Below are 1,076,671 nucleotides of genomic sequence, written 5' to 3'. Positions count from 1 at the left end.
GTAGGAAGAAAATGTTACAAAAGCCCTGACTTTGCCTGACTGTGCAGGCGGACACTGCTAATCTAGTGCTGAAACACCATCAGGCCCTTTAAAGCAACCGCCAGCAGAGACCAGAGCTGGTACAAGAAAGTCATTTCTTCAGTGCAACTATCCTGAACTCCTACTGCATTCTAAGCACTGGTCTGACCAGGAATATAAAATGAAAAGCAATGTCTTTGATGACATGGTACGCTGATGAACACAACAGACAATATCCTAGCTCGTCCTGGGCTATCGGCATTTTAGTAAGTTCTCGTAAAAACAGAAAACTCTGGAAATCCAAAAAGATGAAGCTTCAGGAATAAACAGTATAGGTATTTTTGGCCGCAAGCTCCATCAAATAACTCTTCTTGATATTTTCATGTAAGCTTCCAGCTGTAAGGCCAGGAATTCTAGCATTGCATCATTAGGTCAACTTTTTTTTTTTTTTTCAGAGAGAGAGTGAGAATTGGGGAGAGGCAGAGACATGTGGCTCTGTGTTGACAGTGGTGAACCTGACACAGGGCTCAAACTCATGAACCCATGAGCTCATGACCCGAGCCAAAGTCAGACGTTCAATGAACTGAGCCACCCAGGTGCCCCAAATTATCTCATTTTTGATAAAAATTCAGAGAGAGGGGAACAAGGGAAATAAACTAGGTAGAGTGTTCCTTTCTCCTCTTCTTTCCAACATGCTGCATGATTATTTTGTGCTAGGTTCTAAATTAGATATGGGGATACACGTATGATTGGGTTTCATTTTCTGCCATTGTAATGCTCCTGGCACAACGAGGGGTACGGAAACATATATAGATGAACTCAGAGTAGTGCTGTGAACCACCAGGGCCCGAGCTCACTCTATTAGCAAACCAAGCCCACCCTTGAGTGTAATTGATCCACTGTGGAACTGTTGCACCAAATGCTCTCAAAATAGCAAACTACTAGCATCAACACCACCACACACCAAACAATGCCATCTTTAAAGTAATTGACATTTTCTTTTCTCTAAAATTTTTTTTCAATGTTTATTTATTTTTGGGACAGAGAGAGACAGAGCATGAACGGGGGAGGAGCAGAGAGAGAGGGAGACACAGAATCGGAAACAGGCTCCAGGCTCTGAGCCATCAGCCCAGAGCCTGACGCGGGGCTCGAACTCACGGACCGCGAGATCGTGACCTGGCTGAAGTCAGATGCTTAACCGACTGCGCCACCCAGGCGCCCCTCTTTTCTCTAGATCTAAGAAACACCCAGAAGACAGAAAGTTAAAACCTGTCCTGGTCCCTGATTTCAAACTAAATTACAAAGCTATAGTAACAAAAACAATGTGAGATTGGTATCAAAACATGTAGATCAGGCGAAGATGGCGGCTTAGGAGGACGCTGGGCTCACCGTACGTCCTGCTGATCACTTAGATTCCATCTACACCTGCCTAAATAACCCAGAAAACCACCAGAGGATTAGCAGAACAGAGTCGCCGGAGCCAAACGCAGACGAGAGGCCCACGGAAGAGGGTAGGAAGGGCGGCGAGGCGGTGCGCGCTCCACGGACTGGCGGGAGGGAGCTGGGGCGGAGGGGCGGCTCGCCGGCCAAGCAGAGCCCCCGAGTCTGGCTTGCAAAAGCGGAGGGGCCGGGCGGACTGTGTTCCGACAGCAAGCGCGACTTAGCGTCTGGGAGGTCATAAATTAACAGCTCTGCTCGGAAAGCGGGAAGGCTGGAGGACAAAGGGAGGGAGAGCTGCTGAGCCCCCTGACAACAGAGCTCAGTTTGGTGGGGAACAAAGGCGCTCGCCAGCGCCATTTCCCCCGCCCATCCCCCAGCCGAAATCCCAAAGGGAACCGGTTCCTGCCAGGGAACTTGCTCGCTCCGCGCAAACACCCAACTCTGCGCTTCGGCGGAGCCAAACCTCCGGCAGCGGATCTGACTCCCTCCCGCTGCCACAGGGCCCCTCCTGAAGTGGATCACCTAAGGAGAAGCGATCTAAGCCTGCCCCTCCTGCCCCCGAGCACCTTGCCTACCCACCCCAGCTAATACGCCAGATCCCCAGCATCACAAGCCTGGCAGGGTGCAAGTAGCCCAGACGAGCCACACCACCCCACAGTGAATCCCGCCCCTAGGAGAGGGGAAGAGAAGGCACACACCAGTCTGACTGTGGCCCCAGCGGTGGGCTGGGGGCAGACATCAGGTCTGACTGCGGCCCCACCCACCAACTCCAGGTATACACCACAGCACAGGGGAAGTGCCCTGCAGGTCCTCACCACGCCAGGGACTATCCAAAATGACCAAGCGGAAGAACTCCCCTCAGAAGAATCTCCAGGAAATAACAACAGCTAATGAGCTGATCAAAAAGGATTTAAATAATATAACAGAAAGTGAATTTAGAATAATAGTCATAAAATTAATCGCTGGGCTTGAAAACAGTATACAGGACAGCAGAGAATCTCTTGCTACAGAGATCAAGGGACTAAGGAACAGTCACGAGGAGCTGAAAAACGCTTTAAACGATATGCATAACAAAATGGAAACCACCACAGCTCGGCTTGAAGAGGCAGAGGAGAGAATAGGTGAACTAGAAGATAAAGTTATGGAAAAAGAGGAAGCTGAGAAAAAGATAAAAAAATCCAGGAGTATGAGGGGAAAATTAGAGAACTAAGTGATACACTAAAAAGAAATAATATACGCATAATTGGTATCCCAGAGGAGGAAGAGAGAGGGAAAGGTGCTGAAGGGGTACTTGAAGAAATCATAGCTGAGAACTTCCCTGAACTGGGGAAGGAAAAAGGCATTGAAATCCAAGAGGCACAGAGAACTCCCTTCAGACGTAACTTGAATCGATCTTCTGCACGACATATCATAGTGAAACTGGCAAAATACAAGGATAAAGAGAAAATTCTGAAAGCAGCAAGGGGTAAACGTGCCCTCACATATAAAGGGAGACCTATAAGACTCGTGACTGATCTCTCTTTTGAAACTTGGCAGGCCAGAAAGAATTGGCAAGAGATTTTCAGGGTGCTAGACAGAAAAAATATGCAGCCAAGAATCCTTTATCCAGCAAGTCTGTCATTTCGAATAGAAGGAGAGATAAAGGTCTTCCCAAACAAACAAAAACTGAAGGAATTTGTCACCACTAAACCAGCCCTACAAGAGATCCTAAGGGGGACCCTGTGAGACAAAGTCCCAGAGACATCACTATAAGCATAAAACATACAGACATCACAATGACTCTAAACCCGTATCTTTCTATAATAACACTGAATGCAAATGGATTAAATGCGCCAACCAAAAGACATAGGGTATCAGAATGGATAAAAAAACAAGACCCATCTATTTGCTGTCTACAAGAGACTCATTTTAGACCTGAAGACACCTTTAGATTGAGAGTGAGGGGATGGAGAACTATTTATCATGCGACTGGAAGCCAAAAGAAAGCTGGAGTAGCCATACTTATATCAGACAAACTAGACTTTAAATTAAAGGCTGTAACAAGAGATGAAGAAGGACATTATATAATAGTTACAGGGTCTATCCATCAGGAAGAGCTAACAATTATCAATGTCTATGCACCGAATACCGGAGCCCCCAAATATATAAAACAATTACTCATAAACATAAGCAACCTTATTGATAAGAATGTGGTAATTGCAGGGGACTTTAATACACCACTTACAGAAATGGATAGATCATCTAGACACACGGTCAATAAAGAAACAAGGGCCCTGAATGAGACATTGGATCAGATGGACTTGACAGATATATTTAGAACTCTGCATCCCAAAGCAACAGAATATACTTTCTTCTCGAGTGCACATGGAACATTCTCCAAGATAGATCATATACTGGGTCACAAAACAGCCCTTCATAAGTTTACAAGAATTGAAATTATACCATGCTTACTTTCAGACCACAATGCTATGAAGCTTGAAATCAACCACAGAAAAAAGTCTGGAAAACCTCCAAAAGCATGGAGGTTAAAGAACACCCTACTAAAGAATGAGTGGGTCAACCAGGCAATTAGAGAAGAAATTAAAAAATATATGGAAACAAACGAAAATGAAAATACAACAATCCAAACGCTTTGGGACGCAGCAAAGGCAGTCCTGAGAGGAAAATACATTGCCATCCAGGCCTATCTCAAGAAACAAGAAAAATCCCAAATACAAAATCTAACAGCACACCTAAAGGAACTAGAAGCAGAACAGCAAAGGCAGCCTAAACCCAGCAGAAGAAGAGAAATAATAAAGATCAGAGCAGAAATAAACAATATAGAAACTAAAAAAACTGTAGAGCAGATCAACGAAACCAAGAGTTGGTTTTTTGAAAAAATAAACAAAATTGACAAACCTCTAGCCAGGCTTCTCAAAAAGAAAAGGGAGATGACCCAAATAGATAAAATCATGAATGAAAATGGAATTGTTACAACCAATCCCTCAGAGATACAAACAATTATCAGGGAATACTATGAAAACTTATATGCCAACAAATTGGACAACCTGGAAGAAATGGACGAATTCCTGAACACCCACACGCTTCCAAAACTCAATCAGGAGGAAATAGAAAGCTTGAACAGACCCATAACCAGCGAAGAAATTGAATCGGTTATCAAAAATCTCCCAACAAATAAGAGTCCAGGACCAGATGGCTTCCCAGGGGAGTTCTACCAGACGTTTAAAGCAGAGATCATACCTATCCTTCTCAAGCTATTCCAAGAAATAGAAAGGGAAGGAAAACTTCCAGACTCATTCTATGAAGCCAGTATTACTTTGATTCCTAAACCAGACAGAGACCCAGTAAAAAAAGAGAACTACAGGCCAATATCCCTGATGAATATGGATGCAAAAATTCTCAATAAGATACTAGCAAATCGAATTCAACGGCATATAAAAAGAATTATTCACCATGATCAAGTGGGATTCATTCCTGGGATGCAGGGCTGGTTCAACATTCGCAAATCAATCAACGTGATACATCACATTAACAAAAAAAGAGAGAAGAACCATATGATCCTGTCAATCGATGCAGAAAAGGCCTTCGACAAAATCCAGCACCCTTTCTTAATAAAAACCCTTGAGAAAGTCGGGATAGAAGGAACATACTTAAAGATCATAAAAGCCATTTATGAAAAGCCCACAGCTAACATCATCCTCAACGGGGAAAAACTGAAAGCTTTTTCCCTGAGATCAGGAACACGACAAGGATGCCCACTCTCACCGCTGCTGTTTAACATAGTGCTGGAAGTTCTAGCATCAGCAATCAGACAACAAAAGGAAATCAAAGGCATCAAAATTGGCAAAGATGAAGTCAAGCTTTCGCTTTTTGCAGATGACATGATATTATACATGGAAAATCCGATAGACTCCACCAAAAGTCTGCTAGAACTGATACAGGAATTCAGCAAAGTTGCAGGATACAAAATCAATGTACAGAAATCAGTTGCATTCTTATACACTAACAATGAAGCAACAGAAAGACAAATAAAGAAACTGATCCCATTCACAATTGCACCAAGAAGCATAAAATACCTAGGAATAAATCTAACCAAAGATGTAAAGGATCTGTATGCTGAAAACTATAGAAAGCTGCTGAAGGAAATTGAAGAAGATTTAAAGAAATGGAAAGACATTCCCTGCTCATGGATTGGAAAAATAAATATTGTCAAAATGTCAATACTACCCAAAGCTATCTACACATTCAATGCAATCCCAATCAAAATTGCACCAGCATTCTTCTCGAAACTAGAACAAGCAATCCTAAAATTCATATGGAACCACAAAAGGCCCCGAATAGCCAAAGGAATTTTGAAGAAGAAGACCAAAGCAGGAGGCATCACAATCCCAGACTTTAGCCTCTACTACAAAGCTGTCATCATCAAGACAGCATGGTATTGGCACCAAAACAGACACATAGACCAATGGAATAGAATAGAAACCCCAGAACTAGACCCACAAACGTATGGCCAACTCATCTTTGACAAAGCAGGAAAGAACATCCAATGGAAAAAAGACAGCCTCTTTAACAAATGGTGCTGGGAGAACTGGACAGCAACATGCAGAAGGTTGAAACTAGACCACTTTCTCACACCATTCACAAAAATAAACTCAAAATGGATAAAGGACCTGAATGTGAGACAGGAAACCATCAAAACCTTAGAGGAGAAAGCAGGAAAAGACCTCTCTGACCTCAGCCATAGCAATCTCTTACTCGACACGTCCCCAAAGGCAAGGGAATTAAAAGCAAAAGTGAATTACTGGGACCTTATGAAGATAAAAAGCTTCTGCACAGCAAAGGAAACAACCAACAAAACTAAAAGGCAACCAACGGAATGGGAAAAGATATTCGCAAATGACATATCGGACAAAGGGCTAGTATCCAAAATCTATAAAGAGCTCACCAAACTCCACACCCGAAAAACAAATAACCCAGTGAAGAAATGGGCAGAAAACATGAATAGACACTTCTCTAAAGAAGACATCCGGATGGCCAACAGGCACATGAAAAGATGTTCAGCGTCGCTCCTTATCAGGGAAATACAAATCAAAACCACACTCAGGTATCACCTCACGCCAGTCAGAGTGGCCAAAATGAACAAATCAGGAGACTATAGATGCTGGAGAGGATGTGGAGAAACGGGAACCCTCTTGCACTGTTGGTGGGAATGCAAATTGGTGCAGCCGCTCTGGAAAGCAGTGTGGAGGTTCCTCAGAAAATTAAAAATAGACCTACCCTATGACCCAGCAATAGCACTGCTAGGAATTTATCCAAGGGATACAGGAGCACTGATGCATAGGGCCACTTGTACCCCAATGTTCATAGCAGCACTCTCAACAATAGCCAAATTATGGAAAGAGCCTAAATGTCCATCAACTGATGAATGGATAAAGAAATTGTGGTTTATATACACAATGGAATATTACATGGCAATGAGAAAAAATGAAATATGGCCTTTTGTAGCAACGTGGATGGAACTGGAGAGTGTGATGCTAAGTGAAATAAGCCATACAGAGAAAGACAGATACCATATGGTCTCACTCTTATGTGGATCCTGAGAAACTTAACAGGAACCCATGGGGGAGGGGAAGGAAAAAAAAAAAAAAAGAAGTTAGAATGGGAGAGAGCCAAAGCATAAGAGACTGTTAAAAACTGAGAACAAACTGAGGGTTGATGGGGGGTGGGAGGGAGGAGAGAGTGGGTGATGGGTATTGAGGAGGGCACCTTTTGGGATGAGCACTGGGTGTTGTATGGAAACCAATTTGTCAATAAATTTCAGAAAAAAAAAAAACAAAAAAAAAAAACAAAACAAAAAACCATGTAGATCAATGGAACAGAATAGAGGGCCCAGAAATAAATTCATGCTTACATGGGTCAGTTAATTTACAACAAGGGAATCAAGAATATACAATGAGGGAAAGAAGGAGCCTCTGCAACAAATAGTGTTGGGAAAACTGGACAGCCACATGCAAAAAAAAAAAAAAAAAAAAAAAAAAAGGAAACTGGACCGCTCCTTTACACCATACCCCAAAATTAACTCAAAATGGATTAAAGACTTAAATGGAAGTCCTGAAACCATGAAACTCCTAGAAGAAAACACAGGTGGTAAGCTCCTTGACATAGGTCTTGGCAATGATTTTTTAAAATCTGATCCCAAGGGGCGCCTGGGTGGCGCAGTTGGTTAAGCGTCCGACTTCAGCCAGGTCACGATCTTGCGGTCCGTGAGTTCGAGCCCCGAGTCGGGCTCTGGGCTGATGGCTCAGAGCCTGGAGCCTGTTTCCGATTCTGTGTCTCCCTCTCTCTCTGCCCCTCCCCCGTTCATGCTCTGTCTCTCTCTGTCCCAAAAATAAATAAACGTTGAAAAAAAAAATTAAAAAAAAATAAAATAAAATAAAATCTGATCCCAAAAGCAAAAATAAGTAAGTAGAACTACCTCAAACTAAAAGGCTTCTTCATAGCAAAGAAAACCATCAACAAAATGGAAAAACAATCTACTGAATCAAAATATGTGATAAGGGACTGGTATCCAAAATATATAAAGACCTCATATAACTCAATAGAAAAAAAAAAACCTGGTTAAACAATGGGCAGAAGATCTGAACAAACTTTTTTAAAAGGGACTACCCATGGGGCGCCTGGGTGGCTCAGTTGGGTGAACATCCAACTTTGGCTCAGGTCATGATCTTACAGTTCATGAGTTTGAGCCCCCCCATCAGGATCTCTGCTCTCAGCGCAGAGCCCACTTCAGATCCTCTGTCTCCCTCGCTCTGCCCCTCCTCTATTTGTGCTCTCTCTAAAATAAATAAAACATTAAAAAAGAAGAAGACCACAGATATCCAACAGGTATGTGAAAAGATGCTCTACATCATTAATCATCAGCAAAAATGGATTTCAAAACCAAATGAGGTATCACCTCACACCTATCAGAATGGCTAATATCAAAAAGACTAAAACTGTGGGGTGCCTGGGTGGCTCAGTCGGTTGAACGTCCGACTTTGGCTCAGGTCATGATCTCACAGTTTGCGAGTTGGAGTCCTGCATCAAGCTCTGTGCTGACAGCTCAAAGCCTGGAGCCTGCTTCGGATTCTGTGTCTCCCTCTCTCTGCTCTTCCCCCAATCACTCTCTGCCTCTCTCTCCTTAAAAAATAAATAAACATTTAAACAATGTTAAAAAAAAAGACTAAAAATAAGTGTTGGTGAGGATATGGAGAAAAGGGTACCCTCATACATTGTTGGTGGGAATATAAATTGGTGCACCCACTATGGAAAACGGTATGGAGTTTCCTCAAAAAAATTCAAAATAGAACCACCCTATGATCAAGGAATTCTGCTTCTGGGTACTTATCTGAAGAAAATAAAACACTAATATGAAAAGATATATGCACCCACAGGAGGAGGGAGGAAGAAAAAGATACATGCACTCCCATATTCATGGCAGCATTATTTATAATAGCCAAGATATCTGAACAACATAAATGTCCACTTATGGATGAATGGATAAAGAATTTATAGTATACACACACACACACACACACACACACACACACATAATGGAATATTATTTAGCCATAAAAAATGAAATCTTGCCATTTGTGACAATAAGGATGGACCTTGAGGGCATTATGCTAAGTGAAATAAGTCAAACAAAGACAAATACAGTATGACCTTTCTTATACATGGGATCTTAATATATATAAAAATAGAAATAAATACATAATCTCATGGATATAGAGAACAAGTCAGTTGTTGGGGTGATGGAAGAAATAGATGGATTATTTTTGTTTTCTTTCTTTTTTTTAATGTTTATTTTATTTTTGAGAGAGAGAGAGAGAGAGAGATTGGGGGGTGGGTGGAAGGGAAGAGGCAGAGAGAGGGAGATAGAGAATCCGAGGCAGGCTCCAGGCTTCAAGCTGTCAGCACAGAGCCTGATGTGGGACTCAAACCCACAAACCATGAGATCATGACCTGAGCCAAAGTCAGACACTTAACCAACTAAGCCACCTAGGCACCCATTGTTTTCTTTAGTTTCAATACACTGAATTTTAAAAATCCTGGTAACTTTGTATGAGCACTTATCTCCTACTATTTAAACATTTTAAAAAGGCAAAACCAATTATATGTATTATCATCTAAAAGCATTTTCATCTTTTATTAATCTAGTGACATTTTAAGAAATAAAGGGAAATTAAAATTCTATCTAGTTAGCAGTTTTTGCATTTCTCCTTTAGAAATTACATGCTTTTAAAAATTAATTAAATATTAAATATTATCAAATTACTTATTTATTAATTAAGCTTTTAAAGTTAGTTAAGAATCAGAAATCACGGTTGAGTTGACATATTGTATCTTTATTAGTTGCACTATAAAAATTTTATAAAACTAAACCATTTAAGGAAACATCCACTATTAAGTTAGCTAAATACAATTTAATATAGATATTATTTTTTTAATTTTTTAAAACTTTATTTATTTATTTTGTGACAGAGAGACAGTATGCACGAGTTGGATAGGGGCAGGAGAGGGAGAGAGAATTCCAAGAAGGCTCTGTGCTGCCAGCGTGGGGCTAGAACTTGCACACCGTGAGATCATGACCTGAGCCAAGATCATGAATTGGTTGTTGAGCCGATTGAACCACTCAAGTGCCCCAATATATATATATTTTTTAATTGTCAATTTAACCTTGGTCTTGAACAAAGCAAAATATCACACTAACGTTTTGTGTTTTTTTATGGGCAACAAACTGTTAGAAACTGAACGATGTAGAAGTTTCAGGATTGCCACTCAAATACTTACCAATAAAATTATTTAAATAGGAAAGCCAGCTAATTTAGCAGAATTCTGTCTTTCGTTTGTGCCTTTTCTCTTCTCAAGATAATGGTTTTTCTGAAGCCTGGTGATATGTACAATCCCATGGGCTGAAATTAGAACTTTAGGAGGAAGGAGCATAGGAGTCCTAACTGGTGAAGATCATTCTGGGGTCATTCTCAGGGCGCCACAAGTTTGGGACACTCCAGTACCTTTGCTGAAGTAAACTTGGCCAATAATTTTTTTTCTTCCTTAAATAAGCTTTTATAGGAAGTTAATGGCTTTAGAGCAGTTACTTTTACTCTCCTGCAGTGTAAAATATGGGCTGTGTTTCTTAAGTTTTGATTGTTTAATAGCATAGCCATCTGCCTTGTCCATTCAGGGATATGGTGTCTGTGGTTATATAAGAAATATCCATCATGATGTTGATGATGCGGCTTACAACCCAAGTTAGAAGTGACATGACAAGATCAGTTCTTCATCTGCAACATGGAGGTACTGGGTTTATAGTGGAGTATTAAAAACAACGAACTGCTTGGCAAGTTGAAAAAAGATTCTGTTTGATCAAGAAAATGCTCTATTTTTTTAAAGTAAGCCGTGGCCATTTTTCCCTTTTCTCCCAAATATCTGGACTTTTGCTTTACTTCTCTAATTTTCTTCTGGTAAGAAAGAAGAGTGTAGTCAGAAAAATATTCAGTTGTCATTCTTCTGCCTGGACCATTGGCTGCTCCAGTGAACTGCCAGGTTATTGGCTACAAAGTAGTAATATCAGAGTCTTTTTAAATTAATGATTATACTAGACTAACCCCTTTGTGGTCATAGCACCCTGGGCTATGTCCGGCACATAGGAAGTATTCTGTACTGTTTTTTTATATAAAAATTTTTAATGTTTATTTTTGAAAGAGAGAGAGAGAGAGAGAGTGAGAAGGGGAGGGGCAGAGAAAGAGGAAGACAGAGGATCCGAAGTGAGCTCTGTCCTGACAGCAGAGAGCCCGATGCAGGACTTGAACCCATGAACCATGAGATCATGACTTGAGCCCAGAAGGCTGATGCTTAACCAGCTGAGCCACCCAGACATCCCAGAAGGATTCTGTAGTCTTAAGATATTTTCTCCCACACTATGTTCACTGACATTTTCTTACTGGAAAGTTCTCAATGGAAACTTTATCCAATAGGAACTCTCAAAGGTTTGTGCCACCTCTAAAAGTAATCTCTGGTTGTATTTTATAAGATACATAGTTCTGTAACCTATAAAGCCAATTAACTTTGATAAAAATACCTCCTAAAAACATAAGCATAGGTTGATTTGTTTTTTCCCTTGGAAAAGGTTATGAAAGTACACTGATCATTGATCTCCTTGGTCTTGTTAGGCATGACTGATGTGTGTATTATCATTCTCTATGGAAGTGTGTTTGCAGAGTGTAATAAATAGGATCCTAAGAGATCCATTGCAATGGTCATAGCATTTAGGTTCATAGCTGCAAACTGTGACCCAGAAACTAAGTTCTTTTTTTTTTAAGTTTATTTATTTATTTATTTATTTAGACAGAGAGAGCAGGAGAGGGGCAGAGATAGAGGGAGGAGAGAGAGAATCCAAAGCAGGCTCCATGCTGACAGCTCAGAGCCTGGAGCCTGCTTCGTATTCGGTGTCTCCCTTTCTCTCTGCCCCTCCCCCATTCACACTCTGTCTCTCTCAAAAATAAATAAACATTTAAAAAAATTTTTTTAAAGGATACAGGTAAGGGTTGGAATCAGTACCAAGATGAACATCAGGGGAGAGTCATTCTCACATGAGAATGAAATTCAGATGATGGTGAATGTCAGAGTTGAGTGCAGGGTAAAGGCAATGGTCTGGTTGAAGGATGAGAGCCATGGGGAGAGTGAGGGTCAATATCAGGTTCCTGGTGACAGATAAGGTGAGTATGAGGTTGAAGTTCAGGGTTAAGTATCCAATGAATAGTCATTTTGAGATGGGGGCCAGTTCTGGGTCAGTGTAGATGTGTAGGTAAAGATCAAGTTTGTAAAAAAAAAAAAAAAAAAAAGATAAAGGTTGTAAACACGGTGAGAGTAGAGGGTAAGGATAGGGATGAAGTTCAGAAGGTCAAGGTCAAATTCAGCTTGAGTGTCACGGTAAGTGTGATGGACAGAGTCAGAATCCGAGAGAAATGATGGTCAGTATCAGGGTAAGTGTGGGTGTACATTTCAAGGAAAGGGTTAAGTTAATGGTCAGGCTGATTGTCAGGTTGCAAGGTAAGAGTCAGGGTCATGCCGAAGGTGAGGGGGAAGGTTAGATTTGGGTAAGTTTCAGTGTCAAGTTCAGGATCAGGATCAATGTAAGGGTAGTCTACAGTGTAAATCACATTCAGAGCAGGGTGGCTGCTGGGTACAGGCCAGGTTTAGGGTGAGGATAAGAATCAGGGTTAGGGTAAAGTTCTGGTTCAGGGTGAAAGTCAAGGAGATTCAACCTGAGGTGAAGATCAGGGTTACATTCAGATGAGGGTCAGGGTGAATTTCAGATTCAGATTCAGGGTAAGGTTTAGGGTGAGAGATCAGATTAAGGGAAAGGGTGAGGATCCTGGTGCGGGTCAGCATTGTTTGAGGGTAAAGACTAGGTGAAGATTAGGATGAAGCTTTGTGCAGGGTAAGTTTCAGGACAGGGTCAAAGACAAAGAAGTATAAAGGTTAAGAACACTTCAAAGCCAAGTTTAGGATGTCAACCAGGGATTAAATCAGGGCCAGTACTGGGATTAGGTTAAAGGTCAATTTCAGGGTAACTTCTCATGGGTGGGGAGATCAGAGAGTGTTAGGATGACAGAGGCATTTTGAAGGGTGGGGTCTTTTAACGGGTGAATAAGAGGGTCACAGACAAGGTAAGGTCAGTTTCAGAATCTGATTCAGGCCAGGATCAGAGTCAGTTTGAGAGTAGGGGTAGGGTCAAGTTCGGCATCAGGTTCAAAGCCAGAGTCATCACAAAGGTCTGCACGAATGCCAGGGTAAGTGTAAAGATCATAGGCAGGACCATTGTGAGGAAAGAAGTGAGGATTAGGACCTAGTGAGATTCAGGGTCAATGTCATAGCTAAGGTGAAGGTCGGAGTGAGGACATGTTCAGGGTAAGGACCATGATAAGGACAAAGTTGAGTGTCAAGTTCAGTATCAGGGTGAAAGTAAGGTCAGGTGGAGTTCTAGATCTATTTCATGAAACGGGTCAGTGTGAGAGGAAGAATCAGAGTCAAGATAAATGTGAGCATTAGGGACAGTCAGAGTGTCAGGATCAGAGTCAGGGTCAAGGCAGGGGAAGAGTAACATTCAGGCTCTGTATTGTGTGAATGTGAGGATGAAGGTCTAACGCACACTTAGTGTCGTGGTCAGTTGAATGTTGGAGTCAAGTTTACAGTCAGTGTGAATGTATCCATTAGTTGGGGATCAGGATAAGGGTCAGGGTCATGGTGAGAGTCAGCATGATGATCATCATGGAGTGAAGGTAAGGGTTAGAGAGAGGGTGAGGTGTAGAGTAACAAGTCAGAGAAAGTGTGAGAGTGAGTGTCAGATTCAAGGTCGGGTCAGGATAAGTGTCGGAGTGTAGGTGAGGGTGATAGTGTCTGGTGAAGGTCAAAGTCAGGTTAAGGGTCAGGTTGAGGTTAAACTTCAGATGTGGGGTCAGGATGAGGGTTAAGGCAAGGTCAGGGTAAAAGTCACGTCAGGATTAGTTTCAGGATGAGGGTCATATCAGGGTGAGAGTGAGATTAAAGGGGAGTCTAAAAGTTCATGGTCAAGGTAAGAGTAAATGTGAATTTGAGAGTCGGTGTGAATTTGCAATGCCTTGATGAGAGGCACTTGATGAGAGGATGAGAGTCACAATCAGGTGAGAATCATATTCATAGACATGGTAAAGGTCAGACTGAGTGTTGGGTTCAGTGTGAAGATTAGCCTGACCCTGACCATGCCCAAACTTTGATTATCACCCTATGCTGAAAACACCCTGATGGTGACCCTGATCCTAAACTTGACTCTAAACCTTACTTGACCCTAACTCTCACTCTGACTTTCACTGTAACATTAGCTCTGACCTTGACCCTCAACCACATACTGACCATGACTCTCAAGCTCTTTTCCTGAAATATATACTCACCCTTATCCTGACACTGACAATCACCCTCTACCTGAATGTAACCCTATCCATGTCCATCACCTGACCTTGACCTTTATTCTGACCCTCATGCTTAGACCTGACCTTCATCATGAATCTGACTCTGATCTCCCTGAATTTCAGTCTCAAACTCACCATTTCTATAACCTTAACCCTTACCCTCACAGAAACACTAATGCAGAATCCCCCCCTTATCTCACAATAACCCCATCCTGTACTTGACACTGACCCTGATCTTCAACCTCACACTGACCTTATCTCTGAATAATGAAATGACATTGACACTCACCCTGACTCTGGCCTTCCTTTCCCTAACTCAGACACTTACCTTCACCCTACATCTGACTTTGGCCCTCGTCCAAGCCTGAAACCTACCCTCACGTTGACCTTGATTATATTGCTCATTCTGACAATGATTTCAGCTATTCTCCTTAACCTGAAACTAACCCTAACCCTGATCCTCCCTGATACTGCACCTGGTATTGATCTGACCCTGAAGCTAACCCTGAGACTTATCCTAATCCTGACCCCTTTATACTGACCCTTACAATGACTCACAATGACCCTGACTCTTACAATAACTCAACTTGATGGTGACCATTATACTAAACCTGACCCTGAAATTCACCATGGCCTAACCATAACATCCTCACCTTTATCCTGACCTTATTCCTCACTGTGTCCCTGATGCCTACCCTTACACTAACCTTTACTCTGAATCTGAATCTGATACGTGCTGTGTACCAGACCTTCCCAGGGCTCCTCACAATTACCTCAATTACCTCACATGACCTTGATCCTAACCTAGAACTTTACTATCGCGTTCATTCTGGCCTGACACTTGGCCTTAAAACTCTCACGTTGATTCTATTCCTTTCCATTTTCCTGACACTGACCACCGCATACACCCTCAACTTCATTCTTACCCTTATTAGTCCCTGACTCTGCATTTGACCCTGAACCTCAAACTCAACTTGATCCTTTACTTATTCTAGTCCTTTTCCTTGAACTTCACCTTAATCATGACCCTCACTTTTGCCCAGTTGCTAATCCTGAAGCTGAAACTGACCCTCACCCTTACCCTGATGCTAACACTCTTGTTTTTACAATGGCACATTTTGACACTGACCCTTACCTTCATTCTCCCTTCACTCTGACCCTCATTGAACCTCTTCCTGATTGTGATTCTTACTTTGACCGTCATCTGAACCTGATCGTCACCCTAACCTTGACACTCACCCTGAACTAACTTGACACTGACTCTCAATGTGACCCTTCCCCTTTTCATGATCTGACCTTCACCCTGACCATGACCCTGCATCAGACCCTCACCCTGACCCTCACCTTTACCCTCTCCAATACCTCAGGCTCAATCTGACTCTGATCCTGACACTGCCCTGACACTGTCTCTGACCTCTTCATCCCTTGGACCTTACTTGACTGATATTCAACCTGACCCTGACCCTAACCAACACCAGATGTTGGCCCTGATTTTGATGCTCACTCTGCATCTGACCCTCACCTTACCTTGACTCTGACCCTGACTCTGATTATACCTTGACCCTTATCTCACATTGATACTGAAAAGGACTGTGACTCTCACCTTGACTCTCCTAACCATTGACTCCATATTTTCACCTTGATCTTAATACTCCCCTTGTTTCTGAAACCAAAGTCATCTTTACCCATAATTTGGCCCTCACTTGGCCCTCACTCTGACCCCAACTCTTACAATGACACTAAGAATAACCTTGATTCTTAATGTGACTCTATCACTTGGACACCTGCCATAATAGTATACACACCCTTACCCTGTCTCTGACATTACCTTCACTCTAATACTAACTCTGACATTGTACCTGACTATCCCTTGACCCTCACTCTGATAATATACCCTTCACTGACTGTGACCCTTATTTTGATCCTGACACACACTTTTACCCTGATTCTGACCCTTACTGTGACCATGAAGCTCATGTTCAACATGACACCGACCCTTGATGATCATCCTCCACCTGTCCATTACTTTCTCCCTGACACAAAGCTTGGCTCTTACCTTCACCAATATCCTCACCCTGACTTGAACCCTACCCTATCCAGTTTGACACTCCCTATCGTCACGGAATACTGGATCAATATCCTGACCCTGACCACAGCCTAACACTGACCCTGATACTGACCCTGACCTCTGGCTCTGACATAAGCCTCGCCATCACCAAGATGAGTCTGAATATGAAATCTCATACCCTTATACTCTAGTTTCATCTAGATTCTTTAGTAACTCATGATAGGAAAGTACTGTTGAGAACTGTGAATACTTCTGAACTTACACTTGTACTGTATGTTTTTAAATATGCTGCTCTGATTTGTGTTCATGTGGTCCACCTCAAAGTACGAAAGTACAGTTGAGACAAACGTGTGGTTCCCATTGATTTACCTCAGGTAAAGCATAGGTTCAACACTAACAGTTAATTTTAACTACCTGGGTGGCTCAGTCAGTTAAGCATCCAACTTTGGCTCAGGTCATGATCTCACGGTTCATGGGTTTGGTCCCCGTTTCAGGCTCTGTGTTGACAGCTCAGAGCCTGGAGCCGGCTTTGGATTCTGTCTCTCCCTTTCTCTCTTTCCCTTTCCCACTCGTGTTCTTTCTCTCTCTTTCTCTCAAAAATAAACATTAAGAAAAAAAGAATTCTCCTTAGGAGTGACTGGCTGGCTCAGTCAGTAGAGCATGCAACTCTTGATTTTGAGGTTCGAATGTTCAGTTCTGAGCTTGGTTTCTTCTTTACTGCTTGTCTGTAACACATACATACAATTTTTCAACTGTTTTGGCTTTAATTGGCAAAGAGTATGAAAAACGTGTAACTATGAGCTCATTTTCATATATACAGAGTAGATTACCCTCACCTTGTTGAAACTCCTAGGAAGACAGAGAACTTGAGAGGAAGTGTGTTTGTGAGTTTGGGGGTTTTTCTACTCACAGAAATTATGCGTATGTCTCAGTTTACACAAACAAAAAGTAGCATTGCAAACAATTCACATTCGTCCAAACTGGCTCAGCCTCTGACATCCCTTTCATAAGAAAGTCTTTATTGCTCCTTAAACTGGAATAAGCCTAAAGACAGCAAAACACGTTCATTTCAAAGGCACATTCTTGCTTGCAGAAAAAAAGAGGACATAAAACGCTGTTTACCAACTGTAATTTTAATTGACCCCCTTCTTTCTTAAAATACCAGTGAATTAAAATCTGCAAATGTCTCTGGATGACACTACATATATGTTTGTACTTACCTCCTCAAAACGTTTAATTAATGTGAGATAGTGCTCACAAAAAAATTACCTGGATGGTTTTTAGCTTTCTGTCCTCTAGGTGTCACTTATGTCTACAGAAAAAGAAAGAATGATTTCTTCAATTAAAGATAATTAACACAGACAGTTGATTATAGTGGGTACAAAAATTAGGGAGAGCTTCTCCTTGATTTTCTGCTTCTTTATTTTAGAAAGTTGCTGGAGTGTGTTCACATTGTAAATTTAAGATGATATATATTGTTTTATTTAATATACTGACAAACTATACTTTAAAGCTTTATACTTAAAAGCTATTTATTTTATTAATTTTAGAGACAGGGAGAGTGTGTGAGCAGAGGAGAGGGACAGAGGGAAAGAGAATCTTAAGCAGGCTCCACGCTGAGCGTGGGGCCCAACCCGGGGTTCGACCCCAAGATCTTGAGATCATGACCTGAGTCAAAAGGAAGAGTCGGATGCTCAACTGACTGAGTCACCCAGATGCCCCAAAACTTTAAATTATTAGGTATGTGTTGGTGTATACACAAAGTACTCCATCACAGAATTGGCCTCATTTTCTAACAACACTCAGTCTAAAGCAAACACTCATTTCCTTAGGCCTTCTTAAAGTTACCCAATTAAAGACCAAATTTTATAGTAAGTACTTTCTAACACCCTCTTGATGTGACACCCTTTGGTTCCCAGTGGGTGCATTCTCCCCCAATGCAACCAGTCACAAGCCCAATGTATTCAATCACAGGTATGTTCCCAGAGTCTGGCTCAAAGGCACTGACAAGTCAAACGCACACATGGGCACAGAACCTGTGGAGTCAGCTTGGCCAGGCTTAGAATACCTTGTTTTTACCTTTTCAAAATTTTAAAATAATAAAACATTGGATGGTTTTAAAATTTCTCTTCTCTGGGTGGCTTTTATGTCTATAGGGGGAACAAAAGGAGGGTTGATTAATTAAAGGTCCTAATTAATATAAATGTTATTCATAGTAGCTATAAGGATTGCAGAGATACACAGGCCTATGTATAGAATTATTGTATTTTAATTTTTTTTAATGTTTATTTATTTTTGAGAGAGAGAGAGAGAGAGAGAGAGAGAGAGAGCCTGAGCGGGGAAGGGGCAGAGAGAGGAGACACAAAATTTGAAGCTGGCTCCAGGCTCCCAGCACAGAGCCTGATGCGGGGCTCAAACTCACCAACTGTGAGATCATGACCTGAGCCGAAGATGGAAGCCCAACTGAGTGAGCCACCCAGGCACCTGAGGATAATTGTGTTTTTTAAATTAATAAATCAATTTATTTTTTAATTTACATCCAAGTTAGTTAGCATATAGTGCAATAATGATTTCAGGAGTAGCTTCCTTAATGCCCCTTACCCATTTAGCCCATCCCCCACTCCCACAACCCCTCCAGCAACCCTATGTTTGTTCTCTGCATTTAAGAGTCTTTTATATTTTTGTCCTCCCTCCTGTTTTTACATTATTTTTGCTTCCCTTATGTTCATCTGTTTTGTATCTTAAATTCCTCATATGAGTGAAGTCATGTGATATTTGTCTTTCTCTGACTAATTTCACTTAGCATAATACCCTCTAGTTCCATCCATGTAGTTGCACATGGCAAGATTTCATTCTTTTTGATTGCCAAGTAATACTCCATTGTGTGTGTGTATGTATGTGTGTGTGTATATATAAGATACACCACATCTTCTTCTTTATCCATTCATCCATCGATAGACATTTGGGCTTTTTCCATACTTTGGCTATTGTAGATAGCACTGCTATGAACATGGGGGTGCATGTGCCCCTCCGAAACAGCACACCTGTGTCCCTTGGATAAATACCTAGTAGTGCAATTGCTGGGTCGTAGGGTAGTTCTATCTTTAATTTGTTGAGGAACCTCCATACTGTTCTCCAGAGTGGCTGCACCACTTTGCATTCCCACCAGCAATGCAAAAGAGGGCCGTCCTCTTTCTCCACATCCTCACCATCTGTTGTTGCCTGAATTGTTCATGTTTGCCATTCTGACAGGTGTGAGGTGGTATCTCATTGTGGTTTTGATTTGTATTTCCCTGATGAGTGATGTTGAGCATCTTTTCATGTGTCAGTTGGCCCTCTGGATGTCTTCTTTGGAGAAGTGTCTACTCATGTCTTTTGCCCATTTCTTCACTGGATTATTTGTTTCTGGGTGCTGAATTTGGTAAATTCTTCACAGATTTTGGATACTAACCCATTATCTGATATGTCTTTTGCAAATATCTTGTCTCATTCTGTCGGTTGCCTTTTAGTTTTGCTGATTGTTTCCTTCACTGGGCAGAAGCTTTTTCTTTTGGTGAGGTCCCAATAGTTCATTTTTGCTTTTGTTTCACTTGCCTCTGGAGACACGTTGAATAAGAAGTTGCTGCGATTGAGGTCAAAGAGGTTTTTTGCCTGCTTTCTCCTGTAGGATTTTGATGGCTTCCTGTCTTACGTGCCGGTCTTTCATCCATTTTGAGTTTATTTTTGTGTATGGTATAGGAAAGTGGTCCAGGTTCATTTTTCTGCATGTTGCTGTCCAGTTTTCCCAGCACCATTTGCTGAAGAGACTGTCTTTAGTCCATTGACTATTCTTTCCTACTTTGTCAAAGATTAGTTGGCCATACGTTTGTGGGTCCATTTCTGGGTTTTCTATTCTGTTCCATTGATCTGAGTGTCTGTTTTTGTGCCAGGACCATTCTGTCTTGATGATTACAGCTTTGTAATACATCTTGAAGTCTGGGATTGTGATGTCTCCAGCTTTGGTTTTCTTTTTCAAGATTGCTTTGGCTATTCGGGGTCTTTTCTGGTTCCATAGCAATTTGAGGATTGTCTGTTCCAGCTCCGTGAAGAATGCTGGTGTTATTTTGATAGAGATTTCAGGATAAATGTATTTTAAAGCCAAAATCAGAAACTAAATTATCACCTATTTATGTTTGTATATGAATGAATTCCTAAATTCATACAAACAAATGCATATCAATAGATCATCTCCTAAAATTTGTTACATAAATAATGTGCCAAAAGAATAAGTTAGGATTTAGGTTTTTCATGTAAAAATTACTGAGTTATTTTATGCCCAGATCAATAGAAGTTCCTTTTGTCACCGAATTATCATGCTGTTTACATACCTTTTAACTATTCTTTTACGACTCCCTGGGATAGCCCTGACCTACTTTTATTTGTTCCTATTCTAAAATGCCATCAGAGACATCAGTTCACCCTGAAATACGGACCACATCACCAGCAGGTGGAGACTCCGAGCCGGCGCTCCGGGGCCCCGCTGCCCTTGGTTTCAGCGCGTGCCTAGGGGCCTGCCCAGCGCAAGCTCACTTTCTTGAAGGAGCAAGTGGAATCTGATGTTTATCTGAGTCCCGCCACTGCCTCCTGTGTCGTTCTTCCTTTTGAGGAAAGAGGGGGATGCAACAGACCTCCCCACTAACCCCTGTGCTACACACACCCCCCCCCCCCCCCCCCCCCCCCCCCGCCACCGCAGCAGGAGTTCCTGGCGGGTGCTGACGGCTCTCCCTAGCTCTCCCTCTTCCAGAACAGCAATCTGGCAGCCAAAGCACCCGGAGAGTAGTCGGAGCATGCTTGATAGTCAGCCAGGCGGCTTTTCCCCAAAGGTCAGTAATTGGCAAGGTCAAGGGGATTGCCGCGCGTGTTCCCTAGCAACAGTGAGTGCTGAACGCCCGGGGTTCTGAGGAGCGTGCAGGGGCTGCTGCTCCTCTCTGCAAACTTTGCCAACAGTGGTACTTCCTGCCAGCGAGCATGCGTGGAGGCCCACAAAAATTAAACTGCAAAAGGACGTTGGATGGTGTAAAACTTGCAATCTGTCACTGGGCCACAGGTAAAGGAAGTGGGAAAGAAGCAAGCAGAGATCTGTTGCTTCTTGCTCCCTTCCACCCAAGAGAGGAATGGGCCCAACCACTTGACCCTTTGAGGAAGTTTCGCCCCTGCAGAATAAGGAGAAAACGTGTGGGTCCCGGAAGGGGTTGATCTCACAGATTGGAACGCTCATGGGAGTTGGGGTGGTGGGATTTTGAGGATTTCTGAGAGCTTTGTTGATTTTACTTTAAAATTCTGTTCTCTCTATAATTCTTGAGAACTTGGAGATACCAGGGACAGTGAAGTTTCTATGTAAAAAGTACTTAATCGGGGCACCTGGGTGGCTCAGTCGGTTAAGCGTCAGACTTCGGCTTAGGTCATGATCTCACGGTTTGTGAGTTTGAGCCCGGTGCCGGGCTTTGTGCTGACAACTCAGAGCCTGGAGCCTGCTTCGGAATCTGTGTTTGCCTCTCTCTCTGCCCCTCCCCTGTGAGTGGGAATTTGCCAGGTGAGAAAGCAAAACCAAGCCATCCCCTACACCCCTCACCCCATGTATGGGTGTAGCTTTCCAGCAAGGTAAAACTTCATTGCGCGCTGAGAATAAATACACAATAAATGGAACAATTTCTAATACACCGCAAAAAGTATTTGTATGAAGTCCATGTGGAGGTGTTCATAAGACCATAGGGCCCTTGGTTCCTGTCCATGACCCACCTTGACTATTTTGTCAGGACTGTGCAGTTGCCAGGTAAGACTTGCTTTGGAAACATCTTTGGCATCTACACCTAAAACGAGGCCACCAGTGTTAGCTGAATCTTGTTGCCGATTTACCTTTGTTTTAGGAGTAACATCATGAAGAATTTTTGTTAAACTCCATTTTCAAGTGTCTTGGTATAAACAGCCACCCTGAGATGCAATGAGTACCTGAAACTGAGTTGGAGACTTCTTTCTGACAGTTAGTAACAGCCTCTTTGAGCTTCTCCAAGACTTGTCTTGTCCATTTGTTTATAAGGTATCTATCTGGGTTAACGCTATTTAACGTAGTGGTCAGACAAAGAATTACTGTGAGAATATTGGTCTTTAGCTTTGACCTTTTATTTTTATTATAGCTCTTTTCTTAGGTCATAGCAAATTTGCTAAAAGTTCTTTAATGCCCAATTTATCGCATTTCTGAATTTGTGGACTACCTCAAAAGCACATTTTCAATCAGTATAAATATTTGTACTTTTATTTTTTGTAACCTGGCAACCCCTGGTAAGGGGATTTATGCTAGTCACCTGAAGTGACTTAATTTCTGGAATTTGTCTATGTCCAAAGGGTGAACTTAACTATGGGATAACATTTTCTTTCTTTTTTTTTTTTTTTAATTTTTTTTAATTAAAAAAAAAAATTTTTTTTTTTCAACATTTATTTATTTTTGGGACAGAGAGAGACAGAGCATGAACGGGGGAGGGGCAGAGAGAGAGGGAGACACAGAATCGGAAACAGGCTCCAGGCTCTGAGCCATCAGCCCAGAGCCCGACGAGGGGCTCGAACTCACGGGCCGCGAGATCGTGACCTGGCTGAAGTCGGACGCTTAACCGACTGCGCCACCCAGGCGCCCCTGGGATAACATTTTCAACTTTAAAAACATAAAATTAGGGATGCCCTGGTCGCTCAATCAGTTAAGTGTCAGACGTCAGCTCAGGTCATGATCTCATGGTTTGTGGGTTTGAGCCCTGCCCTGGGCTCTGTGCTGACAGCTCAGGAGCCTGGAGCCTGCTTCGGATTCTGTGTCTCCCTCTCTCTCTCTGCCCCTCCGCCCTTCGTGCTCTGTCTCTGTCTCTCAAAAATAATAAATATTAAAAAAATTCTTTTTAATAAATAAAATTTGATTAAGAGTATCTGAATCACTAAGAAAATGATTAAAGAGTATGCAAAAAGCCTGAGCATTAATATTAACCAATAATTAATAGCTGGTGACAGAAAGGAACTTCTGATCTGGGCATAAAATAAGTCATTTTACACAAAAGCCTCAAATCCTAATTTTACTCTTTTGGTACATTACTTATGTAACAAATTGTCTGCCTCCAGACATATATAGATATGTGGGGTACTTGGCTGGTTCAGTCAGTAGAGCATGCGGTGCTTGACCTTGAGGTTGTGAGTTTAAGCCCCACAGTGGGTAAAGAGCTTACCTAAAAAAAGACATATATAGATACAAGACATATAGATAATTTAAACTATAGCTTTATTTTTTTTAAGATTTTATTTTTAAGCAACCTCCACACCCAACATGGGGCTCAAACCCACAACCCCAAGATCAAGAGTTGCATGCCCACGGACTGAGCCAGCCAGGTGCCCCTTAAACTATAGCTTTAAAATACAGTCGTCAGTCTCATAAATAAAGCAGTATATCATCTGAAATTTATTATGTGGGTGAACTGCATAACTGTTAAAAAGAAACAGAAAATCAAATCCTGTACTTAGACCTGTATCTCTCTGTAGTGTTTGTACCCAGAATAATCAACTACATACAGCAAACACTTTTTTTAACCATTTTTTTTTCTCTAGACACAAGAGACACCTAGAGTACAAAAAGTTAAAAACCACCAGGTAATTTTTATGAGCATTTATTTCACATTAATCAAAAGCTCTGAAGGGCTGGCTTAGTAGGCAGAGTGTTTAACTCTTGATCTTGGAGTTGTGAGTTCAAGCCCCACATTGGGTGTAAAGATTATTTAAATGAATAATAAAGCTTTGAGAAGGCAAATACAACTTCATATGTATTACTACCCAAAGTCATTTGCATATTTTGCCAAACCACAGATATTTTAAGAACAAAGAGTCAATTAAAACTATGTTTTTATCTATTTTTCTCTTTTTAAGAATAATGTGTTTTGAAATGTGTTTTCTGTCCTTGTGTTTATCTTGCCTTACTCTGAGATGCAATAAGGGTTTATTTTTGAGAGGAAAGTCTGACACTGAGGTTGTCTATATCAGTACAGATTCTTTTCACTACCACTTCTGGACTCTTCCTTGCTTGATGTAACCTCACAGTAAGGCTGTGCCTTGGAGATGAAAGGCACACATTCATCCATGCCTGTGTTCATCTCCATGTACTCTAAGAGGCACTAAGGACTTTATTTTGAGAGAAATATCTTGAGATGAAGCCTCTTTGCTCTAACACACATTTTTTTCAGTTCCACTTCTGTTTGCCTACACAGATATGTGTGTATGGCACGCCCCGAGAAACCTCAGACACTCACATTTATCTGCATTCATCTGCACATTCACTGCATTTTCTTCCTGTGAGTTAGAACAAGAGGAACTCAAGCCATATATGTGAAAAGGAGGCCAGATTTACACGTTATTCTTCACACAGTAACTTCTAATTGTGAGTTAAAGCAAATATCATTGAAAATCATATTTGCGTGAACAGACTAACAGTAAAGAAGAAGTCAGACATTAGTCTCTCCAGAAACTTTTTATTGATGGCTAAAATTAACCCATGCCTTATCTGAGGCAGATCAATGAGGCAGATCAATGAGAACCACATGTTCTCAGACACTTTCTTACTTTGAGGTAGACCATATGAAGACCAGTCAACACAGCATGTTTAAAAACATGCTGTACAAGTATAAACAAGTTCAGAATTATACATAGATTTCAAAAGTATAGCAATACACTAGTTGTAAGAAATCTAGTTGAAACTAGCATGTAAATGTACAAAATTTCATGTTCAAACTCAATGTGGTAATGCTTAGGTCATTTTTAATGTCAGAACCATGATAAGAACCATTATGAGAGTCAGAATCATATTGAAGGTCAGAGAGATAGTCATAGGGTGAGATTGAGGGTCAGGGTCATGATGACAGTGAGTTCTAGGATCATGGTGGGGTCAGGATCAGTGTTAGGATCAAGATCTGGGTCAGAGTGAGGGGCACCTGTCTGGCTCAGTTAGTGGAGCATGCGACTTTTGATCTTCGGGTTGTGGATTTGAACTCCATGTTGGGTGTAGAGATTACTTAAACATAAAATCTTAAAAAAAAGATCTGGGTCAGATTGCATGTTGGGACCAACTTGAGGGTCATGGTCAGGGAAGGGATTAGTGTTAGGATGAGGGAGAAGAGAAGGTCTGATATAGGGCCAAATGACGGTGAGTGCAGATTTAAGGATCAGTGTCAAGGCGATGGTCAGGGTGAGGGTCAGGTTGAGGATCAAGGTCACGGTCAGAGGCAGGGTGACATTCCATGTATGGGTCATGTCAAGAGTGAGGACAAACATCTGAAAGAAGTTCTGGGTCCCGGTGAAAGTTAGGATCAGGGTCAAGGTGAAAGTAAAGATGAGGCTCAGGGTAATAGTCATTGTTTAGGGGAGTGATGGCATGAGGATCTCGGTCAGGGTGAGGATTCTAATCAGATTCGCTCTCAGGGTGAGAGTAATGTAAGGGCCAAAGTCAGGGTGTTGGTTAGTTTCAGAATGATGAACAGACTCAGGGTCAGGTTGATCATTGAGGACAGTGTAATATTCGAGGAATAAGGAAGTCAGATACAGTGTCAGGGTAACATCAAAGTTAATGTCACATTGAGGATAAGTGTTGTGAAGAAGGTAAATAATGAGCATAAGGATCAGAGTGAGGGTCAGATTCAAAGTCTGATGCAGAGTCATAGTCACAGTTAAAGACAGCCACGGTGAGGGTCAGCATCATGTCAGCTTCATAGGGTCAAGAACAAGATGACAGTCTGGGTCAAGGTATGGATCAAAGTAGAAGTCAGAGTCAGAGTGTCATGGTATTAACGGTCATGGTCAACCTCAGGGACAGGGCAGAAGTGAAGGTCACTATCTGGGAAGTGTCAAGGTAGGAGTAAGAATCAGATTTCGTGTCAAGGTGAGCATCAAAATCAGAATAAGGGTGATGGTCATGTTGAGACTGAGGTTCAAGTTCCCAGTGAAAATCAAGGTCAAGTGCAGGATCAGGGACACGGTGAGGATCAGAATAAGGTTTAAGGGTGCAGGTGAGAGTCACCATCAAGATTATGGTGAAGGATAGGATCAGGCTAATACTGAAAGTTGGGGTCATATGAGTTTCAGGCTCAAATTCAGTCATGAAAGTAAAGTTCTAGGTCAAGGTCAAAGTCATGGTAATAGTGAGGGTCAGAGACAGCATAAGGGTCTGGGTCATTGTTAGGGCCACAGCATCAGGCATATGGTGAGGGATAGGTTCAGGGTGAAGGTGAGAGTTGGGTCATGGTGATGTTCACAGTCAGGTTCAGCTAAAGTCCAGTCAGTGTCAAGATGACAGTCACATTTAGGGTGAGGGTCAATGGAAGGGTCATGGGCAGGATAAGTCTCAGGGACAGGTTAACATAATCAAGGTGACAGTCAAGGTAAGAGTCAATTTCAGAGTCAAAGTCAATCAGGGTTGGTTAGCATTATGTGAGGGTCAGGATAATGATCAGTGTCGAGGTGACAATCATGGTCAGGTTAATCTTCAGAATTAGAGTGAGGTTTAATTAAGGATTAAAGTGAGATTGAAAAAAAAAGATAAAAGTGAGGTTGGAATCAATGTCAGGCAAGGTGTTATGGTCAGAGTCAGGTGATTGTATGGATGAGATTCACCCTAAAGTGAGGGTCAAAGTCAAGTGCATGCTTAGAGTGAGGGTCTGGAACAGGGTAAATGTCAATATTAGGGTCAGAGTCAGGGTCAGATCAGAATGAGGAAAGGTCAGGGTCAAGTAGAGATTTAGTGTCTGTTTAATGAAGGGAAGGTTCTGTGTACATGTGTGGGTAAAGGACAAGGATATAAACATGGTGAGAATAAGAATTCAGGGAGAGGGTCAGGGGTAAGGGTTAAGTCAGAGTAAGGGCTAAGGGCAAATTACAGAAGTAACTGGTCAGAGTAAGGGCGAGTTTGATGGTCATAATCACTGTCAGATTGAAAACATAGTGAAAATCAGGGTAAAGTTTAGAATAAGGTAAGGCTTAGGGTCAAGTTCAGGATCCGAGTCAGTGTGAGAGTAGTGTCTTGGTCAGGGTCTGCTTCAGGATTATTGGTTCAGGGCTTTCAATGTAGGGTGATAATTGGGGTCATGTTAAAGGTAGAAGCCAGGTGAGAATCAAGTTCAAGTAAAGGTCAGGGGTGAGAAAGTCAAAACCAGTGTTAGGGTGACATCAGAGTCAGTTTGGGGAGATGATCATGGAGAGTTTGAGATGAGGTTCACGGTGATGGTCAGGTTGAGGGTCATTGTCAGGTAAGCTTTTGGGACAAGGTAATTGTGAGACTTAGGATCAAGATCAGGGTAAGGATAATGTTTAGTATAAGTTCATAAAAGTATAAAGGTGACCAGTCAGGGTACCAAGAATAGGAGGTAAGGACCACGGTAAAGGTCAGGTTCAGAATGTGTATGAGTGTGAGGGTTATGGTCAGAGTCAAGTTATATGAAAGAATGAGGGTCAGTGACATTGCCATTGTTATAATTAGGGTCACAGCAATTGCACTACTAGGTATTTATCCAAGGGATGCAGGTATGTTGTTTCGAAGGGGCACATGCACCCCATTGTTTATAGCAGCACTATCAACAATAGCCAAAGTATGGAAAGAGCCCAAATGTCCATCGACAGATGAATGCTGTAAAGAAGATGTGGTATATATATATACAATAGAGTGTTACTTGGCAATGAAAAAGAATGAAATCTTGCCATTTGCAACTACGTGGATGGAACTAGAGAGTATTTGCTAAGCAAAATTAGTCAGAGAAAGACAAAAATCATACAACTTCACTCATATCGGGAATTTAAGATACAAAGTAGATGAACATAAGGGAAGGGAAGCAAAAATAATATAAAAACAGGGAGGGGGACAAAACATAAGAGACTCTTAAACATGGAGAACAGACAGAGGGTTATTACAGGGGTTGTGGGAGGGGGGATGGGCTAAATGAGTAAGGGGCATTAAGGAATCTACTCCTGAAATCATTGTTGCACTATATGCTAAGTAACTTGGATGTAAATTTAAATAAATAAATAAACAAACAGGGTCAAAGGTTAGAGAGAGATTCAGGGTGAATTTTTCAGAGTAAAGATTAGGGTGATGGTCAGAGTTAGGATCAGTATTAGGGTCAAAGTGAGGGTAAGATTCAGGGTCAAGTTCAAGATCACTGTGAAATGTAGAGTAAGGATCATGGTAAGGGTATGGGTCAAAATCAGGGTCAAAGCGAAAAGGAAGGTCAGTGTCAGAGTTAGAGTGAGTATAAGGATTTGAATCAAGATAAGAGTCTTAATAGGGTGTAGGTAAGAGTCACAGTCAAAATGAAGGCTATGATCAAGGTTAGATCAGTGTCAGGTTCAAAGTAAGGTTCAGAGACAGGGTGAGGATGAAGGTCAAGATGAAAGTAGGGTCAGGGTGAGAGCTGGGTTTAAGGTCAGGAGCTTATTCAGAATCAGGTTCAGGGTCAGACTTGGAGTTATGATAAGAGTCAATGGGACATTCAAGTTAAGGGTCAGAGTTCAGTCATGAAAAGAGTTTGGTTGAGTATCTGGGAGTATCAAGGTTAGGGTTAGGATCTTGGTGAGGGTCAGGTTCAGAATCTGAGTCTTTGTGAGCATCAGAGTGAAGATTAGGATCAGATTCAGAGGGAATATGAGGAAATATTTAGAATCATCACCAGGTTAAGGATCAGTGTCAGTGTGAGGGCTGTAGTCAGGTGCAGGAATATGGTGAGGGTCAGGGAGAAAGTTGGGGGTCAGGTCATTTGTGGGATCAAGATTAGGCTCAGCCTCAGTATCAGAGTCAGTATAGAGGACAATTTTAATATGAGGGTAAAGATGAGAGTCAGTCCATGTCAATGTCAGTTAGAGCCAAAGTCTGGGCAAGCATCAGGCTAAGACACAAGGTAGTGTCAGGACAGGGTGAAGGACTGGGTCATGTTCTGTCAGAGTGAAAACCAGAGTCAAAGTCAGGTTGAGGATCTCATTCAATGTGAGGCTCATAATCAGGGTCATGTTCTCAATGAGGGTGAGCGTGTCAGGCTCAGAGACACGGTAAAGATCAGAGGCAGGTTTAGGGTCAGGGCCAAAAAAAGGATGAGGTTCAGCTTCAGGCTAAAGGTCAGGGTGTGGGTCAGAGATGACAGAAGTGTGAGAATGAAGGTTACCATCACTGTTGGTGTGTTTTATTGTGTAGGATCGATAAAAACTCTATTCCCTAGAGGGGGGTTGTTTTATTTGCACGGAAGCCAATGGCTGCTTTGGGATTCCCCACATCCCTTCCTGTCTAACCCACTACTTCAGGTCTTTGGAAGGACCTACTTGAGGAACCACATAGAAGCCACAAGGAACAGCAGGAGGAATCTGCTTTTGTGTTCCTTGTAGCCTTCCCTGTCTCTTCCTTCAAGCCTGTTGAGCCAGCACCCTGGGGTTGGTCCCAGCCTCCTAAAGGCAAGTTTTAATTCTCTATTAGAATTAGAAGATGATTTCTCGGAGAGTGCCTGATCTTTCATTATATCCCCCCACCTTCAAGGCAAAGCAAGTGCTGGGTATGGCCTTTTAGCCCTCATGCCAGTGACTTCTCTCTGTGCCTCAGCTGCCTTGTCTGTAAAACAGAAGGGTTGGATTTGATGGTCTTTTTAAACTCTATGGGAACCTTTTGGGCACTGACTCCTTCCAACTGCCTGGCCCTAATTCTCTTCTGAAGACTCTGCATTAAAGCATTTCTCTGCTTTTAGAATTCATGTCTCAAATGGCCAAAACTGCAGGGTAATGATCTCACCTCAGAATTCAGAGCCCACCTCCTGTCCCATTGGGACCTGCTACAACTCTACACAGCTCCAGAGGTCAAGATTCTGCAGAGTTGCAATTTCAGTCATTTGTACTGTGAGAATAAGAGATTTTGGGTCCCCCCCCCCCGCCAAATATAAGAATTGTAATATGGGGAGCACCCTTCTGTTTGTTAGATGGGATGCCGCCCAATTCATGAATCACTGAATAAAACCAATGAGATTTTTTAATTAAAAAAAAAAATGTAACATGGAGTCTGCTGTTGGAAACAATGCCTGTCCCCGCCCCCTCCCTGGGAGAGCCCAGCAGGCTGTCTCAGGCTGTCATTTTCAGGTCTCTCCCCACCTCCCCTTTGGGAATCTCTGCTCTCATATCACTTAAAGATATTGATTATCTGCTCCACCACTGACCCTGTTGCCTTTCTTTTTGTCCTGGTTGCCTGTGCTTGGTGTCAGTTTTCAGATAAGGAAGGAGAGTTGGCTGTTAAGGCTCTATTTATAATATGCCCTTGAAGGCTGAGTGCTGACTTCTTTGAGCTGAAAAAACTGGCAGGTAAGGAGAAGAGACACAAGGCAGAGGGTCATCCCCAGTGAGAATGACAGCCCAGGACGCAGGAGTGTGGGCACGCAGGTGCACTCCCGCACACAGCCATGCAGGGACACACACACATAGCATCCAGGTCAAAATGAATAAAGAGAAAAGCAACACAGGAATCCTGGGGAAGAAGGGGAAATGCCTAGAACATGCTAGAAACTTGATGAGTGTTTGGTAAAGGGAAAAGAAGATAAGAAGAAAGGGAACTGGGGGGAAGGGAGGAGTTGAGAGAGACAGGAAATTGAGTGAGGAAAGCACTGAATGGAGAGTCAGGGGACCTTCATTTGAAGGCTAGCTCTCCTTGACTTATTAGATTTATTAGGAAATTGAGCTTGGGCAAGTTTCTTGGCCTCTCTGAATTTGGGTTTCCTCTTCCCTCAAGTGGGTGTAATGTTTCCTTCCCAACGAATCTCCTCAGATTGCTGTAAAAATCAAATGTAATGATGGTGATGTAAGTACTTTGCAAGTGGAACATACTATGCACAAGTGAGGCCCCCAGCACCAGGGTGAGAGCTAGCATTCTGCAGAGTGCTGGCTGCCAGCCGCTATGGCACGCTCTACGTGCATGGAAGGACTTAACCTCACGACAATCTTGCAGTGGAAGATATTATTCCTCTTCCACACGTGAAGAAACCTACTGAGGGCCAGTCATTTGCTAGAGGTCACACACCTAGTAATGGGATTTGAACAAGGCCTGCTGGAGTACAACAGCCAATTCTCTCCTCTTTCCTCTCTCCTCTTTCTCTCTCTCTTAATTTAAGTAGGCTTCACGCCCAGTGCAGGGCTCAACACGGAGCTTGAACTCACGACCCTGAGATCATGACCTGAGCTGAGATCAAACGTCAGACTCTTCACCCTCTGAGCCACCCAAGCCCCCCAACAGCCAACTCTCTTAACCACTCTGCTCCCGCTCAGACCTTGATATGTATCCAGTGACTTTCATAGATGGAAACGAAACGAAATCTGCCTCCCCGTGTTAAGCAACATTGTCTGCCATGACTGAAAACCACAGACTGGATGGCTTAAATAGCAGAAATGTCTTTTCTCACAGTTCTGAGGCTAGAAGTCCCATTAAGGTCCTGGTAGGGTTAGTGTCTAGGGCGGCCTCTCTTCCCACTGCCTTCTTGCTGTGTCTGCACATGGCCTTTTCCCTGTGCTTGAGGTAAGAGAGTGCAATCTCTGCTGTCTCTTCCTCTTCTTATAAGGACCTCACCCTTAGGTGCTCTTTTAACACTAATGCACTTCCTTTAAAGCCCTATCTCACATTGCTGGGGGGTGGGGGGTGGGGAATAGAGTATCAATATATGAACTGGGGGAGGGGCATAATTCAGTCACCAACACGTATGTCATTGACAAATACTCCCCAAAATAAAAAAGTTGTTTACTTTTTCTCCCTCAAAGAAGGGTTTTTAAAAATCCCATCAGGTCAACAGCAGCCACTGCAGCAAAATTTCTCTGCTCTGAATCCTGCTCAGACGATTACTCTCCCATAAGGCCAAGCAGCTCTCCTGTAAAGAAATGAGGTGGGTTTTGTACAAAATATTTAAAATGTTCCCACTCTCTCCCTCCTGCTCGAGAGCATTCTGAAGAAGTGAAAGTTCTGTCCCTTCTTCCCCTCTTGCCAAGCATTCCTACTTATAGTTTCTGGCCCTGGAGGGTCTGAAAGAGTCAAGAGTTTTCAAATCACTTCCCTACCCTTGCTGGGTGCTCCCCACCATCTCCGCTCAGGCATTAGAAACTATTATTCCTGGTTCCCGGTCAGGGTCTGGGGAGAGGAGAAACAAAGAGAAAAATTTGCAGCGCGCAAAGGCGTAAGTCTCCTTAAAAAGCCTCGGAGGAAAATGAATTGTGGTTTGATTCCTCTGGTGTTTTGTGTTTAGGTCTGTTCATAACCGAGTCCTTGGTCTGTTCCTGAAAACTTAGAGGAAAAGTTTCATACTGACTTCATCCCTGAATCCTCCTACACAGAGATACTGATGAGTCTGAGGGCACAGACAGAAAGGCCAGAAAGGTTTGTGGCCTGGATGCCAGAAGCCATTAAAGGGTTTTACAATTCATCCCTCTGCTTCTAACAGTACATGATAAATTACCAGCATCAATCTCTCTAACAGTATCAGGCGTCAGAAGTTGTGAGCCATATGTTCACATTATTGCTTTGTGCAAATAGATGGTCTAAATATGCATCGATCTGGCACATTTCATGAGTATTTATCAAAATGTTCTCTTGTCTCCCAACACATGTATTAATAAAAATAATACTAAATAATACCAAGTGGCAGCCATGCACGAGATTCTGTAGGTTTGGTTTGCAAATTTAGTGGAGGCTATTTGTAATCATAAAAAGACGAAAAAAAACCAGCCCAGGAACCGGAAGTTCTTCTGGAAGACAGAATAAAGCTTGTATGGAATTGTTTTTATAGATGGGTGGCAGAGGAAAGATGGAAATAGGGTCGAATTTGATTTATTCCTGATAAAAATTCTGGATTGGGTATTCAGCCATGTGGGGCAAAAACAAACATTCTTTACACTGGGAACCTTCTCTGTGTGACCGTGAAATGTCACATCCCATAGGGCTGTTGACATTTAATCTCATAGGGCTAATCTCACATTTTGGGGGAAAGAAATTAATAAATTTTTAAAATTCCTCTGTTATCAATGCTTTCTCCCTGGTCACCATAGTCAGCAATAGAAGGTCTGAGCTTCTGAGGACAACAAGACTAAAAGTTGCATTTTAAGTCAATGATATTAACTTAGGAAAAAAAAAACACCTGGAGGAACATATTTTAAGTTGGCAATACCTGTTATGGTTTGGGATCGAGTTTGTATGGGTCATCTTTGTTCTTTTCCAAGGGTTTGAATTCACTGAATTTCATTAGAAAATTTAAAACTGCCTTAACTTTTGAATTTGGAAAAGATTTTAAATGTGTGAGAGAGAAAAATGTAACAAATGCTCGTGTACTTTCCAGCCCAAGTGAACGAATGTTAACATTTTGTAAACTTCTCTTCAACTATTTTCTTTAAAATATATGACAGGGGCACCTGGCCTGCTTGGTCGGATGAGCATGTGACTCTTGATCTCGAGGTTGTGATTTCGAGCCCCACATTGGGTGTAGAGATTACTTTTAAAAAAATCTTCAGGGGCACCTGGGTGGCGCAGTCGGTTAAGCGTCCGACTTCAGCCAGGTCACGATCTCGTGGTCCGTGAGTTCGAGCCCCGCGTCGGGCTCTGGGCTGATGGCTCAGAGCCTGGAGCCTGTTTCCGATTCTGTGTCTCCCTCTCTCTCTGCCCCTCCCCCGTTCATGCTCTGTCTCTCTCTGTCCCAAAAATAAATAAACGTTAAAAAAAAAAATTTTTTTTTTTTAAAAATCTTCAAAAATAAGTAAATAAAAAAATAAAACATATGACAAAAGTAACAGAGTTGAAATCCTCTGTGTACTCCTTGGAAGCCCCATTCTCTGGTTAACTTCCTACCACCACAAATTGGAATGTGTCCTTCAGCCACAAATATAAGTAGCCATCAATTACATAAGATGTTACTTTGTGTGACTTTAAACAGTTATGTAAGAATCTTAATGAATCATTCTTCAACTTAATTTTTCATCTCATCATGCTTTCTTGAAGGCTTTCCTCCTGTGTTACTTGCTGGCATTGAAAAAATATTTATTGCTTCTTTAAAAATTTACATTTTTGACTTTAATTAGCAGGATAAGACATATCATAACTCTAATTACGTTCAAGTATTTGAGGGATATCTACAGTCCCAACACTGCACAGAATATTATTAGAAAATGCCACTCCCCTGATTTCTTTCTTGGGGAACCCCTAAGACAAGGACTTGAGTGTAATTAATCTCTTGGGAGAAAACCAGGAAGCAAAGAGTAATGAAGTGTGGGGGTCGGAAAGCCAGCATAACTGTGCATTAGAGAAACTGCCGTTGGTGGGGAGGAAGCAACAGGGGCTCTGTTCCACCAGGACGTCTTGAAAAGCACATGAAATGCTGCCCAGAACTGTCTGCCTAAAAGGAAGGCAGGCTGGAAGATTCATCTATAAGCTCCACTGCCCCATTGGATGGAGATGGCCCCCAGGGCATTAGTCTCACCCACAATTTTGGGCTACACCATCCGCGGGCCATGAGGGCATCAGAAAAGGATCCGAAGCAGAAAAGAAGGGTCCACAGTGTGCACTTGAGTGGGACATGACCAGCTGGGGTGGATCTGAGCTCACCCGGACCTCTGGGTCTCCAGCTGGGGCCATATTGGCTACACAAGAGCTATTGGCAAGCCTCTTTCTTTCTTACAAATGAATCCAATCTGACTACACAGAATGGGTTTGGCCTGCTTCCTCAAATTCAGCAAATGACAGGAAAGGCAGGTTTGCCAGTCCTCAAGAGTTGTCTCTGTCAGAAAATTCCAAAGGAGCAGTCACCATCACTGAAATCACCCATGTCCTATAGCCTAAAGGCAACCCAAAACATCAAGTGTCTACACCACCCGTCTTCACCACTTTCCTCCCCATACTTAGAATGAGAAAATGCTGCCCTGTAGTGTGACAAAGTCAACCACAGTTTCCTCACTGGCCTGTACCAGACTACAGTGAAAAAGAATGGGCCACTGCTATCTGTGAAACTCCAGCACACAGTAGATACTCAGTAAATGACTGGGAACTGTGGACCTCACCTTGTGCCTAAAATTCCAGCTTTCCTTAGCATTACTCTTCAAGGGATGAGTCCATAATCTGAGGGGCTTTTAGACACCATCCAGTTCTCCAGGTGACCCTACTCATTCATGTCCCCTGGGCCGTCCTAGGAGAGAGGATGGACACATCTGAGAAAGAAGGGGCCATAGTATAGGTTCCTCATAGGGCAAAAGGCAAGAGCAGGGATTCAGGGTGAGTTGGAGGGAAGAAGAGATGCTTGCAAGGGAAGAGAGTAGCTCAAAAGGAAAGAGGGTGAAACTAAGAAAGTTGTAAATTGTGGCTGGACAGAATTTTCCGTGTCTTCACAATTTTGCTAGGCACCCCCTGTGTTTCTCCTTATGTGCAAAGGCAATGTATTCTAGTGGCTTTTGGAATAACTTCTTTCTTCAGAACCTTCTTGTTACTTTCCATTATCATTAAGATTGCCCAAACCTCCAAGACTCTCTACTGTGTTCAGTCCAGCTACATCAGCACTTTGTAAACTCTGTGGAGCAGAGACCATATCAGCTAACATTTGCTGTGGTACCCAGGGTATCTGCAGTTCTCAGTGAGCCCAACTAACCATCCATTTGGTCACTCAAGAGGGCCTGGCTTGGCTTTGCTTGCTCGCTCTTCCTTCCTTCCTTCCTTCCTTCCTTCCTTCCTTCCTTCCTTCCTTTCTTTTCTTCTCATTTATTTACTATTTTGAGAGGGAGAGAGAGAGATAATCCCAAGCAGATTTGACACTATCAGCACAGAGCCCGATGTAGGACTCAAACTCACAAAATGTGAGATCCCGACCTGAGCTGAAACCAAGAGTCAGACGCTCCACGGCTGAGCCCCCCAGGCACCCGAGGGCCTTTCTTTCGATTACACATACCAGGCTGCCAATGACAAAAGGAAGCAGAGGATTATGATATGTATCTGGATCACTCTGGCCATAATCTCACTTTTGCCTGAGTGTGATGCTTACCTTAATTGCCTTGCTAGCTAAAGAGAGACTTTATTCTTGGAATTACAAAATTAGAGGGCTAGAAAGAAATCTCGGGTCATTAATCATAAGAATAAGAGGGTCAAGTGTGTGGTATAAAAAGAGACCAGACACCTCTTCCCTCTCATACTTCGTGGGTAAGGGGGATAGATCTCCTACCATGTTCCCTTTCAGCCCATCTCATCACCTTTTACTCCTCCCCAGTTAAGGCAACCAAAAATGAAATGCTCGTCAGATCCTCCAAAATTATGAGGGGTCCTTAAGAAAAAGGACAGTGTCAGGTATCCTTTGATTCCTGTCCCCCCAGTGATAACACTTACTTTGTTGGTTAGGTTAATGTGATGTTAGACTTTGAAAAGGTGAGTCAAGTAAATACAAAAGTCTACTACTTTCTAAATTCTAACACCGTGTTTTTAGCAGGCATTTTTTCCCTCAATGGCCTCAAAATTCAGGTAATATCCTGTAACTGCAAATAGGTTTCAGGAGAAGACTGATTTGATTTTTTTATTTAATCAATAAGGTTCAAATGTAGTTTTGATTTACTAGGCTCCAAGACGTCCTCTGAATTTATATTACAGCGGCATAGTGTAGGAAACCAGGACTGTCACTTGTAAAGGACGCCACCATCCACAAACTCCCTCTGTTTCTCCCCTTCTGGCTGTAACAGCGTCCATCATCCCTAGTCCTTTATGCTTATATAACATCTCAACACTTCTCTCAGTTTCCATGGAAGATGCCAGAATATTTGCTCCAGTTTTTTTCTTAAAGAACTCTGCACTGTATGTATACGTAGACGGATTTCAAAACAGTTACTTAGAGGCATAACTTACTCTTCTACTGCAGACTAAATATACAACGAAACACTCCTTTTGCAGCATGATAGGGTATGTGTTTCAAGATTAAAAACAATTCAGGGCACCTGGGTGGCTCAGTCGGTTAAGGGTCCGACTACGGCTCAAGTCATGATATCACAGTTCGTGGGTTTGAGCCTCGCGTCGGGCTCTCTGCTGATGGCACGGAGCCTGGAGCCTGCTTCGGACTCTGTGTCTCCCTCTCTCTCTACCTCTCCCTCACTCACAGTTTCTCTCTCTCTCTCTCTCAAAAATAAATAAATATTTAAAAAAATAATAAAAATAAAATAAAATTAACCCACATGCAATTCTACCCACTTTCTGGATTAACTAAAGTGTGATTCTAGGTAGACTGGAATGTACTGACTCTTTTTTTTTTTAATGTTTATTTTCAGCAAGAGAGTGCACAAGTGGGGGGAAGGGCAGAGAGAGGGGAGAGAGAATTCTCATCAGGCTCCTTGCTGTCAGCGCAGATGGGTGAGATCATGATCTGAGCTGAAATCAAGAGTCGGACACTTTACCAACTGAGCCACGCTGGCACCCCAGTGCTGAGTATACCTTTAAAGCTTTAGGCGGCGTCCTCTGCATAGCAATATTTGGTGACTTTTCATAATGCATTTTTATAAGCCTGACAACATCATCTCATTTTGGTCTTCATTTAGAAATAATGATGAATATTAATAAGCGCTCAAGGCACAGTGTCTTTTCTTGTGAGAGCCTTGTCACATGAGTGAGTGAGCTTCCAGAAAGTTTGGTTCAAAATGGAAATGTGGATATAAATGCTAAAGTGGGGAGGCGTGAGTGCTCTGGGCTCCGTAGCTTAGGTGCATCTTCGGGAACTATTGCTTATTTCTAATGAGGAGACTAAGGAGACCCTGTTTTCTGAGGAGAGCCGTTCATCAGCCAGGAACCTTCTATCATGGAAGAATTAAATAAGTCTCATTTTGTGGAATACTGAATGGGGCATATTGTCTGTTCTCTGCTACTTAATATCTTAAGCAGGTTCATTTCAAGGAATGCCAAAGATGGCCAGCAAACCACCAGAAGCTAGGAGAGAGGCATGGAACACATTCTCTCTCACCGTCTCAGAGGGCAACAACCCAACCCTGCCCACACCTTCATCCAGAACTTCTAGCCTCCAAAACACAGACAATATGAGTACAGAGTCACTGACCAGCCTGAAGTTAATTCACCCTCGAATTTTCTGTTTCCTGAACCAATGTGTGTGTGTGTGTGTGTGTGTGTGTGTATTTTTTTTTTCCTTAATCCAATTTGATTGAGTTTCTGGCACTTGCTATGGAAGATTCCTCACAAATACTCTGTCAACTTACAGAGCATGAGGGATGGGGACCAGGATGGTGATAGAACTAAAACTTGTTACCTAGGAAAGATTGAAGGAGGCTGGGGCTATTTTACCAGCAGAATGACCACTTGCAGAAAGGAAGGAAAGGAAGAGTAAGGCTATTTTCACAGAAGCTCCTTGAAAGCAGGAAAGTTTCTATGTGCCTCTCACTGTGCCCAGTGCCTGTCAGATAGTAGCAGCTCTATAAATGTTTGATGAACAGGGGCGCCTGGGTGGCTCAGACGGTTAAGCGTCCGACTTCAGCTCAGGTCATGATCTCGCGGTCCGTGAGTTCGAGCCGCGCGTCGGGCTCTGGGCTGATGGCTTGGAGCCTGGAGCCTGCTTCCGATTCTGTGTCTCCCTCTGTTTCTGCCCCTCCCCCATTCATGCTCGGTCTCTCTCTCTCTCTCTGTCTCAAAAATAAATAAACGTTAAAAAAAAATTAAAAAAATGTTTGATGAACAAATGCAATGAAAATCTCAAGCATCCTGAGTGATAAGCAATAGAACACGGTTGACAAAAAGAAGTTGGCGCAAAGGTTATTCCAAGAATATTACATAAACCAAGTGATTGCAGGGCTTCCCAGAGAACCTGACTGAAACAAGCAGCCAGACCATAATCGAAACCGTGCGCACAACCAGATGTGAGGACTCGGCAGCCGCTGCCCTGAATACTGCGCCTCACACTCTGGGCTACAGGTGTCACTTGTCACCAAAGACAGAGAAGTGTTCTACAGACACTTCGCAGCTCACGGTGGGTTTGCCCATACACTGTGGTCCACAAAAGCAAATATTCACAATGTCTTCAGGGACTGGGCTACATGGGGGGTACTTCTGCTGCCAGTGATTCCAACAAGGAGGACGGCTTTCAAGGAAACAGTAACATCGATTACATGCTTGCTTTGTGCTGGGCTCCATGTAAGACATTCCTCTTCCCATTTAGTCATTCCGGCAACTCCAGAGACGCTATGATATGCGCACAATGTGTCAGGCACTGTGGGATCGTATGTGTATGGGACGTTTAACAGCTGTGTGTCTTTGGTCAAGTTCCTTACCTCCTCTGTGCCTCAGTCTCCCAGTCTATAAAGTGGCAATGATTTTTAAATGACCTACTTTACAGATTCTTAGGAGGATTTCTTATCTTATCTTGCTCAACTAATGTATATAAAGTAGCTAGAAAGATGCCAGGCATATAATACCCCCATCCCAATTCTACAAGGCTGATGTGCCATTTTGTGATGCGGAAACCAAAGTGTAACCTGTGCGTGATGACACAGAGTGGTTGAGTCCGCATCGGAACAGAAGTACATCTGACTCCAGAGCCTGAAATCCTAGACATTCACAAGATTGACAGTAGAAGCAAACTATGTTGAAGTGCTTCAGTTATACCTACGGTATAAAAGCACAGAGAGTTGGGGGCAACAAAGAAATTATCAGAGTTTTCAAAACATATTTTCTGCTTAGTTTTGCACATCTGTTCACCAAGTTCTTAGGAACTTCAGTAGTATTTTTAAATTTTTTTTAAAGTTCATTTATTTATTTTGAGAAAGAGAGAAAGAGAGTCAGAGAGGGAGATAGAGAATCCCAAGCAGGTTCAGTGCAGTCAGTTCAGAGCCCAGTGGAGGGCTAGACTCATGAAGCGTGGAATCATGACCCCAGCCGAAATCAAGAGTGGGACACTTGACCGACTGAGTCACCCAGGTACCCCTGGAACTTCAGTAGTTTTAAGTATTTCTTTCATATACGATCAATTTTAAAATGCCCATAAAGGCAGGGGCACCTGAGTGGTTCAGTCCGTTAAGCATCCGATTCTTCGTTTTAGCTCAGGTCATGATATCGTGGTTTCCTGAGTTCCAGCCCCCCTCACTCCACCCTCTGACTTGGGCTCGAAATGGCGACACAGAGCCTGCTTGGGATTCTCTCTCTTCTCCCTCTCTCTCTGCCCCTCCCCCGCTCTGCTGTCTCTGTCTCTCTCTAAATACATAAACTCAAAATTGTTTTAGGGGCACGTGGGTGGCTCAGTTAAGCATCCAACTTCGGCTCAGGTCATGATCTCATGGTTTGTGGGTTCAGGCCCCGCATCGGGCTCTGTGCTGAGAGCTCAGAACCTGGAACCTGCTTTGGATTCTGTGTCTCCCTCTCTCTCTGCCCCTCCTGTCCCAATCAAAAATAAATAAACATTAAAAAATTTTAAAAAGTTTTAAAGCTCATAAAGGTCAATAAAAGTAATCAATTTGCAAGTTGCTTGGAGGCTGAATGCAATGTCTGAGCTGGAGAGGCAGAAATGCTCTTCACACAGGTATGTGCTTTGGTGCAGCAGAATCGCGTTGGACCCTGTCTAGATTAGTGACAAGTCAGCTTCGGCCAGTGCTGCCCATCCCACTGGGAACATGAAGCACATTATTGCCTTTCTTCCCAGAAAAATGTGTGTAAAATTTCAGAGGGTTCATAGGCCACTAGACCCCATTTCTGAATTCCAGGTGAAGAACCCTTCTTGATCAGTGACTCCAAACCTTTTAAAAAGCCTGCAGTCAGGGTGCCTGGCTGGCCTTAGTCAGTGGAGCATGATCTTGGGGTTGTGAATTCAAGCCCCACCTTGGGTGTAGAGATTATAAATAAATAAATAAATAAATAGCCTGCTGTCATTTTTTTAGTGCAGCAAAAAAACACCATAATCCACCTGTACCACCTCCCAGTGGTCCAGAAGGAATCGAATATCTGCTTGCTACTATGTAAACTTGCGTGGACACCACATTTTTTTCATCCAGCAAATACTTATGGAGTGTCCACCATGCATTTGGGCATCGTTTCTAGAAGCTGGTGATATAGATGTGAACAAGAAGAACAAGGCCCTTGTTCTCAGGGAGATTCCAGGGATGAGACTGACAATGAACATAAAAGGCAAGGTATGAAACGAAATAGGATAAGGTGACCAGGAGTGACTGGTGGGTGGCTATTTTAATCAGGTGAGCAGGGAAGCTATCCCTGAGGAGTCACTGGGGCTGATACCAGAGTGCCCACACAGAGCCAACTGTGTGGAAAATTAAGAAGCTGCATTCCAAGGCAGAAGAAATAACAAGTGCAAAGGCCCAAAGTAGGTCATGAAGTTGGCCTTACTGGAATAAGGAGCAATAGAGAGAAGACGGGAGTAGCTGGCACATAGTCAGTTAACACTGCATTTGAGGCCTCAGTAACTGTGACACTGCACTAAGTCTAGATTCTGGGTGTCAAATGTGAATAAGCATCAATAATTACTTAGTAACTAAGGGGTTTTTAGGAAGAGACTCTGTGTGTAATCATGAAAATCTAGAAAACCAGCACTTTTTTTTTCAATTATTAAATACCGTAACAGGAAGACCTATGGGCTACAGATCAAGTTTTAGGAATTGCTGAGCTAGATGGCTTCTGGTGGGCTCAAAACCACCCCTATTGGGGGGAAGCTCAGACCCGTCAACCTCTGAGACCCCCCACTTCAATGCCTACTTTTACTTCAACCCTCAAATATTCAACATGTCTGAATGATTTCCAAATATGTACCTACCTACTTTGGGAGAAAAGGCCAAGTCCCATGTGTCCAGCAGAGATCATTCCAGTTTGGGAGCAAAAATAAAAGTAATTACAGTTCTGACTATAAGTCAAAGCTCCAAAAGGACTTCCTACAAGTACTTTAGAAAGGTGAAGGTTTTTCTTTTCTTCTTTTTAATTTTTTTTAATGTTTATTTATTTTTGAGAGGCAGAGCGTGAGCAGGGGAGGGGCAGAGAGAGAGAGACACACACACACACACAGAATCTGAAGCAGGCTCCAGGCTCTGAGCTGTCAGCACAGAATCTGACATGGGGTTTGAACTCATGAACCATAAGATCATGACCTGAGCTGAGGTCGGACGGTTAACTGAGTAAACCACCCAGGTGTCCCAAGGTTAAGGTTTTTCTAAAGAGATTGTGCCCCCACAGGAGAGAGAGACAGAGAGAGAGAGAGAGAGAGAGAGAGAGAGAGAGAGAGAGAAATAGGAACTTAACTGGAGAAAACATCTGCCGAAGTTTTTGCCCTGCCTCAGAATTTCAGGAATGTCACTGTGATGGATTCCTCTTAGCACAGATGAAATCAAGGGCAGTGGATGGTGGAGAATTCTATCACCCAGAGCAGCAGCCATTTCACTGCAATTTAAGCAAAACATCAAGGGAGCAGTGAGTCCCTGAAGGTTCTTGTTATAAAGTAATGCCAAAAGCTGGTTGCACTTAACTTTGAGTAGCTCTGCATTTTTAACCTGTATGGAAAGAACACAGAGATCTTTTCAGGTTATTATTTAGTTCATGGAGAAATTTAATAAATGAAACACATTAGCTTGATATCAAAGGAAGAAGAACTGAAGATCTGCCCCATCATCACTGCATCAAGGCTGCAGGACGGAACTGAATGGAATAGTATCTATTACGCATTTGGAAACATATGGCGAGATTAAAGGGTTAGCTCCAGAGAACGTTACTGCAGTTTTTATATTTTGTGTTTGACAAAGGGCTTTCAAACATTTTACTTGATCCTCATAATAACGCTTATAATCAGCATGTTAGGGTTCTTGTAGGCTATAAATGAAAGACACATATCTTAAATACGCGTAAGCATGAAAGAGAATGTATTGGCTTATGTAAAATGTGCTACGTTCAGGCCTGTCTAGGTCCAGAGACCAAACAACCTCTCTCTACCTCCCTCATTAGTCTCTTTCATTCTCTCCTGCCCCTTTCCTCTCTGTATCTTGGCTTCATTTTTCCAACATGTCAGCAGCATCTTCTCTTATTGTAGACGGCTTCGTACAAACAGCTAAAGCTTACATCATCCTTGTAGGTTGCAATTCCAGATGAAGCAGAAATCAGACCATGTGTAGAGATTTTTAGTGGCCCTGCTTAGGCCATGTACCCATCCCTTGAACCAATCTCTATGAAGAATGGAGCTAAGGCTACTCCAGTGGCCAGCCAGTGGTTTTGACTGAAAGCCCAGCCACAGCCACATGGAATCAGGGTTGGGGCTCCTATCTCAGCAGTGGAATGAAGAGGAGTGCTAAGCCGACAAAAGATGCAAATAGTCAATGTCAATATTGTTAGCTCCATTTTGCAGATTAAGGAATTTTAACCGTGGACTTGACCAAATTAAAAAAGTCTGCCAATCATGGCCTCAAATTTCTTTACCAGAAGATTAAATCTTCCATTCCATGAGATAGAGGAGGTTTAAAGTGCACAGTAACACAGTGAGTTAAACCCACATGAAAGCAAAAATGTTATAAGATCGTTCTCTGAGAGTCAGTCTTATTTAAGGAGATGAGCACAGTGTATATATAAAGGAGGAAGGAGAAATGCAGAAAGGAGAGTTATTTGAGTCCTTGTCATTTCCCCTCTAGACTGCAGACTTCTTGAAGAAAGAATCTGTGACTTCCCTCCTTTATCCCCTGCAGGGCTTGGCAAATGATAGCAAATAGCAGTAAATGTGAGCTGAATAAAGAGAAATAAATTAACACCCTTTGCTTGTCCTCATTTTCTCGGTAAATTGATGTGAGTTCAATATATCACCTTTAATGCTATGTCCATCTGAGAGACAAGACTGACCTTCTGCATTGGCAGCAACTGAGCAGAGGATCTGACAGGGATTTGAAAGCAGTGCACATAACCTGGAATCATGAATTTACAGATTAGAGCTGAGTTTTAAATAGCATATGATTCAACTCTTCTAATTTTATATATCAAAGAATGGATGCCATAAAATGCATAGCAAGCCCTAAGTGTTCTGTGGGGGGAAGCAGTAGAGGTATGTAGGCTACTGTCCTTGGTTCTGAACCACTACTCCCCGCAGAGTCTCTTTTCGTGATGTCGGACAGTTGCAATCCTGCCCACTCTCTCCTGCTGCAGTGGGTTTTCCTGTATTTTTATTTTCAAGATGGATGGGGGGAAAGATATGTTATTTACTACCTCAGAGAAAACAGAAGTGAGCCTTGCATCAGAAACTTTTGATCGTTCTCTCATATGTCTGACATTTACCCTTTCCTCCCCAGGATTTGCTTATGCTGTCCAAAGAAGTGAATCGATTTGCCCCAAGTTCCCAAATGAACCAGAGGTCCCAGGTTTCCTAATTCCTCGTCTGGTGCATCCTTCCCTCCTCTGCCCTCCCTCACATACCTTACTGTGTCACTGATATTTGAAAATTCCATTCTAAGAGTCTTAAGGCCAAGGCATGGCCACCCCTCTTAGATGCCTGTGTATTTGTTGTCTGGATCTGCATAATAAATCAGCCCCAAACTAAGGGACCTAAAACCAATATGTACTATTTAACAGTTCCTGTGAGTTGGGAATTCAGAAGGAGATGAGCTGAGAAGTTCTGGCTCAGCCTCTCTCATGCGGTTGCAGTAAAGGTATCAGCCCAAGCTTCAGTCAACTGGAGGATTGTTTGGGGCCAGGACCGTTGGCAAGGTGGTTCATCACATGGCAGGCGAGCTGGTGCTGGTGGTGGGTGGAAAGCCTCAGCTCACTATGTGGGCCTCTCCACAGTCGAGTATCTTAAAATGTAGCAGCTGACATCCCCCGGAATGGCCACTCCAAGAGACTAAGGTAGAAATGACAATGTCTTTTATGACTTAGCCTCTAAAGTCATACACTATCACTTGCATCAGCCCAGCAAACTAAGCTGGCACAAGAGTGTGAATACCAGGAGGCACGGACCATTGAGGGCCGTCTTTGAGGCTGGCTCCCACAGCCTCTTGTGTGCATTCTCACAGCACTTGAACCACTGTATTCTAATTACATTTTAGGGGCGCCTGGGTGGCTCAGTCGATTAAGCGTCCCACTTTGGCTCAGGTCACAATCTCATGATTCGTGGATTCAAGCCCTGCATCTGGCTCTGTACTGATAGCTCAGAGCCTGGCGCCTCCTTCAGATTCTGTGTCTCCCTCTTTCTCTGCTCCTCCCCTGCTCTCATACTCTCTCTCTCTCTCTTAAAAAATAAACATTTAGGGAAATTACATTTTATTCGCACTATGCTGTGGCAGATACAGTTATCTGCCTACCAACAGCCATTATCCCCATTCTCCTTGCTAATAGAATCCTGATTTTGTGCAGGTATTGGAAAGCACTTTTTCCAGGCATCAGCAAACTGTGGTCCATGGCCTGTTTTGTGCAACCCTGAGCTCAGAATAGTTTTAACATTTTTAAAGGTTATAAAAATTAAAAGAAGAATGTACAACATAGATCATATTGTACACAAAGCCTAAAATACTTGCTACACGGTACTTTACCAAAAATGTATGCTAAGCCCTGGTCTAAGTTACCCATGGTAACCCCATTCCCAACTTTTCTCTGCAGAGTTTAAATCAGGCAGGTCCCAATTTTGACATGAAGGGTACAAAAAAAAGGTACTGGACATTGGGGGGCTTCTGGAAATAATTTTGCTCCCTCATAAGAATGGATACATGAGAGGAGATCCCTTACACCTTTCATCCATCCTGCCTTGAGGGCTATCTGGTGAGAATGGCTCTGTGACAGCCATTTTGCCACCATGAGGGGTAAGCCAAAAGTGTTCTGGAGAAGCTGACCCAGGCACCTGACATTGTTGAACTGTTCACTTGACTAATCCCAAAACAGTCTACTCCCAGAGTTTTGTTACATGAGAAACGTGCAACTATCTTTAAGGCCTTCTTTGGGAATTTTGTCACTTGTAACTGAGAACATTCTAAATTATATATACCCCCCTCTAGACTGAGGTTTTTTTTAATGTTAATTTTTGAGAGAGAGAGAGAGAGAGAGAGAGAGAGAGAGAGAGAGAGAATGAGCAGGGAGAAGCAGAGAGAGAGGGAGACACAGAATCTGAAGCAGGCTCCAGGCTGTGAGCTTTCAGCACAGAGGCCCAACGCGGGGATTGAACCCATGAGCCGTGAGATCATGACCTGAGCTGAAGTCAGCTGCTTAACTGACTGGGCCACCCAGGTGCCCCTCTAGACTGAGTTTTGAGGGGTCAAAAATCTATGATTCTCACAGAATCCCTATTTCTACTCTCAGATCTGCCATAGAATAAAGCCTTAAGTATTGGTGGTTGTCTATGTCATAGTTTCTCTACTCCAGCACTATTGACATTTGGGGCCAGATAACTTCTTGTCTTAGGGGGCCTGTCCTGTGCGTTGTAGGGGGATGTTCAGCAGCATCCCTTGCCTTCACCCACTAGATGTTGCTTACACGCCTTCCTCCACGTTGCGATAAACAAAAATGTTCCCAAACATTTTCAAATGTTCCCTGAGGGACAAAAATCACTTCTGGGTTGAGAACCACTAGTCTAATTCTTATATCCTGATTCTTAGGATATTAATTTCTAGTGCAGATTACTTATTATGCAAAACTTCAGGTTCATCATGGGGTCCAGTCAAACTGTAGTCAAGGCAGAGAGGCCTTGAGGACAGTGAGACCCTGAGAAGGCTACATGGGATCCCAAGGACAAAGGAAGAGGAGGAAGGTGGCCACCCTAGAAATCTCAGCTGGGTCTGAAGCTGGCAGGGATAAACATGACCACCCTCCTCTTCTGGTCCTTTTTGGTATGGAGAAGTTATCGGAGCATAATGAGAAAAGTTTCTTTGTGTCTTAGGCAAAACATTCCTGGGGACCACAGAGAGCCAGATGACAATGAAGAAAAGAAAGAAATGTGATCTTGCCAGTGGTACCCAGAGAGCTCAGGGAGGCTGTAGCCCTTTGGGGCAAAGAGTTTGATAAAGGAAAGGGTGGGATGAGAAGATAGCACATAAAGGTTGGAAACCCACAACCCAATGCTGAGAAAACTGTATGAATGTATCAGGGTGGTTCTCTGTACCATGCCTGTCTCTTTTGAAAATACAACAGAAAAGTTTCCATCAAACTGTTTTCTGTCAAATGCTGGCCCCTGACAGATTGTGGCATATGGTGGTTTGCCTTTTAAGTCACTGGGGTTTTCTCGCTCAACTTCACCAAACGGTGGCTGTAATTATGGCAGTAAATGCCTCTCAAATGACAGCTTTTTTCCCTCCTTAGAAGAGTGAGCGTTTTAACAAGGATGTCAAGTAGACCACAAAGAACTATGTGCTGCAGGGCTTTTCTTGGTAGAGAGGCTAGAGAATGCCGTTCATCACTCAGAAAGGACGCTGATTTCCTCAAAAGGGCTGCGGCAAAGACGTGAAAGGCTGGAGCTCCGATCCAGACTCGCCCCGTGCTAAGCTCTGTGACCTTCCTCAGGCAGCGCCCTTCCCCTCTCTGAGCCCTCGTTTTCCCAGCTTGGAGCTGGCAGGATCACAAAAGGTCATCTACAAGAAAGAGCCTCCTTAACTGCCCCAGGATCCGCAACTCCCATCTCTCTGTGAGGGGTCAACAGTCTACTGCCGGCTTATGGAGGGCTCGTGCTATGTGTTCATGCGCCCATCAGGGGCCTTTAGGTATTGGGTTAAGGCACATCCGATCCTCAATCTCTTGCTTAAAGTTCTTCCAAGACCCCCCTTGTCCCAGCCATAACTTGGATGGCAGGGACCGCGACAATCCAGCCCTCCTCATGCTCAGCCTCCGATCATGGTGCTTTGCGTGTTCCGTCTAGGCTGGGGCCATCCCACAGTGCCTGCCGTGTGCTGCATACACGACTTCCTCTGGCTTCCAAGACCTGAGGCATGAGCACCTTTGGCGCAGAAAATTCTCCCTCTTCCCCAGCTCCTGAGTTGACTAAATCCTACTTTTTCTTCAAGTCCCAGTTTGAAATTCACTTCCCTTGTGTTGTGGGCTAAATTGTGTCCCCTTTCAGATCCGTACGTAGAAGCCCTAACCCCCAGTACCTCCGAATGTGTTTGGAGACAGGGCTTTGAAATGGATAATTCAAGGGGCGCCTGGGCGGCTCAGTCGGTTAAGTGCGTCTAACTTCGGCTCAGGTCATGATCTCACAGTTTGTGAGTTCAAGCCCCACATCAGGCTCTGTGCTGACAGCTCAGAGCCTGGAGCCCGCTGCGGATTTTGTGTCTCCCTCTCTCCCTGCCCCTCCCACGCTCGTACTCTGTCCCTCTGTCAAAAAATAAATCGACATTTGAAAAAAACACTTATCATATGGACTTATCTCCTTTTTACATTCTAGCTCCCCCCCCTTTTTTGTGTGCGAGGGGAGAGAAACAAGAACGTTACTTTAATTCAACATCAACAATGACCTTGTGTAACAGCACAGGAAAGAGGTAGTGGAGACAAGACACTCAGGCTTCCTGTTCCCTAACCAGCCTTGACTTGAACGGCAGGGCCCCAGCAACCTGGTGGCACCGCACCTAGCCTCTCGATGGAGGGGGAAGGGGCAGGGAAGTGGAAATCTGAGGCTCAAAGCTTAGAGAAGGGCTGATGGTAAGCCTGAGGAGAGGCTGCGTGGCTGTGGGCAGGGCCCTCGCATAGGTCTTTGTCCGTGAACATGCCCCTGGCCCTGCAGAGCATGGAATCCTCGGCAGCGCCATGGGGGTGCCCTTCGGACAGGATGCCCATTACAGCTGGAATGATGCACTGGCAGGCGTCCAGCACGTTACCACACCATCTCTGGGAGGTACTGGTGGATGAACATGAGGCCATGTTGTCATCCCAGTTAGAAACTGCTGGCAAGCGTCTTTGATCTCACTGATGCTTGTGTCCTTCTCCACCACCAGGAAATTAGGATGACGGCTCTTGTTAAGCTCCTCTGTGCCGCCCAGCAGGAGGCCAATCACCATGTCCTCCTCGCCACTCACTGCAATTAGCTCCTTCCTACTTGCCGCACTCACACTCGCAGGTGGGTAGAGCTCAGCTGCTACAGCCTCTATGTTCTGTCGTCCTTTTAAGGTGGGTGGGTTTCTGTTGGTTGATGAAATGTCTTCAGGAGTAGATAGATGACTGAAGGTCTTGAGGTCAGGGATCACGTGTCTCTGCATCATCAAGACCGACCTGATTGCCCAGATGCATATAGGAGACATGGAGTATGTTTTCCATAGGTGGATGGAAATGAATGAAAAAATATCCTGTCAGTTTTCCAGATGATTTAGGCAAATGAAAATGCTCATTGAAGACCAGGCACGGATTTAGAGCTGCGTTTTTCTTGGAGGTTTACCTAAATTCCCTAACTTCTAATCAAAGTATCTACACCTCACTGGACCTATGATGTCATAGTCCTAGAACTGTTAGTAGTGAAAGGAAATTTTCTGGCGGGTTTTCCATTAGGTATCTTGGTTCTGTGTCTCACCATTTCTGTATCACACTCCCCACAGGAGTCAGGATGGGGAAGATAGAAGAGATAAGAAAGATTCTTTGAGTAATTAGGAATCCACAATTAGGAAACTGTCAAGTAACTAAAGTTGGTACCTCCTACAAGCTCAATCCATTTATACTATTTCCATAGGAAAGCAGCTCGTCACCATTTTCCATGTAACCATCAATCATAGTGCACACTGACAGAGTTTAAAGGCGTAAGTCCGAGATTAGAGAAGTTCTTTTAAAAAGTGGAATATCAGGGGGCGCCTGGGTGGCTCAGTCGGTTGAGCAGCCGACTTCACTCAGGTCATGATCTCTCGGTCCGTGAGTTCGAGCCCCGCGTCGGGCTCTGTGCTGACAGCTCAGAGCCTGGAGCCTGTTTCAGATTCTGTGTCTCCCTCTCTCTGACCCTCCCCCGTTCATGCTCTGTCTCTCTCTGTCTCAAAAATAAATAAACATTAAAAAAAAAAAAGACAACTACCATAACGTTATGGCACCTAAAAGAGTCAACATTACCTCCTCAATATCATCAATTTAAAAAAAAAAGTGGAATATCAGGGGCGCCTGGATGGCTCAGTTGGCTCAGCATCCGATTTCAGCTCAGATCATGATCTCATGGCGCGTGCATTTGAGCCCCGCGTCAGGCTCTGTGCTGACAGCTCAGAGCCAGGATCCTGCTTCAGATTCTGCCTCTCTCTTTGCCCCTCCCCTGCTTGCACTCTGTCTCTCTCAAAAAGAAATTAAAAAAATTTTTTTTTTCCAGTGGAATACCAATTCGTGCTTTTAGTAATTGAAATTACCCAGTAATACCCAGGCTAGCTCAGTTTTTTTTTTTGGTATTTGGATAGCAAACAACTGAAAGCCATGACAGCTAGAGGGAACAATTAAAGGGGAAAAGAAAATTAAGAGCTCACAAATACATTCAGTTTTCTCAACTTTGTCAGCCAAGTGTTCCCTTTAATTACTATTGATTTTCATAATAGTTTATTAACCCAATATGCCAATTCAAGTTTGTCACAGATTATTGTGCATGTAGGAGAATCCATTGTACGGCATTGGAGGGGAGGAGAGGCCAAGTGTTTTGGGAAATAAACGCATCTCCTTAAACATTTGTATCTGATTTTTAAAATTGTTTTGCTGGGGCAGAACTTTATTTTATTTTAACTGAATACATCAGTCATCCTGACAGCGTTTTAGCTCCAAGCATTAGCTTCTGAAGTATTATACCCAGAGAAATGGAAGACAGAACTGATTTGATAAATCAAGTCAATAAAACCAGCTTATAAGTTTCATTATTAAAACTTTATAAATGCAGCACAGGACTTGTATAGAGCTGAGAGAATCAAGATTCTTTTTTTTGCCATTTAGGACCATTCTCGAACCTCAGTTTCCTCATGCATTAAAATGGGGCTTTGTGATCTCTACCTCACTCTACCGTCCAGAATTGGCATGGGGCCCAAGTGAGATCGTAGAAGGGCTTCTTAAAGTTTAATGTACACCACAAGTTAAGGCATTACAGGCTTCTGTGTGTACCAGAAAGTATCTGTGAAGAACATAGAAGCCTCTTACAGTAAATGCCTGGAACCAGAACTTCCCAAGATTTACCAATCCTGGTTAATAAAATAGAAATTAAACACCAATTACCATGGGAGGGAAAGTGGATTAATGTGGTGGCACTTTACCTGAATATTAATTATGAGTTGGGAGATTCCATTACCAGGCTCAGGCAGGTCATGCTTTATTGGTTCGTCAATAAGAAGCTCACGCTAATGGGCTGGCATAAAACATCCTCTGAGGAATCAACCCTGGCTTTCCAGCCAGAGACCATAAACTCAAAATAATTTACATGGCACAAAATCTATTTCCTTCCAGTCTGTAAAATGGTAATGAGAAACACCAGGCTGGGCAGAAAAATGAGGATTTAAAAGGTCATGGATGTTTCTGTCTTCCTTTTCTTTGTTAGGGTCAAAGCTACTGATACCTGTCAGGCCTAGAATTCCCTAGAAGGCAAAAAAGTAAAAAGGTGTGGGTTTGCATAGGGCCTCTGAGGCAGGGCAGTAGGTACATGGTACCCGAGTTTGCCAGCCTGTGGCTCAGTTTCACTCCCAGGTCATGTTGACTCTGACCTTCTAAGGCAGGACTTGACTCACCATGTCACGGTATGTTTTTGTACCCTGGCCTCCTCATGGAAGCCACTGCCATCAGCTGTGTGAGGATGGCTTTCAGACCCTGCTTCCTCCCCAGCGCCCTTAGTGAACATTGACCACTGTGCCAACAATGGGCTCGTGTCCCTCAGCACCCCCGCTCCTGTGCTGTCCCACATTCCAGCATCAGTCAATGAGGAAAAGTCCCTACACTCATGAACCTGGTCCCTGGGTCCCAAAGTATCCTGCTGGTGCACAGAGTCTTAGAAGCTCTTTCAGGAACTTCTTGGGCTCTGAGTTGTCTCCTCTCTTCCCTGAGTCTCAAGATAAATTCACTAGACAAGGTTGGGTGAAAAACTCTCTATTGTGCATGTCTCCCCATTTTCCCCTGCCTCTCCACACACAAACACATAAATAAATCCTCACTTTCCTTCAGCCAGTACAACCAAAGCCACCTAGGGGTGCCTGGGTGGCTCAGCTGATTAAGCCCCTGACTCTTGATTTTGGCCCAGGTCATGATCTCCTGGTTGTGAGATCGAGCCTTGTTTTGGGCTCCAGGCTGGATGTTGAGCCTGCTTAAAACTCTCTCTCCCTCTCCCCTTCCCCACTGTCTCTTTCCCTCTCTCAATAAATAAATAAATAAATAAATAAATAAATAAATAAATACATAAAAATAAAAAAACAAAAAGCAAAAAAAACAAAGTCACCTAATAGAACCATTTATGAACCAAATATCTACAAGAATCTCCAGACTACAACCAAAAAGAGGGATGGCCACAAGTGTTGGTGAGGTTGTGGGGAAACTGGAACCCTCACACACTACTGTAAATGTAAAGTGGTACAGCCACTTTGGGAAAGAGTTTGGCATTTCCTAAAATATTAAACACGGAGTTACCACATGACCCAGCAATTCCATCCCAGGTATGTACTTGAGAGAATTAAATAACTAAATTAAAATAATAATAAAAAATCCACACAAAAGCTAGTACAGTCATGTTGATAGCAACATTATTCATGATACTCAAGTAATCAAAGCAACCCAAATGCCCATCAAATGATGAATGGATACATAAAATAAGGTATAGCTATACAAGAGAATTTTATTAACCTATAAAAAGCAATGGAGTGCATACAGAAACACGCTACAACATGGATGAACCATAAACATACTGTGTTCAGTGAGAGAAGCACAAAGACACATACTGTCTGATTCCATTCACTTGAAATGTCCAGAATAGGTAAATTCATAGAGCCAGAAAGTAGATTGGTAGTCACCAGGGATTAAGGGAAGGGGGAATAGGGAGTGACTTATAGGTATGGGTATCTTTTTGGGGTGAAGAGAATGTTCTGGAATTAGAGAGTGGCGATGGTTGGTAAAACGTTGTGAATATTCTATGCTCTGAAACGTTCATTTTATAGTATGTGAGTGACATCTCAATTTGAAAAGATTTTTTAAAGCTGAGGAATCGGAAAAAAAGAGTCACCAGCTCCCCAATTCCTTCTAGCAAAATCGGACCTGGGCTGAGCTGATACATTCCACTATCCTTACTGAGGACTGCAGTTAAAAGCTTCAAAAAGCTGGCCTGCCCCCACATACTTCCCCCACCTGCTTGCTGATGCCTGAAACAATTCCGTGGGGCTTCTTTTCATCTGAGTATCTTAATACTTTCCTGCTCTCCACATTTGTGAAGCCATCTGTGGGACCAATCTTGTCTCTAAATGAAGATAAGCATAAAACAGTACTTACCCCCTCACTGGGTATCCAACGATAATGGTTTGATGGAAAGGTTGCAAAAACAAAACAAAAGAAAACATGCCTACACAAATCATTCTACGTTTGACCTAAAATCCCCGATTTTTCGCTCTCCTATTCTACATTTGAATAGGAGCTTTGAAAGATCTCGGATATGCATGTGGCTCTTATTTAGTAGAAAATTCGATGCAAATAGTGAGCATGACGTAGTCACTTAGTTGATTTAATACTTACTTTGAGAGAAGCCAGAGACAAGTATCTGAGTTGGCTAGGACCACGCATTGTTCCTAAAAACCATGAATTTGGGAAGCCAGAATGCCACAACTTGAAGTCTAGTTCTACCACGTGACTTTAAGCAAGTTCTATAAACTTTTTGGCCTTGATGTCCTCACCTATAATATAGGGATACTAGCAGTACCTGCGTCACAGGATCACTGTAGAAATTCAGTAAGTGAACACCCATAGAGCTTTTAGAACATGTCTAGCATATGCTAAGTGTTCAATAAGCCTCAGCTTGTTGTTATTTCTAAAACTGGCTAGAGAACAGCCCTACCTTTTGCTGTGTCCTTTCTGTGGAAGACTATTGGGGAAAGTCCAAGAGGCTTGACATTGAGGTAATGAGGTGACCTGGCTCTCCCACTACATTCCCTGTACTCCCCCTGAAGCCTGTTTTGGGCAAGCCCCCAACTCAAGCAGAGGCAGGTGGCTCTTGGAATGTGGCATGTCCTGAGCCTCTCAGGGCTGCATTAGTAAGTTGCAAAAGAGGGTCAGAGAGGGTGACTCCAGGGCCTGGCTGTCCCTAATCCAGCCCAAGCTAGATGCTGTGTCCCCATTCGTCCCCCACAACATGACAAGCAGAGAGAGAACTGCAAAGAACATCCTGAACTCTATTTCACTTCCTCCTTTATAAACAGAACAACTAGATCTGGGCACTATTTTTGGTATTTTTGGCCACTATGACAGAATAGGACGCTCTAAATGGCAATTGAAAATAACTTTCCCGCCATTTGACCCATCACCGTGTATCGAATTGCCAATTTCTCTGCGCACTTACCACTATCTGAAGTTCCCTTGCTCGTGTTCTTGTTTGCTGGGACGTAGAATTTTTGTATGTAGAACGAGGCTTCCAGGAGGGCATGGTTCTTGTCCTTCTTGTCACTGCTGTATCCTCAGCACCTGGAACGGTGCCTAGCACAAGAAAATAGGCATCCAGTGAATAGTTCTGGAATAAGTAAATGGTGCTCACCCCAGCACTCGGCACAGTGCCTCTGTACTCGACAGGCCTCTACCGGTGATAATCTCTCAGTCTCCATTCTCCCCTTCTGGGGGAACCTGTCCATGCCCCCCCCCATCAGCACCTGCTTCTGAGGCCCCTGCACAATGTGGGACAAGCTGGAAGATCTCTCTGACACCACCTCATGATATCATAGCTGACCGCAACTGGAGTAGACTCCGTCCCTAACTAAGACACTCATCATTTCTTTCTTGGAAATTTGGGTTTGGCACTCAGAGACTCTTTTTGATAAGAGTTGGTGCTTACAATGAGAGGCTGGGGTGTTCTGGTCTCAAGTCTGATCAAAGCAGAAGGAGCCAGTATGCAGCAAAGAGGATAAAACTACCCGCAGAGAGGAAGTGAGGAGATGAGAAAGGATGGCAGTAGAGACAGAAAGAGACAGAGTCCGGGCAGGTGGACTGGCTGATCTGAATGTGCTGACTTTTCAGTGCTCACCTAGTCCCTGGAGACCTGGCTGTACTTCCTCAGTTGCAGCCTTGGCTATTTCTTTCAGTTCACAATTAGTTTGGCTGGGGTTCTATTTCTTGCACACAAACCATTCCTGACTGCAAAGTCCTAGCATATAGGAGGCATCCTCAAACCCTCCGTTGACATAAATTCATTTTCCACTTATTCATTTACTCACTTACTCGACACGTATTTATTGAGCCAGGTACTGGGCTAGAAGACAGAGGCAAACAGGTGTGCAAAAAGTAGACACCGCCCCTGCCCTTGTGGGATTCTGGCAAGGAGACCGCAATTAATAGAATTAAGACAAGGAGAGGAACAGTGAGTTCAACTTGGCATCAGACCCTGCCTGGTATATATCAGGAATGGCGCTGGGTTATGCAGACACCTAAGTCATCGTTGATATTAAGGGGACCACAGTCCACTCAGAAGGAAGAACCCTCATATTATCCTTTAGCAAAAAGTGACACATATTCTATCTGATTGGACCCTCAGGCTGCTTCCATGAGATTCGTCTTAGAAGATGCCTGTCTTACAGGCAAGTCTCTACCACTGAGCCCCAAAAGGGTTAAGTGACTTAAAGTCAGTGAGACTAGTCAGAGGCAGAGGCAGTTTATTAACTGCTGTCTTCTGTCCCCACAACTCTGTGTTTTTCCTTTTTGCCCTCCTACAAAATGTTGCCTCTTCTGTGAGACGGCAAGTGTGCAAGAACCAAACACACTGTATAGCCCTGCAGGAACTCAGGGCACAAGGCCTCCGGGCGGGGCTCAGCGGTACTATTTTTAGGATAAACTCTGCCAAAACAATGCAAGCAGCAAAGAGAAGAGGCAAAGAGAGAAGTCAGCTCTCTCTGCTGAAGCTGCTACAGTGGGGATCTTAGCGGGTCTGCTTGCAGCGCCAGACCCCGATAGAGCCCCGGGGGGCCCCCTAGGCTCAAGTTTATGAGGCAGTCCCTTCCCCAAACGTCTCAGGGTCTGGGAGCCCGGCTGCGTGTTTAGGCACCACAGGGAGACGACGATACGCACTGAAACTCCAACAAGGCTCATCACAATTACATTCAAGGACTCAACTAAACTGTCCCCCCCACCCCACCGTGAGGGTCTCATTTTCCTCCCTTCTTACCTCACATTACTCACAGGACATGGACATCACCTTTCATGAGGCTGTTTCTACACTCAGCCCGGGCTCCCAGCTGAGAGCACAACGTTAAGTGTGCATTCTGTGACTGTGTTTCTCAAAGCATGGTCTGTGAAACCCCTGCATTCAAATCAACTTTATCAAAATAATTGTTAAGATGACTAGGCCCCACTCCAAACCGGATGAATCAATATTTCAGGTAGGATACCGGGTGTTTACCCAAGGGATACAAAAACACTAAGTCAAGGGGATACATGCACTCCTATGTTTATTGCAGCATTATTTACAATAGCAAAGATATGGAAGCTGCCCGAGTGTCCAACAAATGATGAATGGATAAAGAAGATGTGGTATAGGGTCGCCTGGTTGGCTCAGTCAGTTAAGCATCCGACTCCTGGTTTCGGCTCAGATCATGATCTCACAGTTCGTGAATTCAAGCCCTGCATGGAGCTCTGCACTGGCAGCACGGGACCTGCTTGGGATTCCCTATCTCTCTCTCTCTCTTTCTCTCGCTCCCTCTCTCTGCCCTTCCCCACTTGCACTGTCTCTGTCTCTCTCAAAATAAATAAACTTAAGAAAAAAGATGTAGTATACACACACACACACACACACACACACACACACACACACACACTGGAATATTATTCAGCCACGAAAAAGAATGAAATCTTGCCATGTGAAACGACATGATGGAGTTAGAGTATATTATGCTAAGTAAAACAAATCAGTCAGAGAAAGACAAATACCACAGGATTTCACTCATGTGTGGAATTTAAGAAACCAAACAAATGAGCAAAGGAAAAAAAAAGAGAGACAATCCAAGAAAAAGATTCTTAAGCAGGGTGCTTGGATGGCTTAGTCGGTTAAGTGTCTGACTCTTGTTTTCAGCTCAGGTCATGATCTCACAGTTCGTGGGATCGAGCCCCACATCAGGCTCTATGCTAAGGGTGGAGCCTGCTTGGAACTCTCTCTCTCTCCTTCTCTCTTTGATCCTCCCCCAGCCATTCATGCTCTCAATCTCTCTCTGTCAAAATAAAATAGAATAAAATAGAATAAAATAGAATAAAATAGAATAAAATAGAATAGAATAGAATAAAATAAAATAAAATAAAATAAAATAAAATAAAATAAATAATAATAATAAATAAATAAATAAATCACTGGCTTAGATAACTGATCTCCAAAGCACTGGGCAAGGTGATAGAGAGACAATGAAAAGCAAAAAAACAAGCAAGGTTACTGGGCTTCTCAGAGTAGGTTAGATGCCCTGTTTTATACTACCCAACACCTCAACTTCATTGATTCATTTATCCTTTTATCCAATCAACAAATATTTATTTAGCACCATGTCTAGAAATTTAGCAAAAATATTAAAAAGTGAGCAAAGAAGAGAGAGGAGGCAGTCTCTGCCCTTAAGCAACTCATCTATTTGAGAACACAGATATTACCTAATCATACAAAAGATGATAAGGTGCCAGTTATGTAAGTACTACCCTGGAGAGGTACATGGGGGAGATTTGATCTGATCATGTGATGTGGCAAGGACGCCCTAAAGACATCTGAAGAGTGAGTTGAGAAGGAGGGACGGGTAAAGCGAATACCCAAAACAAAAGGAAAGGACAATGCATAAGCCAGTCCATGTGGGAAGAAGCAGAATGAACTCAATGAGCTGCCAGAGGATAGAAATCCCAGGAACGAGAGCTGCTGGGAACAGAGAGGTTCATAGTGAGCATGGAGAGGTGGCCAATGGCCAGGCCATATAACAGTTTAAAACCCATGTTGGGGAGTTTTCCCCCTCGATCCTCAAGCAACAGAAAGCCACTAATGCATTTTACTTTATTTTAAATTGTGTTTTATCTTAGTGAATAAATTTTTTTAGTGTACAATTTGTTATCGTTGGCTGTATGTTGATGATATTATACAGCAGATCTCTAGAGCGTGTTCATCTTCTTTAACTGACACTTTATGCCCCTTGATTAGTACCTCCCCTTTTCCCTCTCCCTCTAGCTCCTGGCAACCACTATTCCACTCTTTATTTGATTTGAATCTATTTTAGATACCTCATATAAGCAGAATCGTGTAGTATTTGTCTTCCTGTGACTGGCTTATTTCACTACAGTAATGTCCTCAAGCTCCATCCACAATGTGGCATGTTGCAGGATTTAGTTCTTGCATAAGGTTGTTTAGTATTCCATTGTGTACATCTACCACATTTTCTTTATTTGTTCATCTGTCAGCGGACATTCAGATTGTTGTCACAACTTGGCTATAGTGAATAATCCCGCAATGAACATGGGAACACTAATATCTCTTCCACATCCTCACTGCAATTCTTTTGGATACGTACCCAGAAGCGGGACTGCTGGATCACAGGCAGCTTTATTTTTAATCTTTTGAGGAACCTCCACACCATTTTCCATTAACAATGCACAAAGGTTCCAATGTTTCCACGTCTTCACTTCCCCTTGTTGTCTTTTCTGATACCAGCCATCTTGACAAGCGTGAGGTAGTATCTTATTGCGGTCTTGAGTAGCATGTTGCTAATAAATAGTAAGGCTGAGCATTTTTCATACAGTTCTCGGCCCTTTGTCTGTCCTCTTTGGAGAAAGGTCTTTTCAAGACCTTTATGCATTTAGTCAGGTTATTAGTTGTTTTTTTTGGGTTTTTTTTTTTGCCATTGAATTGTAGGAGTTCCCTATATATTTTAGAGATTAAACTCTCAATGGATATACGGTTTGCAATACTTTTTCCCATTCCATAGAATACTTTTTGACTCTGTTGGTGGTTTCCTTGCTGTGCAGATGGTCACTGACACTTCTTCAATATAGCACTTTCCAGCATGGCACAGCTCACTGGTTGAGAATGATCTACAATCGTCTCCCAACACCTTTTGCTCATCTTTTTTTCTCTTACCTCATAGCCCAGCAGAGTAGACCACCACAGCGTGGCATGTTCACACCACGCTTATTAAGTGGGGCTGACAGGCAGAATGGAGCAATGGGTCGGCTGACTTGGATTAAACCAGTTTCCACATCTTCTTGGCTTTGCGTGCCACAATGGCAGTGACCACGCTGTCATCAGGACTCCAGCACTCTACCGGATACCCTGGCCCAGAGAAGGGAGTAATAAATACCTATTGGATGAATGGCCCAGCTCAGGTAAAATGGGATGATAAAAACAGCTTCCAAGGGATTTGCGAGAGAGGTGACCCTATAAGTACAGTGCAAAACACATACCAGGTTTCCCCCACCGGGCCCACACGCATGCACGTGCACACAAAAGGGATTCCAAAAGGGAGACAGTGTGACCTGCTGGTTCCCACCACCAGCTATCGCAATTTAAAACAAAGGGCCTGGGGACGCCAGGCTGGCTCAGCCAGATGACTATGAGACTCTTGACCTTGGGGTCTTGAGTTCGAACCCCATGTTGGGTGTAGAGATTACTTAAAATAAATAAAGAAATGAACTTTTAAAATAAATAAATAAATAAATAAATAAATAAATAAATAAATAAAACAAGGGGTCTATTAAATATTAAATAACTACTGAAAAATCCAGGTGGTGTTGTGAGTGCTGGAGAAAAGGAGATGTCCTTATTTACTACTATCTCAAAGTTTCTAAGACAGTCTCAGAATCATCCTGTTCATTGTTACTCTTCTAGATGCCATATCATATATTTTTTAAAGTTCATACCTTTGGTGTTCAAGCAACTCAGTACCTACTTTTTTAACAAATTCACCTTCGTACTTCAGGTTCCTCTGCTTTAGAGACACGCCTTGGTCAAAGGCTGAACTTTGGTCTCCTGTGCCTTTGTACTGATGTGTGAATGAGGTGGCTATGGACCTTGGAAAGCCTCATGGTGGGGGAGAGGGGTCACAGCCTAGTCACAGTTGTGGCTGATTGTCACCTTCCCTAATCCTTCTCCTCCCCACCCCAGAGCTCTAACACGTGCTAGTATGTGACCTTGGATAAATTACTTAACCAGTCTACATGTCAGTTTCCTCAGAGGTCCAGCAGGGATCAGAAGAGTCACGGTAGAAAGGTAAGGAAGTAGGTGCCTCGGTTTGCCTGGGACAGTCCTCGTTTTCTGTTGATTATTCTAATGTCACTATAAAAATGCCCTGACACAGCTGATAAATTATATAGTTGTTTCATTAAGAACATGGGTTTTGCAGGATGCCTGGCTGGCTCAATCCGTACAGCATGAGACTCGTGATCTCAGGTTTGTGAGTTCGAGCCCTGTGTTGGGTAGAGAAATTACTTAAAAAAATAAATCTTAAACAAACAAACAAACATGGGTTTTGCGGTTAAACCAACTATGATTTGAATGACAATTTAGTCCCTGAGTGTTGTTAGCAAGTTACTCAACCTCTCTGTACCTCTGTTTAAGCAGAAAATGGCAATGATAATATTTTCCTCAAAGAGTCATTATAGGAATAAATGAAAATATAGGCAAGAACACAATGTACAGGAGCTGTTATCCCCCCCTCATCTTCGTCATTGGAGACTATTTTCCAGGCTATGTTTGAGTTTCAAGTGTGGGAAATACACCTCAAAGTAAAAAAAGCTGAAAAGAAAAGCTAAACATAAAACTGAGCTGTCCGGGGGGGTTCCTAGCTTCAGGTGCTGCAGGGGTTCAGGTACTTTTGTGTGTGTGTGTGTAATATTTATTTATTTTCAAGAGAGAGAGAAAGACAGAGAATGAGTGAGGGAGGGACAGACAGAGAGGGAGACAGAGAATCCAAAGCAGGCTCTAGGCTCCAAGCTGTCATCACAGAACCTGATGCAAGGCTCGAACTCACGAACCATGATATCATGACCTGAGCTGAAGTCGGACACTTAACTGACTGAGCCACCCAGGCACCCCTGGAGTTTTTTATTTGAGAAGGAGACAGATCTTCTGTCTCCCCGTGTTCACACCAGTCTTTGGAAAAGGAATCTGAGCGGCCCCAACCGGGGGCCCACTTATCCCCACGTCCAGGGACAGGAAGCATGCCTAATGGCCTGCCCGGGTCACATGTCCACCACACAGCAAGGGAAACAGGTGCCCTTGATTCACGGCTCCATCATGGCCTCTGACAGAGACACACAAAATTTATTTCCATTCCATGAAGAGCCAAGGAGAAGAAAATAATGGCTAAAAAAAAAAATAACTTTCTTTCCACCATGGTGGAAACCTCCAGGAGCTACAGCCACTTCCCCCCTTTGCTGCAGCACACCCATTATCCTCTGCTCTGAGAGCTGCTCTGAGTCTTGAGACCCTTCTCTTAGGAGTGCCTCACCTGGGCTCCACTGGGCTCAGACTGAGTGGGGGAAGAAAGCAAGGTTAAGGTAACTGTCTCCCCTACGGTCTGCCTTGCCAAAGTCCTGTGAGTCTCAAGCTCTCTCCAGGCTCCGGAATCATGTTCACATCCCTTTGGCCTTTTGTAAGACTGCTAACAGCTTCCCACTGTGCTAGTGTGCGGGTGCTTCCCAGGCCCTGTTGGTTCAGTAACCCTGCCCAACTCCTCTCCACAAAGTGACTCAACTTGATTCAACTCTTGGGCATGCCATCTGTTTACAGCCAAGACTCTCATAGTTTGCCTTCATCTGTCCTCTCTCACCCCTCCCATATTATTATACAAATATATGTCATTGCAGAATATGAAAATACAAAAAAGAAAAGAAAATTTATACCTAATCTTACCCCTAGATGTGAAAATTACATTTTGGGATATACCCTTTCATATTTTATTCTTTGCATCTTAAATACAGATTTTTTTTTTTTAACAGAAGTGCAGTGATGGTTAGATGTTTAAATGAAAAAAATCTCAAAAGCAAAAAAAGAGTGTAAAATAGCTTCCTTTCCTGTTAAAACAGGTAATTAGGAAGGTAATGTTTTCAGATTCAACTTCAATCATTTAAAAATTAACTTAATGGCTGTAGAATTTTCTGGTGATGATTATAATTTCACCTTTTTCAAAACAACTGTATTTTGAGAGTTCTCTCTCATAAAGAAGTGCCTGAACTTTCAAATTTTACTCAGGCCGGGAAAATTCAATGTGGGGAATATTTTTTGACTTGACTAGCTTTCTGTGAATTTCTCATGCTATCATAGTAGAGAAAAAAAGGAAGAATTGAAAGGAAATGGGACATTTTCTAATTTCTATTTCCATCTGTAGTTGTTATATTTAGCTCTAAATAGAGTATAACATTCTCCCTAGGTATTTCACTTTGGAAGAATAAAAAAATTTTCCCAGTTACGATGAGTACTTATTTTATTTTATTTTATTTTATTTTATTTCATTTCATTTTAAGAGAGAGAGAGCAGGGGAAGGGCAAAGAGAGAGAGTGGGAGAAAGGCAGAGAGAGAGTGAGAGAAAGAATTCAAAGCAGGCTCCATGCTGTCAGCACAGAGCCCGGTGTGGGGCTCGAACCCACAAACACTGAGATCACGAGCCAAAATCAAGAGTTGAACACTTAACCAACTGAGCCACCCAGGCACCCCATGATGATGAGTAATTTTAAAAACACAAAAGTTACATACTGCACGATCTGAATGGAATGCTGATTCGGCAATGCCTATTAAACAGGAAGGATTTGGGCCTCTGTACCCTGCCAAAATCTGTCCTATAGCTGGCCCCCAGGCATGGCTGATACCACTCACAAATGTCCTCACCAACTGGTAGTTCCTCAGATGCAATGAAGAGGAAGGCCACATCAGAACCCGACACGGGCTGCAGGGGAATGGATGTTTGAGACCTCCAAGATTCATATGTTGAAATCCTAACCCTCAACGTGATGGTATTAGGTGGGGGGCTTTGAGAGGTAATTAGTTCAAGAGGGTGGAGCCCTGGGGAATGGGATTCATGCCCTTATAAAAGGGACCCCTGAGATCTCTCTTGCTGTCTCTTTGCCATGTGAGGGCACAATGAGAACAGCCTGGAAAAGGGTCCGCACCAGAACCAACCATGCTGGTACCCTGGTCTCACACTCGAGAACTCCAGAACGGTGACAAATAAATATTCGTCATTTAAGCTGCCCCATCTGTGGCAGTTCATTACAGCAGCCCCAAATGACTAAGATAATGTCCTTTAAAAGGAATATGACCACATTTGTGGGAAACATTTACTCATACAAACCTTCTGGAGCATCCAAATTCACACTCAACCATTTCCATGATCTGGTATCTTCACCTTCTTCTTTAAGGTGAAATTGATTGCCCATCTCTCATAGTTTCTAATACTGCTTAGGGAAGACACGGAAAATATAGATTTTTCTCCCTTGCTAAGAGACAGTTGTCTCCATGCTCATTAATTCAGTTTTCTAAATCATTGACTTTATAGTAATTCCTAGGGGATTCCTTCCAGACTGCATCATCCCTGTCAGTCACTTCATGGCTCCAGACAAGTGTTGGCATGTTGTAAACCCTCCTTCTTGGTGTTGGCCTTTCCCGGCTGCAAACAGAACTGCTAGGTCAGCCAGACGTCTGACTCTTGAATCTCCACAGTCTTTGTGAACGCTGGCTGGAGCAGGGTCGTCCACAGTTTTTCCGGTTGCCAGAACTTGCAGGATATTAGAGCTCTTGAAGACTTTCTTGAAGTGATGAAAAGATGCTGGAACAGTTAGCAGTGAGGACAGCGCAGAGTCCACTCCAGTTGAACACTCTCTGGTGGTATCCATGAGAGTGTGCACAAAAATCCTTCTATCCTCCTGGCCTCACGTCAGCCCCCTTTACTTCCGGGACTTTGCTCTCAGAAACCCACATTCTCCGCAGATCCCAGAAGACAGCCTTTGGCACTGTGTTGACATGATGGTATGCTTCTTATCATTTGTTAGCATCGAACTGCCCTCCACACACACCACATCCGGCCATTCTGCAGCTCAGCATTGCTACAGATACTCTTCACATTCCTATTTCTACTACACTGTTCCTACGGGTATGTTCTCCATCGAAGCAGAATAAATTGTACACGTTAGGCATATCTGGGGCCCACCTGAGAAGTACCTGGGGAACCCCAGCGTGCCATGTCCTACTCGTTGAGAACCGTGGGTCCAGAGCCTGAAGTTACCGAGACAGTTTTACCAGCTTCATTCCAAAGAACACACCGAAACTCATACTGATTAGCGGTGTAAAAACTTGGTGCCTTCTGTTAGAACGTTAGAATGGATAACTAGGCTCCCGCCACACTAGCTTGGTTTCACTGTTTTTGTTTCTCAACCACACCAAGTGCATTCAGGTCTCAGAGGCTTTGCTCAAACTGTCCACGCTACTTGGATACCCTCCCCATAGATCTTGATATCGCTGTTTCTCTTGTATCATCCAGGTCTGAGTTTGAACATGACCTTCCCAACCGCCTGTCCGAAGTACCTCAGGCATTTCCAGTTGCTCTCTGGCATGTTGCCCCATTTTGTGTATTTGTGGGTGCTTGGCAAGTTACCATATTTATATGCTTACTGTTAAGGTTGGTTTCAGGGTGAGTAACGTGTAGTCTCTCACAGCTCCACACTTTGAAGCACGCTCCATAGGGTTTAATGCTCTCCTGTTGCCATCATGAAATTTTTAATGGTTTTTATCTTACCCCAGAGACCTGCATTTTCATTTTGCATCTTAGGTACAAAATGCTTTTTTTTTTCCACTGTTTCTTTGCTAATACAGTATACGCCCTAGGAGAACAGGGATCTTCTCTCTTTGCTTCCATATTGTGTTACCAGCACTGTAGGGAATATCACAGGTGGCCAATAAATATGTGTTAAAAAGTTAACCATGCGATTATCATATGACCCAGCTATTTTATTCCCAGGTATATAACCAAGAGAATTGAAAACAGGTGCTCAAACACTTGTACACAAGTCTTATAGTGGCACTATGTACCATAACCCAAAGGCGGAAACAACATGAATGTCCATCAACTGATGAGGGGACAAACAAAATGTGGTATGTCCATACAATGGAATATTATTCAGCCATGAAAAGGAATGAAGTACTGATACATGCTACAACACAGATGAACATTTGCCTTAGTTAAAATATTACGTTAAATAAGTCAGACACAAAAGGTGACATGTTATATAATTCTGCTTTTATGAAATAACCAGCACAGGCAAAATTCCTAAAGATAGGAATCAAACTGGTGGCTGCCAGAGGCTGGGAGGGGCAAAAAAGGAAGAAGAGGCTGCTTAATGTATATGGAATTTTATTTTGGGGTGCTACTGCTGCTTGGAACTGGATAGCGATGGTGGTTGTACAACAGTGGGAATATATTAAATGCTGCTGAATTGTTCACTCTAAAATGGTTAATTATGGAGCGCCTAGCTGGCTCAGTTGGGGGAACAAGTGACTCTTGATCTTGGGGTTATGAGTTCGAGTCCCATGTTGGATGTAGAGATTACTTAAATAAATAAAACTTTGAAAAATAAAATAAAATGGCTCATTATGTGTTTTAAAATGATTAATTTCATGTTGTATAAATTTTACTTCAATTAAAAAAAAGAAGACTGAAAAATAAAGTTACAAAACTACAAAACTTGTTCCAGAACTCTTTCCATGACTAAGCCCAGAGTATTCTTAACCTAGTCTGGGGCTTCAACAATTTCAGTTCAAAGCTTTGAGTCTGTCTGAAGATAAGAACACATTTACACCATTATTTGGAAAAACATTTGAAACATTTGCTTCCAACAAGGTGACACAGGACATTATTATCATCATAACGCTAACCCTATGACTATTTCTTTGGGTATTGTTGTCGTTTGTTGGTCTCATGCTATTTTTATTAAAAAAAAATATTTTTGAGAGAGTTGTAGATGCATGTGCCATTGTAAAAAAGTATACAGAGAGATCCCGTGTTCCTTTCTCCCAGTTTCCCCCAATGGTACCATCTTGCAAAGCTAGAGGATAGCGTCACAACCAGGAAACTGACGTTGAAAATAATCCATCTAACTCCATCAGATTTCAGTGGTTTTACATGTACTCATGTGTGTGTGTGTGTGTGTGTGTGTGTGTGTGTGTGTCCTGCTTTCATATTGAAGTAGAACAATAGTTCCTTTTAGTACTGTAGTCTGTTATCTAGTAAGAAATTCCAGAGAGATTGTGGCACCACCAGAGTAACCACAAGTAAATGGTTCCAAATACAAGTTAAAAGAAAGAAGTATTTCTAAAGTAGTGGCAGGGGCTTAGCAGTCTGGAACCTGTTAGTTCAACCATGCCTTTTATATACACTTGACCCTTTCAGCACCATGGTTCTTAGAAGGGCTGCAGTATTCTGTTCAGTTCAACAATCTGAGGGACGCGGTACAGTAAGACTTTATTCTGTCATTTGGGAAAAGAGGCAACATAAAAGTTGACAAACATTGAGTGGTAGCCTAAAAAAGATGCCAATTAGTTTGTTTTTAGTTACGAATAACACTTGTTAGTTCAGCCTGCTCATATGTAATTGGAACTAGAACCTCAGGAGAATTAATAGACATAAAGACACTTTCAGTGCTTACTGTAGGGTCTTTTGTGTGTTAATTATGAGTTCATTTGAAGATTCTAGTGAATACTCTTTTCTAAATGGTATTGGTTGAAGGATTAGACATCTCATTTTTGCCTACTTGGCATCCATCCCACCATCTTCTACTATTGGCATGTACATTTCCCTTTGGGGGGCTGCTCATCTCCTCTCCTGATCTAGTTGCTTTGATGGTGCTATCCACAAGCCCCCCACCTCCCCCCAACCCCAACACACACTCATGGCTCACAGGATGAGCCCATGACTCAAATCAACACATTCCATCCCTGTGGACAAAACAATTAGTTCAGAAAATATACACACTCAAAACTGGTCACAGAGGTGTAATCACTGATCTCTTGCCAGAATGATTAGGACAAAGAGCACTTTTCCAATGGACCTGAAAGTACTCATCTGAAGACAGAGAGCATCAGTGAACACCAGCAGGGCAAGCATGCTGTATATGAAGCCAACATGGAAGAAAGAAGGCCTGACAGTTCTACATGAGCATCTTGAACCAGCTATACCTGAAGCTCTGAACTTACCAATCACATGAACTAATAAGGGATAAACTACTTTTTGTGTGTACCTAAATGAATCTGAGTTTGTTTGTTTATTTATGCATGGCTTGTCACTTGGACCTCCGTGAGAAGGATCAGTGGCAAATAACATTTACTAGGTTACACGTGGGGCCATAAATCCTTAAGCGAATTTATTATTTGTCCTCTCATCATTCAGCAATTTTCTTATCTTCTCGTTCATCTGAATTACCGCCTGCAATAATTTGCCTGACCCACGGCTCTGATGCTTAGTGTAAAAGAAGTATCTCAAGTAGAGTAAATGAACGGCACTGCGAGTACATTAATGCCTCTGACCCTGTAACGTGCTCTTTTCAAGAGGTTATGCATGTGCCGTGCTGCAGCTGACGGTCTGTACTGCTTATTTAAGTTCCGTAATAAAAAGGCGGGGGCCCTCATTGTTTATTTATATGATGCAGGCAGCCTCTCTCTAAATCCTAATTCAATCTTCAGTCACTGTTTTGTAGGCTAGGAGCTCTAATGACTGCACGAGAAATGTTTGCTGCCTCAGATGGTGCTATTAAAAGAAAACTGTTCCCAAAGAAATTCTTACCTCCTGATAGGGGGGAGAGCTAAATCACTATAAATTATGGAAGAGGAAATTGCCAATGCGTCTTGCTTTCTCTTTATTGGAGGCATTGTTTTATCACAACCGCCAAGCAGAGCATACACCTATTTTTAAAAGCTTTTTACAGCTTTGAATTAAGCACAAATGAAGAAGTAAGAGGCTGCATAATCAGAGGCGCTAACAGAGCACTGCTCTGCAAGGCAAAGGCAGGGTTTTACCATTACGCTTTCATTCATGAACGGCACCAGCAAGGCACAGACTGTGAGCAAGGAGAGAAAGCCACCGCAAGATACAGTTCAGGGAAACAACCAAGGAGATCACCAGAGACCTGGAAGGAGAGTAAGAAGCATCTTGAAAAGAACAGCTGAGACCTTTACAATTTCATTCTCCTGGAGCAAGAAAAACAACGCGACAGGGGCGGGGAAGGCTGATTTGTTTCAACTGAGTAAGCATGACCAGCCAATCACTCTGGCAACGTTGATGTAAACTTTGGTCTTATAAAAATCGCAGAAAGGGTGCTGCGTCTCTTTTCTGTCCGTCTCAGGTGATGTCAGTGGGCTCGGCTCCTCTGCAGCCACTGTCCACGTTAATCACGCCGTGGATGTGTTTCCGGCAAAGCCAGCAGAGGGAGTTCGAGATTAATGGGTGGGTTCCAGGGTCTACCAAGAGAACCATCCTCCGTGTTCAGGACCTCCCAATCCGGTGCGTGAAGGTGACTGTCCCCATTGCCTCTTTCCCTACCCACCTCCCTTCATCTGCTTCTCTCTTCCTATCTGCCCCTGCACAGCCCTGCTCCTCCTACCCAAATTGGTCATTTGGAAACATTTTACTGAAGAGTTTACAGGTTGACATTCTTGTTGGCAGATTCCATGAGAGATGAGGCATGCCCCAAAGTGGGTCAAACGTTAAAAACCATGCTGAATGAAAGAATTTTGAATGCTTCAGATCTAATGGTAAGTGAAAACACCAAGTTACACAACTGCACATGTAGTCGTATCTGGGGTATATAAAGCTTATTTTTCCAGACTTTATTTTTTCTGAAGTTTATTTTATTTATTTTGAGAGAGGGAGTGAGTGAGTGGGGAGGAGCAGAGAGAAAAGGAGAGAGAGAGAGAATCCCAACCAGGCTCCTTGCTGTCAGTGCGGAGCCGGACGTGGGACTCATTCGCAGGAACCATGAGATCATGACCTGAGCCGAAACCAAGAGTCAGACGCTTAACAGACTAAGCCACCAAGGGGCCACCCCCGAGTTTTCTGTTTTGTTTTGTTTTTTGACATTTTTTTTTACATTTATTTATTTTTGAGACACAGAGAGACACAGAACACAAGCGGGGGAGGTGCAAAGAGAGGGAGACACAGAACCCTAAGCAGGCTTCAGGCTCTGAGCTGTCAGCACAGAGCCTAACGCGGGGCTCGAATTCACAAACCGCGAGATCATGACCTGAGCCGAAGTTGGACGCTTGACCAACTGAGCCACCCAGGGGCCCTGTTTTTTTTTTCTTTTTTTTTTTTTTTTAAGTAAATTGTATCCCTGCAAATGGGATTGCATGCTCTAGTGACTTAGCCAGCCAGGTGCCCAGAGCTTTTTTTTTTTTTTTTTTTTAATCATAGGAAAAAATAGAAGCTGTTAAAATTAACAATGGTTGAATTTGAGGCTTGATGTGTGTGCCTGGGGATGTGGGATGTAAGGGATGATTTTGTTTTTTGCCATTTTTTTTAAGTAAGCTGTACACCCAACATGGGTCTTGAACTCACCACCCCAAGACCAAGAGTCACCTGACCTACCGACCGCCATGTTTTATGCTTTATCATGTATTTCTATATTTCAAATGTAATATGCTGTATGCAGTATATAATTGAATATATACAGCTTTATAGTCACAGTGAAAAATAAAAGGTTGTAAATGCTTATGTATACTTTCTGTGCTTGTGTAGAATACTCTCTTCTTTATAATCCCATGGGAAATGTTCATGTGACCACACTAAGTAGCACCCCAGAAGGAAAGAAGAAAGTGAGTTCTTATTGAATCCTATGTGCTAAGGACTATGTGAGAAGCTGTAAGAGAAGAGAGAAGCTATTTGGCTAGCTATTATTCCATGACCTCAGGAAGCTTATAGTCACTTTTACCATCTTATGTCCTTATTGTCTGTCCAATGACTTGTATTGTTCATATGACCCTGAGACAGACAGTATTCTCTTGAGTTTGACAGGTAAGTTCCCATAGGTAAGTGACCCCGGGCCACTTAACTATTACATAGCTGACTGGAATTGCCCTGGATTTTCACTTCCAAAGATTCTCCTCCTTCCCAAATTTGAGTCATCATTAAGAGTCATAATTTTTGCCATCTGCTAGCTCATAACTATTATGTGAGTTGTTTAATCTTTTCTTTATAGCAACATATCTTGAACTGAAATTTATCTTTCTTTTAAGTTTATTATTATTTTTTTTTGGTAATCTCTATATCCAACATGGGGCTCAAACTCATGAGCCCAAGATCAAGAGTTGCATACTCTTCCAACTAAGCCAGCCAGGAATCCCAACTGAAATTTATCTTAAAAGAAGCTTTATACCACTAACGTAAATGCAAGTTGGAATTATTATCCATAAATAAAAGGTAAGCATTAAATAAGCACAGTAAAAACAAAAATTATTTGCTGACTTTGCTGGAAGGCTCTGAAGCTCTTTGTTATAAAAAGCAGAGCGGCAAGTATGAGAGATATGTTAAAGATGCACTAGCACCTCACTGAGGTCCTCTGCACGCAATCAGAAGGTCTGCACCAGGACTCAAAGGAAAGGAGGACCTATGTATGCAATTTAATGAATACCTTACATGACACCAATCAGGGCTTTCAGAAATATGATTACGTGATTCAAAACAAGAAGAATACTCCAGCCAAAGTAGAACAGGGAAACCTAGCAGTTAGAAGACCAGACCGAGGGGCGCCTGGGTGGCGCAGTTGGTTAAGCGTCCGACTTCAGCCAGGTCACAATCTTGCGGTCCATGAGTTCGAGCCCCGCATCAGGCTCTGGGCTGATGGCTCAGAGCCTGGAGCCTGCTTCCGATTCTGTGTCTCCCTCTCTCTCTGACCCTCCCCCGTTCATGCTCTGTCTCTCTCTGTCCCAAAAATAAATAAACGTTGAAAAAAAAAATTAAAAAAAAAAAAAAAAAAAGAAGACAAGACCGAGGTCAAAGATGATATAAATCTAATTTTGCAACCATGAATCTCAAGATTATGGGAATATGTTTTTTTGTTTTTGTTTTTGTTTTTTGGATAACAAATCATTACTTTGCAACATCAGTAACAACTGCAACGTGAAGAAGAAATTTTTTTTTGAGGGAGAGAGAGTGTGCGAGCAGGGGAGGGGCAGAGAAGAGAGAGAGAGAATCTTAAGCAGGCTGCACGCTTAGCACAGAGCCTGATGTGGGGCTTGATCTCATGACTGTGAGTTCATGAGCTGAGCTGAAATCAAGAGTCAGCCATTTAATCCACTGAGCCACACAGGTGCCCCCAAAAAGAAATCTTTTAGGGGCTCCTGGGTGACTCAGTCGGTTAAGCATCTGACTCTTGATTTGGGCTCAGGTCATGATTTCACGGTTTGTGAGCTCGAGCCCTGCATCGGGCTCCACAAAGATAGAGCAGAGCCTGCTTGGGATTTTCTCTCTGCCTTTCTTTCTGCCCCTCCCCCTCTCACTCTCCCTGTCAAAATAGGTAAATAAACTTTAAAATATAAGTAAATAAAAATAAAAAAATAAAATAAATTATCACCAGCGTTCCAGTAATCATCTCATTCATGGCAAAGACGGAACAGAGAAGGTCGTAAGTCTTTTGACATTTCCCTGCTGCCCCCAAATTAGTTGGTTCTTATTGTCAGCAGAGGGGCAGTTCTCAGCGACAGCTCAACAACTGAGTGTTTGTCTCTTCGCTATTTAAACCACCCAAACCCTCAAATAAATTTAGTGAACAAAGCAAAGGAATCCCAACGACATTTCCTTCTATTCACAAAAACTTCAACTTTTATGTTCAGTAAATTAATGGCACTGGTTAACCAGAACGACATTACAAAACGGGGCAGTTGTTATTTACCATAGCCATGTAATAAAGTGTCAAAGGTTATCACAACAGGATATCTGTGTTTAAATGGAAAGAGATAAAGAGACAAAGTCAAGCCAGCTATCCCTGTTTTGTTTTCCAGCTGGAGGGAAGTCTGCTGAAATAGACTTCTAAATGTCTAAAGCTGCAATCTCAGCACAGACAGTCCATTTAATGTCCAGATTCCTTCTTTCCTTCCAATTCTGAGGGACAGAGGCCAACACGAGAGTGTAACTATTTTATGTGAGTACCTGCAATGTGGAATATTTTACTGGCATCTTCTCCTGATCCATCTTTGGCACGCATTTTCACTCCCAACTTAGAGAAAGAGGGTACTGAGCCTCTAGAAGCTTCTGGAAACAGGGCTGATGAGCCTGTGTTGATGGCTGTTTGGGGAACATGTATGTCAGCAAGGCTTCACTTTGACCATCTCCACGCCTCTCATCTCATGATCTGCTTTCTCACAGATTCCCCCATTGTCTATGGTGATTCCAATCACCATCATTTCTTTAAAAAAAAAAAAAAAAGATTTTATTTTTAAGTAATCCCTGCACCCAACATGGGGCTTGAACCCACAACCCTGAGATCAAGAGTTGCATGCTGTACTGACTGAGCCAGCCAGGCACCCCTAACAACGCTTCAGCTATATTTTGAAAGTGGCAAGTCTTTGGAGAACCACTCATCCCTCTCTGTCTCTTTCACTTACAGATGAAAGACACTGGACCTTAGAGAGGTTTAGGCTGCATATGTAATAAACAGTCAGTTGGATTGGAACCCACATCGATTCTGTTCCTAAGCTGATGTTCTTTTTCCCTTGTGCCTTGCCTTCTAACTGAAAAATAATTTTGTATTCCTTTTAAGATTGATTTTACAGGTTCATTCTAAAAATTATTCAAACTATATGGTAAAATGCAAAATAAGAAAGTAAAAATTATTCAAATGCCCACCATATAGCAGTTAATTTTTAGATACAGTGTTTTACAGTTTTTTTTAATGCAATTTAACAAAGTTGGAATCATCCAGGAATTACATGTTTCTGTATCTTTCTTATTTTTAGTCAACATATTAATGTCATTTCTTTTTTTTTTAATTATTTATTTATTTTTGAGAGACACAGAGTGCGAGTGGGGAATGGCAGAGAGAGAGAGAGAATCCCAAGTAGGCTCTACCTGCACTGTCAACGCACAGAGCCCAAGGCGGGGCTTGGACTCAAGAAACTGCGAGATCGTGACCTGAGCCAAAGTCTGATGCTTAACTGACTGAGCTACCCAGGTACCCCGATGACAATTTCTTATTAACTGTTTTAAGAATATGGCTGCTGACACCTGGATGGCTCCGTCTGTTAAGTGTCTGACTTGGGCTCAGGTCATGGCCTCACAGTTCGTGATTCCGAGCCCAGCTTCGGGCTCTGGGGACAGCTCAGAACCTGGAGCCTGCTTCAGATTCTGTGGCCCTCTCTCTCTGCCTTTGCCCCGCTCATGCTCTGTCTCTCTCAAAAATAAATAAACGTGGGGCGCCTGGGTGGCGCAGTCGGTTAAGCGTCCGACTTCAGCCAGGTCACGATCTCGCGGTCCGGGAGTTCGAGCCCCGCGTGGGGCTCTGGGCTGATGGCTCGGAGCCTGGAGCCTGTTTCCGATTCTGTGTCTCCCTCTCCCTCTGCCCCTCCCCCGTTCATGCTCTGTCTCTCTCTGTCCCAAAAATAAATAAACGTTGAAAAAAAAAATTTAAAAAAATAAATAAATAAATAAATAAATAAACGTTACAAAAAAATTTAACAACATGGCTGCTGATCATTGCAAATGAGTCCTTTATATTGATGTACCAGGTAATTTAAACTCTTCGAGTAACATTTTAATACAATTTTGGTTATCAAAATCTTGCATCTTAGATGCTTATTCCATAAGTGGAATTATTACAGAAACAAGTGATAGAATTCAAAAATTAAGAACAGAGGGGTTTTTTTACCAGCAGTTGCAAGGGCAACAGTGTAGGCAGCAGGGACTCCCTACATAGAGAAGATCATTACCAAAAAATTTATGTGTAATGAAGACAGTCAGTGTTGGGCTCAAACTCAAGAATTGTAAGATCATGACCTGGCCCAAAGTCAGTTGCTTATGGGGGTATAGCTCAGTGGTAGAGCATTTGACTGCAAAGTTGGATGCTTATCTGACTAAGCCACCCAGGCATCCTTAGAGTACTCTCTTTTTTTTTTTTTTAATTTTTTTAAACGTTTATTTAAACGTGAGGGAGACACAGAATCTGAAACAGGCTCCAGCTGAGCTGTCAGCACAGAGCCCAATGTGGGGCTCGAACTCACGGACCGTGAGATCATGACCTGAGCCGAAGCCAGACGCTTAACCGACTGAGCCACCCAGGCGCCCCTGAGTACTCGATCTTTAAAATAACAGGAGGAAAACCATAAAACAACACAACCTAAAAATGACATGTGCCAGAAGATGTTTTAACCATTTCTACCTGGACCATGAAAAGTTACTTGTAAATGGAACGTAAGATAGTACGTTATATCCAGGTTGTATCCACAATGTTCACTGACATTTTCCCAACCTCCTCCCTTGACTTTCTTGGGGGTGGACTTGAATACAGCTGCTGTATGAGTCTAGCCAGGATTTTTTGGAGCCTGTAGTTGTCAACTTGTATCAATGTCTCCTCTGTAGCACATAGTAGATAAAAGTAGATAAAGTAGATAATTTTAGCATAAAGGTACTGGGGGGGAAAAACTGGCAGCAAGAGACCATGTACCAGCAGAGTCTCAAGAAAAAAACAAATCCAATGACATCTGAATCCCTTACTGAGACGAGCAAACCTCCTAGATGTAAAAAATCACATTTGTACTTAATAACCGACTTACAACATGGGAGCAGACGGGAACCCTTCTAAGGCTGTGTGTGAAGTAGAATGTAATGTACAGGGTTTGGCCCAACACCACAGTTGGCTTCTTAAAGACAAAGCATGGAACTCTCAAAATGCATCTTCTTTGGGGTGCCTGGGTGGCTCAGCTGGTTAAGCAGCCGACTGGTGAGTTCAAGCCCCTCGTCAGGCTCTGTGCTCAGAGCCTGGAGCCTGCTTCAGAATCTGTGTCTCCCTCTCTCTCTCTGCCCCTCCCCTGCTAGTCTTCTCTCTCTCTCTCTCTCTCTTTCTCAAAATAAATAAATTAATTAACTAATTAATTAAAAAAACACATTTAAAAAATGCATCTTCTTTAATAACACCAACATTCACCAGACTGGCTTATGGGTTGGAGAGAATTTCTCTAGAATTATTTCCCCTCTTATAAATTGCCCACATCTGGCTTATTTTGCTGAAAAATTTTTTTTTCTGCCATTCAGCTTTGCCAGGCTTAAAAAAAACCCCAAAACTCCCTCCCACTGCTCCATCCCATGATCATTTACCCTTAAAGCCAAGGAACCATGTCAACTTTTGCCATGTGTGAGGGAGAGGAGAGGACAGAAGGGGAAAAAAACAGCAACAAAAAAAAACAAACAAACAAACAAAAAAAAAAACCCCAGAAGTCTCAGAAGAAGAAAAGGCCCTCATCACAGCTTGGAGAGAATGTTTAGGAAAAATAAGATTTATCCCAAATCTTGAAAACTGGATGTTATAGAACTGGGCAGACATGATTATACTGCTTTCTTGTCCTGGATTAAATTATAACCAACAAAGGATCAGTAAAATTGCAATTGATCTTGACAAGATTGCTTCTGTTTTGTCATTCAGAGTTGAGCTTCTCAGGAGAGTTGCTTCCCTGACTTCTAGGTATAATACAGAATCTGCGTCACTAACTCGTCCTCTTCTTTTTTTTAACCTTTTTTTTTTTTTTTTTGAGAGACAGAGACAGAGACAGAGCATGAGTGGGGGAGGAGCAGAGAGAGAGGGAGACACAGAATCCAAAGCAGGCTCCCGGCTCCGAGCTGTCAGCACAGAGCCCCATGGGGGGCTCAAACCCATGAAACCGTGAGATGGTGACATAAGCCAAAGTCGGAGCTTAACCGACTGAACCACCCAGGTGCCCCTAACTCCTCCCCTTCTTTTGCTACTTTGCACAGCACTCTTGGCTATTTGTCATTTTTTGCAAGTGGGGATGTGCGCATAGTGAGTGGGTGTGCGTTTGCTTTCTAGTTGTACGGACAACAGTGACACTCCCAGAGCACAGTCCTTTTGAGTCTCAGGGCAGCAGGTACCCCACGTTGCTTACTCAAGGGATGCATTTCATTGTGCCCTTCTTCCTAATTTTGTTTTACGGAAGCAAGAGGCACACCCAAGAAAACAAATAAACAAAAACCGTTACATTTCTTAGCTCCCTTGCTGCTAGGCAGCCAAGACACCGTGGGGACAAAGAGACAGGAATTGCTGAGTGGAGCTTTTCAGCAAAGCATGGTCATCGGGTGAGGAGTCCTCGGGAACACACATTTTTCCTTTTGTCATTCCCCCCTTCCTGCCTGGAATGCAGACACTGCTTGAGAGGGAGAAGCAAGCTTGGGACCACAAAGGTAGAAGCAGACAGGGTCCCTGATGGCCTCTTGGAGCCACTGTATGAGCAATGCACTGCCTATGTCTAGACTTCTAATTATGTGAGAAAAATAAAACCCTTACTTGGTGTAAGCCATCGCGTTTGATGTTTCGGTCACTTCCTGCCAAAAGTCATTCCTAGTGATATACAATAGTGCTCCCAGTATACTTTGAACAGTGCCTGGCACATGGTACACGTTCAAGCTTTATGAAAGGAAGAGAAGGTGGGCCATTTAAAGCCATTCCTATCAGGTCCTAACACGACTGTGTTTGCCTTTGTAGATGCCAATTAATCCTATTTTTCAACCCTGAGGATTGTTAAGTCAATTGACAAACAGACACAGAAGATAGAGACTTTTTTTTTAAATGACCCTTCATCACGCAAAAATAATATAAAAACTGGGAGAGGGACAAAACATAAGAGACTCTTAAATATGGAGAATAAACAGAGGGTTGCTGGAGGAGTTGTGGGGAGGGGGCATGGGCTAAATGGGTAACAAGCATTAAGGAATCTACTCCTGAAATCATTGTTGCACTATATGCTAACTTGGATGTAGATTTAAAAATAAATAAATTTTAAAAAGCAAATAAAATAAAATGACCCTTCATGTATTCACTCAGTATTTCTTGAGCTCCTACTATGTGCTAGAAATCATGCTGGGAATTGGGGATAAAGCAACAAACAGAACCAAATCCCTGCCCTCCTGGTGCTTCTATTTGGTCAGGGAAGAAAGGCAATAAACAAGATAGGTATCCATGTTAGAAGTTGGGGAGCAATGTAAAGAAGGTGATCAGAGGGGCTCCTGGGTGGCTCAGTCAGTTAAGTATCCGACTTCGACTCAGCTCACCATTTCATGGTCTGTGAGTTCAAGCCCCGCATCGACTGTCTGCTGTCAGTGGAGAGCCTCATTCAGGTTCTCTGTCTCCCTCTCTCTCTGCCCTTCCCCTGAGCGCTCTCTCGCGCTCTCTCTGTCAAAAATAAATAAACATCTTTTTAAAAACTTAAAAAATAGGGCGCCTGGGTGGCGCAGTCGGTTAAGCGTCCGACTTCAGCCAGGTCACGATCTCGCGGTCCGTGAGTTCGAGCCCCGCGTCAGGCTCTGGGCTGATGGCTCAGAGCCTGGAGCCTGTTTCCGATGCTGTGTCTCCCTCTCTCTCTGCCCCTCCCCCGTTCATGCTCTGCTCTCTCTCTGTCCCAAAAAATAAATAAACGTTGAAAAAAAAATTAAAAAAAAAAACTTAAAAAATAATAAAAACAATAAAGAAGGTGATCAGAAAAGGCCTCCCTGAGGCGTCAGTCGAGCATAGACCTAAAAGAGTCACACGCGAATATCAGAGGGAGTCGAGTCCCAGGCAGGGGAACCAGCAAATGCACGGGCCTGGAGTGGACACTTAACGTGCGCCTCGGGCTTCACCATCTCAGTGCCAGCCTGACGTCAGATGTCAATTACCAGCATCCACATCTTTTTTGCCAGAGGGTTTTCTCTGGGCACTGAAGCCTGCTCTGCCCACGCATACAGCTGGCTGGTAGTGTTAAGATTAACGCTGAGTGGAGACAGGAGTTGCTGGTGTATAAACACCCCAGGCCCCAGGCCTCTCTGGAGGGCGAACGCCGAGGTGCACGTTGTCCACTGGCTCCCCGAGTTTGGCTCCCAGAATTGATATCAGGGGTCCAGAGTGGTAGCTGGTGTGGTAGCACACCTTTATTAGAAGCCTCCCCCTTCCTGTTTCCCTTCCCAATGACCCAGGGGTATTTCCTTCCCTTTCCAGACAAATGATTGACATTCAAAATCCTCTTCTCCAAGTCTATTCCTGGGGAGGGGGACACGAACTGAAAGGGGCGTGTCAGGAGGCCAGCATTGCTGTAGCTGAGGGCGGGAGAGAGGGTGAGGGGAGTGGGAAGGCAGGAAGTCACAGAGTGACATGAGGTCACGGAGCACAAAGCCCGTGGGATGCTGGAGATTTCATCTCTCACCCCAAGTGAGATGTGCCGCCAACGGAGGGGAGGGTTTGCGGTGGAGTGACGCGCTCTGACTTACGTTTTGAATGCTCGCTCCAGCTGCTGTGTTGAGAACAGATTGTAGGGGATAATGTTGAAGCAGGAAGACTTAGGAAATTCTTCCAACGGATGCAGGTAATAGATGATGAGAGGTTGCTTCGGAACAGTAGCTTTTGTTAAAGCTGGAGCGAAGAACACTGCCTAGACACGGTGCCAAAATTATCTTCTTGTCCCTATTCACCTCGAATGAATTTATCCTCCTAGTGGAGAGCTGGAAAACCTCACAGCGCCCAGCACTGGGCAGACTCAGCACTCAGGAAGTTACCCACACCTGGGTCTGAGTCCCAGCTCCCCCTGCTTACTGCTAATGTAGCTTTGCACAAGGTGCCTCATTTCTCCAGGGCTAAAAATATTACCTCCCGGGTAGAGCTGCCGTGAAGACCAAATTAAATGAAAGAATGTTTGTAAATTGCTGAGTGCAATGCTTGGACCAATAAATTACAGCTGTAATATTATCATTCTAATTACCATATTTCATCAAATGGAAGACTCTCGTGTTAGTAATCCGTTGTTATTTATCTCCCTCCAAGGAAAAATTTAAAAAAATGCAATTGAAGTAGGACACTAGGCCTTAATGACAGTCCTGCATGACGCATGAATAAGACATATCAGTGTCTCGCTTTTCTGAAATCTCTTTCGTCTGTTTCAAGGCATTTGGCCATTTCTCCCTCCTTCAGCTGCATGGCTTGATGTTGTGATCAGAAGTACTTTTATGCGTATCTGAGAAACAGTGTGAAGTCAAGAATAATTGGCAGCTTCATTTCCTTGAGGATGCCTCGTCTTCTGAGGTTCCTTCCACAAACATTTAGAAGAATTGATGTGTTCCTCCCTCAACGGATATCTGTTTCAATAATATCATTTGCACCCTGCTACTCTGTTTCTGCATCCACAAAAAGTGTGGATATAATGACTTTAATGCTGAATCATTGTGTACTCTTTCATAAAGTATATTAAATGTCACTTAAATCCCACACGTATAACTCCAATAAAGTGCAAAATGTTCTGGAAACAACAATGTTGAACAGGTACGACCAAGTTAACAGATTCACAGGTGAGAACAATTCATGACCTAACAGAAAGGAATACACGTGTGCACCAACACTCATGTGCTAGAATGTTCATAGTTGAGAGGCACCTGGTTGACCCAGTCCGTTGAGTATCTGACTTCAGCTTAGGTCATGATCTCACGGTTTGTGAGTTCGAGCCCCACATCGGGCTCATTGCTGTCAGCACGGAGCCCACTTTGGATCCTCTGTCTACCTCTCTCTCTGTCTGCCTCTCTCTCTCTCAAAGATGAACATTAAAAAAAACAAACACACAATGTTAATAGTTTAAAAAAAAAGAATAAAGGAGTGTCTGGGTGGCTCAGGTGGGTAGGGTCCGACTCTTGATCTCAGCTCAGGTCTCGATCTCAGGGTTGTGAGTTCAAGCCCTGTGTTGGGCTCCACACTGACCATGAAGCCTACTTAAAAAAAAAAAAAAAAAAGAATAGAACGTGCATAGTAACCCTATCCCCAAGAGCCTCAAACTGGAAACTTCCCCAAATACCCATCAATAGTAGAATGGATACATTTTGGCAGGCACATACCATGGAGTACACAGCAATGAAAATGAATAAGCCAGCACAAGCAACAACATATATAAATCTCACTGACACATCATGGAGAAAAAGAAGCCACAATCAAAATATAATTCTCTTTATAGGAAGTTCAAGAATAAGCAAAACCCATCTATGCTGTTAGAAGTCAGGAGAGTTACGACTTGGGGAAGGGATGGATAATAACTGGGTCTGGGCAAGAGAAGAACATCCAGGTGTCGACAATGTTCTGTTTCTGGAGCTAGGTGCTGAGCACCTGGGTGTGAGCAATTTATGAAAATGACGATTTATTGAACAGCACACTTCTGAGTTGTGCACTTTTCTGTAAGGATATTATAGATCAAAAAATTTCAAATACTGGGGCGCCTGGATAGCTCAGTCAGTTGAGTGTCTGACTCTTGATTTCAGCAGAGGTCTTGATCCCAGGGTTGGGGATTGAGTCCTGCTTTGGGCTCCATGCTGTCAGTTTGGGATTCTCTCTCACCCTCTCTCTCTGCTCTTTCCCCCACTCATGCTGTCTCTCTCAAAATGAATAAATAAACATTAAAAAAATTTTAAATACTAGGGCACCTGGTTGGCTCAGTCGGTTAAGTGTCTGGCTTCAGCTCAGGTCACGATCTCGTAGTTCATGAGTTCAAGCCCTGCACAGGGCTCTGTACAGCCTGCTTGGGGTTTCTCTCTCTCTCTCTCTCTCTCTCTCTCTCTCTCATTCTGTCCCTTCCCCACTTGTGTGCGTGTGCTCTCTCTCTTTCTCAAAATAAATAAACTTAAAAGAGTTTTAAATACTGAAAGAATATTTTACATGCTGAAGCTTCAGAACATTATACATACATGCACACAACAGGTATGTATATATAAATGAAAAAAACAGATCTTTTTTAAAAAGTTTATTTATTTATTTTGACAGAGAGAGAGAGAGCGTGAGCATGAGTGGAGGAGGGGCAGAGAAGAGGGAGAGAGAGAGAGAGAGAGAGAGAGAGAGAAAGAGAGAGAGAATCTCAAGCAGGCTCCACATTCAGCACAGAGCCCAATGCAGGGCTCAACCCCATGAACCATGAGCTCATGACCTGAGCCAAAAACAAGAGTTGGATGCCCAACTGACTAAGCCACCCAAGCACCCGGATCTTTTTTCATTAGGCCAAAGAAGTGATGCCTAAGTAAAAGACGATTCCTTCTCATGCTGTTTATCATAAAGTTTTTATTTATTAAGCTTTATGCCAAACCAAACAATAAACACTTGGTTCATTCCTTGCCTCTTGCGTGCAGTTGCAATAGTAACATTCTCTTGAATAAGAAATGATTTCTTTTTATGATTTTATAATGTTTTCATTTTCTGCCAAGGTCATTCCTTGCTCCGAACACACATCCACCCTATGCACCGAGGTTGCTCCTTGTTCCCGGCCTTTATCCAGTGCCAGTTTTCCTCAGATGGTGAGGACCTCCCGCGGGTGCAAACCACGGCAAGAACACAGCCGACAACATGAGCATTTGTGCCTGGAGAAGTCTGGAAAGCATTCCCGGAGACGTGTGTAGAACAGCAGCTTCCAGCACAAAGATCCGTCACTCATGAGGTCAAGGCTCAAGTCTTAGATGAAATGAGAGCCATGAGCTAGAGGAAAGCTCACGCTCTGATGGGATTCTGTTTTCTCTGTACACGAGTAAAGTTGTCGCTTCTTATTTACTCTGCAATTTACCAAACTCCTCGCCTCTTCCCCTCAACTTCTGCAATAGCCTGGGGGGCTGAGAAGGCTGAAGGCTGCTCCCCAGGAATACCCAACCCTCTCTTCCTGTGCAACACAGTGTAACTTCTCCCACCTGCTCTTAGACCCTTGGCTGCAAGATTCAGTTCACATCTCTCCTCACTGAATATACAGTGAACCCTAGAACAACCCAGGTTTGCATTACACGGGTCCACCTGCACATGGGTTATTTTCAATAAATACACTGCAGTAATATAAGTGTGTTTTCCTTACGATTTCCTTAACATGTTCTTTTCTCTGCCTTACTTTATCGTAACAATACAGTGTATATAATACAGGTAAAAAACAAAATATGTGTTAATCGACTGTTTCTGTATCAGTAAGGATTCTGGTCAACGGCAAGCAATTAATGGGTAAGTTTCAGGGGAGACAAAAATTTATACACGGATTTTTGACTAACTCCTAACCCCCATGTCGTTCAAGAGGCAACTGTATTAGTACCTCCAGCAGCTGAATACCACTGCTAAACTTCCAGTTGTTCTAAATGGGTCTGAAGAATCACACAGCCCAGCCCACACTCTGTAACCACAAATCAGGAGATATCATATAATGTTGGTATTTTATGGCATGGTGTTTCAGTGAAGTTTGTTATGCAAATGGAGAAGTGGAACAGTAACAATTCGATTCAAATGATGAATAATTAAAAGGAAATCCACTGAATTTGTAGGTTTGGGGAAAGACCGGGAAACTTATTACCCCCTGAGGATCACAGAATTAGGCAATGCAAATGAATCTTAAAAAACCATTAGACCAGCTTTTTGCTTTCAAGTTTGGTGGTTCCAGGGCTCAGTCCTTGGTCCTCTGCTCTCCACTAAACGCTCTCTGCCCTGGTAATTATTATTATTATTTTTTTTTTTAAGTAAGCCGTACACCCAACATGGGACTTGAACTCATTACCCTGAGATCAAGAGTTGCACGTTCTACTGACTGAGTCAGCCAGGCACCCCTCCCTCCCCCGGCAATTACTTCAGTTCCATGTCCTTAAACATCGTCCATACACCGATCACTCCCAAATCCTCTCTCTAGCCCAGACTTTTGTCTACTTATTCAACCACTTACTCAATTTGGGGACATCTAGGGGAAATGTTGGCATTAACGTGGCTACACTTCACTCGTGTCCTTCCACGCCTGCACGGCTTGTTCTATAGGCAGTCTCCTGTAGCCCACCAAGTGTCAACTCCCTCCGTTCAATTGCTCTCGCCAAAAACCCTAGATTCATCCTCGCCTTCTCTCTTTGTCTCACTTTCCATACCCTATCCACCAGGAAATCCTGTTGGCTGTACCATCAGAATACATCCATGATCTGTGTTCTTTTATGTGATGGGCAGTCAGGGGTGGCCGCCAGAAGAGACACAGGAAAAGCTCAGAAAAACAAGGTTTATTATGCTCAGAGATCCTAGAAGCAGGAAGTGTGACAGGCCACACAGGGCCATATGAGGAACACCAGGTTTTGGTCAGGGGAAGGAGACAGGAAGATGGGGGGAAATCTAGGCCAGAGCTTTTACAGTGCTTTCTGCAGGGAAAGCAGGGCAGGGCAGGGTAAATAGTTTAGGATTGCCAAATTTGAATAATTTCTTAGGGTTTGAGCTATAAGGGTGGTCCCTAGTTATATATTTGTGTGTGTGTGTGTGTGTGTGGTTTTAATTGCATTTATTTATTTTTTTAAGTAATCTTTATGCCCAGTATGGGTCTTGAACTCAAGATCAAGAGTTACATGCCTTTACTGACTGAGCCAGCCAGGCGCCCCGGCCCCAGTTGTACATTTGTATATGTGTGTGTGTGCGTAACATTTCTTCCTTTTCTGTCTTCCTCTAAATGGTGAAGGGACTGGCCTAGACAACCGTCTTTTCTTCTTTTTTCATTTACCTATTTCTCCAGTTGATCTCACCTTGTCCCATGGCTTTAAAATCTACCTCTTTATGGACAACTCTTGGAAAAAGCAAAAGTAAAAAACGGCAGGGGAATTGCTTAGTACTGTGCAATGGCAGTGAAGGAGGGTACCAGTTCAGATTTCACTTGGGGGCACAATCTTTAAAGCACTCTTCGGTGAACTTAGAGCAGAAATTAAAAAGCCTTTATCCAAAGTAAAGACTCTACGTAGAATAAGTGGCCCAGAGTGTGAAATCGATTATTCTATCTTTTTCTACTACGTAGAGATATTTCCCACTGGAAGAATTTAAGAATGCAAATGTGCTCTGCTGGCCCACATGTAAGAGCAGTCTGTCCAGCCCAGCTGGATTTCTGGGAAGTAACAGAACCTCTAAAGAAGGTTAGGGCCATTGTTCTCAGCTAGGGCTCTTTTGTCTCCAGGGACATTTGGCAATGTCTGGACACATTCTTGATTGTCACAACTCGGGGTGGGGGGTGCGAGCAGTGCTTAGTGGGTAGAGGCCAGGGACGCTGCTAAACATCCTATAATACAAAGAACGGCCCCCACGACAAAGAATCACCTGGCCCCAAATGTCAAGGGTGCTGAGAGTGAAAAATCCTGGGCCAGGGGTAAGTACCTTCTTTCCCTATCTCCACCCCTCAACCGCATCCCATGTGGATCTCTCTTCGCTGCAATGATCTGAATTAAATAGTTACGGCTCTAGCAACTTAGACAACTAGCTTTCACAGTCCGGGTGTGGGTTTCTGAAGCAGCTAATCTGCGAAGATTGCCACCCATGAGGCACACCTCCTGGTATTCACACCCTCATGCAGTCCTCCACTCTTGAATCTCAACGGCGCTGTGACTCACTCTAACCCGTGGAATGTCACCAACGTGACGCTCTGCCTGAGGAGAGCCTGGGGGCTTCTGCTTGGGTGCGTTGGACAGCTCTGAGGTGCTGTGTAAGACAAGAAGTCAACTACCTGACTAAGGAGACCAAATAGAGAGGCTACGTGGAAAGGACATATGGACAAGGAGAGGCTCTGAAATTACAGAGAGACAAACAGACAATCAGAGAGACAGGGCGGTGGGGAGAGACAGAGATGGAGAGAGGGACAGAAAGAGAGAGAGAGAGAGAGAGAGAGAGAGAAAGGCCAAGTATGCCAGCCCAGCCTTCCAGCTGTTCCTGCCAGGCATTAGGCAAGAGAACCTGTTGAGCCTGCAGATACCTGCAGCACCAGGGGAAGCCACAGGGGACAGAAGTCCTGCCTGTCTAAGCCCAGGCCACTCACAGAATTGGAAGAGATAACAAAAAGGCTGTTGTTTTAAGCCACTGTGTTTTGAGGTAGTTATTTACACGGCAATAGACAATTACAACTGCTTCTATTTTCGGGCACCTGGGTGTCTCCGTCAGTGACGTATCCCTGGATTTCAGGTCAGGTCATGATCTCAGGGTTCAGTAGATCAAGCCCCACGTCAGACTCTGTGCTGACAGCACAGAGCCTGCTTGGGATTCTGTCTCTCCTGCTCTCTCTGCCCCTCCCCCATTTGCACATACGCATGCTCTCCCTCTCTCTCAAAATAAATAAATATTTTTTAAAACCTTTTTATTTTCTTGAAAATGAGATGATGGGACAAGATCATGGTATCACAAATTCTTTTTATTTTTATTTATTTATTTTTGGTTTTTTATGCTTATTTATTGATTTTGAGAGAGAGTCCATGTGTGTATTTGTATGCACACAAGTTAGGGAGGGGCAGAGAGAGAGAGAGAGACAGACAGACAGCATCCCGAGCAGGATCCATGCCCTCGGTCCAGAGCCCCAAACAGGGCTCAATCTCACAAACTGTGAGATCATGACCTGAGCCAATATCAAGAGTCGGACACTTAACTGACTGAGCCACTCAGGTGCCCCTCACAAATTCTTCTTAGCCTCAAAATCCTCGATCTAAACAAAATCTTATCTAGAAGCACAGTATGTATGTATCTGCTAAGAATGCTTTTTTTTGGATGCAAGTGACAAAAACCCAATTGAAATAGTTTAAGCAATAGTAGTTTCCTTTCCATATGTGGCAAGAATTCTGGGGCTAGGTGGTTGCTAGATTTGGTTCAGTGGCTCCTCGAGGTCTGATCCAATGTTTCTGTGATTTCAGACATTCCCATCATGCTCATGGTCGCAAGGTGACTGACATGACACCGGCATTGAAGGGAGGAAGAAAGGGAAGGTCAGTACCAGCCACGTAAGTGTGTTTTTAATAAGGGAATCAAAGTTTCACAAAACTTTGAGCGTCAGGGACTTCTCATGTGTCATGGGACAACAATGGGTCATATGCCAGGCCACAACTGCCAATAAGACTGGGAAATTGAGGGACAGCGTTGTTGTGAATGACTTTGATCATAGGCCACAGCTTGGAGTGGGGCCCGTTGCCACTGCACACGAAATCAAGATGCAGGAAGGAAGAAACGGGATGACTACGGAGCAACAGATAACTAGCTTCTGAAACAATATGGAAAGCACAAGATGGAGATGATCTGACTAATTTAGAGGAGGAGGGTCTTGATTCCTGTCAATTCAGCCTCGCTTTCCTCGCTATTGTCCTCTACCACTGTGAAATTCCAAGGGGGGCCTCCAAGAAAACCCCGGAACTCCAGAAAGCCAAGACAAAAAAGCAAAAAAAAACCCAAAAGCCCCACTTGGCTCTATCTTAACATTTCTTTCTGCTCTGACCTTCTAGAATCTTGGAAGAACTTGCATATTGGAGGAATCGTAAGATCAGCGTGGATGGACTGGAAGGGGGTGGGGGGGGTGGGGGGGAAGGAACTGCATGAGCCAAGAGAAGCAAAAGCATGTTCATTTGTCCGTAGCTGCCTCCTTCTCTGACCTCATCTTCCCCAGGATCCTTTTCAAGGACTCACTCTGGTTTCACTTTTGTTTTCTTTGAGGGTTGAGAGCTAGAAAGGCCAGATCCAAAGGCTTGTTGAAGAGATGATAAGAGAGAGTTTATGGATGAATCTTCCTAATGCTCTTTCTTTTCTTCCTTCTCATTTGGAGGTTGGCATTGACCAGATGAAGTATTTTCTTTGCAGCTAAGAATTGCTGAGTCAAGAAAATATGACACTTTGCTTTATGGGACATACACTCCACCGGTAATACATCTATTGTGGAGTGGAGGGGTTGCGGAGCCACTGTGCTGATATATGCTCTGAAATATGAAGGGAGAACCCTAATGTTCTTAGTTCCACAGCTGCCGGATTTTTGGGATAAGCTCTTGGTTTCTATTAGAAACCAATGAATAGACTTTATAAGTGCCAAATCACAGTAAGCCAAGTGTAAACAAATTGATTAATGACGCTTGGTAGCAATTAGAAAGTCCACAGGATTATTACCCTAACAAACTCTGTTAACGTGAGGTAGGGGTTTTTTGTTTTATTTGTTTTTTTCAGTAAGACAAAGGATGGAATTTGAATGATACATGTGATCCTTTAGAACCAGAGCATCAGAAACCTTCCATCAAGGGCCACCTGGCTGGCTTAGTGGGTGGAGCATGTGACTCTTGACCTCGGGGTCATGAGCTCAAGCCCCACGATGGGGGTAGAGATTATTTTTAAAAATTAAAAAAAAATTTTAAAGAGCTTCCATCGACAAGGAAAACCTTTCCATGTGCAGGTGAGATGGGGACTCTCCACAGGGTTTTCAACTATCCCAAGCACTATTTGTAAGGCTTCCTATGAAGACAAGGGGAGATAAATGAGGTAGATACACTTGCCCTTTAATATGAGAGTTAAAACGACTTTAGAAGGAAGTTTAACACGATGGCTGTATAATGTGTAACAAACCAACAATTGAAGGAGAGACACTCAAGCACCACCCTTACTTGGCTTCACGCCTTATGACAACTGTCATTAACCTTTTACTGAAATGGAGGGTCACTAAAAACCCTTATATGTCATCAATATAGGACAATTTGTCAACAAATGGAGCATCATCATACAATACAATGATGATGACGATGATGATGATGACGACGATGACGACGATGATGATGCCAGTGATGACGTGACAGCTTCTGCCACTTATTGAGAGCACATTATGTGCCGGGAGCTTGACAGGTTTTATCTCATTTGGTTATGATGATATCCCTGTGAGGTAGAGAGTATTATACGAATAGACACTGTTAGGATACTAGATGATCCCCATTGCGCAGAAAATAAAACTAGGAGTCTAAGAATTCTAAGTATGTCCGAGGTCACCAAGATACTTAATTCTAAGTCTTCTGATTCTAGAGGAAGGTGAACGGAAGCACTATGTCTGTTAAAGAGCATTTGTGCCAATAGGATCAGACTCCTGGTTTTAAAGATCCTCTAGAAACAAGAGTTAGGTGTTTCAAAATCCACCGAGCCTGTTTCTTACTGGAGAAGGGGTTCTTTCAATTATGTTTCGATTAGGTTGTATTTCTAAATTCACAGATTCACAGGAAACAAACATGTCAAGCTCAAAGACAACCTAAAGTACGTACTAATTTGGCTGGCTAATTGTTCATGTTTCATGCCATTTGAATTTTACTGTTTGTTTTTTTTTTTTTTTTTTTTTCAGGAGAAAAGCCAGGATGGAGTTTAAACTTCTTAACAAAACAAAGATAATCATAATAAATCTCCCTTCTGGAAGGAAGGAAAGAAGAACGGAAGGAGGGAAGGCCGGAAGGGGGGAAGGGAAGAAAGAAGAAAGGAAGGAAAGAAGGAAGGAAGGAAGAGGGAAGGGAGGAGTGAGGGAAGGAAGGAAGGAAGGAAGGGAGAGGAAAGGGGAAAAACTCTCACAGTGTCCTAATCAACATCCCTGGGGTGGGGGGAAGCAGCGAGAGGAAATCCTCCATCAGGTTTCTGAGATGCCTGTGAAAAACATCGTTATATTAGAATTCTTGGTCAAAGATGAAGAGAAACTCCCTTCTCCCTACCAGTCTCTGACCAAGGAGCTCATTTTGTAAGGTACTGACCAACAGACTCAGAACTTCAAGAGAGTTCAGTTAGAGCTAAATTTTCAACAAAGCCCCTATTACCTTCCATTCAAAATCCCAGTGAGTAATGTGTTGGGACACAGATCTTGTGCATGCTGTCACATTCTCCTGACTGAGACTTCCTCTCTGGTCAGCGCCTCACTCCCATGGGGTCAGCCTTCTACTTCTGGGGCAGGGGATCTGCTTCTTGTGCAATTGCCAAGGGGTTGGATTATATAACATAAAGAGAAGAGAATTATGCCACCCTCGGCCCTGGCAGGGTAAGCTTTCACCAATGGGAACAGGAGCTGGGAGGGAGCGGGAAAGACAAATTTCCCTTCCTTTCCCTCTTCCGTGGGCTACTTCTAGGGACACTTCTTCCTTGCAATCCTAGCAGAAAAGTGCCGCGTACAAAGCAAACAAGGCTGGTGTGCAGTCCACATGTCTCTTTCTGACCGGCACATAAGATAAAGCATCGCGTGATTTCCCATCTTTCTTTGCCTGGCTTCCTTTTCCCTCACCATCACCTCCCTGGGTTTGAACCTCCCAAATCAGAGTTTCAGTGCCTTACACATGGGTGTACAGCTAAAGACCAAACCCTTGGAGCTGGGTGTGGCCATCTGTTTCTCCCGAAATACCATACTTGCCCTTAAAACAACTGAGTACACACTTCCCTTCCTCCCCTCTTCCTCTGTTTCCCATCATCCTTCCTCCCTCCCCCCACACTGGGTGGGAAGTAGCAATAATTGGGGTAATTTTGGAGCCTACAGATCAATGACCTACCATGCCACTATAGAAACATCTATCACTGAGTTTTCAAGGGAGAGAGGAATAGACTTCTATACATAAAGTTAAAATGCATTAGATGCTTCCATCTTTGCCTCAAGCTCTACTTTCTAAAGAACTTAAGCTGAGACCAATAATAAACAGGTATGATCTGCATTTAGTTTGCCAGGTATGTTCTGGTGAGCCCTCTTGCCTTGAATTATACTAAATGTCCTGGCTGAACTGTAAAGGTGCTACTCAGACTTAGGAAGGCATTTACATCTGAAATTAAATGCTTCCATGGCCAGGCATCACGGCCAAAACTTGGAGCCAGGTTTTCCCCTTGCAGGGTGACCATCTTTTATGTTCTAAGATGACTGACAGATGACATCCAAACGCAGGCATCGATCTTTGGAGCAGTGAGCGCTGGTTTCCTTTATTCTCAAATAAAGATACGACAAAGATAAAAAGCATGCTCAAATTATCAGGGTATTGAGAAAGACAAAAAGGCTTAAGAAGCTCTCAGGCTTCCACTCACTTCCCCTAGGAAAAATTAGTAAATTAACCCTTAGGGATGTAATAGCCTGTGCCAGGCATTGCCATGGCCTTTTCTGTTCAAAGCCCTTTAACATGAAAGACAGAGCACTACAAGGCAAATGGCTAAGGTCTTGCCCTGCTGAGGCAGGATCAACCCAAAGTCCTCCGGCAAAATACCTAAACCTAAGGACAATGTGTCTGGAAGTAAAGATTAGAAGGATTGTGAACATGTTATGAGAAGGGAAAAAATCCAGACATCTCCCTTTGATCAGCAATTGTACTTCTAGGAATTTACCTTGAGGACATTACTAAATGGTTAGTCAGGCTTACCATAAAGTGCTGTTTATGGCAGGATTGTTTGTGTTAATGTGATATTACAAAACCCCCAAATACCCGATGGTTTGTAATGTGGCTTTGCAAATCCTGGTGTATATTTGTGATACAACACTAGGTAGTCACTTGAAATGATGAAAAAAGATTTGCATTTCTTAACATGAGAAAGGAGTCCCTGAAAGATGTAAGCTTTTTATTTTTATTTTATGTTGGGGGGGGGGGGGAAGGGGCAGATAGAGACAGAGAGAATCTTAAGCAGGCTCCATGCCCAATGCACAGTCTGATGTGGGGCTTGATCTCACGACTGTGAGATCATGACCTGAGCCGAGATGAAGCGTCAGACTCTCAACCAACTGAGCCCCCAGGCTCCCCAAGATGTGAGCTTTTTATTTTTTTTTTTAAAGCAAGGATTTTTAAAAAAATTTTTTAATGTTTATTTCTTTTTGAGAGAAAGGGGAGGAGGGGCAGAGAGAGACACACACAGAATCCAAAGCAGGCTCCAGACTCTGAGCTGTCAGCACAGAGTCCAACGTGGACCTCAAACTCACAAACCGTGAGATCATGACCTGAGCCGAAGTCAGACACTTAACCGACTGAGCCACCCAGGCGCCCCAAGATGTGAACTTTTTATTTAAAAAAAAAATTGTTTAAAATTTTTTTTTAACATTTATTTATTTTTGAGACAGAGAGAGACAGAGCATGAATGGGGGAGGGTCAGAGAGAGGGAGACACAGAATCTGAAACAGGCTCCAGGCTCCGAGCTGTCAGCACAGAGCCCGACGTGGGGCTCAAACTCACAGACCGCGAGATCATGACCTGAGGTGAAGTCGGCCGCCCAACCGACTGAGCCACCCAGGCGCCCCATGTGAGCTTTTTAAAAGTGTGTTTCTGGAGACACTAAGATCGTACCTATATTCTAGGACAGTGGTGTTCTCAAAGTGGCCAGCAGCATCAGCATCACTTGGGAAAATGCAGATTCCTGACTCCACCCCAGGACTGCTGAATCAGACACTTTTTTAGTGGATCCCAGCAGCCCATTTCAATGAGTCCTCCAGGTGATCCTAATGTACTCTAAAGACTGAGAACCACTGGTCTAGAAAAAAAGAGGAGGTTGTTATACATAAGGGACGAATAAGAGCTCGGTTTCCCCTTTGTTATCTGAACACAGTCCAATATCAGGATTATTAGTTACAGTGGTCAGTAACCAAAAAACCCAGCCCAAATGGTCTTAAGTAATAAATGAATTTAAAAAAATTTTTTTTAATGTGTATTTATTGTTGAGACACAGAGAGACAGAGCATGAATGGGGGAGGGGCAGAGAGAGAGGGAGACACAGAATCCGAAGCAGGCTCCAGGCCCTGAGCTGTCAGCACAGAGCCTGATGTGGGGCTCGAACCCATGGACCATGAGATCACGACCTGAGCTGAGGTCGGACGCTCAACCGACTGAGCCACCCGGTGCCCCAACAATAAATGAATTTATGGCTTTACATAAACTTAGAGCAGGTTCCAGAATACAGGCTCCATCTCCATTTTCTGTAATTCTTTCGTGTGGATGCTTCATCTTCAGCCTGGCAGTCAGGGAGCTAGCTGGTACAGTTCCATATCCATCCAGATATACCACATCCAAAAGCAAAAAGGGACCATTTCCTCTGGAATCTCCTTGACAGTAAGAAAACCTGTCCTAAGAGCTGTCCTCTTACCAATGTCTCATTGGCTAGACCCGGCTCACATGTCCAGTCTTTAGCTAATTACTCGATGAGAGGAATAGAGAAACCGTGATTAGCTTAGACTGATCAATCAGAATTCCCTCTTGAGCTGGAAATAGGTTCACCTTCCCTGAAGGATGGGTGCTGAGCAAAACTGAAGCGCTGTTGGTGTGGAGGAAGAGAGAACATGTTCATTTATTTATTTAGGGAGAGAAAGCAAGAGAGAGCATGTGAGCGGGGTGGGGAGGGGTGGGCAGAGAGAGAGAGAGGGAAGGAGAGAGAATCCCAACTCCGTGCAGTTAGTGCAGAGCCCCACGTAGTTCTTGATCTCATGAGCCCTTGAGATCATGTCCTGAGCTGAAATCAAGAGCTGAACTCTTGGGGTGCCTGGGTGGCTCATTGGGTTAAGTGTCCAACTCTTGATTTCCCCTCAGGTCATGATTACAGCGTCATGGGATGGAGCCCCAGCTGACAGCACAGAGCCTGCTTGGGATTCTCTTTCTCCCTCTCTCTGCCCCTCCCCTGCTCATGTGCACACACGTGCGCTCTTTCTCGCGAAGTAAACGTAAAAAAAAAAGGAGTTGGACACTTAACTGACTGAGCCACCCAGGCACCCCGGAACATGGCTTTTGAGTAGGCAACTGTCAGCTACACTGAATCTAGACTAGTAATTGCTTTTTTAGATGTTTCCATCCAATTGAATCATTTATCACCGCTATGAATAAGTTGTTAGGTATGTTGGAAAATGGAACTGCTTTTTTCCTTCTTTCTTTTCCTTCTTTCCTTCTTCCTTTCGTTATTCTTCCTATTCTTTTGTTTTCTTTTTTTTTTTCCTTTTCCTTTGCCTTTCCCTTCCTTTGGAAGTTGCTCCTGAGACTCAAGAAGAAGAACTTACGTGATGCCAGGTTTTTCTTTCTTCCTTTCTTTACTTTTAAGGCCGCTTAAAAGACAGACAGGATCAAATGCTGTCAGGCTGTGGAACGACTGGCGGTCTCATACATGACTGGTAGGAGTGTAAATGGGTACAAACACTTGGAGACTCTGATAGGCTCTACGAAAGCAAAACTTCTCCTGTGACCTCAGAGTTTTGCTCCTGGGAATTCCAAGAGAGATGTGTGCATGCACATGCAAGAAAAGGACCAACGCAGCCTTCCTCACAACCAGCCCAAACTGGAAAACCAGGCAGAAACTGCAATGCCAGCATTTCAAAGCCATGTGTGTCTACTACTGAGCCTAGGACCGCCTCAAATAGGACGATTTGGACTTGTAGTTTTAAAAAAATGAATTCTAAGTCATTTTGTAGTTATCGTTGTTAAAGCCTGTAGGTGGTCACGATTTTTAGCTGTATTCAATCAAATTAAAAAAAAAAAAGCCTAATTAAAGAAAAGTTTGGCCTCTTAACTGTTCAATGAAGAAATGTGACTTCAGAGGTTTGGAAGAGATCCTTTGAGTTGAGCTTTTTATCCGTTGATTCGTTTTTCTCCTTTTGCTAGCTTTTGGACTTCATTAACTTTCCCTTGAATTTAGGTTGAATGCCTTTCACTAATCATAATAAAATAATAGAACAAGTTCAGACAGACTCATGGTCAAGTCAACGGACAATGACTAATTCCTTCGTGAAGTGCTTTTTTTTGTATCTCTCTGCCACACATATTAGAGATGGGTCTACGGCACCTCAGACTTGTCTTATTCCAATTAGTCCCGGAAGACTGAGATCATCTCAAAATATACACGGAGTTAGCTCACTCCTCTGTGACCAATAGGATCTGGTGCTTAAGGCTACAAACCTTCAAATCTGATACACCAGGGTCAGGTCCTGGCTCTGTCATTTTCAGGGACATGACCTTGGGCAACTTATTTAACTTCCTTGAAATCTGGTTTCCTTATCATTAAAATGAGATGACTACCACCATCATACCACCACCGAATACCTTGGGTTTTAAGGAGGTAAATGAGGTAAAGCCTGAAAAACATTTTGCATATTCTTCAGCATGCAACCATAGTTAATGCTTATTATTGTCTGGCACGAATCCAAGCTGACTGATATTCTATTTATTGTTCAAGTGTTCACTCCAGGTATTTCTGCGGAGGACCTGCTATGCACAAAGCACTCTGAGGGATACAAAGATTAATCCTTTCAGCGGGTCCAAATGAAACCATTTTACTCTGGAATTCATTCTAAAGATACTCGATGTACATCTACAACGTGCCAGCCATTGTATCAGGTGTGGGAGAAACAGTGGCAAATAAAACTAAGTCCCCAAACTCCTGAGGTTTATATTCTATTGGGAGGAAACAGACAATAAACAACCATGACACAAAGACACAAGATGTTTAGAGTTCATGGAGAAAGGAAAGGAGGTTTATGTGATCCGGAGGACCTGAGGAAGCCGCGATTGATTTTTGCAAAGCCTCCTGCTCCTTGCCCTTTCTGCCCTGACCTTTCTGACTGCTGAACCCCTGACAGGGCCAGAGTAGCCACATTGGATAATAGCACAGAAGCCAAGGGCACAAGCTGGAAGGGGCCTGGATCCTAGGGTCCACTCGGCACCAGCTGGTCCCGCATAAGCCACTGTTATTTTGTGTTTTTGTGTCACTGATAGTCAATTTTCTTTTTTTTTTTAACTTTTTTTTTTTTTTTTTTTTTTTGAGACAGAGAGAGACAGAGCATGAACGGGGGAGGGTCAGAGAGAGAGGGAGACACAGAATCCGAAGCAGGCTCCAGGCTCTGAGCCATCAGCCCAGAGCCCGACGCGGGGCTCGAACTCACGGACTGCGAGATCGTGACCTGAGCTGAAGTCGGACGCTTAACCGACTGAGCCACCCAGGCGCCCCTAGCCAATTTTCATAGTAACCAACACCATTACTTACTCTCTTCTGACAACATTTCTGCTTTCAGCCTTATTAACATGGAAGTCTGGAAGAAATTCAAGATTTGATTCATGAAAGAGAGAACGAATAGAGACTACAGACAAAATGGCAGAGACGACGAACCTGTAAAAATGTGTGTATTTTATATTTTTTTTATTTAATTTTTTAAAATGTTTGTTTTTCAGAGAGAGAGAGAGAGAGAGCGAGCGACTGGGGAGGGGCAGAGAGAGACACACAGAATCCGAAGGATGCTCCAGGCTCTGAGCTGTCAGCACAGAGCCTGTCACAGGGCTCAAACCCATGAACCGCAAGATCATGACCTGAGCCAAAATCGGATACTTGACTGACTGAGCCACCCAGGCGCCCCTATAAATATTTTTTAAAAGTACTTATTGTGTTCTAATTTGTGAAGCTTCCTTTATACTCATTTATAAACATTACAGTAACTTTATGGATTATCTACTTCAACTCTCATTCAAAAGACAAACAAACAAACCCAGTAGTCAAGTACCTGCTCAAAAACATGATAGCCAAGATTTAAACCCAGCTATGAGCAAGCCACTAGCCCAAATCCCCAACCCGTTCCTCAAACTGTCTTTAAGGTCAGTGGGAAAGTAGGGAAAGTAAACAGAAAAGACAGAGGCACATATGACAGGAAGCCCTGTTAAATAAATGGTTTATGAATAAATAGAGACAAGAACAAGAAGAATGATGAAAATAAAGAATTGGTAGAAGATCCACCTCCATGGCCCTCTTGGTAGTGTCTATTTCTATTCCGGGGGCTGGAGGCAATCATATTTACACATTTTTATAACCTGAAAGCACTGCCCAAAGTGGGATTCCCTAGTTAGAGAAGAAAGCACTAATGCTTTGCTCTATGGCAAACTTAGGTATGGCTCTAGGGCCAAGTCCTGCCCACTGTCTGCTTTTTTTTTTTAATGAAGTTTTATTGGCACACAGCCACTCCTTTCATTTATGTGTTACTAAGGCTGCTTCTGCACTTCAATGGCAAAGGTGAGTAGCCTTAAGTATTTGGGGCACCTTGGGTGGCTTAGTCGCTTGAGTGTTTGACTCTTGATTTCAGTTCAGGTCATGATCCTAGGGTTGTGGGATCAAGCCCTGCATAGGTGTCCACCCTGAGCCTGCTTGAGATTCTCTCTTTCTCTGTCTGCCCCTCTCACCTGCTCATGCTGTCTCTTTCTCTAAAATAAAATTCTAGGGGCACCTGGGTGGCTCAGTCGGTTAAATGTCCAACTTCTGCTCAGGTCATGATCTCACAGTTCATGGGTTCGCGCACCGGGTTGGGCTCTGTGCTGACAGCTCAGAGCCTGGAGTCTGCTTCGGATTCTGTGTCTCCTTCCCTCTCTGCCCCTCCCCCATTTGTGCTCTGTCTCTCAACAATAAATAAATGCTAAAAACAAAATTTTTTTAAATAAAATAAAATTCTAAAAACTTTTAAAAAATGCCTTAAGTATTTACTATCTGGTTCTCTATGGAAAAGTTGGCCAAACTCTGCTCTATGGTGTAGCTACCACTCACAGATCTCCTAGTTACATGGTACCAGCTCTCCTATGACAGTAAAGCCAGTGATTACCTGGCTTGAAAACATCAGTAAGAACACACAAAAAATCCATTTCCAGGATTTTTTTTCTACTTGTGAACATACACATTCAAGGCAAATGCTAGACCTCTGTATCCTAATGAAAACTTGAATCAAATACTCAGCAAAACCACATAACTACAAACTTGTTGAATCGCTACGTTTTACACCTGAAACGAACATAACATTGTGTGCCAAGTATACTCAAATTTAAAACAGAAGAAAAAAAAAATGCTTAGCACAAACAAAGCCACTTGGACCCCCTGCCGTGCATGAATGAGCAGTCTATGTACTGCTCATTCAGTACACGGAGGCACCTCCTGAGCCATGTTAGTGCCCACCCTCCCCTCGTGCGTGCCTGCTACTTGGCTTAAAAACATGACTGTAGCTTTAATTAAGTTTAAATTCACTGGATTCATGTTCTATCAAGTCACAATAAACTAAAGTGAACGAACATGGGGAAACTTGCCGTGAGGAAGATGGTTTTTAGAACGCAATTGGTAAATAGAGTGAAAAAGAGCATCTTGGCTATTTTCTTGAACTGGCAGGAAACTGCAGTGATTACATTATTCAACGAGTAATGTGATGTCCTCACACACATATTCTCCGAGGGGAGAGCCCAGGGTTTTAATCATTTGGTAATGCGCTTTCGGTGAATCTTGCAGACTTGTCAAATGCCATAAATGAACCACAGCTTTATCTTTTTTTTTTTTTTTCTTCTCTTGGGGCCAGCTCTATTGTTCGTCCACAGTCCCAGCAACTTTAAACAGAGAGGACAGGTGGGAAGGGAAATTCTCCTCCTCGAGAAGTCCTGAGCTCCTGGTGCTAGCCCAGCTGTTTGAGAAAGAACTAGGCAAGGGGCTTCAGACACAGCCTATAACCCAAGATTCCCTGAAGCCTCTCTCTCTCTGGCCCTCCCCCACTCGTGCTCATTCTCTCTCCCTCTCTCTCTCAAAAATAAATAAATAAACATTAAAAAAAATTTTTTTCTGGATTCCTAATGGAAAGCCATTCTTGGTAAAGTTTGTTTTGCGTTCGTGGGTCACAGTGGCCACACATACTCTTTGATGTCTAACTCAGTGCAATCCTTTTCCTGGGTAATTTCAGCCACTTTTTCCTGGTTCCTCTTGGCTTCAGACGCATCATGGCAAGGCTTTGTGGGAAGGCGGGTAGGGTGGCGTACAATCAATCTCCCTGTGGATTATTCACTGGGGGGATTGATACAGGGCATGTATCTAATCCCAGCTGGGCTTTCACATCCCACCCAGGATGATCTCAGCAAAACCCTCCTCTGTCATCTTGTGTTCCTGGGAAATGAAAGTCCGTTTAAATTCACTGACTGGTCTCTGCCTAAGAAAAATAGTAATACTGTGTAATGAAGAGGAAAGACTTGAGCAGTAAGACAAACTTGGATCTCAACATCATTTTGCTTCTTACTGGCTGTGTGGCCGGCAGTCAGTTACTTAGCAATTCTGAACCTCAGTTTCCTCATTTTGAAAATGCGGTGGCAACACCCAACTCCCAGGCTTGCTGTAAGGATTAAATAAGTGTGTCTATAAAGAAGACTTAGCTCAGATCGTTAGAATACATGTTCGTGAATAGAAATAAAGTTTCCACCCAGAAATTGTGGGGAAAAATATCAACAGTGCAATAGAAATGTGAACAAGAAACATTTAACAGATAGGTCACAGAAAAATAAATATAAATGGCTCTTACCCATATGAAAAGAAGTTTGACCTCACTTGTAATAAGAAAAATACAAGTCAAAACTGCACAAGGATGTCATTTTTCACCTATCAAGTTGGCAAAGGTCCAATTCAAAAATTTTACAACATGCTCTGTAATAAATAGTGGAATTAGGCACTCTCCTACATTGCTGGCAAGAGCACAAAATGGTACAACCCTTTGGGGAGCTCATTGGCAATCCCTATCAAAATTATAAATGCATTTACTTTTTTACTCGGCAATTTCACTCCTGAGAATTATTTTTACAGCTACACTTAAGCCAGCGTGAAGTAAAGTGACAGATAAACTCCATTATTGATTGCAGCGCTGTGCGCATGCATGAGCAAGAGGCTGGAAATACCCAAGTGTCCGTCTTGAGAGGAACGGATAAATAAACCATGGCACTTCCACACAATATTACACAGCTGTGAAAAAGAGAATGGCGTTCTCCATGCGCTGTGGAAAAACCTCAGGGAATTTCTTAAGTGAAGAAGTTAGAATGCAAAATCATCTATATAGTATCCCAATTTCTCTGTAAGAAAGGGGGAAATAAGATTATATTTATTGTTGTTTATATTTGCCTGAAAGTAAACAACAGTGGGTGATATAAGAAATTAACAATAAATTACACATAGAAGAGTAAAGGTGCAAGAGTGGGTAGGTGGAGTTAGGAATTAGAGCAAGACTTTTTTAAATTTTATTTTTATTTTTAAGCCATGTGAACCAATGACCAATTCAAATAATACACTCAGAATAAAGAAAATAATTAACATCTTTTAAAACGAATAAGCACTTCCAAAATCGGTTAGAACCCATACTTGGATTCTCTGTCATCTTGAATATATTTATGGCCCCATGCTGGGTTGTGAACCTTGAGGACAGGACTCGTCTTAGGCAGCACTGTAACCTACGTGGCTGTGTATCATACCTCAGACAGGGAGTTAAATGCACGATTTTTAACTGAACCCATCAATAAATGAATGAGCTTGCTGCTTTCAAGTATGGAAAGAATGTTCGTTAGCTGACTCTACCAAAAACTATCCAAGAACCAAGGGATGACAGGAAAACAATGAAATTTTCATTGTAAGAATAGGAAACAGAAAGACCACTGAAATAAGAGCTCAGTGACCTAAAAAAGGGGGGAGGCGGGGAAGAGAACTATAAATGTATTTCTTCTCTGAACTCCATGGAATACTTTGATCCAGCTTCCTTTGGGGGATTTACATTTGAAACTGAAAGCCAAATACAACACCAAAGTTCGCTCAACAGGCTGGGAAAAAGGCAGTTAGCTACCCCAACATGTCAAACCTGTTAGGTCAAAGAACACGTTTCTCCCCAGAACTTTGAACCCTTTCCTTCACCAACTCCCTAGGCAGAATGGGGGTGGGGGTTGATCACCCCAGACAGATGACTGATAAAATGACTTGTATGCCAAGAAACCAATAAAAATTTGTTCATCCACACTTTTTACTTCCTGGATCCACAATAATTTATACAAAAATGCCATCTCCCTACTCCAGGGTGCCTGATTTATAGATTGGGCATCTGTTTCATATAAAGGACCCTGTATGAAACAACAATCCATATTCTAACAAAACAGAGGACTCATTTCATAAATCACTTCCAACCTATCACATATCTCACACTGAATGTCTTTTAAATCCAGCCCTACTTTTCTTTTCCTCAGAGGTTGACCCGCATGTTGTTGTCAAGACCAAACACACACACATACACTTCGAGCTCTTAAAAGACTCCAAAACAGCAATAGCAAACCTAGTAATCATTCGATTTCTCTTTTGTTTTCTTATAATAAGATCTTTTTAGAAATGTTTTCAGGAGGAAATATTTAAAATTGTCAATATCCTCAGAGAGCCACTAGCTAAGGAATTTGCAGACAAAAGGAACTTACTCGGCCTCTGCCTGACCCCTCACCCATAGCAGACTTTACCAATTGACCAACTCTTTCCCACTGAGCTTGCTTGAGGTCTTGCTGTACTTTTCAGCCCAAAGTTCTAGGCAACTTCTATTAAGGAGCAGCAATGAACGTGTGGGGTAGAATAGTTCCATCCAGTCACTTTTCAGATAACAGGACTGAATCACAGAAGGGGAAGGAGATTGCCATGGTCCCACAGTGAAGGGACTATGGACCTCAAACACATTCCTAAGTCCTGAACCCCAGGACTGACCTCTATCTACAGCCACGTGACTTGCACTCAGAAAGTCAAGTACGAGCTTGCTTTGTGTGTGTGCGCGTGTGCATATGTGGTTCTGTTCTGTTTCTCACCAGAGTCGTTCTTCTTTTCTTCAAAAGAAACCCGTACACACCAAAATGATCCTAATTAGCTCTGTTTTTCAAATAAAGAATTTACTAATCATTCCAATACAAATGATTCAGAAGCTCCTGGCAGCCTGCCACTCTAAATATCATTTTGTTTTAGCAAGAATCTTCTTTTCCCATCAAATATGCTTCCTCTTCAGTGAAGAAGGAATAATTGTTATTAAACAGGAAATTACTTTTCGTGTGGGCTAGCACAAAGGACTGTGTGACAAGCTTAGATGCATGGATGATACCCTCCATCACTGTTACACAACAACATGGAAAGGTAGCAGTGGCTCTTTAATCAACGTATTACAACGTTTATTACATTTCAACGGGGTTTTATTTTTTTTCTTTGGCTTCAACTGAAAATTCTCGGAATTACAGACTGTCAGAGCCAGATGGGACCTTACAATACATCTGATCAAACAACTATGAGAAAGCAGGAGAGTGCTAGAAATGATATGCCCAGGGTAAAGGAGCTAGGGCCCGGTCTCATAATTCTAAGCTCCTTCTAACTCATTATCCCACAACCCCGAGATCAAAATGAGCAATTCCCTGTCTAGCAGATAATCCAAAACATACTGAGCCCTCTAATCAATGCTTCTCAAACTGTAAATGTGCATATGAATCACCTGGGGATCTTGTTAAAGACAGATTCCTATTACCTGTGTCTGAGATGGAGCCTGCATTTCTGCATTTCTAACTGCTCCCAGGTGGCATTAATGCTGCTGATCCGTGGATCAGTCCTCTGTTTAGTCAAAAGAGAACCATCTGGTTCCGGTGGAGAATCTTCACCGGAGCCCCTACTAACAAGTCACATATGACCCTTGTGTCAATCAGGTTATCTCGGGTTGTTAAAAACTGAGACACAGTTCATACAGGAGTGAAGATTTAGGGGGAAAACCATCTAAGGAAATAAATTGGATTTGGTAAGATACAGAGGGAAGCAAATTCATTTCTCCCACTGCTATCTTCCCGTTTTCTCCATCTTTTTTTTTCTTTCTCTGCTACTTCAAGGCATTACCTAGGGCAGATTCCATGGCTTGTTTAGGAATCTTCAGGTATGAACGATCTCATTTTTAGGTATTAAATGTCCAATGTAGTTTTAATATCAAAACTTCAGTTTCTCATCCAGTTCAAACTTTTCTCACCAGCAGCTCAGACCTCACTCCAGGTGGGACAGCAGAATGATTTCTTGTTTCTCTGTGCTGCCTCCCTTTGTCACTCCATTGGGCTACTTCTGAACCCCATAGGGCTGGGGCAGGGACAGAGAGAAGAACTTAGGGAAGGGGACAATATGGTCTTATAGAACTGGTGACAAAAAATCCCAAACACTGGCTCCTTCTCTTATGGGGCTGTTTCATGTTCTTTAGAGACTCCCTTCCTCCTTTCCTGCCCCAAAACTAGGGACTTGTGGCAGTGTCCTATTTCCTTGGTCGACCCACAGCTTATGTGATTCCCCCCTCCCCCCACACACACCCCACGACCTGTTATGGTGGTACAGCCCATACTGCCACTCGCCCACACTCTTTTTCAGAATGGGATCCTTTAAAGAGATTCAAACAGGGACGCCTGGGTGGCTCAGGGGGCTAAGTGTCTGACTCTTGATCTCAGCTCAGGTCATGACCTTGTGGTTTGTGAAACTGAGCCCTGTATCGGGCTCTACACTGACTGTGCGGAGCCTGCTTGGGACTCTTTCTCTCCCTCTCTCTCTCTGCCCCTCCCCTGCTCACTTACTCTTTCTCTCTGTCAAAATAATAAACTTAAAAAAAATTTAAATAAAAATAGTTAACACCCTAAAACTGCTATGAATTAATAATAAAAGTACTATTAGAGTTCTAGTAGATGACACTAAATTTTTTCCCATGAAAAATGTATCGTATTGAACATTAATCTTGTGGTACATTCACAGAGAGAAATATCTACCTATATATTATTATGTAAAGAAGTCCATCATAGAGTAAGTGAAAAAATGTTTACAGAACAGACTAAATACAGTTTGTAAGGGTATAAGATACAATGTTAACAAAAATGATGATATTCGGACTAATTCTTTTCTGTATATCTGACTCCCTTAAAAACTATATTATTCTGTATATATGCATATTCTGTATATCTGATTCTCCTAAAAACTGTATTATGGTGCCTTTATAATCAGAAAAAAAAAGATTACTAGGAAACAAATGGGGGCACCTTGGCTGGCATGTGACTCTTGATCTCGGGGTCAGGAGTTTGGGCTCCAAGTTGGGTATAGAGATTACTTACAAATAAATAAACTTAAAAAAATAAAAAGAAACAAATACTGATGCCATGGGATTAAATCTGCAGTCTTTTCCTTTATAGGTAAATTTGTGAGAAGCTATAATGTGCTAGATTAGCCTATCCAAAGGAATAGAATATGAACCAAAGATAAAATTTTATTCTAGTGTTTTACTGTACTCAAACAAAATAAGGGAAAAATTATTCTAGTAAAAATACATTTTACTTAACCCAATATATCCAAAAGATTCTAATTTTAACATATAATCAATATAATACCGCTGTGATATTTACATTCTCTTTTTTTTTTCTCTTTGAAATCCTCTGTATATTTTACATAGCACATTTCAATATGGCTTGTGACTAACTGTATTGGACAGTGTGATTTCAGATACCCGTGTGCCATCTTTCTGCATAATAATAGGGTAGCCAATTCTGTTTTGGGGTAACTTTCCACTTACTTTTTTAGTTCAGACAGATCCTTAAATCATTTAACAGCAGCAACAAAAAACAAAAAGCAAAGGAAAGACATGGCCAAAAGTTAACAGTGGTTGGTTATTTTTAGGAAGAGAGTGTTTAATTTACAGGTTTTTAATTTCTTTTTTTTTTAATTTATTTTTTATAACGTTTATTTATTTTTGAGACCGGGAGAGACAGAGTATGAACTGGGGAGGGTCAGAGAGAGGGAGACACAGAATCTGAAACAGGCTCCAGGCTCTGAGCTGTCAGCACAGAGCCCGACGCAGGGCTCGAACTCACGGACCTCGAGATCGTGACCTGAGCCTAAGTCGGCCGCTTAACCGACTGAGCCACCCAGGCGCCCCTACAGGTTTTTAATTTCGAAAGTTGTTTCATTCTCTTACAATGATTGTGTTTTCTATCAGTAATCTTTAAAAGACTGTTGTTGGGGGTTTTGTTTCAAGAAACCACTGCTCTAAGGGATGGATGCCTTTTTGGGGTGCCTGGTTAGCTAAGTCAATAGAGCATATGATTCTTGATCTCAGGGTCATCAGTTCAAGCCCCACATTGGGCATGGAGCCTACTTAGAAAATAAAATAAAATAAAATACTATAAAAAAAAAGATGCCTTTTTCTGAACAAGCACACCTTGAGTGAACCCTTACCTCTCGTCCTTATGTCTTTCATTCTCCACGGTTGACAGGAGAGGTCAAGAGTCAGAATCTCCAATAGTTGTGACTTTTGCTCGTCCCTGGAAGAAGGACTGGCAGTGAGATGTCCTTAAAAGCACACACTTGTCAGAGATCAGTGACTGGGATTATCATCAAGCTTCTCTGAATAATCAACATGACACATCTCAAAGGTGTGACTGATTCTAAAGAATTACTTCTCCTCTCCCCACCCCCCTTTTGTGGCAGTGCCAGCAAGAGGATATTTTCATTGCCTGCTCGTCAACGAGAAGGACAGGCTGCAGTGTAGACATTGTAGCACAGAGTAATCAGGTGGGCCTGGATATGTGTGTCGCTGGGCTTCCATTTCCTCACCCGTAAAGTAGAAATCATAATATACAACTTACTTCATAAGACTTTATTATAATCTTGTGAATACTTCATAATACTGAGTTGACAATTTTGTATCAAGCATCCTATACAAGAGAAAAAGCACAGGGGCACCTGGGTTGCTCAGTCAGTTAAGCATCTGACTTCGGCTCAGGTCACGATCTCATGGTCTGTGAGTTTGAGCCCCAGGTCGGGCTCTGTGCTGACAGCTCAGAGCCTGGAGCCTGTTTCAGATTCTGTGTCTCCCTCTTTCTCTCTCTTCCCCCCCTAATGCTCTGTCTCTCTCTTCTCAAAAATAAATAAACATTAAAAAAAATTTTTTTTAAAGAGAAAAAGTGCATATATCCTAAGTGTAAAGGACAGTGAATCTTTACAAATTAAAAATATAGCATCGCCGGGATGTTTGGGTGGCTCAGTTGGTTAGGTGTCTGACTCTTGGGCTCTGGTCATGAATTAATGGTTCATGGGATTGAGCCTTGCATCAGGCTCTGCGCTGACAGCATGGCACCTGCTTGGGATTCTCTGTGTCCCTCTCTGTCCTCCCCTCCTGCTTCCTCTCTATAGATAGATAGATAGATAGATAGATAAGATATAGATACAGAGATAGAGATAGAGATAGAGATAGAGATAGAGATAGAGATAGAGATAGAGATAGAGATATAAATGTAGCATCACCTACATCAGGTGTCTCAGTAGTTTCCTTGTAGTCCCTACTGATGGGGTTCTTGAGCAAAAGGCTAAGAAAGAATTCTTGAAACATCTTTGGTGCAAAGGGTGATTTTATTAAAGCACAGGGACAGGACCTGTGGGCCGAGAGAGCTGCACTGGGGTCGTAAGGAGTGACTGATTGTATACTTGTAAGTTAGTGGGGGGTTAGGGATAGCATAAGTCTCTAAGGAATTTGACAGCAAGGCTTGCAGGACCTTGAGGAGCTAGCTGCTGTTAAGATAAAGTTACTTTAAGTCTTTAATAAAATAAAAAATGAAGAAAGTAAGGCAGCCATGAGTTCCTTGAACAAGGTCACGCTCTGTATGTTTCAGGCATCCAGCAGTGGGCTGCAAGCTGTAAGGATATTTAATTTACGTTACATTTCTCTTGCCTTTGTTTCCCTCATCACCTACCATCTGTATGCCTCAAACAAACTTAGTGGATTAAAACAATACAGATTTATTGTCTCGGCTTCCATAGGTTGGGAGTCTGAGCATAGCTCGGCTAGATTCTCTGCTCAGATCTCACAAGGTAGCCATCAAGGTGTCAGCTAAGACTCAGGTCTCATCCGAGGCTTAAGCTCATTCAGTTCCTTATGGCCGTGTAACTGAGGTCCCCAGTTTTTGCTACTTGTCGGCCAGACCCCACTCTCAGCTCCTATAGGCTCCCCATAGTTCTGGCCACATGGCCTCCATGGGCAGTTCACATTACTGCGTCCTTCTAGCCCAGCCATAGCTTGGGCTCTCTGATTTCTGTCTCTTGACCTCTAAATGCTCTTTCAAGAGCTCATCTGATTAGGTCAGGCACAACCAGCACAATCTAAGTGATCAGAGCTCCTAATTACAGGAGTAATATTCCATCCAGTCACAGGCTCCACTTGTATTCAGGGGGCAGCAATCATACGAGGGAGAGACACCACTGGCAGAAATGATGTGGCTACCTTAGGATTCTGCCCACCATACCCTCCTCTGCAGGAAACCACTGTCTGACGTCCATCAGAGGAATTTTCCCTAATTTTGAACTTTATAAAAATAGAATCACCCAGTATGTCTCTTGTGTCTGCCTTCTTTGGCTCAACTTTGTTCGTAAAATACGCTCATTCTTCTGCATGTAGTTGCAGATGGTTCATTTGCACGGTGTCAGGTGTGAATACAGCACAATTAATTCACTCAGTGAGAAGTTGATGGGCATTTGGGTAGTTCCTACCTCGGGACTATTATTAACAGTGCCACTGTGAACATTCTAGGTAAGCACACGTACACACTTGTGTTGGGTACACACTGAGAAGTACAATCGTTGGGTCATAGGGTTTACACGTGTGCAGCTTGGGAGATACTGCCAGAGAGCTTTCCAAAGTGGCTTTACCAAGCTGAATACCCACCAGCAGCGTTAGAATATTCCATCAGACTGTTTTGAGGGTAAAATACAGTCATGATAAAGAACATAGGACAGGGCCTGGAACACAGTAACGATAAAATACAAGTCAGTATTCTCCATAGAAATTAATGTTGAGTGTTATTTCCTGTTTACACTAGTTGTTTTTTTTTTTAATTTTTAATGTTTTTATTTATTTTTGAGACAGAGAGCACAAGCAGGAGAAGAGCAGAGAGAGAAAGAGAGAGAGACAGACACAGAATCTGAAGCAGGCTCCAGGCTCTGAGTTGTTAGCACAGAGCCTGATGCGGGGCGTAAAGCCATGATCGCAAGGTCATGACCTGAGCCGAAGCTGGATGCCCAACCGAGTCACCCAGACGCTCCCCCTGGTGAAGTCTTTAAGGTACATGTGTTCCAGCTTATTGATATTCCCCTAGTGCCCAGCTCAATTGTGGTAAATAGCCCAGGATACGCATCGATATTGAGTAGTTTCCCGATCAAGAACCAATTCCTCAGACTTGCATTTTACTTTCCTTTTCCCCGGCTCCTACACCAAGGCACAGAATCAGAGGATACGGAGGGGTCTGTCCATTGCTCAGAATTGAGATTACCGGGATAGGCCTCCCTGATCAGGTAGCTTCTTTGAACAGCAAGCGAGGTAGCAAGATTTAAACAAAGCACCATGATGTTCTTGCACACCAGCAGCTTTTCTTAGACCAAGGAACACTCAGGTTGCGTCTTTCCGAGACAAGATTTAAAGAAAGGTAGTTCAGGGGCGCCTGGGTGGCGCAGTTGGTTAAACATCCGACTTCAGCCAGGTCACGATCTCACGGTCCGTGAGTTCGAGCCCCGCATCAGGCTCTGGGCTGATGGCTCGGAGCCTGGAGCCTGTTTCGGATTCTGTGTCTCCCTCTCTCTCTGCCCCTGCCCCGTTCATGCTCTGTCTCTCTCTGTCCCAAAAATAAATAAACGTTGAAAAAAAAAAAATTTTAAAGAAAGGTAGTTCAGTTGGTGAGATCATCAAACCACAAGAAATCTTCGTTTAAAACCTTGCCTAGGGAAAGATTTTGTTTCCTTTTGCAGGGGATTAAGAGAGGGAAATTCAGACCATTTACCAGCCAGGAAATGCTAATCTTCTGCACTTGGCTTTTTTTTTTTTTTTTTTAAATCCAAGGGCTCAGGCAAACTCATCAACACTTCCTAATTGTTTGTTTGTCATTACTCCTAATAGGAGCGATGAGTCACCAAGTTCAGCTGCTTGCCACAAGGCCTTAGAAGGCCAGAGGATATCAAAGGGAGTAGTAATGTGGAGCTTTGCAAAACTATCTGTAAAGTCAAAGCTCTCGCCTAGCGCAAAAGCTCTTCACAAAGTGGCCTGACTTTAATCGATGGTCATTGAGCTCCTCTAAACTTTCAGTCCCTCATTTCTAACATAAGGCAAGCAAAGGCGTCTATTTTATAGGGACTCAATCATTTACTGATTCAACAGACATATAATTTTAATTATAGGCCAGGCAATTAGTAAGCATTTATTAAAAGCCAATCACGTGTTGGCTATTGTTACAATCCACGCTTAATGATTTGCATACCAACTATCCATCTTGTGGGAAGGGTCTGAAAAGTTTGGAGTTTTAGGCTGGCTTATACTCCCCTCTCAAACCCACACCCACCCACACGCACCACCATAAGCCCGCTACCACTGGTGGGAATCCAACTCCTCAAGCCTGTATCCTTAATTACTGTGGTTGGAAAATGCAAACTAATTTCATTATCAGCCTAAGTGCTTCATAATTAAAAAGGCAATATGCCACATTTCAAAGTCACCCAGGAAACTTTTGGGGATTGGCCGTTATTTTGATTACCTGCCCACATTTCCCCTTCCATTAGCTAAGAACATCAGGGGGCAGATCACTAGATATGTCTGAAAGTGGACAGATTTTTTTTTTTCTTCCTGATGTTTATTTCTTTTTAGAGAGAGAAAGAGAGCAAATGGGGGAGAGACAGAGAGGGAGACAGAATCCAAAGGGGGCTCCAGGCTCTGAGCTGTCCACTCAGAGCCTGATGTGGGGCTCCAACTCATGAACTGCAAGATCATGACCTGAGCTGAAGCCAGATGCTTAACTGACCCAGCCAGGTGCCTCTGGACAGATTCATTTTTACAGCAGATTCTCATTCCCTCTTATTCTCCTGTACCTCCCCCTTCTGTCTCTGCCCAACTTTATTCGCCACCCCCACCCCCTCCGTTCCTAGGACTCTAGCAAAACTACCAGAGAAATAACATTTCTAGAATGCTGTTATTTGTTAGAGAAGTCTTCGAATTTATTATCATTATTATCATAGCCTTATTCATATGGCTAAGGGGAAAAAAATGAACACTGGCAGAGTAACAGCAGAAAGTCACAGAAGCAGGAGATTGGCATGAATAGGATACTCCTCTCTGGAGCCAGAGGAGTTGGGTTCAAATCCTGACTGCTCCATTTTAGGGTGGCCAGATAAAACACAGGACACCTAGTTACATTTAAATTTCAGATGCATCACAAATACATTTTGAGCAAAAATATGTTCCAAATCTGTGTATCCGATATATTTATTCTAAAAACTATGTGTATGTCTGAAATTCAAATTTAACTGAGCATCCTGTATTTTTTTTGCTAAACATGGCATCCCTACTCCATTGACTAGTTTTGTGACATAGGGCAATTTATGTAACCTCTCTGTGTTTTGGTTTTCTCACTCATAAAATAGGAATTGTAAACGCACATTCTTCAGAGGACAGTTGCAACTGTCATTTTAAACAAGCATTTATTTATTTTTCAATTTTTACTTATTGACTTTTTTTAAATGCTTATTTATTTTTGAGAGGCGGGGGGGGGGGTGGAGAGAGAGAGAGAGAGAGCAGGGGTGGGGCAGAAAGACAGGGAGACAGAAGATTCAAGGCTGACTCCACGCTGACAGCAGAGAGCCCGATGTGGGACTTGAACTCATGAACTGTGAGATCATGAGTTGAACTCAAGTCAAGAGTTGAACGCTTAAGTGACTGAGCCACCCCGGTGCCCCTATTTATTTACTTTTTAAGTAGGCTCCATGACCAACATGGGGCTTGAACTCACAGTCCTGAGATCAAGAATCGCACGCTTCACCGACTGAGCCAGCTCGGTGGCCTGCAGTAGCCATTTTTTTGTTGTTGTTCAAGAACTAAGTCTGCGTCTCTTCCTTCCAGAAACGTGAAAGGATAACAGGATAACACTTCTTTGTCCTCAAGCTAGGTGAGGCCTACCCTTGATGTAGCCACCGAAAAGTGAGCAGAAGGAATGTACCGCTTCCAAGTAGAAGTCTTTAAGAACTGGTGCCTAATAATAAAATTGAGACGATCGGGGACATTTTACAAATTACAAAACAAAAACGGATGAGTTGCGCCTAGTTTGCTGACCTCCGTTCCCCTGCCGCAGTGGCCTGCTATTTTCAAGGTGTGGTCACGGCTCCTGAGAGTGGACTACGGGGAGCAGAGCCCTCCGGACAGACACACACCCACCCAAGGAAGACCTAAGTGTGAAGGAGAAATAAACACCTGCAGTTGTAAATGCTGAGATCTGAGAGCTGTTTATTACTGCGGCATAACTTAGCTTGCCCTGATCCACAGTTGTAACAAAGTTTCATGAGTTAACAACTGTTAAGCGTGGAGGACATACATGCCTGGCACACAGGAGGCACTACATCAGTATTTATTAGGTGAAGGAGATGGGCACTGCACTCTTCTAGTGCTAAAAAGGGATTGACATGGGCTTCGCTTGCTGGCCAAGTTTTGGTAATAAACATTTATTGCCCAGTTTTCTTTCTCTAAGCCTAAGGAATCAAATCTACCCCTTCTCCACAGTCTTTGGTCATAAATTCTGTAAAGTCAGCAGCATTCAGCTCAGGGAGTTTCTTTAATCATTAGACTGAATTTTTATGTCTATGAGACTCCTGATATGGGTCCACTCAAATTGCAGTGTGGGTTGTAACAGAGCAGCGGACTCGATTGCAGATGACCGGGGCCGAGCAATCTGCAGAAGCCAGCCATGTGCGCAGTCATTCAGAGAGGGCAGGGCGGCCAGATCCAGGGGGGAAATCACGGGCAGTTAATGAGAATCAGATGCAGTGTAATTCCGACTGCAGTGCTCGTCCTGATCTCTGGGCACAGGGAATTACATCCATAAACAGACCAGACTTGATTTTATGCAGCACTTTCATCCCCCAAAGAATTCCGAAAGCATGCTCTTGTTACTGGTAGCTCAGTGATGTGGAAGACAAACAGGGAAAATGTATTTGTAACTCAGGCTCAGAACCATCATTAGAATCTATGCCATCCAGAAGGGATGCCAGGTGACCCTCTCCCGTTATAAAATACACACACACACACACACACACACACACACACACACACACTTTCACATGTAAATGGGCTCATAAAAGAAATCTAAGGGGGAGCCTGGGTGGCTCAGTCAGTTAGGCGATGACTTCAGCTCAGGTCACGATCTCACTGTTTGTGAGTTCAAGTCCCACGTCGGGCTCTGCGCTGACAGCTCAGAGCCTGGAGCCTGCTTCGGATTCTGTCTCCCTCTCTCTCTGACCCTCCCCCATTCATGCTATGTTTCTGTCTCAAAAATAAACAAACATTAAAAAAATAGAGAAAGGAAGAAAAAATAAAAAGAAATCTAAGCATGCAGTAAAGAGGCTTTCAAACTGACCAAGAACCACGCAGTAAACATACATAGTTCATGTCAGACTCTCTACCCTGATTTTATGTATACGTGGATATATATTTATTGTTATATGCAACTGAGATAAAACTTCACAAAGTATTACCTGTCCTTCTTATATGTGACATATTCTGATGTTATTATTCTATTTCATTTATTTAAAAAAGCTGACCTCGGGATGCCTGGGTGGCTCAGTCAGTTAAGTGTCTGACTTCAGCTCATGTCCTCATGGGTTCCAGCTCTGTGTCAGGCTCTGGGCTGACAGCTCAGAGCCTGGAGCCTGCTTCAGATTCTGTGTCTCCCTCTCTCCCTGCCCCTCTCCTTCTCGTGCTCTCTCTCTCTCTCAAAACTGAATAAACATTAAAAAAATTTTTTTTAAATAGCTGACCCTTACCCAGTAAACTGATATTACATCCACTTATGTGTAAGATCTTATATTTTGAAATTCATTTCACTAAAAGGTAACGCAAGAGACTGAAAGACTCAGACACCATGGCACTTCAACTGTACTACAACATATGGCCCTGGGATGGTCACTTCACCTCCTTTAGGTCACAAACATTCCAGGTTTCTTCCAGTCTTAACTTGCTGAGATTTTCATGGATGGCACCTGTATAAAGATAAAGCAATATATGCCCAAACCATCTTCATGTGCTGAGACTATTTTCAAATTTCTATGTTGATTCAGAGTTGGGTTAAAGGGAGAAAAATCCGTTTTCCTCCAGTACTAAAAACACAGCCTTGGGTGGCCCCTAAATCAATCAGAACAATTCTTTTGATCACATGCAGCAAAATCCTCCTTCCATCCAAAGACACAGAAAAGAAACTAATGGTTCAAGCGAGTGGATTCAGCTGGGGTCCGTATAAGTTTCAGGGTAGCCAGCTCTGGGTGCTGAGACGATGCTATGAATACTTGTCTTCCTCCATTTCTGGGTTCAACTTTCCTCTCTGTTGACTTCATTCTCTTCTGTTATAGACAGGAACCCTCTTTGCAGCCAGAGAAGAGATTAATTCAGCAGCACCTGTAGACCCAAATTCTCCTAGCCTAACAACCCAGAGGAAAGAGGGCACCTCTTTCCTGATCGTTTCAGCAAAAGTACCAGGCTTCGCATTATCCCTGCTTGGGTCACATGCCCATTCCTGAGCCAATCACTGTGACCAGGGGTAAGCACTGCTCCACTGGGCAAGTTTGGATCATGTGCCTACCCCCTGGAAAAGAGAGATAGATGGTGTCAGATCAACCAAACTACATGAACCTGAGAATGACATTATTTCACAAAGGAAAATATAGGGGTCATTTCCAAAAGTTAGGGGCAAGAATGTTGAGTAGACAAGGGGAAAAATGGCCACTAATGACCTCTGTCCCGATATACCACCAATCCCTATTTTCTACTCAATCTCTCTTCTAAAAAAATTTTTTTTAATGTTTATTTATTTTTGAGAGAGACAATGAGACAGAGCAAGAGCAGGGGAGGGTCAGAGAGAGAGGGAAACACAGAACCCAAAGCAGGCTCCAGGCTCTGAGCTGTCAGCACAGAGCCTGACGTGGGGCTCGAACTCACGAACTGTGAGATCACGACCTGAGCTGAAGTCGGATGTTCAACCGACTGAGCCATCCAGGTGCCCCACCTCCTACTCAGACTTAAGGTACAGAGAGAAAGCTGGTGTTCTATCACACTTGGAGAATACTTTCATCAGGAGAAATCCTGACATTTTCTCCCTCTGATCGCTTTTAGAAGTTAGAAGCTGTGGCAAGGGATTTTCTTAGCTTTCAAATGGAAAACTTAATGTGCCATGAACTTCTGGTCATAAGCCTAAGAAGTAAAAACTCTCTTTGGGCCTTTTAGAAATCATCTCTCCAACTTTTCTGTAATGTCATAATTGCCTCCCTGGTTCTACGGCAGCTGCCTTTGCAAACAAAGTTGAAACCAGCAGGTCACCTTGGATTAACCGATGTGTCCTGTGTTCTGATTGGCCGGACTGCTGGAGTCATGAATACTGGCTCTGTCTTGCACCGAAAAGCACACAGCCCAGGAAAACACACACTCACTCAAAAACAACTTTGACTAAATCTGACAAAAAAGGAAGAAAGAATATTGGAGAAATATGGCTCGGGCATGATTCTTTTCCCGCATTTTGCTGAACACCATTTGTCTTCTGGGAAGCAGTGCAAACAGAGCCGTGACTTTCAGGCTTTGCAAATATTAGTGCTGTGCATGGGAAGAGATTAACTAGCTGAAACATCGAAAAGGACAGAATGTAAGGAATAGCAAAAACACATTGTTTGGGCATATGCCCTTCTCATATTACCAGATTATCAGAGCCAGAGTTTGGCTCTTTGCGTTTTTGCTTGCTTTGTTTTGTTTATAGTTAGGGTGTTTTCTTTGTTTGGTGCATGTGTGTGTCAGAGAGAGAGAGAGAGAGACAGAGACAGAAAGAGAGAGAGAGGGAGAGAGAGAGGGAGGGAGGGAGAGACGGCAGGAGAGAGGGAGGGCGGGAGAGAGGGAGGGAGAGAGTTTTCTTATAGTTCAATTCAAACTAAGAAAGGATTAGGGCACCTGGCTGTCTTGGTTGATAGAGCATGTGACTCTTGATCTTGGGGTTGCGAGTTCGAGCCCCACATTGGTGTGGGGCGGGGGGGGGCAGACTGTACTGGATTGTACTTAAAATAAATGTCTAAAATCTTTAAAAAAAAAAAAAACTGAGAAAAGGCAACTTTGCTATGATGCAGGCACACTTATTACCTTCAAGAAACTGACAGTTTCCCCCTTGGGTTTAAGATACAAAAAATAATAATTGTTACCTTATAGGTACCACATATGGAACAAAGAAATTAGTGCTTTTCCCACTGCCTATAACACTGTCCCTTCCCTCTCCTTTGGCTCTTTCTTTTTTTAGCCATCTGATCTTGGCTTAAACGTCAGGCCATAGTTTCTTGAAAATTAAGCATAAGCAAAATTAAATAAACTTACCATACAACGGAGCAATTACATTTCCAGGCATGTGACCAAGGCAAATGAAAACATATGTCTACACAAAACCTTGTACATGAATGTTCATACCAACGTTATTCATAAGAGCAAAAAAGCAGAAAACGGCCAAAGATTTATCAACTGGTAAGTGGATAAACGCAACATAGTATAGACCTACAGTGGAATATTATTCAGCTGTAAAAAGGCAAGACGTACTGATGAATGCTGCACCGTGGATAAAGCTAAAGAAACATTATGCTACAAGAAAGCCAACACAAAAGATCATATGTTGTGTGATTCCATTTATGTGAAATTTCCAGAAAAAAGCAAACCTATAAAGATAGAAGGTAAACTAGTGGTTGTCCATGGCTGAGGGCAGAAATGGAAATTAACCGTAAATGGGAATGGGAGATCTTAGTGGGGTGACGAGAATGTTCTAGATTGCATTTTGGTGCTAATTATACAACTTAGTAAATTTAATAAAAATTATTAAATTTTATACTAAAAAATAATAATAGCGGGCTTTTCTCAGCCTGAGATTTAATAAAATGTCCTTGCGATACCTTCTCTTGACATTTACTTTAGAAAGCCTCATCACAATTCCACCTACTTGGATTTAGTCTCAGACACACATAGATTCCAGTCTGAACTGCCATTTATTAGCGTGACCTTAAACAAGTCACTTGCTCTCCTTAAGTTCTTAAGACTTCAGGGGACAAGTGAATTTGTATTGAATTCTTTGTCACAGTCTCAAGAGGTTGCCTGTGCCTTTTCTACCCAACTAGAACATGAATTCAGGGCCTATTCTTTCATCCCTCTAGTATCTTGCCCAGTGACATGGGCCAGATCCTGGACAGTCAGGAATTTTGCTATTTTCATTGGTGTGTGATTGGGAGTCAATGAAAAGCCTCAGCTTATCGTGCAAACACATGCTCAGGGAATTGCCTCAGGGCCTCACTGCCCCAAACCAACTCCTACCCTGAGTTCCCCCAGCTTAGAAAATTTGGAGCTGTCATCAAAACATCCATCTTTGCTCATTGACTTATTTAAGTCACCACAGTGGTGCATTTATAAAATACAGATCCACTAGTTGTCCTGAATCTATCTGAATCAGAATCTCCAAGGATAGACCCCAGGCATCTCTATGTTTAACAACTTTCCTGAGACTCAGACTACCTGCTTTTGAGAACCAGTGCACTAAGTCCTGGGTGGCAGGGAAGGGGAATGGGTTAAACTAAAGGTGAAAAGATCAGCTCGGTGGTAAGAGATGAGGACACAGATAAGGTAGGAGGGTGTGATGGACTGAAAGCCTCCTAAGATTTGCATGTTCTAATCCCTGAACCTTTGAGTGTTACCCAAGGTGGTCGAAAGGACTCTGCAGGTGTGATTAAGGATGTTGGGGGGGGGAGGGGGGGAGGAGATGAACTTGGTTTATCTGGGTGTGTCCTAAATGTAATCACAGTATACCTTCACTAGGGAAGGGGAAGGAGATTTAACTTCAGAACAGGGAGGAAGACAACATGACTATGGATGTCGGAGGAGAAAAGGTAATGGCCTTGGAGGAAGCAGCCAGAAGCCAAGTAATGCAGGGGTCTTCCTGAAACTAGACAAGACAGGGAATCCTAGAACCTCCCGAAGCAACCACTGGCAACTTGATTTTTTTTTTTAATTTTGTTTAGAAGATTTTATTTTTAAGTAATCTCTACACCCAACGTGAGACTTGAACTCAACCCTGAGATCAAGAGTCACATGCTCCACCAAATGAGCCAGCCCCCTGGCACCTTGATTTTAGACCTAGAAGCCTCATTTCAGATTTCTGATCTCCAGAATTATGAGAATACTTTTGTGTTGTTTTAAGCCACTAATTTTTTATTTGTTGTTATCTGCTACAGCAGGTAAGAAACTAATACAGAGGTGCCTGGCTGGCTCAGCCAGTAGAGCATGTGACTCTTGATTGAGGGGTTGTAAGTTTGAGCCCCTCTTGGGGTATAGAGCTACTTAAAAATAATAAAAAGAAAATCTTATTAAAAAAACGAATACAGAAATATGTAGATGTGAAAACATTAGGATTTGGTAAGTGACAGGATATACAAGGTAAAATAAAAAAAAGGGAGAGAGAAGGAGGAATCAAGATGAGTCCAAATTTCTTTTTTAAAAAAATTTTTTTAGGGGCGCCTGGGTGGCTAGTTGGTTAAGTGCTCCAACTTTGGCTCAGGTCATGATCTCACAGTTCATGAGTTTGAGCCCCACATCTGGCTCTGTGCTGACAGCTCAGAGCCAGGAGCCTGCTTTGGATTCTCTGTCTGTCTGTCTGTCTCTCTCTCTCTCAAAAATAAATGTTAACAAAAAATAAATAAATAAAAATAGCAAAAAAAATTTTTTTAAGTTTATTTATTTTTGAGAGACAGAGCATGAGCAGGAGAGGGGCAGAAAGAGAGGGAGGCACAGAATCCCAAGCAGGTTCCAGGCTCTGAGCTGTCAGCACAGAGCCCAACACGGGGCTCAAGCCCAGAAACCATGAGATCATGACCTTGAGCTGAAGTCGGATGCTTAACCAACTGAGCCACCCAGGCACCCCAAGATGAGTCTAGATTTCTAATCATAGATGGATAGCATTGATACCAATTACAATTATTTTTAATGTTTATTTTTGAGAAGGAGAGAGACAGCATGAGTCAGGGAGGGGCAGAGAAAGAGGTAGACAGGAGTCTGAAGCAGGCTCCAGCTCTGAGCTGTCAGCACAGCACCCCAGGCAGGGCTCCAAAGCCCTAGTCCTGAGATCCTGACCTGAGCGGAAGTCGGTTGCTCAACCGACTGAGCCACCCAGGTGCCCCCTATCGATACCAATAAAAGGAGCAGGTGGGGAAAAGAATGAGTTGTTTGGGTAGCTACTCCTGGGACCTATGGATATCCCAGGATATGGATCTATGGATATATGGCCGCAGGCTGTTGGATGTAAAGTTTTGGTTCTGTCATTTGCGAAATGGACAGAATAAAATATTCCATGTCTGGTAGTTGTGAGGACTAAAGAAGACGGTGTATGTGGAAGCCTGGCATGCGTAGGTATTCAACAGAGATTAGAGAAAAAGCATTCCACCACTCCCTAGTTCCATGATCTGGCATTTGGTTCCCAGGCAAGGCATGCTAGGAGACCCTGCACCTTATCCCCACCCCAGCCCTTATCGGTCAGTTTGGCAGAATGCAAAATGCTAACTGAAGCAGTCGTTAAAATAATCTCTAACACCAGCCAGCTAAGGCTTAAGCGCTTCGTGTAAAGTGCCTCTATTGACCACAGAGGAAGACACAGGCTAATGCAGCAGGTCAATATTTCCTAATTGAGTAAAGCATCATTAATTGGGACAGAGGCTCAACAGAAGTTTGTGTTTTCCTCTTTTTAAACAGAAAGAGTTTGGAAAGCAAATGAAGAGTTTAACAAGATTTCCAGAGGGAATATTTAAACTACTTAGAAAAACAAACTGCTTTTAATCACCTTCAAACACTTGAGCAGCACCATTTGCAGCCCAACCAATTTGTGAATCACAAACTATTTCTATTTATTTATTAAACAAGTGCTTGCGGCAGACAAGGGAAAAATTCTAAAGCCTGGTTCTACTTCCTGAAAACATTGAATCTGTTTCCTTTAAAATATTTCATCATTCTGACCTTCCACTAATTCTGACTGGCTTTCCTCTGACAAGGAGTCAGATGACTAGGGTTTGATGGATCTTTTCCTCCAGAGTTGCTCCTAGACCACCTATAATCGCCATGTATTTTTGAGTTCCTGGACCAATTCCAATGTATGGGTGTGTGTTTAGAGAGGAGGGTCCCCCATACTACCAAGCATTTCCTGGACACCAGCTGGGTGCCTTAAAATTGAACCCAGTTCTGGGGCACCTGGGTGGCTCAGTCAGTTGAGCTTCTGGCTTCCACTCAGGTCATGATCTTGCCTTTCGTGGGTTTGAGCCCCGTGTCAGGCTCCGTGCGGACAGCTCAGAGCCTGGAACCTGCTTCAGATTCTGTGTCTCCGCCTCTCTCTCCCCTTCCCTGCTCATGCTCTGTCTCTCTCTCTCAAAAAATAAACATTAAACAAATTTTTTTTAAAACTGCAACTCAATTCTGACAGTATCTATCAGGAGATAGCATCGGTTCCACAAGTTAAGGGTTCAGTCCCCCAGGACTGCCCACCTCTCCTCCACTTCAGACGCCAGCCACAAACCTGTGCTTCTTACTGGCCAGAATGGAGGTTCTAATGATGCCCTCCAGTTCAGGATGCCAAAGTCCAGGTTGTTACCTGTACCATGGACCAACTGGCCTAAGTCAGAGATTCCCATGATCTCTTCCTTGAATTAGATTAATTTGCTAGAGATGGCCACAGAACCCAGAGAAACATTTTACTTACGAGAATACAGGCTTATTTTAACAGGATATAACTCAGGAACAGCCAGATGGAAGATATGCACAGGGCAAGGCCTGGGGAAAGCATGGGGAGTTTCCAGGCCTTCTCTGGGCACACCACTTTCTCAGCACCTCCCATGTGTTCACTAATCCAGAAGCTTTCTGAACACCATCCTTTTGGGGTGTCATGATAGTCATGATCGACTAAAATCACTGGCCAGTGGCAATGGATTCAGCCTCTTGCATCCCTAGAGGTCAGGGGATGGGACTAAAAGTTCCAACTCTCTAATCACATGGTTGGCTCCCCTAGCAACGAGACCTCATCCTTAGGTGGGTCCAAAAATCATCTCTTAAATATAACAAGACACCTTTGTTTGTTCTCATCACTTAGGAAATACTGAAAGTTTTAGAAGCTCTGAGCCAGAAACAGGGGAAAAGGCCAAATATATAGTTCACACCATGCCAGGGAAAAATTCAGGGTTTATTTTCAATACTACCCTCTCCTGCATGTACCTAACAAATCCACTAAGACCTGACCATCTCCATCCACCTTCTTCTATTTTCACCCTCAAAATTCTACTCCCTAACATCCACTTATGATAAAAACCTTCCACAAAGTGCATACAGAAGGAACATAATTCAACATAATAAAGGCCTCATATGAATGACAAACCCACATCTAACATCAAACTCAATGGTGAAAAAAATGAAAGCTTTTCCTCTAAGATCCAGAAAAAGACAACAATGCCTACTCTCACTTTTATTCAATTTAGTGTTGGGAGTCTTAGCCAGAGCAATTGGGCAAGAAAAAGAAATAAAAAGCATCCAAATTGGAAAGAAAAAAGTAAAACCATCACTATTTGCAGATGACGTCACTATGTATAGAAAACTGTAAAGATTCCATTAAAAAAAAAAAACCTGTTAGAACTAATAAATGAATTCAGTAAAGTTGCAGGATACAAAACCAATATGCAAAATCAGTTGTGTTTCTATACCCTAATAATGAACTATCAGAAAGAGAAGAAAACAATCCCATTTAAAATTGCATCATGAATAGGAATAGGAATACATTTAACAAAAGAGGTAAAAATCTATATATTGAAAACTATAAGACATTCACGAAAGAAATTTAAGAAGACACAAATTAATAAAAAGATATTCTGTGCTCATAGGTTGAAAGAATATTGCTAAAATCTCCATACTGCCCAAAGCAATCTCCAGATTCATTGTAATCCCTATCAAAAATCCAATGGCATTTGTCAAAGAAATAGAACAAATAATCCTAAAATTCCTATGGAGCCACAAAAGACCCCAAATAGCCGAAGCAATCTTGAAAAAAGAACAAAACATGGTCTTGTGATCCTTGAGTTCGAGCCCTGCATCAGGCTCTATGCTGACAGCTGGTAACCTGGAGCCTGTTTCGGATTCTGTGTCTCCCTCTCTCTCTCTGGCCCTCCACTGCTCACACTCTGTGTCTCTCTGAAAAATAAAGAAACATTTAAAAAATTAAAAATAATGGCTAGTATCAAAGAGGCAAGAAATAACAAATGTTGGTGAGGATGTGGAGAAAAGGCAACCCCTGCTCACTGTTGGTGAGAATGCAAAAAACTTTTGCAGCCACTCTGGAAACCAGTATGGAGGTTCCCCTCAAAATTAAAAATAGAACTACCATATGATCCAGCAATTTCACTTCTGGGTATTAATCTGAAGAAATCAAAAACACTAAAAAAAATATGCATCCCCTGTTCATTGCAGGATTATGATATAAAACATTCCTATCTCGTTGCAGTGTCAAGATATAGAAACAGCCTAAGTGTCCATTGTAGGATGAATGAATAGAGAAGATGTGGTATATTGATACAATGGAATATTATGCATCCATAAAGAAGAATGAAGCCTTGACATTTGCAATGACATGCATGGACCTCGAGGGCATTATGGCAAGTGAAATAAGTCTGGCAGAGAAAGACAAATACCATATTATCTCTTTTATATATGGAGTCTAAAACACACACACACACACACACACACACACACACACACACACCAGGCTCATAAATACAAAGAACAAAATGGTGGTTGTGAGAGGTAAGGGGTGGAGGGTGGGAAAAATGGGTTAAGAAAAAGAAAAAAGAAACTTAAAAATTCTAGTTCTATTAAGCATCCGACTTCAGCTCAGGTCATGATCTCATAGTTCGTGAGTTTGAGTCCTGCATCGGACTCACTGTTGCCAGTACAGAGCCCGCTTCAGATGTTCTGTATCCCCCCCTCTCTCTGCCCCTTCCCCACTCATGCTCTCAATCTCTCTCAAAAATAAATAAACATTCAAAAAAACTAAAAAAAAAAAAAAGTCTAGCACCAACTACCGTTACCTCTTACCTGGACCATTACTTCTCTAGTTTGCTGAATCCATTCTATGCCCTTCCACTTCCCCCTGCTGACAACTGCCAGTGAGATCTGTCCACAGCCAAGTGCGGCCTCTAGAGTCACATTGAAGGGGATCATTAGCTGTGGAGCTTTCAATCATTCTCAGCCTTTCTGAGGCTCGCTGTCTTCGTCTATAAAACTGATCATAGCAGGGACGCCTGGCTGGCTCGCTCAGTAGAGCATATGACTCCTGATCTCAGGGTCGTGCATTTATGCCCCATACTGGGCAAAGACTTTACTCAAAAAGAGTAAATAAAATATTTTTTAAAAACCTGATCATAATAGTCACTGCCTGGGAGGTTTCAGGTGAGGATTAAGTGAAAGTGAATTGCTTCCCTCTGTGCCCACAAATAGCAACAGTGCAGTACTTATTAGCTGTACTTACTAATACCACTTACCCCGTCCACCAGGCAGCCACTTAGCACAACTTCATGCCAGTTATTGCAAACACGCACGTTTGTTATACCACACTCATCCGTTCATATAAAGTGCAAAAGGAGTTTGACATCTTCTTTTCTTTTCTTTCCCATAAGTTTTGAGTCCAGGACAATTGGGTGAAAATGCATGTAACTTAAATGAAACCAATTGTACTTATGAACACTTAAATCACACATGTGAAAGGAATATTTAAAATACGAGTGGCTTGGTGCCTGGGTGGCTCAGTCACTTAAGCGTCCGACTTCAGCTCAGGTCATGATATCCCAGTCTGTGAGTTCAAGCCCCGCATCGGGCTCTGTGGTGACAGCCCAGAGCCTGGGGCCTGCTTCGGATTCTGTGTCTCCCTCTCTCTCTGACCCTCCCCCACTCATGCTCTGTTTCTCTCTCTCTCTCAAAAATAAACAAACACTTTTTTAAAGATTAAAAAAAAAATAAAATATGAGTGGCTGGACAATTTCATGATTCTTCCTTTAAGCAAGTTAATACAATTCCTTTCATACTCTTAACAGACCCTTCCCAAAACTATCATCCCTCTATGGACCCCAATATAAAACAAAACATAAAAAAGTATTTAAGGAAATAAAAATCAACTGTAAGTAGAGTGGGCTATTAAGTGTTCAGATGGGCACTTCATCAGGATATGAAGAAAGAATTTAATCCTTAGCTGACCAAAGAAAAACAATGACACATCAGAAAGGGATGCTACCCTACAATCTCCATTGTAACTTTCTCATAACAGAAACGTGTGTATTTTCTATTAGGCAATTCCTTTTATCTTAGGAATGTACATACATTATGTGCTCTGAGTTGGGTAATTCTAAAGCAAATTCTCTCACAACTGTATTTTGCAGGAAAAGTTCATTAACTCAGCGTGAGGGAAGTTTTCTCTAAAACAATAAAAAGTGGGGTGCCTAGGTGAGTTAGTCAGTTGAGTGTCTGACTTCAGCACAGGTCAGGATCTCACTGTTCGTGGGTTTGAGCCCCGCATCTGGCTCTGCCCTGACAGTACAGATCCTGCTGGGGATTCTCTCTCGCTCACTCTCTTTCTGCCCTTCCCCAATTGTGCCTTCTCTCTCAAAATAAATAAACACACTTTTAAAAAGTTTAAAATAATAAAAAGAATACTTTTAAATGAAATGATGTTTTCTTACCTTTAAAGGACTCAGGGCTGGATTTAGAATTTTAAGAGGCTTCGAGGATAGGAAAGATTATGAAGGTTCCATCCCACACCCCATCTAGTATTTCAAAATAAAAACAATCTGAAAAGGCAAGTGAAAAGAAGTCCAAAGTTCTACTTTCCCCACAAATACTGCATTGCTGATTTCCTTGAAATAGCATTTTTTTAATCCTTAAAGATTTTTTTTAGAGAAGCTGATTTGCTTGGGTCTGACTACGTTTATTTTGCCTACCAGAAATTCGGCACTGTAAGGACGCATACCATGCAAACCGGTCTGGCACACGGTAGCCTAGTCAAGGTGAAACTTAGAGACAGATTCAAATCCCTGCTGTGCCACTTAATAGCTGTGTGACTGGGGGCTAATTCCTTCTCCATGAGCATCAGTCATCTTGCTTGCAGCTGAAACGTGGTTGTGTGGGGATAACAACAAGTAAACAGAAACACAATCCCCTACATTTAACTAAATAACTAAAAAAATAGTATGCAGCTATTTGCAATGAACCCATCCCTTGTATATAAATAGTGCCCAAGCAAGGTACTATTGATTTCCTTAAATAAGGTAAATGGGCACCCTTACAACTCTCTAGTTTTTAAAAATTTGCTTAGTGCATTGAGATGACAGAGAACATTTCAAAAACGTCACAAATTTCAATTTAGCAGAATTTAAGTTAATGAGTTTTCAGTATCCTATATTGTGGAGAGAAGGAATGAACAAAGAAAATAGTAGTAAGAACTGCAAAAGCTACATAGCTCAAAAAATTTTTTCTATGTAATATATTTTAAAATGGACCTGTGTTGGGGTACCTGGGTGGCTCAGTCAGTTAAGCGTCCGACTTGGGCTCAGGTCATGATCTCACTGTTTGTGGGTTCGAGCCCTGAATCTGGCTCTGTGCTGACAGCTCGGAGCCTGGAGCCTGCTTCAGATTCTGTGTCTCCCTCTCTCTCTCCCCCTCCCCAGCTCACACTCTATTTCTCAAAGATAAATAAACATTAATAAAAAATGGACCTGTGTTCTTCAAAAATGTCATTGTCACGAAAGACAAGAAAGGCCGAAGAACTGATCAAAATTAAACGAGACATAATAACAAAATGTAACATGCAGTTTTGGTCTGAATACTGCACTGGAGGAAAAAAAAATGCAATAAAGATTCATATATTGGACTAGTCAACAAAAATTGGAATGTAGACAGTAGATTAAATAAAAGTATTGATCAATATTTAATTACATGAAGTACATAGCTGTAGTGGGTTATGTAAGAGAATGTCCTTGTTCTTAGAAAACACATACTGAAGAATTTAATGGTAAGAGAACATGATGAATGCAACTTACTTGCAAATGGCGAGGGAGAAAATTATAGAAATGAAAATGACCAAATAAATGGTCAAGACATGAACAACTGGTGAATTTAGGGAAGGGATGTGTGAAGTTTTTTGTATATCCTGAAGACTTTTTCTTGACAGTTGTATTTCTTTGCAAATAAAATTTAAAATTTTACAAATCTAAATCATAGGGTCTGTCACAGCACAAAGGTAAGGATGTAAATTCCAAGCACATACTCTCTGCAGCTGGGTATCATTAAGAATGATGTCCTGTTGTGACCAGATATTAAAAGTTTGATCCGCCATGGTGAATTTCTCTGGATTTGGGCAAGAAAATGGCACATTCTCTCAGTCTAGGATTTTATTATCATTCCTTTGAGAATGTATACTTGGTCAGATATTCTTTATGTTGGCTCCAGGTCACCCACAATTTCAGAATGTGTTTTGAAGTCCATTCATCTCTTAGGCCATCCAAATATTGAAAATGTCATTAAAATATGAAGAACTAAAACGATTTTTGCCTTGAAATTCTGCCAGTCCATTCCCATTTCCACTCAGCACTGGGAATTTTTACTTGAAATCTAAAATCCCTAATGAGCTTAGTCTCTTGATAGTGCAAACATTAGCTTTGCCCTGATTTAAAGTTTTCTTTAACAATGTGATTTATGGGCTAACTTACACATATCTCAGGAGGTAAAGGATTCAAAGAGCCGTCATGACTTGGGCGTCTGGGAGAAATAATTTTATGTAGCTCAGTTATAAATGGGGAAAATAATTCTTACCTCAGAGGGGATGATGTAAGAGATAATTATCATTTGCAAAATACCTCAAGGTCTTTAGATGAAAGGAGCCATTTTGGTGTATCAGACTGTCATTTTTATCACGGGCTCTCTTAGATTTCTTTTATAGGATGTAGAACACAATCATTTTAAATGAAATGTTTCCCCAGAAGTCTGTGAAGGTGGCTGCCTTACTTCAACTGATTAAACAAACCAAATAATTTGCCCTTGACCACAGGTAGTATTCCTATCAACAGAATGAATAAAGAAATTCCTCAGGGCGTCTGGGTGGCTCAGTCGGTTAAGCGGCTGACTTAAGCTCAGGTCATGATCTCGTGGTCCGTGAGTTTGAGCCCCGCGTCGGGCTCTGTGCTGACAGCCCAGAGCCTGGAGCCTGTTTCAGATTCTGTGTCTCCCTCTTTCTCTGACCCTCCCCCGTTTATGCTCTGTCTCTCTCTGTCTGAAAAATGAATAAACATTAAAAAAAAAAATTAAAAAAAAAAAGAAATTCCTTGCCCTGTTGCTTCTCCTTCGTTTTCATTGGATTACTAAATCCAATCATTACTAAATGATCTTTTTAATTTTCTTTAAAAAATTTTTTTAAATATTTATTTTGGGGGGTGGGGGTGGGGGAGGGGGCAGAAAGGGGGACACAGAATCCAAAGCAGACTCCTGGCTCTGAGCTGTCAGCACAGAGCCTGACACAGAGCTTGAACTCACAAACTGTGAGATTGTGACCTGAGCTGAAGTTGGATGCTTAACCGACTGAGCCACCCAGGAGCCTCTAATTTTCAATTTATTAATTTAGCTTAATTATTTTCATGTCATTGTTTTACTACTTTGCTATTCCTGCCTTAGTACATTTTCATAATAGATATATGGCTGGACGAATTCAATTCCAGTCTTAGTCTTGCTTGGGCTGCTGAAACAAAGTACCATAACCGGGTGGCTTATAAACAACAGAAATTTATTTCTCAGAGTCTTGGAAGCTGGCGTCCAAGACCAGAGTGCCAGCATGGTTGGGTTCTGGTGAGTGCCCCCTTCTAGGTTGTAGACTGCTCTCTTCTCACGGTATCTTCACATGGTAAAAAGTAGGCATGGGAGCAATCTGGCCTCTTATAAGGACACTAATTCCACTCATGGGGGCTCTACCCCATGACCTAATTACCTCCCAAAGTTTTCACCTCTGAATTCCATGACATTGGGAGTTAGGATTTTGAGAGAACACAAACACTGAGTCCATAACATCTACCAATATTTATTGTATACCTGTCATGTGTTTGAGGCACTGAGAAAAAAAACCTGACAGACAAATGGAACTTCTTGCTGATCTCATGAAGTTACAAGTCCAGGGGAGGGAAAAATACAAGAAATAATCATAAAATAAGTATTTCCTTTCATTAAAAAAAATTTTTTTTACTTCATTTATTTGAGAGAGACAGAGACAGCATAAGTGGAGGAGGGGCAGAGAGAGAGGGAGAGAGAGAATCCCCAGAAGGCTCCATACTCTCAGCACAGAGCCCAATGTGGGGCTCAAACCCACAAAGCTGTGAGACCATGACCTGAGCCAAAACCAAGAGTCAGATGCCTAACCAACTGAGCCATCCAGTGCCCCTAAATATTCCCCTTTCAAGTTTGACAAAAAACATACACAGAAAGTAAATGATGATACCTGGGATCATAAGGATGAGGCCTGATATCGACTAACTTCTGATAAATCTTCCTCCTACTGTTTGTAATAAATGTGATCTCAGATTTCCTCATTGGTAAGACATTTTAATAACATACTTATTGTCAGAAACAGTGTATCTAGGTCTCATTTTGAATTCATTTTGAAGAATTCAGTGTCATTTTGTTATCATTGCTTCTTATTTTCTCCGAGTTTTAATATTTTCTGAGGATATGATGGAATGGAACATTGCACGTGTAGAGAAAATTGCAAATGGTGAGACAAAATTGCTTCTTATGTACTTGATGGTAAGAATCGAGAGGAAATTAAACATTTTTAAGTACAAAATAAATAACAGTGCAATAATGAATTTAGAGACAAAATATTTATAGGACTCATTGCGATTCCTGAGAGAACATTTAGTTATCATTTATGGAATGATTTCTATGTGTACAGAGTTAGGACTCAATAAATGATAACTGTTACTATATTCTAGGTGTTCGGCTCATATGGTGGTAAGGATTCACTCATATTAGCTCAGATAATGTGGAGATGTTTTAAGGACCTGCAAAAAAAATAAGGCAATCAGGAATTTCAACTCTGTGGGACAATGATATAACAGAAATCCAGAGCATGGAATGCTCTGGCCTAGCGGTAAGAACAGGACCCATATACTTTACAGAGACTTAAACGGATGGAAGTTTTTCTATGGAGCAGTGGTTCTCAGAGTGTGGTCCTTGGATCACCAGCATCAGCACCAATCAGGAATTTGGTGGAAATGTAAATTCTCGGCATCAACCCCTAGATCCACTGAGTGAGAAATTTCGGTGGTGGAACTATCATCTGTGTTTTAACAGGCCCTCCAGGTGAGGACAGAAAATTGTTTCTGGATTTCCATCAACCTTACCACACTGGATGATTTGGCTCCCAGCCACAAGTTTCCATTGAAACAATAAACAGAACACACGGGCTTACTTAATGGAATAGTCCGGACTCAAGGCTCACCTGCTCAAGTGTGAGAACTATTGCCCTAGAATTAAGACAGACACCTGCTCTGGTTAGTTTTGGGCAACCACTGGGTTTGAAAACCTTGACTACAGGGCCTCAACAGTTACCTGATCGGCCACCACTCTCTTCGGGGTTTTGCTTCCTTAGCTAAACATTTATTCTGTTTTCTCCGTAGCTCAACTCAAAGAGAGAATCTGATTGGTGCAATGTTGTTACCACCATTCCTATTGGACAAAGCTCTAGAGCCGGGCTGGCTGAAGGGCCACCAGCCAACCTATAAAGTGGCTGCCCTTAGGTCCTGTGCTTTCCCCTGATCCAATCAGCCTTGGCCAGAGAGCTAGAGCTACAGAGAAGCCTCAAGGGCATTCAAGCTTAATGAATGGCCTGGAGCTGGTTTTTTGCAGGGAGGGATCACGTGGAAGGCTCTGTTTAGAAAGGCACTGCTGCTTCCTTGCCTTTTTTCTTAGAAATACTGAATAATCTAGCACAGAAATGACGCCTTCTGATGCAGGTCCAAGAATGAGTTGGTTTGTACTGAAGTAAGTGTGAAGCCGTTAACGACCCAAATCCCTTAGATATTATTATGTCTCAATAACCACAGAGGATTGTATATTCATTGCTCCTTCCACCTTCTTCTCAAATGAACATGTTATGTTAGGGCTTTGCGGTGAGGACCCAAAATATTCCCGGGCAAATAGCGAGTGCTTACTAAGTATTTGTTGAATAAACGAACGGATGAGCCAATGAATGAGAAAGAGGAGGTCATCTATGGGGGGGGGGGGGGGGGGGGGGGGGGGGGAGGGTTAAATGCGAAAAATAAAAGAAAGAAAGAGGGAAAAAAGCCCACAACAACCAGATTTTGAATTCTTTTGCTCAGGGTCCCAAATTTAAAACTTTTGGTTCAACAGCCTAGATTTATATAGCCTGTCGTTGAGAACATTTTACACAGCTTTCAAACAAAGGAGCATACATAGCAAAATTTGTTGCAGCTTTGTGTAAGACAGCTAAAGGTCACAGCCTAAATAACTCTCTGTAGGAGCTTGGTTAAATAAATTAGAGAACCAAAAACATGGAATAGTTTGGAGCTGTTTAGTAATTGTAAATGGTTTTCCTCAGAAGCCTGTGAAGGTTTGCTGCTGTCGCTTTACGACACTGACTAAACAAACCTAATTACTCCCCCTGTTTGCAGGTAGCAATGAAATGAAAAAAAAAAAAAAAAAAAAATCCTAGCCATGTTGCGATATTTAAGAAGCAGCTGAAATATTTTCCTGATATGGAACAAACCCTGAGATATATTTCTGAGCAAGAGGATGACAGCACGCAACAGCATTTTGTACACAAAAAGGGAGATCTATGTACAGAATCTCTAAGGAAGTATACACAATAAGTTAAAGTGTGTAGTTAAAATGTTGCCTTGGGGCGCCTGGGTGGTTCAGTCAATGGGGGTCGGACTCTTTTTTTTTTTTAATGTTTATTTATTGGGGGGGAGAGGCAGAGAGAGAGGAGGACTGAGGACTCGTAGCGAGTTCTGTGCTGACAGTAGAGAGCCCCACGCAGGGCTGAAACTCGCAAACTGCAAGATCATGACTTGAGCCGAAGTCAGACACGCCGAGGGTCAGACTCTGGATTTCGGCTCAGGTCCAGATCCCAAGGTGCAAGGGATCGAATTCTGCCTTGGGCTCTCTGCTAACACAATGTGGAGCTTGCTTGGGATTTCCCCCCAACCTCCGGCTTCCCGCACCAACCCCCCATGCTCTCTCTGTCTCAAAATACAGTTAATAAAATAAAACAAAATAAAATATAAAATAAAATATAAAATAAAATAAAATAAAATAAAATATTGCCTTTGGGGAAGGGAGCTGGGAAGAGGGGATGGAGACTTCCTTTCCTGTATACCCTTCATACTGTTGGCATTTTAAGAAGACACGCGCATTTTTACTTATTCAGAATTACACATATTTAAGGCATTAACTTTTGGAAGATTTCACTTAAAAAAATTAAGAGAAGATGGGTCTTGTGGAAGTTCCACCACATTCTGATTTGCGACATGCAGCTGTACATTTAGAGGACAGAAAATTGTTTCTGGATTTTCATCACCCTTATTATCTACGGCGGTGCCGCCACCGGTTACAGAAGTCTCAGTTGAAACACGAAATGGCACGTATGGACTTACTTAATGGAAGAGTCCAGAAACGGGGTAGCATTCAGGTAAGATTTGATTCCGAGAGCCACAGTGTTTGGGGGGGGCTCCACCGCTCTTTCCTCAACTCCGGCCTCCTCTGCATTGGCGGTGGCCCCAGGATGCTGTGACCTTTTGGTGGCCAAAATGGCCATCGCTGTTCCGGCCTCTGTATCTGCAACACCAGCGCACAGCCCAGAAGGAAGGGAGCGTCTTTCCCAGCATTCCATGTGCGAGGCCTGCGGTCACGTGCGCAGCCCTGCACCTGCGACTGCGGCCAGGTAAACCGAGTGGGGCTATCCCCCCGCGCTGGGGAGGGTGGCGTTCACTTCCCCTGAACCACAGCTCTCCCCAAATGGAACATGAAGGCTGCTGGGAAGGGGGAGAAAGGGAAGTGGCGGCTGAGGACGCAAGTATGAGGAAGGGTCTCCAAAAGATTAATCTTCAGGCTTACACCGTGAAGACTGGCTAAATCTCTGCACTTTGTCCCAGAGTTTTTATTCTCTCCCCGACCCCACCCCACCCCCACCCCACCCCTACCCCCCCCCCCCCCCACAGTGAAGACGCCCTGGTAGTCAGTCTGCTGGGTGGGCTCCGGGGGTCTTAAGTAATACCACGCACGTTCCCGAAATAAAAAAAATAAGATTGCCTTCCTATCTGACGGCTCTACTCTGTAATGCTGTGCAAGTAAGCATACGTCCCCAGAAGGGCAGGATGGCCAGGTCGAGCTGAGAGCCCTGCCCATCTCAGTATGGCTAAGGCAGAAAAGTGGCACTTGGATTCCACTTCTCAGGGGGAGGAGTTCTCCACTGTCCTGGTCAGCTTTTATCCATGATTTTGAAACAGAAATCACAGCTTTGAATGCTGCCGAGTCTGTTTGGTTTTTTTCTAAACCCCGAATCTGGCCGAGCCAACTGTGCACAAAACATAAGCAGCAGTTTCACTATTGAGGCTTTCAGATGGTTGTTAGATGGCTGGAGATGTCGGCCAGCCAGGCAGCCGGCCAGCCAGTCGGTAAGGACAAACTGTGCCCCTGCTGCGGCGGCAACCTAGGGCCCCGGGGGAGCTGGGGACGCGGGAGTGAACAAGACAGGGTCCTAGCCCCCTGGAACTTGCTCCACAGAGAAGGCAGACAGTAAGTGTATTTACTTCAACAGTTGAGTGATTACAAACTGTGGAGACCCTGGTTGATTTGTCCCCTGCTCAGATCTTCCAGCTTATCAGGGATTCTTTGCTCTTCATTCTCTGCAAGGCAGATGCCTGGATTTTTTGTTTCTCAGAATAAGCCCTGTTCCCTTCCACCCCTTTGAAGACACTCTGCTCCCTGTGCGGGAAATAACCCCCTAATACCCCACAGTCTTAGTCCTCTTCACCAAGCTACCCTCTCCTTCTCGTGTCGATTTCAGTTTAAAGGACAGTCCCCACAAGAATCCTTCCCTCAGATTTGATCAGGTGTCTTTATAGGATCTTCCAGCCCCATCTGTGTTTCCCTCTTGGCATATAGGCCCTTCGCATTTAGACATCCATCTGGGAGGTATTTGATTGCTGTCTCCATAACCATGGAATGCTATATTCCATGAGGGTAAAAACACTCTGTATTGTTTTCGCCTTTGTATTTCCCAGTCACACCAAGCACACTCCCACCTTGCAGCCTTTTTCCCTGCTGTCCCCTCTGCCTGGAACGCTGTCTCCAAGACAGCCACTTAGTCTGCTCTCTCGCTTCCGTCAGGTTTCTGCTCATATATGAACTTAGCCAAGAGGTCTCCCTGACCTCATTGTACCTAACAGCAATCCCAGATCTGAGCCTGATGATTGCCTTTGCCCCCAGTGCCTAGCACCTAGGCTATTCAAAGACTCTCTATTCTCATTTTTGTATCGCCCCGCTAAAATGTAAGCTCCATAAGAATCGAGCCTTTGTCTACTTCCTTGCCTCCTTTTTCCTCAGTAGCACAAATCCCTGACATGTATTAAGTGCTCATTAAATATATTTATTGAAATGTAAGGCTGAATCAGTACCCAGTGATTAGCAAGCTGTTGGTACATAGTAGGCACTCTGTAAATATTTTGGAATGAGTTAATGCCTGAATGAAGAAGTATAGGTGCCACTAAAACAAATACAGGGCATTTAACCTAGCTGGAGGAGTCAAATAATAAGGGGTTTTCAGCCATTTTGATTGTTTTAATCCAATAGGGCAGTCAAACTTGCTTGCTGTTGCTGGTAAGACTAGAGTGTACGAACGGGGCTGGGAAATTTGTTCAATCCTTCCCTCCTCAGATATCCATCTGACTCCCTCCTCCTCTACCAACCTTGGACCAGTGTTGAGTCAGCTGGCAAGTTTTGTTGTGCTGTAGTTTCACGCCAAGAATGGAAATCGAAAATGTCCCGTAGAGAAATGAGAACCAGGGTTGACCAACCGAAAGCCAAGCCCCGAGGCTATTTCCCAGCATTCCTCAACTCCCTGGAGAGCCAGAGAGGAAAAGGAGCAGAGGCTAGAGGGCAGGGTTCTAGAAGTGTCACTGTCTTTTTTTTTTTTTTAATTTTTTTTAAACGTTTATTTATTTTTGAGACAGAGAGAGACAGAACATGAACGGGGGAGGGTCAGAGAGAGAGAGGGAGACACAGAATCGGAATCAGGCTCCAGGCTCTGAGCTGTCAGCACAGAGCCCGACGCACGGCTTGAACTCACGAACCGCAAGATCATGACCTGAGCCGAAGTCAGACGCTTTAACCAACTGAGCCACTCAGGCGCCCCTGGAAGTGTCACTGTCTTACGTAGGAAGGCTGAGTTGTGTGGGTGGAAGAATTAGGTATGGTATAAAGGCAGAGAGTCTTGTGTTTGAACCGTCGGAGAGATGAATTCCCTCTGCCTCGTTAAATGTTTTGGCCTTTCTGTTACTAATGACAGTAGAGGAGTTATATGCTTACTTCAGGAGCTTTGTCAGGATTTGCTCCATAAATTACCTGGGAGGACGCCATATGCAAATATAAGAAGAAATAGCAGTCTTGATATTCATAGTGACAGCTTAGTTATCCTTAAAAGGGAAGGAAAAGAGAAGCAGACATCTTTTTAATTAATAAAGTCTTTTCTATCAACTCCTAGATTACATGGTTATTCTTACTTAATAATAGGTTGGGACCATCCTAGAAATTTTAGTACTAGCAATTTAGCCTAATTTCAACATAATCCCACATAATAGTTATAGAGGATTGCTAATTCTCCTTTGGAAACCACTTTAAAGACCTGTTCACAGGACATTTATCCTAGAATGTAGAAAGCCGCCTATGGATATAAAAATATGATTGTTATCTCCCCCAACCGAATCATTTTGCGTTTAATATAATGATCACTAGGTACTTGGGCAACCCTCAGTTCCAATACAAAGGAAAAAGTGAAGGAAGTATATGTTAACCATCAACATCAATTTAAGGCTAAGTGACAACTTCTATAAAAATCATTTCACCATAAGTAACAGTAATAATACACAGTTTATGAATGAGGACAGTGAAGCTCAGCTTATAAAACACGCCTAAGGATTTCTAACCATTATGCGACAGCACAAGGCTTCGGTTCTACAGTTGCCTGTTATGAAAGTCCAGGCTCCACAGCAAGATGCTGTACTCAACACTGGTTTTTATGTAATATTTACATTTTTTATTTTGTACATTATATTGTCTACTCCGGCACATTCTATATAATTTTAGTATATCACAGCTTTGTAAGGCTATCAGAGTATTTTTTTTTAACTTAGGTAAAATTCACCATTTCAATAATTTTATTTATTTATTTATTCACTTATTTTTTATTAAAATTTTTTTCAGTGTTTTTTTTATTTTTATTTTTTTAATGTTTATTCATTTTTGAGACAGAGAGAGACAGAGCATGAACGGGGGAGGGTCAGAGAGAGGGAGACACAGAATCTGAAACAGGCTCCAGGCTCTGAGCTGTCAGCACAGAGCCCGACGCAGGGCTCGAACTCACGGACCATGAGATCATGACCTGAGCTTAAGTCAGCCGCTTAACCGACTGAGCCACCCAGGCGCCCCTTCAGTGTTTATTTTTGAGACAGAGAGAGAGAGAGAGAGAGAGAGAGAGAGAGAGTGGGGGAGGGGCCGAGAGAGAGGGAGACACAGAATCTGAAGCGGGCCCTAAGCCGTCAGCACAGAGCCGAAGATGAAGCTTGAACCCAGGAACTGTGAGACCACGACCCAAGCTGAAGTTGGGTGTTCAACCAACTGAGCCACCCAGGCCCCCCCACCATTTTAATATTTCTAAAGTATATAATTCAGTGGCATTTAGTACATTCACAATGTTGTACAACTATCCCCACTATTTAGCTCTAGACCATTTTCAGCACCCCCAAAGGAAATCCCATAACCACAACACAGCCCTTCTCCCGCTCCCCTCAACTCCTCGCCTCCTGATAACCACTAATTCATATCCTCTGTCTCTGGGTTTGCCTCTTCTGGACACTCCATGTACACGGAATCATACAATATGTGGTCTTTTGTCTTCGGCTTCTCTCATCTGACACCATGTTTTCAAGTTTCTTCCATGGCATGGCATGGACCGGTACTTTGTTTCTTTTTATAGCTGAATAATATTCCACTGTATGGATATCCATATTATGTTCTGCATCCCTCAGTAGATGGACATTTGGGTTGTTTTGACCTTTGGCTATTGTGAGTGTTGCTATGAATATTCACGTACAAGTTTTTGTTTATACTCATTTTCAGTTCTTTTGGGTTATGTACACAAACCCAGGAGTGGGATTGTTGGGTCATATATCATTCTGTGTTTAGCTTATGGAGGGACCGCTAACCTGGTTTGCACAGTGTCTACACCATTTATAGTCTGACCAGCAACGCGTAAGCACTTCAATTTCTGCACATCTTCACCATTTGTTATTTTCCGTTACAAAAAAAATCATACCCATCCTAGTGGGTGTAGAGTAGCTCCTTATTGTGGTTTTGGTTTGCATTTGCCTAATGGCCAATTAAACATTGCTCATGTGCTTCAGTGTCTTTTTAAATAAACTGTTAATTTTAGACTAGTTTTAGGGGTGCTTGGGTGACTCAGTAGGCTGAGCATCTGACATCGGCTCAGGTCATGATCTCACGGTTCATGAGTTCAAGCCCTGCGTTGGGCTCTGTGCTGACAGCTTGGAGCCTGCTTCAGATTCTGTGTCTCCCTCTCTTTCGGCACCTCCCCTGCTCATGCTCTGTCTCTCTCAAAAATAAATAAACATTAAAATATTTAGAATAGTTTTAGATTTGCGGAAAATTGGCAAAGGTTAGACAACAACATGTTAATGATAGTCTTCATACCAAATATACTGCAAGACACTTCTATACTTCATCTACGTCTTCCACCTTAGGTTTTGAACTTCTTCATAGAGAAATAGGGTTTTTTTAAAAATGTTTGTTTATTTATTTTGAAAGAGAGAGTGTATGTGCAGGAGCAAGGCAGGGGCAGAGAGGGAGAGAGAGAATCCCAAGCAGGCTTCATGCCCAGGGTACAGCTTGAAGTGGAGCTCGATCTTATAACTGGACATCATGACCTGAGCTAAAATCAAGAGTTGGAGGTTTAACTGAGTGACCCAGGTACTCCAATAAATAGATTTTTTAAAAAAAGAAGTTAATATGGGGCACCTGGGTGGCTCAGTCGGTTGAGCGTCCGACTTCGGCTCAGGTCACGATCTCGCTGTCCGTGAGTTCAAGCCCCGCGTCGGGCTCTGTGCTGACAGCTCAGAGCCTGGAGCCTGCTTCCGATTCTGTGTCTCCCTCTCTCTCTGACCCTCCCCCATTCATGCTCTGTCTCTCTCTGTCTCAAAAATAAATAAACATTAAAAAAAATTTAAAAAAAAAGAAGTTAATAAATGGAGGTGCATGGCATAGTGATTAAATATATGATGTTAGTGGGGTGCCTGGGTGACTCACTTGGTTAAGCATCTGACTCTCGATTTTGGCTTCGGTCATGATCTCACGGTTCGTAAGATGGAGCCCTGTGATAGGCTCTGGGCTGACAGTGTGGAGCCTGATTGGGATTCTCCCTCTCCTTCTCTCTTTGCCCCTACTGTGCTCGTGTCGTCTCTCTCTCTGAGTAAATAAATACACTTAAAAAAATATGACGTTATTCACACCAGGTCTGAATATCAGTTGTGTCATCCTAGGCAAGGTACTTAACCTCTCTGAACCTCAGTCTCTTCTTCTGTAAAATAGGGATAGCATCTGCCTCATTGTGTCCTTATGAGGGTCAAATGAGAAAAAGTATTGAAGGCACTTACGTGCAGTTTTGGGCACTCAATAAATGAGACATTTACTTTGCTTGCTTTTGAAAGCACAGAGCAATCACCTAATTTGTCTGTGTTCCCATAGTTGGTCAAAATCATAAGAGACCATCATTGTACTCTGTGTCCTTCCTTCATTCATGCATGTATTCATTCATTTTGCAAATATGCACTGGCCCATGCTATGTGTCCAGTTGTGGTCAAGAAGCTGCAAACACCAATGGCAGTAAAAATCACAGATCTGGAAGCAGAGAAGCCTAAGATCAAATCCCAACTGACACTTCCTAGGTGTGTGTTCCTGTGCAGGTTACCTAACCTTGTTAAGCCTCTGTTTTTTCATCTGTAAAGTGGGAACACTAATGCCTCCTGCCTCATCGAGTAGAGAGGATTAAATAAATGCATCATCTAAAGTATTTACCAAAATGCCCAGCACACTCAAGAATGGTTACCCAATTTCTATTATGTTAACCCCTTCTGTTATGGTCATGAATTTGATTAAGAGAAAGACAAAGAGTGTAAAGATTTAATGAGATAATAAATGCAAACATTTAGAGGCATACACAACGTTTTGTAAATATGTCTCAATATAAATGTTACTCTCCTTTTGATGTGTTTTTCAATCATTATTTTAAATGTTTATTTAGGGGCGCCTGGGTGGCGCAGTCGGTTAAGCGTCCGACTTCAGCCAGGTCACGATCTCGCGGTCCGTGAGTTCGAGCCCCGCGTCAGGCTCTGGGCTGATGGCTCAGAGCCTGGAGCCTGTTTCCGATGCTGTGTCTCCCTCTCTCTCTGCCCCTCCCCCGTTCATGCTCTGTCTCTCTCTGTCCCCAAAATAAATAAACGTTGAAAAAAAAATTAAAAAAAAAAATGTTTATTTATTTTGAGAGAGACAGTGCCAGTGGGGGGAGGGACAGAGAGAGGGAGAGAGAAAGAATCCCAAACCAGGCTCTGGGCTGACGAGCCCAACATGGGGCTTGATCCCATGAAATGTGAGATCGTGACCTGAGCTGAAACCAAGAGTCAGACGCTTAACCAACTGAACCACCTGGGCGCCCCTCTATCATTTAAAAAATATAAAACCTTTTTTAGCTCATTGGTTACACAGAGAAAGGTTAAGGAGTAGATTTGGCTGTGGGCCATATTCTCTGACATAGTGCATTCTATGCAGAAAGGATAAATATGTTTTCATGAGACTTTGTCTCATATATATGTGTACATGTGTTGGGTAGTGGAACAAAATGCATTTATTATTCTGAACAGCATTGAAAAAAGTTTGGAAACACTAGCCTAGAGAAAGTTCTCAGCTATCTGGAAAGCAGCTTTAGGAAATAAATGCCAACTTGCCTTAGCAAGTGGATCATATAGCTTTAATAGTTTTGGGCTTCAGTGGTGTCAATTAAAAAATAAAGTCAGATCGAGATGATGTGTTAAAATAAAATTAATAACAGAAGGGGAAGTTGGGTCTACTGTGGAACAGGATAATGGAGGATGTAAGTGAAAAGAAAAAAAAAAGAAAAAAAAAAGAATTTCTGTCTAGTTTCTGCTCCCATCACTCAGCTGTGAGTGTTCCCAGAACTCTCAGGATTCTGGAAGAAAGGTCACAAGATCAAGGTCAAACATCTGAAAAATGCAGATGCTGTGAATTTGGAAGGAGAAACATTCCCAAGCATATGCCAGCTTGTGCATTCACTAAAGCAGAGGGCTAACTTAATAATTAAAACTGCAGTGTCTTCCAACACTTAGCTTAATTCAGCAGTTCCCTGCTGCATGTAAAATCCTTGGGGTACCAAACTCAGGCATGCTGAATTTCTCAGCCAGTTAGAGCCAAGAATGTTCTGGATACATGGACTCCAAATTTGGGCACTGACTCCCTTTGGAGGGGGCGGGGGGGGGGGGAGAGTGTTGCTTATAACCACTCTGGGTTTGGCTAAGGCTCCCCTCACCTGGGCAACAGTCCATAAAAATGAGTTTAAAATTCTAGGAATGTGCTAAATTTGGAAAGCGAATAATACATTTTTTGGGTCCTCATTCATCTGGCTACAAGATTTTCTGGGGAACAATTTTCCAAAGATGGCACAGTTCAAGGAGCAAGGTTGTTCAGATTCCAGATTGCTTCATTATCCTGAGTCATCTTCTAAAACCCCACCTAGCATTTGCTGGATCAGCTTTGTGGCAAGACAGAGTTGTGCTTTATGGAACTATATATTCGCATTGTGGGCGACTGAAACCATCTGAGAACTCTATGAATGGCTCCATAAAACACGTCTTCAAGTACCATAATGTGATCATAAAACTGGACTTTGTCTCTCAGTTCTTAAAATACCATTAAAATAAATTAAAGGGGAGGAGGCAAGTTCTCCTAACAATGGCACCTTTAATTTCTGAAGCCAGGTTTACAAATTACAATCCTCCCTTCTAACATGTCCTTCGGGACCACCCTGGGCTCCCTGTCACTCAATTTACCAAACACTATTGAACTGGTCTGTGTGGTTTTTTTTTTTAATTTTTTTCCTTCCTTCCTTCCTTCCTTCCTTCCTTCCTTCCTTCCTTCCTTCCTTCCTTCCTTTTTTCTTTTTTTTAAGTAAACTCTATGCCCGACATGGGGCTTAAACTCACAACCCCTGAGGTCAAGAGGTACACGATCTACCTACTGAGCCAGAGGGTGCCTCGGGTCTGTTTTCTTGTTCCACTATCCAGTTAGGTGGCAAGGTTCATCCAGGAAAAACAACAACAACAACAACAGTGTGTCACTTAGTTCTGTACCATCAGTGCCTAGAAGGATTGATGAAATAAGGATTTAATCAACATTTGTTGAATGAATGAACGAATGGAAACAATCTACCGACTGTCATGGCCATCTTGGAGTATTTAATTCTCTTTTTCAGCTTTGCCCCAGAAAAACTCATTTCAGAACATTTGAAATTGATGTTAGGTAGTTTAACAACCCATCTGTATTAAACAAGTCTAACATCTGACTGACTTCCTTTGTAAAGGGTTCAACCCTGCACTGTTGCCAGCTTCAGGATAGCTTCAAACTACCCAAATGTGTGCCAACCATGGCAGCTTTGGTTGGAATCAAATTCCTACAACTATTTGAGTTCTTGGAACCCTGAGGTCACCGTAGAAAAGGGGATCGTGATAAGAGCCTGCAGAGGAATCCACCTTCATGAGGTTTCTTGAGTCCCAAGTTCACACGCACCTTGTCAGTCTTCATCAGGTAGCTAATGGTGTTTGTGACTCACTTGTGTTTATTGTCAAAGCCGCTGAAAGGTAGGCAGACTCTACCTCTACTCTGAACAATTGAAACTGAAAGCTTTCATAAAGACTGAAATTTCTTGGGTTGCTTTTTCCATGTGTTAGTAAAAATCTCCTTTCTTCTGGGATTGCTAAACCTGGATGGTGTAAGCTGCTTCCTGGCTGTCTGGAGAAGGCCAATCTGTGTGTCGTAGGAGAGGACGAGGGCAACAGGGGAAAGCAAAGCCAAGAGACAGAGAAGGAGAAATCCAAGAGCCTTGCTTTGAGCCTCTTCATCTAGCTGTGCTGAAAATTCGTTTCACCTCTGCCTTTCCAGTTATATGGGCTAATCCATTTCCTTTTTTTTTTTAAGTTTCAAAATTTATTTTGAGAGAGAGAGAGAACATGAACAGGGGAGGGGCAGAGAGAGAGAGAGAGAGAGAGAGATAGGGAGAGAGAGAGAGAGAGGGAGAGAGAGAGAGAGAGAGAGAGAGAGAGAGAGAGAGAGAGAGAGAGAATCCCAAGCAGACTCCTTGCTGTCAGCACAGAGCCCGATGCAGGGCTTGATCTCACAAAACCCAAGGTCATGACCTGAGGTGAAATCAAGAGTCAGACACTCAACCAACTGAGCGACCCAGGTGCCCCCATTTACTTTTTTGCTTAAGCTAGTTCAGCTGGGTTTCTGTCACTGGCAACCAAAACATCCTAATACAAATGATTAGTTTAGCCCCATTCAGAATCTTAAAGGATCATTAACAGGGCATCGGTTAGATACCTCTTGGAACATTGAAAGATTCAACATTGTTGAAGAAATAAAATATTGTTGAGCTACTGAAAGTGATAAATAAATATAGGTTTATGTTTACAAATAGGAAATTGATAGAATGTTAGCAAGTGAAAAAGCACTAAAAGTATTATTTTATTCCATAAATTAACTATAACTCCCAAATGGACACAGAAAGAACTTTAAAGAGGGTAGACTCTATATGTGTGTGTTCGTGTGTGTGTTTGTATTGGCCAAAGTCCAGGAGAACATACACTCAAATGTAAAAAGTTATCTCTTGATAATGGAATTTTAAATAATTTAATGCTGCCTTTTTATTATCTATTTTTTAAAATTATTCTGCCAAAATGAGTATTACTAGGGTATTTTTAAAAATTTGGGCATCCCACCCTTGGCTTCAAAGTATATTTTCCTCTTCTCTCATTTAGTTCTGTTTCAGTGCAGTAAATTGTTAATGATCTAAAAGAAAGAAGGAGGGGCACCTGGGTGGCTCAGTCGGTTAAGCGTCCAGCTTCTGCTCAGGTCATGATCTTTCGGTTTGTGAGTTCGAGTCCTGAGACGTCTCTGTGCTGACAGCTCAGAGCCTGGAGCCTGCTTTAGGTTCTGTGTCTCCTTCTCTCTCTGCACGCGCTCTCTCTCTCTCTCTCAAAAATAAATAAACATTAAAAAAAATAAAACAAAGAAGTAATACAGAGCATGAACAACTTCAATAATAAAATCCTGTATTTTTTAAGCATCTACCATATTCAAATGAGTGTATTTTCAGAGTTGATGGGAAATGGAAAAGAGATAAAATGTTATCAAAGAATGCAAATATCCTATTCTCAAGGAAATTAACAATATCATCAGGTGTATTTCCAGTGGAATTATCCAGGATGATATTTAGTGTTTTATATAGCTGAACCATTCGCCAAATTTTAGGAGAGATTCCCATGATAAATTCTTGCTTGGGTTTCTCTTGGTTCCTCAAACCCAAAATCAAGTTTCAAATCCTGCAGTTATCAATATTTATTTTTCACATGGAAGTGAACCACAACATTATCCAGGATTAAACCCTTTTCCTGGAGTTACTCTTCTGGGTATTAAAAGAATAGCTCACGGGGCGCCTGGGTGGCAGAGTCGGTTAAGCGTCCGACTTCAGCCAGGTCACGATCTCGAGGTCCGTGAGTTCGAGCCCCGCGTCGGGCTCTGGGCTGATGGCTCAGAGCCTGGAGCCTGTTTCCGATTCTGTGTCTCCCTCTCTCTCTGCCCCTCCCCTGTTCATGCTCTGTCTCTCTCTGTCCCAAAAATAAATAAACGTTGAAAAAAAAAATTTTTTTTAAATAAATAAATAAAAGAATAGCTCACTTGTGATGTTTTGAAAGACACCCTAAGAATTAACTTTTTATTTATACTTGCCTATCTAGAAGTACTGAAGGGAGGGATACTGTGGTTAGAGAAAACCCCCCATCTGCCTCCCTGTTTAAGAAAGAACAAGTTATCAAGTAAATCATAAAAGTGCCTCCCATGGATGACTAGGAGAATGGCCCTCGTGGACATTTTCCTTCTTTCTCAACTAAAGGCTTCAATCTCCTCTGCTGGTCTTCTGCTCCAAATCACCTGTATGGAGTCAGTTACCTTATTAAATACAGAGTATTTATCCTGATACCTATAATTTATGCGCTTTGAAGGCGTTCTCCAGGAATTAAAAGGTAATCAATTTATATGTCTTCCTCTGCCACACAGCTGACCAACTCATTTTCTCTCCTCACGTTTTCAGAAAAATGAAGTGAAATGCCACTTTATTTTAAATTTTTTTTTTTTTCTGGGGCGCCTGGGTGGCGCAGTCGGTTAAGCGTCCGACTTCAGCCAGGTCACGATCTCGCGGTCCGTGAGTTCGAGCCCCGCGTCGGGCTCTGGGCTGATGGCTCAGAGCCTGGAGCCTGTTTCCGATTCTGTGTCTCCCTCTCTCTCTGCCCCTCCCCCGTTCATGCTCTGTCTCTCTCTGTCCTAAAAAAAAAAAAAAAAGTTGAAAAAAAATAAATTTTTTTTAACGTTTATTTATTTTTCAACGTTTATTTATTTTTGGGACAGAGAGAGACAGAGCATGAACGGGGGAGGGGCAGAGAGAGAGGGAGACACAGAATCGGAAACAGGCTCCAGGCTCTGAGCCATCAGCCCAGAGCCCGACGCGGGGCTCGAACTCACGGACCGCGAGATCGTGACCTGGCTGAAGTCGGACGCTTAACCGACTGCGCCACCCAGGCGCCCCACGTTTATTTATTTTTGAGACAGAGAGAGACAGAGCATGAACGGGGAGGGTCAGAGAGAGAGGGAGACGCAGAATGGGAAGCAGGCTCCAGGCTCTGAGCCATCAGCCCAGAGCCCGATGCGGGGCTCGAACTCACGGACTGTGAGATCGTGACCTGAGCCGAAGTCGGACACTCAACTGACAGAGCCACCCAGGCGCCCCGTGAAATACCACTTTAGACCGCAGTGATACATTTCTGTAATCACAACCGGGAAACTTTGGGAAGAAATGCATTTGGGAGAGAGAAAAGAAATGCACATTTTATATTTGTGGGATTTTTTTGTTCTCTTCCCTTTAGTGGAATTGGTTATATGAAAATAAGACCTTAATTTGGGTAGAGTTTATTGTGTTACAGTTTACTTCTCATCTGAATCTACCGTGTTTATTAACAGTTCATTGTTGAAACGCTTATGCAATAACAGTAAAAGTGTGTTTGGCACATCACCTGTACCACAGCCCACAGACCTCCAAACAATTTAGAAATGCTTGCAAATTACTCCTCTGTACATTCCAGTACGGTAGTCACGTTGAGTCAATGGATGGGGGGGACAGGAGATTGGATTCCAAAGAGGAACACTGTATTCCATCAGATTAAAGGGAAGAGAGAGCAGGGTGACCTAATTAGCGTGCACACACTTTGTGACAGATTGAGGAACCCCCAAAATGCTATTATCCGAATAGGCTAAGTGGCAGATGACCACATCCACATCCTACATTCTCACAGCGCCGTGGTTCTGAGCATGGACTTTGGGTCATGCCTCTGGGTTCATATCTATTCTAGCTTTGTCACTGCCATGCTTGGGAGCAAGTTTCTTTACTTGCTTCACGTTCCTCACTTGAAAATCAAGGTCATTCATGTAAAATCAAGGTCATGTTCCTCAATTGTGAAATCGAGCTCACTCTTGTAAAATCAAAGTCATACCTGCCTCACACCATTGTTATGATGATTAAATAAAGTGATGCACATAATGATCCTGGCACATTTAGTAAGTCTCAAAGTTAGATATTTTGTGGTCTTATTTTCTCCATTGGAATGTATTGCCAAAGTCAAAGTCCATAGCATAAACGAAAGAAGCCAGAACACTAGGCTCTCACTTTACATCTATCCAAAAAAAATCTACCTCAAGATGAGATAACTTTGAGTTCTTTCAAGAAAACGATCTATAAATACCTTCATTCTAGCCACCAAATCTAAATGGGTTTTGTGTTAGAAATCACATACAGTTTAACGTCTCAAATTTTTTTTTTTTTTTTTTTAGTAATCTCTACAGCAGTGTGGGGCTTGACCTCACAACCCTGAGATCAAGAGTCACATGCTCTACTGACTGAGCCAGGCAGGTACCCCAGTTTAATGTCACACTTTATCCATGCATTCATGTACTCATTCAGCAAGTAGGTATGGTACACAATCCAAGCAAGGCATGGATTTAGGTGCTGAGGACTCAAAAGTTTGGATAGGATAGATATGATTTCTGCCCTGAATTTACTTCCGCACAGGGACACAGGAACTGGACTGGGTGTAACAGAGTAGATAGGGTCAGAGGAGGCACATAAAGCTTGGGAACATCAGAAACTTAGTACCTGGAAACTGGTGGTTTTAGCTGCTTTGGAGGTTTGAATTATTTCTTTTATGCTGCTGGATTTATAATGTGTCTCTCTCTACCTCTCTCCATTCTGCCCTCTGTAGCCTCAGGTATCCCTTCTTTTCCTGGGGGTATCCCACATCTGAAATCTGAATTGTGCCAAATTTCCAGTCCTTTTCCTTCTCAACTGCAGGGACACCTGGAATCCTCGAGAGGGAAGACGATACCACTGCAGGGACAGGACCTGCAGGACACCCTTCCTGTAGACTGCTCCAGATGCCAGTGAGAGTTGCATGGGGTGGTAGGGAACTAGGCAGGTGGGGAAATTCTTAGCAAGCAAGCAGACTACTAGAAGATGGAGAGGGGAACAGGGGAAACACACAAGGTCCGGCTTACTAGTGATTTGTAGGGGCATCTGTGACTCCACTTTCTGGTGGTATGCAAAAATGTGCGTTTTTGTGGGGAGATTCATTCAACAAATACTTGAGCATTAATTAGGTACAAGGCATTGTTCTGGGAACCGAAGGCATTGGGAACTACAAGGCATTGTTCTGGGACAGATCAGTAAACCAAACTGCCGAAGTTCCCTGTCCTCCTGGAGCTTACACTCTAGAGGAAGATGTGGACCTTAGGTTTGTTCTCCAAAAGGTTCTGTGCTGTAAAAAAATGCTGAGGAAATCAAGGTGCTGCACCTGTGGCCCTCAGGGTTGTATACCAACACCACTTAACCTTACAAGTCCAGAGGACACGGCTCATCCTCTGAGATTCTGATTGGCTGGATCTGTGTTTGGGCTTGGGAATAAAGTTTTGAAGCTCCCACTCATTTTGATCCCGTTAAGTTTAAGACAAACGGATGGCTTCTTTGAAAAGAGGCTGGAGATGAAGTTTCCCTCACCAAGAAGAGCCAAGAAAAATTGGCTGCTTCCCTCTTTCACAAATGCTAGCCAATGGGATTTTCAGTTCTGGATGTCTCAGGAAAGAAGCATCAACATTCTTCTCTTATTTTTATTAGCTTAGAATAGCACTCTACAAACTACTTTAAAAATATTTAAATGTGTGCCCATATATCTTAAGCTTTAGAGGAAAGAGAAGGAATTATCATCAACATCTAACTGGAGACCCCAAATGATTTCCTAATTGTTTTTCCAAATACAACTACTACTAATATAAGTTTTTATTATAAGCCTCTTTACAAGTATTCAGTTTACAAGCTAGGCACTTAACAAGTGTTCTCTCATGTAATACTCCCAAGAACCTTGTAAGTTATTGTTATACTTACGTGACAGGGGAGAAATGAAGGCTCTGAGGGGTCAGGGAGCTTGCTCAAAGTCACATAGAAATTGGATGGGTGGGAATCTAAACACCATAGTCTGGTTCTCAACCCCAACCACTGCGGCATCCCAGCCTTTCTGTGTCCCATCTACTCCCCTCCCTTGTTTAACACTTGGTATCTCTTCTGTGACCAAAGACGAACATGTATGTCCTAAATCAGCAAGGAAAAGAGATGGCTTGGGAGACTCTCCGGGGGGGGGGGGGGGGACGGTATTTGGGGAGGGCAGCGTTCCCGGTGCAGGGTATTCTGTCTGCAGCCTCCGAGATCATTCCGAAACCTAGCGGAGGCAAGGCACTCGCTCGGTCCCCACCCCAGGGCGGCACCGATCCCCGGGTTGTGAATTCCGAGAGATGGCTGTGCAGCCCCCGCCCCCGCAGGCGTCTGGGCGCGGGTGCAGATCGCAGATCCGGGGGTGATCCTAATCTCCTGGCCCCAGGGCGGGTCCGAAGGATTCTCGGCTCAGCCAGGAACCTGAGCCTGGAACAGATGACTGGCTCCAGAAGTCTTTGCTGAAAAGGCAGTTAAAAAGCTAGACCCCTTTCAGGTTGAAGACCTGAAGCCCCTCCAGCCAGTTGGCTCCATTCCCTTGCCTATAGTTTTCCCCGTGGCTTAAAAAGTTGGCTCCAAAGTTTAAGGGGATCCTAAAGTTCACAGGGATCCTAGGTGGGCGGCCAGGGGACCCAGGGCCGCAGAGACACTGGCAGTCCCAGCTCCAGGACCCGAACCGGCGGGCGCAGGCAGGCAGGGAGCAGACGCGCGACTCCGGGTCTCGTCGGGCTCTGGGGTACTGAACTGCCTCGGGGCGGTGTGTGGGGGGGTGAGGGGCGGGGGTGGACGAGCCCGGCAGGGTGACCGACAGCGTGGCCAGCCACTGGCCGAGGGCGGCGAGGAGGCTTAGGCAGGCGTGAGTGCGTGCGTGTGTGCGTGAGTGTGAGCGCGAGGGTGAGTGTGTGAGCCTCCCCAACCCCCACCTGTTTGAAATGGGTTTAAAATGCCAAAGCCAGGTTGCCCGTACTTGAAAAGTTGCAAACAGTCGGAGTAAAACACGTGCGCGTCCCCCTAGCCCCAAGTGATTGGCTGACTCTAGGGCAAGGCAAGGAAAGGAGGAATAAGAAGGGTGCGTGGAGGGGGGTGAGTTGCCGTCTTCAAGATCGGTTTTAGGACCCAACGGGAAGCACACTGGAATCTCTCCCTTCGGGAAGGAGAGGTGGGGCGGGCCGGCCGGCAGGCGGCCGCGGGGCGCATGCGCGCGCGTCTCCTCTCGCCGGCCGCTGCGCTCGGCGGCGCGGAATAGAATGAACTGTAACAAAACAAGCCGAGCCTTTGTATCTGCTTAAAGGGGCCGCAGGCACTTCCCTCCTGTCCCCCCCAACCCCCGCTCGGCTACCGCTTCTCCAGGGCTCCCAGCAACTGTCTGGAAGGGCTTCCCTCACCCTCAGGAACAGCCCGCCAGCGAGGGAAGGCGAGCCAGGCGGGAGGAAAAGAGAAGACACCGCGTTTCTAAGAGGCAAGAAAGGAAGGAAGGAAGGAAAAAAAATAACCCGAGCGGCGCAGAGTGGACTCTGGTCCCGGAGAGAACGGTCGGGCGCCGGAACGTGGACCGAGAAGCACCGGAATGCAAACAAAGCTCGCGGGCGCCTGTGCAGGGCTCGCGGGGAAGACCAGAAAGTTTGTTTTATGATGGCTTGAGTGAGCGAGTGTGTGCAGGGGAGCGAGGCTGCCAAGTTTCTCCCTCCCGTTGCGTTATTTGGGGGGAGATGTCCCTCCCATGAACCAGCGGGGGGGCCTGGGGGCTTGTGCTGTGGGGGGCACCTGTCTCTCATTTATTATTTTTTTGTGGGGGGGAGGAGGGGTGTAACAGCCCATCATGTCGAGAGTGATCCAGAAGAAGAACCACTGGACTAGCAAGGTTCACGAATGCACCGTGAGACGGGGACCCCAGGGCGAGCTGGGGGTGACGGTGCTGGGGGGCGCGGAGAACGGGGAGTTTCCGTATGTCGGAGCGGTGGCCGCGGCCGAGGCGGCGGGGCTTCCCGGCGGCGGCGAGGGCCCTTGGCTGGGCGAGGGGGAGCTGCTTCTGGAGGTGCAGGGGATCCGGGTGTCCGGCTTGCCCCGCTATGACGTGCTGGGAGTCATCGACAGCTGCAAGGAGGCCGTCACCTTCAAAGCCGTCAGACAAGGTAAGACGGGACGCGCCTCCCGGAGGCGCCCGCAAAACGGGGAGCGGCCTGCGGAGAGCCCCCCGCCGCATCTCGATTTCCCGCGTTCCTCCTCCGAGCGCAGCTTGGAGGGGAAGTTGGGGTCGTGCGCCCTGTCGTGGTGAAATGAGCAAAGTTGTTGAGAGGTTGTGGATTGTTTGCCCACCTGCGTTGGAAAGAGGGGGCTGGGTTTCCTCCGGGCAGCGGAGAGACTTTTCCCAGGCCCGGTTTGCCAACCTGTTATCTCAGCCACCGAGTACAGCGCGGCTTGTCTGCGCGAGGAGGCTTGGGAAACCGAGTCAGGGGCAAAGTGGACGGTCTCCAGGCTTCTCGGAGGAGTGATGCAGCAGGCGCTGCCGCTGCGTTCTTTTGCTACTTATCTGTTGCCAGACCCGGAGAATGGGTACGAACGAGAAGAGGGGTCTGTGGTTACTGACCACCTCCGTCGGGAAATCTTCCCCAGGGCATCCCTCCAGGTGGGCTGGGGCGTGACCGCCCTGCGGTTCCTATGCCCGCCTCCTGAAGATCCTGCATTCACCCCAGAGCTGGATGACGCATGTGTCTCCACCGTGTGGCCCAGCCCCAGGCGTGGGGGGTGGGGGGGGGGGGGGGAAGAAGGAGTATTTCTGTCTGCGCGAATCTGGCCCAAGTTTATGCTGCCTTCTCCGCCACCACCATCATTGTTGATGATGATAATGGTGGCTACTATTCACTGTTAGCTTACTACGTGCCAGGCTCTGTGTTGAATGCTTTCCTTGGGCTATTTTGCTCTGACTGACAATTCTGTGATCGGGTTGTTTTTATAAACCCCATGTTACAGATAAGGAAACTGGGACTGATATTGCATAAGTTATTTGCCCAAGGTCACACAGATACCAGAAGTGAGGGTTTCAGTCAATGCAAGCCTTAAGCACTAGGAGAAAGAGGTGGGGCCGGGGCGGGGGATGGGGGGGTGGGGTGGGGGTGGATATGACCCTCCTGGACTGGGGGGCTTGTTTTCTGGGGAGGGAATGAAGGCAGATTCCTCTCTCAGAAGCCAACTTTTTTGATGGTTGCTAGTGGTGGGGAATCCCTCCTGCCTGAGTTTAGTGCTGGCAAGGGGTTATCCTTGCATCAGTCCAACCGAGAAGGAATTGATTCCCTTAAAGTATCCCTTGCACCACCGAGTGCCATGACATAGGTTCTCCCGCATGAAAGCACCAGAGGAGGTGGCAAAGTTGAGCGTGGTGAAAAGTTCCCATATGTGCTGCGGGCCTGGAAGGGCACGTGGCAGCTGGAGGAATGTGTTAAAGGAAAGGAAGGCTGGGCTGGGCTGAGCTGAGCAGATCCTTGGAAGCAGGCCCGTTCCAGATGAAACAGAGGAGGGGGACAGAAGGAATTGTCAGGCCTTTTGGTAGTTTGGGGAGCGATGGACTGACATTTATAGAAAGCTCCCTCCATTTATGTCTTCATCTTTCACTTGGACACCTCCTCCAAGAAGCCCTCCAGCGTCCTGCCAAGCTGAACAAACCCTTCTTCCTTTGGACTCCCCTAAATGTGTACTTTGTAGTTTTTTACTTACTCTGATCTATGAGTTAGGCCCCTCCTCATTTCCATACTAGGTGGCAAGCTTACTGGGGAGAGACTGTGCCTTATTCATTGTGCATCTCCCCAGGCTTTGCTTGAGGTCTAACACCTCCTTCCCCTGAGAGTGTGTCCTCATCTGTAAACTGGCGTTTGTTTGGGTATTACATAAGATGGTAAGTGGAAAGTGTGCAGAGCAGTGCCTGGCACATAGTAAGTGCCCAATAAAGAAGATATATTATGTTTAATTCACTTTGACCAGTTATTCTCAGTCTAGCTTTTAGCGCTAGGAACCTGGATTATGAACTTAATGCCTGTACCGGGATTGTTAGGACTTGATAGAACTATAGAGAAAACACTGTGTCAAAGCAGTTGGTGGGAACAGCTACAGGTGTCAGCATTTTGGAGAAAGGGTTGGAGGAAAGGCAGGGGTACCTACCCATCTATTATCTGCCTAGTGGGTCCTATGTGGGGCCTTGTTTTTAATGTGCAAGATGATGCATGTGGCTGACCCTCTGTCCACCAGTCATCAAAGATCAAGAGACTTAATGCCAGGCTGTCTCACCATGGAACTAAGGAAGGATTGGTCAGATAATCAAGTGTGTTTGAAATCAGACACCTCTGGATTGAAAGGAAACTGTTCTGTCACCAAATGTTATTTCCCTTCATCTAGAACCATTCTATGTGCTGCACAGTACTGTTCATAGCAGGTGTGTGTGTGTGTGTGTGTGTGTGTGTGTGTGTGTAAATCTACTTGTTCTACTCAAGATAGCATTAAGATGTGGATGGAATCCATTGCAGTGTGAAAGCTATTTTATGTAATAATTACGTGGGTACAGTTCTTTCAACATCTTCATTACAGAAACATGGCACTGGAGAGCATTTCACTAATCTTCTGTTCCCCTTCATGGCGAGAATATGATTTAAATTCTGCGACAGAATTGCTCTTACTATGTCTTCATTACTGTGTTTGAATCATATTAGGTAGGCTCATCCTTGGTACGTGGTAAAGGAAAATGTTACTTTTTTCCACACCCTGAGCTAGCCACTCCCAGGGACACAGGGCACTTTGGGTGCCATCTGTATGGAAATGTCACGGTCTTCCTGTGGGAGAAAATTCTGTTTCTATTTCATGGCAGCTCCCTGGAAAGATGCACAGACTAAAATAGTCTGTAGCAAATGGTATTATATGAAGCAGGACTGAATTTTGAAGGAACCAAGCTCCATGGGTCTACCAGCTTGGACTTGGTTCATTTTAGATGGAGGAGACAGTCTTTTGTTACAAGGTGCTTAAAAAAAATGTATGGATACCTGTCTATGTTATATACAGTGTGTTATTTTGTATCTATAATATAGCATGTATATACTTGTTATGCTTTGTAAGTATATATTATGTTCATCTGTAGTGAAATGCATAGATCTTCACTATGTAGTTCGGTGAGTTTTGACAAATGTATATGTTTATTTTATGTTCACTCAAATCAAGATCTAGAATATTCCCATTACCTCACAAATTTCCCTCTTGCCCCTTTCCAGTCCATTCCCCACACTTCCTCCAGAGGCAAAGGCTGTCCTATTTCTTTTACCATGGATAAGTTTTTTTTTATTATTATTATTGAAGTTCCTATCAATGAACTAAAGCTCTACAGACTCTTTGGTGTTGGGCTTTTTTTTTTTTGCTGAACAAAATATTTTGGAGATTTCATATTGTGTGTATCATTCTTCTTTTCCTCCTCCTCCTCCTTCTTCCTCTTTTTAAAAGATTTTAAGTAATCTCTCCACCTAATGTGGGGCTCGAACTCACAACCCCAGATCAAGAGTTAAATGTTCTACTGACTGAGCCAGTCCAGTGCCCCTCATTGTTCTTTTTTATTGTTGAGTAGTATTCCATTGTAGTTATGTGTATATACCAGGGTTTTTTTTCATATATATATATATATATATATATATATATATATATATACATACACACACACACATATACACACACATATATATATATGCATATACATATATATGTATGTGTGTGTGTGTATATATATATATATAATCTCAAGCAGGCTCTGCACTTTCAGTGTGGGAGCCTGACACGGGGCTTGAACCCACAAAGTGTGAAATCATGACCTGAGCTGAAATGAAGAGTCGGACACTTAACTCACTGAGTCACCCAGGAGTTCCTGTACATACCAGTTTTTAAAATATTTTTGCTTGTCAGTAAACATTTGGGCTATTGATCCTTTTTGGCTATTATGAATTGAGATGCCAGAAATATTCCAGTCGCTCCACATTTTTGCCAGTCTTTAATTGTCCCTGTCTTTTGAATTCTAGTGTATGTGGAAAAAGAAAATAAGGTAATTAAGGATACTTTGCTATCGGATACAAGGTAAGCACTTGCTTTAGAATGTGCCCGGTCCTTGGCTAAGCTAGTACTCTGTGAACATTTTGTCTTTTATTCCTCACAACTGGAATCAGATGTCAGAAACTGAGGTCCAGAGTTTGGGTAGCCTTTCCGAGGGTCATACAAGTAGCCGAAGTAGAGCTGGAACTCAACCGTGTTGGATTCCAAAAGCCCATGCTTCTAACTGCTCCATCGGTGGGCCAGTAGGGCCTCCAGACCAGTGGCCGTGGCCTCACTTGGGAACTGGTTAGATGTGCTAATTTCCTACTGATTCTGAACCTCAGGAGGCGGGGCCAACGGGGCAGTTGTTAACAAGCCCTCAGGTGATTCTGAGGCTCACTTTTGAGACTCAATGCCCTAAGGTACAGACTAACCCTGAGCATATGGTGTAGGACACAGGTGTCCTGGGCTCCCAGAACAGGCTCTGCCAGCCTGGCAAATCACCTTCTTTGGGTGTAAGTTTCTTCATTTTTTCTTTTCCTTTTTTTTTTTTTTTTGTAAGTCTGTTTATTTTGAGAGAGAGAGAGAGGAGCAGAAAGAGAGGGAGAGAGAAAGAATCCCAAGCAGGCTCTGCACTGTCATCGTGGAGCCCTGTGAGTGCGGAGCCCGATGTGGGGCTCGAACTCACAAACCATGAGGTCATGACCTGGGCTGAAACCAAGAGTCAGGTGCTTAACGGACTGAGCCACCCAGGTGCCCCTCTTCTTTCTTTTGTGCCCAAAATAAACGGGTGCGCCGTGGATGTCCTTTGCACTCATAAAATGCTGCAATCCCATGAATAACCCAGACTCCAAAAGTTGAAAATGGTGTGATTGTAGTTTCCCAAACTGGTCACATTATAGGTCATGCTTACATATTTTCGTAGGTGAAGTTTGTGGCTTTGCAAATTACCCAGAAGCCGAAACTGTCCACAATTTAGACAGAATGGAGACAATAAATAAGACACAACTTAAAAACCACACCGCCGCCACCGGCCCCTTTCCCTCACTGTCATGAGGGAATTATGACCGCATGCAATTGAAAATAGTTCTTTGTGCCTTTTTGTGTTTTGTTTTGATGTTGTGTGTTTATTTTGACCAATTGGGATATACTACAACAGCTCGGTAACGAAATGATTCTCATTTTGAGACAGTGGCCTGCCTGTCTTCTTGTCCCGTGAATTCTGCTCCAGGGTCCCTGGGTTTGCTTTCTCTTCCCCCCAGATGGTCACAAGATTGATTCTTTTCCTTTGTGTCAGGTCGTGTGCTGCTAAATGTTTCATAACCGGCTGCCGTGGAGACAAGCCCCAGATCTGTGGCCTGAGTTCGGAAGAGATGCATGTAATTGGTTCTCCAGGGTCGGTGTGAGCTGGTCCTAGCACATCACTGACCCTGTATAAGATGGCTCTGGAGTCTCATGCCATCCCCTCATCCTGTTTTGTGACTTCATGGCCTTGTCACAGGTTCGCATCATCTTCTGTTTCTTCTTTTGTTAACATTTTTATTTATGTTAAAGTGATCTCTGTGCCCAGCAGGCGGTTGGTTGAGCTCCTGATCCCGAGATCAAGAGTCACAGATATTACCAGCTGAGCCAGCCAGACTCCCCTTGTGTCTTTTTATTGTCTGCCTCGCCTCCCCCTAGGATGTAAAACACGGTTGCCTCACTTGTTCACCCTGCTGTTTCTCAGGGCCTAAAATAGTACCTGGGCAAATCCTAGGTGCTCACTAAAATTTGTTGGACGCATGAATGGATTTTCCTTTGTTGCTTGTTATTTGTATGGCAAGACTAGGTGGTCTTTTATGTAGACTAGGCCGTCTACATCTTTCCCCTTTTATTCTCTATTCATCTTTTATTTCTTCTGATTTAAGACCCTGATACGTTTTTTTTTTTCCCATTACCAGATCTTCCAATCAGCTGATTCCCTGTGTCTCATAATTTGTATTGACCCACAAGTTTAATGAATTACCCTGAAGTGTTCCTGCCTATTGACTTTCACTGGAGTTTAAGAAGTGAAATTTCAGATACTGAGCAGACAGGATGATGGGGGGCTTTTCAGTTTTCTGTTGATGTGGGATCTGCTGTGTGTCAGCATCCATAAGAATGACCTTACCTCTGTTTTCTTGTTGCATTGTCCCTGTGTACAATTTTTCCAGGCAACAGCAAATCAGATCATTGCTGCAGAAAACAGTCTGATTTTTGTCCTCTCTTGCTCTTAAATTGTGCTTTGTGTTTATATGTCTTTTTTTTTTTTAACTTAAACTTTCAAAATCAATCTTTTTATTCTCCGTGCTAAAAGACCACTCTCTGAAGGATATTTTTAGGTTACACTGTGGAACATTCCACAGCTTTTATGAAAAAATAATGCAAGGACAGGCGACCCAACTTGTCCATTGTTTCCAGTGGCCATCCTTTGCCAATGGCTATATTATTTAAAAATAGATTAACTTGACCTTATGAGGCAATGGCATACAGTTGGCTCACTGCATTTGTTGGCATTCATTACCCAGCTGGTTTCAGATGGCAGAATTGATGATATCCACCAAGGGGAATTAAGTGGTTTATAAGAGAAAACATTCTGACATCTCCTTACCACAAGGGTTTACATGAAGGATGTTGCTTTATAAACGATGGTTATTTAATGCAAAACACCGGTCTCTGATGTTAGTGGTCCCTTCCTTGAGTTTGTATATATGTGTAACAGGATATACTGATTTTTGTATACACTGAGAATAAAGGCTGTCAAATTGGTTAAGGGCTGACATTCACATCCTAAAAAAGTGGGTTATGGCATTTTCGCCTATCTTTATGCAGCTTCTGTGTGAGATCAATAACCTTGAAAAATCCCTCGTAAACACTGGAGCTTTGCTATACTGCACCCCTATGGATGTCTGCATTGATACCGTATTTCTTGTGAATTTGTTTTGGTGTTTCCACAAACAAACCCCCGTGATATCAAGGACACGCCTATCATATGGATGTCTGGTTTATCATCAAGTGTCCTGTGTTGAGTCCATCGTGTTCTGGATGCTAACCTTTCTGAAGGCATGTAGCAACATTAGGAGATGGAATTTGAACATTTTATGATTAAATAATCATCTTCTCTTTTTATGGCTAAGTAATTGAAGAACAGAGTAATCCATTACTTATAATCATTTCTGTCATCCTTATCTCAGAGTGAAAACCGACGTCCTCACAGTGACTCACAAGGTCCCCCGTGATCTGGCCTATGCCATGTCTTGTCTCTCCCCATCCATGGCCTCCTAGTCCCCACCTTGACATCTAGAAGGCTTGCTCCCTCATGAATTTCAAGTTTTTACCACATATCACCTTCTCAGTGACACCTCCTTTGCCCACATTATTGAAAGCCTTAACTCCACGCTACTTGTCACTCCCCATAACCTTTTTCTGCTTTATTCCACTCCATTTTACATAGATCATTTCAAGATAAGTAAATCCTGATTTTGTCTCTCCTAGAATAGAAGTTCTCAGAGGGCAGGGATGTTCTCGATTTGTTCACTGCTATATTCCTAGTACCGAAAATAGTGCCTGGTACGTAGTAGGTGCTCAAGTATTTGTTGAACATCCACTGGCAAATTGAGAACTAGAATCAATCTCTCCTGAGCTCGGTTGCCTCTGAAAATTCCCATATTTGATAGTCTCTGACCATGTGGGTAATTTGTGATGGGTCGCATCAACCTTGATCAAGGTTTGTCATTTGTAGGCTGCGGATGTGGCCAAGTAGAGCTTAGATGATTGATCCAGGATTCTTTTTTTTAAATTTTTATCTCTCTGTCTATCTATGCATCTACCTATCTATCATCTATCTACTTATTTTTTGAGAGAGAGAGTGCATGTGCACAAGCAGGGGACGGGCAGAGAGAGAGGGAGAGAATCCCAAGCAGGCTCCATGCTGTCAGCACAGTGCCCAATGCGAGGCTCTGTCTCCTGAGCTGTGAGATCATGACCTGAGTTGAAATCACGAGTTGGATACTTAACCAAGCCACCCAGGTGCCACCAGGAACATTCTTGAAGATGGCATTGATGACCATTTTCAGTTGGTCTTCGTGTCAAGGGTTTCTGGCAGCACCATATTGAGTATGTCTGGGAACTTTGCAAACTCTCTCATCCTCAAATGGACTGTGAGAGGTTCTTCCCGGCACGGTTAGCTATGTGTTACCACCTCCATTGTCAAGAGAAAGAAGTACATGGGAGAATTATTTTCTCCATGCTAAGGTGTCAGCCCTACCATTATGGCCATCCGAGGCCTTTGTGTGCTCTTTAATGGGGCACAGTTATGTTTTCCACAATAAGGCCAATCTTTCAGCCTATCGTGAGACAAGACTTGAAGCCCTCTTTATGGACGGTGGTGTGATGGTGCAACTAAAACGCAATTATGCGCTGGTTATAAGCCACGTTTCAGAATTATTGCTAGTTACAGTGGTAACAGGACACCAATGCTGCTTGTAATAAAACCCAGGCATATCAATTTATTGACGTATTGTAGCTGTGTAGATTTTGGATTTAAGCTGGCCTGGATTAGAAGCCAGATTATTAAATTTACTGGCTAGGTGAATCAGGGCAAGGTGTTTCATCTCTTTGCGCCAGGATTTTCCCATCTGAAAATGGGGACCATAATGATACCTACTTCCTAGGGTTGATGGAAGAATGAAGAATAAAATGAGGAGGTTTAAGGAATCCACATGGCATAGGCCCTGGCACATAGTGTGTGCTCTGTAAATGTTGGCTTCTGTTACTGTTTGAATATTCCTCCTTTGAAAACAGTCCAGAGAGAAGAAAGAATCTCTTGAGAGATAGTTGTGGTATAGTTTCCTGGAGAGCTTTTTAAAGTCTAGAAAAAAAGCCCTGATTTTTTCTGCATGATTCAGATGCCACTTTTTGGAAAGGGCTGTGGTTGGATTAGTCCAGACAAGTAAGAAGGAAACCCTGGACCTCACCAGTGACAAGCTGATTTAATTACTGTCATTAGGTCCTGGTTGCGTATAGGTATAGAGGAAGAAGTCCTTTTTCTATTTCCTGGGGGTCCCAGGGAGAATGGTCTTTGAGAACTTGACACTGAGGTCCTCTGATCTTCCTGGCACTGTATCTGGGTTCTCAAATCAGGAATGCGAGGGCAGCAGTGGGACTTGGGGTTATAAGGGTTTAGAGTCAGACTGGTTGGGTTCAAATCCAGGTTCTGTCACTTCCCAGCTGAGCAACCATGGGCATGTTAACCTCCCAGAACCTCAGTACTCCCAGTTGAAAATGAGAATAATAGCTGCCTTATCGGCTGTTTTTGAGGATTAAATGGGTAGACGTACGCAGAACACTTAGTCCCCTGCTTGGCATACAGGCAGTGTTTACCAGAATTATCTACAAAATAGCAACCATGATGCTTTTCAGTTGAGAAACGGACACCCTTCAGTGAGTTCCTCTAAAGCAGTGGTTTAAAACTGGGGGTGGTTTTGCTTCTCAGGGGACATTTGGCAATGCCTGGAAACATACTTGGTTGTTATAACTCGAGATGTGGGATTGCTGCTGGCAGTTAGGGAGGAGAGGCCAGGGAGCCTGCTGAACATCCCACAGTGTGCAATTCAGCCCTCCTCCCACTCTCCCCAAGAGAGAATTATCCAGCCCCAAATGGCCATAAGGCTGAAGTTGAGAAACGCTGCTCTAATGTATGACTTCAGGGTTGAGACTGGGAATCTGAATTGTGAGCAGTAAACTAATCATAACTATTAATTTATTGACCTTCTGATAGGTTGCTGAGACCCAGGTAAGGGTTTTGCTGAGGGAGATGATGCCATTCTCATTTTAGCCTCGAGGAAATGAGCTGGAGAGGTCAAGTAACTTATCCTCCCCCCCCCCCCCCCCCCCCCCCCCCCCCCCCCCCCCCCCCCCCCCCCCCCCCCCCCCCCCCCCCCCCCCCCCCCCCCCCCCCCCCCCCCCCCCCCCCCCCCCCCCCCCCACCCCAGCCGCCACTGACACAGATAAGATTCAAGCTCAGATCTACCCGTTTCCAAAATTCTCATCCTGGGTTTACACACTAGGAATGTGTTGACTTCGTAGCCAGGAGCCCCTGTGTCCTTCTACTGTGGGGGTCATTGTGGATGCGCCTCTTTCGGGTTGTGCCCTTACCACCTGAGGGCGTTACAGCGCATCTGTTGACCCCACTGGGGATAGTCCTAGAAATGAAAATGGATTCCCAAAGTGTTTGTGGGCCGGGACACCGAGTGTGCCGCTCCATATGGTCAAGTTCTTCTACTTACTTGCCTGCCTGTTCTCCCTCACCAACACTGCTGATTCCTTCCTCCTCTGAGCTCTCTTTTCTCCCTCCACATACATCTTGATTTCAAGACCACCGTGTCTTATAATTGCAGATTTGCCTGTCGGTCTGCCATGCTGGATTGTGTGTTTCTTGAATTCCTGAAGGCAGCATCCCTGTTTTCTGTCTGTTTGTAATCTCTGCCCTCTGTAGGTGGGTGAAATATCTGTTCAGTTGCATTCTTTTGAGGGTAACGAGTGGGCATAACTTTTAAATAAATAAAGATTCTTGCCTGAGATCTTGTTGGCTAGAAAATCCGTGGCTTATTTTTAAGGCATATTAAATATACTTAGCCATATGTCTGACTTTTCCATGATGATTTAAGATGGTTCCCTGCCAGTTGTTGTAGCATTTTGAACTGTAGAGAAAATATTGAATTAATTGTGTTGAAGGTCTTAGAGGGCCTTGATTCTGACCAGATGTGTGCAGTGATGGAGCCTGTGGCTTATGTAATGTGGCCACGGAAGGCATCTCTTTGGCTTGATTTAAATAGAGTCAGGATTTTACCACCTGGATTCTTGGCTGAGCGTTAGAATTTACATCTGATAGGGAGCGCAGGCTCCTTTCCTCCTCCAGCTATCAGCCTGTTTAAGTCTGTGTGGCTTGGTTAAGAATTCAAAACTCCGGATCAGGTTGTTAAAAAAGAACTTTCCTTGGTGTTAGCGCGTGTGGATTTTTTCTCAACCCAAGCATAGGCATCCAGGTTTTGGTTTCTAATCTTATAAATACTCAAATATTATTGTGACCTAGTATGACTGTCAATCACTGTTCATAGTTGGTTTGTGCTTCCACAGCTTATGTTTCTTTTCTCTGTGAAATTTATTTTTTTCCTCACTTAAACAGTGTGTACAATACAGAAAGAGGTGAATATGAAAGGAAAACATATCTACATTGTCTGTAATTACACTCAGAAATATGTGTTAATACTCTATTTTTATACACACACACACACTTTTTTCTGGTATTTTTTTTGAGAGGTTCTTTTTCTTATGAAAATTGGATAATACAACACATGCTGTTTTATGAATTTTTTTTTTTGGTGCCTAAATATCATAGATGTTTTTTCTATATACTACACATATATGTATTTTGTCATTTCAGTGGCTGTAGAACCATTTCAGGCTGTGCTATATTAAACCATGCTTGGAGGATGAACATTGAAATTTAGGTAGTTTTCTCTTTGTATTTTACACAGCACTTTGGTGAATATCGTTATATTTACATTAAAAAATGTAAAAAATGTGGACTTCAGATTTTTTCTTGGTACAGATGTTTAGAACTCTTGGCTCACATGAATTTTATCTTATTACTTTTAAACTCTTTTTAAGATGTTTATTTTTGAGAGAGAGAGAGAGAGAGAGAGCAAGCATACACAGGGGAGGGGCAGAGACAGAGGGAGACACAGGAATCCGATGCAGATTCCAGGCTCTGGGCTGTCAGTACGGAGCCCGACGTGGGGCTTGAACCCACAGACTGTGAGATCTTGACCTGAGCGGAAGTGGTACGCTTACCGCACCCACCTGGTGCCCCTATCTTCTTATGACTTAATACCCACCATCGTTGCTCTTCAGACAGCATATCAACTTCTATCCTTGGCGCCTGTATGTGAGAGTCCTGTACTTCCTCACTTACCTCAGTTATGACACATACTGCCCAGTTCTAGATTTTTTTTCTATTTAATACTAGTCATCACAGACGCAAATGCTGAGTAGATATTTCAAAGGGCTTTTGGGACTGGTGGGGACCTGGGGTAAACTGGAAGGACACACTTGGTTCCGAGGGAGCAGTTACTACTTAGCGTCAGCCTGTTGCTGACAATGTGGCATTGTTGGCCCAGCGTTGCCAGATTTTTCATTTTCAAGAGCATCTAAAAGCTTGAATTGTTAAAAAAAGAACTTTGACAATTTAAAAACGTTGGTCCAAAAGCATGGATGAAGCAAACAAAACACATCTGGGAGCCATATTTGGTCCCGGTGACAAGTTTGCAGCCCGTCGGTTATGTATTTGTGTCTCTTTCACTTGAAGAGCCATCATCTCATTTCTTGTTCCTGTCTGTATTTTCAGGGCCCCGGATAGTGACCAAATCACAGTGAGGGTCAATAAATGTGTGTTGAAGTGAGTACTAAGTTCCAGAAGTGGTCCAGTTTGTCACTCTAGTCTGCTTATGTTTATTGGAGGCCCAGCTGGGGACAGCTCCCCTGTTCTAGTTGTGACGAGCTGGGGAGAGGGTATATTTTGACAGCTGATCATAATTGGTGGCATATTTTGTCTTAGAGTCCTGGTCTACCACGCCTTTGAACGGGGTGCAAAATGGCATCTCGACGATGACATTTACATGGATGTATACTGGGAATGGGATACGCTCTCTGCTCTGAGGGGATTTTACTGTGATATGTGTGGCCTTACAAATAAAAAGAAATAAATGAATTTTATGTGTACCGCATAGGTTTTAAAGATAGCAGGATCGTCCCCAATGACACACTTCTCTTGGACATTCTGCAGAGAAATCAGGACCCTGACCTTTACCCCAAGGGTAGATGCTTTCAGAACATGATTAGGCTCTAAGACCAGCGGGCATCTGTTCTGCAGGGCCAGGGCTATATGGTAGAATTTTGGGTTTTGAAAATGAAGGCAGCCTTTCAGTTGCTTTTCTGCCGGCGCAGTGGATTGTCCTGCATTGCATAATTCATGTCACATCAGGCTTGCTGTGTGAGGATGGGGAAAGGGACTTAGGTAATTCAGATTGCAAGTTTAGTCAATGCGGTTTTTCTGTCAAGGAGCCAAGGAAGAAAAGACCTCTATGAAACGAAAACTGAAGTGGGCAGCAAAAGCCCGACATGGAATTCACATTTTGCTAGGTTTCGACTTGGAGTATTGTTTCTTTTCTCTCCTTCCCTCATCCCCTTCCCTCTCTTCATACCCGATTCAGAATAAGAACATTCTAATAGACTGTGTAGGAATTCAAATCTTAGGTAGGAGATTGTCTGTGTAATCCAGGGCTTGAGAGGTGAGACGGAACTAAGGAGAGGGGCTGGGTGGCTTAGCCGGTTGAGTGTCTCTCTTTTTTTTTTTTTTAATTTTTAAAAAATGTTTATTTTTGAGACAGAGTTGAGTGGGGGAGGGCAAGAGAGGGAGACATAGAATCGGAAGCAGGCTCCAGGCTCTGAGCTGTCAGCACACAGCCCATTTCCGGGCTGAAACCCACGAACCATGGGATCACGACCTGAGCTGAAGGCAGACACTTAACCACCGAGCCAACCAGGCCCCCCAAGTGTCTGTCTGACTCTTGATTTCGGCTCAGGTCATGATTGCATGGCTCAAGTCTTGAGTTGGGCTGTGCTGATAGAACAGAGCCTGCTTGGGATTCTCTCTCTCCCTCCCTCTGCCCCTCCCCGCCTCCAAACTAAATAAATACACTTAAAAAAAAAAAAAAGAAGTAAGGAGAGTTTTCGTCTTGAGGCTGCTATATGCCCTGATCCAATTCCTTGGTTATGATAACAGCTTTTGGGGCACCCAGAATTCCCCCAAGTTGGCATGAAATTTGGATTCCTTTCTGCTTTAAAATGCTCAAATTAGGGCCGCCTGGGTCGCTCAGCTGGTTAAGTGTGTGCTTCAGGTCAGGTCATGATCTCACAGCTCGTGAGTTCCAGCCCTGCGTATGGCTCTGTGCTGACAGCTCTGAGCCTGGAGCCTGCTTCGGATTCTGTGTCTCCCTCTCTGTCTGCCTCTCCCCTGCTTGTGCTCTTTCTCTCTCTCTCTTTCAAAATAATAAATAAACATTAAAAAAATTTTTTTAAAGCTCAAGATTAAGATGTAGCTGGAAAAGCTTATATTCCATGGTGTTTTAGGCCAGGTGATCCTTGATACAATTCCTGAGCTTTGGTCTTTGGTAAAGGGAAGAAGAGTCTCTAGCCAGGCTGAATGAGACCATAGTGCACAGACATAGTTAGGCACCTCCACAGTGTATATGAAAAGCACAGAGTGTTACCTCAACATCGATGTGTTATCTATGTTTATATCGTTATTTATTTATTTTTAAACGTCAAGCTTTTTTTTTTTTCCAACGTTTTTCATTTATTTTTGGGACAGAGAGAGACAGAGCATGAACGGGGGAGGGGCAGAGAGAGAGGGAGACACAGAATCGGAAACAGGCTCCAGGCTCTGAGCCATCAGCCCAGAGCCTGACACGGGGCTCGAACTCACGGACCGCGAGATTGTGACCTGGCTGAAGTCGGACGCTTAACCGACTGCGCCACCCAGGCGCCCCTATATCGTTATTTATAAGAGAATAGTCAGAGAGATCGGATGCCCAGCAAAGGAAATATTCATATAGGTATTGCCTATTTCTGTCTCTCTGAAGTGTGGGAGAATACTGCCCTAAGGAAGAAAGGCCTAGCTTTCTTAAGCAATGTGAATGAGTTTCTGATACATTTTACCAAAAAATGTAAGCTCAAGGGGCGCCTGGCCGGCTCATTCAGTAGAGCATGCAACTCTGTTTTGGGTCGTGAGTTCGAGCCCCACGTTGCGGGTAGAGGTTACTTAAAAAAAAAAAAAAATAACATAAGCTCGAGCTATTCTATGTGAAATAATTATCTCTAAGGAAGATGATTGTGGGAAGAAGGCATTAATGGGAATGATAGTTGTTTTTTACTATTGGAGTCTTTTTTGGTGGTAGGAGCCTATCGTGGTGGTTTAATAAAATCTGGTGAGTCACCCTGTTGCCTGAATTCCTGAGGAACAGAGGCATCCAGAAAAGCCTGTGGGGGGTGGGGGTGGAGTTTATAGCCCTGTGCACCTGTTACCAGGCACTTATATTCACCTGATGGCTGCTAACAGCTTGCGGGCAGAGCTGCTTGGAGAAAATGATCAGCTTTGGAAACAGCGGCCCACAAATTGGGTTTGGGTGAATAGAAGATGCATCAGAATTACCTGGGAGAGTTTTCAGGCTTTGAGCATCTGGGGTTGACTTCCTGAGTGGTTCGGAGTCATGTCTTCCTGCCTAGTGGAGTTTGGATGCCCCAACTCTGAAGAATGGTCCACAGAACTGCCAACTGATTTCGAATCACCCAGGGTGCTTATTCAATGTGGGGATTACTAGGCCTCAGTCCAGACCTATGCAGTCAGAGTTCTGGGGGGTGGGCCCTATGAGTCCACAGTGTTTAAGAAAGTTCTGGCTGGTTGTGGGAAGTCCAAAGTCTGAGGCTCCTGGCTCTTTATAAAACGCCAGGCTTTTCAATTCCAGTTACCTAATAAATGACGGTCACAGACCCCATTCTGCATTCGAATGCGCATTGGTTGGGGAAGGGAGTCAAGAATACAAGGGCTAATGGAGTTATTTGAGCTCAAAGTTCTTCTAGGGGCAAACCCTGGGTGTGTGTGTGTGTATTGGGGAGAGGTCGTTTTCTTGCTTTGGGAATCCCGCATTAGCCTGATAATTTAGAGAGACCTCTTCTGTAGCACTGTACTTGCTGTTTCATTTTTAAATTTTATTTATTAAAAAAGTTTTTTAATGTTTATTTATTTTGGGGGTGGGGGAGAGAAAGAGAATGAGAGAATGAGTAGGGGAGGAGCAGAGAGAAAGGGAGACACAAAATCCAAAGCAGGCTCTAGGCTCCAAGCTGTCAGCCCAGAGCCTGAGCCCGAGGCGGGGCTCGAACCCATGAACCGTGATCATGGCCCGAACCGAAGTCGGATGCTTAACCGACTGAGCCAGCCAGGTGCCCCTACGCTTGCTATAATTAATTTAAATCTACCTCTCAGCAGCCTCATATGGCTAGTGTCTACCAGACTGAACAGCATGGGAGACAGTGCCATTACAAATGCTGAGGACACTCATCGTTCTTTGGTGTCACAACCAGCTGCTCCTAGAGGAAGAGGCTGGAGTGTCACTTTGGGTGGATGCTTGTTAAATGTGGAAGTTCGGGATAAGTAGTTTTTTAAGTGCTTTTTGACCATTTTTGTCCATGTGTTTACTGATCACATTTCTCTTAAAGAACCTCAGTGTGTGGAGACGTGCTGATTCTCCCAAAGTACTTTATGTGGAACAGCTATGTTCCGTGAGCTGGGATGATGCTTTTTCCGTGGACTGCTCTGTCTCCAGCACCTTACGTGTTAGATGGTGGAATCAATCATTTCAGGCTGAGTATTTTATCCAGAGAGGGAGACTTTGGGTTACCTTGGGGTGACAGAAACCGTTGTATCACCTTATTGCATTTGGGTACAAGTAATAAAAAGTAACTCGAGGGGCTTTAACAACAAAGGGGATTAGCCGATGCATGTAACTAACAGTTGCGGAAGAAGGAAGGTGCTTCAGGAAGGGTTTGATCAGCATCAGACCCTTTTCCCAGGGCACGTGGGTCATGTTTCCCTCATTTGCTTCAGAGTTGCCCCTACCCCGTCTGGTGACTCTGTTCAAAGTAGAAAATGTGTCTCTCCTGGGGAAACACCATCCCAGCAAGGCCTGGAGAACTGTTAGGGGACAGCCTTGATCCCTTCAGGGCTGCTCTCTTTGTTGTGCTGGCTCTGACCTCAGGACGACTTGTGTCGTTCGCAGATGGGTGACTGTGGCAAAAGGGGGTGGTGTGCCTGCTTATTTATAGCCGAGCACAGAGAGGCCCAGAGGAATGCCTCATGCTGTGTGCTGAGTGGCTGAGGCCTGCGATCCCTAAGCCGATCACTGACGCTTGAGGCCTCACCTCCTCACCTGTTCACGTGCTCTGCCTGTGGGGCTTCAAGTATGGGAGTGGAAACCAGGGGAAGAAGACTAAAACCCACGATGCCAACAACAGCAGAATAGTGCTTGACCCTCTTTGCTCTGAAGGCCACCTGTGCCTGATCTTTAATCCTCAGCCAGAGCTCTGAAGTGTGTGTACCATCTTCCCATTTTTTTGGGTGAGGACACCGATGCTTGAGAAGCTGTTGCTGGTGCCGGGTCACCCGGCTGATGAAGCGAGAGCGATGGGCTTCCTCCGGCTTGGAAAGGTTCCAGGCCCTCACTAGGGTGCTGGGGTTGTGTCTTGTAGCTTGTGATGGGATCCCCTTCAGACTGCACTGCACCATTGTGTGAATTTGCAGTATGGAACCTTCTGGAGCATGGTCTGGGGAAGGCTGGAAGCTGGGTGCTCTTCCTGGTACTCTGGCAGGCCCCAGTCTTTGTGCCCTGGGGGAGGGGGCTTGCGGCAGGCCTGGCCTCTTGCAGCTCAGAGTTCCTCTGTTTGTCCTTCTGTGTCCTCCAGACCTAAGCGTCTGTACCTTCCAGCACTGACGAACACAACGTGCTCCTCACACGTGGTTCGGGGTGATACGACTCCCACCAGGGACCTGGCAAGATTCTAGTCAACTTTCGAAGAATTGTGGTAAAATACATAACGTAGAAGTTACCGTTTTAGCCTTTAAGAGTGTGTTCAGTGGCGTCAGATACTCACCATGTTGCGCAGTCACCATCCATGTCCAGAACTTCTTCGCCCTCTCCAACTGGAGCTTTGTTGCCATTGAATAGTACCTGCCCACTCCACTCTCTCCCAGCCCCTGGCAGCCGCCATTCTGCTTTCTGTCTTGATAAATCCGGCCCCGTGTGGGTGGAACCATATAGTATTTGTCCTTTTGTGGCAGGCATATTTCGCTCAACACTGAGCCCTCAAGCTTCGTCCATGTTGTAGTGTGTGTGCCAGAACCTCCTTCCTCTTAAAAGCTGCGTAATATCCCACTGTGTGGCTAGGCCACGTTGATCCTTTCTTCTGTCCGTGAACACTTCGAGGTGGTTTCCACCCTTTTCTATTGGGCTTTTGCCTTCCTACTGCCCTCAGAAGCAGGTGCAGTTAGGTTTTCTTGGTGTCTTTGCCCTCCTCCGTCTGCATTCTTCTTTTCTCATAGCTTAGCTTGACACTTCCCAGGGCTTTCAAGACTGCCACCTGCCCAGTGTCTTCTCCAGCTCTGAAGATGGGGACTAGATTGCCCAGGGGGATCGTTGCCACAGTGTCTCCTCCTCACCTCTGTGGCACTTAGAGCAGTTTGCAAAGGGTATGCGTGTTGGTCATCTGGTCTTGAGGGCTTCAGTCCCCCCATCAGCTCTGCTCCGGCCAGCCTTCTGCCTTTCTGGGTTGGAGGCCATACGCTACAGGCTCACAGGCTTTGCGTTTCAGAAGGGCCGGTTCAAATCCAGTCTCTCTGCTTACTTGCCAGGTGACCTTGGGTACACGATTTCACCTCTGTGACTTAGTGATCGTAAGCACACACATCTCGTGTGGTTGTTGCAAAGATCGTGGGCAACGTCGCGGTGAAGCTCCCAGCATAAGCATGGAGCAAAGGCAGCGTTGAATAAACGGTAGTTATTATTACATTAAGTTTGTCAGTTTTCCTCTTTTGAATCTGATAACTTTTGATTTTAGGTTCGTGGAGGCGCCGAATTGACTGCGTAATTGACTCAAAACACTTCTGTTTAACACTCTGGGTTTTAATCTTCTTTCTTGGCACTGCCACCTCCTGTTAGATGTTATGGAGCTGAATTTGTTGGACCAAATTATGTAGAGCAGCTTTGATGGAAACACATTCTATACTATCTTTATGTCTTCATGTCATTTCCCTTAAATTTCTTGCTGGAAGTAGAAGTTAGTCACCACCCTGTAGGAAGCTACAAACTATTACCGAGCAATGAAATGATTCCTGGATCTTTAGAATTGTGGAATGATTGGTATAAAGATAGAAGGAGAGCAAATGCATATGGGCATTTTCCAATAAACTTCATGCCGGGGTAACTGTCTGGTTTGGTTAAGTTTTCTGGTGATTATTCCAGCTGTGAATGGTATCAAAGTAGAGCCCCTAGACACTTAATTGCTTATAGAAATTTTGGTGGGGCAGCTGGGTGGCCCCATCGGTTAAGCGTCGAACTCTTGTTTTTGGCTCAGGTCATGATCTTGTGGTTTGTGGGATCGAGCCCCGTGTTGGGGTCTGTGCTTAACAGCACAGAGCCTGCCTGGGATTCATTCATTCATTCATTCATTCTCTCTCTCTCTCTCCCTCTCTCTCTCTGCCCTCACCCTCTCTCCCCCTCTCTGCCCTCACCCACTCGCACACACACACACTCTATCATAATAAGTACAATAAAACTTAAAAAAAAATTTTTTTGTATACTTTTATCTCAGTCCATAAAAGCCCTTATTGTGTGCTTTGCTGTAAGTGCTGTATGTTAAGTCATTTACTCCTCAACCAACTCTAGGAAATGTAGGTAGGGAATTATAATCATTCCCATTTTGCAGAAGAAGAAACTGAGGTTCAGAGAAGTTGAGATGTTCTCTGCCACTGCTGTTAATGGCCGTGCCAGGATATATACCAGGTCCTCAGGTCCAGGAATGATGGATGCTCTTATCAGCTCTGGGAGGTGCATTTATTAATGAGGAGAGGGAAGCTTTGCAGGGTTTAAGGTCAGCTGAGTCAGTGCTTTATAAAAAAAATTTTTTTAATGTTTATTTGTTTGAGAGAGAGAGAGAGAGAAAGAGCACTAGCAGGGAAGGGGTAGAGAGAGAGAGAGGGAGACACAGAATTCGAAATGGGTTCTAGGCTCTGTGGTGTCAGCACAGAGCCAGCCGGATGCGGGGCTCGAACTCACGAACTGTGAGATCATGACCTGAGCCGAAGCGGATGCTCAACCGACTGAGCCACCCAGGCGCCCCTGAGCCAGTGCTTTACGTCTAGGTTTTTGATGCTCCATCCTGAGCTGATTTTGATTGAGCACAGCTCTCCCCATTTATCAGTTAGTACACATACATTAGGTCTTTCTATTTACATTTTTCCAAATCAAGAAAGACTGTGGTCGCCTGACCGGGCCAGGGAGGGGAAGCCCAGCGAATGATGCAACGAATCAGTGTGGCTCTGTGGGAAAACCTGGTACTTCCTGGCTGTCTCACTTTATTTCTTCTTTCAGGCGATCCAGGACTCTGCTACTTTATAATGCTTGTGCCTCAGTATCTTCATCTGTAGAAAGAGTAGAGTGCTGTATTTATCCACATGAAGGCAAACTCCTAGAATTCAGTGAACATTTAGTAGTTGTCTGTCCACCAAGCCCACGCAGGCTGTCGCGAAGATGTGGTCTTTCTGCTCCTTGAGTACCAGCAGTGGCCCTGCGGGCCGGGGACTTGCGGTAATCCCCCGTGAGGTGTGCAGTTCCTGACCTGGTGCTTGGGTACAAGGCCCACTTGTGAATTATTTCCCAAACGGCCACGTTGCCTGGTCATGTTTCCTGTTCGGGGCAGCACACTGCAGTAGGACTGTATGAATATGTGCTTGGATCTGAAGGTTTCCGTGTGGATCAGGTCCAGGATCCACGGGACTAGAAGACGCCTTCACTGGGCCTTGCCTTGGAGACGTGGCATTCCTCCTCAGTTAGACTCTTTTATCTGTTTCTGCCCTCTGTACTCATTTTATTATTTTTTTTAAATTTCTTTTTTTTATTTTGAGAGAGAGAGAGAAAAAGGAGCAGCGGCAGAGAGAGGGACAGAGAGAATCCCAAGCAGGCTCCACACTGTCAGCACAGAGCCCGACATGGGGTTTTAGCTCACGAACCATGAGATCATGACCAGCTGAAATCAAGAGTCAGATGCTTAACTGACTGAATCACACAGGCGCCTCAGTGCTCTTTTAATTTTTAAAGTAAAGGTTTAATTTTATTGGAGGAGATATCTGGGGCGGGAGGTGGGGGGGCTGGATGAGTCAAGGATAGGGATACCCTGGTAGTGATTGTACTAAGTGGCAGTTTTTCCCCTTTGAAAATCCAGGCCCAGCTATCAAGGCATTTATATTCTATGAAAGAATTTGTACGTGAGACTGGGAGATCTTGGGAGTCTGTAACTACTTCTCTAGTTAACACGATATTTGATCAGTGTGGGGTACAGCCAAAGGGCACAGATTCCGGAGCAGGTTAAGGGCTGTTGGTCTGAATCTCCTATCCCGTCTGGCCTAATATTATAAAAAATATTATAAAAATGGAGGTACGTGGGGGAGGTACTATTTTATTTCTATGTTTTTAATGTGTATTTGTTTTTCAGAGAGGGGAGGAGCAGAGAGAAAGATGCGGGGTGCGGGGGAACAGAGGATCCAAAGTGAGCTCTATGCTGACAGCAGACTGCCTGATGTGGGGCTTGAGTTCACCAATTGCAAGGTCATGACCTCAGCTGAAGTCAGTCGCTTAACTGACTGAGCCCCCCAGGCACCCCTGGGGTAGGTACTATTTTTAAATCTCCGTTTTACAGTTAAGGAAACTGAGGCCTGGAAATTGGGGCAGTTTTGTCTGTGTGACTTTGTGTCTGTGCATGCCTGTAACCACTTGTGTCCGAGTCCTCATGATTTGTCCTCATGATTTAGGGGTGACTGTGGACTCTGATTCAGATTACGGGGTGGGTGTGCAGCAAGGGGAATAAACAGTGTTGTGGGCATCCCCAGGAGAAAGAGATGATGTGAAGACAGTTTGTAGCCAGTCAGGCTTGGGACAGGCCTGTGGAGGAGGGTGTATTTGTCATTAGTAGGATATTTATAGCGATGGCGTGGAATGTTATTGTAAGTGGAGGGAACAGCAGGAGCAAAGGCCTAAAGCAGGAAAATTCCAAGTACGCCCACGGCCCAGACTGTCTGGAGTTAGGAGAACATGGAAGGCAGGAATGGAATGAGCTAGCATCCTCCCTTTATCAGACTTGGCAGGAATTCAAAAGTGCTCATTAACTGTTGGTCTTGATGTGACTCGATTAAGCCTTTGCGGAGAGTGTTTGGGAAGAACCCATCAAATATGGCAACATTTGGGGGCCCGTGGGTGGCTCAGTCAGTGAAGTGTCCGACTCTTGATTTTGGCTCAGGTCACGATCTCACGGTTCTTGAGTTCGATCCCCACATGGGGCTCCGTCCTGACAGTGCCTGATAATGCAGAGCTTGCTGGTATTCTCTCTCCCTCTCTGACTGCCCCTCTCCCACTCATGCTCGAGTTCTCTCTCTCTTTCTCTCTCTGTGTCTCAAAAGTAAATAAAAAAAAAAAAAAAAAAAAAAAAAAGGCAACATTTGACCTAGCATTCCCACCACTAGAAGCCCATTCTCTGGAAATACTCAAACCCATAGAAGTTATATGCCTTCTTTGACGCTGCTCATAATGACAAAAATCTGACATTCACTTTTAAGTGTTGTGGGTGATTGAGAACTTATGGCACCACCCTAAAGTGGTGTATTCTGTAGTTGACTGGAAAAAATGGGGGGCGCCCGTCTGGCTCAGTCAGTAGAGCATGTGACTCTTGATCTCCGGGTCGGGAGTTTGAACCCCACGCTTGGTGTAGAGATTGCTTAAATGAATAAACTTAAAAAAAAGAAAAGAAAAAAATGAAGTGGCTGTCTGTGCCTTGACATGTAAACATATCATAATCTATTAAATAAAAAATGCAAGAGATAGGACAACATCTGTAGGGTCACCCCATTTGTGTAACCTGTTTATAGCCCACCTAGGTGGGTGTGTCGGTGTGAGCCTTAAAAATAAAAATGTCTATGGGGCGCCTGGGTGGTTCGTCGGTTAAGCGTCCGGGGGCTCAGGTCATGATCTCGCGGTCCGTGGGTTCGAGCCCCACGTCGGGCTCTGTGCTGACAGCTCAGAGCCTGGAGCCTGTTTCAGAGTCTTTGTCTCCCTCTTTCTCTGACACTCCCCTGTTCACGCTCTCTCTCTGTCTCAAAAATAAATAAATGTTAAAAAAAATTTTAAAAAAATAAATAAAAATGTCTGGCACAACATGGAACTGTTGCCCCTGGCTCGGTACCTGAGTGGTGGTCATACGTCCCAGCGTGCTTGACAAATACCTGGTTTGCACCTGTTGTCCTTGTGTAATTATTCAGTGGTGCCGCCTTTCAATCTTCAGTATCCTGGCGTGCGCCATGAATTATAGGGTTACCGTACCCTTCCTCTGAGGATTTGGAAGAGCAATGAGAAGCCGGCTGTTACACAGGTGACTTGGCATAGTTTACAGCAGGCTGGCATTATTTTTACAAGGTAAATGCAGGATTATGGCCCTAATACATTAGCTGGTGGTTTACAGCTGAGCCACCAAACGTGGTCCTTACTAAGGAAGATGTTATCTGTTTTTCTTTTTGTCAGATACCTGAGCATTTACTTTGGTTTACTTAAATAGGTCTTCAGTTAACTCAGTGAAGATATTCATTGTCTGAGAACAGTGCTTTTCACCATGGGCCACTACCAAGTTTTTCAAAGACCTAGGGGGGATTTTCGCGTTTCCTTCTTTCGTTTGGCTCTTAGGCCATGAATTGAAATTCTCCTTTGGAAAAACAACACACCTTTAAAAAAAATGTAAAAAGTGTGGCCTTCCCCACCCCCAGGTTCCTCAAACATAAATTTAGACACAATAGAAGTCACAATTATTAAAGGAACGACATGTAAACTATTGACCTAGAGTGGGCTTTCGAGTTGGCCGGACTCCTCTTTTCTTTGCTTCCCAGTAAAATCCTAGAGGAAATGGGGGTGGGTGGGAAATAACTACAGTTGAAAAATAGCCATGATTCACATTTACCAGACATCACAGTTACCTTTGATGTGCCAGGCACTGTGCTAGGTCATTGCAAAACTGTCATCTCCTCTGCTCGCTACCTAAGCTCTTAAAGAATATTATCAGCCCATTTTAGACAGCTGGAAACCGACGCTGAGATAAGGTAGTAAGTTAAGTACCTGACCAAGGTACTCGGGATTCAAAGTGGGATTCCAACCTTTGTTTGGCAGTGTTCCTGCACACGCCGCTCCATGGGAGATTCTTAACCCCGGCACTGTTGACATCTTGTGCTGGATAATTCTTTGCCATTGGGTGCTGTGGTGGGCGTTGTTAAGATGTTTAGCCTCGTCCTTGGCCTCTCTCCTCATTACATGATAGTAAGCCCCCCACCCCCTATTGTAATAACCAAAGAATGTCTTTTAGACATTGCTAAAATCCCTTGGGGGCAGAATAGATCCAGGTTGAGAGTGAGTGCACTACACCCGAGTTGAAGAACATCGATAGATTGCCAACCGATCAAAAGTTAAGAAGTAGCAAGCAAAGGTAGAGGTTCTTACCTGTGGCAGATTGTATACCCTTCCAGGTGGCACTTTCTTTGCCTGCCATTTTTCTTTATTACTTGGGGAACCGGGAAGAAGTAGTAGAAAATCATACTAGTTAACAATACCTCTAGTCAAAATGCTGAAAACTTGGAAAATATGGAACTAGAAGACCTTTCTTAGTTTATTACTCTCATGCATCCTCTGTTCCTCTTTGCCTGCTCAATCGGGGATGTGCTCAGACCATGAAGGTGCTTATTCGCGGATTCTGTATGACTCCATTCCGAGTTAGAGTAAGAGGTTTTTACAAAATGCTACTTAGAGCGTTCCGTGAAATTATTCGGGGACATTTGGCTTTTATGCCATGCATTTCTCCTTAAAGACTGTACAAGTCCATTGCTCAGCCAGTTAATGGCTCATTCTTGGAAATCCCCTTAAAGTGAGTTAACAGGGTCCCACCATGACTGTTATCTCTTATCCATTTACACCTCTGCTTTTTGTAATTATCTGCCTATCGCCGGACCTCAGGATCTCTGCTTTGTGTTTCCAGGCAAGGCTGGCGATGGGGAACTTTTTTTTTTTTTCCAAAAAAAATTTTTTAATGTTTATTTATTTTTGACAGAGAGAGACAGAGCATGAATGGGGGAGGGGCAGAGAGAGAGGGAGACACAGAATCTGAAACAGGCTCCAGGCTCCGAGCTGTCGTCACAGAGCCTGACGCGGGGCTCAAACTCACAGGCGGCGAGATCATGACCTGAGCCAAAGTTGGACACTCAACCGACTGAGCCACTCAGGCGCCCCTGATGGGGAACCAAATCCGATGTAGACCAGTTCGTGTGATACAGGAGGAGTTAGGATGAAGGCAAAAGGAAAAGTTGCTTGCCTGTTGGTTATCATATCAGCCTTTTCGAAACGTTACCTTTAGAAAAGCCTTTTTTCAGATACGCATTTCACTTCACCTTGTCAAGATGACAAATCAAATAGCATAGTATTGTGAACTGGTCATAGCTCGCTGTCTGTCCTTCTAGTTGGATGGAAATCACCACATAGGACTTGTGTTAGGGAATGGCCTTGGGGTCCACCTCTCTGTCGGGATGGGCCGGAAGAGAAGTTAGGTTGTGAGTCGTTCTCATTGAACACCCCAGCTGACCCACAGGAAACTCTTGGTGGAGACAATCCATAGCATTGTCCTGAATCAGAGGAAGAGGTTTAGGCTCTTCTCTCCACCTACCACCCTCATGTCAAGTAGCCTTTGGGAGCAGCTCTTCTGGAAAGGGGATGTGACTTTGGGGAAGGTGGCTCTCTGTAGTCAAGACAAGAACTGCAGGGAGGCGGGGTGCCTGGGTGGCTCAGTCGTTGAGCCTCCAACTTCGGCTCAGGTCACGATGTCTCAGTTGGTAAGTTAGAGCCCCACGTCGGGCTCTGTGCTGACTGCTCGGAGCCTGGAGCCTGCTTCAGATTCTGTCGCTCCCTCTGTCTCTGCCCCTCCCCCATTTGTGTTCTCTCTCTCTCTCTCTCTCTCTCTCTCTCTCTCTCTCTCTCGTTTTCTTTCGCTCTCTCTCAAAAATGTATAAACTTAAGCAAAAAAGAGAACTGCTGGGGGATTCTGCAGGGAGGCTTAGGACAGTGTGCACTTCATTTGAGCACGGAATGCAGGCGAGTGTGTGTGTGAGTGTGTATGAGTTTAGTAAGTGCCACTTTATTCAGTAACTTGACCAACGGCACACATCTGGAAAGTGGATGTGTTTGGATTTGAACTCAGGTTTGACGAGTTCCCAAACCTATATGACAGTTACAGTGTTAGTTGCCACAGAGTGGCAGTCCCTTTCATTTTCCGTGTGGCTTTACGTCTGCTGCAGTGTGGGGACACCCTTGAAGTCTGCTGAATTGGCTTTCTCCAGCATACCTTTTGTCACAGGGGGTTGAAAGGAAAGGTAGAATCATTTGTCCTAAATGAATCATCAGCCAGAACAGAAGCCTGAACTCTAGCCCTCTATTATGTTCCCAGTCGGGGGTGAATTTGAGCAAATTGGTGTCTCTCCAATTCCCCGGGGAAGCATTTGACTCAACGGGCCCCTTACCATTTAAATACCACAGGTAACACTTGGCTTCCCCTGAGAAAGCTTTCAAGCCCTGGACCTTTGCTTACAGCTGGCTGGCATTCCGCACACCTCCTGCAGCACTAGAATAGGACCAGCCATAAAATATTTCCTCTGTGCTTTTATCACTGCCTGGAAATCCTGAGGGCAAAGGTGCTTTGTAAATACCAAGCTGGTAGTGACTGTGGTGTGCAAAAATTGGAAAATAAAGGCAGCTCACTTCACGGTTGAAATAAAGCAGGGATTATGCAATTCCTCCAAATATCCCAAACAGGAAATTCCGAAGAGGAAGTTACATTTTAAGGCAAAGCTTCGTCCTTAGGGATTTTCAGGTAGTTGTTCTACTCAGGACATTGGAGTCCAGCCAAGCCCGATGGAAGCCTCTCTTTACCAGAAAGGTGTAACTCCTAGGAAGTACACCTGTTTCAGCCTTTCTTACCATTCACCTGACTCCGAGGGCCAGATTCCTTTAGGGGACGGCTTCCTTCACTCACGCTTTTACTCGGCAAGAATGTGAGTGCTACGGGCTTTGCTGAGCATCCGTAAGTACCATGCTAGGAGTCCCATGCTTCAAAGCAGCTTCACAGTGAGTGGCAGAGCCCTTTGCGAATTGCACGTGGGGTTGTTCCCAGTTGGGAGCCCTGTGGAGTCGTGAGGCCTGCCTCGAACCTGGACTCACCCTTAATGCCTGATAAGCTGTGTATCCTCTCTGCGCTTCATTGGAAAATGGGGTTGGTAGCCGCACCCACTCCATGGAGTTATTGTGATGACCTAAAGAAATACTAAATGTGAAATGAGGACTTAGTATTGTATCTTAAGCAATTGCTGCATGTCAACGATTATTATTATTATTATTATTACTATTTTTTTTTTTCAATCAAAGAAACCCTTCCTTTAGCTTTAAGAGTTAATGTGCACATAAGGGCAGGTGGAGACCCACAGTGGTGTATACAAAGAATATATCTTTCATTGAACACCTATGCATTCAGTGCCACACTTGGGGCTTTGCAGACTCTGCTTTGTTTAATCCAATCAGTATCCTTGTGATGTAGGCATCATTATGCTCTTTGAGTAGAAGACTCAGAGGGGTTACCTTGTCTAGGTACTGGTAGAACCAGGTCTGAATTCAGATATTCCTAACTTCTAACAGCCTTTTTTTTTTTTTTAAAGAACATGTTTTTTTTTTTTAATATGAAATTTATTGTCACATTGGTTTCCGTACGACACCCAGTGCTCATCCCAACAGGTGCCCTCCTCAATGTTAATAAAATGTTTTAAACGTTTGTTTACGTTTTGAGAGGCAGAGGGAGAGCGTGAGAGGGGGAGGGCCAGAGAGAGAGGGAGACACAGAATCCAAAGCAGGCTCCGAGCTCCGAGCTGTCAGCACAGACCCCGACGCGGGGCTTGAACCCACAAACTGTGAGATCGTGACCTGAGCCGAAGTCAGACGCTTGATTGACTGAGCCACCCAGGCGCCCCTAACAGTCTTTTGTAAAAAAAAAATTTTATTTATTTTTGAGAGATAGCGTATAAGCAGGGAAGGGACAGAGGGAGGACCTGAAGCAGACTCCTTGCTTCCAGCAGTGAGCCCGATGTGGGGCTTGAATTCATGAACTGTGAGATCATGACCTGAGCTGAAGTTGGATGCTCAACCAACTGAGCTACCTAGGCACCCTCCCCCCACAACTTCTAAGACTCTTAAGTATGGCTCAATGCTGTCAATATCCTTGGGCAGTCATCCATGCTTATTCTCTAGCTGTGTGCCTATGTTCTTTTGCTTTATTTTTGGGGTACTTATTGCCTCTTTCTTTGGTAAAAGAGGGGCTCAGTTTGCCTTGTGGTTTGGTGAGAGGCAAGATGTAGTCTAGGGTCACAAGTGAGGGAAGTTGCATTGTATAAACATGGTTGTCTGGGGTCTGATTCTTGCTTCCTTAGTAAAATCCCTGGATCTATCCACTTCTGTTCCCATCCCCTCTCCCCATTTTTCCCCCTAACCTTATATGACTGGCTTAAAACCTGTCAAGGGGCTTCCCTCTGTTCTTAGAATCAAATCCTTCATGGAACTACAAGAGCCTGCGTCGCCTGACCACTGCCTCCCTTGCCAGTCCCGTTTTGCACATGCCATTCCCTATGTCCTTGAATGTGTGGGGCTCTTTGTTGCCACAGGGCCTTTGTATATACCTTTCCTCTCTGCCTGGATACTATTCCTTTCCCTTCATACCTTGTCTGCTAATAGGATGTCTCCTCATCCTGCAGACTCAATTCTGTCATCACTTTGTCTGACTCCCTCGTTTTATGCTCTCTTAAGACCAGAAGTTTCCCTTTTGCCTCAGTCATCACATGGTGATACTTTCATGTGTATTTGTGCTGATATGGATCTTGTCTGTCCCCTCAGTGCTCAAGTGTAAGCCCCGCGAGGGCCAGCAGGATCGCTGTTCCCCCCTGTATCCCTAGTGCTTGCTGGGACGGTGCCTGCACGTAGTGGGTGCTCACATTTTGGAGACAAACTGAAGGAAGAGACGAAGACGAGGCGGAGTCGTCTGGGTTCACCAGGCAGTGAAAAGACCAGCACGCAAATCCAATCCATGGCTTGAAGGGACCCGGGAGCTGGCTGGGGATGCAGATTCTGCTTTGGGAGGGCCTGGCCGGGCGTCCTGAACAAGCTCCTGGGTGGTGCTGACGCTGGGACCGCACTCTGAATAGTCAGAGTCTCAGGGGCCAGAGAACAAGTATGGCTGCCTTGACCGGCCTCCCACCGCCATTTTGTATCTTTTATTCTCTGCTCCTGAGGAAAGGGCAGCAGATACAGCACTTCCCGCCACACCGTGGCTTGTCGCATTTGGTCCTTCACTCTTTTCCTTCCAGTCTTTCCTTCTGCAGTTTACTTTCTCTTTTGTATGGAGCTCATCCATATCAGCATCCCAGCACCCTTGCTAAATGGTCCTGAAATGGTCTCTTTGAAACACAGCACCAGGGGCGCCTGGGTGGCTCAGTCGGTTGAGCGACCGACTTCGCTCAGGTCATGATCTCACGGTCCGTGAGTTCGAGCCCCGCATCAGGCTCTGTGCTGACAGCTCAGAGCCTGGAGCCTGCTTCGGATTCTGTCTCCCTCTCTCTCTGGCCCTCCCCCCGTTCATGCTCTGTCTCTCTCTTTTTGTCTCAAAAATAAATAAATGTTAAAAAAAAAATTAAAAAAAAAAAAGAAACAGCACCAGCAGACCTTCCTGACAACAGCTTCTTTGGGTGCAGTTACGAATTTCTCCTCAGGGCGTGCCTGGTGGCTCAGTTAGGTGTCCGACTCTTCATTTCAACTCGGGTCATGATCTCAGGGTTCTGGACTGACAGCGTGGAGCCTGCTTGGGATTCTCCCTCTCTGCTCCTCCCCTGTGCGCACGGGGATATTCTCTCTCTCTCTCTCTCTCTCTCTCTCTCTCTCTGTCAAAATTAATAACTAAACTTTAAAAAAAAAACCCAGAATTTCTCCTCAGGATTTGCACTGTTGTTCTTACCCCTGCACATTTCTGCACTTGAATTGCTCCTGCTTTCCTCCTCCCCTTCAGAGTTGGACTGTGTTGGTGACGTGCTCTGTCACCTTGTGATTTCTCAGGCACTGGTCAGTCCTCACGAGCAATTGATGATAAGGGACTAAATGCATCTACAGATTTCTGTGTACCTGGCAGCGTGAGGTAGTGGTCAGTCACAAGCTTTAGTGACAGGCAGAATTGACTTGTTGCTTTACCGGTTACTGACCTCTCTGAGCCTCATTTTTCTCAGCTGCATGGAACCCAAGCAAATCCAGGTATCCTAAGTGATGGAGTCTTGGAGCTCATTCGAGGAAAAAGAGTCCAGGAGCCAACAGTAGAATTGATTCCCATCTTTTGTCTCTTGAGGAACATGTAGAGGGAGTCAGGGGATTCTCTTCTGCCACACTTACATTCTTGCCTTTTTTTTTTATCTGGAATCTAGTTCTAGGTACCGGGGAGACGCCTTGAAGATGTCGTCATCGCATGCTTCTTGTTCTTTACCAGATCTCTCCCTGACAGCACACTAACCTTCCTCTTGCCCTCTTGTTTATCTTTTAGTTAATATTTTCTTGTCTCCTCTGCTGTCCTGCCTTCCGCTCATGGACACAGATTGTCTCACTATGCCTAGTAAGACACAAGGGGATGGGGTAGAAGATTTAGGAATGGGCTTAGCACTTGAGGGGTCAGCACAATGGGCTTAGCATTGAGTGGAGAAATGCCAAAGATTTTCTTAGCAGGTGAGGAGAGAAGAGAGGCTGTGAGTAGTGATTACTGAACAGCTGAGGCCGGACTGTTACAGAATAAGAATGTTATTAGCTTAATACCTGATAGCGACGGCGGTCCCAGCGAGTGATGGAACTAGAAACCCAGAAGGTGGGCCTCTTACGTCCTGAAAACAGAAGAAGAGGGGGGAGTATGGTTTGCAGGTTTAAGAATGGGAAGTAAAAGATACTGAAAGTGAAGGTGTGTGATATTCACTGCCAGTCATGTCCTCTGCCCCCCTCCCCTGCTGTCCCAGGGAACAGGACTGCTCTGAGATGCTTCATTAGGGAAGGCTGAGGTCTCCTTTGCAACATGTCCAAAGATCCATAGGTCACATCGGCTCTGAATTAAACCCATCCCACGGCTTTGCATATGTGGCCGCTTTATAAACAGCTGCTCTTTGCATTCCATTAAAAATAAAAAAAACCTGTTTAACATGGTGAATTCATAGTTTCATGGATTTCATCTCAATGTCATCTGAACTTTGGAATTATGATTCAGCAGATGTTTTAATACTTTTGAACATTTAAATCAAATGTCAATGGGGTACAGAAGGGACCAAGCTGTAATGAGACAGCAAAGGTATATAATATGCTTTGAGGAACCTTCTAATTGTTATCCGGACAAGTGTTTGTAGCCCTGACTTTAAAGGCAGCTTGGGGGGCTTCTGTGGCTAAAATCCCATTCCTCTAGCTCTTGGCTATGCTCCTTTGACTATCAAAGTGTTTGCTTTAAAATCTCCAATGGTTGGGGTGCTTGGGTGGCTCAGCTGGTTGAGCGTCTGACTCTTGATTTCAGCTCAGGTCATGAGCTCACAGTTCGTAGGTTTGAGCCCTGCATGGGGTTCTGTGCTAACAGCGTGGAGCCTGCTTGGGATTCTCTCTCTTTCTGCCCCTCCCCTGCTCGCTCTCTCTCTCTCTCTCTCTCAAAATAAATAAATAAACATTAAAAAAAAAAAAAAAGTAAAGCTGCAAATGGTCAAAGATGTCTGAGGCCCAGCTTTTTGCACTTACCTTGTTTGTGGGATTTTTTCTGTCAGCCTGGCAGATTGTGTTGTCCACAGATGGCTGCAAATCTCTCTCCCACCCCATATACTCATTTTATATGACCCTGACTGTCTTCTCCACAGGGTGGGGAAGATGTGTCTGTATCCCCTCCTCTTGAACCTGGGTAGACCCTTGTGACTCTCTCAACCAACAGAGCATGCCAGAAGCCACACTGTGTGACTTTTGAGGCAAAACCATAAAAATGTGCCTCTGCCTTGCTCTCTTGGGATGCTTGCTCTTGGAACCCAGCCAGCGTACTGTGAGGAACCCCAAACTAGCCTATGCAGAGAGACTACAGGAGAGGCCTTGTGTAGGTGTTCCTGCTAAAAGCCAGGGCCAGCCTCTGGATGTGTGAGTGAAGATGCCTCCAGATATCCAGCCCCAGCCGGCTGGTCACCTCCAGCTGAGGCCCCAGACATTGCAGAGCCCAGCCAGTCCTACTGTGTCGCATCCGAATTCCTGCATCTCAGAGTCTGTGGGCATAATAAAATGGTTGTTTTATACCTCAAAGTTCAGGAGCATTAGTAACCAGAGAGAGGAGCCTGGAAAAAGGCATTCCCTTCAAATGGTCTGTGGGTGGGATTTTTTTCCTCCCCTACATTTATTGTTTTGGGAGCATAAAGCATTGCCTTATAAATTGTTTTAGCTTGCCTCCCAATTAAAAAGCCCGGTCAGATTTCACAGAACGTTGAGGTAGAGGAATGTGATGCACTCACCTTCTCTTGATACTGTTCTATTATTAGAAACAAACAAAAAAGTGAGAATTTGCCCCAGGCAGTTGCCAGGTTAGCCTTCTCCCTAACTTGTAACTTGAAAGCATTTGGTTTCCTGACATCCCATAGGACGTGTTGTGTTCCTGGATTTGAGTTACTATCTTCCTTTGTATCTTCCTATGAAAACAGGTTTTCTTTCTTTTTTTAAAAGTTTTTTTTTATTTTTGAGAGAGAGAGAGAGAGAGAGACAGACAGACAGACAGTGCAAGTGGGGAAGGAGCAGAGAGAGAGGGAGCTAGAGAATCCCAAGCAGGCTCTGTACTGTCAGCACAGAGCCCGATGTGGGGCTCGAACTCACAAAACCGTGAGATCATGACCTGAGCGGAAACCAAGAGTCAGATGCTTAACTGACTGAGCCCACCAGGTGCCAATGAAAACAATTTTTCTAACTCAGATTTGACAAGTATTTGGTAGAAGACCATTTTCTGTAAATAGTCTTGGGGCTACGAGGGACCTAAGTGCTCACCTCATCTGTCACTTTTCTGTGACAGAAGGAAACCCATGCATCCAGATAAGTGACTTACCGGAGGTCGTCGCATAGCTAAGATGCCTTAGAGCTAAGATTCTCTTTCAGGTGGGAGTGGCCTTAGCTGGGCTTTGGGCCAATGAAGCCTCTTTACATTCATAGATGTATGGAAATGAATACCATCCTTTCTTAGTACCTGAATGAATAAACACGTGTAGAAAATTGTGTCTGTCTGTAAGCAAGAGTAACAAATATGACCGTTGATTTCCCCCCTTTTCTAACGTAGTAGTTTTCTTTCCTGTCTATCCCCTTTCATCCTTAGGAATGGACAGGCAAGTCTACACTTTCCGTTACACTGGGGCTGATTGCCCTTGCCGCTTCTGTCCTTGCCTTTATGCACAGTGTGAATGGCTAGTGAGAAAAGAGGGAAAGGGAAGACGGGAAGAGTTCAGATTAGTCCTTCTGGCCCTTGTGTGATGCTGCTGTTCAAGGGGAAAAGGGCTTTACAGTTTGCCACCGACTGTCTTGTTCGTCTTTACGGTTTTGCACACGTCAGAGTTACCCCGTCTTCTGCCATGTGTTTATGGTGGAGAGCTCAAAGGACCTCAAGGGGACGTTTTGCCTGATACACGAATATAGATCCAGTAAGTACCGTCTGTGTGTGTGTTTCCTGTTAATTCCAGCCCTGTACTAATTCTCCTGTTAGTGTCAGTCATTAGATGTAATTTACCTTCCTTGGCAAGTGTGCCTTCCCATGCCTGCTGTACCTGAAAATATGAGAGGCTGACTTTGAAGTGTGGTGAATGAGAAACACTACTTTTGAAAAGTAGTCCACATGGGACAGGTGAGTTGTCAGTAGCACTGACCTACTTAGGAGAAGACACACATCTTCCTTCCTCCAGAATGTCTTTAGCACAGGCTCTTATTCTTGCCTACAACCTGTGTCCTTACAAAAAAAAAATTGGAGATATAGTGTTGTCTCCTGTAAGCTCGCATTAAGAGGAAACAAAATGTCAAGTGTTGAAAATGGGTAGCTTAGGGAATTCTTTATTAGAGACATAGAATGTCGTGAGTTCTTACTTCCTCATCCAGACATATTTGTTCTCTTCTGCAGATTTGCCCATCTCCAAAAATGCTAATTAAGAATGCTTTATTTCTCAGCTACGTATTGAAGTTCATGGTTTGTCTGAGGAGAACTAATGTGAGTCCCTTCCCTGGCAAGAGACTTCTGTGCCAGCCATTTGTTTTTGTTTAGGAGACACGCTCTACAAAGCAGAGCAGCAGTGGCTTCGGAGGCTCTGACACAGTGGGGCCTGTAAGACTTGAGGCAGGAGATGGTTGATCAAACCTGAGCTTTCTTTTGGGAACGAGTTCAGAGGCCAGGGGAGGATTCAGACCTTGACAGTCATCAGACAGGCAGCCTTTTGTACATGAAAGCTTTCAATGTCCAGCTTTCTCTAAGGGCTTCCACAGTTTGGCCTGTGGGCAAGCAATTATTTTATTAAAATTGGCACAGATGTCCAGACTTTTCCATTTTTCTCCAGACTGTTTTTGATTAGGCAGATGCATTTTTATGAACTGGATGGGAAGTAAATTCTGAGGGGCAGGTAGGAGCAATCTTTAAGAGTCCTGATTATGTAAGTTTCTATATTCTATAAAAAATGAGGTCTAATTGCTGACTTGCCATGTTATTCTGAGCCTCCATTTCCCCCTCTGTAAAGTAGGAAAAATTAGAGGACCTATGTCCTTCCATTGTGGGGATTAAAACAGATTGTACCTGTCAAGCACTTACGACAATGTCTGGCACGTAACAATCACAACAATATTTAGATGTTATGTATCTTTTTTGAATATTCAAAGTTTATTTCAAAATTTGCTTTTTGAAAGCCCATTGAGGTGATTTCTTTCTTCCTGGAAGGTCTTTATCCACCCTTGCCCCACATCCCAATCAAACCAACCCCTTAATTGTCCTTCAAGGCTGAGCTCAAATACTGAGCCTTGGGAACCTCTACCTCCAATGCCAGCCTAGGGACCTCCTCTGGACGTGCTGGACTTGATTTTCAGGCCTTACAACATTCATTTATTGTCTCAAAACTTTTCTGTGTCCTCTGTATGATAGGACCTTGAAGAAAACGATCCTGTTTTCTTCCTTCCACCATCTCTGGCATCAGGACAAGGCATCTTTATAATGTTTCACTATGTGCTGACGGCACTCAGTTTCTTTCTTGCTCACTGGATCTTTGGGATGGTTGAATTAAATAACGGGTGTGAAGTATTTTAGTTAGGGCTTAGCGTACATTGGATTCTTCTTAAGGTTGGTAAACTGAGAGGATAAATAGTTGCTGTCTTAAAAAAATTTTTTTTTAATTTGTTTATTTATTTTGAGAGAGAGGGAAAGAGAGAGCAGAAGAGGGCAGAGAGATAGAAGGAGAGAGAGAATCGCAAGCAGGCTTCATGCTATCAGCACAGAGCCCAACGCAGGGCTCGAACTCATCAACCGTGAGATCATGACCTGAGCTGAAATCAAGAGTCCGCTGCTTAACTGACTGAGCCACCCGGGCGCCCCATTAGTTGCTGTCTTTTTATAAAAACCTGCTGTAGAAGATGTAGCCTATGATGCAGGACATTGCCCTGCTGCTGACAGGGAGTAAACCTTCATGAAGGGCCTGCTTTGGGCTCAGTTCCTTGGTGAAGTCCTGCTTCTCCAGAGGAGGCATGAGGGTTAAGACATGTTCTCAGCCCACCTGCATCATTATTGAAATACTCTAGTTTGGAACACCCTTCATCTTGTCTGGTGGTTTAAAACAGTTTTCTTTTTATGTTTATTTATTTATTTATTTTTTTGAGAGGGAGCACAAGCCAGGGAAGGGCAGAGAGAGAGGGAGACAGAGAATCCGAAGCAGGCTCCTAGCTCTCCGTGCAGAGCCCAACCCGGGGCTCGAACTCATGAGGCATGAGATCATAACCTGAGTCGAAGTCTGATGCTCAGGTGACTGAGCACCCCCTCCCACCCCACCCCCACCCCCGCCTCGATGCCCACTGTCTTGTGCTTTTAGATGGTCTTAGGTTACATCCCCACAAGGCCCATCCTGTGCCATTATTGACTCTTGGTGAATAACTAGGTTAGAAGCATCGCAATATGTGTACTGGGAGTATTTTTGCCTCAGTCTTACTGTTTTTTCTCTAAACCTACTTTTGCTTCAATAAGGAAATTTAATTGGGATTGGAAGAAAGAGAAGGGGAAATAAGGATTAAAACTCAACATTGGATCCCAACCTGGTATCTTAAGTCCCTTTGAAGTCCTTAAAAGGCCTTTGAGGAGAGAATCTCAAGTTTTTTTGATTATGATAAGAGAACAAAACCTACTGGACAAGAGTACATTTTCTAAAGATATGGTTACCCAGGGTAACTAAAATGTCAAAGTTTCTTTGCTTTTAGATGGAATTATTTCAACTCTGTTGGTTATACTGGCTATTTTGGGGGCAGATAAGTTACTCATTAGTTCACATGTGCAGTAGGGGAGCAAAGACTTCTTATAATTGGGCTGTATTTGTGAAACATGATGCATGTAGGTTTTGACAGCAAAAGGATTGTGGACTACTGATATATCCTATCATCGCTTAAATAAGCAAATTAGAAAGTTGATCATACAGAAGGGAGTAAACCAACTATTAACTACCATGTATCAAAAAGTGATTTGAGCTTTCTGACCTAGAAACAATGGTGGACTTCCCAAAGGGGCTTGGAATGTGCTTTGAATTTATCTGAATTTTAGGTCATTAAAATATGTTAAAAATAGACTTGTTTTTTTCACTGAATATTTCACCATATATTCACCATAAGGCCTGGATACTCTGTTAGGTACTTCTCCCATATTTTTTTCGCACTTGGAGGGGGGGGGAAGGCATTGATAGATTATAACCATCTGCACATATGAAATTTTGTCATTTCATATGCTTGGCACATACAGATTAAGCATATCAATACCATAGATGGGAAACATATTGGTTTCAGATTTTATTGGTCCTATCTCTTGTCTTTCTATTCTCTACCCCTTTAAAATTGTAATTTCATTAAAAAAGGGATTTTTTATAGCCATTGCCTTGAGTGGTAAAGGGTCAGAATGAAAAGGTACTTACAAAATGTAACATGGTTTTACCCTCATCTAGATGTGATTCTTTTCTCTGTTAAGAAATGAAGTAATTGTAAATACAATATTTAAGTGAATTGTAAAACTACTTACATTAAACGTTGAAAGTAGTGGAAATACATCAGTAGTAATCCGATGAAGCTATATGCCTTAAAAGTGTATAGCCTCAATTTTATGAGCTTCAAGGCTTTTTGCGCTAGATGAAAGGAATACTGCCCTATAAAAATTGGTGTCTTATGAGCTTGAAGCTTTCACCACCATCTCTGGACAGGAGAGGGTAAAAAAATCCCATCGGTGGTTTCAGAGTACAATCTACAAATGGAAAACTTCATTATCTTTTGACTCTACTTAAATAAGGATGGCCTAACACATCAGTCTTGGTCTCTTAAGCCCCAGTATCTGAAAATGTACTCTTTTATTACATAGAGGAGTATAGTTCGAAGGAAAAACCAGGCTTCGAACCTGATGTCTTGCAGAATTGTCACAATTCATGGATTTTTGGAAGCACCAAGTATAGTGAAACTTTTTCATTTGACGATTTAACAAAAATACATCGATAGCCTTGCTGTATCAGTCATCTCTTGGCCCAAGAATGCTGCATAACAAATCACCTAAAACTTCGGCTTTCAACGTGAAGTATTTATTCTCACACTCTCAGGTCTGTAGATTGGCCGGGGAGCTCTGTTCTATATGTCATGCTGGGTCCCAGGCTGAAAGGGGCAGTGGTGATCTGGGGGCAGGTTCCTTTATGGCAAAAATCAAAGTTCCTAGGGAGGCAAGCAGGAACGGGCGTAGACGAGCCTGGTTTTGGAACTGACGTGACGCCCTCATTTCAGCACATACCCAAAGCACGTTAATGATGCACCTTCCTCCCACGTAGGTTGGAGGAGAAGAAGGGAGATCATATTTGCCAAAAAATAATCGAATCCACCACACTACTCTTTGCTATGCCTTCTGAGACTAGAGTTTACTATAGTGAACAAGATTGATCAAGCCCTGGCTCTCATGGGTCTTACATTCTTGTTTTGGGAGTGCAGTAGAGGGAAAGATTGTAAACACAGAGAGCTGGATACTCTAATTTCAGATAGCGGGCAGGCTGATGTGGTAGAACATGACTCTTTGAAATGTGGCATATGTATTATATTTGGTCATTTTTACTCTGAGTTCTTTAGGGCTGATACTCTTTTCTTGCTAGTTTGACATTGCTATAGTTTTGCAAATCTTGGCACATCTGAACTTTGGTCTGTGGATAAGTTGGTGGAGGTTTTAGTGGTTTGGACCTTGAATGAAGTTTCACATATGCTGGCGAGTGTAAGTGAGGAAGTCTGCTGGCAGACCGTGTCCATCAACGCAGAGGTGCGTACAAATAGACGCTTCTAAGTACTCCTTAGATCAGAAACTATTCTAGGGAGTGGAAAGTGCTGGTGGCAATATAACCTGCAGAAGAAAATCTAAAGGACCGTATCTATCGCAATTAAATTTCCGCTTCCACTAACCAAATGGAGTCAGCGGGGTAGTTCCTTTTCAGGTGCGAGGAATTGGGAGCAGAACACCTAAACAAGGTGTGTTTTGGAGAAGATGTCATTTGATCCTGTGCGTAGCAAAACAGGAGTTGCCTAAGACGCACGCGTGCTAATCATTTGGTGGTTGACCCTCTTACCCTGTCTGGCTGGGGCCCTCTTCCAGTTCATCGGAAAAACAGAGAAGGAATGGTAGGAAGCCGTCTGAGTTCCCAGCGCTATGACTGTCCCAGCTGTCCAGCATGAGCCGGAGTGTCTCTTTACCTGGCAGAGAGTTCCCGGCTCAGAACAGGAAATGTTGGACTTTCCACCCAACTCTGATGACAGGCGGGAGTGGGAAGGAGCAAACCTACAGGAAGTTGAACTTCGTTTTTGGTTTTCAGACTGTCAGACTGGGAGGGTGATGTGAATTTGGGATTTTTTTTTTCTTAGTTTTTCATTTATAGTTATCACTAAATATATTCCAATGATGGAAAATTACGGCTTTTTACTTGCCATTTGGCAGCTGTGTCTGTATCTCTTTTTTAGTTTTTGGTGTATATTTTAAATTCAGTTAGACTTGAATGGGGTGGAATTATGGGACTTAAAAAAAAATCAAGTGTCTCACTGTTAATTTAGGGTTAGGTGCGGTATAAAAAGACAAGCTATAATAGTAGCCATCAATTATTGAGAGCTGATGAGGTGTGACGTCCAGGGCAAAGTGCTTGGCTGACATGATATCATTTTTCTTTTTAATTCTTAAAAAATACAAAGATGCCAGATGGCTGGTATTATTGTTCCCATATTATAGGTGAAGAAACTGAGGCTCAGAGAGTGCAATAGTTTCCCAAGTCACCTAGCTGATGAGTGGTGGGTCCTAGATTCTAATCCATACTTGCATGCTCTGGGACCTAGATTCTTTATTTGGGCTGTTTTATTTTTGTTTTTTATTTTTTACGAAAGCGGAAAGAGAGCCTTTGGAACCGATGCACAAACTTTTGTCGGAAAGAACCTCTTCCCAGGATTCCAAGAGCGTGCATTTAGATAGACATTGAATACTATGGAAACAACCGCACCTGAATAATTACAAGTGGGAATAAAGGTCAGCAGAGCCGTGCGCTCTCAGCTGGAAGAGATTATGGGAGGTTGTTAAATTGGCCGTTTTAGGAATGTGCTTGCCGGTTCCTTCATTTCCCTTCCTCCCCTGACTGTAGCTGGAGTAGGATTTGAATTCATTGTTTGGAGCCCGGCGACTCGTTTTGGATCTGACCCCTACCTGGAATAAACCTTTAAGGGAGCTGTGAATCTCTACAGGGAAAACGGGTGCAAAGAAAGCATGTGTCCTCTTGCTTCTATCGGCGGGACAGTTTAAAAAACATTTTCAATTTCTAATTAACTTGAGCTTGCAGCGGGGCTAAATCTGTCTTTTATTATTTCTGGGCTCCCCTGTGTTGGGACAACACGAGCCACTTACTTCCTAACGACTTGGCGTAATTATTGGCTGTGGCCGAACCCCTCTGGACAGGCACCGCTTGTCCGGTAGCAAATCCATCCCGAGACGGTATTGCATTTGTTATTTATGTCGCTGCTTATCTCATTGCCTTTATGGAAATGTGTTTCTTGTTGTCTGTCTGCACCAGAGAGACGTCCAAGCTAAGTGACTCATCAGAGGGTCACGGTTCCTTCCGTGTTTGTCTGGGGACTGCAGTGTGTGAGCTTGGGCGGCGGGGAGTCACTGAGGAACGAGATGATCTTCTTGCCCCCAAGACCCTTATACTGTTGGTGAGGGAGCTTCTTGTCTAGGGACTCTTGGGCCCTCACATTTACCACCGGAGTACTTAGCCCTTTGTAAGCATGTCTACCCACCCTCAGGGGTTTCCACCATTTAAGCTGGGACCCCAGACAGGTGAGTGTAGAAGGCATTTTGGTTACTGCAGCCTCAGGAGATAACACAGGGAGCCGTGATCCTGCTGTTTGCTGTCTCAATTCTGAGTTGACAGACTGGTGAGAAGTAATGAAACGGTTGTTGTTTCTTTTTTAAACATTTTAATGTTTATTTTTGAAAGAGAAAGAGAGGGAGAGAAAGGCAGAGAGAGGGAGACAGAGGATCCTAAGCTGATAGCGCAGACCCCAGTGCGGAGCTTGAACTTGGGAACCCTGAGATCATGGCCTGAGCTGAAGTTGGACGCTTAGCCCACTGAGCCACCCAGGTACCCCTTTTGTTTCTCCTAAGCCACTAAGCTTTGGGTAGCTTGGAATGAAAGAGGTAATTAAAACAAACGCATTCGGGAGATACTTAGCGCCAACTGTGAGCCCATCACTGGGATGGTCTATGTCAAGGAGCTCAGTGTATGGGTTGGAAGAAAGATACTTCGTACATTTTTCCAAGTGAAAAATTTGGAATGGGCAGTGAGCTTCACTGCATGCTGAGTTGTAGAGCGTTTTGTGTTGGGAGCATTGACCCTTTTATGTTTGTTTAACTGCCTCCCAGCTGTGGGTTGTTTTCTCTTTTTTAAGAGATGATAAACTTGAGGGCAGGCAGGGAGTTGCTTTTCTCTTATGAGGAAGGAACACAGGCTACAGATTAAGAGCGTGGATTTTGTGGAGTGCCTGGGTGGCTCAGTCGGTTGAGTGTCTGACTTCGGCTAACAGTCATGATTTCACTGTTGATGGATTTGAGCCCCGCGTCAGGCTCTGTGCTGACAGCTCAGAGCCTGGAGCCTGCTTCGGATTCTGTGTCTCCTTCTCTCTCAGCCCCTCCGCCACCTGTGCTCTGTCTCTCAAAAATAAATAAGTAAATACAATTTAAAAAGAGCGTGGATCTTGCAATCAGGTAGGATTTTGTTCCATTTCCAAAGTATTGGCATTTACTAGTTGTGTTACTTGGGAGAAGTTTACTTAACTACCAGAGGTGTGTGTGTGTGTGTGTGTGTGTGTGTGAGAGAGAGAGAGAGAGAGAGAGAGAGAGAGAGAGAGATCTCTTAACTACACACGTTTACCTCATGGAGTGTGACAATTATCTAAGATGATGTCGCACAGGATCTGATGAGATAATATTTCAACTGCTTAAGTCACAGTCTTGTTGCGATCAAATTTCATTCCATTCGATTGAAAAGAAATGATGTCTCTCAAGAGTGTAAAGGCTGCCGTGGTGCACAAGTTTTTGGGTTCAGTCCATGGAATCTAGAACAGTGCTTGGCAGATACTGCCTCGCAAACATTTGTTGAATGATGAAGTGTGAAGTCTATTTGGATGTAAGGTACTCTTGGTCTTTAGGTGTTCAGTAAGGGCTTGCGGGTTCCCCTCACTGCCTGTGGATTCCGACAGCTAGTCACTAGCCTCCAGCTACGTGGGTTCTTGTTCTGCCCAGGAAGGGCCACGCCTTGCAGGTTAATGGCAGAACTGACAGTTTGAAGCGTCAGTGGGGCAACTGACATCAGAGGGGTTGCCGGTAAAATCAGGCGAAGTAAGCGAATTAGTCATGTGTCATTATTACCAAATCTGTAAGGCCTGTCGCCGTGGTTCCCTCTTAAATGAGGAGTCTGTTAGACATTTCATTCCCTGCCTGGAACATCGGGAACTAAAGCTGAAATGATGGCCGGACTCTTGGAGAGAGAATGGAAATTGTGAAGCACGGATACAGTCTATGCCCTTCCTTCCCTCGTTCTCCTCGCTGGGTCCGGAAGGTGTTGGAGTTGTGTAGGGTTTTGCTACTTGAAATGTGGTCTGTGGACCAACAGCAGCTTCGGCATCTCCTGAGAGCTTATTAAGTACAGAGTCTCAGTTCCTTTCCCAGAACTATTAGATGAGAATCTGCATTTTTCACAGGATCCCCAGGTGGTGTCTGGCCTCATTAATCCTGTACTTGGGGGTGGGGGGAGGGTAATTGGAAAGTTTTGGTTAGATGGTCCCGGTCTTAAAGGGAAGGCAAAGCCGGGAGCCTGTTAGGGAAAGGACCTTTTTTGGACAGGAAGACACAACTACTGTTGTACGATGAACTTGGATCACTCACAAAGGCGTTCCCTGTTTCTGCTCAGGTTTTCTTCAGTACAAACTGGACTCAGGCCATGTTACTTGATGACAGAGGATGAAGGATAGTACTCAGGACCCAGGGAAGGAGAGCAAATGCTTGTCCTAAGTTATTAATGGAATGAATGTCTTTGTCACGATATTGGTGAGGTACTGTGTCCTTATCTGTGTCACTGGCTGTGCTCTTCAAGAGACGGAATGAGAGCTGACATTATGAAGTGCCTATTTACCATCAGTTAGAATACAAGGCGCCTTCTGCACATGACTCCATTTACTCCTCTTAGAACTTTTTGAGGCATCGGAGGTTTTGTGAGGTTAATTAACTTGCCCACGATCAAACTCCACGTTCTCTGGCATCTAAAGCCTTGTAATGCCTTCATCCTGCACTGTGCTTTCTCATGGCATTGGGATCTGTTTTTCAAACTGATACCAAACTGCCGTTTAGGGAAGAATCTGAGCAAGAAAGAGTCTACTCCAAGGCTCATGTTGGGTCCCTCAGGACGAGGTCTTAAATGCAGTCATGGTTGGTAAACTTTTGAATTTCATTGCATCACAAGCAGGCCAGGAGGCCATCGGCTAGGATTAGCTCATCCAAGTTACCTCTTTATTTTCCTGGGGACAAGAAAAAGTGCTGTCTAGTTCTGTATTTCTGACACCTACATTTGGTAAATACATGGACACTATAAACACTTCTTATAATACCATTGAAGAAGAACCCTGAAACACAGCATCTAAGGCAGAAGGTCCTCAGACATGCGTCACTTGAAAACTGTCTTTATGCTTTTTGCCATATACATGTGTTATTACTGTACTACTGACCTATTCTCCAGTAATGATTTCACTTTTAGAAAATTAAGTGTATTTTAAGAGCAAACTTCATATCACAATAAATGGAAACCTGAACTGTTTGCCATAAATAGTAAATATAAGCTTCTGAACCTGAATCCTGTTGTCTCTTCATTAACAGTGCAATGAACTGTTAGGGAAAAAAAGCCCCAATAGTTTGATACTGAGATCCAGAATCTGAAGGGTTGAAAGAGAATAAGAAAGGAAATCATTTTCTCAAAATGTGACTCACTATTATTTATTTCTGTTTCTGTATACCATCTAAATTCTTCTTTCTCACCTTGGTAAATATGACTGAAGATAAATGTTTTTTTTTTTTAACGTTTATTCATTTTTGAGAGACAGAGACAGAGCATGAGCGGGGAAGGGGCATAGAGAGAGGGAGACACAGAATCTGAAGCAGGCTCCAGGCACCGAGCCATCAACACAGAGCCCGACATGGGGCTCGAACTCACAGCCAGTGAGATCATGACCTGAGCCGAAATTGGATGCTCAACCGACCGAGCCACCCAGGCGCCCCAAGATAAATAGGTTTTTATAGTTGGAATTCTCTTTTTAGAGCAAGTAGTGCAGTTTACCACACTTGGGCTTCAGGTTTATATTGAGTTCATGTTAATTGGTTAGGAAGCAGACTGGCCCAAAGAACATAGGGCCATGGCAGGAACTGAATTTGAAGAATAAAATTTGAAGCTTGTGCTGGAGAATGGCCTGACAGCTACGTTCCTATGGTTTTCGAAGCACTGGCTTAAGGATCGTTTCCCTTACCGCGGGGCTATTGCTTGGCAGGCGGCCATGGTAGGTGCTACCCTCCTTGAGGAACTTGTAGAACTTTCTAAGGGAAGAAGTTGGAGCTCTTGATTTAAATGTTAGTCTTCCATTAATAACTTCCTTCGTCTTGACCTTTTTCCGTTTCTGACCATGGTGGAATGTTTACTCAACACCTGTCAGGTGTTTATGGTGCTTGGAGCAAGATAGAGAACTTGACTTGATTCTCTTACACTTGGTCATGGTTGACTCCTGTTAACGCTTGTCTTCTTCCTGCCTCAGATCACCTGCCAGTTCTTCCTCCTGTGTCTACCCCTTCTTCCCCACTCCCCTGTCAAGAACCACCCCCTGCAGCTTTCATCATCAGACACTTAGACTTTGGTCATTCTAGAACTACCTTTATAATATCTTCCTATATGTCTACCACCTGTATGTACTGTGTTTTATTTATATGTTTTTTTTCAATCAAAGGCTTTAATAAAAATATGTAAAATCATCAAGTTTATATGACGGCTAAGTTTTTCCAAATACTCATTTAAATGAACATGCAACTGGGGGGGCACCTGGGTGGCTTTGTTCTTGAGCATCTGACTTTGGCTCAGGTCATGATCTCATGGTGCATGGGTTCAAGCCCCGTGTCGGGCTGTGTGCAGACAGCTCGGAGCCTGGAACCTGCTTCAGATTCTGTGTCTCCCTCTTTCTCTGCCCCTCCTCCCACCCCCTCAAAAATAAAGAAACATTAAATAAATTTTTAAAAATGAACATACAACTGTTAACTTAAAAACATTGTGTATGTCATCATAGTGTCATTTCACATACCATTCCTTGCCTGTGTATTATCAATACCTTTGACCTATAGTAGTGGTTCTTAGCTGAAGCATTACATTAGATTCATGTAGGAAGACCATTTGAAAGAAGCAGTGTTCCAAGATTCACCAATTAAGCCAAAATGTTTAGGGATGGAAGTACAGGTATAGAGAGTTTTTCTGAAAAGTTTTTCAGGTGTGTCTAATGTGTAGTCCAAACTGGAAAACACAGAGCCTAGAATATAGTAAAAAAATTTTTGCTATCTTTAGTTTCTACTTGTTTTAACCAATGCTTTACATTATTTCTGCATTAATCCTCTTAAAAATGTCATTTTTGGGACTTATCGGTTATACAGAAATAATTACGATGCTCTGTATAGTGTCAGCATAAAGAACATTTTATTTATTTTAAAATGTTTGTTTACTTATTTTGAGAGAAAGAGAGAGAGCAGGCGAGTGAAGGAGGGGCAGAGAGAGAGAGATGGGGAGAGAGAATCCCAAGCAGGCTCCATGCCGTCAGCCTAGAGCCTGACATGAGGCTCGATCTCGTGAACTGTGAGATCATGACCTGAGCTGAAGTCGGACACAACCGACTGAGCCACCCAGGTCCCAGCATAATGAACCCTCTAAATTTATGGTTTTGTGATACAGCTTTGGAATGAAGGTGAGTTCAGGTTCTAGGTTCTATTCTGTTGCCTGTTCAATTGGAGATTGTAGGCAATTGATGACGTTTTTCTGAGACTCAGTTAAGTCAGCTGTCAAGTGGAGAGACTAATCCCTGCCAGGCATATATCCCAGAGTTATGTGAGAATCCCACTAGAAAATGTGTTTTTCAAATCCCCTATCAACTTTCTTAAGAGTAGCATTCATATAACTATTATCAATTAGTAAGTTGTAGGGGGAGATGAATAGTAGGGTAGGAAGAATTTGAGGAAAATGTATTTTCACATTACTGGAGGCGATTAAAAAATGACTTCTTGGTAATTACAATTATAGAATCTATTCCATATTTTCAGTCTTGGACTGCTCATAATTCTCCGAATGGGACAGCTGGGCTCGTCTTAATGCTTGAACTGAACAATGGTTGCTAATTAAAGCTAAAACACAAAACACAAGCTGGTTCGATTATTGTGTCTAGAGGTTAGGTCCTTTTCGCTGTGTCTCAGTGTGTTTGTTTTGTTTTGTCCAGAGTGGGTTTGCTCTGGATTTGCCCTCATTTATGGGTGGAGTCCTTGGAAGTTGTACATTTCCACATTATTGGTAGAAATCTTGCTTTGTGGTAGATGGTGATGGTTCACATGGAGTTAGGTGGCTAAAGAGAGACTTCCACCCTCCCCATCTCCCACTGGATTTAGGGGTGCTCTCTGGATTTCTCTGTTACTGCAGTCATCAGCTGGCGTTGGCAAGAACACAATTACGCCTGATAGAAACTTCAACTCAAAAATAGCTGGCCATTCTGGCTCCTGGGAACTCTGGGCTGAAAAAAGGGATCTCCTAGATGTAAGTAAATACCTTGAATTTGAGGACAAGTGTAGATTTGAGTGATTTGGAGAGTTTCCTGAATGTTTCCATTACTGACTTAGGTTTCTTGTTTGACCAGAATGTCCTAAGTCCCCACTAATAAGCTGAGAAGTTGAGAGGTTTTTGGTTTTGGTTTTCAAACGTGAAACAATGCAGATAATAAGTTACACCTGTCTTATATCTTCAGTGCATTTTCAGATCCATGATCTCATTTTATCCTTCTAACACTGTGAGGTAAATGGGAAAGGAATTTTCTTTCTTTGACACAAGTAAATGGTGCTGGCAAGTGAAGGTCCAGCTTTAAAGAACGGAGTCAGAAGGTGAGGGTTGAGAATCCTGGCTCCACTGCTTAACTGTGTCGCATGGGCAAATGACTTAGCCTCTCTGAGCCACATTTTCCGGGATTATAATAATGGAAGACATGGGTAAATGAAGATTAGGAGGGTAACATGTGGAAAACTTGGTGAATTAGCACAGAGTTGCTAATTTGTAGCTGAGGTTCAGACTGGTTAAATGATGGGTTGTCGGTCAGAAAACTAGTTAGTCCACAGGACTCCTCATGTTTGATCATGTGGAAAAAGCTCCGACCTAGGTGCCACCGAGTGCTCATTTATTAGTGCCAGACCTGCTATGGACCATCCATGGTCTCTAGAGCTTACCCTGCCCCGTGTTTGTGCTATTTAAATGTAACTAATTACAATGAAATGAATTAGAATAAAATAAAAATACAAATTAACTTCCATAGTCACGGTAGCCACATTTGAAGAGCTCAGGGGGCACCTGGGTGGCTCAGTCAGTTAAGCATCCGACTTTGGCTCAGGTTATGATCTCACGGTTTGTGAGTTTGAGCCCTGCTTCTGGCTCTGTGCTGACAGCTTGCTCAGAGTCTGGAGCCTGCTTCTGATTCTCTGTCTCCCCCTCTCTCTGCTCCTCCCATGCTCATGCTCTTTCTCTTTCTCTGTGTCTCAGTAATAAAAAAATGTTAAAAAAAGAAAAAGAGCTCAGTAGCCACATGTGGCTGCTGGCTACCATATTGGATAGCTTGGCCATGGAACATTTCCATCATCCCTGAAAGTATTAGCGGACGTCGTTGCTCCAGCAGGTGGGTGAACCTTAAAGCCCACAGTTTACCTTTTGGGGGTTGGTAAAATTAGGGCCATTCAGAGGATGATCTTAGACTTACTCTAACTTCCTCTTCTAATACTGGCGTCTCTAATTTTCTGACTGACCTTTGACAAACTACTTAGCCTCGGGGCGCCTGGGTGGCGCAGTCGGTTAAACATCCGACTTCAGCCAGGTCATGATCTCGCGGTCCGTGAGTTCGAGCCCCGCGTCAGGCTCTGGGCTGATGGCTCAGAGCCTGGAGCCTGTTTCCGACTCTGTGCCTCCCTCTCTCTCTGCCCCTCCCCCGTTCATGCTCTGTCTCTCTCTGTCCCAAAAATAAATAAAAAACGTTGAAAAAAAAATTAAAAAAAAAAACAACAACTACTTAGCCTCTTTGAGCTTTGTTTTGATCATCTGTCAAATCAGTATCATGAAAGCCTCTTTACATACTTGCAAATATTACATGAGATATGGTATGTACTATGTTACTCCAAAGAGGGTCTATATGTGTTTTATGAATAACTTAACCCTTGCCCCTGGACCCATAAGTGGGGGCCGCTGTCTGTCTTCAGAGCCCCAGGTCTTCAAACACCACTGCAGTGTGGCCCTGCCTGTCCTTGGACGAGTGGCGACCTTAATTATGAAATTAAAATATGCCAATACAGGGATATTTTTCCTGTAATACAGTTTTGGCTTGAGGTGGATTTAATCTGAAGACAAGTGCCTGCATCTCTTGGCCCCGTCCCCTGGACATTTGGCCTTTTCTCTAGAGGATTTGGGAAAAGGCCTTGACTTAGGGAGAGGGTTTCCATGACTACTTCAGCTTTGGATAGGCCTGGGGTCAAATTGTCACCATCTACTTTTGTCTAGGGCTAAGTGTGGGTGAGCTTCTGCCTCCTTGTCTTTTACTAGCTCTTTATGTGCACAGTGTGTCTTCAAAGAGAACTTCCCTGTTGCGTTAACCTTTCTCCTTCCCACCAATGAGATATGCTCCATGCCTAGTCCCGCGCAGAAGCTAAGAGACACTTGGGCAGCTTCCATGGTCCATTCATCAAGGGAAGAAATGCCAAAACATGGCTATAAAAATGATGGTATATTTTAAATATTTATGCCTAATCAATTAGTGCCTTTAATGCGTATGTAATATGCTGTACAGAGTGACCACCATTATTACATAATTATGGTTTCCAAAAAAATACTATCAGTGTCCTGGAGGATGTGTGGTCTGGTAATGGGGCTCATGTGTAAAGTTGTAATGATTGCACAGTAATTTCAATCCAATCATTAGATCATAGTTACTGTATATCTAAGCTCAGTAAGAGCCAATGTCCCATCTGTAGTCCTCTGTGCCTCAGAGGCCCCAGGACTGAAAGCTCTCAGAAGTCCTCATGATAGGCCTGAGAGTTCAAGTTTGATCTCAGAAGAACTAAAAAACAATTTTAACAGCAAGGAACTTGGTTATTATTTTCATGCATGTCTCTTAGAAAAAGCAAATAAATCCGGGTTAAATCCTAAAGAAAACCTCATTTGCTTTCTGGCATAAATATTTGCTCCTCTTTTCTTTATTATGTGGACTTACTTCCCCCATCTTGCTTTCTGCTTCAGTAGTTACTGATTTATGAATGATGTTTACTTGTACTCCCCTTTGAAGTTGTGAAAATTACACAGAGTCCTGGTCTCCAAATAATGTTGAGGGCAAGTGCGGCTCTCTGAGGTCTCTGTGAAATGCCTTCAAAACCACTGGTGAGCGTTGCTGTTCTGTATTTTCTGTCTTTTAAAATCGGCTGACATCATTGGGATTAAAAGAATTTGAACGGACCACAAGATTGAGACAGCGTGATTCCAGATTTGAATGCTTTTCTGTAAATATCTTTTCTTTTTAGATTAAATGTGTGTTAAATCAAATTGAAGGGTTTGGCGACCAGTGTTTTAAATGAATCCTTTCTCTGTCCCTCCTTCTTCTCCTCTTCCCCCGAACTATCTTCTTCTTCTTCACTTATACCTGTACGCATATCCTCACTCCCACTCCTAGAGTGGATGAAACCTTAGTTGGGAGCATTTCCTACATAGGTAACTTTGCCAGATCATGTAACCTCTGTCTGTCTTGGTTTTCCGGTTGGTAAAAGGGGAGTCGTGATGGTTCTCTAGCCCTAGAAAGTAAGTGCCATAGGTACCATTTGTAAGTTGGTGGGAGGGTTAAATAAGATAATACATACAAGTGCTTTGAGTAGCACCTGGCACCCAGGGTGTGCTCCATGCATTGTCATTATTGTTTTCTTATTAATGTTATCATCCTTTTATTTATCAAATACTCATTGAACACCTTAAAAAATTTTTTTTAATGTATATTTATTTTTGAGAGACAGAGAGCATGAGTGGGGGAGGGTCAGAAAGAGGGAGACACAGAATCGGAAGCAGGCTACAGGCTTTGAGCTTTCAGCACAGAGCTCGATGCGGGGCTCTAACCCCCGAACTGTGAGATCATAACATGAGCTGAAGTCAGATGCTTAATTGACTAACCCACACAGGCACCCTGTTGAATGCCTTTTTAAAAAGTTTATTTATTTTGGGGCACCTGGGTGGCTCAGTCGGTTGAGCATCCGACTTTGCTCAGGTCACGATCTCACAGTCCATGAGTTTGAGCCCCGCATCAGGCTCTGTGCTGACAGCTCAGAGCCTGGAGCCTGCTTCAGATTCTGTGTCTCCCTCTCTCTCTGGCCCTCCCCCCCGTTCATGCTCTGTCTCTCTCTGTCTCAAAAATAAATAAATGTTAAAAAAAATTTTTTAAAAAAAGTTTATTTATTTTGACAGAGAGAGAGAGAGAGAATGAATATGAATCCCAAGTAGGTTCCATGCCTAGCATGGAGCCCAGTGTGGGGCTTGATCCTGTGAACTGTGACATGATGACCTGAGCCAAAATCAATAGTCAGATGCTTAACTGACTGAGCCATCCAGGTGCCCCTATTTGCAAAGTTACTCTTTTTTTAAAAAATTTTTAAAAATTATTTTTATTTATTTCTGAGAAAGAGAGAGAACACAAGAGGGGGAGGAGCAGAAGAGAGGGAGACACGGAACCCAAAGGAGGCTCCAGGCTCTGAGCTGTCAGCACAGAGCCTGATGCAGGGCTCAAACTCACGAACTGCGAAATTATGACCTGAGCCGAAGTCGGACGCTTAACCAACTGAGCCACCCAGGCACCCCAAAGTTATTCTTTATGTATTGGAATTGGCACATGAAAAGAAACCTGTATACTATAAATCTTACAGGACATTGTTTTTTTTTCTATTGATGTGTTCCAGATTCTACCCATATTTAATTAACTTAAAAACAAATGATTGCCTTATCTTAGTAGAAGAGTTAATATTTGCAGAGATCCTTAGGTTCAGCTGAAGAAATAGATTCTATAAATACATTTACAACTTACACTATTTTTATCCATAGATGAGTTGGGGGCGTGCACCTGGAGTTGTCACTTGCATCTGAATCAGGGCCATACTTAGCAGAAGTATGTAATTAAGGTAAAATGGTTTGGAACAGGCCAGCCATTCCTAAAATTAGCACTTGCTTTGATGTTCCCCAGGTGCAAGTGCACACATCCCTGGTCCTTTCACCTTTACTGCACTTGATTTCTTTTTCTAGGCTGTATGTGTGCTTTACCGGGATTGCAACAAGTTTAGTTCTGGCTCAGATTGGGGAACTGAGATTGTTTTCTCCTGTGGCTCATTAATCACATTTGAAACTTCATTTGGAACCTTAGAAGCTTGTTAAAATACGCTTTTAAGGACAAGCGTTACGTTACTTATGTTTAACTCTGAGAGTCCAAAAAGCTATTTCTTCTTTTAAGCTGTTTTTGGGTGGATGCTTGGAGAATTATGTTGTATTCGTTGGCTGCCCTTTCTTTTACGTGAAGGTAGGCAGTGCCATCCAGGAAGGGCTTTTAAGCTGACCTGTCAAGGAGTACCAGCACAGCTACCGATTCCACCGTGGCTACCTAAAACTTAAAAACAAGCGATTGCGTTATCTCAGTGGAAGAGTTAATACTTACAGAGATCCTTAGGTTCAACTGAAGAAATAGGTTCTATAAGTACGTTTACAACCTATGCTAATTTTATCCGCTTTGGGGGGTGAAGTCCTTGGTCTCTCTGCTCTTACTGGTGTGCACCTTGGGCAAGTTTGGCAAGGTGTCTTGTGCTTTAGTATCCTGAGTAAAATGGAGACCAGAGCACTGCTTCTCTTATAAGGTTGTTATGAGGATTAAATTGAATGACACAGCAGAGATGAGTAAGTCAATTGGCACAGGAAGCTTCAGATGTAAGCAATTATTCCCCAGAGAAGGGATTTCAGGGCAGGGAGTAGACACTTGCCTTGGGTGCACAATTTAAGGGGCACCGATGACCTCAATATTTTTTCAAAACACCCACTTTTTCATTAGCTCAGGAGCCAACCCCGCACGTATACGGCCCCAGCTCAGTCCTATCACGCTGTTCCTAGTCCTGGCTGTCACTCAGGTCACCCAGGGCCACGGGCTTGGTGGCTTTTTCAGGAATGGCCATCAGTTTGTGCTGACCGGTTCCTCTTGAGTCACCAACACATACTTTCAGAATGACTCTCTGGGGCCAAGGGTGCAGCTGAATGCTGGAATATTGCTGAGCTCACAGTCTGTAAGGAGACTAATTGTGCATCCTTGGTCTTATGGCCTGGTGCTAGAACCGTCTGAGCTATGCAGCTCCAGGCTGTGGAGTAACTGTCCTAGTAACACGTAAGGTATTCACTTATTAAGAACTCCTTTGGACCCGATATCAAATTTATCAATGTAGCTATTTAGGCAGGTGAGGTTATGGTTCCCAATTCCTAATGTTGACTTGCTCTCTGAAAACACAACAAAACGAGGAATAGGGAAAGAGAAAGAATATTCCAGAAGAGCCCTCACTTGGGTGTTTTACGGCTGTAGTGAAACAGAGGTGTGCCATTACAGTTCCCTGAGGTGAAGAAAGCCATGACTTGTACCAGCACATCCTCACAGAAGTTAATCAGGTTTCCTTTGGGTTGCTGGGCTACTTTGCTTTGAGGAAAAATAGTGCTACCCTGAAGAGTAAAAATAGCTGAAACCACATGTCCCAGGGAGCTTTCAGCCAATTGCTCCTGAAGGAAAGTGAATCTGACCGCTGGAAAGGTTTTTGTTGGATGGTGTTTTGATTAAGCAACATACTTCCCAGACCTAGGAATGTGATCTCTTAGAGATAGAAATACTGTGGCCTGAATAGAAGCTGGAGTAGCAGGAAGGGCTTGTAGGCTGAGGTTTGCCTTGTTGGAAAGATAAGTTTAGAAAATTGGATTAGGCTTACTGTTCAATTTTTACTGTTCCACAGATCTTGAGATCTCTCAGTGTTGCTGTGGCAAAAAACTGGATGTTCTAACTTGAGTTCTTCTTCTGGAATTAAAAAAGGCGGGGGTGGGGTGGGGATTGAGTGAGTCAAGTGGATATTTGGGTTCTGTGAATGAAGAAGGAGATGTTTTCTGGATCCTTAAAACCATTGCCATGTGAATGAAGGAATGTAGAGTGAGTCACCTGTGGTGTTGGATTTCACATTACACTTGAAGAAGTTGAGTACACTGGTGGGGTGGAGGGTGGGATCCCTAAGTTGGAAGGATTTGGGGGTGAGTAGAGAAGGCAGGCGACCTGGGGTTGTGGATGAGTGAGCTTCCCTCCTGTTGTAGCCCTCTCTTTTAAACATTCTAGGCTCTGGGAGATTGAGCACTGGCTGGAACACAGAGGGTCCCTGGTCTGATGGGAAGGCAGCAGGATGTGATGATTAAGAGCATGGATTCTAGAACCACACACTTAGAGGTTTGAATCCTGGTTTTACCATTGAGTAGTTCTGTGTCTTGGGTGGATTACTTAACCTTTTTGTGCTTCATTCATTTGCACGCTGAGGATAACTGTTACCTGCCAAGTTGGGTTATTGTGAGAAGCAAGATACTTAGATGTATACTTGGCCCCTAGTAAGTCTAATATACAATATAAACCCTAGCTTTTGTGAACTATTACTGTAGACCTTATACTCTTATGTGCACCTGTATGTCTGGTGATAGGCATGTTAATGAATGAATGCAGACAAAAATAACCAGATGTGCAACAGGGGATAATGGGATGCAATATCAGATAGGCTGGTCAGGAAGGCCTCCTGGGGAATGTGATCTTTGAGATGGGACCTGGATTCCTAGGAGTCTACCTCATGATGATCTCTGGGGGCAGAGGGAGCCAACAAAGCCCCTGAGGGGAAAAGACCTCTAGTGAGTTTGAGGAAGAGCTAGGAGACCATGGTGTCTCCAGTGGCACACTCAGGGACAATGGCTTGAACACAAGGCAGCAACCAGATTGAGTAGGGTTTTGTAGACCTTGGAGGTGAACTTGGATTTTACAGTAAGGATAGTGGGACTTCAACTGAACAGTGACATGGTCTAGTTTTTGAAAAAGCTACTCTGGAACCCCTCTACCTGAGTGTGCCCTCAGGATGAAGTCACGTGGAGTGCCCGCACATTGAGGGTGACTGTGACCCTGGAACTAATATTGACAGCCTTCTAAGTATGCCATTTGTGGGGGGTGGCATTTGGGGGGGGCACAGGGTTAGACTCTATGAAGAACCTCTGGTCTATCTCTTCCCCTGCTGAGATGCACAAATTAAATGGAAGGAAACCCTATAATGCCACCATCACTGATAAATAGGAATTGAACATCACTATGAGGCCCAAGGTTAAGTGCTTTAATTGACATATTGGTTTCCTGGAATTAGAGAATTTGAAAGGTTGCCTCCTGGAGTGGTTTCCCTTTCTTGTTACCTTAAAATAGTCAAGGGATTTTTGTTTCAAAATACCTGTGAGAGATACCACTGAGAATGAAGGTGGTGTTTGAGGATGCCTCCTGCCTTGGTTTCTTTCGAACAAAGCAAGTGCAAAGTGCATGATTTGAATTAGGGTAGGGAATAAAGCTTCTACTAATTTAGGATCTCGCTGCACAACTTGTAATGCATCTTCATGGTTTACGTATCCTCTAAGCTAAGTATGTTTTGATCCATTTTTGTATGTAATCGAGTTTGGTTCAAAAAAGTAGCAAAGTCAAATGCAAGAATAATTAACTCTAGAATGTGATAAAAAAAAATTTTTTTTTTTACCAGCAATAAACTCACTGATGAGAAAGGTCTTCTACATAAATTTTGCACGACCTGCATTTTAACACCCCTCCTCCCCGCCCCGACTCTTTAAAAAGTCTTGTACAATAAATTGCATCATTTGAAGGTGTTGGCGATGATTTAATTGTGAGTATCTTATGACTGGACAGCTCTTAGAATATCACCTAGTGTCCCATATGGGCTGGCCAGGGAGGGGCAGCTAGGGGTGACAGCCCACACAGAGAGACACTGTTGAGTTTACCAGATGCTTCTGGCTTCATAGCAATGGGAGTAGAGCTATGATGAAGTGCTTGCCAAGGGCAATGTTGAAGGCACCAGGATCGGAAGCAACCATGAATACAGACTCCTCCTCAGGATAGAGACCCTCTCCATCACTGCAATTTGTTTCTCCTTAGTTCCAGTTTAAAAATACGATTTGAAGTTCTTTGTATTAGTATATGCTGGCCACTGCCACTATCCACCGGAAACATTTAAAACAAGGGTACCAACTAAGGGTGTTCAGGGGCTAGATTGAGTCACGGAAATGCTCAGACTAAGGAGCGTCAACATCTGTCAGTTATGACTTCGTTTTAATTCAGGTCTGAGTGACATTTGATGACAGATGCAGAAACACAGAGAAATCCATGCAGAGCTTTTGGTGATGTAAAAAAACCATCTTCCAATTCAGACTTGGGTAATAAGGCATGCTAGGGAAGTGTTTGATTCTATCTGATGGTGTGTGTGAAATGTAACGTGTTTATATGAGGGCTGGAGACAAGAGGCCATTTTGTGGTCTGCACTCCTTTTTCGTTTACCACCAGCCTCTGCTACAGACGGAGATGTGATTTTGGAAATTTGCCTTTTGGGCACTGATGTGTTTGCTGAGTCAAGTACTGAATTTTTAGAATGAAAATCATGAGTGCCGTGAGTTGAAAGTTAGGCAGCGGGAGCATTTCAATCATTTTTGGATCAAGAAGAAAATCAACTTTGACATTTCTCATAGTTACCTTTTCTTGTTTATAGATACATCCATTTTTACCTTAGCAACATAACACAAATGATTTGTAGAAGGTTTTGCAACTATGCAAAAATCACTGCCTATGATGCTGTGTTAATTTGTCACTGTCTGAGCACGGCTTTAGGCCTGGGAAGATTTGGTGATTTCACAGTTTACAGTCTCCATGAATGAATGATTCCCAGTGATTCCTGGCATCTATACACTTGTCTTCTTCCACACTGTCAGGGTTCATCTTTGTGGCCAATAGCATAGTAGAGGTGATGGTATGTTACTTCCAAGATGATGTTATAAAAGTTTGCCTTCTATCCTGGGCATTCTTTATCTTTTCCTCTCTCGTGGATTCCTCATTCTGGGGAAATCCACTTGTGAGTAGACAATACCACTTGTGAGTATGGAGAGGCCCATGTGGTAAGGAACTGGAGTCTCCTATCAGTAGCCATGTGTGTGGGCTTGGAAGAATATCCTACAGACCTAGTCATGCTGTGCTTGACTGCAGTCATCTAGCTAACTAACCCATAGTTAGTGGGTCACTAACCGTGAGATAATAAGTGTTGTTTGAAGTCAACAAGTTTGGGGCAATTAGTTATATAATAGTAGGTAACTAATACAAATTGATAACATTAAATTGGGTTGCTTATGTACCATTCATCCATCCATCCATGTGTCCACCCACCCAAGGACCTATCTACCCACTCCATCCATCCATCCATCCATCCATCCATCCATCTTACTTTTCATGCTTTCAACAAATGTTTGAGGACCTACTCTGTCCTAAGCACTGTGCTGGTTATGAGGATGCTAAAGTGAATGCCATGTTTTTATTTTTGAAGGCGAGAGAGAGAGACAGAGTGTGAGTGGGGGAGGGACAGAGAGAGAGAGAGAGAGAGAGGGAGAGAGACACAGAATCCGAAGCAGGCTCCAGGCTCTGAGCTGTCAGCACAGAGCCCCACGTGAGGCTTGAACTCACGAACCGTGAGATCATGGCCTGAGCTGAAGTGGGGTGCTTAACCAACTGAGCCAGCCAGGCACCCCTTCAATCCATGTTTTCAAGGAGCAAAATACCTACTTTTCTCTAGCAAAACTGTAGTTGAATGCTTCCTTGCCACTTTCCTAGGATTAAATTTGAATTTTAAAAGTAAATAAACATACAAAGTTTTTATTTTTCTGTATCTCTCCTTTTTTAGTGTTCTTTATGGCTAATTCAGAGCAGAGAACAATGCATAATAATTGAAATCACATGTGGTATACACTATGAAAATGGATTTTTAGGTGAGCTTAATGCAAGATGTATTTTTTGTCTCTAAGCAATCTGAGAAAGAAAAACTGATTTGAGCCAAATCAATACATAATAGTAAATATTAATATTGATAGAGTACCTTCTCTATGCAGCTTCCGTAATAAGCAATTTATGTATTTCTTCCGTTAATCTTCACAAGGAATTATAATTATTATCCCTACTTTATTGGTAATGAAACTAAGGTTTTAGAACAGTTAATTAGCACAAAATCCAAAAGTCAATAAGAGTTGCAGGTGAGTTTCAAAGCCTTATCTTAAGATCGTTCTCTGCCATACATAAATATATCTATGTTTGTGTGCTGATAGAAAATACCTTGCTACATGTTTGAGGAGTTGATAGTTTTTCCAGGATACACCCAGTTGTAATGTTTGCTCTGTGTCATTGGAACCCTTTAAAGCATGGTTTGGCCAAATTTGCATCAAAATATGGGGACTGCAACAGTCAGAACTGTCTGTGTATCCATCTATATTTATTTGCTTTCTTATTTACTTTGAGTCAGAACTTTAAATGGGGTATCTTATCACATCCTGCGCAACCCAAAAGAACATTCTGGCACTGCCTTTATAAAGGTGCTGAGGGGCGCCTGGGTGGCGCAGTCGGTTAAGCGTCCGACTTCAGCCAGGTCACGATCTCGCGGTCCGGGAGTTCGAGCCCCGCGTTAGGCTCTGGGCTGATGGCTCAGAGCCTGGAGCCTGTTTCCGATTCTGTGTCTCCCTCTCTCTCTGCCCCTCCCCCGTTCATGCTCTGTCTCTCTCTGTCCCAAAAATAAATAAACGTTGAAAAAAAAAATAAAAAAATAAAGGTGCTGAAATACTGGATTGACTTTATCTCATTAAATTTCCATCACTCTTAGGAGGAGGAGCAGAGAGGAGTGGGCTAAGGTTTCTCCAGGTAGAGGAAAAGCCCTCTTACCTTCTTTCTTCAGGAAGCTGTATTCACATACTTAATAAATGCTGATTGTCAATAGTTGAGTGTAGGGTCACTTTTCTTCCTTTTGTTTTTCCTTCCTCTTCATTATCACTGTCATCAGCTGCGGCCTGTCTCAACCAATCCTAACCTTTCAGAGGAGGTCATAATGATTTTAACAGGACAACAAGAGATTTCAGGCTGAACAGAAACTTCAAATAAAATTTAGGGAACAAAATGGTTCTAGCCAAGTGAAGGTCACATGGTGCTGACTGCCCGGGAAGTTACATAATAGAAACTGAGTTAAAAGGAATACCTACTTTTTACTAATTCATTTACGAGTGAAATAGAAGAAGCAACAAATGTGTGTATCAAGTGCATGTGACCTATACATAGGCTAGTGGAATGTTAGTGCGTCAGAAAATGTTTAAAATTGCCAGCAAGATTTCAGCTTTTGGTGACTGTCTTTCTAAGGTATTTGTATTCCCTGCTTCTTCTTGCAATAGTTAACAATTTGAATTTAAACCAATGGCATTGTGTCATAAATCTTTTACTGATCGCTCTTATACTTCTTTCTCTGCTGCTGGTGTGTGTGCTCTTTGTATCTGCTACCTTATGTCCCTGTCAGTTTCCCAAATGAGGGACAGGAACTGCTTTGCTGTGTGATGTGGCAGAATTAGGGAGTGATGTAACTGCATGGGTAGAGCCTTAGAAAGTCTCAAATACCTTCCCTTTCTTCCTCTAGAATCATTTCCTGGCTCTTACCCCGCTCATCTCCTGGGTAGAGTCTTTTCCCATTTGCCCTTGGATTTCCTTCTCCTTCTTGCTGGATGTAGCACGATAATTGAATGTGCCTAGAGAAAACCTTATTGAGCTGGGAGCATAGCTGGGTAAGAAACCATTCCTTGTCCTTGGGCATTTGGTCATGTGGTATAGGGATGAAAGGAAGCTAGAGTAGGGCATACAGCTGCTCAAAGCCCAAGGAAACATATCCGGCAAGAAGCTGGGATGGTTTCCTTCCAGGAGGATGCACGAAGGCATTTGTGTCTTATGGAAGAGACTGTATGCCTGAGACTCTCGTTCATGAATCTTTGTGGATGATGACAGGGCTTCGGCGAGTAGTCTGATTGTTCATGGTTTGGTTTCTTTGAATTGCATAAAAACATGTGCTTAACTTGGATACACATTTTATTTTCTCCCTGGGTAAAGGGTGTCAGATAGTGACTTTGTTGGCTGCTAGCTCGGAATGACTGCCCGGGACTACCGAAAGAAATTTTAGAAGGAGAATGCCGAGTGAGGCCCCAAGTGCCTCAGGGAACATTTCAAGCTGGATCCTTTTGAAATGAGATGGTCTCCTGAAATGATGATGAGTTAGGAGAAGTGCTAAGATCTGTATTCCTCAGGTTCTACATCATTTAAAAACATAAGCCACAGACAGGCCTTTAAGGAATGAAGCACAATTCTACATTGGACTCCACCTTCTTCAAGGCTCTGAGGCCTAGTGGGCCTTCTAAATAATGATTCATAAGAGTTCATAGTTGAGGGCATTATATTTAACAGAACTGATATCTGTAATTCTAGAATGCAGCTGATCTTGAAGCACTTTTGTGGCAGGTATTCATTACATTTTGGTGATTCTCTTGGTGGCAAAGCCATGACCATTGGAACTCATTGTGTCTGGTAGCTCTTGTTATCAATATGCTGTGTAACAAATTGCCCCCAAACACTCACGGCCTACAAGGATGTCCTTCCCTCAGTCACAAGTTTGCTGGGTGGCTTTATGTCGGCTGTGGGTTGTTTGGTCTTGACTCCAGAGTATGAGGTTAGAGTGGGGTTGAGGTTGACTTTGTTCTATTTCCTCTTTCTTCTCTGAGTAGCGGCTCCTCTGACGTACTCTTCTCATGGTGAATCACCAGAGCGTAAGAGGCCAAGCCACACTGCAAAAGTCTCTGCTTGTGTCGTGTTATGCCTGGTAACATTCTATTGGCCAAAGCAGATTGCATGGCAAAAACTGACATTAATGGTGCAGGCAAGTGTACTCTGTCTATATTGGAAAAAAACTGCAGAGTTTCATGACAAAGAGCATGGGCATATAATTTTATTTTTTTAAAAAAAAATTTTTTTTTTCAACGTTTATTTATTTTTGGGACAGAGAGAGACAGAGCATGAACGGGGGAGGGGCAGAGAGAGAGGGAGACACAGAATCGGAAACAGGCTCCAGGCTCTGAGCCATCAGCCCAGAGCCCGACGCGGGGCTCGAACTCACGGACCGAGAGATCGTGACCTGGCTGAAGTCGGACGCTTAACCGACTGCGCCACCCAGGCGCCCCAATATAATTTTAAAACAGAGACAACATGGATCAGGAGCCGTGGTTTGGTCTACCATACTGTATGAAGCTTTCCTGGTTCTTCCCTCCTCCCCTCTTCCTTCCTCCCTCTGTTTTCTTTCCTTCTCTTCTCTCCTCTCTCCTCTTCTCTTCTTCCCTTTCTTTCCCATCCTTCCTCTTCCCTTCCCATCCCATCCCATCCATCCCATCCCATCTACATAATGTAAAAAATGCCATTTCTACCATTTCTAAATGTACAGCTCCTTCTTTGGCACTAACTACATGCTCATGGTGGTACAACCATCACCATTGTCCATCCCCAGCACTTTTTCAGCTTTCTAAACTGAAACTCTGTACTCACTAAACACTAACTCCCTATTCCCCCTCCCCGAGCCCCTGGTAACTGCCATTGTAATCTGTGTGTCTATGAACTTGACTGTCCTAGGTACCTCTTTGAGTAGAATTGTACCATAGTTATCCTCTTGTAACTGGTTAATTTCACTTAGCATGTCTTCAGGATTCATCCTTGTTGTAGCATGGGTCAATTGCTTTCATTTTAAGGTTTATATATATATTCCGTTATATGTATATACTACATTTCATTTATCTGTTCATCCATTGATGGATACTTGGGTTATTTCTACTGTCCTGATTGTTCATTGCTGAATTTTCACCTTCCCTATTGGCTGGGACAATCTGACTTTGTTTAATAATCTTTTCCATCCCTGCTCCTGGGTCTAACCTTGTCCACTTATTTATTCATTAATTTAACAAATACTTGTTAAGCGTCTACTGTGTGCCAGCAGCTGTTGTAAAGGACCCTGAAGTCACTCAGTACTTAGAATTGTGCTGTCCTATTTGTAGCCAATGGTTACATGTGGCTATTGAAACAGAACTTAATTAAAGTGAAATAAAAATTAAAAATGCAGTTCCTCAATTGCAGTGGCTGTATTTCAGGTGATGAATAGTGACATGTGGCTGGTGGCTATTGTATTAGTGCTGACTTAGTATAGGGAAAGCCATGTAGCCGAGATTCAGTGAAAACCCTTTCTGGAAAATCTTCTTAAACCGCAAGACTATGAAGGGGTCACCTTGCGAGTGCAAGCTTGCCATAGTTAATTTGACCAGGTTTGAACAAGCCAGCCAATGAGAGCTATTTCTCAACACTTAGGGAGGGTAAATCGAACAAGTGACTGAGTTTTTCTAGGTCATTGACAATTTGACCCTCCAGGAGGCATTTGGCAGTGCCTGGAGGTAGTTCTGATTGTCACAGCTTGGGCGACAGGGAGCTGTTACTGGCATCTCGTCGACTGGGTAGAGGCCAGGGGTGCTACTAAACACTCTGCATTGCACAGCATCGTCCTTCTGACCCCAAATAAAGACCCATATCATCCCAAATGCTAATTATTTGAAGCTTGAGATTCTTCCTGCTCCTGGTAAAGTGATGATAGATAAGGGCTGGGAACGGAGAGCTGTGGCCTCCAGTATTCAGAAGAGGCCAGTGGACAGTGAGAGAAAATAAAGTACAGAGATGGAGAGATTCCTGGTGGGCTTCCAGTCTCCAGTTCCCTTGTCCCGGAGACCTGCCTCTTTGCTTCCCGTGGGTTTTAAGAAGGACCTCAGTATTGGAAAACTTTACTCTTTCGCTTGAAATATTTTGAATTGGGATTAGCCTTTTGCTAAATATTCCTAGTACAACAAGGTATTTAGCAATTCCTTCTTTTAGTTATGTGCTGTGTCGAGTGGGTATTACATTCAAGGCAGTCCTATGGCATGTCTGACACATGTGAGTCATGTTTTGGCAGCAAGCTCACTGAGATGTTAGGACTGAAATCCAAATAAACCATTACATTCCCTGTGAATCAAACACACGAGCATTGGGGCCTCATCATATTTTACTGGTGGCCTCTTGGCTGGTGCTGATCTTAGTCCTACGTGGTTTTAGTGGAAACCAAAGGGCTTCAGTAAAATGCCTTTTCAAAATCTTACCACAGCACGCAGAGGCAGCATGTGAGGTTCTCTCTGTACTACATCACCGGTATGGGCGGATAGCCCTAAATTTATGTGCTGTCACTCTTAAAGAAGAGTGAATTTTAATCAGTTGGAAACTGTATGAATTACATGGGATTCTCTCTCTCTCGAAACTAAATAAACATTAAAAAAAAAAAAAAAGAAGAAAGCTCTTGAAATTCTTTCTAGACATCTCATGAAAAAAGAAAGAAAACGTTTTTCTTCAAACAAGGATATCCATATTTATTTATTTTTATTTGAAGTGAAAAAGGAATAGAGATGAGTAAAAAAAAAATCAAACAGTAGAAAGGGGATAGAGTGAAAAGCCTCTGATGCCCTGACTTCTCCCGTTCTCCCAGCTGCAACCATGGTTGCATGGCTTCTTATTCTAGAAATTGTTTATACTCCGTAAGCATATTCCTTTTCCTCTTCCATTGTCCTCCCTCCTTTAAAAAATATGTATAAGAAAATACATAGAACAGAGTGTGTACATGTGTATATTGTATATTTGTATTTTGTATATTTATGTACATATACACACTGCATGTATTTTTTGATGATATGTGTGTGTCAGTTTCTGCTCCTTATGATTTACAACTAATAGCTGCAACCCTATTTTGGAGTTCTTTTTATATTAGTGCTGAGATTGGCTTCATGATTCTCAGCGACTTGGAGCTTGCCTTCTTGTCAGTGTTCCATACATAATTTATTTAACTGGTCCCCTGCTGATGAACATTAAGGTTTTTTCCAGCCTTTTGTTTTTACAAATCATGCTGCAGTGAGTAAGATATCCTTGTACCTTGATCTTTATGTGCCTATAATTGTATTTATAAAATAAAATCCCAATAGTTTTCTGGTTCAGAAGGTAGACACCTTTTACGTTTTTGTTCTATATTGCCAAATTGCCTTTCTGAAAAGATGTGCCATTTTCTACTTTGGCCAGCTGCGTATGGATATCCCTAAAATTTCATCCCTTTATTTCCTTCCCAGTTCTCTCTCCAACTTCCCTTCCTGCCCCCAGACCCAGACTAGCAGTTGGGACCCCTTCAGATGAAGGGTTTACATTGAGTGAAGTATGTAGAATACATATTGCGGTCCCATTCTTGAAAGACACAAACCTTTCCCCTGTGTGAGCACTGAGAATTTCCTCCCGGGTATGGGTTTGGTCCCCCTTTAGATGGTGGCCCAGCCTCATCCTTGTGAATTCCCCTTCCTCATCCTTTTTCCTCCCTTCATTCCCTGGGAGGCTTTTAAGAGCTGGTCCTCAATATCTGTTCACTTGTCTTGGGTGCTTGCCAGCACTTAAAGATAGGCAAGGTTGGACCCCTGCATTCTTGCCATTTCAGAAGAAGTGGTATCTGTTTGCATGTCAAGCGATGGTTTCCAGATGACTGCTTCAGTCTGGCATTTCCATTAACGCTTTCAATCGGGAGATGGTTTCTCTAGCTAAACTGGCAGGGGACCCAGGTTTCCATCCCATGTGCTCCTGTAACTTTCCCAGCCTTTGACCCCAATTGGGGTAACCTGTAACTTGATTCCGTGTTCTGTGGAGTTTAACTGGGATGCTTAAAGAAAAAGCTTTCGCCATGACATTGCTGGCAAACCCTGTCTCGTCCCCTTCTGTTTTTGAGCAGGAAGTGATCTTCTGGGCCCTTCCTTGCTCTCTCTTCCCAACACTTTACAATAATGTTAAACCCACAGCACAGTTCAAAGAATTTTATCGTGAACACCCGTATGCCCGCTGATAGGTTCTGCCATAAACATTTTACTCTACTTGATTTCTTGTGTAGCTGCCCCTCTGTTCATCATTAGGGGCTCTTTTAGTGATTCCTTTCTAGTACTTGAGAGGCATCGCAGAAAGGCTTTTTTAGGAGTGGGAGCTACAGGGCCGACTGCTTGGGTTGCAATCCTGGCCTTGCTTTTTACTAACCCTGAGACAGACCTTGGGCAAGCTACTAAACCTCTCTGGGCCTCAGTGTACTCCACCATGAGATGGAAATAATATAGTAGTGCTGACTTCATGAAGTTTTGTTGAGATTAATTGAATCCGTACATGTACAGCATTTAGGACAGAGGCTACAGCATATTAAGCCCTTACTACCTGCCATAAAGTGCCAAATCCGTTTGAATGTCACAGATCTTTAAAAATACTTTTAAAAGTAACAGATTGCATGGATTTTAGGGAGAAGCAACTGTGTGTCTGGTAAGTGCCAGTTGATGTATATTGCCTCATTTAATACTCAAAACAACCTAAGCAGATTATCCCCATTTGCCGAAGAGTAAACTGAGGCCGCGTGTATGCCAACAGTGGGACTTCATCACAGATCTCTCCTAGCTCGGTGGTCATAACCTCCTGCCTTGCCCTTTCTCTTTTAACCACAAGACGGAGAAATTCCAGGGTTGTGTCAGGTGGTAGAGATTTCTGTGGTTGGCAGAAAACCTTCATGGAACTCTGGGAAACAGGTGTCAGCACCTAGCCTTTTATCCCTTTGGTGTGACCTTGAGCTGTTGAAGGTCAGTCTTGCAGAAGAAAGAACACTCTATTTTTTTTTTTTTTTTATATCTTGTTAAAATACTTTCCTTGACGTAGGCATTGCCAATTCCGGGTCCTCTTGCTGTCTGGAGTTCTGGCTGACCTCAGTGCACGGGAATCACCTTGGGGTTTTCTGGCATTGCCATCATATGTCAACTCTTAAACATCTCCGATGCTAGAAATTTCTCCTAGTCTGCTGTCCAGAATCATCTGTGGAAATCAACATGACTACCGACTTTCTCACAGGCCTGGGTGTTTTGAAGAGAAGCCTTGTCCCAGCTGGTCACTTTCGCTTGGAAGTTGTGGCTGTGATAGCATCTGTGTCTCTGAGAAAGAGTCCTCGGTGAGCTATGTTGTACACATACCTCAGAAATCAAATAAGAGGTTGAAATAAATCCTTCAGCTTTTTTTTTTCTCCCTGGAGCTCCTGCCTCAACTCAGATTCAGTCCTTTCCCCTTTTGCATGAATTCCGGGGTGCCTGTGTGTCTTTAACTGCCCTGCACATTTGCTAATTTGCCTTTCCAATTGAGAGGCGGTAGTTTTTAATGACATCATTTTGCTTTATTGTATTTGCTTTTGGAGTTACCTTATTCTTCTGTCAGCTGATTCTATACGTCTGTTTACAGAGGTGATGTAAAGTTTCCATTGAAAAGACATTTGATTACATACAGAAAAACTGCTTTTTAATTTTTTTTAATGTTTATTTTTGAAAGAGAGCAACAGCACATGAGTGGGGGAGGAGCAGAGAGAGAGAGAGAGAGAGCGAGCGAGAGAGAGAGAGACAGACAGACAGAATCCGAAGCAGGTCCCAGGCTCTGAGGTGTCAGCCCAGAGACCGACTTGGGGCTCGAACTCAGAACACGAGATCATGACCTCAGCAGAAGTCAGACACTTAACTGACTGAGCCAATCAGGCACCCCTGCCTTTTTTTTTTTTTTAAGCTAAAATAGAATTGTAGAACGAATGGTTCTCAGATGTGGCAAAAGTCACATGCGATGTAAATAATCGAGCCTTTTTTAAAACACTAAAGGATCCTCGGGGCTATCTGTCAAGTTTCTAATGACAGTGGATGGTCTGGGCAGAGGGAACGTTTTCAGGTAGTTGCTTCTGTGTTGAAGAGGCTTGAAAAGTCATTTACACCCTGCATCTGTTTCTTGGCTAAGAAAAATGGATGCAGTAGGTTCTGGCCTCCTTGCAAGGTTTTAGAGCAAGGCTAATTATACCTTGGGGCTTTGGCCAAACATGTTTGCTTTCATGAAACTGTCCTTGGTATGTATCATCAGTACCCCGAAGAGGTGAGTCCAATGCACATGTTTCCAACTTCTCTTTGAAAGTCTTTGCTTTTTTTTTTTTTTTTTTTAATGTGGCTGCACATTCAAGAAATGGTACTGTATGTCTTTTAGACTTTGTGGGGGTGCCTTCAGAAGTCAGGAACGTCAAAAAGGGGCATTCTTAGGGAGTGCCTCCAGGATAAGCCTGAGGATCTGCATGATTCTAAGGGGTTCTGTTTAGGGAGATACAGGTGTGTATTTGCTCAAAAAACTCTGAGCTGAGTTAGTAATACATAGCTTCAAGTTTGGAAAGGAGGGAAGGTAAGGGCAAGATCCTTACCTTGAAAGGAGATCCAGTTACATACACACTGGTAAGTAGTTGGCAATTCATGGAGCCCTGAGAATGGATGGGAGCAAATGATTGAGTGGGGTGGGGGAGACCAAGAGATTTGTAGAAGTCTAAAAAGCAACTCCTTTCCTTGTATCTCTTGGTAAGAAAGGAGCCAGTGATTCCTGCTCCTCTGAGGAGTTCTCTTTGATTCACTCCCGGATACAGGGATATGAGGCCCTTTTGGCCTCATGTCAAGATGAGCCTCTCCTCTCTTCCCTTTTCCTTTCCTTTGTTCCTGCTTCTATCATCTGATTCTGATAACAGTATGGAAGTGACTTCCCTCAACAGGGGCCGCGGTATCAGCAAGTCAATGGTGTGTCTTCTCCCAAGTCCTGATGGTTTTTAGGTTTCCCTGTGGGTTTGTGACCCTAAGGTAATGACTGAGGGCAGAGATAACCCTGTAGTGAAAGCCCACCCACACGGGCAGGGTGGTTATTGGGTTAATGGGTGAAGATGATATTTGTTTCTGTCTGCAGGATGGTATGTCATGGCTGCCTTGCAGAGATGTGATGTGATAAGGTCCTTCTCTTGACCTTGACCAGACTCAAGGAGTGCTTATGTGTCAACATTCAGGAATCTCACTGCCTTTTATCGGAAGCCTGGCTTAGCCACTTTACCAGCCTGTGGTCTCGGACCAGGTGCTTAAGTTTTATGGGCTATGTTTGTCTAATATATAAAAAAATGTTGACCTTTGTCAAGAGATTTTCCTAAATACTTACCGTATGCCTGGTGCTGTGCCCGATCTTGAGATAAACAGGTGAAAAAAGCAGGCAGAGCTCTCTGCCTTTAAGGAATATTTCCCCTCTCTCTTTAAGGATCGTTGTGAGATTTAAATCAAGTAGTACATGCAAGAAGGCTTGGTGCAGGCTCCTCTCACAAGATAATAATTATGGAAAAGTTAGGAAATGCCCATTCATTGGGCATACATTGGATTGTCATTATTTAACTCTCAGAACAAACTACTTCATTGTTTTATACATAATATTTTCAAAAAATAACCATAATAGTCTTTTATTTTTTTTTTTTATTTAAAAAAAATTTTTTTTTTTCAACGTTTATTTATTTTTGGGACAGAGAGAGACAGAGCATGAACGGGGGAGGGGCAGAGAGAGAGGGAGACACAGAATTGGAAACAGGCTCCAGGCTCTGAACCATCAGCCCAGAGCCTGACGCGGGGCTCGAACTCACGGACCGCGAGATCGTGACCTGGCTGAAGTCGGACGCTTAACCGACTGCGCCACCCAGGCGCCCCCATAATAGTCTTTTAAAACTGTTTTTTAAGCCTGCTCATGAGATGAAACCTGATTTCTCTGCTCATTGTGGTATGACTTTTTAATCGACATTTTGATGTAACAGAGCTCATCTTCCTCAACAACTGAGCTGGAAAGTATATTTGGGGTGTGTGTGTGTGTGTGCGTGCGTGTGTGTGTGTGTGTGCGTATGTGTAAAGATCCTGGAAGAACTTGAAGATACTTGACTGATAGAGTTCACTGTCCATGAGAACAAACAAGCTAAAAATGCTTACTTCTTATCCTGAAACTACTGATAGGAGAAAGTTAGTAGAAGAAAAACAACCTCTTGATGAGTATCATGCCAAGGCAAATCATGGAAACCGTCCCAGTTGGAAAAATAATCTTTTCCAAATAATTCAGCTGATGGCTCAGGTGGTTCCCAAGCTTTTAGCTCCAACCCAGTAATTTGATGTAAGCTTCTTTCTTCTCAGCACAATAGAACATTCATGGTGTTTATCAGGCAGAAACTTTATTAAGGGAAGCCTGACAGGAAGGTCTGGAGCAGGAGGAATGGAGTCTGTCTTTATGGGAAAGCGTGTTTTTTGAAACAACGTAAAATGACACGAATGGATATAGTTCTGTACTATCGGTTTCGTTCCTCGCTGTATTGGAAACAAGGATACCTGTTCTCCAGAGTGCCTTTTGAGACACTGTCTGTACACGAGTCCTTCCTTATCTCGTTGGTATCTACAAAAGGGTTGGTTCCATCCTAATACTATTTCCCAAGATAGCTAGGATCGCTTGTATACGGAGGTATTTCTGCCGTGTTAGCCAGACGCGTAGGATGCACAAATTACTTTCACAGGGCTCTTTTTGTCTTACATGTATATATTTTGTTAATTGACAGAAGGAATCTTCAAGATCCAAGTCGTCCACTCAGTGCTGACAGTTCACTTATGCATGCATGTTCACTGTTGCTTAAGGAACGTGAGGTAAAATTAACAATAGCAGAATGGATGGGGTGGGATGAATACCTGAATGAATTCAAAGAGGAAAGGGTAGATATGTGCTGGGTAAGCAGTACCAAGCTCAAGATGACTTTTATTTGTATGGGTTTGTGTGGAATATTTTTTTTTTTTGACTGTACAGAGACCAGTTTCCTGTTTGTTTGTCCTACTTCTGATTCATCTCAGCAAGTGGAAATAGCCTGGTGCAGGGATGTACCAGAGAGAAACAGAGATATCCCCACCCCTCCTTGTCTCAAAGCATGGTGTCTTGGAGTTTCAAAAGGTTATTCTGGGGTTTCATTTATTTCAGAGCATAAGAGGAACCTGGTTCACCTATTCATCCATTTAGCCTATCATTACTTGTGTGCGTGCAATGTCAGACTGGCCTATGCTCTGTGGTTCCTTTAGCATGGAAACCACTGGTGAATCCCTGCTGCCCAGAGCTTATAGCTTAGAGACAAGGTAGGGAAAGTCAGTAAAAGCGGTGGATTATTCATAGACAAGGAAGGAATGCATGTAACTGGCAGATTTAAACTTCTCAGAATATTTTTCCTTGCAGCCACATAGGAGGAAGGATGGGAAATGAAATGGAAACCAAGGTGGCGAAATTGTATTGCGAAGTGGGAGAATGGAAATGGGCAAAGCTACCAAAAACCCATCTCTGCACCTTTCTCCTCAAGGGCAATCTTGTGTATATTTGGGTGGATCATGGAGACCCATAATTCTGGCTTCAGACCTGGGTGATTTTCTCCTCTGTGATTTCAGGGTAAAATATTGTAATCGAATCATGGTTAGGTACTTTTTCGTTCCTTTGGAGTCATTCCATAGGGCAGACCTCCTTTGTGTTTGGTGACCACAGGGACCAGCGACATCCTCATCTTCGTAGAATTGTTTGTACTTACCGGTTTGTTAGAAACCACTGGAAAGACAGATGTCTGCCCACCCTCCCCCCCCCCCCCCCCCCAAGCTCTCCTCTCCAAAGATATCAGAACCCTCATGAGGAATCTGGGAAATGCAAACTATGGCTTGGTTAGGTGAAGTTCAGTGAAAAAGCTGGAGGTTTTCCCAGCAGAAGGCTGAAGCAGAATTGTGTAGACATCTCTTTGTCTGTATCTAGGCAAGCCTCTCTGGGAGCTTTTCCACATGGGGAGTCCAGGCTAAAAGAAAAACTAGCTTGCCTGTCTAAAAACTCATCGGGGTGAATTTAGATCACTCCTAAAACGTACCAGGTTGAGGTTGATGGTTTGAGAAGAACACAAAGATACTTGCCTATGTTGTTATTGGTATTTATACATTGGTCTATTAAGACTTTATTAAGCATCTACTATGCACAGATGTTGTAGTTTGCCCTGGGGAATTGAAGATGGGCAGAAAAATGATATTCTTTGTGGTGAATGAAATAATTGTGCAGATAAAGGGTATAATGACAGTTTGAGTAAACTGTTAGCGGAAAAGAAATAGCATTGTATATTTTTTAAGTTGATTTATAATGTATTTTTGAGAGAGAGAGAGAGAGGGAGAGAAATGTGTGCAGGGGACGGGCAGAGGGAGCGGGAGAGAGAGAGAATTTTAAGCAGCTCTGCACTGTCATCACAGAGCTCGATGCACGGCTCATACCCACAAGTTGTGAGATCATGGCCTGGCCTGAAACCATGAGTTGGACACCTAACTGGCTGAGCCACCCAAGCGTCCCAAGAAATAGCATTCTAAAGGCAGAAGATGAAGGGGCCCAACACAGGGGCAGTAGACGTCAGGGGAAGCTTAGAAGTTGTGCGCTGGACGTGAGTCTGAAATATTTTTTAAGAATTAACCCAAAAGAAGGATCTGGTTGTGTGTCTTGGTAGCTCCTGTACCCGCAGAGGCTTCTGGAGAGTTTGAACCTTATCTGTGCTTTGGCAGATGTGAGAAGCACCAGCATTCTTTGTATGCTGGCCAAGAGAGAAAAATGGGTATTTTTGCTCAGTAGGGGCCGTGGGCCTTGGCTTTTTACCTCACATATAAGCGTCGTATTATGTAGAGCCCTGTTGTCTTCTGTAGGATTGTCAGAAGTCAGTCTTCCCCACACTGAGGAAGACGTTTGAGATGAGGGTAGCCCTTGTGTCCCTTAGTAGCCGCTGCAGAGAATACTCAGTTTTTGCCCTGCTCAGAGTAGTTTGTGCCAAAATACTGAATGACCTCATCGTTGCCACAAGAGTGTTCTACTGTCAAACCCTAAGCACTGTACATCTATGCCTCTTCTTGAAATGGGGTGCACATGAATCTCTGTGATGCCACAATGAGCACTTCTTCATCGAATATAAACATAGTTTAAAATATTGCTGAGGTGATTTCCCTGCAGTGTTGTTCCTGCATGGGTAAGAATATTGAGTTCGGTTTAGAATGTCTTCTATTGTACCTGTTTGTTTGTTTGTTTCTTGTGCATGTCTTAAAAACCTGGTTTAGATTTCAGGGTTTTATGAATTTTTTTGTGTTTTGGAGGGAAGGGAGAGGGAGCTAATCTGAAAGAATTACGTAAATTAGAAGTGTACAATAAATGAGATATCAAAAAGTCAACCCGTTTCAGTAACAACAGCCCAGTTTGGATCTAGAACATGTTGGCAACCGAGGTGCCCCCTTTTAGGCTCATTCTCTCCTCCCCAAAGGGAACTTCAGTATTGTGACCTCTGTCCCCACTGATGTGTTTTGCTTGTTTGGGGACTTTGTATAAATGGGTTTGTTCAGCATTCATTCTTTGCATCTGGCCTCTTCTCCTCCAAGTTATGCTTGAGCTTCATTCGTTGTGCGTATAGTGGTAGTTCATTCATTTGCATTTTGTGTATAGCATTATAGCATGAAGAACATGTACCCATGTGTTCTACTTTTTTTTTTAAGTTTATTTATTTTCAGAGAGTGAAAAGAGAGCTCATGTGCAGGAGGGGCAGAGAGAGAGAGAGAGAGAGAGAGAGAGAGAGAGAGAGAGAGAAAGAGAATCTTAAGCAGACTCAGCACTGTCAGCACAGAGCCCACCATGGGGCTTGAGCTTACGAACTGTGAGATCATGACCTGAGCCGAAATCAAGAGTGAGATGCTTAAGCGACTGAGCTACCCAGGTGCCCCCTCGTGTGTTCCTCTTTTGATGACAGTTGTGTTGATTTTAGTTTGTGATTATTATTAATAGTATTACTCTCATTACGGCCATACATGTCTTTTGGTACACATGGAATGTCCTTGGATTTCTTTGGGGTGTAGCCAGAGTGGAAATGCAGGTTTGGGTCATAGAGTATGTATTTATGTAGTTCCACTCGATAATGCCAAGTAGCATTCCAAGGTGCTTGCTCTAGTATATAAATTTCTGTTGCTTAACGTTCTCAGCAGCGCTTGATATTGGCAATCTTTTAATTTCAGCCATTTACAGTATGCCTACTTTAAAGGTTTTAAGTTGATCATTATGGTGCCTGGGTGTTTTTTTGAAACGCCACATGAGCTTAGCTTAAACCGTGTGAATGAAAGGCTATTGGGTGACTGCGTGAAGCCTCAACGGAATGTGGGGCTGTCCTCTTAGATCTCGGCCTCCAGATCCTGACAGACCAAGGTCCCAAAGCCAGTGGCAAACTGTGTGAACTTACACAGTTATTCAACCTCTGTGAGTCTCAGTCCCCTCATCTGCAAAATGGGAATGAGTTTAAATTCCTCACAGAACTGCTATAAACAGTACGTGAGTCAGTTCACCAAAAAGCACATAGTTCCCGGCCCATCGTTACCATAAAAAAAGAAGTTATGAGGTCGCTGTGAGTCATAGGAAGAAGTGGCTGGCTACATTGCTTTGCAACACACCTATATTTGTTTTAGTTTATCTTTTTTTAGGGGAAACAAAGTTATTTCACTCGGAGCGCTAGACGTCAAAACCCAGTATATCCTTTCTGGAACTACCTTGTTGGTTTGATGGTCAGGTGGCTCTGGGTGTTGTTTTGAAGGATGGGTCAGCAGGACCATAAACACTCTGCCAGCCCAGGGATGCTCTGGATTTGTGAGCAGTTGACATGAGGGCAGTGGAGAAGGTAATCATCCTCAGCTTGTGTTTTGACACAGAGGAGTTTTGGTTTTCCTTTGTCAGCTCCCTGCAACCTCCACCGAAAACAAACAAAACACTCTAGCAATGGTAAACACTGTGAAGGCAGCCAGAGATGTTTCCTTTTCTGCCACGCAGGGTGACTGAGGGTGGCATTTTAAAAGACGAGCGGTTGTCATTCTGATATTTGAAGGAGCACCGTAGCAGTCCCCAAAATGAAAAAGCGATGTGCAGAAAATGAAGAACCACAACTCCAGTGTTTCTTTTGAGGGAAATTGGGAGGTGTTTCAAGGAGGAAGAAATGGAGGAGAGTGACGGGGGCTGTTTGCATTTCCTCCCCTTGGGCACCCACGTTTCTCATGCTGCCTCTCCTGAGCCTTGGGACAGACCCCTAAAGACTGTGGAGCTTCATTTCAGGTGGCTTCAGTGGCATCTTCGCTCTGAGCATGGCTGGCTCTACCTCATATGCTTTGGCCTGGCCAGATGACTCTAGAACTGGAGGACAAGCCAGGCCAGGAGGTTAGGAGAGGAAGAGGCCCTCAGCTCGCGGCTTCCTGGAGTTTGACTTAAATTTTATTGGTCATTAGTCAAGGTTACATCCATTCATTTAAAGAAGTGCATACATGTTTTCTTTATTTTCCCTGCCTCTTTTCTTTTGAAAGAGACCATAAGGAAAGAAGAGACAGACCAGAGAGAGCAGGTTAATGTGGCTGAGCTCTGAGGTCACAGACAGGTGTGCATCCCTCAACATGGTTTCTTCTTATTTTTTTTCCTTTTTATCTACTTATTTTAAAATCTTTTTATTTTGGGCCACCAGGGTGGCTAATTGGTTAAGCATCTCACTTTGGCTCAGGTCATGATCTCACGGTTTGTGGGTTCAAGTCCCATATTGGGCTCCCTGCTGTCAGCACAGAGCCTGCTTTGGGATCCTCTGTTCCCTTCTCTCTCTGCTCTCTGTCTCTCAAAGATAAATAGACATTAAAAAACATATATTATTATTATTTTTTTTTTAAAGTAATCTCTCTGTCCAGCATGGGGCTCGAACTCATGACCCTGAGATCAAGAGTCACACACTCCGCCAACTGAGCCAGCCAGGCACCTCCATGATTTCTTTTTAGTTGTACAGTTTGGGGCAAGTGTCTTAATTTCTCCAGGACTCCATTCTTTCATCTCACCATGGAGACAGGAATCCTACCATCGATTACGAGAGAGTTATGTCAATAGTGACAAATGTCATGAAATAAAACGTGAGAATTACGCTCACCTTTTAATTAGGCTTGGCACATGCCCATCTTTAGTGCTTACAGCAGCAGCCTGTGGGCCGTGTGCCCTAATTTACAGATGAGGAAACTGAGGCAGAGAGTGTCTGAGTAACTTTGCTAATGTAGATGACCCCGGTAATAAGTGGCAGAGCTGGGGTTTGGATGGGAGACTGTTGAGTTCCAGAATGTGTGTCCTTAAGTCACAGCATTGCCATTTTCCCACTGTTCCTCCAAAGAGTTATCCTGCCCCTCCTTCTTCTCTCTGTGGATAACTAATAACCATTTCCCAGTTTGGTATATAACTTGCCCTACGTGATTTGAAGCAACAGAACTGGGATCCTGCAACCCACTCTCTGCGTGTGTCCTGCTTGTCGCAGGATAGGTCGTGTCATAAACATTTCCCCCTGTCCATACCCATGGCTCCACTTAGGTAAAAAGTTAACCACCTCGTCGAGAGCTGGCCCTTCAGCCCAGCCTTGGCGGGGGCTGGCTTTCTTTCAGAGCAACCCGGTTTGAGCTGGCTTCCTGCCTAGGAACTGGCTTTCTTTCCCACAAAGTAGCTTCTGAGAAAAACTGTGGGAAACAAATGACTTCAGAAGTTTTTAGAAACAAAAGTGCAAACTCTAACAAATTTCAGCTGGCCCAAAAATGTTACTACCCCAGATCTTGAAAATATTTTCTTATAGGATTATTCCCCCAAGGTTGTTAATCTGAGAACGATCCAGGCCTATTAGGCCTGACTTTTTGCCCCCTGATATTGGAGTCCTGAGTATTTGAGCGCCAGAGTGTGGGGGCTGAGGTAAAAATATTTCTCTGGAGGAAATGAAGTCATTTTATTTCATATTATAGCGACCACTGGGACTCTATCATTTCAAAAAGGGGATGGTGGTTCACACAGCCAAGATGAAGCTTTCCGAATTAGTCCAAGAGACCTTTTCAAAAGGTAGCAGTAGATTTCTGTAGCCACAAATATTTATTGATGGTATCTGCCCTAGCGATTCTTGCTGTAGCGAAGTTTCACCAAACAAGCATTGTTTTTCCAGATAAAACGTTACTGTGATGTTAGCTGCCTCTTTCTTTAACTGGTTGGCTTTCAGAGCCATTTTGTTTTCGGTGTTTCAGAGCGGCAGCTAGCTGACAAGTTTCTGTGTGGAGATGATTGTGTGAGGGAGGCTTATCTGGCCCTGTGAGCCTAGCACAGCGTGGAGACAATCCTTCGTTTGTTCAGGGAAGGAAAGAATGCGGCAGTGTAAACCCGCCTCCCTGGATACACCTGTAGGGCTGGTTTCGCTGCCCAGCTCCTGACACAGGCAGGGAGTTTACTCAGCTCTGGCAACAGTGACTGGACCCTGAGGAGCCTAGGTTTCTGTGGCCTTCTGTTGCGGTGAGGGCTCCAGTATGGGCGGAATCACTCTTCAGCCGGTGTGGTGAAGTCGAAACTTGGCTTATCGCTAGGCCTAGATTCTCCCGGAACGTAAGTTTAGATAAGAGTAGAAAAAAAATGCCCAGCCTGGTAGCATTTGCTTCCCCAAGATACTGAGGACCTTTATTTTATCTCACAAAAAACACCATTGGGTTTAATTTTGAAAACTGCTTGTGAATAGGCCAGAAGATACAAAACGGTCTTCCTTACATCCTCTGGCTTTAGTGTTTCAGGGAGCGATTTAGAAGCAGGGAGCGCAGGTGGTAAGGCGATAATCTTCGCTCACTTGTAATGACTAGAGTCTTGAGGTTCCATTGCTTTGTCCTTGAAAACAGTATAGGCAGTCCCTGTTGGAAACCCAGCTGTGTGACCTTGGGGGAGTTACTTAACCTCTCCCTGAGGCTCAGTTTTCTTGCCTATAGAAAGGTTATAATACTAATAGCACTCAACTCACAGGCTTGTCTTAAGGACCAAGGAGTTAATATTTGTAGTCTTTCAAACAGTGCCTAGGACACAGTGTTTTAGAAGTGTCTGTAAATGAAAATAGGCTGGGAGATGGGAAGTACATTTGTCTGAAGTGCCCCTGACATTTATGTGGTTCTTCTGGTTGCTGAACATTGTGACACACAGAAATTAATCATTAAACCTAAAGAATTGATTTTCTTGGTGCATAGTTAAGATTCTCGCCCCACCCCCACCCCCTTTATATATTCCTTTAATGCTTTTCCTGTTCCCTTTGGAGAGCAAAAGTATCAGGAAAAAACCAGTGCAGGCGCTTCCTTATAATATTGGTTTGGTTGTCGTCAAAACAGGAATTGTGAGTCATGAGCTTCAAATTAACAGGAATGAGCCAAGGTGAACCGACATCCTAAGGATGGGGGTCATCTTTGGCAAACGGACTCTGGAATTTACGAGGTGTTAAAACAGTGTTCTTAACCTGGAGTCTCTGGATAGAGATCACGGGGTGTGTACCTTTGGGCGAACTAAAAATGACGTCTACATTTTTCCCCTCGCTGCTAACAGAAAGTGAGCATTTCCTTCAGTTATCAACGTGGGCAACAACACACGGCAGCGTCACAACACCCATGACTTTGTCATCAGTAGGAATCCCAGATGTGTTTTGTCATTACGGTTTTATTTATGTGTATCGTTACTGAGAAATTACAGTAGTTATTAGACTCACCACTCTTTATTTGGTATTCAGTGCCTTAACTAAGAAAAACAATGATTATAAACGGGTTTTTAAATTATCGTGTTAAATATATTTCAGTATAATTGGTTTTCGCCATACCCTTTACACATTTTATTTTACTTGTTTGTAAGCAACATTCCATCATTCTGAGAAGGGCTTGTAGATTACATCTGTCCCCTAGAGGAGGCCAGGCACAAAAAAGACGAAGAAGGAGGCTTAGAGCTGAATGTATAGGGGCCCCTGGTGGCTCAGTGGGTTAAGCGTCTGCTTCTTGATTTCTGCTCAGGTCATCATCTCACAGTTTGTGAGTTCGAGCCCCATGTCGGGCTCTGTGCTGGCAGTGCTGAGTCTGCTTGGGATTCATTATCTCTCTCTCTTCCTCTTTCTCAGCCCCTCTCCCCTTGCGCTGTCTCTGTCTCTCAAATTAATAAAAACTTAAAAAAATATTTGTATATATATATATATATATATATATATATATATATATAAATAAATCTGACTGTATAAACTGATTTGAATCTCCAGAGCTGTTGAGTATAAATGTAATGTGAACCACACGTGATTAAAAAATTTTAACTATGAAAGGAATAAAATGGGACAGGCTTAATGCATATCAATAACGCCATCTTAGGGGCACCTGGGTGGCTCAGTTGGTTGGACATCTGACTTTGGCTCAGGTCATGATCTTAAGATTCCTGGGTTTGAACCCCGTGTCAGGCTCTGTGCTGATAGCTTGAACTTGGAGCTTGCTTCAGATTCTATGTCTCCGTCTCTCTCTGCCCCTACCCTGACCTTACTCTATTTCTCTCTTTCAAAAATAAACATAAAAAAATTTTTAAAAATACCATCTTATTTTAATAAATAAAAATTAATTTGTTAATTCAGTTACAACTAACTGAACTAATTTTAATCTATTTAATGAAATTGAATCAAAATGTTATCATTTTAACAGGTAGTCAATATCGAGTTACTAAGGAGATATTTTACAGTTTTTTCTTCATACCACGTCTTTGAAATTAGGTGTGTGTTTTGCCCTTAGAGTAGCTTCTCGCTTTGGACGCTACAGTCTCATTGGAAACACTTGGTCTGTATATACATTTAACAGAATTTATTGCAAAGTAGATGCAGGCCCAAATGCAGTGATACTCTTTGCATGAACTACAATGCCATTTACATCTAAGTCAATGAAGGAGGGACAAAATGTCAAATTCCATTCTCAGTCACACTGCCACCACCTTGTCCGACAGCCCAGCTCCAGTCCGTGTGGACACAGAACCTTTGGAATGAGATGCATGGGCAGGGCACTGGGGGAAGTTTCTTGAAGGTAGCACGTGCTCTTCTGTTACTCTATTGAGTGAATAAGATCCTGGTTGAGACCCTCTTTCCTTGGGGTTCCCCTCAGCCCTCTGCTTGTCCCCGTGTAGACCAACCATCACTGTAGTAGTGACAACCCAGAACACTGAGCTCTGGCTGGGGCTGTGTGTGACTTCAAGGAGGCATTTCCATTTAAATGGTGACCTGCAAGTCCCTCGGGGTGGAATGTGGTAATTTCCATTCCAGCCCATTGAGGAGGGATTTACAAATTCTTGGAGAGGAAAGATTCTAATTTTACCCCCCTCGAGCCATTCTTTGGCATAACAATGGAATTTAATTTACATCTGAATTTTTCATAGCTGTTTGTATTTTTTTCCCTCCTCCGTGTGTCTTGCAAGGCTCGATTTAATCTTTTATCCTAGCCCCGACTTCCTGGATCCACCTGGTGTCTTCTCAGGCTGTCGTCCCCTGCTAGGCCAGGTGCAACCCTATTTTAGTCTTTGGGGACCTCGGAGGAGGTGCGTACCCTTGTGTTGTAGCCCTTACCACCAAGTTCAGCGAGGCTGGATGTTTTCCGCTGCTGGCTACAGTTGTTAGAAAAGTCTTTTCCCTTCCAGGAGTGGATCTCTGCAGTTAAACTAGGTCGTTTCAGCCCACACTGAGCTATCTACTTGGGCGGTCTCACTGTACTTTCATATCCTAACTTGTGTGTCTAAATTTATTTGTTTATTTATTTTGAGTGAGACAGCATGAGAAGGGGGGGAGGGGAGAGAGAGAAAGAGAGAGAGAGAGAAGTGGGGTTCGAACCCACGAACCGTGAGATCATGACCCGAGCCGAAACCAAGTGTCCGATGCTTAACCTGCCTGAGCCACCCAGGTGCCCATGTGTCTAGTTTTTGATACTGGATGTGGCCTTTTCATTTCTTTTGCTGGAAATTGATAAGTTCTGACAAAAATTGTGAACCAATGCAGTGACCAGGCCCAATTCAGTTTCCTGTTTTCTAGAGCAATGTTGAAACACTTTGGGGCTTAGGTAGATACGGAAGGGCCATAAGATACTGTCAGTAAGTGAATTCTGCAAATGAGGGACTCATGTGTTTGACACTTGGGATAGAAGGTTAAACTGTTTTGGGTCTGAGAAACCTGACCCCTGGGCCTGATGTTGAATATTACACTGTACTCATCCTTCTGAAGGAGCGTAAAAGGCACATTTCCTGCTCTTGAGGAGTTATGGTCTTGGTAAAATGAAGCCATAAACTTGGACAGATCTCAAGGGTGATTGGGACAGAAAGTACATTTGTCAGTGGATGCTGTTTTGTTTTTTAAAAGTCTATACCTAACAGACATGTAGCAGTTTCCTGCCAAGTCACAGCCACAACAGAAATAGCAGTTGGCGTTTATTGATTCATTCAGCAAACGTTTAGTGGGTGCTTACTATGGGTCAAGCACTCTGCTAAAATACAGCAAGCAACACAACAGGCACCAAGTCTGCTTGGGTTTAGTATGCAGCCATGGAGAATGTATCTGATATGACCTGTGCACACTTGCCTTTTAATTTTTTTTTTCCACCGTTTATTTATTTTTGGGACAGAGAGAGACAGAGCATGAACGGGGGAGGGGCAGAGAGAGAGGGAGACACAGAATCGGAAACAGGCTCCAGGCTCCGAGCCATCAGCGCAGAGCCCGACGCGGGGCTCGAACTCCCGGACCGCGAGATCGTGACCTGGCTGAAGTCGGACGCTTAACCGACTGCGCCACCCAGGCGCCCCACACTTGCCTTTTAATGAGTGTAGTAAATAAATTGTAGTGAATAAACATTTACAGCCACATTGTCATCATGGCTGCAGTGGAAGTGTCCACAGGAAGTGATGAAGGCTGTGAAGAATACCGAATGATGGGTCTGGTGAGAACCCACTGGAAGGAGTGACAGTTGCTTCCTTGCGTATCCTTCTTTCTGTGCTTCATTCAGCCCTTGTCATCTTCTTAGGTCGTTCGTGGGCAGTTGGAGGAATCTGAATGGTTCAGTGCAGTCATTTTGCTTGGAGCCACGGGATCATGGAGCTGTAGTGTATGTAGTGTAGCTGTAGTGTTATCCTCATCCTATGTGGGATACGTTTTCTCAGTGACTACTAAGAGAGTCTCTGATGCTAAAGTCAAAACAGAGAGCAAAGGGTTAAAGCACAATTTCAAGCCGTTTACGTTTTAAGTAATTTAAACCATTGCTTTAATGTTAGTTCTTGCCATCTATGGCTCTTTAAATGTGTGGGTTGAAGATTGATGTCTTCGAGGTGACACAGTGATTTGCTTTACAAATACACTGAATACATTACAAATCCATGTAAATACAAACACACTGAATAAACTGAGCCGCTTTGAATTGTGCCCTTATCTTTTACAGGAAAGTTTTCTAAAATTTAAATGTGGATTTTGGTGTTTCTGACTTTGCCCTACTAAACCTGGCAAGAATTTTCAGGCTGTTGGGTCTAACACAAACTGGAGTTTAGGGAGGCTGACCAGATGACTTTGAATCTCATCTCAACGTTTCTGTGAACTCCACTTGAGCAGGTTGGACTGTGTTAAAATGAAAGAGCCAATGCATCTGGCATTTTATTCAGACTTGAAATAAGAAGAACTTGCATAATGAGGAAAGTCTTAAAGTAGAGAGAGAAAACTGGGTTTTATAAAACAAGGGATTCATTGAGGAAAATGGGAGGTGAGTGAGTCTTATTCTAGAATATTCCAGGACAGAGCGGTCCTTTGCATGGAGTCCTTTCTCTGAGCCCTAAAGGGTCACAAAAAGGAGGGGGCATCTCTCGAACAGGGTTCTTTCCCTAGAGCACAGGGCTCAGATCAAGTTCAACTTTGTTAAGGGCACACATTGGGAAGTATTTTTAAAAGGGTATTGCTGATTAAAGCTTTCACTTGAAAGCTTCAGCAGTTAATCAGAAATGTGCAATTTATAATTAGTGTAATTTGAGCATCGTGATTTCATGATAACTATCTTAGTGTAGTCATTTCATTTTAAGATAGAAACATGGGGTTTTAATCCTCACAAGTTATTTTTTGCCAGAATTAAGAGAAATGCTGTTGTTGATCTCCCCAGTCCCCTTCTTAGGCTGATGATTTTTCTGAATTCTTAATTATTATAGGGGATATTTATGCCTTGGTGCGTTCTGTTTGGGGTTTTACAGATTTGAATCCCAGAGTTAGTACAAAGGAAGTGAGAAATATAAAAGGACATAGGCCTGTTATCTTAGCATTTTGTTGGTCTCCTTTCAGGAACTGTTTGCTAGGGCTCCTGGATCTAATTCTCTTGCAACATTAGGATGCAGGTTTCTTTAGGGAATGCAGGAAGCATAAACAGGGGGAATTATTTTACATAACAATCCGGATAAAATGTTATTTATTTATAAGTTACTGAGGGCCAAAAGCCCTTAGGGCACCAAACAGTAACACAATATAGAAAACAAACCTATTTTCCTTGACATTTAGCTGTAAATTGAAATTAATTCATATAGAATACCTGAGATGAAACACTTCAGCAGTGGAATTTTGGGTACTGCTTAGCTCTCTTGGTTTTGTCCTTTTAGATTTAACGTCACAAGTGTGTCATATAAACTCACTTGCTAGATAAAATTCCCTGGCTATCCACTTTTTATTGTCCGTAGGTAAACAAACATTTTAATATTTAAAATTCTTACATGTTTTTTTTTTTTCCTATATGGATTGTATCTTTTCTGTTTTTCATTGCTTTGTACATGGCCCTACTTATTCTGCAGCCAGAGCTGGCTGGGGTGTGCAGTGCCCTGCTGAGTGTGTGTGTGTGTGTGTGTGTGTGTGTGTGTGTGTGGTCAGGATAGCATTTTTGGGAAATGGATGACCGTAGAACAGCAAGGCCTGCCCACTTGTGGGCAAATGACATAACCAACAGCTTACTGAATGCCTTGCCAAGACAAATAGGATTGGCTTGCCCCCATTGGTGGCTGTCCCCACCCATGCTGAATTTCATTCCACCCTTGGCTCTGCCTTCCTGTAACCTGGAGAAACTTGCTGAAATTTGTACCCAGTGTGGGGTGGAAGGGGTGGGGGGGTGGTGGGAAAAAGACCAAAACAGGGTGTACTGAAGTTTAAGTATTTGAAACGAGGAAATAAATGATAAAATGCAGAAAAGGCAGAGAGCGCATTCTATCTGACACAGAGTTCAGAGGTCAGACGTCGAAATCCAGAAGGAGGCAGAGAAGGACTTGCAAGTTATGAAAGTTCCTGAATTTGTGTTGCTTGTGAAATGAGGTGACATATTCTTTGGTTCCCTCCTAGCACCATTTCTGCTTTCCCGTCGTCACCCTTAATCCCCTGGGAAGGGCCTACAGGAATGGCAGGAAATGCTGGGGCCTCGTTTGCAGAGCCCTCCCCAGGTGGCTGCTAGCCTTGTGTGGCCTCCTAATACCACTCCCTTCCACTGTCCATGCTGTAGGCTGACCCACAGGCCAGAGCTGTCTCATGTAAAAAATAAATTAGATGGGGAGGTTTTGGCTGTTGAACTGTTTTTTCAAATCCATATGAGAAATAGTATTTTAAATTGAAAGAATTACCAAAAAATTACTACCACCCCAATGGTTGTTTCTCAAGCGTGGCTTTCTTTACTGCTCTGATTCAGCACCTAGAGCAGGACTTGGCATGTACTAGGTAGCCAGTAAATTTTCATTGAATGAACGCGCGGTCCATAGACCACAGACCTCTCTTGGGTGTTCGGTCATTACAAATACAAGCTCTCAGGCACCCACTAAGCCTTCAGAATCAAAATGTCTAGGAGACAGGCAGGAGAATCTGCCTTAAAAAAAAATTTTTTTTTTTACATTTATTTTATTTTTGAGAGGCAGAGAGTCAGAGCACAAGTTGGGGAGGGGCAGAGAGCAAGGGAGACACAGAATCCGAAACAGGCTCCAGGCTCTGAGCTGTCAGCACAGAGCCCGACGCGGGGCTCAAACTCACGGACCGTGAGATCATGACCTGAGCCGAAGTCGGACGCTCAACCCACTGAGCCACCCAGGCGCCCTGAGAATCTGCATTTTAAAGTAGGCTTCTCCAGGGGTGCCTGGGTGGCTCAGTCCCTTAAGCTTCAGCTCAGGTCATGATCTCGTGGTTTGTGAGCTCAAGGCCTGTATTGTGCTCTGCACGGACAGCATGGAGCCTTCTTGGGATTCTCTGTCTCCCACTGTCTCTCTGCCCCTGTCCTGCTCACTTTCTATCTCTCTCCCTCAAAAATAAATAAATACACATTAAAAAAATTGCTTTTTATTTGTAATACTTTATTAAAAAATTTGTAACTATGGCATTGGATGTTAACTTATTGTAGTGATCATTTCACGATATGTACATACATGAAATCATTATGTTGTACATCTTAAACTAATACAATTTTATGTCAATGATATTTAAAAAACTTTTCTCACGTTTATTATTATTTTTTTTTTTGAGAGAGAGACCGAGCATGAGGGGGGGAGGGGTAGAGAGAGAGGGAGACACAGAATCTGAAGCAGGCTCCAGGCTCTGAGCTGTTCGCATAGAGCCGGATGTGGGGCTCAAACTCACAGACTGTGAGATCATGACCTGAGTCAAAGTTGGATGCTTAACTGACTGAGCCACCCAGGCATCCCTGTCAATGATATTTTAATAAAACGGGAGAAAATGCCATCCCCCCCAAGTATTTCTGGACTCTTAGTGCAGTGTCTGGCATGAAGTAGATGGTCAATAAATATTTAATGGGTGACTGAATAAATGGGTGACTAAGTCAAAAAATAAAAAGACTTTTGGAAGCTATTAGCATTTATATAGTACTTTCAATCTCTGCTGTGTTGCTTGCTTACCTAGTACATTCCTTTTTAGGGGAAAAATCATTTCAGGTCACATTTCATTAAGTATTACTAAGAAATTGCAAAACTACTTACTGGTGATGACCACTGATTCCTAGCTACTTCCCTTGAGTATGGCATGAGGGCTAGGTAATATTTCTCCCTGGGACCTTTTTCCCCCGTTCTTTTGAGAAATATAAAAATTAGCTGTGATTCCTCAAGCTGTGTGATACTAATCTTTTACAAGAGAAGAATGTTTTAATGTTGATATACTTTTGAGAGAGAGAAAAAGAGAGAGAGAGAGAGAGAATATGCGAGTGGGTTAGGGGCAGAGAGAGAGGGAGACACAGAATCCGAAGCAGGCTCCAGGCTCCAAGCCGTCAGCACAGAGCCTGACTCGGGGCTCAAACTCATGAACTGTGAGATCGTGACCTGAGTTGAAGTCGGACGTTTAACCGATGGAGCCACCCAGGCGCCCCTAGAAGTAACACCTGTTACAAACTGGGCTGTGTACATTGAGGCATGCTGAGTGGTCATGCTCCCAGCCACAGGTGAGAAAGGTGATGGCGTTCAGGACACATCACCCCAAAATATCACACCTTTAAGGAGTTTGAAACATGGCAGGTGCAGGCGGGACTTTGTGACCTTCCCCCAACCCAGTTGATAAGACCTTCGTGTGACTTACCCCCCTCTTACACCTGGAAGAAAGGAGGACCCTTATCTTCTAAGACTGAGGGACATTAGGAGGAATTCACCTGAACAGGTTTTGCCAAGTTTCCCCCTGTTTACCACCCTTAGCTCATATCCTGTCACGTTTGCCCACAACTTTCCTCTCTTCATCAAACCGAGCTTAAGTAATGCTCAGGCTTAGCTGCTTCTTGGGTCTTATTTCCTTATGAAGACTTCTGGGTCATGCAAAACTTGTAATAAGTAAGTTTGACTGTGTTTCTCTTGTTTATCTTTTGTTACAGAGCCCCAGCCAAGAACCAAGAGGGGTAGAAGGAAAAATTTCTTTCCGCTCCCCTGTAAAGTGGCATTTTCTAGGAAAGTTAATGGTCTCCTTTTAATTCCCCCAAGCCATTGGGAAGCACTTTTTACTTCTGAAGAGGTTTATTTTATTCACTTCTGAGAGAAGCCACACCCAAGGGTTTGACTTAAGAGCTATGGTTCTCATTTCGGTGGTATTAGCGTGAGCAGTGGTTCTCACTGGGGTCAGTGTTGTCCCCAGGGGACATCTGGCAATGTCTGGGCACATTTTTGGTTGTCACAACTGGGAGGGTGCCATTCACCCTCTAGAGGAGAGGGGCCAGGGATGCTGCTTAAACATCCTACAATATACAGCATACTTGCCCCTTGCCAAGAATTACCGTGCCACAAATGTAAACCATGCCAAGGTCAAAAAACTCTGCATGGGAGTGATCGGGTGCAGTTCTCTGTTGGTGAGCCATCTTGGTTGAGCTAAGGGCAGTAAGCACCCCAATTCTTTGTGCCTTGATTCCATTAAAATTATTTCTCTTGGATCTCTTCTTGTGACCAGCTGCAAATGTTTCGTGTTTTGTGGTGGACAGAAGAGGCAGAAGATGCTGTTGGTTGCCAGAAAAATTGTGGTACTTTAGTTTTTTCTGATCATTAAATTTGGAGTAAGTGGCCGGGGCGGGGGATGGGGGGGACGGCTAAATCATGGTTACTGTGTCTCAGGTTGTGTCTGGGTCGGGCAGCGTGATACGCGGTTTGCGTGTATTGTTGTGTTTATTCATGACACCCAGTAAAATGCAAAATGTCACTGATTTGAAGATGTGGAAACAATCTCAGAAGCACTGTAATTGTGGACTTCTTTAATTGCTTGTTGAAGAATGGCATAAATAGTAAATTCTTTGAGTGGCCGTTCCTAGGGTTGCTTTCTTTTTTTTTTTTTTTTTTTTAGATATTTTTTTTTTTAACGTTTATTTATTTTTGAGACAGAGAGAGACAGAGCATGAACAGGGGAGGGTCAGAGAGAGCGAGACACAGAATCTGAAACAGGCTCCAGGCTCTGAGCTGTCTGCACAGAGCCCGACGAGGGGCTCGAACTCACGGACTGTGAGATCATGACCTGAGCCGAAGTCGGCCGCTCAACCAACTGAGCCACCCAGGCACCCCTAGGGTTGCTTTCTTTGTGAGCTCTGTTTGCTTGGGATAAAGAGAAGTTTGGAGATCTTCTTGAATATACTCTGGTGCTTTAAGACATCCTGTCGCCGCTGGCCGCCTCTCCTGCGTCCTGGCATCAGTTTGCCAGCGATGTGGAAGGTTTGTTACTCAGGGACACAGGGGTGGGATACACAGCAGACCCTTGGTGCCTCGTCCACCCTGATACTTGAAGATTCTCCTTTGATCTTTTCCTTTTAGTCACTTCTTTCTCATCTTACTCTTCCTTTCTCTCCAGAGACTGTAAAATGATCCAGAAACTTACGAATATTATGGACGACCATTTATCAGGTGGCCACAATGTGCTTACTAATGTTTAAGGAATATGAGGCATGCCAGTTTTGTTTACAAATCCTCATCATCCCCAAATTGCTTGATATCATGACTGCTTAAGTCTTTTTACTCCCCGAATCAATCACCCTTTTTATTTCTTGTAGGGTGTTAGGTGCAGAGGACACATATCAGGGAAGATCGGACAATGGTTTGAGTGATGGGGATGTAGGAGATGGTATTTTATGTAGCTTGTGTCTCCCCTACTGAGTAATTCAGATGGGGTCATAATTTAACATTCATCATTGAAATATTTTCTATGAAGTTAGAAAGTGAACCATCTTTATGACCATTTGACAATGTTTTCTTGGGATACTTTTTTGTTACCAGTCTGTGGGTTAATTCAAGATCATTTGTAGCTGTCTACATTCAGCAATTTGTAGTTTGTCCAGAATTAGCATTGGTGATCTGTCTGGTTATTGATACCTTTCCCCCAACAGTATAAACATGAAAGAGTATGAAATAAGGATCTTGGCGGTAAATGCAGTTTGTGTGTTTTTTAATAATAAAGAACGTACATTTTGCTATTAGATTGTTCCTCCTGCCCATAATAATGGACATACGGAAATCTGCAGGACTTGACTTACAAAACGCCATTTAAAAAAAGGAAATAAATAAAAAGACTCTTCTTGTCCTGCTGTGGTCTACAGGTTCAAAAGAGTGTATGTCATTGATGATCTGAGTATGCCCCTGGATGTGGGATCTGTGTTAGTTTAAAGTATTAGCAGACTGGTTTATGTTTTCCTCTTTAGCTACGTAGCCATCATGAAATGATTTGAAGGGCAATCACAAAAGAGTTACTAATGCTAATGTTTACTCTAGTGGCTTAGGGTCTCTTAAATTAATGAGTCGAACAGGACAGGATATAACATCAGAAGAGAGTTCTTGCTGTTTACCTACATGATTGCATCCTCAGTGAAAAACATGCTCTGCCCTCTGCTACAAAGACAACAGGCAAAACCTTGTTCTTGCCTTTGAAGACTGGTTCCGCCCCCTGCCCCCCTGCCCATGCCCGCCCTCCCTTCCTACCATGGTAAAATGATTTCAGTGACGTGGTCTCATTTCAGGAAATGTTTAACGAGTCTCAGGAAAACCATAAATAAATCTATGTCACTGTTAACATCAAGGAACAAATACATCTTCAGGCCCTAGATCATTAGGGTGGGCACCTACGTTCATTAGTAGCCATCTGCACTTAAAGGGATGCATGCTTGTGATGTGCATTTCTTTCTTTCTGGGCTCTGAATTGTCCTGTCTGAATTCAGAAAAGGAAAAAGTCTCACTGAATGTGACAAGCAGAGAGATTGTCATTTGAACAGTGTCATCAAAACACCGAAGGGGACATTCAGAGCCTGATCATCCTGTCTCTTCCCAGCCTCTGTGTAGTTAGTACCTGAGTCATTGAGAACAGAGCCTTTGTTAAAGAAGCATGTTTCAGAATTTCCCCTCTGAGTCACTGTTAGGTTAACTAAGCTAAATTGAATAAATGGTTCATTTCCACTGATCAAGTTCTTTATTTCTCATGGTAACTCCAGTTTTATTTGTAACTTGCATAATTGAAAAAATTCTCAATAGCCTGAAGTTGGTTTTCCTTGTATGCATTTGAACTTGAGAAGAAGGATGATGATACTGACATTTAGAAGAATATACTATATTCTACTAGAATACTAGAATTCTATACTAGAAGTATAGAATATACTTCTTTTTATTATTATGGGATATACTTCTTAAGGTCAGTGTGTGTGGTTAAATATTTCATTCTTAGAAGAATATTATTTTGTCCATATTCTTTAGCTTCTGACAGCTGCTCTTTTTATAAAAAACAAAATGAAACAACGAAAACATTGAATATGTTAAATAAAATTAAATAAAACATAGAAGAATTGCAATATTTTGTGTTTCACTGAATTACCCGATAGCCTGACCGTACCCATATATAACTCTTGGGGCTAAAGTAATCAGAAGAATGTCCTTTAGGTAAAAATATTATTTAATTTTGATGTAGTTTAATTATCTGCCTCTTCTTCCTTCCTTTTTTTTTTTTATTAGTTTGTTCATTTATTTTAAGAGGGAGAGAGAGGGAAAACTGTTGAGCAGAGGAAGGGCAGAGAGAGAAGGAGAGAGAGAGAGACTCCCAAGGAGCCTCTGTACTGTCAGCACTGAGCCCAAGGTGGGACTTGAACTCATGAAACGTGAGATCATGACCTGGGCTGCAGTTGAACGCTTAACTGACTGAGTCACCCAGGTGCCCCTCTTCCCCCTTCTTTGAATAAAATACCACCCTTTGCAGTAGTCCTCCCATTTGTCAGAAGTTATGTTTAGAAGTAAATAATAAAAAGTGTGGCCTAAAAATACTGTTTAGCAGTTGAGGGAGAGCGAGCTGTGGCTTGCGTTTGTCCAAAGCAAGCCACATCGCTAGCGCACGATGTATGCAGGTGCCCGTCGCTACAAAGGCTGCCTGTGGCCATGTGGTCAGACCACATGAATTCCACGTGAATTGGCTTGAATTGGGCGGCCAGGGGAGTGCTCTCAGTGGCAGAGACTCCCTCTGTCTCTCCCTGTGGGCAGTGGCTACCTCCAGGAAAAAGCTGACTTCCAAACAATTTCCTGGTGAGCCAGCTGGGGAAGGAGGGGATTTCCTTAGCTGAACACTGTGCCCTGCCATTGAAAACAGATAAAGGCAGCGAGTCTTGGAACTTTGAGGGAAAAGGACGAGGGAGATGTGACAAGGAGGGGCAGGCTGGGGTCTGCAAGTTGGTTGGAAGCATTTTCAGGGTATTTGTCTGGCTTGCCATTCTTTTGGCAGCTCTTGGATATCTCGAACAGTAATCACTGGCTATTGGAATTTAGATTCCAGAACACGGGTCTTCCTCTCCTTTGCTAGTTTACTTTCCTGATGAGATTCTCTTGCTCCTAAAGCCACGCTGGTATAGGCTTTGAGTTTTGGAAAGCTGTAAAAACTTGCTCATCATCAGGATGAAAGACACTCTCTAGAGAAAATTAGGTAGAGACCCCTTAAAAAAAAAAAAAAGGTAGTGTGACTCAAGTTTTACTGGATTTTCTTTATTTTTGGCTTGCAAGGAAAATGTAAGTTCTTGGCTGCATTGACGAATTAGTGCATTGGCGCGGTGAGACTTTTTGTCTGTTTTCTTGCTGCTCCTTTTTTTGTTGTTTTTTTAATAGCATTTTTAAAAAGTGTCTTTCTCTTTTTAGTGAGCTTTTGTTTTTTAATTTGAATCCAAGTTAGTGGGGCGTCTGGGTTGTTCAGGCAGTTAAGCTTCCAACTTTGGCTTAGGTCATGATCTCTTGGTTTATGAGTTCCAGCCCCACATTGGGCTCTCCGCTGGCAGTGTAGATCCGGTTCAGATCCTCTGTCTCCCTCTCTCTCTGCCCCCTCTCCCCCCCAAATAAACAAACATTTAAATTAAAAAAAATTGAAGTTAGTTAACATAAAGTGTATAATGATTTCAGGAATAGAATTTAGTGCTTCATCACTTACGTACAACATCTAGTGCTCATTACAAGTGCCCTCCTTAATGCCCATCAGCCATTTAACCCATCCTCCCACCCACTTCTCTCCTACCAGTCCTGTTTTTTCCCTGTATTTAAGTGTCTTTCACGGTTTGCCTCCATCTTTGTTTTTATCTTATTTTATTTTTCTTCCCTTCCCCCATATTAATCTGTTATGTTTCTTAAATTCCACATATGAGTGAGATGATAGGATATTTGTCTTTCTCTGGCTTATTTCACTGAGCATAATACACTCTAGTTCCATCCATTTGCAAGTGGCAAGATTTCATTCTTTTTGCTTGCCGAGTAATATTCCATTTTATACACGCGTGCGCGCGCGCGCGCACACACACACACACACACACACACAAAATCTTCTTTATCCATTCATCATTCGATGGACATTTGGGCTCTTTTCATACTTTGGCTGTTGTTGATGGTGCTGCAATAAACATTGGGGTGCATGTGCCAGTTCGAATCTGTTTCTTGCTAGTCACTTCTGAGCTCTTCTCTCTGTTTCCATCTTTGCCTTTTAAGTATGTTTGTTTGTTTATTTTTAACTTTCTGAGAGACCCTGCATGCATGTGGGGGAGGGGCAGAGGGAGTGAGAGCAGGTTCCCCTTGCAATGTGGAGCCTGACGTGGGGCTCAATCCTATGATCCTGGAATCATGACTTGAGCCAAAACCAAGAATCGGAGGCTCAACTGACTGAGCTACCCAGGCGCCCCGTCTCCAGTGTCTTTTAATCCGGGTGTCTTTCATTGCCCATATTCCAGATTTCAGGAAATACCATTTCTCCTCTGTGATCTAATAGTTCTCTTTGCTTTCCTTGTCATGGGAGCATTCATCATTCCTCTATTGGAATTATTCTCCCCCCCGCCCCCTCTTTCTGATACACTGAAAAACTGTAGGCAGCAGGACTGGTAACTGTCTTGTTCTCACTGTGTGTCTAGTACCCAGCACAGTAACTACCCTTTAATAGCCGAGGTTCAACAAATACTTGCAGAACGCAGATCAATTTGGTGAGTCTCCTTTTTGGTGTTTGCTCACAAGATGATTTTGGTGTTCTCCTCTGGAATGCCGCCTGACTTCCTTTTTAAAAAAACCTTTCCTATCAGTCCAACAATCCAACATTAATAAGACAGTAGCCCCCAAAAAGAGACATGTGGTTGTGCAATTAGGTTGCCAACCTTTTTCTTAGACTTACTGAGACAGAAGACCCAGTAAATCATTTACCATCAAGTGAATGTTTGGGAGAAGTCCTACCTGTAGTATATAAAATAGGTGGTTAAGATGCTAACTTAAGCTAAGCCTTTGCTTGTAAAGAGTGGAGAAGGACATTCTCCTAACTCATCTACCATATTACTTCTTTTTCTGAACCTGAATTGCATTTAGAATCAGATTGTCACCCTAATTGCTTTCTAATTATTCCATGTGCATGTCTTAGCTTCTTGGCTAGGCTCAGCTCTTGGGAGGAATAGGAGCATGTTTTATACCCCATTGATTTTCTTCACCAACATAAATAACTAATAAACATTGGCTCATCCAAGATGTCTTCCTTCTTTCTTCTTTTATTCCAAGCACAATATTTGGTGTTAATTTAAGAGCTTCAATGAGTGTATATTCTGATCTAGCCTGTTACTGTAGCCCGCCTCCAGGACACCCTTCCTACTTCACCCATTATCACCTCCGTGTATTCAAACCCTTGTAATAGTGCCCTCTCACAGCAAGTAGGACAGACATTTGAGCCGGTACATTTTGTCTAAGTGACAGTGAGTCACTACCAGAGGTAGGTCTTAAAAGACATTGGAGCTTCTGCATTGCCTTTTTTTTCCCTGATTACTTGCTTTGGGGTAAGCCAGCTGCCATACTGGGATATGCAAGAAGCCTTCTGGAATGGTCCATATGGTGGGGAACGTAGATCTCTTGCCAACAGCCACAGGAGGAAGCGTCTTAGAAATCTGTAAGCCATTTTGCATTCTCTTTGGACTCCAAGAAATGAACATGACCTTTGTCTGCAACTACATTGACTGAGTTTAGCCCGGGAAGACACCCTCCTGGCCATGCATATTTACACAATATAACTAGTATTGAAAGACGTGTGACGATAACCTTTTCTGAATGTCCAGTTTTTAGTGGACTTTTTGGTGAGGTGCTACTTAGAGGCAGATGGAATTGTATCATCTTTTGTGTCATTCATATCTCATAAGGTTAAAATTTTGAAAAGCTAGAAATGTTAAGGGGTGCTGGGGTGACTCGGTTAAGCCTCTGACTCTTGATTTCCAGCTCGGGTCATGATCCCATGGTTGGAGAGTTGGAGCCCCGCGCAGGGCTCCAAGCTGACAGTGCGGGGCCTGTTTGGGATTCTCTCTCTTTCCCTCTCTTCTCTGCTCCTTTCCTGCTCTCTCTCTCTCTCTCTCAAAAATAATAAACTTAAAAAGAAATGTTAAGGAAATGATGTCTGGCATAGAATAATATAATCCAGTGCTTATGTAAAATTAATTTTGGATCGGGTTACTTGGTTGCAAGTAACAGGTAGCATAGCAGGAAGGAGAATTTATTCTATAGAAAAAGGAATGTCTCCCGGAACCTCGGGATAGGGAGGGAATAGGACCTCAGGAAGGGTCTCCAAATGGAGTAGAAGGTTGTGAGGACTGGCACTTGATCTCTTCTTTGCTCTGAGTGTCTTTGTCTCCAGATAATCTTTCTCTGATTTTCAACTGACAAGGTAGAACTTGGAAGCCTTGCAGCTCCCTAATAGATCACGCACGGTTTTAGTCACACAGAGGCTCTGTGTTGTAGTTTCTCCCAAAGAGAGAATTTGATTGGTAGAGCTTCACTCAGATGTCCATTCCTGAGCCAATCAGCCATTGCCATTGGGTGGGGGTCAGGGGGACTATAGGGCTACCAGGAGCACATTCCAAATAGTTTAAAGACTTCTGTTACCACAGAAGAGAACCAGTTTTAGAAAACATAATGTATTATCGAAACTTTATGAGGCAGCAAATTCTCAAAGCAGCATTTGATGATAAAACCATGAATATAATTTTCTTGCTCTCCCTTATTCCCGCTCAGATCCTGGGTTATCAGTTTTACTATCAAGAGCTTTAGTATTTTAGAGTAAAACAGTACCTTATTACATATCCTGGAAGTCAAAATGACACGCTATATTGGTAAATGTACTGTCAGAGGGCAAGAATAATTTTGTCCCCTTGAGGTCCTTGTAGCTGGACTGAGAATCAAATTGACATGAGACAGTTGAACAGGAGAAAATAAAGTTTAATAGTGTGTGTGTGTGTATGGGGAACCTGCACAGACTTGGAAACTCCAAAGGTTTCCAAAAGCACAGTGAGGTATAAATGCCATCCTGACATAAGGAGAAAGGGGTAGTGATCTGGGACACGAAAGGAAGGAATGCAAGCAATTCACCGGAAGATGAAAACAAGTAAATGTTTGGTAAATAAATGTTTGCTGAGTCACTCAGAAACAATGGGACCTGGAGAACTTTGATCAGACAGGTCTCCCTGTCTACCATACCTAGTTCATAGTAAACTGTAGTTATCTATGGTGATAGCTCTCTTCCTGGAGAAGATTCTCTATCTAAATTCTTCTTAGGCAGTTGGAGGAGGAGGTAAAGAGCTTTTCCTGGATCTGCTGGGTTTTGATTGCTTTTTAACTCAAAATAATCTTCATGCCAAAGGGGCCCATCTTGGGGCAGCCTGCCCTTGGCCCGGACAGTATTTTTGTGGCATCTATAAAGAGACTCATTGTTCATGGCTATTACAAGTCATCACCTGTAAGTATGCATTTGAAAGACCGAGGGAGTAAGTAAATGTCCTTCTTCTGGTCAGTGTAAACTCCAGCACTGTATTGGGATTTGGGCTGAATACAAGTGGCAATTCTGATGTCCTTATTTGACACATACTTAGGGTCAGGATGTCTGAAATATCTTCCTCCTTGAACAATATAATGAAGTAATTTGAATAGAGCACAATCCACAGGTATCCAACAAGACTTTTGCATTGTTTTAAGAAAAAAGGCAGAGAATATGAGCAAAAAAAAAAAAAATGATGTACCAATCAGATTAAAAAGTGCAAGTCTGAGGCATTCTTTGCTACAAAAAGTTTAGTGAAATCTTTTGAGAAGTTTATAAGCATTTGTGTCAACAAAAAGATAAATTTAATGAGGTTTCTTTTTCTTCCAAAATGCTTGGCTTCTCAATCTCTTGATTTATCTCTGGTTTATTTTCTGGAATATTCGGCCACTTCAAGCGTTAATGAAGTATTTTTACATGTGATGGTCTTCCAAGGAGAATGGGGTATTTTCGTTTTCTTTTTTTAAAAGTCTATTTATTTTGAGAGAGAGAAAGAGTAAGCACAAGTTGGGGAGGGAGGGAGAGAGGGAGAGAACATCCCAAGCAGATGCCAAGCTGTCAGCACACAGCCATTGCCAGGCCCAAACTCACAAACTGTGAGATCATGACCTGAGCTGAAATCAAGAGTTGGAAGCTTAACCTATTGAGCCACACAGATGCCCTGAGAATGGGCTGTTTTAAAAGACAGTTTAATTACTGTCATAAGGCTTTTCTATGAGTATACATACATACTTAAGTTAAAGTGCAATAAAAAGTCAATTGTAAAAAGATGTAAGTAGGGGGGACGCCTGGGTGGTTCAGTTGGTTGAATGTGGTGCTCTTGACTTCAGCTCGGGTCCTGATCTCTCCATCCTTGGACTGAGCCTGCAGTCGGACCCTGTGCTGTACATGAAGAGATTCTCTCCATTTGAGAGAGAGACATTCTCTCTCTCCCTCTTTCTCTGCCCCTCCTGCTTGCTCACATGTGCGTGCATGCAAGTGCCAAAGTGTGTATGTGTGTGAAAGCATGTGCGTGCACCCTCTCTCACTCTCAAATGAAAAAAAAATTGGGGGGCACCTGGGTGGCTCAGTTAGTTAAGCGTCCGACTTTGGCTCAGATCATGATCTCACAGCTCTTGAGTTCGAGCAGCTCGGAGCCTGGAGCCTGTTTTGGATTCTGTGTTTCCCTCTCTTTGCCCCTCCCCTGCTCAGGCTCTTGCCTCTCTCTCTCTCAAAAATAAATTAACATTAAAATTAAAAAAAAAATGTAGGTAGGGATTTTCACTGTGTCATAGGCAGAACTCGGTTCAAATCCACACTTAATGGCAGATTTTTGTGTGCCCTGGGAAAAAATGCAGAACCTTGCTTTGACCCTGTAATATAACTTGAAAAGAAGTTGAAGAGAACACGAGAACACAAGCGGTCTCTGATAAATAATTGGAGTCCGCATGACTTCACAGTGACTAACAGTGATGACCAAAATGCAGTTGGAAGAGCTTGATGTTTGTTTTAGATACAAGTACTGTATAGGCTTTTGTTATTCAGCGTTTGTTTTAGAGAACTTTCATTGTCATATTTTAAGTGATTTACTCTTCTAGGATAGGTGTGAAATACACAAGGGAAGTGTATTTCCCTTTTGTTGAATGAAAGAAACTACAACTTGTCTCATTGCCTGCCCAAAGTTACGAGCTATTAATTAGTATGTCAAGAACAGACGAGAACCCAGGATTTCTGACCCAGCCGTCTTCCCCTTCTGCAGCCTTTTGGTGTGTTCAACTTCTCACCCTGCATTCTTATCCTGAGGTGGTTTGCCCTGAGGGCCCCCCCCCTGGTTTGTGGTTTGTGGTTTGTGGTTTGTGCTACGTTGTTTGTGGGGATTTGTTTTAGTTTTTCACCTTCATGGCTTTTGCAGCATGGAAGGGCCTCAGTTACTAGATGTGGAATTATGCAGTACCCTCTGTGGATTACCTTGAATTCTTGATATAAATATTATGATTCCATCCATGTTTCTCTGTATGATGGCTGGGTTTTTGTCAGTTTGGGAGAGGATTCTGTATGAAATGAATTGTTGGTTAGATTGAGGAGAAAGGATGAACAAAGTATTGATAGTCTGGAGGATGATGCCCTACAGACAGGTTCATTGTCAGAGGCTTTTTTTCCTTGAATACCTTGAAAGGCATCAATGATAACCCGTGTCCCACCCACCCGTTATCTTGGTATCTCCAAAAACTCATGCTAATTACATCATTAATTAGAGCTGTTTCAGTCATTTTGAGGATCCCTTTGAAGAACAAAATGATTTCATTGTTTTGCCTGGAGGCTGGAATGATACAAACACACTGCAAAGCATGGCTTCCCTTATGTTATAGCTCCCATTCTTGCATTTTTATCTGAAAGGTAGATTTAAAAAAAAAATTTTTTTTTTGATGTTTATTTATTTTTGAGACAGAGAGAGACAGAGCATGAACAGGGGAGGGGAGAGAGAGAGAGGGAGAAACAGAATCTGAAACAGGCTCCAGGCTCTGAGTGGTCAGCACAGAGCCCGACACGGGGCTCGAACTCACGGACCGCGAGATCATGACCTGAGCCGAAGTCGGACGCTTAACCGACCGAGCCACCCAGGCGCCCCTGAAAGGTAGATTTTAGAAAAAGAAACTACACCTTTCATATTTGAAAGAAGGCATTGACCCATATTCTCTTGAGAATTAGGAAATTAGGCCTAATGTAGTTTGGCACGTGTTACAGAGTCTTGAGGTGGAGGAGAACAATTCAGTACAGTCACCTACGAAGCATCCTTGCTACCATGGCTGTTTGGGAGATGGGAGATGTGGGTAGTTCAGATTCCTGCTCCCACAGTAGCTGAGTCCAGTGAGGAAAAAAAGTGCATTGATTACATGTCATGGGCTCCGGACCGATAATGTTGCTCGGTTTCTCTTTAAACATGTTTTGGTTCCATTGCGAAGAGCTGTCTCACCTGTAAGTTTGGCCTTGTCGTGCTGTAGCCCCTAATTTTGTTCTCAAGTGTCATCCAAGTTTCGCTGGTTAATGGTTAACGTGCTCTGGGCAGGGAACCTTAATTTGTAGCTTGCCAGTTTCCCGTGTGCAAATACTCCCTCCAAGGCCAGTGATAAGTGACTGGTGTAACGCACTGACCACAGATTTGGGAGATGTCGCACACAGGTGGCCCTTTGGCATTCCTTCCTACCGGTGGCTCCTGCCATCTCTGAGTTCCATACGCAGTAAAGTGTCAAGACTGATAATATAATTACCAGAAATGAGGATGGATAATGGTTCATTGACATCAGGAGTTTTAACAGCTCTTTTGTACCGATTATCTTCAGCACTACAGTAATCCTGGGAAATAAGTGTTGTTACTTGCCCCTTTTAATATAATGTCTTTTCTGAAATGACTGGGTTCTCAGTCTCTTTAGGCATCTCTTTGAACACTGAGGCCGTCCACGAGCTCAGAGCGTAGCTGCTTACAAGTAGCTGGCATGAGATTCAAACCTGTGTCTTTCTTTCCAGAGTCTGCACTTGCCGTCACTTGTAAGATACAAATAATTATTCAAGTGGTTAAAGGTGTGTTGCACGTCATCTAAGCTTTTTCCTTTCTGGCTGTGAGCATCCACCGTTCCTTTGAAATAATTCAGTAATTCGTTCAGCTTACTTAGCATCTGTCACGTGTTAGGCGCTGTTCTATGCAGCTGGGCTGCATCAGTGATCAAAGTAGTCAAACATCGGGGCGCCTGGGTGGCCCAGTTGGTTGAGTGTCCGACTCTTGATTTCGGCTCCGGTCGCGATCTTGCCGGTTCGTGGGTTCGGGACACACATCCGGAGCCTGCTTGGGATTCTCTCACCCCCGTGCCTCCTCTGCTTACTCGCATACTCTCTCTCCCTTCCTCAAAATAAATAAATAAAATTAAAAAAGGAACATCATTCTAAATTACAAAAAAAAGTAAAATGTCTTCATTCTTATAGAGATAGACCATGAATTCATGTAAAAGCAATGAGTGTTGCATGTTAGGAGGTGAAAATGCTATGAATAAAAGGTAGAACAGAAGAGAGGGTGTTATGTGTACTGGAGGGACTTGGTTACAGTTTTAGATAGGGTAATAATTTGAGGGTGTTCCTCAAATGGCTTAATTTTCAGACTTCCCACCATTGCCTACTGTGGAAAGGACATGCTGTGTTAAGTAGTCCTGTTTCCTGAGCACCAGGTGTGGTCTTGCAGGCTCATGGTGTAGACAGGGCTCCCTTTCTTCTCTTGATTTGGTCCCTCATAAGTCAGAATTGGAGCCTAGGGCCCTTCCCTCTTCTTGGACCCATGTCACATTCTTGGCTAGGGCTGATCTTGTGGTCATGCCTAAACCACAAGTCACTTTCCAGAGGAACACCTGCCAGCCAAGCCAGGTTTCCCTCAGCATATCATTTTACCATTGATTGATTGAATCTAGAAGCAGTATTTAACCTTTACCTCTGTGGTTTTTCATTATGTAGAAAACTTAACAGGGGCAACCTGATTTGTTGGCAAATAAATCTGTATTTGTGACACCTCTCATTCGTAATGCTTTTTGAAGCAGTGTTTTCCAAAGCTTGGGAACACCCATGATGCAAGAAGGGATCAGCAGGAACTGGCCTTGAACATCCAGGTAAGATGGTCACTCCCCCTTGCAGTTCCCTCTCAGCGGGTGTGATTATGTTGAGAGGCAGGCTCACTTTGGTGCCAGTGAGTCTTTACTGTCTTTGAGCAGATGCTGATCTATCTTTTCAGAAAAGAGAAAGAGAGAACTTAAGTCTTGGACCCTCTGCACATGACATTGTTTAGCTGGAAATTGGTAACATTCTTTTATTGACATTGTATTTACCTTTTTAAAAGATCTTTATTTATTTTTAAGAGAGAGAGAGAGAGAGAGAAAGAGAGACAGAATCTGAAGCAGGCTCCAGTCTCCGCACTATCAGCACGGAGTCTTGATGTGGGGCTCGAACTCAAGAACTGCAGCATCATCACCTGAGCCGCAGTCAGACTCCTCACTGACTGAGCTACCCAGGTGCCCCGACATTATATTTATCTTTAGGGCTCCGTTTTACTGAGAGTAGATGGTACTGCTTTTCCTCTTATAATAATGAAACAAAATTGACTTTCACAGTAAATCTATTCATGTTAAAAAATGTGTTCATTTAGGGGCACCTGGGTGGCTCAGTTAGTGAAGCATCTGACTTTGGCTCTGGTCTTGATCTCAAAGTTCGTGAGTTTGAGCCCCGCATCAGGCTCTGTGCTGACAGCTCAGAGTCTGGAGCCTACTTGGGATTCTGCCCCTCCCCTGCTCATTCTCTTTCTCTCTCTCTCTCTCTCAAAAATAAATAAACATTAAAAAAATTTTTTTTCAAAGATATGTTCTTTTAAAGAACCATGAAATAAACAGCGGGTGTTTTTCAAGTATGACACATTAGGTAGCTCTTTAGTGTCTGGAGTTTGGCTAATATTTATCTAAATAATTTCACAGCATCAGAAGTAGACCTAAATCCTTTTAAGAACCCAGGTCATAAAATAATTTTAAAACATATAAATACCTCATCATAGTTATGTTTGTGAATTAAGAGCGTGGCCTCTGGAGCCACACTCTTTTTTTTTTTAATTTTTTTTCAATGTTTTTATTTATTTTTTGGACAGAAAGAGCCAGAGCATGAACGGGAGAGGGGCAGAGAGAGAGGGAGACACAGAATCGGAAACAGGCTCCAGGCTCTGAGCCATCAGCCCAGAGCCCGACGCGGGGCTCGAACTCACGGACTGCGAGATCGTGACCTGGCTGAAGTCGGATGCTTAACCGACTGCGCCACCCAGGCGCCCTGCCACACTCTTGATTTGAATCCCTCTGTATGTGATCCTGAGTAAGGTACTCCATGCATGGTGCCTCGGTGTTCTCACCTAAAAAACAGGTATGAGAGTATTTACCTCGGGGCGCCTGGCTGGCTCAGACTGTAGAGCATGCGACTCTGAATCTCCAGGTTGTGAGTTTGAGCCCCGTGTTGGGTGTAGAGATTACTTGCAAAAGAACAAAAACAAAAACAAACATTTCCCTCAAAGGGTAACAGTAAAGATTAATGAGTTAATGCATGAAGGACAGTTATGACTCTACGGGTGTGAGTTCGTATTTTTTTTAAGATGCCGAGTTTCTTCATTCCTGTCAGCCTCACCAGCATGTTCTAGTTGGGAAAGGAGTGTTTCTTAATGTTCTGGGTTATGTCACCAGAAAAAGGACTAAGCCGTACTGTGGTAATTTTATGAACAAAGTTCCTGCTGCTTTTCTCCCAGCTCTGCATTGAGACGTTCTGTTTTCACTGCCTGTGCTGTTTATAATTGTCCTTGTCTGGTCAAGGTGGGCTTTTTGGCCCCGAGTCCGGGCAAGGTGCCCTTTATTGTCATCTCACTTGACCTTTCGGCCAATTTCTTATGTGTAAACAACACACGAAAACACCACCTGGACTGAGGCCTTTTATTAACTTTGGAATTAAATTCCAAAGGAAGTATCAGGGACAATTCCGTAGTTGAGGAACCAGAAATTTAAAGGTAGCTTCCACATAGCCCTGCCTTTACTTCTTCTGCCATCTCATGGTTAAAGTGTAAATAAAGTCTCCTTCTGGATTACTGGATGAGCGGTGAAAGTAAACAAGGCAGAGACACACGGCTCAGAGCACGATGTCCCCTGGCGAACCCTGTAGGACTTGGGTTCTCCGAGTGATAGAAAATGCTTTACGGGGAGATAAAGCCAGTGGCCAGACAAATTTGCGAAAGATCTAATACATAGAGCTCAACAGATTTATCTACCTGCCTGTCTTAGTGGGTCTTACGTACGGAAATCTATTACGATGCTCTAAGAATGAAAATAATACTAACAGGAAACTTTGATGTAGCTCTTACTCTGTGCCTGGCATGGTTCTGCGGGCTTTACATGTACTAACTTATAAATCCTCGCGTTGGCCCCCATTCTCTTCTGTTCATTCTCATTTGATATGGAAGGAAATCGAAGCTTGGAGTGTAGTTTGTGGAGTTTCATAAACTCATCTGACCAGAGACCCGTTTTGAGCTGCGCCTTGCGTGGGTCGGGTTGGAGGAAGCCTGTTCTGTGCTCTGAGCAAACAGACCCTTGTGGGTCATTTGGATGTAGGATGGCCTCGCTCTGGTTTCTGTTCGGGAAACGATGGCTTCTCGGAGAATCCCCGTGTTGTATAGATTTGCCTCCCCGTGATATTCTTGCTTGTTTTGATACCAGAAATTCTTGAAGCGGGACGCGTGTCTCTTAAAGTGACAGGCTTAATTTTCCGACTCCACAGTGTCCTGGATGGGGAGAACAGAGCCCCTTTCTGTAGACAGATCCTTCTTCACGTGAGCATTGTACTAGCTTCTCTTGAAGGCAGGAACTTGGTGTGCGGAATGGGAAGACGGCCTCGAATAGGGCCTGGGATCCTGCTTTAGTCAAGTGAAAGAGCATCTGATTAATAAACCAGTGAAATCCTCCTCAAGTGAAAAGAATGAAAAGAGTTGCATTTTTCATCAAGGTCTTAAATGCACATCAGTTGGTAAGGAGCCAAAATGGCATTTTTACAGATGGTCTTAGCTTCAATTATTTATACATTTCTTTGAATTATTTCCGTATTACACAAGTGATGAAATCATGTTGGGTAAATTACTGCCTCTGCTTCCCTAGACAGCTGGTTCTACTACTTGAAAAATTCTACAATTATTTCCCATTACCCTTAATATAAAATACAAATTCACTAATACTGCCTCCAAGATCTGGCCCTTGTCCTTTATAGCTTCAGGGCAATGCTAGTTCAGATGGCCTTTTTGTGCTAATAAGATAACAACAGTCTTCTGGTTAGGCTATACGAATGGAGAAGGCTGTATTTTTAGCTCCTGCATATTCCTTGGCCAGGTACCCTTGGGTAGTGCACAACCTGTACAGCTGCACATGACTGACCAGACTCATCTCCTATTCCCTGTAACATCCTTCATGTCTTCTTGGTAGTTGTCATCACACTTAAGATGACTTATGGAATGTTTCCCATTCTTGCTAAAGGATAAACTCCCTAAGGGATGGGCCTCCATTTGCCTTATTTACTACAGTATTTCTAAGAATGAACAAAATGCCAAGTTACCTAATAGGCTCTTTATCATGTTTGTTGGTCGTGATGTTTATTGAATGCAGGCTTGACAATTGGCGTGCATGGGTATGTGGATGACTACAAATGGAAGGAAAAGCAAGCTTAGATCTTACATGGAAGAGTTAGAAATCTTTTGCCTAGGGTACATCACCCTGGGATCTTAGAATCAAACATAGAGGTTCGTGTGGAATAATCAAGTTTTGTATAAGCAATTCTCAGCCCTTAGGGAGGCGGTATTTTGCAGATCTCTTCTGTTGTGAATCTCTTATGTTCAGATAACCAGATGTTCGTGCTATCAAGAAAAAATGTTATGTTTTCCCGTTATGTGCAGTGCTCTCAGAGCTCACCAGAGACATAGCTACAAGCTGAGGCTTCCAATGACTGTTGGGAGGGGCGAGGAATACACCAGCAGTTGTTATTTGATCCTAACCTCATGGTCTTCTGACACGCTGGTTCCCATTACTGTCTCTCTGTTCACAGAATTTCTTTGGGATGCGATGCTACATTGAATCGTCACATTCTCTTCCCAGCTGTATTGGTTTCCAAGGGCTACCATAACAAAGTACCACAAAGTGGGAGGCTTAAAACAAGAGGCATGTATTGTCTCAGAATGCCAGAAGCTAGAAGTCTCAGATCTGTCTGCGGAGCCCTGCTTCCTTTGCAGGCTCTGGGGAGGAACCCTCTTCCTCACTTGTGGTTGGTGGCATTCCTTGGCGTTCCTTGGTTTGTACCCATACCATCCACTTTCTGCCTCCCTCTTCATAGGGTTGTCTTCACTCTGTATATCTGAGTTTCCCCTGACTTCTTGGTGGCTCAGTCAGTTAAGTGTCGACTTCGGCTCAGGTCAGGATCTCACGGTCCGAGAGTTCGAGCCCCACGTCGGACTCTGGGCTGCCAGCTCAGAGCCTGCAGCCTGCTTCAGATTCTGTGTCTCCCTCTCTCTCTGCCCTCCCTTGCTCATGCTCTGTCTCTCTCTCAAAAATAAATCTAAAAATTAAAACGATGAATAATAGTACTTGCAAATATTGTATCTCTAAATAAGGTCACCTGAGGCTCAGGTAGATGTGAATTTTGGGGGAATGGGGACACACCAAGAGTTCAACTCTTTTCGGCTGCCGGTCTGTGAGTTAGGTCTATGCTCCACTGTTTTTTGTGTGACCTTGTTCATGTCATGTCATCTCGTAGAGTCTCATTCTCTGAAAGGAGGAGGTTTTCAGGATTAAATGAGTTGGTACAGATAAACCACATAAAACAGAGCCTGCACATGGTAAAAACATTTAATACCCTCATTATTATAATAATTTCTTTCCTTCATACCTAACCTGGACCTAAGGATATCTTCTAAATTTCTTTTTATTGATACTCCAAATCAATTCAGATTTTCTTTGGTGCTTTATTTATTTTTTTTTTTGGTATTTCTTTGATTTTCAAAAAAGTTTTTAAAAATGTTTATTTTATTTTTGAGACAGAAGGACAAAGTGTGGCCTGGGGAGGGGCAGAGAGAGAGTGGGAGACACAGAATCTGAAGCAGGCTCCAGGCTCTGAGCTGTCAGCAGAGAGCCCAGTGCGGGGCTCGAATTTGTGAACCGTGAGATCATGACCTGAACCAAAGTCGGATGCTTAACCCCCTGAGCCACCCAGGCGCCCCTGTACTTCTTTAATTTTTATTAGTAATCTGCAGCCAGTGAGCAATCATTTTGATTGATTCTTCTTTGGGTAGGGTGGTCACTCCCTGAGAAGGAATGGATTATAGGAGAGGTAAGAGCTTTTGCACTAGCTGGTGATTACTCCAATATAGTGGTAAAGTTCTCAGGAAACATGTAAGAGAATGCTAAAACAGAATGAATTCAAAAAATTCTTTTCAAATCAGATTATTATTATTATTTCTTTGGTTGTACATTGGCTTGAACAAATACTATGTGGTAGGGTTCTTCCAACTTGGCAAAACCATGTTAAATTTCTGTAGTGGGATGAAATGGTAATAAAAGTCAAAATCATATGTTTGCATTTTCTATGCAATTATAATTTGAGCTGAACTTAGTTTGGCAGTGGAGTAGATTGTAAGTATAAAATTGCAGCCTAGTCCCATTTTGCACTTAACAAATGTAAATGGTGTAATATAAATTAAAACCCATGTATAAATAATCATGAGGGATAATTCAATGTAGTTAATTTTCATTTTCTTTGGAAATGTAGAACTGAATTAATGTTAAGAATCTCTTGGAGAAGGGACAAAATGGGCTAAATTTAATTATACTGTAATTGTTTAAAAAAATTACTTTTTAAGTCCCAGGAAAGAATGAAGTTTATAAATACGGAATACCTTGAGGTGATTGATTGTAGAAGAGGAGAGATCAGGTTTTACCCTATCTTAACCATGTGTTGTAGCCTTAAAAAGACATGGGTTAGGATTAGAAATTCATACAGTGTTTGTATGTGACAGAATTTGATTGAAGATCCAATATGTTTTGTTCCACACTACTTAAAGCCAAAAGGAAGGTAATTTAAAAGCCACTTGTTCTTGAATACCATTGTCTCTTTAATGACAGTCACAGAGGTCTCAGAGAAGAAGGTCCAGTCTGGGGGATTTAGTTGGAATAAAACAGCAGGATGGATGTGGAGACCAACACTTTAAATGGGTGGAGGGCTCATGTGTGGAGATGAAGTTCCCTTTGTTCTCTGTGGCTCTGAGAGATGTGAGCAGAACTATGGGAGTAACTGGTGACTTGTGCCAGTCCCTAAAATTAGCTGTGGCCACCTAGAAAGGTGTTCCATCCATTGACATGTGTGTTCTCTCTAAGCCCAGCGTTGGCTGTTCTAAGCAGAAGCCGTGAGTTGGCTCATGTTGGATGAGAGGTTGGACCTTAGATCTCGTTCATTGTTGAGTCTCCAGGATTTTTAAGTTGATGACCAATAGGCTATGACTGAAAAAAGTTCAGTGGGCAAGGTGATGGAGGGTCTGGGATATTTGCATAAAAAGTAGAGGTTTGATATACAAAGTAGTAGCTGGATATCAGGGAGAGGCTAAGAGTGTGTGTGTGTGTGAGGAAAAGGAGTAGTACTTGGTGGTCATTGTTAAGGAAGCCTCAGATGGAAGCTGAAGGCCATTTTCTAATTTGGCATAATGACAGAGAGGGTTGGGGAACTGAGTCTGAAAGAGGGAGACTGAGATGCGAGGGAAGAGAGAGTATGAATGAGAATGTATCCAGGTTCCCTCCTGGATGCCTTCTCTTGCGTAAGCATTCTGAGGGTTAAGAAATGGAAAATCAAGTTTTTCTTTTCTTTAAAAAAATTTTTTTTAATGTTTATTTTATTTATTTATTTATTTATTTTTAAATTTTTTTTTCAACATTTTTTTTTTAAATTTATTTTTGGGACAGAGAGAGACACAGCATGAACGGGGGAGGGGCAGAGAGAGAGGGAGACACAGAATCGGAAACAGGCTCCAGGCTCCGAGCCATCAGCCCAGAGCCTGACGCGGGGCTTGAACTCACGGACCGCGAGATCGTGACCTGACTGAAGTCGGACGCTTAACCGACTGCGCCACCCAGGCGCCCCTATTTTATTTATTTTTGAGAGACAGAGAGAGACAACATGAGCGGGAGAGGGCAGAGAGAGAGAGAGAGAGTGGGAGACCCAGAATATGAAGACTCCAGGCTCCGAGCTGTCAGCACAGAGCCCGACGCGGGGCTCAAACTCACGAGCCGTCAGATCATGACCTGAGCCGACGTCGGATGCTCGACCGACTGAGCCACCCAGGCGCCCCGAGTTTTTCTTACATACATAATTTCAGATTGAGAAGTCAGCATTTTGTCTCCTGAGTGGAAAAGGAAATCTCAGATTCAGTGACGTTAATCCACTCTTCTCCGAAGGAAGAGTTGACAACATTCTGTTGAGCAGTGGTCATGAAAGCTGTTAGTCTCCTTAAATCACTGTTTACCATATTCCCTGATTTCGGGTGTAGTGTGTGCCCCAGTAGGCACCCTACTGTTGTCTGCCAGGATAACAAGGGACTCAAAGTTTATACCTGTAGCTAGTTTTCATTCTGTTTTGGTTGTTTTATTTATTTATTTATATATATATTTATTTATTTATTTATTTATTTATTTATTTTTTAAAGAAAATGAAGATCGTTACCCTCCTTTAATAAAAATAGTTCTCTCTGGGATACGGTTTAACTCTTAGACACTTTTTGTAAGTATTCTCCTTATCTTGCATTTGTTTGTCAGTGGGACAATTTGAAAAGAAGAATAATATTTTAAACATTCTGACTTTAAGCTAACATTAATTTTTTTTAAAGTTTATTTATTTTTGAGAGAGACAGAGACAGCATGAACAGGGGAGGGGCAGAGAGAGAGGGAGCCAGAAAGAATCCCAAGCAAGGCTCCATGCTGTCAGCACAGAGCCCGATGCAGGGCTCGAACCCACGAAACCATGAGATGGTGACCTGAGCTGAAACAAAGACACTTAGTTAGTCGAGCCACACAGCCACCCCTAAGCTAACATTAATTTTAAGCTGATGTGTTTAGCCCCTAAGCCATAGGATGAAAACAACTCATTTGCTACTAAAAGACATCATTTGAAGAATGTTGTGGAGCTAGATTTTTCTATAGATCCTGAAAAGAATGCAGGGTGCAGGTGAACATTTTCAACCCCAGATTTTTTTTTTTAAACATTTTATTTTTAAGTAATCTGTGCCCCCAGCCTGGGGTTTGAACTCACAACTCCAAGGTCATAAGTCACGTGCTCCACCAACTGAGCCAGCCAGGTGCTACTCCGTTCCAAATTTTTAATCAAGATAAAGAAAGATAAAGAGTACACATGGGGCACCTGGGTAACTCGGTCCGTTAAGCCTCTGACTCTTGATTTCTGCTCAGGTCACGATCTCACAGTTCATGGGATTGAGCCTTGCGTTGGGCTCAATGCTCTCAGCTTGGGATTCTCTCCTTCTCTCTCTCTCCCTCTTCCTCTGGCCTCCCTGCTCATGCTTGGTCTCTGCCTCTCAAAATTAATAAACATTAAAAAAAAAAGAAATGTGCCAACATAAAAGCACAGAAAGTTAACTAGATACAATTATTTAAGTTCTTTTAAAAATTATAAGTGCCCTATGGGCATTTAATAAAAACCCTTAATAAGTGCCCTTAAGGGTGGGGGCATTTATTTGAAATGATTCTGACCCTGCCTCTGTAGGTAGCCATTCTCTTTGTCACCATAAAAATAATTTAGTCTCATTCTGACATTTTTCTGTGTAGCTTTTTTTTTTGAAGTAGATTTTTTTTAAAAGCAGTTTTAGGTTCACAGCAAAACGGTGAGTAAGTATAGAGGTTTCTTCCATAGCCCTTGGCCCCAGTGCATACACAGCCTCCTCACTTATCATTATCCCCCACCAGGGCGGTGCATTGGTTACAATTGATGAGCCTACATTGACACGTCATTATCACCCAGAGTCTATGGTTTACGTTAGGGGTCACTCTTGATATTGTACATTCTATGGGTTTGGATGCATGTGTGACACGAATCCATCATTACAGTATCATGCAGAGTATTTTCACTAACCTAAACATTCCTTGTTCTTCCTATTCATCCCTCCCACTCCCCAGCCCGTGGCAACCGCAGATCTTTTTACTTTCTTCATAGTTTCTCCTTTTGCAGAATGTTTCAAAGTTGGAATGGTATAGTAGGTAGTCTTTTCAGATTGGCTTCTTTTATTTAGTCCTGTGCATTTAAGGTTCCTCCATGGTTTTTCATGGCTTGATAGCTCATTCCTTTTTAGTGCTGAATAATACTCCCTTGTCTGAATGTGCCACAGTTAATCCATTTTCCTACTGAAGGACATCTTGGTCACTTCTCAGTTTTTGCAGTTGTGAATAAAGCACTCTAAACATCCGTGTGCAGGTTTCTGTGTGGTTGTTAAGTTTTTCAACTCTTTTGGGAAATACCAGGGAGTGTGATTGTATGGTAAGACTATGTTTAATTTTGTACGGAACTTGTCAGCTGTCTTCCAAGGTGGTTGTATCTTTTCCTTTCCTCCCAGAAGGAGTGAGAGCTCCCTTTGTTCCCCATCCTTGCGGGCTTTTGGTGTTGTCAGTGTTCTGGATTTTGACCATTCTTACAAATAAGCGGTACTATCTCCGTTGTTGTCTTTGTAGCTTTTTATTTTATTTTTTAATTTGAAAAGCAGTAGTATTACAGAAGTTTAGAGAAAAAAGCAGAACCTCTAGCCCTGGGTAAATCGTCCTTAGAGTTAATGGTCTGTTGTAGATTTTTTTTTTTCAGTTTATATATAAAAAAACAAAATATGGGGCACTTGGGGGGCTTAGTCGGTTAAGCGTCCAACTTCGACTCAGGTCCCGAGCCCCGCATCAGGCTCTGTGCTGGCAGCCCAGCCCAGCTCTCTCTGTCAAGAATAAATAAACATTAAAAAAAAAAAAGGAAATATCCCTGGGTAAGCTTAAGAAATAAAAGCAGATTAACTTAAACACTTGGGACATCAGTAATTTGAAATATAAGAAAACACCTTGCAGTCCAGATAAATTTAAAAAGCCAGAGATAAATTTTTAGGACTATTAATGTATTCATCAGGTGCATAATTTTCAAAAGATAAAAAGGGTAGACAATGCAGGGCTGCCTTCCCTTTACCTCCATCTGTGTCCTTTTCTAGAGGCTGACAGGCGTGTGTGTGTGTGTGTGTGTGTGTGTGTGTCTGTGAAATAGATATATGTACACAGAGGACACAAATGGTAACATATTGGACACAGTTTTGCCTGTAGCTTTTTTTTTTTTCTACTGACAGTATGCTTTGATTCAGTATAAATTCAAGCTTGATTTACTAAGCTTTGAGCCTCTTGCTTCAAGGTTGCTTAATTATTTTTAGAATTAAGGAAACACAAACGGACTGGGATGTCCATAGGGAGGAAAAGCCAGGAAACAGAAAATGCCATTAGTTACCTGATAGTCATCATTTTACCAAGCTAAAAGCAGGCAGTTTTCAGGAAAGCATATGGAATATGGCTCTTGATGGAGTTACGTGCCACTTGGAGGATACACGTGGATAACCCACAGGGATGATTCACTACCAGTGCAGCTGTAAACTTCTCTTTTAATTAGGTAGGAAGCACCTGCATGTTATTACTTCATCATTTTCCCCCTTCCCGGTCCAATTTCTTCAGGGATTACAAAAAAAAAAAAAAAAAAAATGAACCAACAAGTTGGAATTTTAAGTTTTTTTGTGGGGGAGAGCCTTCAGTGCCTAAAAAAGGGCAAGTATGAAGATCATCTGCTGGAAGAGAAGGTGAAAATAGTAACGTTCATGGGCGTGAATTATGGAGAGCAAACGACCGGGTGCAAGGTGTTTGGCAGGCAGCTGTCAGCATCCTGTGTGTTTGGGTTTGCTCTTTTGGGTGTTTAAAAATATTGAACAGAATGAATGCTAAGTGTGTACAAGCTGTCATTCAAATTTGAATGATACCAGTATTTGTAAAATTTTGTGTGCCTGTGTGTCATCATGAGATGGCACCAGGATCTTTTTCTGGCTTCTGGAAAGTGGCTGAGATTGGTTACAGAATTAGGAGTGTCTTCCAAGGCTTGATCAGCATCATTTACCTATTGACTGTTTCAAAAATTCACTTTGTGAAATCGTTCGAAATACTGCTTACAATCGTAACCAAAATATGCACTGTAATAACAGTTAACTACCATTTAATCGAGCATCTACTATATGCTAAGAGTGTTATGAATGTTATTCCTGTAGAAGCTTTACTACTACTCAGAGGGGCTGGTATTCCCATCTTCCTTTTACAGATGAGGGAAACTGAGGCCCAGAGAGGTGGCATATTTTTCTCAACTTTACGCAACAGGTTACTTACTGGAAGATGTTCACCTCAGTTGTACTGTGTTGGAAGCATATTACATTTGTACATACACCTGCGAATATTCATCCACTGTAAGCACATTTATTTGATGCATCTGGGTTGACATTATTCGCAACTTGGTGATTTATAAATTTAATGTGCTCATCAGGCATTTGTGAAGGACTAGGTTCAGATCTTCTTACGGATGGTAGCTTTCCCAGAGGTCTCAAACTGGCAGCCTGGGAGCTGAATTTGGACTGCACCTGTTTTGTTTTGTTTTGTTTTGTTTTGTTTTGTTTTGTTTTGTTTTGTTTTGCCGGGGGGAGGGGAGAGGGGAAGTCAGCACCGTGTCTTAATTGAACTGATCACGAATGCCTGGAGGTTTGGTCGTACTCTCAGATTTCCCCCTAGTCCCCACAATTCCCTAGTTTCTTAGGCCCTGCATGCTTCACTCGTTCAAGTTATCTGCACGGCCCGTGGTGGCCTTTGAACTTGTGCTTCCAGAAACCATTAAACCAGGAAGTATTCCAGTTAGGTTATGTTCTTTGGGGGGTTCAGATTAGTTAGCATTAATAAATCGATTTTTGCCCTGAAGTAAACATTGTTGGTCTTTCCATTGCTCAATATAAAACAGTGAGTTGACTTGATTACCAGTTCGCTTTTAGCGTTTTTCACAAAAGGGCCTTTGTTGGTAGAATTCTGTCTGCTGACCTGTGGATAGAGTCATAGGGTGCATCTTTTGAAGACTGATGTTTGTTTGCATTTAAGAATATACCCTGAGGTGATTTCATATCATAAGGTGAAATCTATTGAAGAAAAAAAAATGAAAGCAAGTTAGCTGTTCCTCAGCATTAATTGAAAATGGAGACGCCAGTGATTATTTCCCTGTGTTCTTCTCTTCTTCCCTGCCCTCCTTCCTCCTTCCGTACTTGATCCTCCAGCTTTAGACAAATAACATTCTGTTCCCTGGTGAGTATCCTCTGGATTATCAAGAACGTTCAAGAGTCTTAGGACTCCTTGTTTAGAATGCAGAGAACCTGAGGCATTGGGTCCACAGTGCAATTCCCACATGCAACTATCGGTGTGCGTTGCTTTCTCAAAGTACATGATGTTCTGAAGGAATTCCTAGGACCTGTATTTCTGTCTCTTTATGGCTTCGTCCACATTTTCAGTGTGTTTCCCGTGGAACACTTGCCTACGGGGTACTCTGTACAAATAAGCTTGGGAAATGCTTTGTGTTCTAATACCCATGTGTAGAGTTAACAACCTGTTAAAGGTTCTGAGCAGTACTGTATTCAAGGAATATATTTTGTGTCGCCTCACACAGCGTTTCCCAAACTTAGTTGACTTCAGAACCCCCTCTCGAACCTGCCATTTCTGTACACCGCCTGTGGATCCTCCAAAACCCTTTAGCTATCTACCGAACCCACTCTGAATTCGCTAGGCTTTAGAAATTGCATCAAAGTGTGGAAACTTGTTTTTGATGATTTGTGTTATTTGTGTTGGGGGGCATGTGATCCCAGTTTTGTGGAAAGGGCTCTATTTTGTGAAATGCAAGTTTGTCAGATATGAAACAATGGTTAATGGAGAATTGAATTTCATGGCTTGGTAGTGTTTAAAATGAGCAGAAGAAGTGAAAGTTGACATCATTCTTCATGTCTGGTGGGTTGCTTGAAAATAGTCATTCTTCATGATGTCTGGTGGGTTGCTTAAAGATTACAGGCACCATGTTTTTTTCTATTTGGTGATTTGTAGCTGATGCTAAAATTAATACCTGGTTGGACAGATGTGTCTAACTTTAGACCCAGATGGGCCCGCTCTACCTCCTCTGGGCATATTTGTTACTCTCCTGTCACGGTGGTAACCCTTTCCCACATAAGTGCTCTTTTCTGGCTCTCCTAATGATCTTATGAGCTAAATACAAAAAAAAAAATGTACTTCCCTGTTTTATTAAGGAGTAAGTCCTTTAATAGCTTAAAACAACCTCACAGTTTGAGGACTTGTTGCCTATGATTTAGGCAGCAGAACTCTTTTTTCAGAGGACGAGGTTGTGTTTATTCTGTGTCACTGAAATAATGGATTGTTCCATTCAACTCTAAATAGTTTTCAAGACTGGGTTCATGGGTGTTTAAAAGGGCAGAATTTGGTGCACAAACCCACGAGAAGGTATGGGTTTGGTGTTCAGTAGCCAGTTAACGAAAGTTTCCAAGATGTGATTATTTTTATACCCATCTGTAACCACTCTGTGGCACCCCACCCCCCAAGTATTATCTTCATCAGTGGTTGGGAATTTAGGTTTTAGTGGGTACACTTGGATTTAAATCCAAGTTTGGTGATTTAATAGGTGTATATGTACACCTCTTGGCAAGTTAATCTCTTTTAATCTTAGTGTGCTTCTCTGTGACACGGGATAACACCATCCAGTATTCCCCTTTATAGGCAGGGAATGAATTTCAGGACTCCAGGTGGATGTCTGGAACCATGGGTGGTACCAAGCCCTATGTTTTTACTGTACATATATAACTACGATAAAGTTTGATTTATAAATTAGGCCCCATAAGAGATTAACAACAATAAGTAATAATAAAATAGAGCAGTTATGATTATATACTGTAATAAAAGTTGTATGATGTGGTCTCTCTCTTTTTTTTTTATGTTTATTTTTGAGAGAGAGAGAGATACAGAGCGCAGGCAGGGGAAGGGCAGAGAGAGAGGCAGACACAGAATCTGAAGCAGGCTCCAGGCTCTGAGCTGTGAGCACAGAGCCTGACGTGGGGATCCAACCCACTAACTGCGAGATCATGAACTGAACCGAAGTCGGGAGCTCAACCGACTGAGCCACCCAGGTGCCCCCCCCCTTTCAACTTATCTGTATTGTACTTACCCTTCATGTGACAATGTGAGAAGATAAAATGATTTGATGAAGTGAGATTAATGGTGTAGGCATTGTGATGTAGCAGGAAACTCCTACTGAACTTGTCACGATTCATCAGGGGGAGGAGAATCATCTACTTTTGGACCTTGGTTGACTACAAGCAACCGAAACTGTGGGAAGTGAAGCCACAGATAAGGGGAACTGCTGTATTTTGTGGGGACTAAATGCAATGATGGACGGGAGGCCACTTAGAACAGTGCCATACACATAGTGAGCACTTAGTAATGGTAGATAACAACTGTATCACCTTTCAGGTGGCACATTTGATGCTGGAAAATCACAAGCAGTGGGGCTATAACATTATGCTTTTGTATTTTATTTAGAGAAGCATAGTACCTGAAAAATAAGAGTATATGACAGGACTTAGAAAATATTGAGAAGACAGCATCGTAGTGTTGGGAGGGATGGTTTGGAGGGGCTTGAAAATAATCACTGAGGGGTTTGGCTGCCAGGGTACAAGCAGAAAATCTACCCTGAATCCACCTTCAGTAGAAAGTACATTTATGAAAAACGATGGATAGAGATGCGGAGTAGCTTATAGAATCCGAGGGACACCTGAAAAACGGGGTCAGGGAGGAGGACCATGGACCGCCCGAGGACTGTTGGATGGAGGGTACTGATGAACTATCTATGTGGGGTGCCCCATGGAGGAGGAATCACCCATGTTCAGTCTTGTTCTTCTTGAATCACTGAATCTTGATTCAGATGTCCAGATGGCCCAGTTTTGGGGTGCCTGGCTGGTTTAGTTGGTAGAGCAGGCAGCTCTTGATCTCAGGGTTGTGAGTTCAATCTCTACGTTGGGTGTAGAGATTACTTAAGAAACAAAAACAGGGGCGCCTGGGTGGCGCAGTCGGTTAAGCGTCCGACTTCAGCCAGGTCACGATCTCACGGTCCCTGAGTTCGAGCCCCGCGTCAGGCTCTGGGCTGATGGCTCAGAGCCTGGAGCCTGTTTCCGATTCTGTGTCTCCCTCTCTCTCTGCCCCTCCCCCGTTCATGCTCTGTCTCTCTCTATCCCAAAAATAAAAATAAACGTTGAAAAAAAAATTAAAAAACAAAAACAAAAACAAAAACCCTCAACAAACAAATGACCCATTTTGAATAAAATGCTCACACAGAGTGCCTTGACTGGTGGTACTGATAAATCATAGCCAGTGGAGAATGAATACTTTTCTTCAACGCAATTGGATTGCTTCTTCCAGGAGCAGGGGAAATAGACGCTGGGTGGCAGAAGTCCACCATGTATGAGGAACCTGGATGTAGAAATCCATCTGTTATGCCCAGAATTCGTGATCCCCAAAGACCACCAGGGATCCGAGTCCGATGCAAAAGCAAAAGAGCCTTTATTCGAGCTAGCTGGAGCTCAATCCCCTACCTGCACCGACCCAGGGGTGAGATACAGGGGAGAGAGAGTGAGTTTCAAAAGCACAAAGGTTTTATAGGGGTCTAGGGGCAGCCCATTGGCTGGGGAAGGGTCGTGGCCTTGGCCGATTGGCTGGGGAAGGGTCAGAGTCCTGTTACGCAGGTCGCTGGGCGTGTTTTGATCAGGAAGTTTGAACGGGTGAGCGGTGAGCGGTGAGCGGGAGGTTACTCAAGGGGAGGAGGCGTGGTCTGAGGTTTCTGCGATTTTCCCGGAAAGGGGCCATGTCGGGGACATAGTCACTCAAGGTGGAGAACACAGAACAAGATGGAGTCGGCCGGCGTAGGCCTGCCCTTTCACCATCCTCTATATTTTTAGACCATAAACTTAACAGCACATCCATAGTGTTGAATAGATGATAAACAGAGATTTGGCTAAATCAAGACCTATGTGTCAGGAGGATGTTGGGAAGTTAAGTTGGGGAGAATAGCTTGAGATTATGTCCTAAGTGTACTGGGAAGCAGTTGTAGGACTTTGATGGAGGTTGAGGGTTATTTCTTGTTTTTACGGCAAGATATTCTAAATATTTATTTATTTGTTTGTTTGTTTATGAGAGAGACAGACAGAGTGTGAGTGGGGAGGGGCAGAGACAGATGGAGACACAGAATTTGAAACAGGCTCCAGGCTCTGACCTGTCAGCACAGAGCCTGACACGGGGCTTGAACTCGAAAGCGGTGAGATCATGACCTGAGCCGAAGTCAGACGCTTAAGCGACTGAGCCACCCAGGTGCCCCAACAGTATCGTTTTATATTGAGTTACTCAGTGCCATTGTATCCAAACACAGACATGGTTAAGAGCCAGCATTATGTAGAGACCCTCTGGGTTTGCTTATCTTGCTTGGGATCCCCAAATCTCTGAAATAAAGCTGACAGCAGCTACCCTGACAAGAGGTGGGCTGTTGGAAATAATTCTTGACACCAGCCCTTCATTGATGGGGTTGGTGCAGGAAGAGAGATTTTACACATGTGAATACAATTTGAAAGTATGCTCAGGGGGAGAGGCACCCGTAATAAGAATTGATACACTCTCCTTGGAAATAGTAACACTTTAACTTGATTCCCAGTTGTGCTTGCGTTTGGCATTATAAAAGGCCTAGAAAATGGGCTATTTTATCATAGCTGGAAGTCATCCTCTATATTTTTAGCTCACAAACTTACCACTTTTATTAAAAAAGTGTTCCGCATCAGCATAACATGCTGGGAATGAGCCGACTTCCGAGTTCCAGCCGCACTGGGTTGCAGAGGGAAATGAAGGACTTGTGATTGTTTTTATGGTTAATGACCAAGAGGATCCTGCCGTGGCAAGGCCCCTGGAGAGTGGCCCAGACGGATCTGTTGCAAAGACTGATCCCAGCTTTCCAGAGGGGGAAGTTGGCCAGGGAGTCCTAATATATTTTCTGTTGGACAGCTTAGCTATCAGTTTTTCCTTAGGTGATTTTTTTTTTTAATTTTTTTTTCAACGTTTATTTATTTTTGGGACAGAGACAGACAGAGCATGAACGTGGGAGGGGCAGAGAGAGAGGGAGACACAGAATCGGAAACAGGCTCCAGGCTCCGAGCCATCAGCCCAGAGCCTGACGCGGGGCTCGAACCCACGGACCACGAGATCGTGACCCGGCTGAAGTCGGACGCTTAACCGACTGCGCCACCCAGGCGCCCCGTTAGGTGATTTTTATAAACTAACTCATTCCGAGAAGGAGGAGTACAGGTGATAATTTGTAGCCACAGTTAAAAAAAATTGTTCATCGTAGAAACATGAAGGATCATTGTGGACAGTATTGGCCGAGGGAGGAGTGTTAAATAGCAGGAAGAAGAGGTTGATGTTTTGTTGTTTGCTGGACATTTTCTGGGTATATCATGTTTGAGTGTTTGTTACTGTGTGCTATACGTGAACTAGCAAAACAGTCAATATTTAGTCTTGTTATTTTGAATGTATTTACACGGCATTTTCCCTCAGGGTGTGTTTGTTTATGATATGTGTGGCAACTGGTTTATTTTTGCTGTGTTAACTTTGATTGTTTTTCTCTTTTTTTGAGCTGTGCTCATGTAGAGTTTGCATCTCCAGTGAATCAGGATCTCAGGTAGTGAAGAGTGCTAGCAAGAATGGGAAACCAGGAGCCCATAGAGAGAGATAGGGTAATAATATGTGACAGTCCTCTTGGAGGGGGTGATCTTTGAGTTGAGACGCAAATACAGGGTCAAGTGGGCGTAAGGATGTTGGAGAACGAGTATTCCCTACAGAAAGAATGGCAAGTGTCAAGGCCCTGAGGCAGGAACAAGTTTGAAAAGGCCATGGAGGTTTGAGGAAGGTAATTGGGGTGGATAAGGAACAGCTGTAAAGAGCCTCAAAAGACATTAAAGTGACCCAGAAGGATTAATTAATTAATTAATACCCAGAAGGATTAATGGTGATTCTCAATGAGGCTCCAGGGCTGGGCAATGTGAAATACCAGGTACGCTGAAGTCTTCAACCTGAAAAATGTCAAAACTTTTGACTGGCCCCTTCCAAAGAGCAGAGTCTTCTAGATTTTAAAATAATAGATGCTTGTGTTTTTCATGTGTCCTCTTTGCTTTCAAATTTGGGTATATTTTGCTAGCCAAAGCTTGTCTGGCTGAGCTCTTACAGAATCTAGAAAGGCAGCAGGAGTGAAAGCACTTTGCATGTGGTGAGCTGCAAAGGGCTTGGCACCAGAGATGTGAGTTTGGGCCTTGGTTTTCTCACTGACAACCTGTAGGACTTTGGACAAGACATGTCACCTCATTAAATGGCCTCAGTCTGTCATAAAATGGTGATACCCACCCACTAGCCTTATCTGGAGGATCAATGAGAATAACCTATCTAGAGTGTTTATTGTTAATAATATTACATATCGTGTCATATTTGCAACTAGAGGGAGCTAAGAAGTTACATTCTTAGCAACTTGAAAAATCTAATTAAGGACTCTCATTAGGCAGCAGAGGAGCCCTAATTTTATTTTTGTAATTGAGGGATTTCTTTTTAAAAAATCCTTAACTTTTCACCAAGAGAAGCGTCTTTTAGTGTGTGTGTGTGTGTGTGTGTGTGTGGTTGTTAAAGTAAACGAGGCAAGATTATTCTGAGTTTGTGCACAAGTGCTAGAGGCAGTAAGGAAACGTCATCTTTTTCACCATGCTTCAGGTACAGAAGTGCATTATCAACTTGTTGGTAACTTCATTTTTTTTTAATTTTTTTTTCAACGTTTATTTATTTTTGGGATAGAGAGAGACAGAGCATGAATGGGGGAGGAGCAGAGAGAGAGGGAGACACAGAATCGGAAACAGGCTCCAGGCTCTGAGCCATCAGCCCAGAGCCTGACGCGGGGCTCGAACTCCCGGACCGCGAGACCGTGACCTGGCTGAAGTCGGACGCTTAACCGACTGCGCCACCCAGGCGCCCCATAACTTTTTTAAAGTATATATTTTGGAGAGAGGGTGTGTGGTGGAGAGAGAGAGAGAGAGGGAGGGAGGGAGAGAGACTGTCAAGCAGGTGCCACACACAGAGTGGAGCCTGATGCGGGGCTCGATCCCACAATGCTGGGATCATGACCTGCACCGAAATCAAGAGTCACTCTACCAACTGAGCCACCCAGGCGCTCCTATCAAGTTATTTTTAAAAACTTACTAGAGGGGCGCCTGGGTGGCGCAGTCGGTTAAGCGTCCGACTTCAGGCAGGTCACGATCTCTCGGTCCGTGAGTTCGAGCCCCGCGTCAGGCTCTGGGCTGATGGCTCGGAGCCTGGAGCCTGTTTCCGATTCTGTGTCTCCCTCTCTCTCTGCCCCTCCCCCGTTCATGCTCTGTCTCTCTCCCAAAAATAAATAAAAAACGTTGAAAAAAAATTAAAAAAAAAAAACTTACTAGAAAGACTGTGGACTGTGGCTTAGAACCTATTGAAGCTTGTTCTTTGTCTTTGGTATTTCCCTTGAGAATTTTGTGGAAGCATTGACCCCGAGGTGGACGCGAATGGACCTTATGCTACACCTGGCCATCTTCGTGCTCAAATCCCTCCTTGCCCCAGTCTCCCTGTCTGACCCTTAAGCCCCTTAAGTTCCACCCTTAGGCTTCTTTCCATCTGAAGTGTTCGTTAGCTCTTCTGACCCACCTGGGTCTCACCCCTCCTTGAATGACTTGTAGGAAGGAATCTCCCCTTCCTAGTTGAGTCTTCCTCCTAGTAATATTTTCTGTTTATTGTTAGATGCTCTCATTTTCAACATGTGCCCCCATCATAACGGTATGTCTACAAAGAGAAGAACGACATATCTTTACATGATCAGGTAGTGTAAAACACATGTTCAAATATAGAAAATTAAAAAAAACCAAACAAGTGGCCAAAAGCAAGGTTATAGTTTTAAAAGGGGGATGTTTTAAATTTTTTTTTTTCAACGTTTATTTATTTTGGGGACAGAGACAGAGTATGAACGGGGGAGGGGCAGAGAGAGAGGGAGACACAGAATCGGAAACAGGCTCCAGGCTCTGAGCCATCAGCCCAGAGCCTGACGCGGGGCTCGAACTCCCGGACCGCGAGATCGTGACCTGGCTGAAGTCGGACGCTTAACCGACTGCGCCACCCAGGCGCCCCAAAAGGGTGATGTTTTAATTGTGTGTAATACATCCCCGAAAGTCCACTATTGCAGCATTCTGTCAACACTGAGGGAACTCCTTTCCTGCTGCCCGGAAGCAGCCCAGAAATCTGTCTGATGGGAGCTTTGCCCTGACCTTTATGGCTGCTCCCTTGTTTGGATATGTAATTGTTTACTGCTGTGTAGTATCATTTTAGTGCTGTGCAATCCTCAGCTAAGTTCTTAGACTACATTTTGTCCTTTGTGTGTACCCTCCGGGCATCGCTACCCTAAACGTCCTCTGCAGACCCATGCTGGGGTGCAAACTGTTTTTGTTACCAGTGCATGTCGGTATAAATACAGAAATTGAGAGTCAGCATTTAGAAAGTGAATAATAATTTCACAGAGTAGTTGTGCATCTGTTGAGTTTAATAACGAAACGAAATTTGAGGCGCGTGTCTCGTATGCATTTTCTCTTTATATTTTTCTGGTAATTTATTTTTATTGTATTTTGATACTTTTGGAAGTATCAAACTTTTGGAAACAACTGGTTTTTCCCGGCGAAGAGTCTGAGGAGCAGTGCTCCAACGAAGTGGTTTTCAACCCTGGTTGCACAAGAGACTGACCTGGAGAAGTTTTTTTTTTTTTTTTTTTTTTTTAACATTTATTTATTTTTGAGAGACAGAGAGTGTGTGAGCAGGGCAGGGGCAGAGAGAGAGGGAGACACAGAATTCAGAGCAGGTTCCAGGCTCTGAGCTGTCAGCACAGAGCCTGATGCAGGGCTCGTACTCACGAATCGTGAGATCATGACCTGAGCCGAAGTTGGATGCTTAACCGACTGAGCCACCCAGGCACCCCTGACCTGGAGGAGTTTTTAAAAGAGATGCCCATGTCAGGGATCCTACCGCACGGCTGTTACGTCAGAATTGTGGGTATGTGACCCAGGCATCAGTATTTTCTTTTCTCTTTTAAAAGTATTTTTTAGAGTTCCTATGCTTATAGTAATGAGTGGTTAAGGTTGGGAATCCCCCGCGTGGAGTACCTGACATTTTGTTGAGATGTTTGTGAATACTTGATTTCCAAGGAAGTTGAGAAGCATCCAAGATGAGGCCGTTGAGTCTCCTTTTATCTGCTCAAGTTTGGTCTCAAAATGCTGTCGGTAGAGGAGGTGGTCACCACCTTACTGCTTTCTCTAGAAAGGCAGGTGCTTTTTTACCCAGGTGTTTTCTCTAGGTGGGGTCCAGCACATGGCCCTGTCCTCACTGAGCTTCTGGTCTAGTAAGGGTGGGGTGACTGGCTGTAAAACAGGCTGTGAACTGAATGGGCAGGTGGTCTAAGCCTGGGAGACTGAGAAGGAGCTAGAGATGGGAGTCACAGAGAAAGGACATTCTGGGCTTGAGGAATGGTGGAAATGAACTCCTAGAAGTGGAGAGGACTTGGAGGGTCGGATGGGAGTGGGCCCCCCGGAGAGTGTTAGGAAGTGGTTTGGGAGACCCATCTGGGGCCAGGCCACAGGGCCCAGAAGGCCATGCTAAGGGGTTTGGGTTTGGTACGGAGGCCAGCTGTTGTGGGGTTTTAAGCAGGCAGTGAGCTCCCCATCACCCACGTTGACATTTCAGCGGCTACATAACCCTTTGGAGATGTGGCAGGTGAGAAGGGCCTTGAGATTGGATGGCCTTATCCCCCTTTCTAGTCCTGAGAAGCTGATTTTGGGTCAAACAGGCAAAATAGAAAATAAAGCAGAGTTGGTCAGTGCCGGCCACTCTGGTCCGTGTCAGCTCTCTTTTGTGCCGGCTGCATATTTTGCAACACTATCAGCCATCAGTGTGGTGGTGTTGCTGTACTGTCTGGGATTAGTTGGAAAGGTAAGACTTGAATCAGAAAGTTGTAATGACTTCCCAAAAGACTACGTGTTCAGTGCTCCTTTCTAGTTCAGGAAATTTACATGGTTTCAAGGAATTGAAAATGGTTTTTCTTTGCTTGATTTTAGGCAAATTGAAAATTGGGCCATCTATAAAAAGCACTTAGCAACTTTGATTAAAGCAAACCAACTGGCAAGAAATAAAAACAAAAACTTTGCAGGAAAGACCTTCTTTCCTCTCTCTTAAGGAAACTGACCTCTGGGGAAAGGGTGTATATTTTCTTGTGTAGACTGTCTTGATGATGACATTTCATACGTGCTTGCTGTGTTCTAGGAAGTTAGTGCTTACTCCGCCCTATAGTAGGGGCACTACTCTGATCCCTGGTACGTAGATGAGGAAACTGCTCCCTAGAGAGGAGAAATGACTTGCCCATGGTCACACCCAACTAGGAAATGGCATAGTTGATGTGCAAACCCACGTCCCATCGCTGAGCTCTCGTTCACTGCCTCTGCACCATCTTAAGACTTCAAGCTAAGGACGCCTTGCTAAATGTGGATAAACTTAATTGCCTTTTTTTTTTTTTTTAAACCCACTTGGCCCTGTGGCCTTGTTCCAGCCACTTAGTAACAACCAGGGCCCTTTTGTTCTCTTCCTTTGATCTTTAATTTCTGATTCTGTTGTTGAAGCTCCTTGGGGCAATTTTAATTTTCTCTCCTGCTTCCTGAGGTTAATAGCAATGTTGGAAGGTCATTGCTGCTGGTCTGGTCTTAACTCTGTAGCCCAGCGCTTCTCTCTGGTGGGGAGCATGCGCAGTTTCCTGCTCTCAGGTGCCAGCAGAAACTCGGGCAGCCCCGCCCCATTTGCAGAGTTGCTGGAGGAACCCTGGCTATCTCTCCCAAATTGGAATAAGGGGGAGGGAGCCGCAGGCTGGTACAGGTAAGAGAGCCCGAGCTGTGTTTCTTCACAGCAAAAACTCAGCCTTTCTGCTTGTGACTTCAGCAGGAACGTGGGTGCTTCCTACAAGAGTGAATGCCTCCACTTGGGAGTTAACTCGCACATATATAGGGGGCCAGAGCTCTCCCTGCTCTCTGAAGCCTCTGTGGGCTGCTCTCTCCTTGTGTTGCTTGGAATTTCATTGTAAGGGAGCCATCTTGACTCTCTTCCTTTTATCCACTCTTTGAAGCTGGGCTTCCATTTAGACGGGTGGCAGCCTAGGGCTTCTCTCCTTGCTGGAGACTGAAGGTAGCAGTGGTGTTCCAGAGTCTCTACGAAGACAGGGCTCAGAGATGGGGGAGAGTTCTTTCTGCTTCAACTTTGCTTGTGTGCCTGCCTTCTGTTTGTACAGTACTAATGTACCAACCTGTAAAATTGTTCAACAAGCAGAAGTGAATCCAGATACTTACTGTCTGTCGTGTGATATTAAAAGTCATCATTAATTCATATCGGAGAACTCTCACAAAGAGGTTTTATTGTCGTATTCTTTAGTGTTTTAGTATCATGGGGCAAAATGAAGACATGTGTTATCCTTTTGGGGAGAATAGTCTTGGCAGTTCTTTTTGTATGGTGAAAGTGGTGTTTTTTAATAATCATGAATTTTGAGACCTGGTGGGTATCTTCTGAAGCAGAATGAGCATGTACTAGTAGAAGTGATAATTATTGGAACTCTGTGGGATAGCAGGCATTGGTGGGAATTTTTAGGCATTCTTGGAGATATAAATGCAAATTCGTGGAGGTCGCTTAGGAAATGAGAACAGTAGAATTAGTCTATACAAAATTTGCTGTTTTCCCAGAAACTAGGGATTGGACCAGAGCCCTGGTATAGCTTGAACAGAAGTTATTTGTGTATGTCGATAAACGATTTGCACCATTCTGAAGCTTAACAGAAATATTTTTCAATAGGAAAAAACCTCTTGCCTTTGCAGCTCTTTATTTTCCACAGCGGTGACAAGCAGCGAGAGAATGTTTTTAATTGAAATCCCAGAACTTGATCTCAGCCAACTTTCAGTTGCTTCCCCTGTGCAGCATTTTGCCAGAGTTTCAAACAAGCCTGTACAAGAAAGGAAAAGAATGTGGTATGCACAGATACTAAAACACTGTGGAAACAACGCTGATATCTCTAGCTAATTTAGTCACTGTGTTTCTCTCCCCATTCCACAGAGGCTGAACAGAAGTGTAATTTATGCACTTTCTCTCCGCTCCCACATCTCCGATCTGGCCCTGTGCTGTAGGTTCTTCATCTGTGTGAGGGTCACCCTGGCTCACTTGCGCTATTCTGTCTGTGGCCTCAACTTTTTCTTTCTTGTCTTGCTGATTGTTTTTGTTAGAGAGTCTTTCGTGTACGACTCTTGAGTTGCAAGTAGTACAATGCTCATGAACCAAAAAAAAAAAAAAAAAAAAAGGAAGAAAGAAAAGGTGTCTATCTAAGGGTATAAGGGTACCTGAGAGATACCCAAGGTAAGGTATTTTGTCAAGCCTCAGAAACACCCTGGGACTCATGACTTGGAACTTCATCAGGTTTCTCTCTAGGTGTCTCCTTTACCCCTTAATATGCTCTTGCTTCATTTTTCTTTTCTTCTCTTCAATTAGACTGATCTACCTTCCCGAGCAGAGACTGGCTATCTACAACAGTCAGCATACATTTCTCCCTCTCCCAGGCTCAGCCAGGCAGAGGCTGGAATCTCTTAGTCCTTGTTGTAAATTGCAGGGAGAAGGACTGTGATTGGTTCCTAAGGGTCTGGACCAGTGAACTGTGGCCACTGCAATGGGGTCCATTGCAGATATGGTGGCTGGAGGTGTGTCTTTTTTAACCAATTGATGGGAGTGAGACAATGTCTAGATAAGCGGAGGGGTTGCGGTATTTGCCAGGCAACCGAGTGGTGTTCTCCACAGTTGGATTTTATGCTTGTTTATTGAACTTCTTATTAATTGTTCCCCTCCCCCCGCCCCGCCCGCATCACAACTACGGCTCCATCAGAACCAGAACTGAGTCAAAATGTGGTGAATATTTATATGCATGGTGTTGGGCAGCCAAATATGGCCAAAACTTTGTGTCCAGTATACTTGTAGTGAATATTTGAGTGCCTACCGTATGCTAAGCCCTATTTCCAGTCCAATAGGAGACAACTAATACATGCCCCATTTTCTTTTTTTTAAAAAAAAATTTTTTTTTTCAACGTTTATTTATTTTGGGGACAGAGAGAGACAGAGCATGAACGGGGAAGGGGCAGAGAGAGAGAGGGAGACACAGAATCGGAAACAGGCTCCAGGCTCCGAGCCATCAGCCCAGAGCCTGACGCGGGGCTCGAACTCACGGACCGCGAGATCGTGACCTGGCTGAAGTCGGACGCTTAACCGACTGCGCCACCCAGGCGCCCCTACATGCCCCATTTTCATCCACACTTTCATTACCTCTTCCCAATTATAACCCCCCCCCCCTTTTTTTTGTCTCACACTCACCCATTGTGTTCATTATAGTTAAGTGAGAAGTTATTTTGGAAGTCGGTTAGTGATGTTTGATTTATGCCTTTCGTGTCCTGTGGGGTGTGATTTAAAGAGTTAATGAGTTCAAAGAAACCTGATATAGGAAAGATTAGAGTAAGAAATGGCAAGCGTCTTTGCAGTAATATCCAAGGCATAATGCCTGGGTATAAACTGCCCATCACTTGTCCCAAAGGCGTGCAGAGCAAAATTTCCCTGTAAGATGGAAAGCCTAGTATAGTTTTGGACCAGGTGATTGTAATCATGGGGCACATGATAATGTGCATGCAAGCTGATCTGAAATTCTTCTTGGAACTTTAATTATTCTTTTTGATCTAGGTGTACAAGCGATCAACTCCCAAGATATGTGATAAACATTCCTTGGCTTTTTGCTTTGGAAAACATGATGTGGATTTCCATGGATATAAGGCCATTTTTATACTTTCATTTTGGACTTGACGAAGACTTCTATGGTATCTGGGAAAATTAATGCATCTGGGAGGGTTTGTTTTAATTTGCATTCCTAATCCGTTTTTAACTTTAATCCCCCTTTTCAAGTCTAATTCAAAATGTAAGCATGTTAGCTGAAGTCTATTAGAAATCGTATTAAAAATCTCTATGGGGTCTTTGGTGTATGTATGCTGAATTAACATTGATGCCAAGGTCCTTGCTATAAATTAATTTTCCAGCACAAAAAAATGAGGACAGCTTGTAATTGTTCCTTCTGTTTCTAGCCCTCTTCATGTTATTCCTCTAGTATTGTTGTCTGTAAGGGGTTTTTAACCCAGTCCTGTCAAAAGGGATTGTAGCTTTGGACGTGGGTGATATTTCCACTATCCATTGGCGCTCCTGAAAGGATCTTGTTTTTTCCTGAGGTTGACATTCGTCTGTGTTGCTGTGATCTGTTTTCTTTCTTTTTTTTTTTTTAAGATTTTTTTTTTAATGTTTTATTTATCTTTTTTCAATGTTTTTATTTATTTTTGGGACAGAGAGAGACAGAGCATGAACGGGGGAAGAGCAGAGAGAGAGGGAGACACAGAATCGGAAACAGGCTCCAGGCTCTGAGCCATCAGCCCAGAGCCTGACGCGGGGCTCAAACTCACGGACCGCGAGATCGTGACCTGGCTGAAGTCGGACGCTTAACCGACTGTGCCACCCAGGCGCCCCTGTTTTATTTATCTTTAAGACAGAGAGAGACAGAGCATGAGTGGGGATGGGGCAGAGAGAGAGGGAGACATAGAATCAGAAGTAGGCTCCAGGCTCCGAGCCGTCAGCACAGAGCCTGACGCGGGGCTCGAACCCACAAACTGTGAGATCGTGACCTGAGCTGAAGTCGGACGCTCAACCGACTGAGCCACCCAGGCGCCCCTCTGTGATCTGTTTTCATTTCATGGTAAGCCTGATTTCTTCAGATGACTGACCGTAAAGGTACATGTCACCAGTAGGAATTAGAGAAAAATGGGACTCCCTAATTAGGGACTTCCTACCTCTCATGGCTATTTTTGTGGAGCCGGATCCCCTTGGTGTGGATTTCACACAGTCAGTATACTTTCTGTTTCTGAAAAAGGCACCCATCTTACCTCAAGCATTTATTCTTAAGTATTCTACAGAGAGAAAGAACTACTTATGACGACATCTTGAGTTAACTATTTGGATTTAGCCTAAGAGTTAATTTAAGGAGCAAATATTTGTCTTTTCCGAAAACAGCATGCCTTTACAGTGTGGTAGGATGTTGGGGAAATACTTCAGTGCTCTTCATTAATTTTCTAATGCAAGAAGAATACATGTTTATCACAGAAATCTTAGAATGAACAGACCCTCTCAAATTGCCTGCAATCCCACCAATCAAATGTAACCAGTCTTATTCTTTTGGGATATGTTATTCTAGATATATATGTGTGCGTAAAGTTAAAATTTATATTGAAGTGTATACAATTTGCTCCTAGAATTTTCACTTCCTAATAAATCATGCATGTTGCCTTGTCTTGAAAACAAAAACCCCACTTGATTTTACGCTGTCATTTTAAAGGTTTGCTTAGTATTTCGTTATAGGACATTATTTATGTAACTGTTTCCTTATTTGTGGTTATCTTGGGTGTTTCCAGTTTTTCACCTTTCAAACAACTCTGTGATGAACGTCCTTATAGCTAACTCTTTGGCCACATGATTAATGATTTTCCTAGAAGTGCTTCCCAGATTTGAAATTGCTGAATCCAAGGTTTTTCTTGTTTTAAGTCACATTTAACCAAGTTTTCCTCTGTTGAGAACTTCCCATCAGCTCTGGGCATGGTTGTGCTTTTACTGTTGTGACTACAGCTGCTGCTGTTATTATTATGATTATTATTTAACATTCTGGTGGTTTCAGTTTTGACCGTGACTCCGTTTTCTTTCCTACCCACTTCTGTTGCGCCTGATTTGGGCCTTTGGCCATTGCCTTTAGGGAAAAAAAAAAATAACACAGCTGGTAGATATGTCATCTGTCTGAGTCTTCCTCAGCTGGGCTCCTGGGTGTAACTGATCTGATCCTCTTTGAGTATCCCTTCTGAGTGTTGTAAGTGTGCAGTGGTAATGAGTCATAGTGCCTCTCCACACAGGAGGAGCGCTAAGTAAGTGTTTCCCTTGCAGACCAACCAGGCATCTCTGGGCTTCTAAGGCAGCTAGGCGATGCTGAATAATTAATTGGTGTCCAGGGAGATATTAATTGCTATGGTTGTATATTTTTTGGGGCTCAATGCCAATTACAGTTTGATTATTGAGAAATCCTTACCAAGGATAAAAATGTTTAGAAGTAAATGTATTGATGGCATAGATAGGCATTGGTTCTCAATATTAATATGGAGGGTAATTTGACTTAATTTTGGGTGAGGCTTCACCATCTAGATGACTTTGATTTTAGCCATTAACCATGCACTTGTTGGCACTGCAAACTGTAATTAATTTAGCTTAAGTTATTCTTTTTGATATAAAAAGCTGCAGGATAGATGGTCATTAATCACATCAAGATTCCTTGTAGGGGTTTGGAAAGAACATTTGATTACTGTGTGTAGACAGAAGAAGTGACTGCTGTGCCTTGCCTTCTGGAATGAATGATACTAATTTTTAGAATTCTGGCCTCTGACTCTGAGGTGGCAGCTTGATTCTGAACCCTCAAGATGCCATTTACACAAACGTAGACCAGCAAAATGCTTTGTGTATATCACATGGTTTTTTCTTTTTTGTTTGTTTTGTTTTGTTTTTAAAGTAAGCTCTTCGCCCAACATGGGGCTTGAACTCATGACCCAGAGATCAAGAGTCCCATGCTGTCCTGATTGAGTCAGCCCCCTGCCTTCCCCCTTTTAAAAGTAAACTCCCCTTTTTAAAAGTAAACTCTACCCCTAACCTGGGGCTTGGGGTTTGGGGCTCGGGGCTCAAACTCATGACCCCGAGATTAAGAGTTGCGTGCTCTACTGACCGAGCCAGCCAGGCACTCCAACATGTTATGTTCTTTAATGTCTTGGTCACAGCATTGGGTGAAGAAGAAAGGGATTGACAAAAAGGTGCTGAACTTTAAAATAAGGCATTCTGTCTATTGTACCAGCTAGGAACCCATCTGGAGCAGGTGCTGGCACTGCCCACTTTACTGGTCACGCTTATGCCTGGTATTTTCCTTCACCTCCTCGTGAAATGAAGGACTCATGGATTTATTGCCAGGTTTTGTAAGATACTGCTAAGCCTCCCATGATGATACATGTATCTGAAAAAGAGCTGTCTTGATTTGTTCCAATTAATAACATTATTAAGTATCACCATTTTGGATGCGTGTTACTGTTCGTTCCTATTTGGAAATGTCACAATGATGGGTGTGTGTTATTTTGACCTCATGTGAAGGTTCCATGACAACAGTAAACATTCGCATTGCAGGTTTTCATACGGCAGTAAATCTGGATGATGCAAGCAGCCTCAGCCTGCAAATAAAGATGTGTTGTGAAACGTCTCATGCCAGAAGAGACACTCATAGCTGGGATTGGCACGTTCAAGGCCACTGATGGTGATGACAGAACTCTCCTTTTAGACTTGACATCAGATGGAGTTTGTGGCTCACTGGGTTCTTTGTGTTGCTTGGGTATGTCTTATTTCGGCCTCATTAGATTGGTTTGTACCACTGGTCCTAGGTGGTTCCTATTCTTTTCAAGGAATGTTTTTGCAGAATACTCTTGTTTTTGTTTTTGTTTTTCTTTTCCCCTCTTACACTAATCCTCAGTTTAAAAACAGAGAGCAAATGCTGGCATTCAACATCATTGGTAAGGCTGAAAATACTTTATAATATGATTTCCAGTCAAGATTGTTACCTTTTCAAAATCTGATAATTCTATTTAGATACTTTTTTGCCCTATTTTTCATGGGATGATTTACTTTTCTTTCTTTCTTTTTTAAAATGTTAATTTATTTATTTTTGAGAGAGATAGGGTGGGGAAAGGCAGAGAGAGAATCCCAAGCAGGCTCCCAGCTGTCAGCACAGAGCCCCACTTGGGGCTCGATCTCATGAACCTTGAGATCATGAGACATCATGACCTGAGCCAAAATCAAGAGTCAGACGCTTAACTGACTGAACCACCTAGGCACCCCTCTTTATTTCTTAAAAAAAAAAGTACATGGTGTCACTTGGCTGGCTCATTTGGAAGAACATGCGATCTTGGTCTCAGTGTCCTAAGCTCGAATTTCATGTTGGGTGTAGAGATTACTAAAAAATAATAAACAAACAAACAAACTTAAAAAAAAATGGGTCTCAGCTTTCACCAAAGTACAGCACGGTTTCAATGGCATGCTTTACAGGTATGGTGTCATGGAAATCATACATGATTTGGAGCCACCTGGGCCTGTTTAACATCTTCGTATCATTGTTTATTAATTGACCTTGGGCAGTTCTCATCACCTCTGTAAATCTCCACTTTTTTCACTGTTAGAAATCTTAAATTTTTTTCTAATGTTTACTTATTTTTTAGCAAGAGAGACAGAGTGCCAGAGAGGGAGGGGCATAGAGAAAGTGAAACAGAATCCAAGGCAGGCTCCAGGCTCTGAGCTGTCAGCACAGAGCTGGATGCTGGTCTTGAATGCCCGAGCTGCGGGATCATGACCTGAGCCGAAGTTGGATGCTTAACCGATTGAGCCACTCAGGCTCCCGTTCACTGTTAGAAATCTTTTATTCATCTGTATTAGGGATTGTGGCAGAAATTGCAGTGTTATTCCCATTCTCCTCGCATTTCCTTAACTCCAAATGGGACCAAACTCACCTCCCTCTAGACTTCTTATGAGAAATAGTGATTTAATACTTGTGAGATACTCAGTAAATGTTAGTTATCATCATTTTCTGTTAACCTCTATAGTTGGAAATTAAGACTGTATGGAGAGATTTATGTTAGTTACAGTAGGCTTTTTAAATGCATAAATGAAATAAATTTTGAAGTGTATTTCTCTAGGCAAGAAACTGGTAGGATTTTTGGATATCAAAGTGTGAATGTAATTTTCATGAAATGAATAAAACAAAAGAAAAAATTTAAGTAAATCTGTTATCTACTAATTGCCAGACATTTATTTTATATATTTTACTAATATTGTATATGTCCAGGAAACTTTGGCTTCAGTTGATAGAAGGAGGTACAAATGCTCCAATATAAGACCTCAATGGGAGAAGGGTTGAAGAATGGGAGGTAGGAAGGAAGTCTTACTTTATTCATATTATGTACCAGGAGCTGCACTATAGATGTTTACCAGTGTCTTCTACTTAGGGTACTCTAAGGCCGACGTTAAGAAGCGAATGGTGTGTTACTAATTCTTTCCAGTCCCTGAAATGGGTTTTGTTAGTATCCTTCTCTTTGCAGAAGGAGGAAGGAGGAACTTGGCTAAGGCAATTTTACTTCCAGGCTGCAAGGGACTGGTCTGAGCTCACACAGTGGTGTTTGTTTCTGCCTCTGACCCTTAAGTAGCTTTGTGACCTCTCTAAGCCTTGGTTTCTTCACTTGTCAGTGGGTGGTTCCTTCTTCCTCCGGTCCTTAGGATTTCCTGGGATAACCCACTATTTCCCAAACTTGCCTGATCAAAAGAATCACCCTAATGTATTTATTAAAATACTGGGCCCCATTCCAGAGTGACAGAATCAGAATTTCCAGGGATTCTGTGATTTTTTTTTATGGGGGGGGGGGGAGTGGGGGTGGGGGCAAAAAGGAGAGAGAGAGAATTTTTTTTTTTTGGTCAAATTCACTAACATACAGTGTATACAGGGTGCTCTTGTCTTTCGGAGTAGATTCCCGTCATTCATCACTTAAATACAACAGCCAGTGCTCATCCCAACAAGTGTCCTCCTCAGTGCCCTTCACCCATTTTTCCCACTCACCACCCCCCTCCGGCCTGAATCCCTCACCCTTATCAACCCTCAGTTTGTTCTTTGTATTTAAGAGTCTTACGGCTTGCTTCTCTCTCTCTGTATCTTATTTTTTCCTTCCCTTGCCTTATGGTGGTCATCTATTAAGTTTCTCAAATTCCACATTAATGAGTGAAATCATATGATATCAGACTTTTTCTGATTTATTTCACTTAGGATAATACCCTCCAGTTGCATTCATGTCACTGTAAATGTCAGGATTTCATTCTTTTTCATTGCCGAGTAGTATGCCATTGTGTATACATACCCCATCTTCTTTATCCATTCATCCGTTGATGGACATTTGGGCTCTTTCTATAATTTGGCTATTGTTGATAGTGCTGTATAAACATTAGGGTGCATGTGCCCCTTTGAATCAGTATTCTGTATCCTTTGGGATAAATTCCTTGTAGTATAATTGCTGGGTTGCAGGGTGATTCTATTTTTAATTTTTTGAGGAACCTCCATACTATTTTCCAGGGTGGCTGCTGCACCAGTGTGCATTCCCACCAGCAGTGCAAAAGAGATCCTCTTTCTCTTCATCCTCATCTACATCTGTTGTTGCCGGAGTAGTTAATGTTAGCCATTCTGACAGGTGTGTGGTGTTATCTCATTGTGGCTTTGATTTGTATTTCCCTGGTAAGCGATGTTGAGCATGTTTTCATGTGTCTGTTGGCCATCTGGATGGCTTCTTTGGAGAAGTGTCTATTCATGTCTTTTGCCCATTTCTTCACTGGATTATTTGTTTTTCGGGTGTTGAGTTTGGTAAGCTCTTTATAGATTTTTGATGCCTAACCGTAATGACCATAATCTGATATGTCATTTGCAAATATCATGTCCCATTCCATCAGTTTCCTTTTAGTTTTGTTGATTGCTTCCTTTGCAGCGCAGAAGCTTTTTATCTTGATGAGGTCCCAATAGTTCATTTTTGCTTTTAATTCCCTTGCCTTTGGAGACGTGTTGAGTAAGAAGTTGCTGCGTTCGAGGTCAAAGAGGTAGCTGCTTGTCTTCTCCTGTAGGATTTTGATGGTTTTCTGTGTAACATTTAGGTCTTTCATCCATTTTGAATTTATTTTTGTCTATGGTATAAGAAAGGTCCAGTTTCATTCTTATGCATGTTGCCATCCAGTTCTCCCAGCACCATTTGCTAAAGAGACTGTCTTTTCCGTTGGATACTCTTTCCTGCTTTGTTGAGAGACAGAGAGTTTTAAGCAGGCTCCACACTCAGTGCTGACCCCGATGCAGGGCCCGATCCCGTGACTCTGGGGTCATGATCCGAGCCAAAATCAAGACTTGTACGCTCAACAAACTGAGCCACCCAGTTGCCCCAGGGGATCCTGTGATTATTAAGTACCCCAGGTATGTCTTATGATTATTCTTCCTGGGAGACAACAAGAAAAGAGACATGTAAACCCCATTAGTTAAGACTTATAAAAAAAGTTAGCTGGTATAGTCATTATATTTATTGTAATGTTTATGTATGTTATTTTAAGTTATGTTCTGTAAATTATGTCTGTAGTCCTTGACCAACTCCTGAAAAAGAAACCAGAGAATGTGTACAAATGTTGATAAACCAGTGAACTAAAATCTCTTACTGCTATTATTTTATTCTTGTAATTTTTCATTAAAAAGGTATGCTTTTTCCTTGCTTTTCTGGAGTATGGGCTATAATAACCAAGTTAATGAGTTTCTTCTCAACTACCCAAGCCTTTTGAGGTTTGAGAACACCATGGATCGAGACTTTTTTTCCTGTAAGATAATTAAAGAAAAATAGCTTTGTAGTTAGGGTCACTGAATCCGGAGGGAGTTTACCCACTGGCTGCCCATCTGGCTGTGGCTGCAAATCTTCCTGTTATATGTTACATGATAATTAGATTGAGAATAACTATGTTAGTGACTCTAATTAAAGACAGTGTTTTCTATATAATGAGTAACTATAATGAATTTTCTATATAAAGAGTCTGTTTAGAATAGCGTGTGTGTGTGTATCTTGTTGTCTGTCATAATCTTGTTATAACTGGTTACTGGTTACTGGTCACAAATTGAAACTGGAACAACATGGGTTTATATCAAAGTCTCAGCCTCCTAGGACTGTGCACATGGTTGCTGAATACTTCGAAGTTTGGTTGCCTTTGTCATCATTGGTTATGTTGTGCGTTGTGCGTCACGTCTTCTGCTACATACTGGGAAAAAGTAACTCTGATGTTAAATATGTCGTATATACACGTATATGTCTGTAGGAAGCAAGGAGTACTTCCTGTCTCTTTACTTAACATTTTAATTTACTGGTTCTCAATGCTCTAGTGGTCTCGGCTCGTCTTATGTTTATTTTACTTCATCTTTATATCGTTTTAAAATTTGTTTTAATGATGCTATTGATTGTACTTCCCTAAGGTCTAGTTCAATGCTTGGCTGATGGTGGATGCTAGGGCCTGTCATATTGCCAGACTTAGAGCAGGAACTCAATAAATTATTTTTTGTCATGAAAATTGTTTGCCTTACTTTTTAAAGAACAAATCACTGTTTAAAGAATTTAAATGCCGGGGTGCCTGGCTGGCTCAGTCAGCTAGGGTTTGGGTTGGAAATAGTGTTAAGGTTGGAATGTTCCAGCAAGTGCTTTGGTCTTTTGGGAAGTTGGTTCTCAAATATTGGTCCTTGGATCTGTGTTGGGTCTTATTCAGATGTCATTTTGTTGAAGTCGAGAGGCACAGGCTGTACTTCTGGTGTGAGTGTGAGTGTGTGTGTGTGTGTGTGTGTCCATGTTTGTGTGTATCAGAGGGCGTATAGTGAGTTTTAAATGTCATTGGGAGCTGGGGACTGACCTAACATTGCCAACATTGCCAACTTTTATTTTTTTATTTTTCCATGAACAGCACGAGATGGGTATTGGGATTATAACCTGTTGAAGACTAGAAAACTAGGAACTAGGAACACTGCAGTGAACATCCATATACACATATGAACATCCTCGTACATACCCCTTGTGGACATACCTCCTGCTCGTGCCTGTGGCGTCAGGTCAGCTGGTACCTTCTCTAGGAAGCCTTACCTGGCAGCTTGTTCCACATCCTCCTGCATCCCCTGCCCCAGGTTAGGGGCCTGTTTTGTGCTTCATTATGCACGACACATATCTTTATTAAAGTGTATCTGCTTCCTCTTCTCCCACCCCCCTGGCCTAAGCCCATGAGCCCTAGCAGAGTAGACATGGCTTCCCTCATACTTAATCCCCTATGACACATCATAGATGGATGGATTTAAGGAATGTTAACTAAAAGCTAATCTCCACCTCTGACTTTGCCTTCTTTTCCTTCACTTACATATTTCGGAATCTATTCATCGCATGGGTATTTCATCTTGAGGTTACCATTTTTCTGGTTTTTCTTTTTCTCAGCCTGTTGTTTGAAATTCAGGGAGGTATTTCTCATACTGTTCCACTGAGTTAAGAAATGCAAATGGGATGGTTTGAATTATTCAGAATGGTATTGTTTTATTGACAGTGTTTTACTAGGAAAGTGGGTAATAAAAGATTCTTTCATGCCAATGTGAGTTTATTAACTCTTCACACATTTTTGTTCTTTCTTCTCATAAAGTTTTATTGCAAGTTAGACATTAATCAGTCTGTTTTGTATGATGATTCAGAAGTTTTTGTAGTCAGTAAAAAATAATATGTCTTATTTTTCTTATTACAAAAGTGATACAAGCTGATTGACAAAACTATAGTTATCTCATATGTTACTACCCAGTAAGGATCAGTGTGGACACATTGTTTCAGCATTTAAGAAAGCATACTCTTTATTATTATCCTATCAAGATGTTCCTCAGAAGAATTCCGTTGGTAAACAGTTTTTGAAAAAACCCGCATATGTTCTAGGTAGCCTAAATCCGCATTAGCTAGCATCTGACCGGGGAACTTGAAGTCCTGTCTCTCTTGTCCACCTTAGCCTTTATTAAAGTGCCAGGGAACCTAGTATTCCCTGGAGTTGACTTTGAGAAACGCTGGTGTGGCAGTCTATTTCTTTTCAGTGTGTTTTAAACTATATGTAATGAGTACCCATAAACATACTGTTACTTACTTTTAAGCAAAAATGGGTTTATTCCTCAGGTACTGTTATCCAGCTTGCTTTTTTATTTTGTAATTCATCACCTCCTTTCTTGTCAATATACAATCTCCTACAATATAGTTTTTCTTTTTTTTTTTTAAAAAATTTTTTTAACGTTTTTTATTTATTTTTGAGACAGAGAGAGACACAGCATGAACGGGGGAAGGGCAGAGAGAGAGGGAGACACAGAATCGGAAGCAGGCTCCAGGCTCTGAGCCGTCAGCCCAGAGCCCGACGCGGGGCTCGAACTCGCGGACCGCAAGATCGTGACCTGAGCTGAAGTCGGACGCTCAACCGACTGAGCCACCCAGGCGCCCCAATATAGTTTTTCATAGTGATGTAGGACTTTATTCTCTGGATTATTTCGTACGTTACTCAAACTGTCCTCCATTGTTAAAAATACAGGTTTTCAAAAATGTGTGTGGACGACTCTGTAGCACAAATCTTTATTGTTTTCTTATTTCCGGCCATTGTAGTTGTCCCCTTGTTTTACATGGATGCTAGCATGGATAGCTTGTTCCTCTTTCGTCCCTAAAGATAGATTTCTCAGTTTCATAGTTTAAATCCTGACTCACTGGTAATTTTGTTACTGATACTTGGCTCACCCCTTTGTTAGATTATTCGTAACAGTGTTGCAGTTGCAGCCTGACTTTTCTGGGCATTCAGTGTTCCATGTAGCCGTTTCTGACCTTGTTTTGGTATGCACGCAAGGATTATAAATTCAGTATAATTAAAAAAAATTTTTTTTAATGTGTATTTATTTCTGAGAGAGAGAGAGAGAGACAGACAGAGACAGAGCGCAGGCTGGGGAGGAGCAGAGAGAAGGGGAGACAGAGAAATCCGAAGCCGGCTCCAGGCTCTGAGCTGTCAGCAGAGTGTCCTATGTGGGGTTCGAACTCATGAACTGCGAGATTGTGACCTGAGCTGAAGTTGGATGCTTGAGCGACTGAGCCACCCAGGCGCCCGAAGGGACTCTTAGTTCATTTTAATACTACCTTCATATGCAAGATGAAATTCAGACAAATGGTATTCCAGTATTTGCCGTGGAGTGACTTTGGTATACTACATACCTTTGTTGTATGGGAGATAGCGTTTGCCTATTCTGTCAATTCCGGGGCAAGCATTAACAAAATGGAGAGTCTGTCGGTGGTTTTTCTTGGCCCATGGTGCTACTCCTCGGTATCACGTGTGTTTGAAAGTTGTTTGGCATAAGTTTAGAATTTGTTGAAAGTCACTAGTGGTGTGCAAAAGTAGTTATCACTACAGGTCATTGGGTAGCTGAATAGCCAAGGAGACAGAGAATTATGACCCTGGACTGAAAGTATTGAGTATATTGCCAAGGCCAGAAGTGGAGGGTCTGTGCTGATCCCAAACCCCCAGCCCCAACTGGACCTCTAAAACACTAGCAACGAAGACAGTTTTGGCCTTTTTGAATGGGTGGGTCTTTCTCTTCTCCTTTCACACGTTTTCTGATAGGTATTAGATGATTGTTGTCATTGCTTAGTTAATTCTGCCATCTTACACTGACCCAGTGCTAATTAAATCGCTGCCTCCTTCTATCAGGCCTTGTATTATCTAGGTCAGTTGATAAGGGTGGTGGTTCCCAGTCTTTTAGAGTCTGTATTTCAAAAAAACTTTAGACACTCAGTATTCGCTAATACTACCTGTATTTTCCTGATCTGTCAGTTTTGGAAAACTACTATGAATCTAGTAATGCCTTTTCTGTGTTACATATGTGTCTGTGTATGTAAATGTGTGTATCTATATATAATACTTACATTTTAATTACTCTATTTATTTAGTATACGAATAATTCTTGGTGTGCGAATAGAATGTCACACCCCTTGGAATAACTCTTTTCTATCAGATTTGGTGACCCACAGTTTATGGAAGCGTTGGATTAGCGTATCTCAAGCACTTTGGACAATCTTTATGCTTTCATGTTTCTTTTAGAATGGGGTGATTAAAGGCTTTTAGTTCCTTATAACTAGTATTTAATTTTTGAGGTTTTTAAATCATCAAGAATATTATTTTAGCATTTTAAACTTTATCATCTGCATGTGTGTGTATGGGTTGAAGACTGTTGTGAATCAGTTTTCTGGTTTGTGGGTTCTAAAACTGATTTCGTTGATTTTAGAAAGTTCGTTTTCCCATTGCTACTTGAAAAACTTTATTTTCTTAACTTCTGTTCGTGGTAACTTACAGTATACACCCCATTTTTTTTCTTCTCAACTTAGCCACGTAGGGGTTCATTTGGACCTTAAGGGTGATGGTGGGTCTGTTGAATACTTTCATTGCCTGCCTTAGACATTTGCTTAGTTCTCGCTGTTTGCTCAACACTTCCCTTGGTTCGAGCTCTGGAGATGAAGAACACTGTTTTTCCTTTCTTCCCCCTCTATTTGAATACCTGGGGCTTTTGTAAAATTGTGGAGATGGCTTCTAGATGCTTAATATAGCTCCTTAGACTGTAAGTCCCTTAAAGATGAGGAGCACTTTTTCCTAAGAAAACTGAAAGTTGACTCTTTCACATACAGTCAGGTGGCTGTCCTTTTACCTTGAGCCTGGGTAGTGGGGCTTGTTTTCACAGTAATGAGAATGTGACTTCTCTAATTAACTGGGCACCTTTTATAAAAATTGGGTGTTGCTGATCTTAACAAGTGCTAGTCTGATGGCATGTTCTTCAAAAGACACAACATGTTATATTGAACTGCTGGTGGCCTGAATGGTATAGTCAGTTGTTGGTAGTGTATTATACAGGCTCTAATAATACATGCTAATGTTCAGTGTATGTGATGTTCATGTGTGATGTGCATTATCTTGTATTCAGTGTAGTGTAGCTATGCTTTTCTTAGGTAGGAGTAGGTACTTGGCAGTGAATAATGTATCATTGCCTGAGTTTCATAACAGGCTCCCCACCACCACGTCCTTTGGAGGTCTCGATAGCCTTCAGACATTAGATTGAAGCTCAAGAATGAACTCACTTAACATCCAGTTGGAAAATGTTGTGTCTTCGATGCCGGTGGTAGCCTGTGGTTAGGAGTTTTTAAATATCTTAACCAGACATAGAATGTTTATTTTTCTATCTTTTAAATTTTTCTTAAATTTTCTTTTTTTTTTTCTGTTTACTGTTTCTTGGAGAAATTGTGTGATCCTTTAAAGGCAAGGAAGTTAAAGAAATAGATTTAAGTTTCATGGTGTGCTGTAGTTTTTTATATGTAGGAGAAGTTAAAAGTTTATGCATTTATTTCATTGAATTCAGAAGGCTGCGGTTTTATTTGTAGATGGTGATTTCATTGCCTCCCCCTGGCCCTGCCTCTGCCTTTTTTTTTTCTGATGTAACCTACAGAGTTCTAATATATGCTTTATTTTTATAATTTTTTATGTTACTAAAGTAATACATGTTTTTTTTTTTGCAAAACCTCTTAATAAATCATAGGTATATAAAGAAGAAAACTGCATTTTGTCTGTTATCTTCCTCTGTCCTTAACCTAAAATTCTGATTCTCCAGAGATAACAAATTTGACATGTTTTTTTTTTTTCATTTTTTCTACATAAATAAAATAGGCATACGATATTTGGAGTTTTTTTGTTGTTGTTGTTGTTAATCTAGATGGCAGATACGCTTATTTCATTCTTGTCTGAAAATCTTGCATCCAACTTAGACTGTCCTTAATCAATATTTTGTCGTAACTACACCTAGTATTTTATGTGTTTACACAGAAGCCTTTGACATTAACTAGTTACTCTGTTTTCTCAAATGATTAACAAGTGACAGGTGGCATATTTCCCATTCTGAAATGTTTTTGGAGGAAGGGATGCAGAAGATCAGGTTGGAAACATTAAATAGCTGACTGGTTCCACCGTGTTCAAGTTTTCTGTGTATCATCCAAAATATAATTGGATGCCACCAAATCACAGTGGCATCACTATCATACAAGTTCATTTCTGTCTTATATGACGATCCGGCCCTAGAATAGTCCAGGGCTAATGTGGTTCTGTGGGAATGGGAACTTGGGTTCCACCCTATTTATTGCTTGGCCATTATGCTATTTTTCTTGGCATTCCTGTTAGTGGGGAAGGGACGAGGGGAGGGCAGGTCTCTTGTCTTCACACACACGTCTTGGAAATTACACACTTCACTTCTGCTCACATCTCATTCGCCAGACCTCGTTCATATGGCCATAACCAGATGTAGTGCTTTAATCAGGGCCACCAGATGCTCAGTTGAGAACTTGGAGCTAGGGGAGGATGCATTTTAGAAGGCACTTGAGGCTTTGCTGAAGAGTATGACTATCATTTTGCCTAAAAGGAAGCTTGAGACATAAACGCTTGTTTGAGATGAAGTGAAAATCCCATTGATGTACCAAATTCAAGTTGGAATAGTTTTCTATTTAAATATTTTCCTTGTTTTTATTGATTTATGTAGTTTGGCAAAAAAAAAAATGTGACATGTGATTTCGCTAATAATGGGATCTTTGCATATGAATATTAGCTGCAGAATAGGGGTGAAGCAAGATTTTCTTAGGTAATGGAACTTCATAATATAGGGAGATTTGGAGTATAATAGTTCATTTCTCAGTCTAATGAAAGGTGGGCCCATTACAGTTCTAACCTTTATGTAAGTATAGCACCTTATCCTTATTAAGTTATTTTTGTATTAATTTATAGTTAGAAAATCTAAACAAACTATATTACCATACATTTGATTTTTAAATAGTATTATATATGAAGGCACATATATATTCATTTACATACACACATCTACATTTACCACCTGTAGTTGTGTGAACGTTTGTCCCGTAGATTTAAACTATTTCATAGCCTGAATTTGCTTCCCACATGATCTATATTTGTTATAGAATGATGTTTCCAATACCTGTGAAATACATAAGTTAATAAGATCTGTTGTTGAATATTTAGGTTGTGTCTGAACTTCTGCTTTTACAAAGAATACTATAATAAGTATCTTTGTGTGTATATAACATTACCTATTTGAATATTTCCTGAGACAGTACTGTTGCATGCAGAATTGCTTGGCGAAGGGATTCACGCTTTTTTAAGGTTTTTGTTACACTGCATGTTAATACAAATTTCCTTATATTCTGCCCCCCAATGGAGTTTTATCTTTTACTTAAGTATTTGTTAATTGAATAGCAAGATTACTTGCTTGATAGTTCAGTATTTTATCAGTCAGGAGATTGATTCAAATTGTCTTCAGTTTTTCTGTTTTTTTTTTTTAAATTTTTTTTTTAACGTTTATTTATTTTTGAGACAGAGAGAGGCAGAGCATGAACAGGGGAGGAGCAGAGAGAGGGGGAGACACAGAATCTGAAACAGGCTCCAGGCTTGAGCTGTCAGCACAGAGCCCGACGCGGGGCTCGAACCCACGGACTGTGAGATCATGACCTGAGCCGAAGTCGGACGCTTAACCGACCAAGCCACCCAGGCGCCCCATGTTTTTAAATTTTATCCCTTGGGGCACCTGGGTGGCTCAGTCTGAGTGTCTGACTCTTTGATTTTGGCTCAGGTCATGATCCCAGGGTCATAGGATTGAGCCCCATGTTGGGCTCCACACTGTGCATGGAGCCTGCTTAAGATTCTTTATCTCCGTCTCCCACGTTCCCCCGCGGGCTTGCTCGCTTGGTTTCTCTCTAAAATAAACAAGATCTATAGTAAAAAAATTTTTATCCCAAACTTTGGAGCTATGTCCTTTCGTATTTGAAGGAAGTACTTTTTACTGTTCACCCATTTTGTGTGTTATTATGTGTGGTATAGACAGATTCTCTCTTTATTCTTCCACCCCAAGTGGTACAACTTACTTGTTCATATTGGTAATGAGTTTGCACTTACATACCTCATACTCTATGTTCTTTCATTGGCTCCCTGTTATATCTAGGGATAGGCAGCAGATGGCCCGGCGGTGGGGAGAGGTGGATGGTAGGCTTTACTTGGGCATGTATTCCTTTCTCTCATATCGTGACTTCAGGGTGTTAGTTGACCATCACCTTTAGATCCCTTTAATTTTTTTTTTTAAGTTTATTTATTTTTGAGAGAGAAAGAGCACGAGCAGGGGAGGGGCAGAGAGAAGGAGACACAGAATCTGAAGCAGGCTCCAGGCTCTGAGCTGTCAGCACAGAGGCTGATGCGGGGCTTGAACCCACGGACCGTGAGATCATGACCTGAGCCAAAGTCGGATGCTTAATCAACTTTTCCACCCAGGCTCCCCTAGATCGCTTTAATGTAATGTTTGGTTGGTGTCTTTTCTTTGTTTATCCTCCTCTTTTCATTCTTGTTCTTTTCCATATCTTTTCTACTAGAATCTCTCCCTCTCCCTCTCTCTCTCTCCCCCTTTCTCTTTTCTCTCACTCTTTTCCAGATTAGGAAACAATTCTGAAAGAATTCTTTTCTTCTTTCTTTCCGTAGACTGGGGAATTAAGACTGAAAAGCTTATTTCTTCCTGCTGAACAGGAAATATACTGGCCCCACTGGTTTATTTGGGGAGTCACATTTTACCAGACGCCCGTGGGCAATTCATGTATACACACAACCCAACATAAACCTTTGTTATTGTTGTGGGCGTCCTTTCCGCTTCTGTCTGAGGGTGCGAGACAGGGAGAGGGTTAGAAGAGTCCTGGAATGTATCATTTGTCTCACAACTGGATATTCTGGTGCTAGTGGTTAAAGCAACAACTCTCAAAGAAGATCTTTTGAAAAGTGTGAATACTAGTAGTTCCGTAATTGACACATTCTGCTTAAATGGGGTGGTCTTTCAGCAATAGAATCTTAGAGCAAATTGCCAGCTTCCGTGGAATTCCAAATTTACGTCTTTGTTATAATTGTTGCCAAGAATTACTTGTCTAGCAAGTGTTAAGTTCTTCCCTGCTATGACCCAACCCACTGGTAAAAGAGATACTCTGCATTCTTGAAGGCCATGTTTCACAATTCCTGCATTTTACCTCTTTTAGGCGAGAGGTTGCTAGTGCATCTTCTGCAGGAGTGGGTTTTTGGAAACACCATCTACTACTTGTTTAGGCAACACAAAATCCAAGTACAATAAAGATGATGTCATGAAATACTTGAAATCTTTTTTTTTTTTTAATGGCTTTTGTGGACTTTTGGGCTCATTAAAAAAAAGTTTTATTTGTTTAAGTAATCTCTATACCCCATGGGGGGCTCGGACTCACGACCCTGAGATCAGGAGTCCTTGGCTCTTCAGAATGAGCCAGCCAGCCGTCCAATGAGCTCATTTTTAAAAAAAAATATTTTTTTAATGTTTTTATATTTGAAGGAGAGAAAGAGACAGAGTGTGAGTGGGGGAGGGGCAGAGAGAGAGAGAGAGGGAGACAAAGAATCGGAAGCAGGCTCTGGGCTCTGAGCTGTCAACACAGAGCCCGATACAGGACTCGAACCCACGAACTGTGAGATCATGACCTGAGCCGAAGTTGGACGTTCAGATCATGACCTGAGCCGAAGTTGGACGTTCAACCAACTGAGCCACCCAGGCGCCCCTAATCAGCTCATTTTTAATAGCTGCGTTTTAGCCATGCTCTTCTCATGAGTGTCCACTTCTAGAGCTGGACTTCACCCCTTTTAGTGGAGCTCGAGCCACTAGATGCCTGGGTGCCAGAGGCCAGCTCCGGCAGGTCCAGGGGTTCCCGAAGGATGAACGGCGTCGGCGAAAAGTGAAAATAAAACAAAACAAAAATAAAAATGGTCACAGACAACAGCAGTGTGTTGAACTGGCCGACTTGTTGTAGCAAGCGTGGCATTATATTTGCTAGTGATTTCCTTGTAACATACGTCATCTATGTTTTTCTAACATTACCCAATTCTAGAATTGTTTCTTTGTATCGTCACTCAATAAGGAATAACATGATTGTTTTCTCATAACACTCCCTCCTGCCCTTTGCTTATTGATGAATTTCTTTCATTGTTTTTACTATGTATCTATGTTTATCTATAATTTATAAAGTATTTGCTTTGTTGTTTTCACGAAAGGTCATTTATCTCTCAACACCTCAAGTGGAACAGTTACAGGGACACGACCTCTTAGTTGTTTCCCTGATCCATTCGTAGTTTTTTTTTTTTTTTTAATTTTTTTTTTTCCAACGTTTATTTATTTTTTGGGACAGAGAGAGACAGGGCATGAACGGGGGAGGGGCAGAGAGAGAGGGAGACACAGAATTAGAAGCAGGCTCCAGGCTCTGAGCCATCAGCCCAGAGCCTGACACGGGGCTCGAACTCACGGACCGCGAGATCGTGACCTGGCTGAAGTCGGACACTTAACCGACTGCGCCACCCAGGCGCCCCGATCCATTCGTGGTTTTGAAGAACAAAAGTGTTCGCCTGGGTCCGAGGTGCCAGGAAGGGGGCCAAGAGGGCCTTAGAAACCCACGCCTTATACATTCTCAGAGAGACAATGCACCTAGGAACCAATGAACCATTCTATACTTTAACCGACTAGGTTCAATCATCATCTGGAATGCCTCCGGGGGGCCACGTGGGCCTAGGGGTCAGAGTGACCTGTGTCCATAGCTACCCTCCTTAGTTACCGGAGTGGGGCTTTCGGATCCATATGTCTCTCCTTCGTTGGCCGCCTTTGCTGGCAAATGCATGAGGCTGTCCTTCCTGTAAGTAGAGGAGTCTCCATGGGGAATGGCAAGGGCTAAACGTAAGGCCGCACAATTTCTTGCGGAACCTTATTTCCTTCCCTAATGGTTCCTTTCCCAGGGGGTCTGCTGAGGGCCATTCCCCAACAGACAATATCCCAGGTACTTTTAAGGCCAAATTGCCTAAAAGCGGGAGTCCAAGAAGCTTCACTGTCGGTGGGCCGCCTTGCGGTCACCAATCCATCCACAGCCCGGGCTTTGCCACTCAGGCTGGGTAGCTCGGCTTCCAGCAACTGGGATGTCAAATTGGGAAGAGAAACAGTTCTGTAATTTGCTGTCGTGGACAAGCAGATTGCTTGTGAGATGCACTTGTATGTTACCTGCCTGGAGTGGCTCAGTGCACATTTTTCTTTTCTTGTTTTTTTCTCTCACTTTTTTTCCCTCCCTTCTTTACCCCATCCCCAGTTTTTTTTTTCCCAATTGGGGAAAATCTCTCAGTCTTTTTTTTTTTTAATTTTTTTTTTTTAACGTTTTATTTATTTTTGAGACGGGAGAGACAGAGCATGAACGGGGGAGGGTGAGAGAGAGGGAGACACAGAATCTGAAACAGGCTCCAGGCTCTGAGCTGTCAGCACAGAGCCCGATGCGGGGCTGGAACTCACGGACCGTGAGATCATGACCTGAGCCGAAGTCAGATGCTCAACCGACTGAGCCACCCAGGTGCCCCAATAACTTATTTAAATATTTTAAAGCTGTAAGTCTGTATCTCTCCATCGTCTACCATTTTTGCTCAACCCAAACCCCTCCCCTCTGTTCTCTGTATTTATGAGTTTTGTTTGTTCATTTTTAGATTCCACATATAAGTGAAATCATATGGCATTTGTCTTTCTCTGATGTATTTCACAAAGCATAATACCATCTGGGTCCATCCACATTGTCACAAATGGCAAGATTTCATTCCTTTTTATGGCTGAGTAATACTCCATTGCATATATATTCCATATCTTCTTTATCCATTCATCTATTGTTGGACTTCGGCTGCTTCCATATCTTGGCTATTATAAATAATATTGCAATGAGCTAAACAAATGGGACTACATCAAACTGGAAAGCTTTTGTGTGGTGAAGGAAATCATCAACAAATCAAAAAGGCAACCCTACTGAGGGGGAGAAGATATTTGTAAAGCTTACATCCACGAAGGAGTTAATATCCAAAATATATAATGAACTTACACAGTTTAATATCTTTCAATGTTTTTAAAAATTTTTAGACTTTTTTATAACATCACCTGTAAAAAATGTTTTATTTATTTTTGAGAGAGAGGGAGGGAGAGGGAGGGAGAGGGAGACAGATAGGCTGCACGAGCAGGGGAGAGACAGAGAGAGAGGCAGACAGAGAGAGAGGCAGACAGAGGACCCAAAGCGGGTTCTGTGCTGACAGCAGGGGGCCCTATGTGATGCTCGAACTCATAAACCGTGAAATCATGTTCTGAGCAGGAGTTGGATGCTCCACTGACTGAGCCAGCAAGGTGCCTCAGTATCATTCAGTCTTATTGGGATGGTCAACCAGGGTTCTGTGTCTAGCAAAAGAACATGAAATTTAAGCCAATCAGACACACTCTTCCTGAAGTTGAATATGGAACTGAGTATTGTCAAAACTATTCACCAACATGTAAGAAAAAACGACTGGCTCCTGGTACCTTGATCTTTTTGTTTTTGTTTCTGTTTTGTTTTTATTTATTTTTGAGAGAGAGCGTGAACAGGGGAGGGACAGAGAGAGGGAGACAGAGGATCTGAAGCAGGCTCTGTGCTGATAGCAACAGCCCACTGAGGGGCTCGAGCTCATGAACCACAAAATCATGACCTGAGCTGAAGTCTGATGCTCATTCGAGCCACCTAGGTGTCCGTCGTGCATTGATCTTTAGGGTTATTTTGGTTCCCATCCTTTCTAAGGCTGTTTCTTCAGCTTTTTCTTTTATTTGTGGGCACATAATAAACATCTTTTTCTGTTTTAAGTTAGCTGGAGTTGGTTTCTGTTGCTAACAAAAAGTCTATCTGAAATGTTCGTGGTGGTTGAAGAGAAGCTTGTACCCAAGGGTATTTTCTCCAAGGACTAGGATCAAACTCACATTAATTCACCTCACAGAGAATGACACACAAATTAGAATGATCATCTATGGATTTATTAAAAAACAAACAAACAAACCCTCAACCATCAGGATAGAATGCCTGTTGTAGCATTTTAATGTGTTCATTTTTTGTTGGCAAGCCAGCGTAGGCAGTCAGGATTTTCTCAAACAGAAGATGAGTTGGTGAGTTAGTTGTATGATCCATGAGTGAAACAGGATCTTCTCTTGACAGTGCTTGGCTGGGTGCTGCTAACCTATGGTACTTTGTTTTGCTTGGTTTACATAGGTCCTCATGACTTTTTGACCACTATCTACTTAGGTGAGGGCAAGAATTTTGAGTTTCCTCTGTCACCTAGGTCACTTACTAGAAAAAGTACTCAGATAAATTCAGACACCAGGAGGTGAGGTCCTCTGCCGTAAGTTTGAGAAAGTGTTCTCTTGCATACATAGACTTAAGGCTAAATACAGTCATTTAATGAGTTTACGACACATGTGAAATGGGCTACTTTTTTTTTTTTCAACGTTTATTTATTTTTGGGACAGAGAGAGACAGAGCATGAACGGGCAAGGGGCAGAGAGAGAGGGAGACACAGAATCGGAAACAGGCTCCAGGCTCTGAGCCATCAGCCCAGAGCCCGACGTGGGGCTCGAACTCACGGACCGCGAGATCGTGACCTGGCTGAAGTCGGACGCTCAACCGACTGCGCCACCCAGGCGCCCCGTGAAATGGGCTACTTATATGCTGGTCCTAACTTCCTGGGGTTACAACCAGACCACCTGGATTAGAATTTAGGTGCTTCTGAATTTTTCAGTACACATTAGAGACAACCTCATGTTCATACTGTAAAATGGCCTTTCACAGCCATTGACCAAGAGGAACAGCTTTATTCCTTGTCTCCTTTCCCCACTTCTCCTTAGTTCCTGGAGGAAGCCTGATAAGAGAACACTCTAGATTACAGGTTGGTCAGAGGACCCAGCTTTCCCAGAAAATAGCTAGTCTTGGATTTCCCCAGGTGTTTTATATTATGTGTCTGAATCTGTTGAGTCTCAGGAAAAGTTGATACTACTCATGTTTATTTTCTTTGCTGTCACCTTCCCTTTCCTCTGGATTTCTCTATTGGGTTTACCTGGTTTGTCTGATTTTAGTCTCCCCTTTCAAGTAGTTTTGTTAATAGGATCCGAATAGTTTCCCCAAGGAGTTACTTTGATTATAGTAGTCCCACGCTCAAGAATGCAGAGTGACTCCCTTTTTCTACGGAGGGGCATCATACCATAGTGGTTAAGAGCACAGGCTCTGAACCGTGACTACCTGAGTTGACCAGAAGTTCCTTCAGGTAACTGACCCTCTCAGTAATTTTTTCATCTATGAAATGAGAAATAATAACCGGTACTCATGTGGCTATTGAAAGAATTCAGTGAGGGTTTTGAATCTTATTCTTCGTCTTGACTCCTGTTCCTGGATGGCGTAATGAGATCTATGCATATGGTTGGTGTTCAATCAGTAGTCATAGGTTCTCAAGGTAGCCAGCTTGCTTTCATCTCTCGGGTTATGTCAGTTACCACTTGTTGACCATCTGGGATGTACCATGTACTGTGGTAAGTTTTGTTACCGTATCATGAAATTGTCTGCAACCGCTGTCAGCTGTGGCACTGTTAGGCTCCATTTTCTCCATGGGGAAGATGTGTCTTCAAAGGTTAAGGCCCAAAGTCAAACTGGTTAGCGGGTAAGGTAGTAGAGAACAGATCCCCAGTGCGACCTGCCATTTCCAAGACAGAGCTCTCTGCTTCTCTTGTTACTCCTGGACTCTGAAGTTCTGAAGCATAAGGTCGTGATCGTTGGGCTAGTATTGTGTCTTTTTTTGAGTTTTCAGTGTTTGGTTGGCTTGTTGCATGCATGTGTTATTTTTCCAATTAATGTAAATGCTTTCGCAGAGATTTCCAACTACTTAGGAAGAAAAAAAAGACATGATCTCGTGGAATAACTTCTTCCCCATTAACAGCACAAACAACTTTTAAGTACTTTTAAATAATTTTTTAAATTGACTATTATTACTGAATCATTTTCAAGCAGCATCACTGGTACATCCTGGCAGATCTCATAACATTCCAGCGTCTTTAAAAAAACAGGATCATTCTGGATAATCGTTTTGTAGATAGAGAAGTGAAGACAGAAGGTTGTTTATCAGCTTGCCAAAGGCCACCTGGTAAATTAACAACAAAACTGGAATTAAAACCCAACCTCCCCAAATCCTTCTGTGCAGTTGCCACGCTGAGATCATCTTGTCCTTTAAGACAAGAAAGTGATTTCAAATTTATGTGTGTTGCTTCCTGGGGGTCTGTTGGGAATGGTATTTGGGAGGAATGGACACATCTGCCAGGCAGTATCAGACTGTTGTATGTGGAGGGTAGTGGTGAAAAAAAGAAGGTTGAAGGAAACGAAAAATTGGTTTCTTCCACAACTACTAGATACATGGGTGTGCTTGGTATTTGTAATCTTGACTTAAGGTTTGAGAGGAACCTGCTGTTCTTTGCTGCCTCTGTACCTTTCCTGGCTCACATCTGCCTGAACCTTCCTGCCTGAGTCCTAGCCATAGTTGCGATCTCAGTGTGTCAGACTCTTCCTTGGGGAATGCGTAGTCACTACTCTGATCCTTGGTCATTTGACTTCGATCATGTTCTTTAGAAATTTCCTCCAAAATCTCACTCCAGTTTCTCCCTCCCTGTTTTGGTCACCAAAAGGTCAAAGGTTGACTTTTAATCTTTGCTGTTGACTGGGCTGCCTCAGACATACTTCTCTTGTTGGTGGAGTCTCAGTCATCAAAATCTTTGGATTGAATACATTCTAGTGCAGGTACACAACATTTGAAATGTTCCCAAAAGTTCATGTCCACATGGAGAACCTCTTAGGAGGGGGGTTTCCCTTACATCTTGCTTCCTACCTACATAAATACCATACATTTGTCACCTGATGATTCTATACCACCCATTGGCATTTGAATAATTAATTCTTTAATGTGACTTCCCCCTTTTAAGAGTGGAGAGTGCCTGGGGGCAAGTTCCTGAAGTAGGAGCTTACTAAAATCTTTGTTGGGTAAATATTTTAATGACCACACGCCAGTGTGCAAGGTGTGGGAGGCTTTGAGTGAAAGGGAGAGAATGAGAGAGTAGGAAGATGAACCTAGCTCTCAGGGAGCTTCCAGTTCAGAGAAAGAGAAAAGTGGTGAATGATAACATTTATTACAGGATTGAGTGACCTGAGGGCATTTTCAGGTCAAGGAAATGGCTGAGTCGTTGACATAGAATAAGGAGTGATTGATCCCTCTGGGCAGGAGGAAGATGAGGTAGACCTCACAGAGGAGGTGACATTTAATTTGGCCTTGAAAGACAAACTGGTTTAGTGTGGCAGGGAATGTGCCAAGACAAGGCAAATTACAGTTATGTTCAGGTAGCCCTGGAACACTCATATGCCATCTCTTCAGTCAGGGTGGTAGATACATTACAGGATTGCAAACTGGGTGATCTGAGTTTGCTCCTGCGCATCTGTGGGACCTTGCCCACTGCTCTGGACTTTAGTTGATATGTCACAGAAAAGTGTTGCACATGACCTTGAGTGACTCTTTCCTCCCTAAAATTCTCAAATTTTAAAATTCTTTGGATGTCACTTTGACCTTGATCGCTCGCTCACATGAGCAGTGTGCTTTTGTGTCGTTACCTTTCTCTCTGGGAACCACAGGAGATGTCATTGTCTTCTCTGTGGCCTGTTGACTGGGGGCATGGTGTAGGGTCTTTCTGGCTTTAGTTTAATAGGTAAGGGGCTCCTCTCCTGGCTGTCTCAGTTGGTAGAGGATGCGATTCTTGATCTCAGGGCCATGAGTTCAAGTCCCACGTCGGGCGTGAAGCCTACTTTAAAAGAAGAAATCAGTGAGCTGTGTGCTCCTGTCACAGAGTACGTGGTGGATCATTTGAGCTCTGGTTGGATCACTCCAGTCACAGAGCCCGGGACTTTGTCAGGTTGGGTTGGGCCCACTTGATTTGAGGGATTACTGATGGCAAGCAACCACATTTGTAAAAGCTTTGGTCTTTACCACTTCCTACATGTGGATTTGAGAACCCTGGGCCTCTTGATCTGCACCTGTTGAAAGACCTTCTTGTACATGAATTCCTAAGAGAGATGTCAGGTTACGGGGAAAGTGGAAGCTGGGATATGAAAAAAGGATAAGGCAGAAATTGAGGCAAAAATGCAAATTGGATTTGCAAAGGGTATTAGTGGCCTTTGCAGATCTAAAGTCAGTTTGTGTTAATTATATCATGTTCTGAGAACAGTCGATGTCCTGGGTGTAATTTTGTTTTCTCATGAAATAGCCACACCTCTGCTTTTTCTCCACTGGTAAAATGAGAAGTTTGGTCATTCGGTGATTCTGATATTGCTTAGAGTTATAAAATCCTATGAATTTCTTTTAGTGAAGATAGGAGCAGGGGTGAGTAAGTAACAGAAAAATTGGTATGGGAGAAACATTTCCTTTTTGTTAAAATATTTTTAGCCATCCCCTCAAAAGAAGTAATACACTTTAACATTAAAATCTCCCCCTTAGCATTCATCTGTTTTTCTGGCCAACTAGAAGTAGCAATCTTGGGTTTATCTCTTCTCCAGTTTTGGCCCTCAAGGAGTTTGCTCTTCAGGTGGAAAAGAGGAATGACAGTGATGAGCTTTTAGGCTGTTAAAAAAAAAAAAAAGGTCACTGGTTATTTACCTTTTCTACTATGTGGCTTCCTTTGTCTGCTCTAGGAAGGAAATGTTCAATATATACAACAGTAAATTGCAGGGTTTGCGTGCGCGTCTGATTTTAGTGTGGTTTAAGTCCTCATTTATGATGGCAGGCATCTGTTTGTGATGTAGTGGCAGGTACTTTTTTTGTTTATTCATGAAGTACTTACTGACTGTGAACTTTGCATTTGAGGTTTGCAAATTGTGGGAATCCAAAGAAATAGATTGATCTTTATGTAGAGGAAAAATAGGAATAATGATAATCAGGCACCATTTATTTACTGAGTCCTTAATGTTTGCCCGTTAAGAGATTTAGATAAATGATTTATGCATTCAGCAAATATTTATTATCTACCTATTATGTGCCAGGCATTGTTGTACATACTGAGTGTATAGCCGTGAACAAGATTCAATCTCAGCTCTTTTAGAGATTAGGATACAGAAGAAGAGCTAAAATCAGACCCAGAGTCAATTTACTTCCCATAAAAATGTAGAAGATGAAAGTGATGTGGCTTTGTTAAGATGTGTCCCTGGACACGAGTACTGTCTTAAACTTTTTTTTTTTTTCTTTTAAGTTTGGGAGGTTCCAACTCTTCCTTTGAATTTTTCCCTCAGTGCAGTGGCTTTGCACTCCATGAGAGAAAAATCACGGCTGTTTCTTCCCTACCTTTATGGCTGTGATGGGTTAGCAAAGGACCGTCTCTCTGTGATCTGTGGTTGTCAGCCATTCATCAGCTTCTCAAAAGTGGGGTGTGTGATACTTGCTTTTATGACATGGGCATTTGATGTGCTGGTCCTTCCACCCCATCTGTTTTAAAGACCCTTGTTTTGGGACCATTCAACAATATTTCTTTTTCATGATTGCCTTGCCAACACATAGCTCTCTTTCTGTGTTACCGCTTCCCAGTCTCTGATGTTTTCACTGAATTGTGCCAAGGGGAGGCTCTCCTAAGAGGGGAGGGGTGAAGTTGAATGTATACACCTTAGCCCACAATGGCACACCATAGGGCACTGACTACTTACTACTAGGGTGATAACAGTAGCGATAAAAACAACCATTTCTACTACAATAATTACTACAATCTGGGTTTTTAAGGGAATTTTAATTTTTTTTTTTTTACAAGATTTTTATATTGCCCAGACAAGCCAGTGGCTGATCTCACATTGGAGAGATCCTTAGGAATGATCAGGGGGAAAGTTGAAGGGAGAGGAGAGGCGGTAATAAGAGGTCTGGAGTCCATCAGACCCAGTTATGTTATTTGTTAGCGATGTAACTTCACACAGATTTGTGATGTCTTCAAAGGCTGGTTTCATCATCTGTAGAATGGGAATAATAGTAATAATAACAACCATAAAATGATGTTGACTTTTGTATGTGCCGGTGCTAGGCATTTTATGTAAATTATCTTCTTCCAAGATGTTAACTCCCCTTTGAGTTGTAGGAGTCATGATTATTTCCTTTTTTTAGTTTTATTTTTTTAACTTTACATCCAAATTAGTTAGCATATAGTGCAACAATGATTTCAGGAGTAGATTCCTCAGTGCCCCTCACCCATTTAGCCCATCCGCCCTCCCACACCCCCTCCAGTAACCCTCTGTTTGTTCTCCATATTTATGAGTCCCTTCTGCTTTGTCACCCTCCCTGTTTTTATATTATTTTTGTTTCCCTTCCCTTATGTTCATCTGTCTTGTCTCTTAAAGTCCTCATATGAGTGAAGTCATATGATTTTTGTCTTTCTCTGACTAATTTCACTTAGCATAATACCCTTCACTTCCATCCATGTAGTTGCAAATGGCAAGATTTCATTCTTTTTGATTGCCGAGTAATACTCCATTGTATATATATACACCGCATTTTCTGTATCGATTCATCCATCGATGGACACTTGGGCTCTTTCCATACTTTGGCTATTGTTGACAGTGCTGCTATAAACATGGGAGTGCGTGTGTCCCTTTGAAACAGCACACCTGTATCCTGTGGATAAATGCCTAGTAGTGCAATTGCTGGGTCATAGGGTAGTTCTGTTTTTAGTTTTTTGGTTTTTTTTTAATTTAAAAAAAAAAATTTTTTTTTTCAACGTTTATTTATTTTTGGGACAGAGACAGAGCATGAACGGGGGAGGGGCAGAGAGAGAGGGAGACACAGAATCGGAAACAGGCTCCAGGCTCCGAGCCATCAGCCCAGAGCCCGAAGCGGGGCTCGAACTCCCGGACCTCGAGATCGTGACCTGGCTGAAGTCAGACGCTTAACCGACTGCGCCACCCAGGCGCCCCAGGGTAGTTCTGTTTTTAGTTTTTTGAGGAATCTCCATACTGTTTTTCAGAGTGGCTGCACCAGCTTACATTCCTAATGATTATTTCCAATTCACAGATGACTCTGAGCACAGAGAGGTTAAGCACTTTGCCTGTAGACACACAGCTGGCATGGAGAGGAACTGGGATGGGGACAATAGGCAGTCTAGTTGCCCACGGTTATTAGAACATGTGAAGCTTTGAGTACGATGTCCCTTAGTGCCTTGTAATATTTATTCAGACTCCGATAACATGATCACAAGCTGGGTTTTACTCACCAAGGAGACCTGCTTCTTCCCTCACAGAGGTGGTTGTGACTTCTGTTTGCACGGCATCTTGATTCCTCTCTCAAAATTCTGTCTGCTGCAGTTGGTGGTGGTTCTGCTAGTCCCTAGTCCTTAAAGCAAATGCAGAATGATTGCTTTTTGGGGGTGTAGCTGTCAAGTCTGGGACTCCCAGTGAACTTAAATTGCTTCTATTCTTTCTCTGCTTCCTTCTTGATTTCTGGCTTAACATCAGCAAGTTGAGAAATTTTCAGCAAGGTTTCAGCCAAATCTCCAGTGCATTGGTGAGCTGACTCACCCCCAGTTAGGCTGTGGGTCTGCCTGGTGGGGATACTTTTGTTTACTGAGGAGGTGGTTTTTTTGTTTTGTTTTGTTTTTTGTTTTTTGTTTTTTGTTTTTTTAGTTTTATTAAGGTGGTTTGATGGCCTGGAAGTCATTCTAAAGCGAGATCTGTATAGACCTTGATCGTGCCAACCTCCAGCGGGGGGCAGGTGAAAGCTACCCAGATAGGGTGAATGATGAACATTGGAGGAGGGACCTAACCAGTAGGAAAAACAGTTCCCACCCCTTGCTTCTCCCTCCACTGCCCACCTGTTACATAGATACATTGGAGGCAGGTTCTGGTCAGAGATGGTCATTAAATCAATGCAGGCAGTCTTCGGGCTGTGATGAGGGGCATGGCTCTGAGCTGTTTGGAAACAGGATGACAGCCTTGAAGCAAAGTGCAATATTTAAAATGTCACAAAAGTAATGTGCAATCATGGGAGGAAACCTATCCATTTTGTCTCTGGTCTGATTTGTCCTTTACTTTTATTCCTTCCTTTTAATCTTGGGGTATAATAAACCCTTAATTTGAGAACCAGAAAGAATGATAATTTATTGTTTTCTTTACTTGAGCAACTGAAAAATGGACCTACATTCTTGCATCCAAACTATTGACGTGAAGCCTGAAGGTTCTGTTAGGTAAAGATTTCATCCAGAGCCAGAGCAGTTTTGTGATATTCCATGGACTTACTTTGTTAGGGGCTGTGATATTCTTAGAAGTTATCAGGTTGTTTTTGATGACAATAAAGCTTCTCAACATTAGTTAACTGAGAAATCCAGTTGACTCTTTTGGTGGGAAAGTATTTCTCGACCTTACTGATTCCATGCCTGGGAGCTAAGGCACTTTCTCCAAGGATGAGGCATGCTCTCTGCAGCTAGATGCAAGCTGGGTTGGTCTCTGGGGAACGGGTCCCCATAGGTAGACATTGAGAAAAACACATTAAAATATCTGCAGGCTGTTGAGAGCTGCTCATACTTAGAGGGACGCTGCCAGTGTTTGTGTCTCTGCTTTAATTTCTAGTGTTACTCATCTCAGTTAAGGGTTGGTAGGAGCTGTTGAACTGTGAAGGGTTCCATTTCTTTTGCGGAACAAATTAATTCATATCAGTGACTATGTCAAAGGTGACTTAATATATATATAAAGGTGTTTTCAAAGACCTCTCCAGGAGCATTTTATATAGATTCCGTAGGGGCTATTGTCCCATAGGTGAGATCACAAAGTGTGTCGATCATGGCTTGGAGTTTGGACTTTGACCAATGTTTGATTCCCAGCTCAATCTTGGATAAGATATTTTGTTTGGGTTTAACTTTATTTTTATTAAAGTCAAAGTAATACATGTAGATCATTTTAAGAAGCTCAAAAAGTACTTTGATTTATAAAAAAACATATGGGGGCGCCTGGGTGGCACAGTCGGTTAAGCGTCCGACTTCAGCCAGGTCACGATCTCGCGGTCCGGGAGTTCGAGCCCCGCGTCAGGCTCTGGGCTGATGGCTCAGAGCCTGGGGCCTGTTTCCGATTCTGTGTCTCCCTCTCTCCCTGCCCCTCCCCCATTCATGCTCTGTCTCTCTCTGTCTCAAAAATAAATAAACGTTGAAAAAAAAAAAAAACCCAAGTTTCCATACTTAAAAAATAAATAAATAAATAAAAAAAAAAACAAAAAAACAAAAAAACATATGAGTTCCCAGCATCACCCTTCCCACCTTCTGATAGTACCCCTTAGAGGGGGACTGTATTTGACCCTATAAGCTGCTTCTTCTCACACTCCTCTCCAGAGTTAGAAATCATGTTTGTGTTTCTATTTCTTGCAGTTTGAAATGTGGACATTATCTATCATTACCTATTATTTTCTCTAGTAAGGAAGGTGAGGATTTAGTATTCTTATTCCACCTAAAACTCATTTTCATTCCTCTGCCCTCTTAAAATCTGCATATCAGCATTTTTGGATAAACATGCACAGCTGAGCCACATAGTATACTATAACTGTATTGCTTTTTATGACCTTAATGATATTAGGCTTTCCTTTTTCCACTGCTTAATTTTTTGTGTGCCCAACTCCAAAGTGTCCCCAAACTTTCAGCAGAACTGAAAAATGCTCCCATCAGACCCAAACCAAAGAATCCATCCGTTCCTTTCTTTTTTTAATTAAAGTTTATGTATTTATTTTTGAGAGAGAGCACAAGCAGGGGGGCAGAGAGAGAGAGAGAGAGAGAGAGAGAGAGGGAGACACAGAATCCAAAGCAGGTTCCAGGCTCCGAGCTGTCAGCACAGAGCCTGACGTGGGGCTCGAACTCACAAACTACGAGATCATGACCTGAGCTGAAGTCAGATGCTCAACCTACTGAGCCACCCAGGAGCCCCCATCAATTCCTTTTTTAAACACAGTCCTCTCTCAGGTTGTTTTCCATCCTGCTCTAAGCTGGACCGGGTTCTTTCTGTGTCCATTCCACAGTTGACATTCTGGAATTTCCCTTCATAATATCCTTGCAAGGGAAAATGTTTTATCCCTTCCCTAACACACTACATCTGTGGAGTGGGCATAGTGTTATGCATCTCAAGGGGTTAGTGGGAGAGTTGAATAGGCTAATACTGTAAGACAGTGGCATGAAGGAAGATTTCAGTGAATTTTAGTTACTGTTACTCTTTATCTTTTTTCCTCTTCCTTGTCATGTTATATTATGATCACGAATCTGTAATGCATTTTTAAGAATTTGGAAGTAGTAGAGCTGGAGAAGTGAGACATAATCCTTCATTTCACAGTGAGATGCAGAGGAGATGTGCCTTTCCCAAGGTCACAGGGCCAGTCTGAACAGATTGGGATAAGGATGCCTGGGTGGCTCAGTCCGTCAACTGTCAGATTCTTGATTTTGGTTCAGGCCATGATCTCATGGTTCATGAGTTCCAGCTCCGTATTGGGCTCTATACTGCTGGTGGGGAGCCTGCTTGCCATTCTCTTTCTCCCTCTCTCTTCCCCTTCTCTACTTTCTATCTCTCTGTCAAAACAAATTAAAAAAAAAAAAAGACAAGAAAAAAAAGAACAGAGGAAGGAGAGGGAGAGCCAGCTCTGGGTCCTTGCACAATTAACTGAAATCATAGTCTTTTGGTGATACAGCCTCAGGAACCCATAGGGTTTTTTGTTTTTTTTTTTATTATTTAACATCATAGTCATTTCTTCTCCCCTTTCCCAATTTCTTTCTTTAAAACACACACACACACACACACACACACACACACACACACACACACACCCCAGCTTTATGGAGATATAATTCAAATAAACATACCATTTACCCACTTAAAATTTATATTTCATTAGTTCTAATGTATTCAGAGAACTGTATAACCATCAGCAAAATCTAACTTAACATTTTCATCACCTCACAAAGAAAGCCTTTACCTGTTGATGATTACTTCCCTAACCACCAGCCCTAGGCAACTACAGATCAACTTTCTGTCTGTGTAGATTTGCTTGTTCCAGAGATTTCATATCATTGGGACCTACAGTATGAGCTTCTTTGTGAATAGCTTCTTTTACTTGGCATAATGTTAGGAGATTCATCCGTGTTACAGTATGTATGAATACTCCATTCCTTTTGATGGCTAACTAATATTCCATAGTAGAGATACACATTTGGTTTATACATTCATCAGGTGGTGGACATTGGGTTGTTTCCACTTTAGGACCATTATGAGTGTGGTAGCGATGAATACTTACAAGTTTTTGTGGGGACATATGTTTTCGTTTTTTTGGTAGGGAGAATATACCTTGGAGTGGACTTGCTGACTTATATGGAAATTCTTTTTAACTTTTTGAGGAATTGTCAGACCATTTTGCAAAGCAGCTGCACTATTTTACATTCTCACCAGCAATGTATGAACGATCCAATTTCTTCGCATCACCACCAACATGTATTATTATTTCAAGTGTATACAGTCCACCAATGTCAAGTGTATGAATTCGTATCTCACCGTGGTTTTGGTTGGTATTTCCCTGCAGGTTAATGATCTTAAGCATCTTCTCCTGTGCTTATTGGCCATTTGTGTATCTTTGGAGAAATATCTATGCAGATCCTTTCCCCATGTTTATTTATTTTTTGTTTTATTTTAAAGTTTATTTATTTTGAGAGGGACAAAGAAAGTGTGGTTGGGGGGGAAGCAGAGAGAGCGGGCAGGGTGGGGGGGTGGGGGAGAGAATCCCAAGCAGGCTTCATGCTGCCTGACGTGTGGCTCATACTCCTGAAACTGCGAGATCGTGACCCTGAGCCAAAACCAAGGGTTGGATGCTTAACCGACTGAGCCATCCAGGCCCCCCCCACCCCATTTTTAAATTGTGTTATTTCTGCTATTGAGTCAGTTCTTTATGTGTTATGGACACAAGCCCCTTCTTGATTTTTTTTTATTTGCAATTACCTTCTCCAATTCTGTGGGGCATATTTTAACTGTCGTGATGGTCTCATGATCATCTTATGACCTAAGCCGAAATCAAGAGTCTGACACTTACCTGAGTGAGCCACCCAGGTGCCCCTTCTCTTCTTTTATTTTTTTTAAGTTGATTTTTTTTATCTTACAGCCGTGGAGGGGCAGAGAGGGAGAGAAATAAACCCAAGCAGGTTTCATGCTCAACAAAGAGGCACATGCTCTTCTGACTGAGCCAGCCAGGCACCCCAAGACTTACAGTTTTAAGTCTTACGTTTACATCTATGATATGTTTTGAGTGAACTTTCATGTGCAGTGTCTGGAAAGGTTCCAACTTCATGTAGATATGAATTTGTCCCAGCAGCGGACTGTCACGCTTTCCTTATCTCCTACAGAATGTGCGTGACTTATGTAATACTGTGCCTGATAAAAAAATGAATGGGTTCCAACAACCCCCTTTGTCTGAAACTTTTGTGGCCAAGGGGAACCAGCATCTTGAAAGAATGCATTCCGGGTCAGATAAGGGGAACACAGAGAACCAGAGGATCATAATATACCTAATAAAACCCATTGACTGTGCCAGGAAATAGGAAGTAGGAATTAAATTTGAGGGCTACGAAAAGTGCATGCTGTAGAATAAGCACAAACAGGCCAGCTGTGGATGAGCTGTGCTTTAGCTTTTGCTGCAGACCTCTCTGCAGGCCTGAAAGCTTGCTTTGGGGCCAAGAGATGCAGAGAGCAGCAGCAGATGCACTTGGCTGTGACCCCACTGGATGTGCCCTGATCTACACTAGTCCCATTTCTGCAAACAGGGTTGTCTCAGGTCTCAGCTCAATGGCAAGTCAGCACTTTTCCTTGGATAGCGCCAAAGCCCGCCATCTTGGCTACTGCCCCAAACCCTGGAGACCTCTGCAGTGAAATGAATTTAGATATTTTTATTACCTTTTGTTCTTTTTTTCAATTGAATCTTAGAATACATAAAATGCATGAAGCACACGAATATTAAATACAGCTTTGTGACCTTTGTGACCTTTAAACCTAAGTATTCTTGAGTAGCCATCACCCAGATCAAGATCTAGAAGCACTCTTACAAGTTCCCTTTTGCCTCCTCCCACTCAGTACTGTCTTTCTGAAGAAGTCACTGTTGTGCTGCCTTCTTTAACCATACATTTTTTGCCTGCTCTTGAATTTCAAATAAAAGCTCTAGTATGTACACTTCTCTGCCTGGTTTAACTTGGTCAACATAGTTATTTGTGAGATATATCTATTTTGTTGTGTGTCTCAGTCATTTATTATGACTTGTGTAATATTGCATTATATGAATATACAATAATCAATTTATTCATTCTTCTATTCAGGAGCATCTGGGTCATTTGTAGTTGGGGTTATTTTTAACGGAAATTCTGTATTTATTCTTGTTGGGGTGTTTTGGTAGACAGAAACACTCATTTCTCATGTGTATTTACATAGGTGTGAAAGAACTGGGTTGGATGGTAGGCATGCATTTGGCTTTAGAAAACAGCGAAATGGGATCTGATTTTTGATCATCATCTTTTTACATGTTTCTCTGAGCTCTTTGGCTCAGAGTATGTGTTCAATAAAAAAAAAAAATGGATGTGTGTGTAGGTCAGAAACAGGAGAGAGGAAGAGAAATTGATAGAGGCATAAAAGAATAGATGGGTGGGTAGAATATGTTAAAGCATGTTAGCGAAGGAAGTGGATGAGCAGGAGAGAGGATAATTATGAGTTGGGAACGTGAGTTTTCAATCTGGATTCAAACTCTGACTGCCATTTACTAGCTGTTTACCTTTGGGAATCTTACTTCACCCTGAGGCACATTTTTCTCATCTGCAAAATGGAACTAATAATAAGCACTTGTAGCACAGGGTGATTGTGAATAGTATATGAAGCATGGCCTAAAAGTTACCAAGAGCTTCCTGTGTGCTAATCACTGTGCTACCGGAATTAGCTAATTTAATGTCTTCAGTAACCCTGTGAGCTCTGTACTATTACTTTCCCAATTTTCCCAGTTAGGAAGCTGGAGGTCTGAGAAGACCAGTCACTTCCCCCAGGTCCCCAGCTTGTAAGTTGGTTGAGTTAAGAATTCTGATTGCAGAGACTCTGGGAGGCCGACCTGACATAAACAGTGTCCTTGCTTATAGACATGAATATGTGGGAACTACTGTGGATATTGGCGGGATCACATAAGGCAAGAGTGATTCTTCCAGGATTTTCTAGAATAGTCCAAGAAGGGTCCCTGACTCTATGGGGCGAAGAAGAAAGGAAAGGTGGCAAATTGCTTTCCATATTTAGCCTCATCTCCAGGGCAAGGCTTTGAGTTTCTTTTCCAGCATTCACTAGAAAACTTTACATCGAGATGGTGCTGAGGAGCCCAGATTCCCGACTTCTGCCTGCAGTCCTTTGTGCTGCTCTTTCTGATGTCTGATCCCTGAGTTTGGTCCAAGGTGAAAGTGCCTTCCTTGTTCCTTTTTCTGCATCTCACTCCATCTGCCATGTTTTGGGCTGTTCTGGTCTGGCTGCTGACTGCTCTCCCCCTGAGATCTAGTACTTGCCTCCTGGGAAGTACCCAGGATCCCCTAATTACTCTGTCCCTTTTCTCCTCTGCAGTTGCCACGTTCTTTTCTCTCAGTGCTGTGGTCTCAGAGGGACAGCTCTGCCGTGTCACTCAGTCCCTATAGCAGAGCAAGTCAGGCATGACAGAAGTGCATGAAGAAAAACTTTTGGCATTCTCCTCTCCAGTGTTAAACCTTGTGAGTCCCACCCCAGTGTTACCAGGTTGATTATCTCTTGACACCTATGGGAAGGCATAAAAAAAGCATGAAGATCATGTTTGTTTTCATTTCTTTAAAAACATTTTTTTTTTTTTACTAAAACGGTCGTCTTCCTATGTGCACAATCCTGTTCTATTCTCCCTTCCTTTCCTCTTCTCTTCCTTCCTGTCTCCTTTCCACCCTCTTTCCCACCTGTCCTTCCTAGACATCCTTACTTTCTCCCTTTCTGGTTCCCTCCCTGTTTCTATCCCCCGCCCCCATCTCAATGAGTGTTGCTTTGGTCCATCATCGTGCTGCGGCCAGGGGATTTAAAGATTCCCTGAGACACTGCCCTTACCCTCTGGGAAATCAAGGTCTTGTGGGGAGATCAGAATGTGAATACAGACGTATATTAGCTATATCCTGTGTTCGGTTTCAGATCACTGCAATAAAGTGAATGTCACAATAGAGGAAGTCAAATGAATGTTTTTTGGTTCCCAGTGCATATAAAACTTAGGTGGATACTATATTATAGTTTATTAAGTGTGCAATAGCATTATGTCTAAGAAGCCATGCGTATACCTTAATGAAAAATATACTTTATTGGTAAGAAATGCTAACCATCTGAGTTTTCAGTCAGTGATATCACTGATAGCTGATCACCATAACAAATATAATAATAATGAAACAGCTTGGAATATTACAAGGATTTCCAAAATACAACACAAGGGACATGAACGAGCAAGTGATTGTTGGCAAAATGGCGCTGGTAGGCTTGCTCCACGCAGGTTGCTGCAAACTTTCATTCTGGAAAAACGCAGTATCTGCAAAGCCCCGTGAAAGGAATATGCCTGCACTTCATTGCTGCAGAGCTTTTCTCTATCACTTGGACAGTTCTCCTCATTCACTTACATTGAACCTGAAGGATCACTGGAGGCCCATGCCTGCTATTCTAGTATTGAATTGACCTTGGGTCTTGGGAATTAAAAAATGTGTATATCCCGTCCCTCCCCTTCCCACATTTGTTTACTGATCATTACAGGTATTTGTCAACATTATAGGCTTCTGTCTACAGATGAAATAAATGCTCAGCGTCCTTGGTAGAATAGACAGCTCTTTCTAAAAGAGGAATTGCATTTAATGAAGAATGCCTTTTCCAACCTCAGATGTCGCTTGGTCCGTGGTAAGGGGAAGTCATCAGCGGCTCAATCTGGGAAGCCAGATACACAATACAACACAGATTTCATGTTCTGGGTAAAGAATAGGGAGGAGGTAGTGAATGTATACCCTGTGCCAGGCCTTATACCACATGCTCCACATGTGTCTCTTGTCCTTGCTTTCCAGGAGGCAGCACGAGAGCCCTAGAATTTTAGGAACCCAGCGGCAAGAAGCTTCGTTTGAGTCTAGCACGGTTACAAGTATTTATTGAGTGCCTCCTGTGCCAGGCTGTCTTGCAGGCGCTGGGAATATACTGGTTAAAAAAACAGACAGGGGTGCCTGGGTGGCGCAGTTGGTTAAGCGTCCGACTTCAGCCAGGTCACGATCTCGCGGTCCGTGAGTTCGAGCCCCGCGTCAGGCTCCGGGCTGATGGCTCGGAGCCTGGAGCCTGTTTCCGATTCTGTGTCTCCCTCTCTCTCTGCCCCTCCCCCGTTCATGCTCTGTCTCTCTCTGTCCCAAAAATAAATAAAAAACGTTGAAAAAAAATTAAAAAAAAAAAACAAAACAGACAGAGTCTTGCCTTTGAGTGGTGTAGTCTAGCACGGATAAGCAGGTAGGGTAAGGCACATGATAAGCCATCAATTAGTAAATTATGAAGTATATTAGTTAATAAGGGTTCTGGAAAAAGAGTAGGGCATTGAAAATGTCTGAGGTTTAGCAGATGATAATATTAAACGGAGTAGTCAGGGTGGGCTCACAGACAGGGCTTAAGGATTCGATAAAACATGCAAAATATTAAAGAAGACCATTCTGTCCCATAATCTAGCTAAAAGGGTTTAAGAACTCATTTAACAAGGCCTTGTCAAGCTGGGTGGTGCTGGAATTGTTCATCCTGTCACCCAGGCTCCCTGATGGCTTGTAGTTTTTGCTTTTTTTTTTTTTTTTAATGTTTTGTTTATTTTTGAGAGAGAGTGTGAGCGGGTGAGGGGCAGTGAGCCCGATGCAGGGCTCGAACTCAAGAACTGTGAGATTACAACTTGAGCTGAAGTTGGACTCTTAACTGACTGAGCCACCCAGGCTTGTAGTTTTTGATTACAAGATGAATGACTGGTAGTCAAAAGTACAAATGAATGACTGCTCAAGGGAATAGTGCCAACAGATTTCCAATGGCATTCAGAGGAGGAAAGATTGGATGTCTGTAAGCACTGTCCCAGAGATAGATGATAAGTGCATGGTTGGTGGGAGGCCTTGGGACTGACACATGGAAATACTGAGATGTTTCCCCCAGCCCTGAGAATCTCTCTGGGAAGTGAAATGACCAAGTGATTAAGGACCTTGTCTTTTAGGTCAAATTCGCTTTTGAATCTGAGTTCTACCATCAGATGTTTGGCATGTTCCTTCACTTCTTTGAGATTTGCTTACTTCCTCTGTAGAGTGGGAATATTAATACTTAGCTGAAAGGGTTCTTGTCAGGTTGGTGTAAGGATTGTTGACAGTGTGGAGTGTGGGGTTGGCCACACGTTGTTACAATAACAATTGTTATTCTGTGTCCTTGTCTGCAGAGTGATTTGAGGTTTTGCCTCAAGGCAGGACTCACAGGCAAGATGGCTGAGGTAACATTTGGTCTCACAAAGGCTCCCAAGCCTGGGGCAGGCGAGATGCCCATGGTAGAGAGCCACGGACATTTCTCACTTCTTCCTTCTGACATGGCGCCAACTTTCCAGAACAGCATATGGACCAAAAGATTTTTCTCAGCAGGGAGACGCGTAAACAAATGACAGGGCAGGGGGGAGTGGCTTCTAGACTCCTGATAGATCAGCAGTTACAAGGAGTCCCCCCTGGGACTGCCATCTGTTTCCGTCATCCCTACACCTCCCATATCCCTAGTCTCCAACCAGAGTGGAATTCTAAAAGTGCAAGTAAAAGGTAGAGGCTCTAGAGGCCAGTGTGAGGGGCAGCCTTACCAGGAGGCTGCTTACGAGGCAGCCCAGTCATGCTCTTCGAGATAAGGTTTGTCTGAGCTGGTGATGCAAGAGGTGCTTCATGTATCCTAACTGCTTGGGAATTATTCCACGATTGATTCATGCATCCAGAAAACACTGCTGCTTGCAGGGTGCCCGCTAGGGTGCCTGCTGTCATGCCTGTGGTCAGGAAAACACAGCTAGCGGAGGCCCTGGCCCTGTCCTCAGAGCGCTGAACCATCAGGCATGGTTGTTCAGAGTGGCCTGTGGGAGGTGGTGGTTGGATGATGATAAACACTCAGGGCTCACCTTGGGCTAGGTAACTTTCAAAGTACTTTGTATGGATTAAATCATTTAAATATCACAACAGCCCTGTGAAGCAGATATTGTTGTTATCTCCAATGTATAGATAGGGAAACTAAGCCAGAGAGTTAAGTAACTCACCTAATGGGCATCTGGTGGTAGAGCATGTGACTTTTGATCTCAGGGTCCTGAGTTCAAGCTCCACGCTGGGCGTGGAACCTACTTAGAAAAAAAAAAAAAAGCAGCAGCAGCAACTCACTCGAAGGTGAACCCATTTAGTAATGGTTACTGAAAATATCAGGAGATTTCCCAGACTTAACCTCTGAGTTTTCAGTTTCTCCTTAAAAAGATCTGAAGATGGGTGGACACAGCTGGTCTTGCGTCCTGCCTGGTGACAGTCAGGAGTAGTTGAGTGGCTGCTCATCCTGGTGATTGACCCTAGTCCCCACCATGAACTGCTCCACAGTCTCCCCCTCTTGTCTCTTGTGCTAACTACCTGGCCTCTTCTCTGCTTGGTGAGCAGCCCTGAGTTAGGTGATTTTTTAGTTTATTTGATGAACATGGCAGCACCCCAGCCTTAGAAAACAGCCAACCTTAGCAGTAAAGTTTGGATACCTGGAGGGAGGGGAGAGATGGGGAGGGGTGCTGTGGGAAGGTTTAGGGGGCGGGTGATACCCGGGGTGCAAACTTGTCTTGACTCTGTATCCGTATAAATGATAACCAGTGTCTGTTCAAGTTCTTTGGGTCCCTAACCCAGCTTACAGATTCTTCTTTTTTTTTTTAATGTTTTTTTTCTTTAATGTTCTTTTATTTTTGAGAGACAAAGAAACAGAGCATGAGCAGGGGAGGGACAGAGAGAGAGAGACATACACAGAATCTGAAGCAGGCTCCAGGCTCTAAGCTGTCAGTACAGAGCCCAACATGGGGCTCGAACCTACGAACCATGAGTTCATGACCTGAGTCAAAGTCGGCTGCTTAACTGACTGAGCCACCCAGACACCCCCGCCTCCCTTTTTAATGTTTATTTGTTTTTGAGAGAGAGAGAAAGAGAGAGGGAGAAAGAAAGCGATGGGGAGAGAGGGAGAGAGGCAGAGTGTGAGTGGGGCAGGGGCAGAGAGGGAGACACAGATTCCAAAGCAGGTTCCAGGTTCTGAGCTGTCAGCCCAGAGCCTGACAAGGGGCTTGATCCCATGGACCGTGAGATCATGGCCTGAGCTGAAGTTGAATGCTTAACCTACTGAGCCACAGAGGCACCCCAGCTTATGCAGGTTATTCTGATGGGACCTAGTTTCTCAGCTGGCTCTTCTCAATGTCTCTTCCTTTTTCCTTTAGAGTTTTCTTTATTGGTTCCAACCTTTTTTAAAATTAAAAAAATTGTTCATCTCATTTTTAAAGAAAACAATAGAAAATAAAAGAAAAAAATACAAGACAGCCACATCAGTAACCCCTCCCAGCCATGAGTATTATTTTCCGTTTGTATTATACCTTCATTTGATGTTCATATATTTCTCTATTCTATATTTTAATATATTCATTCTCCTATATATATATATACACACACATATATATAAAGTATATGTGTTTTAAAAGTTGAATCAAATAATTTATATAGTGTTTCAAGACTTGTTTTTCTCTTAATATTGTATCACTAACATCTTTCTACATGAGCAGCTGCATTTGTGGTCTTAAAAGTTCACAAAGTACACCCCTTTTTGGTATAGCATTTTTTAGTGATAGTTTAGGATATTTCCAGATTTTCATATAGACACACATCCTAAATGATTTATTTGATAGATTTCTAGGAGAAAGTGGTTCCATCAAACAGCAAAGAATATAAGCCTATGCTGGCTTAATTTCTCCTATTTTTGATTTTTTATAAACTTTACTGTATATAAAATATGCAGTATGTGTTTGTGTGCATGTATATATGGCAAAATAATAGGTGTACTTACCTAGAGTATCGAAGGGAAGGGTTTATATATATCATTGTGATATGATGAACATGTGCATATATTCCTTTGTCCATGCCAGCCTTGCAAATAAAAATCTCGATTGTTCTAATTTTTGTAGCTTTGGCAAAATCTCCATTTGGAGCCCGTAGTTTGAATTTGAACAGTGACAGAGTGGGTAGATGGGACTTTCACATTAGTCCACTGTTTCCAGTAAATCGCCATGGAAAGCCACCTGGTTCCCCCCCAAACAGCCTGGAGGAAAGAGGAAGGGTAAGGACACAGAGCACTTTTGCTCCATTCATTCTTCGTCTCCTCCTCTCCATGGTGAACCGGCTCAGGCTGGGAAACTAGAATAAAAGACCTGTTTTTCTCCATTCTGATATGCAGCTCGCTGCCCACTGCCAGATGCGGCTGGTCTGGCCACTCGGCTCCCATCCTGGGCTCTGCCATCTCACTGCGTTGACGGATGGCTGGAATGGCCAGTCTACACTTTCCCATAACAGCTGCTGGTTTCCTAATTGGAGAGCAAGGCAGAAAGCCGGGCCTCTCCTCCACCTGCTCACGGAAGTTGTCCATTTCAACCCTCACTCAAGGGGATACTACCCTGAACTGGACCAAGGAGGAGGAAGAGCCTGGATTCTTCTGAATGGGGTCAGAATTACCTCACACAGATCTTTTAATCTTTGCTAGAAAAATCTACCGTTGACATTTTGGCAAAGAACCTTCCAGAGGTTCCTGTGTGTGTGTGTGTGTGTGTGTGTGCATGCTGGCAGTTGGGTATAGCATTTTTCCCTCACAAAATAGGATTATGCCGAACAAGCAACACGTAATCAATTTTTTTCATCCACAAGTACATTATTTTTTCCTGTCAGTATTTGTTGAATGTTCATTCATTTATTCTTTCATCCATTCATTTGCTATCCTATTTAAAAATTGAAAAACAGACATTTTTTCCACTGTCATTCACTTAGTATTTGTGGGAGAGACAGACTATAATTAAATAATCATACGTGGGCATGTGAAGGAATGCGGAAGGAAAGTTATTTGGTGGGTGTATGGCAGAGGGGTCTCGATGCCCAAGGAACTGTCACCACAGTGGTATTCTGAGGACCAAGATGTAGAGGATGATTTGGGATGGGAAAAGTGGGTCTCTATCAGTTTTTATAGTTGAGTAAAATTCCACTTATGGATATGTCATTACGTAACAAATTATTTTGAGGGTTATTTAATTTATTTCTAGTTTTATTGAGGCAAATGGGGGCATTTAGGTTATTGCCGATTTTTTATCCATTTCATCCATTTTGATGGTCGGATTAGAGGCTTTGAGCTCTCGGTCTAGCAGTGGAGTAGATTTGCCTCACTTTACCAACATTCCCATCTGGGTCCCTGGAATTCAGTGTCTAAATCTACAGACTTTAGACTGGGCTCTAGACAGATGTCACTGACCTGCCAAGGAACTGCACTGAGGAAGTAGTCTCACTTTTGGGCTACTGAGGCCAAATAGATATTACCTAATGGTGCCTGGAATATGCCCCTATTCTTTTTTGCATTTAGGTATTTACTCATATAATATTTACCCAGTCCTTCCTTATGCCAGCTAGTGTGTTAAGGCTTGAGAACGTGAAGTTGAAGAGTTCTTAGCCTCTCCCTTCCAGAAGCACACACAAGGTGTGAAAATACAGAGGCAATTTACTACATAATAAGTAGTACTCCTATACTAAAGGAGTGAATCTAGTCTGTTCTATTTATTCTGGGAGCCAGAGGACATGGTGACCAGGCACACATGAGTTTCTCAGAGGAGTGGTGAATGAAGTGATCCTTGAAGGCTAATCAAAATTTTGTCACATATTAAGGATTTGGGCTCTTCTGATAGAAGGGCCTCTAAAAGTAAGGATTTCAAGGATGGAGGCGATCTGGTGATGTCTGGTACTTAAGTGCTAGGCACATTAGTGGCTTCTTGGTGGGAAGTGGGCTTGGGACAGTAGTTTGGGGTTGGCCTGGGGAGACCTTCCTGCCATGCTGGTAAAGTCCGTTTTCGTTCTGTAGGTAATGGGGAGAGAGTAATCTTACCAGATTTGATTATGTCAGGGTAATGCTAGCTGCCGTAACAGATCAGTTCCAGAACGTCTGTGACTCCACATAACAGCAATTAATTTCTTCACATAATATCTAGAAGGGATGTTTCTGATCGCCAGGTGGCGCTCCTTCAAGTGGTGATTCAGGGTCCCAGGCCCCTCCAATTTTTTTTGCTCTGCCATCTTCACCATGGGGCTGCCGTATCCCTTGGCACGTCTGTAAAAAGCTGGTGGAGGAGCAAAGAACTTGGGAGTATCATGAAGTTTCTTATACGTCAAGTCTAGAAATAGCCTCATGTCACTCTGTGCACATATCCTTTGGCTAGAATTTGGTTTCCTGACCCCACCAAGCTGCACAGGGACCTGGGGAATGGGGTCTAGGTGTGGTACATGAGATGCAGAAGAATTGAATAGCTGACCCTGCCATGTTGCTATTTTTGACACGTTTGCTGTGGTGGTGATGCTATTAAGAATGATCTAGAGATGGGGAAGTTCAGAGACAGGAAAGGAATAGGGCTCCAATTGAAGGAATTAGCAATTCAGGCTATCACGGAGTACTCCCTCTGTGGCAGAACCTGTTACGTTCATAAGCATCAGCCCTAGCAGATAGGTGCCGCTGTTGCCCCGTTTTATAGGAGGAAAACCTGAGCCCAGATGTAACTTGCCGAGGACAGGAAGAACTAGGATTCACACCCAGCACGTGAGCTCTTAACCCCTATGCCTATGCCTCTTGCGAGGCATACTCTTTGTGGAAATATGTGATGTTTGTGCAACAGACTTTACCCTTTGCTCCAGATCGACCATCTCCCGGTGCCTGACCCTCTTTCAGCACGTGGACTGCATATGCATGTTAACATCGTGAAAAATGCTTTATAAGGGTTTTTATTGGTTGTTCTATATTGGTCGTTAAAGGAAAGTTAGATGCACATTTCAGGTGGGTATGGTCGGAGGGGCGCCTGGGTGGCTTAGTTGGTTGAGCGTCCCACTTCAGCTCAGGTCATGATCGCACGGTTCGTGAGTTCAAGCCCCGTGTTGGGATCTATGCTGACAGCTCAGAGCCCGGAGACTGCTTCGGATTCTGTGTCTCCCTCTCTCTGTATGCCCCTCCCTTGCTCATGCTCTGTCTCCCTCTTCTCTCGAAAATGAATAAACATTAAAAACATAAAAAAAAATATTAAAAAACATTGTGTTGGCAAATGATATATTTACAAGGGATGTGTTCAATCTCCATGTTTCTACTTTGTGATCTTTGATAAGGAATATGGCTCGTTGAAGAAATCTTTGCAAACAAGAAGCAGCAGTGAGAAAGCAAAGCCCGGTCCTGTCTTTCTCTGTAGCTGAAAAACTGCAGTGAGGAGAGTGTGCTTTCTGTCACTCTTAAAGTGAGGGTGACCCTCGCCCCATGGTCACAGGGCATACATACTGTGACCCTCTCACATCCTCCGAAATGCCGCTAAAATAAAGGACCTTCATTAAAAGGACAACCTGTGTCCCACTTACTTGAAATTGTTGTGTTACTTTATAAGAAATAAGACATGAAGGGAAAATAATGATTGTTGGCTCCTTTGGAATGGCTCTTAGAATGTATTTGTCCTGTCAAACCCAGTGTAAACCTAGAAAGGATGGTCTCTCTTCTCAGAGGCTGATGGAAATGGAAGAAGAGGGAACAATTTTCACTGTCAGCCCATCCTGCTTTTCGCCCTGGAGGATTTCCCTTCAGTGGTACGCTAGCTGCCTTTAGGGAGGGCATGCTGGTGACTCGATCCTACAGGGACCTTCCCCATGGCACCTGGCTGAGGTTGCCATTGCTATGGAGAATAATCACAGCACCTGTTGAAAATGGATCCGGAGATCCCTGTGGCCTCCCCCTCGTTTGAGTTAGTGTGGAGGGAGAAGAAGCTTGTGGACTGCAAAGCCAGATACACCAGCACTCACACTGCCCTGCTCTGCTTGCTCCCCCACCAATCCCCTGTGGGTCTCCATCTGTAAAGGTGGCTCCATCCGTATCTGGTCTAGGATTCTGGTATAAGTGATGAGGTTTTGGATTCTGGTATAAGTGATGAGGTTTTGGGGTGATGGTGGGGCGGTCCAGAGCCGGCGGCTAAGAAAAAAAAATTCTGGAAGAGGTCTCTGGTGCAAAAAGGTGATTTTATTAAAGCATGGCGACAGGACCCACGGACAGGAAGAGCTGCACGGGAGTCTTGACTGATAACTCATTATTACATACCCTCAGGTTGGGAGGAGGTCAGGGATAGAGTAAGTCTCTATGGAATTTTGGAAGCAAGATTTCCAGGGCCTTGAGGGGCTAGCTGTTGCTGGGGGAATACCATTTATTATCATTCGATAAAACCTCAGTCATGAGACCTTTCAGCTATATATATGGGGGGTAATAAGCTTGGAGTATGATTGCCAGCGTATATCTTGAGGCAGTTGAGATAAAGGAAGTAGACTTACAGGCTCCTCAAGGTTGGGATAATGTTAAGGTTCTCTTTGGCCCCTAGCAAAGTGTCATCCAGGCAGCTGAGCTCCTAGAGGGAGGTCACTCTGCTGGTGTCAGGGACTTGTCAATGGGCTGTAGGCAGTAAAGGAATTCAGTTTTTCATTTGCCACATTTCCCACATTACCTCGGCAAGCACTTAAACCCCCTTCCTTTGTTCTTGGGTAGCCAGGAGTGTCCGAGGAATATCACACATATTCTACCGGTGGGCGCGGGGGCAGTGCCAGTCAGTGTTTTGCCCTCACCTTGCCCCACACTCCCTTATCATAAGGACTAACTGAAGTGCCGTATTTAAAGCACAGAGCACAACACTTGGCACATAGCCAGCATCCAGCCTATAATTGATCCCTTCTTGCCCATGGTAAGAATTTCTTGCTCTGTAAGTTTGGAAGGCTCCGGTTGTATTCATGGGGGATGCAGAGAAATTTGGTGTCAGCTCAGTCAGAAGTGAAGATGAATGAACTCTGAAATCGTAATATAAGTCAATGAGAAAATAGGATTTATTACTCTTAATTTATATGCAGACGGAGGCGATCTATTTGCATAAAATAATTCTTGAAAATTGCAGTGTTGTCTCCTGCCACGTTATCACAGATGAGGAGTTTCTTGCAGAGATAAGAAGAGCAGGCCCTTGGTGGTTTTAAAAAGCAGAGGTTCAGGGTCACGGTGCTGTTCTCCTCCCCCTTTCCTCTTCCCGGAGGACAGAGATTGGTACAATTACATCCCAAGAAGAAATAATGAGTACAATTGAATTGAAGGTAAAGGAATTTTCACTTCCTGCTGAGAAGAAGCAATGGTTTGGTTTTCTCTTATTAGAACTTTGTAAATCCTGGTTCTCGTCTTTTCGCAATTTTTAATAGCAATACCCAGCCAGGCATTCTCACAAATGTACAGGTTTAAAAATTAGTTGAATGCCTCAGAGACCCACCGATGTATTGTCTCTGTAACAGCTGGCTTGTGTCGTACTTGTGAGGCCCGGCACTTTTTCCTAATCATGCTGTTGAGCTCTGTAAATTATAACGTCACTTCGTATTATGGAGCAACACGGAGCAGTGAGTTCTTTCTGAAGTTGTCTCGAAGCTTCTGTCGGTCATGAATTTCTGTTCTATGGTGAGGATCACATTTATGCCTAAGCCATTATTAAAATATCGTGCTTGTTATGACCATTTTAGAATTAGTACTATTGAAACTAGGGTTTCATGAATTAAAAAAAAATTTTTTTTTGCACCCAGTGTGGGGCTGAAACTCACAACCCTGAGATCAAGAGTCCTGCACTCTGTGGACTTGAGGGAGCCAGGCACCCCATGTGAATCGTTACTAATCACTGAAATGCGTAGTGAGGCCAATTTGTTCCCTCCCGCCTTCCCTTCTTTTTTCCTTTTAAATGCCTAAGGGATGTTTTCTGTGTCCCCCCTGAAAAGAATAGAACATAGGTTGAAGCTGGAGGCTCTGACTCCACCCCATCTCTGTGGGTGGCAGACTGTAGCACCACCTAACTAGCTTCCTAGTGTAGAGCAATGTTCAGGATTTCACGAACGGGAGCATCTCAGATTTATACCTCTTTAGGTTTGTAGGGGAGGAAAAATAACTTTCCCTTTACCCTTCGAGGGTCTTGGCCGAAATCTCCTGTAATAAAAGGCAGACTAACACGAGAAAACCAACAATAACATGTTTGTGGTTTGTTTACAAGGGAGATACCCAGGAACACTAACCCCCCAAAATGCAAGCTACCACCTTGAATACCTTCTTCACCTGGAGACAAAAGCATGAGGTTGGGGGAAGCGGAAGCCAGTTGTGGGAGGTACCAGGAAGAGCTCAGTAAACAAGGGTAAGGGTGTAAGGCAGATTGAAGTCCACACCTTCTTTATTGAGAAGTCTTTCTGGTCATTTAGTCCTTGCCCCCTTCCTGGCCAGAGAGGGAGACACGTCTACAAATAGATTTTCCTTATAAATGTAAACGTCTCTTACCAAAGGGTTGCTTCTGCTCAGTTTTCAGAACTTCTTTGTTTCTTGAAAATAATCAGGTCAGGGTAATCCTACACCAGAGGCTTATTTGGGGGTGTTCAATCCTGCTCCGCTTCAGATTCTTTTCTGGGAGATAAACTGACTGTAGAGCCAAAAACCACAGTCTTGCCGACCAACTCCCTCATTGTGATGTAGCAAATATCCCTGGTGGGGAAGAGCCACTGGGCTCTGAACTGCAGGCCTGGCCATGGCCCTCGGTTCTTGTTTTTCTCTGGTATGGGCTGGGGATGGTGATATCTGCTGTGTGCAGAGCAATGCAAGGATTAACAGGTGTAAATTGAAAATAGCCGGAAAGGGTAGTGATTTGCCAACAAACATACGGTGATAATTACACAATTTCATTCATTTTTAAGTTGTTAAAATGTGACAAATAGGACATATCCCAAACCATAGAGTATGTGGCTTTGTTTTTTGTGTTTTGATGGTTCATAAAATCTAAAACAGCCTTAAAAAAATGTTTTTTTTCAATGTAAGCTCTGTGTCCAAGTGGGGCTTGAACTCACGACCTGGAGGTAAGAGTTGCATGCTTTACCGACTGAGCCAGCCAGGTGCCCCAAATCTAAAACAGCCTTAGATTTTGTGAGTGTTAGTGTTTCCTCCTTGCAGGAAACTGCTCAGAAAGACTAGCTCTGTTTTCTATTCCGAATGCTGCTGACCATGACTTTACAAACTGACCCTGTGAACAAAGGCCAGCTCCCATTGAGAAATAAGGCTGCCTTTCTGCCAGGTGTATTTGTGTGCGTGCAGTGGCCATGAGCCCCACTAAGCCCCATTGCCTCTGTTTGGTCTGGCTGATTCCTGCCTAGAGAACAGGGCGCTTGGGTTATACTGGTTTACATGTGATTGCTGACTTTCTGGTGGCTGGTTGACACTTTCTAATGTGTCACTCAGTTGAGAGAACAGGAAGTATGGCCTCAGGGGTGATTTGAGTTCCCCTCCATTAGATAGATGTCTTGTGGGCTTGAGATGGCCCCAAAACTCCCATGGAAAAAGAAGGTACTGTTCCTTCCTGCCGCTGACTACAATGCGAGCCAGTCCAGCTTTGCAGAAGGGAGGGGGAGGGAGACTATGGGCTCCCAACTTCTGTGCCCCAGGTGTCACCTACTGGGGACAATATGACCTCTTAAAGAAGTACTATTGACATGAAGGCTTAGGACATGGCATCCGTACTCCCCTGAAATAGGTCAGAATGGAGAGGAGCAAAGCCTGGTGTGTTCTCTTAGATTCCTTGTTTTCTTCAGTGCTGCCACATTGTGTCACCTGATGTGAAGGTGACCATGTAATTCTCTGTGCAGGGATGTGTGGGAAGGAAGCATGCAGTTTGGACGAAATTGGTTTGGGTAACTCAGTTCATTGACTCAGGGCTCTGATGGACACCTGAATGAAGGACGTCAAGCGTTCATCACCATCTGCCATTCGTTTTTAACTTCTGACACCTGAGAAGGCATGTCACAGAGACGGGTGGGGAGAGGGTAGGAACGGAAAAGGTGAACACATGAGCTGTTTAATTGGCACACAGAATTATGAGCGTGCGGGGGTGCTGTTGAGCTAAGTCCTGCAGTCCGTCCCTCTGGAGTCTAACATTTTCCTTGCTTGTTCTTCTTCCCACCGTGAGGGCTGCATCTCAGACATGCCTACACCTGCACTATCCACTGTGGTAGCCGTTAGCCACATATGGCTACTTAATGTGAAATATAAACTAATGAAAACGAAATAGAATTAAAAAAAAACCCCAATAACAATAGCCTTCTGTTGCTAGAGCCATGTTTCCAGTGCTCTGTAACTGTGGCTGCATTCTAGGATAGTAAAATATTTCCCTTATCACAGAGAATTGTTGGACAGCGCTCCAGACAGGAAGCTGTGGAAGAACAAAGGGGTATGTGCACGCGTGCATGTGCTCACTGTCAGGTCTTCACTGGTCAACCAGGGGTGCCTCACCTGTGAGAAGCTCCCGGGGACTGTGGCTTGCATGAACAAGTTCAAGAATGAGTGACTGGATGTACTTGAGTAAATGGAGGAAGGGGTGTCACTGCCCATCTGCTAGGTTTAGCGTGCCCTTTTCCTCACCTACACCGGGGGTAATGACTATCCAGACTTGGTTTTTAAAAGTTACCGTGTGCCATCTGCCCCCTTCTGGCGTCACTTATTTAATTAAGTTTCCTTCCACTTCTTTAGTGCTGTTGATCTTGTACCTGCAGGTCTCAAACCAAACATTTTGCAAAGCTGTTTTCCATCTTGGGACTCAAATGGGTTCCTCCTCCTAATACTCCTTTTCCTGAGCACATCCTGTCTGCTGGCTAGGGTGCTAAGTGCTTCAGGTAAACAGTTGAGTGTGATCCTTGTGTTCCTCCAGGGAGTTGTGTTTTCCTAGAGCCTAGAGCCTCTGTGGCACAGCCGAGGACTGTTAAGAACCTTGCCCAAGGTGAGCCAGTTCCCTAGAACATGGCATGGCCAGCAGTCACATCTGTACCTATGATTCCAAAGCCACTAGGTCTCCCATTTCTTTTTTTAAAATTTTATTTATTTATTAAAAACATTTTTTTAAATGTTTATTTTTGAGAGAGAGAGGCAGAGCGTGAGCGGGGGAGGGGCAGAGAGAGAAGGAGACACAGAATCCGAAGCAGGCTCCATCCAGTCTCTGAGCTGTCAGCACAGAGCCTGACGCGGGACTCAAACTGAGGAGCCATGAGATCATGACCTGAGCCAAAGTCGGACGCTTCACTGACTGGGCCACCCAGGTGCCCCTGGGTCTTCCCTTTGACTGTGCCCTCATTGCTTTCATTTATGTCAACATTCTGATTGATCTTAGAAACACTTAGGGCTCTGTATCATTTAGATACTGCATTGGGATGACAATGCAGAGACTATAAGATGGCAGCCTAAGCAACATTGGTTTTCTCCCAGGAGATGACCAGTCTGGGAGAAGATAGTCCAGCACATCTAAAGCCCATTGCAGCGTCACAATTTTTGTTCTCTGTTCTGCCATCCCTAGGTCAGGCTCTTGTCCTCCCCTTGAGTAAGTCTCCTAGACCAAGTTCAAGGCCGGAAGAAGTGAGAAGGATAGAAGGGGTTCAGATCAAATGACAGCTGTCTTTCCTCTTGTAAGAAGCTTTTCTGGAAGTTACCTGCACGAGCTCTACGGGTACCTCACTGGCTACCCCACACTGTGAGGGAGGCTAAGACATGTGGCTTTCACCTGGACACGATGCCCTGCAGTGAAATTAGGGTGCCGCCTTTATTAGCCCAGAACCTAACTATTAATTTTTATCCTTGAGGTCTGGCATACCCTCTCCAGCTGCAGTGAGTGCTGTCCCCCCTAGTATAATGCCCAGCAGGTATGTTTATTTAGGTTACTTTCCTGGTCCCAGCAGACATTTGTATCTCCCTCCCCTGATCAGAGGATGCTGTTCACATCTCCAAGGTGCCATGCTTCTCCCTCACTTGGGGACCCTTAGTAGGTATTTCCTTTTTCAGTGGTGTGACTTGATCCGTCATGGCTTGTCACCATGGGAGGTGTGTGGTAACTGTGGGTTATGGTGGGACCAGATGAGCCTGGGGACCTAGCAGCTGGCAGGCACTACAGCCAGTGTATGTCTCCTTTGTAAAACCCACGTGGCTGAGCTCTACTGGTAGGACATTTTGTGTGCCCTTCCTTCTAAACGAGGCTTCCTGGGGTGGTTTTTGTAAGACCAGCTCTGGGTGTTTTTGTGACTATATTTGAAAGTTACCCATTTTGCAGAAAGGATGTTTCTTCTAACTCAGACCTTAGAAACCACTTTTCTTTATCTGGTGGGCTCTTCATAAAAAATATACGGGCATGGCGATCGTGAAACTGTTGCCATTGGAATTCCTGACGTTTTGAGAGAAGACAGATGGATGCACATTATTCACTCATTCACTGAACCATTCATTCATTCATTTATTCATTCATTCATGCAAGGATCGAATGTTTTGTGTATACAAAGTACTGTTCAAGTTACTGGGATGGCCAAACCCTAAAGTGAAAAAGGGAAGGTATGTTGCATTTCTTTATGTTTCTTTCTGTCTGCTTTAAAAATTATTATTAAAAAAGTTTTTTTAAGTTTATTTATTTTTGAGAGTGGCAGAGAGAGAGAGGGGGACAGAGGATCTGAAGCAGGCTCTGCGCTGATAACAGAGAGCCCGATGTGGGGCTCAAACCCACAAACCGTGAAATCATGACCTGAGTCATAGACACCCAACCGATCCAGCCACCCAGGCATCCCCCAAAACTATTTTTGATAAAAGGTTAGGATTTTCACACGACCAACCTATGTTGTTGTCTGTTTCTGAGGGTTCTTGGTCCAGAAGATGATTTTCTCCCAGAAAGTTAGCCACTTTTCATGTTAGCTACAAAATGTATCAGGTAAAGCTTTTTAAAATGAGTGAATAAAACATGGTCTTGTGTGGATAGAGGCTGCTTTTGTTTCCTTGTCATCTAGTTGCCCTTTGTGGAAACATCTTAAGGTTCATTATTGATCCAGAAGTTCACCGTAGGTGTCTGTAATATTATGTTGATGGGTAGAGCAGAGAAATGAGTAAGTGTTTGATCTATCAGAACTTCCGAGCAGTGGAGAAGAGTGTGGTGTGTGTTTCTGACTTTCGATACAGCAGCATTTGAGGGATGGAACTTGTGTTAAAAATTTTATCAGCACAGAGTATGCACTGAAGAGCGAGGGAAGATCTTGACCCTGCCGGGAACTCACTTACCAATGCATTAAACATGCGCCTGTAGAACTATTCATATCACATAAGCAAGGCAGTATTTACAGTTTCCACTGATCTTTTTGCTACATCTGTGTTGGGTTGGACTATCTAGTGATTGTCATAAGTCGCACAAGACTTCTTTTTAAATTTTGAATTATGAGCCCCCAAAGGGTACTGTGGGTGTCAGAGTAGTAACCACAAATACTTTCTAATACTTTGCCAGTTACTTAAAATATGGGTGTCAGACATATCTTCTAACATTTTTTATGGAAATGGATATGTGTGTATACATGCATGTCTAGTATTTTTTGTTTTTTGTTTTTTGTGTTACTTATTTGGTAGAATTTTACATTTTTAATTAAAAAATTATTTTTAATGTTTTTATTTATTTTTGAGACAGAGAGAGACAGAGCATGAGCAGGGGAGGGGCAGAGAGAGAGGGTGACACAGAATCCGAAGCAGGCTCCAGGCTCTGAGCTGTCAGCACAGAGCCCGATGTGGGGCTCGAACTCACGGACCGTGAGATCGTGACCTGGGCTGTAGTCGGACGCTTAACCGACTGAGCCACCCAGGCGCCCCTTGATTTTTTTTTTAATGTTTATTTTAGAGAGAGACAGAGACAGAGCATGAGCGGGGGAGGGGCAGAGAGAGAGGGTGACACAGAATCAGAAGCAGGCTCCAGGCTTTGAGCCGTCAGCACAGAGTCCGACATGGGCCTCAAACTCACAAATCATGAGATCGTGACCGGAGCTGAAGTTAGATGCCTAATCCACTGAGCCACCCAGGCGCCCTGATAATTTCACCTTTTGATCCATCATCCTAAACGCAAAGTTGAGGCAGAGGTAAAAAGTAAAATAGGTTTCTTTGCTATTGTCCTCTTCCCTTTCTGGGTAGGTGCAAATTTGCTGCTGGCCAGCGCAGGGAGCTCCTCTTAGACAGCATGCTGTTCCCAGTACTAGATGCTTTATCATCTTGTGGAAGCCACCAGAATAAGCTTGGCCAGGATTTCTTCCTTAGGGTAAGGCTAAAAGGAGACAGATACAGGTCGTGTTCTTTCAGGAACACTTGGCGTTTAGACCAGTCATAGCGCCGCCAGGTGGAAAAATGGCCGGTTCGTCTTGAGCCCAACTGCTGTTGACCCCCATCCCAGCTCAGTGTATGCTTTATTATCCCCGCTTCAAGACCTTCCTCGTATAATCTCAGCTTTTGACTTTCCTCCACCTTCTCTCACTCTCTTCCCCTGCTCCTCTTGTACATCAAAACTGTACAGTCTTTTCCCTTCATGATGCTCGTATCTTCAAGCTTTTTTTTTTTTAACGTTTATTTATTTTTGAGACAGAGAGAGACAGAGCATGAGTGGGGGAGGGGCAGAGAGAGAGGGAGACACAGAATCGGAAGCAGGCTCCAGGCTCTGAGCCATCAGCCCAGAGCCCGACGCGGGGCTCGAACTCACGGACCGCGAGATCGTGACCTGAGCCGAAGTCGGATGCTTAACCGACTGAGCCACCCAGGCGCCCCTATTCAAACTTTTTTGATTGAACTTTGTTTCGCATTAGCAAGTACAAATATTTGATTTCTGTCCACATAATATCTTTTAGAACGTATTCCCACTCATACATGACCGTGTGTGTATGTGTGCATGTCCAAACATACACATACACACTGATTTATAAAATTCAGCCTAAAAGATTTTCCCCAATTTAAGTTTACAAGTGTACACCCATCATCACTACCCATCAAAATTCAAATAAGGCAATCGCATAGTATTCATAACTCACTGAATGGGAGAAAATAAAGCGTGAAGAGCTGTGTAAGGGTGGCTGGCTGGCTCAGACAATGGGGGGTGCTACTCTTGATCTCGGGGCTGTGATTTCTGTCCCCGTGTTGGGTGTAGAGATGACTTGAAACTAAAATCTTAAAAAAAATGTTTTAGGGGCGCCTGGGTGGCTCAGTCGGTTAAGTGTCTGACTTCGGCTCAGGTCCCGATCTCGCGGTCCGTGAGTTCGAGCCCCATGTCGGGCTCTGTGCTGATGGCTCAGAGCCTGGAGCCTGTTTCCGGTTCTGTGCCTCCCTCACTCTCTGTCCCTCCCCCATTCATGCTCTGTTTCTCTCTGTCTCAAAAATAAATACATGTTAAAACAAATTTAAAAAAAATATTTCAACAAGAGCTTTGCCTTTATTAATTTGCCAACACTTCCACTTGTGTGATCTTTGACAGTTTCTCTGGTGCTCACATGGCTTAGAGATTTACTCCTTTAATAAAACAGTGTGGAGTGAGCATGTCTCTGTGCCAGGCATGGTTCTGGGTACAGTGTGCATGGTAGCGAACAAAGCAAAGTCCCTGCCTTTTAGTGGGGAGTGTTTAAAATTAAAAAAAAAAAGTTTTTTGTTTATGTATTAATTTTGAAAGAGACAGGATTAGTGGGGGAGGGGCAGAGAGAGAAGGACAGAGAGAATCCCAAGCAGGCTCTGTGCTGCCAGGGCAGAGCCCAGTGTGGGGCTTGAACTCACAAAGCCGTGAGATTATGACCTGAGCTGAAATCACGAGTCACAAGCTTAACCGACTGAGCCACCCAGGTGCCCCTGGTAGGGACTGTTATAAAATAAAGAAAATGTGAGTGAGGCCCAGAGGAGTTCAGTGACTAGTCTAAGCTTGTAGCAATTTGGGGGGGGGGGGTAGAGTGGGAAGTGAACTTTGCCCCCTAGGTGTTTTTAGGTCAGTGGCTTTTCTTCCCCACTTGCTTATCAATCCTTTGCACCTGTGTACTTCTGTAAACATAGAACAAAAAGCTCAACAATACTTGAATTGCTTGAATATTTTCCTGAATGTTCATCCACAGTTTATATAGTACTCTATTACCTATCTTTGTTTTAATATCAGACTCTTTTCGATGATGTAAAGTCCCTACCTGTATTTTAACACTCCAGGAAGAGGTGTCTTGCTTATTTGACCCTTGAAGGATGTCTTTGCAGTAGGGTGACCAACCACCCTGGTTTGTCCTGGATCGAGAGTGCTTCTGGGGCTATGGAACATTCTTAGAACTATGGCAATCTTAGACTGCCCTAGGTGACCTGGGACCGAGTGCTTTCCTGGGTGTGCAGGACTTTAGCTGCTAAAACTGGGAAAATGTCAGGCAAGATGGGACTGGTTAGTCATCCTATATTATATACTGGGAATTTGCCAAAATGTAGAGCACAACACAAACACACTGGTTCAAATCTTAGAACATTTCCTGAGTAGTTCTCTTAAAAATTTTTTTTTAATGTTTATTTTTGAGAGAGAGAGAGAGAGAGAGAGAGCGCGCGCGCGCGCGAGCGAGCGGGGGAGGGGCAGAGAGAGAGGGAGACACAGAATCCGAAGCAGGCTCCAGGCTCTGAGCTGTCAGCACAGAGCCTGACTCGGGGCTTGAATCCACAAATCATGAGGGCATGACCTGAGCTGAAGTTGGACGCTTAACCGACTGAGCCACACAGACGCCCTCCAAGTAGTTCTCTTTAAATTAGCATTATTTTTATAAAGAAACGGTATCGAAATGGATTTGGCTGGTGATATTTTATTTCACTCCTGGTATCAGTTATGTCGAAGAAAACTATGTGACTCTGAGCCATAGTAGTGCATAATTGATAAATTGCTTTATATTCACGCTTTGTACCTTATTATAAAGTAACCTATGTATCTGCATTGCAGAGAAATTTTCTAGTGTGAAGCTGAATCTGGAAAGGGAGAGCTGGTTTCTTTGGCGTTGAATTTCTTGAGGTTCCTAAGCACCAACCTCAAATCTTCAGTGGAAGCTAGGAAGAAAGGAAAATATTTTTTATTGATTTATATTTTAGTTCAGTTAAGTTCCTTCCTTATTAGATGTGAAGAAAATAATCTATCTCCAGAGTACCCTGGAGTACCATTTCATCATTTTGTACCTGTCTGGGAGAAATGCTTGTTTCTTCCAAAAAAATCATTCACTGAATACTTAGGGGCATCTTTTTTTTTTTTTAATGTTTATTTTTGAGAGAGAGTGAGAGAGAACAGGGGAGGGACAGAGAGAGAGGTAGACAGAGGATTTTTGAAGCGGGCTCTGTGCTGTCTGATGTGGGGCTCAAACTCATGACCTGAGCCACAGTCAGATGCTTAACTGAGCCACGCAGGTGCCCTATACTTAGGGCATCTTAACAGCAGTATTTCATTTACTTCTTGCAACCTGTTTATGAAGTAGCCAGTTAGTCCTTATTGTCTGAAGTAAGAGACATAATCAATTTTCCAAATACCAGTATTGTTAAAAAAGAAAAGAGGTTTGTTTTTGGCTCAGGATTCTTGCGCCTCAAATGCATCAGTGTGTGGGGAAGTGGCCTGCCCATCACAGTCATTCAGATCCGCAAAGAGGCCACACTCCCAGCATCACTGGTTGCTGTCCAAAAGGGACAAGAAGGTTCTCGATGGTCTTGGTCCTGTAGTAAAGTGTTTGGACTGGGCACCAAAGTGTTTGGACGAGACACCTCACGTCTCGCACAGCTCATGGACCAGAGCTAATCGTATGCTCCCGTCCATTCCAGAAGGAAGAGGCCGGGAGAGGTGTGACTTTCCCATATTCCCGGTTACAGAGGGCTAGAAATATTTGGTGAAGTGCTCGCTCTGAGGGCTACCAAAGCAGGAAGTCTGTTACATTTGAAGAGGAGAAGTGTGAGAAGCTCAGAGAGTTTAAGTACCTTGACCAGGAGTCAAGCCCCCTGCGGGTGGCTGGACTCAGACTCAGGACGACCTGTGTCGAGCGTCCAGGCTTGTAACTACTAAGCTCACACTGCTGCTCACTACACTGCTCCTTCTCTCCTCACTACAGGTTTTCATCTCTTAATGAATTATAAGGTTATTTTCTTCCCCTCAATGAAAACTCTCCCTCTAGAAGGAAAACACATACACACGAAGCAAAGTGGATGCAATATAAGTTGTGTAAGTCTACCCAAAATCCAGTTAGGTTCTGTGTCCAAACTGTGCCTCAAGTTACTTTGAATTCATTCTAATTAAAGATTGTCAGCCGTTTGTCGGTGTTGAATTGTCAAGAGCTGAGAAATAATGGGTCCGTGGGGTTAGGAGTGAATGTACTTCAGCATTGGTGTCGATTCCCAGTCCACAGGATAACATCCTGGGCATCTTATTAAAATTTTCCAGAGCCATCCTGGGGCATGGAATATTCCGGGTCACTTGGCGTCATTTTGCTCACCTTTTTAACTCTCCCAAATGGTTCCCATTTGATTTTCTCTACCTGAAATTTCATTCAAGATTGTTGTTTGCACCGTCATGATACATGCTTCTGGGAGCCTAGAGACACAAGGTTGGACAAGTCGATTTCTTCTGACTTGTTTCTTCTTGATCCTGGCTTTAAGTTTGACAAATGCCCTTCCCATCTTCGGGGTAGTTCTTAGCCTCTGGTTATCTCCTTTGTAAAAGTCTCTTTTGGAAAAAGGAGTTTAGTGTTTCAGAGCTACCCAAGGTCAACTGAACTTTGAAACTAATTAGCAATTGTTTGAGCTTTTGTTCTGTGTCTAGTACAACTGCCTCTTGACTTCCGATTTCCAGCAACAGAAAGTTTCAGCATAACTGCCATTAGTTAATAAGGTTTCAAAGTGGAACTTTTCCATTTTCATGCAGATATGTTAGGACTAATCAGCATCATCTTGTCACGACAAAACAAATGAGAGCAGAGCAGTGAGGACTATGAGAACAGGTAAAACTGTATTTTACACGAAATCCCACCCCTGGGGTGCCTGGGTGGCTCAGTCAGTTGAGTGTCCAACGATCTCACGGTTCGATTCCAGAGTTTGAGCCCCGCATCGGGCTCGCTGCTGTCAGCGCAGAACCCGTTTCAGATCCTCTGTCCCTCTCTGTCTCTGCCTCTCCCCGACCTGCGCTCTCTCAAGTAAAAAAGAAAGAAAGAAACAAAGAAAAGAAATCTCACCTCTGTAACTTGCTAGTTCTGGGATAAGTTCCTAATTTAGTCTGAGCCTCAGTGTCCTCACCTGTAAAATGGTGAAGAGCCCAGTATGTACTGGAGTTACATCATCAAAGGCACAGTTAGCTTATTAACAATTACACTATCATTTCTGCCTCCCCAGCACGAATGAGTGAATGGTATGGGTAGTTCCCTATGCTGTGTAAGGTCAGGGGTGCTCATGTGGGCTGGGAGTGAGTCTTGGGGATTTGGAACTCATATGTTTTGTTATAAGTTCTATATTTAAGAGAAAGCTCTAGAGATGAGAATATCTCCATATGGAGAAAAACTAAATTTGTTCAGCATTTAATGAGAATTATATGAATAAGATATAAATTAAAGCTTGCTTGCTCTAAAAAAAAATGTTTATTTATTTATTTTTGAGAGAGAAAGAGCACAAACAGGGGAGGATCAGAGAGAGAGACACACACACAGAATCCGAGGAAGCAGGCTGTGGGGCTTGAACTCAGAAACTGTGAGATCATGACCTGAGCTGAAGTTGAACCCTTACCTGACTGAGCCACCCAGGCGCCCCAGGATTGTCTGCTTTCGTACGTGGATGGCTTGGACAGTAAGAATATCATCCAGATCTTAGTTTTATGGTTCATGGGGAGTTATGAGGAAAAAAGAACCACCAGGTGGTGCCAGCCATTTTCTGATCTAGAGAAAAGCAATACAAACCCAGCTACGAAATTTCCATCCGGATACCCCTAATAGTTTGGGATTTCTTAAGGCATTCAGCCATCTGCCTCAGATTTAATGTTATTAAGTACATTGAAATTCTTGAGCTTCAAATCCTCATGTAGAAGACTCTGTGATTTGTGATTTGTCAAGCTACACATTTTTGGCCTATCGGATTTTTGTATTTACAAAGAAAAAAAGTGCCTGTAGCAAAGAGCTGTTGCTTCTTGCACGGTGATGTCATTATGTGGTAGTGTGTAAGTACCTACCCTCAGGGTAGCAAAAATGTGGTTCAGGAAATAATTGTCTTAAAATCAGTATAAACACATGAGCTTGCTTTTTTAGCAAGATGCCACTCTTGGAATCTGCGGGGAGAACACATCAGTGTTTTTCCTTTTGATTCAGAAGGAAAAAAAAAAAGTCCCAGAGGGTGGAAAAGGAAAGATAATTGTGTTTGTCAACACATCCACCCTTTCACAAATATGTATTAAATGCTTCCTCAGGGAGGCAGTGTGGTATAATGGCTAGAGCCTGAGGCCCCGCCGTCAGACGGCCTGGATTTGAATCCCAGCACCAGCATTTCCTGGCTGTCTTGCTTAGTCTCTCAGGCCTACAGTTATCCCATCTGTCGTGGGGATAAAACAGAACCTACGTTGGGGTTGTTTTGAGGCTAAAAACATGCAACACATTTCTTACAGACTAAATGCTGAAAACACACTGGTGACCATGAGTGTTGGTCCTTTGAGCCAGTTGCTGCTTAGGATTTTTTCTTTATTATTTAAAAAAATTTTTTTTCATATTATTTATTTTTGAGAGACAGAGAGCATGAGCGGGGGAGGAGTAGAGAGAGAGGGAGTCACAGAATCCAAAGGAGGGTCCAGGCCCTGAGCTGTCAGCACAGAGCCCAATGTGGGACTCGAACCCACTCGAACTGTGAGATCATGATCTGAGCCGAAGTCAGACGCTTAACTGAGCCACCCAGGCACCCCCACTTGCTGCTTAGGATTAACAGAAGGCCTCCGAGGGAGCTGAAGGACCCAGCGCAGGTTCACTGCCCTGCTGTGCCCTTAAATGGGCAAAGCATCATTTAACTCTTAACAACCTAGAAGATCCAGACGACGATCCCATTTTGCAAACGAGGAAATGTTGCCTGGAGAGGTTAAGCACCTTGTTAAGGTCACTCAAAGGCCCAGGTGCATCCTGTGCCTCAACGTTGCTCTGGAGTTGCAAGGTAAGAGAGTCTGGGGTGACATTTCCCTTCTCAGCTATTATTCCCGTGAGACTACATGACATCAGGGCTTGTATCCTGGAATGACACTAGTTTTCAAGCAGTCTGTAGTCAACTTTAGAGATTCTAGGGAGCATCTTGAAAAATTAGCACTTTTGCATAACCGCTGTCTTCTGTGCGAGTTAGGATTGGGCTGGCGGATGCTGCATTTGTGGCTGCCTGGTTGCCCAGTCCCTTGCTCTGTGTCCCTGCCCGGGCACCAAGTCAGTTCCTTTGGGTTCTGAACCGACCATATCAAAGTGCTGCATGTGGCCGTGTTACTACGGGCCTGTAGCTCTCATTCCCAAATTTTATGAAAAGAAGATTGAAGCCTTTTTATTAGCCTGGCCGTCTGTCTACTTTTCATCTTTGGACTAGGTAAGGACCCAAGGAGCTGATAGGTTTTGCAGGTTTAATGTGTCTCTTAAACCATTGATTGGGCCAGTGGTAGAATCTTGAGGGGCGTCTTGAATCGTATTGGAAACAAAACAGCAGCGCTTACCTTTGGCAAGAGATGGCGACACTTTTCTTGGAAGTGTCTCTCGGAACCCGAGACGGTTGAGACAGATGTGGTTGAAACAGGTGTGGGTGAAGAGCTAAGAGCTGTCCCTTGAGAGTGGAGTGAAAACATCTGGTTCTTTAGCCTGGCAGTGCAAAGGCATAACAAGGCCACGAAATCTGTGCAGTTGTGACTGATGTGGTTGAAACGTGTTGAGGTGTTGGCAGTCTGTTAGAAGCTCACCGTGGTTATTTTAAGATCTGATGCATTGGACGATGATCACAGTAGCAGTAGGTGGCATTTATTGAGTGCCTACTCTGTGCCAGAAATTGTGCCAAAACTAAACATAAATTCTCTCCTGTCATCCAATGAGCGAGGTATTTTTAGCCCTGTGTTACAGATAAAGATGGTGAAGCTGAGCAAGTTTAATTGACATGTGTTGTAAGTAATGAGCCAGAAATCAAGTTCAGAGTTACTCTGGGACTCATCATCTTGAATACCACACTGTATATTCTCCCCAATTCCACTTGGCAGGGAAAAAAAAAAAAGAGGTTGAGCAGATTTATACATGGCCGCATAGAGAATGCTGAGGTCTCCCTAACCTTTAAATCTGAAATGGTCGTGGGCTCTTGGTGCTCTGGCCTGTCCTTTAGAGGAAGACTGGTAAATGATTATCAGTATCACTTTATTAGAAATTTGATTTTTGTGCTTTTATTTTTTTTTAAGTTTATTTAATTATTTTGAGAGAGAGAGTGAGTGTGAATGTGTGCACCAGTGGGGTAGGTACAGAGAGAGAGAGGGAGAGAGAGGACCCCAAGCCTGAGGCAGGGCTTGATCTCACAGAACCATGAAATCATGACCTGAGCTGAAATCAAGAGTCTGAAGCTCAACCAACTGAGCCACCCAGGTGCCCCTCATTTTCATGCTTTTAGAATAGGATCTGTTTTGCATTGGGAAATACACTATAAAATAAGACCCAAGACTGGTGTCACTTGGATTTTCACTTCCTTTTCAAGCTACACTTTGAGAACTGCTCTCTGGACCCCTGTCCTACAAAGAATGCCATTCAGAATGTTACTTCAGTAGGATCTTCATAAGAAATTGATTGTATGCAGAGTTTTGTTGTCGGATTTCTCAGAGCTTTTAGTAGGCTAAGAAACCTTAGGGTTCTCCAAGAAAAGGGTATAGCTTGTGTTCCCCCAACATTTTTTACCCTGAAAATCTCTTTTCTCAGAGCTTTTCTGAGATGACTGTTGAAAACTGACCCCAAATCCAAACTTCACTGTCTCTTACTTCCGCGGCAGTTTGGTTGCTTCAACGTGAAAAAACATTCCACACAGCTGAAGTCATGGTGATGACTTATTTCCTGTCACCAGGAGCCTAATGAGGGGAGCTGGAGTAGAGAGGTCCTCTGGAATCAGAGGCTCTTTGGACATGAGTTAGTTAAATGACCATTTACTAACTCTTAATATGGCTATAGATGTCTCCAGCTAGGAAGGTATATTAGCTATCTACTGCTGTGTAACAAATTATCCCTAACTTTTTCAGCTTACAGCAGTAAACGCTTCTCATTTCCGTTCCTCTGGGTCAGTAGTCTGAGCATGGCTTACTTTGGGAACTCGGGCTCAAGTTTTCTGATGAGGTTGTAGTCAGAGTGTCAGCCAGGGCAGCAGTGTCATCTGAGGCTTGACTGGGATGGGGGGGGGTGGTCCTCTTCCAAGATCCCTCTCATGGTTGGCAAGCCTTGGTCCCTCACCACAGAGACCTTTCTCCACAGTGGCTGCACAATATGGCACCTCTCTTCTCCCCGAGCGAAAGATTGTGGAGAAGGTGAGAGAGAGAACCAATGACAGAAGACATAGTCATTTTATAACCTGATCTTGAAAATGATGTCACTTCTTCCCATTTCTTTTAGTTAGAAATGACTTACTACATTTGTCCCACATTCCTAGGGAGAGGATTATTCAAGGACAGGAGCCCCAGGAGGAGGTGATGATCACTGAGGGCCATCACTGGAGGGTAAGGCTACTTACACAGAAGTGTAAAGAGAGATGGATAGGGTTTTCTTGATAGAGAAGACCTGTTTCGATTTTCACTTATGGTGAGGAGACAGGACAATTTCACAAAAAAGCTGGCACCTCTCACTGTGAATATATTTCATAATAGAAGAGTAAGCAGAGAAGAGTTAGGCACATAAGAAAGTAAATCAGGAACAGTCGGTCACCATGATTTTGCCTCCTGGATCCCTGTGGGCTCTCACGCTCGCTAGAGGGAAGGAATTACAGAGAGGCAGTTTTCTGTAGTTCAAATATTTCTTTCAGCAGGAAACAATATTACGTTAAAACTACACCTTCATAAAATTCTAGAGAAACAGAGAGAGAGAGAGAGAGAGAGAGAGAGAGAGAGAACAGGTGTGAATTTATTTGGTTAAATAACCTTTTATATTTCCTCCCTTACTGGAGTATAAACTGTGGTGTTACAAAAAGGTGGTATTGTTTATTTGCTATCTCTTAAGACACCCAGGAGGGAGAAATCAACTGCTTCCTGCTCTAAAGAAAATAGCTCTGTAACTCAGTGCTGTGACATCTGTTTTGATGTTAGAGAAATGGCAATAAAAATTTGATTGAGGTGAAACCCTACTATGGGGGGAGGTTTGGAACAGGAAATGGAAAGGTGGAATGATAAAAATGCTCACACTGTTTAGCTATTGAAATATTTCGTTACTGGGACTGGCTTTTTTGTGTGTCTATATTCTCAAACTTGATAACGAGCCTGTTTTTGAGATGAACCTCTTATGTCCCTCAGGCGCTTTGAGTTGGCTCATTTCAGGCCAGTTGTAATATGGGCCATTTGCTCCCCAAATGTGAACCACTTCCCCTGCCCCCCCCCCATTCGGGGGGAGCATGTATTTTGTAAAGTCTGGAGAAACTTACAAAGTCTGTATTTTGATCGCTACAACTGATGGTAGTGGAGGGGAATACCAGAGGCTAAACATACTATAGTGCACAGCACAGCCACCACAATAAAGAATTATCCAGCCCGAAAGGTCAGTGGTCTGAGTTTGGGAAATCCTAAGAAAGCGTGAGATTTGGGGGAGGGTTTTTTGTTTTTTTAACAGAAACAGATTATACTGTCAGCCTGGACATAATAGGTAAGCATAGAAGATCAACAAAGAGGACAATGTTGACAAAAACCATTCCTGTGAATCTAAAGAACAAAAAGTATGGCATAAGGGAAAGAAAATGACAAATCAGAGTTCCTTTGTGCTTTACATCCCTGTGTGGTTTTTATATCAGAGGTAAAATGCTCACTGTTACCAAGCAGCAGGAGCTTGGCTGGAGCCTGGATGAACAGCTGGTTGCCGCGGCTGCATATTTTATATAAGCAAAGGACGGAGGCATACCCTAGTTGTGGTATTCTCTTGCGGTGAGCTGGAGAGATAGATACAATGGTGGTCTGACTTTGCAGGTGTGTGGGCATTGGAGAACGTGGCTGGGAGACATCCAGGAGCCCTGTCCTACCTCTGGGAGGTTGTTGTATTTTACCTCCCTTTCTGTTTCATTATTGTGCCCTATCTTCCCTTAGCACGCATGGTAGCTACAGCTGGTGTTGACCCGAGGGGCTGTTCAGCCAGCTGCTGCAGAGACTACAGACAGGGCTCAGGATGGAGGCGGCCGGTCTAGGGAGGCACACATCTGCCTTGGAAACTACCTTTTGCCTGGGATTATTTTTAGCCGGAGTTGGCTCTCGTATCCCACTTACCTCCGTGGACCTAAAATATCTTAGTGCTTCACAAGGAAACCTGCCTGATTCCATCTTCAACTTGAACTTCCTTATCTTTGTCCTTTTCTTCTATCCCTGACGCTAAGCCAGTGGTCGTCAACCTCTGTGTTTAAGAGATCTTTTACGAAACTAGAAAATCTACAGGAACATTACCCTGTGCCTGTAGAATTAGATGACTTGGTTACCATTCAGTTTATCAGTGGATGGAGCTGTTTACTTCCCTGATTTAATCTCTCATTTATTAATGGAGCAGAGTTTTCAGAACATCCAATGAAGAGATTGTCGTTCCTTGACTTTGTGATGTCATATATGGTACCTTTTGCCTCTTACTTGGCATCAGGTATGGCTCACCTTGTTTCTGGTTGGTGCCACTTGCTTAAGGCAATGTTGAGCTAGTAAACCACAGCCATATGTGTCTGAGGGAATGTGGGTAACCTGGAAAAAGCTAGCAAACTAGAGTGTTCTGATACTGGGTCCTCAGATTGTCCGGGCAGCACCCAGATTGTTTGCAGTGACGTGGCCTTCAGTTGTACTCCCATCTAGATGAGAATCCAGTCTTCTAATAAGAGCAGGAAAACAAGAAGCCTCATGTCATCTGTAATGGAGAAACAGTGTGGTTGAATAGAAGGGCTGCATTCTGATTTCAAGCATAGGGCAGGAGAGTCTATATATGGTGCAGTGGGTGCTAAAATTAAAAGTCATTAAATCTGCCAGTTTATGGCCTATAAATACTTAGTGTAAAATAAGAACGTTCTTATTTACATTTAAATAGTTCAGGTTTCTTAGATTTCACTACAAAAAAATGTAATATTAACGCAAATATTGTTTGGTAGTGACGGTAAATACACCAGACAGAGTTACTGATTTCTTGTACACAGTCATCTATTTTCAAATACTGGCTTACCATGAATGGCCTTTATCATCCTTATGAGTTCTTTTTGTTAAAGTGGTAAGAATCAGAAACTCAGGAAGTGCAGATTCGTGGAATTAGATAATGCATTGACTTTGGGCTGAAAGTGAGTCTTTTCTCCAGTTGCTTGATGTAATGATATAAATTAACTTGCCGGTACATTTGTCATTGCTATTCAGAGTCCCTTCTGACACTGTTTTCTTTTCCTGCCAGCCACATCAGAACCAATGAAATTTTAAATATTTTTATGATACAACTGTAGCCTCTTGTTTCCTTGATGTCTTTATATAGTATTTAGCACATGAGTCCCTGGAAAAAAAATAAAATAAATGTACCAAAGACATATACCCCAAAGTAATAGAGACAAATTAAAATGGAATTTTTAAATAGTGTTCAAGTAAACCACAGGAAGACAAGAAAAAGAAAAGGTAGAATAGGAAGTAGAACAAACAGAAGGCACAAAAATAAAATGCTAGACTTGAACGGTAGCATATCAATAATTTCATTAAATGCCGACGGTCTAAGTTCACCAGTTTAAAGTCTGGCATCGTGGACTGAAAACGTGACCCAACTATTTGCTGCCTTCAAGAAACTCACTTTAAATCACATGTTGTAGGCAGGTTCAATGTGAAAGGGTGGACCAAGGTATATCATGGAAAGATTAACCAAAAGAAAGCAAAAGTGGCTATATTAAAATCCGATCCAGTAGACTTAAGAACAAATAAATAACTGGGGTGTGTGTGTGTGTGTGTGTGTGTGTGTGTGTGACACATTTTATAATGATGAAAGGGTCATTCCACCAAATCGACAGTTCTAGATGTCTATGAACCACACAGCAGAGCTGCATACTATATGGAACAAACTGGTAGTGAGGATAGGAGGAATAGACAGACCTGAAGTTGAAGTTCAACACCCCTGTCTCAACAGTTGAGAGAACAACTAGAGAGCAGAGCAGCAAAGATAGGAAGGAATTCAGCAAGACCATCAACCATCATGATCTAGTTGACATTTATAGAATATTCTACCCAACAAAAGTAGAATGCCCCTTCTTTTCAAGTGCCCATAGATCATATACCACAGATGCCCATATCCTGACCCATAAAACAAGCCTCACTGAATTGAAAGATTTGATTCATACAGAGTGTGTTCTTCAGCCACGGTGGAATCAAAACAGAGGTCGTTAAGAGAAAGATTACTCATTCACTTGGTCTTCCTAGATTGTTGCTTAAATGTATTAAGTCCATTCAGACTATTTGTGGTTCCTGTCTAGAATGGTCTTCCATCAGATTTTTTCCTGGTTTATTCCTTCTGACCTCTAAATTCAACAGCATTGCAACAACTTCTGTAATTACCTATCTAAAGTAACCTCCACATAGTCCCCTTTTGTTTCCATCTTCCTGTCTTCACACGATTATTCTCTTCTAAACACTTACTATCTAAAGTTGCTTTTGTTTGTTGAATCATCAGTCAGTGTTACACACAAGAATATTAGTTCCAGGAAAGCAGGAATGATATATATTGAGTTCACCATGGTACCCCCAACCCTTAGGACATTAGGTGCTAACTAAGAGTTTGTTTTGGGGAGGGGAGCCTGGGTGGCTCAGTTGCTTAAGTGTCTGGCTCTTGATTTTGACTCAGGTCTTGATCTCATGGTTGGTGGGATAGAGCCCCATGTTGGCCTCTGTGCTAATAGCACAGAAGCTGCTTAGGATCCTCTGCCTCCGCCTCTGCCTCCGCCTCCATCCCCCCCCCCCCGCCCCCCCTTTCCTCTCTCTCTCTTCCCCAAACCCCCCAAATAATTAAATAATAATAATAAAAAGAATTTGTCATGTCACCTAGTAGCCACATGTACTGGTTATATAAGGATATTCTCATTGCTGCCCAAAGCCACCAGGGAGCTTGTGCAAGTTAGTAAACAAGCTCTTTCTTGCATGGCAGTGACACAGAGAGAACTAGCCTTTCTCTGTTTAGCTAACCTTTGGTTTCATGTATTTGTTCACTCAAGTGGGGGAGCGCTTGTGGGAGCTTGGATTGAAATAGGTTGGACGTGCTCAGGGGCTTTCAGAAACCTGACTTAACCTGTGGAGAAAGGCTTGTAGGTCCCTAAAGATCATTGAGCTAATGAAGGAAAAAAATCGCACTTAAGTCCAGAATTCAAGAATGAATATTCTTTATATAGCCTAGGAAACCTTGCAAACAGGTAAATGGTTACCAGTAGTGACTGTGCTCTTAAGTAGACGTTTGAACATACATGGGCGCATTAGGTGAACAGCCTTCCTCAAATTGTTTGGTCTTTCTGTTTTCCGTTGGAGATGTGCATACACTTGGGTAACTTGGACAGGTCGGAAAGCAGGAGTGTTGGCAGTTGGGTAGACCTGGGATCCAGTCCTTGGTCTGGTGCTGATTTTCTTGTTGGGAGATGTTAGAACCCCAACCCACCCAGGGCCCTAATTAGACCCACCCAGGCCCTAATTACCTCCTCCATAAGAATGGACATGATAATGACACTGCTGTAGCATTGTTGAGAGGATTTTAACATTAACAACGATAATAATGCATATGTAAGCTCTTTCCTTGACTCAGTCATATACTGGGTAAAAGCAGTGAGGAGGGTTTAAGCCTCCTCCACAGGGCATAGAAAGAATCAGACTTACATACTCAACAGTGTCCATAGTGGGGTGCCATTTTCACCAAAGTGGATAGAGAGACCCTGATGGCTACATGTAAGGCAGATGCCTTGCTTGATTGATAGTGATAGTCATGGAAGTGAATAGTAAGTATCTGTTGTGCACCTGGGGTGGGATGAGGCTCAGGAGGTAGAGGAATGAGCAGGTCTTCTGAGAGAGATGGCCGGAAAAAGGAACAACTACAAAACACATAATAATTGCTGAACAAAAGTTGTGGGCTGGGTGCTTTTGTGGCAGAGAGAAAGGAGCGTCACCCGGGAGTCACGACGAATGGGCGGCTCTTCACCTGATAACGGCGGAGGAATCTGGCAGAGGGTACCTGCAAAGGTGTTGAGCATGGAACGCCACTCAGAGAGTTGCTAGCAGTTCAGTTATGAAGAATCACCTGTAAGCTTTTTATTTTGGTGATTTCCCAGTTCATGAGTCTTACTTTCAGTGTGTCTAGTTTTATTGTATGTGCTAACAGCACACTGAAAGTCTTTCACTGTTGTTTTGAAGATTCTTTCTGAGCTCCTCCCTTGGCCTAATTTTTATTTTTATTTATTTTTAAATTGTAATCAATTTATTTTTGAGAGACAGCGTAGAAGGGGCGGAGGTGGGTGGGCGGGTGGGGACAGAGGATCCCAAGTGGCCTCTGCACCATCAGCACAGAGCCCGACATGGGGCTCGAACTCTGGAACCGTGAGATCATGACCTGAGCCAAAATCAAGAGTCAGACGTTTAACTGACTGAGCCCCAGGTGCCCCACACTGGCCTAATTTTGAAGGGGCTTAACCAAATTATAAGGCAAAAGGATGCTACGGAATTAGCTGCTTTTGCAGGCGCTGGCTTGGGAGACATCAATTCTGGCATCTTGTCTGGACAGACAAGAAAGAGGTGCTCTCGCAAAGAAGGATGGTTGGGAACATCAGAGACCAAAAGGTCCTTGGGAGTGATGACAGCCAAAGGTTAAAGACCTATTGATAAATGACAGAATGAAGCCTCACAAGGGAATATTGACACCATATTAAAAGCGAGGCCTCCACAATTATTACTCACCATGCAGTAAGTTTAGGAGTGGATAAAGTACCCACATTAGAATTCTGGCTGTTTCTAGTCACTGTAACCTTGTGTCTCACGTATGTGGGGGCAAGTTTCAAATTTACCTTTTTCAATTTCGTATCAGCAGTCAAGACTTTGAATACCTGCCACCCTTCCTTCCTTCCTTCCTTCCTTCCTTCCTTCCTTCCTTCCTTCCTTCCTCCCTCCCTCCCTCCCTCCCTCCCTCCCTCCCTTCCTCTTTCTTTCTTTCTTTCTTTCTTTCTTTCTTTCTTTCTTTCTTTCTTTCTTTCTTTCTTTCTTTCTTTCTTTCAGTCTGTATACTTCAGTGTGGCATATTTTCTGATACTCCCATTCCCGTGAGTAGGTTTTTGCCAGTAGGTGCTTTTCAAATTCTCGCTTGCCAAAAATCGTTGTGGAATTTTGTTTTGTTTTGTTTTGTTTTGTTTTGGCTTTCCTGCCTGGGTCTGAAGACCAGGAGTCATTTAGTTCTTTGCTTTTTTTTTCTGTTCAGAAACTTGGCATTCTTTATTGTGGTTCCATGCCAACTGTCAAAGGTCAGAAGCCATTCTTCAAATCTATTTTATGGATTAAGTGTTCTATTTTGTGTCCTTTGGAAGAAGAATGTCAAGTTCAACAGTGTACTTGGTTACAATGAGATGCTTTATCTTGATATTTCTTTCCTCCACACACTATAAAACTATAAAGGAAATCAACTCACTAGTTTTGAGTTTTAGTTTGTGCTTATTTTAGTTTTTGTAAACAGTAATGCTACTTGCGTTATGTAGAAATCTCTCCCCAAGTGATTTTATTTTTCCTCAAATTTAGAATGGGAAGCTGTCAGGAAAGGAAAAGCTGAGGGTTGCTGGGGACCACACTTGAGGTTGTTCATTCAATCAGGAGCCTGGTTCAAAGCAGTGGGTTGACTTCGAGCTCAGTGTTCCGAGGAAGGAACCAAAGGTCATGGTTAGGGACAATGTTAGTCCACACAGCATTTATGAATTTAGAATTTGCAGAGTTAAATGCAGACCACCGCCCTCATTTCACAAATGAGTGGGGGAATCATTTCAGCTTGCAGTGGTCCAGTTACTTACCTAAAGGCACACAGCTAATTACTGGCCGAGTCTAAATGCCAGGCTGATGTTTAGTTTTTAAAGATACTGCATAACCTTTCTAAAACCATCAAATGACACCCCTCTCTCCGGTTTTACATGCTTATTTGCTTCACTTTAATAGTATAAGCCTTTTGTTCGTCATCATCAGATGTCAACAAGTAGGATTCGTGATAAACAATGGAGATATTGTCATGTCTTCATTTTACTTACCCCTAATATTGAAGTAAGATTATTGCAACCTCGATAAGCTTTTGGTGAGTGTTCCAGTGTTTAGTCACATGGACATATGATTATTTTCAATGGGTTGCATAGTGTAATACTGTTAACCGTAAACCATATTGGAAATTGATTGCCAGTGTAGGTCATCCTTGAGTCATTTGGCAGTGCTTTCAGGAGCCTGAACTGGTAAGGAGTCTCATACACAGCCTAGTCTGGGAGTCTGGGGGAAGTCACATCTACTGAGAGAAAACGTGATGGGCAGCATATTCTCTAAGTATTGGTTTTCTATGGTTTCTATGGTTTAACAGGTTTAAGTATTGGTTTTCTATGGTTTCTATTGGTTTCTATGGTTTTCTATGGTTTCTATGGTTTAACAGTTTAGAGCATATTCTCTAAGTATGGTTTTCTATGGTTTTCTATGGTTTCTATGGTTTTCTATGGCTTACTATTTATTTAATAGTAAATAAATGGAATTATTCAATCCATTTATTTACTATTTTTTTAAAATGTTGATTCATTTATTTTGAGAGAGAGAGCGAGTGAGCATGAGCGGTGGAGGGGCAGAGAGAGAGAGGGGGAGAGAGAATCCCAAGCAGGCTCTGTGCTGTCAGCATGGTGCCCCACATGGGGCTTGATCCCATGAACCGTGAGATCATGCCCAGAGTTGAAATCAAGAGTTGGACACGGAACCAACTGAGCCATGCAGGTGCCCCGAATTCATTTATTTTTTAAAACTTATTTTGTATTTTCCTTGTAAACTTCCACGGAAATCATGGTTGACGTATCATGGGTTGGTGATAATCTAAACCATGGTAGGGGCGCCTGGGTGGCTCAGTTGGTTGAGTGTCTGACTTCGGCTCAGGTCATGATCTCACGGTTCATGAGTTTGAGCCCCGCATCGGGATCTGTGCTAAAAACTCAGAGTGAGAGCCTAGAGCCTACTTGGGATTCTATGTCTCCCACTCTCCCTGTGCTTCCCCCACTCGCGCTCTGTCTTTGCCTCTCAAAAATAAAGAAATGTAATAAAAAATTTTTAAAAAAGAAAAAAAAAACCATGGTAACTGTAGCTACCCTGGGTTCTTTTGGGGAAGCACCTCTTTTTTGATAGTCATTCTTTTACAATATTTTTTCTAAGTGTGGTTTTAGCAGTACATAAGTAACCTTTGGTGGACTGTGGTTATTAAAAAAATCCCTAAAATATTAGGAGGATTAAAAATCTTTAAGATATTAAAAATATGTTCACACTCATCCTTAAGACAGAAAGTAGAAAAACTGATGTCCCAAACAGAAGTACTCTCTGACCTGGTATGTGCCAAGACCTTAATGGTTTCCATATTATGACACTGGTTTTCACATTATGGGTTTGGCCAGTGCTGGTGATCAGGATCCAGAAGGATGTTTGAATCCATATATGTATCAGGCTTTATTTGCATATATAATTGTCTCATTTTTGTCTAGTTTTTCACCTGTATGTAGATGCTATTGTGATTAATAAGATGCCAATTCATCTATAAGCATTGGTGAATCTAGAGTAGATTTGGGGAGTATATATTTTATCATTCCACACTTACTGAAAGCACAAGTGTTCATGTAGGGGTCATTGTAATTTTTTTTTTTTTTTTTTTTTACCATTTTAAAATCTCCTTATACTTGAAAAAACTTGGAATCACAGATCAAAATTAATTATCTTTGCCTTTTAGAATAGACTGGAATGATTTAATACCTTTGGTAATAATGTCTTGGAGACTTTGCCCAATACCACCAGCTGTCTTCGGTTTTGCAAATGTGGTCCTGCAACAACATTTGTAAACAATATATACTGTGTAACTGGTTCCTTTTGATTTTAAAGACTGAGAGCCTAAGAAGACCAGAAATGGTGTGCATTTTGCCTGAGCCTAAATAGTAGTTTTCTTTGCTGCCGTAACAAATTGTCACAAACTTAGTGTCTTAAAACAACACAAATGTGGGCGCCTGGGTGGCTCAGTCGGTTAAGCGTCCAGCTTCAGCTCAGGTCACTATCTCATAGTCTGTGAGTTTGAGCCCCGCGTCGGGCTCTGTGCTGACAGCTCAGAGCCTGGAGCCTGCTTCGGATTCTGTGTCTCCCTCTTTCTCTCTCTGCTCCTCCCCCGTTCATGTTCTGTCTCTCTCTGTCTCAAAAATAAATAAACATTTAAAAAAATGCATTAAAACAACACAAATGTATTTTGTTTCTGAAGGTCACAAGTCTGACACAGGTCTTATGGGGTGAAAATTGAGGCACTGGCAGGGCTTTGTTCCTTTCTGGAACCTCAAGGGGAAGATCTGTTTCCTTGCTCATTTGGGTTGCTGGCAAAATTCAGTTTGTTGTGATTGTAACAGTGGGATACCCTTTTCCTCACTGGCTGTCAACTGAGAGCTGTTCTCAGCTTGTAGAAGCCACACATTCCTTAGCTAGTGGCCATTATTTTCCATCTTTGTTTGTTTGTTGTTGTTGTTTTTAGTTAAAAATTTTTTTAATGTTTATTTTATTTAAAAATTTTTTAATGTTTTATTTATTTTTGAGACCAAGAGAGACAGAGCATGAGCAGGGCAGGAGCAGAGAGAGAGGGAGACACAGAATCCGAAGCAGACTCCAGGCTCTGAGCTGTCCGCACAGAGCCTGACGTGGGGCTTGAACTCACAAACTGTGAGATCATGACCTGAGCCGGAAGTGGGAGGCTTAACTGACTGAGCCACCCAGGTGCCCATCCACTGTTTGATTTTAAAGTTGAAAACCACGTTAATATGCTGATTCCTGCGCTTGGAGTTTGGAGAGCACAGCATTAATCATTAACCAGATAGCCACATAGGTGGTGCTTACCTTGTTTCTTCTAGGACCCCATTTTATACTTACTCTTTCAAGGAGAGCCATGTAAAGAGATTTAGCCAAGGATTTGAGAGTGTACTATCCCAAAGAACAACTACAATGCGTAAGCTGGGCTGAGCTGCAGAGAAGCGTTTCTGTTAAGATTTAATGGTGAAAAATTCTGTTGTGAGATGGGTCTTTCCGTTCTTGCGGAGGTTGGGCTCCAGAGTTAGACGGTGATGCTAGTTGCTTGCTGTTCCCCCCGTTTGTGACGGAACTTGATGAATAAACAGATTTCTGTTGAAGAAATCTGTTAAAATGTCCTGAGTTAACAGTGAAAGGTAGGGGTGGTAAAGAACTCGCCAGATTAACGTGCACATAGAAACCTTCCAGGCTCAGGTCTCCCTAACGCTGACTTGCAACCCATCTCTTCTTTGGCGCCAAGAAAGCAGATGGGCTCTTGTCACTGCACAATGAAGCTATGTAAATTGACATATTATGAAGCCAACTCTAGTTGAACGTGCATTTTGTATAAGTGGGTGGTGTTATTGGTTTATCTGGAAGGGAATGCTCAGGGCCTTTTTTGGATCACCATTGTCATGGTAGATGAAGAGATGCTGTTTATTTTTGTATGCGACTCTCTTTTTTAATGGTACTGCAGGCAATCAGAAGGATTTGGTGGTAAAATAACTTATACATTGGCATCAGTGTAAGCATATAACCGTACTTCTGGGTACTGAAATGAGACAGCAGAAAACTTACCCTCCCTTTAAGAATTATGTCAGCAATCTTACATAACCTCCTGCATGCCAAGAGCACATAGCTTGGGAATTAGAAGTGTAGCCTGTGGCACGGGGAGTGCCCATGAATAGGGCTTGAAGGTGAAGCTGCAACTGACAAGCCTGTGTGGGACCCTCTGGACTCAGCCATCCTAGGTCAAAGGCACTTTAAGGTTGAGATCTGGAGCTGCTTGGAAGCTGAAGAGTCTAGTGCATAAGAGAAAGGGCTTTAGAACAGGGTGATTTGAGTCTGTAGCTAGCTAGACTAGCTATGTGTGACTTGCGCATTTTCTCATTTTGTTGAGTAAACGCCGTTGGCTAATATTGTCTCCTAGAGGGACTTTGGATCTTTGAGAGACTTAAGAAATGAATATTCTTTGCACTGTGCCTGACATGCGGTCAAGTGATCAGTAAATGGAAGTGGTTGTCTTCTTCTTCCATTGTCTTCCCCACTTTCTGTCTTATCTCCCAATTTAGCACCAGCTTTCTAATGTTTATGTATTTTGAGAGAGAGAGAGCACATGTGTAGATGTGCACACAATTGGAGAAGGGGCAGAGAGAGGAGGACAGAGGATCCATAGTAGACTCTGCCCTGACAGCAGTGAACTAATGTGGAGCTTGAACCCATGAACCCTGAGATCATGACCTGAGCTGAAGTCGGTTGCTCAACTATCTGAGCCATCTAAGCACCCAGCACTAACCAATAAATCTCTTAGGCTCTTGGTCATGAATACTGCTGTCTTGCCCTTGTATCAGGGAGAGGAATGGAATACAGGAATGGTAAAAAAAACAAGAGCTACCCCATAGTTAGTGGTGAATAGTGAGGTTTATAATCAGCACCAGGTTTCTTGGGACTGGATGAAAGAAATCCTTCGTTTTTTAAAAATACTGTTTTGTGATTACCAGCCCCTAGGGCTATGCAGTGTGGTGACCCTGGAAATGCATACATCTGGATAGCAAATTTTAGAGTCCTACAGCCATGGGGCAACCATCAAAGCTGGGCAAATATAAATTTAACATAAATGAAATATTTCTATTTAACATAGTGGCTGGCACATTCCCCCCCCCATCTTTTAAAAATGTTTTTATTTATTTTTGAGACAGAGAGAGACAGAGCATGAGCAGGGGAGGAGCAGAGAGAGAGGGAGACACAGAATCAGAAGCAGGCTCCTGGCTCTGAGCTGTCAGCACAGAGCCCGACGCGGGGCTCGAACTCACAGATTGTGAGATCATGACCTGAGCTAAAGTCGGACGCCCAACCGCCTGAGCCACCCAGGAGCCCCGTTGCACTTTCAATGCCTGAGAAAATCCTAGATCTTAATTTCTCATATTTCAGTGTAGACTGAAAATAGAAATAGCAACCAAATAAGTAATAGTTTTGGATTTAGGCTCACAGAAGACAATGAGTATCTGTGAGTTCGCAGTGATAATAATAAATGATGGAATAGATAAGAAAATGGGGAAGAAGAGTCCAATCTTCTTCCTGCATTCCAAATACTATATATTGATACTTTTCACCTTTGCAAGGGGGAGCTTAATTTGCTTCCTCTGAAGAAGGAACATGGAGTTGGTGACTCCCTTCCAAAGATGGGGAATGGAAAACAGCAACTTCATCGTGGATAACTCTGGCATATATGACCTTAACTAAGTGATTCAAGGTCACCATAACCAGTATTAAGTTGACATCACATGCTCCTAATATGATGTGATCAGAAGGGCGTCTCACCCTTCGGTATTTTGAAAAACTTAGTAAAAAACTTAATAAAATCATGAGAAAAACATCAGACAAACCCAAATTGAGGGTCTTTTTACAAAATACCTGTCCTGTACTCTTCAGAACTATCATAGTCCTGAAAAACAAGGCAAATCTGAAGAACTTGATTAAGCAAAACCTTCTTTTAAAGCCTTTTAATCAGGTAGTCCCCCCAGAATAGTGCAGGGGAACCCCCACGGGAGATGGCGAATCTCCTTGAGAAGGAAGAGAAGCCTTGTTATGATGTAAGGCACAGAGTGGTGGCACAGATTCATGTTACATTAGAGCAAGTCAGGTAATGTACGGAGAAATTAAAGAATGTTGCCTAGGGCAGTGCTGATACAATGGATTCATTTCCTCTTACTCCCTTTTAAAGGCTTTGTTATTGCTCTCACTGATGTTATTGTTGACAACATGTTAGGAAAGGCATGGGGAAAGGCCTCACAATTTGAAATGGGAAGTTGGTCCCGTGTTCTATCTTCAAAACCTACTGCACACGAATTGTGGAGCATGTGACATTGTTAGAGCTTCCTCGTGGCAAAAGTGTTGATGTCTCAATACAATGCCCTTAGTATAATTAGAGAATTAAAAAAAAAAAAAATCCATGCGATTAAATGTCAGGTTGGTCTGGTCTTCTGCATTAGGCACAAAATGTACCAAGTGTTGAGTGATGCAGACCAGTGTGTGTCATGATCTGAAAGGTCACTAAGAAATACAGTCTTCTCAATTATATATTAATTTATTTTTCAAAGTTTTATCAAACTGGATGGATGGCCATACTTAATTAGCCCAGAAGCAGACCAAGGCTCATTTAGGCAAAACAACTTCTGAGAATTTACACAGAACTGTAGTATCTAATTCATTGCAGTCTGTGTTAAAAATAATACTCCATTTTACTTCTTACCCTAATCATTGTCACTTTAAAGTAGCTCATAATGCTAGCTTTGAAATGCATATGCTTACATTAGTATATAATATTATTTCTTTTTATTAATTTCTTTTTAAGTTTTATTACGATCCTCTGTCCATTATGAAATCATACTTGTTTATTCTAAAAATGTTGGAAAATTCAGAACAGTGAGATTAAGAAGCTAGAACTTCCTCACAATCTTACCATCCATTGATAATGTTTGATGTATGTATTTCCAGAATTTTTCCTTTACGTGTGCATGTAAATGTACATATATATATCTTTTGGAAGTGGCATGATACATATAAAAATACATGTGTTTGTATATATGTACATAGCGTTTAAATTGTATACAATTTTAACTTAAGGTACCGTGGAAATCCTTCCTCTTTAATAACCATATAGTTCTGTACCTTCCACGGTGTTTAGGACAGCCATCGTACAATTGTGCAGTAATTCATTTAACCATTCCCTTTTGGATGGACATTTAGCTTCAGCAGTGTGCTGATAAGTGTCATTTTAACAGCTGACTCTGGGGAAAAATAGCCAGATTTGTAGCGCTTCCTGATTCCTGTGGTATCATTATACCCACCATGGCGAACCCCAGCTACCAAACTGAGGTCACTGAGCAAGGATTTGGGAAGAGATGCCCTTGTGAGCCACTACTAGCCAGCTCTAGCCCTTCTCTGCTAAGGTTAAAGTTTTGAACAATTGACTTTCAAGCTACCTTTTTTGTTGTTTATTTAAATGCTAAACAGATTCTAAACATGGTAAGAGCCTCCCTTAGTTTGGGGATAAAAAAAGAACGTGCGTGCCCAGACGCCCAGGTGGCTCAGTTGTCCTACTTGGGTTCAAGTCATGATCTCACAGTTCGTGGGTTCGAGCCCCGTGTCAGGCTCTGTGCTCACAGCTCGGAGCCTGGAGCCTGCTTCAGATTCTGTGTCTCTCTCTCTCTGCCCCTCCCCTGCTCATGCTCTGTGTCTCTCGGTCTCTTAAAAAATAAATAAACGTTAAGAAAACTTTAAAAAAAAAAAAAGAACATGCCATTGGCCAAAATGTTTAATTGACAAGCTGTAAGCTCTTTTCTATTCATTGCTTCTCTTAGTTTTCCCAAAACTAACCTTAGGCTTAGAGATTTCAAAGATTATCTTTTAAAAGATCTTAAACCAGGGGCACCTGGGTGGCTCAGTCGGTTGAGCGTCCAACTTCAGCTCAGGTCATGATCTCACACTCCGTGGGTTCAAGCCCCGCGTCGGGCTCTGTGCTGACAGCTCGGAGCCTGGAGCACTTCAGATTCTGTGTCTCCCCCTCTCTCTGCTCCTCCCTTGCTCATGCTCTGTCTCTCTCTGTCTCAAAAATAAATAAAAACATTAAAAAAAAATTAAAAAAAAGAAACTGCCAAACTGTTTTTTTAAAAAAAGATCTTAAACCAGTATGCTCTTTAAAAGCGCTTCATGCATCTTAGTGCTTTTTGAAGACAGTACGGTCTCCTCTTTGTCTTCGGCTGTTTGTGTGTGTATGTGTGGTGGCTTGGGCACAGGGAGTGCCGATCTTGCTGCTCTCTCGGGGCATCTGTAAATACTTAGTATCCATTTAAGCCTAAAATATTTGTGAATATTCCCACAGATTTGTTGGTGTCTAGGAGCAAAAGATATCTAGAAGGAGAGAAACATGGCAGTTTTCAGCAAGCAGATCTTGCCCATAACTTACTAAGAGTTTAAATTATTGATAGGCAAGAGAAAAACCATGGCTGCCTTCCTGAAAAACAACACAAGCCCTAAATGCTGCATTAGATGTGAAAGGTATTTAGGTGGCCACTTTCAGGAGGAAATGGAGCGCTCTTGTGTCCTGTGTCCGTTTCTTTGTTCACGAATCCATTAATGGTGGAAAGAGGATGGGTCAGCTCAGAGCAAAGGACTGATTTAGTTTTGGAGATGATGAGCCTTACGCAAAACCCTTTCAGCAACCCATTTGGCTTTTACGTGCAGCTTTCTTAAGGTCTCCATCACCCGTCGTATGTTTTTTGTTTTTTGTTTTTAAAAAAAATTTTTTTTTCAACGTTTATTTATTTTTGGGACAGAGAGAGACAGAGCATGAACGGGGGAGGGGCAGAGAGAGAGGGAGACACAGAATCGGAAGCAGGCTCCAGGCTCTGAGCCATCAGCCCAGAGCCCGACGCGGGGCTCGAACTCACGGACCGCGAGATCGTGACCTGGCTGATGTCGGACGCTTAACCGACTGCGCCACCCAGGTGCCCCCGTCGTATGTTTTTTTAACAGTGTGACGTTCGAGAACTTACCTAGGGCCTCTAGACCTGCGGGGCCCCTTGTTTTCTTCCATCCAGCCAGTGGGACTCATTTCCCTTGTGCAGCAGGGGCACAGATAAGCCAGACTGCTTTGGAACTTGTCAAGAGTTCTTGGCCACCGAGGAGTTGCAAAGGTTTCCAGATGTGATGGGCAAATAAGTACCACTGTTTGCACATCTGCAGTTCTGGCAGGTAGTTACTTGTCTCCTCCAAGATCCCACAAGGACTTGGGAAAGGCAGGACAGGTATATTCCCCAAATGACGTCAGCTTCTACATTTGCAAGGGTAGTGGGTAGACATCGTGACCCGGTGACCCAAATATCCTCTAATCCTCTTTCAATTAAAACAAATTAGAACTTATAATTTTCCTAGAGAAAAACATTGGTGCCATAATCAGTAATTTGAATGACGGTTTTTTTCCTGGGCATTGTGGCAAGCACTTTGTTTGATTCTGACAGCAACTCTGGGGAGTAGGTTTTTCAGTGTTCTCCAGTTTATCTGTGATGGCACTGAGGTGAAGAGAGTTGAAATATCCCATTATCTGGTAAGCGGTAAAACCCCAGGATTCACACCCGGTTTCTTAACTTCTAGAGCTCACTGTGCCCCGCTGTCTCTCTCATGTGGTGCAATTGAGAAGGGGAGTGCTAGGCATGTGTCCGTTCTTAAAAATATCAGTGCAGGGGGCACCTGGGGGCTCTGTCAGTGAAGTGTCTGACTTCGGCTCAGGTCATGATCTCATGGTTCGTGAGTTCGAGCCCCACATTGGGGCCTCTGCTGTCAGCACAGAGCCCACCTCAGGTCCTCTGCATCTTCCCCACTCGGATGCTCTTTCTCTCAAAAATAAATAAATGTTAAAAAAAAATGTGAGTGCGTGAAGCACTCAGTACTTAGATCAATTCTGGCACATAGCACAGGCTCAGTAAGTATTCGCTGTTTTAAAAATAAATAGGTTACTTTGGGTAAGGTTTTTTTTTTTTTCTCTCCCCCATCACTTTCACTGCATTCCCATAAAAATGGCACTTACGTGCATACTGAGCTGTCAGTCCTGCAGGAGATGTCACCTCGAGGTGTAACAGTAGTGACAGTGAGGAGGAGAATTAGAAGCCACTGTTGACCACAGCCACGTATGTGATGTGTGTGTCTGCCGAAGCAGCCTGGGGAAGGAAGGTTCTAGTTAGCTTTAGACGGCACTCCACATGCGGCCACTACCTTTGGGCTTGTGAAATGAGAAATAGGAACTAAATGGACAGTGTGGACTAGTGGGAATGTCCTCTCCTTCCTTCAACAAATATTTATGGAGCCCTTCTTATTTTTTTCCTTCTCCAGTGCACTTTTCCTTTACTGATTGAGCTGCTTGTTTCTCAGCAACTGCGCCAGGGACTGGGCATAGGAAACAAGGTGGCGAAGGCCCTTGCTTTTGTGAAATCTGTTTTCCCTCTTGTCTCCAGAGAATGAGATAGAATACAGAAGGAGCAGACAGCATGATAGAAGGCACCCCAGCGTGCCGCCATCCTCCCTTGGTCCTTTCCCCCTTCCTATTTTATTTTGAAGCAATTCGTAGATGTTGTGTCACTTCGCATGTATTTCAGTATGTGCTGTGAGAGGGATTTTTAAAAAGTCATTTAGGGGCACCTGGGTGGCTCAGTCGGTTAAGCGTCCGACTTCGGCTCAGGTCATGATCCCGCACTCCGTGAGTTCGAGCCCCGTGTCAGGCTCTGGGCTGACGGCTCGGAGCCTGGAGCCTGCTTTGGATTCTGTGTCTCCCTTTCTCTCTGCCCCTCCCCTGCTCATGCCCTCTCTCTCTCTCTGTCAAAAATAAACATTTTTTTTTTTAAAAAAAGTCATTTAAAATTTTTAAGTTAAAACAATTAATTCTAACACCTTAGCCATCAAATATCCAGTCAGTGTTCACATTACTAATGATCAAATGCCATAAAATAGTTTTTTCTCTTTGAATAAGGATCAAATTAAGGTTCATGTATTGAGATATTTTGAGTGGTTGATTCATTTTTGTTTTAAATAGTCTCCATGCCCCAAATGGGGCTTGAACTCATGATGCCAAGATCAAGAGTCCCTTGTCCTACCAACTGAGCCAGCCAGATGTCCCATCTGGTGTGTTTCTTTTTATCTGTTAAATTTCTTCTCTAGCTTCACTCCCTACCTATCCCCCCACTGTTTCTTCTCCCATGCTCTTTATCTCTCTCTCTCTTTCTCTGCAATTAATTAATTCATGTATTTATTTTTGTTGCAAGACATTTTTTTTTTAACATTTATTTATTTTTGAGGGACAGAGAGAGAGTGCGAGCCGGGGAAGAATAGAGAAAGGGGGAGACACGGAATCCAAAGCAGGCTCCAGGCTCTGAGCTGTCAGCACAGAGCCCCACACGGGGCTCAATACCCGTGAATTGTGAGATCATGACCTGAGCCGAAGTCGGATGCTTAACTGACTGAGCCACCCAGGTGCCCCTCTCTGCAATTTATTTATTTTGTTTTTATTAAAAAAAATTTTTTTTTACATTTATTTATTTTTGAGAAACAGAGTGAGACAAAGCATGAGCGGGGGAGGAGCAGAGAGAGAAGGAGACACAGAAACTGAAGCAGACTCCAGGCTCTGAGCAAGCAGTCAGCACAGAGCCTGATGCGGGGCTTGAACCCACTAACTGTGAGATTATGACCTGAGCCAAAGTCAGATGCTCAACCGACTGAGCCACCCAGGTGTCCCTCTGCAATTTATTTTTGAAAAAACCTGAATTGTTCTATGGTTTCCCAGTGTGGATTAGCTGATCCCATTCTTATGATGTCAATTTATGGTTTTACATGTTCCTCTGCTTTCTGTATTTCTGTTCAGTTGGTAGGTGCCTATAGACACTTGGTGTCTTTCTTCTTTATGTGAATGAAGATTGTGATTTGGTCAGGTGGAGACGGTTGCTTTTAAATACAAAAAAGTAATTCTACAAAAGAATATTTTCTCAGTGTTTATTAATTTACATAAGCCATTTTCCCCTTGCAACATGCCTTAATAGGGGCTGAGTTTCCTCACTGTTATGTAGCATCTAACTTTGTCCTCTGATGGTTCTTGGGTGTTTGTTTTAAACTGTGCCCCAATCTGAATATGTTAACTCACAGGGGCACTGAGAAAGCCTTTTCCCAAGTAAATCATGACAGATTGTAGTGTGGTTATGTTGCTTGTTTTGGTTTGGCATTTACTGTAGGTTGTGAGTAATTTTTATTCATTGTTATAATATCTGTTTGTGCTCCATGTGGATAAGAATCACGCCTCTTACCATATAACATCTTCGCTGAGAATGTGGGATTCAGAATTCTTTTAGTGGTTCACTCCATAAGAAAGAGCATTTGTGGGTAAAGATCCAAGAAAGTATTCAGGTGTTCTAGTTGTGTTGTTATTTATTCAGTTTCTCATTCAAGAAACACTTGTTGACTTCCAGGAAGTATGCCAGATGTGGGGCTTACTGTGGGGAGTGGTACCAGTGTGGGTGTTGCCTGCGTGGAGCTCACAGCCTTGGGCAGGGCACCAGTCATGTAAACATCTACACTGTCGCTAAAGTACAGGAACCCTCAGTACCTGAACAGTGCAGGACAATGACCCAGTTCTGGCATATCCAGAGAAGGTCTCAGGATCCCCCAGGGCTCCGCGACCACACGTTGAGAATTATTGGTTTAGATCACTGTGTTTGTTTGCTTGAGTTCTGAGATACAGTGATTCTTTGATTCTAATGCAAAAGATTAGTCTACTTAAATTCAGTAGATCAAGAGTTTGTAACCAGCACCTACCTCCCTATCTTTCAGCAGAAACCTTTTAGATTTTCTTCGAGTCAACACCACTATCACAGCCCCCCCCCCACCCTTTCCTCTGCCATTTTGACCCCCAGTTCCTGGAGTAGGCATGTGGCCTAAGATTGACCAAAGAGAGAATCACGCCTCCTTGGCTATGGCGGTTGATTCAAAGATGGGCATGTGATCTCCTCAGAAATCATTAGAGCTAATACTGTAAGTATTGGTGCAGTAGGAAAAAGAATACCATCGCCTTTCCTTCACCCTTGAACTGGCCACGTCGTTGGCCTATAGCTGTTGGCTGCTTATGTTACTATCACATGGATCCTAAGAATGAAGCTCGCAGAGATGAAAGAGAGACGGTCTTAATGATGCAGACCGTACCTCTTGATTCAACGTGTACTGTGTTATTCGGTAACATGTTAAGCATGTTATGTCTGTAAGATAATAGAGTCCTGGAGGGTGGGCAACTTGAGTTTGTGTGACTTAGATTTCCTGTTTCTTGGAACCCGAGGAATCCCATCTGATCTAGAGATATTTGGGGGCCCGTGAATGAGCTTCAGAAGTTACATTCAAGATTCTGTGATTTGAGGGAGTCATGACTGTACAGACTCTTGACCCCCAAAGGGTAAGGCTCCCTGATGAAGATGTTTCTAAATTAGAGTGCAAGTTACTCTCCTTCACTTAAACGGAAGAGATCTGTATCCCATTACTTTCCTTCCATACATGGGCTCCTCAACATGGAGGGTAACACCACTGATGTAACTGGGACAGGAAGTGATCACAGATTGGCTGTAAACAGCAAGAAGATGCGGAGAGATCTCAACAGCTATGGGCATGTTTTTCAGTGTGAATTAAGTTGAATCAGCGTTATTGATCTTACATTGAGTCCCTACACCGCATTCTGGGAAGCCATCTGCTAGGGGCTTCCTTCAAACTCCAATCTCCTCTCTTCACAGCTGCCAGAACACTTGTTCTATAACAGTGAGACCTGGGTCTGCAATGCTGTCAGGATCAAAGTTGAAACTCCTTAACAAGAGGTACCAAGCCCTTCGGTGGTTACCTCCAGCTCATTCTCTGACCTCATCTTGAACGCGTTCCCTTCCCCGTGAGTTTACTAAAGATGGGCTTCTCCTTCATGCAGTCCTCTGCCTACCACTGAGCTGTTGCACATGTCATTTCTTGGAGCAACGATGCACTTAACTTTCCTCACCCCTCCTTTGCTGCTGCTTCTGTTGGCCAACACGGATTCACTCTTTGAGTCCTGTCTTCTGGAAAGCCTTCCCTCATTCCCACATCTGGACTGGATCCTCCTTCTCTATGTTCTGACAGCACCCTGTACTGACTACCCTTTATAGAACTTACCGGCACTTTTTCAGCTCTGAGTCTGTATATTGTTCCATCAGACCACTAAACTTAACCATGTTCGTTGTCAGATCTCCGCCGTCTGGTATGGTGCCCAGCAATAGAATCTCAGTCAATACTTGTTGAATGAAATGTAGAGATAGTGGCGCCTGGGTGGCTCAGTAGGTTAAGCATCCGACTTCAGCTCACTGTGGTCATGATTTCGCTGTTCCCAGGTTGGAGCCCCATATTGGGTTGCCTGCTGTCAGCACAGAGCCTGCTTTGGATCCTCTGTTCCCCTGTCTCTCTGCTCCTCCCTTCTCTCTCTAAAAAGTAAATAAACATTAAAAAACAAAAGAAGCGTGGAGATAGATGTACAAACTAAATGCAGAATAGTACAATGAGGGGTGCCTGGGTGACTAAGCCGGTTAAGTATCTGACTTTGGATCAGGTCTCGATCTCACAGTTCGTGAGTTGGAGCCCTGTGTTGGGCTCTGTGCTGACAGCTCAGAGTCTGGAGCCTGCTTTGGATTCTGTGTCTCCTTCTTGTCTCTCTGCCCCTTCCCCATACTCCATCTCTCCCTCTCTCAAAAATAAGTAAACATTAAAAAAAATTTAAAAAAAAGGCGCAGTGAGTGCTTTCATAGAAAAAAGTGTAAGATAACCCATGGAGGATTAATTAACCAACATTTTCTTTTTTTCTTTTTTTTTTAATTTTTTTTTCAACGTTTATTTATTTTTGGGACAGCGAGAGACAGAGCATGAACGGGGGAGGGGCAGAGAGAGAGGGAGACACAGAATCGGAAACAGGTTCCAGGGTCCTAGCCATCAGCCCAGAGCCCGACGCGGGGCTCGAACTCACGGACCGCGAGATTGTGACCTGGCTGAAGTCGGACGCCTAACCGACTGCGCCACCCAGGCGCCCCTTAACCAACATTTTCAAGACCAAGGCAGTGTTTGAATAATATAGAATCTTGTGTTAAAAAAATAAAAGACTGTAAGTCTTTTAAATTCTATTTAAAAAAGAAAAGAGAGAGAGAGACAGACGGAGTCTCCTAATTTCACTTAGTTATTCTTTGCAGTTAATGTGTTACATCTTTTGGCTTTTACTATATAACTAGAAAGGAACAATTAAGAGATAACATGGTGTCTTGCATTGAAAATGATTATTTGAGGCCATTATCATAGTCCAAATTTCTTTCAGGATTTGCTTTTCTTTTTTATTAGACCATTGTGTCTTGTCCTATTACATTTGCTATGTCATTAGCTTAAAAACACGGGCAGACTGTTCCTTTTCATTACTGTCATAAAAATGGTATTTACTAAGGCCAGAGCAATAGTTGTTACTCAGGTCATCCACAGTAGAATAGGAATGGTCCAGAAGAGTTGTGTCCTCACAACTGAGCACATTTGACACATTTTCAGTGTCGTTGATCACTTGTTCTCTCTCTTTTCTGTTAGCTACTCGGGTGTTAACCTGGCTTCATTTTGGAAAATAGGAGAAGTTCAAATATAGTATTGGGTTAGTGAGAAGTCTATCAGTAAGTGTTTTGCTTTTTATCTGCAGACAGTTAATTTCGCAGAGAAAGCTTTTGTTTTCTTTTTAACTGGTACTATGCCCGAGCTTTACTACTGTGGCATGGGAAAGGTAAATGTGGGGGTGCCTGGGTGGCTCAGCTGGTTAGGTGTCCGACTTTGGCTCAGGTCGTGATCACAGTTCATGAACTGGAGCCCCTCGTCGGGTCCTGTGCTGACAGTTTGGAGCCTGGAACCTGCTTCGGATTCTGTGTCTTCCTCTCTCTCTGCTCCTCCCCTGCTTGTGCTCTCTCTCTCTCTCTCTCTCTCTCAAAAATAAACATTAAAGAAAAGGTAAATGTGGAACCACAGATGATGTTTCCTTTTTGCATGTGCCATTCAGAACTTAATAAATCATTTCAAACCATGGAGGCATTCACACGTGCAGTTAGCTAATTATAATTTACGGCAAAGCGTTTCTTAAATTAAATTCTGATATAAAATATGTCAACATCTGATATGCAAAACTCAAATAATATGAGGCTTTTAAAAAAGCATATCATTTTCTGGCACAATTTGGGGAAATACACACAAATGGCTTAAGCAGGATTGAATTTGAATGGTTTAGCAGGTGTTGCGTCTTGAGAAAAGGACAGAGCTGGTGGTAACTCCCTTTTAGCCATGGTGGCCAGACCACCTCATTCCGAGACCACCGAGCCCAGTCTTGTCAGACTTTGAGGAGGGAGACTCCATCCAGTTCCTTCAGTCACAGAGACCACCGCGAGACTGGACGGGGAGGTTGTGAGTGAGGGGCAGATACCAAGTTTGCTGTTTGCTGCTGGCTCCTGGAACCCTTGAGACGATGGGCTCTCCCGGCAGCAGGTGGCTGGGGACTGTATTTGGTAGGACTTCGCAGTATCAGTGGATCTATAGGTTGAGTTTCCCAAGTGGATGATCTTGCAGTTTTCCCAAATCAAAACTAAAATGCAGTTAAACTTTATGAGCCTCATCCATCCTTTTCCTCTCTGTAGACACTAGTATTTTCTTTCGAAAGGTATGTTTTCATAAGCCACCTATTAAAATGCCAAGGCTCTTAGCAACTGGTTATATAAATGAGCCATTTTATGTCTGTGTTTTAAAATGATCAAATCAAATCACTGCAGAAATGAGATCGGAATTAGCACCATTTCTCAAAGACATAAAAACACGACAGCCATCCCCTTGTCCATAAAAGCTTTTGGTAACACTGTGTGATGCTCTGAGTGTTCTCTGAGTAGCCGTGTGGTTGTGGGAGAGGTGAGTGTCCTTCCTGTTGGGGTTGTTTGCAAGGTTTCGCAGTTGCTTAAGAAATGAAGTACTTACTTCTTCAGCTGCCAAACAACAACAACAAAAAAACAACAAAAAACCAAAAACGAAACAACCCACAAAAATGTACATTTCAAAGGTGTACCTTTCAAAGACTGGAGTCCTTTGCGTGAGAGCAGTAATTTTTGATTATCTAAAAGACTTGGTTTTATGGGTGCCTTCTAGGAGGTCTGTTGTGATGATAGTTTCAAGTACTGCATGAATGAGAAGTATCAAATACTGGCTGAATGTGAACTTCTCGGCTTCAGCAGATGTATATCAAAAGGGCTTCCATTATGGAGTATTGTGTACTGGACAAGGAGGCAAAACACTTTTGCATGCATCCTCCGTTAAATTTCATCACCATCTGAAGAATGAGGTTTTATCACTACTGCCTCATGCAGATGTAATTAAAAGGTTACACCGTTATTAAGAATTTATTAGGGACGAGAGCCCTGGTGTATGGCAGGACAATCTGTGCCTTTAATTATTGGGTATTAAAGACCCAACCTTCACTGGAATGTACTAGATACTTGGGAGCTAATTATCCTTTTTAGTTTGTATCTATTTTTATATAACCTGATTTATAACAGTTGCATAATAGTCCTTATTATCCAACCATTTTTTTTATTTCTTAAGCAGTAGAATCATTTTATGACACATAGTTTTACGAGGATGGTAATACAGGTAATGTTTGGGATGAACTGGGAAGAAACCCACCCAGTGAAATTCCCTGGTTGCTTCTGCAGGGGAACTTTAGACATGTTGGCCGCTCCTGTAGCTTTTCAGAATGAAGTTTGAAGAACCCTGGACTTAAATATATATATACATGCTGAATTTCAGGGAACCACTCCACTAGCATGGGACCTTTGGATTGATGACATTTTTTTCTCTATTGTAAGACCAGTTTTTGGTCTTCATTGTTCCGAACACCTGTGTGCCCTATGCACTCTGCATCTTCCTGCTTTTTTCTGTAGGGTAAATTTCTAGTAGTGGGTTTGCTGGGTCAGAGACGATGTGTATGTGAAAGAATTGCCAAGACTCCCTCCAGAAAGGCTGGAACAAGGTACCCTCTTACCAGTTAAGTATGGGTTGGTTCTTTTTCTACATCTCTACCATCACTATGTAGTATTTATTTTTCCTGAGTAACTAACTGCCCACCCGATAGACCTCAAATAGCATCTCATTGTTACCGTTTGGTTTGTTTGATTGTTAGTGAAGGTGATCGCAAAATCTTACCACTTTACCGTTTCCCTTTGTTCCCCCACAGTGCCTTCCTTCTGCTTTTGTTTGAGGATAGTCGTGCTTTGCTCTAAGATTTCTTGGAGCAGGTGGCTAGTGACCAATAAAAGGACCATCAGCTGTTAGAAGTTTCCACCCAGCCCATGCTAGATCCATGAAGGAGCTGGAAGGAATGGGGGTGTGAGACTTAGGAAGATACAGAGGAGGCAGCTTGGAAAGTGATCCCGACACGTGCACAAATGCCGTGTTGACGTCTTGCTCCTTCTGGATTTTTGCCAAAGAGTGAAGATGCTTTCATTGTTTCGAATGCCAATGTGACTATGTATTTTTTGTATTGCTTCTCTTTAATAGGTATAAATTTACATAGTTTTCTTTTCAGAAATGTAAATCAGTATTAGCCAGTCATTTTATGTCATTAATTTTATGTCATCTAGAATTCCTTTGGAACACAGAGTGCCGAGTTTCTTTGCCAATTCGTATAGTTATCCTGTAGTTTTAATCAATCCTTGCTCAGAGAAGGTGTTTTTAGAGTCACAGCACTGTGTGCCCCCACCTTGCCAGCCCCACTGAGACTACTGGGTTAGGAGCAGGTGATATGAATAGCAACTTAGCAGCAGTGATCATTTCCGGAACACCCACTTTGTGCCAACTTTTTCATTGCACTTATGTTGAGTCAGAAATGCGATAAGAATGGCCAGCTTGGGTCACATTATTATTTTTCCCCTCCGCTTAAAAAAAATTATCATTTGTCTAGAAAAATATGTTTCCTGAAAGCTCTTTAGATAGCTTGGCTTTGAGTCGTAGAGATACACAGATCAGTTTCAGGCTGGATTAATTCAGAGATCATGAGATGACCTCCCCTCTCCCAGAGTTTCTGTGGGAGAAATAGTTCGGTGTTTATAGCTGAGTATGTGCCTGGACACACATGTGTGTATGTAAGTACACAAAAGACTTTGATGTTCTCAGGAAATTAAAACATTAGTTGACAGTACATGAACTAGCTAGCAGTGAAGCTGACTGAAGCAGAAGAAGAAAAAGAGGGAGTCTTGAGGATACAGGGATCTCTTGCTCTCAGGGTCCGGAATGAGCAGGTACTTGGGAATGGACCTGGAAAGCTATCAGCCCTTTATTTTTCCCTCGTGTTTCTGCTTTCTTGTTTTTGCAGCATTCTCTTTCTTTGCAGAGCAGCTTTCTTTCATGGAAGAAAACATGAATAACCCCTTGCTCCTTGTACAGCCACCCACGGAGACTGGCTAGCTGACTCTCAGTCACAATTCCACATTCCCTGGAAAGAGATTCTGCTTTGCCAAGCTTGGGTCACATGACTGCTCTTGGCCAATGAGTGGAGCTTAGACTCCCAGCCTAATCATGGCTGCCTAGGGCCCCCCCATGGAGATCTGGCAGGAAGCTTCCCAAGAAGAAGGTTGGCTTCTGGGCTTGGCAGACAATCCAGAAGATGTCCGATGTAATAAGAAAAAAGCAACCGAGGATTTAGACATTAATCTCCTAGACTCTAACCAGAAAATGTTAGCAAATGTAGATTTAATCATTTGGTCATGTCAGTAGCGGCTGAATAAGACCAAGAAAAATGTTCCCATAACAATAAATGCCCAACAAATATTATGAGTTATGATTATTTTGTGAAATTACATGGAGATAAGTAATGAAAAAATGTGTGGTAGTGTTTTGCCTTCCCATATGCATACATATTTTCTACAGTTAGTTTCCAGTAGCTAAAAATCAGTTCTCCATTGAGAAGAAAAGCTTTCTTTCCTTTGTGTATATGTTATGGACTGCGTGTTTCTGCCCCCTCCTAATTCATGTGTTGGAGCCCTAACCCCTGATGTGATGGTATTTGGAGGTGGGGCCTTTGGGATGTAATTTGGTTTAGATGAGATCATGAGCATGGGGTCCCTTTAGTGGGATTAGTGTGTTCATAAGAAGAGAAAGAGAGACCAAAGCTTTCTGTCTCTATCATGTAAGGACCCAGTGAAAAGATGGCCATCTGAAAGCTAGAAAGAGAGCTCTCATTAGGAAATGAATTAGTTGATACCTTGATTTTGGACTTCCCAACCTTTAGAACCCTGAGAAATTCCTGTTGATGAAGTCACCCAGTCTATGGTATTTTGTTATGACAGCTACAGCTGACTGAGACTATATGTAGCTCTTCATTAAGTTATTCATCAATCTTTTGTTTAAAATCAATAGATTAGGGGCATCTGGGTGGCTTGGTTGAGAGTCTGACTGCTGATGTCAGCTCAGGTCATGATCTCATGGTGCATGGGATTGAGCCCTTTGTTGGGCTCTGCACTGATAGAGTGGAACCTGCTTTGGATTCTCTCTCTCTCTCTCTCTCTCTCTCTCTCCCTCTCCCTCTCCCTCTCCCTCTCCCTCCTTCCCTCCTTCTCTCTCTCTCTCCCTCCCTCCCTCTCTGCTCCTTTCCTATGCACACATGCATGCTCTCTCTCTCTCAAAATAAATAAACTAAAAAACCAAAAAGGCAAAAAAAACCCCAGTAGATTAATTACCCAAACAATTGCTTACTCTCTGCCAGGTATTTGCAAGGTGATGAGGGTATTGCCTGGTTCCATCCTGAAACATACAGTTTCATGGAAGAAGAAGAGTGAGAGACCAAATACATACACAGATAACAAAGCAGACACAATTAAAAGGCATATAGGTGCCACAAAGGACATAAATGGGTTGTTGGAGTTGACAGTCATTGGAACTCTGGAGGGAATAGGGCTATTTTCCATAGCTCTCTTTCCAGGCCGTGAAAAAAAATCTTCTCTGACAAGGTAACCCTTGAAGCTGAGACAAGAAGAATGGCAAGAACCGGGTAAAGACCTTTCCAGGTAGAGGGGAAGGCAGTGTCGCGTTGCCCGGTTACAATGAGCGAGGCAGATTGTGGTGCAAGTGAGCCTGTGTCATGACGGCCCTGTAGATGGTGAGTTTTTATTTTTTCCCGAGTGCATCAGTAGTCTATTTTGGAATATAAAACAGTTATGACAACAAACGGATGCATCTGGGAATGAGAGGTCCAGGGGAACCTGCGGGAAGTCTTGATGCTTTTCATCTAAAGCATCTGGGCACATGGGGTGTCTGGTCACCACATTTAGAGGTGCGGGTTGAGGAAGTCACTGCACAGGGGATACCACTGAAACTGGAAGGCACATGTCATGGCTAACATTAAAAGTAAATCCGTATGCCAGAAGCAAATAACGTGAACAAATGTTTAGTGAAATTACTCAGAAGGCCAATATACCTTTGCAGTGGCAGCTTTCTTTGTGAGTTCTTCGGCAGTTTGACCAAACACATATTTGTATGTTATTGAACTTGTGGGTGTATGTTTACGTGTCGTGTAAGTAGCAGAGTAGCAGGGTTTGAACGTGTATCGCCTGTAGTTTGTCGCAGTGGAGAGATCTACTCCTTTCCGTATGTGGAGACTGGGGTGTCCCCTCTTTGGCTGATGGAGGAATGCCAGAACTCCAGCACAGGGCTGCCTTCATCGTCCCCCAAGACCAGCTCTTTAATATCACTGACAGAGATGCAACCTTTGCTGGGTCCTCGGAAATTAGAGAAGGAAAATACCCGTCACTTCATTTGATTCTCTCCGGGGAGCCGAGTTGGAGTTCATTTTCCATTTGTTGTTGTCGTTACTAGTTTCTTGTCTGGAGCAGTTTCTGACTTGTGTTCCTAATGAACACTCTAATGGACTTACTCATGTTTCATTTAACAGTCTGTCTTGAAATAACCTTTGGAAGTATTACTTTTCCAAGGAGAGGCGTACCAATTGACACACCAGTTGGCCTTTTAGGTGTATGGGCTAGAGATTAGATAGAAGAGGGAGTCCTCAGAGGCATTCTGTCTCTCCCTAGGATGATTTCAAGGTGTGAGGAGGAAAGGTCCTTTTGGTCTCCCCCAAAGTGCCACAAAGTCTGAAGCTTTACTAGCGGCACGCATGCCTTCAGGTTATAATGATTGTACCTAACACGTGACATCACTGGCAAGGATAATGCTGGTAGCACCTTTTGATGAATGAATTTGTATCCTGGCTCATGTTTCGGCCCTGGATGAAATCATGAGATGCTTTGGGAAAGAGGAGATCCTGAAATGAAGGAAAATGAGAAAATAGAGAGGGATGTGTGTTGGCAGCAGGGGAACTTCAAAAAGTGGGTGTGCAGTGGGGCTGTACAGAAGAAAGGACCCTGGGTGGGTTGTGAAGCCCGACTGAAGAAGGAGGAGCCGGGCGGTGTTCCCCGTTAAATGTGCACAAGACAGACCTGAATGCGCGGTGTATCTGTTCTTGCCTGCGTCGCATCCGTTCTCCATTTCTGTGGTCACTGGGTACCATTTTTCCTCGGGGCAACCAATCCTCTCCTCCTTTTCTATTGTTTTATTTTTTTAATATAATTTTTTTAAATGTTTCGTTTTGATAGAGCGGGCGTGAGCGCGTGCTCGTGAGAGCGGGGGGGAGGGGCGCAGAGAGAGGGAGACAGAGGATCTGAAGTGGGCTTCGTGCTGACAGCGTGGAGCCTGACGTGGGGCTTGGACTCACGAGCCATGAGATCATGACCCGAGCCAAAGTCGGATGCTTACCTGACTGAGCCACCCAGGTGCCCCCTCTTCACCTCTTCTGGCCTATTCCTTGGCTTCCAGGCCCCAGGGCTTGGGTGTACGACTAGGTAAGAAAAGGAGAGTGTCCCTTCCTTAGCTTGAGTTGGATTTTCCATCGCAAGGAAAAGGGCTTCTGGATTGGGAACCCTTTCAGGGTTTCTGCAGGGCGATGGGACTGGGTAGAACCAACGTGAACAGCCCAGCGCACAGTGTTTCTGAAAGACCCCTGGGTTTAAATCGTTCTTTAATTTAGTGATGTCTCCTCAATGTCCACCGATGTCTCTCTCGGCCGCCTTTATTGCCCTCAGTTGTCCCAGTAGCATGAGCTCTATTATTTTCATATTGCAAGGGAACATAAAATGTATGCCGTTGGAGAACTGTATTTCTGTGATCCTGGTAAACGTTTGTACGAAATTCTCTCACCTACTTACTTAACCTCCCCTTGGAAACCGTGACACTTGTTACTGTGTCCTCATGGCCTTAAATTTAAATTTATCTTCCGCATTGGAGCTGCTGAAGTGTCCGGAAACAAGCTCAGGGTCCCAGCGTGGTCAATTATCCCAGCTATTAGAGCAGATCATTGCTGTCTGTGATGAGAATGCTTTGGAAGACCACAAATAGTATTTCTACACCGCTCTGGTGTGCGTATGTGTGTATGTAGCATTGTATTTCAATGTAAATGCACTTCCTAATAATAGCCCATGGGTCCTTCTAGACCATAATCGTGGGCTCAGTTCTCCTTTGGAATTCCCAGTATCCAAATATTTCTCTCAGATTAAATATCTGTACTTTAAGATTATTCCCACTCTGGGTATTGCTCTCATTTTCCCACCATAAATCTCCTTTTGTTTCTTTCCTTTCCCCTTTGGATTTTCCATGAGACACATTGTTCGTATACCTCACATTCCCAGCTGAGCTTCAGCTGTGAACTTAATATTTTTGTGAAGGGAGAATTCACTTAACCAAAAAAAAAAAAAAAAAAGAAAAAAATCTGGATCTACTTAAAATGTGATCTAAAAAGCCAAGAGCCAAGATCCTCGAGGTAGGTCCAGAGTGACAGAAAACCGGAAGAGTTCCCAGCTTGTGAGGCGATTGGAGCCTGAGGCTAGGGTTCAGTTGGTCTTACGAAAGCCTCCCTCTGCAATGGGACCCAAGAGACTTTTCCCCCTTGTCAGTTACTGCTAATAGTGTGTTGGCATGTTCGTTCTTTATTATTGTTGCTCAACGCATAAAATCACTGTGTTCTAAGCCCTTGAGGTTCACCTGTGAGACTGATCTTATTTTAAATCTTTGCTCCATCCGGGAAGCCAGCTAGGTGAGTTGGGATAATTTACTCAATCTCTTGCTACTCAGTTTTCTTACCTGTACCATGGGAATATTGATACCTGTCTTGAAAGGTTGCTCTGAGGATTGTTGAACTCATAGGTGATGCATATGTTTTTAAAAGAAGTCACCTGAGAGTTCCCTGTCCATTGGTGGCCTGCTTGCCCTGACACTAGATATGGTCTGTTAGATCCTTTGGGTACCATGTTCCATATTTATCTGTTGGGAGTAACCTGGTGCTTTGTTCAAAGAGCACTCTCATTGTGTGGAGCTGGCAATAGAGAGTATGCTAGTGATAAAATTATAAATTTAAAATTTTTTTTAATGTTTATTTTTGAGACAGAGAGAGACAGAGCATGAACGGGGGAGGGTTAGAGAGAGGGAGACACAGAATCTGAAGCATGCTCCAGGCTCTGAGCACAGGCTCTGAGCCTCAGCACAGAGCCCGACGCGGGGCTCGAACTCACGGACCGTGAGATCATGACCTGAGCTGAAGTCGGATGCTTAACCGACTGAGCCATCTGGGCGCCCCAATAAAATTATAAATTTAAAAGTTAGGCTTCGTTAGTCCTTGGGTCATCCTCTTCCTCACTGTGTGACCTTTAAGAGGACAGTTTACTTTTCTGAACCTCATTTCTGTTGTTCTCTGTTAATTGTGGAAAATTATATGGTACTTATCTCTCGGTTGCTTTATAGGATGAAACATATATAAAGTTCTCAGTGCAACAGGTGATGTAGAATGCTGACTAGGTGGAGGTTGTTTTGTCTTATTATTATTATTATTATTATTGCTGTCATTATTACCACCACCACCACCACTATCATCATCATCGTCGTCATCAGTGTCATTTCTTTTAAAGTTTATTTATTTTGAGAGAGCACGCGAGTGGTATAGGGGCAGAAAGAGAGGGAGAGAGAATTCCAAGCAAGCTCCGCACTATCAGTGCAAAGCCCAATGCAGACCTCTAACTCATGAATGGTGAGATCATGACCTGAGCTGGGAACAAAAGTCGGATGGTTAACCTAGGTGCTTCTCTTGGGTGTCCTTGTTATAAATCAGTGGTTCTCACCCAGAGGTTATTTTACCTCCCAAGAGGCTTTGGCAACATCTGGAGTTAGTTATTCCTTTGGTTGTGACTACATAGGGGGCATGCTACTGGCATGTCGTGGGCAGAGATCAGGGATGCCATTCCATATCCTGCAATGCACAGGGCAGCCGCTCCCAAACAAAGAGGTAGCTGGTTCCAAGTATTAATGGTGTCAAGGTTGAGAAACCCTGATAGAAATCAATTGTCCACACCAGTCAGTGATGTCTTCTGGAAATCTTTCCTCGGTTTTGATGTTCTGGCATTAACGTGTCCCGTTTACTAAGCCATCTGAAAAATTCTCTGTTGTGCAAAATGATGGATTCTTTGGAACTTTCTGATTTTCTAACTTGTGTGCTGTGCCGAGCAGAGTCCGTGCCAGGCTGTGTTGAGAAGCTAATGGTGTGATACTTCTCTGGGCTTCTACATTGATAAGACAAATGTTTTTTTTCAAAGTTATTGACTGTTATGAATGGGATGTGACGGTTCTTGGACTTGTCGCAGGGAGAGATACAGAGTGGATTTTAGAGATGCCCCAAATCGTTTGTGCTAGATTCTTGTTAATTTATCATTATTACTACCTTTAAGGTGTAAGTAGGCTCTGTGGGGCTTAGTTAAAAAAAGTTTTTTTGGAAGCTCTCACGTTTCCTGTGTAAGAGATGGTCTGAGGCATTTTGTCCTTTACAAAATTTTTTTAACAAGCTATGTTGCCTCCTGACATTCTCAAATTATGGATGGAACAAAGTTTCTCAAAGGCAACAGTTATGAGAATTGTGAGGGGCACATTGTGTCACATGTGACTATTTCTTGAGTGAATCTTTTTTTTGTAGTCAGTAAACATGTAAATAATGATTATTTAAACAATGACTATTGAGAATAAAGATATTTCATTTAGAAACTGTCATTTCATTGAGAAAATTTCATTTAGAAAATGTAATACATTTTCGTATCTACAATACCCTTTACAATAAACGTCACCTGTGTAATTTTAGCCCAGTGTTGAATTTTCATCTCCTTATAGAATAGTGCTAGGATCTTGGTACTATTTTTAGTCTATATCTCTTTATTAAAGATTTTTGGTTTCCTGCAATTAAAAAGTATGAGCTTCCTTGCCAGTGTCTTATTCAGAATCTCTTTCATTTTGCACATGGTAGAAAAACAAAGAAACAAAACCAGAAGTTGGTGAAGATGTTGTTGAAAGGGTAAAAAGAGACCCCAGCGAAGGAGTCTTTTGGGGTACTGGAAACGTCTCTGCCTTCATCTGCCTGATAGTTACATGGCTGTACCATCAGCAGACAACATCCTGGTGTAGAGTTGAAGTTTGTGTTCTTCACTATGGGTAAGTTAGAGGTCAGTGAAACACACACACACACACACACACACACACACACACACACACACGGGCGCGCGCGCGCGCGCACACACGGTGGTTCTTTTAAAAGGAGTTTGGAGACCGTGTTGGAGTCACCACAGAAGAAAAAAATGGCCTTTCAGTCAGCCTTTGAAAAATTACTCATTGGAGTGTTGGTTAAAAGCCAGGTATTGTGTGCTTGATGGAGGTTATAGGATGGACGAGAGAAAGATGGTCTTTGCCTGCGCTTTGACATCATTTTATTAATTCTCATTGTTCTCAACAGTTGGATAGAGCCGCTGGTTCCTCATCCCAGTGTGCAGTGTGGGGTTGGGTAGTACCTTGTATTCTTAGGGGGTCTTGAAGTAATTGCAACACACTTTTAGATTTTTCTAGACATCCCTTACACACATGCTTCACTCTTTTCCCACTATTTTTAGTTATATGAGTAATTCATGAATGCATTTATAAGGTCAAAAGTTAAAGCCCCAAAGACAAAGGAAAAATTGCCTCCATCTCCTTCTCTTTCCTCCCTCCCTCAACCAAACAGTATTTAGAAATTCCATATCATGAGTAACCATTTTGTTCAGACCTCCTCTGAGAGGGAGGAAGAGAGAGAAGGAGAAGAGATGCTTTGGGAGTTAATAAAATAAGAACTCTTTTAGTGAATTTCTTGACAGTTTTGGTTTGTATGTATTTCCTTTCTTATTTTTTTTAATATAACTACTGTCACATTTGGTTCCCGTACACTTTAAAACTTATCTGTGTATGGGGTGCCTGGGAGGCTCAGTTGGTTAAGCATCTGACTTAGGCTCATGTCATGATCTCATGGTTCGTGAGATTGAGCCCCACATTAGGCTCTGTGTTGACAGCTCAGAGCCTGGAACCTGCTTGGGATTCTTTGTCTCCCTCCCTCCCTGCCCCTTCCATGCTCACGCTCTTTCAAAAATAAATAAATGGTTAAAAAAAATAAATTAAAACCTATATGTGTATTTGGAAAAGTTGGGAGTCATTAGACTGAAGCAAGGATGAGTGGTGAGTGGGAGAGTTGTTTGAAAGCGAGGTGGGCTACTAGGAAGACGGATGCCCAGATGTGTAGAGATCTTCCTCAGACTTTGATAATGTCAAGCTTTCTCCAGCCAAGTTTGCCTAAGATACTACATCACCTTAGTGATCTAAGTGAAAAGATTGTTTCCCCCAAATTTGGTAGTCATCTTGATGGATTCTAAGATTTAAGCATCCTGGCATTTTTCTTTTCTTTTTTTTTTTTTAATTTATTTATTTACTTTTGAGACAGAGAGACAGAGAGAGAGAATCCCAAGCTGCCTCTGCGTTGTCAGCATAGAGACTGATGTGGGGCTTGATTTCACTAACCGTGAGATCATGACCTGAGCCGAAATCACGAGTTGGACCTTAATGGACTGAGTCACGAAGGTGCCCCCATCCTGGCATTGTTCTAGAACGTTATGACTTTGTATCTGATCTCAAGACCTAGCCGCTTTTATCAGTTTAAAGCTTGAGATATTTGTTGTTCTTGTTTTTAACCAGTTCTTTGAATGTCCACTTATTAGACCTGGAAATATTCCAGCCATTACCTTTGACTGCATCAGTGTTTTGTATAACTGGATTCTAAATGCCACTGCTTTTGAAGTGAAAAATTCCCCTTGACTTTCTGTGGTTGTTTCTTGCCATTTCAAAACAATATTCCACTGGAAACTCCAGACCCATAGTGTTAGCCTAGAAGAGATTTTCCTCAGAGTTGTTCTTTATCTCTCATTTTCATAAACATCTAAAGTATAAACCAGTGTTGCTTGGCAGTTTGTAAATAAACGTAGGGTAACTAATGAGAAGAACTAAGTAAGAACTTCTAGAGAAATGCGCCTGGGGTTGCCTAATTTATCCAACCCTCTTACATCCTGGAAAAGACAAAGAACTTTGTAACAAATAGATCTGTTCTAACACAAAGGAAGTAAATACAAGAATAAAATGCCAAGGAGTTCCTGGTAGAATCTAAGAACATCAAATACTTGGAAACCATAGGAGTGGATATATTTTTATTTTTTAAAAAAAGTGGGTTTATTTATTTATTAATGTTTATTTACTTTTGGGGGGGAAGGGAGAGGGAGGGAGGGAGATAGCACAAATAGGGGGAGAGGGCAGAGAGTGAGAGAGAGAGAGAGAGAGAGAGAGAGAGAATGTCCCAAGCAGGGTTCATGCTTACCAGTGTAGAGTCTGATGCAGAGCTTGAACCCACGAACTGTGAGATCATGACCTGAGCTGAAATCCAAGAATTGGATGCTTAACTGACTGGGCCACCCAGGAGCCCTTTTATTATTTTTTTATTTTAAGGTTTTTATTATTGCTCCTTCCCGGTGATGATAATTTTCCCGGTTTCCTGTATGGCCTTTTTTCTCTGTAATTAAAAAACACTTCCCATTATGGGAGTACCTATCACACTGGATGCATTTTACATGTTTTGAGACTGTTCTGGTTTGTCTCATTGAATCATATCATTCTGCCCGCTGAATGATAAGAAGACTGTGATAAGTTTGATTTGGACTAGTTCACACCCAGGTATGGTCTTTTATAAGATTTCCCTCTATCTCCTTCTAGGGATAAGAAATACAAAATTACCAAAGAATGCTCTTCAGTTTTTAATAAAAGAGTGGTAGTGAAGGGTTGATTACATTTGATACATAACACTTTACCCCCCAATTTTTACCTACTCTGACACTGAACTGCTATGGTACCTTTCAATGTGAAGAGTGATAATGAATGATGAAAAAAGGGATGATGGTGATTGGCACGTAATAAGGGCTTCCAGTGTGCTGGGCATGATTCTCCATGCTCTACATGTATGAAGTCATCTGTTTTTCCCTACAACCCTATTTGGGACAGATATTATTAGCATCTCTATTTACAGATGAGGAAACGGAAGCATTGAAAGATCAAGTAACACATCTAAGATCACTCAGTTAAGTAAGGGTTAGACCTGGAATTAACAATCACAAATCTTTGTTCAGAATGTCAAAAAACTGGGAAAGGTGATTATAAAATTATTTTTGAACAGTATGTTAATTGTGTGTCCAGATAATATGGTTACTTTTTTTTTTTAAGTACCAGACAGCTTTTCTTTTTTATTTAACGTTTATTTATTTTTTTGAGACAGAGAGAAACAGGGCATGAACAGGGGAGGAGCAGAGAGAGAGGGAGACACAGAATCCAAAACAGGCTCCAGGCTCTGAGCTGTCAGCACAGAGCCCGACGCGGGGCTTGAACTCACGGATCGTGAGATCATGACCTGAGCCGAAGTCGGACGCTTAACTGACCAAGCCACCCAGGCGCCCCTCCAGACAGCTTTTCAAGTGAAGAACGTTTAAACGTAAAGCATTGGATACTATTGTTAACCTGGGGGAAAATGTGTAATACGCTATTGCATTTTCAAAGATTCTTGAAACACAGGCCAAAAGAATATACTTTTAAACCAAATGTAAGTATGGGTGTTAATATCCATTGAAAACTATAGTCCACTGACTTATGAACCGCCCTTTTAATGTGGCTCTAGCATTATTGGAAATTGTTTTAATTAAAGGAAACCTCAGTTCGCAATGAGGTTAGATCCTGGGAATATTCATTTTGAGTGCCCTCAGCATCTATCTGTAGAGTTGATAGAAACCCGAGGCATTCTCCTGAAGCCTTAGTAGAGAGGCGAGAACTGCAGGGCTATACGCCCATCTTGATAGGAGTCCTATCGCTGAAGTCTTTCTTCGGAACTTCAGAGTGGCATCTTTGATGTATGTTTCAGAATGATGTGGGCCCTGTGGGTTCTCATGACTTCTGTTTCCTGTGAGGTAGAAGGGCAGGAGAGGTCATTGTTCAAAGCTTCTGTGGCCCTGTTTATGAGGCAAGGAATTGAAGATGGGTTTCCCAAATTCAGTCATGTTTTATCCCTTTCGAGAGCTGTAGCTGAGGAGGTACGTGTAGTGTCCACAAACTATTATGGGTTCTTCCCATCCAAGGATGCACTGCACAATTTCCCAACATACTGAATAAGTTCCAGGAGACACTTGTTATTTTTCCCTGTCTCTCTTTTGGTTAAAATGTGAAACCAGACGTTTCACTGTTTGAAATGTTAAAAATATCAGTTAAAATATTAATATTTACCGAAACCGGGGTTCTGTTTTCTTTGTCTTTATTTTAAATCTGTTGAATCAGAAGCAGCAATTGCCAGGCATATATCAGAGTAATTAAAAAGCTCTTCTAGAATAATGCTGTTAATCCTAGATTCTCTCAAGGCACCTCGTCCCCGTTAAAGCTTTTCTGGGGGATTTTTTCTTAGTGTCGTCTGTGCTAAGGTCTTTATCTGTTTCCACTCTTTTGAAAACTTGAGAGGCCATTGAAGCTGGGTAATGGCTTGTATTGTCTGCACTAATTAGGCTTGGTGTGTATGTCAGAGACAGAGGGTTTACATTTTTTTCCCTGAAGTTCAAAAATTACCAGCAAATAATCACTTCAGCTTCTGTGTATAATGAATAATCAAACTGATGAGGCATAGCCAGGGTTTTCTTTTTGCATCTACTTTATTTTTCTAACTCTTGCAAACCAGCCCTCTCTATTATGACATACATGGAAGAGTGGCCATTGCAGGCTGGCTTTACGGGACATTTCAGCAGCAGGGCCATAACCAAGTACCTAGAATTTGTGTCTCAATTCTTAATAGTAGGGGAGCGTCTGAGGGTCCAGCTTAGGTCATTCAGCTTTGGTGGGGGAGAGCCTGTGTTTCTCACATGGAGACGGGGTCAGTCTTCAGGGGCTTGGTGTGAGAAGTTGACAGTAGTAGAGGAATGAATGGCCAACACTTGAGGCATGCCTTTGCAAGAGGATTGTATGTTAGCATGTGGATTCGAACGTTGTTTTCCTAGCTTCTTAACCACCATAGAATTGAAAGACTCTTCAGTGCTCCCCAAGGAGGCTGAGGTTTTTAGGTTGAAGTATCTTGATTCTTTCAGTCCAGGCTACCATTTTCCTCCTGTTTTAGCTTAGGCTCAACATTTTTTATCCTGCAGTCCATTTAATAAGATGAGTCTACCGGGATCCAACTCTGTGTGTTTTGGGAAAAAAATGGCTATGGTTTTGTCTGATGTTCCTATGCTTAACCGTTAGAATGGCTACCCATTTGGGCTTTTAGTCAAAAGAAGGACCATTATTAGACTTCGAAGGGGTTGGATTAGAAACTTTCTGAGCCTGGGTTAATAAAAGAGTGATTTAGGAAGAGCCGTGCTGGGCAAATATTTTGCAAGGAGGCCTCAATCGGCTTCCTTGTCCTTGTCCTTGATTCCTCCCCAGTTATTTGAACTGTTGTAATTAAGAAGGCAATAAGATCAGAAGGTCAAACAAGACCTGTTCTGTTTTTCTTTTTCCTTATTGTGGTCTAGTGGCCTTGTAGTTGTTCTTATTTTTGAATATTACATCTCAATTTTTATTTTTTTTAAGTTTTTAATTTTAATTGCAATATAACATGCAGTGTCCTATTAACATACACAGTCCTATTAGCTTCAGTTGTACAGTATAGTGATTCAACAATTCTGTACATTATTCAGTGCTCATCATGATAAGTCATCTTGATTTTTAAGTCCTGAAGATTTATTTTGGTGGTGGGGGGGGGGGATTGGGGCAGAGAGAGAAAAAGGGAGCGAGAGAGAATCCCAAGTAGGCTGCATACTCAATGTGGAGCCTGATGGAGAGTTTGATCACATGACCATGAGATCATGATCTGAGCCAAAATCGAGAGTCAGATGCCTAACCAACTGAGCCACGCAAGGTGCCTTGGGGTCTTGATTTCTAAGTGTTGGGTTTGTAGGGGCACCTGGGTAGCTCAGTTGGGTGAGCAGCTGACTTCTGCTCGGGTCATGATCTCACAGTTTGTGAGTTCAAGTCCCCCATCAGGCTCACTGCTTCAGTGCAGAGCTTGCTTCAGATCCTCTGTCCCCCATTCTCTCTGCTGCTCCCCCACTTGTGCTCTCTCTCTCTCTCTCTGTCTCTCTCTCTCTCTCTCTCAAAACAAATAAAACGTTAAAAAAAGTGTTTGTTTGGTGACAATTGGGGTAAGTGTAAATTTGCTTTGGCTCTTAGGAAAGTTAGAACTAGTTTGCTTCCTAAAGACATATTTGCTTTTTAAAAAGAGTAATCTTTTTGTTCATCTTGATGCTACAAGTTCTGAAATGAAAGGTATGCAGTATGTTTATTTTATTAATAATGACTGCATATGATTATGCTTATAATAATAATGTTTCTTGCTCAGTGTGGTCTGGGAAAGAACATCATCTTGAGGACTTAAAGATTTTCCTTTGGGGGCGCCTGCGTGGCTCAGTCGGTTAAGCGTCCGACTTCGGCTCAGGTCATGATCTCGTGGTCCGTGAGTTCGAGCCCTGCGTCGGGCTGTGTGCTGACAGCTCAGAGCCTGGAGCCTGTTTCCGATTCTGTGTCTCCCTCTCTCTCTGACCCTCCCCTGTTCATGCTCTGTCTCTCCCTGTCTCAAAAATAAATATATATAAAAAAAAAGATTTTCCTTTGTGTGCGAGATGCTGCCTTTTTGTGGAAAACAGAATAAAGACAGGAAAATTTGATGACATTATTGAGGCTGTATATTATTCAAGGACTTTTTCAAAGCAAGATTTGGAATTTTTTTCACCCCCCTTTGGAAAGTACTTCATAAGTCTTACTGAGTCCTCACCAATTTTGGATCTATACAGTAGTGGGACCCTGAGAGAGTAGAACCTTGGCAAAACCAACCTCCTGAGGTATTTCTATTTAATCATTTAATGTTTAATGGGCCCAGAAGGTACTTTCTGGAATCTTATATGAAATGGGTTTTCTATAGTGGCCTGAGAGATTGAAGTGTGGAGGTACCTTCTATGAACAATGACAGAAGTGACTCCATAAGGTACGACTCAGAGACCTGGGTTTGATATCTGAATTTTCTTCAGACTGGCTAGTTGATTTTATTTAAAAAAATTTTTTTTTGTTTATTTATTTTTGAGAGAGAGAGAGAGAGAGAGAGAGAGAGAGAGAGAGAGAGAGAGACAGGTAGAGGGCAAGCTGGCGCGGGGCCGAGAGAGAAGGACACTCAGAATCCGAAGCAGGCTCCAGGCTTTGAGCTGTCAGCCCAGAGCCTGACGTGGGGCTTGAACCCATGAACTGTGAGAACGTGACCTGAGCTGAAGTCAGACCCTTAACCGACTGAGCCATTCAGGTGCTCCCTGGCTAGTTGATTTTAAAAAGTCAACCTGTCTTTTCCGATTTTCAAATGTCTCAGAGGTAAAGCGGGAATCACTTAATTCAGCCTGTCAGGACCGGTTGAAGGATTCAATATTGAGTATTTTGTGCAAGTGAGAGGTCTTTCAGCTAATAAGTAAAACGTCCTATGACTTGTGACTATGGATTCTAGGAGGGTGTTTGTAGCATCTGGTGCCACTTGCTTGACTGCAGTCTGACTTCCCAGGTTAGTCTGCAGGAGCTCAGGATTGAGGAGGATGAAGCATCCTTCCAGAATGCGGCAGAGGGAAGATTATGCCATGGGACTGGCACAGCTTCCCTGGTCCGCCCGCCATTCTGCTTTTCTTCCTTGCCCACCGACAGGAAGTGGTGTGGTCCTTGTTTTATTGTGTTTATTTTTTAAAATTTTTGGTCAGTTTGGTTCTTGGGGAATAAAATAACCTTTAAAAATGTTCCTTTTACTCTCACTGAGCACCGCCCCCCCCATCATTGTAGAAGACATCTGAGACTAATGTTATTTCCCTTGGAGGATGCCCCATTTCTCTAAATATTGATTTACTTTCGGAGATGCTTCAGTTTGGTGAGAGGAGCAATACGAAGAAAAATGCAAAGTAGAACTCATTTAGCAAAAGCTCCCGTAGAATTGATTTCATTACAACAGAGGGTCTTGAATGCAAGCCAGACTTGGAACTCTGTCTTAGTGGCCCATAGCCCTCTGCATGTAGCTGGCCATAGGGCCTACAAGGAGTGAATTCAGGTAGCAACTCCCTGAAATAGCTTAGAAATGAATCATCTGGGATGCATAGGGAAGAGCGGTCATAACTTATGTACATTCTGGCAATTTGTTTCCAGGGAGAAGGAGCTGTTCCCGTGGCAAATAAACAACCAATAAGAGAGTCCAGGGTTGGAGTCCAAGGCTTGTTACGGAGTTCATAGCCCTGGCTAGTCCATTCTTCTTTTTAAACCTCAGTGATGTTATTTGTTTATAATATTATTTAAGATTGGGGTGCAAACACCTAGCCTCTGAAAACTCTTTGTGAAACTTCGATGTGCTTTTACCATACATGTGAGGCGTGAGTCCTGTTCAAATGAACTTTTGGAGAATGTCTCCCATTCGTTTCCTTGAACTTACTTAGGCACAGTTGAGTGATGATGTGTGTTAATTACTTTTTACGGTTTCTGGTTTGACCTCTAGGAAGTTGCAGACAGTCTAGAAGGTGTAGTGGGGAGGCAAGAAGCAGCTTCCAGACCTGCAGGCCATTGCAGGGATGGTTTGCTAACGAGTTAGCCTAAATGAGCATTTTTCATGATTGGCCTGCCCTTACCTCCTTAACTCCTGTCAGTCTCTGTGCCATACTGTGTTTCAGCCATAGTGAACTCTCTGATTACTTCAACTTGCTCAGCTCTCCTTCTTCCAGACCTTTGGCACAGGCATTTCCTTCTGCCCAGGGTACTGTTTTTCACTTACTTCATTGGCTAGCTTCTACTCATAAGTTGCAGTTATATTATCATATCCATTTATAGCTACTGCTTACCACCCAAGGTTAAATTAGGTGTTCAGCCTCTGTGTTCTCATAGCATCACGTACTTAATTCTGACAATCTTTATTACTGGTGCCCATTTGAATCTGTCCATCTGGTCTACCAGGATGTGAGCTCCTAGAAGGCAGGGAATGTGCCCTGTTGGCTGTCGTATCTCCATGCACTTAATACAGTCCCTAGTTAGTTACGTGGAATACTTTTTAGGTATATAAATGAATGATGTGTGAGAGTTGGTTCCCTTGTCGCTCAAGTACAACGTGTTTTGGCATTCTATTTAAAGTTTCTGGGCTGCCTAGAACTGGCTAAGCATAACATCTTTGTTTTGACAGTAGGCTGTTCGCTAAAAAAAATGGCAGAGGAGGACTTTTCAAGTTGAGCTTATCACTTGGTGATCTGGTTTCTGGTAGAGTGTGTTGCTACGAAAATGCTCCAGTGCCTGATCAGCTCAAGGTGCCTTAAAGATGACTACGGCCCGTGTGTGCAGTGGCTCATCCTTCACTCATTTCTTAATCCCAAATGCAAAATCTGTCTACAAATCATGCATAATTTTTCTTGTGACTAAGAGTGCAATAGAATGTTTGCAACTGAATGTGGCTTCTGGGGAGGAAATACAGCTAGTGTTATTACAGTTACAGACACTATTCCGATGTCAGATCAGTTGAAATGTGACCTGGTTGGAGAGGAATGTGGTTTCTTCTAATGAAATGTTCTGTGCCTGTGGTTTATTCAGAGGTGCCTTGATTGAAGATCTTTAAATAGGAAGACCAAAGGTAATGCATCGAGAGGGGTGTGTCCATCAGTATTAAAGGATCACTTGGCCAAAGGAATGATACTTAACACCACAGAATGTCTCTATGAACTTGTTTGGGAGATATTTATTCAGTGACATGACTGTAATGTTTTATTCATTTGTGGTATGGATCAGGGGAAATATTTTGATCTTGTTTCCAAAGCAGAGTAGATAAACATTTTTTCCCTGAAATTTAAGGAATGTGGATTTCACTCATTTTTTTCATGTTCTGATTCATTTAATAAATATTTATTGAGTGCCATTTATACTAGGCTGTGTTCCAGGGGCTGGACCTGGAGAGCAAAGAATTAGAGACTAAGTATTTATAACACGTTTTGTTTCTTGTTATGATTTCTCTTATCTGGATGAATTTTATGCTAAATAAATAACTGTGTAGAATCCATTGTGTGACAAGAAGGGAGAGGGTGAGTGCAATGCAGTGTCATCCACGGCCCCTCTATTACTGAAGGGTAAACATTTACTTTTTATCCGTGTTTGTCATGATTTTCTCAACCTGTCATCAATTTTGGTCACATTGTTGGCTTAAATGTAGTAGACAAAACCTAACACCCCGCCCCCTTCCCCAACAAAAAGAGAGGCATGAAATCAGACTGATGAAATACTACCCAGATAATAGAGTCTTCTGGTTCTGTTGCTATGAACATGGCGCCCTCTTGCGGTTAACCATGGTTGTTTCACAATTATTTCTCCACTATATGCTGCCTTATATACAAACTGTGTACTCATCCATGAATACATCTGGAATGTAAAAGTTCAATCACATTGGAAGCAGCTTTATGGAAATACAGTTAAATGCCATACCATTCCTCCATGTATGTACCATGTAGAATACACTGTTTTTGAGAGAGTCACAGTGTTGTACGATCCGTGAACCACGGTTTAATTTTAGAAACTTTCTGTCCCTTCCAAAAGGTATCTATACTCCACAGTAGTCATTCCCTGCTCCATCCTTCCCTGTGACCCCACGTCCTAGGAAACCACTCATCTACTTTCTGTCTGTGACAATTTTCCTATTTGGGACATTTCGTATAAATGGAATCTTAAAACATGGGGTCTTTTGTGACTGGCTACTGTCACTTTTCTTGATTTCAGGTTCATCATGTTTTTAACATTATCCATACTTCATTTCTCTCCATTTCTAAATAATGTCCCATTGTATGGATATGCTACATTTTATTTATCCATTCATCTGTTGATGGACGTTTGAGTTACTAATACTTTCTCACTGTTAGGAATAAGGCTGCTATGAACATTTGTGTATAACTTTCTGTTTGCACATGTTTTTATTTCCCTTGTGTAAATATTTAGGAGTGGAATTGCTGGTAGTTTTTGGTAATTTTTAGCAGTGTTATGGTAATTTTTTGATTAGCTTTTTGAAGAATTGTCAGACAATTTTTCATGAAGGTTCCCATTTCTCCACATCCCTACCCAAATGTGTTATTGTGCTATTTTATTTAAGCAGTCCTAGTGGGTGTGAGGTGGTTTTGATTCACATTTTCCTAAAGGGTAATGATGTTGAGCATCTCCTTATGTGCTTATTGACCTCTTGTCTATCTTCTTTGAAGAAATATCTTTGTTTTTTAATTTTTTTTTTAATTTTTTTTTCAACGTTTATTTATTTTTGGGACAGAGAGAGACACAGCATGAATGGGGGAGGGTCAGAGAGAGAGGGAGACACAGAATCGGAAACAGGCTCCAGGCTCTGAGCCATCAGCCCAGAGCCTGACGCGGGGCTCGAACTCACGGACGGCGAGATTGTGACCTGGCTGAAGTCGGACGCTTAACCGACTGCGCCACCCAGGCGCCCCTTGTTTTTTAATTTTTTAAAGTTTATTTATTTTGAGACAGGGAGGGAGAGAGAGAGAGAGAGAGAGAGAGAGAGTGTGTGTGTGTGTGCGCATACATGCGCAAGCACTAGAGAGAGAGAGTGAGGGAGAGAGAGCAATCCAAAGCAGGCTCCGTGTCCTTAGTGCAGACCTTGACGCAGGGTTCCATCCCACAAACCATGAGGTCAGGACCTGAGCTGAAATCAAGAGTTGGATGCTGAAGAAATACCTTTTAAAATTCTTCACCTGATTTTAATTGGGTGGACTTTCTATTGTTGAACTGTAAGAGGTTTTTGTTTTTTTTCAGTATGTAGTCCAATTAATAGATCCTCATCAGACACATGATTTGCAAATGTCTCCCTCTTTCTGTGATTTGTCTTGTCATTTTCTTTATAGTATCCTGTATAGCACAAAAGTTTTAAATTTTGATGTAGTCCGGTTTACCTGTCATGTATCAGTGAAAATGAACCTTTCATCTAAGTAGTGATTTAAAAAAATCCATATAATTATTTTTTAATTAGTTTCTGTTCTTCCTTGTTCCAAGAGGTTTACAAAATACTCAGTAGCTCCTCCCTGGATCCGTCTTCTTTTTAACTGCTGTAGAAAATTCCCATGAACTGTCTTAACACATACACATTGCTTGTTTATTACACTTCTGTGGGTTAGAAGTCTGGTGGATCTCACTGGACTAACATCAAGTTGTTGGCTGTGCTGTGTTCTTTTCTGGAGGCTTTGCAGGAAAACTCACTTCCTTGATGCTTCCAGCTTCTAGAGGCTCCTTCCGTCTGTCTTTAGAGCCAGCAGCCCTGCATCTTTGTGTGCCTTTCTTCCATAGTCACACCTCCCTCTGCTTCTTCTTGTGTGATTCCCTCTTGAAGTTTTCAGGTCCCTTGTGGTATAGATTTGGCCCACATGGATAGCTCAGGATAACTTCACTATTTAAAAAAATTTTTTTTAATGTTTTTATTTATTTTTGAGACAGAGAGAGACAGAGCATGAGCAGGGGAGGGGCAGAGAGAGAGGGAGACACAGAATTTGAAGCAGGCTCCAGGCTCTGAGCTGTCAGCACAGAGCCTGACGTGGGGCTTGAACTCACAGACTGTGAGATCATGACCTGAGCTGAAGTCGGCCGCCCAACCGACTGAGCCACCCAGGTGCCCCAAGCTCACTATTTTAATGTGTCTGTAATTAGCAACCTTCATTCTCCCTTGCCATGTAATGTTTTCATAGAGTTCTGGGGAATAGGATGTAGATATCTTTCAGGGCCATTGTTTTGCCTACTATGTTTCCTAAGTAGAATTTCTGCCAACTATGACTGTAGGGTATCTCCCTTGGATAGCCGTGGGTTCTAGACTTGGAACATGTGATGACCTGATGAGAGCTACATCCCATCCCAAACTCTCTGGGACAGTGAAACCTACCAGTCTGCCTAGGAGAATGTTCTTTTTGCATGTGTCGCTTTTTACAGAACAGTCTTATGATTGCATTGAGGGGGCCCTTCAGCCAGATGGTTCGCCTCCCCCTGACCCTGTGTCTTTAGGAGAGCCAGCTAAACTGTGTTTTTTGTAGCCTTGGAGGGAGGGGCAGGGTGAAAGGGATTAATCAGAATTGAGTTAGCAGCAAAAGCAAGTCCCTTTGGTATTAGTTGCTCTTATTACAAATATTGCCAACATTAGCCCCCTGGAGCTGTTAGGATTCTGTAACAGTCTCTCAGTCATGAGATGCAACTGAATTATCTATAATACGCGTTTAATGTCAAGTCAGTTTCATTATATCCTTGGTCTTTGAAAAGCTGCAATTGCTATATAATTTATATAATAATTCTTTTAATGAACTTACTTCTGTGAAACAAACTATTCAGTTAAAAAAACAACCCACACACTAGTCTATTCCCTGATCAGGGTAGATAAGGCAGTCGGGGACATGAAACCCTTAAATGCCCAGATGATTAAATGAAGTCCTTATCCCAGTGCCTGGCACCCCAGCTGAAATCAAGAGTCAGAAGCTTAACCAACTCAGCGCCCCCTCCCCCAGGTACCCCTTTCCTTCTAAACTTTAAGAGAATAAAATATGGAAGCACTGAAACCTAAAAACTGAAAAGTACTAAGAAAACTACAAATTATCCATGGTCACAGCTTTTAAAAAGTACAAGCAGTGCTAAGCCCTCCTTCTGCCCCAGGTGGGCTAGATTCTTTTCCTCTCTCATCAGCCCCCTTCTGTGAACCCCCGTTAATAGTTTGGTTTCCGTCCTTCCTGAATTTTTTTAAAGTTCTTACAAACAAACCCACACATGTTCTTAAAATATGCAGTAGGTTTATTCATCCAATTGATCAACTTAACAACCTATTTTAAATGTTAGAATCTTAAAAAGAAAACACAAAAACCGGATTCTTCCCTCAAAGAGGAAACTGTAACTCAGCTGTTAACAATTTCTGACCATGTGTGCTCTTGAGTATGAGTATTAAAAGTTTCCGTGAATAAATGCACAAATTAGCCCTCCAAGACTCTTCGGTAGGTTCAGATCTGGTTGTTCACCCTTTCAATCTCCTTAGTATTGTGGTTATGGGATGTTTACTTTAAATCTTCACCTTTGCAAGTCTTTAGGGCAAGTTTGTAATTTGAGACTTAAGTACAGATTTATTTATTTTTTTAAAGGTTTATTCATTTGTTTTTGAGAGCGCAAGCAGGGGAAGGGCAGAGACAGGGAGAGAGAGCATGCCAAGTAGGGTCCACACTCTCAGTGCACAGAACCTGACACGGGGCTCAAACTCACAAACTGTAAGATCATGACCTGAGCCGAAATCAAGAGTTGGATGCTTCACTGACTGAGCCGCACAGACACCCCTGATAGAAGTATTGATTTAAAATAGATACATCATTATGTTTGGAGGGGAAATACTATTGCCCTCATGCTTTTGCATATTTGGTGATGATATCATTGAGCAAACCGCCTTTCTTTCTTTCCGCCTCTTCTCCTGACACATTACGATGGCAGCTTGGTCTCAAACAGCATCTCCCCCTTTTCAGATTTGTGAAATGTGTCACCCTTGTCATTTTTTTTTTCTCTCCTTAACTGCTGTCGTTTTCTTGACAGTCCAAGACTCCTTCACAGGTAATCAGTAACAGATCTAGCTAGTAAGAAAAAGGTTACAGTTGCTACTGCCTTGGCTTAACAACATACTTGTCATTTCAAAAGGAGATAGCTCTTTTTTTGGAGATCTTAAGGAATCAGGACCTTTCCCTCCATGGTGGGAGTAAAATTTGCTACACTAGGACTTTAAGAAAAGGCTTCCCTTCCCATAGGAGAACCATTCATCCAAGTAGATACATACATTTAAGTTGAATACTTTTGAGAAGGGGCAGAGGGTATCACATTAGGGGATAAACATATCAAGTGACTGTCCAGTCCGTTCTTAGAAAGCACAGTCAGCTTCACCTTTCCAGAGTTGAATTTTAAATGGTTTCCTCGTTGCTTATGTCAGAAAACACAGGCAAAAGAGAGCACATTGCTGGGTTGAAGATGTGTTAGTTACATCAGGGAAGATGTTGAGTGTGGTGATGCTGTATGACATCTCCAAGAGCCCTGTCTGGACCCTACTTACCTTGGGCTGACCCCTTCCAGAAGCTGAGGGGAGCTTCTTTGTCAGCTGGAAACCGGCATCGGTCCATGTGTTCACACCTCCATGGAGAAGAGGGCCACCGACATGGATATTGGCTGAGGCCAGGCTGTGATGGAGGGGTCATAGAGGCAGTGAGGCACACGGAGGCATACATGTCACAGTGGAGAAAAAACGAGCACGCTAAGTGGTTATTCCTGTGGAATTCTAGGATGTGACCGAGTACAGTAAAGTTCCCAAGGAAACTTGGGAAGATTTTCATTTCATGGGTAAATACAGGTTTGTTTGTTTTTTGTTTTTTTTTAACCTTGGCACTTTAGATGTTTTGGACTGGCTAATCTGTTTTTGTGGAGGGCTCTTCTTGGCTTTGTAGGATATTTAACTGCATCCCTGGCCTCTACCCTCAGACACAGTAGCAGCTCCCTAGTTGTGACAACCATTGATGTCTCTGGACATTGACACTATTCCCTAGGGGCATAAATACCACCAACCGAGAACCTTTTGGATATACTGGAATCTTGGGGGGACTTTTCTTCAAGCTGCCTGAGCTGAGCTGAGAGTTGTCTTTTTCAACATTGCTAAAAATGGGGGGCGCCTGGGTGGCTCAGTTGGTTGGGTGTCCGACTTCAGCTCAGGTCATGATCTCACAGTTCATGATTTTGAGCCCTGCGTCGGGCTCTGTGCTGGCAGCTCAGAGCCTGGAGCCTGCTTCGGATTCTGTGTCTCCCTCTCTCTCTGCCCCTGCCTTGCTCATGTTCTGTCTGTCTCTCTGTTTCTCTCAAAAAAATAAAATAAAAAGTTTTTTTTTAATTAAAAAAAATAAAAATTGCTAAAATTAAGATAAATTTTGACTGGCTTTATTCGTTTTTGTCTTTATCTGTTCAGCACAGTTTAGAGAGAGAAGCACAAGTTCTGGTAGATGAGGGTTTCAATTCTGGCTCTGTAACTTGCGTGGTTTCAGCAGGAAGTTTAACTGCTGTGTTTCCTCACCTGTGCAGGTAAAGTGACAGTATTAACCTTGGTGTATAGTGGGGACCAAATTAGAATGTATATGTAAAGGGCTCTAAATGAGGTGTGAAATATACTGAATATTCAACAAATGTTGCCTTTCTTTTATTCCCTTTCACACTTTTCGAAAGCTTTTCTTCTTAAATTAATTTTTCTTTTCTAAAAAATTTTCATTTTTGAAAGAGAGAGATCGTGAGTGGAAGAGGGCAGAGAGAGAGAGGGAGACACAGAATCTGAAGCAGGCTCCAGGCTCTGAGCTGTCAGCACAGAGCCTGATGCGGGGCTCAAACCCACAAACTGGGAGATCATGACCTGAGCTGAAATTAAGAGTCGGACGCTTAACTGACTGAGCCACTCAGGCACCCCAAGACTAACATGTATTTTTAAAATTTTGTAAAATGTTTATTTATTATTGAGAGACAGAGAGAGCATGAGCAGTGGAAGGGCAGAGAGGAGGGGAGACACAGAATCTGAAGCAGGCTCCAGGCCCGGAGCTCTCAGCACAGAGCCCAACGCAGGGCTCAAACTCACAAACCATGAGATCATGACCTGAGCCGAAGTCGGATGCTTAACTGACTGAGCCACCCAGGCTCCCCAAGACTAACTAACATATTTTTAAGTACACTTGGTATTTGTTAAGTGCGACCCCTTTGTTTTAATAAAATAGTAATAATGCTTATTTGCTTTTACTTACTCTCTTACTTTGACTTGTAGCGTTTATTCTGTTTCATTTACTCTGCTAAATACAAGCAGTAACAATTTAACCGTCAGGACACCCCCTGCCCTAAGGCACGTGCTATAACTTTCTCCAATTTACAGATGAGGAAATGAACCATCGAAGTGAAGGAATTTTCCTAAGGTTATACAGCTATCTGTTTGCTAGCTTCTAAAAGATAGAACATAGAGATTCCTCAGAAACTTGAAAATACAACTACCATGGGATCTAGTATATTCTGGGAGTATAGTCAAAGGAAACGAAAATACTAACTCGAAAATGTATCTGCAACCCCGTGTTCATGGCAGCATTGTTTATAATAATGGAAACAACTCAAGTGTCCATCAATGAATGAATGGATAAAGATGTGATACACACACGCACACACACGCGCACACACACACACACACAGGCTGGATGTTACTGAGCTCTTAAAAAGAAAGCAATCTTGCCATTTGCAACAACATGGATGGACCGAGAGTATATTATGCTAAGTGAAATAAGTCAGATAAGAGAAATACTAAGTGATCTTACTTATATATGTAATCTTAAAAAAAGAAAAGCCACTTGTAGAAAAAGAGATCAGGTTTGTGGTTACCAGAGTTGGTGGTGGAGGGAAGGGGGTTGATGATGGTGGTCACAGCATACAAAACTTGCAGTTATAAGTAACTACTAGGGATGGAACGTACTACATGATGACTGTAGTTAACACGATGTAGCATGTGTATGAAAGTTACGCGAGTACATCCTGAGAGTTATCATCACAAGGAAAAGAAGATTTTTTCTTTTTCTCTTGATTGTGTGTATATGAGATGATGGGTGCTAACTAAGCTTATTGCAGCCATTGTTTTCTGATCTATGTAAGGCAGACCGTTACACGATAAACCTCAATCTTACACAGTGCTGGGTGTCAGTTGTATCTCAGTAACGCTGGGGGAAAAAAAAAGGAAAAAAAGGAGAATATTTGCTGTTATACATGAAGTAATTTTAGCATCTGAGAAGTCTTAGTTTCTGACATTTGCTTTTTTGCTTCTGTGCTCTGGCTCCATTCACACGCATTGCCGTCCACCCTATCTATCCATACGTAGCCTTTTGCTGAACCTCTGCTGTGTTCCAGGCACTATGCTAGGCTCAGTATGTCCTTTGGGCACCTTCGGGAAATTAAAAGCAAGGAGAAGGTAAAGGTCTCGTTAGAACCAGTGGTGGAAGTCAGGAGCACTGGTAGGCACAGATATAAGCAGGGTATGAATGAAACAGCCCCTAATGGGCATAAAAGTAGCTGAAACACAGAAGAGGTCTAAAGGAGGAGTTTGAATGATTCTTTGTTCATGAATCACACAAATGTCGTTCAGCTGGTCTAGGCGAAGGCCCGGTGGATTCATGTTTTACATTAAATCCCTGGTTACATTTTGGGGGAGGGGTAGTTATTTTTGTTGTTGTTGTTGCTGTCATGAATTTTTTTTTTCATTATGATGCTTGCAAGCTGGCATTAATTATTACAGTGGTGTGTCTGCCCAGAGATTGCCTGCAGCTGCCAACAAAACCAAATATTTGTGGAGAGTCAAAAATCACCCCAGATGTGTTCTATTATAATTTAAAATTAAGTCTTTACAAAACTGACGTCCGGTTTATAATTTAGTAGGTTTGACAAAGAGATCTTGTATGTGTGTGTGTTTAAATAGTATTACAATTAAAAAAAACTTTTTTAAGTGTTTATTTTTGAGAGAGAGAGACAGGGTGTGAGTGGGCGAGGGTCAGAGAGAGAGGGAGACACAGAATCCCAAGCAGGCTCCAGGCTCTGAACTGTCAGCGCAGAGCTCGATGCGGGGCTCGAACCCATGAACCGTGAGATCATGACCTGAGCCAAAGTCGGATGCTTAACCACGTGAGCCACCCAGGTGCCCCTGAGTATTACCATTTTAAAAATTGTGTTTTCTGGGACTCAGGGACCTTGAAAAAAAAGTTTGGAAGTACATCTTCCCTTTTTCCGCTTTATCACTTTTGTTGACATTGATGTTTGTGTGGCTTGAAAAAAAAAATTGAGAGTAGGATTTAATTAATGGAAGGTCAAACATTCAGAAGCCATGAAAACCTCAGCTGTCTACTGCCAGTAGAGTTTCCTGCAGCAGATAGTAAGGAATGCTGTATTGATTTCTTTGGTTCTTTCTGCACCACCTGTGGAGAAGACAGGCCACTGAGTGCTTGTATTTCAAGGAACTGGTAAAAATTGCAAAATGTGGTTGGTTGTAAGGGTGAGCAAACCAAAAAGCATTCGTGTAACCCTAGATTTTGGACACGCTGTAAATTGGTGATTTAGGTTTTATTTCTTTTCCGGCAACAAAGTTTGTTTAATTTCCTTTTTTCCGAGGTAACATACGTTCACTAAACAACAATTAGAACATGCTGTTAAAAGATCCATAGTCTTACCACTCCTTATAACCACAGTTAAAACTCTAGTGTAGATTCTTGTGGATGTTTTCCGTGTGTAGCCATTCGCTTACAGTGTTTTTTTCTTTTTCTTTTTTTAAAATAAGAAGTCATCTGTTGTAATGTTCATCACTGTTCATTCACCAAAGTGAACAGCAGTATTTTTGTAGGATGGATGGGGACAGGGAGAAATTTCATTATATCACAGGATTTCAGAAAATGGAAAAAAAATGCATTTAAGGTGAATAAATCTATGTGTTATATTAAGTGGCTCTTTTGGATGATAGTAAGAATGATAATAGTAATAAAATTATAGCTACTAGTATTAAGCTCTTACTATATGCTAGGCGCTCTTAACTTCATAGAACTGTTTCATTATGTTTTTACCACTATCTTATGATATTGGTGATATTATTATCCGAACTTTATAGATGGGGAAACAGAAGCTTGGAAAGGCTAAGTAATTGTTTCGTGTAGCGAATCGGTGTCACAGACGGAAATCAAACCCTGGTCTTTCTGGTTCCAAAGGCTGACTTCTCGATATTGGCTCCCTGCTGCCCACATTGAGTGGCATGTATTGGGACCCTTGTTGGGACCCAGTTGGCCCTTGGGTTGAATTTCTTGACCGTCTCTTACATAACATCCCCAGTGTTGCTTATGTTCCGTGTAGCTGTTCATGACCGAAGGAGGAAGATACTTTGCACGTGCTGTTTCATGCAGTGTTTGCGGATGGCATGTCGAGGTAAGGAATGGGCGTACATCCATAGAGTCTGAAGAACAGCTCAATGGACTCTGAGTCTGTAGGAACATGTGCCACGACGGTTGTGAGGAAGTTAGGTGAGTGCCAGTTAGGAATCATGTTCCATCAAAACCTGGGTGTTCCAAATAAGAAGGAACTCTGCCCAGTGAAAATTTTAAATGTAGGACAGATTCACACTTCAGAAACCAGTTATCCCAGAAGCGTTGAGGGACAAAGACTGTGCTCACTTTAAACACATTTTCAATAAATTCATGGGTGAGAAAAGTGATAGGGTGGTAATACACGCAACATTGATACTGAGATAAATATCTTCTGTGCCTTTGAAAGCAATGTCAAAGATGATTACCACCATTTCACCCTGCTCAGAACTCCCGTTTTTTCAAAACCAGAATTTTAGTTAGGCCAGAATTCTGTGTTGTAAATAGAAATTCGTAACAGTGAAAAGTTTCATCTAACATTAGAAAAAAGTGTTATTATATACAGATTTTTTACTTTTGTTTATTAGCTAGAGAATCTGAGGCTGTGAAAACAAATGTCCGTTTGCCACTTAATTATTGGGCTGGTTACGTTATCGGATTCTGTAGTGTGTAATTTCTGCATAGAAGCTATTTATCCTTTGGAATTTTCTCTCTTCTTGTGAATTCTTCCTCCTCTCTGTTCTTTGGAAGAAACTATTCTAATTTATAACTTGTTCAGCAACCACAAGTAATTCCTATTGAAAGGAATATAAAAATTCTAATCTTTGTATCTAATTATAAAACTGTCGTTAAAACTAATGACTTAAGGGGCGCCTGGGTGGCGCAGTTGGTTAAGCGTCCGACTTCAGCCAGGTCACGATCTCGCCATCCGTGAGTTCAAGCCCCGCGTCGGGCTCTGGGCTGATGGCTCAGAGCCTGGAGCCTGTTTCCGATTCTGTGTCTCCCTCTCTCTCTGCCCCTCCCCCATTCATGCTCTGTCTCTCTCTGTCCCAAAAATAAATAAACATTGAAAAAAAATTAAAAAAAAAAAAAAACAAAAAACTAATGACTTAAGTGTAATTAAGGCACAAGCAGCCTCGTGAAGGCAATCTGAGACCTGAATATGGCAAATTAGAATATGGTTATATTTTCCTTCTGAATTCACCATATTCTCCACAAAGCAGTGAACCTCTAGATCATAGAGCACATTCAAAGGTGTTTGTAAGTTAGAATTCCAAGGATTTTGTACCAGCACCGTAGCTCGTGGAACTTTCCAAGGCAGTGGTTGACTTTACACAATCAGAATGATGTTGCTTGAACCTGGTGCCAGGATATTCTGAGTTTATCTGCCAGTGTTCCTCCCTCCACCCCTTGAGGTGATTAATCTTTTGGAGGTTTTGGTTATTGTTTTAATATATTGTTCCTTGGTCACAGTGATTCAGGGTCAGTGAGAGCTTGGGAGTTCATATTTTTCCCTTAACTTACATTTTATGGGGGTAAAGTAATAATAGCTAACATTTATGGGGAACTACTCTGTGCCAGATGCTTTTCTGAACACTTTATACATATGATTTCATTTATTTCTTACAACCGCCCTGCCAGGCAGGTAGACTTTGCCCTTTTAACATAAGAGGTCCTAAAGGATCCAATACCATTTTTTTTTTAAGTTAGGAGGCAGTGGCTGGTATGAGGCACTTTGGATCTTAACCCAGTTCTGCAGGCCTCATCATCTTGTACTTCCCACCGTCCCACCTTCTTCTTCCTAAATTCTCATGTTGTTTACTGCTTTCTGTACATCCTTTTCGGTTATGTTTGAAGGCAGGGAATCCTCACCATCCTGTCCGTTAAACAGGAAGTGGGTCGTAAAATCAGGCCCTAGAAAACGTGTCTTGTCCCAAACAGACTGATTTCCAAATGCCACCCCTAGTTACTCTGAGGTTTGCCAGCTGCCTTGTTTGTGAGGTGTGGTTCAGGACTCATCAGGGTTCTTTTCTCTGCTTCTGTGTGCTTGTGTGTTTGTTTGTACCCGAGGAACGTGTTCTCCTGTGACAGCTCCTGGCTTACTTCATTCTCACACCTGATGATCACAAGGAAGGAGGTATCCCTCCCTGCCAGCACCTTTCTCTCTTACTTAGTAGACCTCAGTTGGCTTAGTTAGGTGTCATGCTCAGATCACGGTCGACTAGTCACCCTGGGTCCCGTGTTCAGTTCTGTGGCAGCAATAGCAACATCCCGAGATGGACAGCCCTACCAGAGCCCCGTGGAGTCTGGGCGGAAGAAACTAAGAGGGAATGAGCTTTCCCCACAGTCTTGTCAACGCGAATGGGTAGACCTTCGAGGATAGAATCATAAAACCCATTTTGATGAGGAAAGAAATTGACCTGCAGGGAAGGAGTCAGGCCTAGTGAGTTAGATTCTTTTAAAATGTTCACAACCGTAAATTAAGATCTTATTTGATACGGAATCATAAAATGGACTTCAGATGCCATCTGGTTCCTGGTTCTCTTGCGTGCCCTGGAGACCCGTGACTTAGGCTGAAGTAGTAGAGTAGAATAGTGACGGTCTTACTGAATAAAAATTTGATCCGTTCAACTTTCCCTTGTATCAAAGTGCCTTAATATTTTGGGGTTTACTCTCACTTCCTCTTGAATGTTAGCAGCAAATGAAACGTTATAAGCTAATCGCAAATCATTATTAACACATTTGAAGAAGGCTGGTTCTGTCTTCTTTTCATACCCAGTTTTTTTTCTAATTGCAGATATGGAATCTGATCGTTGTGATGTTACCCTAAATAGTACACTAAATAAAATTTTCCTTGTGTTTATGATGAAATAGAATTTCTCAATATTTCTTCCTGTTCTTTGAATACATGGTCATCTCTAGGGGCTCTGCCACCTGAAAAGTTTGAAAAGCACCTTTAGCATTTCTTTTCCCATATTCACCTATCATGAACTGATATGTGGTTAATAATAGTCATTACAAATTTTTTTTAATATTTATTTTTGAGAGAGAGAGTGAGAGACAGGGTGCGAGCAGGGGAGGTGCAGAGAGAGAGGGAGACGCAGAATCCGAAGCAGGCTCCAGGCTCTGAGCTGTCAGCACAGAGCCCAGCACGGGGCTTGAACTCAGGAATGGTGAGATCATGCGCCGAAGTCAGATGCTTAACCGACTGAGCCGCCCTGGCACCCCTTAATAATAGCCTTTAAATTAAGTTTCTTAATGGGGCGCCTGGGTGGCGCAGTCGGTTAAGTGTCCGACTTCAGCCAGGTCACGATCTCGCGGTCCGTGAGTTCGAGCCCCGCGTCAGGCTCTGGGCTCATGGCCCGGAGCCTGGAGCCTGTTTCCAATTCTGTGTCTCCCTCTCTCTCTGCCCCTCCCCCGTTCATGCTCTGTCTCTCTCTGTCCCAAAAATAAATAAAAAACGTTGAAAAAAAATTAAAAAAAAATAAATTACGTTTCTTAAGAAGTAAACAGTTCATTAAAAAATGAAAACAAACCTCTGTACAAACCAGCGATGTTCTTCTGATGCCCGTTACCTATTACAAGCCTCTCTCATACCCCTTTCCCGAACCCTCCGTGAGAAGTGTATCACACTTTGACAAGCAGTTGAGGAGTCTGTATCTCTTACCTGAGTGAACTGAGGCACGTGGGCTGACCTGTCCAGGGCTACTGGACATGATCAGAGCAAGGGCTGACCAGGAGGCTCTCTCTCAGCGGTTTCTTTTTTGTACCTGGCCAGATGGATGGGCGATTCGATTTACCAAGTGGTGTCCCTTGGTGATGGAAAGGGCAGAGATGCATGTTAGCATTTTACCTGCTCTACTGGTGTTTGAGCACATTCCATATAAGGATTGGGAAACTGATTCTCATTTCTTGGAGGTACTCTTCTTGAGAACTGGCACCGGGTATGGAATCCCCGGAAGAGTTGAATGGCTTCCGAGGTCTTGTCCGCGGGCTTGCGTTTCTGTAGGCAGGACGTTAGAACAAACCCATGGAAAGGAGAGGGAGCAGTTTTCCCAGTGATGTATTTTCTTTGGCTTCCATCTGTCTTCCTGCATCCTCAATAATAGGATACACAAAAGCTATAAATAGTGTCAAGGGCCCAAGGTAGCAGTCTCCCAAGTGGTGCATAAATCTGCAGATTGAGACTGTGAGGGCAAATTTTGGACGTGAACATCTTCGCCCAAGGTCCCTGTTGGATACGGTGGCTTTCATTAGAGTTTGTGACGGGAAGAGGCCATCTCATTGGAGATGTTCGGGCTGCTTTATTGGACAAGGAATGCAACATGCACGGCTTTTCCTCAGCATCCCTTACTCTTCTGGAAGGGGGCTTTTCACCTCCCTCTGCTTCCGTTGGCTCACAGGTCAAACAGGGATATGGAATTTATTGCACCAAGGTTAAATGAGATGGATGATGAAATGGAATAAGTGGTTACCGTGGCTTGGCACTCAGTTTTTAACTGTGCTTTTGTTTTCACCACAATTTAGAGATAAACAAGACAGGTTGTCATCTATGGCTATACTCCTAAAAAAGCATAGCATGCTATTTTTTAAGACAATGCTATATAGAAACTTGACACATTTATTTTTATTTATTTTTTAAAGTTTATTTATTTTGAGAGAGACTGAGAGATCACGAACGGGGGAGGAGCAGGGAGAGAGGAGGAGAGGGAGAGCCCCAAGAGAACCCCAAGCAGGTTCCATGCTGTTAGTGTAGAGCCTGATGTGGGGCTTGAACTCACAAAACCACGAGATCAAGACCTGAGCCGAGGCTTAACCGACTGTGCCAGCCAGGTACCCCAACTTTAACTACACTTAAAACCAGGCACTTAGGTGGGGTGTTTTTTTTTTTTCTTTTTTTCTTTTTGGTGTCCAGAGATGTGAGTTACCAGCTTCTGGATCTGTATCTTCTGATCAAAGAAGAATAGAGAATAGTATAACCATTTTATAGCATAGGGCTTCTTTGACTTTCAATTGCATATAAATCCCCTCACAATGTCCTTTTTAAAATGCTGCTTGTTCCTCTAGGGTTTGAGGGTGGGGGGAGGGGTTCGTGGTGGCTGAGGTTGTATATATATTTTTAAAGTTTTTAATGTTTCTTTTTGAGAGAGAGAGAATGAATGAATGAGCAGGGAGGAGCAGAGAGAGAGGGAGACACAGAATCTGAAGCAGGCTCCAGGCTCTGAACTGTCAACACAGATCCCGACATGGGGCTTGAACTCCTGAACTGTGAGATCATGACCTGAGCGAAAGTCAGATGCCTAACCGACTGAGCCGCCCAGGCGCCCCGAGATTGTGTATTTTTAATAAACTGCCAGTGATGCTGATGCACTTTCAGCAGCAAAATCAAGGGCATCTCCAGCGTGAGCCCATTTTTGTAAGCAGACTGCAAGAAAACAAAGTCATCTATATACACACATATTTAGGATTAGGTACACGTAAGTGCTCATTTGACCTTTTGTCATCAGAAAAAGAGATTGACAACCTTTTTTTTTAATAAAGATTTTATTTATTTAAATGTTTATTTGTTTTTGAGAGAGAAAGTGTGAATAGGGGAGGGGCAGAGAGAGAGGGAGACACAGAATCCAAAGCAGGCTCCAGGCTCTGACCTGTCAGCACAGAGCCCAGTGCGGGGCTTGAACTCGGGTGTGGCAAGATCATGACCTGAGCCGAAGTCGGATGCTTCACCGACTGAGGCACCCGGGCACCTCTAACAAGATGTTATTTTTAAGGAAACCCTTCACCCACTGTGGGGCTCGAAATCACAAGCAGATCAAGGGTCACATGTTTTACCTGCTCAGCCAGCTAGGTGACCCAGATTGACAACTTTTTTAAAGAGTGTTTTTCCTGTTTCTCTTCTTAAACGATAAAGCCAATTTTGAGTTCATGATTTGCAAATCTATTTTCAAGGCACTGCTTCTTGTTAAGGAGTTGTTGGCTCTAAACCTTGAAATGTATCGATTTAAGTCACCAAGAGGTTGTGTGCTGGTTTTAAGTTTCAAGGAGTTCTTAGCACTGAATTTGGATAGATCTTCCTTTTCATACTCCCAGTAGGCTACAGTAAGATGGCGATGGAAAATTCGCCTTGTCCCCAGAGTTGAAAGGGGACAGTATTATTCTCTGTATGGTACAATTTTTATCTTTTTAAAACATGTTTCTCACATTTTCCAAAAGATAATGATTTCTTTAAAGTAATGCCACTGTAGAGTTGTCTAAAGCAGAGATGTTAAAAATTAAACTCTAGGAAGGTTCAAACCCACACTCCTGTGTGCTCTACCTTAACTGGAAAAAAATGGGCCTCCTTTGCTGCATTTCATCTTTGTCATTTAGTGAATAGATATGAGTAAAGTCATTCTACCCCACAGCTGGCTTTATTATGTGAGCCCTGCAGGAGTGATTAGTTTTTCCGAAAGTATTCTAACTTTATGCTGTTTGATTTCGGTAGTTTTTTTCAATAGCTGTGTGTGTGTGTGTGTGTGTGTGTGTGTGTGTGTAAGAGAGAGAGAGTGTGTGGATGCTTTATTAAAGAAAAAAAAAGATTGGAAAACTTGATTATTGAGTTAAGTGACCTTTGTTTAACCAGTTCTTGAGTGTGGTACCGTGGAACCGGTGTCCTTGAGTAATTTTTTTCTGCAGTTTGTTTAAAGGATTTCCAGCGGGAAGAGGCCAATTGCCTAAATCTGTCGTCAAAGTTTCATTTAGGGGTGTCCTCCTCCTTGGAGGAAGTGGATGGCTTTGTAATGCTATAAAAATATTCTCCAGGTCAGGATAATGAGAGTTTTGAAAGTGGTTTGAGAAAAGTATTTAAAAAAACCAAAATGGTAGGTGACTCAGGAAGAGAAAGCGTGATTATTTTTGGATCTAGAAGAAATATTCTGCAACTTTGGGATCACACGAGGGTCAGGCAGGAATGTTAAGTGTGTGAATAGGTGATTATTTGATACAATGGAGGGGTCGCAGCTGTGGGGATCTGGTGTTCATGCTAGCTAAACAAAATATTTGTGTTTAAAATTTTAAGTTTATTTATTTCTTTTGAGAGAGAGAGAGAAAGCATGTGTGGACCCATGTGGTCGAGGGGCAGAGAGAGAGGAGAGGAGAGAATCCCAAGCAGGCCCTGTCAACTGTCAACGTGGAGCCTGACTCAGGGCTCGGTCTTACCAACTGTGAGATCATGACCCGAGTCGAAACCAAGAGCCAGATGCTTAACCCACGGAGCCACCCAGGCATTCTAAAAAAATGTTTGAATTTGCATACCATGATTCTGCCCACCTTGCTAGATAATCTAGGGCAAACAGTCATGGATGAGAAGAGAGAGGACCAAAACTCAAAGAGGAAGATATGACTTACCGAGATGGTGGTCTGTTCCTAACTGGGTTAGGATTAGAACCTAGGCATCTTTTCCCCCAGGCTGGTGTGCTTTCTGTCTCTCCATCAGTATAGTGGCTGTGATGGATTCTTTTACATCAGCAGGCCACATTCCCCATACTTTCCATTTTACCGAGAGATCTCTAGTATGTTGTTTTCTTCTATCACAAAGGTCTGGCTGGTGATGGGTAGTGCCCAACCTTGGTGTAACTGGGATTAGATCATAGCTGTCTAGGCCACGTAAAAAAACTTTAGCACCTGTTCCCTAAACATATTCATTAGAACATGAATATTTTTTTTAACTCAAAGAGGAAAATACTTGTAACATATCAGTTCCAACTATTTGACTCTTAAGACCTACTCCTGCCATGTCTTTTCCTTTTGGTGTATCCCTTTAAACTCATATTTTGAGTCAGGGGCACCCGGGTGTCTCAGTCGGCTAAGCATCTGACTTTGGCTCAGGTCATGATCTTGTGGTTCATGAGTTCAGGCCCCGCATCGGGCTCTGTCTGACAGCTCAGAGCCTGGAGCCTACTTCAGATTCTGTGTCTCCCTCTCTCTCTGCCCCTTCCCTGCTCACACTGTCTGTCTGTCTCTCTCTCTGTCTCTCTCTCTCAAAAATAAGTGAACATTAAAAAATTTTTTAAAACTCCTATTTTGAGCTAATTTAAGGAATATTGTTTTAGCGTGTGTGTGTGTGTGTGTGTGTGTGTGTGCGCGCGCACGCGCGCGCTGCTTGAGGCAATCATAGACTCCCTTTCAACCTGATTTCAAATCTCTTTCATCCACATCTCCTCTGGACACAATTCAGTTTGTGTCCCTCTTAACATGGGGCACCCAAGATGGATTGTGGTGGGTTGGGTGTATTTCAACTATTGCCCAGCAGAGAGGACTCCTCTTCCCTTCTTGTAGATAATCTACTACGTTGAATGCAACCAAAGCTTATTCAAGCCTCTGCTTATGCGTTGGAGCAGGTACCCCCCCATTACCCGAAGGAAGTTTTCCGAAGATTAATTTGTTAACTTGTGCTCTGCCTTGTAGAAAAAGCTGTGCTAAATCTGTGAGGTTTAATTAGTACTAAATATGTTAGGAGGGCAAATGCAAATATCCATAGCTGTTAATTAAACAAGCAGGAAAATGTTAGGCATAGTTCAGCCCTCCCTATTCATCTCAACTTAATAAGTAGCAAGAATAAAGCCACAGATGGGACTGAGGGTTGAGATGGTCACATTAAACTGCTTACTTAAGGGCCACACATATTTTGGTTATATGACCCGGGTCATGTACATATTAACCATTGAAGCACGTTTTGCAGAAACGTGAATGTTGTATAAGAAGAATCATTGCTTTGCTTAGAAACGAGATTGAGAAGGACAGAAAATCTGAATAAATCCACCCATGTAGAAGATTATCCATTGACTTGCAGATGGAAAACATGAATTGATTTCACAGGGAAAGAATCACTGGCATTCTCCAGGTAGTAATTAGATTCTCTTCACAAGGCTATCCAGCCTCCAGTTGAGTATTTCTAAAGACCACCTCAAAACTTTTCCAGACAGCTTTTCCAGGCAACTCCAAGATGGAGGAAAGGGACAATAACCTGATGGATTTGATGTTAGGCTGCCTTGGCCTTGAATTCTGACTCTTCCAACTTCGGGTAGATTACCTAAGTTACCTCAATATTTTCCTTGTTATATAAAATAGAGTTAGTAATACACAGTCTCTAAGTGTGTTAAAAGCATTAATGAGACTCGTGCTTAATGAGTACTCAGATATTTTAGATTTATACTTTTACCACCAACAACAATTGTTGAGATACTAGCACTGTGCCAAATAAAAATCAAGCCCCCTAATATGCATTCCTGTTATGGGTTGGGTAGCGTTTCCCCTTGGTATCAGTCCATTCTCTAACACCAGAACTATAAATGGGATCCGTTATATTTGCCAAAGATATTCATTCCACTGGTGTTGATCTCATATATAATAATTTTTGAAGGTAACAGAGATAATTCTCCTGTTAGGTGCTAAATATGTAGGACTAAGGACACCAAGTTGAGGGCTGTCTGTTGACCGCCATGATGGAACGTAGGCATTTCGTGCTTAGGGTCGTAACCCTTTTATGAAAACCATCCTCACTGTTTGGTTGACTTAATTTAGTCCCTATAATGCCTTTGAAAAATAAGTGTTCATTTCTCTGTATATTCTTGGCTCCGTGGTGAAACTCTAGGGAAATGGTACAGAGTCAGTTGCTGTGTCACTTTGTGAGCCACATAAAAAAGATGGGAAAATGGACAAAGCAAGAGGTGCTGCTTTTAACTGTCAGGAAGAAATCAGCAGGCCTAGGCATATACTGAATCTGTGTGTGCACACGTATGCTTATACCAGAAACAAATTAGTTTCCAAAATTCCTTTCAAAAGTCATGTTAAATGACACATTTTTTCTTACCATATCCTAAAGAGGATGCATTTCTTTCTTTCCTTCTTTCTTCCTTCCTTCCTTCCTTCCTTCCTTCCTTCCTTCCTTCCTTCCTTCCAGGAAGCTGATTTATGGTAGATGTCTCCTGTCTGCAAAATGATGGGCTTTGATCAATTTTTCCTCTAAGCTCTCTGTCGAGTTAGGTGATCTTTCCAAAACACCTCAGTTGTCAGGCTTTCTTCAAAACTTTAGGGCAAATTGAATTTTGATTTAGAATAAAAAGTGAAAAACCACATTAAGTAAAACTGACATTTCCCTTCTTCTTTTAAAAGGTTTGTTGTTTTGGAAACAGCAAATGTAGTAAAATAGAACATCAGCAACCATTGTAATGTCAAAGCTTAGACATTCAAATTTTCCTTTCCTTTGTGATGAGTGAGGGAGGGAGCAGGGGAGATGGGGAGGAGCAGAAGGAGAATGAATCATAATAAGTAATGTCATAGTGGCTTACATTAAATGTTTACCTGAGAATCTTTTGAAAATTCAGTACTGTTTTGACATCTACATCCTTTTTAAGGGGCGGGAACTGGAAATTCTGCTAGTTCACGTTCATTATAAAAAGGAAGGGAAAGATCTCAGTACCCAACTATAACCACTGTTAATAATCAGGAGGGTTTTTTTTTTCCTTAAACAATATGTATTTTATTTTATTCAATTGGTTTTTAAATGTCTGTTTACTATTTTTTAGAAAGAGAACAATCATGAGTGCGGGAGAGCAAAGAGAGAGGGAGGGAGATGGTCTGAAGCAGGCTCTGTGCTGACAGCAGTGAGCTGACAGGGGGGCTTGAACTCACAAACCGTGAGATCGTGACCTGAGCCGAAGTCAGGGGCTTAATCTTAACCTTAACCTTAACACTGGAGACTGTGCTGATCTGTTACCATTAATATAGACTAATGCTTAGGAGCATGGACTGGAAGCCAGACAGGCCTGGATGGGAATCCCAGCCAGCTTTTGCACTTAGTAGCTCTGTGTTTGGGCAGGTGCCTTTGTTTCTCTGCCCCCGCAGTTTTCTGAGTTTGTGAGGATCAAATGAGCCAATAATATATAACAAGTGCCTGATGAGTAGTGAGCACTATACAGATACTGTCACTGTCACCTCACTTAGCTCCGCATTTTCCTTCCTAATGACTGCATATATTCCATTGTGTGGCTCTTGCATCATTTATTGAACCACGCCTACTTTGGGAGATGGATGGTGTTCCCATTTTTCCCTTCCAAATTGTGCTGCAGTGAATCTCTTTGTATGTACATTTATGCCTCCATTTAGACCACATTTTGGAGATGGTAGAGTGATACATACATTAATACCCTACAGAGAATGCTGCTGTATTTCTTTTTCTAAATTGAGGCAAGAGTGACTGATAACATCCTTGCTTCCCCAGAGCCCTGCTCATGGTCTCCACGGATGGAATAAAGGTGCAATGAGTGATTCACCCTTTTCTTAGGACTATTGCAAAGTAAAATAATGGCGTCCTTCTGAGAGCTGTGCATTTTTGCTTCCTGTGTTTTTTTTCCTCCTCCCTCTCTCTGTACCTTGGTCTCTTCCATCTCCTGTGCCGTAATGAGATTCCTAAGAGGGGCTAGTTTAGGGGGAAAGACTAGGTGCCCCCGAGTCAGCTCTGCTGTATGTGTCTCTTTTCCTTCATCAGAGGTCTGCACCCCCTGTACAGCATTTCTGATTTGGAGAAGAGAGAAATAGAAGGTCAGGGAGCTCCCAGTGGACAACCCCTCTCAGGACGCAGTCGTGGGTCTTGCTGGAGAGGGATAGAGGGGACCTGTGATTGTTCACGGACTGCCTGCCTGAAAGGACCTGGGTAGTTGAAGTGGTTTTTACCTGTTGATGTGCAAACATTCTGGGGTGTTAGGAGCAGTGGATAAAGGACAGTTTATGTAAGGAAAATGGGGACGTTTCCCACCGCTGCCCTGGTGACCTCCCGAAACCTCCTGGGCTCGTATCCCAGTCTGCTCTATTTTGGTGTGGACCCTGAAGGGTTAAACAGCCTTCATTTTGTGTCTGTCTAGGCCCCTTTAGAAACAAGATGGAAAACGCAGCTCTTTATCACATCATGACCATTTTTTGTTTCTTGTAGTACAGTTCCCCCACCCCGGACTTCTTTTCACAAACCCTTGGAGGACCAGCAGCCCTTGAAGGAACAAGTCGAGTTGAGACAGATCACATTCCCACCAAGTGGTTCTGAGAGGCGAAAACAATCAGTGTTACCTGCAGCCATCGTGGGCATCTGTCTTCCGTGATTACCACGAAATTGTGCATTCCGGGCTCGTTCTTGCCTGCTTAATGAGGAGCAGGCTGGCTGAGAGAAGAAAGACTTCTTTTGTGGCCTTGTGTATTCGCTTTGTGGCTTGTTTAAAACAAAATGGCTTCTCTCCTCTTAACCTCTCTGCCTTTGCCACTAGAAACGAGACCAACATAAAAGCGTTTTGAGTGGCTAGAAATGAAACCTCATGTAATCACTCTAGGAAATGGCTTAACAAGGTTGGGATTGGATATTTTGCTGTACTTCTGTAGAGTCCTCACGACAAGATGACTCCTGGGTCTATTGCAAATGCGATTTATTCTTTGTAAAAATGTCTGACATTGTTCTTAATGTGACTCCATTTGCCTCCTCTAGCTGTCTAGGAGTCTCCTGTTAAGGTTTTGCATCAGATAATTACTTCTCCGAATTTAGTTTGTGATCAGTTGGTGAAATTGTATGGCTGTGAAGTTATGATGTCTGAAAGCTGTCTCCCCTCCCCAAACATAGCATCTTTTTCCTTCTGCATCTCAGGGACACTCTGGAATTTGGACTTGCCCAGTGAGAATCCATATGAGTTGAAGGTTTCGAGTCGCACATGTTTTATGGAAACACTCTGCCCTTTCGTTCTTAAATATCTGTCTCTTTCAGCGCCTGGGATCCCTGATTACAAGCAATCTCTCAACCTCACTTGCTTTTACTCTTCTGTTAGAAACTCATTTTGTTTGGTAGCTGAGGATGTAAGCTCTGAGGCTCACTTTCTGGGCTCAGATTGCAGCTCTGCTCCTTGATAGCTGTGTGACCTTGGACAAGTTTCTTAACCTCTCTGGTGTCCAATTTTTTCCTTCTTTAAAGGGGATGATAATAGTAACTACCTGATAGACAATTGTCTGGCAAAGAGTAAACAGTTATTAAATGTTAGCAGTTATTAATCAGACATTTATTGTGAGACTTCTGTGAGCGAGGTGTAGAGCTGGGCAGCAGGGATGCTGCTGCCGATACTGATAACAACAGGAACAATAACCGTGCTGATTAACATTTATTCTACATGTGTAGTATGCTGGATCCTCTGTTAAGAGTTTGACATGCATTATATCACTTGAATTCCAAAACAGTTCTATGAAGGGAAGTACTCTTGTGATCTTCAGTTTTGCCAAGGACGTGGAAGGTTAGCAATGTTAAGTAATGTTTTCCTGGCCAGAGCTACTCACTGGAAGAGGCAAGATTTGAATCCATGCTGTCTGTTTCTGGGACCTTTTTTATTTTATTATTTTTTATTTTTATTTTTATTTATTTTTTATTTTTTTATTAAAAAAATTTTTTTTAATGTTTATTTATTTTTGAGACAGAGAGAGACCATGAACGGGGGAGGGTCAGAGAGAGAGGGAGACACAGAATCGGAAGCAGGCTCCAGGCTCTGAGCCCTCAGCCCAGAGCCTGATGCGGGGCTCGAACTCATGAACCGCGAGATCGTGACCTGAGCTGAAGTCGGACGCTAAACCGACTGAGCCACCCAGGCGCCCCTATTTTTTATTTTTTTAATGTTTTATTTTTGAGAGAGAGAGTGAGCGGGAAAGAACCGGAGAGAAAGGGGGACAGAGGATCCAAAGAGGGCTCTGCATTGATAGCATTGAGCCTGATGTGGGGATCACACTCACGAACTATGAGATCATGACGTGAGCCAAAGTCAGATGCTCAACCGACTGACCCACCCAGGTGCTCAGGTGCCCCTGGGACCTGAGTTTTGATTTCAGTGCCACATCACTCACAAAAACGAGCTCCATTTTGAGCCTCTGTCACCTGCTTACTTTCCCTTTAAATGAGGAGTTTTGAACTCAATTGTACTAGAACAGAGGTCTCCACACGTACATTAGCCATAACTTTGCCCCATGACTTTGTGTCTTTGAAGGCAGAAAAGGAGGTACCGATGAATGCCAAAGACTTTTGTTTGACCTTGTGCCCACTGTAACTTGAAAGCAGTGTGTTTCCCCTCCTTGCTTTTCCCTGCTTGCTTGGATAGCATTTTGTAATAAATATTTCTTGTGTTCGCTGTCCTCTCCCAACGTTTTGGTTGCCTGCGCAAATATCATCTCACTGTAATTACACACATTGGCCTGGGGTTTCACTAACAAGAATACCCACAGCACCTGCTTGTTCCTGGGGGCTCCTTTGGTGCTAAGTGTGGACCTAAGGAGCCTTATCTCATTTATTCCTCACAACATATCCCCAGTTTTTAGGTAAGGAAACTGGTTAAGTAACATCTGTGAATGTTTGGCATTGACGAGGATGGTTACTAACTTAGCAGCTCAGTTCCATATTTACACAACTATCCTGGAAGGAGGTATCATTGTAGTAGGAGAAAAAATGCCAAGGTCACAGATGCGATTGAACTCTGCTCTCCTGCATGTGCCCTGGAAAAATCCAGACAAATGTCTTCGCTTCCATCATGCTCAGTTTCCGTTTCTTCATAGTGGGCACAGCACTTCTCCTTTGTGGGGCTGTGCTAACATTTCTGTGGGTAAGGGATGGGGGAGTGTGTAAGGAAACTTGTGCATGTTAGATTTAAAATGTGAATGCTGCTAACATTCACATGCATATGTGTTCACTGAGTGTTTTAGTCTTTAAATGCGGGAAATAAGTAAAACTTTGCCTACTTTTTCAGACTTCTTGTTGGGATATGTTAGAGTCATTGATGAATTTTGAGTCAGAAAGTATACCCTTTTGAGAAACGTGGCTCTCAGCGCGTAAAGGCATCACAAATGCGGTCATTGATTTCTCCAGTAGAGAGTTTCTCAGCCTTGACACTGTGGACATTTTAGGTCAGGGACTTCTTGTCACAGTAGGTTCGTGCATTGTAGGATGGTTAGCAATATCCTTGGCCACTACCCATTAGATGCCAGCAGCGTCCCCCAAGTTGTGACAGCAAAAAATGTCTCCAGGCATGGCCAAATGTCCCCTGGGGAGCCATACCAACCAGTTGAGAAGCATTGTTCTGGGATTATATGTTAGCGACTAATTCATTTAAAAATAAATAGACTGCAGGGTGGATAAAATGTGATCATGGGCCCATGTGGGCAGTTTGCAAAATCTGGCTCACTGTAGACAGAAGGTATGTGTGTGTGTGTGTGTGTGTGTGTGTGTGTGTGTGTGTGTAGCCATTTCAAGAGTGCCTTTCTTGGGAATGAGCTTTACATGGTCAGAAGAAAAAAAGTGAAAGTATGACGGACTGGCTGTCTCCTAGTTGGAAAGTTTTGAAGAAAACCAACAGCAGGAAGCATCTCTGGAAAGGATAAAAACGCTTTCTTTCTCCCCCTTCTCTGAACTTTGTAAGTCTTTTTCTGTCCCCTTCGTGCTCCACATTGTTTTCTTAACAAGAAATGTGAGTGGTTCAGCTTCCATTCTGGTGGTCCTTTCTAGCCCTTTGTAAGAGACTCAGCCAGAATGGGGAGATTGATCTCCTAGAGCGTAATATACTCTTAAGGTCATTAAGTGTCCCTTTCTTTTGGTCAGAACCCACTTGATCAGGCTCTGGGATTTTAGGTGCCTCCCGGCTCTGGGTTTGTAAGGTGCCGAGACATCGCAAAACAGGCCTCTCAGGCCAGCTCTTCCTGAGAGTTTCTGGCAAGAGTAGAAATGCTCTGAAGTATCTCCCTGGAACATAATGTCTACCGCTGTTTTTCAAAAGAAATTAGGTGATTCATTTAGTTAAAATTCAAGTGGGTTTTGCTTTCTGTTTCAAAGATGAAAATCACAGTTTCTAAACCAGAGGAAGTAGAAATGAGTATTTCCCCCCGCCCCTACTCAATGATTTCGGAAATAATTCATTCTAGAGTTCCTTTTTATGGATCGGGTGGCAGAGAAACCAAATACGGAAGTAGTTAGTTGTCCCTGCATAATGATAAGATGGTTTAAGTCACTAGGAGGGTATGGTTCTATTTATAGAAATTTAATTTACACTACATTAAAAAAATTCCAATGATTATATAGCCAGAGTGGAGTCTCTCTCTCTCTCTTTTTTTATGTTTCATAAAATCTCTTTTCTTTAATCTCCTCTCTCCCTCACCCCCAGCTTCGGTCCTTCAGAATGGTTCTAAATCAGTGCTTTTTGTGAGCCCAGATTCGGTGGAGATTAAAAGAGACATAGATAATCAAATACGTTTTTTCTCCAAGTTACTGTTAAAAAATACATGGAAAGCTACATAATTTGAAAAGGGGTTTTAAATGATTATATAAAACTTTGCATTCAACGAGGTGTATCAAAGCTATGATACATTATGAGAGTCTGAAGTATATCTTTTTAATTTTCTTTTGAGAGAGAGAGCGCGCCCATGAGCGTGAGTGGGGGAGGGGCAGAGAGGGAGAGAGAGAGAATCCCAAGCAGGTTCTGTGCTAATAGCATGGAGCCCGAGGCAGGGCTCCATTTCCCGACCATGAGATCATGACCTGAGCCGAAATCAGGAGTCAGACACTCAACCAACTGAGCCACACGGAGGTCCCTGAACTGAAATGCCTTTAAATTTGGCCTTCTGTGTACAGATGCAGATGTAAGTTCCTTATGATAAAAGAAATTCTATTTTTCATCAAGGGTTGGTAGTAGAGTTATGTATCCTATTTGTATGATGGTGTGTTTGTGTACATTATTTTTAGTGAGGACGAGAATGGAGACTCTACATAGCTTTCATTATACCTCTCTTCTCTGAGTACTCTGTCGTGAAGATGAGAATATCTCCCAGTGACCTCAGACTGTGTCATTTGGGAATATGACCATAATTTTTCATAAATGTAGTTTACAGAGAGAGACTATGCCACCATAATTCATCTCAGAGTATGTACAGTGGGCAAAGGACATATCTCAAGATGAATACAGATATTTATGAAAGGCTTGACAGCAGGTGCCGGAGGCTGGGACAGACATGAAATGTTCATAAGGCCATGCTCTTGCTGTCCAGTCCTCTGGCAGTATTGTATTTAAAGAAGCATAGTCCCAACAAGTATTGTGTTTTTTAAAGCTTTTATTTATTTATTTGTTTGTTGTTTGTTTATTTATTGTTTCTTCATTTAATTTTGAGAATATGAAAGAGAGATGGAGAATGAGCAGGGGAGGGGCAGAGAGAGAGGGAGAGAGAGAGAGAAATCCCAAGCAGCCTTCACACTGTCCATGCAGAGCCCGATGCTGGGCTCGAACTCACCAACCGTATGATCGTTGACCTGAACCAAAACCAAGAGAAGGACACTCAACCAACCGAGCCAGCCAGGTGCCCCTTAAAGATTTTATTTTTAAGGAATCTCTACACCCAACGTGGGGTTCAGACCTACAACCCTGAGATCAAGAGCTGTATGCCCTATTGCCTGAGCCAGCTAGGAGTCCCCCATAGCAGGAATTTTGACCTCTACTTATGTTTTTATGAGATATTACAGGTAATCCAAAATTGCTACCTCCATGATGCTCTTACTGAACTTTCTGGCTTCTACTTACTCCTCAGCACTTGGGGACTTTGCTGTCATTCACACCATCACGTACCTTGCTTTCAGTTCCTAAGCTGCACCACACAAACCTGTGTGTGATTTCTTCCCAACGGGTCATATTACCCCAGTGGCATGCAGCCTCCATTCTAACTGTTTTCCCTCCAGGATCCAATAGTGGAAAACTACAGATTGTCATTTTCCTTTTCAGCAAGTGGGGGTGGAGAGGAAACTCAGCTGGAACAGACAGAGGAAGAACTCCTTGAGCCCCACCTCCCCCTCCCATGTTCATGTTTTCCCCGCGTGAATATTGTGTAGATGTTCCCAGATGTAGAATATCTTTGGAATCTTTTATTGTGAAAGTTGAAAGTATTTTAAAGATTTAAGGGGAGAGCTTATTCACAAGTGGAAAAGTGATAGTGGTAACACTATATGAATTTAAAATGTAAGAGATCAAGGTGCTCGGTCCAGTGAACGTCCGACTCTTGATTTCGGCTCAGGTCATGATCTCAGGGTCATGGGATTGAGCTCTGCATCGGTGTCTGTGCTGAATGTGGAGCCTGCTCGGGATTTCCTCTCTCCCCCTCTGCCTTTCTTCCCCATTCCTGCACTCGCTCTCCAAAATTAAAAAAAAATTAAGAGATCACAAATGACAGATTTTGAATTATCCAGGTTCAGATTATTCATTACTTGTATAATAGCATAATAATGCATGAAGTTGCCTCTGGGGTAACAGTTTTCTCGAATTCGTGCTATCTGAAGTAAGTTGGCCGAAGATTAATGAGATTTTATTTTAATAATTATGGTAACTATACAGAATAGCTGTTGCCTTAATTTTTTTTAGAGTTACTTGATTGTGGGAAGTTAATTTCATTATTCACATGAGAAAATAGTAAAGCATTACATTAACATTCCTGTAGGCCATAAATATATATACTTGTATCCTTTGGCCTCATTTACATTTTCTTAGAAGACATTCATTTTATGTGCCTGTATGTAAATACCTACCACCTCGCGCTGGATCCCAGCACAGACTATCTGGAAGAAATTCATTCTCATACCACCCATACTCTTTCTCTGTCTCTATGACTACACAAAATGGTGATTTTTATTTAGAATAAACTGCCACATGCTTGTGCAAATAGGCCAGTATCAGAGACCACAGATACAAGGAAAAGAATGGGGCTGGACCTGGGCAGAAATGACCGTGACCCCAGCTAAATTACTTTTCAAAGCTTTTTTTCTTTAATTGTAGAAATGGGATAATGACCTCCTTGGGTGAATTGTTATAACATTAATTGAGTTAATGTGTAGATTGGTGAAGCCACTATGGAAAATAGTGTGGGGATGCTTTAAACACACACACACACACACACACACACACCAACTAAAAACTACTGTATTATCCACCAATCTCACTTCTGGGTATTTATCCAAAGAGAAAGAAACCACTGTCTCAAAAAGATATCTGCACCCCCATGTTCATTGCATCATTATTTCCAAAGCCAAGATATGGAGGCAACCTAAGTGTTCATGGACACTTATGATGAATGGGTAACAAAATGTGGTGTGTATATACCCTGAAATACTATTCAGCCATAAAAACAAGGAAATCCTGCCATCTGTGCCAGCATGGGTGGAGTTTGAGGGCATTATGCTATGTGAAATACGTCAGACGGAGAAAGACAGATAGAAATGATCATACTTCTCTGTGGAATCTCACAAGCGCCGAACTCCTAGAAACAGAGTACAAATTGGTGGTTGCCCGGTGTGGGGGTGAGGGGAGGGGAAGTGGGTGAAAAAATTGAGATAATGTGAATGCATTGTGTCTTGGGGGCGTAATAGGTGTTGAAGCGGTCTCTTTCCCCCCTCTCTTTACGTGGAAAGTACTCTCTTCTAAGCATGCCAAACAGCAGTCAGGTTGAGCTTCCAAGATACCATCCAGATTGGTTGACTTGTAATTTGCCAGGTGTTTATCTGTAACTAAGCAAATTTGGTTTCAAATACTGAGAAAAAAGAATTTGAAGCCCAGTGGGGCTTCTTCAACACTTTGGATTTTTTTACCTGCCTGGAATTAACGCTCCCTTTGAGGGGGAGAAACTGGTTTACACAAAACTGTTTTCCTTAACGTTCTGCCTTTCACAATGGCCCTGATAGAAAGGTAGACTCAACATTATCAACAAGTACATCATGAAGTACAGCTAACAAAGTGCTTGCTTTGGGAGCCTGTGAAATTACTTTCTCTTGAAAAAATGATGATGAGGGTAAAAACCTGAGGACGAGAACTAGTGAGTGAACATAAAATGGGGTGAATATGTTTTTGTCTACCCTGAATATTAATAAGTCTTTGAGAGATGTTTTAAATACTTAATTTTTTCATTTTGTCACTAATTAGCTCTTTATTTTTTTCCCCTCCTGCAACCGTCACTTGAATGGGGATGAGAATTAATTTTTCATGTGTCATTGTTTTTACATTAGATCCTGGCATATTTGCTTGGCTTAGGCTTTGTGGTGGTGATCAGGAGTCTGTCTCTCAGTGATATGTAGGAAATGTGAATTTTGCTTTGAGGCTTTAGAATAATTGGTAAAAAGTTGCTCTTATTATAGCAGTAGACATTACGTGATAGACTGAACAGTCAGTGGGGTGGGGAGGAGAAAAAGATTCTTCTGGGAAAATATTCAAAGAACAATGAGAAAGATTTGTGATTATAACTAAGGTGAAGTGCAAACTAATTCATTCTATTAGACATTCAGTGTCTATTCAAAAATTGACGCTGGGCACCTGGGTGGCTCAGTTGGTTAAGCGGCCGACTTTGGCTCAGGTCGTGATCTCACAGTCTGAGTTTGAGCCCTGTACTCATGGCTCTGTACTCATGGCTCAGAGTCTGGAACCTGCTTTAGATTCTGTGTCTCCCTGTCTCTCTGCCTCTCCCCTGCTCGCTCGCTCTCTCTCTGTCTCTTTCTCTCTCTCTCTCTCTCTCTCTCTCTCTCTCACACACACACACACACACACACACACACACACACACACAAATAAAAACATGAGAATATTTTTAAAACATTGCCTGCGTTCATGTGGTCAGTTCTCATGCCTTTGGGCTGGGGTCGTTCTCTGGTGCTGGGCCCCCCTTTGCTTTTCCTGAAATTGCAGATTTCCTTTTCTTCCTTTCTCCTGGATATTACTCCCAGGAAGTCATTTTTGTGTAGTACTGACAAGAGTGGGCTTGGAATTCAACCTGTCTGGGTTCGATTCCAGGCTCTGCCAACTTTCGAACTCTAGAACTTGGTACAAATTACTTTCCTAATTATTAATTATTTCACAAATAAAAGGGGGATAATGATCATACCTCTGTTAAAAGATAAATTGGAGCAAACGTTAAAAATGTTAAGAGTTTATCTGAGCAAGAGTCAGTTTGATTCGGGCATAGCCAATCTGGAAGTGCTTAGGAGCACTCTACCAACAGGAGCTACAGAGAGACTTTTATAAACAAGCAGCAGGAGGAAGACAAGGAACTTGTTCGATTGGCTGTAACGTAAGCACTTGTCTTACTTAGGAAAGGCTGGTGGGCTCTTTGTGGTCAGTTGTCCTTTAGTTTCAATTTCTGAACTTTGAGGCATTGCAGACGTAGGTGTTATTTATTTATTTTTAAAATTTTTTAAAAATGTTTTTATTTATTTTTGAGACAGAGAGAGACAGAGCATGAGCAGGGGAGAGGCAGAGAGAGAGGGAGACACAGAATCCGAAGCAGGATCCAGGCTCTGAGCTGCCAGCACAGAGCCCGACACGGGGCTCGAACCCACAGACCGTGAGATCATGACCTGAGCCGAAGTCAGACGCTTAACCGACTGAGCCACCCAGGCGCCCCCAGACGTAGGTTTTAGGTACCTTACCTAGGTTAAGGCTTTACAGCCACCTCTGGCTTCCTTGTTTAACATAACACCGAGTTCTTAATGAGGACTTAGTGACATAATCCCGTAAGAATGCTTCATGCTAGTGTTTTCCCTTGGTTTCTCCCCTGGCTGATGACAGCGGTGTATCTTGGCCAATGGAGCCTGGACACTTTAGACCTCATGACTCCACTGAGTGAGTGGTGTGTGTGTGTGTGTGTGTGTGTGTGCACGCGCGCGCGCACGCGCGCTTGAAGATGCTCCCCTGTAGCTCTTGGGCACTCATTTCCGTTCAGGATATAGTGGCTTTTCCTGCTGTTCTTGCGTCTTGTCACTGCCCTGTGGCATAAGCTGATGCTTTCTCTCCTTATTTCCCTTTTTATACACTGTTAAGGAAACAAAAAATATGCTGATACTTGTTAAAAGCTTGAGGAAGACTTTATTCAGGACTATTGGAATAAGAGTTTACAGTACAGGGACGAGAGATGGGGTTCATCTCTAATATGGGAAGGGCAAGTGGAGATTTAGATAGCCAATGAGCAGAGTGAGCGGGGTCAGTGGATGGAAAATTACTAATAGGGAACATCAAGCGTAGGGGGATTCTTGCTGAACCAACTTAATAGGATTCTGGTTGAAGGCAGGTCAAGGTGATCAGATACCAAGGGTGGCGGGGTGAGTTAGGAATTCTTTGCTAAAAGGGCGCTAGACCCACCAAAGATAAGACAGGACCCAAGATGGAGGCCTAGTCCAAAAGTGGGCTCAAGGAGCCTACCTGAAGTTGGGTGAAGGAGAGAGGCTTTGTCAACACACAGGAATACATCCAGGCCTTGTTCTCAACCAAAAATCGATGCCTGCGGGATACCATCCCTACAAGAGTGTGCTTCTCTATGCTTAAGAATCTTCCTCTAGCGTTGGCACTTGTAACTTGAGAGATCATGTCTAACATTTTGTGGAGAGCAACTGTTTTGGATTGATTATTTGATTAATTTTGACTTCAAGTTATATTTATGTGATTGCCACTTGTAAAGCATTTTTCTATACATTATTTCATTTATTCTTCACAAGAAACCCAAGTAGGCAGTTTCCATCTTAGAGGAGAAAATTGAATTGAAGAGGCTAAGCCACTTGCCTAACAACTTATGAAAGTAAATGGCAAAACCTGAGTTTTGACTCCAGGTCTTAAAAATTATCTTTGGGGTGCCTGGGTGGCTCAGTCGGTTAAGTGCCCGACTGGCTTTCAGCTAGGGTTGTGATCTCGTGATTCTTGGGATCGAGCTCCACGCGGGGTTCTGTGTTGGCCGCGTGGAGCCTGCTTGGAATGCTCTCTCTCCTCTCTGCCCCTCCCCCGACTTGCATGTGCTCTCTCTGAAAATAAACTTAAAAAAATTACCTTTAAGTGTCTTTAAAGATAAATCATTAAAAAAATACTGTATAAAAGGATTTGTAAAGTATTTGTAAAAGACTGAACAAAGAAGGAAATTAAAAAAAACCTGGTAAGTGATCGAGTCTTTTGAGTCTCAGTATTGTATGTCTTCTTGTAAACTACAAAAGGGTTGCCTGAGCTTAACAGAATTTGAATGTATTTCAGTTTGGGAGGAAACTGTCTGATATGCACCTGCACATATAAATTCACACACACTTCCTTGCACACACACTGTCCACATTGGACTCGGTGATACTTGAGAGGACCATCTTCAGTGACATTTGGAAACTGTCATCTATGTCTCTTCCATACGGCCACTATTCAATGACACGATCATGGTCTTGTCTTTGTGAGAAGCCACTGCTAGGCTCTAGAATGAGTTTTTGGGAGGGAGCTTATCAGAGCTATGTAGAACACTGTCCTTTTCTCTGGAGGTCAGTGTGACATCATAATCTTAGATTGAAAAGAGATAGCAAACTAGACAAAGAGAGACAACGTTTGCTCTTTGAAATTTTTTTTTTCCAACGTTTATTTATTTTTTTGGGACAGAGAGAGACAGAGCATGAACGGGGGAGGGGCAGAGAGAGAGGGAGACACAGAATCGGAAACAGGCTCCAGGCTCTGAGCCATCAGCCCAGAGCCCGACGCGGGGCTCGAACTCACGGACCGCGAGATCGTGACCTGGCTGAAGTCGGATGCTTAACCGACTGCGCCACCCAGGCACCCCAGCGTTTGCTCTTTGGAGCCTGACCCTGCCACACAGTGCACATGCTCCAGCCCGCCCTGATGCTACAAACTTCTCTTGTCTCCCTGTGTGAATAGTCATTGCCCAGCAGGACGCAGGACAGTTTGTTTGTTTCGTCTTGTGGTGCCGAAGGATCCCCTGGAAGGATCCTGGCTTTGACTCCAGTCTCTGAGCCAGTTTGGGCAAAATTAAGGGCAGAAAGGTAATGGATGCGCTTCCCCTCTTGTGAGTGCAGGACTATTTTCCACCATTGGAATCGGCTGCTGTAACAAAATAATTAAACCTTATACTCTTGAGGCACTTTCTCTGTGCCTGTTTTAAGAACGCAAAAACTGAGGCTCGCAGAGATTAAGTAAGAAGCCCACTGCATCTTATGTAAGGGAAGTTTCAGAGATTTTTATAGGATCCTTGGAAACTCATTTCGGTGCTCTGTAGCTTACAAAAATTCCAAGTTGTCCTGCATTTTATTTCTTGTATTGACTGAGAACAGTTGAGTATGTAAGAGTCCTTCTTTCTAGGTCTCCTTGCTTCCCTGCACCCCTCTCTGTGGCTTAAAAATTTCATTATATGTAAAATACCTTGGGGAGGCTTGTGAAAAATCCACATTCCTGTGACCCGAAGATTCTAATGGGCTGGATCTGAATTTGGGCCTTAATATTTGCACTTCTCACAAACACCTCAAGTGAGAGAGTCAGAGGCTGTCCACTGACCATATTTGGAGAAATTCTGACCTGCAGAGCAAATTTTGAACTAATTTGGATTCTGAAAGTCCCTGACTGCATTGCACAGGTTTCTAGGATGTGTATAAACCAGCAATTGTTAAATAAATCACAATTTAGACGACCCATGCTGTGAGGTCTTTTATAAACTCTCTGACTCATTGTGCCATTCATCTAGTTTGTTAATTGATTTTTAATTTTTTTTAATGTTTAATTATTTTTGAGAGTCAGAGAGACATGGCATGAGGAGGGGAGGGACAGAGATAGAGAGGGAGACACAGAATCCAAAGCAGGCCCCAGGCTCGGAGCTGTCAGCACAGGGCAAGACACGGGGCTCCAACTCATGAACCATGAGATCGTGACCTGGGCCGAAGTCAGACACTTAACCGCCTGAGCCACCCAGACGCCCGATTGATTGTTAATTGATTGTTAATGTCTGATTTTGTGCGGGAGGGAGATAGATGCATCTCTACCTGAGAAGCAGTAGTGAAGATCTCTTTCTCACCTCAGTAGCCACAAATCCATTTTTTGAAAAGCCTATTTTCCAGGGTGCCAGGCTGGTGGAGCGTGCAGCCCTTGATCTTGAGGTTGTGAGTTTGAGCCCAACCAGGCTGGCTTTAGAGATTACTTAAAAGTAAAATCTACATCACAAAAAAAAAAGAAAGAAAAGTAAAGCCTGTTATCCCAGCCTCTTTGTTACATGTGTACCTCCCTTCTGAACTCTTTGTAGGTTCTTCAGATTTCTGTTCCTGCCTCCACCGGCATTGCAGAATTACAGGATGTTGATTTCCTGTCCTGAGTCATCATCTTGCAGCTTGCCTCATCATTTGTTGTTTGTCTACAAGCTTCAGCCTTATGATTGGAATCTGTGGCATATGTCCCACTGTGTCAGCAACCCCTGGACCCCTTCTTGTTCTTCCTGCCCTACCAGAGCCTTGGCCTCCAAGAGGCTGGATTTTCCTCATTTTTTGCTACAGTCTCCCTCACCCCGTCTCCCACTGCATCACTGTCTTGACTTGAAAAGCTTTCCCTGCTCCAAGGTTATGGACCAGATAGAAAGAGTATGCTCTGTCTGTATCACCTGAACTTTGCCTGAGGACAAAGTTTTGTGTAAGCAAAACTTGTATTTCAAAATCAAAGATTGCGGAAGAGAACTTAAGGCCTCTCCTTGGGCCACCGTTTGGTTCAGTAAATAGCTCTTCCTGGTTCCTGTCACCCTCACTCACGTAATAGGTGATCGGCCGACAGCACGGTTTGACAGCTGATTTTGGTCGTGTTTTAGGTAGAACAGAATCAAGTTCAGCTATTACGAGTTGTATTTATCAGACACTTACAGGCACGGAATGTTCTTTAATTTAATCACCACCATGAGGGTTTGCTGGCTGCACTGAGCACTTTCCCCTCTTAGGTGACGAGGTCTTAGAAGCCTTTCAATGCTTCCACGTGGAACACGGGTTGTTCATGCTGAGTTCTTCTCTTCCATTCCGTGTATCCACTTATCCCCAGAGCCCCAAAGGTGCAGTTCCAAAGTATCTGTGAACCTGTCTCCTCTCACTCTGCTGCTGGCCTGGTCGGGGATGCTGTCTGGACTGCCATTGTCACTCCTGACCACTCTCCTGCCTCCGGTTTCGTCCCCTGCCCAGGGCTGCCTTGGGTTCCTGTGTTTCTTCTGCTCTTTGGCACCTGTGATCCCCCGTCTCTACAATGTTGTGCATTCTGTCCTCGAATGCTAATTTGCCCAAACAATATTTGTCAGCCAGGCCTCAGTTTTGACAACATCCTCCCCCCTGCCTCCCCACCAAAGACGTTTTCCTCATGTCCTTTTTCATCTCTCTCATAACATATATAAAACTCTATTATTGTGGCCTTTTTTTTGCATTGGTTCCTCCCACTTGATCACCAAGCCCTTGATGTTAGGTCTGGGATGCAGGAGCTGTTTAATAAAATATCAACTGTAAGAATAAATGGACCCCTGAACCTAGCTCCGCCTATGCTGTGAACCAGTAGGAAGCAGCAGCTATAAATAAGTATCATCCTGTGTCTGAAATGATACATAATTGCATTTCCCTTGCATCTTGCACTCTGTGGCCGTTACAGCTTAGTTTTTAAAAGCCTTAACCTAGGGGCACCTGGGTGGCTCCCTCGGTTAAGCCTCTGACTTGATTGCAGCTCAGGTCATGATCTTGCAGTTTGTGGTTTTGAGCCCCCTCCCCGCTGACAGTGTGAAGCCTGCTTGGGATCTTCTCTCTCTCCCTCTCTCTCTGACCCTCCCCTGCTTGCTCGCTTTCTCTCTCTTTCAATAAACCAACTAACTAACTTAAAAAACAAACAAACAAAAAAGAAACAAACGAACCTTAACCCAGAAGAGAACCAGAAGTTCCAAAGGCTCATACCCTGATCTGGGCCTTTCATTAATCATCTCCAGAAGACTTGAACTTGAGAATCAAATGTCTCTGCACCCGTAACTGTAGTTCCCTTCCTTTGCCGCAGGAGAAAGTGGCTTTAGTGGACGTGGACTGACTCAGTGCCACTCCTCTCAGTGATTCTTCGAGGACACTTTTTGAGCTACCTGGTGTATGTGAGAACCACAGCAAAATCTTCATCTTGTTAAGAGCAAACCTGAAAAGCCCTTCATGTCGAAATTCGGCTGCTAAGGTGCATGCAGCCCTTAGTTGTCGCTTGCTCGTCTCTGAGACTTTTATGGCTTCTGTGTCCCTCTGGCTGTCATTATAGGAGAGAAGAGAGTTCTGCTTCTGGCAGCAATGCTGCAGCCTTATCTTGGCAACAGGTTTCTTTAGAGCTCCACCTTTGTTCCAGTTACCGTCACCTGTCTCACCTTGCTTACCTGCACTGTGTTCACCGGTTTCTCTGCCCACCTCCCTCACTAGCTTCTGTTATGCTTTTCTCTAAGTCAGTAGTTCTCAACCTTTTAGACCCCAGGCCTCTTTTTTTTTTTTTTAATACTTTTTCTAGTGCACTTTAGTTTTTAGAGAAGTTTTAAGTTTAGAGGAAAAATGCACAGAGAGCACACAGGCTTCCCCTCCTCCCACAGTGATCTTGTGTCAGTATGTACAACTGATAAACTACCATCAACGTATTATTTAAAGTTCTAAGTTTACTCCATGACACTTAGATTTGAGGACACAGACGGGCTCTTGTTTCTCGGCTATTAACCTTTCTAGAAATTAAAACTGAGAAATTTTTCTACCAGTGGCATTCCTTCACATTTTTGCCGGTCTCGTCGACAGCTGGAGTTTCATAATTGTTTCTGCCCTCGGTCTGTTGTGGTGCCACTGGTCACATAGTCTCTGGAAAATACCCCTGTACACTGGGAAGAAAATGCAGATGGCAAGGCACTTAGGCGCTGGTGTTATTGGGAAATGGTTTGAGCCTGTGGATTCTCTGAATGGGGCTCAGGAACCTCAGGGGAGTTCCCTGGCCACACTTTGAAAATCATTTCCATATACGTAGGCAACATTTCCAACACCTGCTCATTCTTTAGGTTTTCCAACACCTGTTCATTCTTTCACCCTCCCGGAGGGTGGGAGTGGGGTCTGTTCTCTGGTGTATCGCCTATTCTTGCACGAGTGTTCTGAACACACTTCCTGAATCAACGATTGACTAAGCAGGGGTAGAAACGGATGGAATTATTTTCCAGGAATTGACTAGTAAGGAGAGAAGAGCCTTGGACGTAGTTTATTTCTACAGCAGGCTGTACGGGTTTTGATGCCTGGAATCTCGCTTTCCTGTGCGTCTCATCAACAGACATAGTTTGTGTTCAGTAGATGTTGTGCTGACTGAATGGATGCATGTTCAGCTAACAAATACACGGATGCGGGGGCTGGATGGGGTTGCAAGTGGGAGTTGAGGGTCCATTCGACGATGTGATCATTGTGTCCTGGAAATGCCTAATTGCGCTGCTGATAACCGCTGTCAACTCTGGGTTATGTTTGATACGGCGATTTCATACATTTGCGTTTGGAGCAATACCAAAAATACGTCTGAGATGGGAATGTTTACATCAAAACAGCCTTGAATCAGGGAAAAAATGTGCATTGAATCAAGAATTCACTATCCACTTGCTGTTGTCAGTCTGCCATGAGAAGAATGAATAATTGATTAAACATGTGGCTTAAAGTACTAAGAAAGATATAAAATTATGCCAGTTGAATTTTAATATGTGTTACATGTTTATGTTTTTCAGGTAAGGAATTACATTTGGTTCTGCCTGGTTTCCTAAGGAACTTGACAGATGCTGTCTTCTTGTGTTCATTTGTAACCTGACAAATCGCGCAAAATATGCTTGCCTGCGGTATTAGGGCTTCAATTGTAAGTAATATGCTCCGTGCCTCTGTCAGTGGAGCGGATCTTGTGGTAAGATGTATCTTGTGCCAAGAGTATCTTGTGCAAGATACTCTGGGTTTTATACGTATTCTCCGTTAGGCCGATTGCACGGGGGCAGTCAGATTTACTGACCGGCGATCATTAGCACCGTCCCCGTGAAGACTGCACCATGTGCCTTGTGCCCTCTGCACCTTTGTCGACCCTGTTAGAAACGGGAAGCCTTCCCAAGTGGGACTGCTTCAGTTTATCTCCTTCATTATCGACTTATTTTTATTTTTTTAAGTTTTTTAAAAATTTATTTTGAGAGAGAGAACAAGCATGCAAGCGAGTACGGGAGGGGGAGAGAGAGAGGAGAGAGAGAGAGAGAGAGAGAGAGAGAGAGAGAGAGATATTCCCAAGTGGGCTCAATCTCATGACCCTTGAGCTCATGACCTGAGCTGAAATCAAGAGCTGGATGCTTAACCGACTGAGCCACCAAATGCACCCCTCTCTCATTATTTAAAACTACTGATTTCCTATATAGAACATTTCCACTGTAAAAAAAAAAAAAAAGCAGATATACAGAAATATATTTTAAAAATCAATTGTTATTGAACCTTGAAAATATGATGATATTTGAAATAAGCCAGATACAAAGGGACCAATATGACATTCCGTTTATATGAAATCTCTAAAATGTACACATTTATAGATGCAGAAAGTAGTGTAGAGGTCACCAAGGTTTGGAGGAGGGAGTGAATGTGGAACTCTTGCTGAATAATTACAGAATCTCTGCTTGAAGTGATGATAAAGTCCGCCCTCCCCCGCTCAGTTTGAGATGTAATTGAAAGAGTTTTGGAAACAGGTATTGATGATGGTTGTACAACTTAAGTACCTCCCAATTACACACATAAACATGTCTAAAATGGTGTATGTATGTATATGTATATATGTGTGTGTGTATCTATATATATACACATATCTCCACAATTAAAAAAATATAGAAATCAGCCATAATCCTACTCTTCAGAGATTTCATTTTGTTTTCTAAATTTATCTTTCTTTCTTTCTTTCTTTCTTTCTTTCTTTCTTTCTTTCTTTCTTTCTTTCTTTCTTTCTTTCTTTCCTTCCTTCCTTCCTTCCTTCCTTCCTTCCTTCCTTCCTTCCTTCCTTCTTTCTTTCTTTCTTTCTTTCTTTCTTTCTTTCTTTCTTTCTTTGTAATCTCTACATCCAACATGGTGCTCAAACTCACGAGGTTAAGAACCCTATGCTCGGGGCGCCTGGGTGGCTCAGTCGGTTAAGCGTCCGACTTCAGCTCAGGTCACGATCTCGCGGTCCGCGAGTTCGAGCCCCGCGTTGGGCTCTGGGGTGATGGCTCAGAGCCTGGAGCCTGCTTCTGATTCTTTGTCTCCCTCTCTGTCTGCCCCTCCCCCGTTCATGCTGTGTCTCTCTCTGTCTCAAAAATAAATAAACATTAAAAAAAAATTTTTTTTTTAAATAAAAAAAATTAAAAAAAATTAAAAAAAATTAAAAAATTAAAAAAAAATAAATAAAGAACGCTATGCTCTTCCAACTAAGCCAGCTGGGCACCCCTGGAGATTTCACCCTTAATATGTGGGCACATTTCCCTTACTTAAAAAAATTTTTTTTTAGCATAGTTCTTGATAGTCTTTCTGATTATGAAGTTAAGATGATACAGTATAATAAATTCTACATCTTACAGTTCTTTAAAAATTTTTTTAAAGTTTACTTTTGAGAGGGAGAACACACGCAAGAACAGGGGAGGGGCAGAGAGAGAGGGAGAGAGGGGATCCCAAGCAGGCTCTGCACTGCCAGCGCAGAGCCCAATGTGGAGCTTGAACCCACAAACTGTGAGATCATGACCTGAGCCGAAATCAGGAGTCAGATGCTTAACCAAGTGAGCCACCCAGGTGCCCCTGTATCTTAGAGTTTTTAATCAACCTTCTTTCTTACGTCCTTTTCCCATACCATTGGAACCTTTGCCTCAGTACCATCAGCTACATTAAGATTGCTTTCTAATCAGGTACATTCATTAAAGACCAAGAACATTCATGGTCATGATCTTTCTCAGCCTGCCCCTGTCTACACTGACCTCTCCATCTCATTCATGCAGCAGGTAGTTGTTGAGCACCCACTATGTACCAGTCACTCTTCTGGGCCCTCTGGGGGAGGGGAAGCCAGTCATGGGGCTTGGGCAATGGAATCATATCACCTGACCTGCACAAGGTAGTTCTGGAAGGTGTGTTTTGGGAAACACTGGGCTTTATGATCTGTGGTTCCATACCATTCCTTGAGTCCCAACATTCTCTGATATAGCACATTCAGTTTTGATTCCTGAAAACAATCCGAATGTAACCTGGCCATGCACAAAATACCATTAAGCCTTTTCATAGTCCGTCTTCGCTCATCTCTGTGTCATTGGATTTTCAAGATGTTTTTGACCTCTCCTAAAAACTGATTTGTAATCCAGTTGACCCTTGCACAATGTGTGTGCTAGAGGTGCAGACCCTCCCCTCCACCTCCAGTGAAAAATCTGAGTCTAACTTCTGATTCCCCCGAACTTACCTACTGCTGTTGACCAGATAACATAAAGGTTACAGATAGCATAAATGGTTGATTAACACTTTTTTGTATGTTACATGTATTATATACTATATTCTTAAAGTAAGTTAGAGAAAAGAAAATGTTATTAGAAGATCCTAAGAAAGAGAAATACATTTCTAGTATTGTACTCTAGAAAAAAATTTGTGTATAAGTGGACCTGCTCAGTTCGAACCTGTGTTGTTCAAGGATCAACTGGATAATGAACAATTTGAAAGAGTTGGTAAAAAAAAAAAAAAAAAAAAAAACAAACAACCAAGACCAAGTGCATCCCCTTAACAGAATTCTAATGAAGGAGCATACGGTCTTATTTTTTAAGAAGTAGCAAGACAAAAACCACTCACAATAATGGTGTCTTGGTGAATATGTATCTTTCTTATGTGTAAATTTAATTCTCCCCAGGCTTTCTTTTCTTATATTAAAATGTATCCTACTCAAGATTTGAGAACAAAACATAAAAAAAAAATGTACATATACTAAATACATCCTAGATTCAGAAAACCTTATTGTAACAAATGAGACTAGTGGAAATGTTTTGTAGACTTTATGAATACTGGCAGAGACTAGGACTGCTTCAGAAACGTTTTTCTTGCTTGACTTAGAAGGGGGCTGATAGAAAATGAAGACCTGGATGGACAAACTCTAGGAATCTTCTAGACAGGCTCCTCCTTGTATACCACACACATAGTAGAAATTTGATTTGCAGTTGAGTAAATGAATGGATTTTGCAAAGATAGAACTTTGTGCTAGGATATGAATATTTTCACCACAGGAACAAAGACATATTTTTTTTTTGTTTTAACACATGATCTGAAGAAAATTGGAGCCTTTGTAATGGGATGGTGTAAATCATGCTTGTATGCCTGTATATATGGATCAGCCAAGAATATGTACAGATAACCTTTGTATATAGAAAGGATATAGATTTTTTTTTCAGTGATGGATAAAATAGGGCCTCTTTTATCATACCTCCCATTTACCCCCTTTCTTTAACGTTTATTCACTTTTGAGAAACAGAAAGAAACAGAGCATGGGCAGGGGAAGGGCAGAGAGAGAGGGAGACACAGGATCCCAAGCAGACTCCAGGCTCTGAGCTGTCAGCACGGAGCCCAATGTGGGGCTTGAACTCACAAGCGTTGAGATCATGACCTGAACTGAAGTTGGCCACCCAACTGACTGAGCCATCCAGGAGCCCCTACCCCCTTTCTGTAAAAGCAAATTTTCCTATCTATTTTGAGTCTCTTCTGTGGGAAGATGTTTCACAGTGTAAGTGTATTTGCAAACATCATCCAGACATATTGTCAATCAGCAGGTTTCATCAATTAACAGCAGCTACTCAAGCCTGTTTTCTGTATTTTCATTGGAGGGCAAATGCTATAGGTTTTGGTAGATGTGGAGACAGATGAGTTTATCAGCTCAGCAGAATCCATAGGACATCAGGTGATGGGTCTTAGGACATTTTGTACAGAATGGATTCATTAAAAGGGTGAGAACACCTGGTACAGTTTGGTTGTAGGCTTGTCTTGAATAAGATAATGGTTAGCTGTTGTGGACCTGTAAGGCCAGGTCCTGGGCAATGCACGCACACATTCACTCACACACGGCCTCTTACACAATCTTCTGAAGAGTTCTGGGAATCCGCATTTCATGGAAGACGACAGAGAGGCTCAGAGATCATAGAACTTGCCAATATTGGCTTGACGAATTCTAGTGCAGCTGTAAACCACACCTTGATGGGACAGCTTCCAAAGCCCCTACTTGCTGTATAGGAGAAAAAAAAAAGATTTATTGACTGAGAAGCATATTCTGGAGTGTATTGGATTTTTGTAACAGGGAAAAAATGCATTGTCTTGAAACATGGGCACAGGGGTTCTGAGAATCCTCTCTTAAAATTACTTGTGATGATGTGAAATATTTGGTGTGATACCTGATGGCTCCTAAGTGCTCGGTAAGTAACGCCTGCTGTTGTTACATAATGAGAGACACCTTTGAAGGACAGCCTTTGTTGTTCTTGCACTTGATGCAGTGGGTGTGGTGTTTAGAAAGACAGGGGTTGGAGTCCGTCTCTCCAGGTTCATATCTCAGCATTTTAATTTACTGGGTGTGTGACCTTTGGCAAGCACATTAACCCCTCCAAGCACCGCTCTCTGTACCTGTACAATGGGGATCGTAACCGTACTTACTTTGCTAGGATTCGTGCAAGGACCAAATTGAATATTAGCATAGTGCATGTAATATGCTTTGCACAATGTCTGGCACTCAGAAAATATCATTAGTGTCATTATCAGTCAATAGAGTCATTATCAGTCCGTCATTATAAAAGCCTAAGAGGCACCCTTCCTGGAAGCTGATCCATGTTGCTTCCTGGCAGAAATAGGAATCTGGGTTGCTGGTGGTGTGTGTGTGTGTGTGTGTGTGTGTGTGTGTGTGTGTGTGGTTGTGTGCATTTGCTGGTGGGAATCCTTGTGTGTGCGGAGTGTAAACTCCTATCAGCTTTCGGATAAATGAACACACAAAACCATTTCGCGTCTTCTGGAGGATGTCGGTAGGGTGAGTGCTAGTTCCAGGGTAAATGATTGATTCGAACACTTGAGTATTATAGTGAGAAGGTTATTGTACACTGGCACAAAGAGGAAAGAAAACTGGAGAGCTTTTGAAGACATTATTGCTTACATCGAGTTTTTCTTTTTAAGTTAGAAAATTGTGAGGGAATGCAGAATCTAAATTCAGGAGGCCCAGTGAGGCTGGTTTCATGGGCTAAGGGTACATGTGTGGGGGTATGTTTTTTCAGTTACTGGTTAAGTGACAGTTCAGATTTCTACCTTCACCCTCTTTTAACCTCTTTGCCAAGGGAGCTAGAGTGATATTGATGCAGTGGAATCTGATGACCTCACTTCCTTGTTTGAAACCTCTCATTGGTTCTAATTTTTGTGACGTATCTAAGCCTTTGTGATGTGACTCCAGCTACCTACTCATCTAGGATCTTCCCTCCTGCCTTTCGGAAGTGTTGGAAGGGCTGGCAGCATGTAGCAGAAGTTGGTTGTGAGTGAGGAGTGGCTGAAGCCCTTAGCCCGGGCATTAAGTCTCACAGTTCCTTGATGTGACTTACCTGGCTCTGTAGACGTTGGCCACCTATGAAAGAAGGTGTCCTTTGGTGTCTTTAGGACGGGGCTGTAGCTCCCCCTGGCTCTGCTCCCACAACACTCTGCTTACCTCTACTGGAGCAATTAATGCAGTCAAAGCAGTGTTATACACTTGGCCTATAGCCTGTTGGATCCCCAGTGGCTAGCATGTTGCTGCAGTATAATTCAAGTCATGTTTGGTGACTAAATGAAATAGTTCCAAGGACTCACTTGTCCTTTACCTGAAGATGTTGCTTTTATGATTAATATTGGGATGATCTGTCCGTCCGTCCATCCATCCATCCATCCATTTTAAAAGACCTGAAGTAAAGAGTATTTAACCATCAGTTCTGGTGAGGTGGGAACACAGGTGTTTATACTGTGTGGTGAGTCAAGTTGTCTTTGAAATTGACAGTATTCTATTAAATTGGACCTCTGTTCTTGTCACCTGGAGCTCTTTTGGTTAAAAATCACCCAGCAAATCCCAGATAGATGAGGCTACTGCTGTTTCCAGGATTTTTTTCTTAAGAGTTTGAGATAGAATGATAGAAATGAAGTCCTCTTGTGGTAAGACCCGTGTAAAACCACAGGAGAGTCGAAAGATTGGAAGAGACAATGAAGGGCGGATGACCAATCGTTTCCTCTCTGAATTCACTTTAAAATATGTCTGCGTGATTCTTGAGAATTCATTATCTTGGAGTTTTAATTGATGGAGAATCTTAGGTAAGAGTAATGACGTTGGAGGTAAAAATGTGGGGTTTGCTTGTAGCTGGGGTATTCACGGTGGTTTGACCTTGCTTGGTCCATCTTATGTCTATGGGCTTTGTGAAATCTGACTGTGGGGTTAAGAGCAGCAGCCTCCGCAAAGACATCCTGAGGGCATCATCCCTGTAAAGTGCTTGACACAATGCCTCACACATTCTAAACATTGAATGGATGTTGGCAATTATCATTGTGGAACTATTTGTGTTAAAATGTCTAGTTTCTTTTGTTGAAGTGAGAATTAGCAAGATCTTTAATTGTGGAGCTTCTGTGGTCATCACCTGTTGCTTTTTGCGGGGGTGGGTGGGTTAGGAGGCTGTTGATAATAATCACCATTGATTTGCTCCTCTGGGGCTTAGGGGTTGTGTTTTTATACCAGCTCAGGGAGTTTCCCTGGGTTGGAATGATCCTTAACAAGAGCTGTGGAAACCACATTGTGTGCTGTCTGAACATCAGTTGAGTCTTCAGATTGCCCTTGACCTTTTGGCAACATTACTGATGACTCTCATTCATAATGTGCACACAGTAAAGCAAGTTCATGGAACCCCACTGACCTTGTACTTCTTCTGGGCCTTTGTGCTGCTTCCCATGGTCTTACATAACCTTAGGCACCACTTCCAATATTTATGTTTCCTATGGACCTCCTGTCCTTAAAAAAATTTCTTTAATGGGTTTTTTCCACTTTTAAAACGAGGGACCAAAACAATACATAAATTCTCCTTCTGTTTGGCTATTATTAGAACACTTGCAGACAGCAATCAATAGAAAATTTTAAACAAAGCAGTCTGCATGGCTGTCATTCATTCATTTTCAGGGGAAAAATATTAAATGGTAGGAATATAACACAATGCCACAGGGATCTGAGGAAATCTTTGGAGGTTAAATGACATCTGTGGGTCTTTAAATTTAACTTTCTTTCTCCTTCCAGAATAATTTATTATTAAATAATCAATAAAGATTTGGGCAGATTTTCAAGTAAATTATATGCACAGGCACTTACATTCTTTGATATATAGAGATGATCTCTCATGTGAATTGCAACAATAAGTAGGATGATTTCAGGATTTGTTCTCTATCACTCTCTTGCTCTCTCGGTCTCTCTCTTTTCCAGAGCTGTAAATCCAGATATGATACTCAGTTTAGCCCCTGGGAGTCTCTAATAAATGCATAAAGATATTCAAAGGGATTGGGTCCCTTTATTAAATCTTAGGAACTTTGCTTCCTTCAAGAATTTCCAAAGGTCATATATTTGAGTTGGGAATAGTCACTAAGGAGTTTTTAATGCTGCTGAAATAGAGATTTGACTAATGATAGCAAAGGTTATATAGATAAGACAATGTATTTAACCTACGAATGAAAACGAGTTGGCGTCTTGCCAGCTCATCCTCATTTACTGAATCTATTCTACATCCTTTGGTCTGTCAGCTATGAAGAAAATGGACTGAGAACATGTTCTTATTTTTGAAAAAGGTAAATGGATATAAGGAAGAAAGGCCATGATGCCAATAGGAAGAGATTTTAAAGAATTTAAGTTAGACCCACGATGGGGAAAAGTAGCATTAGAAATTAAGGCTGGAACTTCTGTGTTTAACTAGACCTGTGTGGCTCTTTCCTGGGAGAGGATGCATAACAGCAGTAGCGACATGGTTTCCTGCAATCGTGAAGGCTGTTGCATTGTCTCCATTTCCTCCTTGGGAGTGTCCGTCTGATGGTCTCCTGAGTGTTCGGACTGAGCCAGCAGGGGAAGAAATGGCCCAGACTTTTGGAGTGATTTATTTATACTTTAATATGCCATATAAAGCCACTTTGTTTCAAAATTAAGATGAAACAACCAAGGAAGGGACTGGCTAAAGATTTAAGCAGGCTTCAAATTACCACATCTGCTGCCTCTGTCCCTATTAACCAGATGGTTTTTTGATAGGACGAATCTCATTGTAGGAGAGATGGATGAATTTTCCTTCTCTGTTTTTTCCCCCACCCTTGGTTTGCAGTTGCCATTGACGGATGATCTCATAGCAGAGATGTCTGCTGTGTTGGGTTAAATCCAAATCTATTGTCGTGATTGCCTTTTCCCAGTAAAGGGTTTTGAAGTAACTTAAACATCTGAAATAGGGAGATTTTACATAAAATTATTTTAGGGCTTTTCCTTTTTTAAAAAGAAATAATTTAATTTTGTTTGCAACCTTGGTCCCACATAATCACCAAGAACTTAGTAGATCCTCACTCCTTTAATGGGCGTGAGATCTCCAGTTTGCCACACTCCACTAAACCTTTATACCTACCTTGTTTCTTCTCATTTGAGTTTCTAATCAGTGAATTTGAAAATCATTGAGTTGTCGTTTTTTTTTTTAAACTTGAAGACACTTTTTAGAGAGCATATCTTTTAACACCTTCAGTCAATGGACGTGTAAACTCTAGAAAGTAGACCAGAGCTGGGGGGATAGGTACTGGGTTAAGTATGCTTAACTGCGATGTGTAGTTTGTGGCAAGATTTTTGCATGGTTTCCTTACAATAGGAAAGTCCATGTAGAAACCTAAGTCTTTTTTTTTAATTTTTTAAAAAATGTTTTATTTATTCTTGAGAGAAAGACAGAGCATGAGTGAGGGAGGGGCACAGCGAGAATCCGAAGCAGACTTCAGGCTCTGAGCTGTCAGCACAGAGCCCGATGTGGGGCTGGAACTCACGAGCCATGAGATCATGACCTGAGCTGAAGTCAGACGCTCAACCGGCTGAGCCACCCAGGCACCCCAAAACCTAAGTGTTTAAAGAGTTCTGAATGTTCCATGCTAGAAATCCTCATTTTATTTTATTACTATTTTTTAAAATTTTTTAGAGAAAGAGGGCGCATGAGGAGGTGAAAGGGGAAGAGGGAGAAAGAGAGAATCTTAAGTTGGCTCCTTGCTGAGTGTGGAGGGGTGGGGCCCTCTTGGTGCAGCCCATCCCACCACCCTGGGATCATGACCAGAGCCGAAATCAAGAGTTGGAGGCTTAGCCATATGAACCACCCAGGTGCCCTGAAAATTTTCATTTTAAATCAATTTCACATCCTTGTTATCTAAGTCATCAGAAATAAGTGAGGAAGTGTGCGATGATATGGAAGTTTAGTAGCCGCAATTTTTCTTTTCCTGCTGTAAGATTGAGATCCTTTAGAGGGCAATAGAGAGAAGCTTGATATTAAGTGTCTGGGACAGGGATACTGGTTTGGAAAAAAAATTTTAACCTTTTCTTCTCCCTGATTTCTCTCATGGCATATCCTTTGAGTATAGGGAGTTCTTTAGAGAGGAAAGTTGTATTCTCAGCTGAGCATTGTTTATTAGTCCCCCTAGGAATCCATCAAGTAAAAAGTGTGTGTGTACAAAGTATTTGCAATTTTTGTGTCTTTTAAAGCATAGTAGCCAGATAGGGCTTGCATGTATGTTTTGTTGGCTACCAAACCCACAGGTCTGTAATCCTAACATAGAAATCCTGAAAAGAGAGGAAGGGGCTTCTCCTCTCTAGATTCTGTTGTTTCTCATAGCTTTGGGACCTCTTCTTTTGGCTGAGAACTCATTTGTTTAATTGATTTGCATGGTTATTTCCTGCCAGGAAGCCATGTAATTTAAGGGGGAAAGATTTTTCACAAGACTTGCAATAGAATTGTTGAGTTGTGACATTTTATTATCATCTTAATATTATATTGGAAACCCAAATAATCCCTGCCAACGATATTACATGTGGCACTTTCTAAAATCCAGACACTCATTCTGCACTGTGTTTGTACACTTAGCAAGAGTGGAGCTTACACCTTACGTAACAATTTTGCCATTGTCAACATTTAGCGTTCATCTTAGTGTCAGTCCTTGGTTCCTGGGTATAAATATGCACAGTTTGCTTATTGGCTAAGCTTTACGAAGTTCCATTTACTATTTAAAGCACTAAAAATTGCTAACTTATGTGTGATAATGTAAATTTCTTTATATGCTGCTATATAAAGAAATATATGCTAGACTGCAGCCAAATGTTAAGGTTGGCTCTGTGATGGTGTTTTTAGCTAGAACATGGAAATCACTTGTATGTGTGTCTGACTCGGCAAACAGATAGCCTCCTATTTTCTTTGAAGAAGTGACACTCTGAGGACAAGTTTCTTTCCTGAGAATATTTGTAAGTTTTACCTTTTCTTTATATACCACTCATTATATCATTGGGGTATGTGTTATACATTTAAAATGAACATGTAAATCACCTTCCAGGGAAACTGGATGAAATACCCTGTTTCACTGTGGTTACTTTTTGAGTTATCTAATCCCTGAATTTTGGAGCTGCAAAATATTTCCAGAGGTGACTTAATTTATCCTGCTTCCTTTTGGTGGATATGGTAAAGCTTGATATGGAGATGACCACCTTTCTTGTTAGAAACAAAGACCAGGGGCACCTGGGGGACTCAGTCGATCGGGCGGCTGACTCTTGATTTCAGCTCAGGTCATGATCTCATGGTTTGTGAGATCAAGCCTGGCATTGGACTCTGCACTGGCAGCATGGAGCCTGCTTGGGATTCCTTCTCTCTTGTCTCTCTTTCAAAATTATAAATAAACTAAAAAAAAATACCAAGCAATCCAAAGAGGATAGTTAGATAATCACCATTCTTTCCTATAGCTCTGACAACACTTCAGCTTCCCACAACATTCAGACTTTAGAGGAAACAGAAGATATGCTATTACTTTTATTTTTCTTTGCTTGTTTATTCATAGATACTTCTATTCTGCAAAACATTGGTGTGATACACAACTATCCTTGCCTTCCAGTAGCTGTTTTTCCTTATTCTTATGAACAGAACCCTGATTGTGCGTTTACTCCATACAGTTACTTGACCTTGGGCAAAGCAGGCCTGTCCAGAGTCATGCTTTATGAATCGTGCTTGGTCTCAGCCGGTCCCATCAGCCCTTTCTGCTTCGGCAGTCTAGAGTTGTGCATGTAATCCAACTCTAGAGTCTAGAGTTGTGCATGTAATCCAACTCTGGCCAATGAAGCATTATTGAAAGTGGGAGAGATTCCCTTTCTGAATAAAAATGACAAGACACCCATGAAGGTAAATCCTTTTGCCTCTCCTTGCTTCCTGCTTTTGTTGGGGATATGTTGCCTGGAAATACAGCAGGCATCTTATAACAATGGGGTGATTGTTTTTTTTTTTTAATTTTAATTTTATTTTTTTAATTTACACTCAAGTTAGTTAGCATGTAGTGCAACAGTGATTTCAGAAGCAAATTCCTTAATGCCTGTTACCCATTTAGCTCATCGCCCCTCCTACAACCCCTCTAATAACCCTCTGTTTGGTCTCCATATTTAAGAGTCTCTTACGTTTTTCCCCCTCCCTGTCTTTATATTATTTTTGCTTCCCTTCCCTTATGTTCATCTGCTTTGTATCTTAAATTCCTCATATGAGTGAAGTCATATGATACTTGTCTTTTTCTGACTAATTTCGCTTAGTGTAATACCCTCTAGTTCTATCCACGTAGTTGCAAATGGCAAGGTTTCATTCTTTTTGGTCGCCGAGTAATACTCCATTGTATGTATATACCACATGTTCTTTATCCATTCATCCATCGATGGAATTTAGGCTCTTTCCATACTTTGGCTATTGTTTATGGTGCTGCTATAAACATTGGCATGCATGTGCCCCTTCGAAACAGCACACCTGTATCCCATGGATAAATACCTAGTAGTGCAATTGCTGGGTCATAGGGTAGTTCTATTTTTAATGTTTTGAGGAACCTCCATACTGTTTTTCAGAGTGGCTGCCCCAGTTTGCATTCCCACCAGCAGTGCAAAAGAGGTCTGTCCTCTTTCTCTGCATCCTCGCCAACATCTGTTGTTGCCTAAGATGTTAATGTTAGCCATTCTGACACGTGAGGTGGTACCTCATTGTGGTTTTGATTTGTATTTCCCTGATGATGAGTGATGTGAAGCATCTTTTCATGTGTCGGTTGGCCATCTGGATGTCTTCTTTGGAAAAGTGTCTGTTCATGTCTTTTGCCCATTTCTTCACTGGATCATTTGTTATTTGGGTGTTGAGTTTGATCAGTTCTTTATAGATTTTGCATACTAACCCTTTATCTGACATGTCATTTGCAAATATTTTCTCCCATTCCGTCGGTTGCCTTTTAGTTTTGCTGATTGTTTCTTTTGCTGTGCAGAAGCTTTTCATTTTGATGAGGTCCCAGTTGTTCATTTTTGCTTTGGTTTCCCTTGCCTCTGGAGACGTGTTGAGTAAGAAGTTGCTGCGGCCAGTGGGGTGACAGTTTTGAAAACCTGTTGAGAATGGTGGAGCTGAGAACGGGAGAGCTGTGTCTTTGACAGCAGTGTCGAATGGCTGTATGAGCCCCAGGGACCACCTCCCTCCAGACTTCTTTGAGCAAAATAAACCAGTAATTAAACCACGGTTACTCCAGGATTCTCTTATTTGCAGCCAAAGGCATTCCTAACTGATATACCACGTAAAAGGCTAATTATGTAATGGAGATGTTCATCAATTCATCCAGTTGAAAAGGCAGCAGTGTATTTTGTCTCAATCTCCTCTTCTGTAAATATTATTGCCTTTTGGCCTTGAATGAAAGACAGATGTTGAGAAATGTAATTAGACTCTTAGTATACGTGGCCAAGTTTTAATTTTTAATTGAACACAAGGCCCCAGCGTGTTTGGCAACAGAAAGAAAATAATCCAGCATTTCTTATTTAATTAAGTCATACTGTACTACTGTATAACCGGAGATCACAGCTCGCAGGATTGCATTACATGGTGATTTTAGTGTTGCTGTCTTTTGTTGCTAACCGCTCGTTTTAAAATCTAGTCCCGTCTGCCGCTTCCGAGATTCTCCCAGGAGACAGTGGTTATGGCTGGATTCCCAGAGCAGTCGAAAAGGTCAGGAGGTAGAGTTCCCTTTCGCTGGTGATGGAAGCCTCAGAGACGAATTCCAGGGAGGGCGAACACAGGTTTGCTCAAGGAATTTGGGCCTTGCTGTCCTGTTGCTGCGTTTAAATAGAGCAGGGTTAGCGATAGCTCCTCTGTGAGTTAGATCCAAAGAAGGTCATTCAGAATAGTGGTTCCTTCAACAAAATAATATTGAAGCAAATGAGTTTTTTCTTTGCATCAGTTCTTTGGGATGACTGTAATTCCTTGGAGGGTTCTGTTTGAAAGGTAAGCGTGTATCTGTGCAACAGAACATCTGTTCCTTGCTTCACTGGGTGAATGTCAGGTCAGGTTTGACTCATTCCTTCAGCATTTCGAATTTTGGGCCCTGAGGTTTGAGGAGGTAACTACCAAGTTTCGGTGTGAGTTACTCCACTCCATTTCTTTGGTCTTTTCTACAGTCTTCAATGTTGTCCATCCAGCAGCACCCCTTTTTAACAGCAGAAACCACGCCATGGCATTTTCCTGCTAAAAGCTGCCTAGCAGCTTCCTTTGGATGAACACCTGTATTCCTTACCAGGGGCTCAGTGGTCCCCAGGATCTGTTCCCTCCTGGGTCTGCAGACTCCTCTCTCTCCACCGTTTCTCCCTCAAATGGCACCGTAGCTGCTGTTGTTCTTTGTCGTGTGCGTGCTCTCCCCCCCGCCCCACCCCAACTCAGTGCTGTCTCGAAGCATCTGCACCTGCCTTTTGCCTGCTAAGGAAATCTCTTTTCCCAGGTCTTTGCTTGGCGGACTTCTTCTCATTGTCCCTGACTCGGCTCCTTTGACACCTCCTGAGAGTAGCTATGCCCATTCTTTCTCTGTCACATTACCCAGGTTGACATACTACACATAACAACGTAACAGAATTTCATTTCTGAATTTATTTTTTCTATCGATATTGCTTTTGTCTGTCTCCCTTTAAGAAGATGGAAGTTTGATGTTGTCTCCCTTGTTCATCTGTCTTGTCTGTCTCTATGAGGGGAGCTAGACTCCTCAGAGCCTAGAGCACGTGGTAGGCACCCATAAATACTCCTTGAATAAAATGAAACAAAAGGCAATACACAAACAGTGTAGAAATACAGCTGGAAAATTTTAGAAGTCAAATGGCAGGGGACGCCTGGGTAGCTCAGTTGGTTGAGTGTCTCACCCTTGGTTTTGGCTCAGTTTGTGATCTCGTGGGTGTGGGATCCAGCCCTGCAATGCACTCTGTGCTGAGTACAATGGAGTGTGGAGCCTGCTTGGGGTTTGTTTCTCTCTCTCTCTCTCTTTCTCTCTCTCTCTCTCTCTCTCTCTCTCTTTCTTTCCCCTCCTCCCCCTTTCTCCCTCCCTCTGCCCCTTGCCCCCACTCGCGTGCACTCTTTCTTTTTAAATAAAAAAGTTCAGGGGCACGTGGGTGGCTCCGTCAGTTAAAATTTTTTTTTTTTTAATTTTAAAAACAAGGACAAATGACAGAATTAATTTAGGTCATCCAAATATATTATTATTCTCTTTTCCTAGATGACATTCAGTCCTTTTTATCCTGAAGCACCTATTTATTTTTTATTAAAAAAATGTTTATTTATTTTTGAGAGAGAGAGAGAGAGAGCGATAGGCAGACAGAGTGCAATGAGGGAGGGGCAGCGAGCGAGGGAGGCACAGAATTCGAAGCCGGATCCAGGGTCTGAACTGTCGGCACAGAGCCTGACATGGGGCCCGATTCCATGAACTGTGAGATCATGACCTGAGCCAAAGTCAGATGCTTAACCGACTGAGCCACCCAGGTGCCCCTGTTGTGCACATTCTCAATCCTGATGAAACCCCATTAAAATGAGTGTGCTATCAAATAAGTTGAAATATAGCATTATCAATTCCACTAGCATATGAAATCATTTTTAAGGTTCTTCTGTGGAGAAATCTCTTATTTCTCTTGTTATTGACTATACTTACAGGCCACACACTGTCCTCTGTCCCCATGTGCTGTGCTTTCTTACCAACTCCTCTTAATACTGTGTAGAGCTCTGTCCTCTCCACGTATCTCCCACCTTTTCCAAGTCATGACCGAAGCAGACCCTGCTGATATTTGCATGGTCCTTTGGAGGGAATTTAGAGCCCTCGCAGGATGTCCATAGGGTGAGACCGTCCTGGGTAACAGTTGCCAAGGCCCTGAGAGCCAAGGGCGTCAGTCTAGCTAGGAACCCTGGTTGAGAAGCTGTGCTTTATGGCCCATTTTTGGATGAGGGTGTAGAGAATTATGGCATCCTTTCAGATCATTGTATATAGAAGACTTCTCTCTATTTTCAAGATAGCATCTGAGAACAGAAAAGAGATTATTCAGAGATTTCTGGGCTTTTTGAATGTGGCAGAAACTTGGTGCTCTGGCAAGAAAACATGGCAGTATCTGCCTGCTTTGTGGTATGAATATCAAAGAATCGTAGAGTTTCTTAATCCACTTCCCAACTATAGGAAGATTTACATTGCAACAGTTAACCAGTGTCAGAGACTCAGCGTTTTTTCCAGATTGAGTGGTTAAGCATCGCAGACACTCAGTATTCTGTTCTCCTAGACTCCCATTTTGGTGTAATTTAGTTCAAAAGCAAGGTTTCTCATTGTGAAATATTAAGCCGGGGTGTTTTATATAAAAAGCATTGAATTATTTTATTCTCCAGGTGGCACAGTTTAAATATGATGAAGTGCAAATCTAATCAGCCACGAGGCACTGTGTTACACTGTGTAGCTTCTTTAAAAGAGACTGATTCATATGCAGCAGTAATTCATTTAATCTCAACAAGTTTTTGCATAACTTTATGTTCCTCTGCTATACCTTCTTTGCCAAGAATTTGTTCCTGTAAATCACTTTTCCCCCGCTAAAATGGCTTCAGAAAGCATTTGGAAAGCAATGAGACTATTAACCCTTTGAATCATAGTTTCTCTTTTCCTTTTCTTTCCTTTATTTTTATTGCTAATTAAATTACCTGGAGTCAAGTTTTCTGAAAGGTTGAGGGTTTTTTGTTTTTTTGTTTTTTTGTTTTTTTTTTCCCCATGGCGCACAGACTTTTCTAACATCAGAGCATCCAGCTTGGAGAGCCTTGGGACCCACACTTCCAGATCTTTTTGTCTGTGATCGTTGGCTGAGGCTGTACTGCTTCCATTTTTTCAGTTGGCTGGAATGGAGTGTGCTGCTCCTCATTCTGGGATCTGGGCAGAGCATGAAAGAGGAGATTCACGAATTCCTGGCTTTAAGCCCCTGTAGGTTGGTCTCGCTGAAGTCTTCCGCGTTTCTTCTTTTCTGGGGTGTGCCAGAGAGGATCAAAATCTAGCCCACATGGTTGCTTTCCAGCCTTAGTTTCCGAAAAGCTGATGAAAGTGTAAATCTATTTATTATGGTGTGAGCCGCAAAGACTTGGTAGGGTTTCTGAATCCACTTCCTAACTGTAGGAAGACGTCTACCAGCTTTTCTGTTGGGAAAACTTGGACGTGTAACAAGGTACATAATGTCATGTGGGCGGTGCAGTAACAAGAACTTGGTTCTGTTCACCCTTTTATCTATAGGATGCCCTCAATTACAGCAGCTAACGTTTGAGGTGGGTGCTTTTACTCAACTTTTCAGATGGCGACACGGGAGCACACAGAGGTTAAGTGGTTCCTTTAAATTCACGCCGTGGTTGAGTCAGGATGCAAACCCGGGCATTTGTTTTCAGAGTCCACACTCTTAACCATTGCACTGTCCGGACTCAGTTGAATGACCTAATGATAACCAGAAGGGGTAAAGAATCAAACTCCATTGCATAGGGATCTTATTTGGAGTTACTCAAAGCAGATTGAAAGTGTTGAGTTTTTCTGACCCAGGTCCTCAGCATCGTGACCTTAAAGTATGGAGGGGCACCTGGCTGGCTTAGTGGGTAGAGCATGTGATTGTTGGTCTTGAGGTCTTGAGTTCAAGCCCCACATTGGGCATAGAGCTTACCTCAAAAAATAAATTAAGTAAAATAAAATAAAGTGAGTCCTTAAAAAAATAAAGTATGGAGATTTGAGCTGTGTTTCATAAGTGCTATGTGTTTGGTAGCAACCATTCACTTATTTAACAGATGTTCATTGAGCATCCAGTGTGTGCCAGGCATTATCCTAGATAATAGAGATTCGGCAAAGAACAAAACAGGGAAAAAGCCCCTCTTCTCTGGTAGCTTGCATTCTAGCGGACCATCCTGACTGATCTTCTGAGCCAGGTATGTAGCCAAAGCTGTTACACAAAGACTTGGCAGTTATGGCCATCCTCGGATGATTCAGAGCAACTGGAGTCCTGTGCCTGAAGGACTCTGCTCTGGATGGCTGATGGATAACTTGAGCAAGTCATTCTGGCAAGAGCCTGAGAGAGGAGATGGAATCACTCAGACGTCTCCAGTGGGGTGGCGATCTTTTGTTGCCATGGTAACCACTTCTCTCAGCATCCCTCTCCTCCACTACATCATACTTTTGACAGGACAGTGAGAGTTTATGTACAAACACATGTGCTTTTATAAAGCCTGATTGGGGCCGAAGAAAGCTCTCACACACATATTATCTTTTCAAAGATACACAGCATTCAGGCTAATCAAACCTGTCCGCGCGGGCTTCTAATTGTCATTGCTTCACTTGGAGTATCAAAGTGCTGTGTTTGAAATGATGGTGTGCCTGCAAACGATGGGGTTTTTACAGTGTATATGTTCACAGATACATCTAGCAAATTCTCACATTTTCTAATCTGAAAACATGCTAATTTTCCACACAAAGTTCGCTGAAATTCACGGTGCCTCACAGTGAAGAGGAAATCGACGAGGCTCTAATGAGGCCCTCCTCTGTGATTAAGATTTCATTACTCTCACGTTAGTGTAAGTTCTTCACCAAAACTGTGATTATGATGTGCATGTCACATGCCAGAATTACTAATTTTGTCATTCTGTTGTTACTGGTAGCTCCCCAACATTAATGAGAAAGCACAGCTTAAAGAGTGGCTATGTGTTGAAGAGATACAGATCCCAGGATTTATTACCTCTGATGACTGAAGTTACAGATACGTTACAAATGTAGCACCTGCAGAACCCCGTCCCCTTCATGACAAACACTGTGAGCAGAGAAAATGGCTTGGGAGATTAATTTTGAAGAGTGTAAAGGCGTCCTGAAACTTCGAGGACGGCTGGATGTGCCAGCATATGGCCCCTGTCGTTTCTGCCCTCTGGATATTCTGAGCTTTCTTTTGAAGTCACCTTGGGGTGGGGGCGCGTCAGATGCTGGCCATTGTGCACGAGAGGTCCAGTATCAAAGCTTTTGGTGATGTAGCTTCTTTTCTCACACATACCCACCCACACCCACACAGTTTCACTTTTTGTTGTATCTGTGGTGCTGCGAGGCAGTTCACTAGTAATCAGACTGTGTCCTGAATTGTCCCTCCTCTCAGTTCATCTGGGTTTTGCTGAGGAGTGGTCACTAGTGTAGACTCTTAAGTGGTTTCTCCCTTGGTCCAACCTCACGTTGTCTTCTGACCAGTGACCACATTCCAGACAACATCATGTCATCAGGGATGTTCTATCGTTATGGCTGCTTAGCGATCTTTGGGTTTCCAACTCTCCTTTACAAGCTTCCTTTAAGACAGCAGATACCTGCTTCCTACATCTATAAAGTCAAGGATACCATTCACGTGTCAACCCACCCCCTCCCTCCACCCCACAACCAGTATCCAAATCTAGAAACAGAAGTGGCTTGGAAACTCACGTGGTGATGTTCCTGTTCCTTTCCAGAAATGTGACCATATGGAGGGCTGATGTGTTTGCTCATGTGAAACTTCTGCCAACATTTAGTGAGAATTTCTTGAGACTTTTCATGTCATGCTAACCTTTTGCAATTTAGATAAAATCTAGTCTTTATTATCAAAGAGTCGTCATATTCAATAGGTCATTTAACCCTTAAAAATAACAAACAGACAAGGACAACAGAAAAGACCAGGTAGGGTGGACACCGATGAGTATACTGGGGTTAGAATACATGTGCCACAGCTTACTAAATTCAATTTCATAATCTGCAAAATGGGGTACTCTACTTACGTCTCAAGATCATTGCACACACTGGTTGACTTAGTTCTCAATCTGTGGAAAGGACTTTCATTATGCATTCACATGGAGAGTCCTTTGGAGGGAGCACCTAAATGAGAGTGGCCAGGGGAGGGCCATCAACAAAGGCTTCACAGGGGAAGGCAAGAGCTTTAAAGGCTGACTGAGTTGATAGGAGGACATTTGAGGAGAAAGAAACAGCATGAGCAAAAGCCCAGATTTGAGAAACCCTGTGGCCAGTAGGAAATTACAAGTTGCTTATTCTTCCAGTATGGGCTTCATTTTACCTCAAGCCTCTTGAGTAATTTTCAAGTCTCTTGTAAGCCCACTTCCTTTAAATGCAACAACAAAAAACAACCCAAAAAACATAAGGTATTCACTGAGCAAGTGTCCATGGATGTTCCTTGCTACATTGTTTAGAAGAGCATAAATAAGACGGTGAATCATTTTGGGTTCATTAATATGCTTTTCTCTTTTATATTTGTGCCTCTGTGTCCACCTTTCCCGTCGTCACCCAGGGGCAACCCTTTGCCTCAGAAGATTAGGATTCTTGAAGCAGGAAGGCAGGAAAAAAATCAGTGTTCAACTTTTTGTCTACCAAATAAGATTTTCTAAATCCCTTAAGCCTCCATTAGCATATCAAGAACTAGGTCCGTTGGGCTTGAGTGTTGGGTTTAATGTAACTAGGGTGACCACACTTATCAGCTTGCCTGGGACGTGTCGAGTCTGTGTCCATTGTCCTGGCCTAATGATTCACTCTCACATGCATTCTGGTTTGGATGATAAATTATCGGGAAGGTCAATCCCTGCCACAGAGGAGGTGGAGGGAGATGAGCCCAGCCCTTCAGGCCTAGAGGAGTGTGGGAAAGAAGAAGGAAGATGGGGGGAGGGCGGTCAGTGTGTCTTTGTGTGTTATCCTTTCTCCGAGTCAGGATTCCAATGCTTGTGTGTTTCGGGTGCTGGTGGCCATCTTAGCTCAAAGCAGCGGGGTTTTTTTGCGCCACAATCCAAGGAGCCCTGGCAAGGCTGCAATACAGGGCTGCCCCTTGCAAGGCAGGTTGGCAGTGTCATAATAAGAAAAGCACTACTCTGGGCTCAGGCAGAGAGAAGGGCCCAGAGATTTTATCAATTCTGAGCTTCCTGGGCTCCTACTCACGTAAAAGTGTGAAAGAGAAGCTGTGACATGTTCCTGGGGGGGATGAATAAGGTCATGAGGAGAGAACCAGCCAACATGCTTTGGGGGTGCCTTCGCGTGAGGTACATCCAGGGAGCTACGGGTCAAATAGGCCAAGAGAGGGGTTGGTTGGAGGATAGGGCCGAGGCCCAGATTGTACGTCAGGATTTGAAAGAGTTCAGGCAGGAAGGACTTGAGAAGAGGGGATGCAGAGCTCAGTCTGAGCCTAGAGAGCAGAGCACAGTCACCCAGGGCCGGCGTCAGTGTCCAGGGCCCCTGGAACGCTGAGTAACCTGGTGGATAGGGTGCTTCGCAGCAAGGAGCCTGTGACCTGGGCAGGACCTCACTCCCCAGGGCCACATGGTGGCGTAAGCCTCCCGCACATCTGTCTGTCACCTCGGGGAGTAGCAGGGATGGGAGGAAATGGGAGGGGTGGAGCTTACATCCTCTTGAGGGAGATGGATTCCTTCATGGAAGACGTATTGATTGGGCACTTACTTTGGGCAGCTCTACATCCTGGGGATACAGCGCTAAGTAAAACGGACGAAAATCCCTGCCTTCGTGGAGTTCACTTTCTGCTGGCTTTACCCAAGGACTACATTTATTTATTTAAATATTTTTTTCTGGGGTGCCTGGGGGGCTCAGTCGGTTAAGCCTCAGACTTCAGCTCAGGTCATGATCTCACACTTTGTGGGTTCGAGCCCCACGTCGGGCTCTGTGTGACAGCTCAGAGCCTGGAGCCCGCTTCGGATTCTGTGTCTCCCTCTCGCTCTGCCCCTCCCCTGCTCATGCTTTGTCCCTCTTTCAAAAATAAACAAACGTTAAAAGAAAGAAATTTCCCATGTTTATTTATTTTGAGAGGGAGTGCACATGTACACGCAAGCAGGGGAGGGGCACAGAGCGCGGGAGAGAGAATCCCAAGCAGGCTTCATGCTATCAGCGCGGATCCCGACGCAGGGCTCGATCTCAGGAACCATGAGATTGACCTGAGCCGAAATCAAGAGACAGACGGTTAACTGACTGAGCCACCCAGATGCCCTCTCCAAATACTATATTTAGATTGAAAAAATTGCAATACTGTTACCAGCACATTAATACTACTCAGCCACAGGTGGGGAGGAGAACTCTTAAGGTAGGCTAAGTAAACGATAGAAAGTTAGGAAGCTGTCATTTAGTTTTGTCCATCTGAATAGTAGCATTTTAAAATTTGACACTATAGGGGCCCCTTGCTGGCTCAGTCTGTGGAACATGAGATTTTTAATCTCAGGGTCTTGAGTTCAAGCCCCACATTGGGTAAAATAAAGAGGTTGCTTAAAAATAAAAGCTTAAAAAAATAAAAAATAATATTTGATACTGCAGTTATGAAATTAGCAAAAACCTAAATATTTAAGAATAAGGGATTGAGTAGGTAAGTTATGGTACATCTTTAATAAAATATTGTATATTAATAGTGATGTCACAGAAGAATATTAATAGGTGTAGAACAGTGTTCATGATGTATAGTGTAAGTTGTGAGAAGCAAGTTACAAACAGCACATAATATTCTATTGTTTATTAAAAATATTTAATGTGTGGGACACGTGGGTAGCTCAGTTGGTTAAGTGTCCAGGCTCTTGATTTCAGTTCAGGTCATGATCTTGTGGTTTGTGAGTTTGAGCCCTGTTTCGGGCTCTGCACTGAGCTTGGGATTCTCCCTCTCTCTCTCTCCCTCCCTCTCTCTCTCTCTCTGTCTGTCTCTCAAAATAAATAAACTTTAAAAAATTTAATGTGTTCATCAAACGTGTAGTGTATCATCTCTGTTTTATGAAAATAGAATTAGTCCATATATATGTATATGTATGTATTCTATGAAAATAGAATTAGTCCATATATATGTATATGTATGTATTGAATATATTTTATATATGTTTATGCATACATGTATGGATGCACAGAACTAATCTATTTAACGTATATACGTATATGTTTAACATATAAACATAATCTTTGTTTATACTGATTATTTGGGTTTCTTTGTATTTATGTGTGTCTTCTGGTGTTTTTCTTATGAATATATAATATTCTGGTTTAAAAGTTATTTTTCAAATGATTTTTGAAAAATCATTTTTAGTATCTCGCAATTTAGTGCATATGCTCCATGGCCTTTCCTTTGTAGGGTCTTGTGCTACTTGGTGGATATTCTGAACGGCAGTGTGTAGGGTGGGGTGAAGAGCAGAGAAAGGGCAAGGAGAAGGAGTTACACTATCTCTCACTGGTTTTTAGAAGAAGGAAGGAAAGGAGGAGAAACAAGCAAAAGAAGGAAAAATACTGTGTCCCACTTTTTAAGAAGAGTGCAAATCTGTAAACGATGCCTGGTAATACCTGACTTGGGAAACTTGAATACAAACTTGACAAATATATGGGTTCTGGGAGACTGATCTGAAAAAAAGAGGATTTTATTCGTCTCATTTTTTATGTTGTCCTTCTTAGTGTTATTTTAATTCTTAGAATCATCTATCATGTTTGTATGTGAAGCCTGTAGTAATTCAACTTCAGTATGTGCTTAGAAACTTACATCATCCTTGATCATAGACCACTTTGTTTATATCACAGTTTTGAAAATGTGAAGAAATTTGAAGGCGCGGCACATTACTAGTGCTTAACTAAAGTGAACCGCCTCTGCTTTGCAGAGAAAGGGTGTTAGGGGAAGTAGATTTGAAAAGATAAAGCAAAGACTCAGTGTTTCAGGGCTTGGATTGGAGCGCTGAGGTCATTTTTCTTTCCTTCTGCCTGTTGATATGACCGATTAAAGGTGGGCTCTGAAAACATGTATAGTGAAGAGAATTGCATCAGCTTCTCACAAAACAATCCTTTTTTCATCACATTAGGAAACTTGCTTATGGATCCAGCCACAGGCTGCTGGTAATTCTCTAATTAGTATAGGAATGAGGGAGTGACCCTAGCTGGGCCGTTCAGAATTAAGGGATTTCTGACGTTGAAAGTTGTAGGCTTGAAGCTATTGTAGCCGTGTTGCCGCTATGTGGGGAAATCTTACCTGAGAATAAAGCCAAGCCAAGCCAAGATATAAAGAAAAAAGGTGTTCGAGTCAGAGCACTATTAACATTTTGGGCTGAACACTAATTTTTTAAAAATTAAAAAAAAAAAATTTTTTTTTGATAGAACGAGCATGAGTGGAGGAAGGGCAGAGAGAGGGAGCTAGAAGATGTGAAGCAGGCTCTGCACTGTAAGCGGGGCTCAAACTCATGAACCATGAGATCATGACCTGAGGTGAAATCAAGAGTCAGCTGCTTCATCGAATAAGCCACCTAGGCACCTGTAGGCTGAATAATTCTTTGTTGCAGGGGACTATCTTATGTGTCGTACAATGTTTAGCAGCCCCTATTTAGTGGATGCACACCCCCATCCCCCCAGTTGGGATAACCAGACAGGTTTCCAGGCATTACCAGTGTCCTCTGAGGGAAAACACTTTTTCCAGCTGAGAACTAGCGGTTACCAACTAAGTCTCACTGGATCTGAAGTCAGTTCTTTGACTTTTTATTTATTTGTGCTCTGTTAGTTTTCTTTCACTGCTATCCGTATGACTCTGCTTCTGTTGTCATGTCTTCATGAAAGGAAAAGATTTCCTTTTTTAAGGATTCACGTGAGTACCTCAAGCAACAGTGCATCAAAAGGACCATTCGCCATGGTCAAGTGGGATTTATTCCCCAGATGCGAGGATGGTTCAGTAGTTGCCAATCAATCACTGTGATACATCATGTCAATAAAATGAAGGATAAAATTCATATGATTATCTCAATAGGTGCAGAACAGGCATTTGGCAAAATTCAACGTGATTCATGAGAAGAACTCTCAACAAAGTAGGTTTAGAGGGAACATGCCTCCACCTCCTAAAGGCATCTTCCCTTTGATGTGAAAAAGTCCCAGCCTAATATCAGCCTCAGTGGTGAAGAATTGAGAGCTTTCCCTCAAGATCACAAACAAAATGAGGATGTCCATGCTCCAACTTTTATTCAACATAGTACTGGAATTCATAGCCAGAGCAATCAGACAAGAAAAGGAAGTAAGAGACATCCATATTGGTAAGGTAGAAATTAAACTGTTGCTATTTGCAGATGACATAGAAAACCAGGAAGACTCCATCATACAACCATTAGAAATAATAAATGAATTCAGTAAAGTTGCAGGATACAAAATAAGTACTCAGAAATTGATAGCATTTTTATACTAATAATGAATCAACAGATGGAAAAATTAAGACAACAACACCCACTTACAACTGCACCAAAAAGAATAAAATACCTGGGAATAAACTTAATTAAGGAAGTGAAAGACATGTACGCTGAAAACTATAAAACATTGATGAAAGAAATTGAAGATGCCACAAACAAATGGAAAGATACTGCATGCTCATGGATTGGGAGAACTAACATGGTTAAAATGTCCATAGTACCCAAAAGCAATCTTAAGATTCAGTACAACCCCTACCAATATACTAACAGCATTTTTGCATTTCTAAAATTTGTATGAAACCACAAAAGACCCTACAGAGCCAAGGCTATCTTGAAAAAGAACAAAGCTAGGGGTACCACAATTCTAGATTTCAAGATATACTACAGAACTGTAATAATAAAAACAGTATGGTCTTGACACAAAAATAGACACATAGGTGAATGGAACAGAATAAAGAGCCCAGAAATAAATCCCTGCTTCTATGGCTAATCAATCTATGACAAAGGAGGCAAAAAAATGCAATGGGGTAAAGATTATGTCTTTAACAAGTGGTGTTGGGAAACCTGGGCAACTACAAGTAAAAGAATGAAAGTGGACCACTTTTCAACACCATACATAAAAATAAATTCAAAATGGATTAAGGGCTGAAATGAAACTTTGAAACCATAAAAAGCCTAGAAGAGAACATAGGCTATAATTTCTCTGACATTAGTTGTAGAAACATTTTTCTAGTTATGTCTCCTAGGTCAAGGGAAATAAAAGCAGAATTAAACTATTGGACTACATTTAAAAAAAAAAAACCTTTTGCACAGGAAAGGAAACCATCAAGAAGACAAAAAGGCAACCTACTGAATGGGAGAAGATATTTGCAAATGATACATCCACTAAGGGGTTAATATCCAAAATATTTTAACTTATATAGTTCAACATCCCCCAAACCAAACAATTTGATTAAAAAAATGGGCAGAGCATCCAAATAGACATTTTCTCAAAGAAGACATACACATAGCCTAGAGACACATGAAAAAAATGCTCAACCTCACTAATCATCAGGGAAATATAAATCAAAACCTCAATGAGATACCACCTCACACCTCTCGGAATAGTTAAAATAAAAAAAGACAAGAAATAACAAGTTTTGGAGAAAAAGGAACCCTTGAGCACTGTTGGTGGGAAGGTAAATTGGTGCAGCCACTGTGGAAACAGTGTGAAAGTTTCTTAAAAAATTAAAGATAGTAGTACCACATGACCCAGTAATTCCACTGCAGGGTATTTACCCAAAGAAAATGAGAACATTAGTTCAAAAAGTTCAACATGATTTACAGTCGCCAAGATATGGAAGGAACCCAAGTGTCCATCAATAGATGAATGGATAAAGAAGACGTAGGGAATGTGTGTGTGTGCGTAATGGTATGTGACTTAGCCATAAAAAGAACACGATTTTGCCATTTGTGACAACATGAGTGGGCTTAGAGGGTATAAGGCTAAGTGAAATTAGAATGACAAATACCATATGATTTCTTGAATGTGGAATCTTAAAAAAAAACAACAAATGAATAAACTAACAGCAGAATGAGATCTATAGGGGTGGGGTGCCTTGGTGGCTCACTTGGCTAAGCCTCCAACTCTTATTACCACTCAGGTCCTGATCTCACAGTTGATGAGACTGAGCCCCACACTGGGCTCTGTGATGAGAGCATGGAGCCTCCTTGAGACTCTCTGTCTCCCTCACTCTCTACCCCTACCCCACTTGTGCGCGTGCTTGCCCTCTGTCTCTCAAAATTGATAAACATTTAAAATTTTTTTTAAAAAGGGGGGTGCGTTGGTGGCTAAGTCACTTGAGCCTCGGATCCTCTGTCCCCCCTCTGTCCCTCTCCTGTGCATGTGCATTTTCTCTGTTTCTCAAAAATAAACATTTAAAAAATAGTAACAATTAAAATTAAAAGAAAAAGAGCGAGAAGAAAAGAACTTAAAAAGAATCAGATATTTAATTACAGAGCACAAAGTGGGTTGCCAGAGGGGAGGGAAGTGTGGGGATGGACAACATGGGTAAAGGGGAGAGGGAAATACAGGCTTCAATTTAGGGAATGAATAAGTCATCAGAATAAAGAGCACAGCATAGGAAATATGGTCAGTGATACCGTAATAGTCTTGTATGGTGATAGATGATAGCTATGCTTGTATTGAGCACAGCATAGCATACAGAGAAGTTCAATCACTGTTGTATACCTGAAACGAATATAATATTGTGTGTGCTTGGAGTATCGGTGTATACTCAAAAAAAAAAAAATCACAGGATTAGATTGGCCCCTCAAGATAATCCAGAATAGCCTCTCCATCTCAAGGTCCTTCACTTAACCACATCTGTAAAGTCCCTTTTGCCATCTGAGGTGACATATTCACAAGTTTGGAGAGTAGGACACGGACATCTTTGGGGGAGCCGTTAGTCTGCCTGCCCCATGCACTGATCAATTTCTGTTTTGTTTGAACTAGTGTGACTTGACTTTCAGTTATTGCAACCAAGAATTGTGAGTAAAATGTTTGAGATCCAGTATGCCACAACCTCTTTCTGAATCATGCTGTGGTTAATAGAATCATGTTTTTCTTCAACGTTTTTTATTTTTATTTTTGGGACAGAGAGAGACAGAGCATGAACGGGGGAGGGGCAGAGAGAGAGGGAGACACAGAATCGGAAACTGGCTCCAGGCTCTGAGCCGTCAGCCCAGAGCCTGACGCGGGGCTCGAACTCCCGGACCGCGAGATCGTGACCTGGCTGAAGTCGGACGCTTAACCGACTGCACCACCCAGGCGCCCCGAATCATGTTTTTCTTTAAACTCCCATCCCTTGACACAAAGCCAGATACACGGCGGGCCATCCGTGTGGACTCACTGCATGCGGGTTTATCCTTTGCGTTTGTCTTGGGTCCCATGAAGAAGAGTTACTAGAAACTCTACCACATGAATTGTTAAGCAGGGCTCTGGGAAAGAGAGTGCAGAAGAGAAGTAAACATTTCCTGCAAAGATAAGCAATTAAGTGACTTTAAAGAGCTGGGGATTTGGGAGTCAGGTAGCAAGGAAGCCATTGCAGCTCCCCACTGTTCCTACCACTCTGTGAAATGAGATAGTCTGTTTGTGTTGGCCTAATTGCTGTGCTCTCCCTTCCCTTGTGTGTGTGTGTGTGTGTGTGTGTGCGCGCGCGTGCATTGCACATCTAGGTAAGTGACTGATAAATCAATCCTAGGCAGTGAACAATGTGTTATTTTTTATTTCCCCTCTCAGAGCAGTTTCTATAGATACAATATATTATGTTCTTAGTCGTGTGCATTCTGGAGTCTGCGGATTTTCTAAATGGGAGATTACACAAATCTCTTTGGGATTATAATCCACTGGCCCGTAGCAGATCTGGTGGTGCCTGTGATGGCTTCTGTGTCCTAAGAGACTTTGCCATGTTGGCAGGCTGGTCCTGCCCCTGATGTAGTGTGTCACTCCTGGGAAATTGGTGTCTGATATCAGCCCCAAAGATGAGAACCAGGGGATGCTTTTAATTCCAAACAACCCAGAGGAGCCTTGAGTGGTTTCGTTTAGAAAATTCTCTCTTGGACTCCATTTTTCATTTTGTTTTGTTTTCAAAGGCCTTAGAGAAGAGAGAGACCTCAGTCTCACATACCTTTAACTTGTAACCCAGAACTTGTGAACATCCTAACAAACCGCTTCCAGCACCTCTGGCTCCCTGAAGGACATCTCAGCTGATATGGGAACAGTTCTGGCTTTAGATTCCTAAATGGAGAAATCCAGACCACAATGAATTCTCCAGCCTAAACTCTTCCTGCTTTTTTACTTAAGCAGCGCAATATCTTGGTTACAAAACAGTGTGTTTTCCTATAACGAGCGCACATAAATATTTCATTGATGCAATTATCTTTGACGTGAAATAATTCCACAGCATGGCTAGTGCCTGGGTAAAGTGATAAATCTGCCTCCTTTCCCCAAGTGATTTCTCGCTTGAAACAAACAAGATGTGTGCCTGAAACTGTGGTTTGTATGTGTATGCATGTCTTTGTACCTGCTGTTTCATTCCCTGGAATGTGCACGTGACTCCTAGGAGTAAGCGGTAATGAGAAAGGAAGGCCATGTTGCTTTTTTGCAGTTAATAGGAAATAGACAAATGCTGGTTCAGTTGGAATTTCCAAACTCCCAGCAGTGTGCTTAATTAAAAATGCATTTCAAATCCTGAGCTTTTGCCATATGTAACAAGACTTAACAAATTCAACTTATCTTGGCTCTCAAAAAATTTGGCCTGGAGAGAAGGAAGAAAATGCTATAAGGGGACCAAGAAAACCTTTATGACCCTGCAGAAATTTTAACTGCTACCTATGCATTTTTTACTTTTTCTTGGGATACAGAAGATTGTTATACACGATTTTTACCATCTGATAAAAGTGATAAGCCCTTGACAAAATGCCGTTTTGCACAGCGTTGCTGATTAAGACTTACAGGAGATCATTTTTCTTCCTATAGGTCTACATTTTGAAAACATATCTGTAGAGTATGCAATACTTGCAAATTGCCCGCCTTCTTTGCTTTTATAATTGTTTGGCTCTTTCTCTGTTTCTATTTTTCATCTTCCATTTTGTCACCATCCCGTGTGCTGATTCTAAAGCTTTGTTTGTTGCCCCAACTCTTGCTGACTTTCTGGGAGAACAAATACCTATAACAGTTCTCCAGTGATGAGGAACACAAGAAACTGCCAGGCTCATTGGTAGTGGTATACAGGAACTTGGGATGGTTTAGATTGGTGTTGTGTTGTGTTGTGTGTTGTGTATGTGTGTGTGTTTAACGATGGTACCTAAGAACTGTCATTGACAGAAACTAATGTCAAGGATTAAGTGACTGAAGAATTGACTTATGAATATTAAACTAAGTTAAAGGTCACTGGTGATTCTTGAGGGATACTGTCAGGATTTGGGATATTACCCTTCTTACAAGCTAAGACGTTTGCTTATTACCATTTTGTGCATGCTGGCAAAAACCTTGTGACTCTTGGGTGGGGAATAAAGGACTTTATCACTCACAGCACAGCAAACAGCATAAGCATTATGTTTGTGTCAGTTCTCTAAGCCCCCCAAATCCCAATGGGTCAGTTTCTTCTTTTTTTTATTTAAAAAAAATTTTTTTTAACGTTTATTTATTTTTGAGACAGAGAGAGACAGAGCATGAACAGGGGAGGGTCAGAGAGAGAGGGAGACGCAGAATCTGAAACAGGCTCCAGGCTCTGAGCGGTCAGCACAGAGCCCGACGCGGGGCTCGAACTCACGGACCGCGAGATCGTGACCTGAGCCGAAGTTGGACGCTTAACCAACTGAGCCACCCAGGCGCCCCCCAATGGGTCAGTTTCAAGGGGCCTACATGGATACTGTGTATATGGGGTTTCCATCAAAGTCAAGGAACCGTGAGCTTGGGAAATCCATCTGTTTTATGGCAAACCTTCTCTTTGCCCTGGAGGGAGACATGATCTTGTCCCTCAAGATTGCTTCAAACACCACCCCGAGTGATGGTTGGGGGAAAGAGCAGTCAGGGCTTAGCATTCTTTATAGGGACAAGCAGGGCTCAGGGCCCATGGTGGATCGCGACTCCCAAGAATCACCCAGTATACTTTCATAAACGATATTAATAATAATGCTAGCTGCCAGCCACTGAACATCCGTGTGTGCCAAGCATGAGACCCATGCTTTACATGGGTGAACTGGCAAATAGCCAGTGTGGTAATACACCTGTTTGCAGATAGGGAACCTAAGACTTAAAGAATTTAAACAACATTGCTTGCTCGGACCACTACCCTAAAGTAAGACTCTATTTTTTTTCCTTGCTCTTCTATAAAAAGTTTTTATTTAAATTCCAGTTGGTTAACATACAGCGTAATATTAGTTTCAGGTGTACAGTATAGTGATTTAACACTTCCATACATCACATGGTGCTCATCACAACAAGTGCATCCCTTAATCCCAATCACCTATTTAACCCATCACCCCACCCGCCTCCCCTCTGGTAACCATCAGTTCTCTATTATTAAGAGTCTGCTTCTTGGTTTGCCTCTCTCTGTCTGTCTCTCTCTCTCTCTTTTATTGAGACTTTTTTTTTTTTCTGTTTTAACTCCTATGTGTCTCTATCCTGGCTCTTAAAGCAGTGTCATTCTATTACATTTTTTTCCCTCTATCTCTGCCACTAGAATGAAAGCTCCTTAAAGGCAAGGACTTGATTTGGTTCACCTCTGTTTTCCCAGCAGCTAGATTAGTGCCTAGTGGTATATGGTAGGCATGAGGTACATATGCTGGGTCTGTGTGTGTTGCCCTTAAAGGTTTCTCAGTATTTAGCAAAGGATCCATGACCAAATTGGTACACAAGATATTTGTTGAGTGAATATATAAATGAGTGAATGGAGTTGCTCAGCTGCTGAGTATGGGATCAGGGCTTGAAGCCAGGTCTGTATGGCTCCGAAGCCTTGTATTTAACTATGATTAGTTACCATTCTTCTTCATCGGTGGTGGAATTGGCCCAATGCTCAAAAATCCTTGGGACTTAGGATTCTCTCTGGCTTGTTTCAGTAGTTCCCACAAGGTAGGTCCTCAGTATTATTTTGGAAGTCAGTTAGAAATGAAAACTTAATTTTCTTTCTTGCTTTCTCTCTTTCTTTCTTTCTTTCAGCGCAATAGGGAGAAAACAATGGGAGAAAGCAATGGATGTCTCTCAGAATCAGAAATAAACATGTTTACTTAAACAAGCCTCTCCCTCCAGAGCTCCCCGTGGGTGACAGCATATACAGAGGGTTTGACCACGAATGTTGTAGTTTCTTCCCAGGCTGGTTTCCATGGTGATGGTTGCATCTTTGATAGGGTTGAGGTGACAGGGAGAGGAAGCAGAAGACAGGGTGATGTTGCATCACAACATTATCCAAATCCTTGTGACCACATACGATAGGGTCTGTAGCCAGTGACAGTGGACAGAAACTTGCTCATGAGCAGAAGGAATGGGTTCTGACCAGCTGTTTTTGTCTGTGAAGCTTCTCTCATTCTTGCATTTTTGAGCAGTCTGCCCAGATTAGGGGTGAAGAGTCAGTAGGGTTATTTGCCTCTGATTTGGCTGAATGCAGGTTTAGGTGGAGAGTTTACCAGTACGAGAATACAGGTAGAATGATGCTTACCTGCGAAGGGTCCCCGAGACATCCTAAAGCACTCTGGACAACATTTTGGAAATATCCCAGAAAGAATTTCATTGGGCACATATCTGTAGAGTGATGTTCGCGTTATCTATGGCCACATAACAAGCCATCCCAAAACTTCGTGTTTTAAAATGATAATTTTATTATTATCCTCTTCAGGGGCTGCTCAGGCTAGTGGGCTCTCATGTGATTGCAGTTCCGATCGTAGCTGTCACTGAATCTGTCCTGCTGGATCCCTAACTCACAGGGCTGGCTCTCGATGCTGGTAGTGAACTCGACCCTCAGCTGGGACTGCCAGAACACATGCTCATGCCTCTTCACGTGGCCTGGTGTCCTCACAGCGTGGTGTCTAGGGTCCAAGAGTGGGTATCCAGGAAACAGGAACCAGAAGTCTCTTAAGCTCTCAACCTGAACACCTGCACAGCATAGCTTCTGCCATATTCTGGTGGTCGTGTTGTCCAAAAGCCCATACTAAAGGGGAGGGGACTTGGACCCTACCTTTCAGAGGAAGGAGTGCGGTTGAATTTTTAGGCTGTGATTTCAAACCACCACAACTGCCAATTCTCCCCTCTTTCTGTTCTCAGGGACCTTATGGCCCAGGCGGTAGATTTCAGTCTACAGTCACAGTGTTAAATGTAAACTGCAGTATGACAAGGGCCATGAGGGAGACATGATCTGAGAGTCTAGATATGGGGTTGTGTTAGTTTGCTCTGGCTGCCATAACAAAATACAACAGACTGGGTGGCTTAACCAACACAGATTTCTTTTCTCACAGTTTTGGAGGCTAGTCGTCCCAAGATCAAGGTATTGGCAGATTTGGTTTCTTTTGAGACCTCTCCTTGGCTTGTAGATGACTGCTTTGTCACTGTGTCCTCACCTGGGCTGTTCTCTGTGCATACATTTCTGTATCCTAATCCTTTCTTTTTATAAGGACATAGGTCATGTTGGATTATGGGCCACCCATACGATCCCATTTTACTTTAGTTACTTCCTTTTTTAAAAAAAATGTGTTATCATCATTATTTTATTAAAATTTTTTTTTCAACGTTTATTTATTTTTGGGACAGAGAGAGACAGAGCATGAACGGGGGAGGGGCAGAGAGAGAGGGAGACACAGAATCGGAAACAGGCTCCAGGCTCTGAGCCATCAGCCCAGAGCCTGACGCGGGGCTCGAACTCACGGACTGCGAGATAGTGACCTGGCTGAAGTCCGACGCTTAACCAACTGCGCCACCCAGGCGCCCTGATTAAAATTTTTTTTAATGTTTATTTATTTTTGAGAGAGAGACAGAGCATGAGCAGGGGAGGGACAGAGAGAGAGGGAGACACAGAATCTGAAGCAGGTGCCAGTCTGCAAGCTGTCAGCACAGAGCCTGATGTGGGGCTTGAATCCATGAACTGTGAGGTCATGACCTGAGCCGAAGTCAGACGCTTAACTGACTGAGCCCCCCAGGTGCCCCTTATTTATTTTTGAGAGGGGACACAGAGAGAGAATCCACAGTTATCCACCGTGAGATAATGACCTGAGCCAAAATCAAGATCCGGATGCTTAACCAAATGAGCCACCCAGGTGCCCTTACCTTAGTTACCTCTTCAAAGGTCCTTTCTCCCAATACAGTCACTTCTGAGGTTCTGGGAGTTAGGACTTCAACATAAAAATTTTGGAGGAACACAAACTCATACGAGGGATAGGAATATTTAACGTGATCTTTTTGTCTGTAGAAATAATCTTGCTATAGATATAAACTCGTTACCAAGTTTTAATTTACTTGGGATAGTCTCTAGTTTTAGGGGTTGCCTTTTAATTCAGTTTTGCTTACGTTTAAATAAAATGTTTACACGGTCTCGAAGTCAAACCTTCAAAGTAAAGTAAATTCACAGAAGCTTAGCTTCTCACCTCATTTCCTCTGGAAGTCATGTTTAGATTGATCCTGGCCACACACTCATAGAGAATCTGTTCTGTCCCATGAGTATGACCTGACAGAGCTTCTCCCCTGCATGACTGTTTCTCCCCTGCATGACTGCATGTTCCATGAGGGCAGGTTCTTGTCTTCTCTGATTTCTAGTATCATCCCTAAACCTAATACTGTGGCAAGAACGTGGTTGGCATTTGGTGAATATCTGCTGAATGAATGTGGTGCTGGAGTTTGGGATATAGGTTGGAGTCATTCATTTGAAAGTCATCTGCATGGAGGTCATGAAAATGGACATTGGTTACAGGAATTGTCTCACGTGGCTATGAAAGCTGAGAACTCCCGTGATCTGTTGTCTGCAAGTTGGAAAGCCTGGAAGCTGCTGGTATAATGCAGTTCGAGTCCAGAGGGCTCAGAACTAGGGGACTCATAGGTGTAAGTCCTGGACTCCCAAGGCTCAAGAACCAAGAGTGTAGAGGAGGCCTGAACACAAGAGAAGATGGACATCCCAGTTTTGGAAGAGAGAAAAGGAATTTGTCCTTCCTCTGCCTTTTTTCTTCTATTTAGGGCCTCAACAGACTAGATGATGCCAACCCACATTGGTGAGGGCACATCTTTTTTTACTCAGTCTACTGAATTAAATACTAATTTTTTGTGTGGAAACACCCTTGTTGACACACCCAGAAACAATGTTTTCCCAGCTATCTGAGCATCCGTCAAGCTGATGCATAAAACTAACCATCACACCATGTGTAGGGGGTAGGGTAAGGAGAGTGAGCAAAGAGAACAACCAACAATTAGAGAGGTGGTGGGGAGATAGGGCTCCAGGAAGGTCTGTGTCTGTGGACATCCAGGAAGAACATAATCATGATGGAGCCATTAGTCAGGAAGTGTGTGGTTGAGAGCACTGCATGATTGGCAATTAGAAGACATTGGTTCGAGTTCGGCTCCTATACTTGATTCACTATGTGACCTTGGGTAAGCTAGGTTCTCTAAAAACCGGATGCTTCTTACGTGAAACGAGAGCCATTGTATCTATCTGCACTGTCTGCCTCATAGGGTGAGGGGGCTTCAGAAGAGGGCAGTAGTGTTCAGACAATTGGGAAACTACCAGGTGCTTCGGTAATGTAAGGGGGAAATGATGCTCAAAATAAAGGATCTTCTGAACTTACCTGCTTTAAGCCTTTATCTTTTCAGTTATGCCTTCCATGTCTCCTGCCTGTAGTATTCTATACATTTTTTTTTCAACGTTTTAAATTTATTTTTGGGACAGAGAGAGACAGAGCATGAACGGGGGAGGGGCAGAGAGAGAGGGAGACACAGAATCGGAAACAGGCTCCAGGCTCCGAGCCATCAGCCCAGAGCCCGACGCGGGGCTCGAACCCACGGACCGCGAGATCGTGACCTGGCTGAAGTCGGACGCTTCACAGACTGCGCCACCCAGGCGCCCCCCCTCCCCCCCTGCCTGTAGTATTCTAAAACCAGGGCTTATGAAGGCTTGGGGAATGACCCGTTACCATACTTCCTTTAATGACAAAGTGATTTGCAACGGAGAACTTGGAAAAGGCAACACCTAGGCTTTTCTGTGGAACGGTTTACTATTTTCTCATCAAGCAGGCGTTTTGGAATAGCTTTGATCATGAGGTCACTGGTTTGGGACACACTTATTCCTCATAGCTTCTAGAGAAGAGTGTATCAAGCGTGTCTTGATTTATACCAGTTACAATTAGTGTTTCAATTCATAGGGAAGCTAATGCTGTACGTAGAGCTATTCATATTCTTTTCATGTTGCTTGTCAAAAACCATCTGGTGAATTCTTAACCTGTTACGTGCAACGCGCAAAATGAGCACCGCTCTTGCATCCTGACTGAAGTGGCAAGCTGGGCATCAGGTTACTTGAACACATCTCTGATGGATACGGTACCGAAAGGAAGGTATTCTCTGCATCCGATCTTGCTAACAGCTGATATTGGCAAAGAAATGTGGTGAGAGTGCTGTTTTTCCCTGGTAATTCTGTATCTTCATTTTCCCAAAACTCATCCATGGCGTTTCTAAAATAGGGTTAAATATTTTGTCCTCCAGTCTGTTTTTTTTTCAGGAGCTCTTCAAGATGGAAAGAACCCTCAGAAGTAGGAATAGAGGTGGATGAATCCACTCCCTTTTAAAGACAGAGACTGGGCAAAAGACATAGTTTCAAGGATGGGTTTCCTTAAAACTTGTGAGGACTCTAATCCAGTGTGCTAAGCATTGGACTGGAAACAAAGAGATAGAAGGTTTTCATTTTGGGCATGTCACTAACTGCCTCTGCCTCAGAGATTGGTTTAAGAAACGTGTCGGGCTGCATCTTCTTTCGCTCATCGCTTTTCATACTTGGAAAAAACTGAGAGATAGTGATGTGAATGCAGAACACATTTCTTTCACACAAGAAGGACAGAGATGTTTTATGTATAATATATATGTGTGTGTGTGTGTGTATATGTTCATCTTTATTTAAAAGACTGGTTTTAAACTTAATTTCTGTGCCAAAGCTGAGGTGTGTGCGTCTGTCTTTCATCTGCTGGGGTCTAGTTAAATTAAAACAACTTGTTAACTCTGATGAAAGTAAAGATTTTCCTCTCTAAGGCCACAGATCTTGCGGAGCTTTGACAGGGTGAGCAGGTTCGAAATCATTCTCCCCTGTTGGGCGGGATTTACTAACCTCCTTCCTTACCCCTCATATTCTTCAGATACTTTGGCGTTTGGTGGGGAAGAAGAGAAAATACCAGAAAGGCTAATTGAGATGAATGGCAGGGTCTCTCTGGAAGCTGCCAGAAGGAATGGCTTTTCTCTTCTTTGTTTTTTCTTCTCTTTCTCTCTTTTCTCTTGTTTCTTCGCTTCCTTCTTCCCTACTCCCATTCTTCTCCTCTTTTTCCCTCCCTTCCTCTTCTCTGTTTATCTTCCTTCTTTTTTCCCCCCTTTTCTCCACTCTACCAATAACCCTCTTGCCATCCTCACTGTTTACTTAAGTCCTAATGAGAGGAAATCATTGATTGAATACTTTTACACAAATTTATTTTTAAGAAGATAAAGTCTTTTTGGATGAATGAGAAACTGGCATTTCTTACCCAGTTTCCTTTCACTCCATGTCTGAGAGGATTCTTTCCTCTGTCAGTGAGCAATCATGGCTGTTCCCCTGAACACATTATCTCTTTCCACAGGAATGGTAGGGCTCTGCCCAGATTCCTCACTTTGACCTGCAAGTGGCCAGGTGTGACCCTCCTCTTCTGACTCTCACTATCTTCATCTGTTGTGTTTTTAATTTCCATATTTACATGGGATTGATTTTTTTTTTAAGGGAAGTAAAGCCAGGATGGGTCTCGTCTGTCGATGGTTAGAACAATCTTGAACCTCAGGTTGGAGAAAGTTTAGTCATGGGAGCAGTATTGGTTTTGCCAGACAGGTTCTAAAGACTATTTTCCAATGTATAGAAAGTGGATCACGTTTATAGGGTTGACATTTTGGTAAATAGGCCATACGTAAAACATGTCTAGTTCCGTGCTCTTTGATGATGAAATAGTTGTTTATATGTGTCTGTTGATGCTTTGTGAAATGATACTTAAAGCTTTGTACCTGTTGGTTTCTGTGTATTTTTCACACAGTCCCAAGCCTCAGGTTGGATTGGCATGGCCACACTTTGGGTTTTTACAGGCCTTCTAATTGTCAATATTTTATTGACTTGATCTCTAGTTCAGCTACTGATGTAACTTTAGATACTTCACTGAGAAGGAAAGTTGAGAGGGAAATCTGAAATCCATGGCTAGTGAAATATCTTTTATCTTTGTGGCTTTAATAAGTCTCTGTTCTCCAGGGATGCCTTTGCCATCTCGATTGCATATTTTGATTATTTACAGAGTGCTTCCCTGTGGCACAGCATCAACCCCGAAGCATACGAGTAATGAAATATTTAGTTTGGAAGTGTGAAATGGAAGGTTCAGTTTGAAAGTTATGCCTTAGGAGCCTTGCCAGTCAGCAGTGAAGAAAAGTTTCCTATGACTCCGGTTTGGTCGTACTTTGGGGATAGACATCCCTACACCATCTACAGAAACTACAGCAAACGCATTTCATGTTTGATCAATGAGCTGTCACCCTCTCAAATCCTTTGCCAAGTCTTTAGTTTAGCCTGCCGCCATGCTGAGACAGTGGTTCACTTGAAATGATGGATGAAATCCACAGGTGGTTTTGGTATGGAAATTTTTTGTTTATGCCTCATGAAGAAGGAGTTATAGGATTGGATTTAGAGCAAATGGAGCATCCTGGATGAGAGCCTTCAGTGTCTTCCTGTTTAAATGAAAAGAAAATGCAGAAACTCATCGTCCTGGTCACCATCCCCACGATACTTGGCCCCTTCGTGTTTTTTCATTTGCATCCAGTGCAACTCTCCACCCACTCAGCCGTTATACTGTAATCAACAGAAAGGCAATGGTGCTGTCTGACCTACTTTGTCCTGGGATCTTCGCCTTTCCATTTCCTCCTTCCAGAATCTCTCCCTTCTCCTCCCCTGCCGGGATCCTCCTCATCTTTCACTCCATGCAAGGCTATACCAGGTTTCTTCCTAAAACCCCGAGCTTCCGTTGGCAGATGCTACTGGAATGTCTCTTTCCCAGCTCATGGCAAAGGGGACCTTGCCTCATACTTGACAATTTCTCCATTTGTAGCACTAGGCATGGCACCTAGGAGGTACTCAGTACCCAAGTTTTTAATCATTGAATGGAGCCTGGATAATTACATGGACGACAGAGGCTTTGCTCTGGCTCCTTGTTCTGTCTGGAATCGTTGCTATATAGTCCGGCGAAGTTTTAAAAAATGCTGCTCGTATTTTGCTCATTCGTGTCAACAGTTGCCATGGCTGGCTATTTCATAGCATTAAAAACAATAACATGAATTTTGGTTCTTTCAGACAGAGCCATCAATTTGATAAAGATTATATTGTTTTAAATCCTATCTGCAAAGCAAGGTGGAATGCAAGCTTGCCTGTGTACCATCTACTAATGGTTTGCTCCACAGAATGTAGCAAAAGTGCTCATATTTTCAGTATATCTATTGGAAAAAAATTGATTGGAGAACTCACTTCGGACTTCTTGAGTGATTAAATAGAAAATCCTGAAAGGCATGTTGTTACAAACACATTTAGAATTTGTATTTTTATTTTTTGTGTGTTTTTTTTCTTTCTGTTTAAAATGTTTATTGATTTTGAGAGGGAAGGAGGCAGAGAGAGTGTGTGTGTGCATGTGAGTAGGGAAGAAGCAGAAAGAGAGAGAGAGAGAGAGAGAGAGAGAGAGAGAGAATATCACAAGCAGGCCCTCACTATCAGTGTGGAGCCCAATGTGGGGCTCAAACCCAGAACCGTGAGATCATGACCTGAGCCAAAATCAGGAGTTGGATGCTCAACTGACTAAGCCACCCAGGTACCCAGGATTTTGTATTTTTAGAGAAGAATTTGTGAACTCATGGATTCAGGATAAGGTTTTATGCTAAAACAACAGTTCATCCATAGAAATACACTGCAATAAGGAAATAATTTCTCCACCAAAAGAATTTTCCTTTGTTCATCAGTAAGAACATCAGTGCTAACTTCCCATTACATCTTGTATTGAGAGGACACATCGTCCCAAATCTATATGTTAGCCCTGTCTGAACGAGAAACTGAAGGTTCCTTCTACATTAGTGAGCTCAAAGCTCGGCAGTCATTTGATTTTGAAATCCGCTTTCCACATCCAAGTGATATTTAGAATGGGACGAGTTAAGATTGAATCATCTAGGGGCATCTGGGTGGCTCAGGTCATGATCCCAGGGTCACGGGATCCCAGGATCCTGCATAGAGCCCGCTTAAGATTCTCCCAGTCTCTCTCTACTGCTCTTGCATGCTCTAAATCAATAGATAGATAGATAGATAGATAGATAGATAGATAGATAGATAATTAAATAGATAAGTAAGTAAGTAAATAAATAAAATTTTAAATGTCATTCTTTTGTTTAAAAAAGATGTAATCACCCAGGGAGTGTGAGGATGCTTCAGATCTATTATGATTTAGTTTGGGAGCATTATTCAAAGCCATGAGTTGAAGGTTCTGTGAAGATTGTGACAGGCCTAGGCTGATCCTCACGTGAATGAAGAAGCGTCATCACCAGACCTTGTTTGGACTGACTTTGTACATTGTACATTTGTGTTTTTCTTTTTAAACTGAGCTAAAAATCACATAACATGAAGTTCATCATTTTAGTCCAATTCCGTGTATCCACACAATTGCTCTTTAAGGGATTAGGTGTCATTAGCATTGCTCCTTTTAGGACTTTACCAAGACCCCTCTCTCTTCAGTTAGAATGTGGATAAATTCCAGAGACACCTCCTAGCTGGCCTTGGCATGCCACCGAATGCTGGCCACCATGTGAAACTTCACAGGGGAAAAAAAAGAGTTCAGTTGACAGACTGTAAAAACAAAAGAAAAGAAAACAAAAAAAACCCCAACCAAATTACTTAAAATAATGCCTTATTATCCTAACGTAAGCCTAGAAATCATCTTCTGTTACTGCACATAGGCCTTGATAAGGACGTAGCTTGACTTAACACCATCAGAATGAGAGTTTTTACAAAATCCCCTGAAATTCTCTGCACCAGTGTCCTACCCAGTATTTGTGTGCAAGTAATAGGAGATGGATTGTGACTGACTGATCCTTAACCTCAGCAAAGGTCTCCAAAAGTTCAGCCAGTCAGAGCCATTTTTAATTGACTGGGGACTTGGGAAAGCCACTACAGAGTTTGTGCAGCATTAGAAGGCCGTGTTTTGAGTCTAGAAGGAAAAGAGGGAGGATTGGGAAAGGCAGGTAAACAGGAGAGAGAGCCCACGTTGCGCGTGTGGAGAAGGGGAGTGACGTGGGATCTAGTGCACGACCCACATGAAGGAGAAATACTTAGCTCATCATATTGCCTCATTTCTACAAAGTGTTAACACTCATGCTGCTTTGCACCATTAAAAAATGGACCTTGACAGGGGCACCTGGGTGGCTCAGTTGGTTAAGCATCAGGACGCGATCTCACGGTTCGTGGGTTTAAGCCCCGTGTCAGGCTCTGTGCTGACAGCTCAGAGTCTGGAGCCTCTTTCAGATTCTGTGTCTCCCTCTCTCTCTCTGCCCGTCCTCCACTCATGTGCTGTCTCTCTCTCAAAAATAAATAAACATTTAAAAAAATGGACCTCTACGTGGTAATGCATTGCAATGCACAAGAATTTCCAAGAACGGATTAAAATGACTGCTGAAAACAAGAAAATGACCTATAATGGCGTTCCTAAATTGAAAAACCACATAAACCCCATTGACTCTTTTGTCAAATGTGCACATTCTTGGTGCCAAGTTCAATAAGGAAAAAATATCCAATTCAAAGTAATCTGTCTGGACAAAGATAATTAGAACCAGAGAAGATCAAGGGCAGGAGAAACTTGACAAGTGGTGAGGTCCAAAACATCCTGAGGAAGCATGTGGAAATGAGGTAGTCTAGGACGGTCCATCTGGTTGGAGCCTCCCACTGAGAGTGATGGATGGACGTCCCTGGCTAAGGGGGGCTGAGTTGACACCCGGGGCTGGCACTTGTTTGCTAACAACTGTAATTAAGAAATGGGGAAAAGTTAAAGCTTGCAAGCAAACTGTGTCTCCTAAGGACAACAGAGCTCTTTTTAGGGTTGGGGCTAACTAAGCCTATTTGTGTTGGTGAACTAGAACATAAAGGAAATGAGGCAGAACCCACAGCCAGCAGGACTTGTGCAGCGTTGCTTGAGAAGTGGTATTTGCCCATGAGGATGATTCAAAGAAAGCAGTGGATTGGTGACCCCCTTCCTCCTTCTACCCCTCCTCACCTTCTGTGATCCTTCATCAATGGAGACTCTTACAAAGCAAAGCGAGTAATAGAGGGCTGTTCAAAATGTACCACCTTCCCAAAAATATCACTGAATTCTAGTTCATTGAATATTCTGAAACACCTTTAAGCTTCTCATTGTCTAAGAAGTCCCCAGCTATAAGAAGTCCCCAGCTAACAGTGAATTAACAACTCCCAGGTCAATGGGAGGTTGGGTAGCATTTTATCGACAGTCTTGACTACCATGTATGCTCTAGAACTCATTTTCCTGAGGTCCATTTACCCAAGCGAATGAGTATAGTCACACCCTCCCTTCCACCCTCCTACAGGCATCCCCATCATTGAGAGAGAAAGACTGTGTATATTCTTTGGTGTCATCGAAACCTGAAATCAACTTGTCACTTTCTATCAGTATGACCTTAGGCAAGTTTTGCTCGTTTTGAGTTTGAGAGGCCTGCAAGATATCCAAGTAGCAGTGTTCAAGGGGCATTTGGCTGTATGGTGGAAGGGAGCCCAGGAAAGAAGTCCAGCCTAGAAAACTCATCAGTATGGAGATATTAATTGAAGCCTTGGGTTTGGATAGAATCGCCTAAGAGCATTGCATCTAATGAAATAAGAAAGGGCATCTGGAGTGTATTTAAATTTTCTTAGACAAGTTTTTATTGGGTCTTTATTCTAATGAGTGAGAAATGTTGTCCAGGGCAGTCTTGTTGGCATTTGGATGATCGACTTACCAGTCATGGGTCCTCACTTATACCCACTCCTGGGTTCATTGAATGCCCTCCTGGTCTTGCTCGAATTAAGCTCACTTACCACTGGTGCAGCTGTCAGATTTGCTCATTTTCTGGTTTCTTAGTCATAGAGCATGTACCGCAGCAAAGATTGAACGCTAGCCTCCCTCTGCCCCAAACTGTAGGGAGAAGCACATCCTGTCCTGAGGCTTGGATGAGGCAGGCTGGCAAGAGTGGTGTGGAGCTCCTGAACTTGGAGGGTAGGTTGCCTCTCCTAGGGCTCTCCTCTCAGGGTCTCTCTCCAGATTCTGCTTGGAAGTATTTTAGGAAGGCAAATGCCTTCCATCATTGTCAAAAATGGCCAAGCCCTGCAGTTCAGGGCTCTAAGGAAGAAAGTTTCTCCACCATATGTGGAGCCCAAGCTTTTAGGAATGGAAATAGAAAACGGAGGTCCTTATTTATTCATTGATTTGGTGTGCATGCATTAAAGACCAAGGCTTCAGAGATATCCTCAGTGACGTCACAGACAAGGTCCCTGCTTTTAAGGAGTTGAGATTCTGGAAGAGATGGATAGAGAAGATAAATAAAATAATGATACATGGTTGAAGTACTCTGCAAGCAAATAATTGGGTGATCTGTAGCTAGGGAAGGCTTCTCCGAGGAGGCAACTTTGAAGCTGAATCTGGAAGAACGCAAAAGGGATAGATGTTAGAGGACCAGCCCCAATTACAGGATACGAGGAGAGGCCTTGGTAATTCTAAGAAGTATGGGGAGTATCATGGGTGAGATGTCTCCTGGGTAGGGGTGCAAATTGCTCTGTGACAAATTATAGCAATGACCCAGACAGTACAGTGACATTACGCTTTCCTTTCCTTGGATTCCATTATAGTCCTCGTTTAAAAGGCGCTGAGTTCAACTGTGAAGTCCCTTTCTGGTCTAATGAGTGCATCCAAGAGGAGGTTTGTCGTGTGTGTGTGTGTGTGTGTGTTTTCAAAGAAGCAAGGTGGCAAGGGTCTGCCTTGAACTGGGCTGAGGGCTTTTAAACTGACACTTAAAAAATATTTGTATACAAATTCTTCTTGATGTCCGGATTTAATGCTGCCATCGTAAGAGACCAGGGGCTCGCTTGTTGAACATATGTACCGAATACTGACCAGAAACTTCCTTCAAATGTGTCATCCCCACTACAGTAAATGTTCCATCCACAGCACTGAGCCAAGAGGGCAATCACAGCTTTGTTGTTTCTACTTGGATTTCCCAAGGGCCACATCCCAGGGAGAGGGGGGAAAAATGACAGGCCTGGGGAACATATGCAGGCAGCGTGGGGACTCTGCATATGATTTGCATAGTGCTTGATAAGCTGAAATCTGGTCTTAGAAAATATTCAAATTAAAATTTTATCATGGCTACCAGTGCAGGCATTTCTGAATATCTCCCCCACCCCCCTTTTTGGAATTCTTTTGCTCATAGGGACTGTCTGTGATTCATTGATCTTTTTGTTAGAAAGTTACAGCTGTGATTCAGAACATCGGTGAAGGAAAACGGGAAAAATCTGGGTCCACCAGAGACCATTTCCTGGTAAAGGAAGTTTGTGTTCAAGCCCTTCCTAGGCATATCTTTCCCAGTCTTATAGTAAAAGTGCCTTTATTTGAGGTCTTAGAGGCTCAAGGGAGCCTTATGTGTGCGATAGGGAAAAAAAAACTAAGTCTTGCATTTGAGAGCTACGTGGATTCAGTTCAGGCTTTATTCTTACCAACTGTGCAATGTTAGGTAAGTTACTTTGTCTGTCGGGACCTCAGTTTCTTGTAACTAGGGATGGATGTAAACTTCCTAGGGCTTTTGGTGAGCCTAAAACAATGTGTCTGTAACACTTAGCCCAAGACTAGCAATTAATATTGCTACCTTGTTTATATCAGCCATCCTAGAGCCGTGGTATTGTGAGCATAGTTTTTGTCTCCAAAACTGGGTAATGAGTGCCTGGGTGCATTAAGAAGGAGCTGTTTGTTGCCTTAGTGATTTGGGGACCCCAGCCCTCTGTCTTCTCTAGACTTGGGGAATGATTGAGCGCTGTGGTGGCTCTCAAGAGCCGTGATGCATCTTAAAAGTTCTCACGTTTGCACTTAATAGTTAATTAACACATGCATTGACTTCATTAGAAGCAATTAAAGAAACAGCTTCAGGTAAAGACATTTTGTGAAATTTCTGCATGCAGAGCTATTACGCATTCACATTTTCTGTCCTTTGAAGCTTTCTTTGAGGACATTTTACTGTCATTTTTTAATTTGCGGATTCCTGCTGATTATCAGAAATGTTCCTGAAACAATTACATTAGGATGAAATTAGATGTGGTTGTTCAGTTTTATTTGTAAGTAGTCCAGCATAGCCCTGAAATACAAAGCTTGATTTAAAAAAATATATATTTAAAATGTTAGATTCATTAGTGTACCACTGCTAGCCAAAATGACAATTTATTACGATGATAGGGTAAGATTTGGTGTTTATTATTTAAGGGCTTTCTCACTAACCACAAAGAACTGTGTTTTTCGTTTCTAAGCCAAAAGAGTAAAATTGTGCCTGGTCAAAATAATTTTCTAAAATTATATGTCTTCAGGGAGCCTGGGTGATTCAGTTGGTTGAGCATCCGACTGTTGGTATTGGCTCAGGTCATGATCTGACAGTTGATGAGATCGAGCCCTGCATTGGGCTTAGTGCTGCCAACATGAAGCCTGTTTGGGATATTCTCTCTCTCTCTCTCTCTCTCTCTCTCTCTCTCTCTCTCTGTCTCTGTCTCTGTCTCTGTCTCTCTCTCAAAATAAATAAATAAACTTAAAATAATGAAAAAATAAAACTGCCTGTCTTCATTCAGGAGAGTAGTTCTCAAAATCAAATGAACATCGGTCCTTTGGAGGGCTCATAAAAGCACAGATGTGTGGGTCCCCACCTTCAAAGTTTTTGATTGGGGGGTTCTAGAGTAGGGCCCAAGGATTTGCATTTCCAGCAAGTGCCTTTGGGGTTTTGATGCTGAGTCCGTGGACTTCACTATGAGAACCACTGCTTTAGGGAAAATTTATGAAGGACTATGCAGGAAAGCTTTTCTTCTGTCTTGTTTCTTTATTACGTGTGTTTCATGGTGAGATATATTGCTTTTTTTGCTGAGAATTCAGTTGTGTATTTCTAATTGGCTTTTTACCACAGTTGTTTCAAATTGGGGAATTGGGTTTATGTTACCTGGCAGGAGGGTAGCAGGATAGGAGTCACATAGAGACATGTTTTAATAGGTGGTTAAGTTTTTCTGGAGATGAAAATAAGCCTCATTTAAATTATTCCTGGAAATTCATTGAGTCATTCATTCAACACTTACTTTATTGGAAACTCCTTACGTAGTGAGCATTGCTCTAAGCGGATGCTCCATAAATACAGAGGATGAAATTTCTTCCCTTATAGGATTGTAGGGACCCAAAACAGGCCACCCCAAGATGGACTACTTTAGCCTGAAGATGATTTTGAGCTAAAAAGTCCTCAGCCCAGCAGATCCAGGAAAATCTTTTCACTTCCTCCATCTACTACCGAAAAACATTTTGGATAGAGAACCTGCTTCAGGAAAAGAGCTATCATCATAGATAACGATATTATGATATAAACTAGGTATGGGGGACAGGGAGGAACCTAGCAAGGCCTGATTAATCAAAGTCCTTTCTTTGTCCCGTTTCTGAATGGCCCAGTCGACATGTGTTTATGAAACGTTTACCCGTTTTCATCTGTAAATTGCATTCATTCCCTTTGAAGTTCCAGACCCCAGCACCCCTGTCCTTAGTTCAGAATGACACGTATAACTCATTTTGCTTTACTGTTTTTAGAATTTCCGTGTCTGTGCGGATTCTCATAGGTACGCTGTTAAATCTGATTTTCTCCTTTTAATCTGTCTCATGTCAATTTGATTCTTAGTTCAGCTAGAAGGACCTTGAGGGGACAAGATATCCATGTTCCTTGACAGGGTTTAGGTATAAGATGGGACATGGTAAGGTGTGGAGGGAGGGAATGAACAATAAATAAATAAGGCTGGTCCTTGAACAACACATGTTTGAGCTGCGTGGGTCCACTTATACCTGGATGTTTTTCACTAAGTATAGCACAATATTGTGAATGTATTTTCTCTTCCTTATGAATATTTAATAACATTTTCTTTTCTCTAGCTTGATTTATGGTAAGAATATAATATATACTACATACTCCATATATGTGTTAATCGACTGTGTGATTGGTAAGGCTCCCCGTCAACAGTAGGCAGTTAATAAAGTTTGGGGGGAGTCCAGGTTAATACATGGATTTTTGACTGCATGGGTAGGTCAGTGCTTCTAATTCTCATGGTGTTCAAGGGTCCATTGTACATGACAAGTAGAAAATGTTATCAAGGGGCACCTGGGTGGCTCAGTCAGTTAAGTGTCTGACTCTTGATTTCAGCTCAAGTCATGATCTCATGCTTTAGGAGATCAAGCCCTGAGTCCATCCCTGTGCTGACGGCGTGGAGCTTGCTTGCGATTCTCTCTCTGCCCCTACCCTGCTCATGTTTTCTCTTTAAATAAGTCAACATTAGAAAAAATGTTATTAAGAAGAATAAAGTTGGAAGAAATTACAGACAGTGATAGGGAGGGCATAGGGTGAGCAAGGGAGCAAGGCTGGATAAAGTGAAAGTTGAACCTTCAGGAAGTAAGGGATCTGTGCTCAAGGATATTGGAGGATGAGGGGGATACTTCTGTTGGAGGAAAATACTCCCATCCCAGGGAGGCTGGAGAGCCCTTGCTGTATTTGACAAACAACAAGGAGACCAGCGCGGTTGGAACCCATTGGGTAAAAGAGGAGGTGGATGATGAAAGGCCATTTGATTTTATTCTGAGTGAGAAGGGGTGTCACTATAGGGTTTTGAGAAGGGCAGTGAGGGGACTCGGCTTGCCTTTAGAGATAGGAACGTTCTGGCTGTCTGAATAGAGTGGAAACAGGGAAAGCATCCTAGGTAATAGACGATGAGTCAAGGGTGAGTAAAACATGCATATCTATCTGTTGCCACACTCATGGCAGACATCACAAATCGATTGCAGAGCCCTTTCCCAGTGATCTGAATATTGACTGGGATGACTTCCCAACACAGCGTGCAGCCAGAACTGAGCTCTTGGATGCCACACATGAAATGAGATCTCTTTCTGTCCATCCCAACAGTTCATATGTCATCTGGCTTCCAGTGCCTTATCTGTCCTTGTAAGAGGTCTGGGCATTTGCTCCCGATTCATTCACTCATCCGCAGTATACATTGTGCAGTGTGAGGCAAAGAGTAAAAGGTCCACAAGTAAGCGAACTTGATAGTTTCGGATCATATGGACTGTGAAGAAAAGATGATGTGATTGACCCCTGAAAAATGAGGCGTTGGCCTTTTCACTAACAGGGGCAGAGCATTCCAAGCAGAGGAACAGCAGGTACAGGGTCTCTGTGGGAAGACGGACTGCAGGGAGTGTGTCGAGGACACATTTCCTGTCTTGTCACCTGCGTCTTTGCAGCCCGTGTAAACTGGGAGCTCTGCAGCGCTCTCCCTGTGACAAGGTTGGCAAGTCTCGGCATTGCTTGATGGGCGTGATGCCAGAATTCGTTCTGGGCTTTCTCTTAACACTCTCCCATCCTAAATACTTCTCTTCTCCTGCACTCAGTCTACCTTGTCTTCGCCAACTATCTCCTATCCATCCCTTTTCATTTCACCAGTTGCCTTTGTTGAAGGGGATTACCTAGAGGAATACATGAGAATGGATTTCACATGGCATTTTATATGTTAATAACCTTATTAGTTTGGGAACTTTCCTCCTTCCCTCCAAAATTATTTGTTTTTGTAATGCCCATCTAACTTGCTGCCTAAGTTTTGTAATAAATGCCCATCTAACTTACTCTTTGAGAGCAGGCAAAGTTACGTACAAGAGAAATTTCTCATTTGGAACCCTGATACGGTAGTGGCTAAAATACACCCAAAGGAAAAAAAAATCGCTCAGTAGGAAAAATAAAACATAAAGGAAAACAATTATTTTATCTGTTTGAGAGAGCCATCCGGCCACAGTGGTGAGTAGTAATTGCAGTATTTTGTCATGGAAGTCTTTCGTTGTAAATAATAGGTCTCTGCCTTTGCCTACATTTGTTTTATTGCCCATTAGAGGGGCCTTGTGCAGCTGAGGGTAGTCGCAGGAGCTGGAGTTAGGGCGACAAGTCAGGGCGGCTGTGTTTGCAATGGCAGAGTTTCCCGGTGTGGGTGGGCAAGAATAGAAGGCTCAGCCAGAGGCACCTGTCAATGTTGTCAGCATCTGTGTTGACCAAGGGACTTGACAGCGAGTCCTTTTCGCTCTGCAATCCCTGAGGATGGCTCAGCGAGCTTTGGCTTACGTGTCTGTAAAGTGGAGTTGATCGAACCGACCTTTTGCTTGGAGGATGAAGCCAGGGTAGTGGTGATGAGAACAGTTCACACTTGAGGCACTTACTACCTGCCAGGCGTTCTCTGAAGCGCTGGCTGCACATCCTTTCAGTTAATTCTCACGATAGCTGGTGAGGTAGATACTGCTTTCCTTTTTTCCTGCCTGTTGAGAAACCATGACATGGAAAGGTGGCCTGCTCAAGAACATGCCACTTAGGGCAGTGATGGACACACTTGAAGTGTTTATATCAAGGTAATGACTGCGGCTGCTACTGTTTAATTAAAAAATAAATAAAAATATAGTTTGAATATATTTCAGAATGTAGGAGATCAGATTCTTAATGCCTCTTGTTTTCCGTTTGCTTTGTTGTCTGGCTCCATTTCACGGGATGAATTTATGTCTCTATTGTTTTTCTACTGATAAAAAAATTCTGTCAAAAAACGTTTAACCCATTTTCCCCTCCTCTAAATGCTTAGAGTATGGACATCCTGTCAAAGCATGATATCGGTTGGTCTTTTTGGATTAGGTCTTCTTTGGGCTCTCCAGAAGGACTCACGTTGATTCCCCGTTGATGGTAGGGGAGTCAGCATTTCAAATAACTCAGTAAATCGTTCAGAAATTATGATCATGGGCATCCCCCCACCCTTCTTCGAATTTTCATTGTCTTCAGAATGTTACTTGGCTTTCTTGAAAACACGGCCAATTTTTGTATGCTGTTACTCATGTTCCAGGTGCCTTGGAACCCAGTGGTCAAAGGTCTGTATCTCAGCTCTGCGTTTAAAGCTTGCCTGATCTTAGGCAAGTCTCAACGTTTTAGAGTCTCAGCCCCTGTATCTCCATAATGAACACGATGATGATGATGATGATGATGATGATGATGATACTCATCTCATAAAGTTATGTGGATTATATAAACTATGTTGATGAAGTCAAGACCACCGTAGACTTTTATTGTTTTCTCTCAAATAATATACTTCATTTTCTGTGTGTTCTACTTTTCCCTCAATGTCTAGTTTTCTTCATAGTGTTCCTCCCCTCACCCCAGGCTCCATTCTTTCCATACTTCCATCTGTCCCACCAGTCCATCTAACCACCCATCTATCAACCTTTCCTTCCTTCCTTCTTCCCTCCTTTCCTTTCCTTTCCTTTCCTTTCCTTTCCTTTCCTTTCCTTTCCTTTCCTTTCCTTCCATCGTCTATCACTCTACCCATGCTTCTTTCCATCTACCTAATTTCCCTTAATCTACCTAATTTCCCTTAATCTGTCCACCTGTCCAAGCACCCTTTATCTCTCCCTCCTTCCCACCTTCCTTTCCTCTCTCCCTTTAACCAAATGCCCGTTTGAAGTCTGGGCTCCAAATGGTGAACAAAACAGATACAGCCTTTACCTTTGTAGAGCTTACTGTCTTTTCCACTTGATCCCCATGTACCTAGTATTTAAATAAAAATTTCATCTTATAGGTCAGGGATCAGGATATGAGAATGCTGACCCATCTGATGCTTTTCCAAACAGCTGGATTGAAGATGGAGCTATTTGCCATGACTCCTTAACCAGAAGTGCTGAGCTGGTTGCTTCATTAGGAAGTTGAAGAGCAAGGGGAATGTTATTCAAAGAATAACAAGCACACAAAAAAACATTAGGAGAAGAGAGAAAATAGAGACAACAGGCATGCCTACTGACAGAGGGCATTGAAAATAAAGATGGGATAGGCAAATAGCGATGTACTTGGATGAAATAAAAAGCAGTGAAGGTTATGATAAAAATGAAGATCTTTAGGTGCAAGAAACTCCGGGAGCTGGTTTAGAATGTTATCAACCTGGGGCGCCTGGATGGCTCAGTCGGTTGGGCGTCCGACTTCAGCTCAGGTCATGATCTCGTGGTTCGTGAGTTCAAGCCCTGCGTCGGGCCCTGTGCTGACAGCTCAGAGCCTGGAGCCTGCTTTGGATTCTGTGTCTCCCTCTCTCTCTGCCCCTTGCCTGCTCATGCTCTGTCTCTCTCACTCTCAAAATTGAATAAATGTTAACAACAACAACAAAAAAGAATGTTCTCAACCTTAGGCCGTGATGCCAAGATGTGAGATACGCTTGTCATCAGTTACAAGGTTCTGGCCATATAGATGTTAATCTATATCATGGTCATCACTGAATAGATATTAATCATCTATATCATGATCATCTCTAAGTACATTTCTGTTATTTTACGTTGTTTATTTTCTGTCTCCTGTCCACACCCTCAAGTTTTCACTTAATGCTGTTAGTGCAGCCGTGTTCCTGGTGCCTAGAACAGTGGTTGGCATGCACAGAGCACCAAACACAGACTTTAGAATACATGCACTGAAACTTAACATGCAAGCAAACTGAGAAATGCATGATCCTACAGTGTGTAAGAACCTGGTGTTATTTAATGGTTTGGGCAGCACAGAATCACTGAATTGTCCTATGAGAAGATAACTGAACAGTTTTCAAATTAGGGTCTCCGTAGATGCAGGAGTTTCTTGTAAGTGTGTCCAAATGGACCAGGGGGAGAGAGAAATGCTGAGCTGCTGGTACCTGGGGCCTCTACACCTCGCTTCATTCAGAGTGGCTCTGCTTCTGTCTGGTTTACCTAGCTTCTACTTAGGATATGATTTAAAATGTGGTTTCCTCTACTAAAAAGTTTCACATTAGATTAGGAAATATTCGTCATATGTGGCACTGCCATGGCAGTCCCTTTGGTCACCACTCTGACCCCTTGCAGACGTTCTCTGTTTTAAAGCCAGAATGATCTTTACAGTATAAACTTGACCACCATGTTGCTCCTCTGCTTGCAACACCACAATGCATTCTCATCAGTAATAAAATGGTATCTACCATTGATTAAGCGTGACTAAGTCCCAGCACCATTCTAAGCATTTTGTGCGTGTTAACTCATTTGATCCCCTATATTGGATAGAGAATATCATCAATCCTCATTTCACTGATGAGAGAACCAAGGCTTAGAGGCATTAAAAACTTACCCAAATGACATGCTAGTAATTCTTCTTCAAATGAAAACAAAACTGGATTGGGATACCTGGGTGGCTCATTCAGTTGAGTATTGGATTCCTGATTTTGGCTCAGGTCATGATCTCACAGTTTGTGGGACTGAGCCCTGCATTGGGCTCCATGCTGACAATGTAGAGGCTGCTTGGGATTCTCTCTCTCCCCCTCTCTCTGCCCCTCCCCACTTGTGTGTGGGTATGCACACGCTTTCTGTTTCTCTCTCTCAAAATAAATAAACTTACAAACAAACAAACAAACAAACAAACAAACATACCAGGCATCTTAAGAGATCCTAAACTTTTGTGCCTGGACCTTTTCTGACAGTCTGGTAAAACCTTCTCAGAATACTATTTTTAACTGCATAAAATAATACAACAAAGAAAACACTTGTTTAAATACAGTTAGCAAAGTGTTTTTAATGTATGTGCTACATGGATCATAGAAGTGATATATGAATTTCTTTAAATGCATTAAGAAGGCATTATAACTTTATGATTTCAAAGCAATAATGAACATAGATAAATTTCAAGGTGTCTGCAAAAACCCTAACATGATATGAAAATACTTCTAATCTCTATTGGTAAGAAAGTTGCAGGTACCGCTATAATACTGTCAAGATTTGTTGCTAGGATTCATGATAGATGGAAATGTTGAGTTTTCATTAAAGGTTAGTGAAAATCAGAATGTAATTTTTTTCCATCCAGATCTCAGAGCCTTGGAATATGATTGTAATAATAACTCCTTCCTTATCTTGAACAGTGTAACTTGGCCTCTTACTGTCTGTCAGCCACAAGTCTCCTGCACCTCCTTGATTTCTGCTCCCCAGACACACTGGTCCCTTTGGTCCCCCATATTCTCCACAGGGCCTTTGCACATCCTGGTTCTTCTCCCTAAAATGTATGTCCCATCCCTTCTCGCTTGGTGAACTCCTCTCCTTCCCATCTCAGTTCCGGTGTCACTTTTCCAGGGAAGGAAGACCTTTTAGGTCTTCTCTACCAGGTCACTCTCTCCGTTATAGCCCCTTTTGTTAGGTCACACTGCACCAAGTCAGAGCTACAGGTATGGGTTTATTTGTATAGTTAGTTGATCAAGGTCTGGATCTTCAAATAGAGTTTGAACTTTCTAAATGTATTAGTTTGTTAGGGCTGTCCTAACAAAGTATCACAGATGAGGTGGCTTAACCAACAGAAATTTATCTTCTTATACAATTCTGGAGGCTAGAAGTCCAAGATCAAGGTATGAGCAGGGTTGGTTCCTTCTGAGGCTTCATTCCTGGCTGTCTTCTGTCTCTGTCTCCATATGGTCTTGTCTCTGTGAATGTCTGTGTTCTAATTTTCTCTTCTTACAAGGATACCAGGCATATTGGAATAGGGCTCAGTATTATGACCCCATTTTAATTTAATTACTTCTTTAAAGACCCTATCTCCAAATACAGTCACATTCTGACATACTGGGGTTTAGGACTCCAACATAGGAATTTGCAGGGGTAGGGGTTGGGGCACAATTCAGCCAGGGACCTGAGAGAAAGGGTGAGTCTGATTTTGCGCACCACTCTGTCCCCATCACCTCACATAGCATGTAGCTCAGGGTAGGCCATCAGTAAGTATCTATTAAATGAATTAATATGCATATAAGTGTAATGAATGCTATCATGCTTTGTTGACTGTTGAAACATTTAAAAACCATGGAATCGTATCGAACCTGCTGACACTGAGCTTACCCTTTGAGCTCTGTTGTTTGCTGCTTCTCAGTTGGTGTATCTAATCTAGGAATGCCAGCTCACATTAAAACAATTTTTTTCTCTGCCTATATCTGTCTACTGGATTCAGCTCAAGAAGTGTTACAGTCATGTGATTCAATCACAAGTACAGAAGATTTAAATTTCGACTCTGGAGTAATTAGCTGCAAACTGAATTTTATTCTGTTCGGAAAGGTCGTGAGGGATGTTGTAGAGATGTGTATAACTAGGTTGCCTTGAGTTTTTTTGTTTATTTTTTTGTTTTTTTTTTAACAGGGAGGGGACTGTACCTTGAGAAATACTCTCTGTCTTGAGAAATACTCTCTGAGAGTGGTCTCCCCAGACAGTCTAAAGTTAGTTCACACATGTCGCTGGTTTGGTAAGGGAGTATGGTTCTCAAAATTTCATCTCTTACCATACAGAAGATCACAGTATTAGATCTTGGGATTTTACAGTCCTTACAAAGATCCGTTTTTAACATAGACCATTATAGTGGTCAAAGTTTTATAGATCTGGCTGGAAGTCTATCTGTCTGTCTATCTATTTAAACTCAGCAATTAAAAGAAAACAAAACATCTGCATTTTATGTTGCAAGTGTCAGAAAACCAACTCCAACAGCCTTTGGCAAAAAAGAGTGTGAAAGTGTCTGGAGACGGATTTACTAAGAACGTGTCATCAGGATTCAGCCCCACTCTTGTCAGCTGGATTCTCTTTCCTCCGCAGTCATTTGATTTTCAAGGAAGATCTTACCCCGCGTGAGCATATGGACTCCAGTAGGTCTGCTCAGCATGAGCGGTGGAAATTGAACTGGTCTTTGCCATTCTTCCACCAAAGTTCCACATTTAAATCTCTTTGGCTTGAATCCTATGACTCCCTTCATCCCACCCCCTCTTAGTCCTGTGGTAGGCAAAGCTAGACAGTGTGCCTCTCCTATGCCAAGGGTTAGGGTCAACTCAATGGAAACCACACGAACTGAGCCAGAGAAGGTGGTATGCATCCGCAGGAGAAAACGGAAGTGCTGTGACCCTGAGAAGCAGAAATGTATGCCCGGTATGTAAAGATAATGCCCGTTTGCCTGCCTTTAGCTTGGTGGCTTGTGAAAACCTCTTTTCCTGTAAGTAGAATGAAAACGATTTCAGTTAATTGAGCTTCTAGTTAGTGAAGCTGCAGCTAATTCAGTTCGTTACATAACTAGGTGCTGATGGAGTAAGCAGGTGGTCATTCCCCGCGGTAACAGAGCAAAAGGGAAAATTCGGTTTAGGAGAAGGTAACTTAGTGTGAATTGAAAATAAAATGTTCATTGGAGTTGCCCAACTGGTGGGACAGTTGGGCAGTTGGGAACGTGGAACCCAGGTCCCTTGGACAGTATCCTCTAGACATATTTTCCTATGAGAGCCCGAGGTGTGGACTCCTTTTTCATGTGATAAGACTGTTCCAGGGAAGAGTTTATAGAGTAGGTGTTTCCCTTAAAGACACTGGTGTCTGAGTCTCAGAGCCATTATGTGTTTCCAACTGTTTACATTTGTGAGTGGCAGATTGCACTCGATGCCACATTTTAGTGACATAATATCACATGGCCTCAACAAGGACAGTTGGGGGCACACAAATCAGTCGAGGAAAATTCGCATTGGTTTCTTTTGTAGTGAGCTGCATTTCAACTATTTTTCTAGGGCTAGGGTTAATGTAGAAAAACCCAAGTACAAACAGCTGGCAGTGTGTAACTCATCTCTTCCTCAATACTTCTCAACTCAGTGACTCCCTGTTTTACAATAAATATTTTTAGTGTTCCCTTTGTTATCTTAAAATGAAGTTAAATGGATAGTATATCCTTGAATATAGCCAATTCTTTAAATCCTATAGTGACCTAACTATAGAAAATAAAAATCAAAGGAAAGCATGTATAGCAAATGAGGCTTATTGAAACATGTGCTTTGGCTCAAGGTCATGAGAACAGTGCTTCTCTTATGAGTCTTGTTAAAATGCAAATTCTGATCCAGCAGCTCTGGTCAGAGACCTGAGAGTCTGCATTTCTAGCCAACGCCCACGTGAGGCCAGGACCACTGGTCTCAGACCGCACTTTGAATCACAAGGCTCTAGTGGACCTACTGAAATAGCAGCTGCTTACCCTTCCACTCAGAATCCCCCTGAGGGCTTCAGCCATAAAACCCAATGCTACCGATGCATTGCAGGGGCTGCTGAAAACGGGAAGCATCATCGCTGTTGGTGATGCTGTTTCCTGAAACGACAAACAGTCCTTAATAAAGTTCCCAACAAAACAAAGCAGCAATTTCTCCTCATTCTGCGCAATTTTGTGTGCAGTGCGTGTTAAAATTATAAACACGTCACAAGAAAGCATGCTTTGCATTTATGCGAACTGAAGCAAGGTTCGAGGCTTGGATTCTTGGCAATCCACTTGCCAACCGCTGGGGCAGTTTGCCATAACACAAACCTTGGGGACACCCTGCCCACCAAACCCCAGTTTTTGCCTTTCAGTTGCTGTGGTAGCTTCCATTCTCTCTGTGTTCAGAAAACACCGCCACAAATATCCAGGGTGCCCCACAGGAGGAGGTATCATCTGTTGAAAACTTCTGAACCCGGAGACCAACCCATGGGCGTAGGTCACGGGGAGGTTCGTAGGTGTGATGTGGCCCGTCCACGGTTTATTTAGGCAAGCTGTCCCACAAGCCAGTGCTCGAAGGAAATAAGAGAGTCTCAGCGATCGCACAGCACATGACAGCATTGCGGTACAGTCTTTTTGGAGGTGTTTTCTCTGCTGTTCACTTTGTTGCCCTAGTAATTGGGGAAAAAGTTGCTATGGCCATATTTGCAGCTGACAGATTTGTTTTGCACTGTGTTGCGAGAGGGTGTTAAATGCAGGCCTGGGAAGAATCTGAAGCAAATGGAGATAATTTTGGGGGGAAAAAATACATGAGTCTAACTTCCTAGTGTTAAAAAAAACCCACAAAAATCCAACTGAATAAATTTAAAGATCAAGTTGGCTTTCTTCTGTGATTCATGAATCAGGCAGCATCCCATGTACCATAGAAAGGAGCTCCCACGAGTCCCAGGAAAGGGAAGGTTTTTAAAGGCAGAGAAGGGGTGGAAAAAGTTTATTAGCAAAGAGTGGATTGTTTCAGGCTTAGGTAACCTACCTCTGGGGGAAAGACGGGGTCCTATCAAGGATTACCTCACTGTGCTGGCTAGGTAAGTCCAGGTTGACTAGTTCAAGGCCACATTCCTGGGAGAGGTTGAAACTGTGGATAGGTTGGGTATGAAGTCTTGGATGGCTGACGCGAGGCTTTGCACACGACACTCCACTGGGTCCCTTGTTTCTTTTTAACACTAGTAACCACAGGCTGAATTGTTTTACCAGCTGTCGTTACCTCCCCCAGTGGTCCTGGATTTCCAGTGTCAGCCAGTTGGCATTCTCCTGACACCAGAAAGTTGAGAGCTGTTATTTTTATTTATCTCTTTTAGAGAATGTGATTTGAAGTTTATTTATTTATTTTGAGACAGAGAGAACATGCGGGGAGAGGGGGGACAGGGGGGCAGGGCAGAAAGAATCCCAATCTGCACTCACAGCACAGAACCGGATACAGAGGTCAGACTCACGAACCGAACCGGTGAGATCATGATCTGAGCCGAAACCAACAGTCAGATGTTTAACTGACTGAGCCACCCAGGCGCCCTGTTATTCAGGACTCCATAATCGGTCTGCAGTCACATCTTAGAGTTCTACTGAAAGTCTTATTTCTAAAACAGAAAAGATGGGATTAGCTGAGTGAAAATACGAATATGTACAATGTGTTTCATTAATTGTATCACAAGAGGTATTTCCGTTTCAAGGGATTACCATTTCTAAATTCAACATTACCCCCTAAAATAGCTTAACGGAAAATATTTAACCTTCAGAGAAGCTGCGTTCTTCTGATATTGTGCTTGGTAAGAAATATACATGATCTGGATGATTTTTTTTCCCCGTTGAACATCAAGTATTTTTAATACTACTGGAGCATAAAAACTATGTTTGTTATATACTGTTTGGAAAATACGTTAAAATTTTGAGAAAAAATTAAAAAGTACACAACAGGATGCATAAAAACCAACACTTGGAAATGACAGCCACTAACAAGTATTTCTTTCCTTTTTTTTTTTTAAAGTTCATCTATTTATTTTGAGAGAGAGAGAGAGAGAGAGAGAAAACACAAGCAGGAAAGGGGAAGAGAGAGAGAAAGAGAGAGAGAGAGAGAGAGAGAGAAAGAGAGAATCCCAAGCAGGCTCTGTGCCGAGCCTGATGCAGGTCTCAATCTCATGACCATGAGATCATGACCTGAGCCAAAATCAAGCATCCGGCCCTCAACTGACTGAGCCACCCAGATGCCCCAACAAGTATTTCCTTCTAAACTTTTTTTTAATGTAGAAATAAGCACATGCTTAAATTTTTAACAAAACCAGAATAGTTCCTCTAGCTTTGTGGTTGTGTTTTCACTTACTATTATAAAGTATACATCTTAATGATGCTTCATAGTTTAACCCTTTTTTATTAATAGAAAATTTCTAGTTAATGTATATTCACATTCAGTTTCACAAAACAGTACAGCAAGATCTTTTGTACACTTTTCCTAGTTTCCTCCCTTGGTAACATTTTGCAAAACTCTCATATAGTAATGCACCCAGGATATTGACCTTGATGCTGTTTACCAGTCTCATTCAGATGACTCCACTTTTACTGGTACTCGTTTGTGTGGGTGTATGCATTTGTTCTGTGCAGTTTCGTCACCTCCGTAAGTTTGCGTGTCTGCCTCCACAGTACAGGTACTGAGCAGTTTCACATCACAAAGTATCACTGTGGCTGCCCTTTTACGGCCACACTCACCTCCTTCCTGCCTCCCTGGCAGTCTGTTCTCAACTTCTAAAGTTTTGTCATTTCAGAAAGTTATGTTGATGGGGTAATAATACATGTGCCCCTCTTGGGATTGACTCTGGAGATTTATCCACGTTGTCGACAGTATCATTGGTGTGCCCCTTTGTCATTGCTGAGTAGTGGATGTCATCACACACATGCGCACCCCAGTTTGCTTAACCACTCACCGGTTGAAGGGCATCTTGGCTGAATTCAGTTTTTGGCTATTACAGATAAAGCTGCTGTTGGGGCGCCTGGGGGTGGCTCAGTGGGTTGAACTTCTGGCTCTTGGCTTTGGCTCAGGTCATGATCTCATGGTTCATGGGTCTGAGCCCTGTGTCAGTCTCCATTCTGATAAAACAGAGCCTGCTTGGGATTCTCTGTCTCCCTCTCTGTCTGCCCCTTCCCCTCCTCTCTTAAAATAAATAAATAAACAAACTTAAAAAAAAAAAAAGCTGCTGTGAACATTCCGGAACAGGTTTTGGGTGTTTTGGGTTTTGTTTTTTTTTTCCCTTTTGTGAGTAAAAATTCCCCCCCCCCCTTTTTTTTTTCCTGGGATCAATTTACACAAGTGTAATTGCTGGTCAAATGTTTAGTTTCATAAGAAATTGACAAACTGTTTTTTAGAGTGACTGTACCATTTTACATTCTCACCAGAAATGTGTGAGTGTAATCCAGTTTTATCACATCCTCACCAGCATATGGTGTTGTCACTATTTTCATTTTATCCGTTCTGATAGGTGTGAAGTGATCTCACTGTAGTTTAAATTTGCTTGTTCTGAATGCAATAATGTTGATACAAAATAATACGTGCCTACATAATAATAATGTCGAGCTTCTTTTCATGTGCTTGCTGTCTGCACATCCTCACTAGTCAGATGTCTACCCATTTCCTAATTGGATTTTTTGTAATCTTGAGGTTTAAGAGTTCTTATGTTCTAGGTAGCAGTCCTGGGTCACATAATGTGATTTGCAACTATGTGCTTCCAGTCTGTAGCTTGTCTTTGACATTCTCTCTACATGCGCTTTCATGGAGTAGAAATTTTTTGGATAAGGTTCAGATAATCAAGTTTTCCTTCTGTGTATTCATGCCTTGGGTGTCAGACCTGGTGATGCTGATCCACTAGCCCCTAGATCCTAAAGATTTTTCCTGTTTCTTTGTTCCCCCCTAAAGTTTTATAGTTTTACATTTTATGTTTAAGTTCATGATGTTTCGGATAGATTTTTGTAAGAGGTGTGATGTTTAGGTCGATACTTTTTTTTTTTTTTTTTTGCCTATGAATGTCCACTTGTTCTAGCACCGTTTGACGAAAAGACTGTCCTTCCTGCATGGAGTACTTTTTGCACCTTTGTCAAAAATCAGGCATATTCGTGAGGTCTGTTTCTGCGTTCTATATTTTGTCCCATTGGTTTATGTGTCTGTCTCTCTGTCTTGATTATTGTAACTATGTAGTAAACCTTAATACTGGGTAGAGTAATCCCTCCCATTTTATTCTTCTTTGTCCGCAGTGTTTTTGCCAGTCTAGGGCCAGACTGCTTGCTGTGGTTGGGTCTTTTCTAGTTTTGCATGGCTGTCCCTGATACTCATTTTCAATCCTGGACTCATTTTCCAAGTGTTCCCCCTAAAATACTTCGGTTTACTCTTAAAAAAAATTTTTTTAATATTTATTTTTTGAGAGAGAGAGAGAGAGGGAGAGCACATGTGAGCAGGAGAGGGGCAGAGAGAGAGGGAGATACAAAATCTGAAGCAGGCTCCAGGCTCCCAGCTGTCAATCCAGAGCCTAACACAGGGCTCGAACCCACGAACCGTGAGATCATAACCTGCACCGGAGTCTGATGCCTAACCCACTGAACCACCCAGGCGCCCCCGGTTTCACTCTTAAAAAACACAGTTTGAGTAAATTTGAAGATCTGATTGGCTTTGTTGAATGATTCATGAATTGGGCAACATCCCAGCTAGCAAGTAAGGGAGAGCTCTGAGGAGTTGTACAAAGTGGAAGATTTTTATAGGAAAGAGGGTGGGGCAAGAGAGTTATTAGCAAAAGAAAACGATTGGTCCAGGCAAGGTGGCTTTCCCTTAGGGGAAGGAGCCAGAGGCCTTATCATATAGATGAGTTCATCTTCCTTGGGGGATGGAGAGGGCCCATGGGGCAGATTCATCGGTGCTGATCTGAAAATTGCTGACTGAACTGTTGAGACTACATTCTGAGGGGAGGTTGAGAGTGCAATTAGATTAGGCATAAACCCCGATGTGTGGACTCAGCCTAGGTGACGCCATTTTAATGGGGCCTCTGATTTTCTTTTTAACATTTACTGAGGAAACATTTTCCCTTGCCCAAGGGATTTGATACTTCTTTTTGTATTCCCTCTCAGTTCCCTAAAAATTAAAATTGTGGATATGAATGATTGTATTTATGCCCACCTAAACCTGCCAGACTTACATCTGGCCACGGATGTGTTCTGCTTTTACGTCATGTACTCACATGGGCATCTAATTTTTAAATTCGTTTCCGTTTGTTCAGGTTTATCTATGGGATTGTGAATGGGGAGAAAGGATAGGAATTACTCCCTGGCCATCTACCAGTGTTCAGTTCAAGAGCAAGATGGCTTTGCGTTGGAGTCTCGGTGAACTTGAGCATTAATATAAGTGCACAGGGTCTGCCCGTGTTTGTTTAAACAGAAAGTTTTTTGGAGTTAGCTTCTTTGGAAAATGTTTCCAAACCATGTGACAGCAGAATGATAGTATAAACTGTAATGTCTGTTGCAGTTGGGTATATAAACATATGAAGAGTCTCTTTCTTAAAAATGGTTGGGTTGTTCATGTACGGTGAAAACTCTGTAACTCACATTCAGGAATAATGGCAGGATAAAACAATGTTTTTATCTTTGAGAGTCATATAGGTCCTTTGTTACTTTTCAGGGCCTCTGAGGGAATAGCTTGTTTGGGACAGATGTTTCTAGATTGTGGGCTTAAGTATGCCCAAAGCTTTTGGAACAGAGAAGGAATAAATTCGGAGACAGTGATTTAGAATTATTTTCAGTATCATAAATAATGGAAGGGGTGCTTTTAAGTGTCTCTCATGTTGTTTTAGCTAAGGAGTACCTAAATTCTGTTCTCATAGTTCCTGAGACACTTAGGCAGAATGATGAGTCAAAGTACAGGAACAGAGATGCTTTGTCCCCAAGCTGCACTACAGATTTTGATGAAGCACATCTGGACCTACACGCGTATGGAGAACACCTTTCTTGAGCCCTTTGAGCGAGCCACAATTGCTTAAAAAACCAATGTAGGCCAAAACTAATCCTTTATCCTTCCCAAAGTTCAAACTTGAATATCCAGTCTTTCTAATCTATTGTGAGAAAACTCATACCATAATTTCCTGGTTTGCCTGGGACAGTTCTAGTATATATCCTTGGTTGTCTCAGTAAAATTATTAAAATACCCTCTTGGACCCTTAAGAGTTTACATATTTGGATGCTAAATTATATGGCAACTGTAGTCTCAGCACACTCAGAGACCGTCCAAAAGAAGGAAAGAGTGACAGCACAAGGCTTTGGGTTAATGGTTGAGGGAGTGCTACTCGGGGCTGCTGTCCACTGGTCTGTGTCACCAAGGGGATTTTGGGGTAGGACATGGGAATCTAGGAGAGATACTTGCAGAACTATTCTACCTCATTTCACGAGGGAATAGAAAGCATACAAAGAAAAAAGTTAGGATGCGAGACCTTTTTCTATAGGATTCCGTTCCATCTCTCTTCCCCATATTTAGAGGGGAAAAAGCTTTCAGATCAGGATGGGAACTAGACTTTGTTGGCCTTTCATCCCACTTTATCAGGAGAAGAGAGAAGGCCAGAATATCTCAGCCGTCTGTGCCTGCCCTTGTCCTATAACAGCCTTAAAGCTGCCATTGCCCAAGAACCTTGTGGCGACTAGGGAGATAGGAAAGATTCCACAGCCCCGTGGACTCAGACAAGGAGAATGAAACACCACCTGGGTTGGAGACCACATGCTGTTCACCCTGTCCAACCATTACAGTACTCTTCTTTCTGGAAGGTACAGGGAAGGTGGGTTAGAATTTTAATAGCACTTTTTAAGCACATAAGTAATGACACCAGCAATTTGTGTATCTCAAAAAATTTCATTTTAGACGAAAATCAAATTGAATGAAAATGAAAATGAATTAAGATTTTCATTAGGAAGTGTTTGTTACTATGGATTCCAGCATAACTAAGGACTCTGGAACATTGGACAATTTAGTTATAAAATCACGCATTTCTCACTGAGGAAGACCTCTCAAAATGCAGAGCTGAGCATACCTTTTTAATAAAAATGCCCCCAATTCATTCTACTTTATAGGAAAAATTGAAAAGAATTTGCAAACCTCAGCACTTGATGACCAAGTTTACTGTGACATTCTTCCCACCCTTGTGAGTAGTCAACGGGGTTTGAGAACTCCTGGCCAGAAATAGAGACATGACCCAGCTGTGGGCCGTGAGTCACCTGTACACGTAGGTACCATGCAGAGCCATCTGAAGGAAGCTCCCTCTGGTCCTATGCTTTTGGTTTTTTCTCTCTTCTTTTTGATGAGTTTTAAAAAATTGGTCCAGGGCAGCCTCTCGTTAGGCTGTGGAATGCTCCTAAGGAAATTGTAAGATTTATCAAAGATTTATCTCCAGGGAGACACCATCTACAGTTCTTACCCCCATGGATGCCTGTACAGGGATGGTCCTCAGATGAAGTCACCGCCACACGTTAGATTTCAAGACCTGGCTCATATGTGTCAAACTGCACAAGGAAATGCAGAATATTTGAGACATCTGAGTCTACCATATTCATGTTTTTGAGCTAAAGGATGTTGGCAGGTAAATGGAAAACCTTCACCGTAGAAATGACACACTGTAGGGAAAAATCTCTTTTTCCGTCCACAGATATGCTTAGCTGATGAGAAATTAAACAACGTGATCAAGGAGGAAAACCTGAGCAAGGGAAACATGGCGATAAAAAAGAGTTCTGTCACCAAATAGGCCATCATTCGCATTGGGAGATTGGATGGCTCTTAATTATTCATTTGATTATCAGTGAGGATCGAAAGTTACGATCTTAGAAGTAAAAGACAAGGTGAAGTGATTCCCAGAAACCACAGAATAAGTGTGGATTTTCAGAAGCCTGTTGACTTTCAGGGTAGAAAAGAGATATTACCCCAGTTGATAGTCTTCTAGTTCACTGGTACCACAATGAAAATCTGGTAAACAAAACAGCACTGATGAGCAAAAGAAGGAAAAAACAAGATGGTACTAAGCATCCTCCATTAGCAAGGCAAGACCTGGGTGAGTGACAGCAGAACCAGATGTGACTGGGCTTCCCAGAGGCTTTATAGAGTGGACAGGAGGATGTGTCGATTATCCGTTCTCTCTACTTAGGACCGAAGGACTTCTGTATGTTTTCCTTAATCCCATTATATTACCTAATCTCTTGTAACACTCACTTTTATTTTGTTACCAAGGAAGAGTTTGATTTAATTTCTTGGTCCACAAAGTGGGTACTTAAAATGCTGTGTGAGTATCTAAGGTTTCTTAATAGGAATGAAACGCATAATAGAGTATTGACTTTTTGTCCTAATATGACATGTTCCCTCGTGTTTTATTCTTTGGCTCATGCCTTTGCAGATTTGGATTAGGCAGAGTTGGGTCACTTGGCGTTTGAACGGTTGTACCTTTTGATGTGGGTACAAAGCATAGGAGATCTGAAAGAGGAAGAGGAAGTGGAGAGGTGGTCCCCACGCTTTGACACTAACTGCAGAAAGCCGTGAGGTGTAGGAAGGGAAGAGACAACACAAAATGGTGATACCCTCTCCTCAGTGGTAAATTTGGTTCCCATTTGACTGTTGTTTTTTTTTTTTTTCAAGTAAGCTCTAAGCCCCACATGGGGCTTCAACTCGTGACTCCAAGGTCGAGAGTCACATGCTCTACTGGCTCAGAGCCAGCCAGGCACCCCCAAGTTTGACTTTTTAAACTGCCTTCCCGTGACCGTGCCTGACATGGTTTTTTCTACATGACCTGAAGCGTCCTTCTCCAATCTAACATTTTCCTTCCCTGTTCTTGCCCGTTGCGGAAACATCCCCTTTTGTTGTGGAGGCCCAAACCTTGCTAGTCTGTCATCATACCGGGTCTTCCTTGATACCTCTGGACCACTGCCCCCAACCCAGCTATCCCCACAAGATGCCTCACTGACTCTAGAAGCTTCTTCTCAGTCTTCCTATGTCCGCCTTGCTGTTTGCCCTGGCCCCACCTTCTGGGCTCTCCTTTCCAAAGCTCCTTGCACCTTGTTGGCTGATAGGAAATATCAAAATAGTTTTAAAAATGAAGGCAAAACAAAATAGTTAATTTTTTTTTTAATTTTTTTTTCAACGTTTATTTATTTTTGGGACAGAGAGAGACAGAGCATGAACGGGCGAGGGGCAGAGAGAGGGAGACACAGAAACGGAAACAGGCTCCAGGCTCTGAGCCATCAGCCCAGAGCCTGACGCGGGGCTCGAACTCACGGACCGCGAGATCGTGACCTGAGCTGAAGTCGGACGCTTAACCGACTGCGCCACCCAGGCGCCCCAAAATAGTTAATTTTTTTAAAAGTCATGAAGTTTCTCTCTCCTCACCCTGTTTATCTAAGTCTCAGCTCTAAAGATCTTGTTCATGGTTCAATAATAAATAATAATAATAATAATAATAATAATAATAATAGTGAGTGAGTGTACTTCTCTAGTTTGTCTTGAAGTACCCTGAAATGTTTATCTCCTTGTTACCATATTCTCCCTCCCCACCATGAAATTTTATATTTCTAAGGGGCCCTCCACAGCTCATAATAAAATACCAAATGCATGGGAGACACTGAACTAATACTTGTTTTTATTAAATTAAGTACATCTGGTAGAACCCCTTTGAATAGCTCATTAGTAATGAAGTCTGGTAAGTTTGCATGTGAAGAGCAAACTGGGATATGTTGTTTCGTATTGTTAAACACAATATCGTCCCTCCAGAAAAATGCTGTTGGTTTTGTGTGGTTCATTGACAAATTCAAAGGATGATGTGACCATCTGTTTTCTATCGCTCCTGAGGAAAGTAGAAAAGGATTGAGCCCTGAGCTGACAATGAGGAGAAGGGAGTAGAAGAAAGGCATGTTCACTGATGAAGTTGTATTGCAATGGACTGGATTATCCAGGAACTCTGCCATTTTGTTCCCCAAAGCCTTCAAGAAAAGGAGCACTAGGGCACTTGGGTGGCTCCGTCTGTTAAGAACTTGATTTCACAGTTCGTGAGATCATGACCTGAGTTGGGCTCTGCTCGAACAACATAGAGCCTCCTTGCGATTCTTTCTCTCCCTCTCTCTCTGCCCCTCCCCTTTTGTGCTTACGTGTGCACACACACGCACTTTCTCTCTCTCTCTCTAGGTAAATAAACTTAAAAAAAAAAAGGAGCATGGTTTTTGATGGAATTGGTGGATTTAACCTCCCTGAGGTGACCTCTGTGGGCTGGTTTTCATTCTGTTTTTAATTCAAGGTTTTTTTTTCCCTTATTCTCCACATTTATATTTAATTATAAAAGAAACACATTCATTAAAAATATCTGGTATTTCAGAAATTGATAGAGTCAAAAGAGGAAGCCTTTGCCTCACTTTCTTTCCCAGAGCTAGCAACTAGTAATTGTTCATTGTATGTCTTTTCATGCTTCTTACTTTAAATTTTTTTTTTTTGAACGTTTATTTATTTTTGGGACAGAGAGAGACAGAGCATGAACGGGGGAGGGGCAGAGAGAGAGGGAGACACAGAATCGGAAACAGGCTCCAGGCTCTGAGCCATCAGCCCAGAGCCTGACGCGGGGCTCAAACTCACGGACCGCGAGATCGTGACCTGGCTGAAGTCGGACGCTTAACTGACTGCGCCACCCAGGCGCCCCATGCTTCTTACTTTAAATATAGACACATGTACATGTCATGGATTTTATAAAAATGTGACTCTAGTTTCCATCCTGTCCTTTAGGGTCTATTTTCTTCTCATTATTGTGTGTAAGTCTTGTTTTTTCTTTAAAAAAAATTTTTTTAAATGTTTTTTTGTGTTTTTTTTTGAGAGAGAGCACGAGCAGGGAGGGTCAGAGAGAGGGAGACACAGAATCTGAAGCAGGCTCCAGGCTCTGAGCTGTCAGCACAGAGCCTGATGTGGGGTTCCAACTCACAGAGTGTGACATCGTGAGCTGAGCCGAAGTTGGACGCTTAACTGACTGAGCCACCCAGGTGCCGCAAGTGTCGTTTTTTCTAACAATCCTATAGAATTTCACTGTTTAGACATGTCCTCCTTTTGTAACTGCTCTCATGTAGATGTATATTGGTGTTGTTTCCAAAATTCAGTATTAAATATAATGCCATAAATGTCCTCGTGATGTACTGAAAGTGTGTCAGGAGTATGTGTTTCTCAGACCTCGGTGGATCTTTTTAGTGCACTTTTCTTCACTTTTTGGATTAAGTACTACTTTTTTTTTAAATGTTTTTAACATTTATTCATTTTTGAAAGGCAGAGAGAGACAGAGCGCGAATGGGGGAGGGGCAGCGAGAGGGAGACACAGAAACAGAAGCAGGCTCCAGGCTCCGAGCCATCAGCGCAGAGCCCGACGCGGGGCTCGAACTCACGGACCACGAGATCATGACCTGAGCCGAAGTCGGCCACTTAACCGGCTGAGCCACCCAGGCGCCCCAAGTATTACTTGATCCGTGATGGGCTTGATTTTCATTTGTTTTGTTTGTAATATAGCATTGAATTCACTGTGCTGCAATTTTATGTGTGTTCATTCACTTGAGTGTTATCTCTGAATTTTTTTTTTTTAATTTTTTTTTCAACGTTTTTTATTTATTTTTGGGACAGAGAGAGACAGAGCATGAACGGGGGAGGGGCAGAGAGAGAGGGAGACACAGAATCGGAAACAGGCTCCAGGCTCTGAGCCATCAGCCCAGAGCCTGACGCGGGGCTCGAACTCACGGACCGCGAGATCGTGACCTGGCTGAAGTCGGACGCTTAACCGACCGCGCCACCCAGGCGCCCCATCTCTGAATATTTTTATGTATTCCGTAATTTGTAACTTTTAAACATTGAAGTATAATTGATATACAATATCCTATTATTAGGTTCAGACATACAGTATGTAACTAATATGTGTGCTATAATGTGCTATTAATAAACTTGCAAGTACTATCTTTCTGGCCCCTGTTTTTAAACTGCCATTCATGCTTTGGCAGAAGTTACTTTGAAACCGATGACGGCAGTTTTCTGAATTGATTTATTCTAACCAAGCATCTTCCATTATCCTTGAAGTTTGGAGGCCACGGGGGTTCCGTTTTTAAGGCCCATGTGTTGCTGTTTTAAATTATACCACAAACTCCAAACATATGGCATTTTTCATTTACCCTTCCATCACACATGTCCCTGAATATCGTAATTGTATTTTTATTTGGCCTCATGAATCTCAGTGCCCACACGATGTGATTGAAGCTGACGGTGCGGTTGAAGATTCGTTAGAGAGATCAGAGAGCATCGGGTCAGAATGTTTCACTCCCTCTAATTTTGATTCTTTTATCTTATAAGTTACAGCAGAGCCTGCAGCTTGAATACTTGGGTAGTGCAGCCTTAGAATATCAATCGAGCTCTCCTCCTCCTTCTTATTAGGAACCAGGAGCAAAAGCAAATTGGGAATGCATTTTACAGGGTCTGCAGGAAGTTTGAAATTTATTTATTAACACTAAATGCATCTGTCAGGCTGCAGTGATGAGATTAATCCTCATTTTTAATATTTGATTTGCAACTGATTAATCGCTTGAAGCTTTTGCTGCGGTACAAATTTAGACTACTGATCTGACTGGGAAGTGTACCAGATTCTGAATTATACAGCAAGGTGTGTGCTGGGCAGCCTTCAAACTGGAGAACTCCTGGAACAGGGCTGGAGTGGGAGGGGAGGAGTACTGAACAAGTGAAATGCACACTGGAATTGTGTGTGTGTGTGTGTGTGTGTGTGTGTGTGTGTGTGTGTGTTAACTCTAGGGGAAAGGCTGTGTTGAAGCTTGTCTGGAAATAGCTGCTATAGAAACTCGGGAAGCTGGGGGTGCCTGGGTGGCTCAGTCGGTTAAGCATCTGACTTCGGCTCTGGTCATGACCTCAAGGTTGGTGGATTTGAGCCCCGTATCAGGCTCCGCGCTGACAGCTTGGAGCCTGGATCCTGCTTCGGATTCTGTATCTCGCTCTCGCTCTCTGAGTCTCCCTAGCTTATGCTCTCTCGCTCTCTCTCTCTCTCTCTCTCTCTCACTCAATAATAAATAAATAAACTTAAAAAATTATTTAAAAAAAAGAAAATACATTTGAAGACTTGAATCCTTCAGCGTTTGCAAGAATCTTAACTGAAGCCCTCGTGCCAATCAAGCTATGATTGTCTTCTCTGTGCTGGTACATTATCTTGTTGGGGTTGTCAGAGTCTGAAAAATTCACAGGTCACCAAGTGTGGAAATCTGAGCTACTTGACATCTTTTATTTATATATATTTGTGTACACACACACACACACATTTTGAAGAGTTTCTTTTTTAGATCAGTTTCAGGTTCACGGCAAAATGGACAGGCAGACACAGTGACTCTGTACGCCCTGCCCCCACACATGCATAGCCTCCCCTCTCATCACTGTTCCCACCAGAGCGGGGAATTTTTACAGTTGATGAACCAATATGGATACGTCATTATCACCTGGAGTTCATAGTTTACATTAGGGTTCACACTTGATGTTGTACATTCTGTGGGTTTGGACAAATGTGTAATGGCCCGTATGCATCATTGTAGTGGCATTTAGAATGTTTTCACGGCCCTGAAAATGCTGTGTGCTCTGCCTGTTCATATTCCGCCCCCTTCTCCAACCCCTGGCAACCACTGATCCTTCTGTCTCTGGAGTTTTGCCTTTTCCAGAAAGTCGTATCATTGGAATCATACAGGATGTACTTTTCAGATTGATTTCTCCCACTTCGTCCTATGCATTTAAGGTTCCTCGCTGTTTCCTCATGGCTTGATAGCTCATTCCTGTTTCGCACTGAGTAACACTCCATTGTCTGGATGTACCACAGTCTGTTTGTCCATTTACCTACTGAAGGGCTTCTTGGTTGCTTCCATGACTTGGCGGTTATAAATAAGGCCACCGTAAACATCTGTGCGCAGGGTTTCATGTGGACATAATTTTTCAACTCCTTTGGGTAAATACCAAGGAGTGTAGTTGCTGGATAGTATTGTAACAGTATGTTTAGTTTTGTAAGAAACCTGCAGGAGTTCCTGTTGGTCCACATCCTGGCCAGCTTTTGATATTGTCGGTGGTTTTGATTTTGACGATTCTCACAGGAGCTTAGTGCTGTCTCCTTGTGTTAGGTTGCATTTCCATGACAACACACGATGGGGAGCACCTTTTCATATGCTTTTTTGCCATCTCTGCGTTTTTTTTTTGCTGATGTGTCTGTTAAGGTCCTTGGCCCATTTTTCATCGGATTGTTTTTTTTATTGTCGAGTTTTTAGAGTTCTTTCTTTGAGGCCTCTTTACCGTGGTCATTGCTTGAGTCGTCAGCTTCAACTTCGTCCCACCCTTGAGCTCTAAGTCTATCCTTACTGAGTTACAGTGTGTGCTTAAATATGAGGTGACCCCACGTGTAAGGTTTTTTCCATTTTGCTAATGAGAAGAATGGGGGGGGTTATTTTGCCAACTTGAATATAAAAGCTTTTAGGAATGTATATGAAATAGGGAATTCGTATTTACAGTATTTAATAATTTTATATTCTATAAAAGAATAGAATTATTACATTTTTCTGCCACTCATTTTATAACAGTGTGCACCTAGGACTCACTAGTAAAGAGAGAGAAGTAAACCTTGTGTCTGCACGTCTGATGGCCATTGTTGCAGAGGCTACAAAAGCTGGAAGCATCCTTAGAGAGATCCTGTCCACGGACCTTCCATTACACATAAGGAACACGAGCCTCACTGTAGGCGCCCAGCAGACTGTGACAGAGCAGGGGTGGAGTTCATGTTTACTCTTCTCAAATTGGGGCAAGAGTATTTCCAGAGGTTTTAAGTATCCAGGATTACCTGAAACCAGAGGCTAATACATGTGATAACTCTCTAATGAGTCGTCAATTTAACCTCAATATTTGGTGGTCAAACCTAGGCACTCAAACTGTAAATATTCTTAAATATGTTCACATAGAACCAGACATGGATTATTCCAGTGTATGGCCCAAAACTCATATGAAATTTCAAGATAAAATATGAGACATCAGGAAATTTGAGACAATGATTTTTTAGGCTTCACCTCCAGATCATTTCAGGGAATTAATTCATTGGTCACATAAGGGGTAAAAATATTAGTAGAAATATTTAAGAATTTCTGTGGTACACCATTCAGGGTAGTATAAAGATGCTCTGCAACGTGTCCAACTTGAAATAAGGGACTTTGAGCCAATGTGAACTAAGCAGCCTACAAACCTGAGTAAAAGTGCAATCCCGCCTATCACCGACAGATGGCGGTAGAAGTCATTTAGGTGATGTCCTGTTGGACTTGGGACCGAGTATTCTTTTTTTTTTTTTGATGTTTATTTATTTTTGAAAGAGACACACAGAGTGTGAACGGTGGAGGGACAGAGAGAGAGAGAGGGAAACACAGAATCCAAAGCCAGCTCCAGGCTCTGAGCTGTCAGCACAGAGCCCAACACAGAGCTTGAACTCGTGAAGCTCAAGATCATGATCTGAGCAAAAGTCAGCCACTTAATCAACTGAGCCAGGCAGGTGCCCTGGGAACACTCCGCTTCTCAGAACATACCTAACATACCACATGAGAAGCTGGGATAGAAGAAAGGAATTTTTCATTCTTGATCATGGCCTAGTGGCATCTCACTTAAGATCAACAGATTCCCGGGGCGCCTGGGTGGCTCAGTCGGTTGAACGTCTGACTTCGGCTCAGGTCACGATCTCACACTCCGTGAGTTCGAGCCCCACGTTGGGCTCTGTGCTGACAGCTCAGAGCCTGGAGCCTGCTTCAGATTCTGTGTCTCCCTCTCTCTGACCCTCCCTCATTCATGCTCTGTCTTTCTCTGTCTCAAAAATAAACACTAAAAAAAAAAAAAAAAAAAAAAGATCAACAGATTCCCTTCTTCTATAATTCTACACTCACCCAGAAAGTTGGAATAATTTAACACTTTAATACTGAGTAGCCCTGCCCTTGATAGAATGTATTAGTAGTACACATACGATCGGTTTCTAGTAAATTGATTTAGCTTTATCTGATCATGTCTTAATTGATAACGTGCAATTTCTGGGCGGAAGGCTATGTCATGGTCTTCTAATCCAGGAAGTTTCCCCCTTCCTTTCTACCCTCTCCAATACCTTTCTCTTCATTCTTGCAGGGTTTTTTCCCCTCTTTCCTTCTTGAAGAATAGCTATTCTCATTTTTGCTTTAACAACTCCAGACACTTTCAAATGTAACCATTTTCATTTCATTTTTACAAACAGGCATATAAAATAGAAGTGACCCGAACTGACATAACCTGCAGATTATTCACAAATTGGTAGAAGGAAAGGAACATGTCTTCTTTTAAGCTACTGGTTTGGGCCATCAGCAATTTTCTCATTTTGGGCTTAACACTAGCATATACAGGTATTGCAATGATGCAAAGTGCTTACTTGTCATGGAATGAATTTTGTCCGATTGGGAACAGGATCTTAGATTTTCAGACTTAAGTCTGCACATCTAGGGTGTAGATAATTCCCACCTTTTTCTTTTGCATTTTCTTTTCTTTTTAAGTTTTGTTTTTATTTAAGTAATCTCTATACCCAACATGGGGCTCGAACTCATGACCTCAAGGTCAAGAGTTGCATGCTCTCTGGACTGAGCCAGCCAGGTGCCCCTCTTTTGCATTTCGTTACATAAATAACATGAATGAACACAGTTCATGAATCTAAAAGCGTAACCACATTTTAGTGTCACTTCAAGTCAGATTTCTAAGGAATACACATTGTGGTGATCCTGGTTTGGTTGGTTTTTTCGTTTGTTTTTTTTCCCTCATGGATGCAGCAAATATTTTGCATAATGGGGAGATGCATTTCAAATTTTGGATTACATTTTTACTCCCTCAGCCTTTTTCTAGCAATGATTCTGCACTGGTTTTGCGTCTCCGATGAAAAGATTGTATTTCTGTCCAAGAATCAGTTCTTGGCCAGATTGTCTCATAGTTATATAAAGATTAGAGTTGTATACGCTTTTTCCTTTTAAGGATTTGACCCACTGTGTACAGTGTGGAGTGGTGGAAACTTCGCAAGGAGCAAAGCAAAGGGTATCAGGTGTTTTCACAGAACGGGTTGTTAGCTGTGGAAACGTCTTACCTTCAGTCTAGGTTTATGCATTCAATTTATAGATACGGGATTTGAGGCACAGAACAGGCAGGTAATTTCCCAAGATGATGTGACTCATTGATGTCAGATGTCTCTCCTAATAGTTTTTCCTGACTATCCTGCTGGGCCCTCAAAATTGTGATTTCCTGAATCAGTGGTAGGGCCTGGCATCTGCATTTTAAATCTCATTTTTAAATGTACCCCCTAGGCATTTCCAATATATAGCCAGATTTAGGAATTCCTGAGCTCTGTTTCTCTTAATTTTTATACAAGTGGCTCTCAGTCACAGTTGATTTTGTTCGGACTGAGTTTGCTTCCTGCTGAAGACGTTTAATTGTTACAAATGGGAATTGCTCCTGATATCTAGTCGGTAGAGACCAGAGATGCCGGTCAACATCTGTAATGCACAGCATTCCATAGCAAGGATTTACCCAGCCAACAGCGGGGAGAAGCAGCAGATTTACAGCTCTGGAATCTCTCCAACTCCAGATCAATTTTTAGTTCTCCCCAGCTCTCTGACTTAGGCAAGTTGCATAACCTCTCAAAGCTCAGTCTTCTCATCTGGAAAATGGGGATATCAACAGGATAGGTCACAGGGTTGTGAGGCGTAATGGAAAGTACTTAGAAGAATGCAAGGCTGATGGTCAATTCTCAGTAAACATTAGGTGTTACAATTAATTCTCATTACAGTTGATGACTTTTACACCTCAGAAGGCATAGCTAAAGACAGTGGATGAATAGCTTCCAAAGGTCGAAAGTTACAAAAAGCACTTGGACACATTCTCGGGGCTTGTTGATTTTTATTAAATTGAAAAATGCAAATGTGGGTGAGGCTGGGGTTTTTTGTATGTATCCAGTAAGAGAGATGAGGAGTACTCCCAGTTTCAGGGCAGTGGCCGTATTTGTCCTCATGAGCTTTGGAGATGGTGGAGACTCCTGGGGGCGGGGAGTAAAATCAGACAAGCTCTGGTGGTGTTGACTCGGATCCCAAGGAAAGCAGGGCTCCCCAGCTGCTTGGCTGCAGACTCCTGCTTGCTCTTCCATTAATCCTGTGGGAGGCGAAAAAGGGGTAATGGGGCAGGCGAGAGGGAGTGAGTTTGGGGCTTACGTCTGCTAACATTGTTGCAAAAAATCCTAACCAGGTTGTACATCCCCGAGGGGGCAAAGCCCTTTGCTATGCTTTTTCCATAGCCCCTGATGATGGCATCTGTGGCCCGTTGTCGCTGTGTCTCCCTGAACATTTGCTGTTGGTTACAATTTGGAGCAACCTCAAAATTTTTGTGTAATCTGCTTCAAAGCTGGGAATTCAAAAGATTCAGTCTCTTTTGCAGAGCCCAGCTGGCTCACTTAGGCGGGCAGGCAGCTCTTGATCTCGGAGTTGTGAGTTTGAGCCCCACGTTGGGCGTAGAGTTGACTTAAAAGATTCAGTCTCTGCTTGAATCACATTTTAAGAAGGCGTAGTAATGATAATAATGATGACAAACACATTTGTTTGTATGTGTGCCCGTGTATGCACATGTATATACCTATAAGTGTGTGTGTGTGTGTGTGTGTGTGTGTGTGCACGCGCATGCGTTGGTAAACATTTAACAACTGACTCAGGCTTTGGTGAGTATTGGCAGATAGCAATGACTATGGAATTGGGAAGGATTCGGCTCCCAGGAGGCATTAGGAGCCAGCTCTGGCACACAGCTGTTTCATAGCACTTGCGTGTGCCAGGTGCTGTAATGAGTGCTTTAAGTGCTCATTTAAACTTCACGTCCGCCTTTTTGAGGTAGAGGTACTACCGACATCTCCATTTTGCACACGTGTAAACTGAGGCACAGAGGATTTAAGCAACCAGCCCCAGCTCACACAGCCGAGTGAATGGCAGAATTGCAATGGGGATCCAGGCACCCTGGGTTCAGAGTTCACGTTCTGCTCTTCAACGTTATACTATTATTGGCTTAAACACTCTGTTATCGGGGCGCCTGGTGGCTCCAGTAGGTTGAGCGTCCAACTTCGGCTCGGGTCACGATTTTGCAGCTTGTGAGTCCAAGCCCCGCATTGGGGTCTCTGCTGTTAGCACAGAGCCCACTTTGCATCTTCTGTCCACCCCGTCTCTCTGCCCATCGTGTGCGTGCATCTCTCTCTCTCTCTCTCTCTCTCCCTCTCTCTCTCTCCAAATAATTAAAGAAAACTTTAAAAACCGCTGTCATCAATTTAAATTTTCCACAAGAGTCCGAACTTAGATCTGAAAAGACTCTCCTTCCTCCTGGCTCTCTCTTTTCTCCCATACACGCAGCCCTTCCTTCCCCAGCCGGCACCAAGCACACGTCACATTCCTCACTCGAGAATGTTTCCATTGGCCTCAGAAAGTATAATTAAGTTTTATCTTCTGGCTGCTTTTCTCACAGGAGTCAGCCACCATGGAATTCTGATGGATCACACTCTTGTCCGTCTTACGTTTGATCATTCTGTTCAAACTCCATCAAGGCCTGCACCTCCTTTTAGCCCACCCATCATATATACACATGTACCCCGGTCTCATTTGTCCACTTTTGAATTGGCACTCAAAGCCTAGCCCGTGCTCCCTTCTTCCTGGAGCACCCCCCCGCCCCGCCACCAATATCATCAAATAATTGAGATAAAGGCCTTTTGAAAAGGAGAATGTCACAATTTGAAGACTTTTCTCCCCATTCTTCTTTAAATATTTTTTTTTGACATTTATTCATTTTTGAGAGACAGAAAGAGACAGAGTGAGAGCGGGGGAGGAGCAGAGAGAGAGGGAGACACAGAATCCGAAGCAGGCTCCAGGCTCTGAACTGTCTGCACAGAGCTTGACATGGGGCTCGAACCCACGATCCGTGAGATCATGACCTGAGCCGAAGTCGGACGCTTAACCGACGGAGCCGTTCAGGCGCCCCTCCTCCCTTCTTCTAGCAGGGAGAAGGAAGCCATTTCGTTCACTGTGAACAAACAGGACACAACTATTTTTATTGTGTGAGAACATTCTTTCTCATGCGTGTCTCTCTCCGAGGGATCACCGTAGGTGTTTGTTAAAAGCTCTTGTCCAGTTGGGGATGTATACTGTCAGGCACAGACACTTGGTGAAGCCAGAACACATCTCCTCCTAGTGGTGGCCCTTCATTATAGACATGCAGCACAAGGTACAGTTCTGGAATTTCTGAGGGAGCCAGAGCTGTGTGGTGATTGGTCGGTGAGGCACCCTCACACTGAAGAAACCAGAGGATCTGTCAGCGCACTGAAGGGGCCATTAGTGGTGAATGGTTATATCTTTCTCTGTGGCCTCTGCCCTCACGGTATTCAAACACCATTTCTTAACGTTGTTCCCCGGCACTTAGAGGTGTTTGAGAGAAACCCACCGCCAACTCAGTCGGGGAACTTTCCCTGAAATGTATTTTAGACGTGTTTCATTCCTTTCTTCCCTTCAGAGCTTCTCAGAGCTTTTATTACAGTACTAGGTGATTGAGTGTCTACAGGGTTTTATCCAGCATTATCCAGACTCACCTGCCATAGAAATCTTTTTTTTTTTTAAGCATTTTATGGGACTCGTGTTCAGCAGAGCAGCCCCTGGGGACTTCTCTGTTGGAGATACACATTGTTGGACATTTGGGGATGACCCTAAGATCCAACCTGGAGTCAGGTGTTCTCTTAAGAGATTCCATTTCCAACTCACCATTCGTAGTCATGTGAATCCCTCTGATTATCTTTCAATGCTAAAAATTGTTCCAGTTACTTAATGTTAAAACATCGCTCCGGTTACTGATGGAGTAGTCTGTGGTTAACACACATACACTGATGGCAAGTTTTAAGGAGGTGGGAAATTAAAATTGGCTGACAGTGACAGAGTGTCAGTGACAAACTCCTGCTCTGTTGACCACATGAGTCACTGTCACTATAGTTAGTATAGAATGGCTTGTGCCTCAGCAGCTAGACTTCTGGCTAGAATTTGGTAAGATTACTTTTTTTTTTTTTTTAAGTAGGCTCTATGCCCAGCGTGGAGCCCAGTGCGGGCTTGAACTCACCACCCTGAGATCAAGACCTGAGCTGAGATCAAGAGCTGGACGCTTAACCGATTGAGCCACCCATGCACCCCTGAGGTTACTTTTTGAATCACCATATGAAAGGTGCTTGAGAAATTTTCTTCCTAGCAGCTTAGGAAAATTGTTGTCTGTAAGCAAAAATATAAGCCAAATCAATTGTGCCCTGTGTGACCGTGGGCCCCTCTCCATGCCATACCAATCAAATTTGAGGTGTGACTTTTGGCACTTTATGGAATGGCCATATGTACAGCTGGATGAATTTCCCTTTCGTGTTTCTGGATGTACCTTCCTGTTGGTTTATTTACATGGATGTGTTGGCCAATAGCACTTTTTTTTTTTTTTACATTTTTGTTTAAATGTTTAGTTATTTTTGAGAGAGAGAGCAGGGAAAGAGGCAGAGAGAGAGGAGAGAGAATCCCACGCAGGCTCTATATAGTCAACACCAGGCCTGATGAAGGGCTCAGCCTCACGAACCGTGAGATCATGATCTGAACCAAAATCAAGAGTTGGTCACTCAACTGACTGAGCCACGCAGATGCCCAGCCAATAGCATGCCTGAATGAAGCTTCTCTTTCATGTGTTTTCTCTGAAAGGGAAACACAACCTTCTTTTTCTTTCTTTCTTTCTTTCTTTCTTTCTTTCTTTCTTTCTTTCTTTTGCTTTCTTTTTTTTTCTTTTATTTATTTGAGAGAGAGAGAGAGAGAGAGAGAGAGAGAGAGAGAGATTGAGTGCACAAGTGGGGAAGAAGCAGAGAGAGTCCCAAGCAGGCTCTGCATGAACCTGATATGGGGTTTGATCCCACATTTCCTGAGATCATGACCTGAGCTGGATCAAGAGTTGGACCGTCAGTTGACTGAGCCACCCAGGCACCCTGAAACGCAACCTTCTTGCACTGAAGAATGATAACACGTTAGCACTTGATAGCCATTTAAAATAGAGACATCACTTGGGGCGCCTGAGTAACTCAGTCAGTTGAGTGTCAGACTCTTGATTTTGGGTCAGGTCAGGATGCCAGGGTTGTGGGGTCAAGCCCCATGTTGGGCTGTGCACTGAGCTTGGAGCCTGCTTAAGATTCTCTCTCTCCCTCTCTCTCTGTCTCTCTCTGTCTCTCTCTCTGCCCCCTCCCTTGCTTGTGTGTGCTCTCTCTTTCTCTAAATCAAATAAATTTTAAAAAAGTAAAGTAGAAAAATCACCCCCAAACACAAAAATGTGAAAACATGTCATTAAATAGATCGTGAAAAGGACATTGCCTATATACCTCGAGAGTGAAGCAAGAGCAGAGCTGATATCACCGTATTTGATCCCAGTTGGTAACATGCATGTTGGGTGACCACAATATCTCATCAATCTATGCATGTCTGCAAATTACAGCAGAAGTGTGGCAAGTGTTGATTTGGGGGTTACAAGTACACTTGGGGGGGTGAGTTCACAAATGCTTACTCCATGAGTAATTGGGATCGGCTATATTTTCACATGTGAAAACTAGATTGGGGAACCACTGTGGTGTGGTCAAATTGAAATCCCTCTTCCCGTTAAGAATAGCGTGACCTTGGACAAGTTATGTACTATCTCTTAGTCTCAATTTTTTGTATCTGTAAAATGTGGCAATATTAGGTATTACCTCATAGGACTGTAATAGGCATTAAATGACATAACCATCTTAGAATAATAATTTCCGTACTCAGTAAATGCTACCTTTTATGTTCTTGGTAGTGGTAATGATGTGAGGCTTGGAGACACTGATCCTGAGGACAAGTGTCTACTAGGGCTACTTTATCCAAATGGCTTAATTTTTCTGGATCTCTCTTTTCTCTTCCATGCCTTGCAAAATGTAATAATTCCTCGGCAGAGCTATTGTGAACTGACATCCCATAGGACACGGTTTGGTCAGTTCTGATGGGACAGTTCTGATGGGAACCGTTGCAATGTCATGGAGAAGGATGATTGCGGCTTACCATTTTCCTATCAGTCATCAGTATCGCTTAGTTGGAATTTATGTTTTGTCAGGGACATTATTTTTCTATGGGGGTTTAACACTTTTGGTGTAAAGCCCCTCCTGCAGCCCTTGGCATTTTACAGTTCTTGTTCACTGTAATTCTCATGCCTCACTTTGGGCCTGTGGTTCACAGTGGAAGGGATTTTGCTCCTCAAGGGGCACCTGGCAATGTCAGGAGGGCTGTTTTGGTTTGCACAACTGGGGAGGCTCTTACTTGGGTCAAGTGGACAGAGGCCAGGAATGCTGCGGAGTGTACTACCCAGCATAGAACAGGACGACCGCCTGTGACAAAGAACTGTCCAGATCAAAATGGCAGCCGTGCCAGAGTGAAAAACCCTGCACTGAACTGAAAGCTCCCTAAGGACCAGCACCCGAGCCCTGGCAGAGGAATGGCTTATTCTCCTGAGCCCTGGCAGAGGAATGGATGCCTGCTCGGCCCACGGTAGATACCTCCTGAGCGGAAGAATCTCCACACGTGTCCAGCCTTTTGCTTGGCATGTCAGCACATGGGCTTCGTGTTCTCGACATCTTCAGACTTCGTCTTTATCTCTTCCCTTCTGATTGTGTTTCGAAAATTTCAGTTTTGCTGTATTTCAGACATAAGGAGAAAGAAATTGCCAGAAAATCGTACACACGGTGTTCAAAGTAGGGTCTAAGGACTGGTGCCAGTCTCCAAACTGTTAGGAGTCCGGAAGGAGGCCAGGAGAGAAAGTGGGAGTAAGAGTTGAGACATTTTGGTAGCAAATGCCCGATGCTGCGGCCTTTCTGTTGTCTTTATGAAAGTGTCCGTGTGTAGCACTGTGGAAATTGAAGACCCTCGTCCTTCACGTCCAGTATTTTGAGAAACACAGATAACGGGCGCTCAGACTCTCACTTCTGGATTTCACAGATGTTGACATGGTGCTAACTTAAATTCATATTCGTACCTCTGTCTCCATCTCATTCTGTCCCCTTTGGTTCTTTTTTTAAAGAAACACAACATCTTAGATACGTGCTTGGCACAGGTAGGTTCCGCCTTGGAACAGGTTCTTCCGGAACTCTGCCCTGCACCCCACGTCACTGCTCTGCTGTACATCCTCTGCCCTCAGCTGACAGGGAATTTCAGGAAGTGGACAGAAGCAACTGCTAGAAAAAACAGCAAACAAAACATACCTGCCATCGGGGCGCCTGGCTGGCTCAGTTGGTAGAGCATGTGACTCTTGATTTTGGGCATGGAGTTTACTTAAAAAAAAAAAAAAACCTGGGGAGCCTGGGTGGCTTGGTCGGTTAAGCGTCCGACTTCGGCTCAGGTCATGATCTCACGGTCCGTGAGTTTGAGCCCCGCGTCGGGCTCTGTGCTGACCGCTCAGAGCCTGGAGCCTGTTTCAGATTCTGTGTCTCCCTCTCTTTCTGCTCCTCCCCTGTTCATGCTCTGTCTCTCTCTGTCTCAAAAGTAAATAAACGTTAAAAAAAAAAAACTTACCATACTGACTTCTCAAACTCCTGCTTAGATCAGGAATGGGTACACTACCTGTTTAAGTAAACTTTTACTGGAATACATCCATGCCTGTTCATCTACACATTGCCCGTGACTGCTGTCATGCTGAACCCCTGAGTTGCTACAGAGTCCATATGGTCTGCAAAGCCTGAAATAATTACAGTCCGGCCTTTTACAGAAAGTGTTTGTTGATCCTTAATTTAGATGAGTACTTCTTCATGAAAAACCAGGCCAGGCTGCCCATTTTCATGTCAGATGTAGACCATTTGGCTTCTTCACGGATTGGTAGAGAGGGAGGGGATTGATTTTTTTTTTTTTCTCGCTCTCGTTTAATTCACCTTTTGGTTTGTTCTGATGGAGATTGTATCCTGACTTTGACTGTAGAGTTCTTGGTAGTTTCTGTTTTTTCAGGTTGTCAGCGGCCTGCTTTCTTGGTGACAGCGATAAAGAAATACCAAGATGATTGTTGGAATAGTGATAACAGGTTAACAATTACTGGTGCCAAGTGCCAGACTATAAACTTTATACACTTCGTGTCACAGTGAACCTGTGATTCCCCATTTTCAGATGAGGAAACTGAGGCCCACGGATGAGAATCAGCTTGCCTAAAATCTCCCAGATGACAGCAAGCAGGGGAGGGATTCCAACTCAAATGCCTTCTGGTTTTTTTTTTTTTGAAAAAAAATTTTTTAAGGTTTATTTATTTTGAAAGAGACAGAGACACTGCAAGTGGGGGAAGGGGAGAGGGGCAAGGGAGAGAGAATCCCAAGCAGGCTCTGCACTGCCTGCACAGACCTGTTGCGGGGCTCGAACTCACGAATCTGCAAGATCATGACCTGAGCTGAAACCAAGAGTCGGACGCCCATCCGACTGAGCCCTTCAGCCCAGGTGCCCTTCACCTCAAATGCCTTGTCCTGGGCCCAGTTGTAAACCTCACGGAACAGGGCCTATTGGTTATTGATGTCTTGTTGTGGTTTGTGTTGTGCCACATATTTTAGGATGTTAATTTTCAAGCTTTTTCCTGGAAAAAAACCATGATGTCATTTTAAATGGCTGTTTTCCGTGGAATTTGTCCTTGCTTAAAAATGAAAATGACTTGTGTGTTTAATAAGATGCCACTTCTACAACAACATACAGAATTCATTTCGTTGACAGGAGATCACTTATTCTGTAATTTACATATGATAATGGAGGTGTTGTTTGACATTTGCTTTGCTTTCCCACTCATTCTAGATTCCAGACTGGGCTTGGGGAAGGCGGGATTTACCCCCTGGGGGGAGATATATACCCACAATCAATCTGGTTGCAAACCATCCTGGGAGCACGTGTGCATGAGGGCATGCATTTGGGCTTTTCAATTTGTTTTTTGTTTTTTGGTTTTTTTTTTTTACTTTCTAGAGCTCTAAAATACTGTCAGGAAAGATGATTCTGTGTCCTGAAGGGTGCCTAATTTACTTCAGAAAATGAGTATTCATGCCGGAATCCTGGGGTGTAGTTTAGTGTTCTGTTTGAAGTGCCTACGAGGTGCCAGTTTGATGAGTGTATTTTTGTTTGAACTTGGTGCTTTTCTCCCTCCCAATCTTATTCCCAGAATTAAATTCTAGTAATAATTGGTCCTTTGGCATCGTATGGATGATTCCACCGTGTGGTAATAGCTTATTATGGAAGACGAGACATTGTGGCCTCCCACGGAGATGATGTTCCCTGTTCATCTTGTTTCATTATAGCAAAATTTGTTTAATCTGAAAGTGAAAAGGATCATTAGAAGACAGATGTCAGAGAACTTTCTGACACTCCAGCTTTCTGTGAGTTTAAGCATGGCTTGAAGTAATCATAGGATAAGAGTAGCAATCTGGCCCATTTTCCCCTAATGAGATCTAGAAACTTTTCCAAAAGACAATAATGGTCTTTGTTCCCAGTGAATGTGTTGAGATCCGAACTGTCAGGGGACAGTCACTTTGTATAGCCAACCCCTCCCCAAAAGGTTAGTAAATATGGGTGTTTGAGTATTTATCCTAACCTTGTCTAAGTTTTCTAGGGACTTTCCTGTGTGCCTAGACTAAGCCAAGTCTCCCCGAGTATCTTGTACTTGACTTGTGTTATACCCATCACAGTTTTGAATATTTGTATAATTGTACATTTAATGTCTGTTTCCACTGCTTGACTGTGAACTCGGAGCGAGCAAAGCCCTTATTCCACATCTTCCCCTTCGTGGCATTAGTATTCTACAGAGTGGGTATCATGGGGCGGTCACTTAGTGACTATTTGTGGAATGAATGAATAAAATCAATGACGTCTTACATCACCAAAAATACTGATTTCCCTTGGAGGTTGAAACTATGCCTTGTCATCCTTGTGTTTACCCCACAACATAGCATAGAGGAGTCATTTTGTAAGTACCAGTTGCATTGGAGAGCTGAGTGATTTCTGCGTGGCCAGCTTATAATTTGTGTCTTTTCAGTACTGTTGTGGCAGGCTATTCACCTCAGGCGGCATCCCGCATGCGGAGAGAGAGCAGCCAGACTCTGGGAACCGGCTTCCTTCACCATCTACTCATTTGTAGGTTTGGGGATGAGGAATGTGGAACTTGGGGCTGGCGTCTCTATGACACAGGGAGTGGTTCGGTGCCATTTTTCTCCAGAAGCTGAATGGAAGGCTCTGGGATAATTAATTGTACATCATAGCATTGTGGTTATAAGCATGGCCTTGGGAGTCCGGCGGACTCTGTAATTCCTATCTGGGTAACGTCGGGCAAGTTATTGAATCTGGCTGAGCCTCCTTTTCCTGTTCTACAAAATAGGGATAAAAATAGGACCTACCCGTGGTTATTGGGATTAGGTGAATACAAAAGGCTGGCATGAAACACATAGAAAGGGAGCAGCTATCATTAATCCTTAAAGAAGGAGGTGTGATTGTAAGTTCTGGTTGATTCCTAGTTTTTATTTTATCTTCATCCTGATGGAGTTCTATCAAAGCACGGGGCAAGAAAACCCTCAGATTCAGACCCAGCACATTTTTATGCTTTGTAGGTATTTTATTTGGTTTTGGCTTTGGACAGAAACTTTTCCTCTGAAGTAGGCAGGCACAAAGTAGCTTGTGAGCTGATTAAAAATAAATCTAAGTTGGATTTTTAAAGAACAGAGAGAGACACTGTTAGAGGACTTGTGTCCTATAACTTTTCTACTTAAAGTGTAGTGCATGGACCACTACCATTGGCATCACTTGGGAGCTTATAAGAAATGCAGAATTTTAGCCAGTCTTAGGGAACTAGAATCAGCGTTTTCACGAAATCCTTAGGCGACTGAGAGGCACATTAATATTTGAGAAGAGTTGCCCCCACAGAATTCATTTATTTAGGGCTTTGATTCGGTTTCTAGCAACGTGGAATCTTGCTGCATATAGGCGCTATTAGAGGAGAGAGCAGGTAAAAATCTTTTAAAAATTCAGCCTGAGGCCAAACCGTCATCAAATACAGAACAATGTACATCTTTTAAGCAATTTCCAGTCCCAAATCTTAAGCATATAAAATGTCATGAAATCTAAAAGAGGCTAATAGAGTTAAGGTCACCACCAAAGGTCAAAAGACACTGGAACCTTCTAGTACCAACTTCTTCCAGGGGGAGAAAATGAAGAGGGGCTATCTAACAGAAGATGGGAATAAGTGAAAGAATATGTATTGTGTTTACTACTCCAGACACAGTATGCGTCTGGAAGTACCAAACACGAGGCACAATAAGAAGTATGATGACCATGGAGCCAAGGATAAGGATACCAATAGGTTGTATTTATGGAATACCGGCTGAGTATTGGGCTACGAACTTGATAAGCATCCCTGCCTTCAAACCCCACAGCCTCCCTAGGAGATAAATACTGTTGGTATCACCAATTTTAAGAGAAGGAAACCAAGGCAGAGACAGGCTAAGTATCTTGCCCAAGGTGTACCGTAAGTATGCAGCTGGATTCACACGCTAGAGCCTGTGTGGCTACTGCCTCCCAGAGAGAACACGTAGAAACGACGCCTTCGGATTAAGAACAGTGAGGGAAGATGCCCTCAGTTGTGTGTATCCACAAGCTGGCAATGTGGAAAGCTGCATGCAACTAATTATTTAAAGGGTGAGTTGCATTTATCCCCCAAATCAACAACTTTGTTAAAGGGAACACTAAGTGGAATCCCTAGCAATTGGGGAATGACAGTGCAGTGAAATCTACCCTGTTCAACAGCCTGGCTGAACTTTGGTTTCTCTGAAAAATCTATTTTAGCTACATGCTGAAAAGATGTGTATTGCTCTGTATGTGATGATGGCTTGGCATATAGAATTGACTCCGTTGGATCTGAGATACACTTTTCGTACTGACACCAGGATTTCACCTAATTTCCCATATGAAGCCTCTGGGAGGCCAACTGGAAGACACAAACAGGACAGACCCTTGTCTTTTCAGTATCACATGCAGGTGTAAGGGACCATAAATGCATCAAGGCCAATGGGCTTTGAGATGGATGCAGTTTCCTAATTTTTGATTAAGAAATGTTGTCAATGTATGGCCTGGAGTTTCCTTGCTGATATTGACTTTTTTTTTTAAATTTAGTACTCCTGAAACTTCATTTCTCTTTCCCTGATGCGTTCTTGATGACATGAGAGGATTGTGTTTTTATTACAGAACTGAAATCTGGAAAGAAAACAAGGGACTACACTTACTGTGGTGAGCACAACGTAATGTATAGAACAATCTGGAATGGTTTGAGAGGAGACCCACACCGTTAGGCCTAGACAGCTTTCATGTCTTTGACACAAGAGCGTTCTGGGTTGAACTCAAGGTAGAACCAAGCTTTGAGAAGAAACTCAGAAACAAAATCAAAAACAAAAATGCAAAGTAGGAAGATTATTTCTTCGTTAAATGAGAGGGCTTTTCTCAGAGAATGCCGAAGAGCCAGACCCTGGAATTCAGCTGCCTGTGTTCTAGTCCCATATCTGCCTCCTACTAAGCTGTGTGAACTCGGACAAATTTTTCAACTTGTCTTGCATCGTTTTCTCATTGCTAGACCAGAGATAATGATAGTTCCCGTTTCAAAGAGTGGTGAGGCTTGAAGTAAATAATGTGTGCCAACGCTTAGCACAGTCCCATAATACATTATGGTCATCGTGTGATGGATGACGACAAGTCAGACTTCTCCTCCACATGTCCGAGTGAGCAAAGTGGAAAAACTCTTTGAATTAATAAATGTGCGTGAATTCCATTGTGCCCTCAGTGGAAGGAGCAACAGAAAAGCTCTGTTTTCTTATCTGTTTTTCTGGAGTTTGACCCGGTTCTGTTTGAGAAGTCACAGTTGATAGTGTATGGAATAATCTGTATCACACTTCATGCGGCTGAATGTAGATTTTGTGTCCTTTTAACCAGTGCGTTGGTTTTTGTGTTTTTTAAGACTTTTCTGGGTTCTCAGTGAAGTGTCTTCTGGTGCTGTCTGGGACTGCAGGTGGTGAGATACTGTCTTCCCCTCTCTCCTCCCAGTCACCCTGCTAGAGTGCCAGGGCATTGACTGAGACCGCCTGCCCCCTCCCCACCACCAATTTACCTTCACACTGGTGGAAATGCATTGTGGGTAATGGGGGGGTGCTCACAAAGGCCACTGTGATGATTGCATCTGGACTTGCTTTTCCAAAGCAGCAGACGATTTTCATCTTAGGAAATTGATATGGAAGAAATAGCAAGAGGCATTATCATGTTTAATTTTAAATTATTTGACAATCGTAAACTGCATGTCATTGTTGCATCTGCAATCTATGCTTAGGATTTTACGTTTCTGAAACAACCGTGCATTGAAGTCAGTGTAGCTTTTATTCTTGTACTTGAGGTCCAATGCTCAGCAATTTGGGAATAGAAATGCAAAAGGCAGGAGACAGAGTGGTCCACGTTCCCCACATAGATGTTTATCTCATGCCCTGACCAAGATTCGTACTGTGGCTTTTGGGTAAGTAGAGGTAAGAGGAGATAAAATTTGACAATTTGGTATCCCACCGTGCCTGTAATGAAAAAGACATTCTTCAGTGCATGAAATAGACAGTCACGACTCATGTTTTACTAGTACACCAAAATGAATTCAATAGCGTGTGTTGAATGAAGCTGTGAATTTGAAGCTTTTAATATTCATGGCACCTTTGATTTGACAGTGGCAGGGAAATCTTTTCACTGAATATTATATGCTGGCCATGCTTCAGAATTGTTCTTCTCTCTTTGTTTACATTCAAGATGGGGCAACACTCGACAGAGCTCTCTATGCCTTTACTACATATGCTAACATTCTACTGCAACCATTTAGGGATTTTACTGGAAATTTCTGTGCCCTCAGTTTTGTATTACAAACCTTAGAGATGATTGATTTGGGGCGATAACTTGTGAAAGGACCAAATGACAACAGTTTCTATTCTGTGCTCCGTTATCTGTGCACAAAGATCTGTAGCTTTAGATGAATAAGGGCAAGTGATAAATAAATCTTTCCATTCTAAAACAATTTAATTCTACCTTTGCCATCTGTTCTATATCTAGGGAGATATATATATATATATATATCTCTAGGGAGATATATATATATATATATATATATATATATATAATTTTTTAAGGAAGTACCTTTTTAGAGTTTTTATTTATTTTTCTTCTTCCATTATTGGTAGCAGAAACCACAGGAAAGTATTGAGAACCAAAGTAATCATTTCTAATCTCGCCATGCAGACATATTCCTGTTAACATGTGGCTATATTTCTTTCTAGTTCATCTGCCTTGCCTATAATTATGGGTAACAACCCCTCCCCACCCCTGCCACCCCCATGGAAATATAATTCATATGTGTATGTATATTTTGAACCTAGCTGGAGTTATGTTTTACATACTGGAGTCACGCTGTAAATAAAGTAACTTCCCCAGTCTCTACTCCTGCCAAATTTAATTTTTATTTTCTATTTTTAAAATTCTTTTTAATGTTTATTTATTTTTGAGAGAGCATGAGTAGGGGAGGGCAGAAGGAAAGGGAGACACAGAATCTGAAGCAAGCCCCAGGCTCTGAACTGTCAGAACTGAGGAACCATGAGATCATGACCTGAGCCCAAGTTGGAAGCTTAACAAATTGAGCCACCCAGACACCCCTACTCCTGCCAGATTTAAACTAGCCTTGGCCTAGCTCCCTCTCACTGTTTGAAAGAGTGGAAAGGCACATAGAAATTCAAAGAGAAACTAGAGAGGTTGATACTTGACCTTTGGACTTGCAAAGTCCTGGCCCTTTAGAGGGATTTTTAGATACAATTTGGAGTATCAATGGTTTGGGCCCCTTAAACTGTTTTAGTACTAAACCCTGTATCAGGTATGTTTCCATTGCACACCACGTCTTTTTATGTGTCCCTCCCTTTTCCCTCACCTAATGTTAGATCATGGTCCACATAACACTGAGACTTGAAAGTGTTTGGATTTCATTTGAACACATTAGGAAACCCATGAAGGAATACAAGCTAGAGAAGGGCAATTGGACTTGTGGTTTTGAATGATTGCTTCATGTCCCATGGAAGAGGCCAAAACTAGAAGCTAGGTGGCTGGCTAGAAGGCTTTTGCAATAGTCCAGCAAGGAGAGGTGTGGTGGGGAAAAGCAGGCCTGTTTCAGAGACACATGCAGGAGGTGGAATTGATTGGTGTGAAGGGGGGGGGTGGGGGTGTGGAAGACAGAGAGGGTCAAAGATGACCTTGAGGTACAAGAAGGTGCTCTGTGTTTGTCTCCAACTTGTGACTTTAATGCAGATTTCCATTGGGAAAAGAAATGAATAAAATAAAATAATGACATCTAGGGTTGTTGACCCCCATGGAGGTACATTGAAAACCCTGGCGACTTTTGGATGCTCGCTGGATCAGTTAGCTCCCCCGGTAGAATTGTACACCCATTTCCTCAACTCCAGCAATTTAGATCAATAGGGGCTCATATTTTTTATGGTAACTCAGGCCCAGGCTACAGTCTGCTTGCCGCATTTGTGGGCATAGTTATGCTTAGTTATGCTTCCTAGTAATTCTGGTCATTGGCTTCAGGCTTCACAATTATGCCTTCAGTCTCTAAAACGCTAGTGACCACTTGCCACTATTATTTCATTCCCTCTAAAGCTGAGGGCTCTTCATGCATGGCCTTGTATGGAATATACTAATGCATCGATGATTCCTAAAATGAAGTCACAAGAAGCAGAATGGTGACAGTCATTGTCTTGGGCTGGCAAGCCACAGAGCCGAAAGGACAGTTCAGCCACTGTCAGGACTCAACTCGGCTGCTGATTGCTTAAGTTAAAGCCAAAGGGTTTCTCAGCTGAGGACACTTTATTTCCCAGGTGATGTGTGACAATGTCTGGAGATGTTTTTAGTTTTCACAACTCGTATGAAAGGAGTATTGACATCTGGCTTCTAGTGGATAGAGATAAGGGATTCAGCTAAACAACCTACAGTGCACAGCAAAGCCCCCTCCCCCCAACAGATAAGGTATCTGGCTGCATAGGTCAATCTTGATAAGTAAGGTTGAGAGCCCTGAATTAAAGTAAAATTTTACTTTTCCCCAGTGTTATGGTATTACCTCTCTCCTGTAGTACTCCCTTTGAATGACCATGGATCCTACTTTCTTCTTGAAATCTTTAAATAACGGCAAGTGACTCATATTTAGAGGTAACACAGTTTTTCTCAGAAGAGTTTAAATATTTATCTAGCCTTTGATAATTAGAAGTTTAAAATATTTCTATGATGACTTCATAGCATTAGTTGACTAATATAGAACCAATAATAAGACTCACTTAATTTTCACTTTGGATGGCATGTATATAAATAATTGTTGAAGTTTGGAATTAGATATTGTTCAGCCAACTTAGCATTATCTCTTTAATTAAAGTGTTTGTTTTCCCTCACTATTGCTGTAGTAGTTAAAGAAGATAGGTTTTTAGATGTTTATATATAAATATTCCCAGAACACGTTCGAACTGGAGTAATAAATTCTCTAAAGATAAACTGGAAACACATCTAAAATGCCATCGTTTGGGGGGGGGGGCATTGGCTTTTAGTACAAATCTTCTGAAAAATTAACTTGGGGATTGAATGATTCATTTTGTTGCTTTCACATATGTGAAAAAGATTGTCTCTTGGATTCTTGAAAATCTGGTAGTGTTTTCTTGGTGCCATTTACAAGGATGGCATGCCTGGGATGTCTGCCTACAGAGAGAAAAAGAAGCAAATAATTTAAAAGTTGAATCACTCCAAACTCAACACCCAAAAAACAAATAATCCAGTGAAGACATGGGAAGAAGACATGAATAGATAGTTTTCCAAAGAAGACATCCAGGTGGCCAACAGACACATGAGACGATGCTCAACGTCACTCCTCATCAGGGAAATACAAATCAAAATCACACTGAGATACCACCTCACACTGGTCAGAGTGGCTAAAATTAACAACTCAGGAAACGACAGATGCTGGCGAGGATGTGGAGAAACAGGAACCTTCTTGCACTGTTGGTGGGAATGCAAACTGGTGCAGCCACTCTGGAAAACAGTGTGGAGGTTCCTCAAAAAATTAAAACTAGAACTACCCTACGACCCAGCAATAACACTATTAGGAATTTATCCAAAGGATACAGGAGTGCTGATTTATAGGGACACATGTACCCCAATGTTTATAGCAGCTTTTTCAACAATAGCCAAATTATGGAAAGAGCCTAAATGTCCATCAACTGATGAATGGATAAAAGAAGATGTGGTTTATAGATACAATGGAATACTACTTGGCAATGAGAAAGAATGAAATCCTGCCATTTGCAGCAATGTAGACAGAACTGGAGGGTATTATGCAAGTCAGAGAAAGACAGATAGCATATATTTTCACTCATATGTGGAACTTGAGAAACTTAGTAGAAGACTATGAAGGAAAGGAAGGGGAAAAAAACCCAGATACAAATTGAGAGGAAGGGAGGCAAACCATAAGACACTCTTAAATACAGAGAACAAACAGAGTTGATGGGGTGTGGGGTGGAGGGGGAAATGGGTGATGGGCATTGAGGAAGGCACTTGTTGGGATGAGCACTGGGTGTTGTATGTAAGCGATGAATCACAGGAATCTACCCCCAAAACCAAGAGTACATTGTACACTATGATAGCCAATTTGACAATAAATTATATTTTTTAAAAAGTTGAATTACTGATGAGCAGTCAATTGATTTCATTGTCTGGGATTGCTTATTCTTTGTGGCTAAAAAAAATAGGCTTAATGTGCAAGTAAGTATATAGGCTGCAGAGTCCAGGCAACACATCTAATCACCATGACAACCAGGGCCCTGAGTACTCACTTGGACACTGGGCACTCACTTCCAGATCTGTGTCCTAGAGCAAATGAGGACCCGTAGATTTGGTCATAAAGGGAGATTGACTGTACTGGCTACCCAAGTAGCCTTACCTCCAGAGTGTGATTGAGCTGCTTTGGTCTCTTCAAATGAGACCCTCTGAACCAGTATTTTGTTTTGTTTGAACCATGTTTTGTTTCATGAGAGACATTGGTCTTTCTTTGTCGGTACGTTGCCTTTGTTGTGTTTTCGTACCAGGATAATACTAGCTTCATAAAATAAATTAGGAAATGTTTCTTTTCTACTTTCTGGAAGAGACTGTAGAATTTATATTAATTCTTTGAACATTTGATAGGATTCTCCAGCAGAATAATGTGGGCTAGGAGATTTCCATTGGGGGTTTTTAATTTGAAAATTCAATTTCCTTAATGGTTCTAGGATTATCCAAATTATGTATTTCATATTGGGTGAATTGTGGTAGTTTTCGTTTTTCAAGATATTTGTCCATGTAATCTAAGTTGCCATTTATACTTCTGTAAAGTTGTTCATAATATTCTCGTATCCTCTAGATGTATGAAAGGTCATTAAAAGTATCCTCTGTTTATTTCTTATTACTGGCAGTTTGTGCCATTTTTTGTATGTGGTGGGGATGAATCTTGCTAGAGATGGGCCGGTTGCTTGATCTTTTCAAAGAAGTGCCTTTTTGTTTCATTTTTTTTTTTTTTCTGTTTTTAATTTCATTGATTTCTGTTCTTTATCTTTTCCTTCTCTTGGACTTATTTTTGCTTTTCTTTTTGTAGATTCTTGAGGTAATAACAGAGTTTGATTTGAAGCTTTTTTCTAATATAATCCTTTCATGCTATGAATTTTCATTTCGGCACTGCTTTAGCTGTGTCCCACAAATTTTGATATATTGGATTTTTATTTATATTGCTTAATGTATTTTATTTCCCTTGAGATATTCTCTTTGACCCATGGGTGGGTTATTTGTTTTTTGTTAAGAAATGTGTTAGTAGTTTCCAGTGTTTAGAGATTTTCCTCAATCTTTCTTTTATTGATTTCAAGTTTGATTCCATTGTGGTTAGAGAATTCACTCTGTATGATTTCAGTTATTTAAAATGAGCTTGCTTCAGATTCTGTGTCTCCTTCTCTCTCTGTGCCCTACTCTACTCACACCCTGTCTCTCAAAATAAATAATAAATATATTTTTTTTAATTTATTTTTGGGACAGAGAGAGACAGAGCATGAACGGGGGAGGGGCAGAGAGAGAGGGAGACACAGAATCGGAAACAGGCTCCAGGCTCTGAGCCATCAGCCCAGAGCCCGACGCGGGGCTCAAACTCACGGACCACGAGATCGTGACCTGGCTGAAGTCGGACGCTTAACCGACTGTGCCACCCAGGCGCCCCAATAATAAATACTTAAAAAAATTTTTTTTATGCGTTGAGGTCTGTTTTATCATCCACAGTATGGCCTGTCATGTTATATGTTCTGTGGACATTTGAAAAGAATGTGCATCCTGCTGTTGCAAGATGTTCTATAAATGCCCATTCATCCTGTGTTACCCCCTGAAGGTAAATTTTTCTGCATTTTGCTGTCTAATTCTATCAATTGTTGAGAGAGAAATGTTGAAGTCTCTGACTATAATTGTGCTTTGATTCTTTATCCTTTTGGTTCTATCAATTTTTTCCTCAAAAGTTTATTTATTTATTTTGAGAGAGAGAGGGAGAGAGAGGAAGGAGAGACAGGGAGACAGAGAATCCCAAGCAGGCTTTGTACTGTCAGCACAGAGCCTGATGCGGGGCTCGAACTCACAAAGTGTGAGATCATGACCTGAGCCAAAATCAAGATGCTTAATTGACTAAGCCACCCAGGCACCCCTTGTTCTATCAACTTTTGCTTTATGTATCCTACAACTCTTGTTTAGTACGTATACATTTAGGATTGTTTGGTGTTTTGACCCTTTTATCACAACATGTTTCTCTCTATGTTAACTCACTTTGCTCTGAATTCTACTTTATCTGATATTAATATATCATCCCTGCTTTCTTTTGATTAATGTTTGCATGAAACCCCTTTTTTCCATCCGTTAACATCCTTTTTACATGCCTATACTACTATATTTGAAGTGAGTTCCTTTTAGACAGAAAAAGGCAGGTTATGTTTGTTAATCTACTCTGCTAATCTCTGTCTTTTAATTGATGTATTTGGACCATTTACATTTAATATAATTGCTAACATTTTAGAGCGTAAGTCTGACTTTAAAACATTTTGTCTGGTCTGTTTCTTACTTGTTTTCTTTTCCTTGCCTTCCTGAGAGTCATTTGAACATTTTTTAGCATTTTATTATAGTTTATCTCTAATGTTTTTGAGCGTATCTCTTTTTATAGGCTTTGGTTGCTTTATATATATGTATGTATGTATGTATATATATATTATCATACATATGTAAATATAGAATTTTAATTAGGTTATTTTATATTATATATAAGTAAATATAAAATAACTCATCAAGTCCACTATTCTTGTCATTTTACCATTCAAGTGAGTGAATTGTTGACACTTTACCTCTGTTTACATTCTTTTAAATATTGTCTTAAATGTTTCCTCCATGTACACTCAGACCAACATCAGACAGTGTTATATATTTTGTTAGAAAATTTGAGGGGACTAGGAAAATATGTTTTATTTATCTATAGTTTTGCACTTTCCATTGTCTTTTCTCCTTTACTCTTATTCTAAAATTTCTCCATTTATAACTTTTTTTCTGTTTAGAAACTTCTGTAGCTATCTTTTTAGGGTGAGTCTTTTCCTTTATCTGAGAATGTCTTGATATCTACTTTGTTTCTTTTTTTCTTCAAGTTTGTTTTTTGTTTGTTTGTTTGTTTGCTTAGAGAGCATGCACGTACTTGTGAGTGAGGGTGGTGCAGAGAGAGAGGGAGAGAATCCCAAACAGGCTCTGCACTTTCAATGCACAGCTCAACACAGGGCTCAGTCTCACGAACTGTAAGATCATGACATGAACTGAAATCAAAAGTTGGACGCGTAACTGACTGAGCCACTTGGGTGCTCCTCTACTTCATTTCTGAAGCATATTTTACCTGATAGAGAATTCTGAGTTATTTTTTTCCTCAGCCCTTGAAAAATGTTGTACCTCTTTCTGGTCTCCATAGTTTCTGATGAAAAACCCACATCGTTCTAATTATTTTAATCCTGTAGGTAAAGTGTTATTTCATTAACTTCTTTTTAATATTTTGCTTTTCTTTTAGTTTTCAGAAATTTCATTATGAATGATGTGTTTGGAGTGGATTTTTCAGACTTTATTCTGTGTTAGGTTCACTTACCTTCTTGAATCTATGCTTTGCTATGGTGGGGAGGTTTTCATTCATTATTTCTTAAGTTTTTATCCCTGCCCTCTTTCTCCTTTCCTTTAGGACTCCAGTGACACACATGTTATATTTTTTGTTCGAGTCTCACAAGTCCCCAAGGCCCTGTTTCTCTTTTTCTAGTCATTTTCTCTCTTCCTCAGGTTGCATAATTTTTAATGTTTTACCTTCAAGTTGATTGATTCTTTCCTCTGTCCACTCTTCATGATCCTATTCATTGATGGTAATTTATACCTCTAAAATTTTTAGTTGTTTTACCTTTATATCTTTTATTGTTTTGTTGAGACTTTATAGTTTTTCATTTGTCTCAAGTATGTTTATGTTTGCTTTTTGAATGATTTTGATAATGAATGCCTTTAAATCTTTGTCAGATAATTCTGAAATCTCTTTCATCTCAGTGCTGGTGTCTATTTATTATCTTTTTCATTCTTACTGAGATTTTTTTGGGTTCTCATCATGATGAGTGATTTTCAGCTAAAATCTGGACATTTGGGATATTTTGTTATCAGAATCAGAATTGTATTTAAACTTTAGCTTTCACATAGTTTGGTTTGACACTGCTTTGGCAGAGGAAGTAGGGGTGACACCTTGTGACTGCCAGTGCTGCGGAGAAGTCGAGGGTCTTCACTCTTCTTCCATTGACATTTGGGGAGTGGCTTTTTATTCCTGCTGTGTGGGACAGGAGTTGTGGCTTCCCATAGGCTCCCCACACATGTGGGAGGGAAGTAGTAGGAAGGAGAAAGGGTTTATCGTAGCCCAGTGGGATTGAAAATTCATTTCCCTACTCATTGTTATCTGGTATCATCCTGACATAGGGAGGGAAGATTGGGGTATACCACTGTAGACTAGAGAAGGTAGACATCTAGGCTTTCAACTTGGTCGTTTCTGGACTGGGTGTTAGTGAGACCATGGGTTTTTGTTGTTTTGTTTTCCTTTTGTGTTTGGCTGGGGTTTGGCAGTTATTGTCTAAAAGTTTTCTGTCTTGCTAGTCTACTTCTTTCCTGGTTCTTCAGGACTTTTTGTGTTTGTACCTATTATCACTTCGTGGTTGTTGGCTTCTTCGGCTCTGATTCTGGGATATGTGAGGCATAAAGAAAACCCATGGAACTCATGACCTTGTTGAGGTCTGTCCTGAGGTTCCTAGCTGGTCTGCCTTCCTCTGTTTACACTTCAGAGACTTCTTGTTCTTCTTTTTTTTTTAATAGATGACATCCAAGGTCTGTTGTTGTACTTAGTGGGAGGAATAGGGAAACATACATCTGCCCCAACTTTCCAGAAGAAAAAGTGTTACCCCTTTACTTTTTATAGACAGCAGGTGAGACACCAACTTAGCTCTGTGATCCAGAACATTTAATAATGAGAGCTGTTGAGTTGGCATAACATGTTTGCCATCAGAATGGTTTTCAAGGAGAGAGTAATTACTAAGAAAACTGGTTATATGCCTTTACCCAGTTCTTTTCTTTCCGGCCCTTCCAGGGGACCCCGAACTGTGGAGTAACTAATGGATGGGCAAAGAGGGTAAGGAGCTGAGAAATGAATAACCTGCCCTACCATCTGGCCTGCTGTAGTTCAGAATGTCACATGGCACCACCAAATCAGTTGTTCTCTGTGTTTGCTTGAGGTGCCAAATGCTATATTTAAGCCAAGAACGGATTTTGAAAATATTTTTCTGCTTCTGTTTTGTCAAACGTATTCCTTGGCATATTATGTCAGGGATTGTTCTGCTAAAGCTTAGCTGTGCCTTCTGTTTTTTCAAGCTGATTTGGCTTGCACAATTCAAACATTAGACCCTCATTTTGGAACAGGTCTTCTCTAGAGATAGCACAAAGTGGGTTTTAATTTCCAGGCAGGTAATACCTATCAAATGAGCAACGGAGCTTTTATTCATTATTATTCATATATATATATGACTTCTTTTTAAGCCACTTTTTGCTCAAGCCTGTTTGACTACATTCTTCTCTTTCCAGAATCTTTCTAATTACGGGGAGAAAAGCACATGTTAAGCTAGTCGTCTTTTACCAAGAAAAAGGAAGGAAAGTGTAACTGCTTTACTTTCGTAATTTGATTTTGCTGGAACTTTTAAGATGACAGTGTGGGAGCGCCTGGGTGGCGCAGTCGGTTAAGCGTCCGACTTCAGCCAGGTCACGATCTCGCGGTCCGGGAGTTCGAGCCCCGCGTCAGGCTCTGGGCTGATGGCTCAGAGCCTGGAGCCTGTTTCCGATTCTGTGTCTCCCTCTCTCTCTGCCCCTCCCCCGTTCATGCTCTGTCTCTCTCTGTCCCCAAAAAAATAAATAAACGTTGAAAAAAAAATAAAAAAAAAAAAAAGATGACAGTGTGATTTCAGTATATATAAAGAAAACCTACATGTCAAGGTGGTGGATGGATGGGGTAGATGTTCAGTTAAGCCTCTATAGAAACACTTTATGGAATATTCTGGTATCTGAATGAAGGCAAGGTTTGCTGCCACCTTAAATATTTTTAGTTTGGTGGTGGAACATTTCCGAAGCCTTTTCACTTATTCCCTCGGAGTCTTTTGGAGAGAAGGCATGATCGTAGTACCTCCTATATCTTTGACCAGTGGCGGAATAATACCTCGTTAAATGAAATCAAATTGTTCCTGGGAGCACGGAAGAGCTTGATCAGGACGTGGGAGTGGCTGAAAGCAACAGTTGGTGCTGGCGCTTGAAGAAAGCTTTTAAGGGAACAAGCACATGGTTCAGTGTTAGTGTGGAAGCCATCAACAGAAGAATTACTCGATTCGCGACAGTCACATTCGCGTTGTGTTTAATTTGGGGGAGCCTTCTGTTTGTTCTTTCATCTTCTCTAGCTCTTTCTAAATGTGGCGCTCTATTCCACCTCAGGAGTCAGCCTGTGGCACTGTGAAAACATCAGTGTTTTTATTTCAGTGTGGGAAAGCCCCGCATTTGTGCTGTGACTCCGCCCTTTCTCACCTTGTTCTTTGTCCTCCCTTACAGCCAGGCGGAAACCTTCATGCCCCTAGCCCCTAGCCCACCATTTCTATTTGATGTATGTCCTTCAGACTAAACATAAGTCACGTAGGACTTCTCTCAAGAATTGGTGTGAAAGCAAGAAATGTGCTGAGCTGCAGTGAGAGACATCAAAGTACAGGTCACCCAGAGCCCCCTGATCCTTTGAGATGAGTCTTCTACCCAGCTAATTTGAGTTTGCTTCCCCAGTCAGAGCAGGCAGAAACCCAATTTAAATTCCCAGGGCTGTGACTTTAAGAGGGTGTTAGAGCTTTTTTTTTTAACCTCCTTTCCGCCTTGATGTTCTTCCCTCCCGCCCATCCCACCCTGCTGCTGGTTCACAGTCTTACATTTCTACTTTGAAGCTCAAGGCACTTCATCTTAGGAGATCCTCTAGGATGCTCTATAAACACAAGGTGATGCCTAGGGATGTTCTGCAATTAGTGAGTCCACTGAGAATTCAGGATCAGAGAAGTGGGTTAGGCTTAGCACCCTGGCTACACATTGGGATCACTAGGGGAGACAAAAAACAAACAGCAATGCCTAGCCCTTCCCATAGACACTTATTTAACTTGTCTGATGTGCAGGCCGAGGCCCCAGGATTATTTTAGATGTGCCTCTGGATGATTCTGACATTCACCAAGGTTCAGGCCCTTCCTTTTGAGGAAATGTCCAGCTACCACTTAAATTCTGAGTAATCCTGAATTCTGGCTGGTTGCTTGATATTAAAGAACATTCAGTGACCCAAGGAGAGCACAGCTGTTCATTTTTGCTGTTAAAGCCTTGTGAGGGAAGCCCAGTGAACTGAATTCCTTCAGGCTCTCCCTATAGCTGCCGGGTCACCATTACCTAATTTTAATATAGGGTCATTAAAAGGCAGGAATTCTCAGTTTTGGCTTGGCATCTCTCTAGGGTGTAGGTTAATTTTCTAAAAGGCATTGCAAAATTAAAGTCACTTTAATTTCTAAAGGTAAATTTCCCTTTCCTACCGACTGGTCTGAAATCAAGCCATGAAAAAGAGGGTGTCACAGGTTCCCAAAGCCCGAGGTGTTGGATAGGTTTCACTTTGTTCCTCTAACAAATGTTGCATCCTCTGCCATGTTTTGGTTGCTGTGGAGCTCAAGAATTGGCTTGCCTGGTAGTGGCAGTCAGTAATTGGGTTTATTGGCACATTTGGCATCTCTGTTACAGTTTTTAAAATGTTTATTTTAGAAGTGGCGTGAGCATCTCTGTGACACTGATAGAAGCCAGCTGCTAAAACCCCTATTGTGCAGTCAACTTTGAACTGTTTCGACTCTTGTAGCCGTGCGTCCACACAGTGGAGACAAGCCACAATAGGTTTGTATGTCGCAGGGGCCTGTTAGAATTACTGCTGACTTGATTAGCCAGGAGGGTGTTAGGTCCCTGTTTCTGAGAGGCTCAGCCAAATCAATTTTGGAGGAAGACCCCCAAGGAAGAAGATGTTGCCTGATTAGGAAGGTGAGGCTAAGATAAGTATCAGATTTTTAGAATGGGAGAGATCTTTGGTTTTGGGGAATCCAGCCTCTGCGTTTATGGATATGTGAACTAGGGCAGTTGGTTAGAGATTTTAGCAACAGCCACAAAGCATCTGTCAGAATGCTATGTGCCCTTTTGGAGCTAGAAGAAGTAGATGGTGTATAATCAGGGTCCGTCAGAGAAACAGAGCCAACAGGGTGTGTGTATGTGTGCGTGTAAAGAGGGATTAATTTATTCTAGGAAATTGGCTTATGCAATTATGGTGGCTGGCAAGTTCCAAGGCCTGCCGTTGGCAAGCTAGAGACCCAGGAGGGCTGATGGTACAGTTCTAGTCACAGTGACAACCAAGGGAGCTGATGGTGTTTGGTTATAGTCCAGAGGCTAGACAGCTTCAGACCCGGGAAAAGTCAGTGTTTCCATTAGAGTCCAAAGCAAGAGAGAGCTGATGTTCTAGCTCCTAGGCTCAGGCAGGAGAAATTCCCATTTACTTATGGAAGGATCAGACTTTTTGTTTTATTCAGGCCTTCTACTGATTAGGTGAGGGCCACCCACACAGGGGAGAGCAGTCGGCTTTATTCACTGTATCAATTTAAATGTTAATCTCATCCAAAAGCGTTTGCACAGAAACATGCAGAATACTATTTGATCAAATACTTGGGCACCCCGAGACCCAGTTGACAGGTAAAATTAACTCTCACAAATGACTTTGCCAAACACAAATAGCACACAGATTTAGGTCTCAAATCCAGGTCTCCTGACCCTTGCCCAGGGTTCTTCTACTTCATTATGCTGTTTTCTGACTCATCTGTAACAAATGAATAACACAAAAGAGAAACTGCAGAAAAATTGATATATTAGACTCCATCAACAATCAAAACTTCCATTCATCAAAAGACATCATCAAGAAAGTGAATGGATATGTCACGGACCGGGAGAAGATATTTGCAACATGTTTTCATGACAAAAGACTGGTATCCAGGATGTATCAAGAAGTCTTACAAGTCAATGTCAAGAAGATAAACCTAGTTAAAAAAAAAAATTGGCAAACAAGTTGAACAGAAACTTCACAAATGAATAGATGTGCCATTAACATCTGACATGATGATTAACGTCGTTAGTTATCACAGTAATCCACATTAAAGTAATGAATAAACAGTGTGCTGCTGTATAGGTGAAAAGTGTATAAATAAATGGCAAAATAAAAAAAAAATGAACACTGGATTCCCTGACGTCTGGTACTGTGCACGGCTGCCATTCAAACCAACCTTGAATTCCTCACTCTTTCCCCACACACCTCTGGCCACACAGTGTGATCTGTACAGAAGTGGGAGTGTGCAGGCAATCTGGGGATAACACACAGGTTTTAATTAGTTTGCAGTCTAGCAAATATGGGAAGGCTGGCTTGTTTCACTTGTTTGTTGTATGCATGTAGTCGTAATTATGAATCCTAAAAAAAATTGCTCTCCTCGAGAACAGACACAATTCCATGCAAGGTGTTTTGGAAATACATTTGCTTCAAGTCAGATGCTGAGGGGGAGGGTGGCTAACGTTTACTGAGCATTATGTTGCATCTACTTGTTTGTTCCTCATGACAGACCTGTTTGGGTAGGTACTCTCATTATCCCCACTTTCTTGATGAGGAAACTGAGACCCTGGGTGATTAAGGGATTTGCCCAAGAACGAAGAGGTCACTAATGGCAAAGTCAGGATGGCAGCATCTGCCTGCCTGCTTCTGGTTTAGCTACTGCTTATGTTATTTTCATTCATGTTATTCTTCATCTGTTTTTAATGCATATTTATTTTTGAGAGAGAGAGAGTGAGCATGCGAGCAGGGGAGGGGCAGGGAGAGAGGGAAAGAGAATTCTGGGTGGACCCCGCACTGTCACCATGGAGCCTGATGCGGGGTTCAGCCCCATGAGCTGTGAGATCACAACCTGAGCCGAAATCAAGAGTCACATGCTTAACCAGCTGAGCCCCTGGGTGCCCCCTCGTCTCATAATTGAGTTCATCACTGCGTCCCCAAAGGTGCTAATTGTATCACAACCCCTACTCTACGCTGAGATGGGCTCAGCTCTCATAGGAGACTCATGCTGAGGGAGGCGACAGGTAAGAAAGAAAAAGGAAAAAAAATCATTTCAAAGAATGATAATGCCTATGAACCCGATAAAGCAATGGGAGAGACATTGATGGAGGACCCCCCTATGGGGACATTTGCCAGAGAAGACCTCTGCAGACCCCCGCGTGATGTAATCATCAAACGTTTGATTTCAGAACTGAGCTCTGCCGCCTCTCAGTCAGCAGCCCTATTCTAGAAGACATGGAAGCTCCTGTAAGCCTGTGCATGTAGAGCCTAGAATCTTAGCAGTTTGGAACCCTCCCCACCAGGGGCGCTTTTGCAATATTCTTTTCTAATATGCTCTTGGATCTCAGTGAAAAAAAATTCATCAGTTAAGCACTTTTCCCTGACTGATACTCATTTAGCTATCTCCCTGTGGTAGGACTGTCCTACCCAGGTGGTTCAGTGACTGGGGAGACCTTCAGGTGGTCATCTGGGAGCTGCTGAGAACAGGAAGGCTGATGTCCAGGGAGGTATGTACCATCAACAACACCTTGTCTTGCCCAAGATGCCAGTGGTAGTCCTGTTGAGAACCATTTGATGAATATTAAATAGTTTTAAGCTTGTGTGCTATATTGAAGTCTTAGGCGTTGAGTGGATGAGGTGTGGTTGGTTAGGTCTTTTGTCTTTAGATTTCATTTAGGTCTTGCCCATTCTATGACAGTGGCCAAGACTTTGACCTGATCTAGTTTATGTCCTGTGCTTTCCCCCGCTGTTCTCCGGATATGTGAAATAGCAAGGCAAAAAGTGGTTTATTGTTTTCTTTCCTTGCAAATAAAATTGAGAATGCTCTAAAACTGGCTTATTGGTCTCTTTTCTAATCAAGAAAAAAATGGCTGTTCAGAGCAGTTTTAATGTGCAACCCGAGAGCCCCGTCAGAGGCTGGCAGATGTGATGGGGTTGCCTAACATAAATCACCTTCCATTGTTGAGGTGGGCATGTGGCCAGTTAGTGTCCTAATTATTGAATGGCTTTTTATAGCCCCATTATTTATAATTACTTTTCAATAACAGCCTAAAGACTACAGTGACATGGAATGAAAATAGTCAAGTGTGAAAGTGATAATCGTTTATGGAATTATGGAGACTGAAAATGTCTGATGACCAGCCCATGAACTAGAACTCAATTCTAATGTTAAAATAAATTTTGTAAAGTTTATCTCTTTATCCCGAGGAAGACAGAGACAGCATGAGTGGGAGAGAGGCAGAGAGAGGGAGACAGAGAATCTCAAGCAGGGGCCGTGCTGCCAGCACAGAGCCTGACACAGGGCTCGAACTCATGAAACTGAGATCATGGCCTGAGCCAAAACCAAGAGTTGGACAGTTAACCGACTGAGCCACCCAGGTGCCCCCAAATATTTTTTAACAGCTATACTACCTACCACATTCTGGAAGTGGGAGCTGTGGTTAACCCAGAGAGGGAAATCTCTGTAAGAATTCTTACCTTGGTGGATTTGCAACATATAAAATGGCCAAGAGCCCTGCACACAGCCACATGCACATACTAGGTACACTGTATCCATTTTTAACAAATGAAATCTACTTTGAAATATTTTAGATGCAAAGTGTGCAAAGACAATACAGAAGTTCCCGAATCTCATGGAATTTCCCCTAATACTAACATCTTGTATAATGGTTGTTCATTTGTCAAAAATAAGTTAAGATAGTACATTACTATTAACTCCAGTCTCTTTAAAAAAAATTTCTTTTAAAGTTTGTTTATTTAAGGAGAGAGACAGCATGCACAAATGGAGGAGAGGCAGAGAGAAGGAGAGACAGAATCCCAAGCAGGCTCTGTGCCATGAGCTCAAAGCCTAGTGCGGGGCTCGAACTCACACACTGTGAGATCGTGATCTGAGGTGAGATCACGAGTTGGATGCTTCACCCAGGAGGCCCTATTAACTAACTCCAGTCTTAACTCAGATTTCACTAGGGTTTTTTTCCCCCACTAGCGTCCTTCATGTCCCTATGCAGGATACGTTACATTTAGTTGCCACGTCTTAGACTCCTCTAATCTGTATCAGGTTCTTAATCTTCCCTTGTTTTTCCATGAGCTTGACAGTTTTGAAGAATGTCAGTCCGTAGGTCTACGTTTCACTCTTTAGATGTGGATGAACACCTTGTTCGAAGTCCAACGGTGGAGACAGGAAAGCCAAGACTTTGGAACTAGAACATGTGATTCTCTTTTTTTTTTTTTCAACGTTTATTTTTTTGGGGACAGAGAGAGACAGAGCATGAACGGGTGAGGGGCAGAGAGAGAGGGAGACAGAATCGGAAACAGGCTCCAGGCTCCGAGCCATCAGCCCAGAGCCCGACGCGGGGCTCGAACTCACGGACCGCGAGATCGTGACCTGGCTGAAGTCAGACGCTTAACCGACTGCGCCACCCAGGCGCCCCTAGAACATGTGATTCTAATCCTGCACCGAGAGTCTTTCTTCATGTGGTTTAAAGTGGGAATGATACCACCTTTCTCACTGGGTTTTACAAGGACCGAATGAGATAATGTTCAGAAACGTAATTTATGATAAAGCACAACATTTGTAATCATCAAAGGGAAATCTGTGTTTACGACGTATGCATTTTTCTATTCTGTATATTTGTATAAACTGGAGATTGATGCCAGTAACAGAGTTTATTTCAGGAGTCATTTGATAAATTTCTCTGAAAGCTATCCAGGTCTTTAAATATGTGAAATTTTTCGACTTTATAGAGGATGTGGGAATGGATATTTTTCACCTGTTGAATATCGTTGTGAAAGCCCATCAGTGTGGACCCACACCTCACCTTCCTACTCCTTCTCTAAGGGAATGGTTTACACACCAGGTGCTGCTTGCACACATCCCGATGCATGAACCCCCACACCTCTGGCAGTTTTCAGAAAGCGTAACATAAACGTTTTCTGAGAGAGACGTAACCCTCTACCACAGGGAGTGGCCAGCTCCAGCTTATGGGCCCAATCTAGCCTGCTGCTTGTTTTTGTAATGAAGTTTTTATTTAGAACACAGCTAGGCACTCATTTACTTATTGTCTAGTGTCGGTTTTCTTCTTTAAAAAAAAAAAAAAAGCAGAGTGGTTGGAGCCTAGGCCTTTCATCCTGCAAAGGATAAAGTATGTACTATGGGACCTTACAGATAAATTTTGCCTACGTCTACTCTAGAATCCTCCTGGTGCCTGAGATGTTTTCTTTTCCATTCTCACCTGCTTGGACCATATACTTGTGATTCTGTCTTTGGTCCCCAGCTTTGAAAAAGCTTTTAAAGAGAGGTACTGTGCAAAGAATAGGGGATGCTTTGCTTGTGGGAAAGGGTCTCGGCTTTTTCAGGCCCATGAAATGATGGGATGTTGCTCGTGGCCTCTGTTCTATGATCCAGCAGAAGCTGGTGTGGCACGTTCAATTGTAACCCTGTATAGTGAGATTTCTCACTATATAGGTCAGAGCCCCTGGATCTCTGGCCCCAACCTACTGTGTGAATGATATCAGACTATATTAGAATATAGTTTGTGACCCATTTTATCCATTCCTGGCTGGAACTGAATTGGGGTAAGGCTCGCAGGGGTCGGAGAACAGCTGTGTTAATTACTATGGAAGTTCTGGGCTGTGAGATGCCTATGGGATCTCCGTTTGCATTTGCATAGAAGCATTTAAAATACCTTCCTTATCAACAGTGTCCTGAAAGCCAAGGGGACAGGTGCTGGTTCCTGGGAAGGAACTTCGCTTGGGCTCCTTGGCTGAATGTTCTTTGGAAGTCATCGCTGTTGACATGTCACTTTCTTGGTTTCTACCTATGTTGAACATCGAGAGGGTATTGGGGCACCTGTACTATGACTGTTTAGAGGGAAGTCAGTCTTCAGTTTTTATGTTGAGATTCACAGAAAATGTTTTCTAGTGGCATAGTGAATGTAACTGCTTCACAAAAACCATTCTTTTCTTTTACTCTTTCTTGTTTTGGAAAATATCAAACCCATCAACCGCATAACATATTGAATCAACAGCACAGTATATGCCATGATTGACTCTAACTGATCAGCTGTTAACATCTTGCATTCTCATTTATCTGTCTAGATTTACATATATTTCCTTTTGGCCTAATTACCTGGGTGATGGGGCAGCCCGTTAACCTCAGTTTTTTTGTTCTGTAAAATGGGACTGGAAATAGAACCAACCTCACTGATGTGAGGTGAGGATTGCAAAGTTCGGACTCAGCACTGTGTCTGCCTGTTAAAAGTGCTCAGTAAGTGCTCACTGGCATCACTCCAGTCCAGCAGGTCACCGAGCAGAGCTCTGTTAGATCCCGATGCAGTGTCTTCTTAAGAATTTAGTGTCTTCTTGAAGGGCACACACATGTCTACAGATTGCACTCAAGGACCTGAGTGTAGAGACCTCTAACTTCAGCCGTGTTGTTGATTATTGCCGGTCATAAACTCACATCAGATAGGTTACTTTGCCTACAGAGCAACATTGTCTTTTGCCTTTCCCTTTTGTAAATCTTTCATTTTTTTTTTTTCTGAACAGATGTTATTTGACTATACCAGTTTAACTGAAATAAATACAAGAAGCACAAAAGGCTGGGAATAATGGAAAAAGAGAGATGATGGAATTTAAGCCGTGCCTTTCTTTCCATGCTTAATTCAGGTTTCTTCTCGCTGTGGGATGAAATTTGGTATGAAAAGATTCACCAGGAGAAAAAGAAGAGAGGAGACAGGCAGGAAATAATAATAATGTGGATGTCCTGAAGTGCTGGCAAAATGTTTTGTGCTCTCCCATGTGGGGAGTTACGTGTAAATAGTAGTTTCTAGAGCTTCATCAGCAGACATAAATCTTTCCTGCAGTCTCTTTTTGTCTTTTCTTTTCTTAATTTTTTTAAATGTTTATTCATTTTAGAGACAGAGAGAGACAGAGCATGAATGTGGGAAGGTCAGAGAGAGAGGGAGACACAGAATCTGAAACAGGCTCCAGGCTCTGAGCTGTCAGCACAGAGCCCGATGCGGGGCTCGAACTCACGGACCACAAGATCATGACCTGAGCCGAAGTCGGTCGCCCAACCGACTGAGCCACCCAGGCGCCCCACTTTTTTTTTAAGTTCTACAGAAACATGACTGAAAGAACAACTGTCTTTGTGCCACTAGGGGAATGGATTCAATCTCTGCATGTCTGATGATGCCCCACCTGCTGGTGTCATTTGCAGTGCGCTTGTTATTATAAGGTGTTATTATTAGCCCAGGAGGACTGGCATCTCTTGAGGTGTGCAGAGAGATGGGGACCATTGGTGACAGGTAAGGAAATGGGTTTGTTTTCTGAGCCTAGCTCCCCACATTTTGATAGGGGGACTTTGCTTTGGCATAGTGACCATTGGTCACAAATATCAGCGTGTCTCAGAACCACCTGGACGGTCTGTTAAAACGTAGACTGCTGAACTGGACCCACAGAGTTTCTAATTCAGTAAGTTTTGGGTGAAGCCTGGTAATTTGCAACTCAGCAGGTTTCTGGGTAATGCTGCTAAGACTAGCCTTGGATACGCTGAATACCTGTACCCTAAGAACGCTCAAAGGAGAATTGCTCACCTGGGGATTCGGAGCCAGCATCTACAGTGACGACTTAGCAGGCTCTGGTCAGCGGACTAAGTCCGCTGCCCTTTTTTGTAAATAAAGTTTTATTGAGAAAAAACCTTGGTTACATATCATCTGTGGCTGCTTTTGGACTATAAAGGCAAACTTTAGTAGTTGGACGGGGTCCAGATGGGCTCCCAAAGGCGGAGAATGTGTACTGCCTGACCCTTGGCACTCTGCAGAAAAATTTCGCTGACCCCTGATTGTGACCGATGCTTACATGCCATCTGGGGGAGGCAGGCTTGGAAGCAAATCTGTCAGAACTGGCATACTGAGTGTTCTCCATCTCTGTGTGTTTAAAGGCAAAGGGTTTTGTTTGGTTCTTCATTTTACTTAAATACATAATGATAATGGAATTCATCCATTATTTCGCCACAGGCCGTTCTCCACAAAAATTTTCTCATTGCAACCAACAGTTTCTCAGATTGAAGAGAAACATATTTTAACCGTCCACGTTGCTTGTATGATATAGTGGTGGCATCTGTTTGAATTATTGGTGGAAAACTTTTAAAAACGCATACTTAGGGATGCCGGGCCGGGCATGCAGCTCTTGATCTCAGGGTCGTGAGTTCCAGCCCCAGGGAGGGCATAGAGATTACTTTAAAAAAAAAAAAAAAAGCATACTTAAAAAGGGAAAAACAATCCTCATTTTGGCACTGTAATTAGATTAGTGATATTGTACTTCTTCTAGAGTTGAGTGGAAACCTTTCTGGAAAGCAGTTTGTCAGTATGTATGAAGAATCTTTAACGATTGTGCTCATTGTTCTAGTAATTCCACTTCTAGAGGATTTTAGCAAACATACATACTCAAGCTTTTTCATTGCAACATGGTTTATGATCATTTAAAAATAATTTTTTACGTTGAGAAAGTCACAGCATGAGTGCGGGAGGGGCAGATAGAGAGAGAAAGACAGAGAGAGAGAAAAAGAAAGAATCCCAAGCAGGCTCCGTGATGTCAGCACAGAGCCCAGCACAGGGCTCAAACCCCCAAAACCATGAGATCATGACCTGAGCTGAAACCAAGAATTGGAGGCTTAACCCACTGAGCCATCCAGGTACCCCTATGACCTGGATCATTTTTTTCAGAGGAAAGACATCTTAAATGTCAGATAACATGAAACTGATAATAGGATGATGCATCCACATAGCTACTTTGGAGGCATTTAGAATCAAGGTGAATAAAGGGAAGCCGACACAGTCTTTTGGGAGAGAATTTGTATCATTTTATGCTTTTTATCCCACTATTTCCACTTCAAGGATTGTGAGAAGATAATCAGAAATACAGTTAGATTTGAGGCGCCTGTGTGGCTCAGTCACTTAAACATCCAACTCTTTTTTTTTTTTATAATTTTTTTTTTCAACGTTTATTTATTTTTGGGATAGAGAGAGACAGAGCATGAGTGGGGGAGGGGCAGAGAGAGAGGGAGACACAGAATCAGAAACAGTCTCCAGGCTCTGGGCCATCAGCCCAGAGCCCGACACGGGGCTCGAACTCACGGACCGCGAGATCGTGACCTGGCTGAAGTCGGACGCTTAACCGACTGCGCCACCCAGGCGCCCCTAAACATCCAACTCTTGATGTTGGCTCAGGTCATGATTTCATGGTTCATGGGATCAAGCTCCTAGTGGGGCTCTGCACTCACAGCATGGAGCCTCCCTGGGATTCTCTACCCCACTCTCTGCCCCTCCTCTTCTTGCTCTTTGTTTTTCTCTCTATTTCTCTCTCTCAGAATAAACAAATAAACTTAAAAAAAAAAAAAAAGAAATACAGCTAGGTTTTATCCAAGGAGGATAATCACAGTAGAACTCATTCATATGCTTACTGATGGGTAGTAGTTAGATAGGTTGTGATGGAATGAGACATGACACATATGTGCTATTAAAACTAAATTTTCGAGCACTGCTAGAGTATTGGAAATGCATATGAATTATTTGTTAGACCATGTGGATGTAAATCCTCATGCCGGGCATGATCCTCCCTATCCCCTATTTAATAGGTATCTAATGGAACTCCTGTGTTCTCCTCCCCTGTGGGCATCAGCACTTAAGCCCAGACGTGGGAATCACTTTTGACTCCTCTCTTGCATTTGGCATCTTCCTCCATCACGCGGGCACACCCTGTTGCTTCTAGCTTTAAGTTACATCTTCTCTCTGCGCTCCTGCCCTTCTTCTTTTCATCCGTTTCCTTATTCCAGGCCACTTCCGGTCTTGTGTGATCAGCCACACTGGCCGCACGCTGTCACCTCCCTCTACTCTTTTTAAAAAAAAAAAAATTTTAATGTTTTATTTATTTTTGAGACAGAGAGAGAGCATGAGCAGGGGAGGGGCAGAGAGAGAGGGAGACACAGAACCTGAAGCAGGCTCCGGGCTCTGAGCTGTCTGCACAGAGCCCGACGCGGGGCTCGAACTCATGAACCGTGAGATCATGACCTGAGCCGAAGTCAGACGCTCAACCGACTGAGCCACCCAGGCGCCCCCCACCTCCCTCTACTCTTGACCCACTGCACAGCTGCCGGGGGAATCTCAACACGGAGACGAGGCCTTCCTTATGTCCCTGACTGCCCTCCCTTCACTGCATTCCTCCGGAGCTCAGAATAAAATGCAAACTCCGTATCTTGGCCTGCAAGGCACAGCATGATCCGCCCCAGCTTCTCTGTTCCACCTCTGCGTGTGCTGCCCCTGTCCGAGCTCCACGCTTTTTCTCTAACACGCCAGCCCCCTTCCTATTGCCGTTCATTTGCACATGCGGCATTCTCTGTCTAGAATGCTGTTTTCGCCACACTTTGCAGAGTTAACTTGGTTCTTGTCTCGTTTGCTTTCTCATCTTAACAATGACCTCTGCTCAGAGGCCAGCCCGGTTCATGTTTGCTAAAACTTGTGTGTTCGTTCCTGTTCAGGAGTTCTGTGTTGTCGTGGTGTGTCCCCAGGGCCCACCGATTGTCTGGCTGTCGGGACTTAATAAATATCTGGTTGAATGAGTGAATGAATCCCCCATGTGTGTGAGGGTACAGTAAGGGCATCTGTCTGTAGGCGTAGGTAGGCATACACGGGGCATTCAGTACCAACACATTAATGGTGATGAGGTTAATACATGAGGTTATAGTTGATCTTTAACCTTCATTGTACTTTGGTGTATTTTTCAAATCTTGGAATTCATATATGTTACCTTTTTATTGTGGTAAAATATGTATCACATAAGATCATGTTAAGTATTTTAAGGGTACAGTTCAGTGGCGTTGAGTACCTTCACACTGTTGTGCAGCCATCCGTTCAGTCGGTCCATCCAATTGGTAGTAAATCCTAACTCCCCACTATGTTTTGGGACTTTTACAGTCAGAAAAATGTCAGGGAAAATGTGTTAGAAAGAAACAAATGGCAAAATCTTTTAAAGACAAAACTCACTAATTGTATTTCAGGTTGTAAGTTTTAGCGACGATAAAACTAGCTAATTTGTATTTCGATTTATAATTTTGCACTTAAAAAAAACCCCTATCCTTTACAAATGTAAACTGCTGAACTGACACAGACTTTTTCTTGCTGTAATAGCTCCCTGCACTACAAACCATTTGTGTTGCCTTAATAAATACATCTTTCCTACAAATACAATCATTCCGTGAAGAAATTGTGTGCTAATGGTAAATCACTTGGAAGTGTGATTAGTTCAGTATCCTTATGCACGCTTTCCTTAGCATTGAAAATCTGAAATATATTAAAGTCTAAATTCTAGTTGTAAGGAAACACTATTCTTTGACCTTCTATGTTCTGGAGCCTATACGACACAGAGAGAGTTATGTTTTGTCTCCTTGGTTAGAAATGGATGAATCGAGAAGACTCAAAAGTAATATCTCTGGAAACCTAGTTTCTGGGCCATCAAGATTATTTCTATTGACTAGTGTTCTCCCTTAGGATTCTATACTTTAGGAGATAGAGTTCAGACCAAGCAGAGTCCCCTCATAATCCATCACTTTGAAAATGATGCTTCTAGTTGAGATGGCAGAAAACTGTGTAGCGTGTAGAGGAAAAGTTTGGAGGAACTACACAATGATGTTAAGGAATCATTTCATGTTTAAATAGTAACAAGCAAAATTTGTGACTTCAGTAACTGATAAAGGAATCATATCCAGAGTATATAAAGAACATCTTATCAAAAATAACAAGACAGCCTATTAGGAAAATGCACAAGGAATATGAACAGGCAAGTTACCGAAGAGGAAGCATAAAAGACAAAAAATATATATATGAGATATATATTCTATCATATACATATATACACACACACATATATGTATATATTGTATGTGTCATATATATATGTATATAATTTATATATATCACTACATATATGTATATATGATAGAATGTACAAGTCACCAGAAATGTAGTCACCCCTTTATCTGTGGGGGAGATGTTCCAAGACACCTAGTGATGCCTGGAACTGTTGATAGTACTGAACCCTGTATATACTATGTTTTTTCCTGCACATACACATATTTGAAAAGAAAAATATTACAGTGACATTTATTATTGCATTGTTGTATTGGCAACAACATTGGAAATAGCCTAATTTTTTATGAAGGACAAATACATTGTATATTTTTTAAATGGAATATTACACAACATTTAAAGTAATTAGCAAAGGTTACGTGAATTGACATGGTTAAATTTCTCTAAACCAGTGTGAATTTAAAAAAAGCAGAGATACATTGTTTTAAATTTAAAAGATACACAATTTCTGATACATTGATATGAAATATAAAGTAATGGCAAATGCAGGACAGAGAGTAAGCTTCATTTTTGTCACTGAAATTGTACAATTGTCTTAAAATCAGCTCTGAATCCTTTTCTTCGAAAAAGTTGCCTGTATTTCTGACCTCTGTTCTCTTTTCCACTTGCAAAACAAATCTTGAATTTCAAAGAAAGTGAAGATGCTCTGACTCTCTCTGTCTCTCTCTCTCTAGCAATTTATTATTTCATTGGCTCACTGCCTTGACAATTAGGAGAAGATTTATAGACATATCCCCTGAATAATTGGCAATTAATTTGAGATTAGATGCCAAAAAGTACAGTATTCTTAATATAATGGGAAGGTTGAGGCTTTTCGCTTACAAATGTCACGGAACACAGAGTAAATGTTAACCGGCAGCATAGTTAACCCTGCCCTTTTGCACATCTGCAGTAAAGCGGAGTTTTAGTTCGATGATCGCAAACTTTAGCTAGCTTGGCTAGTTTTAATGTAAATCTCAAGTGTAGACCAAGAGTGTCTGTGGCTTAAGAATGAATGCCTTCCCATCTATAAGCCCATGTTTTATCTTGATGGGTAACCTGCATATGATCCATAAGGGTGTGTGTACCTGGGTTCTGTATAGGAGACACAGATACTGTATCCCGAATCTTCTTTAGGATTTTGCTTTTGACTCAAGCAGTAACTTGGATCCCGTAACATCTTTTCTACTCATGGCTCAGTGTTTTTCTACCGCCTGCAACTGTGGTCTCCCATGGAGAATATAAACTCTAGGTCTTAAACAACGCAGATTTGGCTGGTAAACGTTGGTATCCTTTTGGTCGAACTCCAGAGTACCTTCTACCTAGAGATAGAGTTGGCCGATGTGACTCCTAAATATTAGTGATTTACCAGTTGGTTTCATTTCAACTCCAGCACAGCGCCAACAATGTATTAAGTATGCACTAAATACTAACCCATTTACATATGACCGGACAATTTTAGCACCAGTAGAGTTTTATTCCCTTCCAGAAACTCTAGAAATATCATTTAGTCTGAATTTCCTTGTGCCTGTATTTTGTTCATAGCTATTTCTAAGTAATGGTTGGGCTTTATGCTTATGGGCATTTTGAAAAAGAGTAACAGCCCATCTTTGAACAGGTCTCAGCTCTTCCCCGTCCCTTGCCTCAGTGATTGTCCACTCTACATTATCATGGCACCTTCTCTTTGCCAAGAAGTGTTGGCATCTCATTTAATCCTTATACCAATTTCATGGCAGGGCTTCTGTTTTATCAGAGCTCTGTTTCACAGATAAGGTTCAGAGGTGAAACAGTGTGCTTGGGTTCACCAGCTGGTAAACAGTGGAGCCGGGATTTAAACCCAAGCCTTTCTGTCTTAACTATCAAGATTTAATCTGTTTTCCTTTCACTTCATCTCTCTGCTGCGAAATTGAGAATTAAGCATTTAGAATAGCCTATCACATAGTCATTGGGTAATCATGTTTATTTTTTAAACTTTTGAAATCAATTTCATAATAGTGTCACATACATACTATAAATTGTATCCAGTACACACACACAGTTCCTTAAATTTCGATAAATATATAAACCCATATTATCACTGCCACGATCAAGATTTTCTGTACTGGCATCTACTTCAAACACTTCCTTGTGCTCCCCCCTTCAAAAACTTTTCATCTTGGGGCACCTGGGTGGCTCTGTCGGTTAAGTGTCCGACTCCTGATTTCTGCTCAGGTCATGATCTCATGGTTTGTGAGTTCGAGCCCCATGTTGGGCTCTGTGCTGACAGTGCTGAGGCTTCTTGAGATTCTCTCTCCCTCTCTGTCTTCCCTCCCCAACTCATGCACTCTCTATCTCTCAAAATAAATGAATAAACTTAAAAAATTTTTTTTAAATCTTTTTGTCTTAATGTCATTCTAGACTCTCAGGAAATTGTAAACAGTAGTACAGAGATCCCCTGTGCCCTGCATCCAGGTTCCCCCCAGGGAGAACTGGTTACATAAGTACAGTACAATTGCACAGCCAAGAAACCGACATTGGGACACTCCATAGATCTTACTCCCTTGTCCCCCTTTGCAGTCAGCCTCTGCCTACCCTCAGCCCCAGGTAACCACTCAACTGCTTTTTGTCACTAAAGTTTAGATTATTCTAAAACTTTTTATGTAAGTGGAATCGTATACAATATTGCCTTTTGTGTCTAGCTGCCTTTGCTCAGCATTATGTGTTTTCGGTGTGTGAATGGTACTCTACATTGTTAGTGGTCTCTTCCCGTTAACTGTTGTGTAGCACCCTATTTGACTAGAGGGCAGCTTGCTTATCCTTTCCCCTGCTGATGGATATTTTGGTTGTTTCCAGTTTTGGAGTATTACATAGTGATGAAAGTTGTTGTGGAGATTCATCCGGAAGTCGTATGTGTGGGGGAATGTGCTTGTTTTCATTTCTCTTGCATAAATGCGAGTGAAAGTGCTGGGTCGTTCGGTTAGTGAAGGTTTAGCTTTATAAGATTCTTTTCCCAAGAGAATGAACCATTTTCTGTGCCCACCGACAGTGCCCACAAGTTCCTCTTGTTCTCCAGTCTTGCTAACACTTGATACTGACTTTTAAATTTTTGCCATTCTTTGGGCGCCTGGGTAGCTTAGTCAGTTGAGACCTGATCCAACCTCGAACAGGTTCCTTGGTTCGAGCCCCATGTCAGGCTCTGTGCTGACAGCTCAGATTCTGGAGGCTGCTTCAGATTTTGTGTCTCCCTCTGTCTCTGCCCCTCCCCTGCTCCTACTCTATCTCTGTCTGTCTGTCTGTCTCAAAAGTAAACATTAAAAAAAAATTAAAAAATAAAAAAATAAATTTTCCCATTCTAGTAGGTATGTAGTGGAATTTCACTGTGGTTTTGATTTGCCTTTTTCTGATCATGATATTAAATATCTTTTCATGTAGTTAGATGGCTAGTCATATATATTCCTCTGTAAATTGTTCAAACCTTATGACCATTTTGGGGGGCAGGATGGGGAGTGGATAGGTGGATGTGTGTCCTTTTTATTCAGCAAATATTTGATGAGTTATTGAATATTTATTAAATGACCCAGGATTGACTCGAATATATCTATTTTGATTTTGGCCACTTGAAACCTTAGGTATAATACATCTCAAATAAAACCGTTCAAATTAGGTTTTGTTAGTCTATAAAGCAATCATCTGTAATAAGGAATCTGTTGACCATGATACTAAAATAAAGATTAGTCGTTTCCTGTCTAGGGAGGACATAACATCATCTTAACTGTCAGTGTCATCCTCATGATACACATTTTTGACCATGGGGAAGTTACCATCTGAAGACATGAATTTTGTAGTTCACATAGATACTGCATTGCTATTTTGTTTCTCTAAGGCTAGAAATGTTCTTACCTAATTTTTATCTTGTCTAAAAATGGAAAGACGATTTTAGCCTGGTTATTTTTAGCTGTCAGTGAACCAGTCTTTCTCCATTAAGCATAAATATTAGCTAACTTGATCTACAAGTCTTCTGTTGGTCCTGTAGAGTATAATTTGTGTCTATAATTTAAAAAGAACATTTGGTTACCTTTTTTGTTTCTATGACATATTTTTATAGCTGTAATTTAGCTATTGTTTTATTTTGTTAATGTAGAGAATTACAAAGAAATACACAGGCTCACTCTCGTAGCTATTGCTTATACAACAATAGTGAAAAAGCACTCTGTGTCTAGTGTTTGTTCAATCAATGCAGGATAATAAGGTCTGTATATCTCTGTCTGTAGACTAAAGAGTGACATCTGTATATCTGTCTATACAATGAAGACATCTTCTCCCTTACTTCCCAAGCTCATGTCCTTCTACCTAAAGGAAACTGTTGTTAAAAACTTTGTGATGATGGCTCACATCAATATAGAGTGCCTCCTTTTCTTTGTTCCTTTTTACACACAAGGGGTCAGACAGTATGCACTACCCCACATATTTTCCTTTGACAGTAACACTAAGCAGATATACCTTTCTTGGAGTAGTTACCATATGAATCAACTATGCTTTACTTAGTTGATCCCTGGTGGTCTTTTTCAGATCTTCGGCTTTGATTTTCATTTATTTGCTATTATAAAAATACCGCAATAAGCAATACCGGAGATGTTGGAGACTTTTGCAAGTATATTCAGAGGGTCAGTTTCTACCAGTTGGACCCGTGGTCAAAGAACATTGTATAATTTGTCAGCTGTTGCTCCATTGTTCTCTTTAAGTGCTCAGCCATTTGCCGTCTCTTTAATAGTGTCTTCAAGGGTCTCTGGCACATATTTTAAATGTAATAGCCTAGTTTAAATTCTTTGTTATTTGAGCCTTCTAGTATTATGTGAAATGATCCCCCCAAGTTAATGCTCTTTCAATGCTGTTTTATGTCCATTACATCCTTGCTTGCTTTTCTCCTGCAGAGGGAATCCTGAAGTAGGTCCTCCTAATGACCGAGAGTGGCTGGGTAGAATGGCTTCTGGTGGCATTTCTGCTGTCAACCTGCTTCATCTCTGGGAAGCCCCGTGGTTGATGTGTTTTGTCTATTTTATATATTTCTCACAGGAGGAAAACTGAACAAGGACCTGCGACATTTTCTCAATCAGCGCTTCCAGAAAGGCTCTCCTGATCATGAGCTCCAGCAGACCATAAGGGATAACCTTTACCGCCATGCTGTGCCTTGTAAGTAGCCCTTTTGGGGCATCTGACTGCTGGGTGTATGTGTGTGTGGAAAGCTAGTGGAGACAGGAGAGTCAGCAGTTGGTTCTGGAACACTGGGCGGCTTGCTCACTTAGTGCCTCCCTAAGTCCAGGGCATCCTAAGTGACCCTGCGACATACAGCACAGCACAAGGTGAATTCCTTGGCCTTCAGGTTCTTGCCCTCCCGCTTTCTTGCTTATATGTCAAGTAAATTAGTTATCCTTTGTAGGGGCCTGTTTTCACATCAGTGGAAACGACATCTGAGTCATACGAATTCCATAAGACTGTAATGAGGAATACCTGGGATGAAGGGTTTTGCAAAGTCCTGGCATGGCGTAAGCCTCCATGAATGCTAATCATCATTGTTATTACTGTGGTGGACCAGGCCAGAGGCCTTCAGATTGATCTCTGTGGAGATCAGGGAGCCCTCGTGGCCCCTCAGCGGAGAGAATGCCTCAGTGGTCTCTCTCTGCTTCCCCAACATGACCAGATTCGTTGATCTCGATTTCACGCATAATTGCATTTGAAGGAATGGCTTCCACCAATTAAAAACTCCAGTCCCCCCAACCCATTAGATTAGACCAAATCTGAGAAAGCAAGACAGAGAGCATAGGGACTATGAAAGCAAGGTTTTTGTTTTGAGGGAAGGAAGGAAGAAAAGGCAGGAGAAGAAGGAGAGAGGGAGGGAGGAAGTCAGTCCATGGGGCAGATGCTTGGGCACCTGAGTTGTAGTGAAGTATTACCGTGCACTACCCACCTGCATTCCTATATAGCTAATCATGAGGTGGCAATCCTGGGGACACTTAGAATTGCATGATTTTATTTAAAATTGAGAAGAAAGAATGATTTTGGCTTTAGTACTTGGAATTTTTCCCTTCTGTTATTGCCAAGTCCTTCAAAGCTTGAATTTTTTTTTTTAAATACCATTTTTTAGGGGCACTTAGGCGGCTCAGTCAGTTGAGCGTCCAACTTCGGCTCAGATCGTGATCTCATGGTTTGTGAGTTCGAGCCCCATGTCAGGCTCTGTGCTGGCAGCTCGGAGCCTGGAGCCTGCTTCAGCTTCTGTCTCCGGTTCTCTCTGTCCCTCCCCCGCTTGTGCTCTGTCTCTAAAATAAATGAACATTAAAAAAATAGAAAGGAAATATTATATTTTAACCAGCAAAAAAAAAAAATGAGGAATAATTTGAAATTGAGGGTACCCAGCTTACCGCTGTGATTTGTTTGCTATAATGGTTTTCTTTAAGAAAAAAAAAAAATAGTTTGCAAGTCGTGCCAGAGTGCTAATGTTTCCCGATACCGCTGCAAAATGGTAAACAGAACTAATGCGAGGCACCATAGACCCACAGGGACATAGGTTATAAGTCTCCACTGGGACCTTTAAAGATCAGGTTCTAGAACAGCCCTCCCAGCTCCTCATTTTACTTATTAATAAAACCAAGGCTCCACAGGGAAAAGAGGTTGAGTGCAAGGAACTTGGGTCAGTGCCCCAAGGTTGTCTCTTCCTGCTGAGTAGCAGAGTTGCCTTGACAGAGAAACTGTTGTGATAATGTGCTAATGTATCTGGGCCTCCGTTCTTTTAGTCTTTCAGCGTTGGAATGGAATGCTATAATCTTGTATCCTACCAACAACTTTTTACACTTGGATTAATAATAATTTCTAATGTTAATTGTATGGGTTATAAAGGGATCATAAATTGTTCTATGGCTCAAGAAACCAAGGCACTAAGGTAAGCCAATAAAAACAAGGCTAAAGGCAGAGGTGGGGGAGGGGGAGACCTGGGTGGCTCCATCGGTTGAGTGCCCGACTTTGGTTCAGGTCATGGTCTCATGGTTCGTGAGTTCAAGCCCCGCGTCTGGCTTTGTGCTCACAGCTCAGAGCCTGGAGTCTGCTGCAGATTCTGAGTCTCCCCCTCTCTCTCTGCCCCTTGCCTGCTCATACTCTGTCTCTCTCTGTCTCTGTCTCTGTCTCTGTCTCTCTCTCTCTCTCTCAAAAATAAATAAACATTAAAAAAATTAAAAACAAACAAGGCTAAAGGTGATCAGAACTTCTGGTCTCTTGAGTCCAACAGTCCAAAGTCCTGACTTTGATATGCTAGCAGGCCCCTACAAAGGATAACTATTAACCCTCAAATAACTCTTGGAGGTTGGGTTTTTTTTTTAATTTTGTAATGTTTATTTATTTTTGAGAGAGAGATAGAGACAGAGCATGAGCGGGAGAGGGAGGCAGAGAGAGGGAGACACAGAATCTGAAGCAGGCTCCAGGTCCCGAGCTGTCAGCACAGAGCCCGACGCGGGGCTCGAACTCACGGACCTCGAGATCATGACCTGAGCCGAAGTCCGTTGCTTAACCAACTGACCCACCCAGGGCCCCTGGAGGTTGGGATTTTTAATTCTCAGCTTACAGATGAGGAAACAGAGGCGTGAGCAGATCAAGTCACTGCTAAGTGTCCAATTGGGGTCTTTTCGACTCTCACCACCCGGGGCTATTTCTGTAGCTGTACCATAGCTGCCTCTGAAATTCTAGGACAGCAGGTTGAATGCCGTTTTGCAGAATTCAGTAATTGCAGAATCATGATTGTTCTCTGTGTAATTTTTCCCTTACTTAGATTCCAATTTAAGAAATGGGGAATGAAGCAAATGAACACACCATTTCTTGACGCATCTGTGGTGTTACTATGGTTACGTTTTGGCTTGCTTTCCCATTTATTTTTTCCCCTGATTTATAGGACCTGACTGTGAGCTAAATGGCTTGATTTTAAAGCTTACCACTATATAGGAATTGGGGCAAAAATGACCTCAGCCTTTTAAAAACAGTGAAAAATCCTGTTTTGTCTTTGCTCGCATAAAGCCCTTGGTACTAATGTTTCATTTCTATGAAACCCACAAATCGGGAACTGGGAAGGAAGAAATGGTCTTTCTCCTGAAAGCAAAAACAAGTAGCGTTTCATTTTACATTTCCTTCATAAAATGGGAAGGAAATTCAGAAGAGGTCTGTTTCTGAGTCTGGCACAGCATGTGTACCTTTGAACATGAGTAGACCACAGGTCACCAGGGATTCGGTTACAGGCTTGGAGAACTCAAGCCACGTTTTTGTTTATTTTGATTCCTTGGCCCCTGTGACTGGTAAAGCAGAACTCTCTACCAAACCTGTCGTGCCAACGGAGTAGGAAGCCCTTCCTTTGGAGAACACAACCTCCTGATGATGTTGTAACTGTCCCATGAGGAGACAAGCTCTCGTAATCTGCATTTTCCAGAACTTCCTGCTGCTGCTATTTTAGTGACTTCACCGTTTTGAGAAGTGATGACCTCATGAACAGGTGCTTGCGAGTTGGGGTAGACGTCTTGTCTTACACGCGTTAGGAGGTCCACGTGTCACTAGAAAGTAATAAATAAAGCCCCTTCATTCTCAGGTTCTTTTTAGTGTCATCATGTCACCACGATGGGTTTTACCACTTAAGATTCCATTTTCTCCTAATTCCTTGGCAAAGACAGTGCAGGTAATAGCATCCCTATTTGACAGGGAAGGAAACGGAGCAACCAGTAAAACTTCCTCAAAATCATACCGCTTCTAAATGCCACGTAACTCATCGCTCATCCGGTGCTGTTTTAATGTTTCTTCTTTTTCGCAGCTTTATTGAGGTATAATTCACGCACCATACAGTCTACTCATCTCAAGTGTTCCTCCAATGCTATTTTTTTTTTGCCACAGTCCTTAATTTGCTCCACTCCCCTTTTATTTTGTCTTTATTCAAAAACTTTGATTACTTCCACAGTATGAAAAAAGTCATCCGAGTTGAAGTCTAATTATGTTTACCATTGACAATTGCCACCAAAAGACCTTCACAACAACCAGAAGTATGTCAGCAAAGAGGACTAGATTACAGAGTGAGTCAGAAGCCCCGGTGTGAAGTCTGAGGGCTTTTCTCTAGCCGTGTGGCCTGGCGTAAGTCGTGTAACCTCTCTGCGTCTCGTTGACTCTTTAATAAAATGGAAAGAGAAATACTTCCTTCAAGCACTGCCTAAATTCAATTGTTCAAGCATTTGGTGATGCCCCCGGTATCCCTAAGAAATGGGCCCTTTAGAGGAAACAGAGGCTCAGAGAAGTTAATAGCTTGTTTAGGGTCACACGGGTCACAGGTAACATAGTCAGAGTTCAACCAGTTCTAATTTCTGTGCCGGGCATCATTAATAGAAGTGTGATTAAGGCAGTATAACAGGGACCATGGAGAGTGAAAGAAACAGAGAGGAAGCTTCTCATTGCTGAACTTTATTGTTTTACTTATCTATTTTATTTTTGTATTAGTTGTTTTGATGTTTATTTTTTAAGAGAGAAAGGGAGAGAGCGAGCATAAGGGAGAGGCCGAGAGAGAGAGAGGGACAGAGGATCTGAAGCAGGCTCTGTGCTTACAGCAGAGACCCCAACACGGGGCTTGAACTCATGACCTGAGCTGGAACCAAGAGTCAGACGCCTAAGTGACTGAGCCATCCAGGTAGCCCTATTTTATTTAAATGTTTAGTCATTTTTGAGAGGGAGAGCATGAGTGGGGGAGGGGCACAGAGTGAGGGGGACAGAGGATAGTAGGTGGGCCCTGTGCTGACGACAGAAAGGCCGACGCAGGGCTCGAACTCAAAAACCGCGGAAGATCTTGACCTGAGCTAAAGTTGGAACACTCAACGGACTGAGCCACCGAGGTGCCCCTCATTGCTGAATTTTATAGATTTAGCTGTTTAAAGTCATGGGGTCTTATGGGAATTGGAGCTATGCAAGGCACAGTGCCTTAAAAATAAGTATCTTATCTCTGATTTTCAAGTAACTCGCTGATATGTGCGATAGAATTTTAATAATTCTTTAATGGTGATTCAGCTTTTAAGAAATCATTACGCGATTCTCTTGGGATATCTCGGTCTATCTTCTTTTTCATTGAATCTCTTCTTGAGTATACCTGTGAAAAACCACCTTGAAATGAATTTGAAATCCCTATAAACATCATCTGGGTTGCTCACTTCTCCATTCCTTAGAACCACCTGAATGATACTCTTGTCCCCTGCCCCTCAAATTCTCGTACGTGCTCAGTCCCCCCTCCCAGTCACACAGACTTCATCCATTCCCCGGGCACACCTGCTGCCTTCCTGTAACTGGGTGCGTGCCCTTTTTTCCTCTTTCCGTACCTTTCCATCTGACCAGCACACCATCTTCTTTTAAACTTTAACCTACATGCCACAAAGACCTCCACAGTTTGGACCTGTTGCCCTCTTCCCTGCTGCCAGAGCTACCCTCTCTGACCCTCCCTTCCAGCTCACGTACCTGAGTGCATTGCCCGCTGAGTGTCTGTCTGTCCTATTAGAATCTGACTGTTCGGAAGTCAGGGACTGTGTCTTCCTCAGCGACCAGCCCACACCTAACTCAGTGCCTGGACCAGAGAATAGATATTTGTTGAGTGAACGAACCAACAGAGAAATGGATGAACTTGCTTTTTGTTTCTCGCGTCTTATTTTTTTTTGTCTCGGTTGCTAGACGTTTTGGAGACACAACAGAAAAGCTTTGCCATCACACTTTCAGAAGGTAAAAGGCAGCTCAGAGGCTGGAGCCCCTAGATGGCTGGTAAGGACTCCGATGATTACTCGGCCAGTAATCCAGACCCAGAGGAAAAAGTCAGGGCCCTTGTGTGCCCATTCTCTGCTCCCCCTAATTACAGTCTAGATAACAGTGTGCCTCCTGCATCGATAGCCTTCTGCATTATGGCTTCTGGTCCTCGCTGATGTGACAACATCTGAGATTTGTGCTTTGGAATGGCCGCCTTTCCTGTGCAGATAAATGTGTTACCTGACAGTGCTTGTCAGTTACTATACCACTGCTGTCAAAACGAGATACAACTCACCCAGTCGGATGGGTTCTCTGGAATGCTGAACACCACCTCTCCCATTCTGTCTCCCTTTTCTGAGCTCCACGCTGAAGAACTCATCTTTCTTTTCAAGCAAAGGTCATCTCAAAGAGGAAAGGATAAGTCCGTTTTGTTCTGTACCTCAACACTTTGTTGATCCAAGCTCTCACTGATACTGAAACCATTGTATCTGCTGTAAGAGGCATTGATCAGTGACTTAAAGGGGTTTACAAAGGGATTAAAAGTGTTTGATCTACAAGACACTTTCATGTGATAAACATAGGTGGCCCTGGTTTTCCTTTGTAGAGGTGCCATATTCAAATAGGCCCCTTAGCATCTGCTAACAGACGGTGTCGTTGTTACCTCGAATTGGGCTGTGACATCATGGACGCAAATCACCTTTGGTATTGTTTGAACCTCTGAGTTTCTTTGAAACACAGCCATCTCCAGTACTGCTTGCCTGGACTCGGCCCATTCTGCGCTTTAAGCTGATGACACGAACTAGACCAATTTATCAGGAAGGGGCGAGGACAGAGATCTGGGTGTTGGAAAATGGCTTCTCTCTTGGACTGTTCACTTCTGTTTTCAGGTTGTGTTTGACACAAGTAGAATGCTTCAAGTCATAATTCATGAGCCAGACAGTTCTGGAAGCCTCCCCAGGACTGATCCGATAAGAGTCCCTGGAAACTTTCTCACTGTGATTATTGCCCTTGTCCTGTAACCAAAGTGAGTGCTGTCTCAAATGGAAAAGGATTGTTGCAGCCTTTACAGAGCCTGGCCTCTTGCAGAAAAGTGGCTAGTGTCTGTGAGCACTCCAGTTTGTGGATTCCTGCTGTGTGCAAGATTCCCTGCCAAGATGCTTGGGTGTGTGTGGTCTCTCACCCTGGCCTCACTGAGGACACACAGAATGTTATGGATCTGATAAGGCCTCCCTCTTTTCTATTCATTTGCAAAGATTTGTTGCCTGTTGTAAGACTAGGGTCTGCCCTCACATCTTCTCCAGGAGTTTTCCACTTTTTCCCTCCCCTTGCTGTTTACCCATGGGTACTATATTTTCCCATGTGTCCCCAGCTGGTCTGCAGTCTGGGGACGTCCCCTACTCAAGGACCACCCCCTTACTGCCTACACCTGACCTTTCCTTCCTTCTTCATCAAAACTCATTTGTTCAGGGCTCCTGGCTGGCTCAGTTGGTGAAGTGTATGACTCTTGGTTTCAGGGTCATGCGTTCAAGCCCCACGTTGGGTATAGAGCTTACTTTAAAAAACTGGGGCTCCTGAGTGGCTCAGTCAGTTGAGCATCTGACTCTTGATTTCTGCTCAGGTCAAGAACTCACGGTGGTGAGATGGAACCCCACGTCGAGCCCCACATTGGGCACGGAGCCTGCTTAAGAGTCTCTCTCTGCCTTCCACTGCTCGTGCTTTCTCTCTCTCTCTCTTTCAAAAAAAAAATCAACTGCATTTAATAAAACTTAAAAAAAAAACCAACCTTATTTGTTCTGTATTGATTAACTATTGGGTTGTCCTCAAAGAAGCCAAGAATTAGAAGGAAGAAGTGAATGGTTTATATTGTGCCATACAGTTCTCCATTCTCCACAATATGTATCCTTAAGCAGGTGACTTTAATGTGCTGTTCCTAGACGGGTACCTGGCTGGCTTAGTCAGTTAAGCATCTGAGTCTTGATCTCAGCTCAGCTCTTGATCACGGTTGTGAGTTCGAGCCCTGCATAGGGCTCCATGCTGGGCGTAAAGCCTACTTAAAAAAAAATAAATAAATGTGGTGCTGCTCGAAATAGCTTATATGATGGGATGTCTGGCAGCAAAGCAGATTCATGGGTAGGGATGGATTCTTCTGCTTTTGATATGTTTTTGTACTTTTTATAGTGCTTAACACACTGTTTTGTGCGCAGAAAACACTTTAAACACAAGATTGCATCAAGGGAATTTTCCCCTCTGCTTGCTGTATCATGTCTCATATGCAGTTCCCTATTCCACCAAGGGCAAGCTGAGATAGGATTCGTGTTTCACAAAGTAGTGCTGTAGTCTAGGCAAGGAATACTGTGCCAAATTAAAAAAAAAACCAAAAACGGGATTTGGAAAAAAGTACTTTTGTTTAGATGGAATTCGAAGTTAGAGTCTGGGCTTGGATAACTATAAATAAATTTTCGTAGACACAAAGGTCTGGTGGGGTGTGGAAGGTGTGTGAGGGAAGTGGGGAGGTTCTCTGTTCCTCTGATCACACCCGCCTGATCAATGCCATGAGCATACCATACGGCATGTTTGTGACCATGCAAAACCCAACCCCATTGGCTTCTTTCTGGAGTGCCCCTCCAGGAGCCCTGAAGCCACTCGTGTGGCATCCCTTCTTGCCACGGGAGAAGAGAGTTACCCCATCAGGGGGTTCATGAGAAGGACATCCGCTCTTCTTGGGGCCTTCACGTTCAGGTGTGTGGGGCTCTGGAGCACCGGAGACCCTGGCAGACTCCGGGACTTCCTTGCGTTCACCTGGCCGGGTTACCCAGGCTTTCTGGAGTGCCATTTTCTCACTACCTTTCCTGATGTTTATGAGAAGTACCTAAGTACCCAGTGCTTGGTGAGTATGGCTTCATAGGTCTTCCAGAGGTCCCCTACTTCAGACAGTCTTCTTTCTTCCATACCCCTCTCCTTCTCATTTCTAACATGACTTGTCCAGTCCAGTATTCTCCCTTGTCTCTTTGCAGGTTCCCCTCAGGCTCTGAGTCTTATTTTTATGATTATCTTTCTAAATGAGTTTGATAATTTATGTGATCCCCCTAGAAGGGGGGGACAAGGTAGGTTTTCAAAAATGATTTTCCAGGTGCACCTGGCTGGCTCAGTTGGGAGAGCATGCAACTCTTGATCCAGGGGGGGTTCTAGGTTCGGGACCCACGTTGGGTGTAGAGGTAACTTAAAAATAAAATCTATAAAAGAGAAAAAAGCTTTTCTAACATTTGTCGAGGAACAACCCAGCACTGGATGCTAGGCAAAAACATTGTGAAGATTAATAATTGGATGGTTTAACCAATAATAGGCGTGCTTGAAACAGCACATTCTCTGTATATTCCCAGCATCAGCTAATTCCCCAGTGTTCTTGTTCTTTGTATTTCTTATTAGATGTTGTTAACCCTAATTGCCATTGTATATTTGCTGAATGGATGGAGTCATTTTGGAGGAAAAAAAAAGGAAAGAAAAACTACAAACTTAAAAGCTCCTCACGCTGGACTTGATTTATAAGTGTCTGTTAATAGCCTCATATAAACATGGTTTGGCTTGTGTTCTTTATTGTGAGGTGCTCAGGGGTGTTAAAAAAAAAAAAAAGGAAAGTCATAGGAGTTTAGATTTAAGTTTAATTAGAGTTGATATAATTGATAATCTTCTTATCAAAACATGTTAGATCAGCCTCATTGCTTCATAATAACCTCCATCATTAATCAAGGGCTTACTTTATGTACCAGGCACTGTGCTCAATGATTTACAAGTGTTGTCTCTTTTAACCCTTTGCAAGCCCTTAGAAGTATGGTATTATCATCTCTATATTATGAGTATGGCGCTTGAGAGGGGGAGAACTTAGCTAAGTGACTCAGGTGTGTTATGCACTATTTGATAATGATGGAACCCAGAATCCTTTGCTCCCAAGAGTCCAAGCTCTGGGTTTATTTCTTTGGGTGCATCACCTCAAAGACCATGCTTTAAATTAACCTACTGAATTTGAAAATGAGTCTTCTCTTAATACCATACGGATTAGTCCTTGGCTGGGTGTCGGATACTAACATATATCCATTTGGCAGACATGTTAATTTATTTAATTGCTTTATAATTCTGGCTGAGATTCTTCATCAAGATGTGTTGCAATTATAAAACAATTTCCACAGCAATTTATGTAGGGACAGGGAGGTTTTCATATTATCTTTACCATCTATTATTTTAAGGGAAGGTTTTTATCAAATTTTGGCGTCTCAAGAATCATGAGTCAAGAGAATGAAGTACAACATATTTTTAAAGAAACCTCCTTGTGTCAAATGTGTTCCCTAAAACTATCTACAAATATATTTTCTTGCTTCTGTAATGGCTTATGTGCATTTATGCCAAGGTCTAAGTAAGGATACTTAACTGGTGATGCTCTGATGGGCTTACCTAAAGTTCATATGAAATGAGCTACCTCAGATAATGACCTTAAACTTCCTTTTTTAAATTAAATGTTTTTATTTATTTGTTTTGGGGGGTGTTGGTGGACAAGTGGGGGAGGAGCACTGAGAGAGATAGAGAATCCCAAGCAGGCTCTGGGCTGTCAGTGAAGAGCCCGGCCGTAGGGCTGGATCCCACGAGCCCTGAGATCATGATCTGAGCCGAAATCAAAAGTCGGATGCTTAACTGACTGAGCCACCCAGGCACCCCAATGACCTTAAACTTAAGCAAGGAAATGTCACTTATATTATTTCAACCACAGTATGAATGAACTAGACTTATTACCTGCTCGATGACATATTCTCCTCTTGGTTTAAAATTAAATCATTTACACATTCCTGTTTTTAGGCAGTACACTATGATGTGTTTAGGGGTAAAAGGCCGTGGCGAATGCCCCTTGATCTTGAATGGCTACAAAACATTGAAAATGGTTAAAAATATACTATGTGTGGGGAGGGGGAGATAAGGAACAGATGACAGGCCAGTAGGTTAAAATATTCATAATACTTGAGTCTTCATAAAGCGTATACAGTGTTGTTTGTACCACTCTTATTCTTGCAACTTTCTTTACATTTGGAATAATTTTAAAAGAAAATTTAAAATAATACTTTAAATAAATTTTAAAATTTATTTAAATTTTAAATTTTTAAAAATTTAAATTTTTAAGTTTTATTTTTAAAAATTTTAAATAAAATAATATTTTAAAATATTTTATTAGACCCATGCCAAAACAACAACAACAACAACAACAACAAAAACAGCAAAAAAGTAACCAATATAGTTTTGGGAAAAGGGTACTGATTCTTATATGTGAGTGTTAATGTGTTTGGGTTTTCCCCCTTATAAATGTCAGTATTTTTACCCTAGAGTTGAGATTTTGTTAGTACATTGTTAGATCTTGTGTATTAGAGTGTAGAGAGACTAACCTGGAAGACATTGTACATATATGAAAAGAAAAATCTAACTCTTGTGAAATACCAAGTATATGCTGCTTGCTTTTATTATAATTCCTCATTTAACCCATGTGGAAATCCTATGAAGGAAGTATTACTATTATTCTCGTGTATAGATGAGAAAGCTGAGGCTTAGTAAGGTTAAGTGTCTTGCCTTCCATTTGTGAAGAGACTGGAACCCAGGCTATCAAAATGGATACTAGAGCTCCCACGTAACCACTACGTTTTCTTTGCTCAGACTATGTGTGTGTACATGTAGATGTACACGTATATATACACATACTGAATATATTTAGAAAACTAGCTAGGAAAATTATTTTCATTGGATTCTAAGTATCTGCTGATGGGATTCTAGATCAGTATAAAAGCAGAATAAAATTTGTATTATGAATATGTATTGAGTGCTTGCCTTGTGCTAGGTGTTATTCTTTCCTCAAAATTAAATAACGTGCTCAGATGTCACAACTAATAAGCGGTAGAGCTGTCTGTGTTTTTCCAGAAGTTTCACTCCTATCCAGTGCCTCATATTGCCTATTATTTATAGCTCTACAGAACATTTTTTAAAAAGGAGGAGAAAGAATCCAGAGTAAACATATTCCTTTCCTTGTTATTCCTTGCAAGGTTATTACTTCCTAGTTGTAGATCCCATTAAAGCGCCACGGTATGCAACTCTAGGGGGTCTCTATTCAGTTTCTGGTCTGTGTTCATGGGGTTCTTAGTGGTAGGCAGCACCCTGATTTCATAGTTTCATGGTTTCACTGGCTGAGTACTAGGAGTACAGCTAGACCTAAAGCCTGAAAGGTAGATCAAATTTGCCTTTCATCTGGGAGGTGCATGTCTCAGCCATGCTTGCCAAATAGGGCGAAGTGGTACCTTAGTCCAGTTTGGATAATATCCGCGGGATACTTTACTTATTTGTTTGCTTGCTTGTTTATTTAAGATTTTATTTGTAAGTAATCTCTATGCCTAACATGGGGCTCAAACTCGCAACCCCAAGATCAAGAGTTGCGTGCTGTATGGACTGAGTCACACAGGTGCCCCTCCCCTGGAGAGTTTAATGCCAGAAGCCTAATCCAATCGAGTTATACCATCTCTTCGTTCCGAATGCAGCTAATTAAAGGGGTGGAGACAATAGTAGAATTGGATCTTGTTAGGTAGTAACTATTATTTCTTTCATTTTCCCTTTCATCAATCACTTGATCCATCTACTCATCCAGCGACCTCCATTTATTCCATTTATCTGTCCATTCAGCAAACATGTCATCGAGTGCCATTATGAGCAGGTCACATTGTTAGGTGCCAGCATTTAGGGGTAAACTGGTTATATTTCCTACTCTTAGAGAGTTTATAGCACAGTGGGGAGGACAAACAAGAGGCAGTTGTAATAAAACAAGGTAGATTTCCTTTTTTTAGTGTTTATTCATTTTTGAGAGGGAGAGAGAGAGGCAGAGAAGAAGGAGAGAGAGAGAGAATCCCAAGCAGGTCCGTGGTGTGTGCACAGACCTCACTAGACATGGGGCTTGAACTCAGTAAACCGTGAGATCATGACTTGAGCCCAAATCAGGAATCAGACGCCCAACTGACTGAGCCACCCAGGCGCCCCACCTAAGGTAAATTTCTCGATAGGGTAAGCTCAGAATGATAGACTTACAAGGACGGACGCAAGTGCAGTCTTGAGACCAATGAATCAGTGTGACGAGAAAGTGAAACAAATCCCAAAGAAGAGGCAGAAGAAAAAGCAGAGCATCTTCTTTCCCGGGGACATTTGGGAAACATCCACCCATGTGACTGTGGGCAAGTGACTCTACTTAACATCCACAGGATTTACTCCTCATTTAAAAAGGAATCGGTTTATTAGAGACGTACTGGACACATTAACCTTTCTAATCTCCCAGGTGTAGTCCCCAAATAATGTGGTCCTGTGGACATTACTTGCTCCTTAGGGCCTCTTAAGGATTTAGAGACGACTCATATTTTTGAGTCTCCTAAAATATTTAAAAACAACGATAACAACAGCAACAAAAACCAGTCCTGCAGCAAAAGTTAGGATGTAGGAGGGCGTCAGGGTGTCTCATCAGTTGAGCATCTGACTTTGACTCAGGTCATGTTCTTGTGGTTAGTGGGTTCAAGGCCCACTTTGGGCTCTGCTCTGACAGTGCAGAGTCTGCTTTGGATTCTCTCTCTCTTTTCTCTCTGCCTCCTCCACCCGTGCTTTCCCTCTCTCAAAAATAAATAAATAATTTCTTTTAAGAGTTAGGACATGGCTTTTAAAAAATATTTATTTTTGAGAGAGAGGGGGAGAGAGAGAGAGAGAGAGAGAGAGAGAGAGCGAGCATAAGCAGGGGAGGGGCAGAGAGAGGGAGACACAGAATCCAAAGCAGACTCTAGATTCTGAGCTGTCATTGCAGAGCCCTACCTGATGCTCAAACTCACTAACTGTGAGATCACGACATGAACCGAAGTTGGGCGCTTAACCAACTGAGCCACCCAGGCACCCCAGGACATGGCTTTAATATGTGCATTTAATTAATGCTTTTTAATATACACATAGGTATGTGGTATAATTGTACTATTCAAGATGTATGAAATTGCAAGATGTATAAAACATTAACTCGAGTTACACTAAAGGCAGTATAATTTGATAATAGATCCCAAGTTTAAATATCTCTTATCCTTTTTAGTATAGCTTTATGACCACAGATATAACTTTATTTGAAGAGAACAAAAGTCTAGATTTGAGGCCCTTTGTGGAGACTTAGGTCAGAGGATTTGGCCTCTTCAGTTCCTTGGCAAGTTCAACAGGTATGAAATGCTGTGGGATAACTCCTTTGGATGAAAGCTTGGCTATTTCAGATACAGCTTCCATTGCTTGTTAATAGAATAAATCTAAGCAGAGTACATGACAGTTATTCAAGGACTATCTAAGTTCCTACTGGAACCCCAGTTTTATCAGGGCACGGCTTTCTCGTATTTCTCCTCTACTTCAGTCATTTGAAGGAAAACTGGTTATTCTTTGGACCATTTCTTCTGAGGTTGCCATATTTCTATTTGAGTCTTCTCTACTCTCATGAGCTGTCTCCTAGAAGTGGGGCCATGCTATTGTCTTAAGTGTTTGAAAACTGAGATAAGTGGTGCCTGGGTGGCTCAGTCGGTTAAGTGTCCAACTTCGGCTCGGGTCATGATCTCGTGGTTCGTGGGTTCAAGTCCCGTGTCGGGCTCTGTGCTGACATCTCAGAGCCTGGAGTCTGATTCGGATTGTGTGTCTCCCTCTCTGTCTGTCCCTCCCCTGCTCGTGCTCTGTCTCTCTCTTTAAAATAAATAAACATTTTTAAAAAATTAAAGGAAAAAGAATAGTGAGATAAAATTTGGTTATGCTAGAAATTGTGTAGTTGTTATACTTAAACGAAGTTGACAATTTCCTCATTTCCCATCTCACAAGATCTTTACAAACAGTTCTTACAGGATTGTTTGTAGTTACAATTTCTGTCTTCTTAATTTGCACCATCAATTGTGTTGAGGGACGCACATTTCTTGTTTTCATCTCTAAATGGTTTTTCACAGTCTCAACTTCACTTAACTAGTGATTTGGGAAAAAAAAACAAACCACATTTTTGTCGTCAGTGGAATTTTGAAGAAAAAATTGTCTGAGTTTTAGATACAATATTCTTTAAATGTATAACATGACCTAAAAATGAGACATCATATAAAACGACCAGGTGGAGTGAAATTCAGCCTACATTATGGTGTTTGCCTGGGTAAATATAGCTGATTCTGGGAACCTACATTTTTTCCTCCCAGTGGATAGAAGTTTGTGGCTAATGTGGGTTCAATTGAATTTCATGTTTGCTGCGCAGTCTAGTCCCCCATGGGCCACCTGTGGACAGGTAGTGAGCCTCCTTCATCGTGGCAGATTTAGGCACCCCCATGGAAACCCACTGCAGTTTGAAGCCCTGTGGAGGGATTTCCTACCTTCCAAGGTCACTGTGAATGTGGATCATTTACAAATTGAGAAACAAACTGTTAGATACAACAAAAAAATATGGCGTCTGTAAGGAACATTGAGTAGGTGAAAACCATTGCCCTCCCTTCTTTCTTTTCTTCCTCCACAAACAGATCGATTTCTTCCTGTCTTTCCAGACCCCGGTATCATAGCATCACAGTTTTGACCGTTACTGGAGGCAGGCATATTTGGGTTCTAACAGAGACCTTCTCTATAAAAAAATTAAAAAATAAGGGGGGGGGGGCGCCTGTATGGCTCTTGGTTAAGCATCCCACTTCGGCTCAGGTGATGATCTTGCAGTCCATGGTTCAAGCCCCACATGGGTCTCTGTGCCCCTCCCCCACTCGTGCTCTGTCTCTCTCAAAAATAAACACTAAAAAAATTCTTACACAAGGTATAAAATACATATAATGTTATATAAGCCTTAAGTGCGTGGCTTGATGTGTATTGACAGAAATACACAATGCGCACGCACATGTACACACATACATGCATCCAATTAATTGTTACCCCAAACAATATATAGAGCACACTGACCATCCTGCCAGGCTGCCTCCTGAGGGCTCCCGTTGAATACTTGTCCTTCCTCCCAGAGGTGATTATGATTCTGACTGATCGCCGTAGATTCGTTTCACCTGTTTTTAAATATCGTGCAAATGGAATCATACACTATGTATTCTTTCATTCTTACTCTTTTTGCTAACCTTACTTCCGTAATTCATCCATATTGTCTGCATGTTGCAGCATTTTTATTATTTATTTATTTATTTATTTATTTATTTATTTATATTGCTCTGTAGCTTTGCATTGTGGGAATGTTCTGTGATCTGTGTATCCATTCTTCTGCTGTTTTGAATTGTCTCCAGTTTTCAGCTGCTGCTGGGAACATTCTTATACAAGTGGACATATGTACTCAGTTCCCACCTAGGTGTAGGATTGCTGGATGCAGTTGGAGGCATACGTCGAGCTGAGACAGATATTGCCAAATAGTTTCCAAAGTGTTTGTATCAGTTTGCATACCACATGTGTGAGAGTCCCAATTGTTCCTCGTCCTCGCCAAGCCAACGTTTGCTAATGTTAGTCTCCCCGATGTTTCGTCATCGTGGTGGCTGTGCATCAGTATCTCCTGATTCTGATTTGCATTTTCTTGATAGAAAATGCTATTGAGCACCTTTTCAAATGCTTGTTGCCTGTTTGGATATCCTCTTTTATGAAGTTCCTACTCAAGTCTTTCCCCATTTTTCTTTTTAATTGGGTTGTTTGTCTCTTTCTTGCTGCTTTGTAGAAAGAGCTGGGTTTTAAATTCTGACTCTGCTGCTTATTAGCTGTGCTTGCACAGGTCACCTAACCTTTCTGAGCTTCGTGTATAGGATGGAACCAGTAATGCCTGCTTTATAGGTTGTGCTGAGCATGACAAGAGCAAGAGTGTGTTAATCACTAAGCATGTTTCCAAGCATAAAGAAGGCATGAGTGACTAATATCCAAACTGGGTGTGTGTGTCTGGGGATCAATTCTCATTATCACATGAAGAGCCTATTAAGGTATAATATAATATTTTTTCTTCCTTCTCTTTCCCTTTGTCCTCCTCTCTTTTTTATACTTGTAGTACAAAAGGAAAGACAGTGGCCTTGTGCATAACACACAACAGGCCAAAGTGACTGATCTCTTACAGAGGAACACTAGAGGTCATACCTCTTCTCGTAAGAAGTTTGTCTTTGCATCTAGGACCAATGAGAACCAGAAGAGAGTTTCTGACAAGGAGAGAATAAGATAAGGTGTAGAGATAGGACCCAATGAAAGAAATCTACCCGCCCTGCATGGCAGTGGGGAACATGTGTTTTCTTTCTTCTTTTTTTTTTTTTCTTTAGCGTCTCAGAGACTTGTTTTCCTCATTCGCAAAGTAGACATCTCGAACCTCCCTTGAAAGGTTGTCGTGAAGGGGCGCCTGGGTGGCGCAGTCGGTTAAGCGTCCGACTTCAGCCAGGTCATGATCTCGCGGTCCATGAGTTCGAGCCCCGCGTCAGGCTCTGGGCTGATGGCTCAGAGCCTGGAGCCTGTTTCCGATTCTGTGTCTCCCTTTCTCTCTGCCCCTCCCCCGCTCATGCTCTGTCTCTCTCTGTCCCAAAAAAATAAATAAACGTTGAAAAAAAAAATTAAAAAAAAAAAAAAAGAAAGGTTGTCGTGAAGCCTAACACAGTTTTGGTCTTGTGTAAGCACTTCACCTATGGAGGATGCTGGAATGCATCGTGGTCGTAGTGCTAGTGTTGGCAGATGGCAGTGCTGACGAGGACACTAAATATACCATTTCTGTTCAGAGACACGTTGCCAGCCCCAGTGACAACCTTGCTTCAGGGACAGAGGCAGGAGCAGTTTCAGGGAGTAGAGTGACCCATAGCAGGAAGGGGGAAGTCGGAGAGGGGCGACGAATCCTCTGCTCTGGGAGAGCCCGGGTAGGATGTCCACTTGGACACTAGATTCCTGAATGTTGAGGATGAGCTGGACATCCCAAGCCATATTACATTACCGTGATTGGATAGATCTCTGAAATACACGGAAACTGGAATGGAGAATAAATCACAGCAGCATAGGCAGTTACTAAAACTTTCCCTAAGCACCTATAATGGCATTGTCCAGAACCTGTGTTCAAGGGAACTGTTGGGAGAAGCAGCCTTCTTCAGCTTTCAGGGCACTGAGAGGCACAGTGTTTTGGCCGTCGTATAAACACAGGCTTGGAGTATGGGCGGAACTGGGCTTGACTCCTACCCCTTGCATTCTGTGGCTTTATGATCTCGGATAAGTCACTTCCCTGGGGTTTCTTGATTTATAAAATCGGAATAGTGATACCATCCCCATGGAACCGTGGTGAGAGTACGTGACGTAATACACAAGCAATGCCAAGGGAGGCCCCGCACATAGTAGGTGCTCATCTGTGTGTCTGATAAGTAGAGATGCACATTCTGTGTCTCTTTCCTTGACAGCTATGTAGTGACCAGAATAGCCTGATGCAGAGGAGGAGAAAGGGTTCTGTTCGGTGTAACCACCCTGCCAGGCAGTAGGACTTGCTAAAGCTTATCGCTGTGTTGTGGGTAAAAATGGACTTTGTTGCAGTTTGGTCTCTGCGATTCTGCCACCAAAATGCTTGGTATTTATTAGAGCAATTACCGTTCGGATATGTCTGCTGGATAACCCACCATCCAGGCTGTGTTGGACAGTTTGTAATTTACAAACATCAGGCACGCTGATGGGCACATTCAACTGGTAAGTGTAGACTTCTTGGGCTTTCCTCCTCATGAACTGTGATCTGCTGAAAGCCCTTCAGCATGCTCTGAAGATGGGACAGGCACCCTAGAAAAGGTAGAGACGGTATGCAAGGTTTTTTTGTTGTTGTTTTTATTGCCAGTTTTGGGGCTATGCATCACCGAGTCTTTATACACCTGCAAGAAGAGAAGCACTCCTTATGGTAGTACGTGGCCCCCAAGAAGCACCATTGCCTTTCACATCACATTCCCTGGCAAGGATCCAATCTGTATTTCATGCCTCCTTTTATTTATTCGTCGTGACAGATTTACTTGGCAGCTTATTTTGCTGGTATCTATGAGTGGAGTGAAGGGTTCTAACACACACACGGTAAATATCCTGTTGGGAGTCCTAATTTGTGTCCTCAAGCCAGTGAAAGTCAAAGACAAAAAGATAATACTGTAGGGTCAATGTAGGTTGCACGGTTTTAAAGAGAGGGATGCGGTCTTGTAAAACAGGTCATTTGTAGAGAGATCGAGTCATACAAATTTGAAGAGTCCACTTTGACGCCATCTCTGGTGCAATAAAAGTTTGAAGTCCCTGGAACTTTCATCTTTGATGGCGCCATTGCAGACCATTCTTCTCTCATTAGCCATCTCAGATTGAGTATTTGCATTGCATGAGCCATTTTCAGGCTTAACTGGTGGAAGCTTGCCTTTTTTCTTTTTTTCTTTTTTTTTCATTTTCCTGGAAAACCTGTTAAAAAGCTCATTTGGGTACACTCCAAGAAGATGGTTGGTCTTTCACACCTTGAAGAGAAGTAATGCTAGCATAGTGACCCTGTAAGAATGTTCCATATGTGCTCTATTTCCATTTCTTGTTGAAATTTTATACTCAGAAGAATTCTGTTTATTCCCCATTTGCTTTTTGGCTCCCCAGCTGATTACAAAAGCTAGAAAACTGCGAGTGGAGTTGTTTCTTCATAAAGGGGAGACTTCCTCATATTGTCATGGCAATTCAAATTAAAATCCAGCTGGAAAATAGCATCGCGGGCTGGTTGGTTTCTTGGTTTTTTGTTTTTGTTTTCATGGTGGAAGTCACAGGTTATTGTGAGGAAAATACCTATCTATGGGTATTCACATACACAAAGAGAAGTCATTTATCATTTGTCTTTGACATATCAAAGTCATCATATTCCATAAGCCGCAAAAAAAAATCAACAGTAGGAACTTCAATTTCACTCTTCTGTTACGTGTTGATCTTCTATTCAGGCCCCTTGGTTAATTTAAAAAGCATCAGATATATTGAGGCACTTTTGTTTTCCTTCCTAACCAAAAATATTTTCTTTAATAATCAAAATATATTTTTTATTTCTTAAATAATCTTTATAAACTAGCATCACTGTTACTCAACATCATTCTTCAGGGAGAACATTGCTGCAGGGTCTAAACAATGCACCTTAAAATATTATCGTTTGAAGAGTGGTTTTCATTTTTTTTTTAACATTTATTCATTTTTGAGAGATGGGAGAAGCAGAGAGGGAGGGAGACACAGAATTGGAAGCAGGCTCCAGGCTCTGAACTGTCAGCACAGTCCCGACACGGGTCTCAGACCAATGAACTGCAAGATCATGACCTGAACTGAAGTCGGATGCTTAACCAACTGAGCCACCCAGGCGCCCCTGGTTTTTTTTGGATTTTTTTTTAATGTTTATTTATTTTGAGAGAGAGAGTACATGAACAGGAGAAGGGCAGAGGGAGAAGAGAGAATCCCAAGCAGGCTCTGCATGGTCAGCACAGACCCCTATGCGGGGCTCAACCTCACAGACGGCAAGATCATGACCCGAGCTGAAGTTGGACACTTAACCGACTGAGCCACCCAGGCGCCCCAAGAGTGTTTTTCATTTTTGTCACCGTCTCCCTTGGTCATACAATACCTTTATTTCTTGATCCTTAGGTACAGATACGAATCTAAATATTTACCTGCATTTGGATGTTGTTGAACATAGATGCACGTATTTAACATGGTAGTTTTCTTTTTTCTAGAAAAGCTGTTAATTCAAAGACATACCTTATAATTAATAATATCTTAGAACTAAGAAGTTTTGCTATTGTAAGGCTTCTACAAAGCTATTTCTGTTTGTTACTTCTGCTTTAACTTTGCATTTAGGCTTGCATTTAGGTTTGCATTCAGGAGACTAGAGCTCCGTAAGGGTTTAGCCTACGACTTAGAATAAGCTGCTGTGAGCTGGTAGTGCTGTCTCCCCCTTACCCACCCTCCATGCTTCAGTGAACCAGACGGAAAATGTAATACAACTCTCCAGTGCATAGCCCAATGTTTTTCATTCCAAGTAACTGTCAAATTAATGTTTCTCTTAAGGTAAGCAGTACATATAAATCCTTTTTTTTTTAATTTTATTTTTTATTTTTTAAAACGTGCATCCAAATTAGTTAGCAGATAGTGAAGCAGTGATTTCAGGAGGAGATTCCTTAGTGCCCCTTACCCATTTAGCCCATCCCCCCTCCCACTACCCCACCAGTAACCCTCAGTTTGTTCTCCATATTTATGAGTCTCTTCTGCTTTGTGCCCCTCCCTGTTTTTATATTATTTTTGTTCCCCTACCCTTATGTTCATCTGATTTGTCTCATAAACTCCTCATATGAGTGAAGTCATACAATTTTTGTCTTTCTCTGACTGACTAATTTCACTTAGCATAATACCCTCCAGTTCCATCCACGTAGTTGCAAATGGCAAGATTTCATTCTTTTTGATTGCCGAGTAATACTCCATTGTATATGTATACCACATCTTCTTTATCCATTCATCCATCGATGGCCATTTGGGCTCTTTCCATACTTTGGCTATTGTTGACAGTGCTGCAATAAACATGGGGGTGCATGTGTCCCCTCGAAACAGGACACCTGTGTCCCGTGGATAAATGTCTAGTAGTGCAATTGCTGGGTCATAGGGTAGTTCTATTTTTGGTTTTTTGAGCAACCTCCATACTGTTTTCCAGAGTGGCTGCACCAGCTTGCATTCCCACCTATAAATCCTTTCTTAAAATAAAAGCATCACAATGAATGTCAGTGTCCTCTTCGACCATCCCACCCTCATGCTCTTCTTTTAGGGAAGAAGGTAACCATAGATCATCATTTAAAAATATTTCTCTGAGATCTTTTTCTAATCCTTCATAAATATGTATGAGCCCACAGAAAATCGATAATATGTAGTAGAGGGAGAATATACGTTTAGATTAATAACATAGAGGGTGCCATACTCTTCTTGAAGACTTGGTAAAATCTGTCCATAAAATATCCCGGCCTGGGACATGTTTTTTTTTTTTCTTTATACGAACTTGGAAAAGGAGGGAGGAGATGATCCTTTAACTTCAATTCATTTTAGTTATAATCATCGCTCTATTCAGGATTTGTACTACGACTTCAGGTCGTTTCATTAATTTATTACCCTAGAAAATGATCCAGTCTTTCTAGATTTTTAAATTAACTGGCATAAAGCTGTACATGCTATTCTCTTATGCATGAAAATAATTCTCTTGTATATTTGTAATGCCTCATTTTTTGTTCTAAAGTTGATTATCTGTGATTTCTCCTCTACCTAGTCATATTTGCCAAAGGCTTTTCAATTTTATTAGTCCTTACATTGAAGGAGTCTTTTCTCTTGATTTTTTTTTTTCTTTATTGCCTACAGGTACCTATCTATATTTCTACCTTAATTTCATTATTCCCTCCTTCTACATTTTAAAAACAACTTTATGGAAATATAATTCACATGCTATTACCCCATTTTTAACAGTTCACAGTTTTTTAGTATATTCACAAGGTTGTACCACTGTCACCCCCACCTAATTTTAGAATGTCATCCTCACTCCAAAAAAAAATTCTGTGCTTTCGAAGAGTCATGCCTCATTTTGCATCAACTCCCATAGCTCTAGGCAGCCAGTAGTTTACTTTCTGTCTATAAATTTGCCCGTCCTGGTCATTTCTCGTCAGTAGAATACTGCAGTATGTAGCATTTTTTGTCTGGCTTCTTTAACTTAGCATCATGCTTTCAAGGTACGTTTATATTGTAGGAGCTATCAATGCTTCCTTCCTTTTTATTGCCAAATAGTATTCCATTGTGTGACTACACCACATTTGTTGGTTCATTTGTTAGTTGATGGACATTTGGGTTGTTTCTACCTTTTGCCTATTACGAATAGTGCCTGAGGGCATCTCCACATACAAGGTTTTGTGCGGACGTATATTTTCAGTTCTCTTGGCTGCGGACCTAGCAGTAGAATCTCTGAGTCCACACCAATACTTGGCTTTTTAACGATAGCTTGTCCTAGTGAATATTTATGTTTTTTTTGTTTCAATGGGGATCTCATGAATGAGTAATGGTGGTATAGTTCTTCTCAAATGCTTATTGTCCGCCTGTCTTTGGAGACATGTCTGTTCAAATCTTTTGCCCATTTTTAATTGGGTTATTTGTGTTTTTAATTGTGAGTTGTAGGGTTTCTCTTTATATTTATCTGTTCTTCTGTTGCTAGTGCTTTCATGTTACTGTGTAGCCCACGGTCACTTCTGTGTTTTCTTCGAAGAATGTCATGGTTTTAGATGTTAAGTTTTGGTCTGTGATCGATTTGGAGTTAATTTTTGTGCATGGTATCACATAGGGGTCCAACCTAATTTGTTTTTTATGTGGATAATTGTCCCAGCACTGTTTGTTGAATTTTCTTCCTTTTTCTTTTTTTTTGGTTTGATCTTACTTCATTTCTTTTCCTCCAGCTCCATGAGTAGAAAGCATAATTCACTTATTTTCTGTCTCTCTTATTCCCTAATAAATGCATCGAAGGCTGTAATTTTCTTCTGTGTAGGAATTTGGATACATCCCACAGGTTTTTATTTTATTATTATTATTGCTAATTTTTGCATTCTTTTTCCTGTTAATTTCCTATTTTTATTGCATTGTACTCAATGAGTGTGGCCTATTATGCCCGTTCAATATAATTTCATCCAAAGGACATTTCTATTAAAAAGTAACTATAAAAACCTTTCTTTTCTAACCCTGTAGATGTATTGTTATGCCTCTTTATTACATCCAACAGTGCTCTATACTTGGTATGTGCTCAATAGATATTTGTGCAAAGATACAGGCAGAGCAGGCTTTTCGAGCAAATCCACACCTAAGTGTTAGAAGTAGCTGATGTGACAGCAACATCCAGCACTTACTGAGCACTTTCCTCTGTGCCTTGCCTCCCATGTATTCACATAGCCTTCATCACAATCCTCTAAGGCAGGAACTCTCTATTCCCATTTTACCGTGAGAAAGTAGAGGTATTGCAAGGGAGTATCCATTACCCAATGACTCCCATCACGAGAAAGCCAGAGGTGGGGTTTGAACCCTGCTAGTCTGGCCCCAGATCCCATTCTCCTAACCACTGCCTTCCACGGCCTCCTAAATGGTCACATTTTCATGACTGGTTGATCTGATTCCTGATCATTTGTTCAGCGAAGGGAATTCTTGGCCCTTTTCTCACAGTTGCTTGTTAAAAAGTGCTAGTAAAGAAGTGTCTGTACCTCACTGCCCCTCTAAACTGCCCTCCAGACACTGTGAGCAGCTTGCCCTGAAAGTTTAGAAGTCGGGCACCCATGACGGAAGGCTAGCCAGGAACTGCCGGTTTTCATTTGTGTGTGTGTGACAAAAGAGAATTCAGAAGAAACGCAGTTAAACATCTCTCCTGGCTTATGCTAGAGACCACACAAGCTCAGAGGGCTTCCGTTTTTTTAGATCAAGTGTGTAGTCAGATTAAAAAAAAAAAAAAACCAAGTAGATTTTCATGGAATCTTCTTTGACTTCATTTATACATAGAGAAACCTGCTCTTTGGAGCTCTGATTGAAAATTATTTGTTATTGTAAGGGATATTTCCAAACCAAATGAGGGCTATTTTTCTCCCCCTATTGAAGATTGGAAAGCTACATCCTTGAATACTTATTGAATAAAAGTTCTCTTCTTTCTTTCATAAAGAGAATGCCTTTTGTATTTCTGTTCCCTTTGGTGCAGCCTGGGTGCAGCTTCCTTGTAAAAGAGCGGTTTAATTTGTGCTGTAAAATCATTTTCCCGTGGAAAACTAATAAAATACAAATTCCATCTTTCACATTAGGTTGTGGCTACAGGCTTTTGAAAGTTTTCTGTAGGACCTGCTCTTCTTTTCCCCTGTTCTTTTTGGGTGATGACTGAGAGGGGAAATGATGGAATGTTCACATGTATTATGTTCATGGTTGGTAAAGAAACTATCCTCTGAAGTTTATTGTTTCTCTCAAACAAAAAACGTAAGTTAATATTTCACAGCTAGCTCTCCAGGCCTTTTTACCTTCATAAAAGTAGATGTGAAACAAGAATGAGGCCAACAAATCCGTTTTTCTTCCGAGGCATCTCAGTCACCTTCCTGCCCGGTCAAGTGATGTCCGGGTACTTGAATCTGCATTCTGCTTATTAAAGCCCTGGGTGCAGGGGTGCCTGGGCGGCGCAGTCGGTTAAGCGTCCGACTTCAGCTCAGGTCACTATCTCGCCATCCGGGAGTTCGAGCCCCGCATCAGGCTCTGGGCTGATGGCTCAGAGCCTGGAGCCTGGTTCCGATTCTGTGTCTCCCTCTCTCTCTGCCCCTCCCCCGTTCATGCTCTGTCGCTCTCTGTCCCAAAAATAAATAAACGTTGAAAAAAAAAATTAAAAAAAAAAAATAAAGCCCTGGGTGCTGTTCCATTTTGCAGGTCCTCCCTGAAGTAGAGGATGGGGGCTTTCATTTCATGGAGACACTTCACACGGAGACCAAGTATAATAACAACGGTAGTAGTAATAGGTGACCTTTAGTAATAGGTCCGTCTTTTTACACAAGGAGAATCTGGCACGGACTCGACAAGTAACTTACCCATAGTCACACACCAGAGAAGTGGAAAGATAGTGTTCGAACTGAGTGAGAACTGTTCGTGAGTCTGACTTCACAGTCGAGTCTTTGGACCATCGTGAGTGACCCGAAGGACAAGGAACACTGGAAATCCTGTCCTTCTACGGCCGGGATTGTTCAAGGAACAGTCAGACATCCTTGCACACAATGACTGTTGACGGAGTCGTGTTTGTGAAGGAACAAATTTTGTTTTCTCATCTGCTGTGAAATCTGGCTGATAAGGATTTGAGGGAAAGATCCATTTTGCCTTGTTATTTGAATGACTCTGCTGCTTTATCATGTTTCCTCCTCTTTCCTTAAGACTGCCTTGCCGTCCCCTGAAATTTGGTCCTCCACCCATTTGCAAGCTAAGTTCCGCATGACCCTTCTCCATACCTGCTCAGGAAGAGAAATGACCCTTGCTTCCTTCCTTCCTCCAACTCCCTTTTCCTATTTTCTTGTCATTCTTCACCTCCGTGCATGCTGCAGCCCCTCTGTCTCCTGCTGCCCAGATAGCAATAATGAATTCTTAGAGGACGGCAATACGGGATTCTGTAACACGTTGGTGAGGGAAAGGCAGCCAGTGGTCCCACTCGTTCCTTCGACAGACCGTGCGCAGAAATCCTTAGGACAAGGAGTGGGTTCAGCAGTTGCCAAGAACTGACCGTTCCAGAATAGAGTTTACCTCTCCAAAGCCAAAGATCTCTCAAAAGTTTTCTCACTAAGGAGGGTGGGAGAGCAGGGAGGAGGGATGCGTTATCAGAAACAGAGCGGAGATAATGCCCTGGGGCTCTTACAGAGTCCTTTGAAGAGTGCGTTCGAATGACACAGAGATGAGCAGCAAGGAAATAGCTTGATTGGGTACCAGACTCTACCCTTAATTCTTGAAGCGTCTGTTCTTGAAAGTGGATTCTTCAAGTTAATATTCTCAGCCTGTCCTTCCAAGGAAAAGGGTGATTTTAAACATGAGAATTATTGTCTTTGAAATCTCCTCCACCCTTAGGGAAGAGGCAGAAGGGCAGAAACGGGCCCCCCTCCCCGCAGAAGGCACATGGAAGTCTTCTGCCCTTTGCTCCTGGGAAGGCAGGGTTGCAGCCCTAACCCAGAGAGTCACCACCTTCCCCCGCCCCGCCTTCACCCACCCATCCACGAAGCCTCCTGCTACTCGCGCGCGGATCAGCCCCATTTCCCGCCTTTCCTTGGCCTGGGGCTCCCCCCAGGACCTCGCGGGCTGTGGGGACCTGACGTGCCCGGTAGGACAGGCAGTGCCCGCCTCTGCTCCCGCCCGCTCCGCAGGTGCGGCCCTAATCCTCCTGGCCTAGTTATCCGGCAGCCTCTAGGAACCAGGGCTCTGTGATGTAATGCTCTTTTTTCACACTCCCGGCTTAAATACAGATGGAAATTGTTGTCATGTGTTAGAAATGTCGCCAGTAATATAAAAGGCGCAAGCTTGGGCATCGTCTCTGCTCGCACCGTCAGCTGCTCCTGCCGCCAGCTCCTTCTTCCCTCGCAAAATCGCTCTGTGGTCAGGTGGCCGAGGCGCCCCCAGCTCGCCTAGGAAGGGGTTTGGATCCCACACACCCCCCACCCCCGCCTCTCTTTCCAGCCGCTGCAGAGCCGAGGACCAGCGTGGCGGGAGCCTCTTTCTGGCTCACAAAGGGAAGGATTAATCTTGGCGTTTGGGCTGGGGTTTGCAGGCAAGTACAAGTGGTCCATGATCGCCCCCTCGCCGCCCCCCGCCGCCCTCTGCCCACCTCTGGATTCGAACGCCCGGCTGCCGGAGGAAGCCTGGGGACAGGCAGGCGGCGGCAGAGGCGCCCCGCCGCCCGAGGTTTGCGCTTGGGTTGTGGGAACATCCATGGAGGTGAAGATGCCGTGTGTGGTGTGTGGACCAGGGAGGAGGGGCGGGGAGAAACCCGGCCAGCTTGGGAGGGCCAGATGGCTGCGGCGGCGTTTTAATTCACCGGGCAGGCCCGTTTGGCCGGGCAGGGTGGGAGGAGGAGGGGAGAGAAAAAAAAAAAAAATCAGGGGTCAGTGGGTTGGGAGAGGCCGGGCTCTGGAGCAGATGCCTGGCGAACAATGGGGCTTTTGAAGGGGATGCTGGAGGAAGTGTGGCGCGCGCTTTGTATTGCCTCCTCCGCATTGCAGGTTGGAATCGGGCAGCTAAATTTTAATGAAGTGCATTCCAAAGTGTGCTCGTCAGCCTGGGCTTTCGGAGCGAGGGGCTCGGCTGAATGGGGACTGGGGGAGGGAGGGGGAGGGGACTGGCGAAATGAGTTCCTGATGGATGGTAAAGGAGGAGATGAAAGCCTGCTCAGTGTGCAGGGCAGGGGAAGGAGGGGGGAAAAAATCAATACGTCCCCGTGCATATTAATAGGCTCCAGCAGGTGTTGGTAAATGTATGTTGCTGCATTGTTCCGGCGCCCTGGCGGAGGAAGGCGGGGGAGACAGCGAGCTGCTTCGCCCCAGCGCGGTGGGCACATGCCTTTGCACTTTGGAGGGTTTGGCAAGCTCACGGGGAAAATAAAGAAGGAAAGAGCTGCGATTCTCCCCCTCCCCTTTCCCCCATTTTTAAAAGAAAGAATGTACCTGCAGAAGGCTTTTTAAGTTTGCTTCCTGGAAATTAACATGTGTGTATCAGAGCACTGTCTTATCTAGGTAAGATATGCATGTGTGTGGGCATCCAGAAAATAGAAGGCGGAATCTAGAGTCAGGCGTGCTGAGTGCTTGGGAGCGGAAAGGCTAGTCTCACTCTCTGGTTCTTGTCAGTGAATGGGCCAAGCCAGGAAGGCTGGGGATTTTTAAAGGGGCAGGAAGCCTGTCCCTCCCTTCTCAAGTCCTGAATCTGACTGACCTGGGTTTCTGGATGCAGGGCAGCTGTGTGTCCATGGTGTTGGTACATAGACTTTGTCTCACACACAAAGGGAGTGGACCTGTGCCTAAGCCAAATTATCCCAGGGTATTGGCAGCATATTTATGAGGTCTAGGTATGCAGTGCCCCTTTCTCTTTCCTGGAGTTTACCCCGCTCAGGGCTCTGTCCGTCGAGAATCATTCAGGAGACTACTATAACCCTTGCTGGGTTTTGTTGTTTTCTGTTGGCTTTACTACTTCTCTTGAACAAGTATTCAGTGCTTTCAAAAGGTTCAGACATGTTCATTGGGGGCTCAGATGAAACTGGAAGCTTTTGCATGAGGTCATTATGACTTCTTTGTATTACAAGTATTTAAGTGTGTGTTTGTATACAGTGTACCTAAACCCATGTATATGTACTTGGTAACCCACAGAATAACATACTGTCTTTCTGGTTTAGGGAAATAAATGCATTTCTTAGCTGAGAAGAGCTTGTCTTTTGTCATCTGTAAGGCTATTTCCTTCTGAAATTGGTGTTTTATGGTAACTTTGGAAGCCCTCAAGTATTGATTGGATATGCTCTTAGGTTCTTTTTGTGATTTAACTTGCACTGTATCTCGTCAACAAGACGCTGCTCATCACTTGCCAATGAATTTTAGTGCTGTTGAAAGCTTTAGCAGATTAATGGCATCAACAGGGACTTGATTCTTCCATTTCTCAACTGAGAAAACAGAAGCCGACTGACTTGGCTCTTGACTCCCCGAGCCTTTCCTCTTTTGGTTTTAGGAAAAGGGGCTGGGCCAGGAAGAAAGGATTCCTGCTGAGGACACCCCTCTCTAATCCCCAACACCCACCCTACCCCACCCCACCTAGTTAAATACTGAAGGTTACTCATTTGCATTCCTATGTAGTTTCTTTTTAAGGCTGCATATTTCAATTTGTACTTCTGTGGCAGCATGTGAAAAAAATGTTCCAATTTTGGTGTTTGGATTTTGCTGTGCTTATAATAAATAGATGTGGGATCCATCTGTTGTTCTTGCCACTTAATTGTGGCTCCCAGATGGGTCTATTATTACGTTTAGACTTGAGGCTTACCTGCCGGTCCTTGATGAGCAAAAGCATGGGCAGTTGTGTTTATTATAGGACCTGCCCCAGGGGAGACCAGAGCCTCACTGCCTCTTAAGTTAACTGGCCAGAAGAGGGAATATGTGATGTGGTCCATGGTGTGTCTGTTGGAGCTACCAACCCATCTAATGTAGGTTCTCAAAAAACTTGCAGGCAACAGTGTCATTAACAGACAGAACCTCTTTGAACCACTGTATTTTTTCTGCTACCTAGGACTGTTTTGAGACGGCTGTAGGTCTTTGACGTTCTTACGTGTAAGAGCAGAAACCATACCCATGCGCTAAAGGCAGTGTGAAACCAATGACTATAGCTGATATTATTAAGACACATCTACTAGAGGCTTCTGAGGAGACACTCCTTCTCTCTTCTCTGTTTTCTACTTACTCTTGGCATATGGATGTGGGTAGAGGAGAGGAAAAAGAGGAGAGAATGAGATCTCCATATTCACAAAGGAGCCAACCATAGCCATTAATTGATACTTGCATTGTGATTTCTGTTTGACCCTACTCCGTGCAGATAAAGCAGACGGTGTGATGCCAACTGAGATTGCTCATTTCATGATCCCAATAAATAAATAGACTTATGTGTTTTGCTAATGTTGACTTATTAAAGTTGCTGTAGGACAAAGGATGTGGGAGATACCTATAACTAAAGGGAAAAGGATTTGTAGAGTTAAAAGTAAAAACAGAAATGATGGTATTAGTAAAAGCTAAATCAAAAGACTCCCCCCAACTTCAAAACAGTACAAATGTATATTTTTTTAAATTTTAAGTAATCTCTCCACCTACATGGGGCTTGAACTTAGCACCCCAGGATCAAAGAGTCACTCACCCTACGACTGAGCCAGCCAGGCTCCCCTCTCCAAATTCTTTTTTCCTTGCCACTGTATTCTCAGGTATAATCCAGAGAGTTTGGTAAGCACCATTTTCCGAGCATGTTTGTTTTTTCTTTTCTTTTTTTTTTTTTTTTTAGATGTCTCATGTTGATAATCAGACCCCAAATATTTGAATGTAAGCACATCCCTTGCAGTCACACTGACATGCTCTGGCACCAGAAAAACTGTCATAGCAATTTTGAGAAATCTAGTGGGAAGAAAAGGCAGCAATGCCAACCATTAATCCAGGAACTCTGCTGATGGTCGTGTCTGTGAGCAGGCCTGCTCTGGATGACTTTTAGGCTTTTAAAGTGTTACAGACAGTAAGTACAGAGATCTTGCTGGCTTTCCCTTGCTTACCAGCTGTTGACAAGTTTCTGCCATTGTTGGCCTCTGGCACATGTCCATGATTAATTTAGGATGCCCACGGCCAGGAAAATTATGTCCAAATGGTGCCTTTGAATCCAGTGATGTGCCATTTGGCATTGGTAAACCTATTTGACATACACTTCCCTGTTGGTGACAGTGGCACCAAAAACTGGGGCTCCTGGCTGGCTCAGTCTGTGGAGCCTGCGACTCTTGATCTCACTTTGGGCATAGATCTCACTTAAAAAGGAGAACAAACAGCAACAACAACAACAACAACAAAATAATGGCACTGAATCCATTCACTGCCCTGAGTCTACTGAGTTGATGACTGAATGCTATCCAGGTACCTTTGTGTTTTGTTTTCTCCTGATACCGTCCTTGAACTGTCTTTGCTGATTTTTATTCCTTCTTCCAATGAGTTTTCTCTCACTTTAAGTTTCAATAGGTTGTCGGACGCAAGTGAAGAAGCAGAATTGGGGAAAATATTACCTAACTTTTGCTAAGGTGTTTGAGAGGATCTTAAGCATTAGAGCAAAGCGGGGGGGTCTTGGGCTTGAAAATGAGTCCCTGGGCTAAACATTCTTAAATGAAAAGATTTTTAAAGTTTTGACATTTGGGGTTATCTGACCTGAAAGGGCAGCCGAAAAAGCATAGCACGTTTAACTGCTTGTCGTGAAGCCTCATTCTTTTGTTTGTGAGGGTTTTTGCTGTTTCTCTTTTGTATCCTGGTTCCAAGGACAGTGCTTATTAGCACAGAATATGTGTTCAGTACATACTTAAATGCATGGATGCCTCATAAACTTTGACCGTTAGTCTTAAAAAAAATCGAGCTATTTCACTACAGCGAAGTGGCCATTATCAAAATAGAGCAAGTACGACTCCCTGGAAAATTACTTTAAAAATGAGAAGAAGGAACACAGTTTTCCCTTGTATTCAGTAACCCATATTCCTTTTCAGAAACCAGATAGTGTATCCTGTAGTTCTAAGGGACATAAACAAGCATTTAGAGTTTTACTCGCAGTTTAATTGATCTTAAAAGTTGACGCCGTTCTCCTGATTAAAGAATCTCCTCTCTCCACTATCTTTCCCCCTCCAGAGGGTCGTGGGTCTGAAGTGTTGCGCCGGGTATGTATTTTTTGCTGCAATGAAGATTAGATCAGTGGGAATCTACAAATTTGACAACAGTTATATGAAATAACTTGCCTATAAGACAGTAAGTGCCATAATTTTCTAATTAATTGTGGAGCAGTGCCAAAGAGAGCTGCTTTAGAAATACATAATGATTGTAGATAGAGACCTCAATGGAAGGAAACACGTCTAAAATGTTGTACTCCTTTTAATAAAGCTTTAGTACGCCTGTTTATGGAGGCCTTTGCTATTTCTTTTTGTAGCTTTTTGGACCATCTGACTCACCACTTACATTTTTACCTGGAGGTGACCTCCAGTTAGTGTAGCTTAAATATTTTGAGTGCCTACTATGTGCCAGGAACTTTTTGTGCATTAGGGCTGCGCAGCGAGCAGTGCAAACACACCTTACCCTCCATGGAGATTGTATTCACATCCACGCTAATTGAGTCCTAGTAAGATCAGCAATTAAGGAATCCGGTTGAAATGATGAGTTAAAATGAAACCTTTCAGGGGCGCCCGGGTGGCTCTGTCTGTGAAGCGCCCAAGTCTCGATTTCGGCTCCGGTCGCGAACTCGCGGATTCTGAGATCGCGGCCTGTGTTGGACTCTGTGCTGAGAGTGTGCAGCCTGCTTGGGATTCTCCCTCTCTCTTCCTCTCTCTGCCCCTCCCCTTCTCGTGCTCTCTCTCTCAAGATAAATAAATAATCTTAAAAAATTTTTAAATGAAACCTATCATCCGCAAGATATTTGTTCATAAAAATTACTGTGGTGGGCAAAATTGAAGCTTGCTTGATGGCTTGTATAAAAGTCCTGCGCAGATAATACAGTGGAGATTTACACACCAGCCCTTGCTCACCCCTCAGTCCCTTGGAAGTATTCTTTTTTTTTAAAAAAATTTTTTTTTTCAACGTTTATTTATTTTTGGGACAGAGAGAGACAGAGCATGAACGGGGGAAGGGCAGAGAGAGAGGGAGACACAGAATCGGAAACAGGCTCCAGGCTCCGAGCCATCAGCCCAGAGCCCGACGCGGGGCTCGAACTCCCGGACCGCGAGATCGTGACCTGGCTGAAGTCGGACGCTCAACCGACTGCGCCACCCAGGCGCCCCGCTTGGAAGTATTCTGTATAGATTTGATTTGGTTTCCTCCACACCTTTCTACGTTAATATATACACGCACACAGTCCGGCTGTCTTTATATAGTAAGTAGTCCAGCTTGGCTCTTGCCTATAAGACAGTTGGCAGTTTTCCACATCAGTATGTGTAAACCTACTTCATTTTTTTGTGATAATAACTAGAACCTATTGATTAGGTGGCTGTTTGCTAAGGCTTGCTCGTTTCGTTCTCACAAAACCCCAGGACCTATTTATTCATTGAGCAAATATTTAGTTAGCAAACTTTATATGCTAGGAACTGTTCCAGGTGCTTGGGGGTAGTATTGACCCGAACAGGTAAAGATCCCTCATGGGGTTTATGTTCTAGTCAGGGAGACCGTAAATGGTAGGTATACTAAATAATCGTATTATTTTGTATATTAGAAGGTGGGAGACAGTATGGGGGGGGAGCCAAGCAGAGAAATGCAGTCAAGACTGGGGAGATAGGGGGTGTGTTGCAATGTTAAATGGGTTTATCTGAGTAGCTCTCCCTGCGAAAGTAGCATTTAAGCAGAAACTTGAATGAGTGTGTATCTGAGTAAAGCACAATTACCCTATGGCGTTATTACAAAGGACCTTTGCAAAGGCCCTGTGGCAGAAGTGGTACCTGGTTGGTCTGGGGAATAGCATGGATGACAGAGTGGCTGAAATCTAGAAAGCAACGGCTAGAACTCTTGAGGAGAGTAAGGGAGAGTGTAAGAGCCTAAAGGGGTGCAGACAGATCGCAGCAAACATTTTAGACCATTTTAGCCATTTTATTCATAGTGAAACGGGAGTCTTTGCAGGGCTTTGACTGGGATGATAACATGCCTCAACATTTGAAAAGTCTCACTTTAGGTAATATGTTAAGGACAAATGGAGGGGTAGACGCAGAGAGCACAGTTAGGGGGCTGGTATTAGAAATCTTGGTGCAAATTGATGGTGGCTGGACCAGGTGTGCTTGGTTATATTGTGAAAGTTTACCCAGCAGAATTGCCTGATGGATTCGATGAGGGATGTGAGAAACAAAGGAGCTGAGAATGACTCCCAAGGTTTTTTAAAACCTGGGCAAGTGGAAGGACGGAGCTGCCTTTTGCTGGACGAGGGAAGCTGGGGCAGTGACCTCTTAGGGTTTAAGATCTGGAGTTTCATTCTCTATCTGGTCGGAGTTGTCTCTCAGACACGGAAATGGGCTGTCAGGAGGGCAGTGGGCATAGATTGTGAAGTTCACAGAGGACGTGGCTGTAGCATGAATTGGGTCATTCTTTCCCAGTTTGGGAATGCTAGGGACATTGTTGAAGGAGCGTCCTTGCACAACTGGGTGTCCAGTTGTGAGTCTTTCCATGAGTTAAACTTCTGAAGGTGACCTCACTGAGTTTTAAAAGCATGTGCATTTTAGGATTCAAAAATACTTTACATTACCCTACCGAAAAAAATCGCGTAATTTACATTCCCCATCTACGTGTACAAGAGTATCTCCTTCCTTTCATCCTTGCAAAAACCGAAAATAGTCTTTGAAAGTTTTTCCACTTGGATAGATGATAGACGTCTCCTACCTTTACTTGAAGCTCGTATGTCCTCTGGAAGTATGGCCACCTTCTGGAAGACATAAGGAATTTTCCCTGTTGTGTGAAGTTTTGGCCATTGTGGCTACAGTGGTGATGCAGGTCCTATTTGGTAAGACAGACTAATTGCTTGAGGACGTAGCTCTCTGCAAGAGGATATAACATATTTGGCATTGTTCAAGCAGCTAATTAAAGACTAATGGGGAGACGGCTAAGTAGCACTTTTAAAGTACGTCTCCTTTAAAAGGGGAAATTCTGAATTATATCATCCTGAGAAAGAACAATTCCTCCTGACATTTGGACACCTTTTAATAGCAGGTGTTGAATTAAAATCATAGGCATAACCGAGGTACTTAGAGCCCTGAATGGATTCCAGTTTCTTTAAAGTTATACAAAGTCAGATGAGCACCGAATTGGAATTTCTTTTTTCTTTTTTTTTACTAATAATCAAATAGTTGCTATGGGCCAGCTATAGACTCTATATCATGCTTTGCTAGGTCCAGGGGATGCACAACACAGCCTCTACTCTCACAGAGGGTCCATTGTAGTTGTTAGCAATGGGAAACACAGATGGCCAGTGACAGCCCAATGTCTCGTGGACTAAAAAAATATGTAAAGCGTGGGCAACAGAGACACGGGCCTGACTTTGTCTAGAATTTAGGTCAGGGAAGAGTTGTCAGGGACAGCGAGGGGGAGAGACACAGAGGCCCCTGCCTGTCCTGCCACATGGTCTGGACCTCGTCTTGAGGGCACTGGGTTTTGGAAGAGTTTAGGCAGGATAAAAACATTTTGTATGTTTTGAAAAGCACTCAGGTAGCAATCTAAGGCGGCGGTCATTAAACTCTGGTCCCCAGGCCACTCTGGCTGTTTTTGTTAAAAGAGTGTTATTGCAACACAGTCATTTGTTTACGTATTGATCACAGCTGCTTTTCTGCAAGAGTGGCGGTGTTGGGTAGCTGAGACGGAGACTGTATGGCCTTCCAAAGCCTAAACTATTTACTGTCTGTCCCTTTAGCGAAAAAGTTTGTTAACCCTTGGTTTCGGGGTTGAAATTAATGCAGAGGGGCCAAGAGGGAAGCTATGGTGAAAGGAAAAGACTAAGTTAAGGCAAAGGAGGACGGGAGGGACCACAAGGGGTATTCAGGACAGATTACTTCATGAGTGATGGAACAAGAGATGGGAAGGAGAGGCTGGAGTCCACGGTGGCGTGTGGGGTCCTACGAAGAGTGACCGGGTAGACTGGAAAGTCATAAGGAACGTGTCAGTGAAGACGTCCGGGACAGTGCAAGATAAATGAGCCTGGAGCGGCTTGAATGCGTGTTCAACGGGGCAAGTTTGGACCTGTTTTCATAGTTACCTTTGTTAGTCCGTACAAGCCCAGAAGCCCCTGACCCTCTGCCCCATCTACTATCCTGTTCCGGAAATGGGTGCCCATCTCCGCTATTTTTAATCTCTCTGGACCAGTCTAGGTTTGGCCTCGTGTGTGCGTACTTCAAAGAAACGCTCCCTGAAGACTGCAAGCTGTGCACCGTGACCTATCCCTGCTCTGAACCCTTCCTTGTATAGCGTCTGTGGAAACTCTTCACTACACACACGGTTCTTTGCTCAAGTAAACATTTGTGTTTTAAAAACATTTTTTTAACTTTTTTTTTTTAGTTTATTTATTTATTTACATTGAGAGAGTAAGACCAAGCAGGGGAGGGGCAGAGAGAGAGAGGGAGAGGGAGAGGGAGAGGGAGAGGGAGAGGGAGACAGAGAGAGAGAGAGAGAGAGAGAGAGAGAGACTCCCAAGCAGGCTCCACACTGTCAGCACGGAGCCCGAAGCAGGGTGCCCCCTCACGAACTGTGAGATCGTGGCCTGAGCTGAAACCAAGAGTCAGACACTCCACCGACTGAACCACCCAGGCGCCCCAACATTTATTTCTTTAGAACGTAAGTTCACAGATAAGTCCCGTGTCTCACCCGTTTTCATGTGCCTGCCGAGTCCACAGTGAAGTCACAAATTGGGTGTATAATGTTTTCTTAGTTACAGAACGTGATAGTCACATGATAGAGCAAAGCAAACTCCTCCTGCCTCTAATGTCATTCACTCCATCACTCCCCAGACGTTTACTGAGCACGTTGTATATGCCAGGCGCTCTGTTAGGTACCAGTGATGGCCCTCATGGAACTTACATTTTGATAGAGCGAGACAGACAAGGAGCTGCCCTCTGTGCCTTTCTAATTCCTGCATTAGAAAGTGGTGCATTTATTAGAAAGTACTGCATTAGTGGTGCATACTATTGCAGGACAACTCTAGGATTTTCTTCCTGCTCAGTTCTCTTATTTTACGGATGTCTAAACTGCACGGAGATAGAACTTGAACTGCCCGTCTCACCAGTAGAGTGGAGAGGCTTTCATCTGTGTTGTCCTGGTTGAAAAATGTGGTGTGATTCCCATTCAAGCACATAGTAGTTCATTGTTCTAGTGCACATAAAAAAATTTTTTTAACATACATTCATTTTTGAAAGAGGGCAGGGGGAGGGGCAGAGAGAGATGGAGACACAGAATCCCAAGCAGGTGCCAGGTGGTCAGCACCGAGCCCGACATGGGGCTCGAACTCACCAATGGTGAGACCATGACCTGAGCTGAAGTCGGACGTTCAACCGACTGAGCCACCCAGGCGCCCCTGATCCTAATGCACTTTTAAATGCGGGGAGCTGCTTGTCATCTTTACTTTGAGCCTCGGTTCTGAAGTTTTTTCTTTTCATCATTAATGTAACCTTACCAGAGTTGTCCTTGACTGCAAAAGCTCTGCCTTAATGGGGTCAGATTTAGGGAGGAATGCTTCGCCACGGTCCACATTCTTTTTCTCATAACTGCTATCTGTATTCGTGAAAACTGACAGGGAAAATGAAGGAACACAGAGTCTTTGGCAGCTCTCCATTTTCATAGTTACAGGAGTTGAAAGCATCAATTTTCATTTCATGCTTTGAATTGCTTGTAATAGGGGTTTTTAGCAAGTCTTTGGTAGGCAGATGAGGAAGAGTCTGGGGGCTGTTCACCAAAGGAGCATTAAGGCAAACAAGAGAATGAGCCCCAGGAGTAAAACCAACTGTGTGCGGGAGAATTGGGATCCAGACTTACACCGCCAAGGTGAGCTTCTCTCTGGCTCGCTAGACGCTTGGTAAAATTGCTCACTGATCGAGCGCTTCTGTTTGGTTACTTTGTGTTATACATGGCATGCAAAGGAGTGGAATCAGAGCCTGATGAACATTCCATTGACAGTAAAAAGGCAGCAAGGTACAGCGAGGTTTGGGGCTCCAGGATATCTTCTTGAGGAATGACAAAGGATGTCTGAGGACTTACAACCATGATTTTTTGAGAGTGAAGCACTTACCCAGCAGTAGATTAGGATGGAAACACCCAGGGCAATTGACCAGGTTATTCTTACGGTATGTCTTCCTTAACGGGAAACCAGCAAGCCTTTGGAAAATTACGGCTTCTCGAAAGTTTGTCCTCTATAAAGACACACATTAGCTACAGTGGACTTTGTGACTTATTACAGGCTGAGGAGAAACCTGTATCCTCCCTCCCAGTAGCTTCCCTGCACCATTTTCCAGCATGCAGACTGAAGGTGTTGGAGTGAAATGTTCTGCTTGCCAACCCGAGAGAAGGTGTTAAAAAAAAAAAAAAGTCTGTTCCTTGCCAGTTTGAAAATATGTATGTTCCCACATGTTGTCATTAAGAAAACTTTTTGTAGATTGAGATGGCTTTAATCTAGATGAATTCCAAGTATTTTAATGTATCTGTGAGAGGTATTTCATTTCACGTGTTAGAATCACAACTTTTTTGAGGTGAATATTATTCACATTTTGAACTTACCATAAAATTCACCCTTTTTGCTATACATCCCTCTGAATTTTAACAAATACATACAATCATGTAACCCACCACTTTGTTCAAGCCTGGTTCTGTCCCCGCTGCCAAATTCTTTCCTATAGCCACTTTGTTTTCAGCCCCTTTCAAAACCCTCAGGCAATCACATCTCTTTTCTCTTCCTAATAATTCTGACTTTTTTCCAAATGTCGTCTAAATGGAATCATGCAGTATAAATCCTTTGGATTTAGCTTCTTTCACTTAATGAAATGGATTTCAGATTCACCTAGGCCGTTGCTTGTATCATTAGTTCGTTCCTTTGTATCGCTGCATAGTATTCCGTGGTATGAATGTACCACAGTATATTTACTCAGTCATTAGTTGTAGGGCGGTTGAATTGTTTCCAACTTGGGGGGATTGTGAATACAGTTACTAAAGCAGCTTCTAAGGAAAGGAAGATAATAGGCTTAGAGAGCTCCAGGGAAAGAATTAGATATGTACTGGAGAGGTTTTGGGTAAACATAGATTTCCATTTTGCTTGAGTAAATACCTGAGAGGGGAGATCTCTGGGTTATGTGAAGACTGTGTTTAACTTTATAAGAAACTATCAAACTCTTTCCCAAAAGCTGTACCATTTTCTGTCCTCCCTTGGCATTGCGTAAGAGTTACAGCCGCTCCGCATTTTCACTGGTATTTGGTATTGTCAAGTAAAAAAGAATTTTTTAGACTCTAGACTTTCTAATAGTGCAGTAATATTTCATGTGATTTTAGTTTGTTTTCCAAAGGATTAAAATGTTGAACACTTTTTCTTGTGCTATTTTGTCATCTGTAGGTGGTCTTTGGTGAACTGTCCTCCCTCTGTTTTTCAAACAGGGGATTTTCTTTGTTAATCACAAATCTTAATGAAATGTACAAACTATCACTCACTGGTGCTCACCATTGGATTGCCTGATTTAAAAAAAATATCCCAAGATGATATTTTCAAACATTATTTATAAACATCTTATTTTAAACATCTAGCTTATGGCTGGGACATCTTGGCTCTTGTCATTGACTGACTGGGCGATCTTGGCAAGTCATTTGACCTCTTAAGACTGGCTTAACGTCGTCTGTAACATGGTCTTAACACCTAATTGTTGATGGTTGCTCAGATTAAATGAGTGCCTTGCATAGAAACCAATACATAGTAGGCATTCACTAAAGGATCACTCTTATTGCAAATATTGTCAGCACTACTGACTCAGGTGAATTGATGTAGGCATGTCCTTCTCGCATTAATTTACCATTTTAGCGTGAGTGTCTAGCATCGTATCCAGTGCATGAAAGGCTTGAATGAACTGGTTGCGTGAATAAATGCATGAAAGAAAGCATGCGTACTGTTTATGGTTGACCTGCCAAGAATATTGCAGATACAGTTTTGTGATGCACTGCCCTGAATCTAGGAGTATTTGTTGAGCTGTACCTTAGTTATATTTTCCATTTATTTTCGTGCCGTAGTTATTGATACCTTTTTATCTACACACTTCAAATTTATGTTTAGGGAGCCCTGAGGGCAGAAGGATTTGGGATGCCGTGTGCTTGGCTTCTTCTTTCTGCCTTTCTATATTCTTTTTCAAAGGCCAAAAGGGCTGTGAATCATGATTCATTTTTAGGTTTCTCTTCCACTCGAGTGTGATATCTGCTAGTAATTGCAAAGTAAATCATTGGCTTTCCAGCTCTGCCAAACAAACTCCATTCTTCTGGAGGTGGCTGCCAATTATTTCTTGGCTGTTTTTAGGATAGTGGGTATGTTACAGGCTGGTCTTCCCTTTCTCCAAGAAAGAGGGCCTAGAGATGGAGCCTTTGGGTTCCTATGGCCTGACCCCAATTTGAAGAAATCGCTGACTTCGGCAGGGTGCTTTCAGAACCTCATCAATTTCAGGTATGGTTTCCTGAAACCACTCTTCCAAACCATAATAGCTGGTCTCTGCTGAGTCAGCCGTTAGAACTGGGTCAGAACCTCTCTTTCTGTAGGCTGAGCAATACTTAAAACCAACTTTCCACGGAAAGGGAGAAAGTTAACTTGAAACCAGTTTGCTTTCTTTTGCGAAAGTAGCTTTTTGAGGCCAGGAGAAATGGAAATAGGTGTTCAGGATGTCAGAGTCTAGCTGCTCTGTGATGTGTTAATTATTTCATGTTCCATCTAGCTACGAACTTTGCACCACTGTCGCTATGGAAAGTTCTCCACAGTGAACTACCTTTCATATTCTGATAATCCATTTCACCTTGGAGAGGCTAGTAGAAGCAATAATTTCACCTTCAAGGAGAAAATGACAAAGCTCTTCTTGGTACAGATTTTCAAAGCAACTCTCTCGCCTGGTGAATTACCACCTCACCTGAATGTGTTTTTAGTTCCTCTTCATTAAAAACTCCGTTAGAACATTCCTTTGAGTCCTTACAGAGTCCTGTTCTTAAGCATCATCTTGGTTGTACCTATTAGAACACTAAGAGCTGGTCTATGGGGTGCACTTATAATGAGAAGGTAAATGCACTTCAACTTTCTCCTGCTTCCAGCCTCCTTTCTGTTTCTGTTCAGTTTGTAATTTTTTTGTAGTTGTTGTCGGCATAGCTGTTTCAAAAAAACATTGCAGTCAGCACACACGCTTGCCCTATCATCAATAAGGAACAGCGCTGTAACACTTAAGGAAGTCAGTAGAATTCAGCAAAAATGGGCTCTTGTGAGAGGTCATGCATGTATTATTTCCATATAACAGAGGCAAGCTAGCTCTATCATACTCAGCAGCCCATTCGCACTATGGCATTGCCTCATTGAACTGCCTTGCAAGAATCATGTTTGGAAACCGAGAATAATGAAAGTGATGCCATGACAGATTAGAAGGCATTTTAAAATCAGTTACAAGATCTTTAAGTGGTATTGGTCTGGGAGCAGTGATAGCATCCTGAAAGAAACGGGGCTTAAGTTTGAGATTTTCCCTGTCCCGTATGGTAGTTACCAGCCACCAGTGGCTACTAGAGAGCATGTCTAATGTGGCCAGTCTGAATGAAGATATGCTGTTGATGTAAATCGACACCATATTTTGAAGGCTTAGTACCAAAAAAGAAGGTAAGATATCTTATTAATAACTTTATTGATTGCATGTTGAAATTACAGTAATCTGATACGTTCAGTTAGAGTAAACACCTTACAAAATTAATTTCTCATTTCTTTTTGCTTTTTCCAATGTCAACCTACATGATTTAAAATTACATATGTGGTTCACATTATGCTTTTATTGGTGCAGCCAAAGGTCGTAGAAGCTAAAGTCCTATCTCACGGCAGGGGTCACTTGCTAAAGGGGTGTATCCGTGTTTGGAAAATTCTCATTCCTGCAACAAAGCCTGGGAGAGTTGGGGGAAAATCAGAAGGGCCTGGGGTAAGTGATGGCTAAAGTTTCTCCCCTGGATAATTGGGATCTTGGTGGCCTTGGTGGGAAGTTCACGATGGAGAAATGGGGGAACAAGGTCACAAAGCAAAGCCCAGCAATTTTTCTGGAGAAGCTTGCTTTCCACGGGAGTCCTATTTGACCTCATTTTCATGCCCAGAACCCTCATGTATGTCAACATTGGTGAGTCTCTCTCTGATGTGATGCACCTAATAGGAATTCTAAAAGCCTGCCACCTGAACTTGTGTGCTTCTGTGCTGTGTTTAAAATCATCCATTTTGCTAATCTTCCCAAGAATATTGAGGGGGGGGTGGCCTATGTGTAATGCTGTCAACTATGATTTTTTTCTTTTTGACCCGACCATTAGGAGAGCAGGCTGAACACTGTGCCTCGTGTTCCTTCTATGTGCTGGGTGCAATCAGAAACTCAGAATAAACAAAACCTGCATTTCTTGTCCACAGACAGGTTCTTCATTCCCCAGATAGCGAGTGCTTATTATGAGCCACGCACTGTTCCATGGCCAAGGATACAAGCAAGAGAACAGTCTAAAATCCCTGCCTTTGGGGTGTTTACATCCTCTTAGAACCTGTATGATGTAGTTTAAAACATTGATCTGGAAGGAATTTGCAAGCCACAGGGAAACTTGGGATTTTGTAGCCCAATCTATTTATTTAACAGAATAACTGTCCCGTTACATGGTCCTGTTACCTAGGGGCTAGTGCAAAGCCTCACACATGGTAGGCATCGATTGTGTGTCATTTTTTAAAATACCTTCTGTGTTCTAGGCCCTTTTTCTAAGTGTTGGGGATATATTGGTGAACAGAGGAAAGATTGCTGTTCTCAGAGAGCTTAGATTCCATCTGGGGGTGGTCTTGGTGAGTTAGACAATGGCTGTGAAATACAAGTTGGTGATATGGTATGTCTGAAATTGATAAGCACTAAGAAAGGAGAAGGACAAGTAAAGCAGGTAAGAGATACTAGAAATATTGCAAATATGTGGGGTGAGATGATTGAGGGGAATACGTTCCAGGTTAAGGGACCAGCCAGTGCAAAGTCACAAAAGCCAGAGCATGTCTAACTTGTTTCAGCAGCAGCGAGGGGTGGCCGTGTGGCTGGACTAAAGTGTATAAAGAGGAAGAAACACTGATATCAGAAGATTAAGTCAAAGAGGTATTAGGGAATCAGATTTATAATACAGGGTTTTATAATACAGGGTTTAGAGCAGAGAACTTCTGTGGTCTGACTTGTATTTTTCCTTGAACTTTTTAAACACATAGTAACAATCTCCCTTAAAAACCTCCCTTACTGGCAGACAGCTCTCTGAGCTTTAACAAAGGCACACAGTCTCGTAACCATGATTACAGTCAAGATACCGAGTCAGTCATTCCCACAAGCACCCTCATACTGCCCCTTTGTTGACTTAACATTTCAAAGGACAATTCTGGATGCTTTGTGGATGTTAGACTACAGGGAGGTAAGCTTGGATGCAGAAGACTAGTTGGCAGGAAGGCTCAGGCAGCTATCGAGGTGAGCAGGGACGGAAGCTTGCCCAGGGTATGCAGGAAATGGTCAGATTCTGGGTCTCTTCTGAAGGCTGAGGTTTCACAGGAGGCATGAGAGAAAGAGAAGAGAAAAGGATGACATCATGAATTTTGCTCTGAGCCACAAGGAAAGCTGGAGTCCTCACTTACCAAGATGAGGCAGGTTGCAAGTTTCAAAGGGATTACAGTTCCAATTTGGACGTTCAGGGGCTCACTGCTTACTAGCTATCCAAGCAGAGATAGCGATGGGGGAGGGTGAATGTTTAGAAGCCAGCCTGCACATCTTGAAAGCAGTTGGAAACAAATCTATGATTCTTTCAGGAACCTCTTGTCTGCCTTTAGGATTCAGAGGTACTTGAGTAATCTGATACCCAAGATTGTTGTCTGCCGCATCTTATTGTTGTTCAGTTTATTTCTTTATGCATTCCTTAGTAGAAGGATAAATAGCCTCCCTGTGCAGAGAATACCACAAAGTTCATTATTCCTATAATGGCGCTGCTGTTTGCTTCATTTGTTAATTTAAACAAATGACCTGTATTAAGAGTACGAATGAACTGGTTTAGAAGGACTCTTTTTATTCCACCAAAATTGTTAAATTCCAGGAAGCACTTTTGGTGTTTGACTTGGGTCACTGTGTATTATTTTACTCAACTTCTGCTGTCTTTAGCTGCCAATGCACTTGAGTTGGAGAAGAGAGAACGGAAGGGAAGAAGGCTAAAATTAACAAGATATGATGTTAGTTGGCAAAAAACTAGGATACGGAATTCCATATATAGTCTAAATCTCAAATTAGATTGAACACTTGTATGTATACGTATGGAATATATTCTGAACGGAATATCCCAAAATGTAACAGCCACTATCTCTGTATTGTGAAGTGATGGGAGAGTTCTGCTTCATTGAAATCATTTTACCGTGTTTTGGGAATTTCCTAAATGAACAAATACATTTTTCTTCTTTGTTTTTTTTTTGTTTGTTTGTTTCATTTATTCAGGAAACGTTTATTCAGTGTTAGGTTTGGACCTGAACTGGGGATAGACTAGTGAACAAGACAGAAAAAGGCTTTACAGCTTCAAGGAGCTAATAGCCTTGTGAGATCATTATCGAGTTATAATTAGAAAAAAGGATACGTTAATTAATGAAGAAAGAATGCAAGTGAACTTGTCTAGTTTCATTGGCGTTTTTAGGCCCTAGTCCTGAGTGAGGTTTTCATGAATCCCTCTCCATCCACATTTCTCCCTGTTACAGGCTCCGAGGAGTGGGCCTCTGTGACCGTGGATTCCTTGCTGTATTTCAGAAGTCATTTGTGTAATGTGCCATTTCTTGTAGTATATCCTACCATGGGGAGGCATCGCATAAGGCCCAAACATGTGCCAGCCTTGGGCTTAAATTGTCCTAGCAGAGGGCAGCAGAAAACATCATGGTTCCTTGGCAGAAGCTTTGGTGAAGGGTCACACCTGCTGTCACTATGACCTACGACAAGTCACCTGGTTTTGCCAGACCTCTTTTACCTCATCTGGAAAGTACCTGGGATGTCCTGGTAGAACGTAAAACCCTCTGACTCCAGAATTGACGCAGACTTCGGTGGGTTTAAATGCTGCCTGATTCGAATTTCACGTACCTTCACCTCGTGGATATTTTCATGCACATAATTACCCATCCTCCCTTCTGCCATGAGAGGCCAGGTGCCAAATCCTTATTTCGTATCGGTGACCCAAAAAATAGAGCTGATTTCAGAGAGCTTGCAGGGAATATCTGTTCTCACTGAGAGAGTTGGCCCAGGGAGATTTCATTTCCCCCCATGACTGTTTCTCCTTTTAGGCTTAAATGTGTTTAATGGAATTGGCATCCAGCTCTCCTATTAGTTGGTGACTGGCTAGACGCCACAAGTGGGAACAAAGAAGAATAGGAGAGGGTATTTTGCACCTCAAGATTCGGACCCTGCCAGAAACTTCTTTTTGTCTCTTATCTGTACTGGATCTCATAGCTGGTTGAATTTCACTTTCCTCTTTTTTTTTTTTTTTCCCTCCTTTCTTCTTGTGTGAAAATGTTGATATGGTGACTTCCTTCTAATTTTATCAAATACAGTATGTCCAGAAACAAAACAGAAGCATGTTTCTGCGTGCGATTCCTGGCAGAAACAGTGCGATTTCATCTCAGGATAAAACTGTGAATTTGTGGAAAGCAACATGGTATGGGTACTTAGGGAAAGCAAAAGGAATACATAGCCCGGCTGCCAGAGTCGCCTTTGTCTTGGCGGCTAGAGGAAATCGCTACTGATCTGTGGGAGCAGAGGCTCCTGAGGAGAGTCCGTTAGGCAACAGGCAGGCATGCTGGGGACAGCCATGGGGCAGGTGTTTCTGTGAGAGTCACATTTATGCGTTCAAATTGCACTAGTCAGATGTGTGTGTAAGAGAGAGAGCCAGGGAGAGGGAGAGAAGAACACAAACGAGAGCTAAGGTTAGCTGAGATGGGGTTAGGTCCATTGTACTTGGAGGCTGTGCCTGAAGTCAGGGTGACATGGGACATGTAGTTGCACCCTCCTCAGTTCCCGGGAGCCCTCCCACAGCTTCAGCACCTCCCTGAGCTGAGTGACGGCTGCTTGAAGACTCATTATGCCGTGTGGCTCCCATGACTTCTTCATCCATGGTTCACCTGGAGAAACAGGGAGCTGTTCCGACAAACAGACGGAGTTAAAGTTATTGAGGGGACAGTGTTATATTTTGTAGACAGCCCACGAGATTGTTCAAGGGCAGGTTTAAGTGTCATGCAGGGCTGGGATTAGGTGAAGCAAGGGAGGTACTCACTTGGGGCACAGATTTTAAGGAGATGCTAAAAAAGTCAGTAATCAAGAGAAATAATATTATATCTTCTAAATACCAAATTATTTATTTTTTAAAGATTTATTTAGTTTTTGAAGAACTTTTTTTCCCACTTTTTTAATGTTTTTTTATTTTTGAGAGAGAGAGACAGAGCATGAGTGGGAAAGGGGCAGAGAGAGAGGGAGACACAGAATCTGAAGCAGGCTCCAGGCTCCAAGCTGTCAGCGCAGAGCCCGATGTGGGGCTCGAACCCGCAAACCGTGAGATCATGACCTGAGCTGAAGTTGGATGCTTAACTGACTGAGCCACCCACGTGCCCCATTGAAGACTTAAAAAAAACTTTTTTTTTAAATTTATTTTGAGAGGGAGAGAAGGAGGGATGGAGGGAGAGAAGGAAGGGGCAGAAAGAAGGGGGGGCGGGGGGAGAGAGAATCCCAAGCAGACTCTGCCCTGTCAGTGCAGAACCCAGCATGGGGCTTGATCTCAGGAACTTTGAGATCATGACCTGAGGCGAATCAAGAGTCAGGTGCTTAACTAACTACACCTCCCAGGCACCCCAAAAATCAAAATTATTTTAAATAAAGATAGGATTGGTGTTACTAAATTTTTTTTTTTTTTTTTGCCTCAAGCTTTAATATGGCTTAGTATGGCACCATTAACTGATCTTGTTTTTATTTAAAACTGGTGTTTTATTCTTCATGGATTTTGGGGGGGGGCATTAATTTTGACTTATAAAAATATTATGTGAAAATGCTATTTCTCTTGATTACTGAGGTTTTTTGGCACTTCCTTAAAATTGGCACCCCAGGATTGTGCCTTATTTGCTTCATGCATAGCTCGGCTCTGGTTTTGATATTTCCTTTAATTTCTAACTCCGGAAACCCTAAGTGAAATATGATTCCAGGAGACCAAAGAGCACTCAGGGTGACTGCCTTCGAGAAGCTCAGTTCTTGGGGCACCTGGGCGGCTCAGTCCGTTGAGCATCCGACTTCGGCTCAGGTCAGGATCTCACAGCTTGTGAGTTCGAGCCCCGCGTCAGGCTCCGTGCTGACCGCTCGGAGCCTGGAGCCTGCTTCAGATTCTGTGCCTCCCTCTCTCTCTGCCCCAACCCACTCGCATTCTGTCTCTGTCTCTCTCAAAAATAAATAAACATTAAAGCAAAAAAAAGAAGCTCAGGTCTTATATTAACTATGTGCATGCATTGAACTCCTTTTTGTGCTCCATGTTCTGTGAAAGGCTGTTTACATTTTCATTTAATAGCTGTTTATTGAACACTTACTGTGTGCTTGGCAGATTTCTAGGTGCAGGGTTACGCGACGCACAGATGAGACGACATCCCAGTATGTGCAGAGCTTACATCCCAGGGGTAACAAGACCATTTCTAGCCCTCACAGCAGCACTGCAATATCGATGGCGGTTTTACCATTTTACTGGTGAGCAAAGTGAGGCTCAGAGAATAACCCTGGCAGCAGGTAGCTACATTCAACATTGTCTGGCTCGGGTGCCCCAGTCCTATATTGGTTCTTAAAGGAGAACATTATGTAAACATATTTAAGGGCAAGACTAAGGGTGGGCAACAAGACAAAACCCATTTTCCATGATTTTGGCAAAGCAGTAAACTGGCACAGAGCAAGCCAGGCAAAAAGAGGAAGATAGAAAAGTATCTACCTGCCTCAGTCAGCAGCATCCAGTAGACCTCCCAAATGGCGAAGAGTGTTGACTTTTCCTGCTAGCCAGGCTGCTAGAACTGGGATGCCTTTATCCACACTCAGAGAGGAAAAATACAGCGATGGATTAGTAATGTCTGTATGGAATTTCGATAGATCACGATCTTGGTGTTGCCGTGTTGATTATCCTAGTGCCCTGAGTTCAATTTCCAGATACCACTGTTAGGATACGTAAGAAGTATTGTTTAATAGGTCATTAGTAATTGTTGCTTTTTTGGTAAGAGACTTAGTCCATTTCCACAAAAAAGTCTGGTGAGATCGCCAAGTGTGACGGCATTGAATACATAGATATAGATTAATTTGGAAACAATTGATATCCATAAAGTATTGACTGTGAACAAGTATTGACCGCGAATCTTTCTAAATTCCTCACAGCAAATGTTTATAGTTTTTATGCAGGTCATTCACATCTTCTAGTTAGATGCATCCCTGAGTATTTCCTATTTTTTGGTGCTATTAAAAATGGTATTTTAGGGGCACCTGGTGGCTCAGTCCTTTGATCGTCCGACTTTTGGTTTTGGCTCAGGTCATGATTTCATACTTCATGGGTTTGAGCCCCATGTTGGGCTCTGTGCTGACAGTGTGGGGCCTGCTTGGGATTCTCTTTCTCCTTCTCTGTCTGCCTCTCCCTTGCTCTCTTTCTCTCAACAATAAAGATTAAAAAAATTTTTTTTAAATAGTATTGTAAAATTTAACTTTGGTTATAAATTGCCAGTATATAGAAGTATAGCTGATTTTGCGTATTCTTGTATTCTGCAACGTCTCTAAACTTGCCTGTTAGTTCTCATAGTTTTATTGTAGAGTTTATTAGACTTTCTACATAGATCAGGAGTCAACAAGCTTTTTCTTAAAATGCCAGATAATACATATTTTAGGCTTCTGAGTCATATCGTTCTCTGGCAACTTCTCAACTTTTCCCTATGGTAGGGAAAAACAGCCGTAGGCAACACATAAGTGAACGGGTGTAACTGTGTTCCAGTGAAGCCTAATTGACAAAAACTGTTGCAGTCATTTCCTGATATAAATAATCACGCCATCTGAGAAAGAAACTAGTTTTACATTATTCTTTTCCAGTCTGTATACCTTTTAGAACATCTAGAATACCTGTATACCTGTGTACCTAGAATAATTTTCCATCTACTTGGAGAATAATCTTTAGTATATCCATACTGCTGTTCTACTGATGATGAATTATGTCTGTTTTTGTCTGAGAATACATTTTATTCCTGAAGGATATTTTCACTGAGTATAGATGTTTGGGTTGCCAGATATTTTTCTGCATTTAAATATGTTATTCTATTATCTTCCAATTTATTTTCCTATTGAGAACTCAGTTGCCAGTTGAAGAGTTATTCCTTTAAATTTTTTTTTTCAACGTTTATTTATTTTTGGGATAGAGAGAGACAGAGCATGAACGGGGGAGGGGCAGAGACAGAGGGAGACACAGAATCGGAAACAGGCTCCAGGCTCTGAGCCATCAGCCCAGAGCCTGACGCGGGGCTCGAACTCACAGAGCGCGAGATCGTGACCTGGCTGAAGTCGGACGCTTAACCGACTGCGCCACCCAGGCGCCCCAAAGAGTTATTCCTTTAAATGCAATGTTTCTTGTTCCCCTCCTCTGGCTGAGGTGTGAGTTTTCTTAGGGTGATTTTCTTCTTGGTTATTCTGCACGGAGTTTATAAGGCGTATTGAATTTGCATCATGATCCTTTATCCTTTCTCAGCTCTGTCTTACCCACTATATAACTAAAATATGATATGCTATTAAAATCACATATGAAAACTTGGTAGAGCTTTTATTTGAATTGTTACACTTCCCAGTTCTCTAACAAAATTCTCAATTATCTTTTATCTCTTTAAAATAATCATTGGCATTTTTATTTTATTTTATTTTTAGACAGAGAGCACAAGTGGGGTAGAGGGGCAGAGGGAAAGAGGGAGAGAGCGTATCCAAGCAGGCTCCATGACCAGCGTGGCCAACGTGTCTAGTTAAAATGTTGAATGGACATGAGGAGGGCACCTTTTCTTGTCTTGAATGTTCCTTCACCATTAAGTATGATGTTAGTTGTAGATTTCTCAGAGATTCCCTTTATCAGGTTGAAGAAGTTCCTTCTTATTCAGTTAGCCAAGGAATCGATGTTGGAGGTTCTCAAATGCTTTCTCTGTGTCTATTGAGCTGATTGCATAGATTTTAAGTTTATTAACTATGGCAAGTTATTTTTATTTTCTGATGTTAGACAAATCTTGAATTGTAAGGATAAACCCCACTTAGTCATGATTTATTATACTTTTTGTTGTTTGATTTGATTTATTAATATTTTATTTAGGATTTTCATATCAATGCTCATATGAGATATTCTATAATAGGTACAGTATGATTGTATTTTGATTAAAAGAAATACACCCTTTATATATGTGTATATCATATCATACATTTATCTAGTTTTGTATGAAAGGATTGAATATAAACACTGGAGTCTTTACATTGGTTATTTTAGGCATGGCTTGGAAAATAGCGATAGAATAGTTAACTTTGCCTTCATATATGTACAACATGTTTGCTTTTTTTTTTTTTTTTTAACTGTGTAAAAAATGTGTAAGCCTACACTGAAATTCTTGGGTAGGCTATACCTCTAGGAACTGTCTAAGTTGGAATGAAACAATCCGTTTTTTTGGCCAGAGTTTGAGACTTCCTAAAACCTATTGAACCAATCAAATGTTCCTATGGTCTGGTTGCCCCATTGGGAAGGAAAGTAGTGGAGTGGGTATAGGTTTTTGTTATTAGACAAATCTGACTTTGAATCTTGGTCCCGTTACTGACTTCCTATGGGCTTTTAACTTGTCTGTGTTTAAAATGGACATGATTAGACCTACTGGACATATTGTTATAAGGATAAAGGATAACATAAGGAAACTAGCATATAGAACATTTTCAGTAAATGGTAATCTGCTACCACTGCTTCTACTGATACTATTTCTAGGACCAAAGAAACTTGAAGTGTCTGATTTACTTGACACTCAATGCCTAAGTCTTGTCTTGATCTTTGGCGGGCGATCTCTTGACTCTGCTTAGGCACTTTGAAGGATGGGTGTTCAAGTCCTCGGAGTGTTCCATTCTTCCTCCGGAGTGGTCAGCAAAAACTCCACTCCAGCCAGCTACACTGGCTCTCTTTTGGTCCCTCTAACACGTGAGCTATGTTTGCATTACCTGTTCTCTTAGTATATGTGCTGCCGAAGCGAGCACAGTATTACCTGTTCTCTTAACCTGGGATGCAAATCTCGCTGTGCTCACTTAAAGTGTCACGTGGACCATCCTTGAACCACTTTGAGCCTTAAGTTTCGTATCCACCAAAATGAGATAATAATGGTGCCCTCTTTGTAGAACTGCATTGACAAGTGATTACTTGTAAAATGTTGAGAATGGTGCCTGGCATCTAATAAGTGCTCGGTGTTATAAACCAGTTGGATCTGCCTCATTATTGTTAATGAAAACTAAATAAGATTAATTTGTTTTTCACATTAATTCTCTGTTAAAGGATCATTCCTTCCTGTCTCTTTCTTTGAAATGTTTTACCCCCATTTGTGCATATGTGCTGTTTTTGTGTTTTTCTTCTTACCTACCCAAAGAATAGGTCTTTTATTTTTTTAATCTTTTCTTGTGAGGTTGGGCATAACTGTCCAAATAACGAAATGATTCTAAATCTTCATTTTATGCATCAAATTATCAGCACTGTCTTAGAGCTGTTTTTGATCAGCACGCCATTTGTGTTTTCGTTTAAGCAATGCAAACATCACTGAATGGAACAGAGCCAAATATGGAGATACATGACATTTCTTACAGTCGATTCATCAGTTATTACCCTTTGGGTATCATTGTTCAGTCACCCACGGGCCCTCTTTTTTCAAGGGTATCTTGGGAAAATCCTACCAAATACTTTTTGAAATCCAGGTGCCATTTGCTATTTGAAAAAAAAAATTTTTTTAACGTTTATTTATTTTTGACAGCAGAGAGCCTGATGTGGGGCTCGAACTCAGGAACTGTGAGATCATGACCTGAGTCGACGTCAGACGCTTAACTGACTGAACCACCCAGGGTCCCCTACTATATTTTTTGACCTATGATCTGTAATAAAAAGCCCTAAGAATAACGTAAAGAAGTTGGTTGGTTTTGGTTTTTTCTTGACAAATCCATGGTATATCCTAGTAACCAGTAGGTGGTTTAACATCTAATGAGCGTATTAAGTAGAAAGTCTGTTTAATGAAGTCTTGTGAAAAATGGAAGGGGCAGAGAAGGAGGGAGACAGAATCCGAAGCAGGCTCCATGCTGTCAGTGCAGAGCCCAATGCAGGGCTTGAACTCACAAACCAGAAGATCATGACCTGAGCTAAAGTCAGATGCTTCACCGACTGAACCACTCAGGTGCTCCCGAAGATTTTATTTCTTTTTTTTTTTTTAATTTTTTTTTCAACATTTATTTATTTTGGGGACAGAGAGAGACAGAGCATGAACGGGGGAGGGGCAGAGAGAGAGGGAGACACAGAATCGGAAACAGGCTCCAGGCTCCGAGCCATCAGCCCAGAGCCCGACGCAGGGCTCGAACTCACAGACCGTGAGATCGTGACCTGGCTGAAGTCGGACGCTTAACTGACTGCGCCACCCACTGCGCCACCCAGGCGCCCCTGGAAGATTTTATTTCTAAGTAATCTCTATACCCGACATGGGGCTTGAACTCACAACCCCAAGATCAAGAGTCACGTGTTCCACCTACTGAGCCAGCCTGGCGCCCCATGTCTTTTGAAATTTTAGCTAGAGATTCAAGTGAAGATCATCTGGATGCTTTTATAAGTAGCACTATATACTTTTCTTGGAATGATAGGTCTTTGTTATATTCACTCATGATTTTCAAAACCATTGAAAGAACTCTTATTTTCTCCTACATTTTCCAAAATACAAATTTGAGGGACAGTTCCTATGGTATCCTTATATTGCCTTGGTAGAAAATTATATTAAATAATTTGCGTACAGTTGAATAAAGGGGAAGAAATGCTCCTTAGTTACAACCATGGTGATTTTTACAATGGAATTTTCCAAGCAATTAATCCCTGATGTGGGCAGGTGCATTGGGGTTTTTCATTTGTCAGAACTTATTTCATGTTTAAAATTTTAATGCAAAACAATAAAAAGCAAAGTGGTTTATAGTTCTCTGGAAAAAGAGATGACCTTTCTGTCTGTTCTCTTTGAGGTAACAAAATTAATAAACGCATCTGCGTTTTAAGGACACTTAAATCCACTTTTCTACAGACGTCGTTGGCAAAATTGAACTTGTTATTCAGTAGGTGACAGTTGGGTTTGCTTGCTTTTTTTCAGTAGTTCTTTTGAACCATAGAGCTTAAAAGAAACCCAGGACAACTAGACAGCTAGAAATAGAGTTGGGTAATGGGAAAAATAGGTGTTTAGTCTCTTTTCTTTGCTTATAGTGTTTTTTACTTTCTCCCCAAAGATTTTATTTTTAAGTAAACTCTACACCCAACGTGGGGCTCAGACTCACAACCCTGAGATCAAGAGTTGCATGCTTTTCTGACTGAGCCAGCCAGGCACCCCGCTGTTTTCTGTTTTTAAGTTGATCTGTTCCTTCCCCCTACAGAAGTAGAAAGAATGATGTAATAAATTCTGATATATCCAACAGCTGAGTTTTTTTTTAATTTTTTTTTTTTATTTTTACAGTAATTTATTTTTGATAGAGAGAAACAGAGCACAAGTGGGGGAGGGGCAGAGAGAGAGAGGGAGACACAGAATCCGAAGCAGGCTCCAGGCTCAGAGCTGTCAGCACAGAGCCTGACGCGGGCCTCGAACCCGCAAACCTCGAGATCGTGACCTGAGCCGAAGTCGGAGGCTTAACCGACTGAGCCACCCAGGCGCCCCTCCCATCAGCCAGTTTTAACACTATCAACACTTGGCCCATCATGTCTCGTCCGTACATCCATTCCAGTCGACTCCCTGCCACGGGATTATTTTGAAGTACATCTCGGACTTCACATAATGTTATTTGTAACCATTCTATGGTGTTTGATCCGTTTATGGGTCTTACAGATAAAGTATATTTTTGTGATGTTTGGTATTCTTTACTTTTTAATGCAATTTAAAATTTCTAAGCAGTTTGTATCTTTTCTTTCATCATAATATTTTGAATCTGATCTGCTAAAACGTATTCCTTAAGAATTACAGAAATGAAAAGTGCTCCCCTAGGTGTTGAGGGAGACTAAAACCGATTACTACTTTTCACCTTCCTTCTGCTGCTGCCAGTTCTTCCTTGCCTTATCCCATCTGAGTGTTTTATAAAAATAGCGTGAGTCAACATTCGCCAGATAATGTTTCCTTGAACATTTTTAATCTTAAAAGAAAATATCCTGGGAAGATATAAACCAAAAATAATGAGTGTGGTTGTTTCTGTATTATGGAAGGATTTATGTTTTCTTTTACTTATCTGTATTTTGTGTTTTTTCACATTTTTTAAAATGCTTATTTATTTTTGAGAGAGTGACAGAGCGTGAGTGGGGGAAGGGCAAACAGAGAGGGAGACACAGAATCTGAAGCAGGCTCCAGGCTCTGAGCGGTCGGCACAGAGCCCGCCGCGGGGCTCGAACTTGTGAACTGCGAGATCGTGACCTGAGCTGAAAGTTGGACGCTTAGCTGACTGAACCACCCAGGCGACCCTGCGTATCTGTGTTTTCTGATTTCCACAGTCACATATTCATTTTTATACGGGAGGAAGGTTGTTTTTTATGTTGGTAAAGTGTACATAACAAAATTTATCTTTTTAAGCGTTTTTAAGTGTACAATTTAGTTGCATAAAGTGCACTCACGCTGTTGTGCAACCACTATCGCCATAACCTTCGCATCTTCCCAAACGGGTACTGTTAGATTTAGTAGATGGCAATTCCCTGTTTCCTTCGCTTCGGGTGCAGGTAACCACATATTTTCTTTCTGTCTCTGTGATTTTGACTATGCAAGGTACCTCACGTAAGGGGAATTCTATATTTGTCCCTTGAATTTGGCTTATTTCCCTTAGCAAGATGCTTTCAAGTTTTATTTTTTTGCAGCATATGTCAGCATTTCCTAACTTTTAAAGGCTGAATAATATTCTCATTATATACAAAATCTCACTTGCGTTATTTTCACAGTTTTTTTTAAGTAACACTTTAAATGTGTCCTTTGCTTCATAGCTAAAAAAAACACAAAACTCATTGGTATCCATGTTTTGTATGAATCTCCAGAAATTTTAAAAGTGGGCAGGGGTTACCGGCTCCATTTTACAGATGTGGAAACGGAGATTCAGAAAAGAGGCTTGCACGTGAATACAAGGTGGTAATCTTTGCAGCCAGGCCTTGGGGCTCCAGCTCTGGTATCGGGACATCAGTGCACAAGTTCGGTATCCTGGGTCACATGCTGAGTGGCCTGCAGGTGCCAGGTAGCTCACATAAGTCAGTGTGTTTTTTCTTTAAATTGAGGACCTTATTGGCCATTTGAGTCAGATGGGTCCATTGTGGGACATCATCTCAAGTATCAGAGATCATTTAACATCTCTGCCTTTGCACATTAAATTCTGGTAGCATCCAGCCCTCATTATGTGACATTGAAAATCATATCCACACATTTTCTACAGGCTTCCTGGCTGGGGTGGAAGTTAGGCATCACCCTTGTGTCCAATGTGAAGTGTCTAAGACACCGTACCTTCAGTCTCCACGATTAGACTTTAAATAATATGGAAACTGCCCAGAAGTCATCTTTTCATATGACCTCAACTATTATAGAATTATTCAGCACAACAAAAGTTGCTGCAACGTAAAATGAATCTACCTAAACTAAAGCATCGTGTTGGGGGGTGGTGGGATAGCAGACTCGGGGACATTATCTCTAGGTGCGTGTCTGCAATGGCCCATTAGTCACCACGGAGAAGGAGAAGTATCTTCATGTTGCCTGTGGCTACCAAGGCCTTCTCTGTGAGTTCACTCTGATATGAGGGCTCTGGACAGCCCTAGGTCCGGAACATCTATTCAGAGATTGGCCGTTCCAGCGTTGGGAGAGTGTAGGGTTGCATTCACCCCCGCAGTGAGATCGAATGTCTTTGAGCTGTGACAGCTGATGGTTTTTCATCACTAGTGAGTCCCAATATACTGGGCTTAGCTATTGCACATTGTGGCTGTGTTACTTCCATCCATCTAGTTTTAGGCTTCGTGTATTCAAAAATCAGGCAACCCTAATATACTGGTTGTGATAAGATGCAGTGTCCTTCTCTGGGCACACCCAGCCCTCCTGGCTGTTGAGAAGGTGCTCTGGCCAGGACTGGGACTAAACGTCATAATTCATTCCATGAATACTCTACCCACCCCCATTGGGAACTTTGGACATAAATAAGTGAAACGTTCTTTGCAGATTGACGACAGGGATGGCAGAGCCTTGGGAGAGCTGGAGCCCAGAACGGGACTATCACTGCTCTGTTCTAGCCGTCCATGCTCTGGGCAGCAGGGCAGGCCACGTGTTACCAGCTCTTCTCCATTTTTTATGATAAGCTGGAATTCTGGATTGGTTTTCCGTGAATTATCCCAAGTTTTACATCATGGTAGTTACTTATTTTCAATTGTCCTAAAACCCATGGAACACCGAATTTGCCATCTTAATCATTTTTTAAAGCCATTTATTTATTTATTTATTTATTTATTTATTGAGAGAGAGAGAGAGAGAGAGAGAGAGAGAGAGAGAAAGTTCATGCAAGCAGGTGAAGGGCTGAGAGAAGGAAGGAGAGACAGAATCCCAAGCAGGCTCTGTGTCTTGAGCCAAGAGCCCTCTGTGGGGCTCGAACTCACGAACTGTGAGATCATAATCTGAGCCGATATATCAAGAGTCAGGCACTTAACCGGCTAAGCCTCCCAGGTGCTGCCCCCCACCATCTCAATCATTTTTAAGTGTACAGTTGGGTCACATCACGTTGGCACTAATTGTACAGTATTGTGACGTACATCCACATGGTTGTACAGCCAATCTCCAGAACTCTTTTCACCTTGCAAAACCAAAACTCTCCACCCCATTAAACAATCAACTCTCTTCCCATTCCCCCGTTGTCTCCCTAGCCCCAGCCGCCACTGATTCTCCTTTGTATCCCTATGACTTGGAGTACTTTAAGTGCCTCAGGTACATAAAATCATGCAATATTCATCTTTTTGTAATGTTGTCAGGGTTCAAACATATAGCACGTGTCACAATCTGCCTCCTTTTTAAGGCTAAGTAATGTTCCGTTGTATGTATATTCAACATTTTGTTTATCCATTCATCCATTGATGGATACTTGGGTTGCTTGGCAACTAATTTTTTTAAAAAGAATTGAAAGCAGTGTGAATTGAAAGAATTTTTTAAAAAGAATTGAAAGCAGTGAAAGAATTGAAAGCTGGACAAAAAATTTCTCCGCTGGCTGGATTTAGCACACGGGCTGCCATTTTGTGTCAGTGGACTATATGGATAATATATGGATTATCCACTATATGGGTAATAAAATTACACACCGACATTATTATTGACTCGTTGCTCTAGGTCATAGAAACCTTCAAGTGCAGAGGATGAAGTAACCCTGGAAATCACACTAATGGGACAGGCCTCTTTCTACTTAAAGGCTTGGCTAATTCTGTCATTTCACATAAGCGAAATCTATGGAGCATTATCAGAAACTTTTCAAGACACCTTGCATTTGTATTTCATACTAATGTGGTTCAATTCTTAAAGCCAACTTGGCAGTGATCCTCCTCTCCGGAGATCCAACGTATAGCACAGAGCTTTGCCTGGAGAGGGAACCAAACAGGTGTAGAATGTAAGAACACGTTTCAGACCTGAGTTGTGCGTTCCTTTTTACCCACTACGCTGCTGTAGACATGAAATCTAATGGCCAGCCAGCCAACCTGAGTGGAGCGCGGGTGTAATCAAGTCAGAGCTCTCTGCTCCTCTGCAGTGGCTCCCTGACTCTGTGGTTCACAGAGAAGGCTCCATTCTGTGCCCTGATTTGATTACAGTAAAGTGTTTACCTGGCACACCATAGCAGGGCATCACATGGATTGCTTGAATGACTGTCACAAGGCCTCCCTCAGCTCCTGTGAACAACCGAAAAGGGGGGAAATGTATGTTTTCCCAGTCAAAAATTATATTATTTTTATTGCGACAGAGCTTGGGATGTGAACCAGGGAAGGGATGGGCTACAGATGGGGGAACAGTTCCTGCTTCACAAGCCACAGATACACTGTCTGTTCTTGTCTCCGGTGTGTAAAGAATTTTGCAGTCAGCCTTCCGGTGGATGTGTGACCCTTCAACAGTCTTTCACATTAATTGCCCCTCCAGTGTCCCCTTTCCCAGGTAAATAGGTTCCCTTAGGATGGCGCTTTTAAACGTCTCTCTGTTGGTGTTGACGTGGCTGTTGATACCTGGATTTATATCCTGGCTGGCGTGCCTTTGAAGGAAACATTCAGTTGCTAAAGAGATTTGCGGGGCGCCTGGGTGGCGCAGTCGGTTAAGCGTCCGACTTCAGCCAGGTCACGATCTCGCGGTCCGGGAGTTCGAGCCCCGCGTCGGGCTCTGGGCTGATGGCTCAGAGCCTGGAGCCTGTTTCCGATTCTGTGTCTCCCTCTCTCTCTGCCCCTCCCCGATCATGCTCTGTCTCTCTCTGTCCCAAAAATAAATAAACGTTGAAAAAAAAAATTTTTTAAAAAATAAAAAAAAAAAAAAAGAGATTTGCTAGAGTCCTGTTCTAAATTAAATGTAAATATACCATGCCAGTGGGATATATTACAGCAGTGTATGAAGAGTGCTTCTTGCCTCCTTCTCGTCTTTCTTTTCTTCTTTAATTAGTCAGCTAGATTTGTTGAAATGGTACAGGCCAGTTATAGGGCTTTCCACCTAATGCTTTTAGGAGTAGGACATTTTAAAGGTTTTTAAAATTTTTAAAAATTTCAGTAGCTGTCCTGTAGAGGGATTTTCTTGTTGAGAGGGGCAGGTCAATCTATGACACATTTCCACAGCATTGGGGTGGTTGTGGGGCAAAAAAAAATGGCCTTAAATTTAGACCTTTGGTATTATCTACAAATGAAGGGTGACATAGAACCACATGGGTATCTTTACAAGGTTTTAATGAATATATCTGAAGATAAACCGCAATTTTGGTAACTATTCCTGGACGTTTTATACCTAGATGCCTCAAAAACTGTAAGCATCCGGGACTTCTTTTGACATCTCAGAAACCCTGTCCATTTCACATGCTTTTGGCGAAGCGCTGCTAATGAGAACTGTCTGTATCGTACCCTGGGTTACTTTTTGCCAAATGCCTAAACTCTTGAGCACAAGCGTATGCTCTGCAAGCAAAGATCTACCCAGTGATTGACTTGGGAAAACTGACCTCCACGTTAACATGCCAAATTAGCTAAAGCCTTAAGTAACTTTGCAAACCATTTTCCCCAGTTTCTCAGGATATGAAGTGTGTACTTTTTGCCTTTGCTCCCATTTGCAGTTAATGTAACTACCCCAGAGATCATTTGTGTTAATTGTGGGGAAAAATACAGATATGCTACATGTAGAGGAGCGGAAATCACCTTGAGACCCCTACTCAGTCTCTGTTAATGATCTGATGTTGATGTCCTTTCTGTCTTTTTTTCTGTGAGTATATGGATGATATCTGTAGATATGTAACTTGCATACCTATATTCACCAAAATTGCGTTTTATCCTTTTATTCTGCTTAAAATGTCGTGACATTTCTCTCTCCCAGTTACTGTAACAGCCACATAATTGCTAAGGGCTCCCTCTGAATCTGTTGTGTGATAGGTTTTCACTTAACTTCTGTATGCCCCACTTACGGGCATATAGTCTGTTCCATAAATGTTTCTTAATGAGAATGGTGGTGTCCAAACTGAACCACATTGTCAAGCTGAACAAGGTGAAGATCTGAGATGTTAAATCAACCTAGACACTTTGACCTAACAACCATCAATGCAAATGGCCACTACATGATTTTCTTTTTTAAACTATTCCTAAAGCTTTGTGAAATAGTTTCTAATTGACACTGCATGCTAGATTTGGCCGCATATTATGGATTAACAGCGAAGAATATGATAGGCTTTTGATAAAAATATTTATTTTCTGTTAGAGTTAACGTGCATCTGTTATAGGCCACAGCATGCATCTGTTATAGGCCTAATGAGAAGAAAGGGAAAAAGTATCTTAAATTATGCACATTTATTTCTTACTCGTTTGTTATTGGAGCTGTGCTTAAGTCTTTACTGAATTACTTGTGCACACAAGTGTGTGTATGTACATGCATATGTGTACGTGTGCATGTGGGTTGTTGTTGGTGCCTGTGGATAAACATCCAGGTTTGGGAAGAATACAGTCTCCATAGTATCTTGGCAGTTGAGCTAGCCATGACTCCGTTGTTTTTATGTTTTCTGGGGAACCAGTATTCTGCATATGTAGCCTGCTGGCTCATCTCTGTCTTTAAGTTGTTGTCCCACATGGTCTGGAACCTTTGGAGACACATGTGCTTCTGCCATGGATGAGGGGGGTGGCAGTGAGGGATCGACAAACTTACTTTCATAGGCATTGAATGCCCAGAAAACATTAGTGATGTGTTGTAAGAGCATTTTTGGCAAGTAGTCCCTTTGCTCAAGACCCCGGCTTCAGGTTAGAATACTGTTAAGTCATCCAAATGCTAAATAGATAAATCTTTAGGTTGTTATTGAACATGAGACTGAGACTGTGCCTATTTTTGAATTTCCCAAGGGATTCCAGGATAGCCATTACATGACCCACAATTTATCTCTCTTTTCTTTTCTTTTTTTTTTTTTTTTTGAGTTGGGGGCAGTCTTCACGTTGTTAGTTTTGTAAATAGGATGACACTTCTCGTCCACAGTTACTTCAAGATTTTTGCAGGGCGTTATTCATAAGGAATCTTTTTTTAAAAGTCTCATTTCATTCTTATGCCATCTAATTGTCTCTTCGCCTTGGCTAGATCTATTCAGCGAATAAGAAAAATCAGAATTAGATATGGAAGGCAGCCAGATGCAGGGGCAGACGATGGCGGTGGAAATACCAAAATCAGGGCACTTATAAAGCACATTGTGATTGTAAGAGGAAGGAAAGAGTCTTTAAAATAGATTTGTTCTGCCTTTTTTTTTTTTTTTGTCCCCTGAAAAGATTTGTTATCTATTTTTGTAGTCTTGTCTACAGGCAAGGAAGCTGGCCCAGGCTTCACGAGGTCACTTGCCAGCCCTGAGTTCCATTTCAGTTGTTTTTCAATAGCCTAGTCAGGAGGGTAGCTTTGATAGGAGGGAAGGAATGGCAGAGGGTAAATGCAGGAGATTGGGTCATCCACTTGGCCATTGGGGCCAGGGTCTTGTTCCCCAGGAGCCCTGCCTCTGGTTGCAGGACTGCTTGCTTATATGTACTGTTCCTGGAAGCTGCATTTAAGTACTTCTCGAGTGCCATGCACTAGTACCTACCTTGGTAGGTGAGAAGGTAAGGACTAGGAGGGCTTATCACCATGATAATATGAATATCAAGGCTCGGCATAGTGGTCTGATACAAGTAAGCATTCAGCAACCTTTAGTTAGCAATATTTGCATTGAATCCATAACAGCTCCTCATGACAGCTCAGTGAGTTGGGACCATTGAGTCTTAGGAAAGTGTGGCACCCCCCAAGGTTTCACCTAGCTAGTAAGTGGCTGAGGCTGTTTTCAAACCCAAGTTGGAATGATTGTAAACTTAGGCACATAAGCACCAAGTATTAGTGATCAGTACCTTTTGGGTAATGGGTGCTTGCTGTTTGCAACTACCTTCTAGACCTTCTCACTTAATATTTGTGCCAGTCTGGTGATGTTGGTCTTCTTTGACTTACCCAAGATCACACAGCTTGTACGAGGTGGGTTTGAGTTTTGCATTCCTGGTATTACCTTCTTTGTTGTCCTAGTGATCTCGGTCTTGGAGGGTGAGGGACTGAAGGGTATATAATCTGTGTTTTTACCAAAATTCGGCTCCTACTCTAGAGCTGGAGTTTAGCTCTGATTTCCCTCTTCCGTTCTCCCTGCAGCCTCTCTACCCTCCCCATAACCAGTGAAGTTGGTGGACAGTTAGAGGGAACCTAACCACCCCATAGAATGAACAGCTTGAAATCCCCTGCTTTGACCATGCCAAGGAGAAAAAAGGCAGAGAGAAGCATCCATGCATCAGCTGCCCCTTCTTAGTGTATAGTAGGAAAAAAAGGATGCCCCCAAGTCAGACTGGCTATGCGATTTTGTGTAATCTTTGTGACCTGTTTACTTATTTGTAAAATAAGATATTTTACATAGGAGGATATTGCCTGTATATGGTAAGAAATTGCTTATTTAGGTAAGAAATCAAGTATGTTCAGGACACATAAGAACCATGGCTTATGTTTTTGTTATTGCCAGACAGAACTCAGCCTTGCCCTTGTATGAATTTTGAGGTCTTAAAAGCCTGCTTCACCTTAATAACATGCTCACAAAATACATTAGCCTACTTGTTATATTTCACAAAATGGATTTATTTAGCTAAGTCTTGACCATGGGATTTAAATAGAATGTCACTGGTTTCTGCTAATTGATTTTTTTTTTTAACATTTGAAGGTGGACTGGATTGAATATTTTGCAAGGTAGGTACTTTCTAGATCATTTTTTCCGTGTCTCTTCTGCCCCCAGTTTTGTTCGGTTCTGAAACAGATTTGATATGGGCTTCTGAGACCCACTGTTTTGAGCCTGACAATTCCTAAGCCTGATCACTCCTTGATGTAGATCTTTGAAGATGTGATACAGTACAAGAAAACAGGAAAGCAGATGGAACTGGGGTTCTTTTTTTTTTTTAAGCTTATTCATATATTTTGAGAGAGAGAGGGAGCACACGCGCGCACACACGCATGCTGTCAGCACAGAGCCTGACATGGGGCTCAGTCTCACGAACCAGGAGGTCATGACCTGAGTTGAAATAAAAAATCGGCTGCCCAGCCACCTGAGCCACCCAGGCGCCCCGGGACTGAGGTTCTTGGCTGGAATCCACAGCAGGTGTCGAGGTGGGATGTCTGGCTCTAGGCACTGGTTTGCCCTCATGAAGGCCACATGTACAAGGGTATGTTTGGTTTTTCCCATGTCCTTTTTTCTTCCCACTTTCCATTTGTATATGGAGCTTATTCATCTTCAACCCAACCCTGTTGCTTGCCCGTGCCATGAACTCATCTTTGGTTTAGTACCTAACTGGGGAATTAGGCATGGAGACAGGAGCCTCACATATAAAGGGATATTTGGAGCCTCCAGTAGTGCAGAAATCCAGATAGCCTCTATGAAGGAACCTCCACTTAACCAACTTGTTCATTCTGAGGGGTACCCTCGGCCTGCTGACTGCCCACATTGGCTAGTAGGCTGCTGTATTTGAATGTGGGACAACCTATCCCAAACTCATAAGCATGTGTTACCTCATACAGTTTCTGCAGATCAGGAATCTGGGAGTGGCCTTAGTTAGGTGGTTCTGGGCCAGGGTTTCCCTTGAGATTGCAGGAGAGATGTCAGCCTAGGTTGCTGTAGGCTTCTATAGGCTTCTAAAGGCTTGCCTGGGGCTGGATGAGCCACTTCCCAGGTGGCTCGCTCATATGCCTGGTTATTTCATGCTGGTTGTTGGCACGAGGCCACGTGGACCCCTCCCTAGGGTTGCTTGAGTGAACTCATGACATGGCAGTGGCTTCCCATGACTAAGAAACCAAGGAGAGAACAAGTTGGAAGCTGGGGTGTCTTTTTTCACCTAACCTCAGAAATCATGGCTGTGCTATCACGTCAGCTCTCTTCCATGTGGGAGGGAACTACCCAGGAGCTTACCTGGAGGCAAGAATCAGTGGGTGCCGCCTTGAAACCTGCTGTGTATTTGCGCGTTTCACTTACCACTATGAGACGCATACGTTCCAACAGTCTGTTGTTTGTTTCCAAACCTGCTTCTGCCTATTCTGTTATCACTATGACAATATAATTTAATTAAACATTGCTTAACCCAATGAAATGTAAGCGTGGAAAAAGAGCGTTGCTATTACCTTGAGAACTTACCTGAATCCTTTAGAAAGACTTGATCAAGTTTGGCTGCTTAAAAAGTGCTGTGAAATTAGGTGTAGGTAAGGACCGTAAAATTTAAAGAGAAGTCATAAAAAAATCTCAAGCATTCAAATTGCCTTGCAAGTATCTTTACATTATCACTCCATTTCAAATGAACCTGAATTGAAAATCATAGATTCTAAATTATAAGTATAGTTTATAGCAAGAAAGATCCTATAGGATCCTAAACCGGAAACATAGGTTTTTAAAAAAGCTTCTCAATCAACTTTAAAAGATAGATGAAAAAATGAACACTGTGTGTGTTAAGATATTTCAAGGATGTATGAATAATTTTGCATGATTTCTTCTTTTCGGCAACTCTTGATTAACTCATCATATGCTGGTTTCAGATGCGTTGGAAAGAGGGTTTTTTAATGTATGAGATGTTCCACAGGCTCTTTCTTACCTAGTAACTATTACAAAAGGAAGTTCACTACTTTCTGTTCTTTCAAGAGCTATATAAATCAAGGCCTTACTTTTTGGCAGTATCATTTTTTCATCATTCTAAAGTGCTCAGTTTTCCACATTTTATTAACATGGTATGTTTTACGATTTGATTTTCTAAGAAATATGTTATTAACATAAACGCAAAAAAAATTGAATGTTAATAATGTTGAATAACAGAAATATGTTAAGTGCATGTGATTGCTTGTTAGAGCTGAGGTAGATATGTCTGTTCAGCTGTGGTTTGGCCAAGGGAATCTGCCTAAATGTGCTAATAAAATTTCATAAAGCAGTGGCTTGATTTAGAAAGTGAAAAACTCATGTTAGCTTCTTTTTGTTTGAAGTTTATTTAGAGAGAGATTAAGAAGGAGAGAGAGAGAGAGCCAGCATGTGCGTGCATGAGTGGGTGAGGGGCAGAGGGAGAGGGACAGAGAGAATCCCAAGCAGGTTCCGTGCTCTCAGCACAGAGCCTGACAGGGGACTCGATCTCATGATCAATGAGATCATGACCTGAGACAAAATTAAGAGTTGGATGCTCAGCCCACTGAGCCACCCAGGTGCCCCTGAGGTTAGCTTCTTTAAATGAAGGTAGTAAACATCACATCTGTGTGTCTCAGTTTCCTCATGTATAAAATGAGACTCTTGACATAAATTACATATAAAGGCCCTGTCAGCTTGAACGTCCTAAGGTTCTGAGTCTTTTCTAGAGGAAACCAGAACTTCATTCTTATTTCGTTGGGGAATGTCAGATGTCTTTTCTAGTAGGATGAAATCCATCAACCGTCTCCAACCAACAGTGCCCAGGAGGGAATATTCCCACAGTTTGCCTCTGATTTTACGGGGTTAATGAATCCTTCAGAACCAGGTCCTAAACACTTGACATTCCTTTGGCCTCAAGCTAAGCTAAGCACACCCTTGAATGTTGCTTTTTGAGTCTGGATTTTTCTGCATGGTGTTTTTTTTTTTTTCTTTGTAAAAATATGTACAGTCGAACTTTTTAAATTTTTGAGTTTATAGATTCTCCCTTAAGTCTCAAACCTTTGCTAGTGTCCTCCACTTTGGCCTGGCTGGGGTCGCTTTTCATTTGCCCCAGCCATAGCTAATCTGAGTGCCCTGGTGTTGAAGATAAGAGAGTTGAATACAGATACGGAGGTGGGGAAGAAAGCTCTCAAAATACTTTAATGAAATGATCTCTGTAACTCAAAGCTCTGCCAAATAGGGGTGAGTTGTTGATAGAAAAAAAAAATCATTGTTATACTTTCTAAGTTTTCTTAATAGCATTTGAAGACTTATAAAAGCTTTTTCTACCTGGAGGTATAAAGTCTTGATAAAACCCTCAGATACCAGAGTCCATTAAAGAAATAGGGAAAGCACAGGTCTAACACTGAAGTGCCCTCAACAGCTTGTTTTTATCTTTTCTCTACGTATCTGCTGTCCGTGATGTGCTGTGTCAATAAGAATTACCACAGGAAGGATGTACTGGCTTGAGCATTTCCAAAACGTGGGCTTCATTTGTCCTGATGGAAAAATTTCTCTCACTGGGTCACCTCACACACTTTGGCATTTAAATCAGTGACTTGAACAGTTTCCATCTGGATTCATCACCAAAGCGGTCTTCATCCCAGACTTCCCAAGCACTTGGAGATTTGCTACATGCCTCTCCAGGTCTTTAGGGGGCACCATAGTAGGAATGGTGGCTACATGTGGCTTTGTACGAGATAGGTTTCATTTGGTGGCTTTGACTTTATCTTCATGGTAGTGTTGGTTACAGGGGTCCATCTTTCTGGGTCTGGCAACGTAGGCATAGGACACAGTTCACATTTCCTTTAATCCTATTAAATTAATTGCAGGTTGCTGGCTCCTTTCGAATCCAAAATGGTCTTTAGAACTTGGTCTAGCAGTTGTAGTCTCTCTTTATTAAAGGATGGAATAAGTGATAGGAGTATATTTTTTATTGCACCATCCTTGTGAACCAACTTGCAATTAAAGAGAGACTGATTTAGTGGCAGTGATGTGTCACTCTCTCTGAAGTAATAGAAAATCACCTTAGGTGGCTCAGTCAGTTGAGTGTCCAACTCTTGATTTTGGCTCACGTCATGATCCCGGGGTCATGGGATCAAGCCCCACATTGGGCTCTGAGCTGATGACAGCCTGGAGCCTACTTGATATTCTCTCCCTCCCTCTCCTTCTGCCCCTCACCCACTTGTGCACGTGGTGGGAATCCCTCCCTCCCTCCCTCTCTCCCCCCCCACCTCAAAAATAAACAACCATTTTTAAATAACTGAAAATCAACCTTGAGGGGCGCCTGGGTGGCTCAGTCAGTTAAGCGTCCAACTCTTGATTTTGGCTTAGGTCATGATCTCAGGGTCGCTGGATCGAGCCCCATGTCAGAGTCCACATTGGACGTGGAGCCTGCTTACGATTCTCTCCCTCTGTCTCTCCCTCTGCCCCTCCCATGCTTGCACACGTGTGCACACGTGCTCTCTTTCAAAAACCATCAATATTGTTATGTGTTACAGGGAATTCTTTATGTTTTCATCACAAAGCCCTATTTTTAATGTTATATATGTATGTGTATTTTGCCCAAAAAAAATGGGCTTTGAAGTCATATTTGTCTTCTTTTTTCTTCAGCTTTGCTGAGGTATAACTGACAAATAAAAATCATATAGATTTAAGGTATACAAGGTGACGCTTGAATATACATTGAGAAATGACTGCCCCAATCAATTTAATTAATACATTCATGACCTCACACAGTTACTTTTGTTGTGTGGGGAGAATATTCTAAAACAGCTGCTCTTGAAGCAAATTTCAAGTATATAATACAGTATTGTTAATTATAGTTGCCATGCTGTACATTAGATTCCCCAGAACTTATTCATTTTATTACGGAAGTTTGTACCCTTTGATCAACATCTCCCATCACTCAGCCCTGTCCTGCTCTCTGGTTCTATGTGGGTGACTCTTTTAGATTCTGTCATATGGAGGAGATCACACAACATTTGTCTTTCTGTATCTGGCTTATTTCATGTAGCATCATGTTCTCCAGGGTCATCTGTGTTGTCACATATGGAAAGTGGAGGATCCTATTAGGGAATATTATTCAGCCAAAAAAAGAAGGAAATCCTGCTGTATAACTGTATACACACGTGCCACATTTTCTTTGTCAACTCATCTATCTTGGGCACTTGAGTTGTTTCCATATCCTGGCTATTGTGAATAAAACTGCAGGGAACATGGGAGTGCAGATATCTTTTTGAGATAATGATTTCATTTCCTTTGGGTATATACCCAGGAATTGGATTGCTGGAACATTCAGATTTGATTTAAATCTTGGTTCATCACCCATGAGCCCTGCGAACTTAGACAAGAGTTGTAAACTCTCTGAGCCTCCATTTTCTGATCTATAAAAAGGGAAAAGCAAATCTCTCTTTTGTGGGGTTTTGGGGCAGGTTAAAAGAAATATTGAATTAAATCACAGCACCAGACCTATACTAAGCAAGAACCATAGGAATATTAGAGATAAATATATTCCAACAGAGACAAAAGGGAAAAAAATTAAAAGTAAATTGAAGTGACATGTAGGTGAATATTTTCCTGTAGATAATTGGTATTTTGAAAAGTGAATGTACTACAGAATCAGACAGTCACATAGAAATGTCCCTCAAATTTTCAGGTAGGTTTGTTTAAAGTAGGCTGGAAGTTGGCATCAAAAACACTTCTTCATCATGACCCTTGATGATACAAGAAATAGTGGCAAAGAAATGTGTAAAGAATATGTACTCCTGGGGCGCCTGGGGGGCTCATTTAGTTAAGCATCCCCACTATTTCGGCTCAGATCAGATCTTACTGTCCCTGAGATTGAGCCCCATGTGGGGCTCAGAGCTGACAGGGCAGAGCCTGCTTAGGATTCTCTCTGTCTCCCTCCCTCTCTGCTCCTCCCCCCCTTCTCTCCCCCTCTCTCCCAAAATAAATAAACATTTGAAAAAAAGAATATGCAATCCTCTACTTTGGAATAGTAGAGGTTTTTTTTTTTAATGTTTATTTATTATTTTGAGAGAGACAGAGACAGAGCACAAGCAGGGGAGGGGTGGAGAGAGAGGGAGACACAGAATCCGAAGCAGGCTCCAGTCTCTGAACTGTCAGCACAGAGCCTGAGGTGGGGCTTGAACTCATGAGCTATCAGGTGTGTGGTATGTATGTGTATCGTCTGTTCCTTTCAGTTCTTTGAGGAGCGTAAGTAGGACCTGGGACTGAAGTTCCCACTGTTCTTTGCTTCCAAAATTTCACTGTTGTCAGTTTTCTGCCCCTTGTATTAGAGCAAATGTGTGCATTTGGGAGATCGTAGCTCATTACAGTGGAAGGGATTTTAGGTCACATGCAAATCCGGTAACACAGTCCTCTTCAGGAATTACTGGTTAAAATGCATATTCCTAGGCTCCTCCACTGGAAAGCCTATCTGAATATTATCAGGATGGGATGCTAAATTTGATTTTGTCTAAAGCAAGCACCCCTGTTGAAAATGTATATTGAAGCAAGAGCGAACAACCGTTGCCTTTGCAGTCAACCCTGTGGAAGCAATGGCTAAACCTTTGTGTTTCTTGAAGTGAAATATGAGCTTTCTCTAACCACAAGACCTGAATTTGGGGAACTGGCTGAGAGGGAATGGTGGAAGGAGGAAATACAATCTATCACCAGCTTTGGGTGAACAGTGTGTGTTAATTCGGTCATGTATCCTTGCGTTATGACTGGCTGTATTTTACTTACCGAATGATTCCACTTGTGACCAGTAGTCTGAATGTTAAAGAGGGGAGGCCAGCAAAATGGTCGTCATCTGTGTGGGATGAAAATCAACCAAATAAAAATAAAAACTTTTAGGTACAGGGGCCCTTAGTCCCCCAGTGGGGCTTTGATAGCATCTACGTCTAGTGTTTAGGAAGACATTGTACCCAACATGGGGAATGGTGATAGTTATCCTTCAAGGGTGAGAAAGCCTTTTAGTGCCCTGGACTTCCATGGATCCGCAAGACAGTGACAGAAGAGACACTGCAGTCTGGCCAGATCTGGATCAGATGCTCTTTTATGGTTACTAATAGTCTCTTGGGCGGACAGCAGTTTGGCACCAGGTGTGCCCCATTGAAGGTATGCTGTAGAGTGACATTAATGGTGGATGAGGTTGTGGTTGGGGGACTTGTCTACATGGAGAGCTCATTAATTACTGGCTAATTTTAGGGCTCACATTATGTGTGGTGACTCCCTACCAAAAGGTAACTTAGCAAGGTGATTATGCTATTGAAGGAAAGCCTTCTAGATGTCGGACGATGACAAGAAAATTACCTCATGTTTTGATGGCCCGCTTTTGCCTGGTGTAAAGTTCTAGAAATGCTGTAGTGAGATGGAGAGACGATACCGAAAAAGAGACCGATATTAATCGATTTACTTCAGTAAACATATCATTACCAAATGGAATATGGACAAGGAAGGGGAGGGATGAGGCTCTGTAAGAGGGTATCACAGCAGCATCTAGCCAAGTATCTCATTATCTACTGTGTAAGAAATTACCCTCAAAATCACCCCCAAAACTTAGCGACTTAAAACAACAAAGCTGTGTAATCTCACACACTTTCAGAGGCTCAAGAAGCCAGGAATGGTATGACTGGGTGGTCGTGGCTCAAGAATTCTCATGAGGATGCAGCCAAGCTATGGGGTGGGGCTGCAGTCATCTGAAAACTTGACTGGGGCTGAAGGATGTTCTTTGAAGATCACTTACATGGCTCTGGGCAGGAGGCTTCAGTTCTGGGCTGTTCGAGACATAAGAGCTGACTTCCCCCGGAGCAAAGAGTAGAAAAGGAAGACAGCCAAGATGGAGTGATAGTGTCTTATAACCAAACCTTGAAAGTGACACATTCTATCACGTCTTCCTACATTCTGGTGGCCGCACACAGAATGTGTGGGTGTACTGCGGGTAAATACTTAAGAGTCTCAAAACCAGAAAATAGATATTAAGCGTTCTCTCGGAGGTTACCCAGTTTGTGGAGTCTGGGAATTGTTGGCACGCTTTTCTGAGAAGATGCTGCTCAAGCTGAAATACAAGGATGAATAAGTAGGTGGAGTGCAAGTGATCTGGTAGTGAGCCTTTCCTGGGTAATCAGAGCATGGTGTGTTTTGAAACCGTGAATGATGGCCAGCTCGGATAGAGCAGAAAGAGCTGGGAATCATTTGCTAAGAGATGGTGCTGAAGAGGTTGGCAATGACCAGATCATACATGTCCTTTTAGGTCAAAGTAAGGATTTTGTTCTTTGGAGACGTAAGCTGGTGAAAGACATAATCAGATTTCCTTTTTTTTTTTTTTTTCCTCCTTTGAAGATCTCTCCGCCTGCTGTGAGCAGAATGGATTATAGGTAGGGAAGCCAGTTCAGAAGCTATTATAGTTGTCCAGGCTAAAGATCATGGTGAATGAGAACATTGGCAGTATAGTTCATAGTGGATGGACATGAAATATACTTAGGAGGGAGATTTGTCAGAATTTAGAGATGTATTGAAGGAGCTATTCAAGATGATTGCTGAGGTTCTGGCTTCTAGAATGGGATGGAGGGAGGTGACATGCACTAATAGAGTGATCCCTGAAAGAGGACCAGGTGTATAGAATGCATGACAGAAATGACCTTGAACTTAGAGATATCATTGCATGCACTCAGGAAGTGTGTCAGGTGGTTCAGGTACCGGGACGAGCAGGGAGGTCTTTGCCAAGAAAAATGTATTTCCACTCAGACTCCCAAAAGCATGCTGCATTTTTAGAACCATACGACAGGGTTTGTTTTTTGTTTTAATTTACGTGTGAATAGCTAAAGTCTGGCAAAACATGACAGGAAATTCTTGGGGTTTCTCTTTTGATTATCATTCTTGTCTTCTAGAGCAAGTTGTTGAAATCTTTTAAATCCCAGCTTAATTAGTTTTTGAAGCGTGAGGATGTATTGGTTCAGATCTCTATTCCTCCTTCCCACTACCTCAGAAACTAATTCATTAACAGACTCCCACACAATCTCTTTAACACACATACAAACACACATATACTCTTACTTGTCAAAGAATTAAGCACTACATGCCATAAAGCAGTTGAGAGTCTAAGGGGACCAACAGCTGATCACTCTTGTATTCCAGACAATAAATATGTTAACCGAATACCTCCTTTGTTCTAGGCTCTGTGCCAAGGCTGCCATATTTTTTAAAATGGCACCTACTCTCACCTGTCAAAGATCTACTGCGTACCCAGCCCTGTAGGCATGGTTTATAAGCCAGGCAAAGACGTAAGAGCTCTCATTCCGTATCTCATCCCTTGGGTGAAAGGCAAAGGATAGGAGCTATACCCTGCCACTGAACAGTTTGCACTCCCACCATGGAGACATGAATGCCACGTCAATAGTAGACAAGATAAGGCCCATAGGTATTCTGAGGAGGATAGAAATACCTAGAGCATAATGTTATCTGTGATGCTGGGGGCTTTTATCTTGTTTAGTTCATTGCTAATAACCAAGCCATTGGAAGAGCCAACCAGGGGGCAGGCCCTCAGGACACACTTGTTGCAAAAATAAATGAGCACATCACCACTTTTTTGGTTTTTTTTTAACTTTTTGTTTGGAAATAATTTAGACTTGGAGAAGAGTTGCAAAAAATAGGATGGGGAATGTTTCCATACATCGCCCATCCAGTTTCCACTAATGATATGCCATCTTACGTAACCATGGTACAATGATCCAACCAAGAAATGAACACTGGCACACTATTAAGTAAACTCAGGGCTATTTGAATTTCACCATCTTTTCCCCACTGATGCCTTTCTGTGTTGCAGGATCCAATGTAAGATCCCATGTTGTACTCAGTTGCCATGTCATCTCCAGTTTGGGATGGTTCCTAAGTTTCCCTATCTTTTATGAACTTGACACTTTTGAAGAACTGTGGTCAGTTATTTTGTAGAAGGTCCTTCACTTTAGGTTTGTCTGATGACTGACGGCTCCTAAAGACGTCGTGAAAGAAAAGCAACTTTTGGTGGGCTTGGTGGAGTGGTGACCCCTGGAGGAACAGAAGTGAAGAGTTTTCACGCAAGGAGACCTGTGTGCAAACACGTCAGTCCTGAAGCACTTGGGTGTGGTCCTGGTTCTTTGCATGTGCAAGTGATGAATAGCCATAGCTGAGTGCTCGGAGTTGTCATCATTCCTTGTCAGCTGTCCTGCTGCTTTTGGGTCTTGCCTTTTTCCCATTAGCAAGATGGTCTTCTTGTTTTGGGTCCAACCCCAGCCTCCATATGCTTGGTCTTCAGCTTCCTGGGTATCAGACTTGATGTGCCCCATGGCATCCTTTTACCGGACTATACGTCCTTCTCTAGTTTGGAGACATAGGGTCTTATATTTCTTTTAATTTGCTTACTGCAGCTTTTCTATTTGCTAATATTTAACCAGAACTACATGTCAGACTCTAGACCATGCTTTTTCAATGGGAAGGGATATCATCCCAAAGGGGCAAACAGTGCTTCTTGGCGGAGGGTGGATCTTAACTCTTTATAGGTATTGCAGGCATACCCCTACTTTATACATAAACAGACATACAGCATACCAGTGTTATTTAAGTTTTAATGGAAGAGGGAGTTGATTGAGGGAGAAAAAATCTAAAAAAAAAAAAAAAAGCTCATTGGTGGGAGTAACAATGAAAAAAGGTTGAGAAACACTGATCTAGGCCACATGATTTTCCTATATTATCTCATTTAATTTATTTCCCCTATCATATTGTCCCCATGAAAGAACACAAATGAGTTAACCACGAAATTAGTGGGATTGAGTAACTTGCCCAAAGTCACAGCGAGGAATAGGGATATCCACCCAAGATGGGTAAATTCCAAAGTCCCAGATCCAGTGAACATCCTTGTCACTGTGTAGCCTTATATTAAAAACCAATTAGAAAGTCAATAGAAAAAAATACATAGCCTATCCTAAAACCAAGGAAAACTTTTCTAGGCTTATTCATTCATTGGAATGTCTTGATTTGGTGTCCCATTATTAGGGTTAATAATTGTGGATCAGCTCTGAACACATTTGTAATACTGAACGTTAGGATCCTAGTCATGGGTATATATCCATGTATGGGTATATAATATACCCATATAATACCCATACTATGGGTATATAATCACATGAACACAGGGCCTTTTGTCTGTTTACCTTTGCATCTCCAGGGCCCAGAATACTGAACACAACATATAGGGAGCACTCTAAAAGTATGTGTTGAATGAATAAAAGAGAAAAGGATGTTATATTTTAAGAAAAAGATTTCAAAGCCCAAATGAATTAATTCTGTTTGATGTTAGAGCCATGATGTTTGCACTTAAAAAAAAAACACCGACCACATACAATGTAGGACAAGGCTCATACCTACCACAGAGAAAATGAGTTCTGGGTGGCCAGTTGAGTTTGATGTAGAAATAGCCTCTAGCAACTCAAACCCCAAACGTATGACTTAATATTGTTATAGGAGGCATAGCTGATAGATTAAATCAGGCTTATTTTTTCCATGCATTTTGAGGGGCATGGGGAAAAAAAACAGCTAGTATTATTGCTTGAGATGTAATGGTGATAATGCAATTGAGTGAAAGATAATGTAGGTGCCTCTTTTTTCTTTTCTTTTCCAATAGAGGAGCTATTTATCCAATAGAGGAGAACTGCTGTTTTATGTCTGAGGTGGGGGCTAAACCTACCTGAGATCTATTACTGTACCGTGTAGATAAGCAAAAACCCCAAGTTGTACAAAGATGTAGTTTCCTGTCCCTAAGAAATTTCACATTTGCTATCTGTGAACAGGAATTGGTCAGCATATTACACAAAATCTCTTAATTCATCTCCTAATCCTTACCAATCCCTAACAGGTACATCTGGTTGAGATATGTTGAAAGTTTAAGAGTGGCTACAGAATTAGTTAAGATTTGCCAAACTACCTCTACAGGCAAATGCAAACTTCGGTTTTCACAGGACCTTCCCAAAGTAAGCAATTCAGAGGATCAGGGCCCAAGAAAGGCTAGAAAGAAGCCCATTTTCATATATACGAGTGGAGATAGACAAAAGAATGGTGACATCACCAACCATGTCCTCATTTTCTTGTTCCCAGTGGCATTTACTGGCAGCATTGAGAGGGCTTCTAAGAAAATCCACCACGGGTGCACAGGAAATGAGAAGTTGTGTATGTAGCTCAGAATCGGAGCATGGTTAGGAATTTTGCTGGCTGCTTCAAAGGATAAGCCACTTTTCCACCCCCATGTTAGAGGCAAGCTTCTTTTGGATGTGGGTTCAAATATTTCTTTCTGTAAATCACATTTTTTAGAGTCCTATAAAGTGGGGGTTTTTTTTGTTTGTTTCCCTTTGCTTTTAATTCTTCTTTTCCCATCCCCTTTGAAGCTTATAAAACTTGGCATAGTTAAATGGTAATGTTGGGAAATAGGGGCACACACACACACACACACACACAAACACACACACACACACACACTCTCCAAGCCCTATTACCTGTGCAAGCGCTACTCCAGCCTTCTTCATGGAGAGCTGGGTGCTTCATGGCTCTTCGTGACAGACTTTCTGCCTTCTAACACTCAGCCTTTGAGAACTCTCTCAGCAGGAACACTGTGTACTACAGACATTCCATTCCACACACTGAATGACCTAATAAAATTATTCAGAATTGAAAATCACTTTCACTTCAACAGGAGTATTTCAGCCACCCCCGCCACTCCCACCTTTTTGGAGTTACTAATTTAGACATTCCTTTTCAGCATCTTATCAGAATCAGGCTTATCTAGTCCTCAGATGAGCTCCGCAGAAGGAAATTGTACCAGTTTAGCTTTGGGGAAGCCCTCATGTCAAATACTCCCCACCCCGCCCCGTGGCTGCTTTGAAAAGAGAGGGGGAAAGACACTCATGTAAATGTGATGTTACTTGCTCATTTGGTTAATGCATTTCCACACCCTTGAGGTCTGCTTCAGACCTACGTTGTGGATTTTATTGTCCCCTGCTTCTATGATTCATATAGAAAAATCCTTTTGATATTATGTAAAGTATATCATATAATTGCTTTTTGGCTTCTTCTCTGGAGGATGATTTGCTGTCCCAGGCAGTGATGTGAGCCTGCTGGGGGCCAATCCCAATGTAGTACAATTGATTACTTTTCATGAATGCCCCACTCACTCATTATTGCCATGATCCACCTGAAATTAGAAATAAAATTCTATATGAACCAAAAGCAAGTGCTGGCCTGAGGTGACAGGTTCAAAGGAGGCGCTACAGGATTTTTTTTTTTTTTTCCTTTTTGAACAAGGGAGTCCCAATTTTTTTTAGGTTTCATCCTTGCCAGATAAAAGGTGAAATAACATCTAAAATTCAAAAAGCATGCCCTCTTGGCTTTAAAAGTTTACAAAAGGCAGTATGGGGAGACCAAGATCTAGGACTTTGACCTTGGACTGACTTGGGACATTGCCCCAGGCACTTCTTAGCTGAGTGATTGTCGCTGTTGCTTAACGTGTCTGAGCTGGGTCTTTCTTATCTTTCAAAGGGAAGACACAGAGTTACCCCTTTCTAGGGTTGCGTGAGGGTGCCATGCATCGGCTTTGGGGCTGGAGGGTAGGGTCAGGATAGATTTTTGAAGGCGCCTTGAAGGCTAAGCTAAGGTGGTTGGCTTTTATTCCATGGATTGGCGCCCACATAGGTTTCCAAAGGAGTGCGGATGTGACTGGATTTGTATTAATGCAAGTGGAGATGGTGGACTGAATACCGGCACAGCACTTTTGAAAGGATGTACACCTGTAGAGCATATCTTGGCGCCTAATAATCACTTAGTAGAGTGGCAGGCGCTATTTTATAACTTACGGTGAGTAATAGAATTCTGATGGTGATGGGCATGATGATAGAAGGTGCCGCTTTACTCCTGCTATAGATTTTAATGTAAATCCGACTCTCCTCTCGGACCTGCGTCCCCCCATCCTTTGCCAAGGTTGCAGCAACTCCTGGTGGGTCCCTATGGCCCTGGCTACCCTGGGCCTGGACCACGTGACCCCTCCCCCCACCTCCCCCCCCGCCCCGCTGGGTGCCCTGAAAGCCGCGTTTATCACCCCACCCCCCACCCCGCCTAAGCCCCTGCGGACCCAGCCGCGGCCCCCGAGAGTGAATAGCGCTCGCTGACGCCGCCGCCGCCCCAGGGAGCGGGCTGGGGACGCTGAGCAGCGCCTCCGCTGCCGGCCCCATAAAAGGAGCAGCTGCCGCCGGGCGGCTCAGACGCGCGCGGGGATGAGGCGGGCGGCGGCCGAGCGCGCGCCTGGGCGCCGCCAGTGACCGAGGCGGACCTCGGGGCCGCTCGGGGCCCGCAGGTAACTGCGCGCCGGCCGGCCGGCGGGCGGGTTTCGTCCTTGGGCTTGGAAGTGACAGCGGCAGCAGGGGAGGGGCGGGGGTCAGGGAGGAAGGAAGGAGGCAGGGCGGCGGTAGGGAAGGGGGAAGCGGGGACGACGGAGAAAAAGGAGGAGAGGGAAGGGGAGGGAGGGAGGAGCCGCGCCGGGGAGCGGCTGGAACGCGCTGCACTTGCCGCCAGCCCTAGCGTTCAAGTTCCCCACCTCCGACCTCTCCCTGCGGGCGCCGGCCGCGGCCCCCCGGAAGGGCTCCCGCGCCGCGCGCCCGCGGATGCTCCAGCCAGCCATGTTTTCCGGGCCAGCATCTCGGCCCGCACGGCTGGGCTGCGAGGCCGGCGCGCGGAGACCGTGTCGGCCAGCGCGCGGGGGCAGGTGGCGGCCGACCCGGCGGCCGGGCTCCACCTGGCTCGCGCCGCTGGAGGGCGGGGGTCCGCGGGAGGATGCCGCGCTTAGCCTCCAGGGGCTTCGGAGCCAGGGTCCCTTCCCCCTCGCTGCCTCCATTCCCGCCGTCCCCACTCCACTGGCCTGCTGCCACTTAATGAACTGTTGGCTCCCCCCCGCCACCCCCGGCCCTGCCGTAGCCTGGGCTTTGAGCGGCTTGAACGGTGTTGTTTGCGTAAAACTGGGCTCAGCTGGAGAACGTGGAGAAGGACGGAAAAGGAGGAGGCCCTTTTGTGTAGAGGCCCATTGGAGAGCCGTCTTTCTCCCCCCACCCTCCGGCCTGTGGAGGTCCCCAACCCAGAGAACAGGATGGTAGGGCACCCCACATCTCCTGGGCTCGCAGTCTGTGAGCCCTCTCCGCCCCTCCCCTACTGGGGTTCCTCATCTCTGAGCAAAAGGTTGCTTGGAGGCCAGGAAGGCTCCATTTCACCTGGGATGCCCCCCAAATACCCCGTGCTCTAGTTTCCATGGCTTCCCTGCCCGCTCACAGGAAATGCAACTCTTGGCAGGCATGCCTTTCTGCCAAGAGCAGTGTCTTACGACAGGCCCCAGCGGACCTACATCACTGGGCCGTGCGGGTTGCAGTCTGGGTTGGGGGGTTGTTTGAGACTTTGCCTGAGAAGCTCTTGAATAAGAGTTTGGAAATTCCTCGGTTACTGCACTTACTCCTCCGTTGAGCGTTGCCCTTAATTTTTTCCTGATAATGAAGCTCCACAGTTGGCTTTTTCTACACTTTGTGGTGTGTTTCAACCTGAGGCTCTGCCCTGAGTTGGTCTTGTCGATGGAATAGAATGTTAGGTGAAGACAGCCCTATTATAGAATGAGGATAGCAGTGAGCTGTAAGGGTGCCTAAGCATGACCAGATGCCCATCCGCGGCTCCCAGAGAGTGTGTTCTTCAGTAGGTACAGCCACCAAGAGTCCCCATTTAACAAATAAACTGAAGCATGGGGAGGCGAACTTGTCCAGTGTTCACAGCAACCCCAACGCTATGCTGGGGTGTGATTCTCAGCAGTCTCCCTCTAGAGCCGCTCTTAACACCACCTCTTGGCAGAAGGTGGGCAGTAAAACTTCTCCATGACATCATTCTGGAGCACCATGCGGTAGATTAAAACAAACACAACAAAACAAAGCAAAACACCACTAACTGTGGAGTCAGATTTAGGTGGAATCTTGGATCCAGCAGGTACAGCTGTGAGTTAGCCTGTATAAATCCTATATGGTATGTTGCATAGGAATGAAGATAATATGCCTAGCGCATAATTTGTAAACAGCTCTTAGTAGATGTATTTTGGAGTTGTGAGAGCACAGTGTCACGGCCAGTCACAGATGTTAAAACGGAGGCTGCCTGCATTCTTGTTCAACTTTAGCCCTGCGGGGTTGCATGAAGTTGACAAAATACTTGAACCTCTACAAGCCTCAGTTTTCACATCTGTTAAGTGGGTTCTGCAACCAAATGAGAAGATGTACTTAAAATAGCACATAGCCTGGCACACATTAGTGTTCACCAAGTGTTGCTCTGGAGGTTAGTTCTTTGTAATTCGATATAGGCTCCTGTATTAGGTCCTTTTTATTTTGTATTATCTGTATTAGTATGGTTCAGCATAATTCCTTGGGCTGCAGTGCATCATAGGTCGACGAATATTAGCTTCAAGAATTTGCTTATACACCTGCAGTCATGTTCATGTGTGTATGTGGGTGCTTATGTGACTCCCCCCACGCACACACACACACACAGCACATACCATCTACATTTGAAATAAGAATTCAGTGGATTCTTGTTTGTTCAGTGAGATTTCTGTTTCTCTTGGCAGAGAAATCACTCTGACTTTTAAGGGCTAGGGAAACTTCAAATTTAATTTTAAAGCTGTCTGAAAACCAGCTGGAAGAATTAGCACTACCCCTAACAGTTGCAACAGGAATAAAATGAATTGACTGTGACATTTACTTTCTTCATAGGCTCTCGAGAACTGTAGCATATTTTGCTAAACTGTTATGAACAATCGGCTGGAGTCTTAACTTAGTTAAACAAGTACAAAATGAATATCTTCTCCAGTGTGGTTTTATAGATGTTGGTAAGTGGAAAGAAATCATTGGCTGAAACATTTTTCAAAATACAGTGTTGACATGGAATTAACGTGTTTCAAACAGCTGTTTAGAGTTGGGCCAAAATACTGGTTTACAAATGAAAAGGATTCTGTAAGACCAATGTGTGTAAAAAAAAAAAAAAAGAATGTGTTAACTGGAAAACTACCTGAATGGCCAGTTAAAGAAATTGTAGCACATATTTACAATAGGGTGGAAGTACAGTTCCTGAAATAGTAAGAGGGTGTTTATATGCCGATATGCATGGAGACATCAACTCCAAGAAGGCAAGAACTTTTTTAAAAATTAATTTATTTGGGGCGCCTGGGTGGCGCAGTCGGTTAAGCGTCCGACTTCAGCCAGGTCACGATCTCGCGGTCCGGGAGTTCGAGCCCCGCGTCGGGCTCTGGGCTGATGGCTCGGAGCCTGGAGCCTGTTTCCGATTCTGTGTCTCCCTCTCTCTCTGCCCCTCTCCCGTTCATGCTCTCTCTCTGTCCCAAAAATAAATAAACGTTGGAAAAAAAATTTTAAAAAAATTTATTTATTTAGAGAGAGAGTACGCAAGCCAGGGAGGGGCAAAGAGAGAGGGAGAGAATTCCAAGCAGGGTCTGTGCTCTCAGTGCAGAGTCCACCGTGGGAATCGAACCCACGAACCGTGAGATCATGATCTAAGCCGAAATCAAGAGTGGGACGCTTACCTTAGCCACTCAGGTGCCCCAGAGCTTTGTTTTAATCATCTCTTTAGCACTTCCTAGAACAGTCCTTGCTACATATTAGTTGCTCAAATAATTGCACGAACGAGTGAATATTGTTTAGTAAGACAAATGTATTGAACAGTATCTATAATTCATTGCCATGCATGTTTTTAAATGAGTACGTGTATGTGCATGTGTGTAGAAGACAACAGCTATCTTGGAGAGGAATTGTAGCGTGGGGGGGTAGGAGGCGGTTTGGGTTTGGTTGGTTGGTTGATTTTTTTTGTACCATAACCCATTATGTGCATATACTAATTAAAAGCAAAAAGGTTTAGGGGCGCCTGGGTGGCTCAGTCGGTTAAGCGTCCGACTTCAGCTCAGGTCATGATCTCACGGTCCGTGAGTTCGAGCCCCGCGTCGGGCTCTGGGCTGACGGCTCAGAGCCTGGAGCCTGCTTCAGATTCTGTGTCTCCCTCTTTCTCTGACCCTCCCCCGTTCATGCTCTGTCTCTCTCTGTCTCAAAAATAAATAAACATTAAAAAAAATAATAAAATAAAAGCAAAAAGTTTTAGAAAACCTGATTCCCCTGAAATTGGATTGGATTTTTATGATATTTAGCCTCCCCATCACCCTTTATTACAGGCTGTTGAATTTGTCGTGTTAAATTAAAATGCCTGCAACGCTTTGGTAGGGTGATGAGCATAGATTTGTTTCGGAGGGGAGGAGATGTCAAGAGGTGGAATTGGTGGGTGATAAGTGGTGCATGGACCTGCCTTTAGGAAGGACTGCCTTTAGGAAGACCCTATTCTTGTCCATTGGAGCAGGCTTCACAGACCTCCCACACCTCCTACAAAGTATGGTCCCTCTCAGGAACTCCATAGGTATTTTGAAATGAATGGATGGCTAGGGTATGAGTCATCCAAGAATTTATAACTTTGTAGCAATAAGGGCATATCTCAAAGTAAGCAGTTTTTGCTTTGAGATGCGTACTTCCTAATCTTTGAGAAGCACTTTACCTGCCCTTCCAGAATTCTGACCTGCTGTGTAGGTAGGTCCATTAGGGAGGTGGTCTCCAAAGTGCAAGACGGTGTATGAGAATACAGGAAGAAGCTGCCAGGAATTCTCTGTTGCTGCATTTTGAAAATGTTACCTTTTTAATATCATATATGCCCCAAATGTTCATAGTACATGGTATTTGCTTTGTCTTTTGTTTGTTTGTGTTTGTTTATTTTGGCCGAACCACTGAAAGTTAACCACTTTATGCCACTTTAACTTTGCCCACATTTTCCTTTAAGTTGTAAGTTTCTTGCAAGTTAACTATATTCTGGGGGTAGTTGTTACACTTTTTTTTTTTTAGTGGATTTTTAAAGAGTGACGTTAGAGTTTGTAAGAACTATGGATTTAAATTTTGTGTCTAGAATTTTTAGTGTGTGTCCATTTCTAAGATCTGGGTCTCCTTTTCCATCATTCTTGACCATCTTTGGGAATTGAAATTAATGCACGAGTTCCTGCTGCAGCCCTCCAAGGGACACACCAACTCTTAGGTCCTGGAAGAAGAGATTGATGTAGAAAACAGAGATAGTGAAGACGTTCACCACATGTTCACATGTGTGTGGCAGTTTGTAACTTTGAAGTCACACTTACATGTGCTACATAACTCACAAAATAACCTCATCAGGTTTGCATTATGATTGTTATCAGAGATAACACTAATCACACTTTTCTTCCTTGGTATTTCTGACACCATATATATTGCTTGACATTCTGGAGCCGGCCTGCTGCTATCAGTTTGGCCTTGGTGATGGATCAGGACAAGACCACTTGTAATCATGTCTCAGTGCAGACAAAAGCATGAACATTGTCCAGACCACAGAAATGACCCAGTACCCTCCCCTCCTTACATGACTGACTGGTGTCGCTTTATTCCTTCCATTACAGTTGTAGCATTGCCTTGTACCTCCTGCGTTCGAATTAAGAATCATTAGGATCTGCAGGGATGCCTGGGTGGCTCAGTTGGTTAAGCGTCCGACTTCGGCTCAGGTCATGATCTCACAGTTTGTGGGTTCAAACCTTGCGTTGGGCTCTGTGCTGACAGCACAGAGCCTGGAACCTGGTTCAGGTTCTGTCTCTGTGTGTGTCTCTCTCTGCCCCTCTCCTGCTCACACTCTGCCTCCCTCTCTCTCCCAAAAATAATAAGTGTTAAAAAAAATCTTTAAAAAGACTTATTAAGATATGCAAGCTCAGAACTACAACCACTTCCTAAGAGCATCCAGTCCAGAAGGAAGCCCTGCTGTCTTGAACCCTCCCTTAAATCACCCTAAGTCACCTGACAGATGCCCAACTCCTGTAACAGCTCTTTGCAATACCCTCTTACTGAGCCACTCCAGAGTTACCCATGGCGTACCTTCTCCTGTTGTGATGATTAATACACCAGCTCGTTCAATTACAAGTATGTTCCTGGTGGTTTCTGAAGCATTTTATATTTAGTTGCTTACAAACAGAAGAATGTTTCAGCAGTATTTGAGTAATATTTTAAAGCATATGCAGCATTTTGTCTTTAAAAAAGAGATTACTTGGGGCGCCTGGGTGGCTCAGTTGGTTAAGCGTCTGACTTCTGCTCAGGTCATTATTTCACAGTTCATGGGTTCGAGTCTCACATTGGGCTCTGTGCTCACGGCTCACAGCCTGGAGCTTGCTTCGGATTCTGTGTCTCTCTCTCTCTCTGTCCCTTCCCTTCTGATACCCTATCTCTCCTCTCTCTCTCTCTCTCTCTCTCTCTCTCTCTCTCTCTCTGTCTCTCAAAATAAATAAACATTACAAAAATTTTAAAATAGATATTACTTATTATAGAGAATCTGAAAAGTACAAAAAGGTATGAAGAATAAAAGAATAAAACGGGAGAAGGTACGCCATGGGGAACTCTGGAGTGGCTCAGTAAGAGGGTATTGCAAGGAGCTGTTACAGGAGTTGGGCACGTGTCAGGTGACTTCACGTGATTTGAGGGAGGGTTCAAGAAAGCGGGGCTTCCTTCTGGACTGGATGCTGTTATTAATTCAGTAGTCCAGAAATCATCACTGTGCGCATTCTATATTTTCTTTATATATCTATATGTACATCCACTTCTGTAGCCTTCTTTCCGTGTGCCTACATACATTCCCTCTCTTATACAGACACACGCATGTCAAAGATAATTGGGGCAATCTTGTTTAGCTAGTTTTGTATCCTGCTTTTTTCATTTACCATATCATCACGAACAGGTCGATATATAAATCTGATTTTCCGCAAATACATATTTTTACTGTTACGTAATACCTTGTTATATGAGAGCAGAAAGTTGTTTGTGAATCATCCTGTGTAAAAGGATCAGTTTTTTCCTTTTTTAGGGAGCTTTGATAAACATCTTCATTCATGTTTTAATGTGTGTTCAGACTTCTGCTTATTTCTTTAGTTCTCCCTAGAAAAGTACATACTTCAGGGGCGCCTGGGTGGCGCAGTCGGTTAAGCGTCCGACTTCAGCCAGTCACGATCTCGCGGTCCGTGAGTTCGAGCCCCGCGTCAGGCTCTGGGCTGATGGCTCAGAGCCTGGAGCCTGTTTCTGATTCTGTGTCTCCCTCTCTCTCTGCCCCTCCCCCGTTCATGTTCTGTCTCTCTCTGTCCCAAAAAAATAAATAAACACTGAAAAAAAAAAATTAAAAAAAAAAAAAAGAAAAGTACATACTTTAAAAAAGTTCTTTATATGTTTGGCCTAATTATTTCTCCGAAACACTGTTGGTACTAAGGCGGAGATTTGGTGACAGTTGGGCACCAGCGCATGCCGCCCTGTAGGGAGCCCTGACGTCCACCCCACGCTGCTTTGCCCTGCACATCTTTCCTCCTTCCCTTTCATGGCAGCCTGCTGGTTACATTTCACCAGCGTGGCCACATTTGCTGTCCCCATGTGGAAGAAGGGAGAGGGGAAGTCCGCAGTGAAGCAGCAGTTACCGTGCATCGATGCCCCCCCATTCCTCTAAAGCCTCTTCCTCAGCATGGGCAGAGTCTTGACCTTTTCCTCAGCCCCTAACAGGCAGCTTTGTAAAATGCGCCGTCCTGTAAATATGCATTGCCTAAGTAGATGCTAATCCTGTTTCAGACTTAGAGCAACTTGCCCGTTGAAAACATGCTTTAAATCAAATACAGCTCTCTCCCCAAAACAAATATAAAAAATATACAACCCTTATTAGTTTTTGTTTTTACTTATTTTCATCCTGTCATCCTGCAAATAGTTCTCAAGGGCCTCCCTTTTGCCAGGGACTCTTATGGGCACTGGGCATGTAGCAGTGACCTGCACCAGCCTTACATTATGGATTGTGGGTATGAGGAAAAATAAGTAAGATGCCAGAGAATGATACCTGCTTTGATGGGAAATACTAAAGCAGGGTGAGGAGACAGAGAGTAAAGGGGTTTGTGGTTATTTTGGATAGAACGGTTCAGGGAGGCAACTAAAATTAGGGAGAAGTCTCTCTCCTGTTTATTGGTTGTGATTGTTGATCCAGTACATTCATCATAGCGTCGATGTTACTGAACATCTAACTACCTGTTGTCACTATGTGTGGTTTGAGATGCTTCCTTTGAGCCTGTCTTGGTGACAAGCATTTTCCATGTGTTACTTACCCTAATATTCCCACCGCTCCTGGGAGAGACCTGTTACCCCTTTGCTGTGGAAGTAAGCGTATGGGAAGTGAGAGAGGTTAAGTTACTGGACTGAGTTCACACAGATCCTCAGTAGCAGAGCTGATCCCCAACTCCAGACTTTGTCTAAAGCCCCTCGGCACCCATCATTGGCCAAGACTAAGAAGTCTAGAGTTAGGCCTTCCTTAGGTTAAGAAGGTGAAGGCACTTGTGGTCAAAACCACTGGTGAAAGGTTAATTAGAAACCATTGGTATGTCAACTATTTATATTGATGACAGACTGCTTTTGTTTCCAGAAAGTGGGTGCAGGCACGGGGTGGGGAGGGGTGCTCTCTTCATATGCTAACTAGTTGCACACAGTCGCCAAAGTGCAAAGGAAGCCAGCTCCCTTTGTGTCTAGGAATAGCATGGAAAGGTTTGCTCTGCTTTTGATCTGAGTGGTGCTGTAGTGAGTTATTTAACATATGTTTCCTGACACCCCCGCTATTGAGCACATATGCTTTGGCCCAGGATCACAAATGTGGATACAGGTTAAAAGGACACAGGCGTCTTTTTGTTGGTGGTGTTCTTGTTCCCTAGAGAATGGGGGTATCCATTTCAGCTGCCCCCCCTGGCAATATTGTGGGAAGAAAGTTTTCTGTCTGACAGTAGTTAGTATGTGTGTCTTGTTTCGTAAAAGAAAAATATCGAGGAGCAAATGGAGAGAAAGTGGCTGCTCTGGGTCTGACTACTGCCCTTCACATCCATCTGGTTCCGCCATGAATCTCGCTTTACGAGCCTTAGATGATCATGCAGCATCTAGCAGATCTTACCAATTGAAAGGAATTACCAGGAGGCTGTTGTTAATTTTTCAGCTCAATTACGTGCTTCTTTTGATAGCTCTAATACTTTATTTTCCGGATTTCTAAGAGCTATGGTGGTATCACAGTTAAACCCAGCCTAACTTGTGTGTACTGAGTATGCCTTCAGAGGATTTCTGGATGTGTGTGTTTCTTTCAGAAAACATAACACACTAGACAAATATTTTTAGTGGAGAGAGACAAAAAGATAGGGGTGTTTTACCGCTACACTGAAAGTGTGGCGGGTACTTTGAGTCTGGCCAAGGAATTTCACATTGAGTCTGTCCTAGTTAAAGCAGTATTCTTAGCTGAGCCAGTCTGTTGGCTATACTGAGAATGTGGAGGTCTTGAGGCTGTTGCTTTCTTGATTTCCATAATTCTGACTTCTGATTTCATCCTTGGAACTACAGTTCCAACCTGTAGGTTAGGGAAGATGGCAGAGGGAGAGAAGAGTTGTGATCGCATTTGAAAGAGAAGTAACTTCATTCTTTCTTGAAATGTTTACTTTTCAAGAGTTTTGGGGAGCACATGGAATCCTAATTTGAGTGTTAGTTTAACAGGGATTGTTTCTTTTGCATTCACTTAATAAGAGAGTGATGCTCCGATGTAAGGTGAAATGTTGGAAGGTTATTTTGGAAATACTTAAATCCGATAGTGTCCTCTTGATTTTTGCTTTTATTAACAAGGTACATTCAGGTCCTGGAAACTTTGATTCAGAAAACATCTCTCTTCTCTATACCTCTTTTATTCCTTTCTCTTTCCCGTAATTGAATGTTAAGCTATGAGGAGGAGGCAGATAAAGTTAGAAAGGCAGATAAGTTACAGTTCTTGAGTAAGGACTTTGGAGCAAGGGGGAAAGAAATGAACTAATAATAGTAATCTAATGTGGCAAGTGCCATGAGATACCGCAAATCATGGGGGAAATGCAGGGGGGAACACTGTGAAGGGTGGGGTGGTTTCTGCCTGTGAGTGTTTGGAATGGCTACCGCGAGGAAATGGGCCTTGCAGTATCGATAGGAGTTTGCCAGGCAGAGAAAGGAGGCAGGATCTCCTAGGCACACATAATATGAGCAAAGGCACGGTGACATAAATGCACATGGTCTATTCATAGACAGTATATAGTGGAGTGCATCTTGGATATCATAGAATGAATAGGAGATGAAGGCAGATGAGGTTAGAGAAAGGTTGGCATATACTGAGAAGGGTCTGAGTGTGGCAAACTTGTGCTGATTTGCAGTAACACCATGTTTGACTTAGAGCTCTTTCCATTACCATAGTCAGCATCTGAACTCGAAACTGCCTCCAACAGAAAAGAGAATTTACTGGTTTATCACATGAAGAAGTCCAAAGATCGCCCGGCATGGCTGGATCCAGGTACCCAACGGTTGTTGTGAATCTGTCCCTGCATCTCTTCTCTGCCCTCTACACTGTTGGTTTTATCCGCTCGCTCATCTCTGGTGGGCATGGGATTCTTCCTAGCAGCCGTAGACCCCCATCATCGCAGGTCAGCAACCTCCATGAACAGTGATCTTTTTTTCCTTCCTTTTCTTAAAAAAATTTTTTTTTATGTTTGTTCATTTTTGAGAGACAGAGTACAAGTGGGGGGAGGGGCACAGAGAGAGAAGGAGACAGAGAGTCTGAAGCAGGCTCCAGGCTCTGAGCTGTCAGCACAGAGCCTGATGTGGGTCCCAGACCCATGAACCGTGAGATCATGACCTGAGCCAAAGTCAGACGCTTAACCAACCGAGCCACCCAGGCGCTCCTGATCTTTTTTTTTCTTAATGGTAATAACCACAGTCCTGAGATGGAGTCCAGTTTGGATGAACCTAGGGCATATGACCATCCCAGAACACTTTGGCTAGAGAGTAACCAGACCATGCTAATGAGCTAGGTCAGGGTCACAGGCTGACACATGTTGCCACAAAATGAGGAATGGAGACTAGACCAGCCAAAATAGCATATTTCCAGTATAAATTCCACCCGGGGGCGCCTGGGTGGCTTAGTCGGTTAAGTGTCCGACTTCGGCTCAGGTCACGATCTCACGGTCCGTGAGTTTGAGCCCCGCGTCAGGCTCTGGGCTGATGGCTCAGAGCCTGGAGCCTGCTTCCGATTCTGTCTCCCTCTCTCTCTGCCCCTCCCCCGTTCATGTTCTGTCTCTCTCTGTCTCAAAAATAAATAAACGTTAAAAATTTTTTTTTTTAAAAATCCACCCTATGCTATTAAAAGGAGTAACACTTCCATTTTACATTCATAACTGTGGTTAAGGGGGCTGGCCAGTAGGCTCATCAGCAGTTTTGTAAATACTCCTAGGAAGGATAAGTTGTAGTAGTATTTTCAGGGCTTTTATTTGTTTGTTAGTTTGTTTGTTTTAAGTTTATTTATTTTGAGAGAGAGCGAGTATGGGGGAGGGGCAGAGAGAGAGGGAAGAGAGAATCCCAACATGGTGCTCGATCTCATGACCTGTGAGATCATGATCTGAGCCAAAATCAAGGGTCAGATGCTTAACCGATTGCACCACCCAGGCGCCCCTTAAAAAATGTTTTCATAGCATAAGACTCTTTCCCACTTCTGTAGTATACAAGGTTCCTGAGAACGTCTTACGGAGAAAGCACTAGAAACTAAAAACCTACAGTGTGCCCACAGTTCCTGTACAAAGATGAATCCTGGCTTCACGGGACTTAGAACTTGGTAGAGGAGATAAGAGGAGAACAAAAGTAATGATATCTAACAAAGAAAGGAGGATGTATCCACACCAGATCAACAATATATATGGAAAAACCTGGAAAGAATACAGTCCGTTCCATCCATCACACTTGTGTGAGATCTTGGACTTAGGAGGAGCTGGGGCGTGAATCGGCTGTCTTCATTTGTTTCCAGTTTCCACGTGCCCCTCTTGGTGTGAGCATCGCACCACGTGGGTGTGATGCCAGTGCTTGTTATGTATTTTTTAAAAATTCAACATGGTCCTTGAATCCAAGCCAGCTTCCTCAGCTGCTGTTTAACCAGAGAAGCAGCAATCAAGGGCGATTTTGACTACAAGCTGTCAAGAAAAAAATACCGAGGTGTCATAATGAAGATAGAGATTACCTAACTGATCTCTATTTTAAGAAATATTAATTTGCACTTTGCCAAATACAGGCCTCAGCCGTTTTTCTCTGAATCATCCCTTGCCGGCAAGTGTATGAAATCGCATTCGGCTGAATGAATGATGGTATTTGAACGTCATTGATTGTTTCACTCCATTGAAAGAGAAGGAAACCCAACATTTGGCTTACCTTCTGGATTGAAGAGATTTTACCATGTTCATTGTTTTCCTGGTGTGAAGCATACCTGCGTATGATAGAAATACAGTTGAGGTGTTAATACATCCTTCTGGTGTTGCAGTGTTGTCTGCCTTTTTCCTTTGGATATCAGCTTCAGGATAGGTAGTGGTAGCATGACTCTGTATAGCTTCCTTCCTGCTCTCCCTGTTGCTGCCTACAGCACACAGACTGCCCTCAGAAGCTTATTTCAGAGCCACAAGAGCCACTGCATCTCATCTAGTTCACCTGCCTTCCTTCACAGGCGAGGAGAGGGAGTTGTTAAGCTTCCTCAAAGTGAACAATGATCTTCTCTGGAATCAGGTCTTCCTTTTGAACAGTTGTTCATGCATCAGGCTTTTAGGAAAGGGCAAAATTGTTTTAATGACCTGGCCTTAGAAATACCCACTATCATCAGACTTCCTTTTCATCTTTGAAATCCTTTTCAAATTCCTGGTAAGGAATGACGGTAAAACCTCTTGGGGAACAAGAATAACACCGAGAAGGAACTGACCTGGGCTGACATCTCCTACCAGCCACGTTGGATTTTGCCAGGGTTATTTTTGCCCTTGGCAGTCTTCTTCCTCCCTAATTGCAGGGCCATATGGTGCCTTGTCCCCCACGTAGGGAGTTGGCACTTCCCCTCCATTCAGTCTCTGTTCTTTCTGCTGCACCAATTACCTGCCAGGTGATGGGGTTGAACAAGCTCACCCCCCAGACACTCTGCAGCTTGTATGCCTTAAAAATCACGCTGAAGCATCCTGTAGATGCTCAAGTTGGTGACCAAGAGTGAGAAAACTGAGCAAGAAATCGTGAAATGAGATTGAGTTTGGGAGGTAGCCAAGGTGTGTGTTCAAATCCCGGCTCACTCTTGCCATCATTGTCCTTGTTTTCACTGGCATTTATGCCCGGCATCGTGATCTCCTTCCTGATGTCATTTACTTGTCACATCAGCTCTCAGGGAACTTAGGCTCAGAATGGTCGCTTACCTGCCCAAGTCACGTGGCCTGGGCCAGTCTCGTACTCTGGACTTATTCTTTTTCCAAATCCCATGCTCTTAACAGTAGTGCCTGTGAACTCTAAAATGTCACCTGATAGTAAATTGTGCTTTTAAACTATATTCCACGTAACAAACGACAAACAGGCCTATTTGTGACCATGCTTTTTATAAAACATTCCAAGTCTGGAATTCCCACAAATGGCAACATGCTTTTGCATGAGATCTTGGATAGCAGTGGAGAGTTTTGGATTGGATAAATGTAATATTTGGGGTGGATTCACAGCACTTTGCAGTTTTAATCTTCAAGGATTCCACCTTAAATAGAATTAGACCCAGAAACCATCTTAACCACATAGGAAAGTTGTATTCAAGGGCACAGAAAATGTTTTGATGGAAGAGATCTGTCAGGAGTGGCCTTTTCTGGGAATATTTGGTCTTGCCTTGAGAACTTGGTAGAATCCTACCTGTTACTGTTTTCAGACTTCCGTCAAAGTATCTGAATGCTAGAAAGTGGTTTTGAAGGGAGGATGGTACAATTGACAGAACTGTCAATAACCGGGTGTTTATTAGTGACATTTTGAAGCCCCTTTGCAAGATGTGCATATTTTGTGACAGCCGAAACACTAAAGTAATCACTGCAGTGTGTTTCAAAACTGTATGCAAAAAATGAAAATAATGGATAAAGTCTAAGCTTCTAAATATACACAGAGCAGAAGTTGCCCTCAACTTCCTATTTATTTCTTGAATATTTAATGGTATGCTAAGGAATTATTGTCACAATGTGAAGCCCCTGGGGGCAGTGACAGTGCCTCGTTCACTTTCGTTTCTCCAATGTCTCCCATAGTCTCTCCAGCCAGTAGGTGCTTGATAAATGTGCAACTGAATTCGCTGATTTGAGATGAGAAAGAAAGTCACAGTATTTGGAAGAAATGCAAAACCAAGTCATTCACACACTCGTAAGTCAGTCATTGAAAAGACACTTCATTCCTTTTGGGGCCAGGAGCTGTTCTAAATGCTGGGGTGTAAAGAGGGAACCCCCCCTCCCCCACCAAAAACTTGCCATTGGTGGAAGGAGATGGACATTAAGGAAGTAAATAAATCCTTGTGCTATCAGGCGCTACAAGGAAGAAAGCAAAGAACAGTGTGGTGGAAGGCACTGGGAGAGAGAGAAGGGTCCTGTTGAACCAGGGTGGTGAGGGAAGACTTGCTAGGCTGGTGTCATTTGAGGGGGCACTGGACTGATGAGACAGAGACAGCCGTGTCGTCTGTGGGGAAAATCAGTCTGCCAAAAATGGGAAGAGAATTCATTAAAGCAGCTTAAACAAGGTAGGAGTGTATTATCTGTTTTCCTCTCACGTTAGCCATATAGAAATTAGTAACCTAGATCTGATAATGCAGCTTGATGATCAGCCTGGACCCAGATTGCTTCTGTGTTTTTGCTCTGCCCTCTACAGCTTTTGGCTCCTTCTTTCTTGTTGCTTTTCCAACCTCGTGCTTCAAAATGGCTCTCTGAGCCTGAGCCGCCATATTTGCTTTGCCGCCAGTCTGACCAAGGAACCGCTTAAGAGAGATAGGCTTTCTCATTTTCAGGTCTTTTCCTGAATTTTGCCTGTGATATTTCGGCTTAGATTCTGTTAGGTAGAACATAGTCCCCTAGCTATATCTCCCTCCCAAGGCGGGCTGGAAATGTGGTCTCTGTGTTAGGACATCACATAGTCTTGAGAAATTGGGAGTTCTATCACTAAAGAAGAATTGATATTAGGGGTCAAGAGCAATCCCTGCCGCAAACAGCAAGTGCAAAAGCTCTGACATGTTCAAAGCCACTGTGGCTGGCAGCTAATAGAGATTAGAGGCAGATGAGGTCAGAGAAGAAAGCAGGAATGAGATCATATAGGACATTTTAGGTCATTGTGAGGATTTTGTCTTTTAAACTTTGCTCTCAATGAGAAACCATTGCAGCTCTGAATGGAAACCATTGGAGGAGAAGAGAAAATTACTTGATTTAGGTTTTAGAGAATTCACTGTGACTACGATGGAAAATGAACTGTCAAAGGCAAGAGTGTGAACAGACAAGTTATAGGAAGATGTGCAGATTTATGGGAATTGATGGTGGTGAGTTATATTAGAGTTGTTGGCAGTGGAGGGAGCAAGAGGAGGTCAGGTTTAGGATACATGTCAGGTGTGGGTGTAAGGCAAAGGGAAAATAATGACAGCTCATGATTTACTGGAGGCTTGTAATGTTCAGTGCACTGCTGGATGCACAGTGCATTGACTGACCCGTTTGACCCTCACCATAATCCTATGCCAGAAAAGGAAGCTGAAACATGGGAAGGTCAAGTGACTTGTCCAAGGTCAGCAGAGTGGAAACTGGAGGAGCCATGATCTAAAGTTGGCACTCTGGCCCAAGGGCATATGCTCCTGGTGCTGCTCTCTACCCCTGGAGGGGGATGCAAGAGTGCTTCACCTGCACCTGAGCGTCTGGGTACGTTGCGGTTCATTGGCACAGATGGTTACGTGAATTAGGGCTGGAGTGTGAATCTGCAGTTCATTTTGAGCCGTGTTGACTTTAGAGCTATGACTGGTCACTTCAAATTACGAAATAGTTTAAGGCTCACCTAAAGTTGCCAACATCGTAAACAGAGCTCCTGTATCCCCTTCTCCCACTGATAATATCTTAAGCATGTGCAATATTCCAAGCTGTCTCTGAGAGATCTAACTGGAGGTTTCACGTAGGCAGTTGGACAGTAGGCATGTGTGTCGCTCAGACTGCAATTCTAACTATAAATTTGAGGTTCATCAGTATGTACATGTAAAGCCGTGGGTCTGGATTGGAGCACGTGGGGTTGGTTTTCCCAGAAACTTGGGTATGCTCAGAGAGTTTAGTGTAAGAAGAGACATTTAGTTCCTATTTGGAACCCACTTAATTAATGGTAAGAGAGACCCTTGATTGCACAGTCTTAAATGACAATTCCTTTAAAGTGCCAGGCACCATAAGTACTGTACAAGGATTATGTCATTCAGTTCTCTTAGCAACTTGAAGCCATAGGGATTATTGTCCTTGTTTTTTAGAGAGACACGTAGAAGCATGTGAGAACTGCTCATAGAGACATCACTGGCAGAGATTCCTACACTGGGCTGTCTGTCTCCAAACCTGTACATTTTTAAAAACTTTTTTAATGTTTATTTATTTTGAGAGAGAGTGAGTGTGAGCAGGGGAAGACCAGAGAGAGAGAGAATCCCAAGCAGGCTTCCCGCTGTCAGCCCAGAGCCCAACGTGGGGCTCAGTTTCACAAGCTGTGAGATCATGACTTAAGCCAAAATCAAGAGTTGGAAGCTGAGCCGACTGAGCCACCGAGGCGCCCCTCCACACTTAGATTTTTAACTACTGTACTATATCATTGTGGAAGAGTTTAGTGACAAAGAGATGAAGAACAAAATCATGTTCATTCCTACCTCTTGCCTAATTCAACAACATGAACGACACTGATGGCATATATTCACTCTGAATAGGTAGCACCCTGCACATTTAAGGTTCACTCTGAGCGCGAAGTATGCCCTTCTTTGTTTTAACCTTGGATAGGATTGTGGAACAGACGTTTCCTCAGGTACTCACTGTATCTTCGCTACATGCAAGGTATGGCTTCATTCACTCATTTATTCAGCAAACACTTTACCAACACCTAATAGGAGCTAGGCACTCTCATGGATATGTGGGTAATAATAAGTGGGTGGGGTATGGAGAGGACGTAAAGTCGTTTAAGAGACTACAAATGTGAAGATAGGAGGGGTTAAGATAGGCTAATGATGGAGAAAGGAACAGGAAAGATCTCAACCAAACAGGTATACTAACGGCTTTCTACAGAAATTAGCTGCTGTGTGTCTTTAGTGTAGCTATCTATGGAACATATCTGTGTATTACGTATATATTATATGTGTATATGTGTTTTATGTATCTATAACATACACATGTGTACCTGTGTTCAAATACTCAAAACCCGTTCCACTCTCAGATATATATATATATATATACTCAAAATAATTGAAAACAATGCTCAAACAAAAATTAGTACATGAATGTTATGGCGGCATACTAGTAACAACAGCCGCAAGGTGGAAACAGCCCAGGTGTTCATCAGCTGACAAATGGATAGACAAAATGGTATACCCTCATAATTGGAATATTGTTTGATATGAGAAAGAATGAAGTACTGATACCTACATGAATGAACCTTAAAAACACCCTGCTAAGTGAAAGAAGCCAGACACAAAGGGCTGCGTTTTGTATGGTTCTTTTTATATGAAATATCCAGAAAAGGCAGACCCATCAGTTGCCAATAGCTAGGAGGATAGCGGAAAAGGGAGCGAATGCTTAATGGATATAGGGTTTGTTTAGGGTGATGGAAATGTTTTGAAACTAGGTGGGGGTGATGGTTGTAACATTGTGAATATACTAAACACCCCTGAATTGCACAGTTTAAAATGGTTCAGATGGTCAATTCTATGTTATCTCTATTTTGCCACTATAAAATATGGCTCTATGAAATATGTGCACACACACATACGCGTATTTAAAAACTTCTACTTTTAAAATGGGGGCAGGGGCACCTGGGTGGCTCCATCTGTTAAGTGTCCAACTTCGGTCATGATCTTACGGTTCGTGAGTTCAAGCCCTGCGTTGGGCCCTCTGCTCTCAGCACGGAGCCTGTTTCCTATTTCGCATCCTCTGTCTTCCTCTCTCTCTCAGCCTCTCTCTCTCTGCCCCTCCCCTGCTCACTCTCCCTCTCAAAAACAAACATTTAAAAAAAGAGTAGTAGAACGGGAGCAGAAATTCCAGGATTTTTTAAAAGAAAACGATGCATTCTAATTAGACATTAAGGAATGACAATGTTTTGAGTAGCTCAGAGTAACGTATTGGCACAGTGGTACATTTATACCTTGGAAAGTGGGAAAGGAACTGTGAGTTGACATTTTCTGAGCATTTGCTGTCTTCTAGGCCCTGGGTGAAGTGCTGAGCTCATTACCAGATTTCAGTAATGGCAACAGCCCTTTGTCATGAGGGGCGTTTTCTCCATGTTGCAGATTCAGAAATTGGTTGTGTGACCCGTCCAGTGCCTCAGAGAGGTGCACTGTCTCTGAGAGCTAGGTTCCTTGGATTTTTCTCTCCATGGGGACAGGTACCCATTCTCCTTGTCCAGCCGTGTGGACCCCCAGGCCCTTGCCCCGCCACAGTGTTTGTCCTGCATCTGGTCGATGCAGGGCTTCCGCTATGGAAAAGCCACACAGGGTGCGATGCCAATAGCACCGCTTGGAAGTAAGCATTTTGAAGACTTGAGTGCATTTTGTGCAGCTAGATGAATCTGTGTCCACTGACACGGAGTAAAAGTGAGGTGAAATTAGCCATCTGCGTTTTGAAAAACGCACGTTCTCAAGGTGTTTCGGTGTTTCCTTGTTGTAAATGGTAGAAGAGGAACAAGGAGGCATTAACGAGCAATTTTGAAATAACTTCTGGTCCCCCTAAAGTCCATGCATCCTTTCCATCAACCAAAAAAGGCAGCCTACGAAAATTGTCTTATGTGAAGATCACTCGTCCCCAGTTTTGATAAAATTTTCGCTGATACTTAGAATCTATTTGAAATACAATTAACTTTGAAAACAACATTGCAAACACCTCGCATTGCATTACACTGCTCAGTGTCTCTATGGCAACAACCCAAGCTCAGCAAGCCAGGGAGGGACCGCTGGCTGGGACTAGCCTTCCCTGAAAGGTTGCTAATGGAGGGACCAGGGAGTGGTTCCTTTTCCTCTGTGGCTTCAGCGTCAGAGCAGTGATTTTGGATGGCTCTCTGTGAAATCTAGAAAATCACCAGAGGAAGAAGAGAACGTGCATGAATACTAGTCTTCCTGAAATAGAATGACCATCCTAAATGGTTTCAAGCCTACATTCTTGGCTTTCTGGCGTGTGTTTTAGGCCTGGAATCAAGGGCTTGATATTCTTTTTTCCTTTTGCACTGCTGCCCGCTGGTAGCCTTTGAAAGTCCCAGGACTTACTGTTCATGATCGATGGCAAAGCTAGGAGCCAAGAGCTGTGGCTTTGATGGCCGTTTAATTTTTTAACCTTTAGAGCATTGTGGGAAGATTTAATCACCCAATTACCCATATTGTCAGTTGAGTGAGCGGTCCTCTCTCAGCCCTGAAAGTGTTGGGTCCATACAAGGTAGTCCCCTCACGGCTCCCCTCGTATTTATTTAAAGCACTGTGGAGGTGGGTTGGTGCAGGGTCCCAGATTAGGTCTCAATTAGGCTCTTCGGTTGGTGAGCGATTGCAGGTACACGAAGTGTGTTATTAGAGTAATTGAACCGCATTTCCATGAAGAGGATAGTTCCATTATCAGATTCTTGTTTTAATACTCTCATCATAGCAGCTGTACCACAGACGAACTCATTTGCATGCAGATAAAGAATTCTGGACAGCTTGGTAGCATCATTACTGCATGACGTACGTTGCCAGGAAGACCTGGAGCTTTTACTCGGGGTATTCTCCTGGGACCCATCTCTCTGGCTCTGTTAAGTTTCAGATGATCTATAAGCGAGTAGTAGCCATTTCAGTGATGCCCCATTTGTTTTACAGGCAATAACTTCCCAAGTTCCTTTAATTTGAGCAGCTATTTTGGCAAAATACGGCAATGATGTCAACAACACCTTCACAGGGAACTGAACATCAGGAAGGGCAAGGGGAAAAAAAAAAAAAGAAAAGAAGCAATCACATCTCCCATTCGGTCACTGGAGTGGAAGAGCACAGTAGATATTACTAACTTGCAGGTGTAATTAATTAGGATAATATAAATTATGAAGAAAATAGAGAAGGGAAGTTTAGTTTTTTGGAAAACTGTATGCAATAAAAGAGTCTGTGTTGTTTTTGCCAAGATTAGGAAGCCTTTATTCTACACAGGTTTTTAAAAAATGGGCCTCCCCCCCCCCCGCCCCCCTCCGAGGTGCCCAGGGGAATGAGCATGCAGAGGACAGGACTATGTTTTCATCCTTTACCCTGGGCGTGGTGTTTGAACATAGTAGGTGCCCAGGGAATATTTGTATAATGAGGAACTGGATTCTGAGCATTGAACCTGAGGGTGTGAAGAAGTAGGCACGTTCTGCCCTTTTAGTGACAAGGTGATTGTTTTGATCTCCTTTAGCTGTTTCACACATTTTTATACATCAGAGGTTCTTTGTACCTGTGATTGGAATACTCCATGATGCTAATCTCAAAAGGTAATACAGTGGAACACATAGGCTTATTTTGTTTTTCTTTAAGTTTATTTCTTTACTTTTAGAGAGCGAGTTCAAGTCGGGGAGGGGCAGAGAGAGAGGGAGAATCCCAAGCATTATCTGCGCAGTCATTGTGCCGAGGCGGACGTGGGGCTCAGACTCATGAAACCACGAGATCATGACCTGAGAGTCACGCACTTAACCTAAGGCTGAGCCACTCAGGCACCCCATACATAGGCTTATTTTAAACAGTCACGAAAGTTGCAAGTTAAGATGTTTTATTCATCTCCTTACTAGCTATTTTAATGGACTCAAAGACTCAGTATTCTAAACTTAGTATTTTTATGTTTATCAGATTACTGCTGATCCTTTAGTAGAAATGAAATCTTTGAGTCTCATAAATTTCGCTTGGTTCTACAGATTTTTACAACATAGCCCCTTGTTTCTCTGCAGATTACTTTAGTACGGCAGAGACTATTGTTGGTCCTAAATACTCTAAGGAAACAGTAGGGGAAAGCCCTACTGAGAGTTTAGATAGAGTTTGTGAGGACAGTGATTGGAGCTGCCGATTTGAGGAAGATGTTCCATTCTGCACATGTTGGAATTTTCCGGGAAGGTGTTCACAAATGAGGCAGCTTTGACGTCAGGGCAGAGGGATGGCCGCATCAGGGGAACTTGCTGATTGGCGGTCATGAGCTGGAAAGGGACCATGGATTCCTTGTAGGGAGATGGGAATGTTTAAATTTGATTCTAGAGATACAGCTCCAAGTAGGTGTTTAAAATTATGGCTGAGAGACGTGAAGCTGGGGGGAGAGGAGAACCGTTTCTCGCAAACGGCACAAATGAGCCTCTTTTTTAAAGTAATTGTTTCTGGAAGACATATGTGAGGCTGTACCTCCCTGACCTGTGGTCTTGAGTGCTTGATCTGAAGGGCACAGTTTGTAGATTATTGATGGGCTGGGCTGGGAGCTTTGCCAGTTTTCCCATTACATTTTTCTAGACCACAGCCAAAAGCTTGTGAATGCGCTCCGACCTCCAGAGAGAGCCCCATGTTGCTGCAAGGGTTAGGATGCCGGTGGCCGCAAGGAATTCTGCATGGCCTGACTTCCCAAACATCCACTTCCCATGAGCTGCTTTTGGGCTCAACCAGGTTCTACAGTAATGCTTGTCCACTTTGACTGTGTTCTCTAGCTCTCACCCTCCTGGGACTCCAGGCCGGGAGAGCAGGATTTGTGGAGGGCCCAGCATTTGCTCACTTTTCCTATGACCCTGTTTGACCTGACAGCATTCCATTCTAGCCAGGCCAGCTGTGGAATGAACGATGCTCTGAAGCACCTCAGTGTTTACTCTGGAAACTTGACAAAATACAGCTACATGCCTATCACTTTTCTATAAGCAGAAACAAAATAACGGAGCCAGAGGATAATGGCCATTAAGTCCTGTGAAATGCCACACCCTTTGCACAAGAAGCTTGCTGTTTGTCATCTCTTAGAATTTTCCGAACAATTTTATGAAGTGCCGATTAGAAAATGAGCCCATCTGCCTTACCTGTGGCACCTTGGTTTTCTTCTTGGGGAATCTGTAAGAGACTCCAGTGTTTCCACATAGAATCTGTCCGATATTTTCTATCCAGCAGTGTTACTGGTTTCCATTTGTGTATCAAGTTTTACGGTTCGAGAGTATAGGTTACAATTTTAGTTGCACAGGTTGCTCTGGAATAACAGAACTATCCCAAAGACCGAAATCAACTTTCCTTTCTTCTTTCTCTCTCAATCTGTCTCTTTTCCTTTTCTTTTTTTCCCCCCTTCCCTTTTTCCTTTCTTCTCCCTTCTTTCCTTTCTCGTTTCCTTCCTTTCTCAGGGTTCCACTGAGTATTTGCTTTTTAAAAATTTTATTTATTTATTTTGTGAGAGAGGAAGAGCAAGAGTGTGTGTAAGCTGAGAAGGGGCAGAGAGAGAGGGGGGGGGGGAGGGAGAGAATCCCAAGCAGGCCCCACCCTGCCAGTGCAGAGCCTGACAGGGCTCAATTGACAGGCAGGATTGACAGGGCTCAATCCCACGAACCATGAGATCATGACCTGAGCCAAAATCAAGTCGGATGCTAAACTGACTGAGCCACCTTGATGTCCCGAGTATTTGCTTTTTAACAGCCACTGTAGTAACTTGAGGGCTGTTTTTTACAGGATCTTTAAGTTCGAACTTCTGTTGGTATTGGAAGTAAGACAATATATATCATCAGTTCTTCGGTGGTGGGGTCTCCTCAGACATTCACCCTGGAAATACTTAGGCTTGTTATCATGAATGACATATGATTACGGAAGGAATATTTTAGCCCCTGTGGCTCATTTGTGTTTGCATTTTAGTGTTAGCCACTATTTCCAGGTCTTGCCAGCACTGAGAGAATTCTTTCTTAGCATCCTCATGCACTTGAGTCCTAAGTTTCACACGCATCCGTTTTCAAGCACATAAAGCAAAACACAGTTGCTTAAGATCAAGGTTTCCCATGAAATCCTCTTAAATGTGTGCAGTGTCTTAACACTCCATGGGGTAAGATGCTCACTTTGTGATACACGTGGAGCAAAGGCCAGTGGGAGAGCAGCTCCTCAACTCCTCACTCAGACCACAAGTTCATCTAAATGGAGAAACAGCAGCACTCTTTGTCTTCCTGTGTTCTTTTCTTTTCCCTCCACATTTGCCCTTGTTCAGTGGTGTTTATCATGATTATCCTCTAACTCTCTTGGTTGTCCACAGTGGTGTAAACCAAAGCATTGTCTCATTAAACATCCCTAGCATCTGGAGTGCAACTTTTCACTCTTGAAATAGAGTGGTGCACATGCATTTGTTGATCAGCAATTTGTTTGTAACAGTTGTGGACTGTCATACATTCTCAGTGACTCCATATACTTGATTGATTGATTGATTGTGGTATAAAAGATTCTTTACTAGACATGATAAGTGTGCCCAGACCCTGTAGTTAGTCCTCAGGGAACAAATGTGCTGGTTGAGGAAGCAAGTCGACAGGACATTTCAAAGGAGACTGCTAAGTCCTGTGTTGCGGGGAAGGAGTGGATGCTCTGAGAACCCATAATAATGATACCCAGTCCAGCCTCTGTGTATCAGGCAAGGTTTCCCAGAAGTGATGTCTCAGCTGAGCCTACAGCCGAGAGAACATATGGGAGTCTAGCAGGAATTGGTGGCATATGTGTTTTCTGGTAGAGGAATAACAGGTGTAAGGTCTCCAAGTATAGACAGTCATGATAGGTGCCACATTCCTCTATATTAGCCAAGAGGTCCCTGCCTTCAGAGCATTTATTGGGAGGAGGTTTCGGGGAACTAGGAATACCAAAACTGAGATCCTGATTGGTGACAGATAAGACCAGGGAGAAAAGCAGGAGTAGATCATGGAAAAACCACCAAGAGCTCTATAAAAATTGGATATTATCTTGTAGACTTTGAGAAGCTATTGGAGGACTTCAAACAGGTGATTGATGTAACTAGATGCTGTTCTTGTTTCCGGGATCCAGAAGCTGTACCCTATCTCGTAAGTCACTTGGAGATTGCATCCTAAACTTTGTTTTATGTGGAGGAGGAAAAAAGAACAGGGATCTTTTCTTGATACTGAGTTCCCCTAAAACCATGAGTAAGCTGCCTGTGGGCTTAAGGAAAGTGGTACTCAAACTTCACCAGTCTGTGTTAGTGTTTTTCAAACAGTTCATCGAGGAACACTAGTCCTGTGAGATGCCCAATGAGGAAAGAGTTCGGTAAACACAGCATAGTTTATCATTTTTGGGGGAACTCACAATGAATATGAGCATATTGAAGACTTTAAAGGAGTCTTGCGGTAAAGAACTGTTTTTAATTGGGTTAAACCTAGTGACTTCCAAGCTTATTTGGCTTAGATTTCTTTTTTGCTGTTGTATTAGCATTTGGAGGCCATGCTGGGGGAGAAGGCATTGTTCTTGATCAAGACCATTTGACAGTGAAAGGGGCATCAGGCTCTGGGCCTTCTCTTCCTTTGTGATAGAATGCCTCTTTATTGCTACCTGTCTGTACCCATTGTTGCCATAAGTTTATGTCGCTATAAAAAAAAAGAACAATGGAAATGATAGAGTAACACATCCCAGAGACATTCAATCTGATTGAAATAAGCAATAATATTAATAGCCATTACCATTTAAAGAAAAAAAAAACCCTTTGGTTTATGCTTCTGCAGATAAATGGTGGCTGCTTGATAAAAATGATGTTTATGACTGTTTGGCTGTAATGACTTTCTAATGCATTTCCACATTTTGCAGTTTGAAATGAGAACTTGACTCTTCGTAAAAGCTCTTGTGCCTTAAATTGCTCATTAACATATGGTAAGGGGTATAACATTTATCATAATTCAGCAACCACCAAATAGGAAGCTAATCACTCAGGGACTCAGGTATGCATATTTACATTAAAACAGTGAATTTTCAGTGTTCATGAATATTCATTGTACTTTGTATTTACTCAGTAAGTAATACAGGCCTCAAGTCAATATTTTCCGAAGCCTATATTTCACAAACTGATGGCATGTCGGCATACATATTTAAATATTTATTAAGCTAATTCTAAACATCTGTTGTACTTACTCCTAAAGCGTGGGCTATTGATACTTTTTAAGCAACATTCCTTTCCAATGTCCATCCAATGAGGTATCTTGCAGGCTGCTTATTTAATATAGAGATATATGGCAGTAGGTTTCTCTGTTGTGCTATAGTTGTTAGGTCAGAATTTTATTGTTTCTGGCTCAACGCCACAGAAAGACTTTTGCCGTTAAAATCAGCTCTCCATTCAGTGTAATCTCTATAATAAAATGGAAATGGGATGTGAGTATCTCACATAGCGATCTGTTATCAAGCCCAGATTAATAAAGTGGTAAAGTGATCCCTATGTTTAAAGTCTCTTCCACTCTGTGGTAGACCTTACATCTCCTGTCTGAGGTTTTATCCCAGAGTTTGCACTAATTATCAGCAGCAAGATTTTGGATGGAATATTAAAATCATACCTTTCTTTAATGAATTTACAGATTCTCATAAATTGGCGTCATAATGGTTTGTTATACATTGAGTTGGCTGAAATTTTTGCCCAAACAGATGTGATGGTCTTAAAATTTGGGAAAGGTCTTACGCGGAAAGCCTGTCCTATTTAGTAAGGTCCTTCCTTCTGTTACTGCCATGCTTCACCAGGCACGAGGGGCCCCTGAAAGGCAACTTGGCAGATAATCCTATGACGTCTTCATAAACACTGTTCATGCTTAGAAGATGGGTATTCAACTGTTGTTGTTTATTCTCCTGAGACTAATTCTCTTTGCATCTGTGCTCGTAATGTAATGGAAATCAGGGAGTCATGCCACAGAAGTTTCCATTTTCAGAATGTTCACTGGTATACTGCCATTTTTAAAAAGGTGACAAACCAATCCTTTTGCTAGCTTACTTTTTTCCTTTTAAAGAGTACTTGTTATGTGGCAAGTACTAGCCAGTTACTTTACATATATTATCTCAGTGTAACCTAACAATATGTCAAGGAATTAGACCCTGTTATTAATCTCATTTATAGATTAGAGGATTGAGGTTCAGAAAAAATCAAGTGATTTGCCCAGGGGCCCCTGTCAAGTGGCATAGCTGGGTTCAAATACAAGTCTTTCTGATTCCCAAGCTCAGGTTCTTAACCATATTATTATAATGTCTCCCAAATAAATGCTTAGGAACTTACCTGGCCCAAGCCCCCATGGATTCTGTTTTGGGTATCGATGTGCTGTGTCACAGACCACTCCAAAACATAGTGACTTAAAAACAAAAAAGGCATGTATTTTGTTCATGAATCGGCAGCTAGGCTCGGCTTCAGTGGGGTGGCCTGTGTCTGTTCCACTTTAGAGTAGACCAAGAAACCATTGTAACCATGTGGTTAAGTCTGTATTCAAGCACAGTTGCCTGTCGGGAATTGCCTCCTGTGGGAATGTTTGGTCTGGTCACAGAGACTTGGTAGAATCCTCCTTGTTACTGTTCTCAGGGGTGGTCAGAGTCTTGGAATGCTAGAATGTGATGTTGAACAGCTGGGATTTTGGCTGGGGACTCCAGTCCCTCTTCACATGGGACTCTGCGGCTTTCTGCTAGCATGCCTGTAGTATTCTAAGACCCTATATTCTAAGAAACCAAATCAGAACCTGCAAGAATTCTTCTGAGTAGCCTTGGGCAAAGTACAGCATTACTTCCTCTGTATTCTCTTGGCCAAGCAAGTGGCTAAGCAGATTCACATTCAAGGGGAGAATTGGATTTCATGTTTGAATGGGAGGGATTAGTGGCTTTTTCACCCCATGACGATCTATTACTTCAGTTACTATAATAGCCTCTTAACCATTGTTCCTCTTTCTCTTCCAGTGCATCATGGAGTTTATTCTCCACTCAGTAGACAGAGTGATCTCTTTAAAATCAAAGTCTGTAAGGGGCACCCAGGGTGGCTGTCAGATAAGCATCCGACCCTTGATATCAGTGCAGGTCATCACCTCATGAGGTGGAATCAAGCCCCACCTCGGGCTCTGCACTGATATCACGGAACCTGCTGGAGATTCTCTGTCTCCCCCTCTCTCTGCTCCTCTCCCCGCTCATGCATGCACACTCTCCCTCTGTCTCAGATAAATACACATTTTTTAAAGAATCAAAGTCTGTAAAATCTCATGGCACTCCTCTGGTGAAAACCCTCCCATGGTATCCCGTCTTATTCGGAGTAAGAGCTAAAGTCCTGAGGGTGACCTACATCTGCCTGTGTTACCACGTCTTCATCATCTCTCCGATCTCATGTTTGACTGTCTCTGCTCCATACTGTAATTCAGGAACCTAGTGGATTCCTGCCTCAGGGCGTTTGCATTTAGTGATCTGTGCTGGGTGTCTAGAATACCCTTCCGGGTTTTCTGTATCGCCCCTGCCCTCCCTTCCTTTAGACCTCTGCACATATTTTCTCTTCTCAGCGAGATATTCCCTGATCATATAAAGTGCTGACTTTACCTCCACCAGCCGGGATCTCCTGCCATTCTTACTTTTTCGCCCTTACACTGAGTGACATACTTCGTATTTATCAGCTTATGTATTGTGTATCTCCACCCATTGGAGTATAAACTCCAAGGGGACAGAGACTGGTTTGTGTTTTGGCCATATCCCAGTACCTTGAACACCACTCATTCAAATATCTGTTGAATACACCGAGGAACCTGATTTCAACCCAGGTTTAAGTTTTCATGAGTTTTGTATCCATGCTTATGAAGTATTTTAATTTATAAATATAACTTAATACTTCATAATGCTATGAGATTAAATCTGGTTTAACAGACAACCGTTGGGGACTCCCAAGTCACATTGAGGAGCTCCAGGGTACAGGATTTCACTGCGATCACTAATGCCCAGCTCCTCTCCCTTTCTTTTTTCAGACACATTCAAAGGGCTTCCTGTCATGTGGTGTTACCTGAGCCCCACTGTACCTTTCTTTCAACAAATAACTGCTACTGCATGTCCAGTCTGTGCTAGGCACTGAGGATATAGTGGCACAGATGTAACCCTAGTCCTTAGGGCGTTAATGCTGTGGTCAAAGAGAAAGACAACACATCAGTGTACAGATAATATAAGTCATTACAGATGGTGGAAAGTGCCATGAAGGAAATATGCAGTGGTCTATGAAGGAGAATTAGAATCTACCTTATATATTTTTTAATGTTTATTTGTTTCTGAGAGAGAGCCCACACACAAGCTGGGGAGGGGCAGAGAGAGAGGGGGTCAGAGGATCTGAAGCAGTCTCTGTGCTGACAGCACAGAACCTGATGGGGGACTCGAAGTCCCGAACTATGAGATCATGACCCAAGCCAAAGTCAAACGCTCAACTGACTGAGCCACCCAGGCACCCCAAGAGAGAATCTCCTTTAGAGCCAGGGAAGGCTTTGGTCACAGAGTGAGCTTTGGGTTGAAATTTGGGGCAGGGGGATGTGAGAGACAGGGAAAACCTAAGGGAGAGGGTGGGAGGGAGAATTTGAGAGGGGGCTGTGTGAGCGTTCTTGCTGGTGTCTTTTAAAGGCAGTAATATCACGAAGGCTCCACAGTCATTAAACCTTATTGCTTCCTAGAATTCCCACCTGAAAATACCATCAGTGGGGATTAGGGTTTCACCGTATGGATTTGGGGGTGATATATAGTTCAAGGTAGTGTCATTTTTAAAAATTTCTTAGATGTTTACTATTTTGAGAGAGAGGCACACACACACACACACACACACACACACACACAGTGCGAGTTGGGGAAGGTCAGAGAGAGAAGGAGTCACAGAATCTGAAGCAGGCTCCAGGCTCCGAGCTGTCAGCACAGAGCCCGATGCACGGCTCGAACCCACGTACCCCGAGATCATGACCTGAGCCAAAGCCGGGCACTTAACCAACTGAGCCACCCAGATGCCCCTTTAGAGCAGTGTCATTTGAGCAAATGCTTGAAGGAGGTTTGGGAGCAGCCATGAGGGTATCTTGTGAAAGAGTGGCCACCTAGGGCAAAAGTGTGGTATGCCTAGAGATGAGTTATGTGTAACAAGTGCAAAGGCCCGGAGGCAGGATCTTGCCTGGAGTTTTCTAAGAACAAGGAGATGCGTGGTGAGACGTGAAGACATCAATCTTTAGAGATTAGGCTCCAGAGTCAGGAAATCCTAGGGTTTAAGCCTAGAATTAAGAGAGTTAAAGCGCACTTTTTAACTGTGTGATGCTCTTAGGCAAGTAATATGTCCTTTCCAATCCTGTTTCTTCTTTTGAGAACTGGAAATATTAATACTATGCTCATGATTATGATGAGATTTGAGGGGCCAAGGAATGTAAAGTATTTGGGCAGTGCCTGACATAATTAAGTGCTGAATAAATATTTGGTTGTGGTAGTGATAGTTGTAGACCTGTATTATTATTATTATTATTATTATTACTATTATTAGTGTTTATTTTTGAGACAGAGAGTGTGAGTGGGAGAGGGGCAGAGAGAGAGGGAGACACAGAATTTGAAGCAGGCTCTGAGCTGTCAGTGCATACCTTGACGTGGGGCTTGAACTCACAAAGCGCGAGATCATAACCTTGGCTGAAGTCGGATGCTCAACCGACTGAGCCACCCGGGTGCCCCTAGGCCTGTATTATTAATACACATACTGTTACTGGTTCTGCTGCTTCTCCTTCTTTTCCTTCTCTTTTGATAAATTTTAGAATTTTTATAGTTCCGATACCTTGACTCTGTGTAAAGATGTTTGAATTTTGCATCCATCAGTACTACTCTCTCCAATAAGCTTTGGGATGTATCATCACTCTTGTTTTCAGGATTCGCATGACCTGAAGCATGTGAGTGTCAGGTACGCAAATATGGTTGTGGAAAAATAGCAGTGCCTTTTCCTGGTAAAGTCCCGGCCCATGGCTGTTGAGTGGAGATTGTAATGGAGCCTCTAAGTGGTGAAGGACAGCTGTGACGGCTATGAATTTCCCTCGAGATTCCAGGACTGCATCCCTGGGTCTGGTGTGGTGACTGGGGACTTGGGGTCCTTCACTGTTGATAGTGTTCCTATCTGGATGGTGGGGATATTTGTCTTCTTTGTGCTCTTTTCTGGGTTCTAAAGTTTTTACAGCAGGTACTCATTTACATCTGAAGAGAGAAATAAGGCCTTGACGGTTGTTCATTTTAAAGTTAGCCACTTCTCAGAATTTGATCAGGCCCTATTTTCTTGAATCTTCTGTCTTCCATTTCCATTTATTTTGGTGTAAACATCATCAATGGCCCTTAGTTGGTATTCACTGCAAGGTTTAGAACAGTACCCGTTCCTCTGAAGGGTGTCATTTTCTGTTTTACCTACAGAAAACAAAACTTTTCTTGTACAAAATTCTGTCAAGTCTCTTTTGAAATGAACAGCTTTAATCTTTCATTACTCTTTTCAGATATAACGTGGATTACACGTTGAGGGTGGAAGCAGCTTTCTGTATTTCCCAGCTGGCTCAATTAATACCCTTCTTTAAAAAATTTTTGGTTTATGGGGCGCCTGGGTGGCGCAGTCGGTTGAGCGTCCGACTTCAGCCAGGTCACGATCTCGCAGTCCGCGAGTTCGAGCCCCGCGTCGGGCTCTGGGCTGATGGCTCAGAGCCTGGAGCCTGTTTCCGATTCTGTGTCTCCCTCTCTCTCTGCCCCCCCCCCCCCCCCGTTCATGCTTTATCTCTCTCTGTCCCAAAAAAATAAATAAACGTTGAAAAAAAAATTTTTTTTTAATTTTTTTTGGTTTTGTTTTGGGAAACCAAGGCCGTGGGGGTAGCTTCTGGATGTATTAAAGACTTGTTCCCTCTGGGCAAAAACGTGAGTCTCCCACAAGATGAGAAAGTAACTTCTGGGTAGATAGGGTAAAAGGCAGGCGTCTGCTGAAAACTCCTTGTAAGATCTCCAGGATCATCCATCACATCACCAGGTCTCCCCTGCTGACAGGAAGCTAATGGCAGTCATACCCTGCTGCCAGATCAAGGAAATAAAGATTGCCTCTACCCTCTCTTTGCCCTTGATCAGCAGGCGCTGTTGACAGGGATGACGAATTAGATGAAACCCAAGGGTGAGGACCAGTAAGCATTGTGTGATATGACAGTTAATTAATACGTGTAAAATAAAACACAAACGAGTAAAACAATTTCATGTCTTGCTTTTCTAAGAAGACATCTTTCCTGTGTCACAGCCAAGATGTTACTAACTTTTAACGAATTGGGTTTGAAAATTTTGGTCTCTCAAGTCACTGATTGGATCCTTGATTTGATTTTATCGATTCACAGTGGGTTCTGTTGTATAGCTGACAAGGGCATGATTTGCATTCTTGGGTTAAGGGGAATCCTGTAGGCTTCAAATGCTACAGCCATCTCAGAAGGCAGCCCACTCAGGCACTGGACGTCTCTGAAGTAAGGATGTTTGAAAAGAGCCAATTTCTGTTCGAAAGCATAGAACGATTTATTGCTTTATGTGATAATTATTCCAAGTAACTCCTAGTAATGAAGATTTCTACTTGATTTTACTTTTTAAAAACTGACCACTAATTTTCTAATGATACCACTGATACATCACAAAGTATTCTTAATGAAATGATTGTCTTAAAGGTCAGTATGGCTAAAGGACAGGATTTTCAGTAGATCACATCAGCACAGACATCTGTTCATCACTGTCTACATTTTCCCAACAATGTTTAGAAGTATTAATAATTGTCTTTAATTCCACCTCTAGAAGCTACCTAATTTGGTTTAGGAGAGCGAAGAATAATTTATATGACTCCCCTCTCTAGAAGGTGTAGTCTGTAACATAAAATGAGCCAGGTTTGTGGCGAGAGAGGTCCACCATAATGTGAGAATATAATTGCTCATTGAGAAGTGAACTAATCGAAATGAGGGCAATAACAGTTAATCAGCTGGGTTGAGATCATCCATATTTTTTTGGACTGTGACTTATATTTATGGAGATAATTGGCAAGCGTTAGATAAAGTAATGGATGGTCCCAAGCTGGTGTGGGGCGGGGATGCCAATAAAGCCTTTACAAGGTAAATGTTTGTATTAAACAAAGGGCCGGGGGTGGGGGGAGCACATGTTAAAAACCAGAAAGAGGGGCACCTAGGTGGCTCAGTCGGTTGAGCGTCTGACTTCGGCTCAGGTCATGATCTCACAGTTTGTGTGTTCGAGCCCTGCGTCAGGCTCTGTGCTGACAGCTCCGAGCCTGGAGCCTGCTTCACGTTCTGTGTCTCCCTGTTTCTCAGCTCCTCCCCTGCTCATACTCTGTCTCTCTCTGTCTCTCAATAATAAATAAAGGTTAAAAAAAATTTTTTTTTAAACTGAAAAAAAATGTGGCGCCTAGGTTGCTTGGTCAGTTAAACATCCATCTGTGGATTTCGGCTCAGGTCATGATGGTCTCACAGTTTGTGAGTTCAAGCCCTGCATCAGGCTCTGCACTGATAGCCAGGAGCCTACTTGAGATTGGGATTCTCTCTGTCCCTCTCTCTGCTCCTCCCCAGGTTGTGTTCTCTCTCTCTCTCTCTCTCTCTCTCTCTCTCTCTCTCTCTCTCTCTCTCTCTCTTTCTCTTTTCCTCAAAATAAATAAGTAAACTTAAAAAAATAGGGATATTCAATGTTTATGTTTTCCACTCCATAACCCTTTAATACTATGCTGAAATACGATCTTAGAAATTGTACTGTACCCACTCTGTTTTCCTTTACACTGTAAAGGAAACACTTGTGTGTTTTGGTAAGGAAAAACATAACTATGGCAGTAGAATACCTTTGGTGCAGGCTTAATGTGGTAACTAATGCCTACTTATTCTTTTAGCATGTCCTCGTCTACGTGACACGATATTCCCTTTGTTTGGACATAGCAGTATGTATACTTGATGGAAGCCAAAATACAATGTACGTGGCAATGACTCTGTGGCTGACAACTTGGGAAGGCTTTAAGAGCTCTTATGCCTATGTCAGCCGAGAACCAATGTAGTTACTAAATCAGTACAAACTCCTTTTTTCCCCTGTATCCATCTTGAATTGTTCTTACAATCACTCTGTTTGGTATTCAGGATAAATTGATTTCTCTCTTTATATCCAGCTGTATAGTATTTGTCCCATAAGCAAATATTACATCCTTTCAATTAGAAGGAGTTAATCATAGAAAGAATAGCATGATAACATGGAATTAGGGAGCTTGAGGTCCTCCAATTTCATCGTCTTCCAGCAAACAGGCATTTTCTTATAGATAGATGCGGATGCTTAATGACAAATATTAACTTACATGATGGTATTTACAAATGTGTTGATTTTGTGATTTCTTACCACGAGATAATCCAGTGAGTTGTGTTTGGAAGTTATTATGTACATTCATGGGAGAGGATTTGAAAGATGATGATTAAGGGCAGCAAGTTTTGTGAAGATAGGGGGGAAAATGCCTGTCTGGGGAGAACTGAATTAGGCATTACTCATAGGTACAGAAAACCTAAGTTCCATGTTAGCAGTGTAATAAATGATCAATAGCTAGTTTCTTTTCTTTCTTTCACAGCTGTTTCCCTTTCAAATTAGAGTGTGTTGGGACGCCTGGGTGGCTCAGTCGGTTAAGCGGCCGACTTCAGCTCAGGTCATGATCTCGCGGTCCGTGAGTTCGAGCCCCACGTCGGGCTCTGTGCTGATAGCTCAGAGCCTGGAGCCTGCTTCAGATTCTGTGTCTCCCTGTCTCTCTGACCCTCCCCCGTTCATGCTCTCTCTCTCTGTCTCAAAAATCAATAAAGGTTAAAACAAATTAAAAAAATAATAATAAAATTAGAGTGTGTTATGGCATTGATGGTAACGATGCGTCTCTCGTGATGGCCATTGTTTGCTGAATTCCTATTGTGACCAGGCTAAGCATTCTATGTGTGTCGTCTTATACAATCCTTGCACAACCTTATGGGGCAGGTGTTGTTATTACTCCCATTTTAGAGATGAGGAAAACAAGGCCTAAAACATTTAACTTGGCTATAGTTGCACAGTTTGTAAATATTAGAGCTGTAATTAGAACTCACCAAGTCTGATTTCAGATTTTATAACAGTGTTTTTCTCTTGTCATTCAGGGAGTCTAGAGGCCCACAGTTTTTTAGGAAAGCGATATAAGATAATTTTCTGATCTCATCCTTCTCTTTGTTCATACATTGGGAGGCCTCATGGAAGCAGCTGTTACATTGTTACAGAATGAATTATACCTTGCACATCTTGTTCCTGGAAAAAGTAACAACTCCTGTACTAAATTGTAATATCCTTGAAGACAGAGACTACTTTTTATTTATCTCTGCATCTCTTTCGGGTAATATTAGCAGCTTTATTGATACACAATGCAGTTTCCATAAAATCTACCCCTTTAAAATGCACAATTCAGCATTTTCATCGTATTCCTAAAACTGCAACCATTGTCACTGTCTGATTTTAGAATATTGTCATTACCTCCAAAAGAAACCACTGCCCATTAGCAGTCACTCTTGATTTTTTTCTTTTTTAAGCTAAAGAAAGGAAGCTTCCACATATTTGAAACATTCAGCATCAGACTTACAAAGTCACCTAATTTCTGGAAACTCGATATTCTTAATTCATTGTAGCTTTTCACCAAAATAATCATTTTCAGATTTCCTTTTGAAATTATCTGGTGGAGATCATTGGAATTCATTCATCTCTTCTTATTCAGACAATTGTTGTCATTAATTCAGAGAACATAAAAAGTATTGGCTGTCATAATGGAGAAGGTCTATCTGACATCATCCCCTTTTATCGTAAACAGCCTTTAGTGCTAGGATATGGGTTTGGTGACTTCTGGAATTCCATTTTGATCAAAAATGCCTCAGGATAATCCTCAAAAGTTGATTTTTTATAAGCGTGCATCTAGGGTAGAGATTCTTATCCTTTATTTCCCGATTGCTGGATGTTTGAAATGAATCAATGAGAGCGTGAGAATTTTCACTTTGCTTTTTTTTTTTTTTTATGTTTATTACTTTTGAGAGAGACAGAGCACAAGTGGGGGAGGGGCAGAGAGAGGGAGGGAGACACAGAATCCGAAGCAGGCTCCAGGCTCTGAGCTGCCAGCACAGAGCCTGACGCGGGGATCGCACTCGTGAACCTCCAGATCGTGACCTGAGCCGAAGTCAGGCACTTAACTGACTGAGCCACCCAGGTGCCCCTCACTTTACTGTTTTTAATGAATGCAGGGTTTCCATGAGGTTAGAGTGCCAGCGTTCCCTTCCTCACGTAAAAGAGGAAGAGTGGTTAATATTTAGTTTCAAGTTACTACCTGACCTTCCTGTTCACTGGCTTGTGGCCTAATTTTTTTTTCAAAATTTTTTTCACATTTATTTATTTTTGAGAGACAGAACGAGACAGAGCGTGAGCAGGGGAGGGGCAGAGAGAGAGGGGGAGGACACAGAATGTGAAGCAGGCTCCAGGCTCTAAGCAGTCAGCACAGAGCCTGACTCAGGGGCTCGAACTCACTGACCATGAGATCCTGACCTGAGCTGAAGGCAGAAGTTTAACCGACTCAGCCACCCAAGGGCCCCACCTCCAGCCCAATTTACCTCATTAATCTGGCTAAGAGTAGTAAGACACAGTTCTTAAGAGCTTGGGTGTGGGATCAAAAAAGTCGTGAGGGGGAAGCATTCTCCCCTGCTGCTCAACTTCATCAGCCCCCCGACCTTTCTATATTGAGGACAGGTGATGATTTATTCACCCTCAGGCAGAGAGCTGTGGAGGGTCACCTGCTCCCTCCCCACCAGTCCGTTCCTCCACCCCAGTGTCTCTTTACATCCAGGAGCTGTTGCTGTTCTGTGGCTGTGAGGTCCTGTGTTCAAATCTTGCCTCTGCCGCAGCACTGCCAGCTGTGTCATTTTTGGCAAGTCTCCGCATCTCTCTGCATACATTTTCTTGTTCGTGCAGTAGGGATGATAATGGTACCGACCATCTAGGGTTATTACAAAGATTAAGTGAGGCAGTGCGTATAAAGTGTACGTATCAGCCTAAATACAGATGTTTATTATGAACATAATTTAAGAACTCTTGTTTATTTTGTGCAATGGTTGGTTTTGTTTGTTTGTTTGTTGAGAGAGAGAGAGAACATGTACATGCACAACTGGGGCAAGGGCAGAGAGAAGGGGAGAGAGAGAATCCCACATAGGCTCTGTGCTGTCAGTATAAAGCCCAAGGCGGGGCTTGATCCCATGAATGCTGAATTCGTGAACCTGAGCCCAAATCAAGTGTTGGGCGTTTAACTGAATGAATCACCCAGGTGCCCTGAACATAATTTTTTTCTAATGCTTATTTATTTTTGAGAGAGGGAGAGTGTGTGTGCGTGCGCATGTGATGGGGGAAGGGCAGAGAGGGAGACAGAGGATCCAAAGCAGGTTCTGCCCTGACGGCAGAGAGCCTGACGCAGGGCTTGAACACATGAACCGTGAAATCATGACCTGAGCCAAAGTCAGACGCTTAAATACTTAACTGAGTGAGCCACCCAGGCACCCCTCCCTGAGCATAATTTTTAACTGCCTTAAATTTGCTAAGGATTTTGTATCCTTGCATAGGAATTGATTTGTTATAAGGATTCTGTGATATATAGTCTGGCGATGGTTACCCTTCCTGTTTTACAGGTAAAGACATTAACTGCATAAAAAGGGATTTTCTAAGGTCAGTGACATAATTAATTTTAGTGGCCAAGCTGGAACTAGAACCTGATTCTTCTTAGACGCGTTCCTTCCTTTTGAAAAATCGCTGCCTTTATTCATTGTCAGGAGCTAGTCGCTTGCCAAAGGCTTCCGTAGGCAAATATATATATATATCCTCTCTCTGTATCATAATGTGATGGATGCCCTCAGCACTCTGCAAGGTCCACATTCATCCTTGGAATTGTGTGCATCTCCTTGAAAGGGGACATGTTCAAACTTCTAATAACAAAGGACACCTGGCCTTCAGGAAAAGGATGTATGGACAATTGGAACAGTTCCTGTTGAACTGTCTTCCTCTTGGTGGCTCCCTTGGATGAGGCACTGAAAACCTGTTTCTCTTCAGCCTCAGTCACAGTTGCAGAGAGTCGAGCTAGAAGTAAGATCACAAAAACCAGATCAGATGCTCCCCATCTCTGGTATCTAGGCCACTTTTTAAATCATCAGCACAGCGGGACAAATGCCAAGCCGTTATTTATTCCCAGTGTCTTAGGTGTGATTCTTTAATGAGATTCCTGTGCCTCTGTCACGTGTTGTTCCTCTATGCAAGACGGAACTCGAAAAGATCTTGTGGTAACCATCATGTGAGTTGTTGATGGCTTGACAACATTTGTCTTGATAAACTTGCTGTTGAGCAGCTTGGCAGTATTCCATTCGAGACATGATTACTGAGTGTTCTTTGTCATGGTCAGGATTTGAAAGATGAGGGTGCTACTTGTGACCTTTGTTAAGATGGTTGGAAGGTTTAGACGGAGGGAATGTCCAATTAGTAAAAGTTGTGCTTCCCACAGGATCCATTTGTGGTGACCTGTGTATTAAGGTTCTCCAGAGAAGGAGAATGGGTTGGGGGGTGGGGGGAGGAAGACAGTGTGTGTAGAGAGAGAGTGGGAGGGGGAGAATGATCTTTACGGTACAAATTGGCTCATGCAGGCAGTTGTAGATAACTTAAAAATCCTACACTCTGGGGCGCCTGGGTGGCTCAGTCGGTTAAGCGTCCGACTTCGGCTCAGGCCACGATCTCGCGGTCCGTGAGTTCGAGCCCCGCGTCAGGCTCTGGGCTGATGGCTCAGAGCCTGGAGCCTGCTTCCGATTCTGTGTCTCCCTCTCTCTCTGCCCCTCCCCCGTTCATGCTCTGTCTCTCTCTGTCTCAAAAATAAATAAAAAAAAAAACATTAAAAAAAAAAAATCCTACACTCTGGTCTTTGCATATTGAGAACCAGGAAAATCTGTGGTGTGATTGAGCCTGAGTCCAAAGTTCTGAGAACCAGAGTGGCCAAAAGTATAAGTCCTCGTCTGACTCTGAAGGCCCCAAAATGAGAACCTCCACTGCCCCATAGTCTGAGGGCAGGAGAAGAAGGATGTCTCAGCACAAGCAGAGAGTAAATTTGCCCTTCATCTGCCTTGTTCTGTTCAGACTCCCAGTAGATTGGCTGATACCCACCTACACTTGGCCAGGGGTAGTCGTCTTCCTGCGAAGCTCTTCAGGAAATAACTCCCACAAACCCAGCCAGAAATGACGTTTTACCAAGTAACCAGGCATTTTCTAACCGAGTCAGGTTGACACAGAGAAACAACCATCATACCAGTGAGACCTTCCTTCCTCAATAAGGCTTCCTTTGAAATGAAGGAGGGAGTGGAGATTTGTAGAACATTAAATAACAGGTCAACAGCTTAAAAACTGTGATCCCTGTCCTCGTAGGAGTAGGTTGCCCTTCTTTGGTTCTCATTTTGTGGTGTTCTCTAGGGACGATATCAGTTGAGTCCCTTTTAGTTTTTTATAAGGAGGCATCTATTTGGATGGGACCCAGGCCCAGTCAGATTCTAGGCTCTCTGAAAACAACTTAGTTCCGCTGAAAACAGCACAGCTTGTGTGTGTGTGTGTGTGTGTGTGTGTGTGTGTGTGTGTGTGTGTGTGGTGTTGCTCACTGCCGCTGACTGGCAGTTTGAGACCCATTCATTCCTATGACCAATCCGAGTCCACTGAGCTCTCACGTCTGAGACCACCAGTATCTTGAGTCTTTACCCCCTCCTTCCCTGTATGTTTTCCCATCTCTCCCTCCATCCAATACACACACACGCTCACACACCAAATAAGAGCCACAGAATACTTGCAGCCCTTCCCAAGGCTCCATGACTACCTTGTACATCTCTCTCCTCTTGTCACACTGCAACTTTTTCCTGCTCTTTAGCACGCTTTTCTCGCACCTCTGGTTTTTCTGTGAGGTCCCTGTGATCAGAGAACCCGGAGCCTTCTCTGGTTTCTCCGTCCTCTCGCCTATTATCCTTTCCTCACAAGCTTTAAGCTTTCTCGGGGTCTTGCTTACTCCCATCACCTGACAGAGTGCACAGCACTTTAGATACGGTTGTAAGGAGAATGATAGAGATGCCATCATGTATTGGCTGGAGGGGCCGTTCTAACACCCTCTGCTCCCTGACGAGCATCCGGGTTCTGGCATCTGTGGAGTACATACCTAGCAATTCCCTGGCACATAGTAAGTGCTCAATAAATAGTAACTGTTAATGTTTTTATTTTTTATCCCCTAATCAAGAGTCTTTCTTGACTCTCAGTAGTCGTATCTATGTGGCCTAGCTTCATGCTCCCTCTACCCCTTTCCCAAAGGATAGAGATTTGGAAGGATGCAAGGATGAGACCAGGTGGACTTGTTTTAAACATATGTATGTTCTCTTATGAGAAAAGATCTGTTGGACTTCTGTTGGATACTTCATGTTAAGTAGCAGTGTTGGCAATACAAAAGCTTTGGTAAAAGAGAGTGGTTTTATTTAAAAATCCAGGAAGAGGGGCGCCTGGGTGGCGCAGTCGGTTAAGCGTCCGACTTCAGCCAGGTCACGATCTCGCGGTCCGTGAGTTCGAGCCCCGCGTCGGGCTCTGGGTGGATGGCTCAGAGCCTGGAGCCTGTTTCCGATTCTGTGTCTCCCTCTCTCTCTGCCCCTCCCCCGTTCATGCTCTGTCTCTCTCTGTCCCAAAAATAAATAGACGTTGAAAAAAAAATTTTAAAAAAAATCCAGGAAGATAACATACAGCACACATTCTGATGGCGCCACAGTGGGGTGCCTGTTGCCACCTTTAAGGCACCAGAGAAAAATTGTTTGTGTTTCAAATCTTTAAGGCTCTGGTGTGCATTTGTGGCTGGGTCGTTTCTAAATCTGTCTGGGGCATGAAGAGATTTACATACTTCTTGCGGGGCACCTGGGTGACTCCGTCGGTTGAGTGTCCAACTTTGGCTCAGGTCATGATCTTGCGGTTCGTGAGTTCGAGCTCTGCTTCAGGCTCATGCCAACAGCTCACAGCCTGGAGCCTGCTTCAGGTTCTGTCTGTCTGTCTGTCAAAAATAAATATTTTTTAAAAAGCAAAAAAAAATTACATTCTTCTTGTGATTGGCCTGTCTCCCTAAGAAAAAGGCGTCTCCTCATAGAAGAATGTTTGCAATGGCAAATGCAGTGAGATTTGTATTTCTGGGTTGGTGAGAAAAGGAAGAAGGTCATTTATAAATCAGAGCCAGGGAGGCAGGAACTTTTTGTACAGGGTGAAACCATAAAGACTGCTTAGTTGTAGAACCTGTGTTCACTCCGTTTTTAATTTGAAACCAAGGACTGAAATAGCTAATAGGCCCACAAGCTCCTACACACAGTAAAGCAGGCTGCATTTACGGAGGGTCGGCATCCAAAGAATGATGTAGGTTTGAATTTGAAGATATTTTGCATTGACACAAAATGATTTTATTGTATCTAAATCATAAGCACAGAGATTGTTCTCCATGAGATCTGCAAGCCTGTTGTTGAAATTCACATCCTGGGACCCAAATCAACGTCTGCGGAAATCAACTCCTTGCTTTGTTTCAGATGCTTCCTGCAGCTAGACGCTGTGATGAGATAGGTCCACACAGGCATTGTGTCATCCGAGGCTCACCCAGAGCCCTGAGTACAGCCGTTTGTTTTACTTCCATGTAAAAATTTTTATTGTTTACAATTTTTATTTATTTCTATCATTCCCATCCTTACCTATATGTGAGGAAAGGAAGGCCGGCAAAGTTCAGCAATCTAAATTCTTTAGAGGGTAAGGTGGTGGACACAGACTTGGGTCCTCAAGCCTCTAACCTCTCCCAGTGTTTCCTCAGGGGTTGGAGGCCGGGTTACAGTGGTTCTCAATGATTGTTAAGATGATGGGAGACGAGTAAGGCATCTATTTGGTGCCTAAAACTTGTTTTCGGCTTCTTGCTGGTACTCGAACATTGAGCAGCCGCTTTTCTTTGTAATTTTTGAACAATCGTCATAGTTCTGTGAAGTAGAAAGTCTCAAATTGGTGCTAATGGGCCTCTAACAGCTTTCTGATGTTTGTCAGTCTCCCCCTTGTAATAAGAGGACGCAGACCTCAGGCTCAGAGCATTAGGCTCTAGTAAAATGGAATGGCTTTATTTTGGTTTTGCTGTATTTATTTTTAGTCACTTATTGTTTATGGCAGAATGAAACCCATTCTTCACTTGAGGTAATGCTAAATGTGTTCTTTGTATAAAATAAATTATAAGTAGTCAAATCACCCTTCGTGGTACATATATGTATATGTATATATACATATAGTTCTGTAGGTGCTGAGAAACATGGAGAAACTACAGTCGGGGTACAGAACAGTTCTCTCCCCCGCCCCCTGTGCTCTTGCTTTGTGGTCAACTCTGTCTGCACATTTGCCAGCCGCCGATGACTCCTTCTCCGTCCTGCAGCCTTGCCTTTTAGAGAGAATCAAATAAATGGGAGCACAGGGGAGGCAGCCTTTTGAGTCTGGCTTTTCTTTCACTTGGCACGATGTATTTGAGGTTCATCCATGCTTTACCCGTCTGCAGTCTGCAGGGACTGAATACAGTCTGTCCTTTCACCCGTTGAAGAGCATTAAGTTTGTTTTCATTTAGTTTGGAGTGATTCTGCATAAGGCCACTGTAAACCTTCACGTATCAGTTTTTGTGTGGACAGAAGTTTTCATTTCTCTAGGATAAATCCCTAGGAGTATGACTGTTGGGTCACATGGTGAATTTATGTTTCGTGTCATATCAAAATGACAAAACTCTTTTCCCACTGGCTGTGCCATTTTGCAGCCTTCCCAACGATGTATGAGAGTTTCAGTTGCTTCAGACTTTTGCCAGCTTTTGGTATTGTAAGGTTTTTAAAACTATTTTAGTCAGGGGGCGCCTGGGTGGCTCTGTCGGTTGTCATCTGACTCTTGATTTCGGCTGGGGTCATGATCTCACAGCTTGTGAGAGAGATCAAGCCCTCTGTTGGGCTCTGGCCTGACAGCATGGAGCTTTCTTAGGATCCTCCCTCTCCCTTTCTCTCTGCCCCTCCCCTGCTCTTTCTCTCTCAAAGATAAATAAATAAACTTAAAAAAAAAGAAAAACCTAATAGGTATGTAGCAGTTAAGCATTTCTTTTTTACATGAGTATAGTTGCATTTTTCAAAAAGTAGTTTGATTTGAAGGGCGAATATTGAGTAAATCTTACTGCCTGTTCTGTAATATGGCAAAAATTGTGTGAGTGGTAGGTGACTGAATGAATTTGTAGGAACAGTACATTCAACTGTGTTTCATCTCCATTAGCTAAAAGAAATGAACAGCATGAGGCTGTCCTAGATAGCCAACGAATTTCAAGCAATGCGAGTAATTGCTTTATTGTACGGAATGATCTTGCCTTAACATCGACGGTAGTTGAAGGGACTATAATTTTTTGAAGTCTCATTGTTGGATTTTGATAAGCAGGACCCAGATTAATTTAACAGCAGGTGAAATCACTGACTATTAACAATTTAGTCTTAGTAGGGTAATGATTCTTCTATTAGCATTCTGGCCTTGAGACCTTTTGGACAGGTACTGAGTGACAGCTCGCCTAAACCCTGATGATGCTGGGAACATGAGGCAGGGGGAAACAGCATGGTGCATGCCATCCCTAAGATTTCGTTTGCTGCCTCGATTGGATATTTCACGAGAATGTTCAGATTCAAAGGAGAGATCTAATGAGCGCTGGATCCATTTTCCTTTCTATAGCCACGGTTTGTGGAGTTTGATAAGGAAGGTCACTTTCTGATTTCCTCAGGAAGGGTCACTCAAGCCAAGTATACCAAAAGTTTATGAGCCATAAAATGTGCGTAAGAAGCAAGCAGCCACTCAGGCTTTAAAAGGTGGACTTTTGGGGGCATTGCTAATTCATACTGAAACATTCAGCAGGGCGTAGCTCAAATTCAGTTGTTCAGTTATGATCAGGTGGTGGGAAAGTTTGATGGCATTGACTACCCAGTGAAATTTTGTAAGCATTTTAACACTTAAAAAAGGCTCTCTTTAAGTGACTAATGGATTGAGGTTTAAAAAGTAAAATCAGGCAGGGGCACCTGGGTGGCTCGGTCGGTTGAGCGTCCGGCTTCGGCTCAGGTCATGATCTCGCCGTTTGTGAGTTCAAGCCCCGCGTCGGGCTCTGTGCTGACAGCTCAGAGCCTGGAGCCTGTTTCCGATTCTGTGTCTCCCTCTCTCTCTGACCCTCCCCCGTTCATGCTCTGTCTCTCTCTGTCTCAAAAATAAATAAACCTTAAGAGAAAAATAAAATTTTTTTAATTAAAAATATTTTAAATAAAATAAAATCAGGCAGAAAATGAACAGCACCATCTTCTCAACTTTATATGTAGTGTATTTTTATTCATTAACTAAAGGTAAGTGTTGTTGACATGGATGCTGGCTTTCTGTGCCACGGGAAACCTTGGAACATACTGTTTGTTTGATTCACTTGGAGCCTGTATTCTGTTGCACAGTTTTGCAAGGACTAAGTGACTATGGAAGATAGTTAAGTAGGGTACCCAAGAATCGAGTTGTTCAAGATTCCTGAAATAATCATTCAATTTATAAAACGCGGGAACAGCTACATACCCATTCGTACAATTCAGAGTATGAGAGGTATTTAAAGAAATAATCATGTTGTCTCTGTTCGTTTCTGAACCCACATTCCTGAGGTTACTTCTGCTAAGGATTTAGGATTATTCTGCCCACTTAATGATTTCTTAACTCAAAAAACATGCAGCATCCGCAGGGCTTCACTAAAATGCAGTGATAGTTTACATAGTATTCTGTAACTTGTTTGTGTCACTCAGCTGAACATCATAGACATTCCTTCCTTCTGGTGACTGTGTGTAGATCTCACTGCTGTTTACATAGTGAAAACATTTTCCTGAGGGTGAATCTACTGTATTCCATGCAATCATTCCCATATTTATGGGCACTCAGGTTTTCATCTTGGAGGACTGCTTTTGCTTCGGTCTTTTTGTTTTGTTTTTGCTACAAACCCTGCTGCCACAAATATCTAAAGAGGTTTGTTTTCCTAAGAGACCATACCTCTTCCTGGCTTCCTTGTTACATGACCTTGGGCAGTTAACTTTCCTTTCTCTCTCAGCTTCCTCATCAATAAAATGAGTATAATAACAGTCTTTCCTTTTACCTTTCTTGTAACAAATCCAGGAGTATTGACGGAGTGCTTAACATTGCCTGTGACCTTAAGTAAGCATCCAGTTAATGGATGCTATCTTTCCTACTCTACGGTTTGATCTTCTCTCTCACTCCTGTTTTCTGTTTGTTTGTTTTTTTTGCAGGCAAGGAGGCGAACACTGTGCTTATTTGCTTAAATCTAATAACTGTTAGATACTGGCCCGATTTCTGGCTAGACAAGCAGAAGGCAGTGTTGTAGGACGTGGAAAACCCCACTTTGTCAGCCTGGTGATTATTTTTTTTTTTTAATACGCTGTCCCTGAGGAACATGATAGAATTTGTTTTACTTCTCATCTGCCAGGAAGTAACCCTTCTGGCTTTGTTAGAAGTGTGGTTTGTAATAATTGTACCCACCCCAGATGGCTCCTGAAAACCCTTTGAAATGCCATCTGCCAGGCGTGTGTCCAGCCGGCAGCCTGTCATTCTGCTAGAAGAAAAGAGGAGGCGGGGTCCCCTCCCCTGCCCTTTTCTCCCTAGCGTCACTGAATGGAGCCTGGTCATGTTGGCCCAGACCCAGGGCGGGTTACTCGGAGGATAACTGGGAGTAAACCTCCTGCTAGCCTGCAGAGTAGAAAGGTTTTGTCTGGGTAATAAACCCTGAAGGTTCCGTGGGTGGAGACTAACCCGCCCCCCACCTCCTTCTCCTGCAGCTCAAAGGCCACCAAACATATTTATTTACACGGGGGAAGAGTATCTACTAGTTTCATTATTCCTCTAAAATGTAGCATTTTTGAATTTCTTCTGTAATTTTGAATCCTTCCAGGAAATTAAGACCCAGGGGTGACTGTTGCTTTGAAAGGAAATCTGGCAAACCGGTCAATGGCAAAGAGACAGCGGCCACTGAAGGAGAGGGGAAAACCCATCGTTGTCTGGTTTTGGAAGACCGCAAAAACCCAACAGATCTTTCATTTGGTTTTATTTATCCTCATCTTTTTTTTGGGGGGTGGGGTTGGGGGATAGATTAGGTTAATGGATTTATGGTATGGTGCCTGAGTAGAAAGTTGCCATACAGAACACATTAGGACAGACCCCTTCACGGCAAGTTTCAGAGAGTTTCTGTTCTTGCCCCACACTGGGATTTCCCAATATGGTGGAGACTGTGTTTTCCGAGCAGCCGGATAAACAGCTTTTGTCACCTGGCTCCAAGACAACACGCCGTCTTCCTTTGCTTCTTCCTGCCTTGGTGACCACTACGTCTTAGTTTTCTTTGAGGGTCTTTCTCAGTTTCTAAAAATTACAAGGTTTTAGTGTTCAACCCAAACCTCTTGCCTTCTTTTCCTACACACTCTCCCTGGATGATCTCTGTCTCTTACCTTCAAATGCCAGTGGTTTGCTGATCACTCCCGATTTTGTGTCCCCGTCTCCACTCTGATCTCCAGACTTACCTGGTCAGCTGTCCATAGCCCTCTGCATCTACGGAGGGCTACGCATCTCAAACTTGACCTGCCCACGAGTGAACTCTTAATGTTTTTCCCCTAGGAACCACTGCCTCCCCTGTCTTCTTGATCTCTGTAAAGGGCACCAGGCCATTTGCCTATTTTGCCCAGGTCAAAGAATGGGATGTCGGTCTTTATCCCTCTCTTTTTCTTACACACTCCCTCCACTCCATCAACAAGTTCTGTCTTCAAATACAGACCTAGTGTGGCTTGGTGAGTTTAATCTGTCTATCCTGTGGACTGTATCACAGGTATTTGTAATATTCACCATGGATGATAGAAATCTGATTGCTTTGCACTACTCCCCACCCTGCGATTCTTGTCTATGCCCTGATTTTCTCTCACATGGACCCTGTAATAGCCCCCTCACTGGTTTCATTGCTTCTGTTCTTGCCCACCTCCTCCTACTCCTCTGCCCAAAGCCTGTTCTCGGACAAGCTTCACGATCTTCTTAAAATGAATCAGAGCACCACCCTGCTGAAAACCTTCCAGTGGCTTCCCATCTTCCTTAGGATAAAATATGAAGTGTCTGCTGTGGCTTCCCTAAGGTGTCCCCTTGCTTTTATTTCTAACCTCCTTTCCATTATTCTGTCATAATTACTCTGCCCTTCCCCCAACATACGGAGCCTATTCCTGCATCAAAGTTCTTGGCCTCCCCACCACTCCCCTACTTTCCAATCACTTTGTCATGGCTCTCATTTTAGGTGGCCGCTCCTTAGCCTGCTTTTTCCTAATCCCCACCTAAAATAACTTCCTCTCCCCCCCCCCCCCCCCCGCTTCCTTCTTCCAAGATACTTTAAAAATTTTTTTTCTTATCCGACTTCAGCCAGGTCACGATCTCCCGGTCCGTGAGTTCGAGCCCCGCATCAGGCTCTGGGCTGATGGCTCGGAGCCTGGAGCCTGTTTCCGATTCTGTGTCTCCCTCTCTCTCTGACCCACCCCCGTTCATGCTCTGTCTCTCTCTGTCCCAAAAATAAATAAACGTTGAAAAAAAAATTTTTTTTTTCTTAATGTTTATTCTTTTTGGGGAGAGAGAGAGAAAGAGAGAGACAGCATGAGCGAGGGATGGGGAGAGAGAGAGGGAGACACAGAATCTGAAGCAGGCTCCAGGCTCTGAGCTGTCAGCACAGAGCCCTGAGGCGGGGCCTGAACTCATGAACCGCAAGATCATGACCTGAGCCGAAATCAGCTGCTTCACCGTCTGAACCACCCAGGCACTCCTCTTCCAAGATACTTGTAAATCCTTTATCAAAAAAAAAAAAAAATCCTTTACCTTACATTGCTCTGAGACACGTTAATCTATGTTTCCTATGGACGAATTGTTTCCACCTGTAATTATATGCTATATTCACATATGCATTTTTTCTTCTTTCATAGTAAAATGTAAATTCCATTAGGTCAGGGGCTTTGTCTTATTCACCAGTGTTTCCTCAGTGCCTGAACTGGTGCTTGCTTTAATTGGGACCTCTGTACATATTTTTTTTTTAATTTTTTTTCCAACGTTTTTATTTTATTTTTGGGACAGAGAGAGACAGAGCATGAACGGGGGAGGGGCAGAGAGAGAGGGAGACACAGCATCGGAAACAGGCTCCAGGCTCTGAGCCATCAGCCCAGAGCCTGACGCGGGGCTCAAACTCACGGACCGTGAGATTGTGACCTGGCTGAAGTCGGACGCTTAACCGACTGTGCCACCCAGGCGCCCCATGTACATATTTGAACTATAGCATTCTGTCAACTCATTTCATTCTGACAATGCTATAAACTATAATATGTGCTGACAATTATTGAGCTAAGCCTTCTGAAAGGTTTACTTCATTCAGTGCACACAACAAACCTATAGCGTAGGTACCACTGTTATCCCTAGTTCACAGATGAGGAAACTAAGTAATAACAGAAGCTAAGGAACATGCCCAGGACCACAGGTTGTTGGGAGGAGTGGCAAGCCTTGAAGTTATCATTCCCACCAGAGACACCTACTCATCAACAGTATATGGTATTCTTTATGGTTCTGAAGTACCTGCTCTGTGCCTGATATTGGAGATTGCAATTTAAAGCTTGTAGTCTACCTAAAGGGACTTGTATCATTTGCCAGGTGAGCCAGAAATGGGAAGTTAGGAGATGGTACAAGAGTAGACTTCTGTGGGCGCCTGGATGGCTCAGTCGGTTAAGCGTCCGACTTTGGCTCAGGTCATAATCTCAAAGTCTAGAGTTCGAGTCCCACGTCGGGCTGTGTGCTGACAGATCAGAGCCTGGAGTCTGCTTCATATTCTGTATCTCCCTCTCTCTCTGCCGCCCCCCGCCCCCCCACTCACACTCTGTCTCTCTCTCTCCTTCAAAAAATAAGTAAACATTAAAAAAAAAATCAAGAGTAGACTTCTGGACACAAGAAGGCTTCTTTACCAGAAAGCTTTAGTATGTGGGACCTGATAAGCAAACGTGTGCAATACAACCATACTGTGGACACTGTGCAACTCTTTAAAACATTCAGATTTCAGATATTGGAAAAATCAGGCTCATTTAAAATGTACTTACCCCGAGTTAAATACGCAGCAAGTGTTGAGGTGTGTGTGGGTTTTTTTGTTTTGTTTTTTGTTTCGTTTTTGACTTGAAAGGATTCTGGATAGCCACTGTAGGTGTATGGACATGATCATTCACCTAGGCAAGTGATCATAGAACATTAGAGCCAGAAGGTACAAACAGTTGGTTACTTAATTGTTTTAAAGTTTCAGGATTAGGGGGAAATCCTTGCGTACTAAGTTCCTAGGAATCAAGAAGAATCCCTGCTCATTATGTAGGAAACCTTGACCTTAAAGCATCACAGCTAATGGTGCCTTGCAAAATAAGTTCTGTAGATGCTTCACCTAACTTGAATGTAAGAGCAGAAATCATGTGTTTGGCTCTCTTTTGGTCTTTCCTAATATTTAACATTAGTTCCTAGTACACACTATGTAATGGCTTCTTGGTTGGTTTTCTTCTTTGGTTCGTATGTAAACCACATTCCTTCCTCATTCCTTCCACACTTTTTGTTGAGATTAGGCTAAAATGATAGGTCTGGAGCCTAGCACCTGAGCTGGGTGACTTAAATACTCCAGAGGCCCTGTATGACTCATTGGAAGAATTGTTATGTTCGTTAGTCACTGAGCAAATGACCATATTAATTCAAGAGGAGGATTTCCTAGTAAATTCAGTGTCCCTTCCTTCCAGTCAGAACTTAGGGGTGGCCTCTTTTCGTCAAACATATTAATTACACAGAGAGCAGCAGCATTTTAAACCCTGGGAGATCTCCATCCACCGATCTTGGGTAATTGCGTTTCTCTAGTGATATGTTGATGCAGTGGGTGTCATTTTCTTCAAACGGCTTATTACATTGGAACTTGCTGGATGTACCTCGGAACACAAGAATTGTGAGGCCTGTGGTAAACATATAAACCTCTTAGGCTCTGAGCTTAAGGTGGATAACTTTTTAGTATTTACTGGAGTCCTAAAAGCTGCTGGTTGTGAATATTGTCCGTGTAAAATCCAGTCTGCCTTTTTCATTCAGTGCATTTTAAGAAATGATAAAACTCACCCCAGGCTACCCAGCTGTGCTTGGTTTGCTCTTTCTCCCGCCCGAAGGTCACCAGCACTAGAGGGTGGAAGTGGGGATGCTGTGCTGTTAGAACGAAGGTGCCTTGACCAGGTCCAGGACTGGGCAGATAGGTGGACCTTTGCGGGTCCTCCAGCCTACGGAACAGGTTATGTTAATTACACCTAAATGGGGAACTTCCTGTTTGCATTGACTGACGGTGTCCCTTGCGTTTATGCAGGCACAACCCGGTCTCCGAGAGAAGGAGAAGTGCCTGGCGTGGACTATAACTTTCTGACTGTGAAGGAGTTCTTGGACCTCGAGCAGAGCGGGACCCTTCTGGAAGTTGGCACCTATGAAGGTGAGCATGTCTATGCAACAGTGGTGAGGATGCCTCTGCCCTGGGCGCTTTGGAGGATCGGGGCCATTCAGGCATAAGTGTTTTGTGAATAGAGGAGTCTCATCAGCTACAGGAGATTGCTGCTCACCTTAATGTGATTGATGACATAAGGTGTATGGAGTAAGGCTTTGTGGAGCTCTTCAAAAATAGTTTTGGGGACTTTTCTTCTCCAAGAGTTTTCTCCTTTATTAATTTATTAATTTAAATGTGTGTATCTGTGTGCGTGCACGCACATGCCTTGTTTTTCAGTATGAGCATGCATGGTATTAGAAGGGCGCCTGGGTGGCTCAGGCGGTTAAGCATCTGACTTTGGCTCAGGTCGTGATCTCACAGTTTGTGGGTTCAAGCCCCATATCATGCTCTGTGCTGACAGCTCAGAGCCTGGAGCCTGCTTCGGATTCCATGTCTCACTCTCTGCCCTTCCCCTGCTCACCTCTGTCTCTCAAAAATAAGTAAAAATATTTTAAAAACATTTTTTTTAAAAAAAGAAGAGGGCAAAGAGTCATGGTCAGTCACAAAATGTGACCTTATAGGTACTGTTTTAAACTTGAAAATGGAGTGTCATGTTTTACCGCTAATTGATTTTTAATGCATTTTTTGAATAGATAATACATGTATATGGTTCATGAAACAAAATATTTCAAAGTGTTAAATAAGTAATCTCTCTTCTAAACCTATCTTTATTTGCCTAATTTTACATTCTTCTTTGTCAATATTACATGCAATGCCATTAGTTTTTGATCACCCTTCTGAAACTTCTTTATGTAAATACAAGGATACATGTGCATGTGTATATATAAACATATGTGTTTTCTGCATGTGTTTTTATGTCTCCCCTATTTTACACAAAAGGTAGTGTGCAATACATGCTGTTTGGTACCTTGGTCTTTTAGTTAACAGGATGTCTGATAGGTTTTTGCAATGCAGTAAGAAAGCATTCGTTTTGTATTTTAAATGGCTGTATAATCTCATTGTATCAGCATGGCCATGATTTATTTAACTAGTTCCCTATGGATAAATACTTTTAATGTTTCAAAACACTACCTGCATTAAATAACATGGATATAAATCATTTCACACAAGTGCAAATATGTCTATAGGATGAGATCCCACAAATGGCGTAGCAAGGTCAAAGCCAAATGTGGGGAAAAAATTCAATGTATGTTTTCTGGAAACATTATTGTAGCTTGATTGTTCTTTTGAGTGTAACTATTTGAGACTGAAGAGCATACTATGATACTATTAACTAGGTCAGATTATTAACTTGGTCAAATTATTATGGTAGGTCTTAGTCATTTTAAAATTTGGATTTATTAGGTGATCACAGGGGCATTTTCAAGAGTAGACTTAAAAACAAAGGGTACAAACAAAGACTGTTATTTTATTAGGGATATTGTAGCTTTGATGTGATAATAACCCCAGTTCCAGGCAGTGGGTAACAATTAAGTAAGGGTCACGGATCTTATATATGCTGATTATGGTTTGATATTCTTTGGAGGGGGGAAGGGCAGAGCTTTATCTCTGTACCTACTGCCCGTTTCCAAATTGTGAATATACATTAGGCTGTGTTTAGATGTTAATCAATTCCTGATTGTGAATTCAGAAATATTTACCTTGAGTATTGGTAATTATCAATTGTCTTAGTTTCCTGGAAGTGTTGGGATATGATTGGTGGTTAGGAGACTGGAAGGGAATCTGAGAAAGGGTGATTCACTAAGGCCTAGGAGTGAGGTGAGGGAAGAGGGGGGCGGTACTAACTGGATGTAGCAGGAGCCTCTTCAAGGTTGTCTTGCAAATGTGAATGTAGTTGAAAATTCCAGTGGCCCAGACCAGAACAAGTGTGAATCCCCTTTCATTAGCAGAAAGTGAATTGTCCTTATTTGAAATCAGTTATTGTGCCCGTCTGGGGAGCTTGAATCCCCTCATCTAAAAAATACCCATTTGCATTTTTGGAAAGGTTAAGGGTGGGAATCATGCAATCCCAAAGAGTATGTGTTGGGTTGAAAAAGAAAAGCATGTGGCATAGACAACCACCTGTCTGGGAAACAAGGAAGCTAACCTCTTTTTATTGAGTTGTTTATATTACAAGTGATATACAGGTGGAGTCCGTTGGTTTTCTCATTTCATTTTTATCACTTTGACAGAGTAGCTGTTATCACCGAATATTTAGACGGGAATGCTAAGACCAAGTAGCAGCTAGGAACATTTTCAAGGCTCAGAGCTGATGTTAGAATACTGGAGCCTGGAACCAAACCCAGCTCAGTTTGACTTTCAGATCTCACACTCTCTTTCCTGAAAACGCTAAGAAAAGAATAGCCTGGCTATAACTAAAAAAATCGTAGAAATAACTCATCCATACCTTAACCTAACTTCATGCTGGGTAGCAATAGGGAAGCATTTTTCAGAGAGCATCTGATCATCTCATATAAAACCATCTTTCTGTGAATGTTGGTTGCTCTGTTGTTTTGGAGTTGAAATTTCTTATGCCCAGCATTAATCCATTCAATTTTTCAGCCTTTTGACTGTTCGGTGTGTGTCAGCCTTTGACCTTTTAGCTGTATAATTTTCCTACCATATGAGACAGCTCATACTTTTTTGGAACCAACTGAAGTGTATTATGTTGACTCTTATAAGCTAGAAGCAAAGTGGAATTTTTATTAAATGCCAAATACTGTCAAAGGCATAGAGCTGGCCGGATCTTTGGAGAACTTCCTCTGTCTTTACCTCCCTTGGACCAGCCCGATGGCAGCTGTCTATTGGTCGCTCACAAGCGCTGGGGCTGGGCTGCAGCCCCGCCTGAGATTGAATCTCAGCCCCTCCACTGTGGAGCTGTGTGCCCTCCGGCAAGTTGCTTAATGCTCCGTGTCTCCATTTTCCCTTCGGTAAAATGAGGATAATAATAGTGCTTCCTCATAGGTAGGATTAAATGAGACAATAATTGGAAAGGGCTGAGCACAGTGTCTGACACATGTAAGCTCTCAATCAGCGTTAGCTCTTATATTTACACACACGACTGGTCCGAAATTGCCACCCTGGTGGATTCCCTCCCCCTTCTGCTAGTCAGTAAACCAGCGCATTTGCCAGTAAAACATCTTTATTTACTTCCCAGGTATTCACCGTCTTTTTGTCTTCTCAGATTGTTTTCCTCTTGGCATGTCCTGGTTCCAGAGAGAAAAGTCTAGCATAACAACACAAAATACTCCTTTTTTAAGAAAGCTTACTTGTTTTTGTAAGTGATCTCTACACCCAACATGGGGCTCAGACTCAGGACCCTGAGACAAAGAGTTGCATGCTCCTACAACTGACCCAGCCAGGTGCCCCCATAAAACACTCTTCAGGGCAACTCACTTTGATCATTTTAAGTAACAGTAATACATGTACATGATGGAATACTTCATATAGTGAAGAACATAAACATACTCCGGTCCAAGTTGCTTCTCTTCCTCCCCATGGAGATCCACTGTTAAAGAATTTAGTGTAGAGATTTAGAAAAGGTAGACACAAAAAGCTTGTAGGTAGTACCCTTGTTTATTTCTCTCTTCTTGCCCTTCCCAGTCCACAGTCCTTGGGAATCTTTCTCCATTGCCCGATAGACTTCTGCCTCCTTCTTTTAAAATGCTACACAGTATCCCAGTGTATGCTGACCAGTCCCCTGCAGGTGAACATTTAGGATGTTACCCCCACTCCCCATTATGGTTTGGAAGCATGGTTGCCATGAGCTCTCCTGAACAAGTATCTCAATACACTGTTCTGAGCGTAACTCTACAGTAAGTTTCTGGCCACGCAGTTTTGAAGCAAGTCCTTCTAGGCATGCACAGTGCACTTTACCAAGTATTTATTGACCATTGGCTTTGCATCAGATGTTGTTCCATGGCATCGGGTGTGATGTGCAGGGTGGAAAACCACAGCAGCTGTGCCTTTGAAGATGCTTATGCTTTTTAGTGATTTATTTTTGCCAGTACTTGTCCAGCAGGTACTGTGTGCTGAGTACTCGTAAGTGGGTTATATGCACCAACTCACTTCATTACCCACCAATCATAAGAGGTAGGTACCATCAATTCCCCATTTTACAGAAGAGGAGTATGAGACCCAGAGAGGCCAGTTATCTTTTCTAAGTTCACATGGTCAGCCAGGAATAGAGCTGGGATCCAAACCCAGGCGGCCTGGCTCCAGGGTCCATACTCTGCCCCTTAGTCTTAAGAGGCAAATTAAACAATTTCGAGAGAAGTGGTGCATGTTCTGAGAAGGGAACTCTAGGGTTCTCCAGAAACATACAGCAGGGGCACTGCATCTAATTTCATATCAGAGTAGACCCCCTTGAGGAAGTGGCAGTTGGCCAGGGGACCTCATGGGTTCAAGTGAGAGACTCGGGGACATTGTTTCAGTTTGGGAATTAGCCCTGGCTTCAAGGCCTGAATCCAGAGAGAGCAAGTAGGACGAACCGAGAGAATTGTCAGAAACTTGGTCCTGGAGAAGGAGGGGCAAGGAACCATCTCCTGCTTCCTTTAGAACCAATGCAATCCAACAGATATTCCTTCAGTGATGGAAATGTTCAGTATTCTCAGCTGTCCAACATGGCCGCCACAAACTGCATGTGGTTATTGTGACTGAAAAACTGAATTTTAAATTGAGTTTAGTTTCAAGTAAGTAGTCACGTGTGTCTGGTGTCTGCCATGTTGTGTAGCACAGCTCTAGAACGAAAGCTTCTTCAGGGAAAGACGAGGACCTATTCCCAGAAGACCCTTCCCTTCTCGTTCAGCTGATTTCATTTTATTTATTTTTTGTTGTTGTTATAATATCTATTTTTTAACATTTATTCACTTTTGAGAGACCAAGATTGAGCAGGGGAGGGGCAGAGAGAGAGGAAGATACAGAATCCGAAGCAGGCTCCAGGTTCTGAGCTCTCAGCCCAGAGCTCGACGTGGGGCTTGAATTCACAAACTATGAGATCATGACTTGAGCCCAAGTCAGATGCTCACCTACTGAGCCACCCAGGCGCCCCTCATTCAGCTGACTTCAGAGAGCTAAGCACATGTTTCAAAGTTAAGCTCCCTTAAAAAAAGGATAATTTTGAATCCTCCCAAAGAGGATGTTACTACAGAGCAGTGGTGATCTTCTTTTGTGGATATATTCAGTGACGTGTGAAATGGCAGACAAGTAAAGTGAAGCACTAAAACCTCAGGGCCTGGTGACTGTCAGCACAGTCCTTGATGTCCAGTATTTCTTTGGGACTTGGAGTTGCAGGGTTGTAGGTTTTAAAGCTGGAAATGCAGTAGGGTCGTTTCTTCAGAAGACAGAACTGAGATCTAGAGAGAGAGACCGGTCTAAGACACTCAAGGGCATTGGGACAAAGCCTGGACAAAGCCTATCCCCCAAGTCATGTCACAGGCAGGACTGGGATGCCAGTATTTCCTATGTCTGCTCCCTGGAAATAGATCCCTCTTTTGTAGACTGTATTGCTAGTTTGTTTATTCAGTTGTTTACTCGTTAAAAATAAAATGCTGAACAAAACCAGATATGATCATTGTCCTCATAAGTCTCAGAGTGCACAAGGCACATTATTTATATAATCAAGGGAAGAAATCTACGGTTGTGAGTGTTCTAGGGTCAATAAAGAAGGCTATAGGTTGGGGAGATTTGATCTCTATGGAGTTGGGAAAAGTTGCGCCCGTAGAAGTAATCATTGAAGTAAGTTCTAAGGGTTGAGCTGGAGTTAGGTTGCTAGATTTAACCAAAAAAAATAGAGAACATCCAGTCTTGCATTGCATCCGGCAACCCTAGTTGGAGTTAGGTTTGGACTATGTTGGTGTCGGTAGTGGTGGTAATGATGAGTTGACTGAATCTTGAGAGTTTTATGTGATTAAAAAGCTGGCCTTGGTAGTGCATCAGTTATCATAAGAAGGAGGCAGAAGGTGCAGGTGACAATAGTCCTCCTGGCATGACCCCTAGTTGCTGCCTTGTATGACTGGATAGATGCTGGTACGTCTGCCGAGATAAGAAACTTTGGAAAAGGCCAGGTTTGGTGATGGGGCTAGGGGCCGCATGATGAAACTTTCCATGTCCCACCAGCTCTAATGCTGAGAATAGCATTTACACCAACAGAGTGGAGGCCCCTCCTGCCTCTATAAGGAACGTAACCATTGTCCCTCACAAAGCACAGAAGTTCTTAGTGGAGCTCATGAATTGATGTCTGCTTTGCAATTTGAGCCAACTCCTTATTCTGTCATGAGATAGATGCGACATCAAGACAAAGAACATAGGAATAAATGTGTCTCTCCTCTTTGGCTCATCTTCCTAATTGTAGCACCAAAGTAATGTATTTGATATGGTGCTGGAAATAAATCAGCTGCATCATCTCCCTTTGCCTGGCTTTTCTTGCTTGTTATTTTTTCTTGTTGACATTTTCACTCAGCAAGACAGGTTGCTGCCTCAGCGAGCCCTTGGGACTTCTCTAGGAGAGAGTTTACAAGGGATGAACTATTCAGTGGGGTGGTTCCAAACATGCCTGTTTTACAAATGCCTCTGGGTAGAAGAGGCTGATTATACACTTTGAGCCTTGCAAAGGTTCTCCCTCAGCATGGAGGTGCAGTGCCAGAGTGACATTTCAAATTGGAGTTATGGGTTGCATATTTCTGCATGTTAATTAGGAAGAGGGATGTCAGCATTCAGTCATGTGATTGTTTTGCTTCCTAGAAGGTCTACAAAAAAGCAGCTGCCAAGGGTATACTTTTTGGGGACACAGAGAGAAAGCAGGGGTGAAGAGAGTTCTTGTTTGTCATTGAGGAGAACGAGACCGTCTGGAGTCCTGTTCTTTGGCAGGCCTTGGAAGCCGTCTGTTAGGATAAGCTCTGTTGGCAGACTCCAGCGTGGAATGTTCTCTGTTGATAATGAAAGTAACCAAAGGGAATCTGTGCTGCAATTGGCTGTTCCTCTGCATGTGGAGCTGAAGAGGCTCGTGCCAGGGTGGTTTCGCTGAATTCCCTGCTTAGAGATCCCCAGAGATTCCCGGAGTTGGGAGCATAGACGCTGGGGACAGACAAATGTGTGTGTAAATGCCACTCATCAGTTACACACTGTGTGAATCTCATCTTCAACTGAAAATGGGAATATTGACGGCATTTTTTCCCCATAGGATTATTAATAAAGATGAGAGTAAGTAAATGTATGGGTGGTGACAAGATCGGTGCCCAATAAAGGTAAATTTTGGTTAGTGTTCTTTAAATATACGTTTTGGTAACAGTCTACCCTCTTCTACACTTTAGGGCTTCTATCAGCTCACAACATTGGGTGCAATTTAAGAGTGCTAGGGTTCATTACATGCTAACATTGTTCCAGGCACAATGGTGAGTACTTGGTACACGTTACCTAATTTGATCTTCACCAAAAAAACCTGTTAGAACTGTTGTTATCTTTCTACCATGAGAACTGAGGCTGGAAAGAGAGAGGTCCCTTACGTTGCTCAGGGTCACAAAGCTATTAGATTACCCTCTCTGGTCTTATGGTCAAACCCAAATGACAGTGGCAAGAACAAACATCTAATTAATTATAAGACATTGGCTTATCGTTCGGTGCGTGCAAATCCTAGTTTTGTAGGGTGGAGCGGGTAGGAAAGGGAAGAGTAAAAAGAAAGTGATGGGCGTTTTATGAATGATACCATCCCGTGCTGAGCAAGCAAGTGGAAGGTGCGGCGGTGGGGATCTGAGGTCACTGAGGTGTATCGGATGGACCAGGAAGAAACTGCCGTGAGTCATGCTATTAAAAACCAGATCCACAACAGAGGGATGGAGGCCCGTCCCGAGCTGGAATTCGAGTGTGCTGTCTCTACTTGTTGATTTACTCATTCTCTAAGAATTCCTGATGACCGTATGTGCCTGGTACTGCATTCGGCCTGGCGATGCATTGGTGCGTGAAAGTAGATGTGGTTCCTGCTCTCGTGGCACTTGTGGTGTAGAGGTAAGGACACAGTGAGGGGCACCTGGGGTGGGGGGCTCAGTCAGTGGGGCATCCGACTTCAGCTCAGGTCATGATCTCGCTGCTCATGAGTTCAAGCCCCGCCTCGGGCTCTGTGCTGACAGCTTGGAGCCTGGAGCCTGCTTCAGATTCTCTGTCTCCCTCTCTCTCGTTCCTCCTGTCCCACTCACGCTCTGTCTCTCTCACTCTCAAAAACAAATAAACATTAAAAATAGTTTTAAATAATAATAAGAAAAGATTATAGTGGGGACACCATGGTGCCACAGTCACTTAGGCGTCCAACTCTTGATTTCAGCTCAGATCGTGATCTCAGGGTTCATGAGTTCGAGCCTGCATTGGGCTCCATGCTGACAGTGCAGAGCCTGCTTCAGATCCTCTGTCCCCCTCTCTCTCTTCACCTCCCTTGCTCACTCTTTGTCTCTCATAAATAAAGACAAATTTTAAAAAAAAAACAGGTATTGATTAATTAAAACATCTGATAATTACAACCAAAGCCATTGGGAAGGACAGGTACATGGTTCCCTGAGGACACTTAAGGGTAGCTTTGATCTAGTTGGTGGGGTCAGAGATACAGTCTCTGAGGACAAGTGGGTGGTCACGGCATGACCTTGAGGCCAGACAAAAACAGATACGCTGAATGTCTATGGCCTTATGTGCTATTTGTACATCTCTGCTTTATACATAAAAGAGTAAGGCTTTTTACCCCGCTGTACCCCAAAGAATTAAGCCTGTTTTGTCCCCATGGGTGTGATATTGCCCCGTGAAAATGTGTACTATAGATTCCCAGCCATTGGTAGTCACTACTATCCCGTTCTGCTTATGTTCAAAAGCGTGTCCTGTAGGAAGAGGACAGACAAGTGTCTTCCTGCCCCCACCCCACCCCCATATGGAATTTTAAACTGGGGGACAAAGAACTTAAATGCTATTTACCCTGGACCAGCCAGTGACTCTAAGGCAAGCATTTCTGCTACTCTTGGCCTCTGCATTCCTCATCTACTGAAGAGGAATGCTATTCTCTGATCTGGTTACCTCTGCTCTCTATGCAAAGGGAGGTTCCGTGTCCCCTGAGTACTTGTTAGAAATTTAGAATCTCGGGCCCCACCCTGATCCATTCAATCAGAAAGAATCTCCACGCAATAGAGTTTTGTCGTTTGCATGGTGTTTAAGGAAACTGATGTATACCACATACAACATTTGTGAAGATCATGTTTTAGTTCCGTTTTTACATCTTATTTCTAGTGTCTACCACAGTGCCTGGCCAAAAACAAACAAACAAAACAACAGGTTCCCAGTCAGGAAATGAATGAATCAATACTAAATTCGTACAAAGCGAGAGGCTGTATAGACTTGATTCATTCTGGCTTAAAACTCAGGGTTATGGTCCTCTTTAAATATTTTATCCAGCTCTAAAAATTGATTTGCAGTTCCCATGAATTTTTAAATGCATGTCAGAAAATATTTTTCTTTGACGTGGTCATGGCCAAAGAGTGTGTCTGTTAATTAAGGCCAGCAGTGGCTTCCTCTCCTGTCTTCCCTTGCCCTCTCCTCCCTCCCCAGTCTCTGTTAAGTTTATTGTAAAGCCAGTTCCGAAAATAGCAGCAGAGACACATGCGTTCCCACTCGGGAGGGAGCCTGGCCACCTCAGGAAGCACATGTTGGTGTTGGCTAACGTGGAGACTGCAGGAGAGTCAGGCTCCTGTCTCCTGGAAACTGTGAAGTCTGCCAAGTAATAACCCAAATTAATTTTTTAATCATTTATAATTCTTGAGATGATTTTTATTTAATACTGTTAAGTGATCCATGTATCCCTCACAGAGAGTCTCTTGTGCATACTCTCTGTAAGTTGGTGCTTCTAGCATGGCCAGGTCGGGCCTGACGATGACCGCCATGGCAACTTGATAAGGCAGGGAGTTTGCCAGAAGGGGAGAGTTGTAGGGGAAGTGCCCAGGGACTAGGCAGCTGGATTTGGAGAATGAAGAGGGTGGGTGGAGGCAGTGGAGCGGGTGGTGACTAGCCAGTGGCAAGTGCCCCACCTGCCTTGCCTGTCCTTCTGTGGTAAAGGCACATGGATTACGGCATAACCCCACCCACCAGAAGTCCAGGGACTGAAACCACATTCATCCAGGGATCACTAACACCCATCCGAGTTATTTCTTTTGAGAGGGAGAGAGGGAGAGAATACCAAGCAGGCTTCACAGCAGAGCCTGATGCAGGCCTTGAACCCATGAACTGTGAGATCGCGAACCCCAGAGTCAGGTGCTTAACGGACTAAGCCACCCAAGTGCCCCAAGGCTGTTTTGAAGTTTTAGGTTTTCTTCCTTCCCTCCTGAGTCCAGGCTACTTTGTGCGACCATACCTTCGCATGGCATCAGCCTTGATTGGGGCCAAGATATTTGTCCAGCAAGAGCAGGGACACACAAGGGTGGAACAACTTCTCTCCAAAAATCCTTAATGCAGCAAGTGTACTCCAGGTGACTTGGCTTTTGGTCACGTACTTGTCATCAACATTACCTGGAAGAGATGGAATCCAAGGAACCAGAGTTTATATTTGCCAAGCAGCACTTCTCAGTGTATCCAGATTTGAATCAGAAACAGTCCATTTTTTGTGGCACCTGGCTGGCTCAGTCAGTCGAGCGTGTGACTCTTGATCTCAGGGTTGTAAGTTCACGCCCCACGTTGGGTGTAGAAATTTCTTAAAAATGACGAAATCTTTAAAAAAGAAAAGAAAGATTCCATTTTTATGTTAGTGACTAATTCAAATTATTTTTTTAATCTATGGAAAAAAACATATCTGTGAAGGAAAGTTGAACCTTATGTAATTAGAAAACCACTAAATATAAGCTTTTCTATAAAGTTCGCAGTCAACAAGGAAAATAAATGCTGGAGAGATCTAATTACACCATCTCCCGTTTATAACCCCTTATAGTTTATAGGGTACCTTCCAGCAAGTTAAATAATTTGACCTTCACGATCATCCTATGAGGTCGCTAGGCCTGGGGCTGTCATTTATGTCTTAGAGAGGAAGTATTAAACTGAGTGTGAAAAACTTGCCAAGGTTGTTTGGTCTCTGGCACATTTTGCCTGAGTAAAGGAATAGTACCCAGTTGTCATGTCCCAAGCACTCCAGATACACTGTCTCATTAACCCTTCCAACATGGTGCAATGAGCTCATTTAAAAAAAAAAAATTTGTTTTTACATTTATTTATTTTTGAGAGACAGAGAAACAGAGCACACGTGGGGAGGGGCAGAGAGAGAAGGAGACAGAATCCAAAGCAGGCTCCAGGCTCCGAACTGTCCGCACAGAGCCCGACACGGGGTTCGAACCCACAAACCATGAGATCGTGACCCACAAACCATGAGATCGAGCCAAAGTCGGATGCCCAACCAACTGAGCCACCCAGACGCCCCAGGAATGAGCTCATTTTAGTGATTAGAAACAAACTATCAACATTTAAGTAGTGTTTATCGAGTGTCAGTGTAGTAGCAGACTTTCATGTGGGTTAAAGACTTTTAATGGACCATCTTATTTTATCCTCAAAACAGGTGCTCTCGATACAAACGAGGTATTTTTAGAACCCTAATTTTACAGAAGGGGACGATGAGGGGTTGTTTTTGTTTTTGTTTTGTTTTTTGTTTTTGTTTTTGTTTTTTAATGGCTAAACGCCTAGGATCACAGAGTCAGTTAGTGGTGAAGCAAGGATTTGAAGGCAAAACTGTCTCTTTGCCACTTTGGTGGGCTGCGTGATGGGCCGCATACTTTTCATGCCTATACCTCAGATTAACCTGAATGAGATGACTGACCCGAGACACTTTGTCTTCTATGACGGTAACTGCATGTGGTTCAGCATAATAATATGTACTTTTTTTGTGTCCAGCATTAATTTTCAGGAACAGGAAACAACTGTGAATAAATGGATTATTTGGGGAGTTTATCGTTGCTTTGAAATCTGCTATTCACTTAATTTAAGAAAGACTCTGCACTTGAAAACTTGGGAAAATCCACACCTATTTGTCAAATTTAGGTAGAACTTTTCTTTTCCCACCATTTATTTTTGTCATTAACTGAAGATGTCTAAGTTTTCATTGATTTTTTTTTTTAATGACAACAGCTTCCTGAATGTTGATTTGGTTTCATGACACTGGAATGATCATGTTTGTAAAATTATAATTATAAAATTATGAATAAAGGGACCCATCCCTTGGTCACATCTTTGAGTGGAAGAGTCTTATATAGACTTTGGTCTTTAACTTCTAACTCAAACATGAACACGATGCTTAGTGTAATAGTGATCAGAAGGAATTAGAATTAAATTCAGTAGACCTTTGTCTCTATTTTTTGTTCCCTGTGAAATTAATCTTTTAAATCGTGAGCTGTTTTACTTACCTGCCTCGTTAATAGTCTTCAGATTGTGAAAAAGTCAGCACTGTGGTCTCCTTTCAACTTCAGCAAAAGGGTGGGAGGTCCTTAGATGTAACCTCTGTAGAAATGCAGAAGAGGCCTTGGTTCATACATGTGCTTCACCCTTGCCCACGTGTTAGCGGTTATATTCAGTTTCTGTACCTTTAACTTGGACACCTGACAAGTTTTTTTGAAGAAATTGATAGTATCATCTTCCGTGAAAGAACTATAATGATTCAGTTGAGTACAAGCCTCCAGAATGTGCTTTTTAGGTTTCTCTCTGGAAGGATACCAGAGAGATGCCCACTAGTCTCCTGCACCTTTTAACTTGTGTGTTGAGAGTTCCCCGCTGACACCCAGTCTTACACCACTGTCAAAGAAAGTGGGTGTGTATATTCGTAAGTGTCGTGGTTCAAAAAGGATTTTTTTTTTAATTTTTTTTTTCAACGTTTATTTATTTTTGGGACAGAGAGAGACAGAGCATGAACAGGGGAGGGGCAGAGAGAGAGGGAGACACAGAATCGGAAACAGGCTCCGGGCTCTGAGCCATCAGCCCAGAGCCTGACACGGGGCTCGAACTCACGGACCGCGAGATCGTGACCTGGCTGAAGTCGGACACTCAACCGACTGCGCCACCCAGGCGCCCCATCAAAAAGGATTTTAAAGAAATAATGTTAATAAACAAGAAATTTTAATTATAAAATAAGGTTCAATGGAAGCCACTTCTTGACCATCTGTGTGTCTCGTGCAGAGGAGCATATTACTGTCTCCTTTTGCTTTTGTGCGTTTGTAGTAAAATGTGTATTTTATGTAATTATGTATGGAAGTTAGGCAGCGGGCTGAGTCCTTGGGAAGAAACAGTGTATACAGGGTTTGTTATTATTTATAAATTCTACTTTATGAAGCATGGAATTACAAACATTGCTTAGGATTTATTGAAAGACTCAGTATAATTTCTCTTCCTGGCCTTCCTGTACAAGACATGAGACGGTGAATGGATTAGTGGCATTCTAATGCTAACGTTTTTTTTTTATCATGTAGTCACTGCGTATTATTGATTAGAAGCTGCATTTTTCAAACTTCGGCTATTCGTGAATCACCTTTATGATTTTGTCTACATCTGAACATAATATCTATTACTTGTTTGAAATATTCTTTAAAATAACTTATTTTTAATTTAAGTTTTCAAAAGGAATCATTGCCACTACTATTTATTCGGTTAATTAATTTTTATTAGATATAGCTATCTTTTTTTTTTTTTGAGTTTATGTATTTTGAGAGAGGGAGAGAGAAAGAATCCAAAGCAGGCTCCACATGCAGAGCCTGATATGGGGCTTGAACCCACAAACCGTGAAATCATGACCGGAGCTGAAACTAAGTGTGAGATGCTTAACCAGCTGAGCCACCCAGGCACCCCTATAGCTAGCTGCCTTTTTAAAATTAAAGTCAGTTTTAAAAAGTATTGCTTTTTTGCTTAATTTTAAAAGTCACCTTTATATTACTACCATAACTTAGGAGCTAGACTTTTTTTTAGTCCACATAAAAAACATATACACACATATTAAAATTAAAAAATGAAAAATCCATCCAGATATTGCTCAAAATCACTGAGCCAAACATTGGGGAAAAGTGGCTAAACGCGAAATGGACAGTTACTGAGAGTGGCCATCGTGCCTTCATTGACACAGTTTTCTCTTAGAACTTGGCAAGGGTTCACTCCCACCCCACATGACCCTGAGAGTCAAGTCTGCCATTCAGTTAAAGAGGTGCCACGTGGTATTCACTGTCCTCCTTTTTAAATAATGCCCTGGTTCCCTCTTAAGGAGTCTCCTTATTAAGGGAAAGTGACTTTGACTTTGTAGGCCTGTAAGGGTGCTGGCAATAATGAATTTTTTATTTTCTGTGAGGCTAGGTCTGAACTGGATTCAGCATAATGCTGGTGCATATATGTAAAAAGGTGACCCACTGAATTTCAAATGCAATGAGGATGAAGTTCTGCTATTCAGTACAGCCGCCTTTGTTTTTAGCCCTAGTAGTAGCTACTTTGCGACTAAACAATGCATCTTTCCTCCTGGCTTCTGAAATCGCCATGTCTAGCTGGGGAGGAACGACTTCTTTCGTAACCTATTCCAGAAATGAAATACAGTTTGTTCTGGCTTTCTATTTAAAAAAAAAAAAAATGTTTTTTTTAATGTGCTGAGAGATTTGGATGTGAAGTCTTGAAAAAAGCAAAGTATTCTTTCTAAAACATGCAAATGTGTCTCTCCATCACCTAGGAAACTATTATGGGACACCCAAACCTCCTAGCCAGCCAGTCAGTGGGAAAGTGATCACGACGGATGCCTTGCAAAGCCTTCAGTCTGGCTCCAAGCAGTCGACCCCAAAGCGAACCAAGTCCTACAATGATATGCAAAATGCTGGCATAGTCCACACGGAGAATGAGGAGGAGGATGACGTTCCTGAAATGAACAGTAGCTTTACAGGTAAAGACCAGACGACCTTCCCCCTCGATGGACTCGGGGGTAGGGGCGGTGGGAGGCATTTGTAGACAGTGATGAGAAGGTGTCTGTTCTCAGGAAGAATTCAGAAGGGCTGACAAAATTCTATCTCTGACCATGCAAGGTTTGGAGAAGAGATGACTTTTCCTTGGTCTATTTTTCATGCTTCTTTGCAAGACCATTTTAACATCACCCAAATATCTTAAAGGGGCTAGAATGAAATGTCTGTAGAAGGGAATCTAGAATATTCAGCGTTATTTCCTTCTCTTCAAAACAATAGGTCTTAAGAATATTTGTATTTTGTTCATTTATTTCTTGGCCTTGACACTATTCCATAATTACAACTGATTGCTTATAAAGACAAATAAGATAATTTGTTTACCGGTTTAATATTCATGGATGCTGATAGAAGGCTAATAGCAACCTTTTCTCTCATACTTTGCAAGTACAGATTCCAGTGGAACTCTATAATGTATTCAGTTAGCTTATGCCAATTTTTCTGTCCGCCCCCAAATGGAGAAACATGGAAAGTTAATAAATACTCATTTCTGTCTTGCATATGCATTCTATATTATATAACATATATTACTCATTGCGTTGTACATTTATATGTACATTCAAGGCTGTGTACCCCCAAGCTTAGATACGTTGTATTTTATGAGGGGATCTTCAAGGACAAGGCCTCTAGGTAAGCTTAGACTGGTTGGGTAGCACCCACTTCCTGGGGGCACCATTCACCGAGGCTATGGTGTTTATTTCTCGGGTTAGTGTAGTGACCAAGAATGGATCACAAATGTTTTTCACTTTATGGAGGTTTGACTTTATATAGTAACTCAGGATGGAGCAACTGCATAAGGCGTGAGTCACTCCCGTTTATAATATTGTGACTTTGAAGAACACCTTGTTTCTTCTGTTCTTTCTGTACTTAAAAAGTAATTTCTTCGATATTTTAGAGTATAGCTATGGAGTAGTTATCTATCTGCAGCATATGAGGTGTTTCTCTCTCTTGGTGACCTTTCTTGACATCATCACACTACAGTCCTTACTTGAGTAGACTCCTTCCCAATAATGGGGAAATTAGTTAAACTCCATATTTTCCTTCTCGTGTTTGCAAATCTAATAGAATATTTAAGAAAATGTATTTGTTCAATGCTTTCTACAGCCTATACAGGCCTCTTTGACGTTTTCTTTTTTTTTATTAATTTGTTTTCTTTTTTATTTTTTTTAATTTACATCCAAATTAGTTAGCATCTAGTGCAACAATGATTTCCCAGGAATAGATTCCTTAGTGCCCCTTACCCATTTAGCCCATCCCCCTCCCACAACCCCTCCAGTAACCCTCTGTTTGTTCTCCATATTTGTGAGTCTTCTGCTTTGTCCCCCTCCCTGTTTTTATATTATTTTTGTTTCCCTTCCCTTATGTTCATTTGTCTTGTCTCTTAAAGTCCTCATATGAGTGAAGTCATATGAATTTTGTCTTTCTCTGACTGACCAATTTCACTTAGCGTAGTACCCTCCAGTTCCATCCACGTAGGTGCAAATGGCAAGATTTCATTCTTTTTGATTGCCGAGTAATGCTCCATTGTATATATACACCACATCTTCTTTATCTATCCACCCATCGATGGACATTTGGGCTCTTTCCATACTTTGGCTATTGTTGATAGTGCTGCTGTAAACATGGGGGTGCGTGTGTCCCTTCGAAACAACACACCTGTATCCCTTGGATAAATACCTAGTAGTGCCATTGCTGGGTCGTAGGGTAGTTCTATTTTTAGTTTTTTGAGGAACCTCCATACTGTTTTCTAGAATGGCTGCACCCGCTTGCATTTCCATGACGTTTTCTCATTAAGCTCAGAAGCCTGAAATTCTTTAAGATGACAATTAAAACAATTTTTGATGGCTTTATTGTCACACCAGTAACCCAGTCCTTCCGCAAGAAGCATTAGATAAAGAAGAGACCTAATTTGTTATCCTGGTTTCTTGGTTCTCAGTAGTTGTCTTACTATGAACGTAATTTCTAACTTTCCTCATCTGTAAAATGGTTAAGGTTAAATCATATCTAAGTTCCCCCTTCTAGCTCTAAGATTTTGAGTCCACAAAAATTTTCATTTTCCAATTAGAATGGATTAGGCCAGGGGCTGACCTACTATTGTTCCAGCTAGGAGAAATTTGCCATCTTTTATTACATAGGCATTTATTTAAATCAGTTCCTTTCATTCACGTAGAAATATCTGATTCATATTTAGTAGTCCTTGCTGATATGAAAGCCAGTTTTGGAAAAAAGTTAAAATATTTCTTTTTAAAAGTAGCTAACATTATAATGTCTTGATCTTTCAACAAATAAGGATAGCACATCATGACGTAACCAAAACATATTTCCAGGCACAGAAAGAAGACCTGGGGAGTGATATGCAGTGAAACACTCCTGCCAGGTGGAAGACGGTCCCCAGGAGACATGAGTGTCCTTGTCTCTCCCCTATTTATTAAGTAATTTCTTGGTATAAAGCAAGAACAAAGTAGGAATTGTTGACAGTTGGTTTTAATGCACTTCCTATGTCTAACTACTAGGAACCTTTGTCTCTTAGAAAACATGCCTCAGAAATTCTGACTCCATTCAATCTTCGCTTGAAATCCTGGCATCAAAGAAAAACTTTTGGGCCCAGGTCATCATTGCTGTATTCAGTCTGATCATTCATTCCGTGCGCACACACACACAAAAGCCAAGTGACACTTGAACGTCTTCTGCAGCTTCCTGTCCTAACACCCAGAAAGCTGGTAGGATGCATAGGGAAGTGATGTTCAGATGTACATGTGATGGGTATCCTCAGTGTGTTGAGTAAATGCCTCCTCACTTACCGAGCTGTAACTGTGACAGCTGACAGCCTGTCATACCCTAACTCATATAAATTCTTTCAAATAATTGACACTGTGTGTATCTCTGTGTCTATGATATGTGTATCAAACTAGCTATGTCAAAGCATTTTGCTCTCTGAACCACTTTAAGTAGCAATCCACCAGCCACTTGGAGCACAGAGTGACAGTAACATAATGAGGTCTTGGCTCTGGGTTGCGAGAGTTGTGATAAAGGAATGAGTGTCATATCCAAATACGGAAACGCTATGGAGCTATTAAAAATATTGACCAGGATATTTTTAATTCACATGCTGTTGTTATTATCTTAGCAGATTTCTGCTCTGTGGCTTTGGAAAGAGGCACACGATGTCTAAATAGCATGCCTAAGTGATATTGGGAATGTCTGCAGGCAAAGGCAGGAAATACACGGTGAGAAGCATCCTGGGGAGGTGGCCACAATCCCTGCCACCGTCTGTGACGGAGGCAGGAGCTGAGCAGTGAACAGTCACCCCAGATACTCCCCACAGTACTGACTATTGAACACAAAGCATTCTTCTACAAACCGTGCCCAAACTATGGACCTGAAGGAGCCCTTGAAAATGAACGCTACGTGTGCTTCATGAAGGTAGAGTTATGAGCCAAGCACACACATTTATACAAATAAAAAATTTTTTAAAGCGCATTTGTATAAGTACTTTGTTTCGTACAGCTTGGAAAATACGTAACAAGCCACCACAACTAAAAAGTAGCTAGTTCATCCATTAACCTCCTCTAAGAGACATCAAGATATTTAATTGTGTTTTGAAGCCTTTTTTTTCTCCCAACAGCCCCCCTGTTATTGAACATGAGGTTGCTGATGCTTCTTTTCCATTAGTAGGCAATGATAAAACATTGCTTTGGACTGTCAAGAGATAATATTACTCTAAGAGCTAATGTTTCTCCATTGCTATGTGGCAGGCATTTTGCTAAGCTCTTTACCCATATGCTAGAGAGGTCTAATAGCTTGTCCAAGTTCACAAAACCAGTGAGTGTCAAACCTGTCATTTCAAGCTGACTCCAGAGCCTACATGCTCATCCAGTGTGCTGTTTGTGTCTGAATCAGGTTTGTTAGTTATGTACCCAGTCAAGGATGCACATAATCTCAAAGCACATAATGCAATATAGGCTCCGGAAGTGTATTTTTGACATGAGTTTATATTCTCAAAGTTACCCTCAAAAGCCCACAAGTATGTGTATGTGTATGTTAAATGCTTGGAAGCTTCCTATTTACTACGAATGAAAAAGTTATCGATGTTATTTATGGTTTACAAGTCCTTTTCACATGTATCCTATAAACCACCTGGAAATCTTTAGAGATAAGCAACATAGGTATTACCTCCCCCATTTTGCAGATGAGATCACCAAGGAAAAGTGCATGTTCCCTCACTCTAGACAGTGGGAGAACCGGGCTTCCTCGTTGCCCATCCGGTCTGTGTTCCAACAGTCCCTTCTACCTATCCCGTTGGGATCCATTGGCAACCTCTCATAAGAGAGTGACAGCAATGCTCCTAAATGTTCGGTGAATCCATTGAAAGATGTTCTGAAATCAGAGCACATGTCAAGGTCAAAGCCATGATTAGGACTATTAATTTTTAAGTCTGTACTTTTTTCCAGCCTCTCATTTTTGGACTTTGCATTTTCTTTAAGAGAATGAGATTGTTTGAGGTTCTGTTGAACTGGAAAGAAGACACAGAAAGCCAAACACGTCAGGTTGCTCACATTAAACATCTGTAGCTTTGTTTTTGTTCATCAATTAGATGGGAGGAATCCTTTGACAGTATGAAGTCATCATCATGTGCACTTTAAATATCTTACAATTTTGTCACTATACCTCGGTGAAGCTGAAATATTTTTAATAAAAAATATCGATGGCTTTTTGTATGTCAGTCATACCTCAATCAAGCATGTGTTTACAGAAGACATGTACAATATACAAAATGAAAAATATTTGGATACTTTACAATAAGGTCTAGTTGCTAGAGGAATTTTAATTTTTCTTTAGGAAATTATAGTTGCTTAGATATTTTGCCAGTGAGCTAACATTCCCTTCCCATAGTCAAGGTTTTGGAACGCTGGCAGGACTTTGTTTTTTACATAAATTATATTGAGAGTTTAACCGAATCCTTTAATGTTTATGTCCAGCCTGTTGCCACTACCCCCCTTTTTTTTGTTACATCCAGCTTCTATTAAAATGGGTCGATTAAAATTCTTACATAAAATTATTGAATGTCATCCATTGCCCTAGGACTTCTCTAGCCCTTAAATACCATGTCAAAAGATGATCACTGACTTTGGACACTTGCGTTTCTAGTAGCTGGTCCCAGTCCCTGAGGACCCGTCAGGCCCACACTGAGTGCCAGGGCCGTTGGCAGGCATTTTACGTGTCCTCAGTCCTTCAGTTCTTCTGGCATGCGCATTTTGTTTTCACTTCACAGTTGAGGAATCAGTTGCTCAGAGAGGCAGTCCGTCTGTTCTGAAGTCACACAGCTAGAAACGGGCAAACTCTGTGTTCTGGACTGTGGTCTGATGTCACATCCATCCTGAGGGCCCAAGCTGACCTGAAGACAAAGGTTAATCATAATAACTTTGATGAAGAAACTGATGATGATAGCAGCTAATAAATACTGTTAGCTGTATCCTACACACTGTACTGGCTGCTTTACTAAATTCATGCATTCCTCCCCACAACCCAGTGAGGTTGGTACCATTATCCCCATTTTATAGATGAGGAAACCAGGGCTTTCAGAGGTTAAGTGTGTTGCCCAAATTAGCAAAAGGTGAGGCCAGGATTCAAAGTTAGGCAGTCTGGCTTCTGAGTCAGTGCTTGTAATCAGTATTTGTTCTCTTTCTGTTTTTGTTTTTGTTGTTTTTCTTTTTTTTTTTGCTTGTGCCATATTGCTTCACTATTTTTTTTTTTAAAGGAATTGTGATTGAAGTATTGGGAACGTTTTGCATAAAAATACAGATTCCCACCTTCTCTTTAAAAAACAGATCTGGAGGGGCCACCTGGATAGCTCATCTGACTTCTGCTCTGGTCATGATCTCGTGAGTTCAAGCCCCGTGTCGGGCTCTGTGCTGACAGCTCAGAGCCTGGAGCCTGTTTCAGATTCTATGTCTCCCTCTCTCTCTGCCCCTCCACCACTCATGCTCTGTCTCTGTCTCTGTCTCTCTCTCAAAAATAAATAAACATTAAAAAAAAAATCTGGAAATACTGAGTCCACTCTTAGGACGCTGACATGACACACAGAATTCCTTGCCCCCATCAGAAAGGCTGAACCCTCTGCAATGCTCCATCTAGACATATTATTTGTGCCTCGGCTGGCACTGCAGACATAGGAGTTTGGACTCTGGCCCATCGGCAGCAAGACAGAACCCCTCCCAGAAGGTGAAAGTTCTAGTGAGTCTTTTGAGAGCTCTTTATCTCTGTCCTCCCAAATATGACTCTTGTCTCTGAATCTCCATCACTGGGTGGTTTAAAAATGCACATTTTGGAACGATCCCCCAAGTCTATTCTCTATAGTAGGGAGTCAGAATCTGCACTTTCACCATCTTTCTGGGTGATTGCTATGTACACGTCCATGTAGGAAGTGTACATTCTAAAAATACCGGAAAAGGGGCGCCTGGGTGGCTCAGTCGGTTGGGAGTCCGACTTTGGCTCAGGTCATGATCTCGCGGTCCGTGAGTTCGAGCCCTGCGTCGGGCTCTGTGCTGACAGCTCGGGGCCTGGAGTTGCTTCGGATTCTGTCTCCCTCTCTCTCTACCCCTCCCCTGCTCACATTCTGTCTCTCTCTCTCTCTCTCGAAAATAAAAACATAAAAATACCAAAAATGAATATACGTTGGCTCCTAGAGACTTAAGGGCTACTCTTTTAAATCCTGCCAAGTTTCGAATTTATTTTCTGTCGATTTGTAATTTCAAATTGTTTCTTCCCTGTTGGCTTCATTTCCTTTTTTCTCCTTAAAAATTCTAGTTCTTTTATTAACCTGCACTGATGGATACAAATTGTGAAACCAACTCAAATTGGCTTAAGCAAGAATTTAGAGGATCAAGCAACTGAAGAGGCCAGCAGTACATGGCATCAGTGGCTCAGGCAGGAATATTAGGCAGCTTTCTCTTTCATTTCTGCTGTCCGCTTTGTAGACTTAATTCTAAGTCAGGTCTTGCCAACCTGTGTCAAGATGGCCACGAGCACCTGCAGCATGAGAATCCGTCAGCTTAATAATTTCAGCATCCAGAAGGTAATTCCAGCAAACGCTTATATGCCTGGCATTCATTTGCTTTGGATCAGGCACCTGACCCAATAAGAAAGGCAAGAGTGATAGCCCTGTGACTTGGGCATACCACATGAGCTAGGTGTGGGTTTAAGTCAGTCCCCACCTGGACCACAAGGACTTTGATGGGTTGGATTTCCAAAGGGAAGTCTGAGAGCTGGTTCTAGAGAAAGAGGGTAGAGATGAATTGCAGGGAAAGACCACAGGCGTCCTCCTCAGTGGTGGCAGATTTTTGGTGGAAGTGGTTGTTTAATAGGCTCCATGTGCCCTCCATCCAACTTCTGAATTAGCTTCATTCTCTTGTGCATCATTGGGAGCGAGTCATGAGAGAAAGATTTGAAAACGGCCTTTCATTATTCCTCAGTCTGCTTTCAGAAATCATAAGTGTCTACAGGAGAATTACTGAGGGGGGTGGAAAATAACCACAACTCCTGATTCTTAACGTTTTAAAACCCCGTGGAGACTGACGTTTAACATCCTCATAAAAATTCAGCCAGAATGTCAGCAGCGCCATTTGTAGATACGTTGATGACATCATCTCTTGATGTTTCCAGTTAATAAGAACGCAAGGAGATTCATGTACTTCGAGTCTTCTTTTAAAACCCAAGTCAAATTAGTCCACCCACATGATACTGTTCTGGGGGTAACTGTCTTGTTTTTTGCAAGAACATTCCCTTACTTTTCCAAAAGAAGCTAGAATCTGACTCACTGGGATAGCTGTGTCTATGCTCTAAAGTTTTATATACTTGCAAGCTTGATGTGTCGGTTTTTGATCTTTGCCACTGTCTACCAAAAATGTTCTGAATAATTGTTACAAAAATGGAGAATGATGCCACCCTATCTGTGTTTTCTTCTTGCTGTCCAAGGCCTGCTGAGTCATGAAACCAAATGACACCTAGGAGTGAGAGTGTGGCTCAGTCTGTGTTTCAATGCCCCTATTGGTATAAGAGACGTTAGGGTTTTAGTTCTGAATTTGTTTCTTCTTTGGCATTTCCAAGGTTTTGAGCAGTGTTATTTGAGCATGTCTTTCTCTTCTTTCTTTTTTTTTTTTTTTTTCCAATGTTTATTTATTTTTGGGACAGAGAGAGACAGAGCATGAACGGGGTAGGGGCAGAGAGAGAGGGAGACACAGAATCGGAAACAGGCTCCAGGCTCTGAGCCATCAGCCCAGAGCCCGACGCGGGGCTCAAACTCACGGACCGCGAGATCGTGACCTGGCTGAAGTCGGACGCTTAACCGACTGCGCCACCCAGGCGCCCCTCTTCTTTCTTTTTAAGTGCGATAAATGCGGTCTGTCATTTTGATGTTTTCTATTAAGAGAACTTCCGTCTAAATAAAACAATAGAGTTGATGGCCAGCAGTTGGGAAAGAGCGAGGGCTTTTAAGAATATAAATGCAGACAGTAGTGAACACCTTGCTTTGAGGTATGATTGATGAATTTTTCTCTCTCTGTCTCTCTCTGTCTCTCTCCTCCTCTCTCTGCAATTTGACAGCCGATTCCGGTGCCCAGGAAGAGCACACTGTCCAAGAAACAGCGTTACCGCCTGTGAATAGTAGCATCGTCGCTGCTCCCATCACGGACGCTTCTCAGAAGTTCCCTCAATACCTACCTCTTTGTGCAGAGGATAATTTAGGTCCTCTACCCGAGAACTGGGAGATGGCGTACACCGAAAATGGAGAAGTCTATTTTATAGAGTAAAGTATACCCTTCGTCCTCTCTGAAGCTGTCCCTTTATGTCGTCACTCTTCCTTCTCGCCCCCTAGTGGCTACGGTTGTAAATTACATCTGAAAGGACTGATTTTGCGCTGATGGTTTTCTTTCATATAGTTTCACAGGCTTTGTGCCAAAAAGCAATCAACACAGCCTCCCAATCATTGAGTCTGAGGATCTCAAAGAAGCTTAAGTTAATAATTTCCCTCAAGAGTGAAACAGCCATATTCTGGTGTATATATAAATTAGGGCATAATATATAAAGAACATATGGAGCCATTCAGTAAATTCTTTGGTTACTTTTTTTTAATTGGGTTGCAAGGGCTTTAGGGTTTTTTGTTGTTGTTTTTTTTTCAGTTGCGTTTTAAGAGTTCTTCATACATTCTGAATACAATTCCTTTAACATCTTTGTGGTTTGTGAACATTTTTTCCAAGTCTGACTTTTCATTGTCTTGACTGTGTCTTTTGAAGAGCCCCAAGTTCTTAATTTTGAGGAAGTCTGATTTATCAATGTTTTTCTTTTGTGGGCTGTGCTTTTAGTGTGCTGGCTGAGAAGTTTTTGCCTAAATCAAAGTTATAAAGCTGTCGTTGTCTGCCATCTTTGTTTTAGAAGTTTTATTGCTTACATTTTCCATTTAGGTGTATGATCCATTCTAAGTTGATTTTTTTTTTTTTTACACGGTGCAATTACATGGATTGAAATTTGAGAATATGGTAGCCTCCCTCCCCCAGTCCCTACCCTGTAGTCTCACATGGCACAGTTTTAGTCACTCAGGTCAACTGTGCTCTGGAAACAGATGATCCTCCTGACACATTGTCAGAAGGTCACTAGTGGCCTCATGCTACGTCACAGTGCTTATGTCATTCTCCTCATTTCATCTCATCACATAGGCATTTTATCATCTCACGTCATCACAAGAAGAAGGGTGAGTACAGTACAATAATATACTTTGAGACAGAGAGGCCACATTCACATAAATTTTATTATAAGATATTATTATAATTGTTCTTTTTTATTAGCTATTGTTAATTTCTTACTGTGCCTAATTTAATAAATTAAACCTCACCATAGGTATGTATGTATAGGAGAAAACATAGTATATTTAGGATTTGGTACTATATATAAATCTACAGTTTTAGTCATCCACTGGAGATCTTACAACTTAGCTTCTGTGAATAAAGGGTGGATTACACTATACAGATGTGAAAAATCTTTCAAAATTATAAAACTTACATATATCTATGTGTGTATACATATGCATATACATATATACATATATACATATATGCATGTATATGTATATGTATATATGTATATGTATGTATGTATATGTATATGTATACATATGTATATGTATACATATGTATATGTATATATACATATGTATATATGTATATATAAGATATTACTAAAAGTTAAACATTTAAGGGAAGCCTGGGTGGCTCAGTCAGTTAAGTGTCGAACTTTGGCTCAGGTCATGATCTCGCACTTTGTGGGTTCAAGCCCCGTGTTGGGCTCTGTGCTAACAGCTCAGAGCCTGGAGCCTGGTTGGATTCTGTGTCTCCTGCTCTCTCTGCTCCTCCCCTGCTCATACTCTGTCTCTCTTTGTCTCTCAATAATAAATCAACTTTTAAAAAAATGTTTTCAAAATTAAGCATTTAATAAGTAGTTTACTAAAAATGGAAAAATATACAAACAATTGAAATTATTCTAAGAATCTCAGGTAATAGCATTTTTTCTCCAATAATAGTCAGCTTTTTAAAATTTGTTTTAAAATTTTTTTTAATGTGTTTTTATTTTTGAGAGAGAGACAGACTGTGAATGGAGGAGGGGCAAAGAAAGAGTGAGACACAGAATGCAAAGTAGTCTCCAGGCTCTGAGCTGTCAGCACAGAGTCTGACGTGGGGCTCGAACTCACAAACCCTGAGGTCTGACCTGAGCCAAAATCAGACGCTTAACTAACTGAGCTGCTCAGGTGCCCCACTAAATTTGTTTTTTAATGTTTATTTAATGCGATCAGCACAGAGCCTGACACAGAGCTTGATGTCATGAATCATGAGATCATGACCTGAGTCGAAATTAAGAGTGAGATACTTAACCAAATGAGCCATCTGTGTGCCACAATAATAGTCAGTTTTTAAAATGGTACACTTTGGCTCTATTATTAAGATTCTCTGTTAAGATTTACCATGGTTTATATACCACTAAAAAAAAAAAAACCCTAAGACAAAAAAAAAAACAACCACAAAATGGCCAATTAAGCTATAAAATAAATAAAAATATAAGTAAATCTGTTATATTCAAATTGAAGTTGAAGGTCTGCTGTTCAGTGAACAATAGCCAAGTGAAAGTGACAAAGAAAAAGATTAGAGAAGACACAAATTACCAGCATTAGGAATCAAACAGGGAATCACTGCAGACCCTGAAGACATTAAAAGGTAATCAGAGAATGTTGCCAACAAACCTACACATGTAAAGTTGACAACTTAGATAAAATGGACCAATTTCATGAGAAGCACGAACTACCACAACTCATCTGTATGAAATAGATAATTTAAATAGCTCCATAATGACTAAGGAAAATGAATTTGTCATTTAAAAACTCATGAAAAAGAAATCTCCAGGCCCAGATGGTTTCACTGGAGAACCGCTCCAAGAATTAAATTTCTATACAGTCTCTTCCTGAAAACAGAAGTAGAGGAACACTTACCAATTATGTTTATGAGACTATTGTTACCTTGTTACCAAAAACAAACAAGGAGAGTCTAAGGAAAAAAGAAAACTGCAGAGCAAGAGCTCATGATTATAGACATAAAAATCTGTACCAAAATATCAGCAAATAATATTCCATAACAGAGAAAGAATTTTATACCATGATCAAGTAGAAATTATCCCAAGGATATAAGACTGGTTCAATATTTGGAAAATTCATAAATACAATCTACCATATTAAGATACTAAAGAAAAAACCCGACATCATATTTATCAATGCAAAAGTCTTTGACAAAATTCAGCACTCATTCATGATGAAAGTTCTCAGAAAAACAAGAACAAGGGCAATTTTCTTGGCTTGATAAATAATATTTACAGAAAACCTGCTAACATGACACTTAGTGGTAAAAGACAAAAAAAATACTTCCCCTGCTTGATTGGGAACAAGCAAGGATATTAGCTCTCACCACTCTTTTTTTTTTTTTGTAATGTTTACTTATTTTTGAAGGAGAGAGAGACAGAGTGTGAGTGGGGAGGCAGGGGCAGAGAGAGGGAGACACACAATCTGAAGCAGGCTCCAGGCTCTGAGCTGTCAGCGCAGAGCCCGACACGGGGCTCGAACCCACAAACCGTGAGATCACGACCTGAGCCGAAGTCGAATGCTCAACCGACTGAGGCACCCAGGCGCCCCAGGTCTCACCACTCTTAATCAACCTGGTTTTGTAAGTTCTAGCCAGGAGTGTAAGTCAGGAAAAGGAAATAAAAGGCCTATAGTTTGAAAAAGAAGGAAGAAAACTATCCCTCTTTGCAGATCACATGACCATATCCAAGAAATGTATAAGAAAGTACAAAATCACAAGAAATGTAAAAAAATGTTCTAGAATCAGTAAGTTCAGCAAGATCACAAGATAAAAGATAAGCATACAAATATCATTGTATTTATGACCACATGGACACCAAAATTCAAGAAAAAATATAATTCACATTTTCTTCCCCAAAAACTCCACTTAAGCATAAATCTAACAAGATATGTCTAGGATGTTATATACTGCAGACTACAAAACGTTGTTGAAAGAAATCAAAGAAAGTCTAAATGGAGAGATGTCTTCCATAGATTGAAAGACTCAATTATATAGTAAAGATGTCCACTTTCCCAAAATGGATATGCACGTTTAGCGAAAATTCTGTCAAAATCTCAGTGAAGGCTTTTGTTAGTATAGACAAGTTTATTTTAAAATTTATATAGGGGGGCACCTGGGTGGCTCAGTTGGTCAAGTGTCCGGCTTTGGCCCAGGTCATGATCTTGCGGTTCTGAGTTGGAGCCTGACATTGGGCTCTCTGCTGTCAACACAGAGCCTCCTTCTGATCCTCTGTGTCCCCCTTTCTGCACCTGCCCCCCTCTCAAAAATAAAAATACAACACTAGACATGAATAAACAAAGTTTATATAGAAAGGCAAAGGAGCCAAAATAGCTGGAATAGTTTTAAAAGAGAAGAACAAACTTAATCAGTTTGTCCATTATCAAGACGTATTACATAGCCGCAGTAACAGAGGCTGTGTGGCGTTGGCGACGAAATGGGCACGTGGATCAATGAAACCCAGAAACAGACCCACAAGTATGTCTAAGTGATTTTCAACAAAGATGCCAAAGCCATTCACTGCAGGGAAGAAGATAACCTTTTCAAAGAAGTGCTATTGGAGCGAATGTTTAGCCAGAGGTAAATAAATGAGGCTCAACCTCAGGCTCATAATTTATACAAAGAAATTAATTCACAGTAGCTCATCACAGACTTAAGTGTAAAACACAAGGCAATAAAAGTTTTCAGGAAAAAAAAATTTTTTTGAGCTCTAGGTCCAGACAAGGAGTTTTTAAGACTTGACATCAAAAACATTGAACCCTAAAAGGAATTACTGATAAATACAGCATCATCAAAATAAAAAAAAAACATTTGCTTCACAAAAGACCCAAATAAGAGGATGTTTTAAAAAGCAAACTACAGAGTGGGAGAAAACGTTTGCAAACCCCATATCTGAAAGTGGACTGTTATCTAGAGTATATAAAGATCTCTCCAAACTCAATAGTAACATTAAAAAAAAAAAAAAAGATCAGTGAGAAAATGAGCTGCAGACGTTTCACTGAAAGGATATACACATGGCAAAGAAGGACGTGAAAAAATGTTCACCATCATTAGCCATGAGGGAGATGCAAATTAAACCCAGAAAGATATCATTACATACCTGTTAGGATGGCTAAAATAAAAAATAGTAAGAAGGTAGATGATGGCACAGATGCAGAGAAACTATCATTGCTGGTGGCCGTGTAAAATTGTATGGCGTTCTAGAAAGCCGTTGGGTGGTTTCTTTTTTTAAAATCGTCAATAAGTTTTTATTTTATTTTTATAAGTATTTAAATTCTAGTTAGTTCCCATGTAGGGTAATACTGGTTTTAGGAGTAGAATTAATGATTCATCACTTAGTATAACACCCAGTACTCATCACAACAAGTGCCCTCCTTAATGCTCATCACCCATTTAGCACATGACCTGCCGACCTCCCCTCCAGCAACCCTCAGTTTGTTCTCTATAGTTAGAAGTCTTTTATGGCCACCCTCTCTTTTCCCCCCCCCTTCCCTTATCTGTTTTGTTTCTTAAATTCCACATAGAAGTGAAATCATATGGTATTTGACTTTCTCTAACTGACTTATTTCACTTAGCATAATACCCTCTAGTTCCATCCACAGCGTTGCATATGGCAAGATTTCATTCCCTTTGATGGCTGAGTAATATTCCATTATATATATATGTATATATATACACACACACACACACATACACACACACGCACACACATACACACACACACACACATACACACACACACACACACACACACACACACACCACTTCTTTATCCGTTCATCATTCGATGGGCTTTTGGGCTCTTTCCATACTATGGCTGTTTTTGATAATGCTGCTATAAATATTGAGGTACATGTGCTCCTTTGAATGAGTATTTTTGTATTCTTTGGCTCAGCATCTAGTAGTGCAGTCTTAGTGGTGCTTTTTAACTTTCTGAGGAACCTCCACACTGATTTCCACAGTGGCTGCAGTTTCTTATAAAACTAAACATGCACATTTGGCCAAAGAAGTGAACACTTATATTTACAGAAAAACCTGGACATGTATGTTTATAGTAGATTTCTCCTAAATAACCAACAACTGGAAATAACCTAGATGTCCTTCAGTGATTAAACTCTGGTACATTCATGCCATGGAATACTACTCAGCATTAAAAATAATTTATTATTGATATATACAACAACCTTGATGAGAATGAATGAAAAATAGCAATCCGCAAAGATTACATACTGTCTGATTCCATTTTTAGGGCATTTTTGCAATGACAGCACTATACATGTGGACAACATGAGATTAGCAGTTGCCAAGGACTTAAAAAGGGTTTTCGGGGCAGAGATTAGAAGGGAACCAGATAGGGCTATAAAAGAGTAACATGAGAGGGGTGCCTGGGTAGCTCAGTCCATTAAGCATCTGACTCGTGATTTCGGTTCAGGTCATGATCTCATGGTCCAGTTCATGGGATCGAGCTTCACGTCGGGCTCAGCACTGGCAGCTCAGAGCCTGCTTGGGATTCTCTGTTTCCCTCTCTCTCTGCCCCTGCCCGGCGTCTGTCTCTCTCTCTCTCTCTCTCTCTCTCTCTCTCAAAATAAGTAAATAAACATTTTTAAAAGAAAAGAGTAACATGAGAGATCCTTGTGATGTTGGAATTGTTTTGTGTCTTGACTTGTGGCTATCAGTCGGTATTCCATAGTGACATTGTACTATAGTTTTATAAGATGTTACCATTGGGGGAATCTGGGTAAAGGGCATGTAGGATCCCTCTTTGTTCTTTCTGATAACTACAGGTTAATCTATAATTATCTCATAATACAGAATTGCTTTTAAAAAATCATACATAATCTTCCATCGCCACAGTGACCATTATTGCTATATTACTGGTTTAGGAACAGTAACAGACCATGAGCTGTAGTGTTGGACTCCCTGGGTTTGATTGCCAGTGTTTCTCGGTACCAACAGAGTATCTTTGTACAAATGTCCTCATTTTTCTGTCCTCAATTTTCTCATCTGTAAAATGCATCAATACTTCCCTCATAAGGTTATCATAACGATGAAATAAATTGTAACAAATAGGTAAAAAGAATAGATTCTGGTCATTGTAAGCGGATCAATCATATTAGTGGCAGTAGTTGTTGCTATATTACATTAACTTTCTTTTTTTTTCCTTTTTAATACAGTTGAGATGATTTGTATATACATTTGCACATTCTGTTTTTCACTTAAGCCTTAAGTTTTTGCAGCAGTTAATAAGATTTGAATCATTTAAAATGACTATGGTAGTGTTTTTCAGCATTTACAACCCAAACTTCAGACTTCCAAAAACAATTTAGGTTACTACCTAAATTAAAAAAAAAAATTGTTTTTTTCATTTCTGGTTTGCAGTTTGAACTTCTGGCCTTGTAGTTCTTTGCCTCTCCGATTTAGCTTGCATAGACTGGCCTGGGAGCTCACACAGAACCTCATCCCAGGGTCCTGAGCTGCTTCGGGGCACTTCCTCCAGACATTCTCGTGCCACTTTTAACGTGGTTGAAGGCCAATATCTATCTCTTGCACTGGTCCCGCACACCTTCAGACGTTCAAGGCCTCACTCAGTGTCTCTTGAAACATTTCCCCTGGAGTCAGACGATGCCTTCTGGGAGGCAGACACATTTAGCTTCTCCAAGCTTTTGTGGGGGGTTTTTTGGCCCAGATTTTGTTTATGATAGGTAATTTTGGGTTGTCTTCACTATTGTGTGCAACATAATTCAGGATGCTGCGATTAATGATAGGTATTAGCAGCTTTGAGCCAATTGTGTGAATTGAGGTAGTTTCGTGCTGTCAGGGGGAATTCTTATGTAATGTAATGAGTGAAATAGCAGCCTTCTTTGTGAATTCCAGCATCCAAGGTTTAAGTCACAGACAAATTGAAAGCAAATTGGAGTTTGCTCTTCTGTAAAGGTGAAGACTAAAATCAGTTTAGATAAGGGGAGGCAGCATAGACAAGGGGTATCATTTGGAACCCATTTTTCAAAAATAAAACTGACATCACATTTTAAGCTTTCCATAACAGAATGATTATACCTTAAATAAGTAAAAAATCCTACTGAAGTCTCTTCCCAAGGCTTTTCTTTTCTTTTTTTAATTTACACCCATTTTAGTTAGCATATAGCGCGACAATGATTTCAGGAGTAGATTCCTTAATGCCCCTGACCCATTTAGCCCATCCCCCCTCCCACCCGGAGTCCCTCCAGCAACCCTCAGTTTGTTCTCTGTATTTAAGAGTCTCTTATGTTTTGTCCCCCTCCCTGTTTCTATATTATTTTTGCTTCTCTTCTCCTATGTTCATCTGTTTTGTATCTTAAAGTGCTCATACGAGTGAAGTCCTATGATATTTGTCTTTCTCTCACTGAGTAATTTCACTTAGCATAATACCCTCTAATTCCATCCAGGCAGTTGTGAATGGCAAGATTTCATTCTTTTTGATTGCCCAGTAATACTGCATTGTATGTATATACCACATCTTCTTTACCCATTCATCCATCGGTGGACATTTCCCAAGCTTTTTGTAATTCCAAACTCGGGCTCTCTTCTGGGATGAGTTTGTTGTTGGGAAGTAGCTTTGCTCTGGTTGAGGGAAAATGTTCAAGAACATGTAATTCTGTTGTCATTGAGCTTTTTGCTTTTTCTCTCTCTCTCTTTTCAAATGTTTTTCTTGTTTTTGTTTCTGGATTTCAGCCATAACACGAAAACAACATCTTGGTTAGACCCTCGGTGCCTGAACAAGCAGCAGAAGCCTCTGGAAGAGTGTGAAGATGATGGTAAGGGGCTAGCAAGGTCTTGGTTCAAATGTGCTTGAGGCTGTTCACATGTGCAAATTTTAAGGAGTCACAGCAAGGTCAACCAGGATTTAACAAATGAGTTTTTAAAAAGTCATCTCATTTCTAGTAAATAAACCGTAGGGCGATCAGAATTGGAGGGCAATCAGAATTGTTTTAAAAGAACAGTTTGTTTACACATGAAGGCAGATGTATACTAGTATTCCATTTTAAACAGAATTTGAACACAAACTATTTCAATGAAAATATAACCTCTGGCTTCAGGACCTTGGAGAACACTCTAGAAAATCTCTAGGAATATAAAAACCAAAGGTGCTCTGGTTACTCATCTATGGGGTCCTAATCCTATATTAGGAAAGTCTTAGAGGAAGAAAAAATCAAGAAATATTCTTGAATTCTACATATTTCATAACTTGGCATAGGAAAAGCGAATCATGACTTCTTGGGAATCTCTGTGTAACTTAGAATATATCCTGATTATCTAAAAAGTAGGTTCTTCCAAGAAAGAGCCCGAGGTGTTACCCTTAGCTCTACTCTGCCTGTTAATCTTGAAAAAGAATCAATTGGCTAAGAGAGTTACTATTTTAAAACGTTTATTTCACGGCTTCGGGATTTCTAATTATTTTTCCAAAATGAAAAAAATTAGAACAAATGTTTCCTTTTCAGTACTCTGAAGTCTGTCCCAAGTTGTACCAAAATTACTTTTTGCCATGGACGAATTAAAAGGGAAATGGTTTGTTTAGCTGCTCATTATTCATTTCTGGCATTTGAATTAGTAGTATAATTATGGAATACATATTTTACTAAAAGACAGTGAAACTTTATTAATTTGTCCTATGGGGCAGAATCATATAAACTTGAGGTTTGCCTGCAAATGTAAGCCAGTGAACTATAATACTGCCAAAAACCTTGTACTTCTAGATCTTTCTGTTCTACATGGATTGCAGATACCATGAAATGAGCATAAAATTGTGTGTTCATATTTATGGGAGTGACTCCAAGTGGAAATACAAATCCTTCTGACTAGGGAGACCTGAGTGAGATGCTTCCCTGAGTTTGGTTGCTGAAGAAGGAATGGAACACGTGTAGTCAGCCTCATTATTTTAAATGCTTAAGGGATAATGAACTGTCCTGATTATCCAAGTATTATGTTTAATGTGTAATACGAAAGTGACCAATATTCAAACATCAGAACATAAAATACATTCAACCATAAAATTTCAGAGAACAAAATTTAATCTTTATTTGATGCTGGATGATTTTGAAGGCATTTTGGACTTCTTTTACCATAGGCTCTTCAGTGCGGTCTCCATTATAATTATACTGGGAACATATAAAAATGCCTGTTATTATAATTTTATAGATGATAGAAGACTCCAGTAGCTTTTACCAGGAGAAACTTAATGGAGTAAAACTGTTGAGTAGAATTACTGAATGATTTTGTTACCGAATCTATTGCAGTTCAGCCTTGAACAACACAGGATTGAACTGCAGTGGTCCACTTTTATGCAGATTTTTTTCAATATATTAGAAAAATTTTTAGAGATCTCGGACAATTCGAACACCTTGCAGATGATGTATAGCCTTGAAATACCAAAAACATTAAGAAAAGATTAAGTACTATTGTAAGAATACAGTATAAAATACTTATATAAAATAAGTGCTTATCGACTATATTATTGGTAAGGTTTTCAGTCAACAGTAGACTATTTGTAGTTAAGTTTTGGGGAATTCGCAAGTTATATACAGACTTTTTCACTGTGGAGAGTCAGTACCCACAACCCCTGGGCTATTGAATGGTCAACTGTTATTTTTAATTCTTAGAATTCTTGTCATTGGTGTTAATGTTATTACCTTTGGAACAAGTATGTATTCGTACCAAATACCATTAGGTTATCCATTTATCCTTTCAACTTAGGATTCATATATGCTTTTTCCAGTAGAAATTATATGTATGTCTGTATACACAGTGTGAATATATAACCAGATGTTACCACTCTGACATTTATCAGTCCCCACACCTTCATTTGCTGTTGCCACTTAACACAAATCTGCCTTGTGTTGTGGTTTATGTCGTGACACCAAGAAGAATAGTGTTTTTGCTCACAGTATTGTTCCTGTATTCAATTTCTGTTCTCTGGAGGCCAGATGCACATGGTCTGTAACAATATCGCTTCATAGTTATTGTAAAATTTTTCATATACTCTCTTTTCTGACTCCAAAAAAGTAAGAAAGTGGCTTGGGATTTTGATCTTTAGTATATAACTCCATTTGTTGTTTCTGTATATCTAGTTCAATTAGAAGCCTTCCACCTTGCCTTTGAGCTCCAGGCCAATATTTAAAAATGCTTGGTTGATAATGCTTTTTGTCTGAAAGAGATTTCAAACGCAGTCTGAATAAAACCCAACTAAGGATCTCTACCCCCCAAAATCTGGTCCTCTGTAAGTGTTCCCTATCTTGGTTGAGGGTAAAATTCATGTATACCTGTGAGTCCCCCTTGACCTACTACTTGACCGTGATTTCAACCCATCTACCCTCTGAATTTACTTTGCCTCTCAGGTATCTCTGGAATCCATGCACGATTTTCTTTGTTGCCTGTGGCATCCTAGTCCAGGTCACATGCCTCTGTCACCCACACTCTTGCCTACTCTCCTTACACTAGACCCAGAGCACTCTTTTAAAACGTCAGTGTGATTGTGTTATCCGTGACCACCCTCTCGAGCCCTGTTCAGTGGCTCTCTGTCCGCGCAATATTCAGCCCTCCCCACAGCTGGTTTCTAAGTTCTAAGTGCTTTGGCCTCTGGTTTTTCTCACCCTTGCTCCTCTCTACTCTGCCCTTCATGCCCACTAGCACTTTCTTAGAATACTCTTACATTTTACAGACAGATACTGAATGCCTCCTATATGTCCATTGTGTCCTAGGAACTTCAGATGTATCAATGGACACAACCATCAAAATGCCCTGCTGTCATAGAGCTTAAATTTCAGTCATTCTTCACTTTAAGTCTTTTTGTTCCATCGGGCATATCCTTCAGGTTACAGGTCAGGGACTCTTTCTGTGACCTTGCCCCCAGATATGATTGGGTCATTCTGTGATGCGTGTTACTTTAGACACATTATCACAGGTTTTAGATATGGAAGTTTTATTTATGGAAGGTTGGGATTTGTCTCCTTCTCCAAAAGAATGTATGATTTGTCACTTTGCCCAATGACCGGCCCATGGTAGGTCTCTCATTAAATACTCGCTGGAGAAATGAATTGGATGCTAGCATCAAAACTTACTGTTGACAGCGGAATCACTTTTAAATCAAGAGTTCACAAGGTATATAGTACCATGTTGGGAACTAAAGTCAGCAATTGAGTCATCCATGCATCCATCCGTCCGTCCATCCGTCCATCCATTTAGAAGTATTTAGTACCTACCAGGTACCAAAACACTGTACTGGGCACTGAGCATTTCACGGTGGTGAAAATAAGTCTTCCTCCCTGTGTTGGTGGAGCATACAGTGGAGGGGACAGCCACCTGTTCTGTAGCTGGAGAGACTTTCTGCGTAAAATGGTTTGTTGTGTGCTGTCCCCCGCTCTCTTCTCGGTTACAGTGCAGTGTCTTACTCATAGCAGGAGGGGGTCAAGAATGCAGAAGATCCTGACCGGTTTTGCTTCCTGACTTACTGTGACCATTGTCACTGCAATATTTCTGGGCTGTTTGACTTCGAAATCTCATACCAAGTAAACAGTGCTTTCCCATCCTCGTTTCAGGGCGGCCTTCAAGCCCGCTTTCGTCACGTGCAGCATCCTGACATAACTCATCTCTAACTCCCTGCATTCTCAAATTGACCCCACCTTCCACTTTTCAGGCAGCATTATTATCTCTAAGCTCAGTAGTGCTTTAACTGTGAATATAATTGCCTCAGTGATGAGAGCATTACTGCGGGATTAGAAGGACTAATATTGGAAGGGGTAACAGCTTTGTTTGCCCGAAATGAGGTGTGTGATAAGTGACTTCCCACTTAAGAACATTGAAACCACAAAGGTATTTGTCATCTTTTACAACCGATCAAACCCTGTTTCGACATGCAAGGAAATGAGCCATATAATTATGTTACCAATATCAGCTCTTACCATTTTGTGATTTACACTGAAGTCTCCGGTTTACTAGCTGAGCCAGTGAAATAGGCCACAATGCAGGTAAGGACAAAACCAAGTGACATGTTTGCTGCTGTTTTTCTGAGGGAAGTTTTCTTTCTTGGTGTTGGTGTCTGAATTTTTCTTTCTCTCTTTTCTGTCTCATTCCTGTTATTCCTTTGGAGAAGAAGGGGTCCACACCGAGGAGCTGGACAGTGAACTAGGTAAACCCTCCCAGCTGCATGACCTACCCTGCATGGTTTTGTCTCCAGTGAATTGCTTAATCCTTCCGTTTCCTTAGTCTGCCCTTCTTCAATTATGATTTTCATTCCAGCTTACCCGTGAAAGGTCAATCTTACAACCCTCGAGTCTGACTCGCAGGCATCACGCAGAGTTGTAATAAGTTGTGTCTACAAAGAGAAAGTCTGAGTGAATTGAGACTGGAACGAGAGTCAGCACATTGGTCCTAGGAAGTCTTGCAACTTGAGGATTAGGAAAAGACTAAGGGATAGATGCTTGCCGTGTCCCTTGAACTCTCCTATAACCCTACACCAGCCTCGTTTCCTTCATTGTTTGCTGTGGGCGGTTATCTACAGGGGTCACACAAAAAAAGCAAAGCAAAACAAAAATAAAAACCCACCAACTAATGAAGGGACTTTGTAGGAGTAATAGCAATACAGTAATTCTCATCATTAACCAAATAGTTAATAATAGTCTTAGTCTTGTGTTAGTAAGTCGCCAGCCACTTGTTGGCTTTGTTAATGGAGTGAATGGCTGGAAAACCAGATGCTGATCTTATATGTGACATATAAGCTTCGAGTGTATGTATCAGTGTAAACCAAGTCTTGACTTGTCTAGCTGTTGCAGTCTAGAAATAATTTACATTAGCAGATAATGCCAAACTTTTTTATCTTTGCTGTTGGAATATATTGAATTATATCCCATGCTGTTTTATGTTCAGCTTTGAACAATATTAGTTTGCCTTCTGTCTGATGCATCTACTGAAGGATAGGGTGGAAAGCACACGTTTCAGCTAAAGTGCACATAAAAGCCTTGGTTTATTGAACATTGGCCATCGTATATTTTTTAAATAGATGATTAACATCAGTATGAACAGAACTCTCCTTAGATTGTTGCATCAGCCTGAGATTTTTGAGATTGCCTTAGGAACTGAAAATGTAAATACTTAATAACAGCAGATTATTGTTTTCATTTGATTTTGTTTGTGTTTGTTATATAATAATCAATTGTGGTTGACTGGAGTTGTAATCCAATGGAATTTAGCTCTGTTTTTCTTCCTGTTTGGAACGTTGCTGTTGTAACTGATGGACATGCCAGCATTGGTCGATAACTACTGAATGGAACTTATCTTTCAAGACGTTTAATAAGTTGTCCTTGTCGTGACTGTGGTAGGAAGGGCTGGAGGCTCATCCTGTGTGATAGAACAATTTAAAACTTACTTGATCAGAAAAAATTGATCGGTAATATTAAAGTAATTGAAGAAGACCGAACTAGGTTTTTTTTTGAGACACAGAATGAGTGCCTTAATCATTTGCTGAGCCACTTTAAATCACTCTTGCTGGTGATTGATATGTGTGAGTGACCCCTGCTGTTCATGGGTGCCAGGTGGAGATAACAGAACTGCGCACGGGGGCACGATCTTTTCTGCTTCCATGGAAGTTCGAATATTGACACTTTTAGGAAAGAAGTTTCTATACTTTTTCCCTTGTAACTATAATATTGTGGGAACCTGCCTGTGCTGTTGAAGATTGAAAACATAAGTGTTAATGCCTGCATAGTATCATCTCTCATGGTCATAGGCATTATTTGGGGAGATGGTTTGGTAACATGGTGGGACAGCCTGTGGGGGCAGATCAGACTGCCTGGCTTCTTATCCAAGCTCCCCTGTTTACTGGCTGTGTGGCCTTGGGCAAGCTACTCTACTCACCTCCTCTTAGCTTTGCTTTCCTTTTCTGTAAAGAGAGGCTGAAGGAGGAGCTCCCATGGTGTTTGTAGGAAACCTAATGATAAAGTCTTAATATCTGTCCCTGTGATCAGCACATATTGTTAGGTTTACTAGTGTCATTATTTATTAACTAATTCTCACCTGTTGGACTTTTTAATCCTCCTATGGCATTTTTTTTTACCTTTAGTACGGGTCAGGGGAGGAATGTATATACTGTAGAAATGACCCAAATATGTCTTTCTAGGTGGAGATAGGACTCTGGATTTTTGCCTGCACATATCCACTGTGTAAAGAGTAGTGTTAGTGGGTGTACACACACACACACACACACACACACTTTTCTCTTGCATTCATTGCATATTCTGTTGACAAGCTCACTGCCCATTTTCTTAACAAGAGGGTCCTAATTTCAAATAGTAGCATCTGTCAGGTTTTCAGTGAACATTGGGATTCCACATGTGGCAAGGAAACCCTCTCTGTGATCTGCCTCTGAGAGGTAGGGGACGGTTGGCTTGGGTGTGGAACACAGATCACGTGATTATAGAGTTGTCATTTCTGATCTCTGTTGGGTGAGTTGGGTCAGTAGCTACCTTATGCACTTCGGGTCTGCAGAATTTATCACAGCCTCTGCAGACAACTTCCCAGAATTGAAAAGTACTTGCAGAACCTCCTTTTGGAATTTTAGGGTATTTATGTGCTGAAACCAACTAGGAGAGGTAGAGACAAGGAAATGAGGTTCCTTCCCCACCCAGGCTAGGTCACAGTTTTGAAATCTGTCTGTGACTGTGAGCACGACTTTTCAATCTGTGTGTTGACGAATGTCTTGAAAAGAACTTAGAATGTTTGACTGCTTCCTATTTGCTTCTGTGGTGACAATTAATACCGTATGAGATTTTTCAAGGCAGGGCTAGGAAACAAGCAGGCTGTATAAATCTGTTCTGTTCCTTTTCTGCTTTCCTAGAACATTGCCATTTGTTGAGCCTACGTGCCAGGTGCTGTGTGAAATGTTTTTTAGGCATCCTTGTTTAATCCGTAGTTGACCTTGAAGTAAATCCCAGTGAAAGATGTGGTTCTAAGGCATTAAGTAACTAGCCCAGTGCCAGATCTATGAAGGGGTAGAGATAAGGTTCAGCCCCCAACCTGGGCAAGCCCAAAGGGTCTTAGCTGCTTAAAGTACATGTGACAGGTTGTATATTCTGGTTTGATGTCCAACAGTTTTGAGACATAGGGTCTGACTCTTCGGGCAACATCAGAGTGTTTAGTAAAAAAAAAAAGAAAATGGAATGTCATTATTTTGGGGGCTTTGGCATTTTCTGCCATTCTTAGTTTTTTAGAACCAAAAGACAAATTTGAGGACAAACATCTTCCTTTTTTAAATCGATGACCCATTTCTATTTTAAGCATTAGGAAACTAATTCCTATTATTAAGTTAATTACCACATTGGAAGTGAGAAATCTATCTTTTCAACTGAAAATGAGCTTTTAGCTTAGAAAACTAGAAAATTTCTGGAATTTGCTAATCTGTTCCAGGAGATGTGTTTAAATTTACCAATGTCCGGGAATATCACTTGATCTGCCACATGTCTCACCTCTAGAGTATAAGTTGTTGACTAGACAACAGGACAAAGGTCAGAGGTGGCTTCTTTTTTTCGTACCCTCTTTAGACCTCTATCAGAGCACGAACAGTATGGTGTTCGAATTATCTGCATAATTGTGCACTTGTAATTACATATGTGTCCCTGGTGCCTACCACACCCTCGAGCAGAAGTGGACACTCTCCACATGTTTGACAAATTAATAACTGAATGAGTTAACATACAGCATACTATTAGTTCCAATGTACATTATAGTGATTCAGTAATTCTATACATCACTCAGTGCTCATCCTGATAAGTGTACCAACGAGTTGAATTCTTAGTATTTCCCATTTTATCTGAAGATAATCAGGCCGAATATTCAAGGGTGCAAATTCCGAAAAGGATTTGGTTCAGTGAAACATCAAATTTCACACTTACCCCCTCCTCTGCCCCCATTCCAGAGCAAACATGAGGCTGTGCCCCAATCTGCATTTTTTTAATCTTCGATTTCTCAACTCTTTGGAAAGATTTTCCTGGTTCATTTTCATTTAAATGGTAATTTCCAGCTTTGTAAGGGGAAACCATTTCCCAGGCATTTGATTTGCATCAGTTCGTAAGACTGGGCGTACAAAAATGCCAAGTTGCATCAACATCTGCAAATTGGACCTGTCTTGCATTTTAGTAGCTTGTGTCTCCTGGAATTCAAAGACTTCTTTAAAACCTGCTAAGCGTTGGGGCGCCTGGGTGGCGCAGTCGGTTAAGCGTCCGACTTCAGCCAGGTCACGATCTCGCGGTCCGTGAGTTCGAGCCCCGCGTCGGGCTCTGGGCTGATGGCTCGGAGCCTGGAGCCTGTTTCTGATTCTGTGTCTCCCTCTCTCTCTGCCCCTCCCCCGTTCATGCTCTGTCTCTCTCTGTCCCAAAAATAAATAAACGTTGAAAAAAAAAAAAAATTTTAAAACCTGCTAAGCGTTTAAAAAAAATTTTTTGAGAAGAAAAAGGGGGAAAACCTGTCTCTTTGTTTGCAAATAGATAACATGTGGAGCAAAACCCATGAAATTAATGTCTCTTGATATGCAGCCAGATCTTAGCAAAACATAAACTTTGAGTAATTAGCGTGTGTGTTCGGGTGCACGCGCGTGACTCTGTTTCAGCGCAGGACTGTTGATGGCACATGTCAGCCCTTTGCCCGGATGAAAGAATCCTTCTTTGAGAAGAGTGGTGACCACGTGATTCCTCGAATTAAAAAAAGAAAAAGAATTTAGTGTTTCCAAATAGGTGACATTCCAAGCGTTTGTAATATTCCATTCAAGTTGGTCTTCATAGCTGACTTCCAGGAATAATGATTCACGTTGGAGTGTGGTGTTAACCCAAGCTTGCCTTAACTGTGTGTGTGTGAGAGTGGCTTTGAAATGAAGTTGAGTAATTGCTGCTCTGCTTGAAAGAATTGTTTAATGACACAAAACACAACCTGGTTACTTCTTTCACCAAGTCTAATTATCTGGTGCAATGGGGCTTTTTCACAGTAGATTCTTGTTGTGGCAGAACTCACTACTAGGAAGCTAATAAAGTTCCAGCTTTTGATATGAAACCTTATGGAGAGAAGTCCAGTAGAGCACAGTTGAGTTTTCAGAAAGGCACGTAAATCTGCCAGGGCCATTGTACAGCACCACAATAAAGGAATAAAATCTTCTCCCTCAAGTAGTGTGTTCTCAGAGGGCAGGACCTGTGTTTCTGCTTTCTTAGGCGAAAGGTAGGCCTGTCTGAATGCAGCAGTTGAATGATAGATGCAGGCAATTAGAAAGCCCAACTCCACGTGGGCATTTTTACTTACTCAGTAGCATTTTAATTAGGAACAAGGAGGAAATAAGATGCAAATTTTATTTTATTCCAGGGAGAGCAAAAGCAGCTCTATTATATTGAAAATGAAAAGAAACGCTAATTTTCATCCATTTTTGTTTGTGTGGTAAGGTAGTCTGGAAATAAAATGAGAAAATTATAAATATTTAAGATACAAACCAGGCATTCAAGGCAAATTTTAACCAAATCTCCATTAAAATCTAATTTAGTAGTTGATTTAGAACAAAAGCATCTGGGACTACATTTTATTAACTTGTAGTAGCTTGTGCAAAATATCAGTAAAGAATTGTTCCTCATGTAGAAAAATACACTGATAGGTACATATAATGCTTGCTTTTTGTTGTTGTTAGAATGCACAGTTTTAACTGGATTTAAGGCACTTTCAAGAGTCTCTCTCTTTTTCCCCTCACTTAGTTGTTAAGAATCCTTGGGTTCTTCAAGAATATGGTCTTCTTGCTCTAAATCTTCTTTTATTTTTCAGAACTACCTGCTGGTTGGGAAAAGATTGAAGACCCTGTCTATGGTATCTACTATGTAGAGTAAGTGGCTGTTAACCCATATTTTGGTTTGTACTCCTCTATAATAATTATGTACGTTTATGCTGAACAGAGTTGGCCATCATTATAAGGTACAAACTGTTAGCAACAACAACATAATTTGTAATGAAAATATATATGCATATTTTAATGAATGAGAAAATATTCAGTGAATCTGAAGACAGTAAATGCTAAAAGGACAAGATCAATGCCTTTTGTTTACCAGTATTTTACCAGGACCCAACACAGGCCTGGCATATGCCGCCTTCTTGATAAGTATTAGTTGAATGAATGAATGAATGAATGAATGAATGAGAAAAGCTAAGACTCACTGGAGCAGGTGAGTAGGGGTTATCTTCTGGAGCAGAACATGTTTGCCTACTTTTTGCCCTGCTCAGGCCTGAACTTTTCAGTAATTACTTATTTATTCATGCAGACTTTCCAGAAGGGTTAGACATGTCTCAGTAATGTATGAAATGTCACCAGAATTGAGAAGATAATTGAGAACTGGCCCAAGCTGTAAGACCTTGTATGCTTTTTTGCCTCTCCTCTGCCTGAGGACCATAGACATAGCTCCTATTTTCCATCTTTAAGACTCTCAAACCCTCCTCATGTCCCGTGTGGTATATATCTTGTTCTGGCATTGGGCGCAGACTCTGTCTTGTTAGGATAATCCTGAAAGAAAAGAAACCCAAGAGATGAAACATTGTAGCAAATGTGCTATGTATCATTTCCTGAGAAAGCGGAGAAATCACTAATAAAAGAGGCTTCGACAGAAACAAATGACATAGAAATATTCCATCGTCATAATCCCGCCTGGTGCCCTAAAGACAGCTGGCAAGCTTTCTGTCTCTCATGCTCCAGGCAATGAAAATTCATCTGTATAATGGCCTGGTGATAAGAGTATATGATACAAATTGTCAGACTGTAAAATGCTCCGCATCTTATCATAAAAAAGTATGAGTTCAATATAGCAAGTGTCATTGGCCAGTCCTCACATGGCCAACTCTGTGTAACAAAGGATTTGGTGACTTGGGCCATTAGAAGGGCATTGTTGTTTCTCTGACCCTCACAAAATAAAGCTCCTCTGTGTGCCCTGCAGATCATCTAAAGGTGGTTAGTCTATCCACCCTGTTTGACCAGCCCGCCTTTAAGAAATATTTTGAGTTCTGAATACTGTAATTACATAATAGGTCCATTCCCAAACTTCTAATCAAGTATGATTTTGGATAAGACAAAACAAAACAAAAACAAAACACCAAGTGTATGTATGCTTGTGTGTATGTATGTTTGTGTAAAATATGTGTATGTACACTAAGGCCATGGCAAAAAAAAAAAAACCCATGCATGTACACGTATGTATGTATTTTTGTTCCATGGCCTTATTAGTTTTGGAACCGTCTGGCGTATCTAGGTCTTTGTCACTTTGAACGCATCACATTTGCTTAGGTTAGCTGCATTTGGAGTTTTTTTGCCTGAGGCTCATACTTTTAATCCTGACTCCATGTCCACTGATGAAAATAGTTGGCAGATGTTGGGAGAGCCCTTCTTTTAACTTTGAGTGCTGAGGCTTCTCTGAACTGTCATAGGAAGCCACAAGCAGTTCTGGCATTGCATGTCATAGACTGCATCCTGTCTGTACTTTAATCTCATTTTTAATAATTCCACAATCCACTTTTCCTTGAATTGAAGCACTTCCCTGAGTCAGGTGCTTCCTTGGACATTTGGAAGAGTCAGTGGTTAAAATCCTGCGATTTGAAAGCAGACAGACCTGAGCTTCCTTGCCTCTTGACTGTTTACTAGCCACGTTCTGTTAGGTGAGTTAGTAATTGCTCAGAAATTTACTTTCCCTCTCCATAAAATATGAATATCAATAGGACCTGCCTCTTATCATTTATTGAAGATTTTAAAATAAAATGCGGGAAAAGCTGGTAGCCTCTATAGGCAGTCGCTATATGGAAAGCATTCGTCTCTTTTTCCTCTTCCTCATTGCCCGTTTTGACATGTGCTGGGCAGCATCTCAGACCACCTGCTTTGCTCGGTGCTAAGCAAGGGACTTGGCAGACTGGCATTTTGCTTGTGGGATGAACTGTTTTCTAACCAAATATTGTCTGCCTCCTGCTCCAGCCACATCAACAGGAAGACACAATATGAGAACCCGGTTCTAGAAGCCAAACGGAAGAAGCAGCTGGAGCAGCAGCAGCCGCAGCCGCAGCCGCAGCCAGAAGGTTGGCTTTCCCTTGATGTGTTGGGCAGAGGAGCTTGGGGCAAAGCCTGGGCGCTGACACCCCCGTGTGGTCAGAACTGGCCTTGATGTTCCTGTCCTTCTGCCATGCCGTGGACTTGGTGTCCTGCGGGGGCGGGGGGGAGATGACAGTGCTTCTCTTCCACCCGGAACCCAGACAGCTCAAGTGGGGGCCCTAGCCCACGGCCCCCCGATCTCCACTTTAATTTAGAAAGAAGCTGTCATCATACTGGAGAACTTGCTTGTTGCCCCAGCATGTTTACATACCAGCTGGTGTCTAAATTCATACTGCTTTGAGCCCTTAGGAGGAGTTATTATATATGAAGCTAACTTCTAATTTTAGAAACATGACATGTAAGAATCAGAAAAAGCTGGTAATTTTTAATGCTTTTCCAAAACTATAAGTTAATTCATGATCTTTATAAAAATATGGACAGTTCAAGAATGGAGAATATTAAATTCTCCCCTGCTTGCTCCTATCTCATTCTCAATGATAGACACTGTGCTGAAATTTTAAGTTTATTTATTTGTTTTGAGAGAGCCTGAGACACCACGAGTCGGGGAATGACAGCTAGAGAGGGAGAGAGAATCCCAAGCAGGCTCTGTGATGCCAGCACAGAGCCCAATGTGGGTCTTGTACCCACGAAGCCATGAGATCATGACCTGAGCTGAAACCAAGAGTCGGATGCTTAACTGACTGAGCCACCCAGGTGCCCCTGTACATAGATGCATATTTTAATAACAATCGGATTGTAACTTATAGGTGTGTGTGTGTGTGTGTGTGTGTGTATAACTTATATGTATATATATATGTTATATATATGTATATGTGTTAGTTTTATGACCTGATGATCTCATTTAAATGTATTTCTTGCACATATTTCAAAGCTGGTTAATAAAGATTTGCCCTGTAATTTTTAAGGGCTGCATAATTTTCCATTTTATGAACTTACTTCATTCAGCTATTTATTAATACATCTGTTCATTAATAGCCATCTAGTTATTAGTAGGGTTTTTTTAGTTTTTCATTGCACCCTTTTAAAATGATATACTCAGGGGCACCTGGGTGACTCAGTTGGTTAAGTGTTCAACTCTTGGTTTCATCTCAGGTCATGACCTCACACTTTTGTGAGTTTGAGCCCCACGTCGGGCTCTGTGCTGGCAGTGAGGAGTATGCTTGGGATTCTCCCTTTCTCTCTGCTTCTCCCCCATTTGTGCCCTCTCTGGCTCTCTTACAATAAATAAACTTGAAAAAATAAAATGAAATGACTGCTCAATACCCTCTCAATGTAATATGCAAATATCAAATATATGAAGATCAAATATGACACTTTTATTATAATATTGATCATAGTAAGTGTAGGTCATAGGGGGAAAGTTGGCAGACTTTTTCTGTGAATGGCCAGCTAGAGGACATTTTAGCCTTTGCCATTCATCCGATCTCTATCACAACTGTTCATCTCAGCCCTTGAAGTATGAAAAGACCCGTACACGATGTGTAAATGAATAGATGTGACTGTGTTCCAATAAAGCATCATGTATGAAGATGGATATTTTTTTAAATTTTTTTTTTCAACGTTTATTTTTATTTTTGGGACATAGAGAGACAGAGCATGAACGGGGGAGGGGCAGAGAGAGAGGGAGACACAGAATCGGAAACAGGCTCCAGGCTCTGAGCCATCAGCCCAGAGCCCGACGCGGGGCTCGAACTCACCGCGAGATCGTGACCTGGCTGAAGTCGGACGCTTAACCGACTGCGCCACCCAGGCGCCCCTGAAGATGGATATTTGAACTTGATGTAATTTTCATGTGTTACTAAGTATTTCTCATTTTAATTTTTTCAACCATGTAAAGATGGAAAAACCATCCTTGGCTTGAGAGTTGTATCAAAATGGACAGTAGGGTCCCTTTGGCTTATAAGCCACAGGTGGCCAAACACTGCCATAGATTGTATTTTACTGTCTTTTGTTTCTGTTTTTGTTTTTTTAAGTAAGCTCTACGTCCAACATGGGCCTAGAACTTGTGATTCCGAGATCAAGAGTCTCATGCTCTACAAGCTAGCCAGCCAGGCACCACTACACTGTATATTAGAGTAGTGTGTGTGTGTGTGTGTGTGTGTGTGTGTGTGTGTGTCTGTGTGTGTCTGTGTGTTCGTGTGTATGCACCTACCAAAAAGTTCTCCTTTCTACCTTCATCTCTTTTCTAGTTAAAAAAAAAATGTTTTTAAATATTTTTCTCAACTGGTGAAACTTTGTAGTGCGAGAAAGTGCTGTTTGAAGGCTCAGGTATACGGTTGAATATATTAGCTGGAAGGTGACTGTGTAAATCTCAAGGGTCACTCACAGCGCGTTGTTTCTGGGCCTCCAAGGTGAGGAGGACTACAGTCAGGACACAGGCATGTTGGTGATAAGTCTCGTTCGGGTTTGGGAGATGGGAGGGGATAGCACTTTAGCATACTGCTGAAATCACCTTTATTGTCATCCAAGACGAGCAGACCTCAGCAGCTCAGCTCATGTCTCAAGTGTGTTAGAGACGGTGTTCCCTCATCGGGCTGGTGGCGTCAGTTGATTGTATATCTTTCCTGATATTTTTTACTTGGTCTCACTTTGGACCCTCCGGTCACAGAGAACTGAAGTTTTTATTGGTCATATCACAATATGATATGAGCTTTCCTCAAAACTCTGATGGGAGAGGGACACACACACACACACACACACACACACACAGAGGGGGAGAGAGAGAGAGAGAGAGAGAGAGAGAGAGAGAGAGAGAGAGAGAGAGAGAGAATCTTATCCTTAACAAAGAGCGGGGTCTGATACCAGTTTGTTTTCTATCTAAGCTCTCTGTGTCTAGTTTCATTAGTTTGGGTAGTTGGATGCTTAAGAAGGTGAATCTTCTTTTAAGAGAATGTTAATGTGACTCCCATTTGAAGGAAACACAATGTACTCTTTCTTTTCCTCACAGAATGGACGGAACATCACCCATGTCTTGTGCCTCCTGTTACTCCAAACCACCCCCCGAGCAATCCGGAGCCAGCCAGAGAAGCTCCACTTCAGGGTAAAGCGTCTTTATGATGATGAAGCGTTTAGATCAAAAATTTAATTTTTTAAAGGAAGTTTAAAAAGTAGAATCTCACAATTGCCAGTTCCTTCCTTTGATGGTGAAAACTGTGATGTTAGAAATTCTAAACATACTGTTAATCAAACTTGCCAAGAAAACTAGAGCTTTATGTGTGTGTGTAAATTTGCTCAGCTAATTGCAGTGCTCTGAAAATAGTGACCACTTGCCATTAGCGTTTCTCAGCCTCAGCGCCTTTGACGCTTGGGGCCAGATAATTCTTGGTTGTGCGTGGGGCCTGTCCTGTGCATTGGACCAAGTTTAGGGGCGTCCATGGTCTCTACCCTCTTGTGACAACTAAAAATGCCCCAGTCGTCGCCAGATGCCCCTGGGGAGAAATCCCAGGGTTGTAAATCACTGATTTCGAGACTACAGAAATTTATTATTGGTATTTAGTAAGATAACTTGAAGAGTCAGCTTGAGGATATTCCAAGATCCTCGTCAACATATTTGCTTTTGACTAAGATTTTCTTGTAAATGTGAAACCATTTGATATTATTATATACTAAATGTGAATCTCCTATTCTTGCTGTAGTTTGGCATTTACACATATTTTACAATGTTTCGTTGGGTCTCACTTATTTATGCTCACAGATAGTAGGAGCCCCTAGAGACGTTCATTGTTAAAAATTGGTATCTCCAGAATCTTACTCCTTTCAGGCCTGATTGCTCTTAAATGATAGAGAAGAATTGGGTTTTTTGTTTGTTTTTGTTTTTTAAATTTCTTTAAATAAGAAAAATAGAACAGGCACTATATTTGATAGAGTTGGGGAATGTTTGCGGTACAGACCCATTAAAAAGACTAAGGTTTGTCTTCGTTCTCTGTACATTTTTAAAGAGGTATCGTTGCGTTAGATTTAAAAAGACAAGTAGAAAAACTCTTTTCTCTGATTTTCGTTCCTCCATTATAATTTTCATGAGCAAGAAGTTGCTTCCCTGGAAAGCTGATAGCATCATGAGATTGGTAATAATACCAGTTTATGTAAAATAATTTCTCCTGGCGTGGGTGTACATTTTTATGGTCCTAATGGGTTTAATAAAGATAGAACATAGCAGATAATAGCATTAATATCAATGCGATTGTGGCTTCCTCTGTATTTTTTAAATAGAAAATTCCTTCTGCAACCTCATGTGGCCTTATTTCCCTGCCTGCTGGTTAAGTGTCGTGTTCTAGCATCCTGCTAGGAGTCTCAGGAAGAATGTGTAGCTACCTTGGTTAGACTGGTATTGGTGTCGCTTTGCTAAGTTCACTGCCCAACGAAACTTTCCTCTGATCAAGGGTACACTTCTAATTCCAGCAGATGATAACGTTGAAGAGAGTTGCTCTTAGGAAAATTCTCCAATTCCAGTTGAGGCTTCGAGAGAGATTTCTGCAGCCATCCCTCCACTGCACCCACCCCACCACCACCGCTTTCGAAATTACAACTCACCTTTAGTGGGCTGTTTTTATTTACCCGGTACCTCCCTACATATCTTCTGTCTGCTATGGTTTTTCCTTACGGCTATCATGAATAAGGAGGTTGGTACTGTCATTACCTCCATTTGCACCTGTAATACTTAGGCAGAGAGAGCATTGGCGACTTGGCCCACGCCACACAGCCAGTAAGTCCTAGAGCACCCGATTTGAATCCTAAGTGTCATTAGGAACAGTTAAATTTCTGGCTAAAACCTTTTTTGTTCATTTGTTTCTTGTCTTGTATGTGCGGGGACACCACTGTGTAGTCTAAATGTGGCCAACCAATACAGATGCCAATGGCTACGTGTTGACATTTAAATTGATTACAATTAAAAAACAATAAAGAGGTGCCGGGTGGCTCAGTCATTTGGGCGCATGACTTCGGCTCAGGTGATGAACTCATGATCCGTGGGTTTGAGCCCCGTGTCAGGCTCTGTGTTGACAGCTCAGAGCCTTTAGCCTGCTTCACATTCTGTGTCTCCCTTTCTCTCTGCCCGTCCCCCACTAATGCTCTGTCTCTCCCTGTCTCTCAGAAGTGAATAAACGTTAAAAAAATTTTTTTAAGTAAATAAAATAAAAGTTTAGTCCCTCAGTTCCCCTAGCTGCATATCAAGGGCTCAAGAGCTATGTGTGATTAGTGACTGCCATATTGGACAGTGCAGATATAAAGCATTGTCTTGTCATAGAAATTGCTATTGGACATCACTGGCCTAGGGTGTTCAAACACATGCTAAAAAATTGTGCCAGCCTGTCAGAAAAGCAACCTCCTAAGGGCTATTGAAGAGCAGAATTTGGGGACAAGACTCAAAGGATCCTGATTAAATAGGTCTAGCATAAGCCCTAGACAGGAGTACCTTTATTTATTTATTTATTTTTAATTTATGTATTTATTTTGAGAGAGAGAGAGAACATAAGCAGGGAAAGGACAGAGAGAGGGAGAGACAGAATCCCAAGCAGGCTCTGTGCTGTCAGCGCAGAAAAGCCCAACATGGGGCTTGAACTCACAAACTGTGAGGTCACGACCTGAGCCAAGATCAAGAGTTGGGAGCTTAACCAACTGAGCCACTCAGGCAACTCTAAAATGAGTACCTTTAAAAAAAAAAAAAAAAGAGGGGCGCCTGGGTGGCGCAGTCGGTTAAGCGTCCGACTTCAGCCAGGTCACGATCTCGCGGTCCGTGAGTTCGAGCCCCGCATCGGGCCCTGGGCTGATGGCTCAGAGCCTGGAGCCTGTTTCCGATTCTGTGTCTCCCTCTCTCTCTGCCCCTCCCCCATTCATGCTCTGTCTCTCTCTGTCTCAAAAATAAATAAACATTAAAAAAAATTAAAAAAAAAAAAAGAGCTACCCAGGTGATTCTCATACATAACAAGATCGTGCAGCTGTATAGTCAGCAGACTAGGATCTCTTGGAAAATTACATTTACCACAGGGCTGCAGCAGAGAGCTCCAGTTCCACTGCTTGTGGGTAGAAAGTGCTTCTTTTCCAAAGCTACGTTAGCTCATGACCCAACCATTCATAAAACATAATCAAATGCCCATGAATGTGAAGCCCTGTGATCTTCCCTAGTTAAGCGCTAAAAAAACGAAGTCATCGGTGTAATTTCAAAGCTCTGTTCCTGTCTCCATTAAGTTGAAAACATTCTAAGTTCAAAATATGCTAATGGATTTTTAAAAAATTCATTCAGTTAAACTGCCAGGCACATTTTCACATTTTCTAACTTTGCCTATAATGAGGGTGAGAAGCTTAAACACCCAACCACGTCTTCCCACCTTCTCAAAGACACGTTGAATCGCATTTCTTTGTGCTGTTGTTCAGTCATTCGTTTATTCAACACAAACTTTTGGAGCACATGAAGTGAAGGGGTGGGCGAGAATCAGATCACCAAACCTATACATACCTAAGACGCATACTTTGTTGGAGGGTGATAAATAGTAGGGACAGGAAACAAGCAGGAAAGGGGGATTGGCAATGGTGGAGGAGGTGTTACAGTTTTTAAGAAGATGACCAGACAGAGCCTCACTGAGAAGGTGACGGCCACTGCTGTCTCTGCATAACCGAAATGTGTTTCCCTTCACGCCATCCCAACTCCCTAGCTGCCTCTGCCTTAAGGATGTAGGCTATTCGCACACACCCCTGGCCTCGGTTTGCCATCTGATAATTGCCGTGGCAGCTGTCTCCCCACAAGCCCCGAGTGCACTTTGAAACCACCTTTCTGATGCCGTGGCGGACGACTGTGCATGGCGAATGCTTCAGCCTTGCCTTTCGTTAGCCGCCGTGACGAGTCTGTAGTTTATGAAGCTTCCAACCAGCCTTGCAAAGGGGGAGCTTTGTGAGCAGGACGATGACTCTAGTAATTTAAAAGAGTCCTTTTTAAGAGCCGGGAACTTTTGAAATATGCAACTAAAAATTGTATATGTGCCCAGAGACTTTTTGAAAAAGGCCTTTTAGCTATAGCTAACCAAAAATAACTTCCTTTCTGGGTGCCACACTTGGGTGTAGGGGTCTATGGAGACTTATTCTCCTGGGTGTTTTGTTTTTGTTTTGATAACACTTTGGATAGAAGATGAGGAAGCTGTGGCAAGCAGGAGAGAAGGGGATATGAATTATAATTAGGAGAGGGTTTTTTTTTTGTTTGTAAGATTTTGTTTTTAAGTAATCTCTACACCCAACGTGGGGCTCGAACTTACAACCCCGACATCAAGAGTCGCACGCTCTACTGAGCTCCATTAGGAGCCCCTAATCAGGAGAGTTTAAAAAGTCTAAACCTGAAATGATGTCCACTGTTTGGGATAACTAGAGAAATTCTGGGAAGTTTCTCAATTGTGGAGAAATTCCTAACAATACTGACTTTTAAAATTTTTGGTTTGTGTACAAACTGTTATTGTGAATATTATCAAGAAAACAAAACCATAGGGAGCATGTTTGGTAGTTCTTTAGCTATATAGCTGTTAATTTATTTTATTTCAGTTTTTTTTTAATTTATGTATTTATTTTGAGAGAGGTCATGGGGGAGAGGCAGAGAGAGAGGGAGAGAGAGAATCCCAAGCAGGCTCCCCACTGTCAGTGCGGAGCCCAGCATGGGGCTTGATCCCGCTAAATGTGAGAGTGTGACCTGAGCTGAAATAGGTGCCCCTATTAATTGATTTTAAACAGGACAACTGAATTTGGAGCGGTGTGGCTTTTGTTAGTAACTATTTCGTTTAGATGTTTTGTATTTTAAAAAAATATTCTAAGCCACACGTCCTAAACTTTTTTAAACAATAAATTTTATTAGGGGGCATGTCCAGGCTATTTTACAAATTGTTAAAAGGCAAAAACATACAGGAAAAATGACACATTTGAAACTCAAATTCAAGGTGAAGTTATGACTCTTCTGATTTTGAAAGTAGCGAATTACATTTTTATCATTATTCTTTGTGACCGTATGTTTCCTGGCATCCTCTATATATTTTCAGAATGTGTTTTCTGTTTGATTAGAAACTAAAGTTTTCGCTGAATTGGTTTCACAAGTAGAAGCCAAGCCGGAGGCAACACGTTGGAAGTTGTATTGCAAATTAGAAACCGTAACAACACAGACGACACAAAACACAGACCCATTTTATCTTCTGTGAAGGACCTCATGGCAGCTCAATTGCTGTGAAACTACATGAACTGAAACCAAGAAGTGTTTCAGATGATGGTCATTTTTCTTTTGTATTTTCTTTGAGAACTTCATGCTGACATACTGTAGGTACCATATCCCCCTTCTTAAACAGAGGGGCCTGGGAACACCACCTTATTACTGCAGTCAAGAGAGGAATTTCCTAAGACCCCTCAGGCACAGGAGCTTGGAGAGCCGTCCATAAGTTGTGTCATTTCTTATTTAATTCACCTTTTCATGCATAGTGACGTTCCTTATACTTTTCGTATTTTCATCCAGGCAAACCCTTTTTTACACGAAACCCTTCTGAGTTGAAAGGCAAGTTTATTCACACGAAGCTGCGGAAAAGCAGTCGTGGCTTTGGCTTCACAGTTGTTGGAGGGGATGAACCTGACGAGTTCCTGCAGATCAAGAGCTTGGTCCTGGATGGTCCTGCGGCATTGGATGGCAAGATGGAAACAGGTAGAGGCACCACAGGGCCCTAGCATTCCCTGTGTGGTGTGCCTGCCACCCGGCACCTGAACCGAGGCCAATGACATCATGATTTCGTGACTTTATAAATGTTTTTTATTTTTGTATTTTTTTAAGTTTGTTTATTTTGAGAGAGAGAGAGAGAGAGAGAGAGAGAGGGAGGGAGAGAGGGAGCGCCCACGAGCTGGGGAGGGCCATGGAGAGGGAGAGGGAATCCCAAGCAAGCTCTGGCACTGTGAGCACAGAGCCCGATACGGGGCTTCATCCCTTGGACCATGAGATCATGACCTGAACTAAAACCAAGAGATGCTTAACTGAGCCACCCAAGTGGCTCCAGTAAATGTTTTTTTAAACACTGTACGTAAGCAAGATTCTTCCACTACATAAATGCATTCCCTGGTATAGATGCAAACCTTTGAAGCCATTCTAACTTTGGGGTACTGTTAGGGTGCTATTAAATACAGTAAGGTGGTAATTTACTAAAAATTTAGATCTGTATGAATAGAAGAAGTCTAAACTTGGATTTCTGCAATGAGAATTTTTTTTAGAAGAAATCCCACTGTTCTTTCAATGATCATTATATTCTCATTAGCAGGGCAGACAGGAGATGCTAAAAGAATGCCTTGTTAGCAGTTACAATAAGTAATAGAAGCATTCCCTTTGTGCCCTATGATACCACCCCCAAACCTCCAGTTTCCGTTCAGCTTCCTTTTGGTAGAATTTCATAGTATAATGTTGATAAAACTTGTTTTGGCTACTTTCTTTTTAACCCCCAAACTCTTACCTTTTGCAGGAGATGTCATTGTCAGCGTGAATGACACCTGTGTTTTGGGACACACACATGCGCAAGTTGTGAAAATCTTCCAGTCCATTCCCATTGGTGCCAGCGTGGACCTTGAACTCTGCCGAGGTTACCCGTTGCCTTTTGACCCAGATGACCCCAATACAAGTTTAGTGACTTCGGTAGCCATTTTGGATAAAGAACCAATTATTGTGAATGGGCAAGAGACCTATGATTCGCCGGCCAGTCACAGCAGTAAAACAGGCAAAGTCAATGGCATGAAGGATGCCAGGCCAAGCAGCCCTGCTGATGTGGCTTCAAACGGTTCCCATGGTTACCCCAATGACACTGTCTCTTTGGCTTCCTCCATAGCCACTCAGCCAGAGCTCATAACTGTTCATATAGTCAAAGGCCCAATGGGCTTTGGTTTTACTATCGCGGACAGTCCTGGTGGCGGTGGCCAAAGAGTGAAACAGATCGTGGACAGTCCAAGGTGCCGTGGCCTGAAAGAAGGGGATCTTATAGTGGAAGTTAATAAGAAGAATGTGCAGGCTCTGACCCATAATCAAGTTGTGGATATGCTGATTGAATGTCCAAAGGGAAGTGAAGTCACACTGTTGGTGCAACGAGGAGGTATGTAGGTTTCTTTTGTTATATGATTTTTTTTTTTCTCTTAACGCAGAATCCATTGTTTGACTTACTAGTCTCCGGGTGGCTTTGGGGGCTTTTTAAATGTCTAGTCTTTAAGATCATTTTTATTTACCCATTTGGAAACGTATTCAAATTGCCTTCTGTTTTTTCCAAATGGTAGCCTCTATAGAATGAAGGTTGTGTTTATATATTATGTTATACCTGTGTAGCCAAAATGATACTTTTAAATGTAACTTGCATTGTGCTTTTAAAAAAACATTAATATTTTAGAATCTCTATCCTTCAAGTGTCCTGAACCTGGCCTGCACAGCCTGCATGCAAAACGTGGCTCTTGCTCACTGTGCTCACTCTTCCAACCTCATTTCACACTCCTCTCCCCTCGTCACTATAGTCTAGCCACCTGGCTTCTTTTCGGAAGAGGCTCTAGTACTACAAGCCTTTGCTGTCTCAGGGCCTTTGCACTTCCTGTTCCCACTGCTTGGAAAGCTCTTGCCCCAGCTATTCACGTGGCTAGCTCAGTCTCACTCAAGTCTCCTCCTAGACGAATGTTTCTCAGGTTACTTTTTTAAAGTAGCTTCTCAGTTCCTTGTAATCTTCACTGCAGCGTCCCATTTCTTCCTAGCCTTTATTACATCATTATTATTATGGCACAAGTCATTGTTTTGTGTATGTATTTAATTTTTCTTTGTTGCTCTCTTTTTCACTAGAATATAAGACCCATAAAGCAGGACCCATGTCTGCATGTTGACAGTTGTATGCTTTCATAAATGAAAAAAATATTGAATGAGTGAATGGGTATGTGATTACTTACACTTGACAGGAACAATAGCTCCAGGATCATAATGAAAAACATACCTCAACATACCCACATCTTCATGAAGTGGTAGGATCTCAGAGAAGTGGGGTACTCTAAATCTTGAGACCTAGATTTCCTCTCCCCTGCCTGCACCCCTTAATCCTGCCCCACCAGAACTCTCAGGAACTCGCACTGAGAAGTATTTTTTACATGGCTGAAATGTATTTTCCCTGGGTATGCGTATGTGACTAGTGTTGATTGATCACTTCACACAGTGGGCCTGAGAATGGTCGTTCCTTCAATCTTTGCCAACATGATCTGTTTGATGTACAGCATATTTTGATTGTCTGAAAAGAGATCAGGAGCTAGACATTTATTTCCTTTTGGTTCCATTGAAGCAGAGGAACTCCTTTGTGTCACGGCGACTGTGTTCTCATCTCATGATGTTGTATGTTCTGTGGTCAGAATGACTGGGGTCACTGGAAAGAAATCCAAAATTCAGAGCAATTGTCTGTGTGAACTGAAATGCTCAGCTAACACGTCTTCAACAGCTATAATAGCCATTGTGCAGATTTAACTTTTAACCAGTTATCTCCAGCAACATCCTTTTGAAGTCTCTTCTTGTACCTTGATCACTTGACTGGACAGATCACTTTTTTCAACAGTGACCGAGATGTAGGAGAAAGTGACTCGAGATTAAGAATGATCATGATGGTGGTGGTGGTGATATTGGTGGTGATGGTGGTGATGGTGGTGATGGTGGTGATGGTTGATGGTTGTTGTTGGTGGTGGTGGTGATGATGTTGATGATGACACCTGACACTTGTGGATAAGCTGGCAATTTACAAAGCACTTTTAATATTGGCCCCTGCCTCTCATCTCACTTGTACCATGTCCCTGAAAGGTAGGCAGGTGCCATGCTCTACTATGACTGAGGGGTTCACCTCAAATCTGGGGTTTCCAGTTCAACACTCTGCCCTGCTTAACTCCGAATAACATGGCTTTTTCCATAATTGCTGATTTTTGTGTCCAGCAGCTTGAAAACTTAAATAGTTCTTGGTCCATCTGGGCCATTTTTGACTTAGCCACTGCTCATTTGATGGCCACAAACCACCCTGCTCTCCTGCCTACTTTATTTGCTCCTTCATGCCATTTTTCAGTGTGTTCAGTTTTTCTTTTTTATTAGATTCACTTGAAGGAGACCAAAAAATAGTGCCTCATTACACCCTCTAACTTACTACATTCACCGGAACCATACTGTAATGAATATGCCCAAACTAGCAAACAACTGATGATAGAAACCTACCCCTGGATTTCACATATGCTTGCATTTTCTCTTCTTAATTTCTAAGACCTTCTTTTTGTTAATGCCATTACATCATATAAACTTAAATTAATGTGGAAAGATCCAGAATATATTGCCACATTAGTGAACATCTCCATAGTTTATTCCGGAATCTGAGTAATTTAAAATCAGTCTCACATCAGCAGTCTTTAAAATACACCATATGCCTTGTGTTTGATTTATGTTTTGGATAGAAAGTTTGTACATCTGCATTTGGCAGGCTAGCACTAGCTACTATTAATCTTTCTAGAAATCATATAAATATATTTGTTTCTGCCATACGTTAGTTATTTGAACAGGGGCCAACATTTTAGTCATCACTCCTGTATGGTGAGGGTGTCAACGGGAAGGTTTGGTGAAGCCACAAAGGCAGCTTCTAGGTTAAATGAGAAAGTTAATGGCCACTTCACTGATTCTTTCTAATGAGTCTCATTTCTGCCAAACTCCTAGTAAAGCCGATTGATAAACTCATGATTCTTGTGAGTCTTAGGAATTGAAATCTTGAGGATGAGGCTTTCTGTGCTTTAAACAACTGGCCTTTTCTACTTTGGGACAGAAGTAGCTACATTTGTATTTGTTTTCATTCTTAATCTCCTGAGCTCATTTTTGAGGTCTCTTCTTGTCAAGATCGGGTACCTTTTGATTTTGGTATTTTTTTTGTCTTCCCTCCTCCACCCTAAGCTGGAAATCAAGCAGAGGTTGGAATATCATTTGTGAATTTCTGGGACTGGACAGTTTCCTGGATCTGGCGTGGAATTGCTGGGGGTGTTCATCCACATGCCCTGGCAGCTGGGACCCTTACCGATTTGTTTACAAGTATCTTCTCTGTAAATAGGTCCTTGTCTCCTGGTCCATCAGTCACACTCTTCCTGGGCACAGCCTTCTTCCTAGGCCTGGCTCCCCATCTTCCTAAGGCACTTACCTTCCTCCTTCGCCCTCTGCTGTGCAGTCAGGAGAATGCTCTTTACTTATCTTACCTTTATGTAGTATTTGCATTCAGATAGCCTGTTGCCTGACACCAGTGTGAATCTAGAGACTTTTTTTAGGTGTGTGGAAAATTATGCTAGAAGGAGATTGCTGGTTTTTTTTTTTTTAAGAATATCGTGGGTTTTGGGGCACCCAAAACTGGTTGGCTCAGTTGGCTCAGTTGGTAGAGGATCTGACTCGATCTCAGGGTCCTGAGTTCCAGCCCCATGTTGGGAGTGGAGCCTACTTTGAAAAAAAGTAGTGGTTTGGTTTTTTTTTAAGTTTATTTATTTATTTATTTATTGAGAGAGAGAGAGAGAGAGAGAGAGAGAGAGAGTGTGTGTGTGTGTGTGTGTGTGTGTGTGTGTGTGTGTGCACGTGCACAGGGGACGGGAGAGAAGGGGGGAGAGACAGAGCATCCCAAGCAGGCTCCATGCTGTCAGCACAGAGGTCACCTGTGGGGCTCGAACTCATGAACCATGAGATCAGGACCTGAACTGAAACCAAGAGTTGGAGCCTTAACCATCTGAGCCACCTAGGTGCCCTTAGTGGGCTTTTTAATTTACAAGAGATCATTTGTCTTGTAAAAGTTGGTTTTTGGTTTCTTTTCTTTTCTTTCTTTCTTTCTTTTTTTTTTTCTTTTTTAAAAAAAGGGTATTGTATGTAACATGGCTACCTGTGCACCTTTGTGTATTTTGTATATTTGGCTAATTCACACCGGTTAGCAAGTGGGACATTCTTTAAGATGTAATATTGGTTTGGGGCGCCTGGGTGGCGCAGTCGGTTAAGCGTCCGACTTCAGCCAGGTCACGATCTCGCGGTCCGGGAGTTCGAGCCCCGCGTCGGGCTCTGGGCTGATGGCTCAGAGCCTGGAGTCTGTTTCCGATTCTGTGTCTCCCTCTCTCTCTGCCCCTCGCCCGTTCATGCTCTGTCTCTCTCTGTCCCAAAAATAAATAAACGTTGGGAAAAAAAATTAAAAAAAAAAAAAGATGTAATATTGGTTTGAGTCGGAATACTCTGTTTCATGAGATTTGGCAATACTTTATGAAAGTGGAGAATGTGTGTCTTGCTTTTGAGAGAAAGTGTGTATCGAAAGGACAGCTGACCTGGGCGTCAGGAGCCCCTCTCTGCTTCCACCCGCCCTCTTACTTCTCTACACCTCTGACCACGTTACCGCTCCTGCCCTGAGACTCAGCGCTCAGTTCAACAAAATGGATGTTTTGAACCAGTCCTCTTCCGAGTGACCCTTTTTGGCCTACTACCTTAATGCACAAAATGATGTCCTTGATGTGTTAAAAGCCAAAATTCAACTGAGTAAATCTTAAAGATCGGAACTGGCTTTTCTCAGTGATTCCTGAGAGCACCCCATCGAGCAAAAGAAAGGAGCTCTGGGAAGCTCTACAAGGATAGAAGGCTTTTACATGCAGCAAAGAGTAGGATGCGGTGTTAAACTAGCACAAAGCAGATCGGTTGTGGTAGGATCACCTTCCCTTAGGGGAAGGCCAGCCTCTACCAGGCAGGTGACCTCACCAATGCTAACCAGGTAATTCCAAATGGTATGGTGTAAGATTTTATTCCTGGGAGAGGCTGAAACTGTAAGTAAATATTAAGTCTCAGTTTGGTGATCCAGGGCTCAGCATAAGTGACTCAATTTGGGGCCTATTGTGTCATTTTTTAACAATTCCCCACTTTTGATCAGACTCTCAGCCTGAGAGACGCAACTAAAGTTTTAAGGAATTACCACCACTCCTAGCTGCTGCTCTAGAGTTCTCAGATTTTGTTAATCTTCTGTGCTGGTACTCACAGGTCATGACATCTTTTTGCTAAATCTCTGTGTGGTATTCACAGCTCACAACTCCAGATTCACAATTTTAAAAAAATGTTTATTTATTTTTTTTGAGAGGCGGGTGCAGGGAAGGGGCAGCGAGATGGAGGGAGAGAATCCCAACCAGGCTCCACACTGTCCATGAAGAGCTTAACGCGGGGATTCATCTCCAGAAGTGTGAGATCATGACCTGAGCCAAAATCAAGAGCTGGACGCTTAGCCAACTGAGCCACCAGGTGCCCCCAGGTTCACATTTTTTAAGTTGGTCATTCTCTTTGTTTGTCTTCTGGCGTTCTGTTCTTGGGGGATCATGGGCTTGCTGGTGAGCAGCTGCAAACGTGCATTTAAAGCTTTTGAGAGAATATAATTCACCAGGGAGACTATTATGATTATTATAGACAGTATAATTAGCAATGTCTGGAATGTATTTCACAATCATGGTCCCCAAGACCCATAGCAGTCAGAATCAAGTAAGTCAAAAAAGACCCCATTGTGAGGGAGTCACCTTTTTTAGGCCAACTGGCTGGTTCGGTGATCTTCCGTAGCTGAATTTCAGCTAACCCAGGAGTGTTCCTCCAGTCACAGAAAGGGATGTCGGCCACAGCACGGACACCTCCTTGCTCAGCTAAAAGCTAATCAGAGGCTGTTCTCTTACCAAGAACAGCTTTGGCCGGAGTCTGGGAATTTTTGCTAGGCAGTTGTTGCTTTAGCAGCAGGTTCTGAAATTATCTTCAAGAGTTACGGAGAAGTTCCTGCTCATAGCCTCAGGGCATTTACTTCTACCTGGGGGAGCCTGGTCTTCCAAAGGAGGCTGATTTTGAATCATGAATGCCTAGCTGGTAATTCCTATATTCTTGCTTTTCACAAGCTGTTTGTCACATACATAGAGGAAAGATCCCAAGATTCTACAGCCAGATGATGCAGGTTTAAAGCCCAGCTCCCACCTCTATATGCTTTGTGACCTTACACAAATCATCTGAGAAAATGGGAATAATGAGACTTATTTTGCATGTGCATGTGCTTGATAAAGATAAAATAAGATACCATGTGTGCTCATTGCTTGCTGGCACATAAGTAATCACAGTAAATCAGTGGTGTTTTACTGATATTACCTAGTATCAGAAGCAACTGGGTAGTGCTGTTCTTTTGGTTTTTTTTAAACAGGGTGTGGGGCACCTGGGTGGCTGAGTGGTTTAAGCATCTGACTTTGGCTCAGGTCCTGATCTCATGGTTCATGAGTTCGAGCCCCACATCGGGTTGTCTGTTGTCCACGCAGAACTCACTTCGGATCCTCTGTCCTCCTCTCCCTCTACCCCTCACCCGCATGCGCTCTCTCTTTCTCTCTCTCTCTCTCATAAATAAATAAACAAACAAACACTAAAAAAAAAAAAGGCCCTACCCAGACATACAGTATATTAATCACAGTGCATGACCTCTAGGCATCTTGTATTTTTGTAGAAGTTCCACAGGCAATTCTCATGTACAACCAGAACTGCAACCATGGACCTTTCCATGTTTTTTTTTTAATATTTATTTATTTGGGGGAGAGTGTAAGCAGGGGAGGGGCAGAGAGAATGGGACAGAGGATCTGAAGCAGAAGCTCTGTTCTGAAAGCAGTGAGCTTGATGCGGGGCTCGAACTCAGAAACTATGATATCACGACCTGAGGTGAAGTCAGATGCTCAACCGACTGAGCCACCCAGGTGCCCCTGGACCCAGTTTTAATTCTCTGACATTTAACTTGGAGGAAAATCAGGTTATAACACAAAACAGTTACTTTCATTTCTTTTGTTGTTGTTGTTTTAATAAAGTTTATTTATTTTGAGAGAGAGAGAGAGATCATGAGCAGGAGAGGGTCAGACAGAGAGAAAGAGAATATCCCAAGCAGGCTCCATACTGTTAGCATGGAGCCCTACATGGGGCTGAACTCACAAACCCTGAGATCATGACCTGAGCCGAAACCAAGAATCAGACACTTCACCGACTGAGCCACCCAGGTGCCCCACAGATACTTTCATTTCTGAATAATATTCTTCTTCTAAAGTCTATAAGCAACAGATTGTTTGGTCTTCCTGAAGGTCCATCTCCTACAGCCTCATAATCGCACCTCATACCTTTAGAAGCATGATAAAGAGACCTTAAAAGCCAGAAATTGGCTATGGAAATGGTGGTGGTTATGGTACTGATCATGTTCCTGCTCTCACTGATTGAGCACTTACATGTGCCCGACCTGTTACCATGGTACAGGCAGTTCATAGATACACCCGTGAATAAAACCTCGTGCACCCCATTGCTGCGACTACCCTGGAACTGCCATCACTTTGCATTGTGATTCTGAGTTAGGGTTCTCTGGGAAATGAAGGCATGGACTGTTAACGCCTACACTAGGAAAAAAAAAATGAAAAAATTACTTTTGTTTTCAGTGTTGAAACTCCACAGCTAAATTTGCTTCCTGTAAAGCAAAGGGGAAATTTCTGGTTTGGTTGGAAAAGTATGTATGAGACTCCTCCTTGCTTAAATGACTTGTAATAAAACAGTAAATACTTCCAACGTGTGCCAGGCATAGTTGGCTCTAAACATTTTATATAGCATAATTTAAAAGAGCTCCATGAAAAAATAAAAAATAAAAAAAATAAAAGAGCTCCATGAGTTAAGTAAAATCTTGGCTCCATTTAAAAGAAGAAGATGCTCAGGCTCAGGACAGGGATTTACCAAGAATCACACAGCTGGTTAATGGCAAAGCCAGGATTTAAACCTAGAAGTTTTGGTCCTAAAGACTGGGCTCTTAACCACTAGGCTAAGCAGCATCTTGGCTTATAGATGCATAACTTCAATACCATAAGTATTGAGGGGAATATCTTATGTATAAAGTAATGAATAAGGTCTGAAGTCCATGGGCAAATTAATGCCACTTAATTTTCATCAAAATTTACAGATGATATTTAGTTCGTTAAATCATTGATCCATTTAGGAAAAGCATTATCTAATCTCATCATCTAAGCACATCATCAACATTGTGTGTGTGGTTTTTTTCCTTCTGAAGCGATGCACAACCATCATAATTAGAACTGCAGTGAGCTGTGCACCGGAGTTAAACCCAGGTGATCAGGTGTCTCTCTTCTCTTTGCCCTCTGGTCCTGGGCCTGAGAATGAATTGCAAATTGCACCGCTTCAGTGTTTGACTGCCAGAATCTCTCACATTGAGCTGCAGGACCTCCAAAAGAGGAATTTGGGCTGGTTGCAGAGTGATATCCTAATAGTGCTGGAGTTCTGTGTGTTCACATCAGCAAATTCGGTCATTCTCATCCCTCCCAGGATGCCCAGCTCCATCTACCTCCTGCTTCTTCCCTGGCCTCTGCCATCCATCATACGGCACCTGGCCTTGCAGAGGCCTTGCAGCCCATCCCAGGGCTTCCTACGGCCTGTGCTCCTACTAGAGAAATGTAAAGGCAACTGAATCACGTCACTCCTCTTGTCAAAATGACTTCTCATCATCCAGGTTCAGCTCCAAGGTCCTGTGCCAAAGCTGTAGCCCTTACCCATCCCTCTGTCTGACTGTTTCTTCTCCAAGGGAGCCACAGGGCTCTCTCACTCATGTCCTTCAGGCTTCTGCTCTGAGGGTCTTTCCTCCAAAAAGCCTGCTCTGACCTCCCCATGGAAAATTACAGCACACCCCCAGCACCACTTTTCTGCTCGGTGCTTCTCCCTCACGGAACTCACACTTACTTATGACCTCCATGAGAGCAGGGACTTGGATTTGGTCACTACTTCGTCCCTGCCAGCTGAGATCATGCCTGGCACATTGTGGGTGTTCAGAAAGTGATATATGTTAAGTGAAAAGTGTGAATTAACATCAGGCCCTTTGGTTTTGTAAACACTAATCCTCAAGAGAACTCTCTGGGGTGAGCACTGTATTTTTTAATTTTAAAGAATTTTTAAAAAAACTTTTAATGTTTATTTATTTTTGAGAGAGAGAGAGAGAGAGAGAGAGAGAGAGAGAGAGAGAGAGAGAACAAGCAGGGGAGGGGCAGAGAGAAAAGGAGACACAGAATCCAAAGCAGGCTCCAGGCTCTAAGCTGTCAGCACATATCCCGATGGGAGGCTCGAACTCACAAACCACAAGATCATGACCTGAGCTGAGGTCAGACACTTAATGACTAAGCCACACAGGCAACGCATAATTTTATAAGAATCTTTAAAGTTTTTTATTTTAATTCCAGTTAAGATATAGTGTTATATTAGTTTTAGATGTATAATAATTCCCATCACCCATTTCACCTGTGCCCCCATCAAACATCAGTTTGTTCTCTCTAATTAAGTGTCTCTTAATTTGTCTTTCTTTTCTTTCTTTTTCCCTTTGTTCATCTTAAATTCTACCTTTGAGTGAAATCATATGGTATTTGTCTTTCTCTGACTCTATTGTCTCACTTAGCATTATACTCTTTAGTTCCATCCACATCATTGCAAATGGCAAGATTTCATTCTTTTTTGTGACTGAATAATATTCCTGTGTGTGTGTGTGTGTGTGTGTGTGTGTGTGTGTGTGTGTGTGTGTATCACTTCTTTATCCATTCATCAATCAGTGGACCCTTGCCTATTGTAAATATCTTGCCTGTTGTAAATATTGCTGCTATAAACATATGGGTCCCTATATTCCTTTGAGTTAGTGTTTTTATATTCTTTGGGTAAATACTCAGTAGTGTGATTGTTGTATTAAAAGGTAGATCAATTTTTGCCTTTTTGAGGAATCTCTATACTGTGTTTGATGGTGGCTGCACCAGTTTGTTTTCCTACCAATGGTGTAAGAGGGTTCCTTTTTTTCCACATCTTTGTCAACACTTGTTTTTTTGTGTGTTGTTGATTTTAGCCATTCTGACAGGTGTGAGATGATATCTCTTTGTAGTTTTAATTTGCATTTCCTTGATGATGAATGATGTTAAAGATCTTTTCACATGTATGTTAGCCATCTGTACGTCTTCTTTGGTGAAATGCCTGTTCATGTCTTCTGCCCATTTTTAATTTGATTATTTGTTTCTTGAGTGTCGAGTTTATAAGTTATTTATGGATTTTGGATACTAATCCTTTATCACATATGTCATTTGCAGATATCTTTTCCATTCTCTAGCTTGCCTCTTAGTTTTTTTGATTATTTCCTTTGCTGTACAGAAGCTTTTTATTTTGATGTAGTCCCAGTAGTTTTTGTTTTTGATTCCGTTGCCTCAGGAGACATGTCTAGAAAAGAACTTGCTATGGCTGATGTCAAAGAAGTTACTGCCTATGCTCTTTTATAGGATTTTTTTATGGTTGCAGGTCTCACACTTAGGTCTTTCATCTACTTTCAATTTATTTTTGTGTATGGTGTGAGAAAGTGGTCTAGTTTCATTCTTTTGCATGATGCTGTCCAGTCTTGCCAACACAATTTGTTGGAGAGACTGTCTTTTCCCCACTGGATATTCCTTCCTGCTTTGTCAACGATTACTCGACCACCTGGTGGTAGGTTCATTTCTAGGTTTTCTATTCTGTTCCTTTGATTTATATGTCTGTTTTGTGCCATTGCCATACTGTCTTAATCACTGTAACTTTGCAATTTGGTTTGAATTCCAGAATTGTGATGCCTCCAGCCTTACTTATGTTCTTCAGTATTGCTTTGACTATTTGGGGTCTTCTGTGGTTCCATACAAGTTTTAGAATTGTTCTAGTTTTGTGAAAAATGCTGTTGGTATTTTGATAGGGATTACAATAAACATGTAAATTGCTCTGGATAGTATAGATATTTTCACACTATTTGTTCTCCTAATCCATGAACATGGAATATCTTTACATGTCTTTGTGTCATCTTTGATTTCTTTCATCATTGTTTTATAAGTTTTCAGAGTTCGAGTCTTTCGCCTCTTTGTTAGGTTTATTCCTGGGAATCTTACTATTTTTGGTGCTATTGTAAATGACATTATTAATTTCTCTTTCTGCCGCCTCATTATTAGTGCATCGAAATGCAACAGATTTTTATTCATTGGTTTTGTATCCTATAACTTTACTGAATTCATTTGTCAGTTCTAGCTGTTTTTACATGGAGTCTTTTGGATTTTGTATATATAGCATAATGTTATCAGCAAATAGTGAAAGTTTTACTTCTTCATTACTGATTTGGATGCCTTTTATTTCTTTTTGTTGCCTTGAACACTGTATTATTACAGGTAAGACGACAGGCAGTGGGAAATTGACCAGCTCAAAACCACACAGCAAAAAGGCGACCGGGCCTGAGGCCCAACCCAGGTCTGTTTGCCTACAAAGCTCTCTGTCACAGGTTGCTCTAGATCACAAGGAGATGCATTGATGGGCATGTCCCTAGGCCAAGATACTGGAAAACCATGTCACTGAATCATAGGGGTCCAGTTAAGCGTATTCTTCAGCATCCAGTTCTGTAGTTACTAGCCACATGTGGCTGTTTAATTAAAAGTAAATACAGTGTCAAATTCAGTTCTTCAGTCCAGGTGGCCACATTTCAAGAGCTCAGCCACATGTGTAGTTACCGAACATTTTTATCTTCACATTTTTATCCTCACAAAACGTGTAATGGTGACACTCTAGAGGCTTTGATTATTTTACCCTCCAAAGGGGATGTTCGATAGGCTTTATTTTACCCCTTGTCTTATTGTTACCCTGTGAGTGGAAGGAAAAACTATGGAATTGAAGGAAACTTCATGGGGGATGGATATCTTTTGTACTGATAATAACAGGTCGTATTTATTAAATCCTTCCCATGGGTAGGTACCTGTCTAAGCTCTTTGCATGTGTTAGCTGGATGTTAAGGAATCATCTGGAATTGGGATTCAGAGAACAAGTATTAGCACTTGGGGCTGTCTGCTCTGTCCCAATGAGACAGCCTCATCAAGATTAAATAGGAATTACAGAGCCTCCACCTAGCCAACAAGTGTCTCCTCTTTGAATACTGGCCTGACATTGTCGAAGGAGTTTAATTTAAATTATTTTATTATGCAAAGTATCCTTAATCCAAAAAGGAGAAGAAACTGTAAAACACAGGAAAATTCACCTGACACTCTTACTCTATGTTAAAAAATATATATAACCTGCCACATAGCTATCAGCAACTTAAGAGTTTGTCAGAACTGTTTAAAAAGGGAAGATGTTGGGGCGCCTGGGTGGCTCAGTCAGCTAAGTGTCCAACTCTTGGTTTTGGCTCAGGTCATGATCTCAGGGTTCATGGGTTGGAGCCCCTCTGCGTTGGTAGTTCAGAGCCTGCTGGGGTTCTCCCTCTCCCTCTCCCTCTGCCGCTTCCCCGCTTGAGCTGTCTCTGTCTCTGTCTCTCTCAAAATAAATAAATAAACTTAAAAAAAATCTATAAACAAATAAAAGGAAAGGCGTTGACATCTCCTTTGCGTAGTTGTTTCGGTAACTCAAAGTAATTGATGGTCCCCCCCTTACCTACCTTGCTTAGTTTTTTCTCATAGTTTTGGAAGCCGAGTCCTCTTGTCAGATCCAGCATGCTGCCTCATATCTTCCTAGCTGTTAAACGTTGTTCATGTTAAAATTAGCAAACTTCCTAGCGCTTCCACAGTGCAAAACAGGAGGACATTCGCATTTGCTAGCAAGGAGCCTTCTGGTCTTTATTACTAAAGCAGTTTTAAGTTGCTATTTTGGTTTATTGCCATGGTTTAAAGTTATCAAGGATTTTAGTTGAGACTTCTTTATAGAACATTAGGTCACATTCATATTCGAGGTGACATAGCAAGAGATGAGAAAAATATAAAAGTAGAACGGAGGCCAGGGTGCCTGGGTGGCTCAGTTGGTTAGGCATCCGACTTTGGCTTGGGTCGTGATCTCACAGTTCGTGAGTTCAAGCCCCATGTTGGGCTCTGTGCTGATAGCTCAGAGCCTGGAGCCTGCTTCGGATTCTGTGTCTCCCTCTCTCTCTCTGCCTCTCCCCTGCTCGTGCTTTGTCTCTGTCTCTCAAAAATGAATAAATGTTAAAAAAAAAAAAAAGTGGAACGGAGGCCAGGGTGGCTGATGGAAGGTGAACGAGGGGTGTGGGGATGGCCTTTGGGCCTTTGGACTGCAGACCGGGACGAGGAGTTCAAATTTCATTTTCAGTGTGAGGACCAGTGTCAATGAAGCAGGGAAGGGACAAGATCTTATGGACAGTTTTTGACAGTCCCTTTGCATACGTGTAAAGAAAGTATTCTAGAAGCACGGGTGGGGAGAGGGAGACCTCTCAGGGACAGTGCACTGGTTTGATAAGGGTATTGGCAGCTTGGACCAGAGTGTGGCACCAGTGGTGACAGAGGGAGCAGAGGATTTAGGAGGACTTCAGGAGCACCAACAGGACTTGATGGGGAGCCGCGGCATAGAGTTCCGCAGACTTCTTCTGTAAAGGGCCATATGGTAAATATTGTAGCTTCATGGCCCATACGGTCCTGCCACTCTATTCTGTCCTTTTGTAGCAGATGACATGTAAGCAAAAGGATTGTGTGTGTTCCAAGAAAACAGTATTTGGTCCGCTAGGCTATCACCTGCCGACCTCTCCTGAGGAAGGCGGGGAAAGGGGAGGAGCCAAAAATGTCCCCTGCGTTTTGGCCTGGGTACTTGGATAGATGGAGGGGCCATTTGCTAGGATTTGGCTTCTGAAGTAAGAGTGGGTAAGGCCTTGAACTCTGGAATCCAGGGCTCCTTCTCAGTCATATTAAGTGTGAAGTACCCGTGTGACATCCAAGTGAGCAGAAGCATAGGCAGTTTTCTGGGATCTGCGGTTCAGTAGGGGCAGAGTCAGGGCAGAAGAGATCCATTTATGAGCCATTTGTCATATCCACGAGTGTGCCACAGAGTGTGAGCTGTGTGCGGCTGCTTTTCTTTTCTGTGGAATTTCATAGTTCTAATCGTATTGTGACAAGCTGCTTCCGAGCTGAATCATTCCTGCTCTTAAGCAAGAATTGAGCACATCCTTTGTGTACAGCTCTAAGATAAGGAGAGAGAACACAGGGACCTCGCAACATAAGTACGGAGACAAGACTCACACTTGAACTTTACCAGCAGTGATATGTAGTCTGAATCTGTCACAGATGTGGGTAACAGGTGACCCAGGCAGGAGGAGGGGTGACAACAGGGGTGCCTTTTTGCATGACCTGAGTCTAGAGCAGTGTCTCTACCTCAGCATTTTTAACCTTTTGGGCCAGATGATTGTTCATTGCCAGGGTCCGTCCTGGGCCTTGCAGGATGTGTGACATCTCTGGTCTCCACCCAGTAAGGTGCCAATCACATACCTGCCTCCACACCCCACCCTCCCCCCCCCCCCCCGAACTGTGACAACAACATATGTCTCTAGATGTTGACAAATGACCCCTTGGGGGCAAATTTGCCCTGTATGAGAACTATCAGACTAGAGCTTGGAGGTATGAAAACCGTTTGGAGTTGCAGACTGGGAGTCCACCGGCAGTATTCGGCCTGACCCACTCATGTATTTTTCAGTAGTCTCTTAAAATTTTTAAAAAAATTTTTTTTTAACGTTTATTTATTTTTGGGACAGAGAGAGACAGAGCATGAATGGGGGAGGGGCAGAGAGAGAGGGAGACACAGAATCGGAAACAGGCTCCAGGCTCTGAGCCCTCAGCCCAGAGCCCGACGCGGGGCTCGAACTCACGGACCGCGAGATCGTGACCTGGCTGAAGTCGGACGCGTAACCGACTGCGCCACCCAGGCGCCCCAAAATTTTTAAAACTCTGAATGCATTTAGTTGGTACCACCAATTCCAGCTTGCCAGAGTCCTCCCAGTTTCCCCTCGCCTTCCATCTGGCCTGGCACACTTTTGCCCGAGCCTGCCCGTTGCCCCACAGGCAGCCGAGTTTGAGACCCAAACACAACGTGTGGAAGGGCTCGCTTGGAGGCGCACAGACTTGCTGTGGGACACATTTCCTAGGAAATTTCCTAGGAATTTCCTTTTTCATCACCATCTCAAAATTCTAGGAACCGGTTACCTTTCTTTCCTTTCTATTTATACTTTTTGTGCCAACAAAAGAAATAAGGTATCTTCAGGCATTTTTACCTTTGGCGTTAATTCTCCTACTATCTTACTTTGGTTCCATGTGAAAATTAACTTATGAGTTACCACCTCCTTGGGACGGTCTCTCCCATATGAAAAGTCTCAGCTGTGAGAGATGTTATTATAGCTTCTCCCTTCTCTGATAATAGCTTTGCGACCTTACTGCATCGAGTTTCTCTTTATTGCAAGAGGTGTCTTCCTAGGCTCTGCGCTAAGCATTTTTCAGTTCTGAACATTTCCAAAACTGTTATCTGAGGCAGAGAGTTTACTCTGTGTAATATTTTCTTCACCTTCCTTCATTTCCCTCAAATTAAATCACACATTCTTTACCACCATCTGGAGTTAAGTAGTTGACATGGTTTTTATTGAATCTGTCTTTGCATTGCCACCTGCAGTTTTGAAAACATACCCCAACATATCCTTTGCCTCGTATTTCCCCCGTTTGTATTCCTGCTCCGATATTAATCACGTCCCCTGTTTATGAACATAATCCTGTTTGGTTCAGACATCTCAGTAGAATCTTAATGTAATGTCTTTGAAAATAGCATTGGGTCCTTAGGAATATTGTGTTTCCACTGGCAACTTGGAACATGCCTTTGTGTGTGCCAAGGTGTTACCTGGGTTTATTTCATACTTCTGTTCTTTTTTTTTTTAATTTTTATTTTTGAGGAAGAGCATGAGCAAGGTTGGGGGGGGTTGCGCAGAGAGAGAGAGGGAGACCCAGAATCCGAAGCAGGCTCCAGGCTCTGAGCACAGAACCCAATGCGGGGCTTGAACCCATGAACTGGGAGATCATGACCTGACTGAAGTCGGACGCTTAGCCGACTGAGCCACCCAGGCGCCCCGTATACTCCTGCTCTTATTGTGTCTCTAATGTTCTCAACGTTTTTTGTTTCTCGCCATATGCAGTACATGCTCCTCGTTCTCGCTCGTCCAGGGGACTTCAGCTGTGTGCTAATCTCTCATTACAGATTAATGACGTGCAAGTACACATTTAAAATAAAAGTGGTTCATCACAACCTCCCCATTTTCTCACGGTTAATTCTTTTTCTGGAAATCTCATTTCTTATATTACGTTTGCCATGAAGAATTCTAAAATACCGTCTTTACGATTTTAACACTTGAGGCAACGGTATTCGAAAGATCCTTTTGGCACTGTGTCGTAGAGTAGCAGTTACAATAGCCGCATCACCCACCAGTTGTAAGACTCCCTCATCGAGGGAATCCGTCTCTGTCCCTTGTGTCGGCTACCACCTCACCTTATTCGGCAACCTGAGGTGTTTTGTTTTGTTTTTTTGGCAGTCGGTTATGTTCAAGGGCTCTGGCATGCTGCCTTCATCTAAAAAGCTATGTTTTAAAAAGCTTTTGCATCATTGCATAAACACTAATCAGGTTTTTTTTTTAATCATTTGGAGATAATCGGAATTAGGTCAGTGCTCCCTTAGATAGATATGAATGTTGTTTCTAATTTTAAAAATGTTCTCTGTGATTACTTTTGCTATAGACACCATGTACCCAAGTGGGGAATGATTGCATTAAAAAATCACAGAACTGCCCATTGATTAATGGGATTCTTTGTAGGTTTCCCCCCTGCTGAGCAACTTCCACTTAGACTTGGCTGTTGAAGAAGGAAGAAATAGTTTTACAATCACAGAATTTCTCCAGCTGTGCACTGTTGACATCATGGAGTGGATCATTCTTTCCTCTACATCATAGGCATCTTGGCAGCATCCTGAGTCTGTACCCACTCGGATGCCGGAAGCACCTTTTCCTCCTCCCCCATGGTAACTTCCAACAGTGTCTTCAGAATTGGTCCGTGTCCCTTGAGGAGCAGCATCAACTTTTTGGGGGGAAAGTACTGTTTTGGGCACCCATCTTGCTTTTGCTATTGGAAATGCTCTGCTCTATTTTTTTTTTTTTCCAAGTGCAGGTGAAATCAGTTTATGGATTACTTGTGGTTGAACTTGGATGGAAAAAATGTCAACACAAGAATTCCCCATTTCCTCTCCATCATTGCTTCTACTCAGCAAAGGAAGTAGCAGCTTGGCCAGTTGTCACAGTGGCCTTCTGTCCTCCTCTCTGCCACCAGCTAGCAGTGTACCCCAGGCCAGCCATGGGCACTGTCCCTGGGCCTCTGCATTGTCATCCAAAATATGGGTGCAGCTGGACCCTCCTCAGTACTGTAGCGAGGATGGAAGAAGAGGAGGGCTTCTGGTATTTGCAGTGTGGCCCTGTCCTGATGGAGGGTTTTCTTGTCCTTCACATTAGACAGGACCTACGAGAAAGGAGGTAGAGGAGATATGCTCAGGTGGTCCTGCTTCTCAGCATTTGTGGCCTAATTTTCTGGGACTGAGAAAAGGTGAAGGAAGGCAAAACAGAGGAGCCTCAAGGGAAAAAGTAGCCGGGGCTATGTTCCTTCCGATCTGTGATGACATGGTTCTCAGTAAACGGTGAGACGAGACAGAAACAGTGGAATCAGGACTGAACAGTAATAGTCACGAAGTTTTTCCAAGATCTCCCCTTTAGAGATCATATCCTTCCTGGGTTTTTTCCTGCTGAAATACACCTGCTAAACTACCTGCTGAAACTACCTGCTAAATGGTAGTTTATCGTTCCTTGTCCCCCTTGTTAACGATCTTAGCTTGCAAAATGAGGAATGGGCACATTGTGGTCATTTGCTCAAATCTGCTTTATGAAAATTCGGTGGTTCGTGAAATCTCAAATCTAGGCATCACTGATGCAGAGAAGGAGGCCTTCAGAAGTTTGGGAAGACAGGAAAGGAGGAAGGAGGCTCTGAAGTAATGTGTGTGGGGGGGGCGGGGCGGGGGGCGGGCGTCCAGAATCCAAACCAGAGGAAAGGCAGTGGGAACGTTCCCCTTCTCTGACCATGACTTTTGCGGCCTCTTACTTTAGGGAAAGGCTAACTTTGGGTTCAAGGCCAGCGATAGGTTCACCACTCTCCTACAGGTGACCTCTCACAAAACGACCTTTATCAGTCAGACTCTTTAATGAATTCTTTTGTCCTGAGAATGTTAACTCCAACAGCAAGAGAAAACTTGGGTGAGCCGTGCACACGGCACCCCACAATATCCATGGCTGGTTTCTTGTATGTAGAAAGCACTCTCAGAAGCTCCAGGACCGCTTTAAAAAATCCATTTCCATTGTGTTTGCTTGCATTAAGTTGTTCATCTGACTTGACTCTAAGCCTGATTAGAACCTCGTTTACCGAGAAAAAAGCAGCAGGAACCAGCCAAAATCAGACAGGAGAGGAAGCAAAGAATCCTGGTATTTGATCCTCCACAGTGAGAAATCTGTTAAGCGTCTTCCTCTCTGAAAATACTTGCTGGGTGAGCATGTGTTTCATTTCCAGTATGCATTTCTCTTACCCTTCCCTGCCATAAATGCAAAGTACTCCTTCAAGGAAGTGCCCTGGGATACATCTCGTTCCCAGATAAAATATTTCATTAAATAGCCTTGCAATTCTTGAATTTTCCCTGCATCTTAAATGTACTTGACCTATAAAAATTATTTCTAATTGAGATTCCTCCTGAGTGGGACCGTGTGCGTGTTGGGCGGTGGGGGTGTGTGGGGTATGCTTCTGTCTTGAAGCCAATGCAGTTGGCGAAATGACTTTTGACTCACTGAAACCTGAAATCTAAGAGTTGAAGAACGCCTCGGTTTCCGCTGCATCCACTAGCTATATGGGGCAGCCAGTCCTTAGAAAATGACAAAGTCAAGCAAACAGCTTTTCTTCTTCGTAGTTCACATAATCACAGAGTCCAATTCAGATATTGTTTCAGCAAGAGGATTTTAAAGACATCTAATATCTCCATGGGAGATGAATGGGGCTGCTCCTCACATGTCCTCTGCTCTTTGGAAGAACCTGACCCTTCAGTAAATGGCTCTTTAGGTCTGACTTCCAGACGCTTTGAATAATGTAGTGCTGCAGGACTCCCAAGTCGGATCACCTTGCCGTTGTTAACTAGGACCTGTGTTTTCTAAAGCTAATATGGTTTCCTAAATTTAAGAGATTGAAATAAAGTTTGATACGGTGCCGGGTGGCTTCAGTCACAATTAAGCAGTTCAATGATAAAGTTAATTGAAATGACCAAATGAAAAGACACCCTTACAGAGCAAATGGGAAAATTTGCCTCCAATTTTGCAAAAGTACCTTGTGACTGAAAAGCGATTGTCACACCAGTAAGGCTGTTAAAACCGCTCAAGAGATTCATACATTTAAGCTGGAAAAGACCTGAAATATTCTTTTTCATCAGTGTTTGTTTGCCTTTTGTGACGAAGGCTAAGTCATTGGGAATCTTTGAACTCAGTGTCGGCATAAAAGTTGCTTTTCTAAGGAAAGGTGTGAAGGGTATCCTTCACTTAAGAATTACTTCGACTCTGAAAAAGTCCCTGAGAACACATCCATTTGCTGGAGCCGAGAGCTGCGGGGTTTGGGGTTTCTTTGTGAGTCTTCGTTAAATCTGAGACCCGAGCCATCCGTTGTGATGGGAATTTAGAACACAAGGTGGCACAGCAGACAGAACCTTGCTCTCCGCGCGGAGGGAGGCAGCCTGGAGCTGAGCTGAGCTGAGTCGGCAGCACACGAATAAATCAAGAAACAGCCCAAGGATCAAGAGCTGTTAAGCAGTCACAGCAGCGATGATGATGATCAAAAGACCACGCTGCCCCTCCCCTCTGCCTCCCTGGCCCTTCCTGCAGCCCTCAAGATACAAATGCATTTCATAAGCGCTACACATTCACACATGCATTCAAAAGGCAGTTGCTGAACTGGGGGCCAGATACTGCTTTAGGGCTGGAGACTAGCCCTAGGATCAGAGAGACCAGGTCCCTGAAAGGGAGAGAATAAGCCAGTAAATGATAACAATCAACAATGGAAACAATAAACAGGTAAACAAATAGTATGAGCTTAGAGAATCACAGGGTCTCTGGAAACAAAAGAAACAGGACTGCGTGAAGAAAGTGTCCTCAGAAGTGTCACCTTTGGATCTGCTGACTGCCAGGATCCCTGGGTGGCTTCTCAGAAGTAGCAACATTTGAGGAGAGCCCCAAGTGATGAGAAGCCACACATGTAGGTCTACGGGCATAATGTTCCAGGTGGAGGGAACAGCCAGTGCAAAGGCCCAGCAGAGTAAAAGGTATTAGTCTGGAAGTGGAGAGTGCCATTCTGGCTGGAGCATGGGTAGGAGTAAGGGTAGTAGGAGATGAAATCACAGAGGCAGGCAGGGTCAGACGAAGGAAGGCTTTGTGGGACACGGAAAAGAGCTTGTACCTCGTTGAAACTGTGTTGGGAAGCCATAGAAACATGTAGTCTGCAGACCATATAATCTGATTTATGCTGTAGAAAGATGTTTCTGGCCTCTGTGTGGATAATGGATTAAAAGGAATGAAGAATAAAGCAGAGACTGATTCTTAGGTTCTTACAGTCATCTAGGCTAGAAAAGCTGGTGGTTGTGGAGATGGACTGACGGATGGGTTCAGGATATATTTTGGAGACCTGTGTTGTAGGAAAGATACAGAACCTCAAAAAGGGCCTTAAATTTCAGGGGTTTAGTGTCCTGTAAGGTTAAAACAATGCAGGATGCTCTCCTGGATCTCTTTCTTGGTCCTGTGCCTAACTTTACATTGCTAAAAATAAAGCAACCAGGATAGAAGTCACCCTAAAAGTCAGTAACCCTGAAGAAAAGGATCCTGGCATGTATTTTTTTAACCCAGAAGCTTCTCAGCACCAATTACAGTGATAGGTTTCCTTTCAGGGCCAGTGGCCTTAAAATAAGGGCCCACACAGTATCCTGTTTTTCCAACTCAGAAAAGGAATCCTTATTGGTTTTTTCTTTCAGTGAGCTATTTTGAACTATTCTTTCTTTCATCCCCCCCTTACACATTATAAGCAGCTAGAAGTCAAACTTTCAGCATTAGAGGAACTGCTTTGGAGCTTCCAGGCTACAAGTAGGGGTCTCCTCTTGCAGGGAGACCTCGACAAGCATGGGGAATAAGAGGAGTGGGGGACAGGGCCAACCCTTAAGAATTTCCACAAAAACCCGTTCACACTTGAAATACAGATGTTAGTGGGGGGCACCTGGGTGGCTCAGTCGGTTAAGCGTCTGATTTTGGCTCAGGTCATGATCTCATGGTTCGTGAGTTCGAGCTGTGTGCTCACCGCTCAGAGCCTGGAGCCTGCTTCAGATTCTGGGTCTCCCTCTCTCTCTTTCCCTTCCCCATTCACACACTGTCTCTCAAAAAAATAAAGTTTAAAAAAATATCAAAGAAATAACAGGTGTTAGGAAAGCCAAGTTCTCAGCATGACAGGTAGGGAGTCTTCCTCAGAGTTAGAAGCATTTATAGACTAAGACAAGACCCTAGGCCTAAATACCTGAATTACAAATGTTTCTAACCAACATAGAGTTAGAGAGCTCTCTTGGAACCTTTTGAGGAAGTGGCGTAATTCCACCCTTAAAAGAGTAGATCTTGATTGAAATATTCTCTGGAGAAGAAAGATGGGCCTCGTGGTACATCATGACCAATTAGTGGTCTTTTTCAGTTGACAGTTGTTTTTCTTTCCCCTTCTAGAAAGAATATGACATAACTCACTCCTTCTCCTGCACCTTTTTTTTTTAATTACATTATTAGGTGGTGTCAGGATACATTTGCAAGCTAGGAAGAGCTCCTACCCACTTTGGAAACTGTACTTTATAGGACTTGGGTGTCAGCCAAGCTGTTAGCTCTAAAGAGTTGCTTCATTGCCCGCAACTCAGAGACCAGTCTTGTTATATTTTTAGTATGTGTAGCCCTGAATGGCCCATGATTTAGGTACTGTGACTTGGGGTAAAATATCAGAGAACCTGACTGGCTATGCCTAGACTCCCATGCTATCTCTACAAAGGGAACTCTTCCTAAATCCACATCATGATTATGGGTTCAAGATACCTTGACCTGTTGACCAACAGGATGATCTCCATGAAGCTGTAGGCAAAAATTTTTATGAATGCATTTTTTTATGGGTAAACACCCCTTCGTAGTGAGCTGTGATCCAGAATGGATTAAGCACCTTCGAATGAGACCGTATAGTTCAGTGTTCAAAAGCACAGTCTTGGCATTAGGCCAAGTCTGCCTTCAGCTGCTCACCTGAGTGTGTGACCATGGCCGTGTTACTTAATCATCAATGTCCCGGTTTTCTCATCTGCAAAATAGGGATGATGTTAGTACTGAACTCAGCGGTTGAGAAGAATAAGTGTATGTCAAAAGGCAAGCTCTCAGCTCTTGTAGTTCATTTGACTCCCAGCTCTGAAGTTAGAAGACTTCTTTTTTTACAAAAATGGACAAACGAGAGGCCAAGTCGTTGACCCTTTATGGTGTATTCCACGTGTTTTGGGGGGTCAGCCACAGTAGCACTAGTTATTCCCTTGACCATTCTGAAGTGACCGTTCATCTCTCAGGAATTGCACGGGGACAGTACTTTTGAGCGGCTCCAAGTATTAATGACTTTGGGCCTCTCCTCACCTGCGCCAGTTCAAGGCTTATGACTTTGAGGTGAAAGGCTCTGTAAACTATTAGCAGCCACCAGACTTGCAAGCCATTTATTTCTCTGTGGGACATATTTATTAGGCTGTATGTACTGTGTAATTGAAGCCGACTTCTCTGTCACTATAAAGCCGGGCAACCATGTTCTTCTTACCAAATGCCAACTGACACGCATTGGGAGCTCCTTATTCCAGAGATCTGAGACCCAGTCATCTCTTTAAATTATGATGTCCGTAATATTTTGTAATGACCATCATTAGGTCCCCAAAGGAAAGAATGTCTTCCCCTTTTTGGAGACACTGGGGCTGACGCTCTTGTTCTTGGCAGCCAGTATCATATTTGCATTGAAACATTACGCCGCAGGGTTGGTCATAGGATTTGATTGGAGGAAGGGGGAGAAAAAGCAAACATGTCTAAACTGCAACCCTTTTTTAATTTTGTTTTATGGATTCAATTTTGAGATATATAGCACTTGTAAGGTCCTTCAGTGAAAATGTACTCTAGTTCAAACTTGGCCTTGAGTTTATATTGGCACGCTGATTTTGCTTTAAACAAACAAACAAAAAAAAAAACATTTTAGGGGCGCCTGAGTGGCTGTCGGTTAAGCGTCCGGCTTCGGCTAAGGTCATGATCTCATGGTTTGTGAGTTCAAGCCCCACGTTGGGCTCTATGCTGAGAGCTCAGAGCCTGGAGCCTCCCTTGGATTCTCTGTCTCCCTCTCTCTCTGCCCCTTTGCCACTCATGCTCTGTCTCTCTCTCTCAAAAATAAATAAACATTAAGAACTAGTAATAATAAAATAAAAATCACAAACCTTTAAAAAGCTTGTTATTTTTCAGTCAAGCATCAGTCATTACATGTTGCTTCCAACCTCCTGACCCCACAATTAAATACCAGCCTCCTTCAGTGTTCAGCTCCTCCCCTCTGCCTTCTTCTTCATATCAGATTAGCTTTCTTCTCTCGTACTCCCAAGAGCAATAGTGCTTCTTTTCATCATGGCCCTTAGCACTGACCACACTCAATTTTGTCTAGTGTGTGCGTGTGTGTGTGTGTGTGTGTGTGTGTGTGTGTGTGTGTGTTTAAGACAGACTACGAACTCGTCCAGGTCAGAGCCATGTCTGATTTACCTTTATCTCTCCCGTAATGCTTCGGTAGGCATATGGCAGAGCTCAGTAAATCTTGCATGGGTGAACAGTCACATGGACGGTTCCTTCCAAGCTCAGGTATTGGCTCTTCCATCATCGTGCTTCTTTTTCATCACCAAAACTATCCCTCTGAAATTATTTGCTAGGTTATGTATATTCTCCCTTCCCCCACGTAACGTGAGCCCTATGAAAACAGGACCTTGTAAAAGATCTTATTCGTTGCTTTAATTCATCTCCAGCTCTTGGCCAAAGCAGGCCCTTAGCACAGTTTGGTTACATGAGGGAGTGAATTCCTTTCCTACCTCCAGTGGAAAAAGTTAAGCTGAGTGTCCCTACCTTTTGCCGTTTTCTTCCCTCAGCATTTTACCGGTAGGGTGAGTGCAGTTTAAATGTAATCCTGGTTTATACCTTTTTTTTTTTTAATGTCTATTTGTTTTGAGAGAGAGCATAAGCAGGGGGGTGGGTGGCAGAAAGAGAAGGAGAGAGAGAATCCCAAGCAGGCTCCACGCTGTCAGCGCAGAGCCCAATGTGGGGCTTGATAATCACAAACCATGAGATCATGACCTGAGCCGAAATCAAGAGTCAGATGCTTAACTGACTGAGCCACCCAGGTGCCCCTTGATTTATGGGTTTTGTATTAAGCAAACCAACCAAACAAAAAAACTAGTTGGCTGCCATGATGCAGATGGCTCTCTAAACATGGGTTACTAGCCATTAACGTTAGTTATTTAAAGTCTGTGATTTGCTGAGAAGTAATGATCAATTCTGCCTAGCTGAGGAAATCACAGATTTTCTCACTCTTTCCTTCCTGCACGCCTCCATCTTGGTACTTCATGCAACTCTGAGTGTTTTGATCCGTCCTCATACTGCCTTCCCCCCCAATAAAAGCATGACCCTACCAGGTTCTTTGTTCTTTCATGTAGCAGCAATTTTGCTGATAAATATTAGTGCTCTGCAAAGTCCTTTAATGGAGTTTCTCTCCTGAGAAAATTTTTTCATGTGCCCTTTAGCTCTTCCCGAGAAAGAAGAAGAAACATGCACTGAAACTTTTCTCTTTCTGCTTGATCCTTCCTTCTCATTATCCTTCCTATTTGCAGATAAAGTATTTTATATACACTGTCCTTATTAGAGGCACAAACTTGGCAGAAGCCATCCTCACTCCAGGAGTTGCATCTAACACCATAGACATGTGCTTGGACAAGGTGACTTAACCTGGGGTTCAAAGAACCCAGGAGAATTGGCTTATCAAGGTTACTGGTCAAGATTTCAGAGACTACTGGAAATGATAAGCAAAATTATTTGCTTCTATGCAGCTTTGCTTCAGAGAGGCTCTAACAGATTTTTATCCTATTTTCAGTCAAGGCCATGGCCCAGTAATTTGTAACACAGCCACTTGAGTAGAAATGGTAGTCCTTGAGCCAATAGAGAGCTAGAAGAAACTCCAGGTAATTTTTAACCTAGCGGTGCACTAAAGTGAATAAACACATATCATTGTCCAAACTCACTGAATAACGCTTCTCTGTTTATACTTGTCGTTGTGTGTAAAATCTGGAAAACTTGGGAAAGACTCAAAGCAATATGAATAACTTACTAATTCTAGAATTCAGAAACAGTATTTTAATACATGTTCTTGTAGTCTTTGGATGTGTGATGTGTGTGTGATACATGCATATACCTATTTTTACAATGAGCTTATATTCTGTGTACAGTTTTATCCTGCTTTTAACATCTTGTATCATTACTACTTTTCCACATCACTAAATGTTCTTCACTGGACCCATTTTTAATGGATTCATAATCTTGTTGATAAAACAATGTGTTTGCTCAGTCCCCTGTTCTTAGGAGTCATTTCCAATTTTTATCTTCTTTAAATAATACTGTGTTGAACATCCTTTTAGATACACGTAAATCTTTGTGAGCCTCTCTGATTATTTCCTTAATGCGCACTCTTAATGATGAGTTTATTGGGGGTAAAGTCAGCTATAATTTTCAAGTTTGGCATTTGGGAATACATGTTGATGTCTTTTAATTTTTTTTAATATTTTCTTTATTTTTGAGAGAGAGAGAGAGAGAGTAAGCAGGTGAGGGGCAGAGAGAGAGAGAGAGACTCAAAATCCAAAGCAGGCGCCAGGTTCTGAGTTGTCAGCACAAAGCCCGACGCGGGGCTCAAACTCACAAACTGTGAGACCATAACCTGAAGTTGGATGCTTAACCAACTAAGCCACCCAGGCACCCCAATTGATGTGTTTTAGAATAAAAAAGATGGGTCTGAGATGAAAATGTGCTCAGGAGTAGTCTATTCTGTTTTTGGAATATAAGAGTAGCTCCAGACCAAATTCTCACAGTCGTCTTTTCCGTGGCTTTCAGTGGTCTCCATGAACTAACCACCTGATTGCCTCAATCAATCAGTCTCTCTCCCGCTCTCTTTCTCTCTCTCTTTTTCACTATATGTAACAGTCCCCCTGCTCCTTGAACATTGCATTCGTTACCTGATTCAACACCAGTGCTGTTTTCAGTCACCCATTTTGCGATGCAAAACTTTAAAGAATCCCCTATGTTCTAGGACATGTTCTAGCACATTAGTATGTGCTAGAATGCAAAGGAGGAAACCAAAATGTTTCCATTAAAAAGCTCACATCTAGAGACCAAGTGCACACTGGATTGGCCATCACAATAAAAACAATATAAATTAATGGCATAGTACATTTTTGCCACTTGTAGATCCACTTTGCTTATGACAGTGACTTTCCGATTCACACTTTCAAAGCCTTTTGCATGATTTTTTCTTTGTTCTTTCAGTCGGTGAGGTTGGTTGACATTGTCACTTCCTTTAGCCTGGAGGAAGTTAGGTCCAAGAAAGTCTGATTTCTTTGCCACAACTCAGGCTTGATCATCTCGGTGCCAAAAGGGCAGTGAATGACTAATGTTTGGCTTCCCGTGGAAGAGTAGCTGAGCTATCGACATCTTCCCTATGTCCATTTAGTCCACAGGATAAACACAAGTCTTAATCTCAACAGGGTGCCTAAAGAAACTGTGTACATATATATTAATTTGGGGGAAAGTAAGCAATTCTTGAAGGCTCTAGAGGTGAATGATGGCTCTTGAGATTTAAGAGTGCAGTAAAATGTTCTGAAATTTGGTATATTCATCTTACTTAAAAAGGCAGTATAGGCTTTTGTTTATTGTGGTATTCATCTGCGTGTACGTGTGTGTTCATAAATAAGTAAAGCTTTGCTTGTAGAAGATCCTAAAATAGGTAATAAAACCGTGAGCCAAAGAACACACAGTTTTGGCATGTAACCTTCTAGTCTTTGTTTCCAAATGCATATGTATTCTGTTATGTTTTTACTTTTTGCTATCAATTTTTGCATACAACCATTATAAAATTTCACCAAGAATAACATTTGCCATTTAGTTGTGTGCGAACGTGTTCAGTAACGTGGCTTTATGGTCTTGGTATTTAAAAGGAAAGCGTTCTCTTCATGTTATTTGGTCAGATTCCAGTCACTAACAGAGAATTTGCCATTTGGTTTCTCCAAAAGGACATTTCCTTTTTCATAGGGAACTTTGGAAATTCAGGTCCCACTTTTCTCACTTGTGTAAATCACACTTAGACTCACACTTTGAATGTATGCTTCCCCGTAAAAGTTTTCTGGGACCCCTTTGAAATAGCATTTGCCACCTTCTCGGCTCTAAGAGCAGATGGTGCCGTTGGTAGACTCTTCCTTCTGCCTCTTCTCAAAATCTCCCTTCTTTTCCCTGAAGGGAGCAGGTGAGCCCATTAAGACAGGTGCTGTTTCTTCCCATACCTCACATGTAGTAGGTGACACCATTGCCCCTGGGAACACAAAGTGCTGTTTGTCCTGGGAAAACCACCATTGGGCTGTGAAGCGTGGGATCATGCTGCTTTCTGTCGCCCATCCAGTGGGGGATGGCCCGCACTCAGCTCTCACTTGATAAGAACCACATCGTGTGCTTTCTAGGTCTTGGAAAATTCTGCCAAAGGGTGACCTTTTTTGAGTATTTTCTGATGAGGTCTCCCAGCTGTTTTCAAACCATCTGAGTAGTTTTGGCTAAGATATATTATAAATTGTAATCAGGAGCTTTGTTCCCGCATTCATATTCATTAGATTTTAAGATTTAATGACTATGTGGACTTAAAGCAAATCCTTGATTTCTTTTTTAAAAAGCACTCAAGTGAGTCTCTCGATTTTTGACTTTCTGAATACTAATTTAGGGCCAACTTTGGCTCCTGTGAAAGGTGTAGCTTTTGAAAAACAAGGTAGCAAAGAGGAACAAATTCCTCTCTAAATGAATAGTTTTTCTTCTTTGTTGTAAAATACAACTTGTAGGGTCAGTTGAGCTGGGATATTTTGGGATGTTGCACGGAGGGCTTCCTCAGAGGAAACAGGACTATAACTCTTACCCCAGTTTGCTTCAGACTGGATGGTTTTGTACACTTAATGGAAGGGCCATTAATTAATTAATGTTCATGTTTAAATAAATGTTTTATTGCCTCAGCAAGATTATGAATATGGTATTCTTGATGAAGAATTCTAGATGAAGGCTAGGTTGGCCTCACCTAGCCCCTCCGATCCCAGCCCCTCCTTGCCCACCAGAAACACCCCAGTGATGAGTCTTGTGTGGACAGTTGTGGAATGCGGACACCGTGCCTTTGTTTGGGTATATTTGACACCGGCCTCCTCCTGTACCCGCCGTTCTGCAGCATGCTGCTTGCATTCAGCATCGTGTTTTGGAGCCCATCCATGCTACTCAGAGAAAAAGCTCACTGCTTTTAACCTCTGCAGACTGCCTTATAGGTGCGCTGTTCCACAGTTTCTTTAGAACCTCCGGTCCTTTCCAGGTTTCTTTTATGCCACCCCTGCTGCAGTGAGCATCCTTGTATATACCTGCACTTTGAGCGTGTGTTTCTGTATGATAGGGAAAGAAAAGTACCCTTTATTTTATACACGAACTCTTCAGAGACCAGGAATTTAAGATGGTCGGTTTTATAAATGATTAGCAGAGTATGGATCAAAGCCACTTTCCCTGACTCCTCCTACCTCGTTGGAGATTCTTGACACATTTTTATAGAGAGTCACTGGGATCTTGTGTGAAGACAAGTCTGGTGAAAGCTAACTACAGTGAAATGTTGCATCTTGCAGTTAACGAAGAAGGTCAGCCAGAATTAGGGAAAAAAATCTGAGTGCAAAGATGCAATATTATATACTTTTGAAGTGTGTGCAATGACCAACACTAATATAACTGAATAAAATTCCTTAAGGGTATCACATTAATGAACAAATAAAAGCACTTCATAATTTTTTAAAGAATAGTGACCCAACCAGATTACCCAGCACAGTTATTCTCATCCACAGTTAAAATAGTTCCCCTGCAATATTTTTTAGACTTTAACAGGTTAGGCAGATGACCTTTCCTAGGGGGAGGAAGATAACCATAAGCACGTCCTTCCTGAACGGTGTAAATTCTCAAAGGCCGGTGAAGGGGTTGACATTTGAGAGGCCTCCTCTACGCCAGGTGTGAGGCTTTAAAATGTTTTGTCTCTTTAAGTATCATCATCCTGTGAAGTGAACCTTACTATCTCCATTTCGTAAACTGAGACGCTGAAGCATGGACAGCTCTAAAGCCAGCTTCACAAAGGTCTGCCTGTGCGATCTCGCTGGACCTGAAAGAGTCCTCCTCTTTCCACCGTCTCCCAGTCTCCTTAAATGTAGTCCTCAGACCTCCTGCATCGGAATCTCCTGGAAGATTTGTTTACAATGCAGATTCCCCGGCCCTTGGGGGTGGGGCCCAGGGTTCTGCATTTGTAAAAGTCTGTATGTTCTCCTTATGTACTTGGAAGTCTGAGAGCCACTCGGCCGGGCCGTGATGACCTCGTTTTGGTGATGACGTGATGAGCCTTGCCAGAAGCGTCCCCAATGCCTCTGGGGACAAGTAATCCATGAGAAGCCATGCCTCACTTGCAGTGGGCACATGAGCAGTGCTCCTCTGCTGGCTTCCTCCTACTCATCCACTTCTGTTGCCTCGTGTTACTTGTGCTGAACTTAGCACAGCTCATGGTTTGACAAGTCACTTCCCAAAGCATTGAAATCATCACACTACACGGGGATCATTTTCTAAAAAAGGTTGAAGTTTCCAGTGCAAAATCATCAGATCAGAAGTCTATCTTTTGTGCCCAGTACAGATGGCATCTGCATTTTGCATTCTAACCCTTGCTCAAACCAAAAATGGAAAATAGATAAAAAATGAGAGGACAGCTTGCAGAAATGATTACCTTTGAAACACCGTTCTATGCTTTTATTTTTCATTCTAGCCCTCCTTTGCTTCACTCTCCTGTTGGCAGGTTTCCCACATGTCTGCCCCTAATCGCTGCTGACTTTTCTAGAAGTGTGCAGCAATCACCAGCCTCTTCCAGCTCTCACCCTCCCGTGAAAGACGGGGTTCTGGAAGAGCCAGCTAGGATCAGTGAATACCTTTTTCTCTTCTGCCTTTTTTCTTTATCCATTATCATCTTCTCTCAGCTCCATGAAATTTTCTCATTCACTCCCCCAACAATCTGCTTTCCTCTTGAGGGTCTGGCCCCAGCTAGTGTCCTTTCCAACAAGCTAGATAGGAGTGTGCTTGGTTGACTGACATGCATGGAGAGGTGTGCCCATGGTCTGGAGGGGGTCCTACAGCAAGTTAAATTTGTGTTCTCTGCTGGCAAAAGAACATCCATCCGTCTTTGTTTTGGTGTTCAGCTCATCCAAATAAAGAAGGCATTTCCTCTCCTGAAAGGCGGTGGGGGGCGGGGGAGGGAGGGAGGAAAGGAAAGAAACGACCCAAAAAAAAGAAAGAAAGAAAAATTTAATTTTAACCATGTACTCCTCTGCAACTAAATATATACCCCTTCCTCTGTCCTGATTGGTCCGCTTCAATTGACAAGTGGATCGTGGGGAAAGGAAATATCCTGGACTTAATTGTAAGTTAAGTCTCTCTTAATCCAGAAGAGCATTTGAGATTCTGTCCAAGTGTTCAATTTCCCAGGCCGCTGAGGTCTGTGAATTTCTTTTCCCAGCCTCCAGGCTGCTGCAGTACAAGCCAGCATAGCTAATGCAGATAGATCTCCTGCCTCTCGCTCTCCTCCTCCCTCTGCTTTGATTCGATATGAACAGCCTGGTAACTCCGATGCTGGGGAGAAATCTGACATAACTCTGCAGATGGCTAGGTTGCCATGAAACACCTGGGGATTGTTCTTTAAGGAAAAGGTAACATTTATATGCTAATGATTTTTTCCCCTCTTCCCTCCTTGTTGCATTTTTTCCAGGGTTGCCAGTTCCCAAGAAGAGCCCAAAGTCGGTAAGGACTTGTCAGTTACTTGATTCTTGTTTGCCGGGGGGTGGGGGCTGGTGGTGGGAAGGGACGCCGTCTGATTTGACTTCACGTAACGTGTTTTAGAGTAGATGGGGGAGACGGTAGCTCCGGCTCATTTGATTAAGTTCTGAGGGTCTGTTTGGTATAGAAGGTGTTTGGGTTTGTCTTTAACTGTCTAGTGATTTGTGGGCAGGCTGCAGGAGCCAGGTTAAAGAATGCATGTTTGGAATCTTCTCTATAAATGCATCACGACTGGCATTCAAATGGATGACTTTCTTAGGTGTTTTAACTTGATACAAATGCTATTGTTTCCTTTGGGAGGGGGGTGGGGGAGAGCTCCACCTGCTTTCTGGGTAAGGTTGCTCTTAACTGGTGTTTCCATCCGTTCACATGGGCAGATTCTCTCCTTGAGCTTTCTTATGCATTGGCTGATGAATTATTTACAAAATTAAAAAGCCTGCAGGTTTGAAGAATTGCTTTGCCCTGTATATATATCCACGCTCACATGCAACCCTGTTCGCTGCCCCAGCATTGAGAATAAGACATTTCCTTGCTGTCGAAATGTCCTTTGTTGTTTTGCTAGCTTTAGCAGCATTATGCTGCAGGTATAGGATTCTTTAAAAAAAAAAATCAATGTTTTGCTGTCCTTTCTAATCTGGTTTCCCTGAAGATGCATTACCTAGTTGACATGTTAGCTAATAGCTTAGAGGCTATGGTGTTGTGCTTGGTGGTGTCAGCTTCTGTTCCCAGGGCACTGACAACAAATTAAAATGCTACTTAAAAACTCAAAGTCTGGACCTAGGATGCCTATGAAATTGATCCAGGAGAAGGAAGCTTCCCGATTCATTAACATTTGGGTAAAGAGGGGTACTTCCATGTGGCTTAGAGTATTCGGGGGAGGGAAGATTTACGGCTTTCTGCCATCCGGGAAAGGAGAGCCTTTAAAACTTTGCAGCGAACAGGGCTGCAGTGGAATTCTTTCCACCTGTCTCCAAGCCTGGCGGCGAGAGGCAGAAGTTTATTAAGGATATGAGCAAAGAAGCTTCTTGCATTCTTAAGCTCCACTCCTAAGTTGTCCAAAGAGAAAAGCCTGCAATAATTGATGTGCTTCCAGTGGCACGGTGCTGTGGTGTCTACAACATGTGACTTCGGGCTGCCTCCCTTGTCAGTCTGTGTTAATGTTGAAGCTGAAAAGCGCTGGTAGGTGTGCACATCGGAACCACAGAGATGCCAATGCTCAGGAGCGCGCGCGCGTGTGTGTGTGTGTGTGTGTGTGTGCACGTGCATGCACATGGCACATGTGTGTCCTGATCCCCAGGTTATAGTCAGAAACCTATTCAGCCTTCAGAAAAATAGAAGTAAATCCGAAAGATGTGTCTCATGAGCTTGAGTTAGCCATCCTTTTTTCTCCCCCACCCGCAAGCGTTTTCCGTGATGCACGGAATTAATTTGCACACCCCACATGGAATGGAGTCTTAACGAGGAGCATACTGGGGGGAGATATAGCAGGTCTGCACAGGGAGCATGACATCAAGGAGTAAGGTGTTCTTTTTGGTTTTGCATCCCATTTAAACTTACTTTGCAAAAGGATGTTGTGGATTTCATTTGCATCGTTTCTTCCCCAAAGTGTTTTGGAATTCACTGCCGAACTCAAAGGATATCAAACAGGTATAGAGCCTGTTTTCACCAAGTCAGTTAAGAGAATTCCCTATGACAGTTTATTTTTGTAGAAGCCGTGTCATTAGCAAGCAGCAAGCCAATTACTCCGGCTGCATTCCTAGGAAAAAAAGCATTCTTAACTGCTTTGCCCACATTCTGCTGGCTCTTAATTACCACAAGCTAAGAGCCTGGTGTGTTGCCGGGTTAGAAAAGAACAAGCCCCCGGCCTGGGGCTTGTCCTTACCTGATTTCTGTGCCAGGACAGGGATGATGGTTTTCACAGCATTGCTGGCACACTCTGGCAGCTGCTGTACAAAATTTGGGAACAATCAGCCAAGGTCTGCCATTGCCAGAGAGCATTGCTAACATCTGTGATCCGTGGGAGCTCTGTACAGGTGGGTTGAGAGCTGTTTCCCTTCCCCAGCTAGAATTTTGATGATGTCCTGCCAGAGAGACAGATGATGATGGGATTTTTCTGGTGGGGTCAAAGGGAATCCATGGGGAAGCTGGATGTCATGGTTCCAGAAAGCCAGGCACATAATAGCAGACAGGGTCAGTTGTGCAAGATAAGTAATGAATGCACGCGGATTGTGCCAGGTTATCACATGCTGAGATGTACCATTAGCTCTGTGAATATATAGTCTTAACCCGGGACCATGTTTTTTCTCTGTTCTAGAGTCTTCTGACATTGTTGGCTCGCTCATGTGACTGACAGCTTCCTTTTGCCCTCATACCTTTTTTTTTTTTTAATGTTTTCAATAATTAATTAGTTGGGTTTTTATTAGAACAAAAGGACTTTTTGATCTTGTTTTCCCTCCTGGGCAGTGTCTCTAGCTTAGTCTTAATAAGCAGTTTCACCTACTAGATTTAGTTTAAATGTTAAGCTTATGGGTTCTGTACACTGGGAACAATGGCAGTGCCTTAATAAATTGTTATTCATTTAATACCTGGATGTTAATACCATAACATCAGGAATTTTTTTGCCACATGGCAGAGAAAAAAATAAGACATATTTGCTGTCAGGTTTTAGACCTCACTGGAGAACTGATTCTGAGACCCAATTTAATCATCCTGACTGGAAACCTACTTAACTGAGACTCTTGTTCTGAATCATGCTCAAGGATTTTGTAAGAATTTAAAACTCTAGGGGTGCCTCGCTGGCTCAGTCGGTACGTAGAGCTCATGACTCTTGATCTCGGCATCGTGAGTTCGAGCCCCACATTGGGTGTACAGATTACTAAAAAAATAAATAGGTAAACTTAAAAAAATTAATTTAAAACTCTAAATACCACATCAAACCCTGAATTTTAAGTCAGTATTCACTTTTGTTTTCTCACTAGTTCGTTTCCCAGCTGTGACTTCCCTTTCTCCCTTCCTTCATCTGTCCATCTGTCCGTGTAACCCATCCATGCATCTGTCCATACGTTTATCTTTTATGCGCTCATCCCCCAACTATCCGTCCATCTATCCATTTATTTAGCAATTAGTATCAAGAACCTAGTAAGTGTCAGGTTTGGTGTGAGGCACTGGAAATACTATGGTAAATAGGTTGGTCCTGTTCCTTTCTTGGCGGGGCTTGCAAACACATAATGTTTTGATTCCTCCTTTCAGAAAAAAGATTCATTGTCACAAATCACCAAAAATTGTCTGCATTTGTTGCCTCAGCCTGTGTTTATTGAGGTTCTTCTGCATGCCAGACCCAGTGCCAGCATACAACAGGATCTAAACCAGAAAACACTCCTGCCCTCAGGCAACTAGGGAGAGAAAAACAATAGTCACATAAACAGGCAGATCTGCATGAATCCTCCTCATGGAGCATAAAGGCAGAAACCTTCCCAAGTTAAAAAAAAAAAAAAAAAGCAGAAAGATAATCTAGAACCAAGTACACACATAATGAAAATCACTCAGCTCTTAATTGCAACCTCCTAAGTTAAATAGTCCTTACAAAGCCCCAGCAAGGACCCAGAGCTGAGATGCTGTGATTGAGCTGTGGAATTTTTCTGAGTTCCCCAGCAGCCTGAGCAATACGGGAAGCCTTATTTACGTAGCTGTTATTGTCAGATCAAAGAAAGCATACCATATTCATAAAGAAGACAAAACTTCCCCAGTTACTAAAAAACTTCCCATCAAGTTTTCATCCAGGGAACACGAAATGTCAGAGAGACCAAGGAAGTCTGTTCAACAAACTGCAGCAAAGGCAGCAAGCTGAAAGGAAGCAGTAGTGACAGGTTTCTGGTCCATTGTCCTCGGCTCCTTTCCCTTGGAAGAGACCCTAGGGATACTGCTGACGACCAGTTGTTAAGAGATGTGAGAGAGAGAGAGAGAGATCTCTCAGGTAATATACCCAGTGAGTGACCCCAGCCAGAATCACCCAGTTTTATGTATCCTGCCTGGTTTTCAAACTCTCCTGGTTGTCTTAACTCCCCAGAGCCACAAAGCAGTGAGTAGTAGAAGAAAGAAGGATTAGGGTTGCTCACGTAAGTCTCCTTGTCCCTCACCTTCTCTCAGCGACGCCCTCCCTCAACCCCTCGGAGCCTAGAAGAGAGACTTTGCTTTTGTATCTTTCAAACATTCCATGTGAACCAAAATTCATTTTCATATCCGATCGATACTTTCCTTTTCTTCTCCATTAACTCCTCTCATCTGCCTTTTTGGAAGAGATTATTTGACTTAGACCCGTAAATGATAAAAGAAAGAGACAAAGAGAAAGACCATCCTCTGCTTTGGCTTGTATTTGCGTCTCTGATTTTTGCACAACCTTTAACGACATTGGCCTAATATCTCATCAGCACTTGGGGTTTTTCCTGTTGTCCATGTAAATCACTGCAGTGGCCTTCAGTCTTGGCAGATAAGTGAACTGTAAATAATGTTGCTTTAAAATGGATCGATTTGTCATCTTTAAGCCACATGAATTCTTTTCATCATTTAAGCTCCTAAGTGCTGTCTGTATTCATTTACTCTTCTGAGCAAATATTTTCAGCTCACTTTATAAGTACCTTCGTTTTGAAATCATTTTGTGAAATACTGATGAGTTGATTTTTTTTTTCCTATTTCCATTTATAAAAACCATTGCATCTTCCCAATTGCCCTGGCCTGTCAATAGTTAGGAAATCATTTGTTCTAGGGAGGTTGGTACAATTTTATTTTACAAGACCTTATGACACAAGTGTGTGTGGGTAGTATGTGGCCAAGGACTTTTGTGCAGCTTTGAAAATTGAGCCCATTTCTTTCTTCCTAGTCAACTGATACGGGATTTAAAGATAAAAATCTTCCTTCCCAAATAATCAGAGCAGTGGCAAGAGCTGGCTTTGGAAATACCCATCCCAGTATGTGGTACATCTTTCCAACTAGTCGCTCAAGCTGGAGGCCTGGGAGGTGAATATCCGTGGTTCCAAGATGTCCTCCCCTCCGTTTCCTCCTCCCTGCCCTCCATTCAGCAACGCCTGTTGAATCTGGCACCAAAATGTCTTTGGCTTCACTTTCTCCCCCTCCCCTTCATTACTGCTATTCTGTAGTGTAAACCACCTTGGATGTCTCACATAGAATACACGATAGCCTCTCCTCTCTGCTTTTCCTCCTGTCCACACCAACCTAGTCACCCCCTCAGTAGCCAGACCAAACTCTCTATAAGTCATTTGGGTCCTGGCACATCCCTGCTTTAAATTCCCGATTAGATTTCTTCTCCTCTGAACTAAGAGTGAAACCCAAACTCTTTAAAGCACCCCTCAGAGTCCTTGCAGTATCTGGTCTCCAAGCATATCTGAGGCCATCCCACTCCCTTGCTGTGTCCCACTACGTTCTCTCTCTTCTTCAGACAGCCCAAGCTCGTTTTTGCTTTGAAGACTTAGCACATATTGTTCCCATTAATGGACTGTTTTTCCAGAAGTCTCTCCCTACCACCTACCCACAGGACATTGCAGGATGTTGGTATCAAACTGTTAGGTTTACGTGATTAATGTCCATCAACACACACACACACACACACACACACACACACACACACACACACCTAGATACGAGCATCAATTCTAAGAGTTTAGGTAACTATCTCCCTTTACACATGTATGCCTGAGAATCTGGCTCACAGCAAGTGTCGTGTGTGTACTTATTGGATGAGTGAACTGTAATGCATGTCAATATGCATTGTGGGTAGCTACGTACAAGGGCTTGGTCTGGACGTTCTGGCATTTGTGTGCTAGGTCGTCACGTGGTGCTGGTATGCATCGAAGAACAGACTTGAAATGTCTCTTGAGCTACAGATAGATCTCTTGGGGCCAGTTTCTCACCTAGAAAAATGAGGAGAAAGACAATCCCACCAGATGCAAATCTGATCCTGTGCTATAACTAGTTCAGAAGTGAATTTGTTCTCATGCCCCAGGTCTTTGCTGAGAGGTAATTCCGGGTGGCTGTAGAGGTACAAGTTGACTTTAATTTGAGAGATTCATAAACATGACTTTTCTCCTGGACGGTTCTGGGCTCTGATCAGATAAAAGGCAACATGAAAGCTAATTAGCATGCCCACAGAAGGGAAGAAGGCATATTTTGAACTCTAGCACATACACACAGAGCATATAGCTCCAAAAAACTTAGACTACCAAGATATTGAATACAGAATATATCTTCAAATCAAGTGGTTTGCATAATTGAACTTGAAAAGAAACATAAGGCGAGGTTAAATCTTATCAGAGGAAAATCTAAACAGCTTCCAGAATGTTGTGCATTAGCCCATTAGCGTGGGTTAGAATATGTCATCTAGTGATAGCTTTAAGTGGTGACATAGTTTTTTTTTGAGCGTGTTCTCAGGATGATGCTTAATTTACTTCTGTTTGCCAAATTCAGGGACAGGGTTTAGGTGGCATTTAAAAGGGATGCAGAGATGCAGTTTCAGAGATAGTTTTATTATTAAAAAAAATTTTTTTAACGTTTATTTTTGAGACAGAGAGAGACAGAGCATGAACGGGGGAGGGTCAGAGAGAGAGGGAGACACAGAATCCGAAGCAGGCTCCAGGCTCTGAGCTGTCAGCACAGAGCCTGACGCGGGGCTCGAACCCACAGACCGCGAGATCATGACCTGACGGAAGTCGGACGCCCAACCGACTGAGCCACCCAGGCGCCCCCAGAGACAGTTTTACAAACTCATTCCACATTCTGTCATTTTGTATTAAATTGGACCGGAGTCAGACATTTGTTGGGAGGTGAGAAAGGTGTTAAAATTTGAAAAATGGCCCAAGCCATTTCTGGTGGACTTTGTTTGCACACCGTGGTAATGGCAAAGCCGTTCTTCAGTCAAACCTGAGATTTCCAGGTCCTCCGTGTCAGAGATTTGTTACATCCATCTGAGGGTCTCGGGAAGCCGCAAGACGGCAGACACAACCTGTGCACATGCACTTGTGGGCGTGTGTGTAAAAACACATGTGCGTTCTCTGCAGGAGAAAAGGCCAGCCTGTTAGCAGATTCTGTCAGTGGGGCAAGGTTGCCAGAAAGAAATTTTTCTCCAGTTCAGAAGGAGGGGGTGAGCGGCAGAGGTTACATTGGGGTTCCAGGGACTACAAAGGAACCCTGGGAAAGAAGACTGTGACCTTTCCCTCAGGTAACCCTGCAGGGCAGCTCACTTTAGGTCCCAGTGAGGCTTTGTGAAGCATCGTCTTGACCCAAAGGATCCTGAAGATTCGGGGATCAGAGACTGACGTTAACTGTGAAATGAATTTAGTGTCAATAGACCAGTCCCACATTCTGGCATTTGCTACTATTTGAGGAACCCAGAGACGGTGGGCATTTGAACGAGGGGATGCGGTTCTTAGGGTGAACTCCAGAGGTCCTTAATCTGTGGAATTACTTCCTTTTATATTTAAAATACTCTTTTCTTCCTTTCCTGAGAACAAAAATAAAACACTACCAAAATATAAAAAGTAACAGCTGCATTAATTCTCCTTACCAAGGTTTACTTCAAGATGAAAATAGCTTTAAATTTTGTCTTGATTATAACAAGCATTATCTATACCTTATAAAAAGCAGATGGGGCGTCTGGGTGGCTCAATCGGTTAAGCATCCAACTTCGGCTCAGGTCACAATCTTGTGGTCTGCGGGTTCAAGTCCCGCGTCAAGCTCTGTGCTGACAGCTCAGAGCCTGGAGCCTGCCAGATTCTTGTCTCCTTCTCCCTCTGCCCCTCCCCCGCTTGCGCTCTGGCTCTTGTCTCTCAAAAATAAATAAACGTGAAAGGGTGTGTTGGCCGTTAACATTTTCTGACCTGAAGTCTTCAAGCACGTCTCCCCAGGGAGGCAAGAAGGCAGCCACTGAGGTTCTTGGAGGGCAGAAATCAGATAGCTGGCCCCAGGAGCCGGAGGTGCTGTCGGGAAAGACTGTTAGAAGCCGGAAAACCAGGTTTTATTCCACATCTCTGGAATGCGGGTCCATGTAGGTCTGAGCTGAACACTTCATCCTCACAAGGAAACGGTGTCGATATGGGGGGACGGCGGTAGTTGTCCCTGCCCAGATCTCAGTGTGCTCTCCTCTCGCCTTCACCAGAGTATATATGTTGTCCCCCGGAGTCTGCGTGAACTGAGCCTCTCAGGGTTTTATTTACCAAGACCTCTTTGCTAGTGTAGAATGTGGGCCTCAAATTTCTCCCGCAGGCACACCAGATATAATTTTAAGTGCTCTGTCTTGCCTTCATCAAATACATGCCCATCTCCTCACCTTTGAATCCTTGCCAAAATCCATATTGAGACCTGTAATCTGTATTAGTCAAGGGTAGATGAAGTTTCTGCCTTTCTGGGACTTTCTTCAGATACCGATATCGAAGCGAAGACTCAAAGGGGAGGGCGTAAAGGGACCTGAGACTGAGATGAAAGGGAACTTGAACATTTCCATGAAGATGGGGAATAAAAGGTGATGGATACCTGGGGAGAGAGGGAGGAAGGTTTTGATAGGGTTGATTGTAAGACCAAGGGGAAGATTGTGATGCTACATGGAACTTTAGGGAACTGAAATGCTCTGGGTCAAAAGATCTTAGGAAACCAATTAACTAGCACAAGCTATACAGGTCCCATAAGAGAGGACAGAGATACCCCTTCCTGTCCTCTGCCCCTTTACGGTGCTTTTAAGCAGATAAGTATAGGGACATAGCATCTATTAAGTGAGAGGCAGGATTCCAGAATTTGTATTTTGAATGGGGGAAACTGAACACCGGGGCTTACCACCATCTTTTATTCAAGGAAATAAGAACTGAAGTGATTTCATTTCCTGCCAGGTATTTTTCTTCCCACTAGGTTTTGCTCTTTGTTCAATCACCATTCAAACAAAGAGCATTTCATAAAATGGGAAGGGTCTTTTGCTGAGCAGGTTTCAAAGCACAGAAACCTGCTTATTCTATTGAAATTTAATGAAACTCTTTCCTTTTGAATGCTGCTTGGACTTTGGACAGGTTGCAGATCTAACAAGGCTGACCTCCTGAGGTCAACCCATATAGAAAGTCTGATCTTGGATTTTTGTTTTTTTTTTAAATTTTTTTTTCAACGTTTATTTATTTTTTTGGGACAGAGAGAGACAGAGCATGAACGGGGGAGAGGCAGAGAGAGAGGGAGACACAGAATCGGAAACAGGCTCCAGGCTCTGAGCCATCAGCCCAGAGCCCGACGCGGGGCTCGAACTCACGGACCGCGAGATCATGACCTGGCTGAAGTCGGATGCTTAACCGACTGCGCCACCCAGGCGCCCCTGATCTTGGTTTTTTAAGCAATAGCATTGTCAGGAGGTAAAGAGGTGAAAGGTGACTCCTACAAAATTGAGTAGCTAAGAATTATGGAAGCTCTTCATATGATAACTACTTATATGCTTATAAGTAGCAGTGCACATATAATGCTAGGCATGATTTTTTAAAAGGTCTGATCTCTTCCTTACAGTGTTGAAGAACTAATGGCAAAAGGTAAAAGTGGGGCATTTTATTATTGAAAGATGCAAAATGGGAAGTCCCCAGGAACATTTTTAGCCCTGATTGTATTTACTCTGGCTGTTATAGCCTTACATTTAAATCCCTCATGGTATTTTGTGTCACATGTTTTGTCCAAAAATTGCTGATGTTGAAGTGATACATCTCGTATCTCTCCCCTGAATTTCAAAGTCATGGATCCAGTTGCTTATAGGACACGTCCAGATGGATGTCTCATAGCTCAAATTTACAAGCCCAGAACTGAACTCTTACTTCTAACTGCACAGACCCAAATAATCTTCCCCCTTATCGCCGCCATATCAGTAAGAGGCTACTTGAGTCTTGCAGTTGGATCAGACCCTCGACTTTGAAGCCGTCCTTGATTCCCTTCTCTCACACCTTGCATACAACCTACTCGTCCCCATCTCTGCCACATTACCCTGGTCCAAGCCATCATCCTCCCTCACCTAGACAGTTACCACAATAGCCTAAGGTCTCCCCACTTCAGGGCTTGCCCTGGGACCTTCTAAAACAGCAGCCACAAAAATGAGGATGCTAAACTGATACGTCTTGTAAAACATGCACCCAGGGTCTTAGCTGGGAACCTATGATGGAAATTGGATTTGTTTTCTGCTCCAGCCCAGAGAGCAATATGGTTTGTGATTATGTCTTCCCATCTGGCCCGCCCCTCTCTCTGTCTGCCAATCACCTGGGGATTTATCTGCATGCAGCACTAGCTGGAGAAAGATGGAAACCCAAATGTTGTTGACGTATTTACATATGTGTGCGCAGACGTGCTGAACAAAAACAAGCTGATGGAAACACCCACTCAGAGAGCCAATAACAATTCTCTTCTTGCTTCTCTCACTCGCTTGCTTTCAGCAACCACTGGAAAGAAAAGACAGCCAGAATAGTTCTCAGCACAGTGTTTCCAGCCACCGGAGCCTGCACACGGCCTCCCCAAGCCACAGCACACAGGTGCTCCCCGAGTACCCACCTGCAGAGGCCCCAACTCCAGATCAAACCGACAGCTCTGGGCAGAAAAAACCAGATCCTTTTAAAATCTGGGCCCAGTCCAGGAGCATGTATGAAAACCGACGTGAGTAGCACCCTGGCCCCTGTCTTCCCGAGCCCCCTCCCCAAGGCTTCAACCATCTCCTGAGGCTTCTTGAAAATAGATTTTCAGTGTGTACACAGAGGAGAGGTAAATCAAGGTGAGAGGCGAAAGCTTCTCAGAGTAGTGATAGAATCTGCTGGGTGTTCATGGAGGATCCATTATGTGTGCAGTTTGGGGAGGGCTTGATATGGATGGTGGTCAAATAAAGGGCTTGGATAAAAATGGATTTATTTTTCCCTTCACTTAGAAGAAGTGGCAGGTAAGAGCTGCTGTCTCGTTAACTCTTGCCCGTGTAGAGACCGTGGCCTTGTTCTTGAGAAACAGCTCTGATGTACCATAGAACGTAAATACGATTGGTTTGGATTGCAGGAGTAATGAGAAGAAATTAAATGCTTTCTTAGCGGTCTCCTAGTTTTTTTAAGAATACTGATAATTTTTTTTTTTTTTTTTTACCGTTACCAGCCTTTTTAAACATTCCCCTTAAAAAAGGAAGGAAAAAAAAAAAACCCACAGTGAGTGGTTTCTGCTTTAATTATTTATACTGTGGTCATGTGTGTTCCTTTGGCTTCACCTTTTCGATAAATGTGAACTGGTGACGGCATCCATCCGTCACTTTTTGGCTCTTAATGCCCTTAATAGTGCCTTTGTGTTTTATTTCTTTTCATTATGAAATGATTCCAAACACTGTTCACGAAACATAATAATCATTGATCCTGCCATTATCAGTGAAAGCCCCTAAGGCGCCCTAATCTTAGAGGATACAGACTGACCCCCTGTTTTGGAAGTTGCTCTTAAGTGACATTTTCTCGTGAGGACGACTGGTCAGGATGCAGCAGCCCGGAAGGAGTCGACAGGAGTGTTTTCCCATCGGGCTGTGGGGTGGGCAAGAATGTTTAATGAGAGAGGAGGCGTAGTCTGGGGAAGGGTCTGATTAAAATTGGAGGCGAGGAGAGACTCATTCTGTCCATCCTCTTTGTGACTGACACCCCCCCCCACCCCCTCCAGCCCCAGACAAGTTTTGTTGATAGCCACAGCTGTGGTTGCTTCTCAGGCAAAGCCCCCAAGGCTCCAGCCTCTTGCCCACCCACTCAGACTTGGCTCTGAAGCCTTTCCTCTGCTGGCTGGAGTGATTCCTCTGTGACCCAAACAAAACAGGGCAGGGGAGGCCAGCATCCCCATCTGAGAAGGATAGTTGGCCACCCTCCTGGGTGAAATTCAGCAGTTAGGGGGCACAAGGCAAGTCTGGAGTCTTGACGATTACCAAATTTTGGAAGTCCCTCAGGGTCACTCTAGTCTTTCCTTCGTCAAGGGAGAAATAGCATTGCGTTCTTACTACAATAGTGTGGGACACGAAATAAGCCGTTTTGGCCAAGGGTTCCCTATGCTGACAAAAGCCAGATAATCTGAGAAGGAATTTATTCAGTCCCTGGTCTAGAAAGACCCCCTAGAGTATCCCTGAGGCCAGGCCAGAGGAAATGAAGTTCCATTTGGAACATCCCTTGTAAGCATTAGTTGGTACGTATGAACCCGGGGTCTGTCCTCACTCTGTGTTCTCACTCGTTGTAGTGATTTCATCGAACAAATGTTTTCCAAAGAGGAATACTTTCACATTCTCTTCACACTTCCCTCTAACCATGTGGCTCCTCCAATCAATGGCCCACCTTCGGCTGATGTTGAGATATTGCTTTATTGACCAAGCACCTGCTTTTCTCCATACAGTACACATTTGTGACTGAATTTCTCATGGACGAATCTTTTGGTGGTAAAAGAAGTCGTGCTCTGCAGTGCTGCTGGGGCATGGCAGATTGACAGACGACTAATGTACCCATTTAATAGGAGACACCAGCTCAAATTCCATGTTCACCTTGAGGGAAGCAAAATTTCTTAAGAATTTAGTGTCTCATCAAATTTCCCAGGAAGTTTTTACCAGGAAAAAAAAAAATATGTACTCTTACCACACAGCCAGCTAGCTTACTTAAGCGTCGAAATTATTCAGGCGGCTGTCAGACCGAAATATTTGGAATGGTGCCAGTTTTGGCTCTGCTTTCTATAACATCTAAGGAATAGGATCTAGCAGCATAAATGAGAATCAATTTCTTTTTGGGTGATTGGAGGCTCCATAATTGAGTGATCGTAACAACTTAATTGATGTTAAGATTCACATGGATTTCTTCCTCACCGCTCAATGAGAGTAATGATGAGACTCCCCACCCCCCATGGTAATTATTCAGTGTCTGTCACAGATTTTCTTCTTTTCACAGTACCTGCAAATGAACCTACATCAATCTTGTCTTTTAATCAGTGTTTTGCTTTATCCCAGATCCATTTCTCCCATTACCTTAGATTGTTTTTTATCTTGTCTTTCAGAGGAAAAAAAAAAAAATACAGCGTGTAGCCTTGTTAGATGTGATTCCCTGCCCCTCCCCCCAAAACATATTAAAATGAACAAAATTCCCCAAGAAAAACGGGGAACTTGAAGTCAGGAAGAACACTTTCATTGGACCCATGTTATCCTTTTTATCTGGAAGATAAATTTTTCTTCTGTTTCATTTTATTCTGAAGGACAGGGTGAAGATTTACACAGTCTCTGATCAGATTCCTTCACGTGGTCTAAATGCTGTACAAAGTAGTGTATTCCTGATAGGGCCACCTGTCAAAACACCAGTGTCAAAACGAATCAATCTGAGTTGCGGATGTGTTAATAAATCCCTTTGAAGGGCTTAAATGTTTAATTAAAAACAAAGTCAAGTATGGAAGTCCTTTAAAAGCCACGTGGCCTGCTTTGTATTTTCTCTAGTAACATGTCCATTGCTCACATGCCTTTAAAAATGATACTGATACAGTGTTACTAGCGAATGTTCAGGAAGACAAGCTAGTATCTCGTGTGTACGAAAGGAAGTCTAAAGCTTGCAAGTGCAACAGTCTCTGTTCATAAAATAGTTTGGAAAGAAAAAAGTCAGAGCTGTTGTACCAATGTTGTAAACCTGTCCTATTCAGGAGAAACATGCTCGCAGGTTGGAATTGGTCACGGGGATCCTTTACTGTAGTGAGTTTAAGGAGCTTGGTTGTACTTCCAGATTTTAAGAGCTGTTATGACAGCTCTTATTTGTGTTCTGTTCCGATCTTGGCCAGATCTGATGATTTTTGACTCTAAATAAAAGGCTACTCTGGTTGAACTGCCTAGAATTCATCTGAACAGGTATTACTACAAGAATGAATTCCGTTGGGAATCTGATACTTCTCAAAATAAATGCTGTGGCGTGGCAGTAACAAAAGTAAATTAATTTTTTTTTTTTCAAAAGGAAATCAGGGTTTAGACAGACCTGAAGTTCATGACATGATTAACACAAAGTCATACGAGAATGTGTACTTTAAGGTATAATTAAATGTGAACCGTCGGGGATGGTCATGCTATTTCTGTGAAATTCTCCATGGGACAACTGTAAATACCAGCTTTTGACAAGAAAAGCACCATGAAAAAAAAAAAAAGAAGAAAAACCCCACAGCATCAAATTGTAGTCTTTTAAAATCCATAGCAGCCATGACCTTTACTGTGAAAGCTTAACTGCACGTTCCTTATCAATCACAACTAAATGAAAATGAACTAAGAGAAAGCACATACATTAAGCTTTGCAAAATTGTGAAATTAATATTCCAGCTATGTCACCTTCGCCTGCATCGGGATTGAGCAAGGGTGAAAGAGAAAGAGAAATCAGTTCCACGAGTTTTGGAGAATGTCAGAGTAAGGATCCACTGAAAACTTTTATTTCTCCATTATTATTCATACTGTTTGATGTTGCCATTGGTCTCGGGGGCTGGGGGAAAACCTCAGAGAAGGGAGGAAAGAAAGAGAACTGCCATGAATAGAAGTGTTATGGCACTCTTGTTGACCAAGCACAGACCAAAGACAAGATGAAATAAAAAGTGATGGGCACATTTTATCCAAGTCTGGAAATGTGTGTCTGTAGTAATGGAGACACCAGGAGGTTTCTCTGCAAACCTAGTGACTCCATTCTTTGTAATTATCAAAGGAAGTCTTTTGACTGCTTTATTGAGTTGTCGCTGGCATCACCAAAGGAGGTAACTGCTGACATTGTCCCCCGTGCAAGGGCTTAAAAAGGAGAAAAACCGGACAAAGTTTTCTTAGTTCTTTTTTGATTCAGCCTTACTCAAAAAAAAAGGGGGGGGGAGGGGTGATATCAATATCAGAAAGATAATTCTTCCCTGCTGCCTCCTAAAAACTTCATTCTTCTAAAATCTGCCTGAAATAAAGAGGAGAGCAAACCATTTTGGGGCAGGGATTAGAAACCTCAGTGCCCCTGGGCAGAAGTGGCAGCCGAGAACACAAAAGAGAGAAATTCTGTAATTCTGTAACACAGTTCATGACTGATTTATCACCAAAGTCAGCTATTTGGGTACGTGGAGTGTGGTTGACGGGAGAGTGTAATGGTCAAAATGCCAAAGTCAAAGTACCAAAAGACTTTCTCTGTAACATGTCTGTGTTGATGTATCGTGTTGGTGTCTGTGTTTTCCTAGCTCATCACTGGCATCTTCAACGTCTTTGGTGTCTTTGGGCATCTTCCTTTTCAACAGGAAGCTCTTGCAACAAATTTGCCACTTTACGGCTGATTCTCAGAGAGACACAAATGCTTTTTTTCCTATGGACTAAACTGTATGATAAGCCTAAGTCTTTTGGCCACAACCACCCATACCGTAGTAACAAACCTAAATGAGTCAATGAAGGCAGAAACTTGCTACATTTGGTGCTAGTGGAGGAGGGGCAAGTGTTCTTGTGTTCAGTGATGCTGAGAAAAATGGGCGTAGGCTGAAGTCTCTGCAGAGATCCTTCCCTTGTTGACAAAGGGCTCAGCAGACTTAAGGCAGACTCTGCCAGCAACCGTGTGCTGGCTGCAAAGCACCCATGGTCTATTTTGGAAATAATCCTCCTGCTTGAGTGAACCCAAGACGGAGACCCAACCTGATTTAATTTGTTGTTTCAATGAGGCTATTAGAACAAATACCCTTTCGGCAGCTACTGGAACAGAAAGAAAATACTGTTACCTTAGCGTGCTCAAGAAAATATCATTCTCAAATTGTGTTTGTGGGAGTCCTATGATGTAGCTTAACTGCATATTCCATGGAGGCTTGTAGCTTAGCCTCCACAATTATAATAAAAAGCATTGGGCATAAAGCACCAACGAAAGCCCATCGTATTAAGATAGCTCAGGCAAAAATATTGGACTCCAACTTCTCTGACTGGTAATTACCTGTCCATTTAGTTTCTTCTCTCTCGGCGTATTCATTGAGTGTACGTTCAGAGCGATTGGGTGAGTCACTAAAAAGGGACATCTCTTGCCAACTTGAATTCTCCCCTCCCCACTGTACAAAACTGAAGATGAGAATTAAACCCTCAGGCCTACGCACTCCTTCAACCCAAAGCCCTACTTCTTAAACAAGCCAGAAAGTATGTAGGACAGTATTTGAAAGTTTCCTTTAGGATTCACTGCCACCAAACCATTTTTTTTCCTTAAATAAAAGATAGGTCATTTAAAGATCACAAAATACACTTGTATACATTAAAATACTAACAAAGAATTAAATAGAAATAATTTTTTATTACGTTCGTTAAGTAACACAGTGGTATATAGAACACTTTCACATACAGTGGGTGTTGTCTTACAGAAGTTATTTTTCTTTTAATAAATGAGAATTTTTATTTTAAAGCTTGGACCATGAATGAGTTTTAAGAGTAAAATATCAAGTTATTGGATAATAAGTTAATACTTATAATTTTAAAATATTATAGGCAAATTCTGGAGTAAAGCAGTCATTCTAGTGGAGAAAACATGAAAAATTGATACGGAACACTTTTGTAGTCATCATTCATGTTGAGAATATCAAAGGCCAGCTACTTTTGGGTAGTACTACTGAAATCATAGCAAACTTTGCAAAACTGGACATATTAGGACGTTCAAGAGTAACTTTTGGCAAAAATGATCTAACAAATCAGATGATTGGATTGCAGATCTTGATAAAGGGGGAAAGAAGTGATTTTTTTTTTAAGTGAAAACTCTTTGACTCAAGCTGTTTTCTTTCATCCTCTACTTGGTATGACATCAGATGACTTACTAGGACTTCTAAATTCTCAGAGCGAGCTTCGGTTTCAATGGTCACTGTGGCTTGGCATGAGCTCTCGTCTCAGACACAGGCACCCATTTTGTGGTCCCACATGTAATGATTTTAATTTACTTAATTTTTCTGACAACAATACCAAGGGCAGTGGTCAACACTGACTTCTGGCTTAGTCCAGGATAATGGCTTGGGCTTGATTAGGAATTATCAAACAGTGATTAGTCCTTTGAAAAAACGTAGGGCCCAGTGACCTGTCCCCCTACTGATTTCTGCCCAGTGTCCTCCATTATTTCATCCATCCGGATTATTTTGCTTCCTGCTCTTATGTCGGAAAGCGGTCATCTGCTCAAGCACCATCAGGATTGGTCTTCTATGTTCACCTTTAGAGCAGGATTCCTTTTGTCATAGAAATAACCTCCCTCTTCTTTCTTCCCTGCAGTTCCAGATTACCAGGAACAGGACATCTTTCTCTGGAGAAAAGAGACTGGATTTGGATTTAGGATTCTGGGTGGAAATGAACCAGGAGAACCTGTGAGTCTCTTGTCTACCTCTTCCCCCCAGTGCTGTCTTCTAAGATACCAGAGCCAACCGGCAGCCGTGGCAGATCACCAAGATTTGAGCCCAGCTGCGTGCAGCACAGATCTGCCTTATCTCTGACAGTATGGCTCATCCACTGGATTCAAAGAGACTAGTTCCCTACTTAAAAGTTTGTATTTGTGATGATAACAAGTGGCAGCAGCAGCATCTGGAGCTCCCCATGAAGGAAAGTGAAAACAAAAAGCAAAATAATAGGCATCAACTAATAAAAACTAATAAAAATAATCCTGAACAAAGGTCAGGAGACTTTTAACCTTCTTGATCCTCAGGTCCCTCATCTTTAAAATAAATTTAGTATCCTATCACAGGACTATTTTGAAAGGAGAAAAGAGAACTAAAGATAAATATTGTTAACTTCTTCATGATAATAATTAATAATAATAATAATAATAATAATAATAATAATAGCTGTCACTTATTGAGCACTTACTATGTGCCAGGGCCTGTGCTAATGACTTTCAATATACATTCTCTCATTTCTCATGAGAGAAACTCAAACTCATGAATGTATCCCCATTTTTCAAATTATCAAATAAAGACAAAGAAGGGTTAATTCAGTTGCCCAAGATCATAGCATTAGTAAGTGGAGGGACTGGAATGGGTCTGACTTCAGGGTCCATATTCTTAATCACTCTTTTGTCAAAATTCTTTGTAAACTTTAAGTACTAGGTAAAGGTAGTCACGAGCATTATTGTCTACAGAAGGCAAGGAAACACAAATATTTTAGCTAAGGTTTAATGAATGGTAAATACAACCAGACCCCAAATATAAAGGCGTCTCTGCATGTGGGTGCTAAAAAAGTACAGCGATGGGACATCAAACCAGGCTTTGCTGGATTCATTTCTTCATTGAACAGTATTTACTGAGCATTCCCTATTGCTAGGCATAGTGCTGGACCTTTAAAGAAAAGTAGTATTACTATGATAATTTCCAGAGTTTCTAGAAGGAAGGTTCTTAGGTAAACAGAAAAGGAGAAAAGATTTTGCAAATGACAGGGTAAAGTGATTTATTTCTGCAAAGAGGACAAAGAGTGAGTCGTCACCAGACCACAGGTAAATGGAAGGAACCAAACAAGAAATAGTTACTCTTGGGACACCTGGATGGCTGAGTCAGAAGAGCATGCGACTCTTGATTCTTGTGAGTTGGAGCCCCATGTTGGGTATGGAGATTACTAAAAATAAGTATATAAACTTTAAAAAAAGGAAATAAGTTACTTTTCCACCATTTAAGAATTGTTATAGCACCTTCACAGTGGCCTGGTACCCACTGGGTGCTCAATAAACGGTTATGGCAAGGATGCAGCCATGAATGAACACACTGAATTGTTCTCAACAATGTGAAGGCCATCAGTATAATAGTAAATCAAAAGGTTAATGTTTCACCCGTCATCCACTTATTCAACAGATTTATATTGGTCACATCGTACCACTGGGTGCTGCTGATACAGACGGCCGCCTGAGGTCTGGGGATGAATTAATCTGTGTGGATGGGACACCGGTCATTGGAAAATCACACCAGCTTGTGGTCCAGCTTATGCAACAAGCTGCCAAGCAAGGCCACGTCAATCTCACTGTGCGGCGCAAAGTGGTGTTTACAGGTATGTTTTTCATTCATTCCTTTAGACAGTGCATTGTCACTTGATGCACAGGAAAGGCTTCCTTCCTGTGTCTGCCTCCTCGAGCATCTATTTTAGCAAATCTTTGCAAATGTGATTAAGCTCAGAATTTCCAGATGGTCTGCCTCTCTCAAACCCAGCAGAACTTCTGTCACTCAAAAGTACTTTAATGTGCCATTCGTGCATGTTCAGCAAAAGCTTCTAGAAGAAGACTAGTCAGATATATACTACCTCTGCTCATCCCCCTTGCCGACCAGAACTTAGTCACCTTCTTCATTTAATGTTAATTCTCAACAAAAGAGGTCGTTCTAAAAGTCAGGAGAGTTGTAGCCTCAAATTAAAAGAACAAAAATTAGTTCTGTGCTGCCAGATAAGCTCATAAAAAGTGAATGATCCTTTACTCTGTTGTTGCCTGCATATGTAATCAGGCAAGATCTGTTTTCTCCATCAGAAAGGTGTAGAGGTGGCCAGTGCTAGGCCATCTTTGACCCCTTCCTCCTGCCTGCAGGCTTTCAGGTACTGTACGTGAGTTCTCCAAACATACAAACCCTTTCTGGCCCAGCTCAAATAAAACCTTCTCTGTGAAACCCTCAGAAATTCCCTCCTTCTTCCAACTGCCTTCCGATTTTGGCATTCCTTCCTTGCCATTCTTGTGAATCATGGTTTACCTCTGTATCAGAATCTGCCATTTTGAGACAGTTCATTGTCTCCTTCCATTCACTCACAAGCCTCTTGAAAGCACACTTGGTGGTAGTTCCCCTGGGTGTGTCTACAGCCCCCACCTTGAAATAGTGAAGATGGAATGCAGAAAAAAGCAGATTAAGCGTTCTATCACTTGAATTACTGAAGAAATAGGACATGAAATCCTATCATTTCTTCATAGCTTTAATATTAATGAAACAAATACTTGCCAAATAAAATTAACTGGCACCTTGTTAAAAATTTTTTGTATAGCTCATTTAAATGGCATGTCATTAATTATAGAATTAAGATATCAGATTCCAGTGTGAGAGTCCTACCTTAGCGAAACCAGGGAAAACAGTGTTAAAATCAGTCATGGATTATGCTCCAAGAGCTCATCTGCGGCTTCGGAGAATTTCTTAAAATGGTATTCCATGCAGCCAGAGGCTGTCAGTTAAAAATGGCTTTGGAGATGGCGATGAAAACTTTCTGACTTCACTGACCCAAATAAAAGTAATAGAAGCAATGTGATTTTTGTTTCAGATTTGTTTTTAAATATTAAATATTTGGGCTTTTTAGCTTTGGGTCAAAGCCATGTTAAATCTCTTAAGACACAGGAGCCTAAGTACAATAAGCCAGTCACAAACATCGTATGAATTCACTTATATTCAAATTCACAGGGTAGTCAAATTCATAGAGACAGAAAGTCGCATGGTCATTGCCAGGGGTTGGTGGAGGGAAAAATGGCTAATTAGCGTTTAATGGGTACAGAGTTTTAATTGTGGCAAATGAAAAGTTTCTGTAGCCGGATAGTGGTGACGGTTGCACAACATTGTGACTGTACTTAATGCTTCATGCCCCTGAGCTTTACACTTAAAACTGGTTAAGATGATAAATTTTATGTTACAGATATTTTCCCACAATAAAAAGAAATGTATGAAGGGAGAAGCTTCAAAAATAAATGCCTTACCCAAAACTCGAACACACATTTCGTTGGGAGCATCAAACCTAAGTGGCTCCTACCTCTTACTGTGACTTATTTAGGTGTGCTTTACCCTGTCACCCGATAAAGCAGTAAAACTGGAATCCTAACGGAGGCTAATGTACCCAGGAGTGTGATCAGAGTGGACAATGACAGTTGGAAACCAGGGAGAGAGACTAAGTATACCTCTGACAGGTGTTGTCAAGAATCCCACAATATGGCAACCTTAATGGCAAGGCCAACGTACAGGGTCCTGCCTGATGGAAAAATAAAAAGCAAAGCTGCTTGGAAGGCGGAGCAGAAATGTGACTTTTGTGGGCAGTGACAAGTGCACCAAGGTCTCCGAAGCGAAGGTGGTGGTCGTCCCTGGTGCAGGCCACCCCTGCACCGGTGTTCGTGTTCCTGTGATTCGTGCCCCCGGCAGTAGCTCCGAGTGGGCCCCTCTTGCAGCCAAGTTGAGCCTGAGAGTGGGTACTGATAGGCAGGGTGCTGTCAGTGACACGAGCTGGGCGTCCCCTGGGGTGTTTTCACGTGGCGGTGGATACCGTGCAAGAGCCTTGTACACGGCTGCAGCGGCCCCGGAGTCCGGAGCCTGCCGGGCCGCGGCCTCCTTCCGGGCCGCGGCCTCCTTCCGGGCCGCGGCGCTACCGTGCTGGCCGGCCGGCGGGCGGGCGCAGCAGCCCGAGGCTGAGCCGGGCCTCTCTGTCGCACAGCCCCCAAAGCCGAGAACGAGGTGCCGTCGCCGGCCTCCTCCCACCACAGCAGCAACCAGCCGGCGTCCCTGACGGAGGAGAAGCGCACCCCGCAGGGCAGCCAGAACTCCCTGAACACGGTGAGCTCGGGCAGCGGCAGCACCAGCGGCATCGGCAGCGGCGGCGGCGGCGGCAGTGGTGTGGTGAGCGCGGCCGTGCAGCCCTACGACGTGGAGATCCGGCGCGGCGAGAACGAGGGCTTCGGCTTCGTCATCGTGTCCTCGGTGAGCAGGCCCGAGGCCGGCACGACTTTCGGTGAGTGTCCCCGTCCGCCCTCCGGACCTTCCCGGGATGCCAGCAAGTGCGTTGCGTTGCAAGTGAAAGATGGCCAAAATCTCATTAACAGAAATGCCTTCATGCTTTTCGCTTCAGGTAATTGAAGTCTTAATTGGGGGTGGAGAGTGTTTTGTAGCTTTTCCCCTCCTGAAGGTGGGACTTTTGAGGGGTTTTTTTGTTTTGTTTTGTTTTTTAACCTTTCAGCGGCATGCAGAATGCGTGTCCACATGCGCACAAACAACTTGAAGCATAAATGATATTTGCCTGAAACTTGGAGAGCAACCTCGACAGTGTAGAGTGGGCAGTCTTTGTCAAAGAAAGCCTTTTGTGAGGTCCTGAGTAGGAGATCATTAACAGCAGAAGCCTCAATAGTGTAAGGGTTTTTAGCCTAAGCTTATGGTTTTACAGAAATGCCTAGGGAGCAATACAGGTGTAAGGAGTAAACATAATTACATGCAGTGCCCGTTCCACCTTACCTGTGTCCTTTCTCTACTCTTTCCCCATCTGAAATTTTTAAATGTTAAATATTTTTAACCTGTCTGGTTAAGGATCTGGTTAAGATCTGAGTTCAGAGCCATTTGTCTTCACTGCCCTTGAATTCTAGCAGGGCCGATTTACCTGTCTCATCCGGATATTGGGGGTTTCAGCAGAGTATGGAGAAATGCACTTGTCAGCCTCTGAGAAGGTTAACTGATGGGTGTACTAGCAAAGACAGGACCCGCATAAGTCCAGGAACCTAGTAACCTATGAATCTATTTCCTATTAGAATGGATGATAAAAATGTACTCCAGAAATGATCCATCATCTTCATTAGATAAAGAGTCATGTGTTTATCTCCCAGGCACATTTGTTCATTAATAAGGAATGGGATGAGAGACGGGGCAGGGCTGTGTGGGCTTTGAAATGGACTCTGCTCTATCTGCAAAGGAATTGTCCCCAAGAGTCCGATGACCAGTGACCCAGGTCACTGCTGGCCGAGATCAGGCCAGGTGCTCTGTCCCTTCAGCTTTCGGATCCAGTAGCACTCCCTTTATCTTCATGTAGCCTTTGTACGTTGCTTCCTGCAAAAGCCATTTCCCTACAGTCTGTTCATTAGGAGTCCGTGAGTCAGTCAGGTCTATGCATGTGTGGCTGCAGTAACAAACGCCCGTTACTAACCACGCTTCTGTGAGCTACATTAATAAAGTTATCGCAGCATGTCACGAAGGGATGACCAGACCCCAAGGCAAGGTTTTTGGGGGCTTTGTTTGTAAATTAATCTGGGGGGCTTTTCTGTGTAATTTAAAAATACTCGAACAAGGCAGAGAGGGGTAAGAAATCCCATTGTTTGATCCTCCCCATGCACCCCTTGATCTTCTCAGGATTTTAGAATTCTTGGTTTTACTTTTCTCCATCGAAATAGATGTGTCAGGTGGGAGGTTATGTGTTATTTAATGAATATTGAATGTCTTCTCACAATTTGGTCTTTGATTGTTTCCCTCTGGCTCTGACAATAAACAAGTTCAACTTTCCCTAATACCTTGCATGAGACTCCTGTTTCCCACTCTACAGAGCTGTCCTCCTACCTGTTGTTTGATACCTTTCTCCTGTGAGTTGTTTGTGGCGATGCACTAAACTTAATGAGGACCTTGAATTTGAGTACGGAGGCCTTCCGTACCTGCCTGTTGGATTCCAAAAAACCATTTGCCTCCCTATTAAAAGCTCTGTGGCCTTGACCTGACGTGCCGTGATACAGACGCGGGCAGATATGCTGAAATTCAAAGAAATCGGGATGCATTTCCCCCCACATGGTATCCCCAAGGTCCGAATTATGACAGAAGAGCCTAGCCCATTTCACTGTCTTCCGTGCCCGTTTTATCGTCCTTTCCAAAAGGTGAGGCAGCTGTGTAGCTTGCTTCACAGTCCTCAGAAAGACGAATTCTCGAAATAGGGAACTATGCATTTAGCTGGAGACCCTGTGCCAGGCCTCACAGTCAATTTCCCACCCCTCGCTAGAAGTTAGCAGTGCACGTGGTTATGACCTGGGGTGCCTCACAGTGCCCTAGAAACCTTCCTCTTCAAATGCACTTTTCCTGGTTCTCATGTTGTAGATATGCAATAAGTAATAATGAGAAAGGAAATGATCAAAGGAAAGGGTTGAGGAAGGATCTGAATCCAGCTTCGGATCACTGTCCTTAGCCTGAGTAGGTACCAGGTTTTCACTGTCCTTTGAGGGGATTTTTGTGAGGAAGGTGGAGGATTTCAGCGCTAATGAGCCTTTCGGGCCCTTGCCCTGAAAGCGCACGCGACAGGCTGATTGAGCAAAGGTCATAAAAGGTTGGGTGTTTTTGTTGGCTCATCTCTTGTAATTATGCCTTTTTTCTAAAGCTTTCATCATTCCGGATAGAAGGCAGAAGGACTAAGTGTTTGTCCATTAGGTGTTTTCAGATGGAATTTCTGGTGGTAGCTGACTCTTAGGCCTCCCCAGACACCTAGGGATTATTTTTTCTAAATGGAGAAAGAACAAAACATTGGCAGAAGCTTAACAGCTGGCAAAAGTGAAGTGACACGAACACACAGTGTGTAAAGCATCCATCCCAGCTCTGGGTCTCACATTTGCAGACCCACAATAAGCCAATGGCGAGTTATTTTGGGGCACTCGAGAGTCTTTGAAGTTGCTAACTATCACAAATTTTGTAACCAATTGAAGGAGGAGGGAAGCTGGGGTTCCCCCTCATTTGGAATGGGGCAAGGAGCTAGGAGCCATCACTCCGGGGCGGCAGCTCCTTCCACAGATGCACTGAGTACTGCCAATGTTTTGACCATCGGCACAGAGCTCTCCTTTAATAACATTTGCTTAATGCTTTAATTAATTAACACTTAACCTTCTCTTTCCCTTTTCAACCCTTTTTCTCCTCCCTTCACTATATTCCCACGTAACTTAAAAAAAAAAATAAAAACTCGATATCAAAGCAGGCAATGCATGTGTGGCTATGCCTCACAAAATAGGTCGGATTATTGAGGGGAGTCCCGCTGACCGATGTGGCAAGCTGAAAGTGGGAGACCGGATCCTGGCAGTGAATGGATGTTCCATCACCAACAAGTCCCATTCAGACATTGTCAACCTAATCAAGGAAGCAGGAAACACAGTTACCCTCCGCATCATTCCCGGGGATGGTAAAGTATACCTATTGTGTCTCTCTTTCTCTCTCTAGCTCTCTCTGTATCTCTCCTTTTCTCTCTGTCTCTTTCTTTCTCTCGTTAGTATTCACATAATTGAATAGTGTCGATTTCGAAGCAGCCTTATCCATCCCTAACTGAACATACCCGTCATGAGCCATTGTTACTAAACCTTACCTGCCCCTCCACTCCCTTTACTTAATCCTCTTTCCCTGGGGCCCCTGCCTTGCTGCAAGTATAAACATTGCAGAAAATCTCAACTTTCCCCATTTTATTTTGGTTTTGGTACCCTTGTCCTTAAAATGATAGAGTAGTTTGAATACAGTGGTAAAGATCCGCTGATGTTCTATCTGGAAATGAATAAAGAGTTTTAAAAAATCACTAAAATGTAACTGTGTGAGGGGTGCCTGGCTGGCTCAGTTGGTAGAGCATGTGACTCTTGATCTCAGGGTGGTGAGTTCAAGCCCCACGTTGGGTATGAAGCCTATGTAAAATTAAATTAACAAGTGAATAAAATTTTTAAAAATGTAAATTTAACTGTGATACAGTGACATAAAACCTACATAATGACACTTCAGAGCCAATACTATTCTTTTCTCTCAGGATAAGTGAACATATAAAAAGTTTTTTAAAATATTTTTTAATGTTTATTTTGAGAGAGAAAGCATGTGCATGCGAGTGCTCAAGGGAGGAGGGGCAGAGAGAGAGGGAGGGAGAGAATCCCAAGCACGATCCACACTGAGCACCAAGCCCAACACAGGGGTTGATCCCATGGCCGTGAGATCATAATCTGAGCCAAAATCAAGAGTTGGACCCTTAACCGACTAAGCCATCCAGGTGCCCCAGAAGTGTTTTATTAAATGAGAGATTCTTAGGGTTTGTGCCTACTTGATTTGTCTCTAATTTTTACATGTGGATGAAAAAAGAATAAAACCTCTATTTTTGATAGGTTATATCTGCATTAAAGTAGGCCTGTTCTTATTTGTTAGTTTGTTTGGTTATTAATTCAAATCTGGTTTATTTTACACCACTGGTGATTCTGCCCCCCAGGGGACATTGGGCACACTGTCTGGACTGGGTGCTAAGGTCATTTAGTGGGGAAAGACCAGGAATGCTTCTAAACATCCTACAGTATATAGGACAGCCCCCTACAAAATAAAGCTATATAGCAGGAAATATCAATATTCATTATTCTCAATAAAAATGAAGTTGATACACTGATGTCACTATGTATAGATTCTTCAGGGAATTTAGTCCTGAATATTGACTTCATTCTCAGCAGACTTTGCTTTTGGGAGGAGAGTGATACTTGTCTCTGGTGTTTCAATGTCTTTTGGTGGTGGTGGTGGTGGTGGTGTTACTATACATGTGTTATAAAATAAAATCTATATTCTAAAGTCAGTGTTTCTCAAGAGGAGAATGTGGTTTATGGAGATAGAGTGATAAAAATTCCCTGTCACTGATCTGTAAAATAAGAAAATCAGAGATTTTATTGGAAGTAATTCACCAAATGAATCTTTTTTAGGATTTTATTTTTAAGTAATCTCCGCACCCAGTGTGGGACTTAGAGTTGCATGCTCTGCCAACTGAGCCAGCCACGTGCCCCCCAAAGGAGTATTTTGTAATTGTTAGAAGGTGATCCTTTTTAGTTTAAAATTCAAGTGGTGTAAATTGTGCCTTTGAGAAAAAAATAAATCCCAAACCAAACAATAAATATTTGAAAATTGTTGGTTCTAAGAGCAGAGAATTTCCTCTGAACCAAAAATACCCAACTCAAATGTGGAGGAAAAAATAGCTTCTTGATTGCTCATCTCCTATACCCGGCCTCAGATGCATGGTTAGTAATTTACCGTGTGGTCAGGAGTCCATTCTGCCAGTTCACCACTCTGGAAGGCAATTACAGTTTAGGAATGTGATCACAAGTTGATAGAACATAGGTTTTCTAATGGAAAGAATGAAGGAAGCCAGAAAAATTTAGTGAGAGAGCCAAATGTAGTATATAAATTTAGATATATTGATGTACATGCCCTACAGAGATTTCAGAAAACTAATTTAAAAAAACAGGACACAGGCATTGACTTGCTATCTCTATATTGGTCGGTCTTAGTGTGGGAACGATAATGTCCAAAAAAGGAAGGAAGGAAGGAAGGAGAGTACTCCTTGAAGGAAGGGCCTAGAAAAAGAGTTTGAAGTCAGGAAAGATATAAATATGCAGAAGCACTTTATCCTACTGTGCACACACTAGATGTTGACTTAATGCAGTGGAGAATAGTTTCGGAAAACTTGAACCCAAAAAAATATAGTTCAAGATGAATTATCCAGTAGCAATTGCCAATAAAAAGACATTTTTTAAACTTCAGTACTTAATACAAAATTCAGAGAGACACATCCCACACCCTCTTGGTAGGAAGAAAGTAAACATTAAAACTCATACAGTGTACTTGACTGATTTGTGCTGCCCAGGGTGTGATTTCATCCCAAAATATTGCAGGAATTCAGTGCCATGATAGTAAAACCCTTCGTCCATTACTTTGTAAATTTCAGAGACCAGGTAAAGGAAATCACGTCTAACAGAGGATAGATTTGTGATGTTCATCTTTTTAATGGAGCCAAAAATGGCCATCTTACAAATTTAAATTGAAGCAGGGGAGTTGGGTTTCTGGAGAGATGTCAGAGCATTCCAACATCCAGGAGATGCAAATCCAGGAGAAGTTTGCCAACACCTGGAAGACACAGTGACCTTTATGGCTTGATAATGGGAAAGAAACACGTGGCAGATCCACTTCCTGTCTGGGAAGGTGTGTTGGATGTGCTAGACTGTAGGGTAAAAGGGATTGGTGTGTTAGGGACTTCTCCTCCTTCACACCTTTCACACTAATGCTTAATTCATCAAATAGCCCAAAGACAGTCTGTGCTACGGTCCTCAGGAGGAGACTGAAGTTCTTAGAGACCCGTCTTCTCCAGAGTGCTATTGTCAGAAACCCTAGGGGGCACTTTAAGAAGATGGGAAGATGTCTTTTAGACAGTGCTTGGAACCCACTCAGAATCCACTTCTGTCCCTCCCTCCTGTTGCCTGATTGTTTTCTCTTGTCATCGTTCACCTAGTCCTTTCTCCAACTCACTTATGTCAGTCTGTACTTTCCCTCACTCTGCTTCTCATGTTTCTCTGTCCTCTCCCTTCCCCCACCGGCTCCCTTCAACAAAAGCTCAGAAACATGACTCTCCTTTATTTAGTTTATCATGTTCCTAGAAGGCCTGCCTTCACAGATGTTGGACAGGCCTAGATTGGGGGGTCCTCACCATCTCTGCTTTTACTATCTTTGGGACCAGCGTGGGAGGTGCAGTGGGGGCAGAATTTCTTCTCCTATGAAATACGGGAAGTGATAGTAAATATGTGAGGACAGCGCAGAAAGGCCCGGAGAATAGCTGAACATACTGAATCTGAACTTAAATTTGACAAGTCAAACCACACATGCTTCCTACCACTTGCCTTCTATAGAAATACTCTGTGAAATCTGGGGGGAATGAGACTTGAATCGGGGCAGACCCTGGCTGAGTCAGACTAACGCAGAGCCATCAGTTTGAATCAAGTTCAAGGTAATGAATATTTAGAAGCTTAAAAATAGATTACTTATATTAAGGTCTTAGGTTTGTACTTCAGATCCCTCTGATTCAAAGTATTTGTTGATATTGGAGGTAAAGTGTGGCAGCCCAGACATTTCTATTTCCTTGGCAAAGGCATAGAATAGTATAAATATCTTAATAGAGGGCTCTGTGGATATGATAGCTAGCAAGACAGTAGGGCAAAAGGAACAGGTTTTGACCATACACATTTTTTAGGTCTCCCCGAACTTCAAATATTTATGGGATTCAAATTTTCGAATCCTTCCTTTCGGTATTTATTACATCTGTTTTCGTGCATTAAAATATTTATGAAATATTTTAAGGGAACGATTATATCCTTTGTTGATCTGTTTGACTTTGTAATGTGGATTCTGTAACGGAGGCTAAAGGTATTAACATGGGGACTAGGCTGGAATTGTAATCACTTGTCATAGAGATATACTGAAACCCAAGATAGAAGATCCTGTCAGAAGTTAGTGCCCTGATTTAGCACAACACCGTGACAGTGCCTTGAGAGCTAGGATATGCTTTGCTTGAGACATGATTGCTATGGAAAGTGTAGTAATATCCATTTTCATTCCTCCGGGAGAGCTGAAGTAGGTGTAAACACTGCTTAATAAAGGATGTAGGATACTTGCCGGAATTTGTCATAAAAATAGCCAATCTGTCCATCTGTCTTTGAGGTTTAGAAGTCAAATACATTGACATCCCTTCATAATACTGTGCTGGCATATGCTCTTTTATCAGGCCCTCATTATATGGCGCACATATTGCTTTGGGATGGAGCTATAGATTTGCGATAACGGGCCTCAACTCTGTAATTTAAAAAGAGAAAATTTCAACGCAAAGTCTTGGTTTAATTCTAGGTGAAGAGTTAAAAGTTTAATAAAATGAGTATAACTATTTTTTTTAGTTTGTTATTTCTGAGAGAGAGACAGAAGGTGAACGGCGAGGGGGCAGAGAAAGAGGGAGATGAGAGGATCCAAAGTGAGCTCTTTGCTGGCAGAAGAGGACCCAGTGTGGGGTTTGAACTCACAAACAGTGAGGTCATGACCTGGGCTGAAGACGGACGCTTGACCGACTGAGCCACCCAGACATCCCCCGCGTATAACTCTTGATACTCAAAATGCATCCTGTAAATCCAGAGCATGTGAAAAATTATTTCAGTGCTCAGAAGATGGCCCATAAAATGTAGACTCAAAGCAGGGTATTTTGTATTTTGTATAGTTTTGTGATAGTTGGTGGTGCTTATGCAATAAAATGAAGGCACTTGCCAATTAAATGTGATTTCCCTGACACCGACACATAATTCTGTTACACGTGGAAGTGAGACTCTCCAGATGACTTTGGACGTGTTACCTACCTTGCCCAAGCCTCAGTGTCTCCATCTGTAAAGTGGGGTCATAACTGAACCTATTTCATTGAGTTGTAAGAATTAAATGGGGTAGTACAAGTGGAAATGGACTTAGCACAGTCTTTGGCGCATCATGAATGATGAAGAAATGGTGGCGGTTCATAGATTTAAGAAAGACAGCAGTTGGAGGAAATTCAGCTAGCTCAAAAAAGCATTTGCATATAAATGTTAATTTTTTTAATGCTTAAAGTTAATGTTCAATCCAAATCATGAAGGCAGCAGGAAAAAAAGAGAGAGAACCCTGTTTCAGAATGGGATCCCACCTGCCTAGAAAAACCCTGGGTACCACAAACACACAAGGACTCAAAAGGGAAACTCCTGCACAATTCAGTAATTATAATCACTTTAATTACAACGAAACGTTCTTTTTGGTATCCTGATTATGATTTCCCCATGGCCCGAACAATCTTGTGATTTCCCAGAGAGTCTCCATAAAATTAATTACGGTGAGCAATATGAATTTTTTTAAAGGACCAATACATGGGTTGATGAAACTTCTGGGGAATCGTATTGTACAGGCAGTGCAGTCTCTTAGTCCATTGTTCTGACAGTGCGTGTACTTGATGGCATATCACATAGATTAATCACCTTGGTTGTGCTCGTTAACTGCAGTCATAAAAATGTACCAATAATATGCTTTTAATATTGCGATCCCAGAAATCCATGTTCCCGATAAAAAATCTGGTGATCATCTTTTGTATGGTTTTCATGTGCCAGGCCCTATCCCAAACACTGTCTTCTCCTTAATCTTTGCACGGATTTTCTGAGATACTTCGGATATAATGCGTGTACAGAAGAGAAAACTGAGGCAAAGGAAGTTGAAGTGACTTGGCGTGAGTACCAGCCAGTAAATTGCCGAGCTGGGGGTACACACGGCCAGATAGTCAGCGTCTGGAATCTGACCTCCTAACCATTCTGCTAAGCTGCCTCCCATTAAGCCTGAGAAACACCACCTCCCCAGCTCGGGGTTGCCAGGCGTATTGGCATAGTAAAGAACCTGAGGCTGCTCAGAGGAAAATCAAAGCACAGACACACAAAACTTTTTCCCTCTGTTTCAGCCACTATTTCTGACCCTTAATGGACCACAGGTTCCTTTCCCTCAGAATCTGTAGAAACGGTGGTGAAAACAGACTATGGGAAACTTGGCCTAACACATGAATGGGATTACATTACAATTCACTTGATCTGTTATATTTTCTTAGTAATCCTGTGCCTCAACTGTGGGAACCACAGGCTCTGTGGCTGAAATACAAACTTAAAATCATAATTCAACTTTCTCGTTTTAGAGTGTAACTTAAGTTCCCACGGTCATAAAATAAAAACTAGAAGTGGTAGCGAGGGCCATAAGTCCAGTTCATGTATTGAGTGCTTCCTATATGTCAGGTACTATACTCAGCTTTTCAAATATTTTTGTCAAAGGGAAGGGAATTATGTCATCATCCCCTTCTTTCAGAGGAGTAAAATAAGACATATGGCTAATGAGTGGGGAAAGGGGGATTGGATCTCAAGCCCGTGACTTTAACAACTGTGTGTGATGAAATCAAATAATAGGAAGCCAGACCCAAGCTGCGTAATATCCTTAGGAAATTAAAATGGAGGACAGACCACATGTCATTGGGATTTCTGGGAGGTATTGTCACTCAGGACTGCAGTGGAGAGATATCGTCCAGGTGTCCCAGGTGGGAATACTTAACACATTTTCCCATAGAAACTTTGTTACACATTATGGGCAGGTATATGTATTCTGAAAGCATTAAGATGCCTACTGTGAGCTGTAGGAGTCCTAGAAACTTGTAGGCTGTATTGCCCACTAGGAATTAAATAGGCACTCATAGCCTAATCTTGGAACCTAAGCACCACATGTAGTATTTTCTTGATGAGAAGATTGATGGCAAGTTCCAAATAGTCAACCTAAAATTAAGTACTAAAGTGCAGCTTGCTCATAACTGCTTGCTATCTGCTTTGATCGTAATGGAGAAATAATTAGTAAAAAAAATATAACCATCACTATATAAGTGATTAAATTTTAATACATGCATGTTGGTGTGCAGTCTGTAGGGCATGGTCTTGAGTGTTTTCAAATTCTGGATCTCCAGACTTCTAGAGATTAATGAAGTTGCTTATGAATGTGGTTAGCGGAGAAGAAAGTCAATTTACCTAAGAATATAATTATATTCATTCCATTAGGGTGGCTTCATGATTTATACAACTTCTATTTACAAACTCTGCCTCTAACTAATGCAGGTTTTAAAGTTAATTTTTCATCAGTGATTCTAGACGAGATCTGTGTAGAAGTCTACATTTTCAGTTGTGCTTCATTAAAAGCACTGGGGAGGAAGGTAGATGAGTGTGTGTGTGTGTAGTTATCAAGATGTTAGCACACTTCTGATTGTAATATTCACATGAGGAAATCAAGCGGACTCTGCTCATATTGCTGATAAATTGCAGGAAACAGTAATAGAGACATTTGTTATTAGTCCGTCCAATCCTGGGCAGTAATGCCAGTGTGGTGCCGTGCTTTGAAGGGGCTGCCATTTTTAAGTGTCAGGGAGGGAGAGACACTTCCCTCGGTTACAATTTTAGGGAAGCATTTTTGGAGGCAAACTTCTCCGTTCATTTGCGGGGATGTCGGTTGGGAGGAGGGTAATGGGGGCGTACGTGGCTCTCACATCGTAGAATATCTTAGAATGGTTCTGTGAACACTTGCTTAGAAATTCCAGTCAGGACGGTTTCAAACAGTGATAGGGAAACCAGGCGTGTCACTCAGATGTGGGACTTCTGCATACCTCCTGCTTTGATGATCTCTCCTCTGGGGCCCTCATTCTGCTGCGCTCTCTCTCTCCCTCTCCCTGCAGAGTCCTCAAATGCCACTTTGTTGACCAACGCAGAGAAGATTGCCACCATCACCACCACACACGCCCCTTCTCAGCAAGGGGCCCAGGAGACCAGGTCAGACATAACTTTGGTTGCTTTTGTTAGTTTTAAGGGGAAACAACTAACTCTTGGTCTGATGATACTCATCCTTGACTTTGTTTTCTTCCCTTCGGTTTCATGGTTTGCTTTGCTTTCACGCTTCTCTCTCTCGCTTTGGCAGGAATACCACCAAACCAAAGCCGGAATCTCAGTTTGAGTTCAAAGCACCCCAGGCAACACAGGTGAGGGCCATTCTTCTTTTTTTCTGTTTCCTTCCAACTTTCTGAAGCTATTTTTACGAGCTATCTTTTATAAGGTACCCCCAATTAAAATAAATAACCTTTTGTGAGAGGTTGTACTAAATATGAGCTCACATTTAGCTGGCTAGGAAATGACATTTTCTGTTACTACCTTTGCAAAATATTCCTAGAAATCCTCTTCTAGGTGGGAAAAAGAAAGAAAGAAAGAAAGAACCGCACTTATCTCAAGGACTGGCCATCAGAGAAAGAGCAAAAGTGCTAATCGCTACTCGGGGTATTCATGCCTGTATTTATGCTAAGAGATGTCTTTTTTTGTTAAGGTGTTTCCCAGACGTGGGAATTTCAGGTGAGACCCGGAGAGCCAGCTACCTGTCTGGCAGGGTGCTAGGAGAGAATGCATTAATACGCAGGTGAAGGAAACTTGGGAGTAATCCGTTCATGGATTCACTAACCCACTCGAGCTCCTCCTCATCCTGGGTGGGAACCACTCCTCAGATGGGAGGCGGTCGCTCTTGGCATCCTCGTCATAGACACTGCTGCTGTTTTCCAGGCACGTGGCAGGGAGGCCTGTGCAGAATGGCATCACATAATGAGTTTTCCCGCCACAAATAACGATGTGTGGCCACACTGATTAAATTTTAACACACGTCTGTTGGTGTGCGGTCGGCAGGCACACTCATGAAATGTCTTCAGATTCTGCATCTGCGAATATGTCAGATGAATGAATGTTAACAAACAGTTGAGAATCACCAAAAGAGGGATAGAGACGGTGCCTTTGTGTCAGATGACCATTTCGGAGAATATTTGGGAAGCGGTGGGAAAAAGAAATATGTGTGGGTACGCGTTCTCCCCTGAATGACCGCATTTCATTTTTTAAATAGGAGCAAGATTTTTACACTGTGGAACTAGAGAGAGGAGCCAAGGGATTTGGCTTTAGTCTTCGAGGGGGCCGAGAATATAACATGGACCTCTATGTTCTGCGCTTAGCAGAGGATGGCCCAGCAGAAAGGTGTGGAAAGATGAGGGTAAGTAGGAAGAAGAGTCTGGAAAAATAAGTCATCTCCAGTGGCTTTTTGACATGATGTGGCTAGAACCTTCTTGTTCCTGAGAACTACATTTCATACTGCTTTCAGAACACTCTAAAATGCATGACTCCCGCCTAGGGTGTATTTCTCCCTAAAGCATAGTTGATGGTAACTGCTAAAGTTCGGTGAGCCCTTCTGATTGTTCAGGGATGAATGAAGAATTGGAATTTCATGCAAACTCACTGAAGTAAAAATCAGTCCTGTGTCCGTAGTTCTTCTCCTTAATCTCATATGGTAGGCGCATCATTTCACAGCAAATCCTAGGATTTACCAGGATGCTTAGAGAGCAGGAAGTCCCTCTCGTCTTGTAGGTTCTGGGTGGTGAGCTCCATTCAGTGTCCTGCTAGTCACCAGGTCTTACTTTAGCCTCTGGAGCAGGTCGACTCTGCCTCAGGAAAGGCCCCACATCTCCATGGCGGGAACATTCACAGTTTGTCTGCAGTAGTCAGAGTTGCAAATTTTAAATCTACACATGCCAAAAGATCACTCTCTTCTTTTTAGGAATCTGGTATCTGTTACTGTGTATGCATGTGTCACTTTTCTGGGGGGGGGATTAGATGGCTTAAAAAAAAAATGGATAGGTCACGTAGATGGAAGCATATGCATAGGGAGCCGTTTGCTACGAATGAAGAGGAATCAAGACGGTCAGGTCAGGAAAGGAAAAAAGTGCACGAAGCTGGTCCAGAGCGGAAAGAGGGAAAAAAGTGACCAAAGGTAGGGAACTTAATATTTGTATATGAGGCATAGTCTCTTGCTTGTTAAATTTCTACGGATTGAATTTTAATGAACATTTTTTAAATATTTATTTATTCTTGAGAGAGAGACAGAATGAGAATCTCAAGCGTGCTCTGCTCTGTCATCGTGGAGCCCAACACAGGGCTCAAACTCCCCAACTGTGATATCATGACCTGAGCTGAAATCAAGAATCAGACGCTTAACCGACTGAGCCACTGAGGTGCCCCTTTGAGCGTTTTTTTTTTTTAATTGAGAAAGTGGACCATGCATATGGATATAAAAAATTAGTGAAAAATAGTGCATAGTAATATATAAGAAAGAAAGTGCAAAGAAATATATAAACTTGTTAAATTTGTTTAAGTTTCACACACATTGGTTATGCTTTTCCATGTCTTAGCCTACTTCAAAAAAGTTTCTGATGGAGTGAAATCTTACCATGGTATTTTGTGTAATGCTGTATAGTTCTCAAGATACATTTACAGTAGTGACCAGTTTCGTCCTCACAGCTTGGTAGGAATGAGTTGTTAACATCCCCTTCTACAGATAAGACATTGAGTTCCAGGAAGTTAAAGGATTTGAACAAGATCTGGTAGCTAACAAGTGATAGGACTCGAATTCAAGACCTTAATCTCCAAAGCCAGTGCTTTTCCTCTTCTGCCTTCTGGAAGATAAGCTCCTTGAGAGCAGGGATCTTGCCTGTCTTGTTCACTTCTTTATCTCCGGTGCCTAGAATAGTAGCTGACACATCGTAAAGGCAGCATCATTGTATAGGCATGGTTGTGTTCTCATCAGAAAGCTCTCCGCGGGCAGCAGTTACTTCTAAGCTCACTCACAGCTCAGCTGGCAGGATTCAGTGTCCCTTGGGCTGTTGGCCCTACCTCTCCTTCATGTCATCACAGACTCTGTAGGGTAGCTCAGCACATGCGTCAGAGTGAACAAGTGAGAGGACAAAAAAAAGGGGGGCACATAAGACAGAAGCCAAAAGTATTTTGTAACCTTAGCTTTGAACTGATATCACATCACATTTGCCATATTCTTTTTGTTAGGAGCAAGCGACTAATTCCAGCCCACATTCAAAGGGAAGGAGGGGCGCCTGTGTGGCTCACTTGGTTGGGCGTCCGACTTCGGCTCAGGTCATGATCTCACAGACTGTGAGTTCGAGCCCCGCGTCGGGCTCTGTGCTGACAGCTCAGAGCCTGGAGCCTGCTTCAGATTCTATGTCTCCCTCTCTCTCTCTGCCCTCCCTCCCTTGCTCGCACTCTCTCTCTCTCTCTCAAAAATGAAAGTTAAAAAAAAATTTTTAATTAACATTTTCTGTACTGTTTTATTTTTTTCTCTTAACACTTGCACTTTCTAACCTACACATTTTTCTCTAATTTTCTTGTTAATTGTCTTTCTCCCATTAGAATTTCATCTCCCTGAGGGCAAAAGCTTTTGTTACTTTCACTGCTGGACTATGCAACAGAAGATTTTCTGGACTAGACTCCATAAATACTTAGTAAATCAATAAATGGAAGAACTTTACATCCTAGAGCACCTCAGCGGCCGGTGAAGCCCTTTGCGATCTTCTCATTTTGTCCTCTCTTTGGCAGATTGGTGATGAAATCTTAGAGATCAATGGCGAGACCACCAAAAACATGAAGCATTCTCGGGCTATAGAACTGATTAAGAATGGTGGCCGCAGGGTGCGTCTGTTTCTGAAGCGGGGAGACGGCTCCGTACCAGAATATGGTGGGTCAAACTATGAAAACATCCCTTCCTTCCCTGGCATGACTCCATGAATTTGTCTCCAGAACTACAGCAGGAAAGTCTTTTTGTTTCCCCCTGTTCACCAGTGTCTTACCAGCCTTTCGCACCATGTGATAATTTGCCTCGCTTGTTCTGAAATCTCTACACATTTCATCCTCTTGCTTGCTTACGTGGACTGGGACGTGGCCTAAGACAAGATCTTTATAGCCCCTTTCTGATAATCAGAGAGAACATTCTGTCTAGTCCCACCAAGAGTGAAGGAATGTTTGTTTGAACTGTGCCAAACTGTTTCTCAGATCCAATTGTTAGCACAAAAATGACTATACTCCTTTTCAGAAGCAGGAAAGCAGGTTTCCTGAGTGATATGTTGAGGCACAATTCTCTCTCTCTCTCTCTCTCTCTTTTTTTTTTTTTTTTTTTTGTTTTCTTTTTTGGTTTCTTGATGTTTTTACTGAAGAGGTGTGAAATTTTGAGATGATTTGGGGGCCTTGCTCACCTCCTTTATGCTCTGTATACGACACTTCCGCATCCCCGCCCCCCCTTGCTGGTCCCTACCCCCAATCAGACCACCCGAGCCCACTACTCTAAAACAAACGAAACTGTTGATATATTAGCCATATGTTTTTAGATGAAAAAGGATGAAATAGATTCCCAGTGCTCATCATGAGGGAAACATGTTACTATATACCTTTCCTATGGGGAAAGCCAGGTTATACATAGAGTTCCTTTGTCATATGTGTAGACATGATTTGAGTAAACAGCAATGATCTTTACCTAGCTTAGTGTTCTGATGGCAAAATGCTGTATTTTATAATAATTATGTCCTATTTATTTGAGAGTCTTGTTTAAAATAAAAAAAAAAAAAAAAATCTATGCCCTAGATGTAGGGCTTCTCTTCCCAACCAAAGGTCTACAAAAGTTTCTATAGAAACTGTGATTGAATGGTCCCCATATACGTTGGTCCCCTTTATTAGGGATTGATCTGTTATCGCCCTCTTTTCTGAAAGTCATTCTGCACAATTCCCAGTTGCATTTTGGACTTGATCAGATCCTTAATTCAGAGGCAGCTCAAAGAAAAGGAGAACTCCTTTGAAGGACAATCTTCCCAGGTGTTGGACACTCATACAGGTGTAGACTACAAGGGGCCCAAGGTGGGAGGAGGGAGGAAATCCGACGAGGCCCCTTTAGACAAGGCCAACCACAGGGGAGGTATTCTGACAACATTAAGACGTCACAGCTGTGCACTGCGCTAAACCTCTGACCATAGGTGTATCGATGCCACTGAAACTGTGTAACATTGTCTCCCTTTCTGTCTTCCCTATGCTTCTGTTGGATGTGATATTTCATTTGAGAATCATCGTCAATAACCTGTGTACCTTCTCAAAACCTATGTCTGTTGCACTGAGGATGAAAATCCAACACTAACAAATGTTCTTTGGGCTAAAAATAAAGATCCTTTAAATACTCATTTTTCCAAGAAGGGTTGAACATGCCAGATTTGTGCTGCTGTAATGTCTCATGCGTCATTTGGACTAAATCTCTCTAATTCTATTGATTAGAGTCACAAATGGGTTATAATATGTTAAGTTCCAATATTTTTCTGACTTGATTGGAACCTGCTTCTCTGTGAGGCTATTTTTGTAATGAGTTTTTTGTACTTAATTTAACTGCCGCGGTCTTCGGGTGGGGGGAGGGAGGGACCTCTGGTCTTCTGTTGTTTATTGTTAATGCACTCCTCTATGCCAGCTTGTCATTGTTCCAGTTGTTTGAAAAAAAAAAAAAAAACAAGAAAAAAGGATGCATCCATTGTCTGGGTTCTTGAGTCACCTTATATGGCTGTCTGAAAAATGTCACTGTTCGATTGCGGTCTCTGCAGCCTTATTTGAGTGTTGCCTTAGACTGTCTGACTGGACAAATAAACTCTCTTTGCCCCATGTTAACAAATGCAGATTTTTTTTCTTTCCTCTGTGTTATAGGGAATCTAAATGTTCAACTTTTTCTCTTTCTCTCTTTCTCTCTCTGTCTGACTGTTCTTGGTGCTGGGCCCTCCCTTCTACAGCGATGATACCTCCTAATATCGCTGCATGTATGAGAAATGAAAAGCTCGGGGAGGCTTGCTTCTACCTTATGGGCCATAATCAAACTACGGTTTGTAGCTCAATCAATACTAGGTGTTTCTGTGCTGTGGCCTAATTTCCTCATTGCTTCTGCTTAGCTCTATTTTGATATGTTTGGCAATTCATTCTGAGCACCCTGCGTTCTTTGAATTGTAAGTACACCGCTGACCCCTATTGAAGTCTTGCTCTCCCTTACCTTAAAAGTAGGTGTAAGGAAGCCCAAGGTTAGATTTAGGAGAGTGAGCATAGAGCACCTACCCATACCCAAATCTTAAAATGTTCCCATAAGCTCCTGTTTGTGTTAATTCTAACAGAAAGAACAAGCCTCGCATCACAGGGCCCTCCCCTAGGTCAGCAAGGCTTTGTTAGACAGAGGGACGACATTTTCTGCTCAGTCAGCTCGTGGGAAACTACGGCCCAGAGTCCAAATCCTGTCCAGAGCCTGTTTTTCTAAGTCAAGTTTTATGGGCTCCTAGCCACGCCCATTTCTTTTCTGTGTTGGCTACCACTGCTTTTACACCGGAGTTGCACTTAAGTAGTTATGGCAAACTGTGCAGCCGGCAAAGCCTGAACAGAAAATTTACAAGCCCTGCTGTAGGCTATATTCCCGTTACTACCAAAACCCACCCTAGGTTTTGGCGCATCTTTCATGAAACAGACTGTTTCGTGTTGACCTTGTTGCCTCACGAAATCCTTGAAAGAGGTCCTGCGATTCCTGCATCACCCTGGTTTGCCCTCCACACGGCAGCACGTTGTTTCCGGTGTTTCCAGTGTCTTGCCTGGAATCCTACGATGTGTGTTACCGTGTTAGTTGCAACAGAGCATCCCTGCTTTGAAAAGAGCTTTCATGATTTCCCGATGCAACCTAAAACATCTGCTGTGTCATTTCAAATTGTTTAATAATAAATAGGAGCCCCCATGGGCTGTTCTGCTTTAAAATATAGATGCCTTGATGTTGTAAGGAGCAGTCCAGTGACTCCACAGCCCCCCGGATGCAATTATGGCTGCCTTGTGTAGTCTAATACTAAGAAAAGTACCTCTAAAAGATGTCATCTGCACCCCCTCTAATGTCAACCTCTATTCCACTCCCTTTCATTTGTCAGGAAACTCCACATTTTAAAAATAATTTCTTAAACATAACCCAAAATTAGAGAAAAGTATTGAATACAATTCACAAAGGTAGAATGTTTCATGGACCCTCACATTACCCGTCACCTGGCCCAGTCATCAACATCCGGCTGTGTTGCCTCTATAATCCCCTTTGCCCCACACCCTGGATTTTTTTTTTTTTTTAAGAGAAGTGTTTTAAAATAGTATACTTTGCATGCAGTACAACGCATAAAGCTTGAGCGTGTACCGCACAGGCTTTTTTTTTTTTTTTAACCTCTCTATACACCCATTTAATGACCCTGATCAAAATATAGACTCCCCAAAATTCCCTCATGCCCTTCCAGGCCAATAACCTAGAGTATCTTTAAGCAAGATAAAATAAGTATTCTTTACAGAAAAGAATGTTTTCCATTGTGGGGGCTGGGAGGGGGGCAAGAAGGGTGGGCAGGGGGCAAGGGTTAGTGGGTGGGGAAGGCAGAGCAAGAGATAGTTAGGGTGGGATGTTCTGGTACTTTTGGATCACCCTGTTTGGGTTGTGCCTTGCAAGACTGGAGTCCCCACTGACGGCTGTGAGCTCCTTAACGATCTCTGCCCTGAGCACAGCCAACAGTAGCCAGAGGCCGAAAGCCACAAGAACTAAGTCCGTAACCCTCGTGGTTGCAGGCATTCTTCACCGAGATTCAGTTGGCTTTGGCTCTGCCTGCTTTAACAGCTAGCTGTTTGTTTGTTGTGACTAATGAGAGCTCAGGCGTGGGAGCGGGGACAGGGGCTGAAGGCCCTGCCGTACCAAACTGTGGCTGTCCTGTATTTTCCCGGCAGACCCCAGCAGCGACCGCCTCGGCCCCGCCGCCGCCGGGGCACAAGGTGTTCCGGAAGTGAGGGCCGCGCCCCCCGACCGCCGACCGCATCCGTCATTGGAGTCCAGTTACCCACCCGATCTTCACAAATCATCACCGCATGGGGAAAAGCGGGCACACGTGAGAGACCCAAAAGGCAGCAGAGAGTATATCAGACACCCCACCGAGCATCACACATGGAACGGAACTTCTAGAAAACCCGACAGCGGGGCTTGCCGACCCAAGGACCGGGCAGCGGAGGGACGCAGAGAGGCACCCCCGGAGCGGCCGGTGCCCAATGGCCCCAAGAGGAGGTCCCCGGAGAAGCGCAGAGAAGGCACCCGCAGCGCGGACACCACTCTGGAGAGGAGGGAGAAGCACGAGAAGAGACGAGACGTGTCTCCGGAGCGGAGGCGCGAGCGCTCGCCCACCCGCAGGAGGGACGGCTCGCCCAGCCATCGGAGGCGCTCCCTCGAAAGACTCTTGGATCACACGCGGTCCCCGGAGCGGAGGAGAGGGAGCTCGCCGGAGCGCAGGGCCAAGTCCACCGAGCGCAGGCGCGAGCGCTCCCTGGAGAAGAGGGGCAGGGAGGACAGGGTCGGCCACCGAGAGAGGGAAGAGCCCAGTCTGAGACAGGACGCGGGCAGAAGCTCCAGACACGCCCCCGAGCAGAGAAGGCGACCTTACAAAGAATGTAGCACCGACCTCAGTATCTGAGACCCCGAGGCACATTCCAACCTTTACCGTGTCAAAGGTTCTAAGAGGAAGGTCACAAACGTGAAATAATTTAGTTTCTTACCTTGAGGAAGCGTCCGACCCCCGATGATCCTATAATAGCAACAAACATTTTATGCATTTGAAATCTTATAAGAAAAAAAGAAAAAATATATATATATATATGAAAAGTGTTGTGCCTGATGTATAATATTAAAGAAAGTATTTTTAAATGCATACTTTTTTTGGAAATTATTTGCCAAATGCTGCCCCGAAGGGATATAAATTTTGTTTCTACGTGACCTGTAGAATTGTCAAGAATCGTTCCCTTATGGGGGGCAGTCTTTTTCTCTCCTGGTTAAATAGGACTGTTGATCATTTTCTCTAAGGGAAATAATTGATTAAGTTTAATTAATTTGACGTAGATTGTTAGGTAGTGATGTAGTGCTATCCTGTAGTTTAGGAGTTTTTCTTTAAAAAAAAAAAAAGAGCAAAAAGGCAAAAGTTATATTTGTAGAAGCTGAGGACTCTTTGGGACAGATTAGGATTGTCAATGATCCTAAAATTAAACTGTATGAAGAGACTACTACTGCAAATGAAGGATATTTATAGCTAAACTACACAGCACAAAGAAATGTTGCCTTCTCGAGTCATAGTTGGTTCAGAAAACAGTTTGTACTCTCCCTGGCCATAGAAAGGCACAGACAGGAGAAGGTTGGCCGCCATTGCCCAGACATAGCCCAAGCACGGATAGATGATCAGGTTCATTAGTATCACCAATATCTGATAAGATCTCATTAAGGCAGCACCTTCACAGCTTTGCTCAACTACCGGAAGGAACCAACAGTGAACACCTGTGTTGTCTTGTCTGGTTTGAGGCCAAATAGTGGATCGAATGGGGAACCATGTGCCCAGTGGGAGGGAACCATGAGAATCCTCCACACAGAAAGTGCGTTCCCCCCTGTGTAGCGTAAGCCCCACTGGGGGCAAGGGAATGAACGCTGGTGGAAGTTCCCTCTCTGTTGATATTTAAAGAAGTGAGGGTTCGGGGTGCTTCTTCTTAGAAATGCCCATTTCCCTTTGAAACCATAATAAAAGTCTCCAGGATGACTGAAAGGGAAAGCAAGACACAGTCCCAGTGGCTCTAGATCGAGTTGGCAAACCTCTGCCCTCATGACCCTGTCCTTTGAGTCTTTGGACAGCAGAACAAAGCATAACAATTTTTTTCTTTTTAGAATGACCCATTCTTTTGCAATCCCGCAGGAGGTGCGGTTGGGTCGGCTCATAGCCCCAGGATGTGGTTGAAATGGATTACTGCCTAGCTGAGCCAAAACGTTTGCTTGTACCTGTTGGACCACTACAGCAAACCGCTGCTTAGGATGCATTGTGTATTTCTGTAGTACTGTTTTGCATTTCCCATACAGACACACAACTTTGCAAGTCAATCACTGTTGTTCTCATGGTACTGTTTAAGGAAACAATGAAAAAGGAAAAAAAAAATGGAGAAAACCAGTCAGTCCTTGTGTGTACAGAGTTAAAAATTGTAATTAATAGAGCCTGTTTAAAAAAAAAAAAACAACTGTTGCCTTTTTTCTTGTATAAAAGAGAATTTATGACAAAAAATTTAGCTGTGAGGAATGTGATACGTGTTTATATTTCTGAATATGGAACAAATTGATTCATTGGGATATATTTTAATGTAATCTAAATCAGGTATGTAAAGCTGTTTTAAAATGGGAGACAATATAAGTAATTCTCTAAAGCTTTAGTCGGTTTGGATACCATCATTTCCTCCATGGGGAGCCTGCTTGTGAATTATTAAGCTCTGTTTGCATTCTCTGTTCTGTTCTTCACTCATTTCTTGCCGTGTGCTATGGACTTAATGCTCTTTCTGTATTGATGAAAAGCAGTATGTGGGCCAATCTTTTTATAAAACACTATGCATATATAAATATCACATTGTTCATAGCTTTATTTGACTTATGGGTTTATACATAACATAGAATGAGTACCTATAGCTGTGTGGACATGTACAAAACTAGTTCCTTTCCTGGAACAGAGACCGTGTACATTCTGTAGCTGCAAAGGAGGAAAAGGGTCTGTGACCGCGATCTTTATTATCAGTTTTCCACGCGAAGCAAGCATTGAGCTGTGGTAGGGAGGCCGAGGGAGAACACGACTGAACAATGGCATTCTTTTTCATCAGGTTCCTAGGAGCCCACATGGGGATTTTATTCCTAAGGCTCCACTGCTAGGAATTTTCTCGCTGTTTCTAGCAAAATCTGTGATGTTAAATGATCGATGCTCTCGCTTGTGGTCCAGAGTTTTAAATAAATGCAATCAAGGTGGATTTGGGGGAGTACGTCGTGAAATTAACAACTTAATGTCTTTCTTGTCGTCAGAGGTGATATTTGACATTTTAAAATCTGTGTGCTACCCACCTGGGCTTAGTCTTCACCAGTCCGTGAAGACTTGATGTGACAGTTTCCTCTGACTGCCACACATCAGATTTGCTTTGGGAATACTGTACTGTACAGGGACTATGCATTAAGCAGAAAGATCTAGTTTTCTCTGAACTACTGTAACCTTAGATTGGAGACGGATTCTTGTGAGCCTACTTTCCCTAATCCCCCACTTCATGTAAATGTCTTGATGAGAGATGATGGATGAGTATTTTGTATGATTAAATCAAACCATTGAAGAATCCCCCACCCACCCGTTACACAGTTGATGCCTGAAAGAATGTTGGTTGGGGGGGTGGGGGAGAACTCAACACCCTACTTGTATTTTTTAAGTTTCTTTTGTGAAAGATTTTTTAATGCATTTTTACTGTAAAAATACATGGAAATGTATGCATTCCATAACCACTATTGCTTCTGGATTGATATCTTTCTTGTCTCTGCGTTGTCTCAAGTGTATCACGGTCAAGTAATCAAATGAGGGTGTCTGGCTCCAACTCAGTGCAGTGACCCAATGCATGTCGTTCTTTTGAAAGGGAAGGAATTACGCCTTTGCAACAGTAGTCCAGTGCCTTGCTACTCAAAGTGTGGTCCATGGACCACCTGCCTCCTCATCCCTGGACTGTGTATTAAAAATGCAGAATCTCAGGCCCACCCTAGACTTCCTGAGTCGGGCTGTGCCTTTAACAAGACCCCCAGCTAATTCGAATGCACCTGAAGGTTGAACAGCACAGTATATCTCGAAACCCCGGTAAAAGGCAAGACCTGCCAAGCCATGTGCTTCTCACTTCCTAACGGTGATCTTGAACAAGTTCCTTAACCCCTTCTTAAGCCTCACTTTCCTCTTCAAACAGGCATATCTCAGAGTTGGTAAGAATGAAATGCAAAGTGTTTAGCACACCTCTGGCAATCAGAATGATCTTCAGTAGATGATCCTAAAAAAAACTTTGCCGGGGAGCCACTGGGTGACTCAGACAGTTAAGGGTCTGACTTCGGCTCAGGTCATGATCTCACTGCTCGTGGATTTGAGCCCCATGTCCGGCTCTGTGCTGACAGCTCAGAGCCTGGAGCCTGCTTCAGATTCTGTCTCTGTCTCTCTGTCTCTCTCTGCCCCTCCCCTGCTCACACTCTCACTCTGTCTCTCTCTTTCAAAAACAAACATTTTAAAAACCTTTTTTTTTTTTCTTTTTGGAGGAGGAGGATTTCGGCCTGGTAGTGGCTGTTCTCTTTCCATTGTCCTGGTTTATTTTCCAATGAAGAAATCTATTCTCACTTTAGTAAAATGAGGAAGAAGCCCTTCTGTTTTAATTCCAAAGGTGATGAAGAGTGTGGCCCATGCTACTTCACAAGCATAACTGTGAAGCATAAAATCTAAAACCGAAATGCTGTGCTATGAAGATTAAGATGAAAATAATCTCAAAGCATACCTTTTAGAGCTAGAGATATAAAGCGGAGTTAGACGTGAGCCTAACTAGTCCTATCAGATGAAAAGCTTTGACGTGTGTCCTCGCTGATCATGTCATTTCTAATGACCTTCCAATTTCCTTCACGCATACACATTGTTCCTTTGGTATGCCTTAGAAGTTAGGGCTTTCCTATAGAACCTAGGTTCCGGGGCATTCAGAAAGGTATTGTGTTTAATAATAGGCCTTCCTACATTCCATCTCTTTTGCTGTATTTTGCTTTATTTTGTCACCAGCATGGTAATTACGGACACTCGTATCTCTTTTGTTAAAGATGGCACCTATAAATGGGCCCTGGCTTACCTGATCATTGAAGCTATTTGTAAAGCCCTTACATCCCACAAGTTCCTTGCCTGCCATAAATAGTCACACTAAAAAGAATGTGCTGGGACTCCATTAGAGCTGGATAATACAGCTGGACTTTTCCTGCTGATGGCCAATCCAAGACCACCTTTGATGGTCTGCATTAATCGTCAAAGGAAGTTCCTCAAGGTGATTTGTCTTATAATCAGGCAACAAACATCCTCAGCATTGTGGGTGTTCAGCACGGTAAGATTCTCCTGCTTTTGAAATCTGCGTCATTACAAGCTCCTAAGAAAGGAAATGACAAAACTCAGGCCTTTCCAATGCAATCATTTGGGGTGTTTTCTCAGGAACAGGGCTTTTGTGAACATTTTTTTGACGAGTACAACTCAACAATATATTGATGCGTGGTGTTCTTCATTAGGAGCTGGAGTAGAGTGGTTTTTCTTCTCTAGCCTCGGTGTTAGAGGAATGCTGGGTCCAAAACACAAGATCCTTTTGAAAGCACATGCATTGAAGCAAGGTGTTATGCACAGTAAATACTCAAGTGTCACATGTGACAGCTGCCGTCTACTCTATCACTGTTCTACCTAACTGGAAAGTCTCCATTGTCACATCTCTTGAGGAAATAAGGACTTGATCTGCCCAGCCTGGAACTCTATACACCTACAAGCACTGTCCTTTTAAGTATATTTATATCTCAGGGAATAAAGTCTGATCTCAATGGATCATAGCCTTGAAGAGAAAATAGCTCAGAAAGGTTGCTAATTCTTACCTGTGTAATAGGCAAGGCTTATTACTCTTTTCATTCTTGGAACACATGATAAGAGTTAACTCTGTGCCATTGCATGGCAGGGCTGGAAATCCCTCCTTCCTGGTCCCAGGAATTCATAGCCGGGTGGGAAAAGCAAACAAACACATCCAAATGAACCACACATCAAGCAGAAGCCCAGGATACATGAGAGTCATTAATAGGGGATGTAGACAAATTGAGAAAGCCTAGAATTCCGGGAGGAAGAGAAGGAGGTAACTGGGGAAAGAAGGAGAGAAGGGCAGCCTGAGGCAAGGGAGGGAGTGTGGTCCCAGATGGAAAGAGCTGCACCATGAAGGCCAGGCGGCCTTGTTCTGAATTTTAGACTTCAGAGTAACAAGGGTCTGTTGAAGAGTACCGGAGCCCCTGGGGAGCTGTGTGTACTGTTGGAGGGGGGGGGGGGCGGGGGTGTGCAGGGTGGAGGCGAGTGACCCAGCTCAGGTTTGAGCTGCAGGACGATGACCTTGAGCAGTAGGGACAGTGGTCTGAGGAGGGTGGGAGCTCTAGCACAGTCCAGGAAGGAACTCCGAGCCTGAAAAACCATTCTAGATAAAGCAGGATTTCTCAGAAGTGAAAAGTCCCCAGGCCCATGTTTATCATCCTATTACAAGAATTCATGTTCTTTCCAGCCTAAATTCTTCTACCTCCTCTTGTCTACACCTTTGTAAATACCTGCAGAACACCCTGTACCTGATTTCTCCTGTTAAAGCCAATCATTACTATTCTACCCGGTTTTCTGAATTTACAAATTCCCACCTCACCACCATTTTTTTTTTCTTCAGACCCTGGTTTCAAACCTTGTAATCTTATTTTCATTTTTTTCTTTTCCTTCCTTCCTTCCTTCCTTCTTTCTTTCTTTCTTTCTTTCTTTCTTTCTTTCTTTCTATCTTTTTTTTGAGATTAGCCACATTTTTCTCAAGCTATAGAGTCCACCAAGTATTACACAGTCTTTGTCAGACATTCCCTGTGTTTGAGTGTGGAAAACGGAACCATTCCTATAATAGCCTGCTTTGAAAAGCGGTGGTTTTATTTTTTAATTTACAAAATGAATTCACACTTTATTAAATATTCAAGTATGTCAGGAGAGTATAAAATAAAAGACGACGTCATTCCTTACCATCTGTCAATCCCCGTTCAGAGAAGAAACCGTTACTAACAGCTTGTTTCATGACATTTATGATCTTTTTCTATTCATATATAAACGTATGTAGGTATATGCCGTTTGGGGTTTTATTTTATTTTATTTTTTTAATTTTTTTTTCAACGTTTATTTATTTTGGGGACAGAGAGAGACAGAGCATGAACGGGGGAGGGGCAGAGAGAGAGGGAGACACAGAATCGGAAACAGGCTCCAGGCTCTGAGCCATCAGCCCAGAGCCCGACGCGGGGCTCGAACTCACGGACCGCGAGATCGTGACCTGGCTGAAGTCGGACGCTTAACCGACTGTGCCACCCAGGCGCCCCGGGGTTTTATTTTTATAAAAAATTTTTATAAAAAATGGACCATGCCAAAAAAAAAAAAGGTACACACAATTTTAGGCACTGTACCTTTATCTTTTATATTGTAGACAGTTCTCCATGTTATATGTGTGTGTCTAAACATGTAGAATATGTATATACATATATATTTACATACAACATCTCAAATAGCTCATTTATTCTATTTCTCTATCCATCCTCTTTCCCTTTCCTCCTGGATTATTCCGATAGACTTCTGACTTTCCCCCCTCCCTTTACCCTTGCCAACCTGCAGCCTCTTTTCCACACAGCAGCCAGGGTGATTCTTCGAAAACGTCAAGTAAAAGGTCAAAGTCCTGACAACAGGCTATTAGGCCTCTGAGCTCCAGCTTCTTTCTCTCTGACCCTTCCTCACCAGTTCCCTTCCAGCCATGCTCCAGGCACACCTCCCAAGCTTCTTAGGGCCTTTGCTCTAACTGGTTCACAAGCCTCTGCCTGGAAAGCTCTTTCCCCAAATATTCATGGCTGACCACCTGTTGAAAATGGCAACTGAATTTCTCTTCTACCCTTTTCTCCTCCACAGCACTTCCGCTTCTGATACCCTGTATCATTTATGTACTTACTTACTGTCTCTATGGTTTATCACCCGTTTCCTGCCTCTGGCGTCTGGGCTAGCTTTGTGATCACGGCACCTATAGGGCCCTGCACTTAGGAAGGCTCCGTGTTTGGTTTAATGCTCTGTCGTCCCCATCTTAAATTTGTAGTAATTTTTGAACAAGGAGAGCCACAGCTTCAGTTTGAGCGGGTCTCACAAATGTACATAGCTGGCCTTGTCTTGAATGTGAGCTTCATGAGGACAAGGGTATATGTTCTGAACTCTGATGAATTCCAACTTCCTGGAACAGGATCCTATTTATAGTAGGTGCACATAGTAGGTGCTCAGAAAATAGAAGTATTCTGCTTTCCCTTGGTAGTTTCATGCTCTGAAGTTGACTGCCGTCTGTTTACCTAGTCTCTATGGATTACAAAAAAAAATTGGCCACAGTGAACGACCTTATATGAAAAACTTGGTACCCTTGAGTGGTTCCGTTTAACTGCTTTTGAAGGAATACATTGTGACTCCTAGTTCTGTTTTATTTCCGGTGACGCTCGTATTATCGTATTATCGAGACTCTGCATGCTTTCATTGGGAACAGCTGCTTTTGCAAAATGCTTGCAGACTGCAGACCTCCGTCTCACCAGATGAGAGTCACCACGCACAGTGTAGTCACCAAGCCAACTTGGACAGCCTTGACTGCGCAGAGAAGTCATCGGGGAGCTTTAAACCTGCTGATGCCTGGGCCCACCCCCAGTCTGAGGTATGGCCTGGCTATTTGAAGTTCTCAGGTGTTCCCAACAGTCACCCATTACATTCCTTATCTGCTTTGACCCACAGACTGTGTGGGATTGAATGGGTCTGCTTTGCTTCTGTCTTCTTCGTAATGTCCACTGGTTGCCTTTTTTAAATTGCCTTTTATAACAGCAGCTGGAAGGAAGGATGGCTAGAGAATATTTTCCCAAAGGAAACTAAGAAGCTTTTCAAATTTCAGGCAGTTATTAGCCAGACATCTAGACAACGGACATATGTGTATTGACTGTGAATTCTATTTAATATTACTATCACCATTAAACATGTCCATTAATAAAGATAATTGAGATACTTCTCCATTCTCAATGAGATCAGAGCATCATCCTGCAAACTAAGATATAGGCAGGGTCCTTTCACTTAAATTCATCTCAGAATGAGTTTCATGCTCTTATTAAATGGGACATGTGATACGTGAAAATCTAACAAGAAAGAGAGAGAATACTGGATAACTAGTGATCAGCACTCAGAAGGATAAAAGACTGCTTTCTAACAAATTCTTCCCAAGTATTTATGATGCACCGCCCCTCCCACCAATACACACACACACACACACACACACACACACACAAGTACTTTGGGACTGAAAAGTAATTGTGTCATTACCAAATAAGTGAAATCTGACATTTCTATGACCCAAACAATATACATACCTTAAAATTTAAGGGGAACAGCATTCTTGGGAAAATGCTATTAGGAATCATTGCAACTTACCTTGAAGCTCTGGTATTAACATAAGAGACTCTAACAGTGACCCAGGCCAGTGGTACAGGACCCACCATCGATATGACTAGCCCTCACTTGGAACCAGAGGGACACTCAACGACACATTTGAAACAGTCTTGAAATCTAGAACTAGGTAATATCCTTCTGTCATTGGCTGTGGAATGTGTCAAGGCCAGTAAAAATGTCATCTGTCTCTCCAACCCATCAATTAAACAGTCCTCCCTTTAACCACTTCTTCTAGAAGGAATTTTATGAGGCAGATTCTCACCTGATGCTTGGAGGTTATAACTCAGTTGACTTGGTGGACTCCTACCATTATCTCCTGAAAATGTAATTTAGTTCAAAGCAGTCTGTTAACACATGTGTACCGAGGACTGTTTTCCAGGCAAGGTGCTGGGCACACAGAGTCAAGCAAGTGTAACAAAACCCCTAACTTCCTGAAGTTTAGACCTCGCAGGAGAGACGTCAAATAATTACGTTAAATTGTCGTAAAAGCTGTGGAGGTGGAGGTGGTGCCCGTGAGTGTGTGTAAAGAAGAGGACTGGTCTGAATGGTGCACAGAAGGCCAGGGAGTGAAAGGCTCTCCCGGACTGGGCAAAGGCCTCTTGGTGAAGGGACGGTAGCTTATTCCAGAAGCAGGACTGAGACCCAACTGGACTAACGATCTAGGAAAGCAAGGGGGGATGAGCTAGAAGCAAGACCTGGATGGTGTCTGTGAGCCTTAGAGACCAAGACCCCTGCCTAATTCCCAAGGAGAGAGAAAAGGGAGACCAAAGGCACAATTTACAGGGGACCAAGGGACATCTCCCCCATTGCTATGTTATTCCCCGCAATAAAAAGCAGTGAAAATGGCCCACATTCCACATTTCTACAGTCCTTAAACCCACTAGAATAACCACAGATACAAAAAGGGAGAGATCGCATATTGGTCTCATTTTCACAAAGGAGCAGATACTCTATTTATTCTTCCTTCAAGAGCCAGCATTTGGGTTTTAGAAAGCGTACTTAGGCTGGGAACACTTCTGCTGTCAGTCACTTTCAGTTAATGGGCAGGTGTTATTGGAAACTTATAACACAGGGACACATTTCCTGTAGATGGATGGACAAAATTATTGAGCAGTGTCATGAACCCCGTGAAATCACCAGGCTGGCTTCTACTGTCTTTTCCCCTCAACCAATTTCAGTTTTATTTTAGCAATCTATTTCATGGGGGGTTTATTTTTATTTCTTTGGTGTATTTTGTCTGGATTGCTTCTGTTTCAGTCTTCATTTTTATTAAGCATTTGTTTCCTCTCTCTTTGTGCATTCCATCGAAATGAATTGAATGAGAAATCCCAAAGGTGCATACCTCGGAATGAAAATGTCTTTGTTGTCCTTCCTGTGAGTGAACTTTAATTTGGATTTTGAGGAAGATGGTGTTCCTTGGTGCCCTTCCCCCATGACATCATGGAAGGTTATATTCATTCAAATGTTCGGAAATGGTCTGGGACCATTTATAGAAGGTAATCCAGGAAGAATTCCATACTCTGTACCATTTTATGCTCCTTTCAGAAGGGCCTGGAACTGGGAATCACTGAGAATATGACTCAGACTTTGAAAACTCTAGAAAAGCAGATGGGACAAAAGCTCTTAAGTTTTTAATTTGTTTCGTGATACAAGTAATACATACTACATTAGTTTTGTTTAAAAGATCCAAACAGTATAAGATGCAAGTCCCTGCTGACCACACCCCTCCCCAATCCTAGTCTTCTCTCAGAGCTAGCCACTGTCACGGGCTTCTTCTTCCCGATGCATCACCATGTGTGTGCAAATGCCCGAAAGCACATGTATATAAATTGGTTTTGTCTGTGGGGTTCTAGAATAACAAGTGCCTGATAATGTACATGTCGTTTGACACTGTTGTTTTGTCTCACTTAATACATAATACATCTTATAGATCTTATCGCCAGATTAGTGAGAATTCTTGTGACTTTTTTTTAACTACTGAACAGTATTCTATTGTATCTTAGTTTGCCCAGGTTGCCGTAACAGCATACCACAGACCTTGGGCCTAAACCCCAGCAATTTATTTTCCCATCGTTGTGGAGGCTGGAAGACCAGGATCCGAGTGTCAGGATAGGCATCCGGGGAGAGCTCTCTTCCTGACTTGCAGACAACCGCCTTCTCACGGTGTCCTCACGTGGTCTTCCCCTGGCACGTGCATCCTCATGGTGTCTCTTCCTCTTCTTACAAGGACAGCGGCCCTATTGGTCGAGGGTTCCATTTTTATGACCTCACTCAACCTTACCTCCCTAATGGCCCTAACTCCGAAAACAGTCCCATGGGGTTAGGGCTTCAACATATGAACTGTGGGGCACACAATTCGTTCCATAACGTCTAATGTGGATGTACTACACTTTATTTAATCTCTTTACCTGCCATAGGATAAATTCCTTTATATTTTACGTGTAACTACAGCATGATTTTGTCCCCTTGGTCTAAAAGAGACCAAGATTTCCGTCCCCTCTGGGGTGTGTGGGAAGGCAGGAGAGAGGGCATGGAGATGGGGAAGGGTAGGGAAGTGAGAGATTGGTTTCTACACGGCTGATATCCAATTACTCATTCTCACTCACCCACGGAGTTTTCAGCTTCTTCTTTCTCCGCTAAGAAAGTGGGAGAATCTGGCATTTGAGGGTGCAAAGTTGGAGGAGGCAGGCAAGGCCAGAAATGTCCTGTGTGGGCGGCAAGACTTCCCTGAAACTTGACTTTGCCAGCGAGAAACCTGGGGAACCAAAAATGCTCCAGGCTCAGGTAGACACCCCCAACTCAGTTTGCAGTCACCCCCAGAGTTCTCCAGGGGGCTTGGCATCCAGTTACCAAAACACAACCATTTTGTGCATCATGTAGGAACCCTCTGTGCACATGTACACCCAAGTCCCCTTACACTGGGGGAAAATCTGGAGTTCTTTGTCCATTTAGATCAAATTATTTTTCCGGGTGAACCTACAAATGCCTTCTGGTTGTGTGCCACACTGGATGGAAATACTTTGACCTCTTTTCTAAGCCACTGGTTCTCACCCAGGGGCGATTCTGAACCCCCCACCCCTCAGGGCACAGTTACCAATGTCTGGAGACATTTTGGTTGTCACAAATGGAGGAGGGGGAGGGGTGGGGTGCTGCTGGCATCTAGTGGGTGGAGGCCAGGGATGCTGCTGAACATTCTACAATGCACAAGACGGAGCCCACAACAAAGAAGCACCTACCCCAGCGTTTCCTGGCTGGCTCAGTCAGTAGAGCAATTAACTCTTGATCTTGGGGTTGGGCGTTCAAGCCCCATGTTGGGTGTAGAGTTTACTCTTAAAAAGTTAATTAATTTAGGGGCGTCTGGGTGGCTCATTTGGTTGGGCGGCCGACCTCAGCTCAGGTCATGATCTCGCAGTTCGGGAGTTCAAGCCCCGTGTGGGGGCTCTGTGCTGACAGCTCAGAGTCTGGAGCCTGCTTTGGATTCTGTATCTCCCTCTCTCTCTCTCTCCCTACCCCGTTCATGCTATGTCTCTCTCTCTCTCTCTCCCTCTCTCTCTCTCTCAAAAATAAATAAACATTTTTTTGAAAATTTCATTCATTTAAAAAAAAACACATTGAAAAAATACCTAGCCCAAAGCATCAATAGCGCCAAGCTTGGGAAAAGCTGCTGTAAGCCAAATGGTAAAATTCTCTGGGGTCTTGCAGCTGGGGAAATAATTTCAGAGGATTGACATCTTTGTTTTGCGGAAGATATAATTCTTAGGTAAGCCTACTTTCCTCCAAAATTGCTGATTTGAGTGTTTCTTTGAAATGGTGGCTATATTGGTAAACAATTTCCTTTGATTGTTTGCAGATGACTCTTGAAGCAGACTGTTAAATTCCTTGTGCGGAACACTCAGGATTCTTGGAGGATGGTTTAGGACATCGACAGCCAACCTGAGGTTCGTTGCAGTTTCACTTGGATTACTTCTCATTATCAAGTGGCCCTGATTTAGATTTCAGCCCCCCGCCGAACCTTTAACCTTGAGTTAAATAATAATACATGCTTCGAAAGGCATGATGAGAACTAATTAGTTAACTTCTGTAAGGTGCTTTAGACCTTAAAAAAAAAAAAAAACTGCTTTGAGTTCTAACTTTTACAAGTAGGCAAATTAGGCACTTTTTAGCCATTACTGGTGGCTTTGATCCTGCCCGCCTTCTCACTCGCCCCGGCGGTTAGTGCTCTAGGAGGAAGAATGTTGGAACAAGCGGTGGTGGTCCACAGTGGGAGGAGGCAAAGCTCATTTGTGATGGCTATTTTCAGATTCTCTTTTCGTGGTTAAGAGGAGGAGAGAAACATCCCCAAGGGAAATTAAAATTCCTAGGTAGTGATGGAAGCCTTGGAGGTATTACTCTGCAACACCAATAAGTAAATTAGAGAGACGGTTTGTTTCCTCATTCATAGTCATCCATTCTGTGTTCCCGTCTCCTCCCTACACCAGCCCCCGCCCTGGGCCAGGAGGAGAGTGTGCTTACCAGACGCTACTAAACATCGCCCAGGTAAACCACAACCTGTGTTAGGTAATCTGCTTGTTCTCTGTAGACTCTGTCTTTTAACCCCTTCGGAATTGGCCCCCTTGTAACAACTGTCCTTGTCACCTTCATCTTGTATTTGCATGACCTTTGTAGTGTGGAGAAATACCGAAGCCAAAACGGGCCAGGAACTCTCCTGGAGCCTTCATACTCCAGCTAATGCTCACAACACCTATTGAGATACAGGTGTGATTATCCCCAATTTACAGATACCGTAACTGAGGCACACAGAGGCTGGTCTCTCTACTGTGGACACAGAGCTGGGAAACAATGATGCTAGGACCGATTGTTTCAAAGTCAACGTGTATTCTTTCTAGAACCTCAAGTTGAAAGAAATTTCCCTGCATTTTTTTTCCATCAGCTTTTGTCCTCCTGGGAGTCTAGAAGGAAAGGCAGCATCGTCTCTGTTCTCTGGATAAACAGAAAAGAGGGATGCGTGGGTGGTTCAGTCGGTTGAGCGTTGGACTCTTGGTTTTCACTCATGTCATGATCCCAGGGTCATGGGACTGAGCCCTGCGTCAGGCCCCATGCTGAGAGTGGGATCGGCTTAAGATTCTCATTCCCTCTGTCTCTGCCTCTCTCTGCCTCTCTCTGTCTCTCTCTCAGAGCACCCAGGTGGCTCAGTTGGTTAACCATCTGACTCTTGATTTCAGCTCAGGTCACGATCTCACAGTTCATGAGTTCGAGCTCCACATCAGGGTCTGTGCTGACAGAGCAGAGACTGGTTGGGATTCTTTCTCTCCCTCTCTTTCTGCCCCTTTCCTGCATATTCTCTCTCTCTCTCTCTCTCTCTCTCTCTCTCTCTCTCTCTCTCTCAAAATAAATAAAACTAAAAAAAAAAAGATTCTCTCTCTGTCCCTCTGCCCCTCCCCTCCACTCTCACACATTTTCTCTAAAAAAAAATTTTTTTAAAGAGACAAGAGATAACGGTTTGCCTACAAATACCAAGTCTTTTGGTGAATTCACCTTGGTGACCTCTCACACGCTCGTTAGCCTCTGCGATTTGGCTTTGACATTGACCCTGAGCCCACAAAGGCCATCTGTCCTAATAGACAAGTCCAGTGTCCCTATCCTGCTTTTCAGCTCTTCCCTTTCTGGGGCCCTGAACACAGCTGACCACTCTCTCCTTTGTTATCTACCTTTGCCTTGGGTGGTGTTTCCTTCTTCCGTCCCCACTGTGCTCTCCAACCCCCCTTTGTTGTCTCCTTGTCCCTGTGTAACTGTTAGACACTGAAGGCTCCCCAGGGCACCATCTTCCACATTCTTTTCTACTGAGGTGATTTCATCTATTTCCATGGCTTAGATCAGTGGTTCCTCAACTTTGCTGCATATCAGAATCACCTGGGGAGCTTTAAAACATCCCAGAGCCCAGATTGCACCATAGACTAATTAGATCAGAATCTCTGATCATCAGTGGTTGTTTAATTTTTTTAAAGCCCTCTGGGTGATTTCAAAATGCAGCCAAGTGTGAGAAGTAGAGATGTGAATCATCCTCTCTAGGTGATTCTCAGGCGTCCACTTCTAGCTGCCATCTCTTCCCTCAAGATGAGATGTATGTCTCCACCTGCACCCTCTGTCCCGTGGACACCTTCAACGAGGCAGGTGCAAAGAGCAGGGTCATCAAATTTAGCAAGTAGAAATACAGAAGGCTCTGTTACGTGTGTATTTCAGATAAACGATGAATAATGTGTTCATAGGAACAGGTTCCGAGTATTACACGGGACATACTTATCCCCCAGATGATTCGTTGTTTATCTGAAATTCAAACATAATCAGGGCTCTTGCATTCTTTCTGGCAGTTGTATGGAAGAGAAAGTGATCTCTCTTTGAATTGCCTCTCTGGCTGCATCCCCAGAACCTTCTTTGACCGGCTCTTTCTCATTCAGCCGCCCATCCGGTCACGGCTTTTTGGACTCTGCTCTGCCATCCTGAAATGCTTCTCAGACCTCTCCTTCTCACTTCTATACTGATGCTTCTGACCTAGGTCTGCCCTCATCCTCCTCTGCCTTCGGGATTGTGTTCACTTTGTAACCTGACCCCTTTACCTCTATACTCTTTGATCATCTCATTTCCGTGATTTCCAAAATGACCTTATAAAACACAGATCTGCTCATGTCACTCTTCGCTGTGAAAGCATCCGGGGGCTACTCATTGCCAAAGACTTTCTCACACCCACTTCCCTTGCTGGTTATGGCAGGCACCTGCTTCAGGGCATGGCCGCTGGACTACCAATGGCCAGAGCCTGACCTTTGGTGCCTGTGATTTTCTTTGGCCCGTGGAGCCAGTTCTGACTATGAGCAACAGAGTGGCAATGCCAGGAAGTTAAAGGTTCCCAGCCCTGGGGACCTTCCACCAGTGCTTCACAAGCTTTGGCGAATGACCTACGCTGTTTCTTGAGTTCCCAGTAGGATTAAGCGTCAATGGCTTATAGTGGTAATTTGCTTGTTAAGTCACTATTCATTGGTTCTTTCCTGTCTCCATCTCGTCTTCTCACTCCTGTATTGGCTTTTCCTGAGATCACCTCCCAAATAAGCTATTTGTCTTGGAATCCTTGACTCAGGGTCTGCTGCTGGGGATTGCCCAACTAAGACGGTAGGGAACTCTTAGTATAATCTTTCCTCCGTGTGTTAGATCGCTAACAGCCATTAGTGCCTGATGAGTAAGAGAACATAAAAATTGAAGGACTGCACAGAATCAAGAGAGTTTGCATGAATGCCTTTTTAAGATATCACAAGATGAACCTGTTTTCTCTTTCATAGGGCGCTTGGGTGGCTCATGTCAGTTAAGCTTCTAACTTCAGCTCAGGTCATGATCTCACAGTTCCTGAGTTCGAATCCCTCACCAGGCGAGCTTGAGCCCTACATCAGGTGAGCCCCGCTTCTCTCTTTCTGTCTCTCTCTCTTGCCCTCTCTCTCTCCTTCCTTTCCTCCCTCCCTCCCTCTCTCTCTTTGCCCCTCACTCACTTGTGTCCTCTCTCTCAGAGATAACAAAAAAACTCATTGAAATCTGGGAAAATTTTTGTTGTTGTTAAGCAATCTTTATGCCCAACGTGGGGCTCAAACTCATGACCCTGATACCAAGAGTTGGATGGTCTACTAACTGAGTCAGCCAAGTGCCCCTGGAAAGAATTTCCATCATAAGTATTTTGGGGTGCACCTGTGCAGCTCCCTGCAACCTCTTAAGTGCCCCCTTTACCGACCAACTTAAGGCCTCTGAGATCCATGGTTATAGTCTCTATCCCCGGTCACAGAATCCTGGACCACAGTGACCCTCTGACTCATGTTGTACCAATGAAATCCACTCTCTTAGGAATGTGGGCTTAGGACTTGCACATTCTAGTTCAGTCTGAATTAAGAAAACTAAAACATAGCAATAATGGGACAGCCATTTTCCACTCCATATTTCCTACCACGAGAGCTAAGTAACAGAAAATGCTAGTCTGGGGAGAGAGAGTAACAGAGTAGGCAGAGATGAAAGAGAGAGAAAACTGTCTTGGTTCCTGGCTGTTTTCTAGTCCCCTTCTGAAGCTCAGCTGTCCCTGGGTTCTAAGAGACGCCCTGCAACCCTATGATGCTGGGCTGCTGTTTGCATTGCCTTAGCCCAAGTTGGTTTCCGTTACTTGCAACCAAGGAGTTAGAATGAAAACAGTTTCCATGGAGCTTGCTAACAAAAGTGAAACACCTTTGATGTACTTCCCAGGTGGAAGATTCTTGTCTAGGTCGCTCAGGTGGCCAAGTAAAAGTCATCCTATATCCATAGAGGGACTGTCTGGATGACCATGAGGAATACGATGCTTTGTGTTTCTGTTTCCTGACAGCTTTTTTGTTTTTTGATTTCTTTTCCTCTTTTATTTGGCTCTCCAGACGGTGTGTTTTGATGCCATTTTCTTTCTTTTCTTAATTTCTTTTTTAATGTTTATTTACTTTTGAGAGAGACAGAGACAGAATGCGAGTGGGTTAGGGGCAGACACAGAGTGAGACACAGAATCCGAAACAGGCTCCAGGCTCCGAGCTGTCAGCACAGAGCCCGACGCGGGGCTCGAACTCACGAGTCTCGAGATCATGACCTGAGCTGAAGTCGGCCGCTGAACCGATTGAGCCACCCAGGCACCCCGATGCCATTTTATTTCTTAAGACTTCTTGTCTCTGGTTAAATCTTAACTTTGGGAAAAAAGTGTATCCTATGGCGATCACCCTTGAACTTAGAAATTACTTCTCATAAGCATGGTTGAATAGAGGAAAGAAGCAATGCCATCCTTCGGCTCTTCCAAAAATTTGATACATCAGGGAGGCCTGGCCGACTCAGCCACTGGAGCATGTGAGTCTTGATCTCAGGGTGGTGAGTTCGAGTCCCCAGTTGGGCTTACAGATAACTTAAAAAAAAATGGAAAAAATATCTTTAAGCAAAAACAAAAAATGAAAAGCTGATATATTGGAACACAGGTTTTCAAAGAATCAGAATCAATCAACCGGTTTCTCCTACTCTTCCCCTGCCTCACACCATGAGGTGTTCTAGTCCTGAGAAAGTGAGCCAGTAGTAACACGGTATTGGAGTGGCCACGGTGGCAGACAGGCTCACTGTATTCATCTATTCATCCCTTTTGGTCTGAAAGCTTATAGTTCCATTTCAGTATGATTCTGGGCCAGCTCAGCGGCTTGTCTCAGCCAAAAGAATGCAGTGGACATGATGGCACAACAGTTAAGAGCCTCAGGTTCAAGAGGCTTTGCATGCATCGCTTGTTTTCTTGCATAATTGGTCTTTCTGACTTTTGGACGCCAGCCATGCCAAGAGAACCCGCCCCGGCTGGTGTTCTGAAGGATGAGACACCGCATGGAGCAGAACCAAGTCGTCCTCATCAAGACTATGGGAGACCAGCCAGCCCCAGCCAACCTACCATCTGACCTCAGACACCTAAGTAGCCCCGGCTAGATCAGCAAACCAGGCCCAATGAGCAGCACCATCCAGGTGATCCATAGCCTTTGGAGAAATGACGCATGGTTGTTATTTTAAGCTAGTAAAGTTTTTTTCAAGCTTTTTGATTTATTTTGAGAGAGAGAGAGAGAGCATGTGAGTAGGAGAGGGATAGAGAGAGAGAGAGGGAGAGAGGGGAGAGAGACAATCCCAAGCAGGGCTCGAATCCACGAACCGTGAGATCATGCCCTGAGCTGAAACCAAGAGTCAGACTTAACCGACTGAGCCCTCCAGGTGCCCCTATGCCACTAAAGTTTTGGGGAGATTTGTTCTACAGTCTCATCGTAGTAATAGATACGGCTGATATGCTCCTAAATGTTTCTTGTTTGGAATTACAAATGCTTAAGCCTCTGATCTAAAACTTGAAACGAAAAGATATTACAGTTCTGTCTATGTGTTACTATAAATTTTCAACAGATTTGGAGGCTCTCTTCTAAACGATTGCTTTAATATGGGCTATAGTCTATACATAAATGTCACTCTGCAGACGACTTGGTGGCATCTGAGAAAGATGAATTCTGCAGAACAGAGCTTGACAGACTGAAGCCTATGGGGCCAAATCCCACGCATGGCCAGTCTCTATCAATAAAATTTGAGCGGGGGGGGGGGGGGGGACACAGTCCTACTCATTTGTTTACATGTTATCCAGAGTTGCTTTTGTTCCACGGTGGTGGAGTTGTATAATTTCAACAGAGACTGTATGGCCCGCGAAGTCCAAAATATATACCATGAGTCCCTTTAAGGAAAAAGTTTGCCAGCCCCTGCTCCAGAGAATCTAATACTAAGGTTCCATGTGCTCATAACTGGAAGAACTGGGCCGTATGCACTAAGACCACAAAGGCAGGGAAAAAAATTTCAAATAAGAGGCAAAACCCTGAAGGTGCAGCGGTGTATGCTCCAAAGAGCAGCCACCCACTTGGGTGGAGGGGCTTTGCAGAGGGACACATGCTTCACGGAGGGAAACAGCAGGGGTTTATTTAATTAATGGCCAAGAGCAAGCTCTCTTCTCAACAACAGGGAGCCCAGCTTGTTCTAAACATAAGCATCTTCCTTACACTCCTTGAAAACCACTTTTCTCTGTAGTCAACATCTCAGAATCTGTGATCCTTCTCTCTGGAGTGCAGATTTTTTTTTAATTTTGAATATAAGAAACAATAGAGAAAAATATTGTCAAGAGATTGATTCCAGTGAACCCTGCCACTGATTTACCGTCTAATAAATAAATACTGGGAGAGCTATGAAGATCAGCCCAGCTTCTCACAAGTGATGGATCCCAGACACTCCAGTAATTTCTCCTCTTAACTCTCCCATTTTAGCAGGAAAATGTCGGGAACAAAAAAGGTGTGGGTAGATGACACGGATAAAATTTTCTTCCCCAACTTGTCCTAATGGAGATGTGTGAGGGAAATACATTATCTAAAGGAGCGGTTCCTACGCCTTTGTAAATAATTCTATGCTGTGATTGCCCAAGTGCATCTTCTTTTCCCCTCTTCTTTTTGCCCCATGGATCGAACTCTTTCCATATGCCAAGGATTGTGCAACCCCCCAACCTGAATGCTGGAGAAGCATGTCAAAATCAACATGTCGAAGTTGGCCCTATTGATTCCTTCCCCCGAACCTGTTCTGCCCAGTCCTCCCCAGCCCAGTATAATGGCGGTAGCCACACTCGGTTGTTTACACCCCAAACTAAGCCCTTCTTTGGAACAGAAGTTCCCCTTATGTCTCCCATCCAACACATCAAATTCTGGAGCTCTTCAATTGAAATATAACCCATATCTGACAACTTCTTCATATCCCTATTGCCATCATCCTGGTCTCCAGCATCAGCATCACTCCTAGTTGCCTGAATATCTCTGTGTGGTTCCATTGCTTGCCTTCTACCCTGTAGGACCAGTCCTCCCCACAGAAGCCAGAGTGATCTTTCCAAGATTTAAATCAAGGCAGATCCTTTCAATGGTCTCTCTTGCTACTCCCATTCCAAACCGTTAACGCCATCTCTAAGACCCTGCATGATGCAGCCCCTCACCCTTTCTCTCACTTCACCTTCAGCCTTCAGCCATCTATCCCTCTGGACTTTCTGCTTTCCACACCACTGGCTCAGCCCATGTCTTTGGTGCCTTTGAGCTTGCTTTTCCTTTGGCCTGGAAGACACTCTGCCCGTGAACAACCTCATTGCTCTGTCCTTACTCTGCTCCGGTATTCTCACCTGGGGGCAATTTTGCCCCACAGATGACATTTGGCAAATGTCCAGAGACATATTTCATTGTCACAGCGGAGGAGGTGGCTACTGGCACCCAGTGGGTAGAAGTCAGGGACGTTGCTAAACACCCTGCATGCACAGGACAGCCCCATGACATGAGGTTACCTGGCCCCCAATGTCAGCGGTGCCGAGGAAGAGAAACCCTGTCCTATTCAATACTCGATTGTTTCCTCCTCGAATAAAACTTTTTGGATGCACTCCTTCCAAAACAGCATTTTCCTTCTCCTCCCCCCATCACTCCTTATCCAGCTGAACACCACCTGTTGTTTTGTGTGTGTGTGTGTGTGTGTGTGTGTGTGTGTGTCTCATCCCCACTTGAATGTAAGCATTGTCTGTTTCGCCACTGGGTCTTCAGTGTCTAGGACAATGCCTGGCACATGGTAGTTCTTCAATAAATATTGATAGATTTCCAAGGTTTGGAGAAGTTAGCCAACTTGTCCACTGTCACGGATGGCTAGTGAGGAGCAAAGGCGCCCATGTGTCCATCAGTCCCTTTAAGTCACTGCACACGTGCATACCATCCAAGGACAGCTTTGCGCTTTTTATGCAAACAGAGCTCTAAGACAGTTTTCTCAGCTTTCTCCTTCCAATTTCCATCCTCTGCCCAAGCCCTGTTGTAATCCCCCCATATGTAGGAATTCTAGGTCAGTTAAAAACCCAGGTCCTCTGACCCCTTGACAAATGCTTGTTGCTTGTACCTTTCTGACTTCTCCTCCTAGTGTGAAAATGGCTGACCCAAGTTAGGTGGAAACGCTAGGCGGTCGGAATCCAGATTACACACGACCTGTCATTCTGTCAGCAAACCCCATTGTCAATATTGGATTAATTGTTTGCTTAACCTCCAGTTCCCTGCAGCATTTCCCCCCCAGACAAAATTACCAGTCTCCTTAGGCACCAAACTGGTAAAAGCAGAGGAAGACTTGAAATGATTATCCTAATTTAAAGACAGCATGAATTCCTGGCTCTTTTTTATGAACATGAAATGGTGTCCTTTGTTTCTGCAAAAGCAATGAGGTTAAAAAAAAAAGTCATTTATCTTCCCTTCTGGACTTTTCGGGACCTTATAATCACTTGAAATTTTATTTTTCAAAGTCTTGGCATTTCTGTATTTTAACACTGGACATTTTCGCTTTGGCCTTTGCCCATTTCTCTGGGTTTTCCTTGATTCCACCTGTGCCCCTCTGTCCACGCACACTCGCACGCACGCACACACCCACACAGAGGCACACACACTGTCTACTCATTTGCGATGCTGAGTGAATAGCCGTTGTTACCATGGAACGGATCTCGACCAGAGACAGCTGTTTGTGAAAGCGAGCCCCCAGCTGGACACTACCAGGGGTAGTGACATGGATGCCACTTCCTTTTTGGAAGGAGGATCCCAGGCTTTTGGCCGTGGGCTTGCCTTTCTGCCCTTATCAAACGCTGTGTGCTTTTCGTGGCCCTGAAGCCTATTCCTTAATGAATTAATTTCTTGGCAACCCTATTTGTGTGCAGCTGAGCACTTGGGCCTCTCTTTGGGGATTTCCTGTCAACCTTGACCTCCCATGGCTCTGGCTGGGTAAGTAGCCTACAGACTAGCCTGATTCTAGCCTCGCTTAGTCTGAATTACCTCTTTCTTAGGAGACAGGCTTCATTTGTTCCTCCTCCATAATCCTTGTGAGGTCTTCAACTTGAGAGAAGGCCTGAAGCTCTTTGAATCACATTCAAGCAGCTGTTGTATTGGCTGCAAGATTTAAATTAGCCAAGCTCAGGAGAAAGCGACTAAGGCAATTAATGTTTCAAGGAGGTAGTATATATTGAACACGAGGGAGGATGTCATAGAGTGGAAGGTGTTCAAGCTTCGGAGCAAGACCTTGGTTTAAATTTTCTTCTACTTAGTGTACGAGCTATGTGACTCAGGCTAAATCACTGAACCTCTCTGGGCTTCAATTTCACCCACAGAATGGCATTTATAACACCTACCACTTTCGAGTTTGGGGAAGCATTAAGAGTAAAGTATGTAGAATGCCTAATGAAGTGACTGACACCGAGTAGGGGCTATTTGTATTTTTACATAAAATCCTTTTTTTTAAATGTTTATTTTTGAGAGAGAGAGAGAGAGACAGAGCATGAGTGGGGGAGGGCAGAGAGAGAGGGAGACACAGAATCCGAAGCGGGCTCCAGGCTCTGAGCTGTCAGCACAGAGCCAGATGCGGGGCTTGAACTCACAAGCTGCGCGATCATGACCTGAGCTGAAGTCAGACACTCAACCGACTGAGCCACCCAGGCACCCCTTTACTTAAAATCTTAACTACGGAATATTTGTTTTCTGTGAAAACCTCAGTACCTGTGTTTCCATCTAGAGACGGTTCATGATGGGGTTCTATTGGGTTTCTTCTAATACCTACCTTGGGACCATCAGTCCTAAGTGTCCCCTCCCTGAGCTCTGAAATACCACTCTTTAAGGAATCTCAGGTGCCTTTTCAGTGTGTGCACTCACATAGATCCCATCAGCCTGTGACCTTGTGTGTGCTAAGGCCTTTGAGTGGTAGACCAAGTTTCTAGCCTGACTCTTTGAGTCGTCTGCTCCTGCGTGTGGTTGAGTTGCCTCAGCCCAGCCAGTTCTGCTGGACACCCGATGAAGGGCAGTTACAACCAACTTTGAGAAAACACTGGTTCCCACCTTTGGATGGAGCTTTAAAGCTCAACGTAATAGGACAAGAAAAGGTCTCATTTATACTTCCCCATAGCCTTGAGAGGTGTGTGCGATCATTTTGAGCTTACACGTGAGAACGCTGAGGCCTAGAAGCAGTTTGCCCAAGGTTGGCTGGGTCAAGGATTAAAGCCAGATTTCCCATCTCCTTGGGCTGCCCCACCACGGTAAGAGGGGTGCCCTGTTGTCCGGAGCCTCAGAATGGTTTGACATTCTGCTCGCTTTCAGCTTCATTAATGCACTGCCCGTGTGGCTTATATTGGGTAGTGTCACCAGGCCACATCCCTTCAGATCTGTGTCGCTTTTTCTGGCTCTCTTCCAACTTACAGTTAGTCATGGCTTTTCAACAGAGGGCCCGAATGAATGAATGGCAGAGTATGAATGGATAATTACGGTGACAATGGTGAGAATCCTAACAGCTAATATTTATCCAGGGCTTTCAAAGGCACTGGGGTAAGCGCTTAACGGAGGTAACCTGATTGAAACTCTCATTTAATGGGCTTTATAACAATCCTGTGCAGAACTCGGTGTGCCTGTCCCCATGTACAAAAATGAGGAAAGTGACGGAGACAGGCAGGGGGACTTGTCCGGTATCACGCTGCAGGCATGTGGAACGGCCATATTGGAACCTGGCTCTTTTGATTCCGGAGTCTGTATGGTTGCCAGTTTTATGCTGCCCTTTCAATAACAGCCTCAACTTTCAGTGGGCAAATCCATTCAGCAAAACTTTTCTGTGCATGTGCTACGTGCTACTCTATTATGTGTTGAGCAGATGCCACCACCGCTTGGAGAAGCTATGAATTTGTGGGGAAAAGAAAAGGATAAGCAGGTTCAGTCCAACTCTGCAAATGAGGTATTAAAGTAGACGGATCACAAAGCATTACGAGAATGCAGATAAGGGAACCAGTAATTTCCCAGAGTATCAGGGACAGCGTCCCAGAGACATTAGAGGAAGAGAAGTTTATTTGGAGGAGAAGTGAAGTATGTCCCCAGGAAGAACAATAGTAGTTATAAAGGCACGGCAAAAGTGTAGCACATCTTTTTAAATATCAATTCTTTGGGGGTGTCTGAAACACAAGGGATAAGGAAATGAGAGGAAAGGAAATAAAATGGAGGAAAAGAATCTGAAGCATGGCAGATGATATACCAATCTAGAAAGCTGGACTGACCAATTCAAGACACAGAAGCACACGGCGTCTTGAGTACGGAAGTGTCAGGACAAGGGCCAATTTTGGGAGATCATTCTGTTGACTGGAAGACAGCAAAGGGGAGCAATGGCAGAGAGCCCAGCGAGCAGGTGGTTATCAAAGTCCAGAAATGATGTGGGCCAGATGTAAGACTGTGCAAATTAGCATGCAAGCAGAAGAGAATTTTGAGAGACACTGGGTAGAGTTTGTGGATTATGGAAGTCAGGTAGGCGAGAGGAAGAAGCTGAGGTGAGACTTACGCTCTGGCTTGGGGAGAACGGGCAGATGGTTTTAGTCTTCATCAAGAGAAAAAGCAGACTCGAAAGTTGTTTTTTAAGCGAGCTCTGCACCCACCGTGGGGCTTGAAGTCACAAACCCGAGATCGAGAGTTATGTGCTCTACCCGCTGAGCCAGCCAGATGCCTCTGAGAGTAACAACTGGAAGTTCAAGGGAGAAATCTTTTTAGACACAAACTAGGATGGCTGCCCAGGTCTCCCCGAATTTCCCAGTGCACGTTCGTTACCTGCTCCTGGTCCTAGCTTGTCACTGTAAGGCAGTAATTCTCAGGCAGAGAGATTTTGCTCTACAGGGGATGTTGGGCTATGTCTGGAGCAGGAGCTCCTGGCATGTAGTGCGTGGAGTCTGGGATGCTGCTAAATACGCTGCCACGCACAGGACCGGCCCCTGTAGCAAAGAAGTAACGACACCAAATATCAACAATGCCAAGGTTGAGAAATGCTTGTCCAGGGGTGATTTCTTACCCAAATAGGGCCCAGAAGATTTTTCTGCAGGCATTTGAAGACTCAAATAGTGGTACTTACAGATGGAAGGCAGCTGGACCCGAGCATTCTGACGGCATCCCAGAAAGAAGGGGAATGAGCACCTGGTGATGCTGTCTTTAAGCTTCTCCAGGTGTTTTGTTCTTCCTTTGCTTCCGTGTTTTACTCCAAGATACTTCCAGTAAATTTACTTTATGGTCAAGCTATGCTTTTGTAAGCCCTAGTTTATTTAGAATCGAAGGACTTGGGGCGCCTGGGTGGCGCAGTCGGTTAAGCGTCCGACTTCAGCCAGGTCACGATCTCGCGGTCCGGGAGTTCGAGCCCCGCGTCGGGCTCTGGGCTGATGACTCAGAGCCTGGACCCTGTTTCGGATTCTGTGTCTCCCTCTCTCTCTGCCCCTCCCCCGTTCATGCTCTGTCTCTCTCTGTCCCAAAAATAAATAACGTTGAAAAAAAATTTTTCAAAAAAGAATCGAAGGACTTGTGTTCATTGGTACTCTTGGTTGCTGATGCAGAAATCCAATTCAAGATAGTACAAGTTGACCCAAAAAACAAACATAGTAGCTCACGATACTGGGTAATCTGGATATTTGCTGCCTTTGGTAACATTTGAATCCAGGATTTCAAATATGTCTCTCCCTACCTCAGTTCTCTTTGTATTCAGTGTGCGTTTCAGACCAGAGATTCTGGTCTGTTCCGTGACCAGAAGAGAGAAGGAGCTGGACAAGCACAAACTGTAGCGTCTGCTCTCCTCTACAGAAACCGATGTCTTGGAGAAATTAACTGCCACGTTGTTTTTGTTTGCATGCGTATTAATTGCCGGACGAGCCGAAAGCAACCTTAGGGACCTGCTATTGCCAGATTATTTTCGCCTCCACAGCCTAAGATGCCACACACTGCCATCGGTGCCGGGAGCCCAAATCCAGTGATTCTCAACCCGGGATACACTCCTGTGCAGCCATGTTGAAATCTTACTTGGTGGGGAGGGCCGAGGGGCCATAGTGAAATCTCACCATGTAGTTTGAAAAATGCATTCAGGACACTTTCATGGACTCTTCATCCGTGTTGTAAAAACAGTTCAAGTGTCTCATTTTGACTCAGAGGCGTTGAGTTACTTTTTCACAGCTACTTGCTAGGTATTAAAGTCACAGCTCTTGAATCAAAATCTGGAATTCTATAGAAAAAAGCTGTTGACTAGGCACCTACATCCATATCTTCTTCTTCTTTTCAAGGACCATAAGACCATGAAATCAAGTTCTAGTCAATGGGCTTGTAGGTAGAAGCCATGCCATCACTCCAGCACTGGCTCATAAGCCTCCCTCAGGAGGTACACGTCCCTTGGGACTCTTTTCCCTGCCAGCTGGATCAACTGGAGACAACTCCCGGGCATCCTTGGAAAATATGTACTGAAGTTAGAGCCTCTACAAGCCTGGATCCCCAAATGACTGAATGGGAAGGACCTCCTGTGACTCCGTTTACCTACCCAGAATTGTTAAACCAGCAAGAATTAAACCTCTGTTGTATTCTGCTACTATACGTTTTAGGTGTGTTAGTTACAGCATTAGCCTACCCCCAGAAAGAAGTTATTTATTTGTTAGTTTGTTTTGCTATTACATGCTCATTCTATTAGACAGGCTTTTGTAGGGTTACAAATAATACTTCCTTCTCTCATTGCACAATAGAGGAATTCCAACTCCATGGTGGTTATATTTTGAAACAGGTATCATGCTGTTCGTCTCCCTGTTGAATTTCCTGTGTGAGTTTGACTTGTCCTGACTACAAAGACAACTAAGGAGAAATGACATCATTTCTTCAAGATCTTCAGTAAGCTACATCGAAACTTAATTTAGAAGCAGAGGACCATGCAGCATTTTTGCAGGAAGCTTTAAACTTTGTCGCAATAGCTTTTCTCTTGGGTCTTCCATGGCTCTTGGTTCTGTTTCCAAGGACTCTTCCCTGCAGGTTTGTTAGCATGCTGTTTCTATTTTTAGAGGGCTCTATTTCCCTCCTCCCTCAGTAGCTCAAAAAAAAAAAACACCAAAAACAAAAAACAAACCACAAGACCCTAAATGAGTCTTTCATGATGAAAGGGGAGGAAGTCTTTTTTCTGTAAACTACTCAGGTAAGAGTCTTGAGAGGGCATGACTATGAGGATGAGTGAAGTCATTACATAGCAACAACAGCAGCAACACAAACATCACTCCCACCAGCACCAAGAACACCACCGCCCTCCACCATCGATAATAACCACAGTAGCAATGACAGCAACAGCACAGAGATAGCTTTGTTATTGCTGCTGCTTGTTGAGGATTATCTGTATGCTAGAACATGTTTTATGGACGTCGTCTTTTTTTTTTTTGAGGCAAATGTCAACACCCCATTTCACAGGTGAGAAAACCTAAGTTCATAGTGGTGAAATAGCTTATCTTGTTTTATAGTGGTACTGAAGCCTGGAGCTGAACCAGCTCGCCTGGCCCTAAAACTTCCAATAAGAAACAGTCTAGGGGCCCCTGGGTGGCTCAGTTGGTAGAACATTCATTTGACTCTGGACCCTTGGGTTGTAAGTTTGAGCCCCACGTTGGTTATAGAGATTACCAAAAAAAATGAAACGGTCTGAAAAACCCTCACCACTCGTGTGTTGGGAAGATAAGTAGGAGATTGAGTTTCCTGAGATTAGGGATTTATATTTAAGAATACACGGAGGGAGGAGGGGAAGTCTTTAGGAAGGAAAACAGGATATTTTGAGTTGCCAGATGTAGAGGCACTTGCTGATGGAGAGAGGTGCTGTGAGGTGCTGCGGGACTGTCCATGTGAGGGGTACGGTGCTTTGACATTGATGCGCTGACCCAGAGACATGCCGGCACACTTGAACTTGAGGTTCTCTAGTCTGTGTAGCTCCCAGTGGCCAGTTTGCCCTGTCTGATTCTAGTCTTTGTGATACTTGGATTGTGTTCGTATACTCTCCAAGCATTTTTTTACCTTTTTCCTATCATTTCATTTCTCTGCTTTCCCCCTCTTAAAACAGTCATCCTATTTGTGAGTGTTCTAGATTGTGCTCCTCCAGAAGCCAACCGCCAGGGGAGCCATGGGGTGCAAGTAGTTTATTGTCAAGGTAACCCCAGGAAACACTTGGAAGATGATGAGGAAGTGAGACAGGGCAAAGAAGAAGGTTGATACGAGGTACATCGGTGAGTAGAATACCTGTAGGGGCTGTTGGGGCTCAGTCCTTGGGGAATCCCTGCGGCACAGTTTATGAGATACCTCAACAGATGTCCCATCAGAAGTGAAGCCATCTCTGAGCAATAAATGGTGGTGGAGAGTGGGGACAATGAGAGCATCTGCTACGGTGAGATGCAGTGAGGAAAACAGTGTCTGAGGATGAGGAGGGCTATGTTCACGTGGGGGATCAGTTCAGGTGTTGCCAGTAGAGCCCTCGACCAGGAAATATGGAGAACTACTTTCTAGCCCCAGTTCTGCCTCTCCCAGATGAGTAAGCTTGGGAAGGGACTTGCTCTCCCTCCGCCTCGGGTTTTCTCATCTGTAGGAAAAGGAGCGTGGGTGAATGATTCTGGAGGCCTCTTCCAGCTCAGAAAAGTTGACGACTCCCTGAATCAAAGTCCTACGATAGAGTCACAGAAGCAGGTTGATGTTTCTGTCAGTGCCTTAGCCAGAAGGACGCACGACGATGGCTACCTTCTACCGAACACTTTTTCTGCACCAAAGACTAAAATGCTGATGCCGGGTATTTTATTTCATCTGCCCCACAGTACTAGAAAAACAGGCACTGCTTTTATTTCTGTTTTGTAGGAGAGGAAACAGTGTGAAGTTGACTAATTTGTCCACACCGCATGGGTAATAACGGATATAGCTGGGATTTGAGCTCATGCCAATCTGACTCATAAGCCCTATATTCTGCTGCCTCCCACTTTCATGGTGATGGCCCAGAACATCTGTGCTATAGAATCATTTCCCACGTGGATGCCCGAGTGGAAGTACAGTGGAACCCCTTGATCTGTAGTGTGTAATAGGACGTATGCACACAACCCGCTCCATCCGTAGGACCAGCTGTGTCCTACAGTAAGAATCTATAACAAGAGCACCCTGTTCCCCACATCACCTTTGTTGTCATTGGCATCACACCGTCAATCACCTTCTGATGGCTTGCAACTTGCCTGGCACTATTCCCAGCGCTTTCCGTTGGTCAGCTCGTTCAGTGCAGACAGCAACCCCCCATGGGATAGGTGCTATTCTTATCCCCATTTGCCTACGGGAAAATGGAGGCACAGAACGTGTGGAGGGCCTTGGCTGGGTGCACCGCCGTGTCTGCCCCAGGCAGTGGCAGAGCAAGAAGTCTGGCTTCAGAAACCCTACTGGTTCCCCTGCTGCTACTCGACCTTTGCAGAGTCTCCAATACTTGGCCACTTTGGTGTTTGCGTTTGCCTGGTGGCTTGCTGACGTAGAGTGCATTTCAGACTGCATTTCTACTGCGCTACCTAGAAACCGCAAGAGGAGGGACTGAAAGCCATTTCAGTCAACGTTACCTGGGTGCTAATACGTGTCTTCAAAGAGAATATTCCCAGGTTGTCTTTGTTGCCTGGTACATTGGACTAATTGCAAATCCTTTTCGCCTGAAAGAAGTGGGTGAAGTCCAAAAGTCCACACTTTCTAATGTTAGTATTCTTTTTTGTCCATTCAGGGACATGGCATCTGTCTGGGTCCTTACTCTTGTTTGAAAGCTGTGTTGCAGCCCAGTGTTCTCATAGTATCTGTCCCTTACCTGTTCCCGATTATCCTTGAGCTGGGGCAAGCCAGGTTCTCCTACACACTTAGCAAGTCCCATTGGGAAGTGTGTTTCCAGCTGCCAGATCTGAGCGCATTCTTGAAGTGAAGACACAGAGGTCAAGACCGCCATTCAACGGGCCCTTAAGATCACTCTTCACCTGGTTACTCTGCAGTCATTCCTTCACCCATACGTTCTTTCAAGAATTGCACACTAATTCACAATCAGATTCTCTATGAGGCAAACACAAAAGGTGTGCAAGACTTATTCAGAATCCTCAAGGATACACTGGCCAGCTTCCTAAGATATGGAACTGAGGCGTAGATAAGGGAAGAACCAATTAATCATGAATGAGATTAGGACACAGTTGTATTGTTCACGAAAGAACCATTAAATAGCGAAAAGTCACCGTGTTAAACATTTGGCCTTCACAAAGCGATAGGAATATTTTGGCTGTGAAATATCCAAGCTATTCTTCAGACGAGAAAAAGAAGACCTATAAACATGGCGTGTTTTCAAAATACGTAACTTTTAATTGTAAATTAAAAGACATCCTGAGTACTTTTTTAGAAGTTTGCTTAAGTTCTTCCCTACAGTTTTTTTAGCAAGGTTAAAATTAGGTCAGGTTGTACTGGTAGTTCATTCAAACTCAACCTCTGATCTTAGCCTTGAGGGATCGCAAGGCTCATTGTCAATCCGGGATGGGTTCAGTTCCTTAGAGGGATCTGAAAGCAGTTTGTAATTGAGCAAGAAGTGGGAGAGAGACTGAGGTTGTTCCTGAAGGTGACATTACAAGTGTTGGAGTGCAGACTTCCCTCAGCAGTGACAGATCTGTTTGTCCTCTGGAGAGGAGATAGCTGAAAGCAGGCAGGGGGGAAACAGTTCCTTTCAGGGAGGTTTGCCCACCCTGACACCTGGCGGTGGCTTGCTGGGTTATTTAAAGAGCCCAAGAGCTGTCAAAGATGAAGGAGTTCATGGGTTTCTGACCCACTGAGATAAAAACTGACGTTGGACGTTCACATTCGCATGCCTCTCCTCCTTGAGTTGCCAAGAGTCTCAAATTGTAAATGATAAGTCTACACCAGGTTTCCCTTGTTTATCCCGCACTATCTATATCATCTGCCACTGAAGTTCTGTCCACCTGTCTTCCTAATTGGTGCACCCTCTTCCTACCCACTTACCCCTCTTCCAATCCCAGCCACAAAGAGACTCTTATGCCCCTTCTATCTTTACTTCTGATAGTTGCGTCCTGTGTCCTTTATCTTCAAAGACTGGCGAAACAGAATTCTGAGTTAAGGAGGCAATTTTTATGTGGTAGGGGTGATACTACAGCAACTCACTTACTTGCAGGCTGTTTACCTGGAAAACTCATTGCCTTGAAATGACAATGAAAAGCCAAGATGAAGGAAGAAAAGGTCCTGGGGGGCAAAGTATAGGTCAGATAGCCCAGGCATCTGGTCTCATTGGAGAATTCTTCAGACCTTGATTGACATTTAGTTTGCTCTTGTGTAGTTTTAACAAGCTGATTTAGTTGGCCTCTCAAATCGGCAGATTAATAATTACAGTAATTCCTTTTGGGTAGTCAGAGTGGATGTTCCAGACTAGCGTTAAGTTACTAGAAATTTCGGCAATGTTGGGAAGGTCTGTATCTTTGCTATTCAATATGGTGGCTGTCAGCCGCATGTGGCTATTGAACCTTGAAATATGGCTAATGTGACTGCGGAACTAAATTTTTCATTTAATTTTGATTAGTGTAAATTTAAATCACATGTGGCCGATAAGCAGTATTAGCAGTACAGCTCTGAACAGACAACAGTGAAGTAAACCAAAGCATTTTAGCATAGGGTCATTTAGTGTAGAGATAAAGTGGCTCTTAAAGTACCAACAATCATTGGGTATCACTGAATTATAGCCCTGATCATCTATTTGTTTATCCACTCTTCATCTGATAAATATTTACCAGCGGTTACCATGTACTTGTGTTGTTCTCATTGCTGGGGATATAACAACAGAATGTAGAGAAATATTTGTCTTCATGCAGCGTATACTTCAGTGGAGGGATGCATCCACTAAATACATAAGTAATAAAAATATATAGGATGTGGGATGCCTGGGTGTCTCAGTCGGTTGAGTGTCCAACTCTTGACTCTTGATTTTGGCTCATGATTCCAGGGTCATGGGACTGAGCCCCACACTGGGCTCCATGCCGAGCGTGGAACCTGCTTAAGCCTCTGCCCCTCTCCTCTACCTGTACACTCTCTCTTGTATACACACACACACACACACACACACACAAACACACATATATGTATATATAGTCAATTGTAATACATGTGTATATGTATAGTTAATTGACTGTATATATGTAGTCAATTGATGATGAGTGATATGTACAAGTCAGGGAAAAGGGATCAGGAGAAGAAGAAGATGTGAGAGTTGCAATTATAAATGGGAAGACAAAGAGAGGCCTCATTGAGAAGGTGAAGAAGGTGAGGAGTAAAGTCAAGGTTTCCTGGTAAAAGACCATGCCAGCTTCGGGAAACTAGAAGCTCAAAGGTCCTGAGTTGGGAGGGTTTCTGGAAGATTCACAGAACAGCAGTTGGGTAAGTATCCTTTCAAGAGATTGGAAACAGGTGCTGATGACTCACCGTAGGAGAAAGCCATGAAGGTGAATATATGTTGCTGGTAGAGTCATTTGTATTTGCTGACAATTTGGATGCGGCCTGTGAACATAAATGAGGAGTCCAGGATGATTCCAAGGATTTGGCTCAAGCAAATGAAATGATGGAGTATTGTTTGCTGAGATCGTGGGTCATATTTACAATGTAATTTTGACTTACAAGAAGAGTTTGAATCAACGTGGTCAGACACCGTTTCTTTAGGCTGGGTCCATGGAACACGCTGAGCATGGGCTTGAATGTGGCCTCAGAATCATTCTTAACATAGTTCTCCTGGAAGCCAACACATGTGTTGACACTCAGCATCTTGGCACTCAATACAAAAGCATCACTGGATTCAATTACTCGTATGATTCGGTTAGGAAGGTGGGGAAATATATGATCCATCTCACGAAGGGTTCTGAGAAATGAGTTAGTTCCTATATAGTCACAAAGGACCTAATTTTAAAGTGACCTCACTTCATGACATAACACCATTAAGCATTGACGGAGTGCTTACCGTGTGCTGCGTACAAGCGGTCTGGTTGTGTCAGACGCGAGAAGAACAAATTGGGTAATACATAATCATCGTTAAGCCAATATTTATTGAGAACCTACTCCGTGTCATACACTGGGCTAGACATAACAGGTACAAAGAGTTGTGTAAGATCCATCTGGCCCCCAAGTAGCTCAGAGTTCCACAGAGATGCTCTCAATCTAATGCAATGGTTACATTAAGCATCATAGATTCACGTAAGCATGGACCTTGGGCAGATAGCGCAGGGAATCCTATTGTCTGACTTCCTCTCCTAAGGCGTGTAGGATACCATTCCCACTGTCTACATAAACAACTGAGGGCCAAAGAGTGTTAGTAGCTTCCCCAAGGACACATACCCGAGAGTTTGTGGAAAATGTTCACAACCAAGGCAGTTTTGCCCTCCCGGGGACATTTGGCAATGTCTGGAGACACTTTTGGCTGTCACACTGGGAAGGGGCTACTGGCAGCTAGTGAGTAGGGACCAGGATGCTATTAAACATCCAGGCACGGGTCAGCTCCCGTCCGCCCCAAAGAATTGTAGAGGCCAAAATGTTGCCAGTGCCGCAGCTGAGAAACCCATCTTTATACTTACAGTGTGGAGCAACAGAGCTGTGGATGTATTACTCACTTCAGATCTGAAGGAGAGGATAAAGCCAGAGCACAGCTTTAGCAAGACACGTGTGACACAAAACCTCCTTAAACTCTAAGGACTCCCTGGGGTGGGAGCGTTTGCTTACACAGGTGCTCAGATGGCGTTGTTTTCATCTTGACTGAGCTTTGGACTTCATTTTGGCCAGTGTTTGTGTGTTCTTAGCCAAACTTGGGGGTGTTGGTTCACAGAAAAATCAGGACGTTTGCTTAGAAAAAGATTGAGGAAAAAAATACCCCTTTTCTGTTCTGTTGGCAACTTCTGTTGACCTCCCAGATGAAGCCAAGAAGAGAAAGTGGGCAGAGGCTTCAATGCAAAGAGACTAGGTTCACAATGGTGAACCCTGCCGTGTGAGTGTGTCATGTGCTGGTGATTTAGAAATTCTTCCTTTGAAACAGGTGAAAATAAAATCTGTCGAAGTTAGGACAGTGGTGAGGGTCAGAAAGTGGCTCAAAAGTACTTTGGTCTCCTACTACATGACTGGATCTTAAAAAGAAGTCTTTTAATACTCCGATGGCTTCCTGACACACCAAAGTTCTTACCATGGTCTGCAAGGCCTTGTCAACCTCTCTGACCCTCTCTCCCTTTTCTTCGCTTCCATGACACCAACCTGGCCTCCCTTCCGTTCCTTGAGTATGCCAGGCAGAGTCCCACCTCAGGGCCTTTGCACTTGCTGTTCTCTCTGCTTGGAACTCTCTTCCCCTCTATCCCCACATGGATTACTTCCTCACTTCCTCATGTCTGTATTCAGGTCTCCTTTGACCATCCCCTCCCTCGACATCTCTCTTTATTCTCATACCTTGTCATCCAATATAATTTATGCTTTTCAGTTTTGTGTTCTCTGCTGTTCCTCAGCCACCCAGGACAATGTCTGGCATATCATAGGCTTCTAATACATATTTATTAAAAGGATGCATATGGCAAGACAGAGAATACCAGCCATGTACATAGGCGATAAAGTATGCTATATATATATATATATATCAGTGATATATATATATCAGTGATATATATATATATATATATCAGTGATAAAGTATGCTATATATATATTATATATATCAGTGTAGAAATACTGGAAATGTTATGCATATTTGTGTTCTGCGCCTTGTCAGCTATGTACTCTTGTGTATAGGCAGTTTCTAGAAGGGAAGGGATGAGATACCTCCCCCCCACCAAAGGCAATGATGGTGTTGTGTTAATGCCCTTCAGTTCTCTCCCTTGAGAGAGGGTTGGACCTAGCAACTCGCTTTAATGAATAAAATGTGGTAAAGGTGATAGCATAGCACTTCCAACATTAGATTTTTGAAAGATTAGCTTCCTCTCTTGCTTGTGCTTTATCCCTCTGACTACTCTCACTTCCTCCCTCTGAGGCAGCAAGCTGCCATGTTGTGAACTGCCCTATGGGGAGTGACACATGGCAAGTAATAGATGAAACAGTCAGTGAAGAATGGAGGCCCTCTGTTCCACAGCCTGCAGGAACCTTGTTCTGCCAACAACACGTGTGAGCTTGGAAGTGGACCCTTCCCCAGTCAAGCCTTAAGATGAGACTGCAGCCCTGGTGGTCCTTTTTTATAGCCTTGAAAGAAGTGAGCCGGAGATCCAGTGGTGCCCAGATTTCTGACCCATAGACATTGTGAACAGTAACTATTATTGTTTTAAGCTGCTAACTTTTGAGGTAGTTTTTTTTTTTATGGGGCAATAGGTAACTTATACATCTCCAATGAGTTCTAAATCCAGGTTTCCTTACCTGGAAAATGTAGATGATAAGTGAAACTCTCACGTAGTGGAACTCTGAGCACTAAGAAAAAGATGACTAAGAACGACCCTCCCCATCAAGGAGATTACAGGCTAGTAGGAGGTTTTATGTCCACTGTGGAGCGTCAGTATGGAAATGACATGCAAAAGGCACTCTCAGAGTAGAAAACAGCGTGGACAAAGGGGCAGCGGCGTGACCGTTCATGGCAAGCAGTCCAAGGCAGAGGAGTTGGTGGGATGAGAGACTGGCATTGGAGCTGGGACCAGACCAGAACCAAACTCCTGACAGGACTTGCTGTCCTGAGAAGGGGACTGGCAGAGTTTCCTGGGGGTAAAGGCATCCTGATGTACTCTGAGCACTGGAATCTATTGGAAGGGGCTTTGGCCATAAAAGATTTTAAATTCCAAGACAACAGGATATGGCTTTCAATTGTTTTTATTTTGTATTCTTCAAATGCACGAGCGCTGTGTACATTCTCAATGTCAACAATTAATACAAAGTTAAAATCACCCCTTTTTGTTTTTTTAACCCTCATTTCCCCCTTCCCAAGGGCATCACAGTTTTGATTTGCTGTATCACACACAGGGACGTGATGGTGATGTGCTCAAGCTGGATCCTAACAAACCTTATCTTTAGGACATCACATTAGTAGCTTTCAATTGGGCATATTTGTGCCACGGAAATTGGCAAGGGCTACAAATCAGAGCCAGTACCACTGCCCCCCTCCCCCAAGCCTGTGCCATAAAGCTTGCTTACAAGGTCACCGCAGGTCATGTGTATCTATTAAGACCCTTTTGTGTTTATTTACATATAGAAATCCATTTCAGGTCAATAGCTAGAAACATGCAGTAAGTGGTATAGAAGAATCGGGGCGCCTGGGAGGCTCAGTCGGTTGAGCGTCTGACTTCGGCTCAGGTCATGATCTCGCGGTTTGTGGCTTTGAGCCCTGCGTCGGGCTCTGTGCTGACAGCTCAGAGCCTGGAGCCTGCTTTGGATTCTGTGTCTCCCTCTCTCTCTCTCTCTCTCTCTCTCTCTCTCTGCCCCCCCCCAGACATGCTCAGTCTCTGTCTCAAAAATAAATACAATTAATAAAAAAAAAATTAAAAAGTGGTATAGAAGCATGAACCCTGGAGTCAGGTGGCTTAGGGTCCAATCTTGATTTTATCCTATGATAAATGACCTTGGGTGGACTATCTAACTTCTCTGAGGCTCAGCTTCCTTCTTTGCAGAATGTCGATAATAGTAGTGCCTACCTCATAAACTTAGAGTGAGGATTGAGTGAGTAAATGTCAGTGACGGGCTTGGAACAGTGCCTGCCGCCCAGTGCATCTCTGTAAAGGTTAACTCATGTTGTTGTTAGAAATGGGGTCATATCACAGGTGATGTTTCCCATCTTATATTTTTGAACCATACATATTGGAGATCTTAGAGACAGTATTCTCTCTTTTACAAAAAGAAACTTTTCATTTCAAGATATTACAGATTCACACGCACCATAATTCACATGCAGAGATCTTGGGTGCCCTTCACTAGTGTCATCCTATGGTAACAGCTTATGACACAGAAGTGTAACAAAAGTCAAAACGTTGACATGGATGCAGTCAAGCTACAGACGCTTCCACTGCTACACAGACCGCTCATGTTGCCCTTTCATGGCCGTACCTACTTCCCTCCCGCCCCCCGCTCCTCCTTAAAGCCTGCAACTACTATTCTGCTCTCTATTTCTATAATTTTATGGCCTTAAGAGTGTTATATAAACGGGATATTGCAGTATGTAACCTTTCTGGAATGGCTCATTTCACTCGGCAGGTGTCTCTGGATATTCATTCAGCTGTGTACAGGAACAGTTCCTTTTCATTGCTGAGTAGTATTCCTCCGTGCGGATATACCATCGTTTAACTTTTTCACCCGTTGAAGGACATCTTGGTTGTTTCCAGTCTGGGGCCACCAGAAATGGTATAAACATTCATGTATAAGTTGGGTGTTGACTTCTTCAGCTCCAGTTTGTGGATATAAAAGGTAAAAGGTAAACCCAGGACATTTACCACCATGCCATTCCTTTGTAGATTTCTGGCTGGTCTGCCCTCTTCATTCCCGTGAGTATTTCCTTATGTTTGTTTTAAAAATTTTTTAATGTTTTTGTAAATTTATTTTTGAGAGAGAGCGAGAGAGACAGAGTGCGAGCGGGGGAAGGGCAGAGAGAGAGGGAGACACAGAATCCGAAGCAGGCTCCAGGCTCTGAGCTGACAGCACAGAGCCCGATGCAGGGCTTGAACCCATGAACTGCGAGATCATGACCTGAGCTGAAGTCGATGCTCAACCGACTGAGCCACCCACGTGCCCCTCCTTATGTTTGTTTTATATATAATGTCCAGCACTCCTTTTAACCCTATAGTGTGAATATATGGAAAAATCATAGAGTATTTTGTCCATCTTTAACATTTTTCCAAATTTTTGCTCTAAACACCATGCTCTATTGAATGGCCTTGTATGTATATTTTTGCATCTTCAAGGATATTTTTCTATGGCATTAATTAGAGTGGAAATGCTTGGTCAAAGGGTATAAACTCTTAGATTTTGATGGACTCCCCAAATTTCCCTGAAAAAAAGCTCTCCAGTTTATACTCCCATCCATCCTTATATGTACTGGATAATATCGTGCGGGCCCAGGAGGACAACTGTATACCCACCTGATGTTTCGTGGGTACAGGTGGAATAAAGTGAAGTAGATCCGTGACCCAGATGTGGACTCCAACGTGGGCCCATCTTTCCCTGCATTTGAGTATCGAGTGTTTAAAAAGGTGGCCAGGTCCCTGATGAGTGGCTGGTCTGAGAGCTGTTTGCTCAGTGTACCAGAGGGGAGGGCCTTGTTGAGTTGATTACCGAGCTGTGCCTGCTGAAGGGAGAATCTATAACCAAGCGTGCACGCTTTCTTCCAAGCTTGTGAGAGAGTGTTTGGTGAGCTGGGGCTATCAGCTTGAGTTCAGAGCGGAGAAGAAACCAAGCCACAAATCTAACACTGGGGTGTCACCGAAGTTCAGAGAGATGCTACAGATTACCTTTCTTGGGGAAAGAGGAAGAGAATTTGGTGGTGGTGGTGGAAGGCACCAAGGAAGCCAGACCACAAAAGCCATGAAGAATTTATCATGCAGAGGGAGGAGGTTAAGTAAATGCTCATGTGAAGTCATGGCGATCTACATGGAGACATACAGAGAAATCCCTGCAAGACGAGACCAGTCATCTACCTGGGAAGGGGGCCCTAGGAAGAGACTGAAAATCAAACTGCTGAGCAGGCCTGGGAGAAATTGTCAGCTTTTAGGTAAGGAAGGGATGAAGAAGATGCTTTGGATCTGATTCTTTTTTTTTTTTTTTTTTTTTTTAAGTAGGCTCCACGCTCCATGCCCAGTGTGGGGCTTGAACTCACAATCCCAAGATGGAGTGTCACATGCTCTACCGACTGAGCCGGCCAGGTGCCCCATTTTGGATATGATTCTTGACAAAGGGACAGGGTTTAAAGAATGGGAGAGAACATTCCAGAGAGAGCACACAGTACTACCTGCACTAGTTTTCTCTGCTGTGTAACGAACTTAGAAGCTTCCAACAACATACATTTATTATCTCATAGTTTCTTTCGGTCAGGAATTTGGGCGTAGCTTGTCTGGGTTCTCCGTTCAGGATCTCATAAGACTGCAGTCAAGGTTTGAACAGAGTTGGGTTCCCATCAGAGGCTCAACTGGGGAATAGCGCACTTCCAAGTTTTATGAAGTTGTTGGCAGAATTGGGGCTCGAGGGTTCATGGCAGCTTGCTTCTTTTAAGTCAACAATGGAGACAGCACCAGAGAGAGTGACACAGAGAGACAGAGAGACAGAGTCAGAGACAGAGAAAGAAGTATTCCAGAACGAATCTGCCAGCAATATGGAGTCTTATATAACTTAACAAATCATGGGAGTAACATCTCATCTCTTTGTCATATTCTCTTGGTTGGGAGCACACACTCGAAGGGCGAGAATGATACAAAGATGTGAACACCAGGCACCTTGGGATCATCATGGCCACCTTGTAGTCTCTTTGTCACAGTGGCAAAGACAGGGACTGTTATTAAAATAATAGGTTAAAGAGAGAAAGAGAGAGATAAACTGACTGTTGACGAATTTTGGAGGTAAGGATGGATCTGAAGTTTGTACCACATTATAGGGGGCCTTGAAGGCCAGTGTGAGAGATTTGCCCTTTTGGCATTGCAAAACGTACTAAAGGACGTTTCCTTCTATAACCTCCCATTGCTTCCTGGAGCCATCATCCTTGTTAAGAACCCCATTTGTGGCTTCAGTTCTCTGCTCAGACGTTCATTTCGTTTCTTCTTAGAAGTGTTTTAGAAATGAAATGACAATTGCATTTAAAGTGGAAGCATCTACATTGAATTAACCTTGACCATTTTCTGTAGTTTCATTGTTTGGGGAGTTGAAGCCAAACACACAAACTCATCCTGCATTGAGAAGCAAGACAATAGATAACCTTTTGAATGTTTTCTCCAATACAACTCCTCTGTGGGACTAATTGTAGAGAATAAAATGTACTACTTGCTAAACGCATCGTGTCTTTAACCTCGCCTGTGAGTGTCTGTTTAAGGAGCTGTGGTAGAAAAGAAAAGAGTCTTCTGGAAATATTCAGGAAGGTAAAAATTTGTGGAGATGAAGCTCATTTGGACTGTCATAAATAGTTCTCAAGTATTATAGAAAAGACTGAAAAATTACAGCAGTACCAAATGAAAAAGTTCCCCGTAGGCAGAATTTACGAGCCTCTAAAGCAGCTATTTGCACTGTTTTAATTGCCAAAATGTTTTGTGAACTTCCATAGGATGGTGGGTGTGCCTATCAACATCTCTTGGTTAACAAGGTATATATTGACCAAAAGTAAAATCTTTACAAAAAATTTATAATTTTTTTTTTTGAAAATGATGAACGACCACTTGGATGATTCATTTTTTTCCTTTCTACGAGGAAGACTCCTGTGGAAATCTTGGGGAAAGCAATGGACTTTTCTCTTGAAAAATGCTTAGCAGCAGAAAACTACCTACAGTTTCAGGAGGTTCATTAATTAAATATGTTTGAATTATGTGTTTTTGAAACAAATAGTAAATTCAAACATAAAACTTGTTCAGTTCAGCGATAGATGTACCGATGGATTTGAAGGGCTCTCTGGGGACAGTTTGGATTATTAAGTGACAAGAAGGAGGCTTCATTAATCAAACCCTGGATGCAGAGGATAAGGAGGAGCTGCCTGTTGCTTGCGTTGGAATTTTGTTTTCTAACGTATGACATTTCTCTGCATAGAAGCTTGTTTTTCATTGTAATAGTCTGGGAGACACATAGTACTCTACTGGGGTCAATAATAAAGAGAAGACAGTAATGCCATTGGCTGTTTGCGTATGCATGCACATGCATGAGAGAGAAAGAGACGGAGAGAGAGAGAGAGAAAGACAGACAGATACACGTAGAGAGCGACAGAAAGACAGCAAGAGACATGTGAACAGGAAGAGGCAGAGACAGAGACACAGATAGTGGTAAAGAAACTAAGTTAAGAGGAAGGAAGAGTGAGCGATAGAGAGACACAGAGACAGAGTCGATCAGGCAGATTGTTGCAGACACGGACAGATGAGCATGAGACAGGCAGAGTGAGAGGCAGACAATTCCCAAGCCCGCGAGCACCCAGGGCCCCCCCCCCCCCACCTGCTGGCCCGCACCGGGGCACCAGCATTGTGCTCCATCATCACGACTGGACTGTGAAGGGGCTGGTGGATGATTAAACAAAGAGGCAAGTCCCCGCCGGGTGAGTTACTTCATGGGTATAAATTAGACGATTCAGAAAGGACATCAATATAGGACTTGTGCCACTATTTGTTAAACAGTTGTCTGGGACGCTGCTCCTGGCCTGGAAGGAATCAATACTTCTCAGCTTTCCAAGAGTTCTGTGCAACTCCTGAAAAAGTTTTGCTGAGCTTTTGCAAATGTGTTTGTCTCCTCTCTCCGTGAACGAGAGGATGAACGTCTAAAACAAAACATGCTTTCAACTCTTCCCAGAAATTTGCTAAGGTTTTTTTTTTTCTGAATACCTGGTCTGTGAATGTTCCATAAGGCACAAAAGGTCATTTAAAAAGACATTAGACTAGTCTTTCATGGGGGATCAGTGAAGGCCGGCATTAACGTCGAGAGAGAGAGATGGAAAACTTGGTGGCAACATCTTTGATGTACAGAGAATTACTTACCCACTGGTTCCCCACGCAGCGAACGGCTGTAATTCATGCAGTGAATGTTCAGAGCCTTTAATGTCCTGTAACATGAAAGTACTCGGAGTTTAAAACCTTGCTTGGAAAAATGATAGCTCACATCTTAGCGCATATGTCCCTGATAAACATATGCTTTGAGCAGATATTCAAGCTCTCCTACCTGCTGAGTTGATGAAAATTCTAAAGAATTTACCGGAAAGCCTCCTTTTCATGTGTCATCAACACATTGCATTAGGACCTCATTTGTGTCAGAGGAATGACTTATCGTTCAATGAAACTTTGAAACGAACAGTTTTCCAGCCACCAAAATTAAGCATCCGTCCTTCTGTCCATCCTGGGACCCACTAACTTGAAAGACTGTGGATTAGAGAATGGAAGTGGAAATCAAAAAATTCTTGAGGAATTGTAATCTGTAAATAAAGATGGGAGTTTAGTGGATACTCACGCTATGGATGACACTTTAACATTGGCTAGGAAAGTGCACGACATGAAGATGGCTAGAAGACATTGCGGACCATGGGCGGAAGGACGCCTTGACCAAGGCACCTGGGATTAGGAACCATGTGTATCTTGGTGATATTACTAAACAGGCTTAATTCAGACTACTGCTTGGCTCTTAGTGGGTGCTCAAACCACATATTTTTGAATGGGTGGACAAACGAATGAAAGCAACGAGATGTTAAAGTGAAATACGAATCCATTAAAAGAAAGACCTAGAAAATAGTGGGTAGCAATACAGAATTTTTAGTTTTTTTTTTAATTGAAGTATAATCGACCTACAATGTCATGTAGTGCCCGGACAAGTCTATATGTTTTTCTGTGCTTCCCATAAGTGTGGCTACCACCTGTCACCATACAAGGCTATTACAATACCATCAACTATTGGGGCGCCTGGGTGGCACAGTCGGTTAAGCGTCCGACTTCAGCCAGGTCACGATCTCGCGGTCCGTGAGTTCAAGCCCTGCGTCGGGCTCTGGGCTGATGGCTTGGAGCCTGGAGCCTGTTTCCGATTCTGTGTCTCCCTCTCTGTCTGCCCCTCCCCTGTTCATGCTGTGTCTCTCTCTGTCCCAAAAATAATTAAAAACAAAACAAAAAAACCCCAATACCGTCAACTATATTGACCAGGATTGTTTATTTTCTTCTATTCTATTTTAGAGCATTAAAACTTTCTCTTAAGGGCATTTTTGGTCGTGCTGAAGAATTTCATTTTTTTGAAGAATTTTAAATAGGGGAGTGACAGTCACATTTCAGATCACTATTAGCTTTTGGTGCAGAAAAGATTAGGGAGTGGCATGTTACATGTAATTGTATTTGAAGAATTCTATGCAAGTACAGCTGACCCTTGAACAAGGATATGAATTGTAAGTTCACTTATATGTGGATTTTTGGGGGATCAATACTGTAACTGTATTTTCTCTTCCTTATGATTTTCTTAGTAACATTTTATTTAGAGTGGCTGATCTTAAAAGGGAAGGTGAAGTGAATACAGGCTTTCAGACTAGCAGTTGATAACACAAAACAGATATAACTAATTTAATGATTGGCAAAACAATTTAAAGAATACTTAATTTTTTTCCTATACCATGCTATTTGCTTAAATAAAACATTTTGCCTTGGTGAGAAGTGAGTCATTAGGGACAATTTAGGGACCCTGACTCTGTTAGGAGAAAGATATATCTGTGAAATTCAAACATACATGCTGTATGCAGACCCTTTATTTTTCTTTTGAGATTAACCTTGTTCAGGCAATTGTCATAATTGTAGAAGCAGCCGTGAACAGCATTTTCCACTTACTCCGTGCTGGGCACTGCGTTATATGTTTTAAAAGCTGTTATTTATTCATTAAAGAATCTGCGTTGTTAGATACTATCTTTGTTTTTCTCCAGGAGAAAGGCTCACAGAGGCTCTGCAACTTGCCTATGGTCGCTTTGCTATACTGGGACTGGTAGTTTATGCAGAAGAAACTCATTTCATTACATTTCCAATTACTCTTATTTGCAAACGTTAACTTCAATGCTAAGCTTATTTGTCTGTGACATAAATACTTCCCTGTCCAAGAGTATCCTGGGTTAATTCTTTTATCCTGTGCCATGAACTGTTTGCATGTTTATCAGTGTTAGTATGGGACTACTGACTCTTAGAAGACCAAGCTGGCTCTTTAAATGTCTTTCCAAAGGCCCTGCTGGGCGTCCCCAAAGCTTAACACTTAGAATGCACAATAATATACCCCACAAGTAAATAAACGAGTGAGCAAGTGTCAGATGTAAATTGGGACCTTTCATTTGGGCACGTGAAACCATTTCTAATATACAAATAAGTTTGTGCTTTACATGCTCATTACACACAAAATCAAAAGTTATCAGAGAAAATGATCAAAAAGAATATAATTTCACATCATAAAAGCTTTTGTAGTGCCGATGAAGCACACAGCTCTGCTCTCTCTCTTGAGGCCAGTGCTGGAATCTGTGGCTCATGGCTCATTTTCCAGGTTAAGCACTGGAGATTTCAAAGTTCTTTTGGGAGCAATTATGGAGGATTCCTTTGGAAGGGACTTGCGGTGTTTTCTCTACCTACTCCAAGAATCTTGCTATAGCTATCCTTTGAGAGTCAGTTAACGTTTCAAGGCACAGTAGCCAATTTTCTTCACGATTCTTCTTCTTTTTAAAAAAAAATGTTTATTTTGGGGTGCCTGGGTAGTTCAGTCGGTTTGGTGTCTGACTTCGGCTCAGGTCATGGTCTCACGGTTCATGGGTTCGAGCCCCGCGTCGGGCTCTGTGCTGACAGCTCAGAGCCTAGAACCCACTTCGGATTCTGGGCCTCCCTCTCTCTCTGCCCCTCCCTACTCGCATTCTCTCTCTATCAAAAATAAATAAACATTAAAAAAATTCTTTTAAAGTTTACTTATTTATTTTGAGACAGAGAGAGGATGCATGAGTGGGGAGGGGCAGATGGAGAGGGAGAGAGAATCCCAAGCAGGCTCCGTGCTCCATTAGGAGTCTGACATGGGAGTTGATCCCACGACTGTGAGATCATGACTTGAGCCGAAATCAAAGAGTCAGACGCTTAACTGACCGAGCCACCCAGGCACCCCTCTTCACTATTCTAAATGTAAAATTATAAAAGGTAGGAACACCTCACAAAAGAGCTTAAGCTTAATTGAAGGCTTGAATTTTATTTACAGGTGCCTGTGAGGTGGGCCAGACAGTGTATGAGGATTGTCTCTGACTGCTTGTGTGATGGTTAATTTTATGCTTCAACTGGACTGGGCCATAGGGTGCCCGGATATTTGGTCAAACATTATTCTGGGTATGTCTTTAAGTGTGTTTGGTGTAAGATGATTATTTGAATCAGTGAACTAAACAAAGCAGATTGCTCTCCCTGATGTGGGTGATCCTCATCCAATCAATTGAAGACCTGAATAGAACAAAAGGTTGACCTTCCCGTGATTAAGGGGAAGACCTCCTACCTGACAGGTTGAGCTGGGACAGGTCTTTTCCTGCTGCAGACTTGATGTGAAATACTGGCTCATCTTGGGTCTCAAGACTGCCAGCTTTTTTTTTTTCTTTTCAAAATTTTATTTAAATTCTAGTTAGGTAACGTACAGTGCAATATTAGTTTCAGAAGTAGAATTCAGTGATTCGTCACTTATGTGTAACACCTAGTGCGCATCACAAAACTGTCCTCCTTAATACCCATCACCCTCTAGCCCACCCTCTACCCACCTCCCTCCATCAACCCTCAGTTTGTTCTGTCTTTTTTTTAAATTTTTTTAAAATGTTTATTTATTTTCGAGACAGAGAGAGACAGAGCATGAACGGGGGAGGGGCAGAGAGAGAGGGAGACACAGAATCCGAAACAGGCTCCAGGCTCTGAGCCATCAGCCCAGAGCCTGACGCGGGGCTCGAACTCACGGACTGTGAGATCGTGACCTGGGCCGAAGTCGGCCGCTTAACCAACTGAGCCACCCAGACGCCCCTGTTCTCTGTCTTCAAGAGGCTCTTACGGTTTGTTTTCTTCTCTCCCCACCCCATACGTTCATCTGTTTTGTTTCTGAAATTCCACATATGAGTGAAATCATACGGTATTTGTCTTTCTTTGACTTATTTCGCTTAGTAGAATACACTCTGGCTTCATCCGTGTTGTTGCAAATGGCAAGATTTCATTCTTTTTGATGACTAAATAGTATTTATTCCGTTGTGCGTGTATACCACATCGTCTTAACCGTCCATCAATCAATGAACATTTGGGCTGTCTCCATACTTTGGCTATTGTTTATGGCGCTGCTATAAACATCGGGGCACCCGTGTCCCTTCGAGTCAGTATTTTTGTATCCATTGGGTAAATACCTAGTAGTGCGATTGCTGGATCACAGGGTAGTTCTCTTTTTAACTTTATGAGGATCCCCTACCCTGTTTTCCAGGGTAAGACTGCCATACTTTGGACTTAGGTTTACACCACTGACTCTGCTGGTTCTTGGGCATTTGGAGTTGGATTGGGCTTGCCCTCTCAGTCTCCAGTTGACTGCCTGCTGATCTTGTACCTTCTCAGCCTCTGTAATCACGCAAGGCAATTCATTATAACAAATCCCTCTCTTTTTCTCTCTCCCTATGTGTTGGTTCTTTTTCTCTGGAGAATCCTGACTAATACAGCTTGCGAGGAAAAAATCTTTAACGCTTCAATTAGTGAGAGGTGTATTTGTCTCACGGTAGAAGTGGTCTGGGTATAGGTAGTACTAAGTTAACAGGGCAGCCCAGTACCAAAGACACAGGCTCCCTCTTTGCTCCTCTTTTGCCTTTTTGTGTGGCTTTGTTTCCATGCTCGCCGGGGGCTGTTGCACATCTGGGCGTGGTGTCTGCATTCCAGAAATGAAGGAGATACAGGGGCAAAAGTTCAAGGGGACCGGGAGGACCTTCATGTGGCAACACAGCTAATACCTCACTGGCCAGATTTCTGCCACGTGCACACCTCTGGCTTCCAAGATTCTGAGAGATAAAGCATTCGCTCAGCCTATTATTGCCACAGATACAGTTTGGGGTTCTGTGACGAAGAAGAAGGGTCGGCTATTGGGCAGGACACTGGCTATGTTGTCTCCAAACTGCCAGGCAACCATGTCAAGACCAAAGGTAGATGTGAGTACTTCATTGGCTTTGGAGATTAGGTGGGTTCACAATGAACTTGAGATGAAATATTATGTATAAGTTTCTCCAACACCAGTGCATGAAAAAGGATTTCACCTAACGGGGCAAAGCAGAGTTACATTTACTGAGCACCCTGCTTTCTGCACCTTGTCTTTTTTGACTGTGTTGTCTCCATTTTGCAAATAGAGAAAATGAGCCTCAGAGGGACTGTGCATAAGTTGTCTAAAATCGCCCAGCAAGCCGTAGAAGAATCAGATTACAACTCAGGTCCATCTTGGCCTGGCAAAACCCTTAGAACACTGTGTTCTTACAAGAAAAAAATATGCAGCCTTTTTGTGATGACGTATGTCTTTGTAGATTGATGCTTAACAGTGTTTTGCAATTATTCAGTTCTCAGTCAGTGTCTGTTGAGCAGATCAAATTTTCCGCTTGCCGCCATTGAAATTGATACTCCTTTTACAGGACCCTCTTCAGTCTCAGGCTACAAGAGCCAGCTCACATTCAAAGCCAGAAAATAATCTGACCAGTAAAATGAGAGTGTCTTCAGTTTTTTTTTTTTTAATGTTTATTTTCGAGAAAGAGAGAGACAGAGCAAGTGAGGCAGGGGCAGAGAGTGAAGGAGACGCAGAATCTGAAGCAGGCTCCAGGCTCTGAGCTGTCAGCACAGAGCCTGACGTGGGACTCAAACCCACGAACCATGAGATCGTGACCTGAGCCGAAGTCGGATGCTCAACCAACTGAGCCACCCAGACGCCCCTAGAGTGTCTTCACTTTTAACGATTTCCAACAAATGTTTGTGGAACACCTATTCTGAACGAGGCCTTTCCTAAGCCTCTCTTTCTTTCACATTATGTGTTCCGTGTGCTGCATTCAGGATGAGTGTCTTCTGCCCTCTCTTCCCGTCCACGTTTTCTTTCTATGTGATCCGCTGCCCTCTGTACACATTAGGTGTCAAATTGTTATAGCAATTTTCACTTACGCAAGTTCAGTTTGTTTCTTTTTCCAATCTGTTATAACACTTTTAATAATTTCCTGGACCCTTCATTTATTTTCAAATTTATCTTTTATTTCACTAAACCAAGAACAGGTTTTTGTTTTTGTTTTTGTTTTTATAATTTGTGTCTCAGAATTGCTGTATCTGAAATATTTAGGTGCCTGTTATTTCTGCGGATTCTCACTCATGGTATGTTATATCCTATGTCCTTGTTATTCTTAAATAACTGTGTGTGTGTGTGTGTGTGTGTGTGTAGGGAGGGTGTTCCTGAGGACTGAAAAACTATTTTAAGTTAAAATCCTTTATATATTTTTGTATCTGAGGTATTGTAAAATTGGGCTATAATCCTTGAGAAATGATTTACCTATTCTCACGGACAATCATTTTTGTTTACTGCTTCCTTTCTTTTCTCCTGCTCTGCTCGGTGCCAGCATACCTCTCCTTCAGAAGTGCTGGGTGGTGGGGGGACCAAGGGGGGTGGACAGACTGCTTGGTTATCCTTCCCCTGATGCCTGGCCTTTTGAGATCTCAGCTTCCTGCTGATGTGAGGTGATTCCCCAGACACACAAGCTAGAACATGCCCCGCATGTTAGCATTGGTTTCCTCCATCCCACAAGGTCAGCAAAATCACAGACTGGCAAATGGCTTCAGAGCTAACACGACTGTGAAGTTTTCCACTTACCTTTCTTACTTGAGCACTAATTTGGGGTTTTCTTTCTGTTTTGTTAGCTCCTTGATGCTGTTAAAATAATTAAAAATGTTCAGGGCAGCCATTTCAGCTGTTTTCGGTGGGAGGATGGGTCCAAATTACCTAGGCCGTCATTGTCACCTCACAACCCTCTTATTTTATTTTTTTATTAAGAAAAAATTTTTTAACGTGTATTCATTTTTGAGAGACATAGAAAGATAGAGTGCGATCGGGGAGGAGCAGAGAGAGAGAGGGAGGCACAGAATCTGAAGCAGGCTCCAGACTCTGAGCTGTCAGCACAGGGCCTGACATGGGGCTTGAACTCACATACTAGGAGATCATGACCTGAGTCAAAGTCGGAGGCTTAACTGAATAAGCCACCCAGGCGCCCCCACCTCATCACCCTTTTAAAGAATCATCTTTAATTACTTTTTCCTTTTATAATCAGGAAAAAAAAAAACCCTAAGAAATTCGGGAATTTTTCTCTCCTTTATTTGACTTAGGCCCTCTTCTTTTTCTTTCTTTTTAAAAATGTTGAGATTACTTCTAACTTCTTGGGATTCATTTTTTTTCTCCTAATGGTATCATCAACTTGAGAGTGCTAAGGGGAAATGAGGAGAGCATATGGCAGTCCGACCGTGACACTTGGACTTTTACTCCTGTCTATACCCGAGGTGGGATTGTATACAGAGTTATTGCTTCTCTATAAAATCGACCACATTGGCTAATCGACTTAACTTATATAACATGCTTCCATAAAGACAGTGATCTGAGCTGGATCAATCCAGTAGAGAAAACAGAGAGATCACAGAGAAGTAGATGAAGAAGGGAAGTATGAGCCGCCCACTTCCTTAATATGAATGCACTTCCAGATCACATCGATTTTGCAGGCCTCCCAATGAACTTTCTTCACCTTGGCTTTTCATTAACCTTTAGCTGTCTTTTTCCATGCTTCATGAAATGCACTTAGGAACTCTGTTTTGCTATTATCGGAATGTTACAGAAGATGTGTTCTCCTCTGTCTAATAAGTTTTTTAGGACTACGGCTTCCTCTCTGTTACAAATGTCTTTTTGTTCTTTTAAAAACATTCTCTGTAATCCCACTTAGACTTTTTATGTTTATTACTCATCTGACACATGGTCAATTTACTTTTTTTTCTAAATGGAGATATTTTTGCTTTTATTTTGTCATTATTTGAGGAATACATCTCTGTAAAAATGTGGAAAAACAAAGCCCTTTGTAATGTCACCTTTAAGAGATGACTTCTATTACCCTTCATTAAGAGTTTTGGTAAATGTCATTCCAAATTTTTCACTCTCTTTATAGGTGCGTGCATGCAAGTTTGTGTGTGTAATATACATACTTATACACACGCATATACATATGCACACACACATATATATCCGTAAACCACGCTATACAACTATATAAAGATAGGAGAAAAATACAATTTTTTTCCTAATCAAATATGTGCAGTAGTATCTTTCTCTTTAAGGGGTGGTAACATTTATTTGTAGATCAGTTAACCTTTTGCTTAGCAAAACACAGGAATAGGCCATTTATCAGTAAAATGGTGGTCCCTGTACAGGTTTTTAAGGTAGGAGATTGAAGCAAAGAGAAGTAACTTCTGCTCATGATACAGTATGAATCTGAGAGCTGTCAGGAGTCACCACAGAAAGAGGGGAGAGAGAACTAGCTAGAGAGAGTTAGGCCAGTGGCTGTGAGAGAGGGTTTATTTTATTTTTTTTCAAGATGTTTACTTTTGAGAGAGAGGGAGAGAGAACACCAGTTGGGGAGGAGCAGAGAGAGAGGGAGAGAGAGGATCTGAAGCAGGCTCTACGCTGACAGCAGAGAGCCTGATGCAGGGCTCAAAGTCATGAACCATGAGATCATGACCTGAGCCGAAGTCAGACGCACAACTGAGCCACCGAGGTGCCCTGAGAGAGGGTTTAAAACAAGCAACGAAAAAAAACCCCAAAGCTGTGGCCCAAGTCCAATCTAGTTACTCTCTGAAAGTGCCATGAGGACCACTTCCCCACCGCTGCCTGGTCACTCTTTTCTAAACCGTCTACAGCGGAGCTCATGTATTATCTTCTTTCCAAGGTACTTTGTGATGTGGCGGCACTGGGGTTTTATCTAATGTGACCGCACATTCTCCAGGAAATCGCGAGCAAGGGAGAGATTCCGAGCAACCATGTGAGATAGCAATGGAGTCAGAGCTGGCGGGAAGACATAGAAGCTGGGACTCAAACACAGATCTGTGTCGTTAACCGCTGGAGTCCTGAGCGCGGCTGCCTCGGTCCTTCCCACAGGCCATCTCCGTTGCCCTGAGCTTATCTGTGCTCTAGCATCAGCATGTTTTCCCAACCAGCATTCCATCCCCGGCCATGTAGGGGTTCCTCAACTCCAATTATTACCGCGTCTTCTCCCCCTACCTGTTCTAGAATTCTCCGGCACAGCTTTGACAGACCCAAATGCTGTCTTTTCCTTTTCACATCGTGTAAGGTAGGAGGTTTTGAGTCATTCTTATCATTAATCCAAAGCAGTAGTTGAGGGTAACATTTGCTCGGTGGCGGCCTCAGATGGTAGAAATAGAAACTAAGTTGGCTGACGTGCCGGATCCACACTGAACCCTAAAAAATAATAGCTGCTGGGTTTTGGTTTTTGTGGTTTTTTTTTACTTTGTGTTCACTCAACAAACTGTTTCCAAGTTCAGGGGTGAGGAATGGGGTTGAATAAAAGGAGAGATTGGTTGAAAAAAATTCTCTGGTGCTACGAGGGGCCAGATTCCCTGTTCCACCCTGTGCTGCTGGCTACCCACCCTGACAAGAGCCTGGGCATTTATTTTATGCAGAGGTTGGATGTGGGAAGTGGCTTGTTGATCATCACCCTGCAGGGCAGCTCCCCCATCACCAACCCCCTCCATATAAGCAATGACTCCAGTTTGCTTTCATAGTATCTCACTTTTTTTTTAAAGTAAAGACAGCAGAAGGTCGCTAACGTTTGCAGGAAGGCTTCAACTTGCCCAAGAGACGTTTTCATCTTCGTGGAAGAAAAACAAACAAAGCAGCAACCAAGGAACGTTTAAAAACCTTAGCAGTAGCAGCAGCGACAACAGCCAGTGGTTAATATCCTCAGAGACTTTAGAAGATATTGCGTCCAGGGCCTGAGAACAAGAGGCCATCAAAAAAGGGGAACATCTCAGGAAGAGAAGGGATGTTTGGAAATTCACTGCTGAAATGAAATGGAAACAAGAGCTGGAATTAAGATTTCACAGGCGGGCATAACAAAAGAGAAAATTGCCAGCAGAGAAAAGATGAGAAATTAGAGGATAATTGCAAGATGCCTAGGGTACAAATAACAAACATTTCAGAAAGCAAAACTGGAGAAAAGAGAGGGAAGGAAGGCATTAATTAGGAAAAATATCTCGAAGTGAAGGAGGTGAGCTCCAGAGTAAAAGGGACCCCTGAACCACTGTTTGCGTTGACTAGCACACCCTCCAACTTTATGTTCACCTGGAACCCTAGGATGTGACCTTACTTGGAAATAAAGTCATTAAAGATGGAAGTAGTTAAGCTAAAATGTAGTCATAATGGTTTAAAGTGGGTCCTAAATCCAGTGACTGGTGTTCTTTGCAAGAAGATCGTGAAGAGACACCGAGAAGAAGGCCGTGGGGCCACAGAGACATAAATTGGAGCCATCCAATTATAAGCCAAGGAATAGCAAAGATTTACAGAAGCCACTGGCAGCTAGAAGAGAGGCATGGAACAGATTCTCCCTCAGAATCTCCAGAAAGAACCAAGCTTCTTGACACTTTAACTTCAAACCTCTAACCTCTAGAACTGTGAGAGGTGCAACTTCTGTTGCTTTGAGCCACCCACCGTGCAGTATTTGATTATGGCAGCCCTGGGGAACCAATACAAGTCCCCAGCCTGGTGGATGAGATCCGAGCCATATAAAAGCACGTGATCGCTATGTTTCAGAACCCAAAGAATGAAGAGTGAGTGCGGAAAGCTTCAAGAGGAAAAAATAAGTCACATGTAGGGCATCAGGAGTGAGGGCATCAGATTTCTCATCATTAGCAACACTGGAAACTAGAAGCAATGGAATAACAAAATTCTGCATGAAAATGATTTCTGAGCTAAAGTTCTATTCACTCCCTCAAAGAAGAGACAGACGACACTATCATCTGTTCAAGGACTCAAAATACAGTAAAACCTTGGATTGCGAGTAACTTGTTCTCTGAGCATTCTGCAAGATGAACAAACGTTTCCCGTCATTTTTAACTTGATAGACGAGCAGTGTCTTGCCATACGAGTAGTACGTGATGCCGAAGGTCACATGATCACAGCTGAGCCAATGGTTCTGGAAATTCACTTGGGTATATACAAGCGCTTTGGATTACGAGCACGTTTCCAGAACAAATTATGCTCGCAAACCAAGGTTTTACTGTATTTACGTTTAGGGCAGCCTTCCCCAGGAAGATTCTGGAGGGCATGCTCTTGTAAACAACTGAGAGAACAACAACCAAAACAAACATGGAATTCAGAAGCAGGCACAGCAGAATGGGAGAATTGGAAAAGAAGAGACCAAGAACGTCAGCTGAATGGCGGGAGGTCCCGAATGGGGCACAGAGCGTAAGCTCTGGGAGAGAGGTGTTTGAGGAAGAAAGAAAATGGAACTGATGCCTTTGAGTACATGGAAAATAGTATTCTTCAGAATGTGGAAGAGATGTTGAAGCATTTGGGAAATATTAACGCCTTGCACTCAGAGAACTTTTCAACACAGAGGGAAAATGGTATGTTTTCGAATCAATGAGAGATGGTGCCATGATAGAAGATCCAGTATTTCTGACTTTGGGTGACTTAATAGATATTGCATAATAGTATTTAGGGTAGACTTGTTTTTCCTTACACTTAACAATTAAGAAACTAACCCCACTTGAGATGAGCCTCTACACTAGCGGAGACTAAGGTTACCAGATTTAGCAACAACAAACAAGCAAATAAGCAAAAACCAAACGCATGAGGATAACCAGTTACATTTAAATTTCAGGTGAACACTGTTTTTGTTTTTTGTTTTTTTTACTCTATGTCTCAAATACTGCCTGGGACACTCTTACATTAAAATATTGTTCGTTCTTGGGGGCCCCTGGGTGGCGCAGTCGGTTAGGCGTCCGACTTCAGCCAGGTCACGATCTCGCGGTCCGTGAGTTCGAGCCCCGCGTCAGGCTCTGGGCTGATGGCTCAGAGCCTGGAACCTGTTTCCGATTCTGTGTCTCCCTCTCTCTCTGCCCCTCCCCCGTTCATGCTCTGTCTCTCTCTGTCCCAGAAATAAACGTTGAAAAAAAATTTTTTTTTAATATTGTTCGTTCTTTATCCAAAATTCAAATTTAATTGGATGTTCTGTATTTTATGTGGCAACCCTAACAGAGGTTCGGTAGATAATTGTTAGACCTCTTTTTTTTTTTTTTAAATAACCCATTATGATCTGTCATCCAAGAATTATCAAAACCTGCTTGCAATCTATCTCTATTTTCGAGCTCTATCAACTTTGGGGATTAATGAGTTCCATAAGGTGACTAACCACCTACAACTGCAGAAGACTAAGTCTATCTGTGCTGCTTCATCATAAATGTGTCTGTAACTTAACAACGGCTAAACTAATAACTTGGATGCAAAACCTTAAGGACAAATCTAGGTGTGTGTTGTGGTCAAGAAATCTGGTAGCATTTGCAAAACTTTTGTGGTTGAAGAAAGGATCTCTGAGATGGAATATCATGTCTGAATAAGTTGGTATGCCCTTGGTAGAGGGTGATGACCTTGTCTAAAGATTGTCAAACATAAAGTTGCTCTTGTCCTCCCTTTGAACTCAGGCTCAACATCTTAATAGTCATGGCTGTCACTGATCAAGCTTTTATCCTATGTCAGTCCATTTTTTTGGTTTGAATTGTTCCCTGGGACCTCTTTCACCTTTAATATAATTGCAGAGTCATTCATTCTTCTTCATTGGCAATTAGCTGGTCGGGGTTGGTATGCACAGTTTTCAAATCCTTTCCAGAATTCAGCTCTTCAAACAGCCTGGAGAAATCAAAGAAGCCATAAAGTGGTCAATTGCATGACTCTGTTTTTCAATTATTTCCAGCATGGGAAAGATTCTATCTGAAATGGACTTAGAAGTATTAAATCTCTCACTTTATAGTGGTGTTTTCTGGTTATCAAAGAACTTTTCCTGGAACTCAATGTGTCCTAGTATAATTACTTCCGTAGCTGATGCTCTTTTCCCTCCTTCGTCTCCCTTTTAAAAGGCAGAATCATTTTCTCATCAAATTTCCCACTTCTTTGATTGTCCACATCTATCCAAAACATCAGTAAACTTCTCTGTCCCAAGATTATTGGCTTCTAAAAGTTTTGTAAGCTTCAGCAATTTTGTCTTTTCGTTTTTCCAATGTATTCTCTTTTAGTTAGTTTGTTCATCTTCTGATAGATCACCCCAAACAATTAGATCCAAAATGGCCTGCATTTGTGTCTGTATGTGTGCATGTAAGCATGTGTGTTTCTAAAATAAGGAATTTTGGGGGGGTCGGGGGAGACAGAGATACTGGAGTAAGTTGTTGAGTTTCGTTTAAAAGTTCTAAAATACTGGGACTACCCAATATTCTAAAACACTGACTGGCTCAGTCGGTAGGGCGTGTGACTCTTCTTTTGCTGTTTATTTATTTTTGAGAGAGAGAGAGTACAAGTGGGGCCAGGGGCAGAGAGAAAGGAGAGAGAGAATCCCAAGCAGGCTCCTTGCTGTTAGCATGGAGCCTGATGCAGGGACTGATCCCACGAATCATAAAGATCGTGACCTGAGCCGAAATGAAGAGTCCAATGCTTAACCAACTGAGCCACCGGGGCACCCGGAAAGGATACGACTCTTGATCTCCGGGTTGTGAGTTTGAGCCCCACATTGGGTGTAGAGGCTACTTAAAAAAATAAAATCTTAAAAAAATAAAAGTAAAAAAGTTACATTGGGCAGATCTGGAGGACAGTGAGATATTTTGAAAGGTGGACAAGCTAGAGAATATAAATAAAGGCACTGCAATTGCACATGTTGTGTGTGTGTGTGTGTGTGTGTGTGTGTGTGATTCTGAACTGAAAACAATAATCCCATGGTGGAAAGAGCCATACAGACCCGAATCGGAATGCTTTTCTGTCTACATAATCAACACTAAGTCCCTGTAGTTTTTCTAATCCCCAAATTCTCCAGCTGTAAAATAGTGGCATCAGTATTTGCTATGTAGATTGGGCTCAAATGAGATGAGAGTCAAGTGAACATTGTAGCATCTTTGCAAACTTGTCACGTGATACAAGGTTGCTACTTAGAAAACACCTCCCCCCACACCTGTCCACTACCCAGATGAACCCTATTGGCAGAAAATATCTCAGCCTTAGCATAGATACATTGTTTCAAGCCTCAGGGTTCCTAGCTAGGCAAACGTGGCTTAGAAGTCAGGAATTCTGATTCTCTCTGTTCTTTCCAACGTGCCACATCACTTCATGACTTCAACCGTAAGGAGATTTTTTGTTTTTTGACAGATCATCTGCTTTCTCTGAACTAATTTAAAAAGTCTTCTGCACTGTGCTTTCATTTCACCAGCTGAGAAGGCTCTTCTTCTTGTCAAGTCTGCACTTTCATTAGCTTTTGAGAATTCCTCCCCCCCCCCCCCAGAATGCATCTGGGGTCTCTGGGGCCCCACAAAATATGGAACATAGTTACAAAAAACATCAGACTCATAAAGTCATCAAAAAAGTGATTCATTCTATACTGGATGTTGATGTGTGTGGTATCTGTGGTTGGGAATTGTGAGAACATTTGTTGCCACCTGCTGAGGGCGGTAAGCGGTGATCCTGAATTAGCAGGGAAGGAAAGCGTGGCAGTGAGGTCATGCAGGAAGGCAAGTTAGGTCTGAAGTATGTGGGGCAGAGTATATTCTGGTTGTGTGGGAGGTGGTTTTATTGCTTGGTGCCCTTTAAGAGCTTTTTATCAAGATGAAGCCAGATTTCTCTCCTCTGTCTCTGAGAGACCTCACAAACAAGGTTAAGTGCGTCCCATGTTCAGGTGGGCATTTGCCCAGGCATACATCTGCATTATCCATATCTCCAACGTAGTTGCAGGCGAACTCTGGTAACTCTTCTCAGTTATCCTGGAAGTGTTTTACTTGGGATGGATTTAACCTGGTAAGTGTGAAACAAATGAGCGCGCCTTACGGGCACTTCTCTGTGGGGGAATCCGCTCGGCAGAACCTAAGCAAGACAAAGACATTTGCTCTTTCTAAAAACGGCACCCAGATTCTATCTGGGCGGGAAGTAATGTGTGTACGTCTGGGAGTGAATCATGATTCGTTTTCGCCACGCCTTTAGCACCCGCCCTTGTATCACGTAGCTGTTGACAGAGTTCTAGACAATTAGGTGTAAATGAAAGTCAGCCGAGGCATCTTGGGAAGCAGAGCTTGTGGAACCCCCCTTCTCCCTTCCTGAACTGTGGATGTGATGGCAGAAGCTACAGCAGTCATCTTGTAACTCTGAGGCAACAAGCACAAAGACAAAAAACCTAAAGGTAACTGTCCTAATCAAAGCTAACAAGCTAACCTTCATCCTTCTTGTTTAAGCCGCAGAGAACTGGGTTTTCTATTTCAGCTAAAAACACTCCTGATGGTGCTATTTGGTTATTGCCAGGGGGGTAGGTTTTGAGGTTTTTTTTTTTTTGCCTTTCTTTCCTCACATAATTCTAATTTTCTTTCTTTTTTTTTTTTTAAATTTTTTTTTCAACGTTTATTTATTTTTTGGGGGGGACAGAGAGAGACAGAGCATGAACGGGGGAGGGGCAGAGAGAGGGAGACACAGAATCGGAAACAGACTCCAGGCTCTGAGCCATCATCCCAGAGCCCCACGCGGGGCTGGAACTCACAGACCGCGAGATCGCGACCTGGCTGAAGTCGGACGCTTAACCGACTGCGCCACCCAGGCGCCCCTAATTTTCTAATTCCTGCTTCCGATTAATCTTCAAAACTCTTGTTCTCCCTTCCGGGGTATCGATGAGGCATCTCAGCGAAGAAAAGAGGCTCCTGGATTTGGAAAGCTTAAATGCGATGCTCATCTGTTTCAGGGGCATGAGCGTAAGTGCGTATTTAAATTAAATCTTAAAGCCTCAGACAGTTTCTTTATCTCTAGAATGAGGACGATAATGATAATCACATTAATAATAATGATGAGGGTAATAACAGCTAACATGTATTGCCCATTTGTGGCGTGCCAGGCCCTGAGCTAAAGAAATTTACTTGTATCATGTTAGTCTTCACGTATGAGCCCTGGCTTTCATTCTGGGTTCTCGCTCTCTTCCCGACCTTGCTCTGGGGGAAGCCAAGTGGCAATGTCGTGAGGCATGAGAGTGGCATGAAAGTCGGCCGAGGCATCTTGGGAAGCGGAGCTTCTGGAACCCCCTTCTCCCTTCCTGAACTGGGGATGTGTTGGCAGAAACTCTCAGAAGCACGTCGAGGATCCCGTGTAGCAAGGAACCGAGCCCGGCGAACAAGGGAGGAGGCAGGCCCCTCAGTGCCGGCGAGGCTCAGAGACGTGCAGCCCCAGTCAACAGCCTGACTGCGGCCTCTTGACAGACCCTGAGTCAGAACCACCAAAGTAAGCTGCTCTCGAATGCCTGAGCTGCCGAAACTAACTTTGTTGCTTTAAGGTGCGAAGTTTGGGGGCAATTTCCTGTGGATCTATAGACCACCAACACAGTCACCTGCTCAGAGAGTCTTTCCCTGACTCTCTTCCTCTGCTATCACAGAACTCCCCCCAGTCCCCTTCCGTGGTGGTTTTCTTCTTAGCCCTAAGCCCCACCTAAGGGCTTTGAGGACAGGGGTTTCTTCTCTGTTTTATTTAATGCCATTCCCTCGGCAGCCAGAGTGGCTCAGGGCACGTAGTAGGAGACATCAGTGTGGTGGAATGAATGAATTGAGTGTCCTGCTCCTTAATCTCTACTCGTAATAGCCTTGCTTCATCCCTTACATGTCTCATATGCAAAATAATTTGTGAAAATATTTACTGGAATGTCTAGCTTTTGTTTTTGAATCCGAATGACCTTTTGCGGGAGGGGAATACTAATTGTAAGGCATATTTCTGTCAGGGCTTACCCCTGGCATGTATGTCTTCTCAGTCTGGAAATCAATAAAATGGAAGGAATCTGGGGTGGAATGTCTATTCCAGCAAGTATATCTGAATTCTAATGCCAACTCTGCCTCCAATTTACTTGTGACTGTGAAGAACACAATCTCTTCCATGTTTATTTTTTCGCAACACTTACATTTCCTTTTTATTCAAACATGTCGTCTCATTACATGACATGGAGTTATCTTCTAGAAAGACAAACTCCTTACTTAGTTTTCTGGAGTTATCTTCTAGAAAAACAAACTCCTTCCTTAGTTTTCTAAAAATTTTACCTATTTTTTACGTTTATTTATTTATTTTTGAGAGAGAGAGAGAGAGAGAGAGAGAGAAAGAAAGAAAGAATGAGCAGGGGAGGGGCAGAGAGAGGGAGAGAGAGAATCCCAAGCAGGCTCCACACTGTCAGCGCGGAGCCTGACGTGAGGCTCAATCCCATGAACCGTGAAATCATGACCTGAGCTGAAATCAAGAGTCAGACACTTAACCAGTAGCCTATTTCATTTTCATTTACATCATTTAGTTTTGCTTCATAACTTGTTGATGATGATCTGAGGGGAAAACAGAGGCCAAAAAGGTCCTAATTGCTTGGTCTCGTCAGCAGGGCCGAAAGTTAAAGGAGCCTGAAAGTAGGTCCTTGGAAGTTTATCGTTAGTTTTTGAGGTCTCACATTGACCACCACGGTAGAATTTATGGAAGAATCAAGGCCAGGGGCATCTACCCAAGGCTTTGACCTAGAATAGCTACGAAGCTAGTAAGGTTTTTATATTCCAGGTATGATCTCACCCAACAGTCTTTTCCTTGCAAGGGAGGGGAGTCGAGTGTGGTAGAAAGGTCGGGTTCTATCCACGTGAGCAGTTCGGGAGAGAATGATTCAAAACGTACTTCTTGGCTTCTCAGTACTAGCTATTCTGTTGTCTGTCCCCAATTCTTCGTTCTGACAAGTTCTCCTAACATTTGGGTCATTGCCTGCTTTTGCAAATATTCAGTGCCTCTGTTTGAAAAGTTTGGCTCATCATGTCTTTGAGAGTGATTTCTGTCCAGATGTTTTGTTCGTGGCCATCTGGCATCTCCCAGTATTTACCTTACAGTCTTTATCCCCTGTCTTTCTGTGTCCCCTTCTCACTCTGTACCTTAGGGTGTTTTGATGGCAAATAACAACGTCTCAATTCAAGGTTTTTCAGATAATGTGGGGAATTTATTGGCTACGTAAGTGAAAATCCGGAGACACAGCTTCAGATATGGTTTGATCCAGCATTTTCTGATGTGACTAGATACCTGAATACTTTTCTCTGGCATTTGTTTGATCCTTGTCTCTTCTGTGTGTCAGCTTTGTCCTAATATCGGTTTTCTTACAGTTGCAAAATTTGCTACTGTCATTCATGCATCCAGAAGAAAACACTGGTTTTCCTGGGTTCCAACCCAAAACCTGAGGGTCTGGAATAGTTTCATCACATGCCAGAAAGAGGCTACTGGTTGACCTCTAATATCCATCCTCCCGTTCTTTCCTGGTAATAGAAGTTTAGCCGGTCACGTAAATACCTGGAAAAGCACTGTATTTTCCATCTCCTGTTGCTGCTAGTGTGGCCCCGTGACGGAGTTGTAGCCAACGAAATGTAAGCGAAAGCCCTGTGTGCGAGTCTGGCATTTTGTCTAAAGTTACGAGGAGGAAACATGGGTGCTCCCGTTGTAAACAGTCTTGGGAACATGCAGACAAGAGCAGAACTCTAGAAACGGAAGAGCGACCAGACGGGAGCAACTCAGGCCCCCCTGATGCCTGCATAGAGCAGATTCAGTACACCAGTCTGAATTTTATGTGGTAGAGAAAGAAATTTGGATCTTATCGAGGTCACTGTTAATTTTGGGTCTCTGTCCCATTCACAGTCATCCTTTTGTAAACACCGACTTACTCCTGAACCAATCATAGACGAGGAGGATGCGTGGAGGGGCTCAGCCGAGGTCGCAAGCAACCCCGCGAGATAGGGGGTGCACTCAGTTTCCCAGAGCCACGTGGGTCTCCAAAGGCAAGTGGAAGGCTGTTGAGAAAGAAGAGGAAGGAAGCAGGGCAGGTTTCAACTAAACGTTCATTAAGCTTTCTTTTCCTTTCTCTCTTATTCTTCTGCTTTTAGATCCCATGGCCGACCTTGCTTCCCAAACAGGGGCTGTTGTTGGCTTTAGGTAGCTCAAACCGAGAAACAACAAAAACGAGGAGGTTGCCACACGTCTTAGAAAATGGTGGTCCTCCAATGATGCTTTGGTGACTGTTGCGAAGGGTTTGCTGCTCCTTTGGAAGGATGAGGGCGGGTGGAGTTGCAATGTTTTTTGTTAATTTTGGATTTATATGAAGAGAGGCTGTGTCTTTCTCACAAGGGATAAGCTCAACGCGTTTGTCAGGGAATGTGTTTCACTGCCGCGGTACTGAGAATTAGACTCTGCACGGTGAATCCTGCCTGAATATACAATTAACAACAACAACAACAACAACAACACAAACCCAAAAAAGAAACAAACAAAAAATAGGAGCAAGGAATAGACTGTAAAAATCGGGAAATAACTCGTACTAAAAGAGAATACATTTCCTCAGTGGCCCAAAAGTGTTCAGTTTCAGGACACGTGAATAAGAGCACACGTTTAAAATTTTTTTTTTTCAACGTTTATTTATTTTTGGGACCGAGAGAGACAGAGCATGAACGGGGGAGGGGCAGAGAGAGAGGGAGACACAGAATCGGAAACAGGCTCCAGGCTCTGAGCCATCAGCCCAGAGCCCGACGCGGGGCTCGAACTCACGGACCACGAGATCGTGACCTGGCTGAAGTCGGACGCTTAACCGACTGCGCCACCCAGGCGCCCCTAAGAGCACACGTTTATATTTAACACATTTATGGGGAGAAATCAGAAATCAGGATAGAAAAATCTTAGACATTCCCCAAATTCACCCTTTTCCATTTACTTACATGATTTGCCTGTTCATTCAGGGATGGCGTATTTAGTATGCTGAGAATTTGTTTTAAATATTTATTCTAGGGCAAGGGGTGCGAGTGTGGTGGGCTGGAAGGCAGCTCACTTTTCCGCTTGTCCGTATGTATCCTGGAAAAGATGAAGTCAACTGCCACCAAATAGCCCTGCTTACCCTCACGCCTTCACCTGGGCAAAAAATAAGGTGTTCTTGTATTTCAAAGGCCAGTGCTTCTAGATTTAGAGTTTGGAATCTGTCTTTAATGGAGTTAAAAAAATCCGTACTGAAAAGACATGAACGGCAGTGGAGAAGTCCCCAAAAGTACGCTATCACGAAGGACAGAGTAAAAGCAATATTGCAGGGGCGCCTGGGTGGCGCAGTCGGTTAAGCGTCCGACTTCAGCCAGGTCACGATCTCGCGGTCCGGGAGTTCGAGCCCCGCGTCGGGCTCTGGGCTGATGGCTCAGAGCCTGGAGCCTGTTTCCGATTCTGTGTCTCCCTCTCTCTCTGCCCCTCCCCCGTTCATGCTCTGTCTCTCTCTGTCCCCAAAATAAATAAATGTTGAAAAAAAAAATTTAAAAAGCAATATTGCAGAAAAACCGCCAGCGGAGAAGGAGGAAATTGGTATGAAGGGGCTGTATTTATATTTACATAAGAGATCCAGCTATGTGCATTGTTTCAACTAAATATTTTATAATATGTCACTTTAGGCTGTATCACGCATCAGTCAAAGCTTGGAGCTTTTGCTCAGTGTCTCTCTTTCCATTGTTGTGTGAACAATGTGCTTCAAACACTTGTCTAAACAAGGTTTATTGCTGCTGCAGGTGGCACCAATGACTGCCGGGATATCATACCAGCATGGGGAAAAGAGTTAAGCAGATGAATGGTTCCACTGCATATAAATGCCTGGCCTGGATTCAACATTTACTGGGCTGGCATGGACATTGGGTGCTGTTGAGTATGGTTGCCTGAGTTATTCATCTGTGGGTATGGGCACCACACGTCTTTCATGACTTGCTGAGGTCACGCGGTGGAAATGATAGCTTTGTTTGGACTGAGCTGACAGCCACATGTATACAGCCCCCAGCTCTGGTGTTTTTCACAGGATATAGGGAACAACTTCCCGTCTTGGTTAGATGGCCCACTGGGAGGAAAGTTCACTCTCAGTGTCCCCAGAAAATCAAATAGAGCTTTTACGTGTTGGAGTGAGTCTGTGCCGAGCACATAACAAGACCACTTAAGCAGTTAATTCCTCTGCTCCGAGCCTGCACAGACAGTCACGGTGGGAAATTTTGGCTCTGAACCACATGGGGAATGTTCACTATCTCCTTGGCAGTGATTAGGAGGCTGGTGCCCAACCATGATCTGGGGGAGAAGAGAAGGGGTGGTCATTCAGGGATAGCGTAACATTTTAGGAGGGAGTGGGGTAAATTGAGGGAGAGCTGGGTCTCCGAGTTCAGTCTAGGAAGCTCAAAATATTTTAAAGGACTGTGGGCATGAGCTACAACCTGTGATTTATAATGGAACGGAAATTAATATTTGAGCCGCCCTTAAGTCTGGGCAAAGTAAGGTCTTGACTTTGATGCGGGGAACTGGCACCTGGAATAGTCCCCGTTGCTGAGTTATACCTGGTCCCAAATGAGTTATTACTGCAGGAAAACAATTCTCGGAAATCGGTGAAGACGCGGCACCATTCGGTCTATTCCGAAGACCCTGGTGGGGGAGGGGGCACAGCTCCCTCTGCCAGGGTAGGGTCATGGGGGTCATGGTCCTCTAAAGCTATGGTTTCTAGGTTCCTTTGATCTTCAGAACCCTCCCAGAGAGCTTTAAGGATACTGGCTCCCAGGCCCCCCACAGGTCGCTGCATGGGAGACTTGGGTGAGGGCTCTGACATAAAGGCTTTGAGAAAAATCCCTGCAGGAGGTTGTGAGGATTGGGTAGGCTCAAGAACCCACATTGAGCCCCATTACGTAGTGGTAACGGGTGGGGACTTTAGGTCTGCGTGTAGAGGGTTAAACACTGCTTGGTGACTTCTCAGCCGTTTGAGCCTAGACCTGTAACTTAACTTGTCTCTACTGCAGTGCTGTTGTCTGTTAGAGAGTGGTCCCGGTAGTAACTTCCCCATTCTGCTGTGAATGAGTGTTAATGTGGGAAGAGCTCAGCATCATGTCTGGCATGCAGTCAATACTCTACATACATTAACTATTATTATTACCTGTTAGGACAATGTTAGTCTTTAAGAGTCAAGTCTTTCCGCACCTTCCCCATCCATTGAAGCTCAGAACGATGATAGTATTGATCATAGTTAAGAATTATTGAGTATTTCCCACAAAGTTCTTTCCGGTAATTATCCCATCTTGTTACTACAACTATTCCCTGAAGTAGGTAGTACTATTATCTCTTTTGTTTAAAGGAGGTGTCTGATACACAGAAAAGTGGAGTCCTATGGCCAGGGTCCCATTTCTTACAGCTAGGGAATGGCAGTGCTGGGATTGGAACACTGGGTCATCTAACCTGCAAGCTCTCATATCTAACAAGTGCCACCTTCCATTTCTCCTGTAGCTGCCCTGAGACTCTCCTTTAGACAAAAATTTCTAGAACTTTTAATTTTTGTAAATATTTATTCATTTTTAAGAGAGAGAGAGAGAGAGAGAGAGAGGGCTCATGTGGGAGAGGGACAGAGGATCTGAAGAGGGCTCTGTGCTGACAGCAGGCAGCCCAATGCGAGGCTCGAAATCATGAACCATGAGATCATGACCTGAGCTGAAGTCAGATGCTTAATCGACTGAGCCACCCAGGCGCCCCAAATTTCTAGAACTTTTAAAATGACATGTTCCCTTAGTACTTTCACCATCTTCTGTGTATCTGTACCAGCCAAAAACTTTTGAACAAGCCTTACGTTTGTGGGGTGTTGAATGCTTTTTCATATATCCAACATCTTTTTCCTCCCTGCTAAGAATCACTGTCCTTGAACATGCGCCTACAACCAAGCCCTTGGGAAAAGTGAGTACTCTTATCCTTTACAAACATTGTGTGAGCATTTTAAGGACGAGGGTGTCTTACGGTTCTCCTTTGGCCTCCCTCAGGGTGTAGCCCAAAGCTGGTGAAATAAGATATCCTGGACAGGGGCGCCTGGGTGACTCAGTTGGTAAAGGGTCCAACTCTTGCTTTCAGCTTCTTAGATCATGATCTCACAGTTCACGGGTTTGAGTCCCGCTCAGTGATTGAAAGTGCAGAGCCCGCTTGGGATTCTCTCTCCCTCCTTCACTCTCTGCCCCTCCCCAACTTGTACTTTCTCTCTCCCAAAATAAATCAACTTTAAAACATTTTCAGAGCTCTCACGTTAAGTGTTCTTACCACAATATATATAAAAAAAAAGGGATGCTCACATACAATTGGTTAGAAACTCCTTTCCCTTACTCACTTCATCTTCCTCTCACTCCCCTTGGCCTCTCCTGAAGAGACCCTCTTTAGCTCTCTGACATCAGCATCCTCTTTCACCTGTTGACATTTCTGATCCCCGTGGTGTCCAGGAAGCAGGCAGATCAGCCGCCTTAACAGTCTCAAAGCACTCTGCATTTTCCTTCTTAGCACTCATCAGTTTTCCAAAGCATGTTTATCTGTGCGTTTACTTGACCAATGTGTCGCTCAGAGCGCCCAGCACTCAAACAATATTTGCTGAAGGAAGGGATGGACTTATTGTTCTTGCATTTGTGGAGGACAAGCATGGAGAGAAATACGACTCCAAAGGACTCAGGCACCAAGAGGGAATTAGTGACTCACAAAATTGAAAATCCAGGTGTAGGGGCGCCTGGGTGGCGCAGTCGGTTAAGCATCCGACTTCAGCCAGGTCACGATCTCGCGGTCCGTGAGTTCGAGCCCCGCGTCGGGCTCTGGGCTGATGGCTCAGAGCCTGGAGCCTGTTTCCGATTCTGTGTCTCCCTCTCTCTCTGCCCCTCCCCCATTCATGCTCTGTCTCCTTCTGTCCCAAAAATAAATAAAAAAAAAAAAAAAAAAAAGAAAATCCAGGTGTAGCTTCTGAAATGGATGCAGGAACGACTGTGTCCAGATCTCAAACAGTGTGAATCAAGATCTGTTTTTCTCCACCTCTCAGCTCTGCTTCTGTTTTCTTCTTGTATAGGCCATCTTTTACCTTATGGGGAGCACACTGCCACGAGCTGTGGATGGTACCCTCACAGCTGAGTCATCTCCGTGGAGAAAAGTGACTTTTTCTGGATTCTTCCATCAGAAGTCCCAGACTTGAATGTTATGGGGCCAACGTGGTTAACATGCCAATGTCCTGAACCAGTCACTGCTGCCAGGAGGGAGGAGTGTTTGAGTGGTTCGGGCTTTGGTCATGCCCATCCCAGGGTCAGGGGAGAGCGTGGGCAGCCTCACTAGCACCCTGTGGCTTGAGAGTGGAGGAGGTGTTGCGCCCCCTGCTGGAACCCAGGTGCTGCTCTGAAGAAAAGATGAAAGTGTGCCGGACAGGCAGAAGTAACATTTTTTCACTATGGTGCCAGCATACCTCTAAGTCAGATAGTTGTGAGTTGTGATTTGTATTGGTGAAGGAGAGCGTTCTTCACTGGGAGGACTTTAGGAAAGATAGTACAGTGTAGAGCAGGGCTTCACCAATGCCAGACATCGTAGCAGCTTGCTTTGTTAAGCAGGACTTAATTTGGCTCCTTCCGTGATGCCCGCGCGTCTCACACGGCAGGATTCTCTGTGTGTTACTAGCTGTGATTTTGCTATGTTATCTTAATGATGGGAGGTGGCCCAGCTTTCTACGTTCAGGATTTAACTTCCTGGTAAAATTCTCTCGGATAATATCCATAACCTAGAATCATAAGCACTTGACTTCTTGACTTCCATTTTGATGCAGTATTCATTTCTCTTCCTAATACTGTTGGCTTTTTTTTTTTTCTTCTGGAGAATTATCCTTCCTCTGTTGGTTGTGGGCTTCTATGCCCCAATGTCTTGCTATAGAAACTGGGGAGGGGGCTTGGGGAAGGAAAGAATATTCTTCCTCTACCTGCTCTCTCCAAGAGCCGGGAGTTGGACGTGTATCTTGAGCTCAGCTAATCAGACACTCCTCCTGGGACTTTATTCTTGAAGTAGTGATATAAGCATAAAGAACATTTTTGAAGGGATTTTCATGGCCATTGGTCTCAGGGGCAGCATTAAGAGTTGTGTGACCTGCAGTGTTCTCACCAGACTATTTCTTTTTTTTTTTTTAATTATATTTTTTATTTAAATTTTTAAAGTTTATTTATTTATTTTGAGAGAGAGGGAGACAGAGAGAATCCCAACCAGGTTCTGCACAGTCAGCGCAGAGCCCGACGCGGGGCTCGAACCCCTGAACCGTGAGATCATCATCAGACTATTTCTTTTTTTTTGTTTGTTTGTTTTTCAACGTTTTTATTTATTGGGACAAAGAGAGACAGAGCATGAACGGGGGAGGGGCAGAGAGAGAGGGAGACACAGAATCGGAAACAGGCTCCAGGCTCCGAGCCATCCGCCCAGAGCCTGACGCGGTGCTCGAACTCACGGACCGCGAGATCGTGACCGCGAGATCGTGGCCTGGCTGAAGTCGGACGCTTAACCGACTGCGCCACCCAGGCGCCCCTCATGAGACTATTTCTGAAGAGGGCTGCTGTGCTTCCTGCTTCTAGCACATTAGCTCTCAGAATCCTTGCCCTTTGCAAACCTCACTTCCCAGCCACCCCTTGATCCTGGGCCATTTGCATCTTTGCAATGAACCCTTCTCGCTGAAGGTAGTCGTGGTTGGTGTATGTTGCCTGAAGGTAAGAATCCTACCTGATGCGTTCGTTTAACAACAGTTTTCTTTGTGGCTTTAACTGTATTTTATAGGTGGGGAGTTCCAGTTCCAAATTCATCCGCTTTGTAGAAAAGCTTCCAGCCTCGGGTGAAGCCTTGGGATGTGGAGTTGAGGAACTAAATTTACTCCCCACTTCCGCAACCACTTAGCTCTATGATTTCCGCCAAGTTGTTTAATATCCATCTCAGTTTCTCTGCCTATAAAATGGGGATAGGAACGTTTTCTGCTCAGGGCGAGAGTGCGTGGCAGAACACCGAGATGCAAAACTGCCACATAAATGATAAATGTGCGATATAATTATGTGGATCATCCCTGAGTAGAAGACGTTGGTTTAATCCTTCAGTGTCATTCTCCCTCCACTCAGCACATGCTCATTACTGGCAGTGGGATTCACGTATTCATTCTGGAGATATTTATTAAGTGCCCACTATGTGCCTGGCACCGGTTTCTAATTAGCATTTTTATAAGGAATTTATCATTTGTGGTGCGTCTGTCATCTTCTTCCAATTCTACTGAACACGCTACTCAGATCTCTATGCCTCCAGGGGGAAATCATTGACTCGTTTCCAGGTGTCTTGCCTTCTGTGCCAAGAGTCATTTTTTTCCCTCGTCTTGAGCGAAAAGAATTGATGAAAACAAGGGCAAAAAGGAAGCAGCCTTTCTTTCTTGCAATGCCCTTCCTTTTCCCCAAAGACAAAATTTCAACTATGTAAGTGGCTTTCGTGGTGCCATACTATCCCCAGCATCTTTTCAAGGTGTCCATGCCGGTAGCGGGGGAGGCCGTGATTAGCAAGCCGTAAGACCTTGATGTCGGTAAGAATTGGCAGAACCAGCGAAGGGGCAGATGAGCATTTCAGACATCAGCCCCTGCCGATCCTCCTTTTTGGGAAAAAGGGAAAGAAAACCCAAATCACAATACCGTGAACACTTTGGCAGCTAGAAAAAGGCACAGTACAGTAGGAACTAACCTCACCTAATGAAATACTCCTTCTGACCATCAACAACAAGTAAGGAAAAAAGGTGAGGTCTTCAGTTTAGGAAGTGAACACAATGCCTATGGCCTAAAATCAAATTTATGTGATGCGCATTGAAACATTGCATGATGAGCAGTGCATAATTTCAGACGATGGCTGCAATTAACAATAATGACTTGGAAAGCTTGGCACGTGGGGTTTATCTGGAATGTGCCAAGGATCCCTGATTCTGGTAGGAGCCTGAGTAGACCTTTCTTTCCCCAAAAGTAAAATCAGTTTTGCCGGGATATTTATTTGCCTGCCTTAACAGAGCTATGAAATTATACTATCTCCCAGGGCTAATACCCAGCTAATTCCTCTGAACTGGGGGTGAGAACTGAGGCGAAGAGCTATTTTTAATGTCAGCTATTTATAATTCTTAATGTTTATTTATTTTTGAGAGAGAGAGAGAGAGAGAGAGAGAGAGAACAAGCAGGGAAGGGGCAGAGAGAGAGAGAGAGAGAGAGAGAGACAGAATCTGAAGCAGGCTCCAGGCTCCGAGGTGTCAACACAGAGCCCCATGCGGGGCTTGAACTCACGAACTGCAAGATCATGACCTGAGCCGAAGTCGGACGCCCAACCGACTGAGCCACCCAGGCGCCCCAACTATTTATAATTCTTAAGAGAACACAAAAAAGGCGAAGGTTTCCTTGCTGCATAATTATTCATGGTGATTCAACATTTCTGGAGTGCCCGCTCTAGCCCACACACATAGGGATGAACACAAGGCTAATATCGAGAGGGGCCTTGTGCCTCTGCTCCACAAAGCTGATTGTTTTATGAGAGGTGGATGAGCCTTCCTCTGCTCCACTAGCTTCAGTTTACCACTTGAAAGCAAGCTTCTGGAAAATGTGATGCACAGACGTGTGAACTCACAAATCTGAGAACCAAACGGGACCTTGGAAATCATCAAATTCAGCCTCTCCTGTCTTCTCCCCCTCCCCTCCCCCCGCTCCACTTTTTTTTCCTAGAACTACAAAGCGAGGGGACCTAAATGAGTACAGAGATCATGACAAATGTTACACTGGAAAGGAAGACTGAGAATTTCAAAATTCTCTCCCCTCTGGTATATTGTCTCTCCATTACAGAACAAACAAACAAACAAAGAACCATTTGAAGATATAGCACCGTTTACATACCGAATCACAGTGGCTCTATCAATCTAGGAGGTAAGGTCTTTACATCTCCTTTATTATGAAGTGTCTTGTTTATTTACATAGATTGCTGTCTAAAGTACTGTGGAGGGGAGGAAGGGACAAACAAATGCCAGTTTCCAGGAAACATCTCTTGTGAGAACAAGCAGAGAAGACAAGCCTGGAGAGAGTGAGAGAGGCAGCCTCCTGAGAGAGGCTCAGTGGGCTTGATGACCTTGATGTTCATGCTATAGTTGTTATGGCAACAGGCAAGTGAAATGATCGTTGCTAAGGGACACTGAACTGAAGCAATCTCCTTCACTTACTGGTCACTCCACTGTGGAGCTCAGAAATTCACCCAGAGCCAGGATGAGTCAGCAAAACAAATTTGAAAGATTGAGCTAAAATCGGGCTATATTTGGTAGTATTTGTTCTTGAAGAAAGTCCCAAGATTTTGGAAAGGATGGGGTGATTGTTTTAAAAGCCTTAAATGACTTAGATGTGGTAAAATCTTCAAATGGAAGGACGGCTCATGTCGCCACGCCTGCCAACCTCCCCACACGCCAACGCACTGTTTCATTTATACACAGATGATTTTTGAAACAGGTAATATATTCATAGGGTAAACCTTTGTTTCCAGAAAGGTCCGCATAATTGGCAACGAGAGAGCTTAGGGTATACCTGAAAATAGCTGATGGGTCATTAAGTAGAATGTTTCCCTTTATCACCTGGGAGAACGGTCGGTGACTTCCTGAGTGGTGACCCCACCCTTCCTCACATCTGTCAGAATCCAGGGTGCACAAGATGTTTGGTTGACCAAAGCAGAGCTGGGGAAAACATGGATACCAAGTGACAACAGGAGAATCACATGGCCCTGTGTTTCAATGCTCAGCACAGAGACCATGTGCCTAAGTCATGTGGAGACCTTCTCTATCTAGCACACAGTAGGCACTCTATATATTTGTTAACTGCCGGGTGGATGACAGAAAGGGGCAGACTACTGTATACACACAGCCTGTGCATGAGCGTTTTTGAACATCAGCCGTGTGCTGAGATACCCCAGGAACGGTTCCTGTCCTTTACCCCTTCTTCTAGGACTGTCCCCTCATGCCTCTTCTTTGCTTCCTCAAGCATTTCCCGAGCATGTCCTATGTGCCAGGCACTCTGATAGGTGCTGTGGACACTGAAATAACTCAGCATATGCCTGTAACCTTCAAGGAGCGTATTCATAGTGGGATCCTGGACTTGTGAACGACCGTGACAGTGTGCTAAGTGCGTAATGGAGGCATGAAAGATGCCATGGGAACGGACAAGAGCTGGCCAGGGGGTCTCAGGTTAGCTTTCTGAGGGGCTTCCTCATCTAGTGCCCTTAACAATGGGTATGCATGGACGTGCACACTCTTTTCTCTCACGGGTTTGTGAAAGAACACGTAGATGTGAAGTTTTAGTCATCTGTGACAGGCAGCTCCCTTGGGAAGCAGATGGTAAGGTAGAGGTAGGCACGTAAGAGATTTATTGGATATAATACCAATGAAAGATAAGAGAAAGGAGGGAAGAGTAGTCAGGGAAAGCCTCCAGACCATAAAGTAGGACTGACATCTATGCAAGGTGAGGGCGAAGGAAAGAGAAGGAGCGTGCGAATGTAGGACAGGAGTCCTGGCCAACCAAAAGGGAGCACTTAATACCGGGATTACCTATAGAGACATCCAATGTTGGTGAGCCCTGTGCTATTGCTATGCTCTGTCATTGACTGGGGTGTATCTGAGAAGTGCGTGGCCTCAGCTGAAAACTGAAGCAGAGTCTGAAGACACCCACAGGTGGAGACTTACAGTTAGCTGCCCTCCCTGTGCCCTGTTCTCTCCATTGCGATCAAAAACACATAACATGACCTTACTGTCTTCACCATTTTGAAGTTCACAGTAATGTTAACTCTGTGTGCATCGTTACACCGTGGATCTCTAGAACTGTTTTATCTTGCAAAATAGAAACTCAATATCCACGGAACAACTCCCTTTTTCCCCCTTCCTCATAGCCCATGACAACCACCATTCATTCCATTTTTTGTTTCTAAGTGTTTGACTATTGTCATATGAGTGGAATGATGCAATATTTTTCTTTTTATGACAGACTTGTTTTACATAGTGTATTGTCCTCAAGGTTCATCCATGTTGTAGCCTGTGTCAGAATTTCATAATTTTTCAGGCTGAATGATATTTCATTGTATATATATACCACATTAAAAATTTTTTAATGTTTATTTATTATTGAGAGAGAGAGAGAGAGAGAGAGAGAGAGAGAGAGAGCATGAGCAGGGAAGGGGCAGAGAGAGGGGGAGACACAGAATCTGAAGCAGGCTCCAGACTCTGAGCTGTCAGCACAGAGCCCTATGTGGGGCTTGAACCCATGAACTGTGAGATCATGACCTGAGCCAAAGTTGGATGTTTCATTGACTGAGCCACCCAGGCACCCTAATCTGTTGATGGATATTTAGGTAGATTCCACCTCTTGGCTATTGTGAATAATGTTGTGATGAACACAGGTGTGCAAATCTCTTTGAGATGCCAGTGTTTCTCTTGAAAGGAGATTTGAGTGGTACAGCCCCATGAGTGCAACACTATTTGAGTTCTCATCTCTATTTGGGTGATGGTCATAATGCGTAAACGGAGATGCCCATGATTGAAATGTTTGGGAAAAGCCAGATGATTAATATAAGGCTATCATTTTAATATCTAAGGGTTTTCTCATAGCTACTTTTGGGCTGTTCCTTCTCTTGGAAATTGTCCCTCTCTACATACAAAGAATATGACACCTTACAATTCATGATTGTGTTACATAATTATGCTCCTTCATGAGGAGATTGGATGAGGATATCCACCTGAGTGAAGTGAGTCCTTCCATTGGTTGGGCTCAGCCAATCACGTATTTTGGAATTGGAATTGGGACAAGGGAATTTGGGATTGGGACAAGGATGATTTGGGAATTTGGAATTGGGACAAGGATGATAGTGAGCTAGTTAGTGGCACCGGAAGTGGGAGGCAATAAAGGAGTTCAGGTAGTCATGTTTCAGTCTTCAGTTTTGAAGAAGCAGAGAAAGCAGACTTTGAGAAGAATGTGCAGACATAGGGAGAGAATCAGAAGTGAGAGACCAGGAGGCGATGTGGTGGTAAAGACTGGAGAAGAGCAAACAGAGAACATGGCTTCCTCGGTTTGAGCTAGCTTTTCTAGTTCTCCGTTTCTCAGCAGCCTTGAAATTCCATAAGATACTCTTGGTTCTTAAGCCAACCAACCAATGAAACTTCCAAAACCCCAACTCCTTTTATTCAAGGGAGTCTGAATAGGTTTCCATGTCTGGCAACCAAATGACTTTGAATGTTGGCTAAGATAAAATTAACATTAATTGTGTATATTTTTTGGTTCACAGCACAGAGCTTTCACCATGTATCTGAGAGAAAGGTGAGCTGGTTATGAAATGCCACCATTCATTTCTGGATTAGAGGAAAAGATACTGGTTCTGGACTCACAAAATCTGAATTTTAGTTCCTCTTCTGCTACTTTTTGTCTGTGTGACTTTGGACAATCTCTTTTTCTCGGGGCTGAAGTTAAGACATCCTCACGATGAGACTTGCTCCTGGTTTATATTTATTTTATTTTATTTTAATTTTTTTTAATGTTTGTTTATTTTTGAGAGAGAGAGACAGAGTGTGAGTGGGGGAGGAGCAGAGAGAGAGGGAGACACAGAATCCAAAGCAGGGTCCAGGCTCTGAGCCGTCAGCCCAGAGCCCAACGTGGGCTCGAACTCATGTACTGTTGAGATCATGACCTGAGCCAAAGTCGGATGCTCAACCAACTGAGCCACCTGGGCTCCCTGCTTCTGGCTTATAAAATACTATGTTTTGGTAGTATGAACACTGCAGTATGTGTTAATGGGGTGCGATAATCTGCACAATAAAGACATGAAAGTGTGCCATTTTTCGGACGCATGGTGGGTGGGAAGGCACAGAGATTCACTGGTGCTTCATGAAAGACGACCAGACTGAAATCTATATTTAGGCTTGCATGCAGTAAATACTATACACATCTTTCACTCTGTTCAAGGCCATTGCCATTTCCTTACATACCTTGTCTTCCTATTATGATTATGTCCTTAATTTATGTTAATAGTATGTTAATAAATATTCACAAAAATGTCCCAAGTATGCGGCGCCTCGGTGGCTCATTCGGTTAAGTGCCTGACTCTTGATTTGGGCTCCGGTCATGATCTCACAGTTTGCGAGATCAAGCTCCATGTCAGGCTCTGGACAGTGTGGTGCCTGCGTGGGAGTCTCTCTCTCTCTCTCTCTCTCTCTCTCTCTCTCTCAAAATAGATAAACTTAAAAAAATGAGCCTAGTGATACTAGTGTGCCTAGCACTGTGCACATGAAAATGGAGGACAAATGATCCCTTACTAAATGGCCACTGTGTGACTAATGATAGAAGTTATTTCAAATGCTTCATTTAATCTCACAGTAATTTTATAAGGCGGGCACTTGTCCTTTTATAGATGGGGAATCTAGGGCTCATAAGAGTTAGACAACTTGTCCAAGGTCAGCCAGCAAGGAAGTGACAAAACAAGGACTGAGCCCTGTGTGTCTAGCCTTTCAACTTCCTGGGTGCTGGTAGAAATCCAGATGGTGCCCCGACCCTCTGGAAGCGTATCTGTAGCCTGGGGCAAAGTAGGGTGGGTTGGAGAATGGAAATGCCAGGAACAAAACACATCCATGCAAGGAATTCCAGGAGATGGATACCTGACGCTGTGAATCATGTTTGGTGGGCAAACTGTAATCCTGAGTTGCTCAGAGAAGCGTCAACGGGGGTGGAAGATTCTCAAAGGACATGATGGAGGGATGAATCTGGAAGAGTTATCTCTCATCTCCAAGACAGTCTCCCCATTGGTAAAGTGGGAGTAACAGTATCTGTTCTGCTTTCTTTATGGTAGTTAAAAGATGTTATTTGTTGATTTTTTATTTTTTGAGAGGGAGACTGAGAGTGAGAGCACAATGCAGGCACAAGACGGGCAAGGGCAGAGAGAGAGAGAGGGAGGGAGAGAATCCCAAGCTGGTCTCTGCTCAGCCTAGAGCCTGAGTTGGGGCTCAACATCACTACTGTGAGATCATGACCTGGGCTGAAATCAAGAGTCGGATGCTTCATTGACTGAGGGAGCCACCCAGGCGCCCCTCTTTGGGGTGATTTTGTGAGATCCAATCAGTTAAGGCACTTTGAACTACACAAGTGCCTGTAAATGCGAGGGACTGGTTTTATAAATAAGAATTTGTAGAAGTGATGCTGGTAGAGATAGAAAGGAATTGCAGGGAGGGAGAAGAACATGAGGATACAGAGAAGATCACTTCTTCTATCTCTCCCTCCCTCCCTGCTTCCCTCCCTCCTTCTCCATGTCCCTTCCTCCCTGTATCCCTCTCTATGTATCTCCAGCTCTAGCATTTCTAGAGATATATACACAGAGAGAGATACAGAAATATATACCTATAGATACAGGAAGGAGTACAATGTACAAGGGAGAAAGGGCAAGTGAAGGGCTGAGTGAGGGTAAGGAAACTCACCTGCCTTCACAGGCATTCTCTGGCATTTAAAAAATAGAACTATAGATTGTAAACTATTTGCTAATGGCAGTATCTGATCTAATGGGGAAAAGCACTTGGACGATTAGTGAACATATGTCATTTGCTTTGATGACCGAGTATCCAAGCCCTGTCTTATTTATGACAGACTCCCCTGTTAAGGAGAGGAAAACTTCAACATAGGTTGAAGACAGACCCCTGAGACAGACATTTGTCTGTAGGAGCCCTCTTGGGAACAACACCTGTAAGGGAGTGAGGAAAACAGGACCAGGAGACGATGAACTTGAACTCTGATATAAGTTTACACCAAATGTCAGCCAACGCCATGCAGAGCTCTGAGTCTGGGATGGCCCTTCAGGAATGTCCCAAAATGAGGCACAGGGGCCTGGCCTTTGTGTTCCTGTATCCACCAGGCATTGAATAGAGGATGCTCCCTGTAGAGGATGTGCCGTGGGTGAGGTAGCTCCTCCCAGTGGGAGATGATTACTTAAGAGGGATTCTTCTGTGGGGCATCTTCAGGCAACAACCCCAGAAGCTTGGGGATGAGGGCCTGGGTCCTGAAGGGAGGAGCTTGCACTGTACCATAACATTCATTCCTGGGGCCAGTTTTCCTGTCTCCATGTTACCTGGTTCCATGTTGCCTGTGCACATGAGCTAGCTCAGCCCATCATATTCTGTCGCCAAGGACTCTAAATCTTGAGAGAAGATGCCAAGAAGGTTCCATTAGCATTCATAGGTGGCGGCAGCAGCAGTAAGCATGGCTATCTTTTGAGGTTTGTGGCAGTAGTAACTGCCCAAAACACTTCCCAAACCCAGCTTCCCAGTGTCTCATGGCTCCTTAACATTTTCTAATCCTTGTCCTTTGGATCTCTGGTTATTTCTGTGAGTTTCCGATTTCTGTCCAAGAAATTCCATTCTACCTCTAGACACTGAGAGTTGGTTTTGGCTTCTTGGAACTATGAATTCTGATTGTTACAGAGAGTAAGTGACAAAAGAGAAAGAGGAAAGAAGGAAAGCTGAATTCTAGAATAATGCTTATTACCTATACTAGTATTAGTATGAAGAAATACCTTTTTAATAGGATATGGCAGTAGTAATAATGAGTCGATTTTAATTTTCCCCCAGACTTCACTTTTTCAACCCCAAATATCAAAAATGTAAAACTATTTAAACACACACACACACACACACACACACACACACACACACACATGCACGCACACACTTAAAAGAAACTATAGGGCACCTGTCAATTGAGTGTCCAACTCTTGATTTCAGCTCAGGTCATGACCTCCAGGGTCATGGGATCGAACTACGTATCAGGCTCTGCTCTGAGCATGAAGTCTACTTAGGATTCTCTCTCTCTCTCTCTCCCTCTGCCCCTCTCCCCTGCTCATGCTCTCTCTCTCTCAAAATAATTTTAAAATGTTTAAAAGCAACTATAGAAATGAACAATTAGATGGATCATGTTTGGCAGAGAGGTGGCATCTATTATACATACACCTCTTTTGCATCCTCAAGCATATTTGCAAAAATGAATGAGTTTGCAGGGGATGAGTCTGATCAAGTCTCCTAATTAGTTGAGAAAAATGGGAAGCTGCCACAGGGCACATTAAAAGCTCTGACTGGACCAAGATGGGTAACATCAGATAAAGCCTAGAAGTTGGTTAAGGCTATAGTGCCAATTCTGTCAAGGACTCTGGGGGAAAAATTCACAGTTCAAAGCTGGCGAGTGCGTCCCAAACATGAGGTGAGATGGGGATACCGGTGGTCCTTGGGGCAGATATCTGGAGGCAGCAACTCCCAGAAGCCATTCCAAGATGTGGAACGCAAGGGTGAAACACAGGAGGGTAGCTTAAGTATTAGTGACAGCATGTTTGGGGTGTTGAAATCTTTGACTAATGGCTTAATAAATCATGAATTAATAGTGAAATCTCCAGTGGGGCAATCAAAGTTCTCAACCAATCAACTTATATGTAGATAGAGTGCTCCCTGGGTTAGGTCATTAAAACTGTTAGAATGTACTTAGCAAAGCAAGTGGTGTTAAATGTGAGACTAAATTGCTTTGCCTTGTTGACTGGATTGAAGGCAAATCAGCTCAAGTGGGTCCCCCGCCATCCAAATGCTATTCCTTTTGGAGTGTGCCTGTTGATAGAGGAAATGGATCCCAGCAGGAGCAGATCTCCATGTATTTAATCTCTCACTGCCTCTGTAGCAACATCTACAGCCTTGAGACAGTCAGGGTAAAAATTGGGGTTTTTGTTTTCCCATTTTCCTGAAACAGGGTAAAGGGGATAATGTGGACAACCTCGAAGAGGGTGTCAAACTTTCTTTTGGGGGAGGTGGTATTGCATGGCATTGGGCTTGGAGTGGGACAACAATGCTCTTTGGGTAAGGTGGTCAGAGAAGAGCTCATGGAGGATGCCATATTTAGGGTGAGACCAGGAAGACCAGAAGGAGCCAGCCCTACAAAGGGGTTGCGGATGAGACTGGGGGGAGTAGGAAACAGTGTTCCAGGCAAACTGAGCAACTGAAAGGTGGCCAGCATGGCTATAATGAGTGAGTGGGGGAGGATTGTGGAGGGGCAGCGGGGAGATTGGCCATCCAGACACAGTTAGAGCGTTGCAGGAAGGGGCCTGTTATGCTTCGCCATCTGGACCATGATGCAAAATTTGGATTTTACTCAAAATACAACAGGAAGTCATTGAATGGTTTTAAAGAAAGGAGTAAAGGAATCAGATTCCTATTTATACAAGTCTCTATGGCCTCTACAAGAAGATATTGGAGTCAGGCAAACCAGTGAGAGGGCAATTACAAAAGTCTAGGAGAGGCAAAACAAACAAACGAACAAACAAAAAGTCTAGGAGAGGAATGGTCATGGCTTGTTCTAGGGTGGTGGTGACAGCGGAGGTCCAGAGAGGCTGATGGTTTAAGGGTATAATTAGAAGACAGGAACAAGAGAATCTAGTGATGGGTTGGCTCATGGAAAGGGAGAGTTAAATTGGGAGGAGTCCAGAATAACACCCAGGTTTCTGTCTTGAGCCGTGAGGAGTGTGCATGTATAGAGTCATTTTCTGCCTTCACTTCTAGCTACGGGTCTGGTTTTATTCTGAAATTTCATTACCTTGAGTTCTTGCTTACCCACGGTCTCAGTCACTGCTCTTCTTCGCCTCATGACTGCTCAGTGTCCAGAGGGGGGAAGAATAACTCCTCACCTGAGCAAGTTGTGGCTTTTGCCAATAGAATTGAAAATGGAGCTCCTTTTTGGTTATCAGCACCATGTGACTAGCCTCTCTCACATGCAGTGTGGAATTCTTGAATGATTTAGAATCGGCTCTTCCTACTCAGCCCTAATATGAATGCAGTGCCTGTTGATTATCTCAGACACAACTTATTACCCTGAATTTAAGACTCCCTCCTTCAGCGCTGTTTCAATTAATGTGGCGATGAGTGTGCGCATTAGAATGGCCAAGCACGGCCAGGATTTAATTGATTTAATTTGCATATCTCATTCTGAAAGAATTATATGTTGTAAATTCACCCACAGGCAGAACCTGACCACTGCTGCCTCCTTTGTGAATGCGAAATGAGCTTTCCTGAAGGTTTTCCCAGACCTGGTCACCTTTGGATCGCTTAAGACTCCTAATGTTTGCTCCATGTTTTCAGAGGAGAGTTTTAAGCTCTCTTGGGAAATGAATGCAAGTTTGGGGGGGGGGGAGGGAAGGCTATGAGTATGACTAGGTTGCTTATGAGAAGAGCAGGTGCCAATGAGACTGGCATCATATCTGAGCCATCTCCAAGGGATCTTTTGGGGCCTGCTGCTTTGGGAGCTGAAATCAGAGCAGATGCTTCTTTGATGGAAGCTATAATGGGAAAGAGAGTTATAGTGTTTTTCCAGGTGAAGGTATATTTCTCAGAAATCCAGATACCTCCTTTAATACCCCTGGAAGTTTTAGGATATGAGAAAGTATAAAGCACAAACTGAGGGAGATCTTTTATTTCATACAAACACATGCATATGAGTTGTACATATAGATACACATAAATACATATACAGCTTGTAATTACCAAATATGCACCACCATATCAGCTGATGTAATATTGAAATATTTCCATCGCACTTGGTAAATAGCTGATGCCCTCGAGGGCCGCTCTTGCCACCCTCTGGGACTCTTAATCTCCCCATGATCCAGTAGCTGAAGTGCTAATACCTGGCTCTTGGAGGGCGCATCCAGTACACTTCCCTGGCCCCACTGCCAGCATCCTTTCTGATTGGTTTGTGAATTTATAGGTTGTTAGTTATTTTGAAAAAACATCTGTGTGTTTTGTGTTCATGTATGTGTGTGTATAATTATTTGGCATCTGATCTTATGTTGAAATTTCTTTCATTGATTTATTCACTCAACATATCCCACTACATGTGGGATACCGTGCTAAATTCAGGGGCTGTGAGGGTGAGTTAGATAGTCTCTGTGTTCAAGAAGTCAATGGGTGGAGACTGGCACATATGGGTATAAGTATCGTGATAGAAGCAAAGCGAATTATATGATCACTGGGGTGCCTAATCCAGCCTGGAGTTATGGTGAAGTGAATAGTCAGGGAAGACTTCTTAATGGAAATGATAATTGAGCAGAGTCCTGTAGGATGAGTGAGGATTACCTTTATGAAGGATGGAGATGAGAAAGGGTATCCACTAGGCTTCCCTGGCAGGGAGCGTTCAGAGGAGTGGGAGAAGAGAGTGGGTCCAGACCTGGTGGTTGCAATGATTGTTATTCTATAGGCACAGCATTCCTCCTGCTAACAGGACAAATCTCTTTCTTTTGCGTTGCTGTCCCACAGTCAGATTGGTAGTCTGAATGAAGTCTGGCTATATATATATATGTGTGTGTGTGTGTGTGTATATATATATATATATATATATATATATATATATATATGTATATATTTTCCCTCTTGGCTCAGTGATTGATTCAGTCATGGGCTTGGGATCCAAGTCAATCCATTAAGAGTTAGCCCCAAGATATATGATGGACATATGAGGAAAAGGAGCTTTCTCTCTTTCTGCTGCTCTTGCTAAGTAGATCAGCATCTGGTGGTCAACTTGCTAATGTGAGTAGAGCCAGCCACTATCTTGGAAAGCAGAGTTCGAACATGACAAAAACCGATTCCTAGTGGATGTCATCTGAGCATCTGAATTCCACTGTGCGCCCATAGACCTCTTGGCTTTGTTAGTTACACAGGTAATAATACCCCTTCCAGTTTTTCTCAAATCAAGGAGAGATCATGCCATGTGCATGTGAACAGACCCAAATATTACATCTTGTCTGGCAGAGTAAGCCACCGGGATTCTTGGGAACAATACAGATTAATAGGCAGGTGGATGTTGACTTTGCCAAGAATATGAAGATGGAAATGTCAGAGAAATGGATGGAGAACATACACAGTTGCTTGCGCAAAGAGCTCTCTGCCAAGGCAACGTGTTGCTTATTCTCTTAGTAAAGTCTGAGAGCGGAGTCACCTTTGCATAAGTGACCAGGCACACAGACTTCTGTTTTGCTTGAAGTTAGTCATATTCAGTCTATGTAGTCTGCTTTCCATTATTTCATTTGATTAAAAACACTTCTGTGAAATCAGCAGTTCCAAAGGAAATGTTAGTGAGGCATTTTCCTTAATACTACTGGGTCTGAAGTCGTGGGTTTTGACTTAAAAATGTTTCACTGTAAAGCCTTAAAACACTGTACTTTCTTCCTCCTTGGCTGATACCAGTTTGACGGGGAACACTTCATTTTGTCATTTGTCCTTTGGATTTCATGGCAAGCTAACTGAATAATAATGGGGTCGTGTCAACAATAACAATATTGGTCGCTTACTCCATGCCAAAGACTATTCAAAGCTTTTCATATGCAACATTGTCTTTTCTTTAAATTTTAGAGAGAGAGAGAGAGAGAGAGAGAGAGAGAAATCAAGTGAAGGGGAGAGGGAGAGAGACAGAAAGATGGACTCTCAAGCAGGCTGCACGTCCAGTGTGGAGCCCAATGTGGGGCTCAATCCCACAACCCTGGGATCATGACCTGAGCTGAAAGCAAGATTCAGATGCTCAATCAGCTGAGCCACCCCAGCGTCCCAAACCCATTTTAGACATGAGCAAACTCAGGTGTAGAAAGACTTAAATGTGTCCCAACTCATCAAACTAGTTAGTGACAAAGCTGGGCACTGAGCTCACGTTTACTCCACTTTTGTGGGGGAAAAAAATCTTTTTTTATTATATGCACCCATATGGAAAAAACGACTTTCAAAGGCCTAGATATTTATGTTCTCTAACTTTGACTTTATATAGCTTTTAATTTCTTAATCCTTGGACTGTTCCATTGCTCTGTACGTTACTTTCATGTCAACAATTCACAAGATCTCTCATTAACAACAAATTGCTCTGTACGTTACTTTCATGTCAACAATTCACAAGATCTCTCATTAACAACAAATAATAACTGTCTTTTTTCTTGGCAACTCTGATGACCAGTCTCTCTCACCTTCCCCCTAACCTGTTCAAAGTGATTGCCTTCTACGGATCATTTTGTGTGATTTCTCATACATTGCAACCAATATTTTATTCTTGGCTGTTTAATAAATACAATCAACACCACAGCCCTTAGTATTTCGTGGGAGCCCCTGTCTGACTTCTCAGCAGTGATGAATGTGTTTGCCAGAGGAACAGCCCGAAGGGACTCTATTTCTTGTAGAATGGAATGAAATGTCCCTCCCCCACCCCCCGCCCCCATAACGCCAAACCAGAAAAATCTGGGACTTCTCTTGGTGGTATTTCATGATTTTTCACTGCTCAAATGGCTTTAAGCTCTGTGATTGGATTATTGCCCCCTCAGTGTTGTGACAAAAGCAAATAAAGTGAATGTGAGGAGACCCATGTGAGACCAGATCAGATTTTGGGTAAGTATTCAAAGTGGGCATAAACTATTCTGGAGGAGTGTTTTTTGTTTGTTATTTATAGGTATGTTTATTCATTTGCAATATGAAAGATGATCAAATCTCTTAGGTCTTTAAAATGTAATTTCTTTGCAAAACATGTCTGAGTCGAGCCCCCTCCTTACTGTTTTTTTTATTCGTTGAGAGAAAATTGTGTTCACCCCAAACACGCATTTTCTGCCCTGCTGACTAAAAATGAAATATGACAGGAGGAAAAAAAAAAAAAAAACGCACCAGGCTTCCTGGGAGAACCATTCCAGAACTTCTCAGCTTGTTAGGAGTGAAGAGAAAGCAGAGCAGTTGTAATGAAGTCATTTCTAGCAGCTGCCTTATGTGTGAGACCTGCCTGTCTTACCATAAAAAGAATGCTCCTTGACAGGAGAGTTTGTCTGAGGAAAGACAGAAGTTCTTAGCCATTAACTTCCTCAAAATGGTTGGTTTATTCCTTAAATGCCCTTGCGCTGATTTTCTACTTTAGGGTAGAAGAGTTGGAATCTTTTATACGAGTTTCTCATTTTCTTTTGAGTCTCTGTATAATCTGAGTGAGATTGTGTTTGAAAAGCTATCTCTAGTTGCCAGAAAAGTAATATGCCCCTGGATTATGGCAGATTTTGTAGTTTGGACCAACCCATCTGCTAATATAATATATATAAATATATATTTATATATATATAATATATAAATTTATTATATATAAATATATATAATTAATTAATTAATTAATTTTAAGGCTTAAGAGCGCTAAAAAGGTTATGAAAAATTTGGGGGACAAGATGGAAGAGATAGAAGCCCTCGAGAGAGGTGAAACCAGTATTTTTGGCTGCTTTAATTCTGGTTGCCCTCATTGGTTCTGAAAGGAGTACCTGGATGTTTGCACACTGACAGCCTCGTGGGGCCTGGAAGACAAAAGTTGGAGTTCAGGACCTTCCAAGAGCAGAGAAGTTGTTGGGGCGCCTGGGTGGCGCAGTCGGTTAAGCGTCCGACTTCAGCCAGGTCACGATCTCGCGGTCCGTGAGTTCGAGCCCCGCGTCAGGCTCTGGGCTGATGGCTCGGAGCCTCGAGCCTGTTTCTGATTCTGTGTCTCCCTCTCTCTCTGCCCCTCCCCTGTTCATGCTCTGTCTCTCTCTGTCCCAAAAATAAATAAACGTTGAAAAAAAAATTAAAAAAAAATTAAAAAAAAAAAAAGAGCAGAGAAGTTGTTAAAACACTATGGACTGGGCTGGGCACATAAAGAGCCCCTCCTCAATTAGACCAGGTAAACTGGGAGTAAATCTGGCTTCTTAGGGTCTGCAGTTCATCTTTGCCTTATCTGGGTGGTTCCTGAAGTTACATAGAGCTGGTTCTAGATTCCTCCTGCTTCCGGTTGTGACAAAAGTAAATGAATGATTCTTTTTGGGAGAAGGTGACATGATGCGAGTTCTCAAATTATTTCTGTGGACACCATTTTAACGTATAGGCCATTACATTTATATCCACAGAGAATCACGCAGACAAGGAGACTACACATGACTAATTACAGACAGAACAACAGACAGTAGAGATAGGCCCTACCCAGATGTTGCAAAGATCAAACACATTTTAAAATAGCTATGCTGAAAAATGAAAAGTCATGTCAGGAAACTGGGAAAATGTCTCCACGGATTTTAAAAAGAACCACATACAAACATGGGAATTGAAAACTGCAGTAATTAAAATTAACATCTAAAGAGATGAGTTTAATAACAAATTAGGTATGGACGAAGAGAGCAGTAGTGAGCTGTAAGATGTCAGAATAAAAATGTATATCTCAAACTGCCGGGGCCCATCAGTAATGGGATGAGCTCGTGAGAGGTCTAGAATAACTCTACTGAGCTAGATTCCATGATCCCACCCTTTATGTGAAGAATTCAGAAGAAAGTTTTTGTAGAACACTGTTCAGAAATTATAGTGGATTGCTGTATTTATTGGTCAGGGGCCAGCTGCAGATAACAGAAGATAACCCACTTGACTTAAATAGAAAGGGATTAAATATACAAAGAGGTGAGGACTTACAAAACCCTTGGGAGGACTGAAGGAACAGGCTGTGGGCTGGGCTTTCATGGAAGATTTCCAAACATACAGTGCACAAGAGGTTTACCAAGGGAGCGACACCCTCTGCAATGATTAGAGCCACACCACAGATGTTGATTCCAAGACCGAGTTGCCTTGGTGTGACCCGTACCAGCAAATTATTTGCCCGGAACCCTTTTTCCTGCTACCTGTGAAGCTGGGGACCATCTATAATTATCTCGCCAAAATGCCTCCACGAATGCACTTGCCAGAATAAACAACATAAGCTGCTAAATTTTGCATGAGTATGTCTGCTGGCAGGAGCTGCCCTGTGCACATCTGAGCTGTAAGGGAGTCTGGGATGGGTGGGTTTTTTTTTTAGCTTTCCAGCCTCTGGCATCCAATAGGGCATGCTACAAGGGGGTCGGAGCAGAAAAATGTGAGCTTGTTGCAAAATCTATCACATTTGTTGTTTTTGTTTGCCTGGTACCGCATCATCCTGTTTCCTCTAGAAACAGAACTTTTTTATTTTATTTTTTTTCTATGAGGGAACAATTTACTCAGTCATAGACACTGACTCACATCTGCCAGTTAGATGAACCTGTCTCTCTAGAGTTCTGCAAGACTCTTCTTCAAGGCTCCTCCGCTAAAGCCATGAAAAAGGCTTGTTTCTACTACTGATAATTCTAAACACAGAGGATGTGAATGTGAAGGCCACCAGTGATGGATGATTTCCCATAAAGAGAGGGCGTATCTGAAAATGAAACTAAGCAGATTCAGGAAGATCTAAGAAATGGAGGGTGATACAGATTTTTTTGATGTTGCTTGAACCTCTGGATCAAACCTGTGCCCGAGGCTCTTAACCTTTGGTTAAGACCTTTGGTTTCAACCCTTGGTTAAAACCTCCTCAGTTTTATGGTCCTATAAATTCCCTTTTGCTTAGACTTGTTCTGGTTGGATTTCTGTCATTTGCAATATAGAGTTCTGACTCATAGTCATGTGAATTAACCTATTTTGATGTGCCTCTTCCTGTATTTATAGATGGAAACCATCTCTCTGTATAAAAACGATCACAACGATGGTAGCAGAAGTCCACAGAAGTCCACATTTCACTGGTAAAGGCTTTGGGGGAGGGATTCTGAGCGCCTCACTTCAGGCCTACATCAGAGCTCCTCGCGCGTGGCAGTCTGGACAATTCATCCCTTTAAGGTAGTGGGTAAACCAGGTTGTGTCGTTTATTTTATTTTATTTAAAAAATTTTTTTTTAACGTTTATTTATTTTTGAGACAGAGAGAGACAGAGCATGAACGGGGGAGGGGCAGAGAGAGAGGGAGACACAGAATCGGAAACAGGCTCCAGGCTCCGAGCCGTCAGCCCAGAGCCCGACGCAGGGCTCGAACTCAGGGACCGTGAGATGGTGACCTGAGCTAAAGTTGGAGGCTTAACCGACTGAGCCACCCAGGCGCCCCCAGGTTGTGTCGTTTAAAACTGCGGTGACCGCATTAGCAATAAACGTTAGATTAGGTCTTGTACTTTTCTCAGGAGTCTTCAGCAATCACCCTTCTAGGTGTAGGACTAGATTATTTATTCATTTATTCATTCAACGTTTTGGAAGCTCAGTTCTCTGGAGGACGGCAGTTACCTTTCAGACAAAGAAGTAGCTATTGAGCTCTACTGTTCACAGGCTTTTCATGGTTCCACATCGCTTGGAAAAAAAGGCTGCATTTTTGGCCCTTCACAATCTAGTCATCATGTGCCCCTGAAACCATAGATGCAGGTCATCTTTGCTCAGAGAGCCTTGCAGTGACAGTTACCTCTTTCCTAACAAGACTTTGCCCTCCCCTAACCCTAATACTGCCACTTTCTGCTTGTATCAATCTCTGGAATATGGACACACTTCCTTGCCTAGTTATTTTTCAAAATTGGGATCAGGTGGTCCTTCTTCTGTAACCTGATCTTTATACTAAGATCAAACCCTCCTTTGAGCTCCCTGTGTATTTTTTCACATTACTCTTATTAGACTTACCACATCATAATTAAGACATTTTGTACGTGCTCTTTCCTTTCTTACACTGTAAATGTATATTCTGTTCACACTTTAATCTTCTCTGCCCCCAAACAAACGCAGCTCCTCTCTTGTATTCTGTTGTGACATCAAATGTTTTTTGCAATATTTATTACGATTGGAATTTTATAGTTACTTGTGTGACTTTTGGATTAACTTGTGTCTTTTTTACTAGGTCACGAGCCAAAAGGGCAAGACAGATTTTGCTTACCAACTTATCCCTACTGCTGAACACTATCCCTGATACATGATAGGTGCTAAAAATATTTAGTGAATAGATGGGTAAAATTTTGTTGAATAAATGAATGAATCATAGATAATAGAATGTTAATCCCCTTCAGGAATGTTCGAAGCTTAAGAAGAGAAGACAAGAGAAGATAATGCTTTCTTCTACTGGAATGAACTCGCCTTGTCAATAACGGTGGAATTTTAAGGTGAGAGGCGACTTATTTTTTTTTTATCATATATTTAAAAACATTTTTAAATGTTTATTTATTTTTGAGAGAGAGAGAGAGAGTGAGAGAGAGCAAGTGGGCGAGGGGCAGAGAGAGAGGGAGAGAATCGAAGCAGGCTCCAGGCTCCTAGCTGTCGGCACAGAGCCCCACGCAGAGCTTGAACTCATGGACCACAAGATCATGACCTGAGCTGAAGTCGGACATTTAACTGACTGAGCCGCCCAGGTGCTTCTCCCTGCAAATGTTTCTCAGATCTCCCTGCCATCCCACAACTTATGCAACTACTGGAATTTACGATTACCTAGAGAAACTGAGAGATTAATTTCAAATTCTGGGCATCAGAAAGGATTGGATTTGCCTGTCATATGGTAGCCTTTGGCATCGACTCCCTTGTCAGACAATCTTGTGAACTGTCAGGGGACTCCCATGCATTCCGTTCCTTCTTTTGGTCAAGGTCTTGATGGTAGTTGACAGTTAAAGCTGAGCTTTACCCAACAAGAAGGTTAATAAACTTCAAAAATGAGTCCAGTGTTTTAGAGCTGCTAGCTTATCATTTAATTATCTCTCTGCTGGTTGGCATTGAACTGCAGTACAATGGTGTGTTTTTACCCCCGGCCCCTCGTATGAGTTCCTGTGGAATCGCAATTTAAACAGCGCAGCGTGCCAAGTGTTACAGCCCCCTCCCTTCCAGTAAGGGCCTAGCCTATATTAAAAATCGCCTCTGCTCTACCTTTCTCCCTACTTCACTTTGATTGTGTATGTTTTTTCCCCCTTATCACAGAAGCAATACACATTTATAGGAGGGGAAAAAAAAGATAAGCAAAGGGAAGAAAATAAAAACACCAGCAATCCCACCAGGCAGAGACAGCCACTGATAACATATCAATTTATATCATTAGAATCGCTTGGGGAGCTTTTAAGGCATACCAATGGTTGTACGTCACCCCTGGAGTTTCTGATTCAAGTGGTCTGGAGTGGGCTTGGGCAGGGATCATTTTTTAAGGTCTGATGTGCAGGTGAAAACCACATGTCTGGACATGTAGTATATCAAATGTATATTTTACCAAAACGGGCACTCTGTAATACAGTTTTATAACTTGATTTTATCATTTAATAGTTAATTACTAATGTCTTGCAATAGAAAGATAAGATATCTAACCCGTCTTTTTCATGGCCTCGTAGTATGATTTGACTTCCTTAACTGTTTCCTTGTGGTTGGATAGGCAGGATGTTTTCACCCCTTTGCAAGGATGCAGAGTGCAGGAGTTGAGGGTGGAAATGGAAGCAGAGGAGGCTTTGGAAAGCTCAGTCACTGGCGCAGAGAAAACGAAACCAAGCTCATCTTGGGTTATGACGGATGACACAAAGACTGGAATTCCTTGGCTATAGAGCTATGATTTTCAGTGGGGAAATCTCTGAATAATTGCTTATTAGCCCGAGACATACCCAGAAACTCATTCAGTTACTTATTTCCCATTCATTCAGTCATTCATTCATTCAATCAACACAAACAGAGCATTACATCGGGCCCCCTCCCCGCACTGGCAATACAAGATGGGTAACATTTTGTTCTTTACCTCAAGGGGCTTATTATCATAAAAGGGCGGAAAGAGATATCCAAATAGCTACACTGGTATTTACTGAGCCCTTATACTGTTCTGGGTGCTCTTTTAAGTGAATTTCCCCAGTTAATGTTCAACACCACCTGATGAAGTCACTTTTATTATCCCCTTCTACAGGGGAGGAGACTGAGGCCCCGAGAGCTTACGTTGTTCAAGGTTAAAAAGCCAGTGAGGGACAGAACCAGGAAATCAAGCTGAGGCAGTTTGGCTCCAGGGTCCAAGCTTGTAACCCCTGTATGCTGCTGCATTGGTAAACATGTCAAAGGACAGTAGATACCATGATAGGATTCATAAAAGAGGAAGTGGTGAGCTTTAATGTGGGAAGGAAATAAGGAGGAAACATTTCAGGAAATGCTTTGGAGCTCAGAAAAACTATTTCAGTTTCTAAAGGAAAATACCATGAGAAGGGAGAATAGGTAGACGTGTGCTCTCCGTATCCCCAATGCTGTAAATCCTGTTTGTTGAGAATATTTTATTTCTGGGGTACCTGGGTGGCTCAGTCGGTTAAACATCTAACTCATGATTTCGGCCCAGGTCATGATCTCACAGTTTGCGAGTTCGAGCTCTGTTATCGGGCTCCACACCGGCAATGCAGACCCTGCTTGGGATCCTCTCTTCCTTTCTCTCTGCCCACTCCCCACAAATAATTAGTAAATAAATAAATAAATAAATAAATAAATAACTTTAGAACATTTTATTTCCTCTCTACATCTGCTGTATCTATAGAAAGACTAATTGAGGTAGTCTTGTCGGTCTTGGATTGTGGGTGAATCCACTGATGCATCAATCCCTGGGACACTGGAGCCATCAGGCTGAGAAGGAGGGGGCACCCGCAGTGGGAGAAAGGCCGCGCTTGTGGCCCTTTGTCTAGGGGCGGGTGAAAGCGTGTCGCAAAGGAATGGGGGGTAATGTCACAAAGGCTTTCCTCCTAAGGGAGGCCCCTGAATCAAGAGCACACAAGATAAGACTCTGGAGAAAAATCTAGTTTTTTGTTAGGTCTGGGGAGACTGCTCAAGGAGTTCTGATCAGTAGATTTATCTGGAGAGGTATTCCAGAATGCCTAGTGTTAAATTCCACATTGCTTTAGGTCCTTGGCTGTCTGGAGGAGGATGCTGGTTAGAAGAAGAATCCCCTGAACTCATCAAGCAAAAAATAAGCACAGAAGTAGGTATGGACAATAGGGGGCAGAAAATCACAAGTGAGGATTAAAAAGCAGACCATCCCTGGGGGGTTAAAAAAAAAATCCTTATATATTTCTATACATTTTTAACAGACTAGGTTCTGGTCTTTGTTCCGTGACCATCTGGATGGGTTTGTTTATACAAATATAAAAGTAGGAGCTGTAGAGATGTGAATTTCTCTGTTACAATGTCTTGGGCTGAAAGTAACACAAGATCCTTCCCCAAATGGACTTAAAGATTTTAAAAAGTTTGCTCAGGAAACAAAGTCTAGAGGTAGATGGACTGCAGGGTTAATTGATTCAGCACTCAAGGAATTTAGTTTTGTTAATCAGTGTAAGTAATGCCGCACGCTATGTATTAGTCTACGTGCGCTGTTGTAAGAAAATACCATAGACCGGGTGGCTTGAAAACCACAGACATTTATTTACAATTCTGGAGATTCAAGATCAGGGTGCCAGCATGGTCAGGTTCTGTTGAGGACCTTCTTCTGGGTTGCACACTACTGAACTCCTTGGATTCTCACATGGTGGAAAGAGAGAGGGCTAGCTCTCTAGTCTCTTATAAGGCACCAATCCCATTCATGAGAGCTATACCCTCATGACCTAATCACCTCACCAAGGCCCCACCATCAAATACCATAAGTTTGTGTATTAGATTTCAACACATGAATTGGGGAACGATACAGTCAGTCTACAACATGCTTTAACAAACTAGTCCCGAGATCTCCATGGCTTAACACAGTACAATACCATTACTCATTTGTGTAAGTACTCTATGAAAATAGATACTTTTATCACATCCAAGGGCCTTGGCTTCATCAATGCTCTAGCTCTACCATCTTGAAGGCTTCAGAAGCACCCTAGCATGATCCAACCTGCAGATGGAGAAAGAGAAGGAATATGGAGGAACAAGCAGGACATTTTAGAGTCCAGGTCTAGAAGCTACAACTATCATAGTTTATGGATCAGGACTCAATTCTTTTGGCACTGTCCAACTTCGCGGGAGGCTGTTCAGTGTGATTTGCTATATGATTGGGAGGAAAAGGAAATGGGTTTGGTGAACTCACTATGTTGTTTCTATCTCATTGGTTCTTTCCATTTGTCTGCGGCCATTCTCAAAGTCACTTTCCTCCTCCTTCTGGTGGCAAGATGCCTGTAACAGTTTTAGGTGTCATATCAAACCATCATGGCTGGGGCGCCTGGGTGGCGCAGTCGGTTAAGCGTCCGACTTCAGCCAGGTCACGATCTCGCGGTCCGGGAGTTCGAGCCCCGCGTCAGGCTCTGGGCTGATGGCTCGGAGCCTGGAGCCTGTTTCCGATTCTGTGTCTCCTTCTCTCTCTGCCCCTCCCCCGTTCATGCTCTGTCTCTCTCTGTCCCAAAAATAAATAAAAACGCTGGGAAAAAAAAAAATTAAAAAAAAAACCAAAACATCATGGCTGAGGGAAGAAAAGAGACAATCTCTTTTTTGGGCTATCTCCTAGGAATGAGGACACTTTTTGTACGAGCCCCTCAGGAAACCTTCTCTCACCTGTCTCTTGGCCTGGATTGGGTCACCTGCCCCTACCTATGTTTGTCAATCACTTCTTTGATAAGTCAAGCCTGACCTCAGAGTTGGGGATAGGGGAGGTCCTCTGAAGCACGTGGTTACTTGGATAGGTGAATCCCTAAAAATCTCAGGGTTCTGTTAGGATTCAGCAGAGGGAAATGTCAATTATCCACGCATCAGTGTGGTGTATTCTGCAAACTTGGAAGGAACTAAATTGCTTTCTCTGGGCAAGAGGGCACTAAGGAGGTGGACTGGTGATCTGACAAGAGTTCTGATCTGGTTGCTCTCTTCATCCCTTGTCTTCTAGCAAATCCTTCCTTGCCCTCAGGATACTTTTGTAGAAACAGGAAAAGGGCTGAATTTTTTCATCTGAGTTGACAAACAGCAAAAGAGAATATGGAAGTGGAAGCTGGTGATCGAGGAGAAATGAGAAATGGCTGAAACCATTGGGAAGGCATCATAAACCGTGGTGTAAGACTGATCTGCCTTTAATTCATTCTCTGTTTTTCTCTCTCTCTTCATCCTATCCATTCATTTGTTTATCCATCCCTGGTACTGGTTCATGTCCATGGTATATAAATGTTAACTCCCTGCCCTCAAGCAGCTCACAGACTGTGAGGGAGACATGCAAGTAGTCATAATATTGGGATCCAAGTATTCACAGGATACTTGAAAGCAGCACAGAAGTGTACTCAGTCCAGATTGACAGGCGACCCAGAAGGTTTCTGAAGGCTTAGTAGGAATAATGCATGCAGAATGGATAGACTGCAGGTGAAGAATGATACTGGATAAGGACCCTGGAGGCTCCAGTTTATGCAGAGGCCTGGGGTCAGGAAAGTGAAAGGTACCTTAGGAATACTTTGAGTAGTTAATCATGGGCAAAGTCAGAACAATGGCTGCTAAATGCTATGAAGCATAACAAGGGGCTTGTTAAAATGCACTTAATGGAACCCATCACAGAGATTCTAAGGAGTGAATCTGGGGTGAGATCCAGGAAACCAGCATTTTAAAGAAAAGTCCCCAGGCAACTCTAAGACAGGTCATTCCACAATCCACTATGAAACAAGGGTGTTGTGTGATGTGCTGGACGCTCGGAAAAAAAAAGCCGTGGTCTGTTGCTACTCAAAATGTGGTCCTTGAAGTCCTGGAGTGTCACCTGGAGCTTGTTAGAAATGCAGAATCCCAGACCTCACTCTAGACCTTCTGAATCAGAACGCACATTTTAACAAGACCCTTAAGCAGTCTGATGAACATTGCAATTATTAATGCACCTCTGTGGAATTTGGGGGGCAGGGGCTACAAGTAAGTGGTCTTGTCGTTACTGGTTAGTTGCTGTATCTACTAAGTGATCGCAAGCCACTGAAAAGGTGCGGTTTGGGGAGTGGTGTGGTCAGATTTGTTCTTTCAATTGGAGATACTAACCGAGTATTTCTGTTTTGCTCAACATTCTCCCTATATTTTCCCTTTCTCTCTGTTCCCGAAAGTAGCCAGGCCTTTGACTTTTCCTTCAGCCTACGTTTTTACCTCCATGATTGAGAACCAGTGTTGCCTGAAGACAATGCTTTTCTTGCCTTTTTGAAAGCCTAAGCTTGTAAAAGATATGGGACTAAGAGTCCTAGCTTATAGAGCCGAGGGAGAGTGTTTGAGGTCAAGGATAGAGAATAAGGGAGTATTCCTAGGAATTTGGACGTACCTAAATGTGGTGAAGCTCACTGGGGACTGAGATGGGGCAGATCCATCCAATGCCCTATTCCTGGGTTGGGGAAGAGTGATGTGTACACAGCAAACCCAGAAAAGGACCATAAGCTGAAGGGGTCTAAAACTAGTCCAAGATGGCTATGTCCCCAGCAAAGCAGGGCAGCCATAGAGTCTCCTTGGAGCAGTGTGCATAGATGCCCTAGCAGATAAATAGACACGTCACCCTCTTGCTTGGGGTTGGGTAAGACCTTGGGAACCGGGTGTTTCTGGGAGGGCAGAAACACCAATGATGACCGAGAATTTCCTGAATTCTTGAAAAGCTAAGCACTGGGAGTTAGACGATTTGATTTAAATGAATAAAAAAACATAGAATTTCTTGTCGTCTTGAGATGAGAGATGAGATGCGACATTTAGAATGTTCCCCATAATGCTTCTTTTGTTGTGAATTTCAGGAGAGGCAAAAAATTATAGTGATGTGAACACAGTGGGTTTTTTTTTCTTAGAATGAGAAAAAAATCACAACAAGTAACACATTTCAAAAAGCTGATAGATACCACAGACATCACACAAAATCCAGAAAAAGAGCATTATACTTTTATTAGTTAACTGCCTGACATATCTCCATAGTTGAAGAACTTTTCATATGATATTTTATCATATTTTTTTCATAGTTTATTTATTTATTTTGAGAGAGAGGGAGAAAGGGAGAGAGCGTGCAAACAGGGGAGGGACAGAGAGAGAGAGAGAGAGGTGGGGGGAGAGAGAGAATACCGAGTAGGCTCCATGCTGTCAGTGTAGAGCCTGACGTGGGGCTCGACCTCATGAACCGTGAGGTCATGACTTCAGCCAAGATCAAGAGACAGACGTATACCTGACTGAGCCACTCAGGCACCCCTCATATTGTTTTTAAGGAGAGAATAGAAAGATATTAGAGATTCAATCTCTTCTCTTGCGTATTTGATCAAAATTTGATTTTTACTATTTGTGGCTTGTAACGGTTATTTTCACCTTCACACATAGCAAGATCATACATTGAAAAAATTGTTTTAAAAATTGTTGTCAAATTTGGGAAAATCTCTATTTCTACCATATTGTAAGCTATACGAATAGACAGAGTGTTTTGCATATGAGCCTCTGGCTCTATATGTTTCAATGTTTGTTTTTTTTTTTCTTTTTAACATGTTTGTGCTGTCAGTTACTACAGGACACATTCATACTGAGATATGGCCTCCGGCTCAGGGCCTGCACATCACTACATGGAAACGACTATGAACCACATAAATACAATTTGCTAAACCCAAATTAAATCTGTCTCCAACTTTAACACAATTCCAGAGGTGCTCATGGCCATTCCAGTACTTCAGATGAAAGCAGAAGTGTGAAGGAAGCCACATGGAACGAGACAGAAACACAGGGTGCTCAATGGCACAGTTTAGACTGTTGCCTCACCTTCTCAGTAAAGCAGAAACCTTCAAGAAGCCGTCGGAGCTCTCTCCCTCTTTGACGTGGGAAGACTCAAGACAACGCATGCTGTAGTCATTGGTGCTGCCACGTTCCCATCATCCATCTGCCCTCTTTTCTCAGCTGTAAGTAACATTTCCAATAATGTTGGATGTGCTCCCCCCCCCCTTTATCATTTTGTAGTTCTAGAACGACAGGATTGTAGGAATTCTAAACTTGCAGCAGTTTTCAGCCTTTCTGTTTTCCATCAGGCAGCGCTTTACTCTTGCTTGGTGGAATATCCAGGGCCTCCTTGCACATTTGAGTTTGGTATTATCTTTGAGTATCTCTCATATCTTCTACCGGGTGGTTACCATGTCTCTCTGGTTCTTGAGTTAAGGATGACCAATACATGCATGCTTATCTGGGGCCAGCTCTATGGATGACATCACATACGTTATGCCTGCATTCATCTTACAACTACATATATGTGTAAAATGTCATCTCTTCCATGAATCCACTCTCTCGTTCTCTCCAAGAGCAAAGGGACTCGTGCTGTTCTGAATCTCCCTTCCTGTCGACCGATAGTAGCTGTTCTCAACCTTGGCTACGCATCAGAATCACCTGTGCGTTGTTTAAACCAATCACAAACAGGCAGGAATTTACCCCCGGTACATGGAATCGGCATCTCGAGAGGTGGAACAGAGGTATCTGCATATTTTTAAAAACTCTCCAAGTGATTCTGATGCACATTGATAGCTAAGTGCCACTGGTCCCTGTCTCTTGGGGGCTACTTATTCTTCCCCTCTTTGTGAAGCCGTTTGCTGTGGATGTCACTCTTCTCTCCTTCTGGATTTAAAACTCGGGATCTTCTCAGTCTGTGGCCCCTTTCCTAATAGTTCCTCCACCCCAACACATGTACACAGTCTCTATCGGTCCCGTATACAAAATAGGTAATGAAAAAAAATAGGTAATGATTGTGTTGACAAATGTGATTATTATCCTACGTTTAACAGTAATAAATACTGCAGCCAAAGAAAAACGTGCACGGCATCTGATAAAGGAAGTAAAATAATCTTCACATCCCAAATTTTTAATTAAGGAAAAAGTTGCAAACATCGAAGCCCTAAAAAGTTCATTGAAGAAGACTTCAATGAAATTTTAAGTTTAAGTAAAAAAAAAAAAGCTTTTTGAAATTGCAGAAACCTTTCATGTTCTTTAACAACAGATCAGTAAATATAGGCCACTCAGAAAAGACAAAAAGCCCCATACATTCGGTGTCCCTTCCAAGAGAAATCCTGTCATTTCTATCCAGGGCAGGCTACTCGATGTATGAAGTGTGTTCCAGTGTACTTCATGAGATAGTCAACCTGGCCTTTCAACTGGGCCCAGCTGGAGATCTGCACGTGACTCCAAGATGAACAAAATGCACACACGCCTTTCCAGCTCACTCTTATCTAAAATGCCACCAGGATTTATTCCTCTGGCTGAAAGCTCGGTGCCATGATCGAAATGCAAATCCTAGCTAAGAATGTCCTGCTTTGCTGCCCTGAGCACTTCTGCTGCCTTGTTAACTTCTCCCAGAAGCCTGGGAAGAAAGGCTTTACAGATGAGGAAACTGACAGTCAGAGTGAAGTGTTGGATTTGAACTCAGACCATCTTGGGGTTTATGGGCTCTGCAGTCTACCAAGATTTTAGGAACTACTGTGATTCATCAAGCTTTTGCAGTCACTTCTCTGCGTGACCACGTTTGATCAGCTGCACGGCTGAGATTTAGTTTTGATGGGTGGAGGGAATTGCTGGGTCCAGAATTGGTGTGCTTGGGAAGGGGGGTGCCAAGGATCAAGAAAGGGGAGCCTCATAGTAGAGAGGTGAGAAAAGTTCTTAGTCTCTCCTGAAAAATGTCACAAAATGGACCTTTCCAGTCTCGGCTTGTGACGGTGTCCTTCCTGCTTATTTGATTTTAACTCTGTGTTTATGTCTTTATTGATTTTCACCTTTCCCGTGTCTCCCATTGGAAAAGATTCTCCTCTGCTTCCCCCCTACTCTCCTCGCCTACTGCTATCAGGGTCCCCTTCTTCATGGAGAGTGGAAGTTCTTCAGGGAAACCTGTCCCTCCTGCTTAACTAGGCAAGACAAACCTATCACAATCACAACCTCTTAGAGCACTTTTGCTGGTCTGTCATGGAACCCTGATGGGGTTCTATGTGAAGCAATAGACCAGCAGGGGGCACACTTAAAACAAAAACAAATACTACAAACAAAAAAACGAAAGCCAGGAATAAAAGATAAATGGAAAGGGGGCTTCTGGTTGTTCACGACATGGGGAATGTCCACAGCCTTAGGCAAAGCTGAAACTCCTGGACTGGGTTAAAAAGAGCTCATCAGAAAGCAAAGTCTGGCCTAGGAGGGGATGAGTCAAGGGTGGAGAAGAAAAGCACATGGACTGGTTTTTTAGGCACCCCTACTATGTACTCAATCCCCAGACATCTATCATAGGCCAAGGTGTCCATCTTGAGATGATCACGGAAGTGGTGCTGGAGTTTACAAACCCAATGGAAATGGAACAATTCTCAGAAGTGCTGTCACTGGAAGAGTGACGAGTACACTTCCAGAGGCTAGTTTATGCGATCTCTTTGTGTGTCACCTTATCTCAGAGGTCAGCTTGGCTGCATCCTCTCTGCTTCAGTGATTTATAGAACACCCAAAGTTTTCTGGATCATTTTCCTACCAATATCTCGCCCAGAGAGCTGAGTAGTGGCTAATCAAGAGAAAAATACCCAGGCCCAATTTTTGAGGTAGGAGTAAGGATTTGTGCATTATTTGATATTAGGGTTCTGCCCTTACGTTACTTATTCTTTGCAAGTAATCTTTTGCAAACCAGAAGCACTGACCATCAATTTTATGAGATACACTTCTCAGAAGGCTCCAGAGCATGCCACCATTTTTTTTTTTTAATTCTCTGATCTGTCTCATTGAGTTTAGTTTTAGGTTGTGATTGGAACTCCTAATTAATCTCTGCAAACATGGAGATGTGGAAAGGAACTCAGCAGAAAAGCAATTAAGGAGCTCTCTATGATTGTTTTTCCCATTAACCAAGTCTATTGAAATCACTAGGCCAGCTGTGGCAAGTCTATTTAATAACTTTCTTTTCATTTCCTGATTTCTTACTCAGTTTCTCCTGAACTCCTCATTCCTGGGCAGCCTGGATTATTGTTTGCTATTTCCGTCCATATGCTACTTTAAAATAATCACATGTGGATTTATGTTGAAGTCTGCCCCTTAGAACTGATTTCCTTGGCCAGCAGTTAGCAATGATGGAAACCAATGTAACAAAGGCCTGAGATAAATGATGAAGGGATATAAACAAGAAATGCATCTTCCCCTCCCCAGCATAATGTTCAATAAGGTGCTGAAATAATAAATTTTATTTTTAATTAAAAATAAATCTTTCCCCGAAAAGGCCCCTCATGTAGTGAGGCACAAGGGGGCAGTGTTACGTCAAATTACATTAAATTAAACTTCACGAAGATGTGATTCCTTGTGGAAACTTGGAGGGATTAGATTAATCATGATGTTGGAAATGAGAATCCCTTGCTAGTGGCCGAAAGAATGTGAATAATGCAAGAGGAAAGTTCAAAACCCATCTTCCAGTGCTCAGATCCATGGACCATGCTTCATGTTAGCCAATAGACAGATCTGAGAAGAGGTGAGAGATTAATCTTCAGCGACTGAGCCTTATCAGGGACTTTGCAGGCCATGACACTCTTGAATCCATTCTTAATGGCCTTTGGATTTTAAAAGTCATGACAATATTTATAATTTGGTATTGTTCTAGAGAGCTCTAGAGAGATGGTGCTAGGCCAAAGAAAAGGTAGGGGGTGGGCGGGGGGAGATAGTTGAGAAAAAAACCTCATTATTGCAAAGGTTTTGTATCTCAGTGTTCTAGGGTCAGTGGACTTCAGGTCTTCCCTTAAGCATCTGGGCAGCTGAATGTGATTCAAGCTCCCAAGATGCATTAGTGTTTCAGGTTCCACAAGGTGCTAGCCAAGGGGTATGATTGGCCTTGAACCAAGTGGGCTTTGTCCCTATTTGCATGCCTCATATTCTTCTGGTATCTTCCTCCTTCCCTCTGGTTATCATGATTTTGTTTTCCCTCCACAGGATACTTCCATCTACTCCTTGATGTTTCCTCAGAAAGTCTCTTTGTCATCTTGTGCTTCATTTCTACACCTATAGAAATTGGTCAGAATGAAACTATAAAGTTTACACATGAAATAAAATGAGGTGAGTCTTTAGCATAATGACTGGCACATTTGTTTTTTAATAAATGGTAAATACTTGTATTATCACTCTGTTTCTTTCAGTCTGTGATATGAATGATATCACTTCTCTCATAATTTTAAGGTATTTTCAGCATCAAAATATCCTTATTTTTTTTAATGTTTAATTTTTTTTTTTGAGAGAGAGAGAGAGAGCGAGCGAGCATGTGCAAAGTTGAGCGGGGGAGGGGCAGAGAGAGAAGGAGACACGGAATCTGAAGCAGTCTCCAGGCTCCAAGCTATCAGCACAGAGCCAGATGCGGGGCTTGACCCCACGAACTGTGAGATCATGACAAGCTGAAGTGGGACACTTCACTGACTGAGCCACCCAGACACCCCTAAAAAAATTTTTTTAGAGAGATTTACTAAAATTAGGTTGATGCTGTAATTGCTAACTTATCATTCAAGCTGGGACACCTTTGAAAGTGAAAGGTAATGCTATTAATAATTATGCTAGAATAACAGGCATAAAGCTGGACTATCTTAGCCAAATCACGATGAATGGTCATGGTATTATACAGGTTTTGCTGAAGCAATAAATTCAGATTCGAAATGCAGGAAGCCTGTCAAATGAAGCTTTATGATCCAAGCATGCAATGAGAAATGTCCATTGCAGGAATTGCAGAGAGAAGGAAACATAGCCGTTGGAATCCTTTTCCCAATGTCATTGGGATAGAAGCTCTATCCTTATGGTTTTTAGTATGAAAATCTCCAATACAAACAAGAAAGCCATGCCTATGTCAGGCCTCCAGCCCAATGCTTCTTAGAATCTAGGGCCTGTTTCTCCTGTACCTCTCTCTCTCTCTTTTTTTTTTTTCAGGCCAGTTTTCACAGCCCTGAAAGCTGGGTGGGGAGTTTTGATTATTTCCTAGCACCTGGAGAGTTTGCAGGTCCTGTTGGGTATGGAGCTAGGCCTAGGGATAGGATACCATTGAAATATCACCTACTCAGGGTAGGACTGTGGGAACTCAGGCCAACTCAGTGCCCCACCTCCACGGTGCCATTAGATTCTGATTACATTAGATTCTGACCACATTACATTCTGTGTATTGTCTATTGAGGACAAGAAAATCTGTCTCATTCATCATTGTCACCAACCTATGAGGACAGTGCCTGGCACATAGTTCAATGTCCTTGAATTAAGGAGGAAAGAAAATAATGACGTAAGCCCCTGAAGAGTTGGAAGGAAAAGCTGCCAACACCCAGGAAGGACACACAAGATCCTTCCAAGGAAGACATAAAAATTACAATTATAGCAACTAACCATTTATTGTGCTCTTACTATGTTCCAGGGCTTGCTAAGCACTTTACCTTGTTTCATTGAATCTTTACAATAGTCTTATTTCCGTATTATAGAGGGGGAAACTGAGGCGCAGAGATTTTGACAGCTTGCCCCAAATCATATGGCTGCTAAGTCAATTTAGACAAATGTGAAGGCTTCAGACAGAGCTGCCAAAGGAGTTTCTGGGAGGTAAAACAAGGCAGGGGCTCTCCAAGGTGGGTGAGTGCCACTTCCATACTAAAGCTAACATGAAGCCATCATTAACCCAAAATTCTATGATCAATTTCCTTCTAAAAAACGTAGACCTATCCTATCTTTTTGCCTATTCTTTCTCTGTTCTCTGAGACAGAGACATTTACCTATTCTTTCTCTGTTCTCTGAGAATCTTTTTTTTCCGCACAGTTTGGACTCTGGTGACTTCTCCACTTTTAAATGATTTCTCTCTGGAGAGGTTACTTGAGTTCCTTAAAAAAAAATCCAATACTGACTTAGCAAGTGCGACTTGCCACAACTGGTAATGCTTGTGGAGTTGGTGCAAAGGGTTTTGAGTAGTTAAGAAAGATTTCCTCTAAGTAGAGAAGACAAGTCATTTACTTCTCTGGTTGGTATTTGCTGGTGAATTCGCACTAATCCTACTTGTCTATTACAGCTTCTCCTTGGGCACTTCCTGAGAGCCAGGTACATTTGCCCCTTTCCTTTGTCTCACAGATTAATGGGCAGTGATCTGCCTTACAATGTGCTGGCTCCTTGCATCCCTCCTGCTGAGTCAGAAACAATCTGCTAATAGGACAGATTCTAGCCTTTTGCAAAGATTCTTGCCTGCTGTTTTGACACCATTCCAGGACATGTTGTTGGTGGGTAGGAAAGAAGGAGATACGGGCAATTGGAATTGTTTTCCCAATATTATTTTGTACCCCGGATATCTTAAAAGAGCGAGCACATTGTGTTTGGTGTGTGTTTGGTGTGTTTAATTGATCATTGTAAAGAACAACAAAATCAATATTTTTAGTCTGCTCTGATTGTATGCTTGACAGCTCCTATTTAAGAATGGTCTAGGAGTTAAAACTTTATAGTTAAAGCTCCCTGCTATTTAGAGGATGGAGTATTTTTTTCCTGCACAGCATCTGTTTTATATCCCTCAGGATGATCTGGGTATTGACACTATAGCAAACAACCCAGTATCTTAATAATGCCTAACAAGAAAGGTTTATTTCTTTCTTAGATGCATGTCTATGGTGGTTTTTCTGGGGGTTATTCTTAGACATTCTCTCCGAGACCCAGGTTGGGGAGGTTTTATCTAAATGCATGCTTCCTTGGTCACTGCAGCAGTGGGAATAAAATATGGAGAATCAGATATAGGCCTACAAAGCTTCTTCCAGTAGTGACACGAGCTCATATTTTGTAGGCCAAAGCAAGTCACTTGTCCACATCTAAATTCAAAGAAACTGGGAAGTATAAACTTATCATGTGCCTTGAAGGCAGAAAGCTAAAAATACTTGGTGAACAGCACTAATGGCCTCCATACCTTCTTTTTTCCCATCAACTTTTTATCATGGAAATTACAGACACATAGAAATATTGAAAAGTTATATCTTGGAGTGAACATCCATATACCTTCTACTCCTAGACTCAACGATGGTTCAGTATGGGCATACTTGGACTCTTCTCTTTTTGTCTTTGTCTATCTGTTGGCCTGGCTCTTTTCACTGTGTGTGTGTGTGTGTGTGTGTGTGTGTGACCCTTTCATAATGGTAAAATACATGAGTTTTGCTTTGAGAAAACAGATTTCCCATCTTTTTTTTTTATAATTTTTTAAAAATGTTCTTATTTTTGAGAGAGAGAGAGAGAGAGAGAGAGAGAGAGAGAGAGACTATGACCAGGGGAAAGGTAGAGAGTGAAGGAGCCACAGAATCTAAAGCAGGCTCCAGGCTCTGAGCTGTCAGCACAGAGCCTGTTGCAGGGCTTGAACTCACGAGCCATGAGATCATGACCTGGGCTGAAGTCGGATGTTTAACTGAGTGAACCACACAGGCACTCCTAGATTTCTCCTTTTTAATCATGTAATTGTAGGACACTGACAACTTGACTTCTCCCAAGCTCCCTTGTAGTTGCTGCAAGAAGAGACTCTTCTTCCTTGTCTGGCTTGTGCGTTATGAGGAGGTGGTGTTCGAACTGCTGTGGCCAGTTTGCGTCCATGAAGAGAGAGCTAGGAACCACTAAGGGCTCAGCATGGGAAGCCTGAGGGGAAAGCCAACAAGGCAGGAATCAGACTAAAGCGAGAGGAAGGAATAGGTCCTTGATGGTGATGTTTGAGTCTACTCTGAAATCAGGTTTACTTCTGGGCTTTTCATATGGGTGAGAAAATAAATAGCCTTTTTAATGTCTACGAATGTAAGTAAGAGACTGGAGGAGAAGACCCCTGTGAACACCATGGCACCTAAGTTGTGTTATGTGATACGTGGCTTGTGAATGATGACAGACTACATAAAACTCGTCTAGCACATCTGCCTTCCTCATCTACCATCACCCATTTCATGATAATACAGAGTTACCATTTGTATAAACAAAACTGTCCTCATCTAGGCTTTTGACTTCTTATATTTTTCAGGATATTTGAAATTGCAAGTGGCCAGCACAAGCCAAACGTGGCTCATGTAATGGGTAAGCCTGGTGGTGGTTCATGCTTCAGGCATGACTGGCGGAATCCGGGGGTTCAAATGATGTTTCCCTCATCCTGCATGTGGGCTCTCCCCTCAAGGTAGGGAAAAAATGAGCTCTAGCCATCGCAGAAACACACTGACCCAGTTAAACTGTCCCAGAAGGAGGAGGTACTTCTCTCCACCTGTGTCCATATATGCCTTCAGGGAAGGCGCCTGCTCAGATCACTTGCCCTTCCTCTGTCCATTGCCATTGCAGAGGAATCCTGGAATAATTTTGTTCTCGTGAGCAGGGACAACATGATTGACCACACGTGAAATAGGTGGTGATGGTGGCGGGTGTCACTTCCAGAAATAAGGGTGCTAGTTAGATGAAAGCAATGGGATCCTCTCCATCCACCCGCATACCCATGCAGCCAGCTACCCAGACAAGTGGGCAGTCATTCACTGACAGCGTATTGTAGCCATCGCAGTATGCTAAGCCATGTCTGAAATTCCTAAGGACAGTGAGACACAACTCACAGATCAAGACGGCGCAAGGTCAGAAGGGCTAAGCGGGGTAAGGGAGACGGTGGAAAGCCTACGAACGTTCAGCTGAAGGAACTATTCCCTATAGCTAGGGGAAATTGGGAATGACTTCTCAGAGATAGCATAGTGAGGTAGTGCATGTGTTACTGGCACTTAAAAACTAGGGTTTGATTCGTGGCTCCTCTAGTTATTAGCTGTGTAACATTGGCACTCTTTAGATTCGCTTCACTGTCTCCAAAAGGGGAGTAAGATAGGATCTGCCTCATAGGGACATGGTGTGGAGATGAGGCACGTGTGAGCTTTTAGCATTACGCCTGGCGTGAAACAAAAGTTCAACGAATGGCAGATGTCATGGTTTTGTTGCAGTGGTTTTGAGAGCTTTATTTGAAAAGTTGCACCTGGAAAAGAAACGTGGCATCCTTAATGACATTTGTGAATGTCCTGAGGGTACTGAAACCTGGCATGATCGCGAAAACACCCGTGTCTTGTTTGTAGGAATGAGGGAGGACAGCGTCCCTGTTTTTCATGACGGACAGTAGCCGCATGGTGGGTGGCAGCTGGATTGTGTCATACCCAGTTGTGTGCCTGAGACTGTGCGTTTCCTACTGAAGAGGACAAAGAGACATCTAAAGAAAAATAGATGTGAATCATAGGGAAAAGGGCACTGGGTCTGTTTTGGATTAGTGGAGAGGAAATGGGTGGAAAACATTTGGTTGTCTGAGCATAGAAGAGCTATTTAAAAAGTCCCAGGTTTGTGTGTTCTCCAGAATGTTTCTTCCTAGTAATAAAGCCTGCAAAGTCATGTGACACAGGAAAAAAGGTGTAATTTGGATTTGGAAGAATGGGCTTTAGCCTTGACCCGACCAGATTCTGCTTTGTGAATGAGGGAAAACTCACCTAGGGTGGTCAGCCTCATTTTCCCCACCGGCAATTCAGGGTGATGCTCTGCCTTCCTCGCAGGGTTTCAGCAGGCACGCGGGGGAATCAAGTGACTTAATGAAACATACGTTGTTGGAGGAGTCGTTAGCACTATGGGACAGTGCAAGGACTATTAGGCACAGGGTACAAAGGAGTGTGGTGAAGCCAAGACGGCACCAGGACCCCATATCACAGTGTGGGGCTTTTCTACCTGGGGTGTGTACCAAAGCCTGGAATTCATAGTCCCGTCTTTCGGGATGACTTCTTTGCCATGAGGGCATTTCGATATTGTGTTTTTCATTTCGTTGAAAATCTAACAAAACAACGTAAGCATGTTCTACATCATCTGGTTCCCCTTATAAACAAGTGTTGCCATGCAGGGCCAGTGCCCACATTTGCATTGGTGTTTATAACTGTGTTGGAGTCAAGAAGAACTACTTTGATTGTCCCAGGCTAAAGAGTGAAGGCAGACTTTATACACAAATTATAAATTCCTGCCAAGAAAAGGCTACGTAATATCATGGGGTACTGTAGGAGCGACGCGAGGAAATTTGCAAGTGGTGATTTAGGGTCAGCAAAAGCCTCTCTCATATTACGATTTGCATTAGTATGAATTTTTAGTTTTGTTTGGATTTACTTGTTTATAGTCATGAAATTCATCAGTAAAAGAAAGGCTTGCCTGGTTTTTTATTGGTATCGTGTTAATATTGTAATAACAATAATTATCACTTTAAATTTTTTTAACGTTTATTTATTTTTGAGACAGAGAGAGACAGAGCATGAATGGGGGAGGGGCAGAGAGAGAGGGAGGCACAGAATCCAAAGCAGGGTCCAGGCTCTGAGCCATCAGCCCAGAGCCTGACGCGGGGCTCGAACTCATGGACGGCGAGATCGTGACCTGAGCCGAAGTCGGACGCTCAACCGACTGAGCCACCCAAGCGCCCCAATAATTATCACTTTAAAAGTTATTTAAGCAAAGTTTGGGGATTGGCATGACTTTATTTTTTCATTAAAAATGACGCTTATGATATTTGTTTGAGAAATGGTATTGTTGAATGTAAAAGCTTGCGCTTGAAATAAGCACATGAAAAAATGCTTAATATTATTGGTTACTGGAGGCATGCAAATTGAAACCACAGCACAGTATTACCACATGTCCATCAGAGTTGTTACAATGAAAAAGACTAACCCATACCAAGTGTTGGTGAGAATATGGAGCCAGTGGAACTCTCGTGCGGTGCTGGGAAGAGTGGAAAATGGTGTAGTCACTCTGGAAACCAATCTGGTAGTTTCTCAAAGAGTTAAAGACAATTAATGTATGACCCAGCCATTCCACTCCCAGGTATTTATGCCAGAGAACTGAAAGCATATATTCACACAAAGATACTATCTGAGTGCTCATAGCCGTGTTATTTGTAATCGTCTCAAACTAGAAATAATCTATATGTTCATCAACAGGTCAGTCGATTAACAAATGGTGGGATAGCTGTACAATGGGTTATTATTCAGCAGTAGAAAGGCGTGAACCATTGATACACCCTACAACATGGATGTATCTCAACATCAATGTGCTGAGTAAAAGAAAACAGCCAAAAAAGGTACACAGTTTATGGTTGCATTTATATAAAACTCTAGAAAATGCGAATCAGGGTGTATGTAGGGACAGAAAGATCGGTGGTTGCCTGGGGGTGGGGTGGGCTCAGGGAGAGAGGGATGACAAAAAGCATGGTAAAGTCGGGGAGAAGGATCAAATCTTTTCTTGATTGTGGCCATGATTTCACAGATGTAGACAATTCACAACTCACCACCTCATCCCCTTTAAGTACTCATATTTATCTTATGTCAATTATAGTTCAATAAAGGTGTTAAAAAAAAACCCACAGTGTCCCAAAACTTGCCACCAGGCAGGCTTGGTTTTTAATGTCAGCTTTGCCTCTCACTATTAACGTCAGCGTGGGGAAATTGCTTCATTTTTTGAGTGTCAGATGTGAAACAGATATACTACCTACCCCAGAAGGCTGTCATACAATCAAGTGAAATATATGTGCCTTCTAGCAAAGTACTCAGTACGTACTGAATACCCAGGACGGGGTATTATCCCCACCCTGGAGTGGGTATTGTACCTAGCAGAAAGCAATGTGGGTCATACGCATAAACATCTACTCTCTAGTTTCTGGAGATCATAGCACATTCCGTGCACTTCTGTGAATACTTCATTATAAATGTACTGCCTTCCACCTAAGAATCTTGTATGCATAGATACTAACAATAAAAGCACCCACTGCCCAGGCTGCATGCTATGTTAGGGCAAACAGAATCTCCGGGCATGAGAACCAGGTATCAGTGTTTTGAAAGCTCCAAGGTGACTCAGCTGTACAGGGACATGAGAGAACTCCATCTCTGTGCTCCTCAAGGTCTCATCCTTAGACCAGCCACATAGCATGTGGCAGTTTCACAGAAATGTGGCATCTCAGGCCCAAGCCAGATCTGCTGAATGAAAAGCTTCATTTTTAACAAGAACCCCAGGTGATTTGTGTGTACGTGAAAGATTGAGAAGCAATAGGAGAGATAATCCTAGGGGGTCTTTCTGTCAAACACTGTGCCAAATTTTTTAGTATGGTGTGATAATATCCCGTTTTAAATCTTATTGGGAAGAATCAAGGGGACCAGAAGATTACACCTCAGAGAGAGAGGAAGTTCAGTGAAAAATTTGCTAGAGGCATTGCTTACTTCCCAGAACAGAAGGCCCTCAATTAGGCCTTTAGAAAATGATAATCTGGGATGACTGGGGACGAATTGACCTCAACAGAAACTCTGTATTTATATACTTACCAAATGGCTTCATTTATGAGGTTCATTTTCAGACACTTTCCAAATGCTGCAATTAACACTTAATAAATTTTCCATTCAGAAACCTGATTTCATGGGCCAATATTTTAGTTCGATTGTAACCAATCAAACTAAATTGTCTGTATGCTAGGCTTTGTGCAAGAACTTTTACTATACTGTCTCATTTAACCCCCATATAAGCCTACGAAACAGTTACCATCAGGAAACTCATTTTTGTAAATAAGGGCAGCATGATATAGGGAACTCAGTGACTTGCCCAAGGTCCCATCCGGCTGGAAATTGGCAGCACAGGGATTTGAATCCATGTGTGTGTAGATCAAAGCTTTTGTGTGTGCCAAGGCTAATCATAAAGAGATAAGTGAAGAGTATGATTCTGGAGTCGACCCACAATATAATAAGGATTCCAGTTCCTGGGGTTCCTGGGTGGCTCAGTCAGTGAAGCATCAGACTCTTGATTTTGGCTCAGCTCATGATCTCACAGTCATGGGATCGAGCCTTGGGGTCGAGCCCTGGGGTCGAGCCCTGTGTCCGGCTCAGTGCCGAGCGTGGAGCCTGCTTGGGATTCTCTCCTTCCGTCTCCCTCTGCCCCTCCCACAAGTGTGTGCATGTGTGCTCTCTCTCAAAAAATTAAAAAAAAATGAAAAATACATTTAAAGAAACATAGAAAAGGAGGGAAGGAAGGATGGAAGGAAGTCAGAATGACTTTGCTGCATATAACATGACTGTGAGGCAGGAGAGAAGATCCATAATGCTCCAGCGGACTAGCAGAGATCAAGTAATAATTCTTATGGACAGGAGCACAGCATTCAACCTCCCCCCAGCCCCCCAACTTAGAAGGCTCGGAGTAGGGAAAATAATGTAGATAGGAAGGATGGAGTTGTAGGAGAGATGGAAGCATTGATCACAGAATGTGCCCGCTTTACATCTTTGCCTAAATTGAGTGATACGTGTAACTATCATGTCTGGCATATGGCCTGACATCTAATAGCGCTTAAATGGTCACCATCACAAGACCCAAGGACAGATCCATTGTTACTGTTTTCTCTCAAACAAGAGCCTCTGTAGAAACCAGCTATCTTCTCTTTTTCCGAAAGAAAGTCACTTCAAACTAGAAGCTCAGCCCCACCCAGCACGATCCTAACTTTATATCAAAGGTTATGAAATACCTCTGTGCAATTGCTCTCCTGTAATTCTTTGCTTTATCTAATGTAATTTTTACTGTCACTGAGTTTTAAACATACCTCTTAATTAAACAAGAAACACATATTTTTGTGGAAAAAGAGAAACACGTATAAGCAAAGCTAAGGAAAAAAATCTAACTCCAATCTTTTGCTGTTTAGTATTTAGGTAATGGACAATGTTACTATTATAAATAGTGCTGACGTGACCATTCCCATCTGCAAATTTTGTGTATATCCTTTATTATTTCACTAGGATATATTCTGCCAGCGGAACCATCAAAGCCAACTGTCACCGATTTTGGTTGTGACCTCTAGCACTAGATTTGGGGGAGAAACCCCAGGTAGAAACTTATCTCTGTCATTGGGGGAAATGAGAAGTGGTGAGAATGTGCCCTTTCTGATTTATACCTACTTTTTTCTGAGACTGAGTCTGCTCTGGGGTGTCTCAGAGGTAACATTTCAAAATGGTATTTGGGAAACGCACCTAAGAAAAATGCCCAAGGACTGCCTTTTCAATTCTTCAGATTTTCCCCCAGGGTTTCCTGCATAGCTGCCTTTGGGCTCCAAGTCTGAAATGCCAATAGGAACCGTGATCTCTCTATTGAGTACAAAAGTTTCTTCCTTCTTCAAGAGAACTCAAACTACTATTTTAGGCACTTTTGCAGCTTGAATTGTGGAAAATTGTATCCTTTTACCATCAACAAAGACAAAGGTGCTCATATTGGTCATCCCAGTGATTAATAGAGCATCAGCACGGACAGATGCCAGATCTAAGCCAACCAATCACACTGAAAGTATTTTCTCTAAAAGCAAAGTGAAAATTAGAAAGAAAATCAATTCTTTTCACTCGGAAAAGAAAGGACATAGACGAACATTGTGGGGCTTACCATTGGGAAAAACTCACCTCTGTCTACCAAGATAACATGATCAGTGATGGATGAGTTCCCCACAAGCTGAGGAAAAGACGAACATCTTGGAGGTCCTAAATCAATTTGGTGTTAAGGACCTCAGATTATTTGTGCTGCCTTCAAATTACCTATAAGGAGAGAGATGTAGCTGCTGACTTGGAAATTAAGGCTTTAAAATATTCTCCAGTGGTTCTTGGGGGGAATTCTATAACATGTTTGTAGCAGTGTCTCCAGTTTTGTGGCCCAAAATGGACCTCTAGCCTCAACACTCAGCTGACTTGTGTTTTTGCAAGGCTCTCAAGTGTCCAGCAACAAAGAGAGGTAGTCTAACCACATAGCAAAACAAGATTCCCGTTGTCAGCCTCTTGTGTATAGTATTTGGCCAGCTGAGATGTTTTCATCGTGTGATCTTTATAAAACACTTACGTGGAAAACCTGAACCTACAAATGTGTTAGAAATGGCAAACTAATTTTTTTGTGAGATGGGCGGATATGTAAGGCACTTCACAAGAGGATGGCCGAGTGGACAATCAGTATTTGAGAGTATTTGAAAGGTGCCCAACATCATTCATGACCATAGAAATGCAAATTAAAACCACAATGAGATGCCACTACAAATCCACCAAAATGAACTTGATCTTAGCCAAGAGGCCAAGAAGCGATACAAATCCACCAAAATGGCTAAGAGTGACTGCACATCAGAAAGCTGAAAACATGTATGTATGTCTCATGGCTCAGTAATTTTACACTAAATGTGTTAAATATCCCAAAAGAATGTGTTCACACATACACTGAAAGGCAAATAGAAGAATGTTCATAGAAGTGCTATTTTTAATAGCCACAAAATTAGAATCAGCCCAATCTGATCAACAATAAAATGGATTTAAAAAGTGCATTACAGGGGCGCCTGGGTGGCGCAGTCGGTTAAGCGTCCGACTTCAGCCAGGTCACGATCTCGAGGTCCGTGAGTTCGAGCCCCGCGCCAGGCTCTGGGCTGATGGCTCAGAGCCTGGAGCCTGTTTCCGATTCTGTGTCTCCCTCTGTCTCTGCCCCTCCCCCGTTCATGCTCTGTCTCTCTCTGTCCCCAAAATAAATAAACGTTGAAAAAAAAATTAAAAAAAAAGTGCATTACAGTTATACAGAAATCCAAAAACCATAGAGTAAATACTGCGTGATTCCATTTTATGTAGTCAAAACGCTACCCAGACTGATTAAGGTGTCAGAGGTCAAGATAGTGGCTACCTCTCATGGGGGAGGGGGAGTGACTGGGAGAGAGCAGGACAGAAGCTTCTAGAATGCTGGTTACATTCTATTTCTTGCCTGATTACATGAACATGAACAACTTGCAAAAATTCATTAACCCATACACATATATGTGGGGCATTTTTGTGCATGTATGTTATACTTCACTGGAATAATTTACTTACCTAAATAAAAAAAAAAAGGTTGCCATGAGCGATGCCTGATACATCAACAGGCCATCTCATTTTACCAGGTGAAGAAAAGGGCTATGATTGATTCAAGGATAATGGTTTTTATAATTATATCTTATTTTCCTCACTAAATGTAAGATGAAAATTTGTGGGCAAACACATTTTGCTAAATTGAATCTTGTTCTTTAAGGAGACCCTGCGATGAATCCATTTGACAAGGTCCTTGCTCTCTAATTCATCTTGTCTATGAACTAAGACTTCCAGTCATTAAGCTTGCTCCCCGAGAAGAGGACCCGGATGGCTTCAAATATGGGTCATTGGCTGTTGCTTTGTTCTTATTTATTTCTCTATTTACCCATTATTTAAAGTTAATCTATATACTCAAATAGCATCTACATTCACCACTGTATTCATTTCCTGGGGCGGCCATAACAAATCACTACAAACTGGATAGGTTCAAACAACAGAAATGTACTCTATCATGGTTCTGGGGGGACAGAAGTCTGGAATCAAGGTGGTTAAACTCCCTGTGAAGCCTCTAAAGGGGAATATTGGTCTTTTCCAGTTTCTGGTGGCTCCTGGTATTTCATAGCTTGTGACCGCAAAAGTCCAGTCTCTGCCTCTTCTTCCCCTAGCGTTCAGTTCTCTGTGTGGCTCTGAGTTCTTTCCTCTTTTTTTTTTTTGTTAAGTTTATTTATTTTTGAGAGGTGGGGGGTGTGGAGAGGATGAATGGGGGAGGGACAGAGAGAGAGGGAGACACAGAACCTGAAAGAGGCACCAGGCTCTGCACTGTCAGCATAGAGTCTGGTGTGGAGCTCAGACTTGGAACCTGTAAGATCATGACCTGAGCCAAAGTCGGACGCTTAACCTGCTAGACCACCCAGGTGCCCCTTTTGCCTCTTCTTAAAAGGAAGAAGGGCCACTCTAAATCCAGGTTTTTATATTGAACACCTTAACTAATTACATTTGCCAAAATCCTATTTCCAGATAGGTCATATTCTGGACATTTGGGTGGACGTGAATTTGGGAGAGAGGAGACCACCATTCAGCCAACTACGGTGGGCTAAGCTGACCATAGAAACTGCATTGGGTGTTCTTGGCTACAGGAACTGGGAACTCCCAAGAACCCCATCTCCTGAAATACTGATTTTTCCCTTCAGTCATTCTCCATTTTTTTTTTTAACATTTATTTATTTTTGAGACAGAGAGAGACAGAGCATGAGCAGGGAGGGTCAGAGAGAGAGGGAGATACAGAATCCAAAACAGGCTCCAGGCTCTGAGCTGTCAGCCCAGAGCCCGATGCGGGGGCTCGAACTCACGGACTGCGAGATCATGACCTGAGCCGAAGTCGGACGCCCAACCGACTGAGCCACCCAGGCGCCCCTCATTCTCCATTTTTGAGTCTCTGCTAGATGCCTGACATTACCCCGGACACAGAAGATAAAGAACTCAACAACTAATGTTCAGATGTGGCTAGGTGCCAGTATTTTAATCACTGAACCCTCTCCCTAATCCTGTCGTTTTATAGATGTTGCAACGGTGGTGGAAGACGGTTTAGGTAACTTTGTCAAAGTCACACAATTAGGAAGTAATTGCTCTCGGGTCTATCTGCTCGAAAAATCAAATGCCTGCCCTTAAAACTATACCACATGGCAGCAAGCATTAATTGTATGCTCACTACAGGCTAGGCCCTAAAATAGACCATAAAGCACAAAGATGAATGAGATCTCAAGACCCTGCCTCTGAGAAGCTCGTGACATACATACCTACTTAAATCAACAGTATTAATGGTACACCATTCCCTCAACAAATAGGCAGTGAAATCCCCACATCTGTTAGGCAGGGTTTTAAGTGCTGGTGAGTGAGTGGTTGACAAATGTGACACGTAAGACCCCTTCTTTCTTGGGGCTTACAGCTGGTTGGAGAAAACAGGATAATGAGTACACAAAAGGACACCTGGGTGGCTTAGTCGCTTGAGCATCTGACTCTTGATTTCGGCTCAGGTCTTGATCTCACAGTTCGTGAGAATGAACCTCACTTTGGGCTCTGTGCTGACAGCAAGGAGCCTTCTTGGGATTCTCTCTCTCCCTCTCTCTCTGCCTCTCTCCTGCTGGTGTTGTCTCTCTCTCTCTCAAAAATAGATAAACTTAAAAAAATAAGTATACAAAGAGGAAATAGGATATGTTGACAACATGATAAATATTATAAAGGGAATGAACTGGGAAATCATTAAGCACTGATTTCAGTGCTTCAGTTCAGAATCACTCCTTCTGGACAAACAGTAATTTGGAAATGACCTTTGAAAGCAGAACCAAGGGTCGGCACTTGAAGTGATAAAGCCTAGTGGTTAGGTTACAAGGCTCTATATAAGCCCCAGCAAAGGCATTTATGACTTGGGTGACACCAGGTGAGTCACTAAAAAACCTCATCTGTAGGACAGAGATGACAATAGTCCCGCTTTATAGGGTTGTTTTACAAATTTAGTTAATAGACTTAACTTAGACTGCACCTGTACATCGTGAGGGCTCAGCAGAGACTAGAACTCATATTATCACGTAGGAATAAGATTAAAGAAGGGGATGGGGTGATAAGGGATTGTTAAAGCTTTCCTGCCTCCCCCTACCCACAAGTACCACTATGCGTTAAGTGGACCTGCTTCCACAGCATGGGAGCCTGGAACTCACAACAAGCCCACACTCAGCTTAGGGAGACAACGGCAGACCACAGGGGAGGATGCGGTGAGAATCCTGCTTTTGTCCTTACAGTTGAGAGCTTTTAAACCAAGCCCTTCTCTCCTCCTCTGGGCCCTGAGACTGTTTCCTACTACATCCACGCTGCTCACTGCCCAGCGGAGCCTTCCCACCCAGTAGCCGGTTCTGTGTTGCATACACAGGCATTGTTGGTAACATCTCATCACACATGCAGGGGCACTTTGAATACCGACAGCAGTGACCGGCTGCTGGATACGGCACACAATTGCAGAGCGGATTTCTCTCTCTCCCCCTACGGTGATATGATAGATTTCATTCTGGGAGAGCTCTGTGGGCAAGATTTAAGTATGTTTTTCCCTGCTGTGAGTCTGGAATAAAGTCTTCACAGATTGCCAAAGCAGGTTCAGTGAATCACTCCTGCTTACTGGAGTTCTTCGCTCCTCTGCATGGAGCATACAGCCTGATTTAGTAAATGTCACTCTTGCCTTCCATTCATCACCAGCCTCAGACACACTGCCAGGCGGTGAAACTCCGTTGCAGATGTTGCTATCAGCCCGTTACAGTAGTGAAGAGCCTTTGCCCACAGTGGCTTTTCTAGAGGGAGATGGCTCTTTAGCATGCCAGGGTGACTCTGTGGCCTAAGAACTGATTCCTGAGACCAATACATAAGCATCAGCTCTGGAAAAAGCCTGTTTCAAAGCTGGCTAGAAGTTCCTGTTACCATGTAGAATTTTCTTTTCTGTTGAAGAGGTGGACCATCTGCCTTGTTTGAACAAAATATTGCCAGAGGATAAAAATACTGACTCAGGAATGGTGGGGCTCATGTTTGACTCTCTTGCTTACTGTTTTTGTAGCTTTGGGCAAGTCAGTTCACCTCTCTGATCCACAGTTTGTTTTTCTGTAGAATAGTACTTAATTTGGGGCGGTGGTATGTGGTATAATGTGTGTAAAATATGGGACCTGGAACCTAGTCAACACTCAATAAAAGGTAGTGATTGTTAACACTGCTTTATTACTGCGGGGGTTCATCTTATTATTGATGTTACTTTAAACCAGGCTAATGGTTAGAACTTGGCTTTCCCGGAGAGGTTGGAGAGAGAGAGATTTGTTTTTCTTCCATCTGGACCAAAATGTCAGGGAGAAATGTACTGGTCGGTTCAGACATTGTGGAGGCTATTCACTGTGCTGTTAAAAAAAAGGGAGCACTGGATTTACAGCCACAAAATTTGATGTGGGGCTCAAGCTTCTCCACTACCTGTTGGAATTTAGGCAAGTCACTTAGTCCTTTTGAACTTTCTTTTTCCCTCATGCAGCCTTCAAATGGTTGCCGGGAGGATTAATAACAATGTGTCATGCTTATCATTACAGTGTCTACTATCTATTGAGTGCAAGGTATAGCTCAGGCAGTGTCATGCTTATCATTACAGTGTCTACTATCTATTGAGTGCAAGGTATAGCTCAGGCATTGTGCTGAGGTTTTTAACAAATGTCAACGTATTTAGTCATCTCAACAATCCCAGTGAGATAGATACTATCTCCAGCTTAACGTGACTCTAAAGCCTTATGTTTAACCACTCGTTGCTTGGTTAAAGGAGATCATGTCTTTAGAGATAAAAATTCTCCAGGTCCCTGGGTGGCTCAGTGGGTTCAGCATCCGACTTTGGCTCAGGTCACATCTGGCTCTGAGCTGACAGCTCAGAGCCTGTAGCCCGCTTCAGATTCTGTGTCTCCCTTGATCTCTCTGCCCCTCCCCCACTACCACTCTGTCTTTCCGAAATAAATAAACCTTAAAAAGTTTAAAAAAAAAAGATAAAAATTCTCTTTCTCCAAGTCTTTTTTTCTCAGGAAAAAAAAAAAAAAAAAGATTTCTCCAAAGTCTTTTGAGGCCCTGGGTCCCTAATACGACATTTAGGAAATTTTAAATTCTGACCCAGGCCACATTCCCATCCTCATATCCTATAGCTGAGATCCGTGTTCCTTTACTAGAGCCATCATTTTTTTTGCCATTTCCCAGAATGCCATTCTCACACAGGCCTCTGAGCCTTTGTGTATCTGTTCCCTCTGACTGTAATGTTCTTCCCTTCAAAACTCTTCTTATTCCCTTAGGATCAAAACAAGTGAACTTTTCTATAACCTGTGACTCTGATCTCTCAGGTAGAGCCGGTCACCTTGTCTTTTGTGTTTTCTGGGCACCCTGCACATGACTCTCATATAGCACATATCACTTTGTTCCAGGATTATCTCTGAGAATCTGTGATTATCTCTGTTCAAAACATTGGTCAGTAAACTTTGAATTCCCAGTATCATACACAGTGCCTGGCACAAAGTAGATGATTAATACATGCTTATGGAATGAATGAATGGAATGTGTCTCGTGGGGATTCCCCTCCCCCCCCCCCCCCCCCCCCCCCCCCCCCCCCCCCCCCCCCCCCCCCCCCCCCCCCCCCGCCCTTTATACCTCGCTGACCTTCCCAACCTCACTTGTGATAGGAGAGAGTTCTTTCAGCTGAGTAATGTGTTAACACTGTAAGGTATGTGAGGACAGGTGATCTGTATTATTTAGAGAAGATTGGTTAGTGTTACTCCCTTTTTATGCACAAAATTTAGGCAAATGGGTCTGGTCTGGTCTGGGGTTAGGGAACACTTGCCATTGTATGTATCCCAAGCACACAATTGCCCCCAAATTCCACACAAGAAATGTATCCTGAGACTGTAATCAGTACTGGTGAAAATATTTCCTTTTTTTCTTTTAATGTTTGAGGGACAGAGAGAGAGAGAGAGAGAGAACCTGAATGGTGGAGGGGCAGAGAGAGAGGGAGACACAGGATCTGAAGCAGGCTCCAGGCTCTGAGCTATCAGCACAGAGCACGACGTGGGGCTTGAACTTACCAAATGCAAGATCATGACCTGAGCTGAAGTCGGATGCTCAACCGACTGAGCCACCCAGGGCCCCCAAGATTTGCGAAATTATGCACCAAGGTGTTAGCAATGTTTTTCTCTGGTGGGTGGAATTATAGGCATAAAACCCCTTTTGTGTAATAAAGATATTCTGAAATGTTTACTATTAAAATGTATCTGTATCTATGGCACTATTTGTAGGGTTTGTTTCCTAAATGCTCACACTTCCATTACATTAAAATAAAAATTTTCTTCCGAAATGATAGTGAAATGGCTGTAACTGATCAAAGTCTCCTTTCTATTATTTGTGACAAACTCTTCTGAAAATGACGTCTTTTGGACAATTCAGAATTGGATTTCTGGGGTGAAAAATTATCTTAGTATAGCCAGAAGGAGAGGGTGAATTATAATTACTTCTTTAAATGGATTTTATGTTGAGAGTTCTAACTGATTGATTTACAGTTGAAATCAGGCTTTCAAAAAATTCCCCAAATAGATCCACAGACCAAAATGGTAAACACATCCACACTCCAGAGATAGTATTATAATGAGACATTTAGAATAGAGATCATAGGAAACCACAATTGCAGGCAAGGTGCCATCTGCAAGGCTAATGTAATTATATAGACCCAATCTCACATAGTTTTTCTCTTCACCAAATTCTTCTGGTGCTGAAGTTCTAGCCCTTGATTATGTGATGTCTTATATTCTTCCCTACTCGTTATTTGGAATCAATTTGTTTGTCTTCATCACATGGTAATTTTCTTAAGTAAGGATATGCCTTATATGTTTCTTCCCTAGCAAAAAACAAAACAAAACAAAACAAAAACAGCTAGGGATTCTGAGTAGAGAGTAGTAGATGAGGATCCTTGACCTTGACCTGTTTTTAATATCTCAAAATGTCAACCAGACATGGTATATTTTCCCACCTTAGAACCAGTTAGGGCAACTAAAATGACCATTTTCTTTGCCCTCGCTGGAAATATATATTTCTGTATATATACAGAATGGTAATCTTAGTTATTTCTTGTTTCCTAGATGTGCCAATTGGCTGCTAAGGACATTTCTGGGATGTGTGTGGAGGACCAATGATCAGAGCCCTATAGTTTGATAGTGAAAGAATTGCAAACTGTTGGCCAAGGACATACATGAACACAATGTTAATGTTATATATTATTTGGCTTGCGGTTGGGGAAGCCTATTTCATCAAGATAAGTTATTCACTCTGCTTGACATCAAATCGAGTTGACCGAATAGCAAGTTATTGACTGAGATTTTCAATTCCACTTGTTTGTTTTGAGACAGTAGTTTCCTGTAAGTTGCATTAGAATCACCTAGGGGAACTTTTATATTACAGATTCTTCAGCTTTCCTCTTCTCTATCCCAAGATTCTGATCTGGTAGGTCTGGGGTAAGGCCTGGGAACATGAATTTTTAACAAGCCCCCAGGTAATTATTATGCACACTTAAATACAGGAATTTCTACTGTAGATCAAAATTAAGTAACTTATGGGGCACCTGGGTGGCTCAGTCGGTTGAGCGTCTGGCTTCGGCTCAGGTCATGATCTCACGGTTCGTGAGTTTGAGCCCCACGTCCGGCTCTGTGCTGACCGTTCAGAGCCTGGAGCCTGCTTCGGATTCTGTGTCTCCCTCTCTCTCTGACCCTCCCCTGTTCATGCTCTGTCTGTCTCTGTCTCAAAAATAAATAAACATTGAAATTAAGTAACTTAAAAAAGAGTAGTTAGGTTTAAAGTTTATTTTTAAGTCTATGAAAAAGTAAAGAAGCCTGCAAGTGACATACCTAGGATAATTGCTAGAATGTTCCAGCTCTTGCCATCTCTTCTTTCTCCCTAATCTTATCCCCAGAGACAGCTTCTGGGTAACATTCCCTAAATGAAATGTGAAGACTGTGTTACCTGCCATGAGATTAATGAAATTCTCTGCTGATAGTATGACTCTTTTCCCCCTGGCTTCAAGGATGTGGAGACTCTAAAGAATGGCTAATATCAAAATGACAAGAAACAACAAGGGTTAGAGAAGATGTGGAAAAAAGGGAACACTGTGCACTGTCAGTGGGAGTGTGAATGGGTGTAGCCACTCTGGAAAACAGTATGAAGTTTCTAAAATAAACTAAAAATAGAAATACCAGACGATCCAGTCATTCCACTTCTGGGTGTTTACCTGGAAAAAAAAAGGACAACATTAAGAAGCTATATGCACTCCTATATTTATTGCAATATTATTTCTAATAGCCAAGCTATGGAAACCACTTATGTGCCTATCGATAGGTGAACGGATAAAGAAGATGTGGTATATATATATATATATATACACACACAATGGAGTATATATATATATATATATACTCAGCCATAAAAATAATGAAATCTTGCCATTCCTGACAACATGGATGAAACTAAAGGGCATTATGCTAAGTGAAATATCAAAGACAATGGGGATGAAAAATACAGCACAGGACATATAATCAATAATATTGCAATAACTGTATGGTGAGAAATGGTAAGTACAATTCATCCTTGTGGGCATTTCATAGTGTATATAAATGTTGAATCAGTATGCCATTCACCTGAAACTAACATAATATTATATGTCAACTATAATTCACTTAAAATTTTTTTAAAAAAGGATATGAAGACTTGAGAGACAAGGGAAAAAAAAGAGAGACAGATGGCTTTAGTGCACATTCATAATTCTGTTTAAAAAAGGTATAATTTGCTTCCAGACTATCTGTGAATAGATACACATTAACCTAATTATTATTCTCCTCTTCTTATAAGATCATGTGTTTTTCCAAAATTATAGGTAAGCCAGACTCTTATCTTTGCTGGGTTTGAATTCAGGATGTTTTCCAGTTTGGAAGCTGAACCCCTAAAAATGTTTCATTTAATTGTAACAATGCAGGGAGATGTCCCACTGCTCTGAAGAAAGTTATAAATAGTTATGTAAATAATCAAAACCAACATACTTTAATATAAATAGAGCCTCACATAAATTGGAGATCAACATGTGGAAATCGACATGAAGGAATATTTGTAGTAAATGAAATTTTCTGTTAGAATGATTACATTTAAAATATTTAAGATTTGGGGCACCTGGGTGGCTCAGTCAGTAGAGTATCCAGCTTTAGCCCAGGTCATGATCTCAGTGTTCTTGAGAACCTCGCATCAGGCTAGCTGCTGTCAGCACAGAGCCTGTTCAGATCCTCTGTCCCCCTCTCACTGCCCCTCACCTACTCACGCTCTCTCTCAAAAAGTAACATTTGGGGGCACCTGGGTGGCTCAGTCGGTTAAGCATCCGACTTCGGCTCAGGTCATGATCTCATGGTTTGTGAGTTCGAGCCCCGCGTCGGGCTCTGTGCTGACAGCTCAGAGCCTGGAGCCTGTTTCAGATTTTGTGTCTCCCTCTCTCTCTGCCCCTCCCCTGTTCATGCTCTGTCTCTCTCTGTCTCAAAAATAAATAAAAACGTTAAAAAAATTAAAAAAATAATAAACATTTAAGAAAAAAAATTTCAAGATTCAATGCTAAGTGATGAAATCAACCCCAAAATATAACTAGCCCGAACCAAATTTGGGAGTCTTTTGTGTTCCTAAATCCAATTCCAGTCTGTGTGTGTGTGTGTGTGGGTGGGTGGTGGGGGTAGGTGGAGAGCTTTCTCAAACCAAGAATAAGCAATGCTATGGACATCAGCTGGGTATCCTACAATTCAATTCAATTCTGATACTGTCTACCTGGAGAGAGCACCAGATTCCACACTTGAAGAGTTTAGTCCTTCAGGACCTCCCCGCTCCCTTCAGATGCCAATCACAAGCCTAGGTTGTCACCTGTGCTGCTGACAGAGCTGCTGCAGATTGGAAGTTCCCGTGACCTCCTCAGGTTTGATTAATCCTCTAGAACAGCTCACAGAACTCAAAGAAACATGTTATTTACTAGATCACCAGTTTCTTATACAAAGATGTGACTCCGGAACAGCTAGATGGAAGAGATGCATAGGGCAAGGCACGGGGAAAGAACGGGAGCTTACACGCCCTTTCCAGGCACAGAACTCTCCCTTACCTCCAAGTGTTTACCAACCTGGAAGTTCTCTGAAGCTCATTCTTTTTTCTTTTTTTTTTCATGCAGGTTTCATTACTTGGGCATGATTAATTGAATCGTTCATTGGTCATTGGTTATTGATCAAATCTCCAGACCCTCTCTCCTCCCGGAAGATCACAGGGTGAGCCTGAAAGTTCCAACCCTCTGATGACAGGGTTGATTCCCCGGGGAACCAGCCCAGGTCCTTGAGTTACCTAGGGTCTTTGCAAAAGTCACCTCATTAACATAACAAAAGACACTTCCGTGGCTCTTATCATAAGAGATTTCAAGGATTTTAGGAGAGGTGCCAGAAATAGGACAGGGACCAAATATATCCAAGCAGTGCCCCCCTTATCCGAGGTTTCCCTTTCCATAGTTTTAGTTACCTGTGGTCGACAGTGGGTTTGGAAGCAGACCATACTCTTTGTGACGAATCGTCGGAAGGTGAATAGAAGCCTAGCGTGATCGTCCTTCTGACGAATCGTCAGCAGGTCAACAGAAACTAATATTACTTACATACGTTGCGTCTGTCATTTCACTTCGCTCTGTCTCGTCGTGTGGGCATTTTACCTTCTCCTGTGGTCGCAAGAAGGGTGAGTACAGTACAGTAAGATATTTTGAGAAAGACCGCATCATTTTTTATTACGGTGTATTGTTATAATTGTTCCATTTTTAGTTCGTATTGCTAATCTCTTGCTGTGCCTCATTTATAAGTTAAACTTTATCATAGGTATGTGTGTATAGGAAAAAAAAACATAGTATATATTGGGTTTGGTACTATCTACAGTTTCAGGCATCCCCTGGGAGTCTCGCAATGTAGTCCTTGCGTGTAAAGGGGACTCCTGTGTTTCTTACAAATCGCAATATCACGGGGAGGAATCCAAATTGAAAAATAAATAATGATGGTCATTTTTGTTTATCTTACTAAATTTATTGTAATTTCCCCTTTGTTTTCCAAACTCACTACACAAAGCGCATGATAACTTTTGGATCAGAAAGCAGATTTTTTAAAGACTGTCCGTCTCTACCTTGGGTACTTGCCTAACATTCATTTATCCACTCCCGTAGGAAGGTTTGGATGTTACATAAAGAATACAGATCAATGTTTTGTGAAAGACATGCAGCTTTGGGGTCAAATGAGAGAGAAGCTGGGCCCTGGGGTTGCAAAGGTAGCAAGTGCCTGGTCGATTTGGAGTCACCCGCCCTCTCCCACCATATGAAACATGACCAACAACCTCAGCCCTCTTTCCCACAGAGTCCTGGCATCAAACATCCCAACACCCCACTAGTTACCAGCAATTGATTGGAGATGCACACAGGGAGCCATCTACTCATCTTTGCTGGCTTAATAGAGAGTCCTTGCCCCTAAGGCACTGTATCTAATTGGGAGACATGGCAAACAGGAGATAAAGCAAAGTATAAAGATTAATTCCTAGTCCAAAATAACCAAAGAAGAAATGCCAGAAGGCAGTCCGTGATTAATTGCCAAATGAATCATAGGAGGAGGGTATTTGCGGATGGTGAGAACAAATATTTTCCAATATGTACCAACACTGTCTATGTGATGTCAAAATATGTGGAAGAAAAATGTGTCCACCTCCCACTTTGCAGGTCAGATTCTTTTCCACTCCTGGATGGTCACGGCTGACACACACCTAGTTAAACAGTGACCCTGAACGTGTTGGTTTCTCTCTCTGGGTCTTAATTTTCTTTTACTTTAAAGTGAGTCGGGGGGCTCTGCTATGAGAGGTTGTGGCAAATGTGACAATACGTAAATATTTTGAAACCGTAGAAGGGCATGACAGTTACCGTCGTAAAACCCCTCCAGAGCTTTTATTTTCAGGAACTCAGTTTATCCCACAGTTCAAATAATGGCCTCCCCTTGTGTCTGCTGTGATAAGGCATCTTTCCCACTCTACTTGGGAAGGTTTGCCAAACAGGTTGTGAGATGGTAATTGAATTTAACCCCCCTTTAGGGTGTCTGTATTGCTTTCACGCCTATGCTTGATAAGAGGTATACAGGCAGATAGTGGTGGTGACAAGGTGGTTACTGAGTGTATGAATTCAAGTTGTGTTGCTTCCCAATAGTGGGGTGGTGGCTACTTCACTTTAATTTGTAAAAGCACGAATTTTGTCATGAGGCTTCACAGCAGCAGAACATTTCGTAGTCTTTTTAGACTGCTTGCCAGCTTGAGGAAGCGTGTGAGGGCAGAGATGCTTATACCAAAGAACGGCAGGATAAGGAATGGCATTTTCCAGTGCTGTGCTAGGAGTCCAAAGACTTGGAGATTAGTGCCAACTTGGCTGCTTAGTAGCTGTATGCCTCTGAGTGTTGTGTCTGTTTTTTTTTTTCCTCTCTGCCAAACTCCCACTTTCTCCTCCTTTTTTTTTTTTTTTTTTTGAGAGCGAGAGTGCTATTGAATAAGGGGAGAGCGGGCGAGAGGGAGAGAGAGAGGAGCAGGGCTCACTCAAAGTTGGGCTCATGTTTTTACTCAAAGCGGGGCTTGAGCTCACCCAAAGCGGAGCTCAAACTCAACCTGATTTGGGGCTCAAACTCATGAGCTGTGAGATCATGACCTGAGCTGACGTCAGATGCTTAACGACTGAGCCACCCAGGTGCCTCCCACTTTCCCCTTAGGGTAACAGAAACCCATTTATCATGAGTAACTGACCCTTCTCCATTTAATGCACATCCCTAACTGAGGGATGGAATATGAATAGACCTGACCATTAAGAACAACGGTGTTTAGGGGCACCTGGGTGGCACAGTCGGTTAAGCGTCCGACTTCAGCCAGGTCACGATCTCGCGGTCCGTGAGTTCGAGCCCCGCGTCAGGCTCTGGGCTGATGGCTCAGAGCCTGGAGCCTGTTTCCGATTCTGTGTCTCCCTCTCTCTCTGCCCCTCCCCTGTTCATGCTCTGTCTCTCTGTGTCCCAAAAATAAATAAACGTTGAAAAAAAAAAACAACAAAAAAACCAACAGTGTTTGAATGAGAGATGGTCCTGTGACCCAAACTGGGCCAATCAGAGTGAGTCCTGAGACCCTGCTGTAAGTTTTAAGGAAGAAGAATTCTCTTTTCCATGGGAGGCTACTAAACTTACAGATGGCTGCCTTCTCGCTCTGTGGATCACCTGCCTGAGAATGAAGCCAAACCAGAAGAGAAGAGATGTGCAAGAAGAGAAAAACATATCCCAGATAAATAGCGTGTGATCACCTAGACTCATACATTCCTGAATCCAGAAATACCCCACTCAGGACCTCAGGGGCCTGGGCATCAGGATGTTGGCTGATTTGCTTAAGTCTGAATTAGGTTTCTGTCATTTGCAGCCAGAGTTCCTAACTTACTGGGTGGGCATTTCTCCATCAGGGCCTCAACTTTCTTTTCTTTAAAGGGCCAGCTACTTAAAAGAAAACAAAAACTTTATTTTGCCATTTGATTAAAAAAAGAATGTGTGAAAAAAAGCAGTATATGCTCATTGTAAAGTTCTTATGATATAGGAGAGGTTTATTAGGTTGTGTCCACGTTTATCCGTTAAGTGTTGCTGTATAACCAATTGTACTCAAATCCAGTGGCTTGAAATAGCGTTTGTTATTACTCATGACTCAAATGTTGAGTTTGTTCTGCCGACATGACCCAAACTTAGGGGATCCCTCTGGAGGTCGCTTACATGTCTAAGGTCAGCTGGTGTACTCACATAGCCTCATCTGTAAATCTGGTGAGGCTGGCTGTCAGGTAGGGCAGTGGTGTGTTTGGGCTGTTTCTCTTATCACACAGCAGGCTGGTCTGGGGCTTATTCTCGTAGTGGCTGAGCAGGGCCTAGAAGAGTAAGTGGAAGCCTTCTGAGGCCTAGGTTTTTCACTGTCAGAACTTTCCTCCTGCTGCTTCTGTTGGCCAGAGCAAGTCACAATGCCAGCAAAGATTCAGGGGAAGGAGAAACCGATCCACATTTCGGTGGGAGGAGTTGCAAAATCACATTGCAGGCGGCATACCCACAGGAAGGGGGAATAATAGGTCCTGTTTTTATAGTCACTACTTAAATGCAGTGAAATAATCACTGTTAATATTGTAAAGTACTTTGCTTGATTTATACTCAGAATACATATCTTCTATTTCTTTTTATTTTGGAGAATACATATTTTCCGGAAAACGTTTCGTTTCATTTTTGGTGGTTGCTTATGAAAAATCGATACTTATGTATTGTCCTGCAACTTACTGTTTTCAATTTGACAGTTTATTTTGAACATATTTTTATGTCTCTGCATAATAACCTCTTCTATAGAGATTGAATGTAGATCATTTTCTTAGCTCTGACTTTCTGAGAGTCTGGGATTTTGTGACTCATTATGAATCAAATTTCCCCAATCCTCAAGCTAATTTCTTCAAAGTGGCACGAGAACTGTTGGAATCCCAACAGCTGAAAAGTTGAGCCTATAATCCTGGCTGAGAATATGTGTCAACTTTGAGTGTTGAGTGATTTCACCCTTGCTGGTTAGCAAATTACTTATCATTATTATTACGAATTTTTGTAATGGTGATTACAAGATTGTGTCTATTGAAATTCTAGCAAATGACTCTCATTAGCCCATGGAAGTATATGCTCATTGTTCTGGATATAGTTGTCTTCTGGTTTTCACCAATTTAGCAAATGCTAAATAAAATTGGAAGACAGAGTAAGCTATGAGAAAGGGAGTCCCATTATGGTAAGTGAAATGCTCGCCATGTTGATTCCATGGTATCAAGTTAAAGAGCGATGATGGACTGAGGATTATTGGGCTCTGGCTCTTTGGTTTTGAGAAGTCATGAAGTCTTGAGAGCTGCTCACAGTTCTTCAAAGCATGCCCTCATAGTTCCTAAGTACCCTCAGCCGGAAGACAGCTTATACTGTAGTATCCAACTTTGGAAACCTGAACAGATTTCTTTTGTGTTATGATTAAGATCTTTTGGGAAATTTTAGCTAATAGATGTTAGCTAAAGAATGTCAAGGCAGTTATGGATCCTATGGTAAGTGATTCATCACTGAAATAGCTGCTTTCAATCTTTTTTTCCTTTAGCATAACCAACATGTAAGCATCAGTTACATTGACAGAATTGATCGAACCTATGTGATATGGCTAAGAGTAAGTGGACTTCTGTATCTATTATAAGGCAGAATTTTCCCCTCTATTCTTTCATTTATTCATTCAAAAATATTTATTGATCATCTACGGTTTGCTATGGGAATATAAAGATGAATACCACGGTTTTTGTCTTCAAAGTCTTCCATTTTAGTAAAGAGAAATTGATACCTATAATGTGATTTAAAGAGTTCCATGGACAAGAAGTAATATTATGGTATAAAGGAAATTTGAGATGACTTAGAAAGATACCTAAAAATAACATAATATATAATATAATAGCTTATGTAATATTTCTTTCAGTCAGGTTTCTTCAGAGAAACAGAACTAATAGAAGAATATCTATCTACCATCTATCTGTTATCTTCTGTTAGGGGGGAGAGAGAGAGAGTCAGGGGGAGAGAGAGAGAGAGAGAGAGAGAGAGAGAGAGGTGGATGGATTTATTTTAAGGAAATGGCTTCCAAGATTTTGGAGGCTGGAAAGTCCAAAATCTGCAGGGCAGGCTGGCAGGCTAGAGACTCAGGGAAAGTTCAAGTCCAAAGGCAATCTGATGGCAGAATTTCTTGTTCCTCTGAGAACTCCAATCTTGTTTTCTTAAAGCCTTCAAATGATTGGATGAGACTTACCCACATAATGGACAGTAGTCTGCTTTACTCGGTCTACTGATTTAAATGATAATCACATGTAAAAAAAATACCTTTACAACAACATCTGGGCTAGCATTCGACCCAAGTTGACATATAAAATTAACCATCACAATCTACCCCTTGTTAATTTGTACCTATACACATTTCCTTAACCCATAGTTAATTTCCAAATAAAGACAATAACAAGGACATACTCATATCTAACATACATGTATCCTTCTTATATCTTAAAAAGCACAAATCCTTGGGCAATGTCTACTCTTCTCCTTGATATGTAACTTAAATATTATGATGTAAAGTTAACAATACTTAAGTACTATGATGTAATGTTAAACCATCTTAGGGTATATGATATGGGAATAAGAGAAGGAAGAAAAAGATATTTGTTTGATATATACACATACAATTGTTACAAAATGATTAAGTACTAATGACAATTATGGTTTCTGTTTATTTAACTAGCCTTATAGTCATAACTGATATTTATGACTATCATCTACCACTACGCATTTTGTATTCATTTTGTTCCCATCAGGCATCTCAGCTGTTTGTGGTTCTTGTTTTTCTTTTTTAATTTCTGAAAGAGAGAGAAGGGGACAAGGGAAGAGGGAGAAAGAGAGAGAGACAGAGAAAGAGAGAGAGAGTGTTAAGCAGGCTCCATACTCAGTGCAGAGCCCAATGCGGGGCTCCATCCCATGACCCTGGGATCATGACTTGAGCCAAAATCAAGAGTGTGATACTCAGCTGAGCCACCCAGGTGCCCCTGAGCTGGTTGTGGTTCTTTACATTGTGTGGTGACCCAACCATTCATTCTTGAAGAGACGGGGCTTTAGTAGTCCTGCCTAATTTTATTTGTTATAGTTTTCCATTGACTTTAATCCCAAAGCAAGAGGGTACTATGGGACACCCTAAAGGATCTCCTATATTCCATACACACTCTTCCTAACCTCCATGTGGAGTGTGATCTGGTTTTCCCTTGGTGATTAGGATCAGTCGCCCCAGCCACCATACTAACTCCCTTCTTTCCTTGTTAATTTGGAGGCATGAGGAACCCAAAGTGGTAGGGTGGCAGTCTTAACTTCCAATTAATGGAATTATTGTTGTGTTTTCTGGTGAAAGCATTCCTCCCCCTGGAACTAGGACCTCTAGTTCCACAGAGGATAAGGTTTCAGGGTTAGGAAGCCCCAAATTTTGTAAGGATCACTAAGGATATTTGCTAGTAGATCGCCCCTTGATTCCTGGAATCATCAATCTTGGCTATGGAAGAAAGAGCACCATATATTAGATGCTAATTCAGAGCATATATAGCCTCCTAGAGAACCTCGTCTCAGCTCTGCAAGGCTTTGCTCCCTAGCTAGCATTATAATTGAGTCTTTGAACGATCATTCCACTTGTCTGACAAGCTTGCCACTGCAGAATACTGGGTAACATGCTAAAACCAGTAAATTCCATAATCATAGGCCCACTGCTGCACTTCATTTTCTATGAAGTGAGTTCCTTGATCAGAAGCACTTTTGTGTGGAATACCATGAATGTGGTTAAGGTATTCTGTAAGTCCACAGATGGTAGTTTTGGCAGAAGCATTGAGTGCAAGGAAGGCAAATCTATATCTAGTTTAAGTGTCTATTCCAGTAAAAACAAAATGCTGCCTCTTTCCTGATGGAAGCAGTCCAGTGTAATCAGACTGCCACCAGGTAACTGCTGATCACCTGGAGAATGCTGCTAATCAGGAACTCAGTTCTGGTCTCTGCTGCTGAGAGAGGTTAGGAGAGGTTAAGGTCACATAGCTAATAAGGAAATGCAACTCCGAAGTCTGTGTCTTAACTGGTGTACTCTATCTGGCTTGTGGCAATGAGAAATGGCCCCAACATGAGCACAAAGTAAAATAGTTTTCAGAAAAACCCTGGGGTTTAGGATGAAGTACCTAATTAAACTCACAAGACCTAACTTTGATTACAAGTTAGCTAGTAACTTTTTATATGAGTAGCTCCCTTTATCCTTCTGTGCATAATTTGTAAAATGATCCTATTAACCCAACTCGTGAGTCTTCAAATGATGTTCATAATGTTTGGTTGTTCCAAGGTTCTAGCAGTGAGAGGGCAAATGGGTGGCTTCTGCGTAGCTCCTCACTGCCATCTTTTCTTTAGCCAGAGAATCTTAACTTTCAACAGTTTCATCGGTAGGAGACTGAAGATCACTGGAACCGAAGATCATATATCTTCTGTCTTCAATACTATAGCAGCGTGATATTGAGATTCAGCCAACATTTACTATACCAGAAGTTCTTCTACTTATGAGCTTTAAACCTAAAACTTGTTTTCAGTTATGTATTGTTTAGTGGATTAACACATCCATGTGTTATTTGTTATGATTTTTCTTAGTTGGACAAGTGGTTCTTTCGCTCCACATGGTATTGGCTTGGATAGCTCATGAAGTTTCATTCAACTAATGACTGAGCTGTAAGGCTCCAGAAGTCCCGTTTCACATGTCTGAGGTCTCAGCACTGGCAGATAGTTAGGAAACCTTGATTCTTTACCTCGTGTCTTTTCATACTCCATGGCCTCTACGTGAGGCGTCTCCCAACACAGGCTAGCCTGGACTTAGGTAGCATGGTGGCTTCTTTTACTTGTCGTTTATGCTATATTTGATTGGTCAGTGCATGTTGCAATGACAGTCCAGGTTTGAAGGGAAGAGAAATAGGGGCGCTTGGGTGGCTCAGGTGGTTGAGCGTCTGGCTTCCACTCAAGTCATGATCTCATGGTTTGTGAGTTCGAGCCCCACGTTGGGCTCTGTGCTGACAGCTCAGAGCCTGGAGCCTGTTTCAGATTTTGTGTCTCCCTCTCTCTCTGCTCCCCACCTGCTCATGCTCTGTCTCTCTCTGTCTGTCTCAAAAATAAATAAACATTAAAAAAATTTTTTAAAAATAAAGGGAAAAGAAATAGATTTCCACCTCTGATAGTAGGAGCTATGTGTACATACAGGAAGGAGAAATTATTGGCTTGTTTTTGGTTTCATTGATTTTCTTTACTGGTTTTCTATTCTTTATTTCATTAATTTCTGCTCTGATCTTTATTATTTCCTAACGTCTACTTGTTTTGTGTTAGTTTACTCTTATTTCTTCTCTCAGTGTCTTACGTCTTAAGGTAGAAGGTGATGTTATCAATTTCTTTTTCTTTCTCTTTTTCTTTCTTTCTTTCTTTCTTTCTTTCTTTCTTTCTTTCTTTCTTTCTGAGAGAGTGCACACACACAAGCAGGAGAGAGGGACAGAGAGAGAGAGAGAGAGAGTGTGAAAGCGAATCCTAGGTGGGCTCCATGGTCCTGCTCAGCACAGAGCACAATGCAGGGCTTGATCCCTCAACCCTGGGATCATGACCTGAGTTGAAATCAAGAGTTGGATGCCAACCAACTGAATCACGCAGGCACCCCAGATCTTCCTTATTTTTAAATATAGTCATTTATAGCTATAAATTTCTCTTTAAACACTCTTTAGCTGCATACCATGAGTTTTGGTATCATGTCTTATTTTCACTCAACACAAAGTGTTTTCTTTCATTTGTGATTTCTTCTTTGATCCATTCATTATTTAGGAGTGGGTTGTTTAATTTTAACATACTTTTGACTTTCCACAGTTTCTTTTATTGACTGATTTATAATTCAGTTGTGGTCAAACAACATACTATGTATTATTTCAGTTATTTTGAATATATTGAGGGTTGTTTTGTGGCCTAGCATATGATCTGTTCTTTCAAGTGAGTTCCTTATGAATAATGTGTCTTCTCTGTTGTTTGTTGGAGCATTTTACATATGTCTTTTAGGTCTACCTGGTTTACCTTGTTCAAGTCTTCTCTTAACTTATTCATATCATAGTTATATGTATTATTGAAGGTAAAGGATTTCAGTCCCAGCTGTTAATGTCAAATTGTTTATTTCTTCTGCAATTCTGTCAGTTTTGCTTCCTGTATTTTGGAGCTCTGTTGTTAGGTGCATAGATGTTTATAACTGTTGTATCTTCCTGACTGACTGACTCTTTACCACTATGAAGTGTCCATATTTATCTCTAGCAACATTTTTTTTTGTTTTAAAATATATTTTGTCTAATATTAGTGTAACTACTTCAGCTTTTTTGTTATTGCTATTTACATGGCATATATTTTCCCCATCCTTTTACTTTCTGTATAGTTGTGTCTTTGGATTTAAAGTGTGTATACTATAGTTGGATCTCTACCTTTTAATTGGGTTTCTTAATCCATCACATTTGATGTTATTACTATATAATGGGATTTATGTGTGCCATTTTACTTTCTGTTTTCTACATAATACATGTCTAATGTGCTTCCCTATCCTTCCTTTGTTTCTTCCTTATGCATTAAGTGAGTATTTTCTAGTGAAACATGTAACTTCCTTTAATGATCTTTTCACTATATATTTTTGGGTATTTTCTTGGTGATTGCTTTAGGGCTGACCAAATACATATGAATTTATCAGAATCAACTTTAGATTTGTTACAAATGTAATTCTGGTATGATACAGACATTATTCCTATGTAGCTCTATTCCATTTTCACCTGTTTATGTTATTATTGTTACATATATAACATCTATACATGTTATAAACTCAATAATACATTATCATAATTATTGCTTTATATAATTTTAAATCTATAAGCAAACTTGAGAGGAAAAAGGAGACAAGTATATATTTATAGAGTTTGTTATATTAACCTTCCTATTTACATTTTATAGTTCTTTTCATTTCTGTGAATTCAAGTTACCATCTGGTGTGATTTCTTTACTCCAGTATAGCTTTGCTCTGACCTACCACCTTTGTGATGTTATTGTCAAATATTCTACACTTCTATGTGTTATAGGCCTAACTATACAAGTATATGCACCTTTTTTTTATACAGCTGCTTATTAAATTAGTTAACAGAAGAAAGTAAATGAAATAATCCTTTATACTGTCTTTTATGACTACACATACCTTTGCTGGTACATAGTGTGTGTGTGTGTGTGTGTGTGTGTGTGTGTGTGTGTGTATGGATTTCAGTTACCATCTGGGAATATTTTCTTTCAGGCTAATGAACTTCCTTTAGTTTTCTGATAAGGTGATTAATGACAATTTTTGTAGACAATCTATCTCAAATTATTATAGAATTCAGCAAAGCCATGTGCTGGACCAGAAGCACATCAGCTGTACCTATCACCAACAGATGGCATTAGAGTTTGCATCAGTAGAATCACAAATGCTCTTATGATCATATTGGTTGGAGCTTTAAGTTTAAGTAGAGGCCCTTCAATAACGCTGGCCAGTGTGCTAAGCAAGCCTTCTGGGGAGGGATCCCAGGAAGGTCAAAGAAGGGCAAGCTCCCAGGCATGGGCTAGGGCTTTGTAGTGGTCAAAAGTGGCTGCCTTGGTTGGTATGATTCACAAAACAGAGGATAGGAGGCTTCTAGCTTTGGCTTCTTTCTAAGACAAAGAAAATATTCTCAATTATGCTGTGGCAGCTTGAAAATGGGTCATATCTACAGTCTTAGCTATTTTGTGGTGACCCTGTAATCTAAACCAGCTCCTTCCTCTCTATTCAATTTGGAAAAATCATTAAAACGAAACAAGATCCCAATTAGGAAAGACATACACATAATAGATAATTACTGTTTTTTCAAAAAATGAGTATCTTTGGATATACCTGGATTGGGAGAAGCAGTGCCAAACACCATGGGCTAGGTACCATGCTTGACATCATCAGCAGTTTCTCTCTAATGCTTCATGAAAACAACCCTGTGAGTCAGATGCTATTATCTCCTGTCTATAGAAGCAGAATCTGGAGCTCTGAGAGTTTAAGTAACACATCTAGTGAGTGGAAGAGAGTTGAAATTCAGGTCTTTGTGTCCCAAGTCTTATGGCAGTTTTGAGGGTCAAAATGGTAAATTTGAGGTGTTGAGAGCACTTTTTAGTTCTTCTGCTTTAGCTTGGACCATTTTTGTTAACATCCCACCCTTCCCCATTCTGCCTGTACCCAGTTTATGGTCCGTGGTTTGCTCTGTTTTATGTGTAGACTGATATCCTAACTAATTATACATTCTATTTGATGGTTCAGTCATTTGGAAATTTTAGTATATATTTTTTTCTGTCCTTTTTACTGATAGGAATAAATTTGTGGTGCACATTTGCCTTCTAAATAGTAAAAAGTTAGACTGGGGTTTGTTGATGTGTCAAGTTGACTTGCAGGTTGTGACACCTTGAACATTCTCATGAGATTATTGTAATCAAAGCTGATTAGATTGCTGGATGGTGGGTAAAAAATACTGGCCTGGCTGTCATGCCATCTTATTGCATCACTCTGTCTACCATAAACCAGTTAACTGACTGTAGGCAAGTTATTTTGTCTTGCTGGACTTTAATTCTGTTAAACTAAGGGGTTGTATCTGATACTCTTAAGGTTCTTTGAATTTAGGACTAGGACTTTGCTATGGCCTCATTAGACCATTAGCTATGGCTCCCATCAGAGGTTAGGAGAAAAATAACTCCGAAGGCCTAAGAGCTGATGTTTTCCTTGTCCCTCCATCATTCTAGCTGCAGGGCACACAAGGCAATTGCCCAGCTGTTGGCTCATCCAAGCTCTTTCCCACGCAACCTGTACAGTTCCATTTGAAATCTCATGCCTTGTTAACTTCTGAGATTTTTTGGTTTCTGAATGCAGAGACTCACTTCCCACAATCTTAGTACCACCAGTATAATGATGGTACTTGTTGCCTTGTATTGAGCCCTACTATATTCCAGTGTTATGCTATGTTTTGAACACCTACTGTAGGAACTGTTTAAAGCACTTTCCATAGATTATCTCATCTAGCAATCGCAACCTGCCAGTAAAGTGGATTCATGATTATCCCCAATGTGTTAAGATGAAGAAAATGAAGACCAGAGAGAGAGTAAGAAGCAGAACTAGGTTTAGAACTCAGGCTCTCTGACACCAGAACCTGTATTTTCACTACCAGCCTGTGTCCTGTGGGAAGTGAAAGATCTCAGTACAATTAACCTGAAAGGGGATTCTGGGCATGTGGTACATCTTTTTAAACTGTATGTCTGCTTCCCAGCGGGAGAGGAATGGAATGAATATTTGGAGATAACCAGAATGTGTAATCTTAGGCTTTAGATAAAATTACTAAAAATAATTTAAGACCAGATAGGAAGTTCTCAGTAGTTCATAACTAAGAACCACCTATCAAGGTAGGGAGCTAGAAGAAAGAAAGGCAAGTATGGTGTTACCCTGGGTAGATGGAAAGGACAGGACCCTTCCATTCAAGTTGGATGATACAAGAATAAAGACCAATAAGCCAAGTGTTTGGGTATCATGTCCCCTATCACAATTGCATCTAATGGAATTATAGACTCAAGCAAACCACTTCAAAATGGCTTCTACCTTGGCATTCATGGAGATGTACGCCTATGGCATCAGTCATCTAGCCATAAGACCAAAGAACTGTTCTAACCAGTGTGGCCTCCCACCCATGTGAGGTGCCTTTTGTGGACAACACTGGGTGAGACTACAGAGTGGAGACAGTCGTCCTTTCTGACCTTGCTTCTATTCTTTGGGTCAAAGGTCGTAGGTGGAGAAAGGAACATCCAGGCTACTTCTCACGGAAAACTCATGTCTTAGTCTTTGTGCTCAGATTGTTCATTATCAGCTTGGGAAGGGACATCACTAGGGTTTATAAGGTCAGAACCAACTATACAGTATCAATTACTATATTGGTATTTTGGTGGTGGGCAACACTTTTGTAGTTAAGCTTTCTGCTCACTTGCACTGTTTCTCTGTAGATCACTTATCTTGGTTTAATAAGTAGATGGCAGGTTATTTTGTGTGTTCTTGAATGAATTTGACATGTACACAACTTGAATCAAGCTGAGAAAATTCCCTGTTGCTGCTTTACTCTTTTACCTCAACTTTGGCCTTCCCACACAGGAAACACGCTCACAAGAACGATCTTCAGGCTATCTGCTAATGCTGTTGTTCTTCAAGGGCAGTCTAACGTTGCCTTTACGTAGGTGGGAAAATGGAGACACTTATTCAAGAATAAGTAGCAAACGTGTGAAATCTAGAATGTACCCCTCTATGTAGGGGAAAGTTACTAAATAATGAATAACAATTCCTTTTACATAATACAAATATAATACAAATATACATAATACAAATTACAAAAATAGTAATTCTTTTTTTAAAAAAAAAAGTGCAATTGGGGCACCTGGGTGGCTCAGTCAGTTAAGCATCCGACTTTGACTCAGGTCATGATCTCACCATTCATGGGTTCGAGCCCCGCATCAGGCTCTGTGCTGACAGCTGGAACGTGGAGCCTGCTTCAGTTTCTGTGTCCCCTTCTCTCTCTGCCCCTTCCCTGCTTGTGCTCTGTCTCTGTCTCTCTCAAAAATAAACCTTAAAAAAATAAAAAAAAGCGCAACTATTTCCAAAATAAAGCACTCTGGAGTCTAAAATCTCTTTTAAGCCTCTACATCAATGATTTTTATGCAAATTATTTCATTGTTTTTCTTGTGCCAAATGCAAGTAATGATAGTCCTTTTAAAAAGCTTAACAAAGAGCTGTTCTAATGGTGTCAATTTGGTTTTACAGATTCATTTAGCTGGAGGAACCTATTTACAATAGCCAAACAGGATTTTATGGAGTAATTAGTGGCTAGAAAGAAAGAGGAACAAACATTTTCTTGAAATAAGGGGATCTCAAATGCCTTTGATAAGCAGATAGCTTGTGATGTTCTTCCATTTCCATCAGATTCATCCACTCTGAACTCTAGCTACCATTCCTACAGACCCAAAGTGCACCTTTGTTCCCAAGCAGCGGGGCCAGTGAGAGTGACTTCTGTGGCTTGGATCGGAAGAACTTGATCCAAAGCCAGTCTTCCTTTAGACCAAGAAAATTTTAATTCTGGCTTATGTAAGGCTTGGAGAAGGTCTGGTACCATCATAAGGACCATCCACCATTCCCACTCTTCAACCATTTAACAAGTTAAAAGTAAATGAGGTAAATCTAGTTTTCATTTTCTGATACTACTGTTGACTACAATCCTGTAATATATAGAAATTCTCGAGCAGTCTAGGTTTGGGAAAACCCCTCCCTTCAATTCCTTAAAAGGATTTCTCTGCCACCATTGATTTCTGTACCAAGAACTCTATCCTAAGACACTTGTGGCTTTAAGTTTGGCTTATGAAGATGAAGTGAGAATAGCCCTGCAGGGATACTTTGACAGCTTCTAAAATGGCTCGCAATGTTCCCTGCCTCCTGGTATTCATGCCCTTGTGCAAGACTGTGCTGAACCTACTGACATGCTTTTTAGAGTAGAATAGGGCAGAGTGATGGGGTGTCACTGCTGGGATTAGATTTTAAAAGACTAATTTCTGTCTTGCTCTTACTCTCTGTCTTTCTCATTTGCTTCTCCTAATGGTAGCCAGCTGCCATGTTGTGAGTTGCCCCTGAGAAAAATTCATGTGGCAAAGAAATGAGGGTATCTTCTTGGCAATATCCAGTGAGGAGCTGAGACTCTCAGCCCACAGGTCATGAGAATATAAATCCTGCTAGTAATTATATAGGTGAATTTGTAAGTGGATCCTTCCCCAGTTAAGCCTTCAAATGAGACCTCAGTACTGATGCTTTGATTGTAGCCTAAGAGATCCTGAAACAGAAGACCCAGCTGAGCTGCTCCTGTGTACTTGGCTCATAGAAACTGAGATAATAAATGTTTTAACCCACTAATTTTGGGGTCTTAAAGTAACCTTTGCATCCTAAAGTAGAATAATTATTAAGTCAAGTTCCAATCTTTATCCTAACTCCTCAGTTTTGTACTTTTATTCGTTTTCAGTTGGATTAAATATGTTAATGTGTATTAAAAATGAATTGCGTATTTTGTTTTCCAACATTAGCATGTAGCATTTGTATGAATAATTATGATTGTAATTTGTTTCTGCTAAAATTGTATCTGTGTCTTTAGCTCTTTCCTGACCCCTTCTTTCTAAAAGCATACTTAATTAAACAGAACTCTTTTTGCAAGTGTCAGAAACCAAATTCAAGCTAGCTTAAGGATAAATTAGGCTTTTTAATTCATGTGTGTGAAAAGTCCAAGGAGGTGGATCTTGGCTTAACTATGACTAGATGCAAGAGTTTTAGGCATCATGACCCAGTTGCTCTCTCTGTCTGTCCATTTCCTCAAACTCTCTGCTTTCCACACTTCTGTCTCTGCACTCTTGGTTCTCTTGTCCTATCATTATTTCCAGGCCAACTCTCTTCTTCCTGTCTGCAAAAATGTTACCCCATGGTTAGGGAATCCAGAGAAAAGGGCAACATCCCCTTTTTCTAGATTATGCAGTGATTCCCCCAAGGGTCTCTGATTGGCTCTGAAGGGTGACACAACCCCTGGCTAAGACCAATTACTATCTGTAGGATGGGCTACTCTGATTGGCCAGGTCCAGCTACATATCTGTCCCTGAGGGAGAGAACTCTTAGTTACCTGGTAGACAACCCCAGAAAAATCAGATGGAATTGGGGAGGGTAAGAGTTCCTAAAAGGGAAAAAAATACCAGGCAGCTATAAAGTACCACATATCCACTGAGGGGAAAGGTAACAATTTATTTTTTAGGATATATGGTTATTTGTTGCTGCATAACAAATCATCCCAACTTGATAGCCTAGAGCAATGATAATCATTTATATTATATTTCTTAGAGTACTGTGGGCTGATAGGGCTGAACTAGATGTTTCCCACTTGGGGTCATTCAAGCAGGTATAATCAGATGGTGGCTAACCTGGGGTCATCTTAAATACATCATCACTCATATATTTGGTGCCTGGCCTGGAAAGACTCAAACAGCTGGCATTTCTTGCTTCTCTCTCCCTCTCTGTGGTGTCTTCAGTATGGTAGTTATAAGGTAGCCAGATTTCTTGCATGGTGGCTAGAGGTCTGTGTCCAAAAGGAAAAGAGACAGGAGTCTATGCCTCTCTAAAAGGAGAGAGAGCCAGGTGCGTTTTAGGGATCAAGCTCCAGAAGTCACACACAAGTCCACTGCCTTCTCGTCCTTAGAAGGGAACCATGTTTAAAGGGAGTGGAATGAGATTCCACTCTTGAAGAGAGGAGCATCAAAGAATTTGTGGACACATTTTTACATCATCACATGTAAATTTTAAAACATCATTTGTTTGAGCCAGAACTTATTGTGAATTATTTCCAGATGAGATCAAGAGTTGGCTGAGACCTAAGTGTGTTTGACAGAGGAAGGTGGTAAAGTCACTAAATCCAAAGAGGTTATTTCTAGAGTAGAAAAATGTTTTTAATTTATTTTCTTAATCAGTACTGGAAATCCCAAAGAAGCATATGATTTAATACTGAAAATTTATACACACACGGGTCTGTGTTTGTTGTTATATTTATTGACTTCAGCAGTCCTCACACTGAAGGGAGGGTAGTGTATTTGGTCAGTGATAGACCATTGTAGTTCCTGTACATACAGAGGCTCCTAGATACATTTACAGCCTTGTTTTCTTGTGGAAATTGCCATTTTTATTGAAGAAAGATATTCTGAATTGTAGAATTGCTTTTTGCTCTCCAGGTTTACCTAATCTTCTTTTATGCCATTATTTGTAGTATATTTCTCAAGGATTTCTAAATTTGTGTGTGTGTGTAAAGAAATGGCTTAAAATGTTTTATTAGCAAAACCAAATGAAGCAGCTATCCTTTTCTATCTGCAGAAAACTTTAATGGCTGGCCTTATCAACTCTGTTTGCAACAGTTTGGATTGTGACTTTGGACAAGTTATGTCATCTTTCTTTGCCTCAGCTTCTTTGTTGGGCCGCATTGGGCATGGAGTTTATTCAGGAGCTCGTGTCCAAAACCCATAAACCTTAAAGCCTGAGGCACCCACCTTCACAAAAGCCCTCCAATGTATGTATCTTACCAAATTCCTTCTAGATGTGCCTAAACCCCGTGAACATTGAAATGGGCATGCTTGGCTTCTCAGCACTTCCCCCACTGCCTCTGGGTCACTACCGTATGCTTTCACTCTTGTGCTGATAAGATACTGGAAGAGATGGGGCATGCAAGATGGATTTTATGATCACCCCGTTCCTCTGTCGGTAGGATATAGTAAGAGGAAGAAACGCAAGCTGGATTTCATGATATCATATGGGGTTACCTTCTCTGGGAGCGGTTGAAATATGAATACTATGGCAACCTTGCAGTGCTGAGGCTAGACTCCTGCCAGTATGTCTCCATGGGAGAGATGGGGTAGGGACTCAAGCAAACACCAGAACATACTACTGAGCTTGAGCAGGATATATCTGTGAATTGTGGTGGTGGGAGTTGGGTTCAGACACACTCTGTCTCAGAGCACAAGTGCCTCTCCTGATGTTTCAGTAAACAAACACTGTCATTATTTAAAGTTAGGACATTCTTGTGATTTGTTCTTAGACATTGAAGTCTGTGAATCATCCCCTCAGTACTGGAGTTTCCCTCTGGAGTGTGTGGCCGTAAACACAGGGAGAACAATGAACCAGGCTGGCCCTTGGAAAGGGAATCTTCTTAATGCCTTTCATCTGTAAACACGGGGTCCAAACTAGGGTCACCTCTGGAGTCTTTGTCAACCATAAGCCTTTGCTTTCAGAAACTTATTTATCTACTTCCTAGTATAGTGCCCAGCAGACCATGAGAGTTCAATAAATATTCAATGAATGAATTAGTTTATCCAAACAGCAAGAAATAGTGGCAAGAGTATGACTGTTGGAGGTACACAGACTTGAGTTTTATTCCCAGCCTTACCTCTTTTAACTTTGACTTTGGGCATGCTATGTATGGTTTCTAATCAATTAGGAGCCAGCCAGAAAAAGAAAAAAAGTTTATGTACTTAAAATTCAGGGACTATAAGGCAGAGAATTAGTTATATGGGTGATGGAAGAGAGGCTAAGAAAGCCAAAGGAGTTGGCAGACAGCAGCTGGAGGAAGCTTGGAGCACCTCTAGGGGTGAGGGACAAAGAGGGGAGGTAGAATTACTGAACCTCAGGGTCTACAGTCAACTGGCACAAGGCCACTAAGTAAGAAGATGTAGGTTGAGCTTTAATTTCAGCTTATACCGTGAAAATAATAGTTACTACCCATATTCTTTTTCAGACTACTTATGCCCTCTCCACCCCATCCAACCTAATTCTAATAGCCTCATCCTATTAAGAATCACTGAAATAAGTCAAGTTTAATCAGTGAATAGTAAGCCTGGTTCATAGCAGATGCTTAGTAAGTTTTTTAGCAAAATGAAATTGTAATGTAAACATGTGTGAGAGAAGTAGCAGATAGTTGCCATCACCTTGGTGTGAAGTAGTTTATAAGATCCTTTCCTGGATGCTAGGTGACAGACGGACCTGGTAGCCCCTCTGGTTCCTTATTCAGGGGTACATCAAGAGGTCAAAATGCCTTAAAAACATGACCAGCCCACATCTTTTGGCATAATTGAATTACAAATACATGGTCTAAATTCTCCCATCTATCCCAAAGGTATTACCTGGCAGGTAATTCCTTGCTCTAAACCAAACTTTGGTATGTGTATCTCATATGCTTTTTAAGGATTCCTGACACCCTTAATCCGATCTCTCCCTAATGAAAGTAAATACAACCAGTAACGCTGAGACTTGGAGTAACCATGAATTAGCATTTAGCCTCTCTGAGGGAAGGCCCCTGGACTGACTTTTTAATTCTTCTAGAGAATTAAAATTAGACCTTTGCCTCTTTGCTGTGTAAAGCAGGCTTTTTGGTATTGGTCAAGATGACACTTCACTTCATGTGCTTAATCCCTGTTTTCTAAAAGGAGACGGACTTTGACTAGGAGAAAGCATTTAAAAGGTTCAGATAAAAATCTTCCTTGGGGGCTAGAAGAAGGATGGATTAAGCAGTTGAGACTTTCTTTTCCTCAGACATGACGTCTTTCAAAAAATACCCTTTGGCCCCACGTTTCTTACTATAGAGAATGTTTGTGCTCTTAAGAGAGAATTTGTGAATGTTTATGGACACAAAACCTTCATCTAATTTTATCAAATATAATGAACATCATTAGAGTGGTGTGTTTGTTTCCAGAAAAAGAAGAGGACAACATTAAGAAGTTGTTATAAAGTTATTGATTTTTTCCCCTGTTGTTTCTCAGAATTGCCACACCCAGTCTTATCTCAGATTCTTTTGTTTATGTCTTGACAGGAACTCCCTTCAGCCAGCTCGATCTCTTCTGTCATTTGGGGGTCACTGAGATCTCGGGTCAAATGTCACCTCTTCAGAGAAGCCTTCCTTGACCACCCAACTGACAAAGTCTCTGTTTTCATAGAGCCGACCTTTCAGGGAAGATGACAAACAAACTGATGAACATTTAATGTTTAATATGACAAGACACAAAGTAAGGATAAGGGAGACAGATAGACATCTGGATGAGAGGCTAGATGACGACCTTATTGGCCATTGAGCAAAGACTTCCCTGATCAGTGGATATTTGTACCAGGTAAGGGCAGGACCTTGCTCTGTGCATTTAGAGAAAAGAAAGAAAGCCAGAGGTTTGGACTGGAGTCACTGAGAGGGTGAAGGGAAGAGATGAGAAGTGTGAGGTGACTGTTCATGGGTCAGATCACAGAGACCATGATAAAACCTTGGTTCTAAGCTGAAGGGTAACAGGGCCTAATTTTCATTTGATGATTCTGGTTGTTTTATGGAAATTAGACTTCAGGAGAGTAAGGGAGGAAGCAGGGAGACCAGTTAGGGGGCTCTTCTTTGGCATTTCTGTGGGTGACTGGGTAAAGGATTCGTGTACTTGAATTCCCTTTTGGTTTCTGGACTGTATTTCATTGATTGCCATTCTCTAAACTCTGACTGCCCATAGCAAACTGGGATTTAGCTGGTTCATATGTGCCTCAAGCACTCCCAACATACCAGCCTCGGTGCCAAGCACAAGGGTAAGAACTTGCCAACCCACAGTTATTGATATAACTGAAAGATGGCATCATCCTGAATGGGGAAAAGTCCCAAGTCTTCAGATGTAGCTGTTTCAGCTAGTGATTTCTTAGTTCCCTGAGGCTTATTTCACAGAAGGTGTTTCAAGGGGTGGGGTGGGAGAATGAGCTGCTTTGTTTCTTTACCTGCTTCCCTACTTGTAAAAATGTTTGTGAGACACGCACGTGGCCTGAACACCAGAAGGAAGATTAGCAGAAAGGAGGAAAAATCAGATTCATCCTTTGAGGCATCTGGCAAGGGCAGAGAGGTCCTGAGCTCAAAGGAGGCTCTTCTGCTTGACATAACTCATTCTTTCGGCTCTGTTCAACACAGGAAGAATTTTTGAGGCCAAGCTCATTCAGTTTGGGACCCCAGAGTGCCAAGGGAGAAGTGTCTGTGTGGTGTGAATATCATTACCAGGCTCCGGTGGCTGGTAGCCAGCCTGGTAGGCTCCCGTTGCATGACATTGAAGCGACCGCATCTCCTGTGACATCCAGAGATGGCAGGAGGCAGAAGGACTCTGAAAAGACCAAGCTGGAAAGCTTTCCGGTGTCGTGTGTAATACTGCAGAGCCTGATGTCTTGAGCCTCTTCGAAACAGAAAATGAATTATAGACAGATTTGTGAGAGAGTAGCTCTACAGAAGATGCCTTTGGAATCTTAGGGCCTTCCTCTCCCCCCTCCTTTACTTGTTATCAGCTGTTAATGCAATAGTTTGCATTCATCCTGGGTATCACGTTGAACTGGAGTTGAAAAGTGTCTGCAGTTCCAACAGGCCCAATGCTTGGGGAGATAAAGACGGTCAGGATGCCAAGACCAACAAATAAATTAAATCCGCGTCATGGTTACTCTGTTTTGCTAACACGGCCTGGTGCTCAGGTTAAAATTTATTACACGGAGCTTCTCAGGGTCTTAATTTTAACTTAAGTCGTAATATCCCAAGACTTAAAGAACTGCCTTTTGTGGCTTATTTTGCCTAGTTTCCTTGGGTGGGGGGCTCAGCGATTTGCATAATGCTGGGTTAAATGACCTAGGAATATATGATACAAGGATATTTTGTAGAACAGGAATAATCTGTGCTGTGAAGCACACCAGGCTAGTAGCAAGATTTTATATATTGACCTCAAGACTTCCCCTCTGCTGAGTCTATTACTGTCTCTATTTTCTGTCCTCCTTTTGAGAGTTGAGGAATGTAGACCACAGCACAGAGCAGATCATTGATCTATCAGGATGCAACATAAACCAGACATAGCAAGGTGACATCGACTGGACAGCCCCTAGAAGAATGTGAACAGCGGCTGTCTGTAAAGCGATGATTCACTGACGTGGGGAGCCGTGCAGACTCCAGTCCGGTCAATCTGCTGGCTACAGAAATGCTTCAGAGGAGTCTCTTCCTCTGTTCCCAGGTAGCATCCACTCACCTTTGATTTGGTTCCATCTATTCGGATCCCACTTCTCATTTGGAGACTCTTTTTAATGGATGGGATGGAGCAGGGCTGCTGTCCTGCTGCAATTCCAAAGCCTCCCCTCTGCTCCGTCCCACCCATTGTCAATTTAGTCTGTGTCACTGCTTCTCAGCCATGGATGACCTTGCTCCAGAAGACATTTTCTATGTGTGGAGTCATTGTAGATTGTCACAACTGGGAGGGGAGTGCTCCTGGTGTCTAGTGTGTACAGGACAGGGATGCTGGACGCCCTACAATGCACAGGACAGCTCCCAACAACAAAGAATTATCCGGCCCCAGATGCCTAGAGTAAGAGGTGGAGAAACCCTGCCTGACGTGAATGATCTAATCCTTGCCCATCCCAGCCTCCTCTGCCCCAGTGTCTTCCAAGATGGATTCTGGAAAGAAGATATGCATGCATTTCATTTTGCTTAAAGATTCCATTTAGTAATCTCTGTCCCACAGGGAATACTGAGTTGTTCTTGAGAGCAAATCGGCTTTGGAATGGGGCAAATGGGGTTCCCCTCTCTGGGTTTGCTGGATACTATCTGTGTGGCCTTGAGCAAGTTAACCCCTGGAAACTCAGTTCCTTCATTTGTAAAATGAAGGATATAATATCTGTGGTGAGGATTAGACAAGAATACAGAAAACGGAGAACCATGTCTTGCCCTTAGTGAGACTTGATAAGTGATTGTTTTATAAAGAAGATTGAGCTAGACTTCATAAGCCGAACCTTTGAACAAGGCACTGCCGATAAGCATCTGTGCTAAGCAGAACGAGTGATTGCTGCATTTATTATTTTTATTGTCAGTGATTAGGAAAATATATGGCAGTTTCTGTGTCAAATAAAGATCCCTGACCACTCTCCCCTCTGGGGACAAACTTTGCTTTATGTGTGGCATATGATCTTTAGAATGGAGGCGTTGAAATCAAGATAGAAATACCATTATAAACAAAAGCAACTGAGGAAAGAGTGAACCCATACAAAATTAAAGAATCACTTGGATTCTGTGGTGATATTTTGGAAATACTCTAACTGAAAAAAAATGCTATTTTTCAGGAGACGTTCTTTTATCTTGAACCATATTGCTTAATGATCCTGGCCTATACCTGTCTGTATCCACAACCTGACTCCCTAGAAATTTTTCTGAGGTACCAGAATTTCCAAGCAGGTTTCTCTGTATCCACACGAGTAGGGCTTCTAATAGGATTCTGAGAATGCCTTCAATATGGCTTATGATAGATGTCTGTGATAGAAGGCCCCTGTGGTTTTCATTTTGGAGTTGACTTAATCAAAAACAATCAGGCTAACAAAAGAGGGTGGGAGGGAGTCTGCTTTTCCCAATTTTACTATTGTGTGGCCAATTTAATGTCGGACTTTTCAAAGGGTTTTAAAATATAAGACAGCAGGAAAAACAATTTAATATAGAAATACCAGCATGGACTAAACTTAAGTAGACTAAATCAAGCATGAGGAAGTAGAGTGTATTAAGGGTACTGATTTTGCTTTCTTTTCCCCTCTAATTTCAATGCTCAACAGCAGAGTACCATAGAGTTTGCTTCTCCATGCATGAACATAACTGGAGAAGACTTTCATAAGATACACGCCAGCAGGTACTGGAGTACGTCTCATCAGAGTCTTCAGCCAGTCTGATTTCCCTGTTGGTTAAATATGATGAGAATTTAAGATAGGCCTAGACAGAAAAAGAGAGTGATTATATAATGTGATATCCACACTTATCCAAAATATTTCTTCTACTCAGCTGGAGTACCTGAAATTCCTCTGTAAATTTTCCTTTGAGTTAGAGCATTGTAAGCCCTAGAGCACAGATATGGTATTTTATGTGGAAACAGCAACCCAGTGGCTATCAACTTTGACTGCATATTAGAATCACCTGGAGAGTCTTTAAAACATATTTATGCCATTCAATATCTATAAGAAAATATAATTTAATTGCCGCAGGGTAGAACTAGGCATCAGTATCTGTTAAAAAAACAAACAAACAAAAACGTCTTTCACACAATTTTCTAATCTGCAACAAGGCTTGAGAACAATTGCAATAACAATTTAAGCTCGGGTCCTTGGATATTTTTTTTCTGAATCAAAACGTCTGCTGATTACCACACAGTTTATCGATCACGGTTACTCACCTTGGCATTGACTCATGAGATAAAATCTTGGGTTGGGGTAAAGGGAACCGAGAAATTGCAGAGAAACGAAGGAAAGGCTCATGTAGGGTGGACAAGCTCCTCCACAGCAGGGGGCGCTGCCCTGAGCTGTCAGAGCAGATGCTGCTTCATACGGTGTCCACTCTTTCACATACCCCTAACTTTGAGAATCAGGGTATCGGGAAACCAGTGTGACTCTTTCACACTGAATTCATCCTATTAGCGGCAGTCTCCTAGCAAAAACCCAAGTCAGGGGAGGGAAGGGAGAGTTAAGAGTATTCAGGGACCAGAGATGCAGGGTGTGGGACTGGCTGTCTAGTTGGGGAGGGAAAGGTTTAATAGTAGAGCAGCACTGGACTGATTTGGGATAGAATAACAGGTGTTACCTGCTTCCTAGGGCTGTGTTGGTTCAGCCAAGTTCTTGGGTATTGGGAAGTTTCATAAACATAGTGCCCTTTATAAGAATTCTAGAGATGAACCGTAACAAACTTGGAGCTAAAAAAAAAAAAAAAAAAGGTCTTTTAATGAGAATTAATGGTTCTCAATAAACTCCTGAGGGTCACATAACAACCAAACTATAAATTGTAAAGCCTGAGACACAAGCAAGGGGTCACCGTAAATTGTGTACATCTTTAAACTAGTGACCTTCTGTTTGCCTGTTGGTGGCCAGGGCCCTCTCTCCTGCAGATCCAATCATCTGTGTTTTTTATGAGCCTAAAAAGTTCCAGGGAAAAGAGCAGTCCTGTTTTCAAGTGCTCCTCCAATCCCAGCCTGGCTCTGCCAGCATTTCCTCCTACCCCAAAACCTTCTCTATAGCAACCCTGGTCTGTTGCTATAAGGCAAAAGTTGGAAATACAAACTTAATTGAAAATTCATACTTAAGGGGCGCCTGGGTGGCGCAGTCGGTTAAGCGGCCGACTTCAGCCAGGTCACGATCTTGCGGTCCGTGAGTTCGAGCCCCGCGTCGGGCTCTGGGCTGATGGCTCGGAGCCTGGAGCCTGTTTCCGATTCTGTGTCTCCCTCTCTCTCTGCCCCTCCCCCGTTCATGCTCTGTCTCTCTCTGTCCCAAAAATAAATAAAAAACGTTGAAAAAAAAAATTAAAAAAAAAAAAAAAAAAGAAAATTCATACTTAAAAGTCCAGTGTGTAATTGTCTCCTCTGATGTGGGAAATTTGCCTTGTCCCACATTAATCAAAGATGCTCTTTGATATTAGTCTACCTTTGACTAATTTCAAGTTGATTTGAAAAAATGATGAACACTGAAAAAGGTACGTTCTTGTGGCTATTGAGCATGCTCAAGAGTTTAAGATCAGAAATCTAAAAATCAATCCATGCCATGTGCCTTCAGACACATTTCTAAGCTGTAGTGATTTATTAAAAACATTTGCCAGATATTTTCTTGTTCCTCGTTTTCTACAAATGCTTAACTGCTCATGGACAAGATTTCCCTTGACAACAATGAAGCATTACGTTGCTGAGCGGTTATTTATGTGATTTTTGAGGTCACGAGGATATTTGATCTCACCATCACTACCACCTTCAAAGAAAAGGAGAGTTAATCTTATTTCCTAGCAGCGTACTGGTAAGTGAAAAATATCCTGGTGCAAAGACAGGTTGTTACTGAAAGGTCATTCCAGCTCCACTGTAGAACAGCCTTCATTCCTGGTTCAGAATCAGTGTTTAATGTCTGTACAAATGATTAGTGACAGGTCTTCATATACAGCTTCAAGGCTTTCTTCTTAGCCCGAGACCCCCATCCAGCCCTTCTAAAACTGCCACTGTATACATCTTTATTCATTTATTTATTTATCTATCTATCTATCTATCTATCTTATCTATCTATCTATTTACTTACTTACTTACTTACTTACTTACTTACCTTAAAAAGTTCTACTGTTGGTTTTGGACCTCCGGTAGAAGGCTTCAGTTAATTGTACTCAGCGGTTGCTGCCACATTATCAACATTGTTCTATGAGAGATTCTCTTCTGTTCTGTTTGTCCCTAGTCCTAGTGGGATGGGCTGCAGCCACCCTCATTTTCCCAAAAAGTTCTCCCGGTGCTATCAGCATGGGCATGCAACTTCCCTGAAAAGCCAACACCTGTGCACGGCCTGTTTTGGCCTTCTTTTGCCTACACACAAGGCAGCTCTCAAAGCCCTATACAGGTGGGAGGAGATCTCCCTCCTGGGGCATAACCCATGATACATCTGGCTGCACTCTGGCCCACGAACATTTCTGCACGAGATGCTGTCATGAAGGGAAGCTGCACGTCCGACATCCTGCTGCAGTCCTTCCCTCGGGGACTTCTGCTGTGTCCATATGAGGTTTACAGGGTGTGTGACAAAGCCTGCACTCAACAAAGATCTGCATGCACCTGTTTGCAGTCCTTTGTAACTGCTGCACAGTACTCTGTGATGTGCATCCATTGAATTTTACCTAGTCTTCTGTCCCCGTAGTGGACACCCAATGCCTAGCCACCATACACAGTGTAAAAGAACACAGTTATTCATGTCCCATTTTGAACCTGGGGGAAGTTTCCCTTGGAGTAGAATTTCCAGGTCACAGGCAATGCATATGTATAACTTATCTGAGTATTTCCAGGTGGCTCTACAATAAAAAATTGCCCCTCTGCTGAAAGCTGATTGGTAGTTGGATTCTGTTAGAAAATTGACCCTGGAAAGGTAGTCTAATCACTTGAATTGGGGACCTGAAGTCTTCCAAGTTTTGGAAATGGCCAGTTTCTGTCACCATGTCTAGAGTGGCAGAGAAAGCTGTTTTACAGAGACAGACCAAGTGGACTGTTCAGAAATACAGAGCATCATGCAGAGAGGTAAAGAGATCCAACAAATGGCTATCTAGTTCTTGGGTCCCATCCTCCCTTAACTATTTCCTGCCCTTGAGTTTCACAATATATCTTGTTCTCCTCTCCCACAGCAATATTCAGAGAATTACTGTTACTTCTGACCAAAATGAGCTTTTAACACAAAAGGGATGAATCCTTATAAAAATCAAGGACAACAGCATCAACAACAACAAAAGCTTTAATCTGAATGAAAGTGTTGCTAAGTTTGCTTAAAGCCATGTTCTAGAGATTTTTGGAAGTGAAGTCTTGGGTTTGAATGAAAGTCAAGTTTTATCAGTGACTTTTCTCATGAAAGATGGGATACTTTCATCAGATAGAAGGAGTCCTTAAATTTCCATTCAGGGGTTTAAAAAAATAAGGTAATAATATACATCAGAGAAGTTTCATAGGATGAGGACCCTACAGAAATTAGATTGCAAGTTGCTAATGTGAAGACAGCTGTTCTAACATCTGGACTTTCAAGCAAAATTTTTGGCATCCTTCAAGCAGAGTGTGTATGCAATGAGTTGAACTTTTCCTATTTAAATATTTTGTATTAGAGTATAAATTGCTCTTCTTCATTTAATCATGAATTTTAGCATACCTTTAAAATTGTAGGTATTTCTTCAGTCAATTCACTCTGCCCTCACCTGTCCCAGAATGCTTGGATAGGCTAGACTTGAGTTTGAGTAGACACTGGTTTCATTAACATTTTTTTGCAAGACTGGTTAAAAACTGTCTAGTGAGTTTCATTTCAGGGAAATGCAGTGTTGAGTCAAAAATATAGGAGTTGAAGGATTTAAGATCACTGAAAATAGTTCCTTTCTTTTATGACCAAAAAGTATACAGAGAACAGAAAACCTTGATGGCGGGACATAAAATATGAAATAATGCCAAGATATCTCTTTCTCTTCTTTCTTTCTGGGTTGCGACAACACTAAAGCTAATGCGGCTGTTTCTATAGCTTTATTAAGAAAAATGTTTTTCATCGTGTAGGGTTACTTGTGAGATCATTTTTTTGTTTTGTTTTGTTGGAACTACCTCTTCCATCCCCATTTTCTCATATCTGACAGTTGTTCCATCCTCCGTGTGTCTTTTGCCCCAAAAGTTTATCTTTTCTTTCCTCCCATTGTATTTTTCTTGGTTCGTAGCCCATATGTTGTGAATCTCAGATAAAATGTAGTAAAATTCAGATTTATGGCAAGAGAAAATCAGAATCAGGTGGTTTGCAGTTAAAGGAAAACAGGCTTGTGATGGCAAACATTTTGCAAAATCATATGTAAACCTGGAATATATTGGGTCTTCTTCACAGAAAAGAATAAGAAAGGTAAATTAAAATGACCTTGATTTTTCAGTTGAACATTTCCACATGATCAAGGCATAGATTGGTACAACAGTTGAGGTTGTGAGAAAGCAAGAGCCAAGGTCCTGTGAATTCACCAAAAAGAAATTTAGCTTTTTCCAGTTTGTAAGCACTTGCTTTTCCCATGAAGATAAAAGGCAGAATTTCAAGGCCACAATTCTTTTGCTCCTAGGAAATATTTTTGTGTTCATACTATTGTTACAAAGTTTAACTTTTTTCTTTCTTTTTTCTTTTTAAAATGAATTGTTGGGGTTATACCACATGTTTAAGTTTTAAACCTCTTTTAGTCTTTTAAACTCATGAAATGAATCAGGAAAAGTGGATGTGGGCGCCACAGTCCTTGGTTTCTAGGGTGTGGGATAGCCTTCTTCCCTCGAGTTGAATTTGAGTGGATACCCTTTGCTCCCTGTAAATAGAAAGCAGAGGTCTTGCGTGGAGAGACTGTGGTCATGACCTGTCAGCAACAAAGCCCTCTTTCCTCTTTGAGGGCTAATTAGATGGGACTTGAGGGAGGAGTTTCCTGGACAGTCTCCTAAAAGGCCTACATTAAAAGCTGCCACAAAGTGTAAAAATGTTTTATTTTGCCAATGTAGGGTTTCAAGAAAATGTTAAATTTCAATGTACTCTCTACCACTCCTTTTTACTAACCTCCAGCTTAATTCACACATTTATGCTACTTGCTTGGCCTCTGTGGGGATTTTCTAATGCTTGGCTTTAGACAATAGACAAATGGCACCTCACACCATTTATTCATTTATCCATCCATCCATCCATCCATCCATCCACAAACGTTTACTTAGTCCTTTCTATTTACTAGGCACTGTGTTATATGTTGAGGATGTAATGGTAACATTAAAATCTCAAGTCTCTGCTATCCAGGAACTTGAGTCTATACAAAAGACAGGCGCTATTCAAGCAGCCCTACTGAATGAGTGCATCATTAGAAACATACCTAAACACTGTAAAGGAAAGACACTGCCTCTAGATGCAAGAAGGGGATATGGTCAGAGAATGCTGTCCCCAGCAGACCAGTTGAGATGGAATCTGAAGAGTGAGCAGGGATTAATGGAGAAAAAGGGGGTGAGAGAGCACTGTGGCCTAAGGAAGCATTTGTGCAAGGTCATGTGACACCAAGGGCTTGGTGTGACCATAGCACAGTGAGGTGATCTTGAGCTGGCTGAACACATGGGGAACTGGCTTCAGTTGAAAGGGTCAGGTGCACAGTGGCCATCTCTACAAGGGCATATCAATTAAGGTATTTGTTTTTTATCCTAAGAACAATGAATGTCACTGAAGACAGGGCTGTAGCCTGGTAGATATTTCACAAGAGACACCTTGGCTGCTAAGTGAAGGCAGAGGAGCAGCAGGGAAGCAGTGAGACCAGCCAGGAGAAAGCTGTTGCTGGGAGAGAATGGTGGGTTGGACTTGTGTGCTACAGGGGACTTGGAGAGTGTTCGGCAGAGCAATAGATAGGAGATAAAAATGACAGTCCCAGGTGATGGGTTAGATGTGAGGGTGAGGAAGAGACAGGTATCAAGAGTGATTCCTAGATTTTTGGCTATGCAACAAGAGGGATGGTGGTAAATATCAGCAAAATAGATTACTTTGGAAGAAGTAATCCTACTGCTTCTTGGTCATTAGTGTCTTACAGCCTCTCTCTGGTCACCTGTGTTTCATCTCCAAGTCAGTATACTCCAGCTACAACTTGCGAAAGATAGTGCCGTGGGAAGATTTTGAAAGGTGACAGGTAGCAAAAGAAAGAACACATTCAAAAAAATGTTTATTTATTTTGAGAGAGAGAGAGAGAGAGCACTCATGAACATGGTGGTTGGGGAGAGCAGAGAGAGAGGGAGAGAAAGAATCCCAAGCAGGCTCTGCACTGTCAGCATGGAGCCCAATGCTGGACTTGATCTCATGAACTGTGAGATCATGACCTAAGCCGAAATCAAGAGCCAGATGCTTAACCAGCTGAATCACCCAGACGCCAAAACAACACATTTTTTACTGAGCACTAACGATGTGCCAAGCAATGAGTAAAACGGTGGGGTTTTAGTAGTAGGGAAAATTAGATCCTGTTCCTGCTGTTTTGGAATGCCTTGTCTAATAGGGGAGACAAGCAATAAATAATTAGAGTTACTTCATTCATTATTTTTTTTCTGTGATAAGTACCATAAGGGTAAGACAAAGTGAACTAATCAGGTCTGGTTGGGAGTGGGGGAGGGAGCATGGTCAAGGCAGGTACCCAAAGAGGGAGAATAAGAATAAGAATAATAAAATATTCCAGGAGAAGGAAATAAACATTTTTTGGAGGTCCCAAGGAATAAAATGCATGGAATATCTAAAAAACCAAGGGGCACCTGGTTGAGCATTAGTTGAGCTCAGTCTTTGGTTCAGGTCATGATCTCGCTCGCAGCTCGTGAGTTCGAGCTCTGCATTGGGCTCTGTGCCTACAGCTCAGAGCCTGAAGCCTCCTTCCCATTCTGTGTCTCCCTCTCTCTCTGTCCTCCCCCTCTCATGTTCTGTCTCTCTCTCTCTCTCGAAAATAAGTAAATGTTAAAAAAAATAACAAAAAATAAAAATAAAAAACCGAGACAGCGATGTCCTTCCACCTGGTGAAAACAGGGGCATGGTGTGACAGTGATGTCTGATAGAAATGGGGTGGAGACACAGTCCTGGCAGTTAGGGCTTCACTGCTGTCATTTATGTAGGCAACTGAAAGTTGCTTTTTACACCTTCCCATTCTTAGAACCCAAAAGAAAAAAAGAGGAACTGAATGGATGGGGTGTGGTGCTAACAAGGCAGAAATTGTAACTACACACTAGTGGAAAGCAAGGAGGGTGGTCTAGAGGAAGAGTTTTGAACTTCATCTGTACTTCTGACTCAAGCTCTGATTCATCCCTTTTGTGTTTTGCCCTGGCATCCTTGGTCTGGGATTATTTTATTTTATTTCATTTTGTTTTTATTTATTTTGAGAGAGAGAGGGAGGAACAGAGAGAGTGAGAGGGAGAGAGAGAGAATCCCAAGCAGGCTCTGCACTGTCAGCACAGAGCCCAGTGCGGGGCTCAAACTCACGAACCATGAGATCATGACCTGAGCTGAAACCTAGAGTCGGTCGCTCAACAGACTGAACCACCCAGGGGCCTCTGGGATAATTTTATTTGATGTCCCTTTAGTTACCATTAGTTCTTGAGGTTACTTTTGGACCAGGGTTATAGAAGATGTATGATATGGCAGGTGAACAGCTTCCTTAAGCACCCCCTTCCTCCCCACCGTGGACATGTTTTCTCCCATGTACTTACCTCACCACCTTCTTCAGAAGACAGGGGCATCATTCTTGCCCTGGATGAGAAAGGAGGTGAAGATGATTCGTAAAAAATAAGATGCCACAATGACATAGTCTTTGTGGCTCTGTGCACCCTGCCTGCCTTCTTTTCTGACATGTATTTTGGTAGGAGATACCCTGTGGTTCTCTTCCTCTTATTTTTTATTAAAATTTCCCTATCCTCTCTTCTCAGCTTTGGTGTCCTTTGCCCTGCATAATCAGAATCCTTTCCTCATGTTGTAAGTTCCTTTTGTGAACTACAGGAAAAATAGGCCCCGTAAAGAGCTCTGTCTCATTTAATAACTGGCTTGAAAGGAAGAAACGTGTCAAGGAGCATTTTAATCTTTCCCATTTTCCAGATACACTCAGCTGAACATTAATTTGAGGCACCTCTTTAGAAAGGAGATCATGGCTTTCGTATCTCAGTGGCTTTCCTGATAATTTCAGTCGTATGCATGTGCAGACATTGGGAGTTTCTTAATGGGCAGTTCTGGGGACAGCATGATTGGTTCTATCTGGGAAATGAAATAATCTCCCACTTGTATATTTCTGCTATCAAAGATGTTCCAGCAATAGCTTTTCTAGGCCTGAAGACAGAAAAACATAAATAGCTTTTAGATTTGTTTTGAAACACATTAGGCACCCTGGATTTCACTTGAGTTGATATATGTGTGTGTGTGTGTGTGTGTGTGTGTGTGTGTGTTTGGGTCAAGGAAGGCACAGCAAACACAGGGCCATGGAAAGAACATAGAACAGGGATTCCAAGTTAGAGTCTTGGCTCTGTCTGCCTCCAGTCTAGCTGTATAATCCTGAGCACATTCTGCTATGGTGAACATTAAAATATCAAGTCTCTGCTATCCAGGAACTTGAGTTTGTGCAAAAGATGGGGTCTCTGTGTCTTCATCTGTGAAATGGAAATAAGGATCATAATTCCCACCTATCCTCATCAGTGTGCTGATTTGAAGATACGGAGAAATGCTTTATGCACGTGAGAAGATTATTACAGAATTACTGCTTTTCCCCCTATAGGATGATCATTCGTCGGTACATTCATTCAGTGATGCTGGGGAGTGGCATGGCCTGACTTGGTAGGGAGAGGTTGACTGGAGGGGTCACCAGTGGAGGAGGCAGAGGGGACCAGAAAAGAAGTGAGAGTGGCCTGGACTCCTGTGATGATGAGAAGGTAGCAAGAAGTGGACGATTCAAGATGAGATGCAGTGGTCTGGTCAGAATCTTTCGAGGGGGAGATAAAAGTAAAGAACAGGATGAGTTCTTGAGGACAAATGGTAGAAAGGTGTGCTCTGAGAAGGAATAGGTTGGTGAAGCTTGGGAACTACTTTTTTGTTTCCTTTTTAATCCTCAAAATCGTATGTTTAGAAAGGCTAAGGAAAAAGTTGCTTTCTACATAAAAGACCACAAGTCATCAAACTGATGGCTTTTCATTTTATATACATATGGCATGAGTAATTTCTTTCTCTATTAACTTCCAATGACCTTAAACTAATTTCCCGGGGTGTGGCAATAGCAAACTCCCAAAGAAATTTGAACCTTGTAGCATGACTTTTATGTCTTACTGAACAAAGGCTGACTTTTGGGAGAATCACAATACCCATGGAAAGTGTTAAGACACAGACTCACAATGGAGCTGCCGACACTTTCATTTGGCTGTTACACATTCACTGTTAACAGAATCAGAATAAATATCAGTACCAATCTGTGTAGTAAAGCCTGCATTATAAATCTGCGTAATGGTAACGGGCCTGTTGCCTGACTAACTTACTCTTTTTTTAATATTGCTGAGTGACAAATGGATAGCACGTGGATATGAGTTATGCTGTTTGAAAATATCACAACAGCAGACGACACTGTTTAAAGACTGATTGAATTGGATTAACTACAAAAAGCATGCCTACTTTTATTACATTCTCTACTTCTAGATGGGCTAGTGCATAGTTTTTTATGATAGAAGTTAACGTACCATTATTATTCCATCTAAGTAAATGAAGGACACACATTTGTGTCACTTTTCATTCACATAGTACTGTGAATTTTCTAGCTATATTTTGTGGGAGTCATTTATTTTTTTAAAGTTTCCTAATTACTCATGCATTTGGTGAGCATTTGTTATACCATATGATAGCCATTGTTCTAGGCAAGGGGATTCATGGACGACAGGCAGAGATTATTTCTTCCCTTCTGAATGGGGAAGACTGACACATTCCCCAAAAGGAAACATGCAGATTCATAAAACAATTCCAAGGGGTAACATAATGCAGGGCCAAGTGTATTGTTGGGGGTACTTGAATTTTAGTTTGAGGGTAATGGGGTAGCTTTGTAGAGTTTTAGGCAAAGGAATATTAAGACCTAGTATAGATAAAAGATTATCATTTTGATACTGTATGGAGGATATATTAGGCAGAATAGAATAGCCAATAAGCACAATAAAAGGTATTCAACATCATTAGTCATTAGGGAAAGCATAATGAGATACTCACCACAGTGAGATCGCACTTCACGTTCCCTAGGAAGACTGAAATCAAAATGAAAGATGCGATAAATATTGGCAGAGAGGTAGAGGAATTGGTAGGTACTTCATATATTGCTTGGGAGAATGTAAAGTAGTGAGGCCACTTTGGAAAACGGTTAGGCAGTTCTTCAAAATGTGAAATATAGAGTTAACCATGAGACCCAACAATTCTGCTCTAGGTCTGTGCCCAGGACAAATGAAAATATGTGTTCACAGAAATACTTGTATATAAATGTTAATAACAGGATTACTCGTAATAGCCAAAAAAGTAGAAATAATCCAGATGACCATCGACTGATGAATGAATATAGAAAATGTATTATATCCACACAATGTAATATTATTCAGCCACAAAAAGGAATAAAGTATGATACAATGAGGATAAACCTTGAAAACATTATGCTAAGTAAACCAAGCCAGTCAGAAAAGACTGCATATCATAGGATTCCTTTTATATGACATGCTCAGCATAGGCAAATCCATAGAGACGGAAGGGGATTCATGTGTGTCCAGAGGTAGAGGATGGGGGTGAGGATTGGCTTCTGATGACTCTGGGGTTTATTTCTGGGGTGATGAACATGTTTTGGAATTAGACAGTGGTGATGATTGCAGAACTCAGTGAATATACTCAGCGACTTGTACCCTTAAAAGGGTAAATTGGATGGTATGTACATTTTATCTCTGTAAAGACATCAAGAAAAAGAAAAATGAGAGAGGCGACCAGTAAGAACCAATAATACATAACCGGCGTCTCTTCTTGCTAATGTGTCACAATTGGACAGGCCTTGCAAGTGCTCCTGGGGAATGAAAGTGTCTAAAACATACACACTAGCAATCAGGGTTCCCTCAAATTGCTCTCTGTACCTCACATACCAGCTCCACAAAATGACCTCCATTTCTCAGAACCAGTCGTGCACTTTTATTTTTACTTGCCTTTGCTCAGTCTGCTATGATTTTCTTTCCCTTCTTTTTCTATTAGAAAAAAAAAATTACTAATTCTACAAGCTCATTTCAGATTCCTCCTTGAAACTCTTCTTGGTTGCCTGGCCCTTTAGTACATCATTCTTGTTTTCTCTGGGCCTATTACATGTGGCCTGTGTGTCTGTAAGAACTCAACCATGCATTTCAAAGAACTGCTTCGTTTTTGATGTTTTTCTTTTTTTTTTTATTTTAAATATAATTAACATACAGTGTTATATTCGTTTCAGGTGCACAGTATAGTGACTCAACAATTCCATACATTACTCAGTGCTCATCATGATAAGTGTACTCTTAACCCTCTTTGTTTAACTCATCCTTCTACCACCTCCCCTCTGGAAACCACCAGTTTGTTCTCTGTATTTAAGAGTCTGGTTTTTTTTTTGTTGCTGTGTTTTTTTTGGGGGGGGGTCCTCATTTTTTCCCTTTGTTTTGTTTGTTAAATTCCACATATAAGTGAAATCATATGGCATTTGTCTTTATCTGACTGATGAATTTCACTTAGCATTGTACCTTCTGGGTCCATCCATGTTTCACAAATGGCAAGATTGCATTCTTTTTTGTGGGTGAGTAATATTCCATAGATGTTTTCTAAAGAAGACCTACCAGTGGCCAACAGATACACGGAAAGATGTGCAACGTCAGTCATTATCAGGGAAATGCAAATCAAAACCACTATGATATATCACCTTACACCTATCAGAATGGCCAAATCAGCAACAACAAAAAACATTAAGTGTTGCAAGGGTATGAAGAAAAAAGAACCCCATGAGAATGCAAATTGGTGCAACCACTGTGGAAAACAGTATGGAGGTTCCTCAAAAAATTAAAAATAGTATTACCATATGATCCAGTTAATTCCACTCCTGGGTATTTATCCAAAGAATACAAAAACATTAATTCAAAAAGATATATGTACCCCTATGTTTATTTCAGAGATCCACTTTGAATTCACTCTTTCTTTCCTTCTATTTCCCTTTCTCTTCTCCCTTCTCACCTCTTCCTTTCCTTCCTTTCTTCTTCTCCAACCCCTTTTGCTCTCTTCTTCCATTCCTTTTTGACAATCAGAAAGAAGTTTCGGGCACCTGGGTGACTTAGTCGGTTAAGCGTCTGACTCTTGATTTCAGCTCTTGTTGTGATTTCCGAGGTTCATGGGATAAAGACCCACATTGGGCTCCACACTGACAATGCAGAGCCTGCTGGGGATTCTCTATTTCCCTCTCTCTCCGCCCTTACCCTGTGCGCGCTCTCTCTCTTTCTCTCAAAATAAATCATAAATAAATTTTTAAAAATCTTTAAAAAAAAGAAGGAAATTTCTTTGCCCTCTAAAGCTGCTAAAGTAGTATCTACTGTCTGTATATACTAGATCTAGTGTCTTCAGATCTGCCTGCAGTTGGTTTCCCAAGGCTACTTGTATAATGGAGATGTTCCTCTTACAGAGGTTCACCTTACTCTCATTACAACGTTTCCCTCCTTCCAGAACTCAGCTTCTGCTGGAAGTGTCAAAAAGGATGTAACAAGCAAATTGTTTTATAATCCATTCAGCATAACTTCCCAGTAAATATTTGTTGAGCAGCTACTACATGCCAGGCACTACTTCCAAGGGATGGAGCAGGAATCAAAACAGTCAAAGTCCTTGATATTAGTTAAGATCAGAAAATGACAAGCGTGCTGCAGAAGTTTAAGTTAGGAGATGTGAGAAAGAGTGAGTGAGAGGCATCTTGAGGTTGAATGGCCAGAGAAGGTCTGTGGGGAGATGTCATTTGAGCTCTGATGTGAATGACCGGAAGGAGCAAAGAAAAAGCATTTGAGGCAGAGTGGACAGCTCATGCACAGCTCTAGGGTCAGATGGCATTTGGAGTATTAAAGGACCGGAAGAAGGTTTGGTGTGACTTGAGTTTGGCAGATGAGGGAGAGGAAGCAGCAGGGCCTCTGGAGGAAGAGCCACAGGCTAGATCTTCTGCGGAGTGTGCACGTCAGTGGAAGGGGTTGAGATTGACTCCAATTCCAAAGAGAAACCACTAGAGGAAAACGGGCATGTGCACAGGTTTGTAAATGTGTTGACATGTGGGCATTTCACGTTAAAAGTGGTTTTTCTTTTTGGCCTCCAAAATAGGAACATCCTAGCTCAGAAAGTGAAAAAGGAAGGTGGAAAGATAGACAAGAGGAGCTGACTAGCCAAGCATTGACCCGGTAAACAGGGAACAGTACACAATCCTGAGCTTCACGTGGCAAAGAGAGAACATCTAGGGGTGTGCTTGCCAGAGGTTGCACAATAAATATCGTGGCTATGGTATTTTTGCATAATTTAATTCCGGCTTAAAGGCAACAGGAAAGGATTCTTTTTTATTAGAGTTTTAAAAGCCCCTTCCTGTTAAAAACGTAAACCAAGATGGCCTTAAAAAAAGAGCCCTTTTATTGCCCCACAGAAGAGAATGTGGATCTTACAATGGAACTGAAAAAAGATCCTGTTGCTTAGAGAGACAAAGAACTATAGCAGCACATATTTCTAGCCAGGAATTTTAAAGAGCACTTTGGAAGAAATAATGCATTACGATAGAGAGCTATTGAATATAGCAAAAGCTTTAATAACGTTTATTCCTCTTGGATATTGGAAATTCCATTCCTAGTATTTACCTTTAGGACAAGTTCATGGACCTACACAATCATTTATCTCTAAGGGTGTTCGACCATTTTAAAAAAAAATAGTAAAGATTTGGAAACCTTCTAAATACCCAGTAATAGGAAAATGGTTAACTAAATACTCTGAGGCAATGTAATATCTTGCATTAGGCACAATAATGTTGTAGAAGAATATTTAATGAGAAGAAATGTTTCTGTGAAGTATGGTTAAGTGAAAAATATGACACTTTCCCCCAATAATTGGCAGTTAAGTGGAAACAAATCAGGTTACAAAATAGCATGTACACTTTGGCCTCAGTTCTGAAATTGTTTAAAAAGCCAATTGGAAGAAAACTTTTTCAAAATGTTAACAGTGGTTATTTCGGAGAGGCTGAATAGGAGACGATTTTTTTCCCCTTTTAATTTATTTTCTGAAATTTCTAAACTGAATATAAATAAAAAAGTAATAAGAGAAATCCATTCATTTTTAATGGGTTATAACAAATTAATAAAAAAATTAACAATTTAATGAATAAAAATAGCTAAAGATTTACCTCCTGTGTGCCAGGCACTAATCACTTTACCTTTTCTGAAATAAGTTTGTTTAATGCTTTTATTCATCTTCTGAGACAGGTACTATTATTAATTTCACTTACCGTTAACAAAACTGAGGCACAAAGATGTTAATAACATACCCAAGCCACACATCTAACAAATACTTTTCCTCAAAACATTAATTCACTGGATTTGGGATCCCACACGGCATGACGTTCCAAGTCTGCCCTTTTAACTGTAGTACTATACTTCTAGCAAATACCTATACAGAAAGTAAAAAGTTTCTCTGTTGTCAGACAGATAATGAGAATTGTTTGCTCAATTTCTTTTTTTTTTGTTTTTATTTATTTTTATTTTTTATTTATTTATTTATTTTATTATTTTTATTTTTGGGACAGAGAGAGACAGAGCATGAAAGGGGGAGGGGCAGAGAGAGAGGGAGACACAGAATTGGAAACAGGCTCCAGGCTCTGAGCCATCAGCCCAGAGCCTGACGCGGGGCTCGAACTCCCGGACCGCGAGATCATGACCTGGCTGAAGTCGGACGCTTAACCGACTGCACCACCCAGGCGCCCCGCTCAATTTCATTTTTAAAGATTATCACCAGTTCCTGGGGCGCCTGGGTGGCTCAGTCACTTGGGTGTCCAACTTTGGCTCAGGTCATGATCTCAAAATTCGTAGGTTCAAGCCCCACATCAGGCTCTGTGCTGACAGCTTGGAGTCTGGAGCCTGCTTCTGATTCGGTGTCTCTCGCTAGCTCTCTGCCCCTCCCCTGCTCATGCTATGTCTTTCTTTCTCTCTTTCTCTCAAAAATAAATAAACATCAAAAAAAAAAAAAGATTATCGCCAGTTCCTTAGTGAGGAGTGGCCAGATACTGTCTTTTACCATCAACTTTCTAGAATGTAGACTTCCTTATAAATATGGAGCCTCTCTGATTTTGCGATTAAGGAGCACTTCTTTGTATTCTGGAATACGTAGTTACTTAGACACATGGATCATTCCAGACTTTCTGAGTCAGGATTTTAATGACTCGCCAATGGGAAAAAAAACCAGGTAAGCTGACTTTGCATAATTGCCTTAAGTAGGCTTCTACCCCTCTGGGTTGGCAGTGGGCTACACCACTTGTATTTACTGTCTTTTGTGCCAGTTGGCTTAGGCCGGCTCTTGTCATGTGTTCTTTTCATAAGGCTAGAGTCTACTTTAGAAAGAACACACAATAAGAGACACAAAAGAAAACTTTATACCAGGAATGAAGCTCAAAAGAGGCGGGAGTGAGAACGGCCAGTAACTGTGACAATCGTATATGTCATCTAACATATATTGTTAATAAGTGCTTGCTAAGTGCTGGGCATGGTACTGAGCATACATAACTTAGGTTATTCCCATCATTCTTCACAACGTGTGCTGTGAGATGGGTGCTATCATTCTCCCTACTTTATGCTAGAGGAAGCTGGTGCTTGGAGAAATAAATTGCCCAAGGCCATGCAGCCAGCGCGAGTCCTTTGAATCACAAGGCTATTGTTGTTTCCACAAGGGCAAATGGCTTCTTTTACCGTCACCACCCTATCTCCCTGAGGCTTCTCCAAATAAGAATCCATAAATTACTGTTTTTTTTATTATTATTATAGTTCTACTGGGTGGTAAAGAAATTAAGCTTTTTTCTTTTTGTGAGCTCTCCATGTTCTTTGTGAGAGAAGGAATCCTTTCCCTCCTATTATAAAAACTCTGTACTGAAATGTTTGTGTTCCTTCGGCCGCTCCTAAGGATTCCTGATCCTGAGCTGTGCTGGCAGGCAATGTGATGCTCCATGGTACGGAGATCTGGGAACAGTCGGATCGTTGCAAAATGATTTCAGTGGGCAATGAGTCAGAGTGGCTGGAAGCCTTTGGAATCTGACAAATTCACACCCTTCTTTATTTACCTGTCACTGTGGCTTACTTGGGGTATTCCCAGACTTCAGGGCTGACGTCCCAGTCACTCTGGTGTCTGAACATGGCTGAAAGGCTTTCTTGTTTTGCATCTCTCTGGCCTGTCTTCTGTGCAGCATCCGAGGCCACAGGCACAGAAAGAGCTTGTCACTGTCAGAGGATCGGGCTGGCTCTTGGCCTTCTGGGAGATCAGAGCCCCCATGTGGGGACAGCTCCTCTGTCTCTGCCTGCTGCTTGCCAGAAATCCCTGTTTGTCAGCAGTTATGCGGTGGTCCTTCAAATTGGGTATTCCCACCGAATGCATGGTCATTGCCGCTTGAGTCATTTTCAGCTCGTTTTTAATGTGGCACCTTTTCCTCATTGGCATTCTATACTGATCTCCACTCTCATGTCCTGAAAAAGATACTCTTTCACCTTGCTGTTGAACACATGCTCCAAGTGACTACGGTGCTTATAACCTCACTTGCAGCATCGCTTTTCTGTTTTAGCTCATGCTTCAGTGAATTATGCATTTTAAAAAGAATAATCACTCATTCCCTTACATAAGAAACAACCAATGCTCGTTTTTTTTTAAATAGAAGAGGTAAAAAAAAGAAAATGAAAACTGCATGCAATTGAAGTGGCCGGAGATGACCATTGTCATTATACAGGTGTCTTCCTTTTGTATTGGTGCATGTATCCTACACTTTATGGGTAGAGGTATACATATAGCCATACAGCTGTGAAAATTTTTTTGAAAAATTGTCTGCACCTGTAGCTGGGTGACCAAGGAGGATGGACATATTCTCTTGAGAAAATTGTTGTTTTGTTTGGCTGATACTTATTTTTCTCATTTAAAACATGAATACATCGGGGCGCCTGGGTGGCTGAGTCGGTTAAGCAGCCGACTTCGGCTCAGGTCATGATCTCACGGTCCGTGAGTTCGAGCCCCATGTCGGGCTCTGTGCTGACAGCTCAGAGCCTGGAGCCTGTTTCAGATTCTGTGTCTCCCTCTCTCTGACCCTCCCCTGTTCATGCTCTGTCTCTCCCTGTCTCAAAAATAAATAAAACGTTAAAAAAAAAAACATGAATACATCACAGTATACAAATACTCAGTGTATACTTTGAGAAATTCTTACATATATATGTACATGTATATCTAGATCTAGATATCTTTATATATACCTATACAACAGCTATCGAGACTGGGACAGGATGTTTTCAGTGTCCCTACCCCTCCAAGATTCGCACTTGTCTCTTCTCATTCTCTCCTTTAAGAGAAACCACTGTTCTGATCTCTCTTCCCATAGGTTAATTTTGTTACTTATTGAACTTCATATAATTGGAATCATACATTAATTACCCTTTGGTGTCTGATTTCTTTTGATTAATATCACACCTGTGAAAGTCATCTATGTTGTCGAATTAACAGTAGTTTGCTCTTTTTTTTTTAACTGCATAGTGTTCCTTGTCTGAATATGCCACAGTTAATTTTGTTGATGAACAATTTTGAATTGTTCCCAGTTTTAGGCTTCTCTGATTAAAGATGCTAATCTGAATAAGGCTGAGGCTTTGTAGTGATTACTTTGTCACCCAGCATCTCCTCTGCCCGGTCCTGCTTCCCCTTTTTCTCCCCCCACTGCCATCATTCTTAAAGGTTCTTAAAGATTCTAATAATCTTCTCTCCTGGTAATTATCTCCACCTTGCAGTCCACTTCCTGGGACCCTAACCTCTAACAACAGCCTTGATCAACAGCCTTTGATACGTTATATCAAATGGATGTATTGTTTTATTTGGCCCTAATACTTGGACAGAACAACCTTAACAGTCCAGTTTTCATAAGGCCCTGGTCACAAAAGGGACAGAAACTGGCATGCCACGTGTACTTTGAGAATGAATATCTTGGTCAAAGGTAATTTTCCAAACATGAATGTGTCTTCTCAATACTTTTTGGCAAAAGTGTCATGTAAAATGAGAAAAGTGGTGTTTTAAGAGGTATAATCCAGTTTTGTAGGTACAAAGTGAATTGGAGAAGAAGTCTATTTTGGACAATTACATTAGTTCGGACATAAGGAAACGAGGAAGGAGGGATGTGAAGAAAGGAGACACAGTCTGAGGGCATCACGGCTGTGTGTAGAATTGTCAATAAGAAAACGGAGAAGTTAATTCTGACACCTGTGCTTTCAACCCAGATGACCAAGATTGCATTTCTCGTTCTCTTCATTTGGTAAAGACTGTAAAGGAGCATGCTTTTAAGAAATATAGACATCAGGACACAATACTGGTGTGGGGGTGAGGACATGCAAAGTTTAGTTTAAGAGCATGAAGAGATGTTTATGATGGAACCGTAAAAAAATACCCCTCAGGGAATGGGAGATGTGGGCCTTTTGTCAATGAAGAAATTTTATTTAGTTAAAAAAATGTTTTTTAACATTTATTTTTGAGGGAGAGAGAGTGAGAGAGAGAAAGAGAGAGAGAAAGAGAAAGAGGGTTGGGCAGACAGAGAGAGGGAGCGGGAATCTGAAGCAGGCTCCGGGCTCTGAGCTCTGAGCTGTCAGCACAGAGCCCAATGTGGGGCTTGAACTCACAAACTGAGAGATGACGACCTGAGCCAAAGTTGGGTGCTTAATCAAATGAGCCACCCAGTCTCATGTATGAAAAATTTTTAAAAGAATAGAAATATTTAGACGTTATATTGTGTATTACTTACCTACTGCTCCACAACAGATGGCCTCAAACTTAGCAGCTGAAAATGACCGCATGTTACTTCATAGCTTCTGTGGGACAGGAATTTAGGGGCAGCCTAGCCAGGCTTTGAGTCTGTCATGGTGCTGTGGTCATCTCCAGGCTTATATGGGAAGGATTCACTTCCAAGCTCATTCACGTATTTTCTGGGAGGATTCGGTCACTTGTGCGTTGTTGGACAGAGTTTTGGCTCCTTATGTGCTGTGGACCACCGTCAGTTCCTTCCTGTGTAAGCTTCTCCGTTGAGCAACTGACAGCACGGTAGCAAAGCCGCAAGAGGGTAGGAAAAAATGCCAGCAAGGGAGAAAGCTAGCAAGATGGAAGCTAGACTCTCTCGTAACGTCATCATGGAAGTGACATCCCATTACCTGTGCTATATATATGTATTTTTTTGTTAGGGGTGAGTCACCAGGTTTCATACATACTCCCATGAAAGGGGTTACACTGGATGTGGATACCAGGAGGTGAGGATCACCGGAAATCCCAGTGATCACTGTCACAGGCTGCCTACCACATCTATATAACGTTTGAGGACATGGTGCTGATACACCACCGAAAGGCTCTAAGCATTTTTCACCACCTACAACTTCGCAGCTAGGAACTTCCATAAGAATAGCAGAAATGTTTTCCTTTGATAGGAGGCCATATATCAGTGGAGGTGTTTTTGGCATTTACTAATGCACTCAGTAACTTGATTTGAGAAGTCAACTGTGCAATGCTGTATAATTTCAAACACTTTTCTAGCAAAACTGTATTACTTTTAATTAGACTGATTTAAAGCTGTTAAGATTCTTGTCAGAAATAATTTTTAAGTGGATGTGTCAAGATAAAAACAGCAGTTGTCAAGTGAAGAAAGCAGTAATTTGTGCATGTACTGTCTGGCTTATGAGCAGTTGGGTCTTTAAATGCTAACTGAGCATTTGTGCTTACAATTTCTTTTATAGAAGCCATTCTGGCAGTTAGATATTCAAACCGTTGGAATGCTATTGTTTGTGGTAAATATTTGTCCTATGACTAGCGAATTAAATTTGGTTCCTACCCTGTAATATGGACAAAAGCATCACTAAGAAGAGAAAGCATTTAAGCAATTCAGTTCAGCAATTGGTCAAACACAGAGCATGAGCAAAGCATTCTGGGTGATTACAGAGTGGAATAATAACAATAATGAGGACCACTCTTTGATGAAAGCAAATCAGGTGACTTTATGCACTTGGAAAAGCTTAAATTCTTTTTGGAATCTTTTTAGGCTATTAATTTCTTTAGAAAGCTTTTTGCTGTTGGGCAATGAAAAGGAGGGCTTTTGCCTGATCTCTGTGGCAGGATTTGTTAGTACCGGTACTTGATATTTTGGGTCACACGATTCTTTGTTGTTGTGGGGGCTGTCCTGTGCATTGTAAGATATTTAGCAGCACTCCGGGCTTCTACTCACTAGATGCTGATAGTTCTGTTCCCTCCACCCCAGTTGTGACAATGAGATATATTTCCAGACATTGCCAGATGGACCTGGGCTTGTATGGAGGCAAGCAAAATCACCACTCTGTGGGAATTAACACAGCTTTTGAATTAGGGAATCCTAAATTAACAAGATGTAATGTTCTCTTACTTTTATACATTGCATTTATAAATCTGTTATCTTTTCTCTTGGTCCTCAAAAGCAAAATTCCATATGGTATATAAAAGATCATTCACTTTCCTATTTGTGGAGTCAATAAACATTCATCAAATACTTATTGTGTGCAATTGGCTTTATGCAGGCATTGTGAAATATATGAAAAAATGGAGATTTTTCTTCTCAAGAGGCTTGAAATCTCAGAGGTGGTGTAGAGATTTAAGTTATATACATATACATATATATATAGAGAGAGAGAGAGGGAGAGAGGGAGGGAGAGAGTTATTTAAGTTATATATATATATATAGAGAGAGAGAGAGAGAGAGAGAGATATTTAAGTTATATATATATATATGGAGAGAGAGATTTAAGTTATATATATATTTATATATATGGGGGAAGAGAGATTTAAGTTATATATATATATATATATATATATATTTATATATATGGGGGGAGAGAGAGAGAGAGAGGGAGAGAGGGAGAGCGCGAGTGTGCGCACTAAGTTTGACAAAAGAAAGAGGTAAAATGTATAGGATATTTTAAAGAAGAACTTCTCTATTTCCCTTGAAGACCAGTAGTAAGTGTACGTTCATCCCTCAGCTGGGGTTCTGGAACCTGAGTTTAAGAGGGTGAAGTTGACCTGTAGTTTTAAGGTATGAGAGTAGACCTGGAGCTGGAGCTAGTCATCTGGGCCAGAACATTAAATCTAAGGGGCTAGGCAGAGAGGTAGAAACCCAGCCCAAAGCCAAAGGTTCTCAACCAGAAGTGGCAAGGTGGAGGACACACATATTTAACAGGACCAAAAAAGGGAGGAGCTTGGAGAAGTTTCCTGAAACACTGATAAACAGAACTGGGTCCTTTTTGTAGGAAACTGGTAACAAGCCCAAGGTGCGCTAGGAGCCGTGAGAGCACTAAACTGGTTTCATGGGAGGGAGGTCTGCAGTGGGCTCACGGTTCTTCCGTTACCCATGTTGCCCAGTTGGTCAGCAGTTTCACGTGGAGAGCAATTCTAAGCCAAATGCAGGCAGTACAAGACTAATTATCAGAGGGTCCTGCTTCCAAGAACAGAATGCTGGCCAGCCGTGCAGCCAGCATCTTCACCATTAGAGCTTTGTGTGGGGGATGAGCCTCCAAAAACATAAAAACTCTCCCGAGAAGGTATTATTATCTACAAATCTCTTAGCATTGCAGTGCTCAAAGTATATTCAAAAGACTGTTAATATGTGTTACCCTGAATAGTTTTATCAGTTAATTAGTTTTGGAAATACTAAGCAAACTAAGTTAAACGTATTCCTTTACCACTGGACTTCTCAGAGCCTTTAAGATGCATCATAAGTCTCACCTGGAGGCATCAAATATAAACATTTCCCACATTTATGTAATTACAAAGCCTTTCATCATGTAACGTCTCATGAGAATACAGTCTATGCTACATGCTTTGTGTGACTCTGGTTCTGAGTGAGTTTGTGAAATGAGTGGCTAGACTTTAAGTGAATAGTGTATCTCAGGGAAAAATGCATCAACATGCGAACCTTCACAGATCTGCCTCCCTCACCTGCTGAAGAAAAACCTGACTTTGCCAGCTTGCCTCCAGGGCTCCTCCTGCTCCACCAAATAGATTTCTGTCTTGATCGTCATCATTTTGGTCTTTATTATATACATCACTGCAAATGGTGAGGTCTGGAGATGCTAGCTAATTACTCTAGAAAGGTCAAAAAGCAAATGGTAGGAGGAAAAAGAGATATTAAGGGGGAAATGAAAAGTGGGACAGGTTTGGAGAGGAATTGTTGGTGTTAGAGCAGCGCAGGTTCACTGACCTTTAGAGCCACCTTCATTCATCTCAGAATTGGAGAAAGAGGGAATGCTCAGAGAATATTTTTCCGGGAGGTACAAGAATAATACTTAAGCTGGCATTTTTCCATATCAGAATGTAGTAAACATTTATATTGATTTTTATTTACTTGTGGTTGCTAGGCTGAATTTCTTTAAGTATGAAAATGAGATGAAGTAGAGCTTTAAGATGGTCTCCAAAAGGCCGGTCTTTATAAGGGTTATAGCGGGGAATATTTAGTGGGAAACAAAGGTCATCAGTTAAGGCACAGGGGGGTCAGAGTGTGTGAGTATCCTGGAAATAAAGGCTTAATGAGATAAGCCAGTGAACAGATGCTATTTTTGTCTTCCCACCCACCTTCTGGGAACACCAAACACACCTCTTTTCTTAGGAACTGTTCTGGTTGTGAGGAGCTGCTAATCACAAGACCTAGCCCTGTGGCTGCTGGCGTGGGCACACAAGTAGGCCAGGCCAATCATAGCTACCTGTTTCCAAGGCTACGGGAATGAGTGCATGACCCAGTTCAGGCCAATCAGAGTCCTTTCCTGCAATTTTATATAGAGCCATGAGGGAAGGGAGATGCTCTGGTGTGGCTAAGCAGGGGTGTTGGAAAGCTGGGGTTTTCTGCACTCATGCTTCTTTACCATTCCATCGCTGAGGCTGGCCACTAGCCAGCAGCCAATCAGTAGAAAAGGAGGATATCAAGGAGAATCTGAGCTGGGAGGTGGAGAGGGATGGTAAAATATAATCACATTGTCTAAGGTACTGGGCTCCTTGAGGCCAGCTTAACCCTGGACTTCCCCATTACTAGAGCCAAACACTCCTGTGTAGCTTAATGAATTTAAGTTTAGTTTCTGTCACTTGTAATCAAAGGAGTCCCATGGATTTACCCAGCATTGTTCTGAGTGTCTTGAGGACAGAAAGGTAGAAATGGTTGCAATGAAGGGCCATGAAGAGGGAGATAAAAGGTGTTACTATAAGCTTTCTCATGAGCTCTGCTTAGAGCAGAACCTGATGGGGAACCTGAAGTCATACCAGGGGTGGAGAGGCGATGGTAAAGTGAGTAGGAACTGAGGAATTAATATCTTTTTCTTGCCCTGAGTTGGCTGCCCTCTTGCAGTGATAAGGTGAGATGAACTGGGTTCCTTGAATGGTGATTTCATTTTGAATTACCTAAATTTATGCTCTAAAGGTTGATTTTTTTTTTCTGTCTTGTCTGTTTCATCCCTGTGGTTGCTATGGTATATTTGGGTAAAAATAATAGACTGGCCCACGGTTTTTATCACTTGCTTGTTTTAACCACTTCATTATGGTTAGAAGAGGCTGTAGGTACAAAGAAAATATGGTGCTCCTTAATGATTCATCTGGCATGGCATTTGTGCTGTCGACGTGAGTGTGATGAAATAGTGGAATCTACCCACATGCGCTGAGCACAGTTACTCCCATCACCAAGGCAGGGCAGTGTGCTTTACTAGATTGTATCCACAGATTCTTCTCATGTACACTCCCCATGTATACCTTTTGGAAATTCAGTTCATGCTGCACAAATTAATGTCTCACTTTGTGTCTTTGTGAAAGGCAGTAACTAAACAGATGATATGCTTTGAAGTAGGAAGCATTTGAGATCTTGAAAGAAAAGACAGAGACCATATTGATTTTTTTGCCGTGAACCTGAAACACAAATGAGAGCGCCGCATCAGGTTTTTTTTTGTTATTTTATTTCTCCATCCTTCTGTTAAAAAGAAAGTCCTGATGTAGTTGCCTCTGGTCCTTACTTGTCACCTACCGTCTCTTCAATTACCTCTACACCTATAGGGTTGACGTAGTAGAAACTCAAGTTGAGTTAGAAATCCCTTTCTAAAAGCAACTGAACCAGGAAATTAACTTACTCTTTGGTCTGTGTGCATGGGTGTGAGGTATGGGCATGGCTTTGTGGAAGGAGGTTGGGCATGGCTTGTGGTCCTGGTCAGTAAACTCCTCACAAACTTGGCGGCAGGGCTAGGGAAATATTCACCATAATCCAGGCACTTTTCTGTCAAAAAAAAAAAGTCTCTGGGCTCTAGAGAGTCCTGTGGGGATTTGATAAATGTTTTAATTTAAAAAATAGCTTATACTACTAGGCATTGGATAAAGACACTTGGGGTATGTAGCCAAGTGAATGGAAGGAACGTGGGGAAAGTGATGATGAGGATGATGATGGTGATGGTGATAACGATGATGATGATGTGACTAATACTTATTAAACACGTGTAAGGCACTTTTTGAATCATTCTACGTGTGTTCTCATTTACTTGCTACAGTGACTTTCTGAGGTTGCCCACCTCTCAGATGAGGAAACTGAGGTACTGAGACAGAGCTCACACAGCTAGTGTAATGGAAGGGGATTTGGACCCAGATTTGTGGGACTTCAGGAACTGACTGGGATTCAACTAGTGAATGATAATTTGGTATGCTTATCCAGGGAATGGGTGTCTTGCCAGGCTATTTCTGGAGATGCCCAAGCCTATGTTGGGGGTTATTGTGAGGGAGATTATAAAGAGGCTTTTCGTGTATTAGGCAAAGAGATTAAGAAGAAGACTCAGAGGGGAAAGGCACCTGGTGGGGGAATGACCTAAGAATTTGGACAAATCAGCTGGGGTTACATATTATAAGGATTTGGTGTCTTAAGCCTGAAAGCTTTAGGAAGCATTTGGAAGGCTTCAAGCTGAGAGGGACTTGCATTTTTGTAAGATGACACTGTTTCGCTGTGAAAAATGGACCTGAGTGGCCGCAGGAAATTTTAGGAGGTCATTCCATTGATAACGTTGACATGGGGAAGGTGATCACAGCTCAGACTAGGCGACTTGTTTAAAATAAATTCACCAGTTTGGGCCGTGTCATCCCCAGATGTTTAGTCTGCCACACTCCCATCCATCCCTCCTGCCTTGTGATCTTTTCTGTTGCGCATCACTTTCAGCTGGTCTGAAAACTTGGGGGAATTTTCTGAACAAGCCGCTCCTCAAATGTGGGTAGGCAGGGAGAATTAGCACAAATAAGTGACTCAATCTTGGCCCTGGATGGAGGTGTCTGGATGAAAGGCCAGTTACATCTTTAACTGAGATGGAAGGAAGTGGGTCTGAAGGATTGGGTTTGTCCTCAGCACCAGGCGGAAAGATTGAAGTTACTCTCTGTTCCCAAGTCAGGCATCTCTGGGGACTAGAAAAAGCTGTGAACTGAGTTGGGACGCATTGTTTTTAAACTCTGGGACCTTGGCCATGTCACCGAATGGCCTTAAGCCTGCCACTTTATCTAGATAGTGGGAATAATAATGCCTGCCCTCTGTTTCTCACAGATTCCTGGCAATATCCAATCCAATGGCGTACATGGAAATGCTTGAAAAGTCACAAACCATTCTATACACATTAACTGTCACGTCCAGTCAGTGAAGTGAAAGGCCATTTTTGGATGCAAAGAACAACCTTTATGAGGCAAGCGTGCTCATTTCAAAATTTCAATTTTCTTAAGTATCTGAGTATTTTAAGGGTCATTTCTAGGATCCGTTTGTACTTTCTATCGTAAGTAGCTGCATAAAAGCTGGCATTTCTGTTTCGGAGAAGCAGTACTGCAGAGTGCTAAGAGCATGGACTTTGGAGTGAGATACAAGTTCAACTCTATGCTCTGCTTTTTGACACCTGTGTGAGCTTGGCAAAATTATTTAGCTCCTCTGAATCTTCATTTATGCCTCTGCAAAATGGGTGTATTAGCAGAATAGGCCTCATAAGCCTGTTTTGAGAACTAAACGAAACGTTACATGTAAAGTTGTTAACACAGTGGTTAGTCTATGTGAAGAACTCATTAGGTAGTAGCTATCACTATGTCTGTGTTTTAAAATTTTTACCTTTTAGCTGCATTTCTCATTTAATTGTCTGGTATCAATGGGGGGAGGGCTGGAGTTCTGACTGTTATGCATGGTACTTATGCATGGTACTTACGCATGGTACTCATTTATCCACTTAGGTAGATTCTGCATGGACATAGGAAGGGTCTCCTCCCCATCATTCCCACCCATATTCTTAGGAAATGCTCTAAGGGAAGGAATCAGATGAGAGAGGGGTAGAGACAGCTTGTTGTTGGAAGGCATAATGATGAGATCAAATGACATTAGGCCACTCCGCATTCGTGACGTTCCCAGGCCCCCTGAGCACCCATGACACTGCAGAGAAGTTCCCACCAGTCTTGCATCATCAGTGGTGTTCCCGCTTGCAGCCTCATGGGAACGCACGTGGGGCCCGTGTCCAGGGGTGATGCTGACGCACAGCTGTGCGCTGGTCCAAACAGTTCCGGGGAGGCACTGGGCGCCGGGCAAAGCCGGCACTTGTGATGTCACAGAGGAATCTCAGGGCTTGGAAGGCTGACAGAATGCCTTTGCCAGCCCTGGGCTGCAAATCAGAAGGGAATTCGGCCTCCAGAAAGTTCACTTTCACTCCAGCCTGGAGCCAGTCAGAATCAGTGCAGGGCTCTTAACAGATTATAGATTGATTCTGCTGAAATGGAGAAAAATGCGAAAGGGACATCTTCTCATTCCGAGTAGCACCCGCTGATCCTCTCTAAGCAGATGGACTGATAATTACTCCCATCAATAAGGAGGAAACGCTCAGCTCAGCCTTGCCGACGACCTGCGGATTCCCTCCTCCTTTGCCAAAGCTGAGGATGTGTATGGAACAAAAACTGTAGGGGGAGCTATTTTGTTTTGAATGACGAGTGTAATCTGCCTTTTCAAGTAAGCAAGATATTGAGAACAATTTCACTTTTTGGGGCATTATGAAAGTGCTCTAGAAGGAGGCACAGGTCATTATATAGGAAACTGTGTAATATGCATCAGTGTGGATCCGAATGAGGTATGAGGCCCATGCTCTCCCAGTTATATCACATGATATTTGGGCATCTTGGGGTAAAGTTGGGGGCATAGTCTTGAAAGCAAGACAGCCCTGGGTCCAGGTCACAGCTCAGCTACTTAGCATCTCAGCAGCCTTGGACAAGTTGCTTCATAACCCTGTAAAAGGGTAAAAAGGAAAGAGGAACGTCTGCACGACCTCCCCCACTAAGCTCTTACTCGGATTTAATTTGACACTGCATTTAAAATTCAGCCGGTAGTCTGCACTCAACAAATGGATTTTCTATCCTCCTTATTTCTCTGGAGTGTCAGATACTGCACTCTTTCATCCTCATCTATGAATGTTGCGCTTCTAATTGGTTTCTTGCCTTTTATAAAGAAGATGCGATTGGGCTCACAAAATAGGGCACAAACTCAAGATTAGTCCTGCTGTTAAGTGTCCTCTGTTCATTACTTTGATGGGATGGTTTGAGGATGAAGTCTTTGCTGAAGAGTGTTTGATGCTGTAGGAGAATGTGTTTGTGCCTGAGCACAGGTCAGAAGAGAAACTAATGATGGAATGGCATTTGCTTCTGTGGAGAGGCCTGGGCAGTGACTTGAAAATGATTTTTGAACAAAAGCGTATTTCGTGGTATACCAAGGATATATGGCTGTGACAGCCCGGGGACTGCTCGGCTCCTTACTCAGACATAATACTGCTCAGGGTAAGTCTCCTCCAGAACCCAGAAGACTATAAGGTAACAGCAAGCCAATTTCTCTGCCTCCAACAAAATAAAGATTGCTTTGGAATCCATCTTATAAATCACAAATGGGGCTTACTACTAGGCCAAGGAAACAATTAGTAGTTATCCAGTAAATGGAATCAATAGAGGAAAAAACAACCGACCCACAAAAACACAGCAACATATTACAAGGGAAAATGTTCTGCATATTGTCTTCTGTCGTGCTGGGCTAGGACATCTTAATGAAGAGCTGTATTCTCTCAGGATGGTACCCCAGAGAGCTTATCAGAAGTGTTACTAAGAAGTCGCGGTCTTAATTTTTTTTTTCTCCAGCCTCGCGTATACAAGAGAATTCCATATTTGACAGCATCCTGGTACTTCCTTTATTTAACAAAGACATCTTAATGTTTCCATGACGGTAACATGTGAGTTACCTCACGTCCAGTCTTAAAATAGTTGTTACACTTAAGGAGTATTATTAGAATAAAGCTGGAAGGAAACATGGAGACAATTACTCTAATTCCCTCATTTTATAGGAGAGAATCCAGGGGCCCTAGTGCCTTCTCAAGGCTGCACAATGACTGGGGTCAGGGCTGGCTTGAGAATTCAGATTTGTATTTCCATACCGATGCTCCTTTTATTTTTTGACATGTAATAATTCTTCTTGGTCTAGAAGAAGATTAGAGTATTAACAGTAGTTTAGATGTAAGAGAATACCACCAAACAGGCCCACTGTATAAATCATTGCAGAATATCATAGAGGAGGGACCACAAAGACCACAATGGTTACATTTTACAGTCAAAGAAAATGTGGCACAGAGAAGTTGAATGACTTTCTAGGGACAACCTGGCTAATAATTGATGGAGTCAAGATTTGAACTCGTTGGATCTGGCATATCTGGTACTAGTTAGAACATCGGCTGGAGTTGGCCTGGGGTTTTACTGGACTCATCTCTGTTTTAGAGTATTCTGAGAGATGTCCTGACCCTGCTTCCGCGGGCTATGAGGAAGCTTGCACTTTGGAAACACATGAGAGAGGTTGGAAGTGTGGATTATTTATAGCCCGAGAGGAGAAAGTTGTTCAACTTCATTTCCATCCCTAACCACATGGGAGAATAGGTTGGAGTAATAGGAAGACCCTCAGTGGTTGCGAAGTGTGTGTGTATACATTGTGGTGGGGACTGTATTATGCCTGAGAGTCCTTTGGTTTTCTCTTTCCCCTTCAGCTTTCTGAGATGCTCTGCCTTATAGCCCAAAAGAGGTGGCTTTCATGGCTCCTCTGACTGAACTCGGGGTAGATACAGATGGCCCCTCTGAGAGCGTCCCACCAGGGTTTTTGCAATTAGGCATAGTGATTGAATTAGTTAACTTTGGAGAGATGTGTTGGGGTCACCTAGACTTGTGATCCGAAGCCTCCGTCTCTGGGATGCCACAGTCTGACAGGGGTTTGTAGCCAGGAAGCAACTGTGTGGAGAGAGAGAGAGGGGGGTAGGTGAGGGAATGAATGCATTGCATATGCTTTCTCTTCCTCTATCTACAGGTACTTGAACCCTGAGTTTTGTGACCATAACGCCAGCACAAGGGAAATGAAAATGGGTCTTAATAATATCATTTGGGTCTGGAATCTAGTTGTGCCCCAAAGCCAGCGTCTATCCTGGGCATTTCTGAAAAAGAGGCTTCTCTCTATTTCTCTCTTTCTTTTTTGATTTAAGTCAGTTCGAGTTGAGGTTTTAGTCCCATGCAAGAGAAGGAGTTGTAACTGACACAGGAGCTTTGCACTGCCAGTAAATTGCTTTGTTTTGCAGAATGCAAAGCCAAGCTTCAAGAAGAGAGAAAAGAAGTGCTGGGATGGCTCCTTTTTGGTTCTGGTTTCTTATTTATTTCTTGTTTTGTTGTTTTTGTAAAGCACATATAAGAAACTCTCCAACTGAATGCCACATGGTGCCTAGATCCTGATCCTTCTGCAGCAAAAACGTTTTTCTGTTCTCTGGATCGTTCCTGGATACTGTAGTTCTAGAAATGAAGACATGGAGAGGGCTGGCTGGAGTCAAATTAAAAAAAAAAAAAAAAGCAACCTGAAGGGGGTAGAAATGATCAAAGCAAAGAAAAAAGAATGAAATATCCTAATCTGAAGATGATTTCGTTTTCCAAAAGCTCCTAGCAAATTGAGAAGGCAGCTGAAGGAAAGGCTTGTTTGGGAAGGTATGCATCAAATAAAAGCAACGGCCATGGAAACAGAAGGTCTGTCTTCTAAAATGGATTCCTGGAAGTGAAACTCACTGGCTATAGCCAGCCCAGACTGAACTCCTTTCTTCATCCTTGAATGAATCACTATGGTCCCAGGGATGTGATGCTGTGCTTGGTCAGACTTGAGTCACCTGTCCACTTCTGGATCTATGGAGATGATGGACATCACCCTGCTGAGATTATGGAAAGAGCAGTACACGGAAAATCAGGATGCAAAAGGGGAATGAATGGAAGTCAGGCAGGTAACAAACAGAAACCAACAGATGAGAGTTCTCTTGAAAGCAGGCGCTGTGTAGAATCCAAGCTCCTTTAATGACATATTTCTGAATGAAACATTTGTGTCTAAGATAAGCATTTCTGTGGGATTTATAGGAAACTTAGCTGTCTCTCTGTGCTGGATATTTTACACAGGAATTGTTCTGAAATACTTAAAATGTTAAAAACCTGCAGAATACTTTTGTTTTACAAATATAACAATACTGAGAAAGTAAGGATTGGATATTATGAAATTGCTAAGACTTCAGTTTCGGTTACTTGTTTCTTTAAAGTTTATTTATTTATTTTGAGGTGGGGGAGGGGTGGAGAGAGAAGGAGAGGGAAAATTCCAAGCAGGCTCCACATTGTCAGTGCAGAGCCCAGTGCAGGGCTTAATCTCATGAGACGTGAAACCATGACCTGAGCCAAAATCAAGAGTCAGATGCTCAACCAACTGAGCCACCCAGGCACCCCTCAGTTACTTGTTACATGGCCTTATGATAGACTCAGGATTTTCTTCAGAGTACGTTAATATAAATAATTTCAGAGCCATAAAGACTGTAATTTTTGTGAAATTATCAGCCCTAGGCTCTTTGAATATACCACATTCAGAACTTTCTCAGTGATGCAGCTGTAGAGAAGGAAAACACTAGCTGGGGTGATGAATTGGCTCACTGGAATGGTTCTTAGAATTACATCACCACCTTGCGATAAGGTTCCATAAAAAAAAAAAAACAAAAAAAATACAAAGATTTGGGTTTGGTAATTTTCTCACCGCACTTTTCTTATTCCTTTCCAAAAATTTTAATACATCAATAACTCACTAATTTGAAATTCTTCCCTCTAACATAGGAAATGTGTCTCTTTCTGAGAAGATGGATGCTCCCCCCAGAAATAAAGCATGTGGAAGGTAAATCAGTGTTTTTGGATGGATGCCTTGTTGGAAGAAGACAAGAGGGTGGTCATGCCATTCTTACCTGACTTTCCCTTCTTCCACTTGATAGTCCGCCTTCAGAAGCAGGTAAACATGCCATCCATCATATTATCTGTTTCCTTTGTAGTAAATTTGACTGGTTTTAATCACTATATTTTGTTGACTTGATGTAGTGTAGTGTGCAGTATTTGAGTTGAAAGGGGGGCATGAACAGCTAAAATGACATCTCATTTTTTTCAGGGACCTTTGTTCTTAAACACAGGAAGTTGTAAAATCTCCAGTAGCAAATTTCATTAGGTTTAGGCAATACTATAAGTGATGGCATTCTATTGAGTCAATGCCTTGAATGTGAATCAGGAGATTAACTATTGTGGCAAACTGTCAATCTTGACTCCTAAATTATTGTGAGTAGCGAATTTTTTGTTCTGGCTTTGAAGTTGAATTATTCTTTTCACTTAGTATGTCAGTCAGAAAAGAGATTTGTCTTCTCAGCTGAGCTCTGCCTGGTTTTCTTTAGGTAATTAATATTTCCCCTTTCTCCCACACTATGCCATTACTTTGTTATGATTCTCATTCATCAAGACCCAAATATTTCTTTAAAATTCTGAGGGGCTTGACAGGTTAAACTGTATCCCATTATTGATGATATTAAACAACACCTCCTGAAAAGTTGTCTTTAGGCTTTCTGTCAGATTTTCAGTAAAATGTCATCATATTGGTATCTTTATTTCTTTAAGAGAGAGGGAGAGAGAGAGGTCATTCAGAATCACTTGTGAACGCTCTCTACAACATGTTTTCAGACAAAAAAATATGGTTTGGGAAAGAAGAAAAATATCAATTTTTTGGAAGCATTGTAAAATATCCATTATTAACAGGAGTGTGAGCCTAAGTGCACACAAATGTATGTCCAGGAATGTTCATTTCTGCCATGTTTGTATCCCCTAAAAAACAGAAATAGAAACAACCTAAATTTCCAAATGGATGAAAAGTTAAATAAACCATGACACAATGTAATGTTATGTGTTATTTAAAAAGGTTGAGGGGCGCCTGGGTGGCTCAGTCAGTTAAGCGTCCGACTTCAGCTCAGGTCACGATCTCGCGGTCCGTGAGTTCGAGCCCCGCGTCAGGCTCTGGGCTGATGGCTCGGAGCCTGGAGCCTGCTTCCGATTCTGTGCCTCCCTCTCTCTCTGTCCCTCCCCCATTCATGCTCTGTCTCTCTCTGTCTCAAAAATAAATAAACGTTAAAAAAAATTTATTAAAAAAGGTGAAGTACATTTACCTAGACTTGCTTGAAATGGAGCTCATGAAATATCACTAGGAATAAAAAAGCAATTGCATAATAGTATAGTAGAATCATTTTTTTGATAAAATATTTGTCTTTATCTTATATATGTTAATGTATATGAACTGTTCATTGTAGTTAGTTCTGAGTAATGAGAATCGTCAGTAATGAGTTGGGGAGGGCTTTTGTTGTATCTTAACATAACCTGTGTGGTTTTTTTTTTAATGATAAGCATGCATAAAGGTTTTCAAATGCATATGGACAAAATAAAATAAGTCATTAAGCTCTCTCATCTTGTAAGTGAGAGAACTGAACATGGAGAAATTCAATGACTTTCTTACTCTAGTCCAGCTCATTCGAGCCAGAGATGGAATTTGGATTCAGCTCTTTGGGCTTCAACATCTGTATGATTACTCCTGCATATTACTCCTCTTTCTTACATTAATCATAAACATTGTTTTAATAACCAATATCCGCATCTTTGAAATCAAACAGAAATAAACCCCTTGTCCCCACCACAAAAACCTTGGAATTTAAATCTTAGAAGCTTAAATCTTACTTTTCTTCACCATATCGACAAATCCACTTTCCTCCAGGAATTAGAATTAAATTTATGCTGCATTTATGCTGCTTTGAGTCACAGTTTAATCACACAACGCTAGGAAAGTCTCTACGGCTCAGCTCTTCTGACAAAGGTGCTCACTGTAGTGATACCTGTGAATCCATTTCACAAAGACTCGCTATCCAGGTGGACTCTCCACTGGGCTGTTTCTTCTGCTTATTTCTTGGTCTCATTCTTTCTTTTCTTCCTGTGTGGCTGTCTGCAGGAAGTGGCTCCACATAGATGCTCCAGCATCCAAATTCACCCTGCTGAGTAATTTATTCACTGTTTTCTTTCAGTCGTCTTTATGTTGCAGACATTTGGACTTACTAAACTGTTGATTCTCTTTCCTTCTGGGGGATCTGAACTCTCTGAGTGCTGAGGAAGGAAACCTTGCAAGGGCGAGTGGAAGACGAGCAGCAGAACAGGGAGTTTCTGAGCGAAATTTCAATGTTAGCCAGTCATCGGTGTCCTCTTACTTACCAACCATCAATGCAATTCTTGTCATCATCAGTGCCACCTGTTATTGGGCATTGACGAGAGCGTGGAGTAGGCACTTGACACAGACTTATGCCTCAGTACAGTCCTTTGGGCTGGATACTGTTAGTGTTCCATTGATACGTAAGGGGTGGAAGCAAATAAGGTAAGGCTTAGGTGATTTGTTCAAAGTCATATTGGCTAAGGACTACCTTCTCTCAGGTTTCAGTCTTTGAGTTGGAAAAAAAAAAAAAGGCCAAGAAACCATAATAAGACTCATCACAGAAGTGGAATTCTCTAACACTGTCTTTCTCCCAATGTATTCAGCTTATTAGTGTATAGGGGAGCTCTAACTTTCTGAAAACGTCTATTGATTTTCTTGTGTGTGTGTGGGGATTTACAGAGACAATTCGTAGGCCTCAGATGCCGTTGTAACATTCACTGCTTTGCTGTGGATAGGAAGGATGTTTGTGAAAGAAGGCCAAGTAATGTCATCATTTGGCCTCATTTGTGAAATGAATGGCTGTGTTCCTGGCACTGAGAAGGATGCCCTAAAGCCATTTGAAAGATGAAAGGGCTTATCTTGAAACAAGGTTTTCTGGAAGATCACAAACCAACCGTCTAAAATGTTAGTTCAGATAAAATGAGAGCAAAGAACTATTGGAATCTTCAAGTTGAAATTTCTAATTAGGATTTTAACAACTTGTACAGAAATTATCCTCGCTGCAGCCTTTGCAATTGATTCTTCTTATAGGAAGGGGAGAACGTTTTCTTATCCCTTTGCTTATGGACTTCAAAGATATACAGTGATTAGAGTGTTTTCATTTTGCCCAGCTTTGGTATCGGGGCGTTCCTGTTGGGCTCTCTAGTCAAAATTCTTGTCTGCAGCTTGGAGCTGATTTTAATATAAATAGCAGGTTTGTCGTATCTCAGGTGCTTATTAAAATGTCATTCAGCAATTAGCTGAATCAAGAAAGGAGCATAGTACACCTTTATTCTGCCTCGAAGCTTATAGATATCTACGTTGGGAATCTCACTTTGCTTCCATTATACTGAAGCAGCTGTTGGTTTGGGTGACTGGGCTGTACATTTATAAGGAGCCATTGCTGCTCTTTGGAGATATCTGAAGGGAAATAACTTCTGCTACCTTCTCTCTACTAACATCACCAATTTCGGAAGTGATAACAATCGATTCCCTAAGGCCATCAGCCTCTATGTAGTGTGTTATGAAATATAAAAATTACATTGAAATATTCTACACGTGTTTAGATTTCACATAATCTTGAAAGTTGGATATCAAGTGCTATCCTAAAAGAAAGAAATAAAGAAAGAAAGAAAGAAAGAAAAAGAGAAACAAAAGAAGGAAGGAAGGAAGGAGGGAAGGAAGGAAGGAAGGAAGGAAGGAAGGAAGGAAGGAAGGAAAAGATGCTTTACCCCTCTAAAATCCGGACTGCAATAATGTATACCTCACTATTAGCAGTGGGATTCCCCACCCCCGCCCTGCCCCTGCTCCTGCTCCAACGGATTTGGGGGCAATCTCTGAGATGTTGCTATCACACTAAAGGGTTAAGTTTTTTAGGACAAGTCTGAAAGAGTTTAATTTTCTCAGCACGTTGCCTCATCTCTGGTAGCTGCCACAACATGCCTCATTTTGGTAGCACAGCAGTTGACACATTCTTTGGGCATGGAAAAAGTAACAAAAATCAGGAATCTCCCCTCCTCACTCTCACCAGTGACTGCTATGAAGAAATATAGTTAAGGATTTGCATGCTTAGTATAATGAAAGTATTTTTTTCCAGTTCTGTTTGGTTCTGAATTAATAATAAGCAAAAGGAAAAGAAGCTCAGTACACAGGGTGTGCTGTGCACCTAACAAAATTTAATAATTGGTTAATTGGCACATCAATTTTTCTGTTATTTTTTAGAATTGACAACTAATCCACTTGCCTACTTCTTATTAAATACATTTCCACACCCCCCCCCCCAAGGAAATGTCTCAAGTCTTCTTTTTTGTTCATGCTTTTCAAAATTCTGGATTAGGAATCTCAAAAAAAAAAAAAAAAGACATTGGGCCAGCTTCTGGAATAGTGGAAGAAGGACCTCCAAAAATTCACTGTTCCATAAAAGAAATGAGAACACTGGCAAACGTGTCAAGATCAACTTTAGGGGATCTCTGGAAATGAAAACTGGCAAAACTCTAGGAAGGGTTTATTCAAAAACAATGGGTGAATCTTAGCAAGAACAGCAAGATTTATGACACTTTTAAACTTGCCATAATTCTACCCTCTTCCTGAGCTTGGTAGCCTTGAAAACCAGCAGCCTTGCCAGCCACTGGAGGGGAAAAATGGCTTTGGAGCGCCCCTAAAGCTTACTCCCCAGAGAATTTCCACTATCTGGCCTGTCTGTAAGTTTGCTGAAAACAAGTTCCAGGACTTGTTTGTTTGTTGAAGTCATCATGATGTATATTATTAATAAGAGGTTCTGAACGAATATTTTGTGGTTCAATGATGCTATTGAAGACCCAAGATATTCATTTTCCCGTCACCCTAAGTGAATTGATATATCTTCCTTGTGTTGGTAACCTCATGGTCACAGGGTAGCTGCCACAGCTTTAGGCACTGTGTCCCTAGCATCCCATGCAGGAAGGAGAGTAGTATGTGGGAGATCAGTCTCTTTAATTAGTGGAGAAGGTTTGAGAAGCTCAAATGTTCTCTTATGTCTCATTTCCCAGAATTGGGTCACATAGCCGCTCCTAGTTGCAAGGGAAGCTGGAAAAGAGAATATTTGACAAAGGAGATGAGAATTATCATGATTTATTCAGAGAAATTATGACTTATCTGTGGAAGTTCGGCACATTAAAGCCTGTACAAAAAAGGGTTTTCTTCTTTCTTTCTCTCTCTCTCCTTTCCTTTCTTTTCCTTTTTTCTTTCTTTCTTTCTTTCTTTCTTTCTTTCTTTCTTTCTTTCTTTCTTTCTTTCTTTCTTTCTTTTTCTTTCTTTCTTTCTTTCTTTCTTTCTTTCTTTCTTTTCTTTTCTTTTCTTTTCTCTTTCTCTCTCTCTCTCTCTCTCTCTTCCTTCCTTCTTTCTTCCCTTCCTTCCTTCTGCCTTCCTGCCTTCCTGACTTCCTTTCTTTTTAATTTTTTTTTTAAATCTGGGAAGATTTGGGGGCAGAAGGAAAGCAATAGTGTTAGTTACAGGCAAGGATTGTCCGTGATTCATCTTTTTAAATTGAAGTATAGTTAACATATAATATCCTGTTAGTTTCAGGTGTATGTCATAGTTATGTGATATTTTTCTACATTATGAAATGATCCCCCACAATAAGTCTAGTTACCGTCTCTTACTACGCAAAGTTATTACGGTATTATTGACTATGTTCTTTCTGCTGTACCGTTTATCTCTGGGAGTTTGTCCTCCCCTCCCTTGGAAAACTTCTTCCCTGTGGTAACCAGTGGTTTGTTTCCTGCATCTATGAGTCCGTTTCTGTTTTGTTATATTTGTTCATCAGTTGTTTTTTTCCCAGACTCCACACATAAGTGAAATCATGCAGTATTTGTCTTTTTCTGAATTCACTTTGTATGATACCCTCCAGCTCCATCCATGTTGTTGCACATGGCAAGATTTCATTCTTTTTTTATCATTGAGTGACATTCCATTGCATACATTCACCACATCTTCTTTATCCATTCACCTATCAGTAGACACTTGGGTTGTTTCCTTATCTTGGCTGTTGTAAATAATGCTATAATGAACATAGGGGTACACATATCCTTTTGAATTGATGTTTTTGTTTTCTTTGGATAAAAAACCACAAATGGAATTGCTGGATCTTATGAGAGTTCTTTGTGTGTGTGTGTGTGTGTGTGTGTGTGTGTGTGTGTGTGTAACCTCCATTACTATTTTCCATAGTGGTTACACCAATTTACATTGCCACCAATAGTATATGAAGATGCCCTTTTCTCCACATTCTCATTAACGCTTGTTATTTCTTGTCTTTTTGATAGTTATTCTGACAGATGTGAGGTGACACCTTGTTGTGGTTTTGATTTGCATTTCTCCAATGGTTAGTGACGTTGAGCACCTTTTCGTGTGCTTTGTGGCCATGTGTATATCTTCTTTGGAAAAATGTCTCTTCAGATCTTCTGCCCATTCTTTAGTCTGGCTGGTCTTTTTGATGTTAAGTTGCATAAGTTCTTTATATATTTTGGATTTTAACTTCTTACTGGTTATATTATTTGCAAGCATCTTCTGCCATTCAGTAGGTTGCCTTTTCATTTTGTGGATGGCTTCATTCACTGTGCAGAAGCTTTTCAGTTTGATGTAATTTCATTTGTTTATTTTAACTTTTGTTGCCCGTGCCTGAGGAGAATGGTCCAAAAAATATTGCTAAGATCACTGTCAAAGAGCTTCCTGCTTATGTTTCCTCTAGGAGTATAATGGTTTTAGGTCTTACATTGAAGTCTTTAATCCCTTTTGAATTTATTTTCAAATATGGTGTACGATAGTGGTACATTTTCATTCTTTTGCATGTAGTTGTCCAGTTTTTCCAATACCAGTTATTGAAGAGACCATCTTTTCCTTGTGATATATTCTTGCCTTTGTTGTAGATTAATTGACCACAGAAGCGTGAGTTTATCTCTGGGCTCTCTATTCTGTCCTGTTGATCTTTGTGTCTGTTTTTGTGCCAGAGTCATACTGTTTTGATTATTTAGCTTTTTAGTATAATTTGAGATCAGGGAACACAATACCTCCAGCTTTGTTCTTCCTTCTCAAGATTACCTTGGCTATTCGGGGTCCTTTGTGGTTCCATACAAGTTTTAAGATTGTTTGTTCTAGTTCTGTGAAAAAAGCCTTTTGTGTTTTGATGGGGAGAGCATTAAATCTATAGATTGTTTTGAGTAGTCTGGACATTTAACAATGTTAATTCTTCTAGTTAATGAGCATGGTATCATTTTTTCATTTATTTGTGTTGGTTTTAATTTCTTTCTTTGATGTCTTACAGTTTTCAGAGTATAGGTCTTTCACCATCTTGCTCAAATTTATTCCAATGAATTTTATTTTATTTTTTTGATGCAATTGTCAATAAGATTGTCTTCTTAATTTCTCTTTCTGGTAGCTTGTTATTAGTATATAGAAACACAAATTGTTTCTGTGTGTTAATTTTGTATCCTGCAACTTTCTCTAATTCATGTATTCTAATAGTTTCTTTGGTGGAGTTTGTAGATTTTCTGCATATAGTAAAAATCTTGGTGTATGTATATATATAAATATACATACATACACAATGTATATATAGATACGTACACAATAGAATATTATTCTGAATACCACTATATGATACAACATGATGCTAAGTAAAAAAGTCCATCCAAAAGGCCACATGTTGCAGTGTTCCATTTATATGAATTGTCCATCAGCAGATTTATAGAGATATAAATTGATTATATTTATAGATTATTTAGATTTATAGAATCTTTAGCTATTATAGATTATTGCAGGGATGGGGTGGAGGAGGAGGTGGAGAGTGACTTTTAGTGTTTAATGTATGGGGATTCTCTTGGGAATGATGAAGATGTCTTGGAATTCGATAGTGGTGAGGTTGCACAACTTTGTGAATATATTTAAAACACTGAGTTGTACATTTTAAAAGGATGAATTTTATGGTATGTGAGTTATATCTCAATAAAGCTGTTATTTAAAAAAAAGTCACTCCCCAGCTGTTTTCAATTAATGCTCTCAGGGCTAATGTGTATGAATGACTCAGCAGAACCCCGTTGTTTCTAACTTATATTTTTAAGAGAGCCAAACTATTTTGCAATACAGCAAACATATATTAAGCAAAATGTAATCATCACATTTCACTGTTATAAACTGGATAAACAAAACAGATTTCTTTACAGGCACCATGTGGAGATGGGATTCACCCAAAAATACATCCAAGTTGCTTTGGTCATTTTATAGTGAGCTTGGGTTGGCAGAGAAAAAGAGAAAGGGAAGTTAAGGCAGAACAACTCAAGCCTGATGATTTTGATCTTGATCAGCAACACTAAAAAGGCTTTCGTTGGATTCTTAACTGACCAGCCTGGATCCCTTTTACTGATTACTTTCAACAGATAATAGTTTTTTGGCTAGGTACTGGTAATTATTTTAGATGTTGAGATTTTACTGTGATTAAATTAATTAAAATCTGTCTTCCTGGCATCCTAAGAAAAGACTATACCTCTCAGAGTTTAAGCAGGTTTTTTTTCCCCTTAACTTGGAGAACGATTAAAAAGAGGTTGGTGTCTCCTTGAAAAAGAAAAACTCAGACTCCTCTACCCAGTATCATAATAAAAAATGATAATCAATAAAACACTTGAGCTTTCAGCAATGAAGATAACTTTAGACCATTCCTCTGTATTTTTTGTTGGTTTGACCCATTTCTTTCCAGGTAAATACCTTTGTTTACTTAATACTCACATCTTATTCTAACATTCCAATGTTAACATTTTTTTCCCAGTCCCTGGGATGTACAAGAATATATTGCAAATAGATAATATCCTGCTGGCATGCTTTTAAATGCTGTTAGAAATAACCAAGTACATCATTTAAAAAAGAGCGCACATAACTTTTAACAGTGTGAGTTTTGAAACTTGAGTTTTTAGGTGTTCACGTGCCTAAGTATTTACATTTTGCTCTGTGTTTGCTAACTTAAGTCTTACGTGCTCGTATGATCTTGATATAACCAAGGATGTAAACCTGAGGAAATGTAATTGTGAAATTGGATTGCAATTTGCATATTCCATGGACGCAAACTAAGAATATTGTTTAGGCTATGTGTTGACAGGTTATTTCAGGGCGTGGTTGAAACATACATCAAGTATAACTCTTCCTCCTAGTGAACCTCTTGTGCTGTTTGACAGTTACTTTACTTTGGACGTATTTGTATTAATTTTGTCACAAGAGGGCAAAGAGGAAGACTTTGAACTGTCATGTGCAAACTGAATTATTTATATCATTTTTTTATATTCTAAGGAATCTGGGGGCAGAACTTGTTGAGACCTGATTTATATTGTGGAATTCCCATGTGGATATGAATATGGTAATATAGAAGGATAATTGAAATTTTGTTGCTTTTTCCTAGTGAATGGTTTTGCTGAAGAATGCGTGTTAATTACAAATTAGAAGAAACAATGTCTTTAGAATGTTGAACCTGTATTAGTGACCAAAGTAGTCTAGCATTGTCATAAACAACTGAAAGATCTCAAAATGTTCCTAAATGAGGTAGGGTGGTATTGTCCCAGATCTGCTCAGCAACATGAATCCCAAAAGGAAGAATTAGATTAGTAGGAAATTGGGGTTGGCCTCATTTTGGAACAATTACATCCAGAATGGGAGTGCTTTTTCAGAACTTGGTCAGAATCAAAGTAATCTTCGAAAATTTTGGAGATTGAACTCAGGAATTTTAGGATAACAGATCCCCATGCATACATACATGTATGAATCCATGATAGCATTTCTATGTCCCATTCATGCAGGCATCATTAATGGATTAGGATAAACTTTACTCTTAAACCCTAAGATAAAGTATGATAGCGAGCCTCCAAGATGTCCCCCAATAGTCCTAGCCCTGTGTATCCATGCCCTTCTGTAGTTCCTTCCCATATTGCATAAGGCTGTCCTGTTTTACCAGTAGAATACTGCAGAAGTGAAGTATAGGAAAAGTGTGACTTCTGAGGCCAAGTCATAAAAGACATTGTAACAACTGCGTTGCTCTCTCTTGCATCCCTTCCTCTGGGGGCAGCCAGCTGCCATGTCATGAGGACCCTCAAGCAACCCTATGAAGAATTCTAATGATGAGGCCCCCCACTAACACTCAACACCCACTTGGTAGTCATCTGAGTGAACCGTCTTAGAACCGGATCCTCCAGCTCCAGTGGTGTCTTCAGATACTGAGACCTCATGAGAGGCCCTGAGCCAGAACCACACAGCTAAGCTTCTCCTCATTTCCTGACCTCTAGAAACTACAAGAGATAGTAAATTTTTTTTTCTTGGGGCACCTGGGTATCTCAGTTGGTTGAGCAGCTGACTTTTGATTTCAGCTCAGGTCATGATCTCATGGTTTGTGCGATGTAGCTCCCATGTCAGGTTCTACACTGACAGGGCTGAGCATTGTTGTTTAGCCTGCTGCGTTCGGGGGTAGTTTGTTACAAAGCAATAGATAACTAATGCACAGGGTGTGAAAGGTGATTCTAGCAAGCTTACATGAGGCAGTGGGGAAAATGAATGAGGGAAGACAGGTAAGGTTTGTAAATGTGGGCAACTGGACTCAATCCCATTGGGGAAACTTTGAGGATTGTTTAGTTTGTACTGAGAGTTGTGTCACAAAGGGGTGGGGAAGCTTGTGTATCTTCACACCAACTGCCCTTCCTCATTGACTGAAGATTGCCCAGGGGGCCATTAAATCCTCAGTACTTCCTGGCTGCCTTGCCCTTGGCCTTTGAAAGAATCAGAAAATCCTCAGAGAAACAGAAAGCTGTAGGTGTTTGAAATGGAAGGCTGTCAGCTGTAAAAGAACTGTTCCATCGAGGCTATAGGTGAACCCAAGATGGGAGTGGATTGAGTGGATTATGGGGTGGATTATAGAGTGAGGCTTCAATACTGTCTGCCATACAGCTTCGGTCTTTTTCATTGCCACACTTGGAGCAGCCATGCCCCAACAATTCGAGAGGAGATTCCCACTGGTCTTCCATAGTCCTCTAGTCTAGAGTATACTCCCCACTCTTTGTTCTGCCTTTTCCCTCAACACCGCTTTCCACCAAGTGAGGTCGTACATAACGCTCAAAGATCAAAGGTTAGCTTCCCAGGGAACCTTCCCTAATAATTCCTTGTTTGGCTAAGTTGCTGGTTGTTGCTTTAAATAGTCACACGGATGGTAATCACTTCTTTAGGTGTTTATCTCTCTGACTTGCCTGACTTGCTCATCCTTAATACTCCCTGTGTTTGGCATATATTAGACCCTCAAAAAATAGGAGCTAAAAGAGCAGAACTAGAGGCCTCGAGGTAAAGGTGCAAACCTCACTGTTCCACAATAGTCCCTCAGAGCTTATGCTCCCTCAGAGGTACTCACAGACATGTGTTTTACAACGGGTAAAAGAATCGTATTTACATACTTCTGGATTACTTGGATTACTCTCTATAGAAGGAGTAATCCAAGTGAGAATAAAGATTTTGCCAAACTGGGTTTAGGAAGATAGAATTTTAATCTTTAAGCCATCCAGTACTTGAATTTGCTCACCGTATGTACTTTTTAAATTGTATTCTACTGGCTTGGTAGAGAAACTTTTTATTTAAAAAAAAATGGACTCTCCTCAGCAAAGTCATTGAACAGCTATGTTACCATGTTAAGTGTGGCATGAGGTTTGGTTCCCATTATTAAAGTTTGAAGGATATTGTTTATATGGGGAGAAGGGGGAGGGAAGTGACCAGCGCTATTTGAAAGCTGGCATTGTTTCTAAAGGTCCTTGGGGAATGTTACCATCCCCAAACATTAACAGATGTCATTCTCCTGTCCTGGATTGACCCAAGGCCCTTACCCATGGTTCGCTTGTGCAGTGGTTTAGCTCGTGTGGATTTTGTCATCTTTCCCTCCAGGGCAGGACAAGCAAGTAGAAGAGAAGTGAGTTTCATTTTACCTCATTTTGCTTTGTTTTCCTCTCATCGCAGCCACTCTGCGGCTTATGTTTAGAGCATCCAATAGTTGCTGGACCTGGAGGATCCCTTCTTGTTGGATGCCAAGAGTTAAATGGATTCAGTGCATTTTCCAGGGGGCATTATGAAAGGTGCTAACAGATGTCGATTTCAGCTTTGTCATTAAAGTGCTTCTCAAAAGCCACCTGATGTCTCTGGGTTAGAGCTTTTCTTTCAGCCTTTTCTCATTACATTTTAGCTCTGTTTTGTGAATAAACCTTTGAAGAAATCTGAGAGCTATTTTGGAAACCCAAGGAGTAGAACACTTGAAAAGTCTAAGCTCTGAAATATGCGTTTGACCTTATTCCTCATGCCAATGGTCCAGAGAAGGCAAAGGCAGATGCTGAGTACTTACTGTGCTCTGAAAGATGATATTTCTTTAAAAAATTAGCCACAAGTTTTATTATAATTGCATATATGCATACAATTACCCTCTGTGGTCTTTGTAAAAAAAAATTCTTAAGATTTGGTGTTAAAAATTCATGTCATGTTTGGAAGCTTTGAGTGGTTTTATTTATCCTAAAGGCGGATATAGTAAATCTAGTAATATGCATTCAAATACTCTTTCTTTCTATAGTTACCTGTCATAGAGACAAGGAATAAATACCAGTATAGCTTTACAATGTGCATTTTCAGACATGGCTTGGGACCTATCTGACTTCAAGTAAACCATAGAAATCTCTTAATTCAGCTGGTTTCATTTCACTTTGGTTCTAGTTGACGCCACGTAGTTTTTGATGGGGGGGGGGGCTAATTCACTTAGGATTGTGTGCAGTATTTGACTTTCAGCTAGTAGGAAATGATCTGGTACAGACATAAAATGTCAAGGATAGATCTTGTATTTGCTGACCATGCATCCCCGCCCTTTTTCTTAGAGAAAAGCAGCCCAAGTGTCCATGTAGGAACTACCAACCTGTCATTTTCAGTCTTTCTCCCACTCCCCTAGATGGGGATGATTTTACTTTGAGGCTCCTGTAGTGGGCACAAGACTCAGACTGGGCCAATCCAAAAGCCAAGTTTTACCAGATTATAATGATTGTTTCAGGGATGTATGGGCACCTGTCCTAAATCAAGCCTTCCTGAGAACTTTTGCTGGAATTAGCAGGGAAGAGTTGCACATATCTTCAGGATCTTGGATGCCAAGAATCTTAAACTCAGACTTGTCAGTGACCATGGTGGTAGAGAGAATCTTCCCTTGATATGAAGCGCTTCAGAGAAAAGCTGAGGCAAGAGATGGTGAGAAAAAGAGTTCTGTGAGATCTAACCATGCCAGGAACAACTGACCTTAGCCTTCCCTCATAAATGAGCCAGTAAGGTCCCCTTTGTTGTTGTTATTGTTGTTATTTAAGCCCAACAGTTGGAGCCCAAACTAAACTACAGAACTGCGTGGGTGATCTTTCGGAGGGTGGACTGTGACTTCCTGAAGACTTGACTGGGTCCTGGGAAGTGGGGTAAGGAGGGCTATAAAGAAATGTGCCGGTCTGGCTGTCACTCCAGTTCTTTGCCTGGAGCACCCTCATTTCTGGCAATTACTTTTTTTTACTCATTTTTGGGTAGAGGGAGCCAGAATGAATGCAGAACACATGCTGAGGGTCAAACCCCTGCTTTATACTAAGCCAACAACCTCATGCCAGTCCTTTCCAGGACTAAAAGCTTGAGCTTCCCATCTGTGGGCTGCATTTTCTTCAATGTTGGATCAAGGTGGATACGTTTCAAGCGGTTTTGAGGAGCCTTTGCCTCCAGGTCTTGGGGAGGAATTCACTACAGGAAATAAAGGACATTAAGTCATCACAGTTGGGGTTTCCCTCCTGCATTTCCCATCCTGTTCAAACTGCAGTGGTGTGTTCATAATTGCATTTGAAGAAGGAAAGAAAAGGCTTTTTCTTAACAGTGTTTGAAAACACCTTACATCTCTAAGCTTCCTTCTTGCTTGTTTCTCTGATATCTTCAAGATGTTAATCCCTGAGAACTTCATGTTGAAGTGTCTAGAGTCTGGTCTGCAACTCAGCTGAGCTAAATCTCTAGATTGATGCATTGAGCCAAAGATGCTGTGTTTACCCTCTCCCATTTCTACATCGTTGGTTTGAGTTCTTGGTGGTGTTAATGATATTCAGATCACTGACTTCCTCTCTGAAAAGGGCCTACTTAACATATGGCTTAATGTATTTCTTTCTTTTTAAAGGAAACTGTTAAATTTTTTAAAAATTACGTGAGTAGTACCTGTTCATTATAGAGAATTTAGAAAATCAAAATATGAAGGGGGAAGTTATCTTCCATAGTCCCACTACCTCAAAATAAACCACTTTTCTGCTGAAATCTCTCTGATAGCTTTCCATTGCATTTGGAATTAAATCCCCTCTCCTGAGCCTGGCCCACCACCCCCCTGCCAGTCCCCAAGCATACCTGTTGGCCCCCTTGCATTCTATGACTTCCTTGACTTCTTTTAGTTCTTTGGAAGGGTTCATTTGCTTTCACTCCCAGACCTTTGTGCCTGTTGTTACCCTCCTTCACTTTGCTAGTTGCTGCCTGCCCTTACGGTCTCAGCTTAGAGGACCTCTGGGAAAGCTGCTTTTCCCAAAGGGGTCTTTATTAGGCACCTACTTCCAGAATATTATCTATTGTCCTGAGCAGTATCCCAATTTAATTTTGTCACTTGTTTATTTACTTTTATTTCCCCATAGCTCCATGATAACAGAAACTAACCAAATATTTTTCAGCATTTATACCCCCAGTGCTTAGTTCTCATCTGGTATAAAGTCATTACTCAGTATAGATTGGCTGAATGAATCAACGTTGTTCAACAATTTGTTTTAAATGGAGACTTCATTTTTTAAAAAAGGTTTTAGGTTCCAAGTAAAGTTGAAGGGAAGGTGCAAAATATTTCATATACCCCTTCTCCCTCGTATGTACAGCCTACCTGATTATCAGCATGTCCCCCAGAATGGTACATTTGTTATAAGTGATGAATCTACAAGGATGAATTGTAATCACCCAAAGCCCATAGTTTACATTACAGTTTATTCTTTAAAACAATTTTTTTTGTTTATTTATTTTTATTTTATTTATTTTGAGAGAAAGAGGGAGGTGCGTGTGTGTGCATGTGAGCACAGGAGCGGGCATGCGAGTAGGGAAGGGGCAGAGAGAGAGTGAGAAAGAGAGAATCCCAAGCAGGCTCTGCACTATTGGTGCGGAGCCTAATGTGGGGCTCGAACTCATGAACCCTGAGATCATGACCTGGGCAGAAACCAAGAGAGGGCTGCTTAACGGACTGAGTCACCCAGGTGCCCCATGTTACAATTTATTCTTGGTATTTGGACAAATGTATAATGATATGTATCCATCATTATGGTGTCCTAACAGGGTATTTCTGCCACCCTAAAAATCCTCTGTGCTCTGCCTGTTCATCTCTCCTTCCCCTTCCCAGCAACCACTGATCTTTTTACTGTCTCGATAGATTTACTTTTTCCAGAATGTCCTATAACTGGAATCATACAGTATACAGCCTTTCAGGTTGGCTTATTTCACTTAGTAATATGTACTTAAGTTTCCTCCTTGTCTTTTCATGGCTTCCTAGCTCATTTTCTTTTAGTGTGGAATAATACTCTCTTGTCTGCGTGTACGACAGTTTACCCATGCATGAACTGAAGGACATCTTGCTTGCTTCCAGGTGTTGGCAATTGTGACTAACGCTGCTATAAACATCCAGGTGCAGGTTTTTGTGCAGACATACATTTTTAACTCTTTCGGCTAAATTCCGATGTATGTGATTGCTGGATTGTATGCTAAGAGTATGTTTAGTTTTTTAAGAATCTACCCAACTGTCTTCCAAAGTGTCTGTACTATTTTTCTTTTCCACGAGCAGTAATGAGACTTCTTTTTTTTTTTTAATTTTTTTTTTAACGTTTATTTACTTTTGAGACAGAGAGAGACAGAGCATGAATGGGGGAGGGTCAGAGAGAGAGAGATTGGGAGACACAGAATCTGAAACAGGCTCCAGGCTCTGAGCTGTCAGCACAGAGCCCGACGCGGGGCTTGAACTCACGAGCTGTGAGATCATGACCTGAGCCGAAGTCGGACGCTTAACCGACTGAGCCACCCAGGCGCCCCAGTAATGAGACTTCTTATTGTTCTGTATCCTCACCAACATTTAGTGTTATCAGTGTTCTGGATTTGGGCCATTCTAATAAGTGTTTAGTGGTATTTTGTTGTTTTTAATTTTGTATTTGTGTGATGGCATGATTTGGAGCATGTTAAATAAACATGCTTATTTAACATCTACATGTTTCTTTGGTAAGGTGTTTGTTAAAGTCTTTGGCCCGGTATTTAATTGTGGGCTTTTTTTATTATTAAGTTTTAACAGTTCTTTGTGTATTTTGGATAGCAGTTCTTTATCAGATATGTCTTTTGCAAATACTTTCTCCCTGTCTGTGGCTTGTCCTTTGACATTTTTTTTTGCAGAGCAGAATTTTTTTTTACTTTTAATTCTTTCATGGATTGTGCCTTTGGTGTCATATCTAAAAAAGTTATAACTATACCCACGGTCAGCTGGATTTTTCCTGTGCTGTCTTGTAGGAGGTTTATAGTTTGCATTTTTACATTTAAATTTGTGATCCATTTTTGAGTGAAGTTTTGTGAAGGGTATAAGGCCTGTGTCTAGGTTCATTTCTTGGCATATGGGTGTCTAGTTGTGCTGGAACCATTTATTGAAAAGACTATCTTCACATCTTTATATTTCCTTTGCTCCTTTTTGAAAACCAGTTGACTGTGTATACGTGGGTCTACTTCAGGGCTTTCTACTCTACTGCTATCAATGTACTCATTGATCTGCTTATGTATTCATTTGCAATACCATACTGTTTTGATTATTGTAGCTTTATAGTAAGCCTTGAAGTCAGGTAGTTTTAGTCCTCCAGCTTTGTTTTCCTTCAATATTGCGTTGGCCATTTTGCATCTTTTGCCTCTCTGTATAAACTTTGGAATCAGCTTATTAATATCCATGAAATAACTTGCTGGGATTTTGATTGGGATTGCTTTGAATCTGTAGATTAAGTTGGGAAGAACTGACTTCATGACAGTACTGAGCCTTCCTATCCTTCAACACAGACCATCTGTCCATTCATTTAGTTTCTGTGAACTTTTTGATATACCTCTTTGGTCTGTTTTTTCTCCAAAAATTTATTTTTTAAACATAGTTTGTGCCAATAGTTGAAGCTTTAGCCTTTCTTTGGGTGCACTGTTAAACCTTGATGCAGTAGGGAGAACAGTGTCTCCTTGTTTTAATTGCTGTCTCTTCCATGCTGGGCATTGCCATAATTTATGTGCCCTGCCCCTGCTCTGTGCCAGGCACTGTGCTGGATGCCTGTCCAGATGTTCAGATCTAGTGTATTGCCTAGGACTGGGCAGTACAGCAAGGCTATATTACTCCCATTCTCTAGGTAAGAGAATGGAGGCTTCTAGAAGTTAAGTAACTTACCCAAGGACACACAATGTTTAAGTATCTAAATTGACGTCTGAACTGGAATTTGGAAGTATGAATTCAAGGTATTGCTTTACTCCTATGATTGTTGCCTGCCTATGAACACAGGCCAGACTGTAAAGAAGTCTTTGTTGATCCATATTCAAGTTTTCACTGGATTCCAACAAAATAAAGAGCTTAAAAGATGAAATTGTCTCCTAATTCCATTAGCTTATCTGGATGGTGAGGTTGCATACATAATAGACATGAAATTGTAAGTAAAGGTTTGACCCATCTTAATATGGAATGTCTTTCGTTGTTGCTGCTGCTGCATTGGAAGAGGTTGTTTAGCTGATCTGAGAATGAGATGTCTTCCTGAAGGATGACAAGGAAATAGTTCCTCACTTCCATGAAATAGAATTAAGTAATTTGATTTAAAAAACCAAGCCCTCCCTGTCCTGAAGGGAATGACAACCAAATTTTGGCCTGCTGAAATTAGGTTCTGCTTTAAATAAGGCACTGGTTTCCTGGCGGGCCAAACAAAGAAAATAGGTTTGTGGATGGTGGGTAGTTGAGCAGTAGTCTATGAGAAGAAAATCATAGAGAAAGGAGCCTAAAACCTGTGGCTCTGGGAAGAAGGGATTCGGCACTACCTAGGAGCTGTTTGGGAGGTGGTTGGTGAACTGGCCCTCAGAAGAAGCCCTGGGTCAGCACACTTATTAGCACACTACTCACTCCCACAAAATTACTAACTTCACATGGCATATGCCAAGCTCCAGCTGACTGACAGTCTAATCTTCATATAAGAGTATTTGAAGAACCCTTGGCAGGGACAGTCTGGCAGGAACACCTGACCCAAGGCCTTTCTCTGCCTCCATCTAAGAATTCATGAGTGTATCTTCCCTTCCTTCTCCCAGATCTACTGTAGATTTAAGGGGACCTCTTGAAGCAGGATGGAAATGAGCACCCTCCTGTTGTGAAATGGGACTGACCATGGAGCAGACATGATGTCTCTTAAGCCCACTTGAATGAAGAGCCTTGCTTTGGGTGGTTTCAGAATGTAAGACTGGAATCAGAATGCAGACAGCACAGTCCAGATACCCTTTCATCTTTCATAGAAATGGTGCCACAACTAAGCTGTTAGAGGGTGGTTTCTGATAGGTGTTCTGATGAAGTCGTGTTTCAGCAGAATCTTGCACAACTCAAGGACAGTGGTGAGCCTTCCTCATGATTTTGTAGCATTAGTTATTTTTGCTTCTCTCTTTCTGCTTCCTGAATCTACTTACCCTTCCAGATTTTGTATTATGTTTGATCCTACCATGAAATTCTGACTCTGCTCTTCCTTTAATAAGTCCATCCTCCTCAGTATTTTGTGAAGCATCAGTCGTTTCCCTCTAGAGTTGGGATGCACCTCAGGAAAAGGTTGTATCAGTTATCTACAGCTAATTACTGTGACCTTCGGATACTGGAAGTAACCTTCCCTGCAATGGCAGCCATCTGTGAAAGTGTGCTTTGATGGTTTACCTTGTAGATTTATATCACAGCGCCTGGCACAGTGCCCATAGCTCCATCCTTTCCATCCTCATTTATGGAATGAATTAATAAGTTTGTGCATATTTGCATGAGTAAAAAAGCAAAAAAAAAAAACACAACAAACCACATGCACCTATAAATATCAAAGTGAAATTGGGAAGTTTAGAAATTGGCAGAGTGAAAGGAAAAGTCATTCTCTTATCTGAAGAGTCCACCAAATACACCAATGAGAAGCAACATTGGTAACTGCCCGTCATGCCTCAGAGGTCAGTGTATGTCCCATATCACCAGCCCAGACCAGTTCTCTTTGTCATGCCGTGCACAGGTAGAGCCTCTCCTAGGTAGCCCTTGTAACAGTGACAAACTCCTTCCTCTCTGCTGTGACGTCACATTTATTGCTTCCATCTCCTATCTAAGTTTTATAACCTGTGCAACTTTGATGTCTAGACTGGCCTCACATTTAAAGAGTGAGTATATGGGGGATGAGGTAGTGGTAGCAGTCCCACAGCTAGAAGCAGAATCCCTTTATTTCACCTTTGGTTCAGAATCTTTTCCTCTTTAACTTCCTTTCCTTTCCTGCAAATTAGGACTCACGTGCTCTGATGTTTTCTGAGGTTGTAGTGGGAAATATAAACGAGGGAAGATGCCAGGTTTAAGATAAAAGGGCGTGGTAGTGAGTGTGGTGAACTCAAGCCTGTGCTCCTTCTGAAGGACAAACGTACATTTTAGCTCTAAGTATTCATGCATGAGAGGGCATTGACAAACCTTCTCTTAGAAAAGTCTGAAGTTTGGGACTGAGTTGGGGCACCTGTGTCTCCTAAGGCCATGAACATGTAAAAATGTTCGGCTTTTGTATTTTGGCCGCGAATTTTTTAAAAAGTTGAAAATCTATCATGTGGACTAAATAGCACATGTATTCAACACCTGCCTATAGTCTTTCACTGGAAAAATTCTGCTTTATACTTCCCATTGAACTTGACTGCAAAGCTAGCACACACATGTATAAGTAGTGTCTCAAATCATTTGATAGGTTTTAAAGTTTTAATTTAAGTTCCAGTTAGTTGACATATAGTGTAATATTAGTTACAGGTGTACAACATAGTGATTCAGCATTTCTGTACTTTCCCTGGGCCTCATCAGGACAGGTGCACTCCTTAATCCTCATCACCTATTTAACCCATCCCCCACCCACCTCTCTTCTGGTAACCATCAGTTTGTTCCCTACAATTAAGAGTCTGTTTCTTGGTTTGCCTTTCTCTCTCTCTTCTTTTTTTTCCCCTTTGATTGTTTTGTTTCTTAGATTCCACACATGAGTGAAATCATATGGTATCTGACTTTCTGTGATTGAATTATTTTGCTTAGCATAATACTCTCGAGCTCCTTCCATGTCATTGACAAATGGCAAGGTTTCATTCCTTTTATGGCTGAGTAATATTCCATAGTGTGTGTGTGTGTGTGTGTGTGTGTGTGTGTGTGTGTGTATCACATCTTCTTTATCCATTCACTAATTGATGGACACTTGGGATATTTCCATAATTTGGCTATTGTAGATAGTGTTGCTATAAACTTTGGGATGCGTGTATCCCTTTGAATTAGTGTTTTTGTATTCTTTAGGTAAATACCAAGTAGTGGGATTGCTGGATCATTGGGTGGTGCTATTTTTAGCTTTTTCAGAAACCTCCATGCTATTTTCCACAGTGCTTGCACCAGTTTGCATTCCCACCAACAGTGCAAGAGGGTTCCCTTTTCTCCACATCCTCTCCAGCATCTGTAGTCTCCTGATTTGTTCGTTTTAGCCACTCTGATTGGTGTGAGGTGGTATCTGAGTGTGGTTTTGATTTGTATTTCCCTGATGAGGAGTGATGTTGAGCATCTTTTCATGTGTCTGTTGGTCATCTGGATGTCTTCTTTGGAAAGGTGTCTATTTGTGTCTTCTGCTCACTTTAAGTGGATTATTCATTTTTGGGGTGTTGAGTTTTATAAGGTCTTTATATATTTTGTTTTCTAACTCTTTACTGGATATGTCATTTGAAAATATCTTCTCCCATTCCATAAGCTGCCTTTTAGTTTTGTTGACTGCTTCCTTTGCTGTGCAGCAGCTTTAAGTAATTTGATGTTTATCTGTGCCTCTCTGTACTAATATCTGAAGATGATTTCTTTTCTAAAAACATCTTTATGTGAATTTAAAGTTCTCACTCTAATGCTACCCTTTCACTCTCTTGCGTTTTATTAAAAGAAACAAGGATGCGCTTAAATTTGTTTCTCTTTGCAAGTAGGAGAGTTAGTGGTCAAGAATACAGTCTCTGGAAACTTTATGCCTGGATATGTGACCTTGGGCAAACTACTTAGTCTTGCCATGCTTCAGTTTCTTCAACGTTTATTTATTTTTGGGACAGAGAGAGACAGAGCATGAATGGGGGAGGGGCAGAGAGAGAGGGAGACACAGAATCCAAAGCAGGATCCAGGATCTGACCTGTCAGCACAGAGCCTGACGCGGGGCTCGAACTCACGGACCGCGAGATCGTGACCTGGCTGAAGTCAGATGCTTAACCGACTGCGCCACCGAGGTGCCCCGCCATGCTTCAGTTTCTTATATATATCAGATAGAGATAATAACAGTACCTGTTTCATAGAGTTGTTACAGGGATTAACGGAGTTATGTGTAAATTGTTTAGATTAAAGCCAGGCACACAGTAAACACACAGTAATTTTTGCTATTTTTAGGATTATCTTGTTAGTATTTTTAGTGAATTGCTTATCCTTGGATCTACCCATCGATTTTGTTTTTCGTGTAGATCACAGCTGAATGACTTTTGGTTGTATGGACTGCTTTTTACAACATGTTGACAGATGAGTGTTAAGTGTAGCAAAACAAAATCCCCAGGTGTTCTCAGTTGGGTATCCTCTTGTGGGACTCAGGAAGCCCCCAGGACATGTAGACACTGGCAAAAAAGAAGGGACAGAACTGGGAGAGACCTTCCAGAGACAGCTTCTGAAGTTCTGAGATAGGGGCCCAGGCTGATTTAAAACTGAGATCCCTTTTATACTAGACTGAAGCTATTTCTAATGTTGTCACCAATATGCCATTAAATACAGCAACCTCTGTTGCTCTGATGGCTTACTGGGCTATTCCTTTTTCTTAAAATTTCTACTAAGAGGTTTGAATCTTCAGAGTCATTTTCTGATGCTCTCGTCTTTTATTAACCTCATTCTTTATCGTTGAATGTAGTCATTATCTTGTAACACATATATACCATTTTAGAGCATACACTTTCTAGCTGGTTGAACAGCCTAGAACCTCCTGCTCAGGTAGAGGAACAAACCCATTTTATGTGGCAAAGGTGTGTCCAGAAATAAATCATGCAATATATTGCTTGTATTTCTTAATAGTGTACACGGCAAGGGTGTGATAGCTTTTGTGTACTGTATGGTGGTAGGACCAGTCCAGGATCAGACCTCAGAAACAACTCATAGTTGGACTGCCTACCTGTAGCATGCCTTTGACTTGAGGCTACCTTGATATGTGCAGAAACCCTCTAAGGAAGAGGAGATGAGCACATCTATTCAGGTGGCAGGTAGGTGTCGTATGAAAGGACTGTGGAGCATCAGTGGGTTGTTGCCATGATGTTAAAATTGCCGCATTTTCTCTTTGAGCTGTCAGAGAGGCAATGGTGGTTTCGCTTGGAGAGGGGTTCTTCTTCTTTAGAAAGGTTCTTTCTTAGATGTTCTTTCTCTGACCCCTTCTTTTGTATGGATCTTCTCTTTCATTAATCTTTTTTCTTCCCTTTTCAGGGAAAAGGCTGGAAGGGATTTCAATTTCAGGGAAGAGGATGGAAGGACTTTACTGGGGTGTGCTCGCCAGACCCTGCCACTTCCCACACTAACATTTATGAGGTGGAAAGAAGAGAACTTGGAGAATCTGTGAAATTTAATGTGGAAGACCAAAGGATGTGATCATTTCCTGAGGCAGGAGACATCTTGACAGGGTGACTATGGCAGGCACCCCTGGTCTCCTTGGTCTGCCCTAGGAACTCATTTGATGGTGGGCTATGTGTGTGAGATAAAGCATGGCTGGACAGTAAGAGGTCACTGGACTTCCAATGTGACCCCTTTGGGATTACTTCCCACATGCCTGGGCTTTATCACTTCCGTTGATCAGGACTTTCTCTTACTATAAAAAGTGCAATGGGACCAAAATCCATATTATCCACATCTCTGCTCATGTGCACCATGACCCTATTATGCTTGGGATTAAGTGATTTCGTTAGAGTTTTGGGCTTTGGTTCAAGAATTTGATTGTTCTTTGATGTCTTCTCCGATTTGTAGGAAACCAAACTTTATTTCTCTATTTTGATTTGCTTTTTCTTGAAGTGTGATTTCCTCCTCGATTGAAACAGAAATGTTATCAAGGGTAGAAGCATCGTGGGCTGTCTCTTGGGTGTTCATTGTATGATGTCTTCGTGATAGCCCAATTACAGGGAACAAAGCATTTTAGGCGACATCTCACCGGAGACTTGTAAACCATATTGTCACTTTGATTTCTCTTCTATCGCTTATTTTTGTATTTTCTTTGCTTTGGCTACAGTCCTCCATGTGGTTTTTAATCCATCCCAGGTGCTCAACTTTTAAAATGTATTTGTGTGGTCAACATGTTACAACCAGAATGGCTTCTCTTAATCTGGAGTGAGTTTAGGGCTCATTTTACATGTGTTTGTACCAATTCTTGTTTCGAAAATTCAAAGGCCTTTCCATTTTTATGGATACTGTTAAGGAAGCTATTCATATCCTGGTAATCATATGATTAATACACACTCCATTTCATGGCTTCTAACATAGCCAACTGTAGATGAAATATTTTAGGTAGCTATGAATTCTATTTGAAGTTGTGATAAGAACTGACATTTATGTTTGCCATTGATAAAGGGATTTTTTAAATGTCCATTTACTGATTCAGCATTGGGAATTCTTTATAAGCGGAAAAGAAAATAACATAACTTTGACATCTTGGCCTCTGTTGCTGCAGAGTCTCTACCCTAGGCCTTAATGCAGCAAGGGTGATGACTTTGCTGTCTAATAGAATTTCTTGCAATACTAGAAATGTTTTACCCTGTATTGACCAATATGGTAGCCCCAGTAACCACATGTGACTGTTAAGTGTTTGAAATGTTGCTAGTGTGCCTTAGAAACTAAGATTTTGGTTTCCTTTTATTAATCTAAATTTAAATAGTCACATGCATCTTGTAGCTAGTTGTAGTATTCATGAACAGAAGGTTGATTATAGAGACTTCTGTTAAGTTTGTGAATTATTTTCCTGTTCTTCCTCACCTTGTATTTAAATCTACCTTGAAAAATAAATAATGATGGTGATAATAACATTCTTGAGTCCTTATTATGTTCTGTGTGTTGTCTGTGCTATGTGTTTTAACATGCATTGCCTCATTTAACCTTAACCTCAAACTGTAAGAGAGCTACTATTTCCATTTCTGCTTTTTTTGTTGTTAAAGTGGAGACAGAGAGAAGGGAGTTAACGTGCCCATGGTCACCCAGGGAATTGGTGTTGTAGCCTGAGGCCAAGTGATTCCACATGGGTGCTTTTGTATCTCTACCAGACGCTAGGCTGTTTATGCTTCTCCCTTGTTTATGATTTGTCTAAATGGGAGCTGTAGTAATTCCCTAGGGCTGCCATAACAAACTACCACCAATTGGGTGGCTTAGAACAACAGACATTTATTGTCTCGCTGGCTGTTTTGGAAGCTACTACCCACAGGGCCCTGTTACCTCTGAGAAAATGTGGAGAAGAGCCCCTCCTTGCCTCTTCCTGGCTTCTGGTCGTTTGCTGACAATATGTCTTCAGCATCCTTGTCTGTAGGTGCGTCACTCCCGTCCTTGTAGTGACATGGTGCCTTCCTGTACGCCTCTGTTCATGTGGCTTCCTTCTTATGAGGACAACAGTCACATGGGATTAGGGGCCCATCTTCCTCCAGTCTGAACCCATCTTAAGTGATTACATCTGTGAGAGCCCTTTTAACCAATAAAGTCACATTCTGAGGGATTAGGGGTTAGGACTTTAACATATCTTTTTAGGGGGACAAATTCAATCTAAAACAGGAGCCTACTTTATTTTGTTAGGATTAGTGACTTTTCTGCATTCTTACATAATTTTATACCGCAAGTGTCTGGAAGCACAGTACCACGATGGGGAGAGCTTTACACTGGGAATCAGAAGACCTGGGGTTTGAATCCTGGGAGTACCTTAGTCCCACCGTTCCTTGGTCTTCTCGTCTGTAAAATGGGGATTGCAAAAGCAGCCATCTGATTCCCCATTTCTCTCCTTTTTCTCTGTCAGATCTTGCCAAGGGAAGGAAGCACACAGGCTGCGACCGGCACAAAGCCATTCCTTCCATAGGCTGAGCCTTTGAATTAGTGGCAGTGGCTTTTTCTCTCACAGCTCCTGTCTCCGTGCAAATGTCAGGACCCAGCACCTCCCACAAGTTCGGGGGAAGGCAGGGAAACGTCATGGCAGAAGGCAGTATGACTTTGCACTCGCACAGGTTTTCAAGACTCCCAAGATGCCATTGTGTTGCACAATGGCTGATCCTGGTGGAGGAGGAGGAAGCAATGGGGCTAAGAGGCACCACCACGTGGCGGGATGCTGCGGAGAGAAAGCTGAGCAACAGAAGGCCCTGCTGTGAATCCAGCTACAGTGTCCAGCTGCGTGACCACAGGGGACAGACTCCCTCTCTGTCCTCAGTCATCTCCTCTACTGTCACATGGAATTAGATTCTGTGCTCACTGAGCCCTCTTCTGCCCTTCCTCTTATTGACTGACGTGGAGTTCAGCCGAAGAAAAGTTTGCTTGTTTGGCCCACGGTCATTTTCATCTTTTTCAGATTTGGCATTTCTTTGGAAGCACAGAGGGAAAGTTTGACCGTTGATTACATGCAGTCTGCAGCTTAGTGCTGGTACCTCCTTGGAAGCTAAGGAATGTTCGTTATATGTGTGCTGCTCATCTTCCTCATGTCTAGAAGCCAAAACTTCAAATGCCTGTACTGCTGCTATCTAAAAAGTCTGGCAGTAATTCTTCTCAGTACCTCTTAATCAGTGTTCTTGCAGTAAGTGGTGTGGGGTGCTCTCCTCTCTACCCTCCAGGCCTCAGTCTTCTAGGATGGTTCCACAGTTCAGTGACTCAAGTCTCTGTGTGTAGCTTAGCAGCTAGGAAAAGACACAGGACATCAGTGGCAAATAAAGAAGAGCTGGGGACTGTACCCATTCTTGTCTTCAGGATTAGCCGTGCCTCAAATGATAAACAGAGACAGAATCTTGACTTTCACAGTATTTTTTCCAGCATTGGAAAGCCAGCGGCAAAAGATGTCCATCGCTCTAGTCATTAGCTGCTGTGGTCTGAGCAGACCTGCTCAGATTGTTAGATGTCTATTTGTTCCCACACTCTACAACTTAGTTTCGTAAAGAAGCTGACTTGCTTCTTTAGTAAGTAGTGTCCAGTGATTTGAAGAATGCCTTGAAAAAGTAATGATTCTCAGGACACCTGGGTGGCTCACTCAGTTAAGCACCCGACTTGAGCTCGGGTCATGATCTCATGGTTTGTGAGTTTGAGCCCCACATTGGGCTTTGTGCCAACAGTGTGGAGCCTGGAGCCTGTTTCAGATTCTGTGTCTCCCTCTCTGTCTGTTCCTCCCCCGCCCCCACCCCGCTCATGCGCTCTCTCTTCTCTCTTTCAAAAATAAATAAACATTTAAAAAATGATTCTTATTTATTTAATTATTTTTAAAGTTTATTTATGTATTTTGAGAGAGAGAGACAGACAGACAGATGGAGCGGGGGGGGGGGGGGCAGGCAGAGAGAGAGGGAGAGAGAATCCCAAGCAGGCTCTGTGCTGTCAGTGCAAAGCCCAGTGTGGGGCTTTATCTCACAAACCAGGAGATCATGACCTGAGGCAAAATCAAGGGTCAGAAGCTTCACCAGCGGATCCACCCAGGCCTCCCAATAATGATTCTCTTTTAAATGGACATCTCTTAATTTGTTATGCAGCATTTCTTCTTAAAATACGATTTTTCCTTTCAAAGATTTTGTGCAAAATGTACACTAACCTTGCTCCTCACTTAGAATTCTTGAGTGAAAATTTATCTTCCAATTATGATTATGTCAATTTCCTAAATCATGTAATAGCATTTTAAAGGAGTTTAATAAATGTTTATTTAATATGCAGCACTGGGTTAGGTTACATTTAGATGGAAATAAGGGGAAAAAAATCCCCAGACAGCAGTGGCTTAAAGAAGGTTGAAGTGAATTTCTTTTTCATATTTTAGAAGCTAGGGGAAGTCCATATAGGGATGGTATATGGCATCAGAGAACAAGGTTTCTTCTATACTGTTTTCCTGTCACATGTATTTTCTTTTCCATGTACGTCTCCTGGTCCAAAATGGCTGCTCACTTTCAGCCATTACATCAGTATTTTAGCCCGGAGTAAAGCTAATGGAGTTGGAAAGGGCACTCTCCCTGTTAAGGAACTTTGCTACAAGTTGCACACACCATTTCTGCTTATATCCTATAAATCACTTAGGGCCAAGGTTATAACTAGTTGTAAAGAAGGCTAGTGAATGTAGATTTTATTCCAGGTTGCCTTGTGCACAGTTGAAAAAACAAGTGTTCTTTGATTGAAAGAAAAGTAGAAAGGATTAAGAGAACAGGTAGTGGCCTCTCCTCAAGCACTGTGTCCCAGGCCAAGCAGGTGTTAAGCTGTCTGTTCTCTGCTTAACTCTTGAGTCTCATCTTTCAAATCATTTTTTTCATGAAAATTCTAATGTCCTATAGAATGACCTCTCAGTTTTTCAGACTGCACTTTACTGGCATTGAACCTTTATCTGAGCTGTTTCCCAGTCTGGAATGCTCTCCTCTTTCTCACCCTGATCCCATATTCAACTCTGACTTGGCTTCTGGATCTTTGTTCAAGTTCCATATTTTCAACTAACACTTACATGGTCCCATCCACGTAAGGTTCTATCATCAAATGTTTTTCTAGAACCATGTTCCCTTTCCTTAGAGCATTCATCACTGTCTTCATTTATATCTGTCTGGTGACCTATGACCTCCCAATCCATGAGACTATCAGTACTCCCTGAGGGTAGAAATTATGCTTGTGGTTTTCACTGCCAAACCCTCTGGGCTATCAGAGTGCTCAGCATATGATAGACATTTAATAAATATATGTTGAATGAATGAATGTATCAATAAATGCTCTGACAAAAAAATTAGTAGTTTCACTAGAGTGAGACAATATACAGAGTTTACTTAGTACATGCATGAAATATATGCAAATAGATAAAATCATTAAAGAAAAAAATTGAGAGTGAAGCAATCTACTGAATCAGTATATCTCTCTGATAGATTCCATTTTCCCTTCCACCATGATTTTTTGTTATTGTTGTGATTTAGATTTAGCATAATAGTAAATCCAGTCTTCACATTAGTGACAATGGTGGTTCTCTCTGAGTAATGAGTTTGTTGATAAGCTTTACATTTTTCCAATAGGCTCTATTGGTGTTGTTTTGATCTGATCATGCACATGAGGGAATGTGGTTCTGTTCCTACCTTGTACACACAGCTCTATTCTCTCTGTGTTGGTTTTCTCATTTAGAAATGGGCATAGTTAGAGCACCCAACTCTTAGATATGTATTGGTTTGGATAGACTGTGCTGCCCTAACATATCCTCCCCAAACTCAGACGCTCAACCCAACAAGGGTTTATTTTTCATTCACACAAAATCTGCTGTGAGTCAGGGGGCTCCCCAGGGCAACTGCTATCCATCCACTGGCTCAGCAGTCATCCAGGTCACCTCAATCATGTGACATTGCCACTTCAATGCATACCTTGCTGGAAAAGGAAAGAGAGCTGGAAGACAGGGATCATTATTCCTCAGCTCTTAAATGCTTCAGGTTGGAAGGGACACATGGCACATCTGCACAGAGCCCGTTTGTCAGAGCCAGTCACACAGCCCCCTCTAATGCAGAGGACAGGAAAAAGCAGGGGAGCACATGAATTTCAGGGGGCAGAGAATGTATCAACCATGGGGCAACTGCACCAGTTAAATAATGGTTGATGCTGATGGGGATGATGGCGATGACAACGCCAACAACATTCTGATAGCCATTCCCTTGAGAGCACACATTTCATTTCCCTTGATCCGTCATACTCCCTGCCTCTCCAAACAGGCAGTAATTAATACCACAAAGACCCTGAATAATATGTTTGCTTTATAACAGAACACACAAAAAAGAGCCTTGATGAGTGCTAGCCGTATTGATGATGACGGGATTCTAATGAAGGAGTGAGAAATTGCAGCTAGATGTACCAGAGAAGTCTCCATAGAAATACTGAATACATTTGAACTGAATACATACAAATACTGAATACGTATGTGTGTCAAATAGGATTTCAAAGAGTAGGGGAAGTAGTCAGAAGGGAGGATGTTGGGAATTCCAAATAAAGGACTAGTAGGAGCAGTGCTCCTGAGGCATCACAATGTCACCTGTGATGGAGGGGAATGACACATAGCCTGGCCAGTAGAGAGGGAGTGAGGTGGGAATGAGAATCCCCTTGAAGGGATTGTCAGGATTGTTGAGTTGCTGCTAAGAAAGTCTTCTTCAACTAGAAAGATGCTGCAGCCTTTCTGTCCGCAAATTCCTGGTCTCCACTTGGCTCTCCTTCGCTGCTCCAGCTTTCCGTGTATCAGATCCCAAAGAAAGGAAGACACTCACATTTTTGTGATCTGTTCATCTGATACTCTATGAACAAAGAAAGCCTTTTACTCCCCCAGACCCACGCTATGATTTCGGTGCACTTTGTAATAAAAATATGGCAAATGACTTTGAAACAAAAATATCTTCTTATTTTTTGGATTCTTTCATTGACTCTCCCTGTTCTTCTCTAGTAGTTGGTAGGGTTGGGCTATCTATCAGGCTTCTGTCTCTCTCATCTATTTGGGGAAAATAGGTTTGTAAGAGATTTTTGATTTGTCTTTTCATCTGTTGGTTTTCAAGTTTTCAGAGAGTGAGCAAATGTCACTGGGCTTTGCTGTCCTTTCTTTTCCTGAGGAACATGTCCTTTCTATCTCTGTGGAAACTCTCTGGAAGTGTTACCGGTATTGTTGCTAGAAGTGACTGATGCTTTGTGCTATAGGAACTACTGCTTCCTCCTGGAAATGTGAGGCATTATTACTTGATTGGACTAGATTCTCTTAGGGAGTGTTCTATGTTTCTTCTAAAAGTTACATTTCTCTTGGCTAACATTAACAACTCAGGCAACAACAGATGTTGGTGAGGATGCGGAGAAAGAGGATCTCTTTTGCACTGCTGGTGGGAATGCAAACTGGTGCAGCCACTCTGGAAAACAGTATGGAGCTTCCTCAAAATACTAAATATAGAACTACCCTATGACCCAGCAATTGCACTACTAGGTATTTATCCAAGGGATACAGGTGTGCTTTTTCCAAGGGACACATGCACCCCCATGTTTATAGCAGCACTATCAACAATAGCCAAAGTATGGAAAGAGCCCACATGTCCATTGATGGATGCATGGATAAAGAAGATGTGGTATATATATACAATGGAGTATTAAACAGCAATCAAAAAGAATGAAATCTTGGCCATTCACAGCTGCGTGGATGGAACTAGACAGTATCATGCCAAGTGAAATTAGTCAGAGAAAGACAAAAATCATATGACTTCACTCATATGAGGACTTTAAGAGACAAAACAGATGAACATAAGGAAAGGGAAACAAAAGCATATAAAAACAGGGAAGGGGACAAAACACAAGAGACTCTTAAATGTGGAGAACAAACAGAGGGTTCCTGGAGGGGTTGTGGGAGGGGGGATGGGCTAAATGAGTCAGGGGCATTAAGGAATCTACTCCTGAAATCATTGTTGCACTACATGCTAACTAATTTGGATATAAGTTAAAAAAATTAAAAAAAATAAAAGCCAGATTTCTCATGATATCCCAAGAAGAAAGAGAAGAGAGAAAACTCACGGTGGAATGTAAAATGCGGAGTAGCCCAGCTCAGAGGATGAAGCTCCACCGGGAGTCTGTGGAGACTCAGGGGAAGAACATCGCCCCAGGCAGAATGTGGTGACTACCACTATTGCATGCCATGGACACATCCTCCCAAATGTGATTGGGAACAAAAATGAAGGCTCTCAGGGTGTATCGGTACATTAATCAAGGGAACCGGGATCCTCATGCTTTCTTTATGCATGCAGGAATAAATTAAAGTTAAAAACAATCCATCATAGCCACTCCAAGGTGCAGGCCCCTTGCTTGGAAAACGAAAAGCAAGGGAAGAGAATTGCATCTGGTAGTAAGGCATGTTGTTCTGGAACCAGCCGAATTAATGAGTACTTAGAAGAGGTCTGGCAGCCAAGTGAGTTGTCAGCTTGTTGGTATCACTCTAGTGGCTGGGGAATTTGAGATAATGGGAAAAGAAAGGGAGGATTGGGGCATTACAGGCTGAGAGAGAGCAGGCTGTATCAGATGCCCATGGGAGCAGAGAGCTTAGATGTCATTATAAAAAAAATGACCTGACTAGCAACAAAGATTGATGATAAAAGAAGAAAGGAAAGGGAAGGCCCTTTTGAAAGGGCTTTTGCCTTGATCAAGGGGTAATTTATTTACTGTTTAACATGGCAAGAGATGCAAAATGAGATTCCGGGGTTGGATAGGGGGTTTTCAGATTTGGCAGTCAGTTGGGGGCTTAAAATAGAGTTTTCTGAACCTGTAGGCCAAACAGGTATGGCAGTTTAGCAGTGTGTGCACGAGGAGGAATTAGCCTACAGCAGTGTGGGAGGACAGACATCTGGTGGCTGACGCTGCACGTGGATTTGCAAATAGAATGTGGAAGATCTGAGACCAGACCAAACAAGGAACACTGCCAAAGGTGTATGGAGGAATGTCTCTGGGCCACAGTGTGAAGCAGGTTTTCATCAAAATAATAACTCTCATTTGCTGAGATTTAACCAGCAGTATTTATATTTTTAATTTTTTTCAAGTTTATTTACTTATTTTGAGAGAGAGACAGTGTGAGCATGGGAGGGGTAGAGAGGGAGGGAGAGAAAGAATCCCAGGCAGGCTCCGCACCTCCAGCACAGAGCCCCATGTGGGGCCCAAACCCGCAACAACTGTGAGATCATGACCTGAGCCGAAACCAAGAGTCAGACGCTTAATCGACTGAGCCACCCAGGAGGCCCTTCATCAGGAGTATGTTATTTTACTTAATCCTTATAACAAATTATGAGTTAGTTGAAATTATTTTGGCTCTTTTATAGATGGATTAGAGGAAGACTCAGAGATGTTAAGTGATGTGAGCAGAGCACACAACTAAGATGAAGGGGCTTGAGATGAGAGGTACTGAACTCAGAGTTCAAGCTCTTTTTTTTTTTAATGTTTTCGTTTATTGTTGAGCGAGTGAGAGACAGAGTGTGAGTGGGGAAGGGGCAGAGAGGGAGGCAGAGACTCTGAAGTGGCTCCAGGCTCTGAGCTGTCAGCACAGAGCCCGACGTGGGGCTCGAACCCACTAACCGCAAGATCATGACCTGAGCTCAAGTCTGACGGTTAAGTGACTGAGCCACCCAGGTGCCCCTTGAGTTCAAGCTCTTAACTGCTGCCTCTTTTATGGGACTCTAAGGCATAGTGTACATGCATGAAGATCAAGGTAAACATGTCCTGCCTCAGGCAGGGGTTAAAGGGCAAAAACACATGTTGAAAACCATGTTGTTTCCTATATACTTTTCTTGACTCTGTTGCCTCAGATCCCTGGCCTAATCTTTGTTTTGTTTTGTTTTGTTTTGTTTATTGTCTTTTCCCCTTCCTTTATTCATACCTGCCTCTTAGACTGTGGTTTTGATCTACCTTCTCATTCAGTTTTGCTTTTTGTTTACAGCCAAACAGTCATCATAGGATAGTAATTAAAAGTGTGGCTTCTGATGCGGGGTTGCCTGGGTTCAAATCCCAGCTTTGCTACTTGACTAGCTGTGATGGCCTCTTACGCTTCAGTTCCGTCATCTGTCTTATTTATCATGCCTGTATAACAAACCACCGCACAACTCAGTGGCTTAACGTAACCACAACTACTTGGCTGTTCACAGTCCTGCCATTTGGCCAGGGCTTGGCTGGTCTCTGTTCCCTGTGGTCCTCTAACTGGATGTGAAGGAGCCAAGACCACCTCATTCACAGGCCTGGGGACCTTAGGTGGGGTGGATGGAACAGCAGAGGACTGATTGACTCTTTCTGTTTCTTCATGGTCTCTCATCATTCAGCGACGTAGCCCGTGCTTCTTCACACGGCATCTGGATCTCAGAAAGGCACAAGGAAACCTGCCGAATCTCTTAAGGGGGTAGGCCCAGAAATCACATAATGTCATTTTGGTTGCTTTTTTTTTTTTTTTTTTTTTTTCGGTCTGAGAGTGTCATGAGGCCAGTCCAGTTTCAAGGAAAGGGAAATAGCCTCCCACCCCCCACCTTGGTGTTAGGAATAGCATGTGTGTCAGGGATAGGTGGAATTGTGGGAAACTATTTTTGTAGATCATCTATCACATGAAGATCATTGAGTTGTGGAGACAGGTAGTTGGTATTATCCTGACCACAACTTCCTGAGTCGTCAGGAGAAAAGTGTAACTTGGTAGAGACTCTGAGATTCTTTTTTGAGATAAAATACACATCAGTGCAGATTTCGAGCAGGACATGAATTTACTGGCAGCGAACCCTCAATATAAGCCAACTGGATGTATTAAGGTAAAAAAATGAAAACAAATACCATTTAGGTGACATTTTGTTTCCTTTAAAGGCAGAGGCATGCTAAGTGTTTCCAAATAGCTCATTCCTCCATAGCCATATAAATTATAATTTGATTTCCATGGGGGTTTAAAAAGATTATTACTGGGGTGCCTGGGTGGCTCAATCAGTTGAGCATCTGACTTCAGCTCAGGTCATGATGTCACCGCTTGTGGGTTCGAGCCCCACGTCGGGCTCTGTGCTGGCAGCTCAGGGCCTGGAGCCTGCTTCGGATTCTGTGTCTCCCTCTCTCTCTGCCCCTCCCCCGCTCACACTCTGTCTCTCTCTGTCTCTCAAAAATAAATATTAAAAAATTAAAAAAAGGAAAAAAGATTATTATAGGAATGAGTTTCAAATAAAGCCAAATTGCCTAAGAAATCCGGAGTTTATAGGTTCTTCTTGTAAGTAGCTTATTGTAGACAACATGGAATAGTTTCTGTCTACCGCTTTGACAAAACCTATGTCACAGTATGTTACATGTATCATAAATATGTGGACCCAATCAGTGCAGATGCACTCATGATGATGATTGCTGAGAGGTGTCAAAACTTCTGAAGAAAAACCCATGAGTGATGGGATATATAAAGTCATACAAGGTAGAATGAGACAGGGGCCTCAATAAATCCAGTAAGCTAAATATCCTGAATCTCATGTCTTATTATAGATATGAAGATTCCTTTTTTTCCTTTTTCCTGGAGGCTCTTCTCTATAGCATTTCATGCCCCGCTTCATAGACACAGAGCTGCGTGCTGAGTTCTCTAGGCCACCTCCATGGATGACCATTATATGCCCATTTGACTTACATGACATCAAGTACACACAATAGGTAAGCCCCCAGTTACTGCATTCATGGATGAAATTAGTCCAATTATATAGGAAAAACACAGAGAAAGAATGGGTAAATGATTTCAGAGGTTTCACCAACATGGAAAGTGACACCTCACTCCTTGTTCAGGAAGCAATTAAGATTTCTTCATGCTCTGGAAAAATCTAGAGGCCATGAGAAAGGTTGACTACTAATTAGAATGTATTCTGGGTGATCTAGATGTAATTTAGATGGTGCAGGAATTTCATCTTCAGATGCTAATATCTTGGTAAGATTAGACTCTACCTTCATACTTCTGTTGCACTTAATGTATGGTGGTGTATTTGTTTGCCCCCTCTATTTGGATGTAAGTTAACTTGCAGTAACAGAAAGAGGCCCCAAATTATAGTGGCTGAAATAAGATGGAAGTTTTATTCCTCTCTTACAGAACAAACAATGAACAGTCTAGAGTGCCTATACTATCCTAACCATGGATCTTCTATCTCTAGGTCCAAGGAGGTGGCTTTAGTTATTGTTATCTCCTAGTCACCTGGAGGGGGAGAAGGGAAGGTGAAGGCAAGCAGCTTCCTTAGAAGATCATAGTGTAGAAGTTGCATGTATCACTGATGTTCACATCCCATTGGCCCGATTTTGGTCACATGTCTGTATCTGATTAAAGGGAGGCTGAAAAAGGTAGTTTCTAGCAAGGTAGCCATGTGCCCTACTGCACTTGGATGGGTGGGTAGAGAATCTGTAATTAAAAGGAATAGCGTAAAATAAATACTACAAGATGATTAACAATTCATACTCCTCATTATACTGTGAGGCCTTTGAGGGGCAATACTTTTATTCATCTACAAAAAGCAGGTGCTCGTTAAATGTCTCTTTAATACAATCAGGTATTATATAATTTTTTCCTGAATGTGCATTTATGCTTATTTGTCTTTCTTTGAACATTAATTATGTTCAGCAAAAGCTTCATATTATAGTTTACACAAATTAGGCATTCACCCATAATCAGCAAATATTTGTGAAGTATCTATATGCAATACACTTTTCTATGCTCTGGAGATTTGGCAGAGAATAAGACTGACAATCCTAGCCCTCCAGGGTCTTCTTCCATGAAGGATGGCAGATATTTGGTAAATACTTCTAAGTAATTAAGTAAATAATTTTAAAAGTACATAAGTCACAAAGGAAAAGTTCCAGTTGTTATGGAATATATATTAAGGACCCCAACTCAATCTAGAGAATTAGAGACCCTTCGCTGAGGAATTACATGTTTAAGTAATCAATCAGTCAATCAGGAAATAGTTATTGAGTATCTCCTTTATCCTGAGTACTTTCCTAGGAAGTGAGGTGGAAAAGGAATAAGATAAGAGTAGGGAATATTTAGATGAATAGAGTGGGGAAGAATATCTTAGGCAAAAGAAATGGCATGTACAGTGACCTGGAGAGAACCCATGGTGTTCCAGGAACTGAGGAAAGTCAACATGGCTGGAGCTAAAAGAGAGATGAAACAGTGGAAGGAAGGAAGGCTGGAGTGGGTGTGTAGGATTCCAATAAAAAAGTCTTTGTGGGCCATCTTAAGGTTTAGGGTCTTCAGCCTACAAGCAATGGGAGGTCTTTGAGTGTATAAGCCAAAGAATTCCATTCATTCGTTCATTCATTCATTCATTCATTCATTTTCATTGAACAAATGGCTTCTTTAACCTTTATAATAGGCAAGCATTGGTCAGGTCCTAGATATAGAGCAGCAAATAAGACAGGTGTGTTTGAGACTGCTAATTGCACTCTGATAGTAGTTTCCCCCTTTTTCTAGAATAATAAAATCCTTAGTTTTTTACTGAGCCTGTTCAGAAATAAAGACTGTTTCCCAGCCTCCCTTGCAGAAGGTATGTCCATGTGATTCAGTATAGGCCAATGAGACATAAGCAGAAGTATATTTAAAGGAAGGAGGGCATTGCCTCTTTTCACCTTGTCCTTTCTGCTGGTTGAAACACAGAAGATGTAACTGAACCTGAAGGCAAAAGCCCTTAAAGGTACAAAACTCAAAAGACGGAAAGAGTCTGAGCACTTTGAAGATCTTGGAGCCACCTTACCAGCCCACGACTGCTTATTTCTGAACTTCTTATATGTGAGAGAGAAATATGTTTTTATCTAGTTTAAGCCACTGTTAGTTTGGATTTTCTAGGAGCAGCACAGGAAGCTCATCCTCACTGGGTCTATGCTCTCATGGAGTTTATACTCTTTTGTGTGGAAATAGGACCTAAGTTGAAGGGAATGCCATTTGGAGAAAACTACCTTGAAGAAAATGTTGGATGGCTACTTTAGGTTAACATACAGTCTGATACATGAAAGCCATCTTCAAACAGTACAAATACTCTGACATACAAATGGAAGATCTGAAGGGACATCAGCTCATCAAACCTGGACCCCACACTCATTTTAGTTACGAAAGTGTTCCTCTAACCTACCAGGCATAGGAGCAAGCTGCCCTGAATCTGCACTGCTGCCCAGAGGTGAGTGTGTTTTGTTTGATGACAGACTTTGTGGTTCAGTTCACTCTGCCAATCTCTATCTGCAAATCGTAGAATTTAGACTTGCACAATGACATTACTCCATGCTGAATCTGATTAACCTTTTGCAAAGGGTCAAATAGATACTTGGGAAGAGAAAGCAATGATTTGTGGGGGGTCCATTGTTCACAGAGAAGTTGTACTTTATCTGCCAGCAAGGATACTCTTTCCTCAACACTCTGAAATTAAGACTTTTGTCATTGAGCTAGAGGTCATGCTTAGAGCAGTTGATGGGTGTGGTTCACTCCTCCTGACTTGGTTTCTTCCTTCCCAGTACTACAGCATCACTCTGTCTTATTCCATGGGACTGACAGACGAAGATGCTTTTTTTGATTGACTAGACAGCAGATGGAGCATAAGCAATTTCATCCTGTGGACAAAATAGATGGAATGCTTTACTCCTTTCTTCTCCAAGACAGCAGGGATTATAAGAAGGACTTCTGTAACCAGGGGTTGGAAGGGGCATTTAGATCCCGGATTTGACTCTAGTTTCTATCCATAACTTCTGACTTGTCTCATTGTCGTGGAAAAGCCACGTCACATTTCTCCTTAATCGGGTTCACTTCTTTCTATCAAGGTTAACGTCATTACCTGTTATTTATTAGAGAGCTGTGAGGAGGTTACTTGGATGAACTTCACAGAAGAATAGTTTGTGTCCTGGGTAACCAATTTGTTTATCTATGGGAAGAGCCCTGGCCTGGGAATCAGGGGACTCTTGTTTTAGTTTTAAGCTCTTTCTCTGATTCACTCATCTAGGGACCTTTAGTCATGCTGGTAATGACCCCAGCCCACTAACCAGTTCTCAGGAACTCTGCGGACAGGATATCAAGTTTATACTCACTGAACTATTAGGAACACCAGAGCTGTGAGTAATTATGCACACGGAGCTCAAACAATGCTTATATGAACTCATTCACTATAGTTGATAATCTGAAAGGAGATATCAAACAATGGTTAGTCTTGGACTGTGGAGTCAGGTAAGCACAGGTTTACTCATCTGCTCTTCCACTTTTAACTGTGTGAACTTGAGCAAGTTTCTTAACCTCTCTGAGGCTCAGTTTCTTTATCTACCAAAGAAGGATGATAAAATAGTACCTGCCTCCAGGATGCAATGATGATTAAGTACATCCATGCATAGGGAGTATTTATCACAATGTCTGGAACCTGGTAAATAGTAAAAAGTAGCTTATAAATTCATTTAATTTATTAATACATAATAATAAGTGAGTGAGTGAGCACTTTTACATACCCTAAATGACTTGACTTGGAAGTCTTAGTGAAGAGAAAATAAGAGAATTTTGCATAAGCAACAAAGCTGTGACAGTGCGGTATGGACTGGGAAAAAAATGGTACTCTTTGGAAGCTGTGGAGTGTGGAGGTAGTTGGGAAATCCTCATGAAAAGAAAACTCAGAAAATGGAAATTTCTTGATTGCCTCTAGAAACCTTATGTAACAGTATTGTTTGTCTTCTTTCCCATCCTTATCAAAAAAGAAAGAGACAGAAAGGAAGGAAGGAAGGAAAGAAGGAAGGAAAGAAGGAAAGGGAAGAGAAAGGAAGGGAAAGGAAAGGAAGGGAGGGGAAGAGAAGGGAAGGAAAGGTGAAGTTCTCTTATTCTTTAGAACTCCTGCTCCACTAGTATTCCTTCAGCCAAAGGGTAGATCCTCATTTGTTTGATCCCATCAAGAATTCTTTTTGCCAATAAATTATTTTAGGAGTAGGCATGAAATCTAGTACTGGTCTTTAAAAAATGAGGAGAGGTTGGCTAGGGGACTTCTCAGAAAGAACTTTTCCAGAAGGTTCTATTTCTTTAATTTAAGAGGCAGTCTTTTTTGCTACATCTTGTTTCATCCACATATGAAACTTGGAACTGTGTGGGAGCTATCTTGTGATTATGAGGAGAGCTATTGACTGCTTGAGGGCCAATCATGGAAATTATTTGTTCTCTTCAGGAGGCAAGTTACCCAAGAGTCAGAAAGGTATTTTCTTATAAATGAGTAGTGAAGTAGAACACACTGAGTTCCTGGATCATGTGCATAGTATAATGTGATACACACACACACACACACACACACACACACACACCATTGATAACATTAGTAAGTATGAGATCTGATTACAGGTCTACAACTAAGAAGGAAACATATGGTTGACATATTGGAGTCCATTGACTTTTTTTTTTTAATCTGTGTGATTCACCAGAAGCAAAATTAAAACTGATCTTTATTCCAGGGTAACTTAAGAAGAACAACCCAGAGGAAACTATTTCTTTCTCTCTCTCAGGTAGTATTTAGCCTAGTAGAACCCAGTAGAACTTACTCCCTTATAGAGTAGGTGAGAGCATTTACACCACTCTGTCCCCGCCTCACAGGTGAGATATAGAGGAGTTCAAATATTTTAGTCCCTAGTGAGAAATGGGATTCACTGGAAACTCAGGAATGATGCTGTCCATTTCTGGATGCTAGAAATCTGCTCTCCAAACTCAGATATCACAAGGAAACTGTCCTTCGGAGTTTCGGAGACCCAACTGAAGGGGACTAAGGACTGTCCTTTTATCTTTAGGTTTTTACTATTTTCCTCTATAGGTATGATCATGTGGCAGGCCATGGAAATTGGGCAAGTTTTTAAGCTCTGTTCATTAGAATTGTATACTTTTAGAGTATTGTTCTTAGTAACAGAGTTGAAAAAACTTTAATATTGTGGTTCTAAAATCTCATCAATGGCTGTGACACTACTAGCTCATCCAATGGTGAATCAAACCCAAAAGCAATAATATAAAAAAGGGACTATCAAACTAACCATCTAATGTTATAATAACAGTGGCTCTAAGTAAAAGCACCTTCCTCTAGGGCTTGTGTGAGAAATATGTAGGTGCAATTTTGGTTTTCCCAAGGATTGAAAATATCTGTAGCTTTGTGCTTTTATGCACAGATGAAATCATCTGACTCCTTTATCATGAACTGTAATTTAGTACCCAAACATGCAGATATATTTTGCATAATATATTATGACAAGTGACTTTGTCCCCTTCCTATTACAGTTAGGGCATATTTGTGTATTTATTTTAGTGATATGTTGGTATGTTATATTGTTGGCAAATTTTATTTCAGAATATTCAAGAGGGTGTTGCAAAGTAATTGGCTGATAACCACTACTTTACACAAAGAGAAAACTTTCTTATGGTTCAACAGAAGTTTTCAACTTTATCACCAGTTGATTGAGAGTCGTGTGGATATAACCTTTCTCCTTCCAGAAAGCTTTTCATCAGTGCCAACTCCTCCTAGCTCTAAAAACATTTGAAGAAGAGAAAATTCATTATTGGCAAATAATTTAGTAATGAGTCCGTGGGGAGTGGGTACATCAGAAGAACAATTGAGAGGACAATTTTGTGTGTTTCTGGATATTTAACTAACCTGTTTCATGATTTACAGTACTGACTACCAAAGTGTATTTGCCACATGTGACTTTCCCTTTCCTCCCAGGTTATTTTTGCATATGAGGTTTATTTCTTAAGCTGTGTTTCTTGGTTACCAATTTTTAAAAGAGCTGAAATCTGCATGACTATTGGATGTGGAATGTTGAGCTGGTTTTACTTGACAAAGCACACTGTAGTAAAAATTGCAACCAAAATCGTTCCTGTATGCTTACAAGATTCTGGCCTCTTCTGTGCATAGGTTTACAGTTCGTTTCTTATAAGACCATAATCCTGAGGTCACGAGGCTTTCTAGAGCACTGCTTTCATCAGCAAAGAAAAAGTCAGTCTTCATTTCCAGGGCTGATGCATTAAGGTGGGACCAGCCATTTTGGCATGATGCAGTGAGCCATACAATAATGTGTGTGCATATGTATGTGGAAAAGTTTATTTCCCATGGTTTTTCAAGCCCCGAATTTGAGTTGAAATGTAAATATACTATCCTAGAAACATAACTCATTATGAAATTCTCAGGCTAACTCTAATTCAAATTACTTACAGAATTAGTCTGGACAGTGAAGCACAAAGAATGAGCTATATTACAGTTGAGGTTGAAGCTGAGTGCCCAAGGTCTAGTCCCTGATGCAGAGGTAAATTAAAAAAAAGGGGGAGGGGTCCCAAATCATTGGTTAAAAGACTCTAGCAAGTGACGGGGAAAGTGAACAGTTCCAGATGAACTCTGTCAACATAAAACACATATTGGGAAGGCAGATTGTGAAGAGGTAGCTTGTGCCCTTACAGAACTTCGCATTCCTGTGGGAGTTTTCCTTTATGATGCTGGCACTCTTTCCCACCACCACCATCTCTTTCTTGGCATGTGAAATGAAACATTTCTTTCTCTATGCTTTGGGGTGTCCCTTTTAGTGATGTCAACATATGGATCATTCCAAAGATAAAAAGGAGCTCAAACTTTATTTAGAGAGGTGCGAGAAAGAATTCCTTTAATTCTTACAGAGAAATCCCTACTAATTAGAAAGTTCTAGCCCTGGAAGGTATCGCAAGTTGCCAGCTTATCAACAGGACCAGAATCCTAAGATAGGTATTTCCTTAAGCCAGAACAAGTAGAAATAGGACATGTGACTTAATTAGTATGTCCAAGATTTCTTTTTTGGAGAGAGAGAAAAAGATGAAAAAATGATCTTTAGGTCTCTAGCCATATGAATTAATAGTACAGTTCATCTCAGGGGAAACAAAAATCAAAACAAAAATATGAAATCACTTTGCCAGGGAAATCATTTATCAGTTGTGCTTACAGAGAAGTTACGATGCCTTTGATTTTGAAGGCACATTTGTCCAATCTGTCATTCTGTGTATAGGAAACTTTTCAGGCTTACTATTGAACAGTTGGATTTGATGAAAATGTACTATAGATATCCAGCCTATTGGTAGTATTCTCTTATAAACACCTTATCATTTGAGTTCTAATGGAGAATTGTCACCCTTTGATTTTTTTTTAAAAAAAAGCACCCACAGATACTGAAATTAACAGTAATAAGCAATACTGTGTTGCCCATGACGGTTTCGGCTGTGAAATGAGAAACGTCTTTCTTACTTTACTCTATTGGAAATCAAAACATCTTAAAACAACATAATAGCATATGTATACAATGTTTGCCTTTTGGGTTTTCTGACTCAATTTCTGAAGTGAATGGGGGGTGTTTTTGTTCTTCTGTTTTGCTGGATGTGAGATTCTCTGAAGGAACTGAATTTCAGTGTTATAAGTAATTGAATCTTTCAGGGCAGAAACAATGGAAGATCAAATGGAGCCTAGCGTCTTCTTAGAGGAGCAAGTTGAAAATGTCACAAGTCTACCTACCCTCAGGCACATTTATGGCTTGAAGTCTGGTGAATCTTCAGATTCACACTCTCCAACCCCTATTGTCTGTGCCTGGCAAAGGCAGAAGATTAGTATCAACAGGCAGGCAGCCTATGCTGGATTTTTGGAGATACAGATCGTACCTTTGACTGGGTTATAGATCAAGGAAGCTTGCAATTTAGACAGTCCCTGGAAGGAGATTTGCAAATCAGGAAGAGGCATCCACGTTGATAGTGAAAAAAGAAGCCTGAGAAAAGAAAAAGGAAATGCATGAGGATTCTAATCTAGGAGACGAGCAATCTCATATTTTAACCTGGACAACTTCTGGCTTCTGTATTGTAGTTAGTTAGAAGTAGAGGCAAAAATGAGGGTATAGACCTTGTCTCTGTTGCATCCTGTATTCGGTGATGGCAGATGAAGGGGTCACCTCTGAAATCTCATGGGCAGAAATAGGGTATTTGTTTACCACCAGTTAGCTTCCACTTGAGTGTATGAGTTTGGAAGTTTGCTTTCCTCAAAAGAAGTTTAAAGGGGCTGTTTGGAGAGATCATTTACCATTTCTCCTCCTCCAGTAAAATGTTTACATGATTTACATCTATGGAAGGTAGGAGGATTAAGATTAATCATAAAATGCACTCTGTTTGAAATATGAGCACATGGCCGGCTGACATCTAGAACAGGAGTGGTCAGCGGTTCTGATTTCTGACTCAAAGGGTTACAAATGGATTTCTCTGGGCTATAAGTCACTCCTAGTCTTGACTCATTCTTTGGTACTACTGTTTATTGCTCTTTCATTGTTAATTTGTTCATTCGATAAAGAAGTATTACACTCCCTTTAGTTCTGAGCTTGGTGTTGGGTTTTAAAAACATTATGATTCTGTTAGAGTGGTCCTCACCTGCTGCCATTTTGGCTTCCTTACATTTCATTCTTCACCCAGAGCCAGAGGGAAATCTTTAAAAACGTAAGTCAGATCAGGTCATACCTTAGCCAAGACCCTCTAATGCCTCTTCCTCTCACTGAAAGTAGTATCTGAACTTCTCCTGCTGACCTCTAAACTCACAGCAGCTGGGCCTTACCCAGATAAGTGCCACACTTACTGTAGGTGTACGACCCAAGATGAGCGAGGAGACCAGGGTAAATATGTGCATGGTGTTAATAAACCTTAAATTTTTAAATATCTAATTAATGAAGAGAGATAGAGCACAAGTGGGAGAGGGGCAGAGAGAGAGAGAGGGAGAAAGAAAACCCCAAGCAGGCTCCATACCAGTGGCACAGAGCTCGATGTGAGGCTTGAACCCATGAACAATGATATTATGACCTAAGCCTAAACCAAGAGTTGGATGCTCAACCTACTGAGATACCTAAGTGCCCCAATAAACCTTAAATTTTAAGATGAAAATACACATAAAGAAGGTAGATGGAAAATAATACAAGATGAGTTTGGGGAGGTTGGCAAGACATTTTAGGTAAGGGTACAGGTCTTTATCCTAAATACAAGGAGAATCATTGAAGGGTGATAAGGTCTGATGTCTGTGTGTAAAAGTTCCCTTGGGGCTGCCTTGGGGAGGATGGATTGAAGAGACCAAGGATATAAACTAGAGGCCCAGATAGGAGATTGTCGTAGTAGCTCAGGTAGTACAAAATGGGTGAATGAAAAATGTATTTTGGAAGCAAAATTGATAGGATTTGATTTTATTTTAGAAACTCATTGTACTTGACTTAGGATTCCATCAAAGATATTCCAACATCTTTTCTTGAAAATGAATGAAGCAGTTGCTAAGAGGTTTGTTTCCATTTGCCCCCCAAAAGGCATAATATTGTCAACAAAAGTGTATTACCTTGGAATAAAAAAATACCAAGGAGTTAAGACATGTGGTAATAATACTCATCTCCTCTGAGAAGGGGACAGTGAACAAATATACTATCTTGGATAACTAAGTTTAAGTAAAAAATTGTAACCTACAAGAGGGTTGAAGACTTTCTGATGGAGACCATCTATTGAGTGTAGCCACAGCACATTTTGAACATGTCTCATACAACTGCAAAATATCAACTGTAAAATATCTGCGAAGTATAGTTGAAAGCTCTGGCATCATAACACTTTCAGTGAGGTTCTTGTAGCTAAGGACCAGACGACTGGCTAAGGACCATCTTGCAATGGTACTTGTACGCTACCTTTTCACACTTTGAATTAAGATGGGCTAGTAATTGAGCCTCACAATCTGCTGCTGCCTAGCAAGTCCTCTTCAGCAAGTTTGGGTTTTGCATGTGAACAGTTAGTCATTAGTCTTAATTTTGCACTGCGTGCAGCTGGTCCTCATATTGTTCAAAGCAAGTGACATCATGAATTTTCCCAAGATTCATTAATACCAGTGGTAATACGTTGGTTTCTAACTATTTAAAATACCTTCTGAAGTCCTCTATTCTTCCCCCAAGAACGTATTAACCTGAAATCAAAATTATTAATAGTTTGGATATTACCAACAGGAATTTTAGCCTTCTGTTTGTCTTTATAAAAACAACTTTTTAATCAGTATTATTTATAATGCTGTCAGCCTGCCACATTTGTCTGGCATGCACTCCAGAAGGGTTGCATAAGCCTCTTCTCTCTCCAAAGGAAGGTTTTAATCATGAATTTTCTCCTGTATTTGTATTTCATCTAACTTAAGGACTTGCTAAAAGTTATGTAGGTAACGACTGTGTTTCGAGTCCTTAGAAATTCTGCCCCTTGTTGTTTTCCTTTTCTCTTCCTACCATATCCCTACTTTTTTCCTTGCTTCTTGTTACCCATCTTCTGTCTCCATGTCTTCCTCCTATTTGTCTCCAAGTGGTTTTATCTTCAAGCTAATTTATATGAGCCAGACCCAGAGCTATACATGAAGGCAGACAGAACCCTCGGCCTGAAGATAATACAACTAAATGGAGGAGACAGATTAAGAAATTGTAATATTGGTAAGAAGGGCTGTTAGAGAGGTACAGTTAAAGTATTTAGGTAGCTTATGGAACTGACTCATGTGTTCTTTATTTCATTCATACATCCAGTTAACGAATATTTTTGGAGTCTGTATGTGACAGACACACTACTGGGGTTAAGGAGCGTAAGTAAAACCTAGGAGGAGGCGGTCAGGAAGAGCAGTTGAATACGTGGTGATATAACTGCAATTGTGATATATGTTATCCTGGGAAAGTGAGGGTCCTATGATCACGTAACAGAGGGCACTACTTAGATTGAGTGTCAAAGGTGGACTTGTCCTGAGGACTTGATGTTTACACTGTGAGTTGAAGGATGAAGGAGAGCTACAAAGGCAGCAGGCAGGGGACAGTGATCTGGACAAAGACCCCATGGCAGGAGAAAGGCAGTGTAGCTGAAGAGCAAAAAGCTAAGGGAGGAGGGGGTGCAGCATGAATGAGGGAGCTGGCAGTTTGTGTGGGACCGTGAATTTCATCCTAAAGGTTTTGATCTTAATCCCAAGAGCCGTGAGAACACATTTAAGCAGAAGAGGAATGGGATCCTGTCCCTCTCAGCAGTTGATTTTCCCTTAAAAATTCCTGGCTTTGACTTGTGGCCAATTTCTACAGTGGATTTGGTGGCTGGGGGATTGGAGATGAGTACCTAGTATTAGTGCATTAACTGTAATTAGAATTCATATGCCAACAGCCCAAGCCAGAAAACAGTGGGCCAATGAAGCATGGCCTGAGGATTTAAAAATCTACCAAGAGACACTGTGCTGTGTTTTGGAGGTTTACACAGTCAGCTTTGAGAGCAGCAATCAACCTAACATGATTTTTTGCCTTCACCATGTTTGTATGATAACCTGTGGAACACCTGAAGTATTATAGCCTTGGTATGGTCATTGGAAAGAACGTTCAGATCAGCAACCTCCCTTCCTCGATCTCTCCTCTTTTCCTCTCTATTTTTAATCTGAAAGATGTGGGTCATACCTATACCAGCAATTAGTGATAAAAATTGAATACTCACACCACATTTTGTGAACTTCAACACTCTTCTTGCCATCGGTATCGGCGTGTGTATGTTTAAAAGGCTTCTTTCCATGGGCCAATTGAAATACTGCCCCAGACACAAAGAGCACCTAGTGTCATGAAGGTCTTTGAAATTGTTCTGAAGTTAAATACGTGGTAATTTGTCCAAGTCAAACAGGATCGTGTATAGGTAATGCAATATTAAAGGCTATGCGTAAATTAAAACAAAATTCTTTATTTTGTTGTCATAAACATACCCAACCTGAGCTCAAATCAGACAAACACCAAAAAGAGCAAAAGAGCCAAGAAGTTTCTCTTATTTTTTTTCCTAATCTCAAAGCTGTTTTAAAGATATATTTTATGGGAGTTGTTTTCTAAGGAGAGCCATCACCTCATCTCCAGTAACCTTTAAAGATTGTTTATGAGAGATTTATCTTGGTTTATATATTTTTTGAAATGCACAGATTATACACAGCAGTCACAAGAGTCGGGGTTATTATAGTTTACCAAGTGGTTTATAAATTCCCTTTCCCACCATCACTTTTACTCATGTAGGCTCCAAAATCAATACTCTGTTATGTACATAGAAAGAGTAAAGGCTGTCAGTGCTGAAGCAGTTCACTTAGCTAACAACCAGAGCTGAAATATTCTGTTTAAGTTCCACAAATTGAAGATTATTTTTGATGATTTTTCATTCACTCTAGCCTTGGAAATACAGAGCTAAATCGGGGAGCCTGGGTGACTCAGTTGGGTAAGCATCGGACTTCAGCTCAGGTCATGATCTCATGGTTTGGGAGTTCGAGCCCCGCGTCGGGCTCTGTGCTGATGGCTCAGAGCCTGAAGCCTGCTTTGGATTCTGTGTCTCCCTCTCTCTCTCTCTGCCCCTCCCTTGCTCACGCTCTGTCTCTTGTCACTCTCTCAAAAATAAACAAACATGAAAAAAATTAAAAATAAATACAGAACTAAAATATTAAGTAATTCAGTACAAAGATGGATGAAAGTCAACAAAATCATTATGAAGTAATGAAAAAAGTATCTTCCATTTTGGAAAGGGTATAGAATGATCACTGCTTATTTTAGTTTGCAGAAGTGGTCTTATTTTTATTTTGCCTTTCCCACGCTACTGTCTACAAAAGGACAGGAAAATCCCACAAACAGGTAACTCATCTAAAGCTGAGGTGCATAGTGGTTCCCTCTCTGTTTTCACACAGAAGCATCACCGGTCATGACACCTGAAGATAGTGAAGAAGAAATGTTAATATTGTTGCCCTCTCTCAATGAATGACGGCTGGAGACTCATTGAACAACGCACAGCTTTTCTTCAGATTTGCTTCCCCCCCCTCCATATTTTTTTACAACTGCCCTCCATCTTTCTTCCCTTCTTGTCTCCACTTTTCCTTAAAATTCACCCACAGAATTACCCTGCCTGAATCTTTCTCTTTGCATTTCCCCTCCTTGGCTCATCTCTTCATTACATTTGTCTGTTCAGCCTGTCCAACCTCCCAGTTGTCTCATCTGTTCGTTTTAGACAACATCAAAGGCAAGAAGACTGAACAAGAAGTAAGGAGTCTTGCTCCTTGACAGGATAATTGGAGCAGACAGATAGAACTTAGACCCTTTGTTTCCAGATTTGAATGTTCACATCTGCCACCTGGGAAACCTTGTTCAAAAAGCAGATTTTGATTCAGTGGGTCTGAAATAGCACGTCAGAGTCTTCATTTCTTATCAGCTCCTGGGAGAGTCCGTTATTGCTGGATCCTGGACCACACTTTGGAAAACAGTGTCTCCAGAGAACACTCAAGCTCAAGCTAGGTACCACGAGAGAGAAGGATGTAGAGAAATTAGCTAGGCTGTATCTCCATGAACACCTTGAAAACGTGTGCTGTATTTGCCACTGTAGCCCATGGACTGACACAATTCACCATATTCAGCAAATGTATATGTGTTTTTCTAATGTGAAAACAGCAAGCTTTGAATCTTCCTGGCTTTTCTTTTTTTTTTAAAAAAATTTTTTTTTTCAACGTTTATTTATTTTTGGGACAGAGAGAGACAGAGCATGAACGGGGGAGGGGCAGAGAGAGAGGGAGACACAGAATCGGAAACAGGCTCCAGGCTCTGAGCCATCAGCCCAGAGCCTGACGCGGGGCTCGAACTCACGGACCGCGAGATCGTGACCTGGCTGAAGTCGGACGCTTAACCGACTGCGCCACCCAGGCGCCCCTCTTCCTGGCTTTTCAATCTTATCTTCCCTTAACATTTGAAATGCCCAAGTAGTGCCACATTTCTTGGAGGAACTCCATTTATTCCAGACATTCATCCGACATGTGATTTACACTGAATCCAGAGGCACTGAAGTACTTTTGTCTGACCCTTGCCATTTTCAGAGATTCATTCTTCACTCCCAGGTACACTCACACCCCACACTTGGCCATAGCTCACTTCTGACAGCTTGGTTTGGATCTTAATCACGGCTCTCAAAAGTTTTAGTTAACATAGCTTTATCCATGAACTTAATCAGCAAGCTCTCCACTCTATCATTTCAGCCATTGATCAAACAACAGCCACTAAATCAGAGAGAGCTCTGGCAGATCCCTGAAAACTAGGCCCATTCTTGAAGCTGAGCCATTGATGGAAACTCCTTGTATATTGCTTTTTAACCACTTATTTACCCGTTTCATTTTAACTGGATTATCTCAGAACAGCTCATTAACAGTGTCTAAAAAATTTTATTTAATACCAAATGTGAAACTTGCTTTTTATTTTAAAAATGCGAAAAGTTTTGGGGCACCTGGGTGGCTCAGTCAGTGATTTCAGCTCAGGTCATGATCTCATGGTTCGTGAGTTTGAGCATTTTGTCAGGCTCTGCACTGGTAGCATGGAACCTGCTTGGGAATCTCTCTCTCCCTCTCTCTCCCCCTCCCCTGCTTATGCTCACTCTCTCTCTCCTTCTCCCTCTCTCTCTGCCCCTGCAAAAATAAATAAATAAAGCTTAACAATTTTTTAAAAATGCAGTAAGTTTGGAAGTGTATAATATAAAATGTGGAATTTGTCTCCATTCTTTCTGTAATCTGATTCCCCTTCCCATTAAACACCCATTAAATATTGTTTTTCCTTCTGGAATTTTTATTTGCATTTTATATAATGTGTCAGAAACATTAATGTCAGCTGGATAACCATGTCCTCCTCCCATTCTCACTACCTCTGTAGCTCAGATGGGCCACAGGAATAGTTTAGATTTGTATGCTATAAGCAGAAGCGACATGGGTCATTGCTGGGCTGATGGATAAAATAGTAGTATGAGTTCTCTATGACCTCTGTGAGCTCTATGAGTTTTTCCTCTTTACTTTCAAAGGCTGAGGAGGCCCCATGTTCCAAGTAGTGCAGATTCAAAATGGTGGAACCACTGTCAGCCTGGGTCTCCGATGACTGTGTAGGTTACAGCTCTCTCTTGCTGCATGTGTGTGATTCATGTACTATGAGGAAAACATACCTTTGTGTTTAATTACTAAGATGTCAGGGTTAATTAGTTACCACAGCAAAACCGATCAGTGTCTGACTAATGTATACATCTACAGTTATGTTTTCTTTTTATTTAATAAGATCAAACTATATATATTGCCCATCTTATTTTTTTCACTTAACATTTCTATACATCAATCCTTATAGGTGTATAATTATCCTAAAATTATAAAACCATAGCCTTAGAACCAGATTTTGACATCTTTAATAATCATCCACTTAACACAGACTCTGACAAAATTTATCTGTATGGTAAATATTGAATATATACCTGTCTGCAAGTGTGTGTGTGTGTGTGTGTGTGTGTGTGTGTGTGTATGTATGTATATATATGTAAATATTTGCCATTTATAAATGCATTTACAATAACTGTGTACGATTTTAGATGTAAAACAATATAACATAACAGATTCTGGGAGGCCTGAATAGCATTCCTGTGAAAAAAAATGTTGAAGGAAAACTTTTTAAAATGTTTATTTATTTATTTTTGAGAGAGAGAGAGAGAGAGAGAGAGCAAGCAGGGGAGGATCAGAGAGAGAGAGAGAGGGAGATAGAATCCTAGGCAGGCTCCGTGCTGTCAGGGTAGAACCTGGTGTGGGGCTTGAACTCACGAACCATGAGATCATGACCTGAACTGAAACCGACTGGATCACCCAGGCGCCCTGAAATAAATTTTTTAAGATAAAAAAGTTACTGCAATGCGCCAAAAGCAAACAGCATCACTTTGTTCCTGCATGAAAAAATTTAGGATACCTAATTCTTAAAAAGTGGGCATAGCAGAAAACAAAGGAAAACATAAAGATAAAAACTACCAAAATGACTGAAAGTATAGCTAATTTTCAAGGGATAATAAATCAGTGTTTTTACATTTTTAATGGAATTTTAAGAAGAGTTTAATTAATCTAGGAATTTATTGTAGGAACATATAGCATAAGAAAACTACCTGAGCTTTTGTTTATAACCTTGATCTGTGGGATGAGGTCAGGGGAAAGTTTTTTTTTTTTAAGTCATCTTTTAAAAAGATTCAAAAGACCTTTGAATATTTACTTTAGGGTTCCTGTTTGTCAGTTCTCTTTCACTAAGTTGTGTGTGGTTAGAGCTCACCGTAATATAGGACTAGCTCAGAGAATCATTTCTGTTTTGGACATTGATTGTACAGTATTTTGATTTCCACTTCTTTTGCCTTTTCTGACAGTATCCTGATTTCCATTCAGGGGACCCATTGTATGCTGTCTTATAACAGTACCTTTTGTGGTGACATCTGTTTTTCTGTCTTGGTGGGATAGAAAATCAAGTGCATTCCATTTATCATGGAAGTGAAGGGGAGCCTGGATGTGTCCTCTCTCAGCTTCTCCTCCCATCCATTCTGGCCTGGGAAAAACTGAGAAAGAAAAGAAAGTGGAGGCAATGATGGGTCAGACTCTAAAGATGGGTTCTGAATGTGCTAATGTGGAAGGACAGAAAGCCAGCCTCCGCTTTCTCTTTTTCCTACTTCCTTTCCTCTCTTTCATTTTCTTTTTAGTATTTTCCATTCTCTTTCTCCCCAATTTTTGTCACTTTTTGTTTTCTCCCACTACTTGTCCTCTTAATCTTCCTTTCCTGTTTCTTCCCAGCCTGTACTTTGACTTCCTTTGGATACTTAAGGCATCCATTCCCAGAAATCTCTTTTAACATGCCTCATGTCTCTTTCTGCCTTGCCATCTGACAATGTTTGCATCTCTAATAAAGTTTTATCCTTCTCTTCATCCCTTCCCGTATCCTTATCCTTTCATTATATTAAGATATTCAAAGAAAGAAAAATGTCTTGGCTGTGTTTTCAACAAGTCAAACTGGATGTAATCTCATTGTTTGCTAAGAAAAGAATTTCATGTTACTTTGCAGGGGTCTCCTTTGTCTGGATGTTTCACTCATCATTGGCTACTCTCTTTGACTGTGAGGAATGTACACTGTGCTCAAACTATGTTGTCTGCACAAACATTTGCAACAGTTTGGTCCTGAGAACTCCAGTCTTCTGCACATAATGATTGTTTTGCTCTGTTCTCTGAATCTAATTTTCATATATTTTTTTCATTATCTCAAGTGAATTTTAGCTGGAGCTGCAAAACCCACAAAAATGTAAATGGTTTTGTCAGTTGTGGACACAAGGCCAAATAGCTTCAAGCATCTCCCAGCCCCCTCAACTGTAACCTCTATTTCCTCTCTCTTATCCCTTCTCTGTCCCCTTCCTGCTCCCCAGCACACTCTCCCATTATATTTCACAGTAACAGTACTGTTAGAAAGACAATACATAAAAGCATATTCTATTGGAAACCATAAACCACTGAGCTGGCCATCAGAAGACCAGTATCATTGGTATTATACAAACGTCTATTATTTTTCAGCAGAGAAAGCGATGTTGTCAGAAATTCTTATTCTGTTCACTGTATAGAGACAATGAGGTTATACAAATGCATAGACCCAAGAAATATGATCGACGCCCTTGTGGTTTGTGTGATCAGTTTCTGTGATGAATGGCAGGCCACTAAGCAGGATCAGTTAAAGTAGAAGGAGGAAGCCTTGGGTTTATATTAGGTAGTGGTCCTTTAAGGTCAGCTTTGAGTATTTCCTTGTGCATTTCATCATGAATCTGATTATTAGCCCTGCTCATGATGATATATTTTGACTATCTCAAAGGAAACTTTGGGCACACTATTATTTGATCCAAATAAATAGAAAGAAAATATATTTAGAAAGACATTCTAATACCAGAAGGGAGTCCAAGATGAACAGGTCCAACTCCCTTATTCTATGACCTAGAAGCTGTAGCCTAAAGAAATTAGAAACTTGTTCAAGTCATGTAGGCATTTCTAGATCACATGAGGTCCAGAATCAAGCTCTTTGGTCTCTATGATTCGTGCCCCTGCCTCTTCTTTGAAATTCATTTCCTCTTTGAAATTCATGTTTATGTAATTTTTCTCTGTGATAATTATATTTGTATGTCTTCTGCATCGAAAGTCCTTTTTGGTAGTTGTAATAAATTCAACAAATATGTATTCATTCACATCTTTACTTGTTAAAGTTTATGACATGCAAAGATTTGTGCTTGTGATTTGAATGGGTGTGGAGGGAATATAGTCATATGAGTTTTCTATTGCTGACAGAACCAAGAATGACAAAGTTCATGGATTAAAACAGCTCAAGTTCATTGTCTTACAGTTCTCCAGGTTAGAAGTCTCACAATAGTGGTTACGAGTTTGGGTTCTGGACCTCAACTGGCTTTGGTTTGAATGACTACCATGTGACTTTGAACAACTTACTTAACCATTCTCTGACTTAGTTTCCTCTTTTGTAAAATGTGGATATTGATGGTAACTGCTGTTAGGGCTACTGTGAAGATTATAGGAGTTAGCTCATATTAGGTACATAGAGCAGTGCTCGGCACGTGGTTAAGTACGAGAGAGAGAGAGAGAGAGAGAGAGAGAGAGAGATGATTCTTGTTATTATGTTACTCCTATTAAGAAAACTGAGCAACAAGATTTCTGCTACTTAGGAGCGTACAGTTGAATTGTCACGAAGTGTCACAAATGAATTATCTAATTACTTGAATGATTCTGATAATGTATTAAGATGAGTGGGCTTGGTGTGTAAGAGAAGACGGGACGTTTGGAGTAGGAGACAGTAAAAGAGAAGAATTCAAAAAGAAAGTTGAATCTGAGTGTTGCTGCACAAGTGTCACAAATGGACCTAATTTGTTCATTGGCCTTTGTCAAGAACATTCATTAAATACTGGCAGCCTCTGACAATAACAGCTGGGTAGGAAGTAGATGTCTCTTCTCCTACATATAAATTTTTCTATCAGGTAATATGGCATTAGTGAGTGCCTGGCTCAAACCGATTTCTGCCCCATGTGTGAAAGTTTACAAGCAAGCCTCTTCTATAATCCTATTTGCTAACTCTGCCATTTTAGGTTCTCTGGTCAACACCTTGAGTAAAAGAGTCACTCCAAGACAAATGTGGCCATGCTCTAATGGTTTGGATTAACTGACCTAGTTGTGTCAGGCAGCCGAAACAGCCATGATGTTTTACCTACATCATATATGTATGAATGTATGAATGAAATCCCTGCAGGAGCATTGTCAGGCTGCTGGCTCACCAGATTCTTATGCCCCACCTTTGTAAGGATGAGAGCTCCTCTGTAGCATTTATAATTTACATGTCTTGAATACCATTCACTTCACCAATGAAAAATTTACTTCCAACCCTCTGGTGTAACTTTAGATAGAGATATTTGACATGCTTGCTGTAGAATGGCTCAGTTACGGACACGTGGTTGGGGTCTTTCAAATGTTAACTAACCCGACTAGTATTCTTCAAATTTAATCATCTGACTCTAGATTCTAAGAATAGATTTAATTTATACTCGTACACCTGTGTATTGCGCAACCTATTAAAATATTTTCAAGTAAATTCATATAGTGGGACAAATGGCTATAGTTGAGGGTTTGTATTGTAGAGCAGCAGGCAGTAAGGTTGCAAGTGGTCTTTGCCTCTTAGGTGTTCTTGTTATTCATTCTTAACATTGCCAAATTCTCTACTGGATAAAACCTTCATCATGAAAATATAGTCTCAAATCTCTCCTAATAAAAATTTCCCTTGACTCCACCTTCCCTGCTGGATATTACCTCATTTCTTTGCTTTTCTTCATAAGCAAATCATAATAACTCTAGTTCTTAGTTTTCCTTTCTTACTTTTTTATGACAAAATATTTTTGAAACTTTCAAATACGTCTTGCAGATACAGAAAAGTAAATAAAGTGTATGTATACAGTTTAAGGAATAAAAATAACATGAACACCCATAAACCCATTTCCAACTAGAGAGGTAGAATACTATTCGCATCCTAGAATCTTCTTATGTGGCCTTCCTCAGTCAAGTCCCTCTGTCCCTTCCTTGCCCCAAAGTAAGCATATAATGCCTTCTGTGTTAATTATCCCCTCACCCAGCTTTTATATTTACCACACTTATATGTATTAAACTGTTGTTTGGTTTTGAAAAACTCTGAAGTAAGCAGAAGTTTGGCTGTTTGGGCAAAAGACTCTACTGTCATCATTAGAAGAAGGGCTCAGGAAGAGAAGCTCAACAGCATTTCTGGGGCATAGTCTAGTTTTAACTTTCTTGAAAATTTAAGAGTCTCTAATGTAGAAATAAGTGAGCAAGGTTAGCAGAGAGCCAGGAAAACAGGGTTTCCCACATTGGGACATTGGCACAGATTCTGTCATCAGCAGAAATATGGTCAGCACATTTGGGATGCTCTGTATATTCTGTTCTTAAGTGAACGATGACCTCCTTTTGAGGAGTATGTCAAAGCAGAATTGTTCTGTATGGTGCAATGTCCTTAGCTGATCCTTGCGTCAAGGACATAGAGGAGAGCGGGAACACGTCAGCACATTGCTTACACTGCCAAGTATAGTTAAGAATCTGGGGCATTCCATCTTTCGTTCAGGATAAACTGGCAGTGGGCATCTCGGTGATGGCAGCCTCAGGATTTCTGTTTCCATAGTCACCCTGAGCAAATCTGGACTCACAGCTTTCTTTGTCTGGTGCTTGGCTGTCACCCTGGGATCTCCCATCCCTGCCATCCCAGAATTCCTTCCTTTGTCTCTCTTCAGTTTATTTTCTCATTTTTGACAGAAGCTATTTTTTGGTAACTGTTGAAGAAGGGTTACAGAGAAGGTAGATTTTTTTTTGAGAATGTGCATATTTAATTGTGATCCTTTTATCCTCATTCTTAACTCACAACTTAACTGAGTGCAGAATTCTACGTTGAAATAATTTTCCTTGGTTCCAGTGGTATGTTGAGAATTTCCAAGCCATTCTGATTTCTCATGCTTTGTTTATGACCCATTACTCTTTTTTCTTTTCTTTCTGAAAATCTGTAGATTATTTATCTCCAGTAATGTGTTTATTTAATCTTTTAATTTTGGCATTCAATGAGTCTTTCAATCTAACTACTAATGTACTTCAGGAAATCTTGAGTTATTTTGTTGATGATTTCTACTCCTCCCTTTGTTTACAGTGCTCCTATTTCTTGGAAGTTAGACTTCCCAGACTTTTTTGTTTTCAGTTTTCTTATTTTTTCCTCTTCTGTTTTTCCTCTGTATATATATTTTTGTTTTCCTTTCTAACAGATCTCCTTAATTCTGTCTCCCAGTTCTTCTACATACTTTTTTATTTTTGATACCATATATTTATTTTTTAGGAGCATCTTGTTTTGTTATGAAATAAGTATATATATTCTTGGAAATATTTGGAAAGTATTAAAAATGATAATTTTTTGAAGTTTACTTTCTGTATGGTGTCTGTTTCTTTCAAGTTCCTTCACCCCTCCCCCGCCCCATATATTTTAATGGTCTCTTTCTTCCATATATCTGGTAATTCTTGACCATATGCTTAGATTGAGAGTTGGGGGCACTGAACCAATGGGATAACCTGAATATGTAGGTAGGGCTTATCAACTTTGAGCTCTACTTCAGGACATTTGGGTGGGTCATTTTGGCATGAACCTTCAATGTAAGTATCTTTAGATCCTTTTCATCTTGATTTGATCAGGTTCCCTTGAGAAAGTGTCTCAAAGAGTAGATTCTGGATCCCTGTGGTTTTGGAGCCAAGTAGGAAAGCAGATAGGGAATCTTGATTCAATATTGAATATGCATATGGTCATTTAATCTGCTTGTTTTCATGACAGCATTCACTTTATCAACTAATCCAGAGAACTTCTGTTTTATTTTCTATACAGAAAAATCCTCTAGACTTCTGTAGGGTAGCAGAGGGGTAGTTAATCAACAAGGTAAAATGGAGGGAATCTAGACCTCTGTTTTTCAAACAACTTTCACCCAGTCCTTTTCATTTTAGTCAACTTCCCAAATCCCTTAGTTCTAGAGTTACTAACTATTGCTAATTCCTGTGTCTGTTGAGGACTCTGTGGTGTCAATTGGTTTATGCTCAGATTTTCTCATGAGTAGCTTGGAATTTAGCTTTCCTGAATCTCTTAAGCCAGTTGCCCCTCTCACCCATCTGCTTTCAAGCTTCCACATTATGTTGTTATTGTCTTTTCTCCTGTTCTCCCCATCTTTGTAGGCTTGTGTCGTTATCACAACAGCAGCAACAGCATCAACAGCAGCAACAACAACAACAGCAACTCTGTTGTTGTCTTACTGAAGTATTGGGAGGAAGTGAATTAGATACGTGTTTCGTTCAGCATGGCACAGACGTTGCCATTATTCTGCAGCTTGCTTTGATCTGGTTTCTGTTTCTATTGCATCAGTAAAAGTGATCTTATTTAGGTCACTAGAGACCTCCGTGTTGTCTTATTTAGCAGGCATTTTAGGGACTCATTTTACTGGACCTCAACGCTATTTGACATTCATACTCATTCCTTGCACTCACTGTCTTGGCTTCTGTGGTATGGATATTTTCTGATTTTTCACCTGTTTTTAAATTGGCCCTATCTACTGGCTTCTCCACCTTTGAGCCACACTGTAAATCATAGTTTTCTTTGGTTCCTTGTGTCATGTATTTATTCTGTCATCCTAGGTCAGCAATCTGTTTATCATAGCCTTAAAAAAACACCTGTGTGTTGATTCTTGCCAATTTTCATCTCCATTATTGATCTCCTCTGGGTTTCAATCTTGTATGTCCAATTATTCATTTTTCTCATAGCATATTCCATTTTACATTTAGAGTAATTTGCATATATAATTATGCCCTTATTTTCTTTCTGGACTCTGAAGCCTATTAAGGAAGAAACTATATGTTTCTTTCTCACCATTGTTCACTTAGCACAGCACCTGTCATATGGTAACAATATATATATATACATATATGAATATAGGTTAGATTTTGGCCCCATATTCATTCCCCATCCTCATCATATTATGCCCTTTCTCTAGGACAGAGTTGGGGACTTCTCAGACCATTGGATACAGGCATGGACCACGGTCCTTGTTGTTTTCTTTTTTATGTGCCTCAATCAAAACCTTAGAGAAAAGATTCAGCCACTTGGTAGCGTACATTTAAAATTAGACAGCTGAGGAAAAAGCGATCATTTATATTAGGAGAGTTGAATAAAAGTTTATTACTGAAGCTTCCATTCATTTTGTGGAAAACAAACCGCAAATTATCTGCATTTAATTTCTTGCCAAAAATCACATTAAAAAAGGGGTATGCTTCTTTTTGTTTTGTTTTTCTTTCCAGTTTCCATAGTTTTCCATAAGGGGAAAATGCATCATGAGATTAATCAGACACCTAATCGTGTTTTTTCCCCAGTTCTGAAGTCTGCATTCACTCCTGACATCTTTATTTGTTGAAATATCATTTGGGGGATCCAGGTAGAGCACAACTGAAAACCAGGGGATTTCCACCAACCTCCTGGCTCAAAGGTTCCCTTTTAGTTTTTCACATTGCCTAAGGATGGTAAGCCAAAGATTATTGAAAAGAAAACAATGATTTGCCAGGTAGTGTGATATAGAAAACTCAGTGTTGGCTGTTTAGGGAATAGCACCTCCCACGCTGTTGAAACAGCCTTGCTTTATCATGTGTTGAAATCATATTTTAGGTTCTCAGCCATGCTTCTATGTCTCTGGTGGCTAAGCCTGTCTCTGAAGTGAGTTCAACTGGGCCTAGATTAAAAACCAACTCAGTTCAAAGAACATTTCCACTATATACTAACCAGACCTGGCCAGTGAAACAACCCTTTGGGAGTTGTTTCCCATTTTTAATGATTTTAAAAGGTACAATTAGCTTGATAATGATTGATACAATTTGGTCAATAAAATAGTCTAAGACATTTTTTTTCACATGTATTTTTAAGAGTTACTACGCAACAGATACTGTTCTAGTTACTCTAGATATTGTAGCAAACAAGCCAAAAAGTTGGAGGAAGATAGAAAATAAGCAAATAAAAAATATTGAAAATCCAAATAATTTTTGAAAGAAGAATATAGTGTGATGTGATATAAAATGTCTTAGAGTTGATATGTGTTTATAGGTTCTTTAGACCAAGGTGATCATGGTAGATATCTTTGAGGTACTTTGAAGCTGAAATTTGAACAACAACAAGGAGTCAGTCCTTCTAAGATGGAAGAAAAACAGCATTTTATATGGGAGAAATAGTGGGGGCTGAACATCTAAGACCATCAGAAAGCTTGATGTGCCGGCAGAATGAAAATACCAGCATGGCTGGCTGTAGTGAGGAAAATGGGATAGTTTTTGGTGATAACATCAGAAGGGTCGGTGGGGATTGGATCAGGTAGGGCGTTAAGCCTCAAAGACTACTCAAAGGACCCAAAGCCATAGTGTTAAGATGTTTTTCACAATAATACTAAAGCTTATTTGACTTTTTCACTTCTGTTCTCTCATGAGCCTATGAAAGCGTTTTCCAGAGACGACATACAACTTTTCTTGTATGTAGAACATACACGCACGTCCTTCAAATGTGTGAGTTCTCAGGGCAATGAACTAACGTGAAATCTAAGGAAAGTCAGGCGGCTCCACAGGCGGCTCCAAGGAGAAATGGTACATGAGCCATACAAGCTGATAAGAAACATGACAGATAAAAAATTTAATACATGAGATAAAGGCTAGGGATGGCTAACATGAAAGTATAGAAACCCTGAGAGCCTCAGAATGGAGAGGACTTGACACCTACTAACAGGCTCTTTTACACAGACCTTACTGGGTACTCATGAGAAAGAGTAGAGGCCGAATTAGAGTCCATGGTGAAGCTCTTTTGTGGTGCATGTGTAGAGGAAGGGAACAGCAACCTCTCTAGGAAAGGCATGAAGCCTGACCCAGGTCCTTCAGTTAGAACTATCAGAAAACATTTAAAATTAACATGATTAGGCGCATCTGGTCATGATCTCACGGTTCGTGAGTTTGAGCCCCGCATCAGGCTCTGTGTTGATGGTGTGGAGCCTGCTTGGGATTCTCTCCCATTAGTTCTCTCTCTCTCTCTCTCTCTCTCTCTCTCTCTCTCCCCCTCTATCCCCCCTCCCAAAAATAAGTGAACTTAAAAAAATAAAATTGATATGATTAATATGTTGAAGGTTCTAGTAGAAAACATGGACAGTATATAATTTCAGATGATGAACTTCAGCAGAGAGATGGAAATTATAAGAAACGATCATGGGGACCCTGGGTGGCTCAGTTGGCTAAGCATCTGACTTAGGCTCAGGTCATGATCTTGCAGTTCATGAGTTTGAGCCCCACATCAGGCTCTGGGCTGAGTGCTCAGAGCCTGGAGCCTTTTTCAGATTCTGTGACTCCCTCCCTCTCTCTGCCCCTCGCTCACTCACACTCTGTCTCTGTCTCTCTCAAAAAATAAACATTAAAAATTTTAAGAACCATCACATGGCAATGCTGCATATAAAAAAAAGAAAACCTTTGACAAGTTCATCTATAGACTCAATACAGTTCAGGACAGAATCAACGAAACTGAACATAGGCCAATAGAAATTATCCAGTCTCAGACACAAATGGAAAACAAAACTCAAAGCTGAGCATACAAGAGTTATGGAAAAATATCAAATGATCGAAAGGATGCCAAGTTATAGATCTAAGAAACACAGGGAACACCAAGTAGGATTCTAATACAACCCCCCCAAAAAAACCCAGCTGAACAAAACCCCAAAACATAGACACATGATAATCAAATTGCTCAAAATCAAAGATGAAGAGAAGTTCTTGAAGGTAGTGTAAGAAAAACAGATTCATCATATAAAGAGGAACAAAGATAGAAATTAAAAAAGACTGCTCATCAGAACTCCACAAGCCAGAAGGCAATGGAGTGACGTCTAAAGCACTGAAAAAAAAAAAAGTCATCCCAGAATTCTATACCCAACAGACAATATCTTTCAAAAACAAAAGAGAAATAAGGACTTTTCAAACAAATAAAGACCAAGAGAATTCATTACCAGGGAATCTGTTTTATAAAGAATATTAAAGGAAGTTCTTCAGGCAGAAGAATATAATTCCAGGTAAAAACATGGATCTCTGTGAAGAAATGAAGAACACTAAAAATGGCATTAATGAACATTAATATCAAGTCCTTTTTTTTTTACTTTAAATTGCTCTGAAAGATGACTCATTGTCTAAAGCAAGCTGTAATATATTGTTTATTTAGGAAAATGTATGAGTATAATGTAGAAAACAATAGCAAAAGGAAAGGAGAGAGGAACTAGAAAAATACTCTTGTAACTTCCTTGTACACCATGGGGAGCAGTATAATATTGAGGGTAGATTAATTAAAGATACATAAGCTCCAGAGCAAACACTAAAAATTATTTTAAAAGAGGCATGAAAATACCTCATCTTTAATTTCTAAAATGGTAAATATATATAGCTATACCCTAGCTCTTAGTGTTTCTCATTAATTCTTACGAGTGTAATATTTGGTCCTGAGACCAAGAAGTTTTAGACTTGCTGCTGTTAACATCTCGAAGGGCTTGGTAAGGAATCTGAGTTTTATTCTAAGTGTGATTTGTGATTGGAAGCTATTTAAGAGGTTTAAACAAAGAAATAAAATCTAGATTTACATGATAAACAAATGTGGAGAATGGAGTTTGTGACACAAGAAGGGTCAGAAGACCAGTCAGAGGCTACCGTGACCAGTAGCCCACGTGTGGTGGTGGCTTGGACAGAAATGGTGGTGATGGACAGGAGTGGATGGGTTGGATGATTTTTAGATGTTGAATGGATCACCCATATGTAAGTTTGGGATGAGAGAAAAGGATTAATTAAGGATAACTCAGACTTTAATCAACTTCCTGACAAATTTCATTCTTTTAAAGTGTTCAACTAGATGAGTGTAGACAGATGTTTATGCCTGTGAAACCGCCATTATAATACAGAAATATAGGATATTTCTGCTAGTCCTAAGCCATTCTTTGCGCCCCTTCACAGGACTCCTAGATTTTTTAGTTTAGCAACTGAAAGAATCTACAATTCCCTCTCTCACACTTACCGTGTTGCTACATTGTAATTGCTTGTTTATCCCCAAATACAGTGAGCTCCTTGGAATAATAATGACTGTGTGTTCCTGCATAGAGTCTGGCACATAATGAGCATACAGTAAAATGCTTGATGAATAAGTGAATGTGAATGATGCTCAGTTTGCTGAGATTTCCCATCATTATTAAGATGGAATTCTTCATATCTGACTAGGGTAAAAAATACTCACTTCCATCCCCAGTTTCCAGGTAGACTGTAATTTATTGTTTCATTGGCAAGATACCTCTTTGTTGGTGTGAGTCTGGCTTTTTTGAGCAATAGGCAATATCTGTAAGTGGGCTGGCTGGAACAACAAAGGCATTCTAGGACTGGAGTGATGATAACTGATCAGCAGAGACTCCAGCCTCTTGAGCTCTGAGTGTTGACACAAGGAACCCAGACAACCTTCAAAATATGCTTCATCCATATTTTCCGTAATGTGGTACTGCCTTCGGGGAGAACATTGATGGAGATTTAGACCATGCATCACATTTTAAAAACTGCACTGTTGGTGGGAATGCAAACTGGTTTAGCCGCTCTGGAAAACAGTGTGGAGGTTCCTTGAAAAATTAAAAATAGATCTACCCTATGACCCAGCAATAGCACTGTTAGGAATTTACCCAAGGGATACAGGAGTGCTGATGCATAGGGGCACTTGTACCCCAATGTTGATAGCAGCACTTTCAACAATAGCCAAATTATGGAAAGAGCCTAAATGTCCATCAACGGATGAATGGATAAAGAAATTGTGGTTTATATACACAATGGAGTGCTATGGTGGCAATGAGAAAGAATGAAATCTGGCCTTTTGTAGCAACGTGGATGGAACTGGAGAGTGTTATGCTAAGTGAAATAAGTCATACAGAGAAAGACAGATACCTTATGTTTTCACTCTTATGTGGATCCTGAGAAACTTACCACAAGACCATGGGGGAGGGGAAGGAAAAAAAAAAAGGTTAGAGAGGGAGGGAGCCAAAACATAAGAGACTGTTAAAAACTGAGAACAAACTGAGAGTTGATGGAGGTGGGAGCGAGGGGAGGGTGGGTGATGGGTATTGAGGAGGGCAACTGTTGGGATGAGCACTGGGTGTTGTATGGAAACCAATGTGACAATAAATTTCATATTAAAAAAATTGAAGTATAACATATATATAATAAAGGACACAATGAATTTTTACATATGTATTCACCTGTGTAACCATCACTCACGTCAAGATATAGAACATTTCCAGTAGCCCAGACTGTAAGAGTCAAAGGGAGTAAAGGGAGGCAAAGTGAATGATCCGTCTGAATTAATGAAAACAGACTGAAATGTATAGTGTAGTAGCTCAAATTTATTTTCATTTCTATCCATTATATAACAAAAGGGATTTAATGCCATCTGGCGTATCATATGATGCACTTTCATAGTATTTGAAGGTGAATTGATTAATCAAGTATGTATATTGTAAACCTCTGGACAACCACTAAAATGTTTTTAAAGAGGTGTATAAGTTTAGGTAATACTTGATTGCCTATATTTAATCATTACATTTCTTGTTTTGTTGCCTGAGGATATATTCAAAACTTTAAAAAATTGTCTTTAAACTTTCTCCTCTGAGCTCTTATTTTATTTATACCTTCATTTGCTTAAACAACTCACTTCACCAGAGAGAACAGAAAGAAAACCTTCATCACAGACTTGGTTGAATAATTGCATTGTTCAAATTAGTGTGGCCTGAGCTGAAAAGGTTGTACAGGTAATAATAAAGAGTTATTTTTCTGCATTTCTTATTCCAGTCAGTTGCATTACAGCTAAGTAGTGATGGTGTTTGGAGGAGCCCATGCTGCTTCATTTGGGCACCTTACAGATTCACTGACTAATTTAAAATATGTCAACAGCGATAGAATGAAAACAAAAATAAGAAAATAATGTCTGTCTGCATTGCATTGAAAGTCAGATTTACTGGAAGTTGAGAGAGAGAGAGAGGCAACCCATAAGAGACTCTCAGCTGTAGAGAACAAACTGAGGGTTGCTGGAGAGGAGGTGGGTGGGGGATGGGTTAAATGGGGGATGGACATTAAAGAGGGCACTTGTTGCGGTGAGCCCTGGGTGTTATATGTGAGTGCTGAATCACTAAATCCTACTCCTGAAATCAATAGTATACCATATGTTAACTAAAATTTAAATAAAAACTTGAAATACCAAAACAGACCTTAAATAAAACATTGAAAAAATAAAGCCATAACCCATTTCCCTAGGAGAATACTATGTAAGAGGCTCACATGTATTAAATAACTAATGTTCTTCTAATAACAACAGTATTTGCATTTGTAAGAGCCTTCTAACTTTTCACTGGCTCTTACACATATAATCTCGTTTAAGATCATTTTATACGCCTAAAACACACATAAATGTTGGATTCCAAACCTAGATGAAATTTGCAAGAGATTTTGAAGTAGTGATGAATTGCTACGGATGTACCCTCAAGAACATGCCTTCCATAACAAGAACAGCGTGTGTCTTTAAACCTCCAATGCTTAGAGGCTGACAGTTGATATATTAGTGTAAGAGGCAAGCTCGTTTCCAAGTCCCTCCCAGGAATCATGTGCACGTTTTTCAGATATGGAGTGTTCGGAATTGTTTTTAATTTGGAGCCAAGAACTTTGTCTTTTCAGCTGACTCCTTTTCTTGTTTTTACCTGTATCCCCTTGAGCTGGGGTTGTAAGGAGAGTGATTAAAATCAAACAGATACCTCCTTTCTGTGGCCAGGGAGAGAACATTCTGTAAGGCAGGGGATTATTGGTAGAGGGAACAGCAGATTTTAAGTAAAACCTTCCACAGTGAGATGATACCAGGCATTTGGTGGGGGTGGGCTATTGCTTGAGGGCATGACAAAGCTGGGAAGAGGTGTGTGTTTGTGAATCCAAAAATACTGGTCAGGGAGAAAAATGGTTAAAACTTGTGTAGGTCTATCCACTGTTGCTCATAGTGAATAAGCTGAGAACACAAAGACCAGAGCTAATTGTATAGTTACTATGGTAGGGGCTTAGGAGCCTAAGTTTGGGTTAAAGCTGAATGATGTTTGATTCCTAGGTCAGTGACCCAGGGTGACTTACTTACATCTCTTGGGCCTCTCTTTGTGAAATGAGGATTATCTAGTTCTCTAACATAGATTGATTCAAAGTTTAATTGCAATAATTTACATGAAACATTTAACATTCCATTTCGCACACAATAATTGCTAAATAAATGCTACCCGCCATCAGGGTTGAAATTTAACTGGTGTTATCAGAATGAATGTGCATAAATTCAAGAGGCTAAACAGTGAAAATGGTGGGAGGTCAGACTGAGGTCCGGAAATACCAAAATGAAAGAGTGAGATTTCATGTATGCCATGGGTAGTCAGGACTTGGAAACCAGCCAAAGTGTTGCTTCCTCATTTAGGGTTTCCTGCGTTCATACAATGGTAGAATGAATGTTGAACTGCTAATTCTATGAGACATAGAAATGTCATTCTACTAGAGTTTAATTTTTCCCACTGTAATCTTGATTACTATACATTTATACTTACCAACATGTTAATCGTAAGTTTTGCATCAGTAACTTTACTTCATATCTGTGTAAGTAGCCACAGAACTTTTTTAAAAAGTGAAATTGGAATGAATAAGATTTTTGTTGGTCATACTTTGTCAAGTGTTACATCAGTCTTTTCTAGGAAAATTTTTGAAACCTTTCCTTTCCCCTGTCTTTTCCACTCCCCTGCCCAACAAACAAACTGAAGTAACTGCTTCTCTGCTGAGATTCCAGGCACCATATACCTGTATATCTGGACATACTACACTGATGATGATGATATTGTTGTTACTGAGAGACTTTTTTTTTTTTTGTAAGATACACGGTTCTATGATCACAAAATACAAAGATAGGAAAGCAGCAAATGTGGAACCTACCTCCTTTTTTAAAAAATATGTTTATTTATTTTGAGAGAGACAGAAAGAGGGAAAGCAGGGGAGGGACAGAGAAAGAGGGAGAGACAGAGAATCCCAAGCAGGCTCTGTGCTGTCAGCACGGAGCCCGATGTGGAGCTCGATCTCACCAACCATGAGATCATGACCCGAGCTGAAACCAAGAGCCAAATGCCTAACCTACTGAGCCACCAGGCACCGCAATGACTGACTGAGTGACTTCTGTGTGTCAGGCGCCGTGCTCAGCCTTTTGAAACTAACTCCTTTAATTCCTACAGCAACTCTGTGAGGCAAGTGGGAAAGCTCAGCACAGAGAGGTTGAACAACCTGTCCTAAATCAAAGGATGAATAAGCAACAACGTTTGTATTCCGAACAGGGCAGCTGACTCCAAAGCCCGAACTTTTGGCCTCAGTGGCTAGATAGAGGTCAACATTAAGGCAAAGCATTGTTTGCTCTCAGTAGGGAGCCCACATGTACCAAGTTGCCCAAGACAGTCTGGTTTATGCCTAGTATAATTACTAATAGAGTTCACTTTCACTCCTAAATTGTCTTGGCTGATGATAAATTGTTGGATGATAAATTCTGTGGTCTCCCTAGTCTTTATACCCGTCTCTCATTGGGGCTTATACCTCCATTTATTATCACTCCCCCAGATAAGAGCTGTATGATGCCTACCTAGAGCCTTCTTCTCTCCTCCATGTTGGCACATTTTAATGCCAAAGTGTCTGTAGAATCGCAGAAGCTCTTGCAGGTGCTGTAGCTACACGTCTGTCACCACGACACCCTTTATTCATACTCGGATGTCTCTACACACTCTGTCACTATGCCTTGATAAGCACTGACTGCATAGTGGTCCTGGTTTGGGGATGATCCCTGACAATGCTTCTGTGATTTTCCCCTCAGCCTCGTGCACCCCTACCCCATTCCATGAAATTCTCTACTTGGATGCTGAGACGTCCTGGCTTGGCTTGGTGACTTTGTTTCCTTGCGTGAGAAGCCGATGATCACAAGTTATACCATACATTCTCCAGAGGGGCATCCTTCCTTAGAAATAGGCTGTTCACCTGCTAAAGGGAGGAGAACATTGAATAGACCTACATAGTCCCAACTGAAAGTCCCATTTGTTTACGAATTATCCTTTGCAAAGCTTACTTCATATAACTGTGTAGATGTTTCTAAACACGTGGTGAAAAATTTGCCTCTGATGTTACGAACACAATAAAAGAATGGGAGGTTGGGACAAGGAACCTCTCATTTTTACCCCGTTAAATGAGAAACACTACCTCCTGTTGGCTCCAGTTTAGTGCTCTGTTGTGTGGGCCGGGACCCGCAGCATCCTCTCTCCCATCCTCCCCATTGCTGGGAGAACCTGTTCCACATCCACACAGGGGCCTGAGGCTGAAGGTCCTGAGGTGGAGACAGAGTGGGTAGCCTCTTTCACTGCAGTCACCTTCAGGGCTTGAGGTCCTGCACCTTCCGTTATGTCGTGCATCGGAAGACCCAGAGCATGAGTGTAAGATGGTAGAGATCATTACCTGAGAAAGCAAGTACTGTGTACACGGTAAATACCCACGTCTTTTCCTTCAACTAGGGTGATGTTTCAAGTGGCTCTTCCTTGAAACAATTTCCAAGATTCATCCGATACATTCCACGAGCATTTAAAGACTCTAATGATAATCCATGATATCTCTATCCCAGTTCCAGCCTTGTTATTGCCTTCCTTACCCCGAGATGTAGATACTATGGTTTTCAGTTTCATCGCACCCATGCTAGGCCAAGCTAGCGGTATGGCCACTGCAGGCCAAAACCTGACATTCTTTCCCTTCTGCTCGGCCTCCTTCCAATTTCTCTTCACTTCTTTACAACGGAAATCCTACGTTGAGGGAAGAGGTGCAAGATCCAGTGTGTAAAGGAATATCCTTTTAGATAGCTTCTTCAAAAGGCACATCGGTACTGCATTTAAATGAACATTGTGGTCTTCATTTATATTCAGGCAATCCAATGTGCAGAAGTGAAGTATAGAGCAGAAAATATGACCATTGTCATGCTGTGTTCATCTAATGCATCTAGACAGCTTTAAAGATAGATGCACAAAGAATTTGGCGAATGTAAATGTCCTCTGACATTTCCTTGGTGGTAAACATAAGCATCTGACTTCCTCAGCTTCATTTGCCTTATTACTGAAAGCATACTCTCCCTGTCTTTTTCTCTTAACCACCTTAAGAAATCATATTAAATTACTTTGTATCTTTTAAAAAGTGTAAGAACACTGTTTGGAGAGAACAACAGGACGTAAGTTTAACAAGAAGCGTCTTTTATACCCATCAATTTGCTGAATGTAAAAATTTGGAAAAGAGAAAATTGAAGAGAAAAAAAACACTTAAAGGCTGATTCTTTATACCCAAAAGAATGTTTTAGAATTAATAAACTTCATTTTTAGAGCAGTTTTAGATTCATAGCAAAACTGAGTTGAAGTATAGAGTACTCCCTGCCCCTCCCCTGCCACGACTTGTAATCGGAGGACCTATGCTGACATTGCCTTATCACCCAAGTCCATCGTTTGCATCAGGGTTCACCCCGGTGGTGGAGTACCTTCCATGGGTTTGGACAAATACGTTGTGACACGTATCTACCATTGGAGTGTTGTACAAATAGTTTCACTGACCTAAAACTTTTCTGTGCTCCACCTACTCATCCCTCTTCCCCCCCTACCCCCTTGCAACCAGTGATCTTTTTGCGGTCTCCATAGTTGGTAACGGGGCTGTAAGCCTCACACTTGCCTCCATATCATAACCTCAGTATGTAGTGAGATTTCCTCCTTGCCCAACATCTTAAAGTTTTGCATTTTTGTCTTAATTGGGGATGGCTGATTTCTATAAAAAGAAACTCTCAAGCTTGTTCAAGTAAAGAGAAAGGTCAGTTATGGCTACAACAAGCAACGTAGTTGGGTTTGAGGGTACGAGCTTTGGGACTAGACAGAAGTGAGTTTGAATCCTTTGCTACCAGTCATTAATCATAAGACTTGTGACGACAAATGACTAGATCTGTCTAAGCCTTGGTTTTGTCATCTGTAAAATGGAAATAGTAACAGTTCTTCATAGGGTTGTTGGAGGATGAAATGAAACAGCGTATGTATGATGCCTTGGGTCTGTGCTCAGTAATATTGGCCATTATATGTTTATCACAAATTTGGATTCCAAATCTTCGTGAGGTAGTAGTAGGCGGCAAATGGTTAGGAATGGAAGATACTTCTGTCTCTCTGGGGCCACCTGTTTAGCCTTTTTGTTTCCTTCATGGTCTTTCCCCGCTTTTTTGCTTTTGTATTCTTTACTCTCTCTTGACTAACTTCCTCAGTTTTCTCTTTCTGTCTCTTCATTGACATGGCCAATGTGACCACTCATCCTAAAATCTACTTGACTTTATGTTCCAGTGCCACCCACAATTAAGTACAGATTCTGAATATCGAACTAAGATATTGACACATTGGGTCAGTTTTTCACTCAGAATATAATTAAGCCTAGTGGTCAGGTTGTTGACTTCCAACATAATAAGTGCTGCTGTTCATCCTACTTTGAGTTTCGAAGCGTTTTGTTCTATCATTTCTGATCCTCTGGGTTTCGGAGTTAAGGCCTTGAAAAAAAAAATGTTTTCCCTGTTTAAAATCCAAAAGATCTGTCACTTAATAGGTTCAGGATTCTTGTAAGTTCTGCAAACTTTTCAAAGGGACATTTCGAAAGCTTCTAGACAAAGATAATTGTGTCAAAAGGGAAACAGCTGTCTCTGTATTTGCTGAGGAGAATAAAATTAAACAAATAGCAGAGATGGGACTCACGTATAATTAAAATTGGATTATTGTGGCATTTGGCTTACCAGCCGGGAGCTGGATTCCTCTGCTTCTGTATCCATTCTCTTTCCATTCCTTGATTCCCACCCTGTATCCCATCCTTCATTCTGTGTTTCCTTTTCATTGCACCACAATGTTCTTTGTCTCGCCTCACAGAATGTTCCTCCTTCCTTACACTCCATCACCACTCCTTCCCTTCCCCAAAGAGTATTTGTTCTTTTTCTTTCTGTTTGTTTTATCCATTTTATTGTTGTTTTTGTTGTTGTTTTATTTTGTTTTGCTAAGAGAAGGGTATGCTACACTCTTACATTGCTTTCCTTTTATTTATTTCTGGGAACAATAATTTTAGCTTTTTGTGTGGTGAAATCTCACAGGATTCATTAAAGTCAGTTTCAGAAGTACAGTATTAATCTCTTGCTGTTTACATGTAAGCAATTTCAACCAGTTTTCCAAATGTTTATATACATGGTCAGAGGCTGTGGTTTACCTCCCTACTTTGTTTGGGAAAACCAAACTAAAACAGCAAGGCCTTTTCTCTTTTGCCTGGGTTCATGACCATAGAGTTTCTTCCTTGAATAGGAATGACATTGTTCCGTTGTGTTGTGGATGTTATAAAATCACAAAGTGATTTGTGCTGAAAATCTCAAAATTCGTGTCAATCAGAAAAGATTTATATGTGTTTATAAAGGTGCCAGCATTTTTTATTTCATTAAAATACCACAACAGCTGACCAGCAGTATTTTTGATTGGTTCACTCCACAAATGTTACCAAGTATTACAAAAAAAAAGATTCTACAAAGAACTAGAAGTAAAGAGAGGTAAGAGGGTGTAAGATAGATATATACCGGTACCTCTTTAGTGAAAGAGTCAAGCAATAAAGGTTGTAGAATTGTTTGAATTTTCCATGTCATTGTGGGATATCTATGTGAAGGATTATTAGAAATGCTTACGCGTTGATTGTATCCTTCGAAAGGGGAAAATCACTGAATAAATGGGTTTTGAGTGTTTTTTACTTAATTAAGACAACTAAATGAATTTGCATCTTAACCTGAAATCTCAATTTTTGCCCACTTTGTCTTTTTTCAGATCTTCAACAGGTATTTTCTGAGCTTCTCTTGTGAATTCGACCTGTGCTCTGTGTTGCAAATACGGTGATACCAAAAATGATTATAACAATGTGTTTTCTAGTACTGAGTCCGATATTAGGCAAGTAATCACATCCTTACATTTATTTACAAATTCAGTTCCATGCTGTGAGGAAAAGTACAAGGAGCTACGAGGGCGTTATAGAGGACCTAATTTAGTTTATGGTGCTATATAATACAGAGCAGAGTGTCCAATTATATTGGGATGGAATCAGACCTCGGTACCCATTCTGACTGTGCTGCTTACTTGCTTTATGACCAAAGAAAAGTGACTTAACCTCTTTAAGCCCCTTCTGTGAAATGGGCACATGAATCAATGCTTGCTATTTCGACAGTTTGTTGCAAGGAGCTAAACAAGAGCTTAGACATAGAATGAGAACTTTTAAACAGTAGCCTTTATTGTTAATTCTAACCAATTATTGTTAATTAAACACAGAGAAGAAGAAGTAGGGAAACAGGCATTATTTGGAAGCATCTGTGTGCACAGACCCCCATGTGGAGCAGTGCTAAGACTTTATAGTTCCAGGAGTTCCGAATAGTGAGTGTTACTGAGCCTTCTTTCGTTCTGCAGCTCTCTGTCCCTGGTTTTGAATGTTGTGACTCGATTTCCTCTTGATTCTGAAGCAGGGGAAGAACTCTGTGTGGGCCTGGTCGTGAGTCTACCTGAGGTTATGTTTTACATCCATTTCCACTGTTATCTACACGTCATCGATCTTGGTCCCTGACATGCCTTGAAATATGAGCTTTGCCTCAGCCAGGCCTCTTTTCATGTCCTCCTTCCCAAAGCTAGAAGCAAAATAATTGCTTTTAAAGTGTAGTTAAGACTTCAGAAGGGTAGCAGAGTGGACAGCCTGAGACCCAAATGCCCTATTGATTTACAAAGCACACAACGCAGTGGCAGGCAGGCCAGCTGCTGCACACCGCCCTGCGTAGGGTCGCATGCAGGAGGCCCACCCCACCCCCAGCCTCAAGAAAGGGTTTTGCAAAATAGGAGCAAGAGTAAGGCAGCTTCTTCACCAGTTTCTCCCTACTTCTGTGTCAGAGCTCTCGGAAGAGATGGGGGCAGAAATATGTAGCTGTGGGATTCTGTCTACTCACTGGTTGTTAATCTGCATAAGTTTATAGGTGAGGATTAAGGCAGCAGCAGTACTAACAGGCAACGCTTTGGGAACCTTTACAGTGTGCCTAAGACCATGCCAAAGGCTATCCTGACATGTCGTTGTTTTGTTATTCCTACAACCTTATAGGAAAGAAACTATCCTTATCTACCTTTCAGGGATGAAAAAGCTGAGACTCAGAGAAAGTGTCCCATGTCTGAGGCCACTGAGCTTGCAAATGGCAGTATTAGTGTTCCCACCCAACTCTTGCTGATGCAGCGTGCACTGGCACACAGATGATGAAATTATAGCACTAGATACGTATTCAGCGGTTTGCTTATTCAACATTGATTTGTTGACTGTCTGCTACCTGCCAGACCATCTAGGCATCAGAGATAAAGCAGTAAGAAACAGGCAAAATTCCTTACCTTATGAAGCTTATATTCTAGAGGAAGAAGGCAAAAAATAAACAAAATATGTAAATTTTATAGTGCAAAGTGGTAAATGGTAAGGGAGAGAAATTAAGGAGGAGGGGGTGTAGTTTTAAATAGAGTGGTCGGCAGAATCTCACTAAAAAGGTGACTTATCACACATTGCAGATATAAAGCTTATCATTCAGGGCCTGGGGCTGAGAATGTACTTGAGGTCAGTTCTTTTGTTTCTCCTTAGAGAGCCCGGGAGGTCTTCTTCTCGAGGATCTTTGAGCAAGCTATTTGTACATTGACCCAAACGAAACACAAAGACATTTGTAAACATTCTAAACCTCACCCTTGAGTCACTGAATATGGAATTCATCAAGTGCTTTGGTCTTGGGAATTCTATTAAGACTCCTTTATGGTTAAGAGTTGATGTTGAAATAGGTTTGGGTATGAATATGTAAAATGGGCTGCTGGATATATTCTCTCTTAGCTTAAAAGTCCCCACCAAATTCATTAGTGAGGAAAGGCCCTAGTCACGATGTCCATACCTTCCCAACACACCCACGGAGTGAAACCACAAAGTGAACAGGTGGAGGCTAGACTTGCTTCCTAGAATTGAGTTTATTCAATCAAGAAAGTTACAGAAAATGGGTAAGGAAGATGTAGTATATATACATAATGAATATCACACAGCCACAAAAAAGAATGAGATCGTGCCATTTACGCCAACATGGATGGAACTAGAGTGCTACGCTGAATGAAGTAAGTCGGTCCGAGAATGACAAATACCATACAATTTCACTCATATGTGCAATCTGAAAAACATAAATAAACAAACACAAAAGCAGATTTAGGTCTATAAATACAGAGAGCAAACTGCTGGTTTCCAGAGGAGAGACGGGAAGGGGGATGGGCCACATGGGTGAGGGGGAGAGTGAGATACAGCTTTCAAGTTATGGAAGGAAGAAGTGACAGGAATAAAAGGCACGGCATAGGGTATATAGTCAGTGGTATTGTAATAATGTTGTATGGCGACAGATGGTCGCTACACTGTGGTGAGCGCAGCATAGCATATAAAGAAGTTGAATCACTATGTTGTCCACCTGAAACGAATACATTGTGTGTCAAGCATGGTCAAAGAAAATGTTACATAAATATAGAAGATGTGGCAAGACTATGTTTCACACACACATACATCCACGTTTCAGTAAAAATTATGACAGTAAGAACTTTTAAGATCATTGGGACAACTTTGCTGCATCGGGCACCAATATGGTGAAATTTGTCACTCAAGAGAGAGCTCGGCCTAAAATAAACTTTCCAACCATTTCTGAAGAAAATGGTCACATAAACAGGATAGAAAAGGTAGTTGGAGATATATTTAGTTTTTAAAAACTGTTTTACAGCGATAGACACAGCCTGAGTGGCAGTCCCGGGTGTATAATGAATGTGCTAACAACAAATGATTTTCCCCTGAGCGGATCCAGTGGGACCTTGCTGTCCTTGAAGCGTCACTTGCTGCTAGTCTTTGCCCTTGAAACGAATCTGCTATATCTCCTTAAAAAGTGTCCACACTTCAGATTTCACAGTGATTCCAAGTGGCCGTCACCCCAGTTATTTCTAATTAGTGAGATTTGCCGCTTAGAGGCTTTGCTGCGCTTGTGTGTGAGTGGCCTACAAATGACTGGTCACAGGTGCTTAATGCCAACATTCCATTTTGCTTCAGGTACCAGTTTTCAACCCCACCTTGCCCTTTTACTAGTTTTAAGAGCTAGGTAAGTAGGATTAATTTCTGTTTCAATATCTCCAGCTGTTTTTGAATCATTAATGCTGCTTTTACTGCAGTGTATTTCCTATTCATTACAGAATAAAAATGAACATGCCTTGGGGCCTTTCACATTCTCTCAGCCTTCTCAGTTTTTTTTTTTTTTAAAGCCCACTCTGAACCTCCTAAAACTTAATGTATTTTCTAGGCTAATTCATGTCTGGTGGTGATATGCCCATTTTGCTAAAAATCAAGACACTTCCCAGTCTTGACATTTCATTTCATCAGCTCAAAATTTCCAAGCCGATCTAAAACAGATCAGCAATGTCGACCATAGCAGGAGTCATACAACAAGGTAATTCTGCCCTTTTACTGAGAAACTTAACTTCCTCCCAAAGTTTTATATAGAATTATATCACTCACCTAGGAACAATTAAAATTCTTATGGAAAAAACCTGTCCGTTCCCTGGTGAAATGAAGACAAAATATGAGGTAGTTGGAATTAACAGGCAAGTAGTGCTGGAGTTGAAGTTTGATTTTGTAAATTAAATAGCAGGGGTCAAAACACTCCAGCCTCTTCAGGGGATTTGCCAGGAACGTAAAGGTGTCACCCAGTCCAGGCCGAAGATACTGTAGAGCGACAAGCAAGGTTGCACAGAAGAGAGCAAATGTCCCATTTCAGCCATTCATGATCAGCTTTTAAGGGCACAGCAACTAGGAACAAAATGCACAAGTCAAACAAATCACATCTCTGGGTCAGATTTGGCCTGTGAGCTGTCAACTTAGAAACTCAGTGACTGACAAAACTAGTTAGCTTATAATTACCTGGCCAAGAGAAACAGTGGGTAACCAGATGCTGATATTACAGATACCCAAGTCTTTTTTTTTAATATGAAATTTATTGCCAAAATTGGTTTCCATACAACACCCAGTGCTCATCCCAACAGGTGCCCTCCTCAATACCCATCACCCACCCCCCCCTCCCTCCCACCCCCCATCAACTCTCAGATTGTTCTCAGTTTTTAAGAGTCTTTTATGGTTTGACTTCCTCCCTCTCTAACTTTTTTTTTTTCCCATTCCCCTCCCCCATGGTCTTCTGTTAAGAAGTGGCTAAAAATGAACAAATCAGGAGACTATAGATGCTGGAGAGGATGTGGAGAAATGGGAGCCCTCTTGCACTGTTGGTGGGAATGCAAACGGGTGCAGCCACTCTGGAAAACAGTGTGGAAGTTCCTCAAAAAAATTAAAAATAGATCTACCCTATGACCCAGCAATAGCACTGCTAGGAATTTACCCAAGGGATACAGGAGTGCTGATGCATAGGGTCACTTGTACCCCAATGTTTATAGCAGCACTCTCAACAATAGCCAAATTGTGGAAAGAGCCTAAATGTCCATCAACGGATGAATGGATAAAGAAATTGTGGTTTATATACACAATGGAATACTACGTGGCAACGAGAAAGAATGAAATCTGGCCTTTTGTAGCAACGTGGATGGAACTGGAGAGTGTGATGCTAAGTGAAATAAGTAATGAGAAAGACAGATACCTTATGTTTTCACTCTTATGTGGATCCTGAGAAACTTACCACAAGACCATGGGGGAGGGGAAGGAAAAAAAAAAGAGGTTAGAGAGGGAGGGAGCCAAACCATAAGAGACTCTTAAAAACTGAGTACACATACCCAAGTCTTAAAGGACTTTCCATATGACTTGCTTTTGTCTTTAAGGTGGGATATTTATTTATGCAGCTATTTATGCTGCTCCGTGGCTTTAGCATAAGGCTATTTGCAGAGCACACTAACATGGAATCCTCCACGTTACAAATTCATTCTATGTAATGTGGAAAGAAGGTCAGCCAAATGTCAATGGTTGTGGTCCTCCATTCTGCAATGGAAGCCCTCCTGTCCCATAGCATTGACCTATTAACTCTCTTTTGAAAAGAAGCCATTTATATATACATATATATATATATATATATATATATATATACATATGCCATTTATATATATATATCTCATATGTATATGTGTATATATATATATCCTATGTATATGTATATGTATATATATATATATCTCCTATGTATATGTATATATATACACACACACACACATACATATGATATATAATAATTTGCTTACAGATAATGCTGCCCTTTGTATCCACATATGGTTTTGAAAGAAACCGGCCTTTTCCCAGTTCTTCTTTTCACTCTTGCCACGGATATTTCCAATAGACAAGAAGGCTATGAATCTGGAAAACCCCCCTTTTACAGAGAAGAAATACTCAGGCTTTTTTTTAAAGATGTGTTAAAACCAGACTCATGCAGTTGGAAGCAATTTTAATCATCATGTCAATTAAATGATAGCATATCATTATCTGTAAGGATGGAATGTGTTTCATGGATTGCTGGGTAGAAATTTCCTGCAATAGTGCTCTTTCCTTAAGGACCCCGTGCCTTTATAGGGTCACTTTCTTAAATGTTGCCTCCCTGTTCGTTAATAATGTACTCAAGATGTCACTCTGTGGCCTCGTATTTTACTTTTTCTTTCAATTCTTTGGTATCAGAAGCTACTGAATCTGCGTCTTGTTTTCTCAGATACCATGTGTGAATAGCTGTTGGTGGCGGTTTGGGTTATACCCATCCTAGGGAATATGTCTACATTTTAAGGCAGGTGAGAGAAACTTCCTGGCAGGTATAAAATTGTATCTATATAGTCAGTGGCGATTGTTCATAAGCACAGGCTCACCTCCAACAGAGGTGCAGTACAACACAAAGAATATTTCTCTCCCAACCAAATAACCCTTATGGTGGTGGTCTCAAAGTAGAGCTCCTAAGTCAGCAGTTATCAGCTGTGGTACTTGTTAGAAATATAAACTCTTGGGCTTAAACGCAGACCTACTGAATGAGAAACTATGGGGATGAGGTCCAGAAATCTGTGTTTTAGTGAGCGCTCTTGGCACTTCTGAGGCCTGTTAAACTTACACATCCATTTTAGTATTATTTTCCTCCAAGCTCTGTAAGCAGCCTGGATTTTGCCACCCGTCTCCCCAACTAGACTGAATTCCAAAAGAGCAGGGAGCTCATCTGCTTGTTTATCATGAAATCCCTGTCTCCAGCAATAATTCCAGGCACATAGTAGGTGTACATTATGCATTTGTTGCATGTCTGAAGGAATGCGTGAGTGATTGGCTAAGCGCTTCCTCCTGTCATGGTATGTGGCATAAAGGCCACGACACTCCCAGCCCGCTCATACAGGGAGGTTAGGGGGTCGCATAGGGTTTCTTAGGAGCTGCGCTGCTTTGTTTTAAATCTTTGCTCCCTCATCTGTCAACTGTATGTCCTTTGGCAAGTTGCTTAACCTCTCTGCCTTGGTTTTGTCATCTCTAACATGGAGATGAAAACAGTACGTCGGCTTCATACAGGGTTTTTTTTGTTGTTCTTTGTTAGATTAAATTACTTGTGGTGGTGGCGTTTGTTATTGTATTACCACTGTGATTCTCCCTTCCCAAGTGGCAGCCAGGCCGCTCTCCACCCAACCTGCAGAGTCTCTGACAAAGGTCTGGATAGAATTTGCCCTGCCCCTTCAACAGCATCGTATTAGGAGGACTAGATCCTGCAGACATCATCCCAACTCCTAGCTTTCTCATTCTCAGGATTCATTGCATCATCTATTACTTTGATTAATATTTACATTGAAAATAATGCATTGCAGGAATACTTAAATGGACTCTCATAATCTGGTTACATACACAGTACTGATGATCTGACAGGTTTTCTGATGGCACAGCTTCTCTCCAGTCTTTCCGTACTTCTTGACGCGGGCCTCTATTTCTGTTACCTTTACCAGGACCTCAAATGGTTGTCATGGTTAAATCATTAAAATACAAACAAGTTGTTGTTTTTTCTTCTAGTTCTGCCACATGCAGTAGTGTGCTATTTATTATCTGCTCTGACTAATCCTCATTTCGTTTTTAATGCTCAGCATTTTCCTTTCTGTGGAGAGCCATACATTGGCAGGAGTTCAGGGAAAGGCTGCAAATGCTTCGTAGAAACTATTTTAATCCCAAACAGTTAGTGTTTGGAGAACAGGTTGAAACATATGTAATATAGGCACCAAACTGTAGGCAATTATCTCCAAAGGGCAATAGGGGACAGAGAATAAAGGCCATGCTGCCCTGAGGTTGAGGGTGAAAACCGAAGAAACACCTTCCTTGGCTTTCCAAGGGTCACAGTGTCAACTGAAGAATGAAATGATGAGACAAATGGAACAGCTTGATAACACCCAAATGGGTGTATTTATTCACACAATTCAAGCCTGACTACTGGAGTTCTTATCCTGTCCATTGACAGCCATTCTGAGCATTGTAACAAGATCCAGAACCCGATGTCTAGAAATTCTTGATACTCTGGACAAAGTGGATGAGAGGTGACAAGCCAGAGGGAATGTGTGCAGAAGTTTTGGCTCAAAAACCCTGTGACTTCCAGCGGCGGTTCTGTGTGTTGGTTTCATCATTTGAACAACAGAAAGATAATAGCTGCCGCCTAATTTTCTGAAGATACAAATGGATGTCCCAGAGTTAGAGTTGTGTTCTGTTTGAATAATGCTATTTGTGCTGTTCTTCAAGCATTGCGTGGGACATGACAAGCTGTCTCTGGTCTTCTTTTCCATGGTTTCATCCTGCCCATTTAGCCATATGTATTCACACACACACACACACACACACACACACACACCCCATGTAATCCCTGGTAAAGCACCGTGTGTTATATTGCTGCTATAAGGCAGCATTAATTATTATTCAAAATCCACCATGCAGCTTTATACAGTGTGATTTTCAGAAGGGAAGAACAATGTCGGAAGCATAATGGCACCTTGCAGGATCAGTTAGGGGGAAAATATGAGCTAAGGAGGCGGAAATCCTTGTTTAGACTTACAGAGAAATAATGACAAGCCATGAAAAGTTCCACAGGCCTTTGTAGCACTGAAATCTTTCCTCTAGGACCAACTTCTATGAAAATACACTACGCCTGGAATTTGCCCTGTCAAAGCCAGACATATTTTTTTAATTGAATCTTGCTCTGAGCCTAGTGAATTTTTTTTTCCCCATCTGTAATTTGCTTTTTATGTGAATGGAGAGATGTTCTGTTTCTCTTCTTTGGAGGATTGTCATATTCCTGTAAAAACAATCAGTGTTGGGCCATTTATCTCTTGCTTCATCAAACTGTGATGTGGGCTGTAAGTACGTGTACGTTCGCAATATAGATTTTTTATTTCTGTATTTTATAGTCGTATTATTGGCGAGTGGCTCTCATTTATTTTCCAGAACATTTCTAGGCTGATGACAACTCTTTAGTCTTTGTTTGTTAACTGTGTCCTGTCTGTCTACCTTTTCATGTAATAATTGCTTTCAGGGAATAACACAGAAATGGGGTATTGCTTTGTTTAATATTTTTCAAATCAAATACAGCATAGCACAACCATCTGTGAAAATACATTTCAGCTTTCATCAAATTCTGCCAAGGCTTTTTTGAGGATTAATAATCCCTTCATGTGGGCATGCTTCTATGGCTAATGTAGTATTGTTGGGCAGAGCCTCAGTTATATTTATGTTCTGACTCAGGTAAAAAAAATAAATAAATAAACGGACTTGTTGAAGGGAGAAAAAATTCAGTTTTTTCACTCCTAAATATGTGTTGCTTGCAGAACAAGTGCCTTTGGAATGGAAGATATTGCTGAAAGGCTTTTCTTGGTGGAAAATGTGGAAGTCAAAGCTATATTCATTTTCCTTTTAGGTGGAGTCCAATTCTCAATCAATGGAAGGGCCCTTACAGAGCTCCACCCGTATTAGCAGAACATGGACTGCCTGATGCCTTGTAAAGGTGATTTTTCTTTGGCTGATATGGGAGAAAAGGGCTTGTGTCTCAGCTGTTTTTTTCTCAGCAATTGTGACTACTGTCCTTTCTGCCCATCTTCATGTTCTATATGCCGCTTGTCCCCCCTTTCATTTCCCAAAGCCCCACAAACCCAGAGCTGTTGCAGGGAACAGGGTGAGTGAGACAGGCTGTGGCAGGGACTGCGAGGTAGTATAGAACGTTAAGACACTAGAATTTTATTAAGACACACCACTATCTTTCAAAGTTTCTTGGCAACTTCTTCCAATAGGAATTTCTTACAGGCCGTTTGGAGACTCTTGTCCCCAGACTGCCACAATTCTCTAAGTATTTTCACAGGAAACAGAACATACTCAAATGTTATTGATAAAGTCATTGACCAAGTGTAAGGAAATAAACTATGTTCACTCAGTTCTGTTATAACACTTGTTTTGAAAACACAGATTTGTTCCAATGCCATTGATATACCTTGGAACGATTTGCATGTAGTTTTTGTTTGTTTGTTTGTTTGTTTGTTTTATTTACTTATTTTGAGAGAGAGACAGACAGAGAGCACAAGTGGGGGAGGGGCGAAGCGAGAGAGAAAGAGAGAGAGAGAGAGAGAGGGAGAGGATCCAAAGCGGGCTCTGCGTTAACAGGAGAGAGCCCGGTGTGGGGCTTGAACTCATGTACCGCAAGATCGTGACCTGAGCAGAAGTCTGTGGGCGTAGTTTTGCATTTGCTTATGTGTGATGTGATCCATGAAAAGCGTTTGGTGAACCCAGAAATCTGCACCCAGTTGAACCAGACAGTGTAGGAATACACACAATGCACACCCCCTCCCCAGACAGCCATGATCCTCCTCAGTTCACCACAGCCGCACGAGCCACACCATGCCCATCTGGTAAGGCAACTTTCTTTGCATTTCAGATAAGCTTCCTGCTGCCGCTTTGCAACGGTTTACAAGCTGCAACCCTTATGAAATATACTTCCACAAGCAAGGTCTTGTTCGAGGTAAAAAGGCAACATTTATTGTCTTTATGTGTTTCTTAATTGTGTAACGAGTGTAACACCGTCAACCATTTTTGTTGGGTTCCTCTGTTTTTAAGATGTCATAGGTACAGTTTGTGTGGCTCTAACCCCATTTTCCCATAAGCTCCTTGGTATTGTTGACAGACATTTGCAGAGCATGATGGTTTCGAGAACACCTACGTTGCTTATAGCAGAAGTGACTATCTTGAAGCAGCACTTCTATGGCAGGGAAGAGCAGGGAGCTGTCACTGCTTTCAGGCCTGAAGGACAAGGACAGAGAAACAGACTTTGGAACCCAGAGTGGTTGCGAGTTGCCTAACATCTGCTAGCCAGAGGCCTAGCATAAAGAGAGGCTGGGGAATAAACACCCTGGACTCACTCTCCTCCCACTCTCCAGTCTTTGGCAATTACCTCCCATTAATGGGCCAAACCCAATGGGAAGCCAGTGGGTTAGGGAGTCTGTTTATTGCCATCCGTGGAGTTTAAACACAGTGCATAGAGCAGGGCTGAGGGGTGGATCTGAAGGCATCATCTTGCCCAACACCATTAGGGAAGTTACTTTTTAAGGAATTGTTTTTATTTTATTACGTGAATCCATTTTATTCTTCTCTTTCTGGATCTCTTAGATCTCAGCCAGGGCTTGAGGAGATTCATAAAGGTGTTTTTCTAAACAAAGGAAAAGTTTCTGCCAAAAAAGAGAATCTGCACTCCTTTTAGTCAAACCAGTTCAAACAGCCAACTTAGAAAATAACATATTTTCACACACACACACCCCGCCCCGCTTCTCATTATATATGCACTCAGAACTGTGTTCATGGTCATTTCCATGTGAACCCCTTTCTAAGGGCAAACATGTTTTCACATTTAACGCTTGAATTTTGCCCAGCTTGGTTGGATACTGTTACATAATTCACTAACTTTTGTGCCTGGTCAAGAAGAGGAATACTAAAGGGATGGTGTAATTCACTTGCTGGTATACTGCCCTTCAATTTGGAAATTGATTTTTGTTGTAGTCCCATTACAAGACAACTGGCCATTTTCCAGTACTGGAATGGGGGGAAGGTGGCTTGAAATGAGTCTCTGTAGTGTGTCCATTTCCCAGATGTCCCAGCTTGATCTGAAATTCGGAAGAGACCATGAGCTCACAGCCTTAAGGGTAATTATGCAATAGGATGTTCGAGCTTAAATGAATCAATTTGTCATTGACTAGGGTAGGGTATGTCTTCCCTGCCCAGAAACAGCCTGCAGACAAAAGGAGATGTATTTCACGTGGTCCTATAGAGTTCAGATGTTTATTGGAGAAGAAAATATAAAAAATGTTAAACTTCAAAAGAAGAGTAAACATACATCTTTTTAAAAAATTTTCTTAAAGTATTCTTTTTTTAAAAAAATAAGAGGCCCAAGTTTTATTCTTCCATAAGTAAAATTTATTGCCACATTAGCCATAATTCACTTTGCTTCATGCTAAAGTGAAGTGGGTTGCTCATACTGGTTAGCCTTTCACTGGGGAAGGAAATTTGATGCTATTGATAATGTTGACAGGATAATGGAGATGAAAATTTAGATTCTCCTGCAGGCTCATGTACTTTTAAAAATGGAGATATAATTCATCCATCAGAAAATCTGTCCTTTTGAAACATACAATTCAGTGGGTTTTAGCATATTCACAAAGCTGTACAGCTATCACCACTGTCTAATTTCACAGTATTTTTTATCACTCCCCAAAGAAACCCCATATTGGTTAGCCATCACTCTCTATTCCTTCTACCCCCCACCCCTGGCAGCCATCAATCTGTTTTCTGTTCTGTGCATTTACCTGTTTTGGACATTTCGTATAATTGGAATCTTGTCATCTGTGGCTTTTTTTTGCATCTGGCTTCTTTCACTTAGCACACTGTCCTAAAGGTTTATCCTTGTATAGCATGTTTCAGGACTTTGTGTCTTTTTATTGCCACATAATATTCCAGTACATGCCACATTTTGTTTATCCATCAATCAACTGATGGGCCTTTGGATGTTTCTACTTTTTGCTATAGTGAATAATGCTGCTATGAACATTCATGTACATGTTATTGTGTGGACATATGTTTTCATTTCCCTAGTAGTAGCATTGCCGAGTTATGCAGTAACTCTAAATTTAAACTTTTGGTGAACTGCCCGACTGTTTTCCAAAGTGGGCACAAAATTTCACATTCCTAACAACAGCACATGAGGGTTCTGCTTTCTCCGTCACTTTGCCAACCGTTGTTGCCTTTGTCTGTTTGACTACAGACATTTTAGTGGGTGTGAAGTCATATTTCATTGTGATTTTCATTTGCATTTCCCTGCTGGCTAATAATGTTCAACATCTTTTCATGTATTTGTTGGCCATTTGTGTATCTTCTTTGGAGAAGTGTCTACTGGGATCCTTTATCATTTTCTTATTGGGTTATTTGTTATTTTATTGTTGTATTATACCTGTTCTTTATATATTCCTTATGAGTCCCTCATCAAATCTATGATTTACAAATATTTTCTATCATTCTATAGGTTGCCTTTTATATTCTTTATGGTATCCTTTGAAGCACAAACGTTTTTAAATTTTTTATGAGTTCTAATTCATCTGTTTTTCTTTCATCACTTGGGATTTTGGTGTCATATCTAAGACAACCTTGCCTAACCTAAGATCATGAAGATTTTTGCCTATATTCTTCTAGTAGTTTTATAGTTTCATCTCTTATATCTAGGTTTGTGATCCATTTTGAGTTATTTTTTTTTCATTTTGAATTAATTTTTATATATGATGTGAGGAAAGAGCCCGACTTTATTCTGTTGCATGTGGATATCAAGTTGTCCTGGGAACATTTGTTGAAAAGACTTTTATTTTCCTATTGAATTGTCTTGCAATACTGTTGAACATCAATGGACCCTAAATGTATGGGTTTGTTTCTAGACTCTTAGTTATATTCTGGGCTCACAGACATTGAGAACTAGACGGGCCCTTTCAGATCACCGAGTATAGGAGTCACACATTCTGGTGTCTGTCAAGTGCAGTCAGGCTTCATGAGTAAAGTGTACCAGGTGTACTTGGGGAACATGGGCTTTACCCAGTGGTTGTCATATGGAAGTGTAGGATGAGGTTGGTTGTATCTTTTAATTTTTCAAAAGAAACCAGAAATTGTGTTTCTTCTTCTGGCAAAATGTCTTGAGTTATAGCCAAGCAACTAATTTAGTTAAAAAAAAAAAATGCTGACTGGCCATAGGAAACATATCTTTAGGCAGAACTTGGCCCATTATCCACCAGTTTTCAACTGAAACACTTCAGCCCTTTCCTGGGTCTCAGTTTAGGTGGATAATCCTAAGTTGCATTGTTATTTGTGGCAAATTCAGATCTAGAAATTGATATCGATGCTTTCTACTTCCTAGTTGAATATTACTAATATACTAATATCCTAAGAATTCATTATTTTTCTAATCATATTTTCTTTTTAATGTTTATTTATTGAGAGAGAGAGAGAGAGAGAGAGAGAGAGAGAGAGGCAGAGAGGCAGAGAGAGAGAGAGTCTCAAGCAGGCTCCATGCTGTCAGCAGAGAGCCTGAATTGGGGCTCAGTCTCAGGAACTGTGAGATCATGACCTGAGCGAAAATCAAGAGTCAGATGCTTAACTGACTGGGCTACCCAGGCTTCCCTCTAATAATATTTTCTTATTACCATGACTAGATATTATGTCTTGTTTTAATTTAAAAAAATCCCACAAATACAACCAACCAAACAAAGGACCCCTTAGAGACCTAAACACATGTTTAGGTGGGAGCTATGTTAGTAACTCTTCTCTATTGTAATCATTTAAAATAAGATATCTAACCTGTTTTCAGAAGTGCAGTATAAAGACTTTATTTTTTGTCTGATCATAGACAAAAAAGCAATGCACAGCTCTTATCCCCAGGACTACACACACACAGACACACACACACACACACACACACACACACACCCCGTCTCTCCTCACAATGAATGAGGCATGCCTCTGAAAGTCTTGCCTCAGTTGTCATGGCTGTAAATATACCACATGTGGAAGGATTAGAACTCATTGTTCTCAATTTTATCTGCTCTGTTTTGTGTTCAAGGCCTTTGTCAACAACAGGCATTTCCTTCCCTGAGATCCTCTCAATGACATATTTTCTGATTCCAATAATGAATCCAGGAGGGATGTTCCCAACTCCTGTGCCAGAATCTGTTGAAGAAACGTTAGTCTCCTGCAGTATTAATGCATGCGTTTCCCAACTTTTTCACATTTGATTCAGTTCAGCAAATGTGTGATGAAGACAGATGTGCCAAGAATAATTATGGGACTACTAACATGAGTTAAAAGTGTGACAGTCCAAAAGACAAACTAAGCAGAAAGAAATCTGTTACAACTAAAGCTGAAGACAATAGATTGAAGTGGAATATGACAATGACTTCCTGATGGGGGAGCTACACAAGACTTCACACTGTATGGACATTTGTACATCCAGGGGAAGTGATTCACACACACCAAGACAAAAATGTGCAAATACACCGAAATTCAGGATTAATGGATTGCGTCTACGCTAGGTTAAATCTGGCCAAAGATTAAGGAACAATTCAGTCATCCTGAATTCTTAACCTGCTTATCATCAGCCTCCAGATGTTTGATATTTAAATAAAGTGATTGGATAATTGATGGAATTTTACTTTTCATTTAGTAATTTGGAATAGTCAATAATAGGCAGTCTGCCAAATCTTTAGAGAAAATTTTGTTGCCCTCCTAATTTATTTCCAAGTGGCAGGAGAGAATTTGAGAGTGATCAAGAGGTTATTTGGGGAAAATTAACTATAACATGGTCAACTCTTCTTCACAATTACCTTGGGTTAATATGTATATGACAAGATGCTTTAACTACTTGTTAAGATTCTCATTTTTTTTCTTACTTTGCCAGAGGACCTCATGGTTCTTGAACTTTTGGGAAAAGACCGTGTATTAGTCTGAGACACGTTTGCCAAGATGGGATTAAATGAGCAAGGATTTAATTAGGGGAAACACCTGGGATGGAGAATGGGGAAGGAACTGGTAAGACTGGGAATGCCATCGGATGACGAAAACTGTCTGCCCCAAGTAAAGTGAGGGGGAAGGGAATTTGATGAAAATATATTAGATTGCTGTGCTGTCTCAGGAGCTTTGGCAAAGCCACTGAGGAGTCCTTGAGCCAAAGTTGGCTGTTAGATGGGCCCCGTATCGCCCAGTAATAAAATTGCTTTAGTATCCCCACCACACCCAGATGGTGGGAGCAGCCTGTGGGAAAAGTGAGGGCTGGGTGCAAATGTGATGGTAGATTTCAGACTGTAGCCTTTAGGTCTTCAGTTAATTATACTCCCTGGAGTTTGAAGTCTTTAAAGTGCAGTTTCATGGCAGACAAAAATGGTAATTTTGTTAGGTTATAGATTAGCTGTAATAAGAGACCCCAGAATATAGTGGTTTCAACAAGACCGAGTTTTATTTATCTCTCAAATTGAGGTTTCAAAGTGGATATTGGGGATCCAGGCTCCTTCTATCTTGTTGCTCTACTATCCAGGCATGTTCCCTTTATTCCCATAATGAGTGGCAGCCCAAGATGGCTCAGCAGCATGTTGGCATTGCAGCCACTGGACAGGGGAGGGAGAGGGGAAGGGCGGGAAGCACCTTTCCCTTAAAGGGCACGAGCTAGAAGCTGGATACCTCCCGTTCTGCTCATATTTTATTTGCCAGAACTCAGTTATATTAGTTACCTGTGGCTGCTGTAACACATTACCACAAATTTAGTAGCTAAAAACCACTGAAATTTATACTCTCACAGTTCTCTGTTTCCGTGGCTGAAATGCAGGTGTCCACATGGCTGCACTCCTTCTGGGGGCTCAAGAGGACAGACTCCTTGCATCTTCCACCTACTGGGGACTCCTTGGCTGTGACTGCATCACTCCGATCTCTGCATGCTCACATCACCTGCTCCTATTCTGCATGTAATCTCCCTCTGCCTCTGTTTCATAAGGACACTGGTGATTGCCTTTAGGAGCCACCTGAATAAGCCACGATACTCTCTTCATCTCAAGATCCTTAACTCAATCACATTGGCAGAGTCTTTTACCATGTAAGGGGACATTCGCACGTTCCAGAGTCTAGGACCTGGATATCCTGGGAAGTCGTAATCCAGACTACCACAGTCCTATGGCCACACTTAGCCTTATGCAGCATCAGAAATAATAGTCTTTTGTGGAGTGCTATATTCCTAACACAAGTTAGCATGTCTTATTACTAAAGTTAGACTGGGAATGGGTATAGGGTTCCAATCAGCCATCCCTTCTTGAGAAATTTCTTCAAATTAATGTGGTTTGAACCTTAGAGTAAAAAACTTCACATCATCAACTCTAAATTATATAATTTTTGGAGTATTTGAAATCCAAGACAAGTTGGACTGGAAGGATATTGTTTTTGTGTGACCACTGTTATGATGCCTCTCCTGCTTTTTCCGGTGATAGCGCCCTAATTTCTAATTTTCCTTTGAGTAAGTGCCTCCTGCTGGATTTCAGTCCATGTGCTGTGGGATGCATGTACCCTCGATCTGGACAATTTGCATTTTTTGTTGGTTCAAATCTGGGTGTGAAATCCACAGGGATTCTCCAAAGACCATAGGACTTACAGAAACAATGGGGAAAGTGGAGGTCTCTTCCCAGTGGGATTGCTGAGCTGATAGACGTAAGCTAGAACTGCCGATAATTCTCTTTGCACAGCGTGTGACGAGCCTGCCCAGGAGCGCAGTCAACCCGCGGGAAGAGGGATGTGAGGGACGGGGAGAACCGTGTTCTTGGTGACGTCATTTGAGTGCCTGTGTCTAGACACACCTGAACCAAATATACCCCTGGACCTTTTATGGGAGTCAGTTAGTGAGTGGCTCCATCCTAGCCCCGCTTTTACCTGTTCTTTTGCCACTTGGGTTGGGTTCTGTCCCTTGAAACCAAGAGGCCTGACTAATGCAAAGTTGAAGAAAATGCATCAAGTTGTAGGCAAAGTCAAGGCTAAAATTCAGATGTCCTTCCTTTTGAGCTGCTCTATTGTGGTGCCTTTCCTTCTTCTCACATAATGGCTGTTGACCAGTTTCTTTTGATTCCACTACAAAGTGGAAGTCATTCAGTCCCTTAGTCAATCTTGATTTAAAAAAAAAAAAAATGGCTTGAGTTCTTCCGTGATTTCTTCTCATCTGGCCTACAAGCTTCAACAGCTTATCAAAGGAACATCACTGACAAATAGAATTTGTGACAACATTGAATACCCTGGTTTTGGTTGGGAAATAAGGAAGGAAAAGAGGGTAATTTCAAAATGCCAAGAAGAAGTAAGGAAGAGATTGATGACCTTTTTTGTTGTTGTTTCCGGCAGATTTATAATGCAATAAAAAGTTTGTTCTGCAATCATTTAGCCCATGTGGTTGATATTAGATTTTTCAGTCAAAACTGTTCATGTCTTCAAGAGGGTCTGAAGCTTTTTATTTAAGTGAAGGATGCTGCTAAAATGTTGAACTCAACATTCCCCCTGAAGTTCTTTCAAGACTATTATGAATAGTCCAGTTTTAAGAAATTCCAGATGAATTGTGCACAGCAAGATGAAAGACGGAGCGTACAAGCATCTGTGCACAGGAATTATGCAGAAGTATGCAAATTTTAACCCCAGTGATGATGGAAATGTTAACCTTATGTTTCAGTGATAATAATAACTACTCTGATCTAATGGTGAGCTAATAGGTGCAAAGGGCACTTGGAATCGAGAATTAATAAGAAGTAAGAAGGCTCCCCCCTGTCCCCCCCGACGACATGAGGTTATTTATCTGAATACCTTCTTGTTCAGTGCAGTTCACCATAGAAACAAATATTAACAACGACATGTTCGTGGCACAGGTACTTGTCATTAAATGTAAACCTGTTTTATAAAAATTTGATCCTTAGGCTTCTATAAAACAGGATGCTGATTTATTTTTTTAGAAGCTGAATCCTTAAACTAAGAAACCCATGGCAGTGTTAGAATTTGGTGGCAAGCATATGTCAAGTCTTCCTGTGTTGGGAAGGGAAGGGAAACTCATGGGGCTGAGACAATGCCAAGGAGAAGACTCCAGATCTGGGCCAGTGCTCTAAAGTTCTAGAAATAAGGCTAGCTGCCACTCATTGAGTACTCACTATGTGCCAGGCACAAAAAAGCACTTTGTAGTTACAGTATCATTAAAACCTCAGAATAGCCCTATGGGTTAGGGAAAACAGAGGGTTCCCTAAAGTTTCAAAGCTGGAAAGAGGTGGAGCAGAATCTATTCAAGTCTCTCCAAGCTGGTAAACACTCTGCTGTGAACACTGTGCTATGTTGTGGGTACCCTCAAACCTCACCCTGTAACACCCAACATGTCACTGGTGCTACATTTTAACTGTTATGTATCCAGTCTGTCAGGCCAACTCTGAAATATCTTCTTCCCTTCAATTAAAAAAAAAATTCTTGTAGGTGGTTAAAATCACTTTACTTTGCAAGTGATGCATAAATCTGCAAAAAAATAAAACTTTGCAGATAAGGGTAGAGTTGGCTTCGCTATCACCACTGGCGTTACTCCTTTCCTGGCTTGATACTGGGACTCCATGATGACCAGTGCCTGAGACTCACCCTGCCCATGTTTGGCAGCCATTTCTTAGGAAGAGAAAGTGTAGAGAAGATCTCCAGGGGAACTCTCACTAGGTCCTGTCTTTCTCGGAGCCTCTTAGCTTGTTCTGACATCCTCAACATGCCCTTTTCGTCTCATCGTCCAGTATAACTTCCAGCTCCAACCATCATGCTGACTTTTGCTAATAGGGAAGAAGAAGAGGGTAAGGATAAGGCATGCTCATTCTCTTTAAAGACTTGAATTGAAAGGTACATGTATCTCTTCTGCTCACATCTCCATTATTCAAAGCAAGGTCACATGGCTGCGTTCCCTGTGTGTTTGTATATAGTTATGGCAGATATTGCCAATAGTTTCCCAACATCCATTCCTCACTCTTTTCAGTAATGGACTCTACAAATTTCATCTCACTCTGGTGAGATTCTACGTTGCCCAGCCTCTCTTGTGGCGGTACTAGGGTCTGGCCTGTGCTCTCCTGGCCTGATGAATAGGTTTCCCAGCTGACTAGGCATCTGTATGGCTACCCTGGAGTTTCTATAACTCATATCTGCTTACAAATTGGACCTACTCCTCAAAAAGTCCTGGAACAAATTGAAGGAGGGTAGGATGGAAAATGTAGGACAACTGAAAATCTCTATTACATTTAGTTTAAACATATAGAATGCAGGGCCACCTGGGTGGCTCAGTCCATCTGGCGTGTCTGACTCTTGATTTCGTCTCAGGATCATGACCTGAGTTGGCTGTGAGACTGAGCCCCGCATCAGGCTACATGCTGAATGTGGAGCCTGCTTGAGATTTCTCTCTCTCTCTCCCTCTCTCTTTCTCTTTCTGTCTCTCGCCTCCTGCCCCTCTGCTCCTCTGCCCTGCTCATGCATGCTCTCTCTCTAAAAAAAAAAAAATGAAAATAAAAACAAAACAAAGCAAAAACCCCATATGCAATGCAGCTAAATCAGTGCTCAGAAGGGAACGTTGTAACCTGAAATGTCCATGTTAAAAAAGAAAAAACAATAGAAAAGTAATGTGCCCAGAACTCCCGAGTTAGAAAAAGAACAGAGTAAACCCAAAGAAAGTAGAAAGGAGACACTAATAAAGATAAGAACAAACATCAGTGAAACAGAAAACAAGTAATAGAGATGATCTGCAGAAACCAAGTATGGTTCTTTGAAAAGATTAATGAAGTCGACAAGCAATAAAGAAGAAAGGACACAAAACATAACTGAGGGCAAAAAGGGGACATAATTTTGTAATGGTGACTTAAAATATTGTAAGTGTTACTGTGAATAACTCTATGCTGATACATCTGATAATATCTAAAATTATTATTTCTTAGAAAATCTATCCATTGCCAGTGTTGATTTCAATGGGGATGAAGGGCTTATGAAGCTGTGAAAACCCTTGATTTGGGAGTCAAACAAGTATCCACTCTCTCCCCTCCTCCCACCTCCCCTCACGTCCCACATGGATTTTAAGTCAAGTTTTACCACCCCGTCAACAGAGTAGAGAACTTGTAGCTTCCGTGAATTGTCCAACACTCCAAATCCTGTTTGGAGGAAAGCATATTCTCCCTTGCTGTGGCAAACTTTCTAGGTCCCCCTCTTAAGGACCAAGGCATACATTCCCCTAGACGCTGGGAATGGTGGCTGCAGACCACTCATAGCTAAGTCCCTTTCCAGGAATGTCCCCTGGGCCCACATCCAAGACTGGTAGATGCAGTAGGTCAAGAGCCCAGCCCCAGTGAACTGATTTAAGACAGCTTGGAAGGACGACCCTAGTTACATTGCTGAGGCTTCCTCGGGAGCTGCTTTGCACTTCCGCTCCGGCCCCTGTCCTTGCCCCCATAGGAATTGATCCTGAGAGCCTCACCAGTAAAGTTCTTGCACGTAATCTCTATCCCACAGTTTGATTCCCAGGGAATATGGTCAAAGACAATAATAAAACCAGACAAGGATGGCATGAGAAAGTAAAATTATAGGCCTCGTTCAAAAAATACATTATGATGAGGTTGATTTTTCTCAGGACTCGAGAAAGTATAACATTTGAAATCTGGTAATACACTTAACTACAGAAGCAAATTAAAGAGAGACTATATGATTGTTTCACTAGCAAAGAACTCATACAATTCCACTCCAAGTAATGATAATTAAACATACACATATTACTCCAGTCTCATCGAGAGAAAAATCTTCAGAAAATTCCAGTTGAGGGGGATCCTATAACACACCTAACCCACTGTCCTTGAAATGGCCAAAGTCATCAAAAACAAAGAAAGTCTAAGAAACTGTCGTAGCCAAGAAGAGCCTAAAGAAACATGATTATTTAGTATGTGGTACCATGGATGGGACAGAAAAAGGACTTATGTAAAAACTAAGGAAATGTAAATATCCTTTAGGTTTTAGTTAATAATAAAGTATCAATATTGGTTCATGTAACAAATGTATGTTACTATAATAATGTTTTAATAATAATGCCCATCACCCAATTTCCCTTCTCCCCCACCACCCCCATCAACCCTCAGTTTGTTCTCTGTATTTAAGAGTCTCTTATGGTTTGCCTCCCTCTCTCTCTGTTTGTAACTATTTTTTCCCCTTCCCTTCCCCCGTGGTCTTCTGTTCAGTTTCTCATGATCCACATATGAGTGAAAACATATGATATCAGTCTTTCTGTGACTGACTTTTTTCACTTAGCATAATACCTTCCAGTTCCATCCACATTACTGCAAATGGCATGATTTCATTCTTTCTCAATGCCAAGTAGTATTCCGTTGTGTATATAAACCACATCTTCTTTATCCATTCATAAGTTGATGGACGTTTAGGGCCTATCCATAATTTGGGTATTGTTGATAATGCTGCTATCAACATTGGGGTACATGTGCCCTTATGCGTCAGCATTTTTGTATCCTTTGGATAAATTCCTAGTGGTGCTATTGCTGGGTCATAGGGTAGTTCTAATTTTAACTTTTTGAGGAGACTCCACACTGTTTTACACAGTGGCTGCATTTCTTTAAATATATATATATGTTTATATATATATGTTTATATATATTTTTTCCCTTGGGCATTATTTGCATTTAATATTAAATGGCTATTCTTGTCAAATAAATAAGACAAGAAAAATTAAGACCTAAAAAAATTAAAAAAAAAAGATATACATAGTAGTGCTATTACTGGGTCATAGGGTAGGTCTAATTTTAATTTTTTGAGGAACCTCCATACTGTTTTCCAGAGTGGCTGCCTTTCTTTATATATATATATATATATATATATATATATATATATATTTATATTTATATTTATATTTATATTTATATTTATATTTATATATATAAATCAATGTTTTCTTTGGACATTATTTGCATTTACCGTTAAGTGGCTATTCTTGCCAGATAAATTAGACAAGAAAAATAAAGACCTAAAAAATTTTTAAAAAGACATACAAAAACTAAAATGGTAGGTAGAAATTTATTGCTTGTTTGCATATGATTGTCGGCATTGCAAATATAAGAGAATACAAACTATATAAGCAATAACTGGAGACTTCAGCAAGATTCTAGGATACAAAATCAATATACAAAATCATATATACTATTCTTGCTTTAGCCAGTTAGAAAATGTGATAATAATATCCCACAACATCCCACACACAAATCCATAAAAACTACAGAATCTTTAAAGGCAAACCTGAGAAAAGATAGAGAGACCGTTAAGGATGAAATAATTTAAAATTATTGAAAGATATAAGAAAATACTGTTAGAAATCATATTCTTAGATGGTAAGGCTCAGAATGATATCTATATCAATCCTCCTCAAATTAATTTCTAAATTCTATTTAACATAAATTCAAGACCTAAAAAAAGATTATTAAATTCTTATATTTAAGAAGGCTGTGCCACTTATGCCCTACCTCCTTTTATTCTTTCCTTTCCTTTCCTTTTTTTTTTCTTTTTTTTTTTTGAGAATGAGAGAGAGCATGTGAGCAGGGAAGCAGGAAAGAGGGGCACTGTGAAAGTGAGAGAAAGAGACGAGAGAGAGAGAGAGAGAGAGAGAGAGAGAGAGAATCCCAAGCAGGCTCCATGCTTAGCACAGAGCCCAATGTAGGGCTCGATCCGATGACTCTGGGATCATGACCTGAACCGAAATCAAAAGTCGGATGCCTAACTGACTGCACCACCCAGGTGCCCCATACCCTACCTCTTATTAACATCAAGCATATATTTGATATGGGGTACTTTTTTTTTAAGGTGCAAATAGATTGTTACTAAGAAAGTGATCTCTCATTGCCACTGTAATTGTTTCTAAATAACATGTAAATATCTGTGAAAAGTGTTTCTCAGATCCCTAAATTCATTGTAAGTTTCAGGCTAAGTGTTGAGAAATTTGACTTCCAAAAGATAAAAAAATAATAGTTTTAAAAAAATAGTCATCATTTAAAAAAAATGAAAAGAAAAATCTTTTTAGGTCTATGGGACAAATAAATTATAAACTTAATAGCTAACATTTAGAAAGCACATTTTATGTGCTAGCCTATATGCTTAAAGCTTTGAGTAGATTTTGTCATTTAAGATCTCAAAATAATATGGCATTTCTATCTCTTTTTATTGGTATGGAAATTGAAATTCAGAAAATTAGGGAACTCATAAGGTCACCTAACATGTAACCAGTGGAGAAGATGTGCTGGTGACCAGAGCAACTGAAAAGAAATTTGATCCTTTAGGTTCCAAGTTGCACAGTCTGTTAACCATACATAATTCCTCTTATATTGTTTGCATTAGAAAACAAGAGCGATTGGGAACTGAGGGACTTTTATTCTGGTCCAAGTTTTATAGCGATATACTCAGGACGTTAGTTCTAAGTTAGTTTGTTCCCAAACAAATACATAATTGAGTGCCTAATAAGTATAGGACTCTATTAGAAGGAGTGGTAAGCACATGGTGCCTATTTTCCAGGACTCTGTAGTCTTTTAATAGTAGTGACATTGGGCTCTGGAGAGACATCCGTGTAAGTTGTGATTTTCTTTGTGCACAAAATCTAATATGATCATCTCATTCTGAATGGTTAATATTTCTTTCTCTTGGTAGTGGCAGAATTGAAAATTCTCAAGGCACTTGCCATAGAATATATTAAGCATTCAAGACAGATGCATTGGTAATTCTGCTCAAGGTACATAATTATCACAAGGGAATTATTTTATAAAGCATGGATGTCAGCAAATATATTTTTGAACTAGAATTGAGTATGAAATCTTCAGGTTAAAACATAGTGTTGTATTATTTAGTGCCTTCCATTTTTAGAGAGTGAGAAATGTAGTTATTTAGACTTTTGACAGTGTGGATGTACTTTAAAATGACTGTGACAGGGAATTTTATTCTAGAATTATCTTTTGATACCAAAAAAAGAAACACACATTTGAGTTACTTACATATCTGTAGACCCAGCAAATTATATGATTTCTTCATCCTAGTTAAGTCAATCCCAGTCATAATACACATCATGCATTTGAGGGGTGGTTTCTTTCTCCAAGTACTTATTATGAGGTTAGCTCATCCTTCTGGCCAAAATTATTTTATGAACTTCCTCTAAACAAAGTGTTATTTTGCCAGGTCAGTCACAGGCCACTGCTTGGTTATAGCTCAGGATAGGAGTGGCAATTACTTTTCTGACCAGGCCCAAGACCATATTATAGACACCATGTGTCATATACTAGGTCAGTAGTTCTCAACAGGGGTGTGATTTTTTCCTGCTAGTGGACATTGAACAATGTCTGGAGACATTGATAATTGTTGCCACGGCGGGGTGGGAATGCTAATAGCATCTGGGGGAATAGAAGCCAGAAATGCTCTAAATATCCTAAAATGCACAGAATAGCCCCACAGTAAAGAATTAATCCAAGTAAAGAATTATCTGACCCCAAATGTCAATAGTGTCAAGGTCAAGAAACTCTGTTCTAGAAGGAGAACATAGCACAGTCAGTTAAATAATTTTTTTTCTGTTACCATATACAGGGAATACGTAAGAATACTTAATAATTTTAAATTTGTGGTTCAAGTTATATAATCCCATTCAGAGAGAATCCATGACAGGCTAAATATGTGGGAGAAACTTTCCTAAGGTATTTATCCTGGCCGTGATTTTTGGTCATGACATGGGGCCAACCCTAGAACCAGTTGCCAGAGAGCAAGATTTTCCTGCACCCTCACTTTTCCACTCTCCTTCTCTTTTTCCCAACTGCACTTTTGTCTATTTAACACAACTTTGTCTACTAGGACTTTCTGTGATGATGAAAATATTCTCTATGTGGCCCTTCAGTATGGCAGCTACTAGCTACAAGTGGCTATTATGTACTTGAAATGTCATGAATGGGCCTCTGGAACTAATCTTTAAGATTTTATATGATTATAATCAATTTAAGTAGAAATGCAAACAGCCGCATGTGGCTAGTAGCTACCATAACAGACAGTGCAGATTTCACATCCTCTCACCCACCATCGCAGGTCATATCTCTTTCTGGGTCTCACATCAGGAATGGATTGTCATTGTTTCAAGCTCCCTCACATTTTGCTTCTGAATATTTGGAGAGGGATATTTGGACTCCGAAAGGGAAACTAGGGAAAGAAATTCCTAAGTGACTTGACCTCCAAAGACGTACCAGCCAGGAAAAAAAAATCTGAGTTTAAACTCCAGAAGTTAGGCTCTTTCAATTTACAAATCTACACGATACAAAGGCTGGTGTCCTATATATATATCCTCTCCCTTAAAGAGTGCCTCTCTCTGTCCTAGACTTAAACGATCACACAAGTTCCCTTCTAGATATAGTGATGATATCTTTTTCTTAAAGAGAAGAGTAAGCCTTCCAAGGACAAGAGACTGTCATTTCAACAGAATTAATAAAGGGTGTTGTATTTTTTCTTCCCCTGTCCCAATGAAACTTCTTTTGTTTTCAAATTCCCTTCCTCTCCTGCACTCCTCCCTTTCCACCTGCCCACCTTTCTCTCCCTTTCCTTCCCCATCTGCTTTCCTCACATCTCCTCACCCCCCCTCACCTCTCTCTCCCCCTATCACTTGGATTTCAAACCCTCTACAACCTGGCCCATGATGATCTCTTCTAAGTTAACCAAGGAACTCATTAAATATTCATTGGGATTCCATATCTATGCCTAACTGGCCATCAGGAAAAAAAATCTTTGTAACTGACTGTGCTATCTCCCTTCACAGGATAAGACACATATATGGTTAGTCTGGACTATTTGTTTGGGTCCTCTGAAAAGCAGGCACTAGGACAGGATTAGATGGGCAAGCACTTTACTGGGGGGAAATACCTGTGAAGGAAGAAGCCAGAGGAGCCAGAGGAGGTGGAAAGCCATCGGACTGTGTGCCATCTGACCCTGTAAGAAGGGAAGGAAGGCAGCCTGCATAGGAAGGGTCCAGACTTCTGTGCTCTTCAACATGGCTGAATGGGAATCCTTCAGCCACAGTTGCCCATCAGACGAGCTTCTATTTCCCAGGAACAAGTATGCCTCAGTTTCCCTGCTGTGCTCAGTCATTGGCTGGAAGCCAATGGGAATAATGGCCTCAGTGCAATGCATGGCAGATCATAGATCCAAGGCTACGACCCATGACCAACTGTGATTCCTGCAGTAGACCTGAGAGGTAAATTTTCATGACCAGCATATCTAAATCATACTTAAATTTTTCCAGGCTTGGTGAGAAAGGACAGGGCCCCTTATGTCATGAGCTGTATTTAAGTAGTGTCCCATGACTGACCTGGTCAAATGCTAGTTTGTTTAAAGGAAGCTTATGGAATATTTCTGCCCAGTCTCCTTTCCACATTGCACACTATTACAGCAATGAGGTGTTCTCACATATTCCCAATCCTTACGCTCCTCTCACACATGTATTCCTTTTGCCTGGAATGAGTCTTCTCTAACCAATTCTCCAGATCAGTTCCTTCAAATTTCCACTCAACTGCCTATCCATAGGAGAGTATTCCTGAGTCCTGGACGAAGATAGACCTCAAATGTCTCTGGAATTCGAGCCTAACAATCCTCCTTCTGGATTCTTAGTACTTTTTCACATTGTCCTTTTTGTCTCATAAACGTTTGATATGTGAAGGCATAGACTGTATCTCTTTAATTTACCAGAGCCAGACAGAGAGCCAATTAATACTTCTTGAATAAATTAATACTTTGTCTCAGATATGCTGCAATAAAACAGATGAATAATGAAGTCCTTGCTTTCAATATGCTTAAAATCTAGTATGGGTTTCTCAGCAGAAGATGCTGTAAAAATATTGGAGTTAATGAAATATCTGAATTAAAGGGTTTTTCAGAAGATTTGAAGCTTCAGGTTTCTAGGTCAAGGATCAATCACCAGAGGATGTTACATTAAAGTTTTACCAAGCTGACTTTTATAATAGATAGGACTAACGTTGATGAATGCTCTGTCTGCATGTAAATGAATACTCCTAGGAGGAGTTTTAAATGACATCTAGGAAAATGATCTCAGTTTACACCCTTCTAATTTGGCATTTGAAGGCATTTTACCAGCTTTAGAATGAAGATTGTCTTTGAATTTTCTATGAATGAAAAATTTGCTACAGCAGTGAAGCATGTGTATATGATGGTGGGATATCTATGATTTGTAGAGTTTATGTCTGACCAGTATGCTTTCTCATATGCCTATCTCCTAGAAAGTAACTTTTTTTTTCATTTATGGCATCCCATCCCATATGGTTCTGCTAGGAATGACTTTATCTTTAGCACTACAGGGATTGGCAGATAATACTATATTTTTATTTAGAATTAGTAGACTTACTACATTCCAGGCACTGTTCTAATCACTTGAAGTATACTAACCTTCTAATTCTTATAATGACAGCATGAAGTACTTTTATTATTGTCCTTAATTTAGAGATGAGAAAACTGAGTTCCAGAGAAGTTGATGAACTTGTCCCGCATGGTGAGTGACAGAGGTAGGATCTGAACTTAGGTTGGCGAGCACAGTGTAATCACCACACTCATCTGCCTTCCGTTCTTTAGGCTGCCATGTCAGAACTTCTCTTCCTAGGCAACAGTAGTTAATTCAGAAATGGAGATGTGGCTCCTCTGGGAATTTTGCTAACACTAATAGGAAAAAGATGGCACCGTCGTTTCTTAAGGGTCTTTGGCTCTAAGAATGATGTCAGTCCCAAGAATCCGTGTTTATCACCGAAGAAGAGAGTTCATCTCAGAGAGGACACAGACAGGTGAGGAAAGCAGAGTTGAGGACGGAGAAGTGTTAACTAATGCCTGGTGATGGCATTTGAAAATCCTATATTATAACTAACTGTTCTGAATCTTTTCAAATATACATCAAGTAGAGAGGTTAAGTATAATGAACTTCCCACTCTGACTTATGCCCATCATGTGGGTTTAGCAGTTATCTACATTTCAGCAATATAGGTATACCTCGGAGATGCCACGGGTTCAGTTCCAGGCCACCACAATAAAGTAAATATCACAAAAAAAGTGAATATTGCAAGAAAGCACATCGAATGAATCTTTTTGTTTCCCAACACATATAAAAGTTATGTTTAAGCTGTGCTGTAGTCTCTTAAGTGTGCAACAGCATTATGTCTGAAAAAAAAAAAAACCAACAAACCAATGTATATACCTTCATTAAACAATACTTTATCTCAAAAAATGTTAACCATCACCTGAGCTTTTAGTGCTTTGTTAGTCTTGCTGGTAGATGGTCTTGCCTCTGTGTTGATGGCTGCTGACTGACCAGGGTAATGGTTCCTGAAGATTGGGTTGGCTGTGGCAATTTCTTAAAATAAGACAACAGTAGGGGCTCCTGGGTGGCTCAGTGGGTTAAGCGTCTGAATCTTGATTTCGGTTCAGGTCATAATCTCACAGCTGTGAGATCAAGCCCTCCCCCATAAGGCTCAGCATTGAGCACAGAGCCTGTTTGGGATTCTCTCTCTCTCTCTCTCTCTCTCTCTCTCTCTCTCTCTTTCTCTCTCTCTCTGCCCCTCTCCTGCTCATGCACACGTGTGATACATGCACAAGTGCGCACGCTCTCTCTCAGAAAAAAAAGACAATAATGAAGTGTGCCACATTGATTGACCCTCACAAATACTTGCTCTGTAGCATGTGATAGCACTTTACCCACAACAGTACATTTTTCAAAACTGGAGTCAGTCCTTTCAAACCCTGCTGCTGCTCTGTCAACTAAGTTTAATATTCTAAATCCTTAGTTATCATGTCAGCAGTTTTCATACCATCTTCATCAGGAGTAGATTCCATTTCAAGAAACCACTGTCTTTGCTTATCTATGAGAAGCAATTCTTTATTCACTCAAGTTTTATCATGAGATTGCACAAATTCACTTCCATCTTCACGCTCCACATCTAGTGCTAGTTCTCTTGCTGTTTCCACCTCATCTGAAGTTACTTTCCCACTGAAGTCTTGAACCCCTGAAAGTCCTCCATGAGTGTTGAAATCACCTTCTTCCAAACTCCAGTTAATGTGGACATTTGACCTCTTTCCATGAATCATAAATGTTCTTGATGGCATCGTAAATGTTAATGGTCCCCTTTCTAGAAGTTTTTCAATTTACTTTACCCAGATCCATCAGAGGAATCACCATCTATGGCAACTATAACCTTACAAAATGTATTTCTTAAATAATGAGACTTGAAATTTGAAATGACTCCTTGATTCATGGGCTGCAGAATGGATGTTGTGTTGGCAAGCAGGAAAACATCAACCTCATCGTCCATCTCCATCAGAACTCTTGGGTAACCAGGTGCATCATCAATGTGCAGTAGTATTTTGAAAGGAATCATTTTTTCTGAGCAGTAGGTCTCAACGTTGAGCTTAAACTGTTGAGTAAACCATGTTGTAAACAGATGTGCTGTCATCCAGGATTTGTTGTTTCATTTACAGAGCACAGGCAGAGTACATGTAGCTTAGTTCTTCAGGGCCTTAGGAGTTTTGGAATGGTAAATGAGCGTAGACTTCAACTTAAAGTCACCAGCTGCATTAGCCCTTAACAAGTGAGTCAGCCTGTCTGTCCTTTGAAGCTTTAAAGCCAGAAATTGACTTCTCCTCTCTAGCTATGAAAGTCCTAGATGGCATCTTCTTCCAATAGAAGGTTGTTTCATCTATATTGAAAATATGTTGTTTAGACTAGCCACCTTCATGAACTCTCTTAGCTGGATCTTCTGGATAACTTGCTGCAGCTACTGTATCAGCACTTGCTGCTTCACCTTGCACTTTTATGTTTTGGGTTTTTTAAAAACCTCACGAATCAACTTCTGGTAGCTTCAGACTTTTCTTCTATAGCTTCATTACCTCTCTCAGCTTCATAGAGTTGAAGAGAGTTAAGGCTTTGTTCTGAATTAGGCTCTGGCTCAAGGAGATGTTGTCGCTGGTTTGATCTTCTATCCAGATCACTAAAACTTTCTCCATATTTGCAATAAGACTTTTTCATGTTCTTATTATTCATATGTTCACTGGAGTAGCACTTTTAATTTCCTCCAAGAACTTTGCCTTTGCTTTCACCACTTGGCTAGTTGGTATGAGAGGCCTAGCTTTCTGCTTATCTCAGCTTTCGACGTGCCATCTTCACTAAGCTTAATTAGTTTTAGCTTTTGATTTAAAGTGAGAAATGTGTGACTTCCTTTCACTGGAACACCTAGAGGACATTATACAGTTGTTAAGTGACCTAATTTCAATAGTTTTGTATATCTTACAGAATAGGGATGCCCGAGGGCAGAGAGAGAGAGAGAGAGAGAGAGAGAGAGGAGAGAGAGATATGGGGCAATGATTGGTTGGTGGTGTAGTCAAAACACATAAAATATTTATAGGTTAAGTTCACCGTCTTAGATGTGTGTAGTTCATGGTGCTCCAAACAATTAAAATAGCAACATCAAAGATCACTGATTATGGATTCACCATAACAAATATAATAATGAAAATGTTTGAAATATTTTCAAGAACTACCAAATTGTGACACAGAGACACAAAGCGAGAAAATGTCTTAGACATCATTTTATTTCTCCATAATTGCTATATGTTGTGTCTCCAACAGAGGACTTTTAAAAAGCTTACCTACAGTGCTATTAACACACATAGCAAAATTAATAATTCTGTTATCCCAATTGTATATTGTTGACATCATCTGAATCTAGCTGTGCCACAAGCCAATCAATTCCCTTTTCTGTTTAAGACAGCGTAAGTTGAAGGTTCTGTTACTTGCGACCAAAGTAGTGTGCTGAACAAACCACCACGGGAAGAGTTTTGGGGCACCTGGGTGGCTCAGTTGAGCGTCCAGCTTTAGCTCAGGTCATGATCTCGCAGTTCTTGGGTTCAAGCCCTGTGTCAGGCTCTGTGCTGACAGCTCAGAGCCTGGAGCCTGCTTCAGATTCTGTGTCTCCCTCTCTCTCTCTGCTCCTCCCCTGCTGGTGCTCTGTCTCTCTCTCAAAAATAAATTTAAAAGTAATAAAGAAAAACACTTCTTTAGCAGTAGCACGTGATTTTTTCAGATGGTCTTTGATAGCATACATTAACATATAAATAATGAGTTTACCAAGAATCAGTCCATAAATAACAAATCCATTAGAGCTTCATAATTCTCCATAGATTGCAAAATACTTTCACATACATTATGTTCATAGTAGCTTATGAATTGGTCAGTGATTATCATCCTTAGTTTATAGGAGGAAGCTAAGATACAAATTAGTTCAAGAGATTTTTCCAAAGCCAAGAAAAATGATATGAAAGGTCATAATCAGAACCATCTTCTTCCTACACTCCCAGTCACTCCTAGTGGCTGTTTCCTATGAACCCTTGTGAGTCACTAGTTCCAGGTCAGTAAGAGCATCTAGCTAAAGATATAAGTAAATAATGTATCTTAAGAACAATTCAAAAGTGTGTATGTGTGTGTATGTGTTACGGTTCAAGTTAAGCAACACAGGAAAAATAATCTGATATCCTAGACAACTTAAAGTATAGTTTCTATCAAAAAAAATATGGCAAAACTTTCTAAGCACTTTCTATTAGTCCTTTTAAAGAGGTGCTTACTTAGTAGCATTTAGCTCTGATCTTGTGATACGAGGGAAGGTCAACAAGTTTTCGTGAAGAACCACTGTCCCAAGAACTTTAAATTAGACTCTTGCTTTCCAAAGTGTTAGCCAAGCAATACAACTTGGTAAACTGTCTTCTGCTCCATTTATCTAATTTGAAAGGATAAAGGCCTAAGCTGACCTGGCAGGATTTGAACTCATGGTTCCAGGAAATCTAAATGAGCCAAAGATAATGCTTGGCCATGGATCATTACCTCTGGCAGGGAACATGGACAGCTTCAAGCTTGTTTACACTGACAAAGCGTTTTATGATAAGGGATTAAAATACTCCCTAAAAGCAGAGAGTCTTGGTGTCTGTCTTAATGCAATAGGTAGATCATTCCAGAACACTTCTGAAAAAGGCCTTTGTTTGGGATACTTTCCATGGGAAGGGATAAGGAACTTACTTATTACCAAAAACAAACAAAAAAGGCAAGCAAGTTGTTCTTTCCTACTATAATATGAATAAGGCCCAGGGAGAGAGACAATCTTACCTTGCTTTAAGATACGGTTAAAAAGAGATAATTTTCTCCTCCCTCAGGCTCTGCAGTAAAGTGGGAGAGTTGGAACTTAAGAGAAAGACTAGCAGCTTCTGTTCACAGCTTAGATAATCACTTCTTGCCTGTCTGTAGGCAGATCGTTTCATCAGTTTGAGGAGCCTTGATTAAGGGTGTCTCAATTTACCCATCTAAAATAATAGCTGTTTCATCAGGGGTATTGTGGGGTTTAATTAAAGCCTGTGAAGGGTAATGAGATCTTCAGATAAGACCCTGTGTAAACACTAAGTAATGTGTGTCTGTATACATACTTGCCATATAGAGATATAGACCTAGGTCTACAAAACTGGATTATCAGACAAAACTGTTTTCTTTATCACATCAATATGCCTCATGCTCATCCCACACTTAGAAGATAAATTCCTTCAGGCCAGTGTTCTCTAAGGATTGCCAAATACTCAGGTAAAGCACTTGGGTTAAACGTTAGATGCCACAGCCAAGTTCAGGTCACTTGCCTTACTACAATGTTTCCCAAACCTCAGGCATTCCTTTTATTTCCCTGCTTCTGCTTCACATATTGTACTATTTCTGCCTACCACCTGTACCATTGTTTACTTATTATCTTTAAGTTGGGATACTTTTTGGCTTTAAAAAGCTTATTCAAGGCAAAAGCTTTTTATGACTATTGTTCATAGAAAACTAGTGTTTTTTATTAGTCTAAACATGTATTTATTAAAAATGTTAAGGCTTCTTTGTGTTATTTTTAAAGTATCCTGCATATCACTAGTTTATGTGTATCACATTTAGATGAGGTCCAAAGTAGAGATATTTCAAAATTTCATATAATCCCAAGACTGCTTATATTTATGGCACATTTTGATGCTGTTCTTTTTTGGCAGCTTTATCAATGAACTATGGTAACAAACTCCTCTAAACTGAGAGGCTTGAGCAATAATAATTTATTATCACTCTTCAAGCGTCTATAGGTCAGCTGGGTAGTTCTGCTGATCTGAGCTAGACTTGGCTGGCATTGGCCGGCTTGTTCATGTGTTTGTGACCAGCTGGCAGGTTGGCCAGAGCTGGTTGGTCTAGAATGGCCTCCCTTACATCTCTGGTGGTTGTCTGGTTCTTGCCCTGGGGTAATGCATGGAGTGGACCATGTCTTTTATCTTCCAACAGGCTATGCTAGACTCATTCCCATGTTTCCAGGTTCCAAGAGAAAGCCAAAGCCATAAGGCTTTTTGAGGCCCACACTAGAATCTGGAACCACCTCATTTCCACCACATTTTATTGGTCAAAGAAACTTGCAATGCCAGTTCACATTTGCCGTAAAGTCACATTGTAGGAGGCCCTGAGTCAGGGAAAAATGAAGACTTACAGCTATGTTTGTAGCCAAGTTACCGTAAATATTTAACATCTGCTCAGATTTGACTTTGAAAATGGTAAAGTGAATGTGAGGTGACGAGGGAAGATGACATGCAGTTACGAAACTTGGTTCCTGAGCCCCATGCTTTGTGGTGAGGTGATCTTGGATAAGTTATTTCCTTTTTCTATGTCTCTGTTTCCTTGTCTGCAAAGAGAGGACTTGGGTGACCATGAGTCACTGAATCAAGGATCGATCATGGCATGTCTGTTAGGAGTAAGTAGGTTTTGCTACAGTCCTGAGCTGCTGCTATAATGCTGAAGACTCATTTGGGACACATATTCCCCCAGAGGACTTCGTGAAGGGGCCTGAATTCATTTGTGTCATACCCTGAAGCAACTTATGCTGGAGAACATTGCCAATAAACAGTAGAGCAATAAGTCAATAGTTAGTGTAGCCCAACATCTGGGTGTGATACCAACAGAGGCAGTCAGTTTAAGAGAAAGCTCAGAGAAAGAAACAGAGATTCCTGCAGAAAACACTGTCACCTGGGTTGACTGTGTACATGCCCAGGTTTCTTAGAGAAACCAAACAAAATTGATAAGCATTTAGCATTCTGCTCAAGAAAAGAGAGAGAGAGAGGAAGAGGAAGAGGGAGAGAGAGAGAGAAGACAAATTGCTAAATAGATAATGAATGAGGGGGTAATACTAATAACTTCAAAGAAATAAAAATGATTACAAAAGAACATTACAAACAACTATATGTCAACAAATTAGATAACCAAGATGAAATGGAAAAATTCCTAGAAAAATACAAAGCATAAGAACTGAGTCAAGAAGATATAGGAACTCAGATTAGAAACCTATAACAAGAAAAGCCCAGGACCAGATGGCTTCAGTGATGAATTTCAGCAAAATTTTAAAGTATCAATACCAATTCTTCACAAAGTCTCTCTCAAAAAAAAAAAAATGGAACATTTCTTAACTCAGTCTGTGAGTCCAGTATTATACTGATATGAAAACCTGACAAAGACATCACAAGAAAAGAAAATCACAGCTAATATCTCTTATGAATAGAGATACAACATCTTCAACAAAATACTATCAAATTGAATCCAGCAATATAGAAAAAGGAGTATACACCATAACAAAGTGGGATTTATCCTAGGAACACAGGTTTAGCTTAATATTTAAAAATCAATTAATGCAATATACTCTATCAATAGCACAAGGGGCAAAAAACCATATAATTATCACAATAAATGCAGAAAAAGCATTTGACAAAATCCAACTCTCCTTTTTGACAAAAAAAACCCACTTAATAAACTATGAAAGAACAAAATTTTCTCAGTGATTAAGGATAGCTACAATATACCCATAGCTAACATTATACTTAAAGGCAAGACTGAAACCTTTTCCCCATGATCAGGAACAAGACAAGAATGTCCATTTATGCCACTTTAATTTAACATTAGGCTTGAGATTTTAGTCAGGAAGATTAGGCAAGAAAAATAAAAGGCATCCAAATTTCTTCTCTTTTTCAGATGAGGCATATATATATACATACATATATATGTATATGTATGTATTTTTTAAATTTTTAAATTTTTAAATTTAAATCCCAGTTAACATGCAGTGTAATATTAGTTTCAGGTGTACAATATAGTGATTCAAGAATTCCATACATCACCAGGTGCTCATCACAACAAGTGCACTGCTTAATCCCCATCATCTGCTTAACTTATTCCGCCCCCCTCCCCCCCCAACTATCAATTTGTTCTCTATAGTTAAAAGTCGGCTTCTGGGTTTTCCTCTCTCTTTTTTTAAAGGCATCCAAATGAAAAGGGAAGAAGTAAAACTATCTCTGTTTGCAGGTGGAATGGTCTAATTTATAGAGAAAACTCTAAAGAATAAAAAATATATATTAAAGCTAATAAGTGAGTTCAAGTTTGCAGGACAAAGATCAACATACAAAAGTCAATTGGATGTAAATACAGTAACAATGGACTAAGTAAAAATAAGATTAAAAAATGAAATTCCCAGGAGCGCCTGGGTGGCTCAGTCCATTGAGCATCTGACTCTTGACTTTAACTCAGGTCATGATCTCACAGTTTGTGAGTTCAAGCCCCACGTTGGGCTCAGTACTAACAGTGTGGAGCCTTCTTGGGATTCTGTCTCCCTCTCTCTCTCCTCTTCCCCCCCCCCCAAAAGAAATGAATAAACTTAAAAAAAACAGAAATGAAATTCCATTTACATTAGCATTAAAAAGAACAAAATACTTAGGACTCACTTTGTCAAAGTAATGCAGAACTTATACGCTGAAAACTATAAGGCTTTGCTAAAATTAAGGCATAAATAAATGAAAACTCATTTCATGTTCATGGGTTGGAAGACTTATATTGTTAAAATGGCATTACTCAAATTGATCCTCTAGGTCTATCCATGTTGTCTTAAACGGCATGATCTCATTTTTTTTTTTAAGTAGGCTTCACGCCTAGCATGGAGCCGTGCAGGACTTCAACTCATGACCCTGAGATCAAGACCTGAGCTTAGATCAAGAGTCAGTTGTTCAACCGACTGACTCACTCAGGTGCCCCATGAATTGTGCATTTTAAATGGGTGCGTTGCATAATATATGAATTAGAAATCAATAAGTTTATATACATAAGAGAATATACCAACCAAAAGAGAACAATCCATGAATGCCAACAACAAAAACATGCCTGGTGTCAAATTTAGCTCATCACCAATTTGTGGTTCCCAGAATAGATTCTCTCTAAGGTCTTCTTTAGCTTCAGGATTTTCATTTTGTGGCGGAGAAGTCTGACCTGAAAAAAATGAATTAATGTTCAGTATGGAGGACCAACAGGTGACTCGAGTTGATGATCTACATCTAGATCCATCCATCCATCCATCTTTCTACCGATATTTGTTTTAATTTTTAAAAGTTATTTAATTTTCTTTTGAGAGAGAGATTGAGTGTGCCTGCAAGTGCATGCAAGAGTGCAGGTGAGGGAGAGGCAGAGAGAGAGGGAGAAAGAGAATGCCAAACAGGCTCTCCCTAACTCACAAGCCGTGAGATCATGACCTGAGCCAAAGCAAGAGTTGGATGCTTAAATGACTGGGCCACCCAGGTGCCCATATACCTATCTTTCTATGTGTCCATCTCAGCTGACCAGAAGTATGGAGAGATGAGGAATGAATGTTATGCCTAATTAACCAGATAGACCAAAAGAAAGAGTTGGTTGCTAATTCCAAACTTAAAACAACACAGTATGAAGACTAAAATTTCCTCCTTGGTGAGGACACATGATATTATGAACTGAGATGCAGAGAAGGTCCTGGAAAGAGCAAGAGGTTTAAGAATCAAATAGTTGGGTACAAATTCAGGCTTTGTCAACAGTTACCATTTCCAGGCCTCAGTTGCCTTATCTATAAATGAAGACAACAATAACTATATTAGAAGCTTGCTGGGGGATTAAATAAAGCATGGTTAAAAGTGCCTAGCATGTTGAAGATACTTGGAAATATTAATTTTCCTTCCTTTTGCATGGTAGAAAATCCAACTATAGAATATAAGATGACATAGAGGACAAGAAAATATTTGTTCAGATTCACTAACTTAGACCCAAATCCACCATCCTGTTCCATACTGTCATATCCTCCTTTTGAAAAATTCACCACATATGCTCTCCCTATATTCTGGGGAAAGCATAATTTACTATCAGCATGATAGCGTGTGATTTAGAAAATTGCGTTATTTGACTTAAAGGAGAAAAGAAAATTCCCTACCATCACTGCTGCTACCAAATGTCATCAACCCGCTGCTTCTGGATTTCAGAATAAATTGGGTGAGAAGGATAAAGAAAATTATTTGCCCAGGAACAAAATTCAGCTTTAAGCCCAGAAGTGGTCCTAAAGCAGAATTTGGTATAAAACCCTGTGCGTGCAGCCAAGTGCTACAAAAGAGAAGTGCAAGGTGTTCCAGGAGATGATGGAGTGAGAGGGGCTAACTGTGTCCAACTGGCTCTTAAAGTCGCTGCATCATCATCTGTGCTTCCTCTCCATTCCCCTCCCCACCAAATGGTTGGAAACTGGCCTTTTTGAAGTTGGTCTTTTAAACAATCATTCGCTGTCTTTAAAAAGTTTTAAATGGCTGTCTCGGTAAAAGCGAAATCAATATTCTTTCAGCCCAGGCTTTTAGCAGATAATGTCTCCCCATAAATCATGGGCATAATGACATTGGAATAATTCATCATCTCATTACATTTACATATGATGCGCCACATTGTTCTGAGGTGAAGGTTATCTTCCCTGCCTGGGATTCCATCCAGAAACAAATAAAAGACCAAGGAACCTGATGATTTCATGGTCCGTTTATAGAAGCTGTTGTGGATCAGTTTTCTGTCTGTCAGCTACTTTTTCTTTACAGTCCTTCTGTGCACACACTGCATGGATATATCCTTCCAGTGCAAGAATTTCAATAACCTGTAAAACTTTAACTGTTGAAGAGGCGCCTGTCTGGGATGAAGATGTTCTCTGTACGCTGGGCTTCTTTTTATATCAGTGCCAGGTCCAAGGCTGTCAGTAAAACAGCCTTTATTGAGCTCCTACTCTGTTTGTAGTGTGGCACTGAGTGGTGGGGATCCACATGAAAAAAAAAAGACAAATGTGGTTTGCTCTCATTGGGCTTACCATCACATGAGGATAGATGATCAAAGAACTCTTTACAGGTAATCATGCCATCTTTGGTAGTGGTAAGTACTAGCAAAGTACAAGTTGACAAAGGATGCTATCAGTAAAGGAACTTCCTACTTGGTCTGGTGGGGCATAGACTGTGGAAGGCAGCTCTAAGAGTCATGTCTAAGGTAAGACGTTAATGTGAGGTATTCGAATTGAGCATTTCAGATGGAGAGAACATCAATATTGCTCAATAAATACTTGATGAAGGAGGGGCGCCTGGGTGGCTCAGTCGGTTAAGCATCCGACTTTGGCTCGGTCATGATCTCACGGTCTGTGAGTTCGAGCCCCGTGTCGGGCTCTGTGCTGACAGCTCGGAGCCTGGAGCCTGTTTCGGATTCTGCGTCTCCCTCTCTCTCTGACCCTCCCCTGTTCATGCTCTGTCTCTCTCTGTCTCAAAAATAAATAAACGTTAAAAAAAATTTAAAAAAAAACTTGATGAAGGAATGAATGAACAAAAGAACAACCACAAAAGAGAGTGAATAAATAGTTCAGATAGTGATTCAAATTTTGAGGACCTATCTTCCACTGGCAGAAGAGAGTTGTATTAGTGAAATATCAGTGAAGAGATGTTTAGACCTGTGGCATTACCCCTTCACCAAAAACTCTTGCCATTTATACACACTGCTGGAATCCTGACCTGGGTAAGTACTTTGAAGGAAACAGACCTGAGTGTGAATTTCAGACTTATCCCTTATGGTCAACTTGGTCCGAGCTTTCCTTAGGCGAGTTACATTCTGAATCTCAATTTCTTCAGGTTAAGAATGTGAATCAAAAGGTTCTCTTAAGGCTTCTGTGAAGATTAGAACAGATGATACATGTCAAAGCAGTAAAATACAGGGGTTAAGAAGGTAGGATGGGTCCCTTTGCAGATTGCGTCTGAATCTCTGCTGGGCCACTACTTGGCCATGAGATCTTGAGCAAGTTACAAATAATAATGCTATAATACAACATATGTGTTTCTGAAAATCACTGTGCTTTGCAAAACCAGGCAATAAGAACCACAGAGCTTATGGGGAAAATGAAGCAAGGGACACAAAACAAAAACTTGTCAGTATTTAGGAGTCTAAATGGGAGTTTACGCTTGTTAGATAGCTGGGAGATACATAAATATGACAATAAATATTGCACTTAGCCTTGAAAAAGATATTGAATTTGCTTGCAGCAATGGGCATTGAAAGGGTTGCAACTTGTGGGCATTTGTGAAGCAGGTGGAAGCCGGGTCATCTGAAATGGGACAGAAAATTGTGGCGGCAGACAGGGATGGTGTGGTTCATAACCGTTGGTGACCTGAAGGTGGATGGTGGAAATGCAAGTATGTGTTTTGTGCATTTCTATGGAGCCCAGTTCAGCCAAGTGCAGTTTCTGCATCCGCCCAGTGTGTGTTGCAGTGACAAATAAGCATGAGCAAACGTGAAAATCACAAATTCACATTAGGTTCAAATTGTTTCCTAAAACATCAATTATGTTGGAACAAAAACCTTTAGAGCAGAACTGTATGTATTTATCTCTGCTCTGCCTCAGTTCTCTCATCTGTGAAGGGGACATAGTGCCAACCTCATGGGGTGGGTATGATCATCATTACACACGATGATTCCATATAAAATATCTGGTACTGGGCCTGACATATAGGTGTGATCCCTTTTCTCTAAGCATTTAACATTTCATTTTGTGTTAAATTTGATTTGGAGAGTTTTAGTGGAGGGTGTGTGTCACTTCTCAGTGAGTGAGGGATTTACCTTGCTGCACAGAGCTTGACAGGGGCACGCTCCTACTTGCTCCTGGTAAATGCACTGAGTCTCCTACCCCCTTCCGTCGAACAAACAGCACTGAGGATGGAGACCGAAGGCCCCATCTTCACAGGGAGAAGAAATGGCATCAGTGGCTCTCTAGACTCAGCCAAGGGACAAGGGCCACAGGGTGAGTGTTCACCTTAAGCCATGGCCTCAAATCCCCTGTACCTGCACCTGGTACCGATGGGTCACATAAACTCTCTGTAGCTGTAATCCATTTCTCGGTGACCCTCCAAACTGGGCCTGATAGAGGTTTCTCCATCAACAATTACACTTGGTCCAGCCTGCAATGAAACCCAAATGGGTAATTTCATCTTTCATCTGCCCTCCTTTTGGGTAGCTGCAAACCGCCAGCTAAGAACAGATGTGAGGGGCCAGGGCATGACTCATAGGGTTTGGTTGGCTGAGCTGGAAAAGACAGGCGGTCTGTGTGCGTGAGGTGCATGTGAGTTGCTTGCAGTAAACTCATGAGGCATCAGAGCAGGCATCTGTGTGGGCTCTCCTTGTGTTGTTTGCTTCCAGCTGAATAGCTTATAAGCTCCTTAGTCACATAGTCTCTTTCCTGTCCAGAGGTTTCCGCCCCACCTGTGTGTGAGGGGGCATAGCGCTGCCTCCTGCTTGGCATCCAGCCCCAGAATACCCTCTCTTACTTGACATTCCATTCTCTTCCAAGGGTGACCTCATTCCCCACACCTCCATCGCCACCTTCCATCCCTTCTTCTGGCTCTGAACCATCGAGGATGCCTTTTATTAGCTCCTTGACACCTCATCTTGTTTGTCCCTGTGACCTTCAGCTCTCTGATCATAGTCTTTTATGTATCCACATCTCCTATCCCCCCAACACAGAACAGAGGGTTGGCGTGATTCAGAGTACAGACTTTGGAGGCAGATGGAGCTGGCCTGGAATTCTGCTGCTTCGGCTTATAAGTGGGAAAATGCTTCACTTTTCTAAGCTTTAGTTGTCCTATTTCTCCAAGTGGGAAACTAGTACTTCCTCTTTGGGGTTGCTGTAAGGATTAAATGAGATAATATCTTTGAAAGATTCAACACGATGCCTGGCAGAGATTAAATACTCCGTAACTGTATCTGTTGTGATTATTAGGTAGTTTGACTTCTGACAACCAGGGGTATGATCCCCATGGAGCTAAAGCCACACAGTTAGGAAAGGCACAAATAGTTATCAGATGAATGAGTTATCACTTATCATTAATTTTTAATGCTCTAGTCAATATATATATTTTTCAGTCAATATATTTTTATTTTGCTTTTTTTTTTTTTAACTTTCTTTATTTTTGAGAGAGAGAGCGAGAACAACCAGGGGAGGGACAGAGAGAAAGGAAGAGAGAGAATCCCAAGCAAGCTCTACACTGTAAGCACAGAGCCCGACACAGGGCTCGATCCCATGAACCATGAGATCATGATCTGAGTTGAAATCAAGAGTCAGATGCTTAACCAACTGAGCCACCCAGGCGCTCCAGTCAATGTATTTTTATATGAATGTTTCATTCATTCATTTTTATCAATTGTCCAATATGGATCAGGCTCAAGCAAGGAAAAGGAAGATGGGAGTAAAGAGGAGAGACAGTCCTTGCCCTCCTTGGAGTCTCTAATTCAGCAGAAGAATGCATTGCAGGGTATTACCCATTCTAGACTTATTCTCCCTGAGAAACTGTCTCCTGAAGGACTTTTGACATGAATTTTTTTTCCACCTGCATATATTTGAGTACATCAGGGAATGAAATATAGATTTTGACCAGCAAAATGATGCATCACATAGGTAGAACACTGATGAAATAATGAACAAAAGCCAAATGCGGTAACCATGAAATAAAGTAGACAGTATCACCAAAAGTCAACTGCCGAAACGATTAACACTCGTTGACCTTGGCTTTCATGAGATTTATGGTCTATAATATTTTTAAGTTGGACTTAGAAGCCGCCTTACCATTTTGACTGGATTCCTATTTAATATAAAAGTCCTGTTTACATTCATGGATGAATTGTTTCATGATGAAGGAATTAGCTTATATTATAAAGCAGTGTTTCTCAAAGCATAGATTCCAGGTGATAGCACCCAATATTGGTTTTTTTGTTTTGTCTGTTTTAGTTTATTTTTAACATGTATCTTTGGTTGATTTTGACACAGATGGTATTCACTA

The 1,076,671-nt window shown here is 42.4% G+C and overlaps 1 protein-coding gene, 1 long non-coding RNA gene, 1 other non-coding gene and 1 pseudogene across 23 annotated transcripts; 3 read left to right on the top strand and 1 right to left on the bottom strand.

The window, feature by feature from the left end:
• Positions 1-49,135: 49,135 nt before the first annotated feature.
• On the bottom strand, positions 49,136-49,713 carry LOC122488177 (annotated as a pseudogene).
• A 97,140-nt stretch (positions 49,714-146,853) lies between these two features.
• On the top strand, positions 146,854-790,119 carry MAGI1 (membrane associated guanylate kinase, WW and PDZ domain containing 1). Of its 20 annotated transcripts, none has more exons than XM_043587889.1 (25): positions 146,884-147,827; positions 533,658-533,774; positions 659,771-659,890; positions 674,577-674,783; positions 683,458-683,659; positions 692,238-692,320; positions 696,652-696,687; positions 702,345-702,402; positions 704,527-704,627; positions 707,609-707,701; positions 713,135-713,317; positions 714,120-714,740; positions 745,750-745,781; positions 756,266-756,482; positions 760,159-760,242; positions 763,072-763,163; positions 764,634-764,826; positions 767,221-767,514; positions 770,491-770,691; positions 778,588-778,681; positions 778,827-778,887; positions 779,787-779,930; positions 782,318-782,456; positions 784,534-784,622; positions 786,521-786,689. In XM_043587889.1, the coding sequence occupies exons 1-25, from the start codon at positions 147,515-147,517 to the stop codon at positions 786,578-786,580; spliced, it is 3,834 nt and encodes a 1,277-aa protein (XP_043443824.1). In that variant the 5' UTR covers positions 146,884-147,514; the 3' UTR covers positions 786,581-786,689. The 20 variants fall into 20 exon arrangements, with proteins under 20 accessions (XP_043443817.1, XP_043443824.1, XP_043443805.1 ...); XM_043587887.1 differs by having other exon boundaries at positions 146,899-147,827; positions 770,488-770,691; XM_043587888.1 differs by having other exon boundaries at positions 146,899-147,827; positions 696,649-696,687.
• On the top strand, positions 771,100-771,172 carry TRNAK-CUU. Its single transcript has one exon. It is a non-coding gene; the product is annotated as a tRNA-Lys (tRNA).
• Positions 790,120-961,009: 170,890 nt separating the features above from the next.
• On the top strand, positions 961,010-988,980 carry LOC122487404. 2 transcript variants are annotated; one of them, XR_006298372.1, is made up of 3 exons: positions 961,010-962,162; positions 963,028-963,196; positions 988,531-988,980. It is a non-coding gene; the product is annotated as an uncharacterized LOC122487404 (long non-coding RNA). The 2 variants fall into 2 exon arrangements; XR_006298371.1 differs by lacking the exon at positions 988,531-988,980 and adding an exon at positions 985,977-987,559.
• The last annotated feature ends 87,691 nt before the right edge of the window (positions 988,981-1,076,671 follow it).

This window comes from Prionailurus bengalensis, chromosome A2 (genome assembly GCF_016509475.1).
Source record: "Prionailurus bengalensis isolate Pbe53 chromosome A2, Fcat_Pben_1.1_paternal_pri, whole genome shotgun sequence".
Lineage (NCBI taxonomy): Eukaryota > Metazoa > Chordata > Mammalia > Carnivora > Felidae > Prionailurus > Prionailurus bengalensis.
The sequence above is the reverse complement of the archived record's forward strand: the minus strand, read 5'-3'. Positions and strand labels throughout refer to the sequence as shown.

Coding starts and splice junctions, on each gene's coding strand:
- MAGI1 (XM_043587870.1), top strand. CDS start 147,515: ATGTCGAGAGTGATCCAGAAGAAGAACCACTGGACTAGCAAGGTTCAC. Junction 659,891..674,576: donor GGAAGTTGGCACCTATGAAG/GTGAGCATGTCT, acceptor TCCATCACCTAG/GAAACTATTATGGGACACCC. Junction 714,741..745,749: donor ACTGTTGGTGCAACGAGGAG/GTATGTAGGTTT, acceptor CATTTTTTCCAG/GGTTGCCAGTTCCCAAGAAG.